The sequence below is a fragment of the Ochlerotatus camptorhynchus genome, unplaced genomic scaffold (genome assembly GCF_037179485.1).
Source record: "Ochlerotatus camptorhynchus isolate MF236.1 unplaced genomic scaffold, CSIRO-AGI_Acam_v1.1 ptg000306l, whole genome shotgun sequence".
NCBI lineage: Eukaryota > Metazoa > Arthropoda > Insecta > Diptera > Culicidae > Ochlerotatus > Ochlerotatus camptorhynchus.
Window position 1 is genome coordinate 1,048,690 of NW_027040794.1, and position 1,043,005 is coordinate 2,091,694.

General features: G+C 38.9%; 6 protein-coding genes across 13 annotated transcripts; 3 read left to right on the forward strand and 3 right to left on the reverse strand.

Annotated features, from left to right (window-relative positions):
• Nucleotides 1–35,789: 35,789 nt before the first annotated feature.
• On the reverse strand, nt 35,790–813,486 carry nolo (no long nerve cord). 6 transcript variants are annotated; one of them, XR_010518214.1, is made up of 20 exons: nt 812,236–813,486; nt 325,001–325,070; nt 181,568–181,687; nt 179,807–179,959; nt 179,595–179,722; nt 168,180–168,357; nt 125,239–125,383; nt 124,691–124,820; nt 124,328–124,526; nt 97,251–97,633; nt 73,460–73,675; nt 72,939–73,400; nt 72,296–72,880; nt 72,139–72,235; nt 71,750–71,881; nt 54,302–54,598; nt 42,161–42,490; nt 41,949–42,099; nt 39,193–41,889; nt 35,790–39,106 (listed from the first exon to the last, which is right to left on the reverse strand). XR_010518214.1 is itself a non-coding variant. In XM_065229032.1 (20 exons), exons 3-20 carry the CDS (start codon nt 325,028–325,030, stop codon nt 41,771–41,773), a joined length of 3,855 nt encoding a protein of 1,284 aa, XP_065085104.1. In that variant the 5' UTR covers nt 325,031–325,070; nt 812,236–812,371; nt 812,524–813,486; the 3' UTR covers nt 35,790–41,770. The 6 variants fall into 6 exon arrangements, 5 of the variants coding, with proteins under 5 accessions (XP_065085104.1, XP_065085106.1, XP_065085105.1 ...); XM_065229032.1 differs by having other exon boundaries at nt 35,790–41,889; nt 812,236–812,371; nt 812,524–813,486; XM_065229034.1 differs by having other exon boundaries at nt 35,790–41,889; nt 72,332–72,880.
• On the forward strand, nt 374,628–379,943 carry LOC135707260 (uncharacterized). Its single transcript, XM_065229054.1, has one exon. The coding sequence runs from the start codon at nt 374,628–374,630 to the stop codon at nt 379,941–379,943; it is 5,316 nt and encodes a 1,771-aa protein (XP_065085126.1).
• LOC135707268 (endoplasmic reticulum metallopeptidase 1-like) lies at nt 782,749–785,433 on the forward strand. Its single transcript, XM_065229061.1, has one exon. It carries the CDS (start codon nt 782,778–782,780, stop codon nt 785,412–785,414), a length of 2,637 nt encoding a protein of 878 aa, XP_065085133.1. The 5' UTR covers nt 782,749–782,777; the 3' UTR covers nt 785,415–785,433.
• A 112,696-nt stretch (nt 813,487–926,182) lies between the features above and the next one.
• On the reverse strand, nt 926,183–927,314 carry LOC135707269 (regucalcin-like). Its single transcript, XM_065229062.1, has 4 exons — nt 927,127–927,314; nt 926,647–927,066; nt 926,448–926,586; nt 926,183–926,385 (listed from the first exon to the last, which is right to left on the reverse strand). Exons 1-4 carry the CDS (start codon nt 927,287–927,289, stop codon nt 926,187–926,189), a joined length of 921 nt encoding a protein of 306 aa, XP_065085134.1. The 5' UTR covers nt 927,290–927,314; the 3' UTR covers nt 926,183–926,186.
• A 71,019-nt stretch (nt 927,315–998,333) lies between these two features.
• On the forward strand, nt 998,334–1,001,025 carry LOC135707253 (transmembrane protease serine 9-like). Its single transcript, XM_065229047.1, has 5 exons — nt 998,334–999,026; nt 999,086–999,391; nt 999,478–999,663; nt 999,791–999,929; nt 999,998–1,001,025. The coding sequence occupies exons 1-5, from the start codon at nt 998,336–998,338 to the stop codon at nt 1,000,269–1,000,271; spliced, it is 1,596 nt and encodes a 531-aa protein (XP_065085119.1). The 5' UTR covers nt 998,334–998,335; the 3' UTR covers nt 1,000,272–1,001,025.
• Nucleotides 1,001,026–1,001,080: 55 nt separating this feature from the next.
• Nep3 (Neprilysin 3) lies at nt 1,001,081–1,040,631 on the reverse strand. Of its 3 annotated transcripts, none has more exons than XM_065229037.1 (5): nt 1,039,960–1,040,631; nt 1,023,224–1,023,500; nt 1,003,724–1,004,247; nt 1,003,234–1,003,652; nt 1,001,081–1,003,055 (listed from the first exon to the last, which is right to left on the reverse strand). In XM_065229037.1, exons 1-5 carry the CDS (start codon nt 1,039,981–1,039,983, stop codon nt 1,001,900–1,001,902), a joined length of 2,400 nt encoding a protein of 799 aa, XP_065085109.1. In that variant the 5' UTR covers nt 1,039,984–1,040,631; the 3' UTR covers nt 1,001,081–1,001,899. The 3 variants fall into 3 exon arrangements, with proteins under 3 accessions (XP_065085109.1, XP_065085110.1, XP_065085111.1); XM_065229038.1 differs by lacking the exon at nt 1,039,960–1,040,631 and adding an exon at nt 1,023,837–1,024,084; XM_065229039.1 differs by lacking the exon at nt 1,039,960–1,040,631 and adding an exon at nt 1,023,652–1,023,818.
• Nucleotides 1,040,632–1,043,005: the final 2,374 nt, after the last annotated feature.

Sequence of the window (1,043,005 nt, forward strand, 5' to 3'; positions counted from 1 at the left end):
AACCAGCCATTATTCTGCTGTCCCACAATGTTTCGTTCGGAATTGTCCCCCAGATCGTTCAATCAGAACATGCACACTTAGATATTTTTCCCGAGACGGGCACCACCGAGTAGCTCGGCATTTTATGTTGCTGGATCTCAGTGAAAAACTTACCGAGATTCAGCAAAATTTATGTTTGTTAGCTGAGATCTCGGCAAACTTCCCGTTTGTTAGCTGAAGCTCGGCAAGTTTTTCACTGAGATCCAGCAAAATAAAATGCCGAACTGCTCGGTGGTGCCCATCTCGGCAAAAAATCTAAGTGTGTGCCTTCGTACTGAGTTTGAACCCGTCCTAACTGGGTTTGTTTCTGAACGCGCATTTTGTGGTGGTAGATCCCGCCTTTCGGTACCGTTCCTGTACGGTTTTCCTGAACTGTCCTGCTCGTCTGCTGAGGTGATTGATTTCTCTGCGATGAGATTCAATATCTGTTGAAGCATGGTTTTAAGTTCCACCATCTGAACCTCGAGACCTAGAACCTTACGTTCGAGTTTTGCGCAATAATGCTCGTTCTCTTGCGTTTTTCTTCGATTTCTTCACAATCTTCTCATTTTTTAATGCTGTTGCACCTATTTCCGTATCCGAAATTTCAAAGTCAAAACTTCAACTACTATCCACATGGTGAGAAAAAACACTGCCAATCAAATTTCAGTTATCAGCGTAAGGCTTTAATACGAAAAACGATAAAATAATTTGGAATTTTGTTGACAAAATTGGCATGGATCACAGGATATGTTATCAAGATGTTTTCAATTATAACGAAATCAGTTATTGTTATGGTATACCAGAAGTATTCTTTTGTTATAATATTTGCAAGGCTTACAAACGAAATAATAACGACGAAAACCTGACCTTATGTGACCAGCTGAAAACTGCATATGAAGAACACAAAATGCAATTAGAAAATAACATTAAGTCAGACCCAACATCATTTTTTAAGTTTGTTAAAGACACACCGAATTCAAGAAGCTGTCCATCAAACATGTTATTCAACAACATGTCTGGCAACACGCATTTATGCAACTCTTGATGAGAACGAGCGAGATTATCAATACTTTTCATGTCTCCAAGAGCCAATGATGGACATTACAGTTGATAATTTATCCATAGTTGAAATCATTCGTGCTCTTAAAACCTTGGATGCTACAAAGGGTACTGGTCTCGATGGTTTACCACCAATATTTCTAAAGTCACTTTCAAAGGAGCTAGCTAGACCTTTTTTTTTGCTATTTAAATCCTCTCTGGAGTCCAGTGGTCTTCTTCCAATTTTATTGTTATCTACAATATAATCTATTGTTACAATAGAAAAGGGGGGTTGATAGTTACCGTAACCATAAAAAATCATTTTTTTCTCGAACTAATTTGATCGCATTACAATAAATTTTATTGTGCAAAATTTTGATAGCATAGAATTTGTTACATTCAAAGTGTTTTAATGTTACTTCATACGCGAAGTTAGCGATTTTCAGAGTTGGTTGCAAATGCTAACATGAAGCTTTAGTGTGATAATTTATTAGCTAGAGAATGATCTTTAGAAGAGGGTAGGTGGACTAGGGTTCTGATGCATGGTCATTATCGGTGTCATACCTTAATTTTGTTGCTAAGGAATCCAATTTTGATTGACACAGGGGCGCGCCTTTGGAGGGTGTTTCAACACTCCGAAAGGTATAAATAGCGGGACCTTTCAGTTAGAATCGATTCCGTGCGATGAAGGCAAGAATGACAACTGTAAAAAAATTGAATACTTCATCATTTCTCAATAGATCAATAGTAATACGACATGCACTAAACTAAGGACACGGGATATACTACAATAGATCAATTTACTGGTCGCAGTAGTGTTAGGTCCCGAACAGAGGAAACAAAAAAAACGTAAAGGAGAAAAATCTATTCAAATCTCTAATAGGGAAAAATTCCCAGAAGATAACCTGTTTTGATGTTTTATTCAAGCATTCCGCTAACAACCCAATATCATAACTTCCTTATGATGGCTACCAAGTCTTTGGGAATTTTTAGATTTTTCTGCTTTACCTTACTTAAATCTTTAGTTATTATTAGTTAGGTACGTTCCGATTCTACACGTTGTAGTTTCATTTTTATACCTGTGATCATGACATTTTTACCAAGGGGATAAGTACTTAAGGGGGTTAGGTTTTTGATAAGACTTTAGTAGGAATGAAACTAATGAAGACTGCACATTGTAGTCGAAATACGTATCTGTCATAGATACCAAAATGAATTGTGTGGAAATAAAGAAAGATAATCTTTTTTGCGGTTTTATATAAAGGGTGTCCACGATGAAATTGCCACACACAAAATTGATTCGCAAAATTCGAGTTTTTATCCGATTGCCATCAAATTTTCAGGGATTGAGAAATAACTATTAAACTTCATTTTACCATTTTACTCGTATTTTATTTACAGTCCATACGCAAATGCCCGCACCTTGGCCTTAACCCGGCCATAAGATTCTGCACAACCTGTGAATCAACCGTTTTTTGCATGTAAACCCATACTTTCTTCAGTTCCTCGACTGTCTTCACTACCTTAGGTCGTTTAAGAAGGTGCTGCTTCATAATCGCCCAGTACTTCTCGATGGGGCGGAGCTCCGGAGTGTTGGGAGGGTTGAACATTTTCGGCACGAAAGTGACCTTATTGTCCGCAAACCACTTCAGCACGTCCTTGGAGTAGTGGCATGAGGCCAAATCCGGCCAGAAGATTGTTGGGACGTTGTGGGCCTTCAGGAGAGGAAGCAGCCGCTTCTGGAGGCACTCTTTTATGTACACCTGTCCGTTCATCGTGTCCTGGGTCACGAAAGGTGCACTCCGCTTCCCGCACGTGCAGATGGCTTGCCAAACCAGGAATTTCTTCGCAAATTTGGACATCTTCTGAGTGCGGACATGCTCCGGAACGCTGAACTTATCCTTGGCCGTGAAAAACAGGTTGCCGGGGATCTGTTTGAAGTCGGCCTTCACATATGTTTCGTCGTCCATGATGCAGCATTCAACTTTCGTCAGCATGTTGAGGTACAACTTCCTGGCACGGGTTTGGCGGACTTGTTCTGCTTCTCGTCGCGATTAGGGGCCTTTTGTACCTTGAACGTTCGAAGCCCAGCCTTAGTTTTGGCCTTCTGGACAAAACTTCGGCTTAGGTGCAGCTTCTTAGCCACATCCCTAACGGAGGCGTTCGGATTTCGGTTGAAGGCCCCAACTACGCGGTTGTGATTTTTGGTGTTGTACGGAATACTTTTTCCTTCACTTCTGGGCTTCCGATCGGTGGTCAATCGTTCCTCGAACCGCTTAATCACTCGCGACACCGTGGAATTCGCGATTCCCAACGTTTTAGCGATGGAACGATGCGAGAGATCCTTGTTCTCGTGATGAATGCGCAAGATTTTATCACGCACGAGCTGTTCTTTCGACTCCATTTCCGCGAGTTTTGATCACAGGACTTTAAAACTTGCAGGATGTAAATAATGCACTATGAACTTAATCCACCCAAATTTTCATTAAATTCTACCCAACGGTTAAAAAGTTAGAGCAATTTCATAGTGTGGCAATTTCATCGTGGACACCTTTTAAAGAAACATAAGCCTTATTCTAAATCTTGTAAGCAAAGAAGGACAACTATTTTTAAGAAACGAAAAAAAACGCGGATATTAAGGACTACCCAAGTAACCAACAAGCCCGCCAATTCGCCTTTTTGCATTATAAGGCAAATATGTGGCTAATATCAAGCATAGCATGCCCTATGTTAGCCGTGTATAAGCCTTATATTGCAAAAAGGTGAATTAGCGGGCTTGTTGATTACTTGGGTAATGACTTTTTGACGTAGAACTACGTCTTTGTCGACTATACTGGGGTGCAAATCAAAAAATATGTGTGGTGAAGGAGTTTTGAACGATTGTAACTTTGTCATTTATAGATGAAATTAAAATCCAAATACGCCAATCGATAGGATATTACATTACAAACCTTCTGAAATAAATATTTTCCAATTATTCTGTAATTAAACTTTTGAAAATGTCCAAGTGATAATGTTATTACTGTTTTCATGAAATAAGCCTTTTTCACAAACCCAGTCATCATAAACGAATACCACTTGGTTGCACATCATTCTGCTTGATCCTGAAAATATAAATCAGCGCTGCTCTCCTGCCTCTACTCATTACCGCTTCGGACGGCGTGGCACTATGTCCTGCAGCAAGCAGGATCAAGTCAGCGACTAAAGGTGGATCACGGTGTGTCCAGCACAATGAGGAATGAGAATGACAAAATATGCATGTTACAACCCCTCTCTCTTAACAACAACCTATCTCCCTCCCCCCTTAACAATAACCCGAAAAAGACATGAACTTTGAAGATCATTTTTTCCGGGAAATAAATTTTAAGCAAACCACAATTATGTATAAACAATTAATTTTGACGTAGGACTACGTCTGTGATTTGCGAAAACCGGTAATGGAACATGTAACAAAATTATGAAAGATTTTGAACGTTTTATTTTTATTTTTTTTTTTTTTTTTAATAATCCATTTATTTGTCAAGGCTCAAATGCGTTAGCTTTGCGGAGCCGAATATTTTTTACATTATTGTGTGTGAATATAATTTTCTTACAACTAATGTTAGTAGAACGGGGGCCGATTACTCGCGGTTTACTCGAGATTAGGGATTACATTTATTGATCATTTGGAGGGAGGACAAGGGAAAGCATTTTGAACTAATTTAAAACTTAAACGTAAAGGATGACTAAAACACAAAACACTAAACACATACATCAACAGCTTTAAGAAAGTCGTAAATAAGCTTCATAAAGTCGATATCACGGCAAGCCAAGACGTCTCTAATTGGCTTAAAGGGTTGTTTTCCTCGGACCCTAAGGGAATCACACAGAACGGATCTCGCCTCACAATGCAAGGAGCAGGACCAAACAACATGCTCGATGTCGTGATAACCGTTTCCACAGGTACATAAGTTGCTGTCGGCGAGCGTAATACGGAAGAGGTGGGCGTTTAACGAACAGTGATTGGACATGAGCCTGGACATTACACGAATAAAATCACGACTCATATCCAACCCTTTGAACCAGGGTTTGATCGACACCTGTGGGACAATAGAATGTAGCCATCTTCCCAGATCACCATCATTCCACTTTTGTTGCCAGTTGGCGAGGACTTGCTGACGAGAGATCGTGAAAAATTCGTGGTAGGCGATTTGTCGCTCGTAAATATCGCCTTCCATAGCGCCCACCTTGGCCAGCGAGTCCGCTTTCTCATTGCCCGGGATAGAGCAATGAGAAGGGACCCATACCAAGGTGATGACATGTGAGCTGTTTGATAAAGCACTCAATGACGATCGTATTTCCTGGAGGAAATACGCCGAGTGCTTCATCGGCCTCATTGAACGCATAGCCTCCAGGGAGCTTAGGCTATCCGTAAAAATGAAATAATGGTCAGGTGGAAGTGAGGCAATACGCTCTAACGTGTACGATATAGCTGCTAGTTCAGCAACGTATACCGAACACGGCTTTTGAAGCTTGTATGAGGCGCTATGAAGATCGTGGAATACTCCAAAACCAGTGGACGCATTTATCACCGACCCATCTGTGAAAAATCTCTTCTCGGTGGGGACGTGGCGGTATTTGTTCGCAAAAATAGTTGGGACAATCAGGGTACGGTGAGGCTCTGGAATTCCTTGAATCTCCTGCCTCATTGTGAGATCGAATCTCACGGAAGAACCACTGAAATGATGGGAGACAGCGCGATTGGGGTTGAACGAGGAGGGGCCGATGTCCAGAGTCATGTACTCGTAGTACAAGCTCATGAATCGTGTTTGAGGATTCCGCTCTAGCAGCTTCTCAAAGTTTTCGATCACCAGCGGGTTCATGACTTCACAGCGGATGAGGAACCGGAACGATAAATCCGCAAAACGATTTGTTAAGGGGAGGACGCCCGCAAGAACTTCAAGACTCATGGTATGCGTCGATTGCATACAACCTAGCGCGATTCGAATGCAACGATATTGAATCCTTTGGAGCTTCAATATGTGCGTCCCCGCCGCCGATTGAAAGCAAAAGCTACCGTACTCCAAAATCGAGAGAATGGTGGTCTTGTAGAGTCTTATCAGATCTTCCGGATGGGCTCCCCATGAAGTGCCGGTAATGGAACGAAGGAAATTGATTCGCTGTTGGCATCTCTGCCTCAGATACGCTATGTGTTTTCCCCAAGTGCACTTGGAATCGAACCAGACACCTAAATACTTAAACGACATGCTGTGAGTGATTGTTCTACCCATAAGTTGAAGCTGAAACTGTGCTGGATAAAGCTTCCTAGAAAAAACAACCATCTCTGTTTTCTCCGGAGAGAATTCGATACCCAGATTCGTTGCCCAAGTAGACAAATTATCCAAGGTATCTTGCAATGGTCCTTGCAGGTCCGGTGCTGTTGGTCCAACCATGGAAACCACGCCGTCATCTGCAAGCTGCCTTAGCGTGCAATTTTCGGCCAGACATTCATCAATGTCTTTGACATAGAAGTTGTACAGGAGGGGACTTAAACATGAGCCTTGTGGAAGACCCATGTAGCTGATTCGTGCAATTTCCGTGTTGCCATGAGAGAAGCTCATTCGTTTCTCGGACAACAAATTAAACAGGAAATTGTTGATAATCGGAGAAAGCCCACTCGCATGGAGTTTTTCCGAAAGGATGTCGATGCAAATAGAATCAAACGCCCCTTTAATGTCCAAGAAAACTGAACCCATCTGCTGCTTTTCAGCATAGGCTAATTGGATTTCAGTTGAAAGCAACGCAAGGCAGTCGTTCGTCCCTTTGCCCCTACGGAATCCAAATTGCGTATCTGAGAGTAAGCCATTCACCTCGACCCACTTGTCCAGACGAAGAAGAATCATTTTTTCTAACAGCTTCCGAATACACGACAGCATCGCGATGGGACGGTACGAATTATGATCCGAAGCGGGTTTACCGGGCTTCTGGATGGCGATAACTCTCACTTGTCTCCAATCATCCGGAACAACGTTGAGCTCAAGGAATCGATTGAACAAGTTCAACAATCGCCTCTTTGTGACTTCTGGGAGGTTCTTGAGCAGGTTGAACTTGATTCGATCAATTCCCGGAGCTGAGTTATTGCATGAAAGAAGAGCAATTGAGAATTCTACCATCGAAAACGGGGAGTCCATGTCATCGTTTTCCAGCGGCGGATCGCGAGTGTTGCATCGGACCGGAACCGAATCGGGACAAACCTTACGCGCGAAGTCGAAAATCCACTTGTTAGAGTACTCCTTGCCCTCGTTGACCGACGATGCCGCGTTACGCATTCTCCTGCCGACATTCCAGAGCGTTTGCATGGAAGTCTCTCGCGATAGCCCTTCGACGAACCGACGCCAGTAACCGCGTTTTTTGGCCCTGACCAAGCTCTTAAACTTTTCCTCTAGCTCCATATACCGCTCAAAGTATTCGCGGGAACCGTATTTACGAAACTGTTTAAACGCGGTAGACTTCTCTTTATTCACGTCGGTGCATTCCTGGTCCCACCACACAGTGGGAGGACGTTTGCGAATGGTAGTGCCAGGAACAGGCTTCGTTTGTGCTTGAAGCGCGCAATCCACTATAAGCCGCGATAGGAAGGAGTACTCATCCAACGGAGAGAGAACGTCGACCGATTCTGAACCGTCACGGACCGCGTTCGCGTATTCTTCCCAATTGATGTTTCTCGTGAGATCGTACGCGATGTTGACTGGACACTGTGAAGATGAACCGTTGGAAATCGAAATTTTATTTTGAACGTTAATAACTCAGCTGCCAATGGACCAATTTCAATAATTTTGTCACCAATCGATCAGAAATATTTCAACGCATCTGATAAATTTAAGACATTATTATTTTTCAAAATATCACTATTGAAAATTGCACGAATGTGCAACTGTTGCTATGATTTTTAAAATTATCACCGATTGCGTGCGAAAAGCGATTTCCCTAACATAGATTTCAAAGTTGAATTCCTTTCGGTCTCATCCAACGGTGTTTATACAATCACCGCGTGGTGAGTGGTGGTGTGTAGGGGCCTCCCTTAGCTCAGTCGGTAAAGGCGCAGCTACAAAGCAAAGCCATGCTGGAGGTATCTGGGTTGGAAAATGGTGTTGTATAAACAGAATGAACCACGCTCAAATTCATATTCCTACACAAAACACAAGCTCTTGCTGCAGTTAACAAATAAGATTTATTATATAAGACCACGTAGTCCTACGTCACCATTGCGTACAACCCTATAGGGCTGTCCCTTGTAGGTTTTTTTTAAAATAAACTTATAATTGATGGACTAAAGACTGTTCATGTTATAAAACCGACACAGTTTTCAGTAACAATCTTTTGTTTTACTATTTAGCTGGATGCTTTCTTGCAAATATAAGGCTCAATTTCAAAGCATCATTTATGAACAATACATTTGACGTAGCACGTATTGTTTACAATATTTTTTATTGCGATTGCTCTAATATTCCATTTACAAAAATCGTACACAAATCTATAAAGTTGGAACATCTCGGTGAATTTTAAATTTATGTCAAGTATTTTTTTTAAATTCTCAACACACCAGCTATGTTTTATATTAATTTTGTATAACAAAGTAGACATACGGTTTTTAAACATGTTTTATGTTTTTTGTCGTCCTATGTTTAAAACTTCATTAATCTCACTATTCAGTTTAAATAATTTTAATTCTTCCTTATCTTGTAACTTTACGCTATTCTGTAGTATTTTCATTCAATTTGAATTTAATATGCAAATTTGTAAGACGTAAGACAAAATTCGATGTGACTGGTCGTTTTCGAAGCAAAACTGAAAACATTTTGTACTAATAAAATTATCTGATAAGTGTAAAGGATAAGAGTTTTAGCCTGAACGCTTCCACATGTATCTATGTTGATTGTCCCACGTAAAAAAAAAATAATTACTTGTGTACACTCAGGTCTTTTTTTACACGTACTGTGTAAAAAAAACCCGGGTATGGTCCATGTAGACATATTTAAAAAAAATCTGTGTTTACACAAAAAATTGTGATTTTTTTTAGTATGCCATTCGATTTCCTATAGCTTGAAACGGATAATGAGATTGGAATCAAGTCGATAGGTTGTATCGTTGTCGAGAAATCGTTAAAAACGTACCGTGTTAATCGCGAAAAACCGTATAAAAATAACCGTGTAAAAAAAAACCGCGTAAATAAAGACTTCAGCGAGGGGCACGCAATAACCTTTAACTCCTACGCAAGCCTTTTTTAAGTACAATAATTACAGTTAAGTACATGATTAATTACTTTAATTACGAGCGTCGGCATTTTTTTGATTTAATTACTTTTAAGTACACAGCAAAATAATAATTTTGATATCACGTCAAAGTGGATGCACTACAATCATGTCGAAAATATGGTGTAATATTACTTGCTAAAAAGGACAAAATTATCATTAATACAATGCATGAACTGACATTACGCTGCTTTTACTGCATTTGTTTATTTATGTGGTCATAAAAATTACATGAAATTTTCGACATGATTGTAGTGCATCCACTTTGACGTGATATCAAAATTATTATTTTGCTGTGTACTTAAAAGTAATTAAATCAAAAAAATGCCGACGCTCGTAATTAAAGTAATTAATCATGTACTTAACTGTAATTATTGTACTTAAAAAAGGCTTGCGTAGGAGTTAAAGGTTATTGCGTGCCCCTCGAGTCAGAAGCAAAGGCAACGGATTATCACAGAAAATACATCGATTGGGAATCGTTCTGTAAGGCAAGGGTAATTCGAATTGAGTCTATTCAGTCGGGATGGATACACTCATACTCTATGTTGTCTGTTCTGTGATTCTGTCAATTTTCCAAATTATGAAAGTCCCTGTAATTTGATGAGTCTACAATTACTCACCGTTCACCTATATTGATATATTGATTGCATTCAACAGTGCGGATAAATTTACATAAAGGGTGTTGCGAACAAAATTTGGTCAAACAAGAAAATCAAATTATTTTTCATTTTTAAAGTTAAATTAGTATAAAATACAGAAAAAATATTCAGCTATGCATTCAGTTTTCCGAATCCGAATTTCCAGCCTTTCATTTAACTCCTTCCAACCGCCAGTTTCCCTTAAACTGCTTCTCGCTTCAGCAGTTTTTTGGGTGTTCTGCAGGTTCCGCTTGACGATGGCCCAATATTTTTCGATTGGACGGAGCTCTGGTATGTTGGGAGGGTTTTTGTCATGCAATCATGATGCTTCAGGAAAGGCAGTAGACATTTTTGCAGACACTCGTTCACGTAAATTTCCTGGTTGACGGTCCCGATTGCAATAAAAAAGTCGCTTTTCAAGCCACAGGTACAGATAGCCAATTCTTAATGAACTTCGACAGTTATTAATTAAGAGCTTTCGATGCCTACACCATTTTTGCATTGGTATAATTGTGTAGCAAGTCCAATCATACTTCTACATACATAGGGAAGTCGAGAAACCCGAAAAATTCCTAGACCGGACCGGGAATTGAACCCAGCCACCTCCAGCATGGTCTTGCTTTGTAGCTGCGCCTTTACCGACTGAGGTAAGGGAGGCCCCGAACTTCGACAGTTTAATATGCTTTAAAGTGTCTGCCACCTTTCCCCTTCCGGTTACCGTATAAACCTCCTGTCCAGGAAGCTGTTTGAAGTCTGCCTTGCGTGTGAGTAGTCGGATCTTCGCGATGCACGTGCATAATTCTGATTTGTTGCTCCTCTTGCTTGGACGCCATTTTGATAACTGAAGAGAAAATGTCGAATTCAAAATAAAGGCATCGTTCTGAATGCACACCTCTAAAAAATAAAGGGTGTTCAGCTTTTTAAATGCTCGATTAAAAGAAATGCGTCAAGTTTAAGTCGACCAAATTTTGATCGTAACACTGCTTATCTACTCTTGTTTCTAGTTACATTTGGGCTTCTCGCACAAGCTACGGTGCTAACGAACGCGCTAACAAGCACAATCTTAATTAGCAGCTAGGTTCCAATGATCACTCACTAACTCACGCGATACGCTTGGGTCAGACGTATCGCTCCATTAAATACGTTATCTGACAGCCTCGTAAAATATGTTTTATGGGAGAACAGCTCATAACTCTCCCTAGGGTAAAATGGCCCCACGTGGTTTTTCGATGCTTTCCCATTAGGGTAGGAGTGTCCCATGCAACACACATGTTCTTTAACAGTTTATATTACTTTTGTATGACTAGTTTTAGTTGCATAGCAGGTTACTCAGCTTACTTCTATGAATTTGTGTTACTTGGGGTACAAAACGTCTCCTTTGTATTTCTATGAATCTGAGGTTAATATGAATTAGGGTCATTTCTACAATGAGTTATGAATTATCAAAGTACGAGTTTTTAAGTTTTTAGGGTGACTCCAAACTTGTGAGAGATGACATAATTAACTTTTTTAATTATTTAAAATATTTTCAAAAAAAAAAAATGAACGGTGCTTGATGGGTATACAATAAGGGTGCTTAGGCTTGTACTCGAACAAAATACACCCTTTTTTATCCGTGGGTAAAAATTGATGAAAATTTGGGTATAACTAGTTTGGAGTTAATTTTTACATGTGCAAAATTTCATAACAATCGGTTCAGTGGTTATTGAGATGTCATCGAAACAAGAAGAAAATCCGACTGTGACCATGAGATGGATCGGAAGACAGCTGGGAATCACCCATACAACTGTGTCTCGGGTGGTAAAATCGTTTAAGGAGTCCCAGACGACCGAGCGGCGGGCTGGAAGTGAAAGAAAATCGAAGACAGCTGACCCTGTGAAGGCCCGGAAGGTGTTGGATTATTTCAAGCGTAATCCGAACCTTTCGATTCGCGACGCGGTTCTGAAGGCAAAGTGTTCCAGCAAACCATGAAACGAGCTGGGCTTCGTGTATTCAAGGTCCGGAAGGCACCGAACCGGCGTGATCAACAAAACACGGCGGCCAAATCCCGCGCAAAGAAGTTGTATCGAGAGTGGTTAACGAAACCGATGTGTGTGGTTATGGATGACGAAACCTACATCAAGGCAGACGCAAAGCAGATACCGGGGCTGGAGTTCTACGTTGCCAAATCACGTTTTGATGTTCCGGAAGACATAAAGAAGAAGAAAGTGGACATATTCGCCAAAAAATACTTGCTCTGGCAGGCCATATGCCAATGCGGTAAACTGAGTAAACCGTACATCACAATGGGTACCATCAACAGCGAAATATACCGCAACGAGTGCCTCCAGAAGCGTCTGTTGCCCTTCCCGCGGTCCCACGGAGGCGAGACATTATTTTGGCTGGACCTGGCATCATGCCATTACGCGCGATCGACGTTGGATTGGTACAGAGACAATTACGTTGTTTTTGTACCAACAACCGCCAACCCCCCAAATTCACCAGAGATTCGTCTGGTGGAAAGATTTTGGGCCATAATAAAGGCCAAAGTTCGAAAATCGTCCAAGGTGTTTAAGAACGAGCTGGAGTTGGCTGGAGCAATGGCTCCACAATTGCACAAAATGTAATGAGGGGTCTTAAGGAAAAGGTGCGGGCTTTCAGCGATGGAAAGGAAATTGAATAAAGTAATTATGCCGAAACATAATCCATATGTATAAGTTCATTCACTGATAGTGTCAAGAAAATCCGACTTAAAATAAATTTTTGGCGTACACTTTTTTCTGGTGCATTTTTTTCGAGTACAGGCCTTACTACCACTTTCATTTCAAAATTTGGCCAACCCAATTCTAAGAAAATCAGTCATGATTGTTCAATGTGAACTTGGGAAAATGTAACTTTAGGTGAAGTTTTATTTTACAAAACTTATGGATCTAAATACTTACGAAGTAAATTTCATTCAATATAGGGGAAATGTCTCTAATGTTGACTTATGGATCTAAGATTGGGCCCATCGCTAAAAATCTGCTATTCATCATTTTTATCTAAATGAACGCGTTATTGGGAACTAACTTATGGATATTTTTGGTTGCTATTGAAAATTTAGTCGATTGCTGAATTTATGTATGGGTCCATATTAGGGACACTTAGGCCGACATTACCTACATTTCCCCTATTTCAAATTACACACAGAAAATGGAAATTTTACGTTAAATTGTATGTTATTTGGGGGGTGCCTCCAATTTTTTTTTATCGGGATTGTTAATGATTTCCCATAGTGAACAATTTTCAAAGTTTCATGGTAATCTGAAATTTCGATTTTAGATCATTGGTCTGAATTTGCCCAAACGACAATCGGTATCGATTATTTTCTTAATGTTTACCTTTTTCCAGGACGCGTGTTTGTGGCCTATAATTTGCATCAAAGAGCAATGTGGCAGCTCACATTAAAAGCTTCCGAAAAAAGACTGGCAGTCAACTCAAAGCACGGCCACTTAAAATATTGAAGCAGCGATCGGAGGAAGTGCTTTGTGTGGTTGACTGCTCAGAAGATGTCATGGAAGTTGTCTGGCTGGATAACGTTTCTGTTGAGTTGCCTCCTGATGAGATGTTGTTCAATATTTCAGACATGGAGTTCCCGGTGATTGACAATTTCAACGTTTGGTTTGAGCAACCTTTTGTTGAAGACTATGGGGCTTATTACGGATGTCACTTCACGATGAAAACTTGTCACTTGTCACGATGAAGTGATTCCCATTTGATTTGTGCGGCAATAACGGCCCTTATTCCGAGTATCATTTCCTTATCACCGTGTAGTGACACCCGTAATAAGGCCCTATTTGTTTTTTTATTTTTCTTTACTTCTTACTTTACTCTTAAGTTTTTATTTTTGTTATATTTTAGTCATATCTACGTATAAAAATAAAATTTAGATTTGTTGTTTTTCAGAAGAATTCTATTTTTCTGTTTTCAGCGCATTTAGGAGTATTGGAAAAAACCACGTAGACTGGTAGGGGGGCGGAGGAGTTGCCAAATATCTACGGTTGTCTACGGGGGGTTGGAAATGGAGAAAAATCTGTCTACGTAGTTTATGGACAGCCCCAAAGCGAAGACAACAAATCAAGAAGACTGGAAACTTTGCCATAATTCAAGCGACAGATACAACGGCGCTGCGCTTGAGTGAAGGTGATTTTTTGTCTTCGCTCAAAGGCTAGTTTGCTTTTGCCGATAAATTTACACGAAAAAAAAACATAATTTGAGAGAGAATTTGTAGAGACAGAAGGCAAAGGTTTTCATTATGTATAAGGAAATAGGCGCGCAACTGTACTTACCGGAGGGCTAATATTTTCATCCATCCTATTCTCGGAGGGCTCCCTCAAGCTATGACCTGATGCTGTGACCTGTTATAACAATAGAATTTCCCAAAAGACCTGAGTTTTTCAATTGTCCCCCAGTTTATATCGATCGAAAAATGTTGAGCAATTCTGAAAACACATAGTCATATGTAATTTGGTGGATTTAGTTTATTAAAATGGTGGCTTCCTTAGTCTATCCGCTTCAATCTGATTACATTTTTACGACTGAGAAAACCTGTTATGCCAGATTTTTTTATATGAAATATACGAACTACAAAATACGGGAAATTTCGAGTTGCCGATTATAGAACAACTGGTAAACACGTAGTTCAAATGGAAAGGTTGCCGAAGAAAAAGCAGCTGCCGACAACAGTCACACTCACCTGAGAAGTTTGGAGCGTCGTAAAAACGTTTTCAAACGGTTTTGAAAATTATGTCAATTGAACTGGATAGATAAACAAGCAGCAGATAAAAGTTAACACAAAAATACGTCATATGTGTGCGTGACGCTAAGAAATTCCTAATAGAAGTGCGGCCACTGCTTAGATTGATGAAAATACGTAAATTCCGCTAATTAAAACAATAGACACTTAAAAACTGACAAAAATCAAAGAACAAGAAGTTTGGATCCAATTTTAAAATTGTTGGTTAGTACGCTTTCTTGTGTATTTTTTAATCGAAAATAATTTAAAATGTCTCAAACATTGTTTTCTGAATATTAAATGAAAAAAACGTTTTAGCAAAGTTAAAAAAAATCTTGTTCTACAATGTTTGACAATTTTGAAGTGTCCATAATTTTAAATATTTCACAAGTTGCATTCTTCATTAACCATTTTGTCAAACATTGTTCAAGAACATTTGGCGATATTTAGGGTTTTAGTTTTTTCTTTGGAATATTTACTTGAAATTTCTCAAAACAGTTTTGTGTATATTTTTCCCAAATAAAAATAATTTTTCTCTTCAACTTTTTCTCATGTGTTATTTTGATCAGAAGTGCCGTTTTGTAATTTTTACAAAACCCATTATGGCCTAAATTTATAAAATAAAAATGGGAATCATTGCCCATATCAAACAACTATGCAAAGTTTCATGCAAATTTGAGAAGGTCGTGTTTTTTCGATTCATCATTTGGTGTGGAACTGCTCTATTTTGGAGCTTCCTTTGTGTCCAATATAAGAAATGATAACATTTTTAACACAAGCATAAGATTAAAAATCTTGAAAATTAATATTTTTTTAAATCATGAACTGTAGGTAACTATGTTTTAGTTTAATATAGTCGTTTTAATGCTCTTGAATCATTTGTGACTTTTTCAGGGATGAGATTTGAACTTGCGTGAGAGTTATCGTTGTTTACCACTACGACAGGCGGTTCTTTGGTTGTAAACTTTGACTCAGACGTTAGCTGGCTTAGAAGAGTCGTTTTCGTTCTAAATTAATGAAAAATATCGGATTCACCATTTGAAAAATTATGCGTTAATTAAAGTGGACGAGTTCAAGCACAAATTTGATATGTTACCCATAGAAATTATGCAACGGTTCAAGGAAATAATTAAGTTACCCCTAAATATGAATTATTAATTCATTTTTTCTGCTTTTCGACGTGAATTTGCTCACAGGAAAAGTCGCGAAATCACGATATTTATTTTTTATTCTTGTAGGATAAACTTACTTATTTTCGAGCCAGTACTAAATTTCACCCTTTTGCCCAAAAATGATCAAAAAATATAATTTTGACTTTAAATTAACACACTATTCGCTTATATTGGATACTCTGGACGAAAAACTCGCATAATTTTTGAAACAAATTGATTTGATTTTAAAACATTAGTACGATTATCCTATTTATCTCTTAGAATATTCATCAAATCCAACAATAGAGCCGAAAAAGCTCGTTTCTGTTGTAAATCCAAATCTGAAATACAACTTATATAAATAAATTTGTAATATACAAGTAATTGTCGTTGTTAATTTTTTGGAAACGATTGTGTGATTCACTTATCTTAGGTTTAGGGGTTAGGGGTGCGCTCACTCGTGTGTCAACCACTGCAGTTTGGAAGGTCGGCGTGTGATTTGTACAGAGATCTGTTAACCATTGAGAGCAAAGCTAAGCGGTTAGCGAGAACTGACATTGGCAGCGCGTATGAAGGAGATTCTAGATTTTAGGGATACTCGAAGAGATAAATCTGAAATCCACTATGTCTATAATTTGAGTTTCAGTAATATGCTAATGCAATGCCAAACCAACTAAAGTCAATACAACCCAATAATTCTTCAATTTTTGTACCTCCCTACAACTTAAAGTGTGCAACTAATATATTGTACTTGATTGCTTCCAAATTGCTGAAGAGTAATGGCGGGAAAATCTACATTTTGTATGTGCGTCCGTGGCTAATGGAAAGGTCGGAAAGTTTCTGTCGTCTGATAAATGTGCTGCACTACTGACTGACGAAGATTCATCCATCTTTACCGGCTTGGTTCGATACAACGTGGAACAAGAGAAAATGTATTCTATCATTACCGCCTTCAAGTATCAACACAGTGATTATGAATTCAAATTTTAATAGCTACACTCGCACAGCAAAGATTTACTTTGCGCTTAAATTGAACCGTCACGGCGTCTCACGAGCTGGACTGTGGAGTCCAGTTTGCTGGTTTACGCTAGTAGATCTAGATTTAGTAGTGAATGTGCGATATCACCGCAAGACAGGATGTTCTCATATATTGACAATGAGTTTATGTATATCGTCGTACATTATATTCTTTCTTGTTCAATAGATCATATCCGTTCCGCCTACGAAGAAACACAGAAGCTGCTCTGTTGAGCAGCGTTTGCTTGCCACTGACTCAATTTTGTCTGCAAGTCGGGAATTGTGTCACTACGTGATGGTGAGTGCTCTGTTCGGGGCTCACGGAATGAAGATGGCGAGTGATGTGCGTTTTAGGAGGTTTTCCGTTTCAATTTTTTTTTCAATTCATGTTTAGATGTTCATATAATATGTTAACTCTATACTGCACATTACCCTAGTAACAAGTTTAGTTTTGTGAGGGTTCTGTGGAATTGTTTAAAGCCTCGATAAAACATGCAATGAGGCCACTCTTCAGTTTGATTCATGGTCTCAAAATATGAGTCGGTGCAAAAATTGGCAAAGATTGATGAAGGTTTAGAGGTCGTGTAAATGACTTGAAAATTGTATGGAGATTATGATGAATTGGAAGATTTTTTAATTTTACTTAATCGCTCTAACTTTGGTTCTAGTTGCCCTTTACCATTTATTGCAAAGACTCATATTTTGGGGTTATGACTAAACTGGTGGTGGTTTATTATATTCTAACTATTGACGTAGAACTACGTCTTTGTCGACTATACTGGGGTGCAAATCAAAAAATATGTGTGGTGAAGGAGTGTTAGGTTTTGAACGATTGTAGCTTTGTCATTTATAGATGAAATTAAAATCCAAATACGCCAATCGATAAGATATTACATTACAAACCTTCTGAAATAAATATTTTCCCAATTATTCTGTAATTAAACTTTTGAAAATGTCCAAGTGATAATGTTATTACTGTTTTCATGAAATAAGCCTTTTTCCCAAACCCAGTCATCATAAACGAATACCACTTGGTTGCACATCATTCTGCTTGATCCTGAAAATATAAATCAGCGCTGCTCTCCTGCCTCTGCTCAACATTCTCTGCTTGATCGTCAAGCAGTTCAGTTCGGTGTTAGCTCGCTCTCTCGAGTTGTTTGAAAAGTTCATTGCGATAGTGTTTCCGTTCTCTCTTTCGCGGTTTGTCGTGCGTGTGTGTGTGCCCCGTAATGGGGAAGCATCGGTCGCGAAGCCCGGCGAAGGTCCAGAACCCCGGAGAAGGAAGCTCCGGTGTGCCTACCTCGAACAGGTTTGCTGTTCTCCCCATGGATGGGAATATCCAGCCAGCTGTGTTGGAAAAACGCAGTAAGAAGAGGAAGAAGAATCGAGGCCAGTCCGATGTCACTGCGACGAACAACAGCGATGTTGGAGATTTCGGTGACGCTGCCGAAACCGTGAATACTGCCGAAATGAGCACGGCAAAAGTGAAGCTACCTCCATTGGTAGTGAAAAATGCCCATCTTAATGTGCTCATTGCGGATCTAGCGACGCTGGGTGTTAAAGCCGAATACAAGTTGGGCAGAGTCGGCACTAAAGTGATGCTCCGTACCAAAACGGAGTTTGACGTGGTCGTCGCCCACCTGAGGACTTCCAAGGTGGAATTCTTTACCCACGACATTCCCGGTGAGAAGCCGTTCAAGGTCGTCATCAGGGGCCTACCAAACTTCGACCCAAAGTTTATCGAATCAGAAATCAGGGACCGGTACAAGCTGGCCCCAAGTGCCGTGTATCGAATGACAAGAAGAGACGAGAATGTGAAGGCGTATCCGGATAGCCTTTTCCTGGTACACTTCCAGAAGGGAACGGTGACACTCAACGCACTGAAAGCCATCCGGTCCATCAATTCCATCATCGTTCGCTGGGAGCCATACCGTGGCGGCCATCGCGATGTGACTCAGTGCCAGCGGTGTCTGAACTTCGGACACGGTACCCGCAACTGCAACATTAAGCCACGCTGCGGAAATTGCGCTCAAGACCATGCCACCTCCGAATGTGCTGCGGATGAAGCTGTGGCGTCCAAATGCGCCAACTGTGGTGGTGCTCACCAAGGATGCAACAAGCAGTGCCCTAAACGCGAGGATTTCAAGCGCATCCGAAATCAAGCGTCCACCAACAATCAACCAGCACGAAGGAAGGATAAGGCCCCGGCTTTCAGGACAGAGAACTTTCCACCTCTTCGTGGACAAGCGAATCCCAGGGTGCGATCCGCGCCCCCTCAAGAAACGTCTGGATCTTCTGCTCCATCCCCCCCTGGATTCTGGAGGCAACCAACAGCTCAAACAAACAATCCCGATCTGTTCTCAGCAGACGAACTGATGGAGATTTTTATCAACATGACCGGTGCTCTACGTAAGTGCCGCAATAAGCCCGAACAGATCCAAGTGCTCGGTAAGTTCATCATCCAATATGGTGTCTAAACCGCTAACCATCGCTACCTGGAACGCTTGCTCTGTAAGAGCTAAACAGATTGAGCTTGCCGACTTCCTCCGCAAGCATAGCATCGACGTGGGTCTTCTAACCGAAACCCACCTAAAGTTCGGTGACAGCTTCTGGTTGCCTGACCACAACATTATCCGGCTTGATCGCACCAGCTCCAGGGGGGGTGGTGTAGCGGTCATCGTCAGAAAGGGAATCAAGTTTTGCACTCTGCCCCACATCCGCACTTCTATCATCGAGGCCATTAGTGTGGAGGTGGAATCACCAACTGGAAACGTCCGGTTCATCGCTGTTTACTGCCCACGCCAGTGTACCGCAAGCAACGGATTAGGAATCCAATTCAAGAAGGACCTGACCGCCATCACCCGTACTAGCTCCCGATTCATCGTTGGGGGCGACCTGAACGCCCGCCATGAAGCTTGGCGGAACTACCAGAGGAATCGAAACGGATGTCTATTGTTCGACCACGCACAACATGGACTGTACACAGTGCAATTTCCGGACGAGCCAACTTTCATCTCTCCAGCGGGAAATCCCTCCACGCTAGACTTTTTCCTGTCAAACATCGGACTATCCAAGCCGGAGGCGCACAACGATCTCAGCTCCGACCACCAACCGGTGGTGACTGAAGTCGGTGTCAACGTGGTTCCTGCTAGAGGCTGCCTGCGTAAAGACTACCACCATGTCAACTGGGTGCAGTACGGTCGAATGGTGGACAGCAACATCGATGAAAATCCACTACTCGACACCGTAGATGACATCGACCGGGCGTTGGAAGGACTCCAACAGGCCATATCCGAGGCTGACGAGACATGCGTTCGACAAGTTCCTGTGAGGGGTAAGTTTGTTGCTATTGATTCCCACACCCAATTATTGATTCGATTGAGAAATGTGCGTAGACGCCAGTTTCAGAGGACTGGAGACCTGGGCAAAAAACGTGAAATGGCCGATCTGAACAGGCAGATTGCTTCCAGAATGGACTCACTCCGAAATGAAAGTTTCGGGCGTGTTGTCCAGAATCTGGACGACCGCTCCAGACCATTCTGGAAGGTAGCCAAGGTCCTGAAAATCATTCCAAACCCGTTCCACCTCTCAAAGTCGAAAATGATGACGATCGGTGGATCACGACGTGTCCAGCACAATGAGGAATGAGAATGACAAAATATGCATGTTACAACCCCTCTCTCTTAACAACAACCTATCTCCCTCCCCCCTTAACAATAACCCGAAAAAGACATGAACTTTGAAGATCATTTTTTCCGGGAAATAAATTTTAAGCAACTCACAATTATGTATAAACAATTAATTTTGACGTAGGACTACGTCTGTGATTTCTATATGGGGGTACACTTTGCGAAAACCGGTAGTGGAACATGTAACAAAATTATGAAAGATTTTGAACGTTAATAACTCAGCTGCCAATGGACCAATTTCAATAATTTTGTCACCAATCGATCAGAAATATTTATTATTTTTCAAAATATCACTATTGAAAATTGCACGAATGTGCAACTGTTGCTATGGTTATTAAAATTATCACCGATTGCGTGCGAAAAGCGATTTCCCTAACATAGATTTCAAAGTTGAATTCCTTTCGGTCTCATCCAACGGTGTTTATACAATCACCGCGTGGTGAGTGGTGGTGTGTAGGGGCCTCCCTTAGCTCAGTCGGTAAAGGCGCAGCTACAAAGCAAAGCCATGCTGGAGGTATCTGGGTTCGATTCCCGGTCCGGTCTAGGAATTTTTTGGGTTGGAAAATGGTGTTGTATAAACAGAATGAACCACGCTCAAATTCATATTCCTACACAAAACACAAGCTCTTGCTGCAGTTAACAAATAAGATTTATTCGATTTATTATATAAGACCACGTAGTCCTACGTCACCATTGCGTACAACCCCATAGGGCTGTCCCTTGTAGGTTTTTTTTTCAAAATCAAGCTCCCTACTGTACATAAACATACACGTTAATAGATTTTGAGTCATTTTAGACGGGTGAACCCGATGTGGAATCGTGCGAAAACTGGGGAGCAACCATTTTAAATATCCGATAAGTGTTCTTTTCCTTCATGCATAAAGTAAACTAGGGTATATGTCCCTAGCCTCGGTCTAATATGAAGCCTTCACTTACATTTTATACCGTATCTTATGTAATAATTAAGCTGCAGTCGATATTTCACTATCAACATGTAAGCTTATATATTCTTATTATTTGGATATTGATTAAACACGACTTAAAATTGTTTAATCTCACCATTTTAACATGAAAACTTTCCAGGTAAAGTGGATGTAATCCCGTCAAGTAATAGCAAGCCGAACAATGCATTAGCTCCTAGGTAACATTGACAGTTTTTTCTTTGTAGATTTTTTCTCTGCATCCCCACGGCCATGTAGACACGGCCAATCATACCAACTCAGAGACTGAGAATAATTCACTCAGAGAATTTTCTTTCCATACTAAATTTACTCAGATTTGGAAGAAACTGCAGTTACTCATAGCTTATGAGTAACTGCAGTTTCTTCCAAATCTGAGTAAATTTCGTATGGAAAGAAAAATCTCTGAGTCGATTATTCTCAGTCGCTGAGTTGGTATGGTTGGCCGTGTAGCCACTTCCAGCTATTTTAAACACATAGTTCAATAAAAGAAGCTATTTTCTAGCATCTAATACGGCAAACACGGCAAGAAACGAGTTTGTAGCCATAAATTATTAACGAAAGAGAAAGTCGACGAGGAGAATCGATCAGGAGAGGACCTAATGCATTGATCGGTTTGATAGTTTTTCGACGGGCCTACACGGTAAATGAATCTGACTCATATTTGAATCCCGTCACTAAAATTCGCTAAACGTTGGTCACACTGAGTAAATTTTTACTAAAATATGAGCAAATGTCACTCATATATGAGTAAATGTTACTCAAATATAAGCGAAATTCACTCATATTTGATAAACATTTTCTCATTCTACGAGTGACCTACGCTTTTGCGAGTTTGAGTGAACGGTACTCAAATATGAGTCAGTGTCATTTGCCGAGAAGTTATTTTTTACGGGTGGATTGACTGCACGGTTATTTCTAAACAGCCCAAATTTGAGTAGGATCTACTCATATCTGTCAAAAGTAGGACTACCCTAAATTGAGCAAATGAAGTTGGAACTGCCGGTGCCGGTAAGCTAAGCTAAGCCGGTGGTAAGCGTGACTGATTTCTCACCCCAATTGGTCTGGGTTCAATCCCAGCCGAGGTCGGTGAGATTTTTCTGAGGCATAAAAATCTCTGGTCACGTCTTCCTTGGGAAGGGAAGTAAAGCCGTTGGTCCCGGCCCATGTGTGTTTGAATGGGTGCGATATCCTACGCAGGTGTGGAAGCTGCCTTCCTGCACATTCGATTGCCGTCAAAGGATGGCAGTCGATGTCCGTCGTTGATTGGCACTAGATTGCGGAACAGAGACCGACGTTAATTAAAGGAAAGAAGAAGATGAAAGTTGGAACTGACAAGATGATAAATGAACAACATCGTATGTTTACTCAATTTGGGGTACCCTACTTTTGACGAATATGAGTAGATACTTCTCAATTTAGGGTTGCTTAGAAATAGCGTGTGTACCGTGTCAACCCCTTATTTCAAGGAAAGATTAACATTTTGCCTACGGGATTTTTCACTGGAGTGAAAGGATAAGAAACGATCCGCTATGCTTCACGAAATTGGACATTTGATTATGGGGTTTTCCTATAGGAGTGAACAGTTGCAGAGTCGTCGTCAACGCGTATGGATTCACCAACACCAAAACAAAGTTTTCAAATAAAGTTTGTAGGCCATAATTAGGATCACGTATCAAAACTACGCCCCTAATGTATGGCCCATAGTTTTAAGACGTAAAAAGCGTTCCCTAGTAGCACGCTTGTCACAAATCAATTGTAGAAACTTATATACGACTTATTTCAGTGATAAACAAGTTGCTGTAACTTATTGTGATGAAAGTGTGCTACTCGGGTTAAATATTCCTATTTCCCAATAAGAGTGAAAAGTGTGATATTGATTTATTAGGCTAGCATGTTACAAACAGGTTAGTCAGGTTTTGCATTAAAAATGCATTTTAAAGAAACGGTTGTTGACAACGCAGCAGATATCTGCAATCTATTGGCTACTTCCTTTCAAGAAATTTACACCTCTTTTTCAGAAGATGATCGTGATCGTGATTATTTTGAATTCATCCCAGAATGTATTAGTGATACACAAGTTGATCATGTTAATGTGCAGGATATTATGGCAACTTTGAACAATTTGGATACTTCCATTCTTATTCCACCAGTATTTATGAAGAGCCTAGCACTGGAACTTTCAGCTACATTATTCTGGATTTTCTATATGACACTAGATTCTAGAATCTACCCAACAACATGGAAAAGCTCTTTCCTAGTGCCTATTTTCAAAAGAGGCAAAAAATCTGACATACATAATTACCGAGGAATTGCTATTATTTCCTGTTTCTCAAAGCTTTTTGAAGCGATCAACAATGAAAAAAAAAACACAAAAAATCCCTAAATTCCAAATAAGATTGAAAAGTGTGATATTGATTTATTAGGCTAGCATGTTACAAAAAGGTTAGTCAGGTTTTTTGATGACCACCGAAGTGTAGATTTTCGTTAGAGAATTAATACGGCAAGATCATGGCACCCAGAAAGCAAAAATTAAGGACATTTCACAACAAAAATTTCGTTGAGAAAGAGCAAAAAATGTTCTAAATAAGTCCCTAATATAGGCAATTCATTTATGGACTTCAATTTTTCGGCAGATGTGGTATTAGTTTTTCATTACTATAATGTATTACAGGTATACCTCGATATAACGTAACTCTAAACCAGGGTTGCTTCCACTGACTTGCTATAATAAATCGTTTTTCGGAATTATGAAGTCATTAGATGTAATGTCAATTAGTACTTGTTAGCTACAAGAAAAGGTCGTGAAGTATATGTTTGACACATACAACTTGTCAATATTGCTTTCAGTTCGCCAGAATCAGCGATTTTACGATTCGTGAGCGCTCACTCTGAGTGAACGCTCACGAATCATAAGATCGCTGATTTTGACGCTCTGAAAGTGAAATTTACAGGTTTTACGAGACAAACACACACTTTACACCCTTTTCTTGTTACTCGCAACTACAACATATCATTATATCATCTAATGATTTCATAATTCCGAAAAACATTTTTTTATAGCAAGTGAGTGGAAGCAACCCTGCTCCCAACAAACAATTCAAAGTCACAAATAAGCATACATATTGATTTTTTTCCTTTACTTTCACTCATGCATATTGAATAAATGCTGAATTAAACAGGATGTTTAATTATGTTCTGAAAAAATCTCATTGAGATCGATAGATGCGCCTTTATTCCGCTGTTTGCTATGATATAATTAATTTACCTATTAAAAGCTTTATAAATGTTGACTGTCTTCCTGATTCAATATTGCTGAATGAAAGGGAATACAGTCAGCATAATAACTCTTATACCACTATGCATCCATGTCGCAATCGCATGCTTTGTAAATGCTTTATAAACGACGTAATTGATTCATTATTCGACAACACTGGTTCAGTCTAACAACAAGACGAAATAAGTAGAGTAGTGGTTACCGTTTCCGCTTTCCAAGTAGAAGGGCGAGAATTCCATCTCAAGCTCAATCCTTTTTTATTTGTATTCTAAATCGATCGATGATTACGATCACATCACTCACGATAACAAATTCATTGATTTAGTTTAATAAATAGCCCAGCATCCTTTCCTTGGAAATTGGAGAGGTGAAGAGGTAGAATTGGTCTAATATAAAACAACAATGAATGAATTAATGATTCCCACTGGACCTTGGGACGATCGGGAGTGCTGATAAGTATTCAGTTTCTAGCAAGCTTATATTTAATATTGAGCTGCCCATATGATGTATTCTTGGATAGCTCAGTTGGCAAGGCAAGCGGCTGGTGATCGGAAGGTATGGTGCGGTTTCATCAAATATAATGAAAATCAATCACTAAATAAAATAACTGTCTCTACTCTACCGTTCTTTATTTTCGGGTTAATTTTCCTACAGTTGAATAATCGTTTAATAAATCCTTAAAAGTGTCTGATTAAAATGTTACTTAACATGACAATCAAGCGTATACATCATCGCTAAGATGTCCAATAAACGCTGAATAATAAAACATTTGATCGAATAAACTCTGTTGCAACTCATGGAAGTCAAATTAAAGCTTCTCAACATACCTTAACTGCGACACCATGTATGTTGTGGATGAATAAATTCTCCAGATGTGTGTGAACAAAGCCTGAGCAGAAGTTATTATTAAAAATTGTGCAAGTATTATTAACCATGCAGTTGACGATTTTACGTCAAGAAGTCGTTTTTTCAATAGGCGATTGTTTGTTGGGCTGTTTTTTGACATCCATCGACGATTTCTCGCAAACTGTCATTCGAACAAGCGAAGTAATATCATAGAGGTAACTCTAAGACTAGTAGGTCCCGAAAAAACGTGCTCAACTTTTTGGCTCAGCTCTGGTACTATCGTCGGTCCCAAGCTAATCGATGCACCCCTCGAAATATAGGAAAATCCACGAACCCCTCATTTTATCTGTCAAACTTTGATAGCGAATCAAAACAAACATAGTTATGTACTAGAATTTCAACTAGAATATGGTACGTTATTCAATTTGCTTGGGACCAATAGGCTAGTTAAGTACTGAGCCAATTTAAAATTGTTAGTTTCCACCGGTTGATAATAACACCATCGGACAGATCAGATAATCCTCCATTTATTGGTTATATTAATTTCTACGATTCAATTGTTATTAGCAAAATATGAATGAATGATTTGCTTGATAGGCCGAAGTGAGGGGCTAGGCTGACATTACATCAAAGTAGAAGGAGATAGGAAAACAATAAAGCTTGGTCCAGTTATCTGGGCCTAGAATTTATTTTGTTGCCGCACTCCTAGTGGTCTGCTCTTGTATGATTTGCAGCAGCTTGTGTTGAATGGGAAATGAACCAGCCTGCGGCTGAAAATCTCAATAATAAAGACATACAAAAAAAAGTGTTGGAAGAGCTCCTCTTACAGTGAAAGCTTCAGCATAATTCATGCTGATTTTAAAATGCCAGATGGAAGACGAGAGAAGAAAATTAAATTTCCACAAATCCGTTGTGTTCAGATCCAAAAATCTGACGAAAAAGATATAAAAATTCACCGTGGTTCGAGGAGATGTCTTTATTGCTGACAAATTTTCCCAGTGCTGATGATCTGTCAGTAGATCTGCAGTTGTGGCCGTAATTAACTTAGATTTTCGCCACAAAAAAGGCGAAGGACTCAAAGGAAAAATGCATTCTTCCGTTTATTAAGACACACAAAGAACATGCGAAGCGATCAGATTTTAAATCCACCCAATCGCTACCACTTCCGCCAACATTTTGGGTAATTACACGGTGTTACACGACAAAAAAAACCTTTCAAGGGACCTTGGTTGTTAGTCTAGTCGAGTACACTATGAAATCACATTTTAAATTGTTCTAATACCCCCAAAGTTAAAAACCCGATTTTGTGTAAGTGACCGCATACTATCTATAGTAGCGCAATAATTTTTCGCTCGATTTTTGATTTTCAAACGGGTTTGGAAACTAAAAAGTAAGAACTCCTACAATATTTAAATGTTCGTAGTGATTTTACTGAAATTTGTAGAGATTTTTCTAATTAAATCGGATTATTTACATAATTTTTTACGTACAGCATTTTTTTTTACTTTAAACGGCATTAGGGTGACCATGACTCTCTCTCTCGCCATAATACCAAAGAGGTAACTCTAAGACCAGAAGATTTCGAAGAAACGTGGCTCAGCTCTGGTACTCTCTTCGGTTCCAAGTAAATCGATGCACCCTTCGAAACATAGGAAAATCCACGAACCCCTAATTTTATCTGTCAAACTTTCATACCGAATCAAAACAAACATAGTGTTGTACTAGAATTTCAACTAGGGGTACGTTAATTGATTTGCTTGGGACCAATAGGCTAGTCAAGAAGTGAGCCAATTTAAAATCGTTAATTTCCACCGGTTGATAATACCACATACGAAGTGACAGACGACTAACTGACGAAGAAATCAATTAAAATAATGTGAGTCGCCGTAATAGATTTTTTTAGAAGCTTGTGCCATCAACTACCATATGGGCTAGTATTTTTGTTTTGATTTGATCAAAGTGACAGTGACAGTGACAGTTCGCAAAGAGTGTACCATTTTGTCATTTTTTTATGCATTTCAGTTTTGAGTAGAGTGAAAGAGATAGAACCAAAACATTCTAGTACATTTTGTGAAAATCCTACTACAATCCAGCAGTGATGGAAAATTTCGTAAAAAATCACAATGACTCGCGAACTTTTCCCTTGGAGAACTTCGTGAAATATCGCGAACTTTTCCAACACTGCAATCCAGCAGTAGTGTTGCCATGTGGTACACTGAAAAATTGTAATAGCAGGTTCGTCACCAAAGTTTTCGAGCCACTCCGTCTGTCACTTCGTTTGTGATAATACCTTTTATCTTCTGGAAAATTCTGAGGCGATGTACAACATTCGAGCCAAATCGGTCAACGTTTACCTGTTTGAAGCTATTTATACAATGTATGTATGCACTATTTTCGCAGTTTTGTCGCTAGGTGGCGTTGCAAATGTCTCCAAACCAAACGATTGTTACAAATGTCTCCATCACCCAGCATTATAATAGGAAATTGTATGCTCGACAACTTTGTCCAAGACCGAAAGACGATCCGGGTTGTTCCTGAAAAGTTATTAGCTTTTTAGTGTAGCAATGACTGACTGATTATAAGAAAATAACAAAAAAAGAAAAAAAAAAATAGAAATAAAAGTCAGTCAGACATCACTTCAATAAAATGCAAATTACTACTCAGGACCGTCTTTCAATCTTCGTCAAAGTTGTTGAGCATATAAATTCATATTAAGAAACTGGTAATTTTTGGGATGTTTGCAACGCCACTTAGGGACACAAAATAAAAAATTATACATTTTAAACTCGGAGGCGAATCAGCATGCTTGGCATACACAGTTGTACGCACCAACTGCTCATTTGTTAATCATTTTTCACTCAGTTGTTGAAATTTGTTTTTCTTTAAAGTAATTGATAGATTAGGATCATAGTTTACTATAGATATGCAAAAAGTAGATAAATCTTAACATTTGAATCAAGACAAAGGAATTTTTACTCTTAAAGTCCGAGATGTGCAGCGAGAATTTCTCACTTCATTTTTACGACGCAAAAACAAATACAGTTTATTACTAGAATTAACATCTACTTTGCTTTATGTATCTATAACAAGCTTAAACTCTATTCTATCTACTGCTTCAAAAAGAACTATGTTTCGTCAACTCTGTGTAAAGTTATTAGCAAATGAGCAGTTCGTGACCAAAACTGTGTATGCCAAGCATGCGGACCAGTCTCAGACCGAAAGCCTCCCTGATAAGGAAAAATTTACTTAATTTACATTTTAAACTTCAACTCGGAAAAAATAGCCTTAAATGTTTATATGTTAAACGATTTGGCTCAAAATTTGAACAAAGCCTCAGGATTGCATAGAAAACAAGTGGTATTGTGGCGAAGATCATTTTTAAGCCTTCTTAATGGCAAGAAAAATGCGTTTTTTTAATGAACTTCAAATTTATTTATGTTGTAAAATGTCCTTAAAAAACAAAAAAAAAAAAAAATATATACATATATTTATGTTCTATTTCGATATGCCTTACAACCATATCAAGCGACATATAAAATCACATCTACTCGACAAAATATGAACAATATCACTAAAAGAAAAATAATGATAGCATACTATACGGCCACTGTAGAACGGACTCTGGATTTTCGGGATTGCTGTTTCTTATGTTCGAAATGATTTCCTCTCATGGTTATGACAAGTGAAATATCAAATCACAGTTTTATGAAATATGATCAATGACACTCAAAACATTATCCATAGAACCATAAGACGATCGTAAAACTGATTCAGATATTTATTTTTAGGGTGGCAGTGTCATCAAGTAGATGTCATTTGATATGTCGTTGGATATGGTTGTGAGAAATATCAAACTTGATCCGGAATATTCAGAACCGGTTCTACGGTGGCCATATGGCTATATGGTTATTATTTTGAGTGCCATTATTCATATTTCTATGGGTAGATGTGATTTGATATGTCGCTAGATATGGCTACGTTAGATAATAAATTTGGCCATTTGGAACCATAATCCGGAACATCCGGAACCGATTCCATGGAAGGCATGTGGTCTTATAATTGCTCTCTATCATTTCTGGGAGTTGCATGAAAAAAAGCTATGTGTTTTTGCAATGATAAATAACACAAGGGTAAAGGGATGTAATGCGGCGTTAATGCCCCTAATTTGGGCCCATACATAAATTCAGCAATCGACTAAATTTTCAATAGCAACCAAACATATCCATAAGTACCGTCCCAATGACGCGTTCATCTAGATAAAATTGATAAATAGCAGATTTTTGGCGATGGGCCCAATCTAATAAAGCGAATAAAGCCATTAAAATTTATTTCAAATTTGAATTAGATACTTGGGTCAAAAACAGGAGCACTAGTTCCATTACTGGCTCACTTACCCTACTTCACCTTGGTATTTCAGCTAGATCCAGCTAATTCAGGTATATGCCAGATGTTGACGTTTTAATTTCTTCCCTGGAAATAAAACTTGATACAATTGTCAAATTAGTTGGCTTACTTACCTTACCAATCAGGCTAAGGCCTTGTTGTCCTCTGCTGACCGAAGAAGTCGTCTCCACTCTACTCGATCCATGGCCACAGTTCACCAGCCTCGTAGTCTGCGAAGGGTCCGCAGGTCACCTTCTACTTGGTCGATCCACCTTGCCCGCTGCGCGCCTCTTCATCTTGTTCCTGTTGGGTCGCTTTCTAGAACCATTTTTACTGGGTCGTCGTGCGGCATTCTTACGACGTGCCCAGCCCACCGTAGTCGCCCAATTTTTGCAATGTGGACGATGGATGGTTCTCCCAGCAGCTGGTGCAATTCGTGGTTCATTCGCCTCCTCCACGTTCCGTCATCTATCTGCACTCCACCGTAGATGGTACGCAACACCTTCCGTTCGAAAACACCAAGGGCGCGTTGGTCCTCCACGAGCATAGTCCAGGTCTCGTGGCCGTAAAGGACCACCGGTCTAATCAGCATCTTGTAGACAGTCAACTTCGTGCGGTGGCGAATTTTATTCGACCGGAGCGTCCTCCGGAGTCCAAAGTAGGCACGATTCCCTGCCATAATGCGTCTTTGAATTTCTCTGCTGGTATCATTTTCGGCGGTCACCAGTGAGCCCAACTCGAACTCATCGACCACCTCGATTTCGTCACCGTCAATCTGAACTCGGGGTGAGAGGCTAACATTGTCTTCCCTAGAACCTCTTGCTTTCATGTATTTTGTCTTTGATGCGTTGATGGCAAGTCCAATCCGTCTAGCTTCAGCCTTCAGTCTGATGTACGTTTCCGCCATCATCTCAAAGTTCCGTGCCATAATGTCAATGTCATCGGCGAAACCAAGGAATTAGTTGGCTAGTTGGTGTATTATTGCCCCTGATTTTTTTTGAGTTGATTTTGAACGGGGGAGACAAAAACATCAAAATAAATTTGCAATGGCCTAATCCTCATACAAATTTCAACTGGTTTGTGCACAGTTAATTTCAAACCAAATGAGTTAAAATTTTGGGAATCGTTTAAGGGGCTGTTCATAAGCTACGTAGACAGTTTTTTGGGATTATTGACCCCCCCCCCACTGCGTAGACAATTGTCCATACAAAAAATTTAAAATTTGTATGGGCCGTGGATAATTGTCAACCCCTCCCCCCTAAACTGCCTACGTAGTTTATGAACAGCCCCTAAACACTGTGGACAGATTGTCCTTTAGAAAATATAACATGTTACATCGAGCTTTCAATAGGATATGTTACCCCTATTGTTGACGGTATATTGGATTAAGCCCAAAAGTATTCCCTTTTGCTTATTGAATAAAAAAATAGTAATCAATGTTAGGTATAATTATATTAAACTAATCTATGTTTCAGATGGTAAAAAGGAAATACAAAAAAAAAACAAGAAGAGGAAAAACGATAAAAGAAACCATATAAAAATAGAAGTCAGGGCTGTAAGTGGATGAATCAACAGGTATTCGAAACAAAATTGGTAAGAAATGTCCATTAAAATCGATGTAATACTAGGGTTTCCATATCAAAAACTTGAAAAGGAGGACATTTCATTTGAGGTTTGGTGATTAAGGAGGACAATGATTACTTTTCTTAACATTAAAGGAGGACAATGAGTTTTTATCAAACGTTTTAATAATATGTACGCTATCACAAAATTCATGATTTGCGAAAGTTCAATTGATATTGTTCACAACTTGTGGTCGTTATCAATTCAATTCATCTTCTCTTTGTAGTTCTGAAAAATGCATCACGCCTTCACAATTCATGTTTGATACTTGGAAATGATCTAGTCCAGCTGATTTGCATGAAAACTGCAGCTTTACAGCCTTAAAGCCATCCCAACTTTTATCATGTACAAAAATCAGTATACATGTCATCGCTGATTGAAAACAACATGGAACATCTAAGCAACCTATTAATTTTACCATTGATTCAGCATAGGACTCTAATACCCCGTACAGACTATGGATTATATAATGTAATATAGGCTGTCTTGCAATGAGCACTCATACATAGGTTTTCCAGTGAAAACTAAATGTATGAGTGCTCATTTCAAGACAGCCTATAGCTATAGCTTAGCGTTATATACAAAATAATTCCTATTATTGATATCATTCCTTACATTTGACTTCACGCTTCACGTGCCTCTTCGCTCTCAGTATGGCAGCGGCCAAATCAAGCATAACTATTCAAATCGACGAAAAATGCTTTTGTAAACAATCTCTTCAATCGACGATTTTTCTTAACTCACCCACGCAAACAAAGACCATCATCAGGTAAAATAATCTTTCCCCTACTAGCTGGTGTTGTTAGTTTCTGTGAGTGAGCTTGCAGTTGCCACAAATCATCCATTGAAGTGATTGTTTACAAAATAAGATACGTCGATTTGTATAGTTCTGCTTGAAATGCCCATAGAACCAGAACGTCAAAATCGAACGCATGTTGGATTCATTCTGTGTGGCTGTTTTTCATTTGGTGTTTTTTTTAACTTAAATATGGCAGATATAAAATTTTCAAATAAACCTGTTATTGGACCAGACTTATTTCTGCCAGACCAGGAATCAATTTTGACAAATTTCTTCTCAAAAATTACACGATCAACAACAGAGAGATTTTCGAAAATTATAATTTATTTTCGAAATGTCAAATTTAAGTAAAAATTCAGGAAAATGGAACACAGCCTAAGGTTGAGTTACATTTAATGAATTTTCACTGACTCTTCGAAAATAATACATAATGTTCGAAAATCCCTCTGTTGTTTATCGTCCAATTTTCGAGAAATTGTTTGTCAAAATTGATTCCTGGTTTGTCTGAAATAAGTCTGGTAGAATAGCAGGCTTATTTGAAAATTTTCCATTTGTCAAGTTTAAGTTAAAATTTACGAAATGGACGGCAGCCTTGACCGCAGCCTAAGGCTGTGAACCATTTGCTGAGTTAAATTTAACTCGTGGTTAAAAGTGACATTTCGAAAGTTATTTTCTTTGTTCGAAAATCCCCGTGCTGTCGATCGACCGATTTTCGAGCTACGGTCGTCAAAATTTAACTTCTTGTCTGTCAGAAATAACTATGCTTGGATAGCAGGGTTCATCGATAACTTTCCATCTGTCAAATTTTAACCAAAAGTTAAAATAATCCACCAAATGGTTCAGAGCCTAAATGTAGCGGGGTTGGCAGCTGTAGTATACTCCTAGTCCCACCATCAAATGGCATTTGCTAGATAAGATGAAGTTGCAACATAATTAAACAAATAAACTCTGCAAACAACGCTCTTTGAAAAGAAATGTATTAAAATGTTATTGGAAAAAATGCAAGGATTAAAAAGGAGGACATTTTCGGGTAAAAGGAGGACGAAGAAAAATTGTTGAAAAAGGAGGACATGTCCTCCTTTAGGATACCATATGGTAACCCTATGTAATACAGTTGAACAAATTTCAAAACTATATACGTGCTAGATGTAACGGCGCCGGTGGTGTAGTGGTAAGCGTGATTACCTCTCACCCCAGCAGGCCTGGGTTCAATCCCAGTCGGCGCCACCGGGATGTTCTGAGGCATAACATCTCTTATCACGCCTTCCTTCGGATGGGAAGTAAAGCCGTTGGTCCCCGGTTCATGAGTTGATGGGTCGATAGGTAGGGTCCAGGTGTGGGAGCTGTCTTCCTGGCACGTCGGTAGCATTGGTGCTCAGCACGGAAAACAAAATCGACGGAAAAAAACAAACCAAAGGAAAAAAAAAAAAAAATACGTGCTAGATTTGGAAATTATATTTTTTTAATCTAGAAGTGTGTTTATGATACCATTATCCATTTGATAAAGGTAGAGTGATCTCGGAGTGGTCGTGAATTACCAGGCATTCTGAAATGGGTCACTGGAGCTGCAATAGAGCTTACACCTTCTAACTTCCGGACTAAACCTGCTTTAATTTAAGGGTAATAAAAAGCAGTTTTCTTCCATAATAACGCTGCCGGCTAGATTGTACACACACAGTTTTCCCTTTTGCGATTGCGAATAATTTATGTTGGCTCGCTGGCAGTCTAAATGCTCTAAAAATTGCACTCTACGGAATCAATCTACGAAAAGTCTTCTGCCATTTCTTGCACTTAAACCAATCTAAATCCACAAAATCTTCATCAGTCATCTCTCTATCTACAGGCGTATTTCAGGACAGCTAATCATAAAAAAAAAACAATCATCCTTGGTAATGTTGTAAATTTTGCTTTGTGAGCGTTGCTGCTAGTTTTTTTTTTGCGGGTCTGCTATGTTGAAAAAAGAAAACAAAAAAGTTTACTACATTAGACGTCAAAGATGACATGCGGTGGGCTTTGTCAACCGTAGCTCGAAAGATTAAAACGTTAGCTGAAAGTGTTCCGGTGAAGGGTTTTCATTGACTTGTTATTTTAAAATTCACACGAAAAGGGCATTGCAAGTTTTGTTTACAAAAGTTCATATGCCCTTTTTAAATGTTACGCGAGATTTCCTTTACTTTGATACATTTTTGAAAAATCCAACCCTTTTTTTTCGATGCATTATTTCAGATTGCAAAAGGCAATCATCATAAGGGTAAGTGAGCCAGTGGCAATAATGGTTTTGGCCCTTACTCAAATTATAAATAAATGTTCATGCTTTTACTTGTATTAAAAAATGTATAGCCTAACGTGGAATCGAAATAAATTTGACAAAGAATGATATAAATTTAAATTGAAGATAGGGTCAATCAGAGGACCACTAGACTAGACAATGACGCAAGTTTTTTGCAATCTAAAATGGTCCGTTAAAAAAAAAAACTGGGATTTAATGTTTCGGATATGTTTCATAGCAATGTCGTAGATAAAATGTATGACAAACTATGGGCATGAGCATTATTTGTACATTTAATAAAACTCATGCTTAATTATTATACAAATAATGCTCATGCTCAAAGTTTTTCACACCGGCAAATTGGTGTAATTTATCAATACTAAAAAAAAAACAATATTGTCTGATAAAAGCCGTAACGCGTTGCTAGTCTTCACTATCGAACTTCGGTTTTGTGCTTTGGCGACAATACAAATGGTGCAGCATTTAAGTTAATGAATTTAAGTTTCTGCATGTCAAGCACTTGGCTATAAAAAAGCATCCACATTGAACATCATGAACATTGAAGTCGTAAATCGAAATCAAAGAGCATGCGCAGATCACGGTGTTCATCTTCCCATAAAACTACGAACTACTGCCACCGCCTCGATGATGGAAGCTTTTCGTCTCATTCATTATGGTTGGTGCAATAATTTTATTGCAAAGCTTACCGCCCTGGTGTTCGTCTCGTTTACTGCTAGACTGCGCTGGTGTTTGCGATTGCTGTACATGACCGTTGAAGCTCAATCAAATTGGAGTTATATTTACTCAAATTCGCAAACAAACTATGGTCACTCATAGACTTAGCTATAATATTCGAGCAGAAACTGCCGAGGAAAATTTCACTCAGTTTAGAAGTAACGGTGGATTTTGCGAATTTAAGTAAATGGAACTCGAGTTGGAGTAACATTCAACGGCCGTGTATGGGCGTTTTCTGGTTTAATGAAAATACAATTCATCATTTTAAATAAAAAATATTTTATTCAGTTTCCATTTCGATTCAATAATTGTTATAAGTTTTTTTTTCTTGTTTAACTAATAACCTTCCTATTATTTATATTTATAATTGTAGTTTTAATGATAATCATAGTACAGTGAAATGTATAGTAATCATAAATAGTTGCTTTTGTATCCGTTCATTCCTCCGTTAATGGCGCATGAGGCTACATAATATCCAACAGAAACCAAGGTAAATTTGCCAAATTGGGGCTTGTAAGCGCTTTCGATGCTCGTTCAGAACTTTTCATCCCTCAATCAGAATATATTGAGTTTAACGGTAGCTTCTTTTTTGGTTAAGTTAATTCGCGTTGATTGATTGGATTTGTAGCATAAATTAAACTTACTGGCTGTTTATGAAAGATGGACATTGCACTGGAAAAATATATTCTCAATAGGTTAATCTTTGCGTAGCGTTCGGCTTCTTGCATTCCAGGGTCAGGTTCGTATTTTCAATTGGGATGAAATATCACATTATCGTCATAAATGCACTCTCAACGTCATCTTATATCATTAAATCTTTTGCCTCGCAGTCAAAACGGTTTTAACGGTTGATTTTGTTTTGTGTGTGTGGGTGTTTTCAAAAGCTTTAAGGTTCGCTAGTCAAAGGCTTCCTTCCCGGTTAAATTCTTCCTAACAGGCTTTGTTTAAATTTGGTACTCAGGCTTGTGGGATTGGTAGGTATTTTGCTTAGTGTAGCTATCTTGGTCTAATTAATTTATAAAGTAAGCAATCCAAGCTACGATAATGATTTACGAGTTATGTTTTTTGTTTTGTCAGCCTATCAGTCGAAGTAAAAATATACAAACAAGATGAACCAAATCGTACTATCAACATAATTCAGCTAGTATGTTCAGTGTCTGTGTGAGTGATTTTCTTACTATCCTAAAAGTGTTTGTCCTACCTTACCTTATGGCTTTTGCATTTTTAATAATTCAATTTACAATTCTTCATCCTTCCTTTGCTTATCATCGTTTCGAACTAGTTTTTTGTTATAACTTTCTTTGTTTAGCTTGTATGTAGTTTAAATTAAAGTTATTTACTCGTATTTTATACTCTCACAATTTAATAGATTTATTTTCTAACTAACATGGCTTTTGTTCTCTTCGGTAAAAATTGCTATTTTGCATGTGCCTATTAGGGTACTTCGATCTGTAAAACGTATGTCCTCTCTTCAGCTTGATTCAGAAACCCAAAGTATTAGTCTTTGCAAACAATGGTTTAATGAAGGTTTAGAGGTCACGCAAATGGTTTGAAGAAAGTTAAAAAAGTGAAAACATCACAAAATAGGGTAATAGCGAAGACAACATATCAAGAATACTGGCAACTTTGCCTGAAACCGAGCGACAGACACAGGATATGTTATCTTCGGTAAAAGTTAAATATGTGCCTGACAACACCAATTTCATCACAACTACGGCAGCCTTGAAAATCGTTGTCATGGCAACCACTGCACAACTTTATAAAAGAGACCTTTTTTGTATCTTTTGTATCTTGTATCTTTTTTGTATTGACTGATTTGGAGCTATTTTCTTGAATTGAGTTAGGGTGTCTCTGAAGAAACAGTTGTTTTGTTCTTGTTTTCTTATTTAAAATTTATCAGCAAAGGTGTCTTGAAATAACTTTTAGATCTTTAGAAGGCGTAATTTTTTGCGGCACCAAGCTTGTCGATATCTTTCGACGATCAAGAGTTACTACTAAAAATATGCCCTTTTCAAATTTTAATATCTCTGGTTGGGGCAATACAAAAAAATGATTTCTTACGGCATTTGAAGGGGCGTATGTTATTCTTAATAAACCATTCGTCTTGAAGAGCTTTAAAAGTCTCTAGAAAATGACTTTCATGAGAAATTTGAAATAAAAAAGTAGTAGTTTAAAAAAAAACAGCCCTCTAATTTTTCATATTTTGATAATGGCGTGAATTTTTTTTTTGTTTGCTTCAACCAGAGATATTAGCATTTGAAAATGGCATATTTTTAGTAGAAAAACGTCAATAACTCTTGATCGGCGAAAGATATCGACAAGCTTTGTGCAGCAAAACTTTTCAGAGACACCCTAACTCAATTCAAGAAAATAGCTCCATATCGGTCAATTTAAGAGATACAAAAAAGTTCATTTTACAAAGTTGCTTGAAATTAGCTCAGCTACAACTTTTCCAAAAAATGTATACCTTAATTTCTACAAACAAAAAAGTTAGATTTTTGATTTCAATGATAATAAGAACCACCTTAGAATTCATTGTCATAAAAATGAGGACCTAACTATAAGGAACTTTGTAGAAGAGACTTTTAGTCTAAAGTTTCAATTTCAGGCTCAAAACATGCACTGATTCAATTTTGACAGCATTCTGATAGAGTGACAGCTTCGGTGACAGCTAAACTAACAATTTTAACATTGGCTTATGATTGTTTAAGCTAATCTGCAGCTAAAATTGTTTGTTGGCATTTTCAAAAATTAATAATTTGCCATAATCTGCGTACAAACTTCAAACCACTTGCGCGATCTCTGAGCCTTCATCTACCTTTACCGTTTTCTGCAAAGGCTCAAATTTGGGGTTATGAATCATACTAGAGAGTGACCTATTAGATTGCAAATACATTTTCCAAAATGAAGCACCCTAATGCTCATTCTGCCGATCAGTAGTGAACTTATTTGCAGCTGCTGTGATATATTTCGACATTAAAGGACTTGTTAAAGAAAATTCTATCCTTTTTCTTGTTCAGAAAATACCAAGCATTTTTCAAAAATGACACTTAATTTGTGTGTTCGTTGATGATGCTTCTTGGGTTGATTCTCTTAACTGCAGCTGATTCACTAAACTGTTGAAATTATGAGGACTTATTTTTTTGATCAACCTAAAATTAACCCGTGTGTGATTGTGTAGTTTGTACAGGATTAATTCGGTTGCTTCGGAGCTTGAGTACTTGGACTTTGAGGAAGTGTCAGCATTTAAAAAATCCAGATCTTCGAAAATGTGCAGCATTTGAAAAAAATATATATAAACAATTGTTACACCCAAAATTCGCAAAATTAAAGGAAATGAAGTAAATCCACAAGAACTTCTGAGCTCTGAGTGGCCTCGCTTAGCTCGGTAGGTAAAGGATCAATTGTCTTTTATACAGACGGCACTGGATTGGATAATCGTGTAGGAGCAGGGGTAACAGGTCCAGGTATAAATATATCAATATCTATGAGCTACTGGCCTACCGTGTTCCAAGCAGAAGTCCAAGCAATTCTTGAATGTTCTCAAATTTGCTTGTGTAGGAATTATAGACATTCAAATATCTGCTTTATGTCTGATAGCCAAGCAGCACTAAATGCTTTGAAATCAGCAACATGTAATTCTAAACTTGTATGGGAATGTGCAATGTCACTCCAAAAATTGGCCTGCTAAAACCAAGTGAACCTATTTTGGGTTCCTGGTCAATGTGGAATTCAAGGGAATGAAAAAGCCGACACACTAGCTAGGCTTGGATCATCTCAACAACTTATAGGACCAGAACCATTCTGTGGAGCTTCTGCTTGCTCTCTTATAATGGAGTTGGAAAAATGGGAAAAATGAAAGTGGAGACCAATTGGAACAACACTCTGATTGCTAGGCAGTCGAAACGGTTTATTAATCCGATTATTTCAATGACTAGCAAAATTCTTGAACTATCAAAGGAAGATCTCAGTATGTACACTGGTTTAATAACAGGGCACTGTCCATGTAAATATCACTTGAAGCTAATAGGAAAACTTCAAGATGACATGTGTCGATTATGCGGCATAGAAAAAGAAGACTCTGAACACCTGCTATGCTCTTGTACAGCAATCTTCATTAAGAGGCGTATTTTTCTGGATAAGGGGCTGACAGAACCCTTTGATATTTGGAATTCAGTTCCCAGACAAGTAATGCAATTCATTCGAAATGTAATACCTGGCTGGGAAAATGCTTTCGGTCAGTCTATGTCGGTCGCTTCATAAAATGGTGATTCGACATGCTGATAAAGCAATATTAAAACGGGGAATATATCACAATAGATCTAAGTACTGGTCGCATGCGATCAAAATACCCAACACGAAAAAAAAAGTGCTAATAAAATTGAGTATTTTTAATAATATTTTGCTAATGTTTTGGCAAGGGGAATCGAGGGGATAGCCAAGTTTGGGTACATCGATGATATTGGCATATATTTTTTTTAAATAAAAAAGTAATGTTGTGTTATGGGCCTTCCACTACTTTAAAGTTACTCACATTAAAGTAAATATCTAAAATTATATAATGACGAACACGGAACATGATTTCATTTATAAAAATTTAATGATTATTGGCCTTTGAGAAAATCATTGTACAATGGGTTGTGATCCAAAGATTGAGAAACACTGTTCAAGTGATGTTTATCCGCACCCTAAATATTCATTCTGCAGCTAAGGATCTGCCTCGATCAAATAAATCTATTTGGAACCCAATCATCCAAAGCATCATCACCACCGAACCACCATTCTCTAATTGACTCGAATCATTCCTTTTTTCACCACATCACACAATCCTTCACCCATTCACCGCCTGTTGAGAACAAAATTCCATATCTAGCTTACCTCCTCAACATACTATTCGTTTTCATAAGCATTCTGTACACAACTTTCAAACAATGCATGATGCAGGGCGTTCCCAGTAACTGAGTGTGGATTGGACGTATTTTTATTTAAATATTATGTTGAAGTTTTTTTTGCTCTTAGACTTTTCTTCCCGTAAACAAATAAAACTATCAACTGAATATGGCTCTTGTAATTTTTTTCTGTAATTACTATTTTCATACAAAATCAATTAATGCACTATTTTTTTTTATTAATAGGATAATTGAAGATGATCACAATTTTGGTAAAGTTTGGACTAAATCTAGATGTTGAACCAATTCGATCAACTGACCATTCTCCAAGGGCATGTTTCTATCACCTTTGATGTTTCATAGAATTTGGACTAAGGTATGGGTATTTGTAACTCGAAAGTGTTTTTTTAAGTGTGTTATTTCATCGGTTTAGGCATTGGTTTGGTTTGCTTATGTTCAAGATTCGCATTTTTAAAAATTTATGATTTTGTCGGTGACTCCGTTTCCAATATTCTAAGACGTAATTCAAACTGGGGGTTCGGTTTAAAATGCACGAGAGGGATGAGTGATAAAAATCTAGTTATTATGAGATGAGTATCGTAAAAGAACTTAGGCGTATAGTTTTGTTTTGTTTGTAGGTTTCGAACAGCTCGATCATTCAAATGGGTTTTACTGGTTTCGTTTTCACTATCTTGCTTCTCGGAGGAACAATTCGTAGCTTGAAAGTTCAAAAATACTCTTCTGTAGTTTGGTTTCTCGTTTTTTGTTGTTGTTAACAACATGTTGTGTGTTTGGCAATTTTTCGATTTTGTTTATTAATTTACCAAAAGCCAAAATATTGGATGTTCAAACAAAACTCTCAACCATTCGTACGATTCGATTTTTCTATCGATATTTATCTTGATTATCCTAATATCTTCAGTTGCGAATTTTTAATTCTTTATCCTTTTAAAGTTAATTATTTACATCTGTTGCTTTTCTTTGCAATGCTTATAAATAAAGGTTCTTCGGTTAAAGCACAGTAAATGACATATTATTCCAATATACTCAGTATCATTCATTGGCCTTCCCCTCAGTTATCTTTATCGATTCAATTAAATTTATGTAATACATGTCAATATATAATACAAATTCGTCTCCTGTTTTAGTTTTTCTCCTATATCAGTAAGAGCAAAGCATTCCCTCAGCTCCGAACAAAGTCATTTTGGTTTTGGTAGGATTTTGTTTTCTTGTATTTTAGGTAGGTAGTATCAGTATGTTGAAAGTGCCAACCGTTTTTAGCCGTTGGCGCTTCTGTTGCACTGCATTTCTATATTTTGGTTCCCCGTATCAATTTCACTGTATCTTACCGTTGCTACAGTTGCTGATCTGGATGTCGCTGCACGGAATACTTTAGTTATAAATGTTAAACCTACAAGTTTTGCAACATTGTTGCTGGTAACGGTGCAGTCTACATAGGCCCATTGTTTTTACATTTTTACAGTATCGCGATAAGTCTTTGCATTCCGATGCTGGAAAGATGCCAACAATTACAATTCAATTTTCATATATCAGAGCGCTTGCTACTTACGGTTAGAAATACAAGGTGGTCCTTTACAAACTTTCATCACGGCAGGTCGAGGCTGATCCCTACATGCGTTACCAGCCGGTTTCTTGGTACCGTACCAGACACACTGCAGTATCCTGTATTTGATGCCCTGGCCACCGCATGCAGAGTTGCACTGAAATTAATGATACATAGAATTCAAAAAGTTTAAAACAAAGCTACAACACACTTCCTACCTCTGACCAGGGCTCCACCCGCCAGACGCCTTTGCACATTTCGTTGTAGCATTCCTGTTTGGTAACAGGCTTCTCCAGATCCTCACACTTGTCGCTATTGCTCACGTTGCCGAACTTGCAGAATACATCCCGCTTTTGCAGAGCCGTGTGCCAAGCGAAACACTTGGACTGCAGACAGAGAGACCACTCGCTGGTGACCCAACGGGGACATTCGACATTGCCGCATTTTTCCACCGTTTCCGGGATGATGAGACCGGCCTCTTCGCACAGGCTGTTGTCCACCGTGTAGGACGAATTGATCAACTGCACCATGCAGTGAACCGACCGGAGCTGAAATTGATGGAAGGTATTTTCTTGGTTAATGTTTATGTCAGAATTTGAACAGAGTTTAAGCTATCCAGCTATGTCCGATTACGCATACGCACGAATGCAGATTTCCAGCATAAGCCTACGTGGCTCGAATGATATTCGTTATCCAAATCTCAAAGATGGTTATAGCAAAGTGATTAACTTTCAAAATTTGTTTGAAGATGGAACGCTATTTGACCGACAGCTATTATGTTGAATGCTATTGGGCCCTAATATGATTAGACTGAGGGGATTATTTCCCGGGCAACTGTTAACAGGGTTTATTTAGAATTTTCGAAAGTTTATTTTATCTTTTTTTTTTTCTTTTTAATACATGTCCTACAAAATAACTTTTTAAGCTTTCCCATTGGAATACTATATAATTTGCAAATTATTGACGGACCATTGCAGAATTTTGCAATGTTTGATTTTATTGAGTTCTAGAAATGAAGCTATTCTAAATACATATAAATTGGACAAGTTTTCAATATTTTGGAACTTCGACTATTTTGCGAGATCTTGGACAAAGAAAAAAGATCATAAGTTTAATATTTTTTTCAATATGGGCTGACATCTAAATAACTTTTAAGGTAACATCTATGGAAAAAAGTGATAATTTTGAATTAAAATTTGTTTTATAATGTTTCAAGAATATTTGAAAGGGTTTGAATTCCATACAATTCACATTATTTTTTCAATATCTTTGGCTTAAAACGTTCTTTATGATTCCGTGGAATTTAATATTTTGCAAAGTTTTCAATTTTAATACTTGAAAAATTGAATCTTTCTATTGATGTCAACTAAATTCCACTTTTCCGTTGCATCAAGTGTAAATAAATTTGAAACTATTTTTTCTAAATTTGCTCTCTACTTGACTAGCCTATTGGTCCCAAGTACATCTATATGCGTACCCCATTCCAGTTGAAATTCTAGTACTACACTATGTTTGTTTTGATTCGCTATGAACGTTTGATAGATAAAATGAGGAAGTCGTAGATTTTCCTATGTTTCGAGGGGTGCATCGATTAGCTTGGGACCTAAGATACTACCAGAGCTGAGCCAAAAAGTTGAGCACGTTTCTTCGGGACCTTCTGGTCTTAGAGTTATCTCTATGGTAGCACTTTCTTTCTTCTTTTTTCTTCGCATTTCAAGCTTATTGCTTATCGCATATTAGCTTATTGTGTGCTCTCAACTTAATGTTCTAGGTACACTTCCAGAGTTGAGAGCATCCGATGCCTGTATCATTTTTGCTTTTAGTATAATTGTGTGGCAATTACAGTCATACTTTATGCCAAGGGAAGTAGATAAATTTCCCAACCCGAAAAATTCCTAGACGGGACCGGGACTCGAACCCAGCCACCTCCATTATGGTCTTGATTTATGGCTACGCCTATAATTACTAAGCTAAGGGAAACCCCAAGAGTAGCACCACGAAGATCTATTAAAAGATTGTTGGAGCACTAATTATGTTTGCCTCCATAATTTTGAAATCGCTTTAAGAATTCTCTTGATAAACTCTTCAGAACTACCTTGGATCACTCATTTACAAATTCCTTTTAAATTAATTCAATTAAGAATTGCGTTTGAAATTTATCCGAATTTCTAATCTTCGTTCAGAATACTCCTGAAAATTTCCGTTGAGTTCTCGTCAGATTTTTTAAAATACCTTTGAGCTTTTCCTCAAAATTCCCATGGACATGCTCTTAATATTGTCTAGGATTTATATTGAACAATCCTATCAGTTTCTTCTCAGAACACATTTTATATTGTTTTTAAAATACCCTTTTAATTTTTCACGGAATTTTCTAGCAAAACTCTGAGAGATTTTATTAAATTGCCATTCAGAAATCATTTAAAAATTCCATCCTGTTTCATTTTCCTACAATCGTTCTAATTTTTTAACCATCTTTGGAATTCGGTACTTTAAAAATCTGCTGAAAATTTCTCTTAAATTATCTTGAGGATTCATTTTTTGTTTTTTTTTTCTTTTCTTGGGATTTTATTTAAGATCTTATAGCAGTGAGATTGTTAGTTCGTTTGAATTCATGACTTAGTTCCCGTAAACGTGATCGAGTAAATAAAATTTTCATAAAATAAATCCCAAATCCATGAACTTAAGTCACGCCTGTTCAGCGCGGCCATCGATTTCATAACGCTACAGAAAACACAAAATAAAATCATGATTTTGTGATCCATGAACGCATAAGTGTGATTTTCGTTCCTGAAATCGTGAACTTGGATCACATCTCACATGTAATGCTGCAGCTGTTTTTTCAGTTGTTGTTGATTTTATCCTTTTAGAGTGCTCGGATCCGTCGAGAATAGTGTCTCGATTATTATTAGTGAGTTAGCTGAGCCGTATCATCAGAATGGTGGTCCGGCACAATGGCATTGGCTGGTACATGTCATCATACTGGCCGTCCTCGAGGAAAAAGAATCCCCGAACGCATCAGGTGTTCTTACTCCCGCCGCTCCGATGGAAGTCGAAGGTGGTGTTGATTTGTTGAGCTGAAAACTCGACTGAAAGTGTGTTCATTCCATCTGCTGGACAGATACCTACTGCCAGTTTAGGATGCGGGTAAAACCTGCATCAAGGCTTCCGTTGTTTTCATTCCACTTCCTCACTCCATTTAAAATATTGATATTTATAATGAAGTTGACATTTTACAGTCCATGAACCATGTTCCCGTTTTCGAGAACAAGATTCACGGTATCAATCACAAAGCATGAACATAAATCACGTTTCCCAGAACTAGAACATGATTTTCCGAACAGAGTTCACGACTCTATGACTTTTGTTGACTTATTACAGTTAATTCTTTCCTATACCTTATTACAGTAAACACATTCTAAATAGTTATTTACGACACCCTAAAAGAGGCATTGAGGAAGCTTCCGAACCTCCAGACCCAGTCGCGCTTGCAGCAAACATTCGCCATCTTCATCGTCCTGGTCCTGTGGTTGGTGATGGTATCCAGGGCTTCCGGCCTGCAACCTCAGGCGAGTATGTTTGCGATTCCGAGCTTTCGGCACCTGATGTCCTTTCGATTTCCAGCTCCCGTGATTGCTCCTCGAATGGTCTCCGGATCTACTACCAAAACGTGCGTGGGCTGAGGACTAAAATCGACTCGTTTTTCCTGGCTGTTGCGGAGGCCGAATATGATTTGATTGTGCTGACGGAAACGTGGCTGGACGAGCGAATTTATTCATCGCAACTTTTGGGGTCACTCTATTCCGTCTTCAGAACTGACAGGTCTCCCATAAACAGTCAAAAATCGTGCAGTGGCGGAGTCCTGATTGCAGTATCAACGAGACCAGCCAGCTACGTAAGTACGTCACCCATTTCCAGTCAACTGGAACAACTGTAGATTGTCGTAGAACTTCCACAAAGCAAGCCTAGTGTAGGCTCAATCTACCTGCCCCCGACCGCAAAAACGACTGCACGATCATCCGTGAGCATGTGGAATCTTTAGGATCAATTTCTTCTCAATTAAGTCCCTGCTCTCCCGCTTTCGTATTTGGCGACTACAATCAAGCTGGTTTGCAGTGGCGCTTTACAGACAGTGGCACACCATTAATTGCATATTCCGGTTCGTGTCTAGTCTATCCCGGGATATTTTTTTTTAATCTAGATAACAAATTTCTATGGTTTTGACAGATGGGATCGCTGCACATTTGAATCTGTCGCTATGGATTCTCGATCAACAGTTAAGTTTAAGTTTCATGTCGGTTTGTCGGTGAAAAAACTACACGGTAGTTGGAGTCAAGTTTAGTTGTTTGGTGCCCTTTCTATGCTAGCTGCATCACTAGAATTGAATCCGTTCAACGCAAGTTTGTGAGATATGCTCTTCGTTTCCTCAACTGACGTGACCCAACGAACTTGCCACCATACGAGGAGCGTTGCCGTCTACTGGGAATCGAACCATTAGAGGCGAGAAGGACGGTCGCTCAAGCTATGTTTGCTGGAAAGCTGCTTACGGGTGACATTGACTGTCCAACACTGCTGGCTCAGCTAAATATGTACGCCCCTGAGAGGTCTCTTCGTCAACGCGACTTTCTGTTTTTGGAACCACGGGGCCGAAATTATACACAACATGAGCCAATTCGAGCAATCAGCCGGCCATTCAACAAGTTCTTTTATATGTTCAAATGAAATTTTGATGATTTTGGGCCGTCCCTGTGTTGAAGTGGGATCCAGTATCCAAAAAACATTTAGAATTATGATCCTGCTTGAATGGACGAATTTTTGATTGCTTGAAGTAGCAATTTATGATTAAATATTGAACATGGACCAAGCTTTCTAATTTTGAGAAAGCACAACTCTGAATATCAAATTTTAGACTTGTAGAGTGCTTTAAAACCTCTATTAAACTTACAATGTTACTTGGGCTGGGGTGTGCAATACATGCTTGTGAACTATATCCCACCGGAGGTATCCCACTGCGATCAAGCGTTTGGTTAAACGTGTTATCCATAACAAATGTTCAAAGGAGATGGGATGGGCAGTGAAGTGCGCATGAGAAATATATTTTATAACAGAAGATTAAAAACAAGTGTTTCATATGCGAAAATATCTCTTACGGAAAGTCCATAAACTGTCATAAAAATAGCTAATAAGGGTGAGGAAATTGACATGTCAAGGTGAGGAAATGGAGTAAATTGAGGAAATAAGTTACTTCTGCTGTATTTTAAATCCATATCAGGAAAAATGCACGAGACGTTCACTAAACATCTCAACGTAGTCTACGTAAACCATGCGGTCAAATCTTGTACACAACTCCGCCAATGTTGTTTTTTTCAAAATTCGACAACTTGAATAATTCTGTACGTTCCAATGTCTACATAATTTCTCGAAGTGCGTATAAAATCCAAATCTAGGATTTTTTTCTGAAACTATTTTTTTTAATTCAAGGATTCAAAACAAATAGATCAACCACAGACATAACACACTGAATATTTCTCACTGTAAAACATCGTCGCTAAAACATTACCGCCATCTGTTGAGTACACTGTGGTGGGTAGTACGCTGAACAGATGGCGGTAGTGTGTAAACGTTAAACTCAAGGGAAATGACTATGCACGCCACAGGTGGCGGTACTACCAACGACGATACTTTTAAATTGACCGTTAAATGCTTGTTCGATGAACAACTTGCGAGTATTATGTCTGTTTGGCTGTGGATCAACCTTCACATCCAATGCAAGTCACTACCAAAACTATCCAATAACGTTCGATTTAATGGCCTTCGAAAAACATCTTGCTTCGAGGTTAGGAGACCACGAGAAAAAAAAATATATATAGTGTTAATGTCCCTAATGTCGGCCTAAGTGTTCCTAATATGGGGCCCATACATAAATTTCGAATGCATTTTTTATCAATGTTTCACTAGAAACCAATAATATCCATTTATATTGTCCAGATGACGCATTGTTCTACGAAAAATTAAAGAACAGGAAATTTTTATCGATTGGCCCAATCGTTGGATCCATAGCCCAACATTAGAGCTGGTTACCCGATATGTACAGGGTGATTCAGAATAACTGTCACTGATTTCACAAATATCCAATTATCAATGGGTAAAATGGGTATATGTGCAATTATTTTGCTTTGAAGTACAAATATCACTTCTTCTTCTTCTTCTTCGCATTTCAAGCTTATTGCATATCGCATATTAGCTTATTGCGTGCTCTCAACTTAGTGTTCTAGATGCACTTCCACAGTTATTAATTGAGAGCTTTCGATGCCTGTACCATTTTTGCATTGGTATAATTGTGTGGCAGGTCCAATCATACTTCTATGCCCAGGGAAGTCGAGAAATTTTCCAACCCGAAAAATTCCTAGACCGGACCGGGAATTGAACCCAGCCACCTCCAGCATGGTCTTGCTTTGTAGCTGTGCTTTTACCGACTGAGCTAAGGGAGGCCCAAGTGTACAAATATCAGCATGTATTGATAGAAGGATTTGACATTTCATTCGTTTTCGATTTCAAGCAGCCATTACGTGAAAATGGAGCATATCATAAATCTGTATAAATTTGTGTGTTATCTTTAAAAACTGAAATCTTTTCGAAAGAATGAAACATTTATTTTTCGCATCATTATAGAGGCAAAAAGGAACCATGCGTGGAAAAACCGTTCAATATCAGAGCTTAGACGCATCGCCAGGACTCCAAAAGTGCTGGAACTAAAACGGGCGTGCCAGCTGTGGTTAATTTTCATGACAAATGTGGCTGGTAATTAAAGGTAAAGGGAGAGAGATTTGAATTGAAGTCTACTGATATCAAAAAATCAAGCCAGTGTTCAATCGTTATGACCATTTTTAAAAGAAAGAGAGAGAGAGAGAGAGAGAGAGAGAGTTATTCCGAATCACCCTGTATATTTAATTATGAGACTTAGAAATTTTAAGTTCATTGAGCATAACTGAGTATACGGTGGGCGTTGGCCAAATTTGGATTTTTCAGATATAATCCTAAATAGAACCTAGATTATTTAATACTCTAGTAACCTCAAGTCCGTGCTCTGTCACAATGTTTCATTGTGATTAATCAACACTCAGAGGGGTAAAATATAAAATTTAGGGTAAATTTAAAAGAAAGGGTACTTGGAGTGTAGAGCGCACTGCCCACTGGACGATTCTGAAGCCTGGCCAAGTGAGTGGGGTATGGGTTTAATTGATTGAACGTCATTTCCAATGTATATATTGATACATTCAAACCATTAGCATTTGAGATAAGACAGAGATAGGATGCGGAGGGCCCGCTTAGGAGGAGCGTAACCCATGTTATGGTTTCCATTTATTAAATAGTTCAGATAGGCTAGAAAGGACAGGTTTATAGTGAGTGAATGTACCATATTTAGAAAGCATAATTTTCATAGGGTTCAGAGCGGCTGAGCTGTTCGTTTGTAGTTTGACCTACCTTCAAAACCAATTTGGCACTAGAACAATTTTAAATTTGTTCTGCATTATTCACATGTTGCAATTATTGAAAAGAGCTCGATATAAGATAGCCACAGAAAACAGACGTTGAGGCTCCAAAATTTCTCTAAAAACTTGTGTAAAGATTCCTATTCGACTTAAGCGCCACTAACGGCGACTTCCCCACTTAAAAACCCTCTTTGGCAACATGATGGCGCTAGCGTTGCAAAACTTACACTAGACACTAAGTGCTGGTAGCGCCAAGTGGCAATTTTCAGCAGGTAATTTATCGGTACTAGCGCTAAATTGGTCGAAAGTGATAAATTTATAGAGGAAATCAGGAGATGCTAGCGCTACGTAACGGCAACGTTTCCACTTAACTTTACACAAGTTTCTGACCGAACTTGGACATCTGGTCTCTGTGAGATAGCTTAATACAATTAAATAGAAATGCCAAAATCTTACCGAGTAGTTTAGCTTTTCTGATTTTGGTACAGTTTGTTGAGGTCGGGTATAGTTTCTGAGTATGGATGCCCAGAGTAATAGTTTTATTGCTAGGGAACTTTCTTTTGGGATCGTCTTTTCTTCATAAAATTCTCATTATTCATACTAAAATAATCATATTCAGTCTTAGAAAATGTTATATGTTTAAGCCCCGTTCTAGATTTGTTTGTTATTCATATCTTATGCATTGCAGCTCGCGAGAGGTTACCAAATATGGGTTCTTTTTTTCATCCGCAATAGTTTGGGGGGAGGGGGTGATCTGAGAGCTGAATAGAGGCAAATAAAATAGGGAACACAACACCATGACCCAAACGACTAACCAACGCATGCAACTCACACTTAACTTGTTCTATTTCTTTCTTCCCCTCATGTACCAATATTACCTACCTGAGAACAAATGGGAACACGGCCAGATTTTCAATAGGAAGAAGGAAAAAAGCGAGAAAACGTAAGAGAGTAAGCAGTCAGAAAGGATTTGGCCATTTGGAAACAGCCAATTTATACTGGACGGAACTGGTAAGTAGGTTAAGAATTGTAAAAGGTGTGTGCTTGCATGATTTACCTATTTTAGAATTACCTATAAGCCACATGAGAACGTCATTTCCTTCAATTACTACTCCATTGCAGCACACACCTAATAATGATCACTAACATTGTTTTATTTATTTATTTATTTATTTATTTGTCTGCATCAACAGGCTGTGTATAGCCCCAATGATGATTTATAAATCAAAAAATAAAAACTAAGAATAAAATACATAAATAAAACACACAAACATTCACGGTTAACTGTGCCAGAAAAAAAACGATGAGAAGTATCTTCGTAGCAGCTGTCGGGGCATATGGAAATCGAAGATGCCCGAGACTCGATTGAACACTCGTTGCAGTCCACCTATTGCACCGTTCATGCCATAGTTTGTGCGCTGAAGTGGCAATCTCAGCATAACGTTGTTACGTAGCGCACGGGGTTGGACGTTAATGTTGACTTGCCCCAAGATTACACTGCAATCAATTCTACCTTGTAAAGTGTCCGCAATGAACAGGGCCCTAGAGGTGTCTCTTCTAGTTCGGAGAGGCTCCAGATCAATCAGCTGGCAACGACTTTCATAGCTGGGCAGATGAAATGGGTCTCTCCAAGGCAGCTTCCGTAGAGCGAATCGAAGAAAACGGCGTTGAACGGACTCAACTCTCTCAGCACCATTGTTGTAGTTTGGACTCCAGACTACAGAACAATATTCCAGAATGGATCGCACCAAGGAACAGTACAGTGACTTCAAACAGTAGATATCGGAGAAATTCTTTGCTATCCTGAAAATAAATCCCAATGTCCTAGACGCCTTGTCGACAACGTACGAGATGTGCTGCTTGTACGTTAGTTGAGAATCCAGAATAACACCCAGATCTTTCACATGGTTCACACGGTCGATTACAGTGCCGATAAGTTTGTATTCAAATGTGATTGGTTCTTTCTTCCGAGTAAAAGTGATCACTGAACACTTAGTGGGGTTAACCACCATTCGGTTCAAATTACACCAGCTGGCAAAGGCTTCAAACTGACGTTGAAGGAAGTGACAGTCATCAATCGAGTGGATTCGTAGGTAGATTTTAAGATCGTCTGCATACGATAGTCGTGGGCCTTCGATGACCAAGTTCACGTCATTGAAGTAGAGTAAGAAAATCAAAGGTCCCAGGTGACTTCCTTGAGGTATTCCTGACGTAGCTAGATAGATATTGGACCGGTTATCACCAATGGCAACCATCAGTTGCCGATCAGTGAGATATGAACGAAACCATCGCAAGAGGTTGCCGCTGACCCCAAGTCTATGCAACTTGGCAATCGCGATGGCATGGTTTAGCTTATCGAAGGCAGCTGACAAGTCGGTGTATATGACGTCTGTTTGAGTCCTCTCTGCCATGCTTTCCGTAAGATACGATGTCAAACACAGCAGATTTGTGGAAGTAGAACGACCGGAAGTGAAGCCGTGTTGATCACCACTTAGATACTGCTTACAATGAGAGAGTAGAGGCTCCATGATGACTAACTCGAATAACTTCGAAACTGCACTCAACGACGTAATTCCACGATTATTGTCCACATCCCGTTTGCTGCCCTTTTTGTGGATAGGAAACATATGTGCGAATTTCCAACAAGATGGAAATGTACCACTCGAGATGGACAATCGAAATAGGTGCAGCATAGGCATCAGCAAGCTGGCGATATGCTTTTTCAGGAATACGGATGGAACGCCATCGGGTCCTGGATTGAAGGACGACTTGAGTTGTGATGCGGCAGTGGAAATCATCTCGACGTTGACATCCATCGCACCCAGTGTTTGACCGTACAGTGGAACATTACTAGCTGCTAAGGTAACGTGTTCGTCAGTTAATCTCTCATTCGTGAAAACACTGGCGTTCATATAGTTTCAGCATTATCGACATTTATAATCAAAAGGTGAGTTGCAAAGTATAATTACCATGCATAGATATAAGTTAATGTACCAGAACCTGGACGGACACGAGCCTACCCAGGGGAGGACCCGGATACGACCACCCATGTGTGTCTAGAGTATCGCACGAGCTGACGAGTGCAACGGGAATAGGTGTATAGACTAGGGGGTTAGTCCCTAGATAAGCCAACTTAGCGGTTGGCACAACCTATACACTGAACAATTACAATTACAATTACAATTACAATTGAGCACAACTGAGTACACGCGTTTAGAAAAAAGGACGAAAGTCAATAGACATTTCATTCAAATTATTCCAGGTGTTGAACATTTTATTTAACCCAAGAACTTCATGGGCCAAATACTCTTATGTTCAGCAGCTGACCAAAAGTCTGAAATTCTAAACAATTGTATCACAGTAGATTTCCAACGGATTGATTGATTGATTTCTTCAATATATAAACGAGAACGTTTGCTAATCGCTAAACCTATTTTTTTTTCTATTGGATCGACTGAGACAAGAATGGTGAAAGGAAAGTGAGAGAATGATACTATGAGTGTATGGGTAAGTGGATGATACGCCAGGGTTTGAGAAGTTGATGGATGAGGAATAAGTAAGTGAGTGAGTAGAGAGAAGTGACTTAGCATATTAAGGCGTAAAATTTTCCTGAGCAAAGCCGGGAGTATTCAGCCGATTCCTGGTCTTGACTACTTCAAACTAGGGGAACAGGATTTTTCAGTAATCCAAGGAACACATCTTAGTCCTTGTTACTTTTTATGCACGGAAACAAATCCGATTCCATTTTCATGAATAAAAAATCATGAAATGAAAAAACTTGCCATCCCATGAAATCGTAACAATGATTCATGATTTCGGGATGGAAATTCATGATTTCGTAATGCAGAGGAATCAAGACCGCTAAAAGCGTTACACGTACTTGGCAAACCGTGTTCATAAACCGAACTACATAGGCATCTCTTATTCGCCTTTTGCCTTCCATCTTATACAAGTACTGATAGTTTAGTGGTCAAAGTATGGGTTTAGTGATCTCAAGGTTCTTGGTTCGAATCCAGTTTGATGCTTTATTTTAATCTTTTTACATTTTTAAAAGATAAACCCATGAATTTAGATCATGATTTCAACTCGGATGATTCATGATTTTGGGAATGTTTGCTGCGTTACGCAAAAGTTGCTCATGATATCATGAATATTATTCATGGTGTATTTTCATAACATGAAAATACGCTGTGTTCATGAAATCATGAGTCATTTATCTCATTTCGGAGATCGGATTTTTTCCCGTGTGCCTTGTTGATAGTGATAAGTCCTCGGGTTGCCTGGACCGAGGATGATCTTGAAACAAGGAAAAAATGAGTTTGTTAGTCTTCATTTATGTGATTCCTAATCTTCCATTCGTTGTTCCCTGGTTTGAAGTGGTTAAGACTAGGGTTCTGATGCATGGTCATTATCGGTGTCATTCCTTAATTTTTTTTACTAAGGAATCCAATTTTGATTGTCAAAGCGGCGCGCCTTTGGAGGGTCTTTCAACACTCCGAATGGTATAAAAAGCGGGACCTTTCTATTAGAGTCGGATCCTTGCGATAAATGCGAGAATGACAACTGTAAAAAAAATCAAATACTTCATCATTTCTCAATAGTGATGGAGTAATATAACATGCACTAAACTAAAGACACGGGATATACTACAATAGATCAAATTACTGGTCGCAGTGGTGTTAGGTCCCGAAAAGAAGAAAAACAAATCATTTTGGCTAGGAAGCTGATGCACCTAAAAAGTTCAAAATCTCTGAAAGTATCTGATTACGTAGATGCGTAATCATAAGTAACCATCATAATAGGGCTAATCATTTCATGACCACAAAGATAGCGAAAAACCAATCGCTGGATTCACTTCACTTGACTTACCCGATAGCCACTGCCATTGGCGCCACAGGTCTGCGAGCATTCCGACCAGGGTGTGGTCATCCACTCGAACTCGATGCTCTCCAAGGCTGCTGCTGTTCGTTCATCATTGACATTCGGATCGTCATCCTCGCTGGCATTCGATCTCGCTCTGTCCCTGGACTTGAGCAGCTCGTAGATATTCACTGGTCTGGCCGGTTCGTCCTTCTCGGCTCGTTCAGAATCGAAGTGGCTGTACTCGTGGTCCATTAGCAGCTGATGGCCTTTCGAGTTGCTGAATGTCTGAAATGGCCAAAGAAACTGCGATCCGAAACATTGAATCAGCACAAACAACGAGGCAGAGAAATAAAAGAGAGAACAGATTGCTCCTGTTAATTAAACCTGCTATGGATGTGGGAAAAATCTGTCAGCGAATTGAGAGGATACTTGAAATGGAATTGATTGGAAACGGGGCACAAACACACATTCTATCAGTTAGTAGTGGGTGGAAGTGAAATGTGGAAAAACAACAACGTTACAGAGAATCAGAAATGTGCTTCAAACAAGTGGTTGAATTCGGTGAAAAGATTCCAAAATTTCGATTTGCTGTGCATATTGAGTTTCGTATTTTCTGATACATTTTCTACAGATTTTGTTCACTGTGCTGCACTTGTGGGTTTTTTATCGTTTGAAAATGAATACAGTGAATAAGTTTTTTAATGCGTCAAGCCGTGAAATTGAATGAATATTTATTATTTGGATGGAAAACAGAAATAAAAGAAATCGAATACACACATCAGATTACTCAATCACATTGAATGCATTTCCCAATGTTTGAAACGTTTCGACGTGTGGTGGATCAATTTCAAGTGCCAATTATTTTCTTTCCACTTTTTCCCGGTTTGTGAGGGTGCTTCATGTGCCAAAATCAACAACTACCACCATATCAAACAACAATCAAATATGTATATCAAGGGTGGGAGGAAAACAAAACTGTGATTGCTATATGATGGTCACCAGCAGTGGGTGATTGAGTGGGGCGGCGGTTTACGCTTGGTGGTTTGGTGAGAATGAGTTGTTTTCAGTGGCTGACGTGGTCGGAAATGGCCGGTGGGCTAGTTAAAATCATTAGCGTTGTAATGGTCAAACATAACAAGGTGGGTGGAAAAAAACAGCCAGGGATTTGTTGTTTTGGGATGAAAGTAAAACCAAGGTTAATAAAAGGAAATTACCTATTTGTGTCCATGTGTGGTAAAATCGGTGGTGGTGGTGTTGGTGATGGTAGAAGTGGTAGTTGGGGTAACAATGTAAAAAGATGGGGTAAAGAAAATTCGAGGTATAATATCGTGTTTGTGTTTTTTACATGTCCGGTTAACATCAAACAGGTAGAAGCGGACAAAATAAAATATGAGGTAATTAGAGTTAATGGGTCTGGATGCAAGCTGTTAATATTTTGCTTAAATTTAGCGTAGTAACTACATTATGTAACACAATTAATAACTTCGTCATGCTTTTTAAATGGTTCATTATTTCAATAAACAATAGAGTGTTGTGTGAGAAGCGTATCATTATTAGTCCCGGATCGGTTGCGTATCATTAATAGTCCCGGGCGTAGCGTGCGATAATTTTTATTAAATTTGTTTTTTGCATACGTTTTGTTCTCGAGTGATTGGAGTATGTCGGCTGTGTTTTTGTTGACCGGTGGCTCATCTTGTTGTGTTTGAAATAAAGGGTAGAACGGTAAAAAAATTGGCGAATTTTTTTAAACGTGCATTTTTAAAACTTGAACACCCTTCATTTTGTAGGTCTGTGCGTACGGAATATTGCCTCTATTTAGTTTCTGCAATTTTCCATTGAGTTGTCAAAATGGCGTCGAAGAAAGAGGAACAGCGTATCAATTTTTCACAAATTCAGAAATTTGATTGCGTTATAATGAACGATGAAATATACGTTAAGGCGGATTTCAAGCAGCTTCCAGGTCAAGAGTTTACACGGTTGCCGGAAAAGGACCGGTTCAAGATAATTTTAAGCAGAAAAAGTTATCAAAGTTCCCGAAAAAATACTTGGTTTGGCAGGGGATTTGCACCTGTGGGCTGAAAAGCGAAATTTTCGTGACAACTGGCATTGTCAACCAGATATTTATGTAAAGGAAGATTTACAAAAATGATTGTTGCCTTTTTTGAAGAAACACCTCTGTTCCGTGCTGTTTTGGCCAGACCTCGCTTCCGCATACTACGGGAAAATGGTTTAGGAACGTTATACCACCAACAACGTGCAAGTTTTACACAAGAACAAAAATCCTCCAAACTCACCGGAGCTGCACACAATTGAAAAATATTGGGTAATCGTTAAGCGGAACCTCAAAAAAACTCAGAAAACAATTGGAAATGAGAAACAGTTGAAAGCCAATAGACGTTCAGCATCAAATAAGGTTGATACAACAGCGGTACAAAATCTTATGGAAGGTGGGAAACACGCATTTGGAAAACCGGTAGCCTTATCAAATAATTTTCTTTTATTTTGTAGTCATTGAACATCAATAAAAAATAAAGTTTGATCATTAATACAATAACATACAAAACTTCAATTTAATAAACTTGTTATATTTTTTTCTGAAAAGTATTTTTAATAACCTTTCATTTGATATTTTTATCATTTAAATCGGCCCACGATGGTTTAATTTACACCAAATGAGGAATTAGAATGAAATCACACATGTCATATGATAGTTATTTGATAATTTTCTTTTTGCTCGAATGTTATTCTATAATTTGTGTTGTATAAGAGAGACGACGGTAGAGCATGAGAGTACAAATACAAACAGACTGTTGCGCGAGGCGACGAAGCGAGTGTAGTAAAAACTATTAGGTACAGCCCTATGGGGTTGTACGCAATGGTGACGTAAGATTACGTGGTCTTATATAATAAATCTTATTTGTTAACTGCAGCAGGCGCTTGTGTTTTGTGTAGGAATAAGAATCTCACTACGCGGTGATTGAATAAAAACCGTTTGGTGAGACCGGATGGAATTTAATTTTGAAATCTGTGTTAGGGAAATCGCTCTTCGCAGGCAATCGGTGATAATTTTTATTTTCATGGCAACAATTACAGATTCGTGCAATTTTCAATAGTGACATTTTGAAAAATGATAAAATCCTAATTTTAACAGAATTGAAGAAAAAATTTCTATCGATTGGCGCATTAAGAATTAAAATCTAACATCTCTGGATCAAAATAAGACCACTTTCATGCCGCGACCGACTTTGGTTTTATGCAATGTTGCTTCTAGAACATGGTATATTAGATTTAAACATATCTAGATAGAGCTGGGCTTAGGCGTAACAGCTTTTGTAAACAATGACTTCTCACGATGATTTGTAGGAATCCGTTTTGTCGTAATGATTGAGTAATGCTGAGCTATTAGTGTGTTGAACCCATATAAGGCTGGTGAGCTGTATGTTGTTTGTAATGAGGGTGACGCACTTGTCATAGATGTGGGCTGCAGCTCACTTTTTGCAGGCAGCCTTTCGTCGTGTACTGGATAATACTGTTTAACGTCACGTGCCGAAAGCACTGCTGCTACTGATGCCGACGACCGAATACCTCCACACACGGTGATTGGACTGAATCCGATCAGCGGTTGAGGGCAGCCTTGATAGCTAGCTGCTTACGGGGAGCCTTTGGTTGTGTACTGGAGAACGCCACCACTCACCACGCGGTGATTGTATAAACACCGTTGGGTAAGACCGGATTGAATTCAAATGTGTTAGTGAAATCGCTTTTCGTAGGCAATCGGTGATAATTTTAATTACCATAGCAACAATTGCATATGCGTGCAATTTTCAATAGTGAAATTTTAAAAAATGATTAAGTCATTAATTTGCGTAGACATATTTCGGATCCATTGGTGATAAAATTACTGAAATTTGTCCATGGGCAGCTGAGTTATTAACGTTAAAAATCTTTCATAATTTTGTTACATGTTCCATTTTAGGTTTTCACAAAGTGTGCCCGCATATAGTAATCACAGACGTAGTCCTACGTCAAGAAACGTCAAAAGTTTCAACTCCTGCCTACGGGTACGACTGTAGAATTAGTTTCTTGCTGAACGTGATAGCACAGACAAACAGACATAACACTAGCAAGTTGTTCATCGAACAACCATTTAACGGTCAATTTAAAAGTATCGTAGTTGGTAGTACCGCCACCTGTGGCGCGCATAGTCAATTCCCTTGCGTTTGACGTTTACACACTACCGCCATCTGTTCAGTGTACTACCCAACGCAGTGTACTCAACAGATGGCGGTAATGTTTTAGCGACGATGTTTTACAATGAGAAAAATTCAATTTGTTATGTCTGTTTGTCTGTGGTGATAGTATGAACAGTATGAACAGCTGACAAATTAGTATCTGATCGGAAACGTAGTGCGTTTCCTACCTGTTATTTAGAACGAGATTGTAAGATCGCTTTATGAGCTGTGCATTTTTAAATATTGGATTTGTAATTTTCACCACAACTTGAAAATTTAAATTTCTCATGAACTTCCTTCACAGGTCAGGCGTATGCGTGAGAGAAATCACCACAATTCATGCACCAAGCTGGCATGTGGCCATTTTTATTCCATGACACCATACCTGGCACTTAGGACACTGGGTGAAGTTTTGGATATTTCCTCCAGTCTTCCTGAAGATTTCCAACTTCACTCGGACATGGAACATAAGGCTAGCTTTTTCCAAGGCCTTGAGGTTGTTTAGTTCACTAGACTTGAAGTGAACTAAATAAAAAACATTAGAAATCCCGTTGCGCGACTCGCCAGGACGGGATTTCATTTTCATTTTGATAACTTTGAGTGGCACAACTCCAAGAAATTTTGCCAGATTCACCACTGGGCAGACCTTTCAAGACAATCTTGAACAGACGTTCAGCTGTCATAAGTAAAAAAAATGTGCTGCTTCTCAGTAAGATACTTGAGAAGACGTTTGAATCCGTCCAAGGTTTCAGCCAATAACTGGCATTCACAACGACGGTCAACTTGAAGTGGAACGGAACAGAAGTCCTTTCAAAAGAGTATGCAAAACGGAACTGCTTACCACGATATGGAGAACCTTTATCTTCTTGGCATTAAGCTGGGCATGTTAGTGGAATTTTAACTGGATGGTGGATCATTCGCATCATCCGTGAGCATATCAAACTGACTACTCAAATGAATTTTTTTTTCAGAAGGGGGATCAAGAGATTGTCCTTTTCGTTTGCGTTTAGACGCCATGGCGGCAAAAAAGCGTTTATCCAAATTGACTTCCAAGTGTTATGGTCGTGCTGAAGAGCAAGCCCTCACGAAACAAGATCAAAATGAGTAAAAGAGAAAAAGGGAATAGAAGGGATATTTTGGTGTGTATCGCTCGAAGCTGAAAATAAATGAAGAGTTTTTAGTTGAACGTGAACTGAAGTAGACGTGTTTCTCTTTGCATCTAAGAAAGATACCTTCCTATGGTTATTCGAGATACATGTCCTCCTCGCAATCTAGTCCGCTTCGTAGTTAAAACAGTGGCGATGAGTATAAATGCGATTAAATTGAAAGTTAAATTTCGCGAGTGTTATCGCGTGTGTAATTGCGTGCTGTAGTGTTAAAAGAATTTCACTCTACATTCCCACAGTAAGTTGAAATTATCGCAGTACCATTTAAGGGAAAAGCTAGGAGATTTATAGCACTATTGTGATATTATCCTTTTGTCTGGATTATTTGTCCAGTTTTCTAAAGGTGGTCTTTTGTTACTGTTTTTGAAGGTATTTTTGTGCGTTAAATAGCGCTCATCAACTGCCATTTTCTTATAAAAAAAAGCACCGCTATAGACTTCCCGTGCATTTTGGATATAAATTTTATGAGAACTCTCAAAAGACAATTTTTGCCTCACGCCATTTTCAAAAACGTGCGTCCTTTTTTTTCGGCGTGTATCATACACCATTTTGTGTTTCCTTTTTTTGATCCGTACAGTGTCTGTACGGAAAGGGCCAACACCACTACACCAACAAAATCACTAGCAAACCGGAGAGAGTTAAAGCCCTACAGTAAAAGTATGGACGACTGTCACCACAAAACTGAAAAAAGCTGTTTCAATCGAGCAAAGCGGTGCATGGAACAAATCTCGATGAACATTTCAAATGGTCCTATCTGCTTTGATCGATTCTCTTAATCGACTTTCTCTTTTCATAACCACTGCTATGCAAACAGATTTCGCGTTAATTCTACCACATAGTTTGATAAAGGAGGTTCTTATCTAGCGTCCAAAACGTCAAATACATCAGGGAAAGGTTTTGCAGCTGAGTTATTGACGAAAGAGAAAGTCGATGAAGAGAATCGATCAAAGCAGATAGGACCATTTGAAATGTTCATCGAGAAATTTTGACAGACGTTCATACTTTTACTGTAGGACTTTAGAGAGAGTGGGTAACTACGGAAACCATTTACCGTTCATCCGAAAAGTTCACCATTCACTCACGTCACCTGCTGTTTGGAAAGTGCCTGCATGTGTGAGTGTCGACGTTGAATGTGACAAGAGAGAAGAACAGTGAAATTACGATCATACCAATATCTGCAACTACGATCAACGAAACGTGAGACAAGCAGGGGATAGACATTGCATGAGTGCATTGAGTGCATCTTTTAGTTAGGTGCATTTGGTCGACGGTGGTCTGGTTTGTGAATATCAGCGTCGGAAAATCGGTACCGGTGCTGCGAAGGATTGATGGCGGCTGTTCCTGCAACGAAGACTACTGCTGTTGCTGTTGATGTTTGCTGCGAGTTCCTGTTGCTGACGTTTTTGTTGCTGTGTGCTTTGCCGAATTTCATTTTGTGTCCCGTGTAAGGGATTAGTGCATTTTATCGCCGTTGAATTTGATCAGCTGGGTGGTGAGATACCACAAGTAAGCAAAGAATGTCAGTGTCAACTTCAGTTGAACCATACCTGCCCAACTCAATCCCTTTTGCTCAATACGTTGAACAGTTAGAGTATGTTTTCCTCAACAACAATGTGCCAGAAACCAAATATAAAACCTCATTTTTAGCTGTTTGTAGAGTAACAGTATTTTCAGAGATAAAAAAGCTTTTTCCGGGTCAGGATGTTAAGGATCTGACGTATGAGCAGATAACTGAAGCACTTAAAAAACGATTTGATAAATGTGACTCTGAGGTGATTCATAGTTATAAATTTTGGAGTAGAAGACAGAGCAGACATGAAAAATCTGAAGATTTTGTAATAGCGGTTGAAGTTCTTGCCGAGCAATGTGGGTTCGGTACCTTTAAAGATAGGGCCATTCGAGATCTACTTGTGATAGGTGTTCATAACCGGGATCTTCAAAAAAAAAAAGCTATGTGACGAAGATGACTTATCTGCTACTAGAGAAGAGAAGCTTATATTAAGTCATGAGATCTCTAGTAACAGAACTAGTGTTTTGAAAGACAATGATGAAAAGAATGTGTCCGTAGTGGCTCGTTTAGGTCGAAAAGACGTTCGTTCCCGATCAAGACAAAGGTACCATGGCAGGAGCAGAAGTAGCAACCGTAGTGTTTCGTTTTCGCCTAGAAACAAGCAAGGTAGATATGCTGACAGGAACTATGACTTAGATAAACCGTTTTATTTGTGCTCTTTTTGTAAAAAGAGAGGCCATACTCGGAAGTTTTGTTACAAACTAAATGGTAGAGGAAAACATCAGGCAGATGTCAAGTTTTTGGGCTCTCCAAAACCTAAGCTTGAAGTTTTATCTGGCAATTTCAAAAGATCGATAAAATCAGATGACGATGATGATGATTTGCCGTGTATGTTGATTTCGTCGGCGAACCGCATAAACGAGGCTTGTTATGTTAAGGTTTTGGTTGAAAAAAGTAGGTTGACTATGGAGATCGATTGCGATTCGACGGAAACCGTTATTTCAGAAGAACTATTTATGAGAAAATTTCCTCACAGCAAACTTATGCCTTGTAACAAAAAGCTGGCAGTGATCGATGGCAAGAGGTTGAAGGTTTTGGGGAGGATGAGTGCAGTAGTTCAACTTGACGTAGTTAGACAGCAACTGTATCTTGTTGTGCTTAGGTGTGACAACGATTTTGTACCGTTAATAGGCCGTACCTGGCTGGATTGCTTTTAAGTAGGAAGGCGAAATGTAAATCTCGCTCGGTGGCAGACTGATCTCGGCACACAAGCAACAGCTCAAAATTTCAGAAGATTCTCGCGGAAAATTAGTCCTACTTTTGTTTTCCGTGGAGAGAATGAACGACACCGAACCAGTAAACGAAGAAGAGAAGAAGACATTGAGGATATTGGAGGGGTCTTTGACTCTGAACCCGATTTTTATGGATTCCCTGCGGATTCATTCATCTACGGAGAAGAGAATCCAATCGATAATCCTGTTACAGAAGTTAACCAGAGTCCACTGGTAGTCAGAAGATCAAATAAAAATTCCAAGAAGAAGAGAAAACGAGATTTTGTGTACTATTAAGTAGAAGTCGATCGAGGTTTTTTTATGAATCTATTTCATTAACGAATAATTTGAATTCAGCTATATTCCTTTGATTCACAATGCCAGTATTGATTGAGCAGCTTCTTGTTTAGATTTAAAAAAAGTCGAATAATGTTTTTTTTCTTAAATAAGGGAGGAGTTGTTGTGGTCGTGCTGAAGAGCAAGCACTCACGAAACAAGATTAAAATGAGTAAAAGAGAAAAAGGGACTAGAAGGGATATTTTGGTGTGTATCGCTCGAAGCTGAAAATAAATGAAGAGTTTTTAGTTGAACGTGAACTGAAGTAGACGTGTTTCTCTTTGCATCTAAGAAAAATACCTCCTTATGGTTATTCGAGATACATGTCCTCCTCGCAATCTAGTCCGCTTCGTAGTTAAAACACCAAACAGATTACTATAAGAATCCCAAGGACGGAAGAGGAATATTGCAAGTCAATGTCCAAGCAGGATTACCTCAGATAGGGTCCAAATAGGTGTGCAGCAAAATCAAAGTAATCAGTAATCGCCATCTTTAACAGCGTGGCTAACAATAATGATTAAAAGAAAGCACAAAATTACACTTTTAATAACCAGGTAAATGTTTGTATTTGACGAAAAAGTGAATGAGATTTTGACGAAGGGTCAATTCATCTAGTGAAAATGTTAAAACATACATTTAACAATACTGCGTGAAGTATTTCAAAGACAATGACAAATTTCAGCACTGATTAAGATGGGTAGTTCAAAACTTACTTCAGATTATCACTCATTTTGTCCTATCCAGCAAAAAATATAAAAATAAAGCTTTGATTATGATGGTAACGATTCAATTATACATTTGGTACGATAGCTAGAGCTGCAACACAAGGACTTTAAATATAGTTTATGAAAAGTTTGAATATTTTCACCCTTTATTCTCAACAACAAAAGCAGTACTCCAAGCAATTACATTTCTGACTTCATCTGTATGACGAAGTAAATCCAATGACTTTTCTTATGTGTACAGGATTGAAACCCGTAGGCCGAATTTGGAATCATGAAGCAGTGTTCTATTTTACAAAATATAATCGATTTTTGATTCTTTATCAAATCAAACGGTACATATAGAAATCAAAATAAATATAGAAGTCATCTGTAGTAGAAACACTCCATTTTGTCTACAACTTCCTACGAACAGCAAGGTAAAGTGTGTGTTGTGCTTATTGTCCTTCTTCCAATTTACGAAGTATCATAAGACATCGATTTCCAATGTTCTCCCACCTTGAGATAAAATCCCTCATGTTGAAATTCGATGTCATAAAATACCTTCTTCATCTTCATTTATTTGGAACATAATGTATATTGTTTAGTTTGTCAATCGAGACGCAATGAATAATAACAATACCAATCCCACATTTGTCATTTATTTAAAGGCAGTTGAAAATGATTATAACTAAATAAAAAATAACCCAGCTAACACTAGCTAACCCAAAAAAATTGCCCTTCGATATCAGTACCCATTGTCACCAATGCCACCATGAATACACCTCAAAAGCCATTAATTGAAACCACTACTCATTTGCGAAGGGCACAACAGCAGTCAACTAAAGGTAAAATTGAATGCAAAAACCATGACAATTTGTTGGAAACAGTACGATCGGTATTCACGAAACGAATCCCCGAAAAAATAGCATGATAATTTTTTTTCTCAACAACCATAAACAAACATGGACTGGAACATGGCAAGTAGAACTAGGACATGGCTTAAAACACGTGGCAACAGCAGTCGAGTAGGGAACTAACTTCACCGGCGTTGGTGGCGCTCTTTTAACCGCGTGACGACGGCGCTACACGCTCGCTTGCTGATTGCCATTTGTTTTGCTGTGTGGTGGATTTAATTTGTACATCAACAACCGTGACCAAACGAACAACCACCACAATTCACAGGATAAGTGTATCAGTAAACATAGCCCTCGCAATAACTCGTATCCACTGCATGGAAATGCAAATCATGGATGTTGGAGAGTGCGGAAAACGATTGTTTGTGTGATGTTGTTGAATGTGATTGTTGTTTTATGATATTTTGAAGAAATCCAATGAATAAATTCATCATGCATTCAGGATTGACCTCTTTTATATCAAAAGGTTCACTAGCTATCCGATAAACAAAATCTGTATCCATGTTTTTTTTTTTCCGAATGCCAATGCACGTTTTCAGTAATGGATTAAAATATATGTGTGTAGATTAAACCGATCAAACAAAGAATAATCTGATAGTATTGCAGTGACATGAATAGAGCTACATTTCATTAAATATTTAAAGCTAATTTAGTTTATGATTACGTGCCGTACATACGCTGATCTGGTAATTAGCAGTGAATGAAGCCTCATGTGTGTTTGCATCAACAGCTTCTAGAATAAAAAATAATCATTTCGAGTCTATTTTTAACTGAGACTAATTAGCTCGACTAAATTCACAGTTGGTTGACAAATTTTCCAGTGTATCAAAGTATGACAGCGATTGCATTTAAGTTAAATTCACTTTGATGCATTTTCGAAAAAATTTAAAAGCATTTTTTGTGACGCTTTATTGCAGATTGCAAAAAGCTCGCATCATTTTGGGTAAAATAGCAAAAGGTGAATGACACGAGCTGAAATGATGCGACGAAAAAAAAAACTTCTTATGCATTTTTTAGTAGTGCATCAAAGATAATTGATCCTTAAATTAAATTTACGTTTTATATAGACTTTAACTATGAGCCATTGAACATTTTTCTGCGGTTCATGCAATCATAGGATTTTTAGTGATTAAATGAAATTAGGGGGAGCATAGTGAACAGGTGGGACAAAATTAATAAGTGAGACATAGTGAACTTCCTGTGCTTTGGCCTTGGATTTCTTATGTTTCGACACAACATAATTCTTCATTAATCATTGCAATGGTGATATTGAACCAACTACCAATTAATTTGTTTCGAACAATTAGAGGTTTCTGACTGGAATGCGGGATGCTCATTATTCAATCTGTTCACTATGTCCATCTTACCCCGACACTCATAATAAAACGTTGAAATGCTTAACATAATTAAATATAAAATGGAGTATCAGTCCCATCTCACGTAACATTTGCCATTTCATATGTCATCAGGAAGCTGGAATGGCCTGTAGTGGGCCAAAAGCTCTAGTCGTGTCTCAAGCAGCGTTGCCAGATATACCGATTTATCGGTATTTATACCGATTTCCGAATTAGATACCGATATACAGATAAGGTTCCTTAGAATGCCGATTTTTGATATTGTATACCGAATTATACCGATTTTTTTTTAAATTATTGCCTGCCCGCGCTCGAATTTTGGAGAAAATTTTTGTGAGAGACTTATATCTTTTTGAATACCTCATATTTTTTAACATTCAAAATTCTAAACAATCATCTTTGATGATGCCTTATACTTGATACTCTTTCGACTAATGTTTGCATTTCCTCACCGTTTTTGGCTACCCATCAATCGAGAAATAGTCGATGGCTCTTTCCGGTAATTCCTAGGGAATCGAGAAATATTTTTTAAACATTATTTAACTTCCGGAAGTTTTGATTAATTTTTAAACTTCCTGAAGTTGGATGAAAACTTTCCCTGAAATTTTCTTCCACCTTACCGTGGAAGCTTCTTCAGCCTTCGCTCGAATGATTCTTTCATCTACTCCCGCCAGTTTTTTCAACTTTCCCGGAACTTCAAGGATGCTTTCAGATTTTTATTGCGGATCTACACTAGCTGCAGGAACATTTAAGAAGTTCTGAAACTTCAGAAAAGTCCAGACTTTTGTGTAAGTTTCGATAAATTAAAGACAGTTTCATTAACTTCTATTAAAATTCGAAAACCCGGAAATTTCAGAAAAGTCCAGCGAACTCCAGTGAACTTAAGGAAACATCATAAATATTTTGGAACTTCACAAATCCAAAAAACTTCAGGGAAATTTAATGGTTTTCAGGAACTTTAGTGAAGCTCAGAGAACATCAGGACAAATCAATTCATTTCAAGGAAATTGTTGAAATTATAAAGGAGTTCCGAGAAACTCAGGCAATTTCCGAAAACATCAGCAATGTACTGAGGGGCTCATGTCAATTTAGGAAACGTAAGGGAAGTTACATGAACATTAGAACATTGTGAGAACATTTTAAGGGAAGGTCTATGTTTTTTAATGGCAGTGTCGATAACTTTTAAAAATTAAAAAAATCGGGAAGTTCAGTGAACTTTAATGCTGATGTTACAATAAATTCAAGAAAATTGTGAGAGCCCTTAAAGATTTCGTAATCTTCAAAAAATTCCAGAGACCTTCAAAGATGATTAAAGATATTCCAGTAATCTCATTATAATCAGGGAAGTTCCGAGCGCTTCGAGGATGACCAGAGAACTCCAAAACAGCCCCTAATTTCAGGAACATTACAATAACTTTTAAGGAATTTCGAGGAATTAAGGAATATTTCTAAGTTTATTTCAGGAATTTTTCGAAAACTTCAGGGAAATTGCGAAGTTTTCAGGGATGTTTTATGAATATTAGGAAAATTGTCTGGATCTTTAGAACATCCCCCAGCAATCTCTTTCTTCCGGAATTATGTCCTTGTTTCTTTCGACTGGCTTCCGACTTTCTTCAGATGTTTCTTCCAATCTACCTTAGGAAGTTTCTGCCAGCGTCTCCAGGAAGTTTCTTTCGTCTTCTCCAGGAAGTTCAAGTAATTCTCCCAGAAACTTCTTTCGTCTTCTTCTGGAAGTTTGACCATGAGCCAAAGATTTTTTTTCGACATCTATTGGAAGATTTTTACGAGCTTCTTCAGCTTTTCCCAGGAAATGGCTACTTCTGGAAATTTACCTCCGGTTTCCGAAACTTTTCTGGTTTCCTTTGGAAGTGGCATCCGATTTTTTTCCTGATAGTTTATTTAAATTTTCGCCACAAGTTTCTCAATTCGTGTCTTGAAAGTTTCCCGGATGTTGTTTCAGCTTTTCTCGAACTTCATCCAAGAGAGCTTCTTTCGTCTTTCTCTGGATGTTTTTTTTCAGCTCAGTTCAGAAGCTAATTCAAACATTCTAAAAGCTAAAATTTTGCTTTGATTGACGGCTTTCTCAGTCTAAAAACACTGCAACGACTACGATGTAATCTGCCCGACATTTCAGCCATGGATTGTGGCTTTTTTCAAGGGAAAATATTGTTTGTCGTTATTGTCAATAGTTTAGTCGTTGTTGTTGCTGATTTTCCATATTTTGGTTTCATTTAATGATATTTAATTGAAAAAAGCACTACTTGGATACAATTTTGATCACCACTTGAGAACGATTAAAAAAGATCGTAAACGATAATTTTAAAAATTAAATTAAAAAAATTAAAGAGTGTTTTAAGACTGAGAAAGCCGTCAAACAAAGCAATTCCCCTCAAATCCCAGTCGTCACCATCGTTAAAATTTTCGCTTTCAAAAACGGCAAAAATATAAAATTAAATAAATAGTAAATACTGATTTTTTAATACCTTTGATACCGATAAGCTTTAAAACAACCTGGCAACGCTGGTCTCAAGCCCATGTAATCATTCAGAGGCAGTAGTACGTACGCCGGTGTATTGTCTTAAAGTACATCGTTGGACAACAACGACAAATAAACAGATCTTCATGCAGTCGCCTGTTTGCAAGCATCGAAAATTGATTCTACAATTCTCGCGTAACATTTGAAAAGGGCCTATCCTCGTTGATCGATTCTCTTCATCGCCTTTTTCTTTGGTTTACCACGGCAACATAAACGAATTTCTCGCTTAGCTCGCAGCACAGATCGACAGAAGATGATTGCGCCTGAAACAACACAATCAATTGGAAATTCATTTGCAGTCGGGTTATTCGCGAAAGAGAAAATTGATGAAGAGAATCGATCAACAATGATAGGCCCTTTTCTCGTGTTGCGTGAGAATTGTGGAATTGTAGACTATACGGAGACAGCGTTGCCAGGTCATTTTCAGAAAAATCTGGACCAGGTAAAATATAAAATCTGGAATGCTCCAAAAAATCCTCTTTTAACATAATGCTATTGAAATCAAAGTGATGTGCCAATCTCCCGTAAAAATAGGTCAGTACTAGAATGGTTCCTGATGAATGTGGGCGTCTTAGTGAAATACCTGTATAATGAGAGAGAGAAGGATTAGTATTTTCCATTTAATTCCACTACTTTATTTGCTTATCCTTGACAGATACGCGTATTTCGTCTACAATGTGCAGACTTCTTCAGTGTCTTGTACTAATACTCGACTAATATTGATCCTTCTCTCTCTCATTATACTAGAATGGTTATAAATTACATGTTTAAATAAATTATATAGAGCAAATAACTTGTAAGCATTGCTAAAATCATCCAAAAGTTGAAATTTTTTGACACAGTGTGCCCAAAAAGTTCAAATATCTATTACGCGGCATTTCAAAAATTGAGTCAAACAGCAGAAAATATGGTTAGAATTGTATTTAAATCTGTAACTTTTTTCAAAAGAATGAGAAGCAAAGAATCAAGGAAATGGATTTTTTGAACTAATAGTCGATGTAGTCCTTACTTTTTGATGCAGTACCAGAATTTAAAGATTTTATTTGTTCTAAATAATTCTAATATTACTCTGAGGTTGATCAGGTTTACAGTTTAATTCTTGACATCATACAACACACAACACCCAGCAGACCAGTAGGTAATTTTATTTTGAGGCGGAAGCCTAACATCGTGGAACTCTCACACAGTTTTTTTATTCGCATGACCATTACGAATAATTTTATGTCAAAGAATAATTTTATTTTATTACTAAAATGAAAGTCTGATAGTTTCATTTTTGAAGTATCAGATTCTAAATTCCCGAATTTATAACCCAGATCATGAATTTCTTTGTTCGTCTGAATTTACTTGAAACTCTTCACAGGATATCTTCGCCTTTTTTTTTTGTTCAATTTGAATCATCCTAGAATTCCATCATATATCTTTTGTATATTCCCCTAAAATAATCTCGAAAATATCTAAACTTTTCCAGTAACATTCTAAGAGTTCTTAGCATTACCTCTTGTAATCTCTTATACATCACTCTCTAATTCCACAACTCCCTCAAACTGGCAAAAATTGGCTCAATTTTGTGTCCATTTTTTTCTTTGCAATTCTTAAAATATTTTTAACAATTTCCTTGGTACACTCTTCTCAGACTTATCCGATAATTGCATTTGAATTGCTTTGAAGGTAAGGTCAGAATTGTTTTGAAATCCTTTTCAGTATTACCTAAGCACTCAAGTACTTTGCCAAAATGGTTTTGAAAGTCTCCCAGAAATTGCGCTTAAAATTTTATTAAAATTAATTTCCATAGAAACATTGGACAGAATTCCTTTGAAATTATTCTCACGATTCGTATCAGCATTCTCCTTAAGTTTCATTATAAGAATCTTCTATGATTTATCTTCCGGATTATATTTCCTTTATTCACAAAATCTCCACGCGATTGTCATCAGAGTTGACAAGACAATTGACACCTTCTTCAACCAGAGGCACAGACTGAATATTTTACACTAGACAACGGACAACACACCACACCAATTAGACCAGTAGGGAAATTTTTAGGTTGTCAAAATTTTCACCGGGAATCGTACCCTCACTTCGTGGCACTCACAATACGCCTAAATGATGGGTGACGTCGCACGACCGCGAAGCCCACAAAGATGGATGTAATTCTACTCAGAAGTATCTTGAAATTCTCCTTTGATTTCATAAAAAATTCGCCTCACACTTAACTGTGAACTATTTTCAGAATTACCTTAAAATTCCAATAATGTCCAACGTTAATGGCCTTTAATAATTAAAGTAGCAAGTTTGACTTTTTTATTTTTTATAGAGTGGTGATACTCTAAGGAAGCCTTAGCGTGAAACTTCAAAGGTACAAATGTCAGCTTCCACAAAACATACCAATTTGAAATTGCTACTCTCTGTTTGTAGTAGCACAGCAAACAAGGAGTAGCAATTTCAAATTTGTATGTTTTGTGGAAGCTGATATTTGTGCCTTTAAAGTTTCACGATAAGGCTTCCTTAGAGTATCACCTTAAATCAATTGCAGTGATATTTTTAAAGCAACATGTTAAAAAATCTGGGAAAATCTGGAACATTTTTAAAAAATCTGGAACATTTTTAAAAAATCTGGAAGTATACGTGGTCTGTCGGTGTATCTGGCAAGACAACTAAAAATCTGGAAAATCTAGATAAATATGGAATACTGGCAACGCTGTACGGAGATGAAACGGACAAAGGAAAAAGTGGAAGCAAAGCGGCTAGCGCAGGAGAAGCAAAAACGGATAGATGAAAGCAGAATTAGTTTGCAAGTCACTTCCCATCAAGTTTGGGAAGAACTCATACTGTGCAGCAGAATTTGTTTTTCTTTCATTTCATTTGTAAAATAATTCGAAGTCACTCGGCTCAGTTGAAGTTTGAGACACTTGAACTGTAATCGTACTATGAAACGAAAAAATAAAATAAAATGTTAAATCCTTTGTATCGCTAAACAATACTTATCCTCGAAATCCTGTTTCTAGAATAATAACTGATGTTTCTCTGAACATGTGCATTGACTTGCATTTGATATGAATGGTTTGTTAATTAGTGAAGTTATTTTCCATTCAAGAGGCAATCTTATTACCTAAAAAGTTTACGAAAATGTATCATGCAAGCATTTAGATGTGTTACAAAACTTAATAAACCTCAGGATTTGCAGCTGGCTCATGCAAGAATTTCACCAAAAATAAAAACCCTCAAAATCACTATAACTAGTCATGCAGTATTCGGTTCATGCAATTGCCAAACATGTAATCGCTACGCATTAGAGGTAGAGTTTCTCAAAATACGCGACATATCCGAAAGATAGAAAATAAGGGCCTTGTCATTTTTGGCAAACTTGGACGGGATGGCGACGGGGAGCAAAAAGTCGTTGACAGTCTGGTGCAACTGCCTATCTCACCTGAAGGCTGGCCAGCAGATGCTGGAAGTGTGGCATCGGCATCGTTCGGGTGCCGGAACTGGCCGCTACTGCCGCATCGGATGCGACCGTACTGTCCAGGGCGGTCATTTGGGAATGGGATCTCAATAGCTCCTAGCGGTTCGACACATTTTTTTTAGATAGGTGTTGCCAATTCGACGGGGGTGGATGGAAGGTTTTAGTAGCCGTTACGAAGCCGGATGTGGTAGGTTTATGTATAACGAGATATAGCGTAATAGAAGAAAGATTCATTTTCGGTTGAAATATTTGAAGAAAGGAAAAGGTTAGTTACAATTAGCAAGGTTATTATTTGCGCAAGCTTCATTCTACGTTCTAGCTGCAAGAATTATCTGGCGTACAGATTCACTTACCTCGTCTTCCATTACACTACTTTCTGCATTTTGGATAATATCAGGGGGCTGCCGTTGTCTGTTTTTCCCTCGATTCCTATCACGATTCCGTCTACCGCTGTGAATTTTAAAGCAGAAATTTAGGATGTCATTTGGGAAGTGACAATCGAAGCTTTACCCTTTTTCGTCACTTCTATTTTGAGATGCAACGTACGTATGATCCCTGAGGGCATTCAACCCTACGCCTTCTCGATGCCTTTCTCTGTCTTCATCCTGGTTGATCACTCCACCGGGCTTAGGTTTGACCGATAGTCGTAGATCTGCATGGCTAAGACCAGCGTGACATGTATAAACTCCTGCCTCCCGGAATGTAACATCCAATATACGTAAAGCTCCCTTTTTGGAAATCTTAATTTTCTTCGACTTCATCAGTGGAGTCTGGTCTTTGCTCCATCGGATTTTGGTACGATTGAAACGTTTCACCGGGCATTTTATTTTGATTTGCGTCCCGAAAAATACAGTAGCTGCACCACCGATCTTCAAAGTTATCTTGTTCTTCTTGGGGTCATGCTGAATAAAAGTTGAGTTGGTGCCAGCGATTGGAGGTCGCTGATCCTCCGGAGCACAGGCCTTTGTGTTGCATGGCTTCTTGTCTGGAGGTTTACTACTGGGACACATTGACGCGGGTCGTTCCACTTTATGCTCCTGTGCCATAATCTGCTTGCACTCGACTCGTCGTTCTTTGATTCCGCCTCCACATGGTCTGAAAGAGAGCATTTATAATAAAACAAATTTTTGTGATAAAAATCAAACAGTCTTACTTTGAACACTTGCTCCATTCCGACACTTCCCACCGTACAGGACAATCGATGATGTTGCAATACTGCCGATCCGGTTGAGGTTTGGTGGTGCACATACTGTTCGGCACGATCATGGTGTTCTCGCCCCCTCGAGTAACTTCGTGAATGCAGGTCACCTCTCGCGTTTGAATCCCGAACCCGCAGGATTTCGAGCACGGAGTAAACTCCGAGTAGTTCCACCGAGGTGGACATGGTATATCGTTGCACGTTCGTATCCGAGCTTCCGGTTTGGTTTCCGGAGAACACAGAAACGGAGACACAATCTTTCCGGTGTCATCCCGAATACAGTTGATGATTAGCTCTTCGACGCCCCCAAGACAGGAGGCACTACAGCTCGTGTAGCCTTCTTCCCGCCAAGAGTAGGTTTTACCCGGCACAGCTGCCTGAACTTTTATGCCATCCAAATTCTGTCGATTGCCATCCCTGGAATATATTAAATCTGTCAACCACATCATTCTTAATAAACTACCAAAACAACTCACTTCAAGTAAGATTCCTCAAAGTTATGCGAGTAGGAGCAAGGTTCCATAACACATCGTTCCACTTCGTCCAGCGGTTTGTACGAGTGACACAGGGAATCATTAAGAGTTGCCACCCGCTTGGAGAATTCCAGAAAAATCTTGCACCGGAACGGTTTCCGCCGGATACCCTCACCGCACGTGACGCTACACGGTGACCATTCGGTGTCCTGGATAAATCTGTAGAAAGCGAATATATAGAAGAGAAAAGAAACATAACACCGATTATAATACGAGCAACAAGCTAAACCCAAAGGAATTGATCATAAATCAGAATCGAATCAATTATTATCATCACGGCACTGCACTGATGGGGCAAAGGTGATTATCATGTTGACGACCGATAGTCCCCGGGGATGCTACACGTGCCCCACAACTGGGCCACGAATAGCTGAAGGTCACTATGATCAGATCGTTCGACGGAAAAGTGCTAATTAAAGCTGATTGAGTTATTGAACCACGCACATGGCGGATGCAAATTCAGAGATGATGTGGAAAACCGATTAAAGCGTGATTGATTGATGTGGGTTGGATATAAATGAAACGGATGATTAACGGTTGTTATGTATTCAAATGCTTACAATGTATTTTTTCTGCGTTTCAAGTAGGGGAAACTGGACATACATGGTCCCTGGAGATACTAGAAATCCAGAAAAGATTTGTTTCGGATAAGTTCCTACAAAGTATCGTCTGAACCAGAACTGCCCACAGGGGCAAAGCTGTGAATAAGGACTTTTCACTTTATTAAACGGACACCCAAAAAAGCCCGTAAGTTTTTCTTTAACGTTGTATTCGTATTGTTTATTGTAGATACGTGAAGATCCAAATAATATTAAGCAATGCTTAAATTATTGTTGACAATCCACTCATAACTTTTTAATGAACATTCAAAGTAAGTCGTTACAAATAATGCATTATCATATTCTACGTCTATGTCTTAATTTTTTCTTACGTAAACAAGTGAATATATTTTACCTTCTTCCACCCACAGTAGACACATATGTATGAGCAAGTATTTAGGCTAAAACCCTTATCCTTTGAACTTGCCTTTAAGATCACTTAATTAGAACAAAATGTGCTAAGTTGTGTGTTGAAAAACGACTAGTCATATCGAACTTTGTCTTACGTGTTACCAATTTGCATATTCAATTCAAATAGAATGAAAACTGCTAGAGAATATCTTTTCGTTTGAAGATAATGAAGAATCATAATAATTAAAACTCAATTGTTAGTTATCTGAATGTCTAAACATGGGACGAAACATATCATAAAAATGTGGAAAATCGTAGGTATACTTTGTTTAACGAAATTAATATATTTTTTAGTTAATGTGTATCATCATTGAGAATCAAAAAAAAAAAAAAAAAAAATATAGGCTTGATGCAAATTAAAAATTTACCCTCGTGCTCCAGCTGTATCGATATTAGTATGAAAAATGTTGTTAAGAGTATTTTAGAGCAAACGTTATATATGGGTCATTCCAGCTCAAGTGTGTACAGAGTTGTGATCAATGTCACCGACTTCAACCAACCTTTGCCCAGATGCTCTTTTCGACATTCTATAAAAACGCCTTTTTGGAATTTGCTCTAAAGTGCTCGAGACCATCTAGGCTACAACCTTGATTTGATTCGTGTTATTTAAACTACAGTATAGGAGCTGATTATCAGAATGTATCAAAATTATCAAAAAATGGCTATTTTTCATACCACTCGGCTTTTGTTGTTTTTCGAGATATTGACCTGAATTTTTTCCAGTTATTACAATAACCATCTCAAAGATTTGTTCACAAATTGAATGGATATGGGAATATGGTTTATGAGACATAATTAAATGAGTGAGTACAGGTTTTTTTTCAGTATTTCAGTCAAAAAATCATTTCATCATACCTTTGAATTGAGATTACTTCGCAGCCAAACAAGTTTTGTTCGATCTTGATCAACCAATTTGAAGGGTTTTTAATGTAGAATTAAAAAAATATACACATATTTTATTTTACTTATTGAAACAACAGTATGGAAGCAGAATACCGGAAGGTATCAAAATTATCAAAACAGTAGAAGGGTCTGTGCCTAGGGGCACGAACGGAAGCTTGACGTAGGACCGCTAGTGGATGGAATAAATGTGAAGAGCATTTAGTTCTTTTAATTGATCAATTATGTATTATCTCAACTCTTTCCGTTTTTGAATTGTAGGCGTACCAAATTTGTAGTATTTTTTTCAAAGAGAAAGTTGATTAAGAGAATAAATCAAAATCACTTGCACCCTTGCTTTCAAGTTTGGTTACAAGATTACAACTCTGGAGAGCATTTTGTGTGGTCGTTGGGGGCTTGTGGTTCTGAATATGGACTGAATTCTTTTCCAACTCTTTACTGATGTAAGCTTGATGGCCCTGAAAAGAACCGTTTTATTGAAGAGGAAATCCATGGCCACTTACGCTTGGCGTGTTTAGTGTAGGTGACAGTATCACGGACCTCATTTTCCAGGAACACCTTCAGCACACCTCGTAGATCAGACCGGAGATACGTTTGGCACCACCACGGCGAGCCAGACGACCGATGGCGGTTATCTCGAAGAACTTTGCGATGACGCTTGGCGCCTCCTTTACCAGACCTTTTCCTCCTTTTCCACGACTAGTCAATTGTTGCTTATTAGGTGTGAAGGAGTGGACTAGCCACCACCTTCCTACTGCTGCTATTGCTGTTCACCAAGCCGTCCGAAGCGAAAATGAGCTAATGCCATACAGCAGCGCTCTTTTATATCTCTTCAGGTTAAAGCAGAATGATGTGCAAACAAGTGGTATAAAAGGTACAAAGACTCCTCCGATTATGAGTAGTTTGCTATCAAGTAGCGACACTGGCTCTTTTCATTTTGCGTACACAGCGAATGAGAACGACCCAAATTTGAGTTTAGTTCACTCATAATCGCCAAAAGTGCAGGAACTCAGCGATGACTAAATTTGTCTCATGGTTTCCTGTGGAAACTAGACTGAGTGAATCCAATCTTTACTTTTCTCAAATTCGGGAAACTTTCCCTGGAAAATCCTGGAAAAACCTGGGAAAACATGAGGCAAATTTACTCATCGCTGAGTTCCTGCACTTTATTTCTTATTTCTGAGATAACTAAACTCAAATTTGGGTGGATCTAATTCGCCGTGATATCACATTGAAAGATATCGGCACCGGTGGTTAGCGTGATTACCTCTTACCCCAGCAGGCTTGGGTCCAATCTCAGTCGGTGCCACCGGCATGTTCTAAGGCATAACATCTCTGATCACGCCTTCCTTCGGGAAGTAAAGCCGTTGGTCCCCGGTTGAGTTGATGGGTCGATTGGTAGGGTCCAGGTGTGGGAGCTGCCTCCCTGGCGTCGGTAGCTTTGGAGCTCAGTACGGAAAACAAATCTCGCGTCACTTTTCAATAGGTCCTATCTACATTGATCGATTCTCTTCATAGACACTCTCTTTCGTAAATAACTCGGCTTCACAAACGTTTTCTGCCGTCTTCGTCGAATTAGATGCTAGATTTTGCTTCTTCCATCGAAAATATCCGGCCGTGGCGATTCAAAGTTGATCAAGGTTGTTCAAAATAATTTGTATCCCTGCTTCCAGTTTGATTACATGAGCATTTTGTGTGGTCGTTGGTTCTGAATATGGACAAACAGGCAGATGAATTCTATTCCTTCTCTTTACTGTAATAAGCTTGGTGGCCCTGAAAAGAGCTTTTTTGTTGCCAAAATTGGTGATGATTTAACCACCGAAACCAAACAAAGTGCTTCTCTGTCACTTCAAAACGTAGATGACATCCATGGCCGCTTACGCTTGGTGTGTTTAGTGTAGGTGACAACATCACGGATCTCATTTTTCAGGAACACCTTCAGCACACCTCGTAAATCAGACCGGAGATACGTCAGACACCGCCACGACGAGCCAGACGACGGATGGTGGTTTTCTCGAAGAATTTGCGTTTGGTTCTGAATATGGCGATGAGTGTGCAAAATATTAAGCAATTCCATCCTCCCTATTCGCACGCGCCGGAGGATCGGAGGCGGCGAATGTCACTTCGACTTGTTTCGTCTACTTACTACTCTCTGACGACTGTGTTGGGGAAGCAGCGTATGCATGTAGGTAATTGGTGGATTTGTTAGTTAATTCGATGCTTTTGGACAATGCAGGACATTTACAAGTTTTTCAAAAGTTTCTTGTTGAAAATCAACATTTGAAAGCACTGTTATCGATGCGTAGCCATATTTCTGATCGATTGGTGATAAAATTATTGAAATTGGACCAGGGGCAGCTGAGTTCAAAATCTTTCTTAATTTGTAACATGTTCCATTTTCGGTTTTCACAAAGTGTACCCCCATATAGAAATCAAAGACGTAGTCCTACGTCAAAATGGCTATTTTTCATACCGCTCGGCTTTTGTTGTTTTCAAAATATTGACCTAATTTTATTTGCCAGTTATTAGAAAAACCATCCACTGGATGTGTCCCGAAAATGAAATGATTTGGAAATATGGGTCAAGAGAAATAATAAAATAAGTGACAACCATAACATAAATGTTGCTTGATATTTTCAAAGTGCATTTATTTTCAAAATACTCAGAAAAAATGAAATAGGACAAAGTTGCAGGAATCTCATACATTTCTGTGCAATTTCTATAAATAGTTTTTGCATTTTTTTTTCATTTTCTACCACTACCTTAACATTATAGCGAATACTATACCTGTGCTTTAATATACGTTGATTGATATGTCTATTATTTCAGCGAAAACGTTGAAACGTTGAAAAAACCATCAAGAGAAAACTATCTTGTGCACATCCCGATTCATTTTGAATTCAAAATGTACGTATCTGTCTCCATTATATCGAGGTGTTACTAAAATTAAAAGTGCTTGCTAATGTGAATGATTGTATTGATTGAATAAGTGACTCTAAATATTATGCAAACAACTGATCTTCCCCAGTGTGGTAAGTACTCGAGAGAATATTCTTTTTTGATAATAATTCACAGCAAATACTTTTGCGTTGATAAAATTCATTAAAGTTCTTTGTCATGAAACATGACGGTGTTTTTATTTTAATATCAAACGCTTATTATACTTTTGAACCATGGTGTGTTCGATTGGCAAAGCAAATAAACTAAAATGTTCGAAAGACAGGCAGTACAGAACATCACAACATTATACGACAGGGCAGTGGCTTTTGATTAACCTGCACTCTGAGGCAGTGTCTGTTTTTTTTTTTTTAATTTACCATCACACGCAAGGAGTAGCACTTCAACCCAGTGTAGATGAATTGCGTTTGTTTTGAATATCTTCGCTGTGAAGTACGAGCGAAACAAACAAATGAGTTCATTATACATCAACGAATACGCATTTGTTGGTATTCACCACTGCTTGATTATCCAACTCAAAATTGTCAAAATCAGAAGCGATCCTCAAAAGCAAAATACCTAATCAAATTCATTTTGAGCAAAATGATTTTTTTGAATAATGTCGATTCCAGAGCCTAAAACCTCGATATTATCATCAATTCAGCATGAGGCAATAATTTTCCATCAATCTGTGTATAAAACCAACACAACACGTTCTACAGCGCTGTTTTTGTGTAACACTTTTTTTTTTTTTTTTCTTTGGTTTGTTTTTTCCGTCGATCTTGTTTTCCGTGCTGAGCACCAATGCTACCGACGTGCCAGGAAGGCAGCTCCCACACCTGGACCCTACCTATCGACCCATCAACTCATGAACCGGGGACCAACGGCTTTACTTCCCATCCGAAGGAAGGCGTGATCAGAGATGTTATGCCTCAGAACATCCCGGCGGCGCCGACTGGGATTGAACCCAGGCCTGCTGGGGTGAGAGGTAATCACGCTTACCACTACACCACCGGCGCCGTTTTTTTTGTTTTTTTTTTTTGTGTAACATGAAAATAATCATTTTGTATTTGATTCCCAAAATCATTCCCATCAAGATGAAGATGAATATTGATATTGACAACAACACAGGCGATGATAATAAACATCCAGCCACGAATGAACAAACACAAATGTTGGCTTCGATACTCAGAGGTTGCCTTGATCAAGAAAATGTGTTTACGTCAAAATTAAAATTCATACAGGTAATTGGTCTATCGGTTAAGGTTGTCTTCGTTTTCAGCTAAGTTGAGTGTAGAAGGAATGATTTTTATCAGCACTGCTCTGCGGTAAAAAACGTACAGACGATATGATTCTAAATATCTGAAATGCTACGCTGTAATGTGAACGGGGTATAAGGTACTCACAAAACTGTACGGCGACGAAATTTATGGACGATAAATATAAAATATCATGACAACTACCATCAATTTAGCCCAAATATTGTTGAAGGGCGCAAGCTTTGTGTATCCTGCAAACTTGCCGTCAAAAAGACACCTCAAGCACAGAGTTCTAGTAGTAAGGACATTGTGCTATCCGAACAGGGCTCCAGTGTTACGCTACCATCGGAAAAAAGCGACGCAGCTCTGGTGGGTGCCAAATCGTCAAAGATTGAGAACGTTAATAAAACGCTTCAAACGTTGGGGCTTAGTCCAACAACAACATGGAAGCTAACTCGTTAAAAAAGCTACCGAAAAAGGAAATATGTAGACGCAGTACACAGTTTTAGGGAATCTTGTAACAGCTTAATGGAGACAGCAGTTGAAGATTCTGATACCGAAATTGACGATAGCCTGGATTTTGAGAAAGCAACTGAAAGAAAAATTTTCATCAACGGTCACACAGAACGAAAAAATTAAAATTCTGTCAGTTTTACCAAAATCTTGGAGTATCCGTCGAATTCAGAAATAACTCGACTGTTCCAGGTCCTTGTCCAGGTAGTTAAAAAAAAAGTTGCTGAAAAAGGCATATTGTGCACCGCAAATACAAAAAAGGCAAGCCACTTCCATCAGAGACGGCTGAAGCAGTAGTTGCTTTCTACCATGAACAGGATATAAGCAAAGAACTACCAGGCAAGAAAGACTTTAAAAGTGTTAAGGTAGGAGAAACAAGAGAACATCGACAGAAAAAATAAATTCTAGGAAATTTGAAAGAAATCTACGCTGTTTTTAATGATCAATTCCCACAATACAAAGTCGGATTTAAGAGACGAACCAGCTACAGGCTAAAAGTCTCTATAATAAAGCAAAAAAAAAGTCGGATTTTCATCGTTTGCGGGATTGCGACCACCAGAATGTGTGCTCGCTAGCGCTCCACGTTTGTATGCTAGGTCTGTCTGTTATGTTGGTTCACCTTTTATCATTTTTACTCGTTTAGGAACACATACATGTTTCATCAGAACTCTTACTTCCTATTGAACATCAAACTTGTGCTGGGCGGTGAAGAACAGTAGCCCCGGAAGCTGCCGGAAGTCCGCCTTGACGTAAGTCTCATCATCCATGATGAGACAATGAGGCTTCGTCAGCATCTGGGTGTACAGTTTTCAGGCCCGTGACTTTCACATCGTATTTTGCCGTTCGTCACGATTTGGAGCCTTCTGCACTTTGTTCGTATGCAGTCCCTCTCGGTTCTTGGCTCTCTGAATGAATGACTTGGACAGATTCAACTTTTTGGCCACATCCCTGACCGAAGCATTGGGATTCCGCTTAAATGCTTTTACGAAACGCTTGTGATCCTGATCACTAATAGAACATCCATTCTGACCGCATTTGTCCTTCCGTTTGATACTCAGAGTATCGTAGTAGTGTTTAATCACACGACTCACCGTTGACTGCACGATTCCGATTTGTTTTCCGATGTCCCGATGAGAGAGTTGAGGATTTTCCAAGTGCTTGCGCAAAATCAATTCGCAACGTTGATTTTCGGGTGACACCATTTTTTCCAACTTTCTAAAAACTGACAGCGATAAAAATACAGTGTACATAATACACTCTACGCTACTTCTACCCAAATTTTAAAGAGATGATTTTCCGTGATGCAATTTGATATGGGACACCCTTTAGAGAGGATTGTACATTTGATGGTCCTAATCAGGCATACTAATTTTTTTAAAGAATGATGATTATTTCTCTTTTGACATGTGAAAATATGTGCCATAGAGTTTATAATCATATCTGTAAAAAGCTGATGAAATGTTTAAAAAAATATAAAATAATAATATCACATTAATCAAGAGAACCGAGCCAAAACTGTGTTCATTTGACTTCCATAATTAGGCCCAGATTAGTTCAATTCCATTGAAAATATTTAAATAAGGTTACTAACACTTAACATACTACCTGACAAAAATCTGGAAAATCAAGATTTGTTTTTTTTTTTAATTTCAGGCAAATATATCTCAATCCCTTTTTAAAAAGTACAACTCATCTCGCTTGTCTCATATTTACGCTCGGTTAGTTTATGGATCCACTTAGCATTTTGTATCCATAACAGATACGTGTTTCGACTCCAATGTGCAGTCTTCATCAGTGTCATTCCCACTAAAGAAATAAGTGAAATTCAACCCTTAGGTAAACATCAGGTATAAAAATGAAAAGAAGATGAGAAACGGAAGATAATTGAAACCTGCCTAGCTAAAAATCAAAGTTTCCAGTAAAGAAAGACTCTTTAATTATGAAAAATCCCTTTTGAACTCCGCTAATCTGCACGCCGTGTAAACTAAAAATTGTTTAAACGTTATTTAGCACATGGAATGGAGTAAAGCGAAACGGAACGATGCGCAACGGAATGCAGAATCAAAACAAAACAGCAAATAAGGCAACCAGAAACTCTGACTGCAGTGGTTTGTTTACACTTCTACACTGTAACTGGTGAGTACCCATTAATGGTTGAAAAAGTAACCATTTTGTGGTAGTGTATGGAGCTGTCAAATAATGCGTAAATGAAAATTTCTAATAGTGGGTACTTTTCCACCCAGTTCCAAAACCTGTTCAGGGATCAAAAATGGGTTCATTTTTACCCATTATTGGGTGAAAAATATCTTTGTTGCTCCGTAACGTTGCTGACATACTTGGTGTGCCTTGTCGAGCGCCTTTGTTTCATTTTTAAAAAAAGTACAAAAAGTGATAATTATGTGAAAATTATCCTTCTACAGATCTCGAAGCAGAACTAGCGGCTCCGCTAATTCGATGTATCACGGTAATATATCCATTACGCTAGATTTTGCTTTTGTCAAAAAGGCGTTCATTTTTTTTTGCAGGGTGCTGAAACAGCTTTACAAGAACAATTGATGAAGTATGTTGCCTGAAATGTCGATGCTAACGTTGATGTGGCGCCCCATCTGATTTTCAACGGCAACAATTACTTCATTTACGTTGACGCTCAACTCATCCACGGTGGAATTGACTCCATCCGCACGCTGGACACTCTATTTAAAGTGTTCACTGTTTTCAGCATTCGTCCGCCAGCAGAAGTGCAGAAAATTATTGATTTCATCGAGATTATAGGTTATGAAATCAAAACGACCAGCACCCGTCAGATGGTCAATCGTTTGGTTTCATCGTTTAAGGAATCCATCCATGCTGACGAAAAAGATGCTGATGAATAATGTATTAATTTCATAAATTATCGCAATGATGTTCAATAAAAACCAATTAATTTTAAAATTATTGTAAATTCTCAAATTTCAGATTAAGTCCCATCAATACATTTAAAAAAGGGGTACTTTTTACCCAGTTACGAAAAACAATGCATTCTGGAAATGGGCAAAAAGTACCCCATGATTTGACGTATAAGCTCTTTACCCATTAGTGGGTAAAGACGTTTTAGCCATTTTATGAGTTTACCTACACAGTTCGAAAAGTAGTGTAAATTTCTGATCAATATGATGCACACAAATGGAGCGTCATATATCATATAAGTTTACATTATATATCATGTAAAGTTCTAGCACAATTCATGCAATGTAGCAAATATTGTATACAAAAGCCCATCTTTGTAAACAACATTGTTTACAAGTTGCTCGGTTGTGTGAAATTAAATTTAAGTTTACGTGAATGAATGTTTACATCACAATTAAAATTCAGAATTTTTATCTGTGTACTTTACCGCGAAATGGGCACTTTTTCACCTATTAATGGGTACTTTCCAGTTACAGTGTATAGAGAACAATTGGTGCAAGTTTGATTAAAGTAGTCAATCGCGTTCAGAAATAACGTCAAATGGAACTCAAAAGAAGAAAAAATATTTTGCACAAACACCTGGATAATACGGAGTGGTCCGGTTCCAAGCTGGCTAAAGTGCTGAAGATGCCGAAAACAACAGTTTGTCAAGTGCTCAAATCCTACAAGGAAACCGTGAGTGTAGAAAGGAATCAGCGGACCTATGAAAAAACTGGAACCAGGGATCGTCAGCTACACAGCAAGTTGTTGAGGTGCGTTAAAGCCAATCCCGGTCTTTCGATCCGAGATATGTCCGAGAAGGTACAACGCCAACTTTCAAACGGTGTGGAACATCGTTGCCAGGGACATGCTTGGCATGCACAGTTGTACACACCAACTGCTTACTTGTTAATAACTTTTCACTCAGTTGTTAAATTTTTTTCTTTCTTTAAAGTAATTGATAGATTAGGATCATAGTTAACTATAGATATGTTAAGAGTAGGTAAATCTTAACATTTGAATCAACACCAATGAATTTATACACTTAAAGTCCGAGATGTGCAGCGAGCATTTCTCACTTTATTTTTTCAACGCATAAACAAATACACTTTATTACTAGAATTAAAATCAACCTTTTCCACGTATCTATAACAACCTAAAACTCTATTCTACCTACTGCTGAGCGGTTCCATATCATTAAAGCAACGAGTAATTTTCATCTTTTTTGATTTGCATGAAACCTTGCATACAAGTTTTTGGGGAAGAAAAACGCCGTTTTGCATACTTGGTTCGCCATTTTGAATCTAGCCTTACTTATGAGAAGGGCCTATGAAAAATGCACATGATATCTTCAAAAAATTGTATCTCGGAAACAGTTTGTCCGATTGGTTTGGTGTCTTGGGTGAAGTTTTAGACAATTGTTGGTGTTATATGGAGAAAATATGCACGGTAAAAAAAAAGTTTGGTATTTATGTTTTGAACTAAAATATAAATTTTCCCTTTAAAGTGACATGCCAATAATTTTTTTATTATCCTTATGTTATAGCTGACTGAAAATGCTATCTAGTGCACAGTAGGTTGTTCTGGAGAAAAATAGGTCACGATGAAAAAAATTGTTTTTTTAAAAAAATACAATTTTCAAAAAAGCTATTAAGAAAAGTCAAAAAAGTTTGTCACCCTAATTTTATGAAAGTACATCAAACTTGCAAACAAAAAGTACTTCGGTAACATTTTTCTAAGATGCACCGTTTAGAAGATATTACTGATTTAATATTGTTTTTTTTTTTGATAACTTAATAAGTTTTGGCCCTTTTCGGATGTACTCCGTGTTTTTCCAGTTTCAAAAGTATTTTTTTCGGAAAGATTGGAAAATTTTGAGTTAAAATGACACTGACAGCTTAAAGATTCGAGTGAAATTCTCTGCCTTAAAAGTATTTTGAAAAACAAGTTACAAAATCCCACTATCAGGAACAATGATTTCTTCAAGTGATTTTTGGTGCGTTGTGCTGAAAATGTGCATTCAACTCTTGCATATCGCCTAACAGTTTAATCCATTTAAACTGGATGTGTTTATACTGTGCATATTTTCTCTCTATTGCCGAACATCGCCACAGACATCAAACCGATGAGACAACTCGATTTCGAGATACACCTTTTTGAGAACTGCAAATGTAAGCTCCTCAATTAGCAAGATTCAAAAGAGCGAATTAAGCTTATTTTTCAGGGTGTGTGATTGTGCGCAATAAAAAATAACATTATATGTTGGATATCAAGTTTATTTTTATTCCTGTATTTTTATAAAATTATTGTTTACACAACTTTCTTAACAATATTGAATATTTTGGCATCATTGTCAGGACAGTTTGAATAAAGCTTTGCCTTTATTGTATTTTCTGATAGAGGAAGAAATGAGTGGAATTTTAGAGTTCCTTGAATTGTTTTTGCATGATTATATTGATTATTTAGCTGCAAAGACATATTTTCGTATTCTTCTGTAGTAGAATAACAAAATGACAACTTTGTAAGTTCTTCTTCTTTTCGTTTGTTTGCCCAATTAAACAACTCTCTTGCAGTCTTTATCGGGTGTTCGCGTTCTTTGGCTAAACTTGCTCTGGTAGCCATGCGTTTTATCGTACCTCCAATAGCATCGCATGGACCTTTTCCGTGCGATGTTGCGAAGAAATGCCATTCAGCGTCAATACCATACTTTGACTTAAATTTACAAAGGCAAGAAAGTTTTTTTTGGTTTTTATACTGTAAAGCAGCACCATCTGACATAAAATAAATTTTGTTTATGTTTTTATTTTGATCAATTTGTAAAAAGTTTATCATTTTATCAATAAACAACTTGACAGCGACTGAATCATGTCTTAGTTCTTCAGAAATTATAATGAAGCTAAAATGTTTAATTTGCATATTTTCAGTATAATATATTACGAAAGGATGGATTGTGGCCTGTTGCACGTTCCAATGGTGTGATTGAACTTCATCCTGCAAAACGAAGCTGTAATTTTCAGAAAAGTCACAAATAGCTAAAAATTCACCATCTTGCAAGTTTTGTTTTGTAGTTTTCAAAAAAATGGATTGTTCGGTTTTTACAAAATCATGCGGAATCAAACTTTCAAATTTTGAGCTGAAAAATGAAACAAACTCATCGGTTTGCTTTACAATAGTTTCTAAATCACATCTGTCAGTGGTAACCCATTGTTCGAATGAAAGCTTTTCAACAAAGTTTTCTTCCAGTTGTTTCAATAAACTGTCTTCTAAAACTGAGGTGTCTGGGCAGTTTTTACATCTTCGTAGATGGCAATGAGTTGTCTTATTTTTGCAAAGTAATCTATTCGTTAATGTTTTTAGATCATTCAAGACATTGTATTTTTTTAAGCTATGTAGAATTAAATTGACATTTTCATGCGTAGTGCAAACGCAAACATTATGTGTTCCTGTGATAGTCAATAGTTTACATTGCCTTGGCCGGAGGCTTGCAAATGATGAAAACCCTATTTTTACATTGACGTACATTTCATTAAAGCGATTGAAAGCTTCTCTCAAATCATAGAATGCTGGGTAAAGACTGTTGGAAGATAGGTAGAGTTGAACGCTCAGGTATCGTCGAACCTTCAGGTACGAGTTTGGAGAGTTGGAGCGAGGTAGATTTGCTGGCGTAGGTATATTGTTATTGAAGAAGATTGTAAATTGTATATACCTGGAATGAATAAAGAGTGCGGCGGTTGTTGATTGAGGTATCAGTCGGCAGCCCTCTAGTTTGATGGAAGGTGACTACTGCGTTCTTTTTATTTATTATTAAGGAACGGTCAACGACGGAGCTAGCCTCGTTATGGCCAGCGTGGCCATGGTGGACTAGTTCCAACAAAGACCATGTTTACAATCACCAAGCTAACTGGTATCTGATTACCTGTATCTAATACTTGTTAGCACGTTTTCAGCACAACGCACCAAAAATCATTTGAAGAAATCATTGTTCCTGATAGTGGGATTTTGTAACTTGTTTTTCAAAATACTTTTAAGGCAGAGAATTTCACTCGAATCTTTAAGCTGTCAGTGTCATTTTAACTCAAAATTTTCCAATCTTTCCGAAAAAAATACTTTTGAAACTGGAAAAACACGGAGTACATCCGAAAAGGGCCAAAACTTATTAAGTTATCAAAAAAAAAAAACAATATTAAATCAGTAATATCTTCTAAACGGTGCATCTTAGAAAAATAATACCGAAGTACTTTTTGTTTGCAAATTTGATGTACTTTCATAAAATTAGGGTGACAAACTTTTTTGACTTTTCTTAATAGCTTTTTTGAAAATTGTATTTTTTTAAAAAAACAATTTTTTTCATCGTAACCTATTTTTCTCCAGAACAACCTACTGTGCACTAGATAGCATTTTCAATCAGCTATAACATAAGGATAATAAAAAAAATATTGACATGTCACTTTAAAGGAAAATTTATATTTTAGTTCAAAACACAAATACCAAACTTTTTTTTTTACCGTGCATATTTTCTCCATATAACACCAACAATTGTCTAAAACTTCGCGCAAGACACCAAACCAATCGGACAAACCGTTTCCGAGATACAATTTTTTGAAGATATCATGTGCATTTTTCATAGGCCCTTCTCATAAGTAAGGCTAGATTCAAAATGGCGAACCAAGTATGCAAAACGGCGTTTTTCTTCCCCAAAAACTTGTATGCAAGGTTTCATGCAAATCAAAAAATACAAAAAATAAAAACTGGAAAAATTTCCCACTTGTTCGTGGAACCGCTCTGCTTCAAAAAGGACTATGTTTCGTCAACTGTGTGCAAAGTTATTAGCAAATGAGCAGTTCGTAACCAAAACTGTGTATGCCATGGCCAGGGAAGGATACAAGTCGTACAAAGCCAGTAGACATCTGAACCGGTACATGAAGCAGAATTCCGTGGCCAAAAAGCGTGCAAGGCTCTTGTACGACCGCGTTTTGACGAAACACGAGGGCTGCACTTTGTACGATGACGAAACATACGGCAAACTCGATTTTAAGTAGCTTCCCAGTCAAAAGTTTTACATCGCGACTGGACGTGGGGATGTGCCGCGAAGATTCAAGTTCGTGTTTGCCGACAAGTTTGCATCTACATCTGTAAAACTTATTGCCACGATACTGATGCCATCGATGTCATCGAGATTTGATATATTCCCTAGCAGCACACTTGTCACTAAATAGTTGCCTTATTTAAGTTAAAATCAAGGCAGCAAATCATTTTGATGGACAGGTCTTGGGTCTTCCATATCATGAAAAACGTCAAGCAGATATTTCCCCGCACCACCGTTAGGATCATACCAGCATTTTAAAAGTTTTTCTCCTTCAAAGCCTTGTCAAATTTTCTCCCCTGAGGATTCTTATATAGGACTTGGCGTTTCATGCGTACTGAAATATTTTATGATAAATCAAATGAGCTCCAATATTTCGGATGAAAACTCAATTTTAAGCGTAACTCTCCCACTCAATAAAGAATAACAAATTTCAATAACACTTTTCTACACTCCGCTCTTCTCCTCATATTTTACGACCATTCATACGAGACGACGGGCTTAGACGACCACCATAAGCTTGAAGTAAAATTTAACCAAAACAGTAGAAAATTTCTACGATAAATTTAGTGAATATTGTTCGTAAGAATACTTTCCCTCATTAGGGGAAATGGCTCTAATGTTGGCCTATGGATCTAAGATTACGCCCATCACTAAAAATCGGCTATTTATCAATTTCAACTAGATAAACGCGTCATTGGTGCGGTACTTATGGATATTTTTGGTCGCTTTTGAAAATTTAGTCGATTGATGAATTTGCGATTGCAAATGGAATATCATATGATCTTGGCAATATAGAAGGTTACTGTCTTCGGAAAAAATGCACAGGTCAAGGCGGATGTGTTAGAGAACAGTTGTATAGAATTTTATCACTTTGCGGCGCTAGTGTGCAAGTCAATTTTCAGTATAAAATATATCTTGAGATCTTTACCATACGACCATTCCATAGCAAAACGATACAGTGGTTCTCATAATTTCGTAAAAAAATGTAGTTTTAGACCCGTAATTTTTATTTCGTCATTAGGGAGACCATTTTCAAAAGTTTATAACTATTGAACCTTTTGGCTGATTTCAAAGATCAAAATATCAAATGAGAGGTACTATTACCTGAAAATGGTCACGCTTATGTCAGAATAAAAAAAACTAGTTTAATATTTAGTAATAAGGAACAAAACTACAAATTTTTACGAAGTTCTGAGAACCAATATATTGGTTTGCTATGGAATGGCTGTATATAAAAAGTTTCCGACTTCGGGAAAGTTATTGAGGGGACCAATGTCTTCTAATTTGTGGCTGGTTTGCTCAGAATTCTCTCAGTACAGTCTGCGTGTGGACTTCACGTAGATGTCTTGACTTCTGTTTTTTCTCTTTCATTTGTTTTCCGTCGATCTTGTTTTCCGTGCTGAGCACCAATGCTACCGACGCCAGGGCAGCTCCCACACCTGGACCCTACCTATCGACCCATCAACTCATAGACCTGGGACCAATGGGTTTACTTCCGGAGGAAGGCGTGATCAGAGATTGTATTCCTCAGAAAATCTCGGTGGCGCCGACTGGGATTGAACCCAGACCTGCTGGGGTGAGAGATAATCACGATTACCACTACACCACCGACTTCGTAAAATTTCAAGATGTAACTTATAGATACAGGAAGTTCAATTGTAAACTAGTGCCACGTAGTGAGAGAATTCATAATTTACCTGTGCACCATCACCATTTGCAATGTCTTGATCATCTTACTTATAATGCCGAAAACAGAAGCTTCTTAGAAATCCAAAATTTAGTTTTATAAGTAGACTGATTTTTCGGATGTTCCCGATTTTCTAGTGGATCCCGCGGGTTCTCAATTTCATGAACTCCTACTGATGATAGATTAACAAATGTTCTCGAAAAAGCCTGATAGTGGAAATGGCTCTAATGTTGGCCTATGGATCTAAGATTGGGCCCATCGCTAAAAATCTGCTATTTATCAATTTTATCTAGATGAACGCGTCATTGGGACGGTGCTAATGGATATTTTTGGTCGCTTTTGAAAATTTAGTCGATTGCTGAATTTATGTATGGTTCCAAATTAGGGGAATTTCGGCCGACATTACATCCATTTCCCCTATATTTCAGAAACGAAATTTTGTTTTTCAACACATCCCAACCAATCGTGGTCAAACAAGTCAAACTGTAACAGTTTCTTTAATACCTCATAATTTAAAGAAAACTTTCTTTTTTTCTCTGTTAGTACATCGAACAGACTTGTGTTTTTGAGGGGGTGACGCCGGCGTAGTGGTTAGAATCCATACCTCTCACGCCAAATTCACGAGTACAAATCTCACCCCCAGACAAGTCACGAATGGCCTAAGGGCGTTAAAGTGACTATAATAATAAAAAAAGATTTATGTTTTTCTTATAATGACTCTACTTTTACATATTAAATGATAGAATAGCTCTAAAACAATAAATGCCATAATGTGTTTATTATTAAGAAATATATGCCACTGCCAGATACAATGTTTGCTTTTCTTAGGACTCACTTGTTATCAAGTAAGAATGTGTTAAACAACACCAACTCTACTATAGCAAAGAACTCTGCATCATTTTTTTTTCAATAGTTGATTGTTTCAATAACCTAAAGGGTGGCCATCTCACCCCGGATGGGCTTCTTACCCCGTCGTTACATGTTGATACATTGAACACGATATTGATCTTCTCCTTATTGCTGGTTTTAAAACGTTTACACAAGCTTTCGCCTGCTCTCAACTTGTTCTGAAGCACTTTTTAAGCTATTAATTGGCAGCTTTCTATACCAAAAAATCAATATATTTATATTGATGCTGGTTAACCGGGTAGCCAAGGAAACTAAAAAGATTTTCTAGACTGGACCAGGAATTGAACCTACAGCCCCCTGTTTGGTAATACCGTACCTTTATTGTCACCATTTGAGGCCCTTTCGTTTAAATATAAAAAATATGACTTAGTTAATTATGCAACTTGAAAAATCGAAACAGGCTAATGGGACATACAAATACTATTAAAACCGCTTCATACACAGCAAAAAATTAATTTTGATATCACATCAAAGTGGATGCACTTCAATCGTGTCGAAAATATGGTGTAATATTTCTTGCCAAAAAGGACAAAATTATCATTAATACAGTGCATGAACTGACACTACGCTGCTATTGCTGCATTTATTTATTTTTATGGCCATCAAAATTACATACCTCCACCCTCGATCATAAGTTTAAGGGCACCCCCAAAAACACATGACAAATTGGTTATGTTCATATCTCTGTCATGTTACGTCCAATTTTCGTTCTCTTTAGATCATTTGAAAGGTTTTGAATGGATCTTTCCTCGTAGGCAAGTTGTTCAATATAATTTTCAAATTTTTGCACTAAAAGTTCACCGAAAGTTACAATATTTTTCAGAATTTACTCTGAAGAAACGTGATTGATTTTCTCAGAATTGGGTTGGCCGCTCTGATAACAAGAGTTGGGTGTAAGCACCAGCTAAATCTAGCGAACAAAAAACTTTTGAACCACTAAGGGTGGCAAAAATGTCTTGAATCAGCGGCAAAGGGTAAGAATTCGTGACAATGACTTTGTTTATTGTGACTTTACAGTCAATAACAAGACGAATACTCTGGTCTTTCTTGACCACCGCAACTACAGGTGAGGCCCATTCGCTGGCTTCAATTGGTTCAATAATTCCATCGTTCTCCAAATTATCTAAACAATCTAAGACTTTCTGTTTCAGCCGTAAAGGAACATCGTATGCTTTCCTAAACATAGGTTTATCATCTTTTAAAACCAAATCACCAACATAACCTTTGATTGGACGAGACAAATCTTTATCAAAAACCGAAGGAAACTTACGCTTTACGTCGTTTACTATCTCCTCTTCCTGCAGCGAGTTGATGCAAGTTGTAGCCAGTGTTTGTTGATTGAATGCTCTTCTCCAGTCTCCAAAAAATATGTCCAGCCAGCTTCTTCCAATCAGAGGCACGAATTTGTTATTGCATCGTAAAACAATCAAAGGAAGACGTTGGTTTAATCCGTTCAGCTGCACAAAAACATTCGCCTTTCCCAAAACCTGTAACCTTTTGCCATCAATAACCACCAACCTTTTGTTGCACACCTCCAGGCTTAAATCTTTAAATTTTCTTAGGAAAAGTTCTTCTGAAATTACACTTTCCGCTGAACCGCAATCCACTTCCATAGTAAGGGATCTGCGTTCAATTTGTGCGTCAACATAACAGGGTTCATTTATCTTATTGATTGAAGAAATCATCAAGCATGCAAAATCCTCTTCATCAGAATTGTCCTCTAAATCAGTCTTTAGTCGCTTGAAAAGCCCAGAAGAGTCTGAAGTACTAGGCTTGGGAGAGGCAACAAAATTTACATTTGGTTTACTTTCACGTGGGTTTTTGTCTTTAAGACGAAAACAATACTTTTTTGTGTGTCCTCTCTTCTTGCAATGAGAGCAAAAATATGCTATTTTCCCTGGACTGTTATTATCTCTGCTGTCATATCTGCGATCATATCTATTGTAACCTTCATTTCTAAACCGAACAAAACGATTCCTACTATCGCTTCTACTCCTTCCTCTGTAACCCGATCCTCGACTTGATCTAATAGGTGATCTACGACCAAGCCTTGCTATGACGCCTAGTCGTGGTTCATCGTCCCTTTTCAACGTATTGGTTCTGTTCGACGCTATTTCTTTGTTTACTATTATTCTCTCGGCCTTGCTAGCTGTGAGGTCTTCTTCGTCGAATAGGCGATTCTGCATTTGACGGTCATAAGTCCCTATAACAAGCACATCTCTAATTGCTCTGTCTTTAAATGTACCAAAGTCACATTGCTCAGCTAAAGTTTTCACATCAAGTACGAAATCTACTGCTTTTTCATGTTGGCCCTGCCTGCGCGTCCAAAACTTGTAGCTATGGATCACGTCTGAATCTACTTTGTCGAAATGTTTTTTTCAGGTTTTCCGTGATTTCTTTGTACGTAAGGTCTTTGAAATCGCGACCGGGGAATAACAGTTTTAATCGAGAAAAAACTTCAGTGCCACAAACAGCTAAGAAGGATGATTTATAATCATCCGGGGCAAATTTGTTATGATCAAACATCCATTCAAGTTGCTCCAAATATTGAGCAAAAGGAATGGTTCCCGGCAAAAAAGGCTCGGTACTGGTGGACAATGGCATCTTGAACAACAGGCGATGACAGCACCGAACTCACCAGTAGCAGCAACAACAACGTTTCCTCCGATGATTATTGATAGCAGCAGCAGCGATGTTCTCACCACCACAGCAGCTAACAGCAACAGCAGCAGTAGCAAATACGCCACCACTACAATAGCAATAACGTACTGTAAAGGTCAACGTACGATGTCGTAACTAAATCCAATTGAGGTTTTCACTGAACAATTTTCCTTCTAATGCTCTTTTTCTCTCTTCTCACTTAATGTACGTTTTCACAATGACTTCCACGGATGCCGCAAATATCACGCCTCACTATTCCTGATGGCACAAAACGAAGATAAACTAAATTAAAATGATATGAAAACCGGGTGAACAGAATAAAAGAATCAGCGTCACGAAACAGCCAACTGCGAATTTTTTTTTTCACAAAATGGCGTTGCTGATAAAAATACGCTGCATAAGGATTTTCTCTTTGTTGGCTAGATACAATTTGACTCGGTCCAAAATTTTAACAATCACTGAGTGAGGAAAATCACTGATTTTTATAGCAAAACTAGCAAAAATGTCTACAAAAAGGTATGAAAACCACGCCACTAGCAGAACAATAGAGCTCAACGTTATTCTTCTGATAACAAAAAAAAATTCTTACTCTTGCTCGAATAAAATGTCTACCACCCGATGATAAAAATGTGGGCTTTCACAAATTTCCCCGTTGATAATTCGTTTATCCGGGTAAATACTGCCACTACGATAATCTTCACTAAGTTTTCACTAAATTTCACTTTTTACACGCGTTGAAAGATTCCTATTCCATCCTCGTCTCCACTGTTTTAACTTGGCCTTCTTCGGGTAGAGATACTATCTATAAATCAAACAACTCGTTCGGTTGATAATCACAAACGATTTAACTCATATATATTTCTCCTGCCCATTATATACACATCTCAGACCTGACCAACTTGTCCTGATCATATGTTCGTCCCTCTCTCACTTTATCTCCTACTCTTTCGGGGATTATTCTGCATGGTCGAAATCACGACTTATCTACACCGTTACCACAGTGCATACCATTCAAATAACCTTTGGAGATCGAAAATTGAACGTAAAATGAGAGACCATTGAACACAACATATTTGCATGGTTTTTAGGTGTGTCCCTAGACTTATGATCGGTAGTGTTCCTAAATTCATAAAGAGTACCTTAAAACATGACATGCTAGGGCATTTGTATAATCTTCGCAACGGTAAAATGTGTCTATCCGACACAGAAAAAAATTCTAAATTTTACTAGTCATGCAAACATTCATACATGTAAACCTCCTATTCATGTAAACCACCAACTTGCAAGAAATCTGGCTTACAAATATGGACGGTTGCATATAATTTATGGAATATCTCCATGACATGTCTCATAAATTTATGCGATTTATTATGAAAACTTGTATGATATAAGACGCTGCATGTATGTGCCTAATAGTATAATAAAATTACACTACTGTTTTGAACTGTGTAGTGAATGTTACATAGTAAAACAAATACATTCTGGAAAACTACCTCGAAGTCATATAATAAATCCCAAACTTAAAGCTGCACTTGACTAGAAATCAAACCATTCCTTCCTGGCGTGATTTGATTCGCATGTTTTCAATAACGAAAAAAAGCAAAACAATCCAATTGAATCCAGAAGCATAACTGCCGGGTGGAGAAAGAATCTTGAAAAATCTGCTTCCGTTGTGAATTTCCCCGAGTATCATCGAAAACGTGTATGTAGTCAAAAGGGACAACTGCAGCAAAAGCACAGACGAAAGCATGAAATCACCGGTAACGAGCCAACAGGAAGCATGTGCAGCAACAGCAGTACACGAAACATGATCATCATCAAGCATTGGTCCAATCTTCAATTTCCATCTCTTGATTTTTTCACTCCGTTTCCATAGCCTCGCAGCCCGCTGCTAAAGTTAGACTTTGCGACAAGGATTGCAGAGGGTGGCTGTCACCCGGTGACAGGGAGAGCGATGATGACGATGATTGGGAAAAGCAATCAATCGACGCATACACAGCTTTGGAAGAAGATATGTACCAAGAACAACTACCGTGATGATACACTGCTGCAGTACAAACACTGACTTAGGCGTAGCGATATTTTGGGTAATAGGGCGTGTCAACTTAACAACCCCCTGCTGCTTTTTTGAACTGTGTTGAGATCCCCAACAACTGTGCCAAATTTGAACGAGTTTGGTTACGATCTGGATTTACGGGGGAATTTCAAAGTTTGGATGGGAAAATTTTATGGGATATGGAACAAACTATGCATTTGCTTGTCAAATATTCAAAAATTAATATATTTTTACCAAACCTGGGATTAAGATTTAAATAAAAAAAAAAACTATGCAGAGCAACTTTGTTGAAGACCACAAATCGGTTAGACTTCTGTGAAATAAGTTATATTTTTTTACTTGAGGCCAGTGCTGCCCAACGTATGGCCCGCGGACCAGACATGGTCTCTGAATCTTAGTAATAATAGCATTCTAATCTAATTTTATTAATCATTATGTGTTGAATGAGAAATAAACCAAATTCAGCTTGAAACATTTTCACCGAAGTAAATGAAAAGTAATTTAAAAAAATGCAAGTTTTGCTAGATAGGGCAGACCAGCTTTAGACAAAGTGCTCCACTCATACCTACAAGCGGAGATATAAGATTGTAGCTATGTGGGAGCCTAAAGTAAAATATTAATAACTTAATAAAAAAAATGTTCTTAATAGTTTTGCCAATCAAATTCACAGGTTTGTTAAAAATGTACCAATATTTGAATTTTTGGCACGTTTTTTTTATATAAACTTTAAAGTTCTCCCACAAATCTAGATCGTTACCAAATTTGGCACAGTTGTTGTGGACATCTATACTGATCGAAAGAGGTTGTGGTCCACTATACAAACTTGATCCACCCTAATGGGTATACGACACATTCTTTTTCGATCTGAGAAGTGGACGAAAAAATGTGCCATGCATCAGCTGGTGACTTTATGATGATGTCATGTGGTCCTTGGGGAAGCCTATGCTGTCATCGCTCTAGTCAGTGTTTGATTCGTTTCTTCTGCTTCGTTGGATGATACGCTACTCCATAGCGTAGCGTGTCATCCAACGAAGCAGAAGAAACGAATCAAACACTGATGGGTGATATGGTTATGGGCTCAGGAAAACATTGATTGTCTGATATTTTGGGTTGCAAGGCTATTGTGATCTCGCTGCGTTTTGTTATTTACTTATTGATTATATAAGCAGTTGGCATTTAGAACTGATACCCGGGATGAGTCCATCAAAATAAGAAACTTAACATAAATTTGTGAAAATGACTTACAGTAAGTGGCATGGTATTGGCCTCCGGAAGTTTTTGGGAAACATGCAATAAATTAATGAAGAGCCTTTCCCTATAGTGTAAGAACATAAGAAAACGATTGATACGTTCCTCCATTACAATTATGGACTCAAATTTACCATGACAGCTCTGTCAAAAAACCCTTCCTGATTATTTACTAAAGCATCGTTTCGGTGGGAGTACTTTTTATCATACTGAATCATGATCTGATTGAAAAATACTTATTTATTTTGTACATCTCAATCTCCACAAAAACCATCTTCGCCTTAAGCAATGCAAAGCAAGGAGCGAAAAATTCCATTCTACGGTTTAAAGTAGATAGCAGCACACTGGCATTTTTCCCATCGTACGTCGCGTATCGGGTTTTCCACTAGACATGACAAATGAGCTTTCACTGAATTACGCGGTGATTGCCGATAAAATCATAACCGAAAAATAAGACCATTTGAATTTGGGTGGAACATTTAAGTACGACGAGAAGGTGAAAGAAAAAAGCATGGTGCAGATAGTGAATTTTTTTTTACTCACGTTGCCTCACTGGGAACTCGCTGGGAAACGATTTTCTCCGCTTTCGGTAGCCGATCCTGCCGGAGTGGTTGAGCATAGTACGGCTGATCGTTGTACGTCATTAGCGTGGGGTCTCGTTCGGTGTGCGATAGTTTTTCCTTCAGAGACGAGACCATGTTGCCGCCAGCCACCGCTGAGGCCACAGCCGCGATGGGCGAGGGTGGTGAAATGATGGCGGTCAGAGCTGACGAAGCGGACGAATCACCGGTGCAGCCGATTCCGGTCGTGCACTGGTGACCGGATGGAGGTTTGTTTTTCAGGTCGCACTGGTTGCTGAAGTGGCCACTGGAGTCCATGCACTCCACGCTGCGGATTTGGATGCCACTGCCGCACGAAACGGAACACTGTGTGAAAGAAATAGAGCAGAGAGAGGGAAAAGCATACTTGGGTTAGTTTTGTAAGTGGTACTAGTTTCAGGTGTTCGTTCTGGCTTACGAGATGGGAATCGAAGCGAGACTTTTTCTTGAGATGATATACCTCATTAGAATTTTGTTTTCCGGTGGGAGTTATGAATAATACTATCAATGGCACTTAATTCAATGGGATTGGTACTTTCAGAAGACTTATTAAATGTATTTCGTGAATTTCGTTGTTTGCTTTGACAATAAAAATGATAATTCCTGTTTTTTTTTAATTGCTTTACTTGATCAGGCTCAACCACATGAGCTTTGCAGAGCCGAGTTTTCTTGTTAATTAAATATAGGATTACAATAAATGTTAAAACTATAGTCAAGAAGTTCAACGCGAAAATCCCGGGAAGTTTCTTCCATCAGAACGGGATTCACTTCCAGTGGTTTCACATACATGGTAATCTTAAAATCTGTTCCAGCTAGTAGTTGGCCGCTTCTTTTAATTACTGTAGCGCCTTTAGTTGTCGTAGCAAGAAACTATTGACAGTGTTTTGATTCGGAAGGATTGTTTATTTAGTAGTGAAAATTTTATCTGGATTCATATAGTTGTTCAAAAGCTATCGAAGATGGAACGTGACAGACGTGAAAAAATTCTGCACACTCACATTTTGATGGACGATGAAGCTTACGTTAAAATGCACCTTGGACAAATCCCGGCAAACATTTTTACTTTGCTAAACGTAAGGGGGTTGCTCCGGATAAATTCAAATTTGCCTTTGCAGATAAATTCACTCGCAAGTTGATGATTTTCCTAGGCATCTGCAGTTGCGGAAAGAAAACAAAGGTTTTCATCACTGAAGCGACTATGAATGGACAATAGACTGATGCAAAATTTGAAATTTTCGCTCGGGTCCTGATTAAACTCCAAAAGTTTAAACTCATTTTCAGAGTTGGTTGGAAATGCTAACATGAAGCTTTAGTGTGATAATTTATTAGCTAGAGAATGATCTTTAGAAGAGAGTAGGTGGATAGTTCCGTTAGAATACGGCAGTATGAAAATTGAATAGAAGTTGAAAAAAAACGAAGGGCCATTAATGCGACAGTTTTTAAAGATAGACGCACATTTTTGCCTAACCCGTACGATGTACGCGGAGACTTGAAGTATGTCTCCAAGTCTACAGGCAAAAATGTGCGTCCCTCTTTTGCTCATAAACTGACTGCGGCTGTGGAATAGTTCTAGCGACGTTTTCATCACTACCTAAAGCCCCTAAAGTTGGTTGGAAATGCTAACATGAAGCTTTAGTTTCATGTTAGCATTTCCAACCAACTCTGAAAATGAGTTTAAACTTTTGGAGGCTAATCAGGACCCGAGCGAAAATTTCAAATTTTGCATCAGTCTATTGTCCATTCATAGTCGCTTCAGTGATGACCAACAATAGGGTCGACCGAGCCAACTGCAGATGATGAACAAAGCACACCGAACCATAGTTGCTTTAGAGTATACAGATAATCGCATAATACACTTAAAGATGTACTGCTGGATGCTACCGATTTCGGCAAAAGCTGACAGCAAACTGTATATTATTCAGGGTATGCATTTACAATTTGTGGACCCTATAGTATACCTACAATGACACTACAGTTGCGAACTGATAACACTGTTCAACAAACTGGAATTTTTTTTTATTAAGGTAGGATCCACTTATGACTATATTCTTTTCCCTTGAGTCGAAGTCTACAATGTGTGTATGCCCTAAAATGTCACGATTTCATTAAGGTGATTCCTTGTGAAGTGCACAAATGGCCGCTACGAAGGCTATACATGTACTACCACTTCGAATTTTCAATTACCCAAATATAGGAAATAAGTGTCTCAATCAGAGTTGCGACCTATCACAATCACGATCATCAAACAGCTGATGGTAGTAACGCTTTGTACATTCCTATCAATGTGCTCGTCGAAGCCATCTCTCCATGACCATCCATCAAGTTTACGAAAGAAGCAAAAAGCAACTAGTGAATATCGTCTTCGGTTGTGATCCATCACCGATCTGGTCATTCCCGACAATCACGACACTCATCTGTGCTCGTTTTGAAGCAGTTGCTGCTTTGCTTGCTTATGTGAGTGTGTTGGTGAGTGAGCCCAACAGCTTCCGTTTAATGTTGCCTGCTTTGTTTGTAACTCACACAGTCGCGCGTGCCGAGACGAACTTGGAATGCATTTGGCATTGTTTTCATTTTCTTCTGTCGGGCCGCTTTTTCTCATCATCATACTGCAGAAGTCTTGACTGTTTTCGTTGTGCTTTTCATAATCAGCAGCGAGTATAACGTTTTGCTTGTGAGCAGCGACCATTACTGGTGATTGTTGTTTGCCATGGCTCTACCTCTACTGCGTGACAAAACGTTCTGTCAGCGATACTCGGTTGATGCGGAGACGAGTGTCACGTGAGTGTCACGATATTTTGCATCACTGGTCTCCATTCTCCTGAAATTGCTACTTTATGTATGCTGCAGTGCAGCGAACGTAGCGTAACAGTTTCATTATGGTACGTGTCCTGGAAGCTGATAATTGTGCACTTGAAGCTTCAAAGTGATTACCAGAATAAGGATCTCACAGCGAAACACCTTAAGCAGCTTTTGCAACATCGAAGGGAAGTAAAGCCGTTGGTCCCGGCCCATGTGTGTTGAATGGGTGCGATATCCTACGCAGATATGGAAGCTGCCTTCCTGCACATTCGATTGTCGTCAATGGATGGCAATCGATGTCCGTTGGTGATTGGCACTAGATTGCGGAACAGAAACTGACGTTAAATAAAGGAAAAAAAAAAGCTTTTGCAACAGTTTTTCAAAAATGTGTTACAAAATGCACCCATAAACATTATTTTGCAACACGCAACTTTCTGAACTAACCATGATTTTGTTTACCTAAGTTGTTTTTTAATTTGTTTATTTGGTAAGACTCCACTGTTAAAAAAGAATTACGGTGCCGAAAGTCTTTAACTCAATACTAACCTAAGAAGTTGTAGTATTGCTAATTATAGTTGACATTTTTTAATGAAATTCTAATCTAGCATCTAACTGACCTATAAAAAAAAACAAATAGCTATACCGGGCTTTGTAAGTTCTGATGAGGCCCGTTTAAGTCGGGAAGAGCCACTAATTTTGCAAAGTGTTTGCTTGGGTCTAACACTTGTTCTGACGCCTCAGAAAAATCCCACTGATCTCGGCTGGGATTGAACCCAGACCCATTGGGGTGAGAAAGCAGTCACGCTTGCCACTTGGCCACCACCAGCGGCGGCTCAAATTCAGAGGCTTGATTTTATTATTCCGTTTCTGGAATAAGCAGATATTCACAGATTTTATACTTGATCAATGTTATAATTTTTTTAAATAATTTTACTTGGATACGTTTTCAAGAATCTGGAACGATGTTAAATATTAATGATGTTGGGCATTGTACATGTACCACGATCAAAATAAACATTTTTCAAAGCTCACGTAATTTGATTAGAATTTCTAAGGAACTTATTCCAAGGGAATTCTGAGAAGAACGTGAGACAAACTTCAAATTTAATATGTTTTCTAGCTAGTTCTGAGGAACTTCAGATTCTATGTGAATGCTAAGGAGAATATCAAGGTAGTTTTGAATAGAATTTCATGGAAATTATGGATAGGATTCAGAGGAAACTTTATCGAAATTTCATATGAACAACCGAGGTTAGGAAGTGAATTCTAATGATTATTGCATGATAATTCTGAGGCAATTCAAGGCAATTCAAAGGAGAAATCCAGTATTGACAGTATTTGCCAATTTTTCAGTAACCGGAAGCCATATTGGTTTTAAAAATTGCGTTAGACATCGATTGGTTCCTACCGTTCCTACACGTCACCCCGATTCCTAAAATACCCATTTCTCATTTCCAGAGTTGCGACCTATCACAATCACGATCATCAAACAGCTGATGGTAGTAACGCTTGGTACATTCCTATAGGATACATCAATGTGCTCGTCGAAGCTCTCTCCATGACCACCCATCAAGTTGACGAAAGAAGCAAAAAGCAACTGGTGAATATCGTCTTCGGTTGTGATCCATCACCGATCTGGTCATTCCCGACAATCATGACACTCATCTGTGCTCGTTTTGAAGCAATTGCTGCTTTGCTTGCTTATGTGAGTGTGTTGGTGAGTGAGCACAACAGCTTCCGTTTAATGTTGCCTGCTTTGTTTGTAACTCACACAGTCGCGCCTGTCGAGACGAACTTGGAATGCGCAGGCATTGTTTTCTTTTTCTTCTGTCGTTTTGTTTTTTCTCATGATCGTACTGCAGAAGTCTTCACTGTTTTCGTTGTGCTTTTTATCATCAGCAGCGAGTGTAACGTTTTGCTTGTGAGCAGCCACCATTACTGGTGTTGTTTGTCATGGCTCTACCTCTCACTGCGTGACAAAACGTTCTGTCAGCAATAGTCGGTTGATGCGTAGACGAGTTTCACGTGAGAGTCATGATATTTTGCATCACTGCTCATTTCTAAGTTTCCCAGAATCGCAAAAAAAAAATCGTTATTGAGAATTTGCTTCGTAAAAAAAAAAGACACGGTAACTGAAAACACCGTTTAGTGCATTACAATTAAATCTGATAGGAGAAATTGATGTAATGTTGGCCTAAATGCCCCTAATTTGGGCCCATACATAAATTCAGCAATCGACTAAATTTTCAATAGCGACCAAAAATATTAATTAGTTCCGTTCCAATGACGCGTTCATTTAGATAAAATTGAAAAATAGCAGATATATAGCGATGTGCCCAATCTTAGATCCATAGGTCAACATTAGAGCCATTTACCCTAGTCATTCCAGGAGAACTTCAAAAGAATTCCAAAGGATTCTGACTTGATTGCCAAGCAAACTGTGAAGAGAAATCTAAATTAAGTGAATTGCAATTGGATTCTTAGGAGAAATTCAAAGGGAATTCGGAAGTGAATTATTCGAAAATTCAGAAAATAATTCAAATTAGTTTCTTATGAGTATTCCAATAGAATGGAACCTTCCTTAACTCAGTCGGTAAAGGCGCTGCTACAAAGCAAGACCATACTGGAGGTGGCTGGGTTCGATTCCCGGTCCGGTCTAGAAATTTTCCGGGGTTGGAAAATTTCTCGACTTCCCTAGGCATAGAGTATGATTGTACTTGCCACACAATTATCGTTTTGCAAAAATGGTACAGTCATCAAAAGCTCTCTGTGGCAGTGCATCTAGAACACTTAGTTGAAAGCATGCAACAAGCTTATATACGATAAGCAATAATTTTTAAATACGAGGAAGAATTAGAGGATTCCAAAGAATTATAAGGAACCTTTTAAGGTAATTCCATGAAAAATTCAAAAGAAACTGTGTTCCTCATTCCGAAGATAGTTCTATCAAGATTTTGAAGAAAAATTCAAAATTAAATTCCAAACAGTTTTTCATAGATATTCCGGTGATATTTTTTTAAGAAGAGATGTCAATCATGCCTAGTTGAAGGTCTAAGGAGGATCTGCTCTTTAGATTTTGAGCACTTTTATAGTGTTAGCCAATATTTTAAAGTCTCGAAGTAGTGAAGAAATAAGTGTAGTGTATTGAAGAGTGATAATCTAACGTTGTTTTTTTTTAGCGAATTGATGAATAATATTGATATTGAATATTGAGTTCAACCAGCAGTGTTCGCCCATGCAGCCAAAGTTAATTCGAAGCTGTCATCTACTTCGGTATTGTCTTGGCCCCGATCCGATCGGCTTAACTCCGTTCGAAATACTCCAAAGCGTCGCCGGACTTCGATTAGTGCGAACGACAAGCCTATTCTAAGCGGTACGAAGCCTCCTAGCGATTCGATCAAAACTGTAGACCAGAATTCGGACGAAGTGTATCTTTTGGCATTTCACCCCAGCACTACGAACGATGAATTTGCGACACTTGTTCGCGACTGTTTGGCATTGGAGCCCAGTGATGCTGTAATGGTGACTAAAGCTCGATTCAAAGTAAATCTGGACGCACGGTTTAATACACCACCAAACACAAAACCTTTGACAGGCATTTGTTGATGTTTCATTGACGAAGAAATTGGTAAAAAGTTTTTCTCGATTGATCGACGCATCCCGGAATTAGAGATCATGGAACTTGAGAAAAGAAAATTAATTGTGCACAAACATCTAGAGAACCCTTCGTGGTCTACCTTAAAAATAGCAAAAGTGTTAAAATTCCCAAAATCAACGGTGAGTCTTGTAATCAAATGTTACAAGGATACTCTGAGTGTTGATAGAGCATAGCGCATCTATCATAAAAGTGGCACTAGGGCACAAAGAGCTGAGGAGAAAGATGTTGAGTTACGTGAAAAGCAACCCAGGTGTCGCCATACGTGATTTGGCAAAGAAATACGATTCCAACTTTTCCATCGTGCGTAACATCCTTTCGAGAGGATATAAGTCTTTTTGTGCCAGTAAACATCCGAATCGCTCCCTGAAACAAAATTTAGTGGCCAAAAAGCGAGCACGATACGAACGAGTTTTGACGAAATTTGATGGCTGTAGTATAATGGATGTCAAAATGGATTATAAACAAATCCCCGGACGAAAATTTTACCAGGCAACTGGTCGTGGGGATGTCCCTTCCAGGTATAAATTTGTTTTTGCTGATAAGTTGTTCGGAAACTAATGATTTGGCAAGGAATCTGCAGTTGTGGCCCTAAAACCAAGTTTTTCATCACATCTCACACAATGACGTCAAAGGTTTGCATTAAAGAGTGTCTGAAAAAGCGGATTTTACACTTCATTCGGCAACACAAGATCAACGTTATGTTTTGGCCGGATCTAGCCAGCTGCCACTACTCTAAGGAGGTACTAGAATGGTATGCTGCAAACAATGTTAATTTTGTCGCCAAAGAGATTAATCCTCCGAATTGCCCTGAGTTCAGACCGATCGAAAAATATCGGGCAATTGTCAAGCGAAAACTTCGAGGATGCGGTAAAGAAGTGACAAATGCATAACAAATGCGTTTAAAGTGGGATAAGTTCGCCGGTACAGTGTCACCAGCGACTGTGTAGATCCTGATGGCATCGATCACAAGTAAAGTGCGACAGTTCGTTCGAAACGGTGAAATGTAATAACTTGTTATATATCGTTTGAAAGTTGAATAAATACCCTTTTGTTTGACGTTTTGATCAACCGTGTATGTTGTTTAATTCTTGAGTTATGATCACTTGAATGCGTCCAAATTTATATTGATTCGGGCTTTAAGCTGGTAACAAGAGGGAGAGATCCATTCACGTTGAACTTCGTGTCGTTCAATATTGGGGTAAAGGAGCATCTACGTGATTCGGCACTTTCCTGGGATTCTTGGCTGGAGAGTATTCGGTTTCGCGAATTTGAAGAATCACGAACACTGAAAGTCACCAAATTAAACAATCCTGTCCCTATGGAGTGACGACGATATCTTGGCCTAACATACTCTCAGCATCCGAGACGCACCGTAGAAAGTCTGATGGAAGCTCCCAATAACCCCAATGCAGTCTTGCGTAATGCCGCCTTCGTTCATCATAGTCGTCTCGGTCCTGAGGTTGGCGATGAAAAGGGGGTCTTCCACCAGGCTTGCTCAGGCAAGTATCTCAATTATTCGTGTTCACCGTTGTGTGTTTTCCCGCACCCAGGTACTCCCGAATCCATCGAGGCTAAACGATGCGTCTTCTTTATCCTCGAACGGTCCATCTGCTCATCCAGAACACACCGTAGATGTTTTCACGAACTCCAAGAATAATGCTGCACCAGGACGCACCGTAGAAAGCATTTTGGGAGTCCCCAGCTCCTCTAGCTCAGTCCTACCTATTGATGCGTTCATTCAAGGCGTTCTGGCCCTGAGTCTAGATGTGGGCTGAGTGTCTCCCAGCTTGCTACACCAGGAAAGTATTACTGTAATTGTGAGCTTTCTGACCCTGATGTTGATCAGAATTTAATTGCTAAAGAATCTACATCTGCAAGTTGGTTTCCCGGAGCCTCCTCTGCTGGTCGGATACCGGCACGTACTCTTGTCGCTCGCCTTGCGGAAGCCCCTTTTCCACTCTCCACATTTGAACTCTTCTCGCCAGCGACCAGCAGATATTCCGGTCCTGCGCTTTAATCAAGAAACGGAGTTTTCCAAAATGATTTGCCCGACAACGGACCTACTTGCACACCGTTCTTACAAAACGCTACCTCTACGCTACCTCTACGCTACCTACCTACGTTCTGAAAAGGATTTATCATCATACATGGCATACGAGCGAATTTCGTCGACTGAAATCCAGAAAGAGAGCCGCTCTTAGGAAATTCACCAAGCACCGCACACTATCCCTTGAACGTCACTACGTCAGGATCGCTCACGAATACAAACGAGATGCGAACGGTGCATTCTTCAGTATATTCAGCTGTTCTCTGAAAAATTTGCTAAGGACTTCACGGACCAGAGAATGAGTGACGACCATGCCCGACTAGCTGCCAGTTACGTACCGCTCTCTGGCCAAACCATGAGCAGAATTGACATCAATCCCGAGGTGTTTTCCAGGGCTTCATCGAAACTCAATTCGTCGTACAATCCGGATCCTGACGGAATTCCATCGGCGTTCCTCAAAACGCACATGGACAGTTTTTTGTCTCAACTGGTGCACGTTTTTCAACGGACCGTGGACGTCAGCGTTTTCCCATTCTGAGAAGGGCACATGTTTCCAGTACACAAGAAGGACAACAAACGGAACGTTGGCAACTACCGTGGCATCACTTCGCTTAGCGCTGTTGCGAAATTGTACGAACTCGTTTTTATGGAACCGTTACTCGCTCACTGTAAGCCGTATATTAGTATCGACCAGCTAAGTTTCATGGCTGGTCGCTCCACGGCCACTAACTTGCTGTGCCTTACTTCCTACCTCTCTAATAGTATGTTTGATCTTGTTTAGACGGATGTTATTATATTCTGACTTATCTGCTGCCTTCGATAAATTGAATCACCGCATATCAATCGCAAAACTGGACAGTCTCGGTATTCACGGCTGCCTTTTGCAATGGTTTCAGTCGTACCTCACCGATCGCTATCTTAGTGTTGTCATTGGTGATCACCATTGCCGTATGTTCGCTGCACCGTCCGGAATACCCCAGGGTAAAGGATGTACTAGATAAAAATGGCACACCGAAAATCTTCTGTAACTTTTTAACCGTATTAGTAAAAACCTGAAGATTTGAGTAAATCTTATTCATAGTGTATTTTTTTTAAATCTGTAAAGTGTCATAGTTATTCATACAGTAGTTCCAGTCATGTCGTTGAAACAAGAAATTGTCCGTGAAAAAAATTTGTGCATCTACGATCAAAATCCAGAGGCGTCCCACCGATGGATCGCTAAAAAGCTTGGAATTGCAAATACAACTGTGCCTCGTGTGATAAAAACCTGACTTGAACTGACATTACGCTGCTTTTACTGCATATGTTTATTTGTGTGGCCATAAAAATTACATGAGATTTTCGACATGATTAAAGTGCATCCTCTTGGATGTAATATTAACATTTGTTTTTTGCTGTGCATAATTCATAAGTAGTTTTCCATTCCCTTAACATTTCAAGAAATACGATAATCGATTTAATTTTGGTAAGTAAATATGTGTGTGCCAATTTTATCGAATACACCCTTTAGTCACCTGAGACCGCTGATTTTTCTGATTTACTTCAACGACGTGATAATTGACCACGATTATCTTACGCAGATGACTTTAAACTCTTCCTTCGAATTTGTTCACTCAATTGAAGACTGTTGTTTCCTTCATCATCAGCTGAATGCTTTTACTGATTGGTGTATGTTTGCTGATGCATTTGCTGATATACAAGTATGTTTTGTTAGGCACGGAAATTGAGCGCGTCAGCCAAATTAAGGACCTAGGTGTGATTCTGGATACACAACTCTCTTTCAAGCAGCACATCTCGTATGCCGTCGACAAAGCTTCCAGAATTCTAGGGCTTATCTTCAGAATTGCTGAAGGCTTCACGGATTTCTACTGCCTTATATCGTTGTACTGCTCCTTGTCTCGCTCCATATTAGAATACGGTTGTTTGGACTCCTCACTACAACAACGGTGTCGAAAGAGTTGAGTCTGTTCAGTGACTGTTCCTGAGATACGTGCTACGTAAACTGCCGTGGACGATTGCCTAGCTACGAAAGTCGCTTGCAACTGATTCATTTGGAGCCTATCGGTCCAAAGAGATACAGCAAGGGCATTGCTAATTGTGGATATTTTGCAAGGACGCACCGGTTGCCCTGTTCTTGTTGAACAAATTGACATTAATTGAAGTGCGAATTTTCGACATGATTAAAGTGCATCCTCTTTGATGTGATATCAAAATTATTTTTTTGCTGTGAATGTTCAACCCCGAGCCCTACGGAATAATTCAATACTGCGCCTACCCACACAGCGAACTAATTATAGCATGTTCGGCGCAATCGGCGGTTTACAGAGACTCTTCAATAGGGTCTCCGCACTGTTTGACTTTTTTTTTCCTCTGTTCGGGACATAACACCACTGCGACCAGTAATTTGCAGAGTTACATTTTGCTCGTGCGTACAAAAATGTGCTGCCGAGACTCTCAACAAACCGTCTCCCGTCGCAACGAAAACAACATGTGACGAGAGAGAAAGAGACACACGAGAATAAGATACGAGCGAGAAACAAATGCGACACCCAAAAATCCTGGCGTGCGCGAGGCTCGCGCTGATCTCATGTGCCTCATCTCATGTGCTACGATTAATGCTAGAACAGCAGAGCTCTAAGTTCTGGAAGGTGTAGGTAAAGAAATACAGCTGCTGTTGAAACTTGGTTGCTTTGACCGACATTTCATATGCGTTACCACAAACCATTCCTATTTTAGAGGAAAGGTAGCATATATTTAGCAGTGCTTGAATTCTTGAAATCCTCTAACAGCCAAAGCCATTAATTTGCCGGTCAATTCAAGACCAACAATTGAAATGGCCTTAACTCTATTTTGTAAACAAACCTTGTAAGGCCATTTTCTCGCGAACCGAAACCTTCATTCGCAAACCTAAACCACAATCGGGTAGAGGAGAATTTCCCCTACCTGTTCATTATGTTGGTTTGCCTTTGCGGACTTAGGTTCGCGAGAAAATGGCCTTACAAGGTTTGTTTACAATATGGAGTTAAGGCCATTTCAATTGTTGGTCTTGAATTAGAATATTCTTTGTTTATTTTTTCTGGTTCAACACTTAAATGCACTTGCATGACTAACATCTTTTGACACGTTATTTACAAAATATGTAATGGACAAAAATTCTACAAAAAGTGTATCGGTATTGTTTAGTACGGGGATTTGACCGTGGCAAGACGTTCACAAATTTTCAACGTAATTTAACCATTCACGGCACACAACTGGTATGCATTGTTAGAAGGGATGTTACGTATTTTGAATAGATTATATCGGAATGCTACGAATGCAGCAATGTTATGAAAAGTCAATGGGTCGAAGAATTTTATGCAGAACATTTTTTTCTTGGCGTACACGCTTTCACTTTTACTTTGTTAACATTACGTTAAAAATGTTCCGATTTTTTAACGTGCCTCATGTGATCGAGTATTCAGAAAATTATATTGCCTTTGCATACCAACAGTGAGTATCGGTACTAATTCCACAAAGCGACCACCAAGCGCCACCATATACAACAAACGGTTCACCCGAAAGTCGTACAGCCATCGCTACAACTTGCATCAGATAAAACAAACAAATACAAGGGGGGGGGGGGGTTGGAGGGTGGAGGTGTCTGTCAAATACGAACAATCGTCGCCTACCTCGCATAACTGATACCAAACGTAAACAAGCCATAAGAAACCTAGAGGGTTTATTTACGTTTGGAACCAATTTCATACAAGAATGATCAGTAAGTTGATTTGACAGCACGTCTCCCCCCAGATCAAATCACCATGTTTCCACCAGCATCGGCGCAGCACCGGAATATGATTCAAAATCTCGTCGCATCCGCTCGCTGGATTTCCAGATTGTATATTTTAAATTTGGAAAATACCGTGTTGAAAGTTGATCTATCCATTTGAAACAATATGATATTCAAAAACTTAAGCACATTCTTAAGTGATCCTTTTTTTTAGCAACTTTCTAATTCAGATCAGAAGAACATCAGCCAATGCTGGTATTTTTATACTTCCTGGCTGTCTAGGGAGTATATCTGAAAGAATATCTTGTTACTTATGTATCAATAAAACAACAAAAAAGGTTATCTTCCATTTAATTCCACTTTATTAATTTTGGTATCCATGACAGATACGTATTTCGACTACAATGTGCAGTCTTCATAAGTGTCATTCCCACTAAAGAACTTATCAAAATCTAACCCCTTAAGTATTCATCCCATAGGTAAAAAGTCAAGATCACAGGTATAACTACCAAAATTAATAAAGTGGAATTATATGGAAGATAACCTTTTTTGCTATTTTATTTAAGCATTCCGCTAACAACCCATTTTCATTACTTCATTACTTATGGATCGTTTCCTGAACATCTACAAAATTTCCATAGGTTTGAGAAAATTTACTCAAATTTCAAAGTTCCTTGAAATATAACGATGGTCCAAAATCTTCATCTTCAGGAAAACTTCATCAAAGTTTGATGTACGTCTACGTTTTTCGTTGATTTTCCACAAAGTTCGACGCACGAAATTTCCTGAATTTGTGCGGAATTCTCTGAACTATTTCAAGTCCATGAGATTTGATCAAAGTGCTCCGAAGTTATAAAAAAGGTCCCTGAAAAAAAAGAGGTTCCCTTAAACAATCAACTTCAACGGAGATCCCTAAACTTGTATAAAGTTCCCACTTCTACGAAGTTTTCTGAATTTTTCCATGATCTCAGAACTTTAAATAATTTTACTAAATTTTGCTCATGCATCAATCTTGGTATTAATGCATAAAACAAAATATAATAATAATACCATAGAAACATTCAAAATCAGGTCCTAGTGAAAACAGTTAACGGAACATTAGTGTCAAACGAAGCATAAACGTTATTAATCACATTAGCGACAGTATGACAGTATTCAGCCCATACTGTCAATTACGAGCTGCGAGATGTATAAAATGTAGTTGTCATATAACTTTTTCAGGTGCGTAGAAAAAAGGTTACCGAAGTAGTTCGATAAAACTCTACACGGGAAAAAATACAATTCCATTTTCATGATTAAAAAATCGAAAAAAAAATTGTTAACCCATGAAATCATGAAAATTCATGATTTCATAATACAGCGCAATCATGACCGCTTTAAGCGTTACCTAGAAAACCGTGTTCACCGCACTACATAGATATCTCTTATACGCCTTTTGCCTTCCATTTTATACAAGTACTGATAGTCTAGTGTTCAAAACTCACACTTAATGATGGTAAGGTTCTTGGTTTGAATCCAGTCTATTGCTTTATTTTATTTTTATATGTTTCAGTTTAAAAACTAAAAGTTAAAATCATAAATTCAGTTCATGATTTTAACTCGGTTAATTCTTATCATAGCATTCTTAGCTCATGATATCATAAATATTATTCATGGTGTATTTTCATAACATGAAAATACGCTATGTTCATAAAATCATGAGTATTTTTTTTTTCATTTCGGATTTTTGATTTGTTCCCATGTACGAAGTTCACTGAAGTTCGGTGAGCTTCTACAAAGTTTGGTGAACTTTAAAAAAAAATCTGCACTTCAAGAAAGCTTCCTGAACTTTAAAAAAGTTCTCTTAAGTTCTGCGAAGTTTCTTGAAGAACTACAAAATTCCTTGCAACTAGGACAGCAGTTCGTACCCTGCACAGCAAAAAATTAATTTTGGTATCACATCAAAGTGGATGCACTTCAATCGTGTTAAAAGTATGGTGTAATATTACTTGCCAAAACGAAAAAAAAAACCGTCCATACAGTGCATGAACTGACAGAACGCTGCTTTTACTGCATTTGTTTATTTTTGCGGCCATAAAAATCATCCTCTTGGATGTAATATGAAAATTTGTTTTTTGCTGTGTGGTGTAGTGGCTGTAGATGCATTGTCAGACAGCACCAGTAAATCAACAGAGAAAGTGGTAGAGGTCCAGCATGAAGAGGTGGTGATAATGGACGTGCACTAAGGAGACCGATAAAGCATGCAAAGACGAAGCCCAGCATCCTCGGCAGAAACGGTTTGCGATCCTGTCGAGATTCGATGCGTTGTAAACAAAAAAAAGAAGGAAATTGATTTAGACCTCCATTTTAATATTTGTTTAGTCCTTCGGCTCCGCAGAGCTTTCAAAGATATTGAGCCTACTAAGAAAAATTGGAAAACATGGTTTTCAATTCAGAGTGTGACAAATATGTTGGATTCATCCTAAATTTTACAATCCAGTTTTCTTATTTCTCATCATATTTTCAGGTTGACTACTACTTGGGATGAACACACCATGCTTTTTTCTAAATATATTAGAAATATTATTAGATATATATATATATATATTAGATTAAAAATATATTTGAACAGTTCTCAAATTTAAGTACATGTTTGAATTAACTAGGGATGTTATCGGCTACATCTTGAAAGGCTGAAATTACAGCTGGATGAAGTCACACGAATCAATTTCAACGGCAAAGGCATTTTTTTAAAGAGCCCTCCGAATTATTGGTGCTCTGCCAGCTGCAAAGTACCTATTATATTATGATGGTTTCAATTTGATCTACCAAGATCAATCGGTTCCAAATCAGGTTGATCAATCACCCAAAATTTTAGCTAATTTGGTGGCGAACTAATTTTGCACTGGCTTTTTGAAGTTTATATGGGAATTACTGTAAGAAAAGAGTACTTTTTGTCCTCATCGTTTTAGCACTACACCATACTGATTTACGGAAAAGTTGCCCATAAGTTCCCCTGCTTTCAGGGCAACACTGCATCTTGCTCTTATGACATAATAGCCTGGATTGTTTTTCTTATTATTTCAACGTTGTCTGCTGAGTAGTAAATGGAGCATGTCAGAAGAACATCATCTTCCTAATTCAATTAATAACTAATTATCCTAACGTTCATTTTTTCAATTCCCACATAAACTTCAAAGGGCCAAGTGCAGTATGAGCTCACATCCTAATAACATCAAATTTTGTGAGAATGATCAGGAGCTGATTTTAAATCATTAAATTAAATCAAATTTTGAACTAGGTTGAGCAAAATCATGAACCATGAAAACTCCATGCGCATGGATCGGTAACAAATAACCCTGCCTGTAATTGATTTGTAATCGTTTAACTCATCTTCCGCTTGAAATACTTCTATAAAACCACAATCTCTCAACCCTCAAAAACTGAATACCATCGGGTTCAAATCAATCAGCTGTACCAGCAACACTAGAGTGTGACAGGACTACTCGATCAACAGTTCTCCGTTGTTTTCTTTATCACCAAGCAGCCACTTTTAGCATGCACGCAGGACGTAGGTACGCTGCCAATCTCCCTGGAGCTCACCGAGCTTAGCTCATGAGACACAGCACATGTGACGCGAATGAGACACGTAGGAATAAAAAAGAGACGCGAAATAATTCGTCTCGAAATGTACCAGGCACCTACGATCTGATTGAAAGCGTGTCTCTATCACGCGGGATGGATGCACGTGTACATTAACTCTGGTAATTTGATCTATTGTAGTATATCCCGTGTCCTTAGTTTAGTGCATGTCGTATTACTCCATCACTATTGAGAAATGATGAAGTATTCGGTTTTGATAAAGTTGTCATTCTTGCTTTCATCGCAAGGAATCGATTCTAACTGAAAGGTTCCGCTATTTATACCCTTCGGAGTTGGAACACCCTCCAAAGGCGCGCCCCTTTGTCAGTCAAAATTGGATTCCTTAACAACAAAAACAAGCTATGACACCGATAATGACCATGCATCAGAACCCTAGTCTTAACCACTTCAAACTAGGGAACAACGATTAGAAGATTAGGAATCACATAGGTGAAGGCTAACTAACTCATTTTTTCCTTGTTTCAAGATCATCCTCGGTCCAGGCAACCCGAGGACTTATCACTATCAACAAGGCATAAAAAGTAACATGGACTAAGATGTGTTCCTTTGATTACTGAAAAATCCTGTTCCCCTAGTTTGAAGAAGTTAGGACTAGGAATCGGTGGTAGATCTTACATCCCGTAACGTACCACGAAAAGGTGATCTACCCACGTTACGGGGCAACTGTTTGACTTTAACCTGACCCGCCAGTTGCTTCGCCGGAGGTTTGATTCATTTTTTTTCAAGATCAGTTTAGTTTGCCTAGTAATGTTCTTTTTTTTTACGAGATGACTACCTATGTATTGACGTTTATTTTTAGTACTTTTCATGTTTAGTATAGGTTACATCTTTGGGGCCAATAACGCTTGTTGATGTTTAGTCAACAGTCATAAATAAATAGATAAATAAATAAGTCAGTGAAAAAGTGGAATATTAGCTCGGTGTTTCCCCATCACACAATGGCGTTAGCAAGTGTTGATTGAATTTTATTTGCATCGTAGCGCCTGCACAACGGACTTCGTCTGGATGGTTACTGAGCTAACGGATGTTCTGTGAGTCTTATAGAGTGAATTCTCGCTTCATTTTATTCAGATATAAGAAATTCACATTCAGTAGTAACATCTTAAAGTAAAATATTTCAAAGTGCTTTCCAAAGCTCTTATTAAAAAATATTCGGTATCGTAACGTCTTAAGCCATCTAAAAACAGAGTAATCCCCTATCAACATTATTGTGGGGTTTCTTCGATGTGTTACGTCACGAGTCATTTGGATAATTATCAAACCAAGTGAAAAACGCCGTGTACAATTTAGGGAAAATTTCCCAACATCAAAAGCACCAGCAGCACTGCATCACTATCGACACTTTTAACTTTTCCATGTCGGACAAATGCTCCACTGCTGCAGTACCGATGTTATGTAGTTTTGAAACTTTTCATCGCGAAACTGCACCTCCAGGAACATGGTGGAAAATTCCTCGTTGGCGTAAAGAACGTTTCAAGCATCCAACAGCACTCTATAGCCGTGTAGAAATCAACACGACGACGAAAGTCATATGCTTTATTTATGTTTCAACCAGCAAGAGTAAGCCTGCCTTGTTGCTAGAAACATGCCCTACGACAAGGTTCGGTCGTTCGCTTTCATACGAAAAACGCTTCGTTTCGACTACACCAGTGAGACCCCAGATCTACAATTCGTAGGTAGTTGGCTCGTTCTGTAAACAACGATTGGTTTGATAGCAAACTGCGCAGCCCTCCGAGTGCAGGACCATAATGACATTCATAAAAATTCTTTATGACTTTATTTAAATTTCGGACGATAAATTTATGGCGTCGTCCATCTCACCAGGCCCAGGCCAGGCCAGGGAGAGTGTAATGAACATTGGGCTAGCGAAAACAACTTGTTCCCGAACACAACTGACTGCGATACGCTATCGTTTTGTTCAATCTGAATAATTTGGTGTGAATGAGGAAATTTATTGATTTATGGAATATACATGAACGCGAATGCCGGGAGAAAGTGCCGCCACAGTTCGCTGTGGGATCGGAGAAAGTGGTAGAGACGGAGGGAAAAGTTTGTCGGGCCAAAAATAACCAAACTTTATCAGCGATGGTGACAACTCGATTAGGCAGAGTTGGGATGAGGACTTTCAACAAATCGCCTAAATTAAATCCCAACTCTGGATGTTTGCGCGAAAAAGTTTAATGTGGGATAAGTTAGACTTGGAGAATTAGTTTTTGTAGGAAATCCATATTCAGAGATGGCTAGCTGCCGTCAGCGTCCGGTGAGCACTCAACGATTTCCGGTTCGTTTGAGGTTTTTTTTAGATGATAATTTTCCCGGCTTTTTTTTTTAGCATACAGGGCATGGAAGACAGCCGAGAAAGGGATTCCTGTATTACTCAGATATCATAAAAACTGCGGTTACTCATAGCTATGAGTAGCCACAGTTTTTATGCAGGCTGAGTAATATTTCCGTGAGTGAAAATGAAGCTACAATTTTACTCAGCCTCAGGTAAGATTGAACGGCCATGTAGGATATTGTTGTGAAACAGTAACCAGACAACCAGGAGTCGTATAACAATGTACAGAAAGTATCGTAAATTGCTACAATTTAAGTCAACATCGCATATAAGTATGCCATACATGGAATTAAGACTAAGTTAAATCGTAAAGCTGCATATTTCCGACTTATTTGCAATGAATCATTTTGATATCTTACTGTTTCACAAATTAGATCGAATTACATCGCAAGGCTTTTCAAATTTAATATGTTTTTACATATTAAATCGTATGTGCCACCATTTCCATAAATTTCGCAAGACGTACGCCCGTTTATTAATTATGTTCAATTGATAGTCACGCATACACTTACAATTACAGGGTGCGTGACGAATTTTTGCAGTAAATTTCAAATAGTAATTTCTTGTGCATCATGATTTAGATATATTTGGCAGCACTGGATAGCTTATACTGTTAGGTGTAAGATTAAAACAAACAATGTTGAGTAAACGTAAAGATGTCGAAACAAGAGAGCAATCTGTCAGCCGTTGTCGCTTTGTTGCGCGCCGGAGTATGCATGAAAGAAATAATTCGGTCGGTAAATGTGTCTGAAAGAACAGTGTATAATATTAAAAAAGGCTTGGGAAAGTGATAAGACGGAGCACCTGCTCATACTGCTAATAAAGCACAGAAATGGCTTACGGAAAATATTTCGTAAATTTGGGAGGAAGAAATTTGGCCCCCAAGCAGTCCCGATTTCAATCCGTTGGATTATTTTGTATAGGGCGTCGTCCAACGGGATACCAATAGAACCCCTCACACCACACTTAAGTCGCTAAAAGTTAAAATCAAGGCAGTGATGACATCTATGGATCGAAACATTTTAAAACGTGCATACTGCAGTTTCCGGAAGCGTCTAACTACAGTCGTCGAAAGGGAAGGCAATTTTTTTGAATAAATTTACTTACACCTTCCATATGTTGCGAAAGAAAATAAATCACACAAAATTCATTGCTAGAATAACTAACTGGTGTATTTTTTCTCAAATATGCCATTTACTGCAAAAATTCGTCACGCACCCTGTGCAATGATACATTCAATGATGGTCATCCTGGAAAATTCGTGTCAAACAACAATTTCATGTCGCATGACAAAATCAAGAATCCATCCAGTCACGACTTTCTACTCTAGTCCTATCAGCGTCGTCAGATTGTTTTCAAGCTAATCGGTTTAAAAAAAAAATGGTATTTATCGGTATTTTAATAATTTTTATATTTTTGCCGTTTTCTAAGGCAACAATTTTATCTTTTGCGCAAAGAACGGAAAATCTACTTCCAGCGTAAGTCAAAAAGAATTTCCGGGAAATGTTTGAACTAGAAGGAAGCTGAAAAAACTTCTTGATAAAGAAGAAAACACCTTTCAGGAAGAAGTTTAATGAAAGTTTTATGAAAAATTGGAACAACATCCAAGGAACTAAATGTTTGGAGAAAATTTAAACAAAACTTTTGGAAGTAAATGGATGACACATCCAGAGAAAGCTAGGAACAACTTTCCAATGAAAGTCGTTAAAAACTTCCGAAAGAAGCTTATTGAGAAACTTCGAGAGGAAAACTTCTGGGAGAATGCGATATTTCCGGTAGAAGTTTAAGGTAACTATTTGGAGACATCGAAAGAAACTTCCTAAGGTAGTTTGGAAGGAACTTCTGTATAAAGTCGGAAGCCTGATGATTTATGAGACAGTCTAGAGGATGAAAAAAAATCCGGAGGAGAGAGATTTTTGGGGAATGGCGAATGAAATTTCCGATGAAAATTGGTAGACTTTTCTAGGGATAGTTAACACAATATTCCTAGGGAAGTTGAAAAAAAACTGGCAGGAGAAGACGGAAGTACCTTTCGAGTTAAGCCAGAAGATGCTTTCGACGGAAGTCGAACTAAATTTCCAGAAGGAACCAGAAAATAAGTTATGGGGAAAGTTGGAAGAAACTTCCAAGGGATAATCGAATAAACTTCGGGAAGTTAAAAAAATTATGGATATATTTTGTCACTGGATCAGTATTTCCCGATTTCCAAGAATTACCAGGATGAGCCAACCACAGTTTCTGGATTCCTGAATAGCCAAAAACGGCGAGGAAATCTTAGTTAACACTAGTTGAAAGACTATCAAGCTTAAGAAATTTTTAAAGAAGAATAATTGTGTGGTCATTTAAGATATTTAAAAAGATTAAAGTCTCTCACAATGTTTTTCTCTGACATTTGATTGCGGGCTGACAACAACCATTTTAATTATTTGAAAAAAATAAGTATAAATCGCTATAAATCTTAAAAATCGGTTTTCTGAGAAACTTAATATGTATATCGGTTTGAAAATCGGTATAAATACTGATAAATCGGTATAAGTATCTGACAACGCTGAGTCCTATGTCACTCATACTGTTGCCTGTGACAACGAAGGTCAGCTCACACTCTTGGCTCTGAGCTCAACATAACTTTATACCCCACTTCGTTCATGTCCGAATGTATGGGTTCTGTATTTTTTCTTTCGTCAACGAAACAAAAGTGGGAAATACTGTTAAATTTCCTTCAATATTGCTATTTTCGGAATCGGGATGACGCCCAATAGCGAAACCGAACTTTTTGTCAGTGCGAACCTCAACCTGAGCTAGGTTTTAAAAACAAACGAGCAAACTGACGTTTGTCAGAAAACAAGCAGACCCAATCTTGATACCCGGTTGGAACTGAATAATAAACGAATTCGCTATAAGAATCGTAAATCGATGACAGACGCCATTTTGAAATCCAAGATGGTGGCTTCCGATTTCGGAAAAAAGGGCGAAATACTGTCAAATATTCATACATATGGATATTTTCGGAATTAGGGTGACGTTTAGAGACCGTAAAACGATGTCCGACGCTATCTTGAAATCCAATATGGTGGGTTCCGGTTTCAGAAAAAAAAATTGAAGAATAGTGTCAAATACCCTCAAATATATGTATTTTCAAAATCTAGAGATTTTGTAATCGAAGATAGCAGCCCGGTTTCAGAAAAAAATGGGATATATTGTCAAATACTCTACAATATGGATATTTTTGGAATCGAGATGATGTGTTAAGACCGAAAATCGATATCTGAAACCATTTTGAATTCCAAAATGGTGACTTCCAGTGCCAGAAAAAGTGGAAAATGATGACGAATTCTCTTCTATATTGATATTTTCGGAATGAGGGTGCCGTATAAGCGTCTGTTCACCATGGAGGTGCGGCTCAAACAACGTCTGACTGGCATCCAGCGGGCTGAATAAGAAATGCTCTTCCCCGGAAGCTACACTGAAGATGGCAGCCCCATCACGGCGGATAGGAGACCTTAGGCCAACCACCTACTGTCTCTGAAACCTTTACAAATGTTGCAGAAACCAACAGAGAAAGACATCGAACTGATTTAACGGCAACGACTTTTAGCGCAAAACAACGGACACGAATTGGATCATGGAATGTATTGACGTTAGCTCAGCAGGGTAAACTGGCACAACTCGTCAACGAGGCGCAACGTATGAAGCTAGAAATCATGGGACTGAGTGAAGTTCGTTGGCCAAACTTTAGAGAACACAAACTGCCGTCGGGACAGGTACTACTATACTCTGGTATTCGAGGTGAAAATGCTCCCCGCCATCGTGGAGTTAGTCTCCTACTTAGCGTCCAGACAAGTGCTGCGCTCATTAATGAGAGGATAATCGTTGCCAGATTTAGAACACGGGTTCATAACCTTACCATAAGCCAACCGATGCTGCCTATCCACAGGACAAGGAGAATTTTTACAGTCAACTGAATTCCGTCGTGGATAAGGTTCCAAAGGGTGACATCAAGATCTACACTGGCGACTTCAATGCGAAGATCGGCTCCGACAACACGGACTATGAGCGTGTCATGGGACGCCATGGTCTCGGCGAAATGAGCGAGAACGGTGAGCTGTTTGCAGAATTTTGAGGCAATAACGACATGGTGATCGGGGGCTCACTCTTCCCCCATCGGCCAGTGCACAAAGTCACGTGGGTTTCCCGTGATGCACATACCGGAAATCAGATCGACCACATCTGCATCAGCCGAAAATGGAGACGGAGCCTTCTTGATGTCCGGAATAAACGCAGCGCCGACATCGCGTCTGACCATCACCTTCTAATCGGCGAAATCCGCCTACGCATGGCGCGGATCCAACACACGCCGACTTGAAGATTCAGCGGTAAAAAGGTCTTTTGTTGAAGAACTTTAGACTCGAGCTGCGGACGTTCCAGAAGGTGGCAGCGTAGAAGAACAATGGACGGCCATCAAGAATGCGTTTATAGAAACAAGCGAGAACAACTTGGGTGAGTTGCGCACCCAGAGGAAAGAGTGGATCACAGATGAAACCTGATGGAAGATTGAGGAGCGTAGAGAAGTAAACGCCGCGATAGAGCGGGCGACATCCAGAGGAGCCAAGAACGAAGCCCGTCAACGGTACTCGGCTCTAGAGAAGGAAGTCAAGCGCTCTTGCAGACGGGACAAGCGAGCGTGGGTGAACTCCCTGGCTGACGAAGGGGAGAAAGCCGCAAACACTGGCGATATACGCCTCCTCTACGATATCTCACGACGCCTGAGTGGAGCAAGGATGAACCCGAGGATGCCAGTGAAGGACACGACTGGACAATCGCTTACCGACCCCACTGACCAGCTGAAACGCTGGTTTGAGCACTTCGAACAATTTCTTCGAGTTTCAACGGCCAACTAGCCATCAACATCTCGGCATGATCCGCCTAGGGTGCGGCGCATCACTCGCGTCAATTCCAAGGCCCCATCACTGCAGAAGATTGAAGCAGCTATCCGAAGCATGAAATCCAGCAAGGCTCGAGGCTATCCACTCAAATGTTGCATCAACTATTCTGTGATATCTGGGACACCGCGACTTTTCCAACCGACTCGATGCAGGGCGTCTTAGTGAAGGTCCCAAAGAAGGGGGATCCGACTGTGTGCGAAAATTGACGAGGCATCATGTTTCTGTGTATTGTTCACAAAATTCTGTGCAAAGTTATCCTGAATCGGATACAGGAGAAGATCGACGCGACTCTCCGGCGGCAGCAGGCAGGATTCCGTGCCGGAAGACCTTGGTTGGACCATATTGTCACGCTCTGCATCATCCTGGAGCAGGTCAATGAATTGCAAAAGTCCCTTTATTTGGTATTCATTGACTACGAAAAATCACGAGAATCTGTGGGGCGCCCTGAGACGCAAGGGAGTCCCGGATAAAATCGTCAACCTCATCGAAGCGCAGTATGAGGCTTTCACGTGCAGAGTTCTGCATAACGTTGCCTTGTCCGACCCTATACGGGTAGTCGCTGGTGTGAGACAAGGATGTATACTATCACCGCTACTGTTTGTCATCGTAATCGACGAGATCATGGTAGGTGCAATTGACCGTGTATCGAACCGTGGGCTGCTTTGGTAGCCTATCACCATGGGGCATCTCAACGACTTCGATTTGGCTGATGATGTTGCTCTACTAGCACAACGGCGCTCTGATATTCAGAGTAAGCTCAATGACCTAGCCGAACGCTCCTCTGCGGCGGGTCTCACCATCAACGTCAACAAGACCAAATCGTTGGATATCAACACGGGCAACCCTTCCAACTTTACGGTAGCGGGGCAAGCAGTGGAGAAGGTCGAAAGTTTCCAATATCTTGGCAGCCAAATAGCGTCGGACGGCGGGACCAAGATTGACATAGATGCACAAATCAAGAAGGCTAGGGCTGCCTTTGAGAGTTTACAAAACGTATGGAGATCCAACCAGATAAGTCAACGCACCAAAATCCAAATTTTCAACTCGAACGTGAAATCTGTGTTGTTATACGCCAGAATGCCGAGCTCTATTGTCGATGTCATCAGAAGCCAATAGCAACAGAAATTCGAGAGCGAAAGTGGAGGTGGGTCGGCCACACATTTTGACTGGGCGGAAACGAAATCTGCAAGCAAGTGCTGAATTGGAATCCGGCAGGACATTGCAGCAGAGGCAGACCCAGGGGCTCATGGCGGCGGAGCATCAACAAGGGAATAAAGCAAGTCGATAGGAATCTGACCTGGGCCCAGGTCAAGGCAAAAGCGAGCAGCCGCCAACGATGGAAGTCTTTCACGTTGGCCCTTTGCACCTCCGGTGGTGTACAGAACCATTAAGTAAGTAAGTAAGTAGGGCGTGTAACGTGGGTAGATCACCTTTTCGTGGTACGTTACGGGATGTAAGACCTACCACCGATTCCTAGTCTTGAGTACTTCAAACTAGAGGAACAGGATTTTTCAGTAATCAAATGAACACATCTTAGTCCTTGTTACTTTTTAGGCCTTGTTGATAGTGATAAGTCCTCGGGTTGCCTGGACCGAGGATGATCTTGAAACAAGGAAAAAAATAGTTAGTAAGTCTTCACCTATGCGATTCCTAATCTTCTATTAGTTGTTCCCTAGTTTGAAGTGGTTAAGACTAGGGTTCTGATGCATGGTCATTACCGGTGTCATAGCTTATTTTTGTTGCTAAGGAATCCAATTTTGACTGACAAAGGGGTGCGCCTTTGGAGGGTGTTCCAACACTCCGAAGGGTATAAATAGCTAGACCTTTCAATTAGAGTCGGATCCTTGCGATAAATGCAAGAATGACAACTGTGAAAAAATCGAATACTTCATCATTTCTCAATAGTGATGGAGTAATACGACATGCACTAACCTAAGGACAAATTACGAGTATAAAAAAAAACATATTGGTGTTCTGTACGATTTACGAAATCAAGTCTTAAAAAAAACAGTTTTTTCATGGCTTATGTTGTGAAAAAAGCCAATCTGAAATAGAATTCAAAATTAATTTCCTTCTTGGTTTATAATTATAAAACTATCCAATCAAGCAACATAATTAAATCTGAAACATCACCTCACCGCTAACAAGTACCTAGTCAACGAAGATAAAGTTTTTCCATTGAACATTTGCGGCAGGTGTGCTTTCAGTATTTCAACTACGAATCATTTTGCGTTGAACAGTAGTTTATAACCAACCTTAAACGCGTTTGATAACTTTCACTACCATGCTCGAGCGCTACGGTATATGAGTGTAGTTTGCGGCAAAAGGTATCGCAACTTTTCGATTAACAGTTGATTAACTGAACTCCTAAAGCATTGGAATTGCTTAGAGATCGTAAATGTTTGTTGAAGGACTTTTTTCGAATGCCGTCATATCGCTGACGATCGTGACCTCACATACTCAATCGCGCAAACCACAGAGGGCTGAACATAATTAAACAATGTAAGAGAGTCACGAGCGAACGCTTTCGGGCAACCGTTATTCTCCATCAACGGTTGGCGGGCTATCTATGCTACTGATGATTACAGCGAAAAAGTTAATTGAAATCATCCCGTGTCGCTGCTACGGTACGTAATATCGCCCATATCAGCGGAAATGGTTTGTTTGCACCGTCTGGACCGTCCTCTGGGGGCACACGACACGGAGTGTGCTGATGGAGATTTAGATAACGAGGACTGACCGATGACGATGGTTGGGGATGGTAAGCATGTTGATTGAGAGGCATCGTCGGCACTGTTGCTTTTCCGTTTGCTTTCCGGAGGGCATTCGATTCCGTGTAGGTGGATATTCTTCCTCGAATCGAGGCGAATGTGAACCCATGTGAATGGTGCGGTTTTGTTGTCATCAGATTTACGAAAACATCATGAAATTGGTCGCTCCATGTTATTTTGAAATTGAAAAACGAAATTGAAATAAACAAAGCTTATGGTGGGAAGTCAATGTGTACTTTAAAGCTTTTAAAAGAAATACAAGTTATTTTGGTGAACGTTCCTTAACACTATTATACACGGAAAGTAACGTGTTTAATAAAAAATAAGGAATGACACATATGAAAATGTTTGGATTTCATTTTGTTTTCTCGTATTCAATCAATTCTATTGATCTAGGGAAAATTTAATAAAACTGACAACACTGGTTTGCATCTGTTTTATTTTTATTTAACACAGATAACGTGTTGACAGAACGAGGGAACAGCAATTAAGGAAAAAAAAATGCATGAACGGTGGCAAATCAATGCTTGAATGTGCATAATATAGGGTGCTAGTGTGCATGTAAAATACACTTAACTATTTTCTTCTGTTTTATGTCTGTTTGTCTGTGGCCATACCTTCCCAAAGCACGGCAAATTAATCTGACTAATATTTGAGTACCGTTCAATCAAATAATCAAAAACATATGTCGCTCATAGAATGAGTAAATGTGACATTTTCATATATGACTAGAAATTTACTCATTCTTTGAAGTGACCTAAGTTTTTGCGGTACTCAAATGTGATTCAGATTAATTTGCCATGGCTCAATCATATTGATTGAGCAACGAACTGTCGAGAACCAACCATGGACATCATAAATCGACACACTGTTTGCAGCCATGGTAGTTTGCGGAAGTTTCAACGGCTCGTTATGTCTGTTTATGTAGACATTTATTAATATATTTACATTATTAAGTGATCAATTTGCCCCCGGATTACGGTAGCTGTTGTAAATGCACCAAAAGCATTCCATCGAAATGTTTGAAATGATGCCCGCGCCCATTGCCACTTACCCCGCTCCACTCGCCGGCAACCCATTTGGGGCATTCCTGGAAATTGCATGTTTCCTGACTTTTCGGTCGAACGCCCCGGCAAGCCTCGTCCGGGACTTTGTTTTTAGCACCGTTGCTCTCTTCGGCACAGACGACAACTCGCTCCCGGATACCTCCTCCGCAGGATTTGGAACAAGGTCGCCACTCATCGGTCACCCATCTGGAAAGGACAATATGGCACGTTTGATATGAATGAGAATAAAATTAATATTCTGCTCGCGAAAATGGATTTCGCTGAACTGGTTGTTTGGCAACCAATTCTATTTGACATGGATATGCAAATAAAATCATACGAAATATTTAATAAAATTTACAAACACTCACTTGGGCGGACAGAGGTGTGTATTGCACTGTACTACAGTGGGCTCCGGTCGTGATGAGGCATTGCACAACGATTCTTCAACATCCACGCCCGTCACACGGTTTCTGCATGTTGGCATGGCCATTTTGTAACCTGATGACAGTGAAAATACACGAAAATTAGCCTTTCATTTAAATTAAATCTTCTACCACAAACGAAAATCCATCAAGCTAATAGCGATAGAGGAAACTCGCTTCAATGATCAAATTTCGATTCAAGTGTACTTCGGACGTGGGGTTAGAAGACGGTCAGGCATGCAGAAAAGAAAGAATTCTTACGGAACAAAGCAAAGGCATTCCGGTTCTTCAAGTGTGCTTTGTCAAAGGCCGAAACGAGGATCTCCCGTTTCATCGAGGCTTTTATCATGCTCGAATAACAACGCTTTCTTGGTGGGGACGCTCGAACTATGACAATGAAATATTTAAAGAGGATTTTCGTTTGTGTCTGGATGGACGCCATACGCGGAATGCCACCACCCACCATCTCGGACCAGGTATCGACATTCACTTACCGCCCCCGCAGGTGACTGAGCACAGCGACATCGGTGCTATCTCCCATTGATACAGAGGTTGGGTGCATGATGTACCATCGCCACCGCACACACCGCATACGTCGATTTTCTTCGTGGAACCGATCTTTAGGTCACATCCGACGCGCTGGCAAGGCACAATCGGGAAGAGATAGATAGAGAGAGAGAGAGAGAGAGAGAGAGAAAGAGAGAAAGGTAATAAATATTATTATGTTCCAGCAACATGTGGGTTCTCTCATTGGAAGGGGTGTTTTGGTTGTGCTGCTAATACTGTCGTAGAAGTGAAAATAGAATTGGAAGAATGTTAGGCTACCGATCTTTTTTTTTTTCCTTTGGTTTGTTTTTTCCGTCGATCTTGTTTTCCGTGCTGAGCACCAATGCTACCGACGTGCCAGGAAGGCAGCTCCCACACCTGGACCCTACCTATCGACCCATCAACTCATGAACCGGGGACCAACGGCTTTACTTCCCATCCGAAGGAAGGCGTGATCAGAGATGTTATGCCTCAGAACATCCCGGCGGCGCCGACTGGGTTTGAACCCAGGCCTGCTGGGGTGAGAGATAATCACGCTTACCACTACACCACCGGCGCCGTTAGGCTACCGATCTTATATTATGTCAATTAAACGAAAATTATTACTGTCTTTCTCTTACGTTACCCAAAGCTACGTACTACACCGTAATGTAGTAAATTTCTGCGATACAAAGCTCACACGTAGTAAGCACTAGACTGGGCGTAAATTTACACGACATTTCATCAAGTGTAAGCGCAATAGCGCATGAATCACCAGTGCTCATGCCAATTTTAGCCAAAAATCAATCCATGAGAAATTTGAAAAAAAAAATAGTTAAAAATCTCACCCATCAACACACATTAGCTGGGAATCAGCGGTTTTACTTCCATTCCCAAGAAAGACGTGACCAGAGATTTTTTATGCATCAGAAAAATCCCACCGACCTCGGCTAGGATTGAACCCAGACCAATTGGGGTAGGAAATAACTCTATGAAAATCAAGATTTAAAAAAAAATTATTAATTTTTATTTGTTTGCTTATTCAATCATATTTGCTTTTATTTTTTTCTGCATAATTTTTCAATTACAACCGAGTGACGTAAATCACCGAGAATGAGAAAATGCCGGATTAAATCTCATTTTGATTTTTTTAGTAGGGCAAGTGTATCAGTTATTGCATGTGCATCAGCATAATCCTAAAGCTCGGTTCAAAGTAAATCTGGACGCACGGTTTAATACACCACCGCGCCCCTGGTGGTTGGAACAAAAAACGTTTGACAGGCACTTGTTGATGTTTCATTTTTCGAAGAAATTGGTGAAAAGTTTTTCTCAATTGATTGACGCATCCCGAAATTACGGATCATGGAACTTGAGAAAAAAAATTAATTGTGCACAAACATCTAGAGAACCCTTCGTGGTCTGCCTCAAAAATAGCAAAAGTGTTAAAATTCCCAAAGTCAACGGTGAGTCTTGTATTTAAACGTTACAAGGATACTCTGAGTGTGGATAGAGCACAGCGCATCTATCATAAAAGTGGTACTAGGGACAAAGAGCTGAGGAGCAAGGTGTTGGTGTACGTGAAAAGCAACTCAGGTGTCTCCATACGTGATTTGGCAAAGAAATACGGTTCCAACTTTTCCAAACAATGTTTAGTTTGAAATGGCTGCGCCCCTAGTAGGCATGTTTAAAATGATTAAAATCGTTCAATTTGAAGTGTCCCTGGTAGACGAGTTTACGGAAAAATGTCTCGTGGTAAACATGATCTAGGAAAAAAAAATGAAAAAAATAATAAGTTTTTAATGGCTGCACTCCTGGTTAATATGATCAGAGAAAATGAAATAAACGATGTTAAATGCTAGCACCCTGAAAGATATGTGCAGGGGAAAAATAAACTTGAAATAAATTGCGCCCCTGGTAAACCTTTTCAAGTTAAAATTTAAAAAAATCTTTAAACTTGAAGTGGCTAGCGCCCCTGATATACACGTTCCGGGAAAAAAATTATAGTGTGTTGTAAATGGCTTTTCAGTCTCGACAAAATCAATATATTGTAATTTTATTTTTTGTCCAACGTTTCGGGCCGTTTGAGACCTCTTTTAAGGACTCATCTTCAGGGATTCAATAATTACATTACGGATAATTACAGACCGAAACGTTGGACTAAACATAAAATAGCAGTATTTAGATTTTATCAAGACTGAAAACCCATTCACAACAAACATCAATTCCCACAAGAACCGTACCCAACAAAGGAAAAATTAAAATTAAATATTAGTTTAAATTGCTACCGCTCATGTTAGACAAATTCATGGATTTTTTTTAAATACGTTAAATTTAAAATGACTAGTGCATTTGATAAACATATTCAGGAAAAAAAACAAACCGTAACACTTTAAGTCGCTAGCGCCCTTGACATACATGTTGAAAGAAAAATAAATAAATTTGAAATGACTTGCGCCTCTCATTAACATGATTCGGAAACAATTAATCAAAAATGGGTTGGTTGGAAATGCGATCTAACATGAAGCTTTAATGGGATAATTTATTAGCTAGAAAAATTTCTGTTGAGAGTAGGTTGATAGTTCCGCTAGAGTACGGCAGTATGAAAATTGAATAGAAGTTGCAAATGAGCGAAAGGCCATTAATATGATAGTACTAGTCAAACGCACACTTCTTTACCTAACGCATATTTGAATTGATGAGGAGATTTGAAGTATTTCCTCAAATATACAGGCATCTGCCGTACTCTAGCGGAGCTAACAACCTACCCTTTTCAGACCTTTCTCTAGGTAATATATTATCACGCACAACTCTGAAAAACGTTAACTTCACGTTTGAATTAACAAAAAAAAAACACTTTAAACGTAATCATATATGGTAAATTTAGCACAGGCCACGCCCCTGATCGGGAAGAAAACAATATTGAATAGTATTTACCACTGTACTGTTAAAAGGTTCATCCGGTTGAGGATACCCTCTAACGGTGTAAATCCTTATTGGTGGCCAAAAGTTGCCACTACTTAGTGGCTCAAGATAGAAATTTTGACACGATGATGCTTTCAAAATTTCTTAACGGTGAGGTATGGGAGAGAAGTTTCGGAAGTTCGGAAAGTACTGAATCACTTGAGAAAATTTCGGAATCACTTCGAAAAGTACTGAATCGCTTCCATACCCTTAGGAATCACTTCGCAATGAACTGAATCACTTAACCCGTAAAAGCCCGGGACAAACTTTTTATTTTCAAAAATTTGTACCTCAGGATGTCATGGCCGATTAAAATTACTTTTTTTTTTAACATCATTCCGGTGAGTGGTTCTTACATTTGTTGGGTGGTAATCCCCTTCATGACCCTCCCTCTTTTCTATATATTCAAGAATGTGTTGGCACGGGGGTATTTTTTTCAAGCTTTATCATATATCTTACATATCATTGCGACAACATATTGATTTTTTTCGTGAAACTCCTGGAAATGATAGAGAACATTCATAAGACCACATGGCCACCATGAAACCGGTTCCGGATGTTCCGGATTATGGTTCCAAATGGTCAAATTTATTGTCTGTCATAACAATATCAAGAAACATATTAAATCACATCTACTCGATGAAATATGACGTCAACAAAGCCATATGGCAGCCGTAAAACCGGTTCCGGATATTCCGGATTATGGTTCTGTATGGTCAAATTTGATATCGCTCATAACCATACCAAGCGACATATAAAATCACATCTACTCGACGAAATATGACCAATGACACTTAAAACAACAACTATAGAGCCATACGGCCACCGTGGAACCGGTTCCAGATATTCCGAATTATGGTTCCGTATGATCGAATTTTATATCTCACACAACCATATCAAGCGACATATCAAATCACATCTACTCGATGAAATATGACCAATGGCACTAACACAACAATAACAAAAGCTATATGTTCAACATTATGGTTAGTGTTTGGAAAATCATCCTCGTATATCATTCATTAAGGAGCCTCCCAGAGAGAATAACAGCACTGTTTAGAGACCCACTGTGGCACGAGGACGATCATATGGTACTGTAGATACAAATTACCAATTGTATGAAATGTAAAAAAAGATAACAGTACTAACTTTGAATAACTCCAAAATATAAAGCAACTAATTTTTGACCCTCATTGGTGATTGCAAGGCAAAACTCATAGGTGAATTAACTTATGCTTGAGATTTGAGTTTTTGAGTTTATCCGAAGTGGATGCAGGCAAATCCGTTGTCTATCAATTTTTGTTTCTAATATTTAAAATAATTGCTTTAAAATTTATAAAGAGACATAAGAAAGACGATGCAATTATATAAACTGCCTAAGATACTCAAAACCGTTTCAATTGATCCCGAATTCCATCACTTACGTCTTGTGGAAGGTGACCAGCTTCCAATCGGTTCTCCATTTGTTCTATCGACAGTTCTTCTGAAAGAATTCGCAAAAATTCGGAATGTCGGCTGGGATTTGAATTTTTCCAATTTGGGTTCAGCTCGATGAAAATCATGTATGCATTGAGGCATCCAATGTCAATAATTTCAAAGAATTTTTTTTTGCTCCACACTGGACTTCTCCTTGCATCGGTTGTATTTCTCGTTCTTTGATCTCCTGCATCGACACCACCCTTGGCATGATTGTAATATTTCACAACATCCGGTTTTTCAATTCAACGATCTGTTTCTTGGATGCTTTTTGAAGTAATCAAGACGATGGGCTTCTTTCTCTTGCGTTCAAAACATGACGTCAATGTCATAAATGTGCTAAATCCTTGAATGATTGATTTTTTTTTCCATTGGTTTGTTTTCCGTCGATCTTGTTTTCCGTGCTGAGCACCAATGTTACCGCCGTGCCAGGAAGGCAGCTCCCACACCTGTCGACCTACCTACCTATCGACCTATCAAACTCATGAACCGGGGACCAACGGAAGGCGTGATCAGAGATGTTATGCCTCAGAACATCCCGGCGGCGCTGACTGGGATTGAACCCAGGCCTGTTGGGGTGAGAGGTAATCCCGCTTACCACTACACCACCGGCGCCGTTAATAATTGAATTAGACTCTCGTCCTTTTGAATTAGAAATTCTGGTGGAATGAAGGGTTTGTTTGATCTGACTGTTCCTGTATAGTAAGTGCTCTTATGCCACAGGTAGTTGACGAAGTCTATGGATGAGAATAAATTATCTGCATTTACCTCTCTCCATTCATTCAAATATGAAGAGACAAGATCAGTGACCACCCGCATAGCTTGATTTTTTTCGGGCATATTATTCACCTTGCCCGTATATACTAGCAAGTTTAGTATATATCCTTGAATTGAAGAACAAACCCATATTTTGATCCCATATTTGCCGGGTTTCGATTTTATATAAACGCGGAATGGGAAGTGTCCTGTGGATACGAAGAAATTTAAAGCCATTTTTATCAAATCGTGAACTCGTTTTATATATCGTACATATATCAAGGAAAGCAGATCTGGCCATGATAACTAGGTTAAGTGAGCTAGTTTTTGGTCCTAGTGGTCCTCTAATTGGCCCTACCTTTATTTTTTTTATTTATTCTTAACCAAATTTATTTAAATGCACGATTAGAATAAAGATTTTGTCGTATATCTATGCAAATAAAGCCAAGATAATTTATTTTAAATTTAAGTTAGGCGCTAGGGCCAAAACCTGAACAACTTGTGCCATAATTGGCACACTTACCCTATTGCTTATACAATCCGCCAAACGTTGCTTATAAACACTTGTGTCAAAGAATTAAATACAAACTACATTTTCTTTCATACTATAAAGCAATATTTTAATTTAAATCCTTACTTACCTCTGAAAAGGCACAGTCGTTCGTCTACGGTCAAATTTTTGGGAGCGACGTAATTATCTTGACATCTGACAACAAATTTGTCAACGGCGCCGGTGGTGTAGTGGTAACCGTGATTACCTCTCACCCCAGCAGGCCTGGGTTCAATCCCAGTCGGCGCCGCCGGGATGTTCTGAGACATAACATCTCTGATCACGCCTTCCTTTGGATGGGAAGTAAAGCCGTTGGTCCCCAGTTCATGAGTTGATGGGTCGATATGGTTAATATAATAATTGAAGCACTTCGGAAAGTAGTTGATAACTTCAGAAAAGTTCAAATCACTTCAGGAAGTACTGGACCACTTCAGGAAAGTTTTTGTTCACTTTGGTAAGTGCTGAATCACTTCAGAAATGTTTACAATCACTTCGGAAAATACTGAATCACTTCGGAATGTATTGTATCACTTTAGAAATTTCGGAGTCACTTCTGAAAAAAATAATCGATTCAAAACACTTTGGAATCACTTCAGAAAATACTGAATAACTTCAAAAAAGATAGGAAACACTAAAGAAAAATTCGAAATCACTTTGGAAAGTAATGAATCATTGCGGGAAAGTTCACTTCGGAAATACTTGAATCTTTTAGGAGTGCACTGAATCACTTCAAAAATGTTGATTGTAATCATTTCCTCAAGTACTGAATCACTTTGGAAAGAGAGCTGAATCACTCTAGGAAAGTTTGAAATCACTTCAAACAAGCTCGGATAATATTGAATAACTTTAGAAAATTTCGGATTCAAATTGGAAAGAACTGAATCGTCCCAGAAAGTTTGTTATCATTTCTGGAAGGACGGAATCACTTCGAAAATAATTGAATCAGTTAGGAATGCACTGAATCACTTCATAAATGTTCGCAATCACTTCGGAAGTACTGAATCGCTTCATAAAGTTCATAATCACTTCGGAAAGTACTGAATCATTTCAGATAGTACTGAATCACTTCAGGAAAATTTAGAATCACTCCATAAAGCACTAAATCATTTCATAAATGTTTGGAATCACTCCGAAGAGATAGTTTGTAATCACTTCCGAAAGTACTGAATCGCTTTTGAAGAGTTTGAAATAACTTCTGAAAGTAAGGAATCACTTTAGAAAAGCTTGGAAATTCTTCCAATAATATTTAATGACTTAAGAAAATTTCTGAATATCTTGGGAAAATACTTAATCTTTCGAGAAAGTTTGTAATTGCTTCCATAAAAACTGAATAATTTTGAAATGGACTGGATAATAATTGAATCACTTCACTTAACTTCGGAAAGTACTGTATCAATTCTTTAAAGTTTGCAATCACTTCCTTAAGAACTGAATCATTTTGTAATAACTAGATTACTTTAGAAAAGATTGAAATCCCTTCAGAAAACATTGAATCACTTCTGAAAAATTTGAATCCCTTTGGGGAGCACAGAATCGTTTCAAAAAAGTTCGGAATCTCTTCTGATTCTTATCACTAAGCCATATTAGTACTCAATTGTGACACATCGAAGAAGGTCTCGATTTTTGCAACATAGATGAAGTGCAATCAACTCTCCACAACTCGATGCCCACTAACTCGATATCGAGTTATAGAACCGTAGTAAAAATGAATGTCATGGCTACTGCGACAGCGAATTTGCATGGGATTGTTATTCTATAACTCGATAGTCCCTTCAATATCGAGTTGTAGATAGTTCAGAATCACTTCAGAAAGTATTGAATAACTTGAGAAAAGATAAGGACCCCTTTGGAAAGGATTGGACCATATCTAAAAAAATTAGCACGTACAGAATCACTTCAAATAGCACTTAACTATATAAAAGTTCTAAATCACTTCGGAAAAAAAAAATTGAAAAACTGGATTGAATACAAGGATCATGAAATATTTAATAATTTCGGAAAAGCATCAGTTTAACACTATCGGAAGTAATACTACGAGCTAATGTGAACGTCTGAAACAAAAACCTGTTATAATTGTAACAACTATATCTGGTAACATCTTTGGGTGTTATTTGTTTTTTTTTTTTTTTTGCGTAGCTACGAAAGGTTCTTCAACGAGAACCACATGGGATGTGCCATTTTGCATGAATCTACATATATTTATCGTTGTAGTTCTTTTATGCTGCCAATTAATTTATGCTATCTTAACAGTAGTCATAATTTATAACTACTCGAGAAATCACAAATCCAAATTCATCATGCTGAAGCAATTGAACAGCAACATAGAAACCAAATTGCTAATGATTTGTAAAGCGAATCCATATTTAGGTATCTTTGTATTATTTTTTTCGATTCTGAATTTAAGTATCATCATATCCATAATTGTACCCTTAGTTAGCCTCGTACATGCGACTTAAGAAGGGCAACCGAGTGCTTCGGAGCGGGTTAGGGCAGTAAGGGCTTCATACTGTGGAGGTTGTGATTTGGTAACTTACTGCTAGTTTTGGGAACTTTGGAATGTTTATTTATTTTTTTTTTCCTTTGGTTTATTTTTTCCGTCGATCTTGTTTTCCGTGCTGAGCACCAATGCTACCGACGTGCCAGGAAGGCAGCTCCCACACCTGGACCCTACCTATCGACCCATCAACTCATGAACTGGGGACCAACGGCTTTACTTCCCATCCGAAGGAAGGCGTGATCAGAGATGTTATGCCTCAGAACATCCCGGCGGCGCCGACTGGGATTGAACCCAGACCTGCTGGGGTGAGAGATGATCACGCTTACCACTACACCACCGGCGCCGTTGGAATGTTTATGAAATTTTTTAAAAATTGTTCAAGGTTTTTCCTGAAATTTCGAGAAAGTTTGGTATGATATAAGATACATAAGAAAACGAAATGGAAAAAAAAAGTTGAAACAACGTCATCAACGTTAGGGGCGGACGCATCGTTATTTTAAGCAGATTTATATTTTAAGGGCGCAAGTTAATATTGGATGCGACTACTTAGCTCAAATTTTAGGGACACAGCAATGACACCAACACTTCTTTTTCTCTTTTGGAAATCAATCTGTTGATAACAAATCATTAGGTAAAGTAAATTCTCCCCATTCGATAATATTCTTGGTTTGTGTACGTGAGCTTCAGATCGCGTGAAAAGGGCATTACAAGCTTTGTTTACAAAAGTTCAGATTCCCTATTACGAATTAGTCAGATACGGGGTGCATTTGTTTAAAATATGTCATGCAAGTTGAATAAAAGCTTTTCAACATACCGTTTAACAAGCAGTTCAATGTTGTTGTTGAATAAATTCTCCATATTTGCGTGAGCAAAGCCTGAACAGAAGTTATTATTAAAAATAGTACAAGTATTATTAAGCATGCAATTGAATAATTTAATCAAAAAGTCGTTCCTTCTATTGGCGATTGTTTGTTGGGTAGAAATAATTCGTTAGTAATATGATTAACGGTTTAGCGACTTGCAGTCAATCTAGTCAATTCTTACAAACAAGTTAGTAATATGTTCAACGGAAATTAGTGAGTTTGCACATTTTTTAAAGCCTTGTGACCGAACATCAGTATTTTGATTTGAGGATACTTTGATAATGCTCGATGAATGTAGAAAGACATGCTTAAAACTTGAACAATTTAGTTCAGGAAATATGAAATGAATAAGTATATAATCAGTATATATTAGAAGACAACTTTGGATTTTGATATCGGAAATACATTTCACACATTTCATAAATGATTGTTTCAGTGCCTTTTCAAAAGGCAAAAACAAGAAAGTTGTTTTTAATATGTTTGAAAAATATGTAACACATACTATATAACAATTCTATGCGATGTCAAAGGCAATACCCTAAGCTAAAATATGAAACCAATGTTCCCAATTCGGAAAAAAAGAGCAGAGAGTCAATTTTATCAATAAATTCTACTATCAAAGTAGCCTGTATTATCAAAGTTACCCCGTTCTACGGTATGTCCTTTTGATTATTTAAAGCGTAAAACCTTACGCAAGAAACTGTGAAAATTTGATGAAATAGGTAGAAAAAAATTTATTCATTTTCGCAGCGATACATTTTATATAAAATGTCTCCGTTATCAAAATCGTCAATTTATTGTTAAAACAAAAAGATTTGCACATCAAACGTTGTTTGAAAAGACATCTTTCGTCAGATATAACAGTGAAGCGTTTTGCCCCAAATGGGAATTTTCCCCCCATTTCCCCAAATAGGCATAGCCAGAAAACTTTATCCAAACATCACTCCCAGAAGAATGTTACTTTTCACTCAAAACTTGTGTCATTCCGTGTCGGTAGAAGTGCGAGGAAATCATTTATTTTCCTCACTCAACATGTGCGTCGAAACTGTCAACAAGTTTCACCGGGAAAAAACGTGAGCACAAAAAAGTCACTCCACAAAAGTACGTAGCACTCGCTCTTCCAAAGATCACTCGGCTCGGGTCGAAAACAAGCCGGAAATGCCATAATGGCAGAGGCAAATAAAAGTTCATTCCACGAAAGAAACCCTGCCGGAGCAGAACTTCCCGAAATGGTTCCGCGAATAAGGAGAAATCGTTTTTCCTCTTTAGTATAAAATGGGCAAAAATCATTTTTGCTCCAAATAGCTCAAACTCGCATACAGAACCGAAGCCGAGCTAGTCAGGAAAATATCCCGTATATAATCAAAATCAATGCTTTAATTCAATTCGTGCCTGGCGTAACGAGTGCCGAACAGTTCGCGCGCAAGCTTTGCCGAGCCAGAGGAATAAAATTTCCTTTAAATATTCATCGGTCGGAAAGGGAACGAAGTCGGTTTGCTGCTTTTTTCTCCCTTGAAATATATTCGCGAAATGGTTGAATCTTTTAGAGGGTTTCCGTTTGCACCGGGGCTTGATGGGAAAATTCATAGCTTTGGGTGGAATTCTGGGATATGTTTCGAGAAGGCTAGGGCTAGGCCGTGGATCAAATAATATATAAATGAAACGGGAAAAGTTTATCACTAAATTACAGTGCTTTATAACGGTGAATCAAACCAGGCAAAGGATCACGACAAACTTCTACAAGTTCGGTAGTATTATTTCGAGGCAATAACTTTCACTGCCAGCTGTGCACTTGATAATTATTGTTTGGGTCTGAAGACGTCTGGTAAGCAAATTAGCCTCCGCACCAGTTTCATGTGATTCATTTGGAAATGTAAAAGCAAAGATATGGACTTATATTCCATTTTCGAGCGATTGATCAATGCTTTGAAAGCTGATTGATTCCATTAAAATAAGAACTAAAGCTCTTACAAAGAATGTTTGAAAATACACCATTGGATTTTTTTTACGATTTATTGCACATTTCAAAAAAAGACTAGACACGATAGTTCATATATTGATCAAAATTATACTAGGAAGATTTTACGTGACGATTCAAAATCATAAGTTTTTACTGTGTATGATAAATCACAAAAACTATAATGGAAATAATCGTAAATAAAATAATAACAATATACTTCGGACTAAACGCCCATTTTTGTCCTATCGGACAGAAAACATAAAATATATCGATAGGAATATGTAGTAGAAATGAATCTACTAGGGAAATGACGGCTTCGGCATGCCACACTATTTTCGGTAACCCAAATTGAAACACTATTTTCACTGGATTTTCTTACAAAAACACTTCGCTGAATGCATGCAAACGATTCTTTATGCTTTCAGCTTCAATTTGACTATATTTTTACCACTGAGAAAAAGCAATCTAGCAGGGTTTTCTTGAAATGAAAAACACGCTCTACAAATTGTAGCTGATTTCGAGTTGCCGATAATAGAACAGCAGATTTACACGCAGTTCAAATGGAACGGTTGCCGAAGAAAAACTGGTTGCCGACAATACTCGCTCTCACTAGAGAAGATTGGAGCTTTGTAAAAGCGTTTCAAAACAGTTTTTGACAATTCTTTCGACTGAAATTGTTAGAGCAGCTGGCAGCAAAAGATTGTAAACAAACCAATACTGCATATGTGTGCGTTTCTTAGAGAAAAAGGCTATAGAAAGAAGGTCGCTGCTTAGCTTGCCGAGAATACGTAAATTCCCCTACCAGCTCTAGTGGGTTCAGATTAAAAAAAAAAAAATTGTGGTCGATGTCACCGATTTGAGCCAAACTTGACCAAAACGCTTATTTTGGCATTCTGAACAAATGCCTTTTTTTTAATTTGCTCTGAAGTGCCTAGATCCCTGTCGGCTACAACTCTGGATTTTCAAGATTTTTAAAAATTTGCTTCTTTAAGAAGAGATTACTCCACAACAAAATAAGCTATTTGTGATCATATCCTCAATTTAGAGGGTTTTTAATGTTAACTCACATAGGTGTACCCACATTTGGTTTTTGTTATAGTAAATAAAGTAAACAGACTGATTACCGGCAGGTATCAAAATTGTCAAAAAATGGCCTATTTTCACAACGGGCGGGATTTTTTATTACTGCTTCATACCTTGAAAATCTCTTTGACTTGATGTGTTTCCAAGGGCAATCGATTTGGACAAATAGTTTTTGAGATATGACCAGATGAGTGAGTAGTAGTTTTAAGCTTTTGTGGTAAAAAAAAATGCTATTTATTTTTTTTATTTTTTCTTGAATTAGTTCACGCCGATGGAATAATATCATTGTATGAAATCATAACTAGCTCATTCATTTACTTCTGTCCATAATTTTATTGTGGTCCTAAAAGTAAAAAATACATTCCTATGGGATACAGCCAAAACGTTGTGCTTAAGAAATACGATGAAATCAGATAGATTAGCAGGTACATATATAAAATTTCAGTTTTGGAAGTAGAAGAGTTTTCCAAAGTGTGGTGAACATTTGAGCCCAAGATATTAAGAAATAAAAAATCCTGCCCATGGTGAAAAAAGCAATTTTTCACCATTTGGATACCAGACGGTAATCAGCCTGTATACTGTAGCTACTGTACCAAAAACATATAAGAATTTTCATTAAAAAAAACCTTCAAGTTGACGTTCTAAGATCACGAATAGCTTATTTGGTTGTGGAGTAATCTCCTCTGAAAGATGAAATTTTCAAAAATCTCAAACATCCAGGGTTGGTGCCGAGAGGGAACTAGGCACTTCAGAGCAAAATAAAAAAGGCATTTGTTCAGAAAGCCGAAATAAGCGTTTTGGTCAAGTTTGGCTCAAATCGGTGACACCCGTAGTTCTCAAAAAATAAAAGAAGCACTCCAAGAGAATCAATTTTCTATTTTTGCTTTCATCCGTATGGCGAAATTAAATGACGTTCCTACATTGAAAGAGCGTAGGTACTCATGTGCTGTATGACCTACCCTTTAAGAATTATTTCCATACGCATGTCCAAAAAATACTCACTTTCTGAGATAGTTTAGTTTTCAGTGTATGCGTTCGTCCGAAATATGAACCCGTAGACCGAATTTGAAATCAAGAAACAGTGTTGAATTTAAAAAAAAAAAAACTTTAAACTCTTATGACTCTTTATTAACTCGGTAAGGTAAATAAATTAAGAAGTCATCTAACTAGCTCATGTGTTCCTTTTTTCAAGATCATCCTCGGTCCAGGCAACCCAAGGACTTATCACTATTAACAAGGCATAAAAGTGAACAAAGACTATGATGTGTTCCTTTGATTATTGAAAAATCTTTCATTTTACCTAGGGGATCAGTACTTAAGGGGGTTAGTTTTTGATAAGTCTTTAGTGGGAATGACACTGATGATCATCTACCGTATAACACTACATCGACCAAATTGCATTTGAAATCGGTTGACCATTTTATTTTATTTTTACAGAACATTACAGTTTAATTAACACCCTTATTTTAGGACAGCGATCGAGGTCTCAACCCTTCAGTTTATTTATCTACTTGGTCTTGTTGGTTTGAAAGTTACACTATTGTAGAAGTATGCAAATATTAGCAAATTTGTTGCAGTATAATTTGTATCTTTCAGATTAATGCCGATCGCGATGGAACCTTGAAGACACCTCAGCGTCATCTATCATCTTGAATCTGCTAACTTTATTGCTTCCACTTGAAAAATGTTTTATTGTTGAAATTAGCAACTGATTATGATTTAAGTTGAAAAGACATAGAGGTTTTGTACCTACGGGAGAAGAGGTAGTTAAATTATTTTCACTCCCATAGGTTTTCCCCTCTATCAATAAAAAAAATATTAACACATCATAATTCCTTCCTATTATTCAACTCCGTATGTGACAACGATGGTGAGTTCACCATGTTATATCTTCATTTCATTCCAGCAAACAGCTATTTCAAAATTTATAAAAAAAAAATCTACATATGCCAGCAACACTGACTGGGTGTATCCTATGGCTTACCTTCCCTACTAAAACAATTTCTGAATTCCCGAGACATTTATGAGGGGTCGTAGAGTTCTCTGCATCTCTCTTAAGTAAATGTTGGACTAACATACCTTTCCTATCCCTACCAGTTTAAAGACGTGGCCAGGACAATCCTTAACTGTTGGAGCGGGATATTTCTTTATCTGGGAGTATTTATTTCCTACTTACTATCTGTCCAGTTACAGAAATCCGTCTTGCTCTTAATAGTTTTGAATTCGCACCACCTACGGTATTGTGCAACTTGTTCGATGCTAATGCTAATGCTAAAGCTTGACAACATTGCTGAATAATGGTGAATATATCCTAAACCATAAATGCGCCATCTCGGAGACCCCTATTCGCTTTGTGAACTTCTCCAGCGGCAGCAGGGCCCAATGTATTTACGGTTCCAAAACCATCGATTTCTGTTTCTGGCGAAAATTCCGTCAAATCATCCGGCACATTTACTAGAACCCATGGATCGTTGGTGCTCCATTTCCTAAAATTGAATCCAGCCAGGTTCAGGAACTCTGCCAGCTGCTTACTGATAGTGCGTCTTTCATTGAGGATTACCTCTGCCAAATACCACCATAGCGGGTCATCGATTATCCGGGACGGTAGAATACCACGAGATATGCGGTCAGAGGAATTCTCTCTCGAAGGAACATGTTGTTCATGGTTAGTTTTTGGATTTCCGCTATTCTATTCGAAACGAATACCTTCCAGACTGTAGGTGGCGATGGGATTCAGTGCAAAGCGATACTGAAGTCGGACCAGAAGATTGCTGTTACCGCGAAGTTTGTGGTTTTTTCTAACTTGTTCCATCAGCTGGCTCCCAAGGAGGGCAGCGCACAGCTCAAGTTTGGGAATAGTGAGTTTACGTAGAAGTGCAACGTAGGACTTACCGATGACCCTTTCGGCGAAACTACGTAGACACACGAGCCATATCTGTGGTCGGATGCATCACAGAAGCAATAAAGAGTGTACTGGTTGTTCGTGTTTGCCAGAACGCGTCGTGGAAGCTTTAGCTTCGACAGTTCAGAGATTTCACCACGGAAACGCATCCACCAGACCCGAAGGATTTCGGAAAGTTCCTCGTCCCAAGGAATGTGTATCGCCCAAACCCTTTGGATAAACATCTTCGCACTCATAAGCACGGATCCGACTAATCTGAGCGGATCGAATAACTGTGCCATTTCGGAGGTCACTATCCGCTTTGTGACCTTCTCCAGTGGCGGTAGGGCTGGAATCTTGAAGCAGAACTCATCTATGATGAGCGCCACAGAAGATCCAATGTTTTTACGGATCCAGCACCAAACTCTGTTACTACAATGGGGTTGGTATAGATATACCTTACAAAACACCAAAGCAGTTCAATGTTGTGGCTAAATAAACTCTCCAGATTTGTGTGAACAAAGCCTGAGCAGAAGCCATTATTGTAAATAGTACAAGTATTATTCAGCATGCAGTTGAAAAAAATCCTTAAGAAGTCGTTTCTTCAATATGCAATTGTTAGTTGAGGTGGACAGTTCCTGATTAGAACAAAAACCTATCATGCGACTCATCAAATCAAATCAACAAACAAGATCTTTGTCGAAATAGGACATAGAGAGACATTAATCATAACCAGATCCACCCCCGAGGAAGTGATCAGTTCAAATTAGAGGCGACGCACATCATGCGACACATCAAGGCTGACTAAAAGTAAATTGGTACGCACAAAAATACCAGCAATTTGTGATTTAAAAAGTTTAAAAAGTTCATTAAAGGTTGCTTTACAGTACTTTTATTAAAACTTCAAAGTTACAGCATTAGATGGTTACATTTCTCCAGTTCGAACGAAATCTCGAACCTTCGTCTTGATGGAGCTTATCAGCGTCCGCACAGTTAAAACGAACACGGAATCAGCACATTTCTTCCATTTTGCCCGCATTTGATAGTTGTCCTTGATTGCCCCGCCGTTCGTCGAAGTCGCTGCTTTGAAATTGTCCAGTATTTTTCGACTGGTCAACATTCCGGGCAATTCAAAGGATTCATTAGCTTGGGGACAACATCGATCTTGTTGGCAGCATACCACTCCAGAACCACCTTGGAGTAGTGGCAGCTGGCCAAAAGATGACTTTGCCCCTATGCTTGCGGATGAATGGCAATACACGCTTTTTCAGGCATTCTTCGATGTAAAATTGGGATGTCATCGTCGAGGATGTGACGAATGGTTCCGTTTTCAGGCCACAACTGCAAATGGCCTTCTTCGCGAACTTGTCGGCAAACACGAACTTGAATCTTCCCGGCACATCCCCACGTCCAGTCGCGATGTAAAGATTTTGACCGGGAAGCTGCTTAAAATCGAGTTTGACGTATGTTTCGTCATCGATCAAAGTGCAGCCCTTGTGTTTCGTCAAAACACGGTCGTACAAGAGCCTTGCAAGCTCTTTGGCCACGGAATTCTGATTCATGTGCCAGTTCGGATGTTTACTGGCTTTGTACAACTTGTATCCTTCCCTGGCAAGGATGTTCCGCACCGTTTGAAAATTGGCGTTGTACCTTCTGGCCACATCTCAGATCGAAAGGCCCCAACACCTTGTTGCGCAGCTGACGATCCCTGGTTCCCGTTTTTTCGTAGGCCTGCTGATTCCTTTCCACACTCAGGGTTTCCTTGAAGGTTTTTAGCACTCAACAAACTGTTGTTTTCGGCATCTTCAGCACTTTTGGAACCGGACCACTCCGGATTTTTCAGGTGTTTGTGTACAATATTTATTCTTCTTTTGAGTTCCATTTGACGTTACTTCTGAACGCGATCGACTACTTTGATCAAACTACTGGTGCAAGTGTTCTCTATAGAAGTGTAAACAAACCACTGTCAAAGATTTCGATTCCCAACACTAGAGGCGTGCTAGTGGTGCGCGAGGGGCGTACCAATTTACTTTTAGTCAGCCTTTAACATTTCATGAGAGCTGAAAATTATTGCTGGTCACATTAAGATCCTAGAACAAAATTGGTCAAATCCTGGACATGTTCCGGATACCACATGGAAAGTGGTTAAACATTTGTTATGGCGAATAAATTTCGATTTCGGAGTGGCCGAGTAGGCACATGAAAATAGGCACAATTAATTTTGATAAATGTTCTGTTGAGTCATATCGATATCGTTTACAAATGAAACCATAGAATATTAACAACGCTCTTTTAATGGTTGTATGTTTATAAGAATTGTGGAAGAGGAAATGATGTCCAACATAATTTACGAAGGGCGTATAATAGAAATTGTTTTTGTACTGATTCTAATCTTCTTCGTGTGTGATTGTAAAAAGAGACGATACAATGCTACAATATTCCAGAATCTACCTCACATAGTCAATTGCGTATGGATCCTAAAAGTTTTAGCAAAAGCGTTCGATAAATCCTAGCATGTTATTTGCCCTGTGAATAATTGTGTTGTAATGGACTATGAAAGTTAGTTTGGAGTCTAAGATAATTCCTAAATCCCTAACTCTTTCAAATTCTTCAAACATTTCGATTTCCCAATGCAAGTGAAATGTTTGATGAGGTGCTTTCCTGCTGAATGATATTAAGTTGCAATTTTTTTATGGGTGCTGTTTATTTATTTATTTATTTATTTATTTATTTATTTATTTATTTATTTCGTCAACCAACGTAGACTAATACAGTTTTGTTTTCTTAAATATATATTTATATAAAAAAAAAGTAGTGTCAGCTTTCTTGTCTTTTCTTTTATGAGTTGTTATTTCTTATGGAATAAAAATATTGCTTTAGTTTATGCCGAGACATTGTAAAGTCAATGGTTTCGCAGTGTTTATTGTAAGATGCCATCATGCGGTTTAATGGCCCATATTTTGCATAATTTGTGCGATGATGTTTTATGGCAAATAAATTTCGATTTCGGTGTTGCCGAGTGGGTGCATGGAAATTTAATTTTGATAAAAGTTCTGTTGAGTCAATTCGCTGCGAAACGATATCATTTACAAATGAAACCATTGCATATTCACGACGCTCTTTTAATGTTTGTATGTTTATAAGCATGCAGCGTGCTTCATATGATGGAAGAGGAAATGAAGTCCAACCTAATCTACGAAGAGCGTATAATTGAAATTGTTTTTGTACTGATTCTAATCTTTGTTCGTGCGTGATTGAAAATGGAGACCATACAATGCTGTAATATTCCAGTATTGACCTCACATAGGCAATATATAGTGTTTTAATTGTGTAAGGGTCCTGAAAGTTATAGCAAAAGCGCTTGATAAAGCCTAGCATGTTATTTGCCCTGTGAATAATTGTATTGTAATGGTCTATGAAAGTTAGCTTAGAGTCTAAGATAATTCCTAAATCCCTAACTCTTTCACATTTGTCTACAGTTTGATTTCCTAATGCAATTGAAATATTTGAAGTTGTTCTTTTTCTACTAAATGATATTAAGTTACATTTTTTTACATTCAATTCTAGTAGACTTTTTTTGCACCATATGTAGAATATGTGTATTTCATTCCGGAATATATTGATGTCTTCTTCATTTCTTATTTCCAAAAAGAGCTTCATGTCGTCGGCATAAATAAGCAATTTAAGTTTTTTGAGAATGTAAGATATGTCGTTTACGTATAGAATAAAAAGGAGAGGTCCCAAATGAGAGCCTTGGGGGACGCCTGAAGTGACTTGAATTGGGCTCGATTTCTTTCCGTTGAATTTAATTATTTGTTGGCGGTTAGTTAAATATGATTCAAGCCATTTCAGGAGCCCTGACTTAATTCCAATTTTTTGCAGTTTAAAGAGTAACATTGGTATGTCAATGCGGTCAAATGCCTTGCTAAAGTCTGTATAGAGAGCTTCTACGTGGTTTCCATTATCCATTGCATTCAATGAATAGTCTATAAATTCAAGTAAGTTGGTCGAGGTCGAACGACCCTTGAAAAAGCCGTGTTGCATGTCAGTAATTCTATTTTTGATTTGGAGAAATATTTTTCGTTGATAATTGACTCGAAAAGCTTAGGAATGCAAGAGATAATGGCTATACCACGATAATTACACACTTAGAAAAATTAATGTATATTTAGGTGCTCTGAGACTGACATATACGAGCGTCAATTTTGACATAAAATTAAGTCATAATAGAAGCGAAATTCAGTTCAATCAAACGTACTTCCGAACTTTTCAGTCTCGGAGCACTTAATTTTACATGACATGTTTGTTTACGTCTCATCCTTTACGTCAAAGATGGATTCCGTCACGTGTAAGATTAGGTATTTCTAAGTGTGTACGTACGTCAGATTTTCGACCAGATTTAAAGATAGGTACTAGAAATGAGCTTTTCCAAATTTTAGGGAAGGTTCCGGATTCCAGGGACATATTAAAAAGCCAAAAGAATGGAGCAGTGAGTTCCATTGCTAGACATTTAATAAATACTGGAGGAATTCCGTCAGGTCCAGGACCTTTCGAGGCATCTAAATATTTTAAAGCCTGCAAAATGTCCTGCACTTGAAGTTGATTGAGGCCAATGTCCCTTGAAAATTCTGGATAAAATGCAAAATAATCGCGGTCACGATCTTCTTCAGAAAATGTCGTATAAATTTCTTGAAAAAATTTGCGAATAGATTACAGTTTTTTTTCCGAACTATCACCGACATTTTCGTCTAGATGCATTATTGAAGGAAAATTGTCAGATTTTAATTTCGTTTTTACGTAATTAAAGAAGTTCTTCGGACAGGACTTTATTTCACGTTCAGTTTTTGCATTATATTCTTTAAATGCAGTACTGATAGCTAAATTCAGTTGATCGCATAGATCCAAATAAATTAATAAATTATTACTACTATTGTGTTTTTTATAAATTTTATGTGCTTTTTGCTTCCGATTTTTCAGGTTTTTTATTTGTCTGTTAAACCAGACTGGATTTTGTGTGTTTCTGTTACGTCTTTTTTTCTTCAAAGGTATTTCTTCCGAAATTATTTCTGTTAATATTTTGTAGAACACGTCTATACCAATTTCGACATTTCCTACATTCCTTAAAATTAATTGCCAATTGACACTGTTTAATTTAAATTTTATTTTTTCGTAGTCTGCTAATTTGTATTCAAAGACTTCTTCGTATTCGCAGTCGTTGGGTCTTTGGTTTTCATGCATAAATAAAGAATATTCGATTGCTGTGTGAAACGCTTCATTTTTCCACAGTGGATTTAATGATTCGGTCACACAGAAATCTTCATAAATATTCGTTAGTAAAAAGTCCAAATAGCAATTTTGTTGGTTTTTGATGTGGTTAATTTGGTTCAGTCCTAAATTAGCAGTTTTGTCAAAAATGAACTGCAATGTTTCATTATCCCCAACGACTGGGAGTAAGATACATTCATTTTCAGAGTCCAGAATGAAGTCAGCATGGCGTTGATTAAAGTCTCCATAGATGTGAACTTTAACCTCAGGAGGAAGGTCAGATAGAATTTGTTCAGCACTTTGGAAGAAGGCTTCATAAGTGCTTTTATGAGCATGGTCTGGTGGAAAATACACTGAGGCGAACACGTGCGTTTCACCGGCTATGTGTGATTTCACCCAAATATGCTCAAATTCTGTAAATTTTGGTGTAAAGATAACTTCTGAGTTAAAATTGGCCGAAAGAGCTATAAGAACTCCACCACCTGACTTCTTCTGTGTTGCATGAAAATTTCTGTCGTCTCTGAATACATTAAAGGCATTTTCAAAGATTTCTTCACTTTTTACGCTTTCGTCCCAGCTTGTTTCAGTTGCCAGAATGACCGAAAAGGATGAGCATAATAAATGTTGAGAAATTTCCTTCATTTAGCTGGGCTTTTCATGCGATTGAAATTTTGACAATAAATCAAAATTTCAGTCGCATTCTGTCTGTGTGAAGAAATTGTTGGAAATACGTCGGTTGATAAAGTATGGTCATTGTTATTATTAGTTACCTCAGTCTCATGCCGAGCATCGTTATATAGAAATAATGAGTCTTCCTCAAGGTGCGTCAGCGGCGTTGAAAATTTACAGGATTGTAAAATTTGAGGGCAGCCTCCCTAGTAGATTGTAGCCGTTGCGTGTGTTCACTGGACAGGAATGTACGGTAGGATTGCAGGTCTGCCAAGGCGTCGTTTCGAGTAATTCCAAGTTCTTCATGGACGTCCAGGAAAATTTCGTGCAGGAGATTTCTGTCTTTTGGTAGTCCTTCAGCTGCTAGCATTAGAATAGCACTGGTTTTGGTGATTCCGCGAATACATGTTGATGATGGCTGGTCATGCAGGAAGGAGAGGTAGGTCCGAACAATGTCCATAATTTTCGGGTCCCTTAGACGCGCCTTCAGGAAGCGTTGGTCGCCAGTTACGGACTGTTCAGTAAGTCTCACTATTGGCGGACGCATGGGGTCCAGAAGAGGAGGGTGTTCTCGCTCAGTTGGGTTTTCAGTTCGATAAGGGTTAATAGTTTCCCCTTTTTCGAAATTAATGAAATTTAGTCCGCTTTCTTTGGGTGGCCGAGAAAATTGTATTCGTGCAGCAGCCAAAAGATCTTTATCCAAAGGTAATGCAGTGCTGTTGTAGAGATGGCTGCAAATTTTTACATTCAATTCTAGTAGACTTTTAGAATATGTGTATTTCATTCTACAATATATTGATGTCTTCTTCATTTCTTATTTCAAAAAAGAGCCTCATGTCGTCGAAATAGATAAGCAATTTTATTTTTTTGTGAATGACGGAAATGTCGTTTACATACAGACTAAAAAGAAGAGGTCTCAAATGAGAGCCGTGGGGGACTCCTGGGATGACATGAACTGGGGTCGATTTCTTTTCGTTGAATTTAATTATTTGTTGGTGGTTAGTGAAATATGATTCAAGCCATTTCAGGAGTCCTGGCAATCCCATTTCAGAAGCGAAATAAAGCCGTTGGTCCCCGGTTCATGAGTTGATGGGTCGATAGGTAGGGTCGAGGTGTGAGAGCTGCCTCCCTGGCGTCGGTAGCATTGGTGCTAAGCACGGAAAACAAGATCGACGGTAACAAATCAAGGGAAAAAAATCAAGGAAAATTATCAAGGTTTTGGCTAATTTAGGCCTGGGATCTTAATATGAGTCCCTCATTAAAAAGTCAGCATTGATTTAGGCATCTATTTGTTCTCATTATATGCACTCTTCCATACGCATTCTTGCGAGTTCAACTGTGTTACTATAGATAATCAATTAAAATACTTTTGTTTATAAACAGACTATTTTTTATTCAGAAACGAAATTTTTACATTTCAAAACTATGAAAATCATTCTGAGCGGGAAAAGGTTAACGGTAATTGTCTTGTTCATAGAAAGTTTTGAAACTCCAATACACTTGGTTTATTAATCTTCAAAATACTAGTGACAAGCAACCATACAGAAACCCTTTTGGCATATTAAATACCCTCTTTAAGCTTAACATTCATATCAAGTCAAAAAGTCTACTTGATTGATCACAATATCGCCCTACCCGTTCATTCAATTCCATAAAGTTAACCACAACGGCCGATGAACCAACAAACAACACATGTGACTATGGCCTAACAAATTGACTTTTCCCCTAAGAATGTCTCTCCTAGATTCTAGCATCTGATACATGGGAAATATGTTAAACAAGTCTTTTACAAGACGATCAGTGGTATTGCTCTCCTACATGCTTGCCCTTTCACTCGCTGCCAAACCTTTGGTTCACGAGCCAAGCTAATCGCTTAATGCATCAATCTCGCAGCCAGCGAAAACTTTTCGTCCCAAAGTAGAACGAAGAAAGTAAAGTCAAACAAAATCAAATCTATATTCAAATTAGTCCTTAGACCTTTCTCCGCTCCATCCCCGGGTAGAAAGCTCCCAAAAGGGCAATTTACCCCAAATAGATGCGCCGTTCGCCGTTGGCACTAGACGGATGCCATTCTTGCGCTCTAGCATCAGAAGACGAAGTGAAAAACTCCACCACTTCAGTTGGAACCTTTTTACACTTTATCTCTTTCTGCTACCCCCTTCGCCGTCGACGGCACAGCATAAGACGGACACCAAAATGGTTCTCGACTATTAACATCTCTAAAAGCAATAAATTATTTCCAAATTTAATTTGGCCTAAATTATCATCCCGACCATAAGGGTTGCCTTCCACTATCCCATAACCGCCCGATTCAACCCCCGTTAGCATCGCCAATTGACTACCCGAGACTGACGTATCATGCTCCTGCTCATTAGAATGATTCTCTGGCGTAGTCCGCATGGAATTGACGCTACGAACCTATTCGGGACCAGTGGGGCTAGCGAACAAAGCGTGGTGGGGGGTGAGGTCAGTGAGGGTGGAAAGTTTTGCTACAATAATGAACTCAGATCTCCGATATTACATCTCTACATGCTACAACAAAATACATTGTGCTGGTGGATGGTGTGCTTTTCCGACAATATACCCGAATGGGGAATTCCTACGAGAAAGGATGTGTGCTGTGGGAAGCGTGAATCTGAGGGAGTTTAGCGTTGTAGCACTCAAAGCAGGGGTGTAGTATTAAACTTTTAAATATTGCATATAGCCATAGACTTATTAGACATTCAGTTGGGTTTTCGATGCAAACGTTTATCACGTACCAATGCTACCGAATCCAGGGAGGCAGCTTCCACACATGGACCCTACCTATCGACCCATCATCAAGTCATGAACCGGAGACCAACGGCTTTACTTTTTTTTTCCAAAGGAAGGCATGATCAGCGATTTTATGCCTTAAACTATCCCGGCGGCGCCGACTGGGATTGAACCCAGGCCTTTTGGGGTGAGAGGAAATCACGCTTACCAATACTCCACCAGCGCCGCATCCGTTTATCACGTAACTTTCCATTATTTTCGTAATTATTTAGGGCTCGTAAAAGTGCAAAGTGTTGCATCAATTCGATAGAACTTACACTTTAGTTGATACCGAAATAACAGAAACTACTGGCTTCATACACCCAACCGAGGGATGTAAGATTCGCTTACAATTATGTGGGATTCATCATCAGAGGATGTTAGTGGAGACCGCATGAACCGAGGATGCGATATACCTAGCTGCGGTCCAATGCAAGAAAATTGGAGACCGAAAAATGTAGAGTGTATTAGTGAGGTAAATTAGTTATATCGAAAAAATTTGAAACAGACTGCCGGCTGGACTCGAACCACGAACGTTGCGATTATCAGACCTGTGCTTTCTCCACTGCTCTCTCCATGATTCTGAATTATGAATAGCCTAAAAGCAAACATAAAGCGTTCATTTTCTCGCATACTCGACTTCGTATGCTTTTTCTGCTGGAGAGATTCGAGACAAGTGTGTGCGTTGTTCTACAATGTTCTACAATGTGCGTCGTTCTACAAGCTTACTGGTATAGTCGAAAGCGTAGATAGAACACGAAATGAAAAAGACAAAAAACCATTACATCGCCTGTAAGGTCAACTTCTAACATTCGCTGCGATGTTCATGAACAGAGGATGATAGGAAACGGAACTAACATTCATTGTAAAAGATTTTTGATTTGCGTGTATGTACTATTCAAACCAAACCATTCAACGATTGGGAAACTTGTGGGTAATTAATTCGTGATTCTTACTAACAAACCACAGAAAGTTCAGTATTTTTCCCCTTAAATAACTAACAATTAAAGAATACTTTTTAGTAGTATGCAGACCAAACGAGGTACCGTAAAATAACCTTGTTAAATGTAGAAAACCATGCGTGAATCTCAAACAATTTTGATCTAGAAATAAGAAACTTTGAATAAGTATATACTCAGTAACATCATAAGTAGTAAAAAAACAATATTTTGTGAATTTTTGATGACACATTTATTAAGTGATTGTTTGAGCACCTTTTCAATTAGGCGAAAAAAATTGTTTTGTAGGTATTTGGAAAATATGTAAAACAAACTACAAAAACTCTATACGATATCAAAGGAAATACCCTAAGCTACAAAATGGAACCAATGTTTCCGATTCTGAAATAGTGCAGCGTGTTAATTTAATCATTATATTTTACTTTCAAAATTATCCGAATTATCAAAGATACCCCGTTTCATGGGTAAAGGTTACACTAGGTGTTTGATAAAAACCACTTCGACTAATGTGGGGTAAATAAATATGTTTCTATTTCGAAAATTGAAAAACTTTTTTAGTATCATTATGAAGAAAAAAAACGCAGAATGGGGAGTCTATGAAACATACTTCATGTTTATTATTTAATATGTGCTGTGTCATCTTTTTAAAACTTAAGACACAATTTGATAACTTAACTTGGTAAATTTGGCCCACTTAGAATCTGAACGCAAGAAATCAGCTCTATCTCGGGATTGGTTTAACTTGAGAAAAATCATAAGTCTAGGTGTAGCTTTTTTGTTGAATTTTCTTAAAATAAAAATGTTTGATTATCATTCAATTGGTTTCATAAAAAAACTCGCCAACTTTTATTGAAATAGATTTTTTTCGCACTCTCTTCTGGTCAACTTCAGCATGTCTCAGCGGTCATTGCACTATGGGATAATTCTATAGAAGCAGGCGTTCAAACATATATCCATCATTTGAACAAAATACGTTGTCAATAATTTGTTTCAACAATGGACGACCAACTTTTGAAAAGGGCCCAAGTTTGTTGTTTTAAATTGAATGATAATATTTTGAAAACTGTTAAAGTTTCAAAGTTGATTTTGAAGAATAAAATCTTGGAGATAATTCGATCTTAAAAAAAATTAAAGGGTTGTGTCCTAGACACGACCACAGTATGACGTAGAACCACGTAAAATTGATGTTTGTCATGCATTTTTGACTATTATACTTATTCAGCCATTCCATAGCAAAACGATATAGTGGTTCTCAGAATTTCGTAATAATTGGTAGTTTTGTTCCTTATCGAAAAATATTACACCAATTTTTTTATTTTTTTATTCGGATGACCATTTCCATGTTAGGGTGGTCCAAAAAAAGCGTTTTTTTTCAATTTTTTTTTCCAAAAATGGCATTTTTTTTTTAAATTATAACTTTTGAACCAAAATAGGACAATCCTGGTATTTCAAGCGCTACTTCGTGGAATTGTAGTTTAGGGGGTTAGAAACACCCTGCCAAAATTTGAAGACATTTGGTTCACGGGAACATCTCGCTCAAAGGTCTTGAAGTTTTTACGACAAAATGTAGGGGGGACGAGCCAGATTCAGATTCGCGGCTCTAGGTGGCGCTGCAGTTGGTCGATTTTTTCGTGCACAAAATGTAGAATTTTTCTATTTTTGAGAACATCTTGGCTCAAGGCCGGATGTGAATCCGAGATAGCCCCGAAAAGTTATTAACGCTTGAAATGAACACCACCTGCTTTACTTTTGGGGAGGGCCTAACACAATTTGTACGGTTTTTATTTTTACGAACAGACATACGAATTTTGGCTGAAATTTCTACAGTAAGTTGAATTTTTTTTCGATACAATGGTCTGATAAATTGGAACATATTGACCAAGTGGTTCCGGTTTTAATCCGTGTTTCCGAGAGGCTATCGGGCGGAGAAAAGGTACCAGTCGTCCAGAACAAGGTGTTGCTAAATATCCACAGGCATCTAAAGTGCTGGTACATATTTTAACAAAAGGTTTTTTATTCAATCAAAATATGCCTTAATTTTTTCAGCTAACTATATTAAATTAAGTAAGATGGTGATTTTTGATTTATGAGCTGTTCATTGGCTCCGAGTAGTTACAAGAAGATCCAGAACATCCGTAAAATTGATTGCTGCGTAAATTTGATCAATGTAGGCCTGGATTTGTTCTGATATTATATGGATGGTAGTAAATGGTTATTTTTGATATATTAATATAATAATAAACAATATAATATAATAAATTTCATCAAAGTAGGCCTTGTTTTTTCTTTGCATTTATATACGATATTGGAAAATGGAGTTTGTTGATATATAAACTAGTAATTGGCTCCGTAAATTAGATCAAAGTAGGCCTTGAATTTTACCTGCAACTATATGCAAGGTAGTAAAATGGTGATTTTTGATATATTAGCTGTTCATTAACTCCGAATGGTCACCAGATGGCTCGCTGAAAGATATGAAATATCAATAAAATTGATTGCTTTGTAAATTCGATCAAAGTAGGCCTAGTTTTTTACCTGCAACTAGGGGAAGTGTTCCAGGTTCCTATTTTGGTCACACCTCAGAAAACCGGTTAAATTACAATATTCGTGCATTTTGAGGTCGAAATGATTATGTACACCGATTAATAAGATTTGCACCAACAAACTGAACTGAACTGAAAATCTCAAAATTGTGAACAACGCGAAATATCGTCGAAAGGTGGCCAAAATAGGAACATGGCCAATACTGGTGCGTTTCCCCTATATGAATTGTAGTAAAATGATGGTTTTTGATATATTAGTTGGTCATTGGCCCCGAGTGGTCACCAGATCGTCTACCGTGAGATCTGGAACATCCATAACATAGATTTGATCGAAGTTAACCTTGATTTTATATCTGCACAGATAAAAATTCTGAATTTTAATTGTGATGTAAATATTTATTCACGTAAACTTAATTATCATTTCACGCAACCGAGCAACTTGTAAACAATGTTGTTTACAAAGGCTTTTGTATACAATATTTGCTACATTGCATGAAATGTGTCAGAACTTTACATGATATATAATGTAAACATATATGATATGTGACGCTCCATTTGTGTCCATCATATTGAACAGAAATGTACACTACTTTTCGAACTGTGTAGTGTTATTTTTATTCTATAACTCGATATGTCAAAGATAGTGCTTCTGAATTCTGTACTGTTGATGCTAAAATTAAAGAAATTTTTAAAACATGATAACTGGTATGGAGTACCTAGGATCCATCGACTATATCAGAACATGTTCCAGGGTTTTCGGGGAAATGGTCCGCACTTTTAATTTATACCAGGACCTATCATGAGATATTTCAAACATTAAATGCTCAAGGCTGATGCTGAGTTTTTAGGTTGAATTTCAGCAGGCCGAATGGTCATTAGGCCAAACGGTTATTAGGTCGAACGGTTATTAGGTTGAAAGGTTATTAGGTCGAACGATTATTAGGCCGAATGGTCAATGAGCCAAATCCCAAAAAAATATTTCCTAACATTTGCGAAGAAAATTTGCTTGTTTGCAAAGAGGATAACCAGCAAATATTAGAAGGATACATAAGGTGTAATGTCCAGGATGTGGCCCTACTTTTTTTTTCCTCTGTTCGAGACATAACACCACTGCGACCAGTAATTTGATCTATTGTAGTATATCCCGTGTCCTTAGTTTAGTGCATGTCGTATTACTCCATCACTTTTGAGAAATGATGAAGTATTCGATTTTTTCACAGTTGTCATTCTTGGATTTATCGCAAGGATCTGACTCTAATTGAAAGGTCTAGCTATTTATACCCTTCGGAGTGTTGGAACACCCTCCAAAGGCGCACCCCTTTGTTAGTCAAAATTGGATTCCTTAGCAACAAAAATAAGCTATGACACCGGTAATGACCATGCATCAGAACCCTAGTCTTAACCACTTCAAACTAGGGAACAACTAATAGAAGATTAGGAATCGCTTAGGTGAAGACTAACTAACTCATTTTTTCATTGTTTCAAGATCATCCTCGGTCCAGGCAACCCGAGGACTTATCACTATCAACAAGGCATAAAAAGTAACAAGGACTAAGATGTGTTCCTTTGATTACTGAAAAATCCTGTTCCTCTAGTTTGAAGTACTCAAGACTAGGAATCGGTGGTAGGTCTTACATCCCGTAACGTACCACGAAAAGGTGATCTACCCACGTTACAGGCCCTACTCACTTACTTACTTAATGGTTCTGTACACCACCGGAGGTGCAAAGGGCCAACGTGAAAGACTTCCATCCTTGGCGGCTGCTCGCTTTTGCCTTGACCTGGGCCCAGGTCAGATTCCTATTGACTTGCTTTATTCCCTTATTGATGCTCCACCGCCATGAGCCCCTGGGTCTGCCTCTGCTGCAATGTCCTGCCGGATTCCAATTCAGCACTTGCTTGCAGATTTCGTTTCCGCCCAGTCAAAATGTGTGGCCGACCCACCTCCACTTTCGCTCTCGAATTTCTGTTGCTATTGGCTTCTGATGACATCGACAATAGAGCTCGGCATTCTGGCGCATAACAACACAGATTTCACGTTCAAGTTGAAAATTCGGATTTTGGAGCGTTGACTTATCTGGTTTGATCCCCATACGTTGCGTAAACTCGCAAAGGCAGCCCTAGCCTTCTTGATTTGTGCATCTATGTCGCTCTTGGTCCCGCCGTCCGACGCTATTTGGCTGCCAAGATATTGGAAACTATCGACCTGCTCCACTGCTTGCCCCGCTACCGTAAAGTTGGAAGGGTTGCACGTGTTGACATCCAACGAATTGGTTTTGTTGACGTTGATGGTGAGACCCGCCGCAGAGGAGCGTTCAGCTATGAGCTTACTCTGCATATCAGAGCGCCGTTGTGCTAGTAGAGCAACATCATCAGCCAAATCGATGTCGGTGAGATGCTCCATGGTGATAGGCTGCCGAAGCAGCCCACGGTTCGATACGCGGTCAATTGCACCCACCATGATCTCGTCGATTACGACGAAGAACAGTAGCGGTGATAGTATACATCCTTCAGCGCGCCCCACAGATTCTCGTGATTGAGTCGGTCGATAGCTTTTTCGTAGTCAATAAATACCAAATAAAGGGACTTTTGCAATTCAATGACCTGCTCCAGGATGAAGCAGAGCGTGACAATATGGTCCAACCAAGGTCTTCCGGCACGCAATCCTGCCTGCTGCCGCCGGAGAGTCGCGTCGATCTTCTCCTGTATCCGATTCAGGATAACTTTGCACATAACTTTGTGAACAATACACAGAAACATGATGCCTCGTCTATTTTCGCACACAGTTGGATCCCCCTTCTTTGGGACCTTCACTAAGACGCCCTGCATCGAGTCGATCGGAAAAGTCGCGGTGTTCTAGATATCACAGAATAGTTGATGCAACATTTGAGCGGATAGCATGGGGTTAGCTTTGAGCATCTCTGCTGGTATCGACCCCTGGAGCCTTGCTGGATTTCATGCTTCGAATAGCTGCTTCAATCTTCTGCAGTGATGGGGCCTTGAAATTGACGCGAGTGATGCGCCGCACCCTAGGCGGATCATGCCGAGATGTTGATGGCTAGTTGGCCGTTGAAACTTGAAGAAATTGTTAGAAGTACCCTAACCAGCGTTTCAGCTGGTCAGCAACTATCCAGTAGATTGATGCAACATTTGAAATTTTCGTTCCACAGTGTTCAAACGATTTCAAATCGGGTCCTGATTAGCCTCCGAAAGTTTAAACTCATTTGATAAGAAGCTGACTTGGCACAAACCATTTGAAGTTTATATGGAAATTAGTATGGGAAAACAAAACTTGTTGTTCATTGTCTTATAGCCTTTTGACATATTGTATTGTTAACAAATTCTATTGCTGTTCCTATGGGAATTTTTATCAGCTACAACTTTGAAGAACATCGTTTTTCAGCCAAACGTCAAATTAAATAGTTATTAATTGTTTAAGAGATTGATAATCGTATGGTAAGATTAAGCAACTGTATTGTGGGCAACACTGTATTCTGCAGGCTATTATCATGATTTTTGTCCTCTATTCTATGCGCCATAAACACCAATGTTTCCTGCTGAACAGTTGATTGAGCATAATCATAAGACATCAGTGACTTGAATCATAATAATTTTTGTTCCTTACATTTGATCGAAAAGTGGTCTTGAACAAAGTTGTAGCTGAGAAAATTTTCAACAAGCTCTGATATATTTTTTTTAAAGTAGAGTGAACTGGTGAATTTTGAGACAGATATGAACCGAAATTATGGTTTCTCCATAGTAATGCCCATATAAACTTCAAATGGTTTGTGCCAAGTCAGTTTTTAACTAAATAAGTTCAAATTTTGGGAGGCTAATCAGGGCCCAATTTGGAACCGTTTGAGCACTGTGGAGTAAAAATTTCAAATTTTGCATCAGTCTACTGCCATGTCGTATCCTCCACTGGCATCCTTGGATTCATCCGTGCTCCACTCAGGCGTCATGAGTATAGTCGCTATATTCATAGTCTGGCGGATAGAATTTCGAAAAATAGAATAGAAAAATAGAGTTCCGCTTTTTGAGGAACCAATTCAATATATTGTAGACCAACAATTGAAAAGCTACTATCAACTTTTAAAAACAAAACGTTGATTATTATTTCCTCGCTAATCGAACGCAAATTACCAGCATCATCGGATAGAGGAATCCTTCCCCAGCCAAAGATGGTATTAGTTTTCGGGGGCGAGTCTTGAATCACTAGAAAAGGGGTTCCGAAGTTTTGTTCGCAATAACTGATGTGCTCTTTTTTGTTGTTGGTCGTGATTTGCTCGATTGGTTCCGCTATTTGACAGTTTAAGTGGTTCCCGAGATTCTATCCGCCAGACTATGAATATAGCGACTATAGTCATGAGATATCGTTGAGGAGGCGTATATCGCCAGTGTTTGCGGCTTTCTTCCCTTCGTCGGCCAGGAAGTACACCCACGCTCGCTTGTCCCGTCTGCAAGAGCGCTTGACTTACTTTTCTAGAGCCGAGTACCGTTGAAGGGCTTCGTTCTTGGCTCCTCTGGCTCTCGCCCGCTCTATCGCGACTTTTACTTCTCTACGCTCCTCAATCTTCCGCCAGGTTTCATCAGTGATCAACTCTTTCTTCTGGGTGCACAGCTCACCCAGGTTGTTCTCGCTTGTTTGAAACATTTTCGAAAATACTATTTTAAAAAAGGAAGAATTTTATGGTAAATTTGTGATAATTTGGAAAACTTTAGCATTTTAATAATGTAATAGATATTATACTTACACTTCTGAACTAAAAACGCTAACAAATCGTGATAATTATTTGCTTGACGAAATTTCTTGAAAATCGATATCTCATTTTCGGAGAATCTGAGCTCTTTGATGTTCTGTTGAACAAGTTCTCTGAACTATAAAATGCACAGCTTTGCCCAAGAAACTATCCTGGTAGGAAGCTCTGATCAAAAGATAGATACGAGCGCCGACTATTCGGCAGAAATAAGAGATTAACAGGAACCACTAACAGTTGGCTCTTCATAAACTAAACAACTTTGTCAATGCAAATCTGTAGGATGCATACCCACGGTGCAAGAGGTTTTAGCCACGCTATTGGGATCGTTGCCCCACCTCCGGTTGATATAGATATCATCTCGCTTCGTGATTTTTTTTTCTTGATTTGTTTTCCGTCGATCTTGTTTTCCGTGCTGAGCACCAATGCTACCGACGCCAAGGAGGCAGCTCCCACACCTAGACCCTACTTATCGACCCATCAACTCATGAACCGGGGACCAACGGCTTTACTTCCCATCCGAAGGAAGGCGTGATCAGAGATGTTATGCCTCAGAACATCCCGGCGGCGCTGACTGGATTGAACCCAGGCCTGGTGGGGTGAGAAGTAATCACGCATACCACTACACCACCGGCGCCGCTGCTATATAACGTGATGTTGGTAGAGTGTAATGAGAACGGGGTATAAGTGAAAATCTGGAAACATAATTATGTCTGCAAGCTGGTCTTAATGTAACTCTAGGTAAGCTGGAGTTTTATTGTGTTTTATTCTGGAAATAATCGTGGAAGAATTTATTGATTACGTTTGTGACATTGGCCCTTATGAATGCTCAGTGCCGAAATGGTTCACACACACGATCCAAAATTCCAATTCATTTAAATAAATTCACCCAAAAATATTGTAAACGCCTTGCCTACAACCCTGTTTGCTAAATTCGAATCTTCCGTTCCGCTTGAGAACTTATCCGCTACCGGAGCTTCTTGTAATGTGTTTAACGAGATGCTGATGCATATCAGATAATACGGACAGCCAAGAAAGTAGACGTAGTACTTATGCCCTTCTCGGTAGCTAGTTCTTCTGTCATAGCACAGTTCTACATCGCAGTATCTTTTTTTCGAGTGAACTTTTCCAAGAAATTGTCTGAAAACGAGGTCAGCCGTTTAGTGTGCCCTGAGTTGCACCACCATAGTTACTTCTGTCGTTTCGTTCTGCCCGAGTGGAGCAGCGAGGAACGCTAAGTCCCATTCATATTTTATATCCTTATTTGCATCATATATTCAACGAGAATTTTCCACACATCCAACTCGACCAGGATCTTTTCGGGTTGAGGGCAAAACCAGCCAGGACATATTTCCAATGCAGCAGAGAAAACATATCGAATCGTATAAAAAGGTTTGATGGTTTTATGCTATTCACCAGCTAGTTAGGAGCCTGACACTCCTACCTTCCTCCCGTTTTTCCCTGCCTTGGTTACGATGGCGTGCGGAGCGTTACATGGAATGGGAAATATGTGTTCAAGAATGCTAAGAGTCCTTCGTCGGGACAGGGTTTCAAAATACAGATCGGGGAAGAAATATGAATGCACAGCCAACCGTGAAGTGATGATGGGTAAAGAGGAATTTGCATGCCATATCACTTTCATGTGGTTCCTTTGCTGGTATGTGACGGAGAGATTTCTGCTTATGATGTGCAGATCCCTAGGGTTTGGGTAAAAAATGCTTTGGAGCCATCGTCTCTTTAGAATACTGGTAGATAGATAATTTGCAATGGGGGTATATTTTTACAAAGTGTTCAATGAACGTCCACTTAATGTTCGCTCGTTAATAATTGCTTTGGTTAGTCTATTGAATTAATTTTTGAAGTGTGGTGCATTAAGATTCCTTCATTATTATACTAAGAAAGGCAAATTAACCGTGAGTATGAAAATTAATTTTTTTAAATGATACGAATTAAATATGAAAAATGGCTTTGTCACCCATTGGCCCAATTTCACTGTATTTTCTTACTAAAACACTTCGTTGAATGTATCCAATCGATTCCTTAGTCTTTCAGCTTCAGTTTGATAACATTTTTATTTTCTTTAAATGAAATATACGCACAACGCAACCGCTCCGACCTAGTCCAGCCAAACATCATTAAGCATCAATCTAACATCAGTTCCTGCCATCCAAGCCATCCCGGCAATGTGGTCGAAGGCTGGATGAGGGTCTCCCGACGTGTTATTTCAGGCAAGTATGTGTGTGATCATAGTAATGCTGCTCCTAATGTATTCCTGATTTCCAGTGCTAGTCCAGTGCGTGGTTTAACATGTCCAGATCTTGATGCCGACAATAATAATTCTATTATCATGGAACAACCGAGACAAATGCTGGAATCTACTACGAAATCTTCCAATCGGGATTCTACTCTTGATCAGAGTGAAAGTTTCCTCAATGACACCACTTCTTCATCCACGGTTCTTCACGAACGCTACAATATAGTAAATCAACAGTGAGTATGCAATAAGGGCGTAGACGCGATGAGCGATTCTCTTCGTCGATTTTCTCTTTTGTTAATAACTCGCTAGATTTAACGTTTCTCGGTGCGTTTGCTGTTGTTTTTGATAGCCCATACAACCTATTACAACTCTGTATGGAACAAATTCTAGAAAATTATTTCGCTTAGCTGTAGCAATGCAAAGAGAAAATCTATGAAGATAATCGATCATCGCGTATACGCCCTTATGCATGATCACTGTCGAAATACACATTCTCGTCGTTCAGCCAACACGTTATTTCATCCGGATCGCACTCGGATCGCCTTACCTGTAGCTGAGCCTGTTATGCATAGGACGAACGATTTCCTGACTTATTCGCATCCGATATGCACCGTAGAAAGCTATTTGGAAGTTCCTGATCTCTTCAACCTACCCAACTAACAATTTTCGCAATGTAAACGCTTTACTCATTTCATTTATACAGCCTCAAGCTGTATTCAAATGTCATACGATATGAGGAAACCTTTAGTCAACCTCTATACAAGCAAATCTGGCTGTTGTGACGGTTGGGACAAGCTCTTATTGAATACCCATTTACGGTTCTAAACAGCTGTTATCCTGCTGTTTAGTTGTATGTGAACTTGAAAGGCGCTTACTCAACCTTTACCCGATTATCCAATAATCACTTCACAGCTTTCTCTTGACGCTAGGTTAAATATTGTTTACGCTTTTTTTGTTGAAGGAATTTATCATGTTTATTTCACTGCGAATCAAATGAACCGAAATAATTTATAAGCACACCATTAAACTATTTACGCTGTACCGGAACCTGCAATCGAACTCTAGACGAACGCATTGGCGACCTTGATAATACTAACTTCGCTACACTCTTCTACAACAAGATTGCTGAGTAGAGGCTTTATAATAGTCACTTTTCTCGACTAGTTAATTCAACTTTCTAAAGGAGCAGAGTAAAGCTGTAAAACTGCACAATGCTAAAAATAAACCTAGTTGATAGCTTCCTAAGTAGCGCTAACACAATTTATTAGATGAGTACAGGTTGTTTAGTTGTTTAAAACGCACTTTTGATGTTTATGTTATTCAGCAAGAGTGATTGGTTGTGTAGAAGCCAGAAAATAAGTAATATATTCGCTTTATTAGCTTTGTTTTGAAGCTAACAGTTGAATGTTGATTAATATTTGCAAAGAAGTGACATTAGCGTTTATTGGGTGATGTTATTCAGTGCGACTGATAAATTGAATAATGGTTGTGAAAAAGTTGAGTAAACGCTCTCCAAAACTATTTTGCTAACTTCTGCTTGAAGCAGTATCTGCAGCTTTGTTTCAGCTACTTTACAGCACAACGCTGGGAAAGTTGGTTTATAAAGCTGAACATGTTAGTTGGGCAGTCCCGCCTGCAGACATCGTTCAACACAGTCGTATTGGTCCTGTGGTTGATGGATACGAAGGGGTCTTCCAAACAGCTTGCCCAGGCAAGTATATTTTTTTAACATTGGCCATACTTTGACTATATGTTTAGTATTACTTATTCGTGAAGTCAACGATTTACATAGTTGAAGATGCTAATTTCAAATATCAGACTAAAGTGGTAATTTTTATACGATAGATGAGGAGATGAAAGTATAAAATTGATATTATTACTGTCATTGGTCGAAAGGTACAGTAGCAGCACCTGTAACCGTGTCCCTCGAGATTGTCAAGTCAACGATGACAGGAGCACATACCGTGGTAAAGATAACAAAAGCCGCAATTTCCAAAATCTACAACTGGATGGCTTCCTTCAGATAACAACTTAAGTACGGTAAAAATCGATAAAACTGTTTCAAACACATCGTCGGTACTTGAGCGTGTCGGTGATCATCTCTTTTTGCCAGTGGTGGCAGGGAGGAATACCTCTTACCATCCCTCTCCAACGGGGGAGTTTGGTAATGAGAGATGATCAAACCGATGTGTACCTTCCTAAAGTTGTTCTTGCTCGCTTTCAATTCTCTATATGCAATTTTCACACTTTTAACTATCAATTCTATACTTTCATCATTCATACATTTCACTATCGTATAAAAATTACCCCTTTAGTCTGTTATTTGAAATTAGCATCTTCAACTATTGAACATACTCTGCGTGACGATTCTTCCCACAACCTCAGCCACTCCGTGGATTTTACGATTAACATCAACTCTCAACTTGATAAATCAGCTGCACCCGAAAATTGATTATCGACCCTGGGGCGCATCGTGAACGGCACTTAGGAAGCTCCTAATCTCTCTGACCCGGTCCCGCCATTTGCTGCCTGCGCTCACCACAGTCACCACCAGTCCTGTGGTCGAAAGTAGAGAGAGGGCTTCCCAGCCTGCTTTATCAGCAATGTACAGCGTGAAAACAGAAGTTGTTACAGCGATTGGTTGTTGTTGTTGGTGGTGAGATGGATGGCGGTGATGATGATAATAGAGATGCATTAATGAAGCGGTTGGTTGTAATGCAAGAGGATTCATTCTTAACTTTTTTTTCCTTGATTTTTTTTTCCGTCTATCTTGTTTTCCGTGCTGAGCATTAATGCTACCAACGCCAGGGAGGCAGCTCCTACACCTGGACCCTACCTATCGACCCATCAACTCATGAACCAGGGACCAACAGCTTTACTTCCCATCCGAAGGAAGGCGTGATCAGAGATGTTATGCCTCAGAACATCCCGGCGGCGCCGACTGGATTGAACCCAGGACTGCTGAGGTGAGAGGTAATCACGCTTACCACTACACCATCAGCACTGCTATTTTTAAGCACCGCTCAAAGGAAAAAGTTAACTTTTTATTTATATCCTACACAGATAAAAATTCTGAATAATTGTGACGTAAACATTCATTCACGTAGACTTGTATTTCATTTCACGCAATCGAGCAACTTGCAAACAATGTTGTTAACGAAGATGGGCTTTTGTATACAATATTTGCTACATTGCATGAAATGTGTCAGAAATTTACATGATATATAATGTAAACGTATATGATATGTGACGCTCCATTTATGTGCATCATATTGAACAGAAATTTACACTACTTTTTCGAACTGTGTAGTCTTACAATTACTCATTATTGTTACGTTCATATTGTTGAGGATGGTCTTCTGAAGACCAATCATGGCTAAAATTAAAAGACCGGGCTCTAGGAAAAAGTTCCACATTTGGCTTTTTTGGACAAACAGTGCAGCGTTCTCTGACAACAAGGCCTTCCAGAAAGTATAAGCACAGTTTATGATTGAAATAAAATAACGTTATGTTAAGAAACTAAAAATTTTATTTTAAATTTAATATATTATTTTCTTTCAAATGGATGAAAATAATCCACAGTTCCTTTAATCGTATGCCAAGGAACAAACTTTTGATCTGACGGTGCCTATGAGCTTCAGCACAGATTCCTTGGTAATGATTTTAGCTACACATCTGTCCAGTCTTTTTCAAATTCTTCGATTGAATTTGCTGCCTTAAAGTGATCCCGTAGATATCCCGTGGAAAGGGCCCAAAAAGTTTTAATTGACCGGGCCTCAGGACAATTCGGAGGTTTTATCTTTTTTGGCTTCTGTGTCTTTTGCGTACACGCTTAGCTACGATTACCTAAAATTATCGGTAAAAAGTTATCGGTATTTTTTCCAATAAAAATAGTTACTTTTTACTTTAAATAGGCTATTTTTTACAATAAATTAGGTGATATTTAACGTTAATTATTAGTAATCCATGATTACCGATAATTTTGGTATGTGCACTTTCTTCGATTATTTACCTACCGATTTCTACCGATATAAAGATATTCTTTACCGACTTTATGGTATGTGCATCTTAGCGTGTAGTACATTGACGCCAAATCGGACCAAAATAGTACTGAGCCATCATGTTGACAGATCAAGGGGCGCAGACGCCGATTCAAACACCTCCAAACGTAAATTGTTCATCGTCTCCTTCGTCACAAATGGCTTTGACAACTTGCCACGCTCACCTGGTCTTCTTACTAAATTTTTCGGTAAACATTTACTTATCGGCGTCGCCAACTTCCTGACCATCACGGACTTTGTAGTCCCGAAAGCGTCTGGTGGTCAAATTTGACGTATGTTTCATCGTCCATGATAACACACGCCAATTTTCCACACAGCAGGCTATCATATAGCTTCCGAGCCCTCGGTTTGACCGATGCGGCCAGTCTTCACGAAACATAGACGGCGTTGAGCTTGAGTTTCAATTTCTTCAGTGCACGTTCATTGAACGCGTATGTTACCTATCGAACTCAGGTGTACTCTGCACATCGCACGTGATACTTCGTACCTGTATGCAAGTGTGAACATTGAGGCTTGCTATGTTGCAACAGAAAGGGCAGACGAAATCGATGAACACTTCTTATACACCTTTAGCCTACACATCTTTCAGAGTAATAACAGACGAGAGGTGAACATACCAGTCTGATTCACTCAAAGTTCATGGTTCGAGCTTGAATTATTCCGTTTTACACGCTAACTTGAAAGTACCCATTAATGGTTGAAAAATACCCATTTTGAAGAAAAGTGGCTTAACTCATTAAATGAGTAAATGTTTTACCCATTAATGAGTATCTGTTACCCATTAATGAGTAATTGTTAATCATTAATGGGTAACAGATACTCATTAATGGGTAAAATTGTTTAATCATTAATGAGTTAAGCCACTTTTCTTCAAAATGGGTCTTTTTTTACTCATTAATGAGTACTTTCAAGTTAGCGTGTATAATTCTTTTTAATATCATCCATTCTTTCCAACGCTGAAGCAAGCGATGTTCGAACGTAAACATTGCGCTCCTGCTGGGGTGCAAGTTCACTTGCCTGAGTGCATGCATGAACATAGAGTGAATGTGAGGTGAGTGAGGTAAGTGCAAAAGCCTGCTTGCACATCAGTGTTATGCTGCACCTTGAAGACTGGATGCGGCTTGTTTCTGACTCCGTTTCAGATTCTTTTACTTCTTGAACGTTTTCAGCCTGTTTCTTGCTTTGGCACGTTGGACAAACTCTTCGATGTTCTAAATTTTTTGGCCAAATCTCGAACAGAGGCACTTTTCTTATTGGCGAAAGCTTCCTGTTCAGCTTTCGGTTCATCGGTCCCGGTTCACGGTGAATCCTCGAAGGTAACTTCCGAATGGCTGGTTTGGACTGCTCCGATACTTACTTTCTCCATTTTCGCCAACTTCTTCATTGATAGGTTGGGAATAGTGCACCATTTGTGCACGATCTGTTTACGTTTTTCGGGGAAATGTCTCGCATTGTGATGATCTTATTTAAAAAAAAAAATGCACTTTGCACCAGGGTGCCTTCCATTCATTTTGGCTAAGATAATGTTTTATGCAATTATGGAATAATAAAATTATATGATAATATTTTGTTTATGTAAGCAACAAGAAAATATTGTGAAGTTTGTGTCTGACGCATAATTCCTGAAAATGTTGGTACATTTGCGTCGCAATAAGCGATTTTGTCATTTATCTCACCCACTCTTTGCTCTTCATTCTTCGCGAAAAGGCGATCAGAAAATCGCTTATTGTGACTCTGTTAAAGCTAAAGTTGCATGTTTTGTGTGTCAAACATAAACTTTACAGTCTTTTCTTGTAACTTACACATACAAAATATTATGATAATATCTTATTATTCCATAATTTCATAAAACATGTTTTTCGCCCAAATGAATGGAAGGCACCCTGCTTTGCACACACAAACTTGTTGAGCAAAAGTAAACAACAGTACACATTGATGAAAAGCTGATAAAATTCATCGGGGTAGAAATGGTGGCGAGTTGAAAGTGTGCTGTGCCCAGTATGGCACACTGTTCGACACGTAGGGCACTCGTTGACAATTATGACACAAACAATATAATACAAATCGGCAGCACTGTTGAGTTTTGTCAATCGTACTCATTACTATGGTTACTGCTTTGTGCACTTCAAAGAGGAGCTGGTGACGAAATTGAAAAAATAAAATAAAAATAAAGATCGAATGGTCATAAATGCTTCCAAGTAGGACTTCACAATATGCAGCAAGAGATTACAAAATCCGTCACGCTTTCCCTCGTTTCTCCGTTGTGCGCTTTATGAAATTGCGGAATTCGTGTACCACGAACGAATGACGCTACGTATTTAGGTTGCATACTTATGTGATCAATCGTCCCCATAGTGTGCGAGATATTCGGGGATTTGAGGTTTAGAAGCGATACAAATATAACATCCACAAGTTTTTCGATTTGTGCACGCCCCCCCCCCCCCTCCGTCCCAACCAACAAAGTCACGCTTTTCGCGTACCTATTACACATACTATCGCAAACTCGATCATCCCTTAGGTGAGAGTTTCTCCAGATAAGATCCAAACCAAACGAATTATATCCTAGAGGTTGAATATTCCATCTAAGCAATTTTCCGATGGTCTGATAAATAAATAATGAAGAATGCATGTTTTTTAAGTTCATTTGCGTTTTAATTTATAAATTCTTATGACAACTTAATTGCGAAGTAACACATCTGCTGATTAAAAATTTTGGATCCTGGAACCGTGGAATTATCATTACTCAATTCAAAATCAAGCTTACTGTTCATGGAAAATGTTTCTAAAAAGTAATCTTTCAGACTGGTGGCACAATTTGACAAAATTTATCGTACTTTTCCAAAGCACTGATAAATAAAGGGCTAATCCTCAAGCAAAACCAGAAGGAATTTTCACTGCCTTTTTGGCACTAGGTTCCATCTTTTTTTTAACTAGTTCGTTTATTTACTAGGTTCAGTCGTGTGTGACACTTTGCGGAGCCACAATCAGTAATGTTTGATTTACATTTTAAATAGCAGTATTTCTAGTTTGACTATATGTTTTTAGTATTACTTCTACGTGAAGTCAACGATTTACATAGTTGAAGATGCTAATTACAAATAACAGACTGTAGTGGTAATTTTTATACGATAGATGGAGTAGATGAAAGCATAGAGTTGATAGTTCCGTTAGAGTACGGCAGTGTGAAGATTGTATATAGATATTAGACAAGCGAGCTAGGACAACTTTTAAGGAAGGTACAAATGGGGTAAACAATAGTTGCAATTTCCAAACCTACGACTGGATGCCTTCCTTCAAATAACAACTGAAGTGCGGTAAAAAATCGGTAGAACTGTTTCAAACACACAGTTGGTACATGAGCGGGTCGGTTTTCATCTCGTTTTGCCAGTGGTGGCGGGGGGGGGGGGACACCCCTCACCATCCCTCTCCAAAGGGGGAGTTTGGTAAAGAGAGATGAAAAAACCGATTTGTACCTTCCTTAAAAGTTGTCCTAGCTCGCTTGTCTAATATCTATATACAATCTTCACACTGCCGTACTCTAACGGAACTATCAACTCTATGCTTTCATCTACTCCATCTATCGTATAAAAATTACCACTACAGTCTGTTATTTGAAATTAGCATCTTCAACTAAGTATTTCTAGGTTAGTATTGGGTACCAATTACTCGTGGCGGGCTCGAGGTTAATAGGTAACACTTTCAATTGGAAGGATCTAGGTAGGAAACTGGTTTCTGAAGCCTCCTTCAGATACTACTACTTAAATTTAAAAAAAAACAGCAAATACAAGCCGAATGATCAAATATTTTGTTTCGAACCATAAGAAATCCAAGGCAAAAGCACATAATGCTCATTATGCTTGTTCACTATGTACCTCCTTTAAAAAAGCATGAAATAAAGTTCATGTATGCTTTTATCGAAGGGTGATAATCTCATTTTGGAGCAAAACATCGAGGAATTTTGAGAAAAAATCTCTCTATCCGCTACGTTGCCTTGGTCGATTTGTGAGCAGTACATACAGTTCTCAAACCGGGCGTCAGGACATTGATTAACACACAGAGAGAAGGCTTGTTTTTAAATGACTTTTGAATCCAATGAGTTATCCAGAGATTGATGCTGGGTCTTATCCATTTCATCATGAGTCGTTTTTATTTGTTCTTAGGCCCTTGTGAGAAGCTGATGGCATACTTTTGACAACAAAAAGCCCAAACTACCTTGAGACGACAATAACGTAGCATCTCAACACCCTGAAATAAATCATATAGGCTGCAAAGCTTCGAAGTGGGATCTGTTCAAAATAACGGTATATCACGGAGTTTTCTGTGTTTTTTCGACACTCATGCATAGTTTGAAATAAATATCACTCCTGCATTTTTCGGTTTTTAAATCCTGCATCCAGATTGTTAAACTCCAAGCTTCTGGAAATCTCGCGAATCAAGAAAAACTCTCGACATTCATGATTTCCCAGAAAGGACCCTTTGTTCAAGACGATATAAAATTAATCTGGTCCATACTGTAAGTCATTTACCAAAACACCACTCCAACACGAGAAATTTGTTCGTTTTGTTAGCATTCACTTACCTGACACTTGCCCTGGATGCACATGTCCAAACTTCCGGGTCGGCACCTGGTTCCATCCTGCACTCGGTTCGAGAGTTGCACTATAACGCTGGGTTCATCGTCCCCCACCACCGGTGGGAAGGACTCACTGACGGAAGCCGAATCAGGCATATCCTCCAGCAAATGTTGAGGTCGGCCCCTGTAAGAAAAAAAAATGAAATATTGTAATTAAACTGGCTTCTGATTTTTGCAGATCACTTTCTGGCCATTGTAAATAAATTTTTCCCAAAATAGAAACGGACCCTTAAGCTTTCATGTTTCATGAGAATCAGAAAAGTTTCCTCCCACGGAACAAGGCAAAAGTAAATGTTTTCTTAGGAAACATTTCCTTCGAACACCTACTCCGTTGTAGCCACTCTGGAAGGATCGGATAACACAAACCGAACGGACTGTGTCTGACTTTGGAAATAACCCTTTGGCAGTTCTACATTATGCTTGTGCTCTTTCAAACTTGAGCTGGAAAGTTATTCTTCCGAAGAGTGGATCGAGCAAAATGGGGTTCGAGATGTTCAATTTTCAATTTTCGCAATTGTAGAAATCAATCGATGCGATGGATTATCTGGATACATTTTAGACATCCAGATCCATTATTTTAGTATTTGCTTTAACATTCCTGTTTGCTCCAGGAAATTGGAGGAGCCAGTGTTAAGTACACAATGGAAAGATCGAAGTGAGTTGAGATGTATCGTATCGATTGCGAGAGAGTTAAATTTTTTAAAGACTTGTATCCTCTGTGAGAGCCTCAGGTAACCGTGTCAGCTAAAGCATGGTTCTACCAAGCTGGAGGCGGCGAGTTGAATTCGCGATACGGTCTAGAAAATTCATTCGGGTCGGAAATTCTCTCGGCTTCCGTAGACATAGAGTATCTTTGTGTTTGTCACACAGTATACAACTTCATGCATTGGTGGACATAGAAATATAATCTTCATTTTATTTTCAGGAACGATTTAATTAAGCCCAGATTTCAGGATGCTTGGATGTTTTGAATTCAATAATCTGATTGAAAAACACAAGTTATTACATTGAGTTACATAGGGTATTGCGCTACTTCGTCGTAATTGGCCATCCGTTCTATCGAACAGAAATCATCAATAATATCCATGATTTCACCGTACACAAATCAATAATACATTGCGTTTATTTCGATGCGTTAGGTCATAAGCTACAACACAAAGCTTAAACGAGTGCGTTGTATGAATGTTTAAACTCATTGTTCTCAAAACAGAAGAAGTGCTCCTAGCAAACCAATTTTTTCTGTCTTCATTCGTAGAACGAAGAAAAACCCAGAAATATCAATGGCATTTCAATGCGTGAAGACGGAATTGAAACTCGTATTACGAATTTTAAATCAAGAAGCAGGGTTAATTTTTTTACAATATCTCAATAATTTGTGACTCTTTATCAAATCCAACAGTACGTATAGAAAAGTAAACAAATTTGAAAGTAGAATCACTCCATTTTCGAGTTCCTATCCTTTCAAAAACGAAAGGTTAAGTGTGGGTTATGCTTAGTAGGACGGAAATTAGATTCAAAACAGGAAATATAGTCGACTGGAAACGTATGAATGATGAAGAACAATCCATTTGATAGATTTTAACCAAAATTCTAAATGAACGTAACATTCATGGTTAATGAAGTACTAAACAAAAGTGAAGATAAATTCATCCCTACTGTAATGTATAAACCTATTCTAGCTGTCGCGTCTCAGAGATTTACAGTCTTGGATTGTAACGTCGTTCGTTTATTTCGTTTAAATTTTAAGTCTAGTTTGGAATAACTATGGTTAGTAATTGAATCCCATATTTAATTAAGAATTTCAATGTAATAAAAAAAGGAGTGATTCGTTTCCAAATTCAAAATAACAAAAGTGTCTTGGCTACGTGCACTTGTCGGGATTGTTTAGCATGATTTATTTCCAATGCAATTTAGCAAAATGCTTCGTGATACGTACATTTGTCGGGATTTTTATGGCAACATAAAAGTGGGCTTTGTAGATATGAAGCATTTATATCAAGTTAGCAGATGTATTTTTCCTTTACAGCTTGGTTAATACGTGAAAGATATAGAATTCAAATGAACACCTGAGTAAAATGGCGAAGCCGAACATTGATTTTTCGCACCAGATCCGATCCTTTTATCTTTAAGAAATTCCGTGGTTTCTTCGGAAAAGAAATTCTAGTCTCTGGCATTTCGCTAACAAATTGGATGGAGAGCAATAGTGTTTGACGTGGTTTTCAAGTTCGTCAGTCAAGTGTGAACTCAGTGAAATTCGATCAAAACTGATAATGATTTTTCTTGCCTGAAGCAAGTAGTTCCCGTTTAAAAAGCTCGTTCAACGGGCTTTTTTTGTATGGGCTGGAATTTTTCGGCGAGTTTGGCATCCATCGTCGCCGGACCGTCTGGTTTCTGGTGGCGTCAACTTGGTCACCATTTCTGTCCTTTGGATTCTGGCATGCATTGCGATGGCCCGCCTTTTGTAGGTAGTTAAACGGAGTGTCGTGAAGTCGCTAGTTCGATTTAGCGAAATATTCCCCAGCCAATTGCGTACCTCGGTTCGGATTTTAACCAAAGAGGGGGGAGATTTCATTGCATCTCGGGCGGTCATAGCTGAAACATAGTACGCGAAGCCGTGTGACGGTACGTTGGTCTCTCTCCTCAGCGGAGCGAATCTTCCGGGAAAAGCTCGACTCCGTCGATGCTCAGCTCTCTCGAAAGTAAATCGGAAGCCTTCCGTCCAGCCGCCACTACCTGCGCACATCTAATTTCGGCCATACTGCACGCGGGTTACCTTTCGTCGCTGCACGCCATTTCCGAAGCTAGATCGGCACCATTCCGAGACCGCCACCATCATCACATGTCGTCGGAAGGGCAACAGTCCATCGCCAGGACCTTGGTAAGGTCACCGGCCGCCATTGCCACTCCATCAGTCACCATCACCGTTTCGTCCGTCGCCATCATTGCAACGCAAAAAAAAAAACCTGCGCAGGTATGTACGTACTTTTTTCATGGGCAAGAATAATTTGCTTTTTTGAACCGAGTTTCGTCCTACCCGAATAAATGTTGAAGAATGATGTGCATGTAGATTGAAATTTTAAGTTTTTCGGTCTGTTACTTAATTTTCCGTCACGCTTTTTTAGCTGGCTCGCTCTACATGGAGTTCATAGGCTCGTCATGGATTCGCATCAGACATATTAGTTCTAGCTTATAATTTGTGAACATCTTTGAGATTGCGGGTTTCCCTGATGGTAAATGGATCGGATAAATGTTTTCTTTCGATAAATATTAGTTTCCGTCATAAGTTTTGAATTTCATTGAGGAAGGGTTTTTAAATAATACCGTTCAAGTGTTCCTCTGAGGATAAGTCTCTAAGTCGGGCAAAGCAAACATGACCGGTGGTCTCTCGTAAAGAGAGTGGCGCTTAAGCCATCGAGTTTCATTCGAGCCTCAAGCGTTCTTCACGAACGGTTACAGGATTACTCTATTGGACTACGCGTTTCTCAATATACAATGAATCGCAACCAATCGACGTTTCACTTCAAGGCTCAAGACACTGTCATTTAATTCAGCTTCTTCTTATTTTTGAAATATTCTACAATCATCATCATTAATATAGATATACACACTAGCCATCTGCAAATGTAAAGCAAGTATTTCCTGATTGTACATGATGCTGATGATGATTGTCGCACCTCTTACCCCTACAAAGGTTTGAGGTGGACGATTTACCTTTAAAATATTTAAGTATGACATCTTAACCAGATTAGCAATCAAAAAACGAACTGGTTACAATCACAGATATACATTCCCTCGTCAAATTGCAGTTCTTTCACAGCGATGTAAATGTGAAAAGGCTTAGGCGTTCACCTTTTGGTTAACCTTTTTGCCCATTTCAAATATTCACAAGCATTCTCATCGATTAAGAGTTCATGAAAAATCATAAAAGCATTCTAATACACTAGCAACCCTGCAATCTGATGCTTATCAAATGTTAAATTCAGTCCTCTATATCCGTAATACGCGCGTGAGGCTCAAACCTTTGTAGACTACTCACATTATTTTTTTTTTATGAAATAAAATATTACAAATCCCTCCTGCTCAATAGTAATGATTAAAAAGTCATTATGACTTTCCATACAAAATACTCCGTTACAAACTTCGTCAAGATAAGAGAAATGGCTCTTATGTTGGCCTATGGATATAGGAATGGGCACATCGCTAAAAATCTGCTTTTTATCAATTTTATCTAGATAAACGCGTCATTGGGAAGGTACTATTGGATATTTTTGGTCGCTATTGAAAATTTAGTCGATTGCTGAATTTATGTATGGGCCCAAAAAAGGGGCATTTAGACCGACATTACATCCATTTTCCCTACATAATTTGTCAATTAATTAAAAAAATCACTGGATAACTGTTAAAAAAAAACAGTTGTGCAAATGTGTGAAATGCAGTGTCTCTAAAATTCTGTTGTTGCTGAACGTTTGATATGTCTAGGCATCGAATTGACAAACATCTTTTCCTTTAACATATAATGAATTTTGAGAAGCACAAGTCAAGAAATGTGGTGTTCTAATTTCAAGCGTGTTTCTAGTATTATTTCTATGAAAGTAACTTCCTCTTTCAATTCGATCACACAAATATCGAGGCAGCAAACCGTTAACTACTTTAAAAATGAACGCCAATCAAATATAAAATTCTTTGCTTCACCGATAACCATTGTAAGGCGTCTAGCATCAAAGTTGAGGAAGTGATTCTAATACGCCTTAAAATCAAACACATGATTTTATACTGCAAGCGATATAGTCTCGATATTTGTGTTTCATTGGCCAGAAAAGAAATGGAAGTGCAAAAGTCTATATGAGGAGAGATGATTGATTTGTATAGCTGTATTTTACTGGCAATAGTTGAATCGTTTTTAAATCGACATAGAATTCCATACTTCATGGAATTTTTTTTTTATGATATTGTCAAAGTGAGAGTTGAACTTAAGGTTGTCATCAATAATCACGCCAAGATATTTAATCTCTCAAACGCGATCGATAGCCTCATCATGAATTACAACAGATACGTTTTCATTTACTCGATTGCGCAAGACTATCATAAATTTAGTTTTAATTGCATTCAATTCCAACTTGTACTTCAACCATCTACTTTGAGATCTCAAATCTTCATTCAAGTGTAAAACGGCAACATATTAATCCTTAGCTGCAATGAATAACACAGTATCATGTGCAAAAAGATTAATGTCACCAAATCGTAAAACACGTCGTTTATATACATGTAGCATGCCGTTAATATACATAATAAATAACAGAGGCCCTAATACACTTCCCTGGGGCATTTTAAGGTTGCTCCTTACGGGACTGGAAACAGAATCATCAAAAACAGTCTGTTGAGTCCTGTAACACAAATAGCTTCCAAACTATTCATATGAAGTACTCGTAATTCCAAAGCGCTTGATTGTACTTAACAATAAAGGCCTAATAATTGTTTCAAAAGCGCATTTTAGATCCAAAAAAACAACAACAGTCGTATATTTACGCTCCAAGTTGTCTTTCCACTTTGTTAACACAACATTTAACGCAGTTTAACAATAATAACCTTTCTGATATTCTGATTGTTCTGGTATCCACAAAGAGTTGCTATTCAAATACTCCTACAGCTGGCCTTTAGCAACAAGATCTAAAATTTTCTGTAATGTGTGCAACATGTTGATGGGACGAAACTCTTCAATTTTAATCGTTCCGGCAACTTTTTGAATAGGAACCACAAAGGATTCCTTCCAAATTTGTGGCACATGCCCAGTCTACAGTGATTTATTAAAAAGGTCCAGCAAGATGTAACCACAAACATGAAAGCAATCATGGCCAAACTTGCGTGACATAATTAATGGATCTTCCCTTATACGAATAAAGCGTAATAGGGGAAAGGACTCCTGCGGCCTAATCGCCCATTCCGGGCCTATCGAGCAGAAAACATTAAATATATCTACACGCTTAGTTTTTTTCTACCGAGCTTGCACAGTCTTGCATAATGCTTAGGTGAATCTCAGCAATCAAATGCCACTTTTGCTGGGACCTTAGTTAAACTTTTTTTTGCCGAGATTTGCACAGCCGAGTTCGGTAGAAAAAACTAAACGTGTATGATTACCCCATAAACGAAATAATTATACGTATGGTACGATGTTTTAGTTCAAAATCTACCAAACGCAGTCAGTAAGAACACGTGATATGAATGTTTATATTCATTATTCTGGAAAACTAAAAAAGCACTCCGATAGAATCAACTTTTTCCTCCATTCGATAGGTCGAAGTGCAGCACCATTAAATTTCAATGCGTGAGGCCAAATTTCGTACCCGTAGGCTGAATTTACTGTCAAGAAGGGATGTTAAATTTTCAACAATAACTTGAAAATTTGTTACTCTTCATCAAATCTAGCGGTACGTATGGAAAGGTGACTATATTTTTTAGCTATTTCAATTTTGAAAAAAAAAAAAATCCGTTTGAAAAAGAGGGATAAAGTGTGGAATGCGAATAATAGGCCAAAAATTACCTCCAAACCCTATTAGCATTACACCAGATGACAGGCATAACGAATGTTTCCAATTATTTCAAGGAACTTTCCTCTTTTTTACTCCAAATTGTCGAATTCTTGGGAAAATTACAACTTAGCCATTTTTAAACAAATGAACTATCTGCGCATTTTGGAAATGAACGAATGTTTCAAATTGAATTGATGTTAAAATGTTGTAATTTTAATCGAATTAGATTAATTTCAATTTGCTCACGTTCTAAGATCTCACAAATTAGAGCTAAAACATATGATGATGAGACGTCACGGTTTATACATGTGTTCATGATTATCAATGTCAGCAGATCCTCATGGATACGTCATGAAGAAATGTAAACTGTGCGATGTTTATCTTTATATTGACCGTGCATATTCATGGTTCATTTTGTAAAAATAAAAAACTACTAATGGGCTCAAAAAATGCCACGCCGATTCACGCCGCCGCCAGCGGTATCGGCGTGATGCAAATGACACTGCCGCCGCCGAGCATAATTACCCCACACACCGCCGCCGACCATTTTTGAAACGGCACACACCTCTATACAAGAGTCAATGGTATAATAAGAGTCCCAGTGTTCACTCGGCTGTGGACAGAATTAGACCACTCTCAATGTGTGTCAAGCGATCGTCTGTTTACTCGGTAGCTATCATTGTGTGGTCCTCCTCATTGTTCTTCATCAGCAGTTCTTTCAGTCGATGCGTCGTCGACTTTGGAAAGCAACCGTTTCGTGATGAATGTGTGAGTGCTGACCACGTTTTGCTTGCGTCCATTGCTGCAATGGAAGTGCTCTGACCCCCGTAGGCGAATCTGCCTTACAATGAAACCACTGGAAGCGGCTCCCGTTCTGGTGGAGGAGGCTTATTGGATAGCGGAAGATAAACTATAGTTTTAAGATGTATTGTATAGTGAACAAGAATCCTCGGCTCTGTAAAGTTAATTCGATTGAGCCTTATCAAATAAATTAATAAACAAAAAACAAAATAAGAGTGAAGCCAGGAGTACCAAACAAGCAAAGTAAATAAACATTAAACAGCCAGTGAACTGCAATTATTGCATTCATTACTGACAATATTTTAGTAATTTTAGATGAAAACATTGCTTCGCTTTATTTAGTACATTGTGGTATTTCTAAGTTATACCAAGCACACTTGTTTGAACATTGTTCAGGTTCTATAATTGTTTTTGTATCCCAAAAGCTCCATTATCGACATGAAATTTTTCACTTCTACGCTTCTACATTTCACTTCTGAATGAAAGTCACCCGATGCTAACGCAAAAAATCTGGATGCCGTTTACCCTGATGACAAATAATTCACAAAGAGTGCTGATTCCTCGCAACATTTTCTCTTGGCGGGACTCTTATTATAACATCGACTCTGCAAAATACCATAATTATCCATCATCATACCACGCACAACTGTAATGCCCAGGAATCAGTTGCCATCGATAACTTCATTGATGCGAATGTCGAATTGAATTGATTCTTTGACGTAAATAGCAAACACCGCCAGTGTGTCTAGAATGTGATAAACAAGCAGCAACAATATATCCCGGAATATTATATTGAACAAAAGCTTCAATTTCTATAATTTGAGTTTCAGCTAAGAGGACGTTTTTCCTCAACAATCTGACGCGATGCTACACAGCAAAAAAAAAAATAATTTTGATATCACATCAAAGTGGATGCACTTCAATCGTGTCAAAAATAAACTGTAATATTACTTGCCAAAAAGGACATTTAATACAGTGCATGAACTGACATTACGCTGATTTTACTGCATTTGTTTATTTTTGTGGCCATAAAAACTACATGAGATTTTCGACATGATTGAAGTGCATCTTCTTGGATGTAATATTACAATTTATTTTTTGCTGTGTACGTAGTTTATTGACAATCCCGCAATATTCAAATGCAAAAAGCCGAATTGATTCACATTCCTGGAACTTGGCTACTATTTATTGAAACGCAAGCTGCTTTTCTTCTGTTCGAAAAGTCTATTATAGAGCAAACATTCAGAGCTTAATGCGGCATGGTTGACGTCCAAATTTATTTTACGTTCTTTATTCATTTTCAAACACACACTAAGAAAAATTCATGTAACTTTAGAAGCTCTGAGAGTGATATATACGAGCGTCAATTTTGACATAAATTTGAGTCATAACAGATGCGAAATATACCTCAATAAAACGTACTTTTCGTCGAGCAACGAACTTTTCAGTCTCTGAGCACTTAATATTACATGACATGTTTGTTTACGTCTTATCTTTTATGTCAAAGATGGATTCCATCACGTGTAAAATTAGTTATTTCTAAGTGTGAAATTAATACATTTCAATACAGTTGACGTTTTGTGTTGTTGAGCATCTCTCTCAATTTTTGCGATCCATACTCTTGTGCCAAAATTCTCCACATTTGAAGCATCTGAACACATTAATCGCGGGAACTATCGAGCACTGATCAAACCCTACACAAATTTTTTCGCACACAACAAACATTTATACGTATCGACATCGGCTTCGTGAAGCGTGAAGCGTGGATTTTCAAACATGTTGACATTTTTTACATTTCTTTTCTTTAACTCATTATGTTTGTATTACTCCATTGGAGGCGAACCAGCCCAAGGCTGAAAGCCTCCCTAATAAAGTTAAATAATAATAATGTTTTACTCCATGCGTGAAGTTAACGATTTACATAGCTGGAGATGCTTAACGACAAATATCAGTCTTAAAGTGTTCATTTTATTCGATAGAAGAGGAGATGAAAGTATAGAGTTGATAGTTCCGTTAGAGTACGGTGGTGTGAAAATTGTATATAGAGAGTAGAAAGCGAGCAAAGGTAAACTTTGAGGAAGGAACGAATCGGGTTAATCATCTCCGGGGGGTGATACTCCTCACCATCCCTGATATTTGTCGTTAAGCATCCCCAGCAATGTAGACTTTTTCATCTTCTTTTTTTTAAGAAGATTCTAAAAGAAGCATCCAAACGAAACTTCTCAAGAAGATTAGTATAGAACCTTCTTTTGGCAGCTAATTGTAGACGCTTGCCTGTCGCTCCGCACTTCTAACTAAAAAAAATACACGGGTAGGACAGTAAATATTAGTAGCTACGCAGTAATGGAGCCACTTTCCAAGAGTTTGTTGGAAATGCTAACATGAAGCTTTAGTGTGATAATTTATTAGAGCTAGAAAATGATCTTTAGAAGAGGGTAGGTGGATAGTTCCGTTAGAGTACGGCAGTATGAAAATTGAATAGAAGTTGAAAATGAGCGAAGGGCCATTAATGCGCCAGATTTTAAAGTTAAACGCACAACTTTTGCCTAACCCGTACGATGTACGCGGAGACTTGACTCCGTACTCTGGCGGAACTATCCACCTACCCTCTTCTAAAGCTCATTTTCTAGCTAATAAATTATCACACTAAAGCTTCATGTTAGCATTTTCAAACAACTCTGAAAATCGCTAACTTCACGTATGAAGTAACATAAAAACACTTTGAATGTAACACTTTCCAAGGTTTATGGAACAAAAAAAAAAAAAAAATAGTGTCCAAAACATGAACAATATGTGTCGAATTTATGGATCATGCATATATTTTTTTTTATGTTTTAAGGATGATTCACAATATGTTTTTGGATAGTTTGGACGGTTGCAATGTGAATGTTTTAGAAATTTTATGAAACATTTTTACAATTGTGTTACTACACACTACTAAAAAGTCATGTAAATTTCGGTTCTCTGAGACCGACACATGTAAGCGGGCTTTTTGACATAAGAATCAGTTGAAAGAAACGTGAAAATTAATTCATTCAAACGTTCTCCTCGTCGACTAGGTGATGTTTCGGTTTGAGAACACTTAATTTTACATGAAATGTTTGTTTACGTTCTATGATTTACGTCCAATATGGATTACGTCTCGTGTAAAAGTAGTTATTTCTAAGTGTGTATATTATGTAACATTTATGTGATAATATGGATAATATTGGTATTTTTTATCGATCAATCATACTTTTTAGGGATTTTCACTGGGGTTTTATGGATCATTTTGGTGTTTTTTAACGAGCATTATTAAATTTGTTGTGGATCATTTATTGGTTTTTTTTTCCAAAAGTTTGTTTGCCCTTGAAAACTATTCCACTGAACTTTGAGGTCATAAGGACCTAGCCACCATCGCAGCCTCAGTCTCTTCCGCCGTTCGCTACGACGTTGTAACCGACATGATTTAGGTAGAGAATTCACTGGAGGCTTAAAATGATACCACCGATCAGCATGGTAATGCTGTGAGAAATTTTCCACCAAATTTGGTTCACGCTGTGGGGGCAAACGAGCTACAAAATGATTTCCCAACCACCAGACGACCTGCAAAAAAGTAACCACCCAGCACGCGGAGTGTCGTGTCTACCCAAAGCCTGTAACCACAAATGAAGATGAACGGAGTGTGGCTCTGGGTTCCCCTTGGGAATCGTTTGCTCTACCATCATCGTTGCAGCATTCGTACCCGAATAAAAGTATTAAACCGGTATTAAAAGTTACGAGCAAACTGTTGAATTCAGTCGGAGTGTGGTGCAAAATTTCTCTTCCTTCGAGCTCGGCTGGTTCTAAGACTCGACGGCAATTTTTCCGGGACGCCAGACAAAACGGTGTGGCTGCAAAAATTGTTTTCGTTTCACACGAAAGATGGAATCTCGTTTGCTAAGCTTCTTGTCGAGAAAACATTCCTGACCGTGCATTGCGTATATTGACGGTGGTTGGCCACTTTGCGGAAGTAGGAACTGGGGGAAGACGTATCGCCGGGAATTAATCTTACCTGCACGTCAGAGCACACGGCTCCGAATAGTCGTAGTGGGGGGTCCACTTGAGTAGTGCTCCATCGTAGGGCACGTCGTCGTACGCTGAACACTGATGGGCCCGGAAATCCTGTTGCTCAGGGCATGGCTGAAATGGGAGGAAAAGAATATGTCGCTCTGTTAAAAGATGATTTTTTTTTCTTTTAAAAACTGGTTGGTTCGAAGAACTTACCTGCATGTTGCAGATCTTGTACCGCACGGCATCTCCTTTGCAGCCATGGGGAGCGTGACAGCGGCGCAACTGATACGCTACACCGCCGTCGCAAGATCTGGAACAGGTTGACCATTCGGTCCACGATGACCAACCCTGAGCCTTCGCACGTTTCTGAAAAAAAGAACAATATGTGAAATATACATATTTATTGATTCATGCGTATGATTGAAAAACTTGAACAGCAAAGTTTAAGGAAATTAAGTGGGCTTTTTGTTATAAATACTTTCAAGATTGAACACTCACGAATAGCATCTCAAAAGGGCGAAAATTGCCGTAAAAATGGCATGTTGAACAATAGCAAACAACTGTGCAAAGTTTCAACATAATCGTAGAAGGTCGATCAAAAAATTTAAAAAACAAAATCGTCATTTGAAATGGAACTGCTGAGCACGCAATAAGCTAATATGCGATAAGCAATTAGCTTGAAATGCAAAGAAGATGCAGAAGGTTCAAAACATTCAGAGAATTTTCAAGATTGTCTACAAAGTTCCAAAATTTCCTGCAAAGTTACACGAACTTTAGAGAAGTTCCGAAAACTCCAGCATAGTTTTCAAAGTTTAGATATTTTAAGTAATGCTCTAAGAAAATAAACTTTTGTCACTTCAGCAAAGCTCCTAGAGCTTCGGCTCAGTTGCAAGTACTCCAGCGAAGTTTAAAAATCAGCGAAGTCTCTAAAATTTCAACGAAGTTTCAAATATTGCAGCAATTTTCCAAGAACTTGAAATACACTCTTAAAATATCGGATAATTCTCGGAACTTATGAGAAGTTCCGAAAACTTTAAAAAAGATAAAGTAATTGTGATAACCACCAATAAATTCATCTTGGTTCCAAGAACGTCAGCCAAGCTTCTAAAACCTCAGTGAAATGAAAAAAAAAAATACTATAAAGGTCAAAGAATTTTAGAAAAGATCGTAAAAATTTACAAAAGTTTCAAAATCTTTATTTATGTTCCTAGATTGTCACCAAAGTTCAAATATCTTGATCAAAGCTTCAAAAAACATAGTGATTTTTTTTACATGATTTGTTTTCCGTCGATCTTGTTTTCCGAACTGAGTACCAATGGTACCGACGCCAGGGAGGCAACTTCCACACCTGGACCCTACCTATCGACCCATCAAACTCATGAACAGGCGAACAACCGCTTTATTTCCCTCAGGCGTGTTCAGAGATTTTATGCTTCAGAACATTCTACTGGCGCCGACTGGGATTAAACCCAGGCAATGACGCTTACCACCACCGGTGCCACAGTAAAAAAATAAAGCTATGTACGCTCAGAGAATTTCAGCGAAGTTTCAAAAATGTTAGTTATGTTTCAAACGTTTGACCACTTCAGATAAGCTGCAAAAAATTCAGCGAAGTTCCAAAAACATGAAGTAGGCACCGAGAACTTCGGATAAATTCCAAGAACTTTAGGAGGCAGCATTTTTTTACGTCATACATTTGGAAAACTTGTGGACGGATGTTTTGATAATATGCAGGCTGCCCGAATAGATTTGGCTAGATTATTCATTAGGCTTTTAAGCTTGTCTTTCCCTATGTCATCGTGTGTTCATTCAATACCCATTGAAGAGTTTACTTGCAGCAGGGCCAGTGTTACGAAAATCATGCTCAAATCTCATTCAACGAGCACTTCTAATCATAGGTGGATAAATTCCGATTTTTTTTGTCTAAAGAGTTACAAGGCTATCTCCAGGGATTCCTAGAGCAAGGTTACCTACCTGTACCTCTTCATCGTCTTCATCTTCCGGATCCGCATCAGATGGGTTCCAACTGCTCAACGTTTCATTCAGTCCTTTATTATCTTTGTGTGTTGCCCGGGCTAATGTTAAAACCAAACACTGCAAAAAAAGATCAAAGAAAACATACAAATGGAATTAGTTACAGGTATGATAACAGGTGCACAGTGTAATTTTCGAGTACAACTTTACGACTAGCAGAAGTTGTTCGGTTTCAAAGCTTATCAATCTTAGTTTTCTCCTTCTTTCATAAATGAACATATCTTCACAGGTGATAGAGTAATTTTCAACTTGAACTTCAACACACGCATACACAAACACAACCTACCATCACCGAGATAGAGAATATCAACGGCAAACAAGCTGAACTGAACGATAAGTACGTGATGATACTGTTCTTTGCTCTTGAATGAAAGTAAGCATACTCAGTGGCACCATCTGGTGGACTTAAGGGATAAACTCCTCAGCGTTGTATGAATAGATGAAGCTGTTGTCTTTACCCTCCGCCCGCACAACCACCACAAACCTCGAATTGTTAATATGCACGACTTGCAAGAACTTCTTCATAATATCATGCACGGATCTGCAGTATGCATAGATGTACTTATTTGGTATGCAGCGAATGCAGTGCATAACAGTTGATTCTCATTGTCTGTTGATGACACTTTTGAGGTTGAAGATGAAGCCCCGGGATAAGCGTCCCACGTGAACGCTCTACACGTGCATAGTTGAAATATTTATCTTCTCATCGATCAGTAGCTACGTCCTGTGTCAGCTGCAGATCATTATCCCTCAAAGCTTCCATCTGGTTTGGTGATTAAATGCGAAGGACCACTTACCTGTCTGCTGCTACACTCGTGTGAATAGGGCAAATATTGAGCGGCATTAATTGGAATTTGTCATTATAAATCGAGTGTCTGATGTCTATAATATATCTATCTAGATGTGCATTGTGCGATGCTCTGAATAACTACTTGAGAATGCAATCAGATAGCGGTGCTAATATTGACCAGAACCACTTTGCACGTCCTTTCGTCCTTTCCGAGTAATTATTATTTCTTGACATGTGAGGTCATAGCTGGGCGGTGGAAATTGAGCAAGGAATGGTTATAATTCGCGTTCATAGTCGATGTTTGGGCGTGCATGAAAGTGTTGATTGGGATGACAGTGTATTGAAAAGGTGTTAAACATTGTAGGATTCTGATTTCAGATTTATTTATTTCGTCAACCGACATAGGCTAGGACAAATACCTTAAGATTAGGTGACATTGGACCAACATTGAAAAAAAGTTTATTGATGCAAATATCTTGAATATTCAGAAAATTATGAGTAGAATATGTTTTATGGACTCCTGGAGTAAAAACTAGATAACATTAACCAGTTGTTTTATTTAAATAATGCTGTGATGTGAAGTGTCATAAATAGTTACAAACAGGCTTGTAATTGCTCATTACTGCTAAAATGTAATTTTTCGTAATAATGAAGCTATGAGATACTATAATAATAATAATTTTAATTTGTAAGAAGCAAGAAGAGGTGGAAAAGTTTGTGATGTCAATTTTGCTTTCAGAAGGTCACAACAAGCGATTTTATGATTGCTCGCTCATCGCGTTGCTAATCGTTACAGCTAATCGCTATTGTGACCCTCTGAAAGTTAAGTTGACCGGTTTTATGTGTCATAAACATACTTTACCTTCTCTTCTTGCATCTTGCAAATAACAATTATCATTAAAAGATCTCATAACTTCATAAATCCGAAAAATGTAATGAGCATTTGCAAGCTTGGTTAAAAAAACACGATTTTTTAAAAATGTACGCAGGCAAATAAAAGTTTGAATACATTTATACGTGGATAGACGAGGGTTACACGTAATCTTTAGCCAAACATACGAAGTGATCATAACCAAGTGTAAAGACTGGAACGCGCAAAAATTGGTCGACAAAAAAAAAATCGTTTCTTTTAGTCAAAATTCATATCACAAAAATCTTCTTATTTTTCTTTTGATAGTTCAATTCATATATTTAAAGGAAAAAATGTTCGTTTATTCTTTTGGTTTGCCAAATCCGAACTGCCGTGCCTTCCGCTTAACCCCTTCCATTAAATTTTATTAGTCGCCGAACGCCAGTTATATTTAAACTGCTGTTCGTTTTCCATGGATTGATTAGTTTTTTTTGAGATTCCGTTTGACCAAGGCCCAAGGGCGGAGTTCTGGATCATATCAAAAATTCATGCAAGCGTTCAATCGTTATGACCATTTTTAAAAGGGACAGTTATTCCGAATCACCCTGTATATCAATTTGTTTCTACATACAATTCTTGGAAAGATACGTTCACTTTGATGAAGAAGCGTACGTTTACCCAACACTAAATAAACAATCAACGTCCTGAGATAGTTTTCTCAAAAACTCTTCCAAATGGCTAGTAGCAACGGTTATTTAGCTACATTGCAGCCTTTTATGGGAATTCCACCCGAGTCCAATTATGAGCCATGCTAGGTGTTTCGAAGTTTTGAAATAAACAAACAGAAACGCTGGGGGAGTAATGAGCGCAAAAGCGTCCCAAAGTGTAACGGCAGCGACCTTCTTCGAGGAAGTGGAAGGTGGATCGTTTTTGCTGCCACGGCCCACGGGTTTCTCCTACCAACCGCTCTCGATTACGAGTAAACTTTCACTCGCTCGCAGGGTTAGCGAGGTGGAAAATTATCAAAAGTTTTACCCTTTGAATACAATCAGAAGTGGGTGAACGTTCTCGTTCGCTTTAGTCAGTTGCAAGCATTTTTGGCATTCGCATTCGCAGAACGCCGGCTACTAAGTAAGCACCGTTAGCCGGGTAAATTCCGAGAGGGACGGAAGACGAACATGCTGCTACAAGAAAGTGATAAAAGTTTTTGAATCTTTAAATTAATTAGCGAAATGTTCTTTCATTGGCTGGTATAAAAGAGTTCTCGCTAGACGTTGGCCTAGTAAGTGCTCATGATTTATTCATTCCCGGTCAGTTTCAACAATGGATGCTGGCAGCTAGTTTCGGACTCGCTGATTGAGTGGATCGAGTTGCAATGTTTCGAACAAACTTTCAAAACTCACTAATGAGAGTACTTTATGGAGCAGTTTTCTGGACGAAATACCTTGCATGTTCAATCGGTGCGTTCCTACAGGTTTCCTACGGATAAGCTAAGTACGCAGGTAAAAATAAATACAGAACTCGCTGCGTGCTATCAATACACAGAAGTTACGTGGCAACCATAACCATCGATTCCGTTGCGCTCCGTCGAAAACCACTCGACATCAGGTAGATTAGTATTCGCCTGGGTGCACTCTGATCCTCAAACTGGCCTGGGTTGGATTTGGCCAGCTTTTTTGCTCCCCCGCATCATCCGGTTTGCCAACCGGAGCAAAAGTGAAATCAACCAGCGGAAGCGGAAAATTTATCCTACTCTCCGCCCGAAATTCCCATAAACCCGGTCGGATCGTTATGAAAGTCGCGTCCACATCCACATGTACCGGTGGGGGAAAAAAATCTCAATTAGCTTAAACGATTTCACCGAGTGTGGTACGTAACTTTTCGGGACAGGTGATTCGATGAACCGTGTCTACCAAGGGAATGAATTGAAGGAAAAAAAGTCGAAACAGCAAACTCGATTTGCTACCCTCTGACCGTCCGTCCGGATAGGTGAACGTATCTGCCAACAGGAAAGTAAGAACATGGCATCCGTATAGGTCACGACGAGCGTGAGGAGCATTGGTCGGCTGACTATCGATTGGACCTGTGTGGTACGTTGCCGACGGACGGGAGGTAATGTGCTCGCATTGAATAATTGAATGATTATTGATTAATGGCACATCCTTGGGAGGGATTGGGTATAAGGGAATGTATTTTTATGAGATATTGGGCCATCAGGGGTAGCGGATTATTGCAGGGTATTGAATCGTACATTGGAGTTCCATACCAGGGCTGGTATGAGCCAAATTCCATAATACAGTGATTCCTCTTAATTATGTTTAAAATGATGTTTATTTGCGATATGAATAAATATTCTATACTACGAAAGGTTGTCTTTAGCAGTTGGGATTGAACGCAAGGTCGTGTTAGAATCTACGGTATTGGAATTATCTAATGGCAAATCATATGGAAATTTATAGCGAAGTCAAGTTTTCGAAATAGATATTGTGTGATGTGATCAAAGATAATAATTAATAAATATTAATTTATAATAACTAACCTATAATTTCTCAAAACCTCTCTCACAAAATTAAATTTCGACAAAAATGTCGATTCTGGATTTTGAAATAGAAGTCAGTTAATTTTAAAGGGACTCGTATATAAACCCAAATAGCACTGATTCGATTTTGTTTTTGCAATAGAGCAGTCCCAAGCCAAATGCGAAAAAAAAAATTACAAATTTTAAATTTTACCTCTCAGAATTCCATAAATCTTTCCATAATTCGACAGTAAGCATGCATAAGGGCGTAACCGCAATCGATTCTCTTCGTCAATTTTCTCTTTTACTAATAACTTGCTTGGATTACAATTTCTCGATGCGTTTATTATTGGTTTTTATAGTCAATTCAACCTGTTACAGCTCTGTTTTTGACAAAATTCAGAAAATTACTTCCCTTAGCTGTAGCGATTTAGAGATAATCAATCATCGCAGGTAGGCCCTTATGCATGTTCACTGTTATATTGTTCGCTAGGAGCAATGAACCAATTTTGTTCTGGAATTTGACCATTTTCACTCTCGCATAATTTTTCAAAATGGTGTTTTAGATAATTTTCAATAAATTATAACACAAAAACGGCTCATCTTATCGAAATGCTGTCTAAGACAAAGTTAAACGAATTTAAATTTCCTTTTCAGAGAAAAAAAATAAACACTGAGAAAAATTATCTAAAATTTTCATCTACAAATGGAAAAAAAAAAAAATCCAAAACCTTAAGTAACAAACAACTGGATTTTGAAGATTTTTAAACTTAGGTTGATGTAGGGCAACTAGAGGCATTTTGAACACCCAGAGCAGATTAGACACTCCCTATATTTTCCAAAATATCAACATTTTTTTCAATTTAGATACAACAGATATTTCATTCTTCTTCTGAATGAGTTATTTAACTAGTGAACTAATTTCAAATAGTTCCTAATCGCCGTAAATTCTTTTAAAAAACGCACAGGCTTGCTGTGTGCTGAAAAATTATAATTCTCAAATAAGGTGTAGCGAGAAGATGACGGTTATTAGACTAAAATGAATGTTTGTTGTGAAATAATCAACTGTTTTTACTTTAACTATATTGTTTGTATTACTTCATGCGTGAAGTTAACGATTTACATAGTTGAAGATGCTAAGCGTCAAATAACAGACTTAAAGTGGTAATGTTTATATGATAGATGAAGGGAGATGGGGAGATGAAAGTATAGAGTTGATAGTGCCGTTAGAGTACGGCAGTGTGAAAATTGTATATAGATAGTAGAAAGCGAGCAAGGACAACTTTGAGGAAGATCATATCTCTATTTACCAAACTCCCCAGTTGGAGAGGAATGTTCAGGAGAAAATAAATGAAATAAATTTTTCGTTTAATTTTTTTTATTCTAATTTGGTAAGTTTCTGGTGGTAAAATATTACACATATCCCTAAAATTTGTTAATTTCCTTAAGATCCCCCGTAAGGCCTCGTAAGCGTGTCCATTTTGCCTTGCTAGCTTTACGATGCCAATTTTTTTTCCTTGATTTGGTTTCCGCCTTTACTTCCTAAGGAAGGCGTGGGGTGAGAGGTATTCCCGCTTACCACTACAACACCGGCGCCGATTTAACGATGTTAATGTAATGTAAAAAAATTTCAATTTTTTTTTTTTAGACGAAAAGGGTTTTTTTTTAATTTGCTTACATGTGCATCTGTTGTTAAGCTAGTGACAAAAGTGTGAGTAAATAACACATAGCAAGTCAAACCTATTAAGTCAAACTTGATAAAGTCCTTAAAGTGTCCATAACACCCTTAGCTCCCTTACGGGAAATATAAATTCCGGAAGCTCTATATTAGCCGGATGTCAGCTTTATAATGCAAGATGTAATTCACCATCTTGCATTATAAAGCTTTCTGGATACTTGGAAATTGATTACTTTGGTTTGCCATGTTGTATAATGAATTTTGGCACCTGGCCGATTCTGGCCACATCCCCGAGAGCACATTTAAAATGTTCTGGTGTGACCAATGTGTTTCACCAATTGTACCATGTAAATTGCTTCTCATGTGAAGTGTTTTGCCGCATAATGTATAACATTCCCCAGAAAAGCACCCAGACAACCAGAATGCACGTGTATTCAAAGTTGTTTTCGTGATATACAAACATATATACAAACAAACAATTCATATAGAATGCAAAGAAATGGCTTATACGTACAAAAGTGGAGGCCATATACGTGCATATTTTAATTTAATTTTAAATGAGTTGTTTTAACATCATATGCGATTTAATCTGTAATAACAAATTCATTTTGAAAAGTCTTACGATGTAATCCGATTTAATTTGTGATACAGTACGACGGAAAAATGAGTCATCGCATATAAGTCGGAAATTTGCATTCTATACGATTTAACTTAAACATAATGCGAGGTATGCCATTCTTATATGCGATTTTGACTTAAACTGCAGCAATTTACGATACTGTCTGTACATTGTTATACGACTTCTGGTTGTCTGGGCATTCCCCAGAATGTACCATTCCCCAGAAAAGATGATGAAATTAGTAATTTATCAGTTTTTTTTGTTTATTTGATATTATATTTCAGTTTAATATTGGAGAACTACCGATTTCAAACTTATAACATAGTTCCACGCATTATTATCGCAAATGGTCATCATCCCGATTCCCTTGCGAAAAGCTAGTGTAAGGACACCCCCAAATAACCATGTAATATGTTTTGTTGAATGATCTCTCATTTTACGTTCAATTTTCGATCTCCAAAGGTTATTTGAATGGTATGAATAGTATAACATAAGTGTTCTACTACTACTTTATTTCAAAATTTGGCCAACCCCATTCTGAGAATATCAGTCACAATTCTTCAGATTAATTTTTGAGAAATATTGTAACTTTGGGGTGTAAAATCCCCCAAAGTTACTATATTTTTCAAAATTTCCTCTGAAGAATTGTGACTGATTTTCTCAGAATTGGGTTGGACAAATTTTGAACCAAATTTGAAGAACAATTCATACGAGAAAAGCTCCATTCAATACCTTTCAAATGATCTAAAGAGCACGAAAATTTTACGTAACATGACAGAGATATGAAAATAACAAATTTGTCATGTTTTTTTGGGGGTGTCCACTTCCGATCATAGTATATTAAAAGAAGGGAATATTCCCTTCTTTATCGTACATCCAAAGAATTTATCATTTCCTTTTCTTAAATTTTCAAAGAAGGCAATATTCCCTTCTTTATCATATATTCAACGAATTAATGAGGTTCTCTTTTATATATATTCAAAGAAGGGAATTTTCTCTTATTTATCACATAAAGTCTGGAACGTGCAAAAATTGTTCAACTTCAAATTGGTGTAATTCTGTTAAAAATGCATAAAACAAAACCGGAAATGCTGCATTTGAAAGTTGAGTGTATATACAATGGTTGCAATGATGAGTTTTCACCGTTTGCTCTCCAGTTTTCAAAATGACGTCCATGGAAAAGGAGCAGCGTGTCAAAATTTTGCTCGCGCAGCAAAGGAATCCGACGTTCTCACACGCCAAGTTGGTAAAATGGCTGGATGTGGCCAAATCGACCATGACAAAGGTCTTAAAAGTGTTCGGGGAGCGTCTGTTGACCGCAAGGAAGCCTGGAAGCGGTGGCAATCGTAATCCGGACGTGGCAGCGACGACGTGGCGGTGAAATATAAGCGGAATCCTAACCTCTCCATCCGGGACGTCACTGGCAAGCTCAATGTCTCCCATACTACTGTGCAGCGGGCCAAGAATCGAACCGGTTTGTCGACGTTTAAGAAGGTGGAGGTGGCGAGCCGAGACTACAAACAAAACACGTCGGAAAAGTAGTGGTCCCGAAAGCTGTATTCGAATCTGCTCACAAAGTTTAACTGTGTCGTCATGGACGACGAAACATATGTGAAGGCGGATTTCAAGCAGCCACCGGGACAAGAGTTTTATACCGCATCAGGAAAAGGGAAGGTGGCTGAAATTTTCAAAACCATCAAACTATCGAAGTTCCCGAAAAAATATCTCGTCTGGCAGGCCATATGTACGTGTGGTCTAAAAAGAGGCATTTGCATTACTACGGGAACCATCAATCAAGAGTCCAGGAGTGCCTGAAAAAGCGGCTGCTACCATTCCTAAAGCAACATAATAGACCTGTGCTGTTCTGGTCGGACTTGGCGAGCTGCCACTTTGGGAAAAAGGCAATGGAGTGGTACGATGCGAACAACGTGGTTGTGGTACCCAAAGACCACAACCCTCCCAACAGCACAGAACTCCGCCCTATCGAACGGTATTGGGCCTTGGTCAAACGGAATATAAAAAAAAAACTACTAAATTCATGGAAAACGAGCAGCTGTTTAAATCTTACTGGCGTTCGGTGGCGAATAAGGTTGATGAGACCGCTGTACAAAATTTTATGGAAGGGGTTAAGCGGAAAGCACGGCAGCTCGGATTTGGCAAACCAAAAGATTAAACGAACATTTTAAATATATGAATTGAACTACCAAAAGAAAAATAAGAAGATTGTTGTGATATGAATTTTGACTGAAAGAAGCGATTTTTTTTTATCGTCCAATTTTTGCGCGTTCCAGTCTTTATCCAAAGAATTATTTTTTTCCTCCTGTTATATTATGTTCTCTTTTATTTTTTAAAAGAAGTGAACATTCACTTCTTCATCGTTATTCAAAAGAATTAATTATTTCCTTTTCTTATATCTCCAAAGAAGGGAATATTCCCTTCTTGATCATATATTTAACGAATTAATGGTGTTCTCTTTTATATACTCAAAGAAGGGAGTATTCCCTTCTTTATCGTGTATCCAAAGAATTAATTATTTCCTTTTCTTAAATTTTCAAAGAAGGGAAAACTCCTTGATCCATTAAGGTCTCCGAAAACCCCTTGATCCATTAAGAAGTTTTTCTCTTCTTTTATATAGGCGAAAGAAGATTCCAGGAGTGACTATAATAGACAAAAATTGTCAATCTTATACATGGCATACTTTTCTGGGGAATGTTTTTCTGGGGACTGGTTTTCGGGGGAATGGTCTTCTGGGGAATGATATAGAATCGTATATATCACTTCCTGATCATTTCTGGAACTAGTGCTGATAAAAATCACTATTTCTACACTCAACTTAGCTTTAAATGAAGACACCCCATTCGCCATAGATACATTAGCCATACGTACGTTTGTCATACGGACGAGTGCCAGAATGGACGATAGCCATACTGTACGATAGCAAGCAGTCAACTCCGAGAGTGCTGTTACTTTTGAGAATTTTAAATTGGGGGTTTAAGGCTATTTTATCTGTCAAAGAACAGCTTATGATACAAAGAAGGAGTCAACTACAAATGAGAAATGGTTTATGATCATTTCAATTGACTTTTTAATCTATTTTATCTGTCAAATAATAGCTAATAGGGGACACCCCTCACCATCCCTCTCCAAAGGGGGAGTTCGGTAAAGAGACATGATGAAACCGATTTGTACCTTCCTTAAAAGTTGTACTAGCTCGCTGTCTACTCTCTATATGCAATTTTCACACCAAACGGAACTCTCAATTCTATACTTACATCTCCTCCTCATCTATCGTATAAAAATTACCACTTCAGTCTGTTATTCGAAAATAGCATCTGCAACTATGTAAATCGTTGACTTCACGCAGAAGTAATACTAAACATATAGCCAGAGTAAAAAAAAAAAAACTAATGCCGTAAACAAGGAGTCAACTCCAAAAAATATATCTATCAAAGAACAGCTCAAGCTATAGAGAAGAAGTCATCTCCAAGGGAAAAAAAATGATTATTTTCAATGAACTTTAAAAACTATTGTATTTTTCAACAAACTGCTCATCAAATCAAGAAGGAGTCAACTTAAAGAGATATTTAATTTGTGAATATTTTAATTGAATTTGTCATAACAAACATTGTCAAAAAACAGCTCATGGAGTAAATCCAAGAAAGCTGTTACATCTGATAATTTTCAGATGGAATTTTCAAAGCTTTTATCTGTCAAAAACAGCACAAAATACAAAGAAGGAGTCACTCCAAGAGCAATATAATTTATGAGTATTTTATGTAGAAGTTTTAAAAGCATTTATCCGTTAAAGAACAACTTAAAGTTTAAATAAGGAGTCAACTCAAAGCAAGAAATGGTTTGTGCATTTCCATTGCATTTTTCTAAAGATAACAATTATTTGTGAGTACAGTTACTGTACCCGTTCGACTTTGGCATGTCCCAAGTAACCAAAAGTTCCGCATTCAACGATTAAAATCACTTTCAAGTTCCGTAAAGTTCAAATAAAGTTCCGACCGAACCTTCAAGTTCCATAAAGTTCAAATAAAGTTCCGACAGAACTTTCAAGTTCCATAAAGTTCAAATAAAGTTCCAACCGAACCATCAAGTTCCATAAAGTTCAAATAAAGTTCCGACCGAACTTTCAAGTTCCATAAAGTTCACATATAGTTCCAACAGAACTTTCAAGTTCCATAAAGTTCAAATAAAGTTCCGACAGATGTTCCATAAAGTTCAAATAAAGTTCCGACAGTACTTTCAAGTTTCATAAAGTTCAAATAAAGTTCCAACCAAACCTTTCAGTTCCATAAAGTTCAAATAAAGTTTCGACAGGACTTTCAAGTTCCATAAAGTTCAAATAAAGTTCCGACAGAACTTTCAAGTTCCATAAAGTTCAAATAAAGTTCCGACAGAACTTTCAAGCCACATGAAGCAATCCGCACAAGTCTTTATTAGTAACAAAATTTAATGTACGTAAATATTAAATCATCAGTGGCCCGAATAAATCATAATTCTTATAATTATGCAGTGCATCAACATTCTGTTAAAACATAAAAAAAAAATTAAAAAGTAATTTCCTGGATTCGAACCCGTGTATTCGGCATGCGATCTACTAACGCTAACCACTGCGCCACAAATGTGTTGGAATACCATGCGGGCAAATACCAATTTCAAATTCATCAAGGTATTGTGTTTCGTATGCAAGTCAGTCAGCTGGCACTGAAAACTCCAACAGTAGGCGGGACAACAGCTCGCTTTAATATATTTCAGATGACGCAGCGGTTCGTGCTGGGGCTCTCACGCAGAAGGACTGGGTTTAATTCTTCAAACAGCTCCAAAACTACTAATGCTGATCAATCCATACACATAAATACCTGCCTTTAGAAATAACTTTCATAAAAGTGCGAACTAAACATAGAATTGGTGTAGAGGGCAAACACCTTTTTTAATTTATTTTCTAAAAGTTCCGTTCAAGTTCCGCCAGAAGCTGCTTAGAATTCTCTTCAATTATGATACCGGAACTTTCAAGTTCTTATAACGACTTAAAAATGAGGCTGCTTAGAATTCTAAAGACCATCACTAACTAATCTGCTTAAGCCACAAATGGCCTTTTATCAGAACTTTTGGTTACTTGGGGTATGCTTGGCATACACTGTTGTACACACCAACTGTTCATTTGTTAATAACTTTTCACTCAGATGTTGAAATTTGTTTTTCTATAAAGCAATTGATACATTAGGATCATAGTTTGCTATATATATGTAAATAGTAGGTAAATCTTAATATTTGAACCAACGCCACTGATTGCCGCCATCAGAAGATGTGCAGCGAGCATTTATCAGTTTATTAGTTGAATTAAAATCTACTTGTTTCTACGTATCTATAACAAGCCTAAACTCTATTCTATCTATTGCTTCAAAAAGAACCATGTTACGTCAATTTTGTGGGAAGTTATTAGCAAATGAGCAGTTCGTGACCAAAACTGTGTATGCCAAGCATGGCATGGTTTGATTTTGGCAAAAAAAACCACAAAGCCGTTCGATTTTGGAACAGGGTTCGATTAAAATGGTTTTGCGATCAAATTTTTCAATAAGATTAAAAATATCAAAGCCGTAAAATACAAATACTGCATTGCAATTGGATTAAAACAATACTATACAAAAATGGCTAGCGTCTTTATGGCACCCGTAGATATGGCAAACATCCGTACGGCTAGCGTATTTATGCCTAATGTCCGGTCACCAACCTTAACAGATAGGCCAACTACCTTCACGAATTTGAATTTTGACATAACAACATTCTTTTGATCAAAGCAACCTCTGAGTATCGAAGTCAACATTTGTTTTTCTTCATTCTTGGTTGGATGTTCATTATTAATTATGCTCAATTGGTGATAATATCGAGGTTGTAGGCTCTGGGATCCACAATATTGAACAATAATCATTTTGCTCAAATTGAATTTGATTATTTTGCTTTTGATGTTGATAATTTAAGGTTGGATATTTAAGCACTGGTGGACATCAACAAACGCATATAAACGAGTGCACGGATGAATTTGAGTTCACTCACTCGACAAAAAGTGACACAACAGTGGGGCCCTGTTTACTAAAAATGAACACATGAAACGGGCCTATCAACTTTTGTACACAAAACTTGTTAAGCCCTTTTCGCGCGAACCGAATACGCCCACGCAAACTAACAACACCATCGGGAAGGGAAAATTCTCCCATTCCCGATAGTGATCTTGGTTTGGGTGGGCGTACTTCGGTTCTCGTGAAAAGGACCTAGCAAATTGTTTACAAAAGTTGATAGGCCCCTTTCAAATGCTTCGCAAGCATTATTTATGTGTTCATTTTAAGTAAACAGGGCCCCGCTGTTTTGCCAATTTTTTTTTTCATTAGATGAACAAAAATTCACCCGTGCACTCATCTATTCGTTGATGTATAATGAACTCATTTGTTCATTTCGATAGCACGTGACAGCTAAAATTTTCAAATTAAACGTAATTAATCTACGCTGGGTTAAAGTATAGTCGCTATATTCATAGTCTCGTGGATAGAATTTTGATCTATCAAAAGGCGGAACCAATTCAATATATTATAGACCAACAATTGAAAAGGTACAATCAACTTTTTTTTTTTTTTAATTATTATAGTCATTTTAACGCTCTTGGGTCATTCGTGACTTGTCTGGGGGTGAGATTTGAACTCGTGACTTTGGCGTGATAATCTACTTTTATAAACAAATCTTTGATTATTCTTTCCTCGCAAATCGAACGCAAATTACTAGCATCATCGGATAGGGGAAGCTTTCCTCAACCCAAAGATGGTGTTAGTTTGCGTAGGCGAGCCTTGAGGCACGAGAAAAGGGTTTCCGAATTTTTGTTCGCAATAGCTGATGTACTCTTTTCTGTTCTTGATCGTGATTTGCTCGATTGGGTATTTTGGCAGCTCAATTGGTTCCCGAGATTCTATCCGCCAGACTATGAATATAGCGACTATAGGTTGAAGCGCTACTTCTCGCGTGTGATGGTAAATGATAAAAAAACAAACACTGTCAGGAACATATCCGGCCGTGACCAATGTGGTCCATGAAGCTAAATATGTTTTCCAATAATAGTGTTTTGATCTATCGAGTAACTTGGTGTGTAGCATGAGCACAAATTTGCTTAACTCATAGTCGAAGAAAATTTTGCTCGAATATGACATGACATCTACTCAAATTCGAGCAGATTATTACAACGCCTATGAGTAACAGTGGTTTTAACTAAAATTTGAGTCACATTCAACAGCCGTCATTGCATTGTTCATAAAATATCCAAATGAACATTGCTGAAACTACCCCGATCCGGTATAAATGCAAATTTTCACTTTTCGAATGCTTGCCCGGTACATGAACGAACATGCCCGAATTATGGGTTTTGAACTAATCCTCCGAGAGTGCTTGCGTATTTATGAAGGTTTGAAGCTTGTTGGTACACATTAGGGTGAGCCATTTCCGGGATATCTTTTTTGATTAAACAACTATCATTGCCTGCGTGACAATTTTGCTATATGGATGTAATTTAAATTTTCACAACGTTCGAAGCATATGAAAAAAATATTTAAATATTGGTTTAAATAATTCAAGTCAATGGTGGTGATTCATGGACAAACCGAATATGCATTGAGGTGCACTTTGACAACTAGACAGTATACCGACCGGGCGTGTATGAGTTCAGCGATCTTACAAATCGGACGTGATCGATGGTCTGAAAGGCACTGACATACCGTATGCGTGATAATGATTGTTCAAATAAGGTTCCCGTTTGACCTGTGCATACAATGCCTTGGTTTTCTTTGCATGCACGTAACCTATAGCTCATACCGTAGTAGGCTGTGTATAAAAGAAAATGATTTACTTAGTTTGACAGTATTCGTGATTAGTCCCACGCGCAAATGTCGCAAAAAGATATTTCAATCGCCGTGAGAGTGTCCCGGTGGACCGTCAAAAGGGTTTTAGACCGATAAAAGAAAAGGACAACTATCCGCGAAGGTGGCCACTGGTCGTCCGAGGTCAGCTCGGGTTCCGAGGGTTATCACTGCTATCAAAAGGAAGATTCGGGTGAATCCAGTGCGTTCAATAAGCAAAATGGCAAAGGAACACGGGATCAGAGACTTTATGGCACGGAAGATCGTAAAGGAAGATTGCGGGGCAAAGTCGAGGGCACGAAAAAAAACTCACATGATTACCAACCGCATCTGGGAGCTACGAGTCGAACGATGCAAGAAAATTTTAAACTTCCTTAAGCAAAAAATCTTGTAATCCTATTCACCGACGAGAGCATGTTTACCGTCGATCCCGCATCAAATTCCAGAACCAACCGGTATATTAGTTCTCTTTCGATAAAAGACGTGGCTGACAAGCACAAGAAAGTGTATCTGACCAAGCATCCTGCTAGCGTTATGGTGTTTGGATTGGTGGCTTCCGATGGCAAAAAATAGACCCGGTGTTCCTTCCAGATGGCGACAAGGTCAACACGGAGGTCTACATCGGGATTTTAAGTAAGTATGTTCTTCCGTGGATCAAAGATTAGGCGGTGTAGACTGAGCTGATCGGTGGGGCAACGTTGAGAATCGATGTTCTAAACGATTATCAAGTATGGACAAGATCGAAATGCATCCCCTTTTTGATAATTTTGGAATAGTTTACTGCTTATATAGGCCCTAGGTTTTTAAATCGTGTACCGCGTATATGAGGTCAGTGAGCATGCTCCACGGTTTGAAAATACTGCTGTGAACTTTCAGAAACGGTTGTGGTATGTTAAAACATTAATATGGACTATTTTGGAATCAATTTATACAAATTAGCTTTGGTTTTATTTATGCTAAATACAAACAAGCTAATGAAGTATTCTTTTTATTGTGAGAATAGTATAAATCATTATTTCACAGTATTAAAATATGTATTCCCTCTTGAAAAACTTGGCAGACTTCTTCTTTATTTCATCGTGAACAAAAAGGTAACGAACCGAGTGTTTTGGTATTCTCAATCATCATACGAAACCTAACAGCATGAAATCTTAGTAGAGTTTAAAAGAAAATCATTGACTTCCAGTAGGATACTATCTTAACTTTCTCGTCAGTATGGCGTAATCCAGCAATATATGCTCCTAAAATAGTGGCAGTATGGGGAGGTTCACCATCCCAACGAATAGTTCCAGCTGCAGCAACTGTAAATGGTAGGCTTCACTATCGTGGCTCACTAGCAAATGAGCAGCATAGCTTCGGTTGATTTGATCTGCTTGAGCATTGTCAAAAACTTTTACAATTCTGAGGCGAAATAATATGAAGGAAACTCTTGTTCTAAGACCTTAGTAATTCTATTGGACAGCTTAGAATAATGCCAGTTTGACGTCCTTTAATGCCTTCGGAATTTAAATGTTTGGTAGCGCATGGAACAGTCAGTTAGAATAAATCAGTAATTCGAATCGGATGAATGAAAACAGTCCAGTGAATATTCTTCCTGGTTAGCTAAAAAATTGTTTACATTGTTACACTATTTCATAAATCAAATTATAATACTTATTAAAATTTTAAGAAAGAGTTTTCAAATGTTCTAAAAAAATGTTTCAATGATTATTTTATACAAATCATCCTTGCACGATAGTCATTTTTTATAGCTCGTTTATTTGTCCAGGCTCATTTGCAGCAGCTTTACGGAGCCGAAATTCAGTTTTTCTTTAGCAAAATTACTTCAAAGTTAAATTTGTAGTGCGGGGCCGATTAATTGCGGTTTGCTCGAGGTTAGGAGTAACAATTGGTAAACAGGAGAAAGGCTATGGACTGAGAACACAAGATATGGGGATGCACTATGATGGTGTTTGAGTAAGTGCTTAGGATCTCGAGCTAAGCGGACGGAAAAAAAATGTACCGATACAGAAAAGACGGGCTATGGTGGAACAGCAAAGTTGGATTAAAGCTTCAATTTTGAAGAACACCAAAAGACAAGATACTACTAAATTCTCAACTCAATCCGTTTCAGAACCACATCAATTAAATTCATGTATTCGAGATCCCAGCTCACCAAGACATCTGTAACGGATATCGTTGAGGATGAGGTTGGGTGATTAACTCAGGTCTGGCAACACGGTGTAAGGTACATTACCAAAAAAACATGCTCGGTATTGTGATAACCACTTTCACATGCACATAAATTGCTACCTGAGATCCCAATTCGATAGTAATGCGAGTCTAACGAACAGTGATTGGACATAAGATATAACATAAGGCGTATAAAGTCATAACCTATGCTCAACACTTTGATCCACGGTTTGTTCGACACCTGTGGGAGGATAGAATGTATCCCTCTTCCCAAATCACCATCATTCTATTTTTGTTTCTAACTGATCAGGACTTGCTGACGAGCAATGGAGAAAAATTCGTTGAAGGCGATTTGTCGCTCAAAAATATCGCCTTCTGATCACGTTGATCCCCAGTCCATAAGTTCATGGATCAATAGGTAGGGTTGTGGTTGTTGGGAGCTGGCTTACTGTCGTCGGTAGCAGTGGTACACAGTGCGGAAAACAAGATCGAAGGAAAACAACAAATCAAGGAAAAAAAAAGCTTTTAATCAGCTAATAATGTTACTGGTTATACTCTTCTTTGTACGAAGTACGCCACAGAGGAACACAAAACCTCTATCAACCGAAGCACAAAGAAGATTCTTAAAATTCATCAAAGTTTTGTAAAAGAAAGTTATAAACCTTAAATAAGGGATTCTGTGTATGGAATAGCTGATTTCCATACCCTTGGAGTTTTGAGATATATAATTTTTTTTCTACTACAGCCCCGGACACATCAACAGGTGAGCAGCGGACTAGTCTCTACAGACTCTACAGGCCTCCGTTGTTCGGTAAATTTTGAAGTACAGAATTGTTAGCTACAAATTTAAATATATATATTCCGAACTTTTGCAGACTTTGTTCAGCTTATAAAAAAAAAAAAAAAAATCGGGGAAATGGATGTAATGTCGGCCTAAATGCCCTTAATTTGGGACATACATTCAGCAATCAAAAAATTGATTGATAAATAGCAAATTGATAAATAGCAGATTTTTAGCTGATTGTTTATAAAATTGAAAATAAAATTGATAAATAGCAGATTTTTAGCGATGGGCCCAAGCTTAGATCTAAAGGCCAACATTAGAGCCATTTCCCCTTGGTCAATTATATTAGTTTTACAAATCCGGTTAAATTCAACCGACCTTGGTGTTCTGAATCAAGTGTGTGCGGAAGATTAGATTGATTTTTGTTTAGCTTTTTCTCTTAATTGAGACAAGTGCCCATGCGTTATATTTAATCGGAAGGTGCAATAATCTTTTAAGTCGAGCAAGTTATTAATACAAGACACGGAAGCAGTCTGCATATTGTAGACGTAACATGCGTCAAGAAGTGGAATTAAATGGAAATAACTAATAGTTCTATCTATTGCAGACAGGACACGGCAAATTCATCAGTATTTGGTCAAAAATAAAAATACACCATCCAAATATTACGACGGTTCAAAACGTAAACAGAACAGTCACAGCGAATATTTTAAAATAGGTTCATATTTTAGACCTTTGAAAGGCACACCCTACTGCTCATACTCACAGAGAACCATTGATGGTGTGTGCTGGCAGTTCCTGAGATGACTATACAGCTGGTGAAAGAACCGTAGGGATAGAACTCCACTATCCTTATGAGATTGTGTGCACCATGGTTTGTAGGGAAATAACTATACCTTGCATCTAAACACTAGTTCACCGATATAGGTGGGAACGTACGTGATAGGTGGAATCAGATGTTTTTCCTAGTGGTCTCGCGTAGGCAGGCAGACAGATAGGAGAAAACTCCGGTAGTTTGGGCAAAGTGCGGTTTGACAGTGCGTGCTGATTTTCATTTTTGATACACACGCAATATGAGATTATAGATTCAATGTGTGCATGTGTGTATGCCGATGTTTGTGGATCTAGGGAAACCTCAGCTGGGGAAAAATGGAAAGCTATCGTGTCGCTCAGCTCGCCATATGCCTATACCTATATGAACGCACATTTGCTAGTCGGCACAAACCACGGGGATGGAGCGTTGAATTTTGATGGTGATGAGAAATAGTTAGAGAAAATTGGATGGGCTTCAGATAGGGACGACCAGAAAATCCGGGTCAATCATTTGGTTATGGATATTTAGAGATAAGGTGGCGGTCTGGGAAGGTGGAGCTGGATGATTCAAATCTAACCCAACAGCATAAGGTGTCATTCTATGGGATGGTCTTTGAACTATTAACTAAGGTACCCACTATTGTGGCGGTGTAACATCTGCTAGAATGTCAAAACACCAGTGGGCACCTGGCATTACTCCGGTTTGATTATTGATAGTCTGCTCGCAGATAAAAAAGACTAAGATTCTAATATTTTTAACTTTTTCATCGATATAACATTCTTCTTAGACCACGGACTATGGTTGATGGTTTAAATTAAATCTAGATTCTTATTGTATTTATTATATTTTTATGTTCCCCGTTGTTGTTGACATTTTTTTCAATACTTTTGGTACACTTCAAATGAAATGTTTTGGTAATTTTTCCAATGCATGTAAAATATAAGGCTACATTTCCAATCGAAAGAACATGACACATGAAACATCTTGATTTTGCAATAATTTATTTAACTGTTTAAATTGAAAACACTCGTTTCCAAAGCAACTTTAAATTTTGAAATATTTCATTCAAATTCACAGAAAAGAAGTAGAGGGCTCATGAATCTGTTCATTTATGTATTGTAATTCATCGGACAGTAGTTGTCTTAATGAATTAAACTTAGATAATACACAAAAAAGCAACAGATAAACCGATTACAAAAATAATCACAATCTTCTCAATCGGTTTCGAAATTGGTTCGATGTATCTCCGAATTCAAATGCTTCTTCGACAGCGGAGAATGCCCGAATCATCGCAGACATTGGCTCATGGTATCCATATGCAGTCCGATGAAATCTTGGTTGTAGTAAGGATGATTGCCGCAACATCCTTTGAGGAACACGGAAGTTTAATTATGAAAGCAGTTGAGGGCAGTCCACATCGCCATTTAAAAGTTTCGCTACAAATAAGGCTTGTTGGATTTTTCTTCTGTGTGCCAATGTGTCCAGGTCCAATAGCATGCATCGGTCTTCATAAGGTGGTAAATTCATTAGATTGCGCCACGGCAGGCTGCGCAAAACCGACCTCAATAATCTTTTCTGAACACGTTCTATTCGCAGATTCCACACTAGCTCATATGGAGACCAGACCACAGATGGGCCGAACTAAAGAGCAATATAGTGCCTTCAAGCAGTGAGGGTCTTTAAAATCTCGTGCAATCTTCGAAATCAATCCCAGTTAACGATTCGCCTTAGAGATGATCGAGGAATAGTCAAGATTGAATTTGGGTCCAAAAGAAAACCAAGATCAGTCATCCGTTCTACTATGCGAAGCGTTACATTGTCAATGCAGTAGTAGTAAAGGATTGAACTCTTAGAGCGTCTTCACCGCACATTTTGGAACGCTGATGATGAGCTTATTGCGACGGCACTAATCCAAAAAACAAATCTAGCAGAGCTTGAAGACGATGACAATCCTCAATCAAGTGAACTATGACGTATAGCTTAAGATCATCTGCATAAACGAGCTTGCATTTAACTCCCAACAAAGCTGCTACATCGTTAAAGAATAACGTAAACAAAACTGGACCCAGGTCACTTCCCTAAGGTACTTCAGAGCTGCTGGTAAACGTAGAAGAGACACAAGATCCTAGTCGTACTCGAAGAGTTCGTCAAGTCAAGTAGGAATGTAACCACGACCAAAGTTGCTCAGACGCTCCTAGTCGGGAGAGCTTGCATAACAAAATCTTCTGGTCGATTTTGTCGAATGCGGCTTTCAGATCAGTATATATGACGTCGACTTGTGCCTTATCCTTAATCGCGATGATGCATGTACTGGTGAAATCCAAAAGGTTAGTAGCTACCGATCTACCGGGAATAAATCCATGCGGGTCAGTTGAAATGTAGTTCTTCGAGCGATTCAGGACAAATTCGCTTAAGATGATCTCAAAAAGTTTGGACGCTGCCGAAAGACTGGTGATACCTCGAAAACAGGAAACATATACGACTGCCTCCACAATGTTGGGAATTTTCCTTGCTCAAATGATGCATTAAATATGGCTGCTAAAGGTTCTGCTAAGGCAGCTGAGCAACGGCAGAACACCACTGCCGGAATTCCATCTGGACCAGGAGAGAGTGAGGTTTTCAGTCTCCTTGCTGCTGAAAGTACCATATCCCGAGTTACTTCGAATGTTGCAGAATGAAGGTTGCATAACTGTGATAATTTTGCTGTCAAACTGATGATGGACGCCATTTTTAAATCCAAGATGACGGTCATTGGTTTTAAAAAAACTGTCAAATACCCAAGGCGACTTGAAAATATCAAAATTTGATGTCCACTGCCATTTTGGAAATCAAGATAGCGGCCATCGGTTTTTGAAAAAAACTGTCAAAATTTGATACTCTACAATATGGGAATTTCCAGAACGAGGACGGTGTTTAGATGTCAAAATTCGATGTCCACTGCCAGTTTTTAACCCACGATGGCAGCCATCTGATATATAAATACTATCAAATACCCTACAATATGGGTATTTTCCGAGCGAGGATGACGTGTAGAGGTCTAAAATGGATGTTGGACGTCATTTTTTAATCAAAGATGGCAGCCGTTGGATTTGAAAATTCTGTCTAATACTCTACTATTCTTCAGTACAAGCAGTGTAAATATTAACATAATTTGACAAATATCAGGTAATCATGACAGGAGCAGGTCTCTTTTCTTCATTCAAATTGTTGTAAACAATCAATCGTCATGATTACCTGGTTTTTTAGAAGTAAGGTAAATGTTTACATCGGTTGCACCAAAGAATATGGGTGTTTCTGGAACAAGGACGACGTGTGGATATCAAAATTCGATGCCCGCTGCCATTTTGAAATCCATGATGGTGGCTATCGGCTTTATAAAAATCTGTAAAATACCCTCAATATGGATATTTCCAGAACGAACACGACGTGTAGAGGTTGGACGCCATTTTTAAATCAGTTATAGAAAAAAAAAAACTATCAAATACCCAACAATATGGGTATTTTTGGAACGAGCACGGCATGGCGTGTAGATGTCAAAACTTGATGTCCACCGCCATTTTGATGACGGAGTTGTCAACATGGCATTATGAGAAAATATACATAATGTCCATATTTGAAATGATGATTGGAGATCTACAGAAAAATACCATTTTAGTCTGCAATAATTTCTTATTGCTAGGTATTTTCAAAAATACCTGACAGATATTTTTTGGATTCCTTCATAATAAGGTTTTTTAAAACTTTTTTAGAGAGGTTTTTAGCCGTTGCACTATGGGCAAAAATGGGTCCAAAATTACCCAAAATTCAATATCTCAACAGCACGCTGAATTCCGGCCATGAAAAACTACTTTTCCGAAGGGAAATCGTCCGGGGAATCGATTGCACGTGGTCCCATAGACCGCCTTGTAGGTATGTGTTTTGGGCCATTTTACCCCACTTTTTGGAGGAAATGTTTTTTCACAGCTCTATTTTTCGTAAAACATAAGCACTTTATGCATGGTTTTAGAATACTATGTCTTTAAACAACAGTTCATGAGATATTAGAGAAATACGGGGTACATTTTATAGGGGAGTAAGGGGTAAAAGTGAACCTTCGCTAAATTTATTTTAATTCATAAAAATGTTGAACGATGCGATTTTTTGAATGACCTCAAAGGTTGCCTGCAATAATAAGATTTTTTTTTCGAAATTTTAAGGTTAATTGGGGTTTAATAAGTTTTAATTTTCTAGTATTTGTTTTAAAAGAGTTTTCACTTTTTTTGTCTGTATACAGTGGTATGTAAAGATCCCTTCAGACCGATCGCGTTTGTCATAGTGGTCTTTGGTTTTTTGTTCATGATTCCGTTATAAAAAAAATCTGGGACTTTGAACAGTTATCTGAAGTCTATGACTTGGAAAATTGGTAACTACACTGCAATGCTCATTTCTGTTTGCAAACTTTGTAAACATATCAAACAGAAATTAATAAATAGTGTATTACTGAATTATAAGTGGGGATGGGTGGCATTCACTAGCCCGAGAATACACACTTATCGAGTCAGTAATTTTTACCAAGTTTTTGAATTGCGGTAAAATTTAAAAAATCTGTGAAAAATTCAAAGTTGAGAAAATGTGTTACGAAAATTTACAGACTAACTTCTGTAACCCCGTGTAATGATAAAAAATAAAAAAAAATCGATTTTATCCAATCTTTATGAATAACAGTCATTTGAGTTTTAACCGAGTAAGTAATCCAAAAATCCAGTAAAAATACTAATTCCTGTAACAAAATCTAAGTGTGTATACAGATGCAGTGGAGCTCCACACTCCTCCAAACAACACCGCAGCTGAGCTGCGAGTGCTACGAAATAAAAAGGACATCGACCATCGACTTATTACCACTACCTACTTCTTTCCCTTCCGCTCTCAGAATTCGCTGATTCGGTGTCTCTCGTTGTGTTTTCTGCTGAGACTGAGCAATATTCGATACCGCGAAACATCTCCGCAAATATGTTTTCTTTCGGCGCAGGAGATGTTAAACATTAAACATTTACAATAACATTCTACCAAATTTTCATGTGCGTAGTCCACTGCAACAGCCGAACGTACGAACGAATAGGGTGACTATAGCGCATTTTAAGAAAACGTCACAAGTTTTTATCGCTGTTTTAAATCATTAATTACGAAGAAACCATAAAGCCTACAAGGTTACTAACAAAGACACAAATCTAGGGAACTGCATGTAAAATGTTTTGTAGAACAACTAAATAAACAGAAATGAAAATTTTCAACTCAAAAACACTCAAATGTATGAAATTTTACCAGTTTTTTTTTGGTACTTTCAACATACTTTTCAATTTTAATGTATGATAATTAACTTAAATCGAGTTCTTTTCTAGAAAGCATTGATAGCTACGACTTTAGTCTTTCATTTGGTATGTTGAAATCAGAAAACCACATTAAGATTAAAAAAATATAGCTAACCAAAGTTGGCAATACAAAAAAACATAAACACCTCTATTCCCGTTTTCGTTCGAATCGTTCGTTCGTACGAACGACTCGATTCGAACGAGTTCGAAAACGGCATTCTGGTTTTCGTACGAACCCGTTCGAACGAAAGCTTTTTCGAAAATAAACAGTGTTAGTGGTACCAGATGCACTTTGACATTTCCTAACAATTCTAAGCATAGACCGCGCACGAAATTGACATTATTCGGTCAAGTGGACTGTCAAACGATGTCAACAAAACAATAACATTGTTGAAATTTTTTAGTTGAAAATTTGAAAATCTTACTGATTTGAAAAGATAACTTCCTGATGTCTTCTGAGAAGTTGTTAAGCAGAAAGTTGGCCACCTTTTGGGACGATTCAGTTTCCGGTAGGATACAAGTCTGATCCTGTGGATGATCCGGAATATCCGTAAAAGTGGTCAATTCATGAAACTGATCCTAGAACTCCGCGTTTTTTAGAAACCACTCATAAACGTCTTATCAGAATGAATTCGGAGTTGTGACCGAAATATGGACACTGGGGACTACAGGATGGTCCACTAAAAGAACCGGAACATCCGTAAAAGTGGTCAATTCATGAAACTGATCCTAGAGCTCCGCGGTTTTTTCAAAACCACTCATAAACGTCTTATCAGAATGAATTCAGAGTTGTGACTGGAATATGGACCCTGCGGACCACGAGATGGTTCACCGGAAGATCCGGAACATCAGAAAATTGGTCAATTCATGAAACTGATCCTAGAGCTCCGTGGATTTTTCAAACCACTTATAGACGTCTTATCAGAATGTATTCGGAGTTGTGACCTTAATTTGGACTCTGGGGACTACATGATGGTCCACCGGAAGATCCGGAACATCCGTAAAAGTGGTCAATTCATTAAACTGATCCTAGAGCTCTACGGATTTTTCGGTACCACTCATAAACGTCTTGTCAGAATGTATTCGGAGTTGTGTTCAGAAATAAGAATATGGAGACTACAGAATGGTCCACCGGAAGATCCGGAACATCCCTAAAAGTGCTCAATTCATGAAATTGATCCTTGAGCTCCACGATTTTTTAGAAAGCACTCATAGACATCTTATCACAATAAAAACGGAGTTTTGACCAGACAGTTTATACTGGGGACCACGAGATGGTCCATTAAAAGATCCGGAAGATCATTGCAAGTGTTTAATTCATGAAACTGATCCTAGAGCTCCACGATTGTTTTTTTTTTTTTCAAAACCACTCATAAATTAATATTAATAATAACTCAATAAGACGATGTTTTCAAATGGCTTATTGAATAAATTTTGATGTGATGAATTAAAAATATAAACTTTGAAGCTAGTCCCTCGTTAACTTGTAACTCCAATGAAACATCTCCAAGAAGTCAAAGGAAATAAGTCCATAAAATCCAAGGAATAATATTCAAAAATTCCAATAAAAGTGACTAAAAGTTATTAATTATTTAAATACCACTTAGAAATCATCCATGATAATAAATAAAAAAAAAATGTGTCTATGAGCAGTTCTAAAAAACCATAGAGTGCTTAGATCAGTTTTCTTGACCTTTCCACTTTAATGGATGTTCCGGATATTCCGAAGGACCATCCAATGGACCCTGGGGTCCATTTTCCAGTCACAACTCCGAGTTCATTCTGATGAGTTGTCTATTATTTTCCAGAGGAGCGTTCATGGTCTCCAGGGTCTGTTTTCCGATCATAACTCCGAATTCGTAATTATAAGACGTCTACACACTTAAATATTTTCGCCGAGATTCCAACAGCCGAGTAATTCTGCAATTTATTTTACTCAGATTCAGTAAAACAATTGCCGAGACTCAGCTAACAAATAACATTTTGCTGAGCTGTCAGCTAACAAACAGATATTTTGCAGAGATATCAGCAAAAGAGAATGCCGAGGTAATCGGCTTTTGGAGATTTTACCGAGCTAGATTAAGTGTGTATGAGAGTATACGAAAAAAAACGGAGTTCTTGGATCAGTTCCATGGATTGAGCCTTTTTACGGATGTTTCGGATCTTTCGGAGGACCATCCACTGCACAATGGTCCCAAAGCCGTATTTAGGAAGACAAAAATGTTTGCGCCCATACCGTCAGTTTTAGGTATATAGTGTCTTCGGGAAAGATTCTTCATATTGTTTGGCCGATCTTTTTATGTTAGTAAAATTAGGGTGGTCCACAAAATTGGAGATTTTAAAATACATACTTTTTTTAATTATTTGCGATAGACCAATGCAATTTTCTAAAAGTTGTAGAACAATCAATTCGAAGCAATTTTGCTCAAAACACCACATTTTTATCTCTTAAGGTTCATGAATTATGATTTTTTAAACAAGCAGGTTAGAATGGCCCATAAAAAACAGATTTCTTCGAATATCTTTTCATAAGTTCATTTCTCGTAAAAACCTTGTTTCGGTTACATTTAGAACTTATGATGACGCATATTTTTGCTGAAGCAACCAGGCTGCTATCTTTTTTCATTATTAGAAAATTAATGGAGATTTTCTTCGAAAAAATGATTCTATTAAAATGACAATGTCTCTAAATGGAGCAAACCGATTTTCAAACGTTCGATTTCATTTAAAAGATCGTGTTTTTTCAGTATTTGTGGGAAAACTGTGAGAGCGTTTTTTGTTTAAAGTATTAAATTTAATTTAAAAAAAATCTTTTTTTATCAAAAACTAGCCATAAATTAACCATAAAGAGATTCAAATAAGTGACTTCTGCAAAAATATGCGTCATAAAAAGTTCTAAAAGTATTTGGAATAATGTTTTTACGAGAGGTTAGGGTGGCCCCTAGAAAATCAGCTTTCTTTAAATATTGTTTATACGTTGATCACCAATAAAAATATTTAAAGAAAGATTTTCTAGGGGCCACTCCAACCTACTTGTTTAAAATAACCATAAGTCATGAACCATAAGAGATAAAAATGTGATGCCATGAGCAAAGTTGGTTCAAATTGATTGTTCTACAACTTTAAAAAAAAACTGCATTAGTCTATCTCAAGTAATAAAAAAGGTTGAATTTTCAATTCACCAATTTTAAGCACCACCCTAATTTCAAATCGGCTAAAAAATACGAATAAGTTTTCCCGAAGACACCATATACCTAAAAGTTATGGTTTTGGTGCTAATATTTTTGTCTTCATAAATACGGCTTTTATGGATGTTCATGATCTTCCTGGTGAACCATCTCGTGGTCCCAAAGGTCCATTTTCCGTCTAAGCGTTCTTATTCCGGTCACAACTCCAAATTCATTCTGATAAAACGTTTATGAGTGATTTCGCAAACTCATGGAGCTCTAGGATCAGTCTCATGAATTGACAACTTTTGCGGATGTTCCGGATCTTTCGGTGGATCATCCTGTAGTCCCCAGAGTCCAAATTCTAGTCAAAACTCCGAATTAATTGTAATAAGACGTTTATGAAAGGTTTAAACAAAAACATGGAGCTCTAGGATCAGTTGCATGAGTTGACCACTTTTACGGATGTTCCGGATCTTCTTTTGAACCCTCCTGTGGTCCCCACAATCAATATTCAGGTAACAACTCTGAATTCATTCTGATAAGACGTGTATGAGTGTTTTCGGAAAGTTCACGGAGTTCTAGGATAAGTTTCATCACTTTACCACTTTTACGGATGTTTCGGATCTTCCCGTGGACCATCTTGTAGTTCTCAGAGTCCATATTCCAGTCAAAACTCCGAATTAATTGTGATAAGACGTCTATGAGCGGTTTCGAAAAAAAAACACGAAGCTCTAGGATCAGTTTCATGAATTAACCACTTTTCAGGATGTTCCGGATCTTCCGGTGAACCATTCCATGGTCCCCAGAGTACATTTTCCGAACACAACTCCGAATTTATTGTGATAAGACGTCTATGAGTGGTTTCAAAAAATCCGTGGAGCTCTAGGATCAGTGTTATGAATTGACCACTTTTACGGATGTTCCGGATATTATAATGGATCATTCCGTAGTCCCCAGGGTCAATTTTTTGGTCATGACTCCGAACTCATTCTGATAAGACGTCTATGAGTGGTTTCAAAATTTCCGCGGAGCTCTAGGATCATTTTCATGAATTGACCACTTTTACGGATGTTCCGGATCTTCCGATGAACCATCCCGTGGTCCCCAGGGCCCATATTCCAGTCACAACTTCGAATTAATTCTGATAAGACGTTTATGAGTGGTTAAAAAAAACCACGGAGCTCTAGGATCAGTTTCATGAATTGACCACTTTTATGGATATTCCGGATCTTCTGGTGAACAATCCCGTGGTCTCCAGAGTCCATATTCCAGTCACAACTCCGAATTAATTCTGATAAGACGTCTATGAGTGGTTTCAAAAAATCCGCGGAGCTCTAGGATCAGTTTCATGAATTGGCCACTTTTACGGATATTCCGGATCTTTCACAGGATCAGACTTGTGTCCTACCGGAAACTGAATCGTCCCAAAAGGTGGCCAACTTTCTGCTTAACAACTTCTCAAAAGACATCAGGAAGTTATCTCTTCAAATTGCCGTACAATCAGTGTTTGGTCCCAATTAGCTCTAATCCCATATGGGGCTGTTCATAAACTACGTAGACAGTTTAGAGGGAGGGGGGTTGACAATTATCCATGGCCCATACAAATTTAAAAACATTTGTATGGAAAATTGTCTACGCATGGGGAGGGGGGGGGGTCAAGAATTTCAAAAAAACTGTCTACGTAGTTTATGAACAGCCCCTATGCTACGTGTATTCGTTAATGCCGGATCGACCGTACTATAGGAATCCAGTGGATTCAGTACTATAGCAATCCGGCAAGAACGAATCCGCACTATAGGAATCTTGACTGTATATGGCTATGGCAATGTTTTGGAGTCATAATTAAATACATAACTATTTGTTATGTAAGCTGTTACAGAAATGCCTTTGTCCAAAATTTTCTAGTTGTTTCGATCCTTTTTTTAATCTAAAATCTATATTTTTATTGCATGATTTTTCAATCAATTTCCATATGAGATCTTTAACTTCACGTAATTTTAAGTAAAATTATTACTATCGAACACCAACAATTTGGTTGTAGATTTTTTGTACACTCAGGCCATCCCTTATAAAAAATACCATACACGAACCAAGGTTGCAAAGACTCATTTCAGCTAAAATAATGTTTTTCGGAATAATAAAACCAAAAGATGGTATGATGGCATGTTTTACTTGTAACTTACAAGAAGAGGTTACAAAGTATGCGTTGGAAACATAAAACCTGTAAATTTTGCTTTCTATGAGTCACAATCAGCGATTTGCTGATCGCTGAGTGAGTGAGTGAGTGAGTGAGTGAGTTTGTGAAAAATCGCTGATTGTGACTCTCATGAAGTGAAATAAACAGGTTTAATATGTCAAACACATTCTTTGCAACCTCTTCTTGTATCCTACCAATTCAAAATTTGATCATGGCATCTAATTATTTCATAATTTAGAAAAACATTCTTTTAGCTGAAATGAGTCTTTGAAACCTTGACACGAACAATAACCCAAATGATTGAACTATTCCACAAATAGTTTGGATGATACCCCGAACACGTTGGAGGCGAACCAGCCTCAGGCTGAAAGCCTCATTAATAAAGATAAATCAATCAATCAACCACGAACACGTCGTTAAGCAAATTACCCATACCATTTTTATTAGGGATTACAAAAAAAATCAAAGTTTTTATCCCTTGGCTGTCTCGCGATTCGCAAGTTTGGAGTGACGTTTGGAAAGCGGACAAAAAAACGCATTCGTACGAAAATGGGAATAGCAACATCGTTCGAACGAACGATGTTCGAAAGTTAGAATTGCTTCGAACGAAAACGGGAATGGGAAATTGCTTTCGTTTCGAACGAATCCTGTTCGTACGAAAACGGGAATAGAGGTGAAAATGTTGAATAACTCACTTAGCAGTCATTTCCGACCCTATGTTTCATGGGGATTTTTTCATAACTTTAGGAGCCCTATCTACCCTGAAAATATGTAAAACCCGGAACCAAACACCCTGTATATTAGGGCGTTAAAAAAAAATCGATTTTTTCATAAATTTATAATTTTTGAACTGTTTGGCCGATGACGAAACTCAAAATACCAAATGAAAGTTAATTAAAAGAATTTTTCAGAAAAAAATATTATCACATTAAAAAAAGTGGATTTTGTATTAAAAAACATTGATTGTGTTTTCACTCCCCTATTTTACTCCCCTATAAAGTGTACCCCGTATTCCCGTAATATCTCATGAACTGTTGTTTGAAGACATAGTATTCTAAAACCATGCATATAGTGCTTATGTTTTACGAAAAATAGAGCTGTAAAAAAACATTTCCTCCAAAAAGTAGGGGAAAATGGGGTAAAATGGTCCAAAACACATACCTACTCCGGCTCTCCGGTCCATGAGATCACGTGCAATCGATTCCCCGGGCGATTTCCCTTCGGAAAAGTCGTTTTTCATGGCCGGAATTCAGCGTGCTGTTGAGATATTGAATTTTGGGTAATTTTGGACCCATTTTTGCCCATAGTGCGTTGGCTAGTTGGGGCTTCCCTTAGCTCAGTCGGTAAAGGCGCAGCTACAAAGCAAGACCATGCTGGAGGCGGCTGGGTTCGATTCCCGGTCCAGTCTAGGAATTTTTCGGGTTGGAAAATTTCTCGACTTCCCTGGGCATAGAAGTATGATTGGACTTGCCACACAATCATATCAATGCAAAAATGGTACAGGCATCGAAAGCTCTCAATTAATAACTGTGGAAGTGCATCTAGAACACTAAGTTGAGAGCACGCAATAAGCTAATATGCGATATGCAATAAGCTTGAAATGCGAAGAAGAAGAGAAGAAGCGTTGGCTAGTTCATCTTTATAAAATAGGAGGCCCCAAAGAGGGGATCTGTTTGCATTTTGTTACGGAGTTGGCTTACAATTCACATGTACTGCGTCCCACCAAAACTATGTGAGATCGTTGTAAGGCCTGTCCTAAGATGAGAAACCACCTTCTGGTCCCGTAGTTTCGACATATCAGTCCACTTGCTCGTCGTTCCTTTGATTCTTCGGATGAAAAAGGATTGGGATTGGCACCTCTCTACTTCCCACATTTTGCTGACTATCCACCGCTTTATGTCCTGTAGTGGCACTTCGTCGGTGTAACGGTGGCCAGCTGGTCCAGACCCCGCCAGGCTGTCGACTTCGCTATTTCCTGCGATACCGCAGTGCCCAGGGATCCAGGAAAACACCGTGTTCGGAGGTGTGGCCTGCACAATACCCTGTATCCAAGGGTGAGTCAGGGTCTCAGATGTAAGGACTTGTATCACGCTGTACGAATCGGATAGCACCAGTATGGGCCGGTCCGAGGGTGTTGTAACGGCAACAAAGATGGCCGCAGGTTCGGCGGAGAAAACCGAGCATTGTGGTGGTAGGCTGAAATTCCGGCTACTCCAATTCCGATCCCGGCTCGGGAAAGCAACCCGTCCGTTTATATGTGGGCATGGGTTGAGTAGTCCGAGCCTAGCAGCTCGACTACTTTTCTCCTCACCGCTGCAGAGTTATCTCCAGCCTTGAACCTGCTCTTTATCTGACTTTCGATTTTTGGTGGAGGTATGCGCCAACTTTTGTCTCCGTACCAGTGGACCTTGGCCAATCGGGGGAGCACCAAATTGGCAGTCATGCAGAGGAGTCTGTGCCTCTCATCGAGGAGAAAGATCCCCTCATTTCCGGAGGTAATTGCTGTAAAGGCAGTGGCTTTCGTTGTAATTGCTGCGGTTATACGATGGCGGAAGGGCAGAATACCCGCTTCGATGCATGTGGCATCGGCGGGCGTTGACGGAAGAAGACCGGAGACAATCCGAACGTAGGTGTTGAAAGTTGGAATGTTATGATGCACGTCATCTCAAGACCGTACAGTAGGCGACTATCGGAGACGAGTGTCGCGATTGTTGGACCGGTGGGGGCGAGATATGGTGCGGATCAAGTTGATCCTACTGCGGCAGTCGTTCTTGATCGCCTTAAAGTGCTGCTCGAAGTTGAGGGACCGGTCAACAAGTACCCTCAGAATACGGACTTCTTCTTAAGTGGTGGGCTGGCTTTGAACTTTGATTGATGTCCCGCTGACACGGTGCTGAGATGGACGTGGCTTCCTGACGCTTTTGGTGGCTGAAAGCTGGAAACCTACCGTGCTGGCCCACCTGGCTACAGTGGAGACTGCTGCCTGTGCATTGTTCCTGTTACGTGCTGCCGGTAGTTACGATAAGTACATCATCAGCATACACGAAAATGTAAACATTTTTCGGCAGTCCTCCGAAAACTCCGTCCATGGCCACAAGGAAGAGGGTAATGGCGATAACTGAATCTTGTGGGACGCCTGTCTCTTCTCTGAAAAGCTGGGACCTCGTGTTGCCAACTGCGACTCTGAACGAACGATCGGTCAGGAAATTTTGGATGAAGGGGACCATAGGTCCACACAGCCCCAGTTAACAAGCTGCTCTAATACGAGAGGCGTCCACGTCCTGTTGAAGGCCTTCGATATATCCAGCGAGACAATCTCGGTGTGGAGACCGCTATCGTTGGCACTCTTGAGAACCTCCCCAAATGTTGCGAAATAAGTTGACGTTTCGTACCCTTGACGGTGCTGTCGGTGGTCTAGCAGGTTTTCCGCTTCAACGAAAAACTTTAGCCTCCTGTTGATCATTCGCTCCAGGACCTTGGCCATACAGCATGTCAAGGCTACTGGCCGGAACTTGCTAACTTCACGTGTTGTTTCATTGGCTTTTAGGATGAGAATTACTAAGCTCTCCTTCCACGACGCTGGATACGAGTTGGTGAGCCAGTTGAAAAGCTCCAGCATCCGTGGCTGGCCTGGCGTTGGTAACCTCTTGAGTAGAGGGTACCCGATTTCGTCGGGACCCGTCGACTTTCCGTTGCTGCAGCGAAGGGCATGCTGTAATTCCTGCCAGGAGAATGCCTAGATGTTCAAAAAATACCCGGTGAACTAGAAGTCTTGAACAAACATCTAGAGGGCTTAATGCTATTCTTATTCAAATGATTATACAGTCACTTCTTCCTACTTTGATATTGAAGGGACCATTGAGTTAGGGAGGATATCAAGATCGGGAGAAAAATTTGGGAAATTTGTGTGGGGAGAATAGTTCAAGTAGCCTGGATTTCCATCGAGTTAGGTAGTAATCGAGTATAGGAGAATTAACTGTTTATCCAGAAGATTGAATAGAGATTTTTGATTACTGATTTGGACAATTTATGATCTTCAGAATAAAACCTGATAAACTTAAAATCTTAAAATTATACAACCAATTAATCCAGGTGGCATTACGAAGATAATTGATTACCTGGAAAAGTTTATGCGAACTCTGGTAGCATGTGAGAATATTAAAGCATTGAGATTTCAAATTTTGTTTAGTTGAAGATCTTCAGAATACACCTGATTCAAGGCTAAGCAATATACAGTCAATTTGATGGAGAACTTTGATCTTCTTTTGACGTGACATGAAAACAACCAACCTGAAGTCTTGAACAAATATCTAGACCTCCCAGAAGTCGTTAGGTTATTTTTTCAAGATTTCAGCTTGATCATGTATTATTCTGAAGATTTTCAACTGCCCATCAATTCAAATTACATTTCTCAGTTATTCTCTCAAACACCATGTTGCTCAAAAATAATTAAAAAAAATACGAAGGTGATCATAGATCCCAAAAAATCCTCAAAATATTTGTTCAAGACTTCAGCTTGGCAGGTTGATTTTTCTGAGGATTTAAAACTGCTCATCAATTCACATCACATCTCCTAGTTATTGACCATGTATGATTTTGAAGAACTTAATCTGCCCAATATTTCAAATCACATCCATCAGATATTTTCTCCAATAGCAGGTTGCTCATAAATTATTCCAAAGACCTGCAGGTGATCAGACATATCCAAAAGTCTTCAAATATTTGTTTCAGACATCAGTTTGATTATCTTCAACTGCACAGCAATCTCCCAGATATCCTCTCAAGATACCAGGTTTCTCAGAAATAATTGCAAAGACCTCCAGGTGATCATAGATCTTCAAAATATCCTCAAGATATTTGTTTAAGACTTCAGCTTGACCAGGCATCATTCAGAAGATCTTCAACTACCCAACAATTCAAATCACATCTCCAAGATATTCTCAAAGATCAACCTGGAATCAAAATTATTTAAAATAACAACACGTGACAAGAGATCACCTCAAGATTTTAGATCGATCAGTTATCATTCTGAAGATATACAAGAATTTCGCATCTTTCAGATTTTCTCTCATGTGAAACACGGAAACTTAGAAATTATTCCAAAGTCCTTAATGTGTTTTAAGATCTCCATAAAGTCAAATGGACATTTTTTTAAGATGTCAGGTTGATTAGGTACTATAGACATAAGATCTCAAACTGTTCATCAATTCAACTTACTTACCTTACCAATCAGGCTAAGGCCTTGTTGTCCTCTGCTGTCCGAAGAAGTCGTCTTGCACTAGGACGGTGATCAGCCGCTCCTAACATGGAGAACAGACGCCGTTTCGAGCCGCACCTCCATGGTGAACAGCCGCTCGGGTTTGGTGAAGCATTTCCTCTATCACCGTACTATGGTTACCGCGCCAGTGTTCGCGTCGTATCTCTACACTTTGCTTTTGCCAGACTAGCAACATTGCCCAGGCTGCGCCACCCAGCTGTGTCCATGTTTCAGCTCGTAGTCTCTTGTTATCACATGACTCGGGGAGGCGTGAAGTAGGAACTTGTGAGGACCAGAGCTAGGTATTCCGCTCCTTCCAGGTTGTCAACTCCCCTACAAAATGGTGAATAGAATCAATTCAAATCACACCCTAATAAAAGTTTTATTGTCATTATGCTTAAGGACGTGTTTGGGGTATCATCCGAACCATTTGTAGAAAAGTTCTATTATTTGAGTTATCGTTCGCTTATAGTATTTTTTATAAGGGCATCTCTTGGTTATTCCCTCAAGATGCGAGGTGGCTCTGAAAATATTCCAAATACCATCAGGTGATCATAAATCTTTGATTTCTAGGCTTCTGGTTGATTGGGTTTTTGTTATGAAAATCTTTATCTACGCAACAATTGAAATCAAATTTTCAACTACAGTCCGCTCGACTAAAGATTTTTCTTAAAAATTTTACAAATTGACGGTATGAACAATTCTCATAAATTTCTGCGATGTATTGCGTACACGCTATTAACGCTAGATTTTGCGTAACACGATATTTCATGTAAATTTAAGCGAAATATCGCATGAATCTGCAATATTATACAAACGAGAGAAGATTTTACGCGTCAGTTAAAATTCAGCACTTTTTTATGTTTTGCACTAAAACATCCTTTTATATAGCTCCACCCTACTGATTACTGCTGGAAACCACATCCTACTGGCTATGCAAATAACCGGATGGATCCGTAGTCAAAGAGCTATCGTTCGAAAACACAATTCAATTATGATAGTTTTGAATCAGGTACACCTTCCAGGTGCTGCCCATGGGAAGTAGCTGCTTGCTACTCATTCTCAATCTCTTGTACTCACATAGCTTCGGTTTACCAAACGACGTCGATAAAACCGGAAAACTTTCCCCAACAACGGCACTGTACGGAGCTATTTGGCTATACTTGCATCGGAGAAAAAAATGTCGATTTAATTCCAGATAACCCCAAACCGATTGATGACGAAACCGGAACCGTTCCGGTGTGTTCGTGACCATATCGACAGCATCCAGTGCCCTCTAGTCGAACGACACCCAACTGCACCTATTTGAATTTCTCTTCTGGTATTCAATTTGTTCCATGTCAACATTGTCAGTAGCCAACTCTATTGGAATTGATCTTCAGAAGACGAAGAGTTGTGGTTCGGTTCTTGGAGCGGACCACCCACAAGTCCACATATGTCCTGTCAGTTGATGGAAGCTATTCGAATGTTTTCACAATGATTTGGGGGGTCATGAAACGTGCTGGTCGTACCTACTTTCGTTTGTTGGTTCAAAAAGCATCAGAAGCATATCAATGTCCCCAATCGACTGGCTCCCTAACGGCTTGCCATCGAGATTCGTTGGCGTTGATGGAAATTTCAAGAGACAGATGGCGTTATATTTGCATACAACATCATTCTAGCACCTTTCGATCACTATGAAATAAGAGAATAGTTTGGATTCCTGGGTACCGATGGATGGACGATGTGTGATTTGTGAAGTGGTCTCAATCTGGATGTTTGAACCCGTTCGTCATTCGATTAAGCATGATTTATGATGATGTGATTGCAACGCACCTAACGAGAATGGTAACAATTTTCGAGGAGTGAATATATTAGGTTTGGGGTTCACATCAGTACGGTTACGGTACATTAAACTGTAAGCGGAGAGAACATACATATAGGAAGTTTCATCTGTGCGAGCCTGTTCGACGGAGCTGGAATAGGTTTTTGTTCATGAGAAGGAAAATAGTGGTAGGGTGCGGTACTATTTCAGCATTCGTCACTTCACTTCGGCACGCCCTTTAGACAATCTCGTAGAATTTTGCAGTATTCGTAATTTAAATCGTGAGCAAACAATTTGTTGCATGATAGCTCGATTTAGCTGTTTGTCTTCATTGTTTTTAACGAGTATGATGGAAATAGGTCCCATATGCCGAAGTAATGCTATTGCCTTGTATGTAGAATTTAGATTAATATAATTCTTTTATTCAAAAGCAGCTCGTCTATGTGCCTAGATATCTTGAACGTGGAGTGATCTGTAGAAGTGTTCAACCACATGCCAAGTATCTTTTCTACCGTATTTTCATCACTTAGACTTTTCCCCCACTGAAGCTGACTCGTCCAGTGACTCTAGTATCTCGAATAAGTTGGAATACAAATTGCGATTTTCAAATACCGCTAACGTATGTGTCTTAATTAGATCTCCTTTTAGCTCGATTGCTTCGTCCTCCTTTTTGACGCTTATACCACGCTCAGACTACAGAGTTATAACATGTTATAGCGCTATCTTGATGGTGGTTTCTATGTTGCAATTAGATGACAACCGTTATAACATGTTATAACTCTCCAGTCTGGACAGCGTTTTAGAAGCATATCATCTTGTATATTGTGTAATAATTGAGCTGCAGTCGATATTTCACTGTGAATATGCATGTTCAGATAATCTTATTATTTGGATATTAATTAGGCACGATTGAAAATTGTAAAACTCACCATTTTAACACGAAAACTTTCCATGTACGTGGATATAATGTCGGCCTACTGTACTCGAATTGAGTATATAAATGGATGCAACTCCAAGCCGAACAATGCATTAGCTCCCAAGTAACATTGGCCGATTTTCTCTTTGCATCCCTACGGCCATGTATCGACCCTTCCAGCTATTTTCAACACATAGTTCGATAAATAAAGCTATTATCCAGCATCTAATACTGCAAACAGGGCAAGAAACGGTTTTGTAGCCAAGTTATTAACGAAAGAGAAATTCAACGAAGAGAATCGATCAATGTTGCTTAGGACTTAATGCATTGTTCTGCTTGATAGTTTTTCTAAAAGCCTGCACGGCAAATTAATCTTACTCAAATTTGAATCCCGTTCACTCATATTCGGAAAAACGTTGGTCACTCATAGAATGTGAAAATTTTTACACAAATATGTAAAAATGTCACTCATATATGAGTATATGTCACACAAATGCCATTTTCTCATATTTGATGAAAAATTACTCTTTATATGAGTAACCTACGCTTTTGCAAATTTGAGTTAGGGACTGAATATGAGTAGAATAATATGCCGTGAATTTTGTTTTGACGGCAGAATTGATTGGACGCTATTTTTAAACAACCCAAATTTGAGTAGGATCTACTCATATAGGTACGTAAAAAGTAGGGCTACCCAAAATTGAGTAAACAAAGTTGGAACTGACAAGATGACATCACAGTGTTCACTCGGCTGTCGACAAAAGCAGGCCACTCTCGATGTGTGCTGCGCGATCGTCTGTTTTCTCGGCAGCAACCATTGTGTGGTCCTCCTCATTGTTCTTCATCAGCAGTTCTTTCGGTCGATGCGTCGTCGACTTTGGAAAGCAACCGTTTCGTGATGAGTGTGTGAGTGCTGACCACGTTTTGCGTCCATTGCTGCAATGGACGCGCTCTGACCCTCGTTGGCGTACAACAATTTGCCATACAATGAAACCACTGGAAGCGGCTCCAGTTCTGTTGGAGGAGGCTTTTTGGATAGCGGAAGATAAAGTGTTTATTGTGTTGTACCTTTTGACTATAGTTTTAAGATGTTTGGTATAGTGAACAAGAATCCTCGGCTCTGTAAACTTAATTCGGTTGAGCCTTATCAAATAAATTAATAAACAAAAAAAAAAAAAGATGACATCACTCGAATTCAGGTCGATGTTGACCATTCGTCATCTTGTTTACTCTACTTTTAACGGATATGAGTAGATCCTACTCAAATTTGGGTTGTTTGGAAATAGCATGTGTACCGCTTCAACCCATCCTTTATAAAGAAGAAAATTGAAACGATCGGCTATGTTTCACGAAACTGACATTTACTTATTGGGTTTTCTTATATGAGTAAAGAGCTGTAGAGTTGTCGTCAATGTTAATGGTTTCAACAATACCAATACAAAGTTATGAAATAAAGTTTGTAGGTTTTAATTAAGAACACGTCTCAAAATAACATCCCTAACGTTCGCCCCATAAATATAAAGAGCAAATAGCATTGAATCTTCAAAATAGCGGCACCGGTGGTATAGTGTTAAACATGATTACCTCTCACCTCAGCTGGCCTGGGTTCAATCCCAGTCGGCGCCGTCAGGATTTTCTGAGGCATAAAATCTCTGATCACGGGGAGTAAAGCCGCGGGTCTCCGGTCTATGAGTTGTTAGGTCGATAGCTAGGGTTCAGTTGTGGGAGCTGCCTCTCTGGCGCCGTCGGTAGCATTGGTACTCAGTACGAAAAGCAAGATCGACGGAAAACAAATCAAGGAAATTTTTTTTTCTAAATGAACAACTAAAGTGAAAACTATGATATTTATTTATTACGCTGGCATGTTACAAAAGGGGAAGTCCATTAAATAAATGCAATTTTCAGGATTTTTGATTGCCACCGCAGTGTAGATTTTCGTTAGTGCAATAATACGGCAAGAGCATGACGCCTAGAAATTTTCTCTCAACTACTTTTTCGATAAAAAAGGCCAATAAATGCACATAATTTTTCACAAAACTAGACATTAGGGATTTAAATTTTGCAGCATATGTGGTATTAGTTTTTCATAACTACTGTGAACTATTGCACAATTAATGATTTAAAGGCTTAATTGACCGAATTGAAGGGCTAGGCTGACATTGCATCCCGTAGCCCTACTGTGCAATACTCGGTGACCAGCAGGCTCCAAAGGTAAGCACCAGTATGATGTAAGTGCTTGGATTTGTTTCGTTGTCCTTATACAAAAAGAGCTTGTAAGGTTGCTCATCTTTTCGCATATAGACCTGCTGATACACCTCCCGGATGGCACCGGAAACTGCAATTCGGAACTGAGTCAACACTGATGGCAGCGACGTTAATTGTTCCGGTTGCTGGCGCACACGAGCCCTTTCCGGGTTTGTTTGGGTTTTTCCACTGGGATCATCGGGAGGTACCAGACACGTAGATATTCCGCATAAACCTCCTCATCGGTCAACTTTCGGATGTAACCTGTCGCGATGTGGTCTTCAATATTCACCTTTACTGCTTCTGCTAATACTGGGCCATGTTTCATCCTCCGATAGCATACTTTCAAAAAAATCCGGATTCATATCGTCCATTTCGAGGCTTCGTTAGCGTTTCAAGAAGCATTTGTGCACGCTGATCGTTTTGACACTGTAGAAGTCTGTGTGGCCTTACAACATCGAGGCAGTCTAGCAAAAATTGATTTTTACGGTTCAAAGTGTTTTTATATTACTCGATTACGCGATTTTCAGAGATGAAGCTTTAATGTGATAATGTATTAGCTAGAGAATGGTTTTAGAAGAAGGTAGGTAGATAGTTCCGTTAGAGTACGGCAGTATGAACATTGAAAAGAAGTTGAAAATGAGCAAAGGGCCATTAATGCGACCGGGCAAGTTAAACGCAAACTCTTTGCCTAACCCGTACGATGTACGCGCTGATTTGAAGTATGTCTAAAAAATCTACAGACAAAAAGTGTACGCCTGACTTTGCTCAAATACTGCCTGCGGCTGTGGAATAGTTCTAGCGACGTTTCATCACTACCTAAAGCCCCACTAAGTACTTCTTGGCAAAATTGTCGACCTTCTTCTTCCGGAACTTCTCCGGAACATCCAGGCGGGGCTTGTCGACGAAAAACTCCAGGCCGGGGATCTGCTTGGCGTCCGCTTTAATGTACGTCTCGTCGTCCATTACGATGCATTTCAGCTGCACCAACCACTCGCGATACAGCTTCCTAGCGCGGGATTTCACCACCGTATTCTGTTTATCGGTCGGTTAGGCGCTTTGAAGATATGAAGTCCGGCCTGCTTGATTGTTTGCTCGACGAACCAGACGGAAGAATTGACGTTCTTGGCCACGTTCTGTATGGACAGGTTCGGATTGCGCTTGAAGTAATCCCTCACCTTCCTTGCGTTCACGGGGTCAGGCGTCTTCATTGTTCTTCCACTGCCAGCTCGCCACTGGGTTGGTGAGTTTTTGCACATGTAAACGTTTCACTCTTATCTATTTTTACTCAAAATTTCAACAATTTCAACCTAGTGATACACAAAAGAAAGTGTTGCATTTTTTTTTCCGAGTACAATATTTACTTACCGATGCCATCAACGCATTAGCGTCCTCTGCTGTTGAATACAGAAACGACCTGAAATCAAGCAAATTTGGGTTGGGCTTATCCCCCAATCTACTTTCAACGTCGAAGGTAATCGCTCCACCAGTTCGTACCGTAGCGAAGCGCTATAGACGAGATGCTTGGATTGTTGCCACCAAGTTCTCTATGATGAGCGCATAGTTGACCAACGTCTCTAACCTAGCGGTGTTTGGCGATGGTAAAGCCCGCATATTATTGACAATTGCTTGCATGATTGATTCTGGGATGCCGTACAGCATTTTTAATATAGACATAACACCTGCGACATTCGACGGGTGAAGCAGACGGCACTTGATTACTTCTAATGTCCTCCCCGTGATATCATCAAAAGTTGGTTTCAAAATAAAACCTTTAGCTCCTTTACACCTTAGAGATTGGAAAGTTGATGACAAACAACTTTCCCCTAGAAAATTTCCGCCTTTTGTTAATTTTTTTCCTTGATTTGTTTTCCGTATTGAGTACCAATGCTACCGACGGTAGGGAGGCAGCGCCCTCACCTCAACTGTACATATCGACCCATAAACTTATGGACCGGGGACCAACGCCTTCACTTCCCGCGTGATCAGAGATTTTATGCCTAAAAATTATTGAGGTAATTGCATATTCGTAATCTGCATTACGAATGGAATCGAAATAAAAAAATTTCATCAATTTTGGAGCACTGGAACTATTTTAAATAAGTGTGATTACATTAGCAAAAATCACGATCTTAGCACCCCTCGATGGCACTTTACACGTGAACCGAAGTACGCTCACGCAAACCAATAACATCATCGGATAAGGGCAACTCTCACCTTTCCGAAAGTGGTATTGATTTGCCTAGGTGTACTTTGGTTCGCGTGTAACGGGCGTTAGAAAGTTTGCTTACAAATGCTTTTGTTCCGTTATCAAATGTTATGCCTGATATATCCACAAGCTAGTAGGTAAGGTAAATTAAGATCAAGGTGAATATATTGAGAGATAGTTAGTGTGGTTGGGATAGATACTACTGAAGTGATTATTTTGCTTTAAATCTTGATTTAAAAATTGAGATGTAAGTAAATGGAATCGAAAAAAATACCATTGTACTCAGAAAATAACGCCCTTTCAGATGATGTATGAAAACCGACATATTTTTCAAAATTAAAGAACCCAGTTGCTCACTGTTCTTGACGTCTCATTGTTGACCATCCTCTTTTACTTGTCTAGTTATTTGATTTATATCGAATTTGGTAAATGCACTTGTTTTAGGTCCGATAAGAACTTTCATTAAGAGGTGACACGTTGACAGTTGTTGTTATTCACATCGTCGTGATTGTGCGCTGCTAAATTTGTCGTTTTTTTATCACACGGGCTATCGTTATTCGTTTTTTTCCGTTCGGTATACCTGTAATATTGTACTGGTTGTTAGTGGAAAGTGCAGTTCGTTGCGATAATCGTCTAATTAGAGCATATTTTGTGTTGTGAAAACAGTGAAAAAGTTATCCAATCAGACATAGCATTGGGCGATCTTGAGAATCCAATTCCTCTTTGCGTATTAGAGCATCTCCACCGCTGTTTCTAAAACACTTTTGAAAACTGAGTCAGCATGACTTCCGCCTGTGACCAATGCGCTAAACCAGTTAAAGGCGATGAAGAATCCATCTCCTGCATGGCTTTTTTGCGACAGGATGATTCACCTAAAGTGCGGGTGCTGTTTCGAACGCCTTTGGATACGGTTGTGTTTTAAGTTTGTTCTCTGTTTTGTGTGTGCGTCCGGGAAGTTTTAGAATAGAGAAATAAAACGTGATTCAACATGTTTGCAAGCATCAGAAGAGATGTCGCGATCTGCGTTGTCTGATTTTCTCCCGGACCAGAAATTAGTGTCATCGCGAGTGATAATTTTTAATTTCAGTTTATTTACGCGCTGCAAGGTGCGTGAAAGAGCTCGGCACAATCAGTGTTGATGTTGGCTCGCTTGCAACTTTTTTTTGTGTGTTTTCGAAAGAAATTGATCGAAATTGTACCAAAAGTGCTTCTGAACGTGTTTCGCAGTTGGGTGTGGTGAAATTCGTGAATTTGCGGTTTATGTTCAGTGAAAATTCCGTGTCACTGAATTGCTCACCGAGTTTCCTTTTTTTCCGTTCGACAACGACGGGTTTGCGAGAGAAAAATAAGCATCGGGAATGTGCTCCCGGATGTATTGATTTGGTGAGTACGTTCCAGTTGAAGATTGTTCTTATACATATTTCGATTGCATTTTCGAAGGGCGTTCGGAGAGCTTTGAGATTTAGGCGTTGTTGCTTTTGCGGGCAGATGAGTTGGTCGCCGGTAAGGGCCAGTAAGTGCTGCCAGCAGATTAATCAAGAGGTATTCGATACAAAATTGATAAGAAATGTCCATTCAAATCGATTTAATACAGTTGAACAAATTTCAAAACTATATACGTGCCAGATTTGGAAATAATATTTTTTGAATCTGGAAGTGTGTTTATGATACCATTATCCATTTGATAAAGGTAGAGTGAACATGCGGAGCTTATTGTAAGTAAAAGTGACCTAAGAGTGGTCGTGAATTACCAGGCATTCTGAAATGGGTCACTGGAGCTGCAATAGAGCTAACACCTTCTAACTCCCGGACTAAACCTGCTTTAATTTAAGGGTAATAAAAAGCAGTTTTCTTCCATAATAACACTGCCGGACAGTGGGGGTTAGATTGTACACACACACACAATTAGAACTTTCATTAATAACGGAGTTCGCGTTTGGCTGTCAACGTTACCACACGGTTAGAAAAAAGTACCCAACATTAAGTTCTTTTCACTCATCTCGGCACTATAGTGCAGGAACCCAAAAGTAGGTAAAACGGGTCAAAGTAATTTTCATTTACTTGTGTGCAGTTCGTATGGAATTTTCCACTAGCTTTTAAACCAAAAGTAAGTTAGTTGTACCCAACAGTAGGTAAATATTTTTATACCCAACGTTGGGTTCCCACTAGCAATGGGCGATACTGTATCAATATCAATACTATCGATACTTTTGAGTCAGCCGGCGCCGGTGGTGTAGTGGTAAGCGTGACTGCTTTCTAACACCCCGATGGGTCTGGGTTCAATCCCAGCCGAGGTCGGTGGGATTTTTCTGAGGCATAAAAATCTCTAGTCACGTCTTCCTTCGGAAGGGAAGTAAAGCCGTTGGTCCCGGCCCATGTGTGTTGAATGGGTGCAATATCCTACGCAGGTGTGGAAGCTACCTTCCTCCACATTCGATTGCCGTCAATGGATGGAAATCGATGTCCGTCGGTGATTGGCACTAGATTGCGGAACAGAGACCGACGTTAAATAAAGGAAAGAAAGATACTTTTGAGTCGATATTTCGATATTTTGTATCGATACTACAAAGAAAGATATTTCTGTGTATCGATACTTTTATCCCAATATTATATCGATACACCTGAATATTTTTTAAATCGATTCTCTAGATGCAAATTTCAACTTAATTTAATTCCAAATATCTTACTGCCATTGACATTGTCATAGTAATTGAGCGAAATAATCAAATCGAAAATCAAAGGCTTTGACAAATATAGTATGACAGCAGATTTGTGAACAGAAACTAGAAACAATAAGAGTTATTTGGGCATGACCTTACATTTTCTCCATGACGACCAAAAAGCTATGAAATCCAACGCTCTTGTCACACGCTCCTTTGAGGGTTCTCATACTAAAGATCACTTGGTAAAGCAGTTAAATGTTACATGCATGGAATGGGATATCAATTTAGCCAAGGTATTCATTTATTTCGATTGGCCGGAGACGAACCAGCCCAGGGCTAAAAGTCTCCTTAATAAAGATGTTAAAAAAATATTTCGAATACGTATTTTTTTTTTTAATTTTATTTATTTAAAAAAAATTCCCCACTTTTAAATGTTGAATGTATGAAAATTATGAATAGAAACATTTTTAAGAGGTATCCCATACTAATATGATTTTTTGATAAATATTGAAAAATAAATTAACATTTTAAATCAAAAAAAATTAGGTTTGAGTAAAGCTTTGGTACAAATAAAATGTATCGGCAGCATATCTATGGGAGCTCTTTGGAATCATCGTGATGTCATTTATTCCTTTGCAACACATCGGGTGACATTTTCCTTTATTTTTAGTTTTTCTCTCTTAACTTTCATTCCATTATTATATGAAACATTATTCACTCAACCGAGGGATGTAAGATTCGCTTAAAATTATGTGGGATTCATCATCAGAGGATGTTAGTGGAGACCGCATGAACCGAGGATGCGATATAGCTAGCTGCGGTCCAATGCAAGTAAATTGGAGACCGAAAATGTGGAGTGTATTAGTGAGTGAAATGAACTATGTCGAAAAAAAAATTGGAAAAAGGTTGTCGACTGGACTCGAACCACGAACGTTGCGATTATCAGACCTGTGCTTTCTCAACTGCTCTCTCCATGCTTCTGAGTATGGTTAGCCTAAAACCAAACAAGAAGCGCTCATTTCCTCGCATAATCGGTTTCGCATGCTTTTTCTGCTGGAGAGATTTGAGGCAAGTGTGTGCGTCATTCTACAATGTTATACATAAAAAGCTTACTGGTATAGTTGAAAGCGTAGATAGAACACGCCTGTAAGGTCAACTTCTAACATTCGCTGCGATGTTCATGAACAGAGGATGATAGGAAGTGGAACTAACATTTATTGTAATAAATTTTTGGTTTGCGTGTAGAGATTGCTGATGTTTATCGTACGCACACTACGTCACGTATACGTATACGCAAAATGTTTTCATCGGGAAAAAATACTTCATAGCGGAAAATTTTCCCGATGAAAACAAATCACTGATGGGGAGAGTGAAAATGCCAACTCCATGTCTTTAACAATTTGTGGTAGAGCGCGGGCTCTTCTCCGCTCTCTTTGGGACATCCTCCTTTTGGATGGCCTGTTTTTTGACCGCTTGTATGAACCTGTTATTGGAAGGAGATTCTCATTGCGATGTTGCCCACGGATTCACCCAAACCATTTTTAGTCCTTCATACAATGGCAGGTTGAGTACAATTAAAGGTTATTAAACTTGATCAACTCGAACAGCGAGGATAGTCCACAGTATACCGACAGCTGTCTTGCTATAGTGAGTGGTAGTTCCATATCATTTCATTATATCAGAAAATGCCGACGGTGCCGACTAGGATTGAACCCAGGCCCTTTGGAGTGAGAGGAAGTCACGCTTAGCACTGCACCACCGGCACCACTTAATCGTTAATTATGATTTTCTGGAGAAAGGATAGTAATATTTTTGCCTATTTCCTATCAAAATCTTATATATTTGCAATGTCATACATAAACGGTCAATAGATATGACTTATTCGGGAAAATTATCGAGTAAGTAAATCAGTAATTATGTTGAAAATTTGAATATACAGTGGTGGCCTTTAAATTAGCACAACAGGCCGATTTTCATACAAACTAGCCAGATTTTGCATGTTGCAACTGAGTTTTGTTATGAAATTTTGACACAGAACTAAAAATATGTTGAATTTTGAGTGTACGTAATATCAAATAATTGGAAGCGATTGCCGGAAATTGACGGCCTGGTTGAAAATTGCTAACCAATTAGCACATTTATAATTCGAAAATTTCTGGAATGCTATAGTCTTAAAACTTTCAACCATATTGCCAATAAACGACGGCGTGCTTAAGAAAGTTATTTACGATGTGATCAAAAATATAGTAAAGTTTTGCTTCGTATTTCTTCAACAAAGCTTTTTTTCAAAGTAATCATGGAACCACCCCCAAACAATAGGACCAGACCGCTATATGATCCTCCCTTTTTATGGCACAGACCTGACGCTATATGATCCTCTTTGATGGTTGCTACACAGCTGCTGTTGTGGCCGTCATCTTGTGTACATCCCATTCTCTTATGTATAGGTTATTCCTGCTTGACGATGATACCGTTAGTGTGACGATGACAGTGGAAATAGCTTTTGTTAAGCCCGGAAACTATCATCAGTAAAACAGGTACGGCAAAAACTGCACCATCACACTTTGCCAAGGATAGCCTAGCAACGCCGCTCTGGATTGAATTGTCCATCCGTTGTGTGTTCGAATCCTTTCTTGTTCCTAGTTTGGGTCCTACAGAGAGGCTGGTGGGGAATATTGGCATCATCACCCCACATCAATGCTGTCTACTTGCTCTAGGACCACCTCCAGAAGCGATATGATTTGACTATCGAACGCGGTGACGATGACTTTCGGCGAGTCACACAAACGAATTCTCGACCGTACCTTCGAGGATTGAACTTTGTGCCTCCGGGATTCCGCAGAGGGGTTTAAGATTGATAATCAAATTGAAAACGAATGAACGTGCGTGTTTGAGTTTTGTGCAGAATAACACTTTCGCACCGATGAACGCCACATTCGCAGTCGATTCCTGGAGATAAAAGGATTACCGTACGTTCTATTTGCATAATTAATCTGAAAGCAAATTCCATTGCCTTTTGCGTATGCACAAGGATGTCATTATGATTTTTGCATATTCGATTACTATTCTTATATGAATAAATACCCTACGAGTAGAATGATGCACTCAAAATACTCTAGCAATTCAGCATTCAAACTCAATGCATGCATTCTATTTGACCTGCACTATGTAAATCGTATCATCCATTCCGGTAAGACCACTTCGGTAAAGAATTCTAATAATTCATCACCAGATCATCCAGCGCAGGGCCATGAAGCGAGAGGAAAATTGATGGGAAATAAATCCGTCGAAAAGGTAGATAAGTGCTTTTTCGAGTGCCCGAGTTAGTCAATGCTCTACGAAAGCCATCCAGTCTCTTCCGCTGCCTCCTGCTCTGGTTGTGAGCAAACAGTTTTTATGCAAATACCGTTTCCGTACTTGTGCGGCAGCAGACTCTCGGAACCTCCTGGGTAGACAACGCGGAAGAAAGAGGTATAACGAATTATGCTGCTTGCTATGGATCACGCTGAAGCCAGAATGTGATGGTTGGATAGCCAAATGATGGGATTTTATAGGGATTTTTTACTAAAGTGAGACTAGATGAGTAGACCGTCGAAAAAAAAATTCGTCATCGTTATCGCTGTGCAGAGAGTCATTACTGGTTCATTTTGAAGGATAAATTAGGAAATGAGGAATGAAAGTGGTACTTTACGGGGAATGCCCTTATCCCATTAGAACAGATTGTTAGCTGTTTTCTGACGATGATGGCTGTATAACGAGGCATGAATATTTTATTCAATATTTGACGGTTCAAGGCTCAGATTTTAAGATAGGCAAAATGGGTCCCATTGCGGCATTTACATCCAAAAATACCACGTAAACGGCACTGGTTTGGTTCGAGATCAGGTATTAGGAACACCTCGTTTATGATGTTAGATGGATTATACCTATCTCTTTCAGAAGCTGCTTTCTCAATTGAGCTCATGGAAGAATGATAGTTAATGCCAAAGGAAACGTGCTGGTTTTTGTCGTAAAAAGCAATGGCTTTTAAAAAATAACGAGTAAGAAATGATTTGCTTGACCCGACATCAGGTTTTAAGTGAGACATTGGGTTTTCAGATAGACTGGTCATAGGATCGAAGGCTATCAGATTGAAAAGAAAGAAGAACATTCAGTTAACCAAATTCCCAACAAACATTGGAAGCAGCTTATTCAGTTTTTCAGTTTTATATTTTTTGAAGTTATCAAGTTTTGAGTTTAGGCTCAATACTCCTATGCAACTTTCCTAGTAGCACGCTTATCACAAATCAATTGTAGAAACTTATATACGACTTATTTCAGTCATAAACAAGTTGCTGTAACTTATTGTGATGAAAGTGTGCTACTCGGGTTACTGAGTTGGTGTTAAATTAAATTACTTTAGATTATAATAGATTTGGCTCAATCACGTGTATTCACGGTGCTTTCAGTACAATTAGCCACTTTTACTGTTTGCCTCTAGCACTATTTCCACTCCACATCGAAGACTACTTTTGAGCAAACCTCTCTAGCTTCATCAATTGCTCCGATCAACTGGGAACGATGAAAAGGTTCGCAGCCAAAAAAGTCTCGTGGCAGGATTCAGGTTGCATCTGTGGTCCATCCGTGTTTCGTAGCTTACTTAGAAGTTGCGTACTACTGAAGCGATGATTGTCCATCTGATGTCGCGTGGGATTGATTGTTCGTCAGAGTTTTGCATTGCTTACGTTTCATGATGTTTGATGCGTAGAGGAGATTTCGTACATAACTGTATATCAGTTTTTTTTTAATTTAAAATAATACACAATGCCCAGTAGACTGATGCAACATTTTAAAATTTCGCTTCACAGTGCTCAATTGGTTCCAAATCGGGTCCTGATTAACGTCTCAAAATTTAGGCTCATTTGGAAAGAAACTGACTTGGCACAAACAATTTGAAATTTATATGGAAATTGGCATGGGGAACCAAACTTTTTATTCATTGTACTATAGCCTTTTGCTATCGCTATTCTAATGACACATTTTCTCAGCTACAACTTTACGAAAATTTGAGAGCTTGCGACAGGTGTGTTATAGGGATTTATTAAAGGGTTTTACGGCTCTTACATAAGCTCGTTTTTTCAATCAAACATCTAATTAAATAGTTATCAATTGCTTAAGAGATTGATAATCTTTTGGCACGATCAAGCAGCTGTTTTATGGGCAACACTGTATTCTGCAGTGTGACATAGTAGCCTTGATTTTTGTGCTCTATTCTACACCATTTTACCTGCTTAGCAGTAGATTGAGCATTATCATATGACATCAGTGAATAGAATCATTAATAACTTTTGTTTCTTACATTTGATCGAAAGTTGTAGCCAGCAGAGCAAAATGGTGAATTTTAGATAGCTTTTTAGATCCCTTATAATTTCCATATAAACTTCATAAGGTTTGTGCCAAGTCAGTATCTTAATAAATTAGTTCGAATGTTGGGATGCTATTCAGGATCCATTTTGGAACCGTGGAGCGAAAAATTCAAATTATGCATCAGTCTAATCCACAGTCAGTAGGCTAGATATCAAATATACCTGGATATAATTAATAATTCCTCGGGTGACGTCATTGTTATTTGATGATTTTGGCAAAGATGCTCAGCTCAACCAAATTAATTTTACAGAGCCGATGATTCCTGTTCACTATACAAAACATCGTTAAACTAGAGTCTAAAGGTACACCACAATAAGCCTCCTAGGCTCCTAGGCAGAATAGGATCCGCTTCCAGTGGTTTAATTGTATGGCAGTATTGCCAACGGGCAGAGCACTTCCATTGTAGCAATGGTCGCAAAACATGGTCAGCACTTACACACTCATCACGAAACGGTTGCTTTCCAAAGTCGACGGCGCATCGACCGAAAGAACTGCTGATGATGAACAATAAAGAATACCACACAATAGTTGCTGCCAAGTAAACAGACGATCGCGTGACAAACATCGAGAGTAGCCTGCATCTGTCAACAGCCGAGTGAACACTGTTCCGTTTTGAATATTTTGAACCCGATACACATATTTTTTTCTGGGTTATGGAATAAGTAGACTTTATAATTATATTTTGTAATTGTAAGTTACAAGAGGAGGTTGTAAAGTAAGGTTGTACTTCATTCGCAAAGTTTGCGATTTTCAGAGTTGGTTGGAAATGCTAACATGAAGCTTTAGTGTGATAATGTATTAGCTAGAGAATGATCTTTAGAAGAGTTTAGGTGGATAGTTCCGTTAGAGTAAGGCAGTATGAAAATTAAATAGAAGTTGAAAATGAGCGAAGGGCCATCAATGCGACAGTATAAAGTCAAACGCACACCTTTTGCCTAACCCGTACGATGTACGCGGAGACTTGAAGTATGTATGTCAAGTCAATGTATGTGCAATTAAAAAATATCATCATAAAGTCTAATCAGTTTTTTTTATCATTGAGATTTTTTTTCATTTATTCGTCGTAAATGAAATGTAGACCAATTAAAGTGACAGTAACATTTAACATTTATTTTAATTTTTAATTTCTAACTAATCTTGAAAATAAACATTTTTAAGAGCATTGTTGTTCATTGTCAAATCAATTGTTTCGTAATGTTCACTATGCCGGCGCCGGTGGTTTAGTGGTAAACGTGACTGCTTACTCACCCCAATGGGTCTGGGTTCAATTCCAGCCGAGGCCGGTGAGATGTTTCTGATGTTTCTGTTTCTGATGACGCTGAGGCATAAACATCTCTGGTTACGTCTTCCTTCGGAAGGGAAGTAAAGCCGTTGGTCCCGGCCCACGTGTGTTTGAATGGGGGCGATATCCTACGCAGGTGTTGAAGTTGCCTTCCTGCACATTATATTGCCGTCAATGTTTGGCAATTGATGTCCATCGGTGATTGGCACTAGACTGCGGAACAGAGACCGACGGTAAATAAAGGATTGATAATGTTCATTATAACTAGACATCATTATATTTAAAGGCACGTTCCAGGCATATTTTGTTCTTTGGTTGTTAATATAGTTGTTTCTTAAGTAACGAGTGGGAGCATAAAAGTTTAGATTTACTAAAATCTCTGTGACATTCACTCTTTGTGTATAAATGCTATCATTGCGAACTGCCTTTGCTTTTCAAGTACCGTAAAGCGGGGTATCTTTGATAATGTGGGTAACTTTGAAAGTAGAATATAATGATTAAATTTAATCTCTGCGCTTTTTCCTAATTGGACACATTAGTTCCATTTTGCTGTTTATGGTATTTTCGTTGATATTTAATATAGTTTGTTTATTTTTTAAATATGTGTTACATATTTTGCAAACATATTAAAAAACAATTATCTACATTCATCGAGCATTATCAAATTAATCTCAAATCAAAATATTGATGTTTGGCACCGAACTAAAAAATAGAGCAATGCTTTAATTTCCGTTGAAAATATTACTTATGATTTGACTCTAGGATCCTTTGTAGGGGTAAAGTTGACTACGGCAATACCTAAACCTATTATCGTCAGGGGGGTAAACAACGTCCTTGAGAGCTCAATTTCGGCATGTGGATACATCCCAAGTAACAATTTCCAGTTGAAGAAACGCTTTCGTTTTGATTTTGTTCAGCTGCATGTTGAATAATAATTGCACAATGTGTTCACCACAACTTTTATAAAACCCTTGTTTACACTGGTTTGGAGAACCTATACAACTGCAACACAAAGGTTTTGTCTAACGTATTCAGTAAAACGTTTATCCAAAATCAATTTCTTGTTGAAGAAACGCTTCCATTGTGATTTTATTCAACTGCATGCTGAATAATAACTGTACAATTTGTTTATTACAACTTCTGTAAAGCTCTTGTTTACACTGGTTTGGAGAGAACTTCTATATAGCTCTTGTCAATCAGTTTAACAAAGGTGCTATAAAAGTTATCGTAGGTCTTATAAAGCATATAGTTAAACCGAACGTAAACAATCATTTAAGAGTGCTCCAAGCAGCTTTTGAAGCTTCTAACCAATTGGCAATACAACTACATTCTTGTTCAACTCTGGAAGCTATTATTTAACGTTTGATCAACTCAGGTGTTTTGTAAGAACTTCTATATAGCTCTTGTCAATCAGTTTAACAAAGGTGCTATAAAAGTTATCGTAGGTCTTATAAAGCATATAGTTAAACCGAACGTAAACAATCATTTAAGAGTGCTCCAAGCAGCTTTTGAAGCTTCTAACCAATTGGCAATACAACTACATTCTTGTTCAACTCTGGAAGCTATTATTTAACGTTTGATCAACTCAGGTGTTTTGTAAGAGCTCCCAATGGTTTGTTTTGATGCGTTTATTCCACATCCTATATGGCTCCTGTCAAACAGTTTAACCGAACGTAAACAATCATTTAAGAGTGCTCCAAGCAGTTTTTGAAGCTTTTAACCAAATGGCAATACAACTACATTCTTGTTCAACTCTGGAAGCTATTATTCAACGTTTGATCAACTCAGGTGTTTTATAAGAGCTCCCAATTGTTTGTTTTGATGCGTTTATTCCACGTTCTGTATAGCTCTTGTGGATCAGTTTAACTAAGGTGCTATAAAAGTTATCGTAGGTCTTATAAAGCATATAGTTAAACCGAACGTAAACAATCATTTAAGAGTGCTCCAACAGCTTTTAAAACTTTTAATCAAATGGCAATACAACTACATTCTTGTTCAACTCTGGAAGCTATTATTCAACGTTTGATCAACTCAGGTGTTTTATAAGAGCTCTCAATTGTTTGTTGAGATTGTGTTTCAGAGCAACTATTGGTCAAATTTAAGTGCTCTAGGACTTTGTTTACCTCCTGACGATAATAGGTTAAGGCATTGCCGAAGCCAACTTTTCCCCTACTTGTTTTAAAAAACAAAATTTGAAAAGCATTCATTGCCGTTAAAAATGTTTTGAATATACTTTAAAAAACTATCAATTTTACTTCGTTTTACGGATCATCTAAATTGACCAACAAAAATCGAAACTCAAAAGATGGTAATGGTAAACTAGTTCATCCTTACTTTCTTAGAGCAAATAATAGAAACTGCTTTTGAACTGATTCAATACGGTTTATATGAGTATCTTGATATACAGCCGAGAATGTACTACAGTACTCAAGGAGGGGCCTAACATATGCTACCGTTAATGTTTTGATTGTGTATGGACCATTGACATGAAAACGTAGCCTTTTAATAATCCCCAGCAGGTTGCTTGACATAAAAATAATGTTATTATCTATATTAATGGTCAGCTTATTAAGAATCTAGTATAACACCTAAATCTCTAACTTGATTGAGTTGAAATAAGAGTTGAACATCCAGACAATGCCCTGTGCATATTTAGTATGTAGGGGAAATGGATGTGATGTCGGCCTAATTGCCCCTAATTTGGCCCCATACATAAATTCAACAATCGACTAAATTTTCAATAGCGACCAAACATATCCATTAGTACCGCCCAAATGACGCGTTCATCTAGATAAAATTGATAAATAGAAGATTTTTAGCGATGGGCCCAATCTTAGATCCATATGCCAACATTAGAGCCATTTCCCCTAATATGTATTATTTTGATAGACAACATGTTTGAAGCCATGCGTCATCAAAACCATAATTTCCATCACCACAAATCAAGAGCAAATTTTCATTACGTCGAATGTAACAAAGGTAAACAAAGTCGAGCTATCAGTGTCAATCGATGCTCCTGCTATTACACTATATACTGTCCGAATATAGGATCACATCCCATTTTTAAATTTATTTACCAGTCGAATTGCATTTTGACGTAATCACCTTCCGATCAAAATAGTTTTCGATGTTACTTAAGTCACCCGATTTCTATGGAGATGCCGTTTGCCTTAAGTAACAGCACTGAGAAACCCGTGAAAAGTATAGGGTAGGATGGTGCAAAACGCACCGTTTAAGCAAAATCGTCAATTGCTGGCGAATGGAAGCTAAAATCAAGAAAAAAGTAATGGCGTTTGGTTCATTACCATGTTTTCTACGAAGATCGAGTGATTTAGAACTACAAAAGTATGATTTTCCATGACTTTCAAGGTATTTTATAAATTGTTTCCAAAATTATAGCGGGGCAAAACGCCTGATTCATGATGCAATATGCACCACAACATTGGGGCAAGACGCACGACAACAATGGCCAAAACGCAACACAACATTGGGGTAAAATGCACCCCATGGTAGACAAACCATAACCCCTGCAAGTAGATAATGCAAAGGGATGCTTCAAATGATTATTTCTTTATGTTACATCAGAAATAAGGTCTCAAAATCTCAATAGAATATTAAACTATGATTCATCAAGTAAAATATCTAAAAAATATACAAAAAGTAAATTCGTTAAATTTTTTTTGTGATATATGATGTTAAAACCTTAATTTTCAGTCGATGATTTTAACAACTGTGTCCTGTTTTGCACAAAATGCTATTTTTTTAAAGGAATCAATAGGTCAATATATGATTTTATGATCAAGAATTATTTGTGAAACCTCCAGTTGAAAACAATCACAAACCGTTATCCGGAAAACGCATTTGAGGAAAAGTTATCGATGTTTTTCAATAAGTGGGCATTTTACCCCAGGGGTGCATTATGGGCTGTTCTCCCTTACTTTCGTCGTTTCGCTTTCTCATTATTAAAGTGAATAAATCGAACTGTTTGTTACTTACATGATTTCGGTGGTCCTAAAATGATGAATGGGCTGCACGTAAGGAGACGTAATTGATATTTCTCCCGAATATCCTGGTAAATACACTTTGACTTAAGTAACAATAGGGGCCACCAAAAGACGTATAATAACTTTTGACTCAAAAACCAGTATTTCTTAGCATGAAAGCTAGCGATTTGCCTTTGTATGATTAAAACCCGTCTGAATATGTTAAACATTGCTATCACTATGAGATTATATGTGTTTAATTGGAAATTGGAATAACTTTTCGGTCATCAAAACAAAACTTTATTTTTCTCGGATCGGTGCAAATGTTACTTACGACATAATGAAAATTTGCTCTTGAAATACTCTTTTCATTGCTTCGATGTTATTCGCATCAACATCACTGCATCACAACATCACATCATCGCTGAGTTCCTGCACTTTTGGCGATTATGAGTAAACTAAACTCAAATCTGAGTTGTTCTCATTCGCCGTGAACACATTTCGGATGGTGTTCACTCGGTTCACTCTCTCGCTTTTTCTCTTCTACACGGAGAAAAAATACTACCCAAAATTTAAGTTCTTTTTACTTAATATTGAGTTCAGCCTCTCACTTGCACTCTTTATTGTTGTCTAAAAAGGAACGAGAGATTCGACCCAACGATTTAGTTCAACCCAATAAGTTACTATTTAGTAAATTGCATATTCTCAAATTTTCGTGAATTAACTTAATTTTGGGTAGGTAATTTTGTTTGCTGGTGTTAAATGGAAGCTACTATATGCGATTTACTCAAATTTGGGTTATTGGGCTGAGCCCCGGAATTGAGGGAAAAGTACTAAATTTTGGGTAGTTTTTCATCTCCGTGTACACTAGTACAATGAAACGCTCACCCGACGTCATCCATTCCGCTGATCTGATTTTTTCACAAAATGTATAGGTATGAAATTGAGCGGCAGCATGGAATAAAACACCAAGAACAAAAATCGACGTCACCGACACCGACGGATAGAATAAAAAGAAAGGAAAAACATCGCACTCTTTCGATCTCAGGCACTGCTCTTCTACATGCATTTAGGTATGGGAAATGGCTTATATGTTGGCCTATGGATCTAAGATTGGGCCCATCGCTAAAAATCTGTTATTTATCAATTTTATCTAGATGATCGCGTCATTGGGACGGTACTAATGGATATTTTTGGTCACTATTGAAAATTTAGCCGATTGCTGAATTTATGTATGGGCCTAAATTGGGGGTATTTAGGCCAACGTTACATCAATTTCCCCTATATGTTTGCGTGAGTTTAAGGGAATCAAAGCAAAATGGTCATCATTTCCACCACACAATTTTTTGATTGATTTTCACTGATTTTTCACATTTAACTAAACACTCAACACTTCTAGTAGAGGAACCATAAAGATGTCACTCGCGATGACAGAAATATCTGGACCGGGAGCACAAGCGAAAAAAAAACAAACAATGCAGAGCTACATCTCTTCTGATGCTTGCAAACAAACATGATGAATCACGTTTTCTTTCTCGATTGTAAAACTTCGCAGAAAGCGAGAAAACCACAAATCACACACGAAAACTATGAAAGCAAACGCACGCACAAAACATCATCAAAACCTTATATAAGAGATTTAAAAATAATAATAAAATAACCCCATCCACTACTCTAAATGAATTAAACTTTGCATCCATGTAAAATGCACCGAATACAATCCTTCAGTTTATTAGCTAGACCACACACAAATTGAGCACCTCGGCTTCGATAAAATAAAATGTGACAAAATCAAGTCATGCCTTTCCCCGGTTGGGATTTACCAGACAAATGGCTACCAATTTCCACTGCATACGTTGCACGGACCGTGCATATGATGTCCTTTACATGGCCGACAGTATTGATTTTAAATATTTAATGGAATTCAAAAGCGTGTCTCGGATGGTTTCCTCTGCTCTGCCAACAACGGTAGCTTCGAATCGGAAAACAACTCGTGAAGGCTGAAAATTTAAAACCCACCTGTGCTCAGCCGAAATCAGATTGGGCCGAACCAGAGTCAACCAAAGTGGGTTGTGATTCCGCCCACTCGTTCCAAGCTTCGGTCGCGAATTTGTGACTTTTGCCCTCCGACCCAAAATTTCCCCTGTACTTACTACTACAGACAGACGACACATGCGGGATGAAGAAGGTGATCCCACCTGGCGGGGTAAAACATCATACATTATACATCGGGCCAGGATTCTGTTGAACGGAGGACAGACACGTGGAGCGAAAGATCCATTACCTAGGAGAAAAAAAAGACTCGGAGGAATTCCGATTTCCGACAACAATACGATTGCGAATTTTCGGAAATAGAAGTCAACGATGGCGAAGGAGATGATTAAGGGATAAAAATAACAGCAAACCGTCATGGCAAGACACCATTTTTTGCTATTGGTATATGGAAGCAGTGATGCCATATTTTCCATCTGTATTTTAAACTCTGCAAATATTTATCGATTATCAGTTTAAAAAATCTGTACCGTAATGCACCGAAAGCCAGTCCATACATCCGGGCACTTTTGAAAGTCGATGGGCCACTTAGTAATGGAACAAACTATTTCGCTTATTAAAGTGCTCCTAGTGGACTTTTTTTGGAAGCTTTTGACGTCTATTTGCTGAAAACAACAATAACAATAGCAGTGTATTTTTTCAGTTCATAAAACGCACTTGTTTTGGAAACATGGGGGCGGAAGAAGCGTTGAAAAAAAAAATCGTGCACAGTCACCTGGAAATTCCATCGTGGTCCACGTTCAAGCTGCCTAAAGCATTGATTTTTTTTCTAGAAACCTCAGAAGCCTCAAAGTAAACACCGGAATGGAACTGCCAACCGTCAACTCCATGGAAAAGTCGTAAGGTCTATTAGAAGCAACCCAGGTATGTCCGATAGCGACTTGAGTAAAAAATATGATGCCGCTCGTATAATGTGCCCCGCATTCACTACCGCGAAGGCATACAAGCATATCGCACCAGTAGGCAACTAAATCGATCATTCAAGCAGAATACCGTAGCTAGAATCTGTGCTCGAAAGCTGTACCTGCTGTAGCTGCTGACCAAATCCGGTGGGTGCATACTTATGGACAATGAAACCTACGTAAAGGTCGACTTCGGACAGCTTCCAGGACCAAGATTTTACAAGGCGAACAGTCACGTGATGGTCCGGTGACATTTTGGCCGGTTCTTGCGAGTTGTCACTACAGCCGGAAAGTACAACAATGGTATAGTGAGAATGGAGTCCAGTTTGTTCCGAAAACCCTCAATCCAGCCCATTGAAAACTACCCAAACAACACACATGTTCTATAACAGTTTATATAACTTTTGTATGACTGGTTTTAGTTGTATAGTAGTTTATTCAACTTAATTCTTTGAATTTGTTTTACTTGGGTACTGGGCAATTGTGACGAGGAAACTGAAGATGTAAAATTGGTTGGATATAATCACCAAAACATTGGAAGAGACCGTTGTGCGCCGCTCGAGAATTTCTTCGAAACCGCGATGAATTATTTGTTTAATTTTTTGACGTAGGATTACGTCTTTCGGCAACATATTGGGGGTGCAATTAAAAAAACCAAAATCGACCGCAGGACGAAAATAGGTCAGGTTTTGACCACATATACCTCTGTCAATAGCAGATGAATTTTAATTCTAAACATGCCAAAGAATTGGGAATTTATCTACCAATCTGCTAAATCGAACACTTTATTAATTTTCAAAACTTCACTATTGAAAAATACACAAATGTCCAATTGTTGCAATGGTGATCAAAATTATCACCGATTACCTGCAAACAGCGCATTCCCTAATACAGATTTAAAAATCGAATTCAATCCTGTCTCACTAAACGGTACTCACCGTGTGTGGTGGTGTCCGGTCGTCAACGTCAGCAGCAGCAGCATCAGCAGCAGCATTGCTTTCAATGTGTGGCGTTAACATTGTTCTCCAGTACACCACGAAAGGCAGCCTGCAAGCAGTGAGCTGCAGAGCCCACATGAGCACCCATAGAAGGAGGAAGAAGCCGCTGGATCGAAATCAGTTTCCTCGTGAGTAGCTGTGGGTCATCTATGCCAAGCGTTTAACAGCTCGCCAGCCTCACCCTAATAGCTCAGCATCATGACTTTTCAGGACCACCACAAATTTGTTAAAGAGTATACTTACTTTACTTTCCTTTATTTTACGTCTAAGTTAGGTTTTGACCACTTTTAACTCTGTCAATAACGAATGGATTTTAACTCTAAACAAGCCGATCGATTGGTAATTTTTCTTGAAAGCTGCTAAATTGGAAATTACACAAATGTCCAACTGTTGAAATGGTTATCAAAATTATCACCGATTGCCTGCAAAAAGTGGTTTCCCTAACATAGTCGCCAAATATTGATACCAAGCACGTAATCCTACGTCAAATTTACGGTCGAGTCTTGGATACAACCTCTTACTTTTTTTCTTAAAACATAAGGAATAGTGTGCACTTGAGTGAAAACCGTCTTCAAATCCATGTATATGTGTGTGTGTGTGTCATCCTCTATCCCTCACCCAGTCGCGGGCGTTATACAAGTAGAACTGCGAATAATTTGATCAAATCTCATGCTCCGTAATGTTGCCCTTTATGTTGTGAAGACTAGAACTTCAAAAAGGGCAACTTTTGAGGTAAGATAGGGTATCCCGTAACGTGGGTAGATCACCTTTTCGTGGTACGTTACGGGATGTAAGATCTACCACCGATTCCTAGTCCTAACTTCTTCAAACTAGGGGAACAGGATTTTTCAGTAATCAAAGGAACACATCTTAGTCCTTGTTACTTTTTATGCCTTGTTGATAGTGATAAGTCCTCGGGTTGCCTGGACCGAGGATGATCTTGAAACAAGGAAAAAATGAGTTAGTTAGTCTTCACCTATGTGATTCCTAATCTTCTAATCGTTGTTCCCTAGTTTGAAGTGGTTAAAACTAGGGTTCTGATGCATGGTCATTATCGGTGTCATAGCTTGTTTTTGTTGTTAAGGAATCCAATTTTGACTGACAAAGGGGCGCGCCTTTGGAGGGTGTTCCAACTCCGAAGGGTATAAATAGCGGAACCTTTCAGTTAGAATCGATTCCTTGCGATGAAGGCAAGAATGACAACTGTATCAAAACCGAATACTTCATCATTTCTCAATAGTGATGGAGTAATACGACATGCACTAAACTAAGGACACGGGATATACTACAATAGATCAAATTACTGGTCGCAGTGGTGTTATGTCCCGAACAGAGGAAAAAAAAAAGATAGGGTGTCCTCATCAAGTTAAGAGAACAGGATGCACTAGATATCCACAACAGGTACAGCAAAACATCACATAGACGCCCTTATTCACACTTACTACTCAGGGGATAGAAGGTCAAGAAGAGCCACCGCCGCCCACTAAAGCTTGAACCGGGTACCTTGGACACCCACGATATACCCGCGGCAATGGTCAGCAGACAATGCCCTGTGCATATTTACCATGTAATATTTTTTATTTGGATACAAAAAATGTTTGAAGTCATGCGTTATCAAAACCATAATTTGCATCACCACAAATAAACTTTTCAACAATCTTCAACTGGAACGTACTCACCAAATCATTACACCCGGGAGCGCATTCCCGATGCTTCCACGCATATCTTTCTCTAGTCATCCACAATTCCTCCTGCAGCGACTCCAACCACACAACAACCAAATATCACTTTTCTTCGCAATCCTCTTTCAAGTCACTCTGTGCCCAAAAGCAATGTACATCGCAAAAACCTAACAATAGATCAGCGCGGTCGAGTCACACCAGCAACAAAGGGAAGCGAGAGCGAAAACATCAGCACAAACCATTCCGAATCAAATTATCACGCCTGGTATTGGTAGAATACAAGAAGAGGTTGCAAAGAGTGTGTGTTGACATATCAAACCTGTTTATTTCACTTCATGAGAGTCACAATCAGCGATTTTTCACACACTTACTCACTCACTCACTCAGCGATCAGGAAATCGCTGATTATGACTCATAGAAAGCAAAATTTACAGGTTTTATGTTTCAAAAGCATACTTTGTAACGTCTTCTTGTAAGTTAAAACATATCATCAAGGTAAAACATGCCATCATACCATCTTTTGGTTTTATTATTCCAGAAAGCATTGTTCTGGCTGAAATAAGTATTTGCAACCTTGGTTTTTAAGACATATTATCTGAAAATTGGTTTTGTGGTCCAATAATCTTATCTCCAAAGAAAAGCGTGCCTTTGCATAACTTCCTGTTTCGGCCAAGATATCCGTTTCTACGTAGTGTTCATGTGGAGGAGATCGGTTTAATTGGTTTGTTGGACGTTCCAAAGGACCAATTATAATCACTTTAAAACTGTTAACATGTACTATTTATTGCCTCTGAGTGAAATCCTGCCTGTTCGGAGATAGATCGAAACCTTTATAACAATAATTACATATTATTACTTCCTTTAACACAAATGCTTTATACACTTATAATTAATTTTGAATCACAGAAAAATACTACTTTCCAAAACGAAAACAATTACAATTTCAAAGAATACACAAACAGTAAAACGAATACAATATCAATTTCACTAATGCGAACGGCATCGCAGTATCACGCCGGGGGGCATATGTGTCGCTTAGAGCACCCACACCAATGCGTTACTATTCGGGCTGCTAGTTTGATAAGTTTAGCCATTGCTATTTTGGTTGGCAACTTGTTTACGCACCGGTCGTTGCTTTCACGATTGTGAATTTACGTTCACAGAGTTTCATGATTGTTTTTTTTTGTCGTCAATATTGATATACCTAACCACGGAGACTGAAAATTGAAGGTTAAGATCCAACTACAGACCCAGGTACTCAAGAAACGGTCCTCCGGAAGATCCGAATAGCCCAGCGATTTTTTTTTAAAATCACTTGTTGTGATGCTACATGAATGAATTTGAATCTGGGACTAGCATGCGCACACTGGTGATCATGAAACTGTCCTCTGGAAGATCCGGAACATCAATAAAAGTGATCAATTCGTAAAAATGATCGAAATATCGATCTTCGTATGCTCATCTTATAAAAGTTAGCATAAAGGCATTTTCGGATGCCCATCTGGCTAACTAGATTAAATATTTTCGCTTGGGAATGTATCAAGCTCGGTTGGTCGAATTTGATACGGTAGATCTATTAACATCAGAAACAAAAAGATGAAACCTTTAAGAAGTTCTGATTGATAGAAATGTGGAGAAGTTAAAAGATCATTAAGAGTAAGTTTCGGCAGATCCAGTGCAATCTAATAGATTTCAGGAAAATTTACTTCAGCGAAGATCAAGAGCTTCAGGGCAGTTCCATTAAATTCAGGAAAATTTAATCTTAATGACCTATGAGTAAGTTACGTGAACTTCGGGTAGGTTCTGAAAATGTTAGGGCAGTTCCATGAATATCAGGAAAACTGTGAGAACTTGAGGAACGTTCCTAAAACTTTAGGTTCGTTTCTAGAACTTTATCTCAGTTCCATTTATTTCAGTAAAATAAAGGAAACCATCAAGAAGTTCCGAAAATTTAAGAATAGTAAAAAAATTTCAGAGAATGAATTTGAAACATTAAGAAAGCTACACAGAAGATCTATGTTTAAAGGAAAGTTTAAAGATCTTCTGGGCAGTTCCACTAATTTCAGCAAGCTTCAGGAAACAATAGAAATCTTCAGGAAAGTCTGAAGAATGAAAAGAAGTACTGAGCATTTCAGGAAGTTTTATAGGCAAACTGCGTTCCAAAAACTTTTGGAAATTTTGGCGAAATTCAGGCAAACTTCAGGATTCAAAGTGGTTCCAACAACTTCAGGAAACTCCAGGATTTTTTAAGAAAATTTGATAAATTCTGGGATATCTAGCGAACTTTAGAGAAGTCAAAATAATTTCAGAGATGTGGAGAGGTAACTTGAGGAAAATTGACATTTTAAAGAAGTTCCAAGTACCTCAAAGAAGTTAAGCTAGAGAGCTTTAGGGAATTTAAGAGATATTAACTTCATACCTTCGAGAAATTCAAGAAATTCCAATTGCGTTAGCTCCGGTACATTCCAGTCAATTAAAAAAAAATTAGAAATACTTCGAGATTTTTTTTTCGACAGTTCTATTTAGTTCAGGGTAGTACCGAGAACTTTAATAGAATAGAGAGTACTTCAGGAATGAAAAAATATAAATAAACTAATTTCATAGAAATTGAAGAATGTTTAAGAAGTTCCAAGAAACTTTATTTAAATTTCAGAATCATAAGAGATGTTACATAAGCATCAGGAAAATGTGAGATCTTTTTAAGGTAGTTCCATGGTTTTCAATGCAGTTTAAGGAACTGCAAAAAATAAAGGAACTTCAGTGACGATCAGATTATGTTCAAGAAAATCGCGAGATCTTTTAAAAGGTTCAGAAATTGTCATGAACGTATAGAGACCTTCAGAGAAGTATATAGATTTTTTGGTAGTTTTATTATATGTTGGGTAGTACTTGGAACTTCGTATATGATTAGAGATCTTCATATCAGTTGCATTTCTTTGAGGAAAATTGCAGGATATTTCAAGAAATTCAAAAGAATTATGGGAAATTTCAAGAACTTCATGTATTTTGCGATGCTTCAGAAACAATGCGAGGTCTTCAGGAAATTTTATAAATAGGGGAAATGCAGGTAATGTCGGCCTACATGTCCCTAATTTGGGCCCATACATAAATTCAGCAATCGACTAAATTTTCAATAGCGACCAAAAATATCCATTAGTACCGGCCTAATGACGCGTTCATCTAGATAAAATTGATAAATAGCAGACTTTTAGCGATGGGCCCAAATTAGGGACATGTAGGCCGACAATACCTACATTTCCCCTATGATTAAAATTTCCGGAACAATAGAAAAATTAATGAACTTCAGGAAAGATTCAAAACCTCACGGAAGTCCAAATAAAACTAGGATTTTTACGCGAATTGTCTACTTTTGTGGATGTTCAAAATCTTCCAGAGAACCACACCGCTACCTGTTTGCATATGCTAGTCCTAGATCCTAATTCATACATCTACCTTTTGAATAAGTGAATCGTGAAGCTCTTGAATCTTTTTTATAAATTGATCACTTTTACGCGTGGTCCGGACCTCCCGAAAGATCAGATTGTGACCAACAGAGTTCACATGCTGGTCCCAGATCCAAATTCATTAATGTAGCATCAAAATAAGTGATTTAAAAATACAGAGCTCTAGGATCTTTTCTATGAATTGGCCTCCTTTACGGATGTTCCGGATCTTTCGAAGAACCGTTCCATGGCCACCAGAGTGCACATACTGGTTTCAAATCCAAATTCATTCATGCAGCTGTTGTTATGCTGATTTGCTGTATATCCGGATAGAACCTGTCAATTTCGCGAGTCGTTAAATCGCTGATTGTGACTATCTGAAAGCGAATTTGACAGGTTTTATGTGTCAAACACTTGTTTTCCAACCTCTTCTTGTATCTAACAAGTACAAAATATTATTATAATATCTTATGCTTTCAAAATTCCGAAAATATTTTTTTTATAGCAAATGAGTGGAAGCAAGACTGATTCTATGACTAGCAGTTTTGAACTTATGTCTTTGTTCATCGTTAACTATTAACGTCCTTTATTTATAACTGTATAGCTGGATCTAACAAATTCATCACCTTGCTTCACACAGAAAAACGTATATTAACGTTTGCATTTAAAAAAGTAGACATTTTTCAACTATATTTTATGCAATTACCTGCCACCCAACTATTAATCCTGAAATGTTATTGTAAGCTACCATATGTTAACTGTTTACAGTCAAATTTTGAAAGCGATACGTATTGTTTTTCTGTAGTTATGGCAAAAATGTGGGGAAACTTTACGCAAATACTTGTTTAATGTCGCTATTGAAAATTTAGTCGATTGCTGAATTTATGTATGGACCCAAATTAGAAGCATTTAGGCCAACATTACATCCCTTTCCCCATCCAGTTTTTTCGTTAAACTTTTTCTAATTGTTTGAAACCAATTGCATCAACCTTTGAATTCATAGGATGAAAAATATAACTGCGTAAATTAGTAGTTTACTGCATACATTTTGAAGTCCAGAGAGAAGCAGCATAATTTTGCAATAAGTGGCCCGGTTTAAGTTGAAAATATGCAATGTTTTGAGGTGACCATCGTTCCATTCGCAAGAATTTCGCAAGCAGGACGATACATCAAATCGAGCGCTTCGATACCTGTAATACCCAATTGCAAACTTTGCTCAAACCCCAACACAAAGATCTTCTTCAATTACTTTGTACTAAAAACGTGGAATGATTAATGGACGTGGAAACGAGGGGCGAAACAGGATCCTAACAAACTTTGTTCGACTACTATGGCTAAGGTCCCAGGTTAAGACTCCCAGCTAGCTGTCTAAAAAGTTATCAGGAACGGCTATTTTTCCTATCAAGATTAAGTACTAATCGTTTGGATCTACTTTACGTAGGGTTAGTTTACTAGTTTTGACACTTGTGGTCCAGTTTTTTGTCCTAGGGCCTTATTCAAATTTGAAATATATTTTCAAACTAAACATATGTTCGAACCTTGTATCGTAAACAAATTGAAAATAATGCAAAAAATGTTTAATTTAAACCTGATGAATGTGGTAATTTAGGTAAGGGCCCATTCGAGCAGCACTAAGGCCATAAAAATCCTTTGATAAGCTCCCTGTAGAGCAAGTCGAAACAAATGGCCGCATTACATTAGCGTTAGCGTTAGCGTTGTTATGATATACTTCGTAGATTGGATACTAGCGACACTCACGTCTCTTCTGAAATTCTCAGTTAGACTACTTTCAGGAATAATGCTGAGGAGTAAACATTGGTTCCAATCTAAACAAGAGTAACAGAAGCATGACTGTCGCTATTCCTGGCCACGCCCATCTTTACCATGATAGGGATAGGAAGGAAATGTTGATGTAGTACTTACTTGGGTAGGGTATTCGGTTAGGATTCACCTCAAGTAGGTGATGCAACCAAAAGTATGTATTGTTTATTTGTTGTTTTTTAATCTCTCGATAGCCGGCTATCGAAAGAACATATTAATTTTGTTTAGTGATAATGAATTTTAAGAGTCGTGACGGAGAGCTTGGGATTAAACCCATGATTTTCTGCTCAGTAAGCAAAAACGATCCCTCCAGGGTCATCGAGCATCTCAGAACCATAACGCTTCGCGACAATACAGGACTACGTTCAATATCAAATATAAAAAATATAAAAAATAATGATGGTGGCGATTTATTGTGCTGTGGAAGAGCTTGGGGTTAAATCCATGATTTTCTACTCAGTAAGCAAAATCGATCCCTCGAGGGTCATCGAGCATCTTATAATCCACAGTGCTTCGCGTCAAAGTACGAATATATGGATGAACTATCTATTATTGAATAACTATTATTTACGATAATTACATGAAATAAATAAAATATAAACTACAAACAAAACGTGACTGCTAAAATCTCAAATAGATATTCTTACAAATATATTTTTCGCCACCAGGAATCTCAAAACCATTAGACGTTATAATGATACTCTGCACATGTTAGACACAAGAAGAGGCCAAAAAGAAAGCGTCCGACACACAAAACCCGTCAAATCCACTTGCAGTCACAATCAACGATTCTACGAATCGCGAGCGCTCACGAATCATAAAACCGCTGACTGCGACACTCTGAAAGCGAAATTGACAGGCTCTATGCGTCAAACACCCGCCCTCCAATCTCCTCCCGCATCCAACAGCACAAATCTCCATTACAGCATCTAACGAATTCAAAACTCCAAAAATCACTCATCTATAGCAAGTGAGTGGAAGCAACCCTGCATGCAACCATTCTTCATGATACACTTTTTCTGCCTATCTTTCTATTAGGCCTGTGGACATGCGTTAGCTTCGAAACTTCTAACCAAACTGGGTAAATTTTCAGGTCATAAAAAAGAACTTTCAAAGGTAATTACAAGTAAAATAAACATTGATTATTTTACGCAAAACGAGCAAGTAATATTAAATCTCTTGTATCATATGCTAATGCAAATTGACTGTAACAAAAATAATATGCTTAAATAAAATAAAATATTAATTAAATTATATGCAAAATTTACAAAAAGATCATTACTTTATTGGTGAGAAGTTTTTAATAAGCCCTCCCAGTTCCTCTGTATACAGAACAAATCTGATACTCTAATCAATTGCTCAGTCTGCATGAAGCAGCCGATTTCATCAAGGAAGTTCTATTAACAACCAAGAATTAATCGTTTGAGGTATACTGAAGCATTAAGAAGGTGATATGTGCCACTATAGGAAATCATCATCGTTGCAAATATAAAGAAATTAAACATAACCCTTTGCTTCAGTACCGTCAACCTCCATGTCCATGGGGAGGGAAAAAAATGGCCGCATTACATTGATAATACACAAATTGTCTTTTCGGCCACTCTGTAACTCTATACTCCTATGGTAAATTTCACAGCAAACGTAAGTCTAGGCGTAAACAATAGTGGACATTTCCTTACCCCTTTGAAAATCTTATAAGATACTTTCAAGCTTTGCGTGAAAAGACGGCGCCTCACTGGTACCATTGTGGAGTGAAGAGATAAGACAAAGTTCGCTAGATTTCATACACAGATTGTCAGATGTTTATGGAGTTTTACCATAGGAGTAAAGAGTTGCAATGCAGAGTAATCGAAAAACATTAATTCTTACTGAGCATGCAACCATATATCTGCTTCTCTTTCATAAGAGCCAATGTCGCAAACGTAAACAATGACTATTTACGCGAATTTTTCGAGAATGTAAAACCACTCAAGTAAACTATAGATACTATAGATTCCATAGATAAGCGGAGGCAAAGTATAATGTAGCCAAACGAACTGTCAGTTAGTGTAGCCAAACGAGCATGACGTCATCATGGTGTTGTTTGAGGGAGAAAAATTGTAATATTATGAGCACAAAACGCTTTCTACTCTCCACATTCCGATTTATTTCGCGGACAACGGAAGAAGAAAAGATAAAGCAAACCATTCCTCGACTCATTTTTGCAATGATTTGCTTTTCACTTCATTTTGAATGTTTACGCACGAATCAAAACGAAACTGCACAACGAAGAGCTCTATGATGGCATGAACTTTTTTCACGGATGCCAGTAAGATCATTTATTTTTCATGGTTGCCAAAACAACTTTTTGTGCCTCCGCTCATCGATGGAATCTATAGTATCTATAAAGTAAACCACCACAATGATTATGTAGAGGGAGAGTCCTCTTATCTGATAGAGTTGTTAACTTACATAGATTGACTTTGAACTACGAGAAATTTACGAATGAAGCCATTGTTACGTTTTTGACATTCGTCGAGAAAAAATACTACCCAAAATTTAAGTTTTTTTTACTTAATATTGAGTTTAGCCACTCACTTGCACTCGTTATTGTTGTCAAAAAAGGAACAAGAGATTCGACTCAACGATAAAGTTCAGCCCAATAAGTTACTTTTGAGTAAATTGTTTATTCACAAATTTACGTAAATTAAACTTAATGTTGGGCAGAATATACTTAAGAGTAGGTATTTTTTTTTGCTGGTGTTAAATGGAAACTACTTTTTGCGATTTACTCAAATTTGGGTTATTGGGCTGAAACCCGGAATTGAGGGAAAAGTACTAAATTTTGGGTAGTTTTTCATCTCCGTAGAGTCGATATCATAAAAATTTTATGTTGACAGATCGATGGCCAACTATACCAGTTAAACCACTGAGGCAACACAAAAAAAAGGGGCCCACTTTTAGTCAGTTATTTTGGATGAAGTTCCACATATGTTATGTGATGTGTGTCTGCCTTCTATTCTCTACTACTTTAAACTTGTGCATGGTGAAAGACAAGCAAACTTTGTATTTGCTTGATTCTCACTTTGTTTATTTCAGAAAATCAGTACATTGCACGCATTAAGTGATCAGATGACAGCCCTGCGTGCCGTCAAAGTTATCTAATTAAGTTTAAAAGCGATTCGCTGCCCTGAGGAAAAAAAAATGAATATAATGTTTCGACATTAGATCCAAGTTCTAAACACTTTTGGAAGCTCATAAAAATTTTGAAAAAAAAACATCAAATCCTATTCCAGCGCTTAAAAAGGTGGTAAAGTTTTGATCACATATTAGGAAAAAGCTCAGAAACTTGCTAAGCAATTCAAGAGTTCCCATAATTTCAGTTTGGGTCTTACTAGTCCAACTGAAAATCATGTTGCTCGGGATTATTTTGACATTTTCTCTCGGGAAAATATTGTTGAATATTCCTAGGTGACTGATTTGGACAAATTAAGATCTGTAACTATAAATTTTCAGAATATGAAAGTTCCAGGTGATGAGGGAATTTTCTATACCCTCATCAAAAAACTCACAGAGAGTACCTTGTATTTCTTGGTAAAACTATTTAACAGATGTTTCCATTTGGCATACTTTTCTGATAAATGGAAAAATGCAAAAGCTGTTCTTATTTTGAAGCCGGATAAAATGCAGGTGAAGCTTCTAGCTACCGCACAATAAGTTTGCTCTCGTCAAAAAGCAAACTTTTTGAAAAGATGATGCTTATATACTAACTCAATTTTTGCAGATGAGCAGTTTGAATTTCGCCGTGTGCATTCAACTACTCATCAACTCTTAAGAGCTACCAATTTAATTCGTTCAAACAAATCTGAAGGCTACTCAACTGGAGTTGCTCTTCTAGACATAGAAAAAAGCATTCGACAGTGTTTGGCAAGAAGTTTTGATTGCCAAATTGAAAAAGTTTAATTTTCCACTCTTTATTATGAAATTAGTTCAAAATGATTTGAGTGACAGAACTCTGCAGGTAATTTATCAAATTTCCAAATCTGAACGACTACCACTTAGAGCTAGAGCTGGAGCATTCTTGGGCCTATATTGTATAAAATGTTCACTTCGGATTGCTGTACTAATATGGTCTAGTTGTTGCACTACCAAGAAAAAAGCACTTCAAAGGATTCAGAACAAAGTTCTCAAGATGATTTTGAAGTTGCCTCCCTGGTATAGTACTACATAGAATTTCGAATGTTGAGGTATTAGAACAAATGTCCAACAAAATAATTAATAATTTCTGGCAATCCTGGTGGAATCCTCAATCGCAACAATTAATTCCCTTTATACTTAGATAAGATTTAGTTTTCGTTTTTAGTTTTAAGATGTCAATTGTCATACTTACATGCAGGTTTAAAAAACCTGTTTAAAATACTGAATTGCTAAGGAAGGAATAATGTTAAAACATTTAGATATATCATAACATTTAAGGCTGGTAATTTTTTGTAGTAGCTGGAGCTTCTAGGTTCGGATGGATGTTAGTCTTATATTTCTAAACGTTCGATAAGCGTACATTTTCCGGGCTTTTTGATTACCTATAATGTGTCTTTTCAGCCAACCATACGCCCTCAACGAACAATTTTTGTTCTCTTTACTAGGGATGTTTATTTTCGCCAAATTCGATTATTTATCTGCAAACGAATTATGTAGTGCTACCAAAGCGTATCTCAAAAAAGTTCTCGATGATCAACAATCAACATCTGGCAACACTATCCATACTAAGCGGTCTTTCCGGCGGCAGCTGAAATTCCTGTGCCGTGTTTGTCCCCAAACTCTGCAACAAACCTTTCCCATATAATTGACTGACGGAGGCTGACAGTAAGATTGAATTATTTATCATTCGTGTGCCTGCTGCTTGCCATCCTAGTAGATCCACTGATTGCTGCACAGCATTCGTCCCACACTAAATCCTACTCTATTGAAGAATGCACAGTCTCATCACATCGTAGAAGACGAGTTGGAATCTTGTCTACTGTGTACATCTTGTACATCCAGTATCTAGGTATACATTAGCAGAGTGTTCACGATGTCTGTGTTCTTGGGTTCAATGCCATGAACAGCAGTGTGATAAAATTAGGTTAGAGCGTTCATTAAAGGTTTGCTGCTATTTTAAATTGCAGAATTGAATTTGTTCACCCATACAAATCAAATTCAAGGAAAATGAATTGAGTTAAAGGGTCACTTTTCATATAGTTATGGTTAATAGAGCTTCCTCAATAACGACGTGAAAACAAATCAAATGTTGAGAGTAGACGATAAGCTTCAGTTGGAACGTAAAAACGTAAAACACAATAACGTGTCTTACTAATGATAATGATTCTATGATCTCTAAATTTTGAAGGCAAAAGCTACTGTAGCTTGGATAAAGATGTTTGAAAGGTATTTCATTAGGATGGAATTACCGCTGAGACTGCTGTCTGGCTCTGGAAAATTTAGCTACAGATAAGTTATATGTTACGAAACGTCTGCTGCTAGATCTCATGAATCCCGAGGCATCCCATTCTAGGAACTCAATTTATCGTTACCGTCTAAATTTTCGTTCTGCCCGAGGATCAACCGTGTTCGGGATGGGGGATAGTAGTAGACAAGAATATTTTCAGTCGATGATTTTCGTCTCCAGTCAAGCGTATGGCTCTTCCGCTGGCTCCTACATACCTACCTTACCAGCGTGGGCATTTCCTTGTCATTGGATTTCTGATTCTTCCACGTGAACAACGATCAGATTTAATCGGAGGTTGAACGTGAAATTAGGAAATGTACATGTCCCTCTGTCGGAGTCATTGAATGGTGTAGGTTGAAATTTCATTCTGAGATGTTTCATTTTCTAGCTTAATTCTGACTCTGGAAATGTTTGATTCACTAAAGACGAAATTAAACACCTTCCAAATATAGCTGCATGATTTATAAGCTATTTCTAGCTGAATCTATCTTGAAATAAATTGTGCTCATTTGGTTGCGACTCATACTGCACAGACGCTTTGAAGTTAATATCGTCAGTGAGCATGTATAAGAGCCTAACTGCGATGATCGATTCGTCCATTTTCCCTTTAAATTGCCACAGCTAAGGAAAGCAATTTTTATTTTTATTTGTCATGGAAAATATTTTACAGAATATATTCAATATGGTTTTTCTGAGATAATTTTCTTATAATTTCAGTGTAAAACATTTTGTTGTTACGATAATTGGTACAGGAGATATGAATTTTCAAAGTACGTGATGTCATGGAAAATTCAACAACTTCCACTAAAGTTTTACCACTAATTTTTTTAATGCTTATTTCGTTGAAATGAACATAAAATATACCTGTGTGCAAAGTTCCATAACATTCTAAGAAGCTTTGGCCCAATCCTGTCCGTTAATTTAAAAAAATAAATGGATTGTTAGGCAAAAGTGAACTTTGTATTCCCATTGCTCTAACATTGTGTCCAAATGATTAACGTGATGGCTTGCTTAAGACAAATTTTTATTTAAAGTCTTGGAAATAAGATATCAAATAAATTCGAAGCCGATATATCATTTCTAACTGAACTCTTAAAAAAACGGAATTGCTAATAAAAGTGCCGTGGGGTCTTCTGCGCACTTATTCCTTATGAACCATAGAAAAAGTACGCCGAAGACACCAACATTATTAAGCATACAAGCGCACTTTCTTTAGCGTTTTCGCACTTTTCGTTGCACTTACAGTTGTGTTCAATATAATGGCAGCGCATGCCGATTTCCATACAAAATGGTCAACACTTACATGATGTAACTTTGTTAAATTATGATCAATTGAGCTGAAACTTTCGCCACAGAACTACAAATATGTTCAATTCTACGATTACAAAATACCGTAGCTCAGGAGTCCACCTCAATTGGTTGAAAACAGATATTGATTTTTTATAATCAATATCCATAAAAATAGAGTTCAACAAGTCAAAGTCACATGCCGAATATTCAAATTTGAAACATTGATCATGATCGTCAAGTAGTAAAATGACGGGTGTGTGATGGTTATCTTCAGGTAGCAGCGGAGAAGACCGTGCAATCAGGTCAAGATATTCCAGTAGATTGGTAAATACAAGGTCCAGCAGTCTTCCATTTGTGTTGACGAAACTATTAATCTGCCTCAAGTCGTTGGCAAACATTGCTTCTGTAAAGTTCATCTCAGTATCAGTAGAGACATTCGAAGGAATGAATAAATTATGTCCTCGTCAAGATGCCATCGCAAATTAGGAAGATCGAAATCGCCAGCCGACAAGATTATGTCAGACTCCGATCGACGATCTGCAACAAGTTGTATTGCATTAGTATGAGCAATATATAACTCTGTATTCGAATTAGGTGGGAGATAGATAGTAACTACGTAGATCGAACAAAGTTGTGACTTTATGCAAACTGCGATTTGTTCTACACAGCAAAAAAATAATTTTGATATCACGTCAAAGTGGATGCACTACAATCATGTCGAAAATATGGTGTAATATTACTTGCTAAAAAGGACAAAATTATCATTAATACAATGCATGAACTGACATTACGCTGCTTTTACTGCATTTGTTTATTTATGTGGTCATAAAAATTACATGAAATTTTCGACATGATTGTAGTGCATCCACTTTGATGTGATATCAAAATTATTTTTTTGCTGTGTAGTTCATTACATGAACATGTGTTCTTAACCGCAATCCGCACTCCACAACTGGTCAATTCATTGCGATCACAACGGAAAAAAACGTAATCAGACGAGATTTTCCAGCACAGCAATAAATTAGTTTTAATATTACATCCAAGAGGATGCATTTCAACCATGGCGAAAATCTCATGTAATTTGTATGGCCACAACAATAAACAAATGCAGTAAAAGCAGCGTAATGTCAATTCATCCACTGTATTAATGATAGTTTTGCCCTTTTTGGTAAGTAATATAATATCATATTTTCGACACGATTGAAGCGCATCCACTTTGATGTGATATTAAAATTATTTTTTTGCTGTGAGCTATCATATCTGCACGGAGCCATGTTTTCGTAAAGACAAGTACGTCTTAGTATACAAACAAATGGTTTTCAAAATATCATAGAACATCGATTGTTGGGCCCTTTTTTTCCTCTGTTCGGGACATAAAACCACTTCGACCAGTAATTTGATCTATTGTAGTATATCCCGTGTCCTTAGCTTAGTGCATGTCATCCAAGTAACCAACAAGCCCGCTAATTCGCCTTTTTGCAATGTAAGGCTGACACAGGGCTACCATAGACGAGTGCACGGGTGAACTTTTGTTCATCTACTGAAAAAAAAAAATGACACAACAGCGGGGCCCCAGAGTAGGCGGCGCTTGTAAGCTGACGTGTTTTTATTTTGCTGCGTATTTTTCGAAAGCAAATTAAACACATTTTGGCTTTAAATTTGTTAATTTGTGTGCTAAAATTTAGTTTCAAGTGTTCATACAGTTATCATGATATATCGTGTTTTGCCTGTGTCTGCCTTGAGTGGCTCGGTTGACCTTGAAAAAATCCTTGACCAAAATATACAACGCAGATTCAGTTCCATTGTTCGGTGTCGATTTTCATTGCCCGCTTCGCTGAATTAGCCCGGGAACGTGTTGATAAAGTGTCCGTCGCGAGTTTTGGTGGTGATTCGGTGGCCGACTCTGCCGTGAATCAGCAAGTTTTCCGCTTGCAAAAGTGCACGACTGCTGGTTTCTCGCCGGTATCGGAGATTGCGAGCAATATGAAAGATGCCTCGCTGGATACGCCCAAGACTGGACGGGTGACAGCTGGTGGTCACGAAAGGTTCCTGGGGAAAGCACTAGACGCGAACCACCTTCCAGATGACCATGGCAATGCAAGACAATTTGTGTTCGTTGAAGGAAGTATTACGACAAAGGTGAATCACGAAAGCGTAGAGAAAAACAAAATTACCCTTGGATTGGAGGATCAAATTAACATGGTGAGACCAATTAAAAATAAAAAAAAAAACATAAACTAAATACGTGCCAGGTTTGAAAAGAATAATTTCGAACGTGGAAGTGTGTATGTAATACCAATATCCATTTGATAATGGTGATGCATGCATGCGGGGCTTATTGTAAATGAAAGTAACCTCGGAATGGGTGTGACTCTCCAGACATTCTGAAATGGGTTGCTGGATCTGCAATAGAGCTATCACCTTCTAACTTCCGGAGTAATGCTATCTACAATGACCATTAATGCGACATTGTAGAGAGAGTTCTTCCATAATAACACTGCCGGCGAGTGGGGTTAGAGAGAATACACACACACACACACACACACACACGATACATGGCTAACATAGGGCATGCATTGCAAAAAGGCTAATTAGCGGGCTTGTTGGTTACTTAAGTATTGCTTCATCACTTTTGAGATGAAGTACACAGTTCGAAAAAGTAGTGTAAATTTCTGTTCAATATGATGCACATAAATGGAGCGTCACATATCATATAAGTTTACATTATATATCATGTAAAGTTCTGACACATTTCATGCAATGCAGCAAATATTGTATACAAAAACCCATATTTGTAAACAACATTGTTTGCAAGTTGCTCGGTTGCGTGAAATGAAATACAAGTTTACGTGAATGAATGTTTACATCACAATCAAAATTCAGAATTTTTATCTGTGTATTCGGTTTTGATACAGCCCCGCTATTTATACCCTTCGAAGAGTGATAGCAACTTCTAAAGGCGCGCCCCTTTGTTAATCAAAATTGGATTCCTTCCTTAATGAACGGGTACCATACACAAAAGATATCATAGATGGTACGACGATACCACATAAAGTTGGGATGGTGCACCGAATTGGTGGTTAGGCACTTCTTATGGTTATTTTTCATGCGGGTTAACATCAAAATCACGCAATGACACCGATAATAAACATGCATCTGAACCCTAGTCTTAACCACTTAAAATTAGAGAACAATGAATAGAAGATTAGGAATCACATATATGAAGACTAACTCATTTTCTCCTTGTTTCAAGATAATCCTCTGTGGATAAAGCCAAGTCTTGTCACTATCAACAAGTCATAAAAAGTAACAAGGACTAAGATTGATTACTGAAAAATCATGTTTTCCTATCGGTAGTAGATCTTACATCTCGTAACGTACCACGAAATGGTGATCTTCCCACGTTACGGGGATAGCTGGACCCTTAGAAATCTAAAATAAACATCACAATTTATTAGTGTACCCAAGTAACAATCTAAATGCTTGGAAGATTTATTCTTATTTTATCATTGTTTTATCATAGCATCCCTTGCAGCCTGTGGTTGTATTACGGTTTTGTGTGCTTGTCATAAAATCAGGCCGTCAAGTCGAATATAAAACTGTTTTATGACTACTAAATTAAAACTCAGACTTCATAGTTTTAATGGTAGCTGTAAGGTGGCTCTATATCACTGCTTATAACTGCAGAATAAAACCAAAACAAAACATACAATTATGTTCTATGGCATACTTTTTATGACCGATATAAAACTTGAAGCAGTCTTAGACCTTCATCAAAACCTCATTACAACCATCATCTTTATCAGAGGCCTAAGATTTACAGATAAGAAATATACTACAACAATAACAAAAAATACTCTGAAAATTGTTACCAATATAAAAAAAAACAAATCTATTGAGATACATGAAATGAAAACCCCTTCAGTGTTTTTAAACACGATGAAAATGAGACAATCGCCATTATGAAACTCCTGGAGTATCTACAGTTATGGGCTCCCTCATTCAACATAAGGCACAGTGTGGTGAATGAGCTTTTAAAAATATTGAATAAGCGGCTTTCCGATACACTTCCGACAGATCCACGAACCCTTCTTAAAACAACGCAGACAGTTTCACTAAATCCGGTTGGAGATGGTCAGTATTTGCATCACGGCTTCACACCTTGTATTGTAAAAGCTTTTAAAAGATCCAATAAGCATTTCTTACATCTTGATTACAAGAGAAAATAGGAGGATCGCTTGGAATGTTGACTTTTTGACAGGTTGCCATGGTTTTTGTTTTGTTTTGATTCGCTGTACCGAATAAAACCAGCAAGCTATTATAGAGCTTAGATATAACTTAACGTTCTCAATTCGTGCTACGAAATGCTAAGATACAACCATTAGGTTTATGTTATGCTATAGAATTCCAATCTAGGAGAATATGTTATATTGAGGTATTTTTAAGGAGTAGCAAGTTATAACGAAAAAAATGTCGCCGTATGAACAAATTTAACACAGTATGAATAATTACGCTTTAATTGATAGGCGATAAAACACTTTCACACATCTATGTATAATTAAATAATAAATGACTGGTTATTGCTCAACAGTAGTAACAGTTTTGTACTAAATAGATAATCTTTTAATGACTCTTTAATGCATGGTGCAAATGCAGACAAATTAAAAATATCCCTATTTTTTAGTATTCATATGGCGCACTGAATTTATGCTCCTATTTCGTATAATAATCACCACAAATATTGCACGGCATGCTGTGAAGCATATACAGATTGGTTTAAAATTGTAATAAAGTTGTTTTATTTTCAATATACAATAATATCAGGTATTATTACCAACTGACAAGGATCATGATTCCACATCAAACATCGAAAGAATAAAACCACAATAAAATATTTCTCAATATTAACTATCATCCAAAAACCCCAACTTAAAACCTTCAAGGTTGTCAAAATGTTTTGCGTATCATGTTTTATCAACTTCTTCAGGAGCGATTTATGCGGTTGTAATATAGTTTTATGGTAGTCATCAAAAGGTTGTTAAAACTTTCTGACCTGGAGGAGGTTTTATGTTTGCATTTTTGACAACCACGTGTAGAGTGTGATAAAACTAACATAAAACCTTTGCTCCTAAGGTAGTTCGCATATCAAGTTATAATGAATGCATTAAAACTGGGCCAATTGGCCATGACATGGCTGTATAGCGGTTCTCAGGAGGTTGTTAAAGCAATGTGGTCGTCAGTGAAGGTTTTATAATTTGGTTGTATCAACTGCTATAGAACTTCAATAAAACAAAAATTGTTGCTTGGGTAGTTTATTGGGATTTTTGCTTTTTAATGTATGAGAGAACACTAATTTAATAAACCTACATTCAAATGCAACTATATCAATAACACCAATTTGAATCACGAAGCAGTCTTCAGAAAAGTTGTTTCTTATAGTTTAAGCTTTTGTTCTTAAAGTTTTTAAAAGTAGTAACGAGAATTTCACAGTAAAACCATTTTCTGATGAATTTTGAAGACGAATTTTATCAATAAATTCTATACCCACTAAGATTATTTAACAGATTTCTGTTAAATTTTACCGAATACTCAACAGCTGAACGGTAAATAGTTTGGTAACTCTTCGCAGTTTTTCTGTAATTTGAAAGTTAACAATTACAAGAAAACTGTGAAAAATCACCAAACTGTTTACCAAACGTTCAGCTGGTGAGATTTCGGTAAATTTTCATAGAAATCTGTGAAATAGCCTTACTCTGTACGTTTCCGTCTTAACGCTGCCCCTATATAGCCAAAATGATGATTCCTGTGTGGCATGCATATAGCACTATGATGTTAGCATGGAAATCCTACTAATTTGACCTCATTGTAAAGCCAAACGCACAGAAAACTGAAGAGTCCAAAACAATTACGACAATCGCACGCCTAGGCGTCCTGAAATTAAATTTCAAGTCCTCCTCTTAAAATCGCCAATCTACCAAAACCACCTGTCCTTATCTGTGGCAGCCGCACACTGCTACGTGCTCTTGTCTGGCCGTAATCTTTTAAACCATTTTCTATCCAATCTATCCCATCCATATTTCCCATCTTCATGACGGTCAGCCACAATTCCCTCCCGATTTCTTTCCTTTTATCCTCTACCGTTGAAAGAACCCAGCAGCTACTAAAACCTTTATGCTCGGTTTACACTTATGCTGATTCACTAGCGCTGATATTTTTCTACTTGCAAAAATTACCATCCGCATAAAGTAAGCGTGGATGTTATGCAGGAAAGCTGACCATGCTGAAAATAAAAATGTCTGTCAGCTTGCAAATTCAGGAGTGCTCAATACTAAAGTGCTGATAAAAAATCAGTTGTTGACATTTTTTTTTTATTAATTTATTTGTACAGGCTCAATCGAATAAACTTTACAGAGCCGAGTTATCATTTGCATTATACATGATTAATGTGTTAAATCTAGAATTAAAGGAATTGAACCGATTACTCGCGGTCGTCTCGAGGTTAGTGAACATTTACAATTTTTTGGATGGGGAAAGGGAGAAGGAGGTTTGAAATATGATTTATTATACAAATATTTAATTAATCCTAAAACATGAACTTATTTCTATTCATCTTGAAAACAAACATTAAAAAAAAACTACATGCACAATACACAAACTAAACACAAGGTTAATCAAACTAACAATCTAAGGTTAGTATTCTTAAAGTAAACATATATGAGTTTCATTAACTCCAGATCACGTCTAGCCAAAATATCCCGAACTGGAACATTAGGTTGTCTACCTCGAGCCCGAAGGGAATCGCACAGCTCAGATCTGACTCCACGATGCTCAGCACAAGACCAAAGGATGTGATCGGCGTCTTGGTAACCTTGTCCACATTCACAGAGATTGCTGTCTCCCAGCCCAACACGAAACAAGTGAGCGTTTAACGAATAGTGATTGGACACGAGGCGAGACATCAGACGAATGAAGTCTCGACCCACATCCAACCCCTTGAACCAAGGACTCTTCGACACCTTAGGGATGATTGAGAATAGCCATCGTCCCAAACTTCCTTCACTCCATTTATTTTGCCAGCTGGCGAGCGACTGTTGACGATAAATGAAGAAAAATTCATTGTAGGCGATTTGTCGATCGTAAATATCGCCTTGCATAGCGCCCACCTTAGCAAGTGAGTCCGCCTTCTCATTGCCCGGAATCGAGCAATGAGATGGGACCCATGCAAAGGTGATGACAAAATATCTTAAAGATAAAGCACTTAGAAGCTTAGGAGTGCTTTACCGGCCTCATGGATCGAATAGCCTCGACAGAACTGAGACTATCCGTAAAAATAAAATAGTGATCTGGTGCAAGTGAGGCGATCGTTTCTAGCGTGTAGTGTATTGCCGCCAGTTCATATACGGAACAAGGAGCTTGAAGCATTCGAGAGGCGCTATGAAATTCGTTAAAAATACCAAAACCAGCGGACGACACTATTAGTGATCCATCTGTGAAGAACGATCTTGCGGAATCAACTTGGCCAAACTTTGCAGCGTAAATTGACGGAACAATCATGGAACGATGATGTTCTGGGATTCCACGAATCTCCCGCGTCATGGATAAATCAAAACTAACTGAATTGCCGAAGTCGGAGAAGCATACACAATGGGGATTATGCTGTGAAGGGCTGACATCCTGAGTTATGTACACGTAGTACAATGACATAAAACGAGTTTGAGCTAGAAAAATGCTAGAAAAAACGACCAGTTTCCTTTGTGGAGAATTCGATACCTAGCTGGATAGCCCAAATAGACAAATTGTCTAAGGTATCCTGTAAGGGTCCTTGCAGGTTGACCCCTTTGGGCCCTGTCATAGATACTACGCCATCATCTGCAAGTTGTCTCAACGTGCAGCTGTCACTTAGACAATTGTCAATTTCTCTGACATAGAAATTGTACAAAAGGGGGCTTAAACATAAGCCTTGGGGGAGACCCATGTAACTAAATCGAGAAGCTGTAGAGTTTCCATGAGAAAAGCTCATATGTTTCTCTGACAGCAAATTGTACAAAAAGTTATTAATTAATGGGGAAAGGCCACAAGCGTGGAGTTTGTCTGAAAGGACTTCAACCGATACTGAATCAAAAGCCCCCTTAACATCCAAGAACACAGACGCCATTTGGTCTTTTTTAGCAAAAGCCAACTGGATTTCTGTGGAAAGCAACGCGAGACAGTCGTTCGTTCCCTTACCCCTACGGAAACCAAATTGAGTATCTGAGAGTAGGTGGTTCGTCTCAACCCATTTGTCGAAGCGAAAAAGGATCATTTTCTCCAACAATTTTCGAATGCACTATAACATCGCGATGGGACGATACGAGTTATGATCTAAAGCGGGTTTTCCAGGCTTTTTAATGGCTATAACTCTCACTCGCCTCCAATCATCTGGAACAATATTGAACTCCAGGAACTGGCAAAACAAGTTCAACATGCGCCTCTTAGTGACGTCTGGGAGGTTCTTCAACAAGTCGAACTTGATCCTATCAGCCCCCGGAGCCGAATTGCGACACGAAAGGAGCGCGAGTGAGAGCTCCAGCATTGAAAAAGGCTGGCTGATCTCGTCTACCGAATTCGTCGTTTCGCGAGGAATCATCTGTGCCGGCACGGAATCAGGACATACTTTTCGCGCGAACTTGAGAATCCACCGATCCGAGTACTCCTCGCTCTCGTTGTTTGAAGACCGGTTACGCATCCTTCGCGCCGTGTTCCAAAGCGTATTCATCGACGTTTCGCGCGATAAACCGTCCACGGATTGCCGCCAGTATCCGCGTTTCTTGGCTTTGATGAGGCTCTTGAGTTCGTGTTCAAGAGTCGAGTACGCTTCGAAATACTCGGGTGTTCCGCGTTTCCGGAAAAGCTTAAACGCGTCGGACTTTTTACGATAAACCTCAGTGCAGTGGTCCCAGCAAGGGGTAGGAGGTTTCCTACGAAAAGACGTTCCTGGAACCGACCGAGTTTGAGCTCGAAGCGCACTGTCCAAGATCAGATTGGAGAGGAAGTTATATTCCTCCAACGGTGGAAGCTCTTCTACCGACGACACGGCTTCATCTATCGCGGTCTTGAACGTTGTCCAATCGATATTACGGGTGAGGTCGTACGCGACGTTAACGGATTCCGACGAATTGAACCCACTGGCAATCGAAATGCCGATCGGCAAGTGATCACTACCGTGGGGATCCTGGATCACATTCCACGTGCAATCCAACGATAATGAATTAGAGCACAGTGTTAGGTCTAATCTACTTCCATTTGAGGATGGACCAGCCAGACGTGTTACTTCTCCATTGTTAAGAATTGTCATATTGAAGTTATCACAGAGGTCATATATCAAAGTAGAACGGTTGTCATCATACAGTTCCCCCCAACCGTGGAGTAGGAAGAACTGAACAGATATCTGAAAGTTGTTTTTGACTAATCGAAACTCGGGGAGGAATATACACAGAAGCAATACAAAGGCTCTAGCCTTTAAAAAAAGCCTGACATGCGACAACTTCAATACCTGGAAATTGTGGAAGATTCACTCTATAGAAGGAATGGCACTTTTTGATCCCCAAAAGTACTCCTCCTTCACCCCAAGTAACACAGAAAACATGTTTTCGAATAAAAAAATAAAAACTATTGTTGTATAAAAGTTACATAGAAGTAACAAAAAACTTCTTTGGTATTTTAAAAGCTATAACGATGTTTTTTAAAAACAATATTTCTGCAGCTAATTTTCTGAAATTACTGGACAGATCATGTTCTATAAATGTCGTATAATTTCATTCCTTATTGACTTGCATCTACCTATTGGTATAGTTTGTTTGCTAGGGCGTTTATTCGCAAGAAATAGGCGATTGAATTTTTTGTTTACTCAACTTACCACGATTAACTGTTTTTGAGGAGATTTTAAACTGTACGTCTTTACTTTAAATTTCGCTTTCTTTTTTAAGGCCGTCCGCGAGTTCCTAGTTGTAGCTGAACAGCATCTTTGGAATCCGTTATTGTTTTGAGTCTGGATACCACGTCTTCTGCTCTACGATAGCTTCCGGCTCGACCGACAACTTTACAGTTCTGATTTTTCCACGTAACCACATTTCGAGCACTATTCGCATCCGTTGAAAGGGAAATAAAATTGTTTGGTGGCCACAGAACATGGCCATCTTTTACCCATCTTGACGGGACAATTGTGAGAATAGGTTTCGATTTTTTTGTTTTCCTTGTTTGGACGACAGCAAAGGTCATTTTTATTATTTTATAAAACAACACGAGCAAATAAGCTACACTTTACTGCTAACCGTGAACTCTTCAAGCAAACTAATGAAATTGTTCATTTATGATTTAGTACTGTCTGATTCGAATGTTCTTAAAAGGTTATAATGATGTCGTTAATACCACACCATAACTACTCATAGATGTTTTCTATTGTTAGTTGTATGGAAGTATTATACATGTTTATTTCACACCCTTAATACTTCATACTGACAGAACTGTTCCTATTGGTGGATTTTGTTTTTCAATTCGGTGTTGTCCAATCCAAATGTTTTTTTCAATGGCATAGTACCAAATCAGAACTTCCTACTCATACAGTATTTCAAGTGCAACATTTCAAATAGACGCAACTGATTTGGTTAACACTGGTTTCGAACGTCTATTTGTCGTTACTTCTCACGCAAACGCCCAACTAACATCACCAACAGTTCTATAAAAATTTCCCCTACAAGATCGTGGTGTTAGTTTGCATGGGTGAGTTACGAGTTACGAAAAATCGATATGCGAAGTCATTGTTTACAAGCAGTTACGTCGGATTGAAAAGTTTCGCTTGAAGGATGTCAGAACAGCCATTCACATTGCCAGCTAAACAATTTTTAATACTTTTAAGAAATCCAACGTATTCATATATTTTTAACATAAAATGAAGCGATGTATACGCTATCATGCCGTATGATTATGCAGTAAAGAGCGGGATTTATTTAAGTGTTTTCAAGCTGTACAATGTACCGTTCTGATTCATGTAAAATTGTATCGCACTAAACAATTCCAAGGGAAGGTGAACAATTTATTGGATTAGTCATTGTTTCTTTCTGCTTCGGTCAAATAAATAGTAGACGCTTTGTGTCAGTATGTGGGTGTCCCAAAAAGATGTCAAAGAGTCTTAATCAATCTTTCGCATGATGCGTAACATGATTAATGAAACGATGAGGAGCTTTTGAGTGGGTTGAGTTGTTTTCTTTTAATTCCGTTATAATTGTTTATCTTTTGTCAGATACGCGTATTTCATCCACTTCCTCAGTGCCAAGTACTCAAGCACCGCTCATTGTACTATTTGAATACTGGGAACTGAGGAAGTCTGCAAGTAGTAGACGAAATACGCCTATCTGTCAAATATAATTAATTATATCGGAATTAAAGGGAAATAACCCAATAAGCTATTCATAGTCTTTGAATGTATACTAAGAAATTTGATCATTTTCTATTGAAACCAAACTTCATCAGCTTCAAATTATCAAAATATCTGTATAAATTCCTCAGTAAATCATGTGAATAGCACAATAATGAACGGTAAAACAATAATATATAGTCTTCGACAAGTTTGTCATTTAAATTAAAACTTTTTAATGTGAAAGACTGTCGTGTTTGGGGTATGATCAATATTTTCAATCGACAGTTTATTTTTTTATTTTCATGGCGCCATGTGTCATTTTTGCTCCCGTCGATCTTCTTTTTATAATTTTTCATATTGAGCGTTATTTCTAGATGAATCACATAGATAATTTCTCAAATATTGTAAAATACAGCAGGCCCACTTTAGTTTTGGAAGCAAAACAACACATTTCACGATTAATTTCAAAGTGCACCTAAGATTCGGGCATAAATGCCAAGATAAAAACACATTTAATTATTTAAAATGTAATTATCACGTAGAAGACAGTTCTTAACGATCCAGAAATTTAAGAACTTATCAGCACTAATTTATGATCAGTTGAAAAAAAAAACAAGAAAACAGATTTTTTGTTTTGCTGTTAAAAATATTGAGTGTATGATTTTTTCAGCTATAGCCAACATACATTCAGTTTTATAAATGTGTTTCTGACAGATTTTTAAACCTTTAATAAGTAATACATTGAGATAGTTGAAGCTCATTAGTCTTAACGATGTAGCTAATAATATTTACAGAACTTATCCAGTGGTGCTATAGATGTTTTGAAATAACATCTTATATTACCAAAACTTGTTTTATATGACTCAATCCCTTGCGCTTTTTTGGTTGTGTAGATGTAAGTATTTAAGTTATTCCTTTTGGAAATAATACCTACAGTTTGTATTGAAGATGTATTTTCAACTTTTGCATAACATCCCGTGTTGCTTGGGACGCGAATCCTCACGATCGATATCTGAAGAGAGCCAAGTTTCACACAGAGCAAATGCATCACAATCATTATTGTGAACCAAAAACTTAAACGATTCTATCTTAGGAATAAGACTTCGACAATTCCACTGTAGAACAGTGATCAAATCCCCGACCTCGCTTGGAAAATTATCCATCGAAGGAGATGATTGCTGCAAGGAGGGGCCACTTCAATGTCAACTGCTTCAAGAGGGTTTTCACAGTAGGAAGCATTGCCAGAACAATGCTTTTCAGAGGATCAGAAATATCGAGGTAATTGAGGATACTGTACACAATGTTATCAAATGAGAACAACCCAGATGAAGAAGGGGCTTGTGTTCTGAAAATTGGGGCATCGGGGGTTTTGGATGTCCCCGGGAGAGGTGGAAAATCCTGGGTATAATCAGTTCTGCGGAATCCAGGAGGAGTAGAAATCTCCTTTTTTCCGCCACTCCTTGATTTGGGCAAGCTGATTTGGTGTTCTTGATCTGCAACTTTCCGCGAACGGATGCGTTTTCGTTTCCGGGCAGAACCTTCCGGAAAACTGAAAGAAACTCCCTCCTCAGCCAAGTCAGAGCCAGACTCGTCATCTGACAAAAGAGCGAAGGGATTTGTTTCGTTGAGTTGCTGACATTGGTATAAACCGATCATGTTTGTGTCACAAATATATGCGCCAATGTTAATCAGAACCGATAAACTGTTTACATCATGCTAATAACCATTCCCAATCGGCACCGCCGGAATTTTCTGAGGCATAAAATCTCTGATCACGTCTTCCTTGGGAAAGTAAGTAAAGACTTTGGTCCCCGGTCCATGAGTCGATATGTAGGGTCCAGACGTGGGAGTTGCCTTACTGGCGTCGGTTCCATTGATGCTCAGTACGGCAAACAAGATCGACGGAAAGCAAATCAAAGATAAAACATTGCGAATGACAGGCTCACTAACACGTGAATCAGCACAAGTTTAAACACCCCATTAAGCTACCAAATAGATGCTGATTAAATTTTCTGGCTTTCGGCTTGTTTACATTCGCAAACGATTCCATGCCTGCCGCCAGGTATCCTTTCTTGTTATCGCCTTCCCAACAAAGCAGCCCACTTGGTGAGGTTAGTTTGGTATGCACGTTTGCCGAGATTTTTCTGTTTTTACAAAGAACCACTTCGTATCCAAGCAATGAGTGAAAACCTTCATTTTAGAGTGGTTTTGTTTCCGCTTGTTACGCCCGTTTTATTCGAGCGCACAGAAAAAAAAAAATGCACTCAAAGAAAAAAGGGGGAACTGGGATGTGAAGCTCTTGAAAAACAATAAAGGACGGCTTGAATAAAAACCCAATAGGAAACGGGAAGAGTGAAAGCATGGATGGATTCTGGATGAGGCATGGAAGTAGCGTGAAGAAGAAAAACTCTCTAGCGCTCGATGGCAAAGCGAAGCGGCTCGGGTGAAATTAAATATTCATCAGAATGTGGTTAATCAAATCATAATAACCTTTAATAATTGATAAAATATTCATTAACGTTTACAATGTAAGGATTGGCTGGCTCCAGCATTACCAGGATGGAAGCCTCTATTTCTTGAAGACATTTTCCTGAAAAGTCAACGTTTCGTTGGAATCGTTTTTTGTGTGCAGATTTTTAATTCCTATCGTTGTAAAGGGAAACCCCGGGTCGTTTTTGTATTCACATGCACAATAGGGGTCTTTTCCGATCGAAATTAAAACCCGAAAAATTATAGCAAACGAAACAATGAAATGAAAACAACACGCTAAGTCGGTAAGGAAGCATTTTTTCAAAAGAAAAAAAAAATAAACGAGTGTATGTTGAAAATGGCAAAGGCAAGTTGACTCCACTGTTTAATGAGTTTTGTTTTTTGTTTGCTGAGAAAATGAATCGTTAATGAAAACCCGCCTCGACATCGGAAACCATAGGATCATAAGTTGTAACCGAAGAGAAAAGCGAAGAGGGTGAAAGTCCTCAAGCTGTGATTACTGTTGAGTACGCAAGTGGTGATTATCAAAATTAAATAATAACAATGTACACACGTATTTTGATGTGGCTACGAGGTTAGCTGATGCGTGTGATAGTAATTAGGAAGGGGATGGCAAGCAGCGATTTGTATTATTAAATTCCTTTCATTTAGATTCAAATCATTACACGCTTAAAAATTCACGCGATTGATCAAAGTGACTTTTTAGACTTTCAAATTCTCATTTATTTTAAGGGGTTAGGCCACTGTGGCGGGTTTAAAAAATTGATTTTTTTGGTCTTAAATTATATTCAAGAGTCTACAGAATAAGGGACAGTTGGTTTTCCACCAGAGAACACATTCTTTCGCATTATTTTAAGGCGGAGACTATGGAACTACCTGTGCGCTTCCGGCATGAAATCTATCTGCAATCGCGTTTTTCTCGATACCATGTTTTTCAAGTCGGGCGAAAACGAAAGTCATAGGGGAAATGACGGCTTCGGCATGACAGACTATTTTCGGCAACACAAATTGAAACACTATTTTCACTGGATTTTCTTACGAAAACACTTCGCTGAATGCATGCAAACGATTTTTTATGCTTTCAGCTTCAATTTGACTATATTTTTACCACTAAGAAAAAGCAATCTAGCAGGGTTTTCTTGAAATGAAACACACGCACTACAAATTGTAGCTGATTTCGAGTTGCCGATAATAGAACAGCAGATTTACATGCAGTTCAAATGGAACGGTTGCCGAAGAAAAACTGGTTGCCGACAATACTCGCTCTCACTAGAGAAGATTGGAGCTTTGTAAAAGCGTTTCAAAACAGTTTTTGACAATTCATTCGACTGAAATTGTTAGAGCAGCTGGCAGCAAAAGATTGTAAACAAACCAATACTGCATATGTGTGCGTTCCTTAGAGAAAAAGGCTATAGAAAGAAGGTCGCTGCTTAGGTTGCCGAGAATACGTAAATTCCCCTATTTCTAATTGATTATTCAGCTTGTTTTTTTTTTGTAGCTTTTTCGACATACTTTTTTCTTGTGAAGTACATGAGTTTTATCTTTATCTTTAAACGTTCTTTGGTAATGAACGATTCTATTTGATATTTTTGCCTGAAAATTGCACCACTTTCTTCAAACGCGTGTTATTTTGTCAAAGTCAATATTTTTACAACCGGTTAGGTAGGGGAATGGATGTAATATCGGCCTAAATTCCCCTAATTTGGGTCCAAACATAAATTTAACAATCGACTAAATTTTCAATAGCTACCAAAAATATCCATTAGTAACGTCCCAATATCTACATAAAATTGATAAATAGCAGCTTTTTAGCGATGGACCCAATCTTAGATCCATAGGCCAACATTAAAGCCATTTTCACTACTTCACAAGTTTAAAAATTCTAGTTTATGAAAATTTTATCCATTTCGTTCTAGGACTACCTCCGCTTCACACCGGGGATGCCATCACTTAGACGACTGCAGCACCACCTCGCTGCACATTTCAAAAACCAAAATTTGGGAAAATTTTATTTAAAATATTTTCAATGAAATGCTGAAAACCTCATTCTTTTAAAGTGCAAAAAAAAATCGCAAGATTGACCCTTTTTTCGGTTTCTACACGTACCTACCCAAGTAACCAACAAGCCCGCTAAATCGCCTTTTTGCAATATAAGGCTAATATGCGGCTGATATAATGCTTAGCATGTCCTATTTCAGCCATGTATCAGCTTTATATTGCAAAAAGGCGAATTAGCGGTCTTGTTGGTTACTTGGGCAACCCCTTAAGTGCATTGCACACTAGATTACATGTTTTTTTCTAGTATTGCAAACTTTCTAGTGATAGTAATCATTCATCACTCTAAGTGTTTCGCACATTGAATTGCACTACTGTTCACAACAGATAGATTAGAAGTGCATTGGTTTTTAATACGCTGTAAATTACATATTTTACAAAATTACAATCAGGGATGTATCGCTCTTGGAGCATCGTTCATCACTATTTTATATAGAAAGCTAATGTTAATCCCAATATGGTTTTCAGTTAATCCATCGTAATGCTACTGTTTTCTAGCTCAAACTTAAAAAAAAAATCGCACTTTTTCATTATTCACTAGAATGTGCATTAGACGCACTTTTTCAATATTCACTAGGATGTGCATTAGACTGATGCAAAAATTTAATTTTTGCTCCACAGTGCTCAAACGGTTCTTATTCAGGTTTTAATTAGACTCCAAAAATTTGAACTAATTTAGTACGAAAACGACTTGGCACCAGGGCTTTGCATTTTCGAAACAAAGAAAAGAAAATGAACTCTCCGCAAAATCGCTTAAATTAGAGCAATATCATTTTCGTGTAAGTCATTGTGTTTCTTGTTATCGAGTCACGATGAACATTCATCCTTAGGGGGCGACCCCGGCGTAGTGGTTAGCATCCATGCCTCTCACGCCAAAGTCGCGAGTTCAAATCTCACCCCCGGACAAGTCACGAATGACCCAAGAGCGTTAAAGTGACTATAATAATAATAAAACAAAAAAAAAAAAAAAAACATTCATCCTTTCAAACATGACTAGACTATCGCTTGTTTCGTTCGTCAATTGCTTCAGCTCATTTCATTTGAAGCAAAGACTTGTTTCAATTGACGCAATGAGTGACTCGAAAACTGCTTCCTTCGTTTTTTTTCAGGTTTTACTTCAATTCGGGCTCATTCGACTTGTCACGCATCGCGTCGTCAAGCATAAAAATATAGTATCCGCGCAATATCGGTTGCCGATAGGGATGGCATCCGTAGTAATAATATATTATTTTAAGTAAAACGAAAATTAAATCAACGAGGCTATTCTGGAGCCCAAGATGGCGGCCATTGGGGTGAAGAAAAATATGGGTATTTTCGGAACGGGGACGACGCGAAGGTGCTCATAATCGATATCCGATGCCATTTTGGAATCCAAAATGGCAGCCATCGGTTTTCAGAAAAAGTGTCAAATACCCTACAATAGGATATTTTCCTCGATATTTTCGGAACTGGTATGGCGTAGATGCTGAAAATCGATATCCAACACCAATTTGGAATTCAAAATAGTGACAATTGATGTCAAATACCCTAAGATAAAGGTATTCTGGGAACGGGAACAACGCGTAGTTGTCAAAAATCGATATCAGACGCCATTTTGGAATCCAAGATGGTGGCCAAGATTCAGAAAGTGTCAAATACCCTACAATATGGTTATTCTCGGAACGGGGACAACGTGTAGATGCCGAAAATTGGTATCAGATACCATTTTGGAATCCAATATGGCGCCTATCAGGGTTCAGAAAGCGTCAAATACCCTACAATATGGGTATTTTTGGAACGGGAACAACGTGGCGGCCATCAGGTTTCATAAAAAGTGTCAAATACCCTAATATCAGGGTATTTTTCGGAACGGGGACCTTTCCGATTCCCACGACGCGTAGATGCTGAAAATCGATATTCGATGCCATTCGCAGGCCATTTAACACTTCTTCTGGAATCGGAAGCCATCTTGAATTTCAAGATGGCGTCGGACATCGATTTCTGGCGTCTAGATGTCACCCCGATTCAAAAAACCCACATTGATCGGTATTCGACAGTATTCCACAGTTTCTCTGAACCAAAGCCGCCATCTTGGGCTTAAAGATCGTCTTGGATTTCAAAATGGCGTCAGATATCGATTTCCAGTCTCTAGATGCCGTCCTGATTCCAAAAATACCTATATTGGTGGGTATTTGACAATATTTCCCGTTTGTTCTGAAATCGGAAGCCGCCATCTTGGATTGCTAAATGGCGTCGCATATCAATTTTCGATCTGCAGCCTTGATACTGATTACAAAAATGTCAATAATGATGTATATTTGTCTGTATTTCCTCTTTTTCTGAAGTCGGAAGCCACCATCTTCGATTTAAAAATGGCGTCAGATATCGATTTTCATCCTCTAGACATCATCCCGATTCCAAAAATACCTTTTTTGATAGGTATTTGACAGTATTTCCCACTGTTTATTAAACTGGAAGCTGCCACCTAGGATTTAAAAATGGCGTCGCATATCAATTTTCGATCTCTAGACGTCATCCCGATTCAAAAAATACCCATATTGATGGGTAAACAAACCACCCCACAATGATAAATTTGACATCCACGTGCACAGATCTATGCGCATACGCATACGCATACGAGTGAACAATCAACAAAAGTCATCAAAACTGCGTGAATTTGGATCGAACAGCTTCGCTTCAATGCAAAAGTAAGTTCATTTGACAATGAAAGAAGAAATGAACACGAGTTAAGCCAAAACAAACAGCATGAAAACTGATCGAAAGTGATTCTGTTGATGTTGACGGGGATCTGCTCGGAGAGAAGACAGAATGACTTTCAATTGAAAGTGATGGCTTACAGCTTCATCGCCACTTGATGATTTTCGATTGAAAGTGACTTTGTGGGGCCCTGCTTGGCACAAACCATTTGAAGTTTATATGGAAATTACTATGGGAATACCAAATTTGTTGTTCATATCTATGTAAAAATTCACCATAGCTGTGCTTAAAAAAATTATAACTGTACTCTCTTCTGAGCTACAACTTTGATCAAGACCACTGTTCGATCAAAAAAAATCAAACCACATATGTCTTATGATCATGCTAAATCAACTGTTCAGCAAGCAACATTGGTGTTTCTGGCACGAAGAATAGATCACAAAATCAGAGCTACTATGTCACACTGCAGAATACAGTGTTTCCCACAAAACATCTGCTTGATCATGCCATAAGATTATCAATCTCTTAAACATTTAATAACTATTTATTTAATTTAACGTTTGGCGGAACAACAATCTTCCGCAACGTTGTAGCTGAGAGAAAATGTACCATAAGAATAGCTATAGAATCTTTTAACAGTACATAATGGAAAAGTTTAGAAGAAAATGAACAACAAGTTTGTAAGTAATTTCCATATAAACTTCAAATGGTTCGTGCCAAATCAGTTTCTTACCAAATGAGTTCCAATTTTGGAAAGCTAATCAGGACCCGATTTGGAACCGGTTGAGCACTGTGGACGGTGCTCGCATTTGAATAGTTTTGTGTCCCGGGTTCGATAATTTGATCTGGAAAAGTTTGTGCTGATGTTTCCCCCGGTTGCTTAGGTGCTTGGTGTGCTCTTGCTTCCCTTTGTTGGCTGTGTGCACAGAGTGATTTTAAAAAGAAAAGTGATATCTAGTTGTTGTGTGGTTGGAATCGCTGGAGAACCAATTGTTTATAATGACTAGAGGAAAATATTCGTGGAAGCATCGGGAATGCGCCCCCGGATGTATTGATTTGGTGAGTACGTTCCAGTTGAATATTGTTCTTCACACTAAGTTTTTTCTACCACACTTAGTTTTTTTTCCGGCTGTGCAAAAATATATTTCACTGGGATCTCAGCAAAAGTGACATATGATTGCTGAGTCTCGGATAATCCTTAGTTGAATTTTAGCAAACAAAATTTTAGTTAAATTTTTGCTGAGATCTTAGTAAAACTTTTTTTGCCAAGATTTGCACAGCCGGAAAAAAACTAAGTGTTGTCATATGTAGCTAAAATCATTTACGCCACTGTAAGAATTGAACTTACTAAATTTGCCGATAAGACAGAAAAATGCATATCATGCAATTGCACTAACGTCAGTAGCGTTCACTTCTACCATAGCCTTGCCAAACAGAATTATTCATTTACCTTTCCTAAGCCCAGAACAGTGAACCCGAATGCACGGATCATGTTACATCTTTCAATACGCTAATAGCCTAGCAAGCACAATGACACCAATGGAACATATATATAATTAACATGCCGAAATAGACATCACACTTTGCTTACAGTAATTAAATGTTAATCACACCATACCAATGCAAAAATTTGTAAAATGTATTATGACAATAATTCCGTATATAAACCCAGCAGCTCATTAATAAAGGCAGGTACTTTCGATCAAAGAATCACTTTGGATTGCGATCCTCTCCTGCCCAACTTGGGATACACAGGTTGGGACACCGCTTATTGGAAAAGAAATTCCCCAAGGTTCTGCGATCCTCTTCTGCCCTTTGGGATAAACAGATGAGGACACCGCATTCATTCCTTGATTATGCCGCGAGCCTGCATACTTGTAAAAGGGCATAATAGTGTGTTATATATTTTACAGCAATTTTTGAGGGGACGTGTCTGCTTTTGTGGGCAGCGCGTTTGATGGTCGGTTTGGTGTGACTAGTGGCTCGCCTGCACGTGCTGGCGCCGCTAACAGGTAGGGAAAATGGGGGGGGGGGGGGGGTGTTGGCATGCGTGGGTGGGATGCCGGTTGCGCCGGATTGGGGATCGGATACATTGTTTCCGGGAGCGGATGCGTCCCTTCGGGAGAGTAATCGAGATTTATTATCATTGTTTCCCATTTGGTAGACCTCGATCGCATGAGGCTTGCTCCTCGGTTTTTACGGTTACGTTCCTACGAATAATGAATAATGATTTTTTTTTCATGTTGAAGCATGATTCGTTAAGAAAATAAATGTCGCGATCGAACATGCAAGCTTGGCACTCGATAATTAGTTTTTTATGTGTTCTTAGATGTGTCCTTAACACGATAATGAGGGTGATTGAAGACTGACGGTAGTCACGGCGGGTTGTGTTTGATTTTGTGGTTTGGTGGTTTTCATGCGGTAGTTTGACGCATAATCGGGGCACCAATCTTACAGCACCGTAAATCGATCATAGTTTTACCGGTGACCTTTGTGTACATGTTTGGTGAGCTTTAAAAATGATTACGTCGGTCAAAGCTTTTTATGATGTAAGAGGCACGATAGACTGCGTAAAGAGTAAATCAAAACATTGAACGTCGCGTGAAAGTGGAACTCAATGAAAGTGCTTTTTTGTAGCTTTTAGTTTTCAGAGTTGAAAGATCGTTTGTTGCAGTGGTTTGCTTACTGAGCAGGAAAACGAGGTCCCAGGTTCTTTCATATTAAAGAAATTTATGGTGTAATCGCTTGGATATCGTGTATTTTGCAAAACTTGTTGCCGTCGGTGCCGGTTTTGAATGGTTACAACAATTTGAGTAAATATTTTATGTGATATGAGGGGCTCGGTGGCCTTAGAGTGATCGTTTTTGCTACTGAGTTGAACATCATGAGTCTAATCTCAGGCCCATCCCCATTCAAGATTCGTCAATCGCTTTATTTGTTAATATGGCTACATGGTAATAACAGCAACTCAATGATTTCAAAGGAGCTTGTTTGGCCAGTAAAACTTGTTTGCTTACTGAGCAGAAGATCGTGGTTTCAATCCCAAGCTCCTTCGTGTTACATGATCGTTAGGACATCAATTCAGCTTATCGTTTACCAAAACGAACCCTGTTGCAATCCCAACCCTCTTACATAATATCCCAGTGATTCCTCGTGGAAGCGCGGGGTTTCAACCAGTCGGTATGATTTTTTCATGTGAGTAGGGTCAATGGAGAACAAGTACTCGCAGAAAATCAGAGCGCTTGGTTGAAAATCCACCGAGAAAAAGCGGTGGGTGCAACTCAGTGGGTAACGCGTTCTTCGGGGGAAAGCTGTAGCTAATTCTTGAATTTCCTTATCCCACTCTTGGTGATCTCCGTTCAAGTGGGCTTGAATTGTTGCTACTATCACCCTTTCACCCTATTTACCCTTTCAGTTGGGTTATTCGTTGGATGATAAATCGCGTTCCTCCAATGGTTTACATGATACTTTTTTAGAAGCCGTTCGAACTCCTTTGTCTTGAACTGGACCCTATTATCCGATATGATTACCTCTGATATACCAAATAATAAAAATATCATTCAAAGTGTTTTTATGTTACTTCATACGCGAAGTTAACGATTTTCAGAGTTGGTTGGAAATGCTAACATGAAGCTTTAGTGTGATGATTTATTAGCTAGAGAATGATCTTTAGAAGAGGGTAGGTGGATAGTTCCGTTAGAGTACGGCAGTATGAAAATTGAATAGAAGTTGAAAATGAGCGAAGGGCCATTAAAGCGACAGTTTTTCAAGATAGACGCACATTTTTGCCTAACCCGTACGATGTACGCGGGGACTTGAAGTATGTCTCCAAGTCCACAGGCAAAAATGTGCGTCCCTCTTGTTGCTCATAAACTGACTGCGGCTGTGGAATAGTTCTAGCGACGTTTTCATCACTACCTAAAGCCCCACGTTGCGAGAGCATTTCCAGTCGATGGTGTGTTATAATGCAGTTCTTCTTTACCCAACTATTGTGTTGCTCCTCTCGTCATGACCAACGTGATCATCTCAGAGAGAAAGCAGTAGGGTGGTTGTTGCGTGCTGTACCATCATCAGCATTGTTGACGGCTACTCCCGCCTTGAGTTGTTACATTCAAAGTGTTTTTTATGTTACTTCATACGCGAAGTTAACGATTTTCATGAAAAACTGTCGCTTTAATGGCCCTTCGCTCATTTTCAACTTCTATTCAATTTTCATACTGCCGTACTCTAACTATCCACCTACCCTCTTCTAAAGATCATTCTCTAGCTAATAAATCATCACACTAAAGCTTCATGTTAGAATTTCCAACCAACTCTGAAAAATATCATATTTTCTAGGAAAGCAACCATCGGAGCAGTTATGGCTTCCCTCAGAGGTTGAATAATCACAAACTTCGAAAACCAATCCGTAGCAACTAACAACAAGGTGTTTCCGGAGAAAAGGGACCAACAAAATCCACGGAAACAACCTGCCAAGGCAATGATACACACTTTTGCCGTCCCATCAGTGGTTGCCGATTCGAATTTGGATATTTGATGTGCTTTCAGACGTCACACCCGAGGCAGTACTTCCGGACGTCATCCTGCATTTGAGGCCAGTAATATCGCTCCTGCAGCTTTCTTACCGTACTGACGAAAATAAGCTGTATCATGCCCAAGTAAAATTGCAAGTTTTATCACGGTTTTAAAGCATGCTACAAGTCTAATTCATAGTCTACAGAACCCCCATAAAACCCTAATTGTTACTTGGGTGAGCTTCCTGAAGAAAATGGACTCGTTTCTAAACCTGAGGTGTATACTTCCATTCATAATTAGAATCACCTAGTTTTGAAGAGACGTATTTGTAGATTTTTCCGTTAACAACCTTAAATTCCTTGAATTTAATACTGTTGTTCAAGATGCTATTTTTTAGAGCTTCGTAGTCAATGGATTTAATTGAGATGTTGTTTATCGATCTGGATAATGCATCTGCCCTTATATTCAGTGAACCCTTCTGGTACTGCAAATTAAAGTCATACTGTTGTAATTTTAGGGCCCATCGTATGAGCTTTGCTGACCCACCCTCGGTACTGATTCTACTAAGTCAGATTAGACTTTGCGCGTCCGTGATGACTGTAAACTTGGAGCCCTCCACGAAGTGTCAAAATTTCTCTATGGCCATGAGGATACCCAGGCACTCTTTTGCCGTGGGCGCATACTTCTTCTGTGATGTCAATAATTTCCTGGAGAAAAAGGCAATGAACGGAAGCGTGAAATCCGGATTGGCTAGTACTTTCGACGAGGTAAGTGTAGATTTAATTCTTAGAAATGATTCTTCTGCCTGTTGTGTCCATATTAGTTTTCTTTTTCCTTTTTTAAAGGGTCAATAATAGGTGCAGTCAAATCGCTGAACTTTTCCACAAATTGCTTGTACAAACTGACAATTCCTATAAACCTTCTGATGTCCTAGGGGTCTTGGGAGTCGCATAGTTTAGAAAAGGTTGAATTTTAGTGCTTTTGATCGCGAGTTCTTAGTTCGACAAAGTATAGCCGGAACGGAATTCGGTTTCTGAGAACCTGCCCCTTCACGGTTACCTAGTGTTACCTGGCGCTTAAGTGAAGGCCGTGATTTTCCTCTCTCGATAAAACAACTGCCGACCCGTTACATTTTACACCGCACCTACCCGATATCATCCGATCTGACTGGTGGTTTGCTATATTTATCTCGCTCTCTCATTTCAAGCTGAACAATGCATTAGGTTCTAAGTAACATAGATCGATTATCTTCATCGATCTTCTCTTTCGTTAATAACTTGGGTACAGAAACGCTAATTTTCGTGTTTGTCATATTAGAATCAAGATAACAGCTTCTTTCATCGATCTATGTGCTGAAAACAGCTGGTAATTTTTTAACATGGCCGTAAGGATTCAAAAGTAAAGTCAACTAAGAAAATCTGTTACTTAGGATCTAATGTCTTGTTCAGTTTAATTTGTGGACAATGGATAGGATGGTTTCTAGGATAAGCTTTAAGTTACGATAAACACATAAAACATCTTTTTGAAAAATAATTAGAACGGCTTGTTACATAAATGTATTATAAGTGATGCAGAAAACATCCCACGTTATATATGAGGTTATAGATGTTTTCTTCGTACTTCCTAGATTCAACATTTTCCAAAATATTTTTCTTTTGCTTTTATCTTTTAATGCTATTTAAACGTGCATCTTACTGTTTTAATACCACTATAAAACTTGTCGCAAACAAAATCAATCTTAGTTGAATTTAAAAAGTTCTTGAAGAGATTCTGAACTTTCCAGATTGACGTAAACATTGACGGCGCCATTACATGCTGAAATATGTCCAGTACAGTATTGACTATAACATTTTTTGAGCTGCCGGCCTCACCTCCGACCACCGGGCCGTAGTTGATGAATATCAATTACTTTTACTTTTTTGATTTACGGTTTAGCGACTTTGCAGTCAATTTAATTGTTTATAGGAAAGTTTGAACATACTGAGAGGTATCATTCCGATGATATGTGCTTACAACAAAAATGAGCTGTGTTTGTTCACATCGACTGATACTGAGTGGTTGCGGTACAAGCACATATCGTCGATAATAGACGATTGTTGTGTATCAGAGAACGCTTGCGCAAAAAGACTAGGGTGGGGGAACGGATTCGAAACTCAAATGTCATTAGCCAAATACATCCGTAGACCATAGGTCCACCGTTGTATAATTGGCAATGCACCCGTGTACTGAATGGGAATTGTGGGTTCGAATCCCACCGGTGCCCTTAGATTTTTTCGCAAATTTTCTCACACACACGTCTCTTACCGATGATATGTGCTTACCTCTCAGTATGTTCAAACTTTCCTATAAACAATTAAATTGACTGCAAAGTCGCTAAACCGTAAATCAAAAAATAAATAAATAAATGTTCAAATTGTGGTGAAAATCACAAATCCAATTTTTGGGAATGTAAGACTCGCAAAGCGATCCTACAATCTCGTTCTAAGCGACAGGTAGGAAACGCTCCACGTTTCCGACCAGGTACAAATTCCTCTGCTGTTAACAACGGTCAGCGAGGAACAAATTCTACCTTCGTACCCGTAGGTACAAATATCACCCCTGCTTCAAATTTTTCATCTGTACCTACTCCCCTCGCTGCTAACAATGTTCAGCGAGTTAATGGAGCTACCTATGCTGCTATTGCACCGGGTAGAAATTGACAATTTTGACTTAGGAAGCATTACTGCCGCTAAAATGGAATTTTTACAGACATCATTAATTGACATGATTTCAGATATGCTTAAATCTAACTTCATGTTTGATGCTATTCAAACTGGAGTAAAATTTGCAAATAATATTGTCATGACTTTAAAATTCAGTAATGGATTTTAAAGCAATAAATATTTTAAATTGGAATGCTCGATCTCTAAAAGATAATGAAGACGAGCTATTTAACTTTTTGAGAGTTCATATCGTGCATATTGCCGTTATAACTGAAACGTTCCTAAAACCTGACCATAAGGTTAAGAAGGACGCAAATTATTTGGATTATAGAAATGATCGTCTTGATGGACCCTGTGGGGGCGTTGCCTTCATTGTTCATAGACGAATCAAACATAAAATTCTTTCTTCATTTGAAACCAAAGTTTTTGAAACTTTGGGTGTTTCTGTTGAAACAAAATTTGGACAACTTAAGTTTATAGCTGCCTATTTGCCATTCCAATGCGTAGGCCAGCAAAAGAATTTTCTCAAGGGTGACCTTCAGAAACTTACCCGTCATAGGTCTAAATTCTTCATTATTGGTGATTTTAATGCAAAACACCGCTCATGGAATAATGCTCAAAGCAATTCCAATGGTAATATTCTGTTTGATGATTGTTCTGCAGGTTATTACACTATTCAATATCCAAACAGCCCAACATGCTTTTCTTCTGCAAGAAATCCCTCCACTATTGATTTGGTCTTAACTGATTCATGTCAACTTTGTAGCCAATTGGTTACCCATGCTGACTTCGGTTCTGATCACCTTCCAGTAACTTTTGAAATATCCCAAGAAATAATTTCTAATCCCAACAGCTCTACTTTCAATTACCATAGAGCTGATTGGGAGCAATATCGAACATTTATGGCATATAACTTCGATCCAAACATTCCTTTGCAAACCAAAGATGAAATTAATTATGCTCTTGAATCTTTGACTACTTCTATAGTTGAAGCACGATTCAATTATAATAGACGACGATCTCCAGCTCTTGATCCGTCTTAAAAATGTCCGTAGGAGACAATATCAAAGAACACGTGATCCTGCCATGAAAGTTATCTAGCGGGATTTGCAAAAACAAATTAAAAAGCGTTTATCTGCCCTGAGGAACAAAACTTTTGAAAATAATGTTTCTAAATTAGACCCAAGTTCCAAACTCTTTTGGAAACTCACAAAAAATTTGAAAAAACCTCAAAAGCCAATTTCAGCGCTTAAAGAAGGTGGTAAAATTTTGATCACAAATTTGGAAAAAGCTCAGAAACTTGCTAAGCAATTCGAGAGTTCCCATAATTTCAGTTTGGGTCTTACTAGTCCTATTGAGAATCAGGTTGCTCGGGATTTTCTGAATATTTTCTCTCGGGAAAATATTTTTGATGATTCCCGGGGAACTGATTTGGACGAAGTAAGGTCTATAACTAAAAAGTTTCAAAATATGAAAACTCCAGGTGATGATGGAATTTTCTTTATCCTCATCAAAAAACTCCCAGAGAGTACCTTGTCTTTCTTGATAACATTATTCAACAGATGTTTCCATTTGGCATACTTTCCTGATAAATGGAAAAATGCAAAAGTTGTTCCAATTTTGAAGCCGGATAAAAATCCAGCTGAAGCTTCTAGCTACCGCCCAATAAGTTTGCTTTCTTCAATAAGTAAACTTTTTGAAAAGATAATTTTAAATAGAATGATGCTTCACATCAATACGAACTCAATTTTTGCAGATGAGCAGTTTGGATTTCGCCATGGGCATTCAACTACTCATCAACTCTTAAGAGTTACCAATTTAATTCGTTCAAACAAATCTGAAGGCCACTCAACTGGAGTTGCTCTTCTATACATAGAAAAAGCATTCGACAGTGTTTGGCATGAAGGTTTGATTGCTAAATTGAAAAAGTTTAATTTTCCACTTTATATTATGAAATTAGTTCAAAATTATTTAACTGACAGAACTCTGCAGGTAAATTATCAAAATTCCAAATCTAATCGACTACCTGTTAGAGCAGGAGTTCCTCAAGGTAGCATTCTTGGGCCTATATTGTATAACATTTTCACTTCGGACCTCCCTGATTTGCCTCAGGGTTGCCACAAATCTTTGTTCGCTGATGACACAGGCATTTCCGCTAAAGGAAGAAGTCTTCGTGTTATTTGCAGCAGACTGCAGAAAAGTTTATATATTTTCTCTTCTTGTTTACAAAAATGGAAGATTTCTCCCAACGCTTCCAAAACTCAACTTATAATATTTCCACATAAGCCTAGAGCTTCCTTTTTGAAACCTAGTAGTAGTCACATAGTCACTATGAACGGAGTTCCAATTTCCTGGTCAAACCAAGTGAAATATCTTGGATTAATACTTGACCATAAATTAACTTTTAAAGATCACATTGAGGGCATTCAAGCCAAATGTAACAAATATATTAAATGTTTGTATCCTCTTATAAACAGGAAATCCAAACTTTGCCTGACGAATAAACTTCTAATATTTAAACAAGTTTTTAGACCGGCCATGCTTTACGCTGTGCCAATATGGTCTAGTTGTTGCACTACCAGGAAAAAAGCACTTCAAAGGATTCAGAACAAAGTTCTGAAAATGATTTTGAAGTTGCCTCCCTGGTACAATACTACCGAAGTACATAGAATTTCGAATGTTGAGACTTTAGAACAAATGTCCAACAAAATAATTAATAATTTCAGGCAAAAATCGTTGCAATCATCAATTGCAACGATTAATTCCCTTTATACTTAGATAAGATTTAGTTTTAGTTTTTAGTTTTAAGATATCAATTGTGTTACTGACATGCAGGTTTAAAAAACCTGTTTAAAATACTGAATTGCCAAGACAGGAACAATGTAAAAACACTTAGCTATATATCATAACAATTAAGGCTGGTAAGTTACTGTAGTAACTGGAGCTCCTAGGTTAAAATGAAATGTAATTTATTTTGAATTTGGAACAAATAAAGAGTTAAAAAAAATGTTATAGTACTAGTTATGAGTTTTTTATGTTTGTTAGTTAGTGATTTTATTCCATATCCATTGGCTATTTTATCATGGTTCGCATTTACAGTAAAGTTTAACGGTTAAGATAATTATAAATCAGTCAATTTATCCGGATCATTCCGATCAGAATATTTTTTTTTCATCTTTATTTAACGTCGATCTCTGTTCCTCAATGTAATGCCATACCCCGACGGCAAGAGACCACCAGGGAGGAATCTGGTACACCTGGAATCTTTTGAAACGATCAACACATGAGCCGGGACCAACGGCTTAACTTCCCTTCCGAAGGAAGACGTGACCAGAGATGTTTTGACCTCGGCTGGGTTTGAACTCAGACATACTGGGGTGATAAAGCAGTCACGCTTACCACTCAACCAATGGTGCCGTCTAGATCGGAATGTTCAATTAATACAAATGAAGATTAGGCTACTAGCCACCTAGCTGTTCCAACATGGAACTGTCATGCTTGTTGTGTTCAGATCGAACTTTATACATCATCAAACATATAACACTTAAACAAATGGCATCATTTGATACAATTCGATGATTTATCGTTGCTAACGCCCAAACATTCAACAAAACTTAAACTTCGGAATGAGTCTCGTAAGTTCGACTGTAAGCGAACCGCTGAACAAATCCGCGCTATTTTATCCTTGTGGCACAAGATTCGCGTCGCTCCGCCGTCAATCAAATCTGTTTTGATAAATGGTTTGCGATATTATCGTCTTTCAGCGAAGCAATCCATTCCATCCGTCTGTCCAAAGTGTACCACCCGAAAATTTCCCAACAGGGGTGGAATGACGCGATGGGTTACGAGCACTTTGTCCTTTCTTGGTCTCAATCCCCTCATCGCACCGCCCCGTTCCCAAATCCATCATCACATCGACAACGGCATGCCATGCCACATGCATCGATCAGTGAACTTCAAAGGGGTGGACCCGGTGCTAGAAAGGGGGAATGTACAGTGAATAACTCATATTTCCAAAGTGGAAGAACCTCGGTTATGTGTATGGTGGAGCAACATTCTAGCTATTGTACTAAGCTGCTGTCGATGTAGATTGAAGTAAATCAATCAACTTTCGAACCGTCGCGCTTCGCTCGTCCGTGCTAGGAAAAATTGAAACATGTACAATTGCTATGGATTCGGTCCTAGTTGATTGGAACATAGCGAATCGGTTCGCAGAGGAATTTGGCAGATGTAGCCATATTTTCAGTATTTGTAGTCAGTAATTGGAATTGAACGGTTTGAGAGTGGATATGACAGGTGAAATGTGGATCAGTTGCGCTTTTTATTTTCGATCGAGATTTTAAAAAAAAAGTTCATCCGATGGAGGATTTTCTATCAACAAATGGTTTGTTGGAGGAATGCAACTTGTTTTACAATGCTTTATGACATATTGCCATGGTTTACATAGGGTAGGAGTGTATAAGTCGTCCCACTGGAGCAAAACGCCCCAGTGCATTTCTATGAATATAACGGTTATTCAAATGCAACAATGATGGGTAGTTCAAGTAATTAATGAGAGCATTCTACTATGCAAGTTTAATAGCTATCAAAATTCTGGAAAGCTTCATTCGGATGTATTTTTTGCGTGTTACGATAAGCATTCAAGCGAGAAAAAAAGCTAGTCAGCTAGAGTTGTTCTATTGTAATCCAAAAGGTGAAGCCTCATTTGAAAAATGGCAGGAAATGTTACATTTTCTGTAAAATGATAAATTCATTTCTTCGGTTTACCGACGGGTAATATGCAACACTTTCAACGGGTCGACATGTCCCTATTATTTATCATCGAATCCAGGATTAACAAAAAATGCAAAATTGATGGACAAACACTCTACTGTGAAAGTTTGACAGCTGTCAAGTGCTGCAATGTTTAACTTCATTCTGGTCCATCTTTGTGGCATCTAATATTGACGCTTTGGAGCATGTCACATCTTCGTTGTGTGACATACATATCGTACATACGGTCATTTTGTCGTAGAAGCGAATTTTATAATAGATGGAGCATATTGTGTAGTTGAAGAACCTAGGATTTTGGGAGTTAACGAAATATGTTGCTTTTCTTCTAAGTAATTTGTCACTCAAGGAAAAAATATTACAAGTTATTCATAACTTCCAAAGCAACGGATCAGCGTGATTACTCCGTTAATTGAAGTGAAACCGATACAAATATAATTGTTTTTCCTTAAGGAGGGCATCAAACGACGTTTTTGAATTGAGAATTGTAAATAGACTATAAAGTGCTAGTTCCAAACAGCAAAGTTTGTAATTTTCTACTGGAATTACTTTCAGTAGTGGAAAAATTATAATTATTAGACCAAAATAGTGTAAAGAACCTTGTAAAGCAATGCTCGTGAATTGGATCATCAACATTTTGAACTAGTCCACCTGAACAGCGTAAAAAGTTTATTATCTGCCTATTTCCAACTACAGAGATTTTTTTTATAATCAGTCAGGAGCCAATGAAACGGTTCTAAGGATATAGATCACAATGCTTACTAGTCATAGCACACACCTTTCTATGGTTATGAAACCGTTGTAGCACCTAATATGTTATGAAGTGAAAGTAGCGTCCTCGTTATCGTCGTTTTTCCTAGACCTGATTCAAGGCGGGAAATTAAATGCTGTTGTGGTGTCTCTCGGTCTGCCAATGACGATAGCATCCCGGGCATTGCAGTATTTTTCCATCCTTCTACGAATAAATTTCCCCATACTTACAATTTTGATCACTTTCGCCTACACCACTGGTTCCAACGAGGGGGACTACTTTTTAGCTTCACCTTGTTGTACGAGCGATGACAATCATGAATCCAGTTCCCTTTCCTTGGAGCCTAGACCTTAGTGGGAAGCCGGCTGAGCCACCATTATTTTCGTCAACTTGGAAAAGTTTTCGATTTGCTCGGAAAATAATAGGATAGAATGGAATAATACGCTCCAGTTGGGGTAAAATGGCCCCTCGCCGTTTTTCAGCGCATTAAAGTTCAAAATTCGTGAATGCGACGAGCAGCATTGCTAGCTCAGTATGACAACTGCCATTTCTACATATACTTTCCCACAATGAAGAGCTAAAAGGCGTTGAAAACCACGTGGGGCCATTTTACATCAAGGGGGGTGGGGTGGCGTATTATACCGTTTTACTCTACACCAGCCGTGATCCAATCTTCCCAACGGCAAAGCAGAGGGTATTCTTCTTCCATGTATCTATTCCTTATTCGAAGGGTGAGAAGGGTGGCAGCCACAATATAGCAACATAAAATAACACCACACTACGACGGACGTAAAACTACAACGCAACGAATATGTGTAGAGTGTGTTGTTGGTATGCATGATGAAGATCTAGTTTTGCCGTGGGTTGTCTCGATGATAGTACGTTGCACAGTGGGTCAAACCTACAAAAATCGTGCGTTTTTTTTTTATTTGAGGTGTGTAAACGTTATTTAAGAAGGGTAGATTATATAGAGAAGTTGGTAGATTCTACATAAGCTTTCTTCTGAATTTAGTAAAACAACAATTTATCCACAGCGGCGTCGGTGGTGTAGTGTTAAGCGTGATGCAAAGGTCATGGGTTCAAACCCAATCGGCACCGTCGGGATTTTCAGAGTCCATAAGTTGATGGGTCGATAGGTAGGGTCCAGGTGTGGGAGCTGCCTTCCTAGCATCAATAGCATTGGTACTCAGTACGGAAAAAAAATCAAGAAAAAAATAGTAGATAGGTACAGGAAAATTACAATTTTTGAAACATGCATAAGACTGGTTTTTGTCTTGAGCAAAGTTGTATATCATTCTGAGGCATAACATCTCTGATCACGCCTTCCTTCGGAAGGGAAGTAAAGTCGTGAGTCGATAGGTAGGGTCCAGGTGTGGGAGCTGCCTTCCTGGCGTTGGTAGCATTGGTGCTCAGCACGGGAAACAAGAGCAACGCAAAACAAATCAAGGAAGATAAAAACGTTTTATTCGAAACCAAACAGATTTCGAGATACATCCGATTGAAAGAGTACCAATTCTAAATTGGCAGGTCTTTATTTGTTGCAAACGGGAATGAATTCACTGGCCGAAGTGGACTACTTATTTACTCTCGAATTCACTCGACTGTTGGTGGTTGCGATAATTTAAAAGATTTAGTTGAAAACTTGTGATAAATTAAAATATGGTTGAAAATCAAATTCATAATATTGTACTCGCTGTAAGTTTACCGATAAAACCGTTTTCGTCCATACTCTTCCATAGCTCTTCACTGTAAACAGTATCGCAACCGGCCTTGAATATTCTGAGGAGAATTATATGTTGTATGATTCCAAAATAGTGAGTAGAATTACATAATTCTGAAAACAAATCCGAAGGGATTGTGAGTAAAAGTTCAGACAAATTTTAAGAAGATTATCTAATGAAATCTTAGGGAAATGACGAAGAAATTTCAGTTACTATTCTAAGTTAATTCAGACCAAAATTCCAACAAAATACTGACAAACATTCCAAAGGAATTATGACACATTTTCCAAGAGAATTTGAGATGTAAGTTCCAAGCGAATCAAACTGTAATTAAATAGAAGATTGTAATATTTAAGCTGCAAGGAGACGTACAATGCTTAGGGAATGCTGAGGAGAGAAGTAGTAGTTTAAAGTTGAATTCATAGTTAGTTCTGACTCAGAACTTCTGAGGAGAGAACCATAGGAATGTTTTGTAGAATCCTAAGAAGCTGTAGACAGTTTTTTGGGATTATTGACACCCCCCCCCCCTCTGCGTAGACAATTGTCCATGCATTTTTTTTAATTCGTATGGGCCGTGGATAGTTGCTAAACTGTCTTCGTAGTAAGGAAAATGAAAAAAAGTTGGAGGGTGGTGTACAAGTCACAACCGCATTGTTGACGTAGGACTACGAATTTTTTTACGGTTCGGACGTTTTAGAAGATGTCGCGCAGCAGGAGAATGCATACGATGAGGGTTTCTCAGTTAATGAAAGTGAAACGGAAAAATATTAACCCACCGATAAGATAGAACATAATTTATTTCCCTAACAAATTATTTGATATGTGAATCATTTTGATGTATTTAGTGACAAATTAAATGGGTGAATCATGGGTTACTCTATATAAATTCTATTCTAACTCTTTACTGAAATGAACTTGGTGGCCCTGAAAAGGGCCGTTATTGTTACGTTGGTGATAAGTTGAAACCTCCGAAACCGTGAGTGCGTCCCTATCGCTTCAGAGCGTAGACGACATCCATGGCAGTGACGGTTTTGCGCTTAGCGTGTTCAGTGTAGGTGGCGGCATCACGCATATTTTCTAGGAACACCTTCAGCACATCTCGGGTTTCCTCGAAGATCAGACCGGAGACGCTTGACACAACCACGTCGAGCCAGACCCAAGATTACAACTCTAGAGAGCAGCGGCACCCGTGGTGTAGTGGTAAGCGTCCCAGCAGGCCTGGGCTCAATCCCAGTCAACGCTGCCGGGAAGTTCTGAGGCATAACATCTCTGATCACGCCTTCCTTCGGGGTCCCCGGTTTATGAGTTGATGGGTCGATAGGTAGGGTCCAGGTGTGGACATGCACAGTTGTACACACCAACTGCTCATTTGGTAATAACTTTTCACTCAGATGTTGAAATTTATTTTTATTTAAAGTAATTGATAGATTAGGCTATAGATATGCGAAGATTAATCATTAACATTAACATTTGAATCAACACTAATCAATTTAACACTTAAATTCCGAGATGTGTAGTGAGCATTTCTCACCTCATTTTTACAGCGCAAAAACAAATACAGTTTACTACTAGCATTAAAATCTACTTTATTTTACATATCTATAACAAGCTTACACTGTATTATATCTACTGCTTCAAAAAGAACTATGTTCCGTTAACTGTGTGTAAAGTTATAAGCAAATGAGCAGTTCGTGACCAAAACTGTGTATGCCAAGCATAGGTGTGGGTAGCATAGGTGCATGGAAAACAAATCCAAGGAAAAAAACAGCATTTTGTGTAGTCGTTTGGGGCGTGTGGTTATAAATTGGCAACAAAATGTTCCCTATTCGTACACGCCCGAAGATCGGAGGCGAATGTCACTTCGACTTGTTTCATCTAGGAACCATTCTCTGATGACTGTGTTGGGGAAGCAGCACATGCATGTACGTAATTGGTGGATTTGTTAGTTATTTTGAAGCTTTTGGACAATGCTTGACATTTACCACTTTTTCAATAGTTTCAATTTGAAAATCAACAGTCAATGTATCAACAGTATCGATGCGTAGGAATGTTTCTGATCGATTGATGATAAAATAATTGAAATTGATCCAGGGGCAGCTAAGTTATTAACGTTCAAAATCTTTCATAATTTCATTTTTCGTTTTTCATAAATTGTACCCCCATCTTCCCGAAAGACGTAGTCCTACGTTAAAAATAATTGAGACATAATCCAAGACCTGAAATTAAAATGAATTTTGAAAAGGAATAAAAGTAAATTTAAATTCGAGGAACCCTAAGGAGAATTTACGGAGCAGTTTCACTTTAAATTACGTTTACTTAGACTAATAAAAGCTACGTGTTACGCTTATTATTCCCAAAGACCTAGCATCAGCTCTCAAATGAACCAAATGGCTGACGGTTCCAGTTTGAAAGTTGTTTGCCTCATCTTTAGCGCACGCTGGTGTTTGTCAAGGACGTAGTATGTCCTCACTACAACGTTGAATGGACAGTATAATACCTCTCTTCCAGTTCCTTATCCAATATCATCTTCAAAACAAACTTATTTTTCGTATGTGTTTGGAATTCGCTCAGTAGTAAACTGTACCTCAAGGAACTTCACGAGTAAGCTTCTAGTCAGCCAGCAATGTTGATACACGGAAAAACGAGTATATGCATTAATGCATATTTTCAACCACTTTTGGGAGCTTGTTCGAGCTGTCATAGAGTGCGAAAAAGTGTATACAGTTGAGACATTTCCAGAAAAAAAAACATTTTTCAACAGAAGTGTTTAAATTTTATTCACTAGTGGCATAAAAAACTTGGCAACAATTATTTTCCGAAAACACGGCACCTATCATTTATCAACTTTTTCGCAGGTATATAGCTTGTTTATAGTATTATAGATACAATTTAGTAGTAATTTATAATTCTCTTTTTATTTCCAGAGCGTGGTGAGAACTCCCAGAAGAAGCCATCATCGTCGCCAGTAGTGGGAATAAGGAATTGCTACTTCCTTCGCAATCGAATGGCGGACCGAAAATGAAGTTTTCCTCCGATTCCGTTTCCAACTTTGGAGAGATGGAAACCACTTTCAATGGAAAATCAATCACTAAAATGACCTTTCCCAAGATGATTTCCGGTTCATTCCAGTCTTTCCCAAGCAGTAAGTATTACTGTAAATATTCCTCTTTCCATAGTATTAACACCACACTTCGCTTATAGACTGAATCAGACCACCATAGCAGCGCACTTGTCACTGAACAATTGTGGTTACTTGTGTGTGACTTATTACAGCCACAATCAAGTTGCAGCTACTTATTTCGATGAAAGTGTGCTGCTTGGGCAAATCGTCCTCCTTCCAGTGGCAGTTCTGAAGCGGGTTAAAACGGCTTTGCAACATCACCTGCTGGCAAGGTATCATCACGGATGGACCACTGACGGAGCGCCGACCAATACAATCAACAAGACCTCGATGATTTTCTACACCCTGCCGCGGGTTTGGCTGACTGCGGGATCATCTGTGATACAGAGCATGATCCAGTTCATCGATATGCTGCAGAACGTCATGGCGCAAATGGTTCCGGCCAATGGAAATCATAGTATTGCCGTATTCCAACGATCATCAGATTTCAATATAAATTGTGCACCTGATAACTGTGTTTATTAGGGGGTTATTAATCAAGAAATAATCAGTGTTCACTCGGCTGTCGACAAAAGCAGGCCTCGATGTGTGCCACGCGATCGTCTGTTTTCTCGGCAGCAACCATTGTGTGGTCCTCCTCATTGTTCTTCATTAGCAGTTCTTTCGGTCGATGCGTCGTCGACTTTGGAAAGCAACCGTTTAGCGATGAGTGTGGGAGTGCTGACCCCGTTTTGCGTTCATTGCTGCAATGGAAGCGCTCTGACACCCGTTGGCGTAACTGCCATTCAATGAAACCACTGCACAGTGGTCCTGAGCGGGAAAATACATGGAAATAGGGTTTTCCTCAAAATCTACTGGTTGTATCGTTTTGAGTCTTCTAAAGAGTTGTTGGTAATAAAAAAGCGCACCTTTTCATTGGATCATTCATTAGGGTGATTCAGTTTTAGGGTGACTTCAACAATCTAACTCTTCTGGGAAATTTTTGGGAACTTTTTTCAATTCTTCAAAGTTGTAGAGGATGCAAAACCAAGCAACTTTGTCGAAGACGTCAAATTTTTATCTCATCATCTACGCATTCTATGAACTGAAACAACTAGAAGGTTAGGGTGATTCATGACAAAACAGTTTTTTGACCATAACCTTTTTTGCTTTGTATTAAGAGAAAACTGTTCTTCAAAACACTTTTAGAACTTTAAAAAATACACATTTTGATCACCTAATTATGACGTTTGGACCACTGAATCAAAAGATATAGTCAATCTAATATAACTCAAAATCGAGCAAGCCAATTGCAAATCTATTGAAAGTAATGGAAAGAAGAAATTTGGTTCTATGTTTGCTGAAAAAAATGGCAGAGGTAATATTTTTTTAACTAGAGATATTTGAATTAGAAAATTGTCATCTTTTAAAGAAAAAAGCCATAGAACATGAATAAAAGTGGCAATAACCGGTCATTCACCGAAGTCAATAGAGTTTTACCGGGTTTTTGAACAGCAGATCAAGTCGGTAAAATTTTCCAATGACCGCTAAACGTGATAAATCAATAAATTTGACAAATTTAATTTTTATAGCTAAATGGGGTAAGCTAAACGAAGTCTGTACAAGTTCGGAATACATTTACTAATTATTGGATTTTTAAAAAATTTTCAAACTTTTATCGAACAGTTCTGTAGTTCAAAGTTTACCGATCGGTAGAGGCCTGGATTAGTGTGCATAACAAATGGACAATGTTTACCAATGAAATCAAATGAAAACTATTGTTGTTGATATTTTATGTAGCTGGTTTCGTCAAATTTGGTGAAAACAAGCTTAACGAAGACTTTAATGGGCAATGAAGCAATTTCTTTTACATTTTTGTATAATTTTATTCATAAAAATAAGGGTAGCACTCTTGCCCCGTGTGAGTTTTTAAGAAAATTAGTTTTGGTCAATTATAGGGAATAGTTATATATTCTTTCTTATTGGTGTTTCAATATTTCATTATAAGTGATGCCTCATTTGCAGGAATTGTAGGAAACAATATTGGGAAATTCCAAAATCCTTATTTTATGATGTCTAATTATTATAAGTTATTTCTATTTTTGACACATCAGCACAAAATGTTGTTTTGCAATTTTTGTAATACTTCATTTTGGACAGAACTTTCTTTATTGCTGCATAGGAACCATTCATAGTTTCATGGGTGAATTAGCATTGAAAACATGATTATTTTCAAAATTATAGGGGATGGCACTCTTGCCCCATATGGCACTGTTGCCCCACCCGACCCTACTTACAGTGTGTGATGTGGGTGTGTAGTGTGAGGGGGCCGGCCGGCGACGTTGGAATCAAGCTTCTGAGGGGTTGATGCTGCTGGAGATGATGGTTAAAATCGGGTGATTTTCGAGCTCGCTTCTAGCACTCGTTCCAAGACGAGCTGGGAAAACTGCAGGCTTGTACGATCGGTCCACGTTCAATTTTGTTTTAGTTCATTTTTTTGATATCCTTGATCGTTACAAAAAAAAATAAACATTAAATAATTGCTCAATCACAGCAACTAATTCCATCTAATTTGTTTGTATCCAAAATTTCAGCTCAGAACGAGTTGTCAAAGCATTTTTTGTGAGCAAACAGCTTAGATTTATTGTCACTATTATTTTACAATAGCTTTTAGCAGTTATATTAGTTTGAAAAATACTTGTTTCTAACCTTAAAATGACTATATCTTCTGATTCAATAGTCCAAACGTCATAATTAGGTGATCAAAATGTGTATTTTTTAAAGTTCTAAAAGTGTTTTCAAGAATAGTTTTTTCTTAATACAAAGCAAAAAAGGTTATGGTCAAAAGACTGTTTTTTCATGAATCACCCTAACCTACTAGTTGTTTCAGTTCGTAGAATGCGTTGATGATGAGATAAAAATTTGACGTCTTCGACAAAGTTGCTTGGTTTTGCATCCTCTACAACTTTGGAGAAGTAAAAAAAGTTCCCAAGAATTTCCCTGATGAGTTAGATTGTTGAAGTCACCCTAAAACTGAATCATCCTAATGAATGATCCAATGAAAAGATGCGCTTTTTTTACCAACAACTCTTTAGAAGACATCAAAAACGCTACAACCAGTAGATTTTGCGGAAAACCCAATTACCATGTATTTTCCGCTCTGGACCACTGTGCACTGAAAGCGGCTCCCGTTCTGATGGAGGATGCTTTTTGGATAGCGGAAGATAAAGTGTTTATTGTGTTGTACCTTTTGACTATAGTTTTCAGTTAAGTAAAGTGACCAATAGTCCTCGGCTCTGTAAATTTAATTCGTTTGAGCCTTATTAAATAAATTAATAAACAATAATAATCCAGAAATAAACATAACTTGTTATTGGTTTTTATTTTATTGAAAGTTTTAATCAAATATTTTGAAAACATTCGAAACCATCCATTTAAAATCGTTCCGGTGTATAAAATTTATCCACTTTTGAGAAAAACGTTTGATTAAAATTTAATCTCTTTCGAGAAAAAAGCGTTTATTCAGCCGATGAGTAATTAGCATTTATTCATTTTATGAATATGTGCGGATTTTCTCGAAACTGGTTGAACTTTAAACATTAATGCATACTTTTTTCTTAGTGTGTATATCCGATTGGTATATCCTCAAAACGGTCAAACTCACTGATACAAACTTCAGTTCCTCAAGTTGCATCGATATGAACTTTGAAAATAATTAATTTCAAGAGTCCTCAAGACTGGTATGATTCAGGCTTTACAAAGACAAAATTGTCAGTTATTAATCTTTTTATGAAAAATGATACTCTATGCCCAGGAAAGTCGAGACAATTTCCAACGCGAAAGATTTCTTCGACCGGATCAGGAATCGAACCCGCCACCTCCGACTTGCTAATACCTTTACGTACTAGTCCATCTCAGGCCCTAGGTCTTACATGTATAGCCCTATCATATTAAAAAAAACTACATACCCCATGTCTCACGCCCATGCCTGTGTACACCCATGGGTGGTCTCAAACCTCCGCAGCACATACTAGGCGAAGACGAAACCTCTAAAAGCATTTGCTTTCTGCCCCAGAGCCGCTTGCAGAAAACCGGCTATTGTACATACAAACACTAGCTAGACCACCAGCTAGACGAGAAGCGAAGAAATAGTGGTGCTTACATAAATTCATAATAAAACATTAAAGACGCCACAATGTCTGTACTACGACATCTTTTTACACCACACACACGCGAACTCTCTCGCAAAAAAGAACGGCGTCCTTCTTGGTCCCGTCCCCGGTTTCCGTCTTCGGTGGCACTTATTCCCGTGGTCGTCTTCTACATCGTTTATATTCCAATCGATCCCGCAGTTGTGTCGTGTCGTCTTTTCTGTTGGCGTCTCGGATCGCTTGGTCTCGTAAATGCCAGCATTGGAAAAGACATGGCGACGATAGGAGATCGATTTTCCACCATGGGAACGGGGGTAACCGGATGAATGATTTCTGCGGTCGGCTTCTTCGGCTTTGATGCACACCGCTCCAAAATTGGGTCACAATCAGTGGATTATATCGCCAAATTATTCAAGTCCCATTTCCCGGAAAATCTTGATAAGCTGAACCCGTGTCTAAAAAAGAAGTGTAAATTTTCCCCGTCATCAACGTCGGCACATGGCGTTCGACTTGAGAAAAGGGTAGAAATAAGCAGAGACAACTGAGTGCTGATGTTAAACCGTAACCACGTGTAGGGGAGAATGGTTCAAAATGCACCCCTGGGGTAGAATGCACTTTTTATTTTTGTTTTGTGTATTTATTGACATTTTTAATCCAATTCTAGGATTTGTCATGCAGCATTTCGAGTTCAGATGCTATGCTAGAAGCGCTGCTTGATAAGACTTGCTGTTGTAAAAAAAAGCAATGAAAAACGCAAATGAAAGTCAGCTGGTGCTGGGGATGCGTTATGTACCATTGTTCCCTACGGGTCACGAAAGTTTGGAATTTGTTTCCGTTGAAAACAATTTAACCAATTTTCCCAGCCTACCACCAGTGCAGTGCAGTGGTCTGCGGTGGTGAAGAGCTTCGTTACTCAATGTTGATTGTTATAGGTATTAATGGAAGGAGGGATTTGACCGATTCCACTTGAGAAGGATAGTAAATTTACAACGATAATAGTGGATAATTGTATTTGGTCATCGTACTATGGAACCCCAGCTGGACCAGAGAGAGAGATAGAGCGGCTATGTCTGAGGAATCAGGTTAATGTAATAATAATGAAATTTCAACTTCATATTTAAACAGTTGCAATGAGGGATGGTTTAAATTTAGCTAGTTAGCTGCGGTTGGGGTTGTTTCATGACAGCAGTAAGTAGAGATGAACCAGCTAAAGGCATACATAAATCTGATCTTGACAGTGGTAATATGATTTTGTTATTTAAGTCATTTGGTCAATTTTGATAGAGGACTTTTCGCACCTTTCCTAATTATTGAGTGTTCTACATATTTTACTCTTCTTACACCTTAGCCACAGGCAAACAGACATAACACAGTTGTTCATCGAACACACACTTAGCGGTCAATTTAAAGTTTCTTACTTGGTAGTACCGGCAACTGTAACGCGTATAGTCAATTTCCTTGCGTTTGCCATTTTTGCACTACCGCCATCTGTTGATCGTACTGCCCGTCACAGTGTACTCAACAGATGGCAGTAGTTTTATATTCCATAAATTATGTGTATTTGTCTGTGCTCATATCTTCTTAATCTTTACGTGTCTTAGAAGAAGTGAGTGAATTTATGAAAAAAAAGAGGCAAGTTAATTAACATTATCCTCAAAGCAAATCGTAATTGCTAGGAATCTCACCGGATCGGAGTTTGGCTCGGATTCGAAGGCGCTAGTTGGCGTTGCTAGATCGCTGTTCTTTAGAGTGATGCAAAATTTGAAATTATAGCTCCACACTATTTAAACGATTCCAAATCGGATCTTGAATAACCTCTCAAAATTTTAACCAATTTGGTGGCACAAACCATTTGAAGTTTGTATGGGAATTACTATGATAAAACCAAGATTTTTGTTCATGTCTATCCAATAATTCAGCATATCGGTCTGCTTCAAAAGTTTTCAATTCAACTTGTAGGAAATTTTTCCAGCTACTACTTTGCTCAAACCCACTTTTTAATTAAAAGCAAGGATCGAAAGTTATCAATGGTTCAATGCGCTGATGTCTTATGATCATGCTCAATCAACTGCTCAGCAGGCAACATTGGTGTTTCTGGGGTGTTGAATAGGACGCAAAAATCATGGCTACTATGTCACACTGCAAAATACAGTGTTGCCTACAGAGCAGCTGCTTGATCATGTCATAAGTTTACCAATCTCTATAATAAATAATTACTTTTTCCTGTTTCGTTTTACATAGAAATAATCTTGGGCAAAGTTGTAGCTGAGAAAATTTTCTATAAGAATGGCTATCGAACTGTTCTGCAGCTCAATATGGAAAAAGACTAGAAGGCAATGAACAAAAAGTTGAGATTTCCCATAGTAATTTACATGTAAACTTCAAATGGCTTGTGCGAAGTATGTTTCTAACCAAATGAGTTGTAAATTTGAGAGGCTAATCAGGACCCGATTTGAAACTATTTAAGCACTTTGGAGCGAAAAAGTCAACTTTTGCATCAGTCTACTGTTCATGCTCCATTTACGTTGCAGCTTCGAAAGAATTTGCGTTACCGCCCTGCTGACGCACGCTAACTTAAAAGTACCCATTAATGAGTAAAAAATACCCATTTTGAGGAAAAGTGGCTTAACTCATTGATGAGTAAAGGTTTTACTCCTTCATGAGTATCTGTTACCCATTCATGAGTATTTATTACCCCATTAATGAGTAACAGTTACTCATTAATAGGCAACAGATACTCATTAATGGGTCAAAATTTACTCATCAATGAGATAAGCCACTTTTCTTCAAAATGTGTATTTTTTACCCATTATTTGGAACTTTCAAGTTAGCGTGCGGCATTCCAGATGCCCTCATCTTGACGCATTTCATCAACGACATTCACTGCGTTAAGGGCAGGCATCCCCCTTAGAACTGTCTCGAATCTTAGACAGTGAAAGACCAAGTGTTCCGGTGTTTCCTCGCCATTTCCACATTCCTTGCGTGTCCCGCTGTAGGTACTATCTGAAGCTGTTATTACAAGATACAAATTACGTCAGGTGGAAGTTTACCTCTCCATGATTTCTGTTCACCCAGCTCGAAATAATCGGTATTAGCCTGTGGGTTTATCTACCATTCTCTGCCGGGTTTCATTGCTGCTGCTACTCTCACCATTTCCCGTGTTCCTCATGTTTCTCTCCGATTGAAGCACATGATGTCATCCGCTAAAGTGATGCCGATAGGGATCATTCCGGCGATTACGCATACTGGTACCGACGAGATGGTTCTATACGAGCTCATGACTCACATGGCCATGAGCCTGAACGTACTGTTCAACTTCGCTTGATTCTGCTTGGTTTGCAGCGCTAAAACCAAGGCTGTAGCTCCGTACCTTAGTATCGACGAAGATATACTAACCAGAAGACGCCTCTTCCCAAGTAACATTGCAAGTTTTATAGTGGTATAGTATGCTACTAGTCTAAATCATGGTCTACAGAACCCTCATAAAACCAAAATTGTTACTTGGGTTGTTACTGCTTGGTCGGTCGTTTGGCATGACTCTAGCTACCGCGTTGATGGCCTTCGCCACCTTTCCGTAGGCATAGTCGACGAGGCTGTTCAAGTTTAGCCGGTCGTCGATCAAAACTCCCCGTTATTTCAGCACGCGCTTCCAGGCTCTGGCATGCTCCCTAATGGTGATTTGCCCACTGCACCGCTTTACAGTTAGGGAAAAAATAGTTCAAAATGCACCCCGGGGCAAAACACACGAAGCGATTTTTCATAGCATTTCCGATTTTAATTAATAAATTTGACAAGCCCCATTAGTAGTTAAGTACTTAATTTAGCATTTCTACTCAAAAAATCCCAGAATAAATAGTGGAATAGCTATGAAAACCCAAATCGATCGTTTCGCCCGGTGTGCATTTGTCCCCAGTTCTACCCTACTGACCCTACTGACTATTTTGTAGTAGACTATCGGCAGCTTCACGCCTGTCATCTAGTTTACAATCGTATCGATTGCCTCGGTCGCCAACATTTCCACCTCTTCCACCATTAAGACAACGTCGTCCGCAAAGCCAAAGATCTCAACATATTTAGGCAGCTTGGGCATCAGCACGCCGTTGAACATCCCATTCCAGAGAGTTGGACCAATAGTGGAACTTTGTGCGACTCCCGCTGTGATCCTAATCGATCTTTGTCCCATGTCTATCTCGTAAAAAACAAGCTTGTTCTGGAAATAACTCCTCAGAATCCAGTACAGGTAGTAAGGGACCCTCATTCTGTACAGCCTTTCGGCGATGGCCTCCCAACTAGCGCTATTGAATGCGTTCTTGACATCTATCGTTATGACAGCGCAATAACGATTTCTCCTCCGTTTCTGTTTGGACGACTCCTTGACTCTCTTGATCACTGTCCGAATTGCATCCACCGCTGATCTCCCTTTCCGGAATGTGAACTGCATCTTCGACAGTCCTTGCTCCCTTTCGTACATTTTTGCCAGCCAGTTAGGGTTAACCTTTTAACATCCAAAATACTGGTGTCGTGCAATAATTGATCATTGCCAAAAGCACAATTCTTGCGTGAAATTTTGACGACGAAAAAATTAGTTTGCTACAAACTGGTTAAATTTTTATAGTTTATCATAGGTTTATACTCATTTAACATTGTTTATATAACGAGCACAGCAGAGACGAACCAGCCAAAGGCTGAAAGTTTCTATAATAAAAACATAACGAGCACTGCATAATATGAGTGACACTTGATCGTCACATATTTTGGCATATAAATACTTCTCACGTAACATTTTAAAAAGACCTATAAACGTTTATAATAAAAAAATTACAAAGCCTCTTCCACGCGAAACAAAGTATGCTCACACAAACGAACATCTCCAAAGGGTAGTGGCCAATAGTGGTCGTGCTTTGCTTGGGAGTAGTTTAATTCACGTTATAAAGGGCCTTTAAATGTTGTTTTTACATTAAATTATGGGTGCTTTTACTGAAAACCGCCACTTTTAATGAAGTTGGCAAAATATTTTAGAAATTCGCAGAACTTTCCAGAAATTTGCAGACTTTATTTAATTGAGTAGAATTTTCCTGAAGTTCGTAGACTAACTTGAAGTAAACAGACTTCCCTGAAGTTCTCATATTTTCCTGAAATTTGCTGACTTTTCTTGAAGTTTGCAGATTATTCCAAAAATTAGCTGAATTCTTGAGTTCTTGACATTCTTCTGAACTTTTCAAAACTATCCAGAAGTTCGTTGATTTTTTTTTTAAATCCTCAGGCTTTTCCTGAAACTCACCGACTTCACTGAATTTTTCAGCATACTTCTGAAGGCCGCAGAATTTTCCAGAAATACACGGAATGCGGTTTGAATGCAGACTTTATTGAATTTAGTAAAATCTCTGAAGTATCATAAGGTTAACTGACTTCCTTCAAGTTTATAGACATTTCTGAAGTCTCAGATGTTCCCCAAACTGTGCTGAACTTTCCTGAAGCTTCGAGTTAGTAAAAGTTTTCTGAATTTTTAAAACTTTACAGCAGTTTTCTAAAATTTTCTAATGTTTCAGAATATACCTGAAACTTGCTAAATTTTTCTAAAGTTTCTGAACTTCGTAGAATTTTCTTGAAGTTCACACATGTTGATCTCATAATTTTTTTTTATTTCACAGCATTCTCGTGAAAGTTTAAAAAATTCCTTGGAGTTCGCAGAATTTCTTCAAAAATTAGATGGCCCTTTTTGAAATTTGCAGAATATTTCTGAAGTTTGAATTTTTTTATTATAGCTTTCTTGTAGTTGTAGTCGTAGTTGTATGTGTACTGTAGGAAATTCACAGAATTTCTTAAAAGAATTGTTGGCAGATCAATTTTATAATTTGTAGTCTTCTTTGAATTTTGTTGAAATTTTCATAAATCTACAGGCTTCCTTGAATCTCGCAGAATTTTGTTTACGGTCATAGACTTTCCTAAATATAACATCTACTCAAGTGCATAGAATTTTACTAAAGTTAAGAAAAGTTCCCTGAAGGGTACTAAACCTTCATGTTGTGCTCATAATTTTCCAGAATTTCGTAGAATATTTCTGGAGTTTGCAGAGTTTTTCGAATGTTTGTAGAAAGTTACGGAAGTTCACAATTTTCTATGAAATTTAATTTTTTTTTTTTGTTTACAGACTTCCCTGTTACTTGCAGAGATTACACGATGATGCTGATGGTTTGCGCGGGTGGCCTACGCTTGTCGAGGAAAGGGCTTTCAAAGTTTTGTTTACAAAAGCAACCCTGGCGGCAACTATCAATTATAGCTATATGACCGAAAAGAGCAAGTTTTGCGTGTTTTTCAATCAAAAATGCAGGAAAACTGGCAACCAGCATTTAGGGTGCCCAAATAATCAACTACCAAAACTTGTTTTAATTCTCTTTCATCAATAGACAGATTCAATCTAGGGGTTACGTTCCCTCTTGGAAAAATAATAAAGTTTGATTTTTCGGTATTCATTTTCATCAAATTTACAGAAAACCATTTGGGAATAATTTCCCAGTCCTTTTGCTTCATGATAAGCAATGCAGGGATATTGTTTGCTCTATATTTCCAGACTGCATCATCTGCATAACATTGAAGCTCACCTTTGAGTGGCAGGTTAAAAATATCATTTAGAAAAATATTAAACAAAAGAGGTCCCAAAATTGATCCTTGCACGTTTGACAGTTGAATAACTTAATATTTCACCAATATTGCACGACTGCTGACGATTAGACAGGTACGATTTTATTAAATTTTCTGCTGAAGCTGAAATACCGAAAAAACTCAACTTTTTCTGAAGAATTACTTGTGGAATACAATCGAAAGCCTTAGACAGGTCAATAAAGATACAAGCCACATAATCACTTTCATCTAGACCTCTTATAACGTAGTTTGCAAGCTCTAATGATGCTGATTCTGTACTACATTTTGGCATGAAACCAAATTGTCTATTATCAATTGGTTTTGGATCATGAACGATTTCAAATTGTTGGTTGAGTATTTTTTCTGGAATTTTTGATAACGCTGGCAGAATTGAAATAGGTCTATAGTAATTTTTGACAATTTATCTCCTGACTTATACAAGGGTAATATTTTTGCTGCTTTTAAACAATCATCAAAACTGGACGTTTCAATAATACAGCTAGTTAACTCTGACAATTTTGGAGCTATCACATCTCTATAATTCTTTAAAAACCTTACAGATATTTTATCACTTCCAATATTTCAACCTTTAACACACCATCATCAATAGGTGAAAATGAAAATGAATGTGCTGTATAGTGAGACATATATCTTTTGAAATTATTCACATAATCAAGAATAGAGATACTAGTTAAACCAACATTTGCAAAATAATTATTCAAACAATTTACAACATCTTTATCTTTTGATAATACTGCACCATTTTCCTTTAATGATATTTTCTGATTACTTTTTTTCGTTGGATGGTTTTGAAAAATTATTTCTCTTAAAATACTCCATGTTTTCTTGTAATTTGCTTGGTTTTCATTGATTTTGTCCGAGTAGTATTTTTCTTTAGCCAATTTTATTCGATTACTTAATCTGTTTCTTTCCGTTACATAATCTCTGAATGCATTACTTGGCCCATTTGGGCCGCTCTTATATTTTTTGAACAATTCAAATTTATGATTAATGGCATTTAAAAGTTGAGGAGAAATATACGACTTACGAATAACAGTTTTCCTTTTATAACTAACTGTATGTTTATTATCATCAATTCCCTTTTTTGTTTATTATCATACTTAAATCATCAAAACTTTCCGATGTATCCAAAAGCATTGCTTATACTGAGTTTTGTATATTATCATACCTAATTACGGTTCTTTTCTATCGACATTTGCCGGCTGCAGTTTAAACGACAACACACTAGTTTTATGATCTGATAAATTGCATTCTGTATCCATTACCACTAGTTCCATTTTGTAATTAAACATATTTGTAAGAAAATGATCTATAGTTGTTGCAATAGTATTCGACTTCCTAGTAGCATAAAGTGGATTCAAGCTATTTAGTATTATAAATCCAATGCTTTGGATACTCTCAATTTAGTTTTCAAGGATTGAATAACAAGTAGGTTAATATTAAAATCACCACAAATACATAGCTTTTTATGATTTGATATAATGTGCTCTAATTCATTAATAAATAATAAGGGATTCCTTCCCGGAGTATAAATTCCAAGAATTTTAACATTATAATCGATTAACTCTACCATTAAGTAGTTGCATTCATTTTCACATCTAGTTAGAACTAATTGGCTTCTCAAGCCAGATAAAACTAATATGGATACGCCTCCACCACGACCACTTCTGCAACAATGAAAAGCATCGTAACCAGGCATATATCAAATTTCATTTTCATATAACCAAGCCTCAGAGAAAACAACGACATATACTCCTCGTAGATCATTTATTAATGGTCTTTATTCTTCCATTTAATGTCTACAACTTCTTGTATTCAAGTGTTATACATTCAAACATTTATCTGATAAATTACATTCTGTTGCGTATTTGATAGTAAGTTCTTTATTTAAATTTTCACTTTCAGCCATTTCACATTGTCTTACACTGTAGGCAGATCTTGAATATAGTTCACTCTGGTTATCTTTGAGTTTTCATCTTTCCGAATAAATACAGATCCATGCGAAAACCACACAAAGCAATAATTATGATCTTTCCAAAACTTCCTCGCAGTACCCAAAATACGCTGGTTGATTGGTGTTAGATGGTGATTAAAATAGAACTGTTGCTTCAAGCCTAGATCTTTCTCTTCACAGGTAAATGGACGCTCCTTAATAGCATTCATTAACTGTTCCTTAACACTAACGTTGATACAGTGTACCAATGCTATCGACGCCAGAGAGGCAGCTCCCACTCCTGGACCCTAGCTATCGACCCATCAACTCATGAACCGGGGACCAACGGCTTTACTTCCCTTCCGAAGGAAGGCGTGATCAGAGATGTTATGCCTCAGGTTTACCGAGATGTTTGCTGAAGGCTCGGCTGTTGGATTCTCGGCACATTTTTTTTGCCGAGCTCGGCGAAAAAATCTAAGTGTGTGTGCCCTTTCGATCATGTGTGCCTCGCTACAACACCTAGTTACATGACTTTCAATCGTTAACTTTAGAAACAAACAAAAAACTATCGTTGAGTGAAGACAATCATGACAATCATTTTGTAAGGCATTCTGTCCGTTTGTTTTTGAAAATTGAGTTTATAAACAATTGAGTGATTCTGCAATTTATTTTTATGAGATTCAGTAAAACAATTGCAGAGACTCAGCTAACAAATTACATTTTGCTGGGATATAACAAACAGATATTTTGCAGAGATATCAGCAAAAGCAAATTCCGAGGTAATCGGCTGAGATTTCACCGAGCTAGATTAAGCGTGTATCAAACGGATAGAACTAAATTATTTTGGATTAAAAAAAAACAACTTCTTCCTGTCATGTTTTAAACTTATCTTCCAAAACTCTATGACACTGAGAGGTACGCAATACAAAGAACCGGTGCGTTAAAGTTAAATTGCAATCAAAAGTACTTAAAGTAATTAATGCGTTTTAAAGTAGTACTGACGGTGATTAAAATTATCTATCCGTAATTAATGCAATTAAAAGTATTGAAAATGTTATTAATGTACTTTTATTATGAAATTACAACTGTAATTAATGGAGTTAAAAAGTAGTTAATGTTCTACATTGTGTAATTAATGTAATTAAAGTAGAAGTTAATGGAATTAATTTAATTACAGCCGTTGCCTGCGTTGGAGTTAAAGGTTATTGCGTTCCCCTAGTACGACACAGCAACTGTAAAAGTAGTGCTTATTTTATTTAATATGGTTTATATGAAAAAAAAATTCAAAACATATAAACATATCAAACCAAATATTTAAATAAAATACCTATGTCCTCAAAAAAAAAACATTATTTTTTTAGATGGAAAATTAACCCTAAAACTTGGTTATAATTTAAACAATTTATTCTTAAATTTCATGTTTTATTGCTTAAAAAACAGTTGGCGATCAATAATTTTTTTTTTCAGAAGACTGGACGAAAGAAAATTGAAAATAATTTTTTTTTTCTGGTAATTTTAAGCATTCTTTGCTTCAAAATGTGCTATCTCAGGAAATGCGCATACTTTTTTTTATCAGATAAGAGTTTCTTATGTGAAAAAGAATGGAAAACACGACGATGCTGCTAGATTGGAAAACTAAATCTACCCATTCTGAGAAATTTGCGTTTTAAATTTTTAAACAAATGTTATATATATGGCAACACTATACAAAAATTATACATTCATATTCAGGTTTCATATTCATATCAGTTGTAGCTTTCTATGTTCCGGAGATGTTGATAAAAGAATGTAGTGCTTTCTTGAAATTCATGAAAAATAGAAAATGCTCCCATGGCTTCCACGATCGCTCCAAAAATTTTTGGATTATTAACACATAGATTAAAAGAAACATCTTCTCCAAATTTGGTCTACATTGGAAGATGTCAATTACAATTTTGTATTTTTTCTCGGTCATTTGGCGCGGAATGACCCATATAGATAGTGAAATTGTACTTTAAGCTTACTCCGTCTTCCTCTTCAAAAATATATGTCGGACCACTTTTTAAGATAACTTCAAGAAAATCGGATACTAAATATATTTTCAACGCATAATATTCCCGTGAACCGAATCCAATAGTTCGTGCTTTCGGGGTCACTTCTCCGTATTTCCGAAGCATACATGGCCAGCTCAAGTTAAATCGTGCCGCAAAGTGGATTAATGCGAATCTTATGTTACCTGTTCCACGAACGGGAATACGTGTAGAAGCCAACGTAAAGCCTCTGTTCCCAAGCAAAGCATCTCTTCGAGAAAGAATAACAATTTATCACCAATAATCTCCTTACAAGGCTTGTCCAGCCACATGGCTCCATCCGATACTGCTAGTGGCCAGTCGACAAAATTCACTGCTCCTGCGTCAGTCCAACTTTATCGAAACATGCCAAGTTTCGTTCAATTCACCGGAAGAAAGCGTGCTGAAAGTTTTCCCTGCCTTGTGTCTTCCAATTTCCTGCCATAATCTAGTTTTAAGACAAGATCGAACGCAAACTCCGGAAAGCCATCACGAAACTTTGCCTTACTTTACATAACCAGTATTTCCCCCCCACCATTCCAGTTGCATCGATTGTCGCCGTTGTCATCGTTCCGAGAAGCGATTATTCAAATCCCATGTATTGCATGGAAAATGCGAATAAACCGTCGAGAACATGAACTCAGAAGTGTCGGGCAGAACTTTAAATTTGAGTAGGATTTTCGACTGGTTCCGAAAAATTTAATCCCTTGCTTAACGGTCCTTGATAGTCGACAATTTATCTGTATGGACTTTTTTTCATCTCCTCATCTTTGCTCTTTTCCAGCTTACGCCGTGTGTCTGTTTTTCACAGGGATAAAGTTTGTCTATTCAGAAAGCATAACGAAGTGGAAGGATGGAGATTTTTATCGGCACAAGTTTCAACACACTGTCACTGGCTTATCGGCAATATTACCCTTCGACGGAGCAAGTTTACTCTGCTGTGTTGTCCCGACTGCAGTTAATCTGTGCTCGTTGGCATGGTTTATGTTTATCAAACAATGGAACTCTCATGGACCGATCAGGAACCATAACTTTTTTTCCCTCAAGATGACACCGCATTCAAAACAGGACACGAACATGCCATTCCCCGACCAGATGGGCAGGTGTGATGAGGTTTTCATGCTTCCCGATATGGAAATTAGATTCTGATTAGTTTCCTCACCTAAGCGGAAGAAGCAGACAGCACGACAGGCCACCAGCTACAAATCCCAGCACAATTTCAATTTTCGCACCGGCCATCCAATTTGCCTAGGCCGCACCTGCAGATTCGTTTCCATCAATAATGGAAAGTTCAATTTTCTTCGAAGGTTCCCACGGGGTTGGACTAGAATAGAAGCATAGTATATGTACTATTGGAGTGGTCCGCTTGTAGGGGATTACATATACGCACTCTAGTGGAATTGGCTCAACGCCTTCGCTTCTGGTACTATTGGTCACTTGGGTATAGATTTCCATCTTATAAAGGAAATATGTTATGCAGAAGTACAAGTTCAGAAAAATAGATGGAAATGAAATTGCACACGAGCTATTTTACTGAAAAATTGATACAAGTTAGGGGTAGAAACATCATTGATCTTTTATCTTGTCATTGTCACATGTTTAGACTTTTTGTCTTCTACTTGTTTCCCTTATGTAACATCGGTCTCTGTGCCGCGCGCACAAAAATAATAAGCGATCACCTAGTTCAAAATGATTCCTTCCCAAGTTTCATTGCAGGTTTTATCGCGGTTTTATAGCATTCTACAAGTTTAAATCATGGTCTACAGAACCCTCATAACACCAAAATTGTAACTTTGGTTGTAGAGTCCACAAATGGCCACGTAGGGTATACAGGGGTTACTCAAAATAACTAGGATAGGCAAATTTTTGGTCAACTTTGGAGTGTTGTAACTTCGTCAAATATGATCCGATCTTCCAAGAGCATTTGACTGGAAAACTAATATTGTTCTACGGTGTAGCCACGAAAATAATCCTGATCACCGGATACCGGAGATATACTGGGTTTCCGGAGGGCTTGTCTAACTTGCTAAATTTTTGGTGACATTTTATATATGATGCTGGTTAAATATATATATTTTTAATAAATACAACGAAAGAAGAACCATTTCTAAAGCGAATCATATGCCAAGAACTAAAATCGGCCTATAATCACCCGAGATATGACCATTTCTCTGGAATCGGTTCTGGTGGAGGGTTCTGAATGCGGGCAGATCATTTAATCACTCAAAACATGCCGTGCGACAGCTCTTTCTTCATGGTTTCTCGTCAATATACTTTCGATAAACTTTAAATACATCATTGACCACATTGGCCACTCTCGGAACATCCAGTACGCCCCCGGGGGAACCTGGAGCAGGGGACAATTGCATTTTTACACGAAAACATGCCGTGCGACAGCTCATTCTTCGTGGTTTTTCAAGAATAGGCTTTCCATAAACTTCAAATGAATCATTGACCACATTGGCTGCTGTTGGAATTACGGGATACCCCCGAGGGATCCTGTAGCAGGGGTCAATTGCGTTTTTACACCAATACATGCCGTGCGACAGCTCTTTCTTCATAGATTTTCATGAATATTCTTTCTATAGACTAAAAGTGAATCATTTACCACATTGGCCGCTCTCGGAACCTCCGGGGAAACCTGGAACAGAGGACAATTGCATTTTTACACCAAAACATGCCGTGCGATAGCTCATTCTTCATGGTTTTTCATGAATAGGCATTCATTAAACTTCAAATGGATCAGTGACCACATTTACAGCTTTTGGGATCACGGGATATCCCCGGGGGGAGCCTATAGTAGAGGGCAATTGCGTTTTTACTCAAAAACATGCCGTGCGATAGCTCTTTCTTCATGGATTTTCATGAATATTCTTTCTATAGAACATTGACCACATTGACCTTTCCGGAGTCACTGGAATGCCCTTCCACTTCGAATTTTCAACTACACAAATCTCGGATATCGGTGCTCCATTTCATCTGAAATTGCTCCTTCATGTATGCTGCAGTGCATTTGAATTTTGCACGTTTCGTAGAAGCTGATATTTGTGCACTTAAAGATTCGCAGTGGTTTCGAGAATAAGGATGTCACACCTTAATGTCCAAAAGAATCGATTTAGATTGCACTCACTTCCAATCTGGAACTGATAGCTAGGGATGTCGTTAAATTATCGATTATTACGTTAAATCGAGTAATCGATTAATTGATGTCGATTATTTATCGATTACTAAAAAAAAAATAGTGAAGTAGTTCAATGACCTTCTTGAACGATTCGTAATAACGCAGGGTGACCCGTGAACCGGGAAATCGGGAAAACTGGGAAAATGTCAAAAATTCGAACTCATCGGGGGAAAAACCAAGAAAATCCTTGAACCACGATGAAAAATCGGGAAAAAATAAACTTCATCCTCTTCTAAAACAAAAAAAAAGATTTTGGACCTTGACAATTTTTCTAAATTTTCATGATTTTAAGACAATTCTGATGTGAATTTGGGGTGAACATTTTATGGAGAGTTAAAGCTAATTCTTTCTATATTTTTTTAAATTATTGTCGTATATTTCAGAAGAATTCTGAAAAGGACTCTGTGCAGGGAGATTATTTTAGAGGAAATGCTTGACAACAATCAAATAACATCTTGGGATTTTTCATAGATAGATTTTAAAGACTTCGAACGCAACATTCACTTCAAGATCTCTGAAAAATACTGGTGTCTTAATAATTACCAATTTAACCTAGTCACTACTTCAGATCAATCACATTCGGCTTAATGCTTACTTTAAATTTATATCCCACAACCGGGAAAATTTCAAAATTTCCGGTAAAACTAACAGTGAAAATACGGGAAATTCATTATTGGGATTTGCTGGTCTCCATGATAACGACAACTCATAGAAAATAGAAGTGTTTAACAAATTACATTTCTAACTAATATTCTTTCAAGGCGGCAGAATTAACAGTAATTATTCAAAAGATTTCCAGTCGATAAGAAATTTAAGCAAAGTCCTGTGGGGATCCTTTCAAGACTTCATATTGATCAAGAATTATTCGGAATTATATTCATAAAAAATAGTACACTGCAGTTGAACCTCCATTTACGAACCAAACCGGGGGTTCATAAATCGAATTAGTGCGAAAAAAAACTCGTTATTTGGGATTTACTTCGTGAAAAGAGGTTTTTGAAAATACTGTCAAATACCCCCACAATATTGGTATTTTTGGAATCGGAGTGACATTTATAATGCCATCTTGAAATCCAAGATAACGGCATTCGGTTAAAGAAAAACCGGGAAATGCTGCAAATACCAACTATATTGGTATTTTTTTAATCGGAGTGACGTGTAGGGACCGAAAATACATATCTGACGATGAATTCTAAGATGGTGGTATCCAGCCAACATGTTGAATCAAAATGTCGTTATACTTTGATTTCCGGTTTCTACACGTCAATCCGGTTCCAAAAATACGCACATTGTGGAGTATTTGATAGAACAGGGTGTTCGATCACTCCATCGGCTTCGGGCTCTGTCACATTTAAAAATTTAAAGCGGCAGCAACAAACCCCTGGTAGCGATCTGTTCTTCAGTAGTATAGTTTTATCCGTCATTCCATCTGTAGATGTTTTTGTATGTTTTCAATATTTTGTTTATGTTTTGAAAAGTAGAATATATGATATATGATCAACATTGAATTGCTTTATGCCGCAGTATCTATGAGAAAACAATATATCAATGTAATAAGTTAAGTGTTCGTACTACCTCCGAGCAGGCAGGATGCCTCTCGGAGGCAATAAACAGAATTAAAGTGGTGAAATTACGATTATACAAATACACAACGTAGGGAAAGACATCCTGGTCAAAACACAGGGTGTCCATTCAAATTTATTTTTTCAATTCCTGGTTTTATCTCGGTTATTTAAAAAAAAAACACTACCCTCAACAAAAAAGGCGTTCAAAAATAGCCCTTTAGGGATAATGATAAGATTTTGTGAGCACAATTCCTCTACAATATGCAGGGCTGGTCGTGGGTATTTAATACAATAGTATTGACTACAATAACGAAAAATTAGACCAAATAGTGACTCTAAAACAATAAAAATGTGACCAATAGTGATATTTATTGATCGGTAAGATATTAAAGATATGGATCTAATCTGTCATTGAATGAGATCCGCTTTGACAAATATTATAAATTCCTAAACCATTATGAGCATTTTGCAAGCTTTTTGTAAATAAAACAAATGGTTGAAGCATCTTATAAATTTGTTTTCGTAAAATCAGTATTAATTGGAAAATCAATAGGTTAATTTGTAACCTCCACATTCCACACAGTACTCATTTTTCTGCCACGATTTTTTGAAACCAACCGTTGAATAAGTTGAATTAAGATTCAGATTGCTAATTGGTTGAATTTGGGGATGTCAAAGAATGGACATAGAAATTTATTATGCATTGAGGCACAGAGAAAAATGTTCAACGTCTTCCTCAAATTTGTCAATTTTGAGACAAGCAAACCGTTAAAGATCTCGAATATAGAAGCTTCTGTAAAACTTCAAACATAGACAAATTTTCATATCGCTGGAACCTAGACAAGTGTTCTGGATCGTATCAATAATTATCATTATTCTGGAACGAGGATAATTTTCCCGAAAAATCTTGATCTTCAAAAAAGTTGTAAGATTCTGGTCTACATTTAAGAGGAATTGGAAGTTTTTTTGTTTAATGCTGGTACTTAGTAATTCGCGATCTTTAATTCAAACAAATTAAGAAAGCATAGAATAATTTACGATATGTTAGAATATAAGTTCACAGTCCGAGAAAAATTTAATTCGTCTAAAATATAGAAAGATTTCATGATTTTAAACAAAGAATTTATCTAAAATCTGGGATTGGAAATTTGTTGATTCCGGACTTGTAGAAATTACAATTTGATGGGCTTGGAAAAGAACTTCTGAAAAAAGAAGATTCTACTATATGATTTTTCGATGTTTGCCGATACTAAAGCTTCTGGCCTTCAAAGATTTATCGAAATTCAGGTCTTTGAAAAAATCTCCAGCGCTTGGAAAGTTTCCTAGATCATTTTTCAACATCTTAGGCTTGGAAAACTTTCAAGATGACGAAGAGATATCGGAACCAGCGTTTTTTTTTCGAAATCTTTTTTGGTTTTTTCAAGTTGTCCAACCTACTTTTCCCAGTTTAATTGAAACAATTAAATATGGTAAAATACCCCAAGTACCATCACAAGTTTTATCACATGATAAAACCCAAATCCTTACTTGAAGCATAGATTATTATTTCGCTTAACTGTTGACCCTAAAGAATACAGTAAAGTATGTATATAGTAATATGTAGTAAGGTCAAAATACGTTATTCTCAATTGGGGATTGGAATTGAGAAGAGAAATGCAAGGAAATTCCAATGATGATTTTTGAAATAATCTTAATATAATATTAACAGGATTCCAAGAGGATGATTTGAGAATGCTTGGCAAAATTTCAAAGAAAGTATTTTTTTTTATTTATAGTAATTTTTACACACACGTGCTTTATCCGGGTGAGAATTGAACTCATGATTTTGGAGTGAGAGATATGGATTCAGATCTTTATGTTTTACAGACTATCCTTGGTATTCAAAGATGTCCTAATCTTGGTATCTGGTTAGCACAAAGTTCAGAAGTTAATGTTTAATTTATCTCTATGTCCGGTGTCAAACATTTGCATGCTAAGCATGATCGGAGTTTGCAAGGAGTTTGAGACGGCATGAATCTGCTTCTCTATCTTGAAGTAGTTTCGTAACAGGATATGTCTCGCTCAGCCTTTATACTAGAACTACTTCACTCGGAAAACTGTGGCAAAAGAATTCAAGCAATGACACCATATGCATTCCAATGACATCATATAAAATTCTATAAATTTAGCTATCGTATTAGGAACAACGACAAAATCACCGTTTGATCCGGGCGCGAACCGATTGCGAGTGAGAAAAAAGAATAATAAAGGGCGAACACGAAATTATTGCGACACATTCAACAGGGCATAACTTTTTTACCATTGGGTAAAAATCAACCAAATTTTGCACACTTTCTCATTGATGTGTATTGTGTACATGCTGTCAAACTCGAAGTCGTGTTTTTCGATTCAACGAAAATGGAGGTGAACCAACGTGAGTTGAGAGAACAAATTCTTTCCAAACACCTGGAATTTCCTGACCTGTCGCACCGGCAGTTGGGAAAAATGTTGAACATTCACCATTAAACCGTCTCCAGAGTGTTGAAGCGGTTCCAGGAGCGGTTGACGTTGGACCACGGCAAAGGAGCTGGAAGAAAACCGGGACCGGAGAACAAAAAGACGGAGGGAAATGTGAAGCGGATGATTGAAGCAAATACCAACGTCTCAAGCCGTGATTTGGCTAAAAAGATCGGCATGTCGCAGAGCTACGTCCAGAATGCAAAGAATAGAGCACGACTACATACATACAAGGTACAGAACTTCCCAAACCACGATGAGCGGCAACAATCGACGGCTAAAACTCGGGCACGGAAGCTCTACGAGAAGATGCTGACAAAATATGGCTGCTGTGTGATGGACGACGAAACGTATATAAAAGCCGATTTTAAGCAAATTCCGGGGTTGGAGTTTTTCACCGGCAAGAGCAAGTTCGATATGGACGACAAATTTAAGAAGAAGAAAATGTCGAAGTTAGCCTCCAAATATCTCATTTGGCAGGCCATCTGCTCTTGCGGACTGAGGAGTGAGCCTTTCGTGACAAAGGGCACAGTAAATGGCGAGATCTACAAATCTGAGTGCCTCGAGAAGCGTCTTTTTCCGTTCTTGCAGCAGCACGACGAAGCTCCGCTATTTTGGCCAGATTTGGCATCATGCCACTATTCTAAAAGTGTCCTGGAGTGGTATGAGGCCAATTCTGTCCATTTTGTTCCAAAGGACATGAATCCGCCAAACTGTCCGGAGCTGAGCCCGGTGGAGCACTACTGGGCAATAATGAAGCGGGAACTTCGGAAGAGCAAGAAGACAGTCAAAGACGAGAAGAACATGTTAAGAAAATGGAAAAAAAAACTGAGAAACTGGTACCGGATGACACTGTAAAGACTTTGATGGAGGGCATCAAGCGAAAATGCGTTCAATTTTACACTCAAGGCTCCATCGATTAACTTTTCTTTTGATGTTTGAAGTAAATATATGTATAAAACTACCCTAAAATTTTGGTTTGATTCTAAACATTATAAGAAAATTGGCATGACATTTTCGGTGTCGCAATAATTTCGTGTTCGCCCTTTATGAAAGTTGTAAGCAAGAGAATATAATGATGTATGTGCTATAAAGTTGATTGATTCCAAGTAACATTACAAGTTTAAAGGTTTAAAAGATTCTTCAATACCAAATTATGGCCTACAAGACTAATATAAAATCGAAGTTGTTACTTGGGATGAGTACATATGATCTTTCCCGGTTTTCCCGGTTGGATGGACACCCTGATAGAATTTTCCCAGATTTTATCTAACGGGAAGCGGCCATCAGAGCGTAAAAAAATTGACTGCTTAGACTGAGTGTGAAAGCACGGCACACGGCACTATTCAATCCATTGCTCTGTCGAGACCGTTTGTACCAAACGGTAAAGGACGAGGCAATGAAAGAGTCAACAAAAACATTCAGTCACTCACAAACAGGCGACTCACCCTGCTTGCCTTCGCTCACACAGCATGTAATTCAGTGCCAACATTTCAAAGGGGCGTAATTGCATTTGTAAACAGTGGCTTTAGCCGTCGATTTCTCGCGAATTAAAGCTCACACATGAAAAATAACAGGTAGAGAAATGTTTCCTCTAGCAGCTAGCATTGTTAATTTGGAGGGGTGAGTCATTCGCGAGAAATTGACGGCTAAAGCCATTGTTTACAAAAGCAAATACACCCCTTTGAAATGTTGGCACTGAATTGAGGAATTTTTCCATAGAAAATGTACGCTCAGTAATTCAAAACAAGGATTGGGTACCACCACGGAAGAATAAACGTGCTGACTGAGCTACTAACTGAGTGCTCGGTTGTCAGTGACTCGTTTACCTCTCAATCATTCAGACTATCACAATGCAGTGAATGATGAGGCAGATGGCAGTTCATATTCTTATGAAAATGACTCATTAAACCTGACTGTTTTGCACACTGGCGGTCATATTGGATTTCAAAATGGCGTCATATATCAATTTCTTGTCCACGTCAATCCGATTCCAAAAAAAAAACATATTGTGGGATATTTGACAGAATGTCCAAGATTTTCTGTAACCGGAAGCCGCCATATTGGATATAAAAATGGTGACAGACATGAATCTCCGGTATTTACACGTCACTCCGATTCCAAAAATACCCATATTGTAGGGTATTTGATAAAATTTCCAAGTTTCTTTGTAACCGGAAGCTACCGATTCCAAAAATACACATATTGTGGAGTATTTGACAGAATTTCCAAGTTTTTCTGTAACCAGAAGCCGCCATATTGGATTTCAAAATGGCGTCAAACGTGGATTTCAGGTCCCTTAGATTCCAATAATACCCATGGGGTATTTCACAATTATTTGGGGTTTACTTCGAAACAAGAGAGTCGTAAATTGAATACTGCAGTAGAGAGAAGAAAGCGAGGAAAGATCAATTTTGAGGAAGGTACGAATCGGGTTGATCATAAACGCAGTAGGCTCTGCCCGCGAACGCTTGGTTTTGTTTTTGCTGGCGCTGATTTAATCTGTTTTCAGTATATGTTTTAATTGTACCAAGTCAAAAAAATATTAGTTTTCGCGTGTGGATAAGAGTAAATTAAGATCTATCACGAAAACTCTAGGACAAGAATTTGTTTCGAGTAGCTGTGTTTCTGTGGTGTCGCGTTGGTCGGTTTTTCTTTTCGCTTGCTTTTGGTGCTTTGCCTCCCTCCCAAGAAGAGTTTTAACGGGTATTTTTTTTTCTTGGTGCTGGCGTTCTGCCTTCCGGAGGATGAACACGAATGAGGTGTTAGGCAAACATTCAAAATGTTGTGTTCGGTTGAAAAAACAACGCGGAAGATTTTTTCGATTACCACGAGTGAACAAACCGGTGCTTTTTTGGAGGCAGAATTTGGTGCGATCCATCTGATTATAAATCAATTATAAATGCATATTTCCATACATCACTAAATACGAGCCAGATTTCGAAACATTACATTTCTAAATCTGGAAGTATGTTTGCAGTACCATTGTTCATACGATAACGGTAGTGTTTACATGGCTTATTGTATGTGCAAGTAACCTCGAAATGGGTTGCTACATCTGCAGTAGAGCTATCGCTTTGTAACTCCCGGACTAAACTTGCTTCAAATTATTACATCAAGGATTGTTGTAAGCCAATTTTTTTCCATAATACACTCATACACTTACACATACACAACTTTTCAGTCTCGGAGCACTTAATTTTACATGACATGTTTGTTTACGTCTCATCCTTTATGTCAACGATGGATTCCGTCACGTGTAAGATTAGGTATTTCTAAGTGCACAAATAAGCTTAAAACATTTTTTTTAATCAATGTTAAAATCGGTCTTCTATATATGTAATACGCACGAGGCTCAAACCTTTGTAGACTACTTACAATTTTGTCCTACAAGCCCCTTAATTCAGTTGTCGTCATAGAAATTGAAAACTAGCATCGCACCGCTTTTGGTTCTTGGGTTAAACTTGCTGGGTGCAATTCTGTTGTTTGACATTTTCGAAGGACCACCAAAAATCATGAAATTACACTATTTTCTAGGAATGCCTAAAAGTCCAATTACGTGATTAACGATAATTCGTATAGATTTTTCCAGCTGTTCGATTAAATATTTATTTTTTTTTTCAATTATTTGAGCGCATAACCGACATCTGATCTTATTTCTACTCGTTTTTTTATTTAGCGCAGTAGAGAAAATAAATAAAAGTGCTAATTTATCTGAACAGGCATAGAGAAGAACCATGACGTGAAACAGGATCAAAAATTAGCCGAAAAAAGTGTGAAGCGTTATTCTGTTAAACACTAAGATTTACCAACTTATTGAGGGAAGGAGTTTAACGAGAAAAACTAAAAAGGGAAGGAGCTTTAGCTGGGTGGGATATTATGTGGCCTTCGAATCTGTCGCAGACACCAGTTCAACCTCTGTCCAGCAGCAGGAGGGCCGAGACTCTTGCGAGTGCCCAATCATTGAACCGAAGAATATGGCATTGTCCGGTCCGATTTGCTCCAGCTCCCTACACGTCATCATCATCTTCTAAAGGCTTTAAGCCTGTACTACCATCGACCCTTTTGAGCTCCACCAAGATTTTCCAAACGAGTTAAATTTCTTATCATGCCCCAACTAAAATTCATATCAAAAGGTTCTTTTGAGGGCAATCATATCCATATTAAAGAGTAAAAACAGGGAGAACCCTGATCAAATTTCAATTGCTACACAAAATACGAGCTCTTGCTGCAATTAACAAATAACATTTATTATATTTGACCACGTAGTTCTTCGTCACCATTGCGAACAACCCCATAAGGCTGTCCCTTGTAGTTTTATTAACTTCTAATATTAAATCAAATATCAAAAATCCATCATCACCATCGTGGTGAATAAAATAATTTTTGCAGTGCTACAGTAATGATTAAAAAGTCATTATGACAGCTATTTATACAAAATGATATGTTGACATAACTTCCTCAAGATACAAAATTTCAGAGTATTATATGGTTATTAATCCGGTTAACATTTTCTAAGATGACCAAGAACGCGATTATCCGTTTCAAAAATAATCAAACCATCTATGCAGAAGAAGACCTGCGAGAACTGCATCCCATCCCCAAGAGATATTGGCTGTATGTTATGCTGCTGTACTGACTGTGATTTGCAGCTGACATACGGTTTCGAAAACGAAGAGAAACCTTTATTGGAACCATTATATTTCATTGCACAGTGGTCCAGAATGCAGATTTAGGTGGTATAATATGTTTTGAGCCTGAGATTGAAACTTAAGACTAAACGTCTCTCCTACAAAGTTGTTCCTTATAGTTAGGCCCTCATTTTTATGACAATGAATTCTAGGGTGGTTCCTAGTATTTATTTGAAATTTATCATGAAAGTCTTCTTGTAGAGACTTTTAAAACTCTTTAAGACGAATGTTTTATAGCCAAATTTCTTGCCTGTATCTCTTCTAATAAAAAAGATGTACCCAAATATAGTAAAAATATATGAATAAATTCAAATTGATTTTATACGAGTTTTAAAAATACCATACCTCCAATTTGTTCATATTATTGAGAATAACATACGCCCTTTCAAATGCCGTAAAAAAATTATTTTTTGCTCGCCTCAACCAGAGATATTAACATTTTAAAAGTGCATATTTTTAGTATAAAAACGTCAATAGCTCTTGATCGACGAAAGATATTGACAAGCTTTGTGCAGTAAAAATTTGCGCCTTCTTAAGATCTAAAAGTTAATTCAAAATACCTTTGCAGAGAAATTCGAAATAAGAAAACTAGAGCAAAACAAGTGTTTTTTTTTAGAGCCACCCTAACTCAATTTAAGAAAATAGCTCTAAAGTGGCCAATTTAAGAGATACAAAAAAAGTTTTTTCAATAAATTTACTTGAAATTAGCTCAGCTATAACTTTGCCCAAGAATGTAAACCTTAATTTATTCAAACAAAAAAGTTAGATTTTTTATTTTAATGATAACAGGAACCACTCTAGAATCCATTTTCATAAAAATGAGGGCCTAACTATAAGAAACAACTTTGTAGAAGAGACTTTTAGTCTTAAGTTTCAATTTCAGGCTCAAAACATATCATTCCACCTAAATCTGCATTCTGAACCACTGTGCATTGTTCGTCGTATTCGCGTCAAGAAATTGCAAGTTCCTGGAACTGATATTTGGCTCCTTCACTAAGATCCAGCAATCGACTTCAGCCAATTATCTTTTATCCCAAGCCGGAGGATCACTACATTTGGACACTTAAAACTGGTTCTACATAGGACGGGACTAGTTTATGATGATCCTCATCAAGCGAACCGTCTTTGATTGGAACTACAATGCAAAAATAGCACGGATGCTTCCTGTGGATTCATTTGGACTAACTTGGTAAGATCGTATCTGATTGTATCTATTTAAACTATATTTACATGGTTCTTTTAATTTGACAAATTTTTAATGGAGTTTTCTCCACCCATCCTATTTTGTGTGTCTTTGAAATCATCATTGAACGCCAAATGGATTGTCTGCACATTTTTCAGCATGTGGTGGAACTTTACTGTAAATCATGTTGTAAATATGTTAAACTATTATATAATATACTGGGTTGGGGGGCAGCCAAAGGGAACCAAAAGATTTGTTGACTGGACGAAGGTTCGTGGATTTGCCAGTCCCTTGTCACGTGATTACAGATGGCCATCTGGTCATTTTGTCTTCCAAAGGTCTTCAATGAAGCTGATTCACCCTGCTGCAACAAACCATCAGTCAGAACTTTACAACCGGTAAAATATCTGCAGACATTGGAAATCCTTGCACTGATGGTGGGTTCCATTCACACCACATCACATCATTTCGTCAAGATACAAAATTTGTCAATTCATAAAAAAAAATCCTGGATAACTTTTAAAATCACAGTTTTAATGTAAAACATGCAGTGTCTCTTAAATTCTGTAAGTGTTGCTGAACGATTGATGTATGTATCTAGGCATCGAATTTGTTTTATTTAGCGTCGGTCTCTGTTCCGCAACCTAGTGCCAATCACTGACATTCCAATCGAATGTGCAGGAAGGCAGATTCCACACCTGCGTAGGATATCGCACCCATTCATCAACACACATGGGCAGGGACCAACGGCTTTACTTCCCTTCCGCAGGAAGGCGTGACCAGAGATTTTTATGCCTCAGAAAAATCCCACCGACCTCGGCTGGGATTGAACTCAGACCCATTGGGGTGAGAAAGCAGTCACGCTAGGCATCGAATTGAAAACATTTATTCCTTTAATATATAATGAATTTTCTGAAGCACATGTCAAGAATGTAGTGTTCTTATTTCAACCGCGTTCAAAGTATTATATCTGTGAAAGTCACTTCCTCTTTCAAATCGATTGAAAATCTTTAGAAGCATAGCATTATTCATCTAGTATAAGATACTTTTCATACGGCATTTTTCCAGAATTATAGATATTTGCGATATTAAACTTAAATTTCGTTCGAAACACCCTGGTCTCTTGCTAGTACTTGACAATGTGTAACTAAGTTCACGCCGGCCAAACTATCAAAACCATTATTGCTACCATTTAGTGGTGCCAAACAATCCCTTGTAGCTACTATTATAATCCTGACAGTAAATCTCCTTGACGCAATATACGTGAACAATACGCTAGGGAAGAATTTAACACCTTTATTCATTCCACAATTCCAGGTGCAGCGCTCAATTGCCACAAATCAAGATCAAAGCAAATGATTATAATTTTATCTACATTGCAATAATATGAAATTTACACACTAAACAAAAACAAACAACAATAGTTGATGTATCAAATGGTTGAAGTTTGTTATCGTATGGCTAGGAATTCAATATTGAAAACAGTTCTCACCACAGATTACATCTGCCCTATACCGTTTCTGAGTTGAACAAGCCTAAAGTGAATAAAAACGGCCGTAAAACTTTCTCAGCTGAACGTATAAGCACATAACCCAACCAGCATCGCATACATCTTTCTGGTTCAACAGTGCTCGAGGAACCCTCCAAGAAGGAGTTCGTCCAACTTTCACCGTTCGAGTAGGTATGCTACGATATAGTTTTCCATCTCAACTGCTAGGGAAACTAGAAATCCTCCCAGCTTAGCACCGAGCGGCAGACTTTGGCTATGAATAAAATTAAAGGTTCTATCCTTGGACGAGTGAGCGGCATGCATCGAGGAAAAGGGCAACCATTAAAAGGACAAGTGTTCTTATCTACCGTTCAACAAAGAAGCTGAAAATGATGAAGTGTTCCTGCAGGATAAGCTCAGATATAGATAGCACTTCTTAGCACGCCAAGTGCCGTCGTTGTCGTCTCCGCCGGAGGGTCCGGAACAACGCCGGGCACCACTAAACCCAGCACAGGTATTACACACAAAAGAGCCACAAAGCAGAAGGACTTTTCAAGGGGGACTTCTATCTCCAGTCAGGTTGCACCGACCGATGCCGAAAGGGTGACGAAAGCCAACAGAATGCATGCTTTCAACTTACTTTTGCATTATAGAGTTCAACATTGGGTAGCTTTGTAGCCGTGCGGTTCACCAGATGCCACACAGTTTGGAAAGTTTTGCAACAACAAGCTTTTCATTATTCGGTTACAGTTGGGTTGTTGTTGGGTGCAACAAAGTCGATGTTTGTCGGTGTCTGTGCTGAGGGTGAACTTTTCACGTAATCAGATTAGCTAATTTCAGACCACGACGGGATGAAGTCGAGTTTAAAGCTGGTCTCAAGGTGGTAGCCGGGAGAGCAGCTGGAAATTTGAGTAAACATGCTAATGTCTGGTGATGACAATTTAAAAAAAAAAAACTAGCAAGATATCGCTTGCGGAGACAAATTTGTGCACTGATGTCTGTGCATTGTACACGTAGAATTTTCATATCAATTAAGCTGCCGTGGTAAGTGAAAAACTGTTTTAAAATTATATAAATCAGATTTTGTCATGAAATGTTTAAACTTATAATGGCACTCACCTTTCTAAGTAAAAGTTGGATAACGAACGATAGATTCAGATAAAGCCGTAAAGAAAAATGCTTCTTGGAATTAAACTTTCTAGACGCAATGCTTTTAAAATACTTCTAAACACCAGTGGCATTACTTCTACATACCGTCAAAGTTAACAGTTGACACAAGAAAAAATCTCAATCTCCCATCCAACAAAAGTCTGCGCGCTCTACCAAACGAGTATAGAGTGGCAGCACGATTTGATTTTGCCTGGCTTGAAGCCTGCGATGGGTGAAGTCATTTACACCGATTGACTGCGTCATAATTCTTACTCCATAGTGCCGGAGGCAAACGAGAGCAGATTAATCAAAGTTATGTAAATATTTGACGGCTTTATCTGATTGAATATAAATAAACCAGGGTGGATGACTGGGAGTGCGCACGCGGGATGAAGTGGGATGGGACGCCCATAAATGGCAGGAAGCAATGCTCTCTATCCAAATTTTCAGATTCACTTATTGATGGAGGAATATGGAAACGATCGTTCGATGTAATTGCTGATGTTTGTCGAATTAATTAATGCCCTTTTGTGGGGTAATTTCCAGAACCGAAAACCCCAAGTGCTCGGGAAAGTGCTGATGCTATCGAGCTGTTAGTTCGGGCATGTTTAATGGAAGGTGGGTAACCATAAACTGTCTGTATTATTCATTGCTAATGGGAAACTAATGACTGATTCTGATTGCGGACAAGGTCGGTAGATCAACGACAATCTTCAGCGGTATGTTTGAACTCATGTGCACTAATCAGTGTCAATAAAAGTAACGATGCATTATAGAGACGTTAACGGACATATGTATTAGGGTTTTCAATACCTTTAATATCGATACGCAAAATACCGGCCTTAAACCCAAAACCTAAATGCTGGGTTTAAAACCCTTAAATACCGGTATTTTGTTGGTATGGGTACACTACGTTAGGCATACGGTCGTTAGGCATACGGTCTTTAGGCATACGGTCGTTAGGCATACGGACGTTAGGCATACGGACGTTAGACATACGGACGATAGGCATACGGACGTTAGGCATAAAGTACGATAGGTATAATGGACGTTAGGCATAATTTACCCGATTAATTCCAGAAGGATGATAATGGGGACCGTAACGTGGGTAGATCACCTTTTCATGGTACGCTGCGGGATGTAAGATCTACCACCGATTCCTAGTCCTGACTACTTCAAACTAGAGGAACAGGATTTTTGAGTAATCCAAGGAAGGGTGCACAAACTGGCCGTCTACAAACAAATTATAGCACCTGCGATCCTCTACGCAGCTCCGGTGTTGTAATCATGTGCACAAACTCACAGGAACAAAATCCCGATCGCTCAGAACAGAGTGCTTAGGATGATCCTTGATCGTCCCTTTGACACAAAAATTTCAGACCTCCACCAAAGAGGCGAACGTTCCAAAATTAGATTTCAAAATTGCTGACATTAAGACTAGGTTTGTGCAGAAATGCAATGCATCATAACATGCTTTGATAAGCAATTTGTTTATATGTAGTAGGTTAGGTGTATATAGTAGTTATAGATTAGTTGTAGTTGTAAATAGTAGTTTCAAGAAGTCTCCTATTTCGAATTCAAAGCAAATCAATCCCACCAAAATGTTCATTAGACTGATGCAAAATTTTAAATTTTCGCTCCACAGTGCTCAAACGGTTTCAAATCAGGTCCTGATTAGACTCCCAAAAATAAACTAATTTTGTAGGAAACTGACTTGGCACAAACTATTCGAAGTTTATATGGAAATTACTATGGGAAAACCAAACTTTTTGTTCATTGTCTTCTACCCATTTTCCGTTTTGCTTTTTCAAAAATTTCTATAACTATTTTTACGGGAAATTTTCTTAGCTACAACTTTGCCGGAAATTGTTTTTCAGCCAAATGTCCAATTAAATTGTTATTAATTGTTTAAGAGATTGATAAGCTTATGGCATGATCAAGCAGCTGTTCTATGGGCAACACTGTATTCTGCAGTGTGACATAGTAGCCATGATATTTGTCCTCTATTTTATGCGCCATAAACATGATGTGGTGAATTGTTAGATAGATATGAACAAAAACATTAGTTTTTCCATAGTAATTCCCATACAAACTTGAAATGGTTTGTGCCAAGCCAGTTTCTTACTAAAGTAGTTCAAATTTTAGGAGGCTAAGCAGGACCCAATTTGGAACCGTTTAAGCACTGTGGAGCGAAAATTTCGAATTTTGCATCAGTCTAATGTTCATACTCTACACGCTTAGTTCAGTTCACCCAAATATGGGTGAAGAACACCCATAATCGCGCAAAAGTGCACATACCCATTTTATGGGTAAAGTTGATTTACCCATATATGAATACATGCACCTTACGAATAATTTAGGTAATTTTTACCTATTTATAGGTTATTGATTTTGGGTGAATTTATCTCATATTTGGGTGAATATTTTCATTTTTCTTCTGAAATTTTAACGGAATAAATAAAAAATAAAAATACCTTGTTTAAATTGTACTTTATTTGTATCAAATATTACACATGTACCACCGAACTGGACTATTTCAAAGATTAAAAAAAAGCGGAAACGATCAAATAACTGTGATTTTGCGTCGAATCGTCTCGGTACGTTTTGGCAAAATTTAAGGATGTAAGAAGCACACGCCTATGACCCCAAATTCAATATATTTTTATCATAGTTTTTTTTTCTTCTATTTTTTAAAAACAAAAGTAAAAAATAGCTACCGCAAACTTTAGTAGTCGCAAGATTTTTTTTACTATTCCTATGAAAAATACGTTGAAAATACCAGTTGCTCCTCTTTGCTTCTTGTTTACATTTTTGTGTGTTTTTTTTTCATTTGGCAAATCGTGGATCTATAGACCCAGTATAGGGAAGTGACCATTTTTCACGTGATTCCGGAATTCCAGAGGATCGTTTAATGGCCACATATAGTAGCATAATCGATGTAGTGATGACATTTGTTTGTTGCTCATGATTGTATGCAATTCAGTAAAAGGCTCAGATCTTTAAAAAGTGGAAAAATAATGTAAATAGCAGTCAATCAACTATCATGCAAAATACTTATCTATCAAAGGGAGTCTTACGGAGCAGCACAGAACCAAGAAGGGAAAATTGAAAATAATTACTATTACTTCCTTAAAATTACTATCCAGCCAGCAATGGAAACGGTGGATGACACGGCGAGGTAAGTTTGTTTCTCCAAATAATGTAGAATTTCCACCAAGCTACTTACGAATTACGGCACTTTGAATGTAAGCAGCAAACACGACGGATAATAATTAATTATTAATATTGCATCGCACATGAAGCGAAAGTTAACGGTTTTGAAAATGTTTAGTTTTTCATCCAAATATGGGTAAAGTTTAATAACCCATATTTGGGTTAAGTCGTTTTACTCACAATGTAAGTAAATTTCACCGATTTTTGTCAGTATTATTTACCCATATTGTAGGTATTGTATCAGAAACCCAAATATGGGTGAATCTACTACCTATTTATGGGTGAACTGAACTAAGCGTGTATGACCGGCATTGCCGGCACATTCCTTCCAATGAAGTAAAAATATTGTAAACATTGCTGAACATACTGCGAACAGATAAAAATACGTCACTGCCAACAGCTGTTTCGTGTAAAAAGATAAACATTGCAATGAAATACGAACACCTCTAAAAATTTGCTCATTTCACTAACACCAAAAAGCACTTTGGCTCAGAATTTATATAAATTGCATTCCTACGGCACACTGAGAAAAAGGTTGACCCAATATTGGTGTGCGGAGGGACCTACCACTTGTGTTGACCTACAATATTTTTATTTTAATAAACCTACTGCTACAACTGAATCCATTGGAACCAACTCTCGAATTGTAACTTAAATCTTCAATGAGTAAATTAAGGTAGAAAGAGCTTTTGGAACTTTACGAGATACTGACACAGGATTTAAAGCAACGACTCTATAATCTCAAAACATTCCTGCCAACTTCAACTGAAAGTTATCGTGTCTTCTTCCTGTCCGCAAATATTTTCAGCATAAATCACAGTGTATTTTTTAAATCATATTTGAAACACATTGATAGAAACATGAAGTCATGGAATTTAAAAAAATATACACTTTGTTTTCAACTCTGAAGCTCTGGGAATATTGTAAACCCTAAAAACGACTTCAAACTATCCGGTCGCAATTGATGACATGGTCGTTTGTAACCCGTGAGCCACTACTGGTTGGCAACCACTGTTCTAAATCTACTGTAATTTATATGAAGCCTTGATTCAATCACCGAACAACGCCTGCTCTTACCTTGAACGCCATCCACAACGTTATTTGTCCACGCCAAGAAAAAAAATAAAATCAATCCAATCAAACTCGAGTACTTACTAGCAGCAGTATTATTTCCTTGAAATCCATGTTTATCAACTCAGATCGTCTACCATTTTTTATTTATTATCTGCAACGAAACGAAAGGAGAAGAAAAATCATCAGTAAAAATATGGTTTATGGAATATGACCCGCTGGTTGGTCAATAAAATATATCGGTACTAGGCAAGGCCGTTAAAACCCTGAAGCAAGAAATCGAACAAGATTTATTCATTCACTTGGCTTTTCAGTTGCCTGTCAACTGCAAACAGCATTAAGTGACCCCATTTAAATAAGTGCTCTATATGCATCAAAGCTCTTCCAGCAGTGTGACCTCCCGGCTGAACTCAGTTCTCGAATTGTACCGGCAAACCGGTCGTATCCTCTCTGCATTAAAGTTGAACACAAAGGAAAACTTATCCTTTCCGTAGACTGAGGGCGCGGGAAAAACCGATTCTGAAAAAGACATTTTTCTTCCGGGCGACTTTTCACCAACTGCACAAGAACGGGTTCCTCGGGTGGTTATGTGTTTAGGGGTTCTTTTTCTTTGTGGTTTTTCTACTGATTCGCAATGGCAGGGATAGTGTGGAGGGCTGTTATTGAAAATTGGTATCAAATTTTATGATTCAATAATAAGCCGCAAGCTTTGCCATCGTTTTTTTTTCAAATTGGGGCTTCTGTGGTTTTCACGGGTTTTGTGCTCGAGGGAGAATTGATTTTTTTCAGTTTCTTTAAACGATGTTTGTGGATATGGAGCATGTACCATGAAAGGGTACATTTGGGATCTCATGAGCTCGTTTTTCATTTGAAAGTAGCTTAGTTTTAATGAATGTATATTGAGGTTTGGATGAAGAAGATTATGTATTTACTTTTAATTTTTTTGATATAAGTATAATTTGAATAAACATTTTTGCCAATGCACGTCATGCATCTAGCAAAACAACATTAGTATATCTAATGCAAAGCATTACCCTGTTATTAAAATAAACTGATATCCGCATTGGCTGCAGCAAAATCTTCAATTAATGGTTCAAGATTAGGGTGAATCTGCTTTTGTAAACAAGGCCAATCGCCGATTCCTCACAATTAAAAGCTCACGAAAACTTATCAGTCCCATTTGGTTTTTCATCAGTTTTGAGAAAATCTCAGGAATAGTGTTTGTTTTTATCGTACTTTAGAAAATCACACTGAAAATTACAGTTTTATATGGCGAAAACGTGAAAAAATACCAAATCATGTGCGTCCAATTTTTAAAGAACTAAAATATTCGAAATCATTAAGACCACCCTCCAGTTTAATTCATAGCACTAAATTTTTAGCTAACTACTTTGAGATATTTTGTAATTTCTCTTATATCGCTCTATCTTTGGTTCAATCGTCAGAGTGCTGTCAAAATTGTGTGGTTGCCATGAAAACGCCTGTGATTGTTGTGAAGGAATTGATTATGGAGTTTTGTGTTTTTGTTCTTATGAGGGTAATTGATTTCATCTTTCAGAACTTGTCTTCTATTACACCAGTTCTCGCTCAAAGTTGAACCGAGTATCGATGTATGGTTCCGTTGACTAGTTGCTTTACATGACAGCATATCAATGGTTGTCTTCGTGTATCGTAGCTGGATGAGATTGGACTTGGAAAACCCTGCATCTATTGATAGCAATATTGCTGTTTTCTAGCGATATAGTTGATTGAGCCTCTTTCGAAGTTGAAAACAATACTGGAATTGGAACTGCTATCCACTTTGTCCAGTTTGTTCTACATCAACTAATCCTTCAGGACCAACGCTTCCATCAGGCTTAAGCTTGAACTCAATTATAGCTTTCATTTTCTGTTCTTTTCGATCCAATCTACTTTGAGCTTGAGCTTGAGCTTGATTGACCGCCCACGGTTGCTACTCTGTTATTATCAGATCAGCTGTAATTACACAGAGAACCAATAGACGATGCTTGGGACTAGCAATCATCATCAATGTGTAAAAACTGGTGATCTTAAATTAGGCAGTACCAGCGCCGGCCGCGCCCGAACACAGGTCAAAAAAGGAATGAGCCGAGAACACCTCTGAGGAAGCCGAGAACACCTCTGCACTTCCACGAGAAATCACTGGGATGTTGGATAAGAGGGTTGGGTTTGCAGCAGGGTTCGTTTTGGTAAACGATAAGCTGAATTGATGTCCTAACGATCATATAACGCGAAGGAGCTTGGGACTAAACTCACGGTCTTCTGCTCAGTAAGCAAAAACGCTTGCCACAAGGCAGACGAGCACCTTTTTAATCACCGAGTTGCTGTTATTACCATGTAGTCATATTAACAAATAAAACGATTGACGAATCTTGAATGTGGATAGGGCTGAGATTAGACTCATGATGTTCTGCTCAGTAAGCAAAAACGGTTGCTCTAAGGCCACCGAGCCCCTCATATCACATAATACCGTTGCTCAAATTGTTGTATCCATTCAAACCCGGAACCAACGACAACAACGAGTTTCGCAAAATACACGATACACAAGCGATTTTACCATAAATCTCTTTGATATGTAAGGACCTGGGACCGCGTTTTTCTGTTCAGTAAGCAGGCCACTGTAACCGACGATCTTTCAAATCCAAAAACTAACAACTACGAAAAAGTACTTAGGCCTTCATTAAGTTCCACTTTCACGCGATGTTCAATGACAGGGTCCTATCCAGGATTACATCTGAACAATCCAAATCTGGCCAACGCCCACCCTAAACCTAAACCTGTTCTAATCCACCTGAAATGACTAACGAATGGAAGACTTTGACTACCCAGCCATGCAATAGTCTCATTCCGTGCCTTATGGCAACTTGATGATTCTATTGCGCTCATCTTCTGGCACCACCCAGGGGAGACTTGGTCCTGTACCCAATGCTTAACTTATCTCCATTCCACTCAGCTACTCGCAATTTCTTGTGATATAGTGGGCGGAATATTATTATTTGAGACAATTCAATGCAGACGTCTTTCCAAATTTGGCAGATCGACAGGTAATCGGTGAGTTACCACGATAGTTGCTATTCAACAACTCGACAACGTCCCATCGTCAACGCCTGCTATGAGAATTTCCCATTGCAGACGCCAACGAAATGACGTCATCGAGCTATCGATCAACTACCCTGGTTATCGCCTGGTACCTTATAGCACGATGCTAGGAGGCAAACCGGAAGAATCGATGAGCTACCTCTCCCCCCTTTTCGATCCAATCTACTTTGATAGATTAACTGTATTTTCTAATTAACACCCCTCATAATTTTCACTGCACTCAAAATATCGTGTCTATACAGTCAGCCGTTGATTCTGACTCAAATTCGCGGAAACGCAGATTACTCGTAGACTGAGTAAATTTTCCACGATTTTCTTCAAAAACCTGCTCGAGTATGAACAAAATCGGGCCCAATTGTACTCGAAGATTGAGTAAAATTCTTCGCAAATTTCCACGCATTTGGGGCAAATTGTCTAAGGGAAATGTGGCTAAAATAAACATAGCAGGAACACTTGACATTTTCAACAGTGAAATCATAAAAAAATATGTGAATATGAACAATTGAAAGGGTAGAAGAATGAATTATCTGTATTCAAAATCCGTTGATATTTTGATGAATAAACCCTTAAATTGTCAAGTGTTCGTTTTACCACTACTTCCCCTATGAGTGACCTATGTTTTGCAAAATTGATTTAGAGGATTGCAATTAGATAAATCTTCGTTTTTCCCATGTAAACTTTCCAGAAATATGTCAACTTTAAGCGAGAGAGATCTCTAAAAATTAGATTTTGTAAATTCTTTAGAACATTAGAATAAATGCAATCACTTCTGGTTTTCAGTATGTTATTAAGCAACAATTCAGTTGAAAAAATCGAAAACTTGGAGAGTTTAGATAAACATGGCCCACTTAGCAATGGAACAAACTCTTTGCTTATTACAGCGTTTCTAGTGGACGTTTTCGGAAGCTTTTGACATCTATTTGTTGACAAGAACCATAACAATAAGACTTTTTTCAGTTCACACAAGGCTCTTGTCACCATGCAAGAAGGCTGTAAAAAAAAATTGTGCTCAGTCACCTGGAAAATCCGTAGTTGTCCCACTCCGGTGGCAGAAACGTCGTCCATCAACATTTTGTTTGAAGCCAAAATAGTTGGTTCTTTGCAGGGTACTGGCAACCCCATATCAATTCTTTGCGTTTGACAGTAGGCAAGTTCACGGGCCTTATTTAAATAACTGACGTATACATGAAGGACAGGGACGCAACTTTGTATAAACATTGAGAAATTATGGTCTGTCCACATAAATGTTTCATTTGTTGCGCGGCAAAATAAACATGATAAATGTTCAACTAGCGCGTACATGAAGGGATTAAATTATAATAATTTTTAAATTAAGCAAGTTAATCATGAAAAATACAAGTTTCATTAATGATTATTCACATCAGATTTTTTAACGCATACCTGTCTTCAATGCGTATATAAAAATAGCATAAAACCTGTAGACTACAGTGCTGACATCACCAATGGTGGTGGCTTCAGCAACCCTCCTTCTTGGCAGAGGATTGAGTGGTCCGCGTCCAACCTGGCTAAAGTGTTGAATTTTCTAGAAACACCGTATGCCACGTGCTCAAAACGAGCAGGGAAACCATGACGACGAATCGGAAGCCTCAAAGTAAACGTCGGAGTGGAACTGTCAACCGTCAGCTCGTGAGGTCCATCAGAAGCAACCCAGGTATGTCGGATCGTGATTTGAGTAAGAAGTATGATGCCCGTAGTAGAACTCGTGCTCGAAATCTAGATGAAAACCTGCTGACCAAGTCCGGAGGGTGCATACTTATGGATGTTAAAACCTTTGTGAAGGCCGGTTTCGTACAGCTTCCAGTACCAAATTTTTACAAGGCGAAGGCTCAAGGAGGTGTCCCTGGCAGATTCAAGTTTGTTTTTTTGCGGATGAATTCGGACTCAAATATATGATGTTTATTGATTTATTTGATAAGGCTCAAACGAATTAACTTTACAGAGCCAAGGATTCTTGGTCCCTATACAATACATCTTAAAACTATAGTCAAAAGGTACAACACAATAAACTCTTTATCTTCCGCTATCTAAAAAGCCTTCTCCATCAGAACGGGATCCGCTTCCAGTGGTTGCATTGTATGGCAGTTACGCCAACAGGGGTCAGAGCGCTTCCATTGCAGCAATGGAGGCAAAACGTGGTCAACACTCACACATTCATCACTAAACGGTTGCTTTCCAAAGACATCGACCGAAAAAACTGCTGATGAAGAACAATGAGGAGGACCACACTATGGTTGCTGCCGAGAAAACAGACGATCGCGTGGCACACATCGAGAGTGGCCTGTGTGACCATTTGTTGACAGCCGAGTGAGCACTGCAAATATATGATCTGGCAGGAAATTTGCAGCTGCGGCCAGAAGACAAAGGATGTCGTGACTGAGAAAATAATGATCTCGGAGCTTTACAAAACTGAATGTCTCCAGAAGCGAATTGTTGCTATAAAATCACTAAAACAGTGGAAGATAAGGAATAGTATGCGCATGAGTGAAAACAGTTTTCTAATCCGTTAATTCAAATGTGAAATAGACACAAATGATCTTGTTCCATTATTAAGTGTGCCATGTTTTAATTCATTTTTAAATCGCGGGCAGAAGAATCAGCTAAATTCATCGTATAGATCCTTGTCTCGCAAGGTAAAAAATGTGATTTCAAGACAAGGGCTGCCAACAGAAAAAATAATATTTTGGGACGAAAATGTTCGAAGATAAAGCTGAAATGTTGCTTAATAACATACTGAACTGCCGTGATATGACAAAGTGACGTAAACGCCATCATGGTGAACTTTCACTTTTCACCATATCCTGCATCCTAAATTACACCCAAAAACACTACAAACTTGTACAACATTTGATTTTGAAGCATGGAGACAAAGTGACGTAGGCCATACATTTTCGGAGAATCAGTGAAAAATGTTCACCGTGTCTACACATAAGTGACGTCCGCCATACATAAGTACTGATAAATTAAAAGCTTTGTTTAAAATCAAGGTTCATATTTGTATCGTTGAGAGCACATTGAACAGATCCAGGAATATTTTTTGCAAATTATCCTAATCATTACGGGGTTAAACAAAAATATGTGTTTTCTGCACAAGTCATAAAATGGATTAACATCTCACGGCAGCGAAGTGGTTGCATTTATTATAATGTTTTAAAAAAGTTAACAAATAATACAAAAAAAATTAGAGATCTCAACAGGTGTCCTCCTTAAGTCGATTGGTTCAACAAAAGACTGCCAGAACATATTTTCTTCAGCTGTGACAAATATGATTAAACTAACGCTGTACTACTTTAATCTAGTACCATTAAATTAGTATTACAATCGATGTACTAGATCACAGTAGTACAACCATAGAGGTAACTCTAAGACCAGAAGGTCGCGAAGAAACGCGCTCAACTTTTTGGCCCAGCTCTGGTATGCTCTTCGGTCCCAAGCTAATCGATGCACCTCTCGAAACATAAGAAAATCCACTAATCCCTCATTTTATCTGTCAAACTTTCATAGCGAATCAAATCAAACATAGTGTAGCATTGGAGGCGAACCAGCCTCAGGCTGAAAGCCTCCTAAATAAAGATAAATCAATCAATCAACATAGTGTAGCACTAGAATTTCGACTGAAATGGGATACGATAATCGATTTGCTTGGGACCAATAGGCTAGTCAAGTAGTGAGCCAATGTAAAATCGTTAGTTTCCACTGGTTGGTACAACTGGAATCCAATCATGGCTATCGAAGGTTTTACGTTCAAAATGATAAAACAACCGACAGTGTGTAATGGGGTTGATATGCGAGTACTTTTCCCCTCGCCTCAAAATGTACACGCATATGTGTACCATCTGATTTCATTCTACGTATCCATAGGTGTAGCCAGAGGGGGCAGAGGGCAACTGCCCCCCCTCCCCCTAAACGCAACAACTCAAAGGCATTCGGCCAAATTGTCCATAGTAAACTATTTTTTCACCCCTCCCTAGCTCGAAAACTGGCTACGCCCTTGTATGTATCCTAACACAATACCACTGCTGTGATTGTATTCAAGTAACCAACGATAAATTTATGTTGCAACGAAACTATTTTGACCATTAGTAGGGTTTTTGATCTAATTTCCGTCCTACTAAGCACAACCCACGCTTTACCTCTCTTTTCTGAACTAGTTTAAACAAAAAAATTGAATATTCCTAAATTTATTCACCTTTCCATACGTTGGGTTTGATAAAGAGTCAAAAATTGTTGACATACAGTTTAAAATCTTATACTGCTTCTTGATTCTAAATTCGTTCTACGAGTTTCAATTCCGTCCTAACGCATGGAAACGCCATTAGATTTTCTTCGTCCTACGGATAAACGTAGGAAAAGGGGATTCACTAGGAGCGTTTCTTTTGTTTTGAGAACAATGCTCGTAAATATTCATACAATGCGCTGATCATACGCATTGATATTATCTTTTCTGATCAATAGAACGGCAATGGGCGATTACGACGAAGTAGCGCTCTACTTATACAAATATAACTATTTAATCGTCATTTTCTATATATGGTGATTTTACAAACGGGACTGATATGCGAGTACCGGGAATTATTCTTCATCAAGTTGGTATAGTTTGTTTGCGAAATTGAGCTTTTATTCGGAATAAATCGGCGGTGAATGGTCATTGTTTACAAAAGTAGCCCTTTACAGCACCAGTTGTTAAGTGGTAAGCATGACTGTTTTCTCACTCTAGTGTGTCTGATTTCAATCTCATCCGAGGTCGTTGGGATATTTCTGAGGCGAAACAATATCAGGTCATGTGTTCCTTCGGAGAAAAGTAATTTCGTTGGTCCCGACCCAAATGTTTGATGGTTTGATAGGTTCCAGGTGTGGATGTCGATTCTATGACACTACCCCGAATGTCACTACCCCGAACGCCATAACCCCGAACGCCGTTACCCCGAATGGCCATTACCCCGAATACCCTACTACCCCGAATGGCCATTAGATTCTATAACATTCCCCAGAAAACCATTCCCCAGAAAATCATTCCCCAAAATGTACCGTTCCCACTAGCGTGCACAGGAATCTTGTGAAGGAGGGGCAATTGTTTTTTTCTATGGTGCATTCAATCTAGGGATGGGGAGTACTCCAAAGTGCGTGGGAGATGGTGATGTCCACCCACCACTGTTTCCCTTCTGTTCAATTAAGCTAATTTAATTTATTTTTTACTCCGGTGGTGGTTCATTTTCTTCAATGGAAACAGCTTTCAGACAACCAATGGAATTGGCAATTTAATCCTATCGACAATGTCGATGATGATCAGTTCGTCAAATGGTTGCAATAGTAGGGCTTTAACCGAAATGATACATTTCCTGCAATGTTGTTGCCTTGGTGGCTGGATTCAGCTGAAGTCACTTCAGATGGTGGTGATAGCACCGACAAACCGACATGAATGACCAATAAGAATCGCATTCTCCATTCGCATGCACATTGCGTCGACAAGTACAAGGTTCAAACAGTGCGCATAGCAGTGAACAAACTGTATATTGGTCTTGATCAATCCAATCTTGATCAGTTGTGTTGAGTACTTGGTACTGATGAAGTCTGCAAGTAGTAGACGAAATACGTGTATCTGTCAAAAGAAAATAAACCAGCACACTCAAAGCTCTTAATAAAAGTATATTGGTGTTTTCGTCTTTGCACTTGGCTTGTACTCCAGCAGTGCTGCCAGCCATTGGGCATTATTCTCGGAATTCACTTGAAATTTTGTTTAAAATCCCTTTGGAATTTCACTCAAAATTTGATTTTCTCGGTATTCATTTCGAAATTATCTTGGAACTATCCGCAGGATGCACTAGAAATATCCGTAGAATTTTCTTGTAATTCTCCACAGAAATATTTTGGAACTGTCCTAAGAATTCAATATCTTTGAGGTTCTTCTTGGTATATTTTAGAACTTTTTTTTTTCAGAACGTTTTGGGACTGAAATTCCCCTAAAGTTTCAGAAGAATTTCCTCTGTATTCTCCAGAAACTCTTCCCAGAATGAGCTTAAAATTATCTTCGGAATTCCCTTGAAATTTTCCTCAACATATCCTTTGCAATTTCATACAAAATTTGATTCTCTTGGTATTCTTAGAATCCTTAGAATTCCGAACTGTCCTCAGAATTCAATACCCTTTACGTTCTTCTCGGAAATCAAGTTTAATTTGTCTGTCCATTCACCAAAATATTGTAGTTTTTCTACCAGAAATGTTCAATAAAGCTTGCCTCTCCATTCACCAGAACTGTGAAATTTTTAAATCAGGAAATTTTCAATACAAACTTGCCCCCAGATAATTTTACACCAGAAAATTTGAATTGACCAGAACGATGCAAATTTTTCACCGTTAATGTTCAATTAAAATTGCTTCTCGAATCTTCTGATTAGTGCCAATTTCCTTTTTCCATTTTCCACCAGACATTTTCAAATAAAGCTTGCCCCTATTTTCATATTTTTCATCACAAATTTTCAGTAAAGCAGCTTCTCTCCAATTATCAAAACGGTGCAAATTTTACACCAGAAATTAGCATTAAAATTTGTTTCTCTATCTAGCAAATTTAAGACCAAAAATTTTCCGAAAAGCTTGCCAATCCGTTCACCAGAACGGTGCAGATTTTCCACAAGAAATTTTAAATTTAGCTTAATTTTAAATAAAGCTTGTGCCTTCATTTACCAGACTAGTGCCAGAAATTGTCTGTTCATTTCATTTATCAAAACGATGCAAATTTCACACCAGAAATTTTCATCAGAGCATGCTCCTCCATTCACCAGAACGGTGCACCAAAAATTGTCAGTGAAGTTTGTTTCACCATGCACCTTTGTGGTGCAATATTCAGACTTTGCCTCTGCAATTTCCCACCATAAATTTTCAATGAAGCTTGCATCAGAACGATGCAAATTATGCATTAGAAAAATTAATAAACCTTGCATTTACATTCACCACAGTGTTGCGAACTTTCCACCAGAAATTTTCACCACCAGAATTATTCATTTAATTAGTCCCTCCATGCACCTCCTTGATGATATTGTTACACCAGAAATATTCTATAAAAAGCTTTTTCTTCGATTTACAACCATGAAGGTGATTTTTTTTAACCTTAAATTTACCCTTTTATTTTTACCCTCCATGAGCAACCTTGAAAAAAAAAATTACACCAGATTTATTTTGTATTCACCAATGGTGCAAATCGGTTTTTTCATCTCTCTTTACCAAACTCCCCCTTTGGAGAGGGATGGTGAGGGGTGCCCCCCCCCCCCCGCCACCACTGGCAAAAAGAGATGAAAACCGACCCGCTCATGTACCAACTGTGTGTTTGAAACAGTTCTACCGATTTTTTATCGCACTTCAGTTGTTATTTGAAGGAAGGCATCCAGTCGTAGGTTTGGAAATTGCAACTATTGTTGAAAAAACCGATTTGTCCCTTCTTTAAAAGTTGTCCTAGCTCGCTTGTCTAATATCTATATACAATCTTCACACTGCCGTACTCTAACGGAACTATCAACTCTATGCTTTCATCTTCTCCATCTATCGTATAAAAATTACCACTACAGTCTGTTATTTGAAATTAGCATCTTCAACTATGTAAATCGTTGACTTCACGTAGAAGTAATACTAAAAACATATAGTCAAAGTAAAAAAAAAATTATTTTAAAATGAATAAATACGCTTCATTTATTTATGTCATGTCCTTCTTAAAAAGTTAACTCCTCAAACAAAAAAAACAAAAAAAAACAATTCTTTTAGGTATTTTAATGATGTTAGATTTTGGTATTTTTATAAATTTTGAATAGTTTTTTTAACACATTGTAAAATATTTTTTGAAGCTGTTTCAAGATCTAAGTGGATTTGACATCCATGGAAAAAGTTGTGAAGAAAACACTACAATTAACAATTGTTTTGGTCTAATTTGACCTCAATTCTGAACGTCGTTCTTCAGAAGCAACACATGCAGTTACTGTTCTTATCTACCGCCAAGCATTGTAATCTCATAAAAACAATTCTCAATTTTTCAAAACGCATTCTTAATGATAAGCTCAAAGACAAAAACCAGCCGGCATCGTGATGAAAGTAATAAAAGCAGCATAGTTTTTGTGCCTCGGCTGAGTTTTCAATTGCAGTAAAACATACTTTGGCGATACATGTATGTAAACAAGTCATGGGGGCTCGCGCATTCCCGGCTTAGAGCTTTTGGTGGGAATCAACTGAGAAAGAGCAAAACAATTTTAAACTTGAGAAAAAAATTCACGTTTTGGCCAAAGATACCAAGACTGTGTGAAAAGTTTGGTCGCACTGAACGCCACCACTGGTGATTCCCGGCTGTAGCCTAACGTTGAATTTGGATGGAATCGAGCCCTCTTATCTATCGATGACCGAAGACGACCACAGGAGTTTTGTTGGTGGTATAGGCGAGTCCCAAGCTGGTGTCTAACGAGTATCCTCCATTGCTAAAGCACACACAACGGACTGCAGTAGCCCAAGTTGTGGCGGTGACAGTCTGGTAAGGTCTGGCGGGTCCACCCCTGCTTACCAGTAACCAAAATCCAAGGTGCTACTGCCCGTGGCATGAAGTAGTTCGCCTCCTCGTGGTGTGACCTGGAAACGTTAATTATTGAACCCAAGGGAGAGATATTGCGGCTAAACGAACTACAGCAGAGTAAGGACGCTGGAGCCCCATCCAGCTCGTCCCAGGAGGTCGATAAGCCCTGCACAAACCCTCGTTGTGCAAAGGCAGAAGTGACACCGGGTTCTTAGAGTGCTTAGCACACGCAGCTGGTAAGCTGTCACATCTGTCCTGTTTGGCCCTGGATAGTTGGATGGCTATCACGTCTGCTCTAGAACAAGAGGAAGGCCCTGCACAGCTGCTCACTGTGCAGTAGCGAGTGTCACGTCTGACACACCACTAGTGGTGCGCCATAGCGCAACCGGCCCCCTCCCATGATGTAATGCTTTCGGGCGGTTCCGGGGAGGGCAAGGGCCTAGAGCACAGGGTAAGGTTTAGTGGGTTGGGAGCGCTACCTCTCCCATTCCCACACCCTGAGTTATCTTCTCAGCTGTCTGGGAGCAGATTCCCCCCTGTATAAAAAAAAATGTTCTACTGCCCCGTTTGCGAGCGTGCGGAACGTCGGTCATACAGACCCTACTCCGTCGGATAGAATTTGAGGAGGTACGCCAAGCTACGGATCTGCGTAACGTCTTCGTTCACATATCGGTGGATTTAAAGGAGCACCCATTTCCCCCTTGGAGACAAGGATCATGGATGCCGGTTGGAGTAGCTGACCATCATCTCAACAGAGGTAACCAAGCTACAAACTCCTCACAATCTGCTGGTCCTACCGGAAATAACACCCCCCTTGTTCTTATAAAGTAAAGAATCCATTCTTTCTGCCTTCATCTGTGGGACGAAGAAAATCCAATGGCGTTTCAATGCGTTAGAACGGAATTGAAACTCGTAGGACGGAATTGGAATCAAAAAGCAGAGTTCGATTTTTAACAATATCTCTACAATTTGTGACCCTTTCTTCAAATCCAACGGTACACGTATGGAAGGGTAAATATATTTGAAATTCCGCTATAGTAGAGAAATACTCTTTTAAAGTTGAAGCGCAGGTTGTGCTTAGAAGGATGGAAATTAGTTCAAAAACCCTAAATAGTAGGGTTTTATTTTACCAGTTAATAACATGTCATGTCGCCGCCGACATAATTTTAATCGGTGCTCAGGACTAGTTGCGATCCGATCCTCACGAAGAGAGTTTTCTCTGATTTTTGTTTTCCTTGATTTGTTTTCCGTTGATTTTGTTTTCCGTAAAATCTTGACAATACACGCAAAACACATTTTCCGCAAAATCTTGACAATACACGGTGCTATTCACAATTCTACTTTGGTCACTCATTTGGAGGTGCTAATGTGACTAATCTATAGTGTGGTCATCGGACGGTTTTTAAAATAATTATGTAATGTTTGTGTTAGGTTATTATTTGAATAAAGTTTGTTTCGTGAAGGTTTTATACAAACATATGCATTCTGGAAAACTTGCTTTTACGCTGCAATCCATTACAAGAACTGCCATAACATTTGTTGTATGAAACATATGCAGAGGATTTAATAAATCCAACATTAGATATAAGAAAACATCGTGGTGCATATAACAGTGATAAGCATTTGCAATTCCATACAATGGTACACAGCAAAAAATAAACTTTAATATTTCATCCAAGAGGATGCACTTCAAGTATGTCGAAAATCTCATGTAATTTTTATGGCCACAACAATAAACAAATGCAGTAAAAGCAGCGTAATTGCAGTTCAAGCACTGTTTTAATAATTTTATCCTTTTTGACAAGTAATATTACACCATATTTACGACACGATTGAAAAGCATCCACTTTGATGGATATTTAAATTAAATTTTTGCTGAGTATTGTTAGTGAAATAAATGAGATTTTAAAGAAAATCCTAAACACCGTCATTTAATCTGATGGCAGTGGCAGAACTAACAAACTAAATTTGCAAACAACATGGTTTGCAGCAGAAGTGCATCAGCCAAATTTCAGTCTCGTCCTGATTCGTAAAATACTGTCATTATTTCATCAGTAAATTCCATTACACCAGACACCTCGCATCTACCATCCAACCCGGCCACGAAGGGGTTCTGGGAATGTTCGTTTTGATTGCACACAGTCATTTTCAAATGCAGAAAAGCTGTTTTCCCGAGCTACGAATAAAGCTATGAAAAGTAAATATGTGTAGCATTGCCTGATTGCCGGGCGTTCCCGCAATAGTAGGTACCTACCAACACGGAAAGCATGGGTAAACCAGAACGAGAAAGGGAAGTTGAGTTAGCTACCCACCCACAGCGTCCCGGGTAGAAGAAAATATCTCAGTGATACAACATTATAATCATGATACCTAAAACAGTATATGGTTGAGCATGACATAACAGGTAAAGTATCAAAAATTGCTTCCGCATATCGTTTCAATACCAAATTAAGAAATTACATCAGAATTCTAAAGTATAGATCTTTGTTTGGTATGCAAACATTAAAAATGGTGTTCGGCATATAATTTTTCTTAAGGTATCAATAGAAAATTTTCTACCCGGGGAGAGATCGAGTCAAAAAGGCAATCTGAATTCTCGTAGAAATTTATTTACCTTTTATTGTTTATTTTATTTTCACTCGTTTGTAGCCTTTGTGGGCTGACTGTTGGTATAGAGGTACGAGTGGACCGGCTGGCTGGGCAAACGAAGTGAAAGTGGCTGACAACAGAAGCACCAATGGATCTGTTACGCTGAGTCAACAACCGTGTGGCATAAGTGCCTTTGCCTTGTGGTGTACGTAGAGGTATGCAACGACACCGGAGACGATGACGACGGTCTTACAGCCTGCCTGAGCCCTGCTGGAGGGCGCGCGCGTGGTCTTGGAATGGCTGTCTGCCGTGCAAAAGGCGAAAAAGTAATAGCTTTAGCATTTCGGTACGTAGGAAAGTAGGTGAGTAGTCGTCCGATCCTGAAGGCGGAGGTTATTTCTCAACCAGCAGAGTGGATGTCGGGTGAGCAGTGGCGCTTTAGCAGGAATTCGGAATAATGCCGCTCAACACGATGGAAAACGGCACTAAACCGCTTTACTGCTCAAAATAGGATATAAACAATTCAAATCGGGTCAGACAAGGACTGTTTTAGTTTTGGACGAGGCGGGGAGTGACAGTTTGAAATGATGAATATGTGAATAGAGCTTAGAAGACGATAATGGTGCATAGCAGTTTTTGATATGCTGAGTAGAAAAAAAAATGAGACTTCGTATTGTGCATAGTGCTTTGTGTTTGCCCGATGGGGATGCATTTTAAGATTGGTATATAAGATTACTTATCTTGGGATAAATGAGGGGCTCAGTTATCCTAGTTAGGCAAGACATGGTATTACAAATATGGGGGTGGTGGGTTTGATTCCCGGTCCAGTCATGGAATGTTTCATAAACAACACTATGTAGAAAGTTGGCGAAAGCTCGTGTAAGACCGACAAATTCAGTAAGAAGAAGAACAATATCCTTTACTACAAGCTAATTGTTCATGGCGTTCAAAAGGCCATCAGACATTCTATGTTTATCAGATTGAGTCCACTTGAGGCGTAATTCGTCAGCGATAACCAGGCTGAGATTCATAAGGACTAATCAAGAACAGTCAAACTGCGTCAAATCTGAAGTGTATTTGTCAAATGACAAATGTAACTAAATGAAACGTTCGCTCTGAGATTTGTTATATTACCCACTGAGGTAAACTCGTAATACACGTAACGCATGCATATGATAAAAGCAAAATAAACCAGTAGATAAGATCATTCTACTCTTGACTTGCAAGCGGAATACAAGTATTTTAAACCTTTATAAATCCGAAAGTTGTCTTACAGTTAAAACATAATAGTTTGGCGCCGAGAAAAAGTGATCATAGAAATTAAAGTGAGGTGATATAGGGCAATTTTACTTCGACTGGTGATTGCTGCAACGATCTGTTTTATTTTTTCTTCGCGAGGAGAACGCGAGTGGTTGATTCAGATACCGGATACGGAGTTTTAGCTGGCACAACCGTTTGCAATAACCAGCACTTCAACAGCTTGAAACGAAAAGTTCCTGATTATCGGCACTGGGGATTTTTGACGGATTTATCAGGATCGTAGTGGTGGATCATTCTTGGATTGGCAACCGTGAAACCAACGGAGATTACGACAGATCACGGATTCTTTCTTCTGGAGAAACATCGGGGACGATTGGTGATAGAACCGTTTGAGTATTTCGGTTGCTGCTTGCTACTTGCTGCTCACCGGTTGGAGGTTGGAGTATCTGCTTACGCATTCGTTTGCTAGTAAATCGGTGAGATTGAATTTTCTGGGTGAGTCATTTGATTCCTTTTATTCCCTACACTATTGAGACTCTCTTTTATAATATTAGACAAGTTTTGTTAATCGGGGCCTTTCCTTGAATATATTTTGTGTTTAGCACGTTATAATGGCACAGCCCACGGCACAGTCCTCGACCCAGTCAAACATTACTACAACCATTGAGCCTTATCGCAAGGGAACATCTTTTTCGGACTGGTTTGAACGTATAGAGCTGTTTTTCACTGTAAATAATGTGCAGGCAGACATGAAGAAAGGATACTTTGTAACCCTCGGGGGGCCAGTAATCTTTTCTGAGATAAAGTTGCTGTTTCCTACTACCAGCGTAAAGGAGATTGCATACGAGGATATGACAAGAAAGCTCAAAGCTAGGCTAGATAAAACGGAGAGTGATCTGATCCAACGCTTAAAATTCAATAATAGGATTCAGCAACCAGATGAGACAGTGGAGGACTTTATTTTATCTGTAAAATTACAGGCAGAATACTGTACCTTTGCTAATTTTAAAAATGTTGCTATTCGTGATCGAATTTTGGCGGGACTGCGTGATAATTCTTTGCGTCAAAGACTTTTGAGCGAAGAAAATTTGACTCTTGAATCAGCAGAAAGGATCATTGCAACATGGGAGATGGCAGGAGCTAATAATAAAAGTATTGCAGGAACAGGAACCGTGAGCCTAGATCAGATTGCTTATTTGAGGAACCATGGGCAAGGACCAGTAGGGCACAGTCTCAATAAGTTGGCTAATACATTCCAAATAGCAAATGGTAGTGGTGTTAATACTTCTTCTTTTAGAGGACCAGTAAAAAACAGGCTTGGATACAGACCAAGTGTTAGGGAAGTTTCACGGGAGAGAAATAATGACAGGAAATTTAATACGTATAAGGCTGATAAATATAGGCCCAGGGATTGGAGGAAAGAGGAATATAGGCAGCGTCCGAATTATGCAGATTTTATTTGCGATTTCTGTGGTGTCAAAGGGCATCTTAAGAGAAAATGCTTCAAGCTCAAAAATATGAGGAGAGACACTGTCAATCTGGTGGACACTTTCAATTCAGGATCTAACGAAGAGGGACAAATAAGTCAACTGATGAATCGCATGAGAACAGAGGATTCAGATAGCGACGAAAACAATACAGGTGATTTACAATGCATGATGGTTTCTTCAATTAACAAAATAAACGATCCGTGTATGGTTGAAGTAATGGTAGAGAATAAGCCTCTGTTGATGGAAATCGACTGTGGGTCGTCGGTATCAGTAATAAGCAAAAATAAATATTTGTCTTATTTCAAAAACGCATTAAAAAAGTATGATAAACAGCTGATCGTAGTTAATGGAGAAAAGCTAAAGATTGAAGGAGAGGCAAAGGTCTCTGTTGCATTTAATTGATTGAAGGCTCAATTGCAATTATTGGTACTTGACTGTAGCAATGAGTTTATCCCACTAATGGGTAGAACTTGGTAAGATGTTTTCTTCTATAATTGGAGACATTTTTTTTTTCAAATTCTTTTACAGTCAATAACATGTTGGCAGAAGGTCAGAGTGAAGAGACCCGAGAAATTAAAAGGAGATTTCCGGATGTATTTGTGAAAGATTTTTCTACACCTATTAAGGGTTTTCAAGCCGATTTAGTTTTAAAATCGGACGAGCCTATCTTCAAAAAAGCTTACGATGTACCTTATCGCTTAAAAGATAAAGTTATTGATTATTTAGGTAGATTAGAGAAAGAAAAAGTTATAACTCCGGTCAAGACTAGCAAATGGGCATCTCCAGTAATAATTGTCATGAAAAAGAATAATGAAATTCGGTTGGTAATTGACTGTAAAGTGTCTATAAACAAAGTAATCATTCCAAATACTTACCCCTTACCTGTTGCTCAAGACTTGTTTGCAGGATTGGCAGGTTGTAAGATATTTTGTGCCTTAGATCTGGAAGGTGCATATACGCAGTTGGCACTTTCGGAAAGGTCCAAACGTTTTATGGTTATTAACACAATAAAAGGGTTGTATACCTATAACAGACTACCCCAGGGGGCATCCTCGAGTGCATCTATATTCCAACAGATTATGGACCAAATTTTAGAAGGAATTGATTTTGTGTATTGTTATTTAGACGATGTACTTATTGCAGGAAAGAATTTAGATGACTGTAAGAAAAAACTATACTTGGTATTAAAACGGCTATCGGAGGCAAATATCAAGGTAAATTGGGAGAAATGTAATTTATTTGTGACTGAACTTACATATTTGGGACATATTATAAGTGACAAGGGTTTATTGCCCTGTCAGGACAAAATTTCTACCATAAAAGATGCAAAAGTACCAAAAACTGTTACCGAATTAAAATCCTTTTTAGGGTTGATAAATTATTATAACAAATTTATACCACATTTGTCATCTAAACTTTATTTCTTGTATAATCTTTTGAGAAACTATGTAAAGTATACGTGGGATGAAAATTGCCAAAAAGCATTCGAAGAAAGCAAATCTGCTTTATTGGAAACAAAGTTTTTAGAGTTTTACGACCCAAAAAAGCCGATAATTGTTGTTACAGATGCTTCGGGATATGGCTTGGGAGGAGTAATTGCTCATATGGTGGACGAGATGGAAAAACCTATAAGTTTTACTTCTTTTACGTTAAATGACGCGCAGAAATCCTACCCCATTCTCCATCTTGAAGCACTAGCTCTCGTATGCACAATAAAAAAGTTTCATAAATACCTATATGGCCAGAAATTTAAAGTTTTTACTGACCATAAGCCATTAGTAGGTATTTTTGGAATTCGTTATTTGTAACACGACTTCAAAGATATATTCTTGAGTTGGCTATCTATGACTATGAAATCCTATATAGGCCTTCAGCTAAGATGGGGAATGCTGATTTCTGTTCTAGGTTTCCTCTAGAACAATTAGTACCTGCTGATTATGATGTTGAAGTTGTTAGGAGCATTAACTTTGGAAAAGAAGTTCCAATTGATTATAGAAGGATTGCTGATTTGACAAAGGTCGATTCATTCCTACAAGATATAATATCATACTTGAAAGAAGGATGGCCAAAACGGGTGGATAAACATTTTATTGATGTTTTTTTCAAATCAACAGGATCTGGAAATAGTAGATGAGTGCCTGCTTTACCAGGACAGAGTTATTATACCAAAACAAATGCAAGGCGAGATTTTGAAATTGTTACATGCAAACCATTCATTTATTTATTTATTTATTTATTTATTTATTTATTTGTCGTCAATCAGTGTAGACCGTTTTACAATTGTTGTCTTAAGTGCTATTTTTACAATTTTGTCTTTGTTTATATTTTGTATAATATGTCTTAAGAAAAAGTTAAAACATTACTTCTAGTTGACGTTATGCGACGAATTAAAATATTGCTTAAATTTAGTTTTTGTCATTGTAAAGTCAATGTTATCGCAGTGCTTATTATATGTATCCATCATTTGGTCCAAATTTGGCATAATTCGTACGATGACGATTTGTAGCAAATATATTTCTGTTTCGTAAATGCCTAGATGGTGTATATAAATTTAAGGATGACAATAGTTCTATTGAATCAATTCGATGTGATACGATATCGTTTACGAAAGAAATCATAGCAAATTCACGACGTTCTTTTAATGTGTGGATATTTATGAGCATACACCGAGCTGTGTAAGATGGCAGAGGAAATACAGTCCAACCTAACTTGCGGAGTGCATACAATAGAAACTGCTTTTGAACGGACTCTATTCTTTCTTCGTGTGTGATTGAAAAAGGTGACCAAACTATGCTGCAATATTCTAATATCGATCTTACATAAGCAATGTACAATGTTTTAATCGTATACGGATCGTGAAAGTTATAGCAGAAACGTTTTATGAAACCAAGCATGTTGTTAGCTCTGTTAATAATTGTGTTATAATGATCGGTGAAAGTAAGTTTTGAGTCCAAAATAACACCTAGATCCCTGACTCTATCACATTTTTCTACGATCTGGTTTCCTAAAGTGACTGTTATATCAGGTAGCTTTTGTTTTCTACTAATGGTAATGGAGTTACATTTTTTTATATTTAATTGTAGCAGGCTTTTTTGACACCAAGTATGGAATATTTGAATTTCCTCTTTGAATGTGATAATGTCTTTGGCATCTTTTATTTCCAAAAAAAGTTTAATGTCGTCAGCATATATTAAAACTTTCAATTTCTTAATAATGAAAGATATGTCATTGACGAAGAGAATAAATAAAAGTGGTCCTAAATGGGAGCCTTGAGGAACTCCTGAAGTGACATCAACGGGATTTGATATCTTTCCTTTGTATTTTACTATTTGATGACGGTCAGTTAAATATGATTCAAGCCACTTGAGGAGTGCGTAATGAATTACCATTTTTTGAAGTTTAAAAAGAAGCATGGGTATGTCAATTCGATCAAACGCTTTGCTGAAATCTGTATACAACACTTCTACATGGTTTCCGTTATCCATTGCATTCAAGGAATAATTAATTAATTCGAGCAAATTCGTAGTTGTTGAACGGCCTTTAAAGAAGCCATGTTGCATAGTAGTTATTCTGTTTTTAATTTGAAGAAAGAGTTTTTCATTTACAATCGCCTCGAAAAGTTTCGGAATGCAAGAGATAATAGCTATACCACGATAATTACGTATGTCGGATTTTTTACCCGATTTAAAGAATTTTCAGGAATAGTAAGGATGAAGCAACTCGCTAGACGTACGGTGTATTGGTATGGACTTAATAAAGACATTGAAAGTTTTGTCTCCCAATTGCAATAGTATGGCAGTAGTGCCAAAACCAAAAGTTACGTCTCAATGGACACCAACGTTAAGACCATTTAGTAGAATCCACATTGATTTCTTTTTTTTGAACATCGGACTTTCTTATTGATCATCGATAGTCACTCCAAATGGCTAGAAGTTGAATGGAACGGATTCGAGAAGAGTTCTTAAAGTATTGGTAGAATTTTTTGCAAGGTATGGTCTGCCGGACGTTTTGGTTTCGGACAATGGTCCACCATTTAATTCTCATGTATTCATACAATTTCTAGAAAGGCAAGGAATAGTGGTGCTGAAAAGTCCACCCTATAATCCTTCCAGCAATGGACAAGCCGAAAGGCTTGTAAGGACAGTCAAGGACGTGCTTAAAAAGTTCTTATTGGACCAGGAATACATGAAGTTAGAGTTGGAAGATCATATTAACTTGTTTTTGTTTAATTATCGAAACAATTGTTTGACGAATGATGGGCGTTTTCCATCAGAGAATATTTTCTCATTTGTGCCAAAACAACTGATTGATTTAATAAACCCCAAAAAGCACTATAAACGACAAATGCTTCAACCACAAGAAAAAACAGATGATGAAGGTCTAGGGATTAATACTGATGCTAACTTGGCAACAGATCCTATTAACAACCTGATGGAAGGAGAGATGTTATGGTTCAGGAACCATAGTACTAATCTTCCAGCAAAATGGATTAAAGCTCATTTTTTAAAACGACTTTCTAAAAATACTTTTCAGATCATGATTGGAAGCGTGCCAACTATGGCGCACCGAAGTCAGCTTAGAATACCAAAATCATCGGAATCTCCTCCAAGACCAATAGTGACGACCACGGTTCAAAGACCGGTTAGTGGAACAGGGGAACACGTCGTCGATCCTTGCGGAAACAGGAGAAGTCCTGAACCTTCCGTACGATTGGCGAGGAAGAGAAAAAAAGGTGTTACGGTGGAAGCATCGATTGAAGAACCTACACGGTCCAAAAGAGTTCGTAAGGAGAAGATAGATAAAGATTTCGTTTATAGCGCACGTTCGGAATTATAGTGGACAAATGTTCATTGCTCTGAATTGTAATTTTGATTATCATTGATTAGTGAAATTATATTGACTAATGTCAGTTCGAGAATTTCGAGTATTTCAATTTTATTTGACTACTCTATGTAGATTCTATAGGAGGGAGGACTGAAGTGTATTTGTCAAATGACAAATGTAACTAAATGAAACGTTCGCTCTGAGATTTGTTATATTACCCACTGAGGTAAACTCGTAAAACACGTAACGCATGCAGATGATAAAAGCAAAATAAACCAGTAGATAAGATCATTCTACTCTTGACTTGCAAGCGGAATACAAGTATTTTAAACCTTTATAAATCCGAAAGTTGTCTTACAGTTAAAACATGATAAAATCCTTGATAAATATTTGGTAATAACTACTTCTAAAATAGAGGTAGAAACGATATTTAAAAAGAAAAAATGTGTACACTAAACAAGTTTTTCTAATGCCACTTTAAGGGGGAGTACACTTTGATTTTTCAAAAAAAAAATCATTTTTTTTGGCTTAAAATGTTCCTTGGGATGTATACTTTAATTAAGAAAAGACTTCAAGTCCGCCAAAATATTCCTTACCGCTTTACAAAGCGTTTTCCTAAAACATGTACCGGCGCGCTGAGAGAGCAATTTTATCTTTAAACGCCTTTATCTCGAAACGGTGTTTTTCAAACTGGCGTGGGAAATAACTCTAACCAGTTATCATCAAATTTAAATATTGCCTAGGTTTTCTTGTTCAGAATTAAATTCTACTTAGAAATACGTATCCACATTTTCTATTTTGTCAAAATGGATTTTTAATCCACGATTTTGGAAGCATTTAAGGGTGAAAAAATTGAGTTTTTTTTTCCTAAGGCCACAACTTTTGAAAAAATTAATTTAAAAAAGATCGGAATACGTATTTCTAACCCAAATTTTATTACTAACCAGGATTTTTGTTCGATTTATGTTCCAGAATCACATGGAAAGGAGTATTTTCCCACGCCGTTTTCCGACTTCCGCGCGAGGACGCCCGCGTGACCTGGTGCACCGGCCACGGGGAGACGCCAATCGAGTTCAAAAAATACAAATTGTAGTTCGAAGGATGACTAATAAATGGGTTATAACATATTTGCCCTCTCTGAGTGTTTTATTGCTTAAAACAATTAACGAAAATGCCTTACTTTTTGGACGTTCAAACTGTACTACCAGTGTACAGTGTACAGTCAAAAAATAGTTTTAAGAAAACCGCCGAAACGGTAAATTTCAATTTGTTAGTAATTCAAAACTTTTGTACTTCCTTTCCTTATTCCTCCTCTTGAGCCTTTGAGTGGTATGATCGAGGAGTTGTTGCAATCCCACTTCTGATGGTGATTCCTTAATGATCAATTGAATTAAATGCTCTTTTGCTTATTGGAAAAATATTGTAAATTATCTGACGGGTAGCATAGCTATTTGACAACTATATTAACTCCTGCCTTTTGGCTTGTCGTTCTTATATCGACGTATTGCGCTTTTGTATATATGTTTCTGCATAAAACGCCAATGCTTCATCTGCGAACAAGGTCTTAACGATTGGCGAGTTTTTTTTTTACTCATGTTGGGGATGATTGAAGATTATCCGAAAGATACTCTAATAATTTCCCACATTCAAAAGATTTTCAAATCTAATTAAATTAAAAGTTACGATACATCACAACTCTCCTAACCGACGCAAAATTTGTTTTTCCTTGGTTTGTTTTCCGTCGATCTTGTTTTCCGTGCTGAGCACCAATGCTACCGATGCCAGGGAGGCTGCTCCCACACCTGGACCCTACCTATCGACCCATCAACTCATGAACCGGGGACCAACGGCTTTACTCCCCTTCCTAAGGAAGGCGTGATCAGAGATGGTATGCCTTAGAACATCCCAGCGGCGCCGACTGGGATTGAACCCAGGCCTGCTGGGGTGAGAGGTAATCACGTTTACCACTACACCACCGGCGCCGCTTAACGCATAAATTGACATAAAGAGAGAGAGAGAGAATACGAACTTAGTATAAAAATGGATTATACATCATTATACATCATTACGTTTATTATATTTAATAGATGAAATTAATTCACCTTTAATTACTTTAAATGCTATTGGTGATCAATGATACTAAAGTTATGAATATTTTCTGCAAGTATACAAGCCTTGTTTAAACTTGGTTTGTTAATTTTCAGTGGCTGTTATTGAGATTCAATGGATTTTGGGAACCGTAGTTTGTGAAAACATCGAAAGCTGTTTATTTTATTTGTTCTTTTTTTCCTTTATTTAACGTCGGTCTCTGTTCCGCAATCTAGTGCCAATCACCGACGGACATCGATTGCCAACCATTGACGACAATCGAATGTGCAGGAAGGCAGCTTCCACACCTGCGTAGGATATCGCACCCATTCGCAACACACACATGGGCCGGGACCAACGGCTTTACTTCCCTTCCGAAGGAAGACGTGACCAGAGATTTTTATGCCTCAGAAAAATCCCACCGACCTCGGCTAGGATTGAACCCAGACCCATTGGGGTGTTAGAAAGCAGTCACGCTTACCACTACACCACCGGCGGCGGCTTTTTTATTTGTTTTGATTTGTCTTAAATAAGTACAGTTAAGTTAATTTAGCAAACTACTTGTAAGCTTCTGAGGGGGGGTCATCATTCTTATATAATGCCGGATAATGTACTTGGTGCATTCGCAGCTATCTTTGGGCTACTTGGATCTATGTTATCAATGGACTTGGACACCTGCTACTTTCTGATTTTTAAAATTATTGATGTAGTTGCAAAGATTAGTTTTGTTCGTTAAATCTTCTTGGTATAAAGGGGAAACAAGTCACCATTTGACGCATGATTGATGGCATGGCATTCTTATCGATTATTATTGGACGTTAAATAGTGACTTCTGGTGTAGATACATTAGGCTCGGAGATTTCTTAAAAGGAGATGAAATCAAGTTTGTTTGAGACGATTTTTTCCTCCCTTAAGTGCCTGATGCTGACAGCCGATTTACTAGAAGATACACAATTGTTGAGGATGTTCACTACTGTTAATCGTTGATGAAGATGTGGTCGTCATTACGTGATTATATTTTATCATTCCACCGTGTGATTTTTGAATAGAATTTTGTCCCGAAACCTGCTGTCTGCTGCTGTGGCTGCTGTTTTTGAGCCTGGAAGGCTGGGGTTACAACAACAGTGTTAACATTCACCCTGATCCCACACGGTAGGACCAAATTTTCTACGTTGTGTTATAATTAAGTAAAATAGACCGTCCTGGCGGATACATTAAACTATATACATTTATTCATTGCTTTTACATACAAGAACAGCATATTACAGTGGATAAATAAAAACAATAACAATTATACATAGACAAGTAGTGACATCTGATTCAATGATTATATCATGCTTAGGGTTCAACTGGTTCAATAATTACATTATGCTTAGGGTGAAGGCGGTAATCGTCGCTTGCACGAACACCCAGTTTTCCTTTGACCCGATGCGTTCATCGAACTTGCCACAGCAAAATTGATTCTTTCAGAATACCCTTTATTCTTCGATGTTTAGTTTTACGGCTTGACGCTAAAACATCAACACGAGGTCGACCTTCCCTGATGATCCATTTATTTACATAATGTTTTTTAGACAATCATAGTGTATTGGACTTCATAAATCTGCTTCTCATAATGTTGCTATTCTACCATAGTTTCTTGAAACTTGTTTGAATGTATACATAATATAACACTAATACTGCCATGAAAATAACATACTTACTCCAAAACAAATAACTGCAAATCCATACGGAGCTTTTGATAGTCAATTTATTCATTTCGGAACCTTGCTTCCACAAATTCAACCAGGTTATTTAATGTCCCTTTCAATATTAGGATAACAGCTAAGAGACTTTGCAATTTCCATTGTGCAGAAATTTTCTCAAATCGAACTAATAACAATAGCCTCGTGATGCCTGCTATGATAAACACGTGCTGAAACCAAAGAAGACAACTGTTTAACTGTTATTTCAACCCGAACATTGCATTAGGTCCAATGTAACCCTGGCAGATCCTCTTCGTCGATTTTAGTAGTTACCCAGACCAGCAGAATGCACGTATATTCAGAGTTGTTTTCGTGAAATACAAACATATATACAAACAAACAATTCGTATAGAATGCAAATAAATGGCTTATACGTTTAAAAGTGGAGGCCATATACGTGCATATTTTATTTTAATTTCAAACGAATTGATTTAACATTATATACGATTTAATCTGTAATAACAAATTCATTTTGAAAAGTCTTACGATGTAATGACGGAAAAATGAGTCATCGCATATAGGTTGGAAATTTGCATTCTATACGATTTAACTTAAACATAATGCGAGTTATGCCATTCTTTTATGCGATTTTGACTTAAACTGTAGCAGTCTACGATACTGTGTGTACATTGTTATACGACTTCTGGTTGTCTGGGATATTATCTACCATTTGATACGAAAAACAGGACAAGTAACCGTTATGTATCCAAGTTATTTATTTATTTATTTCTTCAAGCACAAGTAGACTACAGGTTACAATGTTTTACTTACATACTATGCATTATTTCTTTTATGTTTTAGTCGGGTTTTAATTTATTTTTTTGACATAGTGATGCTAATGACTTCACAGTGTACCGTATGCGTGATAATGTTGGCACCATTAAACAATGTCAAAATTAAAAAAATTCTAAAAATGTCGTTTTCGAGTTTTTTTTATTTATTCAAATGGGGAATGTTTCTTAGAGTCTTAAACTATGTTAATCATCGATCGAGTTTCCACTTGCTGCAATTACGGCCTCCACACGCTTGCGGAATGCACGGCCGGTTCTAATAATGTAGTCTGGATCCATTTCTCTCCAGGTACGTGTCACTGTTTGTCTGAGGCTTGCTGTACTCGGGTGGCGTTTAGAACAGGCCTTGGCCTTCATGACACGCCGTATTGAGTAATCCAGCGGATTAAGATCGGGGCTGGATGGCGGTCACATATCCTTCGCCCAGAACGGAAGATGTTCCTGCAACCACTTCTGAGTGCGGTTCGAGGTGTGGCACGGAGCCTCATCTTGTTGTAATACAACATTTGGCTTCGGACCGTACTGTTCTTTGATCCACGGAAGAACATACTTACTTAAAATCCCGATGTAGACCTCCGTGTTGACCTTGCCGCCTTCTGGAATGAACACCGGGTCCATTTTTTGACATCGGAAGCCACCAATCCAAACACCATAACGCTAGCAGGATGCTTGGATACACGTTTATGTGCTCGTTGGCCACGTCTTTTACCGGAAGAGAACTAATATACCGGTCAGTTCTGGAATTTGATACGGGATCGACGGTATTACCGTATTTTTTCGCTAAAGGAAGTTCAAGATTTTCTTGCATCGTTCGACTCGTAGCTCCCGGATGCGGTTGGTAATCATGTGAATTTTTTTTCCGTTCCCTCGACTTCGCCCCGCAATCTTCCTTTACGATCATCCGTGCCTTAAAGTCACTGATCCCGTGTTCCTTTGCCATTTTCTTTATTGAACGCACTGGATTCACCCGAATCTTCCTTTTGATAGCAGCGATAACCTCGGAACCTAAACTGACCTCGGACGACCTGTGGCCACCTTCGCGGATAGTTTTCCTTTCTTTTCTCGATCTAAAGCCCTTTTGACGGTTCACCGGGACACTCACATGGCGATTGAAATGTCTTTTTGCGACATTTGCGCGTGAGACAGATCACGAATACGCTGCCACTTCGTCATGGTGCAACTGTCAAACTAAGTAAATCGTGTTCTTTTATACACAGCCTACTACGGTATCAGCTATAGGTTAAAGGCCCAAACGCAATGTGGGCGGAAGCGGAACGGAAACGGAAAGTTTGACAGTTGTCACTAATGACATCAAGATGCCTAACCGAAGTCGATTTGGATCTAACTAGTTTTCAATCCGACAAGTAGGCTTACTCAGATCGGGCTTTTCCGCTGCCGTTGCCGTTCCGCTTCCGCCGTCATTGCGCTTGGGCCTTAAGTGCATGCAAAGAAAACCAAGGCTTTGTATGCACAGGTGAAACGGGAACCTTATTTGTACGATGGTGCCAACATTATCACGCATACGGTACATTATACTGTCGCATCATTCGATTGAAGGGGCCATTTTTTGCGTAATTTGGTCTGTGTGATTCTTCTGAGAATAATTTTCGTGTTCTTATATGCCGACAAGCTGTGCAGAAGTTTAATTGTATCTTCGAAATAGAAAGTAGACGAAGAGATTGGGGGTTGATTTATGTTGCGTTGGAAACGCACATAATCAAAAGCATGTACCGTTAATATGACTGCATTTAATCTGAACACTTTTCCAGTTTGACCCCGCTCCAACGTCATTCAGCGTAAAGAATGCCGAAAAACAAATAGGGGAAATGTTGGCTTCGGCAATACCTTAACCTATTATCGTCAGGGGGTTAGCAAAGTCCTAGAGCACTAAAATTTGGCTAATAGATACTCTCAAACACTATGTATCTGCATACAAAAATTGAGCTCTCAAGGACGTTGTTGACCCCCTGACGATAATTGGTTAATGTATTGCCGAAGCCAACATTTCCCCTAGGTATTAGGAAACAGATCGCAGAACCTATCCAAAGAAGAACGTGAATTTCAGACGAAAGAAAAAAGAAGAACAAGAGAAATATGAAAAAATTCCACTAAGCAAAGGTTTAGAATTTGCCGTTTGAGAGGTTTCCTGAAAACTATTCTTTGACTGTTTCCTGTTAATTTAAAATTTTCCCTTAAAGTGGTATTAGAAAAACATTTTTTTTTTATATCTTTATTAAGGAGACTTTCAGCCGTTGGCTGGCTCGTCTCCGACGAGAAAAACATTTGTAGTATACCAAGATACAAGTTTTTCTTTTCAAAAATCCCTTCAACCTCTATTTTAGAAGGAGTTATTACCAAATTTCATTGCAAAAGTGAGTGAACTTAAATAAGTTAAACTTAAGATAAAGAAAAAAGGAATCTTCACGTTTCACATATAGTACACACGATGGCTAAAGCATGTTTGTACTAGAGTCGGTGTATAATGAGTCACGCCAAGAGTGAAGCCAAGTCTACCTATTGAACTGTCAAACCGGCTACCTATCGTGCAAAGTAAACAAATATTACGATGCTATGAAAGGTCCACGAAAGGTATTGCAATAAAATATAAAATATAATCGAAGAAATGATCATAAACACGCAGTGAGCATTAAATTGTAATGGGATACGATTAGTAATGATCAGTTATGAGAATTTCTACTTTTTTTTTGTTAAGATAATTTGACAAAATCACTGATATAATGTTTTACAACTGTCGCTATTTTTTTTTTCTCGCTAGAAGTCATTTGAAGTTGATGTAGAAGTGCTCTGTTGCCAAATGAAAAGAAATGGAATCTTTCGAAAACCGTGATGCGAGTTTAACTGTTTTTCTCTTGGCGTGACTCATTATACACCGACTCTAGTCTGTACGTTTGGCCTATTTTGAGTGATTGACATTTGAAAATAGCCTATTTTGTATAGAAAATCTTCAATATCTTTTGATTGTCGAGAGATACAGATTTAATATTTTAGTTAAAGTTGTGTATTTTAACGAGTTAGAGCTGAAAAACTTATTTTTATTTTTTTAAATGCTCTGAAATGAAAACGGTAAGAAATACATAAAAACACTTTTTTCGACAAAGTTGCTTGAAATGATGAGTTATCACAACTTATTTCAACAATGTGCATTTTTTTTTTTTTTTCAAATACGACCGTTAGTTTTTGGATGTAAAAAAATTAAACGATCGCCCTAATGTTTGAAGGCACCAAAAGAAGGAGAATTTTAAGAAGAAAAACTTCACTGATGACACCAAACACTTAAATTCTTAAATAAATGTACTAAGGATTTTTGTCTTGCTGAATTTCTATCCTAGACCACTGTGAAATGGCATCTCAGAAACACCAGTCTTAAGTTATATAGCACAATTAGCTTGTGAAATGCAGTAAGGCATATGAAAAGCTAAATTAATCTATAACACAGTTTCAATTACGAAACATCTTGTATGCTCTAAGTATCTATGTTATCAATGCTGCTGCATCATACAATTTGAAAACAAAACATAATTCACGCAATAGGATTTCTAAGTGTAATTTGCAACGCAAAAACCACATCATTGAACACTAAGGAGCCTCCAGCAAGCTAAACTTTCCCTTATCAAATGAATCCGAAATTTCTCCGTCAGCTAAGCTGCGGTTTCCAAAATAGCAGCTAAACAAAACAGTATCACTCCATCGTGATGCATAATACCCCACATACCTGATGAACCTTTGAGCTTGGGACCGGGAAAACTTTCCCGAACCGCTGTTTTCGGATAGCTACACGATACGAACGAAAAACAAATTTTCGTACTTCCTCTCTATGGGAGCCCACCGACCGTGCCGGAAACAAACTGTTCGCGACTTTTGTTTTCACGCTCGGGTTTTTCGCCACAAAATGGAGTTTGCTTTCGCCGGAACCTGATCATGCGAAAATGCGACGACGACAACCATAAAGGTGGTAGGTACAACATTCCCATCCGGACCCAGCATGCACAAATAAGTTTTTGTTTTGCCAACTGGATGTGGTTTTCTGCCAAGTTGGGAGTGGGAATCTAAATTGAATATGCGTTTGTTTGGCACACGAACGCGGACGGAAAATGTGGCAGCGCCTCGCCACCCGCCGCCGAAGATTGTTGTTGCGAGTGGAAAAGTTTTCCGCCGGAGGAAATCCGTTCGGTGTAGGAGTTTGGATTTTAATTAAGTTTTCATGCTGTGCGAAGCTAGTTGTAGTAGTGACTGAAAAGTTTCAAGTCGCTATTGCACTCCGTGAGGCAGACTCTGTTTTGAGGATTTAGCTTGCGGGTTTGATGATTTCGTAGCTGATTGTAAACAAAACTGAGATGAGAGTAGCTTTCGATTATGGTTCACTTGACTTCACAAATATGATCAGACCTGTGGTGATGTTCTACGGATGCAATTTGCTCGCCGATTCTCTCTTATCGAGGATGTGGTGAGACTCTGGTTGGAATATGTCTGTTTTGATAATGTATTTCGCATCGATTAGTATAGAGAACTAATTGCTTCGGATTGAGGGTTTGAAACATACCACACGCGCTCGTATGGAGAGTCGACTTTTGTGCAATGAGGGTAAGCAGAAATGATATGCCCCCTTAAGAAAAAAGAGCTATATTTTTACCGTTTTCACATTAATTATCGGAAGAATCACGTATATCCGTTGCTTTAGGAATTATAACTAACCTGTAATATTTTTTTTGTTTCAGTGTCAGTTAACATAGAAGTAAAGATTTGTTTACGAAATACACTTGCCGCCGCCGGTGGTTTAGTGGTAAGCGTGACTGCTGTCTCACCTTAATTGGTCTGGGTTCAATCTCAGCCGAGGTCGGTGGGATTTTTCTGAGGCATACAAATCTCTGGTCACGTCTTCCTTCGGAAGGGAAGTAAGTACAGCCCATGTGTACTTGAATGGGTGCAATATCCTACGCAGGTGTGGAAGCTGCCTTTCTGCACATTCGATTGCCGTCAATGGATGGCAATCGATGTCCGTCGGTGATTGTCACTAGATTTCGGAACAGAGACCGACGTTAAATAAAGGAATAAATAAATGACGAAAAACACTAAAATTTTGGGTTCTTCAAATAGGCCTCATCTATCAACTCATATGCTCCCACAGCAAAGAGTCTGTATGCTCTATTTTAAATGGATAGCACACCACTCACCAAAGGTGGGACATACCCAAGAACATTAATTTTAGATGTCTCATACAGCACATAGATGGAACTAACACTTTCTAAATAGGCTTACCAAAATGGCGTAAACATTATACCGAAGGGTGATTTTTAGGATTTAATTTTTATTATTTATTTGCAACAATTCACAGCTGTAAAACTTGCAGTTATCCCATGCCCATCAGTATTGTATTTATATTATGCATTAATTCGTAGAAATGCAAAGATAGCGTTTTGCCCGAAGGTCGTTTTACACCTTCCTCCCTAAATGATAATAGTGATAGATATGTAAACAAATTTGGCCATGCCATCAGTAATGAATGCAATATTCTACCACTTTATGAGTTATATTTACCTACTAGTAGCTCAGAAGTTTCAAATTATGTTTGGAAAAAAAAAATGAATCATATTATCTATTAACAACGTTTTCGTTAACATAAGAGCATCGCTAATTATAAACATGTATCGGACGATGAGTGTAAAATTTTGCTAAAAATTCCCACGTTAAATTAAAACCCGACTTGTTGTTTTGTTTTTTGTTTTTTTTTTTAAATTATAGTCATTTTAACGCTTTTGGGTCATTCGTGACTTGTCCGGGGGTGAGATTTGAACTCGTGACTTTGGCGTGAGAGGTATGGATTCTAACCACTACGCCGGGGTCGCCCCCAAAACCCGACTTTTCGTAAGAATGATTGCTTCCTTCACCGGTTATCAAGGTGGATGAAGCAACAGGTTTCAGAAGCAGCTCATGCTGACTCGTCTATGTACATATAAAGTAACATTTAGTTCTTACTTTCCGGTACTAGACTACTCCTTTCATATCCCATATGCCAGAATAAACGTGCAAAAGGAGTCCGCACGAGAAACACCTTTTCTTTCCTTTATTTAACGTCGGTCTCTGTTCCGCAATCTAGTGCCAATCACCGACGGACATCGATTGCCATCCATTGACGGTAATCGAATGTGCAGGAAGGCAGCTTCCACACCTGCGTAGGATATCGCACCCATTCCATCAAACACACATGGGCCGGGACCAACGGCTTTACTTCCCTGGAATTCGAGTCATACTTCTCTATGTAGGACGAAGTTTATAGAGCAATACAGAGATGATTCCCTATCAAATGACGAATCGATCCGACGCAATCTTCTTCGATTTGCATGAAACTTTACACATTTTTTTGTTATGGTAAACTATTCACATGTAAGCTAAAATTTGAAACTCGCAAAAAACCTTCAAAATGGTGTATTAGAAATGTTTCAAATCCAAATAACGTCCAATACAAACTTGTAGAAAAATCGCTTTCAGGAGAAAAATTACATGTTACAAATATCATGTAATTTTAGATAAGAAACACACGGGTGTATGCAACTTAAAGAACAAAAAAAAAATTAAAGGGTTGTGTCCTAGACACGACCGCAGTATGACGTAGAACCACACAAAATTGATGTTTTTCATGCATTTTTGAGTATTATACTTTATCTTAAAATTTTCAAGCATTTCAATGTTTCGGTTATGATTGACTCAAAACAATTTACACATTTTTCTTGACAAATATCCATGTGAAATAACACATGATTTTCATTTGACCACACATAAAAAGAATCCACTCAGAAATACACATGAACTTTATACGCAAATGAATAGTATGTGTGGTCACTAGGGTGTTTCATTTTGAAAAAAGTGATGAATTTTTGATAGGCCACCCTCCAGTTCGATTCATAGCCCCAAAATATGAACCTGTGCAAAAAATGGTAAAGATTGATGAAGGCTTAGAGGTCGCGCCAATGATTTGGATTTTGTATGGAGATTTTGGTGAATTAGTATGGGAAATTATTGATTTTCGTTTACATTGCTCTAACTTTGGTTGTAGTTGTCCAAACGTTGAAAAAAAAAAATATGTGGTTGTCATGACAATGATCAACAAGCCTGTTGTTGTTGCGATGAAATTGGCGTTGTTGCCTTGTACATATTCATCTGTCAATTTACCCTATTTTGCCATTTTTTCACATTTTTATAATTCTTGATACGCTGCAAAACTGAGCGTAGCAACTGTAGGCTTTTTGTTTATTGCCATAGCAATAACATACTAAATTTTTTCGACATTTGGACAAGTAGAAGCAAAGTTATAGCGATATAAGCGATTTTTTAAATTCTTCCATAGTAATTCCCATACAAATTTCAAATCATTGGCGCGACCTCTAAACCTTCATCAATCTTTACCAATTTTTGCACAGGTTCATATTTTGGGGCTATGAATCGAACTGGAGGGTGGCCCATCAGAAATTCATCACTTTTTTCAGAATGAAGCACCCTAGTGGTCACGCATGGTTTTTATATATACATTATACATATATTAAGTATGTGGCCGACACATAGATATTGATTTGTTGATCACGTTGCAACAACTCATGTGTGGGATTTGAGGGGGGAGGGGGTGGTTAGGAGAGGTTGTTGATGAGTGGGGGGGGGTAGGAAAGTTTGTTGATGAGTGGGGGTAGGAAAGGTTGTTGATGAGTTGGGGGGGGGGGATAGGAGAGGTTTTTGAGGGGGGGGAGAGATTGTTGTGAAGAGGGGAGGGGGAGAGGTTGTTGTGAAAGGGGGAGGGGGTTTACATACATAACTTTTCCTCATTGTGGTCACGCCGTGATCCACCTTTAGCCGCTGATTTGGTCCTGCTTACTGCAGGACCAAGTGCCACACCGTCCGAAGCGACAATGAGCAAACGCATGATAGCAGCGCTGTTTTAATCTTTTCAGGTTCAGAACCTGATAGAAATCCCCGCAGTTTTTTTATGAATGGGGCGGAGCAGAAAGTTTCTTTTGTGCAGAATATGTAAAAAAGGATGGACTTTGGATGTTAACATAATTGCATATATAGAGGTACCAGATATGTTTTACAGTCAGCTGTTGATAATTCATCGAGTGTATGTCTCCTATTAAGCAATATTTTTTTTTGAAAATGTTGGCTCTGCATGTAAAAAATTAATTGTTCATACATTATTAGGGTTTGCTTAAATTTTATTTCCCGAAAAAAAATGATCGTCAAAGCCCATGTCTTTTTCGGGTTATTGTTAAGGGGGAGGGGGTTGTTAAACGGGAGGGGGTTTTACATGCACGTTTTTTCAAGTCTCATTCCTCATTGTGGTGGACAAGCCGTGATCCACCTTTAGCCGCTGACCTAGTCCTGCTTGATGCATGACCTAGTACCACGCCGTCCGAAGCGGTAATGAGCAGAGGCATGAGAGCAGCGCTGATTTATATATTTTCAGGTTCAAGCAGAATGATGTGCAACCAAGTGGTATTCGTTTATGATGACTGGGTTTGGGAAAAAGGCTTATTTCATGAAATCAGTGATAAAATTATCATTTGTACATTTTCAATAGTTTAATTACAGAAAAAATGGAAAAATATTTACTTCAACAAGTTCGTAATGTAATATCCTATCGATTGGCGTATTTGGTTTTTAATTTCATCTATAAATGACAAAGTTACAAGCGTTCAAAACCTAACACTCCTTCACCACACATATTTTTTGATTTGCACCCCAGTATAGTCGACAAAGACGTAGTTCTACGTCAAAAAATACCCTCTTCACTGAGTTGGTTGGAAATGCTAACATGAAGCTTTAGTGTGATGATTTATTAGCTAGAGAATGATCTTTAGAAGAGTGTAGGTGGATAGTTCCGTTAGAGTACGGCAGTATGAAAATTGAACAGAAGTTGAAAATGAGCGAAGGGCCATTAAAGCGACAGTTTTCAAGATAGACGCACATTTTTGCCTAGCCCGTACGATGTACGCGGGGACTTGAAGTGCGTCCCTCTTGTTGCTCATAAACTGACTGCGGCTGTGGAATAGTTCTAGCGACGTTTTCATCACTACCTAAAGCCCCACGTCGCGAGAGCATTTCCAGTCGATGGTGTGTTATAATGCAGTTCTTCTTTACCCAACTATTGTGTTGCTCCTCTCGTCATGACCAACGTGATCATCTCAGAGAGAAAGCAGTAGGGTGGTTGTCACTCACCCTCTTCACTATTTTTGAATATTTTTCAACTAAAAGCCTAAGAAAAATGCTTTATCTGTGAAGTTTTCAAGATGGACACTTAAAAATTAACAAAAATCATTGAACAACAACTGTGCATAAATTCTTGTGAAAATTTTAATGTGCGTAGAATTATAAGCGAAGCAGTTAATTTCAAAGGGAATTCTGAAATGAACTGAATGGGAAATCCGATAATTATACCAAAGATTTACAAGGGTAAATGACTCATGATGAGTGGAACTATTTTTTTTCTTTATGAAACGGTACTAAAAGGCAAGAAGAGATTTGTGACGAAAATGGTGAAAAAAATCCTCTGCCTACAGGTAAGAATCGAACCCACACCTCCCAATACGCTAGACGGGCGTTCTACCACTATACTACCGTAGACTTGATGCTACTCTCATGAGTTCGGAGGAAAGTTCCAACGTTTTGAAGAATATATCAAGGGAATTCGGAAAAGTATTCCAAAGATATTCCGGTGAAATAGAGAATGCAAAGATATGAATTCCAAGGAGCATTTCAGAAAAATGTATGTAATTTCTATTTTCTATTCTCTCTCACTGAGGAGGAGAACTGTTAGTGCCCAAAATTTCCTTGAAGCTAATTAAACTGTCTTGAAATACGTTTGCAGTGTGAGAATCCAATCTGATACTCACCATACTTCTCTTCGAACATTGTAAATTGCTCTGAAATTTTTGGACTTTTCTAAAGTTCCAGTTCGGAAAATTGAGGAACTTCAGAATTTTCCTCAAGTTTTCTAGAATTCTCGGAAGCTCCTGATGTTTTAACAATTCGCTGAAATTGTTTCTCTATAGCTAATGGAACTGCCCTGAGGTTCTCGGTTGTTTCCTGAAATTATTGAAATCTCTCTAACGTGTTTCAGCATTCGTGAAGCTTGTTGTTCTGCCATGAATTTAATTAAACTGTCCTAAAATTGTCTAAGTTTCCGTGAAGTTCTGTGAACTTTGTGAAGAACTCAAACATTTCGTAAGATTTCTGAAGTTCTATACCATGGAATTTTCTCAAAATTTCCCGCTAATTTTCTGAAATTCATGGAACTTACGATACTTCATTGAAATGTTACCACATTTTCCAAATGTTCATGAAACATTCGTGGAGTTTTCGGAACATCCCTAAAGTTCCATAGACTTCTATGAAGCTCTCGAATTTTTTTCTGAAGATCTCTGAACTTCTGTGATGCTTTTGAAGGTTTTCTGAAATGTCTTTACTTCTGTAAAATTTCTGAAATATACCTCAATTTTGGTTGAATTAAAACGAAATAATTAATATAGATCAAAGATTTTCATCAAAGTTCTCATATAGATCTCCATGTTCCACTCACCTTCTGCAGTGTGGCGAGTGCACTTGGGACATGTCCTTCATAAGACCCCCTTCCGTAAGGGCTCTGCAGAACGTGCCTGAACAGTCACGGAAAATGGCCTTGTAGGTCTTGGAATGGTTGCGGTATCAACGGGTGTCGTCAACGGTCATACTCTACTGTACTCCGTCACTCCTCTCGAGAGGATAAATACAACATCTAGCCACTTCACGTCACGTAATTTCCAGTAGCTACTTTTCCGAATTGTTCCCGTTATTCTATATCAAACTATTTACGCCTTTATAGACGAAGGTTCGTCGTACACATTGTTGGACGAAACTGTAGCAACGGATCTGGGAGTCAGTGGGAAAACAGAGGCACTTACCTTGAAATGGACCGAAAACGTGACACTTATTTACCTTACCAATCAGACTAAGGCCTTGTTGTCCTCTGTTGTCCGAAGAAGTCGTCTCCACTCTACTCGATCCATGGCCACACTTCACCAACCTCGTAGTCTGCGAAGGGTCCGCAAGTCGCCTTCTACTTGGTCGATCCACCTTGCCCGCTGCGCGTCTCTTCTTCTTGTTCCTGTTGGGTCGCTTTCTAGACCCATTTTCACTGGGTCGTCGTGCGGCATTCTTACGACGTGCCCAGCCCACCGTAGTCGCCCAATTTTTGCAATGTGGACGATAGATGGTTCTCCCAGCAGCTGGTGCAATTCGTGGTTCATTCGCCTCCTCCACATTCCGTCATCCATCTGCACTCCACCGTAGATGGTACGCAACACCTTCCGTTCGAAAACACCAAGGGCGCGTTGGTCCTCCACGAGCATAGTCCAGGTCTCGTGGCCATAAAGGACCACCGGTCTAATCAGCGTCTTGTAGACAGTCAACTTCGTGCGGCGGCGAATTTTATTCGACCGGAGCGTCCTCCGGAGTCCAAAGTAGGCACGATTCCCTGCCATAATGCGTCTTTGAATTTCTCTGCGGTATCATTTTCGGCGGTCACCAGTGAGCCCAAATACACGAACTCATCGACCACCTCGATTTCTTCACCGTCAATCTGCACTCGGGGTGGGAGGCTAACATTGTCTTCCCTAGATCCTCTTCCTTTCATGTATTTTGTCCTTGATGCGTTGATGGCAAGTCCAATCCGCCTAGCTTCAGCCTTCATTCTGATGTACGTTTCCGCCATCGTCTCAAAGTTCCGTGCCATTATGTCAATGTCATCGGCGAAGCCAAGAAGCTGGATGGACTTCCTGAAGATCGTGTCACTCGTGTCTATCCCAGGTCTTCTGATCACACCTTCTAACGCGATGTTGAATAGCAGACACGAAAGTCCATCACCCTGCCGTAACCCCCTTCGAGATTCAAAGGGACTCGAGAGTGTCCCCGATACTCGAACAACGCACATCACTCGATCCATCGTCGCCTTGACCAATCGCGTCAGTTTATCCGGAAATCAGTATTCGTGCATAATCTGCCATAGCTGATCTCGATCGATTGAGTCGTATGCGGATTTGAAATCGATGAACAAATGATGTGTGGGCACGTTGTATTCGCGGCATTTCTGCAGAACCGGCCGAATCGTGAAAATTTGGCCCGTGGTAGCGTGGGCACCCATGAATCCCGCCTGGTATTGCCCCAAGAACTCTCTTGCAAATGGTGACAGGCGGCGGCATAGAATTTTGGAGAGTACCTTGTAGGCGGCGCTCAGCAGTGTGATCGCGCGGTAGTTGCAGCAATCCAACTTGTCGCCCTTTTTATAGATTGGGCATACGACACCTTCCATCCACTCCTCCGGTAATATCTCCTCCACCCAAATCTTGGCAATTACCCAGTGCAGCGCTCTAGCCAGTGCTTCACCACCGTATTTTAATAGCTCACTTGGTAGTTGATCTACACCAGTTGCTTTGTTGTTCTTTAGCTGACCGATCTCCTCCTCAAGTTCTTGAAGATCAGTTTACGCGGTACAGATTTTCCATCGCCTCGCGATCTCGGTCTTCCTGCTGACGGTCTTCCTTCTGACGGAAACGGGACACCCAAATCACAATGTGTGCAGTTCCATATCTCCGGTAAGAGCACTCATTCTCGATACACACTTTCCCATGCTCGCACGGTAAGCCGCTTGGTGCTGCCGACTCAAAGTTTGAAATATCAAGATCTTGCTAATCGTTTTCCACACTTGCGTGGCCTCCCGCTCGAAGATTACGTGGAAGTTCAGCCAAGCTACTAATTGGTCTAGACAATCTCCGACTATGCGTTCGACTACAGCTGCCGGAAGGAGAGTCAACCGATCCTATCGGTGCAAAATGTCGATTGGGTTGGAATGTATATGAATACGTCCCACATCGATCGACCCAGTCAGCGATTATTGGGTTTCACGTCGCAACAGTTCCTAATCGTGATCGTGAACTAAATGATCAACTACTTGACTATTTCACTCTAGAGGATGCCGGAGTTACCGAGACACGTGAAGTTCTGAAATCGACTGACGAGAAACGTGCGAAGATGCTGATGGAACAGACAACACGACGTACGCCTGACGGACCGAACTTCGAGACCGGCCTCCTATGGAACACTGATAATCCAAACTTTCCCGATAACTACCCCATGGCTATCCGGCGTCTAGAGTCCCCGGCTTCAACGAGAACCAGTGCTGCGAGAGCGTGTGCGTGAACAAATCTCCGAGTACGAAAAGAAAGGCTACGCACACAAAGCTAGTCTGGCCGAATTGACTTCCGTCGATGCCAATCGTGTGTGGTACCTTCCTTTAGGCGTTGTCATCAATCCCAGAAAGCCTGAAAAAGTGCGGTTGATCTGGGACGCGGCAGCAAAGGTAGGCGACGTATCCTTTAACTCCAGACTGCTCAAGGGTCCTGACCTACTGACACCGCATCCAATGGTGTTATACCAGTTTTGCCAATACCCAGTAGCAGTGAGTGGTGATGTCATGGAAATTTTCCATCAGTTTAAGATTCGCTTCCCTGATTGTCAGTCGCAACGCTTCGTATTCCGTGAAGACCCAACCGACCTCCCATCAATCCACGTAATGGATGTAGCAACTTTCGGATCTTCCTGTTCTCCGGCATCGGCGCAGTACGTGGAAAACATCAACGCAGACGAGTTTGCTAACGACTATCCAAGAGCAGCAGCAGCAATCAAGGACAGGCATTATGTCGACGACTACTTGGACAGTTTTCTGACGATCAAAGAGGCAATTACATTGGTTAACGAGGTTAAACTGCTACATTCCCGTGAGCCTTCACCCTCCGCCGCTTCTTGTCAAATGAACCCGAAGTCTTGCGAGGAATTGGCTGATCTGGACTCTAAGAGCCTACATCTGGAACGCGATGGAAAGTGTGAATCCGTGTTGGGGATGAAGTGAATGCCTAGCGAAGATGTATACGTTTACACATTCAGCACAAGAGAAGATCTGCAGCGTATTCTACATAGCGGCCACATTCCTACCAAACGAGAGGTAGCAAGGGTGGTTATGAGTCTTTTCGATCCACTCGGCCTCGTTGCATTTTTTTTTTCTGATTCACGGTAAAATGTTGATCCAAGAGCTTTGGGCAAAAGGGACAGAATGGGACCAAGAAATTCCGCAGCACATCAACCAGCGCTGGCGACAGTGGGGTGATCTTTTCTAGGATGGAGGCGAACCAGCCCAAGGCTGAAAGCCTCCCTAATAAAGCTAAATAATAATAATAATCTTTTCTAGGCGTTGGACCTACTGCGCGTACCGCGGTGTTACCCAAGTAACCAACAAGCCCGCTAATTCGCCTTTTTGCAATATAAGGCTGACACATGGCTAAAATAGGGCATGCTAAGCTTTATATTAGCAGCATATTAGCCTTATATTGCAAAAAGGCGAATTAGCGGGCTTGTTTGGTTACTTGGGTACTTTAGCTTCTCCAAGGACTTCACCCGTTTACAAATCCATCTCTTCGTCGACGCGAGTGAGGTCGCATATGCCTGTGTGGTGTACTCTCACTTGGATACTGATCATGGTAGAGAGGTGGCTCTTGTTGGTGCTAAGACCAAGGAAGCACCGCTGAAAACGCTCTTAATCCCTCGACTTGAGGTTAAATCGGCTGTCCTTGATGTCCGATTAATGGAAACGATTAAAAAATAACACTCGTACACCAGCGCTACTGTTGGAGTGATGCCAGTGCTCGCGTGGGTGCGCTAAACCGATCATCGACGTTATCACAAATTTGTCGCCGTTCGAGTCAGTGAGATTTTGTCATCAACGCAGCAGTCGGAATGGCGGTGGGTTGCGTCCAAACTAAATGTGGCAGATCTGGCCACTAAGTGGAACACTGGACCACAAGTGACGACCGAGAACCCTTGGTTCAAAGGACCGGCCTTCCTACAGCAGCCTGATGAGCGCTGGCGTGTTCAACGTATGGTTAATTACTTCTTTCCATAGACCATAGCTCGAACTTTTATTCGTACACGGCTTGTTTGGCTGCCAAATTCCATTTCCGCTTGAAATCCTTCAGATCAATTTCAGTTCCACCCTTTTTCTTCAGTATGCACACTTAGAAATAACTAATTTTGCACGTGACGGAATCCATCTTTGACATAAAAGATGGCAGCTTGCGAAGTCCGGCTAGAATAGTCAATCCACCTCATATTGCTCCACCTCCATACTTCACTTCTATAGGCACTCGCCCGTAGAAATGCGAGGACAGAGGCGGGTTGGCCAAACACTGCAAAGGGATGGAAACGAAATAGGAGCTCATAGCCACGGAGCATCAGCAAAGAAATCAAGCAAGTCGTCAGAATTCTGATCTGGGACCCGGGATGGCACCGCACGGGATGAGCCTTTGGACCTCGTTACGGTGTCGTCTCGTTCAGATTATTTTTTTTTTAACTTGTTCTGTTTTCACGAAGAGCCAGGAAAGCTGTTACCCCACAGCTTTAGTAGCCGGAGGGGCACCACATGGGATGAGTCGTTCAGCCCTCATGATGATGTCCATCCCAGGTATAGTCAGTAAGGAAACGTTGTAAGTGTTATGCTAAGATCACTTTGTCAAACCACTCTGTAGGAGGTTCTCCTTCTGAGGACCTTCTGACCAAAGAGATGAACTAGCCTAAGGCTAAAAATCTCAAAAATAAAGTTAAAAAAAAAAATGATCTGGGACCAGATGATACCAAAAAGAAGCAGCCACCCAGGGATTGAACATTTTTCCGTAGGCCCTTTGCTCCACTAGAACTGAGGACGCTCGCATGTGTTTCTCATAATTAATTAATGGTGTCTCATTTCTTGGAACTTTCAGGGTGTTTACAGGTTCTGGTTGGTTAATGACCCTATTCTGCGTCCTCCGGAGTTAAGCTTTCATTATTAAATAATTTTATATTTGAAGGATAGTATCAGAATACTACACAATTAGAGAAATTCATGTAAATTTAGGTGCTCTGAGACTGACATATACGAGCGTCAATTTTGACATAAAATTGAGTCATAATAGACGCGAAATTCAACTCAATTAAATGTATTTTTCGCCAAGTAACGAACTTTTCAGTCTCGGAGCACTTAATTTTACATAACATGTTTGTTTACGTCTTATCCTTTTTGTCAAAGATGGATTCCGTCACGTGTAAAATTAGGTATTTCTAAGTGTGTATAATTTAACGCCCAAAAATCGAACGTCTTTGTTGCCAAATCTGAACCGAGTAAACATCAAACTCACTCTGTATCCCTCCAAAACTAAAATAACTATACCTAAAACCAAACTAAAAACGGATGCACTATCCTTTCAATCAATTGTCCTCCTTTGGGCCAAATGGAGCAAATAACACGCGAACCTCTCCGCCTTTTACCAGCAGTAACGGTGTCTGGTTCCGAAATCGATGAAACATTCCTATACTAGAACCAGAGGTAATAAAATATGGAACAAACACGAAAAGCTTTACACATTCAATTCCCATTGAGCATACCTCAATATAATGTTTGGCAAAAACATATTTATTCCATATGTTGATATCTCTTTCTTTCCGATTTTGTTGTTTTTTTTTGTTGCAAATTTTCCACTTGCTCCGTTTGGCCGGCTTAAGGGAGGGGGAGTATGTTTGGTGGCAGTAATATTTGCGTTTTGTTTGAGAAAAAAGAACTCCTAAAAGGATGTTTTTTGCAGTTGCTCTCCTACGGGAACCGTATGCTATTCGGAATTCAAACTCGTAAATGATATCTGACTGGCTGGGTGAAGCTACTTAGAGTGTGTGTATTCGAAGGATCGGACGAAACAGCAGCGCGGGGAAACAGAAAGGGTTGCAAAAAGGTTGCCTCATATTATGAAGAGTGCGGAATTTGTTTTTCGTTACGCTATACGGAAGTCGTACCTGCTACTAAGGATGAACTTGAAATGTGGGCAAAAAGTTGTGTTAAACACATGGAGAGAGAAAGAGCGAGATAGCGAGGGAGGGAGGGAGAGAACCTAAATAGACATCAACATGGTACCTATGTATAACTTGCTTGGTTTGAGGCGTAATGCCATGCTGCAGAGCGTGCCGTATGCAAAATGTTGCGGTATAACAATTTTAAATCCCTTTAAGTGAACGTTGTTTGAATGGAGCTGGTTATGTGGAATGTTTGCTATTCATATTTCTATGTAAGTAGCAATTATGAAGAGCGTGATGTGCTTGGAAAATGATCTAAAAATGATATTATGCTTTCTATATTGAGTGTCAGTATTCGACGCTACTGAGATGAAGTTCATAATATGTAAATCAATAAGGCCGACTCGAATGCAAACAGCCGTAATAAGCAAATGTCCCACCTTATCAAGGATAAAAAAAAACATGCTTCTAGATTCAGCGACCGACCGGCCAGGCTTCTCAAGAATAGCAAAACTCGACCTACGTTCACACTGTTAATCCACATAATTTCCCAGAAAGCACGAGCATTGACCACAGGTTGGCTTCCGGGAAAACAAAGCGTCTACATCGTCAACAGCGACCAAAATCAGGCGGTTAGTGGCGGTGATTGCATGCCCAACCACTATTAAAATACACATCGCTTGACCTCGCCACCCTCTGCCAGTACGGCCACTTTTCATGCAGCGACCCTCGGTCCCACATGAATCTCCACATGTTTTGATAATATCATACATGGATCTCCTTTTCTGCTGCTACCAATGCCTTCTAGTGCACAACACGTCTAACTCACTTATAATGACCCATAATGTGCATGTAGTCAGATTAGTGTGTTTATGTCTAGTTTCCTCTTGTTCAATTTTCCGATTTTCCGACAACAGCCAACACTCGCTCGATGGCTATGGTGGTGTTGTTGTAGGTGAAAGCAAAGCGCGTGGTTCGCCGTCATTTGTACCCCCTTAACACGCTTCATCCCTCGCGGTTGGAGGATAATGGGAACTCTCGTTTGTAATAGCTGGCCCTCACATAAGGCACACGTGTAGAATCAAACACTAGGGGCATACCACCACTCCGTCAACCACCGACCGGTCGTGATGTTGACCGTCGTTGTGGTGGGTGCTGTTCAACGGGCTTGCGAAACTTTCACATTGAAGGAGTTAGTTTTTGAGCTCCGAGATTACACCAGCTTTCAGTGCGGCTGTCGTTAAATTTGAGTTAAGTAGTAGAGATATACATTTTTTTTTTCATTTGGTGCCGCATATACAATATCCAAATGGCAATATCCAATGAATAGAAGCCAAGTTCCAGGAAGTTATATTTGTAACAAAAACCAGTTCGATTTTGTCTGCTAATCTGGTATATGATAATATGACATTTTACATCAGTCCGCATCGTGCTCTCTTGCCGTGCGGATCTTTTTGCTTTTTGCTGAAGGAAGTGTTACTACTACCTAAAGCTACAACAAAATTTAAACAGCACTTTTCAGTGCTCAACCTGTAAAATGGCTACCTTGTTCAACTCTTATTCCTCTTCGATCCTTGTTTGGACCCTACCCTAGGTAATCCTTCTTGGATATCGATTTGGAAAATTACTCTTCGATCCTTCAGATTCTTATAGTAATCTGCTTGGAAGTCGATTTGGAAAAAAAAAAATTACTGCTGCCATGGCGCCTAAGCGCAAAAGAAAGGGCCAATCTCTTGATCCTCTTTCTGATGAAATTAATTTGAGTAATCAATTTGATTTGCTCACGGATGATGAGAATGATCCATCATCCAAGAAAAATTCTAGTAAGAAGGAAAAGTTTCCCCCATTGTGATAACCACTTCCGATTTCCATGCTATTTGCATGGAACTTTTGAACTTCGTGAAAGTTAAGTTTTCACTACAAATTGGACGTCGGGGTGAATGCCGTGTATTGGCTGAAACCTTGGACGGATTTAAATGTCTTCTCAAGTATCTTACTGAGAAGCAGCACACATTTTTTACTTACGACACCAAAACTGAACGTGTGTTCAAGGTTGTCATGAAAAGACTGCCCAGTGGTGAATCCCTGGATTAGATAAAAGATGAACTGGCAAAATTTCTTGGAGTTGTGCCACTCCAAGTAATCAAAATGAAAATGAAATCCCGTTGGAAATTCGCGTAACGGGATTTCTAATGATTTTTATTTAGTTCACTTCAAGTCTAGTGAAGATCCAGAAATAAGAATCGATGGCGCTACAGAATAATGAGGTAACTTCAACAATGTAGTGTAATTTGTACAATAATGCTCATATTACTAATATTACTTTAAACAATCGTCACGTCGGTCATAGCTTGTTATGTTTGCCTTAACAATGCGTAAAGAGCAAATCGAAACATTGAACGTCACGTGAAAATGGAATTTAATCAAGGCTTTCAAGGAATTTAATCAAATACTTTTTCGTAGCCTTTTGTTTTCGGATTTGAAAGATCGTCGGTTGCAATGGCTTGCTAACTGAGCAGAAAAACGCGGTCCCAGGTCCTTTCATATTAAAAATGTATGGTAAGATCGCTTGTTTATCGTGTATTTTGCTAAACCTTTCGTTGTCGTCGGTGCCGGGTCTGAATAGTTATAATAACTTGATGATGTGATATGTGGGGCTCGGTGGCCTTAGAGCAACCGTTTTTGTTTACTGAGCAGAACATCCTAAGTCTAATCTCAAGCCCAACCACATCAAGATTCGTCAATCGTTTTATTTGATAATATGACTACATGGTAATAACAGCAACTCGATGATTAAAAAGAAGCTCATCAATTCAGCTTATCGTTTACCAAAACGAACCCTGCTGCAAACCCAACCCTCTTACTCAGCATCCCTGTGATACCTCGTGGAAGTGCAGAGGACTCTTCAGCTTCCATCAAAGCGAGTGTCACGTCAACACATTCCACCCATTCCTTTCTTGACCTGAGTTCAGGCGCGGCTGGCACTGGTATTGCCTAATTCGAGATCACCAGTTTTTACACATTGAGGATGATTGCTAGTCCCAAGCATCGTCTATTGGTTCTCTGTTTAGTTACTGCTGGTCTGACAATAACATAGTAGCAACCGTGGGCGGTCAATCATGCTCATGCTCAGTTAACTTCAAGTCTAGTGAACTAAACAACCTTAAGGCCTTGGAAAAAGCGAGCCTTATGCTCCATGTCCTAGTGAAGTGGGAACACTTCAGGAAGACTGGAGGAAATTTCCAAAACCTCACCCAGTGCCGTAAGTGCCAGGGATGGGGTCACGGAACTAAAAATTGCTGCATGCCAGCTAAATGCATGAATTGTGGTGATTCCTCTCACGCAAAGGACGGGTGTCCTGTGAAGGAAGATCCTAAGAAATTTCAATGTTCAAATTGTGCTGAAAACCACAAATCCAATTTTTGGGAATGTAAGACTCGCAAAGCGATCCTACAATCTCGTTCTAACCAACAGGTAGGAAACGCTCCACGTTCCTGACCAGGTACATATTCTTCTGATGTTAACAACGGTCAACGAGGAACAAATTCTACATTGGTACCCGTAGGTGCAAGTATCACACCTTCTTCAAAATTTCCATCTATACCTACTCCCCTCGCTGCTAACAATGTTCAGCAAGTAAATGGAGCTACCTATGCTGCTATTGCAGCGGGTAGAAATCAAAATACTAACCAACGTAATTCTAATGGAAATTTTGACAATTTTGACTTAGGAAGCTTTACTGCCCCTAAAATGGAATTTTTACAGAATTCCTTAATTGACATGATTTCTGATATGCTTAAATCTAACTCCATGTTTGATGCTATTCAAACTGGAGTAAAATTTGTAAATAATATTGTCATGACTTTAAAATTCAGTAATGGATTTTAAAGCTTTAAATATTTTATATTGGAATGCTCGATCTCTTAAAGATAATGAAGACGAGCTATTTAACTTTTTGAGAGTTCATAACGTGCATATTGCCGTTATAACTGAAACGTTTCTTAAACCTGACCATAAGGTTAAGAGGGACACAAATTATTTCATTTATAAAAATGATCGTCTTGATGAACCCTGTGGTGGCGTTGCCGTCATTGTTCATAGACGAATCAAACATAAAATTCTTTCTTTATCTGAAACCAAAGTTTTTGAAACTTTGGGAGTTTCTGTTGAAACAAAAAAAAATTCTCATGGGTGACCTCCAGAAACTTACCCGTCATAGGTCTAAATTCTTCATTATTGGTGATTTTAATGCAAAACACCGCTCATGGAATAATGCTCAAAGCAATTCCAATGGTAATATTCTGTTTGATGATTGTTCTGCAGGTTATTACACTATTCAATATCCAAACAGCCTGTACGAGAGTAAGACCCCTAGAAAACTACAACCCTGGAGAGTTATCACCGTCGCTGCTACAGCTGATCTGCAGCCAACAAAGGGATTAGACTACAAGTGGAGATGCGTCTATTGTCCACACGTAAGGGATAGCAGCGATCATCGTACCTACGGTCGGAGCATCGAGAGCAGCAGATGAGATGATCGAACGACGAGTGCGAAGATGGACCGAACGGACGGACAGTGCGAGAGGGAGATTTGTTCTACATTGCCACGGGTCAAGCGATGATCAGATCGGGAGACGGGAGTTAGTTGGTTTCGGTAGCCGTTGGAAACGGTTGATGCTCCCATCGGGGACGAAGAGTACAGAAATTGTTAGCATTAAGTTTGTTTGTAAATAGTAATTTGTTAAATGTGGAATAAATGTAGTTTTCGTAGACTAGTGTTTGGCCAATCCGCGAGTGTCCTTTTTTGTGTCTCTGGAGAAGAAGAATACTCCCTGGAATTCCGTACCCCGTTTCACCCCAAAAGAAACACCAACAACAACAGAGTCCCCAAACAGTGTTGGAGTCGGCACGGATGCTCCACTGCCACTACACATCGAAGGAGGTAAGCCGGCTATCCAACATTTTGGTCCTTCGAGCCGGATACCTAACCCGGGGACCAGTTGGACGGAATTACGCCACACCGAAACCAACAGTGCCAAGTGAGCGCCATCGTACTCGCGCGAAATCGCCATCGCGAGATAGGACATAATTGGCTTGTCGCCATCGCGGATCCAATGAGCCTTTAGTGGACCGTCATCACCAAATAGGCGAATAATAGGACAATCACTGGTTTTTGTTTGTGGACAAATTGCGCCATCGCCGCTTAGGAAAGTGGACGAATATTGGACCCATTTTGGAATTTGGAATCCTTTGAGGAGTGAAACCGGTGGATACCTGTGAATGCTGTGGAGACTTTCGAGAACCATTAGTGCATGCAGAGAAATTTGGCTGAATTTGGATCAAACCTTGGTCATCCGTAGCTACGCAGAACATCGAATCAGCAGAAATATCTGCTTTGGCCAGGTAAATATTCATAAGTTCGGTGTATGTCTAGCCGAAGCATTTCTTACATTACACTAACGCCATCCTTTCGATGCATGCTATTGGATTCGTTGCATGGAACGGAGAATCTTCGGTGATACGGACAACTGAGGACGGCATTCAAGCTGAAGGAACGATTGTGCATCCCGCATAAGTCGGCGACCCTGGTTTTCGCTGTGCAGGACGATTGCAACGGACGGTGGCAGAAGAGGGAGCGGCCATTTACTCCCTTCCCGGTGAGTGAACTTTATTGTATATGTCACTGCCGAGCTAGGCATACAGAAATACACGATTTTAATTGAAATTCCCGTACATCCTCTTCAATTACCACCACGCAAGCCCTGCAATTGAATTGTTCGTTAGAGCAAGTCTGCTGATAAACCCCAATTTGCATCCTCGACTGGTTTTTCGTTCTGGTTGGTGAAGCTGTTAGTCCTCCAGGTTAGTTGCACGGTATATGTCCTACCGAAGCTAGCCATACGATTGCTACATAGCCATTATTCCTCTTCGCACTGCATCCTGCATACACACACGTTCTGGAGTTCACATTGTCTGCGATCAAGGCAACATTTATACCAATTTGGTGTGGAAATTGGATAACTTTGGATTGGTACTGCTGTTGGTACCTCCAGGTAGGTTGCCACAGTATATGCCCAGCCGAGGCTTAGGTTTCTCTGGATATTACACCCCAAATTCTTCTCTTCTGTGAACTTCAACCTAAAATTGAGTGATCCCTACCGAGGCAAGATTGATGTGACGTCATCGGACCTTTTGCTAATTTGGTTCGAATTGGATTCAGAACAGTTACCTGTTCTGCCAGGTCAGTAATAGCGAGCAGTATATGTCCGCCGAAGTGGAGACTACACGCGGAATACTACACCTCCAATTTCTTTACCGATTGTTCGACATCACATCAAAATGCCACCCACCACCCGGAAAGGATTGTCATCCCTGAAGCAACTGAGGGTTCAATTGGACGATTTGAAATCCTCGTTCGATGATATTTGGTCTTTCATTCAGAAGTTTTCTGATGAAACCACCGGTACTCAAGTCGAAGTTCGATTAGAACGGATCGATGATTTGTGGGAGAGATTTAGTGAGAATTTGGTCGAGCTAAAATCTCATGAATACTTCGAGGATGAGGAGAGTTATTATAGTAAGTTACGCAAGCACTTGAGCGATCGCTATTATGAAGCCAAAACCTTCCTGTTGGACAAAAGCAAGGCCCTTCGCGTTTCTTCTGAGTTGGAACAGTCCGCCCATGAACAATCAATGTCAGGTGTTGTCGGTCATGTCCGGTTACCGCAGATCAACCTCCAATCATTCAAAGGTGACATCGATGACTGGTTGAGCTTCCGAGACCTGTTCACCTCGCTCATCCACTGGAGGACTGATTTACCAGAGGTGGAGAAATTTCATTATTTGAAAGGGTGTCTTCAAGGTGAACCTAAAAGCCTAATCGATCCACTAAAAATTACCAAGGCGAATTACCAGATAGCTTGGGATATTCTGGTAAAGAGGTACAACAACAACAAGCTGTTGAAGAAGAAGCAGGTCCAATCTTTCTTCAAACTTCCGACCCTCTCCAAGGAATCTGTTGTTGAGTTACGATATCTGGTGGATGGTTTTGACCGAGTTGTCCAAACACTTGATCAAATCGTGGAACCTGCTGAGTACAAGGATCTCCTATTGGTGAATCTGCTCACGATGCGACTCGATCCATCAACTCGTCGAGCATGGGAAGAATATTCGGCCAACAAGGAGATGGATTTACTGACAGACCTCACCGAATTTCTGCGTCAGCGAATGCAAGTACTGGAATCCCTTCCATCTAGGCAGACGGACAACAAGATCATCCATCAGCAACAACCACCACCGAAACCGAAAGCTTCAGCAATCAAGGCAAGCTACAATTCGATTCAATCGTCAGGAGGAAGATGTGTGGCTTGTAAGGACAACCACCTTCTATACCAATGTTCCGCATTCCAAAGACTTTCTGTGGTGGATCGGGATTCTCTACTGAAATCTCAAGGACTTTGCCGGAATTGCTTTCGATCGGGGCATCAGGCAAAGGATTGCCAATCCAAATTTTCCTGTCGGATCTGCAAGAACCGTCATCACACCCTGGTTTGCTTCAAGTCGGAGAAGGATCACACTGTAACGGTCGCAGCGATTGCTGGGGGCAATCATCATTCAAATTCCAAGGAATCCCAAGGCTCCTCAGGTTCCAATTCAATCCAACTGGCTAACGTGGCAGCCACTGACGTTTCGGTATGCGGTACGTCTAATCAACTCACGTCGCAAGTCCTTTTAGCGACAGCGGTAGTCATCGTCGAGGACGACGTTGGTTCAAGGTACCACGCCCGTGCTCTTCTTGATTCCGGTTCAGAGAGCAACTTCGTATCGGAACGGTTAACCCAAAGGATGAAGGTAATCAGGAATAAGGTCGACGTCTCGGTCCTTGGTATAGGACAAGGGGCTACCAAGGTCAAACATACAGTCCAAGCGGTCATACGTTCGCGAACCTCGGATTTCTCGCGAGATATGAGGTTTTTGGTGCTACCCAAGGTGACTGCGAATCTCCCTACAACCTCAATCAACACGGAAGGGTGGATTCTACCGAATGGAATTGAGCTAGCGGATCCTGCATTCTTCACGTCCAAGGAAGTCGACATGGTGCTAGGCATCGAGGCTTTCTTCGAATTCTTCGAATCGGGGCGAAGGATTACAATCGGCAAACATCTACCAAGCCTTACAGACTCGGTGTTCGGTTGGGTAGTATGTGGTGGCTGTTCAACTCCTATCAAATCCCTACAAGTCAACTGCCATTTCTCAACGTCCGAGGACTTGGAAAAGTTGATGGCACGTTTCTGGTCGTGCGAGGAGGTGGAATTCACGGACGTTTATTCTCTGGAGGAGAAAAAGTGTGAAGAATTATTTCAACGTGGAGTTCAAAGAGGTCCAGAAGGTCGTTATACTGTTCCCCTACCCAAAAATGAAGACGTTCTTCCAAACCTGGGCGAGTCACGGGACATCGCATTCCGACGTCTTCTCGGAACGGAACGGAGATTGGCAAGGGACGCCAACTTACGGGAACAATACATCGGATTCATGGACGAGTACCTGAAACTGGGACACATGCGCAAGGTCGAAGAAACTACAGAGGGACCGGTCAAACGGTGTTATCTTCCCCATCATCCGGTGGTCAAGGAGGCGAGTACCACCACCAAGGTCAGAGTAGTCTTCGACGCCTCGTGTAAAACGTCATCCGGAGTGTCCTTAAACGATGTGCTTCTGGTAGGGCCAGTTGTGCAGGAAGATTTGAGGTCAATTATCCTACGCAGTCGGATGAATCAGATTCTCCTCGTATCGGACGTCGAGAAGATGTTCCGACAAATCCTTACGTGGCTCAAGGATCGACCACTCCAGTCCGTATTATTTCGCTTTTCTCCGGACGAGGAAGTCGCAGTGTACGAACTGAACACCGTTACGTATGGAACCAAACCCGCACCATTTCTGGCAACACGAACTCTCCGACAGCTGGCTGCTGACGAAGAAGACCGATTTCCGCTCGCGGCAAGAGCAATTCGTGAAGACGTCTATATGGATGACGTCATCACCGGTACGGACGAGGTGGATGCAGCTATCAGTCTCAGAAACCAGTTGATTGAGATGATGCTGTGTGGTGGTTTCAAGCTCCGAAAGTGGGCTTGCAATGTTCCCAAAGTTCTGGAAGGCGTACCCGAAGAAAACCTGGCTCTTCGAGACCCTAAAGGAATCAACCTGGATTCTGATCAATCCGTCAAAACGTTAGGACTAACGTGGATGCCTATTACCGATACCCTTCGATTCCAGTTCACAGTTCCTCCGATAGAACCTGGTGTCCCGTTGACGAAGCGTCGAATATTGTCACTAATCGCAACGCTGTTTGACCCGCTTGGATTGATTGGTGCCACGACTTCGTCTACCAAGATCTTCATGCAGCAGCTTTGGACGTTGCAAGACGAGACCGGCAATCGGTTGCACTGGGATCAACCAGTACCTTTGATGGTGGGTGAGAATTGGCGGAAATTTCACGAAAAACTCCCATTGTTGTATGAAATTCGAGTCGATCGCTGTGTCATCATTCCCAAGGCAGTACTAGTGGAAATACACTGCTTTTCAGACGCTTCGAATAAGGCGTATGGTGGTTGCGTCTACATAAGAAGTCAGGATTCCAGCGGGATAATCAAGGTTCGACTCTTATCATCCCGATCAAAGGTGGCTCCACTCCGTTGCCAGTCTATCCCACGATTAGAGCTCTGTGGTGCGCTCTTATCGGCCCAGTTATACGAAAAGGTCAAGGATTCTACTCGGTTAGCGGTTCAGACTTTCTTCTGGACAGATTCAACATGTGTGCTGCGTTGGATCGAATCTACGCCAGCAACATGGACCACGTTCGTTGCCAACAGGGTGGCAAAAATTCAAACGCTAACGGAGGGATGGCAATGGAGACACGTGCCTGGTACAGACAACCCAGCGGACCTAATATCGCGTGGAGTGTCACCCGAAGATATCGTCGACAATGAACTTTGGTGGGAAGGTCCGAATTGGCTGAAGGAGGCTCCAGAAGCATGGCCTGGTGCGGTCGAAGAAATCCCAGAAGCAGGAGAGGAAGAGAGGCGTCGCACCGTAGTTGCGTGTACTGTATCACCCGTAGCAGAATTCAACGAAGTGTATCTCAGCAAGTTCGGATCGTATTCTGATTTGGTTCGACGAACAGCATACTGGCTTCGACTCATGAAACTCCTACGAATACCAGCAGCAAGTCGTCCCGCAAATGAATTTCTCAACGCTGCAGAACTCAAAGCTGCTGAAAACGCAGTGCTCCGGAACGTCCAACGAGAGGTCTTCGCAGAGGAATGGAAGGCTTTATCGAAGGGAGAGTTTGTATCGAGGAAGTCCCCGTTGAGGTGGTTTCACCCGTTCGTCTGCAAGGATGGACTAATCAGAGTAGGAGGTCGACTGAAGAATTCCGAAGAATTGGAGAGCACCAAGCATCCTCCAGTTCTACCAGCACGGCACCAGTTAACCCGGTTGATTCTCCGTTGCTTTCACGAGCGATTACTACATGCTGGTCCACAACTGCTACTGGGAGCAGTCCGGTTGCAATTCTGGCCACTCGGTGGAAGAAATGTAGCCAGGGAGATAGTTCACCGGTGCGTGAAATGCTTCCGAACGAAACCGTCCACAATGCAGCAGTTCATGGGTGAATTGCCGTCATCCCGCGTCAATGTTTCGCGTCCGTTCACGAAAACAGGAGTAGATTACTTCGGCCCTGTCTATATCCGACCAGCCCCTAGACGAGCTGCAGTGAAGGCCTACGTATCGGTGTTCATTTGCCTCTGTACCAAAGCAGTACACCTGGAACTGGTATCCGATCTTTCGACGGATCGGTTTTTGCAAGCCTTGCGACGGTTCGTTTCACGGAGAGGAAAATGTTCGGACATCTATTCCGACAACGGCACGAACTTCGTTGGTGCCCGGAACAAGCTAGCAGAACTATACAGTTTGCTGAGCGATCGTACCCATCGTGACCGAGTCACTAGTGAACTGGCTAAGGACGGAATTCAGTGGCACTTTAACCCACCTAGCGCGCCACATTTCGGAGGACTCTGGGAGGCAGCAGTCCGGTCGGCTAAGAACCATCTCATCAAAGTGATAGGAGAGACCCCAGCATCATCGGAAGATTTCGCTACACTACTAATACAGGTTGAGGCCTGTCTAAATTCCCGTCCGTTGACACCGATGTCGGATGATCCAAACGATTTGGAACCTTTGACACCAGCACACTTTTTAGTCGGTTCTTCGCTGCAGGCCCTCCCCGACCCTGAATTCACGACCATTCCACCGAATCGACTGAATCATTACCAGTTGATGCAGCAAAAATTACAGCATTTCTGGATTAGGTGGCGCCGAGAATACTTGAGTCAACTGCAAGCTAGGACCAAGCGATGGAAGCCAGCAGTTCTCGTTGAAGTAGGCAAGCTCGTCGTTATTAAAGATGATAACCTTCCTCCCATGCGCTGGAAAATGGGAAGAATCGTCGCTATACACCCGGGTGAAGACAACGTAGTTAGAGTCGTGACCCTGAAGACAGCCACAGGAGAACTCAAACGTCCGGTGGAGAAAAATTGCATGTTGCCACTTTCAAACAGCCAAGAGGAAAACCAAATTGATGCAACCTTGTCGTGAAAACCCGCTCCTATACCCTTCCCAAACTCCCATCCTTCCGAAGAGGATTTTTTTTTATTTTCTTTCAGAAATTTTGCGAATTTCTGGGTGGGTGAGGATGTACGAGAGTAAGACCCCTAGAAAACTACAACCCTGGAGAGTTATCACCGTCGCTGCTACAGCTGATCTGCAGCCAACAAAGGGATTAGACTACAAGTAGAGATGCGTCTATTGTCCACACGTAAGGGATAGCAGCGATCATCGTACCTACGGTCGGAGCATCGAGAGCAGCAGATGAGATGATCGAACGACGAGTGCGAAGCTGGACCGAACGGACGGACAGTGCGAGAGGGAGATTTGTTCTACATTGCCACGGGTCAAGCGATGATCAGATCGGGAGACGGGAGTTAGTTGGTTTCGGTAGCCGTTGGAAACGGTTGATGCTCCCATCGGGGACGAAGAGTACAGAAATTGTTAGCATTAAGTTTGTTTGTAAATAGTAATTTGTTAAATGTGGAATAAATGTAGTTTTCGTAGACTAGTGTTTGGCCAATCCGCGAGTGTCCTTTTTTGTGTCTCTGGAGAAGAAGAATACTCCCTGGAATTCCGCACCCCGTTTCACCCCAAAAGAAACACCAACAACAACAGAGTCCCCAAACAGTGTTGGAGTCGGCACGGATGCTCCACTGCCACTACACATCGAAGGAGGTAAGCCGGCTATCCAACACAGCCCAACATGCTTTTCTTCTGCAAGAAATCCCTTAACTATTGATTTGGTCTTAACTGATTCATGTCAACTTTGTAGCCAATTGGTTACCCATGCTGACTTCGGTTCTGACCACCTTCCAGTAACTTTTGAAATATCCCCAGAAATAATTTGTAATCCCAACAGCTCTACTTTCAATTACCATAGAGCTGATTGGGAGCAATATCGAACATTTTTAGAATATAATTTCAATCCAAACATTCCTTTGCAAACCAAAGATGAAATTAATATGCTCCTGAATCTCTGACTACTTCTATAGTTGAAGTAAGAGCTGCCTCAGTACCAAAATGCGAGGTTAAATTCGATTCAATTATAATAGACGACGATCTTCAGCTCTTGATCCGTCTTAAAAATGTCCGCAGGAGACAATATCAAAGAACACGCGATTCTGTCATGAAAGTTATCTAGCGGGATTTTCAAAACCAAATTAAAAAGCGATTCTCTGCCCTGAGGAACAAAACTTTTGAAAGTAATGTATTAAAATTAGACCCGAGTTCCAAACCCTTTTGGAAACTCACAAAAAATTTGAAAAAAAAAACTACAAAAGCCTATTCCAGCGCTTAAAGAAGGTGGTAAAATTTTGATTCCAAATTTGGAAAAAGCTCAGCAACTAGTCCTATTGAGAATCAGGTTGCTCGGGATTATCTGAATATTTTCTCTCGGGAAAATATGTTTGATGATTCCTGGGGGACTGATTTGGACCAAGTAAGGTCTATAACTAAAAAAGTAGAAGGGTCTGTGTCTAGGGGCATGAACAGAAGCTTGACGTAGGACCGCTAGTTGACGGAATAAATGTGGAGAGCTTTTAGTTCTTTTAATTGATCAATCAGCTATTATCTCAACTCTTTCCGGTTTTGAATTGGAGGCGTACCAAATTTGTAGTATTTTTTTCCAAAGAGAAAGTTGATGAAGAGAATCAATAAAAATAAATTGCACCACTGCTTTTAAGTTTGGTTACAAGATTACAACTCTGGAGAGTATTTTGTTTGGTCGTTTATCGCACATATAATTTCTATTCCAACTCTTTACTGTTATAAGCTTGATGGTCCTGAAAAGGGTCGTTTTATTGAAGAGGACATCCATTGCTGACCACCAAGCCGTCCGAAGCAAAAATTAGCTAATGCCTTACAGCAGTGCTCTTTTATATCTTTTCAAGTTAAATCAGAATGATGTGCAACCAAGTGAGGACTGGGTTTGGGAAGAACGTTTATTCCATGAAATCAGTGATAAAATTATCACTTTTTATTTGTACATTGGACAATGCTTGATATTACCACTTTTTAAATAGCTTAACGTTAAAAAATCATCAGTCAAAAGCAATGCTATAGATGCGTAGAAAGGATTCTGATCGATTTGTGATAAAATTATTGAAATTGTCCAGCTGCAGCTGAGTTATTAATGTTCAAAATCTTTCATAATTTTGTTTCATAAGTGGGGATACATAGAAATAAAAGACGTGGTCCTTTGTCAAAAGTTTCAAAATATGAAAGCTCCAGGTGATGATGGAATTTTCTATATCCTCATCAAAAATCTCCCAGAGAGTACCTTGTCTTTCTTGGTAAAATTATTTAACAGATCCATTTAGCATACTTTCCTGATAAATGGAAAATTGCAAAAGCTGTTCCAATTTTGAAGCCGGATAAAAATCCAGCTGATGCTTCTAGCTACCGTCCAATAAGTTTGCTTTCTTCAATAAGTAAACTTTTTGAAAAGATAATTTTAAATAGAACGATGCTACACATCAATACGAACTAAATTTTTGCAGATGAGCTGTTTGGATTTCACCATGGGCATTTAACTACTCATCAACTCTTAAGAGTTACCAATTTATTTCGTTCAAACAAATCTGAAGGCTAGTCAAATGGAGTTGCTCTTCTAGACATAGAAAAAGCATTCGGCAGTGTTTGGCATGAAGGTTTGATTGCTATATTGAAAAAAAAAGGTTAAAATGAAATGTAATTTAATTTGAATTTGGATCAAATAAAGAGCTTATGTTTTTTGTTTATTCGAAATACAATATCTCAAGATCTACGCAAATAACTTTTTGTCGTTAAGTGTTTCTTATGTAAAAAAAAGATAGAAAACACGACGGTGTCCTTAAAGTAAAAATTAAACGACATGTATTAAGAGAAAACTGCATTTAAAGTTTTCAAACGTAAATAAAAAAATATTTGGCAAAACTATACAGAAGCAAATGTTACAGATTTAGATTCCTTATTATCCTTTTGTCCTTATTAAACAATACGTAATGCAATTTGTCGCTTCATTCGTTCCGGAGATGTGAACAAAAGAAAGTAGTGCTCTCTAAAGAATCACGAAAAATGGAAAATGCGCCCCTTGACCGAGGGGTGTTCCGATTTACCCCGTTTTACGGTACCACCTAAGGAGCATAGTATGAACCTACTCGACTACCCCTTAGTTCCTCGCACCTTGTGACATTTAGCTGCCGGAATGCCCACCCACCATGAATACCAACCAACACGAACCAGTACACAGCTAGTCATCATCATCGTTGTGTTTGCGCGCTGCCAGCTCTAGAACAGTTCACTTAATTTATTATGTGTGATATTTCCCGGTATAAATATTTTCATTATTAATTACACCTTCCGCCTAACTCAGTTTTGTTAGCTTGCATAAACTGAAAGTGGAACTGGAGGTCGCACGTAAATTGTACTTTAGGGTGGTGCTGATAGCGGCACGAGTTAAGGGGTTACCGGCGGATCCCCCTTTTTGTTGAATCTGTACAGAGCTTATCCAATGCCAAATTTGGAAATGAAATTGGGATGATGCCGTGAAATGGGGGCAAATTGATCACTTTTTACCGGTAAACCTGAATATTTTTACAACGAGGATCGCAGTGTGCTGTGCTCGCGGATGGAATTGTGTTTTTTTCGGTCGCTGTTTTTTCGTTGACTTCTGTCGCTTTTTTCAAATATTTTTGCATTTTTTTTTTATAAATATCTAAAGTTATACAGTAGGAAATCAGTGCCTTTGAATAGAACTTTTGATTTGTGCAGCTGCGAAAAAAAGCATCTACAAGCAAGAAGAGAAGGACGACAATAATGTCTTAAGACAGGATCTATAGACACATAATTTGGTGAGATCTTTTCATATTATTTTACTGACAATGGATATTCCCAATCGTGTTTTACGTCATGCTTTATTAAATACGCGCTGGATTCAAAGAATTGATCTGAATCTGAAGGTTTGCTTGCAGTTCCATTAGCCATATGATATCGGAACTGCAGACACGTGGAGCTTATGGCTTCTGAAAGTGACTTCGGAATTGGTATGAATTATCAAACATTTTAAAATGGGTTTCTGGATCAACAGTAGAGCTAGCACCTTCTAATTCCCGGACTAAAGCTGGTTTCAGTTATCTCTTATATGATAATTTCAAGTATTTTTCTTCCATAATTATTTCTTCCATAATGCCACTTGCAAGAAATGTGGCAAACAATATTTTGAATGTTAACTTGTATGATACATGACGCTCCTTTTATATGCAACATAGTGATAGAAATTCACATTACTTTTTTCAACTGTGAAGGCTAAGAACCATTTTCAACCAACTTGACTAAATTCGAGAACGGTTACTCTCAAGGAAATGATTAAAATGTGTTTTGAATTAAAATTCAGCATGAGACATTTTTATTGTATTACACTCAATTCTGCAACGCGATTTTTTTATCGTCTCTATTTTTAATCGTGTAATCTCAAATTGCTACCATATGTAATGCAACATGTTTCAAAACATAAAAAAACCAAGAATAATATGATGGAACTAAAATATGTGTACCCATCCTGCATAAGGGCAAAATAAAAAATAAAATAGCGTAAAAACATAATTGAGTGTTATTTGATTACAATTTAATTACCGATGGTCATAGCCTTATTCGATGCCACGATTGTATTGTTATGTATTATTATTATAATGTTTTTTTTTTTTTTTTTTTCATTTGACTTGATATCAAAAAACATAATTTTGCACTAACTTTCGTAAGTTTCCGAAACAAAGGGATGTGGTTTTTGAAAAGCTGATAAAGATTCCTTTAGACAATGCCAAATTGAAAGAAAAACATTATCTGTTTTTATACATCATCTGAAAGAGCATTGTTTTCTGAACACAACGATATTTTTTTCGATCCCCCAGACTTTTATCTCAAGATTTAATGCATTTAATGCATGATAATAACTTCACTGTTTGACACTCAACTATCAAATTGACAGCTCGCTCCCATACAAAGTTCCATCGAGGGGCGCTAAGATGGTGATTTTTGCGAATGTAATCGCTCTATTTAAATTTTTTTATAATTACTTTATTTTTACAGGCTTAATCGAATAAACTTTACAGAGCCGAATTTTCCTTTGCGTTATACATTATTACTGTCTTAAATTTAAAGTTAAAGGAACTGGACCGAGTACTCGCGGTTGTCTCGAGGTTAGTGAAGATTTACAATTTTTTTGATGGGAAAAGGGAAGAAGGAGGTTTGAAATGTGGTTTACGATACAACTATTTAATTAATCCTAAAGCATGAAATTATTTCTATTCATCTTGAAAACAAACATTGAAAAAAAACCGTCACACGCACAACATACAAACTAAACACAAGGTTAATCAAACTTACAATCTAAGGTTAATATCCTTAAAGTAAAGTATTGTCATGTTGAAGTTGTCGCAGAGATCATAAATCAAAGTAGAACGGTTATCATCGTACAGCTCCCCCCAGCCTGTACCGTGGGAGTTAAAATCTCGAAAAGTTGTTTGCGATTAACAGAGACTCTAGGAGCAATATATACAGAAGCAATACAAAGACTCTTACCTTTAATGGTAGCCTGACATGCGACAACTTCAATACCGGGGAATTCGGGAAGATTCACTCTATAGAAGGAATGGCACTTTTTGATCCCCAAAAGTACCCCTCCTTTACGTGAATCCTCACGATCCAATCGAATAATGTTAAAATCATAAAAAGGGAGATCAATTTCTGAAGAGAGCCATGTTTCACAGAGGGCAAATGCATCGCAATTATTGTTATGGACTAAATACTTGAACGAATCTAATTTCGGAATAAGACTTCGACAATTCCACTGTAGAACAGTGATCAAATCCCCGACCTCGTTTGGAAAATTATCCATCGAAGGAGATGATAGCTGCAAGAAGGGGCCATTTTGAAGTCTTCAAGAAGGATTTCACAGTGGAAAGCAATGTGAGGACAATGCTTTTCAGAGGATCAGAAATGTTGAGGTATTTGAGAACAGCCCAGATGAAGAAGGGGTTTCTGTTCTTAAAATTGGGGCATCAGGGGTTTTGGATGTCCCCGGAAGAGGTGGAAAATCCTGGGTATAGTCAGTTCTGCGGAATCCAGGAGGAGTAGAAGTCTCCTTTTTTCCACCACTCCTTGATTTGGGCAAGCTGATTTGGGGTTCTTTATTTGCAACAATCCGCGAACGGATGCGCTTTCGTTTCCGTGCAGAACCTTCCGGAAAACTGAAAGAAGTTCCCTCCTCAGCCAAGTCAGAGTCAGTCTCGTCATCTGACAAAAGAGAAAAGGGATTTTTGTCATTGGTCGATGGCGTGGCTGTCTTAAGCATTTCTGCAAAAGACCGCCTGGAACGTTCCTTAAGGGAGCGTTTCATTTTGTCCCCGAGTTGTTTGTACGCCGGGCATGACGAGAGAGCATGAGGAGGAGTTCCGTTGCAGTGACGAAGTTTTCCCAGCTCGATGTAGGGAGAAGTCACCCGAAACGAGTCTGTGGGGGTAAAACTCTTTTTACCCTCGCTGAGCGATACTGACTTCATTCTATGAACGGCCAGTATCTTTACCGGAGGAAGCAAGGGGTTCTTGAATCGGCCAACCGCTTGCTTCTCCAGTATCTCGGGGTTCAGGCTCGCCTCAGTGACCACGCCTTCGATGTCCACATCAGAGGCTGGAATGTACACCCTATATTCCAGTGTGAAAAACTGGGAAACAGCAATTTCATTGGCTTGTTTCAGGTTAGCGACGGTCACACGAAGTTTGTTGTGCCTAACCTTCGTTATTTCGGTCACGGCAGAGAATCGCTTTGTCAGATCATCAGATATCTGAACAACATTCAAGGGTTTGTTTTTGGGCTGAAATTAGACAACCCATGGGCCAGTCGAGTCATTCGGGTAGGCCCGCAATCTGGAGCTTTTCTCAGCCTGCCCATTGACAGACTGAGACGACGAACCATGGATGACATCATAATTTTTTGAGATGAATGGTCATCCATGTCGTCTTCTGACAAAACATCCATTTTGTTCAACTAGTGGGAGCGCAAAACGCTCTCCCACTGAACGCACAGACACAATACACAGAAAACACTACAAACACAGAAATACAAAATGAAAATTTAACTAATGGGGGAGGAAAAGAAACAAGAAAAAAACAAAAACTTATCTGATAATCCTATACTACTACCACCGAGCGTTATATGTGTAGGCGTTTACACAGATGGCTGGAAGAGACGCGCTGCGTGGATGACCTTCGTTGTGGTGCACTTGATCGAGGCTCGGTACTCAGCGCACACAGGCGCACGATGATTGATGAACGATGTAGATGTAGAAACGGGTGCTTACACTCGATGATGATGATACGTGAGCGGGTATGTGTGAGCGCGTATGCGTGACCACGCAACGATGATGCCCAAATTGGTTTGCGAATTACCAATAGCACGGATTAATCGTTCCGAAAATGACACTTTCTACTAAAAAAACTCACTTTTCGATCAATTTACCGGGAACTATGCCAGGAGTCACTTAGTGAGAAAAAAACTGATAATTTATATCAAGCGAATACCGAGAAAACTTCCAAAACAATGGAACCGTACTTCTTGCTAGGACGCAGTGAGATGAATTTATTTAAAATTGTTAGAAGACACGGTTTTTCGAAGGTGCCGTCAACGCCAATTGAATTAGAGTGTGAGCACCGAAATGATGTAGTGGTAGTGGTAGAAGGGCTCTTCGCATTGCGCCGTGGTATGAGAGGTCCCTTTTGTTCCCCCGTTGTTTGGATGGAAGATGGACTTTTACGTCAAACTCCGTCATCCGTTTGATTGGTCTTTGTCATGAAGCAGGATCTAAACTCCATTTAACATGTCAAGTAGCTAAACTTGGTGAGTTCGTTCCATTTGGTAAATTTTTATCTTTTCAAACCAGTAACGTTGGGAGATCACCTTTTTGTGGTGCGTTACTGTGATAAGATCTACCACCAAACCCTAGCACAAACAAATTTAAACTAGGGAATCAGGATTTTCCAATTATCAAAGGATAACATTTTATTCCTTGTTACTTTTTATAACTTGATAATAGTGACAAGACTCGGGTAGTGACCACCACTGTTATGCATTTCTATATTGTATATTTCAAATCAAAAATATTGTTTATGTTCATAGATTTCATACACCGTTCGAAAAATTCATGTAAATTTCTGCGAGATATAGCGCACATAAAATTAACGCTAGATTTTGCAAAAATTTACGCGATATTTCGTGTAAATTTAAGCGCAATATCGCATAAATTAGCAATATTGTATGCAAGCTTGTAAACGATTTCGCTGTTTATGCCATGTATAGCTCAAAATTAAACGAAGGGAGATTTTAGGCAATAGATAAAATTCAGTATTTTTTCTGTGCATAATCCTTTTTCTTTTGTCCTTCTCCTTTTCCTTTCTCTCTTCTCTTTTCAGAAAGCGAATAATGGCGCTATAGCCATAAGTCATAAAAGGCTAGGACAAGAGTTAGTGCTCATGCTAGCTTTGATGCTTCCAACGACCAACCAAAATCGGAACGTACGGTACGAGATGTCCACGTTTCTTCCATTTATTGGTTTTTGAAGCATCGTGTTGAAATCTTCGATTTAAACAGGCCCGATGTTTTCTGAATTATCTTGCCCCTTAAATGCGGCACAGTAGGCCTGGCCGTTTTGATATGCGTGACGCATCTTCGATGTGAAACATATATCAAATAGACAAGAAAATTGATGTAGGTCTATAAATCATTTTTTCTGGATGCTTTCAAGAACTGGCTGTGTTGGTGTTAGATTAGATAAACCTGAATATTTTTACAACCAAATTTTTGGCACCCCAACAAATAACTCTCAAGCCAATCATATCGAATGTTTCTGTAATGCAGGTATTTAGTTTTAAAATTGCATGTTTCGTATATTTGTTAGAATAAATATTAGTGAAGTCGATCATGCAGGTTTTTATGCAATGCAATATTCAGAAGTTAGTACTTATAGGGTAGAGCGCTACTTCGTCGTAATCGCCCATTGGAATATGGAATATTTCTGTCAAAGATGACTTTTAAATTTAATCACCTTTCCATACGTACCATTCCATTTGATAAAGAGCCACAAATTGTTGAGATATGGTTTAAAATCTAATACTGCTTCAATTCCGTCCTAAAGCATAGAAACGCCATTAGATTTTCTTCGTCCTAAGGATAAACGTAGAAAAAGGGGATTCACTAGGAGCGCTTCTTTCGTTTTGAGAACAATGAGCATAAATATTCATACAATGCGCTCTAATAGGATTTATGTTGTAGCTAATGTACTAACGCATTGGAACAAACCTATTATTGATTTGTACACGGTGGTCTCATTGATATTATTGATCTTTTCTGATCGATAGAACGGAAATAAGCGATTACGACGAAGTAGCGCTCTACCCTAAGTATCGGAGCAGTCCAAAACGCCATCCGAAGTTTGGTGAAGAAGATAGCTTCGAGGACACATTGAAACCTGGCCATGAACCGGGATGAGCACTCATACATACACTCTTAGAAATACCTAATTTTACACGTGACGGAATCCATCTTTGACAGAAAGGACGAGACGTAAACAAACATGTCATGTAAAATTAAGTGCTCCGCGACTGAAAAGTTCATTACTCGACGAAAAGTACGTTTGATTGAGCTGAAGTTCACATCCATTATGACTCAATTTTATGTCAAAATTTACGCTCGTATATGTTACTCTCAAAGCACCTAAATTTACATGAATTTTTCTAAGTGTGTAGGATTTCCAGTGAATACTAGATGTATGAGTGCTCATTGCAAGACAGTGTATATCACGTGATATATGCTGTTATGTGAACGGTGTATAAGGTACAATGTGGAACCAATGTTTCCAATTCGGAAAAAGTACAGAGAATAAATTAAATCATTATATTCTACTATCAAAGCTACCCCGTTTTACGGTACTCCAAAAGTGGTTTGGGTTTGGGGAAATGAACCAAACCAACAACGAGCTGTTATCACTTAAACTAAGGCTATTGTTTAGCGCTTGGCTGGAAGTGACAACAGACTTGTTGGCTGTATATAATAGGGAAACCGTGAATAGAAAGCGTATGTGATGCCTTGTTTTGGTCAAAACTTGTGTGACGGGGGCGAATCTTCCTAAAGTGGTTATATGTTCCATTAGGACAATGATATGCGCACAGCATACACAGATTGTTGACAATGCTTCTATGGAGAATATATAAATTGAATTATTGGAAAGGTCTTATAGCTCTAGCACCACCGGAACCCAACATAATGAAGGATTTTTAACTTAACTAAGATTACTTTTTTCACATTTCTCGATGAACATTTCAAATGGTCCTATCTGCTTTGATCGATTCTCTTCATCGACTTTCTCTTTTCATAACCACTGCTATGCAAACAGATTTCGCGCTAATTGTACCACATAGTTTGATAAAGGAGGTTCATATCTAGCGTCCAAAACGTCAAACACAACAGGGAAAGGTTTTGCAGTTGAGTTATTGACGAAAGAGAAAGTCGATGAAGAGAATCGATCAAAGCAGATAGGACCATTTGAAATGTTTATCTAGATTTCTTGTACCCTTTCACCTACAAGAAACACCACAAAATGCACCACTAGGCGATGCGGCAACACGAATAGACTTTCCCATCACTTGTCTCGCTCACTTGTCCTCCCCTTCTCCTGCCCTTCCCTCAGCTCTAGTGTCTCCTGAGTGGCACTGAACTGGAAATTAGCATAATCAGGGAATGGCAAAACTTTTCGACTGTGTCGACTGTCTCCGGGTGCGACAAAGTACTCGAGGCACAAGATTTAGAATCCGCTAGCTAGCTACCGGCGAAGACGGAGGGGTTGTTTTTCTTAGCCTCCTTTGGCGCAGAATGTTTTTCCCTTCATTCTTTCATGCTTGCTAATTTTCGGAGCAATCGAAGGATTTAATAGCAAACTTGTTCATTGTCGATTAAATTATCTCCCTACCAAGGCAAAGTTGGCTGATTCGAGTCGCAAAGCAGGCAGACAGGCCGACAGGCAAGTGGCACGACACACACAAGAGACAGTCAAACGCTACGAGGACGCGGCACGCAACAGAGAAAAACGATTGCGTCGCACGCGGCATGATGATGATGCCAGAAAAAAGCAGAAGACGAGTCCCTGGGGATCGGTTTCCTCCGGAAAATTGTATACGTCTTGTTGCCTGACACCAAGTAGGTCGGGTTTGCACTTTAAAAAAAAAGTAACTTTACCAGTTTGATATCCATTCGAGCGTTTAAGGGCGATCTCCAGTAGCGATGGTGGGGTGATTTATTAAATATTTCGAGCAACTTGATATTTCTGGATGAAAATTACTCATGTGTCCATTTGAAACGACTGCATTAAACCAGGGGTTGGAAGGTCGTTTGGAATTCCTCATATTCTGTATGGAGGAGTACTTTTATACCCCGTACAGTCTATGGCTTATATCATGTAATATAGGCTGTCTTGCAATGAACATTCATACATAGGAGTTGTAGTGAAAACTAGTGCTACCCTTTTTACAAAATTTCCCTGCCAACTCTATCAGGCGTTGAAATTGTCGCCTGCCAAATAAATGTGGATAACAAAGATCTTTGTATAGATTCAGTATACGTTCCACCAAGAACCTCCATTAGCCGGAGTCAACTTTGGAATCTTGTTTCGAATCTTCCATCCCAGTATTAATTCTGTGTGACATAAACTCCTGGATGCGGCGATCTATAAGATGTAACGATTTAACTATTTTGAATACTGGTGAAACGACACGTATAAAGGGTGTCCACGATGAAATTGCCACACACAAAATTGATTCGCAAAATTCGAGTTTTCATCCGATTGCCATCAAATTTTCAGGGATTGAGAAATAACTATTAAACTTCATTTTACCATTTTACTCGTATTTTATTTACAGTCCATACGCAAATGCCCGCACCTTGGCCTAAACCCCGGCCATAAGATTCTGCACAACCTGTGAATCAACCGTTTTTTGCATGTAAACCCATACTTTCTTCAGTTCCTCGACTGTCTTCTCTACCTTAGGTCGTTTAAGAAGGTGCTGCTTCATAATCGCCCAGTACTTCTCGATGGGGCGGAGCTCCGGAGTGTTGGGAGGGTTGAACATTTTCGGCACGAAATTGACCTTATTGTCCGCATACCACTTCAGCACGTCCTTGGAGTAGTGGCATGAGGCCAAATCCGGCCAGAAGATTGTTGGGACGTTGTGGGCCTTCAGGAGAGGAAGCAGCCGCTTCTGGAGGCACTCTTTTATGTACACCTGTCCGTTCATCGTGTCCTGGGTCACGAAAGGTGCACTCCGCTTCCCGCACGTGCAGATGGCTTGCCAAACCAGGAATTTCTTGGCAAATTTGGACATCTTCTGAGTGCGGACATGCTCCGGAACGCTGAACTTATCCTTGGCCGTGAAAAACAGGTTGCCGGGGATCTGTTTGAAGTCGGCCTTCACATATGTTTCGTCGTCCATGATGCAGCATTCAACTTTCGTCAGCATGTTGAGGTACAACTTCCTGGCACGGGTTTTGGCGGACTTGTTCTGCTTCTCGTCGCGATTAGGGGCCTTTTGTACCTTGAACGTTCGAAGCCCAGCCTTAGTTTTGGCCTTCTGGACAAAACTTCGGCTTAGGTGCAGCTTCTTAGCCACATCTCTAACGGAGGCGTTCGGATTTCGGTTGAAGGCCCCAACTACGCGGTTGTGATTTTTGGTGTTGTACGGAATACTTTTTCCTTCACTTCTGGGCTTCCGATCGGTGGTCAACCGTTCCTCGAACCGCTTAATCACTCGCGACACCGTGGAATTCGCGATTCCCAACGTTTTAGCGATGGAACGATGCGAGAGATCCTTGTTCTCGTGATGAATGCGCAAGATTTTATCACGCACGAGCTGTTCTTTCGACTCCATTTCCGCGAGTTTTGATCACAGGACTTTAAAACTTGAACTAAATCCACCCAAATTTTCATTAAATTCTACCCAACGGTTAAAAAGTTAGAGCAATTTCATAGTGTGGCAATTTCATCGTGGACACCCTTTAGCATAACCTCCGTCTCGGCCTAGCTTTGTTGTGATTGATCGTCATGGTTGCGATTATTTGCCAATCATAATTTCTATTTAGTGTGGCCCTCAATCTGCAGAACCATCTTGAGTTCCATCTTTCAAGGAACATCGACTGGCAGAAATATGCACCAGCGGTGAAAATCGGTGCCGAATCAATAGATACGCCTCCACCATTGGAAGAATATCGATTCCTTGCCGATTTGATATACAAAAGCTCACTGAAAGTATAATTAAGAAAAGTTCCAAGTGCACCCTTCAAAAGAAGACCAGCTACACCTGGATGGGACGAATGCACAAAATTGTATGTAGAAAAAGCTGAAGCTTTCAAAGCTTTTCGTTGACACAAATCCTCCACATACTTTGGGGAATATTCAATGCTTGAGACAAAGCTGAAACAATTAGTCAAAGCAAAAAATCGACGGACTCTCACGAAACCTCTATGAACATCTTATGGAGGGTGGCTCGAAACATGCGTAACCACGCATCTTCCAATGAGAGTGAAAAATATTCAAACCGATGCATATTCGAGTTCGCTAAATCTGAAACCGAAATGTGGACCTCAGTCTACTGGTCAATTCGTAAAAAAGCATCTGCAGCTCCACGATTTTTTGAAACAACTTGTTAAGATGCTGCATGGATGAATTTGAATTTGAGACCAGGATGTGCACTCTGGTGGCCATGGGACTGTCCTCCAAAAGATCCGGAACATCGGTGGTCAATTCGTAGAAAAGATTCTAAAGCGCTGATGCTTTATTAACGAATTTGAATCTAGGAACTGTATGAGCATTCTTCTTGCCAAAAACTTGTCATACAGGAGATTCGGACTATCCATATAAGCTAATAATTCGTAAAAAGGACCCCAGGGACCATCCATAAATAACATAGTAAATTTATGACCAGTTTTAGAGCCCTCATCCCCATCATCAGCAATGGCATCATTTTAGTGCAATTTTATTCATTGTTTGGAATTTAAGCCCAGCAGCAATGAAAAAGATCTAATCTGCGCGGAAAGTTCGCATGCTGGGGCCACATTGCGCATCTTGAAATTTGCGCACGCATCTCAGATTCAAATTTTTGAATGAAGTATAACAACAAGTGATTTCAAAAAAATCGCTGAGCTATAGGATAATTTTGATGAATATCAATTGCGGATCTTTTGGATCTTCCGGGGACCGTTTCTTGACCCCTGGGTCAAGTTGTATCTTCAATCTTCATGGTAAAGTATACCAATATTATAGAAAAAATAATAATCACGAAGCCCTGTGATCAGTTTTAGCTTGAAGTTCGACGATAGGTTTAACAACTACCGGTGCAAAAGCCAAAAACATAAACTGACACTCGTGATAGCAACGACCAGTGCGAAATCTGGTTGCTAACTAAAATAGCAACGGCGAAATTTGTCAAAGTAGCAGCCTGAATAGCAATGCACCGGTGCGGGTGGTCTATCTATGGAATCTATAGTATCTATAGTTTGCGGTATGGAGATTTCTGATAAATCTTCGATTTCCAGCCCATACGATCGAAGGCGACTCAGCTTTTGGTGGTGATTGCAGTCAAAAGCAGTACCAAACACTAACTGGATGCCATTAACAAGTAGAGATGAGATGCTAAATATGATTGGTTTAAATAAAAACTTTATGATCTAAGGAGATTATCCATATGCGTAGTGGTGAAAACACCCGAATTTCCCTCTGCCTCACCTCCGCATACTAGTTTCCAGAAAAAGTATTTATATTTATATAAATATAAATTGCCAACCATATATTAATAAAACAATGAAGTTTCTACGAAAAATTCGGGGCTTTCACTCAATTATTAAATATACCTACTTGCAGGATAAGAAAAGAATCTACTAATTCAGCAGACATATTCGAAAGGCAAACAAAACGACATCATCGTATTGAGTACTGGGTAGGGTTAAATGTAGCAGTTAATATGCTTACTCCACTGAACTTTCATCTATCATAACATCTAACATTACCACAGGATAACTGCCAAGTCATGGCATGGCATCTGCCGCACATGTTAGGAGCTGCTGCAACCAACAATGTCTCTGTTAAGCTCGATTCAAAAATATACACACTGCAAGTTCAATGTCTCACTCGAACTCGCACACAATTGTTGCTATACACGTTGCTGTGTTTATGTTTATCGAGCATTGCTAAACACTGCCATCAGTTTCCACGCACAGTGAAAAGCAGTGTTGCAGACGTTGATCAAGGAGCGGGTGGCAGAGCAATAGCTACATATCCGTTGACTGTCACGTAGCCCCGCAGATTCTCGGTGGATTCCATTTTGCCAGGCAGCAGAGCAACAACAGTACCAGTGAAGGGAAATTGTTTGTCGTCGTGCAACCAAACAACAACGGCAGCACATTCTTGTTGGTATTATGTTTGGCAATGATGTTGTTCCCCCTATCCATTGGTTCACCCCGGAGAGTACTTTGTCGTTTTGAATCGCATTCGGAGCTCACTTATTAGCATTCTCCAAGGCAGAGCGTGGTGACAATTGGACACCACCCCACACAGCATCCGAGCAGTTGAAAATCCTATCGCAGTGTTAAATTGATTTTGTTGGCAAAAGACTAACTTTCACAGACGGTACTATTTACATAATACATTAAGGATGACGTATTATTCAAACTGACTGGGTGAAATTATTCAAATTGCATTATGACTTTCCGATTTCATTGGCGCAATCAAACTCCTACCTCCAACATGCCTTCATTCACTGTAACTGATGGAATCAATTTTCTAAGTTCACACATCAGCTTTCCATGTCAAATTAGTCTCCACTGAAACTTTAATACCATCCGACAGCCAATTGAATCAATCACTGAGACCTTTTCCTTTCACACACTTCACAGGAATCCTTCTTCTCGGGCAGACCATACATCAACCGTTCAACCCTTTTCGACGCTAGAGCCCCTCATTTTCATCCTTTATCGCAATCTGGAATTAATTTACCGGGAATTATGCAACATTAATCATTAGAAAGCGCGCCATCACAGAGCCACAGGAAAGCAACGGAAAACTAAACAACAACAGGCATAGTAGAATGACGACGACGACGACGACGGCACGAGCACGAACACGAGCATGACAAAATGCTTTATGACCATCGGGGATTGATTGACCTTTAACATGTGCTGCCATTTGGGGGCATTGTCCTGGCGGGGAGGGAGAGGAAACAATCATGTTGTGCACCGGCCTGCGGTTGTAGCTGGCCAATAAATGATAATCCCTGTCGACAGCATAGCACCCCGACTCGATAGAGGTCGTTTTGTTATTAAATTGACGTGTGTATGCAAAATGTGCGGTTGCAGTCATGCAATGATTGAGCCGAGGTGATATGCGAGATTTTCAAATGGTAATGCAATTTGTTCGGCGGTCCTTTGAAGTGGTATTTTCCGATAATGTTGGGTGGTATTTAGTCAGGGTTCGGCTTCCCCCTAGCCCCCACCAATTGTACGCTTCATTGGCACACGGAACGGTTGAATGTTCAATCGAACACTGCAAAAGGTCCAATTTGCCTAGCAAACACGAAGAAACGAATCGATGATGGTTTGTTGCCTCTTAATGCAGATTGTACCTTTAGACTTGTTCTCAAAACAGTTGTGAACTGGATAAAGGTGGATCTATATGGAGTAGAACACAATTCCTTTATTTAACGTCGGTCTCTGTTCCGTAGTCTAAGGCCAATCACCACCGGACATAGGTTACAATCCATTGACGGCAATCGAATGCAGGAAGGCAGCTTCCACACCTGCGTAGAATATCGTACCAATTCAACACACATGAGCCGGGACCAAAGGCTTTACTTCCCTTCCGAAGGAAGACGTGACCAAAGATGTTTATGCCTCAGAAAACTCCCACCGACTTCGGCTGGGATTAAACCCAGACCCATTGGGGTGAGAAAACAGTCACACTTACCTCTACACATTGCATTGAAAACATTTCAAAAAGATTTTCAAGCTTTTTAGAATTTTCATCGACTTTTCGATGCTATCTGGATTTTTATGATATTATTTCAACTTCCCTGAAGTTCTCTGAACTTCTTAAACATTCTCTGGAATTTCAGAAATCCCCTGGTCATACATGAATTCCAAAACACTTCTCAATATTTCCCACTGTTTCCCTAAGACTAATGGGATTGTTTTGAAATTCTTTGATCTTCCCTGAAGTATACTTACGTTATTTCTTTTAAAATCTCCAAATTTGTTTGAACTTCTTTGGATTTTCCTGAAGGTCCCAAAATTAACTAGATGTTCTCGGAGCTTTTCTTAACTTGCCGTGATTTTCCTAATATTCATTAATCCTCTCTGACGTTCCCACACGTTCTGGAATTCTTGGAAGTGATCTGTAGTTCCCAGAAATTCACGGAACTTCTGTAAAGTTCGCTAATAATTACTGAAGTTTTCTTAACTGCTTTGGAGTTTTTTGGACTTCCCTGATATTATCAAGACTTCTCAAGGGTTAATTTTCTTTAAAACCTTAATCGAATAGTTTACAAGGCTCCACATTGTCACTGAAGATCTAGAAATTAATAGGAACACATTTGTTCTAGATCTATTTACTACGGACCTTCCCTGAAGTTATTGTAAATACCTCAAAGATTTGGACTTTTTGGACTTTTTTTTTCAAAATCTCTAAACTTCCCTGAACTTATCTGGACTTCCCTGAAGTTTTTGGACTTTGCCTAATGTACTTTGTTGTTGTTATTGTTGTTGTTTTGTTGTTATTGTTGTTGTTGTTGTTGTTGTTGTTGTTGTTGTTGTTGTTGTTGTTGTTTTGTTGTTGTTGTTATTTTTGTTGTTTTTGTTGTTGTAGTTGTTTATTACCGACACTTTACATCTGCTGATGCATTCGTGTCTTGCCTAATGTTCTGGAAATCATCCTTGAATTTATGGAACTTTCCAGAATAACTTAAAACTTCCCTTTAGTTCCATGGTCTTCTGTTAAATTCCTGATACTGCTAAAGTTTTCTAAATGCTCAACTCATCCTTACAGGTCGTTAAACCATACCAAAAGTCATAACTTTTCTTAAGTTCTTGAAATTTCCTTGGAGTTTTCAGAACTGTCCTAAAGATCGGTAAGCTTCCTCAAGCTCTTGGAACTTTGTTTAAGGTTCCCACAATTTTCCTCAAGTTCTGTGAAGTTGTCAGAATTTTTTTAAATTCCTGCACCTTCGCTGACGTTGAAAAAACCGCTTTGAATTTTCCAAAACTCCTTTGAGTAAAAACTCTTGAAGTATTGCAGAAGTTTTATGTACATTAGACTGATGCAAAATTTGAAATTTTGAAAGCTCCACAGTGCTTAAACGGTTTCAAATTGGATCTTGCTTAGCCTCCCAAAATTTGAACTACTTTAGTAAGAAACTGAGTTGGCACAAACCATTTCAAATTTATATGGGAATTACTATGGGAAAACTTATCTAACAATTCACGACATCACTATGCTTTTAAAAATGATAGCAGCGATTTTCTCAGCTACGGCAGCAAATTTTCTCAGCTACAACTTTGTTCAAAACCACTTTTCAATCAAATGTAAGGAACAAAAGTTGTTATTGATTCAAGTTACTGATGTCTTATAATTATGCTCATTCAACTGTTCAGCAGGCAACATTGGTGTTTCTGGTGCGAAGAATAGAGCACAAATATCATGGCTACTATGTCACACTGCAGAATACAGTGTTGCCCACAGAACAGCTGCTTGATCATACCATAATATTATCATTCTCTTAAACAATTAATAACAATTTAATTTGACATTTGGCTGAAAAACGATATTCCGCAAAGTTGCAGCTTAAAAAAATTTCCGTAAGAATAGTTATAGAAATTTTCGAAAAAGCAATACGGAAAATGGGTAGAAGACAATGAACGAAAAGTTTGGTTTTCCCATAGTAATTTCCATATAAACTTCGAATAGTTTGTGCCAAGTCAGTTTCTTACCAAATGAGTTTAAATTTTGGGAGTCTAATCAGGACTTGATTTCAAACCGTTTTAGCACTGTGGAGCGAAAATTTCAAATTTTGCATCAGTCTAATGTACATCCCCAATATTCGAGTAGTGTGTTGATAAAACTTCTCCTCGTAACTTCTATTAGGTTCCTACAATTTTCGTAAAGTTTATTGGACTGCTCTGAAGTTCTACAAGCTTACCTAAAAAAATTTGACCTCGATTAAATTTTCACAAATCTCCTGATGAAATTCTTTAAACTGCTCTGACATTAATGGAATTGTATTAAAAAGCACTGAGTTTTTTAAATGTATTTTTATTGCAGCTGTTCAAAAATTTTCGAAAATTTACATAATTTTCATATTTTCCATGATATTTATGGAACTTCCCAAAAGATCTCTGAACTTCCATGATTATTTCGGGACTTCTTGGAACTTCTATTGAGTTCCTGAAATTTCACTGAAGTTATTTGAACCACCCTTACGACCCCTCTTAAGTATCACGGGATGACTGGACGTTTGTTAGTAGAAAAGACAAGGGTTAGGATGCGTTTGGTAACCGTTATTGGCCATTTATCAAAGGTGCAATTTTTCCAAGTGAACGGGACCTGAAATTTAAATCATGGTTCTCTGCTCACCGTATGAGAATTTATGAATAAGATAGAGCTGTTTGTAGGTATCTGATGAGAGCAACATATTTTTCATTTGCAGGTGGATTTTGTACGTCAATCTGGAAAAACTTAACGAATTTCAAAGCTAATACGTGTTTTGGAATGTGCCAATAGCGTACCATCATAGAGGTAACTCTAAGACCAGAAGGTCTCGAAGAAACGAGCTCAACTTTTTGGCTCAGCTCTGGTAGTATCTTCGGTCCCAAGCTAATAGATGCATTCCTCGAAACATAGGAAAAGCCACGAACCCCTCACTTTATCTGTCAAACTTTCATAGCGAATCAAAACAAACATAGAATTTTGACTAGAATGGGGTACGTTAATCGATTTGCTTGGGAACAATAGGCTATTCAAGTAGTGAGCCAATATTAAATCGTTCGTTTCGTATTGATTGTTGGTATAGCGTACCTTCAAGGATTTTGAACGTACCTCAAAGCTTCCCGGAGAACCCGTGTTCCGCTGGATAGACATACGATTTCAGCAATGACCAAGTCGATCGACAAGATTTTTACGGAAATGTGACGTAACAAATGCGTACTTTTTGAATCTGTAATTCATTTTTAACGTACCTCTTATTTTCACACAGAGATGGCGCTGTTCCGCTGGTAGGAAGTGATAAAAATATAGAAATTGAGGGAAGTGGGAATAATTCGATTTCGGTGCATATTCAGGTCAAACAAAGTGAACGACAACCTAAAGAAATTATTCAGGGACTTTGTCGTTCATTATTTTCCTGGAAGTTATTGTTAAACAAGCTAAAATTAAATAAACATGATTTTCACCCATACAGGTTTACCTGCTTTACTACCAGTACCCAGAGAGCCAAAAAATTCAAATTTGAGAGAGAAAGTTCTCTCTCACGAGCTCAATCTCTCAACATGCCATGTATTTTGATGACACTCGATTTGTGATTTCCCTTTTACCTGTCACCACAAAACATGTCTGGCACCTCTATATATCCATTTAGTTGAACATTTGAAGTCTCTCCTTTTTTACAAAATCTCCGCAAAAGATACTTTATGCCCCGCCCCATTGATAAAAATCGGCGGGAAATTTTGTGAGGGGTGAGCTATTTTGTGTGCAGAATGTGTAAAAAAGGAGGGACTTCGAATATTAATCTACATGCATATATAGAGGTACCATACATGTTTTGCACTGCAGTGTCCTCTGTGAACAATTATAGGAAAACAGATTGTGTGTAGCTTCCGATAGATGACACCGCAAACAGCTGCAGTGACATCTGATGGAACATGAATGCAGAAGCTTGAAAAAATTATTAATGGAATTCCTCAAAAAAAAAATTGCCCGATTTCATATAAAAAAACATTATACTTAAGTGGATTATAGCCAATTTAAGGACCAAAACTAGTTTTTTTTTATTTACATCCCTTAAAAGTATACTAATTTTGAACAAAACCGTTAATTTCATGAATAATTATGGAGACAAATGGTGCTGCTTGAAAAACTCCATCTTGAGAAATACCTTGATATCTTTCTGATCGGTCATGACCAACGTATCTAACTGGAATTCACTTTCTGATAGAATTTACCAGTGATTTAAATAAAAATTAATATTGTATTGAAAATTTCTTTTTTTTTTCGAGTTAAGAGTTAGAGAAAACCTGATCAAATGACCAGATATCTTTCAGAAACTATTCCTGGATATCCATGGATTACTTTATGATTGGTCATGACTAACGTACCTAACTGGAATATTTAAATCACTGGTAAATTCTATCAGAAAGTGAATTCCAGTTAGGTAATACAAAACAAAAATTATGATGATCGTCCCACCTCTTACCTCTACAAAGGTTTGAGCAGGACGATTTATCTTTAAAATAAATAAATATGACATTTTAACCAGGTTAGCAAACAAAGTCGAATTTGTTACAGTTACAGATATAAATTCCCTCTAGAGTGTACAGTTGCTTCATAACGTTGATCATGACCAATCAGAAAGTGTTCCAGTGATATTCAGGAATAATTTATGAAAGATATCTAGTCATTTTACCAGGTTTTCTCTTATTAAGCAACGAAAAAAAAAATTAATATAATATTAAATTTGAAAAAAAAATATAAATCATTGGAAAATTCTATCATAAAGTGAATTCCAGTTAGATACGTTGGTCAGGACCGATCGGAAAGTTATCAAGGCATTTCTAATGATGAAGTTTCCCAAGCAGCACCGTTCGTCTCCATAATTATTCATGATATTAACGGTTTTGTTCAAAATTGGTATATTTTTAAGGGATGCAAATAAAAAAAACTATTTTTGGTCCTCAAATTGGCTATAATGCACTTAAGTATATGTTTTTTTTTATATGAAATTGTGCTAAATTTTTTTGAGGAATTTAATTCCGTGCCCATAATTCATGTATAAACCGATTTAAAAAGTTTAGTATAAGCATTTAAGTGAAAATAAGAGGTACGTTAAAAATGAATAACAGATGCGTAAAGTACGCTTTTGGAACGTCACATTTCCGTAAAAATCTGGTCGATCGACTTGGTCATTGCTGAAATCGTATGTCTATCCAGCGGGACACGGGTTTTCCGGGAAGCTTTGAGGTACGTTCAAAATCCTTGAAGGTACGCTACATTCCAAAACACGTATAAAATTTGAAATTATTTAAGTTTGTCCCACTGGATAGATTGACATGGATGTTGTCCAAACTTTTTTTTATCATTAGGGGTAGAGCAATATTTTTTCATGTTACAAAGCACTGGTTAACTTTTTCAGTTGTGCATTTGGCGGCCCACATAAAATCAAGTTTATATTTGATGAGCACAGAACATTTTTCATACCACAAGAAAGATTTTTTTCAAACGTTTGTTTACGAATCAGTTGTACTTCCACTTCACATTTAAAGCAAGCACCAAACGGGCAAAAGTATTGTAAACCACATTGATACAAATGCGGACGTCGAAGATATTGAAGAACACATTGACACAAAATCAAAAAAGTTTGATTTCATAGTTCGTTGGAAATGCTATACAAATATCACAATGAAGCTTTAGTCAGTTAATTTAATAATTAGAGAAAGTTCTGAAGAGGATAGGTTGATAGTTCTGCAAGAGTACTGCAGTGTGAAAATTTAATAGAAGTTGAAAATGACCAAAGGGCCATCCATGCGACAGTACTAGCCATCTCCCTTAGCTCTAGCTATTTTCGATCTTTTCAGTTTCATGTACATTACATACAAGGTTGCAAAGACTCATTTCAGCTAAAACAATGTTTTTCTAAATTATGAAATAATTAGATGCCATGATCAAATTTTGAATTGGTAGGATACAAGAAGAGGTTGCAAAGAATGTGTTTGACATATTAAACCTGTTTATTTCACTTCATGAGAGTCACAATCAGCGATTTTTCACAAACTCACTCACTCATCCACTCACTCACTCAGCGATCAGCAAATCGCTGATTGTGACTCATAGAAAGCAAAATTTACAGGTTTTATGTTTCCAACGCATACTTTGTAACCTCTTCTTGTAAGTTACAAGTAAAACATGCCATCATACCATCTTTTGGTTTTATTATTCCGAAAAACATTATTTTAGCTGAAATGAGTCTTTGCAACCTTGATTACATACATTATATTGTTACAAAATTTTGCGTTCGATAAATGTATCACTAGCCTGCATTTGAATTCGATGGTTCGGAGAAACAAAAAACCACCGGATTCGAAACGGAAAACTTAATTCTACCCCAATGTGCTACCCTTTGTCACCGGTTATCTTTCTCACGCTTAAAACAATGCGCCAGCTGATGCAAATTAAGACAACTCAACTCGCCCGAACTCTCACGTCCTCGTACGCCTTGTTTTGCTTGCCAATTTGAGTCTTTTGTGACTGCCAAAAAACTGCATAATAATCGGATGTACGGGTTGATATTTAAACAAGTGAAACATTTTCCGGAAATCTTCTTTCAACTATCGTTCCGTTTTTTTTTTTTTTTATTCGCACTTCAGTGCGGCATGGTTCCTTTCGTTTCAACCTCAGAAAACGTCACGTCGGCCGTCGAGGCTCGGCACGGCACCGGGGTGAAGAAGCAGCAGTGATGATGAGTACCGCGTGTGACATGGTAGCAAAAGTTTCACTTCCTAAAATCTCCACTGCACAACGGTGCATCAGAATGCAGGGACCGAAGAGCGGTGGTGTGCAATTTTCTGCAATAAAGAGGCAATCACTCGAAGAATAGCCGAGCTGTCAGCGACGACCAAAGCGGTAGAGGATCGGAAAATGAAGCTTTAGAAAAACTTGTCATGTCGTCGTTCGTATGCTGAACGAGGTTGAGAAAAAGTTCTCATCCGGGCTATTCAAAGCATTAGTTTCTAGTTTAATTGAATATACTGTTCATATGATATGGCAGTGAAGGTCTATGAATGGAAGAACAATTTGGTTGGGAAATTGCGTTGCCCATGATATTTCGCTTTCGGAAAATGAATCCAAATAAAATGCGAACTGAATAACAACAGACATTGTAAGCCTTGATCAGTTTACTAATGATGAAGCCATTGTTTGTATATACCGTAAAACGGGGTAACATTGATGAATGTTGACCTGTTAGATCCGATTAGGCCCATCGCTAAAAATCTGCTATTTATCAATTGTATCTAGATGAACGCGTCATAAGGACTATTGAAAATTTAGTCGATTGCTGAATTTATGTATGGGCCCAAATTAGGGACACTTAGGCTGACATTACATACATTTCCCCTAAATTCTAAATATTCATTACAGCAATGAATGTTTTTCAAAACAAGTACTGAGAATCCAAGAGTTAATTCGCTAGTAATATATTGAACGAAAATTACAGCATTTGCAATATTTTTTTTTAGTTTTGTGACCGAAGTACAGCATTTTTATTTGGGGTTATTTTGATATTGCTCGATGAATGTAGAAAAAATTAGTGAAACTCAAATAATTTAGTTCTTTAAGTATGAAACTTCATAAGCAATAAGAATAGTACATTGAATTTGTGCTTTTTCAAAGAGGTGAAAAACGTGACAATTGTTATTTAATAATTCAGCCATTTGATAATCAGCTATCTACACCTTAAACCATCAACAGCATTTTTGTTTCTTTTATCATATCCTAAAGAAAATGGGGAATGTAAATTATGTTTTCAATAACACTAGAATGATCCTTGGAATATCCTTAACATTTTATGACATCATCTTAACAAATAATGTGTTAATAATCCTTGGGTTACTCCTGGAAAAATCGCACATTGTTGGAGGTCAAAAACGGCTAGGGCGTTAACAGATTAAATTAGTTTCTGATCGTTGAATTGACACATGGGGTATGCTTTCGAATAGGTGTAGACATCATTTTTTACGTTGGGCTGTTTCACCTTGTTCGCATATTGCGTCCATGTTGCGTCATAACGTCGACGTTTGGAAGGAAATTTGAAGGAATAATCGTCCCATTGACAATCCTACCACAATTTCTATCATCTTTCCATAACAGTATTTTATCCATACAGAACCACACGGAACCTTCCTCGCACAGCTTGTTTTGAGCTTTGTAACGAGGAAAACATATCATGAACCAAACAAATAGTAGTGTAGGAATCCCGTCATTTGCCTTTTGGATATTAGAATTCACCGAAAATAGCATGTTACCTCCTATTGATTTCTGATGGCTTTCGGAACGCAGTAGAATATTACCATTTCAAAACGATCGGTACACGGTGGCATCACGGCAATATGAGAACGGCCGACCTAACCTCGCATGTTGGCGTAACATGACCCGACTATGCGTGGCGTGGGCAACCCACATATTGAATAAACCGACACACTGAACTTGCTTGCCTACACCGATGAACACACATTGAGGTATTGCCGATTTCCAGAATCGAACACGCAAATCGCGATTGCTGCCATGACGGAGTGAAAATATTTGTACCGTACACATAAAATTGTATGCATATCATAATATGGGTTTCCCGTCTCAGCCTACTGGAAATCATACTGCCACCAGCTCTGATCAACAATCTTGGAATGGATTCATGTATGTAATTCAAATCACTAAACCACAATTCGACCGTGAATGATTTAGAAATAGAACAAACATTTTCGGTTATCAAAGTTATTTTAGTTGGCGGATTTGAAAGGTTTTGATTCTACATGTTTACACAGACAATAACAATAACAATAGCAGTAGATTATTTCACCTACGTAAATCAAATGTGATTCAGAGGATTTTGGAATCGTAAGCAATGATACCCAACTGGGATAATTATATAGTGCAACGCAACTTAAAGGGTGATACGGTCAAAATTTGGTCAAGGGAAAACGCGTGTAAATCGGTGAAATCAAAAAATCAAATTAAATTTCTTTTTCAAGTTCAATTAGTATAAAATTCAGGAAAAATATTCAGTTAGGCTTCCGCTTTTCCAAATCCAAATTGCCGGGCCTTACGCTTGACCCCTGCCATCAGATTTTGTACAGCCACCTTGTCCACCTTCTTCGCCGCAGAAAGCCAGTTTGCCTTGAACTGCTGCTCGCCCTTAGCAGTTTTTTTGGTCTTCTTTAGGTTCCGCTTGACAATAGCCCAGTATTTCTCAATTGGGTGGAGCTCTGGCGTGTTGGGAGGGTTCTTGTCCTTGGGAACCACCTGCACGTTGTTGGCGGCGTACCACTCCATGGCTTTTTACCGTAATGGCAAGATGCCAAATCCGGCCAAAACAGTACGGAACAACCGTGTTTCTTCAGGAAAGGCAGCAGACGTTTATTCAAACACTCTTTCACGTAAATTTCTTGGTTGACAGTCCCGGAAGCTATGAAAATGCTGCTTTTCAAGCCACAGATACAGATGGCTTGCCAAACCAGATATTTCTTTGCGAACTTTGACAGTTTCATGTGCTTGAAAACATCTGCTACCTTTCCCCTTCCTTTTGCCGTATAAAACTCCTGTCCCGGAAGCTGCTTGTAGTCGGCTTTGACGTAGGTTTCGTCGTCCATTACCACGCAGTCAAACTTCGTCAGCATCGTCGTGTACAGCCTCCGGGATCGCGCTTTGGCCGTCGTATTTTGTTTATCATCGCGATTTGGAGTCACTACCTTCTTGTAAGTCGATAGTCCGGCTCGTTTTTTGGCTCGATGCACGGTTGTAGACGATACACCCAGCTTATTTGCGGCATCTCGGAGAGAGAGGTTAGGGTTTCGCTTGAAACTACCGGCAACTCTCTTTGTCGTCTCAGCGGCTTCCGGTTTTCGATTTCCCCCCGATCCAGACTTCCTGGCTGTCGACAAACGTTCCCCAAACACTTTAATTACGTTTGTAACGGTTGATTTGGCAACTTTTAGCGATTTTGCCAACTTTGCGTGCAAGTAGCTCGGATTTTCGCGATGCGCGAGCAAAATTTTGATACGCTGCTCTTCTTGCTTGGACGGCATTTTGACAACTGAAGAGTGAATTCCAAAATCAAAATAGGAGCAACATTCTACACACACACACCTTCAAAATGAGGGGTGTTCAGGTTTTTTAAATGCAAAATTGAAAGAAATACGTCAAGTTGATATTGACCAAATTTTGACCGTATCACCCTTTACTAGAACAGACAAACTTTACCATATTTGACATTCTTATAATCTCCTGAGTTAAAGTCTAGAATTTACTTTTGTCTTAACACGTCATGTTTTTTAGGTACAAGCCGCTTTGTATATCAAGGACTGTATGAGATCAACGAGTTTCCCAAGTAACAATTAGGGATTTATGAGGGTTCTTTTGTTTATATCTTTATTAAGGAGACTTTCAGCCTTGGGCTGGTTCGTCTCCGAAATATGAGGGTTCTGAAGACCATGCTTTAGGCTTGTAGAATGCTTTAAAAACCACAATAAAACTTGCAATGTTACTTGGGTTGCAACACGGAGTTCTTTCACGCTCTGAAGGCATGCGCCTATGTTTTAGAAATAGGGGAAGTTCACGCCGTAAACTAACAATGAAATTCGTTAAAGGAAGTTTGCTCTATCAGACGAGGGAGTTAAATCAAAGATGAATACTAAGATGAAATTGTCGGAAGAAAAACTTTCTAGTTTAGTGTCCACTTTCACGGTCCCTTTCATCCAATGAATACCTCCCGTATTCAAGGTAATTTTGTGGTTTTGCTGCCCCCTCGGTAGAGATGAAATTTTACGCTCATTTTTATCAAAACAAACACATCAAAATCAGAGATGTCCCATTTTTAAATTACTCGATTAACAACTAATGGATTATTTTTGTTGTTCGTTGTGCTGTCATTTTTCCACCAATGAGAGTGCAGCATATGTGTGAAACGATGGTCGATGATCCTCTGCAGAAGTTAATGCTTATATCGGCATGGTATAACCGGTTACAAATATTTTACTTTTAGGTTCGTTTTCGATTAATCGATTATTCGAATGAAAATCGGCTATCACTAGATGTATGTGAAACGTCATTTCAAATATAAGGACTATGCATAAATAATGAAACAATTTGAAAGTAACCGGGGCTAATCACAAATTACGTCCCCACGGTAACTGACATAAACACGAGTGCTGACCGGTTGTTTACATTTATCCAGTTCAAACGAAATCTCGAACCCTCCTCTTGATGGAGCCAATCAGCGCTCACACAGTAGAAACGGACACGGAATCAGCGCATTTCTTCCATTCTGCCCGCATTTTCTGAATGCCCTTGACTGCTCCGCCGCTTCGTCGAAGTCACTGCTTAAAATTGCTCAGTATTTTTCGATTGGTCAATATTCCGGATAATTCGGAGGATTCATTAGCTGAGGCTGACTTTGCCCCTATGCTTGCGGATGAACGGCAATACACGCTTTTTCAGGCATTCTTCGATGTAAACTTGGGATGTCATCGTCAAGGATGCGATGAATGGTTCCGTTTACAGGCCACAATTGCAAATCGCTTGCCAAATCATGGCCTTCTTCGCCAAGCTGTCGGCAAACACGAACTTGAATCTTCCCGGCACATCCCCACGTCCAATCGCGATTTAAAGCTTTTGACCGGGAAGCTGCTTAAAACCGAGTTTGACGTATGTTTCGTCAAAGTGTGTTTCGGCAAAGAGTCAAGAGCTTTTTAGCCACGGAATTCTGCTTCATGTGCCGGTTCGGATGTTTACTGACTTTGAACGACTTGAATCCTTCCCTGGCAAGGATGTTCTGCACCGTTTGAAAGTTGGCGTTGTACCTTCTGGCCACATCTTGGATCGAAATACCGAGGTTGGCTTTAACGCACCTCAACACCTTGCTGCGCAGCTGACGATCCTAGTTTTTTCGTAGGTCCGCTGATTCCTTTCCACACTCAGGGTTTCCATGTAGGTTTAGAGCACTCGACAAACTGTAGTTTTCGGCATCTTCAGCACTTTGGCCAGCTTGGAACCGGACCACTCCGGATTTTCAAGGTGTTTGTGAACAATATTTTTTCTCTCTATAGAAGTGTAAACAAACCATTGTCAAAGATTATCGATTCCCAACACTAGAGGCACAGACAAACAGACGTAACTCTTTGAAAAAGTTTTTCTTGAAAATATAGTATCTCAAAACATAGGATCTCAGTAACGACATCTCTCGGGCTTCTCGCGAAAAACAAGCTTCCTCGCTAAATCGCAAACAATATTGCATAAAAGTTCTTTGAATTTACAGAAAAGTGATCCGATGCCAGCGCTGCGGTGAGTAGTTCGTGGAACTCATAATATTCAAATCAACCGTTAAATGCGTGAACGAAGATACAAAATGAAGAGTTACGTCTGTTTGTCTGTGCTAGAGGCATGCTAGTGGTGCGTACGGGGCGTACCAATTAACTTTTAGTCAACCTTTATTATCAAAAGGCGTTCTTTTAGGTTAACGTATTCCCGAAAATTTAATAATTGTTTGAAAAGGTAGCTTAACAACTGCCCTCCCTTCGCTTACTATGTTAACATCTGGTGTCGACTGCCTAGAATATTTATTCAGACATCCCTGTACCATTCATTTTAAAAACAGTGTGTTATTAAAAAAAGTCCTGATTTCCTCCCTGAATTATTGGAATCCCTACTCAAATGTTTTGTTTTGCTTGTTGAAACCCGTTGATTTGGCTTGAAAAATCAGTCCTGATAATGGCCATTTGCGGCTTCTAAAAATCTTGTCCTTAAGCTATACATGTTGACGATGCAATGGCCGGTGTAAAAATAACAGACCTGCCGTCAGCTGTTCTCTACAGGTAAATAACGGATATCGCTAACTTCACTCGATATTGGAGAGACCATCGACATATTTTTTTTTTTTTTGCTCATTAATTTATTTGATAAGGCTCAACCGAATTAACTTAACAGAGCCGAGGATTCTTGGTCACTATACAATACATCTTAAAAATATAGTCAAAAGGTACAACACAATAAACACTTTATCTTCCACTATCCAAAAAGCCTCCTCCATCAGAACTGGAGCCGCTTCCAGTAGTTTCATTGTATGGCAAATTGTTGTACGCCAACGAGGGTCAGAGCGCTTCCATTGCAGCAATGGACGCAAAACGTGGTCAGCACTCACACACTCATCACGAAACGGTTGCTTTCCAAAGTCGACGACGCATCGACCGAAAGAACTGCTGATGAAGAACAATGAGGAGGACCACACAATGGTTGCTGCCGAAAAAACAGACAATCGCGTAGCACACATCGAGAGTGGTCTGCTTTTGTCGACAGCCGAGTGAACACTGAACACCGACATATAGAATTAAAAAAAAAAAACTATTTTTGTTCGTCCATAATTTAACAATATTTCCAAATTACTCGAGGAGGACGACTCTATCTACGATGCAGGAAATATTTTGTTTTGGTATGGTTGGCTGCGCGCACGCTGAGTAGATGAAAAGAAGATTGATGACGATTTTGAAGATTTCCTGCAAAAAGATGATGTGCGATGCAAGTAGATGCGAGGAATGAAAGAAGATTTTTGTAGATTGATCCGCTAGTGTGAGATATTTTGAGCATCTAGAATTGAGATTTAGATCTGAAATTTGATTGCGTTTTAATGAACGTGGTGGATTTCAAGTAGCTGTTTTACACGACTACCGGAAAAGGAAAGTTTCAAGATAAGTTAAAGCAGAAGAAGTCGTCAAAGTTCGCGAAAAAATACTTGGTTTGGCGGGCGATTTGCACCTGTACGTTGAAAAACGAAATTTTCGTGACATTATCAACCAAGATATTAATGAAAATAAATGTTTACAAAAACGATTTTTGCCATTTTTGAAGAAACACAGTTGTGTTGTGCTGTTTTGGCCAGACCTCGCTTCCTGTCACTACGGGAAAATGGCTCAGGAACGGTATACTGCCAACAACATGCAAATCGTACCCTATTCTAATCTAATCTAATCTAATCTAATCTAATACAAACGCAGCCAGTACGAGAAAGCATCCTGGAAAATGATTAGGTTAGATGAGGTCTAATCATTTTTCTTGTCTAATTGATGTTTACAGCATATCTGAGATATGAAATAAACATCAAGACGGTCAAGCCTACTGCGTTGTATTTGCCGCAAAGATGATTCTTGGAAATGAATGGGAACATTTCTTGAATCTACAGGGGTGGAAGGATGCGTGGACATACCGTACCAAACGCTCCGAGTTACTATGTGTAGTTGTGTGTAATGTGTAAATATTTGAACAATATTGAAGAATCATAAAATAGTGCAATGGAAGGATCTTGCCGAATTTTTCCTATGTTGGTAATGATTCTTTTGCGCTTTAAAAGTTTCATTGGATGCATCCGCTCTTTGTTTGTCATAGGGTTTGGGATGCAGTTCCTCGTCATTGCTCATGGTTATGTTTAGTGATGTGATGGAGATCATTTCTTTCACTAGAAACTACTACTCCTGGCTGATCCACCAGCCTTGCATCGAGCTGGAACCGCAAGCAAGCAAATCAATTGCCTCCTCGCTCGAATCCTTCGTTGTGAGTGGTTCCGATAGATACGCGCCCATTTTGGCTTGCAGGTAGCAGCAATTTGCACGTTTGATTTTAACCTACTGGATATCACCGTTACCTCCTGGACTTATTTTGTAACTTCTGACTTCCGTATCGTTATGCACTTGTAACTTAACCCAATCGGTCACGATTCAACAGCGTACATTAGAAAATTCAGCGGAGATCTGCTTTTTTGCAACGTTTCACGGCGGCGGCGAAGGAAGAAAGAACCCAATTTGTTCACTCGCGGTAATCTTAAAAACTCTTTCGATCCTATTTTTTTTTAAATAACCAAACCCAGCACTGATAAACACACGCGACATTATTGAAAAAGTTTTCAGGTGTCCAAAATGCACCAGCTAAAGGACTAGATTTTCAATAAATATCTCGGAAAATAAAGCAGCAGCAAATTCAAAACACGTCAGTTTCAATAACCTCGATCTCCAACAACATGCAAATTGTACCCAAAGACAAAAACCCTTCAAACTAGCCGGACCTGCACCCAATTGAAAAATACTGGGCAATCATTAAGCGAAACCACCAGAACACTCCTAAAACAGTTGGAAATGAGAAACAGTTCAAAGAAAATTGACTTTCAGCATCAAATAAGGTTGATACAACAGCCAGCGGTACAAAATCTTATGGAAGGTGTGAATCGCAAGGCCCGACAGTTCACATTTTGAAAATCGGAAGCTTAATCAAATAATTTTCCTGTATTTTTTAATCATTGAACTTCAACAAGAAATAAAGTTTGTACAGTTATACAATAACATAATCAATGTGCACTTAATCATGACTGACTAATTTTTGACCGTTCCACCCTTCATTATCTGGCCTTTTTTTTACCAATATGAACTTGAAAAATGTCTCAAGCATGGAAGTTCTGAGGACGGCAGACAGACAGACAAAATTAGAACGTTAAAATCACTGGATTTAATAACGAAATTTAGGCCCCAGTATTATAGGCCACCAAGTCACTTTTATTGGTCAGTCAGTTCTGCGAGTTAATTTTTGCGTCCTTGACCCTCGATACCCCCAAATCATATTGCTGCCAATACGCTTTTATCCGATTTTTTTAGAAACAATCTTCAAACAATGACTTCTGTGTGGATACATCATTAGCACCTTTATGGAAAAATGAAGTGTTTCACACAGCAATTGAATACTCAATCTTCGTACAAAATTCTTCTTCCTCCAGCGACTGGGAATACGAGGAAGTGCCGGAATACCATAAAGCAAATTACAAAGAAGCCAAACGTAGACTATGTACAATAAATTGGCAAAATTTAATAAGTATTGAAGGAAATGTCGATACTGAAGTAGAAAAATTTCACTCAATTCTTCAAAGCCTAATTTTAGAAACTGTACCATCAAAAAAAAAGAAGACGAACACAAAACAATAAACTACCCGCATGGTTCAATCCACAACTGAAAAATTTAAAGAATAAAAAACAGAAAGCTCATAAACTATACAAAAAAGAAAAAACTGAAACCAATTTGCGAAACTATCACAACTTATGCAACCAATTAAATACAGCCATCAACTCTGCATATGAGGACTATAACCGCAAAGTCGAAAATGAAGTCAAATCATGTCCTAAGAACTTTTTTAATTATGTAAACACGAAATTAAAAAGCAGCAATTTTCCTTCGCGAATGAATTTGGATGCAAATGTAGGTGAGAATTCTTCTGAAATTTGCAATTTCTTTGCAAATTTCTTCCAAGAAGTATACACCACATTTTCCGAAGAAGATCGTGACCGCGATTTCTTTGCATTCATTCCTGAAATTTCTAAAAACATCTCTGTCAACCAACTTTCTCAACATGAAGTCCTCAATGCACTAAAAAACTTAAAAGCGTCGAAAGGGTCTGGACCTGACGGCATCGCACCCATATTTTTGAAAAACCTTTCTGAAGAACTCGCATTTCCTCTAGAGCGTCTTTTCAACATGTCTCTGAAAAATGGAAAATTCCCTGAAATTTGGAAATCATCTTATTTGGTACCTATTTTCAAATCAGGTGCAAAATCAGACATTTGAAATTATCGTGGAATTGCTATTATTTCTTGCATCCCAAAACTTTTTGAATCAATCGTAAACGGCAATATTTTTCAGCAGGTGAAAAATCTAATTACAAGTAAACAGCACGGCTTTTTTAAAGGTCGCTCAACTACCTCTAATCTTCTAGAATATGTATCTTTCATTATTAAAGCGTTGGACAGTGGCAAGCACGTTGAAGCGCTATACACCGACTTCAGTAAAGCATTTGACCGCATCGACATACCATTATTAATCCTCAAATTGCAGAAAATAGGAATGGAGCCTGGAATTTTGAATTGGCTTCAATCATACCTAACACATCGTAAACAAATAGTTCGCTTTCAAAATAAACTTTCAGGACCAATGTCAGTCACCTCTGGGGTACCCCAGGGTTCTCATTTAGGCCCACTTCTCTTTATTTTGTACATAAACGACATTTCCTACATACTTAAAAAAATAAAATTGCTTGTATATGCAGACGACATGAAGCTCTTTATGGAAATAAGTAATTCTAGCGATGCACAAGAATTCCAGAATGAAATCAATATATTCCACACCTGGTGTAGTAAAAGTCTACTTCAACTGAACGTTAAAAAATGTACTGCAATAGCATTTAGCAGAAAAATTGAAACACCGCATATTGAAATATCATTAGGCAACCAAATAGTAGAAAAAAGCAAAATTGTAAGAGATCTAGGTGTAATCCTAGACTCCAAACTATCTTTTATAGAACATTATAATACTATCATTAGTAAAGCAAACAGAATGCTAGGCTTCATCAAAAGGTTCAGTCGTAATTTCGAAGACCCATACACTATTAAGCTTTAATATACCACATATGTAAGGCCAATTCTGGAATACTGCCACCTAGTATGGAATCCATACATTTCCATACATGAAGAACGCATAGAATCTGTCCAAAAACAATTCCTGTTATATGCTTTACGTAAATTGAATTGGACTGCATTTCCATTACCATCTTATGAAGCGCGCTGCATGCTCATCAATATACAAACACTTAAGGAGCGCCGCCAATTTGCAATGCTTTTCTTCATCAACGACATTATTTCAATGCGCATAGATTCGGCGGAAATTCTCGCACAATTAAATTTTTACACACCTTGTTGATATCTTAGAACACGGAATTTATTTTCAGAAACATCGTACAGAACAAACTATGCAAAAAATAGCCCAATCAATCGAATGATGCGCCTATATAATTTGCATTGCGGAACTATTGACATCACTATGTCCAAGCAGCAAATAAAAACTAAGCTAAAACAGAATAGAATTAATGTATAGTATGTAAGTAAACATTGTAATAATCATTGTATGTAGTCTACACTGGCTTGACCAAATGAAAAAAAAAAAAAAAAAAAAAAAAAACGATCACAAACTGGAGCAAATGTTATATCAGTAGGTTGTTTTTCCGAAATCTGGAACTAGAAATGTAAAGAGAGAGAGAGAAGGATCAGTAATTTCCATATAGTTCCACTAACTTATTTGCTTATCCTTGACAGATAGGCATATTTCCTATACAATGTGCAGACTTCTTCAATGTCTTGTACTCTCGACAAGATAATGGTTTGAGGTTTGGGTTTGATTTCCATACAAACTCTTGGTTCTGAAAGATTAAGCCAATAGACATAAAACTGGTTTCAGAGGGGCTTTTGGGGATTTTTAGTTTTTATCAAATAGCTTTGGGGCCTAAAAAGCTTACATAGTGATGGGATGTGTTGAGAATAGGACAAAATTATACCGGCGGAATCTCTAATGCGGCGAAGTGAAAAAAGGCAAGTTTTTAAGTCAGAATCAATAAGGTGGTTTCGACAAAGCTGTTCTGCATGGTTAACTCAGTTTTAATAAAGGATATTGGCGAAATTGACCTATGTGCGGAATTAAGGCATGTACATTAATGTTTTATTTTCGTATCGCATTGATTTTTACAATAAAATAGTGCTAATCAAAATCGCTACCAATTCCAATCGAGTTTGACACAGCTATACAATCCAAAAGAGCAGTGGGGAGCCGCGGGTGGAAGTTGACATGCTCTATATCACAATTCGATAATACCAAATATATCATATTAACAATATGATCCATTCATGCCTTTTCCAAATATTGCTTCACGCACCATCAAGCGTTGAAAAAGGTCAGCAACAATCATTCAATTACAATCGAGGGGTGCGAATATAGCACTTATTACAAAAGTAAGAGTCATATTATTTTCATTAATTACATTGTGTATATTACTTTAAAATTTGTCTGACATGTCACTGTTGTCATCAAATAAAATAATATGCTGAAATACATTCATTTGAAATATAAAACAAACTTTCATTTGGTTTACTCCTCGTGACGATAAAAAAATACATTTGTAGCCTTTTTGGCTACAGAGGTGCTTTCATCGCTAAAACTTTGGCTCGCCAGCTAAGTGAAAGAGTGGATCATATTGTTAATATAATATATTTGATAATACATTAATCTGAACGAGGAGTAAGCATTCGATAAGGGCTGCGATGCATTGATAAGCTGATCATAATCTCGTGGTACATAACTAACAATCGAAAAGAAAAAAGAAATTCCAAATGTTATGGAAAAGAGCGCCACTGCTAGATAACTCACTCGATCATGAGTGACCCAAGTAGTTTAACAATAGGAGATATAGTTGATCTTTTCTGCCCGATGTCCCTTATCAGTCTACCCCGTACCACATCGATCGCTTCACGATCAATGGTAGTGCAGAGGTAGGAAACCGATAAGGAAAACAACGCACTATGATATGATGATTTAGTCCACAATAAACCTTTCGCAGGAACAGTGTATTCTGTACAATTGTAAAACGTTAAATACAGTCCGCATATATAGCGCGTTATCCACCGACTTGAACCAATGTTAAAATCCACGAACGAACAAACTTAATCAAAAAATGCATTATAGAAACAGGTCTGGATTGCAATTTTGTTAATTCAGGTCAAGAACCGTGCGATAAAATCTTGTATTTTCCGTAATCAATCCAAATTTTGGGCGCACAATTCGGCAAAGTAATCGAATAGTCAAAATCATTCCCAGAGGCACAAGTAAGCATAATGTGGCACTTCAATGCACTTTTCACACGTTTTTCATTCTTAAAATCATTCTGATTAAATTTACGGTTCATTCCTCAACTCCCCACAACCATATTATTCCAATTTAATGCGAGGTTCTAGTGGGAGAAAAATATCCCCTATGGCAATCAGGCCACTCAATGGGTTGTAATTAAAATTAAACGATCCTGATAATGTACTCCTGATAGAAGTCGGGATCGAGTTCTCACATATTTGCCATCCGTCCGGTTGGCGGCAGGATGAGATGCGAATGGTAATAATTCATATCGCCGATGCGTGCATCAGTCGGCGTTATATCGGATGCGACTGGAATTCAACCTACACCGTCCGAAAGTGCACCCAGCTGGGAGATGAAAAGAGGAAACGTATTTAATCGCTTCATAATAAGCGAACAATGGGCGATGATAAAAATGTTACCAATGAATGCATAACTTCATCATCGTGCATCAGTAGTGCACGGAGAGTGAGAGGGTTGGGAGGGGTAAAAGAGAAAAACGCGCCTTGATTCATCCAGACACTGGGGAACGAGACCACCGATTGACGGAATCCCCTTCGGGGAGATTTATACCAATAGAGGTCAATCAGTTTATTTTGCATGTGATTTGAATCATCCAGCTGGAATTATGGCAAACATTGAGTTTTTAATGTGGGCCACTGGAGATCACGTGGTGCGGGTAAATTCATAATTTTTCTCGACATGGAGCGATGGAATGAAATCTGTTCATATGAATAGATGGTTTTGTGAAAAATTTCAATCACCGCAATTTTGGACCTACTTGGGATTTTACCTTCTAAATAAAGGTTGAAGAACAAATTACTACTATAAAAAATGTCATAGGCATCCCTAATAAACAAATACCATAAACGAACTGTATCCCGGATGAGTAAACTATCCAACATATGGTTTGAATGATACCCCGAACCAGGCCTGAACATACTCATTACAGCTAAAATACTACTTTTCGAAATTATGAAACTATGAGATATTATAATAATAATTTGTATATGTAAGATGCAAGAAGAGGAGGTAAAGTTTGTGTATGTCACATAAAACATGTCAATTTCGCTTCCAGAGTGTCACAATTGGCGATTAGCAATAACGAATAGTACTCAGTCATGACGATTATTCATTACAGCTAAAATAGCTAATTATGACCCTCTGAAAGCAAAATTGACTGGTTTTATGTATCATACACAAACTTCACCTCCTCTTCTTGCATCTTACATATACACATGATAATAATAATATCTCATAGATCCAATATATGATGATGATGATGATGGTCCCACCTATTACCCCTACAAAGGTATGAGCTGGACGATTTATCTTTAGGGTAATTAAATGTAAACATTTTAACCAGGTTAGCAAGAAAACTAACTGGTTACAGTTACAGATATAACTTCCCTCTAGAGTTTACAGCTTAAGCGTCCACCTTTTTGTCCACTTTGAATATTCATAAGTATTACAAGCGATCAAGAGTTAATTGAACAATCCAATCAACAAAGCATCATATACACTAGCAACCCCGCTATCTGATGCTATCATAATTTTCAGCAATGTCAGGAATGCTTACGAACCCCTGACATTCAGCCAGAAAACTTACTACTACTACTTGATTATTATCAACAAAGAGGCAATGGAAACGCATATCTCACTCATTCTTTTTCAAATCGTCGATTCTCTTCATCGACTTTCTCTTTCGTTAATAACTGGGCAACAAAATCATCGTATTTGTCGAAAATCACTCAGAGAGTGCGTCACTTTTACGCATTCGTATTGAGACATTCCTAAAAGCATTGAGTTCTCCAAGCAGGATATCACTAACACTACATTAATAACATAATTTTACACACACTAGCGTATACTGTCATGTGCAAGGTAAGAATCAAACATCCATTTATGAGTAAAAGTAGCACTACTAATTAATGAGCAATTTATTATGCCAATTAAGTAGTAACTGTTAGCTACTGTTAACAGAAACTCATTGTTGTTAAAATAATTTACTCATTATTGAGTAAAGTCACTTTTATTAAGAATGGGTTAGCTTTTACTCATAAAAGGGTATTTGACTGTTACCGTGCAAGCGTAGGGTTTGTTTTCGTTTTGTTGTTCATTTTTACTTTAGAATGACAGTTCTTACAGCAAACGTATAAATTCTCACAGCTAGCAAAAAATTTCATCTCACTAACACACGCAAATCGCACCAATACGAACCCGCCTGGAGAGGACTATAGGTAACTCATGTGCTGAGTGAGCTACGCTTTTAGAAAAATCTCCAAAGGGTAGAACAGGGGACAAATGCACCCCGGGCAAAACGCCCGATTTTTCATAGCTATTGGACTCTTAATTCTAGGATGTTTTGTGCCGAAATGATAGTTTAAGTATTCAACTAGCACTGTGGCTTGTCAACTTTATGAATTAAAAACGGGAATGCTATGAAAAATGGCATCGGGCGTTTTCCCCCGGGGGGAGGCATATTGGGCTGTTTTTCCCTACTACTGAATAAAATTAACTCACAATTGAGTAAAAGTGACTCACTCTGAGTTAGTTTCGTTTTCAGTGTTCCTTCTTTCATCGAACTGTGTGGCCATAGGGTATAGCGCTACTTACTCGTAATCATCCTTTCCGTTCTATCTAGGAGAAAACATCAATAAAATCAATCTTTTCACCGTGCACAAATCAATAATATGTTTGTCCCGATGCGTTATTTCAAACTAGAACACAAAGCCATTTAATATTTACACTCATTGTCCTCAAAAACAAAAGAAGCGCAACACGTTTACCGCAAAATACCCAATAGTGACTATAAAAGACTCGATATTGACTACAAAGTAATCTTTTTTGAGGGAGACTGGAACTGCCCATTAAATGAGTAAAAAAATACCCATTTATGAGTATTTGTTACTCACAAATCAATACTTACTATTTATTTTTGAAGTTGTAATAACTCATACAAAGGTAAATTTTTAATCATTTAATGAGTAGTCCTAATTTCCATCGAAAATGCTTACACGGATAAAAAGCCCCTTATACCTTTTGGCAAATTTTTATTGCTGATTATTCATAAAATATTTAACTCAACTAATAAGCATACGCCTTGCAAAAAGTTGATGAAGATCATGTGACAAATGAAATGTATAAATGGTCACACATACCATTTATACATTCTTATTATGTGGTTTGTCGAATGGAATTTATAAGGCTGGTTTTTTTTTTAATTACTTTATTTGTACAGGCTCAATCGAATAAACTTTACAGAGCCGAGTTATCCTTTGCGTTATACATTATTACTGTCTTATATTTAATGTTAAAGGAACTGGACCGAGTACTCGCGGTCGTCTCGAGGTTAGTGGAGATTTACAATTTTTTGGATGGGAAAAGGGAAGAAGGAGGTTTTAAATGTGGTTTACGATACAACTATTTAATTAATCCTAAAGCATGAAATTATTTCTATTCATCTTGAAAACAAACATTGAAAAAAAAACCCCAGACGTACAAAACACAAACTAAACACAAGGTTAATCAAACTTACAATCTAAGGTTAATATCCTTAAAGTAAACAGATATGAGTTTCATAAACTCCAGATCGCGTCTAGCCAAAATATCCCGAACTGGAACATTAGGTTGTCTACCTCAAGCCCGAAGGGAATCATAAAAATGTGATCTGACTCCACGATACTCCGCACAAGACCAAAGGATGTGATCAGCGTCCTGGTAACCTTGTCCACATTCACAGAGATTGCTGTCTCCCAACCCCACACGGAACAAGTGAGCGTTTAGACAATAGTAATTGGACATGAGACGAGACATCACGCGTATGAAGTCTCGACTCAAGTCCAACCCTTTGAACCATGCAAACTTCGACACCTTAGGGATAATTGAATGTAGCCATCGTCCCAAGCTCCCTTCACTCCATTGATATTGCCAGCTAACGAGCGACTGCTGACGATAAATAGAGAAAAATTCACTATAGGCGATCTGTCGATCATAAATGTCGCCTTCCATAGCGCCCACCTTCTTATAAGGCTGATGTTGTGGCAAAAATGTATAAGTGAAACACATGAACAAAATAATCGATTTTCGTTTCGTGTACTTTGTAGTCATTATTGGGTATTTTGCGGTTACCGTGTAGCGAATCCATTTTTCTGCCTTCTTGCGTAGGATGGCGGTTCAATGCGTTTGGCAGTCAGACGAATTTAGTACCTAACCACGACTGCTGACACTGGGAAGCTACTGCAGGTCTATTGCTGCTACTACTACCGCCAGTGGGCATTTTAGGTCAAGTCCTTCCTATTTTTCAGATTGTAGCATTGCTGGAGTAGCATGATGATATTGCAGACAAGATTCATCTTCTACTTGCCGGTTGGGTACTTGGTTTCGGCAAACGTGTGCCAGAATGACCCACGGTATAGAACTGTCTTCTCCTGGATGGAGAGCTTCTGCCATCAGTCACCCTTCTCCATCTCGAGGAGGGGCTAATATTATATTGGAATTAAGTTTCATGGCTTTTCTCCGTCCTTGATTTGAAAATGTAAACACACAATCTCAAAAGCCATAAGTGCAGGTTTACCAAACTCATGGGTAACTGAGACTGATAGCTTGATTGCCACACTTCGGCGCGTTCCGCACAACGCTTGACCTAGCTTTCGGCACAGATTGGGATGTGTAGAGTTGAACACCCCTTGGAAAAATCAAACATATGATACCTAAAGTTGAATGCCCGACACATAGCTTGTACCGGCTCATTATGCCCGTAGTCCGTTCTCCTAAAACAAAGTCTTAACAATTCTATCGATATTAGGAACACTGCTGGCACGTTTAGATTGAACTGTCCAAGAATTTGGGATGAATCCACGTCTCCAAGTATCAGCTAAGCAACAAACGAAGCTCTGGCGAAGTCTCGTTGTTGTTTAAGCGTTTCCAGCCCTAAAAACCTATAGCAATCTTTATACAGCGGCAAGCAGGCAGGGTTACGTCAAGGACGATATCTCAGCGCATATTTAATAAACCGGGATATGATTGCTTTAATCCTGTTGAGCCAGGTGTGTGCATACGGGCTCCATACGATGGAAGCAGCTTCCAGAACCGAACAAACTAGAGCGTAATACAGTGATCGAAGGCAGTAGGGATCTCGAAAACCGTTGGCAGCTCTTTTTATAAAGCCCAAATTCCTGTTACATTTGGCAACATATGCTCAAGTAATGATTTCAGAATGAAAGCTGCGAGTCTTGCAGAACTCCAAGATCTTTCACCATGCTAACTCGCTCGACCGGGGAACCGTAAATCTCATAAATCCAGTGAATTTGAGATTTCTTTCATATGAAGGAGATGACACTACACTTTTGTACGCTGATATCAGTTGATTCACAGAACACCAGCTTAATAAACGTCTGTAGTTCCTGGCAATCCTCAATGGATTTGACGATTTTTTTTCCTTTGATTTGTTTTCCGTCGATCTTGTTTTCCGTGCTGAGCACCAATGCTACCGACGCCAGGGAGGCAGTTCTCACACCTGAACCCTACCTATCGACCAATCAACTTATGAACCGGGGACCAACGGCTTTACTTCCCTTCCGAAGGAAGGCGTGATTAGAGATGTTATGCCTCAAGAACATTCCGGTGGCGCCGACTGGGATTGAACCTTGGCCTGCTAGGGTGAGAGGTAATCACGCTTGCCACTACACCACCGGCACCGCTGGAATTGACTATAATGAAGATCTTATACCCCGTACAAACTATGGCTTATATAGGCTATGTAATATAGGCTGTCTTGCAATGGGCACTCATACATCTAGTTTTGACTGGAAATCACAGCATATTACATGATATAAGCCGTAGTCTGCATGGGATATTAAGGTCATCTGCATATACAAGTCTACACCCCGATGGTATGAGTAGACAAACATCGTTCAACAATATTGAGAACATAGTAATGGTCCTAGATTACTTCCTTGGGGAACGCCTAAACTGTTAGGACTGCGATGATCCAAGCTTGACAGTGAGTCGTCTGTTCACCAAATAAGACTCCAGCCAACCAGTGAAGAGTGAAGAAGCTGCAAATAGACTGATCATAGCCAGCAGTAGATGATGATCTACACGGTCAAAAACTGCTTTGATGTCTGTGTAGACTGTGCCAGTTTGAGCCTTGATGCAATACGACACGAATTCGACGAGATTAGTATCCTTTGACCTTCCTTTCAAAAATCCATGCTGTTCAGATGAAAGGATCGATTTTACTGTGTCAGAAAGCACACCGCCCACTAAGATTTACAAAACTTTGGAGCTAGCACATAATGAGGTAATACCACGATAATTAGTGACATCACACTCGTCCCCTTTTTTGTGGATAGGGAACATTAAAAAAAATCTCTTCAGTACAATTGAAGGAATTCTATCAGGTCCAGCAGCTGGGGAAGGTTTCAGTTTCTGAATAGCATCAAGCTAAGTTTCCAATCTCCTGGGTACAGTTCTCAATACAAGGCTCACCATATGATCTGTGACGGGTTCAGTTTTGAATACACTGGAAAAGTGGTTTGCCAATAGGTTGCAAATGTCTTCATGACAATCAGCAGCTTCAGCACTAAGGAAAATAGTGGTCGGGAAGCCATTAGTTTTGCGTTTTTCGATAATAAAAAACCAAAAGCTTTTAAGGTTGCGCTTAAGATCATTTTCGGTAATTATTGCAGGCAACAGTGTTGGAAAAGTTCGCGATATTTCACGAAGTTCGCCAAGGGAAAAGTTCGCGAGTCATAGGGAACTTTGATGAACTTTTCCATCACTGGCAGGCATTGTTGATTTGATGTTTATTTCACTATTACGATGATTGCCGTACTTCCTTAGAGCGACCGCTCTCCTACGATTTAACTCGCGAAGATGACGATAAGATCATGGCGGTTTTCTTCGAGCGTCAATTTTGACATAAAATTGAGTCATAATAGACGTGAAATTCAGCTCAATCAAACGTACTTTCAAACTTTTCAGTCTCGGAGCACTTAATTTTACTTGACATGTTTGTTGTAATTCGTTATGTCAAAGATGGATTCCGTCACGTGTAAAATTAGGTATTTCTAAGTGTGTGGGTCAATGTGGTAGCAAACGATGAAACAGCATTATTAATGTCATCGTCCAGAACCTGCGTCCAATCAATGTCGGCAATAGCATGATCCAGTGCATTGAAATCCGTTTTGTAAAAGTTGAACACCAAGTCATCTGGGGGATCCACGTAATTCACAGGTTGAGGAAGAAGCAGATTGGCAACACAGCTATCGGAACAAATCAATTTAAATCAGAGGTTCAGCAGTCTCTAACACGGTACACTTCGAGACAGCCTCTTCATTGGAGAAAATAAAATCCAAGATACGGATTCTGCTGTTTTCGATGCCGTTTATTTGTTTCGAAGATATCCATCGACGAGACAGGACTAATCATGAGTAACTACAAGGATAGTATTGATAATATTCACTGAGCTTATGAGTTGCGGAAAAAGTCGGTGAAATTTCAAGGGACCGTTATTGCTAATAAATCAACAAAATTTACATACTGTATTGTTAATCATAAAATGTTGTCACCAATAACCCATCCTGTACAAGTTCAAATAATTTTTATTTTATTTTTTCGTTTTTTTTTAGATTTGCGAAATTTTACCGAACAGTTCCGCAATTTATGAATAAATGGGCAACTAAAAGCAGAATTAGTGTGTATCCTTTAATTATCTCCATTTAAACAACAATCAACATGCTCTGCTAGCACAAGATAACACAGAGATCATTGTTCCAATCTGTTAATCACAACCTAAACTGCATAAAGCTTTGACTGACACACAAGCAAAACGTTCAATCTCCACAACCCAACGGACGATTTTTTCGTTGGGCATTTAAGTTTAACCTAAATCTATCGACCTTGTCCAAATCCTGCCCTCCTCAATCGGAAGCTATGTACCTCAAACCGTGCTCTAATTCCTTCTTGCCATATGCTTTCGGCCTTTCCGCCCAGCCCAGTGACTGCCCGACGGACGTGTGGCATTGACTTTTGTTGGCATGCAGACTCTGCCATAAAAGGAACATATTTCTCGTTGCCCAATTACCATCCATCAATGAACCCTGGCTGCTCGTAACATCAGGGGAACAACCACCCCAAATCAACAGCACATTGCTACCCCTCTCTCTCTCTTTCTCTCTCCCTCACTCTTTGCCATGCTGAAGGCTTGATTGATAAGGCAAATCCTCGATCAATCACACTTCACTGGTGGGCCTAAGGAAATCGAACCTTCATTATCTGTTGTTTTGACTTTCGTTTCTCTTCAATGATGCAATGGCTTTTGGCAGCTAGATTTTTTCGCAGCCTCATCCACGCTTTTCCAGATTCGGCACCTACCTACCTACCTACCAACACAACAAGTCACTTCCGATGACGATGGAAGTCAGGCGGAACGGAAGGGATCGGATTCAAAATGTGGAAAAAGAAAACGAATCCTGCATCTGAAACCACGCAGTTTATGTACAGCAAATCGCCTGAATCGGAAATCAAGCATAATCTTTCACCGGAAGGTCTGATTGTAGATGGGAGCAGACACACGATAGTTATTGTGATGTTCAATCTACAGAGCAGATGTGCGGTCACTAACACTAGTTTACAGCCACCACCACTTGGCACTGCTGAAGTCTGCAAGTAGTAGACGAAATACGCGTATCTGTCAAAAGATAAGCAATTATAACGGAATTTAAAGGAAATAAACGTGTGTAGGACACTCAAAGCTCTTCATAAAGGGATTCCGTTAAGAGTTTCGACAAATTTAAAAGATTCAAATGAGCTTGTTAAATCAATATCAAGCATGATATTTTGCTCCAATATTACAGCAACATATGATGGCGTGAGAACGTATGATAGCGGAATAATAGGGGAAATGCCTCTAATGTTGCCCTAAAGATCTAAGATTGGGCCCATCGCTAAAAATCTTCTATATATCAATTGTATCTAGATGAACGCGTCATTGGGACGGTACTAATAGATATTTTTGGTTGCTATTGAAAATTTAGTCTATTGCTGAATTTATGTATGGGCCTAAATTAGGGATACTTAGGCCGTCATTATATACATTTCCCCTATCAATTTTCTAATGATCATGCCATCACTGACTGCATAGAAGCTTTTAATTTTGTTCTTGTCGTTCAGAATTACGAGATCAAAGCGTACTTAGTATGGAATAGATAAATTGGGCTAAAGTTGTCATATCCTGGTTCTCATGATAAGCTGGATTGATAGTTTCATACGTCATAACATGTAAGCAGTCCTGGAAAACCACGATTTTTTTTCCTATGAATCAATTTAAAATTCAAATAATTAAAATATGTTTAGTAAAAAATACCATGGCATGTGCTTTAAAAATTTCTAATTTTAAATCGAAAAATTTGATGCATTTTCTAGATAGAGCTGGAATTAAGGCGTAACAGCTTTTGTAAGCAATGACTTCGCTTGATGATTTCTAGGAATTCAAGGCACTCCCACGCAAACAAACATAACCAGCGGGTAGGGCAAGTCTTCCTCTACCCGATGGTGATGTTGATTTGTGTTGCCGAGCCTTGACTTTCTAGAAATCATCGAAAGAAGTCATTGTTTACAAAAGCTGTTACGCCTATCTAGTTTTGTAGTTTTGTGAAGAAGGTTTCAGCTCAATTTAGCATAAGAGAACAAAGTTCTATCTATATATGTTATACCTGCTATTATATTGAACGGCACTGTAAACTCTCCAAGAAATCCGCAGTTTTTGTGTGTCATACTCAGAAAAATGAGAGAATTATTTTTTTGTTTATCATAGAATAAGTATTTTATTCAAGACGATCCTTGTTTTCATACTAAAGGTTTAATCAAGTTTCATGCTACATATTCCAATGGATCAAATGATCACGCCTTTTTAAAACTGGTATTTCTTGAAGCATAATGAACTGAAATACCTGAAATACCATCACATTCTCTGTGATGATGAAAAAAATTTACTGTTGTGACTTTTTCTGTCGTAAACGGATTTCAGTTTATTTTGAAGTGTGATCAATCTTTCGAGTACAAATGAGAAATAAAACAGTTGATTCGGTTCATTGTGCTTTCAAAAATATCCGTTTAGAGAAGGAAGGTCAAATAAGAAGCGTTTTACTAAAACTGTTCAATCTTCATACAAAGTCGGCCAATCAAACCTCGATAATTAAACCATACCGAAATGTTTTTATAATTTCATTCAAATTTATCTGATTTAAAAAGTGTGTTGAGACATTCCGAATTGAGCTACAATAAAAACCAGTTTTAAAATCATTAAATGTCATCTTTATATCATCTTCTTTAAGTCATCTTTATCATTAATGAGTTATGTGGGTGCATTATATTTTTTACCTAGATTTGTTTTCCGTCGATCTTGTTTTTCGTGCTGGGCACCAATGCTACCGACGCCAGGAGGCAACTTCCACATCTGGACCATACTTATCGACCCATCAAACTCATGAACCTGGGACCAACGGCTTTACTTCCCTTTCGAAGGAAGGCGTGATCAGAGATGTTATGCCTCAGAACATCCCGGCGGCGCCGACTGGGATTGAACTCAGGCCTGCTGGGGTGAGAGGTGATCACGCCTACCACTACACCACGGGTGTGACTGTGCTTTTTAGGTTGTTGTGGTGTTTACAAGACAGCTATACACGGCCACTGAGAATAACTTAGAGTGAGATACTCTTTTACTCAGTTGTATTAGAAATTTCTTAAAACTGCAGGTACGCGGAGTAGAAGTGACTTTGTCTCTGAGTTATTCTCAGTGGCCGTGTAGGTTTTTCGGAATTTTTTTTAGAAGATATTGAGAAAGCGAAGCACACATGATCGGCAATAGGGTAGATAGGAGCAATATGGTTCCCCTAAGAAAAACACATCATAACACATGAAAACATTTACAAATGTATGATAGCTGTGATCATGCTCATGCTTTGGAATATGTTTGATAATATACAATGTTCAAAATATGGATAAAATATGACAGACTCAATAAATTATTATGTTTGAAAAATTTCAGTTTTTGCTCCGATCATCGATATGAGCACCCTATTCCGGTGGGTTTAGGTTTTGTAAAAAAAGTGGTCTGCTCTGTCATGAAGCCCGTTTATCGTTATGTTTGAGCAGAAAGCTTATAAGAAATTTCTTGTAATAAAACTTATGTTTTATCATTATCTGGGCCAATTCTGGCCAAATTTCCCTACCGAAGCCAGTTTCAAGTAAGGATGGAGTTCAGATAATTTGTTCTACTAAATCATTCAAGACAGGGGTAATGTCTACAGTATCAAAATATGCCCAAAATATCCAAGGCGATTATGTGCATCACGTAAGACCTATTGCCATGCACACCAGATGATCTAGGTTCTCCAAATCATCCTGGAGTTTAAGTTAGATGATGAACAAGATCTACTAAGACTGAAAAAAATGTCTGTAGTGTCGAAATATGCCTAAACAGATTCAGGGTATTTTTATTAACCATGACCAACCTATTTTCATGTACAACAGACGTTCTTGGTTCTCCAAATCGTCCTGGGGTACCGATTGATCGATATACTAGATCAACCTAGACTTAGACATTGTCTGTAGTATCGAAAAATGGTCTAACATATTCCTGGTATTTATGTGAATTACGTAAGACCTATTGCCATGTATACCAGATGTTCTAGGATCTCCAAATCGTCCTGGAGCATATGTCAGATAATGACATTTTTCAGTTCAATTGTTTTAGATGTATTTTAATACGAAATTTCCACTACAACTACAAGATTTGATCATTTAAATAAGGTTGAACGTGTTTTTAAATTATTTTCGAGCAAAATAAGATTTAACATGAATGTCAAAGTTTATTCAAACGAACACGATAATAATTTCTTAGTGAGTTCAGTGTTCTTTAAGGTGGGGGAGGGGGTTCAGTAATTATTCAGAAACCCCTACATAATTTGTAGATGACCCCTTTGCATTGATTTGCTATTCTGCAACTCAATAGGTATTCCAAATTTAGCGTCAATGTTGATTTAAATCATTTCTTTTTTTCATAATGATTCACCCTAATCCTACCTTTCCTGAATCTCCCGCTGAGAACCATCAACCACCATCAATTTAACGCCTGCCTTCTGTTGATGTACGTTGCTCAAAGCTGACCTACCTCCGCAAGAGAGGTAACATCCTGCCACATCATCAGCTCGCTTAACATACATGATAATTTCCCTTCACACGATGCAAACACCTTTCACCACGTGCTGTTAACGATCGGTGTTGCTGATAAATTCAAGAGTTGTTTACATCATGCTTTCTAATATAAGGCTCACTCTTTCTTGTCTCGTCAGAGGTGCCGCTAACCCACCCACGCCACCGCAACCAGATCGGCAAGCGTACGGTGGTACAAAACAGCAACGAGGTCGAGGAACGACCGTAAAAGGTTCCATCCGCAGAAAGTCCTTCCCGACTCCCGAAGTGGTTTACATTGGAGGCTTTCGAAAGTAAGAAAAAAATAATCTTGAAAGGATGATGACTAAACGATTTCGTCTTAATAGATCCTTCGCGGTAGACCCAAGGGATCCAATTTTTCTGGAAGGTTTAATGAAAGTTTCTGTGCGTAGAGGTTCAAGTCAAAAATATGTTTTAATGTTGATATTTAATAAATTAAATGATTCCAACTTTTTCGACCTGACTCCGAATTGTGGTTAGTGCCCAGATGGGTCATGACCGCAGACGTAGAGCTATGAAGTTCGGACAGGGAAACAGAAAAAAAAATCATTATCACAGCCCAAACCACCTCGCAAACAGAAGACCGAAAAGTGTGCGAGTTGACGCGGTGATGATGGGTGTAATTAATTTCAAGTGTTAGAATCAACATACTTCTGGTGATGCTGGAAGCCTTCTGGAAGAAGTTTTCGGTGTTTCTTTTCTTCTTGGCGTTCGTTTCCCTATTTCATACATATGGTGATTTTGAGCCGCGTAGATTCACACGTGCTTCTGTCGGTTAGAAGTGGTTGAGTGAAACTTCTGCTTCTGATGGTAAAGCACTAACAGGTGGCAATTGCTGTTGTGAATAATGGAAACAATTACAACCGGAATATTTTCCTAGAAGCGTCGGTAGCAATGAACGTGTTTGGAATGCGAGTGGCTGATAATTCTAAGAACACGGTGCGTGATTTGATTCAGAAAAATGAAATAAACGTCGCTTAGTTTTGCTCTTGTGCTAACATTGGATGAAGCAGTATAATTTTTAGTAAGATTGCAAACAGACTAGATGTTTTACTCAGTTTTAAGTATACATTTTCACTATTTAAATATACTCCAATTTCCGGTTGCGAATAATTGGAAATGAGCGTCTCCCCGCACTGTTTTGAAGATAATTAACACCTATGGCTGATTCCCAAAATTACTGAAAAACCTGCATTGATTAATCTCCATCGTCCATCGTCATCGTGAGCAGCCGACTGTATCAATTGAGGGTGGTCCAAAGGTCCAAAGCAGCTCTCAAATGAACAAAATAACTAACGACATCAGTATTACAGTTGTTTGCCACCCTTGCTGCGCACGATATCAAAAAGGTCAAACATGCCAATAATTCAACACCAACCGTTGTTACCCTTCCGTCCATTTGAGTACCCTTGTGCCATATTTTCCACCCTGCCTCATTCCGTTCTTCCTTACTCTGGATCAAAGATATTGCGTTCAAAAGTTTTAATTTGTGCAATAACCATATTTACCCAAGCTCGGAAAAACAGTGGCCAAGTCTTATCGATACCCAAACCATTTCCGGTCCTGCAGCGATGACGACGCGTTCTTCAGAATTGTGATCGATTCCCATCCAAATCAAGGGCGACCTTTTCTCGGAAGAAAGTTTTATTCACTCTCAACTTCCCGGAAGCGGATGGGGTGCTGGCTGGGTGAAGCCAGGCGTGACGAGGGACCGGCAAATTCGTCAAATGTTTCCCTCCTTTCCGTTGGTACTTAGGTACAAACAGCACAGCTGGCGCTTCCATCAACGCATTACGAGTGAGCGGAGGAAAAAGTTTTCAGATTCGAGGCACTTTTCTGTCCCAACAGTTGCGGCTCACTGACTTCTATAAATATATTGATGGTTGATCATTATTTTTCATGATGTCGAAACGATTAGAATTGAAATCGAGCTGGGTATTCATGTGTTATTGGAAGGCTTCATATTTTCCTCGTTCTGTGGAAGTGTGACATTTCTCATGAACCTTCGATTCTGATAATGCTGTAATCGTATTCAAAGTAACATTTGGTGGCATCGTAGATCATTAATTGCCTTTGGATACAAATGGAACTGTTCCGCTGAAAAACGAAACACATTTATCATGCACCCTTTTAGTTTCACAGCATCCCTTGCAATAGCACCAATCATCAATCATCAATCTGCATCCACTTGGGATAATTATGTTATTGCATTATGCAGCAAAGGGCATCGTGAAGCAACCATCGTCGGTCTTGATGTCTTCACTTACGATTCCATTGTTAACTAAACAAAGTATGAAATATGGTCATGTTTATACAACACGCTGGAGCATAATGGATTGAAGATAATCCACGCTAGACGAGATAATGCACTTTGTTACTTTCCGCCATTATTACTTGGATGCAAAGTTGCAGTTAATCCACGGGCAAAGCTGAATGGAACGAGGGTAAGTAAATATTAATTCATCTTCTGGGAGCTATTGTGCAGAGTGCACACGATGCGATGGCACAGTTATCATCAGTGCAGTATTATTAATCTATCAATCTGCAAAGACCAACAAAGGACAACAGAACGAGATTGATTGTGCAACTGTTTGTTTGATTGTTTGGATGTACAAGACAGATTAATATTCCGCTGCACGTTTATTCAAAAACGATATCTGGTATGCAGATCATTAGGCTTGTTTGGGTCTAAAACACGGCCTCTAAGACTTACTCCTATCCGAAAGCTATCAACTTGGAAATTAATTAAAAACTTATTTTCTTGACGTTCATTTAAAAAGGGGGTTTTCAACAAAGTTGTTGCTGGGAAAATTTCACATAAGGGGAGCGGCTCCTATGGACAACTTTTCCGTGAATCATTATTTATTTATTGCACACCATCTTCGACTACGCCGTACACACTGATTACTTAAAACTAAAACTTGTTTAATCTAAGCTTCTTATTATATAACTAAACACCCCAAGTAACAATTCAGTAACCATTTGGCATCCACTCTGATTTATGATGATTGGGGCAATGAACAATCCATTTAGTTTAAGTACAGCATTTTAAAGTGTAAACCACTTCTACTTAGTAATTTAGCTTTTTTCTGTTTTAAAAATTTTTTATAATCTGGCAAGAAAGTCAAAAACTGTCTTGTTTTAAAAATAATTTTTAATCAGTTCTCAATGCCTCCTTAAAACTGTTCTGAAATTCAAACATAAATGTCATTAGCAATTGTTTATCAATGTCTTGATAAAATACTTTATAAACGTCTTCTATCATTTTAAAAGCAACCTTCAAACAATTTGGTTTTGCATTAGAGCAAAAAGCATTTATTGTTGCTAGTTAGACTTTTTAAAGTGCATCATACACTCCCCAATTACTCTGTTTACAAATTGAGCTTAAAAGATGGTTTCTCATAGTTAATAAAAGCCAAATTTATGACAAGGAAATCTCGAAGGATAGACAAAGAAGGATGAAAAATGATGAGAAAGGATGAAACAGTATCGCAAGCTATCTGAGTAACTGCTCCCAATCTATCGGGAGAAAACCACCTGGAAGAACCCTGGATCCCACAGCGCAACTATCGAAAGATAAACAAACTTTGACGTTTAACTTTTTACAGGCAACTTTGCATCCATAAATGCTGCCATAAATCTGAACGGGTTAGGATCAAGCTAAATGGCTTTAGATAAATACAATTCGGCCTGCAATTTTTCTTCATAAAAGCCATTTTAAAACTTTATGAGGAATTCTTGAAAGCAAAACAACTTTTTCACATATGACGCATGAAAATCAACCTTTATGCCACCACCATGCTGCAATTAATTTGCTTTTTTTTACAATCTTCGATTTCAATCTTTATTTTCTTGAATTTAACTTTATTTTGGTAAATTTAGCAATAAGCAAACATTTAAATGCGAAGATCATAAAAAACAATCTCGGCCTAGCTCGATCTGAAGAATATTTTTTTTTTCAATGTGAAATAATTAGTCAAATCGACGTTTTACGAGGGCGGACTTTATTTATTTCACATAAAATTTAATATGGCACTTAAAACTGTTATATTTTAATTACTCCAATCCAGACGAGTGAATGGGCATCCACTGTGATAGTAGAAGCAAAGAAAAACGCTAAAGTTCCAAATAACGAGTCTGGGCTTAAATCATTTTTGGGATTGATATTTTTTTTTAATATATTAATTTATTTGTACAGGCTCAATCGAATAAACTTTACAGAGCCGAGTTATCATTTGCATTATACATGATTAATGTCTTAAATCTAGAGTTAAAGGAATTGAACCGATTACTCGCGGTCGTCTCGAAGTTAGTGGAGATTTACAATTTTTTGGATGGGGAAAAGGAGAAGGAGGTTTGAAATATGATTTATTATACAAATATTTAATGAATCCTAAAACATGAACTTATTTCTATTCATCTTGAAAACAAACATTAAAAAAACTACACGCACAATACACAAACTAAACACAAGGTTAATCAAACTTACAATCTAAGGTTAGTATTCTTAAAGTAAACATATATGAGTTTCATAAACTCCAGATCACGTCTAGCCAAAATATCTCGAACTGGAACATTAGGTTGTCTACCTCGAGCCCAAAGGAAATCGCACAGCTCAGATCTGACTCCACGATGCTCAGCACAAGACCAAAGGATGTGATCGGCGTCTTGGTAACCTTGTCCACATTCACAGAGATTGCTGTCTCCCAGCCCAACACGAAACAAGTGAGCGTTTAACGAATAGTGATTGGACATGAGGCGAGACATCAGACGAATGAAGTCTCGACCCACATCCAACCCCTTGAACCAAGGACTCTTCGACACCTTAGGGATGATCGAGAATAGCCATCGTCCCAAACTCCCTTCACTCCATTTATTTTGCCAGCTGGCGAGCGACTGTTGACGATAAATGAAGAAAAATTCATTGTAGGCGATTTGTCGATCGTAAGCAATGAAGCATTCGGGAGACGCTATGAAATTCGTTATAAATACCAAAACCAGCGGACGCCTCTATTAGTGATCCATCTGTGAAGAACGATCTTCCGGAATCAACTTGGCCAAACTTCGCAGCATAAATTGACGAAAGGAAAAATTCCATATATGTTACAAGGTTACAACGTCCAATTTTAGAAGTATGTATACATGAAATAAAATACAGACCTTCTGGTCAACTGGGGAACGCAGATTTTTGTTCTCGGTTCCCACTGGATAACAAGTTCCTAAAGAGTATGAGATTGTTAGAAGCATAAATTTTGGAAGGGAATTACCTATCAATTATAAAAATATTGATAAAGAAACAAAGGAAGACCTTTTTTGCTGGAAATTATTCGCTTCATGCGAAAGGGTTGATCAACAAGGATTGATAAACACCTTAAGAATATTTTCGCCAATCAACATGACCTTGAAATTGTAGATTTTTTTTCCTTTGGTTTGTTTTCCGTGCTGAGCACCAATGCTATCGACGTGCCAGGAAGGCAGCTCCCACACCTGGACCCTACCTATCGACCCATCAACTCATGAACCGGGGACCAACGGCTTTACTTCCCATCCAAAGGAAGGCGTGATCAGAGATGTTCATCCCGGCGGCACCGACTGAGATTGAACCCAGGCCTGCTGGGGTGAGAGGCGATCACGCTTACCACTACACCACCGGCGCCGTTTCAAATTGTAGATGATTGTCTACTACTTCAGGACAGGGTCATCTACGGCAGCGAATGCAAAGTGATATCTTAAAACTTCTCCATGCTAATCATGCTGGAATGGTAAGAATGAAGCAGCTGGCGCGACGTACTGTGTACTGATTTGGTATCAATACTGATATTGATAAATATGTACGTCTGTGCGATGCCTGCAATAGCATGGCTGTTATTCCGAAACCAAAAATTGAATCTAAATGGATCCGAAGGAAGGCGTGATCAGAGATGTTATGCCTCAGAACATCCCGGTGGCGCCGACTGGGATTGAACCCAGGAACCCTGCTGGGGTGAGAGGTAATCACGCTTACCACCCAAGTAACACATAAAACATCTTTTGAAAAAGAATTAGAACGGATTGTTGTATAAATGTATTATAAGAGATGCAGAAAACATCCTACGTTATATATGAGGTTTAAAGATGTTTTCTTCATACTTCTCCGATTCAACATTTTCCAAAATAGTTTTCTTTTGCTTTTATCTTAAAATGTTATTTGAACGTGCATCTTACTGTTTTAATACCACTATAAAACTTGTCGTATACAAAATCAATCCAGATTGACGTAAACATTGACGGTGCATTTGAGCCGGACTGTCTCTTCATGCCGTGATTGACAGTTTCTTATGAGGTATTCGGAGGTTTGTTATAAAGAAAGTTGAAAATACTTTTTTATGACATCTCATAAATTAATACAATTGAAAATGTGCAGGTTGTCTTATAAGAAGTTGAAAATACGTTTTAATAACATTCTGGCTATTAGATGTACGCTTTGCTACTAACAAAACGTCTTCATGACGGATCGAAGGCGTGTTGAACGAGAAAATAATTTTCATGCCATTGGCAACCTTTCATCAAGCGGTGTTGGTCTAGTTAGGTAGAAACAAGTCTACCACGCCAAGGACCAGTGATCAAGATTTTTTTATTGTTTTTTTTTTGTCGCTGGTTTTTATGATGTTTCCAAAATACATGTTATAAGACCAGTATTTAGTTGTATAAGCTCCGCGTCTTGCGCTTTTTAGGTTGTATAAATGTATTAAATGATGTATATTAAAGTATTAGGGATTCTTTGCGTTAGTCATTACAAAGTATTTTCAACTTCTTTATGACAAGCCGTGTTGCTTGGGCACTAGACCACCGGCGCCGTTTTTGATAAAATTGGATTCATAAACCCTTTTGTATCTTGATTGATGCTTTTCGAGTAGATTTAGCATGCGGTTAGGGTAAATGGCTCGGAATGGGTTTTTATTGTTGGTAAATAGCTTTTATTGTAGCTTTCAAATGATTCGTCATACAACCTTTTGCAGTAAATCAATTTTGAAGAGCTTTGAGAATACACCCTTCAGAACCTTCTCCAGGGTGGGCCAACTAGACATATTCTAGTCTTAATGAGTTTTTGGTGGATGCATTAATGACAAAATAGCTTTGACCAGGGTTTTATGAATGTTGTTTTATAGTTGGAAACCTAGGCTATGGTATTATGGTTTAGTGCTAGAACGATGAGGGCAAAAAGTACACTTTTCTTATAGTAATTCTCATATAAACTTCAAAAAGCCAGTGCAAAATGAGTTCGCCGCACAAATTTTGGACAATTTCAGTCTGATTTGAAACCGATTGAGCTTGGTGGATCAAATTGAAACCATCATAATATAATAGGTACTTTGCAGCTGGCAGAAAACCAATAATTCGGAGGGCCCTTTAAAAAAATATCTTCCTTGTTGAAATTAATTAGTGTGACTTCATCCAGCAGTATTTTCAGCTGTAGCCGATAACATCACTAGTTAATTCTAACATGCACTTAAATTTGAGAACTGTTGAAATATATTTAGAAAAAAGGATTGTGTGTTCGTCCCAAGTAGTAGTCAATCTGAAAATATTATGAGAAATAAGAAAACTGGATTGTAAATTTCGGGATGAATCCAACATACACACTCAACGATCAGTATCTGAATCGAAAACAGTGTTTTCCAAAATGTTTATTTAGTGCGCTCAATATCTTCAAAAGTTCTGCGGAGCCGAAGGACTAAACAAATATTACAATGGAGATCTACATCGATTTGCTATATATTTTTTGCTTGCAATGCATCGAATCTCGACAGATCCGCAAACAGTCTTGCACGACGCGGTACGAGCGTCTGTATCCCTTTGGTCGTCACCAACAGGGCTAAAAACGTGATGCTAACTGCTGAGCTGTTGAATGGCCGATCACCTTACCTAGGGTGCGTCGTTGATGTTCGCGTCACTCTTCCGGTGCACTCCAGGAACTTTGAAGCTGACGGTGGGGTCAGAAATGGCCACGGATGGTTTGGTGTGGTGTGTTGGACGTATATCGGCACTGCCACGAATCTACATTCGGAAAATAACCATTGCACCACGCACGTGTAAGCACGGAATTACACCAAACAAATTGCATGTTCAATTTTACCTGCTTATTCACCAAAGCACAACACGATAACACACGACCTGAGAGAATAGCACAAACTTCTCACTTCTATGCTACGAAAAACTAATGGAAAGGATTTTGGTTAAATAAAGCTACACTAATCTAAACAGGTATAATGATAATGTCATCTTTTGGACAACACCACAGCGTGAGAACTACTTTGGGCCACTCCTGCCTCTTCCACGGATCAGTTCAAAGTGAACGAGACTAAGTTTGAAGATCCTCGGATTAACCGCGATATTGAAATCGAGCCTTTAAGCTGATTAGAGATGATCAAAGCGATCGCAAATGTGCGGGAAATCAATTTATTTTTACTTTGCACATCTGTGTTACTGGTGAACAAAATGAATATAAAGAACTCTAATCGGGTGAATATACGCTAGGCAAGTTCATTAATGTATCTCTAGAGGCAATTAATTAATTAAGTAGTTAACAAATATTATTTGAAATTGATGGACTAATACGACAAACAAATTAGATAACGCTCGTTTCATTGTACGGTACATTTTACCCGAAATGTGTGGTGCGTTTTGGCCATTGTTGTCGTGCGTCTTGCTCCAAGTTGTGGTACATATTGCACCATGAGTCAGGCGTTTTGCCACGCTATCATTTTGAAACTAATGTATAAAACACATTGAAAATCATGAAAAATCATCATTGTATTTCTAAATCACTCGATGTTCGTAAAAAACATAGTAATAAACCATACACCAATACTTTCTCCTTGATTTTAGCTTCCATGCGCCAGCAATTGACGGTTTTGCTTAAACGGTGCGTTTTGCACCATCCTACCTTACTCACATTTCTCAGCAAGTTTCCACGAGGAATCAATACATAAAAGGGAGAAAAGTGTGCTAGTAACTTAGCACTTTCTAGCTGGAACTCAGCTGGACATTACATACCACATATACACACTACGAAAAAGTCACGTAAATTTCAGTGCCCTGAGACCGACACATGCAAGTGGCCCTATTGACGTAATAAACAACTGAAAAGGACGAAAAAAATCAATGCAATCAAACGCACTTTTCGTCGAGTTGCATATGTTTCAGTTTCAGGACTCTTAATTTTACATGCCATGTTTGTTTACGTTCCATGATTTACGTGCAAGCTGAATTACGGCTCGTGTAAAAATAATAATTTCTAAGTGTGTATACCACAAATACCACTAGTACCTGCTGGTATACAATAGACCCGAATTAGTGGTCCTTATTACAATGTCGGGATAGTTGACTATACCAGTAGGGTGGGGCTTATTTTTCAAAATCGCTCGGGAACATGTTTTCTCATATGGAAAATTATTATTGGGACTAATTAAGTAACACATCAAAAATTGGCACAAAAGCCATTTTCAGTCATCATGATGTATCTTTCAGCGTGATTGTTGACGATCTCCAAATTATGTATTTACTATGTTGCTTCCATAACTATAGGGTTCATGACCCAGGAAAATTCAGAAACACTAGGAAAGTTGCAACGTTTAAAAAAATATAATCTTTGCTATCATCCTAAGTAACAATTCAGTTTTATAAGGGTTATGTAGACCATGCTTTAGACTTGTAGCATGCTTTAAAACCTCCATAAAGCTTGAAATGTTACTTGGGATGTACGATTTTTTTTCCTTGAATTGATTTCCGTCGATCTTGTTTTCCGTGCTGAGCACCAATACTACCGACGCCAGGGAGGCATCTCCCACACCTGGCCTACCTATCGACCCATCAACTCATGAACCAACGGCTTTACTTTCCTTCCGAAGGAAGGCGTGATCAGAGATGTTATACCTCAGAACAAGGGATGTACGATATTGCGGTGCTCATCATATCTCTGAGGGATACAACCCGTTTTCTCCCTGTTATCTTGGGCGAAATTCGTATCTGTCATGGATACCAAATTATTTAAGTGGAATCAAATGGAACCCCTTTTTAACTGTTTTACTTAAGCATTCCGCTAACAACCCAATTTCATTACTTCGTTATGAACCAATAAATACTTTACGTTGAAATCAGATCACATCTCAAACACAGTCATGTCTCATTCTCTTTGACACGATATTCTCCCTTACTCGGTGGAAATCCAGGCTACTTCAACCACGTTTCCCATGCAAAAATGCAAAATTTCGGCAGTAAATTTATTTCCATTTCGGGTTTAACGGGTGATAACTAAAAAAGAGAATATCTTCAATCTCCCATACCAAACCACAAATGTCAATAAAAAGAGACAGCTTATGGAAAGCAACCCAAGTTATGAGGGTTCTGTAGACCATGATTTAGACTTGAAGAATGCTATAAAATCTCCATAAAACTTGCAATGTTACTTGGGAATGCTTCCTCTCCTCAAAACTGTAGAATTTTTTATTTTGTTTCTACTCGCTCATTCCTGTTCAAAATGGCATCAGACTAAGAAGCACTTCGCGAGCGCATTGTCAAGTTCTTCTAAACACACAAAAATCGTGGGAAAAAGCTAACGGTGGATCATTTAAAATCAGTGGATGTACAATTTTTAGTCAGCGGGACGTACATCTGTAAAACGTTGAAAAGGATAGGAATAGTTTTTCGAAAGATATCAAGAGCTCAGAATACACCGATCAACAAATTTCGAACGTGAAAACCCAAATCTCTGATCAAGGGAAGTAAAGCCGTTGGTCCCCGGTCTATTAGTTGATGGGTCGATTGGAAGGGTCCAGGTGTGTGAGCTGCATTGGTAGCATTGGTGCTTAGCACGGAAAAACATCAAGGGAAAAAAAATCAAGGGGAAAAAAAAGAATTGTACCACAATCAATGTTTGAAGAAACTATTAATCAAATATATCATCGCATTATGATAAGAACACTAACCTCCTTGGAAATCAAAATATCCCGTATGTACCTAAAAACCACAAACCAAAAAACTTGCCTCAGTGTCGCCCAATTGAGATTTTTTGGAAATATAAGTTCGTTGGTGTACAAAAACAATTGAAGGGCCAAGAATTTTAATCGAACCATATTCAAATGTTAATTGATTGTTTTTGTAGACACGTGTCGTAGCTTCATTTGAAGTAAATCACTTTTTCTTCTCTCAAGCATGTGCTTTTTCATGAGCTCAAATGAAAATTCTCATTTTTTAGTTATCACCCGTTACTGTAATCAGGGCTCTGCATTTTCGAAACAAAGAAAAGAAAATGAACCCTCCGCAGAATCGCTTCATTTCGAGCAATATAATTTTCGTGTAAGTTATTGTGTTTCTTGTTATCGAGTCACGATGAACATTACTCCTGTCCAACATGACTTGGCTATCGCTTGTTTTGTGCGTCAAGATCAATCACTTCAAGATCACTTCAATTCGGAGCTCATTCGACTTGTCACGCGTCACGTCGTCATGCATCAAAATACAACAAACGGACAATATTGGTTGCCAATAGGGATGGCATGCAGGGTATATGTTGCAATAAACTGTTATTTTATATTAAACGAAAACTCAATTAACGAGGCCATTTTGAAGACCAAGATGGCGACCATCAGGTTTCAGAAATAGTGTCAAATACCCTAAGATATGGGTATTTTCCAATCGTCTGCCAAGAAGAAGGGTTACTGAAGCCACTACCTTTGGTGATGTCAGCACTGTAGCCTACAGTGTTTATGTTATGTTTATATGTGCATTGACGACACGTATGCGTTAAAAAATCATGTGAATAATCATTAATAAAACTTATTTCTTTTCATTAATAGCTTGCCTTATTTAAAAATTAATATAATAACTATTTAATTCTAACATGTACCCGCTTGTTGAACATGTATCACGATTATTCTGCCACGCAACAAATCAAACATCTATGTGGAGGAAGCATAATTTCTCAATGTTTGCATCAACTGCCTTAGATTGGTAGATAATCGAGCCAAAGAACCAACAGCTTGTAACCGTTCGTGAAATTTCGCTGAGGTTTTGATTTAACTAAGTGGATTAAGCGCCACTCTCTATTAAGAGAGACCACTGGTCGTGTTAAAGCTTTGCCCGACAAATGAGACTTTTCTCTCAGAGGACCTCTTGAACGGTCGTTGCTTACTAACGCCAATGAAAAAAAACTATTAACTTTCTAGAAATGCCAAGTCCTTCAGTAATACAGGAATGGAGCGCATGGACCAAATAAATAAACCAAGGTATTACTCTGACTCACCCTCGAAACGAAACGGAAAGAGAACGAAGGAATGCTGACTCAACTGAGCGGAAACGAAAGAAAACAGAACGTAACGTAGTAAGTGTGTTTTATTCAGGGAGTAGCATTCAAAACGTTCGAAAAACTAATCTTCAACTTTTTCTTTAAACTATATTCTAGCATTCATTCGCATTGGATTTCTGAGAGGGGTTTACGGGAAAGAGCAAATCATGGCCATGAATTAAACATGCTCTCACATACCTGCGCAGGTTTTACTTGACGAAACGATGAATCGATGACTGCTGACCGATGAGGGCTCGATGACTCGATGATGGCGGTGTAGCGATGGCAGCGTAAACGTGATGGTGCCGCTCACGTGCTGCAGTATGGCGCGCAGCAACGGAAGGTGACTCGTACGCGGTATGGCCGAATTAGAGTTGCGGAGGGAGTGGCGGCTGGACGGAAGACTTCCGATTTGGCAATCGAGAGCTGAGCTACGACGAGAAGTCGTGCTGTCCCGGGAGATTCGCTCCGCAAAGAGAAGAGGCCAACTTACCTTCGGACGGCTTCGCGTACTTTGTTTCCGCTATGACCATCCGTGATGGAATGAACCCCCTCTCCCGTTGGATTGAATCCGGACCACGGCACGCTTTTGGTGACGCACTCACACGGTCCGAACTCTCGGAAATAATGGTCCACGGGGTTGTAGTAGAAGGGCCCTCGTCGACGGATGATTGGCGACCGTCGGAAGATATTTCGCTTCGAAGATTAGCGAACTTCACCCACCTCCGTTTAGCTACCTTCGAAAAGGCGGGCCTTAGCAGGGCGCACGAGTCACGGGAAATGTCCGTCTCCCACGAACGATGATGGCGATGCCACAGATGGAACCCCCGATCCGGCGTTGACGATAGCCGAACGGAACGTATATCCAGCCCGTACAAAAAAAAGCGCAACGCGCTGGAAATCCAACGCGAACTCACATTACTCATACAATTCTAAATTTTAACAAAATTCAATAAAATTACCTTTTTTGTACAATATAAAAATAAACGCACTGAACAGACTACGCGGAACTTAATACGGACTTATGTCCACTGTACAAAAAGAAAGAAAACGTTTAAAAAACCACTGGTTGATAAAAACTCACTCACTACTATTTAGTACCTTTAGAGAAACTTATCGCACAAAATCAATTTGATTTAATATAACTCGAGAACGTAAAGTAATTCGCGCACTTCTGTTATCCAGCCGATTCGAAAGCGAAATGGATGAGTCAGAATAATTTTGCGAGCAGGAAAATTCCTAACGACCTTTTCCTATTCAGATAGGTCATCTTTTAAAAACTCTCTCTTTATTCGAGAGTTGCGCCAAACCTTTCGAATGGCGACGGACTTCATGGCGCCCCCAGAAAGCATGTACAATATAATACAGCTCACTATAAGTTGAGCTTTTATGGCGAAGTTGTAGCCTAGACACAGTAAATATGGCAAAGTTGTTAAATCGACACAGTAATGGTCTGATTTTATTTACACGGTTGAAATATTTCATTTCTTAACAAACTTGACATAAAAAGGATTTAATTGTTAATTAAATTAGATTTCAACGAAAAACTATTTACAAATAAACGTAAAACGTTACAAGCTTTGGCTTCAAGCAAAATTTTGGTAGATGACGTTTCTGCCACCGGAGTGATATTTCGAAACGGAGACAACACGTTGATGCCAAAAATCAATATTCGAAGCCATCGGGTTTCAGAAAAATATGGGTATTTTATAGTATTTCACGCTTTTCTTAAACCGAAAACTGACATCTTGGAACTCAAAATGGCGTCAGATGTCGGTTTCCGATCTCAAGACGTCACCCTAGTTTCAAAAATACATTATTGATGGGTATTCGACAGTATTTTCCTTTTTTTCTGATATCGGAAGCCGCCATCTTGGATTTCAAAAATGCGTCGGATATCGATTTTCATTTTTTAGACATCATCTTGATTCCAAAAATATCTATATTGGTGAGTAATCGACATTATTTACCATTTTTATTTAACTGGAAGCCGCCATCTTGCATTTCAAAATTACCCATATTGATGAGTCGGCATCAGTATTCACTCCCCATATTTTCTGAAATCGGTAGCCACCATTTGGATTTCAAAATGGCGTTGATCATCGATATCCGGCCTCTAGACGTCACCCGATTCCAAAAATACCCATATTAATGGGTAAACAATCCACCCGACAAATGATGCTCTTAAATGAACCGAGTCAATCAACAACGCGAGTTTGCATCGAACAGCTTCGCATCAATGAAATAGAAGGTTCATTTGACAATGAAAGACAAAATGAACACGAGTCAAGCATAAGCAAACAGCGTTAAAACTGAACTGATCGAAAGTGGTTCTGTTGATGTTGAAGGGGATCTGCTTGAAGAGAAAACAGAATGACTTTCAATTGAAAGTGATGGTTTACAGCTTCATCGTCGCTTGACGATTTTCGATTGAAAATGAATTTGAAGGGCCCTGACTGTAATGAAGTATAACTTAATATTCCTCTCTCGTTTTACCCCTCTTTCTTTTTCTCCCTCATTTTCTCTAATTCTCTCTCATTCTCATATTTACTCACGCAGAATCTATCACCGCAAGAATGCTGATTATGATAGATCAATATTTAAGCCCCGTGAGGTGGGTAGATCACCTTTTCGTGGTACGTTACGGGATGTAAGATCTACCATCGATTCCTAGTATTGACTACTTCAAACTAGGGGAACAGGATTTTTCAGTTATCAAAGGAACACCAACATCTTAGTCCTTGTTACTATTCATGCCTTGTTGATAGAGACAAGATTCGGCTTTGTCCACCGACGATGATCTCGAAACAAGGAAAAAATGAGTTAGTTAGTCTTCATCTATGTGATTCCTAATCTTCTATTCGTTGTTCTCTAGTTTGAAGTGATTAAGACCAGGGTTCTGATAAATGGTCATTATCGTTGTCATTCCTAAATGTTGTTGCTAAGAAAGGCAATTTTGACTGACAAAAAGGCGCGCCTTTGGAGAGTGTTTCAACACACCGAAGGGTATAAAGAGCAGGACCTTTCAATTAGAGGTTGATCCTTGCGATAAATGCAAAAATGACAACTGTAAAAATAACCGAATGCTTCATGATTTCTCAATAGTGATGGAGTTAAACGACATGCACTAAACTTAGAACATGGGATATACTTCAATAGATCAAATTACTGATCGCAGTGGTGTTGGGTTCCTAACAGAGGAAAAAAAAATAGAAAAGCAAAAATATTGCTATGTCATATATCTCAAAAACGAGTGAATTTCAGTTTCAAAGTTATTTCCGAACAGATGAGCTGTGAAGTTGTGAACTTGTTTTTATTTCTAATATGATATGGTTTTTACGTATCAATCAGAGCAAAACAGTGAGAAAGATTAATTTTATGACTGATAGAGCTGCATCACAATGCAAAAACCATAATCATGAAATTGAGGCATAATGGCATTTCTTTGCATCTAAAAGGCCACCCACTTAAGATCAGTTGCGTTGCGTTGACGTAAATTTGACAGTTAGACAATAGATTTAGCTGTCACTTTGCCGCAACGCGTCCGATCCGGATCTAATGTGCGTGGGTCTTAAGCGACAAGACTATCATTTTGCATTGTAACATCAGAAGAATAAAAACCTAAATGAACAATATTGTGAAGCAAGAACAATTCAAAGAACGCAAAAATTTCATTAATTTATGTGTGTACCTGGAAATAAAATTAAAGCAAAACAGTTCTCAATCAAGATGCCAAGGTTTTTAATCTGTTCAGATAGATTTTAGATAACGATTTATGTGTTTCTACAAGAATTTAAATCGTTTGTATTTTGTATCTCTTAATTAGTTTTTGTTTGTCTTGTTCCCCGTCTCGATGAGTCTCACCATCGCCCACTGGTCACCATAGCCTATCGAACTTCAGACGAATCTAAAACCACACTACCGTTCATACTGGCTACATCGCTCCGATGAGAGAACAAAACCCTGCCCCCAAGCTCCTCCTCTTTTCCTATCCTTCGACAATGTACCCCTCTAACCTCGGGTAAGCCGCGAGTATTTGGCCCAACTCCTACTAGACATTGAATTTTGTTACAAACATAGAACAATGAATTATCGTCTCCGTAAAACTAACGCAATTGAGACTTACAAATAAACGAACTATAAAAAAAAAGGTTTTAGATAGGATTAAGACATGATGCTATATTTCTGAAATAAGTAATTATGTAACATGGATCAAACAAACACCTATAGCTAGCTGTATGAGGCCAAAAAAAAGGATGCCCTTCTCCCATTGGATCCATTCTCAATATTCATATTTTTTTTTATCTCGTTACATATGCACAGAAAAAAATTCTGATTTTTAACTATCGCGTAAAATCTCTCTTCGTTTAATTTTGAGCTATAGTTGGCATAAACAGTGAAATCGTTTACAAGTTTGCATACAATATTTCTAATTTATGCAATATTGAGCTTAAATTTACACGAAATATCGCGTAAATTTATGCCAAATTTAGCGTTAATTTTATGTGCGCTATAAAGGGTGATACGGTCAAAATTTGGTCAATATCAACTTGACGTATTTCTTTCAATTTTGCATTTAAAAAACCTGAACACCCCTCATTTTGAAGGTGTGTGTGTGTAGAATGTTGCTCCTATTTTGATTTTGGAATTCACTCTTCAGTTGTCAAAATGCCGTCCAAGCAAGAAGAGCAGCGTATCAAAATTTTGCTCGCGCATCGCGAAAATCCGAGCTACTCGCACGCAAAGTTGGCAAAATCGCTAAAAGTTGCCAAATCAACCGTTACAAATGTAATTAAAGTGTTTGGGGAACGTTTGTCGACAGCCAGGAAGTCTGAATCGGGGGGAAATCGAAAACCGGAAGCCGCTGAAACGACAAAGAGAGTTGCCGGTAGTTTCAAGCGAAACCCTAACCTCTCTCTCCGAGATGCCGCAAATAAGCTGGGTGTATCGTCTACAACCGTGCATCGAGCCAAAAAACGAGCCGGACTATCGACTTACAAGAAGGTAGTGACTCCAAATCGCGATGATAAACAAAATACGACGGCCAAAGCGCGATCCCGGAGGCTGTACACGACGATGCTGACGAAGTTTGACTGCGTGGTAATGGACGACGAAACCTACGTCAAAGCCGACTACAAGCAGCTTCCGGGACAGGAGTTTTATACGGCAAAAGGAAAGGGAAAGGTAGCAGATGTTTTCAAGCACATGAAACTGTCAAAGTTCGCAAAGAAATATCTGGTTTGGCAAGCCATCTGTACCTGTGGCTTGAAAAGCAGCATTTTCATAGCTTCCGGGACTGTCAACCAAGAAATTTACGTGAAAGAGTGTTTGAATAAACGTCTGCTGCCTTTCCTGAAGAAACACGGTTGTTCCGTACTGTTTTGGCCGGATTTGGCATCTTGCCATTACGGTAAAAAGGCAACAACGTGCAGGTGGTTCCCAAGGACAAGAACCCTCCCAACACGCCAGAGCTCCGCCCAATTGAGAAATACTGGGCTATTGTCAAGCGGAACCTAAAGAAGACCAAAAAACTGCTAAGGGCGAGTAGCAGTTCAAGGCAAACTGGCTTTCTGCGGCGAAGAAGGTGGACAAGGTGGCTGTACAAAATCTGATGGCAGGGGTCAAGCGTAAGGCCCGGCAATTTGGATTTGGAAAAGCGGAAGCCTAACTGAATATTTTTCCTGAATTTTATACTAATTGAACTTGAAAAAGAAATTTAATTTGATTTTTTAAATAAACGATTTCACCGATTTACACGCGTTTTCCCTTGACCAAATTTTGACCGTATCACCCTTTATCTCGCAGAAATTTACATGAATTTTTCGAAAGGTGTGCGTTGGTTGGAGGAAATTAATTGAGTTTTTTGTTAAAAATATTCTCAATATTGAACACTCAAGAATCATATTCCAAAAGGGTGGAAATTGCTCAATTGACTAAATTTATTACTACACTTTATTATACTATACTATACTATACTATATAGCAAAAATAATAAAACTGAGCATTTTAAACATTACGAACGTTTGTTCAAAAAAGCATTATATTTTTTAATATTAATTGGGGGTGAGGAGGTTTGGAAATTAACCACGGTCCATACAAATTTTAAACTTTTTGTATGGACAAGTGGAGGGGAGAGCAAGAATAAAAAAAAACTGTCTACATAGTTAATGAACAGCCCTTAAGGCCTACATTACCTACAACGAAAATTAATTTCCCTCCATTAGCACCAGAAATAAAATATGTTCATTGAAAATCCATCTCCAACAACACAATATGAGCCAATTGACCACTTTGTCAAGCAGTTTCGGCACAAATGTTGCCTACTTTTCTCATGGTTCTAGAAGAAAAAATCTCAAAATAATGTTTTATTTCAAAGTTCAAGTGGTAGTAAACGTCATTTTAACTGCTCCAATGAAGTGGTTAATTGAAATACAAGAACAGCAGTTTACAGATCTGTACAAAATTCAGTATATTTTACGAATAGAGTGTAATATTAGCATTGTGTTTGTGGCAGTTAACAGGCAAAACGAATATTTCATACAATTTACGAAAAATATGTTTGATGCACGAAAGCCGTTTTTACGAAACGATATCAACAGAATTAACGAAGTAATATTTTCAGTGTAATACTTTATTACGGATGACGCTATCTCCAACGGACGTAATAACTCAAGATTCAATTAAACCCAATCTTATCTCCCATACCTAGCCGTAATATAAGCTCTCGATTTCATTGCTCAAACGATGTAATTCTCATTGCAATTAATTACACATCACTTACTCTTTACACTTCCTTGGTAACGACTTTGACATTTCCATTTCTCAGTTTCAATTCATCTTTCATCTGGGCTGGATCGTATATACCGAAATAAGATTGTGCTAGACCTATTCATATTTTCCAAAATGTTCCGAATATTTTCGGTCTAGCCCAATGTCATAATGGTTTTTTTTTTTGTGAAAATGTATTATTGTTAAACTTTAAAAAAAGTTTGTTAAAATCTCAACGCACTTGAACTAAAGAAAAATGATGAAAAGTAGTAAAACTGACTTGGCTTTGAGCTTTGAGGTTCATTTTGGGGAATAAGAAACATGCATTTTACTAGACTGGCCTCAACTGGAACATTCTTGGAAACATGAATAGGTCTAGTGTACAGTGCCGACAGACTACCAAGGGGCACCCATTGTAAGCACCAGATAAAGGCACCGTAATCTGTGGAGAACGAGGTTCAAATAATATTTTATTCAACGAATGAATTTAAAACTTATCCTCCGACACACTACATCCCAAATTGAATTTCATTCGAGATGAAAGAACAGCATACTTTTCACTTCTCTCCTTCGCCCTTTGCTATCGCTTCACCTGCAACAATTCTCATTCCGTCGCTAGCCTTGCGTCCCATTCAAGGGGGGGAAATAGTTAGGTATCATCAAATCTATTCACTCCTTCTCGAGCTGATGCAGCGCAGTGTAACTTTCCCATCACTCATTTGGTATTCATTGTACACAGTTGCATTTAGAAGTACCTTAAGTGCCATTGACGGGTGCAAGCTCAAGTGTGTACTTTCGTCGCACTTTGGCTGGCTTGTTCACGGTTTCTTCCGTCTCTATTTTGAGGTCTTGTTTGCTGCACATTCAAGTACGAGATACTGTCTGCGATTTCCTGATAGGTATCTCTCCTGGTAGCGATGTTTCATTCCAGTGTCATAATCTGCTGTGGTTTTATTAGTGAAATTGAAGGATTAAGAATCGTTCGTAATCATAGCTCATAGCAAATCCTAATGGTGTGTTGTCGTGATGAGTACTTTACAAGCTTAGAGCACCGTCAGATTCCAATATTTTCAGAGTTTAAAGTTTTTCTTTTTGGAACTTGACTTCTGCAAATTTTTCCATTGTTTTGAGTAAGTGGCTAATAATTGCGATAAATTAGAAATATTTTTGTCAAACTACTTCTCTTGGATGTTCTTGTTGAATTCGATTTACGTTTTTTATTCATGTCCATATTTATGGGTGAAGAAGCAAGAATATTTGGTTCCAACCGAGAAACATGTAATGATTATTACAGGGTACATGCATCTCTTGCCAGTGAAGGACACGACTGAACCATTGCTCACCGGCCCCACTGACCAGCTGAAACGCTGGTTTGAGCACTTCGAACAACTTCTTCAAGTTTCGACGGCCAACCAGCCATCAACATCTCGACATGATCCGCCTAGGGTGCGGCGCATCACCCGCGTCAATTCTGAGGCCCCATCACTGCAGGAGATTGAAGCAGCATATTTGGGACACCGCAACTTTTCCGGCCGACTGGATGCAGGACATCTTAGTGAAGGTCCCAAAAAAGGGGGATCTGACTGTGTGCGACAGTTGGCGAGGTATCATGTTACTGTGTATTGTTCTCAAAGTTCTGTGCAAAGTTATCCTGAATCGGATACAGGAGAAGATCGACGCGACTCTCCGACGGCAGCAGGCAGGATTCCGTGCCGGAAGATCTTGTGTGGACCATATTGTCACGCTCCGCATCATCCTGGAGCAGGTCAATGAATTCCAAGAGTCCCTTTATTTGGTATTCATTGACTACGAAAAAGCTTTCGACCGTCTCAATCACGAGAATCTGTGGGGCGCCGTGAGACGCAAGGGAGTCCCAGATAAAATCGTCAACCTCATCGAAGCGCACAATGAGGCTTTCCCGTGCAGAGTTCTGCATAACGGAGCCTTGTCCGACCCTATCCGGGTAGTCGCTTGTGTGAGACAAGGAAGTATACTATCACCGCTACCTTTTCTCATTGTAATCGACGAGATCATGGTAGGTGCAATTGACCGTTTACCGAACCGTGGGCTGCTTTGGCAGCCTATCACCATGGAGCATCTCAACGACTTCGATTTGGCTGATGATGTTGCTCTACTTGCACAACGGCGCTCTGATATGCAAAGTAAGCTCAATGACCTTGCCGAACGCTCCTCTGCGGCGGGTCTCACCATCAACGGCAATAAGACCAAATCGTTGGATATCAACACGGGCAACCCTTCCAACTTTACGGTAGCGGGGCAAGCAGTGGAGAAGGTCGAAAGTTTCCAATATCTTGGCAGCCAAATAGCGTCGACCAAGGTACACGAATCAACGAGTTTACGAAACGTATGGAGATTAAACCAGATAAGTCAACGCATCAAAATCCGAATTATCAACTCGAACGTTAAATCTATTTTGTTATACGCCAGAACGCCGAAGCTCCATCGTCAATGTCATCAGAAGTCGATAGCAACAGAAATTCGAGAGCGAAAGTGGAGGTGGGTCGGCCACACACTTCGACGGGGTGGAAACGAAATCTGCAAGCAAGCGCTGGATTGGAATCCGGCAGGACATCGCAGCAGAGGCAGACCCAGGGGCTCATGGCGGCGGATCCTCAATAAGGAAATTAAGCAAGTCGATAGGAATCTGACCTGGGCTCAGGTCAAGGAAAAAGCGAGCAGCCGCCCAGGATGGAAGTCTTTCACGTTGGCCCTTTGCATCGCTGGTGGTGCACAGGACCCTTAAGGGGCTACGCCACCCTAGGATTTTCAAAACATCTATTTTTTTACATAAAAAGGTACTCTGAAGTGTCAAGAATAAGGAAAAATTGGTTCCATGTCGAACAAATTAAAATTCCGAAAGTTATAAGCGAAATTACAAAACTTTGCATCACGCACCTGAACGGTTCGGGCAGCGTTTTTTTTTTTTTTGATACAACATTTCTCTCCGCGGCCCATACGATAACATCTGCAATTTTGACTCAATTTTATCTAGACTTTGACGATTGCATTCTCTGATTTATTATCTAGAGAAGTACATACGAACTTTTCAATTTATCAAAAAATGCAATTGTGGTAAACAATTTTAGAAACAAATTTCAGGCGAAAAAACTGATTTTTTGCAAAAACAAGTCCCATTTGCGTAAAATTCAAAATTTTTTCATCTCCGTATGTTCTTCCCAAGTAACATTTCAAGTTTTATCGAGGTTTTAAAGCATGCTACAAATCTAAATCGTGGTCTCCAGAACCGTCATAAAACCAAAATTGTTACTTGGGTTCTCTAAGTATTCTTATATAAAATAAGAAAAACCACTCGTTTTTGTTCTAGGTTCATATTTACGACGAAGAAAGTGTGGGCCGCGTGCCAGGAGCTCGCAGTGCTGCCAACTGCCACACATGGTTTCCCCTTATGAAAAAATACTGTAAGCACCCCTAATTATGTGTACTATAAGCCCATATAAGTTAATTTAGTATGTGACTTTATTAAATAACAAAAAAAAAAAAAAATAATGAAGTTGGTGCATTTTTCTGTATTCTAGGTTGGCGTAACCCCTTAAGTAAGTAAGTAAGTTCGTGAAATATAACTCAATTATGGCACTAAAATAGCATTCAAATTATGATCGAAATGTGTCCGCATTGTGCAAATTGTACTTGAAAATGAGAGTAGTGTTTTACAGTCACCATTTGTTATTTTACAATTCTGCATTGCTGTATAACACGCTTCTGGTTGCTTTTATTCAACTTAAATTTGCCATGCTTCAAGTCAATGGTCATACCTTTTGCCATACATATGCTCAAGTGGTATGGTTGACGCATGTGAATCAGCGCCTGCCGGTTCGAATCCCGAATTGCAAAGGTAATTTTTAGACTTATAATAACAATATAAATATGTTAATCCAATAAGTCAGCTAGGTAAGGCAGTCCCATACAAAATATATGATATGAAGCGGTCTTCCATTGAATTTTTATGAAATAAAACCAGAAGGCTGAACAAGGGTTGGAAAAGATATATAATGCCATACAAATCTTATAATTTATATTACTTTTAAGCTTTCGGCTGAATAAAATCACCAGATTTCGATGTTTAAAAGCTGAACGAAGGTTAACGTGGTCTATGTACAACAATTATTCAACCTAAGGCTGAATTAAAATCGTTGAAACAACACTTGTTAAGCATCAAATTTTTACCTCGGTTATCATTTGAAGCACTGACATCTACATCTATCTTTATCTGAAAAAGAACTGATAAGTTCGAAATGTGGTGACTTGCTCAAAACTTGCGCCACCACAACAAATGCAAGCTCATTCCCAACTAAAACCTTATTTACGATGAATGTGGTTGTGAGTTATACGTCTGTTTTTTTTTTGTGTCAATACATTACTCCAACAAAAAAGCGTAAACAAAATTTAACCCGGCTTCAAGATAAAGCTGTGTACTGATTATTGGACAATCGGGAAAAAGTTGAATAAGCGCCGTGAAAGTTCACACGCAACTAAACAGCACAATAACAGCTGTATAGAAGTGTAAATGGATAAATGCGATAAGCAATAAGCAATAAGTTTCAAATGCGTAGAAGAAGATCATGACAGTTACGTTCATGAATGGAAAGTGTGTTTTCAAAAAATGAAAAAAAAGGTTAAACGTTTATTTTTCTTTAAAACCATAATAAAAAAAAAGTATTCTTGCTCGTGTGATTGAATCCAAAAAAATAAATTAATTAAGGGTTTTATTCAAGCAGCAGCTGACATCCAAAAATGAAATTTTATATACCTGCTAATATATCTAATTTAATCGTGCTTCTAAAGCACAACGTTTGGGCTGTATACCATAGGAGCGTATTTTTCAACCAGGACCACAATTAAATTATGGACAGAAGTAAATTAATGAGCTAGTTATGATATCAAATAACGGGAATCCTGTCCAGAACATGTGAAAATAACATTAAAATATTATTGTGTAATCGGCGTGAAGGAATTCAAGAAAAAAAAATAAAAATATTAAATAGCATTGATTTTCCACCAGAAAAGCTTGGAAACACATCAAGCAGAAAAGTTTTCCAAAGTGTGATGAAAATTTCAGCCCAAAATATTAAGAAATAAAAATCCCGCCCTTGGTGAATATTGGCCATTTTTTTACAATTTGAATACCTACCGGTAATCACTGTAGTTACTATTACAAAAATAAAATGTGATTACACCTATAAGAATAAACATTAAATTTTGAAGGAAATTTGACGTTCTATGATCACAAAAAGCTTATTTGGTTGTGGAGTAATCTTTTCTGAACGTTGAAATTTTTAAAAACTTTCGAAAATCCAGGCTTGCAGCCGAGAGGTATCTAGGCACTTCAGAGCAAAATCAAAAAAGGCGTTTGTTCAGAATGCCAAAATAATCGTTTTGGCCAAGTTTTGCTCAAATCGATGACATCGACCACAGGAGGTGTACCCACTTGAGCTGGAATGACCCATATGCAATAAGAGCTTGTCCCAACCGTCCCAACAGCCATAAGTAGCTGACTACGTTCGCCAGTTTTGCTTGTATAGAGGTTGAGTAAAGGTTGCCTCTATCGTATAACATTTAGCATGAGGCTGTATAAATTAAATGAGCAAAGCGTATCGTAGTGAAAATTGTTAGTTGCGTATATCGGACAGTATTTACATATATCTTGAAATATAAATCTACCTTAAATAACGATGCGCGGTATGGTATGGTATGATGCAAAACAAGGTAGAATTTACCACACAACAAAACCCGAGAGGCTGAAAATCGCTCTTATGTTCCTTGAACATCGTTAAGTTCCTTTATCCCTGTTTCTTCAAATTATTCTTTATTTCGAAAAGTTCCGTCAAAATTTTCCAAGCACCATTATTTTTGTTTTTTTTTATTTATCACAAAAAATTAAAAAAAAAATTTAACTTGCACAATGTTGGTGAAACTTCTATGAAATCCGTTCAATTAGTGTCGGTAGTGGCCATTAATACCTACTGAGAATAGCACTACGGACAATGTGTTCCGATGGTAGAAGTCTATCACACAGATGTGTGTGGATACAATCCATCTACCAACTGAACAGGCAGTGCTTTTATGGAAGAAACTTATTTGTTGATAAAACTGTATTTACCTATGATGCAAACATGTTTAGCCCTGGAGATGATATGTGATAGCTTTACTGTAAATCCAATGACCCATTTCAAGAATGCCTGTTCATTCACGTACATTCTGAGGTCATCGGCATATAAAATAAGTACCACATGAACACATTTACATTTCAAATGCATATCCGAAGTGTATTCACACTTCCAGATTAAAAAAAAATCTTCTTTGATACTGGCACGCATTAAGAAATAAAATTATAGTTGCAATTTATACGGATGAAAAATAATTAAACTTGGCTGAGCGTTCCAAAGCGATAATTAGATTAAACGACACCTCATAACAGGAAGGATTTGATTCTACAGTCTACTCACTGATCATTGCGACAAACACGAGGGACACGTGGGATTTGATAATTATCACTTGAGTCTCTTTTATAACACTACTTCCGTGCCTTCAATTTAAATTTTTCTAAATTAAAATTGTAATTATTTTTATTTTTGAACGATCGAAAACGCCACAGCTAAACAAAAACACGTCATTTTCGCAGCGCGGCCTACTTCGACCATCAACTTTAACAATTTTCCAGCAGCTTCCGAAAATTCTACGGGTGTTGAAGGTGCTTCCTTGCCGATTGCTTATTCTTATTGCACTTCGCAATTTCAAGGACATAAATCATAATATGCACCAGGCTGTAGATCTGTAGCTTTCAGATATTTGCTTACGTAATGTTATATATTACAAATATAATTGTTTATCAGTAGCTATAGAATTTATCTTTTCATTCAGGATTCCTTCAACGTAAAAGCAAAATTCCTTAACATGAATTTTAATTCCAAATAGAAGTGGTGGAGGTTAAATTGACACCTTAAGGAGATTGATTTTGTTTATTGTCAAAATAAGTTCACTAAATCGAGTCCTACTGTGTTTCCTTATTAATTTGAAATATTCAAATAAACGTGTTTTTGGTTTTTGATACAATAACCATGGATTATTTATTTTTTAACTATCAATCTCAAATACGAGAATATTGCTAATTTGTTTGAATATTAGAAAACGGAATGATTTCCTTCAATTCTTAAATATTCCGTGCAGGCAATTTTTCCAATTCCTTCAATTATGTAAAGGAGATCTGCCAAGATTGGCGTGTATTTAAAATATTCAATGAAAGAAATATTTCCGTCTTTTATTCATCGTTAACTCAAGGAAAAGAGATATCGTTTTGTTATATTACACTAATGTTCGAAGAGATAAATCAGCTCCAGGCTGAAAATCTTTTTAATTATTATAATCTTATCTGATATTCCAGGGAAATAATATACCATTGGATATCTTCCCAGGACATATAGGATCCGTTTCACAATTTAAAAATTTGTATGGATGTTCCGGACATTCTAGTTGCCCCTAGGGCCCGTAATCAGATTACAACTCTTGTTAAAATACATTAGTACAATAGAAAAATATCGAGTAAAAAATTATGAATTCAAGGATCAGTTTCATGAAAACAAAATCTAATGTTCTGGATCTTCTGAATTAATTTTCTATGGCCTCATGGTCCATATGCATGCCACAACCGTTAATTAATTGCTGTGTTACAGCTACAAGTCTTTTCGATCCAAATCGAGGAACAAGTATACGATCAATTGCATAATTTATCACGTTCCGGTAGTTCTAGGAGAATAGCAAAGTCAGTTGATGTATTTTATTGTATTGTATTGTAAACAGATGTTTTTAAAGCTACTGATGGTAAAATCAGTAGAAAAATGATTTGTGATGAATAAAAACATAAAAATACCACAAATTTGTTCGGACTACACTCAAACCTTGGCCAGCGTGAGCGTCATTACTGCTAACGACTCAGCTATATTTATATGATATAGCGTAAATAATAAAAACCCAACAGTTTCTACGACAGCCGAGGTTCTATGCGTTCAATGATGAGCGTTGACAGCACCGTAAAAAATCGTTGCTTCTAGCAAAGGTTTGCAGGTTTATACGGGAATTTTCGTTTGAGTGAAAGGATAGTAAAAAGTCCGTAGGTTTCACGTTTGTTTGTGGGATTTTACATTAGGAGTAAAGAGTCACAGAGTCACCAAGAGCTCAGCCAGCATATAAGTTTACACGGCATTTATTATTTCATAAAAGCTTAGTGGATCGCGTTGGGCAAAAATGATTTTTTAAATCTTGCGTTTTTTGCAAGATATGATTGCAAAAATCGCATGATTTGGCAGCTTGAATTATTTGCACACATTTTTTACTTTTGGGTGTACCAGGGACACTACTCATTTCATTTATTTTTTTTTATTTTTCGTTGAACTTGTCTGCAAACCCTTTTAGTCTACAGACTGAACTTGGGTACAAGCCATTTTAGATTTATTTATTTTTTCAGTTTTCGATGATCATGGTTATCGGGGACGTAATTTATTTTAAAATTTAACATATTTTTCTATTTTTCCCTGAATTAGTCTACCAGGGACACTACTCAAGTAACCGTCTTTTGGCTATACTTATATAGACCTTTTCAAAACTTACAAACACTGGTATAGCCATTGTTCACTGATAATCTGGGAAAAATACAGGAAAGATGTGAAAAATCATCGAACTGTTTGCCGAGCGTTCAGCTGTTGAGATTTCGGGAAAAAATCACAGAAATCAGCAAAATAATCTTAGTGTGTAGGAGTGTGTAGGTTAGTTGGGTAGCCATTTGAATTTAACATTTTTCCCGTGAACGTGTATTTCATGGACGCTAGCCACTTAAATTTTAACGTTTTTGATCAATTTTTTTCCTAAACTTGTCCACCCGCAAACCATTTAAAAAATAAATATTTCAATTATTTTTCCTTGAACGTGTTTATCAAGGGTGTAATCCTTTTGAAATTTAACGTTTTTCTTTTATTGTTTCTCTTAACATGGATACCAGCCACTTCAAATTAAATGATTTTTATATTTTAATCTGCTGTTCTGTATGTTTACCAGAGGCGAAACCATTTCAAACATTACTTTTTTGGTTTTTTTTTCTTCTTAGATCGTGTTTATCAGTGGCGAAAGCCATTTTAAATTTAACATTTTGATTATTTTCCCCGGAACACGTTCACCAGAGGCCTATCTGATTTTATTTTATTTATTTCGTCAAGCAAAGTAGACTAAAATTTTTTTTACTAAGAATTTACTGAGGTTATTTTCTTTCAGTGTATTTTTTTTATAGATAATATTTAATAACCTACAAAAGAAAGAGGATGTCATTTTTGAAAAAAAAATATAACCAATATTATATACTCTGAAAATCATATTTAAATGAAAAATGCAATAATTGATAGCAGCGAACATATGAGTAATGTTTTATTCAATTTGGAAACACTTATGTCCAACAGGTTTGCGTTTTGGGCTGGAAATGCTCCTTTATAATTAGATTAGCTATAGTTGAAGGTATTAGTGGCAATTTTTATCCTGACACGCAGCTGTAGACAATCTATTTAAAATACTAAATTGCTATTGTAAAAAAAAAAAACGCAAAAACAAATATCCTTGTACATAGGGTTTTTATGTTGGTAGTAGCTTAAGCACATGGAGTTTGGACCAAAAAAGGAGTTTAAAAGATAAATGGAAACATTCCCGTCACATTGGGTTTCACTTCGAACAAAATTGGAAGAAATTGTGAGAATATAGTTCAATCTCTAATTTCGTTTCGTATTGTAATATTGCACACCATATTGTTTGCTGATTGTTTTTTAACAGGCATATTTATTCTTATTGCATTAAAATATCTTACCCTAAGAAATGTAGTTGGTTGCCTATTACCTCGTATCCATTTGAATGAAGTAAGGTGTATCAGTACATACTTACATTTTCATCTAAACGGGTCTATACTTCATTTAATAAGCATCTCATAAAACTTACCTGAAAATAAAAAACAGAATAAATATATTATTAGAAAATTTGTTAGTATACAATTATTTCGTATGATAAACAATAGTCATGGCTCCTCACTACTCTTCTGCTGATTATGTGTTGTGTATCTTTCCATTGCTCTTCACATACCGAGGGTTAAAAAAAGAACCAACATGTCACGTCCATCAGCAGAAGCATAATGAATTCCTTCTCTGAACGATAGCGGTGATTAATTCACTCATTGCCGGTAATCGATCCCGACATACTAAGCACCCGCTCACCTCCAAGTTGACTTCTACGCACGCACGCACGCTGTCGGTTCCTTCCTTATCCAGTCAACCGAATGATTTATTGTAACGCCGCAATGTTTAATTACCTGTGTCACATAACACTAAGGTTCGTTTCGGCCGGCACACGGACTTTGCAGCAGCTGATCATATAACGTGCCTTTAAGTGCTTTTCACCTTCGTATGACTTCGGGGCGAATCAGGGCGTAGAACTGGACCGCACTCCCGGGCTTAGACGCACTGACGACGGCCTCACGCAATTGCCTAACTGTACAACGTACAATGGCAATTGGGTATGACGGTAGAGGGGAATCTCCTTACCACAAATTACGACGAGCAACAATAAAAGCTCCCCGAGGCGTACTCTCACGTCAACGGCAAAAGAAATGAACGACACCTGAAAGTGGCGCACAGGAATGTCGAAGCTAATCCTGTTATAATATCATAATAATTTACCCTCCGACATGGTACGGTTGGGATCTGACCATACTCTTTCTTGGTCATGGAGAAGCGCACTGCCAACATCCAAACTTCAGCTCAGCTATCTTCGAGCGAACAATAACGATCAAATCATGAGCTCTGCGAGCATCTCCCTCCATTGGTATCGATTTTCCGTGGAGCGACGGTGCGATACACAAGAAAACAAAGCTGTTTAAAAACAAATCTGCCTCACCCCTGCCAGGGGCAAAGATCGCAATGTTTTGACTGGTACCAAAAAAGTAGACACGCAATTCAGACACCCACCCAACGCGACGCAAACGAGGGTGCTATGACATGGTAAGAGTAGGGTGTACCAAAATACATTTTTCCCATGAAACCTGGGGGCTCACCATCCAAATGATAGCGTGATACAAACAAGTTTTTGTATGACGGCAGCTCTGGTAAATGATGATTAGAGGTTTCAAATTGGAGATTTTTATCCAAAATATCCAAAATTATTTCAAATTCTTTAGAATCTTGTGACACCTACCCCTTTTACAGATTTCTTAGGGTTCGAATTAAAAAAAAGAGCCACAACTTGTTTTGTGTCAATTTCTTAAAAAGATTATTGGACAAAAATGGGTACCGTAAACGGGGTAACATTGATAGTTTTTTAAAGTCTATTCTAAATATTTTTTACAGTAAAGAATGTTTTTCAAATTGTTTATTTTTAAAACAAGTACTGAGGAAAAAATGAGTGAAACTCAAACAATTAAGTTCTTTAAATATGAAATTTTGAATGTAATCAGAAAACTTCATGGGTAATAAGAATACTACATTAAATTTGTGATGGCTATATCGGAAATAGATTTCATAAGTTATGGTTTGAGTGTTTTTTCAAACAGGCGAAAAACACGAAAATTGTTATTTAATATGTTTGTAAAATACGTAACACATACTATATAAAAACAATATACAATATCAACGGATATATCCTAAACTACAATATGCAACCAATGTTTCTAATTTGGATAAAGCGCAGCGAGTAAATTTAATTTTTATATTATATTATCAAAGTTACCCGCATTATCAGAGATACCCGTTTTACGGTACCAAACAATTTTATTATCAATCCAGCCCATTAGAAAAATGGTAGATGATAAATTTTATGACCAACAACTTTGCCGAAGAAATAATGGCCCTATGTTGAAATCTCGCTGAGATATTCACGATTCACTCAAGGAGAAGAATTAGACAGACAAATTGATTTTTTTTTTTCTGTCGATCTTGTTTTTCGTGAGCACCAATGCTACCAACGCCAGGGAGGCAGCTCGCACATCTGGACCCTACCTATGGACTCATCAACTCATGAACCGGTGACCAACGGCTTTACTTTCCCTTCGTGATCAGAGATGTTATGTCTCAGAACCTCTACACTACACCACTGGCACCGCTTTGAGCGCTTATATGCCTTTAACCTTTTCGTCACCGCACTTTAAAAAAGACGAGTGGTTAAGACGCAGGCCTGATAATCCCAAGATTCATGGTACGAGTCCGGTCTGCTACGTTTTCTGTTATTCTATAGTTTAACAAGCTTAACACGGTACATGTTTTCGTGAAAACTGATTCTCAGTTTAAGTTTATGTTTATCAACATAAAAAAAACGGATTTTTATTTTTTGCCCATAACTAATCAAACCGCCCCGTCCAACGAGTCACAGCTGATGCAGGCGAATTCGGCAACGTCACTGCAAGCAAGTTAACATTTTCATTTGGACAGAGAACTATTGAAACAAAAGGAACGTTTGGATGATGGTTACAAGTTTCTGAAGTTAGTTATGCATAATCTCGATTTATTTTCTATTGTTGTGGAAAACCCCGTCTAAAATAGAGTTTATTGAAGGTATCCAATAGAATTGTACAGCAGAAATAGTTTGGAAGTGAGAAAAAGGCAATCTTAATCGTGATTTTTGATTTTATAAGTTATGTTAAAGCTGCATAAGTCCTGAAATAGAAATTTCAAGTTTATTATCGGTTTATGGATACAAATAGTAAGTTTGAAAGTTTTCATGAATTTAAACCTACAACTTAAGGCTCGACTTAAGGCTTACACTAGATTGACAGAAACCAATTGATGCTAGACAGTACCGGAGTTGGTCGGGGTAACATAGTCAGTTGGTCAAAAGGATAAACTAAATTTTTAAGTTGTGAGAACTTAATATGCACAAATGAAATCGCTAAATAAAAAAGTTTTTTTTTAGCTTTTAGCGCATTAATGACAAATCGCTACAGAGAAGTTTTTTCCGACCGTTCTAATCCGATCAAGAAGCTTTCCATTCTTATCTTCAGCGATGATATTTTTCTTGACCAGTAGTTCAATTCTCCTGCCAATCCTGAAGTCCTCTAAGTAAAAGTATAGAAGTCTCAAAAATTATTTCAATTGAACCGTCAAAATGCACTGGTTTACTCGATTGCAACATCCTTTTTTCGTTCCGTGGTGACAGTTGTCCATACTATTACTAGAGAGCTGTGAGCTAGTGAGCGTTCTGCCAGGTCAATTTAACCTTGGTATTTATATAAAGTTGCTTGGCTACAGTTGCTTGGCAACAGTCTTTTTGATGTATTAATAGTGCTACATAAAACCTATAATAAGCACAACAGGAACAGAAGATAAACTAGTATTTCCATTGATCGTACAGTAACAGTAACTCCGAAGATCGAGAAAATCCTAGTTTATCTTCTGTTCCTGTTGTGCTTATTATAGGTTGCAATATTAATACAACAAAAAACTGTAGCCTAGCAAAGTTATGTAAACACGAAGGCAACAATTATCCGGCAGAACGAGAACTAGCATAAGCAGGAAAATGGAACGAGTACAATCCAACTACTGATTCTGAAAAACAACAACAACTATTGCATTATATTTTATTTTTCATTATTTTTTTTTCATTTAGTTCAAACTAAAGTAATCTGTTAAAAATATAATAGGTTTAGATTTCCCTTGATTATAAAGAATTAGAAATATTTTTTTTTATATAAGTTAAGAAAAAGGGATTTTTCTTGAAAAACTAAAATATTAATCCTGTAGACATCATTTCCAAGAGTTGTGATACAAAGGTTTGTTTGGTTGTCATAGAGTCCCTAAATGCGCATTGCAAGCACTATATAATTAGATCAACACGGAGTCATAACTGGGCGTTCCACAACTACGATTCTCCTCAACAACTGCTGTGCCTAACGTCTTGCATCACAGACAGTTTGATTGCTCGGCCCCAAACGGACATTATTTACACAGATCTTACGGCAGCCTTTGATAAGCTGAACCACAAAATTGCGATCGCTTAGCTTGATAGACTAGGGAACGGTGTAAATCTTTTTAGATGGTTTCGTTCATACCTCACGGAGCACCAACTGATAGTAATTTTGGGTACTTGTCGCTCAGCAAGCTTCTGCGCAAAGTCCAGTATACCTCAGGGTAGCCATCTGGGACCATTTGTGTTTCTCCTTTACTTCGAAGACGTTCACCATGTTATCACAGGGCCACGATAATCGTTTGCAGACGATCTGAAAGTTTTTCTGTGCATCCACTCACTCGCCGACTGCTGTTCTCTCCAGAAAATCAGGTTGACATCTTTGCTGACTGCTGTAGTCTAAATCGACTGGTGGTAAACCCAGCTAAGTGTACAATCATTATTTTTTACGCGAGAAACAACCGATTATTTTCAACTACAAACTACTAGGCATGACAATTGAACAAAGCTTCCAGAACTCTTGGTTTTGTATTCAAGATTACTGAGAACTTCACAGACATTTACTGCTTGAAATCGCTCTATTGATTCTTACGTATCCGAAGAGATGTTTTCAGAGCCTTAACCGTCATTGATGTTCAACTTCGATCACTACGCAACAGTCTCCCAAGTAGCAGATAAAACATCTTTTTGAGAAAGAATTAGAACGGCTTGTTGTATAAATGTATTATAAGTGATACAGAAAACATACCACGTTATAAATGAGGTTTATAGATGTTTTTTTCAAACTTCCTAAATTTAAAAATTTTCCAAAATAGTTTTCTTTTGCTTTTATCTTTAAATGTTATTCAAACGTGCATCTTACTGTTTGAATACCACTATAAAACTTGTCGCATAAAAATCAATCTTAGTTGAATTTATAAAATTCTTGAAGAGTTTCTGTACTTTCCGCATTGGCGCGGACATTGACGGTGTCATTGAGTTGGACTGTCTCTTCACGCTGTGAGTGACAGTTTTTTTTTATGAGGTTTTCGGAGTTTTGTTATAAAGAAAGTTGAAAACACTTTTTTATGACATCTCATAAATTAATACAACTAAAAAGGTGCAAGTTGTCTTATAAGAAGTTGAAAATACCTTTAAACAACACTCTGGCAATTAAATGTACGCTTTACTGCTAACAAAACGTTTTTTTTTTTTGACAAATCTAAGGCGTGTTACACGAGAATATAATTTTCATGCCATTGGTAGGAACATGATAGATACTTACAATAAAACTCTCATCAAGCGGAGTTGGTCTAGTTAGGAAGTAAAGTCTGTTCCAGTAAGTATTAGGCCACTTCTTTGTTGCACAAGAAACTATTACAGCGTTTTATTTCGGAAATATTGTTTATTTAGTAGTGAAAATTTCATCAGGATTCATATACTTTTTTAAAAACTATCGAAGATGGAACGCGACCGACGTGAAAAAATTCTGCACACTCACGTGCAAAATCCAATGTGGTCAGGAGGAATGATTGCAAAGGCTCTCAAATTGTCAAAATCAACTGTTAATACCGTGCTTGAACGTTACCGAAAAACACTAACGTTGGATTGTGCAAAACAAAACAAATGTAGAAGTGGAACATATGACCGAAAACTACGAGCGAAGGTCATTAGGGCAGTCCAAAATAATCCTGCGATCTCCGGTCGTGATTAGGTTCAGTGCGGCACACAGTACAGTTCGGCGAATATGTATGCGAGAAGGTTTCCGGTCAGCGGCGCCGGTGGTGTAGTGGTAAGCGTGATTGCCTCTCACCCCAGCAGGCCTGGGTTCAATCCCAGTCGGCGCCGCCGGGATCAGTGCTGCAAAATCTCGACAGTACACGGTGATATTGACAATTCTGCTTTGGTCACTCATTTGAGCTAACAGTCATAGTCAAGGCAAACCATGTCAATTGTCAATGACAATGGTGTCAGTGACGAACATGTGCAGATTTGTTTATTAGCTAAATTTGTAACGAAATTAAATGACTTGAGCAAAACAATTACATGGATCCATTTTAATGAACAAGTATCTACGTCCTGAGCTACTTGGATAACAATAATGTGTCACAGAATGTACTAAATTACACTTTTTGTTACCAGGTGAATCTTTGTCATTGACGAAAAAATGAATGAGATTTTAACGAAGGTTTTTTTGAGGATCAAGTCTGTCAGTGACTATGTGACGAACAATTTTGTCAATATCGTGCGAAAGTCTGTCAATGACAATGACAAATCTCAGCACTGGCCAGGATGTTCTGAGGCATAACATCTCTGATCATGCCTTCCTTCGGAAGGGAAATAAAGCCGTTGGTCCCCGGTTCATGAGTTGATGGGTCGATAGGTAGGGTCCAGGTGTGGGAGCTGCCTCTCTGGCGTTGGTAGCATTGGTGCTCAGCACGGAAAACAAGATCGACGGAAAACAAATCCAAAGAAAAAAAAAAGGTTTCCGGTCGTACCATGCCAGAAAACATCCCGACAGGACGCTGAAACAAAATCTGGTTGCCAAAAACCGTGCAAGGATGCTGTACGAGCAAGTTTTGACCAAGTATAACGGATGTATTTTGATGGATGTAACTGTAGTATATGTAGTCTGTATAATCTTTACTTTTTTACAACACATCATTGGGACTATTTCTAGTGCATTTAGTGAAGAACAATCCCCAGTTTAGTTTTCGAGAAGTGGTAACGGAACCAACGGTTATGGCTCTGGTAAGGCCGGTACTTTTCCGAGACCTCTTCCATCCCGACAATTTGTGACGTTGCGAACAATTTCGGCCTGAGAACCCTTTCACATCGGGAAGCAGCCGACCAACGGAAACATGGATGCCATCTCGAGAGCGGCAGAAGAACCCAGTTTACGGACAGTCAACTAAATTGGTGAGTTCGTTCCAGTTTAATATTTTTTTTTGCCATATACTTAGGTAGGGTAGGATGGTCTAGGACGCCACGTGGAATCCCGGAACTGGTAGTGAGAGTGCGGCGAGGAGCCACGTGGGGCCGTTTTGGTCTCGCCTATGTATTTATAAACATTACTTACATTGGATTTCCTTCGAGTACGGGCAAGGTAATCGACGAGCAAAGACCTATCTCTAAATGTTTTAATGTTTGCAAATTTACAGAATTTTTAGTTTCGTGTTTCGCGATCGCGAAGCAAAATGGGTATCGTCCAGTAAAAGTTCGAATGGTGTTGGAATATTGGTTCTTCGAAATGGCAAAGAGTATTATTTTCTCGCTTTCCAAGCGGCAGTACAGGCAAAGGTGTTATATCCTAGACAAAAAGTGAGATCCAAAATCACTGTTGTTGTCATCGCTGTCGTCTTCGTGATAGTGTAGGTTTTTTTTTTTCCTTGATTGCGTCGATCTTGTTTTCCGTGCTGAGCACCAATGCTACCGACGCCAGGGAGGCAGCTACCACGCCTGGATCCTACCTATCGATCCATCAACTCATGAACCGGGGACCAACGGCTTTACTTCCCTTCCGAAGGAAGGCGTGATTAGAGATGTTATGCCTCAGAACATCCCGGCGGCGCAGACTGGGATTGAACCCAGGCCTTCTGGGGTGAGAGGTAATCACGCTTACCACTACACCACCGGCGCCGCTGATAGTGTTGGTTGAACCATACGTATATTTCAAATAATCAACCGTTATTTCAATATCCGTTTATTCAAAAACGATCGTCGTTCATAGTGATTTTACTCTGCTTACTGAGCAGAAAATCATGGGTTCAATCCCAGACATCTTTACAATAAAGAGTTGATAATATTGGTTCGTTTTCTCATAGCTCCGCATTCGTGTATTTATCAAACTGCGATTGTATCAAAGCAATCATCACATCACTTATCAAGGTGAATCCTGGTCCAAAGAACCCCACCTTACTAACAAAACCTCCCTCCTGTGACCTTTGTGAGGACGCAGAGGTAAACACGGCCCCCATAACAACAAATGTCACTTTAACTTTCTTTCCCATCTCCCACCTGGTTGCAAAGACGTGGCCGGCGTCATCATTGATCTTTAATATAAGGAGTCACTGAAACTTTTAGGGAAAATGGATGCAATGTCGGCAAAAATGACCCTAATTTGGGCCATACATAAATTCAGCAATCGATTAAATTTTCAATAGCGATCAAAAATATCCATTAGTACCGTCCCAATGACGCGTTCATCTAGATAAAACTGATAAAAAGCAGATTTTTAGCTATGGGCCTAATCTTAAACCCATAGGCCAACATTAGAGCCATTTCCCCTACAATGAGAATTTTCGGTCACTCCTAACCCCATTCACTGTGCAATTTCACTGATTCTGGCCAATCACGGAGTAGCAACCATTGATTTGTGGAGTCAGTCTAAGCCGTCTAAGCATGTCTGATGCAGAGAAGCAAGCTACTGATTTAATTTTCAGATCTGTATGACAAGGTTGCTAATACTCATTTCAGCTAAAAAAATGTTTTTTTTTTTAAATTATGAAATATATTGGATAATCCAATGCTATGTTGATCATTATAACATTAAATTTTGAATATCAAATGATAAGACAATCTTATTAAAATATCGTAATAATACCTCTGACCAAGGAAAAATGATTTATATAATTTTCATAAAAGTTGACGATACAAATACTAATGAGGAAAGGAATTCCGCATTTCCTTTTCCTCTCCTTCCCTTCCCTTCTTCTCTTTTCAGAAAGCGAGTAATGGCGCTATAACCATATGCCATATAGGGCTAGGACAAGAGTTAGTGCTCAGGTCCCAACCGCTAGAAGAAAATGGTAGCGAGCAAGGGCGCTATAACCTAGGCGAATACAGCATTCCCTCCGTATAGGTTACGTCCGCACACCGCTCTCTGTTGTCCTTCGACTGAGGTCGGCTGGATCGATTGAGGGATGGCAGTGGGTTGGCGGTGCCGTCCACGCTTGTACGGAGGGAGGACTGTACGCTCGAACACAAGGGGTAAATACCTGTGTTCCATCCCAGGAGATCGGACAACCAAGGAGTGTACATTAACTTTCTTAGCTCTGTCACTCGCAACGATTTATATAGCCTATTTTCAAATCCTGCATACGGAGCGGTTGGTACGGTATGTCCCCGCTCTTTGATTACCTGTGGATTAAATGTTAACCACTGTCTATACTTATTAAGTAGACATGCTAAACATTCACTTCCACAAAAATTAACTAAACGCTACACAGTAGGCCTGGCCGCTTTATTGTTTGTTTCACATCCTTGATGTGCAGCAGGCATTAATAATGACAAGAAAAATGATAGATGTATCATTTTCCAGGATTCTTTCAAGTACTGGCTGTGTATGTGTAGACTAGACTAGACTAGACTAGACACATCATTGGGACTATTTCTAGTCTGTTGATGCAAACATAACAAATAAACAAAAAAAAAATAAACGCCCTAACCTATCATTTGCTATTTTGAGACACCCTAATGGTAAGTTAATAACTTTGTAAAACCATCCCCAGCACCGACGGAAAAAGCGATGACGACAAAAGCTACAACCAACGACGAGCAACGGCAGGAATGTTGGTAGGTTGTGTAATAAGCTTGCCGCAAGCATTCGGCAGAAAGGTATCAAGTTAACGAAATTCACGTGTCGTTTGTACAAACGTAGCCAAAACAACCTAACGTGCCAGAAAATGGGACGTCCCCAAAGGGCAAATTAGAATGGATTGCGGTGGAATTAGTTCATTCATTACTCTGCATCAACGCCACTCACCGAGTGAGGGTGTAGCTTCCGACCTTTCAACTATTTGGCTATGACAACATACAGTGGTCAACATTAAAATGTCACTGCTGTGTAACTAAAATCCTACTTATGGTCGAAACTTCATAACAGTCTTATATGCTGTGGAACCAGTTCGTTTAAATCTGTTGGATTTTTTATCGCACACAAAAAAAAAAAACAAAAAAACAAAATTCTATTCAAACAATCCGTTTTCATATTAAAAGTTTCTCAACATTGGTAGTTTTAGCTACACAAATATTCTTAATAAGAGTATTTTTGTCAGTTTGAATGTGATTCTTTTACTTTCGGTTTGTAATTTAAAAAGTGTACATAGTTTTAAATAGAAAAATAGTACAACTGTCAAAAAAGCCAAGAAAAATACATCTAGATAGAGCTGGAATTAGGGCGTAACACCTTTTGCATACAATGACTTCTCTCGTTGATTTCTATGAACTCAAGGTATGCCTTCATAAACCAACATATCCATTGGATAGAGGAAGTCTTCCCCTACTCGATGGTGATGTCGATTTGCCAGGGAGAAACAAAACCTGTTACGCCCTAATTCCAGCTCTATCTAGACATTGTTGACATCTAGGGACAAGCCAGCTGTACTCAATGAAAGTTAATATGTTTGCACCGAGTAAATTTGAGTAACTCATAATTACTCAAAAATGATCATAGAAGTCAATTCTTACATTCATCAACAAATACATACTAAAGACATTGTGAATAAACATTATGTGTCACAGAAGAAGGAGTATCAGTATTACATATCAGTCACTTTAAAGCTCTTGGGTTATTCGTTACCTGTCCGGGGGTGAGATTTGAACTCGTGACTTTGACGTGAGAGGTATGGATGCTAACCAGTACGCCGGAGTCACCCATATACACAAACCGTTATTTAATCACTTGAATTCATTAATAGCAATAATAACCCTGATATGCAGAATCTTAGAACTTTACTTTAAAGGGAAATAAAGTAAAAAATCCCCTATCCGGAGAGATGGCCTAACAAGAAAAGTATCCGTAACACCCGGCAAGAGGCGCTTTACGAGGCTTCATGTCCAAGTAACTATTTTGGTTTTATCAGGGTTCTGCAGACCAATTTAGACACAAGTCTAAATGTAGAATGCTTGTGAAATCAGAGGTTTTGCAGGTCTACAATTGCAAATGGCAGCTTCTCAGATAAGAATGAATAAGTTTAGAATTCAAGATGGATGGGAATGTTCGGTATGATCGAAAAATAAAGTTTTAAATATGGCTATACGATGACATTGTATTACTTTTATATTACTCTCGGGCGAACATAGTGACTAATAGAATTACATGCCCAAGTATTAGTGCAGAACTGAGGTTGTTACAAAGAATAGGCGCAAGAAAACCGTGTATACGATTGTACCTCAAAGTTCTACCCTAATAATTGGGCGTTCAGACAAAAGTCAGAGAAGTGTATTACGAAGCAGTTGTGGGCTGAACAGCGAAGCTTTAGTCACTTCTGGGACCATGAACCAGCAAATTTACCAGGAGAAGTTCCTACGGAAGAGACTACTGCCTTTTCTGGAGCAGCATGAGGTGGATTGCCTACTCTAGCCGGACTTAGAAAGCTGCCACTACTCAAATTCCACCAAACAGTGGTACAGTGAAAATTGATGAATCTGGCCAATACTCCGGAACTAGGCCAATTGGTCAATTGCGAACCACACACTGAAGAAAAAAGGAGGAACTGCAATTGACCTGAATGATTTCAAGCGGAAATGGAATTTGGTGGCCAAACAAGTGGGAACAGGGCTCGTGCAAACGAGGATGGGTCGTGTACGAAGAAAATTTCTAGCAATGGCATATGGTAAGAGGAACCGTTGAAACAATGGTATCACAATAAAAAAAATATATGTGCGTCTGAAACTTTGACAATCTGCCGGGTGACTCTATTGTCGAAAATGTTCCATTAATATTATTATAAAGAATTTAAAACATTGTATTGCTTTTATGGATTGTACGTAGGAAAAACATAATAGTTTAATCTGAATATTAGAATCATTCCCATAATATTTTAATGTTTCCTACGTTTTTTTTTTATTATTTTCCCACAAATCTAAAGAAAAAACTGATTTTCTTGGAATTTTGATAATTATTCAACATATTGTTAGAAAAATAAAAACGTGCCGGATTTAAAAAAAATCAAAATTCAGACATGTTACGAAAAATCCCAAACACGGACGTAACGATAGAGCGCAACTCGAACACACGACACATTGCGCATGCTCACATGAGAGAGCTCACCGCTCGGTTGACCGCTCTCCATTTCACCAATGAATGCAAGGGAGGAGAAAAGCAGCGGTAATAAAAACGCTTGCCAAATCGTTGTCTTTGTCAATCCGGTCCATCAATTCCATCATCGTTCGCTGGGAGCCATACCGTGGCGGCCATCGCGATGTGACTCAGTGCCAGCGGTGTCTGAACTTCGGACACGGTACCCGCAACTGCAACATTAAGCCACGCTGCGGAAATTGCGCTCAAGACCATGCCACCTCCGAATGTGCTGCGGATGAAGCAGTGGCGTCCAAATGCGCCAACTGTGGTGGTGCTCACCAAGGATCCAACAAGCAGTGCCCTAAACGCGAGGATTTCAAGCGCATCCGAAATCAAGTGTCCACCAACAATCAACCAGCACGAAGGAAGGGTAAGGCCCCGGCTTTCAGGTCGGAGGACTTTCCGCCTCTTCATGGACAAGCGAATCCCAGGGTGCGATCCGCGCCCCCTCAAGATACGTCTGGATCTTCTGCTGGACAAAGCTCTCCATCCCCCCTGGATTCTGGAGGCAACCTACAGCTCAAACAAATAATCCCGATCTGTTCTCAGCAGATGAACTTATGGAGATTTTTATCAACATGACCGGTGCTCTACGTAAGTGCCGCAATAAGCCCGAACAGATCCAAGTGCTCGGTAAGTTCATCATCCAATATGGTGTCTAAACCGCTAACCATCGCTACTTGGAACGCTTGCTCTGTAAGAGCTAAACAGATTGAGCTTGCCGACTTCCTCCGCAAGCATAGCATCGACGTGGGTCTTCTAACGGAAACCCACCTAAAGTCCGGTGACAGCTTCTGGTTGCCTGACCACAACATTATCCGGCTTGATCGCACCAGCTCCAGGGGGGTGGTGTAGCGGTCATCGTCAGAAAGGGAATCAAGTTTTGCACTCTGCCCCACATCCGCACGTCTATCATCGAAACCATTAGTGTGGAGGTGGAAACACCAACTGGAAACGTCCGGTTTATAGCAGTTTACTGCCCACGTCAGTGTACCACAAGCAACGGCCTAGACATCCAATTCAAGAACGACCTGACCGCCATCACTCGTACTAGCTCCCGATTCATCGTTGGGGGCGACCTGAACGCCCACCATGAAGCTTGGCGGAACTACCAGCGGAACCGGAACGGATGTCTATTATTCAACCACGCACAACATGGACTGTACACTGTGCAATTTCCGGACGAACCAACTTTCATCTCTCAAACGGGAAATCCCTCCACGCTGGACTTCTTCCTGTCGAACATCGGACTATCCAAGCCGGAGGCGCACAACGATCTCAGCTCTGACCACCAACCAGTGGTGACTGAAGTCGGTGTCAACGTGGTTCCTGCTAGAAGCTGCCTGCGTAAAGACTACCACCATGTCAACTGGGTGCAGTACGGTCGAATGGTGGACAGCAACATCGATGAAAATCCACTGCTCGACACCGTAGATGACATCGACCGGGCGTTGGAAGGACTCTAACAGGCCATATCCGAGGCTGACGAGACATGCGTTCGACGAGTTCCTGTGAGGGGTAAGTTTGTTGCTATTGATTCCCACACCCAATTATTGATTCAATTGAGAAATGTGCGTAGACGCCAGTTTCAGAGGACTGGAGACCTGGGCAAAAAATGTGAAATGGCCGATCTGAACAGGCAGATTGCTTCCAGAATGGACTCACTCCGAAATGAAAGTTTCGGGCGTGTTGTCCAGAATCTGGACGACCGCTCCAGACCATTCTGGAAGGTAGCCAAGGTCCTGAAAACTCATCCCAAACCCGTTCCACCTCTCAGAGTCGAAAATGATGACGATCGGCTTTTAATCACCCCACAGAAGAAAGCAAATGCGATCGGCAAGCATGTCGCTTCATCGCATTTACTTGGCTCGAAGTCCGCTCGAAGATCAGGTTGCGCTATGCGTTCAAAACCTAGATGCCTCCCCTTGTGCCGTGCCTCCGGCGGATATGATTACAGTACAACAGATTTGCTCAGCGCTGAAATGCACCAAGCACATGAAGGCTCCCGGGTTTGACGGTATATTCAACTTGATCTTGAAGAGACTCAGCATGAAAGTGCAGTCTCTTCTAACCGCTATCTTCAACAGATGTTTGGAACTGCACTACTTTCCAAGCATCTGGAAAGTAGCAAAAATCATACCAATCCGCAAACCCGGTAAGGATCCAACATTGTCTTCAAGCTACAGACCAATCAGCCTCCTTTCAGTGCTGAGCAAATTGTTCGAGAAACTCATTCTCAATCGTTTGCTCAAGTTTGTCGAGGAAAATAACATTCTCCTTCCGGAACAGTTTGGGTTCAGAAAGGGGCACTCCACCAATCACCAACTAGTGCGGGTGATGAATAACATCCGAAGAAACAAAGCTGTATCCAAGTCCACAGCCATGGCCTTGTTAGACGTTGAGAAAGCGTTTGACAATGTTTGGCATGATGGACTTGTGTACAAGCTTTGTAACTTCAACTTTCCTTTACATCTGGTTAAAATCACCCGTAACTACCTCCAGCAAAGGTCGTTTAAGGTATCGTTGAATGGTTGTCTTTCCGACACGTTTTCCATCCCAGCAGGAGTCCCGCAAGGCAGTCTGCTGGGCCCCTTGCTTTACAGCATTTACACTTCCGACATTCCTCCCCTTGGAGACGGTTGCGTGTTTTTCCTGTTCGCAGATGATACCGCAATAGCCGTCAAAGGAAGGATGCCTCGCGAAATAACGAACAAACTTCAACGATGCCTTAACGCCTTTGCTGATTATGCCACCACGTGGAAAATCAAAATCAATGCCTCCAAAACACAAGCGATCATGTTCCTCCATCGGCAATCGCCCAAACTGAAACCGGCTCCATCTTGTACTGTAATCATGGATGGCACAAGGGTTGAGTGGTCCGCCGAAGTAACCTATCTCGGGATGTTGTTCGATGAAAAGCTCCTCTTCCGTTCGCATGTAGAGAAAACTGTAGTCAAGTGTTCCGCCTTGGTTAGGTGTCTGTATCCGCTGATTTGCCGCAGATCCGGCCTCTTAAAGAAGAACAAACTGGCTGTCTAAAAATTATAGCACCTGCGATCCTCTACGCAGCTCCGGTGTGGGAATCATGTGCACAGGCTCACAGCAGCAAAATCCAGGTCGCTCAGATTTACACCAAGAGGCGAATGTTTCACAATTGATGACATTAAGACTAGGTTTGTGCAGAAATGCAATACATCAGTACATGCTTTGATAAGCAATTTGTGTAGAGTAGGTTAGGTGTATATAGTAGTTGTAGGTTAGTTGTAGTTGTAAATAGTAGTTATAAGTAGTCTCATTTTCCAATTCAAAACAAACCAATCCCACCAAGGTGGTCATTCTTAAGACAGGCCTGATAGGACTAGGAACTGTAATTGTTAATAATTAAAATCTCAAATGTACTAAAGTTGAAAAGACGCATCGGTGTGACTTGGAAATTCAAACATGTAAACCACACAAACACAAGAAATAAAGATCATTTAATGTCAAGTGAACGTGATCAGTGGCAATTCCATTAGCTGTGGGGACAGTCGTCACAACTAACACAACTTGAAAGACCCAGAAAGTGGACGTGGACATCGGAATGAGAAGCATTACCAACGGCAACGACATCCTTCGAACGTTACACAGCTACGTTACACAGCTACGTTTAACTACAATGTTCACTTGCGTAATGCTAAGTCAACTGAGCACGCTATGTCTGGAGATACCCAAGTACACTAAATTGTTCGCTTTGATCCAAAAAGGCAGTTTCATTTGCGAAGGAGATGGTCACCAAAAACTTGGTAGGAACCTGAAGGACGCGGACATTGGATGCTCTCTGAGTAGCTTCACCATATTTCGGACGATCCACTGCAGTCGTTCCGTTAGGTTGACTACAACATTGATCACCTGTAAAATTTCAACCGCTGTGCAATGGTGTAAGCACACCATCTCGAAAGTACCAGCATGTTAATCTCTTGGATCGCAAATGGCCTTTTTTCTGGGCCACTATATTTCTACGCTATAGAGTTTCTTTTAAGATCTCTAGTGGTAAAACAGGTTTACATAATTGAAATATGTTTGAACCATGGAGAGAAATAACAGAAAATAATCATCAATCAGTGCCAAATGCAGTGTTCGGAAAATCACTATCAGCTTTGGGTCATTGAGTATCCGTGAGAGAATAAACTTGCGTAAATCATCCAGCTTTAAACCTTCCCGCTGACGTCAATTGATAGCACGTTTATGCATTTCGTGTTGGTTTTCCATCCACTGAAGCAAATACAACAGTAATATCAACAAATAGCGCCAAATGGCAACAGCGATTAGTACCTATTCGTTCCGTACCCTCCAACTCCAACAACCCTTTCGATGGACACCAGGAAAAAACGACAAACGGTCCTTTTCAGGGCCGCCATTTGAAAAATAAAAGGCCCTTTTCAGGGTCACCAATTCAAATACAGAAGGAGGTAAGATAATAGATTTTCGAATAATTAAAAGAACTAAGAGCAAACACGTTTGTTACGACCACTCACGGCCTTTGCGCTACATATTCCAGATCTTAGATGTAAAGTATTCATCACCTATTTCTCTTACCATCGGCCCATACTTACTGATATAGGTAAGTAGTAATATCATGATTCAGAATTTAATGTCACAAATAAACTTTTAAAATTACAGGTATCAAAAATTAAAAAAAAAATTCTTCAGCCGGTAGCCGTCCCAAACGATCAAAAAGTCACCAGAAAAGTCAGTTGTCAGTTGAATTCAACTGATTTGATCAATTGACTTTCCCTGTCTAAGCCCAGCTTAAAGCTGGGTTTAGACTAGGCAAGTCAAATGATCAACTCAGTTGAATTCAATTGGCTTGAGAAGTTGAGCCTGGTTCAACTTTTTTCAATTCAAGTGAGTTGATCAAGTCAGTTGAATGGCATGGTTTACACGTTCAATTAGCGTTCAAGTCAGTTGAATTCAACTGACTTGATCAATTGACTTGCCCTGTCTAAACCCAGCTTTAAAGTTTCAAAGTGGTTCCGCGAAAAAGGATATCACAGCAATTCACCTTAAATGTTCTCACTTATGAATTCTGTGATTAGTGCCCCTGAAAACGCGATGTAGAAGAATGCTGTCAATTTTGCCCAGCAACGAATTCTATCGAAAAACCTAAAACATACTGGACTGTGCTCATTTCTGTGCTAGCAACTGTTGGTGGTGAGCAAGCTTGTTGACCGAGAGTGATTCAGTAGAATCATCCATGCACGAAACACGTGTATTATACGGGAACCTGCAAAACCTACCGCGTACAAATGCCGGCCACTGACAGAGGAGATTAGCGGTCAACCGAGCCGAACCGTCTAATACCGGATATCAAATACTCTGATTTGTGGGGAAATTTATTTGAACAGGAGTGGGCTTCGGTGGATGTCATTATGCAAATGCACGGCACTGGACTAATCAGAGGGTAGCATATTCGATTGGTAGCCATCAGGTGTCCACGCTTTTCACTATGCGACAGATGTTGTTTAAAATAGGATAAGAGAGACAATCCTCGCGACAAATGGATTATTTCAAAGCTGCATTTCCGAGGATTTCATTGAAGAATTAGTGACGCGTAAAGCTACATTGTGATATTACTTTAGCATACCTTTGAAATTTAACACTACGGAGAGAGATAAGCTCCTCCCAGCCTGTCAACACGAATAATACCAATCATCAATTGCCAAAACTTTTACCAAAATGCATTCTCTGAAAAAGTTCCTAACCATCATACCTCACTTCAGCCTGAATCAATTTCTCTCCGTCTAAAGATAAAAAAAAGTTCCCTTTGCGGCAAATTCTCACCTCTATGTCTAGAAACAAGCTGCCAAAACTACCAAACGCTTCTTTGGTGTGCGAGAATCCGGATGTGTTCCGCTGAAACATGACGGAACATAAATCAAATGAAAAGTGCTTGGTGTGTGGTGCGGTTGCAGATCCGTTTTTCCCAGGTGCAACTGAGAATACCACGTGGGGAGCCACTCGCCCGGTTGATGGTAACTGGGAATAGAAATGTTGTCATCATCGTCAAAAACCGAAGGCGCCAGGATCCACACCGTCCCTTTGAAGCCGTCGTTCGCAGAGTGTGAATAAGGAAGGAAAAGCGCTCAAATGTAATTATCGCTCTGTGAGTTGACGGAAAAATTTCAATAAATTATCTTTGGGTTCTTTCTGCTATGGGCGGTAGGTAAGTATGTAGGTAGGTACGGCAAAGGATGCCGCTGTCGAAAACTGTGGAAGGTGATAAAACTATCATTCGCGAGAAAGGCGAACGTTGTTGCTTTCACAAAACTGATGCCCCCGGCAGGACTTCCTATTCGATGTCATCGCGTGCAGCTACAGCTTTCTGCATATCTGGGAAATTGTGGGAGATTGCTGGACAAAACGAGTAACGCTTCAGACTAAAATTCCAGGGAAGAAAAATCCAGCAGTTTAAACGTTTTCCCACTGTGCAGTGACATTCCCGACAAGTTTTCGGGGTGGCTCTTTTGCTTTGCAACGCCATCCTTTTTACCGGATGTGTTCTACAGCGGGCAAATGCTTTGCCTACTCGGTTTTCGCTATCAACCTACCAAGTGCTATCTACCAGGGGTTGACTCGACGAAGAACCGAGCAGCGAGACTAATGTCATGTTATTATCAGAAATTTTACCATCCGGATGAGCAAGTACCATTACGTAAAACTAACAAAGTTCCTTCCACGCTTCGACTCGTGATGAGTCGTGAAAGATGTGTGTGGTTAAGCAGTGTCGCTCTATCTCAAGAAGGAAGATGTCAAAGTGTGCCGGCGGATGTATTGTTCGGGTATTCAATCTTTTTGGTAGGGGATTTTTGGGACGGATCGGTGATGTGTGTACATTGTATCATATGAGGGGAATCGTTGGAAGTTTGTTTAATTATTTTGCCGTTGACGGTGAGTGAGGAAGGATGATTTGAACATATGCATGATAGTAGTTCTCGTTGAAACTACTTAAACTGGATGCTGCAAGTTATCTTAATGAGTGAAACAATTGCTTCATTTAACTAACGAATGCGTTATTGTGGTTTCGTTCGTATGAGATGTATGCGTATTTTATTTTCCTTGCATTGATACTCTAACACGAGCTTACACCTACTCTCAACTTAGTGGTCTTGGAAGCAGTTCCACAGTTTATAATTGATTTCAATGCCAGCCAATGCATGGACTTGAAGTTTGTGTGACAAGCTCAATGTAAAGTTGAGAAGAGACCATTACAATAACATCACGTCACCGCACGTCATCCGACTAGAAAAGGATTGTAAAGCAGATGCAGATGATCACCCACCATAAAGCGTAAACCACTAAATCATTAATTGTTCTTACGTTAATAACTTCAGAAAGAAACGGGTTTTTGCACAGGAGTACTTACTGCCAGGCATACTTTGCACACACAGTTTTCGTCACGAACTGCTCATTTGCTAATAACTTTGCACACAGTTGACGAAACATAGTTCTTTTTGGAGCAGTCGATAGCTTAAGCTTGTTATAGAAACGTAAGAAAATAGATTTTAATTCTAGCAATAACCTTTTTTTTTATTAATTACTTTATTTGTACAGGCTCAATCGAATAAACTTTACAGAGCCGAGTTATCATTTTTGTTATACATTATTGATTTCTTATATTTAAAGTTAAAGGAGCTGGACCGGATACTCGCGGTTGTCTCGAGGTTAGTGGGGATTTACAATTTTTTTTGGATGGGAAAAGGGAGAGGGAGGTTTGAAATGTGGTTTACGATACAAATATTTAATTAATCCTAAAACATGAACTAATTTCTATTCATCTTGAAAACAAATATAAAAAAAAAACCCACACGTACAAAATACAAACTAAACACAAGGTTAATAAAACTTACAATCTAATGTTAATATTCTTAAAGTAAACATATATGAGTTTCATAAACTCCAGATCGCGTCTAGCCAAAATATCCCGAACTGGAACATTAGGTTGTCTACCTCGAGCCCGAAGGGAATCGTACAGTTCAGATCTGACTCCGCGATGCTCAGCACAAGACCAAATAATGTGATCTGCGTCCTGGTAACCTTGTCCACATTCACAGAGATTGCTGTCTCCCAGCCCAACACGGAACAAGTGAGCGTTTAACGAATAGTGATTGGACATGAGGCGAGACATCATACGAATGAAGTCTCGACCCACATCCAACCCCTTGAACCATGAACTCTTCGACACCTTAGGGATGATCGAATATAGCCATCGTCCCAAACTCCCTTCACTCCACTTATTCTGCCAGCTGACGAGTGACTGTTGACGATAAATGAAGAAAAATTCATCGTAGGCGATTTGTCGATCGTAAATATCGCCTTCCATAGCGCCCACCTTAGCAAGTGAGTCAGCCATCTCATTGCCCGGAATCGAGCAATGAGATGGGACCCATGCAAAGGTGATGACAAAAGATCTTGAAGATAAAGCACTTAAAAGCTCTCGTATTTTCATGAGAAAATACGAGGAGTGCTTTACCGGCCTCATAGAGCGAATAGCCTCGACAGAACTGAGACTATCCGTAAAAATAAAATAATGATCTGGTGCAAGTGAGGCGATCGTTTCTAGCGTATAATGTATTGCCGCCAGCTCAGCAACATATACGGAACAAGGAGCATGAAGCATTCGAGAGGCGCTATGAAATTCGTTAAAAATACCAAAACCAGCGGACGACTCTATTAGTGATCCATCTGTGAAGAACGATCTTGCGGAATCAACTTGGCCAAACTTTGCAGCGTAAATTGACGGAACAATCATGGAACGATGATATTCTGGGATCCCACGAATCTCCCGCGTCATAGATAAATCAAAACTAACTGAATTGCCGAAGTCGGAGAAGCATACACGATGAGGATTATGCTGTGAAGGGCTGACATCCTGTGTTATGTACACGTAGTACAATGACATAAAACGAGTTTGAGGGTTCAGCTCAAGAAGCTTTTCAAAGTTTTCGATTACCAGTGGGTTCATAATTTCACAACGGGTGAGGAGCCTGAGGGACAATTCCGAGAACCGATCCGATAGTGGCAACATGCCCGCCAACACTTCTAGACTCATCGTATGAGTCGAGTGCATGCATCCTAACGCGATACGAAGACAACGATACTGGATACGTTCCAGTTTGATGATGTGAGTTTTAGCCGCCGACTGGAAACAAAAACTACCGTATTCTAAAACCGATAAAATCGTTGTCCGGTACAACGTCAGAAGATCTTGTGGATGGGCTCCCCACCACGTTCCGGTAATTGATCGAAGGAAATTGATCCTTAGTTGGCATTTTCGTCTCAGATACTCAATGTGGGATCTCCAGGTGCATTTGGAATCGAACCAGACCCCAAGATATTTAAAGGACATGGAATGAGTGATCGGTTTACCCAAAAGTTGAAGCTTCGGTTGTGCTGGGCTATGCTTCCTAGAAAAAACGACCAACTCAGTTTTCTCCGTGGAGAATTCGATACCTAGCTGAATAGCCCAAGTAGACAAATTGTCTAAGGTATCCTGTAAGGGTCCTTGCAGGTCGACCCCTTTGGGCCCTGTCATAGACACTACGCCGTCATCTGCAAGTTGTCTCAACGTGCAGTTGTCACTTAGACAATTGTCAATTTCTCTGACGTAGAAATTATACAAAAGGGGGCTTAAACATGAGCCCTGGGGGAGACCCATGTAACTAAATCGAGAAGCTGTAGAGTTTCCATGAGAAAAGCTCATATGTTTCTCTGACAGCAAATTGTACAAAAAGTTATTTATTAATGGAGAAAGGCCACAAGCGTGGAGTTTTTTTGAAAGGACTTCAACGGATACTGAATCAAAAGCCCCCTTGATATCCAAGAACACAGAAGCCATTTGCTCTTTTTTAGCAAAAGCCAACTGAATTTCTGTGGAAAGCAACGCTAGACAGTCGTTCGTTCCCTTGCCCCTACGGAAACCAAATTGAGTATCTGAGAGTAGGTGGTTCGTCTCAACCCATTTGTCCAAGCGAAAAAGGATCATTTTCTCCAACAATTTTCGAATGCACGATAACATCGCGATGGGACGATACGAGTTATGATCTGAAGCGGGTTTTCCAGGCTTTTTAATGGCTATAACTCTCACTTGCCTCCAATCATCCGGAACAATATTGAGCTCCAGGAACTGACAAAACAAGTTCAACATGCGCCTCTTAGCGACGTCTGGGAGGTTCTTCAACAAGTTGAACTTGATTCTATCAGCCCCCGGAGCCGAATTGCGACACGAAAGGAGCGCGAGTGAGAGTTCCAGCATTGAAAAAGGCTGGCTGATCTCGTCTACAGAATTCGTCGTTTCGCGAGGAATCATCTGTGCCGGCACGGAATCAGGACATACTTTTCGCGCGAACTTGAGAATCCAACGATCTGAGTACTCCTCGCTCTCGTTGTTCGAAGACCGGTTACGCATCCTTCGCGCCGCGTTCCAAAGCGTATTCATCGACGTTTCGCGCGATAATCCGTCCACGAATTGCCGCCAGTATCCGCGTTTCTTAGCTTTGATGAGGCTCTTGAGTTCGCGTTCAAGAGCCGAGTACGCTTCGAAATGTACGGGTGTTCCACGTTTCCGGAAAAGCTTAAACGCGTCGGACTTTTTACGATAAACCTCAGTGCATTGGTGGTCCCACCAAGGGGAAGGAGGTTTCCTACGCAAAGACGTTCCAGGAACCGGCCGAGTTTGAGCTCGAAGCGCGCTGTCCAAGATCAGATTGGAGAGGAAGTTATATTCCTCCAACGGTGGAAGCCCTTCTACCGACGACACGGCTTCCTCTATCGCGGTCTTGAACGTTGTCCAATCGATATTACGGGTGAGGTCGTACGCGGCGTTAACGGATTCCGACGGATTGAACCCACTGGCAATCGAAATTTTGATCGGCAAGTGATCACTACCGTGGGGATCCTGGATCACATTCCACGTGCAATCCAACGATAATGAGTTAGAGCAAAGTGTGAGGTCTAATTTACTTCCATTCGAAGATGGTCCAGCCAAACGTGTTACTTCTCCATTGTTAAGAATTGTCATATTGAAGTTATCACAGAGGTCATATATAAAAGTAGAACGGTTGTCATCATACAGTTCCCCCCAGCCTGTACCGTGGGAATTAAAATCTCCCATAATCAACCGTGGAGCAGGAAGTACTGAACATATATCTGAAAGTTGTTTTCGATTAACAACGGCTCTAGGAGGAATATAAACAGAAGCAATACAAAGGCTCTTACCTTTAATAATAGCCTGACATGCGACAACTTCAATACCTGTAAATTGTGGAAGATTCACTCTATAGAAAGAATGGCACTTTTTGATCCCCAAAAGTACCCCTCCTCCACGCGAATCCTCACGATCCAGTCGAATAATATTAAAATCATAAAAAGGAAGATCTATATCTGAAGAGAGCCAAGTTTCACAAAGAGCAAATGCATCACAATCATTATTGTGAACTAAAAACTTAAAAGAGTCTAATTTAGGAATAAGACTTCGACAATTCCACTGTAGAATAGTGATCAAATCCCCGACCTCGTTTGGAAAATTATCCATCGAAGGAAATGATTGCTGCAATGAGGGGCCACTTCAATGTCAATTGCTTCAAGAGGGTCTTCACAGTAGGAAGCATTGCCAGAACAATGCTTTTGAGAGGATCAGAAATATTCAGGTACTTGAGAATATCGTCCACAATTTTATCAAATGAGAACAACCCAGATGAAGAAGGGGCCTCTGTTCTTAAAAATGGGACATCAAGGGTTTTGGATGTCCCCGGGAGAGGTGGAAAATCCTGGGTATAGTCAGTTCTTCTGAATCCAGGAAGAGCAGAAACTTCCTTTTTTCCACCACTCCTTGATTTGGGCAAGCTGATTTGGGGTTCTTCATTCTCAACTTTCCGCGAACGGATGCGTTTTCGTTTCCGTGCTGAAAAACAGAAAGAAGTTCCCTCCTCAGCCAAGTCAGAGTCAGTCTCGTCATCTGACAAAAGAGAAAAGGGATTTTTGTCGTTGGTCGATGGCGTGGCCGTCTTAAGCATTTCTGCAAAAGACTGCCGGAAACGTTCCTTAAGTGAGCGTTGTAATTTCTCCCCGCGTTGTTTGTACACCGGGCATGACGAGATACCATGAGGAGTTCCCTTACAGTACACGCATTTTGGTGCGGTAGCTGCACAGGTGTCATCCCCATGTTTCTCTCCGCATTTGGAACAGCGTGCCTTGCTGCCACAGTGGGAGGCCGTATGTCCCAACTGCTTACAGTTTTGGCAGTTCATGACCCGGGGAACGAACAAACGCACAGGTAGTCGAAGTTTTCCCAGCTCGATGTAGTGAGGAAGGGCTGAACCAGAAAAGGTCACACGGAACGAGTCTGTGGGGGTAAAACTCTTTTTACCCTCGCTGACAGATACTGTGCCCAGTTTTTGGACATCCAGTATCTTCACCGGAGGAAGCAAACGGTTCTTGAAACGGCCAACCGCCTGCTTCTCCAAGATCTCGGGGGTCAGACTCGCTTCGGTGACCACACCTTCGATCTCCACATCACGAGCTGGGATGTAAACTCTGTACTCGAGCGTGAAGAGCTGGGAGGCAGCAATCTCGTTAGCCTGCTTCAGGTTAGAGACGGAGACACGAAGTTTATTGTGCCTAACCTTCGTGATTTCAGTCACGGCCGAGTATCGCTTCGTCAGATCATTAGTAATTTGCATTACATTCAAAGGTTTGTTTCTGGGCTGAAAGTAGACAACCCATGGGCCAGTCGAGTCATCTGGATAGGCTCGCGATCGGGGGTTTATCTGAGCCTGTCCTTTGCCAGACTGAGACGATGAACCAGGGATGACATCATCTTTCTTCTGAGATGACGTACGTTTTCGACCCTTCTTGCCATCGCGTGGCAAAGTGGTGTCATCTTCCGACAAAACGTCCATTTCGTCTTGCGACAAAATGTCCATTTTGCCGTACTAGTGGGAGCGAAAAACGCTCTACCACTGAAACGATAATCACTCGGACACAATACACAAAAAAAAACTACAAACACAGAACACAAACTTAAAATTTAACTGTGGGCGAAAGAGAGAAACAAGAACAAAAACTTATCTGATAATCCTATACTACTACCACCGAGCGTTTAAACGGCAGCAGCGGAGCGACGCGCAGCGTGGATGATCTTCGATCAGCGTGTGCGGGCGGTCTTCGTTGGTGTGTGCTTATGTGAGGGTCGGCACTCAGCTGAACACACGATGATAGATGAGCGGTGTAAATGCGGAGGCAGATGCTGACACTCGATGACGATGATCCGTGTGCAGGTATGCGTTACCACGCACCGATGGTGCGCAAAATGGTTGGCGAATTGGCAATCGTAAAAACAATTTTCCTTCCGATGATGCCGAAAACACACTTTCTTCTCAGAAAAAAACTCACTTTTAGTTAATTATTTAGCTGGGAACTCTAAGCGAGAAAAAAACTGACAATTTCAATCAAGCGAATAGCGAGAAAACTTCCAAAATAGCGGAGCGCGAACTAATAGCGAATTCGTTTATAATTCAGTTCCAACCTGGATCGGGTATCAAGATTGGGTCTGCTTGTTTTCTGACAAACGTCAGTTTGCTCGTTTGTTTTTGAAACCTAGCTCAGGTTGAGGTTCACACTGACAAAAAGTTCGGTTTCGCACTGGGTTGGAACTGGTGTTAACCCCGATAATAAACGAATTCGCTATAAGTCGACCGTACTTCTTGCTAGGACGCAGTGGAATGTAGCAATAACCTGTATTTGTATTTGCGTTGTTGAAATGAAGCGAGAAATGCTCACTGCACATCTCGGACTTTAAGTGTAAAAATTCATTAGTGTCTATAGTTAATTATGATCTTAATGTATCAATTACTTTAATGAAAAACAACTTTCCACAAATGAGAAACTGGTGTGTACAACTGTGCATGCCAAGCTTGCTGCCAGACTATTCAACAGTGGTAATGATAATTCGTTTCCAGATTTTGGTTTTTAGTTAATTGACCTAAAGTATAATTTAGCGGTTAGTGGATTAGCAGATTAGCGATGTAACCGATAAATTGCCCCGTAGCGTGGGTATGTCACCTTTTCGTGGTACGTTGTAAGATCTACCACATCGAACTCTGGCCTCGAAGCTCTTCTTGTTGACGGTTATGAACCTCGGTTTTGAGATTGGATACAAATGAAGGTCAATCGCTTGTTTTTCTCACTACGAAGACCTATTTTAATTGTTGAGAGGTTGGATATTTGAATAGATCCCAGATTTTTGCAAATGATGCTGAATATCACTAATGAATGAGGATTCAAATAAGACCCATTATAATTGATGAGAGGCGCGTCTTTGAAAAGGTCGTAGAACGCTTCGAATATTGCGAAACATCACAATTGATTTAAGCTTCTTGTGATAAGAACAAGTATGTATGACTTAATTGTATCGAAAAAGAATACCATATTACTTTTCCATAGTAATGCGGTACTGAAATGAAACTAAATAAAGGACACGAACATATCACAAAAGATCAATCAGTCCGCATCGTGCTCTCTTGCCGTGCGGATCTATTTGCTTTTTGCTGAAGGAAGTGTTACTACTACCTATAGCTACAACAAATTAAAACAGCACTTTTAAGTCCTCAATATACCTGTAAATTGTCTACCTTTTTTTGCTCTTATTCTTCTTCGATCCTTGTTTGGACCCTAGACTAGGTAATCCTTCTTGGATATCGATTTGGAAAATTCCTCTTCGATCCTTCCGATTATTATAGTAATCTACTTGGAAGTCGATTTGGATAAAAAAAAAATTACTGCCGCCATAGCGCCTAAGCGCAAAACAAAAGGGCAATCTCTTGATCCCCCTTCTGATGAATTTAATTTGAGCAATCAATTTGATTTGCTCACAGATGATGAGAATGATCCATCATCCAGGTAAAATTCTAGTAAACTTTCCAGGCTTAATGCCAAGAAGGAAAAGATTCCCCCTATTGTGATAACCACTTCCAATGTCCATGCTCAAGTTTTCACTGCAAATTGGCCGTCAGGGTGAATGCCGTGTATTGGCTGAAACCTTGGACGGATTCAAACGTCTTCTCAAGTATCTTACTGAGAAGCAGCATCATTTTTTTACTTACAACACAAAAATTGAATGTGTGTTCCAGGTTGTCATGAAAGGACTGCCCAGTGGTGAATCTCTGGATCCGATCAAAGATGAACTAGCAAAATTTCTTGGAGTTGTGCCACTCCAAGTAATCAAAATGAAAGTGAAACTAAACAACCTTAAGGCCTTAGAAAAAGCTAGCCTTATGCTCCATGTCCGAGTGAAGTGGGAACATTTCAGGACGACTGGAGGAAATTTCCAAAACCTCACCCAGTGCCGTAAGTGCCAGGGATGGGGTTACGGAACTAAAAATTGCTACATGCCAGCTAAATGCATGAATTGTGATGATTCCCCTCACGCAAAAGACGACTGTCCTGTGAAGGAAGATCCTAATAAATTTAAATGTTCAAATTGTGGTGAAAACCACAAATCCAATTTTTGGGAATGTAAGACTCGCAAAGCGATCCTACAATTTCATTCTAAGCGACAGGTAGGAAACGCTCCACGTTCCCGAACAGGTACAAATTCCTCTGCTGTTAACAACGGTCAGCTAGGAACAAATTCTTTATTCGGACCCGTAGGTACAAATATTACCTCTGCTTCAAACGCTTCATCTATACCTACTCCCCTCGCTGATAACAATGTTCAGCGAGCAAATGGAGCTACCAATGCTGCTATTGCAACGGGTAGAAATCAAAATACTAGCCAACGGAATTCTAACGGAAATTTTGAAAATATAGACTAAGGAAGCATAACTGCTCCTAAAATGGAGTTTTTACCGAAATCATTAATTTACATGATTTATGCTTAAATCTAACTCCATGTTTGATGCTATTTAAAGCATTAAATATTATAAATTGGAATGCTCGATCTCTTAAAGAAAATGAAGACGAGCTATTTAACTTTTTGATTGTTTATAACGTGCATATTGCCGTTATAACTGAAACGTTCCTTAAACCTGACCATAAGGTTAAGAGGGACGCACATTATTTCATTTATAGAAATGATCGTCTTTCTGGAGCCTGTGGTGGAGTTGCCATCATTGTTCATAGACGCATCAATCATAAAATTCTTTCTTCATTTGAAACCAAAGTTTTTGAAACTTTTGGAGTTTCTGTTGAAACAAAATTTGGACAACTTACGTTTATAGCTGCCTATTTGCCATTCCAATGCGTAGGCCAGCAAAAAAATTTTCTCAAGGGTGACCTCCAGAAACTTACCCGTCATAGGTCTAAATTCTTCATTATTGGTGATTTTAATGCAAAACACCGCTCATGGAATAATGCTCAAAGCAATTCCAATGTTAATATTCTGTTTGATGATTGTTCTGCAGGTTATTACACTATTCAATTTCCAAACAGCCCAACATGCTTTTCTTCTGCAAGAAATCCTTCAACTATTGATTTGGTCTTAACCGAGTCATGTCAACTTTGTAGCCAATTGGTTACCCATGCTGACTTCGGTTCTGATCACATTCCAGTAACTTTTGAAATATCCCAAGAAATAATTTGTAATCCCAACTGCTCTATTTTCAATTACCATAGAGCTGATTGGGAGCAATATCGAACATTTATGGAATATAACTTCGATCCAAACATTCCTTTGCAAACCAAAGATGAAATTAATTATACTCTTGAATCTTTGACTACTTCTATAGTTGAAGCAAGAGTTGCCTCAGTACCAAAATGCGAGGTTAAATTCGAATCAATTATAATAGACGAAAATCTTCAGCTCTTGATCCGTCTTAAAAATGTCCGTAGGAGACAATATCAAAGAACACGCGATCCTGCCATGAAAGTTATCTGGCGGGATTTGCAAAACCAAATTAAAAAGCGATTCTCTGCCCTGTGGAACAAAACTGTTGAAAATAATGTTTCTAAATTAGACTCGAGTTCCAAACCCTCTTGGAAACTCACAAGTTTTTTGAAAAAAGTCTGAAAAGCCTATTCCAGCGAAAAAAGAAGGTGGTAAAATTTTGATCACAAATTTGGAAAAAAAACTTGCTAAGCAATTCAAGAGTTCCCATAATTTCAGTTTGGGTCTTACTAGTCCTATTGAGAATCAGGTTGCTCGGGATTATCTGAATATTTTCTCTCGGGAAAATATTTTTGTTGACTCGTGGGGAACTGATTTGGACGAAGTAAGATCTATAACTAAAAAGGTTCATAATATGAAAGCTCCAGGTGATCATGGAATTTTCTATATCCTCATCAAAAAACTCCCAGAGAGTACCTTGGTTTTCTTGGTAAAATTATTCAACAGATGTTTCCATTTGGCATACTTTCCTGGCAAATGGAAAAATGCAAAAGTTGTTCCAATTTTGAAGCCGGATAAAAATCCAGCTGAAGCTTCTACCTACCGTTTGCTTTCTTCAATAAGTAAACTTTTTTAAAAGATAATTTTAAATAGAATTATGCTTCACATCAATACGAACTCAATTTATGCAGATGAGCAGTTTGGATTTCGCCATGGGCATTCAACTACTCATCAACTCCTAAGAGTTACCAATTTAATTCATTTAAACAAATCTGAAGGCTACTCAACTGGACTTAGAAAAAGCATTCGACAGTGTTTGGCATGAAGGTTTGATTGCTAAATTGAAAAAGTTTAATTTTCCTCCCTACATTATGAAATAAGTTCAACGTTATTTAACTGACAGAACTCTGCCGGTAAATTATCAAAATTCCAAATCTGATCTACTACCTGTTAGAGCAGGAGTTCCTCAGGGTAGCATTCTTAGGCCTATATTGCATAACATTTTCACTTCAGACCTCCCTGATTTGCCTCAGGGTTGCCAGATATTTTCTCTTCTTATTTACAAAAATGGAAAATTTCTCCCAACGCTTCCAAAACTCAACTTATAATATTTCCACATAAGCCTAGAGATTCGTTTTTGAAACCTAGTAGTCGTCACATAGTCGTTATGAACGGAGTTCCAATTTCCTGGTCAAACCAAGTGAAATATCTTAGATTAGTACTTGACCAAAAATTAACTTTTAAAGATCACATTGAGGGCATTCAAGCCAAATGTAACAAATATATAAAATGTTTGTATCCTCTCATAATCAGGAAATCGAAACTTTTCCTGACGAACAAACTTCTAATATTTAAACAAGTTTTTAGACCGGCCATGCTTTACGCTGTGCCAATATGGTCTAGTTGTTGCACTACCAGGAAAAAAAAGCACCTCAAAGGATTCGGAACAAAGTTCTCAAGATGATTTTGAAGTTGCCTCCCTGGTACAGTACTACCAAGGTACATAGAATTTTGAATTTTGCGACTTTAGAACAAATGTCCAACACCATAATTAATAATTTCAGTCAGGCAAAAATCGTTGTAATTCTCAATTGCAACGATTAATTCCCTTTATACTTAGATAAGAATTAGTTTTAGTTTTTAGTTTTAAGATTTCAATTGTAATACTGACATGCAGATTAAAAAAAAAAACCTGTTCAAAATACTGAATAGCCAAGGCAGGAACAATGTAAAAACACTTAGATATATATCATAACAATTAATGCTGGTAAGTTACTGTAGTATGTGAAGCACTTAAGTTAAAATGAAATGTAATTTATTTTGAATTTGGAACAAATAAAGTGTTTTGAAAAAATAAAACAAAAATACCGATAAATCGTTATATATGGCAACGCTGCTCTCAACCTAGTATATCCATTTTTGGATAGGTTCAGTTTTGACGAATCTGGATGGATTCTTCCATAATTTGATAAGTTTTGCGTCCATACACTAAGATTTTTATTATTTTCGATAAATATATCCTGAAAGTCATAAACCTCTCCTTTCTGAGTTGGGAACCTTAATTGACAAAATATTTGCCTTTTAAGACTCCACCTTCCCAGATGAAAAAAAAAAAATCAAGGTTTTTCCCACTCCATGTGCATGTGTTTAACCAACAAAAACAAACCCAATTCAAACACTCTCCTTTTCCTTGTGCTTCTGCCTTCACCCAATACAAGTCAAATACTTTACAATGTTCTGCTAATTTGCGACGGCAGTTGGTCGTAATTTTATTATGAGCTTTTCGTTTCCATTTTCCCATTTGGTCTAGTAGGGCTGATTCTGCTGCTGGTGGTAGTGGTATGTGATCGTTTCTTTCTAGTGGGTAGGACTTAGTTCAACTGTCCATGCGCCTTCGCTGGCTACAGGGATTACAGCCATTTTCTGCTTTTCATTTTCACCATTTTTCACATTTTTTTTTTCGTCTCCTGTCTCCTGGGGATGCAACGGGAAAAATTATCCTTGTGTTCAAAGAATGGGTAGTTGAACATATTTTTGACACACAATTGAAAGTAATGGTAGGATCGTCACAAACAATGTGATTCCGTGAATCAGTATTTAGGGTCGTCGTCGTCGTCTCGCACAGAAAGCGGCTTTTTCTAATCGGATGGCAAAAGTGCCACTTTGACGCAGTTCTGATGGAAGGATATAGCAGTCAACGTTTGGTATCTCATCCCATTACAGTTGGCTTGGATTACTCACTGAGTTTGGTGGTCCACCCTAGCACATAGCCGAAATATGTAACATTGTTGAATGCGGAAAACAGTACGTCCCATACGTGTGCTGGATAGAGGCCAGTATTTTCAGCATAATACGAACGAACACCAGGCCATGAATGCGGGAATGCAGCCACCGAGCGGCCGAGGATCAAGTTTTAAATATGTGCTAGCTTAGGCTCGGCATAGTCTCTGGCTGAGATAAGGAGTGATTTATAACTGCTGCTGGGGGTGCTCTTCTCTATCGGACGATGATGCCAAGCGAACCTGAATGAGAGTGGGAATTCAAAGGATTCACTGGGGAATTCCGGGAGTGAATGGAATGTTGTGGCCAAGTGCTGGAAACATCAGTCTGTCCTGTGATGGAGATGATGATGGCGATAGTCAAGCCAAGAACGTATAATGGAAAAAGTGTAAATGTAAATTATTTTTCCTGGCATTGTTCAATCCGAAAACGGTAGCTGCTGGTAGTGGTTCTAAACAATGGGATTAACGCCCACAAGCTGGTATCTTGTTTAGAAGGCCTGCTCAGTAGCTGAATAGAGAAGTAATTTTTCAACAATCGAATGAACCTCTGCTGTGGGATAGTTGAAGGTATTTACTGACTTTATACTATGGGAATCCATTGGACGGTGTTTGTATTCTTGCATCAATTTATTTACAAAATAATAAAATAAATTGTTACTCTTACTTTCAGGGGGATTACATCGAACAAATCGCTAATATCTTATAATTAAGACTTTAGATAGCGACACCGGTCACAGTGGCCTAAAAGTGCCAAAACGTGCTTTTTTTTAGTTTATGCAAAAACGGTCCATTTAAGCCATATAGTGTCTTGGGAGAAGTTTGTGCACTTAAAAATCCCCTTCTTTTGAGATTAGCTATTTCATGATTAATTCACCTAGCAGGGAGATAAAAACTTTACTCTTTTTTGTTTGTCGAGATAGCAAAATGGTGTATTGAGCAAAGTTTTAGGCAATATTCAAGCAAACAATTTTGCTGAAACGTCAACCCACTATCTCTTATGTTTACAGAGATATGTCATTTGTTTTGGTAAGAGAATAAAGAAAATATTTTTTTTGCAAATAAATTTTCAGGAAGTAATTGTTACACAAATGTTTTTTTTTTAATAAGCCATTTTGTCTAGGGAAGCAAGTCCCTATCTTCAATATTTCTTTAGATATTCAAGGTTTTGATCCAAAATTAGCACTATTTCCAAGGTCAATAGCTCGAAGTTGGGCAAAATTGGGCAAACCAAATTGATTACATTTGAAAGAATACTTAAAATGCTACCCAATGCATACCAAATCATTAGTATTCTTTAGTATTATCTGCTGATCTGCTTATTACCAAACTATAGAAATCCGTTTACAGATAATCGTTTTCTTGTATTTGTACATAGAGGATTCTTCATACGTCACTTACTCTTGGTGTTGAAGGAAGAAAATTCGAATTCGGTTAAATCGAAGAAGGCATGCAAAAAAAGAATAGGCGTTGCAAAGCCACGTGTGGAAAAAGTTTTGATTTCAAATTCTAAATTGTAGTGACCGGTTGACTTGACAAGAAGGTGATTCGTAGTGTCTATTGTAGTGATTGGTTGACTGAATAAATAGTGGTTCTTGTTTCTCGTGGCAGGTGAGTCCCGGTGTATATTGTAGTGTTAACAATATGTCTGAACTACGACTGGTCTCTGTTCCTCCCGGCAGGTGATTCCCAGTGTCGGTAGTAGTAACCGATTGATTGAACGAACAGTGGTCCTTGTTCTTCTCGGAATGTGATTCTCGGTGTTTGTTGTAGTAACCGGTTAACTGAACGAACATTGGTCCTTGAATCATCTGACCCGTTAATTTCAACAATAAGACCCCTTCCAAAACAAGCAAAACTGATTTTATTCGAAGATACTCAAACTCTTCTAGTTCCATCTACCGATGCATGAACCGATGGTGAAACAAAAGTAAGCGACAATTCTGAAAGTGACGAGGAAATGGCTAGCGATCATTTTTTTGTTTGTTTGATATTGTATGAAACGGTTGATGGAATATAACTAAATTGAGATATAGGCAGTATTCCATCAACCGTGAAAGTATCACAATTATACGGAAAGGCGGAAAACCTTGAATATCTTAAGAAATATTGAAGATATGTACTTGCTTCTCAAGACAAAATGGCGTATTTAAAAAAAAAATGTGTGGAACATACTTATGTCAAAAATTACTTCCTGATGAGTTATATGCAAAAAAATATTTTCTCAAGGCTCTTACCAAAAAAATGACATATCTCTGTAAACATAAGAGATAGAGGGTTTACGTTTCAGCAAAAAATGAGCAAGTACGTGACGATTCGATCCTGCACGCTCGAAACGAAAATCCTGGTTCATCCGCTCCTGCAAACGGAAGTTCTGGTAGATTTTTTTGACGTTTTAGACGGAGGAGCTTCCAGTCGATTTCGGTGGAGATTTCTGATGCTACCAAAGAAAGTTCAGTTTGATTCCGTCTGCATTCTCAACGTTCAACGAAAGTTCTAGAATGCTTTACCAAGATTTAAAAAAAAAAACTGGAACTATGGTTGGCAGCAAAATTGCCTTTAGAATCAACTGAAACCTGCTCCGTTGAAAATTCAGAAAAATCCACCGGAACTTTCGTTGGCAACAGTTGTAGCACGTGTACTGGGTTTTACCTTTTTTTTCCTTATAATTATACTTTTAACAATGACCAAAGTGAAGACAAATAAACACAAACAAGCTGCAACAATGTTATGACATTCCTGAACTGATTTCTGCCAGTGACAGAGCATTTTCGTACAAAGAATCAGACAAGATGAGCTGCGCCCGTAACATAAATTTATTTCATGGAGTCAAAATTGCTGATTTGTGGCTAATAACTGCATTTATTTATGTGCTTGCGACACTTCTGTCGACTCGGTCATGTGGACGTGTGCAGGTTGCCCAAGAATGTTCCACGCTACCTGCATTGGAGTAACTGTACAACGGAACTCACTTTGCAAGAAGGACAGGAAGGTATCGGACTTTACATCTCGTACTACCATGCCAAGAGCTTTTACAGACAAAACTCGATTTTAAAAGCATTGTAGAACAGCAAAAATCGATCGAAAAGCAACTGAATGCCAATGCGGAGGTGATGCACCGGCTCACGTTTCAACAAGAAAAACCGAACCTCGTTCATGAAGCGATCGATGGCATAGAGAACTTTTGCTGACAAGTATGAAAAATGAGTTGGCCGCAATTAATAAAAGTAACAGTTTAGCTGGCAGTGTCGTTGCCATAAAACACCACATTACCTCGCTACTTGATACTGCAACGATGTCAACAAAGGAGAATGTTAATGTGGCGGTCAAATCGGTGACGTCAGAGCTATCAACTGACCTACGTAACTTAAATGATGAGATTAGCCATCTCACCCAGCTCTCTTTAGATACCGCAGCAAATTGCACAATGCAAACAAATTCAAGGTTGGAGTTTGAAATACTCGATGAGGTGAAGGTGCTGTCTGCCAACATAGCACACCATACTGCATCACTACCATTTCCTCCCGACTTACACCCCAGTTTGGAGGTAGAATTGAACAAGGAAAAGGACGCTGATAGCTCAGGGTGGCGTCTTCTAGAGGTACGAGGAGAGTATGGAAGGCCGATTGGTCTGAATACGATGCGGGAAAATTAAGGCGTTCGAATCAATAAAAACAGGCTGATAATGCAAAAAGGCGACGAAAGCGACAAAGCTGAAAGCATCAAAACATCAACAACTTTAGCTTGCGAAATCACCTTTTTCGATCTGTGTGCTCTTGAGTCCTTGAATACGTCAAAAGGCGCTGGTCCAGATTTCAAAAGAATTAGTAAAGCCTTTATTTTGGTTATTTAATTCATCGTTAAACGCCAGCATGCTGCCTCCAATTTGGAAGGAATCATTTTTAATCCGGATTTTGGAATTATTCCTAATTTTGGAAAAAATCGGATATCACAAACTTTCGCCGTGTTGCTTTATTATCTACCATTCCTAAACTTTTCGAGTCCATCATAAATGGCAACATATTTTCCCAAGTTAAGTCTCTCATTACTAGTAAACAACATGGATTTGTTAAAGGTCGATCTACAGCTAGTAGTAATTAGTAATTTGATACATTTTGTAACATATGCTTTCAATTTAATGGATAAGGGAAATTACGTAGAAACATTATGTACTGATTTTAGTAAAGCATTCGATAGAGTGAATATACCACTTTTGATTTTCAAGTTATCCAAGTTAGGTTTTAATACTAGGCTACTGCAATGGATCGAGTCATACTTGTCAAGAAGAACGCAAAAAGTAAGATTTCAAGGAAAATTGTCGTCTGTTGTTCATGTAACATCTGGTGTGCCTCAAGGTTCGCATCTTGGTCCACTACTATTCATCTTATTTATCGATGATATAGAATACATTTTGAAGCTGCTTCATGTTTCAATATGTATATGCAGATGACACAAAACTTTTCATGGAAGTATCGAAAGCATCTGATCTGCAGCTATTTCAGCAAGAAGTTGATATTTTTACACTTGGTGTAAGAAGAATTTGTTAGAACTTAACGTTAGTAAATGTAATTCTATATCGTTTACAAGAAGGCATGCCACAGTAAATGCCACAATTTCCCTTGGTGAGAAAACAGTTGAAAGGTGTAATCAAGTAAGGGACGTAAGGGAGAGGCATTATTCTCGACTCTAAGTTATCGTTTGTTGATCACTACAATAATATTATACATAAAGCATGTAACATGCTAGGGTTTATCAAAAGATTTAGTCTGCACTTCAATGATCCTTACACTATTAAAACAATGTATGTGGCCTATGTGAGACCTCTTCTTGAATACTGTAGCGTAGTGTGGGCTCCGTATCAGGATACATATATAAACCGCATTGAGTCTGTTCAAAAACAGTTTTTGTTGTTTGCCCTTCAAAAATTAGGTTGGACGAGATTACCACTTACATCTTATGAATCGCGATGTTTGTTAATAAATTTAGATAGACGGAAATATGAAGAGACTTCGCCATGGCAACATTTATAAAAGATGTTATTGCTCAAAAAGTTTATGTTCCGGAAATTTAAGAAAATATAAATTTTTATGCTCTCACTCGATCTCTGAGGATTAGGAATTTGTTTTACATGAACAATCAAAGAACAGACTATGCGAAAAATAGGGACGTTGCGATACTTAAAAGTATCGATACTTGATTCGATACTAGTATCGAATAACTGATACTGATATTTGCGATACTAAGTATCGAATCATTTGATAAAAAGCAATGTGATTGAATTTACATTGAAAGTCCATGTTTAAGATCAATAACGAACAGTTTGTATCATTTTATTAAAAACAAAAGCATTTAAACCAACTTATTGAACCATTCAGCATCATCGACGCTTGCTAGAAATATTAGTTTCTGTAAATATTTTGCTGACAATCGGTTTCTGGTGTCAGTAATTATAGATCCAGCCTTTGAAAAGAGTCGCTCGCATGTAACAGATGTTGCCATGCTGACCATATGCATTCTAGCCCCGATTCGATACCGATACCGTGATACCACGATAAAAGTATCGATATTGGAGAAGTATCGATTGTAAAGTATCGATACTTAATTACTTGGTATCGAAATAAAAGTATCGATACTTTACTGATATCAGTAGTTTTGCAACGTTCCTACTTTTGAATTGAATTATGTCCTGCTATAACTCATATTCCCAATCAATTAATGTAACAATGAATAAAATAACACTAAAAAAAGCATTCTTTTCAAGGTTAACCAGACAATAATATATACACAGCAAAAAAATTATTTTGATATCACATCAAAGTGGATGCACTACAATCATGTCGAAAATTTCATGTAATTTTTATGACCACATAAATAAACAAATGTAGTAAAAGCAGCGTAATGTCAGTTCATGCATTGTATTAATGATAATTTTGTCCTTTTTAGCAAGTAATATTACACCATATTTTCGACATGATTGTAGTGCATCCACTTTGACGTGATATCAAAATTTTTTTTTTGCTGTGTAGAACTTTTGCTTGCAGCATCGAAACCCTCCACCGGAATCGACTGGAACCTCCACCGTTGACAATTTCTAATGGAACTTTCATAATCTACTCCGTCGAGAATGCAAAAAAAAACAACTGATCTTTCGTTGGAAGCATCGAAAACCTCCACTGGAAATAAATGGAACCTCCTCCGTAGACATTGTTAGAAAATTCCCGTCTTCATTGTATCACCGTGATTGTTTGCCATTTTTAGGTGTTAAAATTAACACTGAAGTAAAAAGTAACTTAACGGCGCCGGTGGTGTAGTGGTAAGCGTGATTACCTCTCACCCCAGCAGGCCTGGGTTCAATCCCAGTCGGCGCCGTCGGGATGTTCTGAGGCATAACATCTCTGATCACGCCTTCCTTCGGATGGGAAGTAAAGCCGTTGGTCCCCGGTTCATGAGTTGATGGGTCGATAGGTAGGGTCCAGGTGTGGGAGCTGCCTTACTGGCACGTCGGTAGCATTGGTGCTCAGCACGAAAAACAAGATCGACGGAAAAAAAACAAACCAAAAGGATGTACCTAAAAAGTAACTTATCGTGATAAATATTGCTAATCTTTGTAAGCCAGCATCTCGCAACTCTCTCAATAACTGGTGCAATGAGTAGCACACCAAGTATGGCACTAGATGCTCTACTTTATCTGCTTCCGTTGCATCAATTTATTCAATTAGTAGCCGAAAGGAGTGCATTAAGGATCCGACGGTCACAGCACTTCCTTGAAGGTAATCTTAGAGGACATATGAGCATCCTAAAAATGTTCAATATTGATTCTATTGTGTTACAAAATGAGGATTGGATGAAGAAAAAATATCACTTTGATCGTCTTTACAATGTAGCAGATGCGGATCACGATTTGTGGGACAATGGGGGACCAAACATTTGTCCAGGATTAATTGTCTTTTATATAGACGGCTCTAGATTGGATAATCGTGTAGGAGCAGGGGTAACAGGTCCAGGTATAAATATCTCAATATCTATGGGCTACTGGGCTACCGTGTTCCAAGCAGAAGTCCAAACAATTCTTGAATGCTCTAAAATTTGCTTGCGTAAAAATTATAGACATTCGAATATCTGTATTATGTGTGATAGCCAAGCAGCACTAAATGCTTTGAAATCAGCAATATGTAATTCTAAACTTGTATGGGAATTTGCAATGTCACTCCAAAAATTGGCCTGCCAAAACCAAGTGAACCTATTTTGGGTTCCTGGTCACTGTGGAATTCATGGGAATGAGAAAGCCGACACACTAGCTAGGCTTGGATCATCTCAACAATTTATAGAATCAGAACCATTCTGTGGAGTTTCTGCTTGCTCTCTTAGAATGGAGTTCAAGAAATGGGAAAAAATGAAAGTGGAGACCAATTGGAACAACACTCTCATTGCTAGGCAGTCAAAACGGTTTATTAATCCAAGCATTTCAATGACTAGCAAAATCCTTGAGCTGTCAAAGAAAGATCTCAGTATGTACACTGGTTTAATAACAGGGCACTGTCCATGTAAATATCACTTGGAGCTAATAGGAAAACTTCAAGATGACATGTGTCGATTATGTGGCATAGAAAAAGAAGACTCTGAACACCTGCTATGCTCTTGTACAGCAATCTTCAATAAGAGGCGTATTTTTTTGGATAAGGGGCTGACAGAACCCTTTGATATTTGGAATTCAGTTCCCAGCCAAGTAGTGCAATTCATTCGAAACGTAATACCTGACTGGGAAAATGCTTTCGGTCAGTCTATGTCGGTCGCTTCATAAAATGGTGTTACGACATGCTGATAAAGTAATATTAAAACGGGGAATATATCACAATATAGATCTAAATACTGGTCGCAGTGATAAAAATACCCAACACGAAAAAAAAGCCAGCATAATCGTTCCTCATATTTTCTAGTTTTTTTTTTCAAATCTATCAAGCATAAATTACAGTGTCTTCCCTCTCGATTAAAAGTATTCAACAATTGGATTGATTCTTAAATGTACTCACAAGGTAAATCAAAAAAAATGTTCAGTTACCGAACGATGAATCTGAATAATTTTACCATACAGAATATTGTAAATTTTCATTAATTTGAATGTTGTATTGATGCTTTTGATTTTTTTTAATAAATGGAGCACTACGTGAATAATGCGCTCGTGTCTTGGACACTTTTTTCAAGAGTAAATCTTTTCGACCAAACCTTCATAAGATAATATTTAAGATTTAATGTATTGATGAGAATGCATTTACTCCTCCTCCTCCATACTCTACTTCTTCCTCCTCATCACCCTTTATTTAGAATAATCTTCTGAAAAAGTTGCTCTGAACTGGAAATTCATCGAGGATCGGGGATAGAAAATAGTAGACCTTGAATGATGGATTCTGTGTAAGGAATTACGTAAACCTAAACCGCTAATTTGAACAGCTAAACTTGCAATTACTGGTACCCCTCTTGCACTTTGATCACCACTTTGACTTAAGGGGGTAGTCCACTCTGGCGGCATGAAAAATAGGTCATTTTCACGAATTTTTTTGAGGGTAAATAACGATCAATTCAAAAAATCATTATGGTAATGCGAATGGAAGGATACTAGATTTAGTTTTCTCTACTGATATCAATGTACTCGAGCTTGTGGAGCCCCCGTCACCGCTACTGCGTGTTGATGAACATCATAAACCATTGGTGTTTGTGATTGAAACTGCAAGCGAATGTGAAATTTGCCGAGCAACTGATCCGTTAGATTTTGACTTCAAGCGATGTGATTTTGCAGTTTTGAGCTCAATGATTTCGGACGTCGGATGGGTGAATCTTCTAATTGGTTGCAGTGTCGACGAAGCGGTATCGATATTCTACGACAAGCTTTATGGAACCATCAGCGAAGTTTAGAGGCACAAACAACGGATCTACACCCACAGGAAGAAACAACCATGGTGGAACAATGAACTGCAACGGCTGCGAAATCGTCTACGCAGGGCAAGGAAGCGTTACTTTCGGTCTAGGAATGAACAGCATAAGACTGAGCTGCGTGACTTAGAGAGCGAATATAACTCTTTGCATGCACAATGCTTTCGCTGCTACATTCATCGTACTGAAGCAAGTTTGAAACAGGACCCCCAACAATTCTGGCAATATGTGAAGACCCTTAAGCGATTCAACGGAATGCCTCGACATCTTCGTTACCAAGGTGAGGCAGCTGAATCTCCATCAGAATCTGCAAATCTGTTCTCGGCGTTCTTTCGAAGTGTGCAAAGTAATAACCGACCACCTTTGACTGAATCGTACTTGAGCAATTTGCCGCACTACGACTTGAACGTGACCGTCTACAACTTCTCTCGGCAAGATGTTTTTGCTAAGCTGGTTTCTATCGACACTTCGAAAGGAGCAGGTCCAGATCGTCTGTCACCTTTCTTCATCAATCGGTGTGCGGAGTCAATCGCTTTGCCTGTGAGTATACTCTTCAACAGATCTCTTTCGGAGGGCATATTTCCCAACAAATGGAAAACTGCAGCCATCACTCCCATTCATAAAAGTGGTAATGTTAATGACGTCGAAAATTATCGTGCAATTTCGATTTTGAGTTGCTTTCCTAAAGTCTTGGAGAGTCTTGTCCATGATTCTTTGTATCGTAACGTTCAACATGTGATATCAGAGAGTCAGCATGGATTTGTCAGGAAGCGGTCAACAACAACCAACCTGATGTGCTACGTTTCTTCTCTTGTGGACAGCCTTGAAAAGCGACAACAGGTCGATGCAGTTTATGTTGACTTTTCTAAAGCATTCGACAAAGTGCCGCATGCACTGGCAGTGGAAAAACTCAAAGGCATGGGATTCCCTCAGTGGCTTACTCAATGGATTGAATCGTACTTGTCTGAGCGTTGGGCTTTTGTACGCCTCGATAGAACCTCATCTGAAACGTTCTCAATTACTTCCGGGGTTCCCCAAGGAAGTCATTTGGGACCATTACTTTTCGTGCTGTTTGTTAACGATCTGTGCGGACTCATCAGATCACCGAAGTACATGTTCGCTGATGACCTGAACTTCTTCCGCCTGATAACCTCCATGGTCGATTGTTGCGCTCTTCAGATGGATATCGACTCGCTTCTTGAATGGTGCTCATTAAACGAAATGGAAGTGAATATTCGTAAATGTAACATCATCTCGTTCAACCGATCTAGGACAACTGCCATTTTCGATTATAAGATGAACGCTTCAAGTGTCAACCGTGTGTCATCAATCAAGGATCTTGGATTAATACTGGACAGTAAGCTGAAATTCACAGAGCACATTGCAACAACCACCGCCAAAGCATATGCGATACTAGGGTTCATCAAGCGCAACACGCAGCATGTATACTGTCTAAAAACATTGTATTGTTTGCTAGTGCGTAGCATACTGGAATATGGCGTTCTAGTATGGGCACCGTATCACGTCACGCTTTGCTTTCGCATTGAAAAGATTCAACGTAACTTTGTCCGCTACGCTCTACGATTGTTACCATGGAACGACCCGGTTGTTCTTCCGCCGTACGAGGATCGCTGTGCTTTAATTCGTCTTTCAACATTGGCTGATAGAAGGATTCTTCTGCAACGGCTGTTCATATTCGACATTCTGGACAACAATGTAGATTGTGCTGAACTTCTAGGGAAAATCCAGTTCAATGCACCGGCTAGGCAGACGCGACAAAATGAACTTCTCCGTATTTCTCAGCATCGTACTGTCTACGGTCAAAAGAATCCACTGGATGTTTGCTACCGTCGTTTCAACAAATCGCGTGAAGATTATGATTTTAATATTTCGAAAACCATGTTTAAAAATAGGATTATTTTTGCGCGATTGGATGTCCCCTGTAGCCGCTGCACCAGGTTCCCCAGGAGACCTCGCGTCTGAGTCGTCGCGGAGTGGGACGTCTGGCGGTCACACCACTGGAGCTGGAACAACGAATTTTTTTTGTGGTTATTCTCTGATAGATGACCCAGTCTTGTACGTAGCCGTTTTTGATTTGGTGGAAAAATAAAAATTTGGCGACGTTTTGAAAAAAAAAGTCCGTTTTTGTACTCTAAAATTGGAGATAAAAGCTTGCACCAGAAATCCATTTTTGATTCTTTTAAAAATCGGCTACGTACAAGACTAGAAAAAAGGTACTTAACTCGAAAATTCAATCGCCGTTTAAATCGAATGAGCCGTTTATAAAATACAGCACCCGCCAATTTTGAAAACATCGTTTAGAGATAATCGCGGCAGCAGTTGGAACTACTAAGACACGCCGTTTCGCCGGTAACGGGCCGGTACTCCGAGCGCTCACCTGAGCGCGCTTGGAGCGTCTGGACACGAGTTCACTAATCGGCCTATAACTTTGGAACGATGTCACTTGCGGACTTGTGGTCAAGTCTATGTCAAAGTAGACATTCCAAAGTATTTTTTAAGTCAAAAAAAAAAGAAGATTTTTTGAAATTTCCAGAGTGGACTACCCCCTTAAGTGGGCCAAAACGTCGGAGAACAAGAAGTATTCGATTCATCCCAAACCTGAAGAGCTAATATCTAACGTCACGTCAAAAATGATGAACCACACCCCATGATTTCCCACAACGGGAACATAGAAAAACTGCGTAGATTTCTCAAGTCAGACGTAATCCCGATGTGGTACAATCAAATTAACAATAGTTAGATAATTAACCGAGGACTCAGACATGAGAAGCAGTTTAGCATATTTGTCTAGCGATGACAGAATATTTTCGGATAATGGGCTAGTGATGACAATGTTTGTGACTGAGAAAAAAAGTCTATGATGACTGTTTTCTAATGAATCGCCACCGAAAAAAGGAAAGCAAACAATTACAGAAGATCCAATTTATCACATGTCGTAGCACATCGGGATGGCAGTGTCTGACAAAAATCCTTTGCGCTATTTCGGGTAGTTGGAAAGAGACTGCGATTGTGGTTATGCAAATTCAAAATTTTTTAAACATTTATGCATACCATCTGTCCGAGAACGAAAGGCCACAAATGAACTCCACGGAGGATGCCGCAGCATGCACAGTTCGAATCTAGAATAGCAAAGCAGTAGTTTGCAGGTCGCTTGTCTCTCTTCCGAGTGGTTTGTGTACAATCGGGCTACATTTTTCGGCTCGTACATTTATGCGCCGTGTAGTTCTCGCAGCCACCACACGTTGTCGTTCTGGTAAACCTGTGAAAATTTCATTTAGTACTGTATCTAGCTACTGTCTACCACTGGCCGCCACCGCCACCACCATCACCATCAATATGGAAGTCATCGCTCAGGTGAGTATACTACTCTGTTTATACTTGAGATGGAAATAGGATATGCTCGAGGTTGGCTGAAAGAAGAATGGAATTCATATACCTTCAGCTATCTCACCGTGTCGGGTTGTCAGTTGGACAGGTTGGCATGTGTGGATTGACAGTGCCATTATGGGAGATGTAATTTCGGTTGTAAAATTTTGCAAGGGAAGGAAATCGCCGAGGGGTGGATTTAGTTGGCTTCCGAAATGGAACCAAGTAAGACGGTTGGATTTTCGCCTCTCAACGAGTCACCAAATGAGATTCAAATTCACACTGATAAGCAGTTTGTTTTACCTTTCAGTTGGTATAAATAAATGTCAGCGTTCGAGATGATAAATCTTCAAAATACCAATGTGGATTAGGCTTTTAAATTCAAGCACTCTTATCTGCTGCTAAAATAGGCAAACACAATTTGAAAACATCACCCACTCAGGCAACACGTCAAACATTAAATTCACACCAACAGGATTTCTGCATGCAAAACACCTCCGTTAAATGCGGCCTCACAAATGGTACACACCATAAAGGTTCTCATACACCTTCACTGTAGAGGAGCTTCCAAGCAGAGCATGTGGAGGGCTCCTTCCAAGAAGTACCATGTACCCTTGTTAATAAAATTTCGTTTTCCGCCCGCTATTCGCGGAATCACTGCGCGTATGACGCCCTACATCTACGGCTTAATGAACTTTAAAGTGGAGCAACTTTTACGAGCCCAACGTGAAACGCCATCTACGTCAGCGTTATAAACGGGCACGAAGGAAAGAAGCGTGTAATTTTTCCTTCATGACATTCATTCGGTACGCTCATTTAACAGGGCCAAAATTCTGGAACATATCCAGCCGGTTCTTAAACGCGTGTACTCATAAATGGACTGTTGTGGTACAGTAGACCAAATGTCTACAGAACTACAGCCAAATGAATTGATTTTTAATGATGGCAGTTATTGATGGTACTCAAAATATTCAGAAAACTTTTGAAATTCCTACCCCACTTTTGAGATACTACTTACGGCAATGCGAACATTGAACAGAAGTTGAAATTGAGCGAAGGGCATTGGTCATGTGGTTGGCATTAAGTCAGTGTGGACTAAGTAGCAAAATTAAAAATATTGAGATAATGACATCCTTGGATCAGCTACGTTACACTCTTAATGTTTTTGTTAATGTTACAAATAGCAGGAGAAAACAACAAAACGGTTTGTTCTATTACAAATAAAAAAACAATGGTACTACGAAAACTTCGACATCGTTTATCCGGTTCCTACACGTCAACCCGATTCCAAGAATATCCATATCGTGGGGTATTTGGCAGTATTTCCAGTTTTTATGTAACTGGAAGCTAAAGCCCAATTCAAAGTAAATTTTGACGCATTCAAGTGATCTTAACTCAAGAATTAAACAATATACACGGTTGATCAAAACGTCAAACAAAAGGGTATTTATTCAGCTTTCAAACAATATATAACAAGTTATTACATTTCACCGTTTCGAATGAACTGTCGCACTTTACTTGTGATCGATGCCATCACGATCTGCACAGCATTTCAAGCTGAACATTGCATTAGGTCCTAAGTAACATTGACAGATTCTCTTCGTCGACTTTCTCTTTGTATCCCCCATGTTAAGGCATTCCCAGGTATTTTTAGCACACAGATTGATAAAATAAGCTTTTATATAGCATCTAATACGACTATGTGCTCAAGTTATTAACGAAAGAGAAAGTCGACGAAGAGAATCCATCAATGTTACTTAGGACCTAATGCAATGTTCAGCTTGATTTGTTGTGCATTTTTCACTTCTTTACCGCATCCTTGAAGTTTTCGCTTGACAATTGCCTAATATTTTTCGATCGGTCTGAACTTAGGGCGATTCGGAGGATTAATCTCTTTGGCGACAAAATTAACATTGTTTGCAGCATACTCATAAAATAAATCACATACCCAGTGGAAAATATCCATGTGAATTTCACATAATTTTCATTCATCCCATAAATCTAGATTACTCCACTAAATAACATGAACCTTATGTGTCCAATGAAAGCTATATGATTACTCATATGGAATGTGTGATGTTATGTGATATTCAGATAAAAATCATTAATTTTGTTATTGAAAAAATATTATGTGCGTTTCCAATAGAAACTATGCGGAAACTTGTTTCCTCCTTAGAGTAGTGGCAGCTAGATCTGGCCAAAACATAACGTTGGTCTTGTGTTGCCGAATGAAGGGTAAAATCCGCTTTTTCAGGCACTCTTTAATGTAAACCTTCGACGTCATTGTGTGAGATGTGATGAAAACCTTGGTTTTAAGGCCACAACTGCAGATTCCTTGCCAAATCATTAGTTTCCGAGTAAACTTATCAGCAAAAACAAATTTATACCTGGAAGGGACATCCCCATGACCAGTTGACAGGTAAAATTTTCGTCCGGAGGTTTGTTTATAATCCATTTTGACATATGTTTCGTCATCCATTAAAATACATCAAATTTCGTCAAAACTCGTTCGTATAGTAATCATGCTCGCTTTTTGGCCACTAAATTTTTTATCAGGGAGCGATTCGGATGTTTACTGGCACAAAAAGACTTATATCCTTCTCTTGAAACGATGTTACGCACGTTAGAAAAGTTGGAATCGTATTTCTTTGCCGAATCACGTATGGAGACACCTGGGTTGCTTTTCACGTACCTCAACACCTTGCTCCTCAGCTCTTTGTCCCTAGTGCCACTTTTATGATAGATGCACTGTGCTCTATACACACTCAGAGTATCCTTGTAACGTTTGATTACAAGACTCACCGTTGACTTTGGGAATTTTAACACTTTTGCTATTTTTGAGGCAGACCACGAAGGGTTCTCTAGATGTTTGTGCACAATTAATTTTCTTTTCTCAAGTTCCATGACCCGTAATTTCGGGATGCGTCAATCAATCGAAAAAAACTTTGCACCATTTCTTCGTCAATGAAACATCAACAAATGCCTGTCAAACGTTTTTTGTTCCAATCACCAGGGGCGCGGTCCGTGCGTCCAGATTTATTTTGAATCGAGCTTTACCATCTTCGATTTAAAAATGACCCCAGACATGAATTTCTAGTCCCTTTATGTTGTGGGGTATTTGACAGTTTTTTCTCTAACCGGGAGCCGCTATTTTGGATTTATAAATGGTATCAGACATGGATTTCCGGTCTCTAGACGTCCTCGATTCCAAAAATACCAATGTTGTGGAATATTTGACAGTAGTACCAGTCTTTTTCTAACCGGAAGCCACCGTTTAGGATTTCAAAACGGCTTCAAACATGGATTTACGGTTCCTACACGTCACTCCGATTCCAAAAATAAACATGTTGTGGGGTATTTGACAGCATTTCCCAGTGTTTCGTTATCCAGAAGCCACCATATTTGATTTCAAAATGGCGTCAGGCATGGATTTCTGATTTTTAAACGTCACCCTGATTGCGTCTATCCACCGCTATACTTCGGCTATGTATCTTATATTATCATAGATAGTAATATTGAATCGTCTTTTCTTAATTTTCAACTTCTCCATGTTTTTCAAACGATATGAAATTAATCAGCTTAGATTTAATATCAAGGAATCAGTGCTGTAAATTCTCAAATTCAATTGAACATTTTTGATGAAAATGAGAAAAGCAGCTATCAAAAGGGACCTCATTCGAATGGGTGATATCAATTGCTTAATCATTTGACGAAGACATGGATCATTCTCATTTGAGAAATTCTTGATATCATTCAATTGAGTGTACGACGCTCTCCTTCAGCAACGCGATCCAAACGACATCTCGAGCTTCACGGAAATAATCTACGAAGCTGCAACAGTATCTATCCCAAGGACGCCGGCTTAAGCGTCTCGCCTTAGACGACCCTGGTAGAGAGGAAGCGCTGAAGTTTTACCGAGAACGTTATCTCTCATGCAGACAGGTGATCCGTGACGCAAAGCGATCTAGGTGGATGGATTTCCTGGATTCAATCGACGAATCCCAATCGTCGAGTGGATTTTGGAATCGCGTCAACGCTCTGAGTGGAAAGCGGCGGTCTACTCCACCAACTATCCACGCTCATGGCTCCTCGCTCTCAGAATCGTAGGACATCGCCGACGAATTAGGATTTTTTTTTGCCGGCCTGTCTGCTGTCAGTGGCTACGACAGCCATTTCTTCCAGCGCGTCAAACCTTCCACAATCAGCATTCGCGACTTGCGAATTCCACCCGATGTTCCTGCTCTCCAGATCAACGAAGCTCTTACCTTCCGGGAGCTTCAATTTGCCCTCGGCAGCAGTAGTGGTAAATCTGCAGGGCCGGACGAAATTGGGTACCCGGTGTTAAAAAACCTCTCCCTCGACGGAAAAACGAGGCTACTCGCCCTTTTCAACGATCTATGGCTCACTGACTCGTATCCGGACCTCTGGAAACAAAGCTTGGTTGTGCCCATCCCGAAGAGCAACACGGCGAGTTAAAAAGCCTCCTCCTTTAGGCCGATTGCGCTCACTTGCTGCGCGGCAAAAGTGATGGAGAGAATGGTAAATCGTCGTCTTAAGCAGTTCATGGAGTCAAACGGCCTCCTCCACTTGCTTTGCAGCCCTCGGGAAAGTACTTAAGGAAGCCCAGGACAACGGTCACCTTGCGGAGTTAGTCTTCCTTGATATTTCAAAGGCTTTCAATGGGACATCGACACGTGGTGTCATCAGGTAGCTCATCGGCTGGGGCCTGGAAGGTCACATCACACATTTTGTACGAAATTTCCTCCTTGATCGTTTCTTCCAGGTGACTGTCGGGAACACTCGCTCGGATCCATTTCCCGAGGAAACTGGAGTGTCCCAGGGATCCGTCATAGGGTAACGCTATTCCTGGTGGCAATGAACGTGGTATTCAGCCGATTGCCCAAGAACGTGTACGTAATCGTTTATGCCGACGACATACTCATCGTCGTGACGGGACAAACGACTAAGCGGACCAGGAACAAAAAAATTTTCCAAATTTTCTAAGTGATACTTGAAAGCAGTATATGTGCATGAATCCTAGAAAGAAAATCGCTATGGTTGGCGGTAAGTTACTGGAATTCCTTAATTAACTGTTATATTAAAAAAAAAAGTAGAAGGGTCTGTGCCTAGGGGCACGAACGGAAGCTTGACGTAGGACCGCTAGTGGACGGAATAAATGTGAAGAGCATTTAGTTCTTTTCATTGATCAATTATCTATTATCTCAACTCTTTCCGTTTTTTAATTGTAGGCGTACCAAATTTGTAGTAATTTTTTCAAAGATAAAGTTGAATAAGAGAATCAATCAAAATCACTTGCACCCCTACTTCCAAGTTTGGTTACAATATTACAACTCTGGAGAGCATTTTGTGTGGTCGTTGGGGGCTTGTGGTTCGTAATATGGACAAACAAGCACAGATAAATTCCAACTCTTTACTTATGTAAGCTTGATGGCCCTGAAAAGGGCCGTTTTATTGAAGAGGACATCCATGGCCACTTACGCTTGGCGTGTTTAGTGTAGGTGACAGCATCACGGACCTCATTTTCCAAGAACACCTTCAGCGCACCTCGTAGATCAGACCGGAGATACGTTTGACACCACCACGGCGAGCCAGACGCCCGATGGCGGTTATCTCGAAGAACTTTGCGATGACGCTTGGCACTTTCTTTACCAGACCTTTTCCTCCTTTGCCACGACCAGTCAATTGTTGCTTGTTAGGTGTGAAGGAGTGGAATAGCCACCACTTTCCTACTGCTGCTATTGCTGTTTACCACGCCGTCCGAAGCGAAAATGAGCTAATGCCATACAGCAGCGCTCTTTTATATCTTTTCAGGTTAAAGCAGAATGATGTGCAACCAAGTGGTATAAAAGCTACAAAGACTCCTCCCATTATGAGTAGTTTGCTATCAAGTAGCGACACTGGCTCTTTTCATTTTGCGTACACTGCGAATGAGAACGACCCAAATTTGAGATTAGTTCACTCATAATCGCCAAAAGTGCAGGAACTCAACGATGAGTAAATTTGTCTCATGGTTTCCTGTGATATCGGCGCCGGTGGTTAGCGTGATTACCTCTCACCCCAGCAGGCCTGGGTCCAATCTCAGTCGGCGCCAGCGGCATGTTCTAAGGCATAACATCTCTGATCACGCCTTCCTTCGGGAAGTAAAGCCGTTGGTCCCCGGTTGAGTTGATGGGTCGATAGGTAGGGTCCAGGTGTTGCCAAAGTTGGTGATGATTTAACCTCCGAAACCAAACAGAGTGCGTCTCTGTCACTTCAAAACGTAGATGACATCCATGGCCGCTTACGCTTGGCGTGTTTAGTGTAGGTGACAGCATCACGGATCTCATTTTTCAGGAACACCTTCAGCACACCTCGTAAATCAGACCGGAGATACGTCAGACACCGTCACGGCGAGCCAGACGACGGATGGTGGTTATCTCGAAGAATTTGCGTTTGGTTCTGAATATGGCGATGAGTGTGCAAAATATTACGCAATTCCATCCTCCCTATTCGCACGCGCCCGAGGATCGGAGGCGAATGCCACTTTGACTTGTTTCGTCTACTTGCTACTCTCTGACTACCGTGCTGGGGAAGCAGCATATGTATGTAGGTAATTGGTGGATTTGTTAGTTAATTCGACGCTTTTGGACAATGCTGGACATTTACCAGTTTTTCAAAAGTTTCTTGTTGAAAATCAACATTCGGAAGCATTGTTATCGATGCGTAGCCATATTTCTAATCGATTGGTGATAAAATCATTGAAACTGGACCAGGGGAAGCTGAGTTATTAACGTTCAAAATCTTTCTTAATTTGTAACATGTTCCATTTTCGGTTTTCACAAAGTGTACCCCCATATAGAAATCAAAGATGTAGTCCTACGTCAAAAAACAAAAAAACAACAGGTTTGAAAATCGCTAACCGTGATCTGGCAGAACAGCTTACAAAGAATGGTTCCTCAGCAGCTCTATTCCAGTTTGTGGTTAGCAAGTTCCAAGACAGGAAAATCAATACATCAGAATTAAAAAAGAAAATTCACATGTTCACACTTAAATGAGCAAGATTGTGGACCAAGAGTTGTAGAAACAGAAAGCGGTTTTTTGAGCATAACAAGGTTTTGCTGAGTAGGTGTGAAACTGTAAGCAAATTAGCAAAACCGAAAGCTGGAAAAGGACGACCACACAAATCCTTCGAGACCTCAAGTACGAGATCAAAGCATAGAAAAGTGCACGATATCAGCATAGAAGTTCCTTATGTGGAGTTAATGTTTGTAGTGGCAACCAGTGCAACAAATTCTGGCCTTGGAGACGCAGATAGTGTAAAGAAGTCCATGAAGGTGGTCAGTGATGTGGAAGGTATGTCCCAGTAGGCCATGTTTGATGTTTTATAATATAAGCTAGCGTAAACCATAGAATAAAGGTTATCTTTAATTATCTTTTCATACACTGATTTCTAGCTAAAACTTTGTTCTAGACACTTTTAAAACTTTTAATGGTGCACAATTTTTAAGCAATTAAGCTACTATCTCCTTTGTTTGAAGAGTTATGGCAGTTTTCTGCATAAAAATATGATTTTTTTTTAAATTAAATTAAATGCTTTAAACAAAAATTGCTCTCGCAGTTTTCCCACCGTAAATGAACAAAATAATGATCTTTCAAACGGAATTAAAAACTTGAAAATCGGGTTGCTCCTTTTAGAGATATTGAAAATTGAAAAATGCCAGTTTTTTTTGAAGAAAACCGCTCTTAACTTTCCAATAAAAAAAGATATCAACTTGGTTGCTGCAGCAAAAGTATTTTCCATTGAAAGTTCTAAAAGTTTCTAGAACATTTGTGTTCCGAGAAATGAACGTATGAAAAGATATTCATAGAAAACCAATTTTTCAGGGGCCACCCTAACTTGCTTGTTTAAAAAAATCATAATTCCATGTACCATAAGAGATGGAAGTTTGATGGCTTGAGCAAAGGTGCCGCAAATTGATTGTTCTGCAACTTTTTAGAACATTGCACTGATCTATCTCACATAATAAAAAAATTCACATTTTCAATTCATCAATTTTATGGACCACCCTAATTTCACAAACATAAAAAAAAATTGGCCAAAAAATATGAAGAAACTTTTCGTAAGCCACCATATGCCTAAAATCAACGGTTTTAGCGCATACATTTTTGTCTTCTTATATACGGCTTTGGGACCATTGTGCAATGGTTGCTGCCGAGCAAACAGACGATCGCGTGGCACATATCGAGAGTGGCCATCCTGCAGCAGAGTGAACACTGTGTTGTCTTCTGTAAAACGTATAAGATTGATATAGGGATGTCAGCAGCCACCTGAGTCTGACCCATTCGACTGAAAACCAAAAACTGAAAATACCATCCGACGATCACATTACAGAATCTGTTCATGCGGTGAAACATTGCAGATTCTGCATACTTTTCCGGTTGTGTGTAGTATATTTGTAATCGCAGAAGGGAATACTTTTGGCCTGAATCCAACAAACCGTCAACATTCCCTTCTTAAAACTTAAAGTAACGTGCTAAATTTTCTCAAGCACATTTTACCCCCCCTCGAAGAGCGTGCTAAAATCTTATATGGGAGTGATATACCACAATAAAATATTTCTCAATATTAACTATCATCCAAAAACCCCAACTTAAAACCTTCAAGGTTGTCAAAATGTTTTGCGTATCATGTTTTATCAACTTCTTCAGGAGCGATTTATGCGGTTGTAATATAGTTTTATGGTAGTCATCAAAAGGTTGTTAAAACTTTCTGACCTGGAGGAGGTTTTATGTTTGCATTTTTGACAACCACGTGTAGAGTGTGATAAAACTAACATAAAACCTTTGCTCCTAAGGTAGTTCGCATATCAAGTTATAATGAATGCATTAAAACTGGGCCAATTGGCCATGACATGGCTGTATAGCGGTTCTCAGGAGGTTGTTAAAGCAATGTGGTCGTCAGTGAAGGTTTTATAATTTGGTTGTATCAACTGCTATAGAACTTCAATAAAACAAAAATTGTTGCTTGGGGATGATCGACGGCCAGCTAAATTTCAACAGTCACGTCGACTATGTCGAGTTTGAAATCAAGCGGAATCAAGCGAAGTTTGACAGAATGTTCAGGCTCATGGTCATGCGAGTCGTGAGCGCGTACAGAATCATCTCGTCGGAATCAGTATGCGTTATAGCCGGCATGATCCCTATCGGCATCACCTTGGTGGAGGACACGGAGTGCTACAAGCGGATGGAAAACGGTGAGAGCGGAGTAGATGACCTATGAATGAGACACGGTGGAGAACGGTAGATGGAATCATCGGCTAATACCGTATGTCTCGACCTGGGTGAACAGAGAGAACTTCTACCTTATCCAGATCGGTGCGGACACACAAGCTCACGGAGTGTGTAAAAAAGATGGAAACACCGGAGCGCGTGGTCTTTGATTGTCCTAGATTTGATGCATTGCAGAGGAATTTGCCTGCCCTTATCGCGGATAATGTCGTCGAAGAATTGTGTCGAGACGAGGGAATCTGCAAATACACTCACATGCAGAGACGTTTTCAAATTTCATCGACTTGAGTGGACCTTGGTTCCAAAGACGGTTTTCCAAGTGGTTTGAAAACTTTTCTCTGTAAGAATCGAAGGATAGAAATGTATCTTTGCCATTCATCACTAATGATACGAAACTGGATACATTAACGTTTCACATTTCATTTGGATTAGAAATAATCCTCAGATGAACCGAAAGCAACATTATGATATTTTTTACAACTTCTTCCTCAAATATCCCATAAAGCAGAAAACATCCATCCCTGTCCCGCCTTTCACGCAAAAATCATCACAGCTTACCGAAACCGCGAAGTAAATTTTCATTGCTTGTACGACAAATGGCTGAATAGATGAAAATCACAACCATAAAATGAGATCTTGGGCTTTAATTTGACTTCATCACGTCGCGGAATCACTGTCTCTAACATTCTGTTGGAGCTAGGTCTATCAACATTGTTCCACCCAGCACCAAGGAGGACACAGTCTCATCTTGAAAGTAATATCCTAGTGAAATTGTTCAACTTCCGGCTGGGCGGAGTGGGTGCCGATGAGAACAATGAGACCGACAATAATAGCAACCGGATGATGATGATGATGGTGATGAGAACAGAACCAGAAGGAGATTTAATAGACAATCTCTTATCTGAGGCTGCCTCCGCGACTCAATCAAGTCACAAGGATTGGGTCCATTCGGCTTTTGTCCCTTCCGGTTCGTGCATTTTTTAAAAGTACCTTTTTCTCTTCAATTTCTTTATGTTCGGCGGGTGCTCTTTCAAATTCACCTTTCGATTATTTTCCTTCTTTAGTTCTCATCCCACTTAGAACCAGTAACCTTCTTTTCAGGTTCAGTCCAACAATCAAACCCGAAGGAAATCGCTCGGAATTAGTGCCAGTGCCATCCATTCCTTTTTCAGCAAAGGTTTTTCCGCTTCTTTATTTGTCATTTTCCGCGTGGAATAACAAATATACCTACAAGCGGGACTGTGCGTGGGTTGGCGAAAAAGTGTGTCACTGGAGCACTCCAAGTACGATGGGAGCGTTATCTGATTCAAGTCTCATACCAAGGTGAGATTCTCATTTCCCCAGCGCGCAGCGTAGGGAAGGGTCTGGTTTTCTTTTATATTCTTTTTCTTTTGTTAGTATGCTGCGGTAAAGTAAAGTACTGTACTCATGCTAATAAATCACGATAGCGTCTGATAGTTAATTTTCTCCCTTGGCGGTTCATCGTTTCGGAGTGGCAGAAAAGTCGTTGACTACTCGTTAAAATTATGAGAATTTTCCAAATTCGTGGCTCTCACCTTTCCAATTTGTTTAAGATTTTGCAATGCTCCAATAGCGACGAAAAAATGTATAGGAATAAAGTACGTAGTAAACAACGATTGAGTTAAGAAATTGCTACAAAGGACTTGTGGTGTATCGTACATGCGTTCCCGGAAGTGTAATGATTATTTTTACTGATTAAAGCAAATCGATTCGATTTACCCTTGAAGGAGAGTTTTAGTACTTGTTTGACCGAAGAAAGAATGGGACAATGTTCCGTACTTTCTTGCAGCAATTTGCACTCCAGTTCAGCGTATAGAATGCACTTTCTCTTCAAACAGCCTCCGGTTGTTTACTCTGGTCAATCACGCACGAGAGAGCCCCGTGGGAATCTGCTCCAACCCGTAATCACCGTGAAAACACGACTAATTTTACTAACGAATGACGTTCCTCACTGCTCTCATCTGTGGAGACGGTGGAGCCTATTATTTCCCTTCTGACCAATGCTGATATTTTTACGTGAGGAAGCAGGTTAGTTATTAATTTAATAAGACAATCGGGCTTAGTAATTTAGGGCCAATTGCTAAAATGAAAACACCGTACTAATTATGAACCACATATATCAGATTGCTACAATTTCTTACTGCCCGTTAGATTATCTTGGACTAGTTGAGAGTATTATATGAATTTTACAACTTCAGACATTCACGATGGACCGAAAGTGTAAAAAACATCAGAATTAGGTAAAAGGTAACACTTGAACGTGAAACTAATGAAACGAATGTAACCAACATATCGAATGAAACATGAAGTTTTCAGCATCATGTTCGTCAAAAGATTTTGATTTTCTGTTTGTTCTGTTTGTTTATGATTTGTTCGTCAAAAGATTTTGATTTTCTTGAATATATTCAAACCAGTCTAAAAGTCACAAGTGATTTTCCGATAAGTAGTTGAAAATAAGTAAGATATTATGTTTTGGCTTTATTATAGAGATTTTCAGCGATTGGCTGGTTCATCTCTCTCTTGTTTTATTTTGTACATAGTAGAGGGCTCAAATAGTCCCTCTGAGCTTGTTATCACTAGATAAGTTCTACTGGTTATCCGTAATCTTGTTCATTTTCATTTGCCGTTTAATTTTATCATTGTCTATTCTGCTTTTTGCCTTTTGCCGTGTGTATTTGGTTGTTGTCTTGGGTTGCCGTTAGTTTACACGGCTGTTGAATTGGTTGAATCTGTGGTTATGATCTGGTGAGTATATCCGTTGAGGTTGGCGTAATTTTTCTGGCATTAATTCTCTTGTGATTTGTCAAGTGGCCTTACTAGTGGTTATTTTGTTTTCTTCTGTTGGAAAATCAGAATTGAGCCACAATTTTGTATCGTGGCTGGGAACTTCATTTGTGAAATAGTTCGCTGTTATCCCAGAGGCTACTAGATGGTCCACTTCGTCATTCCCCTTTATCCCACAGTTGCCAGGTATCCATGCGAGGACGATGTTAGGCAAGGCACAGTGATACAAAATATCATGACACTCACGTGACACTCATCTTCGCATCAACCGACTATCGCTGACAGATCGTTTTGTCACGCAGTGAGAGGTAGAGCCATGGCAAACAATAATCATCAGTGATGGTCGCTGCTCACAAGCAAAACAATGCACTCGCTGTTGATGATGAAAAGCACAACGAAAACAGTAAAGAATTCTGCAGTACGATGATGAGAAAGAGCGAAGCGACAGAAGAAAATGAAAACAATGCCTACGCATTCCAAGTTCATCTCGGCAGGTGCGACTGTGTGAGTTACAAACAGAGCAGGCAAAATGAAACGGAAGGTGTTGGGCCCATTCACCAACACACTCACATAAGTAAGCAAATCATCAACTGCTTTAAAACGAGCACAGATGAGTGTCGTGATTGTCGGTAATGACCGAAGACGACATTCACCAGTTGCTTTTTATTTCTTTCGTCAATTTGATGGATGATCAATGATCATGGATTGATCATGGAGAGTGCTTCGACAAGCACATTGATAGGAATGTACCAAGCGTGATAGGTCGCCACTTTGGCAAGGCATAGTCCTGTATGGTCTGAATCCATGGGTGACGAGATCGTACAGAAGAGAGAGCAGAAATAACACTGGCTGAGTGCGATAAAATCAGGTGCGGTTTTGCTGACGGTGTAGTTGCTGCAATGAATACTGCCGTGGCTTCAGATGTAAAAACCGAATAAAGATCAGGTAAACGATGGAAAGCGCATATATTTGGACCCGTTATCCCGATGCCGACGCCGAGGGAGCTTTTTGAACCGTCAGTGTAGCAAATGCAGTGTCCGCTATAATTCTTGTTGAGCCATTCAGTGACAGATTTTTGTAGAACGAGTGAATTGTCTCCAGCTCTGAAATTGCCCACGTTATGAGTGTCGGTTTGGATCTCAGACAGGCGCCAACTTTTTGGACCGCAGCGATGAAGTTCGGATATAGGTGGGAGGTTACAGTTGCAGAAACGGTCTGTTGGCCTTTGTGATGAGGGTTATCTCGTCATTCCCGGATGTCATCTCCATGTAACTCACTGCTCGTTTGCACACCGTGATAGCAACTACATGAGCGAAAGAAAGCGGCCCCAGCTCCACGCAGGCGGCATCTTCAGGTGTTAAAGGCAACAAACTGGATATGGTTCGTATTGTTGTATGTAGAACTTAGCTAATCTATCACAGTGTCAGCTGCTGAACATTTTTTTTTTCAATACCGTAGATGAGCTTTGATTCTACAATGGCCTTAGAGACCTCGTAACCTAATCGTTATTGCTGCGATAAGGTTTGGCGAGAGTGCGCAAGAGGTTTAGACGAGCTTTACAATTTTCTTTGACATCTTTCAGGTGCTCCAAGAAGTTGAGTCGGTTGCCAAGTAGTACTCCGAGGATCCGGATCGTCTTCTTGTAAGGAATCGGTTGGCTGTTGATTGTGATCGGTTGAAGTGACTGCCTTGATTTACAGATGATGAGTGCGCACGCTTTTGACTGCAGAAAAGTTGAATCCAAGTGAATCGGTCCAACGAACTACGGCGTTTACTGCTGCTTGCAATTTCCTTCTTAGAATAAGGGGATTTTTACCTGTGACTACTAAGACGCTGTCATCCGCGTACACCAGGATGTTCAAATACTTCATAAAACGCACGAATCGTACTAGTACAGGTATCGTAACACTTCATGGAATTTAGACAGTCCTTACATTTGACAGTTCACACAAACTCCTTTCGAATAAATTCCACAGTTTGCTGCAATGCTGAATCCTTAACGCTCTAGTCCATAAAATCATCCATCGGTTCTATTTCGTCTGACATCATTTTTTCAATGTCATGAAAAACTTCACAGTGTTCATCATTTTATGTCTGGCATGAATTCACACGGATTTGATCTACTAAGTCTGTATTCAAGTAAGTTTCAGAATTGATTATTTGAAGACACAATTCCAATCATTTTAAGCGCATTTGTTCTAATAGAAGAAATTTCGATGACTTCTTGGGTCCATTAAATAAGTGTTTTTAACAGAATCATCAAAAGAATGTTATGGTTCTATAAAATAGCAGTGTTTGATGGAAATGTTTGAAGATCCTCTATGTTGTCAGAACGTTTCAAGAGTTCCCAATACGTATTTGAGTACAAGTTTTCAACAGCTTTAAAATTGGCAGATCCTCTCTTAAGCACTTTTAAGATCATTGAAGTTAGTGGCGCCAGTGGTGTAGTGATAAGTGTCTCACCCCATAAGGTCTGGGTTCAATCCCAGTCGGCGCCGCTGGGATGTTCTGAAGCATAACATCTCTGATCAAGGGAAGTAAAGCCGTTGGGCCCCGGTTCATGAATTGATGGGTCGATAGGTGGTAGGGTCCAGGTGTTGGAGCTACCTCCCTGGCGTCGGTAGCATTGAAAACAAGATCGACAGAAAACAAATCAAGGGAAAAAAAAGATCTTTAAAGTTCATTGATCCTACCTGTCAATTTGACCTATTTGACCTATCCTATTGACTTTTTAGGAGTCCTTCAAGCTTAGTTGCTCCTTCTTTTAATTATCTTCCCTATTATCTTAGAATTTATAGTAGCAGTTCAGTGCTAGCACCAATCTGTGGGTTCAGAGAAAGGTAGTGAACTTTGTAGAAGCATAAGGAACGCCATTGCAGTTTAGAAAATTTCAGAAAAACTCAGGAAACACCTAAAAGGTGTTTTCAGATGAATTTCAGAAGAGTTAAGTAAACTCTAGGGAAGTCTGGGAAATTTTAGAGAAACCTTCTGAATTTGAAATACGATCAATGGACTTAACAAAAAATCAGCGTATTTTACTTGAAAGAACTTTATTAGAACTTCAGAAAAGTTTTGGGACCTCGGAACGAGTGTTCCAAGACGTTCAAAAGATCCTCAGGGAAGCTTAGAGTAATTTGAGAAAGTTCAATTCATCGTTTAAAAAAATTAAAATCCTGTAAATTTGTAGGAAATTGCTATTAACATCTTAGAAAATTAAAGGACATTTAAGAAAATGCAGTACTTTAAATATGTCTAGAGAACCAAAAACAAAAATCATGGATCTTCAAAAAACAACATAATTAAAATAATCTCCTGGAAGTGTAGGACGATCCGTAAAAGTTCAGAAAGTTCTGGAAAAGTTTAAGATATGCTCATGGAGGTTCATAGAATTTCCAAAACCCGATGGGTTATTTCTCAAAAAATCAAAAAAATTGTTATTACAAATTTACTTTAATCCTTTGAATTAAAGTCGGTTTGGATTTGGAGCATTCCCAATTTCTAGTAACAACCCTGAAAATGAAAGCAATTGGCCCACCCAGGTTTAAGTTTTTCGTTTCTCTCTCATGGAATGTAAATGTAATGTAATTCTTTTGAAAACCATGTTGATATGTGAAATGCGCATTTGCAACCTACTGTGTTTATTTATTTATTTATTTTTGTTTCATAAATAGGCTTATTTTATTTATTTATTTATTCGTCAATAATTCAAATCGTAGACTACATATTAACATTAGGACTTATGTTCTATGACTTCGCAGGGTTCTGAAATGTATTTTTAATTCTTTTGAGGGCATATTTAGGTCAATCATGTCACAACGATGATTATAAACAGTCATCATCTGTTTTACCGGTCCAAATTTAGTGTAATTGGTGCGATGGCGATCTACTGCGAACAACTGTCGATTGCGTAATTGTCGGGAAGGTGCATACAAATTTAACCTTGACAATAGATCAGCTGAGTCAATGCGTTGCGAAATGATATTGTTCAATAAAGAAATCTTTGTGTAATCCCAACGTTCTTTCAAAGTTTGAATGCTGATCAGCAAGCAACGTGCTTCATATGACGGGAGAGGAAAAGCCGTCCAACCTAAGTTACGTAGTGCATATAATAAAAATTGCTTTTGGATTGACTCTATTCGTTCTTCATGCTTTTTCATATAGGGTGACCAAACAACGCTACAATATTCTAAAATTGACCTCACATAAGCAACGTAAAGTGATTTAATTGTATAAGGATCTTTAAAGTGGAGACCGAAATGTTTTATAAAATTAAGCATATTGCCTGCTCTATGTATTATTGTGCTATAATGGTCCACAAATGTCAATTTAGAATCTAGAATAACACCTAAATCTCTTACATTTTCACATTTTTGAACATTTTCATTACCTAATGTAATACAAAGATTTCGTTTGTTTAGTTTTCTACTGTACGTTACAAGATTACATTTTTAAATATTTAGTTTCAATAGACTTTTACTACACCATCTATAAAAAAAACATGTATTTCATTCTGAAACACATTCATATCGTTATCGCTTCCTATTTCTAAAAATAGCTTCATGTCATCAGCGTATATAAGTACACTGATATTTTTTTAAAATAAGAGAGACGTCATTAATGTACAAAATTAAAAGAAGGGGACCTAGGTGCGAGCCCTGGGGAACCCCTGACGTGACATGAATTGGCTTAGATGTTTTCTCGTTGAATCTGATATGCTGCCCTCACAGAACTCTCTTTTGATTCCTAAGTTATTCTTTCAGATTTTTAATATCTTTTTCCAATATTTTTTAGAAAAATCGAAATGTAATTGGTTTTTTCAGAGCGGTGAACTTCCTCTTAAGGGGTCATGTAATATTTAAATATACAGTATGGAGGAAGATGATTTTAGAATTTGTCTTACGATATCTTACAAGGGATGTGGATGCCTTAACAAATGCTTACTTTAGAGGGAGGATATTTTTTTAAATCCACATGACCACGAACAATAATTTTCATTGTCTAGACTTAGACAACTATTTGTCAGAACATTTTCTTGACCGTCAAGTCAGAAAATCGCTTAACAATAAGTTCTGTTTAGTAGTCATTCAAAAGATCCAAAACTCCACTTACAGCATTGTAGCACATCCACTTCAAATGCGCCGTTTATCGTATAGAATTTCCGTGACCTGCGACAACATTAACCGAACCAGAAATGTATACAGCAGCGCCTGATCCAATTGAATGCCATGGTTTCCTTATTTCCATCTATTCGTCTAGGAAGAAACTAGCCAACCAAAGCTGATTGTATACAAGCAGAAGAAAAACGGAATGAAAATAAGTAAAATGGTTATTACCAACCATTTATGAATACTTCCGTCCCGGCCAGTCATCCACCTGCCACTCACCTCCACCGTCTTTATTTTCCGTGGAATAATACACCTGATGCTTATCGACCCAACATGGATGGACAGCTCCGATAGCACAATAATTGGACAGGAAAGCAAAATTCTCTCTTTCGTATTCCGTTTGCCACTCAACCACCCACGCCTAGCTCCACTATTTGGGAAATTGCAAAACCACAAGCAGAACAACGCCAAATTAATCAATTAAGTAAATAATACACCCAATTAAAAACTGTTTCGCTTGGCATTCATGTTTAGAAATTAAAATCCGAAAACAGAGCCATGCAAATTGGCAACTCTGATTGGTTCAGTCGGATCTGGAGCGCACGGAACGGGAAAGTGGCTATATTGTTTCCAATTTTCCAATTTATCGCTAGCGCGCGCTCTCTACAAGTGGCTACAACCAGAATTGAAAATCGAAATCTTATTACCGGATGCACGGAACAATAAGGACGGTAACAATCAGCAAGCAGCAGCTCGCTTTCTCGAAGAATCTTTCGCCATGGTGCACACGGTGTGGGTGGAGTCAATAGTCGAAGAAATGTTTCGCTCGTTACCGACGATGACCTGGACAATAACCGAACGAGGAATGTAATACAATGTAGATTGCTGTTTCGAAAATTGATATTATATCGAGGAAATCAGAGATATCAACTGTCATATTAGATAAATGAGTTCGGTGACAATTTTCAATTTGATAGCGAGTTCGTGGACAACAATGCAATAGAGCTATCTGGTGGATATACCAATTGGTATGTTTGTTTTCATATATATGTTGAGACTATTCGAAGTAAACTATTTAACTAAAAATCAACTCTGTAGTGTGGTGCCCGTAACAGTCAACATGGACAGCTAAGATCAAAGCGGGAGATACCTTTCGTAGAGCCACCCGTTGCACATCCTACAATATGGGGATCTATTCAGTTCGTATTTTTTTTATTCTTATTTAAATTGTTAACAAATCTGTATAATTTCTATATCATGGTCTTAGCGCAGTTCTATGAAAATATCCCTTGAGTTCATTTGTCTATTTCAAATATCTCGAAATCCTTGAATTTTGTTTTTCTAAGTGTCTTTTCTATAATTTTAAAAATACAAAAAATACAAAAAAAAAATCCCCAGTAGCGAGAAACGAACCTGTTTTCGACTGAAAATTTAATGAGAGAACAATCACATTTTCCAACCATTTGGTTTAATTTGTGTCAGAATTAATGAATATCTGACTGTTTTTTTTTTAAACCTTGATTCTCCATTAAAAGTCATTGTTTGATCATCCATTTTCTCTAATCCTTCCAATCAAACCAGGTTTCAACTTTATTTCAGCATTTGGTAGATTAAAAGGATATTAAATTCGCTTGTTGTTGCTCGAACCTGTATACCTAAGTGTACTCAGTATGTGTTGCTAGTAAATAGTAATACATTGGGATAGTTCCATGTATATTTCTCAATGTGCACTCTCTGTTTTATCAATTTCTTGCACTTTTTCACAACACAAAGTTTTTAATTGGAAGTTGTTAATTTTTCAGATATAACGATTTTCAAATATCAAAATATTCAGCTAACTCTTTGAATCATTAACTGTAATCAATCATTTTGTAGGTTGATAAAACGGCTTGTTCACCGATTCGAAAAAAACGAAACCGAAGCAAATATTACAATAATATTTAGATTACTTTTTAGTGAAAATGCGATTTTGGATTGGTGCTCGAAGTGTGAATTCAAGCTGCTCAAAAGATAGAAACGATTATTTATCAGATTTGATAAATATAACAAAGCATGAAACTTATTTGAGTAATCTATACAATCTGTACATTTTCATAAAAAATGCAATCTGTACAAACAGATATCTATATTAACATATTAAAAAAAATCTGTATTATTATAGATATATATGAGCAGGGATGCCATTCTCCCCAGTGTAATCAGGGTGATGAGTTGAAAAGACGCTTCGCGCTATGACAAAAGCAAACTCACCCGAGAGATCATTATTTTGTTTTCACATTCTATCGCTTCTCCCACTTCGCAAACAAATACAGTTTACGACCTTGCAACTCCACCAGTCCAGTACACCGGAGCGTATGAGTGATCACTAGGGAGCACCGTAGTTCGCTTGCTTCACCGAAGAGAATCACCCCGGTAAAGACTTCGGTTGCTAGATTTTTCAAAGGTTACTTTTTCTATTAACGTACACTGCCGTTCTACGCATATCAGTCCCATGTTTCAAAAGTTGCTTCTGAGAAAATCGCGAATAATGTTTCGAATCATTTCTGCTCATTGGAAGAAATATACGTTAAAATAAGTTGCCGTTCACATTTCAACAAAATCAATATGTTTTAGTGAAAACTACAGTAATTACCTTCAATGAAATCAGTTAATCCTATTTTTAAACGAACAGTATTTAATGGGACTGTTATGCCTAGAAATCTGCAATGAAGTAGGATATGCTACGCATGTTAGTCCCACTAGGAACTGTTACTTTCAGTGTTGCTTCGATGGCCACGTTGCGTTTGACGTCTTTAATCTTGTGCTTGCATGAGCGTGCTTGCGTTCTCCGCGAAGTTTTGGAAGATCCAGTATGTAGTCAATTATTTTAAAATTTGGTGAAATAATAATGTACACCTTTTGGAAATGCTAATACGGAAAGTGCATCAGCGCACCATTATTGAAATTTGTTTCAGTTTAGTCGAGAGACAGACATGGGACAGAGATCTATTGGGATCACAGCGGAAGTTCCACAAGGCTCTATCCTTGGACCAACGCTCTGAACTGGGATGTAAAACGGCGTTCTAACGCTGAAGCTGCCCAAAGGAGTTGAGATCGTTGACTTTGCGGACTACGTCGTCTTGACGGTAACAGGCGGGACGCTGGAAGAGGTGGAAGTGTTGGCGATCGAGGCAATTGTTTAACGAAATTATGAGAGATTTTGAACGTTAATAACTCAGCTGCCCCTGGAAACATTTCAATAATTTTATTACCAATCGATTAGAAATATTTCTACGCATCTGCTTAATTAAAAATTTTATCATTTTTCAGAATTTCACCATTGAAAATTGCACAAATGCGCAACTGTTGCTATGATAATTAAGATTATCACCGATTGCCTGCGAAAAGCGATTTCCCTAACACATATTTCAAATTTGATCCATTCGGTCTCATCATGAGTTATGGTGTTCTCCAGTACACAAGAAAGGCTCCCCGCAAGCAGCTATCTATCAAGGCTGCCCTCAACCGCGGATCGGATTAATTTCCAATCACCTGTGTGATGGTGTCCAGTCGTCCACATCAGCAGCAGGAGCAGTGCTTTCGGCACGTGGCGTTGAACATTGTTGCCCAGTACACTACGAAAGGCTGCCTGCAAGCAGCAAGCTGCAGCCCACATGAGCATCCATAGAAGGATTATTATTATTATTTATCTTTATTAGGGAGGCTTTCAGCCTTGGGCTGGTTCGCCTCCACTCCATAGAAGGAGGAAGAAGCCGCACCGCTATTGATCGGCCATCTATGCCAAGCGCGTTACCCTCATTCCAAACAACATGCAGCTCACCAGTGTCATCTGTGTTGAACACCCCAATAGCTCAGCATTACTCAACCATCACGACAAAACGGTCCTTTTCAGGACCACCATACATTTGTTAAAGAGTATTATCTGGACATTTGTCAAAGTCATCAATCTGATGTCAGTTTCCATAAGTTTAAATCTAATATACCATGTATTTTAAGGCAACATTGGGGATGCAATTTCAAAAACCAAAGTCGGCCGCGGCATGAAAGTGGTCTGGTTTTGATCCAGAGATGATGGATTTTAATTCTTAATACGCCAATCGATAGGATTTTTTTTCTATTTCTACGAATCCTTTGAAATAAAGATTTTAATTTTTTTTCAAAATGTCACTATTGAGAATTGCACGATTGTGCAGCTGTTGCTATGACAATTAAAATTATCACCGATTGCCTGCGAAAAGCGCTTTCCTTAACTCAGATTTCAAAGTTGAATTCCATCCGGTCTCATCTAACGGTGTTTATTCAAACACCGCAAGGTTAGTGTTGGTGTTCTCCAGTACACAACGAAAGGCTCGCCGCCAAGCAGCTAGCTGTCAAGGCTACCCCCAACTGCCCAACTAAAATTCATATCAAAAGGTTCTTTTCAGGGCAATCATATTCATACTAAAGAGTATAAACAGAGAGAACCCCGCCCAAATTCCTATTCCTACAAAACGTAGTCCTACGTCACCATCGCGTACAACCCCCTTGTAGTTTTTTTTTTTTTTTTTTTCTGAAAAGACAATCCAGTGTTTTGATCAACTTTGTCTCATACGTCATTTCGATAATATGAGCCGCTATCGTTTTATGATATATTGAAAATATCGAAAACATCATTTTGAAAAAAAAAGGCGAAAGTTGAAATGACTGAATTCTGGTACAAGTATAGTTTGACCCTAGCGAACAATAAGGTAAAGTTTCATGGAATTCGGAGAGGGAACAATTAAATCAATTCGTCAGTTGGGACTGATTTGCTTTTATGGGCAGAATTGTTTACCAATAACTTGTTAATCAAAAAGTACTCATTGAATGAGAAAGTTATTCTATGGCTCTTATGAAAAAAACAGGGCTGGTAGCAATCACTGCTGTTAAAAATAGTGATTTTAGTGACCATTTTGATGAAATAAGTGACCAAATAGTGACTTAAAGTTGTTAAAATAGTGACTAAAAAGTGACCTAAAAGTAAATTTGTTATGAAAACTCTTAGGAATTTCTGAGGAGCTTCAGAAGAAAATTCCAAGGGCATTCTGAGCATAATTTCATAAAGTTTGTGGGGGAAAACGAATCCGGAGCATAAGTCATTGGATTTTTTTTTTGAAAATACTAAAGGAGGATTACAATTAAATCTGAGAATAACTCCAGGACATCTTCACAGGAATTCGGAAAATGAATTCAGGAAAGTTTGCCAAACAAATTATGAGAAGAAATAGAAGTAATTTGTGAGGAGAAATTCCAATTAATTCTAAGGAGACTTTCAATGTGAGTAGAATTCCAAGGGAAGGAGTGAGATTGAAAAAGAAATCTGAAATGAATTCAATGATTATTCGGAGAATCTTTCGAAAGAGTTTCTTATTGTGGAGAATTCCAAGGAAAACTAAAAGAAAACTGAATTCGGGGGATAGCTTCATCAAAATTTTGAGGAATATTTCAATGGAAATCTCCGTAGAATATGGAATTGACCAGTTTGAGGTTTTCAGAACTACTTGAAAGTTGCCATTTTTTCCTGAGGTTAATGAAACTGCCTTGAAGTTCTTTTGTAGTTTAAGAAACTAGCCTGAGACTCACAATACTTCTCATCAAATTCTTAAACTTCCCTGAACTTTTTCGGACGTCCTAAAGTTTCCTAAATTTTTTCAATGATCATGGATCACCTCTAAACGTTGAACAATTCGCTGAAGTTCTCTAAACTTCTTTAAAATTTATGTGACTTCTCTAATGTGAACGGAACTGCTCTGAGGTTCTTTGTTCTTTTCTGAAATTCTCAAAACTTCTCTAAAGTTTTAGCAGTTCTCATGAATCTTGTTGTATTGCGCTGAATTTAATTGAACCGCCTTAAAAATGTTTAAGCTTCAGTGAGCTTCTGAACGTAAGTGAAGACCTCAATTAACTTTTTAACGTCTCTGAAGTTATCTGAAAATCTGGGAACTGCTTTAACTTCCCACTAATTTTCCGAAACTAAAGGAACTGGCCTCCCCAATGTTCATAAAACAACCTGAAGTTCGCGGATCTCTCCTTAAGCTCCATATATTTCTATAAAGTTCTCAAAATGTTTGTGAAGACCACAGTCCTTCTGTGAAGTTTTCGAAGTTTTTCTAAATTTCTGGAATTTTGTGCTACCGTAGTTTTCATGGAATTAGAACGAAATAATTAATATAGTTCTATGATTTTCATTGAAGTTCTCAAGATTTTTATGAAGTTCCCTCCCCTATTATCGACACTTACTTAAAACTTCTTCAATAGTCTAGACTTTACTGGTGGCCTTTAAACTGCCTAAACGATTATTGAATTTCCTTAAAGTTCTCTAGACTGCCCTGAATTTTCAGTATTTTTTTAAGAACCCGCAACTTTACTGAAACTCAATTATTTGCTTTGAAGTTTCGACAATTTCCCTTAAGTATTATAACCATTATAAACGGTCCCAAATTTTTCCTGAACTTATCAGTGGTTACTTGAAGTTCTTTCAATTTGTTTAATAATCCGGTAATTTGTTTGATATATATTCATAATTCCCTGAGTTTCTCGCAACTTCTTTAAGGTTTTTACAATTTCCTTGAAACTGTTTGAACTGCCCTTTGATTCTATAATCTGTCTTGATGCTCTCGAAGCTTCCCTAAAACTTTCAATTCTATTGAAGATCTCGGTTCTGCTGCTCGGAAATAAATGGAAATCCCGTAAAAACCTTTAAATTTCCCTGAAATTCTCTGAACATCCGTGAAGTTTCTGAAATATTTCTGAAGTTTTCATAAATTCTCTGAAGGACTCTGTACTTCCCTGAAATTCTCGGAACATCTTAAGGGTTCTCGATTTTTTTTTTCAGCATATCATGGAACTGTCCTGAATTTTTCTAAATTTACGATTATAGATATTCAAACTGCTCCAAAAGTCTGGACTAAAGCTACGGAAACTGCTCTTAAGGTCTGAAATTCCCAAAAAAAAAAAATCTTTTGATCCAGCTTTTCTGAGGTACTTAGAACTTCTTGAAAAATTGCACAATACCCCTCATGTTTTCTATATGTCTCAAGTTTGCTTGACACCTGTGAAGTTCTCTGAAATTCTAGGAACTTCTTTAAAGTTCCCGTAATTTTCGGATGCTAAACGAACTGCTTTGAGGTGCTTAAAGCTTCCAATAAGTTCCCCAAATTTTCAGCGTATTAACTTCCTTTATGTTCCCGCAGTTTGTTTATGGAGCTTCACTGAAATTCTCATCATTTCTTTTCATCACTCATTAATTCGCCAAATTTCCTACGAACTTGAATTAAATCATTTATTTCTTTCCTTTCCATTCAATGGATTTGATTATGAAGCCGTTTCTTTGAAACTGATTGACATGTCTTAAAAACGTTTGGGTAAATTGCTGTTGTTTTTGATCCACACAAAAAAAAAAGCAATATTTTTAACGCATTTTAAAATTTTGCTTTTTTAAAAACCTGGAATTTATCCGTTAAAATACTGGAAAAAGCTGGAAAAGTCAGATAATTTTATTAAGAAAAAATAAAAGACACTCTGTAGATAGAGAAAGACGATTAAACGCCTAAAGCAAAGAATGATCAATCTTGAAATAAATTCACACTAAAAAAGTTGAAAATAGTGACTGATTACAAGAAATAGTGACTTTAGTGACTTGGCCTTAAAAAGTCTCTTACTTTTTAGTGACTGGTTTGAAAAAAGTGACTAAGCCACTAAAAAGTGACTCGCTACCGCCCTAAAAAAAAGACTCTGTGAAATTTTTGCAATGATTCTTGAGATGCTTGAGAAAATTCAAAAGAAATCCTATAAAGGGATCCACGTGAAAAAAATAAAGGGTTGTGTCCTAGAAACGACCGCAGTATGACGTAGAACCTGCTTCTCTATCTATTTTGCACCACATATGCATTCAGGTTAACATCCGACATCCCTCCTTTATTACATATTTTGCACAAAAAATATATCCGAAGTCCCTCCTTTTTAACATATTCTGCACAATACAAACTTTCTAAGCCCCGCAACTGACAGGATTTCCCGCCGTTTTTTTTTAATGGGGCGGGGCAGAAAGTTTCTTTTGTGCAGAATATGTAAAAAAGGATGGACTTTGGATCTTAATCTAATTGCATATAAAGATGTACCAGATATGTTTAACAGTCAGTTATGGTAATTTTTAAACAGAATATATGTCTCCGCTTAAGAAATTTTTTTGAAAATTTTGGCTTTTATTTTTTAATTATAGTTTGTTAAAATTTATTTCCCGAAAAATAAGTGATCGTCAAATGCATGTATTTTTTGAGTTGTCGTTATAGACGGGGGAAGGGGGAGAGGGGTATTTTTCATGTCCAAGTCTCATTCCATATTGTGTGACAGGTGTTCACGCCGTGATCTACCTTCATCCGCTGACTTAGTCCTGCTTGCTGCAGGACCAAGTGCCACGCCGTCCGAAGCGATAATGAGCAGAGGCAGGACAGCAGTGCTGTTTTATATCTTTTGAGGTTCAAGCAGAATGATGTGCAACCAATTGGTATTCGTTTATGATGGCTGGGTTTGGGGAAAACGTTTAGTTCATGAAAACGGTGATAAAATTAGCATTTGTGCATTTTTCAAAAGTTTTTTGATTAAAAATTGGAAAAGTATTTATTTTAGCAGATTTGTAAAGTAATATCCTATCGATTGGCGTATTTGGATTTAATTTCATCTATAAATGACAAAGTTACACGCGTTCAAAATCTAACACTATTTCACCGCAAATATTTTTTGATTTGCACCCCAGTATAGTCGACAAAGACGTGGTTCTATGTCAAAAAAACTGAAAATACTTCAAGATCAGAAAATTCTCTGAATGAAGTTTCATGAGCCTCTCTGAATTTCACTGCATTTAGCTGTAGTGCATTGATCTTATAGTAAACTTATCACGTTCCCATTTCAAGGAAAATATTTCGACGCAACTGGCCACCACAGCGTTCTATTAAAGCTGATAATCTGACACCAAGTGATATCTTTCTCTGAATTGGCAAAACAAGGAATTTCTCATAAAACTCAAAAAAATTATGGTCGTGGATTACGAAAAAAAAAACCTTAAAACGATAAATCTGGAAGGCATGACCCATTTTTCTAAATATACTGGCGGATTTGTTTTCCGTCGATCTTGTTTTCCGTGCTGAGCACCAACGCTACCGACGCCAGGAAGGCAGCTCCTACACACCTGGACCCTACCTATCGACCCATCAACTCATGAACCGGGGACCAACGGCTTTACTTCCCTTCCGAAGGAAGGCGTGATCAGAGATGTTATGCCTCAGAACATCCCGGCGGCGCCGACTGGGATTGAACCCAGGCCTGCTGGGGTGAGAGGTAATCACGCTTACCACTACACCACCGGCGCCCCTGCACACAAAATCACGGCCTCCCTGTTCGGTAATTTTTTACTGGGTTTTTGAACAGCTGAAAAAGTCAGTAAACTTAAAAAAATTGTAAAAAATTGTATAAAAGTGATTTTTTCTTGAAATTTATACAGACTGTGTTCTTATTACATTTATTTGATGATAAAAATAAAATATGTTTAAATTGTTCGTTGCATTACGTGTGACCGTTATTTTCAGTTTACTGACTTTTTCAGCTGTTTGAAAACCCAGTAAAAAATTACTGACCCCAGTAAAATAATCTCTGTGTGTGTATTCCTAGGGAGTTATGAGTAGAACTCTCAGAGAGTTTTGACTAGAGCTCCAAGTAATTTTAATGAAGAGTTCCATGGTTATTAGGAGAAGAGCTACAGGTAAATTTGATGGCTAGTTCGGAGATGAGTTTGTTGGATGTTCTGACGAAAATTCCATGCTGATTTTAAAAAAGTAGAAGGGTCTGTGCCTAGGGGCACAAACGGAAGCTTGACGTAGGGCCGCTAGTGGACGGAATAAATGTGAAGAGCATTGAGTTCTTTTAATTGATCAATTATCTATTATCTCAACTCTTTCCGTTTTGAATTGTAGGTGTACCAAATTAGTAGTAATTTTTTCACAGATAAATTTGATTAAGAGAATCAATCAAAATCACTTGCACCCCTACTTCCAAGTTTGGTTACAAGATTACAACTCTGGAGGGCATTTTGTGTGGTCGTTGGGGGCTTGTGGTTCTGAATATGGACAAACAAAGCACAGATAAATTCCAACTCTTTACTGATGTAAGCTTGATATCCCTGAAAAGGACCGTTTTATTGAAGAGGACATCCATGGCCACTTACACTTGGCGTGTTTAGTATAGGTGACAGCCTCACGGACCTAATTTTCCAGGAACACCTTCAGCACACCTCGTAGATCAGACCGGAGATACGTTTGACACCACCACGGCGAGCCAGACGACCGATGGCGGTTATCTCGAAGAACTTTGCGATGACGCTTGGCACTTCCTTTACCAGACCTTTTCCTCCTTTGCCACGACCAGTCAATTGTTGCTTGTTAGGTGTGAAGGAGTGGACTAGCCACCACCTTCCTACTGCTGCTATTGCTGTTCACCACGCCGTCCGAAGCGAAAATGAGCTAATGCCATACAGCAGCGCTCTTTTATATCTTTTCAGGTTAAAGCAGAATGATGTGCAACCAAGTGGTATAAAAGCTACAAAGACTCCTCCCATTATCAGTAGTTTGCTATCAAGTAGCGACACTGGCTCTTTTTCTTTTGCGTACACGGCGAATGAGAACGACCCAAATTTGAGATTAGTTCACTTATAATCGCCAAAAGTGCAGGAACTCAGCGATGAGTAAATTTGTCTCATGGTTCCTGTAGAAAACCTAAAAAATCTGCCAGAAAATGAGGAAATTGACTAAAATTTTATTCAGTCTCGGAGTAGTACCAATAGACTGAGTGAATCCAATCTTTACTTTCTCAAATAATTGAATTTTTCCCTGGAAAATCCTGGAAAAACCTGGAAAAACATGAGGCAAATTTACTCATCGCTGAGTTACTGCACTTTATTTCTTTTTTCTGAGATAACTAAACTCAAATTTGGGTCGATCTCATTCGCCGTGATATCACCTTAAAAGATATCGACGCCGGTGGTTAGCGTGATTACCTCTCACCCCAGCAGGCCTGGGTCCAATGTCAGTCGGTGCCACCGGCATGTTCTAAGGCATAACATCTCTGTTCACGCCTTCCCTCGGGAAGTAAAGACGTTGGTCCCCGGTTGAGTTGATGGGTCGATAGGTAGGGTCCAGGTGTGGGAGCTGCCTCCATGGCGTCGGTAGCATTGGAGCTCAGTACGGAAAACAAATCTCGCGTCACTTTTCAATAGGTCCTATCTACATTGATCGATTCTCTTCATCGACACTCTCTTTCGTAAATAACTCGACTTCACAAATGTTTCCTGCCGTCTTCGTCGAATTAGATGCTAGATTGTTGTTTCTTCCATCGAAAATATCCGGCCGTGGCGATTCAAAGTTGATCAAGGTTGATCAAAATAATTTGTACCCCTGTTTCCAGTTTGATTACATGAGTATTTTGTGTGATTGTTGGTTCTGAATATGGAATTCTATTCCTACTCTTTACTGTAATAAGCTTGGTGGCCTGAAAAGAGCCGTTTTGTTGCCAAAGTTGGTGATGATTTAACCTCCGAAACCAAACAGATTGCGTCTCGGTCACTTCAAAACGTAGATGACATCCATGGCCGCTTACGCTTGGCGTGTTTAGTGTAGGTGACAGCATCACGGATCTCATTTTTCAGGAACACCTTCAGCACACCTCGTAAATCAGACCGGAGATACGTCAGACACCGCCACGGCGAGCCAGACGACGGATGGTGGTTATCTGGAAGAATTTGCGTTTGGTTCTGAATATAGCGATGAGTGTGCAAAATATTACGCAATTCCATCCCCCCTATACAGCCGGCGCCGGTGGTGTAGTGGTAAGCGTGACTGCTTTCTAACACCCCAATGGGTCTGGGTTCAATCCCAGCCGAGGTCGGTGGGATTTTTCTGAGGCATAAAAATCAATGGTCACGTCTTCCTTCGGAAGGGAAGTAAAGCCGTTGGTACCGGCCCATGTGTGTTGTGAATGGGTGCGATATCCTACGCAGGTGTGGAAGCTGCCTTCCTGCACATTCGATTGCCGTCAATGGATGGCAATCGATGTCCGTCGGTGATTGGCACTAGATTGCGGAACAGAGACCGACGTTAAATAAAGGAAAGGAGACATCCCCCCTATTCGCACGTGCCCGAGGATCGGAGGCGAATGCCACTTCGACTTGTTTCGTCTACTTACTACTCTCTGAGTACTGTGCTGGGGAAGCAGCATATGCATACGCTTTTGGACAATGCTGGACATTTACCAGTTTTTCAAAAGTTTCTTGTTGAAAATCAACATTCGTAGTCCACGTCAAAAGATTCCTGCTCCATATCTAGAGAGTTCTGATAATAATTTCAAGATAATTCCGAGGATATTGTATTTTGGGGATAGTTGCAAATAAAACCTTTGGCAAATTCCACGAAAGTTCTATAATTAATTTCAAGTTATTTCTGAAGAGAGTTTAAATGGAATTCTGACAATAATAGAAAGGGAATAGAATTTTGAGGGTACAATCTGGTTAGACTTTCAATCGCACAAGAATATCAGAAAATCACCTTCGCGTATCAAGTATATGGGACTTTTAGATACCTTAATCATTTTATATTCATACTCTAGCTCCTGATTATACGCTGTTTGTCCATTCGGATAAAATAGTCAGTAATGTTAATTGAATTATTCATCTATCCATATCCCACCCCAATGATGGATTCGAACCAAGTGCCAACAACCAATCAAAGTCAGTCATTTGTTTGCCCTCTTTATCGAACATTACCGCCATCGCCGCTGCCAGGCGCCATCTGCTTCGGTGCTTCGGATAATGGCAAGTATACAAGCTGGATGTTATTCTAATTGCGGAGGAAAACGAGACCGAACAACGATTTATATCTTCTCGCTCCCTGCCCTACCAGCATTCGGTTCTATTGCCACCCAATCACGACAATCACAGGCAATTCGTTGATATCCGTGTCCATCCATCGCAGATGGGAGGAGGTGAAAATTTGTCTTCAGTGCCTGTTCCGTTCCGGGCTATCTACTCGGAGCAAAATGCGCAATGTAGCAATCAGCCAAAATGTTAATGAAGGCTGTAATAAATCAAAATCGGTAGCTTGTCCTGGTAATTGAACTGTTGGCAAGGTAAGGTTCCCGGTTGTGGATGGAATTGCTTTACAAAATATGTAAGGGTTTTGAGCGATTATTAGAGCCCCCCTCCCCTTAAATCTTAGTAGGATTTAAAAAAAAGTCATTAATCCTTTAAATATAGAGTTGGGAACATTTTTATATAAAGAATTCAATTTACCATAAGCTCATTTAATTTATAATCAGGTTTTTTTAAACAAAACAGTTAAGATCAAGTTATTAATGGGTGTACAGTAACCCAACCGGAGGATGCAACATTTGTTAAAAAGTATGAGGGATTCATCATCGCAGGATGTTAGTGGAGACCACATGAACGGAGGATGAGATATACTGAGCTAAGGTCCGACGCAGGAAAATGGAGAAAGAGAAATATGAAACTAATCGAATGAATGTCGAAAAAAATAGAAAGAAGAAGATTGCCGGAGTGGACTCGAACCACGAAAGTTCCGATTATCTGACTTTTGCTTTCTCCACTGCTCTCTCCATACTTTGGAATACGGATAGGCTAAAAGGAAATAAGAAGCGCTCATTCCCTCTCATACTCGACATCGTATGCTTTTTTTCTGCTGAGCGGGAATTGGAGAGAATCGGTGCAAGTATGTGTGTCGTTCTACAATGTTATGAATAAAAAGCTTTCTAGTATAGTTGAAAGCACAAAACACGAAATATAAAAAAAAGGTAGAAAACTATTACATCGTCTGCGAGGTCAACTCATATCATTCGCTGCGGAGATGATAGGAAATGTAACTAACATTCAATGCATACATTTTTGGTTTGCATGTAACTATTGAATCTTATGTATGAAAATGTCAGTCCCGTATTGTAAAAAAACTGTAAGGAATGATTACACCCTCCCTTAATCCCTTGCATAATTTCTGTCTGTTCCATATGGTAACTTTAAATCCATAAAACTACTGTACCGCTGGCCTACAATGGACACTCGCACCCTAAGGGCATAAAAAGCCTCCAAATAAACCACATAGGAAGCCAGTTGGAATAATTTCCGCCATTCGACTACTGGAAAGATTGAGCATGGCGGGAAAAAAATGGCCCAGTAGACAGTAGGAAAAGGAAATAAAATATCAATTAATCTTCTTCGGAATGTCTTTCCAACTTTATGGCCAACATTAATAATGTTTACCCAAAACTTTGCACTGTACCGTACCGTTCCTAGAAGGCATTCGTCGTTTATGCGAAGCGGAATTTCGGAGATGGCACAGAAACGACCGTGAAACATGTCAGAACTGCTTTTGGTGGCAATTGTATTAATGATTTTTGTGGCCTTTGCAGGGACAGTTTTTGCTGGATCGCAAGCCGTGATTCATTTCCGAGATTCGCAATGTTGTTGAAAGAAAAATTACATTGTGTTGCCATCGTGACACAGAAAATAAAGTTAATATTCCATTTATCTCACGGAAAAAGTGCCTATCACCTTTTGTAAACAAAACTTGCAACGCAGTTTGCAGTTGAAGGCATTTCAAGTTTTGTTTACAAAGCCTGATAGGACGTATTCAAATTTTGCGCGAGAAATGCTGATTGTGATACCTTGGTACACCTCTCATACAACTATTTACTATCGTTAGGCCATTCACAATGCTCTTGTATTTTACATAAACTGTTAGATTTGAAACTAGAAACACACTCATCGTAATCCTAAGTAGTAGTTTCATTATTTGTGCACTATTTTGAATCAAATTTGCAACTGCTCGCTTTTTTTTTGGGTGGGTTTGAAACTCGAATGGACCTCTGTTTCTAATTTCTGTGGCTGTACTTGGTGAGCTTCATATAGTCAAAGCCACTAGCCCTTGATTCCTAATAAATGTGCACACAAAATCACGGCCTCCCTGTTCGGTAATTTTTTACTGGGTTTTTGAACAGCTGAAAAAGTCAGTAAACTTAAAAAAATTGTAAAAAATTGTATAAAAGTGATTTTTTCTTGAAATTTATACAGACTGTGTTCTTATTACATTTATTTGATGATAAAAATAAAATATGTTAAAATTGTTCGTTGCATTACGTGTGACCGTTATTTTCAGTTTACTGACTTTTTCAGCTGTTTGAAAACCCAGTAAAAAATTACTGACCCCAGTAAAATAATCTCTGTGTGTGGGTGCCTTAGAAGAATACCTGTTTAAAGAAAAAGAGAAGGATTACACAGCAAAAAATAAATTTTAATATTTACTTCAATCATGTCGAAAATCTCATGTAATGGCCACAAAAATAAACAAATGAAGTAAAAGCAGCGTAATAATCGGATCTAATGCCATGTATGCCTGTCAATCTACATATACATATCTCGTTACTAATAATTGCCAAGATTTTGGTACATTAAGTTTTACCATTCGAAAAATTAGTGTAAATTTCACATATTATATAATTTTGCATTATAAACCGTGTAAAATTCTGAGACTTTTCATGAAATATTGCAAAAATTGTATACAAAAGCCCATCTTTGTAAACAACATTGCTTACAAGTTGCTCGTTTGCATGAAATGAAAAACAAGTTTACGTGAATGAATATTTACATCACAATTAAATTCATAAATTTTCCTTGATTTGTTTTCCGTGCTGAGCACCATTGCTACCGACGCCAGGGAGGCAACTCCCATACCTGGACCCTACCCTATCGACCCATCAACTCATGAACCGGGAACCAACGGCTTTACTTCCTTTTCGAAGGCCTGATCAGAGATGTTATGTCTCAGCACACATCCCGGCGGCTCCGACTGGGATTGAACCCAGGCCTGCTGTGGTTAGAGGTAATCATGCTTGCCACTTTCCTTTGGATCCTCCGTTCATCCTTGTCGAAATTTGGTTAACTCTTAGTGCACGAAAGAATCACCCTGATTGGGTATAAATTGCAATTACGCTCCTTTGAAATGTTGGCACCGATTTTTGCTCTTTACCTCCTAAGTTGTCTCCCTTCAATCGTATGGTGAAGTGAATTCAATGGCGTTTCAATGTGTTGTGTTGGAATTGAAACCTTTATGACAGAATTGGAGGCAGAAGTTATATGCTATTTTTAGCAATATCTCAACAAGGTGTTACTCTTTCTCAAATTTAACGATATGTATGGAAAGATTAATACACTTAAAAGCCATTTTGATAGAAACATTCCATTACTTGTACACCCGATCGCAAGAGAAAGGCAAAGTGCAGGTTGTGTTTACTAAGATGGAAATTTGTTCTTAACCCTATACACTCTAAACATCGTCTTTTATTCTCCATTTCTAATCAAACTGGGCAAGATTACAAGCACACACACTCACAGACGGTGCATCATAATACGTTCATATGGTCATAAGCGGAATAGTGCATAAAGTGTAAACATATATTTATGCTCGTTTAAATTTTCCGCTATTTTTATTGGTACAGTTTTGATGGAATCAACTTCAAATATGCTGATAAATTTAGTTCTTTAAGGGTATTGAGGTAAATGCATATTCGTAATCTGCATTAAAAATGGAACCCAAACCCAAAATTTCATCAATTTTGGTACACTGGAACTGTTTTAAATAAGAACGATTACATTTGCAAAAATCACCACATTAGCGCCCCTCGGTATCACTTTGTATGGGAGCGAGCTGTCAGTTTGTCAGTTTAGTGTCAAACAGTGAAGTTGTTATTTTGCTTTAAATCTTGATTTAAAAAAAAATCGAGAATGAAATGTTTGTGGGTTCGAAAAAAATATCGCTGTGCTCAGAAAACGAAGCTCTTTCAGATGATATATAAAAACCGATATATTTTTCAAAATTAAAGAACCCAATTTTTTCTATACAACTATGTATAAATAACAGCCTTAAATAGTGTACAGCTATCTCCCGAAGAACGCGTTACCCACTGAGTTGCACCCACCGCTTTTTCTCGGCGGAGTTTCAACCAGTCGGTCTGATTTTTTGCATGTGAGTAGTGCCAATGGAAAACTAGTCACTCGCAGAAAATCAGAGCGCTTGATTGAAAACCCACCGAGACAAAGCGGTGGGTAGAACTCAGTGGGTAACGCGTTATTCGGGGGAAAGCTGTATGTTAATGCATACGTAAACTTGATGGCATCCCGGTCATGGTGGGTGTGATCCCATCAGCAAACCGTTCTGTGTTATTCTCGGAAGCTTTCTACAAAACGGCACCGCAATCAAAGGATTTGGACGCTGATTATTTTGACCCACGGGAGAGGATACTCTGGTGGATAAAAAAGCAAACAGTACTTATCTGTATAAATGATAGCATCTAATTGATACATTCCGTCTTTCTAGTTATAGCCAAGGTAGCACAAACAACCGCTCATCTATTTTCACCAAATGTGGAACTCAATACACCTGATGGTATTGTCGAAGTAAAATTCAAACAGATAGCCCTCTGTGAATTATTCGAGCCGCAGCAAAGGAAACACAAATGAAAGCAGCAGGTAGTAGCAGATCCTGAAATTCAAATCAAAATACCAGTCTATTCGTTGGTACACGGTTGCAGTAAACAGTTTTTTTTAGTGTTCCGGGAGATTTTATACAAAGTGCTAGAAGTTGAAACGGAAGATCGAAATTTTTCGTTGTCTTTTTTTTTATCAGATTGTGAAACTCTTGTAAAATTTGAACTTGTTGAAATCCTGACCATGTAATTTAGATTTGTTCTTTTATTTCGTCATCCCACGTATACTAGTATAAATACTAGAGTGGATCACCGTTATACGAAAAAACGCAAACTTTACCGCACCAATCGAGCACAAACCTTTTTTGGTTATATTTGGAGTCCCAAACAACTGTGAAAAATTTGGGGACGATTGGTTGTAGCTCGACTTTCCGCATCGCGTTTGAAATTTGTATGGAAATTAGTATGAGAAAACCAACTTTTTTGCATTTTTATCCCTAGAGACCACAACTTTGCATGAACCGTGCAACTAAGTATATACAAATATACTCCAGGAAGTGCCTAACAACTTTGCCAAAGTAAGTACGAAGCTATAATGTATCTAAAAAAGTTATAACTATTCAAACATTTATGGTTTGAATTAAACATCGAAAATCCCCTTTTCTGCCAATACTGCCGGGTGTACCAATAGAAGTCAGATTCCAAACTGAAATAATATCGGAGTTTCTTATCTTACCGATTTGGTATGTTGTGCTGAATTATTCAAAAACAATTGCTCTATCTCAAATTTGAAGTTGGATAGGGGGGGGGGGGGTTAATAATATACCCCATCCCTCTCACTCATATCAAAAGTTTCAGTTTGAAATAACCTCGGAGTTTCTTAATTTATCGATTTGGTATGTTCAGGATTAACTATTCAAAAACATTTGCTCAATCTCGTTAGCGTTGTTAGACGGCGGGGTGGGGGGAGGGGGGAAGGGCTTATTGTATGCAGTTTTTAAAACGAAAATTGTTGTAGTGTAAATATTTAATATCCACTTGTCGGTTCATTTGTTAGTGAGAAGATCTTGTTTGAATTATAAGCAGCTGGGAAATTTTAAATTTCTACACAAAGCTTTTATTTGAAATATTAAACTGCACAGAAGTAGTCGTACGTCGAGAACCAAAAACAAGAGAAAACGAAAACTGTCTTCACCAGTTTCGTCTCAGACACAGGTACAGTCGGATTTCGCTTGTTGGGCTAACTTTAAGTGGGCTAAGTTTCAGTTGGGCTCCCAAGCCAAACTTCACTTCAACAGTGCTGTTTTCATTTCGAAATGTCGACTGGCTTCATGCAAAAACCGGCAAACGAGTGGAGTAATGATACAGATTATTTGAATGCGATACAACGAGTTACTCCCTTGATGGTTGCCAACGATATGGCTGAATGAGGGGTGAAGCTAATTTCTGAATTATCAAGAAATCCACCCGAGACCTAATTCAACAGCAATATTTGCTTCAAGGGATAGAACAGCATCGAAAAGAGTACCCTGAGAAATCGTAGAATATATTAAAATGAAATATGATCATTAGAATCCAATGATATTTTATGTGAATATATCTGACATTGTAAATTGCACCAAACGAGAATGGGAGTACTCGCTTTACAACTGCTCTTATGAGATTAAGCAAATGTTTTTGAATAACCCATCCGAACAACTCGACAGATGGGAACTCCGAAGTTATTTTAGTCTTTATCTTTACTTTCATTGATAAAAGTGAGGATCGAAAAGCATACAGTAAGCCCCCCATATCTAACTACGCCTATTAAATGGAAAACATGTTTTTGAATACCTCCTCCCTTAGATCAGTCGGCAAAGGCGCAGCTACAAAGCAAGATCATGCTGGAAGTGGCTGGGTTCAATTCCCGATCCGCTCTAGGAATTTTTCGGGTTGGAAAATTTCTCGACTTCCCTGGGCATAGAAGTATGATTGGACTTGCCACACAATTATACCAATGCAAAAAAATGGTACAGGCATCGAAAGCTCTCAATTAATAACTGTGAAAGTGCATCTAGAACACTAAGTTGAGAGCACGCAATAAGCTAATATGCGATACGCAATAAGCTTGAAATGCGAAGAAGAAGAAGAAGAATGTTTTTGAATACATCTGAACATACAAACTTGACAAGACCAGAAACACCGAAGTTATTGCAGTTTGAAGCCTTACCTCCATTTATATGAGCGACAGGAGTGGAGTATAGTTAGCCCACTCATCTCTTAATATGCCTATGAAATTGAAAAATTGTTTTTGAATAATTCATCTGAACATACCAAATCGATAAGATAAGAAACTCCGTAGTTATTTCAGTTTGAAACTTTATTTCTATTGATATGAATGACCCCCCACCTCCCTCCTCATCCCCCCTCCGACTACGCATGTGAGATAGATCTATTGTTTTTGAATATTTCATCTGATTATACCAGAACGATAAAATAATTAACTTCAAATTTGGAGTCTGACTTTCATTGGTACACCGGCAGTAGTGTTGGCAGAAAAAGGGATTTTTGGCATTTAATTCGAAACATTGATCTTTGAACAGCTATAACTTTTTTTATGGGCATTCTAGCACAATACATGTTTGAGCAAAGTTGTTAGGCACTTTCTGGGCTATACTTAAACGTAAATGCGTGGTTTGTGCAAAATTGTGGTCCCTAGTAATAAAGATGCAAAAAAGTAGATTTTTTCACACTACTCTCCCCTTGGCTCGTTTTTGCACCTTGCTTAATTTCATGCTTTATAGTGGAGTTTTGGAGACGGTAGGTTCATGGCCGGCGTTGCTGGCTCATGCCGCGATAGAATGGCGCCATGGGCAGGCAATGGGGATTACTAAGCTTCCCCTCTCTGATAAACCACTTGTTACTCCTTTGATTGAGAGCCGCGTCGTAGTACGCTTACGTATAGGCACTGACGTTGGGTGTGATACTGGCGGGTTTTGCCGCAAATCACTCTCATTTTATTTATTTTTACGCAGATAGATTTATTCGGGTTTGCAAGGGAATTATACTAAATAGTAATGGTTGAAAATGGGCGAAATTTGCGTGCCATAATTAAAAGACCTTCCCTACCATTCATACAATTTAAATAACCATTGGAGATCGAAAATTGAACAAAACATATTTGCATGGTTTTTTGGGGTGTCCTTAAACTTATGATCGGTAGTGTACATGATGTAGTCCATCTTTGAATATGAGATTAAAGGATGAGACGTAGACAACTATGTCATGTAAAACTAAGTGCTCAAACCATATTACTCACATGGGTCTTCAATGTTTTCGGGAGAAAGGTACACTTACCTGAAAATATGAAAGAAGAAAATGCATATCGGATAGATAAATAAAAGGTGAATTAAATATTTTGACAGGTTGAAGTAATTAATGTAGAGTAAATGATGGAATTTCAGAACTATCATAACAATTTTTAAAATCAGTAAACTGCATATCGTAAACCCCGTGTTGTGATATGTATTGTTTGCGAATAATCTTTTTATGTGAGTAAGAAAGCGAATCAAAAGGCATTTCAAAACACAGGCGAAATTGTCCACGCTTCATATTTGTATGTGTAGGCTGTATTGTAAATAGTTTTAAAAAATGTGTTGCATTGTTATTATTTATTTTCTAATGATATGATATATTTGTAAGTCATTTTATTGTCCCAAGGATTTTCCTAGAGTATTTTAGAGAAGCAATTGTATATATCAACAAGTAACAATTTGGGTTTTATGAGGGTTCTGTAGACCATGATTCAGACTTGTAGTATGCTATTAAACCTCAATAAAACTTGCAATGTTGCTTGGAAAGTTTACGTTTCACCACCGACTAAGGTAGGAAGTCTCTTGGAGGCAATAAAATAGTACCAATTCAAAGTGTAGCATGTGTTTATTATGGTGCCCTGAGACGTCCAATATCCAAATTTGCTGATCTCCACAAAACACAACGTAGGGCCACATCCTGGAAAATACATACGGTGCCGTGACCAGGATACGCATTGGAAATGGATTTGAAGACGTCGAGTAAAATTTGCCATCGCTGGTTCGAGAGATCGATTGTTTTCGCCATGGCTTTTATCTATTGAATCAGCTGTAATATCGCTATCATGCCGTATTGGATTATTTTTGGAACGTAATGTACTTGTTGGTCCCTGTCGGATTGCCTATCATTCTTGTCTCTGTCCCATAATCCCTGCAGAAATATTAATCGTCCCTGACGGATATACATCGTTACTATCGAACGGACAAGTAGGGTCCCTATCAGATTCCAATATCACCGGAAGAAAGTAATTTCCCCGACGGACTATCAAATGTTCCTGCCAGATGCCCACCATTCCTGATCGATCACTTTGTTCCCGTCAGACCTCTGCGTCTCAGACGGACAGCTGTATTTTGATGGAACTTGGCGTCCCCGTCGGACCCCAGCGTTTCTACTGGACCCTGGTGTTCCTGTCGGACCAAAGCGTTCATTGTTCGGACCAAACGGTTCACCTACTGAACTCCTGCGTCCTTATATTGGACCGAATTATAATATCGTTGGATCGATGCGTGTACTTGCCGCACACAAGAGTCAAACTGCCAGACTTCTGCGTCATCCTACCGAATCTTTCCGTTTAGCAGCCAGACCCGTGCGTCCATCCGTCGTTCTATCATCAAACGAAAATGTCCTACCGCACGATCGTAGCATCCTTCTATTGAATCGGAACGGACAGCAGCTTCGTCGAAAATCAACATCGGATTCGGGTACCGCCATGCAATCGATAATTCAACTTTTATTATCATCATTGAATCAACGCACACCCAAGATCAGCTAAACTAGAAGACGCATTGTTATTTTCTAATGATAGGATTTATTTGTAAGTCATTTGATAATCCCTCGGATTTTCCTAGAGTATTTAAGAGAAGCAATTGCATATATGCTATCAAGTTTACATTTCACCTCCGACCAAGCAGAAGCCTCTTGGAGGCAATAAAATAGTACCAATTCAAAGTGTAAAATGTGTTTATTCTGCAAAATACTTTTCAACGATTGACTTAACAAATGCATTCTTTCATATCGTACTCAATGAGAAATCAAGGCACCTCACGAACTTCTTTGCTGGCGAGGCGCTGTACAGATGCTGTCGTTTGCCGTTTGACTTACCAATGCTCCAGATATATTTCAGGAAGCAATGCAAACTGTCATTCTTTCGGAATACAAAGACACCGTAAATTATCTGGACGATATATTGCCCAGACAACCAGAATGCTCGTATATTCAAAGTTTTTTTCGTGATATACAAACATATATACAAACAAACAATTCGTATAGAATGCAAAGAAATGGCTTATACGTACAAAAGTGGAGGCCATTTACGTGCATATTTTAATTTAATTTAAACGAGTTGATTTAACATCATATACGATTTAATCTGTAATAACAAATTCATTTTGAAAAGTCTTACGATGTAATCCGATTTAATCGCATATAAGTCGAAAATTTGCATTCTACACGATTTAACTTAAAAATGATGCGAGGTTTGCCATTCTTATATGCGATTTTGACTTAAACTGTAGCAATTTACGATACTGTCTTTACATTGTTATGCGACTTCTGGTTGTCTGGGTGGTGTCCGGGAAAACAAAAGAAGAACACGACCGAAACCTCCAAGAAGTATTAAAGAGGCTCGAGGACCATATTGTGAAAATCAACCACGAAAAATGTAATTATGGACAGCAAGAAGTCAAGTTTCCGGAACTCAAACTCCTAGATATGGGTTGGCAGGTGGAGAACGAGAAAATCGACGCAATTAAAAATTTTCGGAAGCCAGAATCCTCAGCAGAAGTGATTGATAACATTCGTTGAACGGTTCATTCCGCTCATTTTACTGGAATCAGAAGCTGGAGCACGAGTTCAATCACTTGAAGACTAGTGCGTGGAAACATATCAAGACCTTGGAATATTTTAACTGTAATGACGAAACGGAGTTGTTCGTGGATGCCTCACCGCATGGGCTGAACCCATAATTGTGACTTTCGTTCTTGAAATCTTGAACATGCAAAGCTACAGCTGTCAATTTCAGTTGTTGTAGAATTTATCCTTACAGAGTGCTCGAATCCATAGAGAATAGTGTGTTGATTATTACTGAATGCATCTGAGCCGTATCATCATTATGGTGGTCCAATACAATGCCAGTGGCTGTGACGTGTGATTAAACTGGCTGTAAAGGGAATGTAAAACTAGTTCAGTGCCAACACCACACCATTCACCGTCAAGATTGGCAGAACCTTTAAATCGTTATGAGTTTGCAAATCCTTTCATACCTGCTGATGGCACTAGATAAGCTCTTTCCATCAGATCAAAAGCGTTCTTGTTGCTTGGATAAACTTGTTCTGCGATAAAGTGCACCACACCGAACGAACTAGCTCTGTTTGCATTGCTCGTTACTCAGCGAAAAGCTCTGCACTTTCAACATGAATGCAAAAAAGTTTACAAACATTAGCTATTCGCAGCGCCATGGTGTACTTATGTATTTGGTTTCACTCACATCGGTTCAGTACCTTCCTGAGCTGCCCTTGCCAGTCACTAGGATAACTCTTTCAAAAACTTTGAACTGATGTCTTCAATTCGCATTTATATTCGCAAAAGTCTTTGCACTTGTTCCCATTTCTTGACGGCGTTGCTGGAAATATGTGAGATACTTACTTTCTTCGTTCCAGACTGGGTTTTCAAGGAAAGATTTCATTTTTTGTGTGGATATGGTTGCATGCAAGGGCTCTAGGTTGGTTATTCTCCAAGTGAACGGTGATATGCATACCACGTTTTACTGTGGATGGATCGGAGATGTTGGACGGTGGAGGTGGTTTAAGATTATATACAAAATCTTTTTGGATTTTCTATCACTGTTTAATGTTTTTATTTTTGTTCAGCTTCAACTTTGGGTAAATATAGTATCAATTGACGAAGCACTGCAATAAAGAATAAAACATACTCGCTTTGAAACCCGCACATTGCTGTGCCGTTACCGAGTTAAAGAGTTAAACATGTCCTTTAGTGTCATGCAAATTTTTATCATTTTTGTTTGCTAGCAAATCTGAATGCGTTTTTCGAATTCGCAACCGTTTGCATCGTCTGCCTGTCCTTGGCTACCCTGAGACACACCATGAAACATAGATTGCAGAGAATTGGAAACCCATTTTGAAAGGCGAGCATTTGGAAGGATGCAATTTTATTCAAATATTTTTATAATAGAAAAATAGTTTATCCGAGATTTCCTCTCTAAAACAGTTGGGGAGGGCACTTGGCTGTGACGAGAGGAAATAATGCAGTAGAAGTGGGAATGCCTTATACATCTTCAGAATTGAAGGGCAGCCTTAAGTATGCACCTTTAGAATTGATAAAACGATCCATTAAATATTGAAAAACGTTCCATTAAAAGCATTCAAATGATCCATAAAACATCGGAGAAAATCCCTAAAATAGTGTGGATGATCCATAAAAAATATCAATATTATCCATATTTTATGTAAAATTTAGCAACACAATTGTAAAAATGTACCGCTAAATTTCTAAATAATGAGCATTGGAATTCTACGAATTACCCATAAACATATTGCAATTGATCCATAAAACATTCAGCAATTAACCTTAAAGTGATCCATAAAAAATCAAGTTTGGGCACTTAAAAATATAGGCATGATCCATGAATTAAACGTATATTATTTATGTTTAGGACATTATTTTTTAAATTTTAATCCGTAAAACTACTCTTTTTGATTTTTTGATCCGATCTGCTTAGATTTACTGTCCTGCCCGTTTATTTTAGGTAGAGGTGCGAAGCGACGGGCAAGCGTCTAGAATTAGCTTCCAAAAGAAGATTCTATAATAATATCTTAAGAAGCATCCTATGGAAGCGTCATTTAGAAACTTCTTTAAGAAGCTTATTCTAGACGCTCGCCCATCGTTCCACTCTTTGGACAAAAAAAAAACGGACAGAACAGTAAACCTAAGTAGCTACGCAGTAATGTAGCAATTTTCCAAGGTTTATTCATCAAATTTAAAAAAAGTGTCCAAAACATGAAAAACATATGTAAATCAGTTAATATAAGTAGCTACGCAGTAATACAGAAATGTTTCATGGTTTATGGATCAACATTAATAATATAGTGCCTCAAACGTTAATAGTATAAGTCTAACATCAGCGACAACCCTGTGGGAGATTCGGAGAGCTACGCTAACGGTCACTGTCAGAAATGACAGACGTCAGGTTTGGTTCAACAGAACTGTGAACTCCCAATTCTATATTTGCTTAATCTAGATACTACAATTTGAACCTAAAATCTGGTAACCTACAATTTGTTTCTAAGTGCTATATACTTGATTTACTCTAAGTTACTAGTAAGTAGCTCATTCTACATCGTTTGCGTTCTTAACTAAAATAATAATTGATCTAGCCAAAATTTTGTTGAAAGAGTGACGGAAGATAACTCTCGGTTTGAAAAATCTCCCGCTCAGCCTCCTATCGCTTTTCATGGAGGAATTTCTCTTTCTCCAGCGCTTTCTCCTTTGCGCTTTTCTCCTGCTGCAACTGGTCTAGGGATTCCTCCAAGCTGACCTCATTGGTACTTCCTTTTTCCAGATTCGGATCCGGCATCACTCCTCGCACTATTATTTCTGCTAGGTGGTTTCTTTGGAACCTCCTTTACAGATGTTGTCTTTCCAGCACAACTTTAATGGGTCCAGAAATCTCAGACATCACACTGGACCATATCATCTACGTGGTCATGGCCTTCACAAAGTGTACAGTTTCGATCGCTGTTCTGTTCTTCAATCAACGTTGGTGTTGATCCCTCTGACATTTTGAGATTATATCCGATGTTGTTCTTCAAAAATGTTCAGATTAATAAAAGCAACTTTCTCAGAGCAGTCTAGTTTTGGACAGCTGTAAGCTGAAATAGGTTTTATTATAAGCATTAAGATAAGATTGGTTTAGACTTTATATTAGTTCAATCCGAACATGGCAATATTTTAAAGTGCGCAAACTTGAATGTGTTATGGATCAATTGCAATATGTTTATCGGTAATTCGTTTAATTTCAATGCTCATTCTTTAGAAATTTAGCGGCACATTTTTACAATTGTGTTGCTAAATTTTACATAAAATATGGATCATATTGATGTTTTTTATGGATCATTCACACGTTTTTAAGGATTTTCTCCGATGTTTTATGGATCATTTGGATGTTTTTTATGGAACGTTTTCCAATATTTTATGGATCATTTATTGGTTTTTATATTCAAAAGTATGTTTGCCGAATTGAAGAACCGTTTCGGAAGAAAATACCAATTTAGTTTTGGTTCCACCTTTCGATCTGACTGTGTGCTAGGTTATAAAATTGCAATCCACCAGAAAAGGTTCAGAATGGAAACCGACAATAGCTCTCATTCAAGAGAAGAACATGATCCTGTAGTTCGGCCCAACTCAAACATTAATCCCGTCATTCAACATTTCATTATGGAGATTGGATAACCCACTATTGCTTAAGACCGGCTTTTGGCGGGGTAAACTTACATTTGTTTTTTTTTTTTTCAAATGTTGTGCCAATGCACAGTGGTTCAGAATGCAGATTTAGCTGGAAGGATAAGGTTTGAATCTGAAATTGAAACTTTAGACTGAAAGTCTCTTCTACAAAGTTGTTCCTTATAGTTATGCCCTCATTTTTAAGATAATTGAGTCTAGGGTGGTTCTAATTATCATTAAAAACAAAAATCTTAATTTTTTGTTTGAAGAAATTAAATTCAAGCAACTTTGTTGTAAACACTTTTATGTATCTCTTAAATTGACCTATTTAGAGCTATTTTTTTTTAAATTGAGTTAGGGTGTCTTAATACATAGGACGTTTCGGCGAGCGATTAAATAACGTGTGTGATTCGATTCACTTTCGATAAAAACTTATAGTTTATTTTGACGTTTCTATTCTACACGCTTAACAGAAACTGCGTGATTGCTAATTGGTTTTAACCCAAATTACACTCTTAACAGGGTGTCACTAAAAAAAACAGTTGTTTTTTTCTAGTTTTCATATTTAAAATTTCTCAGCAAAGATGTTTTCAAATAACTGTTATATCTTTAGAAGGTGCAAATTTTTGCTGCACAGAGCTTGTCGATATCTTTCGTTGATCAAGAGCTATTGAAGTTTTTCTTCTAAAAATATGCTCTTTACAAGTTTTTAATTTTTTTTTTCTTTATTAACGAAACATTTGGCTTCGGACCGTATTGTTCTTTGATCCACGGAAAAACAAACTTACTTAAAATCCCGCTGTCGACCTCCGTGTTGACCTTGTCGCCTTCTGGAATTGACACCGGGTCCATTTGTTTGGCCATCGGAAGCCACCAGTCCAAACACCATAACGCTAGCAGGATGCTTGGTCAAATACACGTTCTTGTGCTCGTCAGCCACGTCTTTTACCGGAAGAGAACTAATATACCGGTCGGTTCTGGAATTTGATACGGGATCGACGGTTAACATGCTCTCGTCGGTGAACAGGATTTCCGGATTTTTTTCGCTTAAGGAAGTTAAAGATTTTCTTGCATCGTTCAACTCGTAGCTCCCGGATGCGGTTGGTAATCATGTGAGCTTTTTTCCGTGCCCTCGACTTCGCCCCGCAATCTTCCTTTACGATCTTTCGTGCCGTAAAGTCACTGATCCCGTGTTCCTTTGCCATTTTCCTTATTGAACGCACTGGATTCACCTGAATCTTCCTTTTGATAGCAGCGATAACCCTCGGAACCCGAGCTGACCTCGGAAGACCTGTGGCCACCTTCGCGGATAGTTGTCCTTTCTTTTCTCGGTCTAAAATCCTTTTGACGGTCCACCGGGACACTCCCGCGGCGATTGAAATGATTTTTTGTGAGATTTGCGCGTGGGACAAATCACGAATACGCTGCCACTTCGTCATGGTGCAACTGTCAAACTAAGTAAATCATTTCTTTTATACACAGCCTACTACGGTATGAGCGCTAGGTTACATGCATGCAAAGAAAACCAAGCCATTGTATGCACAGGTGAAACAGGAACCTTATTTGTACGATGATGCAAACATTATCACGCATACGGTACATCTTTTTTATTAGAAGAGATACAGACAACAACTCTTACTATTAAATGTTGGTATTAAAGAGCTTAAAAAGTATCTAAAAGGTGACTTTCATGATAAATTTGAAAAAAAAAGTAATTGGTAAAAAACTATTTTTCCACGATAACGGCGCCGGTGGTGTAGTGGTAAGCGTGATTACCTCTCACCCCAGCAGGCCTGGGTTCAATCCCAGTCGGCGCCGCCGGGATGTTCTGAGGCATAACATCTCTGACCACGCCTTCCTTCGGAAGGGAAGTAAAGCCGTTGGTCCCCGGTTCATGAGTTGATGGGTCGATAGGTAGGGTCCAGGTGTGGGAGCTGCCTTCCTGGCACGTCGGTAGCATTGGTGCTCAGCAGGGAAAACAAGATCGACGGAAAAAACAAACCAAAAAGGAATATTTTTCCACGAACACCCTAAGTCAACTCCAAAACATTACTCATAAACGAGAATGTTAACAAATAGAGAAAACATTATCTTCGACAAAGTTGCTTGAATTTAACTAAGCTACAATTTTTTCAAAAAATCCTTTAATTTGAGGACAACCCTGACGTTTGCAAAAACACTAAAAGAAGGGAATTTTGAAGCACAAACACTTTTTCAAATACATTAAACGTCGAAATATTGAAACAAATGTACCAACACATTTTATTTAAATTTGTCATTTGAGTGGTCCTATGAAAGCCATATTTTGCCAATAAATTTTTTATTTCAGATTTTTCATGAAATTCATCTCCAAAAGACTTTTAAAGCTCTTTAAGACGAATGTTTCATAGCAATAGTTGTTGTCTGTATCTTTTCTAATAAAAAAATATCCCCAATTTACTGTTAAAAAATATGAATAAATTCAAATTTATTTTATACGAGTTTAAAAAATAAAATATCTCTATTTTTTTCATATTATTGAGAATAACATACATCCTTGCAAATTCCTTAAAAAAAGCATTTTTTTTCTTTGTCCCAACCAGAGATATTAACATTTGAAAAAAGCATATTTTTAGTAGAAAAACTTCAATAACTCTTGATCGGCGAAAAATATCGACAAGCTCTGTGCAGCAAAAATTTGCTTGTTTTAAACATCTAAAAGCTATTTGAAGACATCTTTGCTGAGAAATTTGAAATAAAAAAACTTGATAAAAAAAAACTATTTTTTTAGAGACACCCTATCTCAATTTAGGAAAATTTCTCTAAATCGGTCAATTCATGAGATAAAAAAACAAGTTATTTAACAAAGTTGCTCAAATTGAATCAGCTATAACTTTGCTCAAGAATTAATACCTTAATTTCTTCAACCAATAAAGTAAGATATTTGATTTCAATGATAATAAGAACCACCTCAGAATTCATTGTCATAAAATAATGGCCCAACTTTAAGAAACAACTTTGTCCAATACACTTTTGTCTAAAGTTTCAATTTCAGGCTCAAAACTTATCCTTCCAGTATCCCAAGGCGAACCAGCCAATGGCTAAAAGCCTTGTAAATAAAGGAAAAAAATTATCCTTCCAGCTAAATCTGCATTCTGGACCACTGTGAATGGTGTGAAAGAAGCACTATTTATCTGACATTCGCATGAAAATTAGGTTGCTTATTGCTTTTCTTTCACATATCAATAGTTCAATTTAAAATAATGATTTTTTTTTTAATTTTTCGATCGACCTTCTACGATTATGTTGAAACTTGGCCCAGTTGTTTTTTTATTGTCCAACATGCCATTTTACATATTTGATTCCCACTACTTCAAAGATATTCGAAAACTGTGGGTTGTTTTTTGGAATATTGTTCTTTTTTTTCAACAATTAATTACTGTTGTGTTTATGAATTGCCCAGCAAATACACATATTCAGTGAGTAGCACTTTATCTAAACTTCAATATAAATATAAAACAAAATATATATATAAATAAAAAATATACGCAATTTGAATAATTTGAAGTTTTTTTTTTATAATTTTGATTTTTTTTTTTGTAAATAATAAAATAATTTTTTACAGTATATATTTTTCTTGAAAGGCACAATACTTGTCCGCAACTTCGCCGAAGACACCATCCCGATCAAACAAATCGTTCGCGAGATACATATGTGTTTTTCTATTGATGCGTATCATTTTTACATAATCCATTTTCAAGTGTTAGTCGTGTACAAAACTAGGGAATCATATATGTAAAATGACATGTTGGACAATAATAAACAACTGTGTAAAATAACAAGTCATTCTTAAAACATCGATCCGAAACGATTTGCGAATCTGTGTGAAACTACTCGTGTACAACACATTCCTTAAAGGCTCTAATTGTAACTTACGAATACAAAATATCATTCTATCATTTTGTGATCCCATAATACCATAGTACATTTTTTCTACGCAAAATGATTAGAATTAGAGCCTGGACGAAACCACTTCGCTGATTGTTCGTTATCAAGTTAATTCTACATCATTGTCGATTGAATCAACTTATTTTCAATTCTCCAATTCAATACGATATCGAACGCGAACACTAACGGAAACAATTGCACCAGAAGCTACAATGAAATTCGATTTCATCCTTGGCAATTGCATCCGATCTGGCATCATTCTATGGACTTCATTTGTAATAATCAACTACAAATAACCTCTCAACACTACTCACCAGTTCCGACCGTCAGCGTCGCCGTCATCGAATAACCCGTTGCCATTTGTTTTTTTTTTTTTCACTTGATGCACTTTTACTCGCTCACCCGCTTCTCGCTGAAGTGCAGTTGGAACATTTCTTTTTCACATGGGAGGGTTGTTCGTCGGTGGTGAGTTCACCACCCCACTCCACTTAAACAGCAACAGTAAACCACTGAGCTTTTTTGTTCCATTTCACGGCGGTTGAAAGCAACAATCAATTTTATTGATTTTCCGCCCAAACCTATACCTATAGCGGGTGATTTAACTCCTTCCACGTAGCCATTCGCTATTGCTGGTGTGTTGCAGTGTTTTGGAACATAAATTTTTCATTTGTTCGATTAGGTACCGCTTGGGTTGCTGGCAACGGTGACGATGACGACGACGACGACGACGACTGGTAACTTTTGATTGAGTTCGAGCCTGCGGAACTGGGGGTGTTACTGATCATGAGGTGGGCTCACTTGGATGCGATCTCATACTGCAATGGCTTGATGTTTATATGGGAATTACTATGAGAAATGTGAATTTTATGTTCTCATCGTCTTCGCGTTTTCTTACAAAGATTTACGGATAAGATTGCTATCAGTTCGCACCTGAAATCTAATCAGCTACAACTTTGTAGAAACTCGCTTCTTGATTGAACTTTACAATAATTAGTTATTAATTGATTCCAAGCCGATAGTTTTTGACTGCTTTCACACGTCATGATAATGTGTCTCCCAGTGTTGGGAAAATATCAAAAAATCAAATCTCATCAATGCCCAAGATCACGCTTGATTTTCGTAGACAAAAATCAACAAGCAAACAACTGCGGTTGATTTTGCAAGCTGTGATATCGCAGCTTGGAATATCAAGCTAACAAAACTCACTAGCTGCAAATCGCAACAAACTGTGGTGAGATTGAGTTTCGTGATTTTTGCTTTACACCCGAACGCAACTGAAACTTCCATAACGACTGGCAGCAGTCACTTCGTGTCTGCCATCGGTGAAGAGTAAAAGAGATAGCAAACTATACTTTCTCTTTCTAAGAAAACGAGGTGCAACGGAATCATTTTTCTGTCGAATAAATTCTCAGCTTGATTTTTGCACGTTGTGAATAGTCTCACAATATCAAAGGAGCTTGTAAAATCAATATCAAGCATGATATTTCGTTCCAATATCATGCGTGATATTGAGAGCGTATGAGAGCGGAAAAATGTAATTTGATTGATGATTTTGCCAACACTGGTATCTCCCACTTAATTTTGCACTTATTGTGAAAAACATTCATTGTGTGTGAATCTTATGCAATGAACCATGCCTGAATACTATTGATTTTAATTGTGACACACTTCCCAAGTAACATTTTAAGTTTTATGAAATACCACAAAGCAACTATAAAACAACATTCATAAAAATCTTGGCAAGGCTATTTTGTCATTAATGCATCCACCAAAACCTCATTAAGACTAGAATATGTCTAGTTGGCCCACCCTGGAGAAGATTCTGAAGGGTGTATTCTCGAAGCTCTTCAAGCTTGATTTACTGCAAAAAGTTGTATGACGAACGCATTGAGAACCATTTGAAAGCTACGACAAAAGCTATTTAGCAACAATAAAAACCCTTTCCGAGCCATTTCCCCTAGCTACTTGCTAAATCCACTAGTAAAGCATCAATCAAGATAGAAAAAGATTTATGAATCCGATCTTATCAAAATAATTAAAATAGAAACTGATGGTATAACAATCTTGTTAAATATCCAACTTTATTACAATAGTTCTCATTAAGTGGCCTAGTTTTAAGTGCCTTATTAAATGTTATGTGAAATCAACGTGAAAACATCGAAAAAAATAAGTCCGCCCTCGTAAAACGTCGATTTGACTAATTATTTAACATTGAAAAAAAAAATATTCTTCAGATCGAGCTAGGCCGAGATTGTTTTTTATGATCTTCGCATTTAAATGTTTGCTTATTGCTAAATTTACCGAAATAAAGTTAAATTCAAGAAAATAAAGATTTAAAATCGAAGATTGTAAAAAACCAAGAAAACTAATTGTAACATGGCGGTGGCATAAAAGTTGAATTTCATGGGTCATTTGTGAAAAAGTTGTTTTGCTTTCAAGAAATCCTTAACCAATTCATAAGGTTTTAAAATGGCTTTTATGAAGAAAACTTGCAGGCTGACTTGTATTTATCTAAAGTCATTTTACTTGATCCTAATCCGTTCAGATTTATGGCAGCATTTATGGAGGCAATGTTGCCTGCAAAAAGTTAAACGTCAAAGTTCGTTTATCTTTCGATATTTAGTTGCGCTGTGGGATCCAGTGTTCTTCCAGGCGGTTTTCTCCCGATGGATTGGGAGCAGTTACTCAGTTACTCCAACGATGCAGGAATGTCGATTCTTTCGCCGAATAAAATCGCTGCTATGGATCGGAAACCAGCTATTCTCCGATAACTAACAGTTTCAGTGGTTTGCTGCCCGCTCACTTTACTCTTATCCGCCAGATGGTTAGTCCTTGATGATGTGCTGGTTTTTCTAAAGAAGTAATTTTTGCTGAAATCGACTTGAATTTTTCATCCTACTTCGTCTATCCTTCGAGATTTCCTTGTCATAAATTTGGTTTTTATTAACTATGAGGAACCATATTTTAAGCTCAATTTTGTAATTGTAATTGTTCAGTGAATATGCTGTGCCAACCGCTAAGTTGGCTTATCTAGGGACTAACCCCCTAGTCTATACACCTACTATCCTTCCCGTTGCACTCGCCAGCTCGTGCGATACTCTAGACACACATGGGTGGTCGTATCCGGGTCCTCCCCTGGGTAGGCTTGTGTCCGTCCAGGTTCTGGTACATTAACTTATATCTATGCATGGTAATTATACTTTACAACTCACCTTTTGATTACAAATGTCGATAATGCTGAAACTATATGAATGTTAGTGATCATTATTAGGTGTTTTTTTTTTTTTTTTTTTTAATTCTTTATTTAAGAGATTTTTAGCCTTAGGCTAGTTCATCTCTAGGATTATTAGGTGTGTGCTGCAATGGAGTAGTAATTGAAGGAAATGAGGTTCTCATGTGGCTTATAGGTAATTCTAAAATAGGTAAATCATGCAAGCACACACCTTTTACAATTCTTATCCTACTTACCAGTTCCGTCCAGTATAAATTGGCTGTTTCCAAATGGCCTAATCCTTTCTGACTGCTTACTCTCTTACGTTTTCTCGCTTTTTTCCTTCTTCCTATTGAAAATCTGGCCGTGTTCCCATTTGTTCTCAGGTAGGTAATATTGGTACATGAGGGGAAGAAAGAAATAGAACAAGTTAAGTGTGAGTTGCATGCGTTGGTTAGTGGTTTGGGTCATGGTGTTGTGTTCCCTATTTTATTTGCCTCTATTCAGCTCTCAGATCGCCCCCTCTCCCCAAACTATTGCGGATGAGAAAAAGAACCCATATTTGGTAACCTCTCACGAGCTGAAATGCATAAGATATGAATAACAAACAAATCTAGAACGGGGCTTAAAATATAACATTTTATAAGACTGAACATGATTAGTATAGTATGAATAATGAGAATTGTATGAAGAAAAGACGATCCCAAAAGAAAGTTCCCTAGCAATAAAACTATTACTCTGTGCTTATATGAGTTATTCAAAATGGGTATACATACTCAGAAACTATACCCGACCTTAACAAACTGTACCGAAATCAGAACAGCTAAACTACTCGGTAAGATTTTGGCATTTATATTTAATTGTATTAAGCTATCTCACAGAAACCAGACGTCCAAGTTCGGTCAGAAACTTGTGTAAAGTTAAGTGGAAACGTTGCCGTTACGTAGCGCTAGCATCTCCTGATTTCCTCTATAAATTTATCACTTTCGACCAATTTGGCGCTACACGGGAAGAAATCCGATTCCATTTTCATGAATAAAAAATCATGAAATGAAAAAACGTTCCACGCCATGAAATCATAGCAATGATCTACAATTTTATGATGGAAATTCATGATTTCATAATACAGCGGAATCATGACCGCTACAAGCGTTACACGTACCTGGCAAACCGTGTTCATAAAATGCACTATATAGGGAGCTCTTATACGCCTTTTGCCTTCCTCCTTATACAAGTTCTGATAGTCTAGTGGTTAAAGTATGGGTTTAATGATCCCAATGTTCTTGGTTCGAATCCAGTAAATCACTTTATTTTGTTTTACATGTTTTGGTTTTAAAAGCTGATAGAATTTAGTTCATGGTTTCAACTCGGATGATTCATGATTTTTGGAATCTTGACTGCGTTACGCAAAAATAGCGCATGATATCATGAATATTATTCATGGTGTATTTTCGTAACATGAAAACACGCTATGTTCATGAAATCATGAGTAATTTTTCTCGTTTTGGTGATTGGATTTGTTCCCGTGTAGTACCGATAAATTACCTGCTGAAAATTGCCACTTGGCGCTACCAAAACTTAGTGTCTAGTGTAAGTTTTGCAACGCCAGTGCCATGATGTTGTCAAAGAGGGTTTTTAAGTGGGGAAGTCGCCGTTAGTGGCGCTTAAGTCAAATAGGAATCTTTACACAAGTTTTTAGAGAAATTTTCGAGCTTCAACGTCTGTTTTCTGTGGCTATCTTATATCGAGCTCTTTCAATAATTGCAAAATGTGAATAATGCAGAACAAGTTTAAAATTGTTCTAGTGCCAAATTGGGTTTGAAGGAAGGTCAAACTACAAACGAACAGCTCAGCCGCTCTGAACCCTATGAAAATTATGCTTTCCCAATATGGTACATTCTCTCACTATAAAGCTGTAATTTCTAGCCTTTCTGAACTATTTAATAAATGGAAACCATAACATGGGTAACGCTCCTCCTAAGCGGGCCCTCCGCATCCTATCTCTGTTTTATCTCAAATGCCAATGGTTTGAATGTATCAATATATACATTGGAAATGACGTTCAATCAAATAAACCCATACCCCACTCACTTGGCCAGGCTTCAGAATCGTCCAGTGGGCAGTGCGCTCTACACTCCAAGTACCCTTTCTTTCAAATTTACCCCAAATTTTATATTTTACCCCTCTGAGTGTTGATTAATACCAATGAAATATTGTTACAGAGCACGGACTTGAGGTTACTAGAGTATTAAATAATCTAGGTCCTATTTAGGATTATATATGAAAAATCTAAATTTGGCCAACGCTCACCAGGAACCATACTTAAGCTCAATTTGTAATAAAAAATGGGAAGTTTATGATGCCCTTTAAAAAGCCTAAAAAGCAACAATAAATGCTTTTTGCTCTTATGCAAAACCTAATGGTTTTATGATTGCTTTTATAATGATAGAACACGTTTATAAACTATTTTATCAAGACACTAATAAACAATTTCTCAGTAAAGGCACAGTATTACCAAGCCGGAGGCGGCGGGTTCGATTCCCGGTCCGGTCGGGTTGCAAATTTTCTCGACTTCCCTGGGCATAGAGTATCATTGTCATCAAATTCATGCATTGGTATTGGCATCGAAAGCTCTCAATTAATAACTGTGGAAGTGCAATTAGAACACCATGTTGAGAGCACGCAATAAGCTAATATGCACAAAGCAATAAGCTTGAAATGCGAATAAGAAGATGAAGAAGAAGAATAATAAACAATTGCTAATGACGTTTATGCTTGAATTTTAGAACAGTTTTAAGGAGGGATTGATAACTGGTTTAAATTTATTTTTAAAACAAGACAGTTTTTGACTTTCTTGCCAGACTATAAAAGGTTTTTAAAACAACAAAAAACTGAATTACTAAGCAGGAATGTATTACACTTTGAAATGCTATATTTAAAATAATGGATTGGTCATTTCCGTTATAAAACCATCATAGATCAGAGTTGATGCTAAATGGTTACTGAATTGTTACTTGGGTTGGATTCTATGTGCCTCACATGGCGATATCAAAAGCATTGCACGTTTTAGTTCAATGTTGTACATTATTCTACTTTATCGGCTTCTACTTTCCGACTATAAAAATTAATCGACAAATATATTAGCAATGTCTTTTTCAATGCGTATGATTTGCGATTCGATCCTGGACTGTTGGGGTGTGCTGCTGTCGTTGTCTTTTTTCGATCTCACTGGACCACGTTTGTTCTCATACATGAGGCTGGTTGATAGGATGAAGTCACACACAACTCTTGTTTTCGATGTTTACCTTTCTGACCATGCAATTCATATCGCATTGAAATGCAAAAAACTTTAAATCCATCTATTTTGAACAGTACTGTGATACACTTGAATCAATAGTGGAAGAGTTTCAACAATTTAAAGTTTGAAACGCTAGAAACTAACGTGTATAACACATTGAACCAAGGTGAAATACACTTACATAAATAAATGCATTTAAAAAATTAAGTGTGTCAAATTTTTTTGAGTGTAGTAGCCTGAACTTGTCTTCGCCCTATTCTTCGCACCAACTAAACCTCTCCACTTTGGACAGAGAGCGTATAGGGCGTCTTTATACCTATTTTATCGTGGTACATTTCGAGCATGAGAGAGTTAGAGTCGGTGTATAATGAGTCACGCCAAGAGTGAAGCCAAGTCTACCTATTGAACTGTCAAACAGGCTACCTATCGTGCAAAGTAAGCAAACATTACGATGGTATGAATGGTCCACGAAAGGTATTGCAATTAAATATAAAATATAGTCGAAGAAATGATCATAAATACGCAGTGAGCATTACATTGTCATGGGATACGTTTGGTAATGATCAGTAATGAGAATTTGTACTATTTTTTGTTAAGATAATTTGACAAAATCATTGATATAATGATTTACAACAGCCGTTAATTTTTTTTTTTACTAAATGTCATTTGAAGTTGATGCAGAAGTCCTCTGTTGCCAAGTTAAAAGAAAGGGAATCTTTCGTAAACCGTGAAACGAGTTCAACTGTTTTTCTCTTGGCGTGACTCATTATACACCGACTCTAGAGAGAGTGATTGCAGTTATATCAAAAGTGCCTGAGTGATACACTGAAACAAATCAACATGTACGGTTTATTGGATCCATCTTAAAACATAGCAATGTCAGAAAATTTATTCTGTCTATGTAATGATTGATAGATTCCTTTGGATTATCACTTAAAAACTATGACTGCGGTATGGAATGGTTTCTATCGTAGTTTCACATACTTAGTACATGATTATCCTTTGCTTTGACCGTGGTTAGCGATGGGTAAGATGTATATAAATATTGTCTGATATATATTATGGTGAAAAACTGTTACTATGTCATGGGTGGGAACATATATTTAGAAACTAATAGAAATTCATATAAGTTTGCACCTGTTTGCAAACCTGTTCTAGTGATTAATATTGCTCATTTAATGGTATGTCTTTAAAGATAATCATGTTTATTTTATTGAAGTTGTTTTTAACTATTTTTGACGTTTGTTGATATGTCACGTGTAACAGACACGTAGAAACTAGAAATACTCAGAGGGAGAGATGGGCGGAGAGAATGTTTTGAGCCAAATGAACTGTCAAAATCTGAGCCAATCGAACATTCCCATTAGATTTTTTCCGAGGATTTCTTATTCTTACTAGAATAAATTTGAGAGTATTGCAATCGAACAGAAATTCAATCACCTTTATGTTTCGTGTGCTTCTCAAATTCAACTAGTTTTTGAAATCAGAAACAATATTCTAACTCTATTGATTAATTGATCTTCGTTGGTTAATGAATGGCACCAAGAAATGTGCAAAATATTGCGATGCAATCAATTATTATTTTGCACGTAAATCGAATCAAAAATACAAGTCATTTGAAATGTTAGCTTCTAGCAAGGTTTGCAAAATAATTTAGGAACAAATCCCTGCTGCCGAATTGTATTTTGTTTTCTCCGCCTATCTCTCCCTCTGAGTATTTCTAGTAGAAACTATTCGACAGCCATTAAAGTTTGCACTATAGGATAACATCCCAACAAACAATTCACAGTCACAAATAAGCATACACATTGAATAAATGCTGTATAACAGTGTACATTGCTGAATAAAACAGGATGTCGAATTATGTGCTGAAAAAAGCTCATTGAGATCGAAATATGCGCCTTTATTCCGCCGTTTGCTCTGATATGACTAATTTACTTATTAAAAGCTTTATAAACGTTAACTGTCTTCCTGATTCAGAACCAGAAGTTTGATCTAATAACAAACTGAATAAGTGTAATTTGCACATACGTTTACGCTTTAATTCGACTGTTTTCAATTGATTTAATAAAATGCTTTATTAGACGTCTTATAAATGTTTTATAGCGCCATTATTAGATGTCATTGTATTGCTTTACAATATTGCTGTATAAAGGTGAACACAGTCAACAAAATTAGCTCTTATACCACTTTGCGTCCATGTTTTAATTGAATGCCTTGTAAATGCTTTATAAACGACGTATTAGATTCATTATTCCACAAACCTGGTTCAGTCAAACAATTCAGAGTCACAAATAAGCATATAGATTGAATAAATGCTTTATAACAGTGTACAATGCTGAATAAAATGGGTTGTCAAATTATGTGCTCAAAAAACCTCATTGAGATCGATGATACGCCTTTGTTCCGCTGATTGCTCTGATTTGATTAATATACTTATTAAAATCTATACAAACGATGACTGTCTTCCTGATTCCACACCAGAAGTTTGATCTAACAACATACTGAATAAGTGTAATTTTCACATACATTGACGCTTTAATTCGACTGTTTTAAATTGATTCATTAACATGCTCTATTATACGTCTAATAATTGTTTTCTAGCTCCATTATTAGATTCCATTGCATTGCTTAACAACATTGCTGAATGAAGGTGAATACAGTCAGCATAATAGCTCTTATACCACTATGCTTCCATGTTTTAATTTCATGCTTTGTAAATGCTTTACAAACGGTGTATTCATTCATTATTCCACAGCACTGCTTCAGGCTAACAACAAAACGAAATTGGTAGCATAGTGGTTACCGTTTCCGCTTCCCAAGTAGAAGGTCGCGAGTTCAATTCCAACCTAAGCCCTTTCTTATATTTATTTTCTACACCTAATTTATTTAAATCGTAATCAATCGTATCACTCACGACAATCAATTCATAGATCTATCTAAAAGAATAACCCAGCATCCTTTCCATCGAAATTAGAGAGATGGAGAGGTAACATTGGTCTCATGTAAAACAACTATTAATGATTTAATCATTCTCACATCTCCTTGAATTAGCTAGAGTTACGGCAGGGAGTGCTGATAGGTATTCAGATTCAAGCTTTTATTGCTTATTTTGCTGCCCATATGATGTATTCTAGGATAGCTCAGATGGTAAGACAAGCGGCTGGTGATTGGAAGGTCATGGTTCGAATCCCATCAACGACATGTGTGTGTATGTATGTATGTATGTCATAAATTTTCTATGATCTATGTGTGGAGGGTGCGTGCTTCGACAGAAATAATTACACAACAATCACTAACGAGAACAACCATGTCTCGTTCTTGTTTTCGGATTAATTATCCCATAGTTGAATAATCGTTTAATAAATGTATAATAGTGTCTTATTAAACATTATTTTACATGAGAATTAAGCGTCTATATACACCAATTTTACAGTTTTCCTGTAATTATTTACGGATATCTTTGAAAAATTCACAGATATTTGTGAAAAATTACAGGAAATCTGCGAAACTGTTTACCGAACCGAACGTTCAGCTGTTGAGATTTCGGTAAACTTTTACGGAAATCTGTAAAAATTTCGAAGTGTGTACAATGAGAAATGTTCAATGTGTTGCGTCTGTTTGTTATAATAATGAGGTAACGTAAGGATAAGACCAAAACATTGAGAAATATAACTCATCAATTTCCGAAATACTTCACTTCACAACCGATGAACCATTTTGACGGCCCTATGAGTACCCAAGTAGCCATATAGTCGCAATATAGCTTTTATATACTTACTATGCTTGAGTATGGTTGGTTGGGGAATCCGATGAAACTGTCACTTCTTGAAACTAATCCCTTTCGTATTCCTTTCTTTCATTCTCTATTCGCACTTTGCATATAACACCATCTCATACTAATCTGTACGGACTGCTCATTGAGAGTGCTCGGTAAACCAGCTTCTTTAGACCAGATGACTACGACAATGCAAGAAAATTAGTTTTCGTTGAGGGAAGTATTACAACACAGGTAAGTACTATTGGATATTTTTGCAGCCAGTGACAGATGGTGGACATAAAGATCTAGTGGAAGTGCCAAGCAAAGGTGTCATTTCCTAGATAAATGATAAGTTCCAAGTTTTGTCATGGTAGTCGCCGTTGGCAGCAATTATATTCGTACATTCTACATTTTTCATATCGTCTTCTTCCTCGCATTTCAAGCTTATTGCTTATCGCATATTAGCTTATTGTTAACTTGGTGTTCAAGATGCACTTTCACAGTTATTAATTGAGAGCTTTCGATGCCTGTACCAAGTTTGTATAGTATAATTGTGTGGCAAGTATAATCATGCCCAGGAAAGGTCAAGAAATTTTCCAACCCGAAAAATTCCTAGACCGAACCGGGAATCGAACCCAGCCACCTTCAGAATGGTCTTGCTTTGTAGCTGCGCCTTTACCGACTGAGCTAAGTTAGGCCCATAATTTCATTTAAAAATATAAAATCATTGGGTAGGGATGAGACCTTCAGGGCACTTGATTGAAGCGATTTGAATGGAGAGAGTGGACTGCCAACTCCCTGCTATTAACATCTCATGAATTGAAGGTGGGCTCTTCTCCCCACTCATTGGGACATCCCCTCGTATGATAGCTTGTTGTGTATCAGGTTGGAACATTTTTATCGTTGGAAGGAGATTCTCCTTGCTTTCGTGGATCACGTGTGTCCCATCCTCCGTTTTTTGCCCTTCATACAATGGTAAACTGAATACAACCAGGTATCGTACCTGATCAAGTCATACGAGGTGGACAGTCCACAAAATTAGCTTTGTAATTTGACGATGCACCGCCTGAGTTGATCCATCTCTTTGTATTTGTTCTCTGGTAGAACGGAGATATGATTTGTGTTCAGAGTATGTTGTTGTTTCCACTGCCGAATCCGTCGGCAAAACCATTAACGGGGCGAAAACTGGCGAAAAATGTTCCAGCAGACTGAGGGAGACCGATGCACACGCGGTAAAACTTGACAATGTGAATTTCGGAGGTAGTGAACAAATTCGACAATACGCACTGGTGGTTTGGTGGTAACTGATCATAATTTTAATTCTTGTTCGTTTCCTGTCTTCTACACTGCATGTCGTGTGTGTGTATATGTGTGTTTTTCATTTCAATGTTAGCTGTCAATGCAAGGGTGTGAATTCAAAGTAAGTTATATCCAAGGTAAGTACAATTATTACAGGACAGTGTATTAAGTAAGTGATTTAGTAAAGTTGAGTAAAGGTAATTGTTTGGAAGCCGCAACATCACGGCCCCTGTTGAAGCGCAGCATTCAATCAACAGAAGAAGAGGTAGGTACATCGGTCAGCTGAGTTGGAATGATTGATCCCGCTACTGTTTCACTTGGGATGTCATTAACTGGTAGCAGACACAGCTCCGTTGTTGCACGACGACGTATTCCGGATTGAGTGCGGACGTCCACGACCCGTACGATGTTGTCCTTGTTCGGGTAGACCACAACAACACGCCCGAGAGGCCATTGTTTGGGTGGAACGTTGTCGGTCTTCAACAAAACCATTGCACCGACCGTGAAGTTGGTAGGGATTTTCCTCCACTTAGTTGGACGCTGATGCAGCAAACCGATGTATTCTTTGGACCAGCGCTTCCACAAGTCGTTCATGGCTCGCTGTGTCGCCTGGAAGTGGGATAGGCGATTAATGGGAATGCTTGAGTAGTCTGGCTCCGGAAGCCAGAAGGCTGGTTCACCCAGCAGGAAATGTGCAGGAGTGAGTACAGAGAGGTCTTCAGGATGATTGGAAAGTGGAGTTAAGGGTCGTGAATTCATGATGCTTTCCGCCTGAGCAACGGCCGTGCGAAGATCGTCAAAGTGGTAAGGTGATGAGCCAATGATCCTGACGAGATGGTGCTTGAAGCTCTTCACCGCAGCTTCCCAAAGCCCACCACAATGTGGTGCTCTCGGAGGGATGAACTGGAACTCGATGCCTCTTTCCAGGCATTCGGTAGCCCATTCGTTGGACTTCAGCTGCTGGACGAGTTGTTGTCGCATCTCCTTTATTTCGCGAAACGCGCCGACGAACGAAGTGCTGTTGTCGCAGTGTATAACGCGAACGCGACCGACGCGACTCACAAAGCGCCTCAACGAATTGACGCACGCAGCAGCTGGCATCCCGGCGACGATGTCCAGCACAACGGCCTTTACGGCGAAGCACACGTACACTGCGACCCAGACTTTTACCGAAGCGCCCCTTCCCGCGAATTGACGAACAAGAAACGGCCCGCAGTAATCCAGCCCCGTGTGTTCGAAAACTTTAGATGGTGTAATGCGCGCAGCAGGCAATGGCGCCATATATTGATTGCTTGCGTTTGGACGACAACGGAAACACGTCACACAACGATGCACTGTCCTTCGAGCGAGGTCTCTACCACGGATCGGCCAGAAACGCTGCTTGATCGTTGCGAGCAGTTGTGTTGGTCCGGCGTGCAGAGTTTGATGATGAATTGATCTGGCAATTAACCGTGAGAGATGATGATCGGCAGGTAACAGGATCGGAAAGCGATTGTCGAAGGTGCCAGGTGACTGAGCTAGGCGACCGTTCAAACGGAGAAGCCCTGCGTCGTCGATCAACACGTCAATGTCTTTGAGCGGAGACTTGAAGCCTGCTTTTTGCAGAGCCAAAGACTTTTGGTCGTGGTTCTGCAAATATTGTAGTTCCTGATGGAAAATTGTTCCTTGTGCAACTCGAATGAGAGCTTTGAGGGCATTGTTGTACTCCATCGGTGTGATCCGCCCGAAGGTTCGAGCATGGCTCGGCAATTGGCAGTTCTTCGCAAAACGAAGGCAGTACGAAGCAACCTTGAGAAGATGAGACAGTTGCGAAAAGTCCTGGATGAGCGAATCGTCGAACGTGACACAAACGAGTGCGACCGTCGGCCGCTGCTCGAGAGTTTGTTGTTGGATATCGGTCGAGGTTAATGGTATTATTGGATCTGGCCAGGATTCTGGTCCTGATAGTAGATATGGTGGCCCATGCCACCAAAGTGCGTCATCGCTGATGTCCTCGGGTTGCACTCCACGCGAAATTCGATCGGAAGGGTTTTGCAGCGTTGGGACGTGACGCCATTGGGAGCCTTCTGTGGTTTTGAGGACCTCTGCTATTCGATTGGATACGAATATTTTCCACGATGAAGGCGGGGAGTTGATCCAGTGCAAGACAATCATCGAGTCCGACCAGAAGGTGATTTTGGCGTTAAATTTCGTGGTTTTACGGATGCTGTCTGCTAACTGACTTCCCAGTACAGCTGCACAGAGTTCCAAACGTGGCGTTGAATAGCCGCTGATTGGAGCGACCCGAGATTTCGCTATGAGAAGATTGCTTGTTTGCGTGGCGGTTAGCCCTTGGGATACTACGTAGATGCATGCTCCGTATCCTTTCGAAGAAGCGTCGACAAAGCAGTGCAGGTCATACCTTACTGCATCATCTCTGAATACCCATCGTGGTATACGAAGATCTCGGATGACACAAACCGATTCTCGAAAGGACAGCCACCAAGATTGAAGAGTCTCTGGAAGTCCATCGTCCCAATTCAGTTGCTCCTGCCATAGCCGCTGAACGAACATCTTCGCGCTGGCGACTACTGGACCGATAAGACCCAAAGGGTCGAAAAGCTGCGACATCTCCGACAGGACAATGCGCTTGGTAACTCGTTGTAGTTGTGGAAGATCAGGAACTTTGAACGCAAAATCGTCGTTTTTCGGGGACCATAAAAGACCAAGTGTTTTGATGGATGAGGAGCGATCAAGTTCTAGTGACGACTGATCCTCCTTGAGTTCATCTGGAAAGTGTTCCAGGATACTAGGATGATTCGCACTCCACTTGCGTAGATTGAAACCACCTCTCTTGAGTAGGTCGTCCAGTTGGGTGCTTGTGTCGACTAGTGTTTCGATGCTGTCGGCTCCAGTTAAGACATCGTCAACATAAAAGTCCTTCTTGACAATGGGGGCGGCAAGTGGAAAGTCATACCCTTCATCGTCAGCTAGCTGATTTAGGACCCTAGTTGCCAGATATGGAGCACAAGATGTGCCGTAGGTGACGGTGTTCAAACAGTAGGTTTTCAGTGGCTCTGACTCCTTTCTGCGCCAAGCAACTTGCTGTAGTGGTCGATCGTCCGGATGAACCAAAGCCTGACGATACATTTTTTCTACGTCTGCTTTCATAACAAATCGGTGAAAACGAGAGTTGATGACAATGCATAACATTGAAGGCTGAATTGTTGGTCCTGTTAACAGAAGGTCATTCAAGGAGAGCTGGTTGCTGCTTTTGGCCGAGCCGTCGAACACGACTCTTATCTTGGTAGTAGAAGAATCGGGCCGATGAATTGCGTGGTGGGGCAAGAAAAACTGGGGCAACGCGACGCGCGTCTTCACCTCCTCCATATGACCGAGCTGTTGGTACTCGTCCATGAACTCTACGTAACTTGTACGAAGGGCATCATCAGTCCGAAAGCGTTTCTCCACAGCGATGAACCGTCGAGCGGCCATTGGCCATGTCTCCCCAATAAGAGGTAACATCTCTTGACGAACTGGTAGACGGACCACATAGCGTCCCTCAGCGTTGCGGGTGTGGGTTTTGACAAAGTGAGCTTCACATCGTTGTTCTTCGGCCGTGAACGTCTTGCCGTGGTCGAAGTCTTCAACTTCCCAGAATCTCCTCACTTGAGCGTTTAGGCTATCAAGGGTAGACACCAGACACGTTACTGGTGCGGGTGTGCTAGTGAGAACTTTGCCGGACAGGATGTATCCAAGGCTGGTCTTCTGCAGAACCGGAAGGTGGTCACTGAACGAGATTTGCTCCGCTTGAAGCAGGATCGAGAACAGCTCAGCGCCAACGATGAGGTCAATGCCGTGACTCACGTTGAATTGAGGATCCGCCAACGGTAGATGCTTGGGGATCTTCCAGGTGCTAATGTCTACTGTCCTTGTTGGTAGACTACCGGTCAACTTGGGTAGCACCAAGCATTCCAAGCTATGATCCTGTGATCCGAAACGAGAAGAGAATTGCACTGTCACTGTATAGCGAACATTCACCAGGGCTTGCCCGATGCCACTTACCGGCACGTTCACTTTTCTGCGATTTAACGCAAGGCGTTGGCATAATGCTTCGGACATGAAATTTGATTGCGACCCGCTGTCCAAGAGTGCACGAGCGAATTGGTATTGTCCACGATTGTCCCGGATCTTGACAAGTGCTGTGAACAACATCACCGTAGAATCCCTCACAGCAGTAGATGAGGTTGTTGAACAGGCATTGGAAGGAGGCGCGACTACACCGGGCGGTGCGAGAAAGGGCGCGGAAACCGGCGGCGACAACAACGAGACCGAACGATCGACCGAAGTGACTGCGGTGTCACAAAATACCGGCGCGATAGGAGAATGCGACAAATTTTCAGTGTTGACAGAGTGCATTTGCTGCTGGAGCATTTGAGTGTTGGTCGGTTGGGTGTGTGGTGGAGCTTCTGTTGCAAATAATGTGGGAGTAGGCGAGAGGTGAAGTAGTGTGTGGTGCTTCCTCTGACAATATTTGCAGGCTCCACTACTGCAATACTTCGCTTGATGCGTGGCCTTCAAGCAATTGATACAAAGATTGCTCCGTTTCACCAGATCGAAGCGTTGCTGGACAGTCTGGGCCCGGAACAACTCACACTGGAATAAAAAGTGTGATTGTTTACAAGCTACGCATCTCGACACCTGCTCAGATGCTGAGTGGCTGGTTACCGAGCGAGGTTTTGAAGGCTTGACCTCCACGAGTGAAATAGCGTTTTGGGAGAGCTTAAGTGATTGCAGGGTACGAGAATGCTCGTGTGCAAAATGCAATAGTTCTTCGTACGAAGGGCGAATCGTTTTATCCCGCTGGTTTTCCCACAGTTTCTGTGTGTCGGTGTCCATCCGGCTAAACAGGAGCTCCACCAACACAGAATCCCAATGTTGCGCCTTCGTCTCCAAGGAATCCAAAATTCGCACATGCTTCTCAAATTCATCAGCAAGATCTAGCAGGTCATTTGCTGACTCCTCCCGTAAAGGTGTAATTGAGAACAGGGCAGAAATATGCTGCTTGATGAGCAGATTTTTGTCTTCGAAGCGGTCACATACCATCTTCCAAGCGATGGCATAGCTGGTCGCAGCCATTGGAAGAGAGCAAATAATGCGCGCTGCATCTCCCTTGAGAGAAGAACGGAGATAATGCAATTTTTGGATGCTTGAGAGTGATGCGTTGTCATTGATCATGGTCTTAAACAAATCGTGAAACCCTGACCAATGTTCCGGACTCCCATCAAACTCGGGAAGCCTCAACTCCGGAAGACGCACACCAGGAGAAACTGCCGAAATTTCATGTACGGGAGCAGGTGGAATAGCTGGTGGAGGAGTAGTTCGTTTGCTTGACAGCGATCCCTTTAACCGAAAATACATCGTCTGATATTCCGCACGAGTCTCCGAAAAGACCGGATCGGCGGAACGATAAGTGTCCAGCTCAGTCTCCACACTTTCGAGCTCCTCCATTAGCTTGTCCAGCCGCTCTAGACGGAAGGGAATTTCGAGCGATTTCGTTTCGTCATAATTGTCGTCGAAATCGCGGATCAAATCGAGTGATCCTAAAATATAGGCACGCTTGGCGTGCAGTTGTTTAATCTGCTTGGCTTTTTTGTTCCGAGTCGCGGAAGCCATTTTACTCAGCACTAATAACAAAAGAAAAACGTGCACCCACCTGCTCACGGCGTACTTAGCCTCCAGCTAGTTGAGACACCCAACTGTTCTGCAGGAACAGCTACTGTCTTTCGTTATCCGCAGTGGCAACGACGAATATCCTTCGATGACCTCGAGTGCAACAGCAGCTGAAGCGCAAGAATTCCAGCTGCAGCGTATCGACGTGCTCCTCTCGTTTTCCTCGGCAATGGCAGATGTACTGATGAATGCAGATTCACCACAAGGTTTCGCAATGGCGACCTTCTGAAACGTACGCGGAAATTTTCGCTTGTTTTTTCCACCCGGCACTTGTTCGATCGCGACGGAAAATGTTTACCCGTCTTCCACTATTTGATGGCACTTACAGCCGACGATTCGTCACTCGCGGCGATAGAAGTTTTTTCACACTTGCTTTCTAGAAACGGGTTAAATCACCGCGGGGAAGAACAAAAGGCTGAGCCTGTGCGAAATAGCAACACGTGTTTTTTCGAAATCACTAAATCTGGCAAACTTTACTCCTCAGGACAAATTCCCGGGTTTCGGCACCAAAATGTTGTTTCCACTGCCGAATCCGTCGGCAAAACCATTAACGGGGCAAAAACTGGCGAAAAATGTTCCAGCAGACTGAGGGAGACCGATGCACACGCGGTAAAACTTGACAATGTGAATTTCGGAGGTAGTGAACAAATTCGACAATACGCACTGGTGGTTTGGTGGTAACTGATCATAATTTTAATTCTTGTTCGTTTCCTGTCTTCTACACTGCATGTCGTGTGTGTGTATATGTGTGTTTTTCATTTCAATGTTAGCTGTCAATGCAAGGGTGTGAATTCAAAGTAAGTTATATCCAAGGTAAGTACAATTATTACAGGACAGTGTATTAAGTAAGTGATTTAGTAAAGTTGAGTAAAGGTAATTGTTTGGAAGCCGCAACATGTAAATCATTTGATGAAATTTTTTACTTTGGCAGAACTAGTAAATGGTTTACTGGGTATTTCAATGCAAAGAACTGAGAGGAGAACTTGAAGAGCATAATTTCAAGGGAATTCTTAAGAGAATTGCAGGGGAACTCTGAGGAAAAAATACAAACGTTTTAATGAATTATGGAAGGAAACTTCAACGAATTCTTTGGGGAACTGACTGACCATGATCAGCATGAGCTTGACTGAGCACTCGCAGTTTTTACTTTGTTATTGCCAGATCATCTATAATCACATAGAGAAACGACAGATGATGATGCTTGGGACTACCCGAGTAGCACACTTTCGTTAATAAAAGTTGCAGCAACTTGTTTATGACTGAAATAAGTCGTAGAGAAGTTTCTACAACCGATATATGACAAGCGTGCTACTATGGTAGTTATGTATGATGTAAAAACTGGTGATCCCAAACCTTTTAATAGCCTAAACCAGCGCCGGCCGCGTCTGAATGCTGGTCAATTAAGGAATTGGTAGTAATATGTTGACGTAATACTTGTTTTGTTGTTTCATGATGTAAAAGGTAAAAACGGTTGCTTGAAAGCCACCGAACCCCTTATTTCACATTGTACCACTTATAATAAAGTTGTCGTAGCCATTCAAATCCGACACCGATGACGACAAGTATCACGAAACACACCACGACGAACAAGCAATGAGTCATGTGACTCTTAATGTTCCTAAGGTGAAAATGGATCGGTTTAGAATGAATTCATCGATTTTTTATAATATAACGCAGCGCTCAATTTAAGAACTAAAATTGCTATCTCTGAAATTTTTTACAAGATTGATTTATTGTTTAAATTTTTTGTAAACCATTTTCTAAGTTCAATTTTAGGACCACAATCATAGTGGTCGCTAATTTTGCTCATCAATTACACAAGTATTTCGTATGAAAGGTCATATTTCACTCCCGTAAATCGTTTCAAAATATTATTAGGAACATTTCCTCTGTAGACAACATACCTATAAATGCATTATTTCAATGCAAACCATTTTTTTTTGTAACGCAATTCCAAGCATTAAATTTAGTTGTTTCCCATTATGATACTTCACTAATTCAAATAGTCAGTAACTTTGATCAGAAGTAACCAATATTTCTTCTAGTAGTCAGATTGTGCCTTTGAAAAACTATCAAAAACATTTATAGGAGAGCATGGGGTCAAATAAACCAATTTTTTTAATAAAATATAAAAGATTTCCGAATTTAAACTCAATATTAAAAAATTAAATATGAGGTGCACAAAACACTCAGAAAGTGGATTACAATAGTCTAAAGGACAAAACTGATGCAAGTACATGTTTTGAGCGTATTTTTCTCAGGTATCTCATATCAAAACAATTCACTTTATTTGATAGATTTCTGATGACTGAACAGTTCCTGCTGCTGAAATACTAACACGAGATTTCGGTTTTATTGAGTTGAAAAGGAATCTAGGCATCTAATGTGCTTGTTTTCATACTGTGTATGGACAAATAAATACATGTTTAGAATCATATTTACCCCAAAATCCTCTATCAATTGAAAGCATTAAAACTGGTTTATTGGCTTAAATAGACAATATCTTTCTTTTAAAATTTCCATTTAGAAACCAGTAAGTGAGCTTTGATTTACTATTGGAAACATCAATAGGAAAATGAAGGGTCAAATATACAAGTTTGCAAATTTTGAATGACATATTAAAACATAAATATATACGCTGTACAAAATACTCAAAATACTGTACAATAGGTTGCAATAGTCTAAAAGACCAAAATTAACGATGTTTAAAAATAAACCTTGTTTTGCACCGGTACCCTTGATACTAGATTTATTTGTTAAGTTACTTAAATTTTACGAATATTTTTTCTTAATTATGAACAATCTTTATAATTTGGTTCGAAAAGTTAACAAGCATATTCACATGCCAACATTACGGCCGTTTCATTAGCGCAGACACCAGCCATTTCGTATTTCTGTTAAAGACAGTTTTCCTACAGGTCTATTGGTTGTGGATGGATATTGCCTTGACTAGACTGACCGAGAATTGAACCCAGCCACCTCCAGTATGCATTTGCTATATAGCTGCATCTCTGCCTACTGAGCTAAGAGTGGCCCACATGCTAAACATATGACCATGTTGAATTTAGGTGCATTCAGACCTGGGCGTGCATGAGCAAAGTCGAGCTACATTTGCGTTGGTATGAGAGCGACAACTAGTACTTTTCTCTATCTATCTCTCTCTCTCTTTCCTACCAACGCAAATCTCACATGCGGACGCCAAGCACGCTCAGGTCTGAATACAGTTTTAATCGTACGTATGCTCAAATATAAGTGTCAGCTATGCTTCAAATTATAAAAGTGTATGTGATGTCAGCATTGAATACATCTAAGTTGAAACCAATACCAAGAAAATGTATAATAATCCAGGATTTTTTTTTGTTCATTGTAAAAGAATGAAGGAATAGATATTGTTCATGCTTGACATAGATTTCTTTAGTAAAAGTGTATTTTGTTTTTGGCATAAACTTACTGATTAGTTCGGGAACAACAAGGCTGATTTGGTTCAATTTTTAACAGAAAACTTTTATATTTTATTAATAAAATCTAGTTTATTTGACCCCATGCTCTCCAATAAATGTTTTAAATAGTTTTTCAAAGGCACCATCTGACTGCTAGACAAAATATTGGCTATTTCAGATAAAATGTACTGACTATTTGAATCAGTGAAGTATCATAATGGGAAAAAAACTACAGAAATTATGGGATTTTGGGGCAAAATAGGCTCCAAACATGCACTTATCACAGCGTGCGCTGATATGCAGAATAAAATTCTTGACATTTTTCCCAAAGAAAGTCATATGTTATAATGTGTGGTTTCAGCGGCAGACAATGTCAAGCCTTTTTGTAACAAAAATTCCCACTGCACATATAAAAATTCTGAATTTTAATTGTGATGTAAACATTCATTCACGTAAACTTGTATTTCATCTCATGCAACCGAGCAACTTGTAAACAATGTTGTTTTCAAAGATGGGCTTTTTTATACAATATTTGCTTCATTGCATGAAATGTGTCAGAACTTTACATGATATATAATGTAAACGTATATGTTATATGACGCTCCATTTATGTGCATCATATTGGACAGAAATTTACACTACTTTTTCAAACTGTGTGTGCGATAGGGCGATCCACGAATGAATTAGCAAGAAAAACCAGCAGCACCGTCAGCAGGATCAAGCTCGCGCGTGACGTTTTCCATTCGAAATAATTGATGCATATTGTAAGATATCTTTTGTTACTTCAATTCGAAATATTTTGCGAAAATTATCGATAATTGAAAACGGTTCAACTATTCGGCAATATCATCTATGCGCTATCGCAAGAACTCCATTATGAAAGTGCTTGAAAATAAATAGTAAAAATATTTCCAAATTGAGAATATTTCTAAGACGTGTTGAAAATGCTTTTTGTGTGATATAATAAAAACAATTCAAGTGTGAGTGTGTGTAAGCTAATTGCAGGATATTCTGTAAATGTTTCAGCCTATTTGATGGAGGTTTTCTGATATATCTGGATAATTTTAAATATAAATTGAACTATTTTAGAAATCACCCACCTTTGCCATTGCTTAATGAAATATTTTTCAAATCAAAAGGTTCCTCAATTTTCACATGTTGTTTCACAAGTATTTGAGGATATTCTGCGAAAATTTCAGCTCATTTGATGAAGGTATTCTGTTATATATTGGTATTTTTAAAGATAATAAGATAAATTGAACTACATCTTCAAATATTGTAGAAATCATTCACCTTTGCCATTGATCCATAAATTTTTTTTTTAAATAATTTGATCTTCAAATTTATCAAGTTGAATCACAAGTATTTGAACATATTTTGAAAAAATTTCAGCCTTTTTGATAAAAGTTTTCTTACATATCTTTGTATTTAAAAAAAAATTAGATAATTCCACGAACTTCGGCATTACTTTCCTGAACTTCGGCAAAAATTCCCTGAGCTTCGGCAGAATTTCTCTTAACTTCAGCAGGAGCTCCCTGAAATACATCAGGACTTCCCTGATTTCAGATAATTGAGATGAAAGGACTTCCCTGAACTTCAGAAGCCCTTCCCTGAACTTCGGCAGGACTTCCCTGAACTTCGGTAGAACTTCTCTAAACTTCGACAGGACTTCTCTGAACATTGGTAGGACTTTCCTATAGATCGAAAAAACTTCCATGAACATTAGCAGAACTTCCCTGAATTCAACAGAACTTCTCTGAATTTCCGTAGATCTTCCCTGAACTTCAGCACGACTTCCCTGAACTTCGGCAAGGCTTCCCTGAACTTCGGAAAGACTTTCCTGAACTTCGGCAGGGCTTTCGGCAGGACTTCCCCGAACTTCATCAGGAATTTGCTGAAGTTTGACAGGCCTTCGCTGAACTACGGCAAGACTTCTCTGAGCAGAACTTGGAATCTTGGAATTGAAGTTGCCATTTTAGTAGTAGAATTATTATAATTATACAATAATATTGTGTTTTATATTGTTCAAAATTTCAAAACTTCCTATTTTTTTCTAATTTGCAATGCTTGTTGGTATTGGTGCATTTAGAATTTGGGTGTGGTTTGAACGGGTGTGGATTAAGTATCAACGGAAAAGCATTAAATTTTACCTTAAAGTGAAGGGGCTTGGGATTAATCCCATGATTTTCTGATCAGTACGTAACCAAGGCTGTGGAGTCCTCATACCACTGCAACCGACAGTCTTTTATTTCCAGGGACATAAAGCTATGAAAATTGCATTTAGGACTGCATTACATTCCACTTTTAAGCAATGTTCATTGTTTTGATTATTATTATTATTATCTCTATTTAGGAGATTTTCAGTCGCAGGCTGGTTCATCTCCGTGCATTGTTTTGATTTGGTCCTTACGTAGGATGGCAACAGAACTTGTAATGCTTCCATATTTGTTATTGTTTCTTTTTTTTTTGATTTTTTAAATATGTTGCACCCATGGTTACAATTTGAAATTACAGGATCAAATCTACGGGACAAAAATAGAAAAAACTCACTTATAAAATAAGTCAAGAATTAAGCATACTTTTCAAATGCTATCGTCATTAGGAAAATTATTTTATTAGCCTACTAGTATGATTCTAGAAGCACTCTGGGTTCAAAACTGTACTTGATTATCACGTATCCAAAGCAAAACTCGATCTAAGAAAAACGCAGAAAACAACTAGTGAACTGGATTTTTCCATCGACATATGGAGAGCCATTTGTTCCTGAATATTGTCTGGATACATGTTCTCTCGGGGGAATTCCAGTGGTTCCGAGAGCGGCCAATGTGGTAAATGATTCACTTTAAGTCTATAGAAAAAATATTCATGAAAATCTATGAAGAAAGAGCTGTCACACGGCATGTTTTTGAGTTAAAACGCGATTGACTCCTGCTACAGGATCCCTCGGGGGTATCCCGTGATTCCAAGAGCGGCCAATGTGGTCAATGATTCATTGGAAGTTTATGGAAAACCTATTCATGAAAAACCATGAAAAATGAGCTGTCGCACGGCAACCATTGTAAAAATGCAATTGTTCCCTGCTCCAGGTTCCCCCGGGGGCATACTAGATGTTCCAAGAGTGACCAATGTGGTCAATGATGCATTTAAAGTTTATCGAAAGTATATTGACGAGAAACCATGAAGAAAGAGCTGTCGCACGGCATGTTTTGAGTGATTAAATGATCTGCCCGCATTCAGAACCCTCCACCAGAACCGATTCCAGGGAAATGGCCATATCTCGGTTGATTATAGGCCGATTTTAGCTCTTGGCATATGATTCACTTTAGAAATTCTTTTTTCTTTATATATATATATATTTAACCAGCATCATATATAAAATTTCACCATAAATTTAGCAAGTTAGACAAGCCCTCCGGAAACCCGGAATATCTCTGATATCCAGTGACCAGGATTATTTTCGTGGCTACACCTAGTTTTCCAGTCAAATGCTCTTGGAAGATTTAAAATCGGATCATATTTGGCGAAGTTACAACACTCCAAAGTTGACCAAAAATTTGCCTATCCTAGTTATTTTGAGTAACCCCTGTAACTGGCTGGAGGAATATCGAGATACAGAACATCGATAAATGGATAGTTGACTGAATGGAAAACCTATTCATGAAAAACCATGAAAAATGAGCTGTCGCACGGCAACCATTGTAAAAATGCAATTGTTCCCTGCTCCAGGTTCCCCCGGGGGCATACTGGATGTTCCAAGAGTGACCAATGTGGTCAATGATGCATTTAAAGTTTATCGAAAGTATATTGACGAGAAACCATGAAGAAAGAGCTGTCGCACGGCATGTTTTGAGTGATTAAATGATCTGCCCGCATTCAGAACCCTCCACCAGAACCGATTCCAGGGAAATGGCCATATCTCGGTTGATTATAGGCCGATTTTAGCTCTTGGCATATGATTCACTTTAGAAATTCTTTTTTCTTTATATATATATATATTTAACCAGCATCATATATAAAATTTCACCATAAATTTAGCAAGTTAGACAAGCCCTCCGGAAACCCGGAATATCTCTGATATCCAGTGACCAGGATTATTTTCGTGGCTACACCTAGTTTTCCAGTCAAATGCTCTTGGAAGATTTAAAATCGGATCATATTTGGCGAAGTTACAACACTCCAAAGTTGACCAAAAATTTGCCTATCCTAGTTATTTTGAGTAACCCCTGTAACTGGCTGGAGGAATATCGAGATACAGAACATCGATAAATGGATAGTTGACTGTTTACCCTACCACCTACGTTCGTCAATTGATGTTCACGAACCATTGTTTTTAATTCCAAAATCAAAACCTCAGGTATTTATCAACTTTAACCTTCAACGTAGAATCCATCAATTTTATGCCATACATTTAATCCGTTTTCGATGATGCAAAACTGTTCACCAAAACATCTTAAACATTCAACAAACGGATCCTAAATGTTGCCGCTGGCTATGGAGCTGGTCCATCGGGTGGGTTGTGCGGAGACGAAAGGTGTTCATGCGAAGCTGATATTTTACCCGTCGTCATCGACGTCGTTGGCTGTCCTTAAGAAGCCAACCAGCCATCCGTGCGTCATGCTTGGGAACCAAAAACTGCCTTCAGCGTGGTACGACGCAGTGGCGGCGGTGTACCAGCAGGTCAGTGGAAAAGGTTTCGAATTACACGCCAATTGTGTTCCGTTAAACTTCAGCATCGAAAAAGTACACCTGCCGGAAAAGTGGGATGGTAAAATTCCACTGTTTTCCAGTAGCCAGCAGATACCCATACATTCTAAGGAAATACTTTTTCTCGCTTAGACGTTAAAGTTTTTCGGTCAAATGTGAGTGGCAAGGGGAAGTTCAAAGGACGCGAGGGGCTCCTTTTCCACACCGGCATGTTCACTGTCTGTAAGGACTGATTTTTCTCTGTCTCTGCCAGTCTTGCGGCAGTGTATGTACTTTGTTCTATCCTGCTCGTTGTTGAGAGTTCATAGCTGGACATCGAGACGAGACGAGTGGTGTTTTGTTTCCTGGACCGGAACCGCCGGTAATGCGAATTATATGTGTCGCAATTTGTTAGTCCAGCGATGGTTGGTTTGCTGCTCTGGGAACGAGGGTTCTTCCCAACCACCTCGAGGTGTAAACGTTTGTAATGCTGCAGGGTAGATTCTTAGTCAATCCAATGCCAGGTGTGAATTGAAGCGAAAATAGTCTCCGTTTGTCGAATACATAAGTTGTCTTGCGAGGGTAAAAAGAAGATAAACGGTGGTGAATCTGACACTGAACAGTTTGATGAAGACTTTCTCACGAATGGTGGTTTTGAAGCAATAGATATATTTCTAGGTAACATTTGTTGGAAACACCAGATGATTCAAGCATTGCAAAAGAATTCTGACCTTATGGTTTCAAATGATCTTTTGAAAGGTTTCCCGTTAAGGTAAAACTACTTTTATATTTTGGAAAAAAAAAGTCTACCTCAAAAGTAACTGACGAATCTACTTTGAATACCGCTATCTACGTTTGGATATAATGTTGTCAAGGCTGCCTATGATACTATTGACCGTAAAGAGCTATGGACTCGTTTGAAACGGGTGCGTTATCGGACTCGTTTGAGACTCGATGGTCTTTCCTGCCTTTGAACACCTTACGCTAGAAGGTGTTATGAAACGTGCGGGCTTTAACATGCGGGGCACGATCTTCAATAAGTCCAGCCAGTTCATCTGCTTCGCTGACGACGTGGACATTGTCGGAAGAACGTTTCAGGCCGCGGCGGAGCAGTACACCAGGCTTAAACGTGAAGCAGAGAAGGTTGGATTAAAGGTGAATACGTCGAAGACTAAGTATCTGTTAGCTGGAGGAACCGATCGGGATAGGGCTCGCATAGGCAGAAGCGTGACAATCGAAGGGGATGAGTTCGAGGTGGTGGATGAATTTGTGTACCTCGGATCATTGGTTACGTCGGATAACAACTGCAGCACAGAAATTTGTCGGTGTATTATTGCCGGAAGACGTGCTAAATGTACCATGTACAAAACGGTGATAAGACCGGTAGTTCTCTATGGGCACGAGACGTGGACGATGCTCGAGGAGGACCTGCAAGCACTGGGTGTTTTCGAACGACGAGTGCTTAGGACCATCTTTGGCGGGGTATGTGAGAACGATGTATGAAGGCGAAGGATGAACCATGAGCTGGCGGAACTCTATGACGAACCATGTATCCAGAAAGTTGCGAAAGCTGGACGGGTACGATGGGGCGGACACGTTTTAAGAATGCCGGACAACAATCCCACAAAAATGGTGTTTACCTCGAATCCGGCTGGTACAAGATGAAGAGGAGCACAGCGAGCAAGGTGGTTAGACCAAGTGGAGCAGGATCTTGGAAGTGTGGAACGGTCAAGAAATTGGAGACAAGCAGCCACGGACCAAGTGAATTGGCGTAACATTGTGATGCAGGTGCAATCCTGAGGGATGTCGGACCAGGATAAATAAGTAAGTAATGGGTTTTGCAAGTGGCTTAAGATCTATAATTTATATTTTTGTACACACATGTTCATAACTAGCCAGAATAAGTCATGGTTACTACATATGGATCCAGGAGACAATGGAACGGTCCTCAAAAGATCCGGAACATCCGTACAAGTGGTCAATCTACGAACCTGATCCTAGAGCTCCGTGCTTTTATCGCAAACATTACGAACTGCACAGTTCGAAAAAGTAGTGTAAATTTCTGTTCAATATGGTGCACATAAATGGAGCGTCACAAATCATATACGTTTACATTATATATCATGTAAAATTTTGACACATTTCGAAAGAAAACATGATTTATCATGTTTGCAAGCAACAGAAGATTTGACGCTATCTGCGTTGTTTGATTTTTTCCTGAAATTTGTGACATCGCGAGCGATAATTTAAATTTTAGTTTATTTACGCGGTGATGATGTTGGTTCACTCGTAACTATTTTGAAAAAAAAATAAGTGTTTTCGAACGAAAGTGTACCAAAAGTGCTTCTGAACGTGTTTCGTGTGGTGAAATTCGTGCATTCCCGGTTGATTTTGGAAATCCGTATCACAAAATTGCCCTCCGATTCCTTTTTTGCCGTTCGACGACGACGGGTGTGCTTTCGCGAGAGTGACGTTTATTTGATCCGTTTCTTTGCACGGGTGTGTTTTTTTTTGTAACTAGCGTAAGTCCCGAGCAAAGTCGGTTAACAAAATGAAAGCAAATCGATATTAAAGATTGCAGTTCCTATCATAATGAATACTCATTTTGATTTCAATTGTCACGACATTAGTCTGATATCATATTGTGCTTTCATTATGCAGTCAAGACATTTTAAATGAAAGCAACTTAACTTGAAGTTCTGCTGTTAACGTCTTGTTTAAGATTAAGTTAAGCTTATCTGTCGTTGAACTAACGATTATTGTTTAATTGTTTTGTGTTAATTTTAGGTCATTCGCAACCAACCCGAGGTGACATTTGAGCTCAAGTCTTTCAGCGTGAGAAGCTTGGATGCTAACCATTTACACCAGGCCCGTATTCAGTCAAACATTATGAATGCAAAATCAGTAATCAAATTGATTTCATTGAAAGCAGGATTAGTTTTCCGTTTGCTTCAACAGTGTAAAATTTTGCTCTCATTTTTGATGTGTTAACCGTTAAGTCAACCAAAATGAGATCAAATGGAGTATTCAAAGTAAGTTACATCATAACAGCAAATTCTGATTTCAATTTGATCTCTAACTTTGCTCGGGGTGTGCCTCCGATTTGCATTGAGTGTCGGAGATTGTAAGTAATCTGAAGGATGCCTCGCTGGATACGCCCAAGACTGGACGGGCAGTAGCTGGTGGTCGTGAACGGTTCCTGGGGAAAGCACTTGATGCCACCCCTTTTCCCAGATGACCATGGCAATACAGGAAGTATTGGTATTGGAAGGTAATTGCTATTAGATATTTTGCAAACAGTGACAGATAGCGGTGATTATCCTAGACAAATAGTAAGTTACAAATTCGCTGTTGCCATTGTCGTAGGCGCCGTCGTAGTCGCTGTCGTATTCGCCGTCGTAGTCGTAGGCGGTACCGTTAGTATATTTAAAATTAACCATCAACCGCTGAAAATATGAATTATCGCGTATTTCTGTTGTTCATTACATGCCAAGTAAAATTCGAGAACGTATTTTCATTTGAATAGCTTGTTCAACTAGGTCTTAAACAGTCGTCACGTCGGCCATAGCTTGTTATGATTACCTGAACCATGCGTAAAGAGAAAATCGAAACATTTAACGTCGCGTGAAAATGGATCTTAATACAGGCCTCTTTCGTAGCTTTTAGTTTAAGGATTTTAAAGATCGTCGGTTACAGTGGCTTGCTTACTGAGCTGAAAAACGCGGTCCCAGATCCTTTCATATTAAAAATGTATGGTTAGATTGCTTGTTTATCGTGTATTTTGTAAAACTTTTCCTTGTCGTCGGTGCCGGGTCTGAATAGTCATAAAAACTTGATTAACGCTATAACTCGATGATTAAAAAGGAGCTCGTCTGCCTAGTGGCAAACTTTTTTGCTTACTTAACAGAAGACCGTGGGTTCAATCCCAAGCTCCTTCGCGTTATATGATTGTTAGGACATCAATTCAACCCTATTACCCAATATCCCAGTGATTCCTCGTGGAGGTGCAGAGGTGTTCTCGGCTTCCATCAAAGCGAGTGTCACGTCAACAAATTCCTACCTTTCCTTTCTTGACCTGTGTTCGGGCGCGGCCGGCGCTGGTATTGCCTAGTTTGAGATCACCAGTTTTTACACATTGAGGATGATTGCTAGTCCCAAGCATCGTTTAGTGGTTCTCTGTGTAATTACAGCTGGTCTGGCAATAACAGAGTAGCAACAGTGGGCGGTCAATCATGCTCATGCTCATGCTCATGCTCATGTAAAGTTTTGACACATTTCATGCAATGTAGGAAATTTTGTATACAAAAGCCCATCTTTGTAAACAACATTGCTTGCAAGTTGCTCGGTTGCGTGAAATGAAATACAAGTCTACGTGAATGAATGTTTACATCACAATTAAAATTCAGAATTTTTATCTGTGTGTGGTAAGATAAGAAAGAATTTGGGTCGTTACATAAACATGGACCTGGATGGGACCACCCTCTGGAAGATCCGGAACATCCGTAAAAGTAATCAATCTATGCAACTGATCCCAGAGTTCTGCGGTTTTTAGAAAATACTTGACACTGTCATATATAAATTAATTGGGGGTTATAACATAAACATGTCCCTAGAAGGCCATCGGACCTCCGGATGATCTGGAATATCCTTGGTCAATCCACAAAACAGATTCTAGAGCTCCACGGTTTTTTTTTTCGAAAGTATTTGGAACTGTGATATAAAAAATAATTTTGGGGTCATGACAGAATCATGAACCTGGATGGCGTCTGGAAGATCTGAAACATCCGTTAAATGGTCAATCCATAAAAATGATCCTAGAGTTCAACGTTTTTTTTAAGCACGTGGAACTGTGTTATAAGAAACAATTTGGGGTCGTAACATAAGCATGGGCCCGAATGACCATGGGACCGTTCTCCGGAAGATCCGTAAAAGTAGTCCATCCATGAAGGTCCCCCCAAATTGGCGCGTTAACCGCAGTAGCGAAATTCACGTGGGTACTCATACCGGAGCGGTATTTTTTTTGCAGCTTCATGGCGATCGTGAGCAAAAGATCCGTTGTCGAATGAAAAAGTGGCGCTTTTTCTAGTTTCTTTACAAGCAGAGGAAAATGCGTTGAAGTATTTTGGCAATCTTCTTCAATTTATTGATATTTGTGTACAGTTTTGATTGATATTACAGATTTATCACCACAGGTGATCACGGAAGTTCATGGAATTTTAAAGAAAGTTTGTTAATCTTTAGAAAAAAAAAAAACAATACAAAACGTAACTTCCCCTGAAATGCATATCATGTGAAAAATTTGCAGATCTTCGGAAAATTTCATAGACAGAATATCAGGGAAGTTCGCATAACTACTAAGAATTTTACAAAACTTCAAAGAAAGATTGTATACCTTCAGATAAATTTGCAGAACTTCAGGAAAATTCGTATATCATCAAAAACTTTGCAGAATTTCAAAGAGGTTCACAGCACACTAAAATTATTTCACCGAAATCTATGAAATTTTACCGAAATATAGAGGATGGTTCCTTGGCCGTCCGGGTTCATGTTTATGTCACTATCTTAAATTCTATCTTATATCACACTTCTTAGTGTTTACCAAAAAAAAAACCGCGGTACTCTAAGATCAGTTTCATAGATTCACTACTTTTACTGATGCTTCGAATCTTCCAAATGACGATTTCATAGCCATCCGGTCCATGTTTATGTCACGATTCCATATTATTTCTTTTATCACGTTCCACGTCATTTGTGGATGGACCACTTTACCGGATGTTTCGGATCTTCTGGACAACCGTTTTGTTATCTCCTGGATCCATATTTTTTTTTTTTTCTTTCTTTATTATAGAGATTTTTAGCCTGAGGCTAGTTCATCTCTTACCTGGATCCATATGTAGGAACCATGACTATATTCTGGCTTTTTTTCCCTTTATTTAACGTCGCTCTCTGTTCCGCAATCTAGTGCCAATCCCGACGGCCATCGATTGCCATCCATTGACGGCAATCGAATGTGCAGGAAGGCAGCTTCCACACCTGCGTAGGATATCGCACCCATTCACAACACACATGGGCCGGGACCAACGGCTTTACTTCCCTTCCGAAGGAAGACGTGACCAAAGATTTTTATGCCTCAGAAAAATCCCACCGACCTCGGCTGGAATTGAACCCAGACCCATTGGGGTGTTAGAACTACACCACCGGCGCCGGCTATATTCTGGCTGATTATGAACATTTGTGCCCATTAATCTAAATTATAGCCCTAAAGTCAAAGCCTGAAAAAAAACGTGTAACGACTTTTTCGCATTAAAAAAAATGGACAACTCTATTTCCAATATTTTACATTCGAAATAATCTACAGACCCTAGAAATTCTAGAAAAAAAAACATAATTTTTGAAATTCATTAGGAAATGGCTAAGTTATGCTATTGCAAACTTACCGTTACACGCTTTATGGAGACATCGTATGTGGAGTGATCAGTAGTTGAAGTTTCCTCTATAGCTTTGCAGTTCATTTCCTGATTTGGATTATGCCTTCAATATTGGTGTTGGAGTTTGATATACTAGTTTACTCTATTATTGTTGAATAATTTCCATTTTGCTTATTCACTTTCCGCTAATGCTAGTGGTAAAAAATCGAAGAGAGCCTCTTGATTCTGAGAGTGGCGCGTAAGCTGCTGCTTGCAAAGCAATTGAAGCATTCGTTACACAATTTTAACACGCAAATTAATTAACGTACCTTAACACGACAGGAAATGACATAATTAAAAAATTTCCCAACATTCCTGCAACGCCGGAAAAACACTCATCTTGAATCTTCAGACGCCCGAAGATTGCTCCACCGTCAGAATTCTTAATTTCGGTCCTTTTGTCCTATATCAGCCTGCTAATTTAACTATCTCACCTCCACTTATAGCCTTGTTATCTCAATCTCCGGTGCTTTAAATTATCTTTCCATCCTGTCGTTTTCCATAAACCTTGCTCGACAAGACAGAGGAAGATCCACTGCGCAGTGTTTTTTTTTCACATTGCGTACAGCTGAAGGAAGCAGGGGTGATTCTTGTGAATTCTGGTTTAACAGAACCGTGGTTGTTGTTGATGTCCCGAAGGTAATAAATGAGATGCTCCTGACTGCTGCCTAGTGAAACAATGACGTCAATTTATCAAAAAGCGTCTGTACAGGAATTTAATTGCATTTTGCTGAGAATTACCTAATCTGTATTAATTATTCCAATGATGGCTGGCCTTCGTCAGATATTCAACAGAGAGGTAAACAATGACCAAGAATAGATAAATCATCAAAGTAGTTCATGAAAGATCCTTTCAAAAACGTGGCAAAGCAACAGCTTTAACTGTACGCATTTAGATTATTTTACAGATTTTTCTTTAATTTTCCACAGATTTTTAAGCTTTTACCAAACAGTTCAGCAATTCAAAAACCAAGTAAAACCTTGTATGTTAATTTACGGTGAAGGGCAGGATATTCTGGTAAACGAAAAAGCTAAATATTTTCCAATAACAAAATGTTTTAAAAGAGAATGTACGTTGCTTAAGCATATTTTCCTGGTGAAGTAGGAGATGTACTTCCACAGGAGGTTGCAAATTTGATTTCATACTGCAAGAGACAAAACTAATCGTTTATAGTTCGGTGTGATGCAAATGCCTTTCATACACTATGGTCCAGCACAGACATCAACAGCAGAGGTGAGTATTTTTTTGACTTTATATCAAAGCATGAATCAGATATAAAGGGTGTCCCACATCAAATTTCATCATGGAAAAAACGTAGAAAATTACCGATTGGGTATTTTCTCTTGAAAATTTGAGTAGAAGTAGTTTAGAGTGTATTGTTTACACTGTATTTTTATCGCTGTCAGTTTTTCGAAAGTTGGAAAAAATGGCGTCACCCGAAAATCAACGTCGCGAATTGATTTTGCGCAAGCACCTGGAAAATCCTCAACTCTCTCATCGAGACATCGGAAAACAACTCGGAATCGTGCAGTCAACGGTAAGTCGTGTGATTAAACGTTACTACGAAACATCGAACGGAAGGAGAAATGCGGTCAGAATGGATGTTATATTAGTGATCAGGATCACAAGCGTGTCGTGAAAGCGTTTAAGCGGAATCCCAATGCTTCGGTCAGGGATGTGACCAAAAAGTTGAATCTGTCCAAGTCTTTTGTTCAGAGAGCCATGGGCCAGGAGGGATTGCATTCGTACAAAGTGCAGAAGGCTCCAAATCGTGACGAACGGCAAAATACGGTGGGAAAGTCACGGGCCCGGAAAGTGTACACCCAGATGCTAACGAAGCCTCATTGTTTCATCATGGATGAAGAGACTAACGTCAAGGCGGACTTCCGGCAGCTTCCGGGGCTACTGTTTTTTACCGCTCAGTACAAGTTTGATGTTCCGGAGGAAGTAAGGAAGCAGAAACATTCAAAGTTTGCCAAGAAATACATGATTTGGCAAGCGATCTGCTCATGTGGCAAACGGAGTGCGCCGTTCGTGAGTACCGGGACTGTAGATGGGGAGATCTATCTCAAGGAGTGTCTACAGAAGCGTCTGCTTCCGTTATTGAAGCAACACGAGGGCCCTACGATCTTCTGGCCGGATCTAGCCTCGTCAACGGGGTCACTTTCGTACCCAAGGACATGGACCCCCCTAACGCACCGGAACTAAGGCCCATCGAAAAAGACTGGGCTATTATGAAGCAAGCACTACGGAAGCATCCCTAGGAGACCGAATATGAGGAAAACATGAAGAAAAATTGAGTTTCCGTACAGAAGATGCTGCTGCCAGCCTAAGTAGCATTTCTTGTTTTATTGCACTCTTTTAGTGGTTTTTGAGATCAATTTTTAAAAAACCGTCAATAAAATTAATAGCTCCTGCACAACCTTTTGATAACCGCTACAAGATCGTCTTCCAGCTTAGTGGACCACTCTTGATAAGGTTTATAAAGCATGTTTGAGAATCACAATAAAGCTGTCTTAAAACCTTTTGTAAAAAAGCCTCATAGCCTCTTTGAGAGTAATATTGTATTCAAGCAGTTTTATTACGCTTTGGTGAAAATCAGTTATAAATCCAATTTAATTTTTATTTGCTTCAAAGCAACCATCATAAACTAGTTTGTTGTTGTTCTGTTCTGCTGAAACTTTTTTTTTCCGTATGGAAATCTTTAGTGGTAAAAATAGGTTTGAGTGTTGGTGTCAAGATCACCATGCATTAAAATTTTTTTGTTTTTAGAAGTTCCAAAACATTTGCGCTTGACATTTTATCGTGTACATTGGGATAATATGAGCATTGTTTAAATGCACCTCCAAAATAATTCAAGTTAACAAAAAAGATTGTTTCAGAAATCAAGTGGATTTGATGGAATCATCTTAATTTTACAGAAAATAGATCTCAACAAATAAATTCATACCAATGCACACTGGAAATCATTTATGATCTCTAATTTAGCCATTATTGTATTGAAATTTCTTTGATTTTATTCCAAGATTAATGGCATTTTCATAATGACAATATGGCGACAAAGGACAGCAGGCAAGAAAAATACCAAGCACAATTTCTTAAAATGTCTAATGCTTACATTGCACACTGGGTCAGGAATGCAACCTACGAAGCATTTCCGCGACTTAGTGTCTTTAGCAAAGTTTTTTATCATAATAAGGACCATCTATTGACATAAACAAATAGTTCAAAACTCTTCCGCAAAGATGGCACCACAATCTAACTTCTTTCTCTGACGTTTTGGAGACTTGATGTCTTGGGCAAAGTTGTTTATCTTGACAAAATGAATAGCTCTTTCAAAGACGTCAAATTTCCACAGTCTACTGGTTCCAAGTTATATGGAGTAGAAGAAAAAAATGTCGAAAATATGCTTTTTTCTTTCTGTTTCGGCATTTTTTTGCTTACAACCATATAATATTATATTTTCTCTTGTGCAAATGCATTAAATAAATAGCTTTTGTGAAGAAACATACTAGATTAAGCTTCAAATTTCGAAGATATTGTTGAGAAAAACGAAAAAAAAACACATTTTTTGAACTTTAATATGTCCCAAAGCGCAAAAAATCGTTTGACCTGACATTTTCAGCAATATTAAGCAATACTCGATAAACAAAATATCAAAATTTGAGAGAGGTATATTTTGGGGCTTCAAAAATTGTTGTTTTTTCGTTTTTTCAACAATATCTTTAAAATTTAAAGCTTAACCCAGTATGTTTCTTCACAATAGTTATTTATTTTATTGCAAGAGAAAAATGCAAGAGAAAAACATTACATTATATGGTTGCAAGCAAAAAAAAAACCGAAATAGGAAGAGAAAACCATATTTTCGCCATTTTTTTCTTTAACTCCATATAACTTGGAACCAGTAGACTATATAAATTGCCCGTCTTTGAAAGAGCTGTTTATTTTGTCATGATAAACAACTTTGCCGAAGACACGAAATCTCCAAAACGTTAGAGAAAGAAGTTAGATTGTGGCACCATCTGTGCGGAAGAGTTTTGAACTATTTGTTTATGTCAATAGATGGTCCTTATTATGATGAGAAACTTTGCCGAAGACACCAAGTCGCGGAAATGCCTCGTTTCGGAGCTATTAATTTTGCTCCACTAGGTTGCATTCCTGGCCCAGTGTGCATTGGATAAGAGCAGAACAGAAAAGCATAATGCATGATTTTATTACGAGCACTATTTTCTTTTTACAAGAGCAATTAATTTTTTTATTTGAGGGAAAATGTTTATTCCTATTCTACGAGTGCAACTGATGAATTTTACAAACATTTGGAAAAGTTTTGAATGGTACATTAACCTTTATGAAAAGTTATGCGGGATTTCAACTTTTTTGTCCTAGAACTGTCACCATTCCATGTATTTCGACCAATGGAATGGTGAGGAGGCACACTCTTTACAGGTTGTGACATCCGCAGAAAATGCAGCGGCATTTTTCTTGGTTGGAGTTATTCACGAAGGTTTGCGGCTGACTGTAGCAAATAAACGGGCTCATGCTAACAATTTTGTTGATTTTGTTTGCGCTCCGCTTGGAAATACCGGAAAGTTTTGATTATTTTCTAATAAACCGCCTATTTACACTTCTGATAAGATGCAACTAAATGCTTATAATTGTTTTAAAATAACTGTTTCATGGCCAACTAGCTTTATTGCGCTTACTTATACAGAAATATAAGGATTTATTTTTGGGTTTTATAAGGGCAATATAATGTTTGTTTTTTTTACTTGAAGGCAATCATAAAACCTTTAATAAGTGAAAATAGCATAAGCATCAGTTGGTTTTTTTATAAGTTTTATAGGGGTTTTGTAGATAGCTATAAAATGTTCCATGACTTGCATTGTATATGACTGTCATAAAGATGTAGGTAATGGTTGCAGCTACAATAAAACCTTTATACATTTTGAATATTTTTTTCCTCTGTTCGGGATCTAACACCACTGCGACCAGTTATTTGATCTATTGTAGTATATCCAGTGTCCTTACACAGCAAAAAAATAATTTTGATATCACGTCAAAGTGGATGCACTACAATCATGTCGAAAATATGGTGTAATATTACTTGCTAAAAAGGACAAAATTATCATTAATACAATGCTTGAACTGACATAACGCTACTTTTACTGCATTTGTTTATTTATGTAGTCATAAAAATCACATGAAATTTTCGACATGATTGTAGTGCATCCACTTTGATGTGATATCAAAATTATTTTTTTGCTGTGTAGTTTAGTGCATGTCGTATTACTCCATCACTATTGAGAAATGATGAAGTATTCGATTTTTTTACAGTTGTCATTCGTGCATTTATCTCAAGGATCCGACTCTAGTTGAAAGGTCCCGCTCTTTATACCCTTTGGAGCGTTGAAACACCCTGCAAAGGCGTGTCCCTTTGTCAGTCAAAAATGGATTCCTTATCAACAAAATTAAGGAATGACACCGATAATGACCATGCATCAGAACCCTAGTCTTAACCACTTCAAACTAGGGAACAACGAATAGAAGATTAGGAATCACATAGGTGAAGACTAACTAACTCATTGTTTCCTTGTTTCAAGATTATCCTCGGTGGACAAAGCCGAGTCTTGTCACTATCAACAAGGCATAAAAACTAACAAGGACTAAGATGTGTTCCTTGGATTACTGAAAAATCCTGTTCCCCTAGTTTGAAGTAGTCAGGACTATGAATCAGTAGTAGATCTTACATCCCGTAACGTACCACAAAAAGGTGATCTACTCACGTTACGGGGCATTTTGAATATAGCCAAGCAGCTCTAGATTTGTTACTTGGGAGATGTTGTACATAACCTAATGAGTGGAGTTAAACGTAAGGTGCGAGCGTACGGTTATGGTATTGAAGTTGAATGAAATAAATATACCAAAAGCTTACTAATGGGTTATTTTTTATTATCTGAAAGTTTGAAAAGGATCGGTCAACTAAAGAATTACAATTTGATATGAGTCACCTTTTATGTTTGTGGACTAAGGTGGGGCAAAAGTTCGAACATTATAGAAAAAAAAAATTATAAATATCAAAACAGCAAGCATTTGGAATCAAACTTATTCCAAACACAGGATCCCTTATTCATGGTTTAGAACTTTTCTGAAAGAACTTTGATGTGTTTTCAGTTTATTCGTAGCTAGAACGATTTTTCGGAAGCGTGTTCAAAACGAACAACCCCGCCACACAGTGGAATAAATAAAATAAAAACTTTATCATAAATCCAACATAAAAATTTAGTTTATTTCGTTTTGCATAGTTGTATTTTAATATTAGTCAAAGACTAAAAATCTTCATCATAAAGAATTAAAAAAAAGTTGTATTTGAAGGTGTTGAACGATTTGAAAAACTGGGTAGGTTAAGAAAGGGGATGACATTAAAGAATTCGGACTCTATGACATTACTCCGAATGCCACTGCGACGAGCTTCAATGCTTTGAATATCCCATTAAATATTTGAATGACGCATTACTGCGGATTCCATTACTCCGAATTCCATAACTCCGAATGAATACATTACTCCGAATTTATTACTTTACTGAATTACTTGCTTAGTTTAATGTATTTTTCAGTCTTAAACACTCTAACCACTACGATGTAATCTGACCGACGTTTTGGTCATGGGTTGTGGCCTTTTTCAAGGGAAAATATTGTATGCCGTTATTTGGTTTCATTTAATGATATTTAAGGGAAAAAACTACTTGGTCACCACAACGATATTTATTGTTATCAAAATTATGAACAGTATGCGGAGTTTCAGCTTTTTCTCTTAGAATGGAAATTAAAAAATGGGGAAACAATGAAAGTGGAGACCAACTGGAACAACACTTCCATTGCTAGGCAGTCGAAACGGTTCATAAATCCGGACATTTCAATGACTCGCAAGAGAAAGATTTCAGAATCAACACTGGTTTAATAAGACAGGACACTTGTTCATGTAAATATCATTTGAAGCTAATAGGATAACTTCAAAAGGATATGTGTCGATTCTATGGCATTGAAAAGAAAGACATTCTTTCATAAAAGGTGAACTTTTCTGGATTAGGGGCTAGCTGAACCCTTTGATATTTGGACTGCAGGTCCCAGTCAAGCAGTAAATTTCATCTGAAAAGTAATACCTGGCTGGAAAAAATTAAAATGGTCAGTCCATGTCGGTCGCTTAACATAAAAGTATTATGTATTTTTAATATTCACTGTTAGTCTTTCTTGCTAGAAATATAAGGGCAATACTTACGATCAACTGGAGCAATACAATTCAGCGTTCTATATAAATCTTGGTACAATATGATAATATTTTCAGTGCTACACTTGCAAATCCAGTGAAACTTACCTGAAATATATGAAAGAAACACAGTAATTAGTGAATTATTACAAAATTAAATAACAGACAAAAGGAGATACAGTCATTAAATTATTGAAAAAAAATGAACTAGTTTACTCAAGCTGAAAAAATACTAACCATTTTATTATATTGTCATCCTACGACCGTTTTGCCTTCACTCAACATTTCGAAAATGCCATAAATGTATGTCATGTTATAAAATAAAACCAGAGCCAATCATACCCACCCAAATCCTGTTATCTGGACCTGGGGTCCCAATTTGCCCAATTAACATCCCCGATAAGTCATAGCCAAGTAGACAAATGACAACAATACAAACGCCTGTACGTTCTACCCTTGTTCTTCACCCGTGAATCAGTGCGGTGTGGTACCACCAGCATCATCATCATCATCGTCACCATGACCGGCATTTCTGAAACTGGCAGTAAAACCAACCGCAAAAACAAACCAATCAAAATCATGCAACTCGCTCTCTGTCTCGTGGTCTTTCGGTCGCTGCCGTCGGAGCGACGTCTGTATCTAAAAAAACCAACGATCTGTCTGACGGATGATAGTCGAATCCTGGAACGGATGGATTATCGGTATGCACTGACCGAAAAATGTTCCATAAGTTGAATGGTTTATGATTAATTTGAGTCTTAAGGTTCAATTTACTTTGATGCATTTTTTTTTAAATAAAAAGCAGTTTTTTTCGACGCATTATTTTAGATTGCAAAAAGCTCGCGTCATTTTGTGTAAAATATCAAAAGGAATCGAATAGTGCGAGCTTTTTGCAATCTGAAATAATGCGTCGGAAAAAACTGCTTTTGAAATTTTCCAAAAAGCATCAAAGTAAATTGAACCTTAAGATATCTGTTATTAGTTGGTTTGGAAATGATCTTAATGGTATGAATCAACCGACAACGATTTGTTGAAAACCCAACCCAATGCTGGGGCCACATTATGTACGGAAGTTGAAAGGACTTTTTCATACATGCGCGCTCATACGTAAAACGTTTTGTTTTGATTTCCATAATGAGGCCCCTGATTTTTTAGTTTCAACCTATCGAATTAAACAACTGTGGTGCAGTGGTAAGCGTGATTACCTCTCACCCCAGCAGGCCTGGGGTTAATCCCAGTCGGCGCCGCCGGGATGTTCTGAGGCATAACATCTCTGATCACGCCTTCCTTCGGAACGGAAGTAAAGCCGTTGGTCCCCGGTTCATGAGTTGATGGGTCGATAGGTAGGGTCCAGGTGTGGGAGCTGCCTTCCTGGCACGTCGGTAGCATTGGTGCTCAGCACGGAAAACAAGATCGACGGAAAAAACAAACCAAAGGAAAAAAAAGAAAAGAAGAAAAGTAGTCGTTACGATGGAACACCATTTTTTTTTGATGTTTTAGACTTATTTAATTATTATCTCATAAACACGTTCACGAATTTCAGAACAGAGTAATTCCGTGTAGGGGAAATGGCTCTAATGTTGGCTTATGGGTCTAAGGTTGGGCCCATCGGTAAAAATTTGCTATTTATTAATTTTATATAGATGAACGCGTCATTGGGACGGTAGTAATGGATATTTGTAGTCGCTTTTGAAAATTTAGTCGATTGCTGAATTTATGTATGGGCTCAAATTATTGAGGCCGACATAACACCCATTTTTCCATATGACCTGCATTCCAAAACAATTTGGCAACCCTACAATATCTTATATGCACGGAAATAAATGTAAATTATACGCACAGCCTCAATGAATCTGCTTGAACATCTTTTATTATTTCATATAATGTCCTAATCATGATCGAGTCTATAGCCCCAGAATATTTGGATATCGTAAAATATCTCATTCCGAATAAATGCAAAAAAAATTAAAATATATGCATAAACTCTAAGAATTTTATTGGAAGTGGTTCATTGCAACCTGGATTAACTTATATATATATATATATTAAGAATAAAATGGATCGCGAATGATATAATTTGACTTTCCGTTTGTACAAAATACGTTGCTAGAACATTGATCTAATGAATCGTTTAGTCTGTAGATTAGGATGGTTTTTTTGCCCATAAACATCTAATTGGATACGTTTCGATATTATGTACATTGTTCCAGTCGGATTGATCTACATGCAAACCAAAAATGTATTACATTGAACATTAGTTGCATTCCCTATCATCCTCCTCAGCAAATATTGCAGCGAAAGATATAAGGTGACTTCGTAAAGTTTTTTTTGTCTTTTTATTTCCGTGTGTACAGCTTTCGACTACACTAGGAAGCATTATATTTGTAACATTATATAACGATGCATTCACTTGCCACGACTCCCTCCAATTGCCGTTCAACATGCAAAGTCGAGTATGAGAGGGAATGAGCGGTTCTAATTCGCTTTTATCCTATCCATATTCCGAAGCATGGAGAGAGCAGTGGAGAAAACACAGGTCTAAAAATCAGCAACGTTCGTTGTTCAAGTCCCAGTCGACATTCTTCGCTCTGTTTTTTTTTTTTTTTTGATATTATTAATTTCACTCACCAATTCACTCCACAGTTGTATCCTCCGTTCATGTGGTCTCCATTTTTGTTGGGTGTAGTATATAATTTGAAATAAACTCCAGCACGATTTGGAGAACATAGAATATCTGATTTACTTAAAAATGAATTATAATTTATGTCGACGATCTCTATCAACATGTTTGAATATCCGATACTGATGACAATGACCCAGTCAGGGTTGATCTAGTAGATCAACTCCAAGTAAATACTTGTGATTTTTTTTTTCATTTTTGTGCAACAAGCGGTTGAATCTACGTTGACTGGAAGATTATTTTTCAATGGAATCGGTTCTAAAGCTATCGAATCCATTTGTTAGAAATGTTGAGCACAAATTTAAAAAAAATGAAGCTTGGATTTTTGGGAGCATTTTTACAAATAAAGTGGATCATTTTTAGATCTCAAGGAACATACAAGCCTAAAAATTTGCTATATATATATCAGCTGTAACTCAGCCTTTAAAGTGGTTTTTTACCTTCCTGGTTCTAACACTCTTTCTCGAGCTTAAGACCAACAATTAAGCTTATATTTGCAACACTATAACCAAAATTAAAATTAAAAAAAAATCATTGCCAATACTGGAATACTAAAATGGTATATGCTGAGAAAGATTTAAATAGACAACTAACTAAAAAAGCTAACTTCCAGTAAAGGCAAAATCTTCAGCATAATTAATGAAAAAAAAATTATCGCATGCATATGAATGACCAGAGGTTGGAACGGTTGACGTTTTTCACTACACTCGCTTCGTTGTCGTGCGCGACAGTTTGTTTGTATTCGCACACTCATGCTTTACCACCGTTTCTCTCACACAACACAAACGGCAACACAACATTCGAACGAAAAAGAATTAATCAAATAACTATCATATGACAATGTGTGATTCCGTTCCAATTCCTAAATGTTGTGTATGTTAAACCATTTCTATTTAAAAATATTATTATTAGGACAGCGTTGCTCGCTATAATTCAAAATTCACACAAGCACAACATTAGCAGCTCTTATCATGAGAAAAACTAAAATACATAAATACGTGACGGTCTTCGACAACTGTGTCGTATGACAGATACTGTCATATGACATTTTAGTTCGTTACTGTACTTTGATAGCTTGTTTTGCAGGTGTCGGAAGCAAAAGCAGTTGATCACATATCTAGTCTAATCAATATTGATCGCTGTATAGTACAGCATAAAAAATGACTGGGAACGGGCCTGGCGTGGTGGTCAACATCCATCCGAGTAAGTCACGAGTAACCTAAAATGGTACAGTGACTATAGTAAAATAAATGATGATTTATTTCAGTGTAAACGTTTGCTGATGCTGGTACCATATGACGATGACTGGTTTCGCTATCTGGAGTGCGGTTTTTCATCAGTGGCATTGGCCGGTAGTACCATTAAATGTGAGTGTAGGTCGAAATGTGGTGCTGCATCCTTTGCAAATAAGGAGCTTGGTACCGTAATTAACTGCGATATATCAAATAAACGAAAATCAATTGATGTTAGGAACAATCTTATGGGTTGGTTTGTATTTTGGAAGTACGATGTTGGGATGGAAATATGTTATTTAAAAACATCACTGAGTTGCATTAGTTACCAACATTTACTAACAATACTCTTCAGTTTAACTGTAAAACTCAGCATTGTGCGGGTATTTTTTGGTTATGCTAATTAATTTTTTATTGCTTCTCGAGCAATGGAAAATACGATAACGTTAATGGTTGTATAACAAATGGATGATTTGCAAAAGGTTGAAAGATAAAAGGTCAAACGACAAAAGGTCGAATGAACAGAAGGTTGAGTGGACAAAGGGTCGTATTGACAAAAGGTCGAATGGACTACTTAAGTACCAAGGTAAATTTTACCTTCTTGAAATTCAGTAAATTATTATCAATTGCTTTTAGAGATTCCTTATGTATACACGTTACTTTGTAACCAGTTGGTTACAATCCGTGGATTTTCTTCTGTATGAGTTATTGTTGGTTGTGAAAATTCACGTTTTGTTAAACCTAAAACAGCAGACACACACAAGAGCGAGAGGGTTTGTGCCGCTGCAAAGAACAAGAACGTTACTGAAGGGAAAAAAACTTTTATACAACATCTCGCACAAAAATGGTTGTGCGAAAAGAGGGAGAATGATAATGATTGGAGATATTGGAGAGGCCATCTTTCAGTGGAAGATAGACAAAAACAAACAGGCGTCCTTGTGCAAAAGACCGGTATTTTTAAGTGCAGTGCCATTCAGGACCTCGTACCGTAAATAAAACGGTCTTACACGGCTCGGCTCGGAAGTCAAGATGGCTTCCGAGCCTAATAGTAAATGATCCTCGATCGTCCATCAGGAACGATTCCCTCAGGCCAGTCCCTCAGGCTCAGGAGGGTCCTGTCTCGGCTCGCCCAAGGTGGCCATGCCACGGTAAGCCGATGCCGTCAACGACGGAAGACGCCTGTCAGCCAAACGAGCCAGCAACGCCTGCTGAGCCGTATGTGGCTGATGAACGCCACCAGATCCGCCATTCTCCCAAAGCGGCAACAACACTGTCTGCAGCCCATGCCGCAAGTTTGCGGCCACACGGTAGTGCAGGAGCAGCCGTGTGGGCCAACGCCAGCGTCGCGACGCCGAAGGAGAACCTGCTGCAACAGTGAGTACCGTACCGTTCATAAACTATCGCATACACGCCACATATATGTGAAAACCCACACCCACACGCCACAGAATAGGGCAATAAATGTTTTAGAAAATGTGAATATTCCTGCTGGTTTCATACTTTGTCCGCGTAGCCCCTCCGAATACCCAGTAACATGCCGGCCCTGCGACACAGTTCAGGGGTCTCATGCTACTGAGCTAGTTACCCGGGAGTGTCTGGTCATGCCACAGTCACAACTTTAAAAGCTATTCGAGCTATTTTCACACTTGATGGTAGTTGATAAGATCGAAACAGATCTTATCAACTGTTATAACTTTTTTGGTGTTCATTCAGCTGACTGCTTTTGTAATGACTCCAATCCCAATTTATTGCAAATTCTGGAGGATAATCTCTCAAACTTCTGCAAAATGCTTAGAGACCTATTGGTTTTTTGTTATTATGCTCCAAAAACTTTGATTTTGCTATTATCCAGTTACTAGTCCATAGTCCAACCACTCTTAACCTAGTTTAAATTGCTCAAACCCTGGAAAAGCAGTTGAGCCCACCTTTAAAGCTTGAATCGCGTCACTGTGATGATGGATGCAAGAATCCCTAAAAACTGTCTACCTTGTTAGTGAACAGCTTTTTATACGAAACACAGAAAAGTTATTCATGCAAAACACCACCCAGTGAATATTCTATTCCGCTAAGAGATACACGTACCGTTTCAACTTGTCCCGATGTACCTTAACTATGATGCTTACTATCAAAACATTGAACAGGTACAGAACCTGTATACGAACTTTAGTTCTGACTTTGAAATTCAATAACTGAATCTCCCTAATTTTCAATTAATGTTGTTCTAAGCACCTACTTACCCTAGTAGTACGCTTGTCACAAATCAATTGTAGAAACTTATATACGACTTATTTCAGTCATAAGCAAGTTGCTGTAGCTTATTGTGATGAAAGTGTGCTACTCGGGTATTGGAAACCAAACGTTTGATTGGAAAGCAAAGAGGTGCTTAAGCCACCAGCAAACTGACATGAAACTTATAATTAACTCTTGATCGAGAATCCATAACGGCCGATTCAAATGTGCAGCGATCCCTTCTGTCAAAACCATACACAGAGGAAAAAAATTACCCCAAATTTAAGTTCTTTTGACTTAATTTTGAGCAATTTTGAGTTTTGCATCCCACTCTCAATTTGTGTTGTTGTCAAAAACGGAACGAGAGATTCGACTTTCTCATGACTATCGTTCAATAAGCTACTAGTGAGTATATGAGATATTCTCAAATTTGAGTCAATTGAACTAAATTTTGGATAGGAGATACTCACGAATAAGTAATTATTTTTGCCGTACTCAAATGAAAACTAATATAAGCGGTTTACTAATAAAATAACTTAACTTTGGTTAATTTTTCGGTTCCGTGTTGAAATTTGTTTTACCTAGATAAAAATAATTTGTCTGAAATAGGTAAGACTCAAACCAACTCATAATTTTTGTATGCGTGTTCGTGGCTAGGATAAATATTTTCCGCGAACACGGCGGCAGATATCAGTTTTGTGTTTTGATCAGATTTTTTTTTGTAATTTGTATGATCATTCAAGTCGGTTTGTCGGTGCTTAAACCCCGTATGATTGCAATACCCCTTCCTCCTCAACTTCGCTGACATATGAACCAAAATTTTGTTTAATATTGTCTGTCTTCTGATAGGGAAAACAACTGCCTGTTGCATTATCATAAAATGCAACCTTCTCTGCTTCAGAGACCTAGTTTAAAACTTAACACAGCAAAATAGCTCAACTTTGATCAACCCAATATAGTGATGTAAGGAAACTTCTGTCAAATCTTAGCAATAATATTTAATTTAAATACATTATTTTATGAGTAATATGAACGGTGGTCTGATTACTTACTTGCTTACTTACTTAAGGGTCCTGTGCACCACCAGCGGTGCAAAGGGCCAACGTGAAAGACTTCCATCCTGGGCGGCTGTTCACTTTTGCCTTGACCTGGGCCCAGGTCAGATTTCTATCGACTTGATTAATGTCCTTATTGAGGCTCCGTCGCCATGAGCCCCTGGGTCTGCCTCTGCTGCGATGTCCTGCCGGATTCCAATCCAGCGCTTGCTTGCAGATTTCGTTTCCGCCCCGTCGAAGTGTGTGGCCGACCCACCTCCACTTTCGCTCTCAAATTTCTGTTGCTATCGGCTTCTGATGACATCGACGATGGAGCTCGGCATTCGAGATCCAGTTGTGAAGCCACCAGGCACGAATTATATACCGCAAGCATCGGTTGATGAAGACCTGCAGCTTTTGAGTGTTCTCCGCTTATACACACCACGTCTCGCTGGCGTATAACAACACAGCTTTCACGTTCGAGTTGAAAAATCGGATTTTGGTGTGTTGACTTATCTGGTTGGATCTCCATACGTTTCGTTAACTCGCAAAGGCAGCCCTAGCCTTCTTGATTCGTGCACCTATGTCGCTCTTGGTCCCGCCGTCCGACGCTATTTGGCTGCCAAGATATTGGAAACTTTCGACCTTCTCCACTGCTTGCCCCGCTACCGTAAAGTTGGAAGGGTTGCCCGTGTTGATATCCAACGATTTGGTCTTGTTGACGTTGATGGTGAGACCCGCCGCAGAGGAGCGTTCGGCTAGGTCATTGAGGTTACTCTGCATATCAGAGCGCCGTTGTGCTAGTAGAGCAACATCATCAGCCAAATCGAAGTCGTTGAGATGCTCCATGGTGATAGGCTGCCAAAGCAGCCCACGGTTCGGTACACGGTCAATTGCACCTACCATGATCTCGTCGATTACGATGAGAAACAGTAGCGGTGATAGTATACATCCTTGTCTCACACCAGCGACTACCCGGATAGGGTCGGACAAGGCTCCGTTATGCAGAACTCTGCACGTGAAAGCCTCATACTGCGCTTCGATGAGGTTGACGATTTTATCCGGGACTCCCTTGCGTCTCAGGGTGCCCCACAGATTCTCGTGATTGAGACGGTCGAAAGCTTTTTCGTAGTCAATGAATACCAAATAAAGGAACTCTTGTAATTCATTGACCTGCTCCAGGATGATGCGGAGCGTGACAATATGGTCCACACAAGATCTTCCGGCACGGAATCCTGCCTGCTGCCGTCTGAGAGTCGCGTTGTCAATGTTGAGTAGATCTACGTCATACCGCGGTCGTGTTTACACACTTATAAAAAATCATGTAAATTTGGGTGACATATACGAGCGTCAATTTTGACATAAAACTGAGTCATAATAGACGCGAAATTCAGCTCAATCAAACGAACTTTCGAACTTTTCAGTCCCGGAGCACTTAATTTTACATGACATGTTTGTTTATGTCTCATATTTTATGTCAAAGATGGATTCCGTCACGTGTAATATTAGGTATTTCGAAGTGTGTAGGACACAACCCTTTATTTTTTTTTATTGAATCGGTCAACTGGTTCCGGAGATACATACAGGCCATGTTCAGGTTTGTAGGTATCCAAAGACTAGAAGCACCATGATATATCACGTGAGAATTCAAACACAACATTTATGGAATTCATAATGAGTATCCAGAACTACAGTGCTCATATACAGACATGTTGCAGGTACCCCTAAGCAAATGGTCAGACTGTCTTCAGTTTGATGTTCCGTGCCATAACTGATTAAACTATTTAAGTCATTATAGTTATAATGACTGCAAAATCCTCCAAAGGGAAGAGTTCCGATAGTGTTCCTAAACGTAGTTACGATGTTTTGGCAACTAATAAAAAATGTCTTATTTGTAACAAGTGACATATTCTGGAATTGAAGTTTAAGATATGACATTTTGACAGCCACCATAGTAATACGCCGATGCACGTCGCCGCTGGTCAAAGTCAACGGTGTCACACTGCTACGCCACCGTCGCGGAGGCAAAAATGGTTTCCACGCCGCCGCCGATGAAAGGACCGGCGCAAAGGTCTAAGCTGATCCCACCTACTTTGATTTGCTTGTGCGATTAGCTCACATTATTTTACGTGATTTAGTTCTAGCAGGTCGAGATTTTGATGTATGATCACGAGGATTTCAAAGAAGAACAAGAACAAACGAATCTACTTCTAAATGGATATTTTTAAAGGCATTTTGCTGCAAAAATAAAGAAAATTGCAAATCGGATCAAACGGATGTTCGATGAGACAAGCAGGTTGAATCAGCTCAAATTCGCTGGTGGCAGATTTCAGAGCTATTTGTTGAGCAATTTCGAGCGAATGCGAACTGCGTCATTAAACAAAGCTAAGGATTTTGAATTTCAATCGAATTAGATCCATCGCGCATTAAATTTTCTTCTTCGTATGATACGAGTCGACACAGGTTCAGAATTGGGGTGAAGAGCATCGATTTTCAATCGATAAAAAGCGTATCGATATCAACACAAAATCTCCCAGATAAGCATACAATCTTAATTGGAAACAAAAACATATCTTCATACTGGGAAGAGACAACAAAATCCATTTGTGCTTCGTTTGGTACAGTTGAATCGGCCACATATTTGCCATTAAATTTAGATTTGCCTTCCGTCGTACGGATGAAGGAGAACGGATTCAAAGCGAAAGCGTAAAAAAAGGTTAAGAAGAATTCATCCTTTGTCGGGATCATGCCGGATGGAATCAGCTCAAGCATATTTGACTTCGGCTGTGCCATCGATGGAGATTACCTGGGATGTCAGTGCAATGAAATACAAACAAATGGAAGATTTTGATCGATCCTTTGATTACGGGGCTTCACGTCGCTTATTGAGTGTCATCCGCTAGTAGCTGCTCAACCACCACAGTCAGTGGGATTATTCACTCAGCCGTGAATTTGAATAAAATATCTATTTGAATAGGCTGGGTTGTAGATTTCACATTTAGTCACAATCGATTCCTATCTGAAAGGAAACCTGTGTTCATCCTTGTATAATGCAGGTGTTGTGGGGGAGGTTAATAGATTTAACACAGACAAACATTCTGAATATTACGGATGATGGAAACCCAAGTATATTGAAGCACAGATATAATATTCACTACAATGCTTTTGTGGTGCAGTTTTGTTAAATAATTCGATTCTATCTACAAAACATGAAAACCATAAAAAAAAACAAATACAATTAATGTTTTTCAATACAAAATCTTGATTTTTTTAAAATCATTATATTTTCGTAAATAATTCGTAAATTTTTAACTACCTTTCATTTGATATTTTGATCTTTGAAATCAATCCAGTGCACATTGGTTTAAAACTCCATTTTGACGCTCATAATTAATAGCACCTTGGAGAGTTGATTTGGAGTAATGGCACTTTGGGAAAAGTTAACGGGTACGACATGCTTCATATTTGAAAGATGTGAATTTTGTGATCAATCCCCCGTAAAGTGTGATGATATTTTTTGACGTAGGACTACGTCTTTCGGGAAGATGGGGGTACAATTTATGAAAAGCGAAAAATGAAATTATGAAAGATTTTGAACGTTAATAACTTAGCTGCCCCTGGACCAATTTCAATTATTTTATCATCAATCGATCAGAAACACTTCTAAGCATCGATAACAATGCTCTTGACTGTTGCTTTTAAATTGAAACTATTGAAAAAGTGGTAAATGTCAAGCATTGTCCAAAAGCTTCTAAATAACTAAAAAATCCACCAATTACGTACATGCATGTGCTGCTTCCCCAACACAGTCATCAGAGAATGGTTCCTAGATGAAACAAGTCGAAGTGACATTCGCCTCCGATCTTCGGGCGTGTACGAATAGGGAGGATAAAATTGCGGAACATTTTGTTGCCAATTCAGAACCACACGCCCCCAACGACCACACAAAATGCTGTTTTTTCCTTGGATTTGTTTTCCGTGCTGAAGCACCAATGTTACCCACACCCATGCTTGGTATACACAGTTTTGGTCACGAACTGCTCATTTGCTAATAACTTTGCACACAGTTGACGGAATATAGTTCTTTTTGAAACAGTAGATAGAATAGAGTTTAAGCTTGTTATAGATACGTAAAATAAAGTAAATTTTAATGCTAGTAGTAAACCGTATTTGTTTTGGCGTTGTAAAAATGAGGTGAGAAATGCTCACTACACATCTCGGAATTTAAGTGTTAAATTGATTAGCGTTGATTCAAATGTTAAGCTCTATGAGCCTAATCTATGAATTACTTTAAAGAATAATAAATTTCAACATCTGAGTGAAAAGTTATTACCAAATGAGCAGTTGGTGTGTGTACAACACCTGGACCCTACCTATCGACCCATCAACTCTTGAATCGGGAACCTCGAAGGAAGGCGTGATCAGAGATATTATGCCTCAGAACTTCCCGGCAGCGTTGACTGGGATTGAACCCAGGCCTGCTGGGACGCTTACCACTACACCACGGGCGCCGCTGCTCACTAGAGTTGTAATCTTGTAACCAAACTTGGAAGCAGAGGTACTCTATATAAATTCTATTCTAACTGTTTTCTGAAATAAACTTGGTGGCCCTGAAAAGAGCCGTTTTGTTACATTGGTGATAAGTTTTAACCTCCGAAACCGTACAGAATGCGTCCCTGTCGCTTCAGAGCGTAGACGACATCCATGGCCACGACGGTTTTGCGCTTGGTATGTTCAGTGTAGGTGACGGCATCACGCATATTTTCTAGGAATACCTTCAGCACACCTCGGGTTTCCTCGAAGATCGCTTGACATAACCACGTCGAGCCAGACGACGTACCCTTGATGTTTTCACCTAGAACCTTCCGATGACGCTTGGTGTCTCCTTTTCGAAGCACTTGATGCTTGTTTGTCGTTGAACGGGTGAATCGAAACTAAGCCTAAAGCGTAGATATCAACCTGTTATATAGACTGCCAGCTCTGCCGGTACCATATTTTCTCGCTTCCCATTGGCTATATAATATAGTTTCGATTCACCCGTTCAACGACAAACAAGCATCAAGTGTTCAACGACAAACAAGCATAAAGTAAGCAAAGGGAAGCAAAGGCTTGGAAAATGAGGCGCCAAGCGTCATCGGAAGGTTCTGCGTGAAAACATCCAGGTTGTTCCCAAGCCTGCCATCCGTCGTCTGGCTCGACGTGATTGTGTCAAGCGTCTCCGGTCTGATTTTCGAGGAAACCCGAGATGTGCTGAAGGTGTTCCTAGAAAATATGCGTGATGCCGTCACCTACACTGAACCAACCAACCAAGCGCAAAGCCGTCACGGCTATGGATGTCGTCTACGCTCTGAAGCGACAGGGACGCACTCTGTACGGTTTCGGAGGTTAAAACTTATCACCAACGTAACAAAACGGCCCTTTTCAGGGCCACCAAGTTCATTTCAGTAAACAGTTAGAATAGAATTTATATAGAGTAACCCATGATTCACCCATTCAATTTGTCACTAAATACATCAAAATGATTCAAAAATCAAATAATTTGTTAGGGAAATAAATTATGTTGGCAGAATGTATACGGTGCTGTTCGTGCTTCTCGTATCACAGGCCAATTCTGTGGTAAGTTTTATATCCAACTCGGTATGACAAACAAAACATTTCACTAATCTTCTTGTATATACGCACTTCTCATTCGATCCACAGCTGTATCATCGATGCCATCCAATCATGCCTAAGGTGAATCATCAATCCAACATCGTGTCATGTTCTCGACCGTATTGCATGGCCTCCATATTGCCCAAGGCCTCCAACACTCCAAGGACAACATCAATCTCAGAAGGCACTTCATCAACCATCAACTGGTTATACAAAACCACCCAAACAATCGGCCCTTTTCAGGGCCACCACAAATTTCTACAAAAGAGTTGAGTTATGAAATTCACTTAATTTCAAAACAATATCCGAAACAACAAACTAGAAAATCGAACAAAAATTTCGTAGTCCTACGTCAACAATGCGGTTGTGTCTTGTACACCACCCTCCAACTTTTTTTTCACAATGTCGAGATAGAGGGTTAACGTTTCCATCAAAGTTATAGCAAAAATTGTTTCAAACAAATTTGCTGAGGAAATGACAGTAGTTTATTTCACCTAAATTGAGAAAGAGACGGTCACATATATTTTATTATATTTTAGGTCTTCACTATGTTCAAACTATAATAAACATCTTTCTGAACTTTTAAAGTAATAAATTTAAAAAAATAATTTTTGGAAAAAAAAACGATTATTTGGATCATCCTAACATGGAAATGGTCAACTTAATGACAAAATAAAAAGATACGGGTCTAATATTTTGCGATAAGGAACAAAACTACCAATTTTTACGAAATACTGAGAACCACTATATCGTTTTGCTATGGAATGACTGTTTGTATATCATTACTTCATTGTCTTTTCGAACTTTGCATAAACACCATCTCATACTAATCTCTACATTCATTCAATGATATACGGCCTGCTCCTTCCGAGTGCTCGGTGGACCAGCGAATTTAGACGAGAGTCTCCTCTCATGTAATCCATGAAAATTTGTTTTCGTTGAAGGAAGTATCACAATACAGGTAATTGATACTAGATATATTTTGCAGACAGTGACAGATGGTGGACATAAAGATCCAGTGGAGGTGCCGGGCAAAGGGTATATATCCTAGACAAATGATAAGTTCCGTATTCGCTATTATCGTCGTCGTAGTCACCGTTGGTAGCACCATTCGTATAGTTAAAATTAACCATCAACCGCAGAAACTATATGAAATAGCGCGTATCTCTGTTGTTCATTACAAACAATCATGTTTTGACGTGGAGTGTTGTGGTTTTCCAGCATCTCGGATTATCCTGCAGACGTTCCCGGACATGTTCAGGATGGTGCTGCAGAAAAGTCTAGACGAGGGTCAGTTCCCTGATAGGTGGAAGACAAAAGCTTGTGCTGTTGCCCGGAAAACCGCCGGGAAACAGGCTGACGAAATGCATGGAGAGTAAACACGGATTGTCGGAGAGGCAGTGTGGATTTCGTAAAGGAAGATCGACGGTGGATGCAATTCGGACAGTGATTGACAGAGCCGAGAAAGCTTCCAAACAGAAGCGGAGAGGAAATCGATACTGCGCAGTGATTACGATTGATGAGAAGAATGCATTCAATAGCGCCAGATGGGAGGCCATAGCCAAGGCGCTCCATGGAATGAGGGTTCAGACTACCTCTGCAGGATTCTAAGTAGTTACTTCCAGAACCGGGTCCTGATCTACGCGACAGACACGGGGCAGAAATCGCTTAAAATCACGGCGGGAGTTTCACAAGGCTCCATTCTAGGTCCCACGCTGTGGAACGGAATGTACAATGACGTGCTGACGCTCAAGCTGCCCAAAGGAGTTGAGATTGTAAGCTTTGCGGACGATGTCGTCTTGACGGTAACCGGTGAGACGCTGGAAGAAGTGGAAATGCTGGCGGCCGAGGCGATAGATACGATTGGTAACTGGATGCAAGGAGCGAAGCTGCAGAAGTGATGTTGGTCAGTAACTGCAAAGCAGTGCAGCGGGCAGAAATCACCGTTGGTGAACACACCATTGTTTCGAAGCGCGTGCTGAAGTATCTGGGAGTGATGATCGACGACCGCCTAAGTTTTAACAGCCACATCGAATATGCTTGCGAGAAGGCGGCGAAGGTCATCAACGCAATAGCCAGAATCATGCCGAACAATACTGGTCCAAGCAGCAGCAAGAGGCGTCTTCTGGCTAGTGTGTCCTCATCGATACTAAGGTACGGAGTATTAAAGCGCTGAAAACGAAGGAAATTGGGCAGTACGTTCCGGCTCATGGCCATGCGAGTCGTGAGTGCGTACAGATCCATTTCGATGGAGGCAGTATGCGTTATCGCCGGTATGATCCCAATCGGCATCACCTTGGCGGAGGACTACGAGTGCTATATGACGAGAGAAACCAGAGGAGTACGAAAAATGGTGAGAACGGTGTCGATAGCTAAGTGGCAGCAGGAGTGTGATGCAGCAGAGAACGGTAGATGGACACACAGGCTAATACCGATTCTTTCGACCTGGGTGAACAGGAAGCATGGAGAAATCAACTTCCACTTGACGCATTTCCTTTCTGGTCATGGCTGCTTCAGGAAGCACCTGCATCTGTTCGGACACACAACGTCACCCTTCTGTCCGGAGTGTGGGAATGTGGAAGAATCACCAGAGCACGTGGTCTTCGAATGTCCTAGATTTCATGCTGTGCGAGAGGAGATGCTCGCCCTTAGCACGGAGAATGTCGTCGAAGAAATGTTTCGAGTGGAGGGAATTTTTAACGTCGTCAGCAGAGCAGTAAAGCAGATCATGTCAGCGCTGCAGCAAAAATGTTGAGAGGACCAGCTAGAAAGTAGTAATGTGCTCACACAAGTGCGAAGTGAAAGCCGAAGCCGAGAGAACTCTCCATCAGAGTAGGCTGAATCCACCACTGGGGTTTACCGAGTAGAACGCGACGCTGGGAGCTAAATGGCTCACAAATTGGAGAGACGATCAGCGAACTGGAAGCGCCAATTAGCTGAGGTAAAGTTAGGTGCGTAATGCACAGCCCCCTTCGAAGGAATACGATAAGTGGTTCCGGGGGAAAAGGGCAAGGCGTCCAAGGAGGTTTTCGTGCGGAAAGAATCCCACATACCGTGTCACCGCGCCTGTGCGCCCAGTAGACTGATGCAAAATTTGAAAATTTCGCTCCACAGTGCTCAAACGGCTTCAAATCAGGTCCTGATAAGCCTCCCAAAATTTAAAATCATTTGGTAAGAAACTGACTTGGCACAAATCATACGAAGTTTATATGGAAATTACTATGTGAAAACCAAACTTTTTGTTCATTGTCTTCTACCCATTTTCCATATTGCTTTATCGAAAAGTTCTATAACTATTCTTACGGGAATTTTTCTATACTACAACTTTGCGCTGTATCTTTTTTCAGCCAAATGTCAAATTAAATAGTTATTAATTGTTTAAGAGATTGATAATCTTATGGCATGATGAAGCAGCTGTTCTGTTTGCAACACTGTATTCTGCAGTGTGACATAAAGGGTGATACGGTCAAAATTTGGTCAAGGGAAAACGCGTGTAAATCGGTGAAATCGTTTATTTAAAAAATCAAATTAAATTTCTTTTTCAAGTTCAATTAGTATAAAATTCAGGAAAAATATTCAGTTAGGCTTCCGCTTTTCCAAATCCGAATTGCCGGGCCTTACGCTTGACCCCTGCCATCAGATTTTGTACAGCCACCTTGTCCACCTTCTTCGCCGCAGAAAGCCAGTTTGCCTTGAACTGCTGCTCGCCCTTAGCAGTTTTTTTGGTCTTCTTTAGGTTCCGCTTGACAATAGCCCAGTATTTCTCAATTGGGCGGAGCTCTGGCGTGTTGGGAGGGTTCTTGTCCTTGGGAACCACCTGCACGTTGTTGGCGGCGTACCACTCCATGGCCTTTTTACCGTAATGGCAAGATGCCAAATCCGGCCAAAACAGTACGGAACAACCGTGTTTCTTCAGGAAAAGCAGCAGACGTTTATTCAAACACTCTTTCACGTAAATTTCTTGGTTGACAGTCCCGGAAGCTATGAAAATGCTGCTTTTCAAGCCACAGGTACAGATGGCTTGCCAAACCAGATATTTCTTTGCTAACTTTGACAGTTTCATGTGCTTGAAAACATCTGCTACCTTTCCCCTTCCTTTTGCCGTATAAAACTCCTGTCCCGGAAGCTGCTTGTAGTCGGCTTTGACGTAGGTTTCGTCGTCCATTACCACGCACTCAAACTTCGTCAGCATCGTCGTGTACAGCCTCCGGGATCGCGCTTTGGCCGTCGTATTTTGTTTATCATCGCGATTTGGAGTCACTACCTTCTTGTAAGTCGATAGTCCGGCTCGTTTTTTGGCTCGATGCACGGTTGTAGACGATACACCCAGCTTATTTGCGGCATCTCGGAGAGAGAGGTTAGGGTTTCGCTTGAAACTACCGGCAACTCTCTTTGTCGTCTCAGCGGCTTCCGGTTTTCGATTTCCCCCCGATCCAGACTTCCTGGCTGTCGACAAACGTTCCCCAAACACTTTAATTACATTTGTAACGGTTGATTTGGCAACTTTTAGCGATTTTGCCAACTTTGCGTGCGAGTAGCTCGGATTTTCGCGATGCGCGAGCAAAATTTTGATACGCTGCTCTTCTTGCTTGGACGGCATTTTGACAACTGAAGAGTGAATTCCAAAATCAAAATAGGAGCAACATTCTACACACACACCTTCAAAATGAGGGGTGTTCAGGTTTTTTAAATGCAAAATTGAAAGAAATACGTCAAGTTGATATTGACCAAATTTTGACCGTATCACCCTTTAGTAGCCATGATATTTTTGCTCTATTCTTCTCACCAGAAACACCAATGTTGCCTGCTGAACAGTTGAATGAGCATAATCATAAGACATCAGTAACTTGAATCATTAATAACTTTTGTTCCGTGCATTTGATTGAAAAGTGGTTTTCAACAAAGTTGAGCTGAGAAAATTTTCTTCAACCACAGCTATGATTTTTAAAAGCACAGTGATGTGGTGAATGTTTAGATAAATATGTACAAAAACATAAGTTTTCCCATAGTAATTCCCATATAAACTTGAAATGGTTTGTGCCAAGACAGTTTCTTACTAAAGTAGTTCAAATTTTGGGAGGCTAAGCAGGACCGAATTTGGAACCGTTTGAGCACTGTGGAGCGAACATTTTAAATTTTGTATCAGTCTAGCGCCCAGTCATCAAGCGGTGGCACGATGGCCTTTTGAAGGTTTCCTCCTTGCCAAAAAAAAAAAAAAAACCTACGCGATGGATAACATTCAGAATTTTTATCTACTTAATGTAGGGGAAATGTCTCTAATGTTGGCCTATGGATCTAAGATTGGGCCCATCGCTAAAAATCAGCAATTTTATCTAGATGAACGCGTTATTGGGACGTTACTAATGGATATTTTTGGTTGCTATTGAAAATTTAGTCGATTGCTGAATTTATGTGTGAGCTCAAATTAGGGACACTTAGGCCGACATTACCTGAATTCCCCCTATATGATCAACAAATCACACTATTTGTTAAAACTGTCCAACTATGCCCTTTGCCATTCGTAGAAGGACAATTTCAGCTTCAATTGGATGTCGTTCTCTTCTCGGATTTTGCGTACGGTCAGTCCGTTTATTAAAGGGTGATTTGTGCTTCATTTTCACATAACTCGACAGTTGACGAAGGTTAAAAATCAATCGTGCGTCAATAAAACCAGACACACGACCGATGAGACGAACTCAAAGAGAGGCAGAGTCACTTTTACTCTGTTGTATGAACATTTTCTCAAAAACTCAAGTTAGCATTGAGTAACCTGCGTTTTTTTTAGAAATTTCTATGTTTCATCGTCCATGATACAGCAATCGGATTTTTTCAACATGCGTGTGTAAAGTTTACGTGCCCGCGTTATAGCCGTCCTATTATGTCGTTCATTGCGTTTTGGTGCCTTCTGAACCTTGAATGAACGTAGTCCTGCTCGTTTCTTGGCTTTCTGCACAAAACTTTCTCTCAGGTGCAGTTTTCCCGCGACATCCGGAACGGAATAGTTAGGTTTGCGTTTGATGGCAGCAACCACTCGCTTGTGATCTTCAACGCAGTACAAAACACTTTTTTCTTGTACTCACTTGCTTCCGATCAACAGTTAAACGTTCTCCAAAACGTTTAATGACACGAGAAACAGTAGATTGTTGGATTTCCAACATCTTTCCGGTGGCTCGGTGCGAAAAATGTGGGTCGTTGAGGTGAGTGTGCAAAATTTTCTAGCGCACGTGCTGTTCCTTCGACGACATTTTTAAAACTACTAGAAATTTCACAATACACGCTGAGGCCATCTCACCAAAAATTTCATTAATTTAAGCTTTTTGAAAGAAATGCAATTTATCTGTGGACACCCTTTATCTATGAAGCAAGAGATCGAGCAAGAGATTCATGAAATCCCAGAGCATCATTGTTCCATGATTGCTCCGTCATTATACACTGCAAAGTTTGGTCAAGTTGATTCCACAGATAGAGCAGAAGGAGCAGACCCGAGCAGGAAAACAATAACTTATTAATACCAAATTCAGGTATGAAAATAGTATAACTGGCAACCTAAATATGGTATTAGTGAGGCTGACATAAGAGGTAAAATACCAAAAATAATACCTCAAAAATATTCTACGAATAACAAACAAATTAATAATTTAGTTATTGCAATAACAAACGGATTACAGACGCTTTTTTAGATGCCAGAACACAAAAGTTTGTTATTTTGAAGGTCTTTTAATACCGATTCAATAACCCTTTTAGGTATTATTGTCTAAAAACTGAAAAATCACGTTTTGTTATTTTGGTATTCATTTGATATTATACAAAATATTTTGATTACTGAATAATATCAAAACAACAGCAACACAATAGTTGGGTAAAGAAGAATTGCATTATAACACACCATCGACTGGAAATGCTCTCGCAACGTTGGGCTTTAGGTATTGATGAAACATTACTAGAACTATTTCACAGCCGCAGTCAGTAATGAGCAAAAGGCGGACGCACATCTTTTGCCTGTAGACTTGAAGACATACTTCAAATCTCCGCGTACATCGTACGGGTTAGGCAAAAGGTATGCGTTTGACTTTGTACTGTCGCATTAATGGCCCTTCGCTCATTTTCAATTTCTATTCAATGTTCATACTGCCGTACTCTAACGGAACTATCCACCTACCCTCTTCTAAAGATCATTCTCTAGCTAATAAATTATCACACTAAAGTTTCATGTTAGCATTTCGAACCAATTCCATCAAAACAAGGTTTTATACCACAAACAAACCAAAATCTGGTATCATACCACATTAATATATTCATTTGTTATCGATTAGCTATCGGTGGTAATAGAGGCGTCCGCTGGTTAAGGTGTTTTAAACTAATTTCATAGCGCCTCCCGAATGCTTCAAGCTTCTTGTTTCATATATGTTGCTGAGCTGGCGGCAATACATTATATGCTAGAAACCATCGCCTCACTTTTACCAGCTCACTTTTTAATTTTTACGGAGAGTCTCAGTTCTGTATAGGCTATTCGCTCCATGAGGCCGGTAAAGCACTACTCTTATTTGCTCATGAAAATCGAGAGCTTCTAAGTGCTTTAAGATCTTTTGTCATAACCTTTGCATGGGTCCCATCTCATTGCTCGTTTTCGGGCAATGAGATGGCGGATTCTCTGGCTAAGGTGGGAGCTATGGAAGGTGATATTTACAAGCAACAAATCGCCTACAATGAATTTTTCTTCATTTATAGTCACCAGTTGCTTGCCAGCTGGTAAAAAAAAATTCGAGTAAAGAGAGTTCGGGACGATGACTATATTCGATCATCCCTAAGGTGTCGGAGAGCCCTTGGTTCAAAAGATTGAAGGTGGGTCGAGACTTCATTCGTGTGATGTCTTGCCTCATGTCCAATTACTATTCGTTAAACGCTCACTTGTTCCGTGTGAGACTGGAGGACATAAATCTCTGTGAATGTGGTGAAGGTTATCAGGACGCAGATAACATTATTTGGTATTGTGCTGCGCTTAGTGGAATCAAGAGCTATACGATTCCCTTCGGGCTCGAGGTTCCAGTTCGGTATATTTTGGCTAGACGCGATCTGGAGTTTATGAATCTCAGAAATGTTTTTATGAAGAATGTTAACCGTAGATTGTAAGTTTGATTAACCTTCTCCCTCTCCCCATCCGTAACATTGTAAATGTCCACTAACCTCGAGACGACCGCGAGTATACGTTTCAATTGATCATTTTGTCAAGCTTCTGCATTCATGTTTCATCAGATGTCACAGCTGTTGTTTGCGGTGACATCTATCGGAAACTAGACACAATCTGTTTGCCTATAATTGTTCACATTTAGATTATTATTCGAAGTCCCTCCTTTTTTACACATTCTGCACACAAAATAGATCACCCTTCACAGAATTTCCCGCCGAATTTTATGTATGGGGCGGGGCATAAAGTATCTTTTGCGCAGAATATGTAAAAAGGAGGGACTTCAAATGTTAAAGCAAATGCATATATAGAGGTACCTGACATGTTTTGTAGTGTCAGGTACTCTATTTTGTAATCTGTGAAAGGGAAATAACAAATCGAGTGTCAACAAAATACATGGTATGTTGAGAGATTGAGCTCGTGAGAGAGAATTTCTCTCTCATATTGAATTTTTTGGCTCTCTGGGGACTGGTAGTAAAGCAGGTAAAATTGTATGGGGAAAAATCATTTTTATTTAATTGTAGCTTGTTTATCATTAATTTCCGGGAAAAAAACTGAACGACAAAGCCCCTGACTAATTTCTTTAGGTTGTCGTTCACTTTTTTTGACCTGAACATGCACCGAAAGCGAATTATTCACACTTCTCTCAATTTCTATATGGGGACTTTTATCACTTCCCACCAGTGGAACAGCGCCATCTCATTAACTTTAGATTTAAGTCATTTATTATGTATAACGCAAATGATTACTTCGATCTCTAATGGTTATTTGATTGAGCCTGTACAAATAAAGTACACTCAGGTTCTTTTTACACGGGGGATACGTACCGTGTAAAAAAAAACCGTGTAAAAAAAAACCTACGAGATTTTGATTATTCGCATGCTTAAATGTTTTAAAAAAATCAGATTTTGATGCCATTCGTAATTAAAGCATGATATGGTCCATATAGACATATTTTAAAAATTTCTGTATTTACACCAAAAATTGTGATTTTTTTTTAAGTATGCCATTCGATTACCTATAGCTTGAAACGGATAATGTGATTGGAATCAAGGCGATAGGTTGTATCGTTGTCGAGAAATCGTTAAAAACGTACCGTGTAAATCGTGTAAAAAAAAACCGCGTAAAAAAAACCGTGTAAAAAAAGACTTTAGTGTAATTAGCAAAAAATCTTTTGTTTTTTTATTACAATGGTTATCACTATGAAAATCTATGTCAGGGAAGTCTAGAAATGTCAGAATATGTGCAAGACTGTATCGCGGTAATCGTTTATGCCTCCTCTATAATGGTTTTGCATTGTATCCATGCTGCCAAATATTTTTTTTTCAATACATTATTCACCCAGAAGGAGCAACCAGTTGTTAATCACACCCAATTCAAAGGTTAAGCAACAACAATGAGTACATCCGTTGACACGTACACACTTCTAACAAATTGCTCACACTTAAATTACCATGTCAGTTCCAACCGCCAAGCATTTTAGCAAAACTGGAAGCCTCATCGCCACGTGAACGTGTTTTCATTTGTTATTCGCACGGGAAGAAGCGAACCAGCAAAAGGCTGAATAGAATACTACTACTACTTACTCGCACGGAAACAAGACTGCGCCTTCTTCAAGTGGACACGACACTGTACACACTCAATTCTGTTTTACGCGTTTATTTTATTTTACCATCATGCGGACATTTTGCCCTCAAACAGCAGTTTTAATGCCACCATGTAACTTTTTTAAACAAAATCCATTTAATATGGTTGAAAATTGAGATCAGACGATCAAAAATAGCGGCGAAAAAAAACGCATAAAACAGATTTGAGTGTACTTTCATCACGTCCGCCGTCTAGGCTAAATATTCATAATTAAGTTGTTAAACATCCCGACAATGACTTAATCCAGCGGAAAGAATTCACTGCCGCGATTGAGGGAAAACGAAGCGCCGCCCATTTCCCAAACCATCTATTCATTCCTGAACAAACGCGGAGTCCAATAGATCAGACTCTTGTAAAGCAACACGCAACACGCTTCAGCTGCGGTTGGTTTGCTTCCTGTTGACCTGTTGAACGTAATCACCATTATCATCTATCATGCTCCATTCCACCTCGGTAATGCCGTTTTGGAAAGGATTGGTCTGTAATCCTTTTTGGACGTTGATTGTACTATTTTAATGTCATGCTTGTATTTATAAATATAAATGCTGACAGGTCGATGAATCTATTAGCTGCTGCCAAAAAATTGTGTACTGCTGGGGAATTTTACACGTAGTAATTCAATTCTTTTTTTCTATGTTCAAGTAGTCTCTTGCAAGCAAACTTTTTAATTTCTTCATTCGTCCATCCACACATCAAAATATTTTCACATAAAACTTATCGTATAATTTACTATGACAATTTACATATTTAAAAGCCTAAAGTTCTAAGGACTGTATCAAAAATACGTTGTTAGCAAATTATTTTTAGTTCTTAATATATAAAAAAAATGAAAAAAAAGGATCTTCAATTATGCATGTTACGTCCTTCTTAAAAAGGCAACTTCACAAAACAAATAAAATTATTCTTTTAGATACTGTGCTCTTAGATTTTAGTTTTCTTATAAATTATGAACAGTGCAACAAAATAGGTTTTTCGCACTATTTGTACACATAGTACAATATTGTTTGAAGTTGTTTCACGACCTGAGTTGCTTTAGCATCCTTGGATAAGACTGTAAAGAAAAAACAACAATTTTCAATTTATGGAGAGCTTTGAGTGGGTTGGTTTATTTCCTTTAAATTCCGTTATAATTGCTTGTCTTTTGAAAGATACGCGTATTTCGTCTACTACTTGCAGACTTCATTAGTACCAAGTAGTGTTGGGTGGTGTTGAGTACTTGGCACTGATGAAGTGTGCAAGTAGTATTCAGGACTTCATAAAGGGATTCCGTTAAGAGGTTCAACAAATTTTCAATTGTTTTAGCCAATTTAGACATCAATTCTGTACGTCAATCTAGCTGAAAAATTAAAAAAAATGTGGGGTTGTGTATAAGACACGACCGCATGGTTGACATAGACTAAATATGTTTAGCTGTGTAGAGAAATTCTCGTGCATTTTTCTAGATATTGGTTTAAAATACAGTAGAAGTAACCTATGATTTCGGTCCTATGTACATATTTTGGATTTCCTACCTAGCATAACTTGGTTAAATTCAGGACCTCATAAAAATTCGAATACATATTCTATTAAATTTGGTTCCTAAATTTCAATCAGATATGAGAAAGGGTATCTTCAGGTGATTCATTGAAGCGTCCAACGATGACCGTCATGATGGCTGATATTCCCTATCACTTCAAGATTTCTAGTGCACAAATCTTGGACGGTTGTGACAGCACTCATGAAATTGAAACTCCTTGTGTACTGCACTGCAGCAAACGTGAAGCTCAAGTTTCTTTGTTATACATAAGTTTTGTGAGAGCTGATATTTGGTTTCCACAGCGATTCAACTTCTCAAAACGCTAAAGAAATGCACACACAAAAACGGAGTGCACAATCTTGCACCAATGTTATGCAACATTTCGTAGTTGATCCCTCCCATAAATTCTCGGTACATCTTCTATCTATCGATTGAGCAAAACAATTTACTAAATATTGTAATATTTTAAAGATTTCGTTCGCGTTTTGTAGACGCACATGCATCATTTGGTATAAGAACACTGGGCGTTTCTGTGGTGGGAAAAAAGTGACTTCCATGTCTATCGCAGATTAAAAATTCGACAGTGAGCATACATAAGGACGTAACCGTGATGATAGATTTTCTCTTTTGTTACTAACTCACTTGGATTTACATTTCTTGGTGTGTTAGTTGTTGCTTTTGATAGCCAATACAACCTAATACAGCACTACATTAAAAAATCAGATAGTATTCAATCTGGACATTGCATTAGGTCCTAAGTAACATAGATTGATGAGTTATCGAATAACCCTGCTCTCCATGCGTTGTTATTGCTGACCGACTAGAAGTTAAGTTTTTGAAACCGTGGCTGAGTTTTGCTAAAAAACCGATACATTTTCAGGATTTCCGAATATTGAAAATAACTTTCAAAATGTCACGTTTAACCACGAGTTAAATTTAATTCGGCAATTGGGACACAGCCCGAGAAGAATTTCTCGATTACTTTTTCGAAGGGACGTATCAGTTTTTATAAACAACGCCGATCAACGATTTGGCGTAACTGGTTGCTCACCCACGCATGCTAACACTACCATCAGATAGGGGAAATTTTCCCCTACCTGATATAGTGGTGTTAGTATGCGTTAGTACGCCAAACCGACGATAAAATGCGTTGTTTACAAAAACTGATATGCCATTTCAATCAAGTAATCGAGGTTTGTAGAATGCGGGATCGTTATCATTCATGCAAGGAGGTTGATCTACTTCGGAGTGCTTGCACCATCGAGGTAACGGTCATTGATCTCGACTGGAACGACGCGCAAGGTTCGAGGTGCAAAACTCGATCGCTGCGTGCTTGGCAGGAACCACTGCCTTCCTACTGCTACTACTGCTGCTGCGGCTGCTACCTACTTACCCACCGTCCGAAGCGAAAATGAGTTGAGGCACAAAAACAGCGCTGTTTTATAACTTATTCAAGCAGCACGATGTGCAACCAAATGATACTCGATTATGACGACTGGGTTTGGAGAGAACGTTTATTTCATGAAAACAGTGATAAAATTATCACTTTTTATTTGTACATTTTTCAACAGTTTTTATGGATAATTTAAAAAGTGTATATTGTGGCAGATTATGAGAGTTATTTCCTACCGATTGGTGTATTTGGATTCTAATTTCATCTATAACTGACAAAGTTATAAGCGTTCAAAAGCTTAATTTTCAAAGAAGAATATAAAACATATTGCGAAACCATGAAAATTATCAACAACAATTACAATCAATGTGTTTCAATATAAAAAACAAATTTTCATACTTTTATATTTTTTATAAATTTTTTTTTTTTGATTACCTTTTATTTGATATTTTGATCCTAGACATCAGCTCAGCGGTTCAAAAGTTATATTTTAAAAAAAGAAATATTTTTGAATTAAAATGATATCTTGGAATTGGTCACCCTTAAGACAAAAAAAAAAATAAGGGTCTTATATTTTGCAATAAGGACAAAAACTACTTTTTTTTACATTCAAAGTGTTTTTTATGTTACTTCATACGCGAAGCTAGCGATTTTAAGAGTTGGTTGGAAATGCTAACATGAAGCTTTAGGGTGTTAATTTATTAGCTAGAGAATGATCTTTAGAAGACTGTAGGTGGATAGTTCCGTTAGAGTACGGCAGTATGAAAATTGAATAGAAGTTGAAAATGAGCGAAGGGCCATTAATGCGACAGTTTTTAAAATTAGACGCACATCTTTTGCCTAACCCGTACGATGTACGCGGAGAGTTGAAGTATGTTTCCAAGTCTACAGGCAAAAAATGTGCGTCCTTCTTTTGCTCATAAACTGACTGCGGCTGTGGAATAGTTCTAGCGACGTTTTCATCACGACCTAAAGCCCCACGTTGCGAGAGCATTTCCAGTCGATGGTGTGTTATAATGCAATTCTTCTTTACCCAACTATCGTGTTGCTCCTCTCGTCATCGCGTTGATCGCGAGTTCAAATCTCGTCCGCCAGACAAGTCACGAATCACCTAAAATGTGTCAAATTGGTTCATAACAAAACCATCCAGAATTAAGCACTACCTTTATCTCATGTAAATAATACGATAAGTTTATCCAACGATTAGACTCCCTTAGTATAAAGCCCAATCCATTAAAAATCCAAATAATAAATCCTTAAGCAATAATCAAAGCTCAATAACACACACCATTAAGTGCAACCGAATCTGCCTCCATTCGACCTGTCCACTTCATCCGAATTAATAAGTAATCCTATGATTGGTTTCTTCCGAACAGGGAGATACCACTTCCTCTTCCCGGACAAGTCGAGTCAATTTCGGCAAGTTCTCTTTCATCGCCGAGATAATTTCCATCAACTCGAATTTTCTGTTCCGCACTGTGAATAATTTGATCCATATGTAATTTGTAGCACCCGGTCGATCCTGCTTGGCTGGCGTCCGAAATAATTTTCCGCTCTCATACTCACTCACACCAAAGTAGTTTGAGATAGACATTCGTAGGAAAACATAATCAAATTAATATTTCACCAGTCTGATAAAAGCCAGACAACCCCAAACTGGTCGCTGGAGCTGGTCACGGTGACACAAACCCATCCATCCATCCATCCATCCATCTATCCATTCGGTTGCCTACTCGCACTCCTTCGATGGCCGATCAGGGTGATACAAATGTGTGATTGCAATATTTTATTCCGATATTTGTAGTAAATTACACCCATGATGGTGATAGATTGTGTGACGTTCCCTAGGACTGTCTCTCTCAATCTCGGCGAATCTAGGTCGTTCGGGGCTCTTCTGGCTAGTCTTGTTCAGGTCGTATGATACCGAGTGCAGAGTCTATCTCTCAATGTATATTTGATAGCCATGTGGGACCGGGTAGAAGATGACTCTCATGCGTCGGTTGACCAGTCGTCGTTGTCGTAGTCGATTGGATGGTCGGGTTTTGTGATTCGTTTGCTAAATGGACCAGGGATTGACAGCCTTCGTCCCGTTCTCAATCTGCCAGGTTTGAACCCTCCAAACTGTCGACCGTAGCCAGCGAAGGAGCAGGGTTGTCAGTACTATTTTCGAAAAGTCTGGAAGAATCTCTAAAATGTATCTGGAAGAGATTTGGCCTTCCAGACTTTTCTAAAAAATTGGTCTGGCAGAGCGATACAAAATCTGGATTTTCTAGATAAATCTGGAAGGTAGGCATCCGTTGCGAAAGGTACATCTGGGGAGGGAAAACAGGGGAGTTACAACGGTTGAGATAGGCCCAAGTGAGAGTGCTGTTTTTCCGATTGGATTCCGGGTGTGATTTTAACCATTCCCTGTTTTGGCTAAACCGAGGGGAACCGATCCCTATACAGGCGGCAGATAGCACGATGCGGGAATGCACGTGGGAAAATGAAAACTGAAAACAAATCAAGAAATGCGTGCAGGATTTTGTGATTTTCCATTGGTAGTGGAAGGACGGTTGCAAGATTTTTCGGCAGGCTCACTCGATCCGGTTGGGATATTTTAAATGGTGTCAGGTTTCGAAAAGTTTCAATGAATTGATAGCATGTGACGAGATAAGCTTCTTGTATACTTGTGAGATAGGAATCCTTACGATTGAAATACATTTCAATGATTGATTTTTATCCAGATCCTAGCTGTAAATAAACAGCATGGCCTTTTAGTATTCAATACAGAATTAATTTTGACATAAATTTGAAAGTTGTGCATTGAAAATGTTCGTTTTGTAAATGTTGAGTAAAATGTCTATGGGTTGAGCAGTTTCTATAAGCAATAAGTTTAATACGACGCCATTTGTAAACCGATTACGTTCAACAGTTTTTCATCAGAATGCTTCGTTTGTGTAAAAAGTGCTAGATTTCTTGTAGGTCACCCTCCAGTTTAATTCATAACCCCAAAATATGATTCTGTGCAAAAAATGGTAAATATTGATGAAGGTATCTACAGGTCGCGCAATTTTCAGAATGAAGCACCCTACGACCCTACTGTTTATAGATATGTGTTGTCGTTTACCTACTGCTCAAAAGTGAAATTTATTGCTATCACATCAAAATGTGGGAAATTATACCGAAAGACTTATGTAACAAATTCATGGAATTATTTTTAGTAATTTTTTTACGACTAAAACTAGTACTACAAAGGTTACATCAACTATTATAGAACTTATTAGTTGCTTTGGGAATGAAAACAAATCTTCACATGTTCTTTTTTTTATTATTTGACCGTGGAGAGAGATCCAGACTAGGACTGGCAAATGATATATTAAATGAAAGATCTCACGCGATATTTACAGAGATACTTCTGTCACTATCATTGGATGAGAAAAAGATGGTAGAGATTTTCTTCAAAATCTCATAGCATTTTTTGTCATGACAGACACGGGACAGTTTTGTAATCATCGTAATTACAAGCTCATTTATTGCTATTTAAGTTACTTGAACCGAGGAAATCTTGATAATATATTCACTCTACCGATTACATATGATTGCTTGCTTAAATAAATCTAAACCAGTTGGAAATGTCGATGTCAAAACCGCATAAAAATTATCCTCATGAGTGCTTGATCAAATGATCAATATTGGAAAATGACAAGAGAGGTAATGAGAGGTGTGATAGTAAAAGGACCTGTTTTCTCATTGTCACATGACGGCGATGATATTTACCAGCTCTGATCCAGACTTGACAAATATGAAAGTCAGATCGAGCCAAACACAAACTGTCATGTATTGTCATCGCGATCTAAACAGTTTTATGATGTTTTTCTTATTGAATCAAATGGGCCGAATGGGTCATAAGGCAGCATTTTTAAAAGCTAAAGTTTGAAAGCAGAGTATTATTATCCTACAGATCCTACAGATGAAATGTGACAAAATATACGATAATGATCTAAATATTTAACTTAATATCCCGCATTCACTCCATCGACTAAACATTGTTGAAATCGATTTAAAATACAATAGAAGTAACCTATTATTTTGGTCATTTTGGATTTCATACTTGGCCAAATTCAGGACCTCATAAGAATTCGAATACATAGGTGAAATTAATGTAATGTCGGTCTAAATGCCCCTAATTTGGGTTCATACATGAATTTCGCAATCGACCAAATTTTCAATAGCGACCAAATATATCCATAAGTACAGTCCCAATGACGTGTTCTTCTAGATAATATTGATAAATAGCAGATTTTTAACGATGGGCCCAATCTTAGACCCATAAGCCAACATTAGCGCCATTTTCCCTAGTCTATTACATTTGGTTCCTAAATTTCAATCAGATATGAATATTCAAATAGGAACATATGAAGAAATATAAACAAGTTCCCCACCTAAATTTAGGATTGAGGACTAAAGGGATGATTACTTCTATGCCTTTCGCTTTCGATGCTTTTACAAATGCATGAAACAAGCGGCGCCAGTGGTATAGTGGTAAGCGTGATAACCTTTCACCTCAGCAGGCCTGGGTTCAATCCCAGTTTGCACCGCTGGGATGTTCTGAGGCATAACATCTCTGATCACGACTTCCTTCGGAAGGGAAGTAAAGCAGTTGGTCCCCGGTCCATGAGTTTGATGGGTCGGTAGGTAGGGTCCAGGTGTAAGAGCTACCTCTCTGGCGTCAGTAGCATTGGTGCTCAGCACGGAATACAAAATCGACGAAAATCAAATCAAGGAAAAAAATATGATACTCTATGCCTAGGGAACTCGGGAAATTTTCCATCCGGAAAATTCCTAGAGCGGACCAAGAATCGAATTAGCCTTCTCCGGCTTGGTAATACCGTATCTTAACCGACAAGGATATCTGAGGCTGTGGTTCAGAAAGCTTAAAAAAAAACAAAAACAAAATTGAGATGCAATTTGGCTCCTATTTTAAGTGAAATTTCACTATTGGTCGCAAATATCTCGCGAACAGAACATTGAAGCCAATAAATTATTGGTACATATTGTATCTACAAGCAAGAACAATGACTAAATGTTTCTGTTTATGGACACACATCCATCATTTTGCATAAGTAAACGAGGTGTGGTGGATAAAAAACTGATTTCCCTATCACAGATGACAAATTTCAGTATTTCGCACTGAAAAATCGGCTTACATTGTCTCCTACATGGAGAATTATTCTACGAAACGTTTTGCTATGCCCCGCTCCCATCAGAAAAAAAAAATCCAGGAGATTAAAATTGAGGCGGGGCATAGCAAGTCGTTGCAAAGCATAATTCTCCAAGTAGGAGGGTCTTACAATGCTTATCTAAAAGCATAAATAGAAGTACCGCAAAATATTCGCGATCAATGACGAAGAAATTTCGCACAAAATAGGTGCAAAAGTGTGCACCTCGTCGTTTTTTATCGTTTTGAAGAAAGTCTTCCCTTAACTACCATGTCAATTTACTCAAAACCCTTTAAAAGATTATATTTGAAAACTCTCATTTATTTCCCCAAGAATCCTTTGCCTTCGTTGTTTGAGATTTGCGGGCGTCCCAGAAGAACTATAGATACTATAGATTCTATAGATAGCGGAGGCAAAGTATAATGTAGCCAAACGAACTGTCAGTTAGTGTAGCCAAACGAGCATGACGTCATCATGGTGTGGGAGAAGTATTGTAATATTATGAGCATAAAACGCTTCCCACATTCCACATTCCGATTTATTTCGCGGACAACGGAAGAAGGAAAGATAAAGCAAACTATTCCTTGATTCATTGCTGCAAAGATTCGGGCTTGAATTCTCTTTGAAATTCACTTCTGAATTGTCTTCACATGTTGCTTAGTAATTTTCTTACAATTATCTAGAGATCCGTTTCGTGATGCCCTTTTAATTCCTTTAAAACTATGCTCAGAATTTCTTTGGTATTGTACCCTCAAAATTCGATCTCCTTGCACCTGGAATTTTCCACAGAGATACTTAAAAATTCTACTCTGAATCTAAACTCACAAAAGTGATTTTGCGTTAAAGTTTAAAATCCCTAAGGGTTCTTCCTAAAACTGCGATTAATTTTCTCTACAATACCGTGGTGTTCTCCCTGTCATTCATTCTAAAATGTAAAAGCTTCTCTAAATTCCTTCGTAGATTAAAAATCACGTCTGGTCCAAGAATATTACAAATTTTCAAAGACTCAAAATCTTATGTTTCATTAGAAAATGGTTTACACTATTCGTTAAACTCTCACTTGTTCCGTGTTGGGCTGGGGACAGCAATCTTTGTGAATGTGGACAAGGCTACCAAGAAGCAGATCACATCATTTGGTCTTGTGCTGAGCATCGTGGAGTCAGATCTGAGCTGTACGATTCCCTTCGGGCTCGAGGCAGACAACCTAATGTTCCAGTTCGGGATGTTTTGGCTAGACGCGATCTGAAGTTTATGAAACTTATATATGTTTTCCTGAAGAATATTAGCCTTAGATTGTAAGTATGATTAACTTTGTGTTTAGTTTGTATTTTGTGTGTTGGTTTTCTTTTAATTTTTGTTTTTGTAATAATTGTAAAATTATACAGCTGGTAACAAGTTGAATAAAAATAAGTTCATGCTTTAGAAATAGTGAATTCTCCTCCTCCCTCTCATCATCCGTAAATTGTAAATCTCCACTAACCTTGAGACGACCACGAGTATTCGGTTCAATCCCTGTAACTCTAGATTTAAGATTAGGATTAAGTATGTATAACGAAAATGATAACTTGGCTCTGAAAAGTTTATTCTATTGAGCCAAATGTACAAATCAATTCATAAAAAAAATAATAAAATGGAATTTTTTTTTTCCGATGTGTCATAGACATTCACAGGCTTTTTCGCAAATGTGCGACCAAGTGGTACTCGATTATAACGACTGGATTAGCAAACACGTTTTTTCATCAAAACAGTGATAAATGTATAACTTTTTATCGGTACATTTTTCAAAAGCTTTAAAAGCAAAGTTGGAAAAGAATAAGTTTCAGCTGATTTTTAAAGTTATTCTATCGCTTGGTAAATTTTGGTTTCAATTTAATCTATCACTGACAAAGTTTTAAGCGTTCAAAACCTAACACCTTTTCGTGGTGGTCGGAAACTTGAGATTTTCGACTAACCCTTTGTACCTTCCCGTAAGACGTTGTCTACGTCAAATAAATACCAGCATGATTGATTTCAGCAATTGATTTAATTGAAAAATATGCGAAAATAAGGTTTTAAGGCAGCAAACAATTGTCAAATAAATTAATTTGAATTTTTAAATGTAGCTAGGAAGGCAACTAGGCCCAGTTTAAAGATTGAGCTTGCAATTTTTTTAAGAAAACAATGAGATCTACAAACATTTAACAACATGACAAAATTATTAAGATTATGAGGCCAGACAAGGTTTTCACATTTTTAAACTTTGGAAGATTAGGTACATTGAAGTATTTTTTTTACACCGTTTTTTTTACGCGGTTTTTTTATACGGTTTTTTGTGATTTACACGGTACGTTTTTAACGATATCTCGACAACGATACAACCTATCGACTTGATTCCAATCACATTATCCGTTTCAAGCAATAGGTAATCGAATGGCATATTTAAAAAAAAATCACAATTTTTTGTTTTAAATAATACAGAAATTTTTAAAATATGTCTTTATGGACCAAAGTATGTTTTAATTACAATTGGCATCAAAATCTGATTTTTTAAAAACATTAAAACACGTGAAAAATCAAAATCTTGTAGGTTTTTTTCACACGGTACGTATCCCTCGTATAAAAAAATACCTGAGTGTATTACAAATTGTCAAGACCTCAGATTTAAAAAAAAATCATGGCACCTTAGCATTTTAGGATTTCGACACTATGACGTATTAACTAAAGAATTATCCCGAGAATGCAAGATGAGTTTTGAGGATAGTTATTGAGGAAATCGAGGCATAAATCTAAAGGAACTCCGGGGAGAATTACGATGAATTTAACTATAAATTTTAGGTACTGATGAGAATTATCTCATGCAAATTTTAAAGAAAATTAAAGGTTAGTGTTATGGTAGTTCTGAAGAGACTTTTATGGGAATTTTGATTATAATTCCAGAGAACTCTAATGCAAATGGAAAGATATTTCTAAGGACTACATTATCACAATCCTGAAACTACACCTAATGATTACCTACAGATGAAAATAACTTAAATGTTGATTGATCACAGAGAAATTTTGAGGAGAGCTGCATGAAAACATGGGTAATAATCCCATGAAAATCTTATTTCTCAACTTGCTCATAATAATATTTGCAGAACGTTATGATAATTTGAAGACAGTTTCAAGAGAATTCACAAAAATGTTGAGGGAATTTCAATAATTTTGCAAGAAACTTTTAACAGTGCTCTAAGATAATCTGAAGAAATTTCCGAAGGAATACTAACGAGGGTTCCAATGTAATTCCAAGAGATCTTTTAAGGGCATTTTGAGAATTCTGAGATGATATCCAAAGAAATTTTGGGAGAATGCATTTCTAAGTTCTTAATGATAACCAAGAGATTTTAAAGGAATATCTAAAGCAAATTCTAAACAACATTATGGAGATACATTAATCAAATTCTTAAGAGTATTATAAAGAATGCGAAGATAAATTAAGATTTAATTTCAAGAGTTATCGGGAAGGAATTCCTATAGTGTTCAGCACAGAATTCTGTGACTACAATGGAGAAAGTTTCTGGAGAATACCGGACATAATTAAAGGCTGACTAAAATTAATTTGTTACGCCCCTCGCGCACCGCTAGCACGCATCTAGTGCTGGAAATCGGAAATATTTGACAAGGCTTGTTTACACTTATACAGAGAACAACTGGTGCAAGTTTAATCAAAGTAGCCGGTCGCGTTCAGAAACAACGTTAAATGGAACTCGAAAGAAGAAAAATACTGTGCACAAACACCTGGAAAATCCGGAGTGGTCCGGTTTAAAGCTGGCTTATGTGCTGAAGACGCCGAAAACAACAGTTAGTCGAGTGCTCAAAAGCTACAAGGAAACCCTGAGTGTGGAAAGGAATCATCGGACCTACCAGGGATCGTCAGCTGCCGAGCAAGGTGTTGAGGTCTTTCGATCCGAGATGTGGCCAGAAGGTACAACGCCAACTTTCAAACTGTACAGCGGCGCTGGTGGTGTAGTGGTAAGCGTGTTTACCTCTCACCCCAGCAGGCCTGGGTTCAATCCCAGCGGCGCCACCGGGATGTTCTTAGGCATAACATCTCTGATCATGCCTTCCTTCGGGAAGTAAAGTCGTTGGTCCCCGGTTCATGAGTTGATGGGTCGATAGGTACACGGGAAAAAAAGAGTTCCCATATTCGTGAACCACAGCCGTGAACCATAGTTCACGGTGTATATTTGAGAAAATTTTGTTCTGGATAGCTGGCCGTGATTTTTAGTTCACGGTCCGTTCCCGTTTTTGGGAACGGATTTTTTTCCGAGTAGGGTGTGGGAGCTGCCTCCATGGCGTCGGTAGCATTGGTGCTCAGCACGGAAAACAAGATCGACGGAAAACAAATCAAGTAAAGAAAACTTTCAAACGGTGCGGAACATTCTTGCCAGGGAAGGATACAAGTCGTACAAAGCCAGTAAACATCCGAACCGGCACATGAAGTAGAATTCCGTGGCCAAAAGCGTGCAAGACTCTTGTACGACCGTGTTTTGACGAAACACAAGGGCTGTACTTTAATCGATGACGAAACATACGTCAAACTTGATTTTAAGCAGCTTCCCGGTCAAAAGTTTTACATCGTGACTTCAAGTTCGTGCTAGTCTACAAATTCGTGAAGAAGGCCATGATTTGGCAAGCAATTTGCAGTTGTGGCCTGAAAATGGAACCATTAGTCACATCCTTGACGATGACATCCCAATTTTACATCGAAGAATGTATGAAAAATCGTGTATTGTCGTTCATCCGCAAGCATAGGGGCAAAGTCATCTTTTGACCCGATTTGGCCAGCTGCCACTACTCTAAGGTGGTTCTGGAGTGATATGCTGCCAACAAGATCGATTTTGTCCCCAACCTCATGAATCCTCCAAATTGCCCGGAATTTTGACCAATCGAAAAATACTGGGCAACTTCCTAGCAGCGACTTCAATAAAGCGGCGAGGCAGTCATGGACATCCAGCAAATGCGGGTAAAATGGAAGAAATGCGCTGATTCCGTGTCCGTTTCTATTGTGCGGGCGCTGATGGGCTCCATCAAGATAAAGGTTCGAGATTTCGTTAGACCTGGAGAAATGTAAGCATCTAATGCTGTAACTTTGAAGTTTTAATAAAAGTAGTGCAAAGCAACCATTAATGGACTTTTTAAGCTAATTGAATCACGAATTACAGGTCTTTTTGTGTTATAAGATTATTGAGGGAAATCCTGAAACGAAAATTGATTCTGAAGGCTTTTTTGAATGATCCTAAGCAAATACTCGAGAAATATATCCAGGTTTTAGTTTATAATAATCAATTAAGGGGGTATTCCCAATCTTTTGCCTTTTTTCGGCCTGTTTTTCAATTAATTTTTTTTTTCAAGGAAAATGAATAGTAATGCGCCTAACTCTTTGGGATTCTTGTTTATTGAACATTAAAGTTTACAAATAAATTTTTTTTGACATAAAAAAGGCATTATTGACGTCACAAAATGGCGGCAAACAGACCCCTGTTCGCCGCAAACGCCTGGACGGGCGAAGGCTTTTCTCTGGAACGGCTTCATCTGAAACAGATTTCGTGATGAAATTAATAATCTGCATAAGATTCTCTGGAGCTTCTCCCGTTGGCAGCAAAAAATCTTGCAAATTAACAAAATGGCGGCCATATGTAAAAACAGGCGATTTTTAGCCCGCTTTTTTGCAGCTTTAAGGTGCTTCAAACAATGTTAAATGTTAATATTTTTGGCTGAAAGTGAGAGAAGCTCCAAAGAATTTAATAAGCAACAAAATGCGCAAAGATTCAAGTCAATATCTCTTATAGTTTCTGAGAAAAATCTTCGCCCGATAAAAAAAATGTGGTTTCGAGAAAAACGCGTTTAAAGTTTTGACTTTAGTTAAAACCATTTTGGGGGTTCTTACCATTAGTCAGCTATGCCTGAACACCGAATTCGCTGATCGGAAAACGGCTTGGGGGGATGAAAGTATATAGTCTAAAGTACAAAAAAACGTGAAAAAAAAAATTTGATTTTTTGAAAAAAAAGATCGGGAATACCCCCTTAAGTGAATTCAAACATCGAGAAATTCCGTTTAAAGAAATTAAATTTCCAGAATGAATAAAAATTCTAACGATTCTGCAGGCTTACAATTGCTCATTACAGTTAAAATGCTATTATCCGGAATTATGAAACTATGAGATAATATAACGAAATATTTTTGACAACGAAACCACCATTCGTTTTTTGACACGGGGATTAATTTTGGCACCATGGCAATCAGTTTTGTCATCGAACGGATTTTGAAAATAAAGTATGTTTGATTACAATTTCTAATAAAAGATTAATTGTTAATAACATCTATGTCATAAAGATACCTTACGGTGGTGCAAAACCAATGAAATCATAAATAAAATGTTATAATAAAACCGCTCAATTTTGCCAGGTTCGAATTGGTCAACACTAAACAAACATTCGAACGGGTAAACATGTTCTTACTAACATTTGAGTAAACGTGCCTATGGCAGAAACTGGGTTAGAGATAATGACATTTGTCACCTGAGTAAACCTTTTCCATTTCGATAGAACCAAATGAATGCTCCAAATACTTTGAATGTAAATTATTTCCACCAGGAAGAATAATTTAAAATCAATATGAAAAGGGGCTGTTCATAAACTACGCAAACAGTTGAGGGGGAGGGTTTGTCAATTATCCACGGTCCATACAAATTAAAAAAAAAATTGTATGGACAATTGTCTACGCAGGGGGAGGAGGGTTCAATCATCCCAGAAAACTGTCTACGTAGTTAATGAACAGCCCCAAATGTTAATTATGTATATTGTTATACCAAATTTTCACTGTTTCACTGCTAAACACTTCTTGCGCAAAAAACAAGTGTTCAGAACTTCCAAGTCCGCCATTTTGAACTTAGTAAAAATTGTTATCAGTATCATTTACTCATGTTTTGACAACTCCATGCAGCATGCAAAAATGAGTGCGATCTACTCAGTCACTGAGTAGCCTCAAAATAGCGTGCAGATTTTATCAAACTGGTGCATGAGGATTCAATTTTTATTTTCAGTTTAAATATGAATAACTGGAGATGTTACATGTCCTGGCCTCGACACTAGGAGTCTTATTTTCAGTTCCCCGTATGTAACGATTATGAGACGGAATCCACAATGGCATAATCGATGAGCGCTGATTTTACTCTCTGCACATGTTAAGGACATAATCGATAGGCTATTTATAGAGACCTACATTTCCGGAATCATTTTGAATATCTTTCCAACCGAACGGCCCAATGCAGTCAATTTAATGCTCATTGAAATTTTCGTCTTCAAACAGCGTAATGCACTTTTCCCTTCCCATCATGTCAATTTACTACTGACAGCGGAAGGAGCTCTCCGGTTTATCCTGCAAGTTGTCTTCCGTTTGGAATAAAAATGAGAAATTGCCACACCTCCATCCATTATTCATGGTGCCGCCGTTGCATAACCACACTAACACCGTAAGCAGAACCTCGTACACGACATGCGGGCAGGTCGACGGAGACGCTTTGCAGCGACCTTCCCCTGTCTGTCAATCTACCTGTCTCCGACTTACATCTAGTTCACTGAGACATCTAACGCCACGTCAGTGCCGCCTAAAGCTCGACGTTCAGCTTCCCCGAGGGATAAAGATATGAACATCTGAATGTGGTAGAGCCCGTATAGCAGAAACGATCCTCGAACACCGCCGAGCCACCCCGTCATTATTATGTGCAACGGGAATTGATGATGAACGTTAAATTATATGCTATTCGCGGTACGTGCCCGGAATTACACGTGGCTTTCTGCTGGATGGTGCTAGTTGCAAAAGTGATTGGGCAAAGAATTCGCATTTCACGATGGTCGTATGGTGGAGGGGCTCGAGCATCAAGGATCAACGAGGTTTTCCCGTTCGCACGCTCCAATAAACGCTGATACGTTGCTGGCTGGCTGGCTGTCTGCCGGTTCCCTCCTGTGACGGGTGCACTCGCTGCGAAAAGGTGTAGCTTTCATGGAAGCAGAGACGACCGGCGAGCGCTTTGCACACGTTTTCCGAGCGTACAAATATTGCATGGAAAAGATTGGAGCATAATTGACTGTGATTGGATAAATATGCGAGGATGTTATTTTTTCCTCTGTTTGCTCGTAACCCCCTTGCGAATGCTGCAATCCAGGCGGCAATCAGCTATAGAAATACAAAAACAGCCAGGCGTCGGAATGGGAAGCGGTTGTGGCTTGGGATTGGGAGTTGTTGCCTCTTTGATGATGATGAGTAATGGAAAACGACTGCATTGCTTCGCAAGTTTCAGGGAATCGTTCCGGAGCTTTCGGATGCTGAGAATTGATGTTGATTCGGTTCAGCTCCTCTTAAGAATTCAGAATTCAATTTTTGCTAATAAATGTTACGGTGCAACGGGAGAGTTGGCCGGAACCGAAATGTAAATATTGGTTCACGCCATATTAACATTTGTGTCGGTACGGTAAACACTAGTATAAAGGGTGTAACGGTCAAAAATTGGTCAATCATGATTAAGGGCACACTGATGTATGTTATAAATGATCAAACCTTATTTCCTTTTGAAGTCCAATGACTACCAAATCCGATTTTCCAAATGTGAACTGTCGGGCTTTACGTTTCACACCTTCCATCAGATTTGTACCGCTGTTGTATCAACCTAATTTGTTTGAACAGTTTCTCAGTTCCAACTGTTTTCTGAGTTTTCTTGAGGTTCCGCTTAATGAATGCCCAATATTTTTCAATTGGGTGCAGCTCCGGCAAGTTTGGAGGGTTTTTGTCCTTGGGTACGACTTGCACGTTTTTGGCGGTATACCGTTCCTGAGCCATATTCCTGTATTGACAGAAAGCGAGGTCTTGCCAAAACAGCACGAAACAACTGTGTTTCTTAAAAAAAGGCAACAATCGTTTTTGCAAACATTTTTATTTCATAAATATCTTGGTTGGCAATGCAAGTTGTCACGAAAATCTCACTTGTCAGCTGCCGGGCGTATATTGCCTGACCAACCAAGTATTTTTTCCGAAAGAGTAAAGGAACAAACGATTGCCTAGCGATGCTTTCATCTGATATTTAACTGGCACAAGGAGCAATTGGCTTCAGTCTTTTTGGATATTAAGGGCGCATTTGATTCAGTTTCCATTGACATACTGTCAGACAGTCTGCACAGTAGTGGATTACCCGGTATTTTAAATAATTTCTTGTAAAATTCTCTGTTAGAAAAACAAAAGACCTTCAATCTAGGTCAACTGACAACTTCTAGAAAAAGCTACATGGGCTTACCCCAAGGTTCATGTTTAAGCTCTTTCTTTATAATTTCTATGTCAAAGATAACTGCTTAGATAAAATATGCACGCTTAGACAGCTTGTAGACGATGCCGTGGTGTCCCTAAGAGGTCCAAGTGCGGAAATCTTGCAAAGATCATTGCAAAATTCCCTAAATAATCTGTTTTTCTGGGCAAGAAATTTAGAGACCGCAAAAAACTAAATTGGTAGTGTTTACAAGGAAGCGGTTTCCAGCCCAACTGCGTCTAAATCTTTTGGGCAGAGACATTACCCAATCTTTAACCTTCAAATACCTTGGAGTCTGGTTTGATTTAAAATGCACTTGCACTGAAAATAAAATTTCGTTTATACAACGAAATCGCTCGTTTGTTCTACGAATTTATTCGTTGTTTTCTGCAACGAAATGGATTTGTACATTGTATGAAGCTAGTTTCGTTAGAACTGCCACACTCGCTATCGCTACACCTAACCAGCGGTCCACAAGTGTTGGTTGTGGAAACCGAAAAATGTGGAGTGTGTTAGTGAGGATGGGTAAAAATAACTTCATCATTGGAAGGAATAAATGACAAAAAAATAAAATTAGGCTTCAGACCGGACACGACTCATGAACCTTGCGATCGTAAGATCTGTGCTATATCCATTACTCTATCTGTGCTATAAGAAGAGGTAAAACTAAAGGCAAATAAGAAGCGCTCATGGAGCGGTACTTCGATTTCTCTTGCTTTTTCTGTTGCTTGCATGTATTTTTTTTCTCTCACATAAAACCACCGCGATGATTTATTGTGGTAGCTTGCATGTATTGGTCAAACCGACAATATTTCTAAAAAATAAAATATCCCATCTCATACACACAATCAGCACTTTAGGCGACAATAAGCGCAGTTGTTGGTTTGATTGTACGAAGATGTATTTGTATATTATACGAATAAGGCGTAATATTGACATTGCGCCAGACGACAGGAAAAACGAATGTTTCGTACCATTTATGAAAGATGTGTTGTGTGTACGATATCCATTTTACGAAACGGTTTTCAGAGAAATAACGAAAATACATTTTCAGTGTGGGGTACCCACATTACGTATTTGAAACAAAAGTGTCAACAAAGGTTCAACTTTCTACGATCAATTTCCGGGACATGGGGGGGGGGGGTGCTCACCCGGAAGAACTCATTAAACTATATAAAACGACTATTCTTTCAGTTCTTGAGTATGGCTCTTTTTGCTTCCTCTCGGCAAGAAGAATCCACATAATCAAATTGGAGCGTATTCAATATCGTTGTTTACGTATTGCCCTTGGCTGTATGCATTCAACACACAATATGAGCCTAGAGGTTCTAGCGGGAGTAAAACACCTGCAGAACCGTTTCTGGGAGCTCTCATTAACATTATTGATTAAATGTAGTGTAAGTAACAACCTTGTGATTGAAAACTTCCAAGAAATGCTCGAATTGAGCATCCAGTCTACACAGCAAAAAAATAATTTTGATATCACGTCAAAGTGGATGCACTACAATCATGTCGAAAATATGGTGTAATATTACTTGCTAAAAAGGACAAAATTATCATTAATACAATGCATGAACTGACATTACGCTGCTTTTACTGCATTTGTTTATTTATGTGGTCATAAAAATTACATGAAATTTTCGACATGATTGTAGTGCATCCACTTTGATGTGATATCAAAATTATTTTTTTGCTGTGTAGATTCGTGCGAATCTATCTTAATTATATGTCATCGGATATTAGCCTTTCTTGCTATAACCCCCCCTCGTGTATACATTACTAACTACAGTTCACCCATTGACTATGATCTCTCCACGAAAAAAGTTATTCAAGGAGTTCCAGGTCAACTTCGACATATCTCAATTCCCGTGTTTTTGCTGAAAAGTACCAACAAGTACAATAGAAGATTTTTCACTGATGGATCACGCATTGATGAATGCACTGGCTTCGGCGTCTTCAATGAATACTCAACCGCCTTTCGGAAACTTCAGGAACCTTGTTCCGTTTATGTTGCTGAGCTAGCAGCAATCAAATTCGCATTGGGGATGTTTTCTATATGCCCATAGACCATTATTTCATCTTCTCGGATACACAGCAAAAAAATAATTTTGATATCACGTCAAAGTGGATGCACTACAATCATGTCGAAAATATGGTGTAATATTACTTGCTAAAAAGGACAAAATTATCATTAATACAATGCATGAACTGACATTACGCTGCTTCTACTGCATTTGTTCATTTATGTGGTCATAAAAATTACATGAAATTTTCGACATGATTGTAGTGCATCCACTTTGATGTGATATCAAAATTATTTTTTTGCTGTGTAGTCTCAGTTTGATTGAGGCTATTCGGTCGATGAAACAAAGAAGCACTGATCTTATTTCCTTTCAAAGGTAAAGGAGCAGATGAGTTTGCTGGTCGAAATATCATATATGATTACCTTTGTATGGGTCCCCTCACATTGCTCAATCCCAGGCATTGAGAAGGCAGACCCTCTCGCAAAAGTGGGCGCACAACAAGGCGAGATTTATGATAGAAGAATTTCATATGATGAATTTTGCCCATTGGTACGTCAGAGTTCTCTTTTAAGTTGGCAAAACGATTGGACAAGTAATTTTCTTGGGCGGTGGTTACATTTCATTATCCCAAATGTTTCATCGAGAGCGTGGTTCAAAGGTCTGGATGTAAGTCGGGGATTCATTCGCGTGATGTCAAGACTTATGTCCAACCACTACTCGCTACACGCACATCTCTATAGAATAAACCTCGTTGACAGCAATATATGTAGGTGCAGAACCGGTTATGATGACATCGATCACGCAGTTTGGTATTCCCCGGGTCATGATGCCTCCAGAACACGATTGTTGGATACCCTAGTGGCCCGAGGTAGACAACCCTTCCGTGAAGTAAGAGATGTATTGGGAACCAGTGATCTTCCCTACATGCAGGCGATCTACGAATTCCTTTGTTGGACTGATGTTAGAGTTTGATATGACCATCTCCTCCTTTCCAAACAATTTCCAGCCATTGTGTCCCAGTTTTATTATCCTCCTGTTTTTGTGCTACTTGCCCCTGCCCAGCCAGGATTTGGTCAACCGTCCGAGAGTACTGTCTGAAGGAGGCTTCAGAAACCAGTTTCCTACCTAGCTCCTTCCAATCGAAACTGTTACCCATTAACCTCGAGCCCTCCACGAGTAATTGTTACCCAATACTAATCTAGAACTATTGCTATTTAAAATGTAAATACAAACATTAGTGATTTTGGCTCCGCAAAGTGTCACACACGTGTGTGCTCAGTGTCGAATTTGTAATCTATGATGGATATGGAAGTCACTTTTTTCTCACCACAGAAACGCCCCGTGTTCTTATGCCAAATGATACATATCCCAAGTAACAATTTTGGTTTTATGAGGGTTCTGTAGACCATGATTTAGACTTGAAGCATGCTTTGGCTAATTGATATCGATCAACTATGAAATGTTGCATAACTGTGATGCAAAATTGTGCACTGCGTTTTTGTGTGTGTATTTATTTTTAGCGTTTTGAAGTTGAATCGCTGAGGAAATCTTATTTCTGATCAATCTCATTACCACCTAAAAAATACAAGAGTACAGATATCAGCTCTCACAAAACTAATAACAAAGAAACTGGTTTTTCACGTCCAGTACACAAGGATTTTCAATTTCATGAGTGAAATCACAACCGTCCAAGATTTGTGCCCTAAAAATATTGAAGCCATCATGACGGTCATTGTTGGACGCTTGAATGAATCAAGTTAGGAACCAAATGTAATAGAATATGTATTCGCATTTTTATGAGGTCCTGAATTTAACCAAGTTTTACTAACTAGGAAATCCAAAATATGTACATAGGACCCAAATCATAGGTTACTTCTACTATATTTTAAATCAATATCTAGAAAAATACGCGATAATTTCACTACACAGTTTAACGTAGTCTACGTCAACCATGCGGTCGTGTCTTGTACACAACCCCACCAATTTTTATGCACGATTTAAAAAAATCGCCAAATTTGATTCGACCAATTTTTAACGTTCCACCCTTTAGTTGCGGTTCCTATAGTTGCTATGGTAACTCCATAAGTAAATATCATATCGACCCATCAACTCATGAACCGGGTCCAACGGCTTTACTTCCCCCTTCCGAAGGCTCCAACTGGGATTTAACCCAGGCCATTTGGGGTGAGAGGCAATCGTGCTTACCACTACACCACCACCGGCCGCTGTTTGATGGAGGAATTTATTGATTTCATTTAGCTGCGAATCATATTAATTGAAATAAGTTATAAGCACACGACCAAATTATTACCCTGCACTGGAACCTGAACTCGAACTAAAGACTACCGCATGGGCAAACCTTGGAACTACCAATACTTTGAACTGACGTAAACAAATCTTCATGACCATCTACAACAAGATCGCTGAGTAGAGGCTTTGTAATAGTACACATGAATCAGTTTTCTCGACTAGTTAGTTCAGCTTTGTAAAGGAGCAGAGCAAAAGCTGTAAAACTGTACAATTCTAAAAGTTAACCCAAATGTTTTTAAAAATGCTTCCAAAGTAGCGCTAACACAGTTTAGCTGAGTAAAGCTTGTTTAGTTGTTAAAATAGCACTTTTGATGTTAATTTTATTCAGCAATAGTGGTTGGTCGTGTAGAAGCCATTAAATGAGTAATATATTCACTTTATTGGCTGTGTTTTGCAAACTTTTTCTGCCGATTTTTTTTCAAAAACATATTATGGAAAAATGAAAATGTGATGTAGGAAATTGTCCAAGTTTTCGAAAAAAAAATACTGAACAAAATTTCATTTGAAACCTACTTTAAAAAAATCGTTTTTAAAATTTAAAGTCGATTAAAAAAATGGCCATGTTTGATTTGGATGAAACTTTGCCTCAAGATAGGTAATTATGTTTACTACCATCCATCCATACATCGCTAGATGGGTACTTTTAAGGAAAAAAGTTTTTCTTACAAAAAACTTTTTCATGTCTGAACTGATTTTTTTAACGTACCATTTTCACACAAAACTAAGTGAAGCTCAAAATCATCTCAGAACCCAATAAAGCTCAATTTGTGATTCAATTTTGTCTAATCAGCAACTAATCACTTGGATTAATCGATGATTCCATATGAAAAGGGCTTATATCATTAGAAAATAATATAATTGATTATATTGTCTACTACTGAGGCAAAATCCGATACTTCTATAGCAACTTAGCATTCTATAAAAAGAATTAGGTAAGAATAAAATTTAAACTGAAATCTTCATTCGTATCAACAACGATTTGGTAAGTCAACCTATTGCATCATAATTCTATATTCCCTTCTGTTATTTATACCTAAACCATTATCTTTATATACCTTCATACCTACCTATGAGCACTATAAACTAAGTTTGATTAAATACAAGCAGCAGTCAATCTGATAACGAAAGTTGTGAAGACAAGTTTTAGTAAAATTATTATCATGGACCAAAGTAGTAAATTAAGGCTCAAAAGATTAAAATGTTGTGCAAACATAAACATGTACACTACCGATCATAAGTTTAAGGACACTCCAAAAAAACATGCAAATATGTTTTGTTCAATGATCTCTCATTTTACGTTCAATTTTCGATCTCCAAAGGTCATTTGAATGTTATGAATGTTATAGCATAAGTGTTCTACTACTACTTTTATTCCAAAATTTGGCCAACCCAATTCTGAGAAAATCAGTCACGATTCTTCAGAGTAAATTTTGAAAAATATTGTAACTTTGGGTGAACTTTTAGCACACAAAATTTGAAAATTATATTGAATTATTTGCTTACGAGGAAAGTTCCATTCAATACCTTTCAAATGATGTAAAGAGAACGAACATTGGACGTAACAGGACAGATATATGAACATAACAAATTTGTCATGTTTTTTTGGGGGTGTCCTTAAACTCATGACCGGGAGTGTAATCCGAGATGCAACCAAAATAATTTACGGGCCATATCGTCAACGATGGTAGATAACCACAACATTTATGAAACGATGAACATTTGTGAGTCATGTCGTAGCGTGATATCTCATAATAGAAGTCCAGTTATGAAAAACGCCGATCGGTTGGAAATGAAGTAAATATCCAACCGTCAATTAGTGGGTAGCAGCATAGTGATGATTCAGGTCCATCAACGAGTGACTATCATTCCCTATATGTGCTAGGTAAGAACAGTCATCCTGATGATTCTATCAACTTTTAACTGCAACCTCCTAATTGCACTTATTATTTGTTTTTAAATTTTCTTCTTTACTTCACTTCTACTTAACATCTTCACGGTACCATCGGTTCCATCATGGGAGTGTTCCATTAGCAGATGATCTACAGCGCCCATACAATGTTGAGGAGTTTAATGTCTTTGTGGAAACGTTAAATTTATCTCCAATTTCATCGAGGAACATGATGAGCATGGATTATCGTTCAAAAAAATCTCTATAAATTACACAAGCAGTGTGAAAAAATATATTTGGCATAGATACAGCACACTATTATACCTTTTTACAAGTATGCAGGAATGGAGGCAGTGTCCTCATCTGTTTATCCCAGAGGGCAGAAGAGGATCGCTGAACCTTGGGGAATTTCTTTTCCTTTTAGCGGAGTTCAAACCTGTGTATCCTAAGTTGGGCAGGATAAGATCGCAATCCAAAGTGATTCTTTGATCGAAAGTTGTAGCCGACACTTGCCGATCTCGGTTAAGCCTGCGGCTTAAGCGCCATTCCGGTAAAGGAGACCGCAGGCCACGTTGAGTTTGCCCGGATGAGACTGCCCCAGGGCGAGTCCAAATGAAAATCTTCCTAGAAAGAAGAGATCGAGCCAGCTTGACTACTGCCGAATTTGATCGAGTAGAAACCTCTATTGCGAAACAGCACAACATCGAAATAACTCCAAAAAGCTCCCGGTAAGAGAATACACAAACCCTAAACGACGTTCCACGTCAAGTTCTCCTCATCGGTAGTTTCACATAATTTCCGCCAGAGGCGCAGCTGCAGCAAAAGAGGTACGCAACATTACAGTCAAATTCCGACAACGCGGAAGACAACAACATAATTACACGGACCCGAAACAACGTAAAGATACTTTTTTCTTCTCATTCTAATTTTTGATAGGACTGATCAACAACATTACATCGATTTCAAATCAAACATTTATTTCACAACGGAAAACGGTAAGTTGAGATTTTATTATAAACTAAAGCATGCTTTTACGAAATTTCCATTGTTTGTATTTTTTCCTACTCCTCTTAATTCTATTTCTCTATCTAGTCCTATTCTTGTGTGTGTAACTACCTTCTATCTGTGCTATGCTCTTGTGTTTCTTCATGACGAATCCTACGACGATGCAGCAAGCGGGGAACGGCAAAGCTTGGCACCCGGGTGTCTAACATTGATGGGTTGGGTGGGCATCCATGTATGACGTTACGTGCACACGTTTGTCTTGCAGACACCCAACTTTACAATTCTATGGTAGGCAAAAAAGATCCTCCGTGGCGCCCTCATCGGACGCCACACTCAACGAAAAAAACAGAACGGACTCACCAGTTGATTCAGCTGCTGATGATTGCTGCGCTGCTGTTACTTGCGCGGCGACGATGCTACTTCAATCGATGCGCGTTCGACCGTTGGTGTCGAACGGCCAACGATTTCAACGTGGGTGGACGAACCACAAAGCCCCGCTAAGAGATGTAGATACGGATCGCTTTCCACCGGACAAGGTGACGGTTGCCGGGATTATTCACCCCATGCAGATGATGACGTTGGAAACGTAAACGTAGCCGTCGGATGGTGAAAAGAACATTAAGCACAATGCACAGATTTTCTTTAACGAGCACATTACCTGGTCTAGCTTATTTTTCGCACACTACGTTTAGATTTATAACTATAACTAAACAAACGACGAGAAGAAATTAGAATTGAAGTATAAAAGTACAACCACGTTGCTTTAACTCACTTTACAAAACGAAACTATCACGCGAACAAAATGAAACACTTCCACTGCAATCTGCGGTTCGGACGAAAGTGAAGCGAAACCGTGACCTCAGATTAGGGAAGGTGACCTCGGCCGAACTTAACGGAAGTTCGATTTTCCCGCGAACTTCTTCGAACGAGATCGGTAATGCGAGAGATTATTCCGATCGCTGGTCCTTTGTTCGAAGTCGGGTGTAGCCACACTCTCTCTTTTCCCAACTTTCCCAAATATTTCACTGGACTCGGCCTTGGGAGAAATTGTACAAGGTCGAGTGGCTTTACTCACGAGGCATTCTATTTTTATAGTATATCGAGCACTGTCGTTTTGCTACTGGCATAGTTTTTGGCGTAAGGAATTAGATCTTTTCATTCTTATTTTATTTTTAACTAATTTACTATTTACAACATAGACGTACACTTGGTCTACCTGCTAATAAAAATCTGTCTTTATTAATCAACTGCTTGGGTTCATATACGGAGTTATTTTCATAATACATTTTACAATTTGTTGCATTGGCATGGTGTGATTTATATTTAATTACTGTAGGCAAAGTGAGATGCCTATAACGGTGCGACAATTCTATTGTTTGTTTCATTGATGTCAATGTGCTTGCTGGGCTATTAGCGTATTGAAAGATGTAACATGATCCCGCATTCGGGTTCGCTGTTCTGGGTGAAGGAAAGGTAAATGAATAATTCTGTTCGGCAAGGCTATGGTAGAAAAGAACTATACTAACGTGAGTGCAATTGAATGATATGCATTTTTCTGTCTTATCGGCAAATTTAGTAAGTTCAATTCTTACAGTGGCGTAAACGATTTTAGCTACATATGATAAGACATGAGCAAAGTAGAGGCATACGAAGAAATGATTGTGCAGCTAAAGGAGAAGTTCAATTCCCCTACAGCTGACAGAAAAGATGAGATACCAATATTATAAGTATTGCCAAAGTCTTGGTCCGTGAATAAAGTCGTAGCAGAATTCAATGCACATTCAATTGTTAATGAGCAGGGTATTCTAAGCACACCCAACAAAAGAAGTGGGCATGGGATCATCGATGATACCAAACAATAAAAGTTAGGGGGGAATTTTTTGATGACATTGATATTAGTAGAGCAATGCCCGGAACCAGTCTTCGGTATTGAACATACAACATTGTGTTCGAGATGAACGTGTTTTCGCTGTGTGGCGCTTTTCATGTTTGCACTTACACATAAACTTTTTACCCTTGTGTTCGAACATATATCATACATGTGGGTGCGTCCAATGTTTGTACATGATGTTTGAACATTGTGTTTTGAACGTCTAGAACAAAAAAAGTGCAGCGAGTGTTTGAAGGTATAGGGAGTGGTTAAACCGAAACTTTGCAGTACAAACTATCTGCCATTGTAAGTATCATTGATATCATAGACAAATAGGCATAACTTTTAGATCAATTTCCCATTTAAATCATCATTATTGATCTCAGTAACGACATCTCGTAAGCTCTGTAAGCTTGTATGCGAAATCGCAAAAGATGTTGCATACAAGTTAGATGCGTGAATATGCAGTGATCCGTTAGTAGTGCTCCGTCAATTCTTCCTGGAGAATATCTGAGTTGAACTTACCAAATAATATTTGAACTCGTCAAACACGTGATCGATAGCGAAGAATGAAGAGTTACGTCTATTTGTCTGTGATAATATTACTTATAATATTTTTCCTTAAAAATATGTTGGCAGTTTCTACAATGCATTTCTTTTTAATTTATTCGTATTCAGGATCATTTGCTCAAAGTGGATTCAATTCTTCATAAGTTGAAAGCTAAAGGTTATCCTGAAACAGAAACAGGAGAAACCTCGGTGACTTCTTACGATGAAGACGAATTTGATGCTATGTTGGCAGAAGAATGCAGTCAAGCTAGAACTACGTTTGAAACATCACAATTGGATCTCAAATTAAAACTTCTACAACTGGCGAATTCGAAAACGCGATTGCCGATAAATGCGAACACCATTCAATACTGGCAGGCTAAACGATACGAAGACCCCGAGCTATATGATTTGGCTATGACTGCATTAGCTGCTCCAGCAACGCAAGTTTCGGTAGAGCGCTGTTTCTCTGCCGTTAAAATACTACTCGACGAACGCCGGCTGCAAATGTCCGCTGACTTGTTAAATGACTTGATGATTATTAGATGTAATCAAGATCTTCTTCCTTTGGCAGTATCGAAAATCCGCAATGAGAATAATTAAGATTGATTCCATTATTTCAACAATGTAACGATTCAAAATTTTAAAATGAATAATAAAATAAAACATCAATTGGAAAAGGCTAACAAATCGATTTACTTCACAGGAAAATAATATTCGAATACTTAGATAATATGAAAGGTACGATCATAGAAGTAACTCTAAGACTAGAAGGACCCTAAGAAATGTGCTCAACTTTTTGGCCCAGCTCTGGTACTCTCTTCGGTCCCAAGCTAATCGATTCACCCCTCGAAACATAGGAAAATCCACTAACCCCTCATTTTATCTGTCAATCTTTCATAGCGAATCAAAACAAACATTGTGTAGTACTAGAATTTCGACTAGAATGGGGTACGTTAATCGTTTGTTTGGACCAATAGGCTAGTCAAGTAGTGAGCCAATTTAAAATCGTTAGTTTCGTATTGATTGTTGGTACGATCTTCCCACAGAACGCTTTAAAATTTTAATAAATCGGATTCCTGGTTCCGGAGATATGTTCTAAAACATGCCGGTAGGTAGGTACCTTGAGACTGAAAATTATCTTCAAAAACGCATAAATTGTAGCTTATGATTCTCAGCGACCACTAAACCGAATTGGAGAATATATATTTCAAATGAAAGATACAATTGCTCCACAGGAAACTTTTAAATTACTGCAATCGGATTTCTAGTTCCAGAGACATGTTCATAAATGTGTTGGTATGTGTTGGTATGTGTAAGAAGGGTCAGATCACACCATTGGTGGATAAATTCATTTTTTTTTTATTTAGCTTAAAGAAATTGTCCACACCTCTTCTGGAAGTTTTAGGACAGTTGGCAGAAACCTTAGCCATAGCAATGGAAAAAATTGGAATACTTTTTTATGTTTTAGAGGATGTCTGCAAATTATCCATACATACTTTGACAGCATGCCTCTATACAACCAGCGCTGTTTACCGATGAACAATTTTTCACTACCGGACAACATCACAACCACCAGATTGATCGGTAGTTGCTTCCTGCTACTTCTAAAAATTGAGAAAGTATTTCAAGAATTCATCATCCTACTTCTGCCATGGTTTAGGTTCCAACAACTCACACCGGCAAAACCCCTTGGATCTTCATCGAAAAAGGGGTGAAAGTGAACCAAGCAATGTATCAGAAGGTACTAACTGACTCAGTAGCTCTCTGGGCTTCACAGCATTTTGGCAATAAAGACTGGATTTTTCAGCAACGACGTGTCCAGGGTATCATCTTAACCATTTGTAGAATAGCTCTATCTTTTGGGTTATCGTTCGTTTATGGTATTTTTTTAACTAAGGCGAGGTGCGGTTCGTAAAATCATCCAAACATCGCGCGGACTTTTTTCAACGATTTAGCCATAAATGCACAAAACAACTCCATCACCTTGGAATGTAAGCGGTAAACATGGTTCAGATGTAGAAAATAAAATGGGATTTAAAGCTACAAATTTAAGTCCATCTATAAGCATCGTGAGTCGCCTTGTTTCTAGCAAGCTAAACGCGTTACACTTATCGTAATTTCAATTTCAAATTCTCTTTAATTGCGATTAGCAGCCTTGAGTAATTATTGCCAAAATCATTCTTGTTTCGAAAACTTGCGATGAACAAAAAAAAATAATGCAAATTGGTTGGCTGGCTTAGGGCACTACCCGTAAAATTTCAATCAAGAACGGGCCTACCTCGAACGGACACAAGATGAGGGAAAAATACCGTACAAGCACCAAATTCCGCACAGTGTCTACTTCTGGCCATAACATTATTTTTGTTTATTTTTCAACAAAATTTTTGAAATGTTACCACTTAAGTAATATTGTACATTAGAGCTGTAAGTACACATAATATTTTGAAAATATCTCATAAAATTTGGATGATTTCGAAACACTTGAGTGCGCAATCATTATGAACTAAGTAGAAAATGATCCGGCACGGTAATCCGTACAACAAAAGGAATCTGAAGAAAACAAACATCGTGTTCAAACGCCGTGTTTGCACATTTAAAAAAAAAACACGTGGTTTCAACAAAGCGTTCATGTGTGTGTATTGGACAGCATGTTTGGATTGAACATTACAACACAAGGAAAAGTGTGTACGTGTTCAACAAAAACGTTATGTTTTTACATTGGGTGCAAATGTGCACGTGTTTTTCAGAACACTGCCCGGAACAAATTGATTTTATTTCCGAGCTTAGAAATGGACGAAAAGAACACGTTCAAAAACGCCAATTAATGATGTCCCTCAAATAAGCGTACATGATTTTTGTTGATAAATATAATGATATTAATATTGGTTTCACTGTATTTACACAATTGCGACCAAATCATTGCATTTTGCTTGAATCTACTGGCACTAGCGTGCACAGGGTGAGGCAAGGTGGGGCAATTGCCCCACCTTTTATAAATAAGATTTTTATTTCCACATTTACCAAATTATATTATATAAATTACTTGATTTCTTGATTCCTTGATTTGAAGGTTAGGTTAGGTTATCTTTATTAGCGAGACTTTCAGCCAGAGGCTGGTTCATTTCTTCTTGATTGGAAAGTAAAATAACTTCATTTCATAATATCAGGGCACTGAAAACCTTTTATTGCGTCAATTCCTTTGAGATGGGCCTGAAAATTGCACCACAAAGGTGCATGAAGGGGCAAACTTCAATGAAATGTTTTGGTCAAAAAATTGCACGACAATGGTGCATATAATAAATTTCTGGAGTATTTTTTTTTTCAAGGTGGTTCATGGAGGGTTAAAAGAAGAAGGTAAAATAAGGTTGATAAAATCCACCTTCGTGGTGGTAAATTGAAGAAAAAGCTTTTTATTGAATATTTCTGGTGTAAAAATATCGTCAAGGTGGTGCATGGAGGGACTAATCAAAATGAATCACTCTGGTGGAAAAAATGAATCATGCTACAAATTTGGAGGTGCACATTTAACTGAAAACTTCTGGTGGAAGGTTCGCAACACTGCTTCATTGCTTCATTGAAAGTTTTTTGAAGAGGCGAAGCCTGCAATCACCATAAAGGTGCATGGTGAAACAAACTTCTCTTACAATTTTTGGTGCACCGTTCTGGTGAATAGAGGAGCTTGCTTTATTGAAAATTTCTGGTGCAAAATTGCATCACTCTGATAAATGAAATTAACCGAAAATTTCTGGTGGAAAACTTGCACTGGTCTGGTAAATGAAGGCACAAGCTTTATTTAAAATTAAGCTATATTGAAAAATTCTGGTGGAAAATCTGCACCGTTCTGGTGAACGGATGGGCAAGCTTTTCGAAAAAATTTTGGTATTAAATTTGCATCCTCCTGCTGAATAGAGAAACAAACTTTAATAATAATTTCTGGTGCAAATTTGCACCATTCTGATGATTGGATGGGAAGCTGCTTTACTGAAAATTTATGATGAAAAATCTGAAAATAAGGACAAGCTTGATTTGATGGAAAACCTGCACCCAATTTTCTGGGGGCATGTTTATATTGAAAATTTCTGGTGTAAGATTTGCAACAATCTGCTGCATGGAGGGGCAAGCTGATTTGAAAATTCCTGGAGTAATAATTGCACAGTTCTGGTAAATGGAGGGGCAAGCTTTATTGAACATTTCTGGTAGAAAAATTACAACGTTTTGGTGAATAGACGGACAACTTAAACTTGACTTCCGAGAAGAACCTCAAGGGTATTGAATTCTGAGGACAGTTCCAAAAGAAAAGATTTCTGGGGATGATTCCATAAAAATTCTGCGAATAATTTCTAGTTAATCCTGCAGATAGCTCCAAGATAATTTCGAAAATAATACCGAGAGAATCAAATTTTGAATGAAATTTCAAAGGGATGTTGAGGAAAATTTCAAGGGAATCCCAAGAATAATTTCAAGCTCATTCTTGAAAAGAATTTCTGGTGAATACGGAGGAAATTCTTCTGAAACTTTAGGGGAATTTCAATTCCAATGTGTTCTGAGAAAAAAAAGTTCTAATATATTCCGAGAAGAACCTTAAGGATATTGTATTCTTAGGACAGTTCCAAAATATTTCTGGGGAGAGTTCGAAGAAAATTCTGTGGATAATTTCTAATGCATCCTGCAGATAGTTCCAAGATAATTTCGAAAAAAAATACCGAGAAAATCAAATTTTGAGTGAAATTCTAAAGGGATTTTAAGCCAAATTTCAAGTGAAATCAGAGGATAATTTCTAGCTCATTCCAGGAAAAATTTCTGAAACTCTAAAGGAATGTCAGTTCCAATAAGAATTTCAAAAGAGCTCTTAGGAAAGTTCTAACAAAATCCGAGAAGAACCTCAAGGATATTGAATTCTGAAAGGATTTCTGTGGAGTGTTCCAAGAAAATTCTGGTAATGATTTCTAGTGAATCCTGCAGATTGTTTCAAGATAATTCCGAATAGAATACCGAGAAAATTAAATTTTGAGTGAAATTCCAAAGGGATTTTGAGGAAAACTTCAAGGGAGTACCGATAATTTCTAGCTCATTCCGGGAATAACTTCTGGATAATACTCAGCAAATTCTTCTGAAACTCTAAGGGAATTTTAGTTCCAAGGTGTTGTGAGTAAAAGTTAAGAAAAGTTCAAAAAATAATTCCAGATGACTTCTGAGAAGAATTTCAAAAGAGAAAGGTAACTGAATGTAATGTTGCGGAACATTGCGAAAACCTTGCGAGCAGTTGGCGATTGTCATCAGGTATATTGATAATGATCGGCCGACGGAAACATTCGTGGGTGTGGGACGGGTGTTGAAAACAGACGCAACGACCATCTTCAATACTATTGCTGAGGTCCTGACAGCGATGCAGATTTCTTGGGAGCAGGTAATGGCAGTATGTTTTGACGGTGCCAGAACAATGGCTGGCAGCGCTGCTGAAGTACAAGCCAAGTGCAAGAACAAAAACAGCAATATACTTTTATAAAGAGCTTTGAGTGTGTTGGTTTATTTCCTTTTAATTCCGTTATGATTGCTTATATTTTGACAGATACGCGTATTTTGTCTACTATTATACTTGCAGACTTCATCAGTGACAAGTACTCAACACCACAGACTGATCAAGATTGGATTGATCAAAAGCAATATACTGTTTGTTCACTGCTATGCGCACTGTTTGAACAACAACATTGCTGGAAATGTATCATTTCGGTTAAAGCCCTACTATCGCAACCATTTGACGAACCGATCATCATCGACATCGCCGATGGGATTAAATTGCCAATTTCCATTGGCTGTCTGAAAGGCATTGAAGAAGATGAACCACCACCGGAGGAAAAAATAAATAAAATTAGCTAAATTGAACAGTAGGGAAACAGTGGTGGGTGGACAGCACCATCCCCCACGCACTTTGGAGTACTCCCCATCCCAAGATTAAAGCACCATAGAAAAAAAATTGCCCCTCCTTAACAAGGTTCCTGTGCACGCTAGTGTCTACTGGTATACATAATGTATTTGTATAATTCATGGAAATGTAACATTAATGATCAACAGTTAACAGATTTAATTAACAGAATTATGTCACAAGATGCAATAATAGAAAAAAATGCATTGTAAGATATCAACTAGAACAACTGATTGCTTTTCCCGTGCTTGCAAAAAGTGTGCTTCCAATGAACATATTGAGGAGGAACTTACTTTGCTATTAGATTCAAATGACAAACAAGATGTTGTGTTTCAACAGTGGCTGAATACTGATCGTTGTAATTTGAAAACGATTATCAAGCCTGTTGATGAATTTGTTCCATATCTCGTTGATAAAATTAACAAACTTATAATTTATGACTTTATTTACAAACAACAGTCATCTTTTCTAAGAAATAAAAAAGAATTATTAAAGGAAGGGGAAATTCTGGTAATTGTAATTTTTTGAAAATAATTCATTCATTATCCAAAACGCTGCTCAAGGATATCACTGGAATAATTCTCAAGCAACAATGCATCCATTTGAAGTTTATTATAAGAGAGACAATAAACTTGAAAATGTTAGCTTCATTATCATATCAGAAGTAATGACTCACGATACAGTTGCAGTTCAGTTGTTCAAATTATGTTGGGAAACGGTTCGCGGAGTGGCAGGATGTGGCCAATCTGGACCCTACTCTTCAGCATGCACCATGCACTAGTTAATTAGTCATCGATAGATCAAATTTCACACCACAGCTTGAACTCCCCTTTATTGCTTCCACTCACTTACAAATTAATTTTAAATCTTCACTTCTTGAGCTACTGATAATGATAGATTTTATTAAACAATCGATAGAGATAAAATTACTTTTATGTCAGATGGGGTAGCATCACAATACAAAAAATAACTTCGCTAGTCTGTGTAGATTTCAGTCAAAGCATGGATTAGAAGCAGAATGGCATTTTTTGCAACGTCTCATGGAAAAGGTCCCTGTGATGCCATTGGTGGCACTCTCAAGTGAATGGCTAGTGACAGCTAGTCTTGCTCGAAATTATGGAATCACTCCACGAGAACTATATAGCTGAGCAGTTGAACAAACAGATAAACATATCACAAAACTAAGTTTCGAGTACATATCCACTGAACAGTACATCGAAACGTCAGAAGAACTCGAAGAACTATATAATAGCACAAAGACAATATCTGGCACACAGAGATTCCACAGTTTTGTGCTTATAACTGGTGACAAAGTAATGGCAAAAAGGTATTCTAATTCAGAAGATGAACCAAAAATATTTAATTTGATTGGAAAAAGGAAAAAATAGCATGTATGAAAATAGGTTTAAAACGTTGAAAATTTATCAATAAATGATATCTGAAAAATATTGTGGTGCCCATTTTGGGCTTATCAAGCAGAAAACATCAAATAAATCCATGATTTCAGCGTTAACAGCTAAATTATGCGTTTGGTACAATACTTTAGTTGAAATGCTACCGAACGAAGTCAATAAGAACACGTGAAGCCATCAGTTATAATAACCTTCCGTTTGGTGTTAAACTACGCTAGATTAAGAAAGACCAAGTGCGGGTTGTGTTTAATAGGCCAGAAATTGGGTAGTTAACCCTATTATCAGATTTTACGTCAGTAATAGACAACAGAAGAAGGGAATGATATTTTTTGACAAGGTCTACATGTCCAGAAAGTTTTATTGAACTCTGAGAGGGTGCTGCCAATTCCGAATACGATTTGGCGTGAATGCGTCATGAGCCCTTTTCATATGAAATTCTCGATTAATCAAAGTGAACTTAAGTGCTGATTAGACAAAATTGGAATTGAGTTCCATTGGATTCTGAGATGATTTGAAGCTTGACTGGTGAGTTTTGTGTAAAAATGACAGTCTTAGATACAGCAGTTTAACGTCAATATCAGAACAGTAGTTTACGTTGTTAATATTTTTTCTACATCTACATGCATTTCCCTCCAAATAAGGAATAAAGAATAAATAACAAAATAGGGGAAGATATAGCTAGATATTATTATTAGATAACAAAATCATCGCTACTGGAAACTGATTGCAATTTGTACAATGACCACTTTTCATATCATGTACCATTGCAGTTCATCTTCATCCTCGTAGTGCTGTTCAAATCCTGCTATTCATTGCCACCCATGTTGGCATCCCAGTAAAGCTCATTTTTTACACCAATATGAAACCTCGTTTACCCTTCCCAAACCGTGCTTGTTTTTCAAATTGTTCGCACCCTTGTTTCGTAATCCATTCCGAAAAAAAGGAAGAAACCCGAAACCAACATTTGCCACGGAATAAAACAACGAGTGCAACCAACAACCGAATGATGACCGCAGCTCAGTGTTTGTTCAACAACGGCCGCGCACCCTGCAAACGGATGGACTCGTCAACCTTGCTAGTTCCGATGAGGTTCCTTTTATGTTTGCTGCTCCTTTTTTTTTGGGATGATGCTTTCCCAAACTTTTTCAGTTCCACCCCACCACTTGGAACGATGAAATTGCTCTTCCTGCTCAGTGAACGTAGTCCCATGCCGGTCGGACTTTGCGCGAAGTTGTACAGCTGGAAATGTGATAACACAATTAATTAATTTGAATTCATTTGTTAGCTTGGTTCCGCCGTCGATCGGTTGGTTGGTTAGTTCCCGCGGACAAGAAACGAGCTGCTGTGTGTATGTGTGTTTATGTGTGTTGGCGGACGCTGCTGGCGGAATTGCTGGCGATTTCAAATTGAATTTGCGCAACGTAAATGATTTCAGTTTATAATGTTTATGTTTATTATGATAATGAATGGTGCGTGGGTGACCCCCGGTTTTGGTGTGAAGCTGAAGTGCTGCTTTAATTGCACGTTGGTCATGCATAAATGTGACAAAAAGGGAAAATGGGGCACTTTTGTGATTAATAGAGCTACTTATTTCAATTTATTTGCCGATAATCTCATACGATTCGATTTGTGAATACGGTGTGAGTTCTGTTAAGAGAATTAATTAATTCATATAAATAACATTGCATTTTTTCACTACAGCAGTGTGCTATCTTGACAGAATAGTTCTTTAATGAGTTTTTTTTTTAATTTTTCACCTCTTGATCGTGATTGGATTCTGAAGTATATTTAATTAAGCATTTGTTGTTTTATTAATAGGCTTTACTGTTAATCTGATGCTTACGTTTTATTAAGGTGAAATTGCTTTTGTAAACAATGACTTCAGCCGTTGATATTTCGCAAATAAAAGATCACTCCTGCAAACTTTTTGTTTTAACTCTTTATTTGCAACTTTTATTTCCTTGATTTGTTTTCCGACGATCTTGTTTTCCGTGCTGAGCACCAATGCTATCAACGACAAGTAGGCAGTTCCCACACTTGGACCCTACCTATCGACCCATCAACTCATGTTGCTTCCTTTGTAGGTAATGTTATTGTAGTGATCAGCAAAGGTTAACTGGAATTCAAGGATAAGACCTTAGTCTCTGACTTGATAGGATTTTTGGAATGTTTTCTGGTCAAGATTATAAACCAATCATAAACAAATAACCAGCATCTCGGGCACTTATAAATATAAAAATCAATGAGTTGGGTAAATATCCGAACATTGAAGCTTGAAAACATGCTTAAGATCATTTTTGAGGGCTTAAGACTTTGGGATTAAAAATAATCTTAGACTATAAGAAATACACCCGATTCAAAGCTGTGAGATACAAGATTAAGAAATTATTTGAGGCATCGGAGACTTCCAAAATAAGTTTCAACGAGGATTTCAACACACTACCTGTTGATTTGATCCTGTTAAATGATGATTATTATAATGTTGACTCAAGAATCCATTAGAAGTTACGTGCGGTCTAAAATCATTTTGTCAAATGGCGTTCAGGCTAATCGGTTACCAATAATTTTGAAAGTCAGACCCAGACAAATGGGGGGGGGGGGGGGCAAATGTGACATACAAATATGTTGATGGCTATGCAGTAGAGCCATTTTTAGACGACCAATTAACCACTGTGGCCATATACCATTTCGGTATCTTACAAATATACCACACGACGAATACATTTAATGCTATCTCAGCAAAGCCATTATTTTTCTCCTTCTAACCATGCTATTCGGAGATAGAATCTGAGCGATCAACCCACGCAACAAGCAGTTTGTTTACCCATGGGGACTGAGCAGAACGCCTAATTAATTATCTTGCCATTTACTAGGAAGAAATGAATCAATCAAGACGATATTCTCCCTTGAGGACCCCAACCTATTTATAGAAGTGCCATCGTTTTCACTTCAAAATTACCAGAAACCATTCTCACTTCCTTTGCGTCAAGTATACATTTCTGGGGATTCTTGGCGCTCGTAATAAATTGCAGGAAGGACAAAATATTTAGATTTCAAAGAATCTTCCCGTTAACACCTACCCGAACCGCTCCTGGTCCATCGGGATGGCAAAGGCCGTGTGCATAAATTATGATCTCGTTTTCTTTCAATTTATTAAGGATTCCCCTACATGGCCACCAACACTGGATACTGACCGCCCAACAAGGCTGGGGTGTGTGTGTGTGTGGGCGGCTAGGAAGTTTATCGTTTCTTGTGAAGCGATGAAGCAAGAGGTTTTTTGTTCTTTGCGGCAGTAGGTACATATACCCTTTTCATTTTCTCGGGGCTATTTAAGAGTTTATTGTAGCTCGGAGGCCATAAAGCCATACGGGCCTGGCTCTCCGGGGCAAATGAAGTCAATAAAGATAGTGTGCAGAGTGGATGCTCTGCCTGTGTCCTTATTCTAAGGTTTACTTGCAGAGACACGTAACTTTTGACCACAGGCTCCGATAAATTAGATCCTCTGCTGATGTGGCTGGTTGGTCCTTGCAATCGTTACAGGATATAGGAAACCATATTTCCTCTTTTGAATGGTTCCGTTGTTGTTGTTGTTGTTGTGAGAGAATCCTCTGTACATTGACGATATTAAAGGTCCCAAAGTGGTGGTGGAAACTGAACAGACGAGAATTTACACTGACAATAAAATATGTTATACATAACGAGTTCGTTCGTTTGATCCACGAAACTATTCTTTGTTTTCTGTATGTAAGTAGATCCTGATTTTATTTTGAAGTTTGAACGAATATTTAATGAAATAAATACGAATTATTCGAACGAAACAGATTAAGTATCGAAAATAGTACGAAACATTGCGATACATCTAAATCTCAATTCCAGATGCTCAAAAAGTCTCACACTAGCGGATGAATCTTCGAAAAATCTTCTATCATTTTTCGCATCTACTTGCATCGCGCATCATCTTTTTGCAGGAAATCTTCAGAATCGTCATCAATCTTCTTTCTATCTACTCAGCGTGCGCGCAGCTAACCACAGCAAAACAAAATATTTCCTGCATCGCAGATAGAGTCGCCTCTCGTCAAAATGCAATAACTCCTGTTCGCGTTGAAGGAACTTGATCATATATAGTTTTTCTTACAGGAAAAAGTCTCAGAAATCGAATGGAATGGCGTAGAACTGTCAAAAATTTAATAACAATAATAAAAACTAACCTTATTCGGTTTTCAATAGAAAAACATCTCATTAATCATGTTAGTATTCAATGAGAGAATTCGATAAAATAAAGTCATCTATTGGAAAAATTCTCAGAAATTCAAAAGAATAAACCGCATTAGGTATAACATTAAAAAAGGGAGTTATTTTTGTTTTTAAAACAAGAGATTTCGGGACAAAATCACCTAAACCATAACTTGCACTATCTTGCTCAAGGTGAAACCAGTTCTATTTAATTCCTGAGGCTTTTTCCTGTAAGAACGACTATTTTTGATCAAGTTCCTTCAGCGTGAACAACACTTATTGAATTTTGATTATTTTTTACGCATTTGTTCCCTGTAAACAATGTCTTCAACCACCTATTTTCCGCAAACTAAAGCTCACTCCTGCAAATTAACGATGCCAGTTGGTAAAGCAAACATTCCACTTCCTAATACTGTCGTTACTTTGCACGTGTGAGCTTTTATTCACGAGAAATGCTGAAGTAATTGTTTACAAAAGCAATTTCACTCTTTTGAAATGTTGAATCCGAATTCGTCTTAATGGCTATCTTAGTATGGACGAAAACATTTCGTTCCCAGCTTCATACAATTTCTAACCAAACGTGCTCTTTGTCAGTATAGGTTCTACCCAAGGTTGCAAATACTCATTTCAGCTAAAATAATGTTTTTCGGAATAATAAAACCAAAAGATGGTATGATGGCATGTTTAACTTGTAACTTACAAGAAGAGGTTACAAAGCATGCGTTTGAAACATAAAACCTGTAAATTTTGCTTTCTATGAGTCACAATCAGCGATTTTCTTATCGCTGAGTGAGTGAGTGAGTTTGTGAAAAATCGCTGATTGTGACTCTCATGAAGTGAAATAAACAGGTTTAATACGTCAAACACATTCTTTGCAACCTCTTCTTGTATCCTACCAATTCAAAATTTGATCATGGCATCTAATTATTTCATAATTTAGAAAAACATTGTTTAAGCTGAAATGAGTATTTGCAACCTTGTTGTTATTTGCCCAATTAAGTTGTTTATGACATGAAAAAATTTCCAACTGGGTTCGTACGTTAGCCTGTCGGCTTTGATTTTTTCCCTCCATGGGTGTATGCAAATAAAAAACGCAATAAAATATATCTAAATGACAAATCGTATTTTTTTTCTTTTGCCATAATTCTGCACTTGAATAGAGTGACGAGATAGGAACCCGAAAGTGACTCCGTTGGCTTAGTACCACTCCAGGACAACACTTGAATACTGGCACGAAGCTAGATCCGGCCTTGAAGATCGTAGGGCCCTCGTGTTCCATCAACAAAGGAAACAGACGCTGCTGTAGACACTCCTTGAGGTAGATCTCCGCGTTTACAGCCCCGTTAGTCACGAACGGCGCACTTCGTTTTCCACATGAGCAGATCGAAAGTTTCTGCTTCCTTACTTCCTCCAGAACATCAAACTTGTGCTGGGCGGTGAAGAACAGTTGCCCCGGAAGCTGCTGGAAGTCCGCCTTGACGTAAGTCTCATCATCCATGATGAGACAATGCGACTTCGTCAGCACCTAGGTGTACAGTTTCCGGTGACTTTCCCACCGTATTTTACTTTTCGTCACGATTTGGAGCCTTCTGCACTTTGTACGTATCCAGTCCCTCCCGGTCCTTAGCTCTCTGAACGAAAGACTTGGACAGATTCATCTTTTTAGCCACAACCCTGACCGAAGCATTGGGATTCCACTTAAACGCTTTCACGACACGCTTGTGATTCTGATCACTAATAGAACATCCATTCTGACTGCATTTCTCCTTCCGTTCAACTCACAGTTTAATGCACGATTCCGAGTTGTTTTCCGATGTCCCGATGAGAGAGTTGAGGATTTTCCAAGTGCGCGCGCAAAATCAATTCGTGACGTTGATTTTCGGGTGACGCCTTGTTTCCAACTTTTGAAAAACTGACAGCGATAAAAATACAGTGTAAGCAATACACTCTAAACTACTTCTACCCAAATTATCAAGAGAAAATACCCAATGGCTAATTAACTACAGCGTTTTTCCTTGATGCAATTTGATTGTTGGACACCATTTAGTTTATGAGTTCTTCTTACTCTTCCTTGGAGGCTGGTTCGCGTTTGGCTTTCAACGTTAGCAGTTCAGCTCGTGTCGTGCTCTGTGTGTGTATTTTTACCTTCGCTTTGCTTGCTGCGTGCCAGCGTTCTGCCAACCGGGCGAAAGGTGCTTGACGAATGTCGTCGTCGTCGTGCTCATTGAAGTTGTATTTCAGAAATACAATCAAAGTGTACCGTGGTCGATATTAGACGCGTTTGTTTTCGGTCACTAGAGTTGCCGGTTCTGATGTCGGCGTTTATTCGACCGATGAGGCGCTAGCGCTGCGTCTTACAGACTGTGTACTGAAGCCGTTGTGTCGCGAGTGATTGATGATGGAAAGTGGTCACAGCCCTTTTTTTCTATGCTGAGATCTCTCTAATCCAAGCAGCTGAAGTGTGTTTCGTGGTTGTTGAGGGTTTCCGCTGCAGTGTGAAGAAGGACAGGAGATACTGCCGTTTGTAACACCGGTTGAAGAAGTACTGGCAGCAAATCTATGGGAGCTGTGAATATGTGGCATGACCAAACACCCCCGGAAACCTAGGTCAGTAGCATGAGACCCCTGAATTGTGGCGCATGGCCGGCATGTTACTGGGTTTTCAGAGGGACTTCGCGGACAAAGTATGAAAACACAGGAACATTAACATTTTCTAAAACATTTATTGCCCTTTTCTGTGGCGTGTGGGTGTGGGTTGTCACACGGCGTCGTGACGCTGGCGTTGGCCCACACGGCTGCTCCTGCACTACCGTGTGGCCGGAAACTTGTAGCGCGGGCTGCAAACAGCGGATCTGGTGGCGTTCATCAGCGACATACGGCTCAGCAGGCGTTGCTGGCTCGTTTGGCTGGCAGGCGTCGTTGACGACATCGGCTGACCGTGGCATGGCCACCTTGGTTGAGCCGAGACGGGACCCTCCTTGGCAATTAAGGCCACCGGCTTGAGCGAATCGTCCGTGATGGACGATCGAGGATCATTAGCGATTAGGCTCGGAAGCCATCTTGACTTCCGAGCCGAGCCGTGTGAGACCGTTTTATTTTACGGTACGAGGTGTACAAGATGTACAAAAGCACAAGAGGTCCTGAACGGAGGCAGTCCACCAACCCAGAAACCCAACAAGGGGGGAGGGGGGGGGGGGGAATACACTATATGGCAATGCACTTTAAAATTCCGATATTTTTAACATGGACGCCTGTTTGTTTCTTTTCAGTAACGTTCTTGTTCTTTGCAGCGGCACAAACCTTCTCACTCTTGTGTGTGTCTACTGTTTAAGGTTTAACAAAACGTGAATTTTCCCAACCAACAATAACTCATACAGACGAAAATCCACGGATTGTAACCAACTGGTTACAGAGTTCTTCGAAATCATCGTGATGTCATGGATTCCTTTGCAACTTTCATTCAAGCGGCGCCGGTGGTGTAGTGGTAAGCGTGATTACCTCTCAATCCCAGTCGGCGCCGCCAGGATGTTCTGAGACATAACATCTCTGATCTCCTTCGGAAGAGAAGTAAAGCCGTTGGTCCCCAGTTCATGAGTTGATGGGTCGATAGGTAGGTCCCAGGTAGCATTGGTGTTCAGCATGGAAAACAAGATCGACGGAAAACAAATCAAGGAAGAAAAAAAAAACTTTCATTCCATTAATAAATGAAACATTGTATGCTTGGTACGGGAGGATCCACCCGCAAAATGCAAATGAATGGGAAGAGTGGAAATGCCAACTGTATGTCTTTAACATTTCGTGAATAGAGAGTGTGCTCTTTTCCAACTCACTGGGACATCCTCCTGTTTTTTGACCGGTTGTATGATCCTGTTGTTGGAAGGAAATTCTCATTTATCCCGTGAATGCACGTGGGTGATGTTGCCTATTGATTCTCCCAAACCGTGTTTGGCCCTTCATACAATGGTAGGTTGAGTACAATTGGAGGTTAGTAAACTTGATCAAGTCGAACATCGAGGATAATCCACAGTCTACCGACAGTTGTCTTGCTACAGTGAGTGGTAGTTTCATATAATCATCATCATCATCATTATCAGCATCATCAGCATCAGCATCATGATCATCATCTTTTTAGTTTATCTCGATGTTTAGCTTTCGATTTCATCCGTGCCCTCAACTCCTTTGCGTTTTCCAATTAATTGTTCTTCAGCAGCACCCACCGCTTGGCTTGGTTCACTATCCCGAATTTTTAGTAGTAATGCGCATCGTTTTTGCACTTGAAAACAGGTGGCTGCCCAAGTAACAATTTTGGTTTTATGAGGGTTCTGTAGACCATGATTTGGACTTGTAGAATGCTATAAAACCTCTATAAAGCTTGCAATGTTAATTGGGTGCTGTTTTTCAGCAGCATTTGCTTCCTCTCTACTGTTGTTCTCGGCATCCGGGGACGTCACATCTATCATCACCACCTCTTCTTCCAGAATATCAATCGCTTCCTCGTTTGGCGATGCACCTCCAGTCACTACACCAACGTACATACTCGTACTCTTCCTCATTCCGTTGTTGGTTTACTTCGACCGTTCGTTGTTGTACTGGCTGCTTTCGATCCTTCTGCTTGGACAGAAGTTCATCCGATGTCCCTCCGTCTTACAAAGGAAACGCAAATGTGTGTTTATTGGATAGAATATGTTCCCTTTCCCGTTGAGCAAGCTGGGAATCTCTATGGAGAAATGAAGAAATGTTCGATTTTTTTACAGTTATCATTTTTGCATTTATCGCGAGGATCCGACTCTAATTAAAAGGTCCCGGTATGTATACCCTTCGGAGTGTTGAAACATCCTCCAAAGGCGCGCCTCTTTGTCAGTCAAAATTGGATTCCTTAGCAACAAAAATAAGCAATGACACCGATAATGACCATGCATCAGAACCCTAGTCTTAACCACTTCAACCTAGGGAACAACGAATATAAGATTAGGAATCACATAGATGAAGACTAATTAGCCCATTGTTTCCTTGTTTCAAGATCATCCTCGGTGGACGAAGCCGAGTCTTGTCACTATCAACAAGGCATAACAATTAACAAGAGCCAAGATGTGTTCCTTTGATTACTGAAAAATCCTGTTCCCCTACTTTGAAGTAGTCAAGGCTAGGAATCGGTGACAGATCTTACATCCCGTAACGTACCACGAAAAGGTGATCTGCCCACGTTACGGGGCAGGTTAGGTTCCGATTCTATACGTTGTAGTTTCATTTTTATACCAGCGATCTTGACATTTTTACCTAGGGGATGAGTTTTTAAGGTAGTTAGGTTTTTAAGGTAGTTAGGTTTTTGATAAATCTTTAGAGAGAATGACACTGATGAAGACTGCACATTAGGGTGCTTCATTCTGAAAAAAGTGATGAATTTCTGATGGGCCACCCTCCAGTTCGATTCATAGCCCCAAAATATGAACCTGTGCAAAAATTGGTAAAGATTGATGAAGGTTTAGAGGTCGCGCCAATGATTTGAAATTTGTATGGGAATTACTATGGAAGAATTTAAAAAATCGCTTATATCGCTATAACTTTGCTTCTACTTGTCCAAATGTCGAAAAAATTTAGTATGTTATTGCTATGGCAATAAACAAAAAGCCTACAGTTGCTACGCTCAGTTTTGCAGCGTATCAAGAATTATAAAAATGTGAAAAAATGGCAAAATAGGGTAAATTGACAGATGAATATGTACAAGGCAACAACGCCAATTTCATCGCAACAACAACAGGCTTGTTGATCATTGTCATGACAACCACATATTTTTTTTTTTCAACGTTTGGACAACTACAACCAAAGTTAGAGCAATGTAAACGAAAATCAATAATTTCCCATACTAATTCACCAAAATCTCCATACAAAATCCAAATCATTGGCGCGACCTCTAAACCTTCATCAATCTTTACCATTTTTTGCACAGGTTCATATTTTGGGGCTATGAATTGAACTGGAGGGTGGCCTATCAAAAATTCATCACTTTTTTCAAAATGAAACACCCTACTGCACATTGTAGTCGGAATACGTATCTGGCATGGATACCTAAATTAATTAGGTGTAATTAAATGGAAGATTACCTTTTTTTGATTGTTTTATTTAAGCATTCCTCTAAAAACCCAATTTCATTACTTTACTATACAATAGGTCATGTGAACAATTTTACTGAAGGTGGCAACCTTCTATCTAGTCGAGATAGTCCACTTAAGGAAGCCATTATAATCAAATGGCACTAGTGTTAAGTGAAATCTTTAACTGAGATGCCACCATAAGATAGGTCTTGTCTATTGTCATGCAGATCAACTCGACTAAAGACAGCTAAACATCTATCTAGTCGTGCTGTCAAGTTAAAAAACAAGCAATATAGATATCAAATTGCACAATAGCGTCACCTGGTGAGTGAATTCTGAACTGAGCTGCCCACCATCCCCGATCTAGACAGAAATCTTCATCTAGTCAAGATGTTAAGTTAAGCAAATAATTTGATATATAGTATGTGTGTCACTTGGAGGGCAAATTCCAATCTGAGCCAATCACCATCCAATAGGCCTTATCCACCTGTCTGATCAACTTTGATGACGACCGCAACATTTCACTCAAAATCTTTCAAGGTGGAGTTAATGAGTGAATTAAATGTTCCTCTATTTTCCTCGATCTACATGGCCGATGAGAGTAATTCAGAGTTCAATCAAATTCGACTAAAAATTGCAAAAAGTGGGGTTACTGAAATTTTCCGCAAAAATCGGCTGTAATATCAGGAAAATCTATAAAAAATTTACTCAGTATATGAGTATACTCGCAAACTGAGTAAAATACCATTTGGTTTTCTGAATATTCGAGTTTTTTTTTAAGAAAATAGATGAAATTTTTGTTAATCCACTAAGTTACTTTACTTTTTGTAATTTTAAGTCGAATTCAACTCTCATCGGCCGTGTACTCGAATACGATAAAAATCGAGAAACATGTTATTAAATCTACGAGTTTTCCTCATAGAGAGTGAGCTCATAGATATAATTTTTTGCTTATATTCAACATTCAAAGTGTTTTTATGTTTCTTAATACACGAATTCTGCGATTTTCAGAGTTGGTTGGAAAGGCTATCTAACATGAAGCTTTAGTGTTATAAGCTTGAGAATGGTCTTAGAAGAGGGTAGGTAGATAGTTCCGTTAGAGTACGGCCATATGAAAATGATCGAAGGGCCATTCATGTGACAGTACAAGTTTTTGCCTGTAGATTTGCAGACATACTTTAAATCTCCGCGTACATCGTATGCGTTAGGCAAAGAAGTGTGCGTTTGACTTTGTACTGTCGCATTAATGGCCCTTCGCAGATTTTTCATTTCTATTATATTTGCATACTGCCATACTCTAACGGAACTATCTACCTAACCTCATCTAAAACCATTAACTAGCTAAAAAATTATCACACTTAAGCTTCATGTGAGATAGCCTTTCCAACCAACCCTTATATTCAAGATTTTAAAAAGAAAAAAATAAGAAAAAATTATTCACTACAATTTTGAGAGAAATTTTATACAATATGGAGTACGTCTCATTGACCGTGTACTTTGGCTAACGATACATGTGACAACACGACATCCACAGACAAACTAAAACAAAACGTACACGTACGCTCTTTCATAACCGCGCCATCGACCCGTCTCTCGCTCTGTTCTTTTGATAGCCATAGCGTGCATCAAAACTGAATCTAATGGTGTAATAATAATTGAAATCCATTCAGAAATGGGCAAGTTATAAGCTTTGAAAACCTGACATTTTTTCGTCACACCGTTTTTTTGATTTGCCCCCCAGTATACTCCACAACGTTGTAGTCCTGTTCTATGTCAACATCTGTTCAGTGTATGAAGAGACTGCATTCACAAGCAACATTAGCTTTGTCGATGGCATTTTTGAATGAAGGTCGCGATTATAAACTTCTTTATTACACTATTGCACTTACTTCCTTTGGCTTTGAACAGATGGTTTAAAGAAACGCAACTTACCTGAAAGATAAGAATAAATCAAACATTATTTGATGATAACATTCAAGCGAAGAAATGCATTTGTTATTGAGATAGTTTTACTAAACATTTTGTTACGGAACATCGTAAGCATCCAACGAAACGATTGAATTATTCAAATTCATTCTACTGAAAAGTGAAACTTCAGGTTTGACTAGACATGACACTGAATGCCAGAAACAGTTGCTATTCCCGACTACTTAGTACAAATTATAACCAATCATGCCATTTCAAATCCATCCTTCCACATGCCCCAATTCCTTCATCGCTTTCAAAACACAAAATACGATGGCACCGTGAAAATATTCAACCCCAAAACTTTCAAACCAACGCCGTCAATCTCCCTTTCCATAACTTCACGGCCACACAATGCTTACCCTTGTTTCAAGCTACCAGGTTGCCCCACGTCAGGATGTCAATACTTACGGGATATTTGAACATCTGGGCAAAAACAAGTCAACGAACCGACGGCGGCGAGAGTCAATCCCGGCGAAAACTTCAGCCACGCTCGATAATTTTAACTTTTTAGGTAGGTGCTTCACTCATATCCCACGCCCGGAACCGCCTCCATCTCGAGTCTGTCATTGTTCGGTTTATTATTCAGTGATGCCACAATATACAGATTTGTCTGAATTGGTTGATTTTATTGAAAATTTTCGATGATTTCCCACACTACGGAAGTTTCATCAATATTTCTTTCAATATTTTCATGACAATATATTCGGAGGGGGTTTTCAATACATGGCCGCTCCTCACTAACATATTTGTATCCGGTGAAATATTTTGAGACAAATCACAACCACCTAGCCAAAAAAAAGTAGTCGTGGAACAGACCTTATCTGCTGCTGTAGAGCTGTAGTCCAGTCAGTCTGATGTAGAAGGGGAAAATGAGGGGAAATATTGAAACATGAAACCAAACTTTTTTTGATTTTGCATCAATATATTCGCCATCAATATGATTCTCAATACTTTTGAGTATTGACAATATGTTTGCCTGTATGGGCTTGCTAAACAGAAATCTGTTATAAACAGATAAAAAATCTGAAATTTATCCATCGCGTAAAACCTCCCCTCGTTTAGTTTTAAGCTGAAGTTGGCATCAATATCGAAATTTTATAAAAGCTTGTATACAACGTTGCTGGTTTATGCGATATTGCGCTTAAATTAACATGAAATATAGTGTAAATTTACGCCAAATCTAGCGTAAAGGGGAAGCTTACGGGCCCAAAAATAAAAAAAATATTTTCGGTACGTTTTTATTTTTCTAAAAATATTGGGAAAAATTATCAAAAATCCAAGAAAATCAGTTTCTTCCATAGATTTTTGTCAAAAACTACATGTAAAAATAAATTTTTAATCTCATCTTAAAAAAAAAATTGACTCTCAGGAAAACCGAAAAGTCTATGTTTTGTGGTTTTTTGAGTCCAATTTTATGCCAAAATGACTTATAAAAATGTGTTTGAACGTGATTTTTTTTTGAAAAATTAGAAAAATGTGATTTTTTTAGGTTGACGTAATTATTTTTTTCGGAGCGGTGAACTTCCCTTTAATAACGTGTGCACTAAATTTAAATGATTTTAATCTTAGGTTGTTATTTTTGAAAACGTGTACTAATTTTACACAAAATTTGGGAAAAACTATACAGATTTTAGCGATTTTTTTGCGTTTACAGATAAAAAGATTTTCGAAACTTAAAATAAAGATGAACACGTGACAGAATGTGGCATCACTGTTTATATTCCGAGATCAGGAGCAGCCGTGAGCAAATTGGCAGAGGACGGGTGAACGTAAAAATCACTGTCATGATTAGTTATCGAATTTTCCTGTTGTGCCACGTTCGTTCACAACCCGCGTTCGAACGGCATGAATCGAACCAATCGGCCAGCCAGGTACATGAATCGCACGAACCTGCCAATGTCTGGGCCAGAATGCAATGGTTGGAGTGAGGAAAATGGTAAAACGTTAACATTGTGACGTGCCACTGCCGTCGAACTCGAGCGTGGAGAGCGGGGTAAATTGGGTTGTTAGAAGTAGGAAGCAGTCATTTCCTATTTGTGACGACGACTACGACGACGACGCCGAAAATGTATTGGCAGTCTGCAGGCTGATGGCGGTTTGGCATGAAGTGGGGCCTAATTTTCACGGGAAATGGCTGTTTGATTTGCGGGTTGCCTTGAAAGCTTCGTACGTATGAGTGTATGTGTGCGCTCCTATATGGGTATGCGATGGCTTGTGGTTCAGATTAAGTGGTTAAACAAGGACGAGTTTTGGAGTTTATTGTGCTTTTCAGTGACGCGAAACTGTGGTAAATTTTACATTGTTGATTGAAAGTGTGAATAAGAGCTGTGTTTGAAAGCATTGATTTAAGTTTGGAAGCAACGAAATACTTAAAAAATTATGAAATTGAATATGATTGTACACAGTATTACATGATAATTGCATGTCAAATAAATCATCAAGAAGTTTCGACTTAAACTACAAAAAACTACAGTCGGCGCCGCCGGGATGTTCTGAGGCATAACATCTCTGATCACGCCTTCCTTCGGATGGGAAGTAAAGCCGTTGGTCCCCGGTTCATGAGTTGATGGGTCGATAGGTAGGGTCCAGGTGTGGGAGCTGCCTTCCTGGCACGTCGGTAGCATTGGTGCTCAGCACGGAAAACAAGATCGACGGAAAAAAACAAACCAAAGGAAAAAAAAAAAAAAACAAAAAACTAATCGTGGAACTACAATACAATTCTAAAGAATAATGAATGCAAAGGAGAAAATTTAAAAATTCTATCCCGTGAAACTCTGGACTATGCGTACCTTACTTTTTCAGAATTTCAAAGTAGCAAGAGTCAGATTTCAAAATAAGAAGATATTTTCGGAATTTGTGCCTTTGTATTGACACCACACGAAACATCTTTTTTAAACGGTCATGCTTACCTGCAAAGTTTTCAAAACTCAAATTTGTATGTATTTAAGATTGTTTTCCCAAAATTTCAAGTTGATCCGGTACAAGTTGATGAAGTTATGCGACGTTGAAGACTACCATGTCCATGATACTGGAAATATTAATTAAAACTTTGAACGCCGACCCCAGCGTAGTGGTTAACATCCATACCTCTCACGCCAAAGTCACGAGTTCAAATCTCACCCCGGACAAGTCACGAATAACCCAAGAGTGTTAAAGTCAAAGAATTTTCAAAGTCAGTGGTCGTGAAACTCAAATTAAAAACATCCAGATCAGAGAAATGTTTAGACCTTGAAAGGCCACCATTTTGCCATTTTTTTTCAAATCGCCTCGTGAACTAACTGATTGTTAATGCAACACTTTTTTTTTGTTTATTAATTTATTTGATAAGGCTCAACCGAATTAACTTTACAGAGCCGAGGATTCTTGGTCACTATACAATACATCTTAAAACTATAGTCAAAAGGTACAACACAATAAACACTTTATCTTCCGCTATCCAAAAAGCTTTCTCCATCAGAACTGGAGCCGCTTCCAGTAGTTTCATTGTATGGCAAATTGTTGTATGCCAACTAGGGTCAGAGCGCGTCCATTGCAGCAATGGACACAAAACGTGGTCAGCACTCACACACTCATCACGAAACGGTTGCTTTCCAAAGTCGACGACGCATCGACCGAAAGAACTGCTGATGAAGAACAATGAGGAGGACCACACAATGGTTGCTGTCGAGAAAACAGACGATCGCGTAACACACATCGAGAGTGGCCTGCTTTTGTCGACAGCCGAGTGAACACTGAATGCAACACTTTGATTTTTTCTATTTCAGATAATTTCTGTTCGTGCCAGCGTGACCACCACGGAACGTCTTTTTAAAAAGCCTTCCTCCAGAAAGCGGCGTCCTAGGTATCAAACACCACCAGGAAAAATTTAATATAATGAGTTTCGAAGACAAATGTAAGAACAATAAATGTGTGAAACCCGATTTGAAATATGTCATATGTCCGAAAACAAATCTTAAAAATTAGCTTTTTTTCTGCCCGAAGGTAGACTTGATCCCTTAATAATACTAGGGATAACTTGTTATATAAATGTCACAATCTTTTATTTGCCACGTTTTACAAGAACTTTGTAAAGGTTTTTTCATAATTCCCAGATTTTTTTTTCAATCTCACCTGTGGGGGGCAACTCCGGCGTAGTGGTTAGCATCCAAACCTCTCACGTCAAATTCACGAGCTTAAATCTCACCCCCGGACGAGTCATGCATAACCCAAGAGCGTTAAAGTAATTGTAATTAAAACGAAATAAGTTTTACTTTATAACACTACTTCAAAACCTCTAGCATAGAATCAAACTTGTTTTTTTTTTATCAAGACTGTAAAGTCGGTGAAAAATATTCCGACTCCGACTCCTCATAATTGTGTCTGCCGACTCTAACTCCGACTCCTTAAAAGTATATTTATAGAAAATGATTGATCTTTTCTGTGTTATTTAATTAATGTCCCCGAAAAAAAAGCACGCAGATAAATGAATCATTTGTTTGAGAAACCGCATGAAATCAAAAACTGGGGTTCATGGGCTCAGGCATGGAAAATCATTTACATTCATTTCGTGCATTCATTTACATTCATTTGAGTCTAACTTTTTTCATCAACAGAATTCTGTAAAATGAAAGCTTGAAGATTTTGTTGGTTTAAAAATTAACCACAACTTTTGTGAATGATTCAAATCTGTATCTCTCATCTATGATGAACCAGAGCAAACACAACCCACCATTTTTTTCAGTGAATGTAAATTACATTCACTGAAAAAAATAACATGTTCTTCCCGCTCTAGTTCGTCATGCATAAGAAATAAAGATTTGACATAGTTGAAGGTGCTAATTTCAAATAACAGACTGTAGTGGTAATTTTTATACGATAGATAGAGTAGATGAAAGCATAGAGTTGATAGTTCCGTTAGAGTACGGCAGTGTGAAGATTGTATATAGATATTAGAATAGCAAGCTAGGACAACTTTTAAGGAAGGTACAAATCGGTTTTTTCATCTCTCTTTACCAAACTCCCCCTTTGGAGAGGGATGGTGAGGGGTGTCCCCCCCCCGCCACCACTGGCAAAAAGAGATGAAAACCGACCCGCTCAAAAATCAAAAAAACCGATTTGTACCTTTCTTAAAAGTTGTCCTAGCTTGCTATTCTAATATCTATATACAATCTTCACACTGCCGTACTCTAACGGAACTATCAACTCCGTCACGTGTAAGATTAGATATATCTAAGTGTGTATGTGGAACTCGATCATCAAAAATCGACCCCATTTCAGTTATTTAAAGTGTTATAGAAAGACATCGATCTGTCAAATTGATTCTACCAACTGTAAGGGAGCGGAGAAAGGGAATCAAAGGGGTAGTCAATTCTATAGATACTATAGATTCCATAGATAAGCGAAGGCAAAGTATAATGTAGCCAAACGAACTGTCAGTTAGTGTAGCCAAACGAGCATGACGTCATCATGATGTTGTTTGAGGGAGAAGTATTGTAATATTATAAGCACAAAATGCTTTCCACACTCCCCATTCCGATTTATTTCACGGACAACGGAAGAAGGAAAGATAAATCAAACCATTCCTCGATACATTGTTGCAAAGATTTCTGGCCTAACTTTTCAAAAGGTCCTATCTAACATTTCACTCTTTTCGAAAAAAACGAGGTTGAAGATTGACAAAATCTTATTTGATACTATTTTAAACCAAATCAACTTTTGACATTTTTAAGACCTTTAATAGTAAAATGCGATAGTAAAATTGAAATTGAAATTATAATCTACCCGTTTCATACATTTTTTTTTCTATGAAAACGTGAAAAATGTTACATAGGACATTTTGCTCTTGTCAGGTGTACATTGGACATGTTATATAGGACGTTTTGTTATAATCACAGTTACATAGGTCATTTATGTTTTCAACATTATTTGTTTGTTTTTAAGCATTATGAGTGCATAATTTAAGTTATACGAGCTAAACGAACAATATGAGTATTGGACAATGCATCAACTTTTTTTTAACGGTATATCGCAACACTGCCCACAGATTGTTTTGGTCGATCGTTGGTGGTAGCGTGAGCTGCTTTTTATTTGATAACAGTGTTTTTTTAGGGGCTGTTCACTAACTACGTGGACAGCTTTTCGGTATGCTTAACCCCCCCCCCCTCCCCATGCGTAGACAATTGTCCATATAATTTTTTTTAATTTGTATGGGCCGTGGATAATTCTCAACCCCCCCCCCCCCCACGCGGAAATAGTAGAAAAATGCTTGACATGAAAATTCCGATGTGCACAATCACATTGTTTTGGTTGAACATTTTAGACGTTTTACTCGTATAAACACAAAGGACCGAAGTACAGATCTGCACTGTTTTGGTTTTTCTGATACTTCAGACGTTTGTCTTGATGAACATAGTCGAACGTCTTATGTAACAGTGAAACATCGTTAATGCAAATTTTGATTTCAGACGTTTTGTTAATTTAGAATTTTCTCAATTCAATTGACATTAATCTGAATGTGTGTGTGTGTATAATGTTCTTAGGTACAAATGTTACAATGTGCATTTATAAACTCGATTTGTTTACATTTGTTACTTAGGACCTTTTGAAAAGTTAGGCGAGATTTGCTTTGCACTTCATTTTGAACTTTTACGCACGAAACAAAACAAAACTGCACAACGAAGAGCTCTATGATGGCATGAACTTTTTTCACGGATGCCAGTAAGATCATTTATTTCTCATGGTTGCCAAAACAACTTTTTGTGCCTCCGCTTATCTATGGAATCAATAGTATCTATAGTCAATTCTATTAAAATAATATTAATCTGGTTTATATTTCTATGAGTAGTTCTTCTGAACTAATGTCTTTGTTCATCGTTTACTATTTACGTCCTTTATCTATAACTGGTTAGCTGGATCTAACAAATTCATTTCCTTGCTTCATACAGCAATACGTATATTGACATTTGCATTTAAAAATGTAGATATTTTTCACCAATATTTTATGTAATTACCTGTCACCCAACTATTTATCCTGAAATGACAATGTAACCATATGTTAACTGTTTACAGCCAAAATTTGAAAGCGATACGTATTGTTTTTCTGTAGTTTTGGCAACAAAGTGGGGAACTCCTTGCGAATACTTGTTTAATTCTTCTAATTCTAAATTTGCGCTGATAATTTTTTTTCTATATTATTTCTGTAAACATAGAAGAAGAATGTGCATACCATTTTTTTCGAGTAACTTTTTCTAATTGTTTGGAACCAATTGCATCAACCTTTGAATTCATTTGGATTCGTTGGAAAAAATATATGACTGCGCAAATTAGTAGTTAACTGCATACAGTTTGAAGTCCAGAGAGAAGCAGCATAATTTTGCTACAAATTGCTCGGGTTAAGCTGAAAATATGCAGTATTTTGAGGTGACCATCGTTCCATTCACAAGAATTTCGCAAGCAGGACAATAAATCAAATCGAGCTCTTCGATACCTGTAATACCCAAGGATGCTCAACTGTGGCCAATTGCAAACCTTTGCTGACACCCCAACATAAAGATCTACTCCAATTACTTTGTACTAAAAACTGTGGAAAGATTGATTCAAAAGAGAAAGGAGGGACGAAACAGGATCCTAACAAAATTTGTTTGACCACTATGACTAAGGTCCCAGGCTAAGACTCCCAGCTAGCTGTCTCAAAGTTAACAGGAACAACTATTTTTCCTATCAAGATTAAGCAATATATTTTTTTTCTTTGTCGGGTATTTTCATCACTGCGACCATTTTTCTGATCTATTGTGATATATTCCTCATTTTTTTTCTTTAGCTATATCAAGATGCCGTATCACTATTATTAGGAGTGATTGCCATCGTTTGACTAATAGCATTATCCCAGCACGGCATTATACTTCGAATAAAGTGCACTGCCGTACTGGGAGTTGTTCTCCAAATGTCAAAGGGTTCTATCAGCTCCTTGTCGAAGAACTTACGCCTTTTATTGAAAATTGCCGGACAGCGGGATAGCAAATGTTCCGAGTCTTCTTTTTCTATGCCACAGAAGCGACATACATCATCTTGAACTTTTCCAATCAGCTTCAAGTGATAACGGCTCGGATAATGACCTGTTATAAGACCTGCATATATACTAAGATCTTTCATAGAAAGTTCCAGAATGTTGTGGGTCACAGAAATATTTGGATTAATGAATCGCTTCGACTGCCTAGCAATAGAAGTTTTCTTCCAGGTTTCATCCACTCTGAAGATTCCCACGCTTTTAGCTTTTTTTTTTTTTTTTAACTCTTTATTTGTTCCAAATTCAAAATAAATTACATTTCATTTTTAACCTAGGCGCTCCAGTTACTACAGTAACTTACCAGCCTTAATTGTTATGATATATATCTAAGTGTTTTTACATTGTTCCTGTCTTGGCAATTCAGTATTTTAAACAGGTTTTTTTTTTAAACCTTCATGTCAGTATAACAATTGATATCTTAAAACTAAACACTAAAACTAAATCTTATCTAAGTATAAAGGGAATTAATCGTTGCAATTGAGGATTGTAACGATTTTTGCCGGAAATTATTAATTATTTTGTTGGACATTTGTGCTAAAGTCTCAACATTCGAAATTCTATGTACTTCGGTAGTACTGTACCAGGGAGGCAACTTCAAAATCATCTTCATCATTCAAAGTGTTTTTTATGTTACTTCATACGCGAAGTTAACGATTTTCAGAGTTGGTTGGAAATGCTAACATGAAGCTTTAGTGTGATGATTTATTAGCTAGAGAATGATCTTTAGAAGAATGTAGGTGGATAGTTCCGTTAGAGTACGGCAGTATGAAAATTGAATAGAAGTTGAAAATGAGCGAAGGGCCATTAAAGCGACAGTTTTCAAGATGACGCACATTTTTGCCTAGCCCGTACGATGTACGCGGGGACTTGAAGTATGTCTCCAAGTCCACAGGCAAAAATGTGCGTCATCTTGAAAACTGTCGCTTTAATGGCCCTTCGCTCATTTTCAACTTCTATTCAATTTTCATACTGCCGTACTCTAACGGAACTATCCACCTACATTCTTCTAAAGATCATTCTCTAGCTAATAAATCATCACACTAAAGCTTCATGTTAGCATTTCCAACCAACTCTGATCTTCATCATCTTTTTTCCTGGTAGTGCAACAACTAGACCATATTGGCACAGCGTAAAGCATGGCCGGTCTAAAAACTTGTTTAAATATTAGAAGTTTATTCGTCAGGCAAAGTTTGGATTTCCTGTTTATAAGAGGATACAAACATTTAATATATTTGTTACATTTGGCTTGAATGCCCTCAATGTGATCTTTAAAAGTTAATTTTTGGTCAAGTATTAATCCAAGATATTTCACTTGGTTTGACCAGGAAATTGGAACTCCGTTCATAGTGACTATGTGACTACTACTAGGTTTCAAAAAGGAAGCTCTAGGCTTATGTGGAAATATTATAAGTTGAGTTTTGGAAGCGTTGGGAGAAATCTTCCATTTTTGTAAATAAGAAGAGAAAATATTTAAACTTTTCTGCAGTCTGCTGCAAATAACACGAAGACTTCTTCCTTTAGCGGAAATGCCTGTGTCATCAGCGAACAAAGATTTGTGGCAACCCTGAGGCAAATCAGGGAGGTCCGAAGTGAAAATGTTATACAATATAGGCCCAAGAATGCTACCCTGAGGAACTCCTGCTCTAACAGGTAGTCGATTAGATTTGGAATTTTGATAATTTACCTGCAGAGTTCTGTCAGTTAAATAATTTTGAACTAATTTCATAATGTAAAGTGGAAAATTAAACTTTTTCAATTTAGCAATCAAACCTTCATGCCAAACACTGTCGAATGCTTTTTCTATGTCTAGAAGAGCAACTCCAGTTGAGTGGCCTTCAGATTTGTTTGAACGAATTAAATTGGTAACTGTTAAGAGTTGATGAGTAGTTGAATGCCCATGGCGAAATCCAAACTGCTCATCTGCAAAAATTGAGTTCGTATTGATGTGAAGCATCATTCTATTCAAAATTATCTTTTCAAAAAGTTTACTTATTGAAGAAAGCAAACTTATTGGACGGTAGCTAGAAGCTTCAGCTGGATTTTTATCCGGCTTCAAAATTGGAACAACTTTTGCATTTTTCCATTTATCAGAAAAGTATGCCAAATGGAAACATCTGTTAAACAATTTTACCAAGAAAGACAAGGTACTCTCTGGGAGTTTTTTGATGAGGATATAGAAAATTCCATCATCACCTGGAGCTTTCATATTTTGAAACTTTTTAGTTATAGACCTTACTTCGTCCAAATCAGTCCCGCAGGAATCATCAAAAATATTTTCCCGAGAGAAAATATTCAGATAATCCCGAGCAACCTGATTCTCAATAGGACTAGTAAGACCCAAACTGAAATTATGGGAACTCTCGAATTGCTTAGCAAGTTTCTGAGCTTTTTCCAAATTTGTGATCAAAATTTTACCACCTTCTTTAAGCGCTGGAATAGGCTTTTGAGGTTTTTTCAAAATTTTTGTGAGTTTCCAAAAGGGTTTGGAACTCGGGTCTATTTTAGAAACATTATTCTCAAAAGCTTTGTTCCTCAGGGCAGAGAATCGCTTTTTAATTTGTTTTTGCAAATCCCGCCAGATAACTTTCATGGCAGGATCGCGTGTTCTTTGATATTGTCTCCTACGGACATTTTTAAGACGGATCAATAGCAGAAGATCGTCGTCTATTATAATTGAATCGAATTTAACCTCGCATTTTGGTACTGAGGCAGCTCTTGCTTCAACTATAGAAGTAGTCAGAGATTCAAGAGCATAATTAATTTCATCTTTGGTTTGCAAAGGAATGTTTGGATCGAAGTTATATTCCATAAATGTTCGATATTGCTCCCAATCAGCCCTATGGTAATTGAAAGTAGAGCTGCTGGGATTAGAAATTATTTCTTGAGATATTTCAAAAGTTACTGGAAGGTGATCAGAACCGAAGTCAGCATGGGTAACCAATTGGCTACAAAGTTGACATGAATCAGTTAAGACCAAATCAATAGTTGAGGGATTTCTTGCAGAAGAAAAGCATGTTGGGCTGTTTGGATATTGAATAGTGTAATAACCTGCAGAACAATCATCAAACAGAATATTACCATTGGAATTGCTTTGAGCATTATTCCATGAGCGGTGTTTTGCATTAAAATCACCAATAATGAAGAATTTAGACCTATGACGGGTAAGTTTCTGAAGGTCACCCTTAAGAAAATTCTTTTGCTGGCCTACGCATTGGAATGGCAAATAGGCAGCTATAAACGTAAGTTGTCCAAATGTTTCAAAAACTTTGGTTTCAAATGAAGAAAGAATTTTATGTTTGATTCGTCTATGAATAATGATGGCAACGCCACCACAGGGTCCATCAAGACGATCATTTCTATAAATCAAGTAATTTGCGTCCTTCTTAACCTTATGGTCAGGTTTAAGGAACGTTTCAGTTATAACGGCAATATGCACGTAATGAACTCTCAAAAAGTTAAATAGCTCGTCTTCATTATCTTTAAGAGATCGAGCATTCCAATTTAAAATGTTTAAAGCTTTAAAATCCATTACTGAATTTTAAAGTCATGACAATATTATTAGCAAATTTTACTCCAGTTTGAATAGCATCAAACATGGAGTTAGATTAAAGCATATCAGAAATCATGTCAATTAATGAATTCTGTAAAAATTCCATTTTAGGAGCAGTAATGCTTCCTAAGTCAAAATTGTCAAAATTTCCGTTAGAACGTTGGTTAGTATTTTGATTTCTACCCGCTGCAATAGCAGCATAGGTAGCTCCATTAACTCGTTGAACATTGTTAGCAGCGAGGGGAGTAGGCACAGATGAAACATTTGAAGCAGGGGTGATATTTGTACCTACGGGTACGAATGTAGAATTTGTTCCTCGCTGACCGTTGTTAACAGCAGAGGAATTTGTACCTGGTCGGAAACGTGGAGCGTTTCCTACCTGACGGTTAGAACGAGATTGTAGGATCGCTTTGCGAGTCTTACATTCCCAAAAATTGGATTTGTGGTTTTCACCACAATTTGAACATTTAAATTTCTTAGGATCTTCCTTCACAGGACAGTCGTCCTTTGCGTGAGAGGAATCACCACAATTCATGCATTTAGCTGGCATGTAGCAATTTTTAGTTCCGTGACCCCATCCCTGGCACTTACGGCACTGAGTGAGGTTTTGGAAATTTCCTCCAGTCTTCCTGAAGTGTTCCCACTTCACTCGGACATGGAGCATAAGGCTAGCTTTTTCTAAGGCCTTAAGGTTGTTTAGTTCACTAGACTTGAAGTGAACTAAATAAAAATCATTAGAAATCCCGTTGCGCGAATCGCCAGGACGGGATTTCATTTTCATTTTGATAACTTGGAGTGGCACAACTCCAAGTAATTTTGCCAGTTCATCTTTGATCTGATCCAGGGATTCACCACTGGGCAGTCCTTTCATGACAACCTTGAACACACGTTCAGTTTTGGTGTCGTAAGTAAAAAATTTGTGCTTCTTCTCAGTAAGATACTTGAGAAGACATTTAAATCCGTCCAAGGTGTCAGCCAATACACGGCATTCACCCCGACGTCCAATTTGTAGTGAAAACTTAACTTTCACGAAATTCAAAAGTTCCATGCGAAGAGCATGGAAATCAGAAGTGGTTATCACAATAGGGGGAATCTTTTCCTTCTTGGCATTAAGCCGGGAAAGTTTACTAGAATTTTTCTTGGATGATGGATCATTCTCATCATCCGTGAGCAAATCAAATTGATTACTCAAATTTATTTCATCAGAAGGGGGGTCAAGTGTTTGCCCCTTTCTTTTGCGTTTAGGTGCCATGGCGGCAGTAAATTTTTATCCAAATCGACTTCCAAGCAGATTACAATAAGAATCTGAAGGATCGAAGAGGAATTTTCCAAATCGATATCCAAGAAGGATTACCTCGGGTAGGGTCCAAACAAGGATCGAAGAGGAATAAGAGTTGAACAAGGTAGAAATTTTTTACAGGTTGAGCACTGAAAAGTGCTGTTTAAATTTGTTGTAGCTTTAGGTAGTAGTAACACTTCCTTAAGCAAAAAGCAAATAGATCCGCACGGCAAGAGAGCACGATGCGGACTGACCACGCTTTTAGCTCCATTCTAAGAGATGCAGCCGATAAGCCACAAAAAGGCTCTGGCCCGATGAACTCATGAGAAGATCCGAGTCTTGCTAGTGCATCAACTCTTTCATTTCCCTCAATCCCGCAATGACCAGGAACCCAATATAAGTTGACTTGAATATAACAAGACAATTTTTGAAGTGATTGAACACACTCCCAGACAAGTTTTGATGTACATGTCACTGACTTTAAAGCATTTAGAGCAGCTTGACTGTCGGACATGACGCATATATTTGAACTCTTATAGTTTCTACGGAAACATATAATGGAACACTCTAAAATTGCTATGATTTCAGCTTGGAACACAGTTGGCCCATCTGCCCGTAGGAATCGATATTTCTATCCCTGGGCCAGTTACTCCTGCTCCCACTTGATTGTTCAATCTTGAACCATCTGTATAAAAAACAATCGATCCTGGACGAAGAACCGGGCCACCAAATTGCCATGAATTACGCCCAGGGTCAACTACTTGAAAAAGTCGATTGAAATTGTACCTTTTCTCCATCCAGTCTTCGTTGTTCCTTACTAGAAAGTTGATACTAATAGTTTTTAGAATCCTTAGATGTCCTCTAAGGTCTCCTTAAAAGAGTTGACCTTTTAATCCTTAGAGCACACTTTTCGGCTTCTAATTGTACAAATTGATGCAATGGTAGCATATAAAGCAAAGCATCCAATGCCTTCGATGGTGTACTTCTCACTGCACCTGTTATTGAGAGAGTAGCTAACCTTTGGAGTGTTTCTAACTTTCTCTGAGCAACACTCTCTTTTGTTTTTGGCCACCAGACCAATGTACCATAAGTAATCTTGGGTTTCACAATTGCCGAGTAAATTTTTTTTTTTTATAATTACTTTATTTGTACAGGCTCAATCGAATAAACTTTACAGAGCCGAGTTATCCTTTGCGTTATACATTATTACTGTCTTAAATTTAAAGTTAAAGGAACTGGACCGAGTACTCGTGGTTGTCTCGAGGTTAGTGGAGATTTACAATTTTTTGGATGGGAAAAGGGAAGAAGGAGGTTTGAAATGTGGTTTACGATACAACTATTTAATTAATCCTAAAGCATGAAATTATTTCTATTCATCTTGAAAACAAACATTGAAAAAAAAACCCACACGTACAAAATACAAACTAAGCACAAGGTTAATCAAACTTACAATCTAAGGTGTTGCCGAGTAAATCCAATGGATCATTTTCGGTTTCAGTCCCCACTGTTTACCGCATGTTATTTTGCATATCCATAGAGAATTAGTAGCTTTGTTAATTGCCAAGCAATATTTACAAATGAAAGTAATCGTTTGGATCTACTTTACGTAGGGTTAGTTTGCTTGTTTTGGCACTAGGGCCTTAATCAAATTTGAAATATATTTTCAAAATAAACATATGTTCAAATCTTGTATAGTGAAAAAAAAAAATTGAAGATAATGCAAAAATGTGTCATATAATCCTTATGAATGTGGGAATTTAATATAGGGCCAATTCGAGCACCATTAGAGCCTTACCCTAGTTTTATTTCTTGGTTTTTCAGAAAAATTTTGACTTTTTTAATGTTAACGTTAATATCCATCAACAGAACATTTCGTGCTGTAACCACAACATTTACAAGTTGACTTACTAAAAGCACAGTGAAAAATATTACTGATTAATAACGCTTTTGATTCACTTCTGACCGACTTGAAAATACTAGAAAATACTAGAGCAAGTCGAAAAAAAATGGCCGCATTACCTTGATAATATACAAACCGCCTTTTCAGCCACTCTATAGGTGTAGCCAGAAGGGTTAGGGGGGGGGGTTCAACTGCCCCCTCCTAAACTCAGCAACACAAAAGCTTTCGGTGAAATGGCGAAATGGCATTCGGCCAAATTTTCCATAGTAAATTTTTTATTCGCCCTTCCCTAGCTCTAAACCTGGCTACGCCCTTGGCCACTCTGTAACTATTTACTCCTATGGTAAATTCCCATCCGCAAACGTCAGTCTGTGCGTGAAACATGGTGAACATTTCTTTACCCTTTCACTCCTATGAAAATCCCTTAAGATACTGTCAAGCTTTGCGTGAAGAGACGGCGCTTCACTGGTACCATGATGGAGTGAAGAGATAATACAAAGTTCGCTAGACTTCATGCACAGATTGACAGAGTTGCAATGAAGAGTCGTCATAAAACGTCAATGCTTACTGACCATGCAACCATATATCTGCTTTTCTTTGGTAAGAGCTAATGTTGCAAACGTAAACAATTACTTTTTCCGCGAAAATTCTCGAGAATGAAAAACCACTCAAGTAAACCACCATGATGATTATGTAGAGGGAGAATAGAATTTGTGGCTACAATGGATTGACTTTGAACTACAAGAAATTTACGAAAGAAGCCATTGTTTACGTTTTCAACATTGAGCCTTGAGAACGCTCAGTGTCGATATTATGAAAATTTTAATTTGAGAGATAGATGGCCAACTATACTAGTTATACCACTGAGCCAACTTTTAGTCAATTATTTTGCATGAAATTCCACAAATGGAATGTGCAGACAGACAGACAGGCAAACATAAATTCATTTGTATATATCTTACATATTGATTAAGAAAATAATAGCTGCGCTTATTGTAAATTTTCTCAACTACAACTTTGTTTAAGACCACTTTTCGATCAAATGTAAGAAACAAAAGTTTATTTATGTTTCAAATCACCGATATCTTATGATTATGCTTAGTCAACTGTTCAGCTGGCAACATTGGTTTCTGGCGCGTAGAATAGAGGACAAAATTCATGGCTACTATCTTACACTGCAGAATACAGTGTTGCCCACAATACAGCTGCTTAATCTTGCTATAAGGTTATCAATCTCTTAATCGATTAATAAGTATTTAGTATGACGTTCGGTTGAGAAGCGATTTTCTACAAAGTTGTTGTTAACAGTACAATATGGAAAAAAGCTAGAAGACAACGAACAAAAAATTTAATTTTCCCATACAAACTTTAAATGGTCTGTGCCAAGTTAGTTGCTTACCAAATGAGTTTAAATTTTGGGAGGCTAATCAGGACCCTCTTTGGAACTGTTCTGCAGAACTAATCTATCGCAGCTATTTTGACATTCGGCAGTTTGTTAACGTTTTTATGTTTAGTGTTAGATTTGGTTCGTTTGGACCAGAAAGCATTTGGTTGTATGATCACAAGCGACGTGAACATGAACATTTAAGCAGTGAGTCAAAAACTGCCAAGAGTAATCGTCGAACGGTGACCCATAAGTGGTCGAATAAGTAATCCTTAAAATACATTACCGGCATTCTTTGACTGAAATTGGAATTCTTTAAGCTTTAATCGTTTTTCCGTTCACTGTCAAACTCTCAGATTGTCTTCCAATGTGATCAAGACCTACAAAACTGTCTCTGTATTCACAGTGTATTTAGCATTGAGAAATGCTTTCAAAGCCTGTAACAGTCAAATAAAATGGCTATAAAAATATTTTCAGCCGATATTCAAATTTGATTGTGACAGTCACTTAACTGTCGAGGAAGTGTGATCACGTTGCCAGACAAATGTTCAACAGTCAAATATTGGCAAGTCTGTGGCAGACAAAATGCGACAGAGAAACTGTCTAGTCTGATATCAACATTAGTAGAAAAGTGTGCGCAGTTATGGTCTATTGAAACTCTAATATGATTGACATTGGTGGTTCCGAATTTATTCCAGGTGGGGACAGAGGTGCCAGTCGTCTAGAAAAAGTTGCTGCTGTAAAACCACATCAACAAGCTTCTATGATTAGTGCTGATTATTATTAGAACTACAGCAACGTATAACCTGGTTTTAAATTATGACTGTCCACGGAACATCCGTAAAATAAGTTGCGTCGAATATTTGATCATACTATGCTTTGATTTGTATATGTTATCAAAGCTTTTGGGAATTTTCCTTATTAAAGAGCTACAAAGATTTTTCTCCATTACTTTACTTTAATCTTTGGTTATTAGTTAGGTATAATCTGATTCTGCACGTTTTAGTTTCATTTTTATACCTGTAATCTTGATATTTTTACCTAGGGGATGAGTACTTAAGGGGGTTAGCTTTTTGATAAGTCCTTAGTGGGAATGCAACTGATGGTAGTCGAAATACGTATCTGTCATGGATACCAAAATTCTTCGCAATGCACTGCTGTTGGTTTCCCCAAGCAGCGTTGCCAGTATTTCATCTGGATTTTCCAGATTTTTAGTCGTCTTGCCAGATACACAGACAGACCACGTATATTTCCAGACTTTTTAAATATGTTCCAGATTTTCCCAGATTGTTTAAACATGTTGTATTTAAAATATCACTGCAATTGATTTACCCTCTAATAAAAAAATTAAAAAAAACCACACTTGCTGCTTCAATTTTTAAGGGACATCAACGTTGGATATTATTGGAATTTTAAGGTAATTCAGTTAAGTGTGAGGCAATATATTTGTGAAATCAAAGAATTTCAAGTTAATTCTGAGTAGATTTACTTCCATCTTTGTGGGCTTCGGGGTCGTGCGGCGCCTCGCATCATTCTGGCGTATTGTGAGCAGCGTTGACAGGTCATTTTCAGAAAAATCTGGACCAGGTTAAATATAAAATCTGGAAAAACCTGTAATGCTCCAAAAAATCCTCTTTTCAACATTATGCTTTTGAAATCAAAGTGATGTGCCGATCTCCCGTAAAAATAGGTCAGTTTGATCATCTGGAATTAATTGTAAAAAAATGGAAAAAAAATGAGGAAAAAGCCAGACTTAGGCGCAAAAAACGAGAAAAGAAACCAGGTAACAACCCCCACAACAATACCAACAAAAACAGCGGCAGTAACAACTACACTATTGGCAATTGCAACAATAACAACAACAACAACAACAACAACAACAACAACAACAACAACAACAACAACAACAACAACAACAACAACAACAACAACAACAACAACAACAACAACAACAACAACAACAACAACAACAACAACAACAACAACAACAACAACAACAACAACAACAACAACACCAACGACAACAACAACAACAGCAACAACAACAACTACAACTACAACAATAACAACAACAACAGCAATAACAACAACATCAACAACAACAGGACCCGAAGCAGCCATCTCTACAACAGCACTGCATTACCTTTGGATAAAGAACTTTTGGCTGCTGCACGAATACAATTTTCTCGGCCACCCAAAGAAAGCGGACTAAATTTCATTAATTTCGAAAAAGGGGAAACTATTAACCCTTATCGAACTGAAAAACCAACTGAGCGAGAACACCCTCCTCTTCTGGACCCCATGCGTCCGCCAATAGTGAGACTTACTGAACAGTCCGGAACTGGCGACCAACGCTTCCTGAAGGCCCGTCTAAGGGACCCGAAAATTATGGACATTGTTCGGACCTACCTCTCCTTCCTGCATGACCAGCCATCATCAACATGTATTCGCGGAATCACCAAAACCAGTGCTATTCTAATGCTAGCAGCTGAAGGACTACCAAAAGACAGAAATCTCCTGCACGAAATTTTCCTGGACGTCCATGAAGAACTTGGAATTACTCGAAACGACGCCTTGGCAGACCTGCAATCCTACCGTACATTCCTGTCCAGTGAACGCACGCAACGGCTACAATCTACTAGGGAGGCCGCCCTCAAATTTTACAATCCTGTAAATTTTCAACGCCGCTGACGCACCTTGAGGAAGACTCATTATTTCTATATAACGATGCTCGGCATGAGACTGAGGTAACTAATAATAACAATGACCATACTTTATCAACCGACGTATTTCCAACAATTTCTTCACACAGACAGAATGCGACTGAAATTTTGATTTATTGTCAAAATTTCAATCGCATGAAAAGCCCAGCTAAATGAAGGAAATTTCTCAACATTTATTATGCTCATCCTTTTCGGTCATTCTGGCAACTGAAACAAGCTGGGACGAAAGCGTAAAAAGTGAAGAAATCTTTGGAAATGCCTTTAATGTATTCAGAGACGACAGAAATTTTCATGCAACTCAGAAGAAGTCAGGCGGTGGAGTCCTTATAGCTCTTGCGACCAATTTTAACTCAGAACTCATCATTACACCAAAATTTACAGAATTTGAGCATATTTGGGTGAAATCACACATAGCCGGTGAAACGCACGTGTTCGCCTCAGTGTATTTTCCACCAGACCATGCTCATAAAAGCACTTATGAAGCCTTCTTCCAAAGTGCTGAACAAATTCTATCTGACCTTCCTCCTGAGGTTAAAGTTCACATCTATGGAGACTTTAATCAACGCCATGCTGACTTCATTCTGGACTCTGAAAATGAATGTATCTTACTCCCAGTCGTTGGAGATAATGAAACATTGCAGTTCATATTTGACAAAACTGCTAATTTAGGACTGAACCAAATTAACCACATAAAAAACCAACAAAATTGCTATTTGGACTTTTTACTAACGAATATTTATGAAGATTTCTGTGTGACCGAATCATTAAATCCACTGTGGAAAAATGAAGCGTTTCACACAGCAATCGAATATTCTTTATTTATGCATGAAAACCAAAGACCCAACGACTGCGAATACGAAGAAGTCTTTGAATACAAATTAGCAGACTACGAAAAAATAAAATTTAAATTAAACAGTGTCAATTGGCAATTAATTTTAAGGAATGTAGGAAATGTCGAAATTGGTATAGACGTGTTCTACAAAATTTTAACAGAAATAATTTCGGAAGAAATACCTTTGAAGAAAAAAAGACGTAACAGAAACACACAAAATCCAGTCTGGTTTAACAGACAAATAAAAAACTTGAAAAATCGGAAGCAAAAAGCACATAAAATTTATAAAAAACACAATAGTAGTAATAATTTATTAATTTATTTGGATCTATGCGATCAACTGAATTTAGCTATCAGTACTGCATTTGAAGAATATAATGCAAAAACTGAACGTGAAATAAAGTCCTGTCCGAAGAACTTCTTTAATTACGTAAAAACGAAATTAAAATCTGACAATTTTCCTTCAATAATGCATCTAGACGAAAATGTCGGTGATAGTTCGGAAAAAAACTGTAATCTATTCGCAAAATTTTTTCAAGAAATTTATACGACATTTTCTGAAGAAGATCGTGACCGCGATTATTTTGCATTTTATCCAGAATTTTCAAGGGACATTGGCCTCAATCAACTTCAAGTGCAGGACATTTTGCAGGCTTTAAAAAATTTAGATGCCTCAAAAGGTCCTGGACCTGACGGAATTCCTCCAGTATTTATTAAATGTCTAGCAATGGAACTCACTGCTCCATTGTTTTGGCTTTTTAATATGTCCCTGGAATCCGGAACCTTCCCTAAAATTTGGAAAACCTCATTTCTAGTACCTATCTTTAAATCTGGTCGAAAATCTGACGTACGTAATTATCGTGGAATAGCCATTATCTCTTGCATTCCTAAGCTTTTCGAGTCAATTATCAACGAACAATTATTTCTCCAAATCAAAAATAGAATTACTGACATGCAACACGGCTTTTTCAAGGGTCGTTCGACCTCGACCAACTTACTTGAATTTATAGACTATTCATTGAATGCAATGGATAATGGAAACCACGTAGAAGCTCTCTATACAGACTTTAGCAAGGCATTTGACCGCATTGACATACCAATGTTACTCTTTAAACTGCAAAAAATTGGAATTAAGTCAGGGCTCCTGAAATGGCTTGAATCATATTTAACTAACCGCCAACAAATAATTAAATTCAACGGAAAGAAATCGAGCCCAATTCAAGTCACTTCAGGCGTCCCCTAAGGCTCTCATTTGGGACCTCTCCTTTTTATTCTATACGTAAACGACATATCTTACATTCTCAAAAAACTTAAATTGCTTATTTATGCCGACGACATGAAGCTCTTTTTGGAAATAAGAAATGAAGAAGACATCAATATATTCCGGAACGAAATACACATATTCTACATATGGTGCAAAAAAAGTCTACTAGAATTGAATGTAAAAAAATGTAACTTAATATCATTTAGTAGAAAAAGAACAACTTCAAATATTTCAATTGCATTAGGAAATCAAACTGTAGACAAATGTGAAAGAGTTAGGGACTTAGGAATTATCTTAGACTCTAAGCTAACTTTCATAGACCATTACAATACAATTATTCACAGGGAAAATAACATGCTAGGCTTTATCAAGCGCTTTTGCTATAACTTTCAGGACCCTTACACAATTAAAACACTATATATTGCCTATGTGAGGTCAATACTGGAATATTGCAGCATTGTATGGTCTCCATTTTCAATCACGCACGAAGAAAGATTAGAATCAGTACAAAAACAATTTCTATTATACGCTCTTCGTAAATTAGGTTGGACTTCATTTCCTCTTCCATCATATGAAGCACGCTGCATGCTTATAAACATACAAACATTAAAAGAGCGTCGTGAATATGCAATGGTTTCATTTGTAAATGATATCGTTTCGCAGCGAATTGACTCAACAGAACTTTTATCAAAATTAAATTTCCATGCACCCACTCGGCAACTCCGAAATCGAAATTTATTTGCCATAAAACATCATCGCACAAATTATGCAAAATATGGGCCATTAAACCGCATGATGGCCTCTTACAATAAACACTGCGAAACCATTGACTTTACAATGTCTCGGCATAAACTAAAGCAATATTTTTATTCCATAAGAAATAACAACTCATAAAAGAAAAGACAAGAAAGCTGACACTACTTTTTTATATAAATATATATTTAAGAAAACAAAACTGTATTAATTAATTGTACTAGTCTACGTTGGTTGACGAAATAAATAAATAAATTTAAAGTACTAGAATGGTTATTAATTACATGTTTAATTACATTCTATAAAGCAAATAACTTGTAAGCATTGCAAAAATCACCCAAAAGTTGAAAAGTATTGACAAGGTGTGCCCAAAATGTTCAAATATCCATTACGCAGCATTTCAAAAATTGAGTAAAATGTGGGTAAACAAAAGCAGAAAATATGTTTAAAATTGTTTTCTTAACTGTAACTTTTTTAAAAAGAATGAGAAGCAAAGAATCAAGGAAATTTAATGGGATGGATTTTTTGAACTAATAGTCGATGTAGTCCTTACGATTTGATGCAGTACCAGAATTTAAAGATTTTATAAGTTCTGAATAATTCTAATATTATCCTGAGGTTGATCAGATTTACAGTTTAATTCTTGACATCATACAACACACAACACCCAGCAGACCAGTAGGCAATTTTATTTTGAAGCAAAATTTACCGGGCTGAAGTGGGAATCAAAGCCTAACAACGTGGAACTCACACACAGTTTACCTAAACTACGCGTAACTCCACTATTCGCATGACCATTATGCCAAAGAATAATTTTATTATATTTTTAAAATGAAGGTCTGATAGCTTTATTTTTGAAGTCTCAGGATCTTGCAATAATTTTAAATTCTGGAATTTATATTTTTCCTGCGTCCCAGATCATGAATTTGTTTTGTTAGTCTGAATTTACTTGGAACTCTTCACAGGATATCTTCGCCTTTTTTTGTTTCAATTCGAATCATCCTAAAATTCCATCATATTTCTTTTCTATATTCTCCTAAAATAATCTTGAAAATATCTAATCTTTTCCAGAAACGTTCTAAGAGTTCTTAGCATTACCTCTTGAAATCTCTTATAAATCACTCTCCAATTCCACAACTCCCTGAAATTGGTAATAATTTCCATGAATTGGCTCAATTTTGTGTCCATTTTTCTCTATGAAATTCTTAAAATATTCTTAACAATTTTCTTGGTACACTCTTCAGAATGACCATCACACTCTTCTCAGACTTATCCGATAATTCCCTTTAAACTGCTTTGTAGTTAAGGTCAGAATAGTTTTGAAATCCTTTTTAGTATTACCTAAGTACTCAAGTACTTTGCCAAAATGGTTTTGAAGGTCTCCCAGAAATTGCGCTTAAATTTGATCAAAATTGGACATTGGAACATTGGACAGAATTCCAGAACAGAACATTGGACAGAATTCCATTGAAATTATTCTCACGATTCGTATCAGCATACTCCTTAAGTTTCATCATAAGAATTTTCTATGATATCTCTTCCGGATTGTATTTCCTTTATTGACAATATCTCCATGCAGTTGTCATCAGAGTTGACTAGACAATTGACACCGTTTTCAATCAGAGGTTGCACAGACTGAATATTTAACACTAGACAAAGGACAACACACCACACCCAGGGTTAAATTCCCACTCCAGCCGGTGCAAATTTTGGCAACTTGAAAATTTCCCTACTGGTCTAATGGGTGTGGTGTGTCGTCCTTTGTCTAGTGTTAACATTTTACTCAATTTTTGAAATGCTGCGTAATGGATATTTGAACTCTTTGGGCACACCTTTTCAACTTTTGGATGATTTTTGCAATGCTAACAATTATTTGCTTTATATAATTTATTTAAACATGTAATTCATAACCATTCTAGTACTTTAAATAAATTCCAGATGATCATACTGACCTATTTTCACGGGAGATTTCAATAGCATTATGTTTAAAAGAGGATTTTTTTGAGCATTCCAGATTTTTCCAGATTTTATAGTTTACCTGGATTTTTCTGAAAATGACCTGGCAACGGTGTCTTCAAGTAACGTTTTTAGTTTAACTGCAGTCTATTACCACATTTAAGATCAATTTTATAAAACTGCTAATAACTAAGAGCTCCACCCCTACCTCCTGATAACCGCTAAAAGATTGTCTTCCAAACAAGTGGACCACTCTTGATAAGGGTTTTAAAATATGCTTGAGAATAACAATAAAGTTCATAACCTCTTTAAGAGTAATATTAGATTCATGCAATTTTATTACACTCTGCTGGAAACCTGCAATAATTTTAATTTGAATGTTTATTGCTTGACAGTATCCAGCATAAATTAGCTTGTTGATATATTTTTTTTTATTTATTTTTTTTTATTTGGAAATCTATAGCTCTGCCTAAATATCTAAAATAAAATGTGACTTTTAGCAGCTTTTTAAGTTCTAATGCATATGCGCATTAAATGTTACCGTGTCTATTGGGATTATATATGATGATATAATGGTAGTGGTTTACCACCCATTGCAGCACGGAAACAAAGCCCAATAGCAGTGGGCTCTCTTCGCTGTTTGTCATGATCAAGCTTAATAACCTCTGATTATCCTTAATACGTATCACGTAACGCTGTATGAAGGGCCAAAAACGGATTGGGTGGATCGCCTATACGCATCTACGGGACAATAAAGAATCTCCTTCCAGCAACATGATCGCACAATTGGTCAAAAAGACGAGCCCCCAAACAGGAAGATGCCCCAATGAACGGGGAGAAGAGCCCGCCCTTAATCCATGAAATTTTATCAACAGGGAGTTGGCATTGTATTTGAATGGGTTAGTTATGTAAATGTTGTATTTAAGTTGTTTTGCTGTGAAATCCTTATTTTCGCTACCATTTCAATATTTTAAGTGCACAAATATTAGCTTCCAGCATACATGCAGTAGCAATTTCAGGTGAAATGAGGCAATAATTTCCGAGATTTGTGTAATTGAAAATTCGAGGTGAAAGTGCATTTTGATCCATTTGTGGACCCTACAAGGAATCACCTTAATGAATCATCACTTATGCAAGTCGATTGTTATGATTATTGTCAAAAATATTTACATTTCAATGAAGATGATGCTACCTATTTACGTTTTATGTGATAATTATTATCACAGAATCCAACTTTGAATCATAGACCAGGTCCAGTCGTTCCGATAAGATGCTCATCTTCTTCTTCTTCAGGTTCGCTTCCCACCCGGAAAGAACGCTCGGTGTGGCTAGATACAACCAGGATTAGTTTTATTAAGTAAAAGTTTAATTTGAATACCCAACTAATCATATCGTATCTCAGTGACATTGACTCACTCTAAACCTACATTTAAAGTTATTTTTTGATTATATGGTTTCTTTGATACTCACATGAAATGTTGTACAAGTACCACAAGTTCAACAACGCCCATCCATGGACAGCTCAATGCTTATCCCTTTTATTCTTTGAATCAGCGAACACCAACATGATTATCTGCTAGGAAACACCAAAGAATATATAGCGATAAAGTTCAAAAATACAGTTCTAACTGATAGTTCTTTATAAACATCAAGTTGTCCTATATTGGACTCTGCCAACCCATGGCACCAGCATGGTAATGTGCAGCAAACTGCAATCACCTTCTCATACTTGAAATGTGCCGTGACCAACCTGGCAGAACGATGCACATCTACATCTCTGATCAAAGCGCAGGGCCGTGTATATTGGGATTATAGGAGTTTTAAATCAATGCGCTACGAAAATAGTGTAGATTTACAATAAATGGTGCATTGCATTAAAATTGAATTCAATTTGTTTTTCTTAATATCCCAGAAAATCGATCTTACCACATTCAGTAATATTAAAGCTCTCAGAAATTTACTTCAGATCTTAAATTTATATATTATTTTATTGGAAATCCTTTCAACTTTTCAAGGCTTAAAAATTCATAACACCTGAGCTGTTTGTAGTCATTATGGACAGTAATAATTCTTTCGACAATAAATCCAATTTCACTTAATCGTGCCAGCAATGATAACTTGATCGTGACATTACCGTTTCAAATCCACTATAACTAACGTTCTCGGATGGCACTATAATATTCCCAGGACATATAGTTAGGCCATCTAGCCCTAGACCTGTGCGCCACCGCGCCACGCCGCCGCCACCGAAGATTTTCATACGCCGCCGCCGCCGATAAAATTGAGCCGGCGCGCCGCCGTAGTAAAATCTTTCACGCCGCCGAATAAATTTGTGTCACGCCGATGAAAAATCCCCAGCACCTTTTCGGTAAAATGCATATTGAACGCGTTTAAATCAGAACTTGTGTGTGATGCAGCGATTGTCATTTAGTTTTTTGAAGTTTGTTCGCACTTTCCCGATGTAGCACTCAGGAATGATTGATTCGGATCGGATTTAAATAAAGGTGAATAAGTGGCTATTATTAACAACACTTTGATATTTGACCTCTTACAGGTCCAAGTTGTGCGGGATTCTACATATGTCCAAAATACATCATCTTCAAATACGTAAACGAAAAGTTTTATGACTACAATGCGTGTACATTCAAATATGTATGAGAGTAATACAAGCCTATCATTTATCGCTATCAACATATTCATTATCGTTAGCATTAGCTCAATAAATGAAACAATTCCTAGGAGCCATTCAAATGTTACATAATGCAACAGATTGCTTTGAAATACTATCGACCCCTACATAACGTACTCTTCTTATCCTTAATAAAAGGGTTGTAAGACTTTGTAAAAATACTCCACCCCCTGTAATCTTAACAAGCACTTGACATACTTTTCTATAGTTGAAGAAATTAGCATCTTCAACTATGTAAATTGTTGACTTCATGCAGCAGTAATACTAAACATATAGTCAAAGTACATAACTCTGGATGGGAGCATACCATCAATTACTGTCATTGGTCGAAAGGTACAGTAGCAGCACGTACCCTACCCGTGTCCCTCGAGATCGTCAAGTCGACGATGACAGGAGCACATACTGTGGTGGAGGTAACAATAGCTGCAATTTCCAAACCTACAACCGGATGTCTTCCTTCATATAGCTTGAGCTTGAGCTTGAGCTTGATTGACCGCCCACGGTTGCTACTCTGTTATTGCCAGATCAGCTGTAATTACACAGACAACCAATAGACGATGCTTGGGACTAGCAATCATCATCAATGTGTAAAAACTGGTGATCTTAAATTAGGCAATACCAGCGCCGGCCGCGCCCGAACACAGGTCAAGAAAGGAATGGGAAGGATTGTGTTGACATGACACTCGCTTTGATGGAAGCCGAGAACACCTCTGCACTTCCACGAGGAATCACTGGGATGTTGGATAAGAGGGTTGGGTTTGCAGCAGGGTTCGTTTTGGTAAACGATAAGCTGAATTGATGTCCTAACGATCATATAACGCGAAGGAGCTTGGGACTAAACCCACGGTCTTCTGCTCAGTAAGCAAAAACGTTTGCCACTAGGCAGACGAGCACCTTTTTAATCACCGAGTTGCTGTTATTACCATGTAGTCATATTAACAAATAAAACGATTGACGAATTTTGAATGTGGATGGGCCTGAGATTAGACTCATGATGTTCTGCTCAGTAAGCAAAAACGGTTGCTCTAAGGCCACCGAGCCCCTCATATCACATAATACCGTTGCTCAAATTTTTGTATCTATTCAAACCCGGAACCAACGACAAGAACGACTTTCGCAAAATACACGATACACAAGCGATTTTACCATAAATCTCTGATATGTAAAGACCTGAGACCGCTTTTTTCTGCTCAGTAAGCAGGCTACTGTAACCGACGATCTTTCAAATCCGAAAACTAAAAACTACGAAAAAGTACTTAGGCCTTCATTAAGTTCCACTTTCACGCGACGTACAATGTTTCAATTTGCTCTTTACGTATTGTTCAGGCTAGGCCCTTTTCAAAAGTTACGCGAGAAATACGCACAATCGTCGCCTACCTCGCAAAACTGGTTCCAAACGACAACAAAGGCATAAGCAACGATGGATTGTTGAACTTTGCTGGCTCCGGTGGTGTAGTGCACAGCAAAACGATCAACGTAATTCAAGCTGATGTATGAAATAATGATGTGATTGTAATTTTGTAATTTATCAGCACACACCCTGGTCGACCACTGTAAACCAATCTGCCGTTCAGCGTTATCGGTTTTTGTTTCTGGATCTTTAGTTGCCTCTGTGATATACTTACTTGCGGCATACTATTTTGGGAGTGTATATGAGCGTGTACCATGTACGGTAGCTCATCTCTCATCGTGATGGTGGGACATAGTAGACAAATTAGAGAGAAAACAAGGAGGTATTAGTATTAGTTATATGTAAACAAACAAAACAAAAGAAGAGAAGAGGAAAGAAGAGCAGAAAAATAAAAAGGGGATAAAGTAGATAACAAAGAAACGTAGGCAGATTATTAGAAAAGGCATTATCCGAGACTCAGCAATCAAATGTCACTCCCGCCGAGATCTCAGCGAAACCCCCTCCCCGCCGAGACCCACACAGCCGAGCTCGGTAGAAAAAACTAAGTGTGTAGATAGATTAGTAGGAAAATAAATAAAACTACTTTATGACTCAAAGTGCAATGAATGAGCGTTAGTTTCGGGATCATTTCAGTGTTACAGTTATGTTAGTTTTGATCCGTAATCAGCCCTGCTGACCCCTCCAACATTAGTTGCAGGCAGTGGTTGTTAGATAATGCGGCACTGTAACTACTACTATTTTAGAAGTATGATTCGTCAAGTTTATACAACTCAATGTTTCAATTGAGGCAAACTATCTATCTCACAATTACAAAAGCTAACCTAAACTTACAATTATATGCAAATGTAAAATGAAAATTGACAAATCATCGTCAATCCCCTTATTCCAGGGCAAGGCCTGACGATTTGAATCTAATTTTGATCAGTGAACGGGCACCATATGGTACATTTTCTCACCATGAACCTATCATTTCCAGCCTATCTGAACTATTTAATAAATGGAAGCCATAACATGGGTTACGCTCCCCCTAAGCGGGCCCTCCGCATCCTGTCTCTGTCTTATCTCAAATACAAAATGCCAATGGTATGAATGTATCTATATATAACTTGGAAATGACGTACAATCAAATAAACCCGTAACCCACTCACTTGGTCAGGCTTCAGAATCGTCCAGTGGGCAATGCGCTCTACACTCCAAGTTCCCTTTTTTTCAAATTTACCGCAAATTTGATATTTTACCCATTGAGTGGTGATTAGTCTCAATGAAACATTGTGACAGAAGTTGCGGTTACTAGTGTATTAAATAATCTAGGTCCTATTTAGGATTATATCTGAAAAATCCTAATCTGGCCAACGCCCACCCTAAACCTAAACCTGTTCTAATCCACCTGAAATGACTAACGAATGGAAGACTTTGACTACCCAGCCATGCAATAGTCTCAATCCGTGCTTTATGGCAACTTGATGATTCTATTTCGCTCATCTTCTGGCACCACCCAGGGGAGACTTGGTCCTGTACCCAATGCTTAACTTATCTCCATTCCACTCAGCTACTCGCAATTTCTTGTGATATAGTGGGCGGAATATTATTATATGAGACAATTCAATGCAGACGTCTTTCCAAATTTGGCAGATCGACAGGTAATCGGTGAGTTACCACGATAGTTGCTATTCAACAACTCGACAACGTCCCATCGTCAACGCCTGCTATGAGAATTTCCCATTGCAGACGCCAACGAAATGACGTCATCGAGCTATCGATCAACTACCCTGGTTATCGCCTGGTACCTTATAGCACGATGCTAGGAGGCGAACCGGAAGAATCGATGAGCTACCTCCCCCTACAACCGGATGTCTTCCTTCATATAACAACTTAAGTGCGGTAAAAATCGATAGAACTGTTTCAAACACATCGTCGGTACTTGAGGGTGTCGGTGATCATCTCTTTTTGCCAGTTTTGGCGGGGGGGGGGGGAGGGAATACTCATCTGGCGGCCCTCTCCAACGGGGGAGTTTGGTAAAGAGAGATGATCAAACCGATTTTTACCTTCCTAAAGTTGTCCTTGCTCGCTTTCTACTCTCTATATGCAATTTTTCACACTGCCGTACTCTAACGGAAGTATCAATTCTTACTTTGATCTCCTCATCTATCATATAAAAATTACCACTTTAGTCTGTTATTTGATATAAGCATCTTCAACTATGTAAATCGTTGACTTCACGCAGAAGAAATACTAAACATTTAGTCAAATACTTTTTTAAACAAATTCCGCATGCATGGCAAAATTGAGTAAAAGTAACTCATATTTGAGTTCAAGTTACTCAAATTCGCGAAAACATAGGTCATAGATCGTTAAAAATAAACTCACGCCGACCCACGCCACCACGCCGCCACGCCGCCACGCCGCCACGCCGCCGCCGCCGACAGAAAATAACGTATCACGCCGCCGCCGAAAATATTTTGATCGGCGCACAGGTCTAACTAGCCCTCAACTGAGTTGTCAATCGGCTCACACCAGAGAAGAAGAAGAAAACGAAGCAACATAAGGCAAGACTTCCGATAGGCGAGTGTTTAAAATTGATGGAAGCTCCATCGCAAATTCGGCCAGGACTTTAGATCTGTTTAGAGAGGCAGTTTGCCGTATATTAAATCTTGCGGTATATTTTTCCTCATAATTAGGCATTAAACCAGCATTGCAAAGGCAGCTCCAGCTCCTGCATAAGAAGCTTGTTCACAACGGTGGGATACTAGACTCTCTGGAGCTGCCTCCGTGACATTCGCAGAAACCACAGGAGAACTTGCTTCTTGATTGCCGTTGTGCCGCTTAATTCCTTTTCAAATGGTGATTTTTGAAATTCTTCCATAGTAATTCCCACACAAATTTCAAATCATTTGCGCAACCTTTAAACTTTCATCGATCTTTACCATTTTTCCACAACTTCATATTTTGGAGCAATTTTAGGGGCTGGATGGTGGCCTATGAAAAACTCATTACTTACATGTTGTTTTTAATGAAGCACCCTAGTGTTCAATATTTTCTCAAACTGCGTCATTAAAAACAGTATCAATGGTCAATTGTCAAAAACTACTCCAAACACATGCACCACAAACCATCGCATCCGCCTTCCAGTGATTATCTTCACACCTCGCTGCAAGGTAAATCCGAAAAATCAATGTTCTATTTGAGTCTCTAGTGATAAGCGCTCATTTATTTGGCCCCGTTTATTCAACCCTCGACCTTCGCTCCTATGCTGAGCCCAGGAGCAGCGATTCCGTGCATCATACAGAGCCTTCGATTGCCATTCGTCTGCCGCGGACACTGAACGAGCAGCAACATGCTCTCATGCAGACAGAAGGTTCGTGTTCGTATGTTTGCTACAACCTATATCCTTAAAAAAGGGCCAAAACGCTCCTGCCAGAAGGCTAACTGCTAGTTTGTTGATATTAGCGCCTATCGGATAAATTCTATCGGGCTGTTCAGTTTTCCCGAAAGGATGCAAATTTCCTTACCCAAATATGTTTGCTAAATATAGGTGCTAAAAGGAAGGTGATTTTCCTAAAGCCTTTCCTACATGCATTAGAAGATTTATTTTCATTTTGAGTCAAAACACAAAGCTGATCATCTCTGCTGACGTTGAAGCGTGTTCAATCTTTGATTCATTGTTTGCTCGTATGTGATTAATGAACCTTCGTTCGTCAATATTTAAATCCGTAGTTTGCTGTTCTTATCAGGTTTCTCGATTTCGTAGCAACAGTCCTAATAGAGTGCCAATAAGCCAAATGTTCAACGAAGCGTTCCCTCTCTAGAAGGGTAGCAGAACAACTGGTACAGATCTACGTGCCTGTCCGGAGGAGTGACCTTCTCTGCCAAATTGATTTCGTTGCGAAATCGAGCGCAGCTTTCGTTTTCGATCTGGAACAGCTTTATTGATGTCCAAGGATAATGAGAAAAACGGAATAAGCCGCACCAACAACTACAACCTCATAAGAAGATACCAACATGGGAAACATCACGCAAGTGGGCATACGATGGATTCGTGCGTGGTGAAAATCAGGGCGACCTACTTAAAATACGACGCAAGTGAGGGAGTCAAATTTGGAACACCAAGCGTACCTTTTGGCTAATTTATTACGAGCGCATGAAGCCAGCCCGTGCGAAGATATTAATAATCTATATCTACCTAAAAGAACGGTGATTAAAGGCACACAGCCCCAAACTTGAGTCTGGTCGGGAACACCATCACCGTTTGCAGCTAATTTATTTTCAGCGGTAGATTGGAGGTTATGAAGTCCTGAGCACGGACACGTCGGACTGGAGCCAAATTCGGCGCTTTTACGAGGCTTGCAAAGTTTATGATTTAATTTTTGGCTCGTAAAGGACGAAATATTAAAAAAGTACGCTCCTTAGGTAGCTTCCATCGTTGCATCATCGGTCGACTGCTCGGGCTTGTGACCTCACCTGGGTTTGGTAGAAGTTCACGAGCACTAAGCAAAAAGTATGAGATTAAGAAAGTTGGCTTAGCGGTTACGAAAATTTATAGAATAATAAATAGATTAATGGAAAAAAAATCACCAGTCATCATCAGAGCTCACTATTAAAATATAAGAGATTTTTAATTGATGGAAATTGCTAATTTGCTTTTAGATCTGAGTTCGCAACTTCATGGCCATTCGGCTAAATTAAATAAGGCTGCCAAAAATTATAAACTCGCCAAATGAAAGTTCTGACGTTTCAAACATTAGGATTTTTTGAAATTTTTTTTAGAGATATATTGATGTAAATCTTCCAAGAATTTGCAAAACAATATCTTTTTCTAAAATTATTCGAGCCCCTAGTTAACGAGGGGTTCATCGCTTCAAGATTTAATTGTAATGGCGAACGTTATAGTTTATTTCGCAGTGTTGTGATAAATATTGGATAAATCAAGTGTGAAATTGTGCTTGTGCCGCGGTAGAATTGATCCTACGCGTGCCCCGTAGTGATAATTTATTGGATAAGTAGGAGAATGGTTCCTGCTGCAGCTGGTCCTCGTTCAATTTTTTGTTTTTTTTTTATGCTTCGCCCGGCAAGCTTTCTTTAGTAAGCTACGGCATTGTAAATTTCTGCTTTCATTCGTGTTTACTTGTGTCTCTGTAGTGTTGCATGTAAAGTTTATGTGTATAGGTGATATATGGCTGAGTGTGCAGTATGTAATTTGGGGATTTTGGCAGGGTTACCAAAACTACAGATAAATCTGTATTTCTACAGATTTTTCAGAGTTTTTAAAACCAAGATTCTGTATTCACAGATTTCAGATTTCTATGATTTTTACAGATTACACAGATTTTTTTTGTATGATCAAACATTTAATAAATTGAACTTGAAGTGTTTAGTAACGAAACATTATTTTCACTTCAGTGCAATTTTATCATCACAATCTTTTATATCTATGTATGATTTTTTTTTGCGGAATTAAAAACGAGAATGAGAACTGATCATTTTTTGCCAATTTATGATACATATATTTTTATCTATTTTTTGACTCTGTCAGAAAAATTGCTCAATCACTTTTCAAATGACATTTTTTAAGGATTCAATTAATAAATTATAGACACAGATATCATCACAGATTTTCTGGACAAAAACTAAGATGAAAAGATTTTTTGAACAAAAACACAGATTTCCTTTTGGCAACTCTGGATTTTGGCAAGTCATTTGCCAGTTATCTGTGTGGGTAAGTGTGCCCGTGTATTTCATTGCAAATGCACAACACTTACGCGAACTCAGGCAAAGCTTATCACAGACAATGCAAATGTTCTGTTCAAGTGTGATAATTGTTTATCAGATCCGAGTTGCGATGAGCAGAATGATCTGATCTCACGCGTCAAAAGGATAGAGGAAGAGATGAAGAATGTATTTCAACTCTCGGACTCGATCACTGGCATGCGAGCTCACATTGCTGCTCAGATAGACATCGCGTTAAAGCTAGGGGCTGCTAAGCCAGCATTTTTCTGTTGTCTGCTTTTTTTCACCCACACACTTACAACCAACGCAAAACAAACACATGCGGTGTACGCGACAGCTGTAAAATATGCAATACAGCCGCAAAGTTCGAATGTATTGTTCAAGTTTGTTATGGGACATAAATGTATAGACCAGTTAAGAGGGTACTGTCAAATTTGTCAAATCCCATAGTGGAAACATTCGATTTCAGTCCCGTGCGTTAAAGAGCGGGATGATAAACATTAGCCAAAATGTAAATGGTATTGAAAAATTGATTTGTGAGAAATTGGACAATATGAGAAACTCATTTTTTCAAATTACTGCGGAGAAACAATTAGCTGTAAAGAATGACCTAGAACGGTTCAGTCGGAATCGGACCAAAATACCGGACGCAAAAAACGTAAATTAGTGATTAGTAATAGTGATAATGATGATAATGTGTTCCAAGAAAATGCGAGTTTTGCGGATGTTGTAAAAAGACATAGTCGTGCAAGTAACAGTGACGTTAACAGTAACAGTAATATTAACAGTAACAGTAACCAACAGAGTTATCGTAAGACTCGTCCGGTCATTGTGATTAAACCAAAAGAGTCCAAACAAGCTTGCGAAGATAATCGTATGTTTTTGATAACACAGTTAGATCCAAAAACACACAAAATCAGTAATTTCAGGAATGGTAAAGATGGCTCCATTATTGTTGAGTGTGCAACAGGAGCTTATCTAAATTGATGTGAAAAATGGTATTGAAAGCAATCTGGGTGAACAATATAGTGCTGTTGTTCCCACTTCGGTGCCAAGATTGAAAATAATGGGCATGAGCGATCAGTATTCCTCCGATGTCTTCATTGACGACTTAAAAAGTCAAAATGAAGACATCGCTATAAATGATGTTAAAGTAGTGAACATGTTTGAAAATCCACGCTTCACTTATAACAAGTTTAGTGTTGTAATTGAAGTCGATGTCGATACGTATAAATGTTTGTTATGTGCAAAAAAAGTAAAAATAGGGTTTGATCGGTGATCGATAGTTCCCGCGATTAATGTGTTGAGATGCTTCAAATGTGGAAAATTTGGGCACAAGAGCGTGAATTGCAAAAATTGTTATAGATGCTCTAGATGCAGCCAACAACACAACACGTCGGAGTGTACGTCAACTGTATTGAAATGTATTAATTGTTTGAAAATGAATAAAGAACGAAAAATGAACTTGGACGTCAACCATGCCGCATTTAGCTTGGAATGTTTGCTCTATAAAAGACTTTTTGATCAGAAGAAAAGCAGCTTGCGTTTCAATAAATAGCAGCCAAGTTCCAGGAATGTGAATCAATTCGATTTTTTATACTTGAATATTGCGGGGTTGTCAACAAACTACGTAGCATTACGTCAGATTGTTGAGGAAAAACGTCCTCTTTTAGTTTTATGATCTGAAACTCATATTGTAGAAACTGAAGCTTTTGATCAGTATAGTATTCCGGGATATATTGTTGCTGCTTGTTTATCACATTCTAGACACACTGGCGGTGTTGCTATTTATGTCAAAGAATCAGTTCAATTCAACCTTCGTACCAACGAAGTTATTGATGGCAACTGGTTCTTGGGCATTACAGTTGTACGTGGCATGAAGATGGGTAATTATGGTGTTTTGTATAATTCTCGCAGTTCTTGTGACCAGCGTTTTGTTGAAGTTTTAGAGAACTGGTTTGAGACATTCCTTGATTCTAGTAAATTAAATATATTAGCTGGTGATTTTAATATTAATTGGCGTGACAACCATAATTCGAATCATTTGAAGCGTTTAGCTGAGTTTTTTTTTTTAATTTAAAGCAAACGGTAAATGAATATACGCGTATTTCCAGGCACAGTAGAACTTTAATTGACCACGTTTATTCCAATTTTGATTCCATTTGTTCAGTTACGGATACTGATTTGAAAAAAAAAAACGATCATGAGACCTTAGTGATTAATGTCTTAGACCATGTTAACGATAACGATAATTTTGTAAAATTGAAGTGCTGGAGGAAATATTCGAAACAGACTGTTTCGATAAAACAGCAAAAGGGTTTATCTTCCATTTAATTCCACTTAATTAATTTTTGTATCCATGACAGATACGTATTTCGACTACAATGTGCAGTCTTCATCAGTGTCATTCCCACTAAAGAACTTATCAAAATCTAACCCCCTTAAGTACTCATCCCCTAGGTAAAAAAGTCAAGATCATAGGTATAAAAATGAAACTACAATGTATTGAATCGGAACCTACCTAACTAATAAAAACCAAAGATTTAAGTAAGCTAAAGGAGAAAAATCTATACAAATCTCTAATAAGGAAAATCCCCAAAGGCTTGGTAGCCATCATAATGAAGTAATGAAATTGGGTTGTTAGCGGAATGCTAAATAAAACAGCAAAAGGGTTTATCTTCCATTTAATTCCACTTAATTAATTTTTGTATCCATGACAGATACGTATTTCGACTACAATGTGCAGTCTTCATCAGTGTCATTCCCACTAAAGAACTTATCAAAATCTAACCCCCTTAAGTACTCATCCCCTAGGTAAAAAAGTCAAGATCATAGGTATAAAAATGAAACTTCCCATTTCCCCTTTATAAAAATTAATTTCTGTCTGTCTGTCTAACCTTTATAGTCTCGGAAACTACTAAACCATTCGGCGTGAAAATTTGGATGCAGGGGTTTTTGGGACAGGTAAAGGTTCTTATGATGATTCTAGACTCCTCCCCCCTCTTTAAAGGAGGGGGGGGGGGGCACCCATACAAATAAAACAGAAATATCTGCAAAACTCGAGAACTAATCAAGCAAATGGAACCAAATTTGACATGTGGAGGTATAAGAAGATTTTCATAGGGGGTAACTCCTTAGATAAGGAGGGTTACATTCATAGGCGTAGCCAGATAGGGGCAGGGGGGGGGCGACTGCCCCCCCCTAAACTCGGCAACACAAAGGCTTTCGAGGAAATGGCGTTCGGTGAAATGGCATTCGGCCAAATTTTCCATGGTAATTTTTTTTTTCGCCCCTCCCTAGCTCGAAACCTGGCTACGCCCTTGGTTACATTACGTACAATATAGCATGCTTTTTTTTATTCGGTGCATACACTTAAGCTTATATTGAATCCCGAGCAAGGCTGGGCACTCAGCTAGTATTTATATAAAAATGACAATCCCAACAACATCTCATAAGCTTCCGTTTTAGCAGGAATTAGTACTAACCAACGGTAGTCTGCGGCAGTTCATGAAAATTTCAAAATTCTTTGGATTATTTTAAGATGCTTCACGATCACCAAGATATGCTCGATTTCCACCGAAATTTCAAAATACAATTCAATTATTAAATAATTATACATTAAAGACAGCATTTTTTGGTCAATTTTGGATCCCCTTTCCCTCATAGCGTATTTTTATATTCTTAATACATAGCCAGGCATTTCATGTATGGTCCCTCAACGCATTTAATTCTAACTTCCCTTCGCTTGAGTGTTCCTCACATCAACTTGAAATGCATAACAAATTCAATTGCGTTGGCAAAGATTGCAGACATGGGCATAAATTTGTAGATACATGTTTCAATGCACCGTCACCTGGATTCCCGAAACGTTTCCATAACCCAATCGATTACCGCTAATCGTTTATTCAAATTCCAATCACAGGTATTACGTCGAAAAGTGCCGGGCGCTGACTTGTAGCGAGCAAACGGCAGGGCAGAACAGTTTCACCTTGTTCTGTTGCACTGCAAGGGCGAGCGTTGTGACACATCGATTTTATTTTTATGCAAATTTGTCATCGAAAGGCTTTTCCAACCCAACGAGCGGCTGTCATTTTTTTTTCTACCGAACCAAAGCTGCAGGAAATCTGTACACCCTCCCTACGTGTGGAAAGAGATGGAAAAAATCAGCGTAACATATAAAGCGGTTGTTATCCAAACACAAATTTGACTTCCGCACTGCGCTTTCGGTTGCGTTCTTTGATCAGCTGGTACAGCTTCTCAACTCCGGGGGTCGGTCGGGAATGGGGAAGCGAACAATCGGATGAAGTAGGATGTTGGTTTTTATTGAAGGATTGGAGGATTTTTCAGAAGAAAACGATCCGACTACGAGTTGCTGCTGATAGTAGGACGATGAATGTATGTATTCTTCGAAGCGACGACGGTTGAACGGTTTGGTGGAAAGCTATCTGCCTCGGGATGAGTTCGTTCCGGAAAATGTCGATTGTACATCCGTCACGAATGGGGGGATACCAGCAAAACAAATTCACCCCATCGCTCGCTAGTACGCGAAACGGTAATACAGAGCTTGAAAGTGAAAGTCTCTTCGCTCCTCGACAAATGGAAAGAAAATATAGCGCTTTATATCGACTGCCGGCGAGATCCCATCCCTCTTAGTATTTATGATTTATTTTCTCAACTTTGTGGCGTGCGCGCCTAGGGATATAGCGAAAAATAAGTATATCCGATGAACGTGATGCCGTTATCCATTATGGAAATGGAAAATAAATACTGGGTAAGTGATGATTACATTGTATATTACCTTATGCGACTTGGTGTTAATCCTGGAGTAGGGAGGTTTGCGATGGGGAAATTGTCTTATTGAATAAAAATGATGAGATCAGTTTGGAAAATGAATCGCGTAACAGTATGTTTTATTGACGTGTAGATGACAAATGGACATCGATCAATGAAGATGTTCGGACAAAGTATTCTACATATGTGAATAGCAATTATACCATCATTGTGCAACGGTGGGTCACAACCCGTCGATTTAATAAGGTTGATTTTAATTGTTAACAGCTAAAATAAGATGTCCTGTTGATTGACTTATCGTTGATAAAAAGGAAATATGCCATTTATTGTGCAATTTGAGCCTCTAATAATATAATATTCTCTGATATGCTATCGCATCTGTTTTTATGCTCTGCTTTACTATGCAAGGTCTGTATCCACAATAATATAGACACATCTAAACTAGAGCGAATTGGCTTTCACGGTTTCCTTCTTGATCGTTGTTTCCGTTTTTGCCATTTTTGATCACTTCGCGGCCGCGGCGGAAAAAACGCGCCAGTTTGGGGGAACCTCTATGAAAGTGATAATGATTTTAAAATTTTCCACGGGGAGGAATACGACTGCAATTTTAGGGTGTTTTTATTTTTCAAATGGAGCATTTTTTTAATCTAATTGCTGCTACGATGGTAGAAAATCTAAAATCTATATAGGGAAATTGGATAATAATGTCAGCCTAAATGCCCCTAATTTGGGCCCATATATAAATTCAGGAATCGACTAAATTTTCAATAACAACCAAAAATATCCATTGCTACCATCCAAAAATATTAAATCGATACTGTCCAAATTGATAAATAGCAGATTTTTAGCGATGAGCCCAATCTAAGATACAAAGGCCAACATTAGAGCCACACACAAAATCTGAAAAGTTTTTTTTGTTCTAAATTACATATCTATTAAGTAGCCTTTAAGTTTTCTACTAACATAGCATCAACCAGATTTTATTAAAATAATTTGTTCGCAAAATAAAATCATTTTAAGATTGCACTCTAGCGGCGCTGGTGGTGCAGTGGTAAGCGTGATTACCGCTCACCCCAGCAGGCCTGGGTTCAATCCCAGTCGGCGCCGCCGGGATGTTCTAAGGCATAACATCTCTGATCACGCTTTCCTTCCGAAGGGAAGTTAAGCCGTTGGTCCCCGGTTCATGAGTTGATGGGTCGATAGGTAGGGTCCAGGTGTGGGAGCTGCCTTCCTGGCGTCGGTAGCATTGGTGCTCAGCACGGAAAACAAGATCAACGGAAAACAAAATCAAGGAGAAAAAAAAGAAAGATTGCACTCGAATACCTCCCCGTGGAATATTTTGAAACCATCATAACTTTTTTAGTTCTTCTATTCTCCACGAGTGCCAACTTTGATTTTCCAATTATGATCTTCCTGATTCCTGATGTGTGGTTATTTGAGCTGTAAATCAATTCAGATCTGTTGAAAAAGGTAAAATAAGACCACTCCCGATGGAAACTTGCAATATGTGCAATGAAATAATCATTATTTTGAGCTTTGAAAATCGTCATTATGATGTAAGCAACCTGTTTGGATGACATTTCCTCTCAAAATCAACTAGCGCACTCTACATTGATAGTGCCTAAAAAGAGCCTATTACCACAAACGAAGTGACAGACGGAGCGGCTCAAAAGTTTTGGTGACGAACCTGCTATTACTGCTATGTTTTGGTTCTATCTCTTTCACTCTACTTAAAACTGAAATGTATAATATAAAATTACAGAATGATAAACTCTTTGCACACTGTCAAAGATCATTGCACACAAAATCAACTGTGTTCAAATCAAAACAAAAATACTAGCCAATCTGGTAGCATCTTAGAAAATTATATTACAGCAAATGATTTCTTCGCCAGTTAGTCGTCTGTCACTTCGTTTGTGCTATTACGCACGCACGATGGTGCGCGCTTTAATGTGTTTTCTTGAGTTTTTCAATGTGTACTCACCAGATAACCAGATAACCAGCAACGAAAGTCTGTTTCGATGCACCAACAATCTAGAGTGCGCTAGGCGATTATTAGAGCAAACGTCATCCAAACCATTTGTTCACATCAAAATTACAATTTTACATTTTATATTTTTATGCATATATTGCTAATTTTCATGAGGAGTGGTATCATTTTACAATTTTTCACAGATCTGAACTGATTTACAGCTTCGCTTCGTTTCTTTTCATCTTCGCTTATGGCCACCACTTCAAGCCTTTCTACGTCAGGTGATCTTTCGCTGCCTGATAGTTCACCGTTCTCTCGTGCGGATCCTGGACAAGTTATCATTGACACGGCTCGCACCGAACCCTCTAGCGGTTTACGTGTCTACTATCAGAACACCAGGGGGCTCATGACTAAATTGGACGATGTTTATCTGGCTGCGCTTGACGGGGAATATGACGTTTATGTATTCACGGAAACTTGGCTCGATGGGAGGATCAATTCAGTGCAACTGTTTGGTGACTCTTTTACTGTCTACAGATTAGCATTCGTACTCGCGGTGGTGGTGTGCTCATCGCTGTTTCCAACGAATTCGCCTCCTGCGTAATCTTCAACGAACTATTTACTACAATTGAAGCGGTTTGGGTTAAGGTCAGCCTCACTTCGCGGGACATCCTCATTGGAGCGGTGTATATTCCCCCTGAACGTCGACATGACTGCACCACAATGCAGCTTCATCTGAATGCTACAGAATTTGCATCGTCCATGGCAACGGATGTGCTTCTTCTGCTTGGTGATTTTAATCAGCCTGGGCTTAGCTGGTCACCCTCGGGCCAGGGTTATGCGTTTCCAGATCCAATTGCATCTTCAACTACTCCTGCCAGCCGCTTGCTTGTTGACGGCACGGCTTTTCATGGACTGAGCCAGATAAACCCAATTTCCAGTCTCGTTTTCTTGACATGGTTTTTGTTAGCGAAAGTGCACTTCTGGACTGTGTCGTCGTTGAAGTGGCTGATGTCATCGTTCCTCTTGACAATTTCCACCCTGCTTTGGATATATCTATCGCGAACGGATCTCAAATTCGTTTTGATGAAACCATGACTGCCACTCGGCTCAATTTCCGGAAGACCGATTTCCGTTTGCTGAGACGTTCCTTGTCCCGGATCAACTGGAACGTGTTGAATGACCTTGATATCGATACAGCAGCCGCTCGCTATAATAGCAACAATCAATACGAAACTAACGATTTTAAATTGGCTCACCACTTTAGTAGCCTATTGGTCCCAAGCAAACGATTAACGTACCCTATTCTAGTCGAAATTCTAGTACTACGCAATGTTTGTTTTGATTCGCTATGAAAGTTTGACAGATAAAATGAGGGGTTATTGGCTTTCCTATGTTTAGAGGGGTGAATCGATTAGCTTGGGACCGAAGAGAGTACCAGAGCTGTGCCAAAAAGTTGAGCACGTTTCTGCGGGACCTTCTAGTCTTAGAGTTACCTCTATGATAATAGCCTTTTGCGCGACTGTGTTTGTGCTTCAGTACCGAAGTGCCAACCTCCAAGAAAACCGCCTTGGTCTAACGCTACTCTCCGCAACCTGAAACGAGTGCGATCTAGAGCTCTCCGTGCTCTCACTCATCGACGATGTACCCTTACCAAGCGAAATTTTTCAATTGCCAGCAATGATTATCGGCACTACAACAAGCTTCTTTACAAGAGGTATGTAATTCGTACTCAACATAATCTGCAATGCCACCCCAAGGGATTCTGGTCGTTTGTGAATACTAAGAGGAAGGAAACTGGACTGCCGTCAAAAATGTTTCTCGGCAATGACGTAGCATTGACAACTGAGGACAAATGCAGCCTATTTGCTAGGCACTTCTTAAGCGTCTTCTCGAATGACTCCCCATCGCAAGCAGAAATTGAGCGAGCCGTCCGTGATGTGCCAACCGACGTCGTAAACATGGATGTTTTTGCCGTAGATGTACAAATGGTTCTCTCTGTGATGAGTAAAACCAAATCATCATTTTCACCAGGTCCGAGTGTTATTCCATCTGCAGTCCTAAAAAAATGCTCCGATATCTTAGCTGCTCCGTTGTCCTTGCTCTTCAACCTGTCACTTCGTCAACAGAAATTTCCCGCACTATGGAAACGGTCTACTATGTTCCCTGTTTTCAAGATAGGAGACAAACGCAATGTGGAAAACTACCGTGGGATTACCTCGCTTGGGGTTGAATCTAAGGTGTTTGAGTCGCTGATAAATGAGAGATTGTTTGCTTCCTGCAAGCATTACATAAGTACATGTCAACATGGTTTCTTTCCTGGCCGCTCCGTGGAAACTAATCTCGTCAGCTTTACGTCGTTCTGTATGGAAAATGTATGCAAGAAACTTCAAGTGGATGCCATCTACACTGATCTTAAAGCTGCGTTTGATAGAGTTGTGCACGACGTTCTGCTAGCAAAGCTTGAAAAAATTGGATGTTCTGTTTCCTTCTGCAGCTGGCTTAGATCGTACCTCGTGCAACGTGAAGTTACTGTATGCATTGGAAACTACTCATCGTACTGTTTCTCGAACAGATCAGGAGTTCCACAGGGTAGCACTTTGGGACCAATGCTCTTCTCTTTATTTGTGAACGATGTAACGTTTATTCTACTACGTGGAGGTAAATTGTTTATTGCCGATGACTTGAAGATTTATCTAGTCGTTCGAGGCTATGCCGACTGTTTAGAACTACAAAACCTTCTTGAAATCTTTAATGATTGGTGTGAACGTAATTTTATGGTCCTGTGCGTCTCAAAGTGCTGCGTAATTAGTTTCCGTCGAACTAGGACTGCCATTTTGTTTGATTATAACGTTGCTGGAACTGCAGTTCAACGTGTCGAAAAGCTCACATACACTCGCCACTTCTCAACCACGATCGACAAAGCTAATCGACAGCTTGGATTCATGTTCAAGATATCTAAGGAATTTCGTGATCCTCTGTGTTTTAAAGCCCTTTACTGTTCATTGGTACGCTCACTACTGGAATTCGCGTGTGTTGTCTGGAATCCCTACCAAGCTGTATGGAGTGGACGATTCGAAGCTGTTCAACGCAAATTCGTCAGATACGCACTGCGCTATCTTCCATGGAGTGACCCGCTGAATTTACCACCGTATGCTGACCGCTGTCGTTTACTGGGTTTGGATACTCTTGCTAAGCGACGAAACATATCGCAGGTCGTCTTCGTTGCTAAAGTTTTACTCGCAGAATATGATGTTCCTGAGTTACTGGCCAAAATTAATCTGTATGCTCCTGCCCGAACACTCCGTCCGAGAACCTTGCTACATGAAGTAGTACATGCAACCAACTATGCTGCAAACAGTTCCTTTGTCGCCATGATTCATCAATTCAACGAAGCCTCTGACCTATTTGACTTTGACATCAATGCCTCGATGTTTCGTCATCGTTTGCTGTTGGCCAATTTTTATTTTTAATGAGTGACTACATTTAGATTTAAGTGTTTCATTGAGACTGTCAAGTCAGATGGACTATAATAATAATAAATAAATAATAAATAGCCACACATTAACATTTCGGAAAATCATAAACGCTGGGATAGTTTTAAAAATCTTCATTTTTCTTAACAACAATATGTGGAAGCAATAGCCGTATCACTGCAAAATCGATACAGAAAATAAAATATTTCACGTGAATGATAATTTCCGGCACCGGCGACAGATAAATTAATCAGAAAAAGGGAAATATTAGCGGCGCCGGTGGTGTAGTGGTAAGCGTGATTACCTCTCAACCCAGCAGGCCTGGGTTCAATCCCAGACGGCGCCGCCGGGATGTTCTGAGGTATAACATCTTTGATCACGTCTTCCTTCGGAAGGGAAGTAAAGCCGTTGGTCCCCGGTTCATGAGTTGATGGGTCGATAGGTAGGTTCCAGGTAAGGGAGCTGCCTCCCTGGCGTCAGTAGCATTGGTGCTCAACACGGAAAACAAGATCTACGGAAAACAAATCAAGGAAAAAAGGGAAATATTGTCCTCTTCCTATGCTTTACGGCAAAAATTTCCGTCCTCATCACTCTTTTGAGGGTTCCTCTATTTACCATCAGAGGCTGAAACGATCAGTTAGTTTCTATTGGATTCACCTATCGAAAATGGGAGATGCAGGCTTGCAATTGCTCATTATTGCTAAAATTTTATTGTTCGGAATTATGAAACAATGAGATCTAATAACGATATTTTGTATTTGTAAGATGCAGGAGGAGAGGGTAAAGTTTGTGTATAACATATACCTACCTATCAATTTTGCATCCAGAGTGTCACAATTAGCAATTAGCTAAAATGATGAGCGCTCACTCATCGTGATTGCTCATTACAGCTAAAATAGCTAATTGTGACCCTCTGAAAGCAAAATTGACAGGTTTTAGGTATCATACACAAACTTGTCATCTTTTTCATGCAATCTTAAATAGAGGAAATGGATGTAATGTCGGCCTAAATGCCCCTAATTTGGGCCAGCAATAGATTAAATTTTCAATAGCGACCAAAAAAATCCATTAGTACCGTACCAATGACGCGTTCATCTAGATGAAATTGATAAATAGCAGATTTTTAGTGATGGGCTCAATTTTAGATCCATAGGCCAACATTAGAGCCATTTCCCCTATAACAATTTTTATTATAATATCTTATAGTTTTATAATTTCGAAAAGTTGCATTTTTTTAACTAGTTCGTTTATTTACAAGGCTCAATCGCGTTAGCTTTACGGAGCCGATAGTTCATTGTTCTTTGTTTGTAACAAAATTCACTTAATTCTATGCCTAGTAGGAGTTGGGCCGAATACTCGCCGCTTACTCGAGGTTAGAGAGGTACATTGTCGAAGGATAGGATCAGGGGAGGAGCTTGGGGTTAAGGTTTCGTTGTCGCCAGTATGAATGGTAGTGCGGTTCTGGAAAGTAGCAATTTAGTTATAATGACCTGGGAAGATGTACATTGGACTGTTCGTGGATTTGACGACTAGTGCGATGAAGGCTTGCTATGGCCCGTGTTTCTCTGTTCTTGCATTCTTGTGTGTTCTTCTGATATGCAAGATTTATGAAACTGAACTGAAAATACTAATTAATCACCACAAAAATTTAAACGCTGGGAAATATTCCGAACTGCTTGAATCATAATGGGCATCTGCAACATTCATCAGCAAAATATCAGGATATATTTTGGAGCAGGATGCAGTAAACAACCATCTTGATAAAATAGCGCATTGATTTTATTTAAAACTCCAGCTTGAGGAATATTCCGAAACTTGGAAGGCATTAAGAATTCCATCCGCAAATTGATTCTTTTTAACGGTGAGAAGAATATTTTCTGGGTGAAGACGAAGATTTTGTACATCCATTTAAAATTTAAGAAATAAATAAAATTAAATAATCTAAATGAAATAGCAGTCTCACAAAAAATATTCATAATGAGCTTCTAAAAAAAATACATTCAAAGTCTGTTCCAGTTAGTATTTGGCGGCTTCTTTTTAATTACTGTAGCGCCTCTAGTTGCCGTGACAGCTTTTTGATCTGGAAGAATTGTTCATTTAGCAGTGAAAATTTCATCCGGATTCATATACTTGTTCAAAAGTTATCGAAGATGGAACGTGACAGACGTGAAAAAATTCTGCACACTCACATTTTGATGGACGATGAAACTTACGTAAAAATGGACTTTGGACAAATCCCGCGCCAAAAATTTTACTTTGATATACGTAAGGGGAATGCTCCGGATAAATTTAAATTTGTCTTTGCAGATAAATTCGCTCGCAAGTTGACGATTTGGCAAGGCATCTGCAGTTGCGGGAAGAAAACAAAGGTTTTCATCAATGGAGCGACTATGAATTGACAACTTTACAAGGAGGTGCGTCTCCAGAACATAATTTTGCCATTCATTCAATGACACGAAGGTCCCGTAAAGTTTTGGCCTGACTTAGCTGGCTGCCATTACAGCCGCGATGTCATAGAATGGTATAAGCAGAATAATGTCGATTTTATTGAGAAAAGTATCAACCCACTAAATTGTCCAGATTTTCGTCCCATTGAAAAATTTTGGGCAATTATCAAGCGAAAATTGAAGAAATGTGGCAAAACAATCAAAACACCATCTGATTTGGAGAAGTGGTTGAAAAGGATGGTAGATGAGGTTGACAGTACTACTGTGCAAGAAATGATGAGAGGTATTCCGCGAAAAGTTCGAAAATTCATCCCGTAAAACTAAATAAAAACCCTGCAAAATGATACTTTTAACGTTTTTGTACTTTATTTCCCTTGGAGAAACGAACTATTTTGTGTGGCCAAATTCTAAATGGAACAGACTTTATGTTGTTGTCTTTTGTTACCCCGTCCGTATCATTAACGTTGTTCCTCACCACACTTAATGCCTCAAGATATAGATGAGTCCATAAGTTTGTATGTTCTATTATTTAGTTACAAAGCGACAATGAAAATTCAATTACCATGAAAACCCTGAAACATTTAGTGATCATATAAGTGAAGGGGTTGTTAATAAGAAATTTCTAGAATGTCAGCTAAAATTCACTTCTGGTGATTTTTGCATTTGTGTAATGGTTGTAGATCCGTTGTCGCAAGAAATTGAAAATTTAGTCAAATTGAATAATACATCAAATATTTAACTTTTATGCATTTAAGGCCTTCGACAGACGTACAAAGTACATCGTTGTACCTACCGGTGGAAACTAACGATTTTAAATGGGCTTACACTAGACTAGTCTATCGGTCCCAAGTACATCGATGAACGTACCCCATTCTAGTACTACACTATATTTGTTTCTTCGTTTCTTTGGGACCTTCTAGAGTTATCTTCATGGTTGTACTATTTTAAGCTAGCACCGTAAAGCGGGGTAGCATTAATAGTTTTTTTAAGTATATTCTAAATATTTTTTTTTTATACTTGTGACCAAACATCAGCATTTTGATTTGGGGTTACTTTGATAATGCTTGTTAATATAGAAAAACATGCGTGAATTTCAATCAATTTAGTTAAATAAATATGAAACATTGAATGAGTATATAATTAGAAACACCATAAGCAATAATAAGACAACATTGAATTTGTGATGACTATATCAGAAATAAATTTCATAAGTGATGGTTTGAGTGTTTAAACAGACAAAAAGCAAGAAAATTGTTTTTCAATATGTTTGGCAAACATGTAACACAAACTATATAAAAAACGTATGCGATAGCAAGGGAAATTCCCTAAGCTACAATTACGGAACCAATGTTTTTAATTTGGAAAAAAAGGCATATAGTAAATTAAATCATTATATTCCACTATCAAAGTTACCCGTATTATCAAAGATACCCCGTTTTACGGTACCTCAAATTGTACACTTTGCACTCTGATCGATTCGTCATTTAGCATGGAACTGGTTATGAGCAGACATTGTAAGCCGCGTAAAATCAGAACTGCGTGTATGCAAGCTGATTCTAGTGTGTACACATGGAGGGATAACTCATTCCAGCATTGGATGTAAGAACTTCGCGTTGAAGCTATGCTACTCCGTTCGTTGACGAGCATCATCATTGGTTTGAATGGGATGTAATTACCGTGACAACATGAGTTTAATCAAATTGAGCTGTCTTTCGGAAAACTTTCCAGTAATGATGACCCGATTACTCGGCTCGATCATGGAAGTAAATTGACGGAAATCATATAGAACTGCGCTGCATATCCAATACCTGGTTAGTCCCACCTCAAAAACCATCAACCTTCGCTGAAAACAACCGCATTGTTCGCCATCACCGTAATGACACCAAATCAAAGCGAATTAGTTCTACCTCGCATTACTTTGTGGTACCAATTTCAAAAATGCCATACACCGCAATCAACCGAAACAAAGTCAACCACCGTTGGCTATCATCCGGCAGCCACTATTGGAGTCTAAACCAAGCTGGAAGACAAACAAGAACTTTCGCGGGTTGGCGTGTGAAAATATTTTCAAGTACCAAACTACACGGCTGATCCCCTCTGCTCCTGCTCCCCGTTTTGCTGGCCAATAAATTACCATAAACCTCATGTAATCACACTGCTTGTGGTTTCCCAGCGTCCGTGATACGTATGTCCGGCGCTGCGGTAGGTCGGAACAGGTTCCAACCTTCGAGGCGGGACTAGGTGGCACATAGTGAGAAAGAGAGAGAGAGAGAGTGTGTGTGTACAAAATGGTTTCCGCCGATACTGGGGAACCGGTTCAAAAGCAGGCTGGACAACGGCAGCTGGGATACAAAAAAACTACCTCGTGGACATAAATTTATGGTTGTGAGAAAATCAATATTTGCTGTTTGTGCAAAATTTATGAGTTCATTGTTGTAAGCGCTTAACGGGAACAACGAACGGGCGGGGCAGATTTATTGTAATTGCATTTGATTATTGTAATGCGTCAATCAGCGTTCATTATTAGCGTATTAATTAATGTGACCACAATGCTGCTGTCGTTGGTCAGTGGTGAGGTGTTGGTGCTTGTAATGTAATTGATCCGCTCTGTGGAAGTAATGAGTCACGGGCAATTGATCCCGTTACGTTACAGTTAATGGTGTAATCAATTGAACATTCGACGAAAGCCCGAAATTTATAAAATGGAAGTATTTTTCATACACAAGGTGAGCAGTTCCACGCCAAATGACCAATCAAAAAGCTCGACTTTCTCCGACTTGCAAGAACCATTGCATAATTGATTGTAATGGGCAATCATTCACAATTTTGCAAAAATTTGGCCATTTTTTTAATTTTTTTTTTTTTTTTTTGTAATGACGTCTTTGAAATTTTCAATATACATAGAAATTGTAGCACGTTTACGTCACTTCTGATCGAAATCACATATGAGACAAAGTTATAGAGATAAAATTTAAAAATCATACACGGTAGAATTTTAATAAAAATTCAAAAAATCACCAATAGCTCAAAATGTTCTCATTCAATTAGGCCGGAACAAATCTAGAGTTTTTCTTTTGTCACCCTCCTTCAATAGTTTTAAATATCAAAAATCGCGCTCCCTCGCTGGTACTTATTGCTACAATTTAAGCACTGGGTCGAAGTGTAGATAGTGATTAATTGTTGTTAACAAACTTTTATGTGCAACCAAGTCGGGTAGAACAATATTCGCGTTCGGAAAGCGTCGTATGACAATATCACTGAACATCACGGACTCCTGGAGCTGCTCCGATTTGGCTTCATCGACACACTCGTTTAGGAAACGGATCAGACGATAAAAACAACAGGATCATTTCTTTGTTCTCGAGTATCGCTAATTCATTATGCTAGATTTTATTATGTTGTAGAATATCACGGCATGCCAGGTCCTTGACATCGGATCAGCCGGTTTTAATTAATCTTTTGATTTGACGAACCTCTTAACGGAATCCCTTTATGAATAGCTTTGAGTGTGTTGGGTCATTTCCTTTTGATTCCGTTATAATTGCTTATCTTTTGTCAGATACGCGTATTTCGTCTACTACTTGCAGACTTCATCAGTGCCAAGTACTCAACACCAGTACTGTAGGTGTTGAGTACTTGGCACTGATGAAGTCTGCAAATAGTAGACGAAATAAGCGTATCTGTCAAAAGATAAGCAATTATAAAGGAATTATAACCAACACACTCAAAGCTCTTGGTTTTTAGCTGTTAAAAACGGATTTCATCGAGCATCATTCCTAATCTTGTTTGGCAACTTTCTAGGTTTGAAGGCGGCTTCAATCTGATCAATCCCCTTGTTCGCTGCTCAAATCTTCAGTCGGGTCTCTACCACGAACCATTTTCATTGGGTCGCTATCCGACATTGTTACGATGTGCCCAGCCCACCGTAGTCGCCCGATTTTCACATTCGATCTAAATTTCTTAACTTAGAAACCTGCTGGAATACTACTTAATGATTCAATTCTTTTCTAAATAATTCAAAAACTTCCGAGCTAAATCCAATTTTTTCGAAAATCAACATTTTTCTAACTTTCGAATATCAATATTTTTCTAACTGAGTCTAAACTTTTCTGTTATGTTATTAAATTCTTTTTAATGTTGTTAAAGCTTTTTTGAAGTGCTCCAACATATCCCGAGCCCAAGTTTTAAAGAATTGGTTTCGTATTTTCTGGAGTGAGGCCTTACTTACCTTACCAATCAGGCTAAGGCCTTGTTGTCCTCTGCTGTCCGAAGAAGTCGTCTCCACTCTACTTGATCCATGGCTACACTTCGCTAGCCTCGTAGTCTGCGAAGGGTCAGCAGGTTGCATTCTACCTGGTCGATCCACCTTGCCCACTGCGCGCCTCTTCTTTTTCTTCCTGTTGGGTCGCTTTCTAGAACCATTTTGACTGGGTCGTCGTGCGGCATTCTTACGACGTGCCCAGCCCAACGTAGTCGCCCAATTTTTGCAATGTGGACGATGGAAGGTTCTCCCAGCAGCTGGTGCAATTCGTGGTTCATTCACCTCCTCCACGTTGCGTCATCCATCTGCACTCCACCGTAGATGGTACGCAACACCTTCCGTTCGAAAACACCAAGGGCGCGTTGGCTCTCCACGAGCATAGTCCAGATCTCGTGGCCGTAGAGGACCACCGGACTAATCAGCGTGTTGTAGATAGTCTTCGTGCGGTGACGAATTTTATTCGACCGAAGTCCAAAGAAGGCATGATTCCCTGCCATAATGCGTCTTTGAATTTCTCTGCTGGTATAATTTTCAGCGGTCACCAGTGAGCCCAAATACACGAACTCATCGGACACCTCGATTTCGTCACCGTCAATCTGAATCGGGGTGGGAGGCTAACATTATCTTCCCTAGAACCTCTTCCTTTCATGTATTTTGTCTTTGATGCGTTGATGGCAAGTCCAATCTGCCTAGCTTCAGCCTTCAGTCTGATGTACGTTTCCGCCATTATTTCAAATTTCCTTGCCATAATGTCAATGTCATCGGCGAAGCCTAGGAGCTGGATGGACTTCCTGGATATCGTGCCACTCGTGTCTATCCCAGCTCTTCTGATCACACCTTCTAACGCGATGTTGAACAGCAAACACGAAAGTCCATCACCTTGCCGTAACCCCCTTTGAGATTCAAAGAAACTCGAGAGTGTCCCCGATACTCGAACAACGCACATCACTCGATCCATCGTCACCTTGACCAATTGCGTCAGTTTATCCGGAAATCCATACTCGTGCATAATCTGCCATGCGTATGCGGATTTGAAATCGATGAACAAATGATGTGTGGGCACGTTGTATTCGCGGCATTTCTACAGAACCTGCCGAATCACGAAAATTTGGTCCGTGGTATTGCCCCACGAACTCTCTTGCAAATGGTGACAGACGGTGGCATAGAATTTGGGAAAGTACCTTGTATGTGGCGCTCAGCAGTGTGATCGCACGGTAGTTGCAGCAATCCAACTTGTCGCCCTTTTGGGCATACGACACCTTCCATCCACTCCTCCGGTAATATCTCCTCCTCCCAAATCTTGGCAATTACCCAGCGCAGCGCTCTAGCCAGTGCTTCACCACCGTATTTTAATAGCTCACTTGGTAGTTGATCTACACCAGTTGCTTTGTTGTTCTTCAGTCGACCGATCTCCTCCTCAACTTCTTGAAGATCAGGGGCTGGTAGCCTGTCGTCTTCTGCGCGTGCTCCAAGGTATGTTGCCATGCCACCTTCGTTTTCTGCTGCTTCACCGTTGAGGTGCTCGTCATAGTACCAACAATCAATAAGAAACTATCGATTTTAAATTGGCTCACTACTTGACTAGCCTATTGGTCCCAAGAAAATCAAATAACGTATCCCATTCTAGTCGAAATTCTAGTACTACACAATGTTTGTGTTGATTTGCTATGAAAGTGTGACAGATAAAATGAGGGGTTCGTGGATTTTCCTATGTTTCGAGGGGTGCACCGATTAGCTTGGGACCGAAGATAGTACCAGAGCTGAGCCAAAATGTTGAGCTCGTTTCTTCGGGACCTTCCAGTCTTAGAGTTACCTCTATGATAGTACTGCTTCCACCTCTCAATCACATCACATCGTGAGAAGGTTACCGTCTAATTCCTTGCACATACCGGCTTGCGGCACGTAGCCTTTGCGCGAACTATTTAGCTTCTCGTAGAACTTCCGTGTGTCGTTTACGCGGTACAGATTTTCCATCGCCTCGCGATCTCGGTCTTCCTGCTGACGCTTCTTCCTTCGGAAAACCGAGTTTTGTCTGTTCCGCGCTTGTCTGTATCGCTCCACATTCAATCTCGTGCAGTGTTGCAGCATTCTCGCTCGTGCTGCATTCTTTTCCTCTACTAACAGTTTGCATTCGCCGTCAAACCAGTCATTTCTTCGGTCCGGGATTGCAGTACCTAGTGCCGCTGCAGCAGTACTACCTATGACTGAACGGATGTCCCTCCAGCCATCTTCAAGAGAAGCTGCGCCAAGCTGCTCTTCCGTGTGTTTACATCCACAAAAGTACGTATTTTTATAGAAATTTGGGTTTCTCGATTAGCTAAGTTGTTTTATGGCTCCTACCTTGGCTTGGATTTTATAGAATAGACCTTTGTGAGTTCATACGTGATGATAGATTTTATTGACGCCAGATTGGATTTGGGCTCTATCGTTTAAAATTTGTGCTTGGATGTTATAGAATGGAACTTGCTGTATCTATACGTGAAGGATGAACCTGGTTGATGCATGTGCATGTAAGGTAGCCACCATCCCTTCAAAGATCTTGTCTTGTATGCAGCTCCACTTAATAGCAAGATCAATTTGAGCTACCGATCTGAATTCTCAATATCGCTGTATGAAGGGCCAAAAACGGAGGGGCTGACCCGTAAGTAGAAACACTTACACAAAATTCACGTAAATTTAAGAATCTCCTTCCAAAGATACGATCCAACAAATCGAATAACGCAATTCGCAATACTTATTAAGCTTCCTACAGGACGGTTTGTTAAGAAGGGCGCGTCAATCTCACTGAAACTGTTGTAGTTGAATTCACATCATCACAATCGAATCGGTAGGATAAAGAAACTGATAGTGTTTATTCCCTCCTAGACTCCAGTTGTCAACCACTCCATCGTCCAGTTTCAGGTCAAATGATACCCTGATGCTCCCTCCCAACCCAGTATTTATTTATATAAAGTAAATATATGTAATGGAGATTCTTCCAGGATTCTTTCAAGTACTGGCTGTGTATGTGTAGACTAGACTACCCTAATAAAAATTGTATGGTTAATTTGCTTAACGACGTGTTCTGGGTATCATCCAAACCATTTGTGGAATAGTTCAATGATTTGGGTTATCGTTCGTTTATGCTTATTTTTTATTAGGGTAGACTAGACAAGTAATGGAGAAATAAAATATATCCGAACAATATGAAATAATAAAAATACATTTATTTGGATAAAATAGCTGATATTCTGCAATGAAAAAAATACATATTTTACATATAATAAGATGCAGGGTGGGGTTCTATCGTTAATATGACAAATTTTATGTTATACTGACCGCAGGGATATTTCGGATAAACAACAGATCTTTTTCTACAATTCATTGCAACAGTAAACTAAGTATATTTTAGGACAAAAGGATAACAACCGTAAAACTTGTATCAAATATGAACAGTTTATACACTTTTCAATCCGCAGAAAAAGTAGAACAACTTTGGGTTCCATAACGAAGGAAAATAACTGTAAAGGGCGAACACGAAATTATTGCGACACATTCAACAGGGCATAACTTTTTTACCATTGGGTAAAAATCAACCAAATTTTGCGCACTTTCTCATTGATGTGTATTGTGTACATGCTGTCAAACTCGAAGTCGTGTTTTTCGATTCAACGAAAATGGAGGTGAACCAACGCGAGTTGAGAGAACAATTTCTTTCCAAACACCTGGAATTTCCTGACCTGTCGCACCGGCAGTTGGGAAAAATTTTGAACATTCACCATTCAACCGTCTCCAGAGTGTTGAAGCGGTTCCAGGAGCGGTTGACGTTGGACCACGGCAAAGGAGCTGGAAGAAAACCGGGACCAGAGAACAAAAAGACGGAGGGAAAGGTGAAGCGGATGATTAAAGCAAATCCCAACGTTTCAAGCCGTGATTTGGCTAAAAAGATCGGCATGTCGCAGAGCTACGTCCAGAATGCAAAGAAGACAGCTGGACTACATACATACAAGGTACAGAACTTCCCAAAGCGCGATGAGTGGCAACAATCGACGGCTAAAACTCGGGCACGGAAGCTCTACGAGAAGATGCTGACAAAATATGGCTGCTGTGTGATGGACGACGAAACGTATATAAAAGCCGATTTTAAGCAAATTCCGGGTTTGGAGTTTTTCACCGGCAAGAGCAAGTTCGATGTGGACGACAAATTTAAGAAGAAGAAAATGTCGAAGTTCGCCTCCAAATATCTCATTTGGCAGGCCATCTGCTCTTGCGGACTGAGGAGTGAGCCTTTCGTGACAAAGGGCACAGTAAATGGCGAGATCTACAAATCTGAGTGCCTCGAGAAGCGCCTTTTGCCGTTCTTGCAGCAGCACGACGAAGCTCCGCTATTTTGGCCAGATTTGGCATCATGCCACTATTCTAAAAGTGTCCTGGAGTGGTATGAGGCCAATTCTGTCCATTTTGTTCCAAAGGACATGAATCCGCCAAACTGTCCGGAGCTGCGCCCGGTGGAGCAGTACTGGGCAATAATGAAGCGGGAACTTCGCAAGAGCAAGAAGACAGTCAAAGACGAGAAGGACATGTTAAGAAAATGAAAAAAAAAAACTGAGAAACTGGTACCGGATGACATTGTAAAGACTTTGATGGAGGGCATCAAGCGAAAATGCGTTCAATTTTACACTCAAGGCTCCATCGATTAACTTTTCTTTTGATTTTTGAAGTAAATATATGTATAAAACTACCCTAAAATTTTGGTTTGATTCTAAACATTATAAGAAAATTGGCATGACATTTTCGGTGTCGCAATAATTTCGTGTTCGCCCTTTAGATAGTCTTCGTGCCGCGACGAATTTTATTCGACCGGAGTGTTATCCGGAGTCCAAAGTAGGCATGATTACCTGCCGTAATGCGTCTTTGAATTTCTCTGCTGGTATCATTTTCTGCGGTCCAAATACACGAACTCATCGACCACCTCGATTTCGTCACCGTCAATCTGAACTCGGTGTGGGAGGCTAACATTGTCTTCCCTAGAACCTCTTCCTTCCATGTATTTTGCCTTTGATGCGCTGATGGCAAGTCCAATCCGCCTAGCTTCAGCCTTATGTCTGATGTACGTTCCCGCCATCGTCTCAAAGTTCCGTGCCATGATGTCGATGTCATCGGCGAAGCCAAGAAGCTGGATGGACTTCCTGAAGATCGTGCCACTCGTGTCTATCCCTACTTTTCTGATCACTCCTTCTAACAAGATGTTGAATAGCAGACACGAAAGTCCATCATCTGCCGTAACCCCCTTCGAGATTCAAAGGGACTCGAGAGTGTCTCTGATACTCAAACAACGCACATCACTCGATCAATCGTCGCCTTGACCAATCGTGTCAGTTTATCCGGAAATCCGTACTCGTGCATAATCTGCCATAGCTGAACTCGATCGATTGTGTCGTATGCGGATTTGAAATCGATGAACAAATGATGTGTGGGCATGTTGTATTCGCGGCATTTATGCAGAACCTGCCGAATCGCGAAAATTTGGTCCGTGGTAGCGCGGGCACCCATGAATCCCGCCTGGTATTGTCCCACAAACTCTCTTGCAAATGGTGACAGGCAGTAGCATAGAATTTGGGACCGTACCTTGTAGGTGGCGCTCAGCAGTGTGATCACGCGGTAGTTGCAGCTATCCAACTTGTCGCCCTTTTTGTAGATTGGGCATACAACACCTTCCATCTACTCCTCCCCTAATATCTCCTCCTCCCAAATCTTGGCAATTACCCAGTGCAGCGCTCTAGCCAGTGCTTCACCACCGTATTTTAATAGCTCACCTGGTAGTTGATCTACACCAGTTGCTTTGTTGTTCTTCAGCCGACCGATCTCCTCCTCAACTTCTTGAAGATCAGGAACCGGTAGCCTGTCGTCTTCTGCGCGTGCTCCAAGGTCTGTTGCCGTGCCACCTTCGTTTTCTGCTCTTCACCGTTGAGGTGCTCGTCATAGTACTGCTTCCACCTTTCAATCACCTCACACTCGTTCGTGAGAAGGTTACCGTCCAAGTCCTTGCACATATCGGCTTGCGGCACGTAACATATTCGCGAACTATTTAGCTTCTCATAAAACTTCCGTGTGCCGTTTACGCGGTACAGATTTTCCATCGCCTCGCGATCTCGGTCTTCCTGCTGACGCTTTTTCCTTAGGAAAACCGAGTTTTGTCTGTTCCGCGCTTGTCTGTATCGCTCCACATTCAATCTCGTGCGGTGTTGCAGCATTCTCGCTCGTGCTGCATTCTTCTCCTCTACTAACAGTTTGAATTCGCCGTCAAACCAGTCATTTCTTCGGTCCGGGATTGTAGTACCTAGTGCCGCAGTACTACCTATGGCAGAACGGATGTCCCTCCAGCCATATTCAAGAGAAGCTGCGCCAAGCTGCTCTTCCGTGGGTAGTGTAACTTCCAGCTGCTGCGCGTAGTCCTGGGCAACTCCGGCGTCCCGTAGTTGCTTCATGTTGGGTCGCGGCGTTCGACTTCGACGGGTGTTATGCACCGTCGAGAGTTTTGAGCGCATGCATACGGTCCGAATCTATGTTCGCACTGCGGTACGTGCGGACATTGATAATGTCGGAGAAGAATTTCCCGTCGATTAGAACGATTAGGAGTGAGGCCACATTAACTGATTTAATCCCTTTCCTAAATTAATCGAAGGTTTCCTGCATTGATTCAACTTTTTCCGAACTGAATCCAAACTTGTCAGAACGGGTTTGACATTTTCCTTAGTGAGCCCCATATTTGTGTTAACCGCACAGAAAAAAATCTGAATTTAAACTATCGCGTAAAATCTCCCTTCGTTTAATTTTTAGCTATACTTGGCATAAACAGCGAAATCGTTTACATGCTCGCATACAATATTGCTAATTTATGCGATATTTCGCTTAAATTTACACGAAATATTGCGTACATTTATGCTAAATCTAGCATTAATGTTATTTATTTATTTTTGTTTATATGACTGAACATCAACAGGCGTTATTTGCCCCAATGATGGAACTTTAACTAAACATGAAAAGTACTAAAACAAAACATCAATAAGTACATAGATAGTCATCTCGTAAAAAAAAGGAACATTACTAAACTAGCTAAACTGATCTAGAAAAAACGAACTAAACCTCCGGCAAAGCAACTGGTGAGTCAGGTGAAAATCAAACAGAGCGGAGACCCTATTGAAGAGTCTCTGTAAACCACCGATTGCACCGAACATGCTATAATTAGTTCGCTGTATGGGCAGGCGCAGCATTGAATTATTCCGTATGGCTCGGGGTTGAACATTGATGTCAATTTTCTCAACGAGGACAGGGCAACCGATGCGTCCTTGCAAAATATCCGCAATTAGCAATGCCCTTCCTGTATCTCTTCGGACCGACAGGTGCTCCAGATGGATCAGTTGCAAACGACTTTCGTAGATAGGCAATCGGAAGGGATCCGTCCACGGCAGTTTACGTAGCGCATATCTCAGGAACCGTCGCTGAACAGACTCAACTCTTTCGACACCGTTGTTGTAGTGAGGAGTCCAGACAACCGAGCAGTATTCTAATATGGAGCGAGACAAGGAGCAGTACAACGATTTAAGGCAGTAGATATCCGTGAAGTCTTTGGCAATCCTGAAGATAAACCCTAGAATTCTGGAGGCTTTGTCGACGGCGTCAGAGATGTGCTGCTTAAAAGAAAGTTTTGTATCCAGAATCACGCCTAGGTCCTTAATTTGACTGACGCGCTCAATTTCAGTGCCTAACAAAACATACTTGAACATAATAGTCTCTTTCTTGCGCGAAAAAGATATAACCAAGCATTTGGACGGGTTAACCTCCATACGATTCAGATTACACCAATCAGCAACAGCATTCAGCTGACGTTGAAGGAAGCAACAGCCTTCAATTGAGGGAATTCGGAGGTAGAGTTTAAGGTCATCTGCGTAAGATAATCGTGGTCCCTCAATTACCAGATTCACGTCGTTGAAATAAATCAGGAAAATCAGCGGTCCCAGGTGACTACCCTGAGGTATGCCGGATGTGGCAGCGAACGTACGGGACTGGTGATCACCAATGACAACAGTAAGATAGCGAGGTACGACTAAAACCATTGCAAAAGGCAGCTGTGGATACCAAGCCTGTCCAGTTTAGCGATTGATATGCGGTGATTCAATTTATCGAAGGCAGCAGATAAGTCAGTATAAATTACATCGGTCTGAGCACGATCCGACATACTGTTAGAGATGTAGGAAGTAAGGCACAGCAAGTTAGTTGCAGTGGGGCGACCAGCCATGAAACCATGCTGGTCGATGCTAATATACGGCTTACAGTGAACGAGTAACGGTTCCATAACAACGAGTTCGAACAATTTAGCAACAGCGCTAAGCGAAGTAATGCCAAAGTAGTTGCCAACGTCCTGTTTGTTGCCTTTTTGCCTTTTGTTATGTGCGCTATATCTAGCAGAAATTTACATGAATTTTTCGAACGGTGTGTTTTGACATTAGGCAAGGACACAATCTTGTTTAGGTCATCTAGCTTTTAAAAAAAGTGAAGAAAGTTTGCCAAAGTGAACCGACACTTTTTGTTAGCTTAAATTTTCCAAACGAAATCCAACCTTTTCTGAAGTAGTTCAAGCCCTTCCTTAGGGAGTCCAAACTTTTCTGTTGAGTGATTGAATTTTATTTAATGTTATACTGAGCTAACTAACTTTTAACGTAGATTCCTCTCCCCTAGACCCCTTCCTCGTTCTTGTGAGATTTACACCCTTTGAAAATTAAACTGAGGTTTCAAAGAATGGAACTTCGTGTGGTGATACCTAATGGTAGATTTTTTTAAAGCAAGCACGATTGTTCAGGAAACTGTGTTTACATCCACAAGAGTACGTCTATAAATTTTGGTTTCTCGATCAGCTAAGTTGTATTTTGGCTCCGTCCTTTGAAAAACAGGCTTGGATTATATAGAACAGACCTATATGTGCGTTCATACGGGATGGTAGATTTTATTGAAGCCAGATTGGATTTCGGTTCTATCGATTGAAATTTGTGCTTGGATGTTATAGAATGGAACTTGCTGAATCCATACGTGAAGGACGAGCCTGGTAAATATTCACAAAAGTAGGTATTTGTCTGTTACGCCGAATTGAATTTTGGCTCCTATCTTTGAAAAATAGACTTGTATTACATAGAATAGAACTAGCTGAATCCATACGTGAGAAACTTTGATTTTCAATTCTACCAAATTGCATTTATGTTAATATCTTTGAAAAATAAGCTTGTATTTTATTGAACGGACCTTGCTGAATTCATACGTGAACGTTGAACCGGGTTTGTAATTCCAAAGTATTTCTTTAGAAATTTGGGTTTTCTTTTCTGCAAAGTTTTATTTTGATACCGTCCTTTGACTGTTATGTATAGATTTTATAAATGGACCTTGCTGAATTCATACTTGATATATATTTGTTCAAGCACACACAAAGCCAGGTTCAAATTGACCAAACTACGTATTTTTGTTAATATTTGGTTTTTATGTTCGGCCAAGATGGGTTTTGGCTCCTTTCTTTGAATTTTAGGCTTAGAGTTTGTTTAAATTTCTCAAAGTAGGTATTTTCATATCAATTTCGGTTTCCTGTTTTCCCATGTTATATTTGAATAAGGAGGAACTATCGAATTCAGAACGTTTTTTTAGAAGAACCATTTCGTTTGTGGTATTCCACCTGATGGTTAACCCGGAATTTATCAAAACCCAAAAATCAGTTGCGTTGATCCTATTCGTCTATATTATTACAAATGTTCTTCCTTGAAAGGATACAAAAACTGCGCGAAATGCCTTGTTGATAACCCGAGTGTTACACATAATAAAATCAACATGTGTTGCTCCTGTTATGCATTAGTGTCAAAAATCACGGCATCAAAGAAGTATAAGGATAAAGCGAAGGCTAAAAAGTAATGTAAACGTTTGAAATATACGATTTAAAGGGTGTCCCACATCAACTTGCAACCCCCAAAAAACGGTGTATAAAATTACCCATTGGGTATTTTCTCTTGAAAATTTTGGGTATAAATAGTTTAGAGTGTATTATTTACACTGTAGTTTTTCGATAGTTGGAAAAAATTGCGTCACCCGAAAAGCAACGTTGCGGATTGATTTTGCGCAAGCACCTGGAAAATCCTCAACTCTCTCATCGGTACATCGAAAAACAACTCGGAATCGTGCAGTCAACGGTGAGTCGTGTGATTAAACGTTACTACGAAACTCTGAGCATCGAACGGAAGGAGAAATGCGGTCAGAATGGATGTTCTATTAGTGATCAGGATCATAAGCGTGTCGTGAAAGCGTTTTAGAGGAATCTTCGGCCAGGGATGTGGCCAGGGCTGTCAAATGCCATTTTCAATGAAAGATCTCACGCGATATTTACAGAGATACTTCTGTCACTATCATCGGATGAGAAAACGATTATAAAGATTTTCTTCAAAATTTCAACGAATTTTTCGTCATGACAAAACGTGACAGTGTTGTGATCATCGTAATAATTACCTCATTTATTGCTTTTAAAGTTACTTGTACCGAGAAAATCGTAATAATATATTCACTCTACCGATTACATACGGTTACTTGATTGAATTAATCTAAATCAGTTAGAAATGTAGATGTTAAAACCGCAATAAAATTATTCTCATGAGTGCTTGATCATTGGAAAATGACAAGAAAGCTAATGATAGGTAGTTTCGTCTCGTGATAGTGAGAGGACCTGTTTTCTCATTCTCACATGACGGCCGTGATATTTGCCAGCTCTGGATGTGGCAGAAAAGTTGATTTTTTCCAAGTCTTTCGTTCAGAAAACCACGGACCGGGAGGGACTACATACGTACCATCTCAGCCCTGGTGGGATTCGCAACTAAGTTTCCAACGTCGAAATAACGAGCATTCTTTATGCTATTTATCAATAGGTGTTTGTTTCCAACGACGACGAACAAAACCCACTGAAAGATAACTCCAACCTAAAACCAAAATTCGCTATATGATCATCCGAAGTATTTTGTTTGCTGTGCCAACAAACTTGATGCAACAGAAGATATGCAGAAAACACACATAGGGTGTAAAAAATAGCCTATTAATACTGAATGTACAAAAACAAAACTTAATGTCAACAACAAAATAATTTAACTTTTTCAATTGGACTTTGTTAACTGATATTTTAAATTCCAAATGAATTTGTCCATCCATCTATTCTTCTATTCTTCCACAAATAATCTCATAGGCTGCAAATAAGCTGAAACGGTCGTTTGTCTTGACGGTTTGCCGGTAATATGTCATTGTATTGCCGCTTTAGCACAACCGTTAAGTGATATCTTCAATCGTTCACTTCAGTAAGCAAAACTCCCTCGCATTTGGAAGCAATGTCGATGTAATTTATATCGACCTGAAGACGACGTTCGATAAAAATTGATCATAACATACTGATACACAAGTTATTTCGTCTTGCAGTTTCTATGCAAATTCTGTCTTTCAACGATGCTGCTATGGTTCTGAGCGAAGGATTCAAGCTAGTATATGCAGATGATGTAAAGCTGTACATTGTGGTGCGCACACAAGAGGATTGTTGACTTCTGCAAAACTCGATGACTTTGTTTGGTGCCAGAGAAATAAACTGACTATTAGCAACAATCAATACGAAACTAACGATTTTGAATTGGCTTACCACTTTAGTAGCCTATTGGTCCCAAGCAAACGATTAACGTACCCTATTCTAGTTGAAATTCTATTACTACACACAGCAAAAAAATAATTTTGATATCACATCAAAGTGGATGCACTACAATCATGTCGAAAATTTCATGTAATTTTTATGACCACATAAATAAACAAATGCAGTAAAAGCAGCGTAATGTCGGTTCATGCATTGTATTAATGATAATTTTGTCCTTTTTAGCAAGTAATATTACACCATATTTTCGACATGATTGTAGTGCATCCACTTTGACGTGATATCAAAATTATTTTTTTGCTGTGCACTATGTTTGTTTTGATTCGCTATGAAAGTTTGACAGATAACATCAGGGGTGTGTGGATTCATGCAGAACATGCAGGGGTGAGTGAAATAGCTTGGGACTGCTTGGGACCGTTGTTCTGGTACTGAGTGAGCCAAAAATAATAATGATTTTCTTCGGGACCCAGTGGTCTTAGAGTTACCTCTATGCTATTAGCGTGTAAAAATGTCAGATAATCACGTTTCACCGCATGGTACATTCAATTTTGTTTGACTATCATATCGACGGCGATACTCTTACCAGAGTTACCAGTGCGATTGATTTGGAGGTTCAACTTGACTAACAAATGACTTTTTATTCACACCGTCCAGCGATCATATCGAAAGCAACGCGACAATTGGGCTTTATTTCCAAAGATGCGAAGGATTTTTCGGGCCCACATTGTTGGAAGTCATTGTACTGTGCACTTGTCCGTCCAAATTTGGATAATGCGTCCGTTGTTTGACATCCTCACCATGTCACGTGGTGCCTAAGGATCGAATGGGTTCAGAAACGGTTCATTCTTCTGGCACTGAGAAACTTGCCGTGGAGTGATTCTGACCATTTGCCGCCGTATCCTGATAGATGCCGACCGTTGGGCTTAAACACACTGGAACGACGACGGTAATTACAGCAACCGTTGCTTATTGCTAAGCTGTTGAATGGTGAAACTGATGCCCCCGAGCTGCTTGCAATGTTGAACTTTCGTGTGATCTCTTCGGAATACAACGTTACTGCAACCAAGTTATCACCGAACCATGTTTGGGAACAACGAACCAATCTCAGCGTGTATTCATGCATGAAACAGCAAAAAAGGTTATCTTCCATTTAATTCCACTTAATTAATTTTGGTATCTATGACTATGACAGATACGTATTTCGACTACAATGTGCAGTCTTCATCAGTGTCATTCCCACTAAAGAATCAAAATTTAACTCCCTTAAGTACTCATCCCTAGGTAAAAAAGTCAAGATCACAGGTATAAAAATGAAACTACAATGTGTTGAATCGGAACCTACCTAACTAAAAAAAAACAAAGATTTAAGTAAACTAAAGGAGAAAAATCTACACAACTCTCTAATGAGCCGTTAACGGCTGTCGAAGAGCTTTTCGAGTTCAATGAACCAACTGGACGTTTTGCAAATCGGATTAGGTATATGTTAAATTAGTTTTAAGTTTATTCATTAAGACTAAATTTAGAGGCGCCGGTGGTTTGGTGGTATGCGTGATTACCTCTCACCCCAGCAGGCCTGGGTTCAATCCCAGTTGGCGCCGCCGGGATGTTCTGTGGCATAACATCTCTGATCACGCCTTTCTTCAGAAGGGAAGTAAAGCCGTTGGTCCCGGTGCATGAGTTGATGGGTTGATAGATAGGGTCCAGGTGTGGGAGCTGCATTCCTGGCTTCGGTAGCATTGATGCTCAGCACAAAAAACAAGATCGATGGAAAACAAGATCGACGGAAAACAAATCAAGGAACAAAAAGACTAAATTGTCAGACGAATTATTTTAATTACAAATACAAATACAAATTAAGTTTTCTTCCATCTCACCAATTCGACACAGCGTAACAGTGCTCTCAAGGGTAACGTTCCTATTTGATTTCAACGATCATGTAGTAGGTAGCGTTGCCGAAAGAGTGTTTTAGTACTACCGAACCTAGCCACTAAAACGTCTTTTGTCTCCATCCTTCCGAATGTCAGTATATTCAAGTAGTAGTCCATTGAGAGTCAAAATAAAAACCTTACATGTTCGACTAACTGAATACTGACGGTACGAAATGCGGCATTGCATAAATCTCTACAGCGAACAATTTTATCTATGTCCTCTCTATCTCTATCCCTCTCTCATTCCCCATGCTACGGACGAGTTCAGAGCATTTGTATACCACATTGTGAGCAATAACAGCAATGATAATATCACCAACAGCAACCCCTTTCCCGGGGAAAATGCCTTCGCGCCTCCAGAGTTGTTGCCGTATAATCGTTTCCCTAGGAGAGAGAGAGAAAAAAACTGCATTCCCTCACATAGCCACACACACAAACACACGCGTACACCAGAGAACAGAGGAAAAACTTACAACCGAATCAAGAGCGTTGATTTATTTGATAAGGAACATGAACATTGTACTCCACACAGAGAAGAAACCCAGCCAACATCGGCATACTCCCGTTGATCTACTTGGATACAAACATGCCCTCCTCCGTATCCCTTTACCCTAAATTTGCGATCACCACCACCCCGGTCGTTCGTGGGAAACGGATAGGATGCTTGCACACTTTATTTGGCGCTGTTCCATGAGACGCTGAAATGCGCAATTGCTGCCTGAGGAGAGCAGTCCGGGGCGGCGATGCAATGATTTCGCTTGCTGTTGGTAAATTTTATGGTTTTGTGCGGTGGTAACAGTCTTTTTACAACTATTTTCCCATTGGTTTTAGTTTTTTTTCCTCTGTCCCTATTTGGTTGTTGTCTTTCGGTTGCGTTCAAATCGTAAACATAAAATATCTTTGCGGGATTATCAAGCTTTATTGCCTGCTGGGGTGATAAATCCGGGTGGTATGAACATGAATATGTATGCAGCAGCATTCTGTGGCCGAGCAGGAGTGAAAGGATTTGGCGGATTTGTCCAACTTATGCATGTTATCGCTGGATGCGTCGCCATCAGTCACGTAAATTTTATCGATGAAAATTCGTTTTGCGAATTCACTAATGGTGGTGCAATTTTGTAACTTGAATTTAAATGCAATGAGTCCCTACGGTACATGCCCAATAGAGTGATGCAAAACTTGAAATTTTCGCTGAACAGGGCTTCAATGGTTCGAAGTTGGTTTTGATCATTAGTTAAAAACTGACTGTGTACAAATCACTTTATATAGAAATTACTGTGGGAAAAGTAATTATTTTTGATTCTATATTTCTAACAATTCACCGTTGCTCTACGAAAAATTATGTTATCTGTGCATTAGGGTGAGTCATCTTAACAACCCCCTGCTTCTTAATGCTGTTTCGATCTGTATTGAGGCTTCCAACAACTGCACCAAATTTGAACAAATTTGGCTACGATCTGGATTTGCGGGATAATTTCAAAGTTTGTATGGGAAAATGTACGCGAGCAATGCTTTTTCACGTGCTCACCATTGGCGCAGCTAAAGGGAGTCCCCTCCAAAATTTGGTGGTGATTCAAATATCATCAATATAAATTATACAAATCAAAAAATCAATTTCTGACTCGATATATTCATGTAACAAGATCTCGAAAGATCGCAAATAACAGCAGTCATTGTACCCCCCATCACTTTCGGGGGGAAACTTTCAATACGTGCTAGTGTATGATCTTGTATGAGGCGTTGTTTTTATTTGTCAAAGATGTTCTTCTAATTCCTTCGTAACTAGGTGTGTCCACTCGAAATCTGTTATAAAACACCAAGGCAAAAAAAATCTTAAGAATTCCATAAGACATGATTTATGAACCTTAAGTGGCGCTGGTGGTGTAGTGGTAAGCGTGATTGCCTTTCACCCCAGCAGGCCTGGGTTCAATCCCAGTCGGCGCCGCCAGGATGTTCTGGGAAGGGAAGTAAAGCCGTTGGTCCCCGGTTCATGAGTTGATGAGTCGATAGGTAGGGTCCAGGTATGGCAGCTGCCTCCCTGGAGTCGGTTGCATTGGTGCTCAGCACGGAAAACAAATCAAAGAAAAAAAAAATGACTTTTGAACCTGAACTATTTCGATTTCATAAGATACTAATGAATTCCATAGGCATGAGTTATGCACGACTTATGAATGATTATTGTCACACATGAGATACTACTAGTGGTTCTTATAAATCTTTAATGTATTCTATTTCCCAAGCGTTGAAAGACTTGGGAACAAATCACGGAGTAAATAATCTGAACACTCAGGATTCGATTCCAGTCTGTTACATTTTATATTAATTTTTAAAGTGTCATATGATAACTTTTGAATTCTGTTTCATATGCCAAACTTATGATTTCCATAAGAAATACTTTTGTCAAAATTTAATAAGTGCTTCTTATGGAGTTCTAACAACAATCAATACGAAACTAACGATTTTAAATTGGCTCACTACTTGACTAGCCTATTGGTGCCAAGCAAACGATTAACGTACCCCATTCTAGTCGAAGTTCTACTACTACACAATGTTTGTTTTGATTCGCTATGAAGGTTTGACAGATAAAATGAGGGGCTAGTGGATTTTTCCATGTTTCGAGGGGTGAATCGATTAGCTTGGGACCGAAGAGAGTACCAGAGCTGAGCCAAAAAGTTGAGCACGTTATTTCGGGACCTTCTTGTCTTAGAGTTACCTCTATGGTTCTAACGTTTCGTTCCTTCCCCAGGTTGACGGTACTGAAGCAAAGGGTTATGTTTAGCCTCTTTATATTTGCAACTATGATGATTTCCCATAGTGAATCATCATGCTTCAATATGCCTCAAACGATTAATTCTTGGTTATTAATAGAACTCCCTTGATGAAATGGGCTTATTAGAAATTTGTCACCAATAAAGTAATGCTCTTCTAGTAAATTTTGCGTAACATTATTTTTAAATATTATTTTAATTTTAGCATATTATTTTTCTTGCAGTCAATAAGCATTAGCAAACGATATAAGAGATTCAATATTACTTGCTCGTTACCGCGTAAGATAATCAATATTTATTTATTTTTTATTTATTAGCTTCCAGTTGATTTTACTTGAAACGTTTCAAGTTTTTGGATTTGTTTTTTTTTTTTTGTTTGATTTCCCAGTTGGTTGGATGTTTCGAAGCTAACGCATGTCCATAGGCCTAATAGAAAGATAGATAGAAAGATAGGTAGAAAAATGTGCATCATGAAGAATGGTTTCATGCAATACATTTGTTAGAATATCTTTTTGGGATTTTTGGAGCCGTAGCGTTTTGTCTGTAGTTTATATTTTATTTCTTTCATGTTATTATAGTAAATAATAGTTATTCAATAATAGATGATTCAGGCATATATTTACCTAAAGAGAATTTAATCGTACTTTGACGTGCAGCGCTGTGGATTGTGAGATGCTCGATGACCCTAGAGGGATCGATTTTGTTTGCTGAGCAAAAATCATGGATTTAGCCCCAAGCTCTTCCACAGCACAATATATTGCCATCGTCATTTGTATATTTGAGATTGACCGTCAACCTCGGAAACTATTTGCATTATCGCGTATTTCAGTCGTTCATTACATGCCAAGTGAAAACGTAGTCATGTTTTGTTGCGGAGCGTTATTGTTCTGAGAGGCTCGATGACCCTGGAGGGATCGTTTTTGCTTAATGAGCAGAAAATCATGGGTTTTATCCCAAGCTCTCCGTCATGACTCTTAAAATACATAATCACTAAACAAAATGAATATTTTCTTTCGATAGTCGACTATCGAGAGAATAAATGAGCAACAAATAAACAATATATACTATTGGTTGCATCGCCTATTTGAGACGAATTCTAACCGAATACCCTACGCGAACCTCCATCTCCGTAGCACTTATGAGGGTGTCACTAAGTCGGTGGCCTCTTGTTAAGTTAGTAACACATCAACATTTCCTTTCCTATCCCTTGTTATGGTGAAGATGGGCGTGGCCGGGAATAACGACATTCATGCTTTTGGAAATCATGTTTAGATTGGAATCAATGTTTACTCCCCAGCATTATTCCTGAAAGTAGTCTGACTGAGAATTTCAAAAGAGTCGTGAGTGTCACTAGTATCCAATTTACGAAGTATAGCATAACATCGCTGACGCTTATAGGATTCTAACGTTCGGTTGTCTCAGTGTAGATAACATTTGATCCAAAATAGTTGAAACATTATCTCTTGAAACATTTTTCTTGAAAAACTTACGTTGTCTGTACCCTGGGGTAAATTTAACCCAACATTCATTTTGTCGTATCTTTTCTAAATTTTAATTGATTTTTGAATTTAGTGAACTTTTACTATGTTAACGTAAAACAATAAAAAAAATATTTTAGCGTATCTTTCGTAGGGAGGGATAACTGTAAAAGTGTTAACAGATCCTGTTCATATGGATGCTTCTTGTCTTTGGCAAAGTTGTTCAGATGGATAAGACCTATTTTAAGGTAAACAGTGCAGCTCAGAATTTACTTAGCAAGTGACGCTTGTATGCCATTTTTTTTTTTTTCTTTTCTTCTAGATGTCTAGATGGACTATTCCTATGTTCGGTAAAGTTGTTCAGATGGACTAGACCTATTTTAAGATAACATATCAGTACAGAATTCACTAACCAGGCAGCGCTAGTGTGTCATTCATTTTGTTTTATTTTCATTAACTCAACGTCTTGACCTTTACATTTTTAAAGCTCTAGAATGAACTCGATTCTTTCATACAACGTGTTCAACGCATAATTCCTAAAGGGTTAAACGGTCAAAATTTGGTCAATATCAACTTGACGTATTTCTTTCAATTTTGCATTTAAAAAACCTGAACACCCCTCATTTTGAAGGTGTGTGTGTGTAGAATGTTGCTCCTATTTTGATTTTGGAATTCACTCTTCAGTTGTCAAAATGCCGTCCAAGCAAGAAGAGCAGCGTATCAAAATTTTGCTCGCGCATCGCGAAAATCCGAGCTACTCGCACGCAAAGTTGGCAAAATCGCTAAAAGTTGCCAAATCAACCGTTACAAATGTAATTAAAGTGTTTGGGGAACGTTTGTCGACAGCCAGGAAGTCTGGATCGGGGGGAAATCGAAAACCGGAAGCCGCTGAGACGACAAAGAGAGTTGCCGGTAGTTTCAAGCGAAACCCTAACCTCTCTCTCCGAGATGCCGCAAATAAGCTGGGTGTATCGTCTACAACCGTGCATCGAGCCAAAAAACGAGCCGGACTATCGACTTACAAGAAGATAGTGACTCCAAATCGCGATGATAAACAAAATACGACGGCCAAAGCGCGATCCCGGAGGCTGTACACGATGCTGACGAAGTTTGACTGCGTGGTAATGGACGACGAAACCTACGTCAAAGCCGACTACAAGCAGCTTCCGGGACAGGAGTTTTATACGGCAAAAGGAAGGACAAACAAATATCTGGTTTGGCAAGCCATCTGTACCTGTGGCTTAAAAAGCAGCATTTTCATAGCTTCCGGGACTGTCAACCAAGAAATTTACGTGAAAGAGTGTTTGAATAAACGTCTGCTGCCTTTCCTGAAGAAACACGGTTGTTCCGTACTGTTTTGGCCGGATTTGGCATCTTGCCATTACGGTAAAAAGGCCATGGAGTGGTACGCCGCCAACAACGTGCAGGTGGTTCCAAAGGACAAGAACCCTCCCAACACGCCAAAGCTCCGCCCAATTGAGAAATACTGGGCTATTGTCAAGCGGAACCTAAAGAAGACCAAAAAAACTGCTAAGGGCGAGCAGCAGTTCAAGGCAAACTGGCTTTCTGCGGCGAAGAAGGTGGACAAGGTGGCTGTACAAAATCTGATGGCAGGGGTCAAGCGTAAGGCCCGGCAATTCGGATTTGGAAAAGCGGAAGCCTAACTGAATATTTTTCCTGAATTTTATACTAATTGAACTTGAAAAAGAAATTTAATTTGATTTTTTAAATAAACGATTTCACCGATTTACACGCGTTTTCCCTTGACCAAATTTTGACCGTATCACCCTTTATAACGCCTAGCTAGACTATTAGCACGAAACGAAAATGAAAAAGAAACACACTTAGAACGAAAGGCTGCCAGGATAAAAATAATTATTAAATTACAGTAAAATATCAATCAAATATAATAGATTCTATGGTTAACAATTAATCTTATTGTTCTTCTATTGTATTTGCAAATAATCAAATAGTCACCACAATAGGTTAACAAGAAATTCTATGAAATCAAAATTTTGTACAATAAAAAAACAATAAAATTTATTGTAATGAGATCAAATTTGTTCGAGAAAAAATGATTTTTTTTATGGTTACAGTAACTAACAACCCCCCTGTCTCATGTCTCATTAACAATAGATTATATTGTACACAGCAATAAGTACTATTGTATTTTAATTGTTTTTGACAATAACATTTATTGTTGCTACAATAGGTTTTATTGTCTTGTAACAATATGTTCTATTGTTTTTGTATGGTTAATTTTTATTCGGCTGGCTGTGGATTTTCTCGACGTTGATTTGCTTACTCCTTTCAATGAAAGTAACGTCGATTTTCGAATTGAAACGAAACCTCATTATGGCTTTCAATACCTTTCACCGACACTCTAGCACCGCTCTTTCAATTTGTTAAGCGTTATGTCCCGTTTTCGTTACTTTTTTAGATAAATAATTGGATGGAAGACAACCCTGATGTTGTTTTGGAATTATCGCTTAGTAAGGGAGGACTGATCAAAAATACTTTTTGTTGTGGATAAAGTATTTGTGACAAAATTTCTATCTAATCAACATGTTAAGTAAAAGCAAACAATTGAAAATTTAATGATGAGCCAACGCCACCTGGTGAGGCAAATTTTGAACTAAGCTGTTCACTCTATAATAGGTCTTGTTAATTTGAGAAACTTTTCCAAAGACGGTAACCTTTTTTTTTGTCAAGATTTTAAGTCAAAGCACATTAAAAATGAATGGCACTAGTGCCATCTGTTGAGTGAATTCTGAGCTGAAATGTTTACCTTAGAATAAATCCTGTCCATCTAAACAACTTTGCCCAAGATAAGAAGCTTGCATGTGAGCAGGGTCTTTAGATATAAGATATTACATTTATGTAAATTTTGTAATATACCATCCATATTTTTGAAGACCTTGCATTCCTGAACATATTTTCCACAGGAAACAACATCCTATTTGGTTAGGATCTTGTGATATAATCATATCTAAAAGCTAAATATCCCAATTCATGGATACACTTTAACAGTTATAAAAAAAAAGTTTGATAGTTTTAAACTTAAAGTAAACTAGATTTACTTTGCAAAACATTTGAAATTACAAAAATCCATTGAAAATTTCGCTACGATACAACGATTTCAATTTGGGGTCAAATTGGGCACAGGATACAAACAACGTTAGTCGATTTTGGCACAGACGAAGGGTTAACGTATACATTGGATTTTGTTTTACAAAAAAGTGTATTAACAATCTTATGGTACTGAAATCAGAAGCTATGAGGACTTCTTTTACGTGATTGACTTTTTGTTTATTTTTAGGAAATAAAAAAAAAAATAGAAAATGTTGATATGTTTAATCAGCTCTTTGAATAAAGTTTGGTCCACATAGAATCCAGATGAATAAAACCAGATATTTCTTGGGATTGATTTGAAGTTTGTAGAATGTAGTCAAAATAAAAGTATTTTATTAAACTTAAAAAAATGCTAAATTACTCGAAGACTTTCCTTGGAATTCGTGCCATCATCTGCCACATACTAGACTGGTCAACCTCAGCGACCATTTCATCAGTTTCCAGGGGACTTTATCGGCGAAAACAAACTTGAGTTTGCTGGAAACATCACCCCGTGCTTTTGTCAGATAAAACTTTTGTTCGGCAGCTTGCCTAAAATCCATCGGGCCACACTCTTGCGATCACGAAACCGTTTGAGAACATCTCTCACGGTAGAAACGGCAATTTGACGTGGGTGTGCAGGATGTATTTTCTTTTCTCGTCTTCCATCTAGTACAACTTGTTTAATACTACACGTATCGATACGAAACTATCACCACTGAAACACGTGTACTTTCAAATTAAATTTCTGTAAAACAAATCTAAATACGACCACTAGAGGCGCTGCTATAGAATAAATAATATGTCAATATTCTGATAGATCACGTTTTCGTGGAGCGTTACTGGTATGAGATGTACCGCCGAACCCTAGTTCTGACCTGGGCTGGCAAAAGTAATTTTCAATGAAAGATCTCTCGCGATATTAACAGAAATACTTCTGTCACTATCATCGCATGAGGAAACGATGATAAAGATTTTCTTCAAAATCTCATCGAATTTTTTGTCATGACATAACGTGACAGAGTTGTGATCATCGTAATTATTATCTCATTAATTGCTTTTAAAGTTAGTTGTACCGAGGAAATATTAACAAAACATTTGCTCTACCGATTACATACGGTTAGTTGCTTAAATTCATCTAAATCAGTAAGAAATCTTGATGACAAAACCGCATAGGGTAGAGCGCTACTTCGTCGTAATCGCCCATTTCCGTTCTATCGATCAGAAAAGATCAATAATATCAATGATTTCACCGTGCACAAATCAATAATAGGTTTGTTCCTATGCGTTAGTTCATTAGCTACACATAAATCCTTATAGAGCGCATTGTATGAATATTTACACTCATTGTTCTCAAAACAAAAGAAGCGCTCCTAGCGAATCCCCTTTTTCTACGTTTATCCGTAGGACGAAGAAAATCTAATGGCGTTTCAATGCGTTAGGACGGAATTGAAACTCGTAGAACGAATTTAGAATCAAGAAGCAGTGTTAGATTTTAGACAATATCTCAACATTATGTGACTCTTTATCAAATCCAACGGTACGTATGGAAAGGTGAATAAATTTGCAAGTCATTTTTGATAGAAATATTCCATTTTTTGTTTAAACTCGTTCAGAAAGGTGAGGTAAAGCGCGGGTTGTGCTTAGTAGGACGGAAATTAGATCAAAAACCCTACAAATTATTCTCATGAGTGCTTGATCATCGGAAAATGACAAGAATGATAGGTAGTATCGTCGCGTGATAGTGAGAGGACCTGTTTTCTCATTGTCACATGATGGCCGTGATAATTAACAGCTCTGGTCCTTACAACTTTAAACTAGGAGAACAGGATTTTTCACTAATCAAAGGAGCAGATATTAATCCTTGTTACTTTAATGCCTTTTTAATAGTGACAAAACACGGGTTGCTCCATCGAGGATGATCTACATCTAATTTTCGATTCCTAATTTTTTTATTCGTAGTTTGTTTGAAGTGGTTGGGACTAGGGTCCTGATGCATGGTCAATAACGGTGTCATTTCTTGATTTTGTAGCTAAGGATTCCGATTTTTATTGACAAAGGAGCGTGCTTTTGGAGGACATAAATAGCGGGACCTTTCAAATAGAATCGGTACCTTGCGATGCAAACAAGAATGACAACTGTATCAAAACCTAATACTTCAACATATCTCCGTAGTTATAAAGCAACACGACATGCTCAAAACTATGGACACGGGATATATTACAATAGGTCAAATTATTCGCAGTAGTTTTATGTTCCGAACAGAGGATAAACAAAAAATACACCTTACTACTTTGGGTTATCTAATTCCGTATAAAAAACATACATTTGTGAAGTGAATTTTCAGCAACAATGCCAAAATAGATACTTAGTTGAGTATAACTAAACCCTTTCATGCTAATGGCAGCACAAGACGCAGCCCTACAATTGTTTAAATAATAATTTTGGAAGCTTCAAGGCCATTATAATAAAATTGTAATTTATGTAGTACAATAAGCTATTTTGTTCAAAAAACTCATCAAAACAATCATTAGAGTCCATCGATGAAATAGTCTCAAGATTTCTATTGGTATATTTTTCCGAAAACATTCTACGGTACAGCTGAAAACGCAAGGCATTTTGAACAATTTCACCCCGGTGATCAATTTGCCCCCGGAATACAGAATAAGTTATGCTGGAAATAAGGATCAATGCTTCCAACATAAATGGGAGGGGCACCGGATGATTTTCTGTCCCAAACGGAAAAGCCGGAAGTAGTAGCAGCTTAAAAAGCAACCGGACGTGGAGAAAAAGTGGGACGATAAAAAGATAGGCCAGGACAAAAAACAGAGCGATGGCAGTTCGTTGGATAGCAATACGTACGCTAGTGTAGCGGCTGGAGGTGCATCGTTGGACAGCAACAGCCTGGATACAAATGAAGGGATAGAGGTGCTGCATGAAGAGGTAGTAAAAATGGATGTGGCGTCCCTGGACACCGACGACGACCCGCAACTGACCTGGTGCAAACACGAAAATAAAAATGAAGAACTCAACACCCCTAAATGAACAAAAAAAAATAGTCCCACGGCTCCGTTTATTTCATAAAGTAATTGAGCCTCACAAATAAACACCAATGAAAAAAAAATAGTTCTGATATGAAGCAACAAAATATTATAGATGCTTGAGAAAGAATTTTTTTTCATTTTGTTTTAAGCTTTATTTTTTTTCCATGAAGGTGTGAATTCCATGAATCTATTCAACCTTTTTGAAATTAAAGAAAATGATGGATGCAGTTTAACATAAATTTATAAAATCAATCAATGATGGAGAATCCTGACATCAACATTATGGAAAAGGTGTATTTAAGGCACTACTATTAGCATTAGTAGGTGACTGCATTTTGTGGTGTAAACATTTGTTTGTATTAGTTATTTAAGTTGTGTTACCAAAAATGGGAAGGCACTATAAGTATATCTTTATATGTTCACTAATTAATAACTAAGTAATAATGTATTATATCTAACACTTTGCAACAATTTGCACGGAATCAGTGGGGTCATTGGATCTTCAGTAGTTCACTAAAGAATATTTCAAATAGAAGGGTTGCTGGTCAAGGTGGAATGTCAGTCCAAGTGCTACTATTTCTATTACTTTTTTCCACACTGGAAAGAGCAAGTTAAATTTCTTGAGAAAATAATGAAGTTTCTGTTTAGTGAGCCAATCGGGTTGTCAGCCTCATTTAAATTTTAAGCAAAAACCATATCATAACTGCATGGAGATCAAAGCATCATTTAGAAATTGCGCCATTTCAACACATATTCAGAATGAGCTCAACGAGACATTCAATTAACTAACAATCCCACTTTGTGAAAACTCAGAACCCATTTGACTGCAGCACTCCCATCGTTTAATTAGCATACATGTTATGTATTAATCCATTGGAATTTTCCTAAAATCTTCAATTTCGTTCCACGAGGCAACATGCCACATTCTTTGGATGTCCCATCCCATAAAAAATACGAACAGAAAATTGTACTCTCCAGTGAGCCATAGCTTCAGCTATATATGTTTGTAGAAGCTAACGAAACAGCGAGAACGACGGCGTCGACGACATCAGAACTCGGGGTTGCTAGACTCACATGGACCTCACTGCCAAGGGAAGAGCAGAAGAAGCGACGGACGTGCGACTGTAACGATCTACTTTATGTCTCCGGGACGCCGTGGCGCCCTTCTATATGATTCTATCGTCCCGGTTTGATGCTGGGTGGCTGGGCTGTACTGGGCTGGGCTGGGCTGGTGTGGCTACTGTTGCCTGCCTGTGGACCGTGTTGTCTGGTTGGGTGGTTCTGTTTCTCCTCAATCCGTCGCGTCGCCGGAGGACTGAGATCGTTGTTCGTTGGTTGGCTACAACAGCTCGGATGCTGCAACTATCAATTGGGCCGAAATTTACAGTAGCGGTCACAATAGAAGTATATTCCATGTTTTGTAAGACAGTGTATGCGTTCCAGACATACGATGGGGATATGCAGATTTATTCAAATCCATGTTCAACTAAGCCGTATATTTTTGACCTTCACTGTGCCTGTGCCAACCCCCAGTCATTCTCACCCCATCCAAAAACAAGAAGCATAGTTGATAGAATTCAAAGATGATTAAAAAAGCGCTCTTCGTTTGGAGTAATGCCAAACAAAGCTCTAGCGTGACAGGGGATCTAGATTCCGGGGTTGCCTCTGTACTTGCCCGTGCAATCCGAAGAAGATCTCAAAATGGGAACCGTTGCACCGGCATCCAAAGACTAACAAAAAAAAATCATGCTGCCAAGTGGTGGGTAAAAAGTTTCTCGCCTTCGAAACCGGCTTCCAAAAGAGCTACTCCGCGGATAACACGTTGGTCAAATGTATGTAGTAGCAGTAGAAGTAGCTACAAACTGCAGCAGGCAATCGCCAAGTGAAGCAGAACGCTCTCCTTTGGGACACTCGCAACCGGAAAAGAGGGTAGGGTTTTAGAAAAAAATCTGTTAACTAACTTTGTTCTTTACTCTCTGGGATTTATTCGAAACGCGGGCTAGGTCATTCCTCCGAATGTTGCCACGGACACGTGTCGCATTGGTTCATTTCGCAATCTAGTTCTTTTTCGCTCCGGTTTCCGTTCATCGTTTTAGTTCAAGCGGGCACTGTGCAATAGCCATGGCTGAGCAGCAGCATCAAACCGCGTAACGAGGACAAGATAAAGTTATGTGCCAGTCATTATTTAAATCCTCGTTTTAATACGATAACAAATTGCAAAGTTTCAAGAGGAAAAAAAAGTTTCCCTAATTGCTACTGGTCGAAAGTTGGGTTTGGAAAGTTTTGTAGCGGTGCAATGTGCAGCAGCGAAAAATGATTGCACCTGAGGAGACAGTTTGTCTGTGATGACAGAAAAAAATATTTTTTAGCGAAGGCATTGAAATGAACCCTCAATGAGTATTCCTCATTAGGGGCCATCCATATACCACGTGGACAGAAACATCGTGATTTTAACACCTTCGTGGACAAGTGTGAGCAAAGTCTCAACCCCTATCCCGCCTCACTGATTTCCACGTGGTCTTTTTTTTTGTAAAGTAAGGCTGATGCAAATGGTTATTTCACTTTTTTTCTGACATCACTCAAACAGGTCAAGGAGGAAAAACATACATAACCATAATATAAATTAATAAAGTAATACAGTGTTTTCCCGAATTTGTCAGCCCCTTCTCAAATTTTAGGCTGGCAAAAACGGGAAACTAACAACATCGGGATTTTCTTTTACCATAATTTTTTTTTTCGATCAAAATTAATACAGAATAATTAAATTGTTATAGGGTAAGGTGTGTAATATGGCGTGCTATGGGGTAATATGGCCAACAGCGCATGCTTACATGTTTTTCAAAACAAATTTAATGGATTTTCAACCAGAATCACTAGAAAAGCTGCTGAACTATCATTTGAGGAACTGTTTAGATCAATTATTCTTTGAATTGTACGAATAGTGTTGGTCATATTACCCCGGGACGCGTTTTACACTCCATTTCCCTAGTTATGACTATTATTTTTAAAAGCACTTCTAAACCATCAAATAATCAGAATTATTGAATTAATTTTGACCATAAATAAATAAGTATCATCGTTCAAAGCAAAGAAAATGTATCTTGAATCTTTGTATAAACACCGCACATTATGCGTTGATAGAAGTTTTTAAAGCAAAAGCCTGAAATCAATGCAATTGCCTCGTGGGAAAATTTTTACTGCAAAGGTGTCACCATACAAATTGTAAAGAAGAAACTAATGGCATTGAATTTTTATTTTGTAACATTTTCATGACATATTTACCAACTTTGGGTTGGGGTGACCTTGAATGCCTCGGACAGGAGGCAAAACACCGTTGTGCCTTTTTCTTATTGTTAATTTAATTTGTTTAACGGATGAAGGAAAAACAGGCTGTTGCGGATAAACCCCGTCCGATCATGGTTAAACATGTGGATAAAAGAGTGCAAGGCGGTTATTGGCAACACTACGAGTCAAAGAAAAGTTTCAAAGCTTGATCTACCTAGGATCAAAGGTTCACTAAAGATTCACAAACCACAAAAAAAAAATTTCTCGGCTGAAGAATCCCCCACTCATAAGCTTTGCAAATGGCTTTTCAAGGAATTTCAAAATTTACCCAACACCTTTGCCACTCGCTCAATTAACAGCACACAGTAATTCACAAATGAACTTCACGCACAGAACAACTTCGTCCAAGACCGTAAATCGATTCAACTTCTGTGCCAAAAGTTATTATTTTTTATTTATGGCCATGGGTTCCTCGCGTTAGGTTCTTCTTCTTCTTCTTCTTCTTCTTCTTCTTCTTCTTCTCCGCATTTCAAGCTTAATGCTTATCGCATTTTAGCTTATTGCGTGCTCTCAACTTAGTGTTCTAGATGCACTTCCACAGTTATTAATTGAGAGCTTTCGATTCCTGTACCATTTTTGCATTAGTATAATTGTGTGGCAAGTACAATCATACTCTATGCCCAGGGAAGTCGAGAAATTTTCCAAACCGAAAAATTCCTAGACCAGGCCGGGAATCGAACCCAGCCACCTCCAACATGGTTTTGCTTTGTAGCTGCGCCTTTACTGACTGAGCTAAGGGAGGCCTCATAATACCTTGCGTTAGGTATTATCGTTATTAGGGTTGCAAAAAAGCTTGAAGGTATGCGCGGAATACCAATTTTTACACAAAAGTCGAATCGATTTGCGGCCTTCGACGAAGTTGTTTAAATAATTTTCTATAACAAATTAATAGACTTGCTCCGTTTTCCATACAAAGCTCTCGCAAAAATCTAGATCGTAACCAAATTCAGTCAATATGGCACATATGCTGGGCATTCCAATACGAATCGGAACAGCTGTGGGCCGGGAGTTGTTGATGATTGAAATAAATTCCCGCTAAAATAGTTGAAAACAGTGACTGATTACAAGAAAAAGTAACTGGCTTGAAAAAAGTTACCAAGTCACTAATAAATGACACTCTAAAAGTCTTGTCCTCAATATTTGTCACAATCAATATGCTAAACATTAATGGTGGTATGCTCTGATACGGATTAAATTGTATGACCAGTCTTGCATAGAACCGAAGACAACAAATCAAGAAGACTGGAAAGTTTGCCAGAATCCAAGTGACAGATGCAGTAGCACTGCGCTTGAGTGAAAGTGGAAGCAACGCATAGAAAAATGAGCAAATCCTCAAACCCTTCGCCTGAGGATGTAATCTTTGCTATCAAATTCGTTCGAAGCATTTACCTTTGAGCGGCATATAATGGGATTGTACCTGTCTCATAGCGTTCAGGTGAGAAAATGGAAGGGTTGTCTTCGATAGAACACAATTCGAAAAAATAGTGTAGATTTCTGTTATTATGATATAAATAAATGGAGCTTCGTATATCATGCATGTTTACATTATAGATCGTGTAAATTTATGAGATATTTCATGAAATATTACAAATGAGTGGGTTAAAAGGGAAGGGGTGTAAGTGATTTTGATCGATTCTCTTCATCGACTTTCTGTTTTTGACAACCACAGCTTTATAAACAGATTTTACGCTATTTCTGCCACATAGTTTGATAAAGGAGGTTCTCACCTACACAGAAAAAAAATCTGAATTTTAATTGGGATGTAAATATTCATTCACGTAGACTTATTGACAGCTAAATCTATTGTCTTCTCTTCTCCTTCGCATTTCAAGCTTATTGCATATCGCATTTTCGCTTATTGCGTGCTCTGAACTTAATGTTCTAGATGCACTTGCACAGTTATTAATTGAGAGCGTTCGATGCCAGTACCATTTTTGCATTGGTATAATTGTGTGGCAAGTCCAATCATACTTCTATGCCCAGAGAAGTCGAGAAATTTTCCAAGCCGAAAAATTCCTAGACCGGACCGGGAATCGAACCCAGCTACCTCCAGCATGGTCTTGCTTTGTAGCTGCGCCTTTATCGACTGAGCTAAAGGAGGCCCCAATCTATTGTCTAATTGTCAAATTTACGTCAACGCAACGCAAACGGATCTAATGTGGGTGGCCCTTACAAGTTGCTAGATGACGTGAAAAGAAAATTTGCATGCATAAATCAAGCTGAACATTGCATTAGGTCCTAAGTAACATTGACAGATTTTCTTCGTCGACTTTATCTTGGTATCCCCACGATGATGTAAAGGTATTTCCAGGTATTTTCAGTACACTGATCGATAAAAGAATCTTTTATCTAGTATTTAATAAGACAGACACAACAAGAAACGGTTATGTGCTCAAGTCAAAAGAGAAAGTCGACGAAGAGAATCGATCAATGTTACTTAGGACCTAATGCAAATGTTCTGCTTGAAATGTTTGCATGCATGGATGTTTATATCAACAGTAAAATTTAGATTTTTTCCTGTGAAGATCTGTCATATTTTGGCAGAAATTGGACCGATTTAAATTTACATCAGTCGAACATTTAACATCTAACCCATAAGCATGCATTGGAAAGCCTCATTAACTAAGAAAATCGACGTATCTGAATTTGTAAACATTCACTTCAATCGACGATTTGTGGCAACTGCTAGCGCACTCACAGAATCTAACAACACCAGCTAGTAGGGGAAAGATTCTCGTACCTGATGATGGTGTTTGTTTGCGTGGGTGAGTTAGCAATTAAGACACTAAGTCGATTGAAGTGATTGTTTTTAAAAGCAGATACGTCGATTTGAATATTCACGCTAGAAGTGTTCAATACAAATATGCATAATTATAATAATAGATAATTATAAACGAACTACTAGAACTGCATCAACTGGAACTAACTATCGAATTGGAACTGCAATTGTTGTCCATGAATTCCCAAAACCCAGTAGTTCAATGACATAAGCAAATTTTAACTGGGATCTGAAACAGAATTTAAAGCTAAACAGCAGAAAATTGGAATTTTAACTGCCGCGTAAGATCACCTCGCATTTAATTTTGAGCTATACTATAGTTCGCATAAAAATCGAAATTGTTTACAAGCTTGCATACAACTTTAATGATTTATGTAGTCAAATTAACATGAAATATCGTGTAAAATCTACCAAAAATATCGGATGATCCGGTCTATTTACCCACCTTGTCGCAGTTTTGGAAGCTTCCTTTAAACCTTAAATATTGAATAGATCTGGTTGGAAATGCTATCTAACATGAAGTTTTAGTGTGATAATTTATTAGCTAGAGAATGATCTTAGAAGAGGGTAGGTAGATAGTTCCATTTGAGTAAGGCAGTATGAAAATTGAATAGAAATTGAAAATGAGCGGAGGGCCATTAATGCGACAGTACAAAGTCAAACGCATACCTTTTGCCTAACTGCTGTGCTATATACTGATGATGGTACAGCACGCAACAAACACCCTACTGCTTTCTCTCTGAGATGACCACGTTGGTCATGACGAGAGGAGCAACACAATAGTTGGGTAAAGAAGAATTGCATTATAACACACCATCGACTGGAAATGCTTTCGGTAATGTGGGGCTATAGGTAGTGATGAAACGTCGCTAGAACTATTCCACAGCCGCAGACAGTAATGAGCAAAGGCGGGTGTACATTTTTTGCCTGTAAATTTGAAGACATACTTCAAATCTCCGCGTACATCTTACGGGTTAGGCAAAAGGTATGCGTTTGACTTTGTACTGTCGCAGTAATGGCCCTAGCTCATTTACAACTTCTATTCAATTTTCATACTGCCGTACTCTAACGGAACTATTTACCTACCCTCTTCTAAGATCACTCTCTAGCTAATAAATTATCACACTAAAGCTTCATGTCAGAGAGTATTTCCAACCAACATAAAAAAACACTTTGAATGGATTGAATAGATTCCCACTACAGAAATCTACAGATAATCCCTCGAACAAACATATGTTGTCAAAGCTACACGATACTGAAGGTTTACCTTTCTGAGGTATCTTTTGTGACAAGGGAGAAGTCTTTTTTTTTTGCATTACGTAAATTGTCGACAGACCACGAGTCATTCAGACCACGAACAAATGAAGTTTGTTCCATTTTGCCAACACGACTCTAATGTTTGCTTGTGTTCGGAACTTGAAAGCCTGAAGCCCCATTCAACATTGTGATTGGACTTTCCACATAGTTGTGAAGCTTTGCACATGATGTGATTAAAGTTTATGGAAAGATGAAACGTAAAAAAAATGTGTGTTGCCAAAATCAAACCCTTGCTGTATATTTTATAAAAGATCACCGAATGTTTAAATTACACTTTAATAAAAAACGTAAAAAAATGAATGGTTAAACTTTGCTTTATCAAACACACAAAAAAAAAGTAACCAAGGCAATGTGGGTCCATTGTGTGAGCTACTCTGGTTAAAAATAGTCTAGACTGTGATGAAACGAGAGAAAAAGAACAAAATAATTTAAAAACCTCGAGTACACGAAGGCTTCCTTTCAGCATTCCCAGGAAGTCGAGCATGTACTTATCATATATTTGTATAGCTACCCACTATGTGAACTGCCCCCGGGGCAATTTAAGCTATTAAATCCAGCCGCCCGTTTGCTTCCGTCATCACAGCAGCTGAGTGAGGAGCATGCTTTCGAACAAATGAAGTTTGATTAAAATAGAAACAAGAAAAATACGACAAAAAGGAAACTTAGTGCTTCTTGTTGGAACACTTCAGACGATTGGTAAATATCCGCCAGGTAGAGTAGCAAATGCGGCAGGTTGTAAAAAGAAAAAAAAAATATTACATCCAACGCATAAAAAGAACCATTCCCATCACCCCCATCATCATCATCATCATCATCATCATCTTCATCATGGGGCATGGGGCGTGGGACAGCGGAACCCTTCTCCGTGCGATTTATAGGCAGGGTACACTTTTGTTGTTTTGCCATCAACATCATCACCAATTCAGCCGGAAGCATTTCTTTTTCCGGGATCAGCAGCGGGAGAAGCGCAGGGGCACTTTGAGGTTTAGCTGGAAACGTTTTTGCGGATTGCAGGACAACAAAAAAAGGGGAAAACTACTTTGCATTTTCCTTTTATGGTTCACCTCACCTTCATCAAAGTTCAGCATCCATAGGCAAACGATGCCGATGATGGTGCCGTAGGAAAATGTAGGTGAGAAATCTAACGATTCGGATCCGGCAACGACAAATTGCTGATGGGAACAAGAGGCTGAAGAGTCAGGTGTATCATGGATTACTTTTTCTTGTATTGAAGAACCCACAGATTATGGAATTTCCTATTTACTTGGTATTGGATGTTTCGATTTTTCCAACCTTAGAATGATTTGTTCACACATAGTTGTAATTTTGTCTCACCCAATTGGAAATCATTTTAAGTACAAGGACACTGATCTTGACAGCCCATGTATTTTGAAAGACAGTGGATTGCTCAGAATTGCTTGCTTTTAAAAAATGACATTCTTCGGGATACCTTTCACTATAAAAAAACAATACCTCACCACAGGATTCCGAGCCTCGAGATTTGTTCTCCCACCTTATCAACCATTCTGTCGATGGGTGAAAAATTGCGGTTCTTTCACCACTTGTGTTTCCTTTTATGTGCCTTTTTCCGGAAAGAGGAAAAAAAGGAAAATTCCATCCACAACCCGGGAACTCCCTCCTTTGCAGCTCCTGTGATTTACTGGTTTTTATGACAAATTGTTGCGCCTTTCCTTCGTGAATGTTGTTCAGAAGCCATTTTTCTGACCTTACGGCGGTCAATCTGTTGACGACATCCCGCAAGTAAGTTCAATGGCACGTAAAAAATAAAATCAACTGTGTCATAAAAAGAGGCAAAAGTGACCACAAAATAGCTCGTAAAAACTTTCAATTACCTACGCTTCCTCGTCACACGCTTGAGCAACCTTATTCCTGCTACACCTGTGAGCCAAATTGTTCGTAAAAGTTGCGGGTTACGCATACAACAATAGGCCTACATATGTTCGAGTACGGAATGGGATGCTGTCGGATTCTGGCTGGGCCGATCAACCGAGTCCTGTTTTGCCCAATATCTACAAGCCGTGATGGATCCGAGCCGGTTGGAGGGGGAACATGAAAATGCAATTTATACCTCTGTCAACCTTTGTTTACTGCGGCGCTTTCGTGCTAATAGGCCAGGAGATATATTGCTGGATGCCTTACCAGTACTTACCATTCCCTTTAGTCTGGCACACCATCAATTATACAAGCGTTATTCGGGCATGAAGGAAATGTCATTAGAGTTTTACTGCATGCTCGGCTGGTAAGTGCAACTGGTGCGTAGTCAATTTTGATTGAGTGATAATTTATTTAGTGGTGAAAAAATGAAAATGTAATATGACATTGTTAGGCGTTGAAAATGCATTTGACAGTGTTTGGCATGATTTTCTGATGTTCAAATTATAAAAATATACGATCATACATGAATGGGGACATATCAGATGCCTTGAAAATCTAGCTCTCATCTTGGACCCATCCTGTTTAATCAGTTTTCCTCCGATATTCTGACTTATCAGATGATTTTTTCCCTTGATTTGTTTTCCGTCGATCTTGTTTTCCGTGCCGATCTTTTTCCTGTGTACCAAAGCTACCCACGCCAGGGAGGCAGCTCCCACACCTGGACCCTACCTATCGACCCATCAACCCATGGACCGGTGACCAACGGCTTTACTTCCCTTCCGAAGGAAGGCGTGATCAGAGATGTTATGCCTCAGAAATTCTCAGCAGCGCCGACTGGGATTGAACCCAGGCCTGCAGATGATGGTGTCTCTGTTCGAAGATGACACATACATGATCTACAAGGGAAGGGTCTTCGGAGCTCTAACTTTCAAACTACAGAGAGACTTGAATGTCCTGTCTGTATACGTCAACAGCAGGAAAATTCGTATCAACACGGCCCACAGCATCATTTTTCCCACTCACAATATAATCAGACTTGTTTCGTCTGAAAATAACAAAACCTGCTTAACTTTTGCTTAACGACTGCATTTGCATAGATTTCAAAATTCAATTAGCTCTAAAAACATAATTTCTTAATCTTTTTCTGTACAACAAATTGCATTTTGTCGAGAATCTATTCAAGTTTTTGAATCCATCAGGAAAAATTTGGATCAATACATTATTCTAGTTTCCGTTAGGATCACTCTGAGTCGACATTCGGCTTTACTGTTCTGTAATAATTATACTCAGGGTAAACATCATATTTTTGCACTCAAATGATGTAATTGAACCAATGACCAAAATTTTCAGGTGCCCCATGGAAGTGGCCAATTCTCAACACGAACCAAAACCCGTCATACGACATATCAAACTTCATGATTTTACATAACTTGGCCGGTAATGCCCTTATTAACAGTTCACGCTCACGCTAGTCCTACCGGGCATGTTCTGGTGTCCCCAGAAATTTAACGGTGCCCCCGGGGAAGTGGTCAATTTTCAATGAAAACCAAAATCCGTTGTGCGATACATAAACATTGTTTTTCAAAACTCGACGGGTAATGGCCTAATTGAGAGACCATGACGTTCATGATTTTTTTTAAACTAGATCGGTAATGGACGAATTGAAAAATCACGGTCACATTGGAAAAGTGGCCAATTCTCAACAAGAATCAAAACCCGTCGTGCGATACATCAAACTTCATGATTTTACAAAACTCGGTCGATAACATATTAATAGTCGACGATCACACTAGCCATCCCGAAAATGTTCTGGTGCCCCCTGAAATGTTCCAGTGCCCCCGGGGATATGGCCAATTTCCAACAAAAACCAAAACCCATTGTGCGACATATCAAACTTCATGATTTTTCAAAACATTGCCACAACAAGAATTAAAACTCGTCGTGTGATACATCAAACTTCATGATTTTATAAAACTCGGCTGCTAATGGCCTTATTGAAGATCCACTATCACGCTAATACTTTCCCGAGGGAGCCGGAACATTTCTTGGACAGAAATGACCTTATTGGGAGTCCTCATTCTCGACAACCGCTGAGCCTAATTGGACTTGTTTTAGGTTTGGTCAGCTTGAATAATTGACATCGCATTCATGCAACATGAAAAGCGGCAAGATGACAAAAATGAATGTCACCAAAAGCACTCTAATTAGTCCGCAAACCAGGATGTCCATCCAACTGAGAAAACCTAGAATCCGGGAAAACGTAGGAATTCCGATCAACCGGGAAAAACACCGGGAAAAATGTGGAAAAACCCAAATCGCACCGGCAAATATAGGGTCAGTGTTCGGAAAACATCAAAAAATCAAATCTCAACAACGCCCAAGATCATGCTTGATTTTCGTAGACAAAAATCAACAAGCAAACAACTGCGGTTGATTTTGCAAGCTGTGATATCGCAGCTCGGAATATCGAGCTAACAAAACTCACCAGCTGCAAATCTCAACACGCTGTGGTGAGATTGAGTTTCATGATTTTTGCTCACCCAAATGCAACCGGCAGCAGTCACTTCGTGTCTGCCATCGCTGAAAAGAGATAGCAAACTATACTTTCTCTTTCTAAGAAAAAGATGTGCAACGGAATCGTTTTTGTGTCGGGTCAACTCTCAGCTTGATTTTTGCACGTTGTGAATAGTCTCACAATCGAAGGTGCTTGTAAAATCAATATTAAGCATAATATTTTGTTCCAATATCACGCGTGATATTGCGAGCGCATGAGAGCGGAAAAATATCAATTGGTTTCTGATTTTGCCAACACTGTATAGGGTAGAGAACTACTTCGGCCTAATCACCCATTTTGGGCCTATCGAGCAGAAAACTTGAAATAAATCCATGATTTCAAAGTTAACAAGTAAATTATGCGTTTTGTGCGATACTTTAGTTAATAAGCTACGGAACGAAGTCAATGAGAAAGCGTGATATGAAAGTTTGCACCCATTATTCCCAAAAACCAAAGAAGCGTATTACAGTCCCCCGGTAGCGGTAGAGCAGAACTACCATAGGGCGGACCAATCACAAACACTTAGGGCAATGTGCACCAACAAATCAAACAAAATCATGAGAACATAACTTGTCAACAAACGTGTATTCTCATTGCCCACATGTTCTCCCCTCCTAGCATCTGCTCCTCTCTCTCTCTCTCTCGATCTCCTGCTCTTTTTTTTTAACTCTTTATTTGTTCCAAATTCAAAATATATTACATTTCATTTTAACCTAGGTGCTCCAGTTACTGCAGTAACTTACCAGCCTTAATTGTTATGATATATATCTAAGTGTTTTTACATTGTTTCTGCCTTGGCAATTCAGTATTTTAAACAGGTTTTTTAACCTGCATGTCAGTATAACAATTGATACCTTAAAACTAAAAACTAAAACTAAATCTTATCTAAGTATAAAGGGAATTAATCGTTGCAATTGAGGATTGCAACGATTTTTGCCTGAAATTATTAATTATTTTGTTGGACATTTGTTCTAAAGTCTCAACATTCGAAATTCTATGTACCTCGGTAGTACTGTACCAGGGAGACAACTTCAAAATCATTTTCAGAACTTTGTTCTGAATCCTTTGAAGTGCTTTTTTTCTGGTAGTGCAACAACAAGACCATATTGGCACAGCGTAAAGCATGGCCGGTCTAAAAACTTGTTTAAATATTAGAAGTTTATTCGTCAGGCAAAGTTTGGATTTCCTGTTTATAAGAGGATACAAACATTTAATATATTTGTTACATTTAGCTTGAATGCCCTCAATGTGATCTTTAAAAGTTAATTTTTGGTCAAGTACTAATCCAAGATATTTCACTTGGTTTGACCAGGAAATTGGAACTCCGTTCATAGTGACTATGTGACTACTACTAGGTTTCAGGCTTATGTGGAAATATTATAAGTTGAGTTTTGGAAGCGTTGGGAGAAATCTTCCATTTTTGTAAATAAGAAGAGAAAATATCTAAACTTTTCTGCAGTCTGCTGCAAATAACACGAAGACTTCTTCCTTTAGTGGAAATGCCTGTGTCATCAGCGAACAAAGATTTGTGGCAACCCTGAGGCAAATCAGGGAGGTCCGAAGTGAAAATGTTATACAATATAGGCCCAAAAATGCTACCCTGAGGAACTCCTGCTCTAACAGGTAGTCGTTTAGATTTGGAATTTTGATAATTTACCTGCAGAGTTCTGTCAGTTAAATAATTTTGAACTAATTTCATAATATAAAGTGTAAAATTAAACTTTTTCAATTAAGCAATCAAACCTTCATGCCAAACACTGTCGAATGCTTTTTCTATGTCTAGAAGAGCAACTCCAGTTGAGTGGCCTTCAGATTTGTTTGAACGAATTAAATTGGTAACTCTTAAGAGTTGATGAGTAGTTGAATGCCCATGGCGAAATCCAAACTGCTCATATGCAAAAATTGAGTTCGTATTAATGTGAAGCATCATTCTATTCAAAATTATCTTTTCAAAAAGTTTACTTATTGAAGAAAGCAAACGATAGCTAGAAGCTTCAGCTGGATTTTTATCCGGCTTCAAAATTGGGACAAATTTTGCATTTTTCCATTTATCAGGAAAGTATGCCAAATGGAAACATCTGTTAAATAATTTTACCAAGAATGACAAGGTACTCTCTGGGAGTTTTTTTGATGGGGATATAGAAAATTCCATCATCACCTGGAGCTTTCATATTTTGAAACTTTTTAGTTATAGACCTTACTTCGTCCAAATCAGTCCCCCAGGAATCATCAAAAATATTTTCCCGAGAGAAAATATTCAGAAAATCCCGAGCAACCTGATTCTCAATAGGACTAGTAAGACCCAAACTGAAATTATGGGAACTCTCGAATTGCTTAGCAAGTTTCTGAGCTTTTTCCAAATTTGTGATCAAAATTTTACCACCTTCTTTAAGCGCTGGAATAGGCTTTTGAGGTTTTTTCAAAATGTTTGTGAGTTTCCAAAATGGTTTGGAAGTCGGGTCTAATTTAGAAATATTATTTTCAAAAGTTTTGTTCCTCAGAGTAGAGAATCGCTTTTTAATTTGTTTTTGCAAATCCCACCAGATAAACTTCATGGCAGGATCGCGTGTTCTTTGATATTGTCTCCTACGGACATTTTTAAGACGGATCAAGAGCTGAAGATCGTCGTCTATTATAATTGAATCGAATTTAACCTCGCATTTTGGCACTGAGGCAGCTCTTGCTGCAACTATAGAAGTAGTCAGAGATTCAAGAGCATAATTAATTTCATCTTTGGTTTGCAAAGGAATGTTTGGATCGAAGTTATATTCCATAAATGTTCGATACTGCTCCCAATCAGCTCTATGGTAATTGAAAATAGAACTGTTGGGATTAGAAATTATTTCTTGGGATATTTCAAAAGTTACTGGAAGGTGATCAGAACGGAAGTCAGCATGGGTAACCAATTGGCTACAAAGTTGACATCAATTAGTTAAGACCAAATCAATAGTGGAAGGATTTCTTGCAGAAGAAAAGCATGTTGGGCTGTTTGGATATTGAATAGTGTAATAACCTGCAGACCAATCATCAAACAGAATTTTACCATTGGAATTGCTTTGAGCATTATTCCATGAGCGGTGTTTTGCATTAAAATCACCAATAATGAAGAATTTAGACCTATGACGGGTAAGTTTCTGAAGGTCACCCTTGAGAAAATTCATTTGCTGGCCTACGCATTGGAATGGTGAATCGACAGCTATAAACGTACGTTGTCCAAATTTTGAATCAACAGAAACTCCCAAAGTTTCACAAACTTTGGTTTCAAATGAAGAAAGAATTTTATGTTTGATTCGTCTATGAATAATGATGGCAACGCCACCACAGGGTCCATCAAGACGATCATTTCTATAAATCAAGTAATTTGCGTCCTTCTTAACCTTATGGTCAGGTTTAAGGAACGTTTCAGTTATAACGGCAATATGCACGTTATGGACTCTCAAAAAGTTAAATAGCTCGTCTTCATTATCTTTAAGAGATCGAGCATTCCAATTTAAAATATTTAATGCTTTAAAATCCATTACTGAATTTCAAAGTAATGACAATATTATTAGCAAATTATACTCCAGTTTGAATAGCATCAAACATGGAGTTAGATTTAAGCATATCAGAAATCATGTCAATTAATGAATTCTGTAAAAATTCCATTTTAGGAGCAGTAATGCTTCCTAAGTCAAAATTGTCAAAATTTCCGTTACAATTACTTTGGTTAGTATTTTGATTTCTACCCGCTGCAATAGCAGCATAGGTAGCTCCATTAACTCGCTGAACATTGTTAGCAGCGAGGGGAGTAGGTACAGATGAAAAATTTGAAGCAGGGGTGATATTTGTACCTACGGGTACGAATGTAGAATTTGTTCCTCGCTGACCGTTGTTAACAGCAGAGGAATTTGTACCTGGTCGGAAACGTTGAGCGTTTCCTACCTGTCGCTTAGAACGAGATTGTAGGATCGCTTTGCGAGTCTTACATTCCCAAAAATTGGATTTGTGGTTTTCACCACAATTTGAACATTTAAATTTCTTAGGATCTTCCTTCACAGGACAGTCGTCCTTTGCGTGAGAGGAATCACCACAATTCATGCATTTAGCTGGCATATAGCAATTTTTAGTTCCGTGACCCCATCCCTGGCACTTACGGCACTGAGTGAGGTTTTGGAAATTTCCTCCAGTCTTCCTGAAGTGTTCCCACTTCACTCGGACATGGAGCATAAGGCTAGCTTTTTCTAAGGCCTTAAGGTTGTTTAGTTCACTAGACTTGAAGTGAACTAAATAAAAATCATTAGAAATCCCGTTGCGCGAATCGCCAGGACGGGATTTCATTTTCATTTTAATTACTTGGAGTGGCACAACTCCAAGTAATTTTGCCAGTTCATCTTTGATCTGATCCAGGGATTCACCACTGGGCAGTCCTTTCATGACAACCTTGAACACACGTTCAGTTTTGGTGTCGTAAGTAAAAAATTTGTGCTTCTTCTCAGTAAGATACTTGAGAAGACATTTAAATCCGTCCAAGGTTTCAGCCAATACACGGCATTCACCCCGACGTCCAATTTGTAGTGAAAACTTAACTTTCACGAAATTCAAAAGTTTTATGCGAAGAGCATGGAAATCGGTAGTGGTTATCACAATAGGGGGAATCTTTTCCTTCTTGGCATTAAGCCGGGAAAGTTTACTAGAATTTTTCTTGGATGATGGATCATTCTCATCATCCGTGAGCAAATCAAATTGATTACTCAAATTAATTTCATCAGAAGGGGGGTCAAGAATTTGCCCCTTTTTTGCGTTTAGGCGCCATGGCGGCAGTAAATTTTTATCCAAATCGACTTCCAAGCAGATTACTATAAGAATCTGAAGGATCGAAGAGGAATTTTCCAAATTGATATCCAAGAAGGATTACTTCGGGTAGGGTCCAAACAAGGATCGAAGAGGAATAAGAGTTGAACAAGGTAGGATTTTTTTTTTACAGGTTGAGCACTTAAAAGTGCTGTTTAAATTTGTTGTAGCTTTAGGTAGAAGTAACACTTCCTTCAGAAAAAAGCAAATAGATCCGCACGGCAAGAGAGCACGATGCGGACTGCGATCTCCTGCACTTATTCCTCTTCCTGTCTAATGCTTGCTATACAACATGACTCTTCCCTTTTCTTTTCTTCGGCGTCGCAAAGCATCCGCCCACCACGTGTATAGGAATGTACTCACAACATCTTTCTCCTGCACGCCATCGATGTTGTCGCTAAGGGGCTCGCGATTGACTAGCTTCCCGCCGTTGTCTGGTCGGCAACTCGGCGAACGATCGTGAAAAGTCGTTGTCCCACGACTGTACGTTGCTAGCCGTCGTCGTACGTCTCCGTCTGAGACCGTCGTCCTGTCGGTCACTCGCCGCACGGTACCAACGCTCGCCGTCACACGGGCCTCCGTAGTTGGTCGTCGTCGCACCTCCGTCTTTGACCGTCGAGCGGTCCAATTGCTTGCCGTCAAACGGAGCTCCGTAGTCGGTCCTCGTCGTACTACCGTCTTTGACCGTCGTGTGGTCCAATTCCGTCGACGTCAGTCGGCCTTCCCGCACTTCCCGAATCTTGAGACCGTGGCAAAATAAAGCGCCCCTCGGGTCGGGACGCTTCTTTCTCGTTCCAATTCAGTCGTTTTCCGAGCGGTCCGTGTAGCGACCGGTTGATCACTGTTCCTGGCTTAAGCCGATTTGAAAAGTGCCTTCGACTACGCTGAGTTCCTGACCAAGAGTCCGTTTCGTGACCAGTGCGTGTGCACGTCTTCTACGGGCGGTTAGCGTTGGAAGTGGTTTGGCCGGCTGTACTGTCCACCCGGTCTACTGACACCCGTTTACTTTGTCGGCACTCTGCACTCGTACCGGAACTTTTCTACCTGGTGTGCCAGCTGCCACTATGGCGGTTCCACAAATAATGATTTTTTTTCACTGCCGCTTTTCTTCTCCGAACCGGCAGCCACGGTGTCGTTGTTCGTGTGCGTGCGTTCTCCTCCTTTCGTGTAGTCTCGAAGGGAAAACGATCTCGCACCACGGTGAGATGAGCAAGACAATTTCTTGTGTGCTTACGTTTTCAAGCCAGGAAAGGGTTTGGACTTTTTGCCATAATATCCGTGTTACTACACTGAGTACAATTTTAATTGCATTTTGTACTATTCTTTTACTAATGTAAGATTCTAAACTTCATCTTACAATAAACGGAACAAGCGCTCCGACCGAATCAATTTTTATCTTCATCCGATAGGCCGAAGTAAATTCTTTAGCGTTTCAATGGCGTTTCAATGCGTTAGGCCGAGTTTAGAATCCGCAGGTCGAGTTTGACATCAAGAAGCAGTGTTAGACTTTTGACAATATCTCAACGATTTTTTTTTCTCTTTATCAAATCTTACGGCACATACGGAAAGGTAAATAAATTTGGCAGCCATCAGTAATAATAACATTCCGTTTGGTGCTAAACTGCGCTAGATTAAGAAAGACTAAGTGTGGGTTGTGCTTAATAGGCCTGAAATGGGGTAGTTAACCCTGCTCATGCACTAAAGATTTTTTTGTTTTTAAAGGGTGTTTTCGATAAAAATGGCACATCAAAAAAAAAATCATTTTTTTTTCTTTTTTATTATAGTCCCTTTAACACTCTTGGGTCATTCATGACTTATCCGGGGGGGAGGTTTGAACTCGTGAATTTGGCGTGAGAGGTATGGATGTTAACCACTACGCCGGGGTCACTCTCACCGAAAATCTTCTGTAACTTTTAAACCGTATGAGTAAAAAACCTGAAAATTTGAGTAAATCTTATTCATAGTGTTTTGTTTACATCTGTCAAGTTTCATAGATATTTATACAGTAGTTCCAGTCATGTCATCGAAACAAGAAATTGTCCGTGAAAAAATATTGTGCACCTACAATCAAAATCCAGAGGCGTCCCACCAAAAAGCTTGGAATTGCAAATACAACTGTGTCTTGTGTGAATGCCCGAAGGAAGGAAGGGAAAGTAAGGGAAAGGAGTGGTCGTAAAAGTGGTTCAATGGACAGTAAAATGGCCAGGAAAGTGGTGCAACAGTTCAAGAACCGTCCAAGCATACCAATTCGAGATGTTGCTTAAAAGCCCAAGGTGTCAGTCGGTTTTGTTCAGAAAAGCATGAAACGTGCTGGGCACCATGTTTACAAGGTGCAAAAAGCCCCAAACTGGAATGAAAATCAAAACATCACTGCGAAAAGCCGCGCCCGGAAACTTTACACATCGTGAAGGATGACAAAACTTACGTCAAGGCCGACTTCCGTCAACTTGCTAGGCAAGAATATTTTGTTGCCAAGTCTAAGCTCGATGTTCCGGAGGATGTTCGAATTCATCTTTCACATAAATAATGAGACGTAAACAAACATGTGATGTGATATTAAGTGCTCCGAGACTGAAAAGTTCATTATTAAACGAAAAGTACGTTTTATTGATCTGAATTCTGGGTCTGCTATTACTCAATGTTATGTCAAAATTGACGCTCGTATATGTCAGTCACAGATCACCTAAATTTACCTGATATTTTCTAAGTTTGTACTTTGACAATATTTTGGAGGATTAGCTTTACCCTCTTTCCCTTATCCGGTTATCTAAACACAAAACAATTGCCTCCAAATAAAGCCAACCAGCCAAACAATAAAAATAATTATCTCTACACCAAAATTAACCGTAATGCCACAACGCAAGCCATCATTTAACGAGAGAGTCCACGATCCAATGCACCGCCATCCTTTTTCTATGTGAAAAGGAACTTCACGCCTCTCGACACGCGTCGAGAGGATCCAATGTTGTAGTCCTTCCTTCTTTATGGTGTGTGGGGAGCTGATGCAAAGGGAAAGTGCCCACTCAAGACACCCCACTCGACTGGCTGATGCTTCTGTAGCTCGAACGCCGCACCTTCAACCAGCGACCGGCCGACCGACTGGGATTGGGAGTAGCGTATGTGTGTCCTCATCTAACGCTCAACAAGAGGGATAAAAGAATAAGGCTAACAACAAGCATTGCACTAGGCAAGCACATGCTCTTGAATCCTAAAGAACTTCATGCCCCGATACCCAGCGTTCTCGCCCGACTGCAGTCAGATCGTTCGGTGTGCTGCGTTGCGATGGAAACAACCAAGAGATGTTTCAGGAAAGCTAGAAGGTACAAGGCTACGTTCATACGGAATGTGAATGAAACTCCAGATGAAGCTGTCGAACCAGGTATAAATTGAATTTAGATAGTTCTTGCAAAGGGAAACTTTTAATCGAGTACTTTGCCACTATAATGTGCTAGCCAATTTATTATCGGTAATTGATATTTCCTATGCTGTAGAGCTCCGGGCAATTTGCAGCAAAAGCACACCGAATCGGGATCGTCTTTTCTCGGTCGCCATTAGAGACGGATACATTCGCAAGGACTCGAACCGTGCGGTTCATACAAATATCGTATTTCAGCTTGAGTGCACTCCATTTATGGCTGGTAATGGAACGTTTGAGAATCGAAACAGTTGTCCGCAGAAGATTATTTTGAACTGTGTATTTTGGTTTGGACAATAGCTCTCAAAGCATAAACCGTTAATAGCTCGTTTCCGGAAAATTAATTACGGGGAAATAATGGTCAGAAATCATAGACTGAAGAAGCATTTAGTATTGGGTTTTGGTTTTTGGATCAGTCATTTTATCCGAACCACTGATACAATCCAACACGTCAGCACTCATAATCGTTATCTTATCTGGCCATAACATAGAAAACAAATATTGCCACATTAAAATAAACAAAAACATCTTTCAAGCAAGGAACGCAAAAAAATATTACTATATATCTCCAGTCACTAAATACTGCACAATCAGTAACCATTGCAGACAGCACCATTATTGAAACGCAATGAATTCTTATTTAATTACCTTGTCAATGCTCCCGTTGGACTGCTGCACATAATGAACTGGTAAATTGCCATTTCTGCTTTTTCCGTGGTTGTGCTCCTAATAGCGCAATGAAACACCCATCCACCAACGAGATGATGCTAAGATTCAATCCCTCTGGATGGAAGAGCCAGATGCACCCCCATTATCTCAAAGGATTCATATCATTTTCTTTTGGAATGAACAACCATCCAACTTATGATGAAGACTGCGGTGTCGACGGTCGCTAGGCTCCTAGCGCAAACAATAAACTCATCGTAGCTGCACTAGTTCTCCGGTAGTGTTATGGCACGAAAGAACATTCCATCGTGTGTAGATTTGCAGCCAGAGAAATGCAAAATTGAACAGTGCAGCAGATTTCATAAATTTTCAACGAACTAACGGGTTTCCCACCACCACAACAAAATTGTATTCCTTTGCCTGTACTTGCAATTTCCGCAACTCACGACAATCCATTCCTGGAAAATTCAAGCGAGATTAAAACTCGTGTACAGGGCAACATATTTGACTGTTATTGTTTTTCCAGCTGTGTAGCGAACGGTTCTGATATTGTGATCTGAACAGGTACCGCATGCAGTGACATTATTGAAGTTGGAGGTTTATACCCACTCAAGCCATTCGCTGGGATTTCAGTTTGTAAAATGATTTGATTGTGAAATTTGATGTTGCATGTTGCACGGGGCCTCCCTTAGCTCAGTCGGTAAAGGCGCAGCTACAAAGCAAGACCATGCTGGAGGTGGCTGGCTTCAATTCCCGGTCCGGTCTAGGAATTTTTCGGGTTGGAAATTTTCTCGACTTCCCTGGGCATAGAAGTATGATTGGACTTGCCACACAATTATACCAATGCAAAAATGGTACAGGCATCGAAAGCTCTCAATTAATAACTGTGGAAGTGCATCTAGAACACTAAGTTGAGAGCACGCAATAAGCTAATATGCGATATGCAATAAGCTAGAAATGCGAAGAAGAAGAAGAAGAATGTTGCGCTGTTCATTGCTTGTACAAGTTATTTAGGTTTAGTTATTGGAACTCTCAAAAAAGTAAGCAATGTAAGGTTTGAAAACAAACAACGTGATTTGTTTGAGTGTTCTGACATACACTTTCTGCACTAATTATGAATTTCAGTGAGTTTCGCTTTATTTGATCAAAATGGCGCCGAAAAAAAAAGTTGTAGGTAATTTTTTTAATGATGCGTTTATTTTTCCAGACTCATTTGCTGAAGCTTTGCGGAGCCAAGTTGTACGTAATTTTTTTTTTGTTAATTACTTTATATATACAGGCTCAATCGAATAAACTTTACAGATCCAAGTTATATTTTTCTTTATACATTATAAATGTCTTAAATCTAAAATTAATGGATTTGACCGATTACTCGCAGTTTTCTCAGGGTCAGTGGATGAGAATTGTTTGGATCGAGAGAGGGAAAAGGAGATTTTGAATATGATTTATGATTAAAAAAAAATTCACTACTTATAAAACATGTACTTCACATCTCACTGCGTCCTAGCAAGAAGTACGGTCGACTTGTTTCGCGCTCCGTTGTTTTGGAAGTTTTCTCGGTATTCGCTTGATATAAATTATCAGTTTTTTTTCTCACTAAGTGACTCCTGGCATAGTTCCCGGCAAATTGATCGAAAAGTGAGTTTTTTTAGTAGAAAGTGTCATTTTCGGAAAGAGTAATCCGTGCTATTGGAAATTCGCGAACCAATTTGGGCATCATCGTTGCGTGGTCACGCATACGCGCTTACGCATACCCGCGCACGTATCATCATCATCGAGTGTGAGCACCCGTTTCTACATCTACATCGTTCATCAATCATCGTGCGCCTGTGTGCGCTGAGCACCGAGCCTCGATCAAGTGCACCACAACGAAGGTCATCCACGCAGCGCGTCTCTTCCAGCCATCTGTGTAAACGCCTACACATATAACGCTCGGTGGTAGTAGTATAGAATTATCAGATAAGTTTTTGTTTTTTTTTGTTTCTTTTTCTCCCCCATTAGTTAAATTTTCATTTTGTATTTCTGTGTTTGTAGTGTTTTCTGTGTATTGTGTCTGTGCGTTCAGTGGGAGAGCGTTTTGCGCTCCCACTAGTTGAACAAAATGGATGTTTTGTCAGAAGACGACATGGATGACCATTCATCTCAGAAGAATGATGATGTCATCCCTGGTTCGTCGTCTCAGTCTGTCGATGGGCAGGCTGAGAAAAGCACCAGATTGCGGGCCTACCCGAATGACTCGACTGGCCCATGGGTTGTCTATTTTCAGCCCAAAAACAAACCCTTGAATGTTGTTCAGATATCTGATGATCTGACAAAGCGATTCTCTGCCGTGACCGAAATAACGAAGGTTAGGCACAACAAACTTCGTGTCACCATCGCTAACCTGAAACAGGCCAATGAAATTGCTGTTTCCCAGTTTTTCACACTGGAATATAGGGTGTACATTCCAGCCTCTGATGTGGAGATCGAAGGCGTGGTCACTGAGGCGAGCCTGAACCCCGAGATACTGGAGAAGCAAGCGGTTGGCCGATTTAAGAACCCCTTGCTTCCTCCGGTAAAGATACTGGCCGTTCATAGAATGAAGTCAGTATCGCTCAGCGAGGGTAAAAAGAGTTTTACCCCCACAGACTCGTTTCGGGTGACCTTTTCTGGATCTGCCCTTCCTCAATACATCGAGCTGGGAAAACTTCGTCTTCCTGTGCGGTTGTTTGTACCTCGGGTCATGAACTGCCAGAATTGTAAGCGGTTGGGACATACGGCCTCCCACTGTGGCAACAAGGCACGCTGCTCCACATGCGGGGAGAAGCATGAGGATGGCGCCTGCGCAGCTACTGCACCAAAATGCGTGTACTGCAACGGAACTCCTCCTCATGCTCTCTCGTCGTGCCCGGCGTACAAACAGCTCGGGGACAAAATGAAACGCTCCCTTAAGGAACGTTCCAGGCGGTCTTTTGCAGAAATGCTTAAGACAGCCACGCCATCGACCAATGACAAAAATCCCTTTTCTCTTTTGTCAGATGACGAGACTGACTCTGACTTGGCTGAGGAGGGAACTTCTTTCAGTTTTCCGGAAGGTTCTGCACGGAAACGAAAGCGCATCCGTTCGCGGATTGTTGCAAATAAAGAACCCCAAATCAGCTTGCCCAAATCAAGGAGTGGTGGAAAAAAGGAGACTTCTACTCCTCCTGGATTCCGCAGAACTGACTATACCCAGGATTTTCCACCTCTTCCGGGGACATCCAAAACCCCTGATGCCCCAATTTTAAGAACAGAAACCCCTTCTTCATCTGGGTTGTTCTCATTTGATGACATTGTGGACGGTATTCTCAAATACCTCAACATTTCTGATCCTCTGAGAAGCATTGTCCTCACATTGCTTCCCACTGTGAAATCCTTCTTGAAGCAATTGACTTCAAAATGGCCCCTTCTTGCAGCTATCATCTCCTTCGATGGATAATTTTCCAAACGAGGTCGGGGATTTGATCACTGTTCTACAGTGGAATTGTCGAAGTCTTATTCCGAAATTAGATTCGTTCAAGTATTTAGTCCATAACAATAATTGCGATGCATTTGCCCTCTGTGAAACATGGCTCTCTTCAGAAATTGATCTCCCTTTTTATGATTTTAACATTATTCGATTGGATCGTGAGGATTCACGTGGAGGAGGGGTACTTTTGGGGATCAAAAAGTGCCATTCCTTCTATAGAGTGAATCTTCCCGAATTCCCCGGTATTGAAGTTGTCGCATGTCAGGCTACCATTAAAGGTAAGAGCCTTTGTATTGCTTCTGTATATATTGCTCCTAGAGTCTCTGTTAATCGCAAACAACTTTTCGACATATGTGCGGTACTTCCCGCTCCATGGTTGATTATGGGAGATTTTAACTCCCACGGTACAGGCTGTGGGGAGCTGTACGATGATAACCGTTCTACTTTGATTTATGATCTCTGCGACAACTTCAACATGACAATACTTAACAATGGAGAAGTAACACGTTTGGCTGGTCCATCCTCGAATGGTAGCAGATTAGACCTCACCTTTTGCTCTAATTCACTATCGTTGGATTGCACTTGGCATGTAATCCAGGATCCGCACGGTAGTGATCATCTGCCGATCAAAATTTCGATTGCCAGTGGGTTCAACTCGTCAGAACCCGTTAACGTCGCGTATGATCTAACCCGTAACATCGATTGGACTAAGTTCCAATCCGCGATAGGCGATACAGTATCGTCAGTGGAAGAGCTTCCGCCGTTGGAGGAATATAATTTCCTCTCTAATCTCATCGTCGACAGCGCACTTCAAGCTCAAACACGACCGGTGCCGCGATCGTCAATCCGTAAGAAAACACCATCGCTCTGGTGGGATCAACAATGCACGGAGGTTTACCGTAAAAAGTCCGACGCGTTTAAACTTTTTCGGAAGCGCGGAACACGCGAGCATTTCGACGCATACACATCTCTTGAACGCGAACTCAAGAGCCTCATCAAGGCCAAAAAACGGGGTTACTGGCGGCAGTTTGTAGACGGATTGTCGCGCGAAACGTCTATGAATACGCTTTGGAGTACGGCGCGAAGAATGCGTAACCGGTCCACTAACAACGAAAGCGAGGAATGCTCGGATCAATGGATTCTTAAATTCGCGCGAAAAGTGTGTCCGGATTCCGTGCCGTCGCAGTTGACTCCTCGCGAAACCGCGAATTCGGTAGACGAAATCAGTCAGCCTTTTTCAATGGTCGAACTTTCACTCGCTCTCCTTTCGTGTGGCAATTCTGCCCCTGGATCTGATAGAATCAAGTTCAACTTGCTGAAAAACCTCCCAGACGTCGCTAAGAGGCGCATGTTGAACTTGTACAATCAGTTCTTGGAGCTCAATATTGTTCCCGACGATTGGAGACGAGTGAGGGTGATAGCCATTAAAAAGCCTGATAAACCCGCGTCGGATCACAATTCGTATCGGCCCATCGCGATGCTGTCGTGTATTCGGAAATTGATGGAGAAAATGATCCTTTTTCGCCTCGACAAATGGGTTGAGACGAACCACCTTCTTTCAGATACTCAATTTGGTTTCCGTAGGGGCAAGGGAACGAACGACTGTCTCGCGTTGCTTTCCACTGAAATTCAGTTGGCTTTTGCTAAGAAAGAGCAAATGGCTTCTGTGTTCTTGGATATCAAAGGGGCTTTTGATTCAGTATCCGTTGAAGTTCTTTCAGAGAAACTCCACGCTTGTGGATTGTCTCCATTAATGAATAATTTTTTGTACAATTTGCTGTCAGAAAAACATATGAGCTTTTCTCATGGAAACTCTACAGCTTTTCGATTTAGCTACATGGGTCTCCCCCAAGGCTCATGTTTAAGCCCCCTTTTGTACAATTTCTACGTTAGAGAAATTGACAATTGTCTTAATGACAATTGCACGTTGAGACAACTTGCAGATGACGGCGTAGTGTCTATCACAGGGCCAAAAGAGGTTGACCTGCAAGGACCCTTACAGGATACCTTGGACAATTTGTCTACTTGGGCTATTCAGCTGGGTATCGAATTCTCCACGGAGAAAACTGAGTTGGTCGTTTTTTCTAGGAAGCATAGCCCAGCACAACCGAAGCTTCAACTTTTGGGTAAACCGATCACTCATTCCATGTCTTTTAAATATCTCGGGGTCTGGTTCGATTCCAAATGCACCTGGAGATCCCACATTGAGTATCTGAGACGAAAATGCCAACCAAGGATCAATTTCCTTCGATCAATTACCGGAACGTGGTGGGGAGCCCATCCACAAGATCTTCTGACGTTGTACCGGACAACGATTTTATCGGTTCTAGAATATGGTAGTTTTTGTTTTCAGTCGGCAGCTAAAACTCACATCATCAAGCTGGAACGGATCCAGTATCGTTGTCTTCGTATCGCGTTAGGATGCATGCACTCGACTCATACTATGAGTCTCGAAGTGCTGGCGGGCATGTTGCCACTATCCGTCCGTTTTTCAGAGTTATCTCTGAGGCTCCTCACCCGTTGCGAAGTAATGAACCCACTGGTGATCGAAAACTTTGAGAAGCTTCTGGAGCTAAATCCTCAAACATGTTTTATGACTTTGTACTACCTTTATTTAACACAGGATGTCAGCCCTTCAAGAAATATTCCCAATCGTGTAGTCTTCTCCGATTTCGGCAATTCAGTGAATTTTGATTTATCTATGACGCAGGAAATCCACGGAATTCCAGAGCATCATCGTCCTATGATTGCTCCGTCATTATACGCTGCAAAGTTTGGCCATGTTGATTCTGCAAGAACGTTTTTCACAGATGGATCTCTAATAGAGGAGTCCGCTGGTTTTGGTGTATTTAATGAATTTCATAGCGCCTATCGAAAACTTGAAGCTCCTTGTTCTGTGTATGTGGCTGAACTGGCAGCAATTCACTACACTTTGGAAACTATTGCTTCACTTCTTCCACACCACTACTTTATTTTTACGGATAGTCTCAGTTCTGTCGAGGCTATCCGTTCCATTAGGCCGGTAAAGCACTTCTCGTATTTTCTCTTGAAAATACGAGAACTGCTTAGTGCTTTATCCGTGCGCTCTTCCATCATCACCTTCGCGTGGGTCCCTTCGCATTGCTCAATTTTGGGCAATGAGAAGGCGGATTCACTTGCGAAGGTGGGCGCTATGGAAGGCGACATTTATGATCGTCAGCAGTCGCTCGTTAGCTGGCAACATCAATGGAGTGAAGGGAGCTTGGGACGATGGCTACATTCAATTATCCCTAAGGTGTCGAAGTTTGCATGGTTCAAAGGGTTGGACTTGGGTCGAGACTTCATACGCGTGATGTCTCGTCTCATGTCCAATCACTATTGTCTAAACGCTCACTTGTTCCGTGTGGGGTTGGGAGACAGCAATCTCTGTGAATGTGGACAAGGTTACCAGGACGCTGATCACATCCTTTGGTCTTGTGCGGAGTATCGTGGAGTCAGATCACATTTTTATGATTCCCTTCGGGCTCGAGGTAGACAACCTAATGTTCCAGTTCGGGATATTTTGGCTAGACGCGATCTGGAGTTTATGAAACTCATATATGTTTACTTTAAGGATATTAACCTTAGATTGTAAGTTTGATTAACCTTGTGTTTAGTTTGTATTTTGTAAATGTGGGGTTTTTTTTTTCAATGTTTGTTTTCAAGATGAATAGAAATAATTTCATGCTTTAGGATTAAGTAAATAGTTGTATCGTAAACCACATTTCAAACCTCCTTCTTCCCTTTTCCCATCCAAAAAATTGTAAATCTCCACTAACCTCGAGACAACCGCGAGTACTCGGTCCAGTTCCTTTAACTTTAAATTTAAGACAGCAATAATGTATAACGCAAAGGATAACTCGGCTCTGTAAAGTTTATTCGATTGAGCCTGTACAAATAAAGTTAATATAAAAAAAAAAAAAAAACATGTACTTAATCCTATCAACGTAATATCAACTCTGTAATTATACAATTATTGCAGAAACAAATATACAAAAAAAAAAACACACACACAAAACATAAACTAAACACAAGCTTAATCAAACTTACAATCTATGGTAAATATTCTTAAAGAAAACATATATGAGTTGCATAAACTCCAGATCGCGTCTAGACAAAATATCCTGAACTGGGACATTAGGCTGTCTACCTTGAGCCCGAAAGGGAATCGTACAACTCGGATCTGACTCCACGGTGCTCAGCACATGACCAAATAATGTGATCTGCATCCTGGTAACCTTATCCACATTCACAGAGATTACTGTCCCCTAGCCCAACACGGAACAAGTGAGCGCTTAGCGAAAAGTGATTGGACATGAGGCAAGAAATCACATGAATGAAGTCTCGACCCACCTCTAATCCTTTAAACCAAGGATACTTCGACCGCTTAGGGATGATCGAATATAGCCCAAACTCCCTTCACTCCATTTATTTTGCCAGCTGGTGAGTGACTGTTGACGATAAATGAAGAAAAACTTGTCGTAGGTGATTTGTTGATCGTAAATATCGCCTTTCATAGCGCCCACCACCTTTGCAAGCGAGTCCGCCTTCTCATTGCCCGGAATCAAGCAATGCGATGGGACCCATGCAAAGGTGATGACAAATGATCTTAAAGATAAAGCACTTAACAGCTCTCGTATTTTCATGAGAAAAAAAGAGAAGTGCTTTACCGAATAGCCTCGACAGAACTGAGACTATCCGTAAAAATAAAGTAGTGATCTGGTGCAAGTGAGGCGATAGTTTCTAGCGTATAACGTGTTGCCGCCAGCTCAGCAACATATACGGAACAAGGAGCTTGAAGCATTCGAGAGGCGCTATGAAATTCGTTATAAATACCAAAACCAGCGGACGCCTCTATTGAGTGATCCATTTGTGAAAAACGATCTTGCGGAATAAACTTGGCCAAACTTTGCAGTGTATAATGACGGAACAATCATGGAACGATGATGTTCTGGGATTCCGTGAATCTCTTGCGTCATCGATAAATCAAAACTAACTGAATTGCCGAAGTCGGAGAAGCATACACGATGAGGATTATGCTGTAAAGGGCTGACATCTGTGACCGACGACTTTCGGGTCACAATAAATTGTTTGGTGGAAAGGCCAGTTGGAGGTTTAGACACACTGAAAAATTGTAAATATTTATGTTTTGTGTCGTCTAAGATTTCCCTGGTGCTCGAATGTCAAATAAATGTCTGTCTCCGCTTTGTATAGCGTTTGAGTGACGTTTATTTTTCATTTTGTAGTTTAAGGGTGTATATAATTAACTGTGTATTTAAAAGATGGCACATGTAATGCCCACCTTAGACGGTGACCGTGGCTAGACCAGTTACCAGAGGCTTAGATGGAGGTCCTTCTGACCTCTGAAAAAATCAGTTAATTGTAGACTTCCTGGTTGGTATCCCGTGTATCAAAATATTTGTTTTGATTTTTGTTATTACTCCGGCTGTAAATATTAGATTTTTTATTTATTTATTTATTTATTTATTTATTTATTTATTTATTTATTTATTTATTTATTTATTTATTTACTTATTTATTTATTTATTCAATATTTTTCATATTTATTTATTTATTCAATATTTTTCATATTTATTTATTTATTCGCGGAAGCAAGTGTTAGGGATTTTGAATTTGTTACGGCTATGCATGCAGCCACTTTGTCGGAGTAAATGAGTAGTTTGTTTATGATATCAACCGAAACCATTTTAGTGTGTAAGTTTTCGTACCGTCATCACGCCTGTCATCGTTCCGTCATCGTTCCGTCATCGCTCCTGTAATCATTCGTTCATCATCGCGATTCATCGTCATCGTCGTTATCTTTGTGTGTGTTGTGATGATAATCATGATGGGGTCGCTTCAATTGCGCTGACTCATCGACTGCTATAAAAAGGGGCGGTCGAATAGAGTCAGGCCTCTTTTGTATTTTATTTGTCCGGCGGAGTGACAAGTGACGGTTGTGCGAGTTAGTACGTTAAAAACTAACCGTAGTAGTTCCGTGTAAGTTTGTGCTTAAGTATAGATTAAAATTTAAAAAAAAAATCTAAATCTTAAATCTTACAAATTAAAGTGTTAAAAAACAGCGATAATACCACACAACTTAAAACCTTTAAAAACATTAATTAGTACGGGTCAATTGTGAAATCACCACGAACGGCTAAGAAAGTGCACCCCAAATATAAGACGTTAGTCTTAGCCGCGTTATACCGCATTGACCGTTAACGTGCGAATAGGTCAAGCGAGCTAGTGGTGAATATTTAAAAAAAACTGCAGTTGAATTGAACAATGTACAGTGGTCGAGCGGACAGTGAAAATAGTGGTATTGCGCAAAGACTGTGACTGTCCGTCTCACAAATGGTGGTGCAGCTCGCTTGATGACCACTAAAGAAGAACAGTGTATTCACGAACTGTACCACTCCCCGGACACGGAACTCTGGCCCACATTATGAGAGCCTTACCGTCACGCTAGTGATTCCCTTGTTAAGAGTGGGAACAGTGAAGCTCAGAAGTACCCCGAAGACGAAGAAGAAGAAGAAGAAGAAGAAGAAGAAGAAGAAGAATGATTTCGTGAAGAAGCGTTCCGGAGATCAACGAAGTCCCAGCCACTTCCAGATGTTCCAGATCAGATCAACAATCGGCCGCAACGGTGAGCTCACAGCATGGTTTTAAATAAAAGGTTAACCTACAAAAAAAATACTCGATAATTTCTCTTTAAAAAATTTATTAAAATGTCTGGCCTTCTAAACCTCAACTGATTATTTGTTCTAATTTTTGTTTGTAAAGAAAATCTTGTTTTCCGCCATCTTCTTTGTAAATTCCGCATTTCCACCAATATTGGGATGAAAGTCTGCCCTATTGCAATTTCTCCTGGAGATCAATTGTATATACGACCCTGAATGGCAAGGTAGGTAAAGCACCTCTTACACGCCTCAACCATACAAAGTAGTAACTATCACATCCTAGGTTATGTACACGTAGTACATAGTCATGAAACGAGTTTGAGAGTTGAGCTCTAGAAGCTTCTCAAAGTTTTCGATTACCAGTGGGTTCATAACTTCACAACGGGTGAGGAGCCTGAGGGACAATTCCGAAAACCGATCCGAGAGTGGCAACATGCCAGCCAACACTTCTAGACTCATCGTATGAGTCGAGTGCATGCATCCTAACGCGATACGAAGACAGCGATACTGGATACGTTCCAGTTTGATTATGTGTGTTTTAGCCGTCGACTGAAAGTAAAAACTACCGTACTCTAAAACCGATAAAATCGTTGTCCGGTACAACGTTAGAAGATCTTGCGGATGGGCTTCCCACCACGTTCCGGTAATTGTTCGGAGAAAATTGATTCTTTGTTGGCATTTTCGTCTCAGATACTCAATGTGCGATCTCCAGGTGCATTTGGAATCGAACCAGACCCCAAATTATTTGAAAGACATGGAATGAGTGATCGGCTTACCCAAAAGTTGAAGCTTCGGTTGTGCGTTTAGCCCAGAAAAAACGACCAACTCAGTTTTCTCCGTGGAGAATTCGATACCTAGCTGGATAGCCCAAGTAGACAAATTGTATAAGGTCCCTTTGGGCCCAGTCATAGACACTACGCCGTCATCTGCAAGTTGTCTTAACGTGCAGTTGTCACTTAGACAATTGTAAATTTCTCTGACGTAGAAATTATACAAAAGGGGGCTTAAACATGAGCCCTGGGGGAGACCAATGTAACTAAATCGAGAAGCTGTAGAGTTTCCATGAGAAAAGCTCATATGTTTCTCTGACAGCAAATAGTACAAAAAGTTATTAATTAATGGAGAAAGGCCACAAGCGTGGAGTTTGTCTGAAAGGACTTCAACCGATACTGAATCAAAATATATCCAAGAATACAGAAGCCATTTGCTCTTTTTTAGCAAAAGCCAACTGAATTTCAGTGGAAAGCCACGCGAGACAGTCGTTCATTTCCTTACCCCTACGGAAACCAAATTGAGTATCTGAGAGTAGGTGGTTCATCTCAACCCATTTGTCCAGGCGAAAAAGGATCATTTTCTCCAACAATTTTCGAATGCACGATAACATCGCGATGGGACGATACGAGCTGTGATCTAACGCGGGTTTTTCAGGCTTTTTAATGGCTATAACTCTCACCCGCCTCCAATCATCCGGAACAATATTGAGCTCCAGGAACTGACCAAGCATTGAAAAAGGCTGGCTGATCTCGTCTACCGAATTCGTCGTTTTGCGAGGAATCATCCGTGCCGGCACGGAATCAGGACACACTTTTCACGCAAACTTGAGAATCTAACGATCCGAGTACTCCTCGCTCTCGTTATTTGAAGACCGGTTACGCATCCTTCGCGCCGCATTCCAAAGCGTATTCATCGACGTTTCGTGCGATAATCCGTCCACGAATTGCCGCCAGTATCCGCGTTTCTTGGCTTTGATGGGGCTCTTGAGTTCGCGTTCAAGAGCCGAGTACGCTTCGAAATGCTCGGGTGTTCCGTGTTTCTGGAAAAGCTTAAACGCGTCGGACTTTTTACGATAAACCTCAGTGCATTGCTGGTCCCACCAAGGGGAAGGAGGTTTCCTAATGGTCTATCCGAAAATAATATATACACTGAGATAAAATCACTGTTCAATGTTTAAAAGTAAAATAGTAAATATTCTATAAAAAAAACCCACTTCGATGTACTTAACTCTTTAGAAAGAAGGTTGAAAATATTACCTCAAATCTGGTGCCTCTGCCGATGTTAAAATGGATAAAACTTTTTTAAATATTTTTTTTTTGTTTTTAGCAATTTTTATTACATAACAAAATTGCATATTTTATGGTAAAAAATTCCAAAAATTTATTTCATGCATAATTTTCCATGAATTAATTCGGTTTAATTTTTTTTTCAAGTTCTTCCGTTGCCGTGTTTACACCAATTTATGAAATTGTGAGATCATATTACCATTATAAAAGACCTTTTTCGAATGTTAGTCACGATTTCTAACCACAAAATTATTTTTTTGAGATTGCAAATTATATAACAAAACAACTCAGACACGGAGACTGTCGTTCTGTTTTAGACACAGCCGAAGAGAATCAAGATGATGTTGTACAATATACCCAGGACGTACCAGCTCGATCTGTGGCCTAGGCAGTACCCTTTCAGATTCCTGATGACACTAATTGGATGTTAAGACTTTGACTTTTTAGGCATCTTTACACAAGGGGCAAGACAGCTCCTAATCATGAGCAATTTCCGAGTTGCTATTACTTGAGGTGCCTCAACCTCGAGTAACTCACGTTGCTCAGTGAGTAAGATCACTTTTATTTGCTTTCTTACTTTTGTCATCACAGCAACATATGGAGTAGACTGGCCCACATTTATATGGGGGGAATTTTTTATCATTTTTTTCAACGACTCAGCCCCTAGATGTATGCCATTAGGTGAGAAAACCACTCTCTGGAAATTTCAGCTCATTCGGATGTAACACGAGCTGGCGCTTTTGATTTAAAATTTATATGGGGATATTGGTCGAAATGTATGGAGAAATAATATTCCTTCACACTTTCGTGCAAATAACTGGTTCAGCCAACTCGATTAAGCTTAAACATGTAAGCTTTGCTGAAGAAAGCATCACGATTCAAGTTAATATTATGGATATAGGGGAAATGGCTCTAATATTTGCATATGGATCTAAGATTGTGCCCATCGCTAGAAATCTGCTATTTATCAATGTTATCTAGATGAACGCGTCATTGAGACGATACTGTTGATAACAATGGCGATGGGCACCGATCTTTCAGCAGAGCAAATTAAACGCACAATTGCAATATTTGCCACATGCTACAAAGCTGTAATATTTATATAATTAAAATACACATCAAAATACAATACATTACAGTACTTTCAACTTCGATGTTTTCTCGCATTGGAATAGCCAACAGAGCGATTTGCTCTTCCAAAGCGCCCGTGCCGCCGCTTGCTTTCACTGATCTATTGTGACTATGACCATTGACAGCACGGGCGTGTCCGAGAAAACCTCGAAGAACGACAAACAAACACACAACAATATCACATATTTCTTCGAGGGGCTCGTCGAGCCGTTGCAAACGCAACAGATACTAATTAATATTTTTGGTCGCTATAGAAAATTTAGTCGATTGCTGAATTTATGTATGGGCCCAAATTAGGGGCATTTAGTCCGACATTAGATCCATTTCCCCTATTATATAATTATGTTCTTTTTTTTTTTCCTTGATTTGGTTTCCGTCGATCTTGTTTTCCGTACTGAGTACCAATACTACCGACGTCAGGGAGGCAGCTCTCACACCTGGACCCTACCTATCGACCCATCAACTCATAATCTGGGGACCAACGGGTTTACTTCCCTTCCGAAGGAAGGTGTGATCAGACTTTTTATGTCTCAGAAAATCTCTGCGGCGCTGACTGGGATTGAACCCAGGCTCTTTGGGGTGAGAGGCAATCACGCTTACCACTACACCACCGACGCCGCTAGCTATGTTTTTTTTTTCCTTTGGTTTGTTTTTTCCGTCGATCTTGTTTTCCGTGCTGAGCACCAATGCTACCGACGTGCCAGGAAGGCAGCTCCCACACCTGGACCCTACCTATCGACCCATCAACTCATGAACCGGGGACCAACGGCTTTACTTCCCATCCGAAGGAAGGCGTGATCAGAGATGTTATGCCTTAGAACATCCCGGCGGCGCCGACTGGGATTGAACCCAGGCCTGCTGGGGTGAGAGGTAATCACGCTTACCACTACACCACCGGCGCCGTTACCGCTAGCTATGTTCTTTCGGTTCGTTTATTGCAACAAAATACAGGCAGCTAGATTACCACTAGATTACCGTATCAACTAGATTACCACTAAAAATAACAGTTCATATTTTCCACAAGCCAACATCCTGGCTCGTGTCTTTAGGTGCGATAACCATTATCTGAATGTTTCAGCTCTTTTTGACGTTACTTGGGTTGGCGCTTTTGGTATAATGTTCATATAGGAGATTTGGTTGAAATTTTCAAATACAAAATGGTCATATGTTCCTCTCACCCCAGCAGGCCTGGTTTCAATCCCAGTCGACGCCGCCGGGATGTTCTGAGGCATAACATCTCTGATCACGCCTTCTGAATCAAATCGAAAGTGAGGAAACTTTTTTTATGATCGATAGAGTGTAGGAGTGTCATTAGTTCATGTATTTTTATCCAAATTCCCCATACAATATTCAAACTAAAAGCACCAGCTTATCCTACAACCAAATGAGCTAAAACTTTCAGAAAATGGTTTTATCGCCTAGAGGCACAGATCTAGAGGTTGGCCCGTGGAAAATTAGAACTTTTATTTTTGTGGGCCAGTCTAATATGGAGGTGCCAAACCGAAAAGCTGGTGTCAAGCAAAACAACGATTCTGAAATTTCGGAACCTAATTTCCTTCTGTTCCCAGCTCTCGGAATCGCTGCTCGAACGACTTCTGGCTTTATTACCAAAACGTGCGTGGGCTGAATACTAAAATCGGCTCGTCTTTCTTGGCTGTTGCGGAGGCTGAATATGATTTGATCATACTGAAACGTGGCTGGATGACCGAATTTATTCATCGAAACTTTTCGAATCACTTTATGCCGTCATCAGAACTAACCGATCTTCCCTGAACAGTAAAAAATCGCACGATGGAGGCATTATGATTGCTGCCTTAACGAGACTAACCAGCTAAGTACCTAAGTACCTCGTCCATTTTCAGCCTATTATAACAGCTCTGGATTATTGTGGAATTTGATTGAGTCCCCGCTCTCCCACTCTCCTATTTGGGGACTACAACCTAGCTGGTTTATAGTGGAACTTCATCGACAGCGGCACACAATTAATTGACCCATTGCTAGCGCATATGCCAGTGGTTTGCTGTGCTCTTTTGGACGGATTTAATTTTCACGGGTTTACTCAATTAAACACTTTTCCGAACCGAAAAAGACGTTTGCTAGATCTTGTCCTATCTAAATGCTGACCATCCCACTTTAGTCGTGTCATTCAGGTTACCTACTCCGATTGTGCTACTCTCTGGACTTTTGCCGAGCCGATTATGTTGCATTGAACAATGTGCTTGCGGACATTGTCAATGATGCTGTGGATTTTTCAGTACTGTGCTAGAAGATGCTATTTTCTGCATTGCCCCAGTACGATGACCTCCGCAAAAGCCTCTTTGGTCGAAACCACACCTTCACGCGCTAAAGCCACCCTCCGAAAGTACTGCAACTCTCGTTCACCGTACTATAAACGACTGTTAAATTTCGCGAGTCATTGATATCAAAATTTTTTGTATGAACCCGAAAAGCTCTTGGTGGTTTGTTAACTCCAACCGTACACGGTAAAAAAAAGCATCATGTTCATGTAAAGTGATTTGCTGATGAATTTGCACAACTTGCCAAACATTGCAAATCGAATTGCAAATCGCTTGGAAGAGATCATATCGAAGCAAGATGAAATCAACAGAAAATCACTTCATTTTAGATTGTATTGTACATCGTTGTTGATGTGCAGTGCTTTGAACTCGAAATGTCAAGCATACTGATATTAAAAAACTGTCACTTTAAATTGAATCAATTTATCCTTGGATTTCATGTTTGCTGAATATAGATTTAAATAAATATATTGCCTTGTTCATACTGTAAGCCTTATTATATGTTATTCAGAATATGACCATGGAACATGTATCATATTACTACCCAGATTTCATGTTTCCAAGTGATATTGAACAACAATACAAGGCTTGTAGCAGAAGTAACATTGATCAATCAATTCGATAAGTTTGACAATGTTTTGTAATAGAACTTATCTGAATAATACACTATTATTGAATACAGCAACTATTTCGTAATACTCGCGCTCTAAAATTATCGCTTTCTTGCTTTAATTAATTTATTGTTGACTTGCCATCTTCGCAAGTAATGTTTGGCATGTTCTTTTTGACATTTGCTTCCAAAAGCAAAACTAATCAAATTCAATGGATGAAGACAGTGGTGCCAATTCAAATGATAATCATTTTGATTGGAAGGTGTTATACAGTACATATTTTTCAACGACAAATCACTTTGTTTCAAAACGCACATCACTTGAATATCAATGATAAATCACTTCGATTCGTAGTGCCGCATGACAGCCTGAGTCAAGTGCAAGATCATTTTGATTAGATGTGTCAACTTTTTACTGTGTAAGGAATCCTAGTTGTCAACAAGCACTTCCAAACCTATTGAATAGTTACGTGAGAATTCTATTTTGTTTACAAACAAAACTGACGCCTAATATGTTAAAGTGGTAAATGGAGTAAACCGGAGAGTAAACAGACAGACAAATCTTTGAACGTCGATTACATTTTTAGGTACAATGAGTTACTCGCGAGTTACTTGCTGCAAAAAACCAATTCAGAGTAAAACCATAGAGGTAACTCTAAGACCAGAAGGCCCCAAAGAAACGTGCTCAAATTGTTGGCTCAGCTCTGGTACTATCTTCAGTCCCAAGATAATCGATTCACCCCTCTAAACATAAGAAAATCCACGAACCCCTACTTTTATCAGTCAAACTTTCATAGGGAATCAAAACAAACATAGTGTAGTACTTGACTTTCGACTAGAATAGGGTATGTTAATCGATTTGCTTGGGACCAATAGGCTAGTCAAGTAGTGAGCCAATTTAAAATCGTTAGTTTCGTATTGATTGTTGGTACTACCGTTTCACTCCACCGAAGAATCCCATAAGGAACTGTCAATCTTTTCTAGAAGAGACAATTTTTCGACGGTGGTGCCAATTACCGAGCGTGGAAAGCTGGATATAACATGATATAAGCCATAGTCTGTGCGGGGTATTACCATAGAGGTAACTCTAAGACCAGAATGTTCCGAAGAAATGAGCTCAACTTTTTGGCTCAGCTCTAGTACTATCTTCGGTCCCAAGCTAATCGATGCACCCCTCGAAACATAGGAAAATCCACGAACCCCTCATTGTATCTGTTAAACTTTCATAGCGAATCAAAACAAACATAGTGTAGTACTAGACTTTCGACTAGAATGGGATACGTTAATCGATTTGCTTGGGACCAATAGGCTAGTCAAGTAGCGAGTCAATTTAAAATCTTTGTTTTCCACCTGTTGGCCAAACTGTCTCACCCCTAGTCTTTGCATACTTGTATAAAAAAAATAAGACAACTTTTTGAAAAGGTTTAAATTTATCGTGATAAAGCCTGACACAAATTTAAACCATGCAATGCACAACGGGAATTTTTTCTCAAAAAAGGCATTTAATTCAATATCTTAAAATGCCGCTGGATATGATGGGATATTTATGCATCGAAATTTATCTTTTTGACTAGAAGTCGAGTGCCTAGGTGGTAGTGCATGAAACGAATTATTTTTGGATAGTTTGAGCCGAAAATAAGCAATTTTAACCTAGTTTTTAGTTCCTAAAATTACAGTTACAGTGTTCCAGTTGATTACTAAGTGAAATGCCAATTGATTTCAATAAAACCAGTTTCATTTTAAAGCTGAAATCATCCATCCTAGTATGTATCAAATTTAAAATAGGACTTACAATTCTTAAGGTTCCCCAGCAAACCACAAAGGATGTTCGTTTAAAATCGTATAAATCATCTAAATCAAGTTAAAGTTGCATGAAATGCAATACCAAATTGGTTGAAATTGTTTAAGATTTAAAATTATGATACGATTATAATCCTCTTTGCGAGATTATATATGAGTTCATTTGATCCTTTGGTTTGTTTTTTTCCGTCGATCTTGTTTTCCGTGCTGAGCACCAATGCTACCGACGTGCCAGGAAGGCAGCTCCCACACCTGGACCCTACCTATCGACCCATCAACTCATGAACTGGGGACCAACGGCTTTACTTCCCATCCGAAGGAAGGCGTGATCAGAGATGTTATGCCTCAGAACATCCCGGTGGCACCGACTGGGATTGAACCCAGGCCTGCTGGGGTGAGAGGTTATCACGCTTACCACTACACCACCGGCGCCGTTATATGAGTTCATTTGATGTCAATAAGGAATTATTTAACGCGTTCTATTTTAAAAATGTTAATGATCAAATATATGTGTACATAAGATCAGCTTCAGTCATATCGTTATTTGTCAAAACAATATAACTGAAACAAAAAAAGTAACATCCAAATGTATTCATTTGTGATGCAAAATAAAATGACACACATTTGAAAAAAAGAGAATACAGCCGATTGCTGCAAAAGCACAAGAAAAAAAAATGGAGAATGCCTACAAAAAAGGCAAATCTCGATTTTTCATCTCAACTATTGCTAGATTCCAACTCCATAGTTAGTTTCAACGATCATGTAGATGATTTGCCTACACTTGATGAGCTTCCTGATATGACCTATAAACATCAACCTTCTGAAGGTATTTTACCAATTAACAACAGTTGGGAGAAATAATAGATATGAAGGATAACGGAAAATATTGGCACTATGGTTTAGGCAAAAGTCTTCAAAATCTTAAACACGTAACCACCGATATGTTTGTTCCATTAACAAAAATATTGATAGACATCCCATCTACAAAAGTAGTGCAAATCATTTCTGTCCAATTATTTGCCAAAATTCCGATAGTGATGAGCTTCCTCACTCAATTACGATAGTGATGAGCTTCTTCACTCATCACTGTCGTAATTTACTATGGAGCGAGTAAACCCGTAGATGCTTATGATTTTTTGTCGCCGATGATACAAGAGCTACTGCTACTTTTGGATTCTGGAGTACTCATAAATATTCACCGGATTTCATTGAAAATTCCAGCATTAACACACAAGCGTTAAAAACTTTAACACGAAACATGTTGGCATTAAATGCACTACCAAGGGGAAATATTCTCCATATACGAGAACCATGGTGTTTCCAAAAGTAGATACGGAGCTGAGAGCTGATGAGCTATTCCGTGACGGTAAATATCCAGATCATCAACGCGGTGTATCATCGTTTATAAAATCACCGATTAACATCGCAAAAATTAATCGAACTACGACTACGGAACAGACGTTTGTTTTGATTGTTGACATCTGATCAGTACAGAGCTACCACTTTTTCTCTTCGTTTTTGCATGTTGATTGTTCATAGCCTCAATAAAATATTTCCAGCCGTTCTGCAATAACAGTAATGATTTGAGCTAAACCGCAATGGTATTAAATAAGCTTTTAACATGTTTCATGGCCATGACTGCATTGTAGCATGGCTTTACTTTTATTGTTCGAAAGCAACAACCAAGCCCGAATTTATACTCATTCGTGTTTCTCTGGGGACCATGTTTGTTGCAAATTAAAATAGCTCATTACGAATCATATAAATGTACAATTGAAATTATCTAAGATAATAAGTCATATACATGCAGAACAAGATTGTACACTGGAGTCGCTTTTTACGCGGTTTTTTTTTACACGGTTTTTTTACGCGGTTTTTTTTACGCGGATTTCGGAATTTACGCGGTTTTTTTTTACGCGGATTCCGGAATTTACGCGGTTTTTTTTTACGCGGTTTTTTTTTACGCGGGACGTATCACCCGCGTAAAAAGCGACTCCAGTGTATAATGCAATCTGCACTGCTCTAAGCAGTTTCAGCTAGAGGAGGAATGATGTAATATAATACACCAGATCGAATTAGATTCAATCACGTATACATGCGAGGCATCATAATTTGAAATATATTGCTCCGAATATACGAGCCTATATGCCAGCGAGGATCGCAGCAGGACTACGGAGCTAAAGATTTTTGGTTCGAGACTAGGTAATGCAGGTGGTATTGACTTTAAGCTTTAAATATGTTCACCATTTCAAAAGATAACACATTATATTCCAATTTCCAACTTCTATTCAAACCAATATCACCAAGTACCACCAACTTTAGAAAATTTAAGGTTCATTTAACAGATATTTTTTCTTGCTTTTTACTTTTTGGTCTGACTAATTGCCATAATTTTAGAGATGTAATTTGAAAGTCGTACAAATAACATTTTAAATTATATATTGGCATATACAAAATCATATTAGATGCAAGATAAAGTTATACATAGAGATGTATAAAGAATTCTACTGAATCATATGAAATCATAGAATGTAAGAGTATTTTTCTACATGCACGTATATGGCCTCCAGATTTTTTACATATAGTTGAATTCTATGCACTCTATACGATTTAATTTTACCGAATAAAGATTCACTTAGCAGATTAGCAATTCAGTAATTTGAACAAAATTGTTGGCTGGGTCAGCAGTACCATTTTAAGTTAAAATAATTAAAATATTTGAAAATAGTAAATTTGGTTAAATCATACCAACCCAACTAACAATTTTCGCAATGTAAACGCTTTGCTCATTTTATTTATACAGCCTCAAGTTGTATTCAAATGCTATACGATATGAGGTAACCTTTACTCAACCTCTTTACAAGCAAATATGGCGAACTTAGTCAGCTACTTATGGCTGGGACGGTTGGGACAAGCTCTTATTGCATATCTATTTACACTTCTATACAGCTGTTATCCTACTGTTTAGTTGTGTGTGAACTTGAAAGGCGCTTACTCAACCTTTACCCGATTATCCAATAGTCACTACACAGCTTTCTCTTGACGCCAGGTTAAATATTGTTTACGTTTTTTAAGGAGCAATTTATCGTATTTATTTTACTGCGAATTAAATTAATCGAAATTATTTATAAGCACACCACCAAATTATTTTCACTGTACCGGAACCTGGAACCGAACTCGAGACGACCTTGATACTACCAACTCCGCTACGCCAACACTTTGAACTGACGTAAACAAATTTACATGCGCTTCTACAACAAGATCGCTGAGTACAGGGTGCGTGACGAATTTTTGCAGTAAATGGCATATTTGAGAAAAAATACACCAGTTAGTTATTCTAGCAATGAATTTTGTGCGATTTATTTTCTTTCGCAACATATGGAAGTTGTAAGTAAATTTATTCAAAAAAATTGTTTCGATCCATAGATGTCATCACTGCCTTGATTTTAGCTTTTAGCGACTTAAGTGTGGTGTGAGGGGTTCTATTGGTATCCCGTTGGACGACGCCCTATACAAAATAATCCAACGGATTGATATCGGGACTGCTTGGGGGCCAAATTTCTTCCTCCCAAAATTTACGAAATATTTTCCATAAGCCATTTCTGTGCTTTATTAGCAGTATGAGCAGGTGCTGCGTCTTATCACTTTCCCAAGCCTTTTTTAATATTATACACTGTTCTTTCAGACACATTTACCGACCGAATTATTTCTTTCATGCATACTCCGGCGCGCAACAAAGCGACAACGGCTGACAGATTGCTCTCTTGTTTCGACATCTTTACGTTACGTCAACATTGTTTGTTTAAATCTTACACCTAACAGTATAAGCTATCCAGTGCTGCCAAATATATCTAAATCATGATGCACAAGCATGAGAAATTACTATTTGAAATTTACTGCAAAAATTCGTCACGCACCCTGTAGAGGCTTTATAATAGAGCACATGAATTACTTTTCTCGGCTAGTTAATTTAGCATTGTAAAGAAGCAGAGTAAAAGCGGTAAAGAAGCCATCAAGTAAGTAATATATTCGCTTATTACCTTTGTTTTGAAGCTATAAGCTGAAAGTTGATTAATATTTGCATAGAAGTTACATTAGCGTTTATTGGTTGATGATATTCAGTGCGTCTGACAAATTGAATAATGGTTGTGAAAAAGTTGAGTTAACGCTCTCCAAAACTATTTTGCAAGCTTCTGCTTGTAGCTGTAGCTACAGCTTTATTTCAGCTACATTACAGCACAACGCTGGAAAGGTTGGCTTATAATGCTGAAAATGTTGGTTGGGAATGCTAAACGGAAAACCGGAAGGAATGGTCAAACATTCACTGAGCAGACACTTGGAGCACTGAATCACTGAACCCGTCTTATTGGAATGTGAAAATGTATGCAAAAGTGTGTGAGGTAATTATTATATTTTAAGGTAGTAATAAGGGTAAACCAATTGCTATTTATGCAATAAGTTGCAAAACGAAGATTAATTCAGCACGAGCTGTAGTTTATCCAATCGAATTTTGCAACGAGTTTGGAGCTAGTGCAGAAAAATGTATCTTTTCGACACTCTTCTGAATCACATAATAGCCTACTTTTTTTTAAATAATATAGCAGTGTCGAAAATTACTAATTTTCAGCATCCAGTGCCAAAGTGTTCTACTTTTCGAAACTCTTTTGCGTGCTACCACTGGTGCTGAAAAATCTTCTATTTGCAACTTATTGCATAAAAAGTGATTTTCGTACTTCATATACTTGAAGAATTCACAATGTTATTAATATTACTATACATGAAACTAATTTACTTTAATGTGCAACTAACTACTTTATTTTAAAATTTATATTAAAGTTGAAGTTAAAATTCTTAACGCAGTAGTTCATGAAAAGAATTTAATTACGGTGCATGATTGCCATAGAGTTAAATGTCATAACGTGCCAAATTCTGAATTGTAATTGTAATGTAAACATTCATTCACGTAAGCTTGTATTTAATTTCACGCAACCGAGCAACTTGTAAACAATGATGTTTACAAATATGGGCTTTTGTATACAATATTTGCTACATTACATGAAATGTGTCAGTACTTTGCATGATATACAATGTAAACGTATATTATATGTAACGCTCCATTTGTGTACATCATATTGAACAGAAATTTACACTTCTTTTTCGAACATTATTGCAGTCATATTACGCTCAACTTAACTTTTGTTTCAATTAGTTTGTTTGTTAGGCTCAAATGTCAAAAGAATTCCACGAAAACCATTAAATTTCTTCAATAACAAAACATATTAATGAAGGGCAATGGTTATGAGTTTATGAGTAGCTCCTTGTCGATATAGTCCACTATTTCAACTTTGTAGTAATAATACGCGTCGTTCCGATGTTTGAAAACAGGTGGCCGCTGTTTTTCTGCAGCGCTTTCTTCCTCTACATTGTTCTTGTAGGCATCTGGGGAAATCACATCCATCTCCACTATCCCTTCTTTCAGCACTTCAACCGCCTCTGGGTCTTATCGTTGTCCTTTGATGACGCATCTTTTTTTTTTTTTTTTTCTTTATTTTTTGTGATTTTTAGCCGTAGGCTAGTTCATCACATAACGATGATGACGCATCTTCATTCACTACATCAGCGTTTATACACGCACTGACTTCCTCGTTCCGTTGTCTGTTTTTCTCTTCCTGTGGTTGCTGTACTGGCTGCTTCCGTTCATTCCGCTTGGGGCAAGAGTTCATCCGATGCCTCTATATCTTACAAAGGAAGCACACGTATGTGTTCCTTCTGTAGAGTATTTTTCCCTTCCGACACAGGGAGTTGGGAATCTCTTTTTATACGTCCATGTATCAGTCCTCATCGTGCCCTCTTGCCGTGCGGATCTATTTGCTACAACATATTTAAACAGCACTTTTCAGTGCTCAATAAACCTGCAAATTGTCTACCTTGTTTGACTCTTATTTCTCTTCGATCCTTGTTTGAACCCTACGCGAGGTAATCCTGCTAGGATATCGATTTGGAAAATTCCTCTGCGATCGTTCGGATTATTTTAGTAATCTGCTTGGAAGTCGATTTGGATAATAGTTTTAGTGCCGCGCCATGGTTACTAAGCGCAAAAGAAAAGGGCAAACTCTTGGTCCCCCTTCTGATGAAATTAATTTGAGCAATCAATTTGAGAATGATCCATCATTCAGGGAAAATTCTAGTAAACTATCCCGGCTTAATGCCAAGAAGGAAAGATTCCACTTATTGTGATAACGCACCTAACTTTTGAACTTCGAAAAATTCAAGTTTTCACTGCAAATTGGACGGATTCAAACGTCTTCTCAAGTATCTTACTGAGAAGCAGCATCATTGTTGTACTTACAACACCAAAACTGAACGTGTGTTCAAGGTTGTCATGAAAGGACTGTCCAGTGGTGCATCCCTCGATCAGATCAAAGATGAATTGGCAAAATTACTTGGAGTTGTGCCACTCCAAGCAATCAAAATGAAAGTGAAATCCCGTCCTGGCGATTCGCGCAACGGGATTTGTAATGATTTTTATTTATTTCACTTCAGTCTAGTGTACTAATCAACCTTAAGGCCTAAGAAAAAGCTAGCCTTATGCTCCATGTCCGAGTGAAGTGGGAACACTTCAGGAAGACTAGAGGAAGTTTCCAAAACCTCACCCAGTGCCATAAGTGCCAGGGATGGGGTCACGGAACAAAAAAATGCTACATGTCTGCTAAATGCATGCATTGTGGTGATTCCTCTCACGCAAAGGATGGCTGTCCTGTGAAGAAAGATCCAACGAAATTTAAATGTTCCAATTGTGGTGAAAACCACAAATTCAATTTTTGGAAATGTAAGACTTGCAAAGCGATCCTACAGTCTGGTTCTAAGCGCCAGGTAGGAAACGCACCACGTTTCTGAGCAGGTACGAATTACTCTGCTGTAACGGTCAGCAATGAACAAATTCTACATTTGTACCCGTACGTACAAATATCACCCCTGCTTCAAATTCTCCATCTATGCCTGCTTCCCTCGCTGCTAACAATATTCAGCGAGTAATTGGAGCTACCTATGCTGCTATTGCAATGGGTAGAAGTCAAAATACTGGCCAACAAAATTTTGAATTAAGAAGCAATACTGCTCCTAAAATGGAATTTTTACAGAATTCATTAATTGACATGATTTCTGATATGCTTAAATCTAACTCCATGTTTGATGCTATTCAAACTGGAGTATAATTTGCTAATAATATTGTCATGACTTTAAAATTCAGTAATGGATTTTAAAGCATTAAACATTTTAAATTGGAATGCTCGATCTCTTAAAGATAATGAAGACGAGCTATTTAACTTTTTGAGAGTTCATAACGTGCATATTGCCGTTATAACTGAAACGTTCCTTAAACCTGGCCATAAGGTTAAGAAGGACTCAAATTATTTAATTTATAGAAATGATCGTCTTGATGGACCCTGTGGTGGCGTTGCCATCATTTTTCATAGACGAATCAAACATAAAATTCTTTTTTCATTTGAAACCAAAGTTTTTGAAACTTTGGGAGTTTCTGTTGAAACAAAATTTGGACAACTTACGTTTATAGCTGCCTATTTGCCATTCCAATGCGTAGGCCAGCAAAAGAATTTTCTCAAGGGTGACCTTCAGAAACTTACCCGTCATAGGTCTAAATTCTTCATTATTGGTGATTTTAATGCAAAACACCGCTCATGGAATAATGCTCAAAGCAATTCCAATGGTAATATTCTGTTTGATGATTGTCCTGCTGGTTATTACACTATTCAATATCCAAACAGCCCAACATGCTTTTCTTCAGCAAAAAATCCCTCCACTATTGATTTGTTCTTAACTGATTCATGTCATCTTTGTAGCCATGGTTACCCATGTTGACTTCGGTTCTGATCACCTACCAGTAACTTTTGAAATATACCAAGAAATAATTTCTAATCCCAACAGCTCTACTTTCAATTACCATAGGGCTGATTGGGAGCAATATCGAACATTTATGGAATATAACTTCGATCCAAACATTCCTTTGCAAACCAAAGATGAAATTAATTATGCTCTTGAATCTCTGACTACTTCTATAGTTGAAGCAAGAGCTGCCTCAGTACCAAAATGCGAGGTTAAATTCGATTCAATTATAATAGACGATGATCTTCAGCTCTTGATCCGTCTTAAAAATGTCCGTAGGAGACAATTTCAAAGAACACGCGACCCTGCCATGAAAGTTATCTGGCGGGATTTGCAAAAACAAATTAAAAAGCGATTCTCTGCCCTGAGGAACAAAACTTTTGAAAATAATGTTTCTAAATTAGACCCGAGTTCCAAAAAATTTTGAAAAAACCTCAAAAGCAAATTCCAGCGCTTAAAAAAGGTGGTAAAATTTTGATCACAAATTTGGAAAAAGCTCAGAAACTTGCTAAGCAATTTGAGAGTTCCCATAATTTCAGTTTGGGTCTTACTAGTCCTATTGAGAATCAGGTTGCTCGGGATTTTCTGAATATTTTCTCTCGGGAAAATATTTTTGATGATTCCTGGGGGACTGATTTGGACGAAGTAAGGTCTATAACTAAAAAATTTCAAAATATGAAAGCTCCAGGTGATGATGGAATTTTCTATATCCTCATCAAAAAACTCCCAGAGAGTACCTTGTCTTTCTTGGTAAAATTATTTAACAGATGTTTCCATTTGGCATACTTTCCTGATAAATGGAAAAATGCAAAAGTTGTTCCAATTTTGAAGCCGGATAAAAATCCAGCTGAAGCTTCTAGCTACCGTCCAATAAGTTTGCTTTCTTCAATAAGTAAACTTTTTGAAAAAAAATAGTTTTGAATAGAATGATGCTTCACATCAATAAGAACTCAATTTTTGCAGATGAGCAGTTTGGATTTCGCCATGGGCATTCAACTACTCATCAACTCTTAAGAGTTACCAATTTGATTCGTTCAAACAAATCTGAAGGCCACTCAACTGGAGTTGCTCTTCTAGACATAGAAAAAGCATTCGACAGTGTTTGGCATGAAGGTTTGATTGCTAAATTGAAAAAGTTTAATTTTACACTTTACATTATGAAATTAGTTCAAAATTATTTAACTGACAGAACTCTGCAGGTAAATTATCAAAATTCCAAATCTAATCGACTACCTGTTAGAGCAGGAGTTCCTCAGGGTAGCATTCTTGGGCCTATATTGTATAACATTTTCACTTCGGACCTCCCTGATTTGCCTCAGGGTTGCCACAAATCTTTGTTCGCTGATGACACAGGCATTTCCGCTAAAGGAAGAAGTCTTCGTGTTATTTGCAGCAGACTGCAGAAAAGTTTGGATATTTTCTCTTCCTATTTACAAAAATGGAAGATTTCTCCCAACGCTTCCAAAACTCAACTTATAATATTTCCACATAAGCCCAGAGCTTCCTTTTTGAAACCTAGTAGTAGTCACATAGTCACTATGAACGGAGTTCCAATTTCCTGGTCAAACCAAGTGAAATATCTTGGATTAGTTCTTGACCAAAAATTAACTTTTAAAGATCACATTGAGGGCATTCAAGCCAAATGTAACAAATATATAAAATGTTTGTATCCTCTTATAAACAGGAAATCCAAACTTTGCCTGACGAAAAAACTTCTAATATTTAAACAAGTTTTTAGACCGGCCATGCTTTACGCTGTGCCAATATGGACTAGTTGTTGCACTACCAGGAAAAAAGCACTTCAAAGGATTCAGAACAAAATTCTGAAGATGATTTTGAAATTGCCTCCCTGGTACAGTACTACCGAGGTACATAGAGTTTCGAATGTTGAGACCTTAGCACAAATGTCCAACAAAATAATTAATAATTTCCGGCAAAAATCGTTACAATCCTCAATTGCAACGATTTATTTTCCTTTATACTTAGATAAGATTTAGTTTTAGTTTATTAGTTTTAAGCTATCAATTGTTATACTGACATGCAGGTTTAAAAAACCTGTTTAAAATACTGAATTTCCAAGACAGGAACAATATAAAAACACTAAGATATATATCATAACAATTAAGGCTGGTAAGTAACTGTAGTAACTGGAGCACCTAGGTTAAAAATGAAATGTAATTTATTTTGAATTTGGAACAAATAAAGAGTTAAAAAAAATAGGGGCCCACGGAATAAAAAATAGACTAGAGCCTCAAACGATGGTCAATACACATTACAACCTGGTGACTCTCGATTGTTCGACTTGTTCCAATGTTCGGTCGATCATTTCAACTACCAGGAGAAACAACTACTTACACATACACAATCTTATCTGTACTTCAACCTAATGGCCAATATATTCAAAGTACATGCAATTCCAATTCTCCAAACTCTGATTTAACTTCCACATATCGATTAATCGTCAATTCGATCGTTCCGTAAACGGAAGGAATGAAGGTTTTTAAATGCCTCGCCCAAATTTATAAACTATTTCACTAGTTTCCAGATTCAACTAGTATCAACATTATTCAAACCAGAATTATATTTTTTTTCGCAAAGTTGTTGAATAAGGCTTCAGTTCCTACGCAGTGCTCCGATAACCGCTTATCTGGAGCCGTTCATTGTTGTGAGAATGATAAACCTGTTTATATTTGGCTGCATTTATCAGCGGGAGATTGAGAACATTTTCAAACAGTGACAGTCAGTCTGCATACTACACGAGACATGGTCGACCGGCAGAGAAAAGTGAAAACGAAATCAAAATCTTCTCAAGATGCACCCGTCAATCTCCATCAGATTGATTCCCAGTTGGGAATGCTCGGGGTTCTGTTGATGCTGATTTGTGGAGCAATCTCGAGCTATCTACTGAGCAATCTTCCGAATGCATTGACACGAGCTGATTTGGAAAACAACCCCGGTGCATTCATTGCCGAGCGAGCATGGGAGAATTTAAAGGTATTGAACGATTTTGGACCAAAACCGATCGGTAGTGAAGCCAATGAAAAGCTTGCGGCTAATTACATTAAGCGTGAAATTGAGTTGATCGAAGCCAGTAAGCACCCTAACCAGCAGCTACTCATCGAACATCAGTTGGTAACCGGTGGACATTCGGTTGGTTTCATGGGACATCCATTGACCAGTCTGTACAGGAATCTGCAAAATTTGGTGGTGAAATTGGTGAGTGAGCATGATGACGGAACGAGTCCTGCGCTGTTGTTGAACTGCCACTTTGATACGGTGGCCAGCAGCCCTGGAGCTAGCGATGATGGCGCCAGCTGCTGTGTCATGTTGGAAATCATGAGAGTGTTGTCCAGAGAACCCAAGCGTAATCGTCATTCGATAATATTCCTGTTCAATGGTGCTGAAGAAACTTCGTTACAAGCGGCGCATGGATTTATTACGCAACATCCGTGGGCGAAACAAGTAGCTGCATTCTTGAACTTGGAATCGGCTGGATCCGGGGGGAAAGAGATTTTGTTTCAAAGCGGACCACAGCATCCGTGGTTGATTGATTTGTATGCACGAGCTATCAGGCATCCGTTCGCTCATGCAGCTGCGGAGGAGGTTTTCCAGTCGGGATTGATTCCATCCGATACGGATTTTAGAATGTTTCGAGATTTCGGACAGGTGCCCGGAATGGATTTTGCTCACGTTGCCGACGGATATCGATATCACACCAAGTTTGATAACATTGACTATTTGTCTGTGGCAGTGCTGCAAAGGACTGGCGATAATATCCTTTCCCTAACGAGAGAAATGATCAACAGTGATGAACTGGCAAACAGCGGAAAAAAGGAAACAGCCACAGGAAACAGTGTCTTTTTTGACTATTTGGGCTTGTTCTTTGTGTCGTACAGTGCAGGCACTGGACAGGTTGTCAACATGCTAGTTTCTATTCTAGCGGTTTTGTTTCCCCTCTATGGATTGAAGCGTGCTATACCTAATGGTGGAACTGCAGTTTATAAGGAAACAATTTATGGATTTTTAGCAACAGTTGGTGGTACGCTTGCAAGCATCGTGACAATACTTATCATTGGACACGAACTAGATGCGCTAGGCTACGCGCTTTCGTGGTACTCCTCTCGTTATCTTATGTTGGGGCTTTATTGCGATCCGGCATTGCTCTGCCATTGCTTCTCCCAAATGATTGTCAACAAGCTGTTTGCTGATAAGAAGACCCCTCTGAATTTATCTCAAATCGTACAATCCCGGCTAATCGGAGTTAGTTTATTTTGGTCATTGCTGATCATTCCGTTAACACTGGCAGGAGTCCGAAGTACATACATCATTATGGTTGTTGCCTTGTTATCACTCCTGTCATCATTAACCACCTCGGTGCTGGGTTATCATAATACAACCACAAAATGGCTTTTGCTGCACCTTGCCTTCCAGATTTTCACAATGCTCTGGGCTTCAAACTACTACCACACCTTTATGCAGACCTTCATCCCGATATCCGGACGAATCGGTGGCACCAAGAACCCGGAATTCTTTATAGGATTGATTGCTGCCTTTTGCACTCTGCTCATCAGTAGTTACATAACGCCACTGATTTCGCTACTGAAGAAGCCTTCCGAACTAATGGCTCGAATCATTGCCATCATTCTCATAACATTATTCTTAACATGCTTTACTCCAGCCAGTTTCCCATACCGGGATGATAGCGCTAAGACTCCAACCGTCCAAAGACACTACATTACGCACACATTAAGGCTTTATCACGACGAACGGGGTCTAGTTCGAAACAGCGATTCCGGATTCCTATTCCGAGAAATGGATCGTAATTCTGAGCGAGTTATACGTGACATTGTGATTCAAGAACCACTCGTTCGGATGCGTGAAATGAGCAGTTGCCAAACGGAAATTTTCTGTGCCATTCCATTCTACTCCATGTGGCATCAAATTCGGTTTGATCATTTTTGGCTTCCTGGCCCGGAACCCGTGGTGGAAAAAATGGTAACCCTATCCCTACTAGAAAGGATGCAAATTAGCAAACATGTTCAGCGCTTATTGTTTACCATGGAAGGTGGCGTTCAAACCTCGCTAATTATCGGACCCAAGCCAGGTGTTAAGCTGGTGAATTGGAACTTACTGGAGGAGCTTACTCCAGCAACTGAGTTCAATGGTCAAAAAGGACACTTTGTGCTGATAAACTATGGTCTACCCGGAGCACCGTGGAACATGACACTGGATTTCGAACATCAACATCACGATGGTGCGTTGGCAGATATTGCCGTTGTTACTACGTTTTGGGAGTACCATGACCAACACACTCAGGAGTTTAAGGATCTAATAGGAAAATTTCCTCCGTGGGCTCACGTGATACCGTCGGTGGCAGCTATGAATGTGTATGTGTTTTGAAATAAATATTTAGTGTTTTGATAACTTTTGACCAGCAAATTCTTAATAAACTAAATCGTATCCTTAGTCCATCAAATAGATCAGTTCACGTCAAATGACGCATTGGAAAAACTCGAACTTCTCCGCTTTGCATAAAGCACTGTGTGTTATGGGTAATCATTCACATTTTTGCAAAAAATCGGCAATTTTGGAGCTTGTAATTTCATTCTAAATGGTGTCTTTTCTGATCGAAATGACGTCTGAGTCAAAGTTGTAATTTTGAGTAAAAATTCTAAGAAAGTAAAAAAACATAAAATTTCTCAAAAAGCAAACAGTAAATTTATTTATATTTTTTTGTAAAAAGCTCACGACTTTTTGCTAAAGATTTGGAACTTTTTGCGAGTACGCTTTTTTATGTGAATTCAACACATTAAACAAAACTTGAGACAATGTTCAATATTTTTTTTACTTTGACTATATGTTTTGTATTACTTCTGCGTGAAGTCAACGATTTAAATAATTGAAGATTGATAATTTCAAATAACAGACTAAAGTGGTAATTTTTATACGATAGATGAGGAGGAAGTATAATCAGGGGGGAATATCCCTCACCAGCCCAACGGGGAGTTTGGTAAAGAGAGATGATCAAACCGATTTGTACCTTCCTAAAGTTGTCCTTGCTCGCTTTCTACTCTCTATATGAAATTTTCAAACTGCCGTACTCTAACGGAACTATCAATTCTATACTTTTATCTCCTCATCTATCGTAGAAAAATTACCACTTTAGTCTGTTATCTAAAATTAGCATCTTCAACTAAGTAAAAAAAAAAAACTTTTTATTTTTTATCTAGTTCGTTTACTTGGAAGGCTCAATCGTGTTCACTTTAAGAAGCCGGTAGTTCGTTGTTCATTGTTTGTAACAAAATTTACTTAATTTTATGTCTAGGGTAGATGTACCAATTACGGTTATACGTTATACGCTATACGTGGGAATTACTTAGGTCATAATTGGAACACACCAAAATAGGAACGTGTTGTCATAACTGGTACACCTACTCTAGTAGGAGTTGGGCCGAATACTCGTGGCTTACCCGAGGTTAGATGGGTAGATTTTCGAAGGATAGGATAAGGGGTGAAGAGGGGGGGGGGGTAGAGTTTCGCTGTCTCGTCATAGGGATGTTGCCAGTATAAACGGTAGTGCAGTTCTAGATTCGTCTGGAGTTCGACTGGCTATGGTGACCAGTGAACGACGATGAGACTCATCGAGACGGGGGACGAGGCAAACAAAATTTAATGGATGTCTGTACCTTTTTCTGTAACGGCTTGCTAAAAAAAAAGTTTAAAATATGACCATTGCCATTTTTGAGGTGCCAATTTTCCCGGAAAACATAAGTTAATCTTTTAGGATTTCCCGAACAACAATATCCTTATCAAATCCATTACTCGATAACCAATCATACAAACAAGTGAGCGAAATTCCTATACGCGCATGGATGATTTTTTTTCAAAATAATTTCTTGTATACTGCATAAGAATCCAACATATCGATATTGGTGTTTTACATGACTATGCCTATGTCATCTTGTGTGTTTATAATTGTATTTGAAAAATTTCTGTTCTAAATTTAACATCAAATTTCTATAATTTTGATGCGATATTGTTATCAGCAGAGACGATGTTTTATAAGAGACTAGCTGAGTGTGCCCGGTCTTACTCGGGATTCAATATTAGCTTGAGTTTATGCGCCGATTTAAAAAAAGCACGCTATATTGTACGTAGCCCCCCCCCTATTATCTAAGGGATTACCCCCTATGATTATCTCCTTATACCCCCACACTCGCCCCCACATGCCTAATTTGGTTCCATTTGCTTGATTAGTTCTCGAGTTATGCAGAAATTTCTGTTTCATTTGTATGGGAGCTCCCCCTTACAGAAGGGGGAGGGGTCTCGAACCATCATAAGAACCTTCCACGGCCCCAAAAACCCCTGTATACAAATTTTCACGCCATTCGGTTCAGTAGTTTCCGAGTCTATAAGGGTCAGACAGACAGACAGACAGACAGACAGACAGAAATTCATTTTTATATATATAGAAGAAGAAGAAGATAGAAGATGTGCGAAGAGCTAAAAGTAAATCTGGTTGCATGGCCATCTAAGCTATTTTGTCTGCTAGGTTTGGCAGCCCACCATTTTGTGTCTACTTCGAGTGACTTTTAATATGAGCGAATACTTTTTTGATCGTTTCGGTAGTATCGTTGAATACCGATACTACCGAAACGATCAAAAAAGTATTCGCTCATATTAAAAGTCACTAGTATTAGAAAGTATTTGAATAATCAATTTTTGACAACACAGAGTGAAATCTAATATACCATATTGGAGCGGATATTTTACAGAGCGTTGCTCAAAATTATGCAATCTGCGGTTCATGCTTCCTACCCTGTATGAATGAAATCTCGATTATTTTTTTTCGAAGGGACGTATCTGCTTTTGTAAACAATGCATTTGCTCGTTGATTTGGCTTAACTGGTAGCTCACTACCTGATAGTGGTGTTAGTATGCATGGTTGAGCTACCAGTTACGCCGACCGACGAACAAAAGCATTGTTTACAAAAGCAGATACGTCCATTTAAAAAAATAATCGAGAAGCAATTCATTTGTGAATAAAAAGCGGCTTTGTAATTTATCATAAATATTTGCTTTTTGGCATTGATGTAAATAACAATGCATATCAAAAGATTTAACTTGTGTTTCATTTGTATTACATAAGTCAAATAATATCCAATTGCACTTTTCATACGCAACCATAATGAAATCGTTATGCATATGTTGCCTAACGACGTGTTTCGGGTATCATTCAAACCATTTGTATAATAGTTCATTAATTTGGGTTATCATTCGTTTATGGTATTTTTTTTTATTAGGAAAACTAAATTTTAATTATTTGAATCTCAAAAATTAAATTTTAACCGCCATCTCAATACTCCTCACGCTTTTCCTCGTGAAGCGCTCGTGTTTATTTACATTGCTCGATTGGAACCGCGTTTGACGGTTCGATTTGAACTTTTGGCTTCAGTCTTCGCGCGTCTCTTATTAATCATCGTCTCTGGTTATCAGCACACACGGCGAATGAGAACAACCCAAATTTGAGTTTAGTTCACTCATAATCGCCAAAAGTGCAGGAACTCAGCGATGAGTAAATTTGCCTCATGTTTTTCCAGGTTTTTCCTAGATTTTCCAGGGGAAAAATCCCGAATTTGAGAAAAGTAAAGATACGATTCACTCAGTCTATTGGTACTACTTCGAGTCTGAATAAAATTTTCATCAATTTACTCATTTTCCGGCAGATTTTTTAGGCTTTCCACAGGAAACCATGAGACAAATTTTACTCATCGCTGAGTTCCGGCACTTTTGGCGATTATGAGTGAAGTAAACTCAAATTTGGGTCGTTATCATTCGCCGTGCAGACATTTTTTTTGTTATTTACTATACCTGTGTTAAACTAACCTTGGTTAACTGTCTTTATTTTATGATGAGGCTATATGTGTGTGCATGGCACGGTTCGAAAAATTCAAATCTCATGCGTGAGTCTAGTTTTGCCTTGCAAAATTCAACTGCACAAAAATAACCGATGAGTTTTCAAGTTCAAACATACATTGCTACATTGCAACATTCATTGTTATTAATGTTGTTTTTATATCAGTAGATGTAAAACTATCGCAGCATACAGAAGCATGTCCGGAAAGAATAACAATACAATTAGGGGAAACGCTCCTATAGTTGCGGTACGTTAGTAGCGTTAGGCTCCTATCGTTGTGTACGGAGTCTCCATACACAACTATAGGAACCTAACGCTTCTAACGTACCGCAACTATAGGAGTGTTTACCCTACCATAAAATAAAATACAATTACATCACAATCTATTGCCAACAATCGGTCTCATTGTACGTATATTGTACAAGAAATTTTAACATATTGTTATTTCAATAGATTTGCAATACGTCCTATATAGTAAAAAATTTCAACAATAGAACAACAATACCATTAATGATAAATAGCTCATCTTCGTTCGGGAAAAAAGTGATTTTTCCTATGGTTAAGATACATAACAACCCCCTTGCTCTATTGTAGATTTACCCATTTACCATAGAGTATATAGTGAAAACAATATATTCTATGGTTATTTTATCGTTGTAAATACAATAAATTATATTTTATGGTAACAATACATTTCATTGTGCCTCTATGGTTCTTTTTTATACGGGTGATCTCAATAGACGTTTGAGTGGATTTTCTAAGAAGCTGGAAAGATTTTTTGGTGTTGTGAGTGTGAGTGCGTGAAAATGCATGAGAATCTCTAGCGTGACATTTGTTTGTCAGAGTCACTCTTTTTCTTCTTCCACACATTTCAAGCTTATTGCATATTGCATATAAACTTATTGCGTGCTCTCAATTTAGTGTTCTTGGTGAAACAGCCTCCCGTCTCATCATTCACTGCCTCATGAGAGTGTGAACAACCGGTGGACACTCGTGTTTATTTCAGTTACCATGAGGACGTAATTTGTGATTAGCCCAGGTCCCCTTTAAATTGTATCATTATTTGCGTACGGCCCTTATATTTGAAATGACATTTCACATTCATCTAGTGGTGGCCAATTTTCATTCGAATAATCGATTAACGATTAACGAACCGAAAATTAAAATATTTATAATCGGTTATATCATGCCGATATAAGCATTAACATCTCCAGAGGATCATCACCGATCGTTTCAAACATGTGCTGCACTCTCATTGGTGAAAAAATGGCAGCAAAGCGAACAAAAAATAACACTAGTTTACAAAACAACATAAAAAGTGTGAACTTTAGTGGTTGACCAACGTTTCTAATGCAAAATCCTACGCTGAATTCAATGCCATGGTCAGAAAAAATTAAAGTAGAGCAATTTTTGAGATATACAAAAATTTTGATTTTTTTAATTTTGGTCAAAAGTACGATTATTAAAATGTCAATATCTTTGGAACTAGTGCACCAATTTTAAATCTTTTTTTTATGAAAGTGAAGCTAAATAAATTTGCTATCGTTCAATAGAATTTTATGTCTTAATTAAAAATTTAATTTTGAAGTCATTTAAAAATTTACAGCATTTTTTTTTATTTTTCCTGCGAATTTTTCATAAAAATCTTGTTTTAATCAACATTTTTAATGGGATAAAAAGATTTAAAAAATCATTCCATAATTTATTCTTAAAGTCCATTAAAAACTGGAGAAAATGAGCCTTTAATGGATGAAATCGGTTGGAAATTGTCGAAGTTATGAAATTTTTTGTAAAATCATGGAAATTGAATGTTCCAAGATTGGCCGTTGTCCCGCTCCTAGGTTCATGCACCACTTCCAGTAAGCCTTTCTGCGGACGTGTACGCATACGGTGCATTTCACTAACACTACCAGCTGTCACGCAAAATTAAATGGGATATTTTCAACAATATAATTTACGCTAGTGTTTGTGAGACCGCTCGGCGAGAACCTAACGCAACCAACTCATTTTGACAGCTTTCTTTCTTTAACATTGCTTAACGATGTATACGACAAAACGTGAATTCAAGTGTAAAAATGATCCTCAAAAGTTTTGTTACGCGTGTGGCAACTATATATTTACAAAATCGGTCAATTTCACTGCTTCGTTGCAAACTGCATACAGGCTTTATTTTAAAATTGATCCTGGAGACTTTGACGAACCGTGGATTCCAAAAGTATTATGTAGTTCGTGCAAAACGTGCTTGGCTAGGTGGATGTCAGGCGCAAGGTAAATTGATTTTTTGAATAACTTTCATACAAACAATTTATGTACAGCATGGTAGTGCTTTGTTCTTTCCAGATCGACATTATCTTACTTCATCTATTTTTGATAAGTGTTAATGTCTTACTTACTAACTCACTTATTTGTTATCTGTCAGTCGCTATTTGTCCTTTGACATGCCCACCATATGGCGTTGACCGTTTTGTCATGCAACGGATTGTTATTTCTGCTTGACAAAAGTTAAGCAACAAGGACGTCACAAAACAGTTGAGTATCCACAAGTGGCTTCTATGACAAAACCTGTTCCACATTCAAGTTCGGTCCCGTATGCTGTTTATCTAAAGCGGAAACGAGCGCCCTCTGTTGAATCGACCGTTACAAAAAGTGAGGAGGAATTCAAGGAGGAATGTGAGGAAGACTTCGAGGTGGAATTGGAAAGAAACCCAAAACTGTTTACACAATCCGAATTTAATGATTTGGTGCGAGATCTCGACTTATCGAAGGAAAAATCCGAATTGCTGGCATCACGCTTGAAAGAACACAACATGCTGAGCAAGGAGGTCAAAATTTCTTGTCACAGGAATCGTCACAAGAAATTTGACAAATATTATTCTACAAAGGACAAGGCATGTTTTTGCCATGACGTAAACGGCTTGTTTGAAGAGTTTGGTGAGCCATATGATCCAGCTGAATGGCGTTTATTCATCGATAGCAGCAAGTTGAGCTTGAAAGCCGTTTGACTGCATCAAGAGAATGAGAAACCTTCTATTCCATTAGCTCATGCCGTTAATATGAAGGAAACGTATGAATCAATGGCTCTATTGCTCAACTTGATAAATTACAAACAACACAATTGGAAAATTTGTTCCGATCTTAAAGTGGTTGCCATGTTGACTGGATTGCAACAGGGATACACAAAATATATGTGTTTATTGTGTAAATGGGACAGTCGAGCTCGTAAGGAACACTACGTCCAAAAAGATTGGCCAAAACGGGATAATTTCACAATTGGTAAAGACAACGTTAAAAATGATCCTCTTGTGGTAAAAGAACGCATTATACTTCCACCACTACATATAAAACTTAGGCTATTCAAAAATTTCGTCAAAGCGTTGCAAAAAGAAGGGCCGGCATTCCAGTACTTGAAATCAGTATTTCCAAATTTATCTGACGCAAAGATAAAGGAAGGTGTATTTGTTGGCCCACAGATCAAAAAACTGCTCAATGATTCCGCATTCAATACAGTTTTGACACCAGATGAGGAAGAAGCGTGGAAATCGTTCCAGCGTGTTGTCACAACCTTTTTAGGAAATTTCAGAAGCCCAGATTATGAGGAAGCCGTCGATGAATTGCTCAAAAATTATGAGAAAATAGGTATAAATCAAAAATATTGTGTTTGTTACATATAATTAATTTCAAATCCTTTTATTTCACTGAACACAGGTGTGAATATGTCTTTGAAGATACATTTCCTACATTCTCACATGGATTTTTTCCCGGAAAATCTTGGTGACGAGAGTGATGAGCACGGCGAACGTTTTCACCAACAAATGAAGATGATGGAACGTCGTTACCAAGGGTTTTGGGATGAAGCAATGATGGGTGACTATTGTTGGTTTCTGATTCGAGAAACAAGTTCAAAACATCGAAGACAAAGTCATTCGATTCTCAATCATTTTTAATAAAACTTAAATAAATTTCTTTTGTATCAACTCGGTTTTAAATCCTGATATGCCTTAATCAAATTGATATGTAGAGAAAAGAATCTTCCATGAAAACTTTACATGCGATTTGGATGCTTACAACGACACCTAGAAAAGGAACTCTAAAGCTGTTGTATTTCAGCAACATTTTTAAGTGTTTTACAAAAATGCTCATAACTTCGACAATTTTCAACCGATTTCATCCATTAAAGGCTTATTTTCTCCGGTTTTAAATGGACTTTAAGAATAAATTATGGAATGATTTTTTGAATCTTTTTATCCCATTAAAAATGTTGATTAAAACAAGATTTTTATGGAAAATTCGCAGGAAAAATAAAAAAAAAATGCTGTAAATTTTTAAATGACTTCAAACTTAAATTTTTAATTAAGACATAGTATTCTAGTGAACGATAGCAAATTTATTTAGCTTCACTTTCATAAAAAAAGATTTAAAATTGGTGCACTAGTTCCAAAGATATTAACATTTTAATAATCGTACTTTTGTCCAAAATTCAAAAAATCAAAATTTTTGTATATCTCAAAAATGGCTCTACTTTAATTTTTTCTGACCACGGCATTGAATTCAGCGTAGGATTTTGCATTGGAAATGATCATCACCTTACCGAGTTCAAAAATGCTGTAAACTAGTGTAATCGATTAGTTGTTAATCGAGTAATTAAAAAATAGGACATCTCTGATTTTGATGTGATTGTTTTGAAAAAAAATGAGGGCAAAATTTCATCTCTACCGAGGGGGCAGCAAAACCACAAAATTACCTTGAATACGGGGGGTATTCATTGTATGAAAGGGACCGTGAAAGAGAACACTAAAATAGAAAGTTCTTCTTCCGTCAGTTTCATCTTAGTATTCATCTTTGGTGTGAATGATTGATAAGTAAACAAGTCACTGACAGCAGAACACTCAGTCAGTGGCTCATTCAGCACATTTATTCTTCCGTGATGGTAACCAATCCTTGTTCTGAGTGACTGAGCATATATTTTCTATGTAAAAATGCCTCAATTAGGTTCTGCAGCGTGACGTCACGAATGAACTCAGTCTTAATCGACTAAATCTTTTTGACAGTTCAGTGGAACTGTTTTCAAGCACTTAGTCGTTTTTTTTCGAATTTTTGTTTTAATTTCCGAATTTTAACTTGAAAATTGTTGATGAACAGGCTCGTGAAAGGATGTTGCTCGTGGACAGTGCAGAAGTGTGGTTTACATCTCACTGAAAAATTATCGAGAAAATCTACCCAAGAAAAAATCGACTAAGTCCACGTAAACGGTACCACTGAACTGTCATCAGATTGAGGTTAACCTCGACAATGCAAAACCTAATTCTCGCCTAACTTTTCAAAAGGTCCTATCTAATATTTCACTCTTTTCGAGAAAAACGAGGTTGAAGATTGACAAAATCTTTTTTGATACTAATTTAAACCAAATCAACTTTTGACAATTTTAAGACCTTTAATAGTAAAATGCGATAGTAAAATTGAAATTCAGGTAATAGTCTACCCGTTTCACACCTTTTTTTCTATGAAAACGTGAAAAATGTCACATAGGACAGCTTTCTTTTGTCAGGTGTACATTGGACATGTTATATAGGACGTGTTGTTATAATCACAGTTACAGATGTCGTTTATGTTTTCAACATTATATGTATGTTTTTAAGCATTATGAGTGCATAATTTAAGTTATACGAGTTAAACGATCAATATGAGTATTGGGCAATGCATTAACTTTTTTCAACAGTACATCGCAACACTGCCCACAGATTGTTTTGGTCGATCGGTGGTGGTCGCGTGAGCTGCTTTTTATTTGATAACAGTGTTATTTTAGGGGCTATTCATTAACTACGATGACATTTTTTTGGGATTCTTGACCTGCGTAGACAATTGTCAATACAAAAAATTTTAAAATTTGTATAGGCCATGGCTAATTGTCAACCCCCCCCCCCCCCCCTAAACTGTCTACGTAGTTTATGAACAGCCTCTTATGTGATGAATTGTGGATGTTACTCCTTTCTGCTGGCTTAACGTTTCAGCCACGGCTAGAATAAATACATTAACATTAATGTTTTCTGAATCTATCTAATCGCAAACAAAATTTATCTTCAGTACTCACCAAGAAGCAAATCAATCATGTGTAATGCCCCGTCAGACATGGCTAGTTGAACGCTTCACCGAATTAATGGAATTAATTTAATTACAGCCGTTGCCTGCGTTGGACTTAAAGGTTATTGCGTGTCCCTACGCGTAAAAAAAGAACCATTGAGGTACAATGAAATGTATTGTAACCATACAATAGAATTTATTGCTTTTACAATAAATCGTATTGTCCTCAACTATAGAATGACCATAGGATTTATTGTTTCCACAATAGGATCTATGGTAAATTGGACAATCTACAATAGGAAAAGGGGGTTGTTATGTATCTTAACCATACAAAAAATCACTTTTTCCCGAACAAACTTGAGCCATTTATCATTAATTTTATTGTTTTTCTATTGTTGAAAATTCATACTATATGGGACGTATCGTAGATCTATTGTAATAACAATATTTTAAATTTACTTGTTTAATATACATAAATAAGACCGATTGTTGGAAATAGATTTGGTTGTGAATGTGTAATATTTTATGGTAATTTTATGGTTATTTTATTCCGGGTAGCGCTTCACCGAATAAAGGAATTACCGGACCGCTATTCGATTTCGGAAATTAGATTTTCACGCGGAAACAGTAGAAAAATGCTTGACATGAAAATTTTGATGTGCACAATCACATTGTTTTGGGTTGTTTGAACATTTTAGACGTTTGACTCGTATAAACACAAAGGACCGAAGTAGAGACCTACATTGTTTTGGTTTTTCTGATACTTCAGACGTTTGTCTTGATGAACATAGCCAAATGTCTTATGTAACAGTGAAACATCGTTAATGCTAATTTGGACTTCAGACGTTTTGTTAATTTCTAATTTTCTCAATTCAATTGACATTAATCTGAATGTGTGTGTGTGTGTGCATAATAAGAACATTGATAAGATACAAATGTTACAATGTGCATTTATAAACTCGATTTGTTTACATTTGTTACTTAGGACCTTTTGAAAAGTTAGGTGAGAATAACATGCTGTGTGAGCGAATGTACACTCAAAAAATATTCAAATCTAAATAGTATAAAAGCTACGCTAAATCGCAACTCTCCTGACCGACGCATAGGTCGGTATAAAGAGAGAGAATACGAACTTAGTATAAAAATCATTTATACATGGTATAGTATAATTTGGGATTATTGGTTGAATGTATAATGTTGGAATATTCGGGAGAATGTATTTAGATGCTGTCAGTTCTTATCAGTGGTATTTTTCATGGACATAGAATAAAATATTAATAAAAGTCAAATAAATTTTATTAGCTAAGACAAAACGAACTTCATATCACGAATCCAGAACCTGCAAGCAGCATATTTTTGAACCGATTGCATCATAGTCGTGCATAGGCCTCAGGGGTAAATGATTTCCGCACCGGCCATCAAGAGTATATGATTTCCTTTCAGTGGTTCCAACAGAACAGGTTCGCTATTTCGTCTTCTATGGTTGAGGGAACAATTGATGAGTACTTTCAACTCGACATTCAAATTGGCCTGCCCTGGATTTAGAAGTGGAATGAATAGGTGAATGATTTTATTTGTTTAGGTTACTTACTGGTGCTACTTTAATTTTCACTGATTTTAGTTCGCTGGGATAAATTTCTTTCCTTCAATTTTTAAGCTCCGGAATTCTATATTACACACTTAAATTTTTTCGCCGAGATTCCAACAGCCGAGTAGTTCTGCAATTTATATTGCTGAAACTCAGTAAAACAATTGCAGAGACTCAGCTATCAAATAACATTTTGCTGAAATATCAGCTAACAAACAGATATTTTGCGTAGATATCAGCAAAAGTAAATGCCGAGGAAATCGGCTTTTGGAGATTTTACCGAGCTAGATTAAGTGTGTACTTCTGGAGCTTTGTCATCAGACTATACCTAGTAACTTCTGCACGCAATCCGGTATCTGTCGATTGATGATGCCGTTTGATAATGGTGATATTCATCGAGATCAGTAAACGACCTCTCATCAAGTCTCCGCGAACAAACTGTGAGATGATCCTGAAGCACACAACATTCTAGCCATCGGAAGAAATCCACAGTGGAATCGGTGTTCCCCAGTATCAATTATGACTGATGATCCAAACACGAGCATCAACGGTCTCTTAGTCGGGTGATTTCTCCGAATCCCAATCACTCAGCACTTTCCGCACGCGAGGGGATTGATGGACTCATCCGTCCGATGAAACCGATGAAATCTCCTACATCACTTCGAATTATCTTCCACTGCTTTGTTGTCAGCGGTATATACTGAATGAATTTTTCGCTGGTATTCAGACTTAGTATAATTTTGAAAAAAATAATATTTGAATCAATGTATATATATTGATTAATCATGAATTCAATAAATTTTAATCATTCTTAGATTAGTAATATTTTTGAGTGTAAGCAGTGTGAGTCGCCTGTTCGTGAGTGACTGAATGTTTTTGTTGGCTCTTTCATTGCCTTGTCCTTTACCGTTCGGTACAAATAGTCTGGATTGAATAGTGCAGTGCTTTCACATTCAGCCTAAGCAGTTAATAATTTTAAGCTCTGATCAGTGTAATTTTGTGGCACGTACAATCATACTTAATGCCCAGTGAAGTCGAGAAATTTTCCAACCCGAAAAATTCCTAGACCGGACTGGGATCGAACCCAGCTACCTCCAGGAAGGTCTTGCCTTGTAGCTGCGGCTAAACCGACTGAACTAAGGGAGGCTCTGTCAAAGTTGCACACGAGTTTATTCTCTTAGGAAGGCTCATTGAATGAGTTTTGAGAATGATTTTCCGAACACTGTTAACCTTGTATTTTGTATGTTGGATTTCAAGAACAAAACATTTCAAATTCCTAAAAAAAGTGTTTTTCTTTTATGAAACAAAGCGTATATTGGGTATGGGGGTCATGACTTTTTTCTCTGTCGCAAAACACGTGCAGCTAGAGGAAAAGGTTGGCAGAGAATAGTTGAGGCTTGCTTACAAACACCACATAATGGAATTTTTGATGACTGCAGCATGGGACTTTTTATTTAGCTCGTCTGGTCCAACAATTTCTTTATTCACTAGGTTTCAGAAGGCTTGGCCAACGTTTAATCAACAATTTTCTGATAAAAATATTAATCAGAACCTTATCTACCAGCTAAGAGATGATGAAAGGACAGTTATTTTGCAATTCGTTAATGAGCAACACCGTTTAAGCTAGCTGCGAGACGATTACAAAGAGCTGTTAGTTCTCAGTCAATTCGATTTCCCAGGAGCCAAGCACGATGTATGGCAAAAGCTATATATTTTTTGAAAATTTGGCTTTTTCGAGAGCAATTATTTATAAGTGTCACTGAATAAAAGGGTATTTACTCGATGTGTCTTTTCGTTTTACGTTTGGACAGCTCCTTCAGCCCGTACAGCAGCCAGCAATGATTTACGATTGCTGAGTTATAGCGAGCGGTGTGAAGGTGACGGAGAAAATATTTATTATGCAACAGCTCTGAAGTTTTCAAATCATTTGTGGTACCCGTCGGAACAAAACGTGGCGATGTCTTTATTTGACAACACATTGCCTGCAAAAAAAATAAATAAAAAATAACAATTCTAGCTATGCCAAGCAAAAAAGGCGTGAAATTCAGCTAAAGTCAATTGAAACTTTTGGTTCCATGGAACTGCAGGGCTGGTTTACGCAGTATTCTGCCTCATTTTTTAAAGTTACTGGGATTTCTACAAACTGCTTGAAAGAGGATCCAGAAACCTGGGAAAATTTGAAGGAGTAGAAATATGGTAGAAATCTCGCGTAACATTTGAAAAGGGCTTATCCTCGTTGATCGATTCTCTTCATCGAGTTTCTCTTTGGTTTACCACGGCAACATAAACGAATTTCTCGCTAAGCTCGCAGCACATTTCGACAGAAGATGATGTTAGCCTGCGCCTGAAACAACACACTGAATGAGAAATTCATTTGCAGTCGGGTTATTCGCGAAAGAGAAAATCGACGAAGAGAATCGATCAACAATCATTGGCCCTTTTCTCGTGTTGCGCGAGAAATCATATTGAAAAAATACTTGTAATAAATGATTGCGCAGAACATTGCCCTCATCCAAAATTATGGCGGCAAAATAACAAAAAATGAAGACCAGCTTCAAGATTTCCTGCAAGTAGAGGCAAATCATCGTCTCCAGTTCCCAAATCCAAACAGCAAAACTTTTTGGAAAGATCAATTTTATTCATTTGACAACATACTTTGCTTTCAATATATCTTATTTTGTATAACTGTTTGATTTTTTTTTTAAATAAATGTTGTGAAATATGTAAATCGAAAAAAATGTTAATCGATCAATTGAGATATGCAGTGTTGGAAAAGTTCGCGATATTTCACGAAGTTCTCCAAGGGAAAAGTTCGCGAGTCATAGTGATTTTTTGCGAACTTTTCCATCACTGGAGATGTGTTTTGATAAATCATCAGTATCCTTGTAATGAATTGAATACATGTTTCTTAGTCGATATTAAATTAAACTGCAATAACAGTAATCTTCCATAATATTGAACACCTATTATACCGATTAAACCTCCATGCTACATCTCTCCCTTTAACAACCCCATCTCCTACACAGAAAAAATCTGATTTTTTTTAATTATTATTATAGTCACTTTAACGCTCTTGGGTCCTTCGTTACTTGTCCGGGGATGAGATTTGAACTCGTGACTTTGGCGTGAGAGGTATGGATGCTAATAACTACGCCACTACTTCGTTTAATTTTGAGCTATACTTGGCATAAACAGCGAAATCGTTTACAAGTTTGCATTCAATATTGCTAGTTTATGCGATGTTGCGCCTAAATTTACATAAAATATCGTGTAAATTTATGCCAAATCTAGCGTTAATTTTATGTGCGCTATATCTCATAGAAATTTACATGGATTTTTCGAACGGTGTATGTTGTTACTGCTCAGCTTCTGGTGCTGTAACGACGAGTATGGTTCCACTCTAAAAGATTGTAAATTGTAATCTACGAGTACTACTTTAAATTAGCCTGGGCCCCCTATTCGGGGGCCCTCTTTCAGCACCTTAACACACCACAATGGCCAACATATACAACCAATAAACCCCCCCCCCCCCCCCTCCCCAACCCCACCCACCATAATGCGTCATCCTAACTGTACCAAACAATGTACAGCACAAATTTACTTTTCTGAGCATACTGGATAATCAAAATGCATGAATGGATGAATTTCACATTACTGTGCCAGGCCCTTTCCTTGTATCAGTCAGACATCACTTCAAAACATGCTAATACTTTTTTCAGATCAACTCGGATCGTCTTTTATTTATCTGATTACTTAAAACTAAAACTTGTTTTATCCAAACCTCATATTCAATTACTAAACCCATATTTGGATATAGTTAAATCCAATTTATGACAAACATCATTGAAGGAACGCACGCAGGAATTGTACCAGTTATTGAATCCCAAGTTAGTTCTGTTAGAATTAGGTTGGACATCATTTCCTCTTCCATCATATGAAGCACGCTGCATGCTTATAAACATACAAACATTAAAAGAGCGTCATGAATATGCAATGGTTTCATTTGTGTAGTAGACATCCCCAAATCTTGAACACGAATTTACTACATCAGCAGAAACGTGTCGTACCAGCATACTAATTCATCAGAATTACAGTTCGACTTGTGAATCCGTAATATGACCGATTCACACGGTAAATACAGCACAGACTTAAGCCAGGCTTCGAGGCTCTAATCTGCATATACAGCATAAGCTGTATTTGCACTTTCATTGTCTTTATATAACATACATACTAGCTGACTCCAAACCTAAAAACCTAATAATAAACACTCTCAGTTGAATCGTCAAAGCGCTCGGTAGTTTTATCCGAAAGTCATGGTGCTCAGGTCCGAACGTATCATTTGTAAACGATATAAACAGAATTTTTATCAAAATTAAATTTCCATGCACCTACTCGGCAACTCCGAAATCAAAATTTATTTGCCATAAAACATCATCGCATGATGGCTTCTTACAATCAATACTGCGAAATCATTGACTTTACAATGTCTCGGCATAAACTTAAACAATATGATTACTCCATAAGGTATAATAGCTCATAAAAAATAGGAAAGTTGACACTGCTTAATTTTTATTGAAGACAAAATTATTATTATTATTATTATAATTATTATTATTATTATTTTTATTATTATTATAGTCACTTTAACACTCTTGGGTCATTCGTGACTTGTCCGGGGGTGAGATTTGAACTCGTGACTTTGGCGTGAGAGGTATGGATGTTAGCCACTACGCCGGAGTCGCCCCCCTTAAAGACAAAAATTATACTTTTAACCTATTTTCCAAAGTTGACGAAATAAATATATAAATTTTAGAAAACAAAACTGTATTTGAATATGTAGGGGAAATGCAGGTAATGTCAGCCTAAGTGTCCCTAATTTGGGCCCATACATAAATTCAGCAATCGACTAAATTTTCAATAGCAACCAAAAATATCCATTAGTAACGTCCCAATACCGCGTTAATCTAGATAAAATTGATAAATAGCAGATTTTTAGCGATGGGCCCAATCTTAGATCCATAGGCCAACATTAGAGACATTTCCCCTACTAGTCTACTTTGGTTGACGAAATAAATAAATAAATAAATAAATGGTGAATTGACAGCAACGGCGTACGATCTTCGACAAAGTAGTTGGGCATAAAATTTCCTATGAGAATCTCAGGAAGTGTTAAGACATGGTGTTTCTCCATACATTTTGCTGATTTTTCCCATACAAACATCAACCCGCTTGAGAAATGGATAATTATTGACCGATATCGCTCAAATTTGGACCAGAGCCTGAGTTTGGCATAAGAAACCAGTGGCTCCACGCTATGTCTGAAGGCACTTATTATGCAAGTTGCATGTACCTCCGATTTTTTTTCACAGGAAGTTAATATTGATGATAACAATCAAATCTGTGAAAGACTTAAAATATTTCATCTTGGGTTTTTTGAGAAAAAGTGTTTTGAAGTTGACATCAGGCATGGAAAATCATTTACATTAATTTCGTGCATTCATTTACATTTATTTGCCAATAACTTTTTTCATTAACCAAAAATAATGTATGCGATATTTGTAGGTCTTAATATTGGCTACAACTTTTGTGAACATCTCAAATCTGTATCTCTTATGCATGACGAACTAGAGAGATCAGTGTTTTTCAAAGAATGTAAATTATTGACTGCAAAACAATATTGGGTTCTGCTCGCTCTAGTTCATCATGCACTAGAGATACAGACTTGGGATATTCACAAACGTTTTAGCCAATATCATGACGTATAAAAACATGACACATCTATTTTACGAAATTCTGTTGATACTCAAAGTTAAAAGCAAATAAATGTAAAGAATTGCACAAAATTAATTTAAATGATTTTCCATACCTTCTGCCTTTGATGGAGGTGTATAACAAATATTAACGATACAAAACTATTCTCTGACTATACAAATCAATTTTAAATTGCTTCACAAGTGGATTCAAGTAGTTAATTTTCCGTTTAAGAGTTCTATTTGTTGTTGTTGTTCTCAAGTAACAACCATCTTGACTCTGACCACTTTGCGTAAGATCTATTAAAGTTGTCTCCTAGATCAACAATTATTAGCATTTTTCATCCCTCATAAGTGTAAAAGAGATAACAATGGGCATGATAGTCAAAGACAGCCATGTAATCTAAGTAAGCATTGATTTTTTGTCACGTGTAAATATTGAGGTCTATCGTCTGTGATATTTTCGTATCGTTAAGCAAATCCGCAAAAATGAAGAAATCTCACGAGGAAAATAGAGAGAAAGTGTGCCTTTTGTGCTTCGGAAAAGCGATTCCATCCAAAAAAATTCACGCTACTTTATTAGGGACGATCGTTGGAAGATTTTTACCGGACTTCAATGTAGAAGACGAAAGGTATCCGAAAGTTTTGTGCCACGCATGCTACATTGCCGTTTACCGGTGTAAGAAAGGTGAGCCGTTCAAGAAAATTGAGGTTCACGTGTATCTAAAAGTAAAGATACGTACAAGAAGTTCAAACCATATTGAGTGTGACCTCTGTCGAGTTGCGCAATTAAAATGTGTAGATATGTGCAAGAAAAAGGTATCGCTGAAAAAGAAAAAAAGTTATATTAAAATCTGCAAAGCATGTTTGACGCAAGTTTCCCCGGGGAAACGACACACATGTAGTGAAACCCGGAAACTGCAAAATCTCTCCGAATTAGCGGACGAAAGTAAGGACCATTTTATTGCCAAAACCATTAGACAGGTAGCTGACAAAAAACTAACGGAAGTTAGTTTTTCGAACGTCTCAGGAAAACCAACGCATTTCAATTTAAAGCAAACGGGAAAAAAAATCACAGTTCTCTCACGAAGATTTACTCAATATTAAAACGGACTTAAATCTGAGTATTAATAAGGTCAGTATATAACAGTATGTTATCTGGTTCGTCTAAATAAATAATATGATATTACAGACGCTTAAATTGGCTAAGCACATGAGACAGAACGGTCGTCAAATTATCCAGCCTGGTCTCAAATCAGCTATAAGCAACATGTTGTCCGCGCTCGAGGATTTCTTTTCCGTGATGAAGTGCGACATGACTTCATGCAAAGGAAAATCCTTCGCAATAGAGAATCGATCTGTTGTGATGTGTACAAGCGTTGAGGGGTTGATTGAGTACGTCAAAGCTCGACGTAATGCGGGAGAGATCATTTGCAAGATCGGGATCACTTAAAATCATCATGACCCTCGAAGAAGGAATGAGCTCTACCGGACTAAAAGACTCCGGTGTTCGCAAGTGTTTCATTCTTGCCTTGGCTCCAGGAATTCAAGAGAACTACAAAAACATTTCCCTGTTGTGGTTGAGGCTTGGATTACATAAAATAAAAGCAATTGTGACTGGTGAGATTAAGATTTATTTTTTCCCATTATCATTATTCAACTTTTTTTTTTCAGGTGATCTCAAGGTTATCAATATTTTGGCTGGAGTAATGTCAAATAGTGCAACGTTTCCTTGTGCATTTTGCACGGCACGCAAGAGTGATTTAGGAACATGCAATGGCCTTGCACGGACACTTGGTTCCATCAGGACTTTTGCGAACAGTTGGAAAGAATCTGGAGGAATCAACAAAGATTCCAAAAACTTTTTCAACTGTGTAAATCAACCTGTCTTGAACGGTGATGAGGATACAAAGATTCTGGATATTTGTCCACCACCTGCTCTACACCTCTTTTTGGGCCTCATGAACACAGTTTACAACAACGTGGCCGAAAATGAGCCCAATTACGCTTCAAACTGGGCGGCTGCCGCAAATGCAACTCGAAATGCGCAATTTGGATTCGCTGGGCGTCATTGTAGATATTTGCTGGATAAACGCACAGTTTTGATAGGAGGCAATCTAGATCGTCAGGAAAAGGTTTTGGACAACATGCATGCAATGATAAGCCATTGTTTTGGCGAGGAGCTCAATGATGATTTCGAAAAGTCCATTGATCTTTTTTGTGAAAGTTGGCTTACCGCAAACCTTCCAGTAACCCCTAAATTCCATATTGTCAAATTTCACATTAGCGATTTTTGTAAGAAAACAGGAAAAGGATTAGCCAGGTTCACGGAACAAACAACAGAAGCAGTGCATCATGATTTCATCCAAACATGGAGTAACTTTAAAGTGGCGGAGAATCATGTTAAATACGAAGAGAACCTGTTGAAAGCTGTGGTTTCGTATAACAGCGCTCATTTAAAGTAATCTTCATTTATTTGTTGCATCACATTTGCTTAACATTTTCATTATATATAGATATAGGTTCTGATAAGAAATTATGGAAATTATTAAAAATAATACAATTTGATAAAAAAATAACTGTTTTAATATTTTACTTATAAATGCAAAATAAAACTATGGGAAAGTCGTGAAACCTTATGGTACCGCCAATACCTTATACTTTTGACTACTTTAATCCACTTTTGAAACAAATCATATTATTATATTATTAATTTGTATTGTCAGAGAATAGTTTTGTATCGTTAATATTTGTTATACACCTTCATTGAAAGCCGAAGGTATGGACAATATTTTACATTAATTCCGTGTATTTATGTACATTTATTTGCTTTTAACTTTGTCTATCAACAGAATTTCGTAAAAAAATTGTGTCACGTTTTTATACGTCATGATATTGACGTTTAAAATTATAAATGTTAAATAATGTATGCAGTTTTTGTAGGTCTTAATATTGGCTACAACTTTTGTGAACATCTCAAGTCTGTATATCTTATACTTGATGAACTAGAGCGAGCAGAGACCAATATTGTTTTTCAGTGAATAATTTACATTCTCTGAAAAACACTGATCTCTCTAGTTCGTCATGCGTAAGAGAAACAGAATTGAGATGTTCACAAAAGTTGTAGCCAATATTAAGACCTACAAAAACTGCATACATTATTTAACAAAATTTGGTTTATGAAAAAAGTTATTGGTAAACAAATTTAAATGAATGCACGAAATTAATGTAAATGATTTTCCATGCCTGATGTCAACTTCAAAACACTTTTTCTCAAAAAACCCAAGATGAAATATTTTAAGTCTTTCACATATTTGATTATTATCATCAATATTAACTTCCTGTGAAAAAAAAATCGGAGGTACATGCAACTTGCATAATAAATGCCTTCAGACATAGCGTGGGCTCCGTGACGCGGAGGATTGTCGAAACAAGCTCAAAATGCTGAGCACTCTACTGCGCACACATGACGAGCTAAAATTGAATACAAATGGTGGAGGCCTTAGTTGCATGGTGTGGGTTCTTCTTTCGTATAAAGTAAGAACGTCAATATCAACAATCTACACCAGAATGTTTTCGGAATACTTTTAAATCTTCTAGATGATGTTTTGATGCCATTTAAACAGGACAATTTCAACTTACAACGGAATAATGTCACAATTTACGTTAGTTTTAAACATGATTTTTAAGGGCGAATATCGACCTTTTGAACTGACCAGCATGTAACACTGATCTGAAATTCTTTGAAAATTGTTGAAGGATCCCGAAACGATGAGTATACAGTACACAATCCACATTTAGTGATTGCTTACTTCAGCATCGTTGTTAATTTTAAAAATTTCCTATTTATGACTTGTAAAAAATAGCTTATAAATGTTATTTTGATACCTACTTTTGAAGATTGAATGTAATTATTTACCTAAAAAGCCGTTATATAAATACATTTAAAAAATATCAAAACGAAATTAAGCATCTATAAGGCCGTGACAAATTTTTCTCATATAGTTGGAAGGAATGTGTAAAAAATATAAAAGGTTTGAGATGTACTAAATGTCGATACTTTACAAATATTTGTTCAGCGATCACTATTAAAATTCGACTTTTATCAAAAATCTCATCGGGGCTATCTTTAAATCACGGTTTACATGGTTACTGCCATACGAAAGTTTTTTTGTAACACCCTTGTCTATCATTTGAAGGCAAGCCCCCAGGTTTCCAAATGAAGTGTTATTTTGAGCCACCCTAGTATACAGTTGTATACAGCAGTTCCCGGCAAGGTGACAGATAACCTTAGTTTCACGTACCCACTTGCAAATAGTATATGTCGCCACACAACATAAACAAAGGGATTGTCCTACACCGTCGCAATGGCATTTATCTATGGGAATCCAATTTTTTTGTTTCTCCATGTGTGGATGTCAAACAACAGGCAAGAATGCTATGTGATAAGAGCAAATTTATTTATGTTCGTGGTGTAATGAAATAATCCAAACAAATTGAAACCAAATTGAAATTGATGGAGGTTATTCTATTTTATTTTGCTCTTGAATATAATCAGCCTACAGATTTTGCTTTTTCGATCATAGTGGTGCGATAAAGGCTTGCCAAGGGCCGTATGAATAAACAAAAGTTTACTTTCCAGTGTTTCTCTATTCTTGTGTTATTGTGTATTGAGCTTTCATGCAAGACTTCTGAAACTCAAATATTTCAACGTTGGAAGATATTACGAACGGCTTGAAAATAGAATCAATCTGCAGCATTCATCAATATTTTTTTTTAATCTATCAGGACTTATTTTTGAGCAGGATTCAGCAAACAATCATCGCAATATCTTGATAAAATTGTGCATCGATTTTTATTTAAAAATCCAGCTTGAGGAATACCAAAAACTTTTAAAGCATTAAGAATTCCATCCGCAAAAAAACTTACAAATTTGATTATATTTCGCAGTGAGCAGCAGTTTTTTTTTGGGTGATGAGGAACATTTTGTAGATCCATTTAAAATTTAAGAAATAGGGGAAATGGCTCTAATGTTGGCCTATGAATCTAATATTGGGCCCATCGCTAAAAATCTGCTATTTATCAATTGTATCTAGATGAACGCGTCATTGGGACGGTAGTAATGGATATTTTTGGTTGCTATTGAAAATTTAGTCGATTGCTGAATTTATGTATGGGCCCAAATTAGGGCACTGAGGGTGACATTACATACATTTCCTCTACATAAAATTATATGAACTAAATCAAATAAATTTATTTACAATGAGCTTCTAAAACGAATAAATTAAAGTGATAATCTATTGTTACACCCACCCGTATCATTAACGTTATTCCGCACCAAACTTGAAGCCTCAAGAAACAGATGAGTCCATAAATGCGTATGTTCTATTATGGGCATAGTGACAATATAAATGAAGTGATGGTTAATCAGAATTTTCTAGAATATCAGCTGAAATTGAGCTCTGATGATTTTTAATTATTTCATAATTAAAAAAAAAACATTGTTTTGGCTGAAATGAGTATTTGTAACCTTGTACACCGTTGTACCATAGAGGTAACTCTAAGACTAGTAGGTCCCGAAGAAACGTGCTCAACTTTTTGGCTCAGCTCTGGTACTATCTTCGGTCCCAAGCTAATCAATTCACCCCTCGAAACATAGGAAAATCCAGGAACCCTTCATTTTAACTCTCAAACTTTTATAGCGAATCAAAACAAACATAGTGTAGTACTAGAATTTCGACTAGAATGGGGTACGTTAATCGATTTGCTTGAGACCAATAGGTAAGTCAAGTAGTGAGCCAATTTAAAATCGTTAGTATCCACCGGTTGGTTGTACTCTGCTATGCTAGTACCTCAAATTGTACATTTTTCAGTACTAGCTGCGTATAATAAGTACACTCTTAATCGCTGCAAAACCATTCTTTCTTTGTTCATCATCGACGATAATAGCAATAACGTTGATTACACCGAAAGTATCGTTATTCAATTCTCATTTGTTCCAATTACTAATTCGATGACAATCATATATTTTCGTTTTACAAATCAGCTTTGGTTTCAAATTATATTTTTGTGATACAAGTACTGAGGATCCTAGAGTTAGTTCTTTAGTAATAGTTCAACGGAAATTATTGCATTTGCACTATTTTTTTTTCTGTTTTGTGACCGAACATCAGTATTTTGATTTGCGGGCACTATGATAATGCTCGGTGAATTTGGAAAAAAATCAAATAATTTCGTTCAAGAAATATGAAACTTTAAATGAGTATATAATCAGAAAACATCATACGCAATAAGACAACAGCATTGAAATTATGATGGCTTTATCGGCAATACAATTCGTTAGTGATTGTTGAGTGCCTTTTCAAACAGGTGACAAACAAGAATATTGCTTTTTTAATATATTTGGAAAATATGTAACACCTATAAGAGCATAATTGACCGCATGCGGTTGCTACTCTGCTATTGCCAGATCAGCTGTAACTGAAGATAACTAATAGACGATGCTTGGGACTAGATTTCATCTTCAATGTATAAAAACTGGTGATCTCAACCTAGGCAATAACAGCGCCGGCCGTGCCCGGACGCAGGGCAGTCGCTTTGATGGAACCCGTGGAGTCCTCTGCACTTCCCCGAAGAATCACTGGGATGTTGGGTAAGAGGGTTGGGTTTGAAGCAGGGTTCGTTTTGGTAAACGATAAGCTGAATTGATGCCCTAACGATCATATAACGCGAAAGAGCTTGGGGCAAACGAGATCCTTTTTAATCATCGAGTTGCTGTTATAACCATGTAGTCATATTATCAAATAAAATGTGAATGGGCCTGAGACAAGGTTGCAAATACTCATTTCAGCTAAAACAATGTTTTTTTTTATTATGAAATAATTAGGTGCCATGATCATATTTTGAATTGGTACACGAAACGAAAATCAATTATTTTATTCATGTGTTTCACTTATACATTTTTGCCAAAACATCAGCCTTATACATTCCATAAAACAAACCACATAGGTCCAATAAGAATGCATAAAAGGTATGTGTCACCGCTTATACATTTCATTTGACACATGATCTTCATTAACTTTTTACAAGGCGCCTGCTTATTAGTTGACTTATACATTTTATGAATAATCAGCAATAGAAATTTGCCAAAAGGTATAAGGAGATTTCTATCCGTGTAGGATACAAGAAGAGGTTGCAAAGAATGTGTTTGACATATTAAACCTGTTTATTTCACTTCATGAGAGTCTCAATAAGTGATTTTTCACACACTCACTCACTCACTCACTCACTCACTCACTCACTCACTCCATCACTCACTCACACACTCACTCACTCAGCGATCAGCAAATCGATGATTGTGACTCATAGAAAGCAAATTTTACAGGTTTTATGTTTCAAACGCATACTTTGTAACCTCTTCTTGTAAGTTACAAGTAAAACATGCCATCATACCATCTTTTGGTTTTGTTATTCCGAAAAACATTATTTTAGCTGAAATGAGTATTTGCAACCTTGGCCTGAGATTTGACTCAAAATGTTCTGCTCAGTAAGCAAAAACGGTCGTTCTAAGGCCACCGAGCCCCTCATATCACATCATACAGTTACTGAAGTTGTTGTAACCATTCAAACCTAGTACCTACGACGACGACAAGTTTTGCAAAATACACGATAAACAAGTGATTTGACCATAAATCTCTTTAATTTGAAAGTGAGACCGCGTTTTTCTGCTCAGTAATCAAGCACTGCAACCGACGATCTTTCAAATCCGAAAACCAAAAGCTACGAAAAAGTACTGAGACTTTCATTCAGTTCCACTTTCACGCGGTTTGCGTGGTTATGGACGATGAATCATACGTTAAATTTGATTACAAAACTCCTGTGATGGCCGAAGTGTTGACGACACGGATAAGTCGATTTTTACCGAAAAAAAAAATCGGTAAAAAGGCTATGGTTTGGCAAGCCATTTATGAGTGTGGTATGCTTTCCAAACCGTTTGTGACAACGGAGACAATGACAACCGATGTTATCGTGCGTGAGTGTTTAAACAAGCGTCTGTTACCCATGATCCGCAAACACCACGCCTCAGTACTGTTTTGGCCGGATTTGGCGTTGGTTCATTACTACAAGGACACGGTAGCCTGGTATAAATCCAACAAAATCTCAAAGAGATGATTACAAAGTTAGCGACAGACTGGTAAAAGTGTCCGAAATTGTTGGAAAGGCATCTGTGCTGAAGCTAATGAGCAGCGTGAGATCAAAAATCCACCACTTGGCTTACGACTGATCGGATCTTGGGTTTTCTAAGTTTAACTGGAAGAGAGTACTATTGAGAACAGTAAACAGAGTTACGTTATCGTTTTTTTTTTAAATCGTGCATGTAAATTCTAAGACACTCTATAAACAAATGGACATGGCACTCTTCTTAATGCATCAGCATAAAATCTATATTGAACTCTTTGAATCACAACACATTATAAACAACGAAATAATCTTCAAGAATCAAATTTCTGAGAGGGTAGAGAACTACTTCGGCCTAATCGCTCATTTTGGGCCTATCGAGCAGAAAACTTCAAATGATCCAGAAAAGCAGAAAAATCCATGATTTCAGAGTTAGCAAGCCAATTGCGCTTTTGGTACGATACTTTAGTTTATAGGCTACGGAACGAAGTCAATGAGAACGCGTGATATGAAGGTTTGCACCCATTATTCCCAAAAACAAAAGAAGCGCTCCGATCGAATCAATTTGTATCTTCATCCGATAGGCCAAAGTGATTTCATTGGCGTTTCAATGCGTTAGGCGGAGTTTAGAATCCGTAGGCCGAGTTTGACGTCAAGAAGCAGTGTTAGAATTTTGACAATATCTCAACGATTGGTTTCTCTATATCAAATCTTACGGTTCATTGATGAAATAAATAAATTACACTAAATAACTTGAAAAAGATCTCTGAACAATTGTGAGGTTTTGTGAAATAAAATATTGTTCCCTAAATTTACATGAAGCTTCCTAGACTTGTACAAAGATTCTACTTCTTCGCAGAATAGTTTTCATTATTCTTTCAAAACTTTCAGCCGGAGGCATTTTTTAAGATCCCTGAATTTCTACTAAGTTCTTTGAAGATCTACGAAGTTTCTAGAATATCTGAATTTCTATGCTACTCCTGAAGTTTTACGAAGTGCCTTGAAAGTCTATAGTCTGCTAAAATTTGCTATTTTACACCAAAGTCTCATGAAGCTTTACAAGGATCACTGAACTTTTACAAAATTCACTGAACATCTCAGCACTCTTGCGAAGTTCGCTAAATTCATACAAATTTACCATTCCCTGAACTTTTACGACGCATCATAAATACTTTGAACTTCAACTCAATGGTATCAGTTGAAACACTACATAGGGAGTCCTATTTAAAAAAAAATTGAAAATTCAATACGCTTACTAACTAGTGCCAAATCTGGCAAACCAACCCTATATGGACTTCAAACATATTTTTGTCTTGATATATGTTGAAATATTGAATATACTGCAATTACATTTTCAAATATTTTACACATTTTAAAACTATTCAACTTAGTATGAATTTGCAAAATTTGTATTAATTGAAATGAAGTTTTCTAACATCCAAATGTTCTCAACAGTGTGAGAGCTTTGTATGCTTAAGACTCTATTCTTGACCCCCATTAATCAGGGGTACAATGTTTCGACAGAATGCTACTAGCTCAATTATAATATGATAAAACCAACGATTAAAGTACTCATCTTACAAAACCTTTTCTATCAGATAATCAGCCCCACGACCATCCCACCGTATCCCACTACATCGAGGTTCGCTTCATCCCGGCAAATCCTCAAATCACCCCATCACGAAAAGATATCTTCTAGGAATAACTTACAGTAACATGATAGCGGCCTTTGCCTGCAGCAGTGCTTGTCGTAATCCAATGGAAAACGGGATTATCGCCCCGTTGTTGATTGGTGAAGTCCTTCCGAACTGTGACGCCTGGTACCGTGTTCTTGAGCACAAAGCTTCTGATTTAAAAAAAAATGATGTAATCCTGTTGTAAGGTACTCAACGGCCTTGTTTCTTCGCAAATGTACCACTAAGACACAACACAATCAGCCAATTAGTTAATAGCACTACACTTTAAAATCACAAAATTGACTTGAAACTACAAATATACCTAATTATCAAACAATTTCCATTTCACGCATCTTCACTTTGATTCACGTTGAATTAACGAATTTAATTCTCGAAACATCGACAGTTGCTGAGTAACTTATTATAACGATGACTTATTTTCAAGAACAGGGTGCATTCAAAGCAATCTGGATTCCAATAAAACAACTAATTTTCTATTATACTTCTTTCTCACTAGCTATCCAATAAAATGCACCAATATCTACACTAGCATCATATTCCGCTGAGTGTGAGCAATCAGTAGATGGGATGGGTTTATTTCAACAGCAGCAGAAACCCGTAACACTAAGCATTGATTTTCGGTATCCAAAATACCAGGAAAAGGTTTCACCACACCCGGAACAATTCCGTTTCTTATTCCAAATTTACAACTTCAATCCTTGTTGATCACTGCCAAAAAAGTATCACTCCCACTCGATGAAAAAACTAAAATTCGATATCCTCACTATATCCTTGCTGAACTTGCCAAAAAGTTTGGCTCCGCTACGGCTAGCTCACCCCTCGGAACACTTGGATTAATATTTAATTAAGAATTATCAATTTCTATCCTTCGGCTGCGCTGTGTTATGTATCACCTCTTCGCTTCGAGAGCTATTCACTAAGCTTCACGAAAAACATCACTCCCGGAAAAACAAGCATCAAATATAAGTCACCGCATTCACTCACTACCTCGTTTTGCACCATGCAATGCTTCTGCCTTTTCCGTTAGCCGATGATGATGATTGGATTGAATTAGATTGTCCGGAAAGGACCACACTCCAGAATCACTTCCACTCTAGCTTCACTCGTCCTCTTCCGCACCGATCGTATATCTGTATCGATAGAGGTATGGCAATCTCTGTGAAACACTGATTATTATGTATGCAGCAGGGTAGCCAGCCAGCCAGCCAGCCTACAGTGGCAGGAGCGCGACACGTGTAAAAGCCCGACGGACGCAAGCCTCGAGATACCGACAGCACCAAGTCCCGCATGCGAATGACATTCGAGCGCACGGAGAGAGTAGGACGATCCCTGCCAGTATGTCTTCGCAGCATGGCTCCCACGAAGAAGGAAAAGCTCCGAGTATCGACGATGACGGACGTCGAGAACCGATCGGATTCCGAATCTCTTATGCTGCCGGGTGGAGAGAGATTCTGTGGGGTGCACACACACGAACCCAGTGGGAGGAGAAGCTGGCTGATGCAGGCGAACGAAAGCATGTTTAAAATGTTGGAGCACGATTATGCTGGCAGTTTTCTGCGGAATGCACGAGGTTCGGATGATAGCATGGGAAATATTGGATTACGGTGGCTTTCCTGCGTAATTGTGCGCCTGCTAAAAGTGAATCCAAAGATCCTTCTTCGGAGAACTTTGCTTGGTAACGAATGACCAACATCAGTTTTAATAAAAAAGGAATCTGCTTTTTCGTAGAAATTAAGAAATTCAAAAAGCAGCGGTTATTTTGATGATAAAATTTATTTAATGTTATTTTTTCCTCGTACACGCAACAAAATGACATGAACATCAAATGTAAGTGTGGATTTCTTACATATTCTGTACATATTTCTTACGACAAATGAAATGGCAGATCTTACAGCTGTAATACCGGTGGAAGCATAATCGTCCCGTGTGAGCATGAGCATGAGTATGATTGACCACCCACGGATGCTCTAAGGCCATTGTTCCACTCATATCACATCATACTGGAAAAAAATAACCACACAATTACCATAAAATATTATACATTCATAATAAAATCAATTTCCAACAATCGGTCTTATTGTATGTACTTCATACAAGTAAATTTAAAATATTGTTATTACAATAGATGTACGATACGTCCCATATAGTATGAATTTTCAACAATAGAAAAACAGTAAAATTAATGATAAATGGCTCAAATTTGTTTGGGAAAAAGTTATTTTTGTATGGTAAAGATACAAAACAACCCCCTAGTCCTATTGTAGATTATTCAATTTACCATAGATCCTATTGTGGAAACAATAAATCCTGTGGTTAATTTATCGTTGTGGTCAATACGATTTATTGTAAATGAAATAAATTCTAATGTATTGTTACAATACATTTCATTGTACCTCTATGGTACTTTTTTACGGGTATCCACGATCAAGTTGTCAAACCCAGTACCGACGGCGGCGACGAAGACGACGATGATAAGTTTCGCAAAATTCAAGATAAGCAAGCGAGAAGACTATAAATCTCCTTAGTGTGATAGGACCTGAGATTGATCCTACATTTGTCAGCTCAGTAAGCAAAAACGGTTGTCTAAGTCAGTCGAGTCCTCATATCACAACACACTACTTGTGAACAAGTTGATGCTATATATCCATTCAAACCCAACGGCGGTGCCCTTTACACCAGCATAAGCCACTGTATCCGACGATCTTTCAAAACCGGAGACAAAAAGGTACAAAAAGCACTCAACAAGGGTATGCGATATGGGTTTTATTTATGGTCGATACGAAACGAAACGGGATTTTTTTTCAGCAAACATATTTCACGAAATGAATGAAACGAAATTTCCGAAAAAAATCACAAATCACGAACATTTGATGGCGGAATTCTGCAATATCAAACGGTTTTTCTTTTGTAAAACTCCTTGGAATTTTTATTACATTATTTTTATTGTTATAACAAAAAACCCGAATTTATCCACCTATGGTGTGATCAGACCCTTCTTACTTATTCAAGTTTATTTATTTTATTGTCATTATCAGTGACCAAGCCCCCCACCCCCGTGTCATCCAGTGACGCTACGCCACTGCCTGGGGGTACCCGGAATATATCCGGGTGTAGTCTATTTAGTGAGGCTACCAATCACCTTATCATCGTATTTTAATGTGATTTAATGGGTTTTAATTTAATTCATATTCAAGCAACTTCCCCGGGGTACCCGGAACATGTCCAAGTGTGTCCAATGTGGTCTGGAACACTTAACACGACTTGCATTGATCTTATTTTTGAATTCTGTAGTAATTTGATGTGTCGTATGATGGTTTTGATACGTTTTCCGTTAAATCCAGCGTGAAGGCCCATATTCACCAGATCTTATTCCGGCCATATCTCCGGAACCGGCTCACCGATTCCAAAACCGTTCAATAGCGTTCAATGGGACCCCAAGACCTATCATTTGGCGCCGAGTTTGTCCAAATCGGTTGAGCAGTTGCTGAGAAACGTGAGCGCATTCATTTCGTTACATACACACACACATACATACATACACACGTACACACACACAGACATGTTCCGATCTCGTCGAGCTGAGTCGAATGGTATATGACACTCGGCCCTCCGGGCCTCGGATCGATAGTCGGTTTTTCAAGTGATATCTATACCCTTCTTTGTAAGAAGGGTAAAAAACATCGATAAATTTTGCAGTTGTCTCGAAGATAATTTCAAAATACTTTCTGAAATACATTTTCTTTTATGATTCTCTTCAGTATTCTCCAGTCCGGTAATCTCTCCAGAAAATTCTTGAAAGTCACTCTACGTTTATATTTGTATAATATATTTGTATAAGTTTAATTCAATGTCTGACCATTATATTCCATGCAGTTTCCTTCAAATATTCATGGAAATCTATTTTCCCTGGATTTCATCACAGAGCTCCAAATAAATTTTCCGTAGAATTTCCTTGAAATGCGTCTCAAAATGCTACTTAGAAGAACTTCTTGGAATGTTCGTGGAATTTTCATGAAACTTTTGAAATTTTCATCAGAATCTTCTGGAACACACTACTCAGTGGACGTACAGTGCTGTTCGATTTAATAGCAGCGCATGCCGATTTTCATACAAAATTGACAATTTTAACATGTTGTAACTTTGTTCCCTTAAGATCAATTGAGCTGAAACGTTCGTCGCAGAACTACAAATATGTTCAATTTTACGATAACTGATATGTGCTTCTTCTACTTGGTGATTTTAATCAGCCTGGTAACCCTCAGGCCAGGGTTATGCGTTTCCAGATCCGATTGCATCGTCAACTACTCCTGCCAGCCGCTTGTTTGTAGACTACGTTGGACTCCGGAGGACGCTCCGGTCGAATGAAATTAGCTACCACACGAAGTTGACTATCTATTTACAAGGCACTGATTAGACCGGTGTTCCTCTACGGTCACGAGACCTGCGCTATGCTCGTAGAGAACCAACGCGCGCCCTTGGCGTTTTCGAACGGAAGGTGTTGCGGATCATCTACGGTGTCACCACAGAAGAAAACAGGCCAATCAAAAGGCCTTTGTATGTAGGCCAAATCGTCCGCATTGTAAATAATTGTTTCATGTCTGTATGTGCTTGATTGTAAATGGTTCTTCAAAATGATTTGTATTTTGTTTGAAGAACGACTAGTTGTACTCAATTTATTATAAAAGGAGGGGGTGACCCCGGCGTAGTGGTTAACATCCATACCTCTTACGCCAAAGTCACGAGTTCAAAACTTACCCCCGGACAAGTCACGAATGACCCAAGAGTGTTAAAGTGACTATAATAATAAAAAATTATAAAAGGAAATCAGAAAATAAAGAACAATGTTGCCTCCTGGAGTCTGTCTGTCTGTCTGTCTGTCTGTCTGTCTGTCTGTCTGTCTGTCTGTCTGTCTGTCTGTCTGTCTGTCTGTCTGTCTGTCTGTCTGTCTGTCTGTCTGTCTGTCTGTTTTTTTTTTTTTTTTTTTTTTTGGCAAGGAGGAAACCTTCAAAAAGGCCATCGTGCCACCGCTTGACGACTGGGCGCACAGTCGCGGTGACACGGTGTGTGGGATTCTTACCGCACTAAAACCTCCTTAGACGCCTTGCCCTTTTCCCCCGGAACCACTTGTCGTATTACTTCGGAGGGGGCCGTGCATTTCGCACCTCACTTTACCTCAGCTAATTGGCGCTTCCAGTTCGCTGATCGTCTCTCCAATTTGTGAGCCATTTATCTCCCAGCGTCACGTTCTACTCGGTTATCCCTGGTGGTGGATACAGCCTACTCTGACGGAGAGTTCTCCCGGCTTCGGCTTTCAGTTCGCACTTGTGTGAGCACATTACTACTTTCTAGTTGGTCTTCCCGCCATTTTCGCTGCAGCGCTGACATGATCTGCGTTACTGCTCTGCTGACGGCGTTAAAGGTGCCCTCCTCTCGACACATTTCTTCGACGACATTCTCCGTGCTAAGGGCGAGCATATCCTCTCGCACATCATCAAATCTAGGACATTCGAAAACCACGTGCTCTGGTGATTCTTCCACATTCCCACACTCCGGACAGAAGGGTGACGTTGTGTGTCCGAACCGATGCAGGTACTTCCTGAAGCAGCCATGACCAGACAGGAACTGCGTCAAGTGGAAGTTGACTTCTCCATGCTTCCTGTTCACCCAGGTCGAAAGAGTCGGTATTAGCCTGTGTGTCCATCTACCGTTCTCTGCTGCATCCCACTCCTGCTGCCACTTAGCCATCGACTCCGTTCTCACCATTTTTCGTACTCCTCTGGTTTCTCTCGTCATATAGCACTCGTAGTCCTCCGCCAAGGTGATGCCGATTGGGATCATACCGGCGATAACGCATACTGCCTCCATCGAAATGGTTCTGTACGCACTCACGACTCGCATGGCCATGAGCCGGAACGTACTGCTCAATTTCCTTTGGTTCTGCTTCGTTTTCAGCGCTTCAATCCAGGCTGGACCTCCGTACCTTAGTATTGATGAGGAAACACTAGCCAGAAGACGTCTCTTGCTGCTGCTTGGACCAGAATTGTTCGGCATGATTCTGGCTATTGCGTTGATGACCTTCGTCGCCTTCTCGCAAGCATATTCGATGTGGCTATTAAAGTTTAGCCGGTCGTCGATCATCACTCCCAGATACTTAAGCATGCGCTTCGAAGCAATGGTGTGCTCTCCAACGGTAATCTCTACCCGCTGCACTGCTTTGCAGTTACTGACCAACATCACTTCTGTTTTGTGGTGGGCTATCTGCAGCTTCGCTCCTTGCATCCAGTTACCAATCGTATCTATCGCCTCAGCCGCCAACATTTCCACCTCTTCCAGCGTCTCACCGGTTACCGTCAAGACGACATCGTCCGCAAAGCCAACGATCTCAACTCCTTTGGGCAGCTTGAGCGTCAGCACGCCATTGTACATTCCGTTCCACAGCGTAGGACCTAGAATGGAGCCTTGGGGAACCCCCGCCGTGATTCTAAGCGATTTCTGCCCCGTGTCTGTCACGTAGACAAGGACCCGGTTCTGGAAATAACTACTTAGAATCCTGCAGAGGTAGCCTGGAACCCTCATTCTATGGAGCGCCTTGGCGATGGCCTCCCAGCTGGCGCTATTGAATGCATTCTTGACATCGATCGTAATCACGGCGCAGTATCGATTTCCTCTCCGCTTCTGTTTGGAAGCTTTCTCGGCTCTGTCAATCACTGTCCGAATTGCATCCACCGTCGATCTCCCTTTCCGGAATCCAAACTGTCTCTCCGACAATCCGTGTTCACTCTCCGTGCATTTCGTCAGCCTGTTGAGGATGATCCTCTCTAAGAGCTTTCCTACAGTATCCAGCAAGCATATTGGCCTATACGATGCAGGATCCCCCGGCGGTTTTCCGGGCTTCTGCAACAGCACAAGCTTTTGTACCTTCCACCTATCAGGGAACTGACCATCGTCCAGACATTTCTGCAGCACCATCCTGAACATGTCCGGGAACGTCTGGATCGCCGCCTTCAACGCCACGTTGGGAATTCCATCCGGGCCGGGAGCTTTATTCGCTTTCAACCCTTTCGCTGCTGCTATGAGTTCCTCTTCAACGTTGTCTTCATCTACCTCGCCATATGGTGTAGGTGGCCAGTTCGTTGGGTCATGCTGTGGGAAAAGTCCCTCCACGATGACTTTCAGCTTGTTGTGACACATTTCAACCGGCATCGTTGGGCCTCTGATCTTCGCCATCGCAACTCGGTATGCGTTGCCCCAGGGGTTGGCATCGGCATCGCGGCACAACTCCTTGAAACTATTTGACTTGCTCAGCTTTATCTTTCGTTTCAGTGCAGCCCTGGCCTCTCGGAACACCACCCTGCGCTCCTCTCTGTCTGCTTCTGTTCTTGCTCTCTGAGCACGCCTTCTGGCTAGAAGACAAGTAGCACGGAGGGTGCTAATTTCCTCGTTCCACCAGTAGGCTGGACGCCGCCTGTTCGTTGGCTCCAGTTTTCTCGGCATAGTTGTGTCACATGCCCTTGCTAATAATTCGGTCAACTCATTCGCACTTAGGCCCGGGACGCTGTTGTCTACCCTTAGAGCTTCGATGAAGAGATCCTTATTGAATGCCTTCGTCTTCCACTTCCGCTCGCTTACTTTCGTCCTCCGCATTTCCACCGGTGTTCGTTCGCCGATACTGTACCGGATCGCCTGATGGTCACTATGGGTGTACTCCTCGCACACTGTCCAGTTCATATTTGCCATTAGCGACGTACTGCAGAAAGTAACGTCGATAATGGATTTCCTACCATCTTTGCGGAAGGTGCTGATGGTTCCTTCGTTGGCCAGACTGACGTTCAACTTTGCCAGAGCTTCCAGCAGGCTATACCCTCTTGCGTTGGTACATCTGCTCCCCCAATCCACTGCCCAAGCATTGAAGTCTCCTGCGATGACGACTGGTCTCCGTCCAATGAGCTCTTCGGTGAGCCCATCTAGCATCTGGTGGAACTGCTCAATTGTCCATCTCGGGGGTGCGTAGCAACTACATACAAAGATTCCATTGATTTTGGCGATCACGAAACCTTCATATGAGCTTGCCACCACTTGTTGTATGGGATACCTGCCCATGACTTGTATGGCCGCCATTCCTGCTCTATCCGCCACCCAGTTACCATTATCGAGAGGGACTCGGTATGGCTCTGCAATGATTGCAACGTCGCACTTTGTTTCCGTTGTTGACTGCCACAACAGTTGCTGTGCTGTGTTACAATGATTGAGATTTATTTGGGTTACCTTCATTATTGCTGGCCCACCATCGCCTTCTTGAACTCAGGGCACCTGAAACTTCCCGTCACATGGCCATTTCCGTCCTCCTTTTTGCAGAGCATGCACCTCGGTTGCTTTGTACAGTCTTTTGCAACGTGCCCCTTCTCTCCGCATTTCCTGCACAGATCAGATCTGTCAGGGCCTTTGCAGTGTCTCGCCTGGTGACCAAAGCCCATGCATTTGTAGCATCTCTCCATTTTCTTAGATACCCGAGGAATAGCTTTCAACGGGCACACTGACCACCCAACCTTGATTCGGCCAGTCTTCAGCAGCTCGTTAGCTGCGTCCGAAGAAAGTCGTATCAACGCCGTCTGCGTGCCACCATACGCCTTTCTCAACCGAATTGCCATCGGTACGTCTCCTAGGTTGCATTGCACCTTCAGCGCACTTTTTAACTCGTCTTCTGTTGTGATCTCGTCCAGATCCCTGCACTCGACCACTGACTCCTGGGATAAGGCTCTTACGTTCGCCGTCTCGCCAAGAGATTTTTCGACGAGCTCCTTAAAAGCTGAGCTCTTAACCGTAGGGTCCCTTTTCAGCTCGAATAGCATCTCGCCTTTCTGGGTTCGCCTGGTTTTCACCACATTCTCGCCTAGTTGTTTCAACTCCGGATCGTCTCTCACTTTCCGGAGGAGTGCTGCGTAGGACGTTTTGTCCTTCGCCTCAACAACCAGAGCGTCACCCTTGCTTCTCTCCCTACGAGGCCTAGGCTTCTCCTTATTCTTCCTGTCTTCCTTCTTCTTCTCTTCCTTCTTCCTCGCTTCTTCTTCCTTCCTCCTCGCTTCCTCTTCCTTCTTCCTCACTTCATCTTCCTTCTGTTTTTTCTTCCTCTCCTTCTGGTTCTCGACTTTACGCCACGCACCATTTTCTCCCATCTCCTTGATGCCTTCCTCGTCGTCCCTGCGTTTTTTGGGCTCCTCCTCATCTCCTGGCGTGTCCCTATCTCTCTTTTCAGGACGTGGATTTGTGGGTCCCTTCGGAGTCTCATGTGCTTGAGCCAGTCTTATGCTCTCCTTGGCCTCCAGCAGAGCCTTTTCGGCATTTTCGGCCCTTTTTCTCCACTTCCCGATCTGCCACTGTTATGCCGGATTTGATACCGGTCACAAGTTGCTTGATCTCTTTGTGTACGTTGTTTTTATCCTTCACGAACACATAGAGATCATCGATCTTCCTCCTGACCTCCGTCATTTTGGTTCTCCCGAGCTGCAGTTCTGTCTGTCTGTCTGTCTGTCTGTCTGTCTGTCTGTCTGTCTGTCTGTCTGTCTGTCTGTCTGTCTGTCTGTCTGTCTGTCTGTCTGTCTGTCTGTCTGTCTGTCTGTCTGTCTGTCTGTCTGTCTGTCTGTCTGTCTGTCTGTCTGTCTGTCTGTCTGTCTGTCTGTCTGTCTGTCTGTCTGTCTGTCTGTCTGTCTGTCTGTCTGTCTGTCTGTCTGTCTGTCTGTCTGTCTGTCTGTCTGTCTGTCTGTCTGTCTGTCTGTCTGTCTGTCTGTCTGTCTGTCTGTCTGTCTGTCTGTCTGTCTGTCTGTCTGTCTGTCTGTCTGTCTGTCTGTCTGTCTGTCTGTCTGTCTGTCTGTCTGTCTGTCTGTCTGTCTGTCTGTCTGTCTGTCTGTCTGTCTGTCTGTCTGTCTGTCTGTCTGTCTGTCTGTCTGTCTGTCTGTCTGTCTGTCTGTCTGTCTGTCTGTCTGTCTGTCTGTCTGTCTGTCTGTCTGTCTGTCTGTCTGTCTGTCTGTCTGTCTGTCTGTCTGTCTGTCTGTCTGTCTGTCTGTCTGTCTGTCTGTCTGTCTGTCTGTCTGTCTGTCTGTCTGTCTGTCTGTCTGTCTGTCTGTCTGTCTGTCTGTCTGTCTGTCTGTCTGTCTGTCTGTCTGTCTGTCTGTCTGTCTGTCTGTCTGTCTGTCTGTCTGTCTGTCTGTCTGTCTGTCTGTCTGTCTGTCTGTCTGTCTGTCTGTCTGTCTGTCTGTCTGTCTGTCTGTCTGTCTGTCTGTCTGTCTGTCTGTCTGTCTGTCTGTCTGTCTGTCTGTCTGTCTGTCTGTCTGTCTGTCTGTCTGTCTGTCTGTCTGTCTGTCTGTCTGTCTGTCTGTCTGTCTGTCTGTCTGTCTGTCTGTCTGTCTGTCTGTCTGTCTGTCTGTCTGTCTGTCTGTCTGTCTGTCTGTCTGTCTGTCTGTCTGTCTGTCTGTCTGTCTGTCTGTCTGTCTGTCTGTCTGTCTGTCTGTCTGTCTGTCTGTCTGTCTGTCTGTCTGTCTGTCTGTCTGTCTGTCTGTCTGTCTGTCTGTCTGTCTGTCTGTCTGTCTGTCTGTCTGTCTGTCTGTCTGTCTGTTTTTTTTTTTTTTTTTGGCTCCACTAAAACCCACTAGTGCAGCTCCACTAAAACCCATTCCTTACTCTCTCCTCTGCCTGGATCCCCCCGGGACCACTGTGAAGCGACTACTTCGGGGGGTGGCTGTGCTCATGCACTTGTCGTACTCTCAGCGCTAGCTGGCGTTGCTAGATCGCTGCTCTTCTCTCCATTTACGCTGCAGCTCTGACATAATCTGTGTGACTGCCCTGCTGACGGCATTCCAAGAGTCCTCCTCTCGACACATTTCATCGACGACATTCTCCACGTTAAGGACGGGCATCTCCGTTCGCACTGCCTCGAACCTTGGACAGTCAAAGACCACATGCTCCGGCGTTTCATCGACGTTGCCACACTCCGGACAGAGGGGTGACGCTGCGTGTCCGAACCGATGCAGGTATTTCCTGAAGCAGCCGTGGCCAGACAGGAACTGCGTTAGGTGGAAATTGACTTCTCCGTGTTTTCTGTTCACCCAGGTCGAAAGAATCGGTATTAGTCTATGTGTCCATCTACCGTTCTCCGTCGTGTTCCACTCCTGTTGCCACTTAGCCAATGACTCCACTCTCACAACTTTCCGTACTCTTCCGGCTTCTCTCTGCCTGTAGCACTCGCTGTCCTCCGCCAGGGTGATGCCGATAGGGATCATACCGGCGATAACGCATACTGCTTCCGACGAGATGGTTCTGTACGCACTCACGACTCGCATGGCCATGAGCCGGAACGTACTGCTCAGTTTCCTTTGGTTCTGCTTCGTTTTCAGCGCTTCAATCCAGGCTGGACCTCCATATCTCAGTATCGATGATGACACGCTGGCCAGAAGACGCCTCTTGCTACTGCTGGGACCAGCGTTGTTCGGCATGATTCTAGCTATCGCGTTGATGGCCTTCGAAGCCTTCTCACAGGCATATTCGACGTGGCTGTTGAAGTTTAGCCGGTCATCGATCATCACTCCCAGGTATTTTAACACACGCTTCGAGGCTATGGTGTGCTCCCCGACGGTGATTTCTGCCCGCTGTACCGCTTTACAGTTACTGACCAATAACACTTCCGTTTTGTGGTGGGCTATTTGCAGCTTCGCTCCTTTCATCCAGTTACCAATCATGTCGATTGCCTCGGTTGACAACACTTCCACCTCTTCCAGCGTCTCGCCTGTTACCGTCAAGACGACGTCGTCCGCAAAGCCAACGATCTCAACTCCTTTGGGCAGTTTCAGCGTTAGCACGCCGTTGTACATCCCGTTCCAGAGCGTTGGACCAAGGATGGAGCCTTGTGGAACTCCCGCTGTGATCCTAATCGATCTCTGTCCCATGTCTGTCTCGTAGACCAGAACCCGGTTCTGGAAATAACTCCTCAGGATCCTGCACAGGTAGTCAGGGATCCTCATTCTATGCAGTGCTTCGGTGATGGCCTCCCAGCTGGCGCTGTTGAACGCATTCTTGACGTCGATCGTTATCACGGCGCAATATCGATCTCCTCTCCGCTTCTGTTTGGACGCCTTTTCAGCTCTCTCGACCACTGTCCGAATTGCATCCACCGTCGATCTCCCTTTCCGGAATCCGAACTGCCTCTCCGACAATCCGTGCTCACTCTCCGTGTATTTCGTCAGCCTGTTTAGGATGATCCTCTCCAAGAGTTTTCCGAGTGTATCCAGCAGGCATATAGGCCTATATGATGCTGGATCCCCCGGCGGTTTTCCTGGTTTCGGCAGCAACACTAGCTTCTGTATCTTCCACCTGTCAGGGAAGTGACCCTCGTTCAGGCATTTCTGCAGCACCATCCTGAACATGTCCGGGGATGACTGGATCGCCGCTTTCAACGCTACGTTGGGGATTCCATCCGGACCGGGAGCTTTCTTCACCTTCAATCCTTTCGCCACTACTACGAGCTCCTCGTTGGTGATTTCGACGTTATCTCCCTCTCCTTCTCCGTACGGTATAGGTGGCCAGGTTGTTGGGTCGTGCTTCGGGAAAAGTCCTTCCACGATGACTTTCAGCTTCTCTGGGCACATTTCAGCGGGCATCGTTGGACCTCTGATCTTCGCCATCACGACTCGGTATGCGTCGCCCCAGGGGTTGGCATCAGCGTCTCGACACAGCTCCTTAAAACAGTTCGACTTGCTCTGCTTAATCACTCGTTTAAAAGCGGCCCTGGCCGCTCGAAACACTTCTCTTCGTTCCTCTCTGTCTGCTTCCGTTCTTGCTCTCTGAACACGTCTTCTGGCTCTGAGACAACTAGCGCGGAGAGTACTAAGTGCCTCGTTCCACCAGTAGACTGGACGCCGTCTGTTATTTGGCTCCAGTTTCCTCGGCATGGTCGTGTCACATGCTCTCACTAACGTTTCTGTCAGCTCGTCCGCATTTAGATCTACGGGACTCCCGTCCACACGAAGTGCCTCAACGAACAAATCCTTGTCGAAAGCTTTCGTCTTCCACTTTCGGTCACAAGTTCTCGTCCTCCGTACTGCCACAGTATTCCGTTGACCGATGCCATATCGTATCGCCTGATGGTCGCTATGGGTATATCCTTCGCACACTCTCCAATCCATGTTTGCCATCAGCGACGGACTGCAGAAAGTAACGTCGATAATGGATTCTCGGCCATCTCTGCGAAAAGTGCTGCTGGTGCCTTTATTGGCCAGCATAACTTCCAGTTTTGCCAGAGCTTCCAGCAGACTGTGCCCTCTTGCATTGGAACACCTGCTTCCCCACTCCACTGCCCAAGCATTGAAGTCTCCTCCGATGACTACCGGTCGTCGTCCGACCAGCTCTTCGGTAAGTCCATCAAGCATCTCGTGGAACTTCTCCATCGTCCATCTGGGGGGTGCGTAACAACTACACATGAAGATTCCGTTGATTTTGGCGATGACGAAGCCTTCGTATGAGCTCGCAACCACTTCTTGAATGGGGTATCTGCCCATAACTTGTATAGCTGCCATCCCAGCTCTATCCGCAACCCAGTTACCGTTATCGGGAGGGACTCGATACGGTTCCGCAATGATTGCAACGTCGCACTTTGTTTCTGTTGTCGACTGCCACAACAGTTGCTGAGCAATGTCGCAATGATTGAGGTTTATTTGGGTTACCTCCATTACTGTTGGCCTGCCATCGCCTTTTTGTATGCTAGGCATTTGAAGCCTCCCGTCGTATGATCGTTACCGTCCTCTTTTTTGCAGAGCATACACCTCGGATGCTTCGTGCAGCCTCTTGCAATATGGCCTTTCTCTCCGCATTTCCTGCACAGATCAGATCTGTCAGGGCCATTGCAGTTCCTCGCCTGGTGACCGAATCCCATGCACTTGAAGCATCGCTCCAATTGCTTGGTAACCCGAGGAGTGGCTTTCAGCGAGCACAATGACCAGCCAACCTTGACCTTGCCCGTCTCCAACAGCTTATTCGCTGCAGCTGTCGAAAGCCGTATAACCGCCGTTTGCATGCCGCCGTACGCCTTCCTCATGCGGATTGACATCGGGACATCTCCCAGATCGCAGTGCACTCTCAACGCACTTCTTAGCTCCTCTTCTGTGGTGATCTCGTCCAGGTCCCTGCACTCGACCACTGTCTCCTGGGATAGAGCTCTTACGCTCGCCCCTTCGCCAAGAGACTTTTCAACGAGCTCCTTGTAGGCTGAGCTCTTGATAGCAGGATCCTTCTTCAGCTCAAAGAGGATCTCGCCTTTCTGGGTTCGCCTGGTTTTCACCACGTTCTCTCCTAGTTGCTTCAACTCCGGATCCTCTCGTACCTTCCGGAGGAGTGCTGCATACGACGTTTTGTCCTTAGCTTCGACGATCAGAGCATCGCCCTTACTTCGCTCCCGACGAGTCCTGGGTATCTCCTTCTTCTGTTCAGCTTTCTTCTTCACGTCTTTTTCCTTCCGTTTTTTCCACTTCTCCTTTGGCTTCTCGACGGTACGCCAGCCTTCCTCCTTGTTGTCTTCTTTGTCGTTCTTGACTTTTTTCAACTCCTCTTCCTCTCCTGGAGTTTCCCTTTTCCTCTTCTCCGAGCGTGGATTTCGAGGTCCCTTTGGCGTCTCCTGTATTTCAGCTGCTGCTTTCTCCTTGGCCTCGATCAGTGCCCTTTCGGCAGTTACGGACCTCGTCCTCAGCGCATCCTGTTCACGTTCGGCAGCAATAATGGCGGATTTGATGCCCGTCACCATTTCCTTTATTGCCTTGTGGACGTTGCTCTTATCCTTGATAAAGTCATGGAGTTCATTGATCCTCCTCCTGACCTCCATCAATTTGGTCTTCCCAAGCTGCAATCCTTCTTGGGGTGTGCTACTGCTGGATTTCGGTGTGAACACCTGGCTTAGCATAAGACCTAGCTCTCCTTGGTGTCCTTGCTGCTCACCTTGGGGCTTACTGCTGCTGTTGGAACTCGCTGTTGCCTCCAGGTTCAACACTGGTGATCTCTGCAATATCCCGCTCCTTGCGAACACGTTCGCTCCTCCGTTTTCAATTTCTGGCGTCTTGCCGTCGTCCTTCATATTTTTTTGGGTTTTCTCATTTTCTTCTTTTTTGTTTTTTTCTCCGTTTTTCTCCATTCTGTTGGGTCCCCCCTCCGGGCCGCTATCTCCACTCGTTGTATGTAGTCGCCTATCGTGATCCCATGGTTATCTATGCAAGCAGGGAGGCCATGCTAGGGTTGACACGGTCCTTCATGGGGGCCGTGTTCAGAGCCAGATCGGCGTAAGTCAGGAATTTTACATCTGAGTCTACTACTCACCAATCACCAATTGGTGACGAGTTTTGAACGTATCCGGAGGCCTGCCAAGGTTTTACCGGGACGGGGGCAGCCGCACTATTAGCCCACTCGCCATTTCAAGAAGGTGTCACCCTTCTTTACTTAGGGAGCAGAATAGCACGACTGTCAGCCCTGTAGCGTGGTATCCAATCCATTGTGCCGTGTCGTGTCCATAGTTCCATGCCGTATCCAGTATGCCGTAATAAGGATCTTACTGGCGTCGATCCTAATGTGCCGGTTGGCACTCCTGCGGGTTGACGAAGCATTTCCTCGATCGCCGTGTTATGGTTACCGCGCCAGTGTTCGCGTCAACATTGCCCAGGCTACACCACGGGGAGGTGTGAGGTAGGAACTTGTGAGGACCAGAGATAGGAAAAACGCTCTTCCCAGGTTGTCAATTCACCATTTGTAGCCCTGTCTGTCTGTCTGTCTGTCTGTCTGTCTGTCTGTCTGTCTGTCTGTCTGTCTGTCTGTCTGTCTGTCTGTCTGTCTGTCTGTCTGTCTGTCTGTCTGTCTGTCTGTCTGTCTGTCTGTCTGTCTGTCTGTCTGTCTGTCTGTCTGTCTGTCTGTCTGTCTGTCTGTCTGTCTGTCTGTCTGTCTGTCTGTCTGTCTGTCTGTCTGTCTGTCTGTCTGTCTGTCTGTCTGTCTGTCTGTCTGTCTGTCTGTCTGTCTGTCTGTCTGTCTGTCTGTCTGTCTGTCTGTCTGTCTGTCTGTCTGTCTGTCTGTCTGTCTGTCTGTCTGTCTGTCTGTCTGTCTGTCTGTCTGTCTGTCTGTCTGTCTGTCTGTCTGTCTGTCTGTCTGTCTGTCTGTCTGTCTGTCTGTCTGTCTGTCTGTCTGTCTGTCTGTCTGTCTGTCTGTCTGTCTGTCTGTCTGTCTGTCTGTCTGTCTGTCTGTCTGTCTGTCTGTCTGTCTGTCTGTCTGTCTGTCTGTCTGTCTGTCTGTCTGTCTGTCTGTCTGTCTGTCTGTCTGTCTGTCTGTCTGTCTGTCTGTCTGTCTGTCTGTCTGTCTGTCTGTCTGTCTGTCTGTCTGTCTGTCTGTCTGTCTGTCTGTCTGTCTGTCTGTCTGTCTGTCTGTCTGTCTGTCTGTCTGTCTGTCTGTCTGTCTGTCTGTCTGTCTGTCTGTCTGTCTGTCTGTCTGTCTGTCTGTCTGTCTGTCTGTCTGTCTGTCTGTCTGTCTGTCTGTCTGTCTGTCTGTCTGTCTGTCTGTCTGTCTGTCTGTCTGTCTGTCTGTCTGTCTGTCTGTCTGTCTGTCTGTCTGTCTGTCTGTCTGTCTGTCTGTCTGTCTGTCTGTCTGTCTGTCTGTCTGTCTGTCTGTCTGTCTGTCTGTCTGTCTGTCTGTCTGTCTGTCTGTCTGTCTGTCTGTCTGTCTGTCTGTCTGTCTGTCTGTCTGTCTGTCTGTCTGTCTGTCTGTCTGTCTGTCTGTCTGTCTGTCTGTCTGTCTGTCTGTCTGTCTGTCTGTCTGTCTGTCTGTCTGTCTGTCTGTCTGTCTGTCTGTCTGTCTGTCTGTCTGTCTGTCTGTCTGTCTGTCTGTCTGTCTGTCTGTCTGTCTGTCTGTCTGTCTGTCTGTCTGTCTGTCTGTCTGTCTGTCTGTCTGTCTGTCTGTCTGTCTGTCTGTCTGTCTGTCTGTCTGTCTGTCTGTCTGTCTGTCTGTCTGTCTGTCTGTCTGTCTGTCTGTCTGTCTGTCTGTCTGTCTGTCTGTCTGTCTGTCTGTCTGTCTGTCTGTCTGTCTGTCTGTCTGTCTGTCTGTCTGTCTGTCTGTCTGTCTGTCTGTCTGTCTGTCTGTCTGTCTGTCTGTCTGTCTGTCTGTCTGTCTGTCTGTCTGTCTGTCTGTCTGTCTGTCTGTCTGTCTGTCTGTCTGTCTGTCTGTCTGTCTGTCTGTCTGTCTGTCTGTCTGTCTGTCTGTCTGTCTGTCTGTCTGTCTGTCTGTCTGTCTGTCTGTCTGTCTGTCTGTCTGTCTGTCTGTCTGTCTGTCTGTCTGTCTGTCTGTCTGTCTGTCTGTCTGTCTGTCTGTCTGTCTGTCTGTCTGTCTGTCTGTCTGTCTGTCTGTCTGTCTGTCTGTCTGTCTGTCTGTCTGTCTGTCTGTCTGTCTGTCTGTCTGTCTGTCTGTCTGTCTGTCTGTCTGTCTGTCTGTCTGTCTGTCTGTCTGTCTGTCTGTCTGTCTGTCTGTCTGTCTGTCTGTCTGTCTGTCTGTCTGTCTGTCTGTCTGTCTGTCTGTCTGTCTGTCTGTCTGTCTGTCTGTCTGTCTGTCTGTCTGTCTGTCTGTCTGTCTGTCTGTCTGTCTGTCTGTCTGTCTGTCTGTCTGTCTGTCTGTCTGTCTGTCTGTCTGTCTGTCTGTCTGTCTGTCTGTCTGTCTGTCTGTCTGTCTGTCTGTCTGTCTGTCTGTCTGTCTGTCTGTCTGTCTGTCTGTCTGTCTGTCTGTCTGTCTGTCTGTCTGTCTGTCTGTCTGTCTGTCTGTCTGTCTGTCTGTCTGTCTGTCTGTCTGTCTGTCTGTCTGTCTGTCTGTCTGTCTGTCTGTCTGTCTGTCTGTCTGTCTGTCTGTCTGTCTGTCTGTCTGTCTGTCTGTCTGTCTGTCTGTCTGTCTGTCTGTCTGTCTGTCTGTCTGTCTGTCTGTCTGTCTGTCTGTCTGTCTGTCTGTCTGTCTGTCTGTCTGTCTGTCTGTCTGTCTGTCTGTCTGTCTGTCTGTCTGTCTGTCTGTCTGTTTTTTTTTTTTTTTTTTTTTTTTTCATAGTAAGGTTTAGGAAAGCTTCAAGAAGCCTGGCCTGTAGTGAAGGTGGCACGGTGTGGTATCCACTAGTTGCCTAGTGCAGCTCCACTAAAACCCATTCCTTACTCTCTCCTCTGCCTGGATCCCCCCGGGACCACTGTGAAGCGACTACTTCGGGGGGTGGCTGTGCTCATGCACTTGTCGTACTCTCAGCGCTAGCTGGCGTTGCTAGATCGCTGCTCTTCTCTCCATTTACGCTGCAGCTCTGACATAATCTGTGTGACTGCCCTGCTGACGGCATTCCAAGAGTCCTCCTCTCGACACATTTCATCAACGACATTCTCCACGTTAAGGACGGGCATCTCCGTTCGCACTGCCTCGAACCTTGGACAGTCAAAGACCACATGCTCCGGCGTTTCATCGACGTTGCCACACTCCGGACAGAGGGGTGACGCTGCGTGTCCGAACCGATGCAGGTATTTCCTGAAGCAGCCGTGGCCAGACAGGAACTGCGTTAGGTGGAAATTGACTTCTCCGTGTTTTCTGTTCACCCAGGTCGAAAGAATCGGTATTAGTCTATGTGTCCATCTACCGTTCTCCGTCGTGTTCCACTCCTGTTGCCACTTAGCCAATGACTCCACTCTCACAACTTTCCGTACTCTTCCGGCTTCTCTCTGCCTGTAGCACTCGCTGTCCTCCGCCAGGGTGATGCCGATAGGGATCATACCGGCGATAACGCATACTGCTTCCGACGAGATGGTTCTGTACGCACTCACGACTCGCATGGCCATGAGCCGGAACGTACTGCTCAGTTTCCTTTGGTTCTGCTTCGTTTCCAGCGCTGGAACCCAGGCTGGACCTCCATATCTCAGTATCGATGATGACACGCTGGCCAGAAGACGCCTCTTGCTACTGCTGGGACCAGCGTTGTTCGGCATGATTCTAGCTATCGCGTTGATGGCCTTCGAAGCCTTCTCACAGGCATATTCGACGTGGCTGTTGAAGTTTAGCCGGTCATCGATCATCACTCCCAGGTATTTTAACACACGCTTCGAGGCTATGGTGTGCTCCCCGACGGTGATTTCCGCCCGCTGTACCGCTTTACAGTTACTGACCAATAACACTTCCGTTTTGTGGTGGGCTATTTGCAGCTTCGCTCCTTTCATCCAGTTACCAATCATGTCGATTGCCTCGGTTGACAACACTTCCACCTCTTCCAGCGTCTCGCCTGTTACCGTCAAGACGACGTCGTCCGCAAAGCCAACGATCTCAACTCCTTTGGGCAGTTTCAGCGTTAGCACGCCGTTATACATCCCGTTCCAGAGCGTTGGACCAAGGATGGAGCCTTGTGGAACTCCCGCTGTGATCCTAATCGATCTCTGTCCCATGTCTGTCTCGTAGACCAGAACCCGGTTCTGGAAATAACTCCTCAGGATCCTGCACAGGTAGTCAGGGACCCTCATTCTATGCAGTGCTTCGGCGATGGCCTCCCAGCTGGCGCTGTTGAACGCATTCTTGACGTCGATCGTTATGACGGCGCAATATCGATCTCCTCTCCGCTTCTGTTTGGACGCCTTTTCAGCTCTCTCGACCACTGTCCGAATTGCATCCACCGTCGATCTCCCTTTCCGGAATCCGAACTGCCTCTCCGACAATCCGTGCTCACTCTCCGTGTATTTCGTCAGCCTGTTTAGGATGATCCTCTCCAAGAGTTTTCCGAGTGTATCCAGCAGGCATATAGGCCTGTATGATGCTGGATCCCCCGGCGGTTTTTCTGGTTTCGGCAGCAACACTAGCTTCTGTATCTTCCACCTGTCAGGGAAGTGACCCTCGTTCAGGCATTTCTGCAGCACCATCCTGAACATGTCCGGGGATGACTGGATCGCCGCTTTCAACGCTACGTTGGGGATTCCATCCGGACCGGGAGCTTTCTTCACCTTCAATCCTTTCGCCACTACTACGAGCTCCTCGTTGGTGATTTCGACGTTATCTCCCTCTCTTTCTCCGTACGGTGTAGGTGGCCAGGTTGTTGGGTCGTGCTTCGGGAAAAATCCTTCCACGATGACTTTCAGCTTCTCTGGGCACATTTCAGCGGGCATCGTTGGACCTCTGATCTTCGCCATCACGACTCGGTATGCGTCGCCCCAGGGGTTGGCATCAGCGTCTTGACACAGCGCCTTAAAACAGTTCGACTTGCTCTGCTTAATCACTCGTTTAAAAGCGGCCCTGGCCGCTCGAAACACTTCTCTTCGTTCCTCTCTGTCTGCTTCCGTTCTTGCTCTCTGAACACGTCTTCTGGCTCTGAGACAACTAGCGCGGAGAGTACTAAGTGCCTCGTTCCACCAGTAGACTGGACGCCGTCTGTTATTTGGCTCCAGTTTCCTCGGCATGGTCGTGTCACATGCTCTCACTAACGTTTCTGTCAGCTCGTCCGCATTTAGATCTACGGGACTCCCGTCCACACGAAGTGCCTCAACGAACAAATCCTTGTCGAAAGCTTTCGTCTTCCACTTTCGGTCACAAGTTCTCGTCCTCCGTACTGCCACAGTATTCCGTTGACCGATGCCATATCGTATCGCCTGATGGTCGCTATGGGTATATCCTTCGCACACTCTCCAATCCATGTTTGCCATCAGCGACGGACTGCAGAAAGTAACGTCGATAATGGATTCTCGGCCATCTCTGCGAAAAGTGCTGCTGGTGCCTTTATTGGCCAGCATAACTTCCAGTTTTGCCAGAGCTTCCAGCAGACTGTGCCCTCTTGCATTGGAACACCTGCTTCCCCACTCCACTGCCCAAGCATTGAAGTCTCCTCCGATGACTACCGGTCGTCGTCCGACCAGCTCTTCGGTAAGTCCATCAAGCATCTCGTAGAACTTCTCAATCGTCCATCTGGGGGGTGCGTAACAACTACACATGAAGATTCCGTTGATTTTGGCGATGACGAAGCCTTCGTATGAGCTCGCAACCACTTCTTGAATGGGGTATCTGCCCATAACTTGTATAGCTGCCATCCCAGCTCTATCCGCAACCCAGTTACCGTTATCGGGAGGGACTCGATACGGTTCCGCAATGATTGCAACGTCGCACTTTGTTTCTGTTGTCGACTGCCACAACAGTTGCTGAGCAATGTCGCAATGATTGAGGTTTATTTGGGTTACCTTCATTACTGTTGGCCTGCCATCGCCTTTTTGTATGCTAGGCATTTGATGCCTCCCGTCGTATGATCGTTACCGTCCTCTTTTTTGCAGAGCATACACCTCGGATGCCTCGTGCAGCCTCTTGCAATATGGCCTTTCTCTCCGCATTTCCTGCACAGATCAGATCTGTCAGGGCCATTGCAGTTCCTCGCCTGGTGACCGAATCCCATGCACTTGAAGCATCGCTCCAATTGCTTGGTAACCCGAGGAGTGGCTTTCAGCGAGCACAATGACCAGCCAACCTTGACCTTGCCCGTCTCCAACAGCTTATTCGCTGCAGCTGTCGAAAGCCGTATAACCGCCGTTTGCATGCCGCCGTACGCCTTCCTCATGCGGATTGACATCGGGACATCTCCCAGATCGCAGTGCACTCTCAACGCACTTCTTAGCTCCTCTTCTGTGGTGATCTCGTCCAGGTCCCTGCACTCGACCACTGTCTCCTGGGATAGAGCTCTTACGCTCGCCCCTTCGCCAAGAGACTTTTCGACGAGCTCCTTGAAGGCTGAGCTCTTGATAGCAGGATCCTTCTTCAGCTCAAAGAGGATCTCGCCTTTCTGGGTTCGCCTGGTTTTCACCACGTTCTCTCCTAGTTGCTTCAACTCCGGATCCTCTCGTACCTTCCGGAGGAGTGCTGCATACGACGTTTTGTCCTTAGCTTCGACGATCAGAGCATCGCCCTTACTTCGCTCCCGACGAGTCCTGGGTATCACCTTCTTCTGTTCAGCTTTCTTCTTCATGTCTTTTTCCTTCCGTTTTTTCCACTTCTCCTTTGGCTTCTCGACGGTACGCCAGCCTTCCTCCTTGTTGTCTTCTTTGTCGTTCTTGACTTTTTTCAACTCCTCTTCCTCTCCTGGAGTTTCCCTTTTCCTCTTCTCCGAGCGTGGATTTCGAGGTCCCTTTGGCGTCTCCTGTATTTCAGCTGCTGCTTTCTCCTTGGCCTCGATCAGTGCCCTTTCGGCAGTTACGGACCTCGTCCTCGGCGCATCCTGTTCACGTTCGGCAGCAATAATGGCGGATTTGATGCCCGTCACCATTTCCTTTATTGCCTTGTGGACGTTGCTCTTATCCTTGATGAAGTCATGGAGTTCATTGATCCTCCTCCTGACCTCCATCAATTTGGTCTTCCCAAGCTGCAATCCTTCTTGGGGTGTGCTACTGCTGGATTTCGGTGTGAACACCTGGCTTAGCATAAGACCTAGCTCTCCTTGGTGTCCTTGCTGCTCACCTTGGGGCTTACTGCTGCTGTTGGAACTCGCTGTTGCCTCCAGGTTCAACACTGGTGATCTCTGCAATATCCCGCTCCTTGCGAACACGTTCGCTCCTCCGTTTTCAATTTCTGGCGTCTTGCCGTCGTCCTTCATATTTTTTTGGGTTTTCTCATTTTCTTCTTTTTTGTTTTTTTCTCCGTTTTTCTCCATTCTGTTGGGTCCCCCCTCCGGGCCGCTATCTCCACTCGTTGTATGTAGTCGCCTATCGTGATCCCATGGTTATCTATGCAAGCAGGGAGGCCATGCTAGGGTTGACACGGTCCTTCATGGGGGCCGTGTTCAGAGCCAGATCGGCGTAAGTCAGGAATGTTACATCTGAGTCTACTACTCACCAATCACCAATTGGTGACGAGTTTTGAACGTATCCGGAGGCCTGCCAAGGTTTTACCGGGACGGGGGCAGCCGCACTATTAGCCCACTCGCCATTTCAAGAAGGTGTCACCCTTCTTTACTTAGGGAGCAGAATAGCACGACTGTCAGCCCTGTAGCGTGGTATCCAATCCATTGTACCGTGTCGTGTCCATAGTTCCATGCCGTATCCAGTATGCCATAATAAGGATCTTACTGGCGTCGATCCTAATGTGCCGGTTGGCACTCCTGCGGGTTGACGAAGCATTTCCTCGATCGCCGTGTTATGGTTACCGCGCCAGTGTTCGCGTCGCACCCCCTCACTTTGCTATTGTCAGAAGGACAACATTGCCCAGGCTACACCACGGGGAGGTGTGAGGTAGGAACTTGTGAGGACCAGAGATAGGAAAAACGCTCTTCCCAGGTTGTCAATTCACCATTTGTAGCCCTGTCTGTCTGTCTGTCTGTCTGTCTGTCTGTCTGTCTGTCTGTCTGTCTGTCTGTCTGTCTGTCTGTCTGTCTGTCTGTCTGTCTGTCTGTCTGTCTGTCTGTCTGTCTGTCTGTCTGTCTGTCTGTCTGTCTGTCTGTCTGTCTGTCTGTCTGTCTGTCTGTCTGTCTGTCTGTCTGTCTGTCTGTCTGTCTGTCTGTCTGTCTGTCTGTCTGTCTGTCTGTCTGTCTGTCTGTCTGTCTGTCTGTCTGTCTGTCTGTCTGTCTGTCTGTCTGTCTGTCTGTCTGTCTGTCTGTCTGTCTGTCTGTCTGTCTGTCTGTCTGTCTGTCTGTCTGTCTGTCTGTCTGTCTGTCTGTCTGTCTGTCTGTCTGTCTGTCTGTCTGTCTGTCTGTCTGTCTGTCTGTCTGTCTGTCTGTCTGTCTGTCTGTCTGTCTGTCTGTCTGTCTGTCTGTCTGTCTGTCTGTCTGTCTGTCTGTCTGTCTGTCTGTCTGTCTGTCTGTCTGTCTGTCTGTCTGTCTGTCTGTCTGTCTGTCTGTCTGTCTGTCTGTCTGTCTGTCTGTCTGTCTGTCTGTCTGTCTGTCTGTCTGTCTGTCTGTCTGTCTGTCTGTCTGTCTGTCTGTCTGTCTGTCTGTCTGTCTGTCTGTCTGTCTGTCTGTCTGTCTGTCTGTCTGTCTGTCTGTCTGTCTGTCTGTCTGTCTGTCTGTCTGTCTGTCTGTCTGTCTGTCTGTCTGTCTGTCTGTCTGTCTGTCTGTCTGTCTGTCTGTCTGTCTGTCTGTCTGTCTGTCTGTCTGTCTGTCTGTCTGTCTGTCTGTCTGTCTGTCTGTCTGTCTGTCTGTCTGTCTGTCTGTCTGTCTGTCTGTCTGTCTGTCTGTCTGTCTGTCTGTCTGTCTGTCTGTCTGTCTGTCTGTCTGTCTGTCTGTCTGTCTGTCTGTCTGTCTGTCTGTCTGTCTGTCTGTCTGTCTGTCTGTCTGTCTGTCTGTCTGTCTGTCTGTCTGTCTGTCTGTCTGTCTGTCTGTCTGTCTGTCTGTCTGTCTGTCTGTCTGTCTGTCTGTCTGTCTGTCTGTCTGTCTGTCTGTCTGTCTGTCTGTCTGTCTGTCTGTCTGTCTGTCTGTCTGTCTGTCTGTCTGTCTGTCTGTCTGTCTGTCTGTCTGTCTGTCTGTCTGTCTGTCTGTCTGTCTGTCTGTCTGTCTGTCTGTCTGTCTGTCTGTCTGTCTGTCTGTCTGTCTGTCTGTCTGTCTGTCTGTCTGTCTGTCTGTCTGTCTGTCTGTCTGTCTGTCTGTCTGTCTGTCTGTCTGTCTGTCTGTCTGTCTGTCTGTCTGTCTGTCTGTCTGTCTGTCTGTCTGTCTGTCTGTCTGTCTGTCTGTCTGTCTGTCTGTCTGTCTGTCTGTCTGTCTGTCTGTCTGTCTGTCTGTCTGTCTGTCTGTCTGTCTGTCTGTCTGTCTGTCTGTCTGTCTGTCTGTCTGTCTGTCTGTCTGTCTGTCTGTCTGTCTGTCTGTCTGTCTGTCTGTCTGTCTGTCTGTCTGTCTGTCTGTCTGTCTGTCTGTCTGTCTGTCTGTCTGTCTGTCTGTCTGTCTGTCTGTCTGTCTGTCTGTCTGTTTTTTTTTTTTTTTTTTTTTTTTTTGGCAAGGAGGAAACCTTCAAAAAGGCCATCGTGCCACCGCTTGACGACTGGGCGCACAGTCGTGGTGACACGGTGTGTGGGATTCTTACCGCACTAAAACCTCCTTAGACGCCTTGCCCTTTTCCCCCGGAACCACTTGTCGTATTACTTCGGAGGGGGCCGTGCATTACGCACCTCACTTTACCTCAGCTAATTGGCGCTTCCAGTTCGCTGATCGTCTCTCTAATTTGTGAGCCATTTATCTCCCAGCGTCACGTTCTACTCGGTTATCCCTGGTGGTGGATACAGCCTACTCTGACGGAGAGTTCTCCCGGCTTCGGCTTTCAGTTCGCACTTGTGTGAGCACATTACTACTTTCTAGTTGGTCTTCCCGCCATTTTCGCTGCAGCGCTGACATGATCTGCGTTACTGCTCTGCTGACGGCGTTAAAGGTGCCCTCCTCTCGACACATTTCTTCGACGACATTCTCCGTGCTAAGGGCGAGCATATCCTCTCGCACATCATCAAATCTAGGACATTCGAAAACCACGTGCTCTGGTGATTCTTCCACATTCCCACACTCCGGACAGAAGGGTGACGTTGTGTGTCCGAACCGATGCAGGTACTTCCTGAAGCAGCCATGACCAGACAGGAACTGCGTCAAGTGGAAGTTGACTTCTCCATGCTTCCTGTTCACCCAGGTCGAAAGAGTCGGTATTAGCCTGTGTGTCCATCTACCGTTCTCTGCTGCATCCCACTCCTGCTGCCACCTAGCCATCGACTCCGTTCTCACCATTTTTCGTACTCCTCTGGTTTCTCTCGTCATATAGCACTCGTAGTCCTCCGCCAAGGTGATGCCAATTGGGATCATACCGGCGATAACGCATACTGCCTCCATCGAAATGGTTCTGTACGCACTCACGACTCGCATGGCCATGAGCCGGAACGTACTGCTCAATTTCCTTTGGTTCTGCTTCGTTTTCAGCGCTTCAATCCAGGCTGCACCTCCGTACCTTAGTATTGATGAGGACACACTAGCCAGAAGACGTCTCTTGCTGCTGCTTGGACCAGAATTGTTCGGCATGATTCTGGCTATTGCGTTGATAACCTTCGTCGCCTTCTCGCAAGTATATTCGATGTGGCTATTAAAGTTTAGCCGGTCGTCGATCATCACTCCCAGATACTTTAGCATGCGCTTCGAAGCAATGGTGTGCTCTCCAACGGTAATTTCTGCCCGCTGCATTGCTTTGCAGTTACTGACCAACATCACTTCTGTTTTTTGGTGGGCTATCTGCAGCTTCGCTCCTTGCATCCAGTTACCAATCGTATCTATCGCCTCAGCCGCCAACATTTCCACTTCTTCCAGCGTCTCACCGGTTACCATCAAGACGACATCGTCCGCAAAGCCAACGATCTCAACTCCTATGGGCAGCTTGAGCGTCAGCACGCCATTGTACATTCCGTTCCACAGCGTGGGACCTAGAATGGAGCCTTGGGGAACCCCCGCCGTGATTCTAAGCGATTTCTGCCCCGTGTCTGTCACGTAGACAAGGACCCGGTTCTGGAAATAACTACTTAGAATCCTGCAGAGGTAGCCTGGAACCCTCATTCTATGGAGCGCCTTGGCGATGGCCTCCCAGCTGGCGCTATTGAATGCGTTCTTGACATCGATCGTAATCACGGCGCAGTATCGATTTCCTCTCCGCTTCTGTTTGGAAGCTTTCTCGGCTCTGTCAATCACTGTCCGAATTGCATCCACCGTCGATCTCCCTTTCCGGAATCCAAACTGTCTCTCCGACAATCCGTGTTCACTCTCCGTGCATTTCGTCAGCCTGTTGAGGATGATCCTCTCTAAGAGCTTTCCTACAGTATCCAGCAAGCATATTGGCCTATACGATGCAGGATCCCCCGGCGGTTTTCCGGGCTTCGGCAACAGCACAAGCTTTTGTACCTTCCACCTATCAGGGAACTGACCATCGTCCAGACATTTCTGCAGCACCATCCTGAACATGTCCGGGAACGTCTGGATCGCCGCCTTCAACGCCACGTTGGGAATTCCATCCGGGCCGGGAGCTTTATTCGCTTTCAACCCTTTCGCTGCTGCTATGAGTTCCTCGTTGGAGACTTGTTCAACGTTGTCTTCATCTACCTCGCCATATGGTGTAGGTGGCCAGTTCGTTGGGTCATGCTGTGGGAAAAGTCCCTCCACGATGACTTTCAGCTTGTTGTGACACATTTCAACCGGCATCGTTGGGCCTCTGATCTTCGCCATCGCAACTCGGTATGCGTTGCCCCAGGGGTTGGCATCGGCATCGCGGCACAACTCCTTGAAACTATTTGACTTGCTCAGCTTTATCTTTCGTTTCAGTGCAGCCCTGGCCTCTCGGAACACCACCCTGCGCTCCTCTCTGTCTGCTTCTGTTCTTGCTCTCTGAGCACGCCTTCTGGCTAGAAGACAAGTAGCACGGAGGGTGCTAATTTCCTCGTTCCACCAGTAGGCTGGACGCCGCCTGTTCGTTGGCTCCAGTTTTCTCGGCATAGTTGTATCACATGCCCTTGCTAATAATTCGGTCAACTCATTCGCGCTTAGGCCCGGGACGCTGTTGTCTACCCTTAGAGCTTCGATGAAGAGATCCTTATTGAATGCCTTCGTCTTCCACTTCCGCTCGCTTACTTTCGTCCTCCGCATTTCCACCGGTGTTCGTTCGCCGATACTGTACCGGATCGCCTGATGGTCACTATGGGTGTACTCCTCGCACACTGTCCAGTTCATATTTGCCATTAGCGACGTACTGCAGAAAGTAACGTCGATAATGGATTCCCTACCATCTTTGCGGAAGGTGCTGATGGTTCCTTCGTTGGCCAGACTGACGTTCAACTTTGCCAGAGCTTCCAGCAGGCTATACCCTCTTGCGTTGGTACATCTGCTCCCCCAATCCACTGCCCAAGCATTGAAGTCTCCTGCGATGACGACTGGTCTCCGTCCAATGAGCTCTTCGGTGAGCCCATCTAGCATCTGGTGGAACTGCTCAATTGTCCATCTCGGGGGTGCGTAGCAACTACATACAAAGATTCCATTGATTTTGGCGATCACGAAACCTTCATATGAGCTTGCCACCACTTGTTGTATGGGATACCTGCCCATGACTTGTATGGCCGCCATTCCTGCTCTATCCGCCACCCAGTTACCATTATCGAGAGGGACTCGGTATGGCTCTGCAATGATTGCAACGTCGCACTTTGTTTCCGTTGTTGACTGCCACAACAGTTGCTGTGCTGTGTTACAATGATTGAGATTTATTTGGGTTACCTTCATTATTGCTGGCCCACCATCGCCTTCTTGAACTCAGGGCACCTGAAACTTCCCGTCACATGGCCATTTCCGTCCTCCTTTTTGCAGAGCATGCACCTCGGTTGCTTTGTACAGTCTTTTGCAACGTGCCCCTTCTCTCCGCATTTCCTGCACAGATCAGATCTGTCAGGGCCTTTGCAGTGTCTCGCCTGGTGACCGAAGCCCATGTATTTGTAGCATCTCTCCATTTTCTTAGATACCCGAGGAATAGCTTTCAACGGGCACACTGACCACCCAACCTTGATTCGGCCAGTCTTCAGCAGCTCGTTAGCTGCGTCCGAAGAAAGTCGTATCGACGCCGTCTGCGTGCCACCATACGCCTTTCTCAACCGAATTGCCATCGGTACGTCTCCCAGGTTGCATTGCACCTTCAGCGCACTTTTCAACTCGTCTTCTGTTGTGATCTCGTCCAGATCCCTGCACTCGACCACTGACTCCTGGGATAAGGCTCTTACGTTCGCCGTCTCGCCAAGAGATTTTTCGACGAGCTCCTTAAAAGCTGAGCTCTTAACCGTAGGGTCCCTTTTCAACTCGAATAGCATCTCGCCTTTCTGGGTTCGCCTGGTTTTCACCACATTCTCGCCTAGTTGTTTCAACTCCGATCCTCTCTCACTTTCCGGAGGAGTGCTGCGTAGGACGTTTTGTCCTTCGCCTCAACAACCAGAGCGTCACCCTTGCTTCTCTCCCTACGAGGCCTAGGCTTCTCCTTATTCTTCCTGTCTTCCTTCTTCTTCTCTTCCTTCTTCCTCGCTGCTTCTTCCTTCCTCCTCGCTTCCTCTTCCTTCTTCCTCACTTCATCTTCCTTCTGTTTTTTCTTCCTCTTCTTCTGGTTCTCGACTTTACGCCACGCACCATTTTCTCCCATCTCCTTGATGCCTTCCTCGTCGTCCCTGCGTTTTTTGGGCTCCTCCTCATCTCCTGGCGTGTCCCTATCTCTCTTTTCAGGACGTGGATTTGTGGGTTTCTTCGGAGTCTCATGTGCTTGAGCCAGTCTTATGTTCTCCTTGGCCTCCAGCAGAGCCTTTTCGGCATTTTCGGCCCTTTTTCTCCACTCTTGACATTCCCGATCTGCCACTGTTATGCCGGATTTGATACCGGTCACAAGTTGCTTGATCTCTTTGTGTACGTTGTTTTTATCCTTCACGAACACATAGAGATCATCGATCTTCCTCCTGACCTCCGTCATTTTGGTTCTCCCGAGCTGCAGTTCTTGGGATTTGCTACTACTGGATATTGGTGTGAATATCTGGCTTAGCCCAACGCCTGGCTGCTCTTCTTGAAACTTACTGCTGCTGCTGGAATTTGCAGTGACCCCCAGGTTCGACACTGGTGATCTCTGCAATATCCCACTCCTTGCGAACACGTTTGCTCCTCCGTTTTCACTGTCTGGCGTCTTGCCGTCGTTCTTCATATTTTTTTTGGTATTTTCTTTTTCTTCATTTTTGTTTTTTTCTCCAATTTTATCCATTCTGATGGGTCCCCCCTTCGGGCCGCTATCTCCACTCGTTGTATGTAGTCTCCTATCGTGATCCCATGGTTATCTATGCAAGCAGGGAGGCCATGCTAGGGTTGACACGGTCCTTCATGGGGGCCGTGTTCAGAGCCAGATCGGCGTAAGTCAGGAATGTTACATCTGAGTCTACTACTCACCAATCACCAATTGGTGACGAGTTTTGAACGTATCCGGAGGCCTGCCAAGGTTTTACCGGGACGGGGGCAGCCGCACTATTAGCCCACTCGCCATTTCAAGAAGGTGTCACCCTTCTTTACTTAGGGAGCAGAATAGCACGACTGTCAGTCCTGTAGCGTGGTATCCAATCCATTGTACCGTGTCGTGTCCATAGTTCCATGCCGTATCCAGTATGCCGTAATAAGGATCTTACTGGCGTCGATCCTAATGTGCCGGTTGGCACTCCTGCGGGTTGACGAAGCATTTCCTCTATCGCCGTGTTATGGTTACCGCGCCAGTGTTCGCGTCGCACCCCCTCACTTTGCTATTGTCAGAAGGACAACATTGCCCAGGCTACACCACGGGGAGGCGTGAGGTAGGAACTTGTGAGAACCAGAGCTAGGTTGTCAACTCACCATTTGTAGCCCGTCTGTCTGTCTGTCTGTCTGTCTGTCTGTCTGTCTGTCTGTCTGTCTGTCTGTCTGTCTGTCTGTCTGTCTGTCTGTCTGTCTGTCTGTCTGTCTGTCTGTCTGTCTGTCTGTCTGTCTGTCTGTCTGTCTGTCTGTCTGTCTGTCTGTCTGTCTGTCTGTCTGTCTGTCTGTCTGTCTGTCTGTCTGTCTGTCTGTCTGTCTGTCTGTCTGTCTGTCTGTCTGTCTGTCTGTCTGTCTGTCTGTCTGTCTGTCTGTCTGTCTGTCTGTCTGTCTGTCTGTCTGTCTGTCTGTCTGTCTGTCTGTCTGTCTGTCTGTCTGTCTGTCTGTCTGTCTGTCTGTCTGTCTGTCTGTCTGTCTGTCTGTCTGTCTGTCTGTCTGTCTGTCTGTCTGTCTGTCTGTCTGTCTGTCTGTCTGTCTGTCTGTCTGTCTGTCTGTCTGTCTGTCTGTCTGTCTGTCTGTCTGTCTGTCTGTCTGTCTGTCTGTCTGTCTGTCTGTCTGTCTGTCTGTCTGTCTGTCTGTCTGTCTGTCTGTCTGTCTGTCTGTCTGTCTGTCTGTCTGTCTGTCTGTCTGTCTGTCTGTCTGTCTGTCTGTCTGTCTGTCTGTCTGTCTGTCTGTCTGTCTGTCTGTCTGTCTGTCTGTCTGTCTGTCTGTCTGTCTGTCTGTCTGTCTGTCTGTCTGTCTGTCTGTCTGTCTGTCTGTCTGTCTGTCTGTCTGTCTGTCTGTCTGTCTGTCTGTCTGTCTGTCTGTCTGTCTGTCTGTCTGTCTGTCTGTCTGTCTGTCTGTCTGTCTGTCTGTCTGTCTGTCTGTCTGTCTGTCTGTCTGTCTGTCTGTCTGTCTGTCTGTCTGTCTGTCTGTCTGTCTGTCTGTCTGTCTGTCTGTCTGTCTGTCTGTCTGTCTGTCTGTCTGTCTGTCTGTCTGTCTGTCTGTCTGTCTGTCTGTCTGTCTGTCTGTCTGTCTGTCTGTCTGTCTGTCTGTCTGTCTGTCTGTCTGTCTGTCTGTCTGTCTGTCTGTCTGTCTGTCTGTCTGTCTGTCTGTCTGTCTGTCTGTCTGTCTGTCTGTCTGTCTGTCTGTCTGTCTGTCTGTCTGTCTGTCTGTCTGTCTGTCTGTCTGTCTGTCTGTCTGTCTGTCTGTCTGTCTGTCTGTCTGTCTGTCTGTCTGTCTGTCTGTCTGTCTGTCTGTCTGTCTGTCTGTCTGTCTGTCTGTCTGTCTGTCTGTCTGTCTGTCTGTCTGTCTGTCTGTCTGTCTGTCTGTCTGTCTGTCTGTCTGTCTGTCTGTCTGTCTGTCTGTCTGTCTGTCTGTCTGTCTGTCTGTCTGTCTGTCTGTCTGTCTGTCTGTCTGTCTGTCTGTCTGTCTGTCTGTCTGTCTGTCTGTCTGTCTGTCTGTCTGTCTGTCTGTCTGTCTGTCTGTCTGTCTGTCTGTCTGTCTGTCTGTCTGTCTGTCTGTCTGTCTGTCTGTCTGTCTGTCTGTCTGTCTGTCTGTCTGTCTGTCTGTCTGTCTGTCTGTCTGTCTGTCTGTCTGTCTGTCTGTCTGTCTGTCTGTCTGTCTGTCTGTCTGTCTGTCTGTCTGTCTGTCTGTCTGTCTGTCTGTCTGTCTGTCTGTCTGTCTGTCTGTCTGTCTGTCTGTCTGTCTGTCTGTCTGTCTGTCTGTCTGTCTGTCTGTCTGTCTGTCTGTCTGTCTGTCTGTCTGTCTGTCTGTCTGTCTGTCTGTCTGTCTGTCTGTCTGTCTGTCTGTCTGTCTGTCTGTCTGTCTGTCTGTCTGTCTGTCTGTCTGTCTGTCTGTCTGTCTGTCTGTCTGTCTGTCTGTCTGTCTGTCTGTCTGTCTGTCTGTCTGTCTGTCTGTCTGTCTGTCTGTCTGTCTGTCTGTCTGTCTGTCTGTCTGTCTGTCTGTCTGTCTGTCTGTCTGTCTGTCTGTCTGTCTGTCTGTCTGTCTGTCTGTCTGTCTGTCTGTCTGTCTGTCTGTCTGTCTGTCTGTCTGTCTGTCTGTCTGTCTGTCTGTCTGTCTGTCTGTCTGTCTGTCTGTCTGTCTGTCTGTCTGTCTGTCTGTCTGTCTGTCTGTCTGTCTGTCTGTCTGTCTGTCTGTCTGTCTGTCTGTCTGTCTGTCTGTCTGTCTGTCTGTCTGTCTGTCTGTCTGTCTGTCTGTCTGTCTGTCTGTCTGTCTGTCTGTCTGTCTGTCTGTCTGTCTGTCTGTCTGTCTGTCTGTCTGTCTGACAGCGAATAAAAACATTGGTTTTTGGGGGCCAGGATGTTGTGATTCGAACTGATGGCGAATTTCATCTCGCTTCTGGCACCACAGAAGAAAACAGGCGAATCGAAAGGTCTTTTGCATCTAGGCGAAATCTTCCGCAGTGTAAATAATTGCTTCAAATCTGTATGTGCTTGATTGTAAATGGTTTTTCAAATGTTTTGTATTTTGTTTTCAATAGTGTTTTTATATGAAGAATTATTTATTGTAATCAATTTGTTATAAAAGGAAATCATACAATAGAGAACAATCTCTTTCCATAGTCAACCCTCCAGGGTAGCATTTTCCCTCCTGGAGGACCTCAAAGTATCCAGTTATTCATTATTTCAAGCGTAACTAGCCAAGTAACAATTTTGGTTTTAAGAGGGTTTTGGAGACCATGATTTTGACTTGTAGCATGCTTTAAAACCTCAACAAAACTTGCAATGCTACTTGGGTATTCAAATCGGCGTATCTGATTTTGCAAACAATCAATTCAATCAATGATTCCCGGCAAATACTAGCTCACTTACAGAAACTAAAAACACCAGCTAGTAGAGGAAAGATTCCCCTACCTGATGATGGTGTTTGTTTGCGTGGGTGAATTAGCAGTTAAGACAAATCGTCGATTGAAGTGATTGTTTACAAAAGCAGATACGTCGATTTGAATAGTTACGCATGATTTAATCCACTTGAGAAAACTTTCTGATAATACGTGTGTGAAGTACACAACGTAGAACCTAACTGTTGGTCGAATTACCATCCATTGTGCACACTGAAAAAAAAATGGGTGGCTATGGTGGGATCGACCAAAGAGAAGGTGACCTGCTGACTCTTCGTGGACTGTGGCCATGGATCGAGTAGAGTGGAGACGACTTCTCCGGATAGCAGAGGACATCAAGGCATCAAGCTTCGAATTTGAGAGCACACGACTCCATTACCTACCCGAATACCGAAATTTATTTATTTATTCGTCAATAAAAAAAAAGAAGACTACATAATAAACCATAAAGGTAACTCTAAGACCAGAAGGTCCCGAAGAAACGAGCTCAACTTTTTGGCTCAGCTATGGTACTATCTTCGGTCCCAAGCTAATCGATGCACCCCTCGAAACATAGGAAAATCCAAGTGTCCCTCATTTTATCTGTCAAACTTTCATAGTGAATCAAAACAAACATAGTGTAGTACTAGAATTTTGACTAGAATGGGGTACGCTTATAGATGTACTTGGGACCAATAGGCTAGTCAAGTAGTTAGCCAATTTAAAATCGTTAGTTTCCACCGGTTGGTAAAACCGTTGATCCCCGGTTCATGAGTTTGATGGGTCGACAGGTAGGGTCCAGGTGTGGGAGCTGCCTCCCTGGCGTCGGTAGCATTGGTGGTCAGCACGGAAAACAAGATCGACGGAAAATAAATTAAGGAAAAAAAAACATAATTACATTATAACTTATGATCTATAATTTCGCAGTGCTTGGAATTACTTTTTTCAGTTTTAGGGGCATCATATTTAGAACTATTTATCATTTCACAGTGTATATTATAAACAGACATCATTCGATTTATCGGTCCATATTTCACGTAGTTAATGCGGTGACGATCTACCGCGAACAAATGTCGATTACGCAATTGACGAGAAGGTACATACAAATTAAGTCTTGATAATAAATAAGCTGAGTCAATGCGTTGCGAACCAATATTGTTCACGGAAGAGAGCATAGCATAATCCCGATGCTCTTTCAATGACTGAATGTTGATTAACAAGCAACGAGCTTCATAAGAATACGAAACCACGTATAAAAAACAAGAACTTCATTCTGAAACGTATTCATATCATCATCATTTCTTATCTCTAAATATAGTTTCATGTGAACAGCATAAATAAGCACTCTGAGATTTTTCAAAATAAGAGAGATATCGTTAACGTACAAAATGAAAAGAAGAGGTCCAAAGCGCGAGCCCGGTGGAACCTGACGTGACTTGAGTTGGGTTCGATTTGTTCCCGCTGAAATCCGTTTGCGGATTTGCTGACGGTCCGTTAAATATGACTTAATCCAGGGGAGGAGTTTCATCTCAATTCCGATTTTTTTCTAATTTTAAAATCAACATTGGAATGTCAAGTCCATCGAACGACTCCCTCGATTATTTATTCTTTCAAATCTTTTAAACGTGAATTTGTTACCTCAACTCTACACAATAGTTATTTTGCAGTATTTATGTACTAAGTGAGATAGATAGATCAAGATACCATATAGACTTCTCTTATGGAAAGCCAATGTCTACTTATTACATTATGTTTCGGGTTTTAATAACCCCTTCCACTCTTTCATCCAAGCTCGGAATTTACAATGTACATTGCGACTTTTGCTACCTATATGATTGTCTAAGCCTCCTGCATTGCCCTACTTACATGCATATGTAAAATAAATGGTAAAATAAACGGACGCTCCCCACGGTAGGAACTGTCATGTGCGATGTTTTGTTTACTTTGAGCTTTCATGAAGCACCGCACACCAAGCCAACGCGCATCGCTGACGACGCGGTAGCAACTTTTAATAAACAACTGACCCTGAAATGTGCGACTTTGTCACTGCTGCTGATGCCGCTGATGCCGATGTATTTTCTTTTACCCCATATATTACTGGTTAATTTCCTACTCCCGAATTCGAAGTAAATCAGATCCAATTGACATAGCTTACTATCACTTCCATTCCTATTAAGTCACATTTATAGTCAATTAGTGCATTTTTGTTAATCAATGCTTTCATTAAAAAGAACTTCACAAGTCGTTTATTTTTTGGCATGCATTAGTAAGTAAGAAAGTAAGTAAGGAAGTAATTAAGTAAATAAGTAAGTAAATTACATGAGCATAAATACATTTAATATAATTCAATGAAAAGTCTTCTGAAGATAACCTTACAGAATTTTTAAATGCGGTGAGTTATTACAAATTCTGTATTGCATGTTTTCAACTGGATACCCTTTTTTATTGTTTAGGAAACGATACTAAGGTTATGAAAATGTGCTTGCTGTTTGCTTTGGCTAAGAATATGTACTTTGGAAGAGTTTTATTTTAAAGAAAACAGAGAAAAAATAAGTAAATCGTTAGGGGTGGTTTTGATTCTCACCGGTAAGCAAAGGATTTTTGACGTATGATTTGGGACCGTCATACGTTCGTTCGTCACAGACTCTTCAACTTTTTTTTTGTAGATTTTCGAAAAAAAACACTTTCTTCCAAGCACATGTATACATTCTTAGCCGTCAGTATCAATTTCTACACAAGATTCTGTTAATATTATACACAACATCATAGCATTTTTGGGTCTCCCTTGCGTCAGTATTGACCATTTTCTTAACCTAATAAGAAAAACCCATTGGAGCACCCCGAGCACGTGAAAACTTCTGCTGCAATCACGCTTCTCAGAAGTCGTTCCCCTCAAATCATCGGCACGCGAAAGCTCAATAAGATCAAGAGAGAAAAGGAGCTTTAGTTGTCCGAACTTGGTTAACCCTCCCGCAAAACCGAGAGCGAGTCCCAAAACTCCATCGGTTTGCATCATCAGAGCACGTGAAAACTTCTGCTGCATAAAGTTGGGAGAACTGAGCATGAGATTTCGTCTAACCCGCACTTGCACGGCCTTGGTTGTTAGACGGGAAAGGAAAATCAGGAAAATACCAACAGCGAGAGTGAGTTCCTCCCTTCCTGGCAGTGAAACAGTGGAGCAAAAGAAAACATAAACCAAAACAAACCGCCACTCATCCACTCGGTGGGTCCACTGCGCATAGCTGGCGGCTGGCTGATGGCGATGATGATGTTTAGGTATGCTGTGTGGCTCGTGTATCGTATCGTTCGTCCGTTCGTTCGTTCGTTCGTTCTTTCGTTCTGTGCCGCTCTCAACCATGCTGACGACGTCTCTTTGATCATATGGGAAATCACTTAACAGTCTGTGAGTTACGAGCACAATGTTGTAGTACCATAAATTGGGCGAACGCAATCGCTGCGCTTTGAGTCACCGCATGCGCTGCGGTTCTACAACTGATCGAACAAGTGTGCTTTACTGTTGCTGAGGGAATTGAGATTCGGTTGCGTTTAAAGAATGTTGCGGTTTAAACCTTGTAAGGCAATTGCTAAAGAGTAGTACGCTGGGGATAAATAACTCTTTTGATTGACCACAGTGGTATGCTTAGTAGCAGCGTATTCTTTGTCTGTTCAAGACATAAATCTGTGATTGGCCATCAGGAGCTACGAAGATTCGTAGACACTTATTTAGGGTAGGGGGTTGGCTGGTCTCTACGACTCATACACAGTTGGAAAAATATCTTTCGAAATGAGGATATTGAAACACGAATATTATCTAACTTGATTGAACCTCCGAGTTTTTTCCACGAAAGTTAGGATGCAGAAGTTTATAAATATTTCATCGGTGAAAATTGAAAAATAATATTTTTTTTAAACGGACATGGAACGAAACTAGGGGAAATGATGGCTTCGGCATGACAGACTATTGTCGGCAACCCAAATTGAAACGCTAATTTCACTGGATTTTCTTAAGAAAACATTTCGCTGAATGCATTCAAACTATTCTTTAGGCTTTCAGCTTCTTTCATTCCTTTATTTAACGTCGGTCTCTGTTCCGCAATCTAGTGCCAATCACCGACGGACATCGATTGCCATCCATTGACGGCAATCGAATGTGCAGGAAGGCAGCTTCCACACCTGCGTAGGATATCGCACCGATTCAACACACGCATGGGCCGGGACCAACGGCTTTACTTCCCTTCCGAAGGAAGACGTGACCAGAGAATTTTATGCCTCAGAAAAATCCCACCGACCTCGACTGGGATTGAACCCAGACCCATTGGGGTGAGAAAGTAGTCACGCTTACCACTACACCACCGCCGCGGCAAGGCTTTCAGCTTCAATTTGATTATATTTTTACCACTGAGAAAAGGCAATCTAGCAGGGTTTTCTTGAAATGAAACACACTACAAAACGCTGCTGATTTCGAGTTGCCGATGAAAGCACAGCTGTTTAACACGCAGCTCAAATAGAAAGGCTGCCGAATAAAAAGAGGTTGCCCACAATAGTCGCTCTCACTAGAGAATATTGGAGCTTTGTAAAAGCGTGTTAAAACAATTTTTGACAATTATTTCGACTGAAATTGTTAGAGCAGCTGGCAGCAAAAGATTTAAAACAAACCAATACTGTATATGTGTGCGTTCCTTAGAGAAAAAGGCTATAGAAAGATGGTCGCTGCTTAGGTTGCCGAGAATACGTATATTCCCCTATTAAATTCCTTGGCAACAATTCAAAAATAGCTCTATTTTGACAAATCATGAAAATTGATTTGAGAATACTATGCATAACACAAGAGCGTAGCTAGGTTTCAAGCTAGGGAGGGGCGGGAAAAAATTTACTATTGAAATTTTGGCCGAATGCCATTCCACCGAACGCCATTTCACCTAAAGCCTTTGTGTTGCTCAGTTAAGGGGGGCAGTTGCCCTCTCCTCTGAATACGCCTATGTCATAACATATTAGTCGCAGACTGCAAATTGATTTGACAACGCGGTACTTTGAAAACAAAATCTCGCGTTGGAATTGAAAGTTAGGATGTTGATGCGTTGGTTTCGGGGAACGAGTGTCACTGCTCCCATGTAAGAAAATTTCGAACACTCTTTCTCCCCTTTAAGTGCTGATGAAATTATTGAAGCCCGAGATTTTGAATTAAAAAGAAAATTGAAGCCCAATATTTTCTTTATTCCAGGGTTTTGACTATGATGACTCGAATTCTCTTTTAAATCGCACATTTATTTGTTTTTATTTCGAGTTTTTTGATGATTCTTATTTGATCCAAGTTCAAGAATTCTTAAATTTTCAAGCTATTAACCATTAAGTCTAATTAATTATAAGGAACAATTTAATAATCAACTCCATACATAAAACAAATCATAGGTGTATTAGTGTTGATGTTCAGGGGATATCAAAGAAATTAAAAAAAAAAAAATTAAATTTGGAGTGCTTCGGAAATTTCGCCGAAATTTGTACAATTAGGTCTTTCTCTTAACTTCAAATTATTTTGTTTAAGATTAATGGACTTGGAATAATTTAAGCCATTCATGTTCCGAGAACACCGAAAAACTGCAGTTAACAGCAGAGCAGGGAGTGCCGTAATAGTTTAGAGAACTTCGTAATAGTTCGGTCAGCTTTGTAAAAGCTCAACCAACTTCGTAGAAATTCAGGGAATTACGTTGAAGCTCTGAAAATCTTTTAGAAGTTCAATAAACTTCTTAGAACTTCAGTGTTTGATCTGGGAACTTCCTGGAAGGTTTGGAAATTTTGTTTCATAATTTATAGAAAAGATTCAAGGTCTTCCCGACAATCAATAACAATCAAGGAATTTGTAAAATGTTCATAGAAGTTTTTATAATTTTCTTAAAAGTAAATATGAAGGATCTTTGTAGATGTCCAAAGATCATTTTATGGGTTATAGAAAATTCAAACAAGATCAGCAAACCTGGTTAAAATTCCGTTGTTGTTTGTATAAGCTACACAAATATTAAAAGTTCAAGGAACTTCGCAGGAGTTAAGTTCAATTTAAAAGAAGTTCCGGGAGCTTCCTTTCAGAGATATTGGTTGATCAAGTATTATTATAAGATCGTCACGGTGTCTCTGGTAGAATAACGTTGTTATAAAACAAACAGGATCGCTGAAACACCCAACAAACAGAATCTTAGGTGCGTCTTTTTCGTTTGAGTGTAGTTTCAAAATGATCTATCCACAGATTGTACCATGCCATGAGCTTCAACGGTCGAGAGAACTTCTATGTTTAGCCTATGATCCATCTGTAAAATCGTGCGCCTAATCCAAAAATGTAGTCAAAAAAAATCTCAGTAAGATATTTTTCTAGATACAGCTAAAAAACTATATTTCACAAAAAAAAGTTTGATTTCTAAAATACAAATACCGGAAAAAGCCGGGGGCTGTATCGCCAAATTAGAGGTGAAAAAATTGCTTTAGATTGACTGGACATCATTGTTCAGTTAGATTAGTCAAAAACTTGTTTTTTTTTCGGAGTTGGTTGGAAATGCTAACATGAAGCTTTAGTGTGATGATTTATTAGCTAGAGAATGATCTTTAGAAGAATGTAGGTGGATAGTTCCGTTAGAGTACGGCAGTATGAAAATTGAATAGAAGTTGAAAATGAGCGAAGGGCCATTAAAGCGACAGTTTTCAAGATGACGCACATTTTTGCCTAGCCCGTACGATGTACGCGGGGACTTGAAGTATGTCTCCAAGTCCACAGGCAAAAATGTGCGTCCCTCTTGTTGCTCATAAACTGACTGCGGCTGTGGAATAGTTCTAGCGACGTTTTCATCACTACCTAAAGCCCCACGTCGTTTTTTTTTTAATTTTTGTGTACTTCCAAGAAAAAATGGGTTTCAGCTAAGTTTTTAAGCAAAGTAAATTATTTTGATTTTAGTGGTTGTGCCAACAATACCACTAATCTAACTTAAAATGATTCAAATTTGATCGAAAGAAAATTTTCTTACATTTAATTTGCCGTTAAAATAATTGATAAAGCTTCATTACAGCCGAAGATATTAGTATTGTAGTTAACAAACCAATTTTTTTTGAGCGAAATTTCATTTTAAGCTGTATCTAGAAAACTATCTAATTGAGATTTTTTTTTTTGGATTCAGCACCCCTCACCTTCCCTCTCCAAAGGGGGAGTTTGGTAAAGCGAGGTGATAAAACCGATTTGTACCTTCCTAAAAGTTGTCCTAGATGGGAGCATACCATCAATTACTGTCATTGATCGAAAGGTACAGAAGCAGCACCTACCCTACCCGTGTCCCCTCGAGATCGTCAAGTCGACAAGGACAGGAGCACATACAGTGGTAGAGGTAACAATAGCTGCAATTTCCAAACCTACGACTGGATGCTTTCCTTCAGATAACAACTTGAGTGCGGTAAAAATCGGTAGAACTGTTTCAAACACATTGTCGGTACATGAGCGGTCGGTGATCATCTCTTTTTGGCAGTGGTGGCGGAGTGGAATACCCCTCACCACCCCTCTCCAACGGGGGAGTTTGGTAAAGAGAGATGATAAAACCAATTTGTACCTTCCTAAAAGTTGTCCTCCCAAGCAACTCAGCTTGTCATAAACTGGTTTACATAACTTATATATGACAATTTCAGCTGTGAAAATTTGCATCTAGTCACTTATATTCAAATTGTTTATTTCAAAAAAAAAAAGCGCAAGAGGTGGGATCTATATATAACATATGTCAAGTAATATATGATTGACTTGCGCAACTTATGTATGACTATAACGCAACTACTGTTTTGAAGATGTTTTAAATGGATTCAATCCTTCCAACGAATGGCATTTGTTCATTTTTCCATCATCATTATTAATTTTATTATGCGAATAAAGTGTATAAACTGAGATTCCGTACTCAAAAACTTTTGTGCGGTTGAAAATTTATGGTGAATCTTTATATTCTACTTCTAAAAAGCTCATTGACTCTTAGAAAAAGCTATTTCGAAAACATCACATTTTTAACAAAGCAAATAGAATTTCAACCTTTTTTTTATTATCATATTTGTCTCTTCTACATAACGTGAATGGGATCTTGAAAGCACAACTGAAAGGTTTTTTTTTCCATTCTATAATTTGCTTTATCGATGTGCAATTTGTAGAAAAAATCTAGAAATGAAAAAATTGTTATCAAAACATGTTTATAACACGAAAAACAAGAAAATTACTTGTATCATATATATATATTGATGTTATAATTCAATATTGCAACTCTCAATTACTTGTTTATAGGGTTAACTACCCCATTTCTGGCACAACTCGCACTTAGTCTTCCTTAATCTAGTGCAGTTTAGCACCAAAAAGAATGTTATTATTACTGATGGCTTCCAAATTTATTTAACTTTCCGTACGTACCATAAGATTTGATAAAGAGAAACCAATCGCTGAGATATTTTCAAAATTCTAACACTGCTTCTTGACGCCAAACTCGGCCTACGGATTTTAAACTCGGCCTAACGCATTGAAACGCCATTGAAACGCCAATGAATTCACTTCGGTTTATCGAATGAAGATAAAAATTGATTAGGTCGGAGCGCTTGTTTTGTGTTTGGGAATAATAGGTGCAAACCTTCATATCACGCGTTCTCATTGACTTCGTTCGGTAGTTTATTATCTAAAGTATCGTACCAAATGCATAATTGACTTGTTTACTCTGAAATCATGGATTTATTTGAAGTTTTCTGCTGGATAAGCCCAAAATGGGCGATTAGGCCGAAGTAGTTCTCTACCCTAACACATTTATAACTGATTGTATTTAATGAAAACTTCCTAGCCTTATATACAACATGTTTTCATATGTTATTTTTTGAAGCATGCCCAAGTAGAGTAGAACTGAAATATAGCTTATTAATAACATGTTATAAATAAGTTACAGTCAAGATGTATTCATGTTTGCTCATGGTTCTAAAACTGTCATATGAAAACATGTTGTATATAAGGCTAAACAGTTTTCACCAAACACAATCAATTATAAATGTGTTATAAACAGGTAATTGAGTCATGCAATACCGAATTATAACTTCAAGATAACAGGTGCCTGTCAGAAAGGTTGAATACTTCACAAACAACAATACACCGGGTTTAAAACAAAATGTTTTCTAAGCAATCACTATATAACTTATTTACAACTGGGATTTGTTACATTTCCTATTGCCAAGTACTCAACTAAGCAATTTTAACGGAATTTAAAGGAAATAAACCAACCCTCTCAAAGCTCTTCATAAAGGGATTCTGTTAAGAGGTTCGACAAATTTAAAGGATTCACATTAGTCTGTTATTTGAAATTAGCATCTTCAAATATGTAAATCGTTGACTTCACGCAGAAGTAATACTAAACATATAGTCAAAAAAAAAATCGTCGTTGGTTATGTAACATAATGTTATGCAAGGAACTCAGTTGTATTTTCCAACTGTTTTTGCTTACTGAGCAGATGACCGTGGGTTTATCCGAGGCCCCTCTTCATTACTGAATTGATAAGGTCAACTCATTTGCCTTCCAACCATTCGAAAGATTGCAAGTCTTATTCGCGTCAATTTCAGCAATCAATACATTATATTAAAACTACGATCGCATCACTTATCAAGGTGAATCCTGATCCGATGAACCCAACCTACTAAGAAAATATCGCTCCTGTGACAACCGTGAAGGTGATGATGATGATGATGATGGTCCCACCTCTTACCCCTACAAAGGTTTGAGCTAGACGATTTATCTTTAAGATAATTAAATATGACAACCAGGTTGGCAAAAAAAATCGAACTGGTTTCAGTTACAGATATAAATTCCCTCTAGAGTTTACAGTTGCTTCACAGCGATATAAATGTGGAAAAGCTCATGCGTCCACCTCTTAGTTCGCCTTTTTGTCCACCTGAAATATTCATAAGTATTACAATCAATCAAAAGTTAATGAACAATCAACAAAGCATCCTATTACACTTACAACCCCGCAATCTGATGCTATCACAATTTTCAGCAATGTCATTAATGCTCAAGAACCCCCAACATTTGCCAGAAAACTTACTACTTACTCAAGGTATCTTCCAAATAAGCTTCAAAATTGCATTTTTTTTTATCAAATGGTAAATTCAGTCCTCTATATCCGTAAAACGCGCGCGAGGCTCAAACATTTGTAGCCTACTTTTTTTAATTAATCTACTACTAAATCAAATATTAAAATTCCATCATCACCATCGTGGCGAACAGAAATAGTTTTTGCAGTGCAACAGTAATTATTTAAAAAAAAGGTCGTTATGACAGCTATCCATACAAAATAATCCGTTAGAGATTACTTCGTCAAGATACATAATTTGTCAATTCATAAAAAAAAATCACAGGATAACTGCTAAAAAGACAGTTTTAACGTGTGAAATGCAGGGTCTTTTTAATTCTGTAAGTGTTGCTGAACGTTTGATATGTCTAGGCATCGAATTGAAAACATTTATATCTTTAAAATATAATGAATTTTGTGAAGCACAAGTCAAGAAATGTGGTGTTCTTATTTCAACCGCGTTTCTAGTATTATATCTATGAAAGTCACTTCCTCTTTCAATTCGATCACACAAATATCGAGGCAGCAAACCGTTAACTACTTTAACAATGAACACCATAGTCAATTATACAATTCTTTGCTTCACCGACAACCATTGTAAGGCGTCTAACATCAAAGTTGAGGGAGTGAATCTATTACATCTCAAAATCAAACGCATTATTTTACTCTGCAAGCGCTGTAATCTCGATATCTGTGTTGCATTGGCCAGAAATAAAATGGAAGGGCAAAAGTCAAGATGAGGAGAGGTGATTGATTTGTATAGCTGTATTTTACTGGCAATAGTTAAATCTTAGTTGAAGATGCTAATTTCAAATAACAGACTGTAGTGGTAATTTTTATACGATAGATGGAGCCACCACGGGGGGGGGACACCCCTCACCATCCCTCTCCAAAGGGGGAGTTTGGTAAAGAGAGATGAAAAAACCGATTTGTGCCTTCCTTAAAAGTTGTCCTAGCTCGCTTGTCTAATATCTATATAAAATCTTCACACTGCCGTACTCTAACGGAACTATCAACTCTATGCTTTCATCTACTCCATCTATCGTATAAAAATTACCACTACAGTCTGTTATTTGAAATTAGCATCTTCAACTATGTAAATCGTTGACTTCACGTAGAAGTAATACTAAAAACATATAGTCAAAGTAATAGTTAAATCGTTTTTCAGTCGACATAGAATTCCATACTTCTTGGCAGTTTTCTTGATGAGATTGTCAATGTGAGAGTTGAACTTAAGTGTGTCATCAATAATCACGCCAAGATATTTAATCTCCCGAACGCGATCAATAGTCTCATCATCAATTAAAACAGAGACGTTCTCATTTACTCGATTCCGCGAAATTACCATAAATTTAGTTTTACTTGTATTCAATTTCTACTGCTTTTACTTCAACCATCTACTTAGAGAACGCAAATCTTCATTCAAGTGTAAAACGGCATCATCTAAATCCTTAGCTGCAATGAATAACACAGTATCATCTGCAAAAAGATTAATGTCGCAAAATCGTAAAACACGTCGCAAATCATTAATATACATAATAAATAACAGGGCCCTAATACACTTCCCTGGGGCACTCCAAGGTTATTCCCCACGGGACTGGAAACAGAATCATTAAAAACAGTCCGTTGAGTTCTGCCGGACAAATAGCTTTCAAACCATTTATATGCAGTACTCGTAATTTCAAAGCGCTTGATTGATCTAAACAATAAGGGCCTAGAAATTGTTTCAAAAGTGCGTTTAAGATCTAGGGGCAAGACAGCTGTACTCAAAGTTAATAGTTTTGCTCAGAGTAAATTTGAGTTACTTATAAATACTCAACAATGATCACAGTAGTCTGGCCTTATATTCATCAACAAATACAATCCTCAGTGTGAATAAACATTATATCAGAGGAGGAATCGGAGAATAGGAATTATTTTATTATATACAAATCGTTATTTAATCAATTGAATTCATTCACAGCATAAATCACCCTGATAAGCGAAATCTAAGAACTTTGCTTTGAAGGGAAATAAGGTAAAAAATGCCGTATCTGAGATTGCCTAACTTGAAAAATGTATCCGTATCACCCGGCAAGACCTGCTTTATAAGGCCTTATGTGCTTGGCTTATCAGAGGTTCTGCATGTCTACGCACTTAGATTTTTTGCCGAGATGGGCACTCCCTTCTTCTTCTTTTTTTTCTTCTTCTTATTCTTCGAGCTTTCGATGCCTGTACCATTTTTGCATTGGTATAATTGTGTGGCAAGTCCAATCATACTTCTATGCCCAGGGATGTCGAGAAATTTTCCAACCCGAAAAATTCCTAGACCGGACCGGGCATCTTCGAGCAGCCGAAATTCAGCTAAAAACGGGACTTTTGCCGAGATTTCAGCTAACAAACATAAATTTTGCCGAATCTCGGCAAGTCTTTCACTGAGATCCAGCAAAATAAAATGCCGAGCTGCTCGGTGGTGCCCATCTTGGCGAAAAATCTAAGTGTGTACAATTGAAAATTGCAGCATCTCAAATAATAATGAATTAGTTGAGAATTCATGATGGATGGGAGCTTGGTTTGGTTTGATCGAAACATAACATTTTAACAAACTTAGTGGCAAATAGAATTGCTTTTAGTTATTTTTTTTTTCTGAAATCATGATAACCAGCAGCCAATTGAATACAAGGATTTTTTTTAGACTTCTCAGAATGTCGAAGTATTAGTGTAGAACTATGAGGTTGCTCCCTCACAGTTCTGCTCTAATTCTTGGGTATTCAGACAAAAGTAAGAGAATACTATTACAAAGTAGAAGTCAATGTCGACCGATAACAGGCCACACTAGATTCGAATGAAAACGGTTTTCAAAGAATTGGCATGAAGAAGTAGGAAGGTCACGGAATCTATGGATGGTTGTCCAATATAAACCATCTTTATCTCTCTTTATTTATACAGTTATTCCACTAAGACGCTCACATTCATCAGGATTCACCTTTCGATAATGGGAAGGTGCTGAATTTAGAAATATTTACCACCGTTGAACGTATTTCTTTGACAGTAGGGGCATAAACACAAAAAAGTTGCTGTGTTACCGTGAATTGCATGTTGAGCAACTCGAGTTACTCAGAGTTGCTCAAAATTAACTCAAATATTACTCATGATCAAAAGCTGTCTTGCCCCCAGTTTAAGATCCAAAAAAAAACAGCGGCAATCGTATCTTTACTCTCCAAGTTATTTTTCCACTTCGCTAATACCAAATTCAACGCGTTTTCACAAGAATGACCTTTCCGATATCCCGATTGTTCTGGTATCAACAAACTATTACTTTTTTAAATACTCCTACAGCTGGCCTTTCCAACAAGTTCTAAAATTTTCTCTAATGTGTGCAACATGTTGATGGGATGAAACTCTTTGGCTTTAATCGTTTCAGCAACTTTTTGAATAGGAACCACTAAGGATTCCTTCCAAATTTGTGGCACATGTCCAGCTTGTAATTATTCATTAATAAGGTCCAGCAAGATGTGGCCAATGACATGAAAGCAATCTTGAATAACTCTAGCATTAACACTATCTACTCCAGCCGACAATGAAAAACAAATAACTTTAAGTTCATCTAATGTAATAGGGTGAAAAAATTCAAATCTACAACTACTATTAATTGGCTGTTTTATTTCGTCAGGTTCATCGACCAATTCAATGGATTGATTAATCAATGAAACACTGTCTACAAAATAATCATTAAACTTAGCTGCAATTACTTGTTCTGACTGTTCTAATGTGCCATTAAAAGTTATGGACCGCGGTTTGCAATTACAATCTTCCTTTGAACATATTCACAACGAGTTTTCTTTATCGATTGTGAATACATATTACGCGCGATTGTGTACCTATTCCAATGATTGTCATTATTTGATCTACACAGCAAAAAAATAATTTTGATATCACGTCATAGTGGATGCACTACAATCATGTCGAAAATATGCTGTAATATTACTTGCTAAAAAGGACAAAATTATCATTAATACAATGCATGAACCGACATTACGCTGCTTTTACTGCATTTGTTTATTTATGTGGTCATAAAAATTACATGAAATTTTCGACATGATTGTAGTGCATCCACTTTGATGTGATATCAAAATTATTTTTTTGCTGTGTACAAAACTTTTTGTACCATTTGTCCCTTTTCCGTTTAAGTCGCAAAAGATTCAAATTGTACCAGCTGTTCGAGTTCTTCAAAGAAACAAACTTATGCTCAACTAGTTGATTAGTACACGTTTTCAAATCGTTATTAAGAACAGCTGTAGATTCATCTAAGTTACCGGCACCTTATGCAAAGGTGTATTCGGTCTCTAGTAACAACGGTTGTCAAACTAACAATCCTTTCCTTCCCCCGATGACCGTAAGGACGTGGCCAGCGCCGTTATTGACCATATAAAATAATGAACCTTCGAAACGTGTACATAGAGAATGGTTAGCTCATCCCAGGCCCCATTCGCTTGGATCTATGTGCAATTTCACTGGTTCTTGTCAATCTTGTCTTGAGTAGCAACTACTGAAATCTACGGTCATCCAAGCTCAAACTCAAGCTCAATTTTATAATTAGTTTCATAATTTCACCTCTGACCTTTGGAAGGACAAACTTGGATCTATGTTCAGAAAAAATAGTTTATGTGAAGTGGGACCACTTTACAGAAGCTCCAGATCTTCCGGTGGACCAGTATGTGCTGGGATTAATGTTTTTGTACGACGGTTATCTTAGAATATTCTAGAATCTCTGAAAACTAAAGATAATCCCGGTAGATCGGAAACTGTTTTAATTCCAGTATTTCTAGGAATATCTGGAACATCATGAACAATGAAACTTCCGGAAACTCTGGAAACTTCCTTAAGGAGCCTTAGGAATAATCAAAAGTTTGAAAATCTTAAATTACTTAGTGTTTTGAAATTTATAAATGTTTTGAATTTTTATTATAAATATTTGAGATCTAACAGCTCCAGAAGTGTTGAGGGCTCTGGAGCTCTGAGGCAAGATTGTTTGGAAAATGTACACACTATAAAGAATTCCATGGATATCTCAAAGTTAAAATTCTTAAGTTTCGATCACCCTAGAGTTTTCCAAAGTTCTGGTGGTCTCCAAAAGTTCTTGGGGTACTTTATTCCTCGTAGAGCTCTTGGTGATAAATATATAATGGAAAGTTGTTCTTAGAAATAACTTCCTTCCACAGTCCTTAATTTTTTTTCTGGATGGCAATCTCCTAAAATTAGCTGATGAATCAGATAAGATCTATTTATATTATTTTTATACAGTTGGAAGTTTGAAACAAAACTCTGTCCAAATCATTGTCAGAAACCATTATGAGATTTGCTTCTAAATATTATAAAACTAACATTACAAACTAGCTGCATACCTCTTTTAAGTAGATGGTATAAAAGCTTGTTTAAAAATTCAACTGATAAATTTTAAAGTAAAATAAAATTATTTCTAAAAATGGTTACAAACATAATGAAAAGCCTTCAACACAATCTTCAGCAATTTAAGTACATAATAAGCAGAATTTAAAATTGAACATCTTGAAGTGACGCGTGATGCCATTCTTTGTTGTTCTGGGGGCAGTGAATATATGTCATGTATCTTAAAACGAGATGCAGTTGATCATTGGGATGAAGGTTGATCACTACACCGTTATTGATTTTTTTTCCTGAATTTGTTTTCCGTCGATCTTGTTTTCCGTGTTGAGCACCAATGATACCGACGCCAGGGAGGCAGCTCCCACATCTGGACCCTACCTATCGACCCATCAACTCATGAACCGGGGACCAACGGCTTTACTTCCCTTCCGAAGGAAGGATTGATCAGAGATGCTATGCCTCAGAACATCCCGGTGGCGTCGACTGGGTTTGAACCCAGGCCTACTGGGCTGAGAGTTAATCACGATTACTACTACCCCACCGGCGCCACTATGGATTGATGATAAAACAGTAATCAGAGTTTTTCTCCAAAATTTCTAACCCGAAATACAACTTCCAATTTAACACTCCAGTCGAATATCTATGTTTTTTTATCGATAAAAATACTTCTGAAAAATTGCGAGAGCTTTAGCAAAGATCGAAAAATTTCAAGAATGTTCAATTAACTTCAGGAATAATGCAGCAACTTTTAAAAAGTTCAGAGAATTTCAGAAAAGTCTAGAAAACTTTGTAAAAGATAAAAGATCTTTAGAACTTCATAAACTTGAGGGAAGCACCGAAAATTTTGAGAAAAGTCTAGACATACGAATTAAAAAATTTCTGCTTTTCCATTTTTTCGAAAAGAGCTGATAACAGTTTTATAATCGTCTACGATACAATCGAGAGGATTAAATCTTCACGACGGTTAATTTTATATTAAGGCGTCACGGAGATGAACTAGCCTACGGCTAAAAATCTCCTAAATAATGAAAAAAAAAATAAGGCTTCATGCCTCCCTGCAAAGTTAAGAAAAAAAAACATTTCATTTGTTATTGCACAAATGAAAAGTGTATACATTTAAGAGTATTTTCCCAAAATTTCATGTTGATACGATACAAATTGTTGAAGTTATGCGACTTTTGAAAGTACCATGTCCATGATACAGGAAATATTATCGATTATCTCGAAAAGTCATTTTCAAAGTTGGTGTCCATGATAACTCAAATTAAATACATCCAAAGTGATCAGTTGTGTTTGTGTATTGATAAGGACTGTTTATTTATGGCCTTGATTGTTCGAATTTAGCATATAATTAAAATTAGACTATTAACAGCCAATTAGAGACAATTTTGTAAGTGTTATTAATTTAAAATATCTGTGTTAAACTGACTGTGACAATATTTTTTTTAGGAATGATCGACGGAGTATTAAAGAATTTTTAGGTTGAGAACTTTAGAATCGAAACAAACATAGTACACTCAGGTCTTTTTTTACACGGGGGATACGGTCCGTGTAAAAAAAAAACCGTGTAAAAAAAACCTACGAGATTTTGATTTTTCGCATGCTTAAATGTTTTAAAAAAATCGGATTTTGATGCCATTTGTAATTAAAGCATGATATGGTCCATATAGACATATTTTAAAAATTTCTGTATTTACACCAAAAATTGTGATTTTTTTTAAGTATGCCATTCGATTAAAAATAGCTTGAAACGGATAATGTGATTGGAATCAAGTCGATAGGTTGTATCGTTGTCGAGAAATCGTTAAAAACGTACCGTGTAAATCGTGGAAAACCGTGTAAAAAAAAACCGTGTAAAAAAAACCGCGTAAAAAAAGACTTCAGTGTATTTGTTATTAGCCAGCGCTCTACCCTGCTTCGTCAGACCCGGTCATCGTACCCTGCTGCATGTCAGCATCACTTAAAATGACGAACGTTGTGCAACAAAAGTAATTCATCGCTCTATTAATTGAACCTGCAGCCAATCATTGCCGTTGTCAAACAAATTTCGAAAGCAATCATATTCGCTGAAAATCAATACAACGCCGACAGATTCAATGTTGATATTGCAACTCAAACAGTCTGCCACCCAGTCCATGAATGTGTAACGGTAGGTGCCCATCCTCCTTGATATCCTCGTCGTCGCAAAATAGGTCACTATCTATGCATGCATGTGTATTGTGTAGCCATACCAAAGGCGCGCGGCCGAAACCCATCCCCCATCGTTGTTTGAATGCCGCCGTCATTCCAGCCGTCCGGCGTAGACCAACAGGCTCTGGCCTTCCCGTCTCAGTTGATTTAACATTCATTGCCATTCTTCCGCGTGACGTACGGTGCCTCGGCGCGGAACAGATGAAGCTGTCATATTTTTCACTCCACAACCGGCCGGTGTCCCCAGCGCGCTCCGGCAGATTCTGTGCTAGCTGGAAGGAACCACACCAGATGACAGCAGCACACGCTTTGGGAGAGGCATGTGACGGTCGCTATTATTTTTACGCTATTTTGTCTCCACTCCTCTAATGTGTATTATTAGGATTAATTAGTTGATCGTATCGCTGCGCTGCTCCCCAGTTTGGCTAGTGATGCCGATGGGAGCATGGTTTTCGTTTTTGGGAGGAAACGCTTGCCCGAAAAAGATGCAGTCATCGGGCAAATGAGTGATTTTGCATGCGCCAGATCTCGGCTAATTAATGAGGGTGATAAATTAAGCGCAATTCTAGTTGTGCCATTTGCGACATAGTCAAACACTAGGGGCATCATGCAATCTGGAAAGTGATGATAATGAGAATGCTCATTTATGAAACGCTCAGGGCAATCTGAAGTTTAACGATGGTCTTGCTGACAGTATTGACCCTGTCACATGACTCTTGGCTATCATGATTTAATATAATAAGCTCAAAGTCGTCCGTGTTCATAACAAGACCGGCTTCAGCCCGATTGAACTGGTTTAGTGTGACACGTCAAAGTTCGACGACGGCAGGAGGATCAGTTAAACAAGCTCCGCCAGTCATTACGAGTCACCAATCTCTCTCAGAGTCTGATTTATCTGCTGCTATGCTTCTTCACAAGCCATGAAGTTGCTGCTCTTGTCTATCATGCTTCTAATCTCGTTTCGGATCGACGAGCGATACGACCCATCGAGGCAAAAAGTATATAGGAACAATTATAATTACGGAAGATGAATGGAACGATGCTTTCCGTTCCCGTGCCCTTAGGCTAGGCTTGTTCGACGAGGTGGTGTCTCGCTTTTGGTGAGATGGCCTGTTGGAGAACATCTGTTGCATCATAATGTGTGAATGAAATGTGTGTATGTGCCTATCCTAGGGATTGTGTGTTGAACTGTACTTGAGTTCCCTTTCATCTGCCAAAGAAGTGTCAATATTATTAAACAAGATCCGAGAAAGTGCCAGAGATTGGCTAAGTCTATTGAAATTTTCAATGTGTCAGCAGAATTTTACGGCCTTCCATATACCTGATCTCTTTAAAAAAATATAAGTTAATCACCCTAGATCAGACCTGTCATGATGGTTGCTCATGGTTACTCCAGCTCCGAAAACTTGCTAAGGTACACCAGGGCAAGTTGAAATTTGGGGTAAATTGAAACGGATACCGTAACTGTATGCGGAAGTGAGTTATCACTGTGATTATTTTAACAGTATAATATAAACTCAAACACATCATATGACTGTCAAATCAGGTAGTTACAAAAAGCATAGCATGCTCTGTAGCTTTGTTTATTTTTATTGTACAGGGGAAATGGCTCTAATGTTGGTCTATGGATCTCAGATTGGGCCCATCGCTAAAAATCTGCTATTTATCAATTTTATCTAGATGAACGCGTCCTTGGGACGGTACTAATGGATATTTTTGGACGCTATTGAAAATTTAGTCGATTGCTGAATTTATGTATGGACCCAAATTAGAGGCATAAAGACCGACATTTCATCCATTTCCCCTAAATAGCATAATATTATATCCAAGAGGATGCACTTCAATCACGTCGAAAATCTCATGTAATTTTTATGGCCTTAAAAATAAACAAATGCAGTAATAGCAGCATGCACTGTATTAATGATAATTATGTTCTTTTTGGCAAGTTATATTACACCAAATTTTCGATTTGATTGAAGGGCATCCTGTTTGATGTGATATTAAAATTATTTTTATGCTGTGTATGGTATTTTCAGCATACATTTTTTTTTATCATCTCAAAGAAGTTGAATTTTCTGTATTTTATCCATGTTCATGCACTAGTGATGATATGGAAAAACTCGGATACAAATGAATTTTCAACAAATATCCTCAACATTTCAAGCATTTTTACTTGCCCACATGTTTACACCCTATGGGGCAAATCGAAATGAGTAGAATGGATCGAGTTGAAATGGTGAAAACTCCATTCTCAGTACAAGAAATCACTTCAATATGTCAAATACGTATGTCAACTTATATGTAATACACTGTAACCTCCATTTACGAACCAAACCGGGGGCTCTTAAATCGAATTAGTGCGCATAAAAAAACAACTGTTTTTTTCATACCTTGTGGGACCGAAATCCGTACACCTAAGCACGAGAGAATCATTAACGTTCAGTACTAAATAATGCTATCACATTATGCTCTGTATCACATCTTTTTCCTATACAGGGTGCGTGACGAATTTTTGCAGTAAATGGCATATTTGAGAAAAAATACACCAGTCAGTTATTCTAGCAATGAATTTTGTGCGATTTATTTTCTTTCGCAACAAATGGAAGTTGTAAGTAAATTTATTCAAAAAAAATTGCCTTCCCTTTTGACGACTGTAGTTAGACACTTCCGGAAACTGCAGTATGCACGTTTTAAAATGTTTCGATCCATAGATGTCATCACTGCCTTGATTTTAACTTTTAGCGACTTAAGTGTGGTGTGAGGGGTTCTATTGGTATCCCGGTGGACGACGCCCTATACAAAATAATCCAACGGATTGATATCGGGACTGCTTGGGGGCCAAATTTCTTCCTCCCAAATTTACGAAATATTTTCCGTAAGCCATTTCTGTGCTTTATTAGCAGTATGAGCAGGTGCTCCGTCTTATTACTTTCCCAAGCCTTTTTTAATATTATACACTGTTCTTTCAGAAACATTTACCGACCGAATTATTTCTTTCATGCAGACTCCGGCGCGCAACAAAGTGACAACGGCTGACAGATTGCTCTCTTGTTTCGACATCTTTACGTTTACTCAACATTGTTTGTTTAAATCTTACACCTAACAGTATAAGCTATCCAGTGCTGCCAAATATATCTAAATCATGATGCACAAGCATGAGAAATTACTATTTGAAATTTACTGCAAAAATTCGTCACGCACCCTGTACATTAATCTTTATTTTACCATTATTTGCAAACACCAGGTCTTAAAATTACCTTTAATTATAAGAAAAAAGTATTAAAATTGCACATATCTTGAATCAAAATCCGTACAGCGTTCTACGATTGAATCAAAATCCGTACAATTTTGAATCGAAATCTGTACACTGTATTGAGGATGAATCAAAACCCGTACATGAATGTGAATCGATCTAAATCAATGAAAAAAAAACATGTTGCTGTCTTGAATAAAGTATTTTTTTAGAAGTTGTTTGGCTAGGAGTCCAAAACAGCTATACTCGTTTAAATACACTAGCTCACAGCATATTTGAACTTTGTACGCTGATGGTCATTTTCCATGTAAAATCGTTCGCTAAATCCAAAAATGTAGTCCAAAAAAATCTCAGTAGGATAGTTTTTGAGATATAGCTAAAAAATGAAATCTAACTTAAAAAAAAAACGTGTTTTCTAAAACCACAAATATCTCCGGCTGTAATGAAGTAATATTAATTATTTTAATGCCGAATTAAACGTGATAAAAATTGATTTCGATCATTCAAACACTATTTTTCCGTGAGAGTAATGGTAGAGCCACTATGAACATTTTTATTTACATTGATTAAAAAATTAGCAGAAATTAAATTTTTCTCAGGAAAACGTAAAAAAAATAAAACTATTAACTAATAATAATACCACTAATCTCACTGACAATTGATGTTCAAACTAAAAGCACGAGATGTGTAGCAAGCATTTCTCACTTCATTTTGGCAATGCGAAAACAAATACAGCTGATTACTAGAACTAAACCCTACTATTTTTTACGTATCTATAACAAGCTTTAACTCTATTCTATTTAATACTTCAAAAAGAACTGTATTTCGTCTACTGTGTGCAAAGCAAATGAGCAGCTCGTGACCAAAAATGTGTATGCCAAGCATGCTTGGGGGTACTCCAGCTCAACGCTACAAAATATTATTAACCGGGACTAAACTGGGCGGTGTAGCTTGGACAATGTTGTCGAATCAATAATAGCAAACTGAAGAGAAGACCGCCGAAACATCTTTAATACACCGATAATGGAAACGCTCCACAAAGCCACTGGTATCAAGCAGTTTTTAAGATGGTAGCCCTATAATGGCGGATAAGTGAAAAAAAATTACAATTTTCTTAGAAACCAACAAAAAAAGACAATGAACTGACATCAAGGATTAGTTTTTCGTTTTGTGCATGAAAAATAAAATTGGTATGTTAACGACTATAACTTAATTTAATTTAAAACGTCAAGAGAGTAATAATCATAAAAATGCAGATCTTTCATTGCTTCTTTTCCGCAGCTATCTTCTGCTTTTTCTCCACTGTTGTCATTGCCTTTTCAAGTTATAGTACTTTCTTGCTTCCAACTTTCTTTCATCTTCTTCCTCTTCTTCTTCATCTTCCTCTCTCGCTTAACCTTTTTTCTTTTGTCGTTCCTCAATCCTTTGTTTTTTTTTTGCGTTCTCTTTATCAATTTTCTCCCGTTCACTTTCATGTATATTTCCGGCCATTCCTCGCTGGTGGCTACTGTTGGGAATGCTCTCTTGCCCATTTCTGTCTGCTCTCTGTAATTTGCGTGTTGGTGATATCCTGTAGGGGAGCTGCGCTGTTTTCCTTTTCGGCTGGTTCTTGACGCTCTTCATTAAAAGATATTAATAATATAACATTTACAATACGAATAAAATTAGAGCAAAGCGATTCAATACGGCATCTCTTATGGTGGTGAATGGAACGGCAAAATCCCTAGATGCTTCTCGGTAAGATTTCCCCGCACGCATCATTGCCACAGTCTTCTTCAAATCCTCCGGCGTGTATTTAGCTTCCATGATCTGCTGAAAAACATTGGATAAAGTAGAGTCGTCATTGATAATGCACAAGATTACGGATTTAGAATCAGCTGTTATATATGGATCGAAATCCGTACAGTACTAATTTTGATAAATAAATACCATACACACTACCAAAAAGTCATGTAAATTTCCGTGCCCTGAGACCGACACATGCAAGCGGCCCTAATGACATAAGAATCAGTTGAAAGAAACGAGAAAATAAATTCAATCAATCGTACTTTTCGTCGAGTTGCGTATGTTTCGGTTTGGGAACACTTAATTTTAAATTACATGTTTGTTTACGTTTCATAATTTACGTCAAAGATGGATTACGTCTCGTGTGAAAATAGTTATTTTTAAGTGTGTATGAACGATCCATTGCTAAGAATTGAGATGTAAAACGATAAACACTAACCTTTCCCATCAACCTTCTGGATAATACTTGCAAAAATCACTTAAATACGCTTAACAACTGGAAGTAAATCAGAGAGATTTTCTTAGAAAATCGTTAAGAACGCAACCGATTGACAGAAAAGCCCGACACGTGATAAGGTTTTTATTTTTCTTATTTTAATTGCATGACATCACACTTAATCTAGCTCGGTAAAATCTCCAATAGCCGATTACCTCGGCATTTGCTTTTGCTGATATATCTGCAAAATATCTGTTTGTTAGCTGATATCTCAGCAAAATTATATTTGTTAGCTGAGTCTCGGCAATTGTTTTACTGAATCTCAGCAAAATAAATTGCAGAACTACTCGGCTGTTGGAATCTCGGTGAAAATTTTTAAGTGTGTACTACTTAATTGTTGACGTAAACATCAAGCTAATGCATGAATGAACATGAATATGTATTCATGTAGGGGAAATGACGGCATGACACACTATTTTCCGCAACACAAATTGAAACACTATTTTCACTGGATTTTCTTACGAAAACACTTCGCTGAATGCATGCAAACGATTCTTTATGCTTTCAGCTTCAATTTGACTATATTTTTACCACTGAGAAAAAGCAATCTAGCAAGGTTTTCTTGAAATGCAACACACGCACTACAAATTGTAGCTGATTTCGAGTTGCCGATAATAGAACAGCAGATTTACATGCAGTTCAAATGGAACGGTTACCGAAGAAAAACTGGTTGCCGACAATACTCGCTCTCACTAGAGAAGATTGGAGCTTTGTAGAAGCGTTTCAAAACAGTTTTTGACAATTCTTTCGACTGAAATTGTTAGAGCAGCTGGCAGCAAAAGATTGTAAACAAACCAATACTGCATATGTGTGCGTTCCTTAGAGAAAAAGGCTATAGAAAGAAGGTCGCTGCATAGGTTGCCGAGAATACGTAAATTCCGTAAATTATAAATAAACAAATTCAACAGGGTGTACGGATTTCGGTGCTGTACGGATTTCGGTCCCGCACGGTATATATGTTTATTAAGGAGACTTTCAGCCCTGGGCTGGTTCGTCTCCGGACACCCCAGAAGGGGGTATCCCAAAGGGAGAGAAGGTAGGGGAGAACAGTACATATTCGCACCCCCGGGGTAAGACGCACTTTTTCATTTTATTTTGAGTTTTTCTTGGAATTTTTAATCCAATTCTAGGATTTTTCATGCAGGATTTTGAGTTCAGATGCAATGCTAGATGTGCTGCTTTTTAAGACAACAAAAAAGCTACGTAAAAGCCACGAAAAACACAAATGAAAGTCAGCTGGTGCGTTCTGCCCAGGGGGTGCGTTGTATACCATTCTCTCCTACAGAGTTTTTATTTTATGGAGTTGAATGGTGGTTGCGGTTACAGAGGGGAACTTATTTGGGAATAAAAAAAACAGGTATTTTGGATTTACTTCTTTAACACTCCGAATACGGTGGGTAAAAAACTTTACGCCGACTACGAAGCCTCCGAAAAACGTGTAACGGCAAGTTTGCAATGGCACAACTTAGCCATTTCTTAATGAATTTCAAAAATTGTGGTACCTTTAGAATTCCTAGGGTTTCTAGATGATTTTAATTGCAAAAAACTTGAAAATAGAGTCGTCTACTTTTTTTTAAAAGCGAAAAGAGTTGTTACACGTTTTTTTGAAAGGTGTGTTTGTAGGGTTTTGCAAGTGGCGCAAGATCTGTAATTTAGATTAATGGGCACAAATGTTCACAATTAGCCAGAATACAGTCATGGTTCCTGTATATGGATCCTGGAGACAACGGAACGGTCCTCGAAAAATCCGGAACATCCGTAAAAATGGTCAATCCATGATCCTGATCCTAGAGCTCTGCGGTTTTTTTGAAAACATTAGGAACTGTGATATAAACAAATATTTGGAGTCGTGACATAAACATGTACCAGTACCTGGATGGCCATGGGACCGTCCTCCGGAAGATCCGTAAAAGTGGACAATCCATGAAGCTGATCCTAGAGCTCCGTGTTTTTTTTTTTTAACATTAGGATCTGTGATATAAGAATGAATTTGGGTCATGGACCCAGATGGCCATGGGACCGTGTTCCGGAAGATCCGGAACATCCGTAAAAGTAGTAAATCTACGATCCTGATCCTAGAGCTCCGCGTTTTTTAATAAACATTAGGAACTGTGATGATAGAAAGAATTTGGGCTTGTGACATAAACATGAACCTAGATGTCCGTAGGACCGTCCTCCGGAAGATCCGGAACATCCGTAAAAGTGATCAATCCATGAAACTGATCCTAGAGCTACGTGTTTTTTAACATTAGGATCTGTGATATAAGAATGAATTTGGGTCATGGACCTTGATGACCATGATACCGTCCTCCGGAAGATCCGGAACATCCGTAAAAGTGGTAAACCAACTCTCCTGATCCTAGAGGTCCGCATTTTTTTTTCTAAACATTAGGAACTGTGATGCTAGAAAGAATTTGGGGTTGTGACATAAACATGAACCTGGATGTCCATGGGACCATCCTCCGAAAGATCCAGAACATCCGTGAAAGTGGTCAATCAATGAAAATGATCCTAGAGCTCCGCAGTTTTTGAAAAAAAAAAAACACTAAGAACTGAGATGATAGAATGAATTTGGGGTCGTGACATAAACATGGACCTTGATGGGTATGAGACCGTCCTCCAAAAGATCCGGAACATCCGTGAAAGTGGAAAATTCACGAAACTGATCCTAGAGTTCCGTGGTTTTCTTGAAAACGTTAGGAACTGCGATATTAGAATGAATTTGGGATCGTGACATAAACATGGACCCAGATGGCCATCGGACCGTCCTTCGCAAGATCCGAAAATTCCGTAAAAGTGGTCATTGTATGAAACTGACCCTAGAGCTCCACGGTTTTTTCGAAATCACTTGGAACTGTCATATATAAATTAATTTGCGGTCGTGACATAAACATGTACCTAGAAGGCCATGGGATCATCCTCCGCAAGATGTAGAACATCTTTAAAAATGGTCAATCCTTGAAACTGATCCTAGAGTTCTACGGTTTTTTCGAAAGCATGTGGAACTATGATATAAGAAAGAATTCGGGGTCATGACATAAACACGTACCGGAGACGAACCAGCCCAGGGCTGAAAGTCTCCTCAATAAAGATAAAAAACACGGACCTGGATGGCCATAGGACCGTCCTCTGGAAGATACGGAACATCCGTAAAAGTGATCCAGAGGTTTCTTATATCACAGTGTTTAAAAAAGAACTGCAGAGCTCTAGGATCAGTTTCACAGTATGATAAATTTACGGATGTTCCGGATCTTTTGGAGGACAGTCTCATTGCCATCCGGATCCATGTTTATGTCACGACCCTAAATTCTATCTTAAATCGCAGCTCCAAGAGTTTTCGAAAAAAAAAAACCAAGGTTTTTTTCACAGTTTCATCGATGATCTACTTTTACGGATGATTAGGATCTTCTGGAGGAAGTTCCAATGGCCATCCAGGTTCATGTTGATGTCTCGACCCTACATTCTTTCATATATCACAGTTAGAAGTGTTTTCGACAAAACTACGGAGCTCTAGAAACAGAATCATGGAGGGACATTTTTTACGGATCTTCCGGAGGACTGTCCCATGGTCATTCGGTTCCATGTTTATGTTAAGACTCCAAATTCATTCTAATATCACAGTTCCACGGTTTTTCGTTCTTGGATCAATTTTATGGCTTGCAATCGGGCTAAGGCCTTGTTGTCCTCTGCTGTCCGAAGAAGTCGTATCCACTCTACTCGATCCATGGCCAGACTTTGCCAGCATCGTAGTCTGCGAAGGGTCCCGCAGGTCGCCTTCTACTTGGTCAATCCACCTTGCCCGCTGCGTTCCTCTTCTTTTTGTTCCTGTTGGGGTGCTTTCGAGAACCATTTTCGCTGCGTCGTCGTGCAACATTCTTACGACATGCCCAGCCTACCGTAGTCGCCCAATTTTTGCAATGTGAACGATGGATGGTTCTCCCAACAGCTGGTGCAATTCTTAGTTCATTCGCTTCACATTCCGTCATCCAAGGGCGCGTTTGTCCTCCACGAGCATAGTCACGGTCTCTTGGCTGTAGACGACCACCGGTCTAATTAGCGTCTTTTAGATAGTCAAAGTAGGCACGATTCCCTGCCATAATGCGTCTTTGAATTTCTCTGCTGGTATCATTTTCTGCGGTCACCAGTGAGCCCAAATACACAAACTCATCGACCATCTGAACTCGGGGTGGAAGGCTAACATTGTCTTCCCTAGAACCTCTTCCTTTCATGTATTTTGTGTTTAATGCGTTGATGGCAAGTCCAATCCACCTAGCTTCAGCCTTCAGTCTGATGTACGTTTCCGCCTTCGTCTCAAAGTTCCGTGATGTCGATGTCATCGGTGAAGCCAAGAAGGTGGATGGACTTCCTGAAAATCGTGCCACTCGTGTTTATCCCTGCTTATCTGATTACACATTCTAACGCAATTTTGAATCGCAGAAACGGAAGTCCATCACCTTGCCGTAGCCCCCTTCGAGATTCAAAGGGAATCGAGAGTGTCCCCGATACTCGAACAACGCACATCATTCGATCCATCGTTGCCTTGACCAATCGCGTCAGTTTATCTGGAAATCCGTACTCGTGCATAATCTGCCATAGCTGATCACGAGCGATTGTGTCGTATCCAGATTTGAAATCGATGAACAAATGATGTGAAATTGGAAAAGCTCATTCCTAGTGCCTATCTTTAAATCTGGCCGAAAATCTGACGTGCGTAATTATCGTGGTAGAGCCATTATCTCTTGCATTCCTAAACTTTTCGAAGCAATTGTCAAGGAAAAAATATTTCTTCAAATCAAAAATAGAATTACTGACATGCAACATGGCTTTTTCAAGGGTCGCTCGACCTCGACAAATTTACTAGAATTTATAGACTATTCATTGAATGCAATGGATAATGGAAACCACGTAGAAGCTCTCTATACAGACTTTAGCAAGGCATTTGACCGCATAGATATACCAATGCTACTTCTAAAATTGCAAAAAATTGGAATTGAGTCAGGGCTTCAATCATATTTAACTAACCGCCAACTAATAATTAAAATCAACGGAAAGAAATCGAGTCCAATTCAAGTCACTTCAGACGTCCCCCAAGGCTCTCATTTGGGACCTCTTCTTTTTATGCTATACGTAAACGAAATTTTTTTCATTTTCAAAAAAACTTAAATTGCTTATTTATGCCGACGACATGAAGCTCTTTTTGGAAATAAGAAATGAAGAAGGCATCAATATATTCCGGAATGAAATACACATATTCTACATATGTAGAATTGAACGTAAAAAAATGCAACTTAATATCATTTAGTAGGAAAAGAACAAATTCAAAAATTTCAATTGCACTAGGAAATCAAAATGTAGAAAAATGTGAAAGAGTTAGGAATTAAGGAATTATCTTAGACTCTAAACTATCTTTCATAGACCATTACAACACAAATATTCACAGGGCAAATAACATGCTAGGCTTTATCAAGCGCTTTTGTTATAACTTTCAGGACCCATACAAAATTAAAACACTATATATTGCCTATGTGCGGTCAATACTGGAATATTGCAGCATTGTATGGTCTCCTTTTTCAATCACGATTAGAAAGATTAGAATCCGTACAAAAACAATTTCTATTATACGCTCTTCGTAAATTAGGTTGGCCACCCGAGCAAAGTCTGAGATCAAATTGAAATCTAAATTTGATTTTGTGATTTCGCTGATAATGATTACTCAGGTTGTTGTCGTTTTGGTCGTTTTAACGGTTAAAATATCAAAATTCAGAGCAAACATATCTTCCTGTGACATCACATTAAAAACTATGTCTGCTATCAGTGAGAGCAAACTGAAAACCAAATTTGCTATCCATTTTTCCTGTTGATAACAAAATAAGTATTCAATTTGATGTTATGCTAAGGCAATGAAAACAAACCCGTAACAACATATTTTTAAAGAGCAAATGTAGAGCAAAATTAAAACAAAATTTGGTATCAAATTTGTCAATGTCTAAACTGAAATCAATTTATGATTTCAGTTTGATGTTGATATCAAAACTTGATTTCAATTTGCTGTCATTTTGATGCTGGACTTTGCTCGGGCATCATTTCCTCTTCCATCATATGAAGCACGCTGCATTCTTATAAACATACAAACATTAAAAGAGCGTCGTGAATATGCAATGGTTTCATTTGTAAAAGATATCGTTTTGCAGCGCATTGACTCCACAGAACTTTCATCAAAATTAAATGTCCATGCACCTACTCGGCAACTCCGAAATCGAATTTGATTTGCCATAAAACATCATCGCATAAATTATGCAAAATATGGGCCATTAACCCGCATGATGACCTCTTACAATCAATATTGCGAAACCATTGACTTTGGCATAATCTAAAACAATATTTTTACTCCATAGGGCATTATAACTCATAAAAAAATAGGAAAGCTGACACTGCTTTATTTTTATTAAAGACAAAATTATACTTTTAACCTCTTTTCCAAAGTTGACGAAATAAATAAATAAATAAATTTAAGAAAACAAACCTGTATTCGAATATGTACTAGTCTACGTGGGTTGACGAAATAAATAAATAAACTTGCATTTGTAACTGCTTGCGAGTGACTTCGCCAATGCACCGACGAGCGAGTTCATTAGTAATTATAAAACGATTTTAATACTCCTCCCTAATTGAAGCAAACCAATTGTAACCATTGCAGATTGGAACCGCTTTTGACAGTTCGATTGGAATCATAACAGTGTCTCCGCTGGTATCTTATTCCAGTGTTTCTAATGCAGACTGGCTCACATGTCATAACGCCACCAATTGACAATAGGAATATAACGTCATAACGTACAGCTTTGACATTCAAAATTCTAGGACTGATATTTTAGAATCGGATTTACTCACCTCATTTATTCATGCAATTTTCCTCATAATCACACTTCCTTTACAATCATCCCCAGAATCAGACAAATTCAAACTTACCCCAACAGGCACCGAATATATGGAGTGAAAATGTAATGGACCATAAAATAAATATTTAATGACTAGACGAGCACGCTTGCTCTCACACTGGACCACCACCATCATCATCGTCAGCATGGAATATGCCTTCAAAATCAACCTACGGACGATGTGCCCATCAAAGCACAGGCAGCGGCCAAATCGTTCTGTTTGTTTTGCACGTTTCGGTACATTTATTTTCTTGAATGCGCAAACAGTAAAGCAGAAGTGAAGCTCCTCAGAACGTACCTATGATGAGTGTGAGCTTGTTATGATTATATGTCTCATCTGCCACACTCCTACACACATTGAGAGTAATGTTAGTATACATATTTTGATTAGATTTGATACAGATTTGATTTAAATTGTAAAACGCTCAGCCATACAATTCACAAAGTAATACCTGGGCTAGTTTTCCAAATTATTCAATGGACTTTTCTATATTTTCTAAAACGAAACAAAACTTTATTCGGTAATTGATCAAATCCAACTAAGAAAGCGGCAAGACGTGCCAGATCTATGGTCTTAAATCTATTAAAAGAAAACAATGATCCACGAAAATACTGCGGCGTTGGCTGCAGTCGACATATTTCTTCCCGCACTGATGACCTACAATTCCTCTGCCATACATAGAAACAGCACAACATCAGCAATCAAGAACTGGCAGAGCATCCGAATCTGAGAGAGTGGAGGTGGCACTCCGACTATTGTGGGGCAAAAAGCGCTTTGAAGAAAGTTTTCTATTTATTCTTTCCGGAGCACAATCACACGATTTCGCTAAAATTTGACCTAAATATTTCGGCACCATTCACCCTGCCATACATCTTGAGGCTGCTGCGTTTGGATTTTCTTGAGAAAACTATTTTTATTGTTGCACTTTCATCCTTCTACCGTTTGCCTCATTTGGATGGGAGCCATCGCTTTCTTCATCATCTCATCGACCAGCCAACCAACCGAACAACCACCCCCAATCTTGCTGATGGTAGGGTGGTATAGCCTCCTTGCAAGTTTGGCTCATTTTTCATCATACAGTAATTTTCATCGTTTCTTTGAACGGGTCCGTTGTGTTTTTCATTTATCATGGCCTAGTGAAACGCCTCTCTCTGGTCGTTGCCAGGTTTGTCAGTGCTTGGATACCGGATTCAAGGAAGTCTCGTGGATCGTTTGGAAATTCCGATAGTAGCCAACTACACAAATGGTCGTCGGCTTGATGATGCTCAATTTCATCTCCTTTACTAGTCTTACTCATTTCAAAGGAATTGAACGATATAATGAAAGCTTGGAAGCGTTACAAGAATCTACCCGAAGAAAAATAAAAGAAGAGTGGATCTGTTTGAAATCGCTCGCAGGAATCAGATGCAGCTATGGTTTAATTAGAATTTAATTGTCTGCCTTCTCTGGTTTTATATTGACGATAGTCAAACAAATAGTATGGAGCAGAAGTAGAAAAAAGTTCGCAAGGTAACTGATGTAACATATAATAATTAGTACAACGTTCCAAATTTATTTCCCCGGTTGTAGTTAATGTAATAAAATTGCATTTTACTGGTGTTATTATTGCAAGCTACTCATGACAAGGCACATTTGGTGATACATGGAAAAGGAACCGACTGACAATATATATTGTTCACGCACAAGCTCTAATTTTCGGAACTTCTCCTGCGTAGTAGTTAACATCCAGCGTAGTAGTTAACATCCAGCGTAGTAGTTAACATCCATATCTCACTGATCGGCAACTGATGGTTGCCATTGGTGACAACCGGTCCAATATCTATCTAGCTACGTCAGGAATACCTCAAGGAAGTCACCTGGGACCTTTCATTTTCTTACTCTACTTCAATGACGTGAACTTGGTCATCGAAGGCCCACGACTATCGTATGCAGACGATCTTAAAATCTACCTACGAATCCACTCGATTGATGACTGTCACTTTCTTCAACAGTTCGAAGCCTTTGCCAGCTGGTGTAATTTAAACCGAATGGTGGTTAACCCCACTAAGTGTTCAGTGATCACTTTTACTCGGAAGAAAGAACCAATCACATTTGAATACAAACTTATCGGCACTGTAATCGACCGTGTGAACCATGTGAAAGATCTGGGTGTTATTCTGGATTCTCAACTTACGTACAAGCAGCACATCTCGTACGTTGTCGACAAGGCGTCTAGGACATTGGGATTTATCTTCAGGATAGCAAAGAATTTCTCCGATATCTACTGTTTGAAGTCACTGTGCGATCCATTCTGGAATATTGTCACGGTGCGATCCATTCTGGAATATTGTTCTGTGGTCTGGAGTCCAAACTACAACAATGCACACAGAGATTATTTTACTGGGGTCAGTAATTTTTTACTGGGTTTTCAAACAGCTGAAAAAGTCAGTAAACTGAAAATAACGGTCACACGTAATGCAACGAACAATTTTAACATATTTTATTTTTATCATCAAATAAATGTAATAAGAACACAGTCTGTATAAATATCAAGAAAAAATCACTTTTATTCAATTTTTTACAATTTTTTTAAGTTTACTGACTTTTTCAGCTGTTCAAAAACCCAGTAAAAAATTACCGAACAGGGAGGCCGTGATTTTGTGTGTGGTGGTGGTGCGTTTTCTTCGATTCGCTGTGCGGAAGCTGCCTTGGAGAGACCCATTTCATCTGCTCAGCTATGAAAGTCGTTGCCAGCTGATTTATTTGGAGCCTCTCCGAACTAGAAGAGACACCTCTAGGGCCCTGTTCATTGCGGACACTTTACAAGGTAGAATTGATTGCAGTGCAATCTTGGGGCAAGTCAACATTAACGCCCAACCCCGTGCGCTACGTAACAACGTAATGCTGAGATTGCCACTTCAGCGCACAAACTATGGCATGAACGGTGCAATAGGTGGGCTGCAACGATTGTTCAAACGAGTCTCGGGCATCTTCGATTTCCATATGCCTCGACAGCTGCTACGAAGATACTTCTCATCGTTCTTTTCTGGCACAGTTTACCGTGAATGATTGTGTGTTTTATTTATGTATTTTATTCTTAGTTTTTATTTTTTGACTTACCTATATAAGTTACTTAAATCATCATTGGAGCTATACACAGCCTGTTGATGCAGACAAATAAATAAATATTTCTGACGCCAAAGACACGGGTTCAAATCTCATATCCGGCCAAGGCCAAGTGATAATAATTAAAATCACATCTAAGTTAGGTCCTTTTAGAGGTATTCTCTGTGTTTGAATGTCAAATATCGTTGTAGGCGATTTTACGTATTCTCGTCAATCTAAGCAGCTTCCGCCCAAGTCACATTTTAAGTTTTATGAATTAATACAAAGCTACTATAAAACAACAATCATAAAACCCTTCTTCTTCTTCTTCTTCGCATTTCAAGCTTATTGCATATCGCATATTAGCTTATTGCGTGCTCTCAACTTAGTGTTCTAGATGCACTTCCACAGTTATTAATTGAGAGCTTTCGATGCCTGTACCATTTTTGCATTGATATGATTGTGTGGCAAGTCCAATCATACTTCTACGCCCAAGGAAGTCGAGAAATTTTCCAACCCGAAAAATTCCTAGACCGAACCGGGAATCGAACCCAGCCACCTCCAGCATGGTCTTGCTTTGTAGCTGCGCCTTTACCGACTGAGCTAAGGGAGGCCCCATAAAACCCTGGTCAAGGCTACTTTTCCATTGATGCATCCACCAAAACCTCATTAAGACTAGAATCTGTCTGGTTTGTCCTGGAGAAGGTTCTGAAGGGTATATTTTCAAAGCTCTTAAAGATTGATTTACTGCAAAAAGGTTGTATGACGAACGTATTGAGAACCATTTGAAACTCGTATTTAAGCTACAATAAAATCTATTTGGTAACAATAAAAACCTTTTTCAAGCCATTTTCCCTAGCCGCTTGCTGAATCCACTAGAAAAATCATCAATCAAGATTCAAAAATACCATCCGATCTTACCAATATAATTGAAATATAAACTGATCATATAAAAAGCTTATTCAATTTCCAAAATTATTCAAATTGTTCTCATAAAGCGGCCAAGTTAAAGGTGCCATATTAAATCTTATGTAAAATGTACTTTAAAACATAAAAAAAAATAAGTCCGCCCTTGGAGAACATTGATTTCACTTATTATTTTTAATAGAGAAGAAAAATCAATTATTCGTCAGATTGATCATTAAGCTCAGCCGAGGTATGTTTTATGATTATCGTATTTCAAATATCTGCTCATTCGTAAATTGACCAAAATTAAGTTATATCCATGGAAATGCACATTGAAAATGAATAATAAATAAAAAAAAATTAAAAGTTGGTTCGCATGGGCCATTTGTAAAAAATTGGTTTTACTTAAATGAAATCCCTAACAAATTCATAAGCTTTTAAAATAGCTTTAATTAAGAAAACATCCTGACTGAATTGTATTTATCTAAAGCCATTTTGCTTGATCCTATTCCGTTCAGATGTATGGCGGCGAAGTTGCCTGCAAAAAGTTAAACGTCAAAGTTTGTTTATCTTTCGATAGTTGCATTGTTCGATCATTGCAACGAGGTTTTACTTCAGCGTTCTTCCAGGGGATTTTCTCCCGCTGAATTGGAAGCAGTTACTAAGGAAGTGTGCGGAACTGTTTTGCAAAATTTTGCATATATCGCAACAACAACAGCTGGAAGTTCAATCGTTCCCGTAATTCCGGATGATTCCCGAAATAATTTGCATTTGTACCTACAGCAAACCGTTGAAACTATCAGTAGGTGGAGATTGGCTGGTTTCCGATTCATAGCAGTAATTTTATTCAGCGAAAGGTTCGAAATTTCATTCGAACGTACTTAATTTCAACTGCATGGTTTGATGGTGAGGAGACGGTCAACACCGGTCAGAACGTGATGCAAACGCCAGATGCTCAGTCGTTGCTGAAATTGACTTCCCTTCGGTCGTTAACATCACTTGAATTTTTCATCCTACTTCGTCTATTCTTCGAGATTTCTTGCTTTTATTGACTATGAGGATCGAACTTTTGAGTTCAATTTGGAAACATAGTAATTGGAGATTTTATGGTACACTTGAACAAGTCTCAACAACAACAATATATGTTTTTTGCTCTCGTTTAAAACCTAATTGTTTTATGGTTGCTTTTATAATGACAGAACAACTTTATAGAGTATTTTATCAAGGCATTAATAAACAATAGCTAATGCAGTTTATGATTGATTTACAGAACAGTTTTATGGAGGCATTGAGAGCTGCTTTAAATTTGTTTTTAAACAACTTTCTCGACAGACTATTAAAGGTTTTTAAAACATCAATAAGCTGAATTACTAACCAGAAATGTTTTACACTTTGAAATGCTGTATTTAAACTAAATGGATTGTTTATTTCCGTTATAAAACCATCATAAATCAGAGTGGATGCCAAGTAGCTGGTGAATTGTTACTTGGGCGCGCTTATATAAGCATTTTCTCATCGTCAGACAGACATATGACGCGTTAGTTTATTTAAATTTATCTGCTGCTTGCTTTCCTATCCATAACGATCGACAAAATTGTATAAAACTGTTTGAATTCGTTTTTTTTTTCGCATCGCTGCAAGCTTCTCAGGTGCGTGTGACTATTGTCGGAAGCCTCTTTTGGCAACCTTTCCATAGGAACTGCGTGTTAACAGGCTGTTCTATTATCGGCAACTCGAAAGCAGTCACATTTTGTAATGCGTAAATTTCACAAAATCTGGCGCAACAAGATTGCTCAGTCGTAAAAAATTATTCAGATTTAAGCTGAAAGACTAAGGAATCATTTGAGTATTCGGCCAGAAAAAAAAAATATAAAAAAATCTTTGAAATAAAAAGTGAAAACTAAATTTTGCCTTAAATGATAATTAAACAGTGTCTGCTTTCGTATTTTTCTGTTTATGAGTTATTATTCCATATGGAGTTAAAATATTGTTTTAGTTTATTCCGATTCATTGTAAATATAGTTTACAAATGAAACCAATGCATATTCACGACGTTCGTTTAATGTATGTATGTTTATCAGCATGCATCGTGCTTCATATGGTGGAAGAGGGGCGTATAATAGTAAATTAATATATCTTTATACATCCTTGCATAAAATCCTAATGTTTGCATACTTTTTGAAAGGGAATTATGAAGTCATGAATGACTTAAAATGTATTAAAGTGATCATGCTAAAAACTAGCCTTAATTCAAGTTTCAGCCTTAAATTTCTTAAGGGGGTATTCCCAATCTTTTGCCTTTTTTCGGCCTGTTTTTCAATTAATTTTTTTTCAAGGAAAATGAATAGTAATGCGCCTAACTCTTTGGGATTCTTGTTTATTGAACATTAAAGTTTACAAATAAATTTTTTTCGACATAAAAAAGACATTATTGACGTCACAAAATGGCGACAAACAGACCCCTGTTCGTCGCAAACGCCTGGACGGGCGAAGACTTTTCTCTGGAACGGCTTCATCTGAAACAGATTTCGTGATGAAATTAATAATCTGCATAAGATTCCCTGGAGCTTCTCCCGTTGGCAGCAAAAAATCTTGCAAATTAACAAAATGGCGGCCATATGAAAAAACAGGCGATTTTTAGCCCGCTTTTCTGCAACTTTAAGGTGCTTCAAACAATGTTAAATGTTAATATTTTTGGCTGAAAGTGGGAGAAGCTCCAAAGAATTTAATAAGGAACAAAATGCGCAAAGATTCAAGTCAATATCTCTTATAATTTCTGAGAAAAATCTTCGCCCGATAAAAAAATGTGATTTCGAGAAAAACGCGTTTAAAGTTTTGACTTTAGTTAAAACCATTTGGGGGCTCTTACCATTAGTGAGCTATGCCTGGACACCGAATTCACTGATCGGAAAACGGCTTGGGGGGATGAAAGTATATAGTCTAAAGTACAAAAAAACGTGAAAAAAAAATTTGATTTTTGAAAAAAAAGATCGGGAATACCCCTTTAATGCACTTGTCTTTATTGTTGCGTGTTTTGAAAAGCGCACTGGACTATCATGTTATCTAAGTATTCACAATAAAATATATGTTTGGACAAAATTAAGGCAAAAATGGACAAAACAAGTGACACAAGACTGAAACAATCTCACCATCTATCGGTTAAAGAAAAGATAAAAAAGTTAAGTTAGCGTATTTTTCAATTTTCTATCCGGTGGTTTCACCTTTGCTCAAAGGCAGCGCTATTGTATTTGTAACATTAATCCTGGTAGTGTTTCCTGTCTTCTTAATAGGTTTACTTCGATTTAAGATACATTGAGTTAAAATTTAAGCTTTTCTGCACGCGATTTTTTAAATTAGAGGTGAGTCAAAATGACAGAATTCCAGCACAAACTACGTCCATTGCCACTACTGAACAATTATACGAAATTTAATGGAATTTGAAGAGTTGAAAATGCAATCGATTCGTCAATTTGCGTGGAACTACTCCTACGTGGTAGCGCATATCAATCAGAAAAAAATAAAAATGCTATGTTGAGAAAAAGATTTGTAAAATGCATTTTTCATATGTGGTTTACTGTATGATCAAAGAAGGTCTGCTGAATGAACAGAAATATAATTTATGAATATTTTTGATCTCTTTTTTATAAGGGTTACAAAATGGTAAGTTGACAACCTGGAAGGTGCAAAATACCTAGCTTTGGTAGGAACTTCCTCACGCCTCCTCGAGTCATATGATAACAAAAGACTACCAGCTGAAACATGGACACAGCTGGGTGGCGTAGCCTGGGCAATGTTGCCAGTCCGGCAATAGCAAAGTGAAGAGGTGCGACACGAACACTGGCGCGGTAACCATAGTACGGTGATAGAGGAAATGTTTCACAAAACCCAAGCGTCTGTTCACCATAGAGGGCTCAAAACGGCGCCTGTTCTCCATCTCAGCGACTGATCACCGTCCTAAGGCAAGTGTGGGACTCTAAACAGAGCTGTGCACGATGATCCCCCGGTGAGACAGGGGGTTGGGGCAGGCCCAACAAGCCGCCCTGGAAAAAACATAAAGTACTGCAGGAACTTTGCTGGATGGGACAAAAGGTATGGAAAAGTGGGCATCCAGCGGCTACTTTCTACCAGAGCTGTGACACCACCAACGAGCTGGGAACCGGCTTTGTAGTGTTGGGTAAGATGCGCCAACGCGTGATTGGTTGGCAGCCGATCAATGCGAGGATGTGCAAGCTGAGGGTAAAGGGCCATTTCTTCAACTACAGCATCATCAACGTGAACTGCCCACACGAAGGGACATCCGACGACAAGAAAGAAGCGTTTTACGCGCAGCTGAAGCAGATGTACGACGGCTGTCCGCAACGGGACGTCAAAATCGTCATCGGCGACATGAACGCTCAGGTAGGACGGGAGGCAATGTATAGACCGGCAATCGGGCCAAACAGCCTGCATGCCGTATCGAACGACAACGGCCAACGATGCGTGAACTTTGCAGCCTCCCGGGGTATGGTAGTTCGAAGTACCTTTTTCCCCCGCAAGGATATCAAAAAAGCCACCTGGAGATCACCTGATCAACACACAGAAAACCAAATCTATCACGTTCTAATTGACGAAGAAAGCTTCAGACCACTACTTAGTTGCATTATGCATGCGCTCAAAATTCTCTACGGAGCATAACACCCGTCGAAGTCGAACGCCGCGACCCAACATTGAGCAATTACGGGACACCGGAGTTGCCCAGGATTACGCCCAGCAGCTGGAAGCTGCACTACCCATGGAAGAGCAGCTTGGCGCAGCTTCTGTTGAAGATGGCTGGAGGGACATCCGTTCTGCCATATGTAGTACTGCTGCAGCGGCACTAGATACTGCGATCCCGGACCGAAGAAATGACTGGTTTGACGGCGAATGCAAACTGTTAGTAGAGGAGAAGAATGCAGCACGGGCGAGAATGCAGCAACACCGCACGAGATTGAATGTGGAGCGATACAGACAAGCGCGGAACAGACAAAACTCGGTTTTCCGAAGGAAGAAGCGTCAGCAGGAAGACCGAGATCGCGAGGCGATGGAAAATCTGTACCACGTAAACGGTACACAGAAATTCTACGAGAAGCTAAACAGTTCGTGCAAAGGTTACGTGCCGCAAGCCGATATGCGCAAAGGCTTGGACGACCTACGCACGAACGAGTGTGAGGTGCTTGAGAGGTGGAAGCATTACTATGACGAGCACCTCAACGATGATGCAGCAGAAAACGAAGGTGGCACTGGAACATACCTTGGAGCACGTGCAGAAGACGACAGGCTACCGGCCCCTAATCAAGAAGTTGAGGAGGAGATCGGTCGGTTGAAGAACAAAAAGTACCTGGTGTAGATCAACTACCAAGTAAGCTATTAAAATACAGTGGTGAAGCATTGGCTAGAGCGCTGCACTGGCTAATTTCCAAGATGTGGGAGGAGGAGATATTACCGGCGGGGTGGATGGAAGGTGTCGTATGCCCAATCTACAAAAAGGGCGACAAGTTGGATTGCTGCAACTACCGCGCGATCACACTGCTGAGCGCCTCCTACTAGGTACTCTCGAGATCAGCTATGGCAGATTATGCACGAGTACGGATCTCCGGATAAACTGACGCGATTGGTCTAGGCGACGATGGATCGAGTGATGTGCGTTGTTCGAGTATAGGGACACTCCCGAGTCCCTTTGAATCTCGATGTGATGGACATTCGTGTCAGCCATTCAACATCGCGTTAGAAGGTGTGATAAGAAGAGCTAGGATAAACACGAGTGGCACGATCTTCATGAAGTCCATGCAGCTTCTTGGTTTCGCCGATGGTATCGACATCATGGCACGGAACTTTGAGACGAATGTGGAAACGTACATCAGACTGAAGGCTGAAGCTAGGCGGATTTGACTTGTCATCAACGCATCGAAGACGAAATACATGAGAGGAAGAGGTTCTAGTGAAGACAATACTAGATTACCACCCTGAGTTCAGATTGACGGTGACGAAATCGATGTGGTTGAGGACTTCATGGTTTTGGGATCACTGGTGACCACCGAAAATGATACCAGCAGAGACATTTAAAGACGCTTTATGGCAGAAAATCGTGCCTACTTTAGACTCCGGAGGATGCTCCGGTTGAATAAAGTTCGCCGCCGCGATTGACGATCTACAAGACGCTGATTAGACCAGTGGTCCTCTACGGTCACAAGACCTGGACATGGTGTTTTCGAACGGAAGGTGTTGCGTACCATCTACGGTGGAGTGCAGATGGATGACGGAACGTGGAGGAGGCTAATGAACCACGAATTGCACCAGCTGTTGGGAGAACCATCCATCGTCCACAATGCAAAAATTGGGCGACTATGGTGGGCTGGGCACGTCGTAAGAATGCCGGACGACAACTCAGTGGAAATGGTTCTCGAAAGCGACCCAACATTAACAAGAAGAAGAGGCTCGCAGTGGGCAAGGTGGATCGACCAAGTAGAAGGCGACCTGCGGACCCTTCGCAGACTACACAGTTCGAAAAGTAATGTAAATTTCTGTTAAATATGATGCACACAAATGGAGCGTCTTATACCATATAAGTTTACATTATATATCATGTAAAGTTCTAGCACAATTCATGCAATGTAGCAAATATTGTATACAAAGCCCATCTTTGTAAACAACATTGTTTACAAGTTGCTCGGTTGTGTGAAATTAAATTTAAGTTTACGTGAATGAATGTTTACATCACAATTAAAATTCAGAATTTTTATCTGTGTACGAGGCTGGCGAAGTGTGGCCATTTATTGAGTAGAGTGGAGATGACTTCTTCGGACAGCAGAGGACAACAAGGCCTTAGTCTGATTGGTAAGGTAAGTATTTTGTTTATCAATAAGTAAAGAAAATTTATCATTTCCGTAGGGGGCACGTATTACCCCACGTTCCTCTTAATTAGAGCAATTGCACGCCAACTGACGAATCGAATTTAATTTTCCCTCTACCAATATTCATGAACCTTCACATAATTGTTCACAAGGGGCCAAGTTTGTGCCAGGATTTGGGCATTTGACTCACCCCTAATATTTAAAATGGTGTATTCTATATTTATCAATAAATCATAGTACGAAAACGGCTCAAGTTGTAGAAAACTGGATAATTTAACGCAATAGAATTCAATAAATTAATAAAAATTGCATTTAAGTGAACGAAATAAAACACCAAAAAAGTCACTCCACTGCTGTGCTAGCGACCGTAAAGGTATAAGAAGTAAATACGACGTTTGACCCATTAATTTAAATGAGTAAAATCGACGAAAAACATATGTGAACTTATTTGAAAGCATGCCACGTCGCTTGCAAATGGTCATCAAGGCAAAAAGAGGTCACACCAAATTTAAAATCCAAGGTCACTTTTTAAAATAACTTTAATCTTTATTGAGTACTTTTTAGTTGCCAGCAATAAACTTAGAGCAAATTTTAATTATTCGAAAATATCAAAATATAATCAATACCTATTTTTTTTTTTTTTTTTTGAAAGTCGAAAGAAGACCAAAAACAATACATTTTGACAAAAGACACCAATATTCTATCACTGCAAATGACAAAGTTTGAATCATATGAACAACACTCAACATGAGCACTTTATTTCTGCCAGAACTTTATGTCATACGCGCCGCTTGCGTGTATTGGTTTCAGAGCAGTGAAATTTCCATAACTGGTTTCGTACAGGGCGATTGAAGACGACCCAAATTTGAGCTTAGTTTACTCATAATCGCCAATAGTGCAGGAACTCATGTTTTTCTGTGGAAAACCTCAAAAATGTGCCGGAAAATGAGGAAAACTGATAAAAATTTTACTAAGATTAGGAGTAGTACCAACCGGTGGAAACAAACGATTTTAAATTGGCTCACTACTTGACTAGCCTATTGGTCCCAAGAAAATTGATTAACATACTCCATACTAGTCGATCTTCTAGTACTACACTATGTTTGTTTTTATTGGCTATGAAAGTTTGACAGATAAAATTAGGGGTTCGTGGATTTTCCTATGTTTCGAGGGGTGCATTGATTAACTTGGGACTGAAGATTGTACCAGAGCTTAGTCAAAAAGTTGAGCACGTTTCTTCGGGACCTTATGGTCTAAGAGTTACGTCTATGGTAGTACCAATAGGCTGAGTAAATCCAATCTTTACTTTTCTCATATGGGTTGATGTATAAATTATGTCACGGGGTTGGCTTGACGTATATATTATGTCTAAGGGGGGAGGGGGCATCTAAGATTTTGTGACAAGCAACGAATTAAGTATAGGAAAAACGGTGACGATAGGGGGAGGGGGAATTTTTCCTCGATTTAGCGTGACATAATTAATGCATGGACCCTATTCGGGGATGTGTTCCTAGACTAATCTAGAAAATACCTGAAAAAAACATGAAGCAAATTTACTAGTCGCTGAGTTTCTGCACTTTATGAGATTTATGAGTAAACTATAATCAAATTTGGGTTCTTCTCATTCGCCGTGTAGTGTGTGCCTTAAAGCCCAAACGCAATGTGGGCGGAACGGAAACGGAAAGTATGACAGTTGTCACAAATGACATCAAGATGCCTAACCGAAGTAGATTTGATTCTAACTAGTTTTCAATCCGACCTATAGGCTTACTCGTATCGGGCTTTTTTCGCTGCCGCTGCCGTTCTGCTTCCGCAGTCATTGCGCTTGGGCCTTTAAGAACTGCTAGCAACATTGACAAGCATCGAGTAGGTTTTAGACAGTGTTGTGTATTTTCAGATTTATGTTCATAGTTTCTTATTGCCGAAATCACGCAAAGAGGTACAGAGAGAGGTGAAGCAGATCGTGAAATATGGTTGTATTAGTAATCCAAAAAATCAACCTAGACGCAAGTAGTGACGTCACTAATTGCATGTATCATACAGGGGTTTTACGCACACAACTTAACCGACTGCTCCACATCGGTAATCCAGCTCATTGGAAATCAAGAGCTTAGCGTTGATTTGTTAGTTCCCAAAACCGATGTTTGCTAGTATGAACTAACAAAGTGTTACGATTTTTATCTAAATAATTAATATTATTGCGGAGAATGATAAGCGCACGGCGAAGTTTAAATCATTGCTGCCTATTTAAAGCTTTATTAACAATCGTGAAAGGGTCTTAAAAGTCTTGCCCACCGCGCTAATCGGGGAGTACCTGTAAGTGGTTGCAGAATATCCCGATAAATACAAATTTTCTATCGGACCAGAACTGGAAGCCCCAAAATTATCACGCCAATAATAATGCCCGAAACTATTACTTCCTGCGTACTCTTCTTCCGTCGTGGGCCATTCGTGCAAGTAACAATTTCAAGCTCACTTTCAGCCGCAATAATTTTTCAATTTATACGATGCCAAACTTAATCCCTTTATTACGGCATTGCGCTTTCGCTCATCTGCTCGCAGCTGAACAAAAGCAAGAAAGAAGTTACAACTCACCAACTTTATCTATAAATTGCCAACTTCTGGTGACAATCAATATTAGTTTTCTCTTCGTATCTATAGCATGGAGAGCCCAGTCGGGAAGTTTTCCTGGTTTGACACACAATATGCGGCGGACTGCAGGCCGGCCTGGCGGAATGGTGGCCAGAGGTAGAAAGTTTTCCGTTTCTCAGGCCGCTCTGTCTCATGGAGCATCAATTGTTTCGATTGTTGTTTTTCAAAGAGTTGTGCCTTTTCAAATCCATACCAAGATGTATCTTCGATCTTGCGGGATGGGTTGGGTCCCATTGAGATTCAATACAAAATAAAGCGTCTAAGATGCAAGGCTCCAACTGAAGGCCGGCGATGATACAACTAGTCTGTTTGAAACATAAACATTGCTGGATGTCATTTCAAAAGATATTTCAAATATAAATACTAAGATAATCAAATTAAAGACGCGTTAAAGTTTGTGACTCGTGCTTACACACGGTCATAAACATACGTGTGACGATGTTTTGAAGATTCTAAGTATAGATAACCACTAAAACTAGGTAAATTTAATTATGCCTGCCGACGAACAAAGCTGCCCGTCATCTTACACTGATTAAAGGGATCTGTATCACACAGCATCTGGATTAGTTAGTCGGATGCACCCACCAAATCCTCTGGAGAAGCGACCACAACAACGTGACCGCTCGTGACTGCCGGTAGTCATCGTTTGTGTTTTTAATTAACTGTTGAAAGTCATTTCCATATACGGTTTTACGATGTCGGTTTACTGTGTGTTTCCAAGCGTTTTACGGCCGTTTTCCCGTGTTCCAATTTAATCACCATCTTTCATGTTGTGGATTATCTCGACGTGTCCCGTACCGATACTACCGGTTCACAAGCAAAGTCAACCACAACGTTGAGGCTTTCCTTAGTGACCAAAACCTCAGTCAGGCGTCGATCAAACAGAAATCCCGAGCATCTTTTTAATCTCAAAAACTATCGGCTATGATTGTAAAGATTTATGGTTTTTGATCTTGAACGTGACAATTAAACGTCATGCTCAAGCTGCATTCAAACGCGCCGAAATACTAGTGAATGAGGAGTTAAAGTAACTTAAATGATTAATAAAAAATTCGCCACAACTGAACATGAGCTGTTCATTTGAAGCTGTGGGATTAGGTATTAGGGAAAAGATACTACGAAGTTGATAAACAGGATGACATTAAAATGAGGATGAGAAAGAAAATCGGAACTAAATAATCTAATTCAATAAATTATGTAATTTTGATTGACAGTTTGTTTAGTATGTTTAGCAAGCGGCTAAGGCACAATATTCAGCTAAAAACTAAAACCTAAAACTAAATCTTATCTAAATATAAATGGAATTAATCCTTGCAATTGAGGATTGCAACGCATTTCACCTGAAATTATTAATTGTTTTGTTGGACATTTGTTCTAAAGTCTCAACATTCGAAATTAAATGTAACTCGGTAGTACAGTACCATCTTCAGAACTTTGTTCTAAATCCTTTTAAGTGCTATTTTCCTGGTAGTGCAACAACTAGATTATATTGGCACAGCGTAAAGCATGGTTGGTCTAGAAACTTGTTTTAATATTCTTCAGGCAAAGTTTGGATATCCTGTTTATAAGAGGATACAAACATTTTATATATTTGTTTCATCTAGCTTAAATGCCCTCAATGCACTAACATATATCTGACTGACAAAAATAAAAATAAACGACTTTCACCAATCCTTTTACGAAATATTTTTTCGTTAGTAAACATTTCAACTAAGAGAAACCCAAAGTTTTAAACTTCTATCATTTCCAATTCTTGAGATATCGATCGTCAAATTAAAAAAGCGAGAAAATTGCGACAAACACGTGCTTCAAATGAAATCAATTTTAAACCATTATTCAAAAAAATACTAGATTTTTTAAACTTGTTAAAAAACCAATAAAATAGGCTTGCGTGCTATTGCTTATAACAAAACTTTAATTTGATGACATAAAAAATAATAATAAAAAAAAAAAAAAAAAAAACAAAATAAAAAAAAGACATTTTACCTTTGTTAATCTAGTACTTCAGATTTCCGCACATTTCCTGGCTAATTTACGGCTGTAGTGATTTTTTAAAGTATACCCTAACAAGAACTGAACATATAATTTGCACAAACTTACATATTCTTGCACATTTTGTAAATAATGCAAATTGAATATTTGTGGTTACTATGGAAGTTTTCATGTCATGCTAAATAATGCTGGTGGACAAATATTTTATGGATTCTTTGTAAATTTTGGAATTTCATATGGCTGGGATAATCAAAATATGTTGTTTGTAAACATTTTTTATGGAAATCTGCAGACCAACTTTTGAGAAATGCCTCTCTTTTTTAATTAACTATGCTTATCGCAGAACAATTAGTTTAATTTGAACCTAAATTACTCTTAAGATACAACCTGATTCTTGTTCATTAAAGTAGGTAACATTCTGTCATATATACCTTACCTCGTATTAATGCTGCTGCTGCTCAATGCAAAAGCCATGATCTACTTTCAAGTCCAATTGTAAGCATGTATAATAGAGCCATTATTAATGTGTTTGATGCGAAATTAACGCACAATGAAAATGACTGCAGGGGAAATTCTTCCAGTTTAATAACCTCCAGAGCAATATGTTATGTTAATACACGGCTATTAATTGGGAGATGTTTAAATCCTGTTTGGTTGGATGGTGACTTACGTTTAATTCCCCTAGTGTAGTTCCGGTTTTGTAAATAATTATTCAATCTAAATTACCTGAATTCAATAGTAGAAAGTTAAGATTTAGGTTTAATATTAAGGATAGATTTAATCACTAACTTCAAGAACAGTAATAATCGCGTGTGCAACCACTTGGATCTTGCTGTTTTAATCTTTTCTCTACATACGCTATGTACTCACGATGGTTGATGGACAACTCCGCTGTCACTTTGCATCAGTGCCGCCGGCATGGTGGGGGTAAGGGCTGTGCATTTTAAAAGGCTGCGTGCTATCCTCTGGGACAGCCAACAAAAACTTTAAAATTTCGGTTGAGAAACAGAAACGTCTGAATCACAAAATGCTTATCGCCACTAAATACAAACAAAAGTGGCTTAAAGTTAATCGCATTAAGCAGCAATTTGAGACACATTTTTGGAGATTGGCTTGATGGAAACTTTGGCATCGAAGAATTCATCGAACAGGAGCAATGCGTTGCATCAACAATCAATTCGAAACTAACTAAACTACTTGACTAGCCTATAAGTCCCAAGCAAATCGATTAACGTACCCAATTCTAGTATAAATTCCAGTACTACACTATGTTTGTTTTGATTCGCTATGAAAGTTTGACAGATAAAATGAGGGGCTCGTGGATTTTCCTATGTTTCGAGGGGTGCATCGATTAGCTTGGGACCGAAGATAGTACCAGAGCTGAACCAAAAAGTTGAGCTCGTTTCTTCGGGACATTTTGGTCTTAGCATTACCTCTATGGTTGCATCAACCTCGGCCTCATTAACAAAACGTGGAAGACCTTCAAAACCTTTCTCGGATTTGAGCGAAAGATAAAAACGTCGCATCATCGATAATAAAGCAGTTGATCCTCAAGTCGATACCGTCGAAAAAGCATTTTCATAAGCAAGACGGGCCACTTATAACCGAAAGGATCTAGTTAATGTTATTGGGCATATTAAAAAAAGCAAATCGTTCTTCCAACGCCGGTGGTGTGGTGGTAAGCGTGATTACCTCTCACCTCACCAGTAAAGCCGTTGTTTCCCGGTTCATGACTTGATGGGTCGATAGGTAGGGTCCAGGTGTGGGAGTTGTATCCCTGGCGTCGGTAGCATTGGTGCTCAGCACGGAAAACAAAATCGACGGAAATCAAATCAAGGGAAAAAAATAGTTCTAAAACAATGCTGGCTCAATTAACTGGTCAACGGGGAATGATGTCATCAGAAGAAGCTTTCAGTCTATTTATTGAAGGTGGATTGAGAAGATTTCAATATGAACTAATGCATAGTGAAGCGCCTTCAAGATTTCCACCTTACGATGTGATCGGAGCAGTGAAAAAATATGTTCCGCTTCTAATGAATTCAGCGAAGAATACTTATAACTAATAACTGTAATGCATTGGAGGAACTTATGAAAGTAGTAGATGATATTGAAGAAGATTTTGTACATGATGATATTGTAACAGAAGAATAGCAAAAAAAAACTCGTTGAATATAATTTCATTGTAATTATTATACTGTGCTTTATTGTATTTGTTATTTACAGACGATTTATTAAAATAAATATTTTTACATCTACATATATTTACAGAAAAAATAGTTAATGCATGTTTTTGCTTGTTTTTTACGGTGCACCCTGCATAAACCAATTGTAAGCAGCCGTTTTTAAATAATTTTTTTACTATGAAATTTAAAACAACCAAATGTTAGCCCTTTTCAAAAGTTAGTCATTAAATATTGATTTTTTTTATGAGCAATGTATATTGACGAAACCGAATATTGGAGAGAAAAAACTCTAGGCTCAGTGCAACGTTGTAAAATATGAGCTTGGTAGTCGTAGCAGCAATATAAGAGCTCACCAATTGAACAAATTAAGAAATTTTGGTTTGCGATAAAAGCTAGTTAACTACAACACTGTCTAGGCTCATGTGGAAATATTATAAGTTGAATGTTGGAAGTGTTGGGAAAAACATTCCATTTTTGTAACTAAGAAGCGAAAATATCTGCAGTCTGCTGCAACTAGCACTAAGAAATCTTTCTTTAGCGGAAACGCCTGTGTCATCGGCAAACAAAGATTTGTGGCAACCCTGAGGCAAATCAGGGAGGTCGGAAGTGAAAATGTTATTCAATATAGGCCCAAAAATGCTACCCTGAAGAACTTCTGCTCTAATAGGTAGTCGTTCAGATTTGGAATTTTGATAATTAACTTGCAGTGATCCGTCAGGTATATCATTTTTAACTAATTTCATAATATAGAGTAATAAACCACACTGTTTTCAATTTGGCAACCAACCCTTCATGCTAAACACTGACGATTGCTTTGCTCATGTCTAGAAGAGCAATTCCAGTTGAGTGACCTTCAGATTTGTTTGAACGAATTAAGTTGGTAACTCTTAAGAGTTGATGAGTAGTTGAATGCCCATGACGAAATTCAAATTGCTCATCTGCAAAAATCGAGTTCGTATTGATGTGAAGCGTCATTCTATTTAATAAATGTTTTTTTTCAAGTTCCCTTATTGAAGCAAGCAAACTAATTGGATGGTAGCTAGAAGCTTCAGCTGCATTTTTATCCGGCGTCAAAATTGGAACAACTTTTGCATTTTTCCATTTGCCAGCAAATTATGTCAAATGGAAATATCTGTTAAATATTTTTTCCTGGAAAGATAAGGTACTCTCTGGGAGTTTTTTGATGAATATATAGAAAATGTCATCATCACCTGGACTTTTCATATTCTGAAACTTTTTAGTTATATATGTAACTTCGTCCAAATCGGTGCCCGGTAATCATCAAACATATTTCCCTGCGAGAAAATATTCAGATAATCCCGAGTACCCTATACCAATAGGACTAGTAATACCCAAATTGAAATTATGGGAACCCTTGAATTGCTAAGCAAGCTTCTGAGCTTTTTCCATATTAGTGATAAAAAATTTGCCACTTTCAAGCTGAAATAGGCTTTTGAGGTTTATTTTTTTTAATTTGGGTAATTTTCCAAATGGATTTGGAACTCGGGTCTAATTTCAAAACATTATTTTCAAAAGTGTTCTTTCACAGGGCAGAGAACCGCATTTTAATTTGTTTATGCAAATTCCACCAGATAACTTTCATGGCAGGATCGCGTGTCCTCCTACGGACATTTTTCAGACGGATCAAGAGCTTCGTCTATTATAATTGAATCAAATGTAACCTCGCATTTTGATAGTGAGACAGCTCGTGCTTCTGCTATAGAAGAAGTCAAGAGCATAAATATATTTCATATGTCTCGATGAACATTTCAAATGGTCCTATCTGCTTTGATCGATTCTCTTCATCAACTTTCTCTTTTCATAACCACTTCTATGCAAACAGATGTTGCGCTAATTCTACCACATAGTTTGACAAAGTAGGTTCTTATCTAGCGTCCAAAACGTCAAATACAACAGGGAAAGGTTTTGCAGTTGAGTTATTGACGAAAGAGAAGGTCTATGAAGAGAATCTATCAATGCAGATAGGACCTTTTGAAATGTTTATTTAGATTTGGTTTTCAAAGAAATAAAGACTGGAACGCGCAAAAATTGGTCGACAAAAAAAAATCGATTATTTCAGTTAAAACTCAAATCACAGAAATCTTCTTATTTTTCTTCTGGTAGTTCAATTCATATATTTAAAGGAAAAAAATGTTCGTTTATTCTTTTGGTTTGCCAAATCCGAACTGCCGTGCCTTCCGCTTAACCCCGTCCATTTAATTTTACACAGAGGTCTCATCGACCTTATTCGCCGCCGAACGCGGATGGATTTATTAGTTTTTTTTTTTTTTTTGAGGTTCCGTTTGACCAAGACCCAATACCGTTCGATAGGGCGGAGTTCTGGTCTGTTGCGAGGGTTGTGGTCTTTGGGTCTTTGGTCGCATCGTATCACTCGATTGCCTTTTTTTCCAAAGTGGCAGCTAGCCAAGTGCGGCCAGAACAGCACAGGTCTATTATGTTACATTAGGAATGGTAGCAGCCGCTTTTCCAGGTACTCCTGGACGTAGATCACTTGATTGATGGTTCCCGTAGTACTGAAAATGCCGGTTTTTAGACCACACGTGCATTTGGCCTGCCAGACAAGATATTTTTTCGGGAACTTCGATAGTTTGATGATTTTGAAAATTCTCCTAAAACTCCTGTCCCGAAAGCTGCTTGAAATCCGGGACCGCTTATATTTCAACACCACCTTCTTCGTCGTCGCTGCCACGTCCGGATTACGATTACCACCGCTTCTAGGCTTCCTGGGGGTCGACAGACGCTCAGATCTACGGAACGTATCAGTTATAACTGCGATATACACGTTATAAACAATCAAAATGTTAAATACGTCGTCTACATTATCTTTAAGAGATCAAAAATTGCAATTCATAGTATTTAATGATTTAAATGCATTACTGAATTTCAAAGTCATAGTTATTAGCAAAATTTACTCCAGTCCAAAGCATCAAACATGAAGCTAGTTTTCAGCATATCATGTCGATTAAGGATTTCTGTTAAAAAAAAATCCAATTTAGGAGTCAAAATCATGAAAATTTCCGCCAACATGATTGAAGAATTTGAAGCTTGTGAGCTGTTTGCACAGAAATGCTCGCAATATATCTCATCAGATAAACATGCATTTGTTCCCAAGCGGTCGACTACCACCAACCTTGTGACGAAGTAAATTTCTTTCGTCGGTCGCCAAATGGAGAAAAGCAGATGCGATTTATACGAATCTGTCGGCTGCTTTCGATTAAATGGATCACGAAATTGCCTCGGCCAAGTTTGACAAATTAGGAATTGACGGTAACCTTCATTGTTGGCTGTGCTCGTACCTGAATGGACAGAAAATGTCCGTCAAGCTTAGTGATCATGTTTCGTCTTCGTTTCTAGCTAAGTTCGGAGTAATACAAGGCTATCCTTAAATGCCACAAAACATCTTACGCTAACGACCTCAAGTTATATTATGTTATTAACAAACCAAGTGACGCTTCCTTTCTTCAATCGTATGGTCTTAAATGCTTCTAAATGATGTTATTTCCTGTGGTCGTAATACCCCGTTCACATTACAGCCTATATCACGTAATATAGACTGTCTTGCAATGAGCACTCATACATAGCATTTCCAATGAAAACTAGATGTATGAGTGCACATTGCAAAACAGCGTATATACACGTGATATACGCTGATGTGAACGGAGTATAAACCAATAAATCCGTACCTTACAACATGGCTTTACTTTTCAATGGAAAACGCTACTAACGCAACAACTGATCAACCATTGCCTAAGCCAAAATGCACGCAAAATGTGCCAAAAAAAGCAGTAAAACAAAAAATGTATGCGAGAGAGCTACACCTATGATACTCGCGATGGTATGATTGACATCGTGGCACACGATGTTATTCCTTTTCTCAAGTTATGCAATCCAGTCTACATTCAAATTTTATTCCTGACGTTAATTCTCAGCAGAATTTCTCTCACTATTATCGGCATCAGCTCCAGATTATCAGCTCAGATCCAGATCCGGAGCTGAATCATGAAAAATCGAGAGAGAGAAAAAAAAGATCCAAAGAGCTGGACGGATCCGAGAGCTGGACGGATCCGAGAGTTGTCATCCTAAACAGCTCCCAGTGAATCATTCGAGTCGATGATTCGGATGCGGAGCTGAGCTGATAAGCTGGAGAGGTGCATTTTGCTTTTCGGTTATTTGCTTTTGTGCTGATCTTCCGCTCTCCAAGAGAATGATGGGAGGAGAGGTGAGAGCACATATGCTGAAGGAATAACATCTACTGGATAATACCAGTAGAAAATTAAGATCATATGGCACATGTACATATTTCTCTCCCGTCCAAACAGCCACTTGGAAGTTTGCTTTACCGTTGGTGCTGTCGATCAGTAGGCACATGTTGTATTACGCGCGAGTCTTGGTTTACGCGGTGACTGTTCAATGCGTAAGTGGAGTAATGAGTCCTTTTTTGAAAAGTTCCACGTTGAGTGATGGATTAAATGGTTTAGACTTGTAATATCAGTGGGCTGATGAGCTGCGGTTCTTAAAAAATGAACCGCGGGTCATCAGCTCACTTTAGAGAATCAGGTCTATAGAACAGCTCGGGAGCGGATTGCCCATCTCTAGTCGTAAACGATCACCAGCACTGGCCCTACACGACTACGTTTTAAGTGGTACCTCTTTAAAACGTAAGAGCACTGTGAAAGATCTTGGAGTACTTCTTGACTCTTCACTGACGAAGTGTCATACGTCGTTTCAAAAGCCTCATCACAACTGGGATTAATTTTCCGATCCGGCAAACATTTCAAGGATGTGTATTGCTTGAAGGCAATATATTGCGCTTTAGTGCGTTCAACGCTCGAGTATTCTGCTGTGGTCATATTATCAAAATGGAATAAATAGAATTGACGGCGCCCAACGAAAAATTGTGCGTTCCGCACTACGTCACCTGCCATGGAGTGACCGTACTAATCTTCCCAGCTATGCTGATTGATGCAAGTTGATTAATCTTGATTCACTCAACGTTAGGAGATATGTAGCAAAAGCTTCTTTCGTCAATGCCCTGACTGGTGACATTCAAAAAAATGTAAAAACCCTCGAGAAAAGTATTGAGAACATTAATGCAACCAAGGAGAGCAATGGCTCTGTGAATAGTGGATTGAGTTTACAAGGACCAAATTTTGCAGAAATTGTTGGCGGAAAAAAACAAGACCCAACTAAGTCAGTTCTTCGTTCGGGCAGAGTATTGAAAAAACCTGAAATTGCGATTACCCCAGCTGATGACAAATCAGATGAAGTATCGATAGAATTATCAAGTGAAGAAAACGCATCTGCGCCTAGTGTTGAAAATAGAAAAAGCCCAAAAAAATAAACATTGCAAATACTGTGCGTATTAAACCAAAAGTTGTGCAGACGAATCAGGACACGAAGAAAGAAGTGCGAAGTAAAATTGATCATTCATCAGCTGGCATAAAAAGTGTGAGAAACGCAAAGAATGGTGCCATTCTAGTGGAATGCAAATCGATGAATGAAGCCGACGCATTGATCACACAGGCAAATGACAAGTTTGGTGAAAATTATGAAATATTTATTGAACAACCAAAGAAACCAAAAATCAAAATTATTGGGATGGATGAGGAATATGAAGAAGAAAACTTAAAGGAAATCGTGATGGAACAAAATGAAATCGGTGAAATAAAGCATTTTAAAATTGTGAAAATGATCAGAGTCCCTGGCAGAAAATTCAATGCAGTATCGGTGATCTGTGAAATTGACTCGGAAGCATTCCAAAAAATTATGCGTCAGGGTAAACTGAATGTAGAGTGGGAAGTATGTAACGTTGTGGAAAATGTTAATGTATTACGTTGCTACAAATGTTGTGCTTATGGGCATTGATCAAATGATTGTACAGGTAAAAAAATCTGTGTAAGATGTGCTGGTGATCATGATGTGAAAGAATGTTTATCGGAAGAGGAGAAATGTATTAATTGTGTTACTTTGAACAGTGAGAGGATATTAAATATGAATGTTGATCACGCTGCTTGGAGTCCAGATTGCCCAGTGTACAAAAAGAATTTGAAGGTTTCTAAGCAGTTTATAGACTATGGAAAATAGCAATTAAGTAGTGCGAATGTTATTTACCTGAACATTGGTGGACTGACTGCTCATTTTTGCAAATTAGAAATTATTGCAAGCACATTGAGACCCAAAATTCTGATGATTACCGAAACACACATAACAGATGATATTGATATGGCTGAATATCAGCTTATGAACTTCACAACATGTGTGTGTTATTCTGACTCGAGGCATACAGGAGGAGTTATCATGTATTGTCATGATTCAATACATTTCCGGGTTGTAAGCAACATTTGTTTCGAGCGTAATTGGTTTCTCGCTTTAAAAGTTGAAAATGGTTTTAAAAGAGGAATGTATGGCTTAGTGTATCATTTCCCGAATGACAGCGATTCCAATTTCCTCGAGTTTCTGGAGAACACTTGGCTTGAAAGCGTGGTTGAATCGAATGTGGACAATTTTATTGTCGGTGATTTCAATATAAATTGGCTAAATTGTAAAGATAGTGAACGGTTACGCAGTGTAATGCATGGATTTGGTCTCAAGCAAGTAGTGACTGAAAGTACAAGATGTACAGCGTATTCTGAGACAATGATTGATTTAGTGTTTAGCAATAGTTCTGTGACAGATGTGTCAGTGCTAAAAGATAACAAGATATCAGATCATGAAACTCTTCAGATCATCAGTAAAGAAGAACAAGATGTGCGAAATGAAGACACAGGTATAACAATTAAATGTTGGAGAAAATATTCAAAGGAAGCGTTGCAGGCTTTGCTTAGATCTAATTTACCAGAGACGAGTGAAACAGAACTACATGAGAAAGCAGAAGTGCTTGGAACAGTTCTAGAACATTGTGTAAATCAGCTTGTTGTGGTGAAATCAATAAAATGTACTTCTCACAAGAGATGGTATACAGTTGACCTAAAGCTTCTAAAAAATGAACGAGATGAAGCATATATGACGGCTAATGGAAGTTGGGAAGAGCAAGATTGGGAACGATATAGGGTCTTACGAAATGAGTATTCTCATTCTGTGAGGAGGTCGAAAGCCTTATACACCCAACGTAAAATTGAAGAGAATAAAAACGATAGTCGTTCCCTCTGGAAAGTGCTTAAAACGTTATGGAATAGTAAAAATCGTAATAGTAAATGTGTCAAGTTTGATGGAGTTGACATTGAAGATGAAAGTGAAATATCAGAAAAATTCAATGGATATACTTTGTAGATAGTGTACGAGAAATTCACGACAGTATTGAAAATGTTCATGATGATACGGCACTAAATGAAGACTCAAATGAGAGGTGGAATATTTTCGAACCAGTGACGATGGAAAACCTCAAGAAGGTAGTTAATAATTTGAATAATTCCTCTGGTCTCAATAATGTAAACCTACAAGTGTTAAAAGATTCCTGGGATATCTTAGGTGAGTACCTATTAGGAGTAGTAAATGAATCTCTCGAAACTGGAGAGTTTCCGCGAAGCTGGAAGCAATCAGTTGTTATTCCGATACAGAAGATTAGTGGTACTGTTAAGGCTGAGGAATTCAGACCCATAAATATGTTACCAGTTTACGAAAAAGTATTGGAAAGTATAGTTCGAGAACAAGTCACTGCGTATCTGAATTCAAATGAAATCTTAATTGCAGCACAATCAGGTTTTCGACAAAATCATTCATGTGAATCAGCGTTAAACTTACTTCTATATAAATGGAAACGTATGCTAGAGGCTCGTAAAACTATAGTAGTAATATTCTTGGATTTAAAACGTGCTTTTGAAACTATTTCACGTCCTATGATGTTGAAAACACTAAAAAAGTATGGATTGGGAGGAAATGTCCTCAAATGGTTTGAATCCTATTTAAATGATAGAACACAAGTGTGTAGATATGGTGAGAAGGTGTCATCACCCCTGACAGTTCCACTTGGAGTACCGTAAGGAAGTGTGTTGGGACCACTATTATTCATAATGTACATCAACGATGTAAAGGCAGCGATAGGATCATGTGAGCTGAATCTTTTTGCGGATGATACAGTTATATTCTTTGGGTCAAAGAATCCCAAAGAAGCCTTACAAAAAATAAGAGAGGGAATCATTCAAATTACTAAATGGTTGAGGATCAAAAAGTTGAAATTAAATGTTCAAAAAACTAAAATGATGATTATATCTAATAAAAGGAATCTGAATCTTAATGAGTTTAATGTTGATATAGAAGAAGAATTGATAGAAAGAGTACAGGAGTTTAAATATTTAGGAGTGAAAATTGATGATAAACTAAATTTTAAGGTGCATATCGATTATGTGATTAGTGAAATTGCTAAAAAACATGGAATTTTATCAAGACTGAGAGGAAAGCTTCCGTTTTGGAGTAAAATTTTCTTGTATAAAACGTTAATTGCTCTCCATATAGATTATTGCTAATCGATTCTGTTTCTGGCAAGTGAAACGCAGATAAAACGGTTGCAAAGGTTGCAAAACAGACAAATTAGATTTAATCTTCAATGCAACAAGTATACACCAATCAGAATGATGTTAGATACACTGCAGTGATTATCGGTTAAAGAACGAATAGTTTTCAATGTGTTAACAATTATATATAAAATTACACAAGATCTTTTACCAGAATATTTGAGGTCAATTTTAGTTAGTGGAAATGATATTCACGAGCATCGAACAAGACGGATTAATGACTTAAGAGTAGTTCCATTCTCGATGACATCGACGCAAAGGTCAATTTATTATAAAGGAATTAAAATGTTTAACTCCCTTCCAGGAGTTGTTAAAACAGTTAGAACAGTACCTGAATTTAAAAGAGGATGTGTGCAGTGGATAAGAGTGAATTATAGATAATCAAATAGGTGATAAATTATTATAAATTATGATAGTGTTGTTTTTTGTTGTTGTTTTTTCATTTGTGAATTTTAAAAGTAAACATAAATTTAAGTCGGAATGAATTGATTAAATGTTAGATTTAATGAAAAACTTAAACTGTATGTAACTGTATTATGAAATTATCGGATCGATAAAATAAACGAAATTTATTATTACTAACATCAAATATTGATTGCCCAGAGCTTCTTCTTAAGTTAGTCATTGGTGCTGTTTTAACATGTTGACTGTACACATAATTAAATAAACATATTTTTAAATAAGAATTTGAAAAGATTGTTGAATACTTATTATAAGCGATGCAGAATACATTCCACGCTTCCTGATGAATGTGGGTGTTAATATCAGTGTCTTGTACTACTCGACCTCTCGATGTTGTATATGTATACTAATGGTGTATCTGTCCCATCATTTACAAAATATTTTCAGAAAAAAGCACTTGTTTTATCCTGAATCTTTGATTTTAACCCATCAAAAGGTGGACTTGATCATTACAGAGTATACCATCTAATCACACATAAATCTGTACCGTCGACTTACTAAACTGATCAAAGCGGCTTTTCGTAATCAAAACCCTTTCATCTCTTTGAGGCACAAATGTCATAAAAACAACAGACGGACAGAACCGGATACGATTCTTATGCAGACATCAATCGCCATTCTTGTTCCAAAACCAAAGGGATCAATATCACGTCACACGCTCCAAATGTAGCATCAATATCGTCGCCAAGCTGTTCCCCATATCGTGTCCATGCATTCTACTACGGTACGAAGTGGCATTGACTATATACGTTGCCATGGTGATGAATCACGGTGATGCACTTGACTCCCCATATCGGATTAAGATATCTCCGTTACGTTGCAGCCTTTCCAGAGATGCAGACGGCTCGCATGTTGACACACGACTTACACACGTTAGACGGGAAAGAGAGATGCGAACAACACGACAGTAGAAATCATCCATTTCATCCCAATTTACGTCTGATATTTATTACCAAATTTGGATTTTTTAAAAATAACAATGCATATATCACAGGAATGTTTGACTGCTTCATTGATCGCCTCCATCCGTCGTGTCGCTAACATGAAGAGCCAAAGCCGTAATAAATCGGGGAGCAGAGAATGGGCGAGAATGGATCAATGAGCTAACTAGTGACACGAGATAAGGCTGTTGAAGAATGAGTCGGATGAACGATAGGTGGGAGTACGTGTATGGGTGAGGTTGGCAGCGACGGAGATGATGATTCTAAATTTATGAATCAGGTCGCTTAGCTTCTTCACCTTTGAAGAGAAATGATGCTAGTGATGCCTTGACAACGTCCAGTGTTTATGTATACAGTGGATTATTTTAATTAGCTTTCGTTCCGTTTCATCGTGCATCAAATGCAGCCCTTGAAACATTCCATTAGTCTATGTGGAACAGCTTTCGAATCGTGAAATCGTCATTAGAACAACACTTAAAACCTTCCATTTACCGCGGGCGGGCGGTTAGTCGTTGATCCACATGCTATCGTTCTTTATTGGAACTATCATCCAGTGATAAATAATGATGGGAAACCAATATTTCACGATGACTCACTGCATTCGGATGAAGGAGAGAACATCGGCGCATAAGAACCACAGTGGAACCTGCTTTCATTCAAAAGACCGCCAAGTACGCAATTCATCTTCAGTGCATGTGAGGAAAAACACAATGAAATACTGCTAGAAGATGTGATTTTGATTGCTCATTAAATTCATTAATGACACCATTAAGATGACAAATGGACCAGTTTTCAACTTTCGACCAACCCTTTCTAGTGTTATAATTGGGTGGGCCGAAGTGGGTTCAAGACGTTGAGCATTCGATTTGTTTATCAATCTTTTGATATGTAAAATATTTCATGTTGAAAACGTGGATAGATTCCTATCACATTCCAGCAACTCATTAAGATAGACCTCGTTTCTAGAAATCATCAGGTGCTTCGTTCAAATATATATCTACCATTACGGCAACTTTTCCACTTTTCATTGTTTCATTTCACACCAAATCGAATCGTTTTTTTCCAGCCCATTTGCAGACCACAATGCTCCACTCGAACAAACTGCACCGCAAAATGTACAACCGCAGGCAATTTTCAACAGGCTCATGTGTTTTCTTAACAAATTAGAATCTACACCACAATTGCCTGTCTTGCTGGGTTTGGACAGTCTCCTGCCTCCATCTGGTGGTGGTGATGGGGGTTCATTACCACTCTGGCTTTTATGCTCGAGAAGATGATCCGACAGTAAAGGGCTTTTGCCGAAATCCCATGAAAGCTGGCTTGCCGCACGGTGTGAAATCCTTTTAAGTATGGGCTCATGGCACAGAAACAGATTTGTTTGATATAAATGGATTGTTGGTTTGCTAGCAGGCTTGGACCGTCAGATATACATGCTTGTCCTGCTCCTGTAGCAGAGGTCATGTAAAACGAACAATCCATTAAGTACGTTACGCACGTCACGGATGGAAGCGGGGTCAAGAAATGTGTGACATGAAATGTTTAAGGCATAGCGATAAACGAAAACCATCCGTCGACCCTCTTGTGAACAAAGCGGACAACCCGTAATCGGGACGTTTCGAAGTGGATTATACAGATCTGCCTACATTTGTGGTACAATTTGGACTGATATTGATATTGAGTACGCTGGAGTCACTATTACGCGGTTTTTTTTACGCGGTTTTTTTTTACGCGGTATTTTTTACACGGTTTTTTTTACACGGTTAGTGTCACTGAGTCGCAATTTACGCGGTACGTTTTTAACGATTTCTCGACAACGATACAACCTATCGACTTGATTCCAATCACATTATCCGTTTCAAGCTATAGGTAATCGAATGACATACTGTTTTAAAAAATCACAATTTTTGGTGTAAGTACAGATTTTTTAAAATAGGTCTATATGGACCTACAACTACAACTAACTTTTACAGAACCGTCCTAGCAAAAAACTATCTTACACAATCTTTTTGACACCTCTTTCTTAAGACGTCAACATTCCACAGCCTACTGAACACAAAGAGTGTTCAGTAAAACAATGTCAATGAGATAAATGGGCCCGATATGAATTAAATAATTAGTCAAGTAACACAAATTCATAGGATTTTGTTAAGTAAACTGCTTTACAACCAGAAACAGGCATACAAAGGATATATAATTTGTTATAGAACATGTGTAATTTCCTGCACTACGTACTTACTGGGATCACCAGATTAATTGGGACATCGTAGAATACCTGCAGAACTTCAAGATCAGATCTTCGGGATAATTTGACGAATCAAAAATTATAATTTTTAACGCAGTGTTTGTACAAAACGTGTGCAACTAACCTACCCAAATACTCATATCAACACACAAGTACTGCTAGCGTAGTGTTATCATACCTACTGTTCTATTGTAAGATTATAAATAAACGCAATAGATCGCATGCCTCTGCCATGGCAGGATGGCCCGATAAGCAACCGTGTTTTATTTTCAACATCTATTAATCACACAACGTAGGGAAGTTCTGCCCGTGCGCGATCACACAGATCACAGATCTCAACTACAGGACGATTTGGAGACCTTTTAATACTGCGTTTCTCTTGCTCAGGTTTCTTGTATTGATATAAGGTGCATCAGAGCAAGTTGAAATGCGGGATAAGTTGAAATGGAAGGCTTAACTATTGGTGGAAGTGATTAATACTATTGATATTTTTAACAGTATGCTACATACCCAAACGCATATTATGGCTGTCAAAACAGATAGTTACGAACAATCTAACCCAACAAACAATTTAGCTGGTTTAAAGCTGAATAATCTAGATTAAGCTGTATTATGCAATATTTACCAGCATAAGCTGTTCTGCAGCCAAACTTGATTGTTGAGATGCTTCGAATCAATACATTTATATATTTTTCTATTGTTCAAAACTATAACACAGAAATGTTTGTAAACCAGGGGTGATGTTAAAGGGTAATAAGGGGGATTTTTAACAATAGCAAAATAGGCTACAAAATGGTGAGTTGACAACCTGGAAGGAGCAGAATACCTAGCCCTGGTCCTCACAAGTTCCTATTCCACGCCTCTTCGAGTCATATGATAACAAAAGACTACAAGCTGAAACATGGACACAGCTGGGTGGCGTAGCCTGGGCAATGTTGCCAGTCCGGCAATAGCAAAGTGAAGAGGTGCGACGAGAACACTGGCGCGGTAACCATAGTACGGTGATAGAGGAAATGCTTCACCAAACCCGAGCGTCTGTTAACCATGGAGTTGCGGCTCAAAACGGCGTCTGTTCTCCATGTTAGGAGCGGCTGATCACCGTCCTAGTGCCAGCGTGGGACTCTAAACAGAGCTGATGGACCCCCGGCGAAACAGGGGGCTGGGGCAGGCCCAACAAGCCGCCTTGGAAAAAACAAAGCTGCAAATACTGAAGAAATAAATACGGATCGGAACAATCGGCACAGACCTACGCGACAAAATAAGGACTACGATTGGAAGCTCAGAACATGGAACTGCAAATCGCTCGGCTTCCCGGGCTGCGATCGTTAATCTATGATGAACTTCAACCACGCAACTTTGAAGTCGTAGCACTGCAGGAACGTTGCTGGACGGGACAAAAGGTATGGAAAAGCGGGCATCGAGCGACTACTTTCTACCAGAGCTGTGGCACCACCACCGAGCTGGGTAAGATGCGCCAACGCGTGATTGGTTGGCAGCCGATCAACGCGAGGATGTGTAAGTTGAGGATTAAGGGCCGTTTCTTCAACTACAGCATCATCAACGTGCACTGCCCACACGAAGGGACACCTGACGACGAGAAAGAAGCATTCTATGCGCAGCTGGAGCAGGTGTACGACGGCTGTTCGCAACGGGACATCAAAATCGTTATCGGTGACATGAACGCTCAGGTAGGACGGGAGGCAATGTACAGCCCGGTAATCGGGCCAAACAGCCTGCATGCCACGGCCAACGATGCGTGAACTTTGCAACCCGTGGTATGGTAGTCCGAAGTACCTTTTTCTCCCTCAAGGATATCAACAAAGCCACCTGGAGATCACCTGACCAACACACAGAAAACCAAATCGATCACGTTCTAATCGACGGGAAATTCTTCTCCGACATTATCAACGTCCGCACGTACCGCAGTGCGAACATAGATTCGGACCACTACCTACTTGTAGTATGCATGCGCTCAAAATTCTAGACGGTGCATAACAGCCATCGAAGTCAAACGCCGCGACCCAACATTGAGCAACTACGGGACGCCAGAGTTGCCCAGGACTACGCGCAGCAGCTGGATGTTGCACTACCCACTGAAGAGCAGCTTGGCGCAGCTTCTATTGAAGATGGCTGGAGGGACATCCGTTCCGCCATAGGTAGTACTGCTACTGCGGCACTAGGTACTGCAATCCCGGACCGAATAAATGACATGTTTGATGGCGAATGCAAACTGTTAGTAGAGGAGAAAAATGCATGATTTCCGGATAAACTGACGCGACTGGTCAAGGCGACGATGGATCGAGTGATGTGCGTTGTTCGAGTATCGGGGACACTCTCGAGTCCCTTTGAATTTCAAAGGAGCTACGAGTGGCACGATGTTCAGGAAGTCCATCCAGATTCTTGGCTTCGCCGATGACATTGACATCACGGCACGGAACTTTGAGACGATGGCGGAAACGTACATCAGACTGAAAGCTGAAGCTAGGCGGATTTCACTTGCTATCAATGCATCAAAGACAAAATAGGTACATGAAAGGAATAGGATCTAGGGAAGACAATGTTAGCCTCCCACCCCGAGTTCAGATTGACGGTGACGAAATCGAGGTGGTCGATGAGTTCGTGTATTTGGGCTCACTGGTGACCGCCGAAAATGATACCAGCAGAGAAATTCAAAGACGCATTGTGGTAGGGAATCGTGCATTCTTTGGACTCCGGAGGACGCTCCGGACGAATAAAATTCGCCACCGCACGAAGTTGACTGTCTACGCTGATTATACCGGTGGTCCTCTACGGCCACAAGACCTGGACTATGCTCGTGGAGGACCGATGCGCCCTTGGTGTTTCCGAACGGAAAGTGTTGCGTACCATCTAGTGCAGATGAATGACGGAACGTGGAGGAGTCGAATGAACCACGAATTGCACCAGCTGCTGGGAGAACATCCATCGTCCGCATTTCAAAAATTGGGCGACTACGGTGGGCTGGGCACGTCGTAAGAATGCGCCACACGACGACCCAGTGAAAATGGTTCTAGAAAGTGACCCAACAGGAACAAGAAGAAGAGGCGCGCAGCGGGCAAGGTTGATCGACCAAGTAGAAGGCGACCTGCGGACCCTTCGCAAACTACGAGGCTGGCGAAGTGTGGCCATGGAGACGGCTTCTTCGGACAGCAGAGGATAACAAGGCCTTAGCCTGATTGGTAAGGTATGTAACAATAGAAACTATTGTATTCTATGTTCATTACATTACTATTTTTCTGGATGGACTGGATTAAAGGCTGAATAAAAGTAAATTGGTACGTCCCTCGCACGCTACTAGCACGCCTCTAGTGTTGGGAATCGAAAATCTTTGACAGTAGTTTGTTTGCATTTCTGTAGAGAACTACTGGTGCAAGTTTAATCAAAGTAATCGAACGCGTTCAGAAATAACGTCAAATGGAACTCGAAAGAAGAAAAAATATTGTGCTCAAACACCTAGAAAATCTGGAGTGGTCCGGTTCCAAGCTGGCAGATGCCGAAAAAACAGTTTGTCGAGTGCTCAAAACCTACAAGGAAACCCTGAGTGTGGAAAGGAATCAGCGGACCTACGCAAAAACTGGAACCAGGGATCGTCAGTTGCGCGGCAAGGTGTTGAGGTGCGTCAAAGCCAACCCCGGCCTTTCGATCCGAGATGTGGAACAACTGCAGCAGAGAAATTCGGAGACGTGTTACAATACCATGAGGTCTGGTTAACTTCGTCCCCGTAGTAAGTGTGCCATGTACAAAACGCCGGAATGAAATGTTGACGGAGATCCACGAGTACCTGCAAGCACTGGGAGTTTTTGAACGACGTGTGCTTAGGACCTCTTAGGACCATCTTTGGTAGGGTATATGAAAACGGAGTGTCGAGGAGAAGAATAAACTACGCGATGCCGGAACTCAATGGCGAACCCAGTATCCAGGAAATTGCTAAAGCTGAAATGGTGCACACGGTGCAATCTCACAAAAATGTGTTTTACATTGCATCCGGTTGGTACGAGACGTAAAGGCCACAGCAAGCTGGGTTATTATACCAAGTGGATCAAGATCTAGGAAGTGCGGGACGCTCAAGAGAATGGAGACAAGCAGTCACGATTTGGGTTGGTTGACGCGATATTGTAATGCAGAACAAACCGTGAGAGATTTCGGACCAGCAAGTAGAAGTAAGATAGATCAAAATAATTACTTGGATACTAAGGAAAATTCAAAATAAAATCGCTTACCTTAGTACATGTGGTTCAAATATTTTCCTAATATTACGATCCATCGATTTCATGCTACTACAAGGTTATGATATAAGATTTCGGAATTTCACTTGCCATTCCGACAAACAGCACATTGACCTTCCAATCGAACCGTAAGGCATTCGCTACACACGGTCTCGGAAATCATGCAGTAAAGTTTAATTAATTTTGTTTGCAAAGCTCATGGACCCGCTCGTTAGCCCGTCGACCATCAGTTTCTCGCGTAGATTTACAGCAGTTAAAAAACAGCCTCTTCTACTGCAGTAGAGTAGTGAAATAATGCTTACAACAATAACGTGTGCTCATGCCTGCCAGTGCACAGCGGTAGCTGCCAAAAAATTTCTTGTCAGAATGCGCATATACCCATACACTATAGGCTGTATCATCCTGAGGCAATGTAAAATAATATTTTATTAACTTCTGCCCATTTTTACAACATAATCCTTTTTACACGCCGGGCACCCTATTGGGATGGGCTCATGGGTTCAGCTTCCAGTCTGTACAAAGAACGGTCAGTGGCATGCATAGGACGAAGTAATTACGGCTGTAATAAATTCTCTCAGAAAACTTAGAAACGTTTTGTGTGTATTTCACGTTGACATTTGTGCCGACCACGAATGTGTCAGCTGGGCCAGAGCTCAGTATGTGATGTCAATGCCTATCACAAAAATTGGGTGATGTAACCTTTCATATATGCACAATTTTTATCATCACGTTTTTGAAGGAATTAATTAAAAAAAAATTTGCTCTACGTTCCCCAATCACGCCTATGATCACCGAGCAATTCCTATCTGCGGCGCCTGGAGGTCCACAATCATCGCTACATCACTTCGACGGCGGATATACTGGTGTTCCCATTCTAGGGATTCCCAAAGCAAACTCAGCTACTGAAAATGCCGCCCTTGTCCGTTTTGTTGGAAGCGATATGTTGGAGGGGATTATTTTAAACTCTTTCCATGATAGATAAATCACAAAGTAACATAAATCCGTGCATAAATTGTACGCTACAAGCCAGAAAGGGGCTGGACATGCTCAAATAATTATGAGCGCTCCGGGCCAAATGCAACCAACAGTCGGTCGCCGCGCCGCCGAGAGCCTCCCTGAGGAGGAGCTGGGCCAACGGAGACTGATTTTTCTCCGATTTATTGCATCTTCGAAAGCCAAAAACTCGCCAAGAAGCAGTTCATAAATCTTTGCAGCTTCGTTCTGTGATGTGATTAACCCATCAGACAGAGTGAGTGGACTGCTTCGTGAGAGTTCATTCAGTCCCAGTTGCATTTGACTGGCCGTTTACTGCACATAAACTCTCCAGGGTTGACCACCAATGAAATGCTAAAAACCAACTCTCGTTTTCGGAAAATGGTTTTCATTAGGCAAGACCACCGGAGCAATGAATCATACAGGAGAATATAGTGGCCCTGGTGAATTACACCGGACGTCAAGAGCGTTTGTGTGAGGAGAGAAAAGGTGGTGTGGGAGTGAGTCGTCCGAGAACAACCATTATAACACAGTGCATATTGTTACTCATTTGTGGAACCACTTCCGCCAGCCAAAGCCGAACTTCCTGCTACAATTTATGAGAGTTTATCATTCTGGGGGAAACCATCGAGCAGCTTGAGATAGGATTCTGCGGTAAGTTCATCAGTGAGAACAGAATTGAACGTTTGAAGATATGTTGACCTTTATAATATAGTATGAACGCAAAATTTTCAATTATTCCCCATTTAATATAATTTCGGAGAAACGGTTTCCAATTACAAATATAACGTTTATTGAATTCAATGTATCGTACTCGTTACTATTTCAGGTAATCTAGAGCAGCTTCTCGGTTTTCCTTATTCCTTCTCAATGAAGAAATAATATAATCAGATTTCAACCAGTTTAACCTTTGCGTACCAAGTGTCTAAATTTGCATCGATTTGAAAATTTACCATTTAGCTCTATCTCAATTGTTTTCTTCTGAAAAACAAATTGTATTTTGTCAGGAATCTATTCAAATTAGTGAATCTGTCAGTAAAAAATTGGATCAATACATGGTTCCGGAGTTATTCCGGTTTCCGTTGGAGTCACTCTGGGTCGGCATTCGTCTTTATTGTTCTGTAATAATCATACACACGGTGAACTTGATATTTTCTCACTTAAATGGTGTAATTGAACCATTCTCGGCTATACCGAGATTACATGATTCATGATCAAATTCTTGTGCTCCCGGAGATGTGGGAAATTGTTAACAAGAACCAAAACCCATCGTGCAACATATCAAACTTCATGATTTTACAAAACTTGGTCGGTATTGTGGTATTTACAAGTTATAATTTATTTATTTATTTAGATGGATGTCCACATCAGCAGACCATTTTGGTACTAATTAAGACTAACATTCATAAGTTAAGTGGTTAAAAAAAACATAAACCAAACTAAACACTCACTGGACACTAATAATAATAATAATAATAATAATAATAATAATAATAATAATAATAATAATAATAATAATAATAATAATAAAACAAGATCTTACAGTTTTCCTCAATTGTTCGTCGCTTCAGAAAAGACCTCAGTAAATCGACGGCGTAGCGTAAGGCGAGGGATATCGTAGTCGAATACCGAGGCGACTATAGTAAAAGTCCTTTGAATGCCATCGATAGCGGTATGCATCCCATAATTTGTCCGGCGTAGAGGTAAGCGCAACATATGATTGTTCCGTAGGGCTCTGGGCTGGACATTTATGGTGATATCCTGCAGAACGGCGGGGCAATCGACTTTGTTCTGAAGAATGTCTGCTACGAACAAGGCTCTGGATACGTTTCGTCTAGACCGCAGGGTCTCCAGATTGATAAGCTGGCAGCGTCTCTCGTAACTGGGCAGATGATAAGGATAATGCCAAGGTAGCCTACGCAAGGCAAATCTTACGAACCTTCGTTGTACAGATTCGATCCTTTCCGAGCCATTGAGGTATACTGGATTCCACACTGCAGAACTGAACTCTAGAATTGAGCGCACTAAAGAGCAGTACATCAATTTTAAACAGTATACGTCGGTAAAGTTTTTATCTATGCGTATAATGAAGCCCATGATGAAGCATCACTGAGCATTTACTTGGGTTGACTACCATTTGATTCAGTTTGCACCATTCGGTAAAGCAGTTTGGTTGATTTTGCAAAAAAAGAGCATCGGCAATTGAGCGGATCCGATAAAAAGTAGAAGGGTCTGTGCCTAGGCGCTTGACGTAGGACCGCTAGGGCACGGAACAAATGTGAAGAAAATTTAGTTCCTTTAATTGATCGATCATCTATTATGTTAACTCTTTCCGTTTTTGAATTATAGGCGTACCAAATTTGCAGTATTTTTTTTTAAGAGAAAGTTGATGAAGAGAATCGATCAAAATCACTTGTACCCCTGCTTCCAAGTTTGGTTACAAGATTACAACTCTGGAGAGCAGTTGTGTTGCCAAAGTTGGCGATGATTTAACCTCCAAAACCGTACAGAGTGCGTCTGTCGCTTCAAAGCGTAGACGACACATCCATGGCCGCTTACGCTTGGCGTGTTCAGTGTAGGTGGCAGCATCATGGATCTCATTTCCAAGAACACCCTCAGCACTCCTCGTAGATCAGACCGGAGACACGTTTGACACCACCGCGACGAGCCACACGACTGCTTTTGCTGCTTCTGCTGTCTGCTCACCACGGCGTCCGAAGCGAAAATGAGTTGAGACTAGACAGCAGCGTTGTTTTATATATTTTCAGGTTAAAGCAGAATGATGTGCAACCAAATGGTACTTGATTATGACGACTGCGTTTGGGAACAACGTTTATTTCATGAAAACAATGAAAAAATTAACACTTTTTATTTGTACTTTGGATAATGCTTGACATTACCACTTTTTCAATAGTTTTTTGTTGAAAATTATTAGTTGGAAGCATTGGGTAGAGATATTTTTGATCGATTGGTGATAAAATTAATGAAATTGATCCAGGGGCAGTTGAGTTATTAATGTTCAAAATCTTTCATAATTTTGTTTCATGTTCCATTTTCGGTTTTCACAATGTGTACCCCAGTATAGAAAATAAAGACGTAGTCTTAGGTCAAAAATCTTTAGATCATCGGCAAATGATAGGCAAGGCCCTTTCAGCACTAGGTTCACGTCGCACAATGGCGCCAAGCTGGACTTTAATCAAAAATTATTTTTTTTGATTTTCAATGGTTTGAATTTTTTTATTTTTACATGCATATTGCATAAAGTTTTCCCGCAATATCACAACATTATAAAGAAAATTATTTTTTTAGCAGCTATTCAAAGGTGAGGAGGTCGAGAAATACTGTGAGAATTTGCTTAAAAAAACAACAGCAATCCTCTGTCATTAATATGAATATATCTTTTCAACTATATTTCCGATTTGGGTCAAAATGGTTTTAATTTGAAGAGTTTTCATCCAGCTTAAAGGGTGATACGGTCAAAATTTGGTCAATATCAACTTGACGTATTTCTTTCAATTTTGCATTTAAAAAACCTGAACACCCCTCATTTTGAAGGTGTGTGTGTGTAGAATGTTGCTCCTATTTTGATTTTGGAATTCACTCTTCAGTTGTCAAAATGCCGTCCAAGCAAGAAGAGCAGCGTATCAAAATTTTGCTCGCGCATCGCGAAAATCCGAGCTACTTGCACGCAAAGTTGGCAAAATCGCTAAAAGTTGCCAAATCAACCGTTACAAATGTAATTAAAGTGTTTGGGGAACGTTTGTCGACAGCCAGGAAGTCTGGATCGGGGGGAAATCGAAAACCTGAAGCCGCTGAGACGACAAAGAGAGTTGCCGGTAGTTTCAAGCGAAACCCTAACCTCTCTCTCCGAGATGCCGCAAATAAGCTGGGTGTATCGTCTACAACCGTGCATCGAGCCAAAAAACGAGCCGGACTATCGACTTACAAGAAGGTAGTGACTCCAAATCGCGATGATAAACAAAATACGACGGCCAAAGCGCGATCCCGGAGGCTGTACACGACGATGCTGACGAAGTTTGACTGCGTGGTAATGGACGACGAAACCTACGTCAAAGCCGACTACAAGCAGCTTCCGGGACAGGAGTTTTATACGGCAAAAGGAAGGGGAAATGTAGCAGATGTTTTCAAGCACATGAAACTGTCAAAGTTCGCAAAGAAATATCTGGTTTGGCAAGCCATCTGTACCTGTGGCTTGAAAAGCAGCATTTTCATAGCTTCCGGGACTGTCAACCAAGAAATTTACGTGAAAGAGTGTTTGAATAAACGTCTGCTGCCTTTCCTGAAGATACACGGTTGTTCCGTACTGTTTTGGCCGGATTTAGCATCTTGCCATTACGGTAAAAAGGCCATGGAGTGGTACGCCGCCAACAACGTGCAGGTGGTTCCCAAGGACAAGAACCCTCCCAACATGCCAGAGCTCCGCCCAATTGAGAAATACTGGGCTATTGTCAAGCGGAACCTAAAGAAGACCAAAAAAACTGCTAAGGGCGAGCAGCAGTTCAAGGCAAACTGGCTTTCTGCGGCGAAGAAGGTGGACAAGGTGGCTGTACAAAATCTGATGGCAGGGGTCAAGCGTAAGGCCCGGCAATTCGGATTTGGAAAAGCGGAAGCCTAACTGAATATTTTTCCTGAATTTTATACTAATTGAACTTGAAAAAGAAATTTAATTTGATTTTTTAAATAAACGATTTCACCGATTTACACGCGTTTTCCCTTGACCAAATTTTGACCGTATCACCCTTTATGTTTGCCATTCGATTTATCCAATACAAGTTTTCCTTCTCTTTCCTACATTCGACTATAAATGATAAGGCATGCAGAAAATTGCAAATCTTAATGTTTAAGGAGCTTCTACATTTTTTTGAAACAGTTCGAAAAGATCGCTTGTAGTGCACAATGATGGAAAATTATTGTACTTTTTTGAAATGTACATCTTGATTTGCCCCTTTTTGCCCCAAGGTATGATTTAAAATAAAAACATTGGAGACGATTTTTCAAAAAAAAAAAAACAGTGGAGACGCATGGTAGTTTGTAACACAAAAGGATTTTGCGATGCTTTGATTTTTGTTAGTCCACTTTTCATAGAGATGATGTTTGACGATGAAAATTTTGATATGTCTTGAAAAAAAAAAGATAGGGTTATTATCCTCAAATACGTTTATTTACTCTCAAACCATATTGATGTACTTCATTTAACTGTCATCGCTCTCATCGCTGGGCTCGAATTCAGGCTTACACAGTTCGAAAAGTAATGTAAATTTCTGTTAAATATGATGCACACAAATGGAGCGTCTTATACCATATAAGTTTACATTATATATCATGTAAAGTTCTAGCACAATTCATGCAATGTAGCAAATATTGTATACAAAGCCCATCTTTGTAAACAACATTGTTTACAAGTTGCTCGGTTGTGTGAAATTAAATTTAAGTTTACGTGAATGAATGTTTACATCACAATTAAAATTCAGAATTTTTATCTGTGTACTATATCTTTTTCTTATCAAAAATTAATAACGACTTCACCTCTTCAGACAAATCCCTCGACGCTTTAGCTGCTTCATGCCGAAAACTGGTGACAATCGGATCTGATGCTACCAACAATCCGCAAAATACATCGCGTAGCGTTTTTTCTCGTGATCCTTTCCAGGCATTGTCATTGCGCATCCTCCGAAGCTCGTTATTCAGACTTTCTTGAGCTTCCTCTGAAAGCTTGCCAATCGGTACTGATGCTTCGTGAATTATCGAATGTCCGTGAATCAGCAACTTATGGACCGATGTTGGGATGTGGTACCAGTCATAGAGTTGGACGTACAGACGAGCCGTGTCTGTGGCATTTTTTCTGAAACTTTTCAGAATCAATGGATTCTCCACTAGAAATAGCTTTTAACAGGGTCCGAAATCTTATTATCAAATTCAAGTCGATATGGGTGATTGCTTAAAATATTTACGCATTTTCAAAAAAAAAAAAACGCCTGGCGGTGTTGCCAGTATTGTTTGTGCCAAAACCAGGACGAGTTTCATCAACGTGCAGGCCAAGATTACTGAAGAACTATGTCTGCCATTGGTGGCACTCTCAAGCGAATTGCAAAGAAAGCTAGTCTTGCTCGAGATTATGGAAACACCATAACAACTCCACGAGAATTATATAACTGAGCAGTTGAACAAACAGATAAAAATATCACAAAACTACGTTTCGAGTACATATCCACTGAACAGTACATCGAAATGTCAGAAGAATCGAAGAACTATATAACAGCACAAAGACAATATTTGGCACACGGAAATTCCACAGTTTTGTGCCTATAACTGGTGACAAAGTAGCGGCAAAAAGGTATTCTAATTCAGAAGATGAGCCAAAAATATTAAACTTGATTGGAAAAAGGAAAAAATAGCATGTATGAAAATAGGTTTCAAACATTGAAAATATATAAATAAATGATATATGAAAAATCTTGTCTTTTTTCTCACACATATTATCAGATTTTGCCTCAGTAGTAGACAACAACATAAGAGAATGATATTGTTTTGACATGGTCTACATGTCCAGAAAGTTTTATTGAACTCAGAGAGGGTGCTGCCAATTCCAAATACGATTTGGCGAGAAATGCATCATGAGCCCTTTTCATATGAAATTCTCGATTAATAAAAGTGAACTTAAGTGCTGAAGAAAGTTTTATTGAAATCTGAGAGCTTGCTGCCAGATCCGAATACGATTTGGCACGAAATGCGTCAATACTAGTTTCAAAAAACAAAGTTATAACCAATTAAAGTAATTACTCACTCAAACTACAAGCTCATCTCAGGTTCTCTGTTTTGCGACGCTTGCTTCTATCGCAACTGCTGTTGAATTCCTTTTTCGGCCGACCACGCTTCGAACCTGAACTGGAACTGGAAGCTCCACCAATATGAATTGATCTAACCATTCTGCATTTGCTGTCAGAAATCGTTCATTCATTCGTTTTGCATTGTTCCAGCGGCGTAGGTATTCGCGATACAAAGCGCCTATTATAACATCAATTATTCCCACATGCCTCGTTATGTATTCGCGAATTGATCTGAATTTCTCCTCGGAACTGCCCAGAACGTGTAAACCACCTAGTATGTCTGTTCTTTTTAAGAAAATTTATATAACAATGAAAAGGGAATAACTATTGTGTTTCTGATGCTATTAGTATAGACCAGGCTGAGTAAAATTTCCGTGGATTTTCCGAATATACGAGAAGTTTTTTCCTGGAAAAGCCACACACACACACAAACACACAAATACAGATATTGTTAATGATAAATTGTATATGACACTCGACCTTGAGCGTCTCGGGTAAAAAAAAACCGTTTTTCAAGCGGTTTCAAGTAAGGTGATGAGGGGGCGTCCATAAAGTACGTCACGCTCTAAGGGGGGAGTGGGCCATGAAGAATGTTTGACAAACAATGTATTAAGTCTAGGCAAAATGCATTGAAAGAGGGGAGAGATGGGCTGATTTTCCCTCAATATAGCGTGACGTACTCTATGGATCGCCACTTAAAGTAAAAACATCAAAAACGGACGCAGCATCAAAAAATCAGTACAATATGAAATTTCCATCAAATTCAGACAACTTTTGGATTTTTGTCCGAGATTTGTATGGACGGTGTCCACTGTGCGTCGTTGAACAAAATTGCGGGCCGAGGTGACTACCTTGTGGAATTCCTGACGTAGCCTTGAAAACGTCTGATTAGCAGTCGCCGATAGTGACATTCATCCAGCGGTCGTTTAGATAGGAGTTAAACCATATCAGAAGTGAGCCATTAACTCCTAGTCTCTGTAGCTATGCAACAGTGATACCATGGTAAATCTTGTCGAATGCTGCCGATAGATCAATATAAATAACGTCTGTTTGAGTCCGTTCTGCCATGCTCGTAGTGATGTGTGACGTAAGACACAGCAAGTTCGTAGAAGTTGAACGGCCGGGTACGAAACCATGTTGGTCATCGCTCAAATACTGTTTACAATGAGCAAATAAAGGCTCCATTACGACCAACTCAAACAATTTCGAAACAGCACACAGAGAAGTGATGCTACGGCCTTTTTTGTACACGGGGGACATATGCGGATATTTCCAACACGATGGAAAGATCCCACTAGATAACGACAGCTGGAACAAATGACGAAGTGGTGACAGCAAGCATTCGATATGGTTCTTCAGGATAATGGACGGTATTCCTTCTGGCCCCGGATTGTGGGCTGACTTAAGCCGGTGAGCTGCTTTGATGATCATCGTGTTATCTACATTGATTCCTGCAAAGGTCTGTCCGTGCAATGGTACGTTACTGGCATACGCAGAGACGTGCTCATCAGATACATTTTCATCTGGGAATACGTTGGCTAACTTGACGGAAAAAAGACGGCAAATTTCGCCCGGATCGGTAGCCGTTTCCCCTTCCAGAACCAATGAAGACGGAATACTAGGTTCCTTGCGTTGCTCGTTAACGTACTTCCAAAATGACTTTGGTTTATACTTGAGTTTGCGTTGGATACTACGTTGAAAGCTTAGCAACGTTTACTTATTTGTTTTAACTTTTTTTTATTGAGACTCACGTAGTGGTTCCTGAGTAATAGAGCGCGGTGCTTCGTGTACTTCCTCAGGATGGCACGCTTCACTGTTTTCAGTCGCCGTAGCTCAGTGGATTGCCATGGAGGGTGTGTTCCAGTTCGGTTCACCTTTTTTGGCACGTATCTGTCAATGACGTAAGCCATAATGTGAGAGAACGACTGGGCAGCTGCTTCGACATCGTTTCTATCGAGAATATTGACCCAGTCAAGCTCGGAGAGAAAATCTTCAATACCTTGGTGATCTGCGTTCCGATAGTCATAGCATCGGGGAAATAGCAATGGTGCACGATCGTCTCTCTTCCAGTGAAATAACAAGAGGGCCATGATGCGGGAGGATTTTCACAAGTGGGTCAACAGAAATAGTCGGAGCAACATCCTGGGCACTAACGAAGCAGAGGTTTAAGCTACGGCCGTTCTCATTGACCACGTCATTGGTTTGAATTAGTGTGGCTGTGCTATAGCACAGGTTTGTAGCTCTGGCATGAAATACGGAATTTTGCGGATCAGGATACAGAAAACCACTGTGAGATAGCAGCCATGATATCCCAGGAAGGTCGAAAGCGCCCAAAATAATAACCTCGTCGACTTGTGCTATATTATCCATAAACTCCTCCGGTCTCCTAGCTCGATGACTTGGTCGGTAATGGCCTTATTGACAGTTCACGGTTACACTAGCCCCCCGGGGAAGTGGTCAATTTTTGACACGAAAACTCGTCATGTGACATATCAAACTTCATGATCTTACATGGTATCTTATGGTAACTCCGGAACCATATATGTTGATCAATGTAATGACAGATTCAATAACTTGAATAGATTTAAGACAAAATGCAACTTGTTGTGCGGAAAAAGATTGAGAAAGGATGTTTTTAGAGCTAATATAATTAATCAATTTATACACATTCTAACGTTAGGCACGTAAAGGTTAAACAATTAATTTCCGATATGTGTGTAATATATAAAGCTTACGTGGTGGCCATTTGTGGAATCTAAAGGGAATCACCTTAAGCGTAGAGACCAGTTCAAGCAGTAGCCGGAATATTATTATGATTGATAGCTATGCGTAAAGAAACTGCAACCATCTCAAGATCAATCTACAAAAACGACTTACTTAATTGTCGCAAGTTTTCAAGAAATTAATTTTTAGTATGTTGAAATAAATTGACCTTTATAGAAACTTCAATAAATCAAAAAATCTTCTATTTTAGTAACATCACATTACTAAAACTTTACTGATAAGCGAATTTAATGAGCCAACCAAGATTTTTGCACTCCATTATTCCAGAATACTCAATAATGCCACTCTAGGCAGTCAAGGCAATGCTTGTCTACGTCAGGGAATGAAAATCTCCGATTGTGATAAAGATAATATAATTTTCATTTTTGTTACACTCATGATCAGTACTAACCAAATAATCACAATCCACGGTTGCTACTTTGTTATTGCCAGACCATCTGTAATTACACAGAGAACCAATATACGATGCTTGGGACTAGCAATCATCCTTAATGTGTAAAAAAGGTGATCTCAAATTAGGCAATACCAGCGCCGGCCACGCCCGACCACCGGTCAAGAAAGTAAGGGGTAAGAATTTGTTGACGTGACGCTCGCTTTGATGGAAGCCAAGAACATCTCTGCACTTCCACGAGGAATCACTGGGATATTGGTTAATAGGATTTGGTTTGCAGCAGGGTTCGTTTTGGTAAACAATAAGCTGAATTGATATCCTAACGATCATATAACGCGAAGGAGCTTGGGATTAAACCCACGGTCTTCTGCTCAGTAGGCAAAAACGTTTTCCACTAGGCAGACGAGCTCCTTTTAAATCATCGAGTTGCTGTTATTACAATGTAGTCATGTTAACAAATAAAACGATTGACGAATCTTGAATGTGGATGAGCTTGAGATTAGACTCATGATGTTCTGCTCAGTAAGCAAACACGGTAGCTCTACGGCCACCGAGCCCCTCATATCACATTATACCGTTGCTCAAGTTGTTATAACTATTCAAACCCGACACAGACGCAGCGAAATTTTTTACAAAATACACGATAATCATGCGATCTTACCAAACATTTTTAATATAAAAGAAGCTGGGACCGCGCTTTTCTGCTCAGTAAGCAAGCCACTGCAACCGACGATCTTTCAAATCCAAAAACTAAAAGCTACGAAAGAGTACTCAGGCCTCCATTAAGATCCACTTTCACGCGATGTTCAATGTTTCGATTTTCTCTTTACGCATGGTTCAGGCAATCATAACAAGCTATGACCGACTTTACGGTTGTTTAAGCCCTGGATAAATAAGCTATTCAAATGAAATTACGTTCTGGAATTTCACTTGGTATGTAATGATCAACAGACATACATGATAATTCATATTGTTTCAGCGGTTGATGGTTAATTTTAAATATACTAACGGTTATGTCTACGGTGACTACGACGGCAAATACGACGGTGCCTCCGACAATGACAATATCGAATTTGTAACTTTCCATTTGTCTAGGATAAAACATCTTTGAAATCGTAACAATGATTCATGATTTCGTCATGGAAATTCATGATTGCATAATGCAGTGGAATCAAGACCGCTGCAAGCGTTACACGTACTTGGCAAACCGTGTTCATAATCCACACTATATATGTATCTCTTATACGCCTTTTGTCTTCCATCTTAAACAAGTACTGATAGTCTAGTGGTCAAAGTGTGGGTATAAGGATCTCAAGGTTCTTGGTTCGAATTCCAGTCTGATGCTTTATTTTATTTTTTTACATTTTTTGGTTAAGAGTTAAGCCCATGAATTTAGTTCATGATTTCAACTTGGATGATTCATGATTTTGGGAATGTTTGCTGCGTTACACAAAAGTTGCTCATGATATCATGAATATTATTCATGATGTATTTTCATAACATGAAAATACGCTGTGTTCATGAAATCATGAGTCATTTATCTCATTTCGGAGATCGGATTTTTTCCCATGTGCCATGGTCATCTGGGAGGAGGTTCACGTCACCGAAGGTTCCCCATTTCAGGCGAGAATCATATGTTTATCGTAAGACTCTGGCACTTTAGAAAGTAACAATCTTCGTCAAAGTTGTCTTTCGGACGGTGGAGATATTATTTAAAAATTAATTCACTTCGTGGCGTTAGTGTTTCTGTCCATTTTCATTATGTGCTATATCTCATGATCCTAACCAGATGGGAAGTAGTCGTTGGTGAGAAAATTTGTGTAGATTTCAGTCACTACGTGACACTAGATTTTTATTTATTTATTTATTAGCCTTTTACATACAGAATTTTTGACTAAACTGAGCTCCATGAATAAGGCCTTGGTTTGCTGAACAACTTTGCAGAGGACAGTAACTTCCCAGATAACTGGATCTTGAGATATAGCATACTTTGTATTTTCACTTGCGTACTGGTGCCATATAGTGGCAGATGTCAGAACTAATCACCAATTCTGATGATTTTAGATATCTAAACAAGAAACAGAGGCTACCCAGCTGATCAGGATCTCGAGATATAGCAAATACATAGTGGCATAATTCATAATTAATCTGACCACCATTCGGATATCTTCGATTATCTGAACAACTCCCGCCTAGGTTGTTTTCCTCGTACCTTGAGGGATGCGGATAACTCGGATCTAGCAACACAATGGAGGGTAAATGATCAAAGCACGTGGTCGATCTCGTGATAATCACTACCACAAACGCACAAATTGCTGCCAGCGAGCCCGATTTGAACGAAATGCGAGTCTAACGACATGAGCTTCGACGTATAAAGTTACAACTTATGTCCAACCCTTTGAACCACGGCTTGTTTGACACCTGTGGGAGAATATAATGTAACCATCTTCCCCGATCACTCTCTTTCCTTTTTTGCCAGTTGGTGAGGACTTGCTGACGCGTAACTGAGGAGAATTTCGCAAAGGCGATTTGTCGATCAAAAATATTGCCTTCCGAGTCCGCTTTCGTAGTTAGATAACCTACTCAATTTGACTCGGGTTTCGGTTAGGAAATACGAGGAGTGCTTCATCGGCCTCATTGCACGAATAGACTAAGACTATCCGTAAAATGAAATAGTGATCAGGGTAGTGAGGTCTACTGCCTAAAATATGGCTGCTAGTTTCACAACGTATTCGGAACAGGGTTTTTGAAGTTTATGTGAGGCGCTATGAAATTCGTTGAATATTCCAAATCCCTTGGAAGCGTTAATAGTTGATCCATATGTGAATAAATTTCTTTTGTTACTGACATGGTGGTACTTGTTTGCAAAAAATAAGGGAACATCCATCGACCGATGGCTATCTGGTATTCCACAAATTTCTTGCAACATGGTATGATCAAAATTTTCAGAGGAACTATAAAATGCTTGGAGGCAAACACGAATGGAATTGTATGAAGAAGGACCAATCTCCAGCGTCATGTACTCGTAATAGAGACTCATGAATCTTGTTGAGGATTTCTGTCGAGTAGCTTTTCTATTACCAATGGGTTCATTACTTCACAACGGATAAGAAACCGGAAGGACAGTTTCGCGAAACGATCTGTCAGTGGGAGAACACCCGAAGTACTTCGAGGCTCATCGTATGCACCTAGTACATACAGCCAAGCGCGAATAGGAGGCAACGATATTGGATCCGTCACAGCTTCAGGATGTGTGTTTTTGCTGCGGATTGATAGCAGAAGCTACCATACTCTAGAATCGACAAAATGGTTGTTCGGTACAACCTGATCAGATCTTCCAGGTGTACTCCCCACCAACTGCCCACCTATACCGTACACACATAATGTTGTAGTTGAACAGAATCTCCAAACCAGTGTAAACAAGGGTTCTGCAGAATTTATTATAAACAAATTGTACTGTAATTATTCAGCATGAAGCTGATCAAAATCAAACCGAAAGCGTTTCTCCAACTAGAACTTGTTACTTGGGTATGTTGTTATTGCAACTGGTAGAAATCGAAATCAAACTTCTAGCCAACATAATTCTAGCGAAAATTTTGATGATTTTTACTTAGGTAAATAGTATATTAAAACTTAAATGGAATTTTTACAGATATCATTAATCGGCATGATTAATAATATGCTAAAAATTAACTTCATGTTTTAAGCCATTCAAATTTGAGTAAAATTGTCGAACAATATTGTCATGAATTTAAAAACATTAATTGGATTGCTCGATCTCGTAAAGAAAGTGAAGACGAGCTATTTAACTTTTAGAGAGCTCATAAGGTGCATATCGTCGTTGTAACTGAAACGTTCCTCAAAACGCTTTCAACAGTTCTCATTTGAATAACAAGGTATGGAAAAAAGCTACACAATTTCTATTTTTATAAATATAAGGTGGTTAAAGTACTTTGCTCTAAAAATCAGACTTGTGCAATATAGCTTAAAGGTTGAGTAAAATAAATGGCATAGGCCTATATTATTTTAACAAAATCGTTTTCTGCCAATCGTATGGCTACACTGTACTACCCCTTGGAAGTCGCGATGGTTTAGTACTGGTCAACGGTCGCTTCAGTCTCCACGGGGAAAAGAGTTCACGCAGGTGAATCCTTTTTCCATATTTTGACTACAGTTTGGCCGGAAGTCCTTTGTATCATCCTCAAAGGATTTGTATAATAAACGAGCCAAAAAATGTGCCCATCTTCGTCCGACCCTCCACTTTCACTGTGGTTCGTTCGTTACACACTCTATGCTCTGGTGATACATTTTTTTTCACCCACACGCTACATGCGGTTTACTTCTGCCACCCCCATCTTCAAGTTGAACGCTTCTTGTTCGGGATGGCCGTGAATGTCCACGGGAAATGTGGGTGGCTGGAAATGAGTTTTTGCCAGGACTAGGCGAGACAAAATGTTCTGAAAAATGTGCATGCCATCTTTATGGCAAAAATATGCTAATTGGAAGTTCATAATTAATAAAAAATATATAGAGCACTGCATAAGTTAAATGGAGATAAAAATTTAAATTGCATCGCTACATGAAGTAAAAGTTGGAAAATATCCTGGCCCAGGGAAGATTGTTTCAATTATGCACGAATCTCAGCAAGAAGAGCGGCAAAGACCTCATCAACAAATGATGCTTTTCAGTAGTGAAAGTTCCGTTTCTCAACAATCCGTCCCGACCAGAAACATGTGAATCTGTAGCAGCACGTTGGCTTCCTATTCTCTGCTGCTTGTCTTTCCATGCAAATAATTACATGTCGTATGGGGTGTGAAAGGTGTCGCACAGCCACATTCCCAGGCAGGACGAACCGGTTGGCACCTACTGGTTCATGTAGGTATTTCTCTACGAGGTAATGTAATACAATTTTATGGCAATGTTCTAGCAAATTTAGAACATGTCGTCTTTTCCGACCTTTGCCAGCATATGGTTAGCTAGTGGTAGGTACTTTTCGGTCTTGCACGATGGATCCTGTTGCTGGTTGCAATTATACGTGCATTGGAATTTGTAATGTCCCTGTATCCTTATTATTGTCGGCTCTATTCAGGCCGAATGATCTCGGAATTAGACCATGGTCTCGTAGCGCTTGTTAGATTGCTCGTTAGGATGTGTCCATTGAAATTGTCATGGCTCGGTTCAATTAACTCATTTACACGGTACGCTTTCTTTCGTTAAGTATCTGTTGCATGCTTTGAGTTGGACAGCAGTCTAGAGCACGTTACATGGATGCAGGATAAGAGCATTTACCAAATTTTGGAAAGTATGTATCCATAACCATGGAATAAGCATATTTTATTAAGAGAAGCACAAATATTTTCCTGAATCAATTTATTTCATCAATAGCTCACATTTTATATCGATTTTCTTGTACTAATAGTTTCAGATATACAGTCTTGCAAAAAATCCACATTTGAAAGAGGTTGTTTTAAATCGGCTCTACATTGCAAAACTTAGTTTATCAAATAGAATAGCCGAGTACTCCAGCATTTTCCAAAGAATTGATCATAGTTCTACATCGGCCATCGGTAGTCCTCTAACTCCTAAACCAGTCACCTTAAAGGTAGCTCCAGCGAGAGGTCCTTGTGTTTCTACAAAAGGTCGCTTAGCCGTTGTGACGAACAGTTCGTCCAAATTAGGTCCCCCGAAGGCAACAGATGTCACCTGTTTAGCAGGAATTTTGATCTCCTGCAGAACTTCACCACTACAAAAATACAGATAAAATACCAGTTTAAAAAGTGCTTCAATTCAATAATATCACCGTACCTTGGGCTGATCTTTAAAACTTTGGAGCCATGAAAGACTGCCAAGTAAAGATTTCCATCTGTGTCAATGGTCATACCATCAGGGCCATCCTTAGGTTCTTTGTTCGTCACAGACATGTCAAGTAAAACTTTTCCATTGCCTGAAATTACAAATAAATGAAATCCAACACGCTCAAGAATCGACAGTAAATTCCACTCACTCAAATTGCCTTCCTCGTCGAAATCAAATTCCTGCACGGAGTACGCTCCAGTGTCGGCGTAGTAGAATTTTTTGGTCTTTTCATTCCATGCAAGCCCGTTGGAAATGAAAACTTTATCGAACTGCTCAACAAATTCACCTTTCTTTGCGTCATATCTGTAAAACTTGCCGGAATTCTCTTCAAATGGATTTCCACAGTGCTCTGCTCTTAATGTACCAGCGAACAGACGCCCCTTGAAATCTGCCTTGCCATCATTGATGCGGTTTTCCTTATCACCGAGATCGGCAATGACTTTTACAATTTTCGCCTTGTCAGAAACTCCATCCCAGCTAATCAATACAACTCGGGATCCATCGGCCACCACGAACTCGTTGCTTCTGCCCTTCACGGGGATGATAAACGATGTCCACGTGCAGCCCTCTGATTTGAATTTTGCTTCAGTAATGTAGCACTCAATTTATATCACCATTGGATACCTACCAACCGAAGCATGATAAACTTTGTTCTTCTGATAGTCTAACCGGTGGATCGTTGCTTCGAACAAATTTACAAAGTACAAACTTTGCGTCTTGATATCCCAATGGGGCCCTTCACCCAGGTCCAGTTTAGGGCAAGGAATCTCTTCCACTTTGTACCATGCCATTGCGAGTCGGCTTCCGATTTACTGTATGAAACGATACGTACAAATGCAGTCCATCGCTTGACGTTGTTTTTATATATCATATTGTAATTGAAAATGAGATAAGATAATATTCCAAGCGCAACAGTGACAATATGCTTAGAGTAAACAATTGACTTTGCATCGATTAGGAATACCATTGAACTAGCAACAAACATCAATGGTTTCCTTCTTCATATTCTGCCAGGTTTACGGACTGTTCAGTTTATAAAACGGACATCAAAAATTGTCTGTAACTTTGTCAGTTTACGTTATATCCGTATTGTTTATTCGGAATACACAGATTATGATCCAAAAAATTGCATTTACAACATTTAAAAAAAATCTATGTTTCCATCTCGTGTAAACGATGAAAGATTTTTTCCATATACGATGTACATATACGTCAAAAATCTTATCCTTTACACTTTTCAGAGCACTGTGTTAAGTTGAGTGTTGACTGATTTAAACGGTCGTTTACGTCGTTTTATAACATTTCTTAACGTCGTTTGCACCGCTCAGTCGCAATTTGCACGGTACGGTTTAACTATTTCTCAAACAAAGGATACAACTTATATAACTAATTCAAATCACTTATGTTTTAAGTTAAAGGTTAGGTCTGTGCGCCGGTCCTTACATCGGCGGCGTAAAAACTATTTTTGCCTCTGCGGCGGCGGCATGGCGACGTGACGCCGTGGACTTTGATCGGCGTGCATCGGCGTATCACTATAGTGGCTGTCAAAATGTCACATTTCAAAGTTGAATGTAAACAACAATATTGTATTACTGTATATGTGACTTGTTGCAGATAATTCCATTTTAAATTTGATGCCGAAATCACCTTCAAAACATTTCGGAATAGTATCGGAACTATTTCTTAAAGCGGTTTTTCAGTAATTAAAACCATCCCGTATTAAATAGCCTATTGAGAAGGGATGGTCAGGTACGGGCATTTTTACCCGAAACCCGACCCGTAACGGGGTCGGTTGGATACGAGTATGCAAGTTAATAAATTTTCAGATTCGGGTCGGATACGGTTAAACAACAAACGTGTAATAGACGGGTACGGATATTTCTTGCATCCAGGCTTGCTTCCACTCACTTGATATTAAAAAAAAATATTTTCTGTATTTTTAAATCATTCGACGTTATAATGATATTTTGTACTTGTAAGATACGAGAAGATGTTGAAAGGCAAGTATCTGCCACATAAAACCTTTCATTTTCACTTCCAGAGTGTTACTATCAACGATTTTATGATTCGTGAGCGTTCACTCAGAGTGAGCGCTCGTGAGTCGTAAAATCGCTGATTGTGACTATCTCAAAGCGAATTTGACAGGTTTTATGTGTCAAACACTTGCTTTTCAAGTTCTTCTTGTATCTAATAAGTACAAAATATCATTATAACATCTAATGAATTCAAAATTCTGAATTTTTTTTATAGCGAGTGAGTGGCCTGCACACTTAGAAAAAATCATGTATATTTAAGTGCTCTGAGAACGACACATACGAGCAAAAAGTTTAACATAAATTTGAGTCATAATAGACGCGAAATATAGCTCAATCGAACGTACTATTCGTCCAGCAACGAACTTTTTAGTCTCGGAGCATTTAATATTACATGACATGTTTGTTTACATCTCATTGTTATGTCAAAGATGGATTCTGTAGCCAATGAATTAAAAATCTCGCAAATAAAGTTTTCAAAAAATTAAGAAAGTAATGGTTTTGAGCATCAAAATAAGCTTTTTGGCGAATTTATTCAACAAATAACATATAAGAGAAATGGATGTAATGTTGGTCTTAATGTCCCTAATTTGGGCCCACACATAAACTCAGCAATCGACTAAATTTTCAATAGCGACTAAAAATATCCATAAGAACTGTCCCAATGACGCGTTCATCTGGATACAATTGATAAATAGCAGCTTTTAAGCGATGGGCCCAATTTAGATCCATAGGCCAACATTAGAGCCATTTCCCCAATCATTCCACGGTCCACGGTATTGTTTTTTTTTTTTTGACGTAGGACTACGTCTGTGATTTCTATATGGGGATACACTTTGTGAAAACGGAAAATGGAACATGTAACAAAATTTTGAAAGATTTTGAACCTTAATAACTCAGCTGCCCCTGGCCCAATTTCAATAATTGTATTACCAATCCATCAGAAATATTTCTACGCATCAATAGCAATGCTTTTGACTGGTGATTTTCAACAATTTAGTATTGAAAAAGTGCTAATGTCAAGCATTGTCCAATGTACAAATAAAAAGTGATAATTTTATCACTGTTTTCTTGAAATAAACGTTCTTCCCAAACCCAGTCATCATATTCGAGTACCACTTGATTGCACATCATTCTGCTTTAACCTGACAAGATATAAAATGAGCGCTGATGTCTAGCCTCAACTCATTTCGGCTTCGGAGGACGTGGTGAACAGGCAGCAGATGCAGCAATAGCAGCAGTAGGAAGGTGGTGGCAGGTTAGGTAGTTCACTTTTCTTTTTTTTTTAATTCTTTATTAAAGAGATTTTTAGCCTCAGGCTAGTTCATCTCTAGAAAGTTCACTTTTCTACCCAACAAGCAACAATGACTGGTCGTGGCAAAGGAGGAAAAGGTCTTGGTACAGGAGGCGCCAATCGTCATTTCAAGGTTCTTCGTGATAACCGCCATCCGTCGTCTGGCTCGCCGTGGCGGTGTCAAAAAAATCTCCGGTCTGATCTACGAAAAAACACGAGGTGTGCTGAAGGTGTTCCTGGAAAATATGATCCGTGATGCTGTCACCTACTCTGAACACGTCAAGCGTAAGCGGTCATGGATGTCGTCTACGCTTTGAAGTGACAGACGCAGTATGTACGGTTTCGGAGGTTAAAACATCACCAGGCAACCTAACGACCCTTTTCAAGGCCAACAAGCTTATTACAGTAAAGAGTTGGAATAGAATTTATCTGTGCCTGTTTGTCCATATTCAGAACCACACGCCCTCAACGACCACACAAAATGTTCTCCAGAGTTGTAATCTAGTAACCAAACTTGTAAGCAGGGGTGCAAATGATTTTGATCGATTCTCTTCATCAACTTTCTCTTTGAAAAAAAAAAAATTATTACAAATTTGTTACGCCTACAATTAAAAAAAAACGGAAAGAGTTAAGATACACACTTAGAAAAAATCATGTAAATTTAGATGCTTTGAGAGTGACATATACGAGCGTCAATTTTGACATAAATTTGAGTCATAACAAACGTACTTTTCGTCGAGCAACGAAGTTTTCAGTCTCGGAGCACTTAATATTACATGATATGTTTGTTTACGTCTCAAATTTTATGTCATAGATGGATTCCGTCACGTGTAAAATTAGTTATTTCTTATTGTGTAATAGATGATCGATCAATTAAAAGAACTTAATGCTCTTCACATTTGTTCCGTCCACTAGCGGTCCTATGTCAAGCTTTCGTCCGTGCCCCTAGGCACAATACCCAAGCAACAATTTTTGTTTTATTTAAGTTTTATAGCAGTTGATATAACCAAATTATAAAACCTTCACTGACGACCACATTGCTTTAAAAATCTCCTGAGAACCGCAATACAGCCATGTCATGGCCAATTGGCCCAGTTTTAATGCAGTCATTAAAACTTGATATGCGAACTACTTTAGGAGCATAGGATTTATGTCAGTTTTATCACACTCTAGACGTGATTGTTAAAAATGAAAACATAAAACCTCCTCCAGGTCAGAAAGTTTTAACAGCCTTCTAATGACTACCATAAAACTATATTACAACCGCATAAATCGCTCCTGAAGAAGTTGATAAAACATGATACGCAAAACATTTTGACAACTTTGAAGGTTTTAAGTTGGGGTTTTTGGATGATAGTTAATATTGAGAAATATTTTATTGTGGTTTTATTCTTTCGATGTTTGATGTGAAATCATGATCCTTGTCAGTTGGTTATAATGGCTGATATTATTGTACATTGAAAATAAGACGACTTTATTATAATTTTAAACCAATCTGTATATGCTTCACAGCATGCCGTGCAATATTTATGGTGATTATTATACCAAATAGGAGCATAAATTTAGTGCGCCATATGAATACTAAAAGATAGGGATATTTTTAATTTGTCTGCATTAGCACCATGCATTAAAGAGTCATTCAAAGATTATCTATTTAGTACTAAACTGTTACTACTGTTGAGCAATAACCAGTCACATATTATTTAATTATACATAGATGTATGAAAGTGTTTTATTGCCTATCAATTAAAGCGTAATTATTGATACTGTGTGAAATTTGTTCATACGGCGACATTTTTTTTCGTTATAACTTGCTACTCCTTAAAAATACCTCAATATAACATATTCTCCTAGATTGGAATTCTATAGCATAACATAAATCTAATGGTTGTATCTTAGCATTTCGTAGTCCAAATTGAGAGCGTTAAGTTATATTTAAGCTATATAACTAGCTTGCTGGTTTTATTCGGTACAGCGAATCAAAACAAAACAAAAACCATGACCACCTGTCAAAAAGTCAACATTCCAAGCGATCCTCCTATTTTCGCTTGTAATCAAGATGTAAGAAATGCTTATTGGATCCACTAAAAGCTTTTTCAATACAAGGTTTAAAGCCGTGATGTCAATACTGGCCATCTCCAACCGGATTTAGTGAAACTGTCGGCGTTGCTTTAAGAAGGGTTCGTGGATCTTTCGGAAGCGTATCGGAAAGCCGCTTGTTCAATATTTTTAAGAGCTCCTTCACCGCACTGTGCCTTATGTAGGGATCGTATAACTGTAGTTCCTCCAGGAGTTTCATATTGTCGATCGTCTCATCTTCATCGTGTTCAGAAGCACTGAAGGGGTTTTCATTTCATATATCTGAATAGATTTGCTTTTTATAATGACAAAAAATTCAGAGTATTTTTTGTTGTAGCAGTATATTTCTTATCTGTGAATCTTAGGCCTCTGATAAAGATGATAGTTGTAATGAAGCTTTAATGAAGGTCTAAGACTGCTTCAAGTTTTATATCGGTAATAAAAAGTGTACCATAAAACATAATTGTATGTTTTGTTTTGGTTTTATTCTTCAGTTATAAGTAGTGATGCAGAACCACCTTACAGCTACCGTTAAAACTATGAAGTCTGAGTTTTAATTTAGTAGTCATAAAACAGTTTTATAGACGACTTTACCGGCCTGATTTTATGACAAGCACACAAAACCGTAATACAACCACAGGCTGGAAGAGATGCTATGATAAAACAATGATAAAATAAGAATAAATCTTCCAAGCATTTAGATTGTTACTTGAGTATGATCCATTCATGCCTTTTCCAAATGTTGCAATGGCGACCCGCAAAACGTTGCTTCACGCACCATCTAGCGTTGAAAAAGGTCAGCAACAATCGTTCAATTACAATCGAGGGGTGCGAATATAGCACTTATTACAAAAGTAAGAGTAAAATTATTTTCATTAATTACATTGTTTATAATGCTTTAAAATTTATCTGACATGTCACTGTTGTCATCAAATAAAATAAAATGGTGAAATACATTCATTTGAAATATTGAACAAATTTTCATTTGGTTTACCCCTCGTGACGATAAACAAATACATTGGTAGCCTTTTTGGCCACAGAGGTGCTTTCATCGCCAAAAATTCGGTTCGCCAGCTAAGCGAAAGAGTGGATCATATTGTTAATAAAATATATTTGCTATTGAACAAATAACTCATTCAGTCAGCAATAATAAACAAAAGTAATGAAAAGCTATTACCAGGTCTACTATGAAATTCCAATCCATAAATTAATTGCCAATTTTTGGGATACATGTAGAGCATTTATTCCTCTTTTTTAATGTAAATTTTTAGTTTTTCGACTTCTAGGCGCCACCATATTAATTCATTAACGTAATCTAAAGTCTTTTCCAGTTAGTATTTGGACGCTTCTTTTTAATTACTGCAGCGCCTCTAGTTTTCGTAGCAAGAAACTATTAACAGCGTTTTGATCCGAAATAATTGTTAATTTCGTAGTGAAAATGTCATCAGGATTCATATGCTCATTCAAAAGTTTTCGAAGATGGAACGTGACAGACGTGAAAAAATTCTGCACATTCACGTGCAAAATCCAACGTGGTCAGGAGGAATGATTGCAAAGGCTCTCAAACTTCCATAATCGAGTTTATATATTGTGCTTAAACGTTACTGGGAAACACTAACGTTGGATCGTACAAAACAAAACAAACATAGAAGAGGAACATATTACCGAAAACTACGAGCGAAGGTCATAAGGGCAGTTCAAAATAATCCTGGGATCTCCGGTCGTGATTTGGCGAAAAGGTTCACACAGTACAGTTCAGCGAATTTGTATGCAAGCAGGTTTCCGGTCGTACCATGCCAGCAAACATCCCAACAGGACACTGAAACAAAACCTGGTTGCCAAAAACGGTGCAAAGAAGCTGTACGGGCAAGTTTTGACCAAGTATAACGGATGTATTTTGATGGACCATAACACTTACGTTAAAATGGACTTTGGACAAATCCCGGGCCAAAAATTTTACTTTCCTAAACGTAAGGGTGCTCCGGGTAAATTAAAATTTGTCTTTGCAGATAAATTTGCTCGCAAGTTGATGATTTGGCAAGGTATCTGCAGTTGCGGAAAGAAAACAAAGGTTTTCATCACTAGAGCGACTTTTAATGGACAACTTTACAAGGAGGAGTGTCTCCAGAACATAATTTTGCCGTTCATTCAATGACACGAAAGTTCCGGAAAGTTCTGGCCTGACTTAGCCAGCTGCCACTACAGCCGCGATGTCATAGAATGGTATAAGCAGAATAATGTCGATTTTATTGAGAAAAGTATCAATCCACCAAATTGTATAGATTTTCGACCCATTGAAAAATTTTGGGCAATTATCAAGCGCAAATTGAAGAAATGTGGCAAAATAATCAAAACACTATCTGATTTGGAAAAATGGTGGAAAAGGATGGTAGATGAGGTTGACAGTACTACCACAGACAAACAGACGTAACTCTTCATTGTGTATCTTCGTTCATGCATTTAACGGTTGATTTGAATATTATCAGTTCCGCGAACTACTCGCCGCAGCGCTGGCATCGGATCACTTTGACGTTTCTATATATTCTATAGAACTTTTATGCAATATTGTTTACGAGTTAACGAGCAAGCTTGTTTCCCGCGATAAGCCAGAGAGATGTCGTTACTGAGGTTATATGTTTTGAGATACTATGTTTTCAAGAACAAGATTTTCAAAGAGTTACGTCTGTTTGTCTGTGGTACTACTGTGCAAGACATGATGAGAGGTATTCCGCGAAAAGTTCAAAAATTCATTCGTTTTTGTACTTTATTTCCCCTTGGAGAAATGAACTATTTTGTGCGGCCAAATTCTAAATAGAACAGACTTTACACTGCAGTGGGTCATCAAAAAACCTGATAATTTCCTGAATTGAAAGGACTTACCTCTTTGTAACATGCTATTCTAATAAATCAATATCACACTTTTCGCTCTTATTGTAAATTTAGGAGATCTAATACTTTTTGCGCTTTAGAACTTTTCGTGGGACGTGTTCCTAATTACCTATTTATTATTTGTAAGGTTCACTTCCAAATAATAAATAATACATAAGGTTGGAGCTTTATCTCACAAACTTTCGTTATGGCTCACGTTTATGCGGGTAGTTCGACCTGCTATCACTTGACTTGACAGTTTGTTCTATGTGTGGTCGTGTGATGATTTTATTTCTAGAAGCAAAAGTGACGTCAACAATGTGGTTAACTATGAATGATTGTGAAAAGAAGCGTGATTTCACATGCCGAACCTTTGTAGATAGAATTTCATCTTCGTTAGAACAAAGTTACATCCATTCATAGACCCGATTTGAGTACAGTAGACCGACATTACATCCACGAACCTGGAAAGTTTTCATGTTGAAATGGTATGTTTTACAATTTCCAGTCGTGCCCAATTAATATCCAAATAATAAGAATAGAACTTACCTGTTGACGTTGAAATAAAAACTACAGCTCATTTATTAACCTCGATACACATAGGGTCATATACCCTATGATAACTGATTTTTGCAATCTCAAAAGATGTGTTGAAATAAAAAAAAACTGGGATTACATTTTTGGAAAACGCACTAAAATAAATTGCATCTATTGGCATCATCTTTACGTTAGTTAATTGAAAGCAAGTAACAGCATTACCTACTTGGTTGCGAAATCAAATTTATTTATTTATTTATTTATTTGTCGTCAATCAGTGTAGACCGTTTTACAATTGTTGTCTTGAGAGCTATGTTTACAATTTTGTCATTGTTTATATTTTTTTTATAATATGTCTTGAGAACAAGTTAAAACATTACTTCTAGCTGACGTTATGCGAGGAATTAAAATATTGCTTTAATTTGGTTTTTGTCATTGTAAAGTCAATGTTATCGCAGTGTTTATTATATGTATCCATCATTTGGTTCAAGGGTCCAAATTTGGCATAATTCGTACGATGACGATTTGTAGCAAATATATTTCTATTACGTAAATGCCTAGATGGTGTATATAAATTTAAGGATGACAATAGTTCTATAGAATCAATGCGATATCGTTTACGAAAGAAATCATAGCAAATTCACGACGCTCTTTTAATGTTTGGATATTTATGAGCATTGGAGCGGTAGGGAGTGACCCTGGCGTAGAGGTTAGCATCCATACCTCTCACGCCAAAGTCACGAGTTCAAATCTCACCCCCGGATAAGTCACGACTGACCCAAGAGCGTTAAAGTGACTAAAATTTAAAAAAAAAAACCCCACTTGGTATTATTGCTCAAATGACTTTCCGTGAGATTCCAGAAAACATGACATAAATCACTGCATCATCATGCATCATCAGCAAACATCCCAAGTAACCAAAAGTTCTGATAAAATGCTATTTGTGGCTTAAGCAGCTTGGTTGAAGGTGGTCTATAGAATTCTAAGCAGCCTCATTTTTAAGTCGTTATAAGAACTTGAAAGTTCCAGTACCATAATTGAAAAGCATTCTAAAGCCCGATTCAAAGTAAATTTGAACGCATTAAAGTGATCATAACTGAAGAATTAAACAACATACACGGTTGATCAAAACGTCAAACAAAAGGGTATTTATTCAGCTTTCAAACGATATGTAACAAGTTATTAAATTTCATCGTTTCGAACGAACTGTCGCACTTTACTTGTGATCGATCCCATCATGATCTGCACAGTCACTGGTGACACTGTACCGGCGAACTTATTCCACTTTAAACGCATTTGTTGTGCATTTGTCACTTTTTTACCGCATCCTCGAAGTTTTCGCTTGACAATTGCCCAATATTTTTCGATCGGTCTGAACTCAGAGCAATTCGGAGGATAATCTCTTTGGCGACGAAATTAACATTGTTTGCAGCATACCATTCTAGTACCTCTTTAAAAAAAAAATTCCGTAAAATCCGCTTTTTCAGACACTCTTTAATGCAAACCTTCGACGTCATTGTGTGAGATGTGATGAAAACCTTGGTTTTAAAGCCACAACTGCAGATTCCTTGCCAAATCATTAGTTTCCTAGCAAACTTCAGCAAAAACAAATTTATACCTGGAAGGGACATCCCCACGACCAATTTCCAAGTAAAATTTTCGTCCGGGGATTTGTTTATAATCCATTTGACATATGTTTCGTCATCCATTAAAATACAGCCATCAAATTTCGTCAAAACTCGTTCGTGTAGTAACGTGTTGTTTTTTGTTTTTTGTTTCAGGGTCCTTCTCTTGAAAGGATGTTACGCACGGTGGAAAAGTTGGAATCATATTTCTTTGCCAAATCATGTATGGAGACTCCTGGGTTGCTTTTCACATACCTCAACACCTTGCTCCTCAGCTCATTGTTCCTAGTGCCACTTTTATGATAGATGCACTGTGCTCTATCCACACTCAGAGCACAGACAAACAGACGTAACTCTTTGAAAAAGTTTTTCTTGAAAACATAGTATCTCAAAACATAACCTCAGTAACGACATCTCTCGGGCTTCTCGCGGAAAACAAGCTTGCTTGCTAGCTCGCAAACAATATTGCATAAAAGTTCTATAGAATGTATAGAAACGTCAAAGTGATCCGATGTCAGCGCTGCGGCGAGTAGTTCGCGGAACTGATAATATTCAAATCAACCGTTAAATGCATGAACGAAGATACACAATGAAGTGTTACGTCTGTTTGTCTGTGCTCAGAGTATCATTATAACGTTTGATTACAAGACTCACCGTTGACTTTGGGAATTTTAACACTTTTGCTATTTTTGAGGCAGACTACGAAGAGTTCTCTAGATGTTTGTGCACAATTAATTTTCTTTTCTCAGTTCCATGATCCGTAATTTCGGGATGCGTCGATCAATCGAGAAAAACTTTTCACCAATCAACAAATGCCTGTCAAAGTTTTACTGTTCCAACCACCAGGGGCGCGGTGGTGTATTAAACCGTGCGTCCAGATTTACTTTGAATCGAGCTTCAAGCAACTTCTCGCGGAACTTGAACGGAACTTTAAGAAAATAAATTAAAAGAAGTTTTTGTCCTACACCACTTCTATATTTAGTTCGCACTTTTATGAAAGTTATTTCTAAAGGCAGGTATTAATGTGTATTGATTTATCAGCATTAGTAGGAGAATTGGAGCTGTTTGAAAAATTGAACGCAATCACCGCTACGTCATCCGAGATATGTTAAAGTGAGCTGATGTCCCGCCTACTGTTGGAGTTTTCAGTGCCCGCTGACTGACTTGAATACGAAACACAACACCTTGATGAATTTTAAGTTGGTGTTTGCCCGCATGGTATTCTAAAACACTTGTGGCGCAGTGGTTAGCAATCGTAAATCGCATGCCGAATACACGGGTTCGAATCCAGGAAATTACCCTTTAATTTTTTTAATGTTTGGATAGAATGTAGATGCACTGCATAAATATAAGAATTATGATTAATTCGGTCCACTGATCATTTCATATTTACATACATTGAACTTTGTTAATAATAAAGACTTGTGCGGATTGCTTCATGTGGCTTGAAAATTCTGTCGGAACTTTATTTGAACTTTACGGAACTTGAACGTTCTGTCAGATCTTTATTCGAACTTTATGGAACTTGAAAGTTCTTTCGGAACTTTAATTGAACTTTATGGAACTTGAAAGTTCTGTCGAGACTTTATTCGAACTTTATGGAAATTGAAAGTTCTGTCAGAACTTTATTTGAACTTTATGGAGCTTGAAGGTTCGGTTGGAACTTTATGGAACTTGGAAGTGTTCTTATTCGTTGAATGCGGCACTTCTGTTTACTTGGGATAGATCATCAGCAAACATGGATCTTTGTGAAGCTTTTTTTTTATATATAAAAAAAAATTAGGTTTAATGCATTAACTTTGGAAAAAAAATTAATCCTTAATCCTTTCAAGACGGCCCTTAAATTGGCGTGTATCTTGATTTTTGCCTCGTTAAGTTGATTTTTTTTTCAGAACAAAATACACTAAACAATACGTTTTCTAAATAATTTCAAGGTCTGCAGCTGACCCAAACAATTGTGTAGGTCTGTCCTCATTTGGGTACGGACATACACAATTACATAGATAAAACTATATTCATTTTGCTCATCAACTACTCATGCTATGACGGTGCACCGCGTTTGAGTACAAATCAGCAGTAGAAGTAACATCGGTCATTACTAGCGAAATCGATTTCCATCCCTTTGAAAATCAAATGAATCTCCGTATGGGCAGTTCTAAAACTATCGGTTTAACTCTTATATGCAATAAGATTTTGATACGTACCGTTCCGTTCGAGTTCTATCATTTAAGATGTTCTATAATAGTGGCAACATTAATTAATTTGTGTGTAGTAAATATTCATAAATGGATAAAACTTTTACTGATTTAGTGGGTAGTACCAATTTCCCTTGAAATGCTTACCTTGACGTCATTATTGAGTTATTATTAGGTATTTTGCAGTTACCATGTAAAGCATAGCATAGTGTAGCATATGTGACCAAATAAATCGTGAGCGGCTTTTCAAAAAAAAAAAAAAACTACGAAATTAGCCACTAAGCCTGCATGTTCGATCACGATCGTGGTATCTTTTTTTCAAATAGCATCAAATTTCAACATGATCAAACGTATAACTCATTGCACATATCTAACCGCACCAATCGAACAATAGATCAAGCGTGGTTCAGCCCGCTGAGTAACAAGTTGAAAACAAAATTGATAATAAATTTAAAAAAATTTCAACTGCGTCTTATAAGTCTAATGGTGCGGATTCAAACGCAATGAATTAAAATTGCACCAGTCTTATCTTCATTTGATCTAGAAATGACTAAAATAAAAACCAATGATTTCTAAATCTTTTCGCGTTTTCCGGAATTCTGAATTAAGTTTCAAAATGAACAAAAGCTAAACTCATACATCTTACCTAGCCGCAAAAACCGGAAAATAGATCATTTATAATAAATGTATAGGAATGTTTATCAACTGGATCAAACTCACCAAATCTATCCATGATCGATGTTCAATGTTGAGGATTTATTAAATTACAATTGCACCACCTTTGCATTCATTTGAGTTAAAAATGACAGAAAACGACCGAGAATTCGTTCAATCTATACAAAATGTTACATTCGGCATAAAGCATACCTCACGTGCATGGATCCTGGTTCCACACGATAACCACCAACAAACCGACATAAACGACCATCATTCCGCGCTTTTTTTCTTCCAGCCGCACCATAATAATAAGATATGATTAACATTGCTTCAATATCATATTTTGTTCTAGAGATGAACTAGCCTAAGGCTAAAAATCTCTTTAATAAAGAATTAAAAAAAAAACATATTTTGTTCGGCTGGCACTTTCTCAACAATCCCTGACATTCACTCCGATCAGCCAGCTCAAACAATGTATGATGGAACGTGTTTTCAGTATCTATTATTTGGCAAATACACCACTGACCTCGGTGCGATTGAGGTAATAACAGGTAACAAAGGTAAATACGAGAGCACACCAAGCACCATTGCATCAGCAACAGTAGAACAAAACAATTGGAAAAATTTATTCATTGAAATTAAAATATCGTACACTGTATATAAAACAAATAAAATGTGATCATCGACCCACAATAACCCAACCGAAATACTCCAATCACTCGAGGATCTGATAAATTATCGGCATATATTAAGTAATAATTAACTATCGTGACGTTCAATCAAAATGCGGTCGTCAGCAAAGTTTCCACTTTAGTGCTGATAGCAAATTTATCCACCGATTATTACAGCAAAGGGCTAGAACAATGAGAACAAAAATTTCACATTACCCATAATCATTCCCATACAAACTTCAAAAAGCCATGCTGCATTCTTATTTAAATGAACACTAATTTTGAAAGAATCACCAAAACCTGATTTGAAATCAATTGAACATGGTGGAGCTTAATCAATATTTTGAACCACCCTTTGGATTCAATTTGATTAAATGGAAAATAAGTTATTTATGGTATTGTATCAGAACTAAATCTTTTTGAATAAAAATGAAATAGTGTTCCTATAACTAAAGAACGGATTGACGGATTTGAAAGATTATCTTTTTTTTTTTGTCTTGGGACCCGACAGTTTCATATCAAACATCAAGACTGAACAGACGTTCAATTTTGCTGTCGTAAGTGAAAAATTGGGCTTCTCAGTAGGGTACTTGAAAAGACGTTTGAATCCATCCAAGGTTTCAACCAATACACGGCATTGACCCCGGCGGCCAATTTGAAGTGAAAGCTTGTATTTAACGAAGTTGAAAAGTTACATGCAAAGAGCATGGAAATCGGAAATGGTGATCGCAATAGGGAGGACCTTTTTCCTTCTTAGCATTAAGCCGGGAATTTTCAATGGAATTTTGCCTGGATGATCGATCATTCTCATCATCCGTGAGCATAATAACATCGCTTGCTGGGTCAGCTAGTACATATATTAATGTTTTGTGTGAGAGCTATATAAAGTCCAATCAAATTGATCTTTTGTTAGGTTATGCCCAGTACTATTGCAGTGACACAGCATAAAAATGATGCACTTGTTTTTTTATTTATATATATATATATCTTTCTGACAGGCTTAGACCATATGTTGATTCATCGCACACTTGATATTGAGTAGTAGTAATCGTCAAGTAGTTACTTGACACTCGACAGCCAGCACCCGCTGATGTAAGGAAATACATGCCATATTTACATTTCGCCCTTAAAGAAGGCTAACAGAGTACACCTTATAAAAAATCATGTAAATTTCTGCGATATATAGCGCACACGATATTAACGCTAGATTTGGCACATTTTGCGCCAAATTAGACACCCATCAAAATAATGTTGTCACATCACAAAACGATCTTCAATTACCATTATGATCAACATTACATAAATTGTTGTTCGTTTCATTGTTTAGAGTTTTATCGAGGGTGCATATGGTGTAAACATATGGTTTCCACACTCAATTTTTTTCAAATGAGTCTAAATTTGCAGATAAGTCTAAATTTTCAAATGGCTATAAGTTAGCAATTCCATGAGCTCTTTAAAATTGGTAAAATTTCACTCATTTATCTGTACTTTCAAGATAACGCAGGATGCACCTCTACGTTTAATTTTTGTTTATCCGATTGCTTTCGCTCACGTTGGAGGCGAACCAGCCCAAGGCTGAAAGCCTCCCTAATAAAGATAAATTAATTAATTAATTGCTTTCGCTCACTCTCTGTGAGACCCAATACATTTTATTATTGGGTATCAAGCTGGAGCTGCGTGACAGCTTAGTTTTCAAGACTTGACCCATTTGAATAAATTTTGCTTCTATCTTTGAAAATACAGCATAAGGACTAACCTATGTTGGCAGCTTGAACACTGGATTCCGTTTGTATTGTTTCAAGCTAGTTATGGAAAAATTGCTGTGACGTGTGCGCGTAGATACATCCGCGTTGTAAACCCATTGAATAAGTAAATCCGTTTCGAACGAAATATCTAAATTATATAAGTGACGAAAACCGCGCGAATTCCGAAAGCCGTGCGAGACAACCAAACCAAAAAAAAACGCTTATTATCATTTAAAGAGTGCCAGCAAAATAAATGTGATAGCCTATGTTGGCAAGTTGATTAATTTTGGTTTCCTCCCTAGATATTCTACTTATTTTACTATTGAGATTTGTTTCAATTTAGTTATTTTACCGCACGAAACAATCATTTCAAAATTTCGCGACCGTACCGAACAAATTCTAAACTACAAAAGCTCAAAAAAAATGTAAGCTCTACCGCATTGCGAATCACTTCTGCGTAAGCTCCATAGACGTAGGCGCGTTGAATCCGACAGCCGTGAAAAGTTAAACATGGATCAATGCGTCAATACCACATAAGGAAAGATCGATTATACAGTCACGTAGGGTTTAGTTCATAGATTAACAGACTGCTGTTTACAAATGTAAGTACTTGAACACTAAGAAATAAGTTAACTCAAATGCTTCAACCGCATATATAAGAGATTTCGCGTATTGAGAGAATAATATAGTAATCGAGTACAATAAACTCAGGGGAAAACAATGCCTACAAAAGATTAAAAGTTTTCAATTGTCACAAACCTCTGCTTTTACTTATTTCCCAAACTATTCCTCTCCTTGTTAATTTTCTAAGCGCTATTGGTTTGCTTGCGTTTTCTAATTGAAGTTCAAGACTAAATAGGAAGATTTATTCTACAACTTTAAAGGTTAGTTGCCTCTCTAAGCAGACCCCCCACATCCTAGTTCCTTTGTTAATCTACCTAATGTTATTAGACTTTCTGAATTTTCTTATATAAGTTCGTTTGATGATAATGATATCTCATTAGTCTAATTAAATAAATAATCGAAATCTCTAATTCACCTAATCAAACATAACCCATGATTTAAGAAGTACCTGCACTTGTGCTTGTAATCTAAAATTAAACGTGTTTCAAGTACTTTTGACTTTGACCTATAGTTATTATATCTTAGTTCGACCCAGGTGACACCTTCAAGTGACTCAAATGCTTTATTTTAAAGTTTGTTCCCTAGCTGATTTTTAAATTATATAGGGTATATGCTCCAACTACGCTTACACGCTTCCACTATTTCGCACCACAAAAATACGTATTAGTATGTCACAATAGAAGCACGCCACAGTAATTGTACCATATATCATCGGAAAAGCTGCTGTAGAAAGGTTAATAAGTACCATGAAATCAGCTGAAATGTTCAGTAAAAATGCACAAATGCACACAATGATTTACTAAACATTTCAGCTGATTTCATGGTACTTATTAACCTTCCTAAAAATGCACAAATGCACACAATGATTTACTGAACATTTAAGCTGATTTCATGGTACTTATTAACCTTTCTACAGCAGCTTTTCCGATGATATATGGTACAATTACACTACACTATTTTAAGGACATTTTTTTACTTATTAAGGAACATTGTCATTGTTTAATGATCCATTTACCTTTTAACCATTGTTCCCTGAGTAATACCTCAATGAAAACAACAATGAAAGCTTGTCACGCAAATAGAAGGAGCACTGTTGCGTACTTTCTGAAATATTTCAATAGTATAATTCCCTTGCAAACCCAAATAAATCTATCTGCGTAAAAATAAATAAAATAAGTACAAAACCAGTATCGCACCAAACGTCAGTGCCTATACGTAAGCGTACTACGACGCGTCTCTCAAACAAAGGAGTAAAAAGTGTGATACTATCACTGTTGGACTAGATCTTTGGTTTTCTCACGCAGTGGTTCTTAAGAGAGGGGAAGCTTAGTAATTCCCATCGCCTGCCCATGACGCAATTCTATCGCGGCATGAGCCAGCAACGCCGGCCATAAACCTACCGTCTCCAACACTCCACTATAAAGCATGAAATTAAGCCCGCCCACCAACAGCAAGGTGCAATAACTAACCAAGGGGAGGGCTCTGTGAGACCCAATACATTTACAACAAAATGTGGCGTGTTCTTAAAACGAATAGATACCGCGATGTCGATTGATCATGCAGTTTTTTGAGTTTGGGACTGGGTTGGTTGGAGTAAATAATTGGGAGTGTCAGTCCCACAGGATGGGATGTACCGTTAATTGATTAAAATTAATTGTACCTATTAGGGTAGGAGATTTTGAATCGCACCCCTGGGGTGAAATGTTGCATCGCACCCCTGGTTTTTAGTTGCTTTCCCATTATTTATTTTGTAAATTAATCATGCAGCACTTCTAGTGCAGTATTGAAACTAGCATTTTGGCAAATAAAATCCCATAATTTGGCATGTGAATGCAATGAAGATCCACGTGAGGCTATTTTACCCCAGCTCTGCATTATGGACTTTTTGTTGTTATATTCACTGTTAGTACAACTGGGAGACTGGGATTGGTGGCGAACCGCGATTCTGTGCTATCTATTTTCTGCTTAGAGCACTACACTGAAAAAAATCCCACACGTTTGTTCGAAGTGTTTAAAAACTTCATCTTGCAAATTCACAATCACATTTATTCAAAGTGTTTTTCACCTTGGCTCAATGCTTAATACACGTTGATTTCTAGTGTTTAAAACTTGAAATGTAAAAAATCTTTCACTATCAGTTCAAGTGCATTGCACATAAGCGGTGCCCAACCCAACAGGCCTGGGTTCAATCCCAGTCGGCGCCACCGGGATCTTCTGAGGCATAACATATCTGATCACGCCTTCCTTTGGATGGGGAAGTAAAGCCGTTGGTTCTCGGTTCATGAGTTGATGGGACGATAGGTAGGGTCTAGGTGTGAGAGCTGCCTCCCTGACGTCGGTAGCATTGGTGCTCAGGACGGAAAACAAGATCGACGGAAAACAAATCAAGGAAAAAAGTGCATTGCACACTGAATCACACTACTGTTCAAAACAGATGGATTTCAAGTGTTTTGCATTTCAATTCGATTTGAATTGCTTGTTCTGAAAGGTCGAAATCAAGAGTCAAGAATCCTTATAAACAATGTGAGTCACATTATGGTTTATTTCTCAATTTATTTGATAATCCAATTACTTTACAGAGCCGAGGATACTTGTTCACTATACAAATCATAAAACTATAGCCAAAGGTACAACACAATAAACACTTTATCTTCCGCTATCCAATAAGCCTCCTCCATGAGAAAGGAATCCGCTTCCAGTGGTTCCAGTGTATGGCAGTATCGCCAACGGGGGGTAGATCGCTTCCATTGCAGCAATGGACGCAAAACGTGGTCAGCACTCACACACTCAACACGAAATGATTGCTTTCCAAAGTCGAGGACGCATCGACTGCAAGAGCTGCTGATGAAGAACAATGAGTCAGCAGCAGGGTTGCCAAAAGCAAATCTGTATTTTTGCTTAGAAAAATCTTTTCATCTGTATTTCTCCTTCGAAAAATCTGTATCAATATCTGTATAGCTTTAATATTGCGTATTTCGCTCCAAAATGAACAAAGAAGTGTTGGAAGTGCGGTATCGGTCATAAAAGTGCGCTTTTGCATCAAATCGTTTTAGTACATTTTGCGCCGAATACATTAATAGCGCTAAGCATCAACTTGGATTTACTTTTAATGCCGTTCCTGTTTGGAAAATCTGCCAAATGTTTGCTTAAGATTGAATTGGTTAATAGCACCGTCGATACCAAATCAACCCAACATTCGTTATCGGGATTTAAACCTAGGATAATATCAGTTGGTGCTAACCGCCGTAAGACCATTCTAGTATTAGTAATCAAAAAACAAAAACAACGTGCATATATGCAATTTGTGACTTAGGTAATTGGGTTGATTAACTTCGAAAAATATACCGATTCATACACATCATCTGATAGAACTTCGCTTTATGACCACAACCATATTTTTATCGATCGCGTAGACATTCATCTCGAATTTTAAATCAAGATTTAAATTTTTAATCGTTGACACTAAATCTATTCGCTGACAGCTCGCTCCCATACAAAGCCCCACCAAGGGGCGCTAAGATGGTGATTTTTGCTAATGTAATCGTACTTATTTAAAACAGTTCCAGTGGACCAAAATTGATGAAATTTTGGATTTAGGTTCAATTTTTAATGCAGATAACGAATATGTATTTACCTCAATACCCCTAAACAGTGCTGAGTTGCATCCGAGGGGGGCGACACATCTAAATCTCAATTCTAGATACTCAAAAAATCTCACTCTAGCGAATAAATCTTCGAAAAATCTTCTTTCATTTCTCGCATCGACTTGCATCGAGCATCATCTTTTTGCAGGAAATCTTCAAAATCGTGATAAATCTTCTTTCTATCTACTCAGCATACGCGCAGCTAGCCACATCAAAACACAATATTCCCTGCATCGTAGATAGAGTCGTCCTCCTCGATTGCATCACGGTACTGACAGCCTTTAGATTGACAAAAGAAATTCCTACGGTTAATAATCAAAACAACTGAGAGCCCTCTCTCCGAAAAACTTCTCACCAGTATGATACAACAACCGTGAGATATTTTTGCTTTTCTCACTTATTCGCAATATCACTAACATCTATCATGTGGTACCATCATATCACCGAGGAAAAATAAAAAGACATATAAATTGACCGTCATCTCATTTCGAGCATAAATACGGTTATGACGGTCATCCTTCTTCCAAAATCACGGATAAGGCGATAGTTGGGATGTATCAAGGAAAAAGTCTTACGAGAAATTATTATTGTGAGAATTCATATCTGCACGAACACGTACTACCTGCAGTCAAGAAAGCTTATTCATGGATAGAGATTTTGCAGCTATTTATTTTTCCGGATATCGTGACGCTTGAGCTCGAATAATAAGGATGCTGACCGCATATCGTATCCACATTACCAGGCCCAAGTATCAAGGGATCCGTAAAAAAAAGCCTTGCGTAAATAGCAATTCCCCTCTAAACATGAATTGTAGCTAGAGGTGTTATTGCTGAGTAATCAAACGTTGAACTGTTGAACAAGTCATTGTATATCTTTAGGTTAAACACAATATAATATTTGCTTGGCTTACCACAGTTCAGGATATTTTTCAGAAAAAAAGTTGACAAGCATCAAATTCAAGGGTCATACAATAACGTTAGCAGTTTTTCGGAATTTTTCAACTCGCCATCTCCCAATGTAAGACTTTGTAAAATCATACCAATTGCTCCTCCATGCTTATTAATATCCTACAGCATTCTGCATTTGATTTCTTTATCCTTAAATAAGATATGTCCCTCTAGTAAAGATATCGTTAGAAAATTGCAAGCACCCCATCCCTCTTTAATGCTTACACAATTCAAGACAAACAATTGAAAAACCTCAACTCCATTTTGTAAACAGACCTTGTAAGGCCATTATCTCGCGAAACGAAACCTACATTCACAAACCTTAATCACAATCGAGAAGAGAAGAATTTTACCTACCTTTTAATATTGTTCGTTTGCGTTGGCGGACTTCGGTTCGCGACAAAATGGCTTTGCAAGGTTTGTTTACAAAATGAAGTTGAGGCCTTTGCAATTGTTGTTCTTGAATTATTGCACGGTGCATTATAAATACACATTTTCTTCACTTGAAGTTTCAACAATCAAAGTAACCATTGGTATCCATCATCAAAGACATCTTCAAATCGTTACTTTGAATTCCGTAAGGAAACGGAGTGTATTTCAATAAATCATCGCTAAAATTAATAGCGAATTCGTTTATTATTCAGTTGGAACATGGATCGGGTATCAAGATTGGATCTGCTTATTTTCTGACAAACGTCAGTTTGTTCGTTTGTTTTTAAAACCCAGCTCAGGTTGAGGTTCGCACTGACAAAAAGTTCGGTTTCGCACTGATTTTGTAGAAGGTTCAGCTGTTGGTTCCATGATGGTCCTTGCAATTTTTCGGAGCAATTCAAAAATCTAAGATTTTTCGCTTCACTTTTCGCACGAAACGTAACCATGTTGAAAAGTTATTTGTTTTGACATTATTTAATTCTCGTGAGCTTGTCAATTGTGAGTGGTGTCAGTTTTGAGATTTATTAAGCATCGTACACAATGACGCGTACGTAAGAGAGAATTGATATTGCCGATGGAACATAAAAAAAGTGGTAGTGGCAAGTTAAGAAATAGCATTTTTGAAGATAAACGGATATTTTTCTCCATTGTAACGTAACAGCACCTACATATTTATTTGTTACAAGGAAAATGAAAATCCAACGTTGTCTTCAAAATACTTCTGTTCTGAACTTAACATCTTTTAGCAAGAACAGGAAAATGAAGGAGCATTATTCTCACTTCCCACTTATAAATGTTCAACAGAGATGATCAGTGAGTGAATGATTTTGCTACTCTCTCCTTGTCATTTAATCTAACTGTCATGGATGGCTTTGATGAAGACGGTCTAGTGAGGTAAAGGTATTTCCAAGTGATATGCTAGTTGACCGTCATTTTTTATATGTGACGGTTATAGGAGAATGACAGTCAAGGTACAATAACCGTTATGATAATGCACAGCACTGCCCCTAAGCAACCCAATTGCATGTACGTACAGTACTGTCATGCAGTGATGTGTGCCCGATTACTTCACCCCGGTAATCCAGTTCATTGAGTTCTACACTCTTGAGGCAAGGTTACGGTAAAATGAAAGTAAGACTAACGCAAAAATTTAGCTGAATTAAAGACATACCTCAAAATATCTTTATATACTTTTACCCAATTAAAAAATCTGTATATCTGTATACACAGATTCTTGGTTTAAAAACTGCTAAAACATCTGTATGAATACAGTTTATTCTGTATTTTTGGCATCCCTGGTCAGCAGACGATCGTGTGACACACATTGAGAGTGGCCTGCTTCTGTCGACGCCGAATGAACACTGACACATGATGGTGACGTGTGGAATTTTGTGAGTGTACTGAGCACAACGGGGACACTATGTCGTATGTGTTCTTTTAGGGTTTCTGGACATGTTTAAAGTACTATGTTCACTTTATTTGTGCACTAAATTTACAATTAACTTGTACCTACTTCGTGTGTTTTGATTCACGTTCACTGGTTCGATGTTAATTGTGACGATGATGAGTTGTCTACACGAAAAGAGAAAGAGAGTTATCCGTATACTGAGGTACCAAAGCTACCAACGCCAGGAGACAGCTCCCAACCATACCTGAACCCTATCCCTATTGATCCATCAACTCATGGATCGGGGACCAACGGCTTTACTTCCCTTCCGAAGGAAAGCGTGATCAGAGATTTTCACTACACCACCAGCGCTGCTAATTCGAGACTTGTCCAGGGATGAGATTTGAACTCGTGACATTGGCGTTCGATAAATGGATGTTACCACTACCCCAACAAACAATTGAGAGCTCTTATAAAACACCTGAGTTGATCAAACGTTGAATAATAGCTTCCAGAGTTGAACAAGAATGTAGTTGTATTGCCATTTGATTAAAAGTTTTAAAAGCTGTTGGAGCACTCTTAAATGATTGTTTACGTTCGACCAACCACAATTTTGTTGCTAAAAATAGCACAAGTGATAGGCATGTTTATATAACCATAAGGCAATGATTATTCGACTGCAAGAGAAGTCACTCAAGATGAGCTTCATATACTTCTCTCATATGATCAAAATATGTATTCAAGAATAGAGCAGATGGAAACAGAAGCGGCTGGCAATCCGGGATCATGAGTTCGAATCTCGCTTCGAGAAACCCTCGGTGGAGTAGAGGTAAATTATATATAGGTGTTATTAATAAATGCACACATTAATTTAAGACATATATCATATAATCAACGATAACATTTCTAGATAAATTCTCTCAATTAATGATTAGAGAGATTAATTGAAAGAATATCAATCAAAGATTGAACAGATGCTTGTTACTACTTCCTCCATGATCCCAGAATGTGAATTATGGCATAATTACATATTTTTTCAATGTGCACAAATAAATTAAATTAATAAAAACTGTACAAGCAATTATTTTGGCGTACCACGACAATTGTTAAACTAATTTTAATCTGTGAATATTGTGAGTACTTACACAACGGTTATTAAGGAGTCATTAAAAAGTGCTATAAACGCTTTTCACCGCTTGCTGTATAGTGATTATTTAGGAGTCATAAAAGAGTGTAACAAACGCCTCTCAGGTTCAATCTCTAATACATTTCGAAGCAGCTGTTAGGAGGTGTCTACAAACGTTGTATTAGAGCTTTCACCAAAACAATAAAGCTTGAGTTTAAATATGTATCTATAAACGTTGTATAAAAGTTGCTTCTATCCGGTTGTTAAGGAGTCATTGAAAAGTGCTATAAACGCTTTTCACCGCTTGCTGTACAATGATTATTTAGGAGTCATAAAAGAGTGCAACAAACGCCTCTCAGGTTTACTATCTACTAAATTTCAAAGCAGCTGTCAAGAAGTGTCTACAAACGTTGTATAGGAGCTTTCACCAAAATAATAAAGCTTGAGTTTAAATATGTATCTATAAACGTTGTATAAAAGTTGCTTCTACTCCTATACCGCGTATACATATAATGCTGTAGTTGAACAGGTTCTCCAAACCAGTGTAAACAAGAGTTTTACAGAAGTTGTAATAAACAAATTGTACAGTTATTATTCAGCATGCAGTTGAATAAAATCACAATGGAAGCGTTTCTTCAACAAGAAATTGATTTTGGGTAAACGTTTTACTGAATACGTTAGACAACACCTTTGTGTTGCAGTTGTATAGGTTCTCCAAACCAGTGTAAACAAGGGTTTTATAAAAGTTGTAGTGAACACATTGTGCAATTATTATTCAACATGCAGCTGAACAAAATCAAAACGAAAGCGTTTCTTCAACTGGAAATTTTTACTTGGGACGCCAGGGTCGCATTATGGACTGCTATTCCCTATTAATCCCGATGCAGGTATGAATTGGTATGAAAGTGCAAAGTGCAGGCAGTTGTTCCATAGAGGTAACTCTAAGACCAGATGGTCCCGAAAAAACGTGCCCAACTTTTTGGCTCAGCTCTGGTACTCACTTCGGTCCCAAGGATACATCCCTCGAAACATAGGAAAATCCACGAACCCTCATTTTATCTCTCATAGCGAATCAAAACAAACATAGTGTAGTACTAGAATTTCGATTAGAATGGAGTACGCTTATAGATGTACTTGGGACCAATAGGTTAGTCAAGTAGTGAGCCAATTTAAAATCGTTGATTTCCCCCGGTTGGTTGTTCTTCAACCACAGACGCTATGGAGGACGAAGGGAGTTACTGAAGAATAGAGGATACATTTGTGCGTGCGTATTGGGTTTTGTGAATGAGGGGACACTTTTTACGACTACTGGCTGGTCACGATATGTCATCCAATAGCATTTGTTCAAGGGTTTTTGCCGTGATTTTTCGGGATTTGTCGATTGTGCTAATGTGGACGACTGCATGGTACCGGTGGTCCGATGAATTGTGAAATAATAGCTATAAAACGTTATGGAGTTCAGTCGGGGCTGGTTAAAAGATGGGCGATATGTGAGGTGCAATGCTCAACCCTAATCGTTATCATGGTTGAGCCTTCTGCTCACTGGATGATGACCGTTCAATGATATCACCGCACAGTGATTGGAGATGGCAAAATCACAAAAGCTAATTGAATTTTGTATACACTATAAACTTAATCAAAAAAGTGTGTTCAGACGAATTGTTCATATAAATATTTTCCACAATGCTACAATTTCAAAAATATATCGTTATTATTATTATATTTGTCGTCAATAAGGGAAGACCGTTTTACAACAGTTGCCTTAAGTGCTGAAAAACCTACCTTTGCCCCTAAAAAGATAGAAGGATACTTTACTGGGCAAAGTTTTAGAACTACGCAACATATGAAACTCTGTTGAGGAAAATAATTTTCTATACCTAATAGTTGTTAATATATGGACCGTTTTATATGGACAAATTTAGGTTTTAATTATTACCCCTCATCATCCCTCTCCAACGGGGGACTTTGGTAAAGAGAAATAATCAAACCGATTTGTACCTTCCTAAAGTTGTCCTTGCTAGCTAGAGTTGTCAACTCTCTATATGCAATTTTCACACAACCGTACTCTAACGGAACTATCTGTTATTATCTGTTATTTGAAATTAGCATCTTCAACTATGTATTACTACATATTTTTACTGAAGACAGTACGTGCATTCCTTGCATAGTCATAGCACTTTTAACCTTTATTTTAATATATTTTTGACTGCATATAGGAGAGAAGGTGGCAAACTGGAACACAATCTCAATTACCCTTTTTAAAGCTTGGACGGATTTTATATAGAAAATGGCAAAACACACGAGCATTCACTAATCTATGAATTGACGATAAGTAAACCGTCACTACTTTGTAGTACAAAGACTATCCTTTGAAAAGAGTAGGTGATATTATGTCCCGGTTTGCCACCTTTTCCCCTCAATGCAGTCAAAAATGTCCCGGTTTGCCACCTTTTCCCCTGAGTGCAGTCAAAAATAGAGTAAAATAATGATAAAAAGTGCTATAACTTTGCAAGAAATACACTTAGCCACATACTGTCTTCAGCAAAAACATGTTGTTTTACTTTATTTATATTTTGAACAAAATTTGCCTGAATAGTAATTATGAAAAAAGTAAATAATTAAAAACTAAATATAAAGAGGTAGAAAACAGCCCATGAATCCAAAAGTATCAGACATAGAAAACTGATATCTTCAACAAAGTTTCATATTGTGCGTAGCACTATAACTTTGCAAAAACAAATATCCTTCTATCTCTGTATGGAACCTAGTTAGTTTTTTTTTTATGAGGGATGGCCCCGGCGTAGTGGTTATCATTTATACCACTCACTCCAAAGCCACGAGTTCAAATCTCATCCCCGGACAAGTCACAAATGACCCAAGAGTGTTAAAATGACTATAGTAAATAAAAAAAAGTAAAGTTTTAAACTTTTCATAGTAGGCCAAGGTATGTTTTTTTTTTATATTATAGAATTTCGGCCTATTCTAATGTGAACAATTGTTAACACAATTTTTTTTATTCAGTCAACAATTTATATACAATTTTTTTAAGCTCGTGATTGTGCCATCTCCAACCACTGGAATGCACTAAGATGACTAAGGATTACTTAGGGGTTATCATCTTCATATTGTGGCCTATCGAAATAAAATTTGCAAAAAATACATAAGAATTTAAAACCATAATTTGCAGAAAACGTTTCCTCAATAAACACTAAATTACCGTCCGAACCATGGAATGCGGTTCATTATGCCATCTCTATAAAGGATCCATTGTTTTCATTTAGAAACCACAAAGCCCAAACATTTGATCTAATTTTGCAGCTAAATGGTGCAAATTCATCTGACCAAAACTCTATATCTGAGCTTCAAATGCAATTACGTATGTCCCTCAATTACATCCTCCTGTTTTGGCTTTTACGGCTAGTTAAGGTTAGCTTTAGCTTCTGTCGATGCACACACACCTGGTTTATTGAATGGATTCGTGAATTTTGACATCCTACACCATGGGGGTAGAATGGAATCACATTTCAGTGTACGTACCATTTACTGGACAAAAATAACCAATTTAAAAACCACAGTATAAACTGGTTAGACCACACAGGAGGGATCGTTTAATGGATTGAATGTGGTTACAATCGAAAGCGCTTCCATCAAAAAATCATCCTTGGATGCGTACACCAAAACCATCAAATGCACTATCGTTTGGTATACCGTAAAACGGGTTATCTTTGATAATGCAGGTAGCTTTGATAGTAGAATATATGGATTGTTATTTAATTAACTGCACTATTTTCGAATAGGAAACATTGGCAAATCTTCAAAATGGATTTGAGATATAGTGTGTTACATATTTTCCAGATATCTGAAAATATGGTTTGCCTTGTTTTTCACCGGATTGAAAAGGACTCAAGCAATCACTTATTAAACGTATGTCCGATATACCGCCGCTCTTCGCATGTCGGTTCCATAGTCGTTTTTGTCAAAACTGAGTTTTGCAATGCAAATGGTAGCTTTTATCCCATATTTTCAAAATACTGAATGAGCTCAACAAATTTGTTCTGAAAAAGTTTGAAAAGACAGTCAAATTGGTTATACCATCACATAAGAAGCAATGGTACGAAGCAAACTTAAAACGCGATTTTCTTGGCTTGTTGATTTTCGCTATGGGACGGACATGCGAATAGCGGCAGTATAGCCATCACAAATTCAATGTTATCTTCTTATTGCTTATGATGTTTCTGATTATATACCTTATGGTATATATATAAATTTAATATTTCTTGAATTCAATTGTTTGAGATTGCTAAAAATATCAAAGTAACCCCAAATAAAAAAAAACTGATGGTTGGCCACAGCACAACAGAAAATAGTTCAAATGCAATATTTTTCTTTAATCATATTGCTATCGAATTGAATCAAGTACTAATTTAAAAAAAATATTCGTAAAACATTAATTGTAGTAAAAATCTTTAGAATATATATTTAAAAAAAAAACTATCAATACTACCCCGTTTTACAGTATCTACTTATGTGCTCCGTGGGATGGTTCGGTATTCAGGCTACTTTCGTTGAAGCTATCCAAGTGCTTCTAGTTGTAAAAATAAATTTCCTTTCAATACTTCTGTATCATCGACGTCAACCACGTGACAATGGAAGATAGCAATTTCGAGAGCTGGTGAATGCTGCTTGCTAGCTACTTCCCTTGCGAGGGTGAATGTTTTATTAGTGGTAAGGAGGCTCGGCCGAGACGAAATCAGCTCGACATACGTCCGAAATGTGCATTATTTTCGGAGCCAGACAATGTGGAGCCATCCTTGACAATTTTTCCCCTTCTCCCGTATCAACCAACTTCAGAGCTACATAGTTTCTAATACTAAAACCAGCGACTAATACTGTTACCATTTGCCGGCGGTCGGTAGTGGCTGCCGCTAGTTCTATTCTCTATTGCTCATTCGCTCGCACTCGCGCGGCATGGAGAGCGTCATTTTTTTTTGTCATATATCGCTAGATTTTCGGCAGAAGGGCATCCCTTTTCTGTACCGAGACTTCATCTTATCTGTGCTCGCTCGTTCCGTATAAATTTATGTGTTATAAATGCAGATATAATATATTTCTAAAGGATATAAAATGGTGCTTCTGTAGAAAAGCTGAAACAAAACTTTTGAATGTATACATTCACATATTGAATATCATCATAACAGCATAATTGCATTTGCGTAAATGCATAATCGACAGGCGAGACAAAAGTTGTTCGGAGAAGATTGCCGTCGTCTGGCCACGTTGTGTTTAAACATTCCATTAATGATTGACGATTCTTAGTCCTATAAGTATACTGATCGATTATTTCTATTTTGTAAGGCATAATTAATTTGTCGTCAATCTAGTATGAAGACTATTTTGTTCCAATAATTATCACGGTATTCTTACTCATTATAATAATGCTACAGGGAAAACAATAGAATAATTGAACGCTTTCTATACACAATTTCCATACAGCGATTACCCGATCAGAAAAATAAAACAATAAAATAACAATATTATAACAAGCCTTGTTATGGATAACTGATTATGATATAATAAAGTTACAGAAGCTTCTCACCTAGAAAATAATATAACAAATCTTTAACAAATTTAAAAACATTGATTGTTCTATAATTTTGATACTGATTCTTAACATGACTTTAACACAACCTGATATGATTGACCAAACCCTAATAAAAGTTAAATATATTGTTTTCTTGCGGTTTTCAAACGTTATATTTTTTATAAGTTTGAGACAGTTTTCCATTTCATATACATAGTCAATCAATTTGTGTTGTTGGCTTTAAAAGCGAAATGTAATTAGTTTTACTTGCAGCCTCTTCATTGACAAGTATTTGAATACTAACACATAAGCGAATCATTAATGCGACGCAGTTTTTGATTTCCTGTATTCTTATAGCTTAACATGTTTTCGTAAAGTTTTTTTTTTTGTGGTCAAAACTATACTTAAAACGTAAACATTTACAGTAGAATCGAGTAATAATCAAGAGATACTTAAAAATCTTCCATCAAGCAAAATAAATGAATCGTCATATTTAAAATTCTTATATAAATCTCTAGTGCAAAATTTTAGCCACGTCTCGAACCGAAGCACTTTTCTTGCGAGTGAAAGCTTGCACGATTTTCTGGTCCAGGTTTCGGTCAACAAGGTTCAGTTAACGTCCTGATTTTTGCTTGTCTGGGAAAGTTGCTTCATCACCATACTTCCGAATCGCGTTTTGAATTGCTCCGATGCTTACACCTTCCAATTTCGCTAATTGACTCAGAGAAATGTTGGGGATAGTACACCAGTTGTGAACGATCTGTTTGCGCTTTTCGGAAGAAATGCTTCGCATTGTCACAGAAATGTAAAGAACCGACACTTGCGATACACGAAACTGCTGGTCGAAATGTAAACAATCATTCAGCGTGATGCGTGATATATCAGCTGTTTAAACGTCATCTGAAACAAGCAGGGGTGTTCCAAAAGTCGTACTTAGACATTCTGGGACACCTTATAACACTTCAACCGCTTGGATGATTTTTTAATTAATGAACATTTTAACCGTCATAATAATACAATTAAACTTTAAATACTGTGTAAACCTAAAAACCCTTCGAAATACCTTTGACCTGTAAAGACGATTATTATTCTTGTAAATTGCAGGTTGCTTTAACAAATACGTTTAATTCGCAACCAACGCCCAGTACATTATCTGTCTCACTGAAACCAATACGCCCCACAATAGCGCCTAAGATATGAGACTCCCCCCTTTTGGTTGACTTGAAGAGGTCTGCGCATGCCTATGACCATTACCCATCATAAGTAACGCACCAGGTGTCATCCGAAGAGTGGTACGATCTTCAGGAGGTTCGTCCAGCTTTTTGGCTTCATTGATGACATTGAAATAATAACACCGAAGTTTGACTTACTGGTGGAAACGAAAATCAGGCTGAAGTCAATCGAATTAGACTTGCCATTAATCATCATGAGCGGAAGAGGTTCAAGGGAACATAATGTTAGCCTCCCAGCACGAGTTCAGATTGACGGTGATGAATTGGAGATGGTCGAAGAGCTCGTGTATGTGGGCTCACTGGTGACCATCGATAATGACTCCAGCAGATAAATTAATATACGCATTGCGACAGGGAATCGTAATATTATTATCGCCGATTATATCTGCAATAAAACAGTTGCAGAAAGAGTGAAATTTGTCTGCACAGTCTTAAACAAATTGTCAGTGTATAAGTCAAAAATAATATGTACACTTCGACAGCACACAATTTTAGCTGTTTGCAGACTACTGTACACTGATCACATTAGAAGACAGTCAAATTGTGTAAATGTGTACATTATAATCATAGTTTAAAATCAGTCGAATACGGTGGGCTGGGCATGTCGTAGGAACGTCTGATGACAACCCATTAAAAATGGTTCGCGTTAACGAACCGCCTGGAACAAGCAAAAGAGACGCGGTGCGGGCAAAGAGGATCGACCAGGTGGAAAGCGACTTGCAGAGCCTTCACAAACCCGCACTGTGGTCCAAAATGACAAAAAGTGAAACTTTATTGCTAGAGGTTGATCTTTTCATTTTAGTTCATCAAATATATAACCAGGAGTTTATGATAAAGACTGCACTCGAAAAAAAAGCTACAGAAAAAAATGATAACCAAAAATTCATTTTAAATCGGATATTTTGAAACTCTCAGGGAATAAATAAACACATATTAGCTATGTTTTTTTCAAACTTGGTCTATGCTACCTTCCCTCCTAGGTTAAATACCCGCACCTTGGACTTAATACTACCCATAAAGTCCTGTGCATCACTTGCGTCATCTTTCTTACACACTTTCATCCACTCTTTCTTCAAATCTTTGTCATTTTTTAAGATCTTCCCTGTTCTCCGGAGCTTGCCCTTTATAATCGCTCAGAATTTTCCTATTGGGCGATGTACAGGCGAGTTTGGCGGATTTGCCTCCTTCGGCACAAAAACAGCATCGCTGGCTTCGTATCAAGGAATCAAAAATATCTACAAATGACAAAATGACAAGCGATCAACGAACCGAATAATAACGCTATGTCAGAAGTGGAAAGCAATAATGATATAATCTTCTTCCTTTTTTTTCATGACAAGCAGCCCGTGCGACACAGCTCACTCCGGGCGGTAGAAGTAAACGAGCAAATTGTTGGCAAGCTACCTCACGAAGTAAAGCCGAAGATGATACACGTATGTTAATGGGAATTTGTTTGTTATGTCTTTCAGATCAAGCTATGTCCTCATCCGTGTATATTGCAACAAAGCAGGTAAGCAATATATCATTATCCTTCTACCACTCCGATCGAGCTTAGTTACGGAGCGAATTTGTCATGGTAGTCGTAGCAACCGTTTTGTCTGTATCGTTGGTTGCTTTATGTGTTTGGATTCGCTGCTTCGTACCACTCCATCACCGGTTTCGCGTAATGGCACGATGCCAGATCCGACCAAAACAGAGTGTCACCTTCGTGGGACCGGAGGAAGGACAGCAGGCGCTTCTGGAGGTACTCTTCTTTATCTATTTGGCCGTTGATGGTGCCGGTCGTTATGTACGGCTTGCTGAATTTGCTGCCATACTAAGTACTTCTTGGCAAATTTGTTGACCTTTTTCTTCCGGAACTTCTCTGGAATATTCAGGCGGACTTGTGGACGAAAAACTTCAGGTCGGGGATCTGCTTGGCGTCCGCTTCAATGTACGTCTCGTCGTCCATTACGATGCATGTCGGTTGCACCAACCACTCGCGGTACAGCTCCCTGGCGTGGGATTTGGTCACCGTCAGTGATGGAAAAGTTCACGAAAACTCATTATGACTTGCGAACTTTTCCCTTGGTGAACTACGTGAAATATCACGAACTTTTCCAACACTGGTCACCGTATTCTGTTTATCGGTTCGATTAGGCACCTTCTTTACCTTAAAGACATGAAGTCTGGCCCGCTTCATTGTTTGCTGGACAAACCAGACGGAAGAATTGACCTTCTTGGCCACGTCCCGAAAAGAAAGGTTCGGATTGTGCTTGAAGTAATCCCTCACCTTCCGTGCGTTCACGGGGTCGGTCGTTTTCGCTTTTCTTCCGCTGCCAGCTCACCGCTGGGTCGTTTGAGTCTTTTTGAACGATTTTACCATACGAGACACGGTCAAATTGTCGATTCCAAATATCTTCGTGATCCACCTGTGGGACTGCCTTCGATTTTCCACGATCGGTCACATAATTTTTCTGTTGAAGCACTTCTTGCTTGGAAGCCATCTCGATAACCACTTGACAGATTGAGGCAGAGATGCCAGATTTTTTTCAGAAATCTGTGAAAAATGTCTGTGAATTTCAGAAATGTCTGTTAATGGGCTGCATAATATTAGCAGAAGCTTTGCGTGAGACGGGGGGGGGGCGGGATGGGGCACTTATGAAATAGATGGGAAATTTTAAATGTCAGTAAAAGTCATGTTGGAACAAAACAGGCCTGCTTTTAACGAATTAAACCTAAATGGAATGCATTCATTTACGGCGTATACGTTAAAAGCAATTAATAAAAAGAAAAATTACGATTACATGAAAAATAAGATGTGATCGACTCAAAGTTGAAATTAGTTCACTCATAGTAACTCATAGACTGAGTAAAACTTTCTGAGCTTTTACAGAAATTTGTTATCTGATCTGAGCAACATCTCGATGTACATATGAAATTAGTATACGGAAACAAGTTTTGATGTGGTTTCCATTAGGAATGCACATAATATTTTTCCATTAGCAAAACCATAGATATATCACATAACATTCATGTGACCACATGAGTTCTATATGATGAATCACTTAAATTTGATTTGACACATGAGGTTCATGTAATTTTGTGGTGCAATTCCCAATTATGATATCACATGAATGTCATGTGAAATTCTAATGAATATTTTCCATTGGATATGTGATTTATTCTTTGAGTGTATACTTCTAGAATAATTAAATTTTTTGTCGCTTTTGCTCATATTCGAAAGGATTTATGAGGCTCGGAAAATTCAAGTAAACTACGTTTTCTAGAGCTTGAGTAATTTAAACTTAAATTTGAGTGGATCTTATATGCTATGTAGTGTGGAAATCCGTTAGTTATATAGTACTGGTCTTTTTGCACACCAGCAGCAGGAGAACGAGCCCATCTTAGTGAGGGATTCAACTTTCCACCACCTAAATATAGAGCAATCGGCAATCAAACAAATAATTTATAAGCTTATTAATACGATTCTAAACACTTCGTGCTCAAAAAGTGTTGATGAATCAGGATCAGGGTTGCTGAAACGATTCAGATAGGAAGGAGTATCGAAATAAAGATCATCTAGAAATGGAGAGTACTGTACAACGAAGCCAAGTACGATGAATTGGCGCTAAACACTAACCCTGTTGTAACGATTTTACAAATACAGTTTTAAAATAATATATATCAAGCAACATATTCATTACGTGGCTAAATATAACACAATTTGCTGATACCAACCTTTTTGCCTTTCTCTTACACCAAGGTGTACCGAAAGGCTATAATATCACTTGAAAAACACAATTTCATTCCAAGACCCGGAGAGTCGAATGGCATATGGGTCATTCCATCTCAAGTGACCGCCAAAAACTGAAGAATTGCATCGACCCTCTCCGATTTGAACCAAACTTGGTGGAACGACTTATTTTAGGCCAAAAATTAAAAATCCAACGTTTTGTACCCATCGACTCACCCCCCGGTTCTGGAGACTCCCACTTTTTTCCGATCTTCAAGAAACACCATTTTTCTTTTGAACATATCTCTGGACCAAATTGTGCTACAGACAGGATTGGGCACTCATTTTAAAGGATTTTTAACGTAAAATCAAATGGCGTACTCAGAATGGCAGTGTGGTTAACTTGTCGATTTTTGCAATTTAAAACTTAAAATGCAAATATCTCAAAATGCCCCCACTTTTTTCTAATTTTGATATCACCAAAATGTTCGGCAGACATTTTTACATAAGAATCACTTAACCACCACAAATAACTTTTTTCGTTTGGGAGACATGGATTTTTACAGATTTAATGTTTTAAAAAGTTCCATTACTGTACAACCCTTCAATATGAAACGTTGGACAATCCTGAAAGTTGATAGAAACGATGAAACCTGTATGTTAAATGAGGATCTAATCCTTCTTTCATTTTATACAATCAAATGCTCAGATAATATTAAACCAGATTTGTTTCGACAGTGTTGCCATCTAGAAAATAGCACAGTATAGTATAACTTTTTTCAAATGTGCATGAGCGGCTGCACAGATTTATACGCATCTGGCAGAAAATTGCCGCTTTAATTTTCAAATATAATATTTATTTACGTATTTACTGTATTTACGGACTGGGACGGGACCCGACAATCGGGTGGCGATTTGGAGCCAATTTGCTGTCAAACTTGATCCAGTTGCTGATTGGTCGATTAGGCAGTAGCAACCGTAGCAGCCAGTGAATAAAAGGGAACACACCAATATGATTACCAGTGATGCCGAACTCAACGAAGTGTCAAATGTATTGATGTTGATCCCGGATATTGGTTGCTGTAAAGTTGTTATCTGGTTTTAATATTTAAAAAATTATTAGTTAACATTGCATTTTGTGTTTAAAAATTTAGTGGAATTGTTACAACGAATTTAGAATCAAGAAGCAGTGTTAGATTTTGAACAATATCTCCACAATTTGTGACTCCTTATCAAATCTAACGGTACGTATGGAAAGGTGAATAAATTTAGAAGTAATCTTTTACAGAATTATTTCATTTTTTTTATCAAACCCGTTCAAAAACGAGTGGTAAAGCGTGGGTTGTGCTTAGTAGGACGGAAATTAGATTAAAAAAAAACCCTATGCATAACAAATATCAATAACAACAATATTCTCGATTGCCTTGTCCCGTCCCAGTTTACGAATAGTGTCTGAGAAGTGTCATTTATGAGGTCGTATGAATAAAAGCGTTTACTTTACTTTCCCCGTAAGAAAAGCACGGGAAAGTAAAGTAAACTCTTTTTATTCATACGGCCCATGGTTCACTTGCAGTCGTTACTATCTGGTTTAAAATGGCGTGTTCGATTCGATTGTACATAAAAAGAAAATGTACTATCGCAAAACAGCATTGGTCCTCCAGTGAGTTCTCATCTCGGGAATGGAATCTTTTCAAACTTCGATCCGGTGTTCTCAGTTTGAAAACTGTGTGTGAAAGCCACGCGAATCAGTTCGGACGGTTTTATGCAGCTAAGCAGAAGCAATGCTGTAACCCGTTAAAAGTGCATTCAAATATTCGCCGAACAAATTTGAAAACAATTTCCAAACAATTTCCAAACAATTTCACGATGATTTTAATCAACACGTAAAGGATGTGATTGAGGGTCGCAAAATATGCGTTGAATGCGAAAATGCATTAAGGGAAAAGGCTTTGCAAGAGGAATCGTATAAGGGACCTCATGCTGAAAATGGTAAGTTTGCGAATGGTAGTGAAATAATACGTTTCCTGTGCAAAAAATTACATTAAATTAAAAAAGACTATTTTTCGGCAGATGGAGCTGGGATTACTTGTCCAGCCGATGCGTGGGAGGATGTAGACATACCGGGTAAGCTAAATGCCATTTGGGGGGTTGTGAGTCTTAAATTGTATACTTTGTTTTTCACGCTTTACTTATTTAACACAGAGGTTGAAGATGACAATGATGATGTCGAAGATCCCGCTAGAAATGAATTGACATTTTCAAGTTTGAACATCACGCTTGAGTCGCTTGATCAATCACCGATTCGTAGACATAAGGTAAACCCAGTTTGCGTATGCGTGGTTCACGAAAATTTTAAACTCAAATTTTTTAGTGCTAAGTTCAACGAAATTCAAGGACAAGTAGAAGGTACGAAAGCATTCTCTTCGTACAGATACGTACTGAAGCAGAACCTCTGTGTTCCACCATCGGAGCCATGCTTTTTGAATAAGTGTGCCAATACAGTTTGTGGCGATTTAGATTCGATTAGAAAAACGATTGGTCATATTTGGACGATAACTCTATCGAGGAAATAACGTGCAAGCAATGGACTCAGCAAGATCGGTGCAATTTGGAAACGAAAGTCAGTGATGCAGAAGTTTTCATTGATACATTTCTTGAAGCTATCCCAGAGGTCCGAAAACACGATTATATTGCTGCAAAACAGGCAGACTTCTATAAAAATACTCGGGACAATCTGCAGGAAGGAGAAGTTCTTGTTGTTTCGGACTTTTCCGAAAATTATTCGTTTGTGTTCCAAGACAGCGTACAAGGGGTTCACTATAATAACCTGCAAGCCACCGTCCATCAATTCGCCGTCTATTTCTTAGAGCAAGAAAAGGTTGTTCCATTAAACTGTATCATTATCTCCGACGTTCTTGAGCATTCCACAGCTATCTTCCACAGTTTCCAGAGGCAGTTTATGGCATTCCTGAAATCTCGGCTCTCACATTTGACTAAAATTATATACTTTTCTGATGGTGCTGGTTCGCAATATAAAAACCGATTCAACGTCATCAACTTGCTCTACCCTCGAGAAGACTTTGGAGTTCCGGCTGAGTGGCATTACTTTGCCACGGCACACGGCAAAGGCCCTAGTGACAGTTTAGGAGGTACCTTGAAAAGATTGGCAACGAGAGCCAGTCTACAGAGTACAACGATACAAACGCCAAAAGAGTTATACGAATGGGCACTGTCAAATTGTAATTTGAATGTACAATTTGTGACATCGGAGCAATGCAATACGAATAAGCAGAATTTAGAAGCACGATTCGCTCTAGCACGACCCATTCCTGGAATTCACGGAATGCATTGTGTCACCCCTACCGGCGAAGACACTATTCTTATGAAAACGATTTCTTGTTCAGAAACGGGTTCATGTTTCAAAGTAATTTAAAAAAAAGCGTAGGGGGTTTGCTTAGATAGAACCATCCTGCGTTAGAGGCCAATTCTAAGTACTATGCGTGAAGTTAACTGTGTTCCGCTTGCAGTGCAAGTGAAACAGAGAAACTTAATGTAGAGCACAAAGTGGAGATTTCGACTAAAGAACTTCCTCGTGCCAGAAAAAAAAACCTTTTCGGAAGAAATGAGGACTCACAAGCTGATGGATAAGTACTAACTATATTTACAAACTTTGGTGCCTGAAATATTACTTAATGTATTGCTCAGCATGTTGGATGTACTATCATGCTTAATTTTGGAAAAAAAATATATTCCATGTGAAATAAACATAATTTAAACCATAACAATGAACAGCTCTGTCAATGATGCATCCCAATACAAAAAGAATATATGAGTTTATGATTAAATCCTGTAAAAAAAATCTCAGTAGTTAATTAAATAGTCGAGCAGTTTTGTGCGACCATTCTCAAGAAGTTTTAAGAAAATTAGGCAATAAATTGTTGATTTATCAAGGGGAACAGAACTAGGACGCTATTTTCTCGAGATTCAAAGAATAAATCAAAATGGTTTGAAAAAAGGGTTGAGTGACAGTAAACGTCATTTTAAACTGCTCAAATGATAGGATCCATTGAAGGAACTTTTTTGCAAATCATATGATTCTCAAAAATCAATTTGAATTATTCACAACCAGTCTACACGTTGAAAAGCTCTATCACAGTTGGGGGAGGGGGGGGGTATATTCCGTGCCTTGTTCATATACGTAATATGTAACATATATGTGCAATGCCCGAAAATATTGGAAAATACATAAAATTCAGCTTAAAATATGATTAACTAACAAAAATAAAGTCATGGGGAAGAAGAGTTGTTCTACAGTAAGAAAAAAAATTTATCCAGTAGTTCGAACAAAATGTATGTGATCGGATATAATCTGAACACAACTTATTGTTATTCATTCCACGTGTTTGTCCTCATTTTCAATTTGTTCGTTTCTCAAAATCCAGAATCCATTATTGCAAAATCGAATAGTAACCTGCTAGTCAATCTCAATTATTCGCTTTGGAAATCGCTCTTTTTTCTGGTTCGGTGCCTGTCACTGGGAACAGTAACGTTTCGCAGACAGTTACTTTTCGAAGAATTTTAATCCATTTCCTCTCAGAAAAGGTGTTCTATTATGGACGTATTCGTTAGTGTCAAGTCATTCTTTTTCGATCGACGTGAAATCGGTATTTGACCTTGCACTGTATTATAAATGAAGCTGGGAGAACATAATGTGGTACTGATGACAACGATGTGCATAAAGTTGAGTTCTTGAAAAAGATTACTTGCAAATTAAGATTGTTCAGCAAGCGGAATAATTAGGGTAGCAAAATCACCGGAGGACTCCTCGAAAGTAAATCGTCTTAAAGTGATTCGTATTTCTACTTTCCCTCATAGCCTTTTTGCGGTTAATTATGAATGCTTTTTTTTCGTAACCCCGCAAGCTGCTCCCCAAAGACTGCTGAAAAGGTCACACAACCGGGACGAGAAAATATCCTATCTCATCCCGGGTTTCACTCTTCGGGGAGAGGGTTGGCACTACTGTTCAAACATCTCCATTAGTCTGTTTTGCAGACGTCAAAAGGAGGGCAATCGGGTGTAATCCTTAGGGTGTCTACAGGGGGTTTACTTTTTCCTCTCATGAAGTCTCAAGGAAAGAATGGAATCCGTTTTCCACTTCGTCATCGCAATTCATTTGTTACTTTTCCTTGAGTTGAAGATTTGTTTTTTTTTCTAAAGCCGATGATTGTCCACTTTTATGAAAAGAATACAATTGATGAAAGTTTGTTTTCAAGAACCGCAATAATATAGGCGAAGATGGATCAAGGCAGAAAAAGGCATAAAATAAAATCTTCAATCATTTCATATTGTTTACGTCAAAAGTGGAGATCATTTGTTTCGAGACAAAAGCAGGCTCTCTCTCTCATGACAGAACTTGATGAACTGAACTGAAGTTCTGAGAAAATGACTGTCGATGGAAAATGTCCATGGCCGAAGAAATAAGCTAAATGGGTTCCTTGAATACACGCGTTTCGCTTCGAATTACTCACCAATTCTTCGAAATAAACATTTGTCACTCAACGAAGCTATCTTATGACATTTTCAAGCAGGAGCCATTTACCCAGCGGCAATTAGTGCCTGCATTAGATTTAATTGTTTGTACAATAGCAGAACACATTTCGCCTTGACTGAAATGCTGAAAGAGACAAATTGCTTCTGGAAGTAATACACAGTTTTCAGGCAAATATTTACTTCGCATCTTCTCCACTGGACATGATTTAATGTCGTCGACTGCATCCCAATGCAAGAGGATGGACATCAGTAGCAGTGGCGTGGTTTTGGAAGACAGCGAAAAAGCTTTCGTTGTGATTTATTGCAATATGCAGTTTAAAAGTTGCAGAAATTCTGATTCCGCTGGCAGGGTGAAAATGAGTATGAAGAAAGGAAGCAGTGTGCTAGCATCCAGTGAGTAGCCAACTCAGTAGATTGATGCAATAGAAAAAGACTGTGAACTGACCATCAGTAATTTACTATGATTAGTTTTTTTTTTGCTGTTTGTATTTGTATAACAAGGTTCCAGTAAACCTGTCATCGAGTAGACGATTGATTGCAACGGTAAACTTAAAGGTTGATTGTATACTATGAGCTACAATTTAAAAAAAAACATTCACACACAGCTTTCGGATTATTGTAGCCTCATTCACTCTACAGATCCTTCTTTCTGTGGTCTAACTAGGGTATACGTCCCTAACCTCGGTCTAATATGCAGCCATAGATTACGTTTTTAATCATAACTCATCAATTAATTTACCTGCAAACGATATTCTACTGCTAAATGGTATGCTTAGATATGCTTATCATGTCGTTTGCTATCAGGAACCGCAAAAAGTTGAAAAACTTACTTTTTTTAAGACAAAAACTCACCAGGGAAATGTATGTAATATCGGTCTATTGTCCCCAAATTGGGTCTATTTATGGATGCAACTTCGTCCTATCCTGTTTGATTCTCAAAAAAAACGCTCTTGGTAACGTTTTCTTATGTATTTTTTTTTATCACTATCACTGTTAACTTAATACTCTTCATTCCTCAAAACATTTCTTAGAGAAAATTTTACGAAAACTACATTAAATCACTCAAGTTAAAAATTAAAAATTAAAAATTTCGCTTATCGTCTTTCGACCGCAGAATATCTAAATCAAAACATTGTGATGTTCATTATACAGATTTGGCAGAAAAAATCTCCCTTCCTGTTCGTTCCTTATCATCCAAATGCAAACCACATTGTTGACGTTACTCTTATTGCTATATGCTGTCAAATGAATTTCATGGGCCAAAGTTAGGAACATAGAAAAGAAATGTGTCCCTAAAGTTGGGTCCATGATTTACTTGTGAAAACGTTGTTAAACAATTAAAATAAACATAAAATATTCAAACAGTAACTGTGAGTTTTACGTCTAGTGTGTATTATCAGGTAATTCCATTCAATAAATGCCATAATCAGGCCATTTGATGATCGTCAGTGCAACCTTCCCATCTTAACCTTAGAAGTCATGGCGGCTAAAAACTCCGAACAGAGTGATATTCTCAACCAGTTTTATTACTTACGAGAGCTGAAAATGTATTGAAATGTTGTGATATAAATTGATTTGTGTGTGGTACACATTTATCAATCATCAGTGATCAATATTTTCCTTATTTTTTGTGTAATATTCCTTAATTAATTATTTATTTGCGTGATAGGCCGAATGAAAGGACTAGACCCACATTACATACCGTAACCCTATATGCGTAGTTTAAAGCCACTACCAGAAACGTGACCAGAGGATTTTTCCAGCATTCATATACCAAAAACGATGTCCTTTCTAGAGGGCCGTTTTACGCGACAAGCATAGCGTATAAACAAAAACGGAATCATCACCGGTTATCGGTAACGTGCGTTATCTCCTTTGACTTAATACGATTAAACTTTATGTAATCTCACTGGATCCCTATTCGTTTTTGCCTAATTATGTCCCCACCCATATTCTGTGTTTTTTAGCTTTTCCTATGGCTGACTGGCACTCAGATTTGTGTAGGTTGAACAAGATGATAATTAGCTTATTTCCATCCTATCTACACAAGCTGTAGGTATTTATCTCAATGTACCGCAGAAACATCAACAAAAGCGTTAAGTAAATGCAATGGGATCATAATGCTTAACAGTTATGTGTGCACATAACTGGTGCGACGGGGTACCAGGTACTCAGCTCCCATATGAAAAACACGGTGTAGAAAAAAGTCAAACAAATCCTCACCGAAGGGCTAAGTACCTTGTGAACCTTCGCAACTGCACAACACACACAGAAATCAAAAACTTGTATACAGGACTAATATGCTGTGGTCAGAGTGTCGACATCTTCTCTACTCGATTGGAATGATGTTTTCCATGCCGTTGACAGATAGCCGATTGTTCCAGTTATGACGGGGCGTCACTCTCTGACCACACTCGGAAATGTTCAAATACCTCTGAGAAAGGGGCCAGAATCTTACTTGGTCCAAAATCTTACTTGAACCAAAATCTATCATTGCACAGCAAAAATAAATGAAAATTAACCGTCACTTAATTTGAGAAGTCACTGAATAATTGCTAATGTTATGCAATAGCGCACACAATTTTATATTTGTAAAGACATACATAACGAAAACATTACATCCAAACTATAATTGGATCAATTTCGATTTAATTTTAAATAAATGGTATAAATTTAATTGAATCACAAATTAATTTTACATAACACATTCAACTTTACATCATAAACATTATAATTTTACATGTACTCAACGTAATTTTTTTTTTCGGCGTTTAGCGTTTGACGTTTATCAACAAAGCAGTGCGTCAGCCATGATTGGAAGATTGCCGCAAAAGCTCAACGCAGATGTCGCCACTGCATGATGATGATAATGTTGACAGACTGCATATAAAATTCGTGAAAATTAGCAATAAATCATAATTTTCATCAAGCCTGCGTGAAATCCTTCCAATATAACATTCGAATTGAAGAAGAAAACGTTTTTACGATCAGACTGATGTGCATCTTTGACTTTTCCAGATGAACTTTCATAAGATATATTCATTTCATTTCACGGCTCCATCAATGCTGCATCGTACATATGATGGTAAACAGAAGTAAATTGCTCAATTACTCAAAATAAAGATGATTTGTCATCTTGTTATCACTTTGAAGACCATCTAGCACCATTTTATAGTATGGTGCGTGTTGAGTAAATCAAGTTCCGTTGCGTTTTCCGTCGAAAATTGTGAGTATCAATATGTTTGCTTAGAAAAGGCCAAAATGAGCATTTATTGAATATTGGCGTCCTATACAACCAATTCTCCATTACCACCAGCATGATACAACCTTTCCTAAGTAAATTCACTTAATTTCCACTTTCATCTTAGTGGAAATCGCACATATTCACCATTTTCCGAAAAATGCAGCTGTGCAGGAGGTAACCTCTTGCTGTGGGTGCAAACTTGTTATGCATAATTTTCCATCAAAACATCTCCGATCCATACCGAAATAATAACAGTTAGTTTGCAAACACGTTTTCTTACACGATTCAAGCAAAAGTTTCCACCGGAAATTATTAGTTTTTCTTTATGTATCGATTTGCCCCAAAAATCGTCTGTTTTACTTGGAGAATTTGGAAACTATCCTTCTTCTAGTAGTTCTTACTTCGAAATGTAGGTGGCGAAAGCTTGCAAAAGTTTCACTGCAAGACGCCAATAGAAGACGTGTTTATCAAAACAAATTTACTCCTCATATTTTATCGTATCAATAGTATAACAGCAATAGGTACACACTGAAAGTAGTGACAGAATCTAGAAGTGTTATGGTAAGTTCCTGTTTGAAAATATCATCTTCATGAATTTTATGTACAGCACTAATTTCTTCAACTTTTCAATGCGAAATTTCTTCAAATCTGAATATGGAATGGCCAACGGAAGGATGAAGAAGCCCCATCGCTCTCATTTGGGAACAGATTTTTATAGGATCCGTCGCTATGCAAAAATCGAATAGGTTACTGATCCGTAGTTTTCTGTTCCAGCGCATGGAACGTGGAATTTTCTAGGAATTCAAAAACGGATCTGCGCTGCCAAATTTCGATGGTAGTGGTCCTTTCTGCAGGACCAGAGGAGATTATTTAAAAACATCAATTTGCATGCTCTCCACTCCACGCGGGTTACAGTGATGTCAAAATATGCATTAAAGGAGAGCGTGCTTTAAAGTTATTGATGTCCATTTTATTTTAAAATGTAGTTAGTATATGGAAATAAATCTAAAATAAAAAATGTACGATGAAATCGTTCAAAATTGTCCGAAGAAAAACGATTCCCGAAAATACTATCCATAACATCAAAAACATCCATGAGAAAAAATTACATGACGTTGAATTTTACATCGTAACAAAACACAACATGTAATTTTAAAATCTAACGTAAAAATATGATATTTATCATGGAACCTTTTTGTTACACGTAGTTAAACAGAAAATTACACGTTTCGTTCATACTGTGTGCAATGCATTGGTGGTTCCTTTGAATACAGAGAAGCAGATTGGCTACACATATCCAGGTTCTGGGCGGAGATATTACCAAAACATTGAAATTTTTCCTTGAAGGAGCATTTCCACGCCAAATGACGAATCAACCTGCTTCGACCTTCTCTGATTTGCATGAAACTTTGCATAATTGTTTGTTATGATCAATAATTCGCATTTGAGCAAAATTTGGCCATTCTGAATAGCGCCAAAAATTCCAAAATAACTTATTGAATATTTTTGGTGCTGTTCTGTTTCAGATGCAATCAGCAATATTAACCGAACTGAAAAATCTATAAACATCTATCCATTCACAATTTATTACATAATTGTTCATTATGCTTAAAAATCTCTTATGTTAACAAACGCATTTTACAGTTAAATTTTGACGTAGGACTACGTCTGTGATTTCTATATGGGGGTATTCTTTGTGAAAACCGGTAATGGAACATGTAACAAAATTTTGAAAGATTTTGAACGTTAATAACTCAGCTGCCCTTGGACCACTTTCAATAATTTTATCACCAATCGATCAGATATATTTCTACGCATCTGTTAAATGTAAGACTTAATCACAATTCAAAATTTCACTATTGAAAATTGCACGAATGTGTAACTGTTGCTACGATAGTTAAAGCTATCACCAATTGCCTGCGAAAATCGACTTCCCTAACACAGATTTCAAAGTTGAATTCCAACCGGTCTCACCAAACGGCGCTTATTCAATCACCGCGTGGTGTTCTCCAGTACTCAATGAAAGGCTACCTGCAAGCAGCGAGCTGCAGCCCACATGAGCAATCATAGAAGGAGGAAGAAGCCGCACCGCTATTGATCGGAATCAGTAGCTCTTCGTGAGTCGCTGTGAGCCATCTATGTCGAACGCGTCATAATAAAGAGTGTAGAGAATAGAGAACCCTGCTCAAATTCGTATTGTTACACAAAACATAAGCTCCTGCTGCAGTTAAAAAATAAGATTTATTATATAAGACCACGTAGTCCTGTATATAGAGATTCGCGGAAGCGGCCAGCTTGAGCCAATTGAACACCAAGAACTGTCAAAATGTGAGCCAAACGAGCATTCTTATTAGAACTGTTCAAAGTATTTCTTATTGAATTGAAAAGTATTGAAATCGGGGTTAAAAAAATTCAAACAAAAAAATATTAATATTAAATATTAAAATATAAAAAAAAAATACTGCAATGGACAGCTCTATGGGATTGTACGCAATGGTGACGTAGGGCAGCCCTGATTATGTTGATAGATAGATACAAATATTCACTTGTTTACTAGTGCCACGTAGTCATTGATTTCTCTACTAAGCTGCACACCGTCTCATATGTCTTGGTCACCTGAACAACTTTGCCGAAGATAGAAACTTTTTAGATGGTCAGGATTTCAAGATATAGCATAAACAGAGAATGCACAAGCACATTAGCGCCACGTAGAGAAAACAATATCAGCTTGTCTGCCCACAATCCCAAAGGTTTTGGTCAAATGAAAAACTTTGACGAAGACAGCAAATTTCCTAGGTGGTCAAGATCTCAAAATATAGCTTATACAAATATTCACTTATACACTAGCGTTTCGTAGTGAATGAATTATTAACTAATCTGCCCCCCGTCCGTTAGATCTTGGTCACGAACAACTTTTGTCTAGACAGAAACATTCTAGGCCAAGATCTCAAGATATAGCTTAAGCAGGAAATACACATGCACACTAGTGCTGCGAAGTGTGAATATTCTGAACTGCTGGCTGTCCACCAACCATAAGGCTATGATCCGCTGAACAACTTTTCTGAAAACAGTAACCTTCTATATGCCCAGGATCAGGAGATATTCCTTATTGGAACCAACTAAGCCAAACTCCATACACACAATAATAAATTGAAATCAAAAAAGCATAAACAGTATGTAAATTCCCGCTTCACCTTATTGAGTCTGAGCCATGATTACTTCACCAGTAATTTAAATTCATAGACATGATTTAATTCGAAACAATCACTTGTGATGTACATTTATCTTTTCAGTATTAAATTTTATCATTTTTCAATATTAATATCTAATCAAAAAAGATTAAAATTCAATCAAAAATTATAAGAAACTCATTTGATAAGAAACTGACTTGGCACAAACCATTTGAAGTTCATATGGAAATCACTATGGGAAAACAAAACGTTTTGTTCATTATCTTCTAGCCTTTTCACATATTGTACTGTTAACAAATTCTATTGCTATTCTTAAGGGAATTTTCATCAGCTACAACTTTGCAGAAAATCATTTTTCAGCCAAACGTCATATTAAATAGTTATTAATTGTTTAAGAGATTGATAATCTTAAGACAAGATTAAGCAACACTGTATTCTGCAGTGTGACATAGTAGCCATGATTTTTATCCTCTATTCTACGCGCCATAAACACCAATGTTGCCTTCTACAACTGAGCATAATCAAAAGACATCAGTGACCTGAATGATTAATAAATTTTGTTCCTTACATTTGATCGAAAAGTGGTCTTGAACAAAGTTGTAGCTGAGAAAGTTTTCAACAAGCTCAGCTATCATTTTTAAAAGTAGAGTGAACTGAGATTGAGATTGATATGAACCGAAATTATGGTTTCTCGATAGTCATTCCCATATAAACTTCAAATGGTTTGTGCCAAGTCAGTTTCTCACAAAATGAGTTCAAATTTTGGGAGGCTAATCAGGGCCCAATTTAGAACCGTTTGAGCACTGTGGAGCGAAAATTTCAAATTTTGCATCAGTCTAATGCTCAACCAGCCAAGTAACACATAAAACATCTTTTTGAAAAAGAAATAGAACGGCTTGTTGTATAAATGTATTATAAGTGATGCAAAAAACATCCCACGTTTTATATGAGGTTTAAAAATGTTTTCTTCATACTTTCTAGATTCAACATTTTCCAAAATAGTTTTCTTTTGCTTTTATATTTAAATGTTATTTAAACGTTCATCTTACTGTTTTAATACCACTATAAAACTTGTCGTATACAAAATCAATCTTAGTTGAATTTATAAAGTTCTTGAAGAGATTCTGTACATTCCAGATTGACGTAAACATTGACGGCGCCATTGAGCCGGGCTGTCTCTTCACGCAGTGATTGACAGTTTTTTTATGAGGTATTCGGAGGTTTGTTATAAAGAAAGTTGAAAACACTTTTTTATGACATCTCATAAATTGATAGAACTAAAAATGTGCAGGTTGTCTTATAAGGAGTTGAAAATACTTTTAAATAACATTCTGGCAATTAGATGTACGCTTTGCTACTAACAAAACGTCTTTATGACGGATCGAAAGCGTGTTGAACGAGAAAATAATTGTCATGCTATTGGCAAGAAAATGATAGATACTTATAACAAACCTCTCATCAAGTGGAGTTGGTCTAGTTAGGAAGTAATAGGTCTACCACGCCAAGGACCAGTGATCGAATCCCATGCTCAAGTTTTTTTTTATTATTTTGTTTTTGCCGCTGGTTTTTATGATGTTTCCGAAACATGTTATAAGCCCAGTATTTAGTTGTATAAGCTCCGCGTCTTGCGCTTTTTAGGTTGTATAAATGTATTAAATGATGTATATTAAAGTATTGATGATTCATTACGTTAGTCATTAAAAAGTATTTTCAACTTCTTTCTGACAAGCCGTGTTGCTTGGGCATGTATGCAAACTTTTTGTGACAGTCTGTACCATTGTCAGTAGGTAGTAGATTTCATTTTGACATATTTTCTGCTTTTGGCGCGTTTCAAACGTTTAGATGCATGTTTATCACCATTTTACTTAAAGTGTTTCACATCTCGCAAAAATTTGCATTACATCTGCATTGCAGTAGGTATTCTCTTTTTTGCAATACATATCATTGGTTTTGATTTTTTCCAGACATGGGAAGGGCAAAAAGATGATCGTGAGATTGCTCGGAAGATCAACAGATCAGAAAAGGTTGTTCAGAATAATCCAAAAAATTTGAAGGAATATGGTTTCAAGGTACGTATCAAGAGGAATTCAAAATTGACAGCCAGACAAAAAGGACAAATTCGGGCCGAAGCAACACAAAATCAGTTGAGTTGCCGCCAGATTATTACCAAATTTGATTTTCGAGTGTACAAAAGTACCGTTAGCGTCTTCACACATACAATGGACAAAACCAGAGCCAAACCCGAAACTTACATACCAGCATAAAGGCAATCGATTGAAATTTCCACAGAACCACATACACTGGACTAATGAATGGAACCACGTATTTATTTATTTTTTGATGAGAAAAACTTCAACATGGATGGTGGTGATTGCTAAAGGCATTATTAACACGATTTAAGGGATAAAGAGGCCATCCGATCGAAGGGACATGTTGGAGGAGGAACGGTAATGGTATGGGATGCATTTTTCTATGATGATCAGCATCGTATCAGCTGGATATCCACGAGAATAAACTCGACATTTTACTGCGAGCTCCTGGAAGAAGATTGGATTCCATATTTTTTCGGCAGGATAATGCCTCAATCCATGTAACCACGCCAATCAAAGACATGGTTTAAAGCAAAAGAAATCGAAGGTTCTTGAATAACCAGCTTGTAGTCCGGATTGTAACCCTATCGATCAACTTTGGGGAACAATGGCATCAAAGGTTTACGCAAATAGACGTCAATTCAACATCGTGGAGGACCTCAAAGTGTGCATAAGGGAATGCTGGGAGCAAATCGAGGCACAAACAATCCAGAATCTTGTTACCTCAATGCCCAAGCGAAATTCTTATTATGTGATCTTTTTAAGCAGAACTATTTTTGAAGAAACTGTGTTACTTGTTTGAGCTTGAAGAAAAAAAATAAAATAAAGAAAAGTGTAGTTTAGTTTTCTTTATTAACCAAAATAAAGAAAAACCAAAGTTAATTGGATTTAATTTCAAAAATAAGTATATAGCCATGTTGGTGCGACAAAACGAATGCATGATGTATATGCAATCCGTACATTTCAACCCTTTGTCTTTATGTTGGGGCTAATTCGACCCCAGACCGCTTTGAAATGCTGTATTTTTATTTGACGATGGTTTTTACTAATTATTTTGTTGTTTTTTATATAATCACATTAACGCTTTAGGGTAATTTGTGACTTATCCGGGGTGCGATTTGAACTCGTGACTTTGGTATGGATGCTAACCACTACACCGGGGTTGTCCCCTAATTCTTTCATGACTACACACCAAAAAATTATGAATTTTAATGCTGATGTAAAAATCCATGCATGCTAAAATTGAAGCATGTAAACTTCCTTTTTACGTAAACTAGCAACTTGCAAGAAATATTGCTCACAAAGATGGATGGTTGCATACAATATTTAGAATATTTCATGAAATGACTCATAAATTTACACGAACTGTAATGTGAATTTGTATGGTATGTGACGCTCCATTTATGTGCATAATAGTGACAGAAATTTACACTACTTTTTCGAACTGTGTAGGTGTGTCCACCGGAGCTTTGTATACTAGATGAAATGTGCTCCAAAAAACTTGAAAAAGTAATTAGTGGAGAAATTGTATTGAAATACTTACGTTAAATGTACCATGGGTCAATTTGACCTGAAATTCAAATTGCAGTATTTAAACGAAATTTCTAATTATTTCTGAAATTTTCAAATGCTGTATGCTTTCATTTAAAATTGTCAAAGTTTATTTTGAAGGCGGATCTCTCACAGGGAGGGGTCATTGTAGCAATACACCCATAAAGTGGCATATTTTGATGTTAGAGATGATTATATCACGAGATACCAACCAAATAGGATGTTGCTTCCTTCTGCAAAGATATTTAGCAATACAAGGTCTCTGAAACGGCGCCGGTGGTGTAGTGGTAAGCGTGATTACCTCTCACCCCAGCAGGCCTGGGTTCAATCCCAGTCGGCGCCGCCGGGATGTTCTGAGGCATAACATCTCTGATCACGCCTTCCTTCGGATGGGAAGTAAAGCCGTTGGTCCCCGGTTCATGAGTTGATGGGTCGATAGGTAGGGTCCAGGTGTGGGAGCTGCCTTCCTGGCACGTCGGTAGCAATGGTGCTCAGCACGGAAAACAAGATCGACGGAAAAAAGCAAACCAAAGGAAAAAAAAATACAAGGTCTTTAAAAATATGGATAGTGTATGGCAGAACTTACTCACTAAATGGCGCTAAATCGAAAATGATCAAGTTTTGCCATCTTAAATACACATTATAAAACGCTATCTATAGGTCCTACTCATATGGATGGTTCCCGTATTCAGCATAGACACAAATGGACAAGACATGTCTTAAGGAAAAGTATTTAGATCAGAATTCACTCACCAGGAGGTACTGGTGTGGCTTTATTTTTTAATTGTATGTCCATGACCATGTGTTAAGGACTTTTAGATGGACAAGACATAACTTTTACCTAGAGTTTAGTTCAAAATTAACTCACCAGGTGGCGCTAGTGTGACATTCTTATTAAATTTAACATTTTGATTAAAAAGAACGTTCCTGTCTTCGGCAAGGTTGTTCAAATAAACATGACCTAAACAGATAAAAATTCTGAATTTTAATTGTGATGCAAATATTCATTCACGTTAACTTGTATTTCATTTCATGCAACCGAGCAACTTGTAAACAATGTTGTTTACAAAGATGGACTTTTGTATACAATATTTGCTACATTGCATGAAATGTGTCAGAGCTTTACATGATATATAATGTAAACTTATATGATATGTGACGCTCCATTTATGTGCATCATATGAACAGAAATTTACACTACTTTTTCGAACTGTGTATTTTATGGTAAAGAGTTCAGGTCAGAATAAACTAATCACGTGGCGCTAGTGTGACATTTATTTTTCATTCTTTTCGGTCAAGTTATTCAGATAGACATGACCTATCCTAAGGTAAAGAGTTCAGCTCAGAATTCACTCACCACCTAGTGTGATATACATTTTGAATTGTTTGCCCTAGCTGAACACGTGGATTAGATAGAAGGTTCCCGTCCTGGGTAAAGTTGGTCAGTACACAGCAAAAAAATAATTTTGATATCACATCAAAGTGGATGCACTACAATCATGTCGAAATTTTCATGTAATTTTTATGACCACATAAATAAACAAATGCAGTAAAAGCAGCGTAATGTCAGTTCATGCATTGTATTAATGATAATTTTGTCCTTTTTAGCAAGTAATATTACACCATATTTTCGACATGATTGTAGTGCATCCACTTTGACGTGACATCAAAATTATTTTTTTGCTGTGTAGACTGCATCGTTTTATAAGAGAAACGTTTCAAAAGTGTACTACTTCATGAAATATTTAACAAATTATCATATAACAATATCGTGAAACAGACTTGTTGATAATCACAAAATTGTGGTGATCAACTTCACCCCGTTTTACGGTACTCACAATGGACTGTAGCTTTCAAACGAGTTTTTCCAGAATTAATATTTTCGTATATAAACTTCTCGAGATAATTTTCCAGTCACAGTTCGTTTGGGGAAACAAATATTGTTCGAAGATTTAGCTAGCATCCGGCGACCGGATCTGGCTCATGAGGTGAAAACTTACAAATTATGTATATTTCTTTATGCAAATTAGTAATAGCATCATACATTTCCTGGATTTGATTTGGTTTCAATGCAACTCATCTAGCTACTGTGAGTCAATCGGCCCTCCAGAAAAGAAGTGTTTTCGCATTTATCATGATAAAACTGGTCAATTGACTACATAGCCACAACTGTCTTTGACTACAAAGTAGCTAGATTTTCATGAAAAATCTTCAAATTAATTTGCTCAGGCCGCAAACGTACGGTCATCACGTCCTACTGATAAAACATTAGAAGAAAAATTCAATGTGCACCTACATTCTAGTATTTGCATTGTACACGTATCGTTCTGGGGTTTTGTGTCCAGCAGAAAGAATACCAATTTGTATGCAACAAGTACCATCTCCATTCTGAATTCCAATTCGGCTTACGTTTATCGTTTCCGATTGATTTTCGCCTTTTACAGTTCCTTCTGGCATAACTATCTGGTTCATCCTGAAAAATATTTCAGATTCCAAATACATTTTCCATGCGGTAGCAATTTGTGTCAGCAACAAATTGGTCATCTAATGATTTATACTAACTGTCTCGTATATGGATCAAATTCCTTGAAACAGAAGCCATAAAGTTGGGAGAAAATTTGATCATAACATTGTAAAATTCATTAGATTCGCACGAACAGGCAGCCCTATATTATAGAGGACATAAATTAGCTGATACTTTTCCGGTTCGCTGCACCTCGAGGCCTATTGCATGCTGAATGAACTTGTAGCATCGGTGAAGCATGGAAAAATGCGTTCTTCGTAATGGTAGAAATTTATCATACCATTGAGTACATGCCGACAATGATCGCAATTTGCATCACGCCGCTCTCTCTGTAGGCACCACATTATCGATTCAGTGGAGCATCGCGCTGCTTCTCTTTTCGGTGCAGCCACTGAAACTCTGGTAAGTTTTTGTTTACTGATTTTATCATGTTAATTTCTTCAAGCATGCTCGTAATGAGTCCATTAGCATAATATCGCGTCGTCATAATAAATCGAAACCGTGCGGTTGAGCTTGGAAGACGGGTGCATTTTTGTGAGGTAGCATATACGATGACACTTTTATGCTTGTTGGAAATAGTGAATAAATAGTTCTTGGAATTTTCTCAAATTGCAAACATATCATAACAATCTTTAGTAATTTGTGTCCATTTGTAAGAACGATGCATTGCGTAGCTCAGAACAGCGACATTTCCAACCTGAATTCCATCCCTTCGCTATGCCTGTTGATGCTTCCGAAGAGTGGAACAGTTTAACTCGAAGTGTTATTGATGCATCTTAATAATGCTATAAATATGTCACGTCAATACATCGGTGCTTTGAAATGGATGCTTCCAGTGGTAGCCTTCGCTCGTGTAGTCTTCATATTTTATGGTCCTTCGGCATCTCGTGGGGTCTCAAGCTTTTTTTTTTTTTGTTCAAGAATTCTCCGGGGAAACCACCAATTGATGTCGGGTTCAGTGCCGAGACCAGTAGGATGTTTTGCTTCTTTCCTGTGTGTTTACTCCTCCGCCGTCATAATGATCAGCATCGTCATCAAAGTCGTCGGCGAGGATGCTGCTGTTGCTGCTGTTGCTGCTGTTGCTGCTGTTGTATGGAAAAGCAACACTTTGCCTGCGCTTCGGTGCATGTCGTAAAACGCGTCCAAGCGTCATTATTATTCATACTCATTTATCGCTTTGTACATTGAGGGTAATAAAGTCATAAAAAGTGGAAGGTCGCTTTGAGGTGTGCGGTCCATGGAGCACACGCTGGTGAGCGTTAAGGGATTTATGAGAGTGTATCACCCAATTTTTGAATTGCAAATTATCAAGAAGGATAATTCTGTCCTGAATAAAAAGTAATGTGGTTTTTTTTTTCTGATAGCAAGAAAGGACTTACAAAGTAAAATTCAAATTTATTAGTGCGGTTTATTAAATCATTAAATTCGTCTTCATCAAATTATGTTCATCGGTCCAAGAAGTGTAAGACTTACGTAATGTTTTGGTAGAAATTGATCCGAATGGCACTGGCCTTAAAATTATCGCATTCTTAACACGAAATAAAACACACACAAAAGAAACGAAACGAAAACAATTCTCTAGCATTTCACTAAACACTCGTACATTTGAAGTTGCTGGGATACACAACACTTACTACGTGGAAAATGTACAATGGTCCAGAATGTAAAGGGTTAAACTGGAACATCGAAAATCTTCTGTAATTTTTGAACCGTATGAGTAAAAAACCTGAGAATTTGAGTAAATCTTATTCATAGTGTATTGTTTACATCTGCAAAGTTTCATAGTTATTCATACAGTAGTTCCAGTCATATAGTCGAAAATAATTCTGTGGAAAAAATTTCTGGACTTACAATTAAAAATCCAGAAGTGTTCCACCGATGGATCGCTTAAAAGCTTGGAATTGCAAATACAAATGTTTCTCGTGTGATAAGAACCTTCAAGGAGCGTCTGAGTGCCCGAAGAAAAGAAGGGAGTGGTCGTAAAAGTGGCACAATGGACAGTAAAATGACCAGGAAAATGATGCAACAGTTCAAGAACCGTCCAAACATGTCAATTCGAAGTGTTGCTAAAAAGTCCAGGTGTCAATCGGTTTTGTGCTGAAAATCATGAAGCGTGCTGGGTCACAACTGCAAAAAGCCCCAAACCGGAATGAAAAGAAAAGCATCACTGCGAAAACCCAAACCCAACTTTACACGAAGCTGCTCACCAAATCGTGTTGCATCGTGATGGATGACGAAACTTACGTCAAAGCCGACTTCCGACAACTTCCTGGGCAAGACTATTTCGTTGCCAAGTCTAGGATCGATGTTCCAGAGATGTAATTTCTTCATCAAAATTTGCAAAAAAAAGTTCCGATTTGCGGATGTGGTGAAATAAGCGCTCCCTTCATCACTTCTGGAACAATCAACGGTGCGATTTACACGGAAGAGTGCCATAAGAAGCGCCTGTTGGCATTCATAAGGAAGCACATAGGATTAACTCTGTTTTGGCCTGATCTACACGGTAAGAAAAAAGTACCCAACGGCCAGTTCACTTTTACCTACTTTTGACTAGTTTGTTTCCTTTTCTCCTTCTAATGTTGTCAAAAACGGAGGAGCAAAACCACCCAACAGGGGTAGTAAAATGTGGGAACCCAACGTTGAGTGTAATCATATTTACCTACTTTTGGGTACAAGTAACTTACTATTGGGTAGAAAGCGAGTGGAAAATTCCATACGAATTGCACATAAGTAAATGAAAACTACTTTGACCCGCTTTACCTACTGTTGGGTTCCTGCACTATAGTGCCGAGATGAGTGAAAAGAACTTACTTTTGGGTACTTTTTTCTTACCGTGTAGCATCCTGCCACTACGCTCAAAACGTGTTGAAGTGGTACCGAGCTAACGAAGTCAATTTTGTGCCAACCAAATTCACTGGATCGCCCAATTGAAAAATTCTCGGCAATTATTAGGGAAATTATTCTGGGCAAATGAAAATTTGGGTAAAACCAGCAAAAACACTGGGAAAATTAGTTGTACAAAAGTTGATGGGTCACTGTTCACTCGGCTGTCGACAAAAGCAGGCCACGCGATTGTTTGTTTTCGCGGCAGCAACCATTGTGTGGTCCTCCTCATTGTTCTTCATCAGCAGTTCTTTCGGTCGATGCGTCGTCGACGTTGGAAATCAACCGTTTCGTGATGAGTGTGTGAGTGTTGACCACCTTTTGCGTCCATTGCTGCAATGGAAGCGCTTTGCCCCACGATGGCGTAACTGCCATACAATGAAACCACTGAAACCGGCTCCAGTTCTGATGGAGGAGGCTTTTTGGATAGCGAAAGATAAAGTATTTATTGTGTTGTATCTTTTGATTATAGTTTTAAGATGTAACGTATAGTGACCAAGAATTCTCGGCTCTGTAAAGTTAATTCGTTTGAGCCTTATCAAATAAATTAATAAACCACCAAAAGTTGATGGGTGGAGTGAAAAGGAAGATGCGGGCCTTCGGGATGAAATTGACATAAAACAAATTTTATAAATCAGAAGTCATTAGTAGTTCGTCGTTTCCTTAAAATTTCAAGAAAATCCGATAATCGGTTTAAATTGGCGAGTAAACACGTATGAGCCATTTATATCGAATACACCCTTTAAATTAACGATGTCAAGATATAATTTAAGCTTAAAATTGTTGTTGCTTACAATTGAGCCCCAGAGACGTATTTTGGGTTGGTAGTGGCCCTTGCAAACCGAGAAAATCAAACCTTTCTTCAAAACGTATTTTGGCTTAGGTGCAAATTGTTTGTATACCACATAATTCATTTAAAATAATTGATTTAGCTACATCAAGGAATTTAAATTATCACACATACAAGTTTGTCATAAAGTCTGCTCCACGTAGAATCCAAATACACGTGTTTCTCGGGATTGACTTGACGTAAGAAAAATGCAATTTAGTCAAAATTATGGTATTTTATTGTACTTTCATTTAAAAAAAAATAAAAGGTTGTGTCCTAGACACGACTACAGTATGACGTAGAACCACGCAAAATTGATGTTTGTCGTCCATTTTTGACTATTATACACATTATTATGAATGGGGTGGGGTAGAACGTTTCTTTTGTGCAGAATATGGAAAAAAAGATGGACTTTGGATATTAATCTAATTGCATATATAGATGTACCAGATATGTTTTACAGTCAGTTGTGTGTAATTCATCAACATAAATCATCGAATATGCCTTTGAAGCAAATTTTTCCTCAAATTTGAAAGTTTTGGTGCGGGAAGAAATTAACGGAAAAACTCGTTTTTACTAATAATTGTGGTTTTGCTTAAAATTTATTTCCCGGAAAAAAGTGATCATGTCTTTTTCAGACTGTTGTTAGGGGGGTGTTGGGGGGGGGGGTGAGAGGTTGTTGTTAGAGGGGAGAGGGGGTTTAACATGCATAATTTTCCAAGTCTCATTCCTCACACGCATTCGTGGACACGCCGTGATCCACCTTTAGCCGCTGACTTGGTCCTGCTTGCTGCACGATCTAGTGCGACGCCGTCCGAAGCGGTAATGAGCAGAATAATGTGCAACCAAGTTGTATTCGTTTATGATGACTGAGTTTGAGGAAAAATTTTAGTTCATGAAAACAGTAATAAAATTATTATTTGCGCATTTTTCAAAAAAAATTTGATTAAAAATTAGAAAAGTATTTATTTCAACATATTTAGTAACTAATATCCAATCGATTGGCGTATTTGGATTTTAATTTCATCTATAAATGACAAAGTTACAAGCGTTCAAAACCTAACACTATTTCACCACACATATTTTTTTGATTTTCAACCCAGTATAGACGTAGTTCTACGTCACAAAAACAAAATTTCTCTGACGGCGTTCGGATGAACTCGTGGATTTTCTTTGGAATTCCCGCCAGCATCTACCGCACACTGGACTGGTCAACGCCATTTTTTTCAACATCAAGCCATCCGTGCAGCGTTGTCTTTCTAGTTTTCTTTAACTACCGCTTGATAATGGCCCAATGCTTTTTCGATTGGATTGGTTGCGAGCAGTTGGGTGGATTGTTATCCTTGTCGACGAAATCCAACTTACTGTCGCGACTCCCGGCTGTAGTAGCAGCTTTCCAAAACTAGCCAGAACTTCACTGGACCTTTGTGAGCCTTAATAAAAGGTAGTATACATTTATCCAGGCACTACTGCTTATACAGCTTCGAGTTGGTGATGAAAAGCTTAGTTTTGAGTCCGCTGCTGAAAAGTCCTTGCCAGATGATCAGTTTCTGGATTATTATTATTATTATTAGTATTATTATTGTTATTATTATTATTATTATTAACCATTAATTATTTAAATTAATCATATTATTATTATTAATTATAGGTGAAAACAAACTTGAATTTGCCGGGGCCATCACCTTCTGCTGTGGCCAGATAAAACTTGGGAACATTTCCCACGGCATATAGGGCAATTTTTAATTTTTTATAATATTTTGAATTGACCACGTCGGGTTTTCAACGTGGGTCGGCAGGATACATTTTCTTTTGTCGTCTTCCAGCAAGAACTGCTTTGTTAATATTGCACATATCGAGATGAAACTTTCCCCACTGAAACACGTATATTTTCAAAACAAATCGTTGTAAAAACATTCAAAACCCGACCACTAGAGGCGCTGCTATAGAATAAATAAAGTGTCCGGGTTCTAAGTGGACCAGACTCTATGTTGTCCTAAACGCTGTTCAGACTGGAGAGTTATAACATGTTATAACGGTTGTCAGCTAATTGCAACACAGAAACCACCATCAAGATAGCCCTATAACATGTTATAACTCTGTAGTCTGAACGTAGTGCTAGCTTCGGCTGGACATTTAATTGATGATTGGTCATAGACGTCAGTCCGTTTCTTGTCAAAACATAAAAATCCGAAACGATTTCTACAATACTATTGCTTCTCTACGCTGTTCCATCTGTTGTAAAATGTTGTCAAAATTGGAGCTTTCATCCTGTCAGGTAAGTCAGATTAGAAGACATTTAATGTTTTGTAAAGATTTTTGAAGATAATTTTATTTTTTTTTTTTTTGCATCTTGATTTTTTTGTTTGTTTCTTTATTAAAGAGACTTTCGTCTCAATGTATATTGAAAAATTCAACTGACAATTATTGTCTAAATGAATAAAACTTAAACTAAATAGTTACGGTGAACGGTATGAAAATGGCCAAGTAACCGATGACAACACACGTCACACGCTATGTCTGAAGGCACCTTTTTTGCAGCATTCTTGTACCTCATATTTTTCTTAACAAGATGTTAGCATTGGTCCTAACAATCAAATCTGTGATGGTTTTAAAATATTTCATCTTGGGTTTTTAGAGAAAAGGTGTTTTGAAGTATACTTAGTCGTTTACAAAGGCGTATACGAACTACTATGATACAAAACTGTTGCGGATTGAAACTAATTCAGCTGAAAATGACACAAAATGGGACTAAAGTTGTCAAAATACTGGCAAAGTAAGATTTTCTTTTCGGTACCGTAAGATATCGTTGCTTTGTCATGATCTCATAATGTTTAAATAAATAAAATAATCAAACAATTGTGTAGTCTCTAAATTTACTATTATTCAGCCATTCTATTGCAAAACGATATAGTGATTCTCAGAATTTGGTACAAAAAAAATGTAATTTTATTCCTTATCGCAAAATATTTTTATTTTATTTAATGTCATCATAATGTCATAATGACCATTTCAACGTTAGAGTAGACAAAAAAAATCGTTTATTTTTTATGCCTTTTTTAAATTTATAACTTTTGAACTATTGGGCTGATTTCAAAGATCAAAATATTAAATGAAGGGTTATTAAAAATTTGTGTAAATAATGTTATTAAAAAACTGGGATTTTATATTTTAAAACATTGATTGTATTCAATATGTTTTTTTGTTATATATTTCCTTAAAAGGTTGGGCTTTTTTAAACAACATATCAAAAAATCAGCGATGTGTTGTTTTTCGTGAGCTGATGATCAAAATTTCATCCTTGAAAAACTGCACGTTTGTCAGGCAATGACATTTATCAAGCACCTACAATGGCGACAAGCGAATCCAAATTGCGTATGCCGAGTCGGCAGTCACCCAATTGCGTTGTCTTTCCTCATAGCTGATTTGAGGCAAGGCTGGATTGTTTGACAGCCGGTATATCTCATACGTTTAGCCATTTTTTAGCGTCTGTAATATAACAAAAGTATAGTGTAAAGTTTTGTAAAATATAAAGTTATAAAGATAACTGTTACACACTGAACCTATTAGCACTCAGATTAAGATCATTCTTAAAGCTGAGTAAATCTTCGTGAGAAATCTTAGAATTTTTTCTCGACTATTTCAAATTTAAACCCATTGGTCTTCCTACATCGTTTTCCTAGGAGAAAGGTGCGTCAGACATAATTTGAAAATTTTTATGAATTTATTTGTTTTTCTGCGGTGTTTTTTTCTAACAAATTCGGAGTGATTTGAGATTTGGGCGTAATTGCATTTGTAAACAAACACGTCAATTACTAATTTCTCGTTAATAAAAGCTCAATCTCTAAAACTAATAGCGCTATGAGGTAGAAGAATGATTCCTCTATAATTTGGTGTAGTTTGTTTGTCAAATCACTCCGGAAATATCTACAATCCCGCACATATTTAACTGTCCAGTTTGGTTTGAACTTCTTGTTAACATCTTGCTTCTGGATATTTGTGAAACTCAATTTTCATAAGCTGCTCCCTTTTTATACCGGTAAACGGCAATGTAACATGCGTGAGTCGTACTAACGATATTTTTTTAGGTGTTAAACTCTCATTTTTACCCTGTTCATGTCCTCGATCACATTTCATAATAGAAGCGTGAAAGAGAAAGAGAGGACACAAGCAATTCTTTCTACTATACCTCTTTTCTAAGACATAGAGTGGGAGTTGTTCAACCAACGACCCGATGAAACAGCTTATAGAAGTTACATTCAAATTCAAAGCCCGGTTTTTCCTTGATTTCCTTGAACTTCGATGATATTCTTCGAACTTTCTTGATGTTCTTTGACCGTCTCTGAGTTTGGCTTTTTTTCCTGAAATTCTCAGATATTTCTTAAAGTTCACAGTACTTTCCTAATGTTATTAAATTTTTCCAGTGGTTCACATACCATCCTAAAGTTTGCCAAAATTTCTTCACGTTTAAAGAACTTTTTGCAGAGCATCATTGAAATTCATATAATGTTGCTATAGTTCACAGAACTCTCTTGAAGTTCGTAGAACTTACCAAAACGACATTGAACTCCCCAGGAGCTCACAAAACGTCCCTGAAGTCGGCAGAATTTTCCTGAAGTTTATAGAGCTTCTCTGAAGATCGAAGCACATCTTTAAAGTTTGAATAATTTTCCTGAAGTTCGTAGAACTTCTCTGTAGTTCAATGAACTTATCTGAATGTTTTTGAATTTCTCTGCTTTATTAGAGGAAATTATTTAAAGTTTACAGTACTTTCCTAAAATTCACTAAAGTTCCCTATTTCCTTAAAGGTCGCTGAACTTTCCTGAAAATTTCCAAAATATGGGAACAGCAATGAAGCTCTAGCAAATCTGTAGTAATTCAAGGTGAGGGCAACCTAAACTCACTGGGCAAGAGTAACTAACCTCATGTGAGTTTCATTCCTGTATTATCGGCTTTTTCGTTTAAACGATTTTCAAAAAATATCGTCATGGTTGCCACAATTTATTTTCGATCTCACCGTTTATTCAAACATATCTATTTATTTTTAATAATCCAAGCTAATTTTCCGCCCCTCAGGATGATTAGTGGTAAATACCTCCTTCGCCAGCTGCTGATTACAAGACACAAAACTTTCGGATATATACTATCTCCTTTATTGAACTCCGGTAAAAATCTTTCAACGACCGTCGCTACTAAAGTGGCTTCATTTTTTTTTACAGAGTCGCTTTTCGAAGCATGACAAGCGAGTTCTCTATTTTCTTCATGAGATTTTTTTTTATTTTTTCCAGGTTTTCTACACGATACATTTATAAAAAAAAATACTCGAAATAGGACGAAAATCAATGCCTACTATGATGATGTGGCTGTCTCGGACAGTCCTGCTCGCTTCTTTCTCTTTTACTAATTTGAGGGAAGCGAAATTAAGCAGGATATTGTGCTACGAACAAATATTAATTGATTTATCACTAAGTCGACAAAATCAATATGGATCTTACTTGAGAGTCAAAGAAAACTTCTTTAATGCCATTTGGATTAATGCAATCATTTTTTGAACCTTATATGACTGCATTTGTTCAATTCGTAACAGTTGTATCGTCAATAGTCCATATACGCCTTCATAATCCGCTTTGTAAACTTCAAAACACTTGTTCTCAAAAAACCCAAGATGAAATATTTTAAAACCATCACAGATTTGATTGTTAGGATCAATACTAACATCCTGTGAAGAAAAATCTGAGGTACATGAATGTTGCAAAAAAAGTGCCTTCAGACATAGCGTGCGTCAGCTGATACATTGAAGTCGAACATATAAAAAAAAAACTGTTGGATTGCTGGCTGATTGCTCGAATTGACTCGTGTTGTGTATAATTTCGGCGCCGTGGTTCCAGGCAGCTATCCAGCGAACATAGCTTGAGCGACCGTTCGTCTCACCTCTTCGATTCCCAGGAGACGGCAACGCTCCTCGTACGGTGGCAAGTTTGTTGGGTCACGCCAGTTGAGAAAACGGAGAGCATATCTCACAAACTTGCGTTGAACGGATTCAATTCTAGTGATCCAGCTAGCATGGAAAGGGGACCAAACAACAAAACTTGACTCCAATAAGGATCGCACAAGCGAGCAGTAGAGTGACCTGAGGCATAGCGGGTCACGGAACTCATCGGCAATTTTGAAAATAAAGCCCAATTGCCGATTAGCTCTGGAGATGATGTCATTGTAGTGGATTCTGAAAGTGAGTCTGCAGTCCAAGGTAACGCCGAGATCCTTTATGTGCTCTTCAAGACCAAGACAGCGTCCGTAGAGAACATAGTCAAACATGATTGGTTCGATTTTTCGGTGATTCTGGAGATCCCAACAGTTCGAGAGACTTTTAATAATTTTGTAGATTTTTGTACCGTCTGGCGACGTCGTTTAAAAAGATCGAAAACAGTAGTGGTCCTAGGTTACTCCCTTGCGGATCTCCCAACTTGTTTGAGAAAACATCCGATTCCAACGCGCCAATCTTAACCCGTACATAGCGATTCACCAAGTAAGATCTGAATCAATCCACAGCCGTTGACGAGACGCCAAGTTGAAAACTATGGATAATTCTAAAAGCTTTTTATTTCAAGCAGATAAGTGAAGATTGTTGCTTTATAAATGAATATTTTGACATTTAAGTTTGAGCTCCTTCCTGATGTTCAATATGAATAATGCAAACCATAAGTTCAAAAAATATGTACAGGGCATTACCGACATCCTCGATTAGCTGGATATATTTTGAAAACTTTCTGAACACCTTTTCATCTAGGAATTATATCTGAGAGACGTCATTTGAAGTTTTGAATAGATGGAGATCTAGAAAATAATACTTGATAAAAATAAAGTCTTTAAAAATCAAGAGAAGCTACTGGAATCTTCATTTATTTGCAGATCTTATGAATATTTTCTGAATGACCTGTCGTTTTGCGGAGATTATCTGAGAGACTAGTCTATATGTATCCATTGTTTCTGAACATCTACAAAATTCCCTTAAATTCCCTATGTTTCCTAAATTTCTTAAGATTTTTGTTTTTCAATATTTCTTAATTCTTCAAGATTTTAGAATATATACGAACTTAACCGAACTTCCACAAAAAACCCTTGAATTTTCTACAATAAGCCCCCTTAATATCCAAGAACACAGAAGCCATTTGCTCTTTTTTAGCAAAAGCCAACTGAATTTCTCTAGCGGCACCGGTGGTGTAGTGGTAAACGTGATTGCCTCTCACCCCAGCAGGCCTGGGTTCAAATATTAAATAAATATAAATAAATAAATAAATAAATAAAATAAATAAATTCCAGTCGTCGCCGTCGGGAAGTTCTGAGGCATAACATCTCTGATCACGCCTTCCTTCGGAAGGAAAGTAAAGCCATGGTTCATTAGTTGATGGGTCGATAGGTATGGTCCAGATGTGGGAGTTGCCTGCCTGGCGTCGGTAGCATTGGTGCTCAGCACGGAAAACAAATCAAGGAAAAAAAACTGAATTTCTGTGAAAAGCAACGCGAGACAGTCGTTCGTTCCCTTGCCCCTATGGAAACCAAATTGAGTATCTGAGAGTAAGTGGTTCATCTCAACGCATCTTTCCAGGCGAAAAAGGATCATTTTATCCAACAATTTTCGAATGCACGATAACATCGCGATGGGACGATACGAGTTATGATCTGACGCGGGTTTTCCAGGTTTTTTAATGGCTATAACTCTCACCCGCCTCCAATCATCCGGAACAATATTGAGCTCCAGGAGCTGACAAAATAAGTTCAACATACGCTTCGTAGCGACATCTAGGAGGTTTTTCAACAAGTTGAACTTGATTCTATCAGTCCCCGGAGCCAAATTGCCACACGAAAGCAGCGCGAGTGAGAGCTCTACACCCAACCGGTGGATGTAAGATTCGCTTACAATTATGTGGGATTCATCATCAGAGGATGTAAGTGGAGACCGCATGAACCGAGAATGCGATATACCTAGCTGCGGTCCAATGCAAGAAAATTGGAGACCGAAAAATGTAGAGTGTATTAGTGAAATAAATTAATTATGTCGAAAAAAAATAGGAAAAAGGTTGCCGACTGGACTCGAACAACGAACGTTGCGATTATCAGACCTGTACTTTCTCCACTGCTCTCTCCATGCTTGTGAATAAGGAAATTCTAAAAGCAAACAAGAAGCGCTCATTTCCTCTCACACTCGACTTCGTATGCTTTTTCTGATGGAGAGCTTCGAGGCAAGGGTGTGCGTCGTTCTACCATGTTATACATAAAAATCAAGGCAAATGCTTGCTTGTGTAGGTGAAAGCACAGACAAAACACGAAATAAAAAGGAAAAAAACCATTACATCGCCTGCAAGGTCAACTTCTAACATTCGCTGCGATGTTCATATACAGAGGATGATAGGAAATGAAACTAACATTCATGGTAATAGATTTTTGGTTTGCGTGTAGCATTGAAAAAGGCTGGCTGATCTCGTCTACCGAATTCGTCGTTTCGCGAGGAATCATCGGTGCCGGCAAGGAATCAGGACATACTTTTCGCGCAAACTTGAGAATCCAACGATCTGAGTACTCTTCGCTCTCGTTGTTCGAAGACCGCTTACGCATCTTTCGCGCCGCATTCCAAAGCGTACCGTGCGGGACCGAAATCCGTACAGCACCGAAATCCGTACACCCTGTTGAATTTGTTTGTTTATATGCATCATAACAATGTAAATATTATACATGAATACATATTCATGTTCATTCATGCATCAGCTTGATGTTTACTTCAACAATTAAGCAGTATAACATGCAATTAAAATAAGAAAAATAAAAACCTTATCACGTGTCGGGCATTTCTGTCAATCGGTTGAGTTCTTAACGATTTTCTAAGAAAATGTCTCGGATTTACTTCCAGTTGTTAAGCGTATTTAAGTGATTTTTGCAAGTAGTTTCCTGAAGGTCGATCGGAAAGGTAAGTGTTTATCGTTTTATATCTCAATTCTAAGCAATGGATCGTTCATATGGTATTTATTTATCAAAATTAGTACTGTACGGATTTCGATCCATATATAACAGCTGATTCTAAATCCGTACACTTGTGCATCACTAATGACGATTCTACTTTATCTAATGTTTTTCAGCAGATCATGGAAACTAAATACACGCCGGAGGATTTGGAGAAGACTGTGGCAATGATGCGTGCGGAGAAATCTTACCGAGAAGCATCCAGGGATTTTGCCGTTCAATTCACCACCATAAGAGATGCCGTATTGAATCGCTACTCTCTTATTTTATTCGTATTGTAAACGTTATATTATTAATATCTTTTAATGAAGAGCGTCAAGAACCAGCCGAAAAGTAAAACAACGCAGCTCCCCTACAGGATATCACCAACACGCATATACAAATTAGGGACCATGCATAAATGACGTAGCATTTGAGGGGGGAGGTGAGGGTTTCAGAATTTGTGACCGGCCATGTATTGGATATAGCCAAATACGCTACGAGGGGGGGGGGGAGGAGTATAAAATTGATCAAAAATATGCTACGTCATTTTTGGATGCTCCCTTACAGAGAGCAGACAGAAATGGGCCAGAGAGCATTCCCAGCTACCAGCGAGGAATGACCGGAAATACACATGAAAGTAGTGCGGGCGAAAATTGATAAAGAGAACGCAAAGAAACAAAGGATTGAGGAACGACAAAAGAAAAAGGTTGAGCGAGAGAGGAAGAGGAGGAAGAAAAGGAAGAAGAGCAAAGAAAGTTCCCTAATAAACGATACCATGAACGAACTTTATCCCGGATGGGTAAACTTTCCCACAAATGGTTTGGATGATACCCCGAACACGTCGTTAAGCTCTCTATTATGGTTATTTTTATTAGGGTTGGAAGCAAGAAAGCATTATAACTTGAAAAGGCAATGGTAACAATAGAGAAGAAGCAGAAGAAAGCTGTGGAAAAGAAGCAATGAAAGATCTGTATTTTTATGATTATTACTCTCTTGACGTATTAAATTAAATTAAGTTATAGTCGTTATTTTACCATTTTTAATTTTCATGCACAAAACGAAAACTAATCCTTGATGTCAGTTCATTGTCTTTTTTTGTTGGTTTCTAAGATGGTTGTATTTTTCTTTTACTTACCCGCCATTATAGGGCTACCATCTTAGGAACCGGTTAATTTATCGCTTGATACCAGTGGGTTGGTGGAGTTCCAAAGTATGGCGCATCTTGCACGTTATCACATGTCAAATTTCAAAAACCTCGAAGTTTTGATCGGAGGAAAACTCCAGTAAGAATATTTAACCCAAAGCACTGGTATAGAATAAAATTTGGAAGAAATTAATCCTTAAACATGATATTAGTTAGCATAAAAATCCAGAACAGTTACCTTCTTAAATACAAAGAATTCAGTTACCTCTCCTTTGAATCGATTGGAGCATCAATTAATCTAACGCTGATATCATTAGTAAAAAAAGTAAAAGTAAAAAAAATGAACTTGAACCTTTGAAGAATGATTCTTATGTAAAATCGTGCACTGAATTCAACAATGTAGTCGAAAAAATGTCAGTAGGATAGTTTTTGAGATACAGCTAAAAATGAAAATTCACTTTAAACAAGTTTGATTACTATAATACAAATATCTCCGGTTGTAATGAGATTATATCAATTATTTTAACGCTAAATTAGAGGTAAGAAATTTTTTCGTTCGATCAATTGAACGTCAATTGTCAGTGAGATTGATGGTATTGTTGTTAGTTAATAGTTTGTTTTTTAAGTTTTCCTAAGAAAAATTGAATTTCTGCTAAGTTTTTAAGCAATGTTAATTAAAATGTTTATGGTGGTTCTACCATTACTCTCACGGAAAAATAGTGTTATAACGATCGAAATAAAATTTTATCACGTTTAATTTGGCGTTAAAATAATTAATATTACTTCATTGCAGCCAGAGATATTTGTGTTTTAGTTTTTTTAACGTGAGATTTCATTTTTTAGCCATGGGAAGGAGGGGCATAGTGAACAGGCGGGGCATAGTGAGCATCCCGTACTTTGGCTCTGGATCTCCAACTGCATGAAACAAATCAACTGGTAGTAGGATCAATATCCTTAAGATATTGATCCTACAGCCAACAAATTTGTTCTGAACGGCCGGAAGTCCAAGCTGGAGCACGCGTGATGCTCACTATGCCCCACCTGTTCACTATGCCTCTCTTACCCCTATATCTCCAAAACTATCCTACCGAGATTTTTTTTGACTATATTTTTAGATTCAGCGCACGATTTTACATGGGAAATGACCATCAGCGTACAAAGTTCAAATATGCTGTAAACTAGTGTATTTAAACGAATATAGCTGTTTTGGACTCTTAGCCAAGCAACTACAAAAAAAAATACTTTATTCAAGATAGCAACACGTTTTTTTTTTTCATTGAGTTGGATCGATTTACATTCATGTACGGATTTTGATTCATGACTGTACGGATTTTGATTCATCCTCAACACAGTGTACGGATTTCGATTCAAAACTGTACGGATTTTGATTCAATCGTAAAACGCTGTACGGATTTTGATTCAAGATATGTGCAATTTAAATCCTTTTTTCTAATAATTGAAGGTAATTTTAAGACCTGGTGTTTGCAAATATTGGAAAAATAAAGATAAATGTAAAGGAAAAAGATGTGATACAGAGCATAATGTGATAGCATTATTTAGTATTGACCGTTAATGATTCTCTCGTGCTTAGGTGTATGGATTTCGGTCCCGCACGGTATTCATCGACGTTTCGCGCGATAATCCGTCCACGAATTGCCGCCAGTTTCCGTGTTTCTTGGCTTTGATGAGGCTCTTGAGTTCACGTTCAAGAGCCGAATACGCTTCGAAATGTACGGGTGTTCCACGTTTCCGGAAAAGCTTAAACGCGTCGGACTTACGATAAACCTCAGTGCATTGCTGGTCCCACCAAGCGGAAGGAGGTTTCCTACGGAAAGACGTTCCTAGAACCGGCCGAGTTTGAGCTTGAAGCGCGCTGTCCAAGATCAGATTCGAGAGGAAATTATATTCCTCCAACGGTGGAATCCAATCGATATTACGAGTGAGATCGTATGCGACGTTAACGGATTCCGACGGATTGAACCCACTGGCAATCGACATTTTGATCGGCAAGTGATCACTACCGTGGAGATCCTGGATCACATTCCACGTGCAATCCAACGATAATGAGTTAGAGCAAAGTGTGAGGTCTAATTTACTTCCATTCATATAGTTCCCCCCAGCCTGTACCGTAAGAATTAAAATCTCCCATAATCAACCGTGGAGTAGGAAGAAATGAACAGATATCTGCAATCGATGAAGAGAATCGAATGAATCGAAAATCGATGAAGAGAATCGATCAACAATGAAAGGCCTTTTCTCGTGTTGCGCGAGAATCGGTTTTCGAATTGCCAATCGCACCGATTAATCTTTTTTTCCGATAATGCCGAAAACCACACTTTCTTCTAAAAAAAAAAACTCAGTTTCAGATTAATTTATCGGGAACTATGTCAGGAATCACTAAACGAGAAAATAAACTAATAATATACACGAGCGAATTGCGAGGAAACTTCCAAAACAACGGAGCGTGAAACAAGTTGACCGTTCTTCTTGCTATGACATAGTGGAGTGTGAAGTGAAACATATTGTTAATTTATAATATTTGATTTCAGTATTGCATGTCAGACACTCATCCGTGGCAAATCTTTTGTTTCGGCTAGACCTGGCACGCATCATCATATCACCACTAGCCACTTCAGTGCATTTATGCGATGGAACAATATTTTTATGAAATATTTTAGTTAAAACACTGTTAATTTCTGGGAATCGTAACTAATTTGAGAATGCGCACTAGAAGGTCTATATAAAGACGTAACTTTTATAATTTTTCAATCGAAATTTTCGCGAAAAAATTAAAATTTGAACAAACAGAGATTTAGAACGTGGTGTCACTCTCAAACGCACTTACACAACATGATGTTTTTCAATCAGTGACACCGTGTTATGTATAAAATATACTACGCCAAAATCTGCATAATTTTCTTGCAGTATACATGTAAGTATTTTTTCTGAAAAGTAATTATTACAATATTTTTTGTTGGTTTAACAAAAATGTTTTTCCTTCTACATGGCTGTTATTTTTTTTTTTTTAGATTTATTGGTGCGTTCAAATCAATAATTGTTAAAACCGCATTTTGATAACACCGTGGAAAAAAATTTGATCCCTGCATTTGGTAGTACTTAAAGGTAGAAGGATCAGGTTGTCAGCTTTCTTACAGATTGGATTGTTTTGACTAATATACAAGAATAATCTTGAAACATAAATATATTATAAAAGAAACATATCAGATTTTCACGTCAAATGATTATTAAATCCGGAGTTGTTTGAGATTTGGGCGTAATTGCATTTGTAAACAAACACGTCAATAACTGATTTCCCGCGAATAAAAGCTCACTAATAACTCACACTCACAGCTCGAAAACTAATAACGCTATGAGGTAGATAAACGATTCCTTTATTATTTGGTATAGTTTGTTTAAAAGATTGATCAATCAATAAATCGGTAATTGACGTCTTTGTTTACAAAAGCATTTACGCCCAAATTTCAAATCACTCCGAATATAAAGAAGTGTGCTGAACACTTTGGCGTTTGTTTTTTTTTTTTTAGGTTTGGCCTAAAATAAGTGGACCTATCAATTCTGGTTCAAATCGGAGAGGGTCGATGTATTTGCTCGGTCACTTGAGATTGACCATATTTGACGAATCTAGAACCGCACTACCATTCATACTGGTGATAACGCTCTGATGAGATAACGAAATCTCACCCCAAGCTCCTCTCCTGGTCCAATCCTTCATCAATGTACCTCTCTAACCTCGGGTAAGCCACGAGTATGCGACCTAAGAAATATGTTAATTTTGTTACAAACAATGAACAAAGAATTATCGGCTCCGCAAAGTTACCACGATTGAGCCTTCCAAATATACGAACTAGATTCAAAATTACCTATATTCCTTCATTTGATACTTGTCGGTATAAAGTCTCTATTAATTGAATTTACCGAAAGTACAAAACCCTTCTCAAAATCCAACATGAAAGAGGTCTGCCTTGGGTGAGGACCTTGTCTCTGAGCAGAGTCTGAAATCAAATCGAAAACTAAATTTAATATTGTGGTGTTCTTGGTTTTAAGAACTTAGGTTTCTCTCATTTTGGTCGTTATATTTAAATATTAAAACTCCTTTAGACATGAATGAGAGCAAAGATCACTAAATTTTCCAATCATGTTCGAAAAGTACAGCAAAATGAAAAAAAAAAAAACTATTTTGATATTTACTAATCGTAAACCGAAATCTAATTATGTTTTCAATTTGATGGTGAATATTGATGCTTCACAAGTTTTCGTTACAGCCACAGAAATTGCTGCACAGGATTTTTTTTTAATGTTTAAACCATGGCATTTTTAGTTTTATTTATGGTTTGCTGAAGTTATTTTGAAATCTGTTTCTGTGAACGTATTACCTATTTTAGATCTTGCTGAATGACTGTGTCTTGACGGAATACCTGTAAAAAGAGAAAAATTAGTAATTTCTATTTATTCCTACTGCTTTAATATCCTTGACGTATTCGCGTATTTCGTCTACACTGTGCAGACTTCTTCAGTGTCTTGTAGTAATATAGTCGAGTATTAACTTTTTTAGATGTTGACATCAGTTAAATATTCTAGCTGAGTTGAATTATTTGTTTTGGTTTTAAATGCTTTTACATAGAATTATTTCTTATATAATTCAATATATGCAATCTTCGAAGTCACAAACCACGTGTGGGAAGCATGCATGTAGATCTCAGCGTATCAAACAATAATTGTAATATACTTTCGTAACTTTATACGTTCGCCATTACAGAGTTGGGAGGAAGTGCTATACTAAGATCAACATGAAGCTTTAGCGCGATAATTTATTAGCTAGAGAAAATTCTGAAGAGGATATATTGATAGTTCTTTTAGAGTACGGCACACTCTTTTGCATATGGATTTTACGAAATACCTCAAATCACCTCACCCATCAAGTGAGCTAGGTAAAGCAGTACGTATTTGATAAATATTGTCGCATTAACGGCCCTTCGTTTGATTTTAACTGCTGTTCAATTTTAACAATACCGTACTCTTACCGAACTATCATTCTATCCTCTTCAGAACTTTATCTAGCTAATAAATTGTTGCACTAAAGCTTCGTGTTTATATTATTATAGCATTTCCTTCCAACTCTTGAATAACTATTTATGAATGTTTTAATTTGCTTTTTATTGTTCCCTCCTTGCTAAAATCCAAAGTATGACAAAAGCAAAAATATTCCTTTGTACCGGTCTAATGAACAGTCGAAGAAATGCATTGCGTGATGATCGATCGTGCAACCATCGTCAAGAGTTTGGAAAACTAATCTAACAATAACAAACGTGCATCTTTATCAATGAGCTGCTATCAACTCACACACATCCACATGCGTAGATCCTTGAACAAACAAGTCAGAACGTCACGTACGGTTTCCAAGTTCAGTGCTAACCGGTAATCATGGCTATAACATTTGTTGGCCTTTTGTCAATTCTGTTACCATTTGTACTTCCGCCAGTGTTATCAATCCAAGTGAAATCCGACCAGCATCGATACGCTTGTGGCCAACGTCCGATCAGTGCGATTGGTGTTATCACGGCTGGTCAATCGACCTGGCCCGGAGAATTTCCGTGGCATGCCTCCCTTCATCGAACGAAAGGCCTCGGAAGCGAATACATTTGCGGTGGTTTTATTGCTAGCGATCGCATCGTCATAACCGCAGCCCATTGCGTTACGGCACCGAATGGTTATCAAGTTGTCCCCAATGTACTCTCGGTACGGCTGGGATTGTATGAGCTTTTGAGTATGACACGCAATACACAAGAGCATCGAGTGGAAAGGATTCAACGACACGATAACTACACTGGAATGTCCTACAAACACGACATCGCTTTGCTATTTTTGAGAACGATAGTAGAGTTTGGTGACTACGTTCAGCCGATATGTCTGTGGGAAGTGCAAAAGTATGGCCGGGGAGAAGATCTCGATGGAATTGTGTCAGGCTGGGGCCTAACGGAGTATGATGTGTTGGCTGATAGGCTGAAGTCAGCCAGGATGCCAATGGTTGGTTATCTGGAATGCCTTGAAAGTGACCGTGATCTGTTCTCGCGGGTGATCTTCGATGGAATGTTCTGCGCTGGTCTGACTAACCGTGAGAAGATAATTGAATTAATTTTACTCTAGATGTCAATGGTGATCGATTCTTTCTAGGTACCAACGTATGTAACGGGGATAGTGGTGGGGCTTTCGCCGTGAACGTAAATGGAACTTGGATAGCTCGAGGAATAATTTCCTTTACTGGATTGAAGGATTCATCAGTTACTATGTGCAATCCGGAGAGCCTAGCCGGTTTTGTCAACATTCCTCAGTATGTAGAATGGATAGAGAGGGTAGCAAACAAGGATCGATTCGTAGCAATTGACCCTTCCTCAGATAATGGGGAAATGGAATTTATGTCGGCGTCCAATTCCACAATGACGACGACAACGACGACAAGGAGCAGCATTAGTGATAAAAGTATGGAAATAAATCATCTGCTTTCCGCTCATTTGTTGGGATCAATAGCAAATGTCAAATTTTTCATTCTCGTTCCATTTGTCTAGAATGTGTCGAATACCACCAAAACAGTTCGGAAAGAGAATCCCGAGAGCTGTCCTATTTGGCGTACGTTTCAATGGATTCCCCATTCATGCGTGTGATTGATTGTTTCGCCGTATTGATAAGTGAGCGCTTTCTCCTCGCAAGAGCCGACTGTCGCTCACATCCAACCTCGCATACTCCCAACACAGGTAAGCCTGCAATGTGATATACGATTATTTGTTCGAGATGAACAGCAGTTGGCACTATCGTGGCCAGAAGAAAATAATAGATCGAATATTTTATTTCTACTCCCCCCGTCCAACTCACACTATTCAGAAGGAAAGCAATTCATTATTGTCGAAATGGAAGGTCAAGCACTGCAGTACGAAATAGAGAATATTCACCAACATCCAGCCTTTGCTCAGAATCCGACCGAAAACAACCTTGCACTAATTGAGCTGAAACGAAACGTATCGTATGGCAATTCTTTTGTACATATGTTAAGCATTTCCTAGCAGAACTTAGCTATTGATTTTATTTCAGAATTTCCAGTAGTCAGTTTGTTTGCCTGTGGAGCAGAGGAGAGTTGGATTTGGGCAAAATATTCCTCTACTCGGCGATGAACGGTTCGAGGAAACCACTAATGGATTCGATGAAGTGTTTCAATCAGTTGCTGGCGCCATCAATTATGATAGAGAATGATTACTATCATTTGGTTGGAATCGTGGTTCACAGCACTTGCTCGAAGATAAGATTTATAAAACTGCAGAAGTTCGTACCGTGGATTGAGGACATTGTATGGCAAAGAGGATTGTAAAGGGACCGTTATACGGATAGTTCACGGTATATTTGATAGCAAGATGAGAAGAAAACTTGCTCTACATAAAGACATTATTCATCTCACGTATTTCAAACATTTTAGGTACAAATTAACTTCTGATTATGTTCACCTCTAATTACGAATGGTGTGATCAGTTTTCTATTTAATAGATTTACCACAATGCACTGTGGTGCATGCTGGGAATTTTGCAACACAAAAGTCAAAGAGCTTTTGATTTAGTTTTAGGTGTTTGGTGTCCTCGTTCCTCGTTTAAATGAGATCGGTAAGAGATAAAAAATGTGTCTTTAACAAATTAGCTTGAAATCAACTCAACTACAACTTTACCAATGATCAAGTGTTTCAAATTTCAACTTTCAACTAGACCGGGTAGAACTTGTTATTTTTTTCAGTGAATGTAATTTACATTCACTGAAAAACAATGGTGGGCTCTGTTAACTCTTCTTCATCATACATAAGTGATACAGTTTTGATTTGTAGCTTAATACATCATTTTACGAAATTCTGTTGTTGAAATAAGTTAGACGCAAATGAATTTAAATTAATACACGAAATGAATGTTAATGATTTCCATGCCTGCTATCAACTCTGGCCATTGATTCTTTCGTTCGGGATTTATGAGTTTCACCCTTTTCGAACAATCATTTCCTTACACATAAATCTTAAATTTAAAAAAAGTTGTTCTGTCATCATTACCAAACCCCCAAAAATATCACCATGTATGAGTCACAAGTCCTGAGCAAAAGATGATTTCGAATATTCATAATAAAAAGCCTTCAACACATCATGTATCAATTTAATTGTTTTATTCATTCTCAAGTTGTGTGGAATTGTGCTTTCTATTTCTGTGGTCAAATAAATAAGAAATTATAAAAGTACACATCATCAAAGCTTATCACCTAAGTTTTTTTATAAGGAACGCAATAGTACACTGTTTTGGAAACGAAAGCCGTTGACATAAAATCCTGACGGTTACAGAAAATTTTATTTTCGTGTTCTTTTTGGTCACCTAATATACTTAACTGCTGATATACGAACAAATGGTCTGCACTTTACTCTTTGCTCCATCATTTAATCATATCAGTTGGTTGTTTGTTTAGTTAATCACATTCAATAACTTTGCAATTTTTACACTTATAAGTTTATTTTTTTCAAATAGCACAATATTCACTTTATTTTCTAGATCGGTAATACATTAGGACAGAGAGTAAAATTCTTTTCTACATTATTTCTCAAGGTTTTTGTTTTGGCATCGCTTTTTTGATTCATTGATATTTGAATTAAAAAAATCATAATCATTTTTTATTATTTCATTTTGTTACAATGGCTGACTAGGGAACAGAGTCTTTACTGAAAAAGAAAACTGAAAATCTACACTACCAGCAGCAGGATTTTGAGCTAATGATCGACTTTCCAGGGCCATTTTCATTTTGGAATATCTAGGATAAAAAGTATGTTTCCTATTGGAATGAGGTAATAAATAATTGAATTTATGATAGTGTTAAACAAGACCCACATAGCGACATCATGCTCTGCACTCCAAAACTTTGTATCAGCTTTGAGCTTTCTTCTTGAACATACATTCAACATACCTTCCTAACAGTCTTTTACCATACCTCGCACTTGCTTGTTGGATTCATTCTGGAGCCCGGTCGACATGTGAAAGTATCGGAAAATTCTTTCAGATTCGACAATGACCCAATCACCCGATACATCGGAGGAGAGTGTGGATCCTTCTCTATCTGCAGTGTGGTCGTTTCGTCGGTAACAGTCGAGCACCAAACTTGGGCAAATGAGACGAAGAATAGCTGACGATGAGTTAGGTTCAACCCTGGAAGGGGTAGGGTATCGGTGTCCGAGGTGCTGAATTTCTCATTCTTAATGTAAGCATGGAAAGCGGCCTTTAATCCACCATTATCTGCAATGTTCTCTCCCATAGTTTGCTTCCCGTTCAGACTCTTTCCGTTCACTTTATAGGAGCTGTATTGTTTATTGAAACATTCCGTCTGCTTCTTAAATGTATCGATAGTTTTGTTATTCCACCACTGATGGAGGTTTCCGAATTTATCGTACTCTCTACCTTGGTCATCAAATGCATGGGTTAGCTCATGACCCATCACCACACCCATACCTCCGTAATTTAAGCTCTTTGGATTCTGCATTCCAAAGAAAGGAAGTTGCAAAATCCCTGCAGGGAAAACTATCTGATTCTTGGTGGGAGTGTAATAAGCATTCACAGTAGGAGGAGTCATACCCCAACGACTTTTGTCAACCGGTTGATCTAGTTTCTCCAAATTTTTCTTCAAGCTATATATATTAAAATTTATATTGTTGTCAAAATATGCCTTTGGATCTATATTCAAATCTTGGTATTTTTTGTCCAACTCTACCGGATTCAAAATGTAGTCCGGAAATCCTATCATGTCAGAAATTTTATCAGCCTTCTCGTTTGCCAGCTTTCTGGTTTCATTGTCCATCCAAGCGAGATTCTTAAGATTATCTTTGAACGCCGTTCGGACTTCGTTGATCATTTCCTCCGCCCTGCTCTTCGATTCACCATGAAACACTTCTCGAACAAACATGGCCCCGATAGCAAATCCGAGCACATTGGTAGTATCACTCACACAATACCTCCAAGGTTCTTCGCCTCCATCGGATCCGATCAGCGCCTTCCGAAGACCTTTATATGCATCACGAAATGCTTTCGATAAGCAAGAAGTCAGAGTGCGAACCGTTTGCCATACTAAATAATTGTTCAGTATGCTGTGGACAAAACCAAATCTCAATATAAACGGTAATTAATTAATGCTTTCATGGGACGAGCACATTTTCCAACTCAGTATGCATAATTTCAAAAATTCCTCGTTGAAAACAATTATTCTTGATTTTTTTTTTCAATTTGAAAATGAGCTCACCCAATAGCAAGTAAATCAGTACTTACATCTTTTTATCATCAGTTGAATTGTATTCCACAACTAGAGCATTCAATTTCTCCAGATATTCCGGAGCATAGACGACTACATTTTCCTTTTCGGAAATCTTTCGCTTTACCAGCCGGAATGCCTCGTCAAAGTGATCACGCCATGCGATGAAGGGTGCTTTCTCCTGCAGCGTTGTAATTGGCATCAGGTGGTACATTTCCTCCTCGTCCCGCCGCATGTCCTGCGGTGTTGTGATATTTGCCAGCATGGTTTCGAAATCGATAACATCCGTCATCTGTCGCCGGGCATCAGCTTCATTGGCTCCCAAAAGAACCGACACCTTTGTCATGTAGTCCAGATAGGCCGTTAGAATCTTTGCGTTTGCCGTCTTGTTCAAATAGTTGTCACGTGAGGGCAACGTCAAGCCACCTTGGTCAATCTGTCAGTTTAAGAGTAGTACACCTTGTAATTGCCTTATATCAAATCATAAAACCATCCTCAAAGACATACCTGTATGATATGTTTACTAGAGTTACGATCGTCCTCTCCAACGGCCCACCCAAACAGCCCACCCATGTTGTACTTTATCTGCAATACCTGAAGCGACTTTTGCAAGGACCATTTTTTCACGTCGAACCCAGTTGCATTAGCCGTTATGTTCCAACCCCCGATATTTTTCAACAGTTTCAAAAGTGGTTCTGCCCCCAACTTTTCCATGGTTTCGTCCTCATCCATACAGGACTGGTAGTACAGCTTGGCCTTCTTTTCTGACTTGGATTTGAACTCCGCTTCCGGCCGCTCAAGAACGTTCTTGACGACCAACTGATTCTGTTGCTCCAACTTACCGAACGTTCCCCACATGGACTTACCATCCGGGATAGGGTTGTTTTTGATCCATTGGTTGCACGAGTATGCGTAGAAATCGTCACACGGTTCTACCGAGGCATCAATTGAGTGGAGGATCTCGCTGGCTGCGAAAATGCAGTGCTTGTTCAAGCATGGCAGTGTACCGTCACCGTCTAGGGAGGATCCATCTGAAGTGGGCGAGAAATATAAATAAGGTGTTTGGTTTTTTTTCTAAATATGATTATAATCAAGCATGGGCAAATTCAATCACTCGCGCGAGCACCACAGAAACAAAATAGCCATCCTCACCGAAAGACACATTGCCGAACGAGTGTGAATTCTTCCAACCAAGTTCTGCAGGTAGACTCGATGCTGACAGTAGTAGAAGGAATGAAGGATAAACTGAAAAGCAGCCGAACAATTTTCTATACCGAGGCAGAACGCGATTACATGCGTTAACACTCCGAATACGATGCCTCCTCATACGATGCCTCCGAAAAACTTGTAACGGCAAGTTTACAATGGCATAACTTAGCCATTTCTTAATGAATTTCAAAAATTGAAGGTACCTTTAGAATTCCTAGAGTTTGTAGATGATTTTGATTGCAAAAAGGTTGAAAATAGAGTCGTCTACTTTTTTTAAAAGCGAAAAGAGTTGTTACACTTTTTTTTTAAGTGTGTTTGTAGGGTTTTGCAAGTGGCGCAAGATCTGTAATTTAGATTAATTGGCACAAATGCTCACCATTAGTCAGAAAACAGTCATGGTTCCTATATATGGATCCTGGAGACAACGGAACGGTCCTCAAAAAATCCGGAACATCCGTAAAAGTGGTCAAGGAACTGTGATATAAAAAATATTTGGGTCGTGACATAAACATGTACCTGGATGGCCATGGGACCGTCCTCCGGAAGATCCGGAACATCCGTAAAAGTGGACGATCCATGAAACTGATCCTAGAGCTCCGCGTTTTTTTAACATTAGGATCTGTGATATAAGAATGAATTTGGGACATGGACCCAGATGGCCATCGGACCGTCCAGCGGAAGATCCGGAACATCTGTAAAAGTAGTAAATCCACGATCCTGATCCTATAGCTCCGCATTTTTTTTTTTTACATAAGGAACTGTGTTTATAGAAGCAATTTGGGGTTGTGACATATACAAGAACCTTGATGGCCATGAGACTGTCCTCCGGAAGATCCGAAACATTAGTGAAAGTGCAAAATTCACGAAACTGATCCTTGAGCTCCGTGGTTTTCTTGAAAACGTTAGGAACTGTGATATTAGAATGAATTTGCGGTCTTGAAATAAACATGATCCCAGATGGCCATCGGACCGTCCTCCGGAAGATCCGAAAAATCCGTAAAAGTGATCAATGTATGGAACTGATCCTAGAGCTCCACGGTTATTTTCGAAAACACTTGGAACTGTCATTTATAAATTAATTTGCGGTCGTGACATAAATATGTACCTAGAAAGCCATGGGACCGTCCTCCGCAAGATCTAAAACATTGAAACTGATCCTAGAGTTCTACGGTTTTTTCGAAAGCATGTGGAACTGCGATATAAGAAAGAATTTGGGGTAATGACATAAACATGGACCCAAATGGCCATGGGGCCATCCTCTGGTAAGTCCAAAACATCCGTAAAAGAGGTCAATCAATGAAACTGATCCTAGAGCTCCCCAGTTTTTTTTTCCAAAAACATTAGGAACTGTGATACACTGAAACCTCCGTTTACGAAGTCTTTTTTTACGCAGTATTCAATTTACGTCCCTCTTTTTACGAAGTAAATCCCAAATAACGAGGTTTTTGTTAAAGAAGAAAATCCCAAACAACGTATTTTTTTTTGTGATTTTGGGAAACTGTGATATACTGTGAAATACCCCACAATATGGGTATTGTTGGAATCGGAGTGACGTGTAGAGACCGGAAATCAATGTCTGACACCATTTTGAAATCCAAGATGGCGTCTTCCAGTTACAGAAAAACTTGGAAATTCTGCCAAATACCCCACATTTTACCTCATATTTTTGAAATCGGAGTGACGTTTAGGGACCGGAAATCAATGTCTGACGCCATTTTGAAATCCAAAATAGTGGCTTCCGTTAACAAAGAAGCTTGAAAATTCTGTCATATACCCCACAATATGGGTATTTTTGGAATTGGAGTGACGTTTAGGGACCGGATATCAATGTCTGACGCCATTTTGAAATCCAAAATAGCGGCTTCCGGTAACAGAAAAGCTTGGAAATTCTGTCATATACTCCACAATATGGGTATTTTTGGAATTGGAGTGACGTGTGAAAATCGAAAATTTATGTCTGAAGCCATTTCGAAATCCAAGATGGCGGCTTCCGGTTACAGACAAATTAGCAAATACCACCACGTCACCCCGATTCTTAAGATACCCATATTGTAGGTTATTTAACATTATTTTTATGTCTATATGTAAGCGGAAGTCGCCATATTGAATTTCGCAATGGTGTCAGACATGGGTTTTCAGTCCTAATAAGTCCCCCCGATTCCAAAAAACCCATATTGTGGGGTATTTGACAGTATTTCTCAGTGTTTCTGTAACCGGATGTCAACATCTTGGATTTCTAAATGGCGTCAGACATGGATTCTCGGTTCTCACAGGTCACTCCGATTCCAAAAATATCCATATTGTGGTGTATTTAACGGTATTTTTCTGTTTTCCTGTAACCGGAAGCCGCCATATTGGATTTCAAAATGGCGTCAGACATCGATTTCCGGTCCCTTAACGTTACCCTGATTCTTAAGATATCCATATTGTTGGTTATTTAACATTATTTTTCTGTTTTTATATAACCGGAAGCCGCCATCTTGGATTTCAAAATGGCGTCATACATGAATTTCCGGTTCTTACACGTCACTCCGATTCCAAAAATACCCATATTGTGGGGTATTTGATAGAATTTCGAAGTTTTTCTGTCACCGGAATTTCAAAATGGCGTCAGATATCGATTTCCGGTCCCTACACGTCACTTCAATTCCAAAAATACCCATATTGTGGGGTATTTGATAGAATTTCCATGTTTTCCTGTTACCGGAAGCCACCATCTTGGATTTCAAAATGGCATCAGACATCGATATCCGGTCCATACACGTCACTCCGATTCCAACAATACCCATATTGTGGGGTATTTGGCAGAATGTCCAAGTTGTTCTGTAACCGGAAGCCGCCATCTTGGATTTCAAAATGGCGTCAAACATTGATTTTCGGTCCCTGCACGTCACTCCGATTCCAAAAATACCCATATTGTGGGGTATTTGACAGAATTTCGAAACTATTATGTTACTGGAAGCCACCATCTTGAATTTCAAAATGGCGTCAGATATCGATTTTCAGTCCCTACACGTCACTCCGATTCCAAAAATACCTTTATTGTGGGGTATTTGACAGAATTTCCAAGTTTTTATGCAACCGGAAGCCGCCATCTTGGATTTCAAAATGGCGTCAGACATCGATTTCCGGTCCCTACACGTCACTCCGATTCCAACAATACCCATATTGTAGGGTATTTCACAGTATATCCCAGTTTCCCAAAATCACAAAAAAACACGTTATTTGGGATTTACTTCGTAGAAAGAGGGACGTAAATTGAATACTGCGTAGAAAAAGACTTCGTAAACGGAGGTTTCAGTGTAGTTTTTGGAAAAAAAAACTGGGGAGCTCTAGGATCAGTTTCATTGATTGACCTCTTTTACGGATGTTTTGGACTTACTAATTGTGAACATTTGTGCCCATTAATCTAAATTACAGAGCTTGCGCCACTTGCAAAACCCTACAAACACACTTTTCAAAAAAACATGTTACAACTCTTTTCGCTTTAAAAAAAAAAATAGACGACTCTTTTTTCAATCTTTTTGCAATCAAAATCATCTACAAACCCTAGGAATTCTAAACGTACCACAATTTTTGAAATTCATTAAGAAATGGCTAAGTTATGCCATTGCAAACTTGCCGTTAAACGTTTTTCGGAGGCTTCGTAGTCGGCGTAAAGTTTTTTACCCACCGTATTCGGAGTGTTAAAACCGAACGCTATCGATTTAAATCCAGACCAACAATTGAAATAGGCGGAACAACCAAACGTAAGCAATGGCTTTAATCGTAACTTTCTCGAGAATCAAAACACACCCACGCAATCTAACACCACCATCTGAAAGAGAAAACTTCATTTATCGAATTGTATTGTTAGTTTGTGCGGGTATATTTTGATTCTCCAGAAATTTGCGATTAAAGCCATTGTTTACGTTTGGTTGTCCGCCTATTTCATGTTGGTCTAGAAATAGCCGAGTGAGATATTGTTTAGCTGAGTAATTTGAATCAGTTGGGGTGGCCACAGCAGTTGTAGAGTATTTCCATGATGCAAACGTTTATGTGTTACATGCTTTTATCCATGTTAATACCAATTTAAATGTGTCAATTTATGTTTAAAGCTAGAAAATAAAAAAAAATATTTTTTCTGCAAAATTCTCACTCAGTTCGCTCGGCAGAATGCAATCGTAACCGGCTCTGCATGCAAGCAATAGTAAGTACACGCTAACTTGAAAGTACCCATTAATGGATAAATAATACCCATTTTGAAGAAAAGTTGCTTAACTCTTTAAATTAGTAATTTTTTTTTAAACATTAATGTGTATCTGGTACCCATAATTGAGTAGGTGTAACTCATAAATGGGTTACAGATACTCATCATATAGATCACTGGGCGTTCATGGGTTAATAACGTCGAACATTTCCAAAAAAATACTTATCAATGATAAGATTTATGTATTGTTTTCACTAGATCACTTGTAACCTATTAAGGGAACAACAATATGTATTTCCTTTGTAAGATGGAGGGTTATCGTAGGAATTCCTGCCCGAAGAGAAAGGATAGGAAACAGCCAGTACAGCAACGAATAGGAGAAGAAAACCAATACCGGAATGTAAAGAGACCTCTACCAATACCTGGTGTAGTAACTGGAGCTACATCGCCAAACTAGGAAGCAGTTAAGATCCTGGAAGAAGAGGTGTTGGTGATGGATATGACTTCCCCGGACGCTGAGAAGAACAGTGGAGAGGAAGCTAGCGCTGCTGAGAAACAGCAGCCGCCTGTTTTCAAGTTGCAAAAATGATGCATATTACTACAAATTCGGGATAGTAGACCATACCGAGAAGGAGCGGATAAAGAATGAAGAGGAGGCCAAGCGGTGGGCGCTGCTGAAGGAAAAACAATTGGAAAAAGCAAAGGAGTTGACGGCACGGATGAAACCGACAACTAAACTCAAACCACCTCCAAGAAAGAGTAAGAATAATTCATAAGCAATGCTCCTCTTTTTTTTTTTCTTGGATTTGTTTTCCGTTGATCTTGTTTTCCGTGCTGAGCACCAATGCTACCGTTGCCAGGAAGGCAGCTCCCACACCTGGACCCTACCTATCGACCCATCAACTCATGAACCGGGGACCAACGCTTTTATTTCCCTTCCGAAGGAAGGCGTGATCAGAGATGTTATGCCTCAGAACATCCCGGCAGCGCCAACTGGGATTGAACCCAGGCCTGCTGGGGTGAAAGGTAATCACGCTTACCACTACACCACCGGCGCCGCTGTCATGTTCCTCTTTAATAAATTATTGTAATTATAAAATTATTTAATGGTTCTCGGCTTCGTGGAGTCGTATTAGACATTTCAATTGGACACGAAAAAAATTATCCACTGGATTTATTTGACGATTGTAAGACCCAGAATATCCTACGAATCATTGGCTGATGAAAAGTCGGCTCAGAAGAAGCTGGGGAGACTGCAAAGAATTGCTACCCTTTCAATAACTGGTGCAATGAACAGCACACCGAGTATGTTACAAGATGCTCTACTTTATCTGCTTCCGTTGCATCAATTTATCCAATTAGAAGCTGAAAGGAGCGCTTTAAGGGTTCAACGAACAAAGTTCTTCCTTGAAGGTGATCTTACAGGACACCTTAGTATTTAAAAAATGTTTGATATTGATTCTCTTGTATTAAAAAATTAAGACTGGATGGAGAAAAATATAATTTCGATCGTTTATACAATGCAGCAGAATTTGATCGTAATGTTTGGGAAAGTGGGGGACCAAACATCAGTCCAGGTTCAACTGTTTTTTATACAGACGGTTCAAGATTGAACAATCCTGTGCCAGCAAGGGTCTCAATATCTATGACTTACTGAGCAACCGTGTTCCAAGCATTATTCTTGAATGCTTTTGAATGAAAAAGCCGACACGTTAGCTAGCCTAGGATCATCTCAGCAATTCATACCAGAAGCATTATGTGGAGTTTCTGATAGTTCTATTAAAATGGAGATCAAGAAATGGAAAAAAAATGAAAGTTGACACCAATTGGAACAACACTTCCATTGCTAGGCAGTCGAAACGGTTCATAATTCCGAACATTTCAATGACTAGCAAAATTCTTGAATTATGTATGTATGTATGTAAGTAGCCACCATCCTAGCTTGGGTCTTGCCCTGCATGCGGCTCCACTCAACAGCAAGATCAAATTCCGTCATCATTCTGAATTCAACATACTGCTGTATGAAGGGCCAAAAAGGGTTGGACGGGTCCGTAAGCAGAAGCACTTACGCGAAACCCGCGGGAATAAGAGAATCTCCTTCCAACAATATGATCCAACAAAATGAATAACGAAATTCGCAATACATGTTAAGCTTTCCACGGGATGGTTTGTTTAAGAAGAGCGCGTCAAATTCATTGCAACTGTTGGAGTGGAATGTAACTATCTAAAATGACAGTACACATTCCCTCCTAGACTCCAGTTGGCACTCCACTCCATTGTCCAGTTACAACTTCAATGATGCCCTGATGCTCCCTCCCGTCCCAGTATTTATTGTAATTTATATTATGAATTTATATATAATCATGTAATATATAATGTATATAAAATATGTAGTAAAATGAAAAATATAATAAAAAATAAAGATGTATAACAAAATACAAATAACCTAGATTATTGGGTCATATACACACACTTTTTGTTTTATGTGCCATGAAATGAAATAATGCATCATTGTATGTTTTCAAAATATAATACTAAAGTATTGAATCAATAGACCGAAAATCAAGGTTATTTGGACATGAGACATTATATTTAAAAGGATACTACCAAACCGACCATCAAACGCACTGCCCACAAAAGCAGACACGTCCCCTCGAAAATGCAATCGAGAAATGTACAAGAACAATCCTCAACTGGAACGTACTCACCAAATCAATATATCCGGGAGCGCATTCCCGATGTCGTCGAACGGCAAAAAAAAGGGAACTCGGTGAGCAAATTTGTGATACGGATTTTTCACTGAAAACAACCACGAATTTCACCACATCCAACTGCGAAACACGTTCAGAAGCACTTTTGGTACACTTTCGATATCAATTTCTTTTGATTTATTTTTTTAATTTTTGCTAAAATAGTTGCAAGTGTACCAACATCAACACCAATCGTGCCAAGCTTTACACGCACCTTGCAGCGCGTACATAAACTGGAATTAAAATTTTCACTCGCGATGCCACAAATTTCTGGTCCGGGAGAAACAATCTAACCACGCAGCGCCACACATTCTGATGCTTGTTGACTAGCAAAATTCTTGAATTATCAAAGAAAGATCTCAGTATCTATACTGGTTTGATAACAGCACATTGTCCATGTAAATATCATTTGAAGTTAATAGGAAAATTTCAAGAGGATATGTGTCGATTCTGTGGCATAGAAAAGGAAGACTCTGAACACCTGCTATGCTCTTGTGCAGCAATCTTCAACAAAAGGCGTATATTTCTGGATAAGGGGCTGGCAGAACTCTTTGATATTTGGAATGCAGGTCCCAGTCAAGTAGTACATTTAATTCGAAATGTAATACCTGGCTGGGAAAATCCTTTTGGTCAGTTAATGTCGGTCGTTTCAAAAAATAGTGATACGACAGAACTGATAAGGCTATATAAAAACGGGAAATATCACAATAGATGAAAGTAATGGTCGCAGTGATGAATATACCTAACACGGAAAAAATTGGACATTTCAGCCTAACAAATAAACTAATTGAAAAAAAAAACTCAAACAGTCAAAAATCCACGGATTGCAACCAATTGGCTACAATGCTCTAGACAAGTTTTGAAGGGATATCAACCGTGTGCTCCCGGGTGATTACCCGGGAGCACACGGCTGATGATTATCAGAAAAATTCAAGGTAAATTCTGGGCATTTTTTTGATTAAAAATAAGTTTATTGATCCCTTTTCCATATGTATATTTCATTTGTTCCCTATGTGTGTAAGTTTTAATAAAACAAAACTGTGAGTGTAGTGTAAGCGTTTGAAGTACTAACAAACCATTATATTAATAAATCTTTAAATAATTTAAATAATCCACGTCCAAAGTTCCAATCGTCCTTCAAAGTCGACAGAGTCATCGGCCAGATGAAGATCCTCGGAAAAAAACAGCAACCAGCTGATCAGTTGAAAACGAGCATTCCGATAGGCTATGAATTCCTATGAACCTCTGGAAGAGAACAGGTGTGCTACCAGCTGACCAGATGAAGAAGAAGCTCCACACGATTGGTAAATCTAAAAGGCAACTACGCCAAGGGTAATGCACCCTCAGATGCAGTTACGGTAGATGAAGGTGGTCCACTGCTTTGTGACTCATGAAGACGCTGATGCAGGTTGAGCTGGAACCAATGGTTGCACAACATTATGCGCGCAGTATCACTGGTGTCTTCGGCCAGACACATACTATGTATTCATAGTTACCTGGGAGAAAACAGGTGTCCAGACGAGAAAGAGGCTACCACAACCGATGAAACTAACAAACAATTACACGGGTTATCATACAACCTCTGATGTAGTTACAGCAGATGAAGGTGTTCACGAAGCAGTGATCCTGGGAGAGAACAGGTGTGCTACCAGTTTACCAGAAGAGAAAGATGCTGCCAGGACCAGTGAAACTAACAGGCACCTACGCTGGTGATCATACAGGCTCTGGTGTAGTTACGGCAGTTTAAGGTAGTCTAAACTAAACGACAACTACACCGGTGGTCATACAGCCTCTGATGTAGTTACAGCAGATGAAGGTCAATAAGATGCTCATGCATTTTGAGCTGGAACCGATTGATACCCAACATTAGGCGCGCAGTATCGCTGGTGTCTTCGGCCAGACAAATAATATTTATTCATAGTTACCTGTGAGATAACAGGTGTGTAACCAACTGACTAGAAGAGGTAGAGGCTCCCACGACCGGTGAAACTAAACGACAACTACGCCGGTGTTCATACAGCCCCTGATGTAGTTACAGCAGATGAAGATGTCCACGAAGCAGTGGTCATGAAGACGCTGATGGAGTGAAAGCTAGAACCGATGGTTGCACAACATTAGGCGGGCAGCATCACTGGCATCTTCGGTCAGACATATACTATTCTCTGTAACCTGGTAGAAAACCGGTATGCTACCGACTAATTAAATGACAGTCCTTCGGAGATTGAACTCTAGAATAACGACGACAGGTGGCTTTGGGTGTGGATTCTGCACGAGGTCGTTGAAAATGGGCATAATTACTATTATGAAATTACAAAACACATTAAGCATCATGTTTGGTCAGTCTGCGGGCATACATTCTACAGACTGAAAGCATTCCGTAGGCCGCACAAACCCATTCGGCGTGTCACATGTGATCCGCGGGCCGTTGGATGAGCACCACTTAGGTATATTCTGCGTGGCGTGTGAGGTGAGGTGACTCACTGTCACTAGTGAAATGACAATTGTCACCTCGGGTGAGGTTAGTCTATGTGCAATACAAATGCAATGCCGCGCAGAATATGCCTAGCTATCTTAGTCCTCTTTTACCTTTTATGCCTTGTTGATAGTGACAAGTCTCGGTTTTGTCCAACGAGGAGAATCTTGAAATAAGGATAAAATTAGTTAGGTACCGTAAAACGGGGTAACACTGATAGTTCTTTAAAGTATATTCTAAATATTTTTTACGGCAATGAATGTTTTTCAAATTTTATATTTTTAAAACTAGTACTGACGATCCAAGACTTAATTCGTTAATAATATGTTTAACGAAAATTAAAGCATTTGTACTATTTTTTTAGTTTTGTGACTGAACTTCAGTGTTTTGATTTGGGGTTAATTTGATAGTGCTCGATGAATGTAGAAATAAAAATGAGTGAAACTCAAGCAATTTAGTTCTCTAAATATGCAACTTTGAATAAGTTTATAATCAGAAAACATCATAAGCAATAAGAATACAACATTGAATTTGTGATGGCTATATCGTTAAAACATTTCATAAGTGATGGTTTGAGTGCTTTTTCAAACAGGCGAAAAACACGAAATTTGTTTTTTTTTAATATGCTTGTAAAATATGTAGCAAACTATATACAATATCAACGGAAATACCCTAAGCTACAATATGGAACCAATGTTTCTTATTTGGAAAAAGCACAACGAGTAAATTTAATCTTAATATTATACTATCAAAGCTACCCGCATTATCAAAGACACCCCGTTTTACGGTACTTATTTTTCAACTAGGTGATTAGGGTTAACTACCCCATTTCCGGCCTATTAAGCACAACCCGCAATTAGTCTTTCTTAATCTAGCGCAGTTTAGCACCACACGGAATGTTATTATTACTCATGGCTTCCAATTTTTTTTTACCTTTCCGTGTGTATTGTAAGATTTGATAAATAGAAACCAATCTTTGAGATATTGTCAAAAGTCTAACACTGCTTCTTGACGCCAAACTCGGCCTACGGATTCTAAACTCGGACTAACGCATTGAAACGCCAATGAATTCACTTCGGCCTATCGGATGAGAATAAAAATTTGTTCGGTCGGAGCGCTTCTTTTGTTTTTAGGAATAATCGGTACAAACCTTCATATCACGCATTCTCATTGACTTCGTTCCGTAGCTTATTAACTAAAGTATCGTACCAAACGCATAATTGACTTGTTAACTCTGAAATCATGGATTTATTTGAAGTTTTCTGCTCGATAGGCCCAATATGGGCGATTAGGCCGAAGTAGCTATCTACCCTACTAATATTTTATTGCTTGTACTCTAGTTTGAAGTGGTTTCGACTAGGATTTTAATGCATTGTCATTGTCGGTTTCATTGTTTGATTTCGTTGTGAAGGAATCCGTTTTTGACTGACAAAAGGGTGCACCTTTGGAGGGTGTTCCAACACTCCGAACGGTTTGAAGAGCGAGATCTTTCAATTAGAGTCGGATAGAGTTCATCTTTTGAGCTACTTACGCTACAATAAAATCTAATGAATGGTGCATAAGTAAATATAAGCAAAACTGCATCATTACCAAACCAACTCGTATATGTAACCAAGCGATTAATTTTGCTGTTTATCGGCACATGACCCTGAATGGTCGATCATAAAATCGAACAGATCGTTATTTCATCGATGTAAACATCCGAAGTAAGAAGTACTGTGCCAATAAGGCATATAGGAATATTACCTTCACTGGCCTACTTATTAATTATTTTCTTTTAAAGTTTATAAATCACATTCGAGGTAGGTTGTTTTGACTAAATTTAAATACATCCAAAATTTCCATAAGCAGGAACGAATGGATACCACTCTAAAAAATGAGAAATGATTGATCATTGAGTCAGGGAATCAAATTCACGTGAAGCTTATTATGCCATTTTTATTCAACTTACTCTTTTAATGTCTTGTATCATTGAACAAAATAAATCACATTTGTAATACACCAGTATGCTAATTTTGGTAGATTTTTTTTTCCACCGCAAGCTACAGAATTCATGGCACCGTTTTTGGATTAGACGGATGATTCAAATATGAATATAAATAAGATTTTCAGATGGAAACAAACAACATTCTAACTCACATGTTTTGGCATAAATGACAAATGCCCAGCACAACAAATCCGGAGGAGAACTTTGAGATTTGGGAGTAATTGATTTTGTAAACCAACATGGGGCCTCACACCCTAGTCAGTAAAGGCACGGTATTACCAATCCAGAGGCGGCGGGTTCGATTCCCGGTACGGTCGAAGGAATCTTTCGGGTTGGAAATTTTCTCGCCTTCCCTGGGCATAGAGTATCATTGTGCTTGCCACACAATATACAAATTCATGCATTGGGTATTGGAATCGAACGCTTTCAATTAATAACTATGGAAGTGCATTCAGAACACTTCGTTGAGAGCAAGCAATAAGCTAATATGCGCTAAGCAATAATCTTGAAATGTGAAGAAGAAGAAGAAGAAGAAGAAGAAGAAGAAGAAGAAGAAGAAGAAGAAGAAGAAGAAGAAGAAGAAGAAGAAGAAGAAGAAGAAGAAACCGATATCTCGTGAATAAAAGCTCCACAGCGAGTGGCAAATCAAAAATGGTAAATCTTTTGACGTAGGATTACGTCTTTCGGCAACATATTGGGGGTGCAATTTCAAAAAAACCAAAATCAACCGCGGGTCGAAAATAGGTCAGGTTTTGACCACATATACCACTGTCAATAGCAGATGAATTTTAATTCTAAACAAGCCAAAGAATTGGGAATTTATCTACCAATCTGCTAAAATGAACACTATTAATTTTCAATAGGTCACTATTGAAAAATACACAAATGTCCAACTGTTGCAATGGTGATCAAAATTATAACCGATTACCTGCAAACAGCGCATTCCCTAACACAGATTTAAAAATCGAATTCGATCCTGTCTCACTGAACGGTGCTCATTCAATCACCGTGTGTGGTGGTATCCGGTCGTCAACGTTAGCAGCAGCAGCAGTGATTAGCGTGTGGCGTACCCCACGAAAGGCAGCCTGCAAGCAGTGAGCTGCAGAGCCCACATAAGCACCCATAGAAGGAGGAAGAAGCCGCTGGATCGAAATCAGTTTCCTCGTGAGTAGCTGTGGGTCATTTATGCCAAGCGGGTCAACCTTGCTCCAAACAATTAACAGCTCGCCAACCACACCCCAATAGCTCAGCATTACTCAACCATCACGACTAAACGGTCCTTTTCAGGACCACCACAAATTTGTTAAAGAGTATGTTTTGGATATTGTAAAGGTTATCAATCGGATGTCAGTTCCCGCAAGCAGCTAACTATCAAAGCTCAATCTGGTCTATAGAAGGTGTGGCATTGTAGGCCTGAATGTATTGGTGCAATTCGTTTTTCACTAGGTTTTCATTTCGATTCGCACGATTCGTTTACTCAGTCACCCTTGTAGTGGCGTCATAATGTTTGTTTCGATCGGCATAGAAAATTAATATGAATTATAGAATTTGTGTATGTTACCAAAATTTTTGAATGGTCTGACACTAAATGTTGAGATAATTAATTGATTATTGAATATCACACTGTGTATACCATGAAAAAGCAGCCTGTTTGTGAGTTCCATATAACATACAGTTCGCCAGCCTTATCCGTGTTGAATACCCTAATAGATCAGCATTACTCAACCATCACGAGAAAACGGTCCTTTTCAGGACCATCATAAATTTGGTAAAGAGTATTTTTTGACGTAGGACTACGTCTTTGATTTCTATATGGGGGTACACTTTGTGAGAACCGAAAATGGAACATGTAACAAATTAAGAAAGATTTTGAACGTTAATAACTCAGTTGCCCCTGGTCCAATTTCAATAATTTTATCACCAATCGATTAGAAATATGGCTACGCATCGATAACAATGCTTCCGAATGTTGATTTTCAACAAGAAACTATTGAAAAACTGGTAAATGTCCAGAATTGTCCAAAAGCGTCGAATTAACTAACAAATCCACCAATTACCTCCATGCATATGCTGCTTCCCCAGCACAGTCGTCAGAGAGTAGTAAGTAGACTAAACAAGTCGAAGTGGCATTTGCCTCCGATCCTCGGGCGCGCGCGAATGGGGAGGATGGAATTGCGTAATATTTTGCACACTCATCGCCATATTCAGAACCAAACGGAAATTTTTTGAGATAACCACCATCCGTCGTCTGGCAAGCCGTGGGGGTATCTGACGTATCTCCGGTCTGATTTACGAGGTGTGCTGAAGGTGTTCCTGAAAAATGAGATCCGTGATGCTGTCACCTATACTAAACACGTGAAGCGTAAGCGGCCATGGATGTCATCTACGTTTTGAAGTGACAGAGACGCACTCTGTTTGGTTTCGGAGGTTAAATCATCACCAACTTTGGCAAGAAAACGGCTCTTTTCAGGGCCACCAAGCTTATTACAGTAAAGAGTAGGAATGAATATAAGCCATCTGCCTGTTTGTCCATATTCAGAACCAACGACCACACAAAATGCGCATGTAATTATACTGGAAGCAGGGGTATAAATTATTTTGATCAACCTTGATAAACTTGGAATCGCCACGGCCGGATATTTTCGATGGAAGAAGCAACAATCTAGCATCTAATTCGACGAAGACGGCAGGAAACATTTGTGAAGCAGAGTTATTTACGAAAGAGAGTGTCGATGAAGAGAATCGATCAATGTAGATAGGACCTATTGAAAAGTGACGCGAGATTTGTTTTCCGTATTGAACTCCAATGCTACCGACGCCAGGGAGGCAGCTCCCACACCTGGACCCTACCAATCGATCCATCAACTCAACCGGGGACCAACGGCTTTACTTCTCGAAGGAAGGCGTGATCAGAGATGTTATGCCTTAGAACATGCCGGTGGAGCCGACTGAGATTGGACCCAGGCCAACCACCGGCACTGATATCTTTCAAGGTGATATCACGGCGAATGAGATCGACCCAAATTTGAGTTTAGTTATCTCAGAAATAAGAAATAAAGTGCAGGAACTCAGCGATGATTAAATTTGCCTCATGTTTTCTCAGATTTTTCCAGGGAAAAATTCCCGAATTTGAGGAAAGTAAAGATTGGATTCACTCAGTGTATTGGTACTACTCCGAGACTGAATAAAATTTTAATCAAATTTCCTCATTTTCTGGCAGATTTTTTAGGTTTTGCACAGGAAGCCATGAGACAAATTTACTCATCGCTGAGTTCCTGCACTTTTGGCGATTATGAGTGAACTAAACTCAAATTTGGGTCGTTCTCATTCGCCGTGTACGCAAAAGGAAAAGAGGCAGTGTCGCTACTTGATAGCAAACTAGTCATAATGAGAGGAGTCTTTGTAGCTTTTATACCACTACTTGGTTGCACATCATTCTGCTTTAACCTGAAAAGATATAAAAGAGCGCTGCTGTATAGTGAACAGCAACTCCTTTACACCTAACAAGCAACAATTGTTGTGGCAAAGAAGGAACAGGTCTGGTAAAGGAGGCGCCAAGAGTCATCGAAAAGTTCTTCGAGATAACCGCCTTCCGTCGTCCGGCTCGCCGTGGTGGTGTCAAATGTATCTCCGGTCGGGATCTACGAGGTGTGCTGAAGGTGTTCCTGGAAAATGAGGTCCGTGATGCTGTCACCTACACTAAACACGCTAAGCGTAAGTGGCCATGGGTGTCCTCTTCAATAAAACGGCCCTTTTCAGGGCCATCAGGCTTACATAAGTAAAGAGTTGCAATAGAATTTATCTGTGCTTGTTTGTCCATATTCAGAACCACAAGCCCCCAACGACCACACAAAATGCTCTCCAGAGTTGTAATCTTGTAACCAGACTTGGAAGCAGGGGTGCAAGTGAGTTTGATTGATTCTCTTAATCAACTTTCTCTTTGAAAAAAATTACTACAAATTTGGTACGCCTACAATTCAAAAACGGAAAGAGTTGAGATAATAGATAATTGATCAATTAAAAGAACTAAATGCTCTTCACATCTATTCCGTCAACTAGCGGTCCTACGTCAAGCTTCCGTTCGTGCCCCTAGGCACAGACCCTTCTACTTTTTTCACTACCGATAAACACTTTTTCAGTATGTTTTAGAGAATTAAACTTTATTGTTAGTCATCTAACTTTGCTCGTCAATAAGGTTGATTCCACATACTTCGCTATAAACAATAATTTTCGGTACTACCCAGACAGCGAAAAATTACCGCAGAAAAATACAATAAAATATATTGCCAACAAATAATTTTACTGTGCGTTTATCATACATTCAAAATTGACAAATCGTTATTACATCAGATCTACAATGAGCTCATCCCAAGTAACCAAAAGTTCCGCATTCAACACTTCCAAGTTCCATAAAGTTCAAATAAAGTTCCGACAGAACATTCAAGTTCCATAAAGTTCAAATAAAGTTCCGTCAGAACTTTCAAGTTCCATAAAGTTCAAATAAAGTTCCGTCAGAACTTTCAAGTTCCATAAAGTTCAAATAAAGTTCCAACAGAACTTTCAAGTTCCATTAAGTTCAAATAAAGTTCCGACAGAACTTTCAAGTTCCATAAAGTTCAAATAAAGTTCCGACAGAACTTTCAAGTTCCATAAAGTTCAAATAAAGTTCCAACAGAACATTCAAGCCACATGAAGCAATCCGCACAAATCTTTTTTTGTAACAAAATTTAATGTACGTAAATATGAAATAATCAGTGGCCCGAATAAATCATAATTCTTGTATTTATGCAACATTATATCCAAAAAAAAAGTAATTTCCTGGATTCGAACCCGTGTATTCGGCATGTGATCTACGATTGCTAACCACTGCGCCACAAGTGTGATGGAATACCATGCGGGCAAACACCAATTTAAATTCATCAAGGTGTTGTGTTTCGTATTCAAGTCAGTCAGCTGGCTCAGAAAACTCCAACAATAGGCGGGACAAGAGCTCACTTTAATATATTTCAGATGACGTAGTGGTTCGTGCTGAGACTCTCACGCAGAAGGACTGGGTTTAATTCTTCCAACAGATCCATTACAACTACTAATGCTGATAAATCAATACACAATTAATACCTGCCTTTAGAAATAACGTTCATAAAACTGCGAACAAAATATAGAATTGGTGTAGAGGACAAAAACCTTTTTTAATTTATTTTCTAAAAGTTCCGTTCAAGTTCCGCCAGAGGCTGCTTAGAATGCTCTTCAATTATGGTACCGGAACTTTCAAGTTCTTATAACGACTTAAAAATGAGGCTGCTTAGAATTCTATAGACCACCTTCAACCAAGGTGCTTAAGCCATAAATAGCCTTTTATCAGAACTTTTGGTTACTTGGGATGTGTGTTCAGAAAAAAAGAGATTTTTTTCTATGGTTAATTTTAGATTTCCCCTTGGTCTATTTTAGATTTCTCCATTTACAATAGATTCTATCGTTGAAACAATATTCAGTGAACTCTCTCCAACTTGATGTTCATGGGACCATCGAGTTATAGATTAACAATCCCAAACAAATTCGTTATCACAGCAAGTCATTTTTACTATGGTTCTATAACTCAATATCGAATTAATGGACACCGAGTTGACTGTATTCTATTTTTATTTTATCGTTGTGCTTTGTATTCGTATTATCAAAAAAAAAACATTGTTATCCAATAGTACATTTTTTACATGAGAACTTGATTATTTTCACCATAACTATGCATGAAATCAACGCATAAAGTTGAAATATAAGTTTGTATTGAACAAACTCTTATATCCCTAAAGAGAGAGTGGCGCCGGTGGTGTAGTGGTAAGCGTGATTACATTTCACCACAGCAGGCCTGGGTTCAATTCCAGTCGGCGCCGCCGGGATGCTCTGAGACATAGCACCAATGCTACCGACGTGCCAGGAAGGCAGCTCCCACACCTGGACCCTACCTATCGACCCATCAACTCATGAACCGGGGACCAACGGCTTTACTTCCCATCCGAAGGAAGGCGTGATCAGAGATGTTATGCCTCAGAACATCCCAGCGGCGCCGACTGGGATTGAACCCAGGCCTGCTGGGGTGAGAGGTAATCACGCTTACCACTACACCACCGGCACCGTTTTGATATTCTTTAGATTATTTAAAAAAAAAAAACATCCCGTGATCTGAGGAATCAAGTATACCCATACAGAGTTCAAGAATGTTCACACTTTTATCAGGTTTAAGTGTGTTTAATCCTTGAGGGATCAAGTCTCTCCTTACTGAATTTTCTACTTAAAATCAAAATAAATATCACAAATTCAATGATTATAATTGATTCTACTTGTTCACAGTGCGCTGTGCGGCTGTGAAAACATAAAAACTGCTCTCAAAAATAAATACGTTCCACAATTTAACGCAAATGTCACCATAACTTTACCTTCTATGAAAACAAAGCTTTGTGGAAGCTCACCTGAAAAAAAAACTGAGCTTTGAGAAAAACAGGAGGAAATCAAGTGTTGCTGGGAATCAAGTGTGCCCAGTTTCTTTTTTTTTTTCCTTGATTTGTTTTCCGTCGATCCGTCGATTTTCGTACTGAGTACCAGGGAGGCAGCTCCCACGCCTGGACCTATAGACCAAGGACCAACGGCTTTACTTCGTGATCGGAGATTTCAGGCCACAGAAAATCCCGGTGGCACCGACGGAGATTGAACCCAGGTCCTTTGAGGTGAGAGGCGCATACCAGTTTCCCCTATGATTTAAAGTTTTTGTAGCTTTTGGTAGTTACAACACTTCAGCAAAAACAAAACAAAATGCATCTGCACGACAAGAGAGCATGATTAAACAGGTTGAATTATTTTAAAAACTATTCAATTGATGTCGCTCTTTACCACAATTTTCAATCTACATAATTTGATCTTATTTCCCGTTTCTATTTATTTCATCTTCAACCACTGTCATGGTTCCAAAACATATTTTATATCATTTAATTTTATCACCTACAACCTTAACGTTCAACCGCAAACTTTTTTAAACACTGACCTTGATGTAGATCTTTATCAACTGAAGTTTCTTGGGTTGTGACTGCTCAGCCGAAAAATGTCCGTTATATAAAGAGCTCATTATCAGTATGATTCATGCTTTGAGAAATTTTAAAAGCTTGACCTTGTTGTTACTGCCAAGATCACAGACCGTGACGATAATTTACTTTTACATTATTGGGATAGTGTATATATAAAAAAAAGAATGTTTGCATCACTCTAAAGCTAAACATACGACGTAGATGTGAAAATACAACTCCCAAATTGAGTTTTTCAAAACTGCAGCCCAAAATGTTATTCTAGCTCCCATCCCAACAATGATAATTACCCAATCCACAAAAGCAAATTTGCAAATGACATTACCCACCTTTGTATATGTTGGAGTCCACGTGAGGCTGCACGTGCAGTATCCTGGTGCTCTCGGTTGCCAGTATGCTGATCAGTACGACAATCGTCACAACCGATATCAGCACCAACAGGAGGAGCACCTTCTCCAGTCTGCTCCGGGCATTCCACAGTGCAGTCCCCCTGGCTGTGTGATAACGAATGTGCCTCGTCGGACTGTGTCTGGTTTCTGTGATCTGGACTGAGCCAATGCTACTGCTATCCTCATCGGCAAACTGTGCCTGCTTGTATCGGGTCATCTGTGGATAAAAGAGAATGACACATAGAAGGAATTACGCCGTTTAGAATCTCTCCGACGACAGTTGGGTGATGCAAATAAGAATTGCCTTCAATTAACGCCCTCCTCAAAGGCACTGATGACTTTTGGTTCGCTCGAACACCGTAAATCACTTTTGCCCGCTCTGGCAGTGTAGATGCAAATCAATTTTGTGTCGGCAAACGATTCAATAGATGCAATCAAATTTACGCTTCAAGCGTGATAGCTGCATTTCATCAGCACATAATTCCAAGTTCAAAAAGCCGGCTAAATGAACTTTCTCTCGCGGCCAAGTGCGAGATCGAATATCTTCACTAACCTTAGGGAATGTTTATCTCGGGGAGATAAATATACACGAACGCTGATCGGTTCTAGCTTCTGGAAATGTAAATATGCCGGGATTTTCGCGTGTAGATACGATATACTCCGCCCGTGGCGGCTACTCTCGGCAAAAAGTGGCGACGTACTACGCGTCCGATGCGCCTAGCATCAAGAAAACGGCCACTATTTAATGAGTGCGCTACAATATGCGCTCCAAACACAGTGTTGATAATAAAATCGACCCTCGTTGAGTGGTAGTACCGTGGGTAGTCGGACTTCATTTCGCTTTAAAAATTAAGCATTTAATTTAATGTGGATACATATTCCAGAAATGTACACCAAAGTATTCATGCAATTTTTATTCTAGAAAAAGGAGATCTATTAACAATTTCAAACGTTCGGAATTCAAGCTAGAACGGTACAGCGGCGAGGACCTGATGCTATGAGGTTCGCAGTCTGAAGCATATGAGCTGCGCGCGCATTATTTTATTACCGTGCTCTGTTGTTGTTTTTGTTATTTGAAACGGTAAACGCGGTAAACAGACTTCTTCCAAGCATGTCACTCTTAATATATTACTGAGGCAATTCACTTAGGTCCTCAGATCATCGTGATCAAGTGAATTGAACTAATCTATAGATCTATGGAAATTGTGTTGCTCGAGTATAATCTTTGAGTAAAATTTAGTTTTACTGAAAACCTATTTACAATTATGACTTAATTAACTAAGAAAACTAAAATTAGATCATTTCATTAACACAGACGTGCACTAATAATCCCAACAAGCTTGAACGGAAACATGTTGCAACAAACAGAATGGTTGCGGTAGCTTTGATGTGCATTGCATTACATTTCAAATTTGTGACAAGTACGTAGCTGCGTTTGCAAATATTGGGGTATTTTATTTTATTTTATTTTTTTTAAGGGGTCACTAGGTCAAATGGAACGTTAAATCGTTAAATCGTCACTTCCTCAACTTATCATGAACCTGTTTATCACATTACAAACACGCAGTTCAAATTTCTGTTGCATCCAATGTAAGGTTGGATTTACTACATTCTCTGCATATGTTTCATACAGTATATGTAATAGCAGTTCTTGCAATGGACGGAAGCGTACAAGGAAGTTTTCCAAAATGCATATTTTTGTATAAAACCTTCACGAGATGATTTTTTAGATGCAATGCATTTGGGAAACAAACTATTTTTGAAAAATAAGCTATCATAAAAATTACAAAATCATTTAAAACCCTTTTGACGACCACATTACAGAATCTTTTCATGTCACAAAACATTGCAAATTATGCATACTTTTCATGCAATGCTGTAACAGAATCTTACATTTCCCGGTTGGGTGTACTTAAATGGTTTGAACGTGTATGAAACTGTGCTCTGGTGTTTTCTCGGTAAATCATAGTTGTGTCGAAAATTTACATTTTGGTACTTATAGTTTCAACAATATTTAAATCCACCAATAATCGCATATCAGTCCCATATGGATTTTTGCAAATTTTGAGATAACAAATATATGCACTAGTTGTTTAAAGGACTACCATTATCCATATGGGACTGATGAACACAGATTTTTACTATTTTTAATCTTTGAATTATAATGCTGTACAGTGAATCAATATGAAATTTCTTTGTAACAATTTAGTACATCGAATATTCTAAGTACTTGAAACTGATTTTATGATGAATTGATTGAAACCGTATTTTTGCAGTTCCTTTTTAGCATGTTATATTTTAGTGTTATGAAATCAATATGCATCTATTATGGAAACTTTGTTTATTTAGGTGCGGATCAGCATCCCTCGGCTCCATTATGCTAGTTTTGGATTGTTTTTGCTTTCAAATTATTTCGAATCAGCACAGTTAGAAATTATTACCGACTTCGGTAAAAATTTAACCAAACTTTCAACAGCTGAACGTATATCTTTGATATTTCAAATACGTTTGATATTTGATATTTTGATATTTCAAAAACTGATTCACAAAATTTTAATTTCAAAACACATGTTTAAGATTGACATGTTTAAACAATCGAGTCTTTCCACAGTTCAGCTGTTGAAAGTTCGGTAAAAATTACCGAAGTCGGTAATCAATTCTAAGTGTGAGTATATAGTAGAGTGTTTCAGCGTTATGTGGAAAAGCCTTATATTTCACAAATACACGATATTATCAACTTAACAGATGTTCCGTGGGGGCATCTGGTGACCAATTAGAAGCAATGACAAGTTAGTATAAAAAAATCGCTTTTTACATCATTCCATTAGGTGTTAAATCAAATCAAGGCCAACTTTGATTCAATTTACACAATAATCAATTTTACGGATGATCTGGATCATCCTGCAGACCATCTGTTGACACCTCCGGAGCCACTTATCAGCAAATATATGAGCAAACACCATTTTCCCACATTGGATATAAATGCAGAGAAAAATCATGCCCTACTTTGATCAAATTTACGAAGTAATACATTTTACGGATGCTGTAGATCATCCGGTGGACCAACTAGCAGCAATTACCAGCTAATATATGAAAAATGACCATTTTACTACATTCCATTTTGTAACAGAATAAATCAAAGCCTTCTTTGATCAAATTTACAAAGCAATCAATTTACAGATTTTCCGAATTTTCTGGCAGACCATTTGGTGACCACTGTGAGCCAATGATCAGCTTACACACTTAATTTTTTTTTCGCTTAGATTTCAACAGCCGAGCAGTTCTGCAATTTATTTTGCTGAGATTCAGTAAAACAATTGCCGAGACTCAGCTAACAAATAAAATTTTGGTGAGATATCAGCTAACAAACAGATATTTTGCAGAGATATCAGCAAAAGTAAATGCCGAGGTAATCGGCTGTTGGAGATTTTACCGATCTAAATTAAGTGTGTATATGTCAAAAATCACAATTTTACTACATCTCACATCTCTACATCTACAATCAACCAACAACATCATCGGGTAGGGGCCTCTCTCACCTTTCCGAAAGTGGTATTGATTTCCGTGGGCGTACTTTGGTTCGCGTGTAAAGGGCCTTAAAAAGTTTGTTTACAAAATCTTTTGTGCCGTTATCAAATGTTACGCCTGATATAGTTGCAGAGAATAATCAAGGCCTACTTAGATCAAAAATACATAATAATCACGATTAAGGTTGATACGAGTCACCTGATGGCCTTCCGGTGTACACTCAGTATTTAGAACCAGGCTGTGGGCTGGTTTTATTAAAATATAAATCAGCAGTACCCAGAGATGCTTGTTGCTGTGGATTTCCAGCACCACCTTGTTGTAGACGACTGGTACCTTTTCTACCCCCGATGGTCTCTCGGAAACCCGGAACCACTTGGCCAATCTGTTCCAATTTTTAGTAGACCTTAATTTCGAACATTTTTCTACTCACTGTGAAAATTTCAACCAATTTCATTGTTAAACAATAAAGTTATATACATGCAAACATTGCTTTTTTTTTTTTTTTCCTTGATTTGTTTTCCGTCGATCTTGTTTTCCGTGCTGAGCACCAATGCTACCGACGCCAGAGAGGCAGCTCCCACACCTGGACCCTACCTATCGACCCATCAACTCTGAAGGCGTGATCAGAGATGTTATGCCTCAGAACATCCCGGCGGCGCCGACTGGGATTGAACCCAGGCCTGCTGAGGTGAGAAGTAATCACGCTTACCACTACACCACCGGCGCCGCTATGCAAACATTGCTATTCGTAATAAAAAAACGCACAACGCGCGTAGGGCCTCCCCAAAAGTAAGGCAGGTGGTGTTCATTTGAAATGCTAATAATTATTTTGGGGGTAACTCGGATTCACATCTGGTCTTCAGCCAAGATGTTCCCAATACTACATTTCTACATTTTGTACACGGTTCTACATTTTGTACACGAAGAAATTGACCCACTACAGCGCCACCTAGAGTTGCTAATGTGAAAGTGGCTCGCTCCCCCATACATTTTGTCGATTCTCCCCATACAAACTTCAAGCCGTTTGAGCTAGGGGTTCCCGTAAAGCAAATGACTTCAAATTATTTCAGGGTGTTTCTGACTCCCCTAACTACCATTCCAGGGGGTAGCGTTTGAAATCCCAGGATTGACCTATTTTGAAACACCCTACTGATCATCCTACATATATTTTTTTCTATTATCAGCATTTTTTAATGACACAATTTTACTTTTAAATTATGCAAACCTAATCTTGAAAAGTTCTTCATAAAATAACACTGTGCGACGAACAGAAATTAGGGCAGTAAAATTCAACCATGTTTGTACATATAATGACCACTTGAGGCTAAGTCTGGAATATGCTGCTCTAACACGTCATGAAATAGGCACGTCACGTCATAGACAAACTGATGTAGTGCTGTGAATATCATTGGATGTAAAACATGGTTCAAAAAGCACTATTATCATATATTGGAGAGCACTGTGCTTAACAAATGGTGGTAGTGTTCATACGACAACTGCATCGTACATGTCAAAGTGTGCTGACGGTGGCAACAATACTAATTACCAAAAAATAAAATGTTGGAATTAATATGAAGATAGAGGAAATGGCTGTAATGTCGGCCTATGGATCTTAGATTGGGCCCATTGCTAAAAATCTACTTATGTCTGGAACGAGCAAAAATTGGTCAACTTCAAATTGGTGTATTTCTGTTAAAAACGCATTAAAAAACACCTGAAATGCTGCATTTGGAAGTTGAGTGTATATACAATGGTTGCTATGATGAGTTTTCACCGTTTGCTCTCCAGTTTTCAAAATGACGTCCAAGCAAGAGGAGCAGCGTGTCAAAATTTTGCTCGCGCAGCAAGAGAATCCAACGTTCTCACACGCCAAGCTAGCAAAATGGCTGGATGTGGCCAAATCGACCGTGACAAACGTTTTAAAAGTGTTCGGGGAGCGTCTGTCGACCGCAAGGAAGAATGGAAGCGGCGACAATCGTAGTCCGGACGTGGCAGTGACGACGAATAAGGTGGCAGTAGAATATAAGCGGAATCCTGACGTCTCCATCCGGGACGTCAATGGCAAGCTCAATGTCTCCCATACTGCTGTGCAGCGGGCCGAGAAACGAGCCGGGTTGTCGACGTTTAAGAAGGTGAAGGTGGTGAACCGAGATTACAAACAAAACACGTCGGCAAAGCAGCGGTCCCGAAAACTGTATACGAATCTGCCCAAAAAGCTCGACTGTGTCGTCGTGGACGACGAAACTTATGTGAAGGCGGATTTCAAGAAGCTTCCGGGACAGGAGTTTTATACCGCATCAGGAAAAGGGAAGGTGGCTGAAATTTTCAAAACCATCAAACTATCGAAGTTCCCGAAAAAATATCTCGTATGGCAGGCCAGATGCACGTGTGGTCTAAAAAGCGGCATTTTTATTACTAAGACTAAGGGGAACCATCAATCAAGAGATCTACGTCCAGGAGTGCCTGGAAAAGTGGCTGCTGCCATTCCTAAAGCAACATAATAGACCTGTGCTGTTCTGGCCGGACTTGACGAGCTGCCACTATGGGGAAAAGGTAATCGAGTGGTACGATGCGAACAACGTGGTTGTGGTACCCAAAGACCACAACCCTCCCAACAGCCCAGAACTCCGCCCTATCGAACGGTATTTGTCCTTGGTCAAACGGAATCTCAAAAAAAAAAACTAATAAATCCATGGAAAACGAGCAGCAGTATAAATCTAACTGGCGTTCGGCGACGAATAAGTTCGATGAGACCGCTGTGCAAAATTTAATGGAAGGGGTTAAGCGGAAGGCACGGCAGCTCAGATTTGGCAAACCAAAAAAAAAATAAACGAACATTTTTTCTTTAAATATATGAATTGAACTACCAAAAGAAAAATAAGAAGATTTTTGTGATATGAATTTTGACTGAAAGAAACGATTTTTTTGGGGACTAATTATTGCGCGTTCCAGTCTTTATTTATCAATTTTATCTAAATAAACGCGTCATTGGGACGGTACTTATGGATATTTTTGGTCTCTATTGAAAATTTAGTCGATGGCTGAATTTATGTATGGGCCTATGGATCTAAGATTGAACCCATCGCTAAAAATCTGCTATTTATCAATTTTATCTAGATGAACGCGTCATTTTGATGGTACTTATGGATATTTTTTGTAGCTATTGAAAATTTGTTTTATAGTAATGCAGCGTGAAGTCAACGATTTACATAGTTGAAGATGCTAATTTCAAATAACAGACTAGAGTGGTAAATTTTATACGATAGATGAGGAGATGAAAGTATAGAGTTGATAGTTCCGTTAGATTACGGCAGTGTGAAATTGTATATATATATATATATATATAGAATAGAAACCGAGCAAGGACAACTTTTATGAATTATGTCTGTTATTTGAAATTAGCATCTTCAACTAAAAAAATGCGTCTTCAAAGTCTATGAGTACATTAGAAGACGGCTAATGATATTAACTCAAAATTGAGTGGAATTGGAATTAAAGTTTGCAAAAACAGGTGAACGAGTGAGTTTTTCCTCGATTAGGAAAAACTTCTTGAATAGGTCGAGTTTCGAACGCCTTTGGATACGGTTGTGTATTAAGTGTGTTCTCTGTTTTGTGCGTGCATTTGCTTTCATAGTTTTCGGCTGCATTTGCCGGATTAGCGCTGGCACTCTGCCTCCCGGACGGTTATACGTGTGTGAGTGGTGGTTTTCTCGCTTTCCGAGAAGTTTTAGAATCGAGAAAGAAAACATGATTCATCATGTTTGCAAGCAACAGAAGATTTAACGCTATCTGCGTTGTTTGAGAACGTAATTTCATTTGAATAGCTTGTTTAACTAGGTCTTAAACAATCGTCACGTCGGTCATAGCTTGTTATGATTGTCTGAACTATGCGTAAAGAGAAAATTGAAACATTGAATGTCGCGTGAAAGTGGATCTTAATGAAGGCCTAAGTACTCTTTCGTAGCTTTTAGTTTTAGGATTTCAAAGATCGTCGGTTGCAGTGGCTTGCTTACTGAGGAGAAAAACGCGGTCCCAGATCCTTTCATATTAAAAATACTAAAATATCGCTTGTTTATCGTGTATTTTGTAAAACTTTTCGTTGTCGTATGAGAGGCTCGGTGGCCTTAGAGCAACCGTTTTTGCTTAATGAGCAGAACATCATTAGTCTAATCTCAAGGCCATCCACATTCAAGATTCATTAATGATTTAAAAGGAGCTCGTCTGCCTAGTGGCAAACGTTTTTGCTTACTGAGCAGAAGACCGTGGGTTCAATCCCAAGCTCCTTCGCGTTATACGATCGTTAGGACATCAATTCAGCTTATCGTTTACCAAAACGAACCCTGCTGCTAAGCCAACCCTCTTACCCAACATCCCTGTGATTCCTCGTGGAAGTGCAGAGGACTGCTCGGCTTCCATCAAAGCGAGTGTCACGTCAACACATTCCTACCCATTCCTTTCTTGACCTGCGTTCAGGCGCGGCTGGTGCTGGTATTGCCTAATTCGAGATCACCAGTTTTCACACATTGAGGATGATTGCTAGTCCCAAGCATCGTCTATTGGTTCTCTGTGTAATTACAGCTGGTCTGGCAATAACAGAGTAGCAACCGTGGGTGGTCAATCATGCTCATGCTCATGCTCATTAGGAAAAACTTCTTGAATACCGAAGAACCGTTGAATAGCTCAAATCGCATTTAAACGGCGCTCACTGAATTTGTTTAACGAGTAAATGTGTAATGCAATTGTGAATTAGATTCGACTGAAGTATTGAGATACTTTTATCGGCCGTGTAGACTGAGTAATTTTTTCTCGATTTTCTTCATATTCGAGCTGATTTTTGAAGAAAATTTGCCCCACTCGGTAAGTTACCCCACTTTCACGATTTTGATTGAAATGTTCAGTGATGTCATGGTGGTTAGAGCTAGTGACCCTACAGGATAACCAGTTATTGAAAAAAAAAACATAAAGGGGAAATGGATTTAATGTCGGCCTAAATGCCCCTAATTTGGGCCCACACATAAATTCAGTAATCGACTAAATTTTCAATAGCGACCAAAAATATCCATCAGTACCATCCCAAAGACGCGTTCATCTAGATAAAATTGATAAATATCAGATTTTTAGCGATGGGTCCAATATTAGATCTATTGGCCATTATTAGAGCCATTTCCCACAAGTGCGCAAAGGGTAATTCTAAATGAGAAACCACCCAAGTAAACATAGGCACGTTTTTTCCGCCTTTTTGGTCATAAACAGCTGAACAACGGTTGTTGAGTACTTGGCACTGATGAAGTCTGCAAGTAGTAGATGAAATACGCGTATCTGTCAAAAGATAAGCAATTATAACGGAATTAAAGGAAAATAAACCAACAAACTCAAAGCTCTTTATATACCAGTGTTTGCAAGTTCTGATGAGGCCCGTATATAGCCAAAAACGTGCCTATGGTTACTTGGGCAGTTCCAAATTTACCATGACATCACTTGGTTGCGGTCTTCATCAAAGCTGTTTTATTGCTTGCTTAAACTTGACGGTACGACTAGATCAGGCCTGCCTCTAGCTTTTTTAAATGGCTCTATTTTTGTTCGATGAACATGTTTCAAGCTACATTTTGTTTATTTCTCATTCATTCTGGGAATGATGAACAAAATTGGACTAGAGTTACATCATTCCTGAGATCCAGAGAATACGTCCGGCCACGGGCAGCGCTCGACTAGATAGAAGTTTTCTGTCTTGAGTTTTGAATGACAAGACCTACCGTATCAATGACTTTTATATAAGGTCTGGGCCAAAGGGCTTATTGGTGTTAGTGAAATGTGCAAATGTTTAGTGGTGTTCGTATTTTATTGCAATGTTTATCTTTTAACACGAAACAGCTGTTGGCAGTGACGTATTTCTATCTGTTCTCAGTATGTTGGCAGTGGCGTATTTCTATCTGTTCGGAGATGTTCAGCAATGTTTACAACATTTTTGCTTCTAACACCAGCAAGCTGCCTGTTGGCCCAGACCTTATATAAATGTCATTGCTATCGTATCTCACTCGAAAAATCACTAACCACTAGTGCCATTTGATATTTGATAGTGGACAGCTCAGTTCTAAATTCCACATCAGGCTCGGCGAGTATACGATTTGACTTATGATTACTTGCTTTAACTTGAAAGCTGAACTTGATAGATAGTTGGTTTTTTTTTGACAAAGTTGATCAGATATATAAAACCTATTGTATTGTGGCCAGTTTTGTTGAAAATTTCTTCACCAGTGTACGAACTGACCTGCTACCTTAAGTGCAGTTATTCAGTTGCACAAAACCTATTGGATGGTGCACAGTTTAGTTCAGAATGCTGTCACAAAAGAAGTAAAGGTGCATTTTAAATAACAATTCTTTAAATAGAAATTTTTATAATTTCTTCTTATTATTCATAGTTATTACGTCTCAACTTGAACTTTGGGACTACCGTCGTTACTTGTGAAATGGAGATTAAACGAATGTATCTTAATGGCTTGTAACGTATTGATTTGCAACTTTCATATATCAGCGAAACAAAGCCGCACCAAGACTTATCAAAATGGTACCATAATGTTTACAAATTTAAATACAGTCCTACTAGGATAAATCAGCTCAAACTCACAAACATATGTTAATATGAAACAATTTATTTGATGTTGAATTTATTGAATTACGGGTTCGCTATTTGAAAGATTTCTGTTTAAACACAGTTAAAGAACAAACTCAAATGAGATTCAGTTTATCTATCATAATTTTGCAACATTAAAATATATTAATATGGCGTAACGTGCTTATATGTATTTTAAACCGGGTTTTTTTTTATATGAAATGCATTTAAAATAGTGAATTTGCACGCATAAGTAAACATTATTCAATAAGTACTTGAAAATTAATTGTAAATTTTTGGAACCAAATTCAAAACTGAGTTTTGAAAAATGATAATTGAATTCAATTTAGGATATTGAATGTCCCCTTATTACAAAACTTTGAATTGAATGTTTGTTTATTTTAAAGTAAAATTTATAAAGCAATAATATTGTCTTACGTCAATAATGCGGTCGTACTTGGGACAGAACCCTTTTTTTTCAACAAATTTAAAGACTTGGAAAACCTCCCAAAATATGAAAAACATGAAGAAAATATCAAACTTGAAGTATTTTCATCTTTTTATTCTGCAACTGAGATGCATATTTAGTATGACAGGATTTGAAAAATGTCAAAATCCTTAGATTTATAAAATTAAGATTCTGGATAAAACTTTTGTGGCTTATAGACATGGACAAGTTTTCTTGATTTTGACAGTTTGAAGAATATTTAAAAGCATTTCGGTGGGGATTTAACAATGATTTAAGGAGAATTTAAAATAATTATCACTTCAATTTAAAGGAAATTCTGATAAAAATTCAAGACAAATGTTTAAGAACACTTAAATTTTAATTTGAGGAGAAACTAAAAGAAAATTCTGCGGATCAAGAATATTAAAAATGTCGAAAATCAAGAAGAGAGTTTCAAGTAAGTTAATCATATTGTTGAATAGTTTTGGGACGACCTCTACCAGTAATTTTACGTAAATGACGCAGTAAATTCCAGAATTATCAATATTAATATGAATAAGACCTCTTTTTCTCGAGGATCTAGAAGAAAACAAATCAAAATATTGTTAAACTCCACGGAAAAGCTCGAGTAGTAGTAGAAACCGTCATTTAGACTGCTCGAATGCAGGCTTGCTTCCACTCACTTCCGAAAAATGATTTTCGGAATGTTTGGTATCATAAAATGTTATAATGATATTTTGTACTTTTTAGATAGAACTAATGTTTGACACATAAAACCAGTCAAATTCGCTTCAGATAGTCACAATCAACGATTTTACGACTCGCGAGTGCTCACTCTGAGTGAACGCTCACGAAACATAAAATCGCGAATTGTGACACCCTGAAAGCGAAATTGACAGGTTTTATGTGTCAAACACATACCTTAAAACCTCTTCTTATCATCTCAGAATATCATTAAAACATCTAATGATTTTATAATTCCGAAAAACGTTGTTTTATAGCCAGTGAGTAGAAGCAACCCTGCTCGAATGAAATGATCCATCTAATCTAATCTAATCTAACACCAACACAGCCAGTTCATGAAAGCATCCTGGAAAATGATAGATATACCTCCATCCTTTTCCTTGTCTATTTGGTATATTTTGTACATCAGAGATGTGCAAAATATGTCAAAACGACCAGGCCTACTGTGCAGCATTTAAGGGGCAAGATGATTCAGAAACATCGGGCCTGTTTAAATCAAAGATTTAAACACGATGCTTCAGAATCCAATAAATCGATGCAACGTGGACATCTCGTACGGTACGTTCCGTTGCTATAAATGATTACTCGTTAGGATCATCTAATCTAAAAAAGTTAAATGATGCTCCTTTTCCTCGAGTGGTTGGGTCATGAGCACTAGCTCTTGTCTTAGCCCTATATGGCTTATGGTTATTTCGTCATTACTCGCTTTCTGAAGAAAAAAATGAATAAAAGGCCGTAGGAGAAAGGAAAAGGAGGAAGGAACCCTAGTTCTATCTTCCCTTGTGTAAAAACTGAAAAAACGGGTCTCTAATCAATCTACAGGAAAAGTTCGCTAAAACTCACAATGACTCGCGAACTTTAACTAGGGATAGGAAAGGAAGTGTTGATGTAGTTCTTACTCAAAGAGAGGCCACCAAATTAGTGACACCCTCATAAGTACTACGGAGTTGGAGTATTAGGTACGGTATTCGGTCAGGATACGCTTCAATCAGGCGATACAACCAAAAGCATATGATTGTTTTTTATGCATAGTAAGCAAACGTAGCAGCCGCTAAGCTAGCCGAGTTCCTCAATTCGTTTTCTTAGTACTGGATTAGTGAAATTTATATGGAACACAATGTTAAGAACTAAATAAATTTAAAGGAAGGATCTCACCCGAATAATCGTTTAAGCTCCCGAATACAGTTCAGAAAAGTTTCTTGAATCTTGATTAAGGAAAACCGCTACTCGTTGCCAGCCCTCGGAAAGAGATGCATCAAATGCAACAGTCCAGCATCTCTCGGTATCACTTTAAGCCAGCTGGATTCACACCATCGTGATCATATTGGGATCTTCGTTGCCCATCAGTTAAGACAGCTCCCAACAAACACCGCTCCTGGATCTTCTTTTTTTCTTTTTCACTTATCCGCCATGGTCTGATCTATTTCGATCCCGTTCATGAGGTTTTGAACAATTGAATAATCAGAAGTTTGTTTAAACATGATTAAAACGGTTAAAATCCATGCTCGAATGAAATAATCCAATCCGAAAATAGTTCCCAGGAATCGAACTCTGCGTACAGTTCTAAAGGAATTTTCTGGGAAATTGCGTGGGAATTCTAAGAAGAATATTAAGATATTTTTCAGCATATATCTAAGATTATGCTGAACTGAGTTCCAATGCAATACTCATAACAATTCTAGCATTATTTTTAAGGGCATACCTTGAATATTCTGAGGAATATTTTACAGAAACGTAACAGAAATTTTAAGAAAATTAACTTATGCAAATTCATGTGAAAATTACTAAGGATAAGAAGGCAATGGTGGACTATTCAAGGGAGAAACCCAATGTTTTAGACGAATTCGAAACCACGCTCTGAATTCTTGAGAATATTTTAAATTAAACCTGTGAAATTAAATTACCAATGTAATTTAGACACCGAAAATGTTTCAATATTCCGTGCACAAAAAGTTGTTAATTATTCAGAAGTTTATGCTGGACATTATTTTTTAGCTCCTTGTTTATTAAAAATATGAACGATTCTGAGACTTAAACTTATTTGAAATTCAGGATATATAAAAAAAAATCTCTCTCTCCTTTAGCCTGCACAAAAAGCGTCTATATAGCTGCCACAGGGATTCGAACCCAGACGTTTAACAATCTTGGCTAGTGGTAAATCTGGTGTCATCTAGTCTAAATCTACTGTTAACGAAGGAGTAGACGCAAGCTAACCTTTTGTGTATGCCAGGCAGAGCCTTCTTAGTTCGCTGGCGCCGGCAACTGAGTTAAAAATAAAAAGTGTGTTCCCAACACCTCTTACTCTCTGCACTCTTGCTGCACTGACATAAATGGCTAAATATATTTGTAACAAAGTTTGTTATAATTCTCAAATATTGCCGTTTACATTGCACTCGCTAATAAGATACTTTTTTTTTCTGATTATAAAGTAGCATAAGCATTATGCTAAGTATTAAGTAGCAACTTAGCTATATGAAAGTAATTAATTTAAGTATATGTAACAAAACAAAAATAAGATGAAAGCGATTCATTGATTGCATATGCACTATTTGAATTCTAATACAGTGTTAGTTGCACATTGTGTTTGGTTATGCGTTGAGATCTGTCTCGCACACCATTGCAAATTAAAGATATATTCGAAGTTAGTTTTGATTGCTAATGTTCGACGGTTAGTGTTGCAAATTTCTATTGATCATTTTAATTTGTATATCATCAAAAACATATTGTCTTTCACAAATTGCAACATATTTATTTGAAAAGGTGCACGCCAAAATTCAAAGAACGCAACTGAACTGATAATTTATGTTTTTGGATTCCGTTTATGAGCGAATATATCATTGGTTCACATTACTATTGCGCAATCGCTCCTAGATAGTTAAAATCTAAGTAAACCTTTTGATCAGAAGGGTCTTGCAGTGACAATTTCAATTTTATAATGCTAGTTGTGCATTCTTCATCACCAACGTAACATTTTTAGGTTTTACGGAATCAATATATACCAATGAACCGAGATCCACAATTGTTTACTTTTCTTATGAGTAACCCAAATGTGATTATACATTCTGTTAAAAGCTAAGTAACACCGTACCAGATGTTAGCACCAGCTAACATTCAATAATGAAACAGAAAGCATAGCAATACAATAACTTTTCAATACATGCTATCTTATCACCCGTGTAAATAGCCTTCATTGGTTTTACCCCTTTGTGGATAAGTTGCTTTGAGATAGGTAGTTTGATTCGACTTGCGAAATGAGGCCCCTGGATTTCCATCGAGTTAGGGAGAATCGAGTTAAGGAGAGATCGAGTAAGGGAGAGTTGACTGTAATAATTAATTATATTTTAGCATCCCAATCAAAAGAGAATGCTGTTAACAAAAAGGAGAAAAAGCACTAACTTTGGCCTATGGATCTCTGGATCGTTCTTAAATTTTTCGTAGAACAATGACAATACAAATGAATATGTTTGATTTTTAGTTTATCATTATCAAAAAAAAAAATGCTTGCCTTCGAAATTTATTTATGGGCCCAATATTAGGGACACTTAGGCTGAAATTAGGGACATTACCCGAGCAAAGTCTGAGATCAAATTAAAATCTAAATTTGATGTTGTGATTTCGCTGATAATGATTGCTCAGGTTGCTGTCGTTTTGGTTGTTTTAACGGTTAAAATATCAAAATTGAGAGCAAACAAATCTTCCTGTAACATCACATTGAAAACTATCTCTACTATCAGTGAGAGCAAACTGAAAACTTAATTTGATATCAATTTTACCCGTTGATAACAAAACAAGTATTCCATTTGATTTTATGCCAAGGCTATGAAAACAAACCCGCAACAATATATTTTTGAAGAGCAAATGAAAACAAAATTTGGTATCAAATTTGTCAATTGCGTAAACTGAAATCAAATTATGATTTCAGTTTGATGTTGATATCAAAACTTGATTCCAACTTGCTGTCATTTTGATGCTGGACTTTGCTCGGGTAACCCTATCAGCCCAATTCCATGTGAAAAACTTTTCCGTAGCCCTTAAAAAAAATTAAATTCTACTACCGGCTCAAGACTAAAACAAAACAAAAATTAAAAAAAAAAAAACTGTTTCATTTTTCGTGCTACTTATGCTAACAAACTTAGTTAAAATGTTGTTTTAAATTTTATTCTAACAAATTGTGTAACAATTTTATATCAAATACCATGATGATTTGTTATTCCTCATTTCACCACAGACTTTAAAACAAGATTATTTATAACAGAAGTTGATATAATCATGATATAATTTTGTTATAACGTTCTGGTCGGGACCCCTCCAAGAGTGAAACCTGAGGTGGACCGCTCCCCTCGCCCCTGCCACGGTTATTTTGCTCATTCCCTGAATTTGCAGAAAGCCAAATGAAGTTTTCAAATCCTTGAACCGAGATCCACAATTGTTTACTTTTCTTATGAGTAACCCAAATGTGATTATACATTCTGTTAAAAGCTAAGTAACACCGTACCAGATGTTAGCACCAGCTAACATTCAATAATGAAACAGAAAGCATAGCAATACAATAACTTTTCAATACATGCTATCTTATCACCCGTGTAAATAGCCTTCATTGGTTTTACCCCTTTGTGGATAAACACGTTCCCGCATACTATACGAGATAACGAGATGTAAATGATCTTTTGCAATGCCAAACAGCTCCAACTTTTTAATTGGAATTGGGAAGCTTACAGAATGAAAGACTGTTTCAGTCAGCTTGAGAAATTCATGAAAATGCAATATGATCGACTCATTTGCTTTATCACCGGTGCAATGGGATGGCTCCACCGCACTGAAAAAAATATTTCGCAATTTTCTAGAACGCACTAAAATACGTATGTAATAACGCAACAAACGGAAATCAAGCTAAAATGAAAAGTAAACTATCATCGATGGGCACAATCCTATCTTAGTTTAATGCATTCGATGCTCGAAAGCATTTTTTTCCTTTCGTGACAATTTAAATTACACCATATTTTCGACGTGATTCAGGTGCATCCTCTTTGTGATTGTAATATGTGATAGTTATATTAAATTATGTTGACTGTGTACATATAATGTAACACATCTACTATCTAGTGCTTTTTTCTAACATATATCACGGCTGAACAACCTTATGTCAATGTTTGTGTTGCCTTATCGATATCAGGTAATGCGTATTGCCTCAAGGCCATTTATTCATCGGTTTGTACTGTTCCTCTTACTAACATTTCCATTTTACAGAGGTGAAGAGATAAACATCAACACTTTTTTAATCACTCTGCAATCTCGTCGCACAATAATACTGCAAATACAATAATACGAAAAGATAAACACCATTACCTGAACTGACATCACAAGACTCATTGGATCCGACCCTTTTTGTGTTCGCTTTCTGGTGTTTTGTATTATCACATACTACTTAAAAACAAATGTAGTTTTTCCTGTTCCTTTAACCCAAAAAAGGGTTCCGTTTGATGCAAAGCAAGTGGGGAAACTTTTTCCAATCTTTATAATCCGGTTCTATCTTTGTGAGTGGTTTTCAATACATATTTTATCACTGACTGCTATCCGGCAGGAGTAAAATTTCACTCCTGTTCTGTGCTTTGTTTATTCTCACGCAACAAAAATCGATATACACATCGTCAAGCACCGTGCTCCGGCGATCTATTCTGGTTGTTTGTTTAAAAAGATTACGAATCGACACATCATTCCAACCGGATGATTAAAAACGTTTTTCTGGGTTAAACTACAACTTTATTAATGGAACTAACAACAGAATTGATTATTTTTCTTTTCCTCTACACTAGTGCACTTTTCGGGTAGCTTGGGGAATGTAAGAATATGGCCTGACACCGATCGACACCAACCGAACAACCACTCTAAATCATCTCATTTCATTGGCTAAACAGTTCCACTAGCCACATTGTTACAAATCACTCGAAACCGTGTCCATTTTTCCACGAAAACAGAATAAACCAATTACGTGAAAAGTTTTGTTATCCCGAAAGTGTCCATATGGGAATGGCGATAACAACATTCAGTGAGGGCATGCGTCGCTCCGCGCTGCATGGCGGCTGCGCAAATATCATCTGTCAAATATGTGAATATACCGGGAAACAAAATCAGTAGCAGGCACGTTTGAACTTGAAACTGTGAGTCACGTGTACGGGAGAAGCGTTATCAATTTATTCCTCTGGAGAATTGGGTACTGCTTTCACTACATGCGATGGATTGAGCTGTTCGTAGGTTGTTATATTTTTTTTTTGTAAATAACATTCATGTGAATAGAGCAGTAAATTTAGAGACGGTTACCCACCCGAGCAAAGTCCAGCATCAAAATGACAGCAAATTGAAATCAAGTTTTGATATCAACATCAAACTGACATCCAAATTTGATTTCAGTTTATGTAATTGACAAATTTTGTTTTCATTTTGCTGTACATTTGCTGTTCAAAAATATGTTGTTGTGGGTTTGTTTTCATTGCCTTAGCATAATATCAAATTGAATGCTTGTTTTGTTATCAACAGGAAAAATTGATATCAAATTGAATTTTCAGTTTGCTCTCACTGATAGCAGAAATAGTTTTCAATGTGATGTCACAGGAAGATTTTGTTGCTCTCAATTTTGATATTTTAACCGTTAAAACGACCAAAACGACAGCAACCTGAGCAATCATTATCAGCGAAATCACAACATCAAATTTAGATTTCAATTTGATCTCAGACTTTGCTCGGGCAAGTCACATTGCAAATTTTATCATGGTTTAGCAGAACCTTCATAAAACCCCAATTGTAGTAAGTACCCAAGTACTTACTGATTTGTCGAATGTGCGCTACCACCCACCAACTCTATGGTGCAGCCACAATTATTATTATACACAATTTAGTTCCCTCTAATTAATACTAGGATAGGGTAGGAAGGTTTAAAACGCCCCTTTGCATTTCTACAAAATTCAGGCTTAATATATGTAATTACAATACTGATGAGCAATCAAAGTATTGAACGGAACAACTCTACTGTGGCAACCTGGTCTATACAAGGTGTGGAGATCTAGCCCTAACGTATGTGTTGGTAGAGAGAAAAAGGTAAACATTGCGGGAGAGGATGACCACGACGTAATAGCAGTCGAAAGAAAATTTGTGAAATATGAAGTACAGCAAATTCTAGATATGTTTGCATGATGATTGCGCTTGCTTGTATGCTTTTTTAAAGTATCCGGGAAATATCAGCAGGCGTTTTGTATTTTTATAGGAACTCCTTACTTTGGAAACGGGCAAAAACTCACCAGCAGGCTGCTTTTTCATGGTATACAGTGCGCTAATATAATAATCAATACATTATCTCAACATTCAGTGAAAAAATATAAATAAATTTTGGCTTCATACAGAAATTCTATAATTCATATGCAATTTCCAATGCAAACGCTGATTGAAACAAACGTTATGACGTAGCTACGAGCGTGTTTGAGCGTACGAAAGAAGCAAATCGTGCGAAGCCGACTGAAAGCCGAGTGAAAAACGAACTGCACCACTACGTACAGGCCATCAATTCCACACCTTGTATAGACCAGGTTGCTACTGTGGAGGTTTCACAAATGTCAATTATCGAAAATAAATAATAAAAATGTTATCCTAAATAGCATACTTCCGGTGTAATTTTTTAAAAACATTTTGGAAAGCATAGTTAAGAAAGTGTTTATTTCACACAGAAAAAAAAAATCTAAATTTTAACAGTCGCGTAAAATCTCCTCAGCAGTTTCCATTTCAAATGACGATTTTTTTTTTAAATTTTTTGATCGACCTTCTACGATTATGTTCAAACTTTGCACAGTTGTTTGTTATTGTCCAACATGCCATTTTACATATTTGATTCCCTAGTTTTGTACTCGACTAACACTTGAAAAGGGCTTATGAAAAAATGATACGCATCAATAGAAAAACATATATCTTGCGAACGATTTGTTTGATTGAGATGGTGTCTTGGAAGAAGTTGCGGACAAGTATTGTGCTTTTCAAGAAAAAATATACACTGTAAAAAATTATTATTATTTTTACAAAAAAATCAAAATTATCAAAAAAAAAATTAAAAATTTAGGGGAAATGATGGCTTCGGCATGACAGACTATTTTCGGCAACCCAAATTGAAACACTATTTTCACTGGATTTTCTTACGAAAACACTTCGTTGAATGCATGCAAACGATTCTTTATGCTTTCAGCTTCAATTTGACTATATTTTTACTACTGAGAAAAAGCAATCTAGCAGGGTTTTCTTAAAATGAAACACACGCACTACAAATTGTAGCTGATTTCGAGTTGCCGATAATAGAACAGCAGATTTACATGCAGTTAAAATTCACTTGTCGCATAATTTGAGCAATTTTCAT

What these genes read in the sequence shown, in the direction of transcription:
- nolo (XM_065229032.1), bottom strand. Translation starts at nt 325,030, where the DNA reads ATGGATTTCAAGGAAATAATACTGCTGCTA. An exon ending in AAGACGATGAAGAGGTACAG is followed by an intron (nt 179,960 to 181,567) that starts GTAGGTAACCTT and finishes TCTTTTTTTCAG; the next exon opens with AAACGTGCGAAGGCTCAGGG. An exon ending in CCAATGGCAGTGGCTATCGG is followed by an intron (nt 42,491 to 54,301) that starts GTAAGTCAAGTG and finishes CATCAATTTCAG; the next exon opens with CTCCGGTCGGTTCACTGCAT.
- LOC135707260 (XM_065229054.1), top strand. Translation starts at nt 374,628, where the DNA reads ATGCCACCCACCACCCGGAAAGGATTGTCATCCCTGAAGCAACTGAGG.
- LOC135707268 (XM_065229061.1), top strand. Translation starts at nt 782,778, where the DNA reads ATGGTCGACCGGCAGAGAAAAGTGAAAACGAAATCAAAATCTTCTCAA.
- LOC135707269 (XM_065229062.1), bottom strand. Translation starts at nt 927,289, where the DNA reads ATGGCATGGTACAAAGTGGAAGAGATTCCTTGCCCTAAACTGGACCTG. An exon ending in CGACGAGGAAGGCAATTTGA is followed by an intron (nt 926,587 to 926,646) that starts GTGAGTGGAATT and finishes TTGTAATTTCAG; the next exon opens with GCAATGGAAAAGTTTTACTT. An exon ending in GTTTTAAAGATCAGCCCAAG is followed by an intron (nt 926,386 to 926,447) that starts GTACGGTGATAT and finishes GTATTTTTGTAG; the next exon opens with TGGTGAAGTTCTGCAGGAGA.
- LOC135707253 (XM_065229047.1), top strand. Translation starts at nt 998,336, where the DNA reads ATGGCTATAACATTTGTTGGCCTTTTGTCAATTCTGTTACCATTTGTA. An exon ending in CTGCGCTGGTCTGACTAACC is followed by an intron (nt 999,027 to 999,085) that starts GTGAGAAGATAA and finishes GATTCTTTCTAG; the next exon opens with GTACCAACGTATGTAACGGG. An exon ending in GAGCTGAAACGAAACGTATC is followed by an intron (nt 999,930 to 999,997) that starts GTATGGCAATTC and finishes ATTTTATTTCAG; the next exon opens with AATTTCCAGTAGTCAGTTTG.
- Nep3 (XM_065229037.1), bottom strand. Translation starts at nt 1,039,983, where the DNA reads ATGAGTCTTGTGATGTCAGTTCAG. An exon ending in GGACTCCAACATATACAAAG is followed by an intron (nt 1,004,248 to 1,023,223) that starts GTGGGTAATGTC and finishes CGCCCACTTCAG; the next exon opens with ATGGATCCTCCCTAGACGGT. An exon ending in CTAGTAAACATATCATACAG is followed by an intron (nt 1,003,653 to 1,003,723) that starts GTATGTCTTTGA and finishes TTAAACTGACAG; the next exon opens with ATTGACCAAGGTGGCTTGAC.